Genomic DNA, 1,153,433 nt, shown 5'->3' on the forward strand with positions numbered 1-1,153,433 from the left:
CGCACGCTTCTGTCTGAGCAGGAAGGCTCAGTCTCCAAAGTAGGATTCACAATTTAATTTCATCATGTATGTGTGTTTGGAAGAAATCCAAGAATTTCCGTATAAACTCCTTAGGTCCCAAATTGAACACTTTTATCCCTGTTTCTCATAGATGAACAGTTTGTTGAAGTAAGAAATTGCACCTTGAAGAGACAGTATCCACATTCTTTTGGCCTACTGGAAACAACTGTTATGCCCCCCTCCCTTTCCCCATTGACCTATCCAGCTCCAATTCATTTCCTTTGTCATCATGGCACTAGGATCAAAAGTTTTACTCAATACTCCTCAATGGCAACAAGCAACCACACAAATTTTAACAAGTCAAGGGAAGAGGAAAAATAAAGCATTTTTTTTTTCTTCCACAGTTCACTCCTGACCTTGAAAAAAAAAAAAAAATAAAAAAAAAAAAAAAGTTATGGATTATTGGTTGTATTATAGGAAATATGCATTCTGTAAAAGAAAGAAAAATTAGGTCTGCATTCTAAAGAAAAAGCCTTTGCCTCATAATTTCTGCTTATTTCTTAGTTGTCAAAAATTTGCAGTAGACAGGACTTTCTGAAGGACATATTAGCTTTTTTTGTCAGACAAGGTCAACCCAACAGTACTTACACCCAAACTAACTTTGTGTGCGTTAACCAAATTTGTCAAAGTCCGAAAAAGCAGTGCTCAAACTGGTACCCAAGAAACTACTTAATAAACCCAACTGCTAGATTAACTGTCTTAAACCTCTTGTGACCTGGACACTGGGATTCCTTTTGTGTTATGCAGGTATTACACTTGTCCTCCACTCAGCTGAATAATATTCCTGCACTAGGAATTTATACAGAAAGCATCTGCCACAATGTAAATGCAGCTGAACAGCTGAAAAGGAGGGAAATTGCCATGAGAAGATCATTAGGTTGTGTTGGTCAGTGGTGACAACACAGGATTCTGCTCTTCTCAAGAGAATAAAAAATAGAATATCAACAATCAAGAGAAATTTCCCACTGCTGCCTCTGACTGAAGGGTCTCTCCAAGCTGGGCATTGAGAAGATGGGCTAAAAAGGATCTTTTCTGGAAAATATACATGGCAGTAATGAATTCTTCAAAGAAAAGTCACATGGAAATATCAGTCACCATAGAACAGCTGGAGCTTCAATGCTGAAGGACTTGAAAAAATGTGAAGATAAAAAACCCAACTAATTGCATTGCTAGAAGGATCTCACATACATGTCTTCTGCCTCACTTGGCAACCTTTGGGGAAGACAGTAGCTGCTAGAGAAATCGGAAGAATTTGGCAAAGTTTTAGTGGTCACAACCACAATGAATTGCTGTGACCTGGCCCCCAGATCCATTTGGATGACTGGCATAATGAGGACAATGGTATGTGCCCACTGCTGCATGCTGAACAAGAAACTTCAAGCCACCCACCTCACCATTCAGGAGGGGTTCTGAGAAGAGCTTCAAATCAGAGAGCTGAGATAAATGTGGTGCATGCTTCACAGGAAGCATTGAGAGAAACAGCTCTAGGTCTGTCTGAGGCACTGCCACTCAAGTTCCATGTCTTAGTTTCTAAGGAGAAACCCTAAGGAGAAACCCTAAGGAGAAACCAGCCCTGAGTTCTTGCCCAGTGTGCAAGCCAGATGTCAGCCCTGAATTCAGTGGGAATAAAGAGCCTCACTGCACTGGTGCTGAGCTAAAATCCCTTCCCCAGATTGTTCCAGCTTCAGTCAAGATGCCAAGATGATGCATGTCAATAGAGCAGCTGAGGCATGACCCCCATGTTAGAAATGAGATTATCAAATGGGCCTTTTGGAAATCATTTTGTAGTGTTGCAGTTTCAGACTCTGGGAGGCCAAAATCACTTACACAGTCTACTTCAGATAATCTAATTAAATACTTTTATCAGATTAATTATCCTCTGAACAATAATTATGATTAGGGAGCTTCATACCCACTCTGCAGGGAGAGCCAGCAATAATGAATAAATGTTACTTCTCTAAAAGTCAGTTTTGATGACATTTTGACATGTAGAAACTTTCTACATACAGTCAATATGAAGAGGTTTCTTTGCTGTATTGTGACCTCCTGGACTCAGCTAGAGAAGCTTAGAATTTCCCACATATTTCTGTGACTCTGGGGAGGTTCTGTCAAAGATGGACCAGGACACCACAGTTCAGGTTTTTGGATTTGCTGCAGGCAGTAGGAGGGTTGGTGTAGCTGATTTCTTCCATGGAATAGGAGAGGGAAGGTGCTCTAGGAGACACAATTTCCCCTGCTTTCCCTTTGGCATAGGTGTTGGTAAGGTGGTCTCACCCCAACAATGCACTCCACTATGAACCAGCCCTGGTCCATCCTTCCCACACCCCCTGCCACTCCTGCATGGGAGGATGCTGGCAGATGACTAGAAAATAAACTAAAGCCAGAAAGCCATGCCTCTTTCTTAATCTGAAACTATGCCATGGACCACACCAAGGATCACAGACAATGAGCCAAGCCACTGTGGCTCTTTACCTGCTTATATAATTTGTGCTGGCCATTCTCCTGATGGCCTTCTCCCAAACAAACACACTCCAAAGTTCTCCTCCTGGGTTAATGCATTGCAGCCCAGCCAGGGAAGACACAGATCTCATCCATTCAAGGTTATGCACGTTGCGTTTCCTACTTAATTCCCTACATATTGCTTTTAATCAATCTGTAGATTTCTTTTGTCAGTCGTAATTAGAGAGGAACATTTCCTTCCCCAGGGTGTAGTTGGGTAGCATAATGCTTTTCACCACACACAGTGTGGTGATCTTGGGCCTGAACATACGTCCATGAAATGGCAAACTAATGAGTTAATGTCTGAGTGGGAAAGGGGGGAGAGAGTGTGGAGAAAGCCAGAGGGTGGCTGTCTGTGAAATGGGTCTCTCTTGTAGCCTCAAGTGTAGTGCTCTGGATACAGCAATTACTGCAAGCTGATCCACAGGCCAGATAAACAATGAATCAAGGCCAGGACGGTGGTATCAGAACTCTTGTATGAGGAAGATGCATTATGGAGCATAGTTTCAATTATTATATTTGCCAGCTCCACTTGTGAATTTGCCAGCTATGATAAATGTTATCATCCTGTTGTTTGCTCTGCATTTCTCAAAGTGAACTAAAAGACAACGCAGCTTGGAACTGTGAATATTAATTACCAATAAAATTGCAGCATTAATCTTTCCCTCACTACCCCTCCTTTTTTTTTTTTCCCCAATCTGTTGTGGGTGTTACTACATGGCAGCACTCCTTACCCTGCCAGACAGCAAGGTGAAGGAGGGCTTTGGGATGTTTATTAATTACAATATTCACAGAAGGAGAGACAAATGATGGCTGAAGGCTCCAGGGATAGTATTTCCAGCCTAAAATTAGCAGGCAGCTTTGACTGGATTCCATAAAGCAGAATACAGCTGCATAAATTATACAGGTTGACTGTTGGTGTTAGGTCTTACTGCTTTCCCTTAGGTTTAGGAAAGACTGTTCATGGTGAGCAGTAGATGGAGGCATGGATAGAGTATCTAGCAGTAAACAGAAAAAAAGGTTCACATTCCAGTCCCAGGAAAAGGGAACAATTCAGGACTCATTGCATGGCACTCAAATCAGCTGGCTTCAGAGGAAGGCCCTGCCTACCCAGACCTTAGACAAGGAGAGAATTTGCTCATGTCCTCTTGCACTTGGGAGCACCAGAAGGGGGAAATAGCATCATTAACATAATATATCCCAGAGACCTGCACTGCTTAGGGTGGGCTGGCTGAATAAACTCTTGGTTCAAAGGGAGACAGCAGCAAAAACCTGAGAGTCAGGAACTCCACAAACCTCCCCATTACCAGTTATCAGTGGAACACTGGGGGGGCCTTGGACAGTCAGTCTTCCATCTGATTCTACACAGATGAAAGCTCAAGAGTCCTTCAGCATCACCTCACAGCCATTTCAGCTGGAAATAACAGAACTACTCCTGCTTCTGAGAACAATTTCTTTTTTCCCAAATTTTTTTTTGCCTTTCTACTACTTTTCTTGGTGTGAAAGTTCTTTTGCCATATTCATTATAGGCATCTTAAAGAACTGAAAATTGTATTTTGGCAAGGGGTTTCATGAGTTTTTCATGGTTTTAATTCAGCCTCTGAGCTCAGACTAACTGGCATAAGAGTCCCAGGGCACTTTCCATCCATAATAAATTTCTCTATGTCCAATGTCATTATTCCATTTGTTTCAATTTTGGTGAATTGTTATGATAGCCAATCCTTCTTCTACAATTTATCTTGCTGAAGTTCCCAAAATAAAGTTTAATCTAAAAGTTAGATGGCAGCAGGCTGGTCAGAAAGGCAGCATTTTCTTTTTCAGTTCTGTGAGTATTACACATCTCTGGTTTATGAAAGTAGCAGTGGTGCAATTCTCATTGTCATTTGTGCAATATTCCAGTCAGTAATAGTGTCTTGTTGAAATATGCATGAAAAAGTCCATAACATTAGTGTAATGGACACACTCCAACACATCTCTCTCATCCAGCTTCCTCATAAAGATTTTAAATGACTGTCTTAATTAGATCTTAATATTAACTAGAATATTACATAAAGCTAAATGAGGACATAAACTTCAGCTGAAAGCTACTTCTGCCCAAACCCTTGCCCTCTGGTCTGCACACACCAAATAGATTTGGAACATTTTCATGCTCCATCTTGGTTCCACTGACTGCTCCTTTTTAAGCTTTTAACAACAAATCAAGCTTTATTTTTTCCTTAACACAAACTTCCAAATCTATCAGAGAAAACAAGGAATTACCTTGCTTAGGTCAGATTCACAATATTCTTGATTACTGCCCTGGCATTTCATTGATCAAAGCACTAGGGAACTAATGAGAAAATCTACAATACACTAGATTAACTTGGCCACTTCCCTCTTTTCACTTTTACTTTTTTCTTTTTTTTTTTTTTTAATAATAATGTCTATTTCATCCTAATGAGCAGTTACAGAGAGTTCAAACAGAAGTTTATTGCTGAAGGTCATTGTACATCTTCTCCATTCATTAACAACCAAGAAGCTATTTTGGACTCTTGAAGGAACATCCAAACACCCCTTCCAGGGCTGCCCCACTACAAGCATCCCTGTAAAGCAGGTGCATGTACAGAGTTCTGACAAAACTGTGCCTGTTAGATCACTCAGGATATTCCTTACACACTAATGAGGACCAAGTAAAGACTTGTGCCTGCATTGTTCTATTAAGTTTCCTCTTGTTTCCATATCACAGCATGCTCAGTCAAAGCTATTTTGGTGCTTCACTGATCAAACTGATTTTTCCCTTTGATGATAATATGAAATATTATAGGATAATAGGGTTGTTATATAATCAAAGTCGACAGCAGGGAGCTAAATTTGTGTTGTTTTGATGAAGAGCACATTAGTGTGACATAAATAGACTAATTTGATTTATTATTATTATTTCTAATGCTTAATAATAGGGAAGGGTAGGGGAAATGAGACTCTGGGGAATGAGAGTGCATCACAAAGTGATAGCAGACATCAGGATGTCTAGTTGTAAGGAGCACCACTAGTACCTGCTCGTAGCTGAATTTCAAAAGAGCGAGTAGTGAGCAAGAGAAGCTGTTCTGAAAGAGATAATATCTTAAGTGGAATACACCCAATAGTGTACTAGCAAAAATATTCTGTGAAAAGCAGTGTTGTGAGAAGAAAACATGTAGGGCAATAAGAAGTCAGAGACAGAACTGACAAAAGTCAGCTCACCTTTCACTGACTGATTTTTCATGTTTAACTGAAAAGCTGGGATTAACCTTGGACAGAAGCTTCCCTTTCATGATTCAGTCTGTTCCAGTTCCAGACAGCCCAAGCTATTATTCACACATCAGTCAAGAACCATGAAAACAACTAAAGAGAGGGGCAGATTTTGCCTTGTGTTCTGATGTGCACATCGTGAGAGTTCCTGTGTCTGGCTGCTCACAAAGCAGAGTTTCCTTGCAAATGAACATCCGCTACTTCAAAATCCCATGTGTGGCAAAAATACAGGCTGGACAGAAATGTGGGCTCTTCATCCAGAAAATAAAATAAAATAAAATAAAATAAATAAGGGTATTTGAAAATCCCAAGGAATGCAGATACATTCAAGCAAAACAGTTTCCCACATACACACTCATTATAGGTTTTAAATTTAAAGTATGGCTACAGACATCTACTCTGGCTCCTTCATATCAACATACACAGATTTCTTCAACTACATCTACAAACTTCAACTAAGCTAAAGCAGAGCTATTATAAAGCCATTGAGTTTTAATGCCAAGACTCTAAGTGGCAGATAACCCATGACATGCTGAGGTAAGTTTCTCCCCTGGTTAAATACCCCGTGTATTAAAATTTACTCTTCATTTATGCTTCCAGAGGGAAGATTTAGTAACAAATCAGAGTAGGTAAAGTTTTCAACCTCTCCAGTTCAACTGTTTTATAGGACATTTAAAGATGATTTTTGTATGCTAGCAGAAATAATAGTTTCTTTTTTTCTTAAAGGAAAAGAGGAAAAAAAAAATCTATGTAATGTTTTATAAGATGCAACTGCTATTTTTCTTTTTAAAGGTTTTGCTAAAAGTCCCGTTACCAAAAATCTCTTTTGCCAGGCACAGAATTCAACTCAAGTTCTGCAAAATCCCAAAATTTTCCTGTTTCTTTTCCAGTGTCACATACACCCAGCAGCTGTACATGATATAGAGGTGCATACTCCAGGCATACTTCTTCCTATCTCCATAGCAGGAAAAGTGACATAAGTTTATCTTCACTTCTAGGATAACAAACAAAGATGAAAAAAATTGAATTTGGAGAGCCACCATGAACCCTGTGGGCTGTCAGGGGAAGCAGCTTTGAGGTGTCAAACACTGAGGTGGTTTAACACATCCCGAAACTGCTTTTTTAGGTATTCTTGCTTCAATCCTTCTGCCATCAGCATTTGCCCAGGACATGGTTCTGGCAGCACAGCATTGATGCACCCAGCCTGCCCCACACATTACTCTGGAAAAAGTCCATCCTCATCCATCCCCATTAAGAATCCTGTTGGTTCTTCACCAATCTTAATGGAGGATTTCATGCCACAGCACTTTCTACACCCAAAGAAAGCAGCGTAACGGAGTCGAAGTCATGGATAACTTGCTTGTCATTTACTTATTGAAAGAAAGATGTGGAGAACATGAGCGTATTTTGTAATAATTTAAAGCCAAGGAGAAGACAGCAGAGGAGGAATGACACTCCTTATTTCTCCCTATTAATGCTCTTTATAGATGCCTCTTTGAGAGGGTATCAACGTCCACCAGCACACAGAGCTCAGAGCTGGGCACACACCATCCAGTCTTAAGGGTAAAAAAAGGATTATTGCTTTTACACTGAGAGCACAAAATCAGCAGGAGGTGATTAGTGCCAAAAAGAAATATGGAAAATTAACACAGAAAGCGATTTAAAAGATAGAATTAAATCAGAGACAAAGGTGCAGGTTCATAAAACTCCCAGTCCTACCCTTGTAAAATCAAAAATAAATCTCCAAAAGCACTAAATCCCATGTAATCACTGAAAATTCCTATTCTCTTAGAAGGGAGCTGGATTAGGCCTCTAATTAGGTTCTGTAAAGTCTGTTTGGTCCAGATGAACAACTGAGAGATGGACAATGTCCAAGGAACAACTCTATGACACTGGTCTCAACATCCTCCACTACAACTTGCCAACACAACTGCTCCTGCTGTTACCCTCCAAACACTGGAGTAAGGCTACTTTTGCCTGTTACTGCTAAATGCATTTTGCCTTTGCCTAGCAAAAAAAGCAATATCACATCTAATCTCACAAGTTCCCAGTGAGCCAAACACAAGATACTGTCCCTTGAATTCTTCCTGAGACCAACAAAGGCTTTCCATTATTTACAAATCAAAAGCATTTAGAGACAATCATCTTTATTTTTTTATTTAAAATAAGGAATGCCCAGTCCCTATTGTATAAGAAAAAATATACATCCTCCTATTTATACCCACCTTAACCAAGCATTCCAAAAAATATAAATCCTATTCATGCAGGTAATTGCTGCACAAAATAATAATATAATAATAATAATAATAATAATAATAATAATAATAATAATAATAATAATAATAATAATAATAATAATTTATAAATAAAAATTAAAATAACAAAATACACTCTCCTGTTCCAACAATTCTCCCAATTTATCCTAAAAATTCTGCTTGCAAATTGTTGGAACAGTTGAAAATTATAAAATTAAATATAGTTAAATTAATATGATTATTTGCTTTTGATTATTAATTCCATTGCTAGTTTTTCTTGTGTTTTTTATTATGCATACCAGTTTTACAAAGTGCATGCTTTATTTTTTTTTTTTTTAATTTTGAACTGGCAAGCTAAAATGATCCATCTTCTCCTGCCTTTTTTTTTAAATGTTAATACAATCTAAAATCTAGCATTAAAAAATTTACCATGATACACCTGGTATATTGACTGCTTATGGCGCATGCTTGTCTTGGCAAAAAAAAAAAACCAAACCAAAACAAAATAAATTGGCTCCCCTCCCACCCTCCCCGTTCCTTTTGGAAGCAATCTAAAAAAAAAGCAGGCTCGAACACAATTTTGCTTCAAGGGCAAAAGAAAAAATAATACCTGATGCTTTAATTTTGTCACATGGCACTGGTTGTGGAACTGCACGCGCACACACACGCACACGCACCCCGCACTCACACAGGCACACGCACACACGCTGCAACCTGCTCGTGAGGAAAAAAGTTTGTTGGGTCAGGAGTGCCAGCGGCACATGAAGGCTCCCAGCTGTGTGTGCAACTTTGGATTTGGTACCCACTTCACGTCACCTTGAATCCTCTGACATCCACCAAGGGGGTAATGTAAGGCATACTTTGCTGGAACAGTAAAAATCCATGCTTCATGCTCAAGAGCTGAGTCTCAGAGGAGGACTGGCTTGCTCTACTCCCTTTGGCCTCGCTCCGTCTCACTCAAGGAACAAAAAACCCAAAACAACAAAGAACTGGGAAAAACAAGGAAAGCAAAATAAGACAAATCCCTTTAAATGGACTTTCGCCGTTTCATCAGCCTGTGGTTATCTGTAAAGCTGTGCAACCCAGGTGAGATGGAGCTGACAGGAGATGGGAAGAGGCTGTTTTTTAATGTGCTTGGCGAGATCTCCTCTATCTTGTAAGAGATGGAGTGAAAGTACTGGGGGTTCAGCTTCGAGCTGAACGAATTTTGGTGGGACACCACCCGGCTGGTGTACTCGTGGGACCTGTAACACATGCAGGAACAAACTGACTGCAGGTCTGTCACTTCGGCCTTGTACCGAGGCCGGCCATGCTGGGAGTCCTCTTGGATGTGGATAATCATGCTGTTGCGGTTCCCTGCCAGGGACGCCCGCTCCTCGGCATCCCTCCTCTCATCCTCACTGTTCATGGTCAAGAACCTGAGAACAACCAGATTTAGAAATGCCCCAATGACTGTCAACCCCACTAGAATGTACATAAAGCTAAAAGCCACGTAGAGAGGCTTCTTTTGAAGGGCCCCTTTGGTCTGCAGGGCCACATAGTCTCCAAACCCTATCGTAGTCAATGTTATAAAGCAGTAATAGTAAGCATGGAAAAAGCTCCATTCCTCGTACTGGGAAAAAGGCTGCTGCTCCAATGCAGAGTGTCCCCATGCAGGAGAAGAAACCCACAGTGACCATGTTTTCCATGGAGACCTCGGTGCTCCTCATGCCGCAGCACTTTTTGATGCGTTTCAAGAGGTACTTGACGAAGGTGTTCATGCGCTCGCCCAGGCTCTGGAACATGACGAGTGTCAGAGGGATCCCCAGGACTGCGTAGAACATGCAGAAAGCCTTCCCTGCATCCGTCCCTGGGGCAGCATGTCCGTAACCTGGGATGGGATGGAAACAAGGACAGTCAGCAGGGCACGCGATGGCCACGGCTCCCCCATCATGCAAACCACACAAATCGCTCTGACGCCGCAGACAGATCCAAAGCTGCAGGGACACTTGTCTTAGGCTGCAATACAAGATGTGACCAAAAGTATGTATTCTGTCACCACCTGTTGAAACCAAATTGGGCAGTGATCCTTATCTCCAGAGGAAATATTATCTGCTAATGGCCTGGTTAAAAAACAGGTGAGGCAGTGCTCTTTATCTTTTCACAACCCATCCTTCCTGCAGGGAGTTATCCTCTGTTAATGGGCCATAGAGTCCTACTGCACAACTGACAAAATTACATCATCCCATTGGGAGATGCTCCAGCCAGAGGGAGGAGCCAAGGCTTTCCTACCAAAATAAAAACTGAGATTTGGAACACCAAAGCAGCCTTCTTTCCCCTGGACTCCAGAGGAAAACTGGATCTTTCCACATCATCACTGGACCTTCAGAGGGAAACTGCACCTTCTGCAGGAGCACTGCTCAACTGAAATCACATCTGTCACTGCAGGAGGATGCAGCCACCATGGAATGGGACTGCTGACAACACCCTGCCTGACAGGGTGCCAGACTGTATTCTGACTCTGTCAGTGTTTTGGGCTTGTTCTTTGTAATACTCTATTTCTATTTTATTTCTATCTATTTCTATTCTATTTCTATTTCTATCTATCTATTTCTATCTATTTCTATTTCCTAGGAAAGAACTGCTATTCCTACTTCCCATATCTTTGCCTGAGAGCCCGTTGATTTCAAAATTATAATACAGTAATTTCAACGAATACAACCCGCACCAATTTGACCAAAATTTTGGTGGAAACCCGGAAGTGTGGCCAATATTCCGGGGCGGCTAATACATTAACAAAATTCTAAAAGCTGCCAACACGGAAGTGAGAGCCCGCGGCAGCCCCAAGCCAAGCTGGAGCCCGGCCGGCCCCGGCAGAGGTGGGAAAGCCTGGCAGAGGCGGGGCCAGCAGTGTGGGGGGCGGGCGGCAGAGCCTGAGCCAGCAGGGCGGGTGAGCCCGGGAGAACTGGGGCTAGCAGTGCAGGGGAGCATGGCAGAAGCAGGAAGGCCGACAGGTGGGGCTGCCTGGCAGCGGGGGAAGCCCAGCATAATCGGGGCCAGCAGCGTGGGGGAGCCCGGCGGTGCGGGGGCCTGCAGTGCCGGCCAGGGCGAGGAAACGCGGCGGCGGTGCAGACGGGAGGGGGCGGCCGGCGAGCCTGGTGGCAGCGGCGGCAGCCCTGCCGGCGGGGCGAGCGAAAGCGGCGCTCGCGAAAGCGCCGCCCGGCGAGCGAAAGCGCCGCCGCGAGCCACGAAAGCGCCGCCGCGAGCCGCGAAAGCGCCGCGGGGCGGGCGCGGCGCTCGCGAGGCGCGGCGCGGGGCGAGCGAAAGCGGCAGCGGGGCGGACAGCGAGCCCGGCGGCGGCAGCCCTGCCAGCCGGGCGAGCGAACGCGGCAGCGGGGCGGTGCTGACGGGAGAGGGGGGCCAGCGAGCCCGGCGGCGGCGGCAGCACCACCCGGCCAGCCCCGCCGAGCCGTGGCGCTGAGCTGGGCCACCCGGCCCCGTCGGCAACCATGAGCGGGCCGAGCCTGCCTGGCCCCGCCCCGAGCCAGTAAAGCCCGCTATGCCGCGATCCTGTTACTAATTGGCCAATTTGTGAAAGCTGCGCACGGATTCTCGCGACGAACGAAAGTGCGGCTAATATTCGGGGTGCGGCTTATCTATTGACAAAGACAGCAACATTGTCGAGGCACCGGGGGTGCGGCTTATAATCCGTGCGGCTTGTATTCGTGAAACTACTGTAATTTGGAGGGAGGGGGTTTACATTCTCAATTTCAAAGAGAAGCTCCTGCCTTTCTTAGCAGACACCTGTCCTCCAAACCAGGACAACACTGCAGCCACACCATTTTCCCATTTCTCCTCACCCACACCCTGTATCTGAAGTAAATAAAGCACAGAACAACAATGCTCATGCAGGAGTGGGAAAGGTGAAAGAATGGGGAACCTATTCTACCTCAAACAATGCTGAGTTTCCTAAACAAGGTTATATTGCATTGATTAACTGAAGAAACTTCTTGTCTGTTGAGTGTCACAAGCAATAGTGGAAACTTTGGAAATAGTTTTGTTGCTCTGTCCCAAAACCAGAGTATAGTGATGGCATCCAAATTTTGTGTCTGCTGAGAGCACGGAGTTAACAACATCCACAGACCCACCAGCCAAAGAAATTCCTTTTCAAACTCTCCCATACTGAATAAGTCTTTCTCCTAGACACTTAATGAAAGTGACTCACTGCTGGAACACCAAAGGAATTTAGGGATATAATCCATTCTATCTTTACTTACTGGAAGAATAAACAACTTACCAGCTTGTGCCATGGCTGGACAGCTTTGGCAGTTAGTATTGCAAAGCAATTTCATCAGGATGTTAAACTAATGCAAGGACAGAGGATGTACCACATTTCACAGCATGGTTTTCAGATGGTAAAATCATGGTTAAGCCTTTATTCTAAACCAGCCCATAAGCAGGAGTTGTTTTGTTATTAGAATTACACCTATTCAGATTACATTGCTTTAAAAATCTTTCTTACAGCTGAGATTTTATGAGACTGTACCAAAGTCTCCAAAATGGGATGGCTGGGACCCACTTGGCCATGGTGTCCATTCATCATGTGGGTACCACTGTCTAGAGTTCCTTTACAGTCAGTGAGTGGAATTATGTACTTCACAAGGACAGTTCCTGCTGTGTACACAGAGGTGTCTAAAACAGGTCGGTGAGTTATTCTCAGGAGACAACTATTTCTCTGTAATCATTATAATAGGAATCTGGGGAGAGAATGAGAGAACTCTTTTCAAGATTGATATACCTACATTTATGTATCTGCATGTATTCTATGTGTCCAAGCTCCCATTATAGTAAACAAAAATTCTATGCAAGCAGGCAGTAGTGAGTTATTTGACTGACCATCCCAAGTCTGGCAAGTTGAAATGACAGTTCTGACTGTTCATTGATCATGTTCATTAGGTCCCCATTAGGCTGACTAGACATCTGTTGACTGCAGAAGAATTTAGACACCCGCAGCACTGGCAGACAACTACCTGTAAACAGCCAAAGGAAGACATCCTAATCATGATAATCACCTTGAGTGACTGTCTCCAGTGTAGGTGCCTGCATTGGAGATATTGAGGGTTTAAAACAGTTTTCCAGAAAGAATCATCCAGCTTTACACCAGACCCCTGAGAAATCAGGATACTCATAGAGGGCTGGCAGATAAAACACAGGGCATTCAGCAGACCCACATTGTTTCAGACCTGAAGCTGGAGGACAGGCCTGATGTGAGATTCCACTGAGGCAGGACCACTGGGGAGCCCTGCCCAGCACCTTTAGACTCAGGTCATGGACCTGCTGCCTCTGAATATCTCTAGTTCTTTTTCAAAACTGTTGACACTGCACACCTCCTCAATCTCCTGTGGCAACAAATTCCAGAAGTTCTGCTATGTAAAAAAGGTACATTTTAATTCCAAGGATATCTCCTTGTTTCAGCTAGAACACCTTAGTTACAGAATTGAAGTTGTACATCTTCCTTATCTACCACCTTCATGTTTTCAGCTAAACTCAGCTTTATCTCTGCTCTCAGCTTTTTCCTGTCTAAACTGAAGCCACAGCCTTTTTAACTCATACAGCAGAAGTCACATTTCCTTGATCATTTCCATGTCCTTCTCTGGACCTTCTGTAGCTCTGCCACACCAGTGTTGAGGTGCAGAACCCAGAGTTCTGCCTTCCTCTCAGGATGGGGCTGCATCTCAGTCTGTACTTTTACTAGAACTGAAATAGGAACACAAGGCAACCTTCAAAATGTAAAGCAAGAGTAGACAAGGAAAGTAAAACAAGAAAACCAGCAAGAATCCCCTTCAAAAAGCAACAGGTTTATTCTTAGGTCAGTTGGTATTTATTGATGGATGGGTTGTAAAAACCACTTTACAAAAGAAGCACAAAACTCAAAATAAGAGGATTTTTCCAGGTGATAAAGGAAAGAGATTCACCTGTTGTATTGAGCCAGGTAGACTGTTCATCATAAAAAGCAGCAAATTACCTGGAAAGGGAAGTGTCTTACCAGATTGGTGCTGGGTTAGTTCCACCTGACTGTCCCTCAAAAAAGGCTATAATTGCCTCTCATTACTAAGATCAACTTTTGAATATAGGGGTGTTAATTAAACCAGGGACGTCCTCCTATTTTGTAGCTTTAGTTACAGATGATAAAGAGAAGGAAAGCTTCAGAAAATGTGATTTTCCAGATGGTTGCAGAGATGGCAGTTGGTGGAAACAACTTTTTCTTTGGGTTCTAAAAAAAATATTTGGGGTGAAAAAAGGTTTCTTTTGATCTCACTATATCCTTCTCATTAAAGATATGCCTAAGAAACAGTTTGGGGACATCATAAAACATTAATAGTATGTGTTTACATGCTCACAGTTGAATTTCTAAGATTTGTCACAGACTCTGTAATTATATATCCCATAAGATATAAATATATCCATATCCCTGTTTTACAGATGGAGAAGCACAGACACCAGCAAGCTTTAGTTTCCCTCCAATTCACATAGGTAGACAGAAAATCCAGAAATTCTGACTTCTATTGGGCCCCAAGTCATACTCACGTTCCACAATATCAGATAAATGTCTCTTATTGTATTTTCACCATGGATCTGGGGTAAAGAAAGGACTTTATTCATGAAGGAATAAGATTCTACAAATAGATTAATGCATAGAGGATAGAGTCACAGATTTATCCTATACAACATGGCTTTAAGGAATAGACACCCTAGCCATTGCTTTAAACATGCTGAAATGAGGGGTGTGAAAATGCACCTAACTCTCCATCATTTAAGCATTGCAGAATCCATCCAGTACAAAGTAATACATGGAAAGCAAACTGCAGCAGTGCATGTTCTCTGAAATTCAGTATTTTTCAAATCTAAAACAAACCACTGTCCTCTTAACATGAGAGACTGACTCTGGGAAAAAGGGGAAGGTGAATAATTGCCAGAGGAAGAGGGGCACAAAGGAGCAATAATGCTGGGAAAGGACACAGGTCACAGTCAGTCTCCAGGTAGGTGGGCTTTACTTGCATCAAGTAAAGGCTGAAGCAGCAGATTCCAGCCACCTACCAAAATTCTTCCTGATTTCCTCCACACAAATGTCACTGCCCTTTAGCAGAGTATAAAGAGATGACTTTGTGCCATCCTTAAGAAACACGAGGCTTAAAGAAAAACAGCAACGTTAATGATGACATCAGGGCTTCTCTCTCTTCTGTGGGGAAGAAGAAAGATCAAGCAGAAGACCTCAGTACTGGTACAGGACATGCATCCCTCAAAAAGCCACAGAGCTGAGGTAAGAGTGAGAAAGGTACAGGTGGAGTTTTACACTGGACCACACCTAAGCAAACACCACCCATCCTACTCCAGTGCAGTAACTGGTTTGCTGAGGTTCCACAATACAGCAGTGTGACCATAGCAGGCAGTTTTGTCTGGTGTTTAATAAGATATCATTTGAATGATCAAGGAAAGTCTAAATAACTCTCACCCTGATTGGAAGCAATGCCATTAGTACTCTCCCTTACTTTCAAACCCCTCCCAGCTGCTCAGGCTTTCAAGACAGAGCTCATCTGCGCTGGCACCCAGAACAGCTTGGCACAAAGAAATGTCATGTTTCAGTGTTTCTCCAGTTCTGGACTGTGAAACACCAATCCACCACAAAATCCATCTCCTCCCAGTCATGGAACAGCTAGGATACAGACGCCAAGCAGAACTGCAGGAAGGTGCAGGCAAAGGAAGGAAAGGAAGAAAGAATCACACTGTAAGGCTGGCACCAAATCATTGCTCTGTTGGGGTCTTCCCTGCCTTTGGTTTTTCCAAGCCTTGTCCATTCTCTGGTGAAAAATTCTCAAAGAACATGTGCACCTACATGTAATTCTAGAAGAAAAAAAAAAAGAATTCTCTTGTCTTGTTTGCCAGAGTGCAGCTATAAAGGTCTGAGGAAGAACCACTTAGAGCCTTCTTTAATGCTTATTTTTCTATGGTGCCTTTCAGATGAGACAAAGAGAGAAACTACTCATTACAATCTCTGTGAGATCCATCTGGGGACAAGCCCAGTGTCTTTCTCTGTAAAGGAGAGTTGTAAGGAGACATTGTCCTGGAGTGCCAGCCCACAGCCAGAACATGGACAGCAACTCTGTGCACAGCTACCCTGAATCCAACAGCAACCACGAGCAGAGGGCTGAGGAAGAGCATAGGGATGCTATAATTACATGTGAGTTTCCCCCCAGGAATTCGTGTACCCAGCTTCATTATTTGGTGCTCAGGGATTTCCCAAGCCAGTTTTTGCTGGGTTTAGCAAAATGGATTTCTCCTCCACGAGCTTGGGCATTGTCCCTTCAATGTCTTTAATATCCTGTGGCAAGAAGGTTCATAGAAGAACCATGTGTTCTCTAAAAAATTGCCATTGCTCCTTTACTTTCGTTTCATTACTATCATTTCATGGCAATGGTATCTCCTCCTCTTTGGAAGAGACCAGGAAGAATCATTCCCCATTCCCCTTCTTTGTGTCACTTGTGATTTTATAGACCTTTTATCCACAAAAAATGCCATGTTGCATTCAGGTCCCAACACTTTACAACTTCATGTGGACAGAGCAGCTTGCTTAGATTTACATCAGTCATTTCTGCACCACACTCAGCTGGAGGGTGCAGACAGGTCTGTAACATCTGTTCTGTCCTCCAACACAAATTCCCTGAAATAATACTTTGTTTCTAGGGCAAAAAGAGTCTTAAATTCATGTTACTGTAGTGGTACAGACTGCTCAGAATAAGTAAATCCATAACAGAAAGAAAACATGATGGGAAAAAATTCTGAATATATTCAGTGTGTTGCATCTACATAGTGGCCATCTCCAACAGTGCAAGGCACTATCTACTGTAGTAAACTAAACTGGGTTCCACTTCTGCCAGGAGACCTTTAAGTTAGATATCAGGGGAAAAAAATCATGAAAAGGAATGCAAAGCATTGGAAAAGATTGCCTTGGGAAGCAGCTGAGTGCTCAGGAGGACATGGTTTAATGGTAAACATGATATCTCCTGGGTTGACCATTGGACTTGAACTTAAACATCTTCTGTGATTCTGAGGATGAATTCCACCACCAGCCCATGATGTCCACACTCTTATCATCAGCCCAGCCCATTGTGGCTTCCCCCTGGAATAACCAATCCTGTCCCAGGAAAGTCCGTGCCTGGTGCACACGGGATGTTAACACTGCCCAGGCTCCACTGGCACCAAGCACCCTCCTGGAGCAGAATGTGTTTATCTATTTCTGGCACTCAGTGTGTCATCTCTGTTGGCCTCTGTGTCCTGCAAAACACAGGTCCAGCTTCACTCAGTAGCACAGATAGAGCCTGCATGTGTTTTCTGAATGGTTTTCTATGCTGGGCTCTGTCAGAGATTGAGAGAGGTTTGTCTCTAGATGTACCAGGCCAAGTACATGGCCAGTGTTAAAAAATAAAATCTGTGGCAGTGGTGAGTTAGTTACAGGTCGTGCTCAGGCCAGAGTGTATCTGCAGAGCAGCTGAGCCTCAATCACATTCGCATTCAATGTGCAACAAGTCTTAGATGTCTTGAATCTCAAAGCAATGCTCTACATTATTCATGAGGAATGCTTTATTTCTCTTAGGAGGAGGTTTCTCCCCTCATTCATCTACACATCATTCATCCCCATGATGGGCATTTGGGCCAGGTCATCTCTGACAATGTCCCCAGAAAGGAATTAACTTCTCCATCCCTGTGACTCAAACCCTTCTTACTCATGCTGGCAGCAGCCCAGGCCAGGAGATAACAAAGAGAGGATAATGACACCTGTTCTTCAGATGGGCAAGTGTAATTCAGATTAAAACATCTTCCTGATGTCACACACTTCACTTCAGAGGTTCATCTACGTCAGAGGAGCACCACAAGGATCAGGCTGTGTCTGCTGGGTTTGCTGCTCGTGCTTTCAGCTTGCAGCAGGGAGAAGAAACAGCGTGGCCTTCGTGGTGCAGATGAAAGAGATTTTCAGGAGGGATCAGGGAGATTTCTTCTACTAACTGGTAGTAACTCATTCACCAGGACAAAGAGTTTCCCCTGTAGGATAACCAAGAGCTGCTGATGCTGGATGAGATCTGCTGTGTGACTGCACCACCCTCCTGGCACATGGGCACTGCTGGCTGCTCCCTCCTCTCTCTCCCACATCTGGCCTCCCCAGAACCCTGCTGCCTTTCTCCTCAAGCATCTCCAGGACCTCTTTTTTATTTTATTCCTGTGTCGGTTGATCTCACTGCAGTCTTGGGATGGACAATCTCTCTTAGCTTTGCACATCCCCTTCCATCCCCAAAGACATCCTCCCCTTCCATGCTCAAAAGTCAGTCTCTAATGTCAGGATAAAGCATGGCACACCCTCCCCACAGGAACACACAGCAATGCATGATAATATCATCTCCTGTTGGGAAGACAAGGACATCACAGGAGAAGAAAAAGAATCTGGCAGGCCCAGATGCAACCTCAAATCCTAAATCCCTCTACAAGCTTGGCATGGCCTCTCATCCTGGCCCATCCCTGGTCTGTTACAATTGCTTCCACGTCCTGGCTGCAGAAGCTAGGTCATACCACCATGGAGATGCATCACTGCTTTGTTTTATATCAAACCTGCAGAATATCTCCTATTCTGGGTGGTAGGGATGCAACAGGCTTCCACTGATATTTTTCTCCCCACAACAAGGACAGACTTCTTTTCTTATTGATCTTGAGATCAAACTTCCAATATGTTCAGGGAAAACAGCTTCAAAATGCAGCAGGACACAGCTCCTCTCTTTGAGCTTTGTTTTTGCATAATGCAAAAACACAGATTTGCTCACATTTGGCCCTTTCAAATACCCAGTGGGTTATGGCAGTGAGGAATAGATTCATGACTTTAAACCAAGGCATAAAAAACTTCCCTTTTTCTAATTAGTTCTGTGTTTTTCTCATTTCTTGGTAAGCACAAGCCATCTCTATCTGTATCTCTGCCCATCTGTTTTTCCTCCATGATAACTTTGAAGCTAGCTGCTCACCAATTTCCACCACTTAGAAGGAACTGTAATGTGAACTTGATAGTGATCTGTTCTGCTGGGCCTGCCATCTGGCCAGTCTGTGAATTCACATAAAAGGGCCTAAAAATCAACACACATAGTGCAGGCTCAGCTGCAGCTGGGATGAGCTCCTTCTCTGGCCACTTACTGGAAAGAAATAGGAGCTGGAGGTCCTGGAAAGAGGGGTGAGATGTAGAGGCGTGGGACAGAACTGCGGGAATGTCTCCATCACTTTATAAAACAGCCTGGGATGGAATATCTATCTGCCTGCAAGAATTAAGATGCAAAACAGGGTTCAAGAGAACTGGGAGTTTTTGAGTTCACAGGAAACCAGGCTTGACCACTGCTGTTTATCAAGGAATATCTTGTTTCTAGCAAAAGACAGAATTTGGAAGACATTGCTTTAAAAAAAACCCAAATATTTGAGACTTTTGTGTTTGCTTGTGTTTGTTATTGGTTTTTTTTCTTTGTATGTGAATATTTCCCTTCTTTTTTTGTTCTGTTTGAAATTTACACTATAAAGGGGTTTACTAAGAAAGTAAATGAGAGAAAGTGGAAAACTTCAAATGGTCCCATGAAATCACAATCTTCCTGTTCATCTATCTGACACAGAAGATCTGATTATCTCAAACCTCCCATTGTTGAACTTAGCCTCTATTTTTACTGCTCAGATAGGAGATGTCTGCAGTCACTGGCAATTCTTTTGAATAAGGTAGCAGAGCAGCTGGGGTAATATCCACTTGGTTTGCTACCTCCCAAGGAATCAGGGATGCCAACACTCACCAGTTTATTTTCCCTGTACAAAACAGAACAGTATCTCAGCTCATCCCTAAAATTTCATCTGCTTCAGAAAAGAGGCTGGAAAGAGAGGAGAGGTTCCTCTCCAGTTCTGTGAGGAGACAACCATTTAAACAGCAGTGATTCTGGTATTTCAGATTTGTGTCTGGTGTACCATTCCTGATTCCTCCCAAAACCAACAGCAGCTCTGTGCTGGATTTCCAGCTGGGCAGCAGTTGACAGTTGACTTCTGAGTCAATATTTCCCCATGAGCTCTATTTTTGACTGTCCCTGCACTCTTTTTTTCCCCTTCCTCATCTCTGCTTGGTTCCCTGAATCAATCAGAGGACTGACCTGAGGCTCACATCACATCTAGTCCCAAGACAAATCATGCCCAGAACAAGTTCTCAATCTGAAGAGAATCGTCACAGCCACTAGGAAAAGACTTTATCAGGTCATGTTATCCATTCCCAGGGGATGGCATATGATTGTTCCTTACAATATATTCTCCAGGGCTTTGTCCAGTTTTGTTTAAATGATTGAAATAACAGGGCTTCTGCTCTCTCCCTTAGGAAATTGTTGCCCTGTCCAGTAGATCCAGCTATTAGGAAGTTCTTTTTTGATACACAGCCTGTACTTTTCTTGTTCTATAGTTGCTTTTATCCCACTGTTCTTTTGTAGCCCTCAATCCAACATTCCCATTTCTCTCCATCATTGCTCCCTCCTTTACACTTCTTGGAGATAGTCACAGCTTCATTCTTTAGTTAATATTAGTTCCAAACAGAGCTCTTGGAGGCAGAGTCCTGCAGCAAGAAAGACAAGAGGAATTCTATAACATATATATGTACATACACAACTCGGATTTTGTCTCTTTAGAAGCAGCTCCTTATATGATCACTTTTATTGTACTTGTCTGAGATTACTCTTGCTCTTCAAAAACTTTCATGATCTTTGCTAGAGCTGTGCACAGCTTTTCTAGTTGCAGAACAGTGGCATCAGGGTTATCAGTTACCTGGACTGTAAAATATTATCTTTTTTGCATATGTAGATGTGACTGACCATCACTGTAACATTATGTCCTCAGTGCATAGCAAACTTTTTCTGATGCTGTCATTTCTTTACATCACAAAGGCGTTTTGTACTCTACTGATGTGATTGCAATAAGCATTTTTTTCCTTATCCACCTCTATAAATTGACTTTTTGGGAAATTTTAATAGTTTTCTGTAACTGATTTTTGTTGCTCACAGTTTATTAGCAGTGACCTGGGTCTTCTCCATGATGGGGGAAGATGAAGGACTCATCACCTCCAGAACTGGCAGGATGATCCAAACAGCATTCTGAGGGATCAGGGGGAAATACATCAGGAAGAAGCAGAGGGAATCATGTCTTAACAAAAGACCAAAAATTAATGGGTTTCTTCTATGCTGTGATGATATAAAAGAAGCATGAGAAACTTCTCATTTTAATAAACTCACTTTATTCAGAGTTAGCTCTTTTCAAACTTGGCAGAGTTAACAGGATCCTTCTGTCAGCTCTCAATCTGACACTGCCTGGGCTTGAGAAGCTGCATCTGAACAAAAACCCCATTGAACAAATATTACCAAAGGCCAGCACAGAGCACAGGAACTGAGATCATTGATGACACAGCCCCACGTCCTCTGAAGCTGTGATGTCACTGTCCAGTGTAGTTCAGAGAGTCATGTTCATAAATCCGTGTGACATCAAAAGCTGCCAGGGCTGGTCTGGGAAAACACAGCTCACAGCAACAGACATGGGGTGGCACTCAGGAAAGTGCTTCAGATGTGTTTGCACTGAAGTAATTGCATTTTTCCTTCTACAACTTTCCCCTTTATGCAGCTAAGGGACACACAAGACACAGACAACCTGCCATGAGTTTGCTCACGTATCTCTTTCAATTTTGTGCTGTTTGTACTGCAGATTTTTCCCATGTGGAAGATGAAAAAAGAATATTTTTTCAACTTTTAAAAAATATTAATAGGTTCACGGTATTTTAGGCAGATTCTCCTTTCTGCTGTTGAGAAACCAGGACTTCCCCCACCCTGAAGGGCAGCTAAAGGGAGGGTTAGTTATTCCCACTGTGCTTAGGTTCAGTCCCTGCTAGAAAAACATGCCAGAAAATCAATTTAGAGACACAACTTTGACTAAAACAGAGAAAGCTCTGATCTAGACAAAGTTACACAGACACAAAATTGTTTCTTCCAGGGAAGTCTCTGTGTCAGCAGGTGAACAGCCAAGTGTGGAAGAACCAAAAATTCCTCTTCCTTCTCCTTTGCTTGTGATTCCCTGCCCCTTCATGACCACAATAAGAAATTGGCCTGAATGACACAAGTTTTACTGTTTCTAGAACTTTGCAGTCATAGACTTCTTTACATCAGTTATGACATTTATTATACCCTTCTCTAGAGAAAAGCACCCCCAAACATGGCTTCTAAATCTGGCTGGCTGCAGTTTTGGCCAAGGTTATTTTCCCTGCAGACAACTCTAATTTTGCAGCAGTTTTATTAATTGAAACCTGGCTTCAATGATCTAACAGCAAAAGTCAGTGAATTCTGTCATAATTTCCCCCATTACATCACATATAGGCTGAGCAGTGATTCAATTGGATTTATAGATAGATTTCATTAAACACAGCACATACATTAAAAATAAAGAAAAAAATAATGCTCAAATGCTTTGGGTTCACTTTCTTTTACCAACGTACATGGTTTTTTATTTCTCTTGCCATTATTTCCCCCAAACCCTCATGTTTGAAAATACAAGCAAAGAGAGATGCCTCAACTATCCTCTACAAATTTAAGTGTGTTCTGTCAATTATCTTTCAAAAGCTGGAATCATTCAATCAGAACTTCTGTGAAGGAAGAAGTTAAATTCTGATTGAGAAAGCATTTTTTGAAGCTGTAACCAAGAAAGTTAATGGAAATATATTGCCCAATGGTGCAGTCCTGTCCAGATTTCCACTGAGCCAGTACAAACTTAGAGGCACATCTGTCCTTGTGCTTTGAAGACAGAAGAGCTGAGCTAAAACATGAAGGTCAAAGTATTGCAACGTTGTTGAGCTTTGGCTATGGGAAGATTTGCTGGAATTGCTGTATCAGGGTAATTACACCAGCCTAACTCACTGGGCTGGCACTTTCAAATGAAGCAACCTCATAGATTTTTCTGATAGCAACTTTGATCTTGCCGAAGCAAGGACACACCAGGAGCGTAGAGACCTTGGTACCTTTCCCCAAAAAGACAAAACCAGAAGCATTTCTCATGGGATGCTGTTCCAACCGCCAGAAACTGCCCAAGGAAAGTCAGGAAATTGAGCCTAAGAGATATTAAGCCCAGAAGTTGAGCTCACTGTGCACTGAAAATCTCCTTCTTAAAAAGACAGACATACCTCAGTCAGGGCTTCCATCTCCACTAATCAAGCTGTAAGGCTGTCCCTAAACTCACTGCTGTTACAGCTAAAAGTTTTCTTGTTTTCAATTCAAACTTGTTCAAGGTCTGATTCTTCTCATTAGGTTCTTAGATCAAACAGCAGCCCACCCAGCTTGCCTTTCCTACAGCCTAATAAAAATCAGCCATATCTCACCAGCCTGGTGTGTTTGTTTGTTTTTTCCAAGGAGGAATAAACCAGTCACAGCTAGTCTGTTGCATTAGACAGGGTCACTTTGATATCATTTTGCACCTTTCCAGCTTGAATTCAATTTTCTTGTACATCAACAACCCAAATTTAGATACAGAGCCACAGAAATTCAATGCAGGATTTGTACAGACTTCGAATTGTATTTCATACCACTTTAGACAGCTCTTGTACACAGCACTGACACAAAACCTGAAATGAAGTACTGCACCTCAAACCTACCTGTCCTTGGTTCACAGCTAAAAATCCATAGGATCTTATTTTGTCTTACACTGATGAAAATAGAGTAATTTTTCTTGGTGTCTGTGAACTCACAGCACTGTTACTCAAGTACACATGAGTTCATATTTCAACCAGAGACAAGCATGTGAGCTAAGCTCCATGTAGCATTAAACAGATGGATGCTAAAAAGAAACTTTCCATATCCTGCAAGCATCTCTCCCATGGAATGACCCATGGAAAGCAGGATGGGGTTCATGTGCACCACCAAGTCTGGAAGCTGACAGACATATCCCAATTACTAAAAGTGGATCTGTTCAAACTCCTCACATTTCCAGTGCCCAGAAAATCTTTTTTTCTGAGACCAATCTGAGCTCTTCTTTATTGTTTACAGACATCTACCTTTTCCCCACCAGCCCTGATAAGCACAGCAAGCAGCAAGATTGTGGGAGGCAGCAGAGTGAGACACCATTTAATGCACCTGACTAGGCATAATCAGAGCCATCCATCACTTCAGTTTTCTATTCCCAGCCAACAGGAATAGTCAAACTGAGTGGGAAGAAATGGGAAGTCACTTAGAAAAACTTCTTCAAATCCCTCACCATTTATCTTGTGCTGGGTGGAAAACAATTACCTACTATATTATTTTAATATCAAAACCAGTGTTTTTCATTTTATTTCATCTCTGAACTCCTCCATACAAGGTGGATCAATAAATCAGACTGACAAAATACTTCACAGAAGATTTCTGAGCAGTCATAAACATAATTTGCACAGTTTTTATACCTGAGAACCTCTATTGTGATCCAAGACCCTGCAGTGGCAGGGGCTATATAAATGACATAGGAGATGGTCCTTAACTATCCATATTCTGCTCTGACACACAGAATTACCACCTGTACTTTCCCAGCATGGAACCAGAGAAGGAGAAGGCCTAATCATGAAGAATACAGATCAGACTAAGGGTTTAATATCCCCCCCAAAAAGGACTTTGCAATGAGAGGAGTTATTAGTCTACTCAACACAAGAGAAAAGCCACTTAGCAGGGTTGTTTCATAAAATCACAGGATGGTTTGGGTGGGAAGGGACTTTAACATCATCTTGTTCCAATCCCCTGCCATGGTCAGGGACACCTTTCCCTAGATCAGGTTGCACAGGACCCCATCAAACCTGGCCTTCATCACTTCCAGGCGTGGGCATCCACAACTTATCTGGGCAGCCTCTTCCAGTGCCTCACCACCCTCACAGTGAAAACTTTATTAGTAATATCTAATCTATTCTAATCTTTTTCAGTTTAAAGCCATTCCCTCTTGCCCTATTTAAAACTTCTTCAAATAAACATCCTCCAGAACTATTCCTATTGTGATTTAAGTCTCTATTTTAGCTTCTCTTGCAGGTTTTGAAGCTTATATAAGTAAGAAGCAGGTCTGTTGAGGGTCTACTGGAGACCTAAAAGACATAATGTCCCTCCACTTGTCCCATGCATCTGCAAGGGGCCTGTATTTACAGGATTTATTTATCATCTCACACTTGTCAGCCTGGGATTTCAGCTGCAAATACATGCTCAATTTTGGACTACCAGTAAGTTTATTAGAACAGTTTTGTGGAAGTCAAGTTTCCTCAACTGCACATTTCTGGGAATCAATACATATTATCATGGGGTAGGTCGACCTTGGCTGGCCACAAAGTTGCTTTCTTGCTTCTCCTAAACAGAATAGGGAGAAAAAGTAGGATTGAAAAAGTTGTGGCTTGTGATGAGGACAAGTTGATTGATCAATAGTTACCATTCATGGGCAAGACATGCTTAGCTTGGGGAAGAGTAATTTTGTTTGTTGCCATTTACTCTCTGATGAGGTCAGTGAGAAAAAAAGGCAAAACCAAAAACCTCTTCTTCCCATTCTCAACTTCAGTCCTCCTTCATTCTCAACTCTCTTCTCTCCTCCTCCTCTCCCAGTTTGACACAAGGGATGGGGTTGGGGGTTGTGGTCAGTCCATAACACTTTGTGCTGCCACTCCTTCTTGCTCACACTCCTGCCCTTGCCCCAGCACAGGATCCCTCCCATGGGATATTGTCCTTACCAACCTGCTCCAGCATTGGTCCTTTTTCTGGGCTGCAGTTCTTCAAGAACTGCTACAGTGTGGGTGCTTTCCACAGGGCACAGTCCTTCAGGAACAGACTGCTCCAGTGTGGGTCCCTCATGGGCCACAGCTCTTGCCAGCAAACCTGCTCCAGCATGGGCTCCTTTCCATGAGCTGCCATTCCTGCCAGGAATTCCTACTTCTGAGTGTGCCTGCCAAGGGGCTACAGCTTCCTTCAGGGCAAATCCTCCTGCTACAGCACAGGGTCCTCCAAAGTCCTCAGGATGGGTTATCTGCTGTTCTCCAACAGCTGCAGGTGGCTCTCTGCTCCCCCATGGACATCCATGGGCTCTGGCACCTGGAGCACCTTCATTCCATCCTCCTGCACTGACCTTGGTGTCTGCAGAGTTGTTCCTCTCTCATATTCTCACTCCTCTCTCACAGATGCTGTCTAGCATTTTTTACTCTTTCTTATACCAAGGAGATGTCACCACCATTGCTGATGGGCTCAGCTTTTTTGGGTTCCATGTTGGACCTGGCTGGAGCTGACTCTGTCCAACATGGGCACAGCTTCCCGTGTTTTCTCACAGAATCCACTCCTGCAGCCAAAACCTTCCCAGGTAAACCAATACAGATCAATAACTATTTTATATTTGCTTGCTTGGTTGCTTGCAACTCTTAGAAGTAACAACTTCACTTTCAGACTTGCTACCTTACTCATTGATGGGTCTCAATTTGCCTTGCAAAACCATAAACAGTTTGAGAGAGCTGCTGTCAGCAGCTTCAAGTGCTCACACTGAGTCTGAAGCTGTTCCTGAGTCCTGAAGACCTCTGACTCCCCGGCTGTGTAGCAGCAGCAGCAGCACTATAAACCTGGCAAGGTTTCATTTATCTCTGCTCTCAGAACCAGCTCTCAGCTTCAAAGAACCTGTCCCTGGGAAGAGACTCCAGTAAGCACCAGCACAGCTACTGGGGTAACCAAGCTGCTTTCCTTACCAGGCAGACATGGCTAAAGACAGAAGCTGAAAAGTTCCTTCAAAACAACAACAAAAGCCAAGTCTTTGACTACACTGAATCTCAGACTTCTGTACGCACTGCCTGATTCTCCAATCAGTTCCTTTCTATTTCATTTCCACACATCTCCCATTTTGTTGGCCATATCCATTTCTCTTCCTTCCTGCTCCACCAATAGCTTACTCCATTGTTGTTCTTGTGCCTTCACCTTACTTGTTTTCATTTGCTGTTAGCACCTTTTTTTGGTTTTGTTTTCCTCCTCTCTGTCACCCATTTTCTTTCATTCCCATCTGCCCCTTTTCCATTCTCCTCTAACTACAGCAAACACCTGCCTCCCAAGGCAATGCACAATATTTTAGAGAACTCCATAACCTGTAACCACCCTATGCAACAGTTCTCCTGTGGTGATAATTGCCAGCTATAAACCACCAGCCTTATCTCGGCTGTCAAGATTAATTCTGGCGTGGGGCATTATAAAATTAGCCCTTCTTGGCAAAGCTGCTGGCCTTTAGTTTCCACAAGAACACAATTAAATGGTATTTGTGCAGTCAAGCTACAGCAAAGCTAAGAGGACACAGACATCAGGAAGTTATTAGATTAGGAAGTAAAACAACTACTCCTTGGTTAGATCAAGCATTCAAACACATTATATAATATTTCAAAGGCAATACAGGCAAAACAAAACCTCTCAGGCACTTTGCCTTCTTCCCTCCCTCCTTATCTAAGCTGTGAGGAAGCACATATCATAATAGCAAATGAGCAAAGTCATTACCAGACCTCCAGATTTTGGGTTTGTTCACAAGGTTACTTGTGCCATGCTGGGTTAACTCAGTGGGGACTCCAGAGCACAGACACAGCTTGAAGTCCTTCCTAATTAAATACACACACATACACCATAATCAGAGCTCTTTCTTCACCCCAGGGCAGGATCTTTGCTCATATAAGTCAGCAGAATGCCCTGAGGAGCTACTTTGATTTATATTGGCTAAAAATCCAGTCCCAGAGCCTCTGTGCATGAGAGGATGTTTTAGAATAACTGGTGAGTATCTGAGCTTAAAGAAGCCTTCTCACACACAAATTTACACCCTTCAGACAGGCACTTGTATGTGCATCAGTGATAGCTCAAGTTTCACCCCTTCTTCAAACCAGCTTTTGGTCAGAGATGCTCTGAAGCTGGTGTGCACAAGCTCCATCCTGCTGGGGCAATCACCCCTCATGCAGTGACACAGTCCAAAGGAAATAAAACCAACAAATTTGCTGGGCATGCCCTACTTTGTCTTCAGAGATGTCCCCCTAATCATTGCATTTGGCATGATTTTGGAGGAAAGCTATAAAACACAAACCAGTTTCTACTCATGTATTTTTTTGTGACGGGGTTTGCTCATATAAATTAGAAAAGTTAAACAATTGCTCAGCGCCTTCTAAACACCCGTGCCATGTCAAAAGCAAAACATTAATATCACCATCAGAGAAACAGGGATCCTAATAAGGCACTTCTTTAGAAGAAAGGAGGTGAGAGATAGCAGCTTTAGGATAGGATCTGCAGTCCTTTGGAGTCTGTCAAGGCCAAGTGTCCCAGGCTCTCAAATCACTACACAGTGAAAACACATCCTCTGGGAACCAGGTTCAACTTTTGACAGCCCACACAAGGTTTATGTGTGAATCCTGCTCAGCACAGCTCTGTTCCTCCACCCACCTACGGCCAAAGGAGCAGACAGGCTTAATTTACTGCTCTTTAAAAACAGATGCTGGCCTTCAATTTATTTCCATCAGGAGAAAAAAAAATACCCAAGCTCCTCAAATGAAATGCCCTGCAGAATTTTGCCTGAGCAAATGTGAGATGGAGATTTGACAATAAAAAAGACATTTCATTTGTCTTATTAGTGGCTGACTACTGTGGAAGGTGTTCAATCAATTAGACTGATCTTGGCCTCCTAAATTATTGATAGAGAGAGCTGGATTATGCTCTAAAATGCTTTTAGTTTAATTGCCCAACCCATCATTGCTTCATTTTCCTTTTCTTATGTATATAAATTTTGGTTGTTGTTGTTTTGTTATTTAACCAAAGCAGTTTGCCAGCAGCTGACTCTGGCACTTTGCTGCTGCTGGAGGGAGCTGGGTGCAGCAGGCAGGGAGTGGTGCCAGCATCCCCAGGGACCATGGAACCTGGGGGAGAGCAGTGCTTCCCATGATGAGAGAGCAGACAGGGGAGCTCCTCCCTCACCTCATGCCCATTCTGTGCATATTATAACCCTTGGTGCTTTCCCATTCCTTTATCTTCACACACTGGCTGCTCTTCACTTTCTGCCCACTTTTCTTCCCTTGCCTTCCATGCAGAATCATAGGATCACTGATCCTGGAAAGATAAAGCCCAACCTTCAACTAACACCATGATGCCCAGTAAACCCCATCACAAAGTGATGCATCTACTCTGTTTCTGAACATTTCCAGGAATGGTGACTCTACCATTCCCTGGGCAGCCTGTTCAAGTGCTTAACCACTCTTCCAGTGAAGGAGTTTGTACAAATATCAAACAGGACTGTCTTGGCCATGGCACTATCCCCAGCACCACTTGGGTACACAAATAGCTTTTCTACCCCATCCTGACCATCATGGTTCCCCCAAAAATTTCTCAACTTTCTTTGCTCATTAACTCTTTTCATTCTCAATATCTTCCAGCTTCTTCTTGTGCCCCATTCCTCATCAGTTCTTACCCTCCAGTTTCCCAGGCTGTGCACATCATCTCTTGCTGAGGCACCAGGACATAAGCAGAGACATAAAAACTGTGTTAAAGAGTGCTTCATATTTTATAGACTAAGAACAAGTTAAATGCCTTTAAAGTATGATTCCCTTCTACTCTTTTTCAGGCTAATGTAAAGTAGTGAGAGAAGCACAAATGGAGTTATAAAAACATGGAAGTTTTTTCACAGTGAGAGAGGAAAAAGGGAAAGGAGAGTGGGAAAAGAGTAAAGTAATATGGGATGGGAAAGAGTATAAAAAATGACTAAATGGGCAGAACAGAGCGGGGAGGAAGATGAAGGAGGGTATGAAGAAAGAGGGGGAAAAAAAAGGAAAAGTAAGAAGAAAATAAAAATATGAGGCGACCTTGCCCACTGAAAATGGCAGATATGCAATGTGGATGCTTGGATGAACAAGAATTACAGGTTCCAGACGTGAAAGAATATTTTTATGACAACAGGAACATGATAATGGTCAGTATGCAGGGCTGAGGGATATGATCTGAGATGGAAATAAAGGCAGTAACCACTGCAGAGCAGGTAAATAAGCTAAATAACACTGTACCTCGTACGGGTTTAGAAGATGAGACCATGCACATAACAGGATCCATCTGAATATCATTCATTTTCCAGGAAATCATTGGAGATCTCTGCTACTGGATCCAGACATGTTTTGAGATCTCTTGGAAATAATTTGGAAGATAAATTCTGGGAAATGTGTCATTTTGTGTTTTTCTAGATGGCAAGTGAAGAATTACTGTTATGAGTGATACTTCAGCTCAGCCCTTCCTGGATGTAATAGGTGATAGATATTTTTTCCCCCTAAAATAGCATCAGAACCAGCAAAAAGCAATTTTATTTTAGACTTGGTTTAGATCAGCAGTGAGGACACTATGGAAAAGTGTTTTATCAGATGTTCACTACTAGTGTTTAAATTAGAAGAAGGATAAGCAAAAACAGGTATCAAAGTCTTTAATTTCTGAATGACAAGAGTGAAGAATTAAAGGGATTAGTGATTGAGTCACTTGGTATTAAGAATGCAGAGATAGTAACAAAAGAGCATGAGATTTCTCCATGACAAATTCACAAAGAATACCAAGATTAGAATATAATAATGCTTATTGTAATACATCTTGCAACTTACTACAAGATTACAATAATACTTATTGCAAGGGAAGAATTGTCAGGGACATTTAAAAGGAGTAGGAAAAGGATAAATCAACAAATCCATGTCCAAGTTTTTGTATGTAGGAATAATATGACAATGGTCCAAGAAACATTAAAACAACAGAAGAGGGCTCTTTAGATGTGTAAATAAAGAAAGAAAGTAGCTGGGTAACAAAGGTAGGATGAGACTGAGCTATACATTAGAATAAAGTATTGCTTTTGTTTCCAGCAGAAAGAAAATTAATTATTGCTGGTAACTGGTAACAAGTCCTGAAAAACTCCCCATGTTCTCAAATGCATAAACTAAATATCCCTAGTAAAGAAAAAAAGAAGAGAGAAAGAAAGAAAGAAAGAAAGAAAGAAAGAAAGAAAGAAAGAAAGAAAGAAAGAAAGAAAGAAAGAAAGAAAGAAAGAAAGAAAAAGAAAGAAAGATAAAATTGCAGGTGTGCTTCTTATTGTACATCAGTGAGATTAATTAATGTGCTCCACAGGGAACCCCTGATGAAAATGAGGAATCTCAGATCTCAGCAGGCTGCAGACAAGGGACAGTGGTTGGGCAACTGGCAGAAGTGCCAAAGCCTTGCAGGAGAGAGGTCCCATCCCTGCAAGCACATGTGGAGTTACTCACAGTGGGGCTGATTTTAATTAATATTTCCATTTCTGGGACAGAAGCCGGCTGCCAGGGATGAGATGAGCAGATAGCAAGCCATGAATACATGTGCAGTAAAGGAGGGGTCAGATATCACCAAAAACTGAAGTTGGAGCACTGGGGACATTTGCCCAGTCTCCAAGCACCCCTGACCATACAGAAGGTGTCTCTGGGGGGCTGCCAGCCCTTTTCCAGGGGGTTCTCTTTCTGCTGCCACAAAGAGACAAATTGTGTGAAAACAAGGAGATGCTTTGCTTACATCAATACATCTCAGAGAAGGATTTCATTCACAGTAAATCTTTCTCAGCAGTGGCAATAGCAAGGGCCTGGGTTGTTCTTGCATTTAATTCTGATTGCCATTAGTCCCATTTTACCATGTTTTAAACACAGAACTGAGTTCAAATGTCCTTTGAAACTACTGCACTGTCTCCTGACTAAACTTCTCTTGCCTGAGTTTAATCAGAGCTAGGGCACATCCTGAGAGATTCAGTCTCACACTGCTCTGACCTTGGCCACTGCCTTGGGCCAAGGAACATGGCAGACGTGGGACACCAGACTTGGGTTAGCCTCAGTCTTTGTGGCCCTGTTATACCCCAAGGACTGGTGCATGTTCAGGTTTCAGATCCTGGTATATTCCAAATTCTGTGCCTTCCTCATGGCAGAAGTGCAGAGATGCCAATTGCCTCGTCGTGATGAAACTTCCTGGAAGCAGAACAGTCTCTGCATTCTGAATTTGAGGGGAGAGTGCAGGTATCTGTGGGACTAAAACCATTTGAAATTTTTGGGGAACATTACATTTTAGTATATCAGATATATAGTTTACATATAACATATAGCATATCACATCAATTATATATAATAGATAATATATTACATCTATTTGGGCATACTATATCACAGCTTGGACAGGTGTCCTCTTTTCTGGGTAAAAAATTGACCAGATGGCCAGGTCCATTCATTGCTGGTGAATGGAATCACATCCAGTTGGCATCTGGTCACTAGCAGGGTTCCTCGAGGCTCAGAACTGTTTAGTATCACCATCAATGATCTGGACAAGGAGACTGAGTGCAGCCTCAGTAGGTTTCAGATGAAAACCCATTGGGCAGGGGTGTCGATGTGCTGGAGGGTAGGAAGGATCTGCAGAGGGATATGGGCAGGCTGGATCCATGTTGACACCAACAGAATGAGGCTCTGTCCTTGTTTCAGCTGGGATAGAGCCATTTTCTTTCTAATAGCTGGGACAGTGCTGTGTTTCAGATTTGTTATGAAAATAACATTGACAACACGCTGATGTTTCAGTTGTTAAACAGTGTTTGTCCCAAGGACTTTTCAGTGTGTCTTGCTCTGCCAGGAGCAGGTGCAGCAGATGCTGGGAGGGAGCATAACCAGGAGAGGTGACCTGAATCGGCCAGAGGAGTAATGCACACCACAGAACATCAGGCCCAGTTTATTAATTGTGGGAGATTGGCTGTGAGGAACTGGTTGCTGCTCAGGCTGGGCATCACTCAGCAGGTGGTGAGCAATGTTGTTGTGCATCACTTATTTATATTGAGTGCTATTTCTCTCTTCCTCTCCATTTCATTACAATTACAATTGCAATAATTGCAACTTCATTACAATTTTTATTATTATTGTAGTTGTTCTTATGATTACTGTTATTATTATGTTTTATTTGGTGTCAATTACTAAAGTGTTCTTATCTCAACCCATGAGCTTTACCTTTTTTTCTCGATTCTCCTCCCCACTGGGGTGGCAGGAGGCAATCAGCAGCTGTGTGGTATTTAGTTGCCAGATGGGGCTGAACAATCACAAAGTTCAACAAGGCCAAGAGCCAGGTCCTTCACTTCATGTCCCAGGAAGCTCCTGCAGAGCTCCAGGCTGGGGGCAGAGGGGCTGGAAGGCTGCCCAGGGGGAAGGTCCTGGGGGTGCCTTGGCTGACAGTGGCCAAATGTGAGCTGGTGAGTGCCCAGGTGGGTAAGGAGGCCAGTGACCTTGTGACCTTCTGTGTCAGCTCTAGTGTGGCCAGCAGGACCAGGGCAGTGATTGTCCCTCTGTGCTGGGCACTGTGGAGGCCACACCTCAAATTCTTGGTTCAGTTTTGGGCCCCTCACAACAAGAAAGACACTGAGGTGCTGGAGTGTGTCCAGGGAAGGGAACAGAGCTGGGAAGGGCCTGGACATCAAGTCTGATGAGGAGCAGCTGAGGAGATGGGGCTGTTCCACCTGCAATAAAGGAGGCTCAGGAAGGAGCTGCTGACTCTACAGCTCCCTGACAGGAGGCTGTAGCTGTAGGTTGGTCTCTTCTCCCACCTAACAAGAACGAGGACAAGAGGACGTATCTCAGGCTGTGCCAGGGAAGGTTTAGGTTGGGTATTAGGAAACATTTATTCACTGGAAGGGTGGTCAGGCTTGGAAGAGACTGCCCAGGGCAGTGGTTGAGTCACCATGCCTGGAGGTGTTTAAAAGACGTGTAGATGTGGCACTTGGGGACGTGGTTTGTGTTGAGACTTGGCAGTTCTGGGTTAATGGTTGGATTCAATGACAGTAGAGGTCTTTTCAAATTTAAATGATCCTATGATTCTAGTAATATAGTGATAAAGAAGAACCTGAATGAACAAATGCATGTGTGGTTAAAAATCACGTAAGTATTTTTTTTAAATTGAGCTTTAAAGAAAATGAACCAAATTCCTCTGAGCATCTTTCAGAATTGAGCATGACTCCCTTCTCACTGGTTTGGGGTTGAATCATTTTGTATCATGGGGGAATCCACACACAAATACACTTTTTTTTTATCATTTAATTTGCAAACTGAAACCCCAGCCTTGGCACAGTGCTCCAGCAGAGTTCACTAAAGGATCCCTGTGCAATCCCAGGTATAATGAATGCAGCCCTGTCCCTGCAGCACCTCCTTACAGATGGAGCAGCCCAAACTCCCCTACCCACACCCTTACCCTGAGGGCTCACAAAGAAGCCTGACACAGACCTAAACCCCCCCTTGTGCTCAAAATATCAGAGCAGACATGCAGGAGAGGTTTTCCTACACAGAGCTACTGCCAAGCATTTTCCAACACATATCTTCATATTATTTAAACTATTATGGCCATGACCCAAGGCATTTCCTGGGGATCAGAGAACAGCTGAATGTACTGAGCACACAGACCATTAATCCCAGACTGATAATGGCCAGTTTGAGCATCACAGCATACGAGATTCCCTACATCCTTGTAGGGACTCCAGCTGCTACCACAGTATATATAAATACTACAAAAGCTCCTTTTGCATGAGCAAACACAGAAGGAAAAAAATGGAAAACAAAAAGAAAACAAATGATCAAATTAACAAACCCCCTAGTCCTTGTGAGGAAAATGAGGGATACACAATGGATTGGCACTGGGGAAATGGTGCAAAGAGACATCAGGACTCTGGGGAAGGCCCAGGACTTTTTTCAACCCCCATCCTCTGCTCTGTCACAGCTTTGTGCATCCTCCTCCCGGGATGCTGAGGGAAGCAGGTGTGTGCCATGAACAGGAGCCACCTGGGACCACGCTGGGCTGTGCTCCTTCAGCTTAATAGTCCCTGTCATTGCAGTGCCTGGGTGGGAAAGCTGAGCTTCATAAAGTCCCAGTGGCTGAGATGAGGCCTTCTCCTGCCAGCCTTGGATTTTTCACTCACCTCAAAGTAGATGAGTGGAAATATCAGAGAAGTGAATCTCTTACCTGCACTGCTCAATGAGGCTTTTATGAGATTCCCTGTTCCCCTTGGAGAGATGCTTAGCACACTCTAGGGTGTTGAGATACATTCATTTCCATTTCCAATTCCCTTTTATTTCCCATCCATCTCCTGGCTGCTATAAGCACATTCTCTCTTATTTCTGCAAACAAAAAGCTTTCCTGCTCAGCCATCTCTTCACAAAATGCCTTCCAGTGACCCCCAGCTGGCTGCCCCAAGTTTCATCAGCACACCTGGGGTAGGAATGCAGCTTTTCAGATTCCTCTTCCTCTCCTCCATCACCTCGAACAACCTTGCACCTACTTGTACTCGAGCACCTCATGGCTCCAGAAAACTCTGCTTCCAGCCCCCTTCTCAACAGAGACATGCTTTATTGTCCCCTAAGTAGCCCTTCACAGTTCCCCTTCTCAATCAGCACTGGGTAATGGTTTCCTAGGGATCATAATACTTAGCAGCACAGTAATTGAATGATATTATTAACAGCACTGGCATCTGTGTTGTCTGTTTAATTAACTGGAGAGCAAATGAGGCCCTAAGAGTCATTAGTCTGATCCTTTATTGTTTTTCTAATGATGTGCTGCTTCTTACTTGATTATTGGCTAAGGATCCCCTTTACCAAAAAATGCACTTTTAATAAAATAATAACAAAACAACTCTCTACACTCCTGAATGACACATATTACTTCTCTCAAGCTACAGATTAAATAACTTTAAACTTCTGCTCTAAATACTCCAAGTCCACCACCTCTACTACTCCCTGAGCAGAAGGAAGGAAAGAGGAGACACCATCCCATGTTTCAAGGAATGAAAGAACAAAGCTCTAAAACACATTTTACTGCTGAGAAGCTGATAACAAAAGCAAAGCTCACCCTGCAGTCATGCCTGGGGACTCTGTAGGGGCTGAAGGAGGAAAGACCACATTTAGAGACTGCTGGACACACACACACAAAAAAAGGAGCTACAATATCCCAGAACCGATCACAGCATTACAACATTTCATTCCACCTCTGCACTGAAAGGGATGAGGACCAAAGGAAGCAGATATCCTCTTGATCCATGATTGGGCTGAATTAATGGGCAATCTGACCGCAGCAGCTCCCATTTCTCCTGCATTTCTCCTATTTCTTATTGGAAGCTTCTTGCAAAGGTGGGGCAGCCCCTCCACAGCAGCCCCAGCCCTCATGCAACCCTGCAACCCTGTCACAACAGAGGCAGGAGTCAGATGTGGAGTCATCATTCCCTCCACACCCATTTAGCAGCTGTCCTGGTTGGATGTTTGGGCTGAGGTTCATTGCTTGACAGCTGGTTATTGGCTTCTCTGCAAGGGGCATATGGAAATTTCCATGAAGATGATCCCAACTGCAGTTATTCAGCTTTTCAGGAAGCATGGGCAATTGGCATTAACCAAATTAGGAAAAAATCCCATCTCAGACAGGAAGGAGATCTTGCTCCTTGCATGCCTAAGATGTTTGCTCCTGCAGTCTGGAGGTTAAGCTGGGCAGTAAAGGATGTCAGATTCAGCTGGATTCACACCAGCATCACACCAGCACCTTTGCATCCTCATGGACTCGGGGCCCTGTCTCTCCAGTGCTAATTTGGAGATCACTGTGCTCCAACATGGGCCTTAGGGAAGAGAGGTACTGCCTCCTTTGATGTCATCAACCAGCTCCACCCAGATGGAGAGCAAGGGCTTGGCTCTGCTTTGGTTCAGGTTTAGGTGTGGTGCTTGGGAGACGCTTTTCTATTGACACTTGTGGGTCTGGGAATCAAATGGGATTTCTGAACATCAGGTCTGCTCTTTGTTCCAAGTCCCAAGTGCATCTCACTGCACAACACCATCAGTACCAAGAGGACAAAGCTCATGAACGTCACACACGGGTGTCCCTCTCTGTGCAAAGAAGACCCCACTTGAGCAGGGAGGTTGGACCAGATGATACCACTGGGGTTCCTTAAAACATCACTCTGTAATTCTGTCTAGGACCAAGGATGAGGCTTTGATTGCAGCTGTAGAAAGAGAACTGCCTGTAACTCCATGATCTCAATGCGAAATCCTCCAAGAGTCATTGCCTACTTATCTGAATTGTCATTAAGGAGAAAAATAAACCCATTTTCTCCTCTGATGGCCTCATTCAGTTCAGTAGTATGTTTCATCAACCAACTTCTCCTTGCACATATTAAATAAATACAGAATGAAGAATGAGCAGAAATGGATCCTGGGGCGTTAGAGAGATTGGGAAAATGACTGTGGCTAAGAATAAACAGGCACATCAAATGAGCGGGGAAAGAAAAGAAAATGTAATGTCTCTTGTCACCACTGGACCTATCCATCTCAGGACAAATTCACAGCTACTCCATGATTTGCAGATTTAAAATGGTTTTGTTTCTCAGGAAATTTCTCTGGAGCTGACTCTTCATGAAAACAACTTCTTGGTTAGGGACTAGTTTTTTAACAGTTACAGATATTTCTGTCTCTGATTTGTTCACCTGGAAATTTTGCTTCTTGTTCACAAGGGACTTATTTGTAATCTCTGATTTGCTGCCATTCTCTTGCTCCCTGAATCCTGGTGCAACAGCTGTTGGCTGACTCCTGCTCAGTGCATGAATGAAAAATAAATGAATGAACACATGAACTTGTGGCTTCCTCTAAATTTAGAATACAGCAGCTCCTTCATACTGATTATAATGACAGGCACCATAAGAAGGCAGGAAAGCTGCTGTGTGGTTGAAGTTGACTGCTGAAGAGACCTCAGACATTTTTCATTTGGGTCTGGAGAATCATTACAACTCAAATATTTTTGAAAAAAGTGTTTAAAAAAATCTCCAGAGTTGTGAAGTAAATTTGACAGGTACAATATCTCTTGTGATTCAGATGGAGATCCCCAGCCATGAGACAGCTTCCCAACAACACTTTGGGTACAGCAGGTTCCAGTACTCACTGGAAAAGGATAAAAAGGAAAAGGATATAAATTATATATGTATATATGAGTTTCAGAGATGGTACACTTCAGACAAAAGCCTAAATGATAAGAATAATTTATTTCAAGTCAGTCACTAACCAACTGACTGCAGAGAGTCTTGCCTTTCCAAGTCTTCTCTTTATTGTCTCCATAAATTAAGAAGAGTGCTGTCAGTCTATCAGTAAGTGGAAATAGTTATGGGATCTCAGAACAGCAAGCACTGGACATAAAAATGCTCAGATAAACCTGGCTGATTTGTGATTTTTCTCATAAGAATCTTCCTTGTGATAGCTGCTTGGAAAGCCATTCCACTGGATTCTCCCAGCTCTTCTGTCCATATTATTTATGGACAAGGTGCCCAGGGGTCCTCACAACACAGCTTCACATGCACTCATATCCCACCAGACTTGCTCACACAGATTTCTTTCTCTTCTGTGCACTTACCTAGTCTCAAACTGCCAACCAAGGGCCACACATCTCCATAGGAGCTTATTCTCCAAAGTAACACATCTGACTGCAGATTTCTCCTGTACTCAACCTGGTTTTGTTTGAAACCCACCTCCTGCTCCTCCCCAGCTTTACTCCTAAGCCAAATCATTCCCTCTTTTCTTTGGTTTTTGCACACATTAAATGTTTAACTAAGTTTTGTAGCTAGATAGCCCTTTAACTCATCCTTTGGACATGCTCTCCAGATTTAACCCCTAACTAGTATTTTACAGTGCCTTTCCACTGGGTTTTTTGTGCATTTCCTGGTAATCCAGGGGTTTGATTTTTTTTTTATGGTAGTAACACAAGAAGGTCTGAATATCTGCCCTTATTAGAACTATAAGTGAGGAACTCTCTTTCTTAATAGGGTACAACACCTTCAGTCTCATTCTTTTTTCTTCCCAGTGCCTGTACTGGTGATTTCTGCCCCCCACTCTGCTTGTGCCTGCAGGGAGTGTAGCACATTTTATATCCTGGTCTGAAGCCATCTTCTTTCACAGCACCTAGAGCACAGCTGGAAGTCATGCCAAAAGTCCAGGGAGATTCACCCACAAGCCAGCTGGAACCTCTAAGTCCATCTGTGTGTCACCTTTCCAGTTGCATTCTGCAGAGTTAAAGACTAAAGGAAGTAATGAAAACAGGAGAGGAATAAACAGTAAATAATCCAGCTCTGTGGGAGGGATGCAGGACAGTCCCCTAGGAAGGTGCATTCAAAGGAAGCCCCACTTTCGTACCAAATAATGAAACAGGTGGCCATGCCACACACTGTGGAAGAGCCCAGCCATTGCCAACAGGCAGTGCAGAGAACCAGAAATCCTGGCTCACAGTCTCTGCTCTCCACATGGAGCCACTGAGCAAAACTACATAATCCACTTAAGCACAAGTCTCATTTTATGATCTCTGGATGTAACAAGGTAGAGATCAGCAGCCTCACTGCCCATTTTTGAAAGGTGCATGGGGAAGAGCTGACTGACAGGGTTTTGAAGGGTGTTCCTTGCTGCATTTGTTCAAAGTGGTCATAATTAAAATGAGGAGAGAGCAATTCCCAACACAAGAAATACATCAGGCACCACAGACACTGCACTGGAATCTGCAGGACTTTCCCCAGCTGGAGGTTGAATTTTAGGTAATTGATTTCCTGAAAACCTGTTCCTCGCCAAAATTACTATTTCACTGGCTGTTCTAAGCAAACAGATAATTCAGCATATTTAGCAGATCTTTGCAGGCAGGTCTGTGGGCAAGGGGACCAATAGGAAATAACCAGCCAGTGATGCAGATCAGAGCTGAGCCCCTAAAAGTGGCAGTGCCACAGGGTGCCACCTCCCATTCCTCACGTCACCAGAGCTCTTCCCAGCTGACAAATTAAGGACAGAGCTCTCGTCCTGTGAAACACAACATTTTCTTGTGTTCCAGCTGGAGGGCTGTGTCACATTCCTTGCTGCTCCTGGCCATGCAGGACAGGCTGTGACAGCCTTCACTCTCTGGCTCCTGGCAGTCTGATCTTCTCTGGCCTGTCTCAGAGAGGGGCTGCAAACCAAGGGAGGACAAAGTCTGACTCAGGGCAGGGAAGGTCAGCCCGTGTCATGCCATGCTGATGACGCCGTGCTGAAGGCTCCTGGGATGACACTAAATCAGTCAGCTTCCTACTTTATTTGTCTTTCCAGGGAGAAATGTCTGGCAAGGGATATAGCAAGGATGTTTTGATGCCTGAGCATGATCTCTGCTTCCTCCTGGCATGTTCTGGCTAGCAGGTTTGCCCACCACTGGTTCCAAGTCTGGCCAGCATTTGCCCTATCCATTTTCTCCCTCCCGCCTCTTTCTTTCCCATCTGTCCCTCCCTTCCCTTCCCCTTTTCATAGCAAACTGTCTGCTATGTGACTTTGATCTTCCTGAGGTTGTTGTCCAAAAGGTTTCAGCCCCTCCAAGATTCTGCAGGAAAACTGGCCACTCCCAAAGACCAGTGCTAGCCCCTGTGCCCCTGAGCTTTACTGACCATTGGGCTGGCACCACAGGCAAACCCTGAATCTCCTCACATGCAGAACACTGACTAAGATACTTTGACATAAACCTTGAGGTAAATACTGCCTTTTGAGTAGATGACTGATCTATTTTCCCAACAGAGGTGTGTCATGTTCCAGGGGATTTCAAAAGGACCACCATTCTGCTAGATATCCACAATGAGCTGATTCCTCTACCCAAATAATCACCAGCTCCTTGTTCACAACAGTTTGGTTTTACAAAGCAGGCACTCTCAGGTTTTGATTTAGCCTGATGGAGACCCTGCTGAAGCTTCCCCCAGCTTCCACCAGGAGAGATCAGCGTGAAGAAGATGAGGCTACAGCTACATTCCTATTCCTGCCTCCTCTACCACCTCCAAAAGCACTTCCAAGTCTGTGGTAAGCAGAGACAAAGATGACAACTTTACAGCTACACATACACACATATCTACATTCATAGCTATATAAATACCTATATATACACATAGATATATATGCATAAATAGCTATAGGTAACTGTAGGAACCTGCCTTGCCACCAGCATTCTTGTCTCAATGAAGACATCTCAGGTTTTGCAATGAGCTCAAAGTCTACAGTAAAGCATTTTGCTGCCCACAGAGCCAGCCCTTTATGTCAGCAGCTCTGAAGCAGGAACAAGGCTGTGTAGAGGAGAGCATTGACAGTGAATGAAGCAGTCTGAGAGCCTGTGGCAGAGTCAGGAGCAGAACCCCAATCTGGCAATTTTGCTGGCATTTAAATCACACAAGCATTTCCTTCAGCCACAGCCTAATTGTTTCCTAAGCTGGTTATCCTTGCTTGTTGCCCATGTCCTGACTCCAGATGACTGTCTCTTGCACAAAGCATCCATCCAGCTTGCACTCAGCTTGCCTCTTCTGTGCTGTTCTTTAGGCTGCTCTCAGTGACTGCTGATCTCACTCAGACTTACCAAATCATTTCATGATGCTGGGTGCTCTTTGCTTGGTAACTTCACAGCTTGGTGGGAACAGATTCAGGCCCTTAATCTTTGCTGATATACAAGAAATACTTTTCTAAGCCAAATGCAACAAGCCCTGTTGTCAGGTACCAGCCACCAGGTTCTTTACAACAGAAGAAATGTCTCTCCAGTGAAGAGCAATCAGCTTGCACATAAAGTCTCCCAAAAACCTAGCTGTATGTTACCATAAGGTAGATTTGGGTTTCTATTCTGCTTCTACACAGGAAAAGCTGTAGTGACCTCTCCAGCTCCACCTCCTTAGGTACCTGTTAGCCCTGTCTGTGCCACTTACCACAGCAAGGGTGGCCAGAAAACCCCTTAGGGCTCAGTATTCTTGCTGAAATCTGTCAAATATTGGCATCAGCAGCCATGGAGGGCCATGGCATACAAGCTGTCACTTTTAGTCATTTGTTTAGCAATGGTCTCCAAAAGCCACAAGCAAAAGCCAAGGCCCTTTAGGCCTGTGGCTTTGTGGGTGCTAGTGTGGCATGCTTTGGATTAAAACACATAAACTGCGTCTGGCACACACTGACAGATGCTGGCAGATGAGTAAAGAAATGACTACTGTTTTCAGAGGAGGAAATATATTTTCCTGCTTTTAGAAAACTTGGGCCAGCTAAATCAGTCACCAGCAGGGCTGACTGTGCATGAACTTTTATCACAGAATCACAGAATGATTTGGGTTGGAAGGGGCCTTGAAGATCATCTTGTTCCAACTCCCATGCCACAAGCAGGGACACATTCCACTAGACCAAGGTTCCACTCCTCATTAGCCTGGCCTTGAACAGCTCCATCATTAAAGATAGAAGAAGGGTTTGGGGAGCAGTATTGCTGGCTGAATGTTAAGCACAGAACTTAACCTGCCTGGGCTAACACATTCCCATCACATATTTTTGGACTTTGATAAGTGCTGTCACATGTTCACAGTAGAGACACAGCATTCACATATTGACACAGAACTAAATGACATGTAAACAGGATCCATCCCCATTAGGCTGTAAACTGGGTGACCTCTCCTGAAACCTATGGAAGTCAAAGTTTTGCACAAAACAGGGAAAAAAATAAGGCAGGTCTGCTTCATTAACATGCTTCTAGTAGCACCATTATCTGATAGTACTGAGAAGCTGTCTTTATGTAAAAACACTTCCATAATGGCTAATCAATAGTCTATCTGGTAAGCTGTTTTTTTAATCTGTGGAGAAAGCATTTTATGTTCCAAAACTGAGTTGTGGATGCCCCATGCCTTGAAGCATTCAAGGGCCAGGCTGGGTAGGGCTCTGATAAACCTGGTCTAGTGGAAGGTGTCCCTGCCCATGGCAGGGGGCTGGAACTGATGATCTGTAAGGTCCTTTCCAACCCAAATAATTCTATGATAGATTCATAACCAGAAGTGTTATTGCTGGCCTAGAAATTAGCTATAACTCTAAAACCTGACCTCATCCACCGAGCAACAGGCTGCTCTGCATGCTCATCAAAAGATGTCACAGGAGGTAACAGATTGATTTCAGCACCTACCATGACAAGAGGACAACATTTAATTTCCCTGACCTCTGATGAGCCAGATTTCTTTCCCTGTCCTATAATCTGCAATAAATAACCCATCAACCCTTTCTCTGGGTGGCCACTGCAGAGCTGCCCAGTTTAACATATGCACTTTACTGTCCCTGTTGTATCCTTTCACATTAGTCCACATTTGAACCATATTTTCCATTGAAAATCTCGCTTTGGAAAAAAAAAAAATCCCTCACATCTCAAAATCTACATTAGCCACCGTCACCACTGACTCATCCCCCTGCGGCAAACACAAACTTGTCCTGGATAATCCTGTCTCATCTCCCTTTCATCTCCATCACTGTGCTCCCCTGCCCTTCTTGTTAACCACCTCACTGCTGCCCTCAGAGTTAACTTTTGAGTGTTAGGTTGAAGAGACTCTCAAAACTGGTTGAAGGGTGGCATGAGTCAAAATAAAAAGTCAAAATTCAGTATTTCAGCAAAGGAGTATCACCACCATACATTCACCAGCCCACTGTAAGATATAGAATTGTTTGGGGTTGGAAGGGTCCTTAAAGATGATTTAGTTCCAACACACCTGCCAAGGACAGCAACACCTTCCACAAAACCCAGAGCCCCATCCAGCCTGGCCTTGAACACTTCCAGGGATATGTTCTGAAAATCAGAAGCAGGTGCTCTAAGCATCTCTCTAGGCAGTGCACAAGGAGAGCTGTGCTTGCCTTTGACTAGGGAAAAGAAACAGACTTTTTTTGGTTTTTTGCCACCTTTGAGCAGCTTTCAGGACACAAATATATCATTTGGGAATCCAAAACTCATTGCTGAATTTCTATCACCTTTGATTTTATCAAGTATTATTGTTTTATTAGAATTATAGAATGAAATTGTTAAATGATTAAAAATGGGGATACTTAACTTCTTTTGAGACAGAAGTTTACAACAACTTCACAACAACAACTTAAACTTAGTGCTGAGTAATCCAGGTTCCCTGCCAGGCAACCCACTGAATTTGCCACTAAACACAACATAATTTCATACCAAAATTAAATGTGATTTGACCACTTCTATGCCTGCAATAATCAGGATGAGGAGAAAGGGGTGGATGAGCAGCTCTACCTTCCACAGACCCCTTCAGCAGATCACTTATCTCACAAAGATGGCAAAGCACTCACATTTCCCTGCAGGCATCAGATCCCTCCTCCAGCCCCTGGAGCCCTCCCTGGCAGAGCAAGGGGTGGGAGCAGTGGGGAGATGTGCTCTCCTTTCTGGAATGGGCAGGAACAGGAAAAAGCCTCCTGGCAGATGAGTACATTAGTGAAGCACAACTTAGCAAGCAGAGGAAATGCTTCACTGAGACAAATGCAATGTCCCTGAACCCTCCCTGAGAGCAAAGCAGCCAGCACCAGGAACAGCTGTTCACACCAAAACGTTTTCCACCTTTACCCTGGGTAACCTCTGGGTGATCACTGAATCTTGCCTTGGTGCTGAGAGAGGATGTCAAGGCCAGGTCCAGTACATTGTGCTCTACATGACTGATAAGAGACTTCCAGTTTGCTTAAAGTAGTAATTTGGTGATAAAAATCCTAATAATATCCTGCTCCCTTCAACCTCAATACACTATAATCTTATTTAACACGTTGGGGGGAGGAAAAGAAAGGAAGAAATCTCGTAGTGAGCAGGCACCAGCAGGAATGTGGGCTAGGAAAGGATATTACAGTATCACTTCAGAGAGCACCATAAATAAATCTTCACCCGAGATGGGTGGGCAGATCAGCACAGTGCTCCACACAAAATTGCACTGCTCTACAAGACAGTGACTCATCAACTTCTCCACTTCTGATAATCATTCCAACCAGGCTTTCACTGCAGCAAGGAAGAGAAGCCAGAGAAGGGAACCATCTCAGCCTGGCTAGAAAGCACAGCCTGGCTGTCAGAGAGGAGAGCTGGGACACACAGGTCTGGATCCTGCCTCCTCTGATCCTGTTCTGATGGACACTGTGGGTGGTGTCCAAGGGACAGTGCCTGTGGCCAAGCTCTCCAAGGCTGGGCTCCACAAGATGGGAGAGACATGGAAATACTGGAGTGATCCAGCAAAGGGCCATAAAGGATGGGAGTGTCTGGCACAGAAGAGGCTGGGAGAACTGGGACTGTTCAGCTTTCAAGAGAGAAGGGTCAGGGAGAATCTTATCTACGTGTAACCATGTTTGACATGAGAATGTAAAGAAGACAAAGGCAGACTCTTCTCAGTGGTGCCCACTCAGAGGGCAATGGGCATACAGGAAATGCCATTTTAACATGAAGAACTTATCTACTATGAGAATGGTGACCTCTAGAACAAGTTGCTCAGACTCTCCTTCCTTGGAGATATTTAACTTCTGTCTGGATGGGGCACTCAGGAGCCACTGTCTAGCTGGCCCTGCTTTAGCTGGGGACTAGTGACCTCCCTTCAAACCTCCAAGACTCTGATTTCACAATCTCACTCCAGTTCATTGAGTGTTCAAGATTCTTAATATCACCTACATATGGAATTAGTTGCTTAAAAGCAGTTCAAATACCTGGTAGGCCTCACTAAATGCAAAATCCAGTGTATTTACTCAGGTGTCCATAAGTTTCTGAGTCAATGTCTAGCCAGCAAAGCTACAGAGGTTGGGTGTGTAAAGCTCATTTTATTTCTCTCAAAATACATAAATTCAGCATATGAATCAAAGGTTTCCAGTGAGGATCCATTAGTAATGGTGTTCTCTGGAGACTCTCCATCTGGCAGAGACACCTCTCAGACCATCACTCTCCCCACTGGATTACAAATTGTCAAGAATTCCATATGAACATTTTCTATAGTGCCTATCACCATAGCAACCGGGAATTGTTCAGGAATACCTGTGCAAAGCAACACCTTCACTGTACATCATGGACCACTCTGATTTTCTGCTGGAGTTACAGAATGCACCAGGTGCAAGATACATTCACAGAGAACCAGGTAGATTGAAGACTCCCAAGACAACCTGTTTCTTTTGAATTTATTGCCAACTTGGGTTTGCTCCCTCCTATACAGCTCTAATAGATCTCAGTTCTTTGACTCTACACTAGAAAGTTTTTAGTTGTTTTCTTTTATTTATTCTCCTTTACCTTTTGGCTAATGAATCTAACATCTCCTTGTAGAACTAGGACTGCCTCCTCTACTCCTTGTACTAATTTACATTGCTTTTAAACTCAGGTTTGGGTAGGACTGCAACAGGCAGAACCGAGCCTTTAATCCTCCTCCTTTGCAGACTCCTCCATGCAATTCCCCTGAATGCATTATTTGGGCTGGTTTGTTTGTCTGTTTGTTTAAGTCATTTCCCTTTAGAGAAACATCACTGTTTTGTCTCCCCACAAGCCTAGACAGGTAATTGCATCTCCACAGAGCCCAGGATAAATGTGCATTCTGCAGCTTTGTTATCATTTTGTTTTCCTATTTCCACCACCTTCTGTTTGCTTAGAACAAAGAGACACTGAAGCCAGTTGGAGGCTTCCTATTGATTTCCATGGCCACTGGGTTAGGTCTCCATTTCCCAATGAACACCACACTCCAGCTATGCACCTCCTCAGGCTGAGAGCAAGATCCAATCAGCCTTTCCCCATTTGTCTTTCCCACCTTTTCCTCCCCCAAGATGACAACTTTGCAATTAACCTGCCAACACATAAACCAGAAAAGGACATCAGGCAGCCAGCCCCTTAATTGGAAGCTTTCCTTCCTCAGGAGCAGCACTGACCCCAAGGCTCAGGAGGTTCCTGGGAGGAGCTGTGGTATGTGGATTAAGGGGAAAGCTACAACTAGGAGCAACCACCCTGTTTGTAAGCATCTGCTGGCTAAACCCCAGCACCCCAGCAGGGTGAGCGAGTTCTGTGTTATCCATGCTTCCCTTAGAATGTCTCTTGGATGCAGCACAACCTATTCACCACCCAGAACCAGCCTGTGGGGGGGTTTTGTGGCAGTAGGAGCATAAACCAGACTTTGGCTGCAGTGAATCCTCTGAGCTTGGCTGAGGTCACACAGTTAAGCCACCCCACACCAGCTGAAAACAGAACTTAGATTTTAGAGTGGCATTAAAAATAATTGCTCTACTCCACACCAGGGAAATGATTTCCCTGTGATGAGAGTTGCTAGGATAACACTGAGGATTACCAGAACATAGATACATGGTGATGTTACTCCTCCACCACCTTATCTGGACTACCACTGATTATTGTTTTCTAACTTTTCCACACACTGATTCCTTCCTTTTTTCTGTCTCCCACACAGCATTTCTTCTCTCTTGCCCACCTGCACCTTCTACTAAGTGGAGGAGAATCTGACCAGACAGCAGTACCTAACACAAACCCTGCACTCCTGCAGCCATGCTCTTCAGCAGAAGAATGGGGTAATTAATACCCAGGGAAAGAGAGAGCTATGCTCAGCAATACATATCACTTGCTCTGGAAATTAGGAGCAGCGTTTATACATGCAGAACAGCTATTTAAGGATGTTCACAGAAGCTTTATGGTTGTCTCCAAGCTCTGGAGAGCTCAAGTCATGATAAGCAAAGCACCTGGATTTCCAGGTGGGAGGATGCTAGCCTAAATCCAATTTTAATATGTTACAGCTCTCTGTAGTATTTGCAGAACAATTTATCTGTAAGAAAGCATGTACAGAAGGAAATTTAGATGATGGGATAGGAAGAATTCCTCAGCAGACATTTACCTTCTTCAACTCTAAGCCCCATGCCATACTTAACCCACAGCTCCCACAAACAGCATCACTGTCTCTTGCATTCTGTAGGACCACCTTGGATCTTGCATGACATCCAAATCACGATGATAAAAGGATAATTTTCAGACAAATTACCCCACCAACTCTGCTAATTAAAGGTTCTCTTCATCAAGGGCATGGAGAAAACAGGCAGAGAGAAGACCCAGGCAGAGAACCCACACGAACCCCAGGACAGCAATACCAGGCAAGGGGAACTGAGCCACAAGAGGACAGAGACAAGAACATGGCATGCCCAGGAATGATCTACAGGCTTTGTGCAGCACAAAGCAGCACATGGAAAGGAGCAGCTGCTGTTTAGCTGCAGCAAACCACTGCAGCATCAGTTGGGTTGTCCCAAGGGATGTGGGAAAGGAGGATGACCCTCCAGGTACACTGAAGGGGGCAGTTTCATGTCAGATCTTCATAGATAGATCCATTTTAAAAGAATTCCATGCCTCCATCACATACTTCTGCCTGCCTGCCTCCATCCCTTTTCCTGCCACAAGATACACCACAGTTCCTCTGTTCTGGCACCCACGCTTTTAGGAGGATAAGTAAACAAACATGTTTATAAAAACAAGTCAATCACACCACATGACTTCACCATAACCTACTTACCTTTCCCTCACCTTTAAACACAGGCATGTGCATTTTTTAAGCTAACTTTAGCTAAAGCTAAAAGCTAAAGCTATTTAAAAAATCTATATATTAAAAGCTAAAGCTACATAAGCTTTCCTATATCATATTTATTAAAAACTACCAGTTCCAGCGATCCAAGCACTGAGACTACATTGAACCAACACTGGACAGGCTAGAAGAGCAGTAAATTTCCAAACTCAGCTCTTGGTTTGGATGTTCACTTCCCTCACACCCCTTGTTTTGAATGGTGTCTATCTAGATAATCAGCTTTACAGACAAGAAGTTTTCACATCACCATGAAACTTGCTTGTCCTTCAGCAGAGGCACAAAGGGAAGCTCTAACTCACAGTTATGGGTCTGCAACACAAGGCCATGTCCCCTGTGTTGACATACTTGTAAATGCAAGAGAGAACTGAACATTATCACAGAGCAAGAGTTCAACCCTAATGCTGCATTGCCATGTAGGGATCTTGGCTCTGTCTGTGTTGCAACCTTGAAAACTGAAGGAAAAGCCAAAATCAGCTGCTCACGCTGGATATTTAGTGCAATCATGCTGCAGGAGCAGGAAGTTTTGCATTCTTGGCCCTGGGTCTTGGACACTGCATGCTGGGACAAGCTCTCAATTCCTGGTGAAACACATTCCAGAAAGGAATAAAGGTTTTCTTGGTAATTCCACACCTTCCTGCTTCTGACTTACCAAACATAAGTTGCTAAAATAATTACTGCACAGGTGGTCAGGGCATCCTATGGAAGAAGTATAAATCAAAGTGCCAGGAACTCCTGAGTGTAACTGTGCCTCCCTGAAATAGAACTGAGCATTCACAATGTCAGCACTCTAAGGAAAAAATCTGTGCTTTTTTGAAATCTCTAGATTGTCAGAATGAAATACTAGGAGATAGTAAGGAAGGATCAGTATTAGCTGAATGTTTTACATTCCTGACAGTGAGGGCATGTGCACATGTGGCACAAGTGTGACTGCTCATGGTCTGGCTCAGTCATGTTCCCTCTCAGAATCCAAGCACTTGAAGGCAAACATCTCCAGCCAGATGTTTCCTGGATCTCTCCACTGACTGTACACAGTGCCTCTAGGACAGGCTGTGCCCCTCCTTTTTCTTCTAGGCTTATTCAGTAGGCCCACAGCAGCTTTATGCCCAATTAGCACAGAAATATCTCTCCAAGGCAATGTGGTCCAGTATTACCTCCCCTGGCTTTCTGGTTTTGCACAATTTCCTGCAGTTTAGAGCTGTCCTTCAGAGTAGTTCAAAGGCCAGGGGTATGCTGGCCCAAGATGTTTCCAGGGTACTCTGTGTGAATACAAAATCACTGGCTCCTGTCCCCAAACCCCCCAAAGGTGCAGCAGGGTGGATGGAGAGGTGCAGTTTCAAAATTCCCCCTTTCCCTGTGACTCATCATCTGTGGGTCACTGACATGGTCATTACAGCTCATCAAGTCAGTGCCTGCCTGAGGAGAGGTCTGAGCCACACATCCACACACGAGTGAGACCTGCAGACAAAAACCATCTTGATGTGATTAAGGCTGAAGAGCAGTGACTGCCTTCAACCAGACTCTCCTCTCTTCATAAGGTTTTCAAATTACACACAATAATTCCAAAGGGGATTTGTTGAAAGCAGATGCCTTTTAAAAACATATTGTAGGAACATTAGAAAGTCCTTATCGTTACTAAGAGAATAATTCATTGGAAAAGAATGTTCTTGATTCATTTTAGAAATTACCCATGATTAAGGATTACTATTTTTGGATCACTGCTGATCTGAATTTGCATAAAAGCCCTGAAGTAAAGCTTATTCCCCACAGAGCACCCCAGAAACACCTGACCTGTCCACAGCACATGTGGATGTTAATTCTAAGCAATGAGGCACAGTGACAAACAGGCAGGAGGGGAAAAAACAGCCACTTTGAAGGGTCAGGCTTCTGCTTTACAGCCAGGGCTGGACTCCAGGAAAGCTGGAATCATTTGCTGTCAGTGAATTTCTTCATGGTGTGACCAGGAAATTTTCTGTGCCTCAGCTCCCCAGCGATAATTGAAGGCTGGAGCACTTCCCTGCCTTCTCAAGCAACAGGGAGATGTGATCCCTGTGTCACATTTGATCAGTGTCTTAAGTGCTTATTTAGCATCCAGATAGCTCTTCCTTGTCCTGTTTGCTACCTCTGCCTTCAAGAGTGCTATGGAAAAGGAGGTACAAGGACAGCACCAGCTGGAGGACTCCAATTAGTGTAGGGCTAGGCCAGCATCACCATTGTGGGAAAACAGGCAGATCAGCTGCCTCAGGTGGTCACACCTTAACATGCACATCAAGTGACTCCAGGAAAAAAGAGAAAAATAGAAAGCACGTGTTCAGTTCTCCCAACTGACCCCCACTGATGGCACAGGGCCCTGACATCTCACTCACAGCAGCAGCCCTGACCATCAGCAGCACCTCACAGCTGCAGGGAGCTTGCTGTGTGTGTGCACAGCAACATCCCAGCCCGTGTCATCACACCCAGGAGTGTCAGGTCACAGCCAACTTCTCATGGCCTTCTTCAGACATGCAGGGATTTCACTTCGTCTTTAAAAAAAAAAAAAAAAAAAAAAATGTGGAGTTTTGCTGCCCAAGAGCTGGGATGAACAGACCTGCCCATGTTTCATTCCCAGTTTCAAATGCTTCAGACTGAGTGAAAACTGCAGTCACAGACAGGCAAAGCCCCACACCCCCGGCCAAGCATTTCAGGTTGGTCTGGGCAAATTCAAGACAGCTTGACCTAGAGCCCCAAACTGCCAACAGACCTGAACCTGTGCAGTTTGGAAGGAGACAACCCCTGTCACAATCACTGCAGAGTGAAAGTGATTTTGTGCTGAGCAGCACTTATGAACAGGGTGGTATTTCCACAGCATGACATCCCTCTCCATTCCCAGTTTGAGATTAGTATGCATCTTGAATGCTCACAGCCCAAGACATTTCCTTTCCTTTAGAGTACTAAAATTCTAGACCCTGAAAGTGCTAAATCTTTCATTTAAAAAAAAATATACATATATATATATAAGCATACATTACAAAAGTTTACAGCTGCCACCAAGAAATACTTCCTCCACTGAGGTCCACAAAATTAAAATGCAGCCTCTGTCATGCAGCTTCTGAACAGTTCTCCTTTCTGAAACAAACTGCCTTTTACTGTCTTTGTAGTTCTCTGTACTCATTACTTCATAAAAAGGATTAAAACACAAAAAGCAAAACCTGAAAGTGACAGACAAGCTCTTCCCTTTGAGTATTAACCCTGTAAGATATGTCAGTTCTAACTTATCTTCTTTCCCTATGAATTAAATTGCAACATTTTCCTTCAAACACATAAAGAAAAACCACATGTTGCTGATCACTGTCATTTTTTTCCTATTTGCACTACCAATCACTTTTAATCCTTTACCAGCAATCCTGGACAACTGGAGGTTAGCAAATGTGATGCCCATTTATAAAGGGCAGCAGCAGGATCCAGGGAACACCAGGCCTGTCAGCCTGACTTCAGTGCCAGGGAAGATGATGGAGAATCCATCTGGAGTTCCATCATGTGACTGTACAGGACAGCCAAGGGGTGAGCCCCAGCCAGGGTGGGTTTATGAAAGGCAGGTCCTGCCTGAGCAGCTTGATCTCCTGTGACCAAGTGACCACCTGGTGGCTGAGGGAAGGGCTGTGGACGTGTCCACCTGGACTTTGGTAAAGCCTTTGACACCATTTCCCACAGTTGGTCCTGCAGAAACTGAATTCCCATGGCTTGGATGAACATAGTCCACTGGGTAAAAAACTGGCTGGGTGGTCAAGCCCAGAGAAGGGTGGTGAACGGTGCTCCATCCAGCTGGCAGCTGCTCACTATCGGTTCCTGGTCCCCAGGGCTCAGTGCTGGGGTCAGTCTTGTTTAGTTCTTTATTGGTGTTCTGGACAAGGGGCTCAAGGGCACCTTCAGTAAGTTCACAGATGGCACCCAGCTGGACAGGAGTGCTGATGTGCTGGAGGGTAGGAAGGCTCTGCAGGGGGATTTGGACAGGCTGGATTGATGCTGTGAGGCCAGCAGGATGAGGCTCAAGAAGACCAAGGCAAGGTCCTGCCCTTGTGTCCCAAGAAACTCCTGCAGTGCTCCAGGCTGGGGCCAATGAGTCTGGAAGGCTGCCCAGGGGGAAGGTCCTGGGGGTGCCTTGGCTGACAGTGGCCAAATGTGAGCTGGTGTGTGCCCTGTTGGATATGGAGGCCAGTGGCCTCCTGGCCTTCTGTGTCAGCACCAGTGTGGCCAGCAGGACCAGGGCAGTGATTGCCCCTCTGTGCTGGACACTGGGGAGGCCACACCTCAAATTCTTGGTTCAGTTTTGGGCACCTCACAACAAGAAAGACATTGAGGTGCTGGAGCGTGTCCAGAGAAGGGAACAGAGCTGGGAAGGGTCTGGACATCAAGTCGGATGAGGAGCAGCTGAGGAGATGGGGCTGTTCCACCTGCAATAAAGGAGGCTCAGGAAGGAGCTGCTGACTCTACAGCTCCCTGACAGGAGGTTGTAGCTCTAGGTTGGTCTCTTCTCCCACCTAACAAGAATCAAGACAAGAGGACATATCTCAAGCTGTGCCAGGGAAGGTTTAGGTTGGGTATTAGGAAACATTTATTCACTGGAAGGGTGGTCAGGCTTGGAAGAGGCTGCCCAGGGCATGGTTGAGTCACCATGCCTGGAGGTGTTTAAAAGATGTGTAGATGTGGCACTTGGGGACATGGTTTGTGTTAGGACTTGGCAGTTCTGGGTTAATGGTTGGACTCAGTGCTCTCAAAGGTCTTTTCCAACCTTAACAATTTCATGTTTCTTTGATTCTACCATTCTTTTTCTCAACAAAAGGGTGATCAGACTCAATACAGCAGGTGGCACAGTTGAAGCATTAGTTCATTGGATTATTATTAGACACATCATTATTATTGGACACAGCTTCCTCCACCCATTCCTTAACTCAGCTGAGCAGGCTTTTCACTGTGGCAAGCCCTGCTGTGTGCTGCCTGAATCTCTTCTTTCACTTGCTAGCAATTATGTCCCTATGTCTAGGGGGTTAAATTGAAGGCAGAAATCATCAGCTAGTATGAAACCTTTAAATCAGTCCTTTTGAGCAGCACTACCTTCAGCTTGGTTATACTGAAATTCATGTTGGCAATTTTTATGGCTTATTAGGTTTTTATGGAGTTGCTTTTATTCCTCACAAATCTTCATGAACCTGATTCTGGGTGGAACATGTTATTAACCTCTTCCCATGCTGAGAACTGAACTCTTGGCTCTTGTGTTTCTTGTCCCTCCTTTTCAGCACTGCTGAAGCTATGCCTTTGCCTTCCTTCTTCCTCTATACTCACCAAATCCCATTAATAGCTTCTTGTAAAGCACTTTTTTCAAAAGCATCTTGAAAATCTAAATTAACTGTATTTGCTAGTCATCCATTATCTGCTCTGCTCTTAATCTTCCCAAAGAAATTGAGGGGTTATTAACATCAGACACATAACATTATTTGCATTCAGGTGCTGCAGCCTCCTAAGACATCACCAAAGATTAGGTGGCAATGTGCTAAGCTCTGCTTACACTGAGTGAAGGCCCACATCTCTGTTCATGATCTTAGTAGATACAGAAATGCCAGTGAAATGAGTAATCCCTACCTTGGCTAGAAAATGTGAATGAAGGCATGGATGATTTTACCCTTAAAACCCATGGAGTTTCAACTTATATTTGCCCTGGTGTTTTACTGCCTGTTCTTTAATTAATTTCTCAGTTATTCTTTCAGCAACTGAAATAAGACAGAGAAGCCTATGATTCTTTGGATCACCCATAGTTCATATTAAATAGATGGATACATTGGCCTCTCTCCAGTTCTCCCTAGTCAAATTATTCATCATAGATAGTATTTATTATGAATAAAGCCTCATTTTGGTTAGCAGAATGCTTGAGAACCATTCTGATTTTCTTTAAATGTATTGATTTTTTATGAGCACTTTCCAAATAGACTTGAAGATATTTGCAAATAATTTCCTTTTACTCTTTACTTTCAATGGTTGATTCCTAGTTGATTCCCAGTGACCACAATCTTTTGTAACAGTTTCATTAGAGAAGCAACAAATTAAAATGGAAAATCATTGATCAATGATAAATTGATTTAAAATCATTTAAATTGATAAATTGAAGACTGGAAGATATCCTCCCAAATCCTTTGGAGCTTTCAGCATACTTGCAAACAACATTAAGTGAATGAAGCAAAGCATACTGAAATCAAGAGCTTAGTCACAAAACCCCAAGCCAAATATTTTAACTGCAGAATTATTCTGTTTCCCCAGCTGCTTTTGATGCATGGTTGTGCATTTTCCATGTGGTACTGAACTGCTCAGCTCTTCCAGAACATCCCACTGCCCTGATCTGTGCCTCTTTTCTGGGACCTGGTCCTTAGGAACCAAAGCTGCACCCAGCCAACTTCACCAGGGTACAAGAGAGAGGTGCCCATGATGTGTTCCCTACTGAGCAGCAGATTTAAAATCCTGATTTGTTCCAGTGCCATATTGATTTTGGCTCCCTTTTTCAGTCTCTCTCTTGCCCTCCCCCTCTAATTATCCTATTGGCAAAGCACGAGTGAAGAAGGAAAAATTCTCCAAAATGGGATCCTGGATTACCTGCAGCCCCAGAGTCAGGGAAGTTTTTTAGTTGCTCTGATGTGATGCACTCACAGGGAAGACACTGTCAGAAACACTCTGCCTCACAGGCTCTGCTTGTGGGAATAGTTCAATGACACTCACAAATTAAAACTCAGAAGAGGAAAGGGATTCCCTCCCACACATCTCTTCTCACCCTGTCGCCCAAACCCTTTCCGATATGAGCACAGCTTTGGAGTGAAGATTGATGCAAACAAGTAATTGAACTCCTCTGCAGTCTGTGTTCTGGCCATGATTGCCTCCCCTTCACCTTGACAGGCTCATAGTTAGAGTCACCACAACCAGTCTATAACTGGGAAGAAGGAGATGAATCAAGTGTTTATTAACCCCAGCAGGAAATGAATTTGAAAATGATGCATCTCTTGGAAGCTTGCAAAACTTTATGAGAAGCCTGATCACCTCTGCATGAATGAAGCCAGTAGGAGGGGTCCCCACTGCAATGGAGAAGGGGTCTGTAGCTTCTGGCTGCCTTGCAACAACACTCCAAGCCAGCAGCAGGAAGGTTGTATTTCGCACTCATTTTTATACATGAATTCACCAATAAATTGGGGAGCATATTACCACCTTCAATTTATTGTTATCGTAAATTTTGTGGCTGCAGAATGGAACAAAACACAACAGTTAGGGACTTCATCTCAGGAAAAGTGATGTTGTGCAGCCTCCCTCAGTACTCCCTTATGGCAAAGAAAAAAGCTGAAGGGAGATGGGGAAAAAAGAAATATGGAGGAAGGGGAAATACTTGGTCCTGTTTCCATGCTATTCACTGCCCCATTGCATCTAAAAACCTTTCAGGCTCTGATTTATTGCCATTTTATGTACCCAAGTTTTCCCCTGACTTCTAGCAGCAAACTCTTTGAGTTCTGGTGATAGAGTTCAACAGGAGCCAGACAATCCATGCTTTCATTAGCCAACACTCAATCAGCATGTGTTAGGAGAATTTTCAGCTGGATATCCCACTGTCTGATTTACCCTGCAAGCAGATGCTCCATCTTTCACAAGACCAACAGCTGCCTGATCATTATGAGGGCTGGAGACCACTAATCAGACCCCAGCTGGCTTGGGCTGTATCATTTTCACCAATTTACCCTTCTGTCAGGCAGCACGGTCAAAATCTCCAGTGCTAGTGCCTTTCACACAGTTGAAGGACACCAAATTCTCAGTGCTGACAAGTTTGAGTTGCCAGCTTTGGTCTCAAAGCATGGATTTGGCTTTTTGTGTCCCAGCTTGGTGATGCACATGGTGGAGAGGGCTGGATCTCAGAGAGGTGCAAACAACCTGTGTCTCCAAGAGCACAGGAAGAAGTGGGCTCAGAGGTGAGAGACAAGGAACTCCCACTACTGCTGCTTTCATTCTTCAGGGAGAAAAGGGCTGCCCAGGGGCCAAGCTCTGAAGACCCTGCTCAGGTTTTACTCTTTACTTACACTGTCTACAAAATGGAAATCTAAGTAGGTATTTGAGGGGGGGGTCAGCTCTCCTCATGTGTCTTTCTCTGCTTTTTTATAAGGAAATTTCTATCAGATTAGGCTTGAAATAAGACTGACATGTGGTTGTCATGGGGTTACAGCTCACATGGGGTGCTGGGTTGTCAAAGGAGTGAAGCAGCACTCAGCCTTTCACTGGAGGACTTCCCATTCCTATGAACACCAGGCAGCCAGACCTGGGAGGCAGTGAGCTGCTCCGAGGGGGAGAGAAGCACCTCTGCAACCATCAGGGCAAGTCAAAGCAAGAAGTGAGAGGAACTGAGATGATTTTTAGCCTGGTGCTACAAAGTCTTTCCTCTTTGGGACTGAGATGTTGGGAGACTCCCACTTTCCACTGGGCACATCACCCAGGGCTTAGAGAAGACACATGGTATAAAACCTGTATCCTCATAGGAATTTCTGAACCCTTTAGGTTAGCATTCACCTAATCAAGAAGAGCTAGAATATTCCCTTCCTTCAGACACAAAGAAGCAAACTCAGCAATTTTATGAAGAAGGAAAAGAAGAGATGAAGAGAATTAAATGCTGAACAGTTACAAGGCCACTGCTATGCCAAAGAAACCCCTACCTGATGTGAAATTGGACAGGCTAAGGACCTTTGAAGACTGGATGCATTCTTCATGTTTCCAGAGAAGCCCACAGCTCAGCACAGAGATCAGCCAGCCCCCAACCTCCTGCCAGCCCTCCAGTGGGGCACTGGCTCTGCATTTTCAGGGCAAACACATCATTTACCAGCCGTGTTTGGGATGGCACTGAGTGCGATGCAGAGATCAGCAGATCCTGACACAACACTGCAGGGAAAGCTGACTGACCATCAGCACACAATCTCCTCTTCTGCAGGGACTCAGTGTCCCCTGCTGCAGACCCAGAGGACTGGGGTCACTGTTTTGCAGTCTGACAGTGGCTCAGCTTGTGAATTTTCCATGGCCCATCAGCACCTCCCCAGCAACACTTCACTGGCCTGAATTAACCTCTTGGCCTAGAAGGGACTTTGGTCTTTGCTGTTACCCTCCTTCCCATCCAAACTTATTTGCCATTATTGCACTGCACTGCATGGTGTCAGCAGTTCAGATCTCTCCAGGAGACATCACTGGAATTGCAGATATTATTAAGCCACTGCTGGGTCAACTGCAGCACTGCACAATGTTTTGGTGGGGCAGAAAACGAGCCAGACATGTTGTGCTGCTATTTTGGGTACGCTGCAAAGCTCAAGCAAGTCCACGTGGGATGGAGGCTGAGTCTGTCCCTCAGATAAGGACATTGCCACCACCCAACCTGAGGTGCTGCCAGGTTCCCTCCCTGCAGGGAACTTCCTCTGTCAAAGCCCATTTCCAGGAGCAAAGCACAGTGAAACAGCACTTCAGAGAGCCTGTAGCTCATCTCCAGCCTGCACATCCTGGCCTTGTAGTCTGGACTAGCTTCATGTTTCCATGTGGAGCTCTGGAACCTGAGACATCCTCTATCAGAGACTCCTTGGACTCACCTGTAGTTAGATGGATGTAATTCCCTTTGGTAAACTGAACCCTTGGCTTTACAAAGAATCACAGAATGGTGGGGGAGGAAAGGGACCTCTGCAGGTCATCCTGCCTGCCCCTCACAGGACCACCCAGAGCCAGCTGCCAAGTCCAATGGCTTTAGAACATCTCCAAGGATGCAGGCTCCACAACCACCCAGGCAGCCCTTTGTCAGCATCAAAAAAAGTATTTCCTGATGTTCAGATAGACCCTCCTATGGCCCTGTCACTGGGCACCACTGAAAAGAGCCTGGCTCTGTCCTCTCTGTATCCTCCCTTCTGGTATTTATTCATCCTGGTGAGATTCTCCCTGAGCTCCCATGGGAGAGAAGCTCCAGTCCCTAATTCACAACTGTGGTCCTTCTCTGGACTCTCTCCAGTATGTCTGTGCCTCTCTGTGTCAAAAACAGACACAGGACCCCTGAAACTACACAGGACTCAAGATCAGCCCCCTTTGATTACCCAGCAGGGCCAAATGAACAACTGACCCCTAAGAAACCTCCATCATCTCCCACTGTAAACTATTCCAGACCTTCCCATCCCTTCATCTCTTAGAGACAATGTTACATCCTGTGGCTCACAGGCTTTGCAGAACAATTTGGTATGTGAGTCAGAGGATTAGAAAATTCTCTTTCCCCCATCCTGCAGCTTCAAGAGAAGTTGAATTTTCTGAGGTAGATTCTGAGGCATCTTTGTGCTTTGCATTTACCAGTTTTTTAGAGTCACTTTAATTTTGCTGGCTGAGACCTTGGCTTTGTTGTGGGTACCAATTCTTGCACAGATGCTTCTTTTAAATAAAAGGGCACCCAAGACGTTGGCAAGTCTATAATTCTGTCATCTGACATTTAAATCAAAATCAATCTTTCTCTTTGCTTGTTAAACAAAGATAAACAGAAAAGTCCTGAGGTTCTCCAAGTCTCTAACCTAGGTGGGAGGAGGAAAAATCATGACTGCCCTTGCTTTCAGGAGCATCAGCTAACATTTCCCTTCCAGTCCTGGCAAGCTTGTCTCTACCCGAGGAGGCAGAGGTGGGACTTTGACTCTGAACCCACCCAAGGCTCTTCCCAGAGCCACAGGCAAGGCTGAACATATGGACTGGATGTTGTTTTCATGTTAGCACACGTGAGGATTAACCTCACCAAGGTCACAGAGAGCCTTAGCTCCAGCAGTCATCTCCATGCTGAGTTACCTCAGTGATACCTGAAGCACCAGGAGGAATTTCAGCACAGCAGGGCACTGGGCAAACCCTTTCCAGAGCCATTTCAGCATAAGAAGGGGTGAGGCATCCACAAGCTTCAGTCACAGTCTGTTATTTTTGCATTTGGTTCAAGTTTTGGTATGGATTAAGTTATGTCTGGTTTAGAATCCCATCATTCTGTTATATCAGAGAAAAGCAAAAGAATGAAGACCTAGGACTGTGCAATGAAATTCCAGTGACAGCACAAAACCCAGTATAGCTGCCATGATGGCTGCTTCCACATTTTCCCCTCCAGAACATTGGTAAAATTCTATTAAAACAAATCAGCTCTGTGATTATACCACCTTTTGTGCCTGTGAAAATCATGGTACAAGGTGAGAACCAGGTTACCATGCACTGACTCAGAAAGAATTCTCCCCTGATTGCACAAAAGATGGGAAGCTGCCCACAAACATTGCACTAATCAACACCCATCAGATTTATTAGTGTCTCTGAAGGGTCTCTAATTTTTTCTCACCATGCATTTCACATTTCCCTTTTTCCTGGAACCCTAAAGCCTCCAGGAATATTACCTGTCACTCACCTCACATCTATTTCCCCATAATTCATGGCTTGTTCTGTGCTTTCCTGTAACCCCAAGCAGTTCAAGGTTGAATTCTGTAATAACTCTTCTCTAGTTTAAACACGTCTGACACCTTAGAGTTGGTCCTGGGCTGGTTATGTCTGAATAAAAATGTGTTCAGGCATGTTACAAAAAGGGAGGATTTGTGAAAAATACATGAAGTCTAGAACAATGACATTGGGGGTGTGTTAATGAACTGATCTGATAGCAGGAGACCACTCTGAATTCTTATGAAAGCCATGAAAATAATTGTGTTATTGCAGAAATATCTTCTCAGCAAGCACCTTTCTATTGTCAGTAACAAAACATGACAATTTACATATTCCCAGAAGTCTGAGGCCCACCAATATCCTGTAATTCTACCCCTTACCCAGACATCAGACCCTCCTGGGATTTTAAGGGATTTTCAGTATTTCTTTTTTCATGTGAAAAACATTGCAGATCCTAAACAAAAGCCCTGTTTCACAGAACAACCCAAATTCTCCTGTCCAAAAAGCACAGACAAACCCAAGGCAGCAGATGACAGTCTGCATAAATATTTCCTTCCATGGAAGCACTTTTTGACATATTCTTGAAGATATCGTGGGGTCTCAGTCTCAGGACTAAACCTGTCTGCCTCCAGAGGATCCCACAGTGGACTCCTGGCTGCTGAGGATCTTTGCCAAACCTACCAACAGAAACACAGGGCTGAATGTGTTCTTTAAAAGTCATTTTAAGAGGTGTTTACTGAGCAGAAATCCAGGGGAATTGACTCCAAGCAACTGGCCCAAGATTTGTGCCTTAAGATCTCCAAGTGTAATCCTTACAGAGATGGACTAACCAGGTACCTCTGGCAGTAAGGAGGCTGAAACAAATGGCCTGAGACTCATAATATGCTAGAACTTGAGAATTTATTTATCCAAGAGTAAAATCCAGGAGTAAAAAACATAGGCTCCTGCTACAGATCTCCACAGTCTGCTCCAAAATTAATACATGTGTCATACTTACATTATTAAGGAAAACACATAAAGTATTCTCTCCTGGTCTCTCTCACATAAGATATTTCCTCTTACACGCTTACAGGGAATAATTTTGTTATGACATTTTGACTGAAAGCCTGCAAATCTCACAATCTCTAGTTACAGAGTGTCAGCAATTAAAAAATGGCATTCAGTTGCTCTGAATATCTTTTAGACATGCAGAATAAAGAATAAAATAATTTGTTTAGTTGTAGGAAGTAATTCCATGAGGGTAAACAGCCCCTTTCTCAGCACCAGCTCTGCTCTGAACTGTGCCAGAGCTGGTCCTGGCAGCACACAGGAAAGACAAGGATCAGGAGAATTTCTTTATGGCAGACCTTGCTCTCCATCAGTAAAAGATTTAATTCAGCTTCAAGCCTTCCCTTGGAGCTCAATTAAATCTTTGCAGCCTGAAGCAGATGAACTACTCCATTTGTAGCTGTGACAACATCCTTAAAATCTTTACAGCAACTGTTCTTGAAAGAATGGCCCATGTTCCTCAGATTTCCAGGGGGGATCAGCTGTGGGTCCAACCCCTCCTCTGTACCAGCCTGTGCAGGCTGCTCTGGTCAGGAGCCAAGCTGGAGCTCTTCCAGAGAGCACTGTGCAGAAATCTGGGGCAAGATGGGAGTAAGGAGGAAAATCTGGGGGGAAAGGGCAACAGACCAACCTTGCTGCTCTTACCCCAGGCAAATGACAGAGGTGCTTGGTGCTGCTGAGCACAGCCAAAACCCCAAATCCCAACCCCTGCCCTGTCTTCAGAAGACAATTAATCCCACCCTCAAGCTGGAACAACCTCTGCCCATGCCTGACACTGCTTACAGCAGAGGAACAGGAGCTGGAGACACGATGGCAAAGCCACTTAAATCAAATAAATATCATTAATATGCAAAGGAAATGGTTGGCAGGCTCCAAACAGGAGAGGCGTTCTCGTGTGGTAATTGGGCTTGGCTGCAGCTCACAGCATCACACCCAGCCTGCCTTGCTAGCAGAGGCTTTGCTGGTACAGATCTAATGCCTTCCCTTTGCCACACATAACAATACCCCAGGCTCACAGCTCAATGCCTGATAAACCCAGCTAAGCAGGGCCTTGGAGTGAATTGTTCTGAGCATCAGCTGAGTTTGCCACTGGGCAATTCATCCAAATGCAAAATTATTGTGCACTATTATTGCACACACACCAGCATTTCATCACTTGAGTTAACAATTAGCACTTTTGGAGGTGTTTCTTCACTCCCACCACTAAAAATTCTCAGCAAGGATTCAGGAAGGCAGGTAGTGGGTACTGTCACAGTCAGAAGGAAACAGGCAGCAGTTTTAAGCCAATTGTCTGGAATGACCCAACAAAACAAAGGAAAGAAGGAGCAAAACTAAAAGAATTTCCATCCCAAATCTACCCACTGAACCAGACTGCCAGGTCAGAGTCTGACCTTTCAGTGAGGTTTGCCTGTCCCTCTAAATCTTTCTAGAGAGAAAGATAAAGACAGGACACCACCAGTGTGGCTACTCTGGCAATTCTGATTTCTCACATGGCTTCCAGGAAAAACCTCCCCCTTTCAGCTTTTGAGAACAAGTTTTAATTTTGCCATAGGTGCAGGAGGCTCTTTTTATGGGGAGGGACAGTTTTACTGGAGCACAGAGCAGCTCTGGCTGCCCCCAGTCTCCTTTCCTTGTCCTGCAGTCCTGACAGAGGGACTCTGGGACCCGTGGGATGCAGTTGTAAGTCCTGGAGGCTTCCTGAGCTTGGCAGGTGGTGCCAAAAATGAAGATGATAAGGCAACAATGCATTAGTCACCCATTTGTGTAAGAAGCCTTTATTATTGTAAATATAAATTGGGGGGTGAGAGGCTGGGGAGCAGCTCTGCTGAAAGAGATTTGGGCTGGTGGCAAATTGAACGTGAGCCAGCAGTGAGTCCTGGCAGCCAAAAGGTTCTTCATGGACAGGGTGGTCAGCCATGGAACAGGTGTCCCAGGGAAGTGGTCATGGCACCAGCCTGTCAGAGTTCAAGGAGTTTCTGGACAATGATCTTTCTCATATGGCTCAGTTTCTGATAGTCCTGAGAGGAGCAAGGAGTTGGAATCCATGGCCTTTATGAGTCCTTTCATAACTGAGATGGTCTTGATTTTATTCTAAGATTCTGTGCCAGTGCAGGTACTTCTAGGACTACTGATCCCATGTGTGGGATGGGTTCCTACTGAGAATTTGGGATGGAAGTTAGAACATGACTCACTGACACTCCTAATTGAAAGAGCAAAATGCAAGATTGGTTTCAGTTTCAAACATATCATAATTTTCACCTAACATTGTAGTAGCATCCTTACTAGAAGGGAAAAAAAAAAAAGAAAAATATCAAAACTCTTTGTTTGTCTTCACTAGGATTCACTATTTAATTTCCTCTTCCCACCAAACATCGTTTTGCTGAAGATACTAAAAATGGTCTCTTATGATTATGATAAAGTAGTGGCACTTCTGAATAGACAAATCAAAGGAGAAAAAGAAGAGAAATGAATATGTTGATGAAAAATTGAATGATTCAGACAAGGGAATTGATTATTTAAGTCAATTCCATCAGAATGTGAATGTCACTGTTGTTCTTCAATTTTGCTTTCTTTTATTGAAACCTTATTATCTGTAAAGTAAAAAAAAATCATTATCTTAAATAAATGTCAATAGAGACCTAATTCTGCATCATTCCTGTGGAATTCTTTGGTCATTTTGAGCAGATTTTTAACCACATATTTAAAAGAAGCACTTTAACATATATTTTCTCATGATTCTTGTACTAAAACCTCCTTGAGTTAGAAGCAGTGTATCTACCTAAAACATGTATTTTTCACAGTGTTTTATGCTTTTTACAGTCTTTGAGATGAAAAGTATTAAAGCATAATTTTCTTATCCTGTTTTATCAAACACCTTTTAACCAGAATAGAATATGATTTGCACCTACACATTCAATGAGATACAGGAGTTGGGTTTTTTTTTTCATAATCATTACAAAGTCCAAGCTTAACTAGATACTGACTAAAAAATAGCACTTCTTAAAGGTAATATATTATCATGAATGAGATCCACACATACTGAAAAGGTTTCAGTATGGTATCGTTGTCCTTTTAATTGCTGATTATGAGATTTGGATGTCTTCACCACAACCTATTTATTTCTTGTTTACACATCACTACCTGAAAGTCTGTTAATTTTTTATCATTTACCAAAAATTTAGAAAAGATACTTTAAAGAGGCAAAAGCAAGGCCCTTCAACTCCATCCCCACTGAGCTCCATGGTTACAGAGAAGGGTAAAAATGCCAGACCAGCCAATTTCAGATCAGTTCTGCTCCAGTAGGTGTTTTCCTGCAGCAGATGTCAAAGCCTCTCTGATGTCCACCAGCATTATTGTGCTGTCCAGAAGCTGCAGTGACCCAGGGCACAGCCTTCAGGGGGCTGCACTGACATCAAAAGGAGTGGCTGAAGAACATGCTCCAGCACTCAAAATTCCTGCATAACTCCCACTGATTAGAAAAACACAATGTGCCTACTCTTTCCTCTCATGCTGGTGGAGAACCTCCTGAGAGCACTTTGGAGATTTGCCTTGGGTGGCACGCACAGCATGGAGCTGCACCAGAGAATATCTGCTTGCCACATGGAACATGGAGTGTCCTGAGAACATTTTCACTGGCAGGGTTACTCATCACAGCCTGAGCTCAGATTCCCTGGATGGTCTCACACTGACTCCCACTCTGCCTCAAATTTAGATTAAATAAATTTACTATCAAGTGAAGAAACCCCACACTGGACAAGAAGAAACCACCCCAAATGCTATTCCCTGCCCATTAAAAGCATTTAAGTGACTTAAATCACATTGGGTGAGAGATTTCAAGCCTATGCTCAAGCAAGACAGGTACAGTCAGACTGCACAAAATGGAGAGGGAAATACCAGAAAATAAACCTTGGAAAGTACACAGTCCATTGTAAAAATCTAGCCCAGGTGCCAAAATTGAATCCAACAGAGAATCCATCAGTCTGTGCACGTCCCAGCTGAATACATAACACATTAGAAAGGAGGGAAGACTGTGTCTACGGCAAAGCAAATAGAAGCTGAGAAAGGAAAATGCCACCATTCTGAAATGGGAGCTCTTTACAAATAAATTGACACCCCCACACATCCCCTGCTGCACTTTGCTTTCTGTTCACTGGACTTGGCCAAGGCTTGCCAACATCATGAAGATCTCTGTCTTCTTCATCTCAGCAAGGCCAATGTCACCATCTAAATGTCACTCCAGTGTTAACCAAGCACAGGAACACAGCCTTGGGAGATGAGTTCTGACAATGGATTAGCACCTCCTCCTGTAATCCTTCACATGAAACCCATGTAATTGAAGACTCCCTACAAAACACCACTTTAGTGGCTGTATCATCTCTCTCCTCCACAGCACCCACTGGGTTGCCCAAAAAAACCCCAGGCCGACCCTACAGTCCCCACACTGCAATGTAACTGATACTGCTGTTCTCTGCAGCTCCTTTTTCTTTATCAAAATAACCCACCCTTTTGGGGAAGTAGGGAAGAGGAGTAGGATAGTAGGAGGAATTGATCCAAAATTCCCCAGCAAAACCAGAAGAAAAACACAGGCTTAATCAATCACATCCCTCAAACCTGCAGAAATCCTAACAACCCAGCCAGAAATAAGCGTTACCTAGAAACATGAGAATGCACTCCCCAGAAGTGGGAGTTTGGTTTGGCCAGGAATCCAGAGTTAATAGGAACATCCATCAGGAGGAGGCACAAAAGGGCTGAGCACAAGTGTCCCTCCTGCCTTCTCTTCCCTCCCTCCAGTGATGGCTTGTGCTGAACCAGGCAGCCTAAATGACAAGAGTCTGCACACTCTCAGCCACTTTTAACCTGAAGCTTCTCCTGCAGAAGCCAACACCAAAAATAAAGCAGATAAAATTGTTCAAGACACAGTTTGAGGGGTTTTGTTGTTTTCTTTCCTGTTTTGTGTTTGAGTTTTTGTTTGGTTGGGTTTTTTTTCCTGTTACACCAACGTCCACAACAGGTTTAACAATTGGTTGACCAGAGAGTACCTGGAGCTGCGTGGTTTTTTCGCATTGCAGGTGGTAATGGACACCTTATTCTGCAATAAAACCTAAAATTATTTTTTAAAAAAATCTATAAAGCAACCATGAAGAGGGAAAATGGAGGAGGGAGCAGATTTATGCTGAAGATCACAAAAATCTTTACTTACCTATGGCTTTACTGGGGAGAGAAAGAGAAGGAAAAGAGGTGGAAAAAATAAGAAAAGGTTCAGAGCGGCTGCCGGAGCCGGCGGCCTCTGGGGGGCGCTCGGGACCCGCGGTTCCCCCCGGGGCCGTGCCCGTCCCTGCCCTGGAATTCGGGAAGGAGAACGCAGCCTCCTGTCTGCCCCCTTTGTCTCCTGCTCGATAAAAAACAGCGTCCTCTTCCCCCTGGAAACTCAGTTTGCAAATGCAGGTGTCTGCTTGGCAGCGCTTTGTCAGCTTGCTTGAAGTAAATAGAGAAAGGAGAGCTGAGCAAAAACCCCGTTCAGCCCCTACAATGTTCCTCCCACCAACAGGGTCTCTTTTGGGTTGTACCAGTTGTGCCTGTGATTGAGATCATGCACACGAGGACTACAGCACCCCAAGGCACCCCAAGGCATCCTAAGGCATTCCAAGGCACCCCGAAGCATCCCCAAGGCATCCCAAGGCATCCAAAGGCATCCCAAAGTATCCCAAGGCACCCCAAGGCATCTCAAGGCATCCCAAGGCACTCCAAGGCACCCCAAGACATCCAAAGGCACCCCAAGGCATTCCAAGGCATCCCAAAGTATCCCAAGGCACCCCTTGGCATCCCAAAATATCCCAACGCATCTCAAGGCATCCCAAGGTATCCCAAGCACTGCCATGGGTACCAGCAGTGATACTGAAGTTGGTGGCACATTATCCACCAGCTCCTGTGCTGTTTCTCAGAGCCTCAGGAATTCTGAACAGCTTCTGAATTAATCAATCTCAAAATCTTCTTCCCTCATCACTCGGCAGCCATCCCATCTAATTCCATCAGTATTGTCACTGAGGACTACAGGAGTGTGTTCATTTGTCTCGGTCACACAAAGTTCCTTGAACCCCTCTTGCTCAGAAAAGTCCACAGGAAATATGCATTAAGCATCCCCTCACAGAAGCGGGGAGGCAAATCTGTGACCCTTCTATCCCCAAAGTCCTTGCCAGTCTCTGGGATTTAACTCTGATGGTCCTCAGTGTTAGTTAAGCTGAGTTTGGGAAAAGCCATGCTTCCCAAAAGCCGAGGAAAACAGGAGACAGTCAGCCTGTATGTTCCTCCTCAGCTACAGACGTGGCTTTTGGTTCCAGAAGTCCTCCATTCATCGTGGCACTTTCTGATGTAATTGCACCACTCTTACCCTTTCATCAGGAAAGGCAAAATTAAAAACTTAAATCACTGATGAAATATAACCAGCATGAATGTCATGGTGAAAAAATGAGAGGCAAACTGCTCACTTGTGATTGTTTTTTCCAGAGTAGTCCCTGGCCCAGAAAGGGAGGATAACAAATTGAATGAGATAAGAAACTCCAAAGGACACGAGAAATTATTTCAGTGTTGGAAAGAACTGGCTAACAAGGAGAGATTAAATCAGCCAATTACACATATTCTTGGACTAAATATAACCTATGCTGAGGACTTTAGAGCAGCCTCTAAATATTGGAAAGATGCAAACACTTTCCTAGAGGTGGTAAAGCTACCAAGAACTGATGGAATTTTGAAATACAAAAGGCCAACTAAAAATTAGGAGCTGTCTCCCAAGTCTGGGTTATGCATCAGTGGAACAGGCTGTCGAGGAAAGCAATCTTTCCCAGAAAAAGCAGAGATTTAATTTAATGAAAACGTAAAAGTCTCTAAGAACAGCCTGACATCTGCGAGGATTCAGCCGGAATCAGCGGAGGAACCTTCAGACTCCGCGTGCAGCTTCACACTAACTGCTTAACATAGCATGTTTGCAAATTGTAATGCTGCTGGTACAACTGATACTGTGCAATTTTTCAGCAGCTCTGCACTAAGGGAGGAAAAAAACATCGCTCCAGCTACAAAAGGAAGCATCAGTGACAGATCCCTCGCTGAAGGCTTTTCATTCCTTTATTCTAATATTCATCCAGATGGATTCTCAGTCCTTTTCTCTTGCCCCTATGATCCTCTACAAGGGAAAGGGCTGGAGACAGTCATTAGGGGTCTGAAAATTATCATGGCTGGTTAGGAGGCAGCTTTGCAGAAAAGGATCTGGGGTCCTGGAGGACAGCAAGAAGAGGAGCCAGCAGTGTGCCCCTGCAGCAGCTAGAGGTGACCACACCAGCTGCATTGGAGAGCACAAGGGGCAGGTCAAGAGAAGGGAGAGCTGGGTACCCAGAGGGGCACTGCAAAATGGGAGGCACTGGTGACAAAGTGCAGACAGAGAAACTCAAGTTTAAGGATCAAAATCCTTACGACAAACACTTGACATGGGCAAAGAAGCTATGCCATCTCAGCTGGGTAAAAATCTGCCTTGGAGATGATCAAAACACAACTGGATAAGACTCCAACCTAACTCAGGACTTGGGCTAATTGGGGAGAGGCTGGGACTAATGCTCAACAGAGAGACCTTCCATCTTACACCATTTTGTGGCTCTACATAAGGAACTTACTCAAACCAAAACAGAGCAAAATCAGGAGCAAGTGCACTCAGAAGCACAGAACAGATTTAGAATTGCATCAGAAACAACCCTAAGAAATCATTCTCCTTCCCCTCCCCATGAGATTGTTAAAAACTCCAATATCCACCCAAAATCTCAGAGGCACAAATAGAAATCTAATGCCACCTTTGCATGCTCACCATTGAGAATCACTCTCTGAGCTGCTGCCTTCAGGACACAGCACTTCCCAGCCAAAAGATTCTGTATTCTACAAGAGGGAATTCCATACAACCCTCCAAAAAGAGGAATAACACCTATAGACATATATACAGGAGCTTTCCTTCTTCACCACAAAATAGGCACAGAAGCCTCAGCTTCCTACCAGAGTGCTCTTTAAAAATTAGTGTAGGAACCAGGAAAAAGCAGGTAAGTCACCAGTTACCACTGTATCAAATTAAAAAAAAACAGTCTCTTTTCCAAGATAGCATGTGCCCAAATTCATTCTTGATTTTGTTCAGAGGGACAGGTTTTTACCATCCTTAGCACAGTAATGTCACTGTTGGGGGGAATGAACCAGGATCTAAGCTGGCTCACATATCACCAGTAAAGATGCTTCCCATGTGCTGATTGCAGGATATTACTGGAGGCAACAGTTGTGAGGGAGAAAGCACTGCTTTATTTCCAGAACCCAGCTAAGTTTATGTGGTTGGCAGTAGGGAAAAATAGTATCACCACTGTTGACTTGAAAACCAAGCAAACCCAGTCATTGAGGGGGAATAAACTTGGAGTCCCAAGATGCCTTTTATAGAAGCACTTTATCATGGATAAACACACTTTGGAAGGAGGTACTTTTCCCACTGCACCTTCTTTGTGTCGATGTTATGTTTCTACCAGGAATAAGGAGCTTCTCTCAGCTTTTTTTTTGGTCAGTTAGAGAAGAACCAGCTTTTGCTGAGTGCCCTCATCCCTACCTCACCAGGGACATTTCTGGAGTCCTTATGGCTTGAAAGCCAGCTAAGAGTAAATGACTCCACATCATAACCTGGTCCCAACCCATCAGAGAGATGAACTGTCAGGCTCGTTCAAGTTGGCTGAGTCACAACATCATTGCTTTCATCTTTGTGATGAATATCAGGGATTAAAGAAAAAGCACTACAGTTACATTATTCCTGCTCACAGAATATTGGAAAATGTATTAAATTACTTCACACTGGCTGAAACAGAGTACTTGGCTCCCTGAAGTTTTTTGTAATGAAGTTCCTACTTCAATAGCCATGGGAATGTTCTGGGGGAGTCCTCATCTGCTCATCAGGTCCCACCTGCCAGCTGCCTCCACCCATGTCCAGGATCCCTGCCACTGGGTCCACAGCTTTTAAAACAACTTCTTAGGCTCCTTTCAGAGTTATCTGGGCTTACAAGTGGCCATAAAATGTAACTTCCTCGAGCAGATGTAATTGTGAGACATATTCAGATTACCTTCAGGGGCTGCCCAGTGTAACAACTCTTCCAGGAGCAGTCATTGTCCTGCCTACACACATCTAAAGCAAATTTGTGAGGACAGACCTGTTTCCATCATTGAGCTGTACAAGGCATTCACTCTTTTCTCTTTCTCTGCCTACTTAGATTTTACCAAAGAATGCAGAACTCAGGGTGCACTTCTGAATTCCCATTGCATTTTCAGGCACATATTAAGGAGCCTTCACTCATTTTAGGAACAAAATTGACTGCATTGGGATTGTACTTCAGGTCTAGAAAGAGTTTCTGCTTCTGCAGAGGGACAGGACACACAGCTGGATTCCCTTGCAGCAATAAGGACAGATATTGAATATACAGCCATTTCACAGTATTTTTTAGTTAAACTCTTCAGTTCTATCCTTGTGCCCCCTGCTTAGGAACACACCTCTTTTGTCATAGAGCATTCCCTCAGACCAGGATGAAATGTCAGGCTGAAAAGCACCATCATTAGATTGAATTCCTTTCACAAAGAACTTAATCCCACCATCAAGCCTCCAAAAATACTATTTCCTTCCCTGTCCCTTGAACTTGTTCCTCACTTTGCATCTTACTGAGCCATGAGCAGAGTGATAACATGAATCTCACCCAAGTCTGTCTTTACTACCAGACTAGTCCATCCCCTCCTGTTCTCTTTGGAGCAGTGACAGGCACAAAGAAGGACCATGCCAGAAAAAAAGACCCATATGAAAAGCAAGAGAAGCTCATGCAAACACCATCACAACTGTGCTATTAAACCCAAGCAGCCACATTCTGCCACAGCCCTGTTAAAGCACTGCCATGGTCTTCTTTACTCAGGAATAAAAGTTACAACTACAATTACACAGGGCAGGAAAAGCATTCCTTTATGCTAGGACTAAATACTCTCAGCTGTCTGTGAAACCTGAAGCCCAAGTTTTTCTGGGAATATTATGAATGTCTCAGGCTAGTGGCCAATTTTAGAGGCTATTGAATAGTTCAAGCAAGCATTAACTGGCACTTATTTATAGCCACCCCTGTTCACCTACTATATACCATATTAACCCTTCAGCATCAGAGCCCAGGTTCATGAAACACAGGCTAAGAATCCAAAAGACAGATTGGGATGTGGAGGGTTTGGAGGGTTAGAAGAGGAACAGTTAGTTTGAAATATAAGTTTTAGAAAAAACAAAAAATTAGTTATGCATGGGGAATGAGTCCATTAGTGAGTGCTACAGCAAGAAAAAACAGCCTGCAGACCACAAGGCTACTTTTTTCCCAAGACTGGCTCAGACCACTCTATTTCCTATTCTACAAACTACAGATTCTTTCCTTTGTGCTTTCTTAAGTAGGATGATTTTATGCTGTTTTATTCCTGACCCACAAGCCAGCACAAAGAATAGCTGATAATAAGCCATCTTTTTGATTATTCTGTTGTATGAGCTGGAGATGCTATTAAGTAAATGTCATTTATAGCCTGTTTGTGGCCACATGAGACACCAGGCACTTCTCTGATGTAAGAGAGCTTCCACTGTGCTCTCATGCAGAAGACCACCATTACTGCCAAGCACATAATGGGGCATTTCTGGTTCTCCCTGATACCAATCAGCTGCACTATTCCAGACCAGCTGCTTGCTCACAGCTCAAAGCACTTTGTAGTGTAAGCACTAACACAGTGGAGCAATAACTTGAGATGATAATTTAGGTTGCTGCTCTTTCTTAAGTGTCTGGATTTTTACAGGCTGTCTACCTTAATTCTCTTTTCCCCATTAAAACCTCTCTGGGGAGAATGAGCATGAATTTGTAAAAGAAAAAAAATCCAGGAATTTGGAGAACAATAACAGGTGCATACAGAAATTGAAATAACACATTAGTTCACTGGATTTGAGTTGGGCTTTTAAATCCCCAGCCAAGCATCTATATATTATGTGCTCCAAAAATGCAGCAAAAGACAAGGAAAGGATTCATTCTGAGGGCAGACTGCACATGCAGGGGAAGAAAGAGGCATCAATAACTGTATTGCTTGTAGGAAACTGAGATATGGTCAAATTAAGGGTAGAAGCAGAATAGTCCTAGGGCACCAGGTACATACTTTTTGTCAAGTTTACAGAGTAAAACCCAAAACCTTTTCTCAGGAGCTTGGAAGATTTGGTTACCATGACTGTCACAGTATTTTTATTCAAATTAAAATATCAAGAATCAGTTCAGGGAACAAAAAACATCAAAGGCTTCCTCCTCATCTGATCACCATTCTACAGCATCCCTGCTCCCTCCCTTCTCCTGTCTCTTGCTGGATCCTTGCTGATAGAATGGCTCATTTTTTTTAACAGCAAACAGAGAAAGTGCTCATTCCCCACCTTCTCCTGCTCCAAGCAACCTCTATTTATGGACCTGGGGCTGCCTAATGTGTGTGAGGTGTTGAGTTGATAAAAGAGTGTTGGCTTGGCTCTGCACACATGCCAAACTGCAGCTGTTGTGACTGGAAGAGCTCAAAAATTCACAAAAATTCAAGGAAAAAGAAATGAGACAGCAGAGGCACCAGAAGGGTGTAGGTGAGCTTACCTGAGCACCAAGGAGAGCCAGCCCCAAACATGGAGACACATGACCTACAACTCAAACCAGCCACTGCAAGGACATGTTGATTTGTCTTTATGGCAGATGGGAGCTGGGAAAGGGAACTTGTTGGAACATCTTCATTTTCCTGGGGTGTTTTCATGCCCCAGTTCTGGACCCAGGCTCCCAGAGAGTTGTGCCACCTGTTCCAGACCCACTCAACCCCCAAGGCTGAATGAATATTGAATTTGATCGTGCTGTTCACCCACAGCATCTCCAAGTCTAGGAGAAGAGCAAGCACACACCTTGCCCATGTCCTCCAGGAGTCCTGTAAGGGATGTGTTCCCTAGAGAGTCTCTTTTCCCTTTTCCCTTCACATTTGCATTGCAGCTGGCCAAGTGCCACGGCAGGGAAAAGCAGCACAGGCAGCAGCACACCAGAGCCTGTGACAAATCACTGCAGAAGCAACACAGCCCTGAGATGCCAGTCAGCCCTGCCATCCCCAGACAAAAGTAACAAGGAAGACAAGCACTGAGATATTTCCATTCCACTTTTGAGTTTGCCCTGGGCACTGCAGGCTTTTTACAGACTCATGGAGATTGTTCTCTCCCTTGTCAGCAACAGGATTCATCTTTTCAAGCTAGTCAGCCTGGTGTGCCTTTTTCAACAATAACACCACTAAAGCAATTAACATTTCCTCTTTAAGTTTTAGAGTCAAGGTAAAAGCACTCAGCCTGAGTGTGGCTGCCATCAGAAAGGGCTGTTGTGCTTTTCAAGGGGCAAAGAGGATCCTTAAAGTAGCTGAATACACACAGGCATAGCAAAAGCTTTGTAACTCACACAGTGAGGTTTGGAAGGCAGCACATAAACAGGACCAGATTGAGGATCCTGGCAATGGACATCCTAAAAACAGGTGCAGGGGGCCAGCAGCAAGCCATAGATTTTCCACCCAGGAGCTAAAAAGGAAATTGTAAAGTCCAGGCAGCACAAATTAACCATCTATTTTTGAGCTGCTGAATTTGTTGCAAGCCCTGAAGCTTTTTGCCTGTAACAAAACAGAGCCGGGTGTAGAAAAGGTGAAGAAGCACTGTGCTACAACACCCCAGATGAATTCCAGGGTCCTGATTCATTGGGCAGAGCAGCCCCAGCAGAGGTGTGTGTCAGCACATCCACTACAGCAGCCGTGCCATGGTCCTGTCAGGAGACGCTGCTGTGCCTTCTAGCTGGCCCCTTTTCAGCACGATGAGAAGATGATGCCACATGCCAGGCAAAACCAGTCATGTGGATGGCTAAAAGTGTCTAACACATGGGGATCACGTGCAGTGAGATGCAAAGGAGCAGCTACACTGGGGAGAATGAGAGCACAGCCAGCCCTACCCTCCATGTGCAGGGCTGACAGTGCCCCAGCCCAGAGGGCACACAGTGGAACATGAGGAGCTCTCCATCTCTGCAGAACATGCTAAGGCAGCTGGGATCATATGAGGAACAGATAAAGAGCCCTGGAGGGGGGCTGGGCGAGAGGGTGACTTTGAGCAATGTGAAAACCTGTCTGCCAGAAGTTGGACCGAGATCCACCAACTCATTCCACACAGCTCCCCAAACAGACACACTTCCTTTTCTTAGAAGCACAGATGCCTATATATATTTAAATCACTGCTCTAGTCAGGGGTTGTACTAGCTTTAAATTTTTTAACTGGGGGGGAGGGGAAAGGCACTGAAGATTCCAGTATGTAATTTTCTTTTTTTTTTTCCCCTTATTAGATTATACCCTTGTTTAAGAACTAACTGTTCTTTTACTTGGTGTCCTTTTGGCAACCATCTCTACCTAGCAAGACGTGGGTGTGTGCACTCCCCCAAGTTCGCCTGTACTTGCATAGCAAGTTCAGATGAAATACAGCACAGAAATTGTACTCCTGCAGTCCAGGAGCAGGAGTATTTAGAGCAATTAATCACTAAAATGAAGAAAAGGCAATGACTGGCACTGTAGAGGAAAAGAAAAAAAATGTTAACTTAGAGCACTACTGAAACGTGCTCAAAATACACAATCCGGGGAGGAAGCAGCACGTCTGCCTCAGCATTGCACTGACAGCAGCTGAGCATCACAGGCACTTTGGGGTTGTGCTGCTCACCATCAAAATTCTTCTCCGGGGCGGTGCAGCCACGAGGGTGGATCCAGCCAGTTCCTTCTTCCCCAAGGTGATTCCGCTCTCTCCGGTCACACAAGAAACAGTGACAATATTCAGTGCTCCCCGAGCGTGCTTTAACCTAGAGAACAGCTCCAGAAAGGTTTGGTGGCCCTGCCCCAGGCTGAAGGCAGAAGCATCAGCATGACTGCCACTTATTGCAGCAGCAGCTTCCCTCCTCAGAGGTCTGTCTGAAAACAGCCAGACTGGAAGGTGCCCACAAATTCAGCTGAAGCCATTAAGAAAGCTCGATGTTGGAAAATCAGGATTGCAGATTATCGATCGATGGCTTTAATGACATAGGCCTAGCATTTCTACATTATCTAATCCTACTGAGGTATAACTGTTCCCACAGCCAAATACCTCCACAGGTCAGAACAGCACAAAGAGTTTTATGACTCTCTCATCAGAGTTTTAACCCCAAAGTTTGCTAAGGTGTTGGGAATCATTAAAAAGAGCTGTGCTGCTAATGAGGCTGATGATGAAACCAGGGCAGAGAGCACAAAACCTGTAGGTTCAGGCAAAACAGTGCTGGGATGCTTCAATCCTGCCTGTATAGGAACTTTGTGAGCTGTGTGAACCTCTGATGTTGTATGGACCATAATACAGATAGCTGTGCAGTGCAAATAGCCTGGGAACTTATGGTGGTGCTTATCTCTGGAGGCTTAAAAAATAAAATAGGTAGCTTCAGACTCTTTTAGAAAGGGCAGTGCATCCTGCATCCAGATCCCTAGAATCATACAAGGCACAAAGAAAACCCTCAGCCAAGTCCAATTACCACCAGCATCCAGGAAAGGTCAATCAAGTTGTGACTGTTCTAAACTGCTCTTGCATAAGCTGGGATGTTCTATACCTGCAGGATGCTTCCTTCAGGGGGGATATCTTGGGAAAAACTTTAAAACAAACCAAGGCCACGATTTCTATTCTGAGCAGCACAAAACCTCAAGAACTTTGCCCTTTCCTCTCTACTAACTTCTCCTTTTCCCACATCTTCAAGCTTCTCAAGGCCACACAACCCTGTCCCATCTTTCCCAGTTCTCTTTTCTCATCACCCACTTCTCCATCTGCAATACCATTTGTGCCAGCTGTGACTACCATTTTTTGGCTTCTTCAAAACACGTCTCCAGGCATTTTTCCTCACAGCATCTTGGATGCAAAACATGTCCCTGAACTAACCCCCAAGCCCAGTATCTTTCCTGGGATGAATTCTTCAGCTGATCAGTGATGGTGGCAACTAAGAGCAATTGGCAGAATATAACTGTTATTATTTTCCTCTCCCTTCATCCATTTGTGATCTGTCTCAAAGCAACAGAAATTTCTCTAAAGCATAGACTGTGTTTTACAGGTATTCATCAAGTGAAAATCAATGTGAGTTGGTACCTCATAAGTCAGCAGGCAGAAAGAGCAGCTTTAATGTCTGTGTACAAGAGATGGTAGCTTTTTTTAATACTCCACATGGTGACTTACTTCCTCAGGTGTAATAGGGGAGAAAAATCTTCCAAGGGATATTTGTGTGACAGATAGCTGAAGAAGTGGATTACCAAACAATTTGTACTTACCAGGCAGCTGTACTCCTTTTTTATAAACTGTCCTGAAAGGCATACTTTTCTCATGTTCTTCAATAACTTCCCACTCCAACCAACCTGTTTTCTAAACCTGTATTTGGCAGGTATGAGTTTCCTTGGCTTGGAAAGCAGCCTCCTAAGTGCAAAAGCTACTTTTGAAAATGGAGCTCTAGTTCTGTGGTCTTCTAGACACTTTTTTGAAATTACTCTGAATTTCGTGCTGGTACCGAGCCCAGTGCAGCAGGGCTTGAATCCAAGAACAGGACCAATCATCATGACTGGCTCTCAGTTTCAGTGAGTGGCAAATCAGAAGAAAACTGACATCAAATCCAATTGCACATATAGCTGTGCTATTGTCACTGCCAAGTGATGAGGCACATGATTCAGCACATAGTTCACCTTCTTCCCAGGTGGGTCTTACAGTCTGTGCTGAATGAGAGCCACACCAGCAGCAGCACTTCAGAGGGCTCAATCTAGCAGAGGAATGGCTGCAGTAGGTTGTGATTTTGGAGTGTAGATGCACTCTGGCACCTGGAAGGCTTCAGAAGAGAGCACACAGACACAAAGCACAAGGCTGCATGTAAGGTGGGCACCTCCACTGAGTTCCCCACGTCAGTGGCCCCCAATCTTTTTGAAAGAACCATCAGTGACACCAGATTTGGTGTCACTGTCTCACCTCTCCCATCCAATGCTAAACTCCAGTCCACTGCACCACTGCTTCCCTCCCCTTTCCTGAAACTACTGTGTTGAAGAGATGTCACAGCTCGAGCTCAGCTGAAACAAGCAATGGGTGAGAAAGGGCTGACACTTCACACACAGCAGGGTGACACACCTGACACACCCTGCCACTATTCTTGTCATGGCCATGGCCACCAGCCAAACTGCAACAGCCCCTGACTCCAGTTCCTGTTGCACTGGGACCAAAGGAGAACCAGCAGCCAAAACTGCACCACCTCCATATCCTGAGTGCTGCCAGCTCTCTGCCAGGCCCTTGTGCCCAACATAGCCCCCAGACCCCTGGAGGCCTGAACCTTGTGACTGTGCTCAGCTCCAGTTTTCCCAAATACATGCCAAGTCCCTCATACACTACCCATGACTACCTCCTCATCCCCAAACTTAGGAAACATTCTCAACAAATTTTTCCAAATGAATGTCTTGCAATCTTAGTGAAGTGGCATCTTCTAACAAAAATACTTCATCCCCAGACCTCCATCCAGCTGTGAAAAGCAGCTTCACTGATTTCAAAATGCATGTACTGTTGTCCAGCTGGATATACAGAGCAGGTTGATCTTGGCACATGATTTTGTCCCTTGTTAGGACACGTATTTCAAACTGGTAAGTGGACTTAGTCACCAGTCCATTCTCCCTGGCCCCTGCTTTGTTTTTTCTAGTTATTTTAGTTCTCTGCTTCATTACAACAAAGGAAGAGAATGGAAATTTTCCACTACCCCAATGCCTGGTTCTGAACTTGAAGTCTTCTTAGTGACATGAAGATTGGAGGATGCTTTGCAGCTGAACAGAGATCTCTGTTCAAGCAAAGGTTGATCCTTCATTAGATCAGCCCATGGGTGAAAGTGTGGTGACATTAGTGAACACCCTACTAGAAGCAAATAAAAGACTGCAGACCCACAGATGAGTCACAAAATCTGTCTGTTCCAGTGCTCTAATTACATTGCTCATCCAAGAAAAGCCTCTTTTGGAGCCATTAGGTCAGAATCTGTTCTCCCCTAGCTGTAAATCCCTCATAACTCGGTGAAGTCAATCAATTTGTATTGGTGTAAGCAAAATCAAGCACAGTGCACTTGCACAGCCTTTGATCTTTCTGTCTCTCTCTGAACACAAGCTCACAGAATGCCATTAAAGAGACAAGAAACCCAGGCCCCTGGGTCTCGTGCATGCTGCAGGCACTCTGAGCAGTGAGATCAACATCAAGCACTGCAGGGAGGTGGAATAGAAGCCAGAGGAGAGACAACAACCTTCAGTGTCCCCTTCAGGATGAAAGGCTGTGGACCTACAGACACTTGTTAAATGGTTGGAGCACATCACATTAAAAGAAAATAATTTATCTATCCATCTATCTATCTATCTATCAGTCTATATTTCAAGTAATATTATCTTTCTAATGGAAAAGCAATCACAGGGAGGCACGGCTCCTGTGGCTCTCTAGCACACTCAGTGAGCATGCACAGCTTTGCTGATCTATGCCACTAAAACTCCAGAAGACCAAAGACCACCAAAACAAAACATTTCTCTTTCAGGAAATCACCTGAATGTAGGATTCCAAGCAATGGTCCATTTTGTCCTAATAGTTGTTTCCAGCTTCTTCCTCTTCTTCAGAGCCTCTACCAATGTCCTGTGCAGGAAATCTTGCCAGCCTCTCCTTGGCAAAGAGCTCTGCACTGTGAATGGAAGCAGAAGTCACCATCCAAAAGACACAGGATGTTCCCTCAATATTAAGTGTATTAGACAGGCAACCAAAGAACGACACTGGGTGACAGGAGCATTTCCTCCTGTTAAATCTCACACAGCTCCTACTGAGATTTGCTCTTCTGGTTAGGAAGAGCATCAACCACGTGCTTAGTCTGCAGCCTCCACTCTTGCTGCCTGGATAAATAAGAGTACCAAGTCTCAGGGGAACAGGAGAGGAGGGAATGCTGTAAGCAGCCAAGAGCAGCTTGGCTTGAAGGAATTCAGTAGGGAAGCCCACAAGAATAGCTTGGATACTACTGATTATGTTGGAAGACACGAAGAGTAAGGGAAGGCCATGAGTCCAAGGCTGGAAAGCATTAGAATATTTCTCTCTCAGATTCCCTCCAAGAAGAAGAGCAGCTAAGGAAGACAAAGCTTTTAGAATGGAGAAAGCTGAAAGGCTGTCCCCTCCTTTTGGACATCCTGATTCTAACATTATTTCTCACCAAGTGATTTCTTTAAGTTAGTGGAGATGACTCAAAAAAAGGAGTTTTCAAGGAGATTTTTCTATTAATGTTGCAACACCAATTAATATACATTAGTTTTGTATATATATTTACATTTCTTTGACTCAGTTAATGCTCTTTTGGGGGGTTCAAAGGGAAAGTCTTTTCTGTTATTTAATATAAATCTCTTCCAGGCCTTCTATCCCAGGCCTTGCATTCAATACACCATATCCAGGCTCTGAAATTAGGTCCCCTGGGTTCTACATTTTCCACAGCACTGAAACGTGCACAGTATGATGTAGACAAAGACAGAGATATCTGTAATAGCTAATATGAAACTGTATTGATTTTGTTGGTTATATGATGTTTGTTTACTTCTTAAGCTCTGTTTGAGAACATTTTCTATTCCTTTCAGGCTACTGACATATTTTCCATTTGCTACAGGAGCTAATATCGATGCTACACCATGTGTGTGTAAATTTGTTGGGTGAGTAGGAGGAGATGCTTCCTTCAAAATACAGGCTCTCCAGACCACATTCTGCACACATTTATCTTAGTTTAAAGTCAACAAATACACCAAAACAACCAAGTTTTTCAGGATTTACAGAGAAAAACTGTGATCAGAATCTGTTCCAGTCTGTCAGGATCCACCATTTTTGTCTGTTGGGAAAGCTGTGGGTGTTCTCTCCTACGTCCTGTGGAAGGGGGTGGGAACACAATACCACATGGGAATAAAAAGGCAGCTTTACGGTGAACTGATATATGAACAGGAATTAACAGGGTGGTGGGAAGGGGATGAATCAGCCAGTCCCAGGGAAGACAAAGAAATTTTTCAGACACTACCCTGGATCTCACCCACTCAGACACAGCATCTTTTCTTGGCCACTGTGATACATCACTTCTTCCTCTCATAAAAACCTAGTATAGCAGGATCAAAAACACCCATGAAAATGGCCCTGCTAGGGGCAAATCAACTGATCCTACACCCAGCCAGTGGTGCACAGCCAGTCCATGAGTGCCAAGCCAGCCCAAGGTGTCCAGAATTCTGTATAAATGAAGTTCATACCAACACTGAAGTATAGAAAATATGGAACCCAACAAAAGTTTGGGCATCTGCACTTCTAGAATTAGAGAAGCATTCATTTCAAGCTATGGAACATAGAATAAATACTTGGTGATGATCACTGATGTTATTTCAACAGCAAGTACCTATGTCACTCTTATGGTAAAAGACCCAGACTTGAAGGTCATGGAGGGGGAAACAGATTTTGAAATGCAAAAATGGAGACTGCACAATGGTTTGGAGGGTTCTTCTGGAAAAAAAAGTGCATTTGGGCTTAGATCTGTGTGGTAAATTATCTGTTCTCCCCCTGGTGCAGGCAAGTAATTCCTCTCACTTTAATGGACAATTTTATGGCTGCTAATAACATTTGTAGCTTAGATAATGACAAGGATAATCAAATCTCATGCTTGAGGGCATAAACTGATTGCTGCGGGGGTTAGCAACAAAATCACCATTGCCATATATTGCACAGGTATATTATGGGATAGATTTCCTTCCTCCAAAGTAGAAAGGCATTGGTGTCTGCCAAAACAACAGATTGGATGGCTGTCTGTGCTATGGAAATTGCTGGTTGGTATGCATGGGATTTAGGGAAAGAGGAGGAACCTCTTTGTTTCAGCATTACAGAATATGCAACCCAAAATGCCAAGTGAGCAGGGGCTGCAAGATGAATATTGATGCCTGTCCTAGCAGAACAGTTCTCTCAAAGCCAAATTCAACCTTGACCATCACAAAGTCCACTGCCAGACAGCAAACGTTGCTGTACATTCAGCACAGCACTTAGAAACCTCCATTGAGTGCATAATCCCAGAAGCTGAGGGTTGGGAAAAACCTCAGTAAACCATGGGACATGTTTCAGGATGCTCTGATGCTCAGTCCATCACTTAGAGGTTACTCAGCAGGCAGCTCCTGTAGAGCAGCTCTCAGCCACCCATTCCTAGGAACACATGGGGCCCCAAAAGGTAACTGAGCCCATTCAGAACTGAGGCAGGCTGAAGTACACCAAACTCACATGTTTTGGACAATTGTTTAACCATTTCAGACAAATATCCCACTAGTGGCACTCTGGAGGTTCCTTACAGATCATGTTACAGCTGTTCTCACAGCTGATGACCACCCTACATCTGGGGATGTATGCAGAAAAAACTTATCAATCTCCCCTTTATAACAACCTTTCCCATGTTTGAAGGTGTTAATATTTCCCCTCCTCTTCATGTATTTCATATAGGCTAAACCATCTCTGTCCACTTCACACTGAATACAGGTTAATTTTTCTTTCAGCATTTTGATTTTTCTCATCCTTCCTCTAAACACTGTGTGCCCAAAACTCTACTCAGTTTCCAGGCTGAAGCCTTACCACTTTATCAGCATGATGTTGTAGTACCTGCATCTAGTCAGTTTATATCATTTTTTTATATGTGTCTTTGATATTTTCTTCTTCAGTGTAATTCTGTGCACTTGACTTTATTGAATTTTGTCATATTGATTCCAGACCATTTCTCCAATCTAACAAAATCATTTGGTATTCTGCTCCTGCCCTCACAGTGCAAGCCACCCCTCACAATTAATGTGTGTACTCTCTGTTCTACCAGACAAGCCATTAATGGGAAACTTGAATAGCACCAGCCACAGGACAGACCCCTCTATGACTGCATATGTTATGTCCATCCAATCTGACAGAAAACTAGTGATAATTATTTCTGCATTTTTTAATCCTACGTATTTTTTTATGTCTGCATTTTTTTATTTCTGCATATTTTTTATTATTTTATAATATATTATTTCACAGCATTGCAAAATTACCTGGAGGCAGATTTAGCAGATCTGTGTTTCTGCCCCATTCACACCTGCACAGTGTGTGTGTTTTTCACACATGTGATAAGCCCAGTCACTGTCCAATCTCTGGCCCACAGCACATGTCCATCCAGACTTTGCACCCCCCTTGCAGTTCAACCCAGTCAGGATTTTCTACTGCAATTATGAGAACTCAATGATATTATCATGCCACATATGTAATAAATGTCACAACCAACTGACTCCCCCTCCATCAGCTATCTGCTGGAATAAAAACAACCCAGAGAAGCCCAGCATGAGTTATTCAAGAAAAATTTGGGGTTGTTCCAGCTTGTCCCTTGTTATTCCCTAGGTACTTTCACGCTGATTAACAGCTTGGTCAAATATCTTTCTGAAGATCAAATTTAGGTTGACTGAGCATTAACTGCCCGTGTTCTCTCCTGTCCCTTTTTTAAAGATAGGCAGCATGTTTGTTTTTCCCTGCAACAGCCACTGGTAGGGCTGTTCAAACATCAGCCATAAAAAGCTGGTGACACTGCTAACACCAAGCAGTTGCTGCTTAGAGAAGAGGTTTGATTCTTATCCCAATATTCAGGTGGAGACAGAATTGTAGGATGCACGGATATTCCCTCAGGGAAGCACAAACCTTCAGGGGGAAAAAGAAAAAAAAAAAGAAAAAAAAAAGGGACAAGATAAACTTAAATAGATCCCAAGCAAGATCCAAGGCAAACTTCAAACAGCCTGTTTGTGTAGGGAACCATTAAAAATACAGGACAAGGAGGCCAGGCCATACCTTGCCGCAAGGCAGGACAGAATGCATGGGTCATTCCTGACAGATGCTTGTCCATCCTGTTCTGCAAGACCTAGCAGAAAGAGCCCACACCCCACCCCTGCCAACATTTCTGAGTTTCACAAATATCACTGATAGAAAGGTCTTTTTTCTCTGTGGCCACTCACTCTATTGCTTCCTTGCTGTTGTTTAACACTTCTTATTCACTGTGCCACACTCAGGGGCTTCAGGAATAGACCTGGAGTTTTGACCACATTTGAAATGCTCCACAGGATGGATTCTTGTCAAAGAGACCACAGAAATAGCTTTTAAGTCCTCATCACCCAACCTGCAGTCAGGTTATCCAAATCTAGTTGTCCAAATCAGGACCACACATGCCCACGAGCCAGGAACTTTCACCATGACAGCTATTGGTGGGCACTCAGAGCCAGGCTTGCATCCTGTGCCTCTTCCTCTTGTATCACCAGCCTTTGCTGTGATCCATCCTGGGAAAAGAAACACCTCCTGAAACCTTTAAAAAGAAATCTCTTATACCAAAATGCCAGCAGCATACCTCCATCATAAGGACACTGATTTCAAATATCAGACAGCAACAGCAATGAGGCAAGTCTGAGACTTTATGAAAAGTTTTCTCTGGTGCCAGTCCAGCAAGTCAAACCAGATCTGAATGCAACCCATAGAGCATAAACTCTCACAAGTACAGGAGTGGTACGAGCCCAAATGAAGATATGAAAGGGGGTGGATATATGGGGAGAAATCAAAAATTAAGCCATTCTGCACCATACCTAGCGCTTTTCACTCACTAAAATAAACCTCTTGGATGTGCAGTACATTGAAAAACTGACTTGTAGCACTGTTAATTTGCCTGTGTTAGCCTACATCTCTAGGTATCAGCTTGTGCTCTTTCCTCTGACTGCCAGAGTGCACTCATTAAGGCAAACACATTGCTACTAAAGTACTAATTGTTTTGAAAAGTGCCCTTTAAATAACAGGCCTTTTACTACTAGGCAGGATGTGTTTTAAGAGCTTAAGCCTTTGTTGCCAAAAGACAGGATGATCATTTATTTGTTTGTCAGAGAAAAATAGCAGAAATTAATGAAAAAGCTGATACAGTACAGACTGAACAGCCATCATCTCCTTCCTCTTCTTGGGATCTTCATTCCCATATGAAACAGCAAGAGGGGAGAAACTCCAAAGTAGAGAGGTTGGGAAGGTCACTGAATTCTCAATATACCAGCTGAAAGGTCAGCTGAAGAGTTCAGGTTGATCATGGGATTTCCAGGTGCTTCCAATCCACAGATCCAGTGTTGCTGTTTTAACTTCTGTCGCCTAGAACCAGCCCTTTGTCATTTCTAACACACCTAATAATACTGGGAAAAAGTACTAATAAACCAGAAAAATTAAAAAGAGGGGATGGGATGGGATGGGATGGCCTCACACAAACAAAAAAACAAAGACATGTTTTGTGTCCAGAAGCAATCAAACAGTAGACCAGGAACTTTTATACAGGACATGTCAAAGTGATGGTGGGTAGATAACTTTAAATGTTGGAAGAGACTTCCACTCCCCAAATGTTGGTCTCTGGACTACCACATCCCAAAATACAGGGTTTTTTTTTTCCTTTTTGGCAGTTTGGGGCAATCCAGTTTTTTTGATGTGATGATCCTGAATAATGCTGAAAGAACATTCTTCTACTTTTTCTAGTCCTCAGCAGAAAATACAATATGCTTTATCCTGTAAGGAACTCTTCTACAATTCATGTTTTACTCTGGAAGCCCAAGAAATCCCTAAAGGCCAGAAAAAATGTGAGCAAGAATTGAGACTTCAAGTCACTTCTGCAAGTATGAGGTGTTTTTCTGATGCAAAATTGTATTGGAGAGTTCAATCATCTTTATTTCATGAGCTGTTTTAAAATACCCTTGATGTAGTATCTTACATGACACAGCCTGCATGCAGAGCCTCATGGTCAGGGCTCCACATCCTTACTGGTGCTGGAGTTCATTTTTCTGCAGTACAATATTTTATATATATCCAGAGCAAAATTAAATTAAGGACCAAACTGCAGATTTTTAGAAATTATTACTGCTGCAAATTCTGTTTGCACTGAGTAAAGTCAGCCTTGTTTAACCATAACAGTTCAAACTGCTCATTAGTTTAAGTAATGGAGATATATGCCTTGGAAACAGGAATTTTTGACACCTTTTCCTACTGTGTCTGGTCCTGAGAAGTTCTATAGAGGTGTGAAATGCAGCAGAGTGACAAATCAAAACTCGAGTGGTTTAGGTTTGTTACAACATTTAATTTCTGGCATAGTTCCCACTGCCTGTGTTAGTTTAAACATAGGAGGAGGACATACTCCCTAGAGGACATAAAAAAAAAAGAGGATGGAAGAAATAAAATATTCTATCTGCACCCAAAACACCCCTGTAATGAGTTAATGGTAGCACACATCTGAAATTGCTGACACTGCCAATTGCCTTGGGAGTGGATCTCTTATTTCTATCTTCCCTTCAATGTCAAGAATATCCCTAAATTGGGAGTTTATGAGCATTTCCTTAGAGCTAATCTCCTGCACTACAGAATTAGAGAGAGCTGCAGCAGGTTTCATTCATCAATCTGTGCCCTCAAGCTCCCTGTGAAATTTTTATGCCTGAGAAGGAAAGTCCTCTGATGGGAAAGCAAGGAGACAATCAGCTTCCCATCAGATGCATCTTAACCCCACTACTTGCCTGCTTTTTTCTGAAGCTCTTTTTTCCTTCTGGTGCAGGGAATTGAAAGGACAAAGTAGTCTGCTCCCTCCTAATCATCCTAATAAGTAACAAATACATGAGCCCTTAATAGAGAGATTCCTTTCACTGGCATGCCCTAATCACCTCCATAATGAAAGCAGTTAAAGAGGATATTGAACCCTTTAACCAGCTGGTAACTGCCTAAGCCTCTTGTGGCAATTGGCCAGGTATTAATAAAAAAAAGTCATTGAACTCCTTAAAAAGAAAAAACTGCTAAGAAACTTCAGGGATTCTTCCGATTCTTCCCCTGAAACAGAAAATAAATAAGTGCAGGTTACAATTAAAAAAAAAAAAAAAATAAAAAAAAAAAAAAGAAGATGATAGATCAGAAGTTGTTAACTGTCTGGGAGTCATGAAAGTAAGGAAAACACACAAACAACATGAAAAAAGCATACACCACCAAAAAAAAATAGAATTAAAACATCAACATTCTTCCTCAAGATTTCTCTGCTCAAGTTTGATGTATGCAGCAGGCATGTAGTTTAGCCTTTCAATTAAAAAGATACAAATCAGTATAAATGTCAAATTCAACTTCATTATTACAAATTAATAAATCTGAAAACTGCTTTTAAAGATGTTTTCCATTAGTTGGTTTGCTATAGAATATAGCTCCTTGCATTGAAGAATTCTTGGCAAATAATGGCCTGATCCCAAACAAATGTGACTCAAAATATTTTCTCAGCTACTTATAATAAACTTTGGATCAGATCTTTATTTCTGGGTTTGGGGGTTTTGGGGATTTTTTTTTTTTTTTTGTTTGTTTGTTTGTTAAATATTCTTTTATAGAGGAGGTGTCCATAGACATTCTCACTTTAATCAAAGGAAGTGCTGTAGCTACATCAATATCAATTTTAGTTGCAGTCAATCAAGTCACACCTGGGGGGTATGGGCACCATGGCAATCTACCTAAAATCAGTAGATTCCACAGACTATAATCCTGAGAAAGTAACAAATTATAACTAATTTGCATTGCAGCAATGTCTGTGGGTGAAATTGCTGGAGGAGTCCATGGCTTCATTCAAAACTATGCAAAAAAGAGGAGAATAAGCCTGCTATACACAGCAAACATCTGTTGCAAGTCCACAGTAACCTCTTAGTTCCACGCAGAGGCATCAAGGACTCATTAGTTCTGCATCACCAGTAAGTGTCCTTGCTAGCATCTGTTAGAGGGGAAGGGGATATTTCATGTGGCCTCTAACTATATCCAGCCAAGGATCTTCAGTAAAATCCATAGCAAGTGGATACCTGATAGCCTAAAGGGCCTTTGACAGAAGACAGAGATAATTAGCCAGAATAGCACATGAACCTTCATGAAATAAAGCTCCAGGTTCTGCTATTACTTCATGGCAGAAGACCTAGGCTGCAGGAGTTTGCCAGTATCACCTTGAACTCCTTATGGATCTCTGCTTTTGGTTCATCTCCACCATTCAATCTGGCTGTAAACTCATGTCATGTGGTCCAAACGAGAAAAAAGTGAGCAGTTTGGCAATTAGAAATAGCTCCCAACCTGAATCTTCAGACAGCCATTTTCTCTTCTTGTCTCTAAATTGAGGATAATTTTTACACAGAAGAGTTGTGAAGATGAATCACCTAATGTCAGTACAGCATTCTGAATATAAAGTGCTGCGCAACCCCAGCTCAAAACCATGAGAAAGGATTTCAGCATTTATGGGGGAATATGCTCTGACACTGAAGGCACTGAGCACCTCAGCTCAGATGGCATTCGAGGAAACACAACAGCATTCTCAGCTGTCCTTCATGCCAGACCAGCAGCATCTGACCCAAAACTCATGGTGTCCAACAGGAAATTTCCCCATTAATCAGTTTTTCCTTTGGTCAAGCCTCATAGTTGTGAAGCTGTCCCAAGAAAAAGTTTTTATTATTTTTATTTGAAGCAGGCATAAGCCCATTGCCAACAGCTAGATTTCTTTCCTTATTCTTAGTCAAAAACACACTCCCAGTTCTGTGAATTTCTGCTTGCCATCCTCATATCAGCAGCATCATCTTCTCCTTCAGCTAACTTCTTTCCCAAAACCCTCACCAACACCTCTAGCTTCTAACCTTACTATGGATAAACACAGATATTTCCATTCTGACATTTGCAAGGGTATATAAATGGGTTTACTGGCTAGAAAAATAATCAGTAAGCAAAGACCATAAAGAATTTCAAATATCTTTGGGGTTTTTCTCTCAAGAAAAACAAGTTAAACCAAGAACTACTAGCTCTCAAGAAACAGGGGAAAAAAAAAAGGAAGATTCAGAAAATCATAAAACATATGGCTGATAAAGACTTCAAGAGGTCAGCCAGTCCATCTTCCTTCCCAAAGGCAAAAACAGCTGCAGCTTATTCATTCCTGGGAAATTTTTGTCTTATCTCTTTTTAAAGCAGTCTCCTTAGCCAGTCTCTACCTGCACACAACTATGCTGATGGCAGGGAAGAGTTTTCTTCATTGTTAGACTAAATCTCACTTGCTTCAGGTAAAGAAATAAGTTATGAATAGTTAGAAGGAAGTGAAAGAGCACTGAATCCTAAAAAACGACAAGACACTAATTTCTCCAGTGTTGTTGCAGTAAGGAAATCTGCAGACACCTCCACCTAGTAGCTCAGTGGCCAGAGGTTTCCTCAGTATTTCCCCAAAACTGTTTTCCAACTCTTACTATAACATTTGCACTGCTGTTAAGCCATACTGTGGGAAGTTGTAGCTAAGCATCATTCTGAGCTGCAACTTTTACTTGTTTATCAGTGGTTTTTAAAAAGCTTTTGCTAAAGTGCCTCTGGCAGGAATCTAAGGTATCATTGCAAAACCAGTTTTTAAGGACTCAAGAATTTTTTCCACAAATGTGAGCAAAGTAGCCTCAAAGTCTCCTCTGTTGGCAGAATACTATTCTGGATCTTTTTCTTTTTAAATTTTCATCAGACAAAGAATATAGTTTGAAATAATCTTGCACACTATTGTAGTTTTGCAGGGGAGAAAAATCCTACACTCAGTCCATCTTCACAGGGCTCACTGTAGCAGTCCTCCTTCTTGCTTAGGAGATATTACCAGCAGATATTCAGGTCCTCATCATCCAGTATTCTCCACTAAAGCTTCAGGTGGCATGAATGAAGAGATTTGTTACTTTGGTGTATCTGCAGGCATTTGTCTCACCAGAAAATCTTGCTCTCTGCTTTCACCTGGATTTATTAATAATTGATTGGCTTAATCTACTCTCTGCTTGTTTGGTTTTTTAACAAGATATGACCTTCATGGTCCTGGCAAGTCATGAATGCTGCAGTTAATTGACCAAAACATTTGTGTCTTTATTCTTAACATCTTCCTTTATATGTCTTGTTGTCTTCCCTTCTTTTCTTTCTTTCAACTGCAGGTTGTCCATCTGCCACGATTCCCTACTCAAACCTTTTCAATGGACTGGCTCTACATATTACCATCCATCCAAAACCAAGAACAGACTCAAAACACCAGAGGCTGGTCTTAAAGGAGGAGCGACAGACAAAATAATTCCCTTGTGAAAACACTTTGATCTTTTTCTAACCCAAATCAGAGACATCACTGTACTACCAAGTTAGTGGTTTTACACCCATTTTACAGAAGGGTAAAATAATGCTGAGAAAGAACACAGAGACTCAACCACAATCCCAAAATGGATTTAAGCATGTGTTTGCTTAGTTCATTAATGCAGGTTCAAACTCCCTGTCAGGACACCATCTGCCAGAAGTATGAAATGTCCTCATCTGGATGCAGACAGTTCCTGAGTGTTTGGCTACTCAGCAGCCAACCAGCTGTCAATAGGTGGATGTTCCATTCACCATTACAGGTATTGCATGACATTCTTAAAAAAAGTATTTTATCTGAATAGTTCACTCACTGCTTATAGTAGGTTCATAACTCAAAACAAGGGCTAAAAGCTAGAAAGAGAGACTCATCATTCACAGCACAAACTGCCTTAATTTTGCTTCCCTTACAGTCACTTCTCAGGAAAAAAAAATAAATAAATAACAATTTTCAATCTGTTTGTTGTTTCAGTTCATTTTAGGGTGACACAAACAGCTTTCAGTTCTTTACTTTCTGCATAAGCCTCCAGAAATATTCAGTGTTTACTAGAGTTTGGTGGTGTTAAATCAAGTATGACTATCACCCTTTAAGGCCTAAATGATAAAGTGATATCCATACCAATAACACATTTTGACAGTGTTGACACCTGCTTACACAGAAGCAGCTTAATGACTCTTCTAGACCTGTAGAAAAGGGCATTAAAACTTGCTAGGAATCCTAGAAATAACCCTTTATTTTTGGAAGGTGGTGTTTTCATTCATAGTATCAAGCCTTTAGATGAACTCTGTAGCATATTCTACAGTGTATCGTGTAAAAGACAAGTAGCTGGATGATTCATTAAACCACTCTTTTTCACCATTTTGACGGTGTAAGTAGAAATGGATAGCAATTCATACTAGCTCACTTTGAAACAAGAACAATCCTGAAATGAACACAGCACCTGGTGAGAGCCAAGAAAAGCTTTTTGATCTAAAAACTTTTACAGGATTCAAATATAACCAAAACTCTGTAGAAGCTGGGGGGGGGGGGGAAGGGGGGTATTGGGAAGAAGGGGAGGGGAAGAGGATTTTCTGCTAATTGATTTTAAGAGCAGACTCATCTAGTGTTGTAGCACCTGCTGTTGTCAATCTTTCCATTGTTGTTTCAGTACAAAAAAACAAAACAAAACAAAAAAAAAAAGCAAGAACATTGCATTGCACCTGGGGAGTAGAAAAATATGTTTTGCCCCAGGTTAAAAAAACCCCAACTGTTTCCATATATTTAATTAGCCCTCACTTTTTTGTTTACTACTCAGCTCGACAAGTGAGTAACAACCCCCAACCACTCTCCAAAACCAAATACCATAGATTAGAGAAAATGAGATATTTGATTTGACCAAATTTCAGTGCTTTGCCTCACACAGGAGAGTTTCAGATTTTCATGGTCCCTTCCAAGCAGGTCTTTAATGATGCATTTACACGGGAAGCAACAAGCTGCAGAGCTTGCTCGAGAAGGGGAGTCCTGAGCTGCGGCAATGGACGGGAGCCGAATCATTAGTACGACAGCCCGAGGGCTCTGCCGGAGCTGTCCCTGCAGCACCACGGACTGGGACTGGGGACACTGCCGGAGCTGTCCCTTCAGCACCACGGGCTGGGGACACTGTCGGGGCTGTCCCTTCAGCACCACGGACTGGGGACACTGCCGGGGCTGTCCCTTCAGCACCACGGACTGGGGACACTGCCGGAGCTGTCCCTGCAGCACCACGGACTGGGACTGGGGACACTGCCGGAGCTGTCCCTTCAGCACCACGGGCTGGGGACACTGCCGGAGCTGTCCCTCCAGCACCACGGACTGGGGACACTGCCGGAGCTGTCCCTTCAGCTCCACGGACTGGGGACACTGCCGGAGCTGTCCCTGTAGCACCACGGACTGGGGACACTGCCGGAGCTGTCCCTTCAGCACCACGGACTGGGGACACTGCCGGAGCTGTCCCTTCAGCACCACGGACTGGGGACACTGCCGGAGCTGTCCCTGTAGCACCACTGACTGGGGACACTGCCGGAGTTGTCCCTTCAGCACCACGGACTGGGGACACTGCCGGAGCTGTCCCTTCAGCACCACGGACTGGGGACACTGCCGGAGCTGCCCCTTCAGCACCACGGACTGGGGACACTGCCGGAACTGTCCCTTCAGCACCACGGACTGGGGACACTGCCAGAGCTGCCCCTTCAGCACCACGGGCTGGGGACACTGCCGGAGCTGTCCCTGCAGCACCACGGACTGGGGACACTGCCAGAGCTGTCCCTTCAGCTCCACGGGCTGGGGACACTGCCGGAGCTGTCCCTGCAGCACCACGGACTGGGGACACTGCCAGAGCTGTCCCTTCAGCTCCACGGACTGGGGACACTGCCGGAGCTGTCCCTGCAGCACCATGGACTGGGGACACTGCCGAAGCTGTCCCTTCAGCAACTTGAACTGGGGACACTGATGGACTTAGACCTTGAGTACCATGGACACTGCTGTGGGTGTCCTTTCAGCACCACAGACTGGGGACACTTGAGGTGTCCCTTCAACACTGCGGACCGGGGGCATTGCTGGAGTTGTTGTCCCTTCAGCACCAGAGTTGCCAGAGCTGTCCCTTCTTCCCCACATCTCAGGGGCAATGGGGCACTTGTTCCAGGTCTGGGGACACTGTTGGACCTGTCCCCTGGCACTGGAAGAGAAGCACCAGCCTCTTCCTGGCTACTGATGGGCCATGGCCAACCATAAACGCCTTTGATTAAATTAAAGCCACAGTAGTTGAAATCAGCACAGCGAAGAGATAATCGCTCCAGACATGTTGCTAGCATGGCAGTATCACGGAGTACAATTAAGTTAGACATAAATTAGTCTGCAACCATATGCATATTGCTCGACTTTGTGGTCCACCGATTCCTATCACTGTTTTGTCTGAAGGGAAGTTTGTGGAGATAGAGGTACCCCTCCAGATTAGACAAAGTCTTTGTTCATTCTCTTTTAAAGGTCAGCCTGCAATGATATTTAAGACACACTTTTGCAGGAGTACCTACGGAGTACAGCAGGTTCAGCAACACACACCCCACAGTATGTGCTTCTGGAAGTCTGTGCTTCTGTCCAGAAGGTTTTAGAGGGAGAAAGATGTATATGAGAGCATACACACAGATTTGAAAGAAAATAACCAGCACAAAAGATTACTATGGACCTTTTAGATCACTTCCCTGTACAAGAAACATAGATAAGAACTCTTACTTTACTAAAAACTTAAACAAAGAAAGTAGGAGTTTTTCTCCCATCCATGAGACAAATTAGTTTAGGATAAAGAAGAAAATTTTAAAAATCTTCCATGCTTACTTTTACAGAATAGCAGTAGATCAGATAACATCATGAAGCCACTTTAGTACTGAAGAGATGGCACAAAAAATAGAAGTGCATTTGGCAAGATGCAGAGAGCAACTATTAATAAACTTTTGAAAGACGGATCAGATATCCTCCCAGAGCACAGCTTCCCAAATGAACAATTGTTACAGAATGTCTGTAACTTTCTGCACCATTCTTTATTATCAGTCTTCCTCCCAGTGGTTCCCTGTTGCTATATACATTTTTAAATTTAAACAATTTGTACATCCCAAAGCGCCTCTGCCTACAGAAATGCATTCCATCCTCTCCATGCTGAGGTACTCCGAGCTCCCTAAACAAATCCCAGCCCTTTGAAGGAGAAAATGCTACAACTTCCCATGCAAGTTGTACTTGCTTATGGATAAAATACCATCAAAACAGTGAAGTACTGCACAAACAGCCCTTTCTACCTGTCACCAACCGAGCTGAAGAACGCAGCAAGTATTGCAGGCAGTTCCTAGGCAGGAGTACAGGGCAGCGTAAGTACACAGGCGTGTGTGTGGAAGGCTTGTTGTAACACAGAGGAGCACGACAGAGCAGCATTCACTTAGCACAAACAAGTGGCAAGAGACAGGCTGAGGAAGAGACTCAGTGGTCAAAGAAGTAAAGAGAGTTCTGACACCGTAACGAACAGCGGGAAATACAAATCATCAGCCAAAGTTGCATTCTACTTTATATTCTATATCCTGTTAATATATGCATTTTTATTAATATATCTAATAACAGACAGGTAGAGAAAATTAACCCTTAAAAATCTTATCTTTGTAAGGGCAAATAGGCTTCATACCATCAGATGGTCTTTCAAACGAAATTTTTTACTGCCCCAGGTAGAATATAGTCAAATGAAAACACAAGCAGACATTTTTCAAAGGGCAGTGCACAGCATGTTCTGCTGACAACTCAGTATCTTCAGACGGCAGTGTGAAAATTTCTTGTAACAATCCCTACATGTCAAGAAAAGCAAGTCCTTCTGTATTAATAAGAGAGCTATTTTCATGTCCTGTTACTCACAATGCACTATCAAACAGCCACTGAGTTAGAGGGGTCTTTTCAGACTTCCACAGATATTAGAAGTTCTGGGAGAAAAACGTTATAAACTGCCTTAGTGATCCCACCTTAAAGAACACGAAATCGGAACGAGCGAACCTGCTCATCCAGCCAAAGCCAGAGTTGTAGCGCAGTTCTGTGTGCACTCTGCAGCCTCTAATCACCGTGGTATTTATTTTTATGGCAGAGAAGCAAACTTTGTGACAAATCCTTGGCTTTAGCTGTGGGAAGCAGGGAAGTACAAAATGACAGCCTGTGGCTGTGTCCACTGACTGTCCCTTGACTGTCCTGGGAAGCAGCACATCTGGGAAGCTGGGCAGCAGGGATGTGACAGCAGGCATCATTCTGCCTGTCAGACCATGTGCCCACAAAAGGGAAATGCAGACTGTGACCTGTTGTCACATCAGACACTCCAGTTGCAATAAAAATTCCAGGAACACATTGTCAGTGCTCAAGGTTTGACCACAGCTGAGGGAACCACCACCACTGCCATTGCAACACCAAAACAAAGTTTGCAAAAGCAGGTCTCTCCATGCTAGGGTACATTAAGGGCTTTCCCAGCTGATCCAGTTCCCATGCCTTCAACATTTTCAATCTCCTCCAGCTGCTTTTTGCCTAAGTTTTCCCTGTGTCTCTTAAGGTGGAAGAAGGAGTTTGACAACACGGCCTTCAACCTGAGGGGAACCCCAGGAGTGTCACTCTGCTTCTTCCCTCTTCCCCCACCTTCCCTCCTCTTCCTCTCCATCCAAGCCACAGCACCATGGTAGCCACCTGGCCAGAGCCAATGCCCTTAGCCAGACCAGCCCCACTCTTCTCCAGTCCCACACAAGAGACGGAGGATCCATCTCCAGGAGAAGAGGTGCAGGACACCATCAAGTCCAACAAGTGCCCAAGAAGAGCATTAAATTACGTAACACGGGAGGGAAGAAAAAAATACTCATCCAGCACAGACACCTTTGCATGCCACAGCCTCCCTGCCTCTCTCCCTGTTTCCCAGCCCGGGAAGTTTTTGCCCCAGCCCCGGCCCTGGCCCCAGAGGGCCTCCCCGAGGCGAGTCACTCACCGATGGTCGTAATGACCGTGATGGCAAAGTAGAAGGAGCCGGCAAATTTCCACTGGACTCCGGCGCGGTGCGGCTCGGACTGCATGATCACCAACTCCAGCTGCCGATAGTCCTCGCTGGTGATGTTGTACTTTCCTTTGAGCCGGATCTCCTCGGCTTTGAGTTTCTCCTCCTCCCGCATCTCGTTGTCGGACTCCAGGGCATCAAAGACGGCAGCCCCGACCAGCAGGTATGTGAACGTGCAGATGATGAGGGACAGGGTCCGCACGTTCTGCCTCTTCATGGCCGCCAGCAAGGGGCGAGTGAGGGGACCATGTCCCCCCCTGGCCGCCCGGGGTTCCGACAGGCCGCAGCAGCTACAGCAGGGGAGCAGCTGCCGGGGGGGCCGGCGGCGCCCGCCGCCGCTGCCGCCGCTCCGGGGCAGCTTGTGCTGCGGCGGCGGTCGCTCCCCGCCCGCCTGCTCGGGCTCCTGGGAAGAAGAGAGGCACAGGAGGCTGCTGGAGCGCCGGGACCAGGTGCCCTGAAGCCGGGAAACTCTGCGCAGGACCTGCCCAAACCAAGCCGTCCCAGTGCGCAGGGCCATCCAGGGCAACCCCCGCTCCTCCCCAGCACCGAGGCCAGGGGCAGGGAGTCCCCGCCGAGGGGCCGGCGGCCCCGGCACGGAGTCCTGCGGCGGGCGGGTCCCCCCGCGAAGTTGGCGCGGCGGCGCGGGGAAGGCTCGCCCGCAGCCCGGGCGGGGCGCGGCGGGGAGGCGGAGGCCGCCGCCGTCCCAAGTTTCTTCAGGCGGAGCGGCGGGGCCGGGGAGAGCCGGGCGGCGGCAGCGCGCCCATCCGCGGAGGAGGAGCGGGGCGAGGGGCGGAGGGCTCCCGGGCTCCGGCCGTCGGCGACCCGACCCGCCCCGGCCCCGGCTGCCTGCGGGAGCGCCGGCCGGGCGGGTCGGGACGGGCTGGGCGCTCTATTCCTTCCGCCGCGGTGCGCGGAGGGCGGCGGGGAGCCGGGCAGCTGCTGCCTCTGCCTCTGCTGCTGCTGCTGCTGCTGCTGCAGGTGGCCGCGGCGTGGGCAGCGGCGCGGCGTCCGGCGCGGCGAGGGCGGCGGCGGCGGTGTCAGGCGGCGGGCGCGGGGCCGGGGGCAGCATCCCCGGGCGCGCCGGGCCGCGCCGCCGCTCCGGCGGGAGGCGGGGGCGCCGGGCCGGCGGCGTGGCCCTGGCGGCGGGGAGCCGGCGCCCCGCGAGCGGGAGGAGCGGCGCGGAGCCGCCCCGGCCGGCGGGCGGGGAGGCGGCGGCGGCCGCGGACCGAGCACCTGCCCGGGGCAGCGGCGGGGCGGGACGGCGGCGGGCGCTGGCTCCGGCCGCGGGAGGAGCGGAGAATCGCCGGCGGCTTCCGCGGGGAGCGCGTGCGGGCAGCTCGGCCCCAGGCGGACACAAAGACGGAGGCAAGAAAAATAAAATCAGGAAAAAAAAAAAACAAAACAAAAAAAAAATATAGGAAAGAAAGAAAAAAAGAGGCAAAAAGGAGGGGAAAATGAAAGGGTACTTTCACGGCTGCTGCCCCGGCGGTCGGGGCGGGGGCTGCTTTATTTAGGATGGTTTTAGAACAAAGCCGTTAAGAAAAAGAGCAACCGTCCTCCTCCTCCTTCTCCCGGGCTCTTGACATCATCTCGGGGAGAAGCGAGCCCGCGCCCCGCAGCCATCGCCTGCGCGTGTGTGAGAGAGCGTGTGTGTGTGCGGGCGTGTGTGTGTGCGTGTGCCCGTGCCCGTGCCCGCTCCGGAGCGGGAGGCGGGATGCGGGATGCGGGGGGCGGGATGCGGAGCCCGCCTCGGCCCGCGGCGGGGAGCGCCTTAACCCCCTCGGCGCCGCCCCGGCAGGGAGCGGCCGCGGAGCTCCCCCGGTGCGGCTGCGGCTCCCGCCCCCCTCCCCGGGCTCGGCCACGCCCCGGCCGCCGAGCGGAGCCGAGCGGCGGCGGGGCGGGTTTGTGCCTTCCCGCAGGGACAGCCCGGGGCCGTTCCCACCCGGGACAGGTTTGTGCCGCCTCCGCCGCCCCGGGGACAGCGGCTCCGCGGCTGCACGCACGGCTCCAGCGCACCGCGGCTCCGCGCACCGCCGGCGCTCCACACACCGCCACGTACAGCCCCGCACGCCGCCGACACTCACAGGCAGAGCCCTGCACATCCCGAGCTTCACACACCATCGCCCTACACGCCACCGAACGCGCACACAGACCTACACACCCTGAGCCTCACACCCCACACCACACACACCACAGCCACTCATCACACCTGCACATCTTGTGCTGACACTTCACACACACACAGATTCACACATCGCTGGTACCCAACACACACAAACTGACCTCGACATGCCACAGCCACACATACCACAGCCCCAAGTCAAAACTCCCTCTAGTTCCCAGCCAAATGTGCCACAGCATCACACACTCCAAAACCTGCCCACCCCACAGCCCTCCACACAGCAAAGCCCCTTCCCCAGCCCCTGCATATCCCCCGAAGCACAGGCATGCACTCAGACCATGTCACATTTGTGGAACTGGATGATCTTTAACGTTCCTTCCAACTGAAGCCATTATGTGATTCTGTGCTCATTACACACAACCTACATACCCACAACAAAATGTTCCCAATGGTTCAGAGGAGCCAGCCTGGCTTCACAGGGTCCATCCCCAGGCCCATGGCTCCTGAGCCACCACCCTGTGGAGGCTGCAATCACTCACGTCCTCTAGCCACATCCTGCCTCTCATTCACCATCAGGTTTCCACCAGCAAGTGTTGCCACAGGAGCCTGAGGCTGCTTTTGTGTACTCTCTGAGACAAGGCTGTCCCTCCTGGTGCTGCCTTGCCCATAATTGTAGGCTTCCTCCTGCATTAGAGCTGGAATTTTCAGCCTTACTCAGTGAAGGCTGAGCTGGTCCTGATGCTTTGAGCCTCAGGTTACATTCCCTTGGTTTAGGTCTTCCTCAAATCCTAGGACCATAGGGCTCATCGCTGTAACTCTCCATTCCTAAAAGCATCTCTGTCTGTCTCACTCCTGGCTATGCATTGCCTAAAGCCTTTGGATACCCTCCCTTCCTGAGGTATGAGGGGGCAAAGGGAACCCAGTGCCTTGTAGGTGGATCGGATCAGAAGTCAGCCTCCAAGACTGAAGCCCTCTGAAATGTGCACCCCAAGCTTAGTGGATGAAGCTGGACACCAGGCCCTTTGGGAAACTCCTGAATGAAGGGAAGAGGAAGAATTCAGCAAACAAGAGTTCACCAAGGGCAAATTCTGAATCACATCACCTGAGAGTTACCAGAATTGTTACAACACGATATGGAGCAGCCAAAAGAAGCATGTACAGATCAGCAACAAAGGGAAAGAGGGGAAAGGTGGAGAAAAGAGGAAATATCTGGTTTCAATCAACTCCTTAAATATAGAAGTCTGATTACCTTTGCCCATTTCTGATTCCTCAAGGGAGAGCAGGAGAAGAGGAATCTATAAATAGTTTGCAACACAGAGAATCCTATAGCAAAGTTGCTGGGAAAGATCAATAACATGATTCAAGGAGGGCTCCAAATTACATCTCAGGGGAGGAAGGTGCTGAACAGAATTGATAAATGAGTTGCAAATGCTGTGTGTGTTGTGTGTATCTAATTAACAGAGGGTGACTGGGATCAATAGCAAGGAAGGAGATGGTCTAAAAATAGGACTCAGGCAGGGGCTGCAACCTGCAGGCAACAGCTTGGATGGAAATGTCCCCTGGAGTAATTAACCTTTAGCTGAAAGGGATGATTAACATGAGGCCAAAGTGGGGCCTGGGGGCAGCTGGGAAGGGATGAGGGCTCTGTGGGACTTAGGGCACAGAGCAGTGTGACATTGTGGGGGTACAGGCACGGCCATGAGCTCAGAGCTTTCCTTTGATAAGATGCTGATTGGTGTGGTGCTTTCTGGAGAAACATCTGAATATTAACATTTTACTGGGGTTTTGTCACAGAGGATTCATGCTGTTCTGTGTGCTCACGAATGTTTCAACATTGCTTAGAGAAAAGTAACAGTAAATTTTTTAAAATGTCTATTTACATCCATAAGAATCTACTGTTTTGTTCTTTTTTGCTGACCCTGTTACCAAGGAGGTACCCACCACTCTGAGGACCAGTCTTTGCTCATCCAGACTCAACACCATATTAATATTTGAGCCACAGAGAAAATAACTTGAAAAAGGGAGTGTCCTTCCATCCTTCCATCTACAACAGAACTGTTAGGCAAACTCCAAGGGAGAAGGATTGATGGTGGGCAGGATGGTCTATGGCTCAGCTTACAGCTTCAGCCAAGTGAGAGGCAGAGACACACCCAGGAAGAGAAAGCTCATTTGCAGACTGAGTGCAGGATTTGGACCTGGGCTGTACAGCATGACCAAAAGAAAAGGAAACTCAAAAGATGAGGAATCTAGAAAATATCTCTGTAAGGAAAGGATTGGAGGGGTAAGTAGTGAATGTTGAGCTTTTCTTTAATATAGACAGAAGTGACTAAAAATTCCTGCACAACAGTTTTCTCCATAAGATTTAAAAAGCAAAAAAGTCTTTTATTCTGCTATAGATGGAGCTACCAAAGGAGCAAAACATGTTCAGCCACCAAAAGAAAAGTTAACTTAAAGGGACAACACATAACTTAGCTCCTCTTAGATTGAGTCTGACTTGGAGAGAACACAGGCTGGAACACAGCTCTGAAATGTGCAGTGGGTGCCCTGGCTGCTGACAGCTCTGCTAACCCAAAGTTGTACCTCTGTCTCCACAAAAAGCCAAGTGGAATTTGAAATTTCACACATTTTAGGTAGGACCATGTGGGTGCTGTTTTGTCACAGCAGCTCTACTGTTTTACCTGAAATTTCACTCTGCAACAAAGGCAAGAGCCAGCAGCAAGGCACCGGGATTGTGAGTTGTTCTCCAGTCCATCCTTTGGATCTGGCAGAGGTCCTCCTCGAGAGAAATCTAATGTCTCTCTCTGTGCAAGAAGGGGCTGACAGCTGCCAGATGAAACATAGGAGTCACAACAAACCAGAAAAGGAAAAAAGCCCCCAAAACAAGAAAAATAACTGAAAAAAAAATATGATCAGTACTAGAAAGAAGATCTAACTGGTTCATTTTTCAACACAGGTTATCGAGAAATCATTTTCTTTCTCTAAAAATAGTGGCATGAAGATGACCAGAACAGCAGTTTTGATTCAGCCAAGGTTCATTGAGCCCAGAATCCCCTCATCCACAGAGGCTGTACAGGCACAAGGAAGAAATGCAAATGGAACAAGTATGTGTGCTTCTTTTTCATCTCCTTAAATACTCCCCCAACCTCAGACTATCTAAAATCAGTGGATTTTCTGAGTTCTCAGTTAGTTGCTCTATCCAATGACTCATGACAGATATTCCTCCCAAGCACTTGTCCTCCCTCTTCCTGAACCCAAATTATTTTTTTTTGCCTTCTCAGCAAAAATTCGAGCTAAGGGCAGGTTGGATGGGGCTCTGAGCAACCTGGTCTCATTGAAGATGTCCCTGCCCATGTCAGGAGGGTTGGAATGAGATGCTCTTCAAGGTCACCTTCCAACCCAAGCCATCCTATGATCGTATGATCAATCCTATGATTCTGATTCTATGATTTTATCATTCTATGATCCTATGATTCTATGAAAAATTCTCGTCCTTCCCGAAGATGAATGGATAAATGGAGCTGTTATTCAGAGCAGGAAGAGCACTCCCTTTCATCTGTTTTGACCAAGCTGCCTTCAGTGGTCCCATTCCCAGGCCCTGGGCTGGAACAGAGAACACACTGCAATTTCTCCATGCCATCAGGGCTTGGTAAAGACTTTGAAGTTCAAGAAGGTAGCCCTGTTTTTAGCCACTCTTCCCAGTGCAGGGCCATAAAATGACATTTCCATGTGGGTCTCCCATCTCTACTATGTAAGAGGAAGAGGGTCCATGAGTACAGGTGAGCAAGGCAGAGATGTAGCCCTGGCTCATTTTGCCCTATAAAATGTCTCTGGCCCTTGGAGAGATTTCTTTTAATTACTACTATAAAATAGTCACTGTTTTGAATTTTGCTGTGGATGTTCTTTTAAGTGACAATTCATGGAATGTGTTGCACACAAGTAGTAGTTGCTGCTGCACATGAGAGGAGGGGCTGCAAATCTGTATCAATTCCAAGACCTAGTGAGACTGGCAATACATAAGAAAGACACTGCAATTTCAGTCATTAAGAATCACCAGAGGTCCCCCATAAAAGTTCTTCCCTGCAATCTACAAAATTCATTCTTAAATGATCTTGCCATGAATGAAGTCTGTCCTTTACAAGGCAGCTGCAGTAGTGAAGTAAACATTACAATTTTAAGAACTGGGAAGTGGCTCAGTTAAAAACGCAATGCCTTACTCAAAGCCTGTCACAGCCCTGTCTATCAGTTCTGGTGGCCTTTGGATCCAGCTGTTGTCAGAAATAGAAAGATTATGAGGATAAGTATCAGTGCCTGGATTGCAAGGAGTCAGACTTGCCTTTGGTTACAGGCTGTCTTCGTGTCCTTTGCTTCCGCCAGCTGTGTGCATTTGCACAGTCACTGAAGTGTTTGTGGACCATGGACTCAGCTGACTGAGTGCAGGAGGAAGCTGAGCTCGGGTTACTGGGTGAATGCACCTGTGTCCTTAGAGCAGCAGCTCAGGAAAATGATGGAGGAGGGAACCTTCCCCGTGCAGCTCTCATTTTATTCTTTGTACCTTCTCCCCATTGATGTTCAAAGGAGTGCAACCTCTGTTGGATACACTCGGGCAGCACTCACATGACTCAACAGCGTTCCTTTGTCAGGCAGTGTTTGTGCAGAAGCAGGTAGAACAGGACTGGTGCTTTAATTCTTGCCTCCATCCCCCCACCCCGTGCCTGCAACATGACAGTGCTCTTGAAAGTAATCAGCAGTGACAGAAAACATGCACGAAGAGTCTCATTGACTTAGGGAGAGGGTGCTTGTGTGAAGCAACTTCACACATGGGAGAAAAAAAGAACAGGATCAGACCTACGCTTTGTATTTTTCCCACACTTGTTTCTTTTCACGGGGAATTCACTAATATTAAATCCACCTAGGTGGCAGGAATGTGAGCATCTGGTCCAACCTAAATAGTCTCTTCTGTTCTATTTTTATCCTCATGTATCATTTTTATTCTGCAGAGCCTGTGCGTGGCAGAAAGGGTGAGTTCACTTCTCAGTGTACAAGCCAAAGGTCTCTTCCAGAACTGCTGTGAGGGATTTGGAAGATATTTCACTCAAGCACAGAATTTATATATAGGCACAAAGCTTTCATTAAACATGAGCAGCCACGGGGACAGCATCAGTCACTGACTGTAATGTATGCATGTCTTGTAGGCACACTATAGAGGAGCGAGCTGCTTGGAGAAATTAATGCAGCAAAGGTGTTGGATATGGATGCATTTGTTACTGAATCGACTCCATCTAAGTTTCCTGAGCCACTGTGACTTCCAGGTCTATTTGTAGATTACCAAATGCTCATAGTGTGACTGTCGCTTTTGCATTTACTGCAGCTGATGCCTCAATGTGATATTTAATGCATATTTTAAATGAATAAATCCCATACCAAACCTGCCCCTGATTAAGAATAAGTCTTTGAGGAAGATCCTGGTGAGGTAGAAAGGAAGATCTCTGAACAGGTACAGCCCTCACCATTGTCACCAGAGATAAGTGAGCTGCAAAGATGCAGAGCTCTGGGAGAGACATCTTCCTGCAGCAACGGGTACTGTATTTTGGTGCAACAATTTCTGAATGAATTGGTGGAAAATGTGCATTTCATTAAAATCACCACTGAAGAAGGAAAGCAATTGCTGAGGGGGCTTGCTGGCTAGAGCAATAATCTGTAACTGTTACTAATAGAATGCCACAGTAAAGGCAAAATAGGAGCTGCCATGTATATTTGCTGTGGAATTGTCCTTTTCTGTCCAGAAAAACAAAGCTTATAATAATTAGAATAATGCTGAATGAAATGTGAGTGAAATGTTCTGGTTTATCTTACTTCTCTCTTTTGATTGCATGAGAAGCAGGATTCAGCTTTTATCTCCATGGAATAAGTGGTTGATCCATTTATTCCAAGGAGAACTCATCCTTTTATTTGGAAGAGATTGAGTGGAGAGAACACCTCCTTCTGTTTTTTTTTTCCAATTTGAGGACACATGAATACACTCACCTTTCAGTTACCTCCACGATTTTCACAGTGCATCTTGTTCTAACTTTTTTTTTTGTTTTTTATGGCCTCTCCTCCCATTGTTTATGACCTGACTGCCTCCCAGTAATGGAAACACTTCTCCCAACCAACATTTTCCTCCTGCATATATCATTTTTCAGGTAGGGAGCTGAGAGTTTCACCAAAGCAACAGAGAAATCCTGTGGAAGGTGGGGTACCCAGCTGCAGCCCTAGATCTGTCACAAACCTCGAGGGCACCTGTGGGGTGTCCCCACTGCCTCCACTTGCAGCCCTTGCCAAGCTGCCTCAGTGATCCATGGCCTGAATATTCCAGCATAATCCCTGAATACTCCAATTGTGGGTGCTACTTTGAACTCTGCCTAGAATACCTCAAAACCAACCAAACCAATCTGTTTTAGAACAGGTAGAAGAAAAGCTTATTCCCTCATCTCCACAGACATGCTGGAAGTGTCAGCATTATCTCTACAAATTCAGACAGTGGTTGGACTGACTAGAAATTAAAAAGGTGATGCCAAACATTGTTATTACTGTATCTGACTGTGTTGAAATGAAAGACCATAGCAGCAGCTTAAACCTCAACTAATTCAATTACATTTAGCTGTGCCAGCGTCTCTTACAGATATTTTCCAAAATAAATTTCAACCTGTATATACACACAAAGCTGAACTGTTTCTTTGAAAGGAAGATTATAGTGTTACTGGTGAAGATCAGGCAGGATATTTACTGCAGTGAAAACATTTCCTGAGAAACTCAGAGTCAGGGAAAAGTCAGTACCAGCTCATGGAGACAATTTCCCACCACCTCACATTATCACTTAGTTTGAAACTGGAGGAGGGAAGGAAAGTGAACCTTTAATAACTGTCCAGATCTAATTTCAGTGCTCAAGACAGCTTGTAAACACACAATGTGCTTTAAAAAGGATTGATGCTGAGCAAAGTGAGGTGCACATTTTCCTGCTGTTGAAGTCGAACAAAGCTCTTAAACAGCTTCCATTTTTGGGGGTGTGTGAATGGCTACATTAATAAAAGCTTTCCTCTGTCTGAAGATGAGAGATTTGTTTCTCAGCTCTCTTACACACATTTAAATCAGGAATAACCCACTGAGAATTGACCTGGTGTACATTTGTTATGAGAAAAGAATAGAAAAGTCCTGTATAAAAAAAAAATTCTAACAAGGATATAAATTATGATGATTTACACTTTTGGGCCAGGAGTTGAGATTCCTTTTAAAACCACAATTGATTGATGAAGCCTCACAACATGCCTGTGATTCAGTAAGTACTACACTCAGTTTGCAGATGGCTGCTCTGGAGCACAGCATTGTTATATGGTTACAAGCCCAACAAATGAATTAGTGGCAGAGCATGAACCAAAAGCAGATTGCTATATCCTAATTATTACAGAGCAGTTCTTTGGGAAAGCATTTCTTCCTTGTGGCTGCTCACAACACAGCAAGAATTTCTGTGGTTTTGTGTCTCTTGGCTACAAAAGTTGATAACTTAGCATGGTACTGCTGCCTTTATGTCTTCATGATGTCACATCTCATCATCCTGAGACCCATGGTTTTTCTTGACAATCCACAATACCCCCAGGGCTCAATACTGGGCCTGGTACATTTTTACTTAGTCCTAAATTACTTGGATAAGGGGCAGATGCCTCCTCAGCAAGTTTGCTGATGACCCAAAGCTGGGAGCAGTGGCCAATACCCCAGAGAGCCATGCAGCCATGCAGCAGGAGGGGGAGATGGGCAGGGAAAAGCTGTCTGAAATTCAACAGAGGTAAAAATGGATCCTGCACCTGGGGAGGAATAATCAGGCACCAGCACAGGCTGGGGGCTGATCTGATGGAAAGGCACTCTGGGGGTCCAGGGCTGTCCCTGAGCCAGCAGTGCCCTTGTGGCCAAGAAGGCCAGTGGGATCCTGGGGTGCATTGGGAAGAGCATTGCCAGCAGGTCAAGGGAGGTGATGCTGTCCCTCTACTCAGCCCTGGGGAGACACATTCACAGTGCTGTGTCCAGTTCTGGGCTACTCAGGATGAGAGATACATGGAGCTCATGGATCTGGGCCACTGGAGGACAACAAAATACGATTAAAGGACTGGAGCATCTCTCTTATGAGGAAAGCTGAGGAAGCTGGGGCTGTTCAGCCTCGAGGGAGGGCTCAGAGCAGGGACCAGACTCTACTCCTGGTGCCCAGCAATGGGACAGGAGGAATGGTCAGGAACTGATCCCAGGAAGTTCCACCTGGACATGAGGAATAATTTCTTCCCTGTGCAGTGACCGAGCACTGAGCAGATTGCCCAGAGAGGGTGTGGGGTCTCCCTCAGTGGAGATATTCCAGAACTGTCTGAACACAATCCTGTGCCCTGTGCTGTGGGATGGCCCTGCTGGAGCAGGGAGGTGGCACCAGGTGACCCCACTGTGGTCCCTTCCAGCCTGACCATTCTGTGATTCTGTGATTCTGTGATTTTGTGAAATGCATTTACATCATTGAAATAGAAGTTAAAAAACTGTGCTTACTAGAAGATTTAGAGATGTTCAACTGCCAACCAGGGTATGTAAGGACCAGACAAGACAAGGGATGGCTGCCACTGATGGCTCACACTATAGATGTGCTAGACAAAAAAGATCAGTGATAAGGGCAGAATGCACAAACAGAGTGAAGAGAATGACAGCAAAGGTCATCATGCAGGGGATCTAACCTAGATGGGGGAAAAAACAGACTGGGAAGAAGATGTAGGAGACTGGGGAAGGAAGTGAACAGAGAAATTGAATGCTGAGGATGTGGGGTTGGAGGGAGATGGTGCAATCAGTCATTTGACACTGGACAGAAAAAAATTGTGGTCAGAACTCAGAAAATGTTTATCAATGTCCACTTCAGCTGTGTGTGCAGCTTTTCCAGCTGTCTGGAGACTCTGGATGAATCCTCTTGGCATTTTTTTCTTGAAGGCAACAAAGTAGAGGAGGGAACAGATAGCACCCGCATTTTATTTTCCTCAGGGGGACAAGCAGTCTGTCATACAGTGTTCCAAACCCAGGGGATTTTTGGGAAAGGCACATTACGTCCAGTGAAGTTATCACTGGCATGATGCTGGCATAATAAAGTGGAGCCTCAGACCTGAGCTCTGTCCTGAACTGTGTGCCTTGAGGATTTCTGAGCACATCTCTTGCTAAGACTTTTTTCTTGCAGGGACATCACACTGCATCAGACTTTTGTCTGTGCTTGCATGTCAAGAGAAGATACGTGAGAAGAAAAAAAAGAGCCAGATCTCCACCAGCTCTTCAGTTTTCTGTTCCCAGTCTGCCTTAGTGCACCTGAAGAACCTTGTGTGTGCCAATATCTGAGGGACATTATAACACCTCCCAGCCATTCTCCTGAAAATATAGTTTAGGAGGGAAACTTGCTGTTTAAACAGACATTCCCTGAGATTAATTTTCTGTCTGCAGTGGATTCATTTCTCTACTGCTAAACCATAGTGGAAAAGCATCTTTGCAAGTGTCTGCAGACGCCTGCCTGCAAAGCAGAGCTTTGCATAAGCTTAGTAGCTTTTCCCCACCAGCAAAGCAAGCTGTCTGACTGCAGCAGCAGCTTCTGCTGGATAACCACACTGCTTTTAGGACTTGGTGCCAGGTTAGATAGACAGCCACTGTTCACACCTCCTCACACCCCGGGGCGATGTTGCTTGGCCAGCTCAAAGCTTGTGGTTAGTGGTGGCCAAGCAGCGTGACTGGTGCTGGCCCTGGTTCTGCAGTGTGTGCTCAGGGCTCTTCCTCGCTGAGCCTGCTCCCAAGTCACATTAAATAACCCACAAGAGCTGCAGGTCAAAAGTTTATGAGACAATGGCAAATGATATTTCTGGCCTGCTGAGTCAGGAAAAGGAGATGGGGAAGGAGGAGCTTCAGACTTTTCGGTTTTCTCTGAAGATGATGCCTTGGCAAGGTTAAATAATCTCTGGCAGATTGAAAAGACCCAGTGGGCAGATTGGAAAGTCCTGCAAAGGCCTTTTTAGAGCAGACTGAAAAGGCAGAAATCTGAGCTCTGAATATGAAGCTGCTTGATAGCTTCATAAGACCACTTACTATCAATCTCATCCTCTTTAGCAACTGTACGAACAGCAGGGCACATGATTGAATGTTTTTCATATATTGTGAAATAAACTGCACTCCACTTCCCACTGCAGCAAGTGTCAGGTGTGCAAGATAAAACAGCACCTGATCACAGCACCTTCTGCATTTCAAATGTACACAGCTCCTTCCCTCCACAAGCTACACAAGACTGAATTCATCACACTTTCCAGCACTCTGCTAAGTAAAACAGAAGACTGATACACTACTAATAGTTGAGGCTTCTTATAGCAGCCTCATCTGTTATCACATCCTCCGCCGTCGTTCCACTCCTACTCCCACCTCGCATTACTCTGGCCCTCGTACTCTGTTTGCCTTGCTCTTCCTCTCCTGACTCCATGCCTCTTCCCATGCTCCTCACTTTCCTGGATCCAGTTGGCCTGCTGACCCCTGATGCCACCAGCTCACACAAATCCTCAGGAAAAATCGCTTTTGTGATGGCCCAAGACAGCAGTTTGGAATGACCTTTGTGGGGCCAGCAGAGGTCCGTGCTCCTGGCTCTGTGCAGGGTGGTGGTGGGGCATGGGACAGCTCTTTGCACTCCTCTGGGCTGCAGCTTTGTCCTAGTTTAGAGGACAGGTGTCTGCTAAGAAAGGCAGAAATGGAGAATGTAAACTCCCTCCCCCCAAATTATTATAATTTTGAAATCAAGGGGCTCTCAGGTAAAGATATGGGAATTAGGAATAACAGTTCTTTTCTAGGGAAATTAAAATAGAAATACAGTACTACAAAGAAACAAACTCCAAACCCTGACAAAGTCAGAGTAGAACCTGACACCCTGTCAGGCAGGGTGTTGGCAGCAGTCCCATTCCATGGTGGCTGCATCCTCCTGCAGTGACAGATGTGGCTCAGTTGGAGCAGTGCTCCTGTACAAGGTGCAGTTTCCCTCCGGAGCTCCAGTGGTGATGTGGAGAAATCCGGTTTTCCTCTGGAGTCCAGTGGCGAAAAGGGCTCCCTTAGTGTCCCAAACCTCTGTTTTTATCTTGGTAAGAAATGTTGGGCTCTTCCCCCTGGCTGGAGCAACTCCCAATGGGATGCAGTAATTTTATCAGTCCCACAGTGGGACTCAATGGCCATTAGCAGAAAATGACTCGCTGGAGGAAGGATGGGTTGTGAAAAGATAAAGAACAATGCCCTACCTGGTTTCAGTGGATGGCCCATTAGCAGAATATCTCCCAGGGAGATAAGGATCACTGCCCCCACCCTCAACAGGTGATGATAGAACAGATACCTTTTATCACACTCTGTATTGTAACCCAAGACAAGCTTCTTCACTTGTGGGAAGAAGAACCTTACTACCTTACTCAGGCCTTGATTCTCTGTGTGTCTTGAAGTCTAGAAAATCAAAGCCTGGGTTTGGTGGAAATGACTGGTTTCACTGGCAGTTTACATGAGAAGAGGCTGAGAATGAACAAAAAGACATTTAGGATTTAGCCCAAAGCATCTATTATGAATATGTCATTAAATCCATCCTAGCACAACTTCTGGAGTTAAGGAATTGGGTAGGAGCTCCAGGCCTGACCTGGAGCTGAATCTAGGGGATATGAGGAGAGAGAGAGAATTTAATTCTATGTAAGATCACTGTTAACTGACACACTGTCATGATGCTTTAGAGAAGAGAGGGGATGATTACAGAGGGAGAGCAGGAGCCACAAAATAGCCCTTTTATTTTTCAAAACCTTCACATAACTTGGCAGAAAAAATGACAACAGAAGTTAAAACAGCACTTTTCAATTTTCCATTCTTTATTTCCACATGATTCTTCTGTGGAACTGCAATTAGGATATTTATTTCCCTGTCTTGTGCTTTTTCAACACAGAATGTCAAATGGTTCAGTAACAGATAGAAAAGCATGGCTCTTATCTCCATATAAATATAAGAGTACATTTCTGCAGGACTAAATCCAGGTATTCATGATGCTCATAGTCACCATTACCCTATTACCCAAATGTCTTGCATTAATGGATTTCTCCTTGCATCACTTGACTGAGGTGAAATTCAGTGCTGAATTACTACCCTCATCTTACAGACAGGAGCCTGCATCTTAGAGAAATGACAGCATTGACTGGATGCTCGCAGGAAACCAGTGCAGTTCAGAAACCTCAATCAAAAGCAATGCAGACACAAAGGCCAAATCTGCTCCCTCAAGTGCCTGCCCAGCACTTATGGGAACCAGATTTCCCTGAGACTGTTCCCCAGTCAGGCCCACACAAACAAGATTTCAAACCACTACATGATAAACTCAAAGCCAAACCAAAGTCTTTAGCTGACAGAAACTGGGGAAAATGCATCTTCAAAGCTGCCAACAATGTCATTTACACCTGCTGGGAATTTGACCCAATCCATTCACTGCATCCAATTATGCAGACAATAAACCACTGAAATTGTCAGATATTATATACCTTTAATGGAAGATCAAAGCAGTCCTCTAGACTGTAAGATCTTGGGGAATTTCTCTCTGCTGGGTTGGGAAGAACAAAATTTTTTAATGTGAGGCAAGTATTCTCTTTTTACAATATTGCTAATAAACTTATTAGAAACAGGGAATTTCTTTTGTAAGGAAACGTTCTCATGAGAAATTTCTGATGCTGAAACTTTCCTCCAGCTCTGACTTCCCATCAGATATCATTCAGGATCTCCTGGTGAGGGTGCTGATTGACAGCAACTTTCCAGTCCCATGTTAGGGAATGGCAGCACCAGGCCCCAGCTCTTAGGGTGACTTGCACCTCTCAGAGTAAAGGTGTTGCCACAGCTCACTGAAGTCAATTTACTTCTTGATAAAGACAAAAAAAATTGTTTAAAAGAAAAAAAAATGGAAAGTCTGGTTTTACCATAAGATATTTAAAGGAGAAGTTCATCCACCTTCAAACATAGCCAGGCTTCTCACAGCCCCATGTCCATCCAAGTCCTAAATGAGCAGCAAACAGGGAATGACTGACACCCCTGCCAAGTCTGCAGCAACAGTTTGGCCCTCAGTGAGACCAGTGTTTAAATTTCTATGTCACAAGTTCACTTAGGGAATGTAATCATTAATATAGAGTCCACACACCTCATAAAGGGCTAAAGCAGACAAAGAACTCGGTGTGGAGGAGGAGGTGCTTTGGTGCCACAATGGTTTGCAACTGCAGTGCTTTGGTAATTCTGCCCTGCTTCTGGTATGGAAGGGGTTGTGTAATCCCATTTTCCTTTCTCTCTTAGAAACCTGTTCTCTGCTAACATTGTTGGGAGCCTATTGTAGCTGTTAGCCTGTCACAGTGAAAGTATGGCTTTATTTATTTAAACAAGAACAAAACAAAACAAAACAAAACAAAAAAAAAAGTCTGTGTGCCTGCTTCTCTTCCTGTAAGAATTTGATCAAATTTAGCTTTACAAATGCAGAAATAATTCCATTCAGAAGAGAATCCAGAGATATTGTTGTCTGTATGATGTCCAATGCTTTCTTTCAGAACTGCAGAAGACAAAGGCTCCATTTTTTCAGGATTGAGATTCTTCCTGACTAAAAAAGCTCATGGAACCTTTTCACTAAATTTCTCATGTTCTCCCAGCCTGAAGGTTTTCCCAGCCCTCTCTAGCTCCAGATCATGTCCTTCTAGTGTCTTGTCAGCTTTCAGATTGTCTCACCTTTTCATTCCTATTTTCCTTTGCATTTTCTCATTATCTCTCTCTTCATTCTCAGCAATCTAGTCCTTAGTTAAAGTAAATGTCAACTTTTCTCTCTACTGGCATGAAATGATATTTTAACATTTATGGTCTTGCTTTGCCTCAACTCATAATTAAAGTGATCAAATTAGCTATTTCATTAAAGTCAATGGCCAGACTGCCAACAGAGCCTCTCTTTTAGTATAATTTAACATCAGTGTACAGTGCAATGAAGGTGCCTAGCACTTAACATGCCACCTGGAATAGATACCAATTAGCTCTGGACCTAACTGAAATAATTTGTCACCACTGAGCCACCAAAGAATGCTTTACACTGGTTGCTGCAGTTAAATACCTGAGGCCAAGTATTTCAGTGTTTCCATTCAACAACATCACACAATTTGTCTCAGCTCCTGTTCCAGATGCCTGAATTCATCACAACAGCTGGTATGAACCAAGATTGCTTTAACCCACCTTCATGCCCTCCTGGTCCATGTGGTGGCCCTTTGTGTGCTCACAGTGTTGGTTAAAAGAGGTTCAAGGTCAATAATGGAGATCCCACTGCCCATGAAGGGCAGCACCCAGGACTGCTCTGCCCACGGCCTCCTTTCCCTGTGAGACCCAGCACAGACCCCTCATGCATGATCTGGATAAGGCAGTTCATTTAAAATCACTCACTGACTCAGTGCCTTGGAGAGATCCATGAAAAATACTAAAACAGCTGTACTCTAATGAGAATGGGTCTGATTAGTGAAACACATGTGCCAAAAATTTCCTTGAAGGGCTAGGTTAGCACACACAGGAGAAAAACGGCTTTGGTATTTAACAGGGGTTTTTTAATCTTTGCAGAAATGAATCACTTGATACTGGTGTATTCTTGTTTTTTTCAGAAATTAGCATCTCAGTACTCACAGCAATAACTGAACTGAGTGTGCTTTCTGAGGCATTCAGTGTCCTTTTCTGAGAGTGCCCCATAAAGGGTAAAACTAATTTTACACCAACAAGTCTGAATATTAATGACCCTACTGAGGTCTTGCTGTTCCCAGTGTGGGAAAGGGGAGCTGATAAGTCCCTTGGACAGCTAAACTTGGTGTTCAGCTGCCTTGAGGAGGATGGAAAATTACCACCCCAGTGCCCTGCAGCAGATTAGCAAAGCCTGTCCCTCAGGGCTCCAGCATCAGCCAGCAGGCAGAGTGCTCTGCACCACTAAAGCCCATGCCTCTGTAACTGTATATCCCCAAAGTCTATGCTAATCTCATCTGAAAAATCCTCCCTGGCAATTACAAGCATTGTAGGGACTACTGTAAACCACTCTGAAATCGTCCTGCTATCACATTGCCTGTGCTATGGCCTGTGCAGGAAATTTGCTTCCAACAGAGCAAAGGCGCTGCAGTTTCAGTGGGACAGGGTGGGTTTTTGCTTCTTTGTCTGTGATGGTCTATATGGGAAACTTTCAATGCCATGGAAGTGTTGGAAATTGCAGAAAGTCAGGGATGTTTGAGGCAGGTTCTGTGAGGTTTGCATGCACACACACAATAGTGGCATCAGCATGAGGATATTTTGGAGAGGAGAAGAACTTTGCTGCAACATGAAGCTTTAGAGACATAGAAATTGTGCTCTCCATTAAATGTCTGTTTACTCTCTTTGCTTTTATGTTTTCATGTGTCCTATCACAATGACATCTGTGCTGATGAATTTTGCCATTGGAAGCTAGGATAATATCCCAATGATTAATTTTATAAGTAGCTCTCATTCTGACATAATTTTATCCAGACAGGCATTGCTTCCAGTATTTCATATTTGCCCTTTTTGAGGCCCAAGACATCATTAACTCCTGGTGTGTGCTTATAGAAATGATAGAGACAGATTCTTTTCAGGGGTGCAGAGTGTTAAGATGAGAAACATCAGACACAGGTTGCAGTAAGGAAAAATTCTGCTGTTTGCAAGGAAGCATTTTTCACAATGTTGCAGCTAAGCACTGGAACAGGTTGTCCAGGCAGGCTGTGATTTCTCCATTCTTAGATATTTTAAATTCTGTCAGAGGGAACCCTCAAGCAAACTGACCAAGATGTGAAATGAGTCTTGCATAGAACAGGAGGCTGAACTAGAGTACCTCCAGAGGTACTTCCTAATCTACAGTAATCCCTGATTTTAAAATATATTTATAAGAAAAATGTATTTTCAAGAATGTTTAGGAAAAGAGCAATACTATTCATTTTAAATGACATGGAAGATGGATCTGAAGGCTTCTATATTTGAGCTCATGATTTTCTTCAGCCTTTGAGATGAAGAGTTACCAGGTTCCTTGTGGATGATGTCTTTTGGAAGGCAACAAGTAATGCACTTCAAAAAGCTTAGACAGCAAAATGTAATTGCATCAATCAGCAGACAGACTTGGAATTTGGTTTCAGAGCTGTTTTTCCTGAAGACTTTACTCCCAGATCTCCTGCCAACCAATGATGGAAAAGAAACAATACACATAACATATGTGTGTAGGCAAAGCTGCCTGACCTTAGTCAATCATACATTCATAGAAGAGATCATGATAGACACAGTGGCAGAAATTGTTCAGCTTCAGCACACAATTTCAGCCATAACCTATTCATGGACGATTTGTGTAGAAAAGAAAAGAAAAAAAAAAGAGAAAATGAGAGAAATTATTCATGGCAATTTATTCTCCCAAAACTACCTGTTCTATATCCCCCATTATTGTTACTCTACCTCAGAGCTCTGAGGAAGGAAGGCTGATGTATATTAGCCAGGCTACTATGTTATCTGTCACTCAACAAATGAGGAAATCATTGTATTTGCAAACTCTGCAAGCAGATCACTGTGAGCAATCTTCAAGAACATGCACTTTGACTTCATTCTCAAGTAAATGTTGGCATGTTGGTAAATAGAACTGGCATGGTTTAATTTAAAGTTTGATTTTTCATTGCTTTGATGGTGGACACTTATGTTTGTCTTTCTTTTTTCTTGCTAGAAAGATAAATTCTTTGCTTTTAGCTTAAGTCTGCACAAATATTTATAAGGGCATAATTAGGTCATTAAGGCCTAAATAACAACTGAGTTCAGACAAAATCTACAAATGAGACTGGATTTGCATTTTTAAAGTACCTGTTATATCTAAGTCATGGTTACATGAGGACTTTGCCTCACTCTGCCTTCCTCCACAACTTTATTCTATGATTCTAATGTTGGCAAAAAACCAAAGTTTTACTCTGAGACATACAGGTTGCGCTGTGATTTAAAGGAGAGTTAAAAAACACAGTTAAAAAAAAGAGACTCAGTGAAATTTCTTTATTGAATATATGGATCAGACAAACATCTGGATGTGAACTCCTTTCAGCTGAATTTCCTCACAGGATCCTGGTTATTTCTGAGCTTCATGACATTATTGAACAGTGATGAGACTACTCACAATCTGTACATCAGGGGGTTTGAATATGCCTTTACCTTAGCTCAAAAAAAATTGCAGCAAAGCATTAATCTATTGGACTGTGTGTTCACAATACTGCCAAGAATTCTGAAGGGCTCACAGTACAGTTTTTATTATTTCCAGCTCAAGCAGAAGTAAGCAGTGCTCTGAGAGCTGATCTGATACTTCTGAACTGCATTTCTCACCAGAGGATCATTGTCATCCTGTGTTAGCACCTTCTGCTCCACATTCCATGTTCAGCCTGTCTCTCTCACAGTTAGATCTCTGCACAAGACCACTTCTTTTCAGGAGGCAGTAGCTTTTTCAGGTGAAACTCAAATTTTCTTCTGCACATTATGCCATCCCAGACATTGACCAGAAGAGTATTCCTAAGAAAGAGGAAGAACTGAGTCAGCATGTGCTGACATTTGCCCATCTTCTGTGACTTTTCACCCAGGATTTCCTCAGACAGGCATTACATGTATGCATTCAATAGTCCTTAGCATGTTTTCTTCTATGAATCTGTCTAATCACTTCTTGAACACACATAAACTTATAACAGCATCCCATGGGAAGACATTTCACAGCCTAATTATACATTACACAAGAGAGACAGATCCTCTTGTTTGCTCTGAACCTGTAGCCTGGTAGTTTCATTATTATCCCCTAGTACTGGCACTGAAGGAGATCATAAAGTAAACTATAATTTTCTCCATACCACTCAGGTTTTAAAAGGCCTCTTTAAAATTTCATTTCTGCTATTTACTTTTGAGGGAGAAGATTCTTGGTCTTTTATCTCTTACTATGTCACCCTTTGCATGAAATTCAGTCCCACTGCACCTTTTTGAGAGAGATGAGACACAGCTCCATACAGGCATCAGGATGTGAGCAGTGTGGAGTCACACAGTTACAATGAAGTCTTCTTTTGTGATGTCAACTCCTTTTTCCAACATCTGATTTCTGTTTTTGACCCCTGTGGAGCAGCCCAGTTATGTTTTCATGTAAAGTATTTCTCTACTCTCAAAACGTTGCTTCTAAGTGAAATAACCAACTGCTCTGCAGATGCTCAAAAATTTCTGTATCTCTTTGTGTCTAAACCCTGCAAACTTTCTTTCATTTAGCCTAATCCTGACCCAGTGGTTATTCCTGTATGTTGATCCCTCATCATCATAGAACCACTGAATGGTTTGGGCTAGAAAGGATGTTAAAGATAATCCAGTTCCAGCCCCCCTGCCATGGGCACTTCCACTATCCCAGGTTTCTCAGAATCCCAACCTGACCTTGGGCACTTCCAGGGATGGAGCAGCCACAGCTTCTCTGGGCAGCCTGTGCCAGGGCCTCACCACCCTCACAGGGAAGAATTTCTTCCTAATCTAAACTTTCCCTCTTTTAGTTTAAAGCCATTCCCCTTTGTTCTAGCACTGAAAACCCTCGTCAAAAATCCCTCTCCAACTTTCCTGAAAGTCTCTTTAGCTACTGAAGATGGTCAATTCTGTCTTCTGTCCATGATGGGAAGGATTGCTGCCTTTTTGCATCTTCAGAACTCTGATTTATCTGTAGTCAGTGGAATATTTTCTTTGCACAGAAAAAAGTGAGAATTTCCAGAGAGGCTTAAAACTTACTGGCATGTTATAATGGAAAGGATGAAGCACCACCTGCAAAACACATGGAGAAATGTCGATCTGTGTGAACTAGAAACTTACATTATTTCTTTCTGCTGAACATGTGTATAAATCAGGTTATTGCAGACCATCCACCACATGGACATGCATTTCTGAGAAGTGCCCTTGTAAGATCTGAAATGAAATGAAACTAAATTAAATAAATGAAATGTGGATTAATGATTCAGTTGCCGGAATTTTGCATGGTACATAACAGAGAGGGCACAGACCAACACTATCTGTGAAAGAATCAGAGAAAAAACAGATGTGCAAGCAACCAACCAGAAGTATAACAGGGCCAAGTTTGTTTCTATGTCTCCCTGCCCAATGGCAGCAGTGAGAATGAAAACATATGCAAAAATTCAAAAATGTAGAATATTTGAGGGGAGAAAAACCAACAGTAAGGAAAAAACCAACAGTAAGGAAAAAACCAACAGTAAGGAAAAGACCAACAGTAAGGCTACCCAGGCTGAGTGAGCAGTGGAGCTCTGGATGCTCTTGAGCTAAGCTGCATCTTCTCTTGTTTTCTTCAGCTGCTCTGTTTAGTTCACTGCCCTGGTTTTTTGTGAAATATTATTAAAAAGAAGATGTGGTTTCATCAGTGATGGACTCATTGAATCACAAAGCAAGGTGATCACCTGAGACCCCCTTCAATTACATGAAAACTGTTAATGTGGCTAATTTTGAGCCTTCTTTAAATGCATGTCACTCATCTCTTCATGGCATCTCAGAGCCCTTCAGTGTATGGAAAACAATTTTTTGTATCACACTATGAAGACAGTATCCTTGAAAGGTTACATCTTAAGCTTATTATCCAGGCAGACATTTCAAAGTTTTGCAGAAGTGTGTTACATATAAGACTCACCTAAATTTGGTTCTATGTACAAAACAGAGTATTGCTTGACCCAGAATCTAAACTGGCAGATCAAAAGTGCAATTAGAATTCTTCCTGATCTCCTTGATTATCTTTGTGTACTGTTCTTAAAATCCAGTTTATGCTGGAGTGTGCAGAGGTTATGACATGGGAGCCATTATGGACACAAATTTGCCACTGGCCATGGGAAGTGTGGCAATTCTGCAGATGGCTCCAGCCTAGACCAGTGCTGGCATTGGTAGTTCTGTGATCAGGAAATGGGCAAAGCTCTCTAAGTGCACATTTTCTAAGTGAAAGGATGATTTTTCTCCTAATAATTTTTCAATACTTTGCTTAAATAATGATCATGGATAACACTGGGGAGCCATGAACGTCAGTGTCACAGAGATTTCAGACCAGCCTTCTAGGTCTTTCAACAGAAAGGCTTATCTTCTTTCAAAACACCTCAGATCCACAAAATATTTCTAAATGTAGGGTTTTCTGTCTGCATCTGATGAATGGAGAAATGAATTTGGTGAGCTCAGAGAATACTGGAGAAAAAAAATGCATGTCTGCCAAACCACTGAGCTGGCAAAGAATTTGCTGAGGACTTCAGCAACTCGCAGCTGGCCAAAGGCCTGTTATTTATCTAATGTATTGACAACAGTAATATTTTCCTTCTTCAGACTTCAGCTGAAAAATATCATAATGTACTTGGGTTGTAGCCCTGTGAAAGGGAGCAAAGACTGGATTTGCTCATTCTATGTCTTCCACAAAACTCTTGACGAGAGTTTTCCACTCACCCTAAAAGCAAATAGTTCTGGTAGATATAAATACTTGGTTATCTGGTTTCACGTGTGCCTGTAAGTTCCTTCACAGGTGATATCAGACTTTGTGTCCTTGGAATTTCCACTGGGATCTGACAAGTAAAAGTATTGCAGAAGTTCTGAATTCTGTGAAATGAGCTCTGCTGGATTTTAGCCAGTCAGTCAGAAGAAACTGAAGTCCTGGAAAACAGGCAAGTATCTCATCCAGCTATTCAGAGAGCTTACTGAATGCTGGAAGTCTGTGCTCACTTCTCTCTTCTGCCTGAGAAGGGAAGCAGACTGGAGGTCATGTCCATAAATGCATTTTCATGACTTTACTCTCTGAGTAAGGTGAGGGAGTAGCTCCATCCATCAGCTCTGTAGAAGTTTTTCGTACTGTAATTGAAAAAAAAATATACACTCAGTCAAGAGACAAGAATGAAAATTAATCACCATTGAGTGGTGAGTGTATTCTACTGGGAAGGAAAGAGTTTGAAGCTCCAGCTCTTCTTCAGAAGGCTGTGTGTTTTATCTATTTGTGTGATGGACACTTCATCTCACATCCCAAGGCTTCCCCACTCCAGCACTGCACCAATTACCTGCCAATCAGACTATCAGATTAGTACACACACTTTTTTTGGATGCCACCTCTGGTTTCCATAGAAACTGTTTTAAGCCTCATCCTCTCTCTCAATTAGAACTTTTTATAATTTCTCCACCCTTATGAAATCATTTGTGGTTCCCATGGTAATCACTGAAAATTTGTTCTCTCAAGTACTGCTTCTTAATCAGAGGCTTCACCAATGGCAATGTCCTGCTGGAGAAGGAAGAGGCACAAGAGGGTTCTAATCCTCTTTTGGAGTGAGTAGTGTGCCCTTTGTGCCCTTCTGAGCCTCCTAACTCTGACATCAACAGTGGACTTCACTATGTTCAGAGCATGCTGCTCTGTCCCCATTTTATCGACTGCAAAGATGATGGGCACAGACCTGCACTCACTTTGTCCAAGATGTTTCCATGAGTCAGGTTGTCTCAACAAAGCTTGTAGGAGAGTTCAGGTCTCCTTTGCTGAGTTTACCTCCTATCTACTTCCCTTTCCACTGGAGCACTCTCCTATAAGACAGGTGCCAAAAGTCCAAATCCCCCGTGTACATTCATTTCATGTTCAGGTGTTTAAAACGCCATATGGTCAATACAAATCAAATTTTATATGTATATATATATATATACACACACAGAGAGTACATTTATAACACATTTTATTCACTCTCTTTCAAGCCTACAGCAATCTCCATGACTGTAAATATGCCAATGCATGATAATATGTCCTACCACAGTCCCAGACTGAGGTTTACTTTCACATTAAAAGCAGAGGTGCAGCTGATCTCAGCCCTTTTTTTTTTTTTCAAAAATCAGCCCTCATTGGTCCTCCTCTACAACAGCTCTTCTTGGAGTCCTGCTCTGAGCCTGTTATCAAGGTTCAGAAGCAAATCCTGTGGATGGTGTCCTCTGGCCTTTCTGACTCAACTCCAGCATTTCAGCAGCTTCTATCTTTATCCATCTGGGATGATAGCAGACAACTTCCCATCAAATACTGGTTGTACTTGTCTCTTACAGCTGATTCTGGACTTCTCTCTGCACTGAGTCATAAAAACCAAATTAACTGTGTTTCAAATTTTGATCTAAAATACAGATATATGTGTATATCTCTTCTGGATGCACAAGGCATCACCTGATGTGGTAAAATCCCATCCCCATTTTTCTAGTGAAACCAGGACATCACCCAGGAGTTTCAAGTTGAGAGGGTGCTGCTGTAACCAGCTATCATCATTTCCAGCCAGCAAATGCTGCATTGAATTGCTCCTTCCTCTTTGAAATAAGCAATACTTTTTGCAAAGATAGCCACTCTTGACTGGAAAAATTAAAGTGAAAGGACACCATTTTTCCTCTTCAGAACTATCCCAGTAGCTTCTTGCTGGAGATTCATTTTTTGTTTGCAATAAAATATTCCACATGACACACATCCATTCTCTCAGAAATTGCCATCTTGTGTATCCCTGTGTGTTCAATTCCCTTTTGGTCCTGTTCCCTCACCATAGTATCATCCCACCTAGACATACCAGACATTTTTCCTTTTTTTTTTAGGAGGAATCTTATTGTGTATTTCATATGTGGAATTTCTTTCTCAATTGACATTAATCCAAGGTCTGAGCTGGTGGGATGTGATCTTGATGTGACTATGTGAATATCACCATGCACTGGAGATTATCTTTGTGTTCTGAGCTCACCTCTGAAAGGGGGGGATGTTGTCTGCAGCTCTGTAGAAAGGGTTCATTGATGGACAGGGTGATAAATAACAACAACCTCGTGGAGAATTGCTCCATTCTGTTCATCAGATTGGGTAATTTCCTGTACCCATAGAAACCCAGGGTTCAGGGTCTGTTCATGCCCCGTGTCAGGACAAGGAGCTGTTGGAGAGAGCCCAGAGGAGGCCACCAGGATGATCAGAGGGATGGAGCAGCTCTGCCGTGAGGAGAGACTGGGCAAGTTGGGATTGTTCAGCCTGGGAAGAGAAGGCTTCAGGGTCACCTAATTTTTGGCTTCCAGTACACGAAGAGAACCAAAAGAAAAGATGGAGAGGGATTTTTTACCAGAACATGCAGTGACAGGACAAGGGGGGATGGCTTCAAACTGAAAGACAGTAGGGTTAGATCAGATTTCAGCAAGAAATTCTTCACCCAGAGGATGGTGAGGTCCTGGCACAGGCTGCCCAGAAAAGCTGTGGATGCCTCATCCCTGGAGGTGTTCAAGGCCAGGTTGGACTGGGGCTCTGAGCAACCTGGCATAGTGGAAGGGGGTAGGAAATGAATGGTCTTTGAGGCCCCCTCCAACCAAAAAATTCAATGATTGTATGAATCTGTGACTAGTGCTAAGCAGAGTAGGATTTCATTTTAAAGCCATATATAGAATTTAAAACAACAGAAACTCAGAGTTGTTAAGACACGTCAGAATTCTGAAGAAACTTCTGTAGCCTTTTGTATTCAAAAAGGCATTGTGAAGCATTTGACATTTTGGTGTGTCAAAGAGGTTAAATGAATACCTGATAATCATGTAGCTGAACACTGGCATCCATTTGATAAAAATATAAAGGCATTTGCAGGCTATAGAAGATCAAAGAGCACTAAAAAACATTTCATTTATATGTTGAAAAGACAGTATGATGTCACACTTTCCAAAGGCCTTGCAAACAAGGCCTCAGAAGGAAAAGAAATTGTTGCAGAGGCTTATTAGCAGCTTTAGTAGACACTGACAGTAACCCCAGCTTGGAAAGAAAATGAGAATAATAAATAAAATAGAATTTTGTTGGCACTGCCCCAGAAAGTCAGTAACTCATCAGAAAGAAAATTATTTTTCCAAAAACATCAGAGTTGCATGTGGTTTTATCTGAGTCTACTGTCTCCCCCTGAACAACACATTTTACTGAAAGAGCAAATGTCTTTTAAAAAAAGGAATTAAGTCTCAAAAATCTCTCCTAAGTGCTTTGGAGGCTCCTGAGAAAGACTGGAATGCTGATGGCTCAAACAATTAGGGGGTAGCTAATGATATGCGAAGTAAGGACACAGCCCCACCTCAGGCTACAGCTGAGTGCTGAACAAGGGAAGAGGCTGATAAGAGGCAGATCCTTCAAGCCAGGGTGATGTTTTTTATCACGTCAAAGTCCTTACACAAATGGCCCAGCTGTGAAAACTTCCCTCTGGGAAAATGTTGGGAGAGCCACACAGATCCTGAAGGTTTTCCTCCCTCCTGATGGGCCACCACTGACTGGAACTGCTGCCTTGAGAGGCAGCTGTGGCACCTTGGGACGTGTCCTGGACCACCAAAGACTCACAAATTGTTCCCTGATCCACAGCCTTACATCATCCAGTTAAAACTCCCTGCCTGAGGGCAGGTACCTGGGTGCTCCTACCTGAACCTGAGTGTTGATAACCCATGGAATATCAGTGTTCCCTTGGTTTATTCCACTCCTGGCAGATCAAGACTGTGACCATCACTTTGACCAACAGGCACTGAAACTTCAACAACCAAATCTTGTTGTGAGGTCCATGGGTAGTGAGAACCTTCTACTCTTTCTTTCCCTTATACATTTTCTTAAGAGAAATTTTTTTGCTTTTATATTGTTATATTATTATAGATAATAATAACCAAAATGGCTACATAACTGATTTTCATTGCAACCAAATTGTTCTAAAATAAACCCTACATACATGTACTTACAAGCACCAATCATTCAGTGTTATTTCACTCTAATCCACCTCAAGGGACCTGTTAACAAGAACCTGGTTTGCCCTTGCCTTCAGGGTTGGGTCACAGCAGCCCTCAGGGCCAAGCTATCAGAAAGTTTAATGCATTTATCAGCATCCTGCCCCTGGGAGATGGGGAAGGGCTCTGTACACATGCTGTTTGTGTGTGGATATGTTTCACAGACAGTGATACAAAACCAGAAATAGCTTTGTGATGGAAAATCTTGGAGAGGATCAAAGGTTTGTCACATTTCCACATCTCCTCTTTTGCACTTTCTATGTCCATCTCTTTGAAAATCACTCTCAAAATGGACCTGTTGATACAAAGGGAGCTGATTTCAGCCCACCACAGTGTGATGTGTGTAGCACAGCTATCCTGCTTCCATCCCACTCTGCACTGCTCATTTCTACCTCACCCAGCCTCAACTTTTGCTCCTCAGAAGTACAGCCCAGACTGATGCAAAAATAAGACAAAAAAAACCCCCTAGAGGCTACAAAATCAAACTTTTAATTAATATCTCAAATTCCAGTGGAGTGCTAGCATCTTAAATTGTTGCTGTTTAACAGCATAAGCAATTTCTGGTGCCTCAGCAAGGCTTGGAAATAAGAACTGGCAGAGGCAAATGGTGCAGATGAATATGCACCTCATTGACATGAAAAAAGGATATTACTGCTACTTCTTACCTAGAGGTAAGTTTGTCCAAGGCTGAATTTACAAAATGACAGTGCTCTGATTAGATTGCCCTGTTAGTTTTGTACTAAGGTCACTTGTGAATCTCAGGATTTTTCATGGAAATATTTAGGCAACAAAACACCTGCCTGGTTTGCAGCATCCCAGATCCAGCAGCCAGCACTGATTCCTTGTTTTCATTGGTTCTTCACCCAGCACAGGGTGGTGGGGGAGATCTTCTGTCTTCTCAGAACTGAAAGTCTTGAAGCCCTAGAGCCCTCCCTGAAGTGACATAGTCCATCATCTAAAGCCATGGACAGGGGCTGTTTCCATTTTAGAGCAAAGCTGTGACTCTCACAGGTGTCATGCTCTTTGACAGAGGTGTTGGGATCAGTGTTTTCCTCAAAGCAAGATGAATCTTGCCCTTTGTGTTATGTCTGTAATTACAGATTCAGAAGGAGAAGTCTTCCCCCTATTGTCAAAAGAAGAGGGGGCACAATCTTCATTGGCCTGCTGTGTAAAAGCACAAGAGGACTGGTTTGCTCTGACTTCATGAGGAAAGGGGAGGTCTGGGTTCCTCTCACTGCCTGTTAAATGTAAAGTGTGTGATAAGTCCTTGGAGGAAAATCACAACCAGATCTGGATCCCAAATGGACTTTGGTGCAGATTCCAGCAGCAGAGCAGAACCTGGAAAACATTGCTGTAAAATAATCGCTGATAGATAGATAGATTCCAGTGTGAGTTGAACACAGGGTTTTAAGCTCGTAATTTTGGGCTTGGAATCTTGCTTTCCATGTTTATATACTTACTGCAAGAGTCACCTCCTACTCTTTTTACTTCCCAGAAGTACCTTCTGAAGTCAGTGAGTCTGCTGAGAGAGCAGATAACCTTTTATTCAGATCAACATCTGAACTGAATCACCAGGCAGCAGCCATGGAAGAGGTGAAGTAGGATTCCAATCAACAGCCTCAAGTCAGCTTGGGCTTCACAGGTCTGATGAATTTTCCTGGAGGAAAACCCATCTCCACCAGATTCTGCATTGTCTCAGCTGGAGCTAAAATCCCAGTATTGCAAAGCCTGCAGTAAAATTCCAGTTGCAAGAATAAGTGTATTTACTTGTGTAGAGCATGAGAGATTCTGCTGAAGATTTTACAGGTGGTTTTATTTACATCTGTGTCAGGGAGGTTAGAATCTTATCCAAAACATTCTGGTTTTGTGTTGGCGAGCAAAAATGTTCACACCAACTAAATCTATCCTATAAATCACCTTGACAGTCCTCATAATTCAACATAATAGGGTTTTTTTGCAGAAAGAATTGTCTCTCAGCTGATGCAAGAGGATGGACAAGATAACCTAAGAGAGTTTTATGTCTATGAAAAATTAAATACTTGACCCTTTTCTTATTCCATTGAATTCTGCCCATTCAAGAGCAGTTACATCCCAATCATTAAAGAGATTTCCCTCCATTAGCTCTCCAAATCTCTTTGCTAGTCAGTAACATGCTGCAGCTCCTGCTCAACATTTTCTGTCTTTATTTCCTTTGCTCCAAGAGTCATTATTCTGCATTTATCTGCACTGAACAGGATTTGTCACCTTTTTGCCCAATTACTTAAATGATCTAAGACCTTCTGTGTCTGACTGCATTGTTCTTCATTGTTTACCTCTCCTCGCCCACTCCTGTCACCCAAAAGTCTTGCTTTCAATAATTTCCAAGTCATGTCTGCAAATAATAAAGCATTTAAAGAGCCACTGTATAACACTCATAGTGAAATGCCTTCTCACTTGAGACACAGAAAATAGACACAATTTCTGTATGTTTTACACATCTTAGTCTGATGCCTTCCTGTCACTCTCTGCTACCCACAGCCTTCAGATGCAAAAGGCACATATTGAAGCTGCCAATGCAAACATTAATTTATGAGCTGACTACCACTGGATCATAAATCAAAGGAATATCTTCCACCTAACTGGACTTCCTAGGTTTTAAAATATCCCTATGGGTACATTGGTGGCTGTGAGGCTTAGTAATTATGCAGATATTTTCTGCCAACTTGAAATGGCAGGGAAAAGAAGTGATGCAGTGACTTCCTTCAGAGCTGCAATTTCCCACCCAGCTAGAGAGAACCCCTTCTCAGTGGTGTGGCACATTCTGGGATAAAGCCAAGCTGGTCAGGTCAAGCTCTTCCTCATTCTCAAGGTATCATCTCTGCAAAACTTTTGAGAGGGATGTTTTTGACTGCCGAAAAAAATGTTCAGAAATTTTTAAAAAAAAAAAAGCATCAATATCATTGGCCTGGAAAAACTTGTTGGAATTACATTTAGCCCCCAACTAACAGTAGATCTGTGCAGAATTACTGCAGTGCTCTTTAAGAATGTAAACAGAGTAGCACAAACTTTGGACAAACAGCAATAAGCCATTAGAAAAGCTAATAAAACCAAAGGTAAAACATCTGCCATTACAGCATCATCGCTTGTAAGGTGTTTTTCTCCTCTACCCTATAGATATTTAATACAGAAAATCCTATAATATGTTAATTTCTAATTTTCTGCTCCAAAAATTCCCTTTCATGCATGGGTCAGTGGTGGGTTGATGAGCCATCAGAAGATAACTCAGCTCCCAGTTTCCTTCTGGATCCTGGTGTTTAGGGTGTTCACAAGGCAGGGCTTACCAAGATGAGAGGCAGAGGAGGATCACTAGGCTGTGTCCCCCCACCAGAGTAGGGGTTGGTAGCTAAAGGGAAGCTGAGAGCTCAGCACATTTCCTCTGTAGCTTCTGCCCTGAAAACCAAGCAACTGGGATGAAGAGCCCATATCTGCAGGCTTATCTGGCTGCAGGTTTGAAAAGTTTGGAGCATCTCTTGAACTGAACTGTATCAAATCTCATAAAAATGTGACCAATCTCAAGGAGCTTAGCTAAGTGAGAAATGTCAGGCCACAAGGCACCCAAATGTGAAAACAGAAGAGAGACCTTCCTGATGTATTGCCAAGAGAACCTGTTTTATATTATGAAGGACATACTCCAGCAATTATAACTCCTCAGGACTGACCCATAACACATTTTACAATGCCTTTTATAATAAAATTACTGAAGACTTTCTACCAACCTTTCTACTAGAGTAGTTAAGATGGACATACTGGATTAGTCCACATTAGAGTTGTAGTGGAGATCAGGATTTGCCTTGGAAGTGAATTTCTCAGTCACACTTGCTGCACTTCCCTGCACAGAACGGAATTGCACCTGAAATTTATTTCATTTTAGATTAAACGGAACAAATAGAACTGAACACCCTCGGGCACTTGAGCCACAAATGGTAATCTATGAGATCAGTCTACAGACACGTTGTACCATGTGGATGTCACATATCCAGGTTGGGTTGCTTATTACTTTACTGCTTTGCTGGCAGTTTGGATCTGAATTACATTTCCCAAGAAAACACACTTGCTTACACCTATAAAGTCATTGCCACCTCCTGCTGGTTTTTATACAGACATGCAAAATTCCCTGTCGGAAAAGACCAGTGAGGACTTGGTGGTGTGAGGACTGTGGAGTCTTGTGAACTCTGAATAACATGTGAGAGGAGTTAGGGAAGGATGTTGCTACTGGGGAAAAGAAAAAGGATGAAGGAGGGAAATCAGAGGGACACTGAAATCATGAATAAAAGTTTAGAGTGTGAAAGTGAAGCAAACAGTAGAAAGAGCTCCAGGAAAGATCAAATGGCAGATAAAGGAACAAGTTCTCTCCAGGCTGCCAGAGAAGAGGATTCATCTTAAGGTAATTTCTGTTCCTTGTGGATGGACGAAACCAGTTATTTTTACTTTCAAATGAAATATCTTGTTCTAGACATGGATAACACTTCCCTTGTCAAAAGGCAGGAAGAGTACAGCCTGGGTTAGCCAAAGTCATTTGTTTTGGATGCCTATTTCATGGATGGAAAGCATGGAGTAGCACAAACACACAGACACACAAACACCAAACTAACTCACCACAAATTCTGAGTGCTCCTCCTGTTCTTCACTCTGCTCACTGAGCATCGTATTAAAATCAGGTTGCAAAGTCGTCCAGTGTAGAAAGTGTCAAAACTATTACTTTTCTTCCCCTGAAACCCCTCAGCATATTTTTTTCAGCTTCAAAAATGAATGATCTTCACCTCTACCTGTGAACCTGAGAGCAGGCAGGTGTAATAGAAAAGAGCAGAAGTCTGTGACACATCCTTCACTCGTGGTGATCAATAAATGAGATCTTTCACCATCTGCAGCAGTTCATTTCAGTCTTGATTCTTCCTCAAGCTTCCAAGCTTACAATGCCATGGATGAAAGGACCTCAAAATAAAATGCTTGAGCAGATATTTTCCCTTCCTTCCTTGACACCCCGCACAAACTCTCAATGATGAGTGTTTGCATCATTATGAGCAGCAGTATTCGAATGACAAACGTTGTAAAGCTACTGATGAACTTGTTGAGGCTGCTAGAAATGCCTAGAACTGGCCAGTGCTACTGAATCCTAAATCAAGCCTTTTCATAAGTTCTTTTAGGGCAAACTGTGGAGATATTGAAGGGACTGGCAAAGCCCAGCATCATGCACAACTGAAGGCTGTTTCCCTCCCATCCATCCTAATGGAAAAAGAAGCAGGAGCAAAGCCCTTCCCCTTGGTTCCCCTCCTCCCTTTTGCAGTCAGGGCTGGTAGAACACGCAGCAGAGACATGCTGCATCCCATTAAGGGTTGTAGCAGTAAACAGCCTCTCCAGCAGCACCAGGGATTGTCATGTTCTCAAGTGCAGTAGCTAACAAACAGCTGAGCAGTTTCTGGGTGAGCAGTTCAGGAGGCTGCAGCAGAGGTTACCAGTGTGGTCAGAACCACTGTCTGTCAGCAGAGCTCTCCTCTCCAGGTCTCACCACTCATTGAGAGCCCAGCTCCCCCAGCACTGAAATGCAAAAGCAAGAGAGCAGGGGAGCACAAGCCGTGTGTCAGGAGACCAGGGAATTTGCTGGTTGTGTATCTGCATCCCCAGTCTTTCACAAATTCACAGAACTGCCCATTTTTTATTGTCTTTAGCAGATCCTCAGGAAGTATCTTTGTGGATTGACTGTCCTTTGCTCTCCCATTGGATTTTGGAGTGGAATATCCAATAACGGATATTTCTTGTGCTGAGTATGTGCACCTCTAAAGAAAGAGCACTTAGCAGTTCTTGCTTTCCCTGCCTGTTGGAGAAGAGAGGATCATTCTCATGCTTAACTCCTTCTGGAGCTCACACAGAAACTGGGGAAGGAACTAAATGTAATTTAGCAGGCTTGGGAGAAAGGATAATGTAGAGTCTTGAGGCACTATTGGTGCTTCACCAATTACCTCTGAAGTGCCATTTCAGCCCTTTGAGCACTGGGTAATGCCCATCATGAAAGCAGATGGGGTAGGGAAGGTCAGTGCATATGCAGAGAATGACTACCTGCAGGCTTGCCTGCTGTTAATAAGGCACATCCAAGTTAATTTAACAAGCCTATTAGTTCAGAGCATCAGCAGAATTTGAATCTAGGAAGTCCAGACTTACAATATAAACTTGAATTTGGTTGTCATATTCCATTTAGACACATATTTTAACAGTAGGCAATGCCACTGAGTTTATGTGAGTCCAAGTCTTGTATTTCCCCCTAGAATCAATTTCCTTGAGTATTCTCAAAATATTTTAACTCTTAGCATTTTTTTAAAAATACTACCTTTTTTGAGAGAATTTTTTTTCTATCACAGAAATATGAGTCCTTGCTTAAAAGTTTCCATGTGTATAGCATTGTGCATTTTTCTCTTAATCCTTGCACAATAAAAATTTTCCACTGGCACTTCACTGCATCTGGCTAGCTTGATGCTTTCGTAGGTTTGCAATTTCTGTCTTCTTTTGCTTATTCCATTAGAAAAGTTGGAATTGGCCTGAAGTCCCTAGTAGCTTGAGTTAATTTGGGAAGAAATAGTGTCAAAAATTCCACCCAGAAATGATGCTAAACAAATGTTCAGGCAAGAAATGTCTCCCTCTAAATATTTCATCATGCCAGACTCCCAGGACACAGTCCTGCTCAATCCCTCCAGCACTGGACTAATCAGTTACTTCAGACAAAATTCATTCCCACTAAGTTTTCCTGTTCACAGAGTAGATGTTTGCACCCAAGTGTTGAACCTCCCATGGAGAGCTGGGATAGCTCTGACCAAAGATGATCATTTCACCAAGGACAGTGGCATTCATCATGTCCTGATCCCTATTGACCTTGTGGATCAGCTCTGCTCTACCTTTGGAGGATGTGGGGATTTGCTCAGGAGGGGATGCAAGGGCTGAAATGCAGATTGACATATTTAGCCACATTTATTTTGGGGAATTGTGCACCCAGTGAGAGAGAGGAACACGCTCAGGGTGGGTGGTGTCATAGCAGGCAGACTCCAACATATCCCTCCTGAGGATGTGCAAACACATTTCAGCAGCTAATAATTAAAATTAATGGGGATGAATTTTAATAAGAGTAGCAGAAGGCACATTCCTGGCACAAGGGGGAAATCATGTCTGCTGTGGAACATCTGGATGCTCCACTTCCCAACAAATCCCAGGAAAGTGGGCAAAATAAGCAGTTTTTCCATTTCCTTCTTATATCTTACAGACAAATAATTTTTGCTAAAATTAAGAGAGAGGTTTTTGGGGAAAGAAATAATATTTTAAAGAACCAAACCTCAAACCAACCAACATAATAATAATTTTTTTTAAAAAAAGAAAGATATATAAATAGGTAGACAGGATATTTGTCAAGGCAATTAAACCTATTCCACAGTTGTATAAAACTCTGGCAAAACTTTCAAAAAGAGGAGTCATACAGAAGTGACAGTGTTGAGAAGCCTTATGGGCTGCACTGTGAGCTCTGGCTGCTCTTGTTCCTTAATAAAGGCCCAGATGAGATTTAAAGCCTCACATTAAAACTGCTCTCACTTGCTCCTTCATTTTGAGAGAGGCTTTTCCATAGACAAGAGGTTAATAATAAGATACTGGAAAGGTTCAGGAGGTGATTGCATGGCTCAGGTTAAACAAAGATTTACTGTACACAATCATTTGCTGCTCTAATTGCAGCCAAGTGTATCTGAGTTTGATTGCCCAGGTTTTCTTTCACAGCACCTTTAAATTGTTGTTCCACTACATGTGAAATGAATGGGACTTGGTATTTAAAAACATTGTGTTCTGAGCAAACCACTAACAAAGGAGATGATTTTATTATGTATTTAATGGGATAAAGATCACCATAGGTTATCACATAAGAACCTTCCTTACTCTGAAAGAACATAGTTTTAAAAAATAAACAAACAGATTTTTCTGTGGAAAAGCCAGCTTCTTGAAAGTTTGTGGGAGACTTTACTTACAAATTGAACCCAACTAGGGAACCACTTGAGTTTTATTTTGCCCTGAAAGAGTTTCTCATTCCAGGATGGGTGGACCCTCACATGTAGGACTGCAGGGATACTGAGTCCTGTGTGTCACTCTGTGTGCATTTGGTTGCACAGATTCATCCCTCTTCATGGCACAGAAGTCATGAGAGCAGATGCATCTGATTTACTTGCTTTTCCTCCAGAAGGGCGTGTTTGGTGTGGAATATTGTCCTTTTCTTGGCATCAATCAGGATGTTGCTGTAAGGAACAGCCAAGGACCTTGAGACAGTGACTAACTGAGCCTGGGAAGCTGTTTTGTGTCTCATAAAGTATCTCATTATGTTTTCCATGGTAATTAACGAATATGACAACTTTTTTTCCCCCAAAAAGCTATTCTTTTCAGGACTGAGAGACCTAAAGCTTGATATGTACTTACCAACACTTTGTGTGTACCTGAGTGAAGTGGGCAGAGGTGCAGGGGGTCCAGGGCTGACAGACACATTCAGCACTGACCACACCTGCCTGAGCTGAGTCCAGTGTGCCCAGAGGATCTGCAGCACAAAACCAAACAGTTTCTTTTCAATTTGGGAAAAAAACCCCAATGTAATTATGGAGCTCCACAAGCTCTAGATGAGGTCTTGCCTTTTTAAAGAGCTCTGTGATGTGGAAAGCTATGGAGGGAGCAACAGGTTAAATGAACGGGCAACAGCAGCTAAAATGCAGCCTGAATAGATAAAAAGTAACACATGATGGAGGTGAATGTCCACTCTAAAAAGTTTGGCCCTAAATATGTTCCTTCAAAGAACTTTATAGAGTCAGAAGTTTTCCCCCTTTAACATTTTTCTTTCAGCTAAAATTATACTGGTACTGCATTATTATATTATCACAATGGAGTATTTTTTCTTTCCCTTTCTCTTCTCTCCCATACACAAAATCAATAGAAAGAAATATTGAAAATGCCCTATTTTCCCTCTTTTATTATAAAAAGACTTCTGCAGCAGCCAGAGGTTGTGGGGTTTATGATTAAGCAACACTGTTAACAGGGCCTAGACAGATAGGAACATGAAATACAAGAAAAGGTTGAAAAATATAACTAAATTTAGGGCTGTCTGAGCCTTGATATTTCAATACTGAACCCTTTTTTGATTCTCTCATGGCCAGTGAAACAAGTTAATGGTGCTAGAAAATGAAAAGTTCCTTTTCTGTTTTGTCTTTTAATAATTTAAGGGCACCTCCAGCAACCAAAACAAATATATTTATCATTGCACACAAAGCCTTTAGGCTGAACACTAAAGAGGCACATTAGTGTCAATGCATCTGGTATGCTGTCACTTTCCAGTTTAGTTTAACTCTTGCTTCTCCTTTTTTCCTGACACTTGTGTCTGAAGAGATGTTGCTTGATGCTGGGGGTTTTCTTCAGAAAACAAAACCAAGTTAAATACATATTATTTATACAAAAATACACAAGCATGCAAAAATCTCTTGGCAAAATCCAACAGTTTGACTATGCAGAAGATCGTGTTCAACAGTAATAATGGATGCACTTGATCTAAGACCTGTGAAATAACAGCACCTCCTTCACTCCTTCACTCATTTCACTCCTCATCAGTCAGTTTGCATGTGGGCAGGGGGGTTTTATTCATTATAATGAAAAAAAATTGTACAGATGAACAACAAAGCAACCCCTGGAAGGAATTTTCTCAGATAAAGTAACACATGAAGGATTAGAGCAGAAGCTGTTTGTAGACAACAGGACTGCAAGCTTAAATCTGGAAAGAGTGAAAAGATAAAACCATGCATAAGAATCCTGGTGTTTGGTATCTCTTCAGAAGATGCATTTCATGGTGGAATTATATTTTGGGGATCAGCTTGGGGCAACGTTTGTTTTGTATCATTACATCCAGCAGCCCACTCTAGATCATGAAGCAAGTCAAAACAGCAGTAAATGGGAAAAATTACTGCTCTGCATGTTAGCAAACAGTCCTGCAAAGGTGGATCCCCTAGAGCCCACAAACCCATTTCTACAGAAGGAAAATTAAAGGCAGAGCATCTGGGACAAGGTCATGCAGTGAAGTCATTGCTCAAGGCACACTGAGATGTCAGCACTTTGGGCTCCCAGAGCTGTGCTCTGAGTAGTGAACCAAACCCTCCCATTCAGCAAGAAGTGAAATGTTGATGTCTGAGGAGCAGGCAGAGTTTACCTTGGCACATCAGCAGCAGCCAGGTTAATCAGGGCAGCACCAGCACGAGCGGCGCTCCCAGAAGCCAAGAGATGCTGAACTGCAGCTGCAGCCTCGTGACAGCTGCAAGGGCCAGAGAGGGACAGTGCTGGGAGCCAGGGAGCCACAGGGGAACAGCACATCAGCACCCACAAGGAGTCCCAGGCTGATCTGTGGGGCAGAGCACTCCCCCAGCACATCCTCATTTCCATCCAACAGACATCTGTGAGCAAACCCAGCACAGCCACTCCTGGAGCCAGGACGTGCCTGGCAGGACTGATTTTGCTGTCTTTAGCCCTAGTTTCAGTAATCAGTTCCCTTGGCTTCAGTGGCATCAGCCATTATTTACCTTGCTGTGAAAGGAGCAGCAACACAGAGGAGGTTTTCAGTTTCCCACTGGAGTTCTGTCTTGGACACTGTCTCGCAGCCAGGCAGAATTATCAATCTCTTCTCCCGAAAGCTCTCCTCTCAGGGCTGGAAATCTTGAGATGCTGAAGGTCAGGAGATTTAAGGTACATTGGCAGAGCTCTATATCTCCAGCTTGCATTATTCTGGGTGCTGGCCAATGCTATCAGTCTCTTGCCAAAAAGGAATAGCTATTATGGCATTGATTTTCTGCCACAAAAAAAACAGAGAGAGTGACTTCTAGTTAAATGCAACAGTAGAAAAATCTCCAGCCTTTTATTGCAAAAAAAAAGGCTGTGTCTTGGTCTGTGTGCTTTGGTCTGTGATGGCTGAGTCTGGACTAAAATGTTTTCAACACCAGTTCTGCACAGAGGAATTGGAAAGAGCCAGTAGAAAGAACTGGTATGCAAAGAGCAGATTTTGGAAGTTGTTAAGATTGATCCCAAGATCCCAGAGGCTCCCAGTGACAGCAAGAAAAATGATTATAAAGCTAATAATTGTTCTGGAATGGTAATATTCCACAGCAGGTTCAGATCTGTAGGCTGTATCCATTATAGATGGATAGGGCCACACCACAGCAGTGATTTTTTTTTCAGTGTTTCTCTGTTGAAAATTTTATCTGCTTATTAACAAACACAAGCCCAGTCCAGGCTGCACCAAACACTTCAGCATTAAACAAACAAACAAAATCCATAGTGACAATAAACATTAGTCACTAAGTAATTCCTAAGCTTTGTTGACTATCCAGATCACTTGGCCTCTGAGAATATCTTTTCCTGCTGAATTTCTGGTATACTCACCCTGTTTTGGATAAGAACCTATATAATCCAAGTTTTTCTGCTTTATTTTTGGCATGTCTATTTTTTTTTCCCAGGGTTTGGCCAGGGTGCAGAGGAAGAAAAATACAAAGGAGATGGGGAGAGAGAGAGAGAGAGAATTGAGAGTAAAACACAGGAGATATCTAACCTGCTCTGAACCTTAAATAATCATCTACTTAATACAGTTTGAGCCATTGAGGACATGAAGGGTCATGTTTTATTCTTATTTCTGCAGATTCAAAGAAGTCAGTGATAGCTTAAGCTCCCATTATACAAGCTGAAAATGAACCTGAATTCATTGTATCCAAAAGCAGCCTAATCCATTAAAAAAAAAAAAAAGAGGAGATAATTAATTTAAAAATTCACAGTGACTTCTACTGCTTGTGGTTTGCAAATAATGTTGGACCTGTGCCACAGAACAGAGAAAACATGAATGCAACCAGCAATTTAACTCACAGGAGCCCCACTTCAGGAGGGTGCATCTGGCTTTATCCAGGGTAGGTGAAATAACCTTCTCTTAATTGCTTAAATTAATCTCCAACAATCATGACAAACTCTGTTTCCCAGCTCTTTTACTCTTCCAAATGAAATTCAGTTTCTTGGTGCAATTTTTGGGTTGTCCTCTGCAGAACCAGGGTTTGGACTCGGTGATCTTTGGGGTCCCTTCCAACCCAGCACCCAGTGTGATGCTGTGGTTGGTTTGACTCTGCATCTTCACCCAGATCTGGTTCTCCCTGCTGGTGCCCAGAGCAGCATCTGCACTGGGAGATGAATTCAGGTGGAGACAAATCTTCCTGAATAACTGTGGGCAACTGAAGGCACTCCTTCAAACCTCCCCATCCATCTAGTCTCAGATGTATTTATCCTTTCCAGAAAGCTTGGCAGAGGGTGGGAGGAGTCAGAATTCCCAGCCCCAGCATCCCCACATGCTTGGGCTCTCAGTCCCATGAATGTGCCAGTCTTGAGCCACTAACTCCTCTTTGAATGTGAAAATGGGGTGAGGTTTCTCAGCCACAGCTCCAAAGGTTGGCTCCTGAGCTCAGCCTGGATCTGTGACTCATGCTCTCAGCCCCAGCAGCTTTTAATTCAATCCCAGGTGTGCTGAGCACTGGCCATCATCACCAATAGATGTGAAATGGTTGTATTAATCGAGTTACAACATACGAAGGTAGAACAGAGTCATTTCACAGTAATGAATCACAGTCATGGAGATTTCAACATGGGGATTAAAAAGGAAATTAAAGTCAAGTTTCCTGTATGGCTCATTCTCTGGCCCAGCACCGGCTCAGACAGGAGAGAGATTTCTTTTTGTTCATTAATAGCAGGGGCAGATCCAGCACTGCTTCCTGAGGACTGTGCTGGACACAGTGACCATCCTGGACAGCAGTGACCACACAATGCCACTCAGGATGGTTTGGGAGTTCCCCAGCTGTGTCCCCAGTGTGTCTTCTGTAACTCAGAGAAAGCATCAGATTCTGACTTCAGATGTAACTAGGCACAAACCTAAGGGCTTGGATGAACCATGGTTCATTATAAAATACTCAATGAGAAAGAATCCTAAATTAACCCACATGGGTCCTAGCTGGTCATGACAGAGAGGGTTCTTCAGGGGTCCTGCTGCAGGAAGAATAAGGACATACCCGAGCAGCTACTTACCTTTGTAGGAACATATCCATTTTTGCTTTTTCTAGACCTCTGAATAATGAGCATCACAGTAATCATATTAAAAAGGACTTTAAGGGCATGACCAGCTGCATACAATGTCAAGCATAAGAGCCCTTGGAAGTGCTTAGTCACACTTTAACTCCTGTTATTATTTTCCAAGCCTGTGTTTAACTCAGACAGAAATGTGGCTTTTTCTCACTCGCTGCAATATTGCCAGCATGTTTAGCCGTAACCTCCCACAACAGCAGAAGGGCAGGTGTTGCACTTTCTTCCACTAATGCAAAAGACACAAGATGACAAAATTGTCTCAAGGTTTCACATGATTGTTGCCTTCAAAACATCTATGCCCAGGGCCAGCTTTTGCACTGATGTCCCTCTGATACCTTAGGTGGAGAACGATCCTGGAAAAATTTGCTTTGGTAACTACTACAGGACTCAGGAGCTGTAGGGACCAATAAAGCAGAGAGATCTCTGGAGAGTAAACAGAGAGTGATGAAGAAATACAGCAGAAAGAGGAGAGAGATGCTCTTGCACATGCCACTGAAGGGTGACAGCTCCTTTCCTAGATAATGTCACTCAGTCCTAGCCACGGGCTACTCTTTTGATCTTACATGGCTGAGGATGTAAAATGAAGCCAACAGATCTGGGAAATCACAGTCCTAGAAATGGGGAAGACAATATTAGATTAACACACCCAAAATAGATGGTTGATATCCAGAAGAATTCATATTCTATTCATAAATAACAGACAAAACTTTAGTGTCACCGTATGTTTGGAGTCTTCACTGTGTAAATCCCCTCTGCTCTGAAGGGTTTTGTTGCTCTAGCAACTAAAGGGAGGGAAGGGAGAAAAAGAGAAGGGGGAATAAAAGGAGCAAAAAAGATAGTCTAATTGATAGGAAAGTTCAGAAAATCAGAAAAGGGGAAAAATAAATGGAAAGAACTAGTGGAGTTTTTTTGGAGAAAAATACAAATATATATATAAAAAAATAGAGCTGCAACTCCTCAAAAATATAAAATAGAATGGCTTTCAAATTAGTGTTTTAACAGCTGCAGGCTACAGAGTTTATTGCTTGCAGTATGAAACCTAATGATGTGATGAGAAAAAAAATCTGAAAACTCTTCCATCCAGCCCTAGACAGAGCGACAGCCCTAGAGATCAATGTCCATTATTAAGTTGCTGACTTCATGCACAGCAAGGCAGAGCATGAAGTTCTCTGGTTCTCTTCACATTTGGAGTAATTGGATCACCTACAGGATGAGAGGATAATTTAGCATGCATGGCCAGCCACATCTTCATTGCCCCCTGAGCCTAGAACAAAGGCTCTGCCTAGGAGGGTGTGGACATCTAAGCAGTGAGATGCCCTGGGACTATCTGTCCATGTCTTGAGTCTCTCTGATCACACAGGAGAGGGCAACTGATCCAATCATTATTGTTCTGAACTGTCTCCAATCCTGTGGCTTGGAAGAGAAATGTCCAGGTCAGGCTCCTTTTGATGGAATCCTGATGAGACTTCAAAGGGAAAGGACCAAGCTTCTACCTCCAAACCATTCTCCTTAGGGATTTAACCTAACCCAGCTGAAAGTAATGGGATTTTCCTATAATTTCAGCTGGTGCAGTATCAAGTCTACATGGTGAGATGGGTTAGAGTCACAGATCACAGGTTTTGTTTCGTGTTTTCTTCCCCTGATTACCCAGGAACCTTGTCCTTATCCAGGAACATCCTCCATCAAAGTCTCATACTGGAGTTTGCTTCTAGAAAATTAAAAGAGGCCTTGGTTTTCTTAACAAATCATGCTTTAAAAACAAAACATTGTTTAAGACATCATGTGAAATTTCACAGAATTTTGTTCGCTAAAGTAACAGGAAGAGCTACAAAGAGCTTCAACCATCATTTTGGGGCATAAGAAAATTAATGGTTTAGAAACTGTTTTCTCAAAGGAGGAAAGAAGCAGCTCTATCACCTCATCAGAGAGACACCCAGGGTCACTTTTACCCTGAGCTGCACCCCCACCAGCACCCACCCCTGCCATGGGTTTGGTCTCTGGCTGCCCAAACAGATCTGCTGGCAGAAGTTTCCAGCCAGGTTTTGCAGTCCCTGCAGACCCTCTGGTCCCTCCTCCATCAGCTGCTTTTTGGATCTATTGACCATGGTGTCAGAGTAATGAGGCAGGAGTTGTCTGTGCAGCCACTGACTCCATTATCTCACACGATATCAGGAGTGAAAAAGTGGCTGCTGGGTTTTTTAATGGTCTGCCAGAAGAGCCTTGTCGATAATAATTCTTTAGCTGGGTTTCCTGGAAATTACAGCCATCTCCTCCTCTCCAACATCTTGCAGGGAAATAGTTTTGAAACAGCTTCTCCAGCCTTAGAAAAAAAAAGAATGAAAAAAAAAGAAAATTTGTCCATGTGGAACATGTCTTCCTCTCTCTTAAGCAACAATAAACGAGAGTCTCTGGTTTCTTATCTCTCACTCCTGCCTTATTATTTAGGAGTCAGTACTAGCAAGACCCTCTCTGGTTCTCAGTTACAAGTTTGGATTTATTTGACTGATCCCAGCACACTCCTGGCTCCCTGACTGCAGCTCACTAATGCACATCTCAGTAGCACCCTGTGATACAGGGCAGCCTCAAAGGGATGAGCAGCTGAAAATCCTGCTTCTCTCATTTCCCTCTGAGCTGAAGTGAGCACAGCATCAGCACATCCTGCTCCCCACAGAACCTCCCCAGGTCCCATGCTGCCCCACAAGCCTCTTGATCTCACACAAGATGCAATAAATGCCTAAAAATCTCCACCCCTGCTGTAACTGAGCCTGTGTTGGGTTCTGTTCCTGTTATGAGAGTTCTCTGTGACACTCTTAGCAGCTTTTCCTCATGTTATTCTTTGGGGGGAAAAAAAAAGTTAAAAAAAATGACCCTGGGTCTCTCTCTGCTGGCTTGTTTAGTGCAAAACCAGTCTCATCTAAAACTTGTATGAAATTTCTTGGGGGGCAGAGACTCAGCTGGTTTGAATCTGAGCTCTTCCTTTGACTGAAGTGGACTCATGCCACATTACCCCAACTGCAGCTCTGATTTGAGGTATTCAACTCATTTCTTCTCTGGATGTTGTGCTGTCCATCTCCTGAGATATTTCTTGCAAGTTGTCCCTTACTTTGGGTTCCAGGGAGAAATAAACTCTGCTTTCTATTATTCCAATGACATTCAAAACTCTTCTAGGCATTTCCCACCACTGATCAAAAGAGAGACTCTCTCTTACCTCAAAATCTTCATTAAAAAAAGCCTGCCAGGCAAAGCTGGAACTGCAGACAGTGCATCAGTGTGGTTGCCTGGTCATTTGGCAAGGGCAGGGTGGCCAAAATTAAATATGGCCTGTATTAATTAAACCTGTGTTGTGGGTCTCAGTGGTGGGAAAACAGAGCTGCTTTAGACCTGACAAAGAGTCCTGCATCATCCCTCACAGCCAGCTGTGCAGTGTGATTTACTCTATTCAAGAAGCAGCTGTGAACCAGGAGGAGCAGTCTGAGGGTGGAGCTCCTGCAAAACTTCCAGACAGAAATGTTAAAATCATCTGTAGGATCCGGGGAAGTCGCTGACTGGACATACTGTGCGAAGAGAACAAATTTCTGTGTGGCTCAAGTTTAAAAAATGGAAAATGGAGACAGAAAGCATTGCCAGTGGGGTGCCAGGAATCATGGAATCACAGAACAGTGTGAGTTGGAAGGGAGCCAGAAGAATCCATGAGTCTGAATATTGGCTTTACAAAGGACAGCCCCAAGAATCACTCCATGTGCCTGAGAGAGTTGTCCAAACACTCCTTGAGCTCTGTCAGGCTTGGGCTGGGACCCCTGCCCTGGGAACCCTGTTCCAGTGCCCACCCACCCTCTGGATTTTCAAATATCCAACCTAAACTACCCCAACACAGCTCCAGCAGTATCCTTGAGTCCTGTCATGGTCCCCACAGAGAAGAGATCAACATCTGCCCCTCCTGTTCCACTCACAAGGGATCTGTGACTGCAGTGGGTCTCCCCTCAGTCTCCTGTTCTCCAGACTGAATGGACCAAGCATCCCCAGCTCCTCCTCATGCAGCTTCTCCCTTCAAGGCCCTGCCCCATCTCCATCACCCTCCTTTGGGCACTCTCTAATGGCTTTGTATCCTTCTTGTATTGTGGTGCCCCAAATTGCACTCAGGACCTGAGGGGAGGACTGGGAGAGAGTTTGGGGAGGGTTTGGGGGCAAGAAGGAGTGTGGGACACAGAAATTGAGCTACAGGAGGGCAGCACTGCCTGAGCTGGTGTCCTGTGTCTGCCATAGCAGGGAAAGGCATCCAAAGAGTGGCAATAGTGGAAGGTAGGAGGAATCACAAAAGAGGTGATGGGGAAGGGATTCGAGATGGAAAAAGCAGATGCAGAATTTTGTTCAGAAAGAAAATCTCCACCAATGCTTAGGAAGCCAAGAGGAACCACTTCCAGAAGAGAGAAATTAGAAAACAACAAAATAACTTCCTCTGAATCAGAGAGCTTTCAGAGAAACTATAAATGACAGGACTCAATACAAGGTTGATTTTTGTGTAAGTGCACCTTCTTTGAAGCTCCAGGTTAGAACACCAGCTACTTGCAAGATCTGCCAACCCCTCTGTCCTGTCCTCCAGGAGCAGGCTGAACACATCATGTTTGATGTCATCTCAGTGCATGCAAACCAGAAAGGCTAAAGACTCTTTACTGTCTGCAGACCTCTAAATATTGACCATCTTTTCACCTTGACAGTCTGTCTGTTTTAAAACTGGTTGCCACACAGCAAAGCTGGGAATTGTCTCATCTTTTATTCTACATTTCTTGCTGTTTTTCCTCAGATGGGGACAAACCCCTCACTGGTGAAGTCTCTCATTTACTTCCAGGCATTATGTCCTGGATCACAGTCCTCTAACAGGGTTAAACTCAAACCATTATAAAGCAAACTGAATTCAACATGCACATATTTGCCAGACAAATTGAATTTGCTTTCAGTCAGTTAATTAGGATAAGCATCCATTCTCACATCAACTGTTTTGCATTCATACACAGACACAGCCTCCTCTTCTCCCTGCAATTACCAGCACAAGGCCAGCAGATTTGCAGACATACACCTCCTCTGTGGCTCATTCAAAACCACCTTCTGGTTCTCACAAGACTCTTCCTAGACTTTGATATCCAGCACCTCCTGGAGAAGGCATCTCACTTATCATGGTCACATCTCAGGCCCTCAAAAGAAAAACCTACTCAAAAAAAAAGGAAATCACTCAAGAAAGAGAAAAGAAAGTTGTTAAAAAAGAAAACATCTTTTTTTTTTTGTCATCTTGCCCCAAACAGAGAGCTTCAACCCTCTTGTAGGCCAGCACAGATTAGTTTGGGAAATAAGACACAATAAATGGCCTAGAAAACAGCTATCCCAGGACTTGGTGGTGCTGTGGTTGTTACCCCATCTCAGTGGCAGGGTTAGTCACATGAACCTGTCTTTCAATGTCTTTCATTATCTGCCAAAGCACAGAGCCACAGCACACTATTAATTTATTATTGTTATCATCCAAAGTTTCCTGTTTGCTGGATCCTGAGGCACTCCCAAAGAGTGGTTATTCAAAAAGGGGAGCTCAACTCACAATGAAAATCTTCCTTTTTCAAAATTTAAACATTATCTCAAACCTTCACCTTTTCTTCCCCTTCTCCCCCACGTGCTCCAGAGGCCTGAAGTGCAATATTATCGCTTCTAGCTGCTCTAAGATCTGCAGAATAAGGCCAAATTCACTCATCTACCTTCATTGACTTAGCCCAGTTCTTCTAAGACAGATGCAAGCACACAGGAGCCTAAAGCACTGCAAAAGCTGAATCTTAATCAGATATTTGGCTATACCAACATCCCAAGAACATCCTTACCTAGCGGCAACCTTTATCTTTCAACTCTTCTTCCATGTGTTTTCCTTTGAATCTGAGTCCATGCAGCTTCTTAATCAAATCACAAAATAATCAGCTGGTGATCACATTTGAAGGGATAAATGGCACATGACCAGCATTAATCACTTGTTACACCCCATAGGGGTGGCTAATTCCCAAGACTTCCAATAAAATCTAGGAAGTGCTGTGTTTTTCCTTGAACTCAGTAGCCTTTACCCGAATCAAGTGGAATTTTTTTAATCACATCTAATTTGTTAACACTGCAGATCTCAGAATAGGTATTGGCAATGCTGCTAATAAAAACATTTTAAAGTTATTACCCTCATTGAAGTCCTATAGGATTTTATTAAAGCTAATGCAATTCCCCCAAACTCTAATGGTTAAACCGCACTTTTCAAATCATCTTACGGGCGTATCGTTGCCATTACTGTACTTAATGGTTTCCTTAAATACCAAAATATATCAGGGAGGAAAAAGAGATTGTTTAAGCAGGTACATTTCCCACAAAACATTGTATTAACCACACTGTAGCACAGCTCTAAAATCGATAGATTTACATCTGGGAGACAAAAGCAGGAAAGGTCAGGGGGTGGCTTATTGTGAACTGGTTGGTGATCAATCCTGGCTGAAGACATGGCCCTTCTGTTCCCATACTACAGAAAACCCCAGCCCCCACTGCATTTTGTTGTGTTGTGCTTTTCCCATTATGCAATGTAGTTTTGAGAAGTGCGCCCTACAGATTGTGACTGCTTTACTAATATTCTCATCAAGCCAAAGTGTTCAGTTGTTGCAGCACAGTGGGTGGAGGGGGGGATAAAATCTTTAAAAATAGATCCTAAAGTCTTTACTTAGATTGCAAAAAAAAAATCTTTAAAAAAATTAAAGAAATCCAAGCTACCACACACTCCCCCATTCATCTGAAAGTGATTTGTTGGCAAGAATAGAAATTTGGTTTCCAAGGTACAGTGAAAGAGCATAGAGACAGCCTGAGGAATGGGATAAATATGCCATATTTCTCAGTTACACAAGGTGCTGTAGCTAAGGGAGAGGCAAAGGGGGTACCAGTATGAAGCTGCTTGCCAAAAACACTCCAGAACATTTGCATGTAATGCCTTGAGTTGGAAAGTGGAGTACAGGTGTGACTCACTGCTGAGGCAGCCCTGCCAGCCGCTCTGCACAGACCCTGCAGGGCTCAGAGATCCTTTTCAGTTTGCTCAAATTCCTTGTGCCAGCTGCTCCTTGAATGGGGACAGGCTCCCTCCAGCTTTCACAGAAGGACCCAGTGACACTTGCACTGCTTGTGATCCTTCAATGGGTCTGAATCCTGCAGGAGTTTCTGGCAGCGCTGGTGCCTTTGCTGCAAAAATCAGTATTTAGAGAGATGCAGCCCTGCACAGCCCTTCCACAGCTGTCAGCTCTCCTTGGCTGCAGAAACACAGCCAGACCTGCCAGATGTACCAGGGGACAGGGAGGGTTTCCACATGCACCTGAGGCCAGGAGAGGGATGTGAAGAGTTGGGTGTAGGGGCATGACACCCAGATCCTTGGGGTGGCTGCTCCCTACAGAGCCCCTTGCAAGACAAGGGGGATTTAATTCCACCCTAAATTGCACACAGCTCCTGCTCAGCCTGGGGCAAAGCAGCAGAGGTTGTGGGAGAAGGGTTTGCATGAGCAGCCACTTCACATGCTGAGGTGCTTTGTGGGAGCCACAGCCCTTGGTGGGATGAGTTTCACCAAGGAGCATCCTCAGAGCTGTTTTCCATGGAGTGTCTGTTCTCCTGCTCAGCCTGCAGAGCAGAGGCTCTCAGCTGGACGCCCACCCTTGTTCAGGTGCTGGGGTCCAGCCTGCCTGGGCTCCTCTTGCAGCTTGGCCTTTGCCCCTTCTGCTCCTGGAACCCAACTGCAAAGGGGACACTGCCACCTCAGATGGGGCTAAAGGGGATTGTTAACAAGACAGAAATGAGAGATGAGAAAACAACACAAGTGCTGGAGAGGAGGGAGCAATGAGCCTCAGGCTGCCATGACTGGAATAGCCTTGGGAAGGCTCCAGGATGTGAAGTAAAGACTAGGCTAACTGTGTTGACCAATTTTTCATGCTTCTTTCTGAGGTTCACTTGGTGACCCAGCTTTCTTTGCAAAGTTCTTTTTCCAGACACCATTTTTAGCATAAAAAACTGCTTTGGCTGTCAATCAGTCAGTCAATCAATCAGTCTCATTGATGTCAAACCCTTACTGGGATTACCTGGAAATGGATACACAACAATGGATAGTACCCATTCAATTTCATTCCAACTTCTTCCCTTCAGGAATAAGAGATCTCAGCTCTTTCTTATGCAGAGAAGTCCCTCCACCCATATTTCCCATTCCACAGCCCATGTGAGCTTCTCCTCAAGCTTGTGCTGATGGGAAGGTCAGCCAAGGGCAAGGAGATGCCCTGCAAGCTCTACAGAGAAAACACCCAAAAACACTCATAGATACATATTTTCTTCTCTTGTGAAGTACTTTAGCATTCCTGCTTTATCCCATAAAAACTCCCAGCCCTGGAGCCTTTAGTTTTTCCAGGTGGGTCCAGCTGGAAGCATCTACAAACTTCTGTGGTGGGGTGGGAAGAAACACCAACTTTCTGTGTGTGTTTTTCCAGACTGTGGGAATGCTGGGGAGAAGAACAAAGAGTTTGAAAGAGCTGAAGACCCAGACCTATCCTTCTGTGAACTGCCTACAGTGCAGCCAAAGGTTCTTGCAGGTTATTTTGAATTGCATCTTGTAAGTCTGTAAAAGAAAAAAGAGACAAAAATAAGACTCCAAGCACTTCTTGTGCCCCACCTAAACCCATAGCACAGAAATCCCCCAGCTCAGTGATGCCTGAGCTCCTGCATGGCAGTGGGCTGCACAGCACTGATCTACCCCCTGGGCAGAGATTTCTCAGGGTTGCTTCTCCAGTACCTGATCCAGAAAGAGATAAGCAATATTTCACATTACATTGTATGCTAGCACCACATATCCAGCTATAGGTTAACTATTTGAAGTGAAATCATTGCCAAATCACTGTCTAAACTATTGTTCAAATCATCATCAAAATCACCATTAAATATTTGTCAAATCATTGTCAGCTCATTGTTAAATCACTGTTTCACTTATTGCTTAATTGATTTTTACTCAATCACCAATTAATTTCCATCTGATCATCATTTGATCATTAATAAAAACTTCAAGTTAACCCCTTAGCTAAGGCTGCTCATAGTTCTCCTCTGACAGAAGTCTCAAGGGCAAGCTGAGGGAACATGGTAAAGTAAAGCAATTTTGGCACATTTAGCCCAAACCGCCAAGCTATGCCCAAAGATCACCTCACTGAAACACCACAGTCCCTGTGGAGCATGGAACTCTATTGAAGCTGAGCTGGAAATGAATATGATTCATAAGACAGATAGCATCTAATGGTTGGGTTATTTTCCTTTAATAAACCTTTCCTGAACCCATCTATTTTTCCTTTCTGTGTCCCCACCCCTCATCCTGCTTCCTCCAATAAAAGCATTTCCTATTGCAGCCACAGGAATTGTCCATCACTGCACCAAAATTTCCTACAGCCTTCCCAACATTTGTCCTCTGAAACGCTTGAATCTGCATGAAGGCTTTCACACAGCTCACAGAACAACTAGGAGAGGAGCTCAGCAAGGTGTTGAAGTCAACCAGCAGGTAGCTGGGTCAGAGATATAAACCTCTGCAGGGAGGAGGGAATGGGCATCCCTATGTTGAAGCAATGTTCTGTCTCCCCTGAACTCAGCCACCACAAGTTTCAGCTCCAGGTTTTTTTTTGAAATCCCTAATTTTCATGGTGTAATTATTGATTTGAGCAGATAAAGCATCGGCTAGATCAAATAGCTTGTTAATTTTCAGGAGAGTTACATTGCATTCTGATTATATAATTCAGATATTTTGTTGCAGAACTATACTAGGTTTGGGTATTAAACCACCTTTTATTTTTTTTTTCCCAATGAGTATGAACATGGGTTATTCCTGGGTGGAGGAACACTATTGTTGCAAGCCTGGAATGTGCCCAGTCTCACCTGGGACATGGGGAAAAGGTGCAGCCCTGGTGACGTGGTGGGTGCTGTCATTTGTGTTTTGCTCACTGGAAAGGTCCCACCCAAGCCCTGTTTGTGCTCAGTGAGCACGGGGTGTCCCTGCTGTAGAGATAAGGGGGGAGTGGGTGACCCTGAGGGACCAGTGCAGGTGATTTCAGGCTGTGCTGTGCAGCTCCTGGGGGAAACAGCAGCACTGCTTTCCAGAAGGATTATTTTTCCTTTGATTTAATTTTTTCTTGCCAGTAAAAGATTCCTGCAAACACTGAGCTTTTAAATTAAAGGGAGTTAATGAAAGTGTACCTGTGGTAACTATTACCAGGTCCCCTGTACATTCAACAGTCGCATTAAGATGATTTCTTATTATCTCTAAATCCATTCCAGAGGTATGTTCTTGCTGTTACAGCCCTCCTGTGCACCATTGCAGGTGCAGGTTTGCTGCCCAGCATGGCAGATAAAATACTGTCCAACTGTGTTGCTACAGCCCTGGCTTGGTTTTTTAATTTTTTTTTCTTAGACAGAAGAGCTGGGGCTTACCAAAAGCCCTGCTCAACCTTGCCTGTGGATAAAGAATGTTCTTTTACCCACATCCCCTGGGCATTCCTAATGCAAATGGATACTTCACCTAAAAGGAGAGATCTTTTGTTCCAAGTACAGCAATGCAGTTTTCAGCTGAGACTGTTCTGTGTTGTATGAAACAATATCAAACAAGACAGAAATGGAATATTATTTTGGTGTAGACAAGGCTGCCGCAGCCACTCCAGTCCCCTGAATGGATTAGGCAGGGTTTACTAGCAAGGCAGACTGTCCAAAATATATTTGGTGCATTGTCAGTCACAGGTAGCCCATGAAATACACATTTTCACACAGCAGTCACTTCATTTTGATTGAACCAGGCTTTCATCCCTGAGCTTTTCTCTCTGATACAGATGGAGAGTTTTGCCACTCTTAGTTTTGGTCCAACTCTGAGTCATGGATTGTTCCTAATTCACAATGCCTTGGGTTTTCTTTGGGGATATCTCTTTATGAGAGGTCAGGTCAAACACTAGAAGCAGCTTCATAGAGAAACTGCTCAGTTCCCCAAGCTTGTCAGTGCTTAAGAGTCATTTGGATAACGACTTTAATAACCTACTTTAATTTTTTATCAGCCCTGAAGTGGTCAGGCAGTTGGACTGGATAACCATTTTAGATGCCTTCCAACTGAAATAGCCTCTTCTCTCCCTTCCCTTCCCTTCCCTTCCCTTCCCTTCCCTTCCCTTATCTCTGGGGTTGTTCCACATTCTGGCTGTCACTGCCTGCAGCTCCACAGCCTCCTCTCTCAATGTGAATTGCAGTATCCACAAGACAGAGGCTTGAAAACAGCTAGGAGTTGCCTTTTTATCTTCAGGTGGAAGTGAGAAAAAGAGCTGCTGAGGTGTTTCCTCCTGGGAAAGACTGTGGAATGAAAACAAACTTTGTGTCAAAGTAAGCAAAGCCATTTCTACACACGTGTGAGACATTTGTCTTTCACTCCTGAGCTCTGTGGGCTGGTCTGAGGAACTCTGTCCTTATCGGCAGCAAGAATCTGCCCCCAGATCCCATCCCACCCTCCCCTGGACACAAGCAATATTTGGGATGCTCTGAGTATGGCAGCACTGCTTTGGTGCCGTGGAGCTGGGGGGTGGCTGTGCCCATCTGCAGTGCCCTTAAGTGTTTGGAAGAGGAGCTGGGAGCCTCCTCACCAGTGCTGAGTGAGATGTGGCATTCAGCAACTCTTAACTTCTTGCTGCATGGCAGGGCTGAACATCCAGCATTTCACATGGAGCACTGGGACCGAGTGTAAAGATGTTGTCACTAAGCAACAAAACACAGATTTTGCAGGAGACTGAGGGGATACTAAAGCTCCTCTCCTCCTGCCTCCCCTCCCTGCACCAAACCAGTCTCACCTGCGTGGTGGGGAGCCAGCAGGAGGACTGGCAGACAGAGAAGAGAGGACAGGAGTGCTGTGGACTAATTCAAACCAAATGTGCCAGGTGTGAAGGCAGAGCCCAGCCAGGCAGGAGCCCTCCTGTTCTCTCAGAGCCTAACCTTGAAACCAGGCTGGCAGCAGAGCAAGGCAGGAGCTGAACAAGCAGTGAGATGCACTTGAACACAGAGAGGGAAGATTTCATCCATGGCATAGGACTCAGAACTCTCCCTGAGCATTCCAAATCCAGAAATCCAGCATTTGAATGAGCAGGAAAAATGGTGTAGTCTACTTGCAGAAAAGTGATGCTGAGGGGCTATGAAATAAATAAATCAGAAAAAATATGCTGAAACTAAAAAATCTAAAGAAGCTAGGGGAGAAAGAGATTTGGAACCAAGCAAGACTGGTGCAGGGGCTTTTTGGGTATTGAAAGCAGATCTGCCTGTCTGTGATTTGTACCCAGCATCACTGCTCTTTGCATTGCCACCAAAACAACCAGCCAATGTCCCCAGCGTGACGAGCAGAGGCAAACTGACCCCAGAGATGGTGATGGGTGGCACATTTCCATTAGTGTCCTGAATGTGCAAACAGATAGAGCATCACCTCCCAGCTGCCAAAACACTGCTGCCTTATCTACAGTGCAGCCAGGGGTAGAGGGAACAGAGAGAGAGGGAAAAAATGACCACACTCATTCGGGAACAGCTCAAAAAGCCTCTCAGCTGAAGGTCTGGTCAGGGCAGGTTTGCACGAAGCTGAGATAAAGCTGCAGCAGGTTTCCCCCTTCCCCTGGACATTTCACACAGCTGTTCCCCAGGAGAGCTGCATTTCCCCATCATTGCTGACCTGCTCACCCAGGTCACCCTGTGCCTGACCCACGGGGGGTGTGGTGAACAGGAAAAGTACTGGGAACGAGACACAGCACTCATGTTTGTACCACAGAGGCTGAAGAGTCCATGTACAAACCTGAACACCATGGAAGGTGGGGAGGGAAAGGGGTTTGCTTTGTCTGATCTCCTCCTGTGCTCAGAGTTGGGGTTCAGAGGTGTCCTTTGAAACTTCTAAACACATTTGCTAACTTCATCCATGTTTGATGGGACAGGACACAGGGATTTATAGGACAAGAGGGAATGGCTTTAAACTGACAGGAAATAGGTTTAGATTACTCATTAGGAAAAAATTCTTTACTGTGAGGATGGTGAGGCCCTGGCACAGGTTGCCCAGAGAAGCTGTGGATGGTCTATCCCTGGAAATGTTGAAGGCCAGGCTGGATGGGGCTTTGAGCAACCTGGTCTAGTGAAAGGTGTCTGTGCCCATGGCAGGGGGTTTGGAATAAGATCCTTAAGGTTCCTTCCAATCCAGATCATTCTGTGATTCTGATTTATCTCACCTGAGTGCACTGGTCTGGTAAGTGGAGGTCTCCATGTCAACTCATCACCCTGGCCTCTCTTTACAGCCACTGGCAAAAACCAGGCATTTCAGCTTGAAAACTCTTCTGATGCAGGGTGGGTGTTTCCTTACAGAGCCCCCTTTCCCTGTGGATTTTTTGGGAAGCAAAGATTGTGTGTCTCCTGTTCATATCCAGTGTTCTTTAATAAAGAGGTTTGTATTAACAACATCACTGTTCTCTCCTGTTGTTTCTCTCAACAGAGCTAGTGTGACCCTGACATGGAAAAGCTTTAGAGGATGTGATTTTATATTGGAACCAACAGCAGCAACATTTGGAGAGCCACACAAAAGGGAAAATCTGGTAGATTTACCCAATACTTGTGTTGAAAACAACATTCCAAAACATTCCCACCTATTTTGTCTTATTTTTGTGTGACATTTAAATGCACATTATCCATGGGCTTTGCTCTGACACCACATGCAAGTGGCTGATATTGATACACAATTCAAATACTACAGACCTGGGCCAGGTGCCTGCAGTGCCCTCCTCAAGAGACTTGTAAAGACACAGCCCTGGCCAGGAGTTCAGCCAAGAGTGGAACAACAGGAGCATCTTCTTTCTCTTTCACTTGTGAAAAGTCTTGTGAGACTCAGCTCTGCACAGGAATGAGAGATGGGATGGGATGGGATGGGATGGGATGGGATGGGATGGGATGGGATGGGATGGGACGGGACGGGACGGGATGGGATGGGATGGGATGGGATGGGATGGGATGGGATGGGATGGGATGGGATGGGATGGGATGGGATGGACAGGCTTTACACCTTCCTCCAGGATTATGGAGGATGCCATGTTAGGGAAGGACAATTCTTACCTGGTCTGCCTTGAGTAGCAGTAGCAGCTTCTCTGGTGATATCTTCCATGTAAGCAAATGGCCAGAGTTGGATGTAGGATTTATTTTAAAAAATTAAATTATCGTGTTCAAGTCATATTTTACGGCTCTTCTCTTTACTTAATTTAACATTTCTAAATTCACATTACTTTTGCACTTGTGATTTCTCCAGGGATCTGCAGACACTCTGGCTGGCAAGGTGACATCCTGCTGGGGTGACATCCTTCTGCATCCATGGAGTCCATACCCCCAAAACACACTAAACACATTTGCAGCAGACAGGAGCACATCCAAATAATGATGAATTGAGAGTTGCAAGGGGGGAGGGTGGGCAGGTGTTGGTGCTTTGTTGGTTCAGTTTGGGATTTTTTTAGGAACAAAAAAAAAGAATGAGGGGGGCAAAAGTTCCTTGTTTCACACTTCCTAAGGTTACACTTCATATTAAGGCTCCATTTAGAAAAAGCACATAATTCCTTGATACATGTTCAGTGATTGATGAATCATTTATTGTGCATTGCTATTGAACTGCTGGTCTCCTGGGCTGTGATTTAACCATCTATAATACCTGCAGCTGCCCTGACACGGCCATCGATAATGCTGGAACACAAAGTATTTGTGTGCATAACGTGCTTACCACATCCAACATTTATGAATGCTTTATAAACAATTTATAAATGAAATCTTAATATACAGCATAACCTATTTTTAATGTTGTGGCAGTTACATAACCTGTTTCACCTTGATTCATCTCAGTTAACTTCAGGCACCTTGTGGAGGTGTCTCTGTAGCCCTGTACAATTTCCCTCGGCATTTTTTTTTTCCCCTCCCTCTTCCCACTGCTCATTTACCCCAATTCTGCCCCAAAAATCCTGGTCTGGGATGCTGCACTTCACAGGCTTCTGTGTGATGATGCAGCTTCACATCATCAACTCACTCAGGTGTGCACACTAAAGGAAAAACCCTCCCCTGCCTTTTCTTTCCCCTTTTCAGCCCAAACCCATTGCATGGGTTCAGCCTTGTGTGGCTGAATCAGGCAAAGGAATGGGGAGGGAATGGCATCTCTGCTCTGGATCTGAGCTCTTGGGAAAGGAGGTGGAAGGCAGATGCCTGAATCAGACCATGGCATCACTTCAGCCACCAGCCTGGACCAGTTTGTGAGAACATGGCAGACTTTGGGAGCAGAAGGGCCCTGTTTCTGACAGAGATTACTGATGCTATCCTCACAGTCATTAACAAGATGCTCATTGTTAAACTGTTTCAAAAGTTGGCCTGGTTTCTCTCTGGCAGTCTCTGCATTGTTTTGTTCAAGCTGAAGTGGGGCTGAAATTGCTCTTCTCCAACCAGAGCATCAGAGAACACTGGGCCATAAAAAATTCTTCTCTGCAGAGGTTCCATCACAGAAATGGTGCTGTGCTGCCTCATTGTTTACACATGCCTTCCCTTGTGCCAAGTGATGTCTGAGCACTCCTGAGGAGTTCTGCTGTGGCTGGGAAGATGGGGAGGCTGGGAGGATGTGCAGGCACAGCCCTTGGGACAGAAACCCTTGGAACAGCAATGCAAGCAGGAGGTGGCTGAGCACTGCTTTGCCTGCTGCTCAGTGCTGGGGACACTGTGGCTTCCCAGGTAAAGTCTGTGCATCTGATTTACCCCTCCAGGGTGCATTTCTGGGGTTGGTATAGCCACACACTGAGCACATCTTGGCCTGGAAGGATCTTCTGCACTCCCAGACTTGTATAGGTACAGTGCCAGATTTTGGTGAGATGCCTTCTCCCTGTGCCAGGGTTCCAGGGGATGGCCATGGAACTCAACTCCATGACAAATCTGCAGGTTCAGATGAACATTGCACATCTGGGCACAGGGTTAGCAAATCTCCCAGGGAAATGTGTGACTGAATTAGCTGTCAAAAGAGGGCCTATTAGTGTGTCTCTGTTGATGTGTTTAACATTAGGCACATGCTTGGATATCCTTCTGAATCAGGAACACAGGGACAGTCAGTGAGCAGTGACACATCACTTACACACAAAGTCCCACTGGTGTTAGGGAATGGATGCATGGTGAATGCAGTGGACTTAAGGATCCTTCCAACAAGAAACATCAGATTGTAACAAAATAGACAAGATCCTGTTCAGCTGAAATAGCTCAAGATGTTCTAAGGAGAGGATATATGAGAGTCAAACTCCAGTTTAGCAGCTGAAATTGGGTTTGAAGCAATTTTTTCCCTAACATGAACAAAGTGTTAGGATAGCTCTAACAGAGATGCAGAGGAAGGAAAAAAAGAAAGGGGCAAGTTGATCCTTTCTGTTTGGACCAAAGAAAAGCAGAAAAGTGCAGTGAGTGGAAGAGACAGTGGGAAGGATGAGGCGAGAAAGAGCAAGATGAGAAGCTAAGAACTAAAAAGATGCTGAACAACCCAAGAAGCCTGACCTACCCCCAGAAGGGAACAGCTATCATGGAACACTTGACATAAAAATTTTATCCAGATCTTTTGTGTCTTCTATATTAAGAAAAGAGCACAAGTGTTTGCAAAGCTCTGTAAAGCAGCTACCTGTAGGAAAGTTTCAATTTCCCCTGTGCCCACACAACCCAGGGCTGCAGAAGGCTTGGTTCCACCCCAGGGAGCTGGCACTGCTCTGGGGTGTGTAGTGCAAGCAGGATGGATGCACAGCCCCATTCCAGGGGCAAACAAAGTGCCCACACCCAGCAAGGGAGCCAGAGGACTCAAGGAGGGGAGTGTGCAGCTGGCCCTCACTAAGGAAACCTTAAGAGCTTCTAGGTTGGGAATCCAAACACAGGAGCCTCAGGACTGACAGAAGGAGCTCAGACAAGGCTGGGAATCAAATGGTTTTTAAGTGCTTGCAGCCAGTCTTCCAAGATGGTCCTTCCAGCCCCTGAGCTGTTTCTCACAGGATGGGAAGGGTGATGGAATCATGGAATGCTTTGGGTTGCAAGGAACATTTACAGGTCTAGTTCCAATCCTCCAGCAATGAGCAGGGATATCCTCAGCTGGATCAGGATGTTCAGAGCCCTGTCCAAACCAGCCCTGAATGTCTCCAAGGATGGGACAGCCATCACTTCTCTGGGCAATCTGTGCCAGGTCTCACCACCCTCAACATCAATATTGGGACACTGAGCATTGCACAGATTAAGCCAAGCTGGAAGGGATCCACAAGAATCAGCAAATCCAACTCTCAGCCCTTCACAGCACCATCCCCAAGAGTCCCACCAGGTGCCTGGGAGCATTGTTCAAACACTCCTTGAGCTCTGTCAGGCTCTGGGCTGTGATCCCTGCCTTGGGGAGCTGTTCCAGCACCCAGCCACCTCTGGGGGAAGAACCTTTTCCTAATATCCAACCACATCCCTCTGGACACAACTCCTGGCCATTTGTTGCCTTTCCTGAGTGCCTCTCTCCCCTCAGCTGACAGTGAATAGACACTGACACAGGAGCCACACTGTGCAGCAGACAGGGTTCACCACCTCTGAGCTCACCTAGGCAGAGAAAGTTTGAGTGAAGCTGAAATTTCAGTTCCTGGGTCCAACACATTCTTTCAGAGACACAGAATCAAGAGACATGCATTATTATCAGCAACACCCCACAAGAACACAACCAAGAGGCACAGACTAAAGAGACTGGCAGAGGTGTAAATAACGAGACATAAGTATTTATTCAGGTAAAGTTACATAACTTATGCTTCTCCAGTGCATTCATATATGGAATCAACATCTGCTCTCAGCAATGGACATTTAAATTAGGAATAATTTATTGCAACCACTGGTTTGTATCAGATTTACAATGAACAGTTCAGTTCATCATGTTCAAAATAATTGCTGGGTGTTTCAAAAAAAGAAAAAAAAGTTTTCAGTACCAAGAAAGGAAAGCAGATAAGAAGATAAGACAAGTATCATCTTTCTTTCAAGCAGTACAAGGACCAATTCTGACAGCAAACCCAGTGATATTAAGCACCTTTCCCTCAACCCTTCTCCAAATTACACTAACACTTAAAATCTTCCTTCTGGACAAGTTCAAAATGATCCCCAGAAGGAAAGAATTCTTGTGTTTCATCTCTCTCACCAAGACAAGTAGAAGTGTGAGAAAATTGGGGAAGATATCATAAATGCCAAAAGCAACTAAGCATCCAAGTTGACAAGGGACAGAGCAGTCTGTTGTATAACAAACAGAGAGACCTTTAAGGGTCAGCTCACATGTAAGAACTTATATTTATGTGCACATATGGCAGATTTATAATGGCATATTGGATACCTAGAAAATATGCAGCCTGCAATAAAACCTGTCCCAATTCCAACAGCATCAGGGGGCTGTACATCAGGATCCTTTATAACTAAAAGGCACAGGAATGTTACATCCCAGGACAGGCTCCACAGAACAAGACCCTCTCTTTTCAGATAATGCTGTCAAAAATTAATTAGAGAATAATTCCTTAGCTGGGTAAATTGAAGGATCCTCACTGCAACAGCATCTACTTTACGATAATTTTATTTCAAATGCAGTGTGCTCCTTATAAAGCCTTAGCTGTATTCCCAGAATCTGCAGATTTTCTTCTGGGAACACTGAATAAAAACCCAATTTGGACTTTGCTGCAACAGTGTTGTGCAACATGGTACAGACATTCATGTCAAAACCAAGCTTTTACAGAGAAGATGTACTGGTTTAGTTCCTGCTCTCCTTGGATCTTATATTTCTGTGTATTGCCTATCCAGGGATAGAGAATTCAGCCTCATCTGGCACAATCTGGTCAGCCAAGCTCCACTGACACAGGAAAACAGCCCAGCCCAGCTGTTGGATCCTTTTTCCAGGGCTGTCTCAAGCCCAGAGCCAGTCTAAGGAGCAGTTTTGTTACTGCACCTCCCTGGCACCTGACAGAGCAGTGAATCAGTGCAAATAAATCTTCAGCAGGGCTCAGATTTTCATCAGATCAAGACTGAAAGCTTCCACATTCAAGGCTGAGTACAGAGCCACAGCTCAAGCACAAACATTGATAACATTGCCACAACACAGGTTTTTAGAGATAATACCCTGCATACACTGGAAATACAGCTACCATGCCACAGCCATAGCTCCCTCAGGTTAGGAATATATTTAGGATGAACAGTCATTTGCAAGCATGCAATGAAGAGAGGTTTTAGAACTGTCTTTCCTATGGAAAACACCAGTCACATCTAAAATACCCCTGGGGAAGATGCAGAGAGCCAGAACTGAGCAGGAAGGGTCAGGCCAGCCATTCAGTGGGGGCCCATCCTTGCATGAATTCTAAAGAAACAAGGAATCTCCAAAGAGGTTGTGCATGGGGATTTAAATCATGTAGAGCTATCTGGAGTGTCCCTGCCACATCTTGGTGTATCCACCCCCAAAGCATACTACCACCAAATTTAACTATGTGTTTAAGAAAAGACTGAGATAGTTTTAAACATATGCTCCATGAAATAATGTATTAATCATACAGCTAAGACATCTCCCTGCTTTACATAGGGTAAAAACATGTCTCACTATACAAAAACATTATTCTGAAAAATAGGCTAAATTATCAGTACATTCAACAACTACTTTCACACTCAGGAATTCCATGGCCTTAATTGCCTAATAATTAAACTTAAAAAAAAACCCCAAACTTTAAAGAAAATAAAAACATAAAGAGGAAAAAAAACCCCAGACACATTTAAAAAGCAGTATATTAGCATGAAAAATCTGTTGAGAAGAGTTTGCAAAAATTCACGAAAAGGTGATCATCTGATTAATTCTGGTGGATCTTTAATAGTCTGCAAATATTTCAAGTGACTATGACTGTGTAAAACAGAACTGTGAAGTCTAAATTCACAGGCAAGCCTTAGGCAGCCCAAAAGTTGGGTTATTTTTTCTCTCAAGGACGAAACTCTTTTGCTCTTCCTCACCCTCTCTCCTTTCTAGTTCACAGATCTGCCAAACCAAAGGCAGTGACTTTACCAGGAGCAAGTGGCACTGGGCTCAGGGGAGGGAGGGAATAACTGGAGGCTATTCTTACTTTCAGTAACACACTAAAAAGCACCACTACTGCCATTTACTACCAAAGACACCAAATTCTCAGCAAACAAACGAACAAGAGCAAGCCAGTGAACAAATCTAACAGAGATCTATACCCCAAGGGAACATGCCATGGGTCCAGCATAAGCCAGGAGGAATTTCATACACATACACAAATCTCATTGAAAAATGATCAAACAGGATTATTCAAATAGGATTTAAGACCTTCAAACACAGGGCAAAATTCAGCCCTCAAGACTCTTTCAAACCACTGATATCAATGGAGTGTATTGAAGTATAATGCATATAGTTTCAAAAGCTTTCTGGAAACAGAGGAAAACTTCAGAATAGTTATAATCTGTCTCTCTCTCCCTCTGAAATTAGCTAAAGCAGCTGTCTAAATGACTATCAGCCAATTCAGAAAGTGTTCAGCTGTTCCTCCAAAGCAGAGACTGTGTCCTGGGGTTGGACAGAAACGAGGGGTCGAGCAGAGGATGTGCCAAGCTTTGCTGTGTGCTGTGTTAACCAAGCAGCACACGGTGCATTTACAGCCTGGCTGGGGCCACAGGCTCTGTAGCACGGATGTGGACACTGGGCAGGCAGAGCCAGGACAGAGGCAGCTCCCTGCTGCAGTTGTCTTCGTGGAATTTGATATTCAGGTAGAAATCGCCCGTGTAGAGGAAGAGAAGTGCTCCAAAGTACACAGAGTCTTTGGTTGGCTTTACCTGGTGAAGAGAATGCAAAAATCAGTACAAATGAACCATCAACAAAGCAAATTAATTGCAGTTTGCAATCCAGTAGCTACTTCACAGGGTCTCAGAGTACTCCAGATTCACAGAATGCTTTCATACAAAAAATGAGTAAACATCTTGTCCCTATTCTAGTAAAACTGGTACATTAAAAAATTAATCCTGTTATTCACTCATGCAGTAAATCTGTGCCACAGCTCAGAGTATGAACCTTTAGGAGTCACTGATTCCAAAACAGAATTTGTTTAAAGTAGAGATCACCCTAAACCTCTCCTTAGACTGCATTAACCAACATCCCTATGAAAGTTCTAAATTATGTCTCTGACTTAATGTTAAATACATGGTTAAACACCATTTAACAGCTTAGCAATAACTCAGTTCATTCTCACTCATTACTGAGACACAATCTGACTGCAAATTCTAATCAGGAACTTAGGTCACCATCACTGAAATAATGAAGTTTAGCAAGAAACTTCCCAGAAACAGTACCCATCCTGATTTTACTTGTCCAAATTAAATATACAGAGTTCACACTGTTTCTACATTTATGTATCTTCCTGCATCACAAATCCATCTACAGTCCATATCTTCACAACAAATAATATATCCCAGTCCATCATTTCAGCAAGACACTTCAGTAATTTCTAACTTTAACACTCCCACCACTGCTCAGCATGTGATAATGTTTGAATTAGTATCTGCTTCCACAAGATGTTAAATCCAGTTTCAGGATGCCTAGAACTGAGTTAAAGTTACAGCAAATGCAAAACACCAAATCAACACAAAACCATTCCACTGGATGGAATTTTTCCAAAAATTGTGAAAAGGTAGCTTCATCCCAGCAGAAAAATCCCAATAAAGGCTGAGGCTCTGAGACAGGTGATAAGGACTGTCCCCCACTACAAAAAAATTCATCATATGGTAAACTGGGACATGAACAACAGGGTGTGAACTGGGAAAGTGCTCATGGACAGCCTTTGCTGAAGGATAACTTGCCACTGCTTGGGAAGACCAGAACAGGGATAATGAGAAGGCCACAGTGGGAAAGAGGGGGAAGGTAAATGATCACAGAAGATTTCAGGGGTGCAGGGAACTCAATATTCCAGAGAGCTAAAAACCTCCAGCCACCACCTTCCATGAGGCAGATTCTCTGTAGCTTTCAGAAGTGAGGGGAATAAGCTGTTTCCATTTTTTCCTGTTCTAGGTTTTTGTTGTTGTTGTTTGGTTGGTTGGTTATTTTTTGGACTTTCACTGTTGGGTTCTTTAGCCAGGAGATGCCTAGAGCTATGCATCCTGTATAGTCCCCAGGGATATCAGTCTGCTTTGTTGAACCTCCCTAAGCTGGAAAAAGTCCAGAGAGGGTCCATGAAGCTGCTAAAGGTACTGGAGCAGCTTTTCTGTGAAGACAGGCTGAGAAAGTTGGGGTTGTTCAGCCTGGAGAAGGTTGAGTGGAGACCTCACAGCACCTTCCAGTATTTGAGGGAGCTACAGAGAAGCTGGAAAATCTCCATCAGGATCTGTAGTGATAGGACAAAGACTATGGGGATCAGATTGAAAGAGGAGAAATTTAAGGTACTTATATGGAAAAAATTCTTTACTGTGAGGGTGCTGAGGCCCTGGCACAGGCTGAATGCCCCATCCCTGGAATTGTTCAAGGCCAGGCTGGGTGGGGCTTGGAGCAACCTGGGATAGTGGAAGGTGTTTCTTGGCCATGGCAGGGGGCTTGGAATGAGATGAACTTTAGGTTCCCTTCCAGCCCAAACCATTCTGTGCTTCTGTGACTCCAAATTGCAGCTCCTGTTACAAGGGCCTGTCTGTTCCCAAGCTGCCACATCCTCAGAGCTGGAGAGCCCAGGCTCCCTTTGGTTTTGGTGCTGAGCACTTCTGCTGACCTACAGGAGACTTGTATCAGCATCATGTCACCCACCTCAGTGATCAGAGCAGCCACAGCTGTTCCCTGAGCCATCCCTGGCATCCCCTCTCCTGGCTGGGTACAGGTCCTTGCCCTCTGGCACACACAACAACATGGAGCCATGTCCCCTCTTGCTCCCTTCCCCTTCTCCCAGGGCTGCCTGCCTGGTTGCTGGAGCTGATGTGAACTTCCATGCAGAGGAGGGCAGAGGCAGCAGTGGGTGCAGGCAAACAGCAAACCAAGCCTCCTCAGGACCCTCAGCTTCCCCAGGCTCCTGGTCCATTTTTCCCAATCTTGCTGCACCATGAAGGAATATCTGTAACAGCTCAGAGCCCTTGGCAAGGAGGAAGGTGACTTCAGGCTCATCAGCAACAGCACCAGACATCACATTCATGGTTTGGGCTCTACCCACATCTGTCGTGCCAGCACCACTGTAACAACACTTGTGGTTTGGAGAAGAAACAGGGAAGCAAAATGAGCTTGAAGCCTTTGCCTTGCTTAAGTGCAGGTGGCTCTGCAGAAGTTACAAGATGTTTCCTTCAAAACCAACTTTGGAAAGTAAGGCTGCATCTCCAGTGGGGCTGCCTGCAAACATTCCCCAAAAGATCAGACCTTCATCTGCAGCAGTCAGGTCAGCAGAGGGGCACATCCAGCCCAGCTGCTACACCAGTACAGGACTCATTTTGAGGTTAAACCTACATTTAGGAAGGAGGATAACTAGTGCAGACAGTGGAGCAAGCACAGAATGGTCTCCCCAGAGCCAGAACAGAACTGCCTAAACACAGGTAATGGGATGGCCTAAGGCACTGAGACATCTGCACAGGACTGGGAAGATGCCCAGGATGTCTTACAGGATTTCTGGCAGCATCTGGTGGCTGGTAGGATACCCACAGCCCCTGTATGATGGTAAACATCTACTTTTGGGCAGCCCTGTGTTCATAAGCCAGGTTCTACCTGCTGCAGGCCACATCTTCATTGATTCATGGGTGCCCCAGCCTGGAACTGCATCCACCCTGCAAAGTGGATGTCCACATCCAAGCCAGCTGCTCAACACAAGGATCCACCTGACCAAGTGCAGAATGAGGCAAAATTTTCCCTAAACTGCATAAGCTGTGGCTTGCCCAGGTGGTCACCTCTGTGCCTGGCAGGACACAACACCCCAGAGCTGTGCATGACCCAGCTACACCACGAGAACACGACTGGAGTCTGACCCAGACCCAGCTCACGCTGTCCTTCAGCCCAGCAGCACACAGCTCTGCTAGTGCCACTGCCCAGGTATGTGCCTGGATGTGTGCTGAATCATTCATCAGGATGCTGACATTCCTGAGTCAGGGCAGAGTTAAAACAGGTTTTATTCAAATTCCACCATTCATGGAAACAGAGATGAGAGCTCATACCTCAGAAAATAATGATCGAAAATCAAGGAAAATAGTCCACATTACTCCTTTGTTCCATCAAGATAGAAGAAAAATTAAGTTTCTAGCTCCATCCTAATTCTTCCCTGATTTAGGCTACCATGTGGGACTGTGATTGCTTAGAACTAATTACTACTTATTTATACTGCTGTAGTACTTAGGGAGCTCAGTTGGAGATTAAGGCTGGTGCCAGCTACTGCTCACTGCCCCAAAGAGTTTACAGTGTGAATAAAGCAGTGCCAAGAAAAATAATTTGTTCCAGATGGGCCACAGAGGACCTGCCAGAAGTGAGCAAATGTTCACCATGGCTTCTGAGCTGATTCAAAATGACCATCTACTAATGAATTTCTTCTCATCTCCCACTACCAACGGCTTGAGCTTGTGTGTGATAACACACACAGGAAAATTCCTGCTTGAGAATAAGTAATGGCACAAGCAGGGACAACAAGAGAGGATGAATTGCTGGGAGTTACAGGATTCTCCACAGAAAACAATTTTTTTTTGTTTTAATTTGGCAAAAAGCAACTCTGTATGATCAACTATTTATGCAACAAAAAACATTGGTAGGCACAAAAAAAATAATATTAGGGCAAAAGATAAACTTTATGTTGTGAAGCAAGATTAAAAAATAAATCAATCCACTGTATTTTAATGGGTAGGTTCCACCATGTTAACCATGTTGTTCCACTGAACAAAAAAATGTAAAATATTTAAATCATAATGGAGAAATTCACTTTTTCTGTCAAATACAGAGAAAAGTAAGGTTAGCCAAATTAGAAGTTGTGCTTAAAAATACAGATTTCACTTAATTTAAAATACATGGAAATAACTCAATATCCTTTAAAATGTTCCAGAAAAGACATTGCTTTTTGAAGTGGCACATCCCAGCAGACTTTGTGACACAAACCCAGGCTGCTGCATCGACTTGAGGTAAAAGCACAAAGAGGTGAATAAGCATCACTACATTACTTCCAAGATAAATCTTCTAACTAGGACTTCAAGCCACAAGAAAGGGAAATACAAAAATTGGTGACTTTACCCTTTTAACAATTTATATTCACACTGTAAAGCAGCATGTGCATCCTGAAAATTCCTGTATAAATCCCCTGTCTTCAGGCAGCAGCAGAAACTGCTTGGAGACCTTTTAGTCTGGAATCAAAAATAAGGCTGAACTTTTGAGCATGGGACTTAATATGAAACTAACATTTAGGAAGGCAGAGGGATCTGTTGGTGCTTTTTTGTATCAATAATGAAGTTTCTGCATGACAACAGAGTGAATTTTCAGGGTGTGAGGAGTATCTGCCCTTGCTGCAATACCTGATGCTCCCACTCATTCTTGACCATGCACCAGTGGGACACCAAGCCAGACCTGATTCCATCCTTCCTCCCACCCAGCTCAGCCCTGCAATAAATCATGTCAGCATCCCTGTGCCAGTGTCAGTGGGAAGTCAGCCCAATTAACTCAAACTGCTGACCAATGGAGTTTTTGCTAAACTTGACAACTTTGCACAAAACAAGTGATGGGCTTGCTGGGGGAGAGGGGAGCTTCTTTCACAAGCAGCTGGGAAAGGGCAGCACCTCAAGCCACCTCCACTAAACAAGAAAAATAGTCAAGTGCCCATGACCTAAGGTTACAAAAATGATGGGGATGTTATTAACAGCTTCCACACAGCAACACTGAGTTAAAACCAGCAGGGAATCTCAAGTTTTGCTTAGAAAAAAGAGAAACTCTGGTTGTCTTTCATCTCACCCAGCCATGAGCTTTGTTTTTTAACCAGCATCTGTCTGACTTTTGGCCAAACTCGGGGCATAAACACAATTCTGAGCATGGTAGTTCTTCCCTGAAGCATCAAATGCTCATCCCCCTCAAACAGGTGGAACTTTCTGAAATCTACTTTCTAAACTAGTTATGAGGTAAGAAAGGGCCTATGGAGGACATGAAGGATTTTCTTCCACAATCAGGGCTCTGTGCCCCAAAGAAACATGACCAAGCACTTTCCCTGGGAGCCTGTGTGGTGTCAGCTCTGCACACTGTGAATGAACCACGTGTCTAAGAGTCAACATTTTACTCATTTCACCTTTTTGCATGGGGAGGAGGACAAGCAGCAGAAAACAATTCTATTTTTAACTTGCTGGGGATTGTGTTTACAGGAGAAATGTCAAAATACTGAGCAATGGGGCAAAAGCAGGGACTGTAACATATGAGAAGGCTGCCTGGGCAGGCACCAGAGATGTGACCTCCTGACTTCCTGCCCCGTAGGAGACTCAATCAGAAGCTAAGAATACATCACACTGACATCTCCCTTTTCCCTCATTAGCCTGGAGGGTCAGGCCCTTTGGCAGCTGGGCATCCAAACACCACCACTCTGATTAAAAACTCCACATTGTCAGAAACAAAGTCAAAGAAAGCCATCCCTGGTAAACAAAAGTCCTAAGCACTATCCCAAATATTCACCCCCTTCTTCATGTTTATTTCATGAGTTACCAGAAATGCTGCTCATTCCACTCTGCAACATTGCCTGCAAATTTTCAATCCAGGTATTTTGTTGTATTTTTGGGAGGAAAGGATGTGGGAAAGAGTAGCATTATCTGTATTTTCAGACTCTTGCCTCAGAAGTGAAAATCTCCTAGACTTGAATTTTTTAGAGAAATTGAGAGAAAAATCATAATCTCAATTGTTTAAAATTTTTTTTTATTTGCCTCATTTTAAGCATTTCTTTATGGTTTTATAACAGTATGCTAAGCATCCAGGAAATGAACCAGCTCATCAGATTGGCCATTAATGCTTAGCATTTTCTTTTTGCAGTCTGTTGTGTTTCCTCAGGACCTGACTAAAACTGATTTGCTGAGTTCCTCGGCTCAGCCTGGGGAATGTTTCTTATGGACTAAAGAAAAAAAGAAAAGTTATTTAAAATCTATTACTGCAGGCTGTGCTGGGTGACTCAAGGGACTGGCAACCTGCTATTGAACATTCAATCTAGGGTTACCTGCTCACATTCAGCTAGATCTGCAGTGACCAGAGGTTGCTGCCTCTGATAATTTACTACTGGTTTACATGGTAGGAAATTGCAGTCTTAAACCATGGCATAGAGAGCATTGCAGCAGCACTGTTAGCAGCAGCTGCCATAATCATGGGGCTTTCCAAAAATTAATCTGCTTTAAAATGCACAATAAGATAATGAAGCCCCTTTCAAAATGTTGTTCAAAATCCTGACCCTTGTGATAAAACAACTCACGGTGTCGATGTAGAAGGTGTTGGACCCCACAAAGGTGATGGCATCCTGCAGGTCATAGTTGTGCACCCCATTCTGGTAATCCTGGTAGGGCATCATGGTCAGAGCAAAGGGTCCCACGCTGTGCTTGCTCCAGTTGGTCAGCTTCACCTGCAAGGGGACAGGGTCCCCCACCTGGCAGGTCACCACGGCGTCGCAGTCACAGACCTTGCCATCGACCAGGATGTCTGCAAATCAAGGAGAGGAGTCCTCGTTAGGCTGGACCTGCTTCAGAAGCTGCATCAATCTTGACAGGAGACTCAACAAGAAAAAAGTAACCTTAATGAAACCAGGAGTGTGGGACAGGTAATTTTGGGAAAGAAAAGCCAATGTTGTGCTGTTATGCAGGGCACCTACTCGAGAAAAACCAGCTCCTGTGGGCCTGATATCTGTCCACAGCTGTTGAAAGAACTGTGAAAAAAACTCAGTTATGATCTATACACCAGAAGCTATTTTTTTAACCTCCTCCCTTGAAGGCCAAAGGCACAGACCATTTCTCATGGTTCTGCAAATCAACAGCATGAGGTGAAAGGAAATACAAACAGGAACCATCAATACAAACAGCAGCCAGAGATCCAGGGCTGGAGGCCCATGTTCATGGGTTACAGCCAGAATAAATCCTTCTGTATGGAAGTGAACTTTTGGAGCAGGACAGACAGTGGCAGAACTTTCAATGTAATAAATATATTAAAATCCAGATCATAAGGAAAAGAGGGATTTTAAAATTATGCTGGAGTACAATAAGCTTGTTCACTCTTTGCACTTTAAATCACTCTGGGATTTCTATTTTTAATTTTCTACTTTTCTTTCCCTTACTGGGACAGCAGAAAATATAAAGCCTCTAAATTGGTTACTGCTGGGACAATGACAGCCAGAGTAATGTGTCCATTAACCTTGCCCATTTGCTTATACAGAACCAAAATGTTTCATTACCAACACACTATGAAATTGCCAGTCCAATTCCCTGCTCTGAAAGGGTTCCCAGTTGTGCAGTATTACTGTATTTTTCAGATGAGGGTTATCTCCAAAGCACTATTAACACAGGAACATTTCTATTTCACTATGGGTTCATGTCCAGAGATAAGAGAAAGCCCTGGGCACATGTAAGAAAGCTTCCTTTGTGTGAATACCTATCCCCACAATCTCTTATGCCCACGAGGCATTTCCATCACTCCAGCTCTTCCTCGGTTGCTTGCCTTTTGACATACATCATATTATTCCTCTGCATTGGATTTACATTAGTAATAGCTCCTCTTCAAAGAAAGACACTATTTTTATGCTTCAGGAGTTTTCACAGGAAAAAAAAAATTACACCAAAGTGATTTTTTTAACTCAGTTTTGTTTTGTTGCCTGAGACAAAGAGTACAAAGTGATGCATGTTCTTGTGATGCTCTTTAGCCTGGCAAACTGAACAAGCCTCAACGCAGCCACTGGATGAAAAAAAATAAACTAAAGCTACTGCCAAAGAAGAAAAGAGTTCAGAAAGGAACAGAAATTCCAGAGGTCAGCCCAATAAAGCTGAGGTACCCAGATGAAAACTCCTCCTTGACCAAAGCTGCCCAAATGCAGCAGCATCAGATAAAAGAGGTTTGGCAAAAAGAGCACCAAAAAACCCTTCAGTGTTCCAGCTGAAGCTATCCAAAACCAGTGTTGGTGTCCCAGTTGGAACAGCCACTGTTCCAAAATTTCCTTTCTTTTTTTTTTTTTTTTTTTTGACAATTAGAACACCGTTGCTGTATCCAGTTCTGGGCTCCTCATTACAAGGGAGACATGGACACACTGAGAGGCTCCACCACAGGGTCATGAAGAGGATTAAGGGGCTGGAGCATCTCTTCCATGAGGACAGGATGTGAGAACTGGGACTGCTCAGGCTGGGGAAGACTCCAGGGGATCTCAGCAGTGTAGATGAACACCTGGAGGGAGGGAGGGTGCAAAGAGGACTGAGCCAGGCTCTCTGAGCCAGTACTGCCCAGTGGCAGGATCAGAAGCAATCTGCACACACTGAAACACAGGAGCTTCCCTCTGACCACCAGGAAATAATTTCTGTGCTGTGAAGGTGACCCAGCACTGGCACAGGCTGCCCAGGGAGGTTGTGGAGTCTCCATCCCTGGAGATCCTCAAAAGCCATCTGGACATGGTCCATGGCAAGGGACTTCAGGGGGCCCTGCTTGAACAGGGATAGGACCACACAATTTCCAGAGGTCCCTGCCCATCCCTGTGGCTCTCTGAAAGGAAGTGATAATTGCCACTGCATTTTAGGCAAGGGCTAGAAAACCTTTTTGGTATCGGATTTCTTCTGCAACAGCACACTCTAATGCCATGGGCTGTCCTGCCCAACATGATCAATTTGCTTCTTGCAGTATTGCCCCAAGATCAGGGAGGTGAAGCAGTGGTTATAATGGGTTTCCCATTATCAGGGATTAACTGACTTGAGTTCCTCAAAACACAAAGAATATGTGTCTGTGGATAACCTTTATGCTTCCCAGTCTCCTGGCACAGAGCTGAAGTCCAGTTGCTTCTTTCAAAAGTAGTGCATTTATATCAATTCATTACTTTATATCAGTCCATGTTTTCAACCTTCTCCCTGCAAGGTGACTCTCTTCATTAACCAAAAAAAACCAAATAAATCCCATAAAAACACCCACTTGTTTTCTGCTTCCTCTATCCAGTGGGTTTTACAGCTGCACAAAGGGTTAGATCCCCAGACCAGCACAAACGTTTGGAAATACTCTCTAAGCTCAGTGGATGAATCTATATTTTCAAGCTGCTCATCAGTTGCCTTTTAGCTTCAATGGTCTGCTGTAGGAATTGTAAATGAACCCTTTGCCCTCTATCTCTACCTTAGAATCTAATAATAGCTCAGAGCACTGCTTTCTAATATCTTCATGAGAAATAGAAAATCCAAACAAAAGGGAAGCAATTAAGTCTGGCTCAACCAGATTAATTTTTTTCGCATTCCTAAAAAAAATATATTAAAAAAAATTCAATTTTAGATTAAGAGTATGTGTGTGTGTGTGTGCACGTGTTTGTGTACATATTGAGAGATAATCTCCTTCCTTCCCAGAACACACTTCCCCCCTGCAGAACTGGAGCCAATGATCTCAATGAGATGTCAGATGAGAAAAGCACACATGGATACTAAGGAAAGGAGTGTTTAAAAACAGCCCCCTTTCATCAGAGAGAACAGCTTGGCTTGACAGGCAGCTTTACTCCTTCCTGACACAGAAAACATCTCACGGACCATACGGATTTGCTTTAATATTTTCATCCGTGAGCAGAGGAAAAGCCATGTGCACAGGGTCCCGTTTCTGCAGATTCAGCTCACTCACACAGATGGCATATAAAAGCTGAGACTGCTCACACCACTGCTGTGAGAGTGAATCATTATTGGCTTCGGAGCACAGGAGCTCTGAATCAGAAGATGCAGTCACTAGCACAGAAATCAGTCGTGGCTGCATCTCCATCCTACAAAGATTCAGACACGAGAGAAAACAGCACTTCAGAAAATTAGAAGGACCAAGTTTAATTCCAACTGTATATATAAATTGCATTTTAAAAGTGGCAGCAGAAAAATCTTGATGACAGAAGGGGAAAAAAAAATAAGCATAAAGATCTAGCAGTCTCCCTAGCTCCTTCTAATTAAAAGTGAAATCATTTTTGAAGTAATGCAATAAGCCAACAGAATGCTGTCCTCCCCACCCCTTTTTCTGTTCATTTACCTACAGTGCCCACTGTGTTTGGCATCCTTGGGTGCCAAAATTACCCTGCAATGCCTGACAGCCATGAAAAAAGGACAGACATTGTCTCTGCCACACATTAATGGACAGGCACAGGGCCATCCTCTTTTCCCTCTAGGACCTTCCCTAAGTGATTGTTGTATCACAGGAGAAAATGTTGTCCAACACATTTTGGAAGGCAGAGGATGAGGCTGCCACAAACGTCTGAGAAGGGTGATTGGAAAGCCTTGCTTTTTCATTGACAGCCTTTGCCAAGCCTTTTAGGATCTCCATGAATTAATCTTTAAGATGGAAACACTAATTCATGGCCCAGCTTGGGTGATGCTTATTGACACCACAGAAGTCTGTGAGAGACCATTATGTGAAAATAATACATCAGCATTCTTATAATGTCTTTCTTTCAGGACCTCAGAACTCTCAAGAAAAAGGAATAAATGTTATTAACAGGAAGACAATGACAAGTCCACAAAGAAAACATAATTTACCATCACCTGCCAGGTGCACTTCTGTCTACATCACCCAAAGGAGTCACTTGGAAATGAATACCAAACATTAATAACATTTTGTATTATTTACTCTGCTCATATTAACGCATGGTAAGTTGTTCTTGCCACTTTGTTAAGTTCCCATGCAAGAACTCACAACTCATTGGTCCCCCGGTATATTAAGAGTACAGAGTCATGGCTAATTGTATTTTCACATCCAAGTTCCTCTTTGCCACTGTCAAAGTTTAATTTTGAAAAACCACATACATTTAATCCCACTGGAAATGTATATTCCAGCAATGTTTTCTCTCCCCACTAATTTTTGAGCTGATTTTAAAAAAGAGGCTGCAGAGAAAGGCAGGGTGGTTTTGCTCATCTGTACAGGGGAGGGATGGAGAAATTTCCATTGGATATTTCCCTTTAAACTGGATGTTGAATGCCCAGCTGATGTACACAAACTGGTCTCTGCCATTCTCTGCAGCTGGGAACTTGGCCCAGGACTTTGAGCAAATACCTCACAGAGGAATGGCTTTGCACAAACAAGCTGGCCCACAAGACTCAAGGCATGAGATGCCCAGATGAGTAAATACCTCTCGCATAAAATGTAAAAGAGAGCTAAACCAGAAAAGCAAGTATTGCCTAGCTTTGCTGTTATAGTTAGGGTACTCTGACAATCAACCATTGCAATTGTTAATGAAAAAATACTAATTTTACTCTTCTTGGTCTGTGAACCAGGAGAGCCATGGCCTGGGGAGAGGGCAGGAGTAGCAGCATCACTGACATTTCTGGATAATGTCCATCAGGTACTTTGATGGAGGAAAGCCAAAGACCCAGAGCCCACAGTGAGTTGCTGCAATGAAGGTCTCATGGAATGATTCAGGATTTTGTGTTCAAAAAATCCAAAATGCTGATTAAAATGTTTGCCTATGCCAGCTTTCCTTCTAATTGCCTTAAAAGAACACAGAAAGGGCCAGCCACAGTGTCTGGAACAACTTCTCTGTATTTCTTTTTTTTTTTTTCCCTTAACCATTTTTACAAGAGTGTTTGTTGAGGACTTTGCAAGGAACTTAACAATGAAAAGGGAATTCTTTTTGAAATCATTTATTTGGAAATAGGTTTAATCAATTCTCTCTATTTCTGATCTTACATTTTATGCAGGTGCAAGAAAAGATCAGAAAGTAGGAAAACATCTGTACTACAGGCAAACTCTTGGTACAGAGCAGATCCTGCCTGTCTAAACACAAGCACGTTTCCCATCCCTCCCCTCAGGCTCTGTCAGGAACAGATTTATCAGCCTGATTTTTGGGGCAGCTTAGAGGAACAGGTGACATGTGGCATTCTATTGAGACAACAGGATCCCTGGATTTTCCTGTCTCCTCTAAAGTATGACCCTAGACCCTGTTTCTCCTTCCCCTTTTTGCACTTGTTCTCCCTAATGCAGAGCAGTTTCCTTTCATTTTCCAAACTGCTCCTTCAAATTATTTGCACACAGAGAGGCAGATTTGGTTACATTCATTTGTCAATGATGAGTCCTGCAGCACTTTCAGAGCTGAATACATTCATACAAAAGCTATTTCTATGAATATCAGAACTGTGTTCCCTGTCACTTTCATCAGGAAAATGCTGAATGGTTATTTAATAACACAACACCCTCCTGGCTACTTGCATTAAACCTTCTGTCTGTGATTTGGACCTGCTCCATGCACCAAACCTGAACATCTTAATTTGGAATAACATCCTCACATCCATTCATTGTCATACTGACACAACAGTGAGGCAAATTCAGCCCCTGCTGAATTTCCCTGCAGTCAGAGCACAGAGGTCTGCAGATGTTTGTGTTGTAACAGGTTCAAACTACACAGATATCTCACCTTGTCAACCACTGCTAGTCCTGTCCTAAAAACTGCCCTTGCACTCGGAGCCTGCTGCTCCAAGCCCCCTGTGGACATGAAGAGTTCAGCTCCTCTTTGGGTCAAGGCCCTTGGACAGTGATGAATGAAAAATACAGGAGAGGATATGAACAAACTATTGCAGCTTCCTGCAAGTCCCAACAACCCAGAGACCTTCAGCCAACATCAGGGCATGAACCAGAAAACAGGAAAGTTGGCAGAGGATGGGATAACTGGACATGAATATAGGCTGGGGAGAGAGGCAATTGCTTTCACAAGACCTCTGAGCTGCCCTGTTCCTGGCAGACTTCCCATTCCCAAACATTTTAGAATTAAATTAAGGACACTTTATTCACTCCAAAAGCAATTAAAAAGAAAAACACATTTAAAATATAGCTCTAGCAACAATTAGCAATTAGTCTTTGATAATTGTCCGTGTCTTCCTATTTAATCACTCTTTTGCAGTGCCCAGTATGCTGATAACAGATCCCAACTGGTCCCATTATCACTCTTGCCAAATTGTTCCCAGTTTGTGTCTGTTCTTAACTCTGTGATGGCAACGGGCTGAGGATGCTGCAGCATCTCTTGCAAAAGGATTCCTCAACCTTGTCATTTGCCCTGAGTAAGATTTCCTCCAAATCAGTGCAATGTTAATGCCCAGTTTTAAACTCCAAGACATGTGACCAGCATTCAGTTTTAGCACTACTTGATCTTGGCTATGAACATCTAAATGCTGTACAACCTTATTCCATTAACTCCCAGTAACAGGGTCAGGCTGGCTGGGGAGGGAAGCATGAACATCACTCGTGCTCTGGGGTTTGACTGCCTCCAGCTTCTGCTTGGGATCTTAAAACCTGAAAGCACATTAACCACAGATTTATTTCAGAAATGTGTCAGTTCAATTTAACCTCCCTGGTTTTGGTGGGAGTTATTTTACTTCACACATGCCTTTTATGACAGACATTTCTCCTTCCTTAAGAAACTGCTGGCACATGGATGGCACCTGCTTGTCTCATCCTCTGGCAGCCAAGACAACCTGTGATTTGGTGCTTTGCCCAATTTGCTATCAAGTGAAAATCACTTCAAAGTTTATACTGCTTCTGTCCAGTCCTAATCTAAATGCAAAGGCAGATCCCTAAAATGTTAAGATGCTCAAAGCTCTGTGTTTTCCAGTAAGCCTGAGCTCTTTTTGACTTGTTTAAAAATAATCCATTACATGGCCCCAGCTTGCTTAAATAGTCTCATTTATGAATGTGGGCCAACCCTTTTTTATCTGTTCATCACAAGCAGGTTTGACAAAATTTCTTTTTATTATCTGCTACACAGCCAGGAGGTCAGGCTGGCATACAGAGTGGCTTGTGTTTGAAATTTCACAAGCCTGGGATTTGCATGTTATTTTAAGTTATTGAAAACTTCATTCCTACAGCTTCTCTGTGTCAGGACTACTTTCAGAGCATTTTTATCCAGCCCCATGGGGAAAAAAAAGGAGAGGGAAAAAATCCCTGTAATACATTTAAACAAAACTAAAACATGTTAGAATGCATCATGTAACACTGGTTTTGGTATATTGGCAGCTTTGTGCAAAACCTCTGCAGGAACTGAACTGAATCACAGAATACCCTGAATTAGAAGGGAACACACAAGGATCATTGAGTCCAACTCCTGGCTCTGCACAGGACAAACCTAAAAATCACACCATGACATTAACCAACAGTTTACTGAAAGCAAATCACCTCTGTCTTCACTGGTTGCTTAATGAGACTTTAAATTTTCTCCTTTTTTCTGCCATTCTGCAGTGATGGATGTTGGACAAACCTCTCCCTCTGCAGAAGAGATTTTGAAAAGCCTCATGCCAATTTTGTCAGAGTTTCTGACTTGTGGCTGCAAAAGTTAATGTTGAAAAAGGAGTCTATAGCACTTTGTGCTGTTTTGGGAGTATGTCTCAACCTCAAAGCAGTTTTAGTCTAGACACTGGATGGATTGTACAAGTCCAGGGAGTGTTACCTGCTCTAGAAATCAGTGATAAGGGTGGTGATTGGGGCACATTTGCTATGGAGTTGGCAATGAACTTATACTGCTCACAAGAGAAGTAATGCCTATTTAAGAGCAGAGACACAAAACCAGGCTCCTGTACTCAATTCTATGCAGGCAAAGTCAAATATGTGAGCTCAGTCACACAGCTCACTTACCCAAAATCTCATGGAATATGGCAAAATGGAAGTGGAAATTTTTTTAATGGATTTTCTGTAATTTCAAGTGGAAACTATTTTCTGCATTACCCATTCAACAAGCACAGAGTGATGCTCTGGATTCTTACAGAGGTAACACCTAACAGGGAGGGGTTTTTTTAAATCAATCCTATAGTAGTGTAGTATAATTATCTTTTTTGAGGCCTGTAGGAAGAGATCTGTGAGGAACTGTCTGAAGCAGAAGGAACTCAAATGCAGGTGAGAAGAGAGATGAGACAGCAGTATCTCCATGCCCAGTATCTCTCTACAGAGTCACCAGTGCAAAAAAAAAAAAAAAAAAAAAGAAAAAAAAAGTTATACTGATTATTTGAAGAAAAATTGTGGGTCTGTGACTCATTTTCCATGCTTGTCATAAAAAATAACCATGAGACACTGCATGAGATGTCCAGGCTGTAAGAATTTCTGTGTCCTGGCAGATCAGCCACAGCCTGGTACGAGATAATGTTTAACCCCCTATTAACAGGCAGGTAGATGATTTACCACATTTCAGTGGCTGTGCAAACATGAGCAGTAGGACACTGAGCCTCACAGGCTTCCTTTAGTCCAGCCACGACTGAAATGCAATGAGCTGAGCTAAATGAGGGATCTCAAGCAAGGCCAGACTACCTGTGCCCAATGCCCACACACTGGGGGTGCTCAGAAGCAGGGTGCCCACTAAAATCAACATATTCTTCATAAAGTTTCTTTGAATTTCAGTCACAGCTTATTTCAGTCTGATGGCTCTTAGTTGTTTCACTTGCCAATGGATTGTGTTCATTTTTTCCCATTTTTCCTATGTATGACTAGTCCACTTTTGCATTAAGGCATGAGACAATAATCCAGGCAGATTCAAACTGGAAAATCTCAAACCCTACTATGACTTCTTTATTCTGATTGCATCCTGCTTCTATATCATGACCTGTCTCAAAATCCAATTTGAATGCACAAAAGAACTGCAGTAATAGATATGTGTAGATGGAAGTTTCCAGTCGTCCTCTGTGACACAAATCCATATTTTTCCTTGCTAGATTGGATATGAACACTCAAATAACAATCAAGCTTACAGAAAACAAGAAATCTTTAAGCCTAGAGTCATCAAACCAAACTACTTTTGGCCTTTCTCAGAGATATTTCTGTTAATAATTTACAACTTCTAAAACTGAACATGCTCAAAACCGAGCTCCTGAATTTTTCATGAAGTCCTTTTCTCCCCATACCTGTCTTAATTTCAGAAATAAAATCAGACTCCTTCCTGCCAATCTCAGCTTCCACTTTGACTTGATATCCTCTCATGACTCACACCTCCAGCCTGTGATTAAATTCTGATGCCACTTTCCAGAGAACTTCTCCAAAACTGACCTTTTTGCTCTGCCTGCACTGCCAAGCCCTCCTCTGAGATCTAACTGGATTATACGTCTTAAAAATTAAAGTCACCTCATCTCTGCTTTTGACACCTCCAAACTTTCTATTCCCCTGAAGCCCTTGCACCAAATCTCATCCTATAGGTCCCTGACCTGGCCATGTCCACGTGGCACCTTGCATGGATCTCATTCCCAGCTTTCTAGATAGAGCAGTAAATCTCAGCCCAGGCTAAATTCCCACATCATGACCCATCTTTTCCTGTGCCAGCTGCAACCCATGGCTGAGGTCACACAGCAATAACCACAGAAACCTGGTGATTGCTGCAGAGGTGCCAAATTGTGCTCACTGCTACCTGTGGGCTACAACCTGTGCACAAAAATACTTTTCCTTTATTACTCTGTTATATTATTTTTCCTATTCCTCCTCCCTGCTCACCTTTTTTTAAACATATCTATTATCTTTATAGCATACAACACAGACAAGTATATATTCATATGTGTGTGCCTGTATCTATATCTATATTTATACAGACAGATATAAATAAAAAATGCTGGACTATAAGCACTCAGGGACAAAGACTGTAAGCTCCTAGGGACCACAATATTCATGTTCCTAAGAGCTTGGCAGAACATTTATGGCACTTAGAAGTACACAGACCTGTTTTCCTGGCATGTGAAGAAGGCACTGCTAGAGAAGAAAAACAATTAAATAATAAAAAAACCCAAACAACCAAAACAACAAACTAACCCTAAATAAATTTAAAATTTCTTTATTTATGTGTCTCAGATCTCAAATCTGATGGGGCAAGGAAGTGAGCACTGCACCAGCTTTCCACATGGGGACACTGAGACATTTTAGGGAGGAGTTAACCTGTCCTGGGAAGAGAAGTAAGGAATTCTCATTAAGTAGAAATGAACTAATAAGCTACCAAAAAGAACTAAGAGGAGAAGGTGACTTCCAGAAGATAGAGAAAAACATCTTAATTGTAAGTTTTCAAAATCCCCATGCTGGCTCATTGAGGTACCAGCTCCTTACAGAAACAACTCTTACACTAAACCAAAGGTAAAGCCTGAGGATTTACAGGACATGCAGGAAGAGTGTAGAGGGGATAAAAGAAAACCCAACCACAAGAAAAAGTAAATTGAAATAAAAATAATGCTGCTTAAAGGAGAATTCTCTGAGAAAAGACTTAATGTAAGAGCCTAGAAATCCTTTCTTTCCCATCACTGATTTTGAGGGAAAGGAGACCTCAAATATCAGCACAAGGGAGTGCACAGAGGATGAAAAACTTTGTTTAAATAGAACTGCAAATATGACATTGCAGGGAAGAGAAGAAAAGAAACACTGAGTTCAGCTAGACAGAGTAAAAAATTAAATCCTTTCCATAGCCAAGACTTCGAGCCATGCCTTGGGCTTCATCTGTCAAGTGCTGCAAAGCATTCCTGCAAACCCTTCTCCTTTTCACTGACAACCCGGGTGGCAAAACCTTTTTCCTCGCTCAAACCCTGCAACTGTGCTCCAGCCCGGAGAGCTGCTGGGAAAATGAGCAATGAGCAGGTGTCAAATTCTGTCCTTTTATCTCTGGCTTCTAAAAGACAAACACAATTATGTGCAAATCAGCGTAGTGTGGCAGCTGATTAAGTCCCTTTTCTAAGAATTATTTTCCCAAGGCTCTGAGCAGAGGCCAGCCAGAGCTATCAGCTCATCTGCAGACACAGTGTGGTGGCTGCTCCACCTTCTAGAGACCCATGGACATAGAAACCGAGATGAGAAATTATTAATTTCTCTTCCTCCACGTCAGGCCTCTCTGGCACAATCTTTCCATGGTTTATGTATTTTGAGATTATGTGGGTACATTTGATACACAGTAATAGAATGCCCAGTAAATGAAATGAGGTTGTAAAGTACAGCAAGTTGAGAGAGTTGAAAAACTAAAGGTGAAAGTCTTCAAAATTCAGTGTATGGAAAGACTTTATGGCTTCCTTAGTCTACTTCTGAAGCCATGTGAATTAACATGTGAAGTGTAAAGAACTGCATTGTGTTTCACCCTACAAAACAGGAACAGAAAATCCTCCCAAGCCAAGCCCTATCACCTGCTGAGACCAGACTTTTAACTTTATAAAAATCCATGGATTTACATTACCTAGGGGTCTGGCTTTTTTTTTTCCTTTTTAACTTAGCCATGCTGGAAATTAGTGTTGTGGGGTTTTTGATAAAAAAAACAAAACTTTTGAAGATTTGAACAGATCTAAGAAAGGCATCTCATATCAAAAGGAAATTTTCCTTGCAGTCTTAGTACACAGCCTGGGTGTACTTCCAGGAATCCTGGTTGCCACCCCAGCCCTGGGAGGGCAGTGCTAAATAAATCCTCCTGATGCCATCTACATCAGTGCTGCTTTTTGCATGAGCACAGCTCCAAACCATGCATGTGGGATGTGCCCCTCAGTGCTAACTCCCCATCCTTACATCCAAACCAAGAGGGGCTGTATATCCATCCTCATTATGCAAAGAGGAAAGGAAAGAGGACCACTTTGTCCTGATCTTTCTAAACAAAAAAAGTAGAAGTTTTCAGTGCCAGGGAAGTTTTTTCCAGAACCTTCCAGGTCTCAAGCACCAGTTTAGGCTATGCTTTTCCAAAAATATCTTGGAAGTAAGACAGTGGAGAGAAGCTCATGAGTTGCTTGGAAAGTATATAAAGCAAACAGTGATATATAATGGAAACTGTTCCCAAGAGCATTTGTGATTTCAGCAAGTACACAGCACTGGGAGTTAACCACTCTATTATGTGGGTTGTCTTTTCCAGCATTAATTTGTGAAAAAGTCCATCTTTTATGCACTTGAAATCCAAACAAAAGAACAAATGAAGAGAGCTAAGCACAAAACCCATGCTGGGCAATAGAGCGCCGCAGACAAACGCTGCCAGTAATCTACATTCACATTGTATTGCATGAACTGACCCAGAATTAACTATGGCTGCCCTCGCCTGGAAAACTCTCTGGAACAAATGAAGTTCTCTCATCCATTTCCATTAATGGCATTAGCATGCTTGGTGGCAAGACCACAGAACAACTGGATAAACAGCTACAAGGAAGCAGTAACAAGTGACAATAGAACAAAACTGTTTTTCCACAGAGGTCTTGAATAGATATTCCAATCCCTCCTGCAAACCAGGGATACAACCTGAGAGGTTTAGGAAATTTCACTGGAAATCTTAATCCCCTTGAGGTTCACTGGTCAAACACAAGATGAGCCTACGAGCTCCAAGGGACTGAGTGCTGGCACCAGGCTCTGCAGATCCTCCAGCTGGTATGTCTTCGTGCACATCTGGAGAGCTCTTTCTTCTCTCTTCAAATAAAGATGGAATTTCCAGAACAAATTAGGATAGGAAAGGATGTTACTGTGAGTCAGAAAAATGTCCTAACCCAAAGTTTCAATGTTATTGCTAGAATGCAGGAGGGATGCAGGGGGTTTCAGCTTCCTATCCACAGCTACATAATCACCTGATAGGAAACCATTTATAGACCTTTCCTCTGAAGGCATTTCTGGTTGAGTCCACTCAGTAAGAATCTCTTAAAATCCATTCTTGAGAAACAACAGCATAAGATGATAATTTTGAAAGATTACTGGCCAAATCCAAGTTATTAATTTTTCCACAAAGGTGTCACTGAGTCATGTATAGTGATAAGAGAACAGAATTATATGTTAATATTGTACATGGTGAGATTTAAAATGATATAAACACGGTGACATTTCATTAGATTTAGTTATCAAATTGATCAATAAAGTATCTCTGATCAAAACAAATGAAAGGAAAACCAGAATTAATCACCTACATGAGAGGTTTGACTTTGAAAGGGTTCTAAAAGTTGCATCAATCTAACACATCCATCAGAGTAGAATGCTCTGTTAAATGAAGTATTTCATTCAAAACTACAAAGTTCAGTTCAAGTATTTTAGAAGCTTAGTAGCAAATATCTACAAATGTAGGGTTTTGCTACATTTCCTTCATTGTTCTCCTCTTTATCCATGTTGTTTCTGACCATTTTTTAATGTCTCTTGCTTTTGTCTCTGACAGCGTCTACAGTGTACCAGGCCCTAGATGAAAACAGGCAAAAGCTGTGCCTTTAAATAATCCCTTTGTCACATAATGACCAGAGAAATCTCCATGTATGCAATGAGCCCTTTCAAATGCCACATTCAATCTGCCTCAGTGAAAAGTAGCTGTAATAGGAGGCAGATGCTCCCCAACAAGTTTGCCAGCTGTTGAAGTGATATCCAGATGTTGTGCTCACTGAACTCCAACCACACAACCTTTCAGGAAAAAGGGAACTCGTTGCTTGTCTTAAAAATGCTGAGCCAAGACCTTTATCACCATAAAATGCAGTAAAGTAACTCCACTCCTGGGTTTCTTTTACAAGTACAGAACAACAAACCCACAAAACAAAGCACCAAAATATTACAGAAAAAGAGAAGAGAATTGTGCTTGACAGGAAAGATCGATTCCAGTTGCCTTTAAAGACCTGAATGATACAAAACTCAACTGTAGCTTCCACCCTCTTGTTTTCCCAATTCTGTTTGTAGCTGGGTTCCATTTTTGCCTTCCAGAGCATGGCAGCCTCAAGGAAAAAAATGCTTTATACCAGTAAAGTTTTATTTCCTCTGACACTTTTCTTTGAGATCTAATATAAAGAAATATCACTACCTTTTCTCTATAAAAGACTAATGAAATTTTTAATTGCTTGAAAATCAGGCAAGGTTGAGCTACTCTTACACTAATCTAAGTATTTCTCTAAGAAAAGAAACCAGTTTCTGCCACAAAGTGCCAACATTTGCTATTAACAACATTCTGAAAATGAATTTTTCTTGAAGGCGTGGCACTAATAGGAACTGAATATTCTCTCACATCAAAGAACAACTACCAGTAAAGACCAGCAGGAGGTTTGTTGGTATTTAGAAGTTTTATTTAATTTTTAACATCTCAAAGTCGTTCAGCAGAATGGATTGCTGTCTTTATCATCCCAAAGCACCTCATTAAACAAAGTGAGTTAAGCAAGTATATTCTGCTAATGAGAAAACATGATGAAAAAAGTTCAGAGAAGTGGGAATGAGGAACAAAATTCACGAGAAGAAAACATCCTTTCAACCTAGAAACATGCCTGTGGTTCATAAAATGTAAGCTGCAGTTTAGTTAACAAAATATAAGCAGTAATTATGTCTTCTGTGAGTAAATAGCAATTAACCTGGTCAAAAATACATGGGGATATTTTCTGAGAGGAGTCCATGGAGATAATTTCTGTCCTGCCCATGGTTTGATGGTCTAGAAAGGAAGAGTCTTCCAACTTTATGATAAGATTCTGTAATTAATATGCATAATTGTACACTGTATGACTTTGGCATTGGGCCATTTGCATTTATTAAAAATTGGCATTAGGACCTTGCTGAAATCATGGTAAGTATAATTATCCATGCATGCATCCCCATGGCTTACAGGGAAATACAGCTAGTCACCCATTCCAGGTATCAGGTTCATTTTTAAGATAGCTAATTGATTAACTATTAGTAATGGTTAATAATTGATTAACAGCTGGAAGCTGTCTATACATAACAGCTACATCAGGCATTTAACATGGCAACTTCCTTTGCCCTCTGACCACACATTTGAGAGTCACTGTAGCATTTCAGATCTTGGGAGTTCTCATACCTTCCTGGTCCATCCCTGTCCACAGCTCACTAAATACAGAATTTTCTTCTGAATTATGCCTGTCCAGAAGGACTCCTTCCTATTCCAGTATCAGTTTTTTCTACAAGGTCTGGTAACACCTGGAATATTCCTACCTGATACCAAGATGGAAAAAAAGCTTCATTTTCTCAGCCAGCCTTTCCCCTGCAAGTGCAGGAGTATTTCATGCACATGTTTACTCATGCATTGTGAATTCATGGACTCACAATAACCCCAGCAATACATCTAAATATTTGAAAGCAACCGTGGCAGAATCAGTTTGGAAAATCCTTCTGAGAATGGCATGATGTTAATTTTCTTGCAGTCTACTGAAATATTTACACAAATCTTTGTTCTGGGATGTGATTTGCCTGTTAATAACACTGAGCAGCAATCTACCTTGCCTAGACTTATCAAAATGGCTCTAAATACTTGAATCCTGTAATGAGAATATGCATTGTCTGGAACTTTGGACTGTAATGGTCTCTTGGATCATTTGCAAGCGTGGCTCTTTATTGCTTGGCCATGGCATGAAATGCCATCAAAGCCAGCAAACACCATTTCCCTGACTGCCCACTCACCAGGTCCTGGGTAGAACAAAAATATGACACAGGCTGTACTGAGAGCCCTGGAAAACCACCTGCCTTCTTTGGCTCTGGGAGCCGTGCAATTTGTCCTTTGCAGTCACAGGAGCGGCCTTTCTGTTGAGATTTCCAGGAGAGAAAAATACAGCAGTTAATTAATAAAACAGCCAAAGTTTATCTGCAGGTTGTTTCACTAATAAGCAGAGCCAGTATTACATTGCAGCTTTTGCAGTTTCTCTGCTGCCTTGCAGAAAGAGACCTGGAGCAATGAAGTTAACAGTGATTATATGAAGTGTGTCCTAATACTTTCTGAAAGTGTTATTATTCAGAAAGATCACTCAGGTTAGGGGGAGATAAAAATTCCTTTCTTCTCCAAAGACTAAAAATTTGTTTACTTGTCTGGTTGCTTTCTCTTACATTTCTCTCCTTTATCTTCAGTGCATTGCTGTCACGGTTCTGTTAAATTGGCAGCACCCAAAGGATGCCTCAGGAATGAAGGAACCCCTGCTGAAAGCTGCTATCACACACCTAACACACCAAAAAGCAGTGATCACAACATGAGACTGTTAATGGGCTCAAAGAAAAAGACTCAAAAGTGACAAAATAGCCTGGCTTTATGTCCTGGCCCATCATTCTGGCCATATAACTCTGTCTTTGGATCCTGGCCCTGGCTGCCCATGTTTCACTGCAAAAAAGTCACAGTTGTGCTTAGAAACTTAAAATTGTTTTGGTCCATAATGCTAGGCCCCCATCTCCATCCATGGCCTTGGTTTTCCTCACATGCTATCCTGCCACCAGCTGGTCTCAAATGCTCTCTAGCTTCTCCTAAAATATCTGTTATCAAGCCCAGCTCTTCAGAAAGGCACACATCTCAAATGAAGAATCAAACCCTAATTTTATCGTATAACTGCTTTTAACACAGCCATGCAAAGAAATCTCTTATTCTGCATTCTGCATATTTTGTCTCAGAAAATTTTGTTAACAATGGAAACAACTGGTCTTAGCTCCATAGGGAGCACGGCAGAGCATAGGCATAGCACTGCTCTCCCCAGCAGGTAGAAAAGAAGAAAAACCAGAGCTCTGGTGCTACTGGAAAATGCTACAGATGTCTTTTGCAGCACAGCTTTCTCAGGTAATCCTCTACACAAACACAGCAAACTCTCTTCTCTGTAAATTCTTTCCAGTCCCACTGAATGAGCTCAATAATGAGCTCAATAAAAGCCAAGGAGGAGAAATAGCCAAATTTGAGATTGAAAAGACAGGTAATCTCCAACTGTAAGAAGACTATGATTGTTCCATATACAGTAATTCTTCTAAATTATCTAGTCTAGTTTCAACTTCAAAATGATGAGACTTCCACCATATCCTGTAGAGAATACCTCTTCAGTTCAATAGATCTTGCTGTCAAGGCTCCTTCAGTCTCAGTCTAAATGTTCCCATCCTAATTTTACCCCATTACTCTTAGCTATAGCCCATATTCTGGCCTCAAAGTAATTCCACTCTCACATGGTGTTGGTATCCTAATATTTCTATCCTCCTCTGCCCTCTGGCAAAGGAAGACATTAGAAAAATACACTAGAACAAATTAAAATTGTCAGAAAAGCCAATGAATGCCAGATAAGTTTAAGATAAATAAAATTAGAGCAGTTAAAAATGGAGGAGGACTATTAGATTACTGAATGCATCCCTGAATACAGGATACCCTAAATTAATCCAATATTAAATGTGATCTAAACCAAAAGGTCAAGAAGAATCTTGCATATCTTCCTTAATTTAGAATTTCCTGGCTTTCATACAATATATCAAAATGCTACACAGCAGCACTCAAAGATGTGTTAATTTATTTCTTTTAATTATTTCTTTTAAAAAATGATGCACCTTGTCTTACAGCAAATTTATCTCCAGGGGGAAGAGCTTGGATGGGAGGTTGCCTGTTGAGCCTGTGTTTTCTCCAAGCTGAGTGGGAAATATTGCTGTGCCTGTCTGCAGTCAGGTACAACTGCTGCATCCAACCTCATTTCAGCTGCAGTTTCAACAAACACACATGGGAATGCGGCACTGGAAGAATATTTGATTGTGTTTGTTTACCAACAGTGTTGATGCCAAGCAGCTCTGCCTGGCAAAAAAAAATTAAAAAAAAAAAAGAAAAGATGAAATTTGATTTTTAATAATTCCACAACTCTGAGAGGAACTGTGCTACAAGAAATACCATTTCAGGCCATCAGAAGACAGCTGGTCTTAATGAAACAGCAATACAACAAGATCTGAAACTGCAATTCTTATGAAACTTATTTCAAAGGGAATAATAAATACATATTACCAAAGTCAGACCATAGACCATGTATCATGGCTGTGATCACCAGCAGTCTCAACTTCAATTTGGTGTGGGTTTGGGGTTTTTTTCTTTTTGTTTTTGGTTTTTTTTTTTTAGTTTTCTTTGTGGTTTTTTACCTGGATTAGCTCAAGATACAAAGAATTTCACTTTTATTCAGACTAGGACCCTCAGGGAAGAACAGTAAAGTTGTTCCTAAACTTTTTAAACTAATAAATCCCAGTCAATTTCCAAAATATCTAGCAAGCTTCAGTGTACTACAGTCTGCATTTATTTTAAAACACTTTTCTGAAGGACCAAAAAATTGCTTTGAAAACATCAGACATCTCAGTCCAGCATGAACTCTGTTCCTTTGAATGACATTGATTCACATATCTAGACTCAAGAAAGCATTTTCATGTAACAAAACTCTTCATTTTGGGGTCAATTAAAAATAGATTCAAGAGCAAATAAGGTTCCTTAGCAACTTAAACAAAGCAGGAAAAACCAGAGTCATTGCTAACCACCGAGGGACAACCAAAGTGTCTCATCTCTTTGCTGAATTACCTTCATTTATTTCATTAGCAGCCTCTTCAGGCCTGCTGCATGAGGGACATTTGCTGCCCTGTGCCATGATTTCAGTGAGGATGTTGTTGTTCTGCTAAGCAGGCAGAGGAAGGCAGGCTGTGCTCAGGTGTCCCCTTGTCCCATTGAGGGGACTCTGCCCTTTGCTCCCCTGACCCCACCTTGAGCCTGGGGGCTCCCAGCACAGCTCGACCTGTTGGAGGGAGCCCCCAGCTGAGGGAGAGATGGAGAACTGCATTGTAAGCTTTCTTGTGTCTCTGGTAGCTGTTTTACCAGGACCTGGGAGTGCTAATATCGATCAGCCATCTCTCAGGAGCTCACATGAGCCAGCAGAGAAAGACCAGAGACCTTACTTGGTGCGTTCCACACGAGTCTTTATTTCATGTGAAGGGTGGTCAAGCAGGTTCTCTCCTAAAAAATGGCAGACAGTCATATTTATAGGTTCAAAGGGGACTGAAACTACAGCCAATAAAAAGTTTATACAAAGAACAGCATCCAATCTAAGTCAAAAGTTCTAAAGGTGAACTGACCAATTACACAGACTAATTTCTAATCAATTATCTTCCCAGGTGTTAGAGAGTGACCAAATTCTTAAGGAATTTGGCTCAGTCTTGGTATCTGGGAAACCTTATCTATTATAGCAAGTTCCAGGGGCCAGGGGAAGATGGCTTTGGAGGAATTGTATCATCCACACTGTGTGAGACTGCAGGAGGTGATGGTGGGCTGGAGGGTCGGGACAGACCGAGAGACCTCCATAGGCTGGTCTTGGAACTTGTGGTTTATTGCAAAAGGGAGTGGGGGAAAGGGCCCTGCCTGGAGCTGCCAGCTGCAGCTTGGAGCAGGGCAGTGAGAAAGAATAATAGAGCAAGGGGTAGGAGGGTGGTAAGAGGAAAAGCCAAGAATAAGAACTAAGAGCTAAGAGTAAGAACTAAAGCAGGAAGTAAGAGAGCGAAGTTCCCGTTACAATACAATAAATCTTCTGTGTTGAATATTCTAATTTCCACTAGCCAATCTAATACAAGATACAAATCCTATAGCATTTCCATACAGCCTATAAGAATCATTACATTACCATACTATGTTACACTTTAAACTACTCTTTGGACCCCTTCTGCCAAGCTAGCAGGGTCTTCTGTGACCCTTGGACTTGCACTCCAGCAGAAGGCATTGCTCTGTCAAGGGGGGATTACTTTCAGCCATCCTATTGTTTTCTAGTTATTTAGTAACTAAGGTTTGGTATCTCAAAGATGGCTTTCATTTCAATCTTGCTTATGGTTTCCATATTCTCAGAATCTTTTGCCAGGCAATCATATTTATAAGGTTTTCCTGATTCATCTTTCCCAACAGAGAACCTCTGCTGTGAGGAAGGGCTGGGAGAATTGGGATTGTTCAGCCTGGAAAAGGGGCTTTGGGGTGAGCTAATCGTGGCCTTTCAGTACCTGAAAGGACCTTGCAAGAAAAATGGAGATATTTTCCAAGGGCATGGAGCGACAGGACAAGGGGGAGTGGTTTCAAACTGAAGGAGAATAGGTTTAGATGAGATATAGGAAGAAATTCTTTACTGTGAGGGTGGTGAGGCCCTGGAACAGGCTGTCCATAAAAACTGTGTCTGCTCCCTCCCTGGGACTGTTCAAGGCCAGGGATGGAGCTCTGAGCAACCCAGGATATGGAAGGTGTCCCTGCCCATGTCAGGGGGTTGGAATGAGGTGATCTTTAAGGTCCCTTCCAGCCCAAACCATTCTGTGATTGTGTGTTTTGCTTTGTGCTTCTTTAGCATCACTTTTAAGAGGTCATTGCTTTGCTGTTTGGGTTTTCAGGCACTAAGAACAGCAAGCACTTCAATAACAATACTCTGGTTTGTATTGAAAAAGTAGTGTACACAGCAACAACTATGACACCTTCCACTTGGAAACTGCAGGGAAAGAGATCTGATAGATCATGAATAAATGAAAAAAGCTTTTATTCATGATGATAAAAGCCTGCAGAATCCAGAGTATCTTTTTAAAAAATTCTTTTTTCTCAAGATATGTCTGGCATACTGTAGCTGGAACCATATGCCCCAAACACTATTTGGATTCTCACCAATCTTTGGAAAGTCAAAGGGATCAATTAAGATTTTCAGAATTTTAATCCAGGACCAATTAGTTTTGCAACAAACTCTTAAACCAGGTCTGACCAGCATAATATGGATATCAATTACAGCTATTTTGATTTGGATTTTGCAAATAGCCTCCTGAGTCATGGGCTGTGTTTAAGAAGCTGCACTCACTGTTGCCACACACTGCAGGAAAACATACTACTTTTCTGGTTATTAATTACTAGTCAAGGGATTGCTATTTCATATCAAAGTGAGAATTTAAAAGTCTCAAATATGTGAATGACCTTACAGACTTTAGGGAGAATAACTGGCCAAGCCAGATGAGAATGGCAAATACCACAAGGCACTGGGCAGACCCAGCCACAACTCTATGATAATATGTTTTAGAATCTCACAAATATTTATCTTCTCTTCTGCTGGAAAGCCAGGTTGAATCAGGTTGAGGGTTTATTATTTATGTTAATGATATGTAGAGAATGGCCAAAACAAAAAGCCCTGCTAATACACCTCATCTTTTCCATCCTATACATCACAATAATATTTGAGAAGGAGCATTTTCCTCGAGTTTCTTCCTGATCTTTCTTAAGAGAGGAAGATGACTGAGCCCCTGCCAGCAGAACAAAGCAGAGCTGGTGCTGCTGATGTCTGCCTCTTCCTTGTGCAGGTGCATCAGCCTCCCTCCATCACTGCGCTGCACACAGGCTGAGATTCTGGTGAGCAGAGTAAATCCACAGCCCTGGGAATTGCAGCAACATTTCCCACCAGCTGCTGGATAAAGGAAAGGCTCCTTTGCCTTGGTGTCCTTCTGCAGCATTTTGTATCATTCAGTGTTAGACCACAAGGACTGATAAGGGAGAAGCAGATGGCTCACACCTTTCTCCTGTCTTTTCCAGGTGATAGTTCCCTTTTTATTCTCCTCCTTAGCAAAATAACTGTGTTCTGCCTGTGCCTCAGCATTCAAGTAATTTTTAGATGCTACATCAAGGCACTTATACCAAGTAGCTCATCAAATAAAGGGTTTAATAACTGGCATGAAAAAGGTACCTAAGTATCACTCCAGACTTAGAAGATCAGACTTTGTTTGGTTTCTTTATCATCATAGTAGAAAAGTATCATCTGCTATAATAATAATAATTATTATTAAGCACAGCTATTAACATAAAACTAAATTATCTCCTTTGCCTGATTAACCTATGGCTTCCTTTCCTTCAGCATTTTACCTGCCAACACAAAAAAGACCACACACACTTCATAATCCTTTTTTAACTGATACATTCAATTTTTTACACTGTTTTAAGGATCGAATTAACTTTTAGCCATGTAAAGTTGAAAGTCTAATAAAAGTCATAAACCTGCACAGGGACTGACTGTCACAGAATGGGGAGAACTCAGGGAAACATTCTGTTGCAAAAATGTGTCCTTTTTCCCCAAAAAAAAGGCCTGGGCACTGTTGCTGCAGGTTTTATATTTATATTCTGTTTTTAGACAATCACAGAATATTCTAAATTGGAAGAGACCCACAAGGGATATAGAGTCCAGCTCCTGGCCCTGAACAGCCCCAAGAACCACCAAGAACCTACAATTAAAATTATAATTTTCAAGGGAGCAACAGAGTTGGGAGTTGAGGGGTGATAGAAAGCCTTTGGTTTACCTCCACTTCAAGCTGGATAAAGCAAGCTTTCCCTCCCTCCTAATCTGTTTGGTAATGATGCTTGCACAGTGCAGAGAATTATTTAATCCTGTCCCTGCAGCCACTGTGCTGGACTGGCACAGGCAATGCACATCAGTGGCCAAAGGGAGCATCAGATCACAGCCCCCAGCTGCCTGGGGGTTTATCCCTGGACAAACACCCCAATTCCTACCTCCAGAGAAACCTCCCATCCCTACCCATTAAACAAAAAGGTGGAAGGGAGGTGCTCCTAACACAAATAGCAGGGCTAAGGCAATATTCCCCCTACCACAGTGTTAGATAAAGGGCAATTTTCCCATTTCTCCCATTGCTTCCAACATTTGTTATGAACACTAATCCTGAGGGTGGAACATCCTAGCTGTTAGGGCTCTCAAATGCTGACTCCCTGCTCATTTTGACTAATAAAAATGAAAGCAAGCAGCACACTGAATGTATCCAGCCATTCTATATTGCTCACAAATTCCCCTCTATTAACATCTCATCTACAGTGCAATGATCTACAATTTTACAGCTTTCCAGCAGCAAAATAAGGCACTATTTGGAACCTTCTGTAAAGTTATTTCACATCAAAATAATGGTACATTTGCAAACGGTTTTTCAATCCCTGGATAAGTTTTTATCCATCTGCACCCAAAACCAATCTGTCTTCCATTTTTTTTTAGTTGATCCTCACCTACACAGCAGTTTAACAAGCTCCAGTCTTCCACTAGCAAAATGAGCCTGTGATGAGGTACAAAGATACAAAAGTACAAAGATTTCCACACCTTGGCATATGTAAAGAATAAGGAGGGGGAAAAAAATCCCATAACTTCTCATATTAACCTTTTTTGCTCTTCCTCTTAAAATATCTCCTCAGGAGCTGCAGGGACAAACTCAGATTGCACAAGCACGGGCTGTACAACTCAATTACCAAGATCTGAAGGAAACTCGTGTCCTCAGACAGCATCTCAGAGGTTTCACCATGAACACTGCCTGATCTAATTAGGAAACACTCAGCGTCTTCGTGGCAATTACTAAAGAAAATAATTATGACATGATACGACCACTGTCTTCTTTCAGCTGGAAAAGCAGCACAAAATGACAGCAAATGGAAGTTGGACAGGAGTTAATAAAACAGCCTTGGGCAAGAGAGCAGAGAAGAGATGGTTCCATGAGGAGGAGCAGGTTTTCTTGACTGGAAAACAAGGAAAAACTGCAAGCTAAGGACCAACAGAAAAAGAATCCATTTAGTCATAAATGAGCCATGGACTCACCATAATAAAGCAGGTTATGTTTGCAGACAGCTGCCTATCACAGCTTATTATAAGAAAAGAGCCTCTATGGTTCATGGCTGTCCTACCTCCACATGCTCAAGAGAGACCAGGTGACAATGCACTGACAATCCTACACCCATTAATGGCATGAATTAAATCTCCTCCAACACAATCTGAATCACTGAAAATACTCTGCAGTCCCCACAGGAGTTAATCTCGTGGTTACAACTGGAAAGCAAGATGCTCTTAAGTGCAGCCCTGACCTGAAGTACTGAACTGCAGGAATTTTATCACACGAACTTAACTGCCCTGCCCCAGTTCACTGATCAGTAAAATATTGGCAGGTGGCTTTGGGGTAATCAAAGGATGGCAGTCACTTCCCAAAACAATGCAGGTGATCAGTGCAGCTCGGACCGCAGCGGCGCGAGTCTTAATTAATGTTTATAAAGAGCCTGAAGAACCTGAGAGAGCTGGTGCTCGGGGAATACAAACTATCATTACACTTATTTTGCAAAGAGGCGTGAATATGTGATCATAATTTTATTACCCACGCAGATTTATAAGGAGGGTTTCAGCACAAAAGAAATTAAAATTTTTGACGCTTTCTCTGCAGCGCAGGTTCATTATCAGAGCCGTGTATCAAATGCAAAATGTAAATTTAACAACTCACTCTTAAGATCAACTGTGAAATCATACCCAAACCCTCACTATCTTCAAGCAATGCATAAGCAAAACACTGTGTGACAAGAGTGTTTTAAAAGTCAGGATTGTTATGTGCTTACAGCATGACACAGTCTCAGTACTTTCAGAGCATTCATTTACTGTAGCAGCTGTATTTGCCTCTATATTTTGATTATCTTGACATTTTCTAATCATGAGAGTTATAAAATTTAAAATTATATGGCAGGCTTGATAGGCTGCAGATTCACCACCTCAAGTGAAGTTACTTTTTTTATTAAATGTTAAATTGCTTTTCTACAGAAGAAGAGTTGTATTCTGGTTAATTTTTGCTTTTTGAATGCTACCACAAATTTCTTCTGATAATGCAGTGGTCTGAGTGACAGCAGAGAGATTTTTCTTTTCAATAATCCTTGTTAAATATTGACCAAAGATGCCAGTTCTGTCTTTCACCATTGAGATGAATTCATTTTGGCACAATAACAGCAGGGTTTTTTTTTAGTATGGTTCCTAGTATGACTCAAAAGTTTCTAATCTGATCTTAGAATTTGCACAGATTTCTTTTTCCTCAGCAGCTCTATCATTTTCAGGCATTTTAGGTAGGGTCTGAAATTTGGCTGGGGAGGTATAGCTGCTTCCATGTAAAGCACAATGCTTTTCCTTCTCAACCCAAATTCCTATAAATAATACTCTCTGTCAAATACTGTCCTCTGTATTTATAATCAAGATTTTTTATCCATGTTCTCTCTGTATTTATAATCAAGATTTTTTTATCCATGTTCCCATTTCCAGCACCAGGTTTCCCTCCCAGGCTCTGTGTCCAGCCCAATCTCTAACAGCTGTGAATCAATTTAGAGGCAACTCTACAACTTCTTTGCTTTCACACAGATTTATGGCACAACTGAAAACAATTCTTTAGCATGACCAGACTGCCTATCTCCTACCCTCTGTTCCTTTTCCTTTAAATAAAAAATTACTTGGCTAATAATAATGGTCTGTCACACGGTTTCAGTTAAGAATTTAAACTTTTAATTTAACTTTTGAAGAGAGAACACCATCAAGCCTCACTTATTTTCAGGTACCATTTGAAATGGAATGCTGTCCATTGCTGTCCTCTGCTCTGAATCTACAGCTCACACACTGGACAACCATGTAAAAGAATTCTGTGTTTTGACAGATGCAATGTAAAGATAAAAACATATTCCAAGGCAGAAGGATTTGTAGTCCTTCAAACTACAAATGAGTTTTTGCTTTGAATCCCCCTAACATCACAAGGAGGAATGTGACCACTATTAGCCCTAGAAGTGTGCTGTGAATTTGGATTTGAAGCTCAGCCCTCAAAAGGGGGTGTTTGTGTGCAATGAAGTCTTATTCTCCCTAAAACAGCAAATAAAGTAGGTGCAGACGCCAGGTGGATAAAAAGGACTGAGATCTTCAACCATTTTTCAGAAGACAATTCTTAGCAAATCTGCACTGAATACCAACAGAGAGCTTAAATTTGAGATTAACACACTGATTTCAATGCTGAGCATCACACCAGCCCTCACAGCAAACACATCTGAAATATTATTTAGTCATCTTTTCCAAGAGATCACAGGTTTAGTGGGCTGACCTACAGCCCCTCCAGAAAATCAATGTACTGAGAAGTCTATTACTTTTACTCATCCATCTCTCTCCCCATGGACCATCTCAGAAAAAGAGGTCACAATGCAAAGTTTGCCTTGTTTGCAGAACTCATTCTTCCTGCATATATCTACAGTGACCAAGCCCTTTGTTCAGACACAGTTTCACTCAAAATGCAGCTATTTCAGAAGGCAAACAGCAAGGCAGAAAGGGAAACCAGATTATCAGTGCTGTCTCTGCAGCAGAGCTGAATGAATTCCCTAAAATACTTAACCCATGAATAGAAGTTCTGATGGAAACATCATTACCCAAAACCTTCAGAGAGACCAACATGTGATGACCAAATGGTTACAGACACAAGGAGCTCAAAGTTAGATTGCCTTTGAAGTAATCAGATCACACCACTCTGTACTGTAATAAAAATACAATGCCTTGGAGAAATAAAGGAAGAAAAGGACTATTTTTCATTCTTTTTTGGTAGATCCTGTGGTGTCCTAGTAACAGAACCACATCCCTAAAACTAACTGTAAAGCTTATGGTGCTGAAGCCTCTCAAAGCAACTGCAACTACACATGTTTTATAGCATAGCAGAAATAACCTCATTTTACATTCTGTAAGGAGAGGAAGGTGGTTTAGAAATACATCCATTTATGTACTCATTTCTATTCTTGGCAATTTAAAAAGATCTATACAGTCAAAAGAGGATGGTGGGTAATAGAAGAAATATCCTCTTGTACATATGAACAACCAGCCACATAAAGCATAAAAATGTGGATTGGGCACCAACTCCTGTTTATTTGGATTCTTAGGTCTTAATATTCCAGCTGCAATGCTTCATGCTGACTTTGGATACACATAGATGTGTCCTCTCCTAAATTTTAAAAGAAGTCTTCAAAATATTTTGCTGTGTAATAGCAGCAGGATATGGATATGTACCTTTCACAGCTTGGATCTCCAATCAGACTGAAAAAGCTTTATGAAGGAAAGACCATTAGCCCTACTTGACAATGAGAAACAGGTACAGAGGGGGGTTACAGTTTTCCTTACAGTTTCACCACCATCAAACCCATGGGTGGGAATAGACCCCCAAACTCCTCAGCTCTGTCCCCTCTGATGCTGCCTCTAACAACAAATTCGTTTTCAACACACCTAAGAAATAATTGCTCCAAATTTCACAGAGCAAAGAACTTACAGCTAGGCAAAAAAACAATTTTATTCAATTTCCTGCAGAAGAATGTCACATTCTGAGGTTTGTTTTTGTTTCATTTGTAGTTTATTCCCTTTCAGCATAGCAACCACCAGACTCATCACTCCTTTGAAGTTGCTTTCTTTTTCCTAGCATTAGCTACATAGAAAATTCTTCTCTTCAACAGGAAAGGGTGAGCAATAGTAGAGCTGTCTGGCATAGATTTAGGATATTATTTGCTATGTCTCTGTAAATGCTGTAGTATATCCACTTCCACAGCTAACTCTCAAAGCAACACAATGATAAATAATAATAGATTTTCTAGGAATCATCAAAGTGGAGACAAGGAAGTACAGCCCTGCACAAAGCTGACTTCATTAAATGAAGCTGACAAGAAGAAAAGGAGAAAGAAGTGAAATTTTGATGTCAAAATGAAGTAACAGAGAGGGTGCAAGAGTGGAGACCCTGAAATGATCTTCCAATTGAAGTCCAAAGAGGCAGGTTCCAGAGGGAAAGAGAAAGTGCTCACTCTCTGTCAGTGGCAGAGTAATGGGACAATGAAAATAAGCAAGGCAAGAAGGAAACCTTGCTGGTCATCACATCAACACTGGCCAGATGCTGCAACTGGAGATCCCAGAGGTAGGAGAGAGGCTGTGGGGAGAAGCCACCATTCACTTTTGGCATTTGCACTCTGTGCAGGAAGAGGGGACAGACCCTCCCTGGGTGAGTGGCTGCAGCTTTGCTGTAGGCTGGCAGAACGTAAATGGCACCTGCCAAAAGCCAGCACACGATTTCTAATCACTCCACCACTGGTGATCCTGCACCCAGAGCCACATCCCGACCTCCTCCCCTGGCACAGCAGGAAGGAACTGATCCCATCTGTCTGCAAGGCATCTCACAGCACTTGGCCAACACTGCTGTTGATTACAGCTGTTCTGGTCAGCTCTCTGGCCATCTCATCCAACATGCTTCTGACTGACTGCTGGGAACTTGCAGGAGTTTTAAACTTTGTTTCTGCAGCTGCCTTCAGTTCAAAAAATGCTTTTCTTCAGATAACCAAGTTTGCCATGACACTGACTTTCCCTTTGCTGCCATTTCTGATTTAACCAAACAGTTTATTTTTCTGTGTTCCTTGAATGGTCATTAAAACATTCCCACAGGTGTTAAACCTACCTATCCTAAAATATGCTTAATTGAACACAATGTATGAATGACTGGAATTGAATACTTAGAAAATGACCTACATTAAACACAATTTACTAGTGAAATACATGGATTTGTTATTCATTTTATGTTGCTCTTTTCAGAAAAGATGTTAAAGATCTTTTCAAAATACTGGTTTAAGAATAAAACCAGCTATTGTCTGACTATGAGCCTGTGAAGTCTTTTCCTTTGTCCAGTTTGAGCTGAAATCCAGATATTTATCCAGCATCAGCCTGGTCATTCTCTTCTTGCTTTCTTTCCTCTACCTGCAAGGGCATCACATCACTTCATCTCTACCAACTGTACCAAAATGCTGTGGCCTATTCTGTCTCTGGGAGATTTCCAACACTTTCAGAAAGCAGATTGCAGTGCACCAGTAATTGCAGTTAAAAAGAGTACATAGCTCCAGTAGCTGTTATTTATTCATTTGACATTCTTAAACATACACTTGGAATACCTACAGAGTTTCAACAAAGCTTCAGTGAAGTCTACACCTGCACTTAGTTTTTCATCCCTGTAATTTGCAGGTCGGTCTTGTGGTTTCTTTTATTGCCAATAATTAAGTGATTCAAGGCAGATTATTTCACTTATGAAAATTTACATTTTGCTCTAAGGAAACATGCCCTGGGAGAGTTGTGCTGCAAATCCTTCCCACTTGTTGTCTCTTCATGGAAACTCCAAGCACATCCCCAGAAATCAAGTACCTTGTTCCTCATGACTGTGTGCTGCTTCACAGAGAGGAAAAGAAGAAATGTGTTTTTTCACAGAGCTGTGGAGTCACTGAGGCTGGTAGGGACCTCTGAGCATCATCCAGTCCAACCTGTGCTCAAAGCAGGGTCAGCCAGAGCAGTTTGCCCAGGTTTGAATAGCTGCAAGGATGGACAGTCCACAACCTCTGTGGACAGCCAGTGTCAGCTTTAAAACCCTCATTTTAAAAAAGGCTTCTTTAAATGGCATTTCCTGAATTTCAATCTGTACCCATCACCTCTTGGCCTTTCACTGGACACCACTGAGAACCTGGCTCTGTCTCTACATCCTACCATCAGATATTCATATAGATTAATAAAATCCCCTTCTCTGGGTGCTTCTTCCCACTGTCCAAAGAATGGCTCACCTCCTTCCTTCACTGCCAGTCTTGGTAAATGTCCACCCCTGCACAGCTGCATAGCTCTGCTCTCTGAGAGTGACCCAGCAGCTCCCAGCTGATCCATCACCATCCCAAGGCTGAGTTCCACCAATTCTCCCTCCACACTCATGCAAAGTCCAAAATCTGCTGTGGATCCTCCCTGCCCTCCCCTGCCATTCTTGTTCCTGTTTTTTGCCCCACTTGGCCAGGCAGATCCTGTTTCTCTGTAGCCACCTTTGACTCCCAAAGAAGATCCCATCATCCTGAAAGCCAGATCCTCATTGCTGCTGCTGGCCTACAGAATCTATCCACTCCTTCTCTGCTCCTCCCCACTTAAGGAGAAAACAGAAAATGAAAATCTGGGCTGCATATGCTCAGCCACAAGCTGTGAAACCATCTGGAAACACCTGCTGTGCTCCAGAATTCCTTGACTGGATCGCTGGTGCCCACTTGGAAGGGGACAATTGCCAGTGGCTGGAAAGGCCTCAATACCCTAGAATTGAGCCCCTGGTCAGCAGAGAACATCCCAAAGCTGAGAGATGAGGGTTAAAACCCTCTGGGAGGGAGGTACCTGCTGCTATCAGCCACCTTCATGGACAGAGCTCCCAGCCCCTCAGCCCCAGCCAGGAGCTGCTCTGGAGCTGCAGGTGGAGCAGGAGCTTCCTCCAGAGGCCAGAAGTCACAAGTTTCTGTGTCTGCCATCATGGAAATCTTCATTTCCCACTCTGATTAGCACGGACTCCCAGCACACCCTTCAGTACAGTTGGGAGATTGAGTTTTTTTGCATCTTCAGGATGTTGGAGAAGAACCAGTCACTCTCTCTCTGGACCACTTCTGAGCCAGCTGCTGCATCTGGGAGCTGTGCTTTGAGGCCAGCAGCTAAATAGGCTTCTCCATAGCACCTGCTGAAAGGATGCTTGATTTTCTCCAACCAGCAGTCAGCTGGAAAAAAAGAAACTCAAAGCACTCTCTGATCAGGAATGGCTGGAAGGAGCTGTTAGAGCCTGCTGGAAGTTATCCTTTCCCAGCCAAAGCCAGCACCACAAAAATCCTTGAAGAGCTCCCAGGAGACCTCTGACAGCCCCAAGAGACCTCAAAGGAAAGCACAGAAACTGTTCATCTGTTGGCTGCCTCTTCCAGCTGCACTCACCTCCTGAATTTACTGCTGAAAGCATCCCTTTTTATTTGGATATAGAGGGAAGAGTACAACTTTACAGATAAACAATACAAAAGCCATCAAGTGGAACCTTCTTAGCTTGCAGTGGAGCAGAGTTGCTAAATCCTATCCCATCACTGGCCCAGACACTGAAAATTGACATTTAATCAGAAATGCTGCAAATTTCTACATTGCTTTGACATGATCCATCTTTCTTGGTGCCTTTATTTCCCCGTGCAACCAACAGCTGTTACAAATCTCTGTATAAAAAATAAAATGGAAATACTCTAATGATTTTTTTAAAGTGATGGGGGAAACAGCGAAACAATTAAGTTTGCAACGTTGCAATTATTTAAAACCCATCTACCAAAACTCAAACTTCCAAACATTAAGGGCCCACTATGGTAGATCAATGAGGCTTTACATAAACTCGACAAATGAGGTGCTGATTTGAAACTCCATTAAAAAGAACAGTATCTGAACTTCCCATGGAATAGACAATGCTGGCAGACAAATGACTGATTTCTGCTCTTTAATGCTGACACCACTAGTCCAGAAAGAAAGCATTTGTAGTTGTTCTTGTAGCAGTGGTTGTTACTCTTCTAGGACTGCAGGAAAAAGTAGAGATCAATGCATTGCAGTGCTGTATTCATGCATTTTTTTCAGTAAGTGAAGAAATATCTTATTCTCATCCCTCTGTGCTTCGCATTTATAGAAGAAAAAGTAATTCCAAGGGTACTGGTTACTTACAACTTCTTTTTCTTAAGGTTCATTGACTCAACTGCAGATTATTTTATGAAGAGGGAGCTAAAGGAGATTATAATCTCAGCCTACCATTATTCCAAGGGGAGTTGCAAAGATGATGGAGACAAGTGCTTCTCAGTCATGGGCACAGATCACAATTTGGAGGTTCAGATTGGATATCAGGAAATGATTCTTCACTTGCAGAGTGAAGTGCTGGAAATGGTTATCAGGGGACCAAACTCTGCTCCGTGGTCAAATCTCCAGCTTTAGAAGTATTTGAGACTCCCTACAGGCAAAGCTGACCTGATTCATTTTGGACTGCAGGATTTCCAGCAGCCCCTTCCAAGGGACATTCTCACCTTCCATGACATGGGCTTTGTGGTGCCTGCAAAGGTTTTTGCCCAAATTGCAACCTGCTCATTAGTGCCATTCCCTCGTTCTCTCAAGTCTCTCTCCTCTCCTCCAGATTTCACAAATTTGCAGGAATTTCATTTCACTGAACTCTCTACCTCTTTATCAAATGGCATAAAAAATTGGTAAACAAATTCAAAAGACATCTGGGGAGACTGAAGGAGAAAAGAAAGTCAGAAATGCAAACATACTTTCTTTTTTTTTCCGGACAGGAATGATGATTCCACAAAATGGTTCCAGGGGCCAGTGCCTGTGGTAATTCCTGTCCTTTTCAGGATGTCCTGAACACAGATGTATGAAGGGACAGAACAACCATTCCTCTTCCCAACACATGTACAGCCCTACTCTCCAGAACACTCCCTTTTCTGAGATCCATGGTGCCAGCTCTGCCAGACAGGATCCCAGACAGGGCAGACAACTCCTCTGACCTGCTATTGTAATTCCTATGTTCTGGCTCCTATGTAACATTTATCTCCATGACCTGATTTGCAAATCCAGATGAGGATATGGGGCAGGACAGAGCAGATGGAACAGCATGTTATGACCTCCTGGTGGTATTTCTCCTCATGTAATGACTGAGTTGAGAAAAAAAAAGGTGCAATGTCAAGCTCTCCAAAATGCTAAAGCTGAGATCAAAGTTAGCAAATAAAAATGTCAAGTGAAAGATGTTCCTGTGCATCACAAACAGCAGCACTGTCAGGCAGTGAGTCCAGGGGGACAGACCCAGCTGCCCACGTTGGGAAGCTGCTGGGGACAGGAGCTGGAACACTCCATGCTTCATGCATTTAGCTGGTCATTTCCACACTTAATGATTAACACAGTGTGCACCCACACAGGGCATAAACAATGCCTGAAATACCAGCCACTACCTCAGCTGGGTTGAGGAAAGAGAATTTTGGCTGCTTGGAAGAGATGAGTTGTCCATTATACACCCCAATTACTATGGGAAGGAAGGCAGGATTCCAGTGACTCTTTAGAGCTCTGACTCCATCATAAAATGTCCTTTATTTACCACCACCTTTCACCAAAACCTCCTCAAAACTTCCATGTAAAAAAAAAATCAACAAAAGTCCTTTGGGTTTCTTGACAGCAACTTCTGTCTTGGTAACGACCCTAAATGAGAGAGAGCTGTTGGTGTTTCTTTTGTTTCACTATTTCACAAGGTTGGCTTCTGCCTGGCAAGTGAGAGCAGCAGCACTGTGAATGCCATTCATTAAGAAGTTTCTGGGTGGTGGTCAAGGCTTGTATGGACACCACCTGTCCACAGGCACATCCCAGAGCAGATCTCTATTGTCACAAACTCCTCACCTACAGCTGAATGTGTCCAGAGCCTTCTGACCCACCTTCCTCCTTCCATTTACAGAGGGGAAAATCAGAAGTCTTGTTATATTGAACCATTCAAAACCAGGCAGATCTTTCTGAGCACACCTGAGCCAATGTGGTTTCAAGAGACTTGACAGCACTGATCTGCTTCACCACAGGGCTCCCACTACAAAAAATATCTGAGGTATTCCCTGGATTTGGGACTCTGCATTGTGCATCACTCATCTTTTCTGTGTCTTATTTCTGTCTCTCATTTTCTGTTCTGTTCTGATTATTCCTGGTTTTGTCGGTGGGATTGCTATTTTTATTATCATATTTTATTTTATTTCAGTGATTAAACTTGCTTTTATCTCAACCCAATCGATTTTACCTTTCCCTGCTCTTCTCCCCATCCCCCTGGATGAGTGACTCCACCCTGAGGACTGCTACAGTTCAACTGCAACACAGATAACAACAGTACTTTGCTCATTTCTTTAAGACTCAGAGTATTAGTCAGCTAAAACCCACTGAGCCATTAGAAAACCACCCACGAACTTCAACTTTTTTTGGTTTTTTTAAATTTTTTTTTTTAAATTGAGAAGCTAAAATCATCTTTGTCAGAGATATGCAAAAGAATTGTGTAATGCACATTTTATTCTGGTTTTCTTAGCTTTTCCTACTCTTCAGAGCTCAAGCATCACCCTTTTGTCTTTTCTTTGTTTCCTGTTTGCACAAGTTTTTTTATTCACCCATGAAATTCATTAGACATTACTGAACACAACTCTAAGCACAACACACCAACTAAAGAACAGGGAAAAAACCCAAACAAGGATGAGTGAGCATAATGACCCACGTGGGACAATTGTGTCTGTAATTATTATCAGTGCTAAAATTTTACAGCGTGACAATGAGTTGAAACCAACATAAGACTAAAAAAAGCAAAGCAGTGCAAAACAACCTTGACAACAAGCAACCATATGAAAAAGATAAAGAGCAACAGTGAATAAGTGAGTTCTGCTAAATATGTTCATTGGCTTCACCATTATCAGCTAAAGAAAATCCTACTTGCAGTAAAAGGCCTTTTTTCTGCAGTTCATTTCACTTCTGTTTTATGGTTCCTGACTGAACACTCTGGATTTTCCCATTGTGCATGACTCAATCCTTGTCCAAAAATATGCATGGGCACTGGGGAAAGCACCATTACTTCCTATTTTGTCCTTATGTTATTTTCCCCTAAATTTTACCTTGAAGTTAACCAGATTTTCATGTTCCTCCACAGCTATTAAATTAGGAAATCAGAGCCAAGCAATGTGCACACTTCCATCCTTTTGGGTCTCCAGCTGTTTCAACAGCCTTTTTTTGTTAAACTGTACAAGAACTTCCCTCCATTCCTAAATTCAGGGCTTTATTCAGCATAATCTGCTCCCAGTACTAATTTAGGTACCACGACTGCTGTTGTGCAGTGACAGCACAGCCAGCCTGGTCTGGCAGCACTGGATTGTAGGTGGCCTGAATCACTGATCACTTTCCCAAATTCAGGTGCTAAAGATAGGCTCCTGTAGAAAAACAATCTGAATATGGCCCCACACCTCTGCCAGTTTTTCCCCCACGATTTGCCCAGCCCTGAACCTCTCAATGTCTCATCAAGGATGCTGCAAAGAAACACTTCAGTGTCTCCTTCCTGGAACCTGCACCATAACCATGTCTCTGCTTCACTGTGTCTGTCCCTCCTTCTTAATGCTTCCCTTGGTTTAAATTCTGCAATCCCTATTTGTAAATCATTTGTAGATCCTGTTTATATTCTATTTAATACAATTTACAGATTATTGCTTAGAATGGAGCTGACCATGCAATCCAAATGCCCTCCAACAGGACAGAAATGCTCTCTCATTCAAGCCATCATCTCTATTTGCCTAAGACTTTTTTTTCCCCTTTAGCATCTCTTCAAACTTTCCTGATTTAGTTGAGTTGACTATTAATTCACCTACTTTCTATTTGCCAGGCTTCGTTGCAGACAAAGCAAACACAGTCAGGTGACTGACATGAAATTTGGTCTGAAATACAAATGGCTGTGAGAATTTTAGTGCTTGATTCTGCCAGCCTTCATTCTAAGATGAAATCCTGATTTCTAAAAAAGGTCACCTTTCAATGAGCAGCATCAGTGCTGATAAAAATCTGCAGGACTGAGCCTTATAAATGCAATTTTTTGCAGGTTATTTAGAGAGAACAAAACAAGAAGACAATCAGATTTAGACATCTGTTTTAAAGACAACTCTGCAAATTGTCTGGAGACCAAAATAGATTATTAGCAGGAAATGGAGTTTTCTTAATATTGAATTTGATCCTGCCTTACTGAAAATCAATGGAATTTTGTCACAGACTTTCATGTGAAGGGGACTTAACAAGCAACGTATACAAAAGCAGAGTTACAGCAACTGTCAAGGAGAAAGCTCAGTTAGGATAAACCTTAAATTTCAATATAAAAGCATTCCTGCTCAAGAATGAAAGAGAAACATGGGAAGAGATAAATGTCTGATATGAGTGGAATTGCTGAATGCAGCAGTGGAACCATTCAGCTTTCTGCATAATCCATTAAGTATAAAAACTGAGGGAAAGCAAAGAAAATCTAAAAGACTTAGGCTCACAAGGGTGTGGTTCAATGCAGAAGTGTTCTCATGGAAAGCACTGGTGGTTCCCTTAGTGATGCTATTTTCATTTTTGTATCTTCAAACAAAAATACCAGAATATTTTACCCATGTCAATTAGGACTCACAATCCTTCTGGGGCACACATCCTTATTACACCCATTATTGCAGACTACAGTGACACAGAGTTTGACTCATTAAAGGCCAGAAAATGAGTCAGCAAAGAAAAAGAACCCCAAAGCCCCAGTTGTCATCCATTGTCTGTGATAACTACTGAATAACCTCTCTCTTTGTCACTACTCAGCCTTGGGAATCAAGTCACTTATCTGAAAAATAAAACTACTCCTTACTTGATGTTTGCCTTTCTTGTATGTTTGTTTTCCACTATGATTGCCTCCCAACATTTCCCAGCCTTGCACACAGACTGATGCACTTAATTTTGACAGATACAAAATCCGTCTTAAATCTGCTGCAGTGTTTATACTGGGATGCATAAAAATGACTTTGTGAAACAGAGTCTCGGAATAGAAAACGAGATTAAAAATATTTTGCACATGAAGACTTCTCTAGGCTATGAGAGAATCAGGCTGTACAAACCTTATTCTCTTTCTCCACATCGCCTAAAGGGGCCCCTACAGCAGAACTGCTATCTTTAATCTTATTTTCTCTTTTCAGCATGTATTTTATTTTCTTCTCTCTGCTAACAATACCCTGGCCTCTTAATAGCTCCTGAGTTCACCTCCTAAAAATATATTCTAGGATAAGCCTTGTCAGTATTCGATTTGCAAAGGTTTACAAACAGCTTGGGTTCTCTCTGAGCTAACAAACACTTAGTGATAAATGCCTTCTCAAGGAGTGTATTGCAGAAGTGATTTGGTCAGTGTATGAGCCAGTTTGCTTTACAAGCATGAACTTCCCTGCCCTGCCAGTATTACTGCAAAATAGAATCATTTTCCTAAATGGTTTCATTAAAGGGACATTGTGGGGCTGAATAGGAGCTATTGAATGAAAATGGACAGAGTGAATTCTTAGTCATGCCAAACCAGTCTGTGGCATCAGTCACAGAGGTTTCACTTAAAAAAAAAAAAAAATCTCCATTGCTTTATTTGGAGTTGAACTCATTTGCAATGATTCTGAGAGATTCACTGCCACTGTGGCTACAGAGCTCTCACCAGCCATCATCGAGCCAATCTGTCAGAAGAACCCAGGATGAGTTATTGTCTGACAATGCCAAGACTTTCATTTGCTGTGGAAAATCATAATCTTCTCTTTGCTTTAAACAATTCCTGTTGAATTGCCCCCCCTGCAATTTATTCATCCCATAAAAAGCCATGATGGGAATACCAAGAAGGAAGAGTGAGGCACACAGCAACCACAGCCTCTCCTCAAAGGGGTGTCACACTGAGCAGCAACAAATTCTGCATTTTAATGGAAACCAGGAAGATGAGGGCCAGGAGAGCATCATGTGAGACAGCTGTTGCTATTTTTAATGTACAACCATGCTGGAGCACAGACTGTGCCTCCCTTGCTTTGGGATTTTTCAACTTTCTCTGGAAGATGGGAGGATGGGATATCCTGAAGGAACTCCACCTACACAGTAATTTAACATGGCCCGTGGGCATGGGCACCAGGATTTTTCTTGCTTCTTTTTCTGCCTGAAGCCCACATTTGAATTTCTGGAAGACTGAAACATATATCCCTAATGTCTCCAGGCTGGTAATATTGTAGTTGAGTGACAGTGGGCTGTGACAAAAAGAGTTGATGATCTGTCCTTCATTTCTGCTGAATCTCTGTGTGCACTTCTATATAGGAGGGTTCTCTGGTCAGGTACAATGCACTTTTTCCTCAGACCTATCCCATAAAACAAGTGCAGTTGCAAAATCTTCCACAATAAAAGCCATATAAACTAATACAACCATTCCAATCAATAGGATTCATCTGTTCAAACTGCAGCCATGCAAAAGCAAGATCCTCTCTAAGTTCATGGAGATAAATAGACTTGCAAATTTGTTTCCACTCCATCTATCCTGGGCAGCTCTTGTAGGGTGAGAAGAATTGGCCTGGGACTGTACATCTCACTCCACTGACAGTGGACAGAGCCTGGACTTTCAGGCATTTCAAATTAAAGGAGATTAATATCTCTACCTAAACCTATAGTCCACAAGTGAGCTAATTATCCACAACCTCCTACAGCCACAACCTTAACAGCAATTCAGTGGGCTGCCTTTTTATTGTTATCAATATTTTGAAGGCACATTTCTAATGCCAAATCCATTTCCAGATAGCATGGGCATAAGAACAGTTGAGAAATATGTAGGTGTCACAAGTGTAGGTGGGGTTTCTGTAATTCATCTTGTTTCATACCCACTGTAAAGATAAATATCAATGCATGGCAATACTCCTGGAATTTGTTTATCTTGCTGGTGATTCATGGCTTATTGGTCAGTAAAGGGAAATCAGTGGCATGAAGTTATATTTCTGTGTAAGCAGCAAGCAATGCCAAAATATAATGAGGACAAGCAGATATAAACTTTCAATGGCCTAGGGAAAACACATGGTTTAGCAAGTGTGTGGTGTTATGCACAACCTCCTACACAAATAAAAGGAAGAAGAGAAAGAAACAAGAAAAGAGGAAGAAATTAAAAAGGCTGCCTTACTTCCCTGAACTCAGCCACCTTTCCTTGCAGCTTGCTCTGCATCACAGACCCCAAATGCATCTCTGTCAAGACAGCCCATGTGGGCTCACTGTAAGCTACTGTCATCCAAGCTGGGGCCTGAAACAAAACTGAGACCAATAAATCATGCTACAAAAGAGAAACTCAAACACCACATGGTGGGCTCTTTTCTCCTTCCTTCCTCTTTTAATTTCACAGTGCCTTTTTTTTTTTTTTTTTTGGTGTTATGTGATGCATCTTGCAGAGGCATTTGGCAGATCAACAAAGCTCATGCACAAAGACAATTCATCCTCATCATCCTTAGTGTGATTTTGCCAGCCAACTAAATCTAAGATCATTTTCTTTGAGAAATGAGATTGGATCAAAACCTTGCTATCAGAAAGTGACTGAACTTTCCAGAAGTTCACCAGACTGAATTTTCTTGATATTAAGAGATCCAGAATATGACCTCAATATCTGTTGATGGAATATGTTCATTCCATAGATTGATTGAACCTTCCAAGTACTGTGGGATGGCTTTTTTGTAGACTTAATTCTGGTATTACCTGCAATAATAATATATTTGTGCAACAGCTGTACATCTGTGTAGTTAATGAATTAGCAGAGCTGAATCAGGCCAGTCATTCACTGTGTCTGCTTGTCTAGATACTGAATTTCATAATAGACTGTGCTCTTAGCAACAGGATGAGTATTTCAGGATGGATATATTATGGGGGAAAAAAAAAAAACCTTAAATGAGATGACTACTGACTACAGCACAGTCAGGGCTGGAAGAAGGACTGATCCTTGGAGAGGGCTTTAACTGAGCTAAGCAGGAAGTTTTAGCCATACACAGGGTATATTCATAAAGTATAAAATAAAAACAAATTGGCATATCCTACTCAGTGTTTCATTCCTGCTCTTAACAGATAATGATCTGTGCTAAAAATACATCAGAAAAAAAGGCAGCCTGGGTACCCAAAGGTTTCTTCCTTCCATAGAAAACCTTTCAGTGGAGCCTCTTTGCTGTGATGACAATCATCTCTATGGGGGATTTCAATCTCCAGCATTTTCAAGAGAACAATCTTAACCAGTCTTAACAATTTTAAATTTTCTCCTCCCATGCACATCATTGCTACCATGGCAAAACCCAAATTCATCCCTGGGCAAATATTCAAACCATTTTGCTGTACTGGATTTTGGGGGGTTGTTTGTTGGGTTTGGTTTGGGGTATTTTTTTGTGGTGGTGGTTTGTTATTTTTTTTCCTCTGCACCTCAAATGAGCTGCCTGAGAGGCTGTTCAGAGCAGAGTACCACGCTCCTTACTCCAAGTCCTGTGCTCTCAAATTGCAGATGCAATTACTCCACTCTGACCCCTGGAAGTGAGAGAAGTTGGACAGAAAAATCTCAGTGAAAACCAACTCAGAGTGGGTGATATTTACAGGCAAACAGTAATTTGCCAAACCTGTGGTTGTGAGGCAATTTCACACATTGCTTTCCAGGATCCAGGGGCCTCTGTGCCACGATTTATGCAACTGCAGCTGAAAGCTTTTTGTGCAGTGTGAACTGCCCAATTTAGTGCAAATAAGTTAGTTTGCCTCCTATATCGGTACCTGCCAATGTTTTAGCATAAAAAGAAATGAGGATATTAAGGCTGTTTCTTTTTCAGACAGCATCTGGTTGGCCATTGTGAAAATGCTAGGGCAGTTCTTCACACCCATTTTCCATTTAGCCTAAATTAGCCTTTTAAATTTAAAAATACCCTAAATTTTCCCAGTTTATCAATTTTGCCTTTGATACTATTTCTGAACTGATGGAAACTTCAATCAGAATGTTCTTAACCTCTGACAAAATATTAAGCAGAAAACTAAATAGATTTTTAGAAGGGCTGTAAAAGGCAAGAAACAAACTAGGATAAAAGATAGTTGGAAGAAAAAGTAAGATTGATTTGTAAGACTAAGATCTGAATTAGGGCCAGCACTCACTGAGAAAGTACCTTGTGTTGTACCAAAAGAAAAAGAGGTAATGATTAATGTTAAAATAATAGTTTCCATTTCAATTTGTGTGGGCAGAAGTAAATTTAAAAATGTTATCCCTTCACAGTGGTAAATCAGTGCATTTTGCCCACACACATATTTTCTTTTAAAAAAAGACAAAGTCATATAAAACACAATTTCCCTTTTGCAATGCCTAGTCACTGAGCCAGGTGCAAAGTTTTTAGGCTTAGGATTCTCAGCCTTGTGTTCAGATCCCAGAATTAAATGACATCATCTCTTCTTTCATTTTCTTAAACCCAAATTCAAAAATACCTACTACCTCAGGGTGCCTGATTCATATTGTCACAGATATAACATTTTTATAGGTTACCTGCTTTTAAATCCTCAATCAACTCAAAAGGCTGGCTGAGGCAGGGCTACAAAATTAAGCTGGCCCAGACAATAATTATTGATAATCAGAGTTTCCTGCTTTCAGGTGGGATGGAAGAACAACAGTGACAGCCTGTGCCATGGCACTTCACTGTCTGTCTTTCCATTTGTCATCTGAATCTGTGTGGAGTGCATGTGATTTAAAGATAATGGAAAATCTGGCTTCAGAGAGAGATCACTGAAAATGTGGTATTTATTTTTCCAAAAACATTTCAAAGAGATGAAACCCATGAGGGTGAGACCTGAGATCTAGGCAACATTTAAGTTCAAGGAGGAGGTGAAAAATAATGTAAAAAAAAAAATAAAGTTAAACTAATTTAACTTAGAAGATGCTACTGATGATTCGGAGCAAACAATAAAATTCAAAAGGATTTTAACAACAGCCCAAAAAATCAGTAAAATGCACTGAAGAGGAGGACAAAATACTAACACACAAATCTTCAGCGAGAGAATGCAAATGTAAATATCTAGCTGCTAAAAAAAGAAACCTACCCAAAAACCTGGCTTGGGGACCAGCAGCTCTGCTCCAGATTGGCTAACCAGGCACAAGCAGCTTGTAAAGCAAAATACCAGAGGTTCCTCTGGGCTGTGCTGATGTTCAGGAGAGTCTGGGAGGGCATCAATCCATCCCAGGCAGAGCTGCTGGATTTTCAGCACCAACACAGCTTTGGCTTTGGGTTTGGGCCACACTGTGAGACTCAGCAGAGGTCAGAAGGAGAGGTGGTCAGAAATATGGTAAGAGGAGAAATAAGAGGTTTTCAGTTCACCAAGAGGGAATTTAGTTGTGCTAGAGACCAGTGAAAGCTGTGAGGGGGAAGCCAGCTTTCCCCAGAAAGGCTTTTAAACAGGATGGGAATGGAGACCTCACAGGGCTGAAATGTCCAGTGAGAATCTGGTGTTTATTACATCTGGAATATCTGTTTCAGGTAAGATTGTATTTAAATCTCAGCTCCCAGGGAGACATAAATTTCTGCTTCTCATATAAATTTTTAATGCACTTCCATTATTAAAGCAAATTTTATTCCAAGGAGCTTTGCCTCTAAAATTAATCAAAAGATTTTTGTTGTACTCCAGACGAAGCAAACGCAGAATTCCAGGAGCCTAACACAGAAACCAGGCTTCTATAAATAGAACCTTGTGGAGCCTGATTTGCTGCAAGCTGAGGGGGTAGGTCACATATCACATCTCTCCAGGCTGATCAGCATCGGTCAGGTATGGCTTGAAAGGCAGCCCAAGATGGAAAGCAAATAGATTGATTCAGCACCGAGCTCAGAAACACACGCTGCTCTGAAATGAGAGCTGAAACCACACTGATTTCTCCATACATTTGAAAACAGAGTTTGAGGTGGCTCCCCCACCCCCTGCCTGTTTATCATTCTGCATCCAAATGCTGAAAATAAAGCATGTTGGTTGTGAATAGATGGAAGTTATATATCCATCCCAAACAGAAATACACCCTAAAGCATCTTTCTCGGTTCTTCCCAGTTTGGGAAAATTAATTCCTGCCAACAGCAGAGGCGTTTTGCATGACCAAAAAAACAACAGATCCAGCTGGGAACACCAAACCTAATGGGCCATGCCCATGGTCTGTGCTAAGGCAGAGCCCAGAAGAAGACCATGGAAGGAATTTCCTGGTTCTGGACCCAGTGTCAAGGCAGAGATGTTCAGCACAGCAGCACTCAGACACGAGCCAATGAAGGGATGAAGATTTAAGGCAGGCAACAGCAAGGCACAAAAAAAGTGTCTGCAGATACAGAGAGGTCTTTTTCCTGCCCCTCCCAGCTGTTTGTGGGGTTCCACAGAGCTCACATTCATGAATTTCATGCTATGGATTTTGTTGAAAACAGGCTTAAAATGCCATCCCAATCCTCTTTCCCAATGCCTTTTTTTGGTATGTGACAAATAGTGCAGAAATACCTAAACACAGAGCAAGATACCTTTAGTGAGAAAATCTCTCTACTTGAGAGAAGGAATTTGGTCCAAAAATCAATTTTCTCATTAATTATTTGTATCAACAGAAATGCTGACACATCAAACAATTCACTTGGCTTCTTATATATTACCCTCAGGTGACAGCCTTTTGCTCAGTGCCCAGAAAAATATTTCAAAGATTTCAAAGCTGCTTCTTTTGGAGACCTCTTCCCAAGACTGCAGGGATGAAGCATTTCCAGGCACCTGGCCTTCAACCACTGAGCTTCCCTTGCTGCTTTCACATCCTTTTCTCTCAACCACACACTCTAAAAGGGCAGAGTCATCTTCTAACCCACTGCTTCAGAAATGGAGAGGGGGGGAAAAAAGAACATTTACGACCTTTGCTTGAAGATTTGTTCCATGACATTTCTTTGTGAGACTGAGAGAAAATGGGAGAGTAAAAACCTCCATGGATGCTACTTTGATCTGACACCAGGAACCCATAACACCCTCTGTCTGACTCCATTTTGGCTAGACAGGACTGGCTTTCCTCAATGTAGGAGACAGTGGAGGAGTTAGGTCACGTGCCTGGTTCAATTCCAGCTTCAATCCAAAGTTGCTCTTGACACAAAACCAGAGAAAACTTGGCAGCATCATCTCCCAACCTTGGGTTGAGTCCCCAGCAAAATTCCAAATGAAACACAAGGTCCCAGATCTGCATGGAGCCAACCAAAGGAAATGCTGGCACTGATGCCAGCAAGACAAGCAGCCAAGTTCTGCTGATATCTACGTGGTGCTTCTCTTCCAGCTGCCCACAAAGAACTAATATTGCTTTGTGTGGGCCATTTGCCCTGCAAATTGGGATCTAAAGCCAATGAGAGGGATGTCATGGGAAGCAAATCTGGTGTCAAAACTTGTGGCAGGGTCACGATATCTCAGGCCACAGCACACAGAAGAGATTGGAGCCAACCTACACTGGGCAGTGTTGAAAATCCCAACAATGAGAACCAAAAGGAAATTTTCAAGAATTACTCAGTAGTTGATGACATCAAAGAAAATAGCTGCATTTTAGCTCATGAGGATGGATGGATGGATGGATGGATGGATGGATGGATGGATGGATGGATGGATGGATGATGGATGGATGGATGGATGGATGGATGGATGGATGGATGGATGGATGGATGGATGGATGGATCACTATTCGAATTGTCTCTGCGTAAGACAGAGGATGGGGGCTGATCTTTCTGGAACATTTCCAGCATGATTAGGCCAAAGTCATCAAAACTCTGACATCTTTGCTCACATCAAGCAGGATATTTATGCAGGGGTTGAAACAGTGCTCAGAATGAGTAAGGATGCCAAATTGCCCCTTGATGGTTTCCATGATTCAGCCCTGGCTGCTCCCTGAGATGCAAGGAGGGACTGGTAACCACCCAAAGTGAAAACAGCCTCTTGCAGGCCTAAATGCCATGAAATCACAGCACAGATTACACTGCACAGACATGAACAAGCCTGTGACCACCCTCTTCCTCAAACACACTCACTTTTCATTAGCCTAAACCCAATGGTGCCCCCAGAAGAGAGTCAGACCCCACGGAGAAGCGCTCATGTTGTTCTCCATGCACTGGATTACAGACTGGGAGGAAATTTTTCATTCCCTGGAAGTGGGCAGAGAATCAATGGCTCATTTTTCATGTTATGGTTATTATGCCCAGTGCTTCACGGGCATTGTGTCATATACAGCCTCTATAGCAACAGCTCAGATTCCTCACTCCTGTTTGCTCTGTCAGTGGCAATAATTGCAAAAATCCCCAGGGCTCAGGAGTGTTTAGCTCCAACTGGGAAATACAATAGTGGACCCAGTAAAAGTAAAGTAATAAAGAGAGGCCACACAAATATGAAAACAACTGCAGCATGACACCTTTCCAGTTTCATTAGAGTGATTACCCCAATGGCAACCCAGCTCCTCAAATAAACCGTGTGGTAAATGGCTGGGGTTTTATTGAAAGTGCCTTTCCCCATTCTACAAGAATTGCTCCTGAGCACTGTAGCAACATCACAAAAGCTGCACACACTGCCTGTAGACATCCCCTGCATTCCTTGAGTAGCAGGAGGGCTGGGAAGCTGATGATAACCTGGAGATGAATCTCCCCTCCCAGGCTCACCTTCAGACCAGGGCAGCACAACCTCATCTTTGCATTCAACTTTAACCAAGCTGTGAGTGCAAAATGAACATCCCATGAGTTTAGAGCTGGGAGTTGAGGGGAGGGAACAAATAATGTCTGGTGAAACACACCAAGCTGTGAATCCCCCAGACCACAGCACAGAACTGAACATACTTTTGTTTTGGGCTTGCAAAAGAGCCTGAGACCTGACAGCTAAGAGAAACATTAAGACAGCAACAGCAGAAACAAAAGCAAGCAGGCTGCTAAATACCCCTGCAGTGGGCTTGTCTTTCAGGCAAGTGAAACAGGGCATTGAGTATAAAATGGGTCCTTGGTGGCAAAGACTTCCAAGCCAGTTTAAGAATTGTAGAATTGCTTGGGCTAGAAGGGATCATTAAAGGTCATCCAGTCCAACCCCCTGCAATGATCAGGGACATCTTCTACTAGATCAGGTTGCTCACAATCCCATCCAGCCTGATCTTTAATTTTAACAGGGATGGAGTATCCACCACCTCTGTGAGCAACCTGTGAAAAATCCCAGAAGCTTGTGGGCCAAGGGCTGATTCTCAAGAGTGCAGAACAGGGGTAGGACCTGCAGCTCCCCCTGCACTGAGCAGGACTGAGATTGCAGCAATGCATCTTCAGTAGGTAAAGTCACCTGTCTCACAAAGATCTAACCCCAGCTCACATCCCCTATCACAGGTCACCAATCCAATGCTTGGTGAATTCTGCTTCCAATGATGGAAGAGCCAATATGGAAGGATCAAAAAGCAACATTGCTATGAACACTTGGCTGCCACACACCAGTCACCCCCTGGAAACTCCTGGCACCTCCTGCTTAAAACAGCAAAAGGCAGAAGAACCATGAGGCTTTCATGGGCTGTATTTGTACTGGAAATGGACACTGAGAGAGCTTCTGCCCTTGTGCTCCACGGGAGGTTTCTGTCCCCACTGAGCTCCCCCAGGTCAGGCTGTGACAGCCCAGCCACCCCAGACTGCTCTGTCCCTGCTCTGCTCCCTCCTGGCTCCTGGTGCCAGGGAGCAGCAACAGGCACCAACTTCTCTCAGGTCACTGGGGAAGTGAAAAAACAATCAGAATGAAGCAGGTGTTGAAGAAAGACTCCATCCCAGCTTTCTCCACGTTCCACTGACTGCCAGCTTCTGTTCAGGGCTGCTTTTCATTCAGTGCAGGCTTGGGGACATATAGAGGAGGATCCTTCCTTAAGAGCTGCCCTGCAGAGACAATGACAGGATACACTGCCACTGTTACCCCTCCATCTTCCATTCCTAATCTCTATAAAAGTTCCTTTGAGAACTTGTGCAGAAAATAGAATTTGCTACACCTTCAATTCACAACTACAATATTCCAAAATTTCTTATCTCTGCAAAACATACATATTCATGTATATATATTCTTATATATATCCTTAAGTGTAAAGAAAGCAAGAATATTTTATTTTCACCCAGATATACAGTAGGGAGGTTGAAGCTAGACCTCACAAACCCCTGCAGCCTAAATGAAAGTTGCCTGGTTGTGTTTAGAGGAATATAGAAAACATTTTCATCAAATTCCTTATAGACAAGAAATGAAAAGCACTGATGATTGAACAGCAGAAAAAGAATGAGAAATCTGGTTAGACTCTCATTTTCTTCTGACTACACAAGCAAATGATCTATCAATAAAACTAAAAGATAAAAATTGATAGGATGAAGCAGCACACACATACTCTAATTCAATTAACCTGCAGAAATCCCTGCCAAGAGTTTCAAACCAGGGCTGATTTTCATGTGTATTAATACAGTTTTCACCATATTACTCACTAGATTTGAAATGTCAGAATAATTTATAGCACCAGAGAGCAAACTGATGGTTGCTCTGATCAAAAACCTGCAGCAATGTTCCACCACTGTTTACAGTATTTACAATGGCTGATACACATTTGTCTTCTGGTACAAATATTTAGCTTTGGCCACTGCTGAAGCAATACCAATTTGGTCCTGAAAAGATGTTCTACTATTTGCTTTATGCAGTGTCTTTAAAAGGGCTATCTCTGCATATAAATAAAGGGTGTTTGATGAAGGTTTTGCAGGCTCAGGAGTTGCCAGTTTTACCATCAGCCTGTGGGAACACATGTGCTCGACCCAGGTTGTGTTGGGCCCTGTATTTCCAGGCAGTGAAAGGGGCTGGAATGCCAAATTTCATTAATTCACTTTATCCAGCAACTGCTTTAAAGGGATTTAGCATGAGAAGCAGAGCACAAAGCTATCAGAAGAACACTGCACGAGTGAATAGAAATTGAAGACAAATGAGTTCCTTGTGAAATACTGCAATCACTTCTTTAAGCAATAAAGAGGTGGTTTGTTAAATAATAGACTAGAACAAGTCCAATAAAATAAAAACTGTCAAAGTACCCTTTTCAAAGTTGCTACATAATCTTCCAATTTTGTGTTCATTAGTAAACAGTAACAGATGATCAGATTCTATCCTCATCCTGTCTGGACAATATCTTAGCAGCATTTGAATACATTACAAAATGAAAGAATACCAGAAGAAGAAAATGTAATGTAATTACCACTTTCTGAAAATAGATTGTGCATAACATTCACTTAATATAGCTCAAATAAAGTGAGAAAGAAATCAAGGATGGAGAAACTGTTTCCTATATAAGACCAGGCACAGCCAGCTTTTCCTAACCATCTCTCAGGCACCTACTTCCCTTCCCTGTGTGTTGGACCAAATGAGCAAAAATATTTGTGCCAAAAGCAGCAGCACTGCCTGAGCAGGAGCCTCAGCCCCAACCAGCCCAAGGAAGCTCTGGCTTCACTGCCTGCAGACCTTGAGTCAGATAAATCCTCTCCCACAAACACTTTTTCCTTCACAAGAACAGAATGAAAGGACAGAAAGTGAGAAATTTGCAGTAAATTCTGTCCCAGTGCAGCAGCAGCTCTGCCCTTGCTCAATGCCCTCCCGTGTGCACACACAGAATTTGTTTTCCTGCAAGCAGGAGAATAAAAAATGCCCAATTTCCCTCAAAAGCTTATGATTGCTGTCCTATGTCCTGTCCCTGGCTCCCACCCAGTCTCTTGTGACCCTGTCAAGGGTACAAGAAACCATCTCTGTCCCACTGAGATCTTCACCTGTGCCAACTTGTAGAACATAATTACTTTCTGAGATTTCTCTCCCGTTTCAAATACTGTTGAAATCAATCACTAACTTGAAAAATTACTGGGGACAGGCATACAGACAGCACCACAGTTACTAATTTCCTTAGGAAACACAGCTGAAAAACAGCTTCCTGCCTGGACTGCCAGACAGAAATCCCCCTTCCTTAACCCCATGTGTCTCCAGCTCTACCTACAGCAATCCCAACCTGCAGCCAAGCTACAGAAACAAGGAACAGCCTTAGTTACATCAATCATTAACACAAGAGCAGCTGATAACCAAAGTGCACAATGTCCATGTATCTGTTTATCATTAGAACTGCAAATATCCTTTGGCTTTTTTGAAATTCTCAACCAGCAGAGAAAAAAGGCACAGTTTTGAGGGAAGAAATACTACATTGGGGCCTTTCTCAAAGCCCTTTACCTCTGATTACAGAGAAAGTTTTTTGTCCTTTTCCCAACTAGTCTTCACCTCTTGGGCACAAACTGAAAGGCAGAATGGAAAAAAATGAACCATCACTTGGGTCACCATATCTGCTCAGGGAACTGATATTAGAGTCTGCTTTCATTTAGTTGACATTGAAAAGGTGCTCCACTCTAGCAAAATCAGCATGACATCCACTGGCAGAGGCTAAACCTAGAAGAATTAGAATGGGAAATTAAAGATGAATCATAGGGATGGCTGACTTTTAAAGGACATGGAAAATTCAAAGCAAAATATGGCATTTGTCTGGAAAAATCTGTGGCACATCAACCAAAATTTAGTGGATCCAGTGCAGAAATGAAGAAGCAGTAGCATCTGTGATATTTAGGAACAGAATAACAAGAGAAGAGAAGAGAAGAGAAGAGAAGAGAAGAGAAGAGAAGAGAAGAGAAGAGAAGAGAAGAGAAGAGAAGAGAAGAGAAGAGAAGAGAAGAGAAGAGAAGAGAAGAGAAGAGAAGAGAAGAGAAGAGAAGAGAAGAGAAGAGAAGAGAAGAGAAGAGAAGAGAAGAGAAGAGAAGAGAAGAGAAGAGAAGAGAAGAGAAGAGAAGAGAAGAGAAGAGAAGAGAAGAGAGAAGCAGGATATATTAAAGGAGAAAGCTAAACTGCCCAGGAGCTTTGGTACCAGTTTTGGCAAAGAGATGCCACACACAGTTTGTAATTCCTTGATGTCTCTTGAACAGGAGATGAACAATTGCTGCCCTCCCTGAGCCTCAGTGCACGATGCCCAGGGCCCCCAGTGACACTGCAGAATTCTGAAACCCTGCATTTGGGGCAGAGCTCTGTCACTGGAGTGTGCTGGGCAAACTGGTGGCTCACTGTGAGCTTTGTTTTTATCACCTGTCAAGTGTGAAGGATGCCCTTGGGGGTTTTCTGTTTACTGCTTCAAGGTCTGCTGCTGAACAATATTTCAGTGAAGTGATGTTGCTGTTAACTCAGGAAACTTTTTCAGGGGTTAATTGTAAATCTTCAATACAAAAGATAAGACTGTCATTTTTTCCTAAAATAATAGGCTCACACTATAGTAGGCATCTGCTTTGGAAATTAAACACCTTATTCAAAGTGAAGGCAAAACCCTTTGAAAAGAGAACAAAAAGCTTTTTTTTTTTTTGACTGTTAAATTCTTTCAATGCTTTTCTTTTACTTCTCTGCTGAAATCCAGAATTAAAACAAAATTCTAAATTATCTATCTCCATTTTTATCAATGGACACTTTCAAATTTTGTTTGAAAAGTTGGTTACTTGCCACCCCCCATCTGAAAAGAACATAAAAGATTTCTGCTGCATTGATAATCTATATGTCAATTGTTAGGAATAAATTTCAGCAAAGGTTAGATGACACATAACTTACTGGGAACCACTCTGTAGGATTGCAGGCAAGGTTACAGTAATGTCCTTTCAACAGGATAAATAACATATCCATTCACCACGAGCCAACCCTGTCATGTTACCTCATTTTAATCAGCCCTTTCATGATACAATATTCATGTGGAAATTGGGCTAAAAATACCCCCTGCCAAGGTGATGGAAGAAATAAAACTGAGAACTTCATTTTGCATATTTTAAGATCAGGTTTTGTCCAGAAATAATGTGACATATTAATTGAGTTTCATGTGGGGAAGAGAGGGAATGAAAGCAAGGGGAGGGAAGGAGGAGATGGGCCAGGAGCTGTTGCCTGTCCATCAATGATTAACCAGCCCAGGCTAAAGCTAACACCATCTTCTTGCACTCCTCAGGAGCACCTGTGATTGCATTCAAACAATAAAAATTCAAAAGCCAAATGCTGGGCTTGCAGGCTGGACAGTGAGCACTCAGCAGCATCCCCAGAAACACAGGTGGCCAAGTCCTGGTCCTGGGTGGGCTGGCACAGACCTGGCACACATGTGCTCTCCCAGGAGAGGAAAATACTGCTTGTGAGGATGTGCAAAGGGAGGAGGATTTCTTCTAGCTGTAATCCCCACCACACAGTAAAAGTCAGCTGCCTGGGGAGCCATTAAGAGGGAGAAGAAATCGTCTTGGTGTGTTTGAAGATGTTTCTAAAGGAAAGGGAGCAGCACTGATTTGTGCATGGGAGCCACGCACAGCCGTGGTCTCAGAGCTATTCCCCCAAGGGGTCTCATTCTCTGCTTGCTCAGTTTACAAATCAAAACAAGATATTTCATGTTGTTCAGCCTGCAAGCCCAGCCTGGTGCACTGAAAGATCAGGCAGTGACCTTTTCCCACCAGTATTCCATCCTCATCCCTGCACTGAGGAGTCCAGAGACACAACCAAGCTCTGCCTGATCCTTCACTCTCAGATTGGCTGTGCCACGCTGACAGCAAAGAAATTTGTATCTGTCAGGTTATTAAATTGATCTAAGTGAAAAGAATCACAGGGGACTGAGGCTGTGATGAGGAAGTTCTCTCCACAGCCACAGGCTGAAAAACTCCTCCTCCTTTCTCCCCAAATCCTTCCACAAGCACACACAACCTTCTGCCAATCAAACTCATCTGAGGCTCAGCGTGTTCTTCTTCCACAGGCATAAGGACACATCAATATAATGCAGACCAGGACCAGTCCTGGCAGTTCCATACCAGTGGTTCTGTGAAGCTTTAAGCTGGTTTTTGAAAGGGCATTTTGTCAAGAATAATTGCAGCAGTACTTTCAACTTTTTGCAGCTGAGCTGAAATAGATGAGAAGTAATAGTAAACCAAATAGAACAAAATTGACCATCACATTGCATACAAAAAATTACAAGACGAACCTCTTCTGCTATTTTATGTAATAATTCCACTCAGCTACATTGCCATAATACTCAGCAAAGAAAACTCTCATTCAAAAAGCCCCCATCTGACATGAAGAATTAGACTTTCTCATTTCAAGTAAAAAAGAGCCTCTGTTACCTCTAGTTATTTTCCTTTTCCTTGCATAGAAAGAAACTGAGCATAACCAGAGTGGTGCTTCTGAGCATGAACTTTTACAGGGTTCCAAGGGAGGTTTCTCAGGGGTCAATACCACAGCTGACACCATTTCCCATCCACACTTGGCTGGGCAGGTGCAGTGAGCTCTCAGCAGGTTTGCAGATGACCCCAGACTGGGGAGGAGGAGTGTCTTGGGTTACAATACAGGGTGTGATAAAAGGTATCTATTCTATCACCATCTGTTGAGGGTGGGGGCAGTGATCCTTATCTCCGTGGGAGATATTCTGCTAATGGGCCATCCATTGAAACCAGGCAGGGCATTGTTCTTTATCTTTTCACAACCCATCCTTCCTCCAGCCAGTCATTTTCTGCTCATGGCCATTGAGTCCCACTGTGGGACTGATAAAATTACTGCATCCCATTGGAAGTTGCTCCAGCAAGCAGGGAGAACCCAACATTTCTTACCAAGATAAAAACAGGTTTTGGGACACTAAGGGAGCCCCTTTCTCCACTGGACTCCAGAGGAAAACCGGATTTCTCCACATCACCACTGGACCTCCGGAGGGAAACTGCACCTTGTACAGGAGCACTGCTCCAACTGAGCCACATCTGTCACTGCAGGAGGATGCAGCCACCATGGAATGGGACTGCTACCAACACCCTGCCTGACGGGGTGTCAGGTTGTACTCTGACTTTGTCAGGGTTTGGGGTTTGTTCTTTGTAGTACTGTATTTCTATTTTAATTTCCCTAGTAAAGAACTGTTATTCCTAATTCCCATATCTTTGCCTGAGAGCAGTTTGATTTCAAAATTATAATAATTTGGAGGGAGGGGATTTTCATTCTCCATTTCAAAGAGAGGCTCCTGCCTTTCTCAGCAGACACCTGTCCTCCAAACTAGGACAAGGAGCTGTCAAGCTGCTGGAGGATTTTTGCTGCTCATAAGGACACCCAGAAGAATGGGCTTCCAGAAAGTGCACAAGGCCAGTCCTGCATTTGGGAAGGAACAGCCTCAGGACAGGTGTCCAGGCAGCTAAATGCACATTGCATTGCTGTCCTGAGAGCCCAGTCTGCAAGCCCTCTACTCAGCTGCTTCACCTGGGATGCAATGTCCAGTTTTGGAATGCCCCCAGTGCAAGAGAGACGTTGACAAAGTGGAATGAGCTCACCTGGCTGGGGGCTGGAGCACACAAGGGATGTGGAAAAACTCAACAGATTGGGAGAGGAGGCTCAGGGGCCTCTCACCATCCATGCCCTGACAATACAGGCAACTTACACAAAAGACAGGGTAAGAATTTCTCAGAGGTGCAGAGAAGGAAAGGGACAATGGTTAAAAGTTTTAATGAACGAAAACTTGATCAGAGATACGGAAAAATAAATTTGCACACCAGCAGAAATCTCCCTGTGCATGGAGATCTGGAAAACGTGATAGTGCTATCCAAGCAGTATGACCTAACCTTGGAGGTCAGAGCTCCTGGGAGCAGTTGGCTTCCAGAAGACCCTTCTGAACAAAAATTTTTTATGATGGTCAATTCCTAGATCTCCTTTCTTGCAGTTCTGGGTTTTTTTTTTTTATGATGGCTGCTGCAGGAAAAGCCAGACAAGGGAGTCAGGGTTCTTTTCAAGAAGACAGAAGTAAGGGTACAACTTAGACTTGGCACAACTTATCCACATCTTTAAGGACTCCAGAATTGGAGAGACAGAAAGAAAGCCAAAACCTACTGCTCATTAGAGATGAGGTGACCTCTCTGTTGCTTCTGGTGTTAAGAAGACCTTCAGCTTCCATACCACCAGGGGATCTCAGTCAGACCAAAAGCAGCTCATCTGTTGTGATTCAATTCCCAGTTTTTCCCTCTGAGGGAATGAAGAAATAAAATCCAGAGGGCAATAGCAAGCACAGAGACAATTACTATGTTCTTCATAAAAGCAGCTGTGTCTCTATTTGTGTCTTCCTTAGATCATTTTGAAAACCAGCCCCCTGCTATGCACCCTGCAGCACAACTTCAGCAGCCAAGCAGTGTCAGAAAATCACCCCTGCTTTTCAAGTTAAAAAATTAGAGATCAAAGAACAAGGTGTTTTCTAGGTCATGGTGTCAGATTCCAGAACTCACAGTTAACAACAGGCTTTGTGAAGAACAGCATAAAGACATAAACCTACACAGTGGTTTTATCTGGTTAGTCCAGAGAGTAATTTCACTGCAGGCTGGGCTGGGAAATAGCAGCTCTAAAAAACTTCCTACCTTGTACTTTTAATTGTAAGTAATTAAGCATCTGCATGTTTGCTAAGTCAACAACCTTCTGACAAAAGAGACATTTACTCTGAGAGCAATAGAGCATGAAAAGAAAAAAAATGTTCTTGGGATAGTATCCTACTTTTAGTACTTTGTCTCAATAACACTTGTGTCTTAATGACCTCAACAAAGGTTTAACAGACAATTTACACCTAGCAAAATTATAAAAAAATTCCTGAGTTTAGACTATATGGAGTTAGATTAATTCCAATAAAATATCCAAGAGGAATGTAAAATCATTGTAGAAATAGTCCCTGACAGAGCATGGGGAAGGACTGAGCTCTGGTGATCAGGACAGTAAAAAAGGAAAATCAGCTCTTTGAGTATCTGTGCCCTGCTCCTATGACTACTGGTTGAAACAGTAACTGGGTAGCAAAAGTAAAATTACTTTTTCTTTTTATTCATGATAAAGTCACTCATCTACCTGTATAACAACGCTTATTTTGTTCTGGGCTTTTAAGAAGTTTCCAGGGCATTAAGATGATACAAACTCTAAGAGGGAATTTTTTGAAATTAAATAAATAAAATAAAAACCCAACACAGCAAAACAAAACACCTACAGTTTTAGTGCCTTGTAGCATCAATCCCCAAAACCTGAAATCAAGGAATCAGCAGCTGAACTAAGAGTTGGCCATTTCTTTGCACAACTTTTCATGCTGGGATCATGGATCATATTTCATTTTTATGGAAGATACGCCCTTAGCAAAGAGGAATACCTAAATGTCTGTAGTTTTGATCCAAATTTAGCAGCTGCAATTGCTGTATCCTATAAAGCACAATATATACAGGCCTTCCACACAGGATCTCTAGTAAATAACTTCTAAAGAGGCAGTCTGGAAACAGTAGGGAAGAAACAAACACAGCTTCTTTGTAATAACAGAGCACCCCAAGGAAAGGTATTTCTATACAGGTAGCAGAAAATTGAAAGAAAAAGGAAAGTATAAAAACGAAATGGAAAGCTTCTGGTTAATCTATCAGAACTCCTTTACTAATTTTAACTCATGAGTCAGAGAAATGTCACTGCTCTATTGACTAATGTGTTTGGAGCATCAAAACAGCTTTGGTTCTGTTATTGATTTACATTGTGAAGTGATTAATTAGTTGGGGTATTGCATTCCTCTCTTTCCCTCAAGCTTTATCATTTTATTAAGGTGTTCAGGGCCACAAAACTTCACAGAATCCCAGAATATTCTGATTTAGAAGCAACTCTGCACAGGGCACCCCAAGAATCCCACCCTGTGCCTGAGAGCGTTGTCCAAACACTCCTTGAGCTCTGCCAGGCTTGGGCTGTGACCACTGCCCTGGGGAGCTGTGCCAGTGCCCACCCACCCTCTGGGGGAAAAGCAAGAACCTTTTTCTAATATCTAACCTAAATTCAAACAAGGGAAACTCTTCAGTTTTTTCATCCATGGAAAGATATTTTTGATAACTCCTTGCCCTAATAGCAATGTGTCTATGTGAATTTGAAATTTTGGAAGAAAGGTAACATGAACATTTTCAATAACTTCCTCTAAAACTTTGAGACTAGAACTAGACATGAAGCTCTCAACAAATGATGCTGTAGCACCAATAATGTCTTTAAATTGCTTGGGTGAACTGAAGCAATTCAAAAAGGGTAAAATCATGGTGCAGTTCCTTCTCCTGTGCACTGTTTTCTTTCCTGTACTCATACACAAAGAAGTGTGATGACTTCCATTTCAACTGAAGGATTAACACCATGGAACAAATATTCATTACTCAGGAGAAAGGATCTTTAAAGACAAACCAGCCACCATCAATCTTAAAACTCCAGCTGACCCTAGTTACACACACACTCCTTTATTTCAGAGTGAGAAAGACTCATCCTCTCACTAATATGATCAGGCAGAAAACTTTATCAAAGTCGTAAAAAGTAACAACATTTTAAGAAAACAGAGGCCTATTACTTTTTCTACAAGCTAAAACAGGCCTTTGAAGCACAACCCAAAATTAGATGCTCTAGGTACAACTTTAATCTGTAGCACTCTGGGCCCCCTACAACATAAACAGAATATTAAGAAAAGTATCCTAGAACTTTAAAGCAGGGAAAGTGCTAATCATGAAGGGGGAAAACTGGCAATGGTGGGTTCAAAAGAAAGGGGAAAAGTGGGGAAGAGAAAAAAACCTGTTATTCCTGAAATGAAACTTTAGAAAGCAATTTTTTCTCTTCCCTATTTCCTGCAGAAATGGCTCTTCAGAGGCCATCTTCCTGCTCTTTGGGTGACCTTTCTGCTGTTACATTTCACTGCCTGCCCTGAAGGATATCTTTTTAATATCTTGTTAAACGGGGAGGGAAACGTGCAACGAGCACAACACTCTGAAATGGAGGCACTTCTGCTTCAGTAAATACTTTGAGGATATATAAAGTGCAAAAAAGGGTCTCTCATTTCCAAAGGCCAGAGATATTTATAGAGTGCTTTTTATCAGTGTGTAGGGAAAGAGGTTCCTATATAGTAAAAGAAAACTAAACAAGTGAGGGTTTTATTGACTGCTGTAGCTGCTGTCAATGAGAATATCATTATTAATGCAACTAAACCCACGATTTTAAAACAAACCAATAGTGGCCAATCCCCTAAAGTCTTTGAATACAGCCTGACATTTTATTAGGGATTCCAGAATGCAGGAGGAGAGGATCCCTGATCAAGCATTAAATGAGATGTTCTGTTGGGAACATCTTTCAGTATCTATGAAATAACATACTGATCCTGTTCACCTATAATGAACAGAAAAACAACTTTTTCAAAAACTTACAGAAGATACTTACTTTCTTACCCTCATTTTTCCTGCAGTGAGAATTTGGTTTAGCTTTTGTCACCTAACAATGGTTCCCCCAGTTCCACCCCTTCCGTGGGATACAGAAAACTTAAAAGTCTCTTTTGTCTAAAAATTTTGTGCTACATTTTCTGCAAAAGACACCAAATTACCTGTATTCAGATAGACTGCATTTCATACATATCTTTTCTTTGGAAGAAAGCCTGGCTAAGATTAACAGGCAAACAGAACACTGGTTACTATTTTAAAGGCATTTTAAGGGGACAGAAATCAGGCTTTGACATTAGAACGCTGCTTGATCCAGAAAGTTTATTTAAAAAATAAAATGTTGGGAGAAACAACAATGCAAAACCCCAAGGTCTTTAACAGGAAAGATTTCTAAGTCTCCACTTTCATCCTTTCTGATCTGTTCAGCAGCAGCCCCTGCCTTGTGCGGTCCCTTCCGCTCAAGTGTGCTTGACAGGAAGGCTGTCAAGTTAAAAATTACTTTTTTTTTAAAAGACAACTTTAAAAATAATTCATTCCCACAAATCATTGGGACAGCCAGGGAAGAGAAGCAGAAAAGCAAAGAGGGAGAATTTACCACTCTCTGCACTCATAAAATGGATCCTTAGAAACAGCAGGACAGTAAATTTCTCTAATTTCTCCACTTCCTACTGGGGGCATCAAGCCCCCGAAGCAAAGCAGAGTTATGAATTCTGCAATTCTCCTCCAGCATGGCATTTCTGGCAGTGTGGCCCCTCTAATCCAAGGCACAGCTCAGCCTGAGCCCAGTGTGGTGCCCCAGGCAGTTCCCAGCCAATTTGCTGACACAAATGTGTGTTTCTCTGGAAGGTGCCCAGGAGGTGCTGAGGTGAGGCAGTGCTGCTGGAAAATGCACATTCTCCTCTTGCTCATGCTCCTACACACCTGGAGATCATTCACTGATCAGCCTTGACTGCCTAGATCTGACTGGAAAGCTTTTCTGGGCTTAAAGCAATGCTTCCTTTCCCTTTTTGAGATATGTCTGTCAAGTAAAGCTTTATATTCCACCTAATGCCTTCATTCACTTGGACATTATGAATTTAAGCTTTAGCTCTCAACCTTTTGACCTGACTGTAAAATAAACTTGTAAAAGATTATTTCACTCTCCTCTAAATCAGCACTGGAATAAGAGGTAGAAGAATGCAGCTTCTGACAGGAGCTGCCCAGGACATTTCATCAAGTAAATGAACAGAGATGCAGTGATAATCACTGAAAAAGTCATTTACTAAGTTATTCAATTAATATTACGTTATTTATGAGTTACTGCTCAAGTATTTATAAATGCTGAGGATAGTTCATCAAAAGACATTAAAATCAATGAGATGCATTGTTTCCTTGAGCAAAATACCCATTCTATATATTTTAACATCTTTATGCTAGATGTCACTGAACCTATATATCCTTTTGAAAATAAAAATATTTCCAGCTTTCAAATTACAGCTCTCTCCACCTATGTGATTTTATACTTTCAGCAGTATAAACGACAACGTTCAATAGTTTGAACTTAGACTACAGATTTATTTTAGGGTTTTCAACATATGCTCTGACACACAATTAATTAAATTGACATTTTTTGCTATTATCTTTGTACTGATGTGCTGGCAAGTAAAAGCAAAATGTTTAGCACTTAGGAGAATATAGTACTGGTACAAAGAGACATTTGCTTGGACTAAGCAATTACCTAAAGTAAATTAAATGGCTTTTGAAGGGTTAGAGAATTTTGGTTTCTAGCAAACATAAGGCTCAGGTTTGTTCTCTGGGACAGACATCATCTTTTACTAGATTTTACTGATGTGTTATATTTTGATGGGAAGGTCATCATGCACCCAAAAAGTGAATTATCTTACCTATGGGCCTAGATTTTGGATTTATATCTTGAATTATGTCATGGCCAATGGACTCAGGTGCTCTGCTCCAGCATCCGGTTCCTCAAAACCCAGACCAGGGTCCTCTTGGAGTGCACCATGGCTCCCTTGCTTTTTGCAACCTGACTACTGAGAAATATAGAATACAACTCCATGACAATCATGAGATTTGAAATTTTTATTAGTCAGAAAGCATTTTTGAAGGTGGCATTTGAAGACTTCATTTAAAGCTTACATGTACACAGAGACTGTCAGAGCAGAGCTGGGCATTTGGAGATTTTGTAGTAACAATACAATGATTTGGATCTTGAAATACTCAAATTAAAATCAAACAACTCCAGTATGAAAATGTTGAGATGTTTCCACGTAGTTCTGTGGAAATCATAAAAACAAATCACACAGGGCCAGGCTGGATGGGGCTGTGAACAACCTGGGCTGGTGGGAGGTGTCCCTGCCCCTGGCAGGGGATTAGAATGAGATGAGCTTTTCTGTCCCCCCCCAACCATTCTGTGAGTGGTAAAGGAGGCACAAAAAGTGCTGCTCCATTACAGTGCTGCAGGACTTCCAGAAACCACTCAGGGTGTAGTAGATGGAACATCTCCACACTCCATATCTTTAAAGTCCCATCTGGACAGTTTATTTCATCTTCATTTTTAGTGCAGCATCAAACCCTGTAAAAAGCAATGCCCAGAACGGGGGCCCTGAGGAAGCAGCACAAACTGCCTGGGGCTAGAACAACTCATTGTTTAGACTGTAGAGGAAGGACAGAAATGGAAAGCCATAAAAGTGATCCATGAGACTGAGTCTCTGGAAAACAATGTGTTCCTACAGCCAGTCAGGCTTTCATCACACAAGATGTATTTCAATATGTGCAAAGCCATTCTGAAAAAAATTGGTTTCGCTATTGAGCACTCAAAGGGATTTTTTGGGTGCACTTGCTCGTCATTTCTGTTCATTGTACAGAGGGTGGAAGCACAAGCAGCCCCTACCCCATTGTTAAATGTCAGCTTTACCTTGGCAATCCTCCCCATCAAACACTGACTGCCACATGGATGCACCTCACCAGGCCATGAGGCCAGAAAAGTGAAACCAGAGATTTTGGAAAGCCCTCACCTCTCTTCTCCCCAGAGGACCAACACTCTATCAGAAAAAGGAGATTCAATATTATGGCAGGCCTGAAGAAAGAAAAATTCTCACTTGTTTTTATCATTTGTGACTTAGAGATTAACATTGGTTTGTAAACACACTGGAGGATCTAGCTGCAAAATAAGCTCCCAATATTTAGAGTAAAAAAATTTGCCTTCCTTATCCCAATGTGGTACCCACTATAAAATAATAAAAAATAAAAAGGAAAAAATATCTAAAAAGGGAAAAAAATTTAAAAAGATAGTTTTATAATCTTTCTACCTGGGGATACCCAAAGACTCATTTAAATTACTGGAGTTATATCCAGAATGCCAGAATGCACAAAAGTTTGCAGAGCCCAGCTCAGAAATGAATAAGGAAGATTGCTGCAGTCCTCATTTACATGCTGCATTTCAGTTTGTGTCTTTCCCTTTGGGTAGTCACAGGCACAGCATTTTCTTCTGACTTCATTAATTTTTGCTGCTATCAGTTTTTGATTACTTTCCTCTCAGACATGCTGTTAAAGCCAACCAACACAGACACATTCTAGCAAAAGCAGACCAACATCAAAGAAGCCTGTGTTAATGCCATAAAGTCCACACAATCCAAAATTATCCCCTCAGTGTGTGCAGCACCAAATCATCACACAGGGAGACAGGAGTTTGTCAGGAGCACAAGATATCACAGCAGGGGTTTAATTTGCCCACTGGAAAATCCATTCTCAAGTGTTTACAGAGAAGTGGAAAGATAATAGATGTGAGACACTGGAGACAGATTGTATCATCTTTTCACGAAATTCATTCATATTCCAGTTCCTCCTTGCATTTCAACTGAACAGACTTGCAAACCTTTGCTGTGACAGCTGTCCCTGCTCACAGCAGTTGTTCCATGGATGTCTCACCCAAGTGCCCGTGCCAGGCCGTGTGTACTCACAAGAAAGAGCAGATTATGCTCATCTTTGTCATCTCCCTCTTCTCTTTACTGTCAACAGCTGGAGTCTCTTTTTTGGTGTTTAGATGATAAATTCACTGTATCTTCTCTGCATGCCATGTCTACTGCAATAAGTCTGGGAGCTGCACAATAACAGCAACATCAAAATCAAAAAACAAAAAAAGAAAACAAAACCCCAAACCCAAAATACATCTACAAGACTTGCACTATATTATTATTGCACTATAGCCCATAATTACTGCTATCATAGGATTACACACAAGTAATGTTTGTAAGATAGACACTTTTCCACTCTGTGCTTTTACAAAGTTCAGATAGATGTAGGAGAGTATTCCAAGAGAGAAAGTAAGTACATAACTCATTTATTTAGGCAGGGAACAAATTCCCAGAGCACTGGGCAGAAGTTAGTTCATCCCCTGGGTGAATGGAGAGATGACTTCAGCTTCCTGAACTATGTCATTGTCTTTATTTGTCACTATAGAAGTCTTATTAAAATTCAATTCAAACTTCTATTAAAATTCAACCAATCATGGCATCAAACACCACTGTCTGAATTTATACAGATGCCTAAAGGAAAGATAAAGGCTAAAAAGCCTTATCTCCTTCAGTGTTAGACAACAGTCTGCCAGTCAGTTCACAAGTTTCTCTCAAAAGAAGTTCATCCCCTTGAAAAGGGCAGTTTAGTATGGGAAGGGAGCAGGGAATGAGAAACAACTCAATGCAAGAAGTCACAATAATTGACTGGGAAGTTCTAAAGAAAAAGAAAGCAGATTCTTTCTGGTTCCCTCCATGGACTAAGCAACAGAAATGCTATCACAAGTCACTGGTGCAGCAGGAATTTACAGCAGGAGGAATCCTTCCAGGTCAGACACTATCCCTACAAAAAGGTAGAAAAAGGAGCAGTCTATCACAGTTCCCCCCATCACTCACATTTCCATATCTTCTCCTTCAAAAGTTCTTACCTCTGGAGGATAATGGAAAAAACAACTGCAAGCCTTCTGGAAATCCAAGAAGTTAATTTGTCCTTCAATAAGAATTTATATAGTTCCTCTATTTTATATTATATTAGATATTCTATCATGCAGTTCCCTGCACCCATGCACAAAACACCACCCCAAAATCGAGCTGCTCTTTTTAAAATATACTTGTGGCTACTGTTTCTTGAAGAAGGTCCTGATGAAGACAAGAAGTTCAATAGACAGCATTGCAGAGGAATTGTAGAGGTATTAGGAAAAAAGTCTCTCAGCCTCTCAGAATACAGTTATACTGGATTTAAAGACAGCAGGGTCAGAGGCTTTACTGTACAGTGAAATTACCACATATTTTGCAAAATGAAACAGAGTTCTGATTGGTAAGGAGAGGAAGACAGGGCTAAAAATGCTTCTTTAATGTCAGTCACTGAGGGATGGCAGTGAGCAGGTGTCTGAGTGTGCTGACACAGATCTCCTCACACTAAGTCCATCATCTGGAAATGTGCACCCATCAAACCCCCAGCACTGGGGAGCAGAGAGCACCATTTCCCCCAAGGCTGCCTTTGAAAGGCATCTTCCTACAAGCAGAAAAGAGCAGAAATACCATCAACTCTACAGACTTTCAGTGTAAAAAGGATTGTTCTGGGACTTTTAACTACATCTCAGTATTTTTCAGATGCTTGAGGCCAACTGCCCAAGTAGTGTCCACACAGAACAACCAGAAACCCCCTAGAGATGGAGAGCTTGGAGAACTTCCAGAGACAAAACTGTTCTTCAAAATGGTGAGCAGTCCAGAACCATGTGGATCATGGTGTGGATTATTTGGACCCAAACATGCTACTGAAAGGGCCCACCATGATGGACAATAGCCATGTTACAGATTCATACCTGAACTTAGAGGATGCAGCCTCTGAAGTTGATGTAACCCACAGAAAATGGGAAGAACAGGAGGGCTGAAGCTCCCTGAGTAACAAGTCAACAAAAACACATCAATAATGTCTTACTCTACTGCAGGAACAAAAGCTGAGATACAGCAGAGCTCTCAAAGTGCCCTTTTTATGCTCCTTGTGCATCCCTCAGGGTAGGGTCTCCCTGCATGGTAATGGAAGGCACAGCATAAGGAATTCCAGATGAGCTCCTGGATGGGTATATTTGCTATATAAACCCAAATCCTGCCACTACCTTGTTTTGACAGGGCACCCAGAGTGAGATGAGAAGGAATCTTTCAGCTTGGACATCTTCCAGTCACTCAGAAGATTTTGCAGAGCCAGATCTTATTTCCTGCACAGCCCAGAGCAGCCACATCTGGGGCTTTTTCTCCATCCACTCCACTGGGATTTGAGAAGCCCAAGTTTCCTTCCTAGATCTGGATGCAAACAACAGACAAGATAAAAGCAGAGGGGCCAGCTTGTCCATGGAAACAGTGCAGCCTGGCAGGAAGACAACCTGGAGAATCAATGCCCTGCCCTGCTGCTTTGGAAACAGCAGCACAGGAAAACCCTTTGCCCAAGATGATAAAAGTAAATTAGAACTGAAAGGGCATTACCCACTTGTTTCCTGAGACACTGGAAGGTTATTTTGTCTTGCCACTGGAAGCTTCTACCTCTTCCAGAGCCTGTGCACAGCCTGGCAAGCAGACCATGCAGATTCCTGACATTACAGATTATTGGGTTTCCTACTGTTTGTTTTCCATCTCAGCCCTTCGTAAAGCCATCAATTAAAGGCTAAATTTATAACTGGTGTGCTTTTTGTAAAAGAAATTTACTCAACACTTCTCACTTGTAATGTGATTATTTTTTCTTATGGTCTCCTAAAGTGTTTCACGGAATTAAAAAATTGCAGTTAGCTCCAAGACAGGAAAGAAATACTGGAGCCTATTCTAAGCAGCATGGCATCAGCCCCCAATTACCGTAAAAAACTATTTATTTAATATGTCAAGGCTAATTGTGGCAGCCCACCCAACACTTCCAAATAAATAATTAACAGCTGAATTTAGGAGCATGAGGTAATCAAGTTATCCATGGTGTATGACATATTAAAAAAATGTATTGGTTTTATTTGAAAAGAGAGGAACCTTTGCATGAGGGGTATGCTATTTCTGAGTGGGAATGTATATGTATGAGACAGGAGAGGGGAAAGCTGCAGAAAGAGCCATTATTCACTTTTAGCCCTAATTCATAGAAATTTTGACAGAGAATTTATAGAGAAATTAATCTACTTTTCCTCTCCTCTTGGTAAACTAGAAGTTAGGAAACTAAGGGGAAAGTGGGAGAGCATGTCTGAGTCTCTGCTTCTACTCTGACAGGCATTCAGTTGCACCTAGGAAAGTTTGAATCAGTCCCAGTGAGGTCCTGTGTAGGAAATAGTTTATAGTTAACTCTGAATTTCTCACAGCATCTATTATTTTTCTGTGAAGTAACACCCAAGCCCATTCTCACTCCCAAAATGGCTTTTGATTTTGGATCAACAGGCTAATTGGTTATTCCAACAATTCAATTTAATACAAGAAAAGTTAAGTGCTAATTTGATGCACCAAGAAGAAAAATCACCTTCTCAAAATCCCAAAGTCACTACTAGGGATAGTATTGATACTGAGACCCACCATCCATCTGGATTACCAAAAATTACTTCTTTATGAGCAGTCACATTAATTAAAAAAACAAATACAAAAGGCAGGGCAGGTTCATAAGACACTGCTGCTGTAGCCCATGATTAAATAATGATTTGAAAGGGGCCACTGAAATACTGAACTTTGTGGTTTCACACACAAGTCCACAACTCAAGCTTCCATTCTGTCATCCTTGCTAGAACTGGTGAACCTTTACCTTCCCCAAATACCAGCCACAAGTGTGGGGAAGACTCATCTTCTCTCTTCACTCTGCCAGAGAGCTGTGGTCAGGCTCTAGCCACGTTTTTCAGTGTATTGCAGGGATTGCTCCAAGTTTCTCCACAAGATTATTCCAGGCCTTGTACAGGTTCTCACTAAAGGGACCTAACCCTATCTGTATCAGGATCACAAGAGGCAAACACAGCTCAGAACCTGGACTATTGCATGGAAATATCCCCGTTCTATTCACATGTACTGGAATCAAAATTCTGTTTAAGTGCATCTTCTGGATAACACAAATCCTGGAGGTGTCCCAGGAGGAGCTGAGAGATCCAGGTGAGGCTGGAAAATTGCAGGAAACTGCTTCTCTCCAAGCTTTTTGTCCAATTTCCTTTTGGAATTCCTTGGGAAGAGCATTCAGCACTACACCCTCAACACTTTTAACAGACCAATGCCAAGCTATTGCCCATTTACTGCCTTGTGTTCCTATTTTAATTTCATTTTTTGTTGTTGTTGTAATAGTAGAATACAGAACTAAAATAACCTAATTTTCATTCTAAGATTCTTTTTATTAAATACTTTGCAGGTGGGTTTCTTTCAAATTATCACCAGAATGATGTTAAAAAGCACTCCCCCACTGAAACCCTTTTATGCAGTGCTGTTGCCTTAAGGGACCAAACACATGGGACAGGCTACTCATTCAGGAGGTGACTTTGTGCTAGTGTGTGACACAGCCAAGAAGGGACAGAATTTTGTTTTAATGTTTTCTAACAAGAAGTTCATAACTGACCCTCTCCACATGAGCCAGTATTTGAAGAGCTGATCTTTCCACATTGAAGTGAACTCGTAATGAGAATGTATTTTAACTGTGCAAAATAAAATATTTCAGCAATAGATCCGGGGTTAAATTCACCAAAAGTCATGGAGCTTTCCTAACCTGCCTCCCTAGAAAAGAAGAATTCACAGATTTTTTTTTTAGTAATCCTTTACATTAAATGATGGTGCATATTGCCCCATCCTTGGAATTGTTCAAGGCCAGGCTGGAGAGGGCTTGGAGCAACCTTGTCTAGTGGAAGGTGTCCCTGCCAAAGGAAAGAGGTGGAATGACAGGATCTTTAAGGTCCCATCCAATCCAAACTATTTTATCTTTCCACCAAACAGGTAACTTTTCCTTTTAATGCCACACTGCATTAAAAAAAAAAAAAAAAAGTGAAATACATAAACAGGCAATAAGCAGAAATAAATAATTTAATTTTGCAATTGCCATTGGTAATATTAAACCTATAACCACAATGGTGTTCTGATGTCAGAACAGAATGCAGGACAGTAGGTAGGCAGAAAAGGGGGGATGGGGGGGAACCCCTGAAGGTTGGTTCATTTTCAGAAACAGACTTTAAAAGCCTATTTATTTTATCAGAAAGATTGTAAATATTACTTGATTAGTCTCTATGGAGAGAAAATTAAGAGCAATAAAGGACTCTCTAGTGGGAAAACCTGTTACTAAAAGTAAGGGTTGGAAGCTGGAGCAGAAATAGAAATTAGGCAGGGAACAGGAGGATTACTCCTATCCTGACCTCTTCTGATGAAGACCAGGGCTTTTCTACACCCAAATCTCACTTCTGAGCACCATGTATCAGCAAGGAGGGCCAGAAAAGCTCCCAGAACCAGGAGGAGATCAGACTGAATGGCACCTTCTCACTGAAGATGTTTCCAAATCCCATGGAGTCAAGGAGATCCATTTGCAGTTGTAAGTGGGAAGGAAGGGAACAGCAATAAGCTGGAGCTTAGAATGGGATACAGGAAAGTCTCTTGTCAAATCTGGGGAAAAAATCTGCAAAAAAATGCAGCTGTGAAGGGCAAGGCTGGGAGAGAAGGATGTGAAGGGTGGATGCAAATAACTGCAGCTCAAGGAATTACTGAAGGGACACAAGCAGGGAATGACAAGAGCAGGGTAGTTTCTTAAATCAGGGAATATGAGGAACAAGCCCAAACCCTGAGAAAGATCCAATCCCTCAGGGTTTTTCAGATGTTCCTGCTCCTCAGTCACCTCCTGGAGGTGAGCAATGAGGGAAGTCTGGGGTAGCACACACTCATAAAGATGTCCATGGAGACAGAGCAGACAGACACAAAGCAATGAGTCTAAAATACAAATTATAGCTTTTCTGGATACCATAGATACAAAATAGATTGTATCTGAGCTGTTTTTGGAAAAGCAGGGAGTGTCTGACAGGGATCTAATTTTATTGGGTCAAAATAGCCATTAACAAAGAGTTCTCTACAGAAAAGGAGATCATTTCCAAAGATCTTCTTAAATGTAATGCTTTATAAAGAGACATCAAGTCCATATTAGCTTGCATTGAATGTAAAAGGGAGAAAAGATCCAGTCAGAGGTCTGCAAGAACTAGGAGTTTTTCCATCTTCTTGGACTCAGAGCTTTTCATAAAACTGATTGACTGTTCACCCTCTCACATATTTACTCATTTGGCAGCCTGGTTTTCCCAGAAAGCTATCTCAATTCAGCAATGCCTGTGGAGCAGAGACAAAACCTGGGAGCAGGGAATGATGGATGCTCTGCTCGTATGGCAGTGGAAGAATGGAATGGCAGGGGCCTCATACAGACCTCCTCACAACAAATGGAAGAGCATAAAAACACTCATTACCAACTAAGAAAGAAGGCAGCATCAGAAAACAAATGGGAGCTAAAGGAGGCCAGGCAGAGCAGTCTGAAGACAGAGGGGATGTGGAAGGAGGAATGGGAATGTCTGAACTGGTGCTACAACACAAAGATGTCATCCCTCAGCAGTCAAAAGCAGCAAGTCAATCTTTGTATCATGCAGGAAACAGAAGCCAAAACCAGTCTGCAGCTCCGGTGAGCAGAGCAGGGCGTCACTGCTGCTAAGTGAACTTTAGGTGCAGCCTCTTATTTCATTTCTGTGTTGTGCTTCCTATATTTTTAAATATAATTTAAAATAACTACACCCAGTGGGTCTCAGTGCAGGTTGGTCTGTGGACCAAGAGATTTTCCTAACAGCTTTTTCCTTCATTTTCCTTTTCCACATAAAATCATGTTGTGTGAAGTTATAGCTCCCCATGCAACTCTGAGGAGCAACTCAGCGGTGGGCAGGGGTGAATTAGTTAACACAGAAAATTTTCTCCAAATTTCTTCTTGGACAGTGAGCAGTACCCAAGAAGACACATGGGAAAGACAGGACCATTAGGCTGTCTGAAGCTCTGTTGTGTGAACTGGAGATGGTCAGACCCTACATCCCACTGCACCTCAAAGCCCAGCTCTGCAGTCCAGTTTGTCTGTGTGGATGTTATAGGAAAGCAAATCAAAAACTGCTCTCCTGAAATCCAGGGAAAAATGGCACTGAAACTAGCATTTTTCTCATCTCCTCAGGTTCCTGAACTCCACCATCCCATGGTCACTGCAGCCAAGGCTTCCCTTGACTTTCCCAGCCCTGACCAGTTCCTCTTTGTTTAAAGGGTCAGGCCCAGGTAGATCGTGCCCATACACCAGCTCCTGTGTCACCTGTGTGTGGAAGCTGGCACCAATGTACTCCAGCTGCCTCCTGAATTACAGTAATTTCACGATTATAAGCCGCACCATTTTGACTAAAATTTTGGTCCGAACCCAAAGTGCGGCTTGTAATCAGGTGCGGCTTATATATGGACAAAGAATGAAAAGTTGCTGTTTTAGTTTGGAGGACAGGTATCTGCTGAGAAAGGCAGGAACTTCTCTTTGAAATGGAGAATGTAAACCCCCTCCCTCCAAATTATTACAATCTTGAAATCAAGGGGCTCTCAGGCAAAAATATGGGAATTAGGAATAACAGTTCTTTTTTAGGGAAATTAAAATAGAAATACAGTACTACAAAGAAACAAACTCCAAACCCTGACAAAGTCAGAGTACAACCTGGCACCCCGTCAGGCAGGGTGTTGGCAGCAGTCCCATTCCATGGTGGCTGCATCCTCCTGCAGTGACAGATGTGGCTCAGTTGGAGCAGTGCTCCGTACAAGGTGCAGTTTCCCTCCAGAGGTCCAGTGGTGATGTGGAGAAATCCAGTTTTCCTCTGGAGTCCAGTGGAGAAAGGGGCTCCCTTAGTGTCCCAAAACCTCTGTTTTTATCTTGGTAAGAAATGTTGGGCTCTTCCCCCTGGCTGGAGCAACTCCCAATGGGATGCAGTAATTTTATCAGTCCCACAGTGGGACTCAATGGCCATGAGCAGAAAATGACTGGCTGGAGGAAGGATGGGTTGTGAAAAGATAAAGAACAATGCCCTGCCTGGTTTCAATGGATGGCCCATTAGCAGAATGTCTCCTGTGGAGATAAGGATCACTGCCCTCACCCTCAACAGATGGTGATAGAATAGATACCTTTTATCACACTCTGTATTGTAACATGTGGCTTATAATCGTGAAATTACTGTACTTTTGTCCTGCTCTGCTGTCCCTCCAGCAGTTTTTGGGATGGTTAAGGTCCCTTATGAGGACCAGTGCCAGCCCAGGTAGGGTTTGTTTTCTGTTTGATATTAAAAACAGAGAGTATTAAAAACAGTATTAAAACCAGAGAGTGACAAACTGCTCTGATTTATCTTTCCTGTTACTGACACTCTGGTGCTTCTCAACTGCACTTGTAGGGATTTTGCTTAACCTACCTCAGCTCCACATGCAGAATAAAACCAGGAGAGGCTGCATAAAAAACATTAACAAAATATTTAGAAAGGAATCACAGATGGAAATGTTTCTTGGCCACTGGTATTGTGGAGTGTACAGTAAATTCACGAATACAAGCCGCACGGAGTATAAGCCGCATATCCGGTGTGTTGGCAACATTGATGTGTGTTGGCAACATTGATGTCTTTGTCAATAGATAAGCCGCACCCGGAATATTAGCCGCACTTTAGTTCGCAGCGAACTTTCACAAAGTCGTCATTTAGTAACACAATCGCGGGATCGCCGGGGCTTACTGGCTTACTGCCGACCTCGGAAACATTGTTTCCAAGTGAAAAAAGACACACCCTTTATTTACAAGCCGAAAAAGACAGGAACAATAGTGTGGTCATTTTGCGAGCATTCCCAATGGATCCGCGTTGCCTTTAAACAGCCGCTCAGCCACGCGGGCAGGCAGCTGAGCTCCGAGCGGAGCCACATCTCCGTGCTGGCACAGGAGCGGCCGTTGTAGCCCTCACAGCCCGCGGGGGGAGCGGCCGTTGTAGCCCTCACAGCCCCGCGGCCGGGCGGCCGCTGTAGCCCTCTCCCTGCGAGCCGAGTGGCCGTTCTACCCCTCTCCCTGCGGGCCGAGCGGCTCCCCCAGCCCTCTCCCTGCGAGCCGATTGCCCGCGTCATCCCTCTCCCTGCGGGGAGAGAGGCTCCCCCAGCCCTCTCCCTGTGAGCCCAGCCAGCCCCGTAGCCGCACAAGACTGAAAACACTTTAAAAAGTACAGAGAAATATCACACACTTTTATCGAACTGCCGAGGTAACTCACCCCGATAACAACCCCCGCCCCTCAGTAACGCCGCCATCCACAGGCAGGCAATAAGCTGTTCTCTGATTGGTTCATCGTCGGAACAACGGGAAACCATGGATTTCAGACTGTTTTGGCTCGGGACTGGACCAGCATGATACTAGGTAAGGGCAGACATCACATTTTTGTCCATAGATTAGCCGCACCGGAATATTGGCCGCATTTCCGGGTTTCCACCAAAATTTTAGTCTTCTTGCTGCGGCTTGTATTCGTGAAATTACTGTACTTGACCCCACAAAAGTTCCTTCCTTTCTTCCAGGACCATTCACTGTGAAATCAGCACATTTTTAGATTTGCATCTCTGTAGCCAGAAGCATGCTCTTGAATGTCTTTATTTTCCACTGCTTTGAGAAATTCTGCAAATAAAGTGTTGTTTTAACAGTTTGCATGAAAACACAGCAGTGACTAAGATCCATTACACTGCATTTTGAGCCCAGACACCTAGAGAATTAGCTAAATGTGCACAATCTACCTCCTACGTAAATGAAGATTATGGTTAACTCTCTTGAAGTCAGTGCAGTTAAGTCAGTGTAAGGTAAGATAGACAGGAGTAAAGTCTACAGCATTATTTTGAAAAGGAGGAAATACAAAAAATAGAAGTAAACAGACCACAGTCTTTCTGCTAGAAAGCACAAACAACCACCTACATGAAGAAAAGTGGAGTAGGTGTGTGTTGGCCATTATTGATATAATTAGGATCTGGTTTTAAAAAATATGTTTTCACAGGGGAGAAGGTACATAGTAAAAATGTGTGTCAGCAAGTTATGTCATTTTAATTATATAATTGAAAATTAGGCTTACATACATGACATTTTTTCTGTAGATAAATCTAACAGGACACAGAAGATGGATATTACAAAATTTAATGTTGCTCTTAAAGCTGTAATTTCAGCTTCTGACATTCTACAAGTTGCAAAAAGATCAGAGCTTTTTCTGAAAGACACTGCTAGACCTTGCTCACATTTTTAAGGTGTTACCACCTAAACAAGGTAAACTGAATTCAATAAGCCATTTCTTTCTCAGAGAGCTGTGTAGAAGACTGGGATGAGCCCTGAAAGTTTTGTGCTGGCAGCAGAGAGCAGAGCTGGTGGGATGGAATGGGAAGGGCTGAAGGAGAGAAAGGTGGAGATCAATGGAGGTTTACAGATCTGCAGTGGCCAGCCAGAGCTGAAGTGCAGGAGCAAAATGTGACAAGAGTGGCCAATTAAAAGAGATGAAAAACTGCTGGAAAAAGAACCAGGCATTAATTTAAGAAGCCTGAGTGTGAAGAGAACATATTCCAAGCTAGGAATGAAACTTAGTTTGTGGATAATAAAAAACACTGTAAATCTTATTAAGCAGGAAGTCTAAAGAGGCTTTTCTCTCGTTTTGTACCTAAGAGTCTGAAAATCATTGCATTATTAGATTAGCTTACAGAAAGGTAGTCATTCAATATCCCAATCTTATCCATGGGGAAAAAAATTTTTGAAGAAGAAGATTTATAAGAACCACTGATGCCAAGGCCTATAATTGGAGAAGAAGGATGGTTTAGCCCAGAGTTGGGAAAACAAATGCTAGCCCAGGGAACTCACACATTGAGTTCAATGGGGATTATAAAGCTTAATAAAAGGCAATACCAGTCAGCTCTGGATCATTTTTTTCCCAGCACTGAGACAAGAAGCAGTTGCAAGTGCTGCTGCAATTGCTCAGACTCGCTGAACAGTTTCTCTCTGGCTCTAATCAGAGTGAGAGGAAATGTCCACAACTAAAATGAGTTCTCACTCCTCGGTCCAAGTGGGACTGAAAGGCTGCATGAAGAGAAACAAATCAAGAAGGCAGTTCACAATTTCAAGATTTAGTCACATTGCTCCAGTCAAGGACTTGGGGGATCCAGGCTTCTTTCCCTGCTCTGCCACAGTGTTCTTGCACACCTTGAGGCATGCCATGAATTCTCTCCCCTTGCTTCTCGGCTGCACAGCAGAGATAAAAGTTCCTCCCTAATTTAGGAGAGTGCTGTCAGCCAAACAAAAAACAAACAGGGGGTGCTCAGACATAACCACACTGTATAAAGTCAAACTTTAAATTAAAAATTCAGGAAAGGACTTGTATTCAAAACAATGTTAAAGTACAAGCTAAATATACAGGTTTATTTAAACTACTGTGGGATAATTAAAAATTTAAGGGCACTTCAGTTTCAGCACATTTTTATTCACTGTCCTAAACAACATTTTGAATACAGCCAAAGCATGTTCATTAATTCCTAAAGATGCACATAAAATCCTGAAACTGTCAGAAGAAAAATTAGCTGAAAGGAGTCCAGCAATTGAACTTCCAAACTAGTCTGGCATAGTTAGCACAGCAGAAAAAAGACGCTACCAGGGGGTAAAAAGAACTTTTGATTTCATACAATTTTGTACCAATATTCTCTAAACTATAAATCAATTTACCAGCTCAGTGTAATGCAAGCTACAAGATTTGTCAAGTATTAATTATTTCTAAGTATTTAATACTTAAAGCAAACCAAGCATAGTCCCAACCACTGTGACTCACTCAGAAGAAACAGAAAAAATGAAGTTTTCCAAACCATCAGTATGCTATAACCAACCTTCTTTTTTTCAAGTGTTGAAGGATAGCCTCTGCAAGCAGATATCAACATGGAGAGACAGTTAAATATTTTTCTATCTGCTCTTCACTGCTGAAATTTAATCTCATATGCTACATGTCAGCCATGAAGATATTAGAGAGCTTCAAGTCCATCACTTTTTAATCATATGCTTGTTGTACTTTCAACCTCTCCTAGTAAAAAAATCCTCAAACACTGGACTTATCTGAGCAGCATTTTGGAGTTCTTTTTTATTATTTCCTATATATGAGCAAACATTCCATGCCAGGTTGTTTGTCTGATAGCCTCAATAATCTTAATCTTAATCTTAATCTTAATCTTAATCTTAATCTTAATCTTAATCTTAATCTTAATCTTAATCTTAATCTTAATCTTAATCTTAATCTTAATCTTAATCTTAATCTTTCTAATGTTATGTTTTGGTTTTGGTTAGCAGAGCTGTTTGCTAAAGCTCTCTGTAGCATCAAACATGAACAAAACAGGGAAAAACATGTGGACTTTAGGTTAGCAAAGAACCAAACTGATAAACTGGCTTCAATCTGAAGGGTTCACAGATTTTTTTAACTGATTATCATGGTATAAATTCTTCCCAATATCCCACATACACACAGAACCTACTAGAGACAAGCAACATTTTACCCTGCATTTACAGAGCAGTGTTTTTAATTGACCAGGAGATGCAGATTCAAGCACAGGATCTGCACCAGTCCCAGTGGGGAGTTCTCCTGGATATTGGTACAAGCCATGGCTGAAGTCAGAGGGCACCTCTGTGTCCCCATTTATCATCCTGCATCGTTGGCACTGGCTGAACAAGCTCCTGTAGTGTCAAGATACAGAACAATTTCTAGAATTTAAATGTAAAACATCATTTTTTATCTACACAAAAATAGGGAAAAGAGGATAATATGCAGTTTCCTTCTGGTAATAAGATTTTTTTTAAGCAAAACTTATATATTCCTAGTTGAGAAGTAATTAAAAATTTTTGCTGTTTCCACTTTTACCTCAAGTTCCTCTTATTTCTCATCACCCAATCTTTGAAGATATTACACTTATTGTCATTGGTCCCTCTCCAGAGGTTTTCTGCTGCATTGTCAACACAATGAACAATTTCTCTGTACCATTAACATGACAGATCACAGAATGGTTTGGGTTGGAAGGAACCTCACAGACTCATCCTGTTCCAACCACCCTTCCATGGGCAGGGACACTTTCCACTAGACCAGGGAGATCAGAGACTCTTTATTACAATTATCATTATATTTTAAAGGAAGCACAGAATCCACACACTGCATAACTTCATGTTGTAGAAAACACTGAGGGTTTTTTTTTCTGCTTACTTTCTATATGCTGCAAAAGGCTGATTTTCCTCTGCTGTGTCATTCTCATTAATTTGCCTTCCAGGTTCTCCCATTTATTAACACAAGGTCTGAATCACCTGGATGTGAATAGTCAGCATCTCTACAAGAGATTTTGTAGGGATCCAACAAGACTCCATTCCTAAACCACAGGATTTCAAAGAATTTTCTTCCAGAGATAATGACAGTTACAAAATGAATTTTAATGTCCTATCTTGGGATAAGTGGGAAATGTTCTGGCACCCCCTAAAAATGCATTTTTGAATCAAGAATGGTAATGTCCTGGTAACAGCAGCTCTAAAACATTTCCCACATGAATCTCCAAAATTACTAGTCTTCCTTCAGCTGTTGTTTATGTCTTTGTAGTGCCTATGTTGCATCCTTTGTTATGTTCATATTCCTTGCAGACATTGATGGAGACCTATTTAAGGTATAAAGTAAGGAATTATTTTCCTTTAAGAGTTTTAAAATTGAGAAAGTTGTTGAGAGCCCAGGATCCCCTTCTGGCCCCAGTGGTTCTGAGGTTTGTACTTTTTGCTTCAAATGCTAAAATCTAAACTAAGCTGATTAGAGATGTAAATCAACATATCCTCCTGATATGAAATTCTCTTAAATTCACAGGAGACTTCATTCAAAATTGGAGACAAATATCCTAGCACTGATTGCAAGCAACTTCATGGTGTGGTCAATTGGCCCATTAGTGCATCTCAAGGCATTGTATCAAGAGAACATTTCTTAATTTTATTTCTGTGACTAGCAAGGCTGCTCCAAGCTGTTCTGAGTGATTATCTAGCACTCATTTTCACTTTCTTAATAATAAGTTGACAGCATGCAGCAGATAAATTGATTCACACAGCCACAAAATTGATAAATTCTGAACTGGAAGGAGATCGCTGTTGCCATGCAAGTCAGCAGGAACCCTGAGTTTGCTTTCTCTCCTCCTCCTCTTCACTTCCACAAGCTCAGGCAGAAAGGAGTTTGTCAAGAAAACTTTAATAAGAACAATTAGCAGAGGCACAAAATGCCTTCACAAAACAAAAAAAAGAGAAAGAACAACTGTGCATGTGTACACAGGGAAGAAAAAAAAAGCTGTAAAAAGCTTTATCATCTAAAGCTCTCTTGAGGACCACATCTGTAGTGTGTCCCTTCCAGAAGGGAAAGGACACAAGGTCTCAGCAATGAAGAAGTGGCAGTAAAGCAGGATGGCTCTCAAGCACCTCCAAACCTCCCTCAGGTGCTTCCCCACACACAGCCAGGAAAGGAAAGGAAGCCCAGGAGTCCTGTCAGCTGCACAGAAATGTGATTTTCCCCATAGATTTCACATCTACGATAATGAAAGAAAAGAGACCACAACCAAAATGTAAAATAATAAGAATTAACATGGAGCCATGGTCGGTCCAACATCTGTGTTTTGAGCCAGGTCATTAACTGGGGACTATGAAAAGCTTCAATGCTCATCAAGATTCAGTCATACAAGAAGCCTTAATTTCCCCATTTGCTAACTTAGGGATTTGACTTTGCCATTCAGTCTTACCTTTCTAGGCCTAACCCTCTTTCAGTGCCATTTTCAGAAATCACAGAACCACACACTGACTCCAGCAGCAAACTGGCTTTGGGATGTCTCATAACCAACATGTTGTGATGATGAATCGAAGAAAAGCTGACCAAGAACCAACTGCTGAGATTTATGGCCACACAATGCATGGCCTCACCTTGAAACTGTCTTGAATAAAGAAAACGAAATATCGCTTCCATCTGCAGAACCTGATACAGCTGAGGATCCTGTGCCCCACTGCAGAGAATAAAGGCTGTTTTTAAGCAAAATGCAGCTTTAGACTACTGTGGTATTTTTAATGACTAAGAAAAACTACCAAAGGGAATTCCCAAGCAGTAATGCAATTTAGTAGGCTAATACTCACTTGTACTTTCAAAGAAAGCCATTAAATTATGTCAGCATAAAATATGCTGAAGAAATATTTGTAATGTGTGTACACAAACAACTGACACAAACATATTTAAGGAAAGCTGCCACCTGAGGAGACAATGTTAGGCTTTAATTTCAAACAAAATCAATTTTAGGTACTTGAGTTGCCCATACAAAGGCAAAGGCTTTTGGTAGTGAGAACAGAAGGCAAAGTATTGGGAAGAAACGATTCACTGTGAGAGAGCTGAGGCCATGGCACAGGGTGCCCAGAGAAGCTGTGGCTGCCTCTGGATCCCTGGAAATGTCTGTCTTGGGTTACAATACAGGGTGTGATAAAAGGTATCTATTCTATCACCATCTGTTGAGGGTGGGGGCAGTGATCCTTATCTCCATGGGAAATATTCTGCTAATGGGCCATCCATTGAAACCAGGCAGGGCATTGTTCTTTATCTTTTCACAACCCATCCTTCCTCCAGCCAGTCATTTTCTGCTCATGGCCATTGAGTCCCACTGTGGGACTGATAAAATTACTGCATCCCATGGGAAGTTGCTCCAGCCAGGGGGAAGAGCCCAACATTTCTTACCAAGATAAAAACAGAGGTTTTGGGACACTAAGGGAGCCCCTTTCTCCACTGGACTCCAGAGGAAAACCGGATTTCTCCACATCCCCACTGGACCTCTGGAGGGAAACTGCACCTTGTACAGGAGCACTGCTCCAACTGAGCCACATCTGTCACTGCAGGAGGATGCAGCCACCATGGAATGGGACTGCTACTAACACCCTGCCTGACGGGGTGTCAGGTTGTACTCTGACTTTGTCAGTGTTTGGGGTTTGTTTCTTTGTAGTACTGTATTTCTATTTTAATTTCCCCAGTAAAGAACTGTTATTCCTAATTCCCATATTTTTGCCTGAGAGCCCTTTGGTTTCAAAATTATAATAATTTGGAGGGAGGGGGTTTACATTCTCCATTTCAAAGAGAAGCTCCTGCCTTTCTCAGCAGACACCTGTCCTCCAAACTAAAACAGCAACTTTTCGTTCTTTGTCCATATATAAGCCGCACCTGATTATAAGCCGCACTTCGGGTTCAGACCAAAATTTTAGTCAAAATGGTGCAGCTTATAATTGTGAAATTACTGTAATTTGGAGGGAGGGGGTTTACATTCTCCATTTCAAAGAGGAGCTCCTGCCTTTCTCAGCAGACACCTGTCCTCCAAACTAGGACAGTGTCCAAGGCCAGTTTTGTAGCAGCCCGGAATAGTGGAAGGTGTCTCTTGGCAGGGGGTTGGGACTGGATGATCTTTATGGTCCCTTCCAACCCAAACCATTCTATGAATCTCATTTTGCACTGCCACTCTCAAGGAGATGATGTTCCTAAGGAGTCCATCCATACTTGCTAATGCTTCCCTCACCTCTCAGGCTTGAAGTGATTCTTAACTGCTTTCTAATTAAATCAAGATGTTATTTTTCCCTACATTTGCTCTAATTTAAATATTTGGTTAAATACTTTCTAATTAAGACAGGATATTATTTATATGAGAAGTCTGATACTTCATTAATGATGCAAAGCAGAGAGCTGCAGTTCTTTCCTATGGAACAGTCTCAGATCACAAGATGTTCAAAATTATAACTTAAAATCTGAAGGCCTGAGATTTATTCCCTCCCTACTGACCTTAATAAATAAAATCTAAGAATTTCAAAACTTGGTGCCTGGAGTGAAGGAGCTTTTCTTGGTCAGAATATTTCCTCTAAAGATTACTTTTTCAAGGAAAAGGTGAAACAATTTCTGAAACTGTGATGGGTTAATTTTCCAGAAATCATGCTGCACTGAAAACAGCAATGAAAATTGGCATTTGACAACAGTATTACATTATTTAGTGCTGACATTAAACAAGTAATATCTTTTGCTGCTACTGCAAAGCTTTATATTGCATCTATCAAGCACTTTTCAGGTTTCCAATGCAGTCAAAATGCTAATCAAGTTAAATAGTTACTGGGCACATCCTGATTTAACATTTGCTTTGATTTGTACCAGCAAACTTCATATTTCTTTATTGGGCTGAAGCTCAAAATACTGCAAGGTGTCAGAGAGGAGGACAAGGGCTATAAGAACCCAGTTATCAGAGAAATGAGGTATCAGCAATCAAGGGTGTAGAAATGAGCCTTTTTGGACCCAAGTTAAACAAAAATCCAGAGGTAGGGAAATGGATGTTAAGTCACACAGACTTCCCATTTGCAAGATTAAATAAAGATAATGAAGGAATTACTCTTTTTCCCTTCTGCACAAACTAAGTCAGCCTTTAATCTCTGAATACTAGAATACTATCATTATTAGCTGCATTAATATGCAATATAATACTTTTCCACAATTTTGAACACTCTGCAGGAGTCTGGTGGTAAACATTTCATTTCACAGAAGCATCACAGTGAAAGGGATGGCAAGTAGCATGCTCTAGACCACACAGTAAGACAGAAGCATCTATTAAGGTAATTGCTTCATCCTTAGGATATTACAGCATGCTAACATTTCCCAATGAAAATTCAAAGTCTCAGCCCAAGCACAGCATGAAAACACAGTGCACAGCCCTAGCTCCTGGACAAACATCACAAGCAGCATTTTGCTTAGATACATGCAGAAACCACCAAGATTGGAGTGGCCAGCAGTGCCTGCCTAGTGAATCATCCCATTTCTGCAGGCTCTCCAGCAAGAGCCTGAACCACCTGTTTGCAGGATAATGAGCTATTAGCACCTTTGCTTCAGCAATTCACTGGTAAGAGGTGTCCCTGCACAGCTCTTCGGGGCTGTAAATGAAATTCCTGCAGCTGACACATGCTACCACGACAGGGCTGGCTGCTCCCACAGGCAAATATTTTGTTGCCCTGATTATTAAACTCTATAAACCCCACTGGGAAGAGTCGTGGCCATCTAAGAAACTCCTATAAGGATCATCATCTATTTTACAGCTGATTTATGTGCTCCCTGCTGAAAAGTAACACCATGCTCTTAACTGCAGCTGCTTGCTCAAAGTGTGGGTGTGAGAGGACTGGGATGAGCCAGAGGCTCTGGTGGGAGGAGGACACTGCACTGGTCTGAGCACCCATTTCTTTTTTTTTTTTTTTTTTTTTTCTTTAATCAGTAGAATCACAGAATCATTAAGGTTGAAAAAGACCTCCAAGATCATTGGGTCCAACCTTAGAACAAACAACAATACCAACCACACCACAGCACTGAGTGCCAGGTGCAGCTGCTCCCTGAACACCTGCAGGGACAGACACCACCACCTCCCTGGGCAGAACCTCCAAAGCCTGGCAAACCTTTCACTGAACAAATTCTTCCTGATTTTCAACCTGAATCTCCCCTGGTGCAGCTTGAGGCCATTTCCTCTTGTCCTGTTGCTGGCTGCCTGGGAGAAGAGGCTGATCCCAACCTGGCTAAAATCTGTCAGGGAGTTGTGAAGAGCAATGAGATCTCCAATGTTCACATAAAGAAAAGGGTCAAATATTGAAGATAAGAGTGTCTAAATATTTGAGATAATCTGACACAGAAAGTATTAGCATTAATTTTTTCCAATAAGAAAAGGCAGAGACATGTTAATTAAGGTATTTAATAAAAACTGAAGAAGGGGAAATGCTACTACAGAGCACCTCTCACTGCCACACAGCAATCCACTGTGCAGCCACAGGAAAGAAGGAAATAAAATCTCAGTATTGCCCAGAGGATGAAGATAAGCCTCTATTTGAGGGTGGGAGAAAAGATAAGTCATATTTTGGGAAAAGGTGGAAAAGGGAGACAAAATCCATCCTGAAGCAGGAAAAGAAGATGCCACTTAAAGCCAATTAGAAATAGTGAAAAAGTGACTATAAAAATTTCTCTGATACTTGTCAGGGAAGGAGAGCTCCCCAAGAGATCTTACAACAGCTGAGAAACACAAACATGCCTACATTTGATTAAGATAAAAAATTCCAGTCCAAGTGATTAAACTGATTTGCCTCAGGTCATTTGAAAGTTTCACAACCCCTGGGTGCCCACACAGAGATCTCCACCAAAAGCCAACATCTGCATGGGGGATTTCCCATGGGGAGCAGTGTAGCAACACAAACTTTTTCTGATCCTCATCCAGATCATCACACTACCCAACAGAATAACCCTCCCTGTGAAAGGACTGCTAATTTCACTGGTACATTCACTTCTATTTTTTGGAGCTGATCTGCACTCCACTGATCATCCTACTTTTCCTTCAGTAGGGAAAAGTCAGCAATGAAAAAAAAATGCAAAGAATTTGTAAGTTTTATGTCAGTAATTTTTTTCTATGCCTTTAACTCAGATTATGATTTTGTCTAGGACCCAATTCCTAAACATTATACTTTAGATAACCTCTAAATTTTTACTGGAATATGTGAGGTCATACTGTGTTCTTAATAATTATAAAATAAAATATATCAAGTACAAGACCAAATAACCTCTTTTCTTTTACCAGATCCATTCTCATCTTTCACAGATATAAATAGACAAGAGATTGATTTTTTTCTCAGATAAAAATAAACACAAAGCAGAACCAAAGAATAAGGTATTTCTATGATATATTTTGGAAAGAATTGAAAATTACAAATCAGTGGTTCATTTTTTAATTGTACTTCTTTTCCTGATAGTTTGAGAATACATTAGCTCAGCAGTATCTGTAGTTTACAGTAGCAATTAGCATCCTGGGGAGTCAGCCACAAATAACAAATTCATAAACAAAGTAGAATTAATCAAGGGAAAAATTAAAAATAAGGAGGAGCTTGCATAATCTTAGAATGACAGAAGAGCTAAGAGAAACTCTTGCTCCAGGCAAGGATTAATCTGTCAAAATTATGGTCAAATATTTAAACATGCTTCTTTTTCAGTAATGCTTTCTGAAGTTAATGCAAGGTAATTATATATTTAAATAATAACTTTATTATGGCCTGTCTAACAATTAAATTCAAATTGTAATCACCTCAATAAACTTCAAAATGTCCTTGCAAGTTTTTCATTTCAGTGAAAAATGGGGAGATGCTCTTACCCATCAGAGCACAGGCAGACAAAATAATGGACAACAGCGAACGAAATCCCAAAGCAAAACTGTCCCTAAATGTAAAGATGTGGAAGAAATGCCCTCTGCCATTGCATGATTAGATTGGCAGACCAACAGCAAGTAAAAATCAGCCCATCCATTATAATCTCCCCTGTGCCAGCTGAACCTGCCCTTCCCTCAGGAGCACCAGGCTGACTTTGGTGTAGCCAGGCTTTTCTCAGGCAGTGCCCCCTCACTGCCATGTGCTACAGCAATAAAAACAAATCCCACATGGATTTCTTCAAAAGGAGTGAGAAAAGAGGATGGACAGAGGGAAGGTAAAGAGGTCACTTGTCTCATTTAACTTTTCCTACAGTTAATAACTCACAACAGAAACTAGAGCCGTAATTCTGAAATCCCAGGCATGCTGCTGCATGAAGTGACCACACACTTCATAATGCTAAAATTATCTGCCAGATCAGGCCAAGACCAGTGGCCAGCCCTTTACCTGGCTCTGTGCTGGAGGCTCAGACTGGGCAACAATGCATTTCCACTGATTCTTCTATTTCAACTATTCATATTATCAGGGCTATAATTTCACTGGCAATATGTTGTGTTGGTTTTTTTTTTTTATTGTTCCCAATCCATGACAGTCTGGATAAAGCACTCCTTAAGAAGGATATCTTTAACAGAGCTCAGCATGAAACAGAGCAGAGATGGGGCTACAGCACTTGTGACCAGCAGACAACTCCCCCAAGAACACCAAGCTCAGAGATGTTTGTTTTACCAGCAGCACACTACTTGTAGTTTGGGGTTTTTTTTGTGAAGCTTACCCATATTTTGTGTAACAGTACTTTAACAAGCATATTTATAAGGAGAAAACCACTTGAAGAAAAGTCCATGCAGTCTACTGGAAGGCTTGCTATGGTAAATCTAATTTACCTAGAAGTGCTGAAGTACTGACAAAGACAGAAACTTAAAAAAAAAGCAAACCAAAATCAGAAAGAACAAACAGAGACAGAATCATCTCAGCTTGTCAGAAAGGCAGGAAAGATTGTCTGTCTTGGACACACTATACTTGAGTATACCCTGCAAACTTACAGGAAAACTCCCAAATACAAAGTTACATCCTTAAACAACAAGATGAGGCTGTTATTGAAGTGCTATGATTTGTTTTGCATCTCTATTTAAAATAGTTTCCCTTTAGAACATCCTATTGAAAGGCAGTGAAGGACTCTGAAGTGTTATTTTCCTTACATTTGTGAGAAAAAGCCTTTGTACTTAATATTGGTTGAGACCACACTATTTTAGGATTGCAAAGCCCACTTAGATTGCCCATCTCATACATGAAAGCCCTGAGAACAATTCCACAACAGCAGAATTAATACAGTCTTAAAAGAGAAAAATCAATGCAGCATTTGTACTTCTTTTTTTAAAGTTTTTTTTTTGGCCCCATGAGCACCAAAACATTCACTAATTAGACTTCATAACACTGCTCCTGGCTGGGTAACAATTATCAGCTCCATTTTACAGGTTGCTAACAAAGGAGTTTTGCTCAATTAGAAGTGAAAGGATCAATATCAGGCCATACCACATCTCAAAAGGACAGAGGCCACCACAACCTGAAGTGCCTCAATCCACTGGGTAACAAGATAAGGTGCAATTAGTTATGCTTTTTCTCTGATCAAAGAGAAAAATTTCTAATGGACTGCCCTTCTCTGGTTCAATGTGCCACTATCTTTCCTCTTTGTAACAGCAAAATTACAGTGAAAAGAAACAATTTTCTACAAAGCAAGCTGTAAAACACAACAGTGCAGAAGCTGTTCTGGCAGCTAATGCTCAGTGTTTGGTGCTGCCTTTATTCTTAAGGCACCACATTTCATCAGCTGCAAGCTGAGAAGTGGATCTGTGCACAAAATGAAGATATCCCATGCCTTAACAGAAAGGAAAGGAGATGAGTCACTTTAAATTCTAATCAATGGGAACAATAATCCTACAGCTAAGTCTTGATATTTCTCAAGTACTTTCATAAATTTTCAGAAGGGGCATTTCTACCACTTAAACTAATATAGAGCAAGGGATCAATATTACAAGGGGTTTTGTATTGCACCAGAGATTTGAAAAAATTCAGCTTGCTTCTGTGCTTCAGCTCTTCCTATCTAAATTCTCTCTGTTCTCACTGTCCTTCAGCAACACACAGTAATTAAATGAACAAGCTCAAAATTTTCTCAATATTTTATTACTCGCACCATTTTATGCAAGATATGTCTCTTAAAAGTATGTAAAGGATATTTATGAGCTCAAACAGAACTGATGGAGGGCTGTAAATCCATGCTAGCCATGAGGAGCTATTTTCATTTCCCAGAGCCTTGTGCTGACCAGGGCTGGCTTGCCAGGAAAACTCAGTACTGGGCAGGTGTTTCAATTCTTGGCTACAAAAACACCTCATCTTCCTCCTCCTCCCATTTCTTTCAGTCTCTGGCCTTCATTATAAATCTCTGCAAGGTCTTCAGAAAGCAAAGTTGGTCTGACAGCCCTACAGAAAGCCTGAAGCACAGTGGAATATGAGTAAAACCTCCTGTACACTGTTAGAGCACCTTGCACCAGGGCTGCTCCGTGGTGTGTCTCACTCAGCTCCTGGGACAGGACCCAAAAAGGCAGCTGGGACACTGTCAGTGCTGTCAGTCCAGCACTCCTGGCCAAGACTGTGACACTCTTATAAACAAGGAGACAGATTATAAACTGACTTGATGTATTGTCATGATGGAAGTGACACACGTGGAAACAACACTTTTTTTTTGCAGTGTCTCATAATCTCTCTCTGCCTTCCCCCATGACTTGATTTTTTCTATTTATTCTCTTCCATATGCTTCTGTATAATGGAGAAAGCACAAATAAACTACAAAGTACAAAAAGGAGAAGAGATGTCTCTCTGTAATTGTAAATCTCGTTGTCTGATGCTTTGTATCTGTTGAGCATTTGGGGAAACAGATTTTAAGAACAGGTTCCATTAACAATAAAGGGACAAGTCTCCAAAGTAATTCAAGCTGGTGCACTTCAGAGGAGCAAAGGCTTCCATTACAGGCTTCAAGCAGTTTTTCCCTTTGCTCTGCAGTAACAAAGCCACTAAATCCAAGGAGTAAAACCTGCAGCCTTTACCTAATTCCATAGTGACAAATGCTACAGAGCAAAACTCTGCCCAGACTCACCAATGACGTAGTTGCAGTGAAAGAATAAACTGTTCTGCTTCCAAAGCAGTGTCAAATTCTTAATCTCTAACATGCTGGTTCACTACCTCTATATAGTGTTCACTAAAGTGCTGAAAAAAGGCAAAACTACCCCAGAGAATTTAACTGATGTCCAAAAGCATATTTAATTTGGTATAAGCAGCAGGACAGAGGAGCATGTGAACTATCAGCACACCCAGCTTAGTTATTTCCACAAAACAACAGATTTACAGTGATGGGTTTTAGCTTGCTTCTCATTAAGGAATTATTTTGAACCCCATGAAGGAATAAGTGTGCTCCTGTGTTCATGGGGATTCCTGAAGCCAATGGAAAAGATCACCCTGAGGTGTGAATGGGAATGTGGAAAGACAATGTGAAAGGTGATGTGACCCTCTGTGGTCCCTTCACACCTCACCCAGTCTGTGATTGTGTCATTGTGCATTTTCTCCTTCCATCCAATTAGCCTGGTGATCATTTCCACGTAAGAATTTGCAACCAGGCTCTACTTTTAACATGCAGAGTGCTAGCAAACACTTGTGCTAAGACACTTTGCTAGACATATTTCTAGTTATGCATGCAAATCGACTGAATTTCACAGAAGCTGGTGTGCCATACCTCTGCTTTACCAACATACATCTCCAATGCTCTTTTTTCCCTTAGTTCTTGAAATAATTTAGCATATGAAATTGGAAGGTGCTGATTTTTTTTAGTAAGTTAGAACTTCTCCACGAAGCTCAAAGATGCTCTGGATGACATTGGATGGGACAGCTGGAAGCCAGCAACAAGCATTGCTGCAGCTCTCTCTTGCAGGCACAGACAAGTTTTCAAAAACATACTGAGGATGAAGCAGATACTGCTGTTGAAAAGCAAGTGCTTTGCTTAAGTTTGCTCAGTAAATTTCTGAAATGTTATCATTAAAAATTAAAATTAACTTTCAGTTGCTTGCGCTCTATATTCTGTTTCAAGTGGTTTTAGATGCAGTGATCTGGTTTTCATAAAAAAATCTAAATTTTTGCTTAAGGATGTTTCTGTATGATTGCCAAGTCTCTCTTTAAACTAATCTCTCCTCCCTTCCTGTCCACTGTTGCATTTATCATTACTGCACTTATTAATTTTTAAAGGCTGCCCTTCTTCACAAGAGCTAAATAGGAAAAAATGGAAAGGTGGAACCATGACAGATAATATAAATCTGGAAAACAATTTCCTTCTCCATTCACAGCTGCCAAAACTCAAAATACCCCCCTCTTTATGACTTCATGTACTGCTGGTGACTTACAAGTGAAGTAAGAATTTGTTCCCTTGCATTTCAACAAATATGAGGAGCAGCAAATTGCCATGGATGCTTCTTTCCAGTAGCAGTCATCCTGTCTGGCCAAATACACTTTTTCCTCCTTGTGTGGAGACAGAGAGATCTCCTGGCTGGCCCCTTTCCTACAGAGAGAAGCAATCCAAATCCAGACAAATCCTGGAACTTCCAAGCATTTTGTCAATTCTGAGCATCCTGCCAGTGATCAAACCCAAAAGGTTTCCTGCTGGAAATATCACCTGCACTGAGCAAGGGACAATTCCTTTCCAAGTTCTGCCCCAGTTCTTTTCCACAACAAAACTCTTGCCATTTATTGTCATGGCATTTAGCAAAAGAAATTCCTGGACCAAACCCCTCTGGGTGCTCCCCAAAGGTGGTACTTTAGTACAGATAAAAGAGGCTGCATAGTCTCCACAGAAATTAGGGATTGTGTTGCTTTTATACAACCTACTGTCAAACTACTGTTTTATACTTGGAGATCATGTTGTGGCTTACAGGACACATGGTGCCATTTTTTGGTACAAAGCAGTCATTAAACTGCTGAATTTCTACCTAAATCTCTTTTGTTTTGGTTTTTTGTTTGGTTTTTTTGGGTTTTTTTCCACATGCAGTCACATTTGAAACAATAGCTTAAAAAACCCTGTGTGTTTTCTCTTTCTTTAAAGGAACCACAAAGTCTAAAGTAAGAAAAAACTGTTACAGAATCAGAGAATCACAGAATGGGTAAGGTTGGAAGGGACCACAGTGGAGTCACCTGGTCCAGACTCAAACACTACAAATTCTATTTAACCCTTTAAGGGCTAAGTTATCCCTTATAATTCCCTTAAAAATAATTGTAAATTATTAAAGCCTCTAATGTATTCAAGCTGTGGCTGATGGGGCTCTATACAACCTAAAATATAACCTGAGCTGCAAGATCTATTTGCTTGTGCTTATTTAATAATAAGAAAAATGCTATTTCTGTCTCCCATTCTGTTCAAAAGTAGATGAGCAAGTTTTATTCAAAGTTGAAAAGCCATGTATTAGTCTTCAGGCAGATATCAGGATGGGAAAAAGTTCTCCTCAGAGGAAAAATTCAGAAAGGTTTAATGTCACAGTCAAAGAATTAGGATGGAAATATTCACGCAAGCCTAAACGTGAAGATTTTTTGCAGCGCTTTTTGTAATCAGTGTGGATGTATTTAGGTAAAATCTAATTTTCCAGGGAAATCATAAATGCCTCATTTTCACAAGAAGCCTGAGGGAGACTGTATGTACCAGAGATAAAACAGAGATTGTATCAGAATGCAATATCTTTGGATATAAATAACATGAGGAAGCACAGATGCAATTTCATCAAATATCACCTCCCCAGAGTGCAGACAAGACTTGACCTCCTCCCAGCACACACTGAGCATCACTCTGGTGCATTTAGAGGGCTCTGTATGGCAGGATTCACAACTGTCCTGTTGTCCTGTGCCTCTCACCTGCCAGCTGGTGTTGGGATTTCTCTGGCCAGGCTTGAACAGGGCTAAAAACTGCTTTGCACAAATAGGAAAAGGTGCTGGTTTCAAAGTGTTTTACAGCACAGGTCTGTAGCCACATTTTGCATCCTAGCTCATCTGAAAGCTTTAGCTCTTGGCTAGGAAGAGCCACCAGTACCTGCAGTTTTCCTAATATGGTTTTATTTCTCTCAAGAGAGGACAGAAAAAAACCTTTATCATAATTCTGCCATTGTAAAATGCTGTTTGGCCCCAAAATTACAAGAAAAATGCAAATATTTCCATGTTTTATGAATACTAAAATAACAGTCATTAACCAAGTTAAAAAGTTGACATTTTATCCATCATTAACAGGGATACTCTCATTACTTGAAATAAAATACTGATGTTTCCTCATTCTCCTCTTTCAGAGAAAGGCTGCAGTGCAGCTGTTCTAAAAATACTCTTTCTTTTCAATTTTTTTTTTTTTTCAGAATCTTCATGATCACTCTTGAAATTGGTAGCTATAACTTCAATTAAGGATGTGGAAGAACAGGAGAGTTCTGAGTACTGTTTCAGATTCTGGCAAACATCTTGGAAATAGTACATGAGCATCCAAAACCACCAGCTGAGGAAGTAGTAGAAATCCCATTGCTAGATCTCAAGAGTAAATTAAAAATAAATACAAGGAAAGAAGTCAGCTTTCCACAGAGGTGCTGGAATAGGCCAGGTTTTGTTTGAGAGTCTCAAAAGTTCAGGTCTCAAAAACTGACAGGACTCCAAATTTAATTCCTTCCATTAATATCCACTCTCCAGACACACAGAGCTGCCTCTCCATCGGTCTCCCACCCCTCAGGACACTGGTGATGTTTTTGTGAACCAAAACACATCTACCCCAGCCCCCCCTGATGGTACCACCTTCCACAGGGCACTGCACATGCAGGTACAGGACCAGTAGCAGAGCTGGGCTCTCACCAGGAAAATAAATCCTTATTTAACCCCATGTGCCACTGAGTGTTTCTTTAACACTGGCAAATCTTGGTTTCATCTGCACAACATTTTAAAGACCAAACTTTTTTTTGTTGTTCTACTGAAGAACATGCAAACCATATCAGCAATTTTTGTCTTTTTTTTTCCTGCTTTCCTCATCACTAAGTTTCTTTTTAAATAATCATCTTTAGTTGGTTTAAAATAGAATTTTTCTTCTTGCAAGATCAGTTTTTCACATGGGAACTCCCCAGCTTTAGTGTTTGGTAGGTCTGGCTCTTTCCACCTTTCTCTCTGATCCAGCAGAAAGTCACAACACAAATGGAATAATGTCCTCTTCTGGCCAGCTGTGCTGGGCTGATCCAGTCTGACCCACATATAAAGCACTTTCCCAAGCTTGTGACAAATTTACAGGAGACTGAGCAGAAATTCCACCCCAGGCTTCTCAGACCTGTGGAGATGCCCATCCCTCACTGCTGCCAGGTTTAATGGCTGAGACACAGCCCAACAAGCAGTAATCCATCACAGGATTCCTCAGTGCATTTGGAAAGGAAGATGGAAGAGAGCACCAGGATCAATGTTGAGAAGGGACCAATTTCACCAACACAAGAGTGATGAGCCACCCCAGCACCCAGAAGGTATAGAGCTGTTAGAAGAACTGGATTATCTTTTAATTGTGGTGCTTGTGAGCATCTGTCTGGAGACAGAGATGCAAAGTCATGACAGTTTGCAGCAGTGGTTGGTAAACATTTGCAAACACAAATTCTCCTCCCTGAGCAGTGAACTCATTTTCATTTACTCTGCCAGGCTCTTTGCCCCATTCTGAGAAATGCTGGTCTAATGGGGATGCACAACATAACCCATCACACTCACACCTCGTTTCTGGGATGCTGTATGACCTAAAGGTTCCCACCTCTAGGTGGGAAATCACATTCTGATGACAAGGTCCTGACCCAGGTAGAACACATGAGTGTTTGAGGGAGAGCAGCACAAATATTCATTGGAACATGGTTTCTCTTTTTAATATTTTATACTTTTAGAATTTTTAGAGAATTTCTGCTTCCCCTTGGCAATTGACTTACCATGAAATAAAGTCCAATATTCACAGCCTCCACTAAAAATTAAGACTTGAATTGTTTGCTGGGCACTGTAATTAAAGCAACTCTAGGCAGACAGAGCAGTTCCCAGTGCTCTGCCTTTCCTGCAGCCATTTGTTAACTGTGTCTGATTTTAAAAACAATAAAATTAAATCATCAAATGCAAATTTTACACGTATGAAAAAACACCACATTGAGACCAACTAGCTGATCAGTATTTCAGGTGCAGTAAAATCAAAAGGCAGCTTCATACAAGTCTTTTAAACCTATTTCTCTGAAATAAATCCAATGGCTCAGTAAGGCTTTATAAACTTCCTTCCTCTACCAAAGGAATGGGTTGTTATTTTGATTAATAAAGAACATGTCATAGAGATGCACATTTTTACCTTCAGAGAAGCAGGTGAGACTGTGGGAGGGCTAAGGAGCCATTTTTTCTCTTGTCAAGTGTTTTCAAAGATGCTTGACCCCAGGTGTGTTCAGCTTTGCTCAGAAGACCTAGAGGAGCCTGGCCTGGGAAAAGTGAGTGGCAGGAACCACTGGGAAGCTGGTAGGACAAATTTTATGTTTCTATTTCTTTTTACAGCTACTGTCAATGAGAAGACAGAAAAAAATGGAGGAGCCAATAAACAAATTTTATGAAAGTTTATTGCCTAAATATTACTTTTCAATTTTGTTCTCACAGACAACACAATAGTGGGGTGTGTTTATTGATGAAGGGGAGACTGCACTCAGTTTAGCACTGTAACAGACTGAGAGACATTGCAGTGATATGTCAGGAAGGCTTGGTAGAGACTAAAATTAAAAGCAAGCCTCACTAAATCTTAAAAATGGGATTGCTACATCAACAGCTTGATGTATAGCTTCTATTGTTGTTCACAGATAATAGTTATTTTCTGTACCTATGAAGTACTTGCTGTATTAAAGCACTCCTGCCATCATAAAACACTTGTGAAAATTAACCGCCAACTTCTCTTCTGCACTGAATATTAATTACTGTATGAACATTTCTTGCCACACAGCTTTCAAAACATCTTCTCTCCTAGGATATTTAATTTCATGTAGAAAGTAATTTTTCATCAGCCTACACAAATTAGTGAATGGAGAGGACATGGTGCATCTGACTGCCTGTCTGAACGCGGAGAAAGCGCTCTCCCCACTGCGAGTTACTGGGCTTGACATGAAACATTAATTATCTTTTTTATTTATAAACAGGAATTGATCAAAGGACAGATATGGAGTGGTAATGGTCGATGTCAGTGGGTTTATTAATAAATGTGAAAGCTGTGAGGCAAATGCTGGACCTGGATTTAGTTGAAATGAAATGTTTCAGATATGTCACTGGAGTGAGCATTGCCAATACTGTCAAGCTGGAAAAGGTTAAAGTACAGGTATGAATATAGAGTGATCAGAATTAGAGTTACAGCAAGCATTGTAAGTGAGGGGGATTAATATCAAAAAGATGTTTGGGAGGAGAGAAAACTTGAAAGCAGCAACCCCAGAGCCCCCAGAGAACCAAGAGACAGTAACTCAGACACAGCCCCAAACTGGCCAAGACAGCAAGGTCACTGGCTGCTTATGGGATACAGATATTAGCCCAAATTAGTTGTTCCTGTGTGCCACAGAGGACTTTACATCAAAACCAGTTCGTACACTTCAACACATCTCAGGGCTAGAAAGGTTCAATGAGATTTCTGAGCACAGTCAACATTAATCATTCAAGAGCTGAAGCTCCTAAATTAGTATGAAAGATACTGCAGTAAGTGAGGCTCAGCCAAATAATAATTAAATGACTACTGTGAAGAAAAGAGACAGAATGACTGCACTGTGCAAGTCCTTGGTTTGAGGAACAGGGGCAGGACCCAGCAGAGGTGCCTCTCACTGCTGCATCTCCTTCTGAACATTTCTCTACTGGATACAAGGTGAATTAAAACCTCTAATAGCTAATTTCTCTTTTTAGACTTGGCCCTAGAAACATTTATAAACAGCACTAAATCTCCGCTTCTACACATCCAAGTGGAGGTCACTGCAAAAATGGTTCCAAGATCAGCTTTCTCCACCTCTACTGAAACTTTACAAGGGATTTATAAAGCTGCTCATAAAACACAATCTAAAAGTTCATACCTTATTTTCCTAGAAAAAGCAATTAAAATTATACTCCATGCTATAAACTAAGTTGTTGCTTCCTTTCACTTCAGTCAAATACTCAAACTGTTTATATTATTTTCATTTTCTTCCTGCTTTGAACTGCTATCAGATAGCCCAAATAAAACATTTTGCTGGTCAAAACTCTAAAGAAAGAAAAGGGAAAAATATATCAGCTTTCTAAGATTTTTTAACATGAAGACCCTTTTTTGTTCTTGATACTATGCTTATAAATAATTAAAATACATGAACAGCAATAATAGCAAAATACGTTTCTTACAAGGCTTGATGAACCTCTATTTAACTTGCCCATGGTAATACTTTATAATGATTACATAAAGAGGTCTATTTTGGGGAGGTTGTACCTTTGATCTCTCTTTATACACACAGAAATCACTTGCAGCCGACAGACCCATTACACTTACACATGATACTCTTTGTCTGCTAACAAAATCCTTATGGAATCCTTTTGTTTCCTTTAGAAAAGTGCTCTCCTGCTTCTCTCAGCACACGTCATGGAATCACAGAATGCTTTGCAAGAGACCTGAAATCTCATCTCATTGCACCCCCTGCCATGGGCAGGGACACTTCCCCTATCCCAGGCTGCTCCAACCCCATCCAACCTGGCCTTGGATAATTCCAGGGATGGGACAGCAACAGCTTCTCTGTGCCAGGGCCTCTCCAGCTCTAGGTAACAGATTTCTTCCCAACATCCCAACTAACCCTCTCCTCTGACATTGTGGAGATGTTCCCCCTTGTCCTGTCCCTCCATCCCTTGTCCCAAGTCCCTCTCCAGCTCCCCTGTAGCCCCTTTAGGCACTGGAAGGGCTCTAAGGTCCCCCCAAAGCCTTTCCTTCTCCAGGTTGAACACCCCCAGCTCTCTCAGACTGAGTCAGAAATAATTGAAAACACACAGTGAAAATCAAAGAGGGCACTGATTCCTCAGGCAAGCACACAGAATTCATCACACATAGATGTTTGTTATTTAGATTTTTTTTTTCTATCAACTGACACATAAACACATCAATTTTTAAAAGTCCTGCTTGCAAACAAGGCTGGTACAATTTGTTGGGATTTTCTAGAAGGCAGAGAAAGTGAGAAAGGTGAAGGAGGCTTTTTTTAGTTGGCCTTATGGAGGAAGCACACAGCCAAGCCCTCTAAGAACAGGACTTGTTCCCAGTACTGCTGAGCCCATCTTGCCTCCAACACCACCTTTCCCATCATGAGCTTCACCCCCTCTTTCTGAGGTCCTGTCTTATGTAAGATCATTTAATTCTTCATATATTCTCAGTCAACTGAAGAAGTTCCAGGGATTATGGACAGAAGAAATTTCCAGGTGCTTTTCCCTCAATGTCTTCAGTAAATGCCTCAAATAAGTTGTGCTCATTATGTGCTTCACATGAAAATAGTTACAGTGATAGTTACTGGATCACAGGGAAGACACACAGGGACAAAGCCAAGATGCCTTGATATCTTCTATCAAAATCTTCTATCAAATTTGATCTATATATTCCAAAGGTGGAACACTGGGAAAAGGAGTTTCCCAGGACCCATGTGCCAAGGAAGCAGTATCATCTCGATTTCTAATCAACAAACCTGTCCATATCTATGTGTCAAAAAAAAAAAAAAAAAAAAGTGAGGGAGAGCAAGAAGTGGGGGGAAATGTGTTTCATAGGGACAAAAAGAAATACATTTCTGAAAGGGAGCTACCCATGGCATCAGATAACTTTAGAAGAGGGTGCTAATCACTATTGCATCATTAACTAAGTTGAACCTGTACTGTGGCTCCTAAAGCATCACATCAGAGCCTGTGTATTCCTGTGCCTTGAACTTTGATTCCTGAACAAGACAGCTCTCAGAGTTTCAAAGGGTCCTGGAAATGCTGTGCTGTTTTATCTTTATTTCTCCCACACAAAAGACATGCCCTGATTTAAGTCAGATTTAATCACGGTATTAAATGGGAAGAACTGCTGTTAGGATGACACAGGCTTATTTACATTAGTCCCCGTTTGATCCCAACGATTTGCAAGCAGTTTCCTCTGATTTGATGAACCATATTGACAAGACAGAATAAATGCTGCAAAGCACTTATTTATGTGCAAATAAATATGCATTTGCCACCAAGACTTTCACCAATATAAGCTCTGAACTCCAGAGACAGGGAAAATATGCTCCCCACTGGGGTACATGCTCTCTGCTAGAGTGTGACTAAATCTACTCTGCTGGCAGACTAGATTTAATAACATTCTTCTCCTTCCCAAGAACGTTATAAAGCTGCATTAACATCCTCAGGCAAAAGTCTCCACAAAAATGAAAAGGAATATTGTTTCTATTTTAGAGATGTGATAAAACCCTATAGCCAGCCACCTACATAGTAAGTACTCCCATTCATCTTGGGAGCTGAAAACCCAACATTCAGATCACCTCTAAGTTTAGAATAAAGTAGTATGGGAAGTTAAACACTTGAGCAAATTCAGGATTGCAATTACCTTAGTTAAAGTGCAATCCTGATTTATCACCTGATCCTTACTAGGAATCTTTCTGTCATCTTTCCAGAGTGAATACAGATGACTGCACAGAACGCTCAAGGCATATAGCAAATAATACGTGCTACATGGACTTTGGAGAAGACATCTTTTCATCCATATTTCAAACCCTAAATGCTTCATTGAGAGACAAATCCACATCCAGTAGAATGGAAACCACCAGAAAAAGAAAGGTAAAAAATCATTTCAGCACAAGGAATCAAGCAAGCAGACCCAAAAAGTGCACTTCCCAAAATAATTTAAATTCATCTTTATGACACTGCTTTAGCTGTCTTTGCTAAACTACCTGAAAAACAGGCCCCAGAGTTCCTGCACAGAAACCTTAGGCAAAGCTCTGGTTGTACTGTTAATGTGGACTATGAAACAACAACTCATTGTTCATGACCAGATACTATGAACATGAGCAGATTTAAAATAGGCTCAGCACTGGTATCTACAGCAGCGAGAACTGGGCACTTCACCAGCACTTGCTGTACAAGTGCTGCCTTACAGTTGTACTAACACTTAATCCTTACCTCTTTTCACTTCTCTGTTACAAAGCCTAAGTGTAAAATGGCACTAAATGCAGTGTGAAAACACAGTAATTCCCAGCTGCCTTATTAAAACATTGACAAGGTTGCAGTGAGATGTGCTGGAGAGGCAGCTCTGCAGTGTTATTACCATGTGGTGGAAGGAAACCTTGTCAAGAAAGTGAGTTCATTGAGATGACATCTTCCTATTTCTTCTGACTGATTACCTGTTCAATAAATAAATGCATTCTTATTTTAAATAAACATGGAATTTGCAGATTCCTTCATTATTACTTAATCTCCACCAATAAAATTTTTTCTGTAAAGGAAGGGCACAGTACTGGGCAGAGATTCACCAAAATCTTTCCAAATGCTGTAAAGTCACAGTGGCAGCACAAACTACCCATAAAAGCACTTAAGCTGCCAGTACCCAGAACAGCACATAAAATCCAAGAAACTTATGGGAATTACACTGGTACTTACAGAAAAGCTTAGTACACAGACAAATTCCTAACAACAACAGAAAGCTCTGTCACTGTCACCAAGCTGGACACATCATAGGCAGGGCCAGTGTTTAGGTGACACTGTACAAGCAGGAATAATCCACTTGAGTGACAGCTTAATTAATGGCTCTTGAATTGCTGGGGAATACAAGCACTTCTCAGATGCTTCAGAATTGTTAAATAATGTGGTGAATCCATCACATCAACCTGCAAGTCTTTGAAAAGTTCCTGCAAGTCTTTCTGGTTACTGCTGTGATCTTTGATGCTCCACTGTCCCCTACACCCCAGCACATGTAGGCAGGGCCATGGCATTGCTGGGAAGATGGAAAATGCTGTTCTCAGCAGAAAAGGAACGTGGTGAAATGAGTGAAATCAGTTAAAATGCTGGAGCTGATTTCAAGCTGCAGTTGCAGAGAGCAGCTGCATCTGCATCTGGTCTCCTGCCTCCTCCATCCTGGGCTTCCTGGCTTGGCCCTGGAGCTGTCTCCAGGCTGAGGATTTCCTGGGCTGTGTGTGATGCTGAGCACTGCCTCTGCACCACTCCTGGCTCAGTCTCCTGTTCTAGGTGGGGCTGCTGGCCACCACTGCACCCTCTGGCCTTTGGAGCATCAATGAGAGGCACCTGAAATCCTCACAAATCTTCCTGAAGTGCAGCTGAGCACAAAGCAAACCCAGGCAATGTTGGGATCCTGATGTGACACAGCAGCCAGTGCCTTGTTCCATGACTGAGGGCTGACAGATGTTGTCTGCTGCAAACCCTGGGAGGTGACATTAAACACCACCTGTGCCTGCTCCTGGAACAAAGAGCCATTACCTGGAATTCTCAATCTTACTAACAGCAGCATGATTCTAATGTGAGGATGAAAAGATCCATGTTCCTGACGGTCCTCAGGTCCTCAGTTTTGTGTGAGAGGCAGAGACCATCATTTCCCAAAACTTTACAGTGACAAAACTAGCAAGACCCTACAAATAAAAAAAGTTAGAAAATAAAAAAAGGCTTTTATCATTATTGGCTATCATTTTGCTGGTTTAATTCTTCAGACAAATTTAGAAGACAAGTTCTGCTCTATTAAGACCTGTATAATCCTTTTTGCTCCTGGGCTTGTCACCTTTCCAGGAAAGAAAGCAATTTACAGCAGGGACACCTTTCCCATGAGAACAGGGACAGTGGAACCTCAAACCTCGAAGTTTTTTTGAGAAGCAGCACCAACATGGGCTCATATTATCAAGTTTTCCATGAGCCAATACCAAGATAAATCCACTTTTTAAAATCTTTTTATTTTACAAGTGGTGCCTGACAACAAAGATGGAGATCCTGCTGTAACCTTGTGTTCCAAAATGGATTTTGAGTTGCAAAGCACACTTGGACAGTGGGAGAACTTAGTGACAACTGTGATTCCTTCAGTCTGTTTTTGCTTCCAGTGCAAATGTTTAACCTTTTCCTGTGACTAAAAGGGACAGCAGAAAGCCCTTGCCTAGACAAACACAAGTATAGATATAGAATGTGAAAAATTCAGATGCGTCTCTGAGATAATATTAAATCCACAAATTTATTTGAAAACTAGATTCCTTATTCAAAGGATAATTCATAAATGTCTTCAAGAATAATGATTCAATGCCATGCACATGGAATTAACAACAAAAATCTATTGCTCATTTGTGGCAATTTCACACTGAACAGGGATGAAATGTCTTCCAAAGCAAAGAGAGGATTTTTCTAAGATTAAAAGTAATATGTAGCTTTAAGTGAGTTAATATTTATGTTAGACCAGTGTAGCAAATCTAAATACAGAAAGAAAAGTAACTCAAGCTTTGGAGAAAGCTGCAATTAAAAAATGAATTAAAATCAAATTAATCTTTGCCCTGTCCCAGTGTAATGATTTAATTGCAATTATGAAATCTGCAGCAGAAAAAAATTTAAATGAAGAATAAATTACACATATAACTGAACAAAGGCAGAGAAAGCTAAAGTACAGCAACTCAACAATAAAAGTGCTTTGCTTGAGGTCAAAACTTATTATTTCCATTAGAGGTACTTGGGAGTCATCTGCATAGAAGAAGGAAACAATTTTACAACAAACTTGTGAAGTTTTGAATGAAGTAGACTGACATCTGGGAAAGGATATTGCCATAAACAAATGTTGACACGTGACAGATGGATACAGGGGCTATTTGAGGACTACTGTATGCATTCATGCTTTTCATATCACATTTCTCTTTACAGGCTTCCTAGCAACAGAATTTCTAACTAAATCCTTCAGAAGCCACATGCTCTCTGAAGGACTCACTACCCTCCCCCTAAAAAAGCATTTGTGGGGGGAATTCAAGAAAGTCATTCAAGAAGAGTATTAAACAAGTGCTCCTCCTGGTTGGCAGAGAAGTGCATGAATGATCTGAGCTGGTTGACTTGGAAAATTTTTAAAAACATCTTCCAGACAGGATTTGTTCCAATTGTGCCACATTTTGCTTTATTAAAGCTGAGCCCTGAAAACATTTCCATTACCTGTGAGAGGACAAACCACACATGATGAAGGTGTGATTCCCCAAAGGTTTTACAGGGAGAATTCATGCCCTAAGAGCATGAACCAGGTAACCACTGGCAGCAATGCTGAAAGCTGTGAGCACCTGTAGCTGCAAGCTCCTTGTTGGGCTCAATTTTGGATTTTACATTTCCTGTCTGTCAACAATGCTGGAGATATTGTCTGGGAATATTGGCTCAAGCATTATGAGGTTCAAGACCTGAGAGTGACATGAAGCAGCCCTGGAGGACAGGGCAAAGGGGAATGCCCAGGGAGTTGACTGTGGAGCAGTAAATTTAAAATAATCAAGCCATACAAGGTTTTCAAGACATTACACTACACAGTCCCCCAAATGACAAGCATACATTGCTTCTCTGCAACTGAAAAATAAAATGCTGAAGAAAAATCATTGGAGGATGATGGTAACTTCCTTCATTTGCCAAAGGAACAAAAAACAAAAGGCCAAACCATTCTGCTACAATCTGGTATTTCTGCTTTTTTTTCCTAAATTTCAGAAAGAAAGATGTCAGAATTACACTGGAGATGGTCCTAGTAAGGTTTCACCTAATTCCATCTCACATTTTTAACCCACTGCAGCAGATACACCACTTGAAGCCATTAATTCAACCCAGAAAGAATATTTGGGAGTAGCCAGGACAATAAAATCAAGATAGGGAAAAAAATAACTTTATTGGTAAATGCATTTTTATTCATAGCCATGAACATATTGGGTTGTTGCCGTGGGGTATGTTTATTAATGTATTTATCTTTTTTTCCCTTTATTTTTTTTTAAATTGAAGCCAAGTAGGGTTTTATGACTTCTCAACACTCACAGCTCAAATAAGGAGACAATGGATATGAAACACATCCAAGTTAAAATCATGGTCTGCCATTAATTCACTAACAGAGAGCTACATGACTTCCCAAAGATCAAAGCATGCATTTTTAAGCCACAGAGTGCAAATTTATCAAGAATTAATCTTCATTCACTGACATATAAGGATCCTTTCATGATTTAACCCTGCAATGCATATGTGAACTTGCTCATGTGCCAAATACTCCTATTACCTCAGCATCTACTTCCTAAAAATCTTGAAGACACAATGTTCCTCATAATCTCCTCACATGTGTTTCAGGCATCTCTTCACCTTCCATTTTAAACAAAGACATTATTTCAGAAGGCTCAAATGCCTTAATTTTGATTTGCACTGAAAACTTTTTATTTGCCACACAGCAATTTGTCTGGAGATTAAAACCCTTCAGATAATTAGTGCCGTGCTTGCTCTTATTTCCACTCTGGACATGCTTTCTACAGAGTCAGGGCAATGCTTCATCCCACTGCCAGTTCCAAAGCCCTTTCTTGGCACGTTCCTCTTGTTCTAATTCACACAGCAAGGAGCCACAGGCTGTCAGCTTCTCTCAGAAGACACAGGGATCAAAGAGAATTCTCTTTTCCTTCTAATCAGAACTAACACACAGAAAATATTATGCTAAAGCCTATATTGACTGTAGTCTTTTCGAGTGTTGTCAGCAAAAGGTGGAAATACAAATCCCTGGAGGCAGCACGGACAAGGATGGATGTGGCAGCTCTGCCTTGGACCATCCATCTACCTAAGTCCTTGCTGTTACCTCAAACACCCCATTTACTTACATTAGAGCCAGCTCAGTTTTTATGCTCTAGTTTTGATAATTCATGTACTGGTTTTGATCTATTATTTGGCATGTTTTCATTTTTGCCATGGATTTGGCCATGTCCTTTTATTGCCGCGGGACTTTTTGCCGTACATTCATTACGATATGGGTCGTAATTTTTAAGTAGAGAATCTATTACTCTATAGTTCACTGAGATATTTCTTAACCCCTGTCATAAGGAAAATCTTTTGCATTTAAAAGATGCAAAAAACCTCACAAACTTCTGGAATAATTTATTGGATTTATGCCACTTTATGCTTCTAAATCACAGCGCCGATGACGGATGCGTTCCCCTCCCGAATGCTGACTGGGCTCATGACACAGAGGTTTTTCATCTCAGACTTCCAACATCACAGCATTTACAAAACTAAAGGCATCTCTCCATCCATGGTCACTCCCCTGGCAGACACCTCCAGCTATGTCAGGTCTCTCTGCAGCAATGTTTAACTTTTCCTCGGGTTTTTATTATATAAAAACAACTTTTAGTGAAGATGTATTTGGATACTTTACCACTGGGAAAGGAAAGCAATAAGGAATGGTGCATTCTGGACTGCTGCATACCTTCAGGGATCAGGTTTATAAGAGCCACGAATTAAATGGAACAGATAAATGAAAATCCATCTGCTGTTGGGAAAACCAAGCCTCATAGCCCTGAATCCCCCAAAAGAAACTACAAATTTGTCTTCTGAATTAACATCAAAGATTGTGAGGAACAGACATGTATGAAATCAAAATGTGAATGCATCACTGACTTTACCACAGCTCTACCTGGTAAACTTTTGGGGAAAAGAACTGTGATTTATTTTGCTGAATAGCAGGGCATATAGTGATGCCATTTGGGTTTTGCCTTTTTTTCTTTTATATGTTCTCTGTATTCTTCAGACATATATTTGTAACTCCGTCACCTATTGTATAAATGTACTTTTCCATGGCCTTTCCCTAAGCAGAAAGACAAAACAAATTCCAGAGCTCCAAGCCCCAGGGGTACAAGGCTGCTATCCCATCTTGATTCTCCTGGGAGCAAAGGTGAGAACAACTCTTGGGGATTCATCTCCTGGACAAAGCACAGCCAGTGCTGAAGGGGGCTCCAGGGAAGGGGCTGGACCTGGGCGGGAATTGCATCATCACTTGTCCTCCTAATTGGTGCTTCTTATCAATTATGCTAATTCCTAAAACCTGTACAAATGTACTCCCCCTGGGGAAGCTTGGCTTTTGTGGAAATCTTTCCATAACTGCTCCTGAAAGCCTTCATTAAAGATCCTCTTTTATATTACCTCCTTACTAAAATTATCCCGAGTTTCATTTCCAGCTTGGGCAAAAGGCAACAATAGCAGTCAAAAAAACCCCAGTATGTCCCCAAGTGGAACTTCAAAGACATTAAATTAGTGGTTTAGCTTTCAGTGATTAAAAGAGAACACATTAAATAAAATTTCTTCCTAATTTTATTTACTATTTACCTGGATAGTGAAATTCAGCTTACTGGTAAACATATTTGAAAAACTATTCAAATTTGCTCACCTATATTTATCACAACATTCTGAACCAAAATGTCAATCCCTAATTTAATTTTGCTGAGGAAGAAATCAAATCACAGTTCAATGGCTCTTTCAAGGCCCACAAAATGAGAAGCTCTTATCACTGGATAACCCATCTTCCTTAGTACACAGCACAATAAAGTGCTTTTTTAAACACCCCCCACCCATTCAAAATATCAGAAGTTTAAGCTCTGCTCCTTATTTTGTGTTCCAGATTAGCACCTTTGTTTTTGCTGTCCTTGAGAGAAATCCCAATTATGCTGCATTTCCCAACATCACACATAAAACTGCACTTTCTTACTCTATTCCTTTACTAGTTTCCTTTAAGCTGAACTTAAAGTTTACAGCTTGGCTGTGAAAAGTGTAACTGCAATGATTTCAACAACTGGAAAAGAAGAAATTACAGAGGCACATGGACTTTTAATTGACTATCATGCCAATTATATTACCCCAGAGATACTCATTTGAAGAAAGGGTCCTGGCAATAAGACATTAAAACAACTATATTTTCCATGTCTTGGGTATCTTTCATCAGAGGTTCTCAGTGCATCTGCAGTCATTCATTAATTAAACTGTGAGAGATCCCAGTGTCATCAAGCAATTACTGCTTATCTTCCCTTGGTAAATACCAAATTAGGGACAGGGACAGGTAATTTCTAGGAAGATTTTAAATATGTCCTTCCCAGCTGACATTCTTTTTATAAATGAATTAGGTTTCCTAGGTGGGTATTTGAGGTCTGATGAGTTGTGTGTGAGGCAGAAAGAGAGGCACAAGCTGGTGCACACAAATGATTGAACACCCAAGGCAGCTCAGAGCCAAAGGCACTGCAGAGAAGTGAAGCAAAGGAGTCACAAGGAGAATCTAACCCTCCCCATCTCATGAAATGCCCAACAGCCCCACGGTCCAAAGTTCCTTCACAAGGAAAGCTGGTTGAAACTCATAATTTTATTGATTTACACAACAATTTACATCCTTATGTACCTTTTTTGGCTTCCATGAACAATGCTTTCCTCGGGTTTTTGATCATGATTTTCATTCTTTGTGCACACAGATGCAAGCCTGTCAGAAGATTTCTAGCAGCAGCAATGTCACATCCATCTCTCTTGTAGGGTCCAAATGCACTTCTAACATCAATGATATAAAGTCCCCTCTCCTTCAAACAAACTCAGGACATGAATTCTCCTCCTGATAACATTCAGCTTTGTAAAGTATTTTAGATGCAGTTTTTATGCCGCAATCTACTCATTATGCTTTTAATGTCCAAGACTTCTGAAGCCCTTGTAAAAGCCTTATTGTTTAAATAAGAATGCATTTATTACTTCAGTTTAACTTTAATTAGACCTTTACCACAAGCCAGATGTAAAAAGAGAAGGCTGCCTTCCTCTGTCAAGTAGGTGTTTTAATCACCCTGAAGGAGCACAAGTGTTTCTTTGGGGCAGACAAGTACTGTAAACATTGAGGGGTTCCAGGGCACAATGGTTTGCATATAATGCCAACAGCCCTTTCAATTCAGGAAGCTGAGATTTGTATCTACACAGGACAGAAGCAAAACTAATTTGATGGCCTCAGTATAGACCACTTGGACCTAATTAACATTCCAAACCTCTCTCAGAAACAGTACTTGAGTAGTTTCTTAAATGAGAACCAAAACGAAATAACACTGTAAAGCCTGAGGTGACAAAGCTCAGAGGGAACAGTCATTTCGGTTCATGATTATGTTTTCTATAGAAGAGGGAACAGAAATGCATATTAATGAGAGTGAAGGGTTTGGAGAGAGATGACCTCTTCTTACAAACTTTATGTCATTTATATCATTAGATACAGAAGTCAGGCCACCCCTTTTGCACTGTTGTACCATTTGCTCCAACTTCACCACCTACTTCCAGACAATAGTGAAGATAAAGAAACTCAAATTCGGTTTCATCTTCAGTGTTTAAAAGATACTGTGGATTAAGATCTTTTACCAGTATTAAGCAATGCATGACTGAGAAATGAGTTCCATAAATATCATGCCTCAGCAGGCTCCAGAGCAGGTCTGAAGCCATTGGAACAAATATGACACCTCAGCCTCCACCTGCCTCTTTATGGAGCCCTTTGAATGGTAAAGGGAATAGAGAAAGAAAAAAAAAGTATAAAACAAGTTCATACTCATCATTTTAATCAAAGGAAAATATTAAATTGGACATGTAATTTCCCTTGTTTTAGGTTATGGTCAGAGTATAATTGGGACTTCATGTAAATGAAGTTTCTTAGAAAAATAAAGAAACCTAACCAAACCTCATGTTAATTCAAATTCTCCTTACAGTTTTTAAAAGGGACTGAAATTTCACTTGTGTAAGTTTGATGCCAAGTAATCATCAGCTGTGCAATAAACAGAGCAAAAGTGATAACTTAGAGGCCAAGTGAACCAGCAAGGTGATCTTGTGTGACCCTTTATCCTTAAGCAGTCACATGCACATGCATGGCATGAGGCCTTTTTCCCATTTTCCATACAGAACAGAATTCCCTCCTATCAGCAGAAATGAACATTCCTCCATCCTTTAAAAACATTCCCTCTGTGTCCCTCTGCTCTGTGTGAGCACACCATAAACTCCAACAGCAAGACAACAACCTCTGGTCCTGTAAAATAAACAGCAAGAAGCTTCCCAGCTTTTCCCATTCAGCAACAAATTTATTTTGGTCCAGCAGACCAGAGACACATTCCTGCTAAAGCGACGCTCGCTCGATGCAACCAAAGCCATTTTCAACTGTGCTGACTCCAGTTCTGAGCTGCACTGCACTGACTGCACCATGTGCCTGCAGAAAGCACGACAGCAAGCTGCTCTCCAGGGCACCAACAGCTGCCTTTTCATGGAGCTCCCCAATGCAGAGTGTGGCACATATGTGAAGGCAGCACGAGAACTCGTTGTGTTACCGAGGCTTGCTGTGAGCCAGACGTCTGAGCTACTTGAAAGTCCCAGCAAGTCTTTGTCTGAGAAAACAAGTAAATAGCTCTTTTTATTTGGCCTTTATTGGAATAATTGATGTTGCTATAGAGAACACAGTCATAAATTCGATCATCATTCTCTCAGAAAACCAAAACAATCTTTCTAAGGAACAGTCTGAAAGCAAGCACAGTAATTTAGCAGATAGATTAAACACGACTATAACTATGGAGAAAATTTACCTTGCAAATGAAGAGCCTACAGGTCTAAATCTATACATTTAAAATGGCACACAATGCTACCTTTCCTCAAAGGTAGTCCCAAATGTCAAGTAAAAACAGAATTTTCAGATATCATACACTTTCAAACATTGACTTTTGACAGTTTGTACTTACACAGGAGAAAATCATCCCAAAGAACTGAGGTTCCAATTAAATCTCAAACTTTTTTATCTGAGAATTTGGTGGCCAAAAAACTCTTTCAACTGTGGGCACAGCCACAGAAGGAATTCAGGATAATTTTTTTTTTCCTACCCAAAATAACTTCCAGCAGATTTTCACAAAACTGTCTTGTTATCCATCCTTCTGAGTGCAGGTGCCAGTGACTCCATGGAGGGGAGTGGGAAAGCAACCTTAGAGACACTTCTTCCCCTTTTCTTCCCTTTGCTTGCTTGAGTTTTGTCTTGGTAACCACTTGCTGCTCTCTCAGTGGCTCACTAAGGTCACAGTTCAGACAAAAGCAGCTTGCTCAAGGCATTCTCCACTGGGGAAACCATCCACAAGGCCACTTACACTCTCTTTTTCCTCTCCTGACAGCAATTCATTTAAAAAAAAACTATTTAAAAGCACTCTAGGCTGCAAGGTAGATTTGAACCCATTATTATCCAGACAAAACCATCTCAACTGGAGCTTTCAGCTGGTTCTCTAAAATACCTTCTCTCAAGGTGGGAAGATGGGACAATTTTCTCACCAATGTCTCAGCAACCTGAAATTTCACTCGTCTTTACATCCTCTGTCAGAAGGAATCTGTGATTTCAGTACAGGAAACATCAGTAATGTAATTTCATGGAAGTTCATGTTTGTGGAAATCAGATGCTGAACTGCACACAAGACTCATCTAGAGCAGCACTGCCTCTGCACCAGGTACTCCAGAAGGAAAGGAAAGAGCTTCATCCTCTGGTACAGTGGAAAGGGAAAAGACAAAAACTGAGCAACAAACTCTTTTAATTCTTCTGCCTTGGTCCCAAAAAACAGAGCATTTAAAAAACCTTCAATTTTCCAACAGAGGCTGGAAAATGGTATTAAACTTTTTTAAAAGTTTCTTCATAAATTACCAGTGAAATAGAAAGTGAGTACCATTTTTTAAGTAAAAGTAACTTTACCCATTTCCCAAAAGTTTCTCAGTTTTCTGAAATGCTACTCAGGTCGGCATAAAGTGTTTTAATGAAGGTTCCTCTGCACCAAGGCATTCCTCCCCAAAGAGCAGGGAGAAGCTGGCAATCACCCCTCAGCATGCCAGTGGCACAAAACAGGATTTTTATGGGTCTGCAGACAAGATCAGACAGGAAGAAATAAATTCTCCCTGGATGAGCCAATGGGAATTGCATGCCAGCACTTCAGGAGGAATCAAGTTTCCTTCATTTACTACAAAACACATTATATTCCAGGAATTCCTACATGAAATAGTTGTTCCTCAGGCAAGGTCTGCATTTACTCTTGCCTGAGGTAGACTCTGAGCCAGATCCTCAGAGCTGGGCTCCTGGGTGTTGGTGACCACTGGCAGGGGGAAAAGCTTCTCCCAGACACAATGTCACACACTGATGAAGGGCAGAGCCCCTAAAATTCCACAGGAACATGGCTTGGGCCCATCACTTCTGCCTTCCAAAACCAAAATGCATAAATAAGTATCTCAGGGAGTTTTTTAATTGGCAGCTTTCTCTGAAGAGAAGCTGGATTTGTTAGTTAAGTATTCTTGGTAAAAACTCTCAAATTTCTTTACCCTTAAAGGGTAGGAAATCATGTTTGTAGCTCTAGTGTGGCCTGCTTCCAAAACTTAAACATCTGCAAACTTTAAATCCCCTTTTTACTATAAATTCAAAACAGGCTTAACCAGGAAAGAGTTTTTACTGATTATTGAAGCCAAACAGCACTAAAAAAAAATTAAAACCTGAAATACTAATTATTGGTTTACCCTTTCCCAAGACAAGAGTGCTTTGCAAGAACATGACTAAAAATAAGAGTGATATCCAAAAAATTACAATTCTGCTTCACATTTGGGGATTTTGATCTGTCAACAAGAGCCAATGATTTTAACAGATGATTCAAAACCCAGGAAAAAACAAAAACAGTAACTGTGTTTCTTGAGGAACTAACCCAAAGTTAAGTCATCTATAATTTCTGCATATTAATGAAACAAACAAGACAATCTCATCTATTTTTCAAGATGCTAGAAAGAAACAAAAATTCTCTCCTACCTTTAGTCTTCCTTGGTCTATCCAACAATCATGTTAGATACCTTTTCACTTCACACTTAACCCTTGAAAGGGAACACTGTTGGTAAAAGCAATGAATATTCAAGAGTTTTCCTTTTCCTTTTCATTTTCCTTTTCCCTTTTCCTTTTCCTTTCCATCATTAGGGGCCAAAATCACACAGATGCTGAAGATGATCAATTAACTTGAATCCCCAGACTGTGGAATCAAAGGAGATGCACCAATCTCCTCGAGGTCAGGTGCTTTATGCCATGTTCTCATATTTATACCCTTAAAAAGCAATGCTGAACAGTGATGGAGTATGAAGGCTCGAGGGAAAAATGAACATCTACTCTTTCTCACACAACTATTAATGGTCAAAAAGTTTGGGGCTGTGTGCAGGAAGTGTTCATACAGAATGTCCAAGGCTTAGAAAAGAGCATTATCTGGCACAGAAACACACTTCTGGTAACAGAAGCTCAAATTTTACTTGCAAAAACCCCCTCAACAGAACCCTAAATATAATGTGGTGGAAGGCAAAGATAATTTCTGAGAAATTATTTCCCAGTGGCTTCCACCAGAGAAAGGAAAGCAAGATAACTGAAAATAGAACATGCAGACCTGCCTTTGCTCTAGTCCTGTGGCTGAAAGACACACATTATTCTAAAATTCAGTTTCACTTGTTTTCTGTAAGTTCTAATTACCACCAGTACTTTAATTACTGCATTTTGCAGAAGACCCATACAATAACCATTGAAAAAAGTCATTAAAGCTAATGAAAAATTCAATTCCAATGACTTCACTAGGTCGGCTTCCAAATTCAGCTTTTAGAGTCTTGGAATAAAAAACTTTGACAGTTTACATCATTAAATAATTGAATGTCATATAAATGTCCTCTTTTAGTCATCATTCATTTAATTATCTCCACTGTTGAAATAATGCAATAAGCCCATGCTGATCAGTATGACTTAGCACTTCTAAGCCCAGATCTAAGTGTACAAAACCAGTTATAGCATTTTTCCTCCAGAAAGATCAATTTTAATTTCAGAGTATAGCTTCTAATATACATGATTATTAGCTCCTACTGTTGGGTTCACCATTCATCTCAGACTACAGGAGAAATATATATTTACATATATTAAAAAAATTTAATTTTAAGAGGGTATGAATGGCTGAAATCAAGTAGGGATTGAAATAAAGAAGAAGATGCTACAAGCCAGATCAAACTTTTTACTCTTTTTCTGCCTCTGTATCTCTACAATGAGATTATTTTCCCTTTTCCAGTAACTTGTCAACCTTTTGTCCCTGGAGTGTAGTTGGTATTTCTTGTTTAAAACTCCATGGTAGCAAACTGATCACGGTTAGCCCAGATGTGGGATTTGAAGGTAGAAATACTGCTGTAATTTTTTTTGAAGTGTATGTGTATTAAAAGTCCATATTGGAGTTTGTAACACAGTGGTATCTGATGGATGATACAATGTACTGAAAACACAGTATTTTATGTTCTCCTGATTAGTGCACATCAGTAAATGTGTACTTTGTTATGATTCATTGGTCAGTAATAATTTTCCCATTTAATACAATTTTAAGTAGCAGCATCTCTATAATGAATCCATATACCAACATATTTCAAACTACATTTGCAGGAACTCACAAATATGGATACATTTACATGTGTGTACCACTGCTACAGGTCTCTGTCTGAAAAGAGAAATGCCATATGTGAAACAGAGGTACTGTTCCTCAAGGCTGGAAAGTCACTTTTATTCACATTAGAAATAATCATGCAAGTGCTGGCTACCAAGAAGATTCCTCAAGCTTTTCCTATCCAAAAGAAACATTTCTGCTTCTTACAGGTTGTTCACTTGCAACAAAAGAAACCTGTGACTTAAATCACCACCACTTCCTTTTAAGTATTTAATATTCCAGCTTCATTCATCCCATTCTCTGAATTGTTTTCAGTAACTATAAAATGCAGAGTAACAACAATTTTTAAAGGAGAGCAGGTTCACTGGTGGCATGGAATCAATAACCAACCAAGAGTCTGACCCTTTGTAACATTCTTCCAACATTGTACTACCTCCAGTGAGGGATGGATGAAAACAAAGCTAAAGAAATCCCACATCCTTCTTTTTGATCACTGCAGACTTGTATGGAAGGAGATCTCAATTTAGAAAGAAAATAAAACAGAACAAATAAACCAAATCTGTACACAAGGTCTTGACATATAATAGGCACAATCAATAAGCATGGACTTCTTTAACCTTCTCTGGAGAACTCAGCCTGTGGCATTAAGCTTGCACTGGGAAAAAAATGCAAACTGTAGCATTCTTATTTTCAATCTAAGTCATGCAATGGAATGAATCATGTGCCTGAGAGTGGAGCAGAAAAGCTTGTCACTGTGAAAAATCATTACCTGGGTATGCTGGCTACAGTGGTTTCCCTCCAACACTACTGAGTAATGAGGAGAACAACTGAACTTCACCTTCTCATGATGGAGCAGTGACTGCTCCTGCCAGTCTGCCTGCTACACAGGACTGAGGGCATGAGAATTACCAAAAAATTCAAGAATTCAGAGAGTAATCACAGCCCTGAGGGGACCTGACAGCAAGGGTGGCAGAGCTCATCCAGAGATCACGCTGTCACTTCCACAGGTTGCACCATCTCTAACACACCCACCCACTTGGCCCCACCTCAGGGAGAAAACAGATTTTCTCAGAGCTTGCAGTGTGACCTCTACAACACATGCCATCAGGATCCTCCAATTTATCTGTGTTCACATGGGAACAAATTCTAGAAAAACATCAGGTGCTGAGCGCTGGTAAATCCAAATTCTTCACGTGAGTGCCCCTGTGATTACTGAGTTATTCTCTCTGTTCAGAAAAGCAACCTGGTTCAAGTCTGCAGCCCAGTTTCAGACTCCATTTTGGTGGATGGTTTCTTTGTCACCACCAGATTTTTTCTCCAATTTTCCAATTCCATTCCTCGAAAAGGATATGCACAGATTGTAATGAACAGCCCAGATCCTCTTCTTCCAACAACGAAATACTCTGAGCTCCCTCCCAATCCTTTTAACATATTTTTCTAGTCATCTGAGCATTTCTGAATCTCATTCAATTTTTCAAAATTATTGCTATTTTTCTTTATATCAACAAGCTAGCTGTGAGTATGATGGTCTAAAGACATAAGTACATCAACATCTGCTCACGTGTTAGGAACCCATATAGCTTTAACATAACATTTTAAAATCCTTATTATAACAGTATTACTTGACAAAAAAGGAAACATAAAAATAACCTACAACTGAAAATGTGCAAAGAGTATATATAAAATGGATATATATAGATAGATATATATATATTTGGATTACCATATTCAGGTTTCTTCCAGATTTCCATAATGCCATTACATAAGATAACTAGAAAAAGACTGAATTTAATGCACTGTACATGATGTCTGCTGCCTTTAACAATGAAATCTTGCTGGTTAAATTTTCTCAAAGGTTTCTTTGTAAGGAACAGGGTCAGCTCAGAGAAGAGGATGGGCATAGAGAACCTCAGCCTGGCAAACTGAAAACATGGACAGCGAGTTAAACCTCTAAGAACTAACAAGTCTTCCTTTGCATGCTAAGAAAAATAAAAATGTCCACAGTCTATCATAACAAATTTATAAATAATTCTTATTCTGGGCTGGCAAGGGATAGCTGGTTAAAAGACACACATCAAACACATGCAACTGAGGCATGTGTGACGCCCCAGATGGGTGTAGACAGCCTGCAAAACCTGCATCATTCCTTGATGCAAATTTCTATCAAATCTGAAACATTTCTGACATCAAACTATTTGTCCTGCCTTAGTGGTAATTTCAAGTGATAAGCTGACTGCAACAGTACAGTAGGAACCAATTGGAACCTTTGAAGTTTACATTTTGCAGGAATCATGGTTATCAGTCTCATAAGCAGCTCTAAATTCACTGATACCACAAAAATGCTTCAGGTAATCAGCAAGCTAAGTGAAAATATTTCTGTTTTATGGAGTTAGTTGCTCCCAGATTTGAAAATGAGCATTTAGGTGCAGTGAAATGAAAGAGGCAATTGGAAACCAATTAGCTGAACTGAAAATGGAAATGGATTCAGCCCCAGATCTGCAATCTGCACTGAGACTTGCATCAGTGTTCTTATTATATCTGATGCCTTGAATTGGGCTTCACGTGGTGAAGAGCTGCAAACACTCCCTGGTTTGGTAGAACTGGAGTATTTTGATATTTATCAACAATGGCAGCATCACAACCACCACCCATGCTATTTGCATTCCTGAGTTCATAGCTGTTTAGGCAGGTGGGATTTTGACTATTTAGAGATGCTAAATTCAGCCTGAGCCTTTTCACCCAAGGCTGCTCCTTCACACTGTTCAAAGTTGATTCATCAATGCAATTCACCACACCTAACACAGCCAGAGTCAGGACAATAAAGAAAGCTTTCCTGGGCTTCTCACTTCCCCAGAATGGGCATTTGGAAAGCAGATATTTGGTCACAGTCAGGCTTAATACATGGTATTAAGGAGCAGAACATGAAACAAAAGTATTTTTGTGGAGCTGCAGAGGCAAGGCAATGTTAGTGTGACATGGCAATTTGGCCTGCTTGCTCTCACTTAATAAACTTTGCTGTAATGGTAACTGGTGAGTGATCTCCCATTCTTATTTCACCTCATGAGTTTTATCTCTTGCTCTCTCCTATCCTGCTGAGGTAGAGGAGCAATTCAGTGGCTGGGGGGACATCTGGCAGCTGGTTAAGGTCAACCCACTGAACACCACCCCCAGGAAATAACTGCTGGTGTGCTAGATAAATTTAATTCTGTGTGTACATCCCTTCCACACACATCTAGAGTCCCAGTGTCACAGACTCCATACTGAACACACATGGTATTCCTCAGAGACGATCATGTGCCTACAGCCAGACAGAAATACTCCATCTGGTGTTGCTACCGTACCTATAAAAAGGCTTTAACAAATTCTGACTTCATCCTGCCACATACAAAGTATGGAAATGTAATGCCTGCCACATTTTGTTGCTCTCAGCCTCTCCTGCAGTCTGTCCTCCTGTGTCTTTTCCTCTCTAGTTCTGCACTAGGAGGCTGTGCTCACCTCTAGCAGGCGTCTAAGAACATCCACTGCCCATCTGTTTGAGTTTAAATCAAGCTTTTTTCTTCAATCTGTTGCTCATGCTGCCCATTGGCTCTTGGAAGAATTTTGCTGCTTTATCCCCTCCTTGAAGCATTTCCTTGGCTTCACAAGGGTGGTGCTGTTGACATGTTAGAGATCACTGCCTGTTGTGGTGAGCCACAGCATCTCCTGGTTCTCTTGTGTCCTCCCCAGCTCATTCAGTAATTTCCTTTCATCTTTCACACAGATGGTTATTTCTGGACACAATCTCCTTTTTTTGTCTCTTTTCTTGCAGTGCACCAGTTATTCAGCAGGATTAGCAGGATTTATAGGTTCCATGCTTGTACAAATAAGAAATAATAATTAACTGATTAGGAGTTTGGGGAAATAAATAAGCAATTTTTCCATTTTCATAGAGGTTATTTTCTAATTTGCTTTCCCACTTTAGCACTTACTAATGCTTTCAAAAAAGATACTTTATTTTAGATGTCTCCTTATTTTTCCTCTCTTTTAAAGAAAAAATTACCCTAATATTAGCACAAAAACTACTTCTAAACATTACAAAACTATTCCTCTACATAAAATACAGACGTGGAAATATAATCTAGCTTGCAGATACCAATGGGATTTTCATTGTTAAATAGGAACAATTTCTATCTCTGGCTAGTGGCTGGCTCTCCAAAATCCTCACCAGGATTCACAGACATGGACAGAAAAAGCAGCACTATTTTAGGTTGCTGGAAGGAGGCCATTAGTCACTATGAACACTTTACAGCTGGTGCACATTGCAGGGGCTGTTGACCAAATGAACCTTTAAAGGAGAGCAATTTTAAGCCTACTAAAACTCAGCCACATGCCAACTCATGAGGAAAAAAAAAAATCTTGGGAATTAAGGAGAAGAAAGCTCTGTGAAATCACACAGCTCCTTGCTGAACATGAGCAAGAATCCCTCCTACAGCCACAGGAATGTGGAGAATCCCATGGAAGGGCAACTTCAGTATTGTCCATTTAGGAGGTGCTGATGAGCTCAATCACTCCTAAATACATAGAATAAAGGGGATTAGGGTTGTTGATTTTATGTTTGGGGGTTTTTCTGAGTTTCTGGATGCATAATTTCAGGTGATATTTTACCTTAATTGTGTCGTGGCCAAATGCGTCATGTTAGACATTCAAGCCTGGTGTGAGGAGTAAAAGAATTCCTGGCTAAGCAGTCAACTGGAAACAAGAGAGGGAAGGTAAGAAATATTCCTAGGAGTTCAGGCTTATGAAACAGAAAAGGATTGGTCCATATTTTCCCATGTTGTTTTCTTAAATACTGACATAGGCCCTGCAGTGATGGGACAACCACAACTCTTCTTACAGGAAGACCTAACATTTAGATTTTTACTTCTTTCTTTGGCTTTAAATTACATTCCATTGCACCACATAAAAATTCATGGTCCACACTGCTGAAAAGTAAAGCTGTAACAATAGAAAGTAGGTATTGCAAGGGAAACAAAGGAAAATTGTTACTGAATTTACAGAAATTCAGCATAATGCATTACAGCTTCCTTTTGCAATGCTCTAGACAGAGCCCTACAGAGCTGTCAACAGAGGCTGCAGCTCAGGAGATCTCATTTGTTTTGAAAATGATCTCTCTTTATCTGAGTATCATCTGATTTCTGGGCCACAATTTAAAATAAAATATAATAAAGAAACTCCAACACCTCCAAAGATCAAGGGAACAGAGAAAAGCAAACAAACAAGAACAGTTTAGCAGCCAGTTTCATTTACTTTCACATTTTCAGAAAACAAATTAGTGTTTAAATATTCCAGGGGCAAACTACAGTAGTTGAGCTGTCAGATTTCAAGACACACTCCAAAGCTGTTCCTCCTCTCAATTTTGTTTATTAAACATCCCATCTGTTTTGGGTCTGATCCAGTAAAACTAACCTGCATCCTTCAAATATCCTTTAAACTCTGCATGCTGGAGTTTTAATAACTTTATGAATACAATGTGTGTTCTGCTCTTCCTACTCAATGAATCAAGGGCTTGCCCATATTTCTGTGTTTAGCAGTTTGTGTGCCCCTTAAATCCTGCCCCCAGACACATTCAGGAATATTACAGAGCCTTCCAGGCTTCCCAGAAGCAAATTCCACTGTGAAATTTTATCTGAGACAATAAACATTCCCTAAATTACTTTAGTGCACAAAGCAACTATTTAAGTAGAGTTCTTTAAATGGTATCACCTTTTGGTATTACCAGTCTCATCTCATTTATAGTTTATAGGCACAGTGCTTCCACATTCCCTTCAACATTTAAATATTTATATCCCAGTACTGCTCTGGGAGGGAGCACACACCAGTGGCTGTTAGCAGGATGTAAAGCAACATTTGGATTGGTAGTCAGTGCAAACTTTACTTGACTTCTTAATAACTATAAAGATTTCATCACCAAAGCACACTGCATGGCTGGAGCTGTTCCAGTGCTGTGTTCTGCAACTCACAGAGCTGGGGGAAAAAAAACAACTTAGTTCCTTAATAGAGGAAGTAATTAAGGCAGAATTCAGCTGAGCAAATGAAGCTGGGTTTCAGTTTTACACATCCCTCTGCTCCCCTCAAGGTGATGGGGGCAGAGACATCCTGACCCAGACACCAACACAGGACAAGCAGCTCAAACATTGCCAATGCCCCTTGCTGCACTTCCAGTATTACAGGCAGCCTCATACAACAGGATAAGTTATGGACAATACACAGGGTAACATGAATTGTGTCCTAATTCTGTTTGAATACATCTTCCTTTCACCAAATATCATCTGAGATAATTTTAAAAGTACATATAATTTTTCTTGGATGTTTATACAAACAAATGAAGAGTCTCTCTAATGAATGCAAAGTTGCTATTTACTTTCTCCTTAACTACTCCAATCATAAACCCTGTTTTGAATGGGATAGATTTGTTGATTTGTTTGCTCATTTCCACTGCCTATAGCAGCCTTTCTTTCAGTAACTCTGCTTTGCACCTCTGATGCCAAATGCTGCATTGGTTTTGAGGGAGTTTTTAGTGGTTTTTTTGCTGTTGGCTAGAAATGGAAAGGAAAATAATAGCATGTTATAATATACCTTCATCAAATAGTAAAATGTGATGTTAACCCTTCATGTAAACTCTAGGCAGGCCAGGAAGTAAGAAATTACAGGCATGGTCTTTCCTTTTCTATGGATTTCATGGAGCTGAGCAGATCAGTGGGAAAATATCAGGCAGGAATATTTATCATTTCTGCAAAGATAATCTGAGAATTCAGATTCTTATATACAAAGTGAAGTGACTTTGCTGCTGTTCATGGTGCAAAGAGACCACACATCAACCCAGCAGTTTGGCTTAAAATAAATTCAACAGGAAGCTGCTCAGATTTATGAATGCTTCCTTGGGGAGTTTGTCCCTGATTCACAGACACTACCACCAACAGGTAACATTATATCTTCTTCTTCTTCTTCTTCTCTGACCTTTTGTACTTCCCAGGACATATAATTTCATTTCTTTCTCCTACAGAAACTCCAGTCCCTTAAGTTTGGACACGAATCTTCCCCACAGGTTTTCTGGAGACAAATTTTACAGTCTTCCTTTTCCAAGGGGTCACAGATGAATCTCTCCTGAAAGATGCTGAAAAACCAGCTTTCTAAAGGAGTCTAATGGCCTCAAACACTAAATTTGTATAAAGAAATAAAGCCTGACCATGCAGGTAAGAGCCATGACAAGCCTCATGGACACAGGGTTGAACTCCCTTCCTCCCCAAAAGAGTGCATCCTCACAGCTCCTATTATTCCCTTTGAGGCTGACAAATGGTGTGATTTGTGATTGCAGAACTAGAAGAACTGCTGGAGACCTCTCTACATATACAGATACCACATTCCATGTTGTCCTTCTCATTTGCTCCTGAAGGAGATGGAAGGCAGGGATGGAAGGGGTGATACCTCAGCAGGAGGAGCTGCTCTTGTATCTGCAAAAAGCTAAAATAAGCCACTGTGGCACAGGGTTAATGGTTCAAAATGGACTCATGCCTTTGATTTTCTGGCTTTGCTTCCTGAAACATCTGCTGGCAAAAACACTTTCCTGAGAGAGCTCAGCAAAAGGACTGTTTTCCCCAAAAGTCAAGTGCAATTCCACGTATAATTCAGAACTGGAAAAACACACTGCAGAGCCAAATCATTATCTAGAAATAATGGTTTAACTGTTTCAAAGACAGGATTTTCCCTCTAAATGAGAAGAACTAGCAGCCAGGAGTGCCAGGAACACTAATGGAGGCTCTAATGACCCAAATTTGAATGGTAGAAGCAGCACAGCTTCCTCACTAAAACAGTTAAAACAGCAGATTTACCTTTTTAAGGACTTAAGAGCACAATGCAGAAGACTGCAAATGAAGCTACTTGCTGCAGCTAATAACATTAATAATAGGCAATAAAATATAATAGATGGTATACTATGCTATAATAAACAAAGCACAATTCCAAGAAGGTGGGAAACCATTTGACAAACTGAGTAACATCCTTGCTTGGTTCAGGGTAGTGTGAGGAAGAACCACATTGTGGTCACTTCCACAGGGAAATTTCCTGCATTGCAAAATGCCAAAGAAGAATCTAAAATGGGAATGTCTATTTTGGGACCTGTGGGAACAGGAGAGAGAAAAACCAGAATCATTACCTCTATATTAATTATTTCTTAGTTTTATTTCTCCTCTGTCCTAATGTTGTTTTTATGCAACTATTTGCATTTATTAAATTATAATTTATTTCAGCTCAAAAGGAAAATAAACATCTGAACGCCTTGTACTGGAAGAGAAAACCAATATGACAAAGAAAATTACTAATATGATAAAAAATTTATATCTAACCAAGGCAGAATATCAATCCTGCTGCTTCTGGCTCACATTCAATCTCATGAAGAGGCGGAATGAAAATTTTAAAAAATATATTAATAAGTAACACCAGCCCTGTTAGAAGCAGGATGCCAGGGCAGAAGAAGCCTAAGCAAAAGCTCACTGAAATTTTTTCCCTATTTTCACCAGTGAAAGTACAAATGGACCAAAAGGAGTCAAGAATAGCAAGTCCTTGGGTATTCCTTGACTGCATTCCTAGCCAGTGACAGTCAGGTGCCTTCCTTTGGTCTCATCGTGACTGGCAAATGGTCACAACCAGCTGACAAGAAAAGCAGAGAGAGAGCCAGGAGAAATCTCTCACCTCCCCAGATTTCAGCAGCTCCAGAATCACTCCCAGCACTGAAGATCCCTTATCTGACTTGTGGATGTTCACAGCTCTGCTCCACCACCCCAGCACAGTCGCAGGCACGACTCGAGCGCTGCTCTCCATTCCCAGAGCCAGCTCTGCAATGTGCACAGCACTTCCAGGGCAATTATGTTACACGATGCTCTAAAATAAATTCAATTATTAAACAACACCATATGTCACTCCCCTCCAGCTGGAAGCACAGCATACTCTTACTTTGGTAAAAAATCAAAACCTGCTGGAGGAAATAGTATTGGATGTGAGTGAAAAGTCTCAATCTCCGCTGTGGGATGGAGTGATAGTGTGATTATAAGTTTGGGTAAACTTTCACCTCCTCTCTGAGCACTTGTTTGATTTCTCTCTCATTTCACTCTCCCACCTGTGTAAATTCTCACCTCTGCTGTTAAAATTACCTTCCTAGTCTGATAGTCTGAAAATATCCCTCCCTTCCTCCCAAGCTATTACTGTACAGAGTCATCCCCTCCACCCGACGTGTCACCTCTAAAAACAGCACGTGCATGTTCTTGGTTCTTGATCCTTGCTTTGTATCTTGGATTTCATTCCTTCCTGTGACCCTTTGCTCCTTCTTGAAGCCACCAAGCCCACAACCTTTATTTCCTCTTCACTTTTGTTCTCATTGTTTCTCTTTTATCCTCCCTCAGTCTTCCACAAATGGAGATGAAGAGTATCTACTGCTGCAAGGTTTTCCATTAAAAGACTTTTCATTACAGGAAAAGCGCAACAATTTCCAGACAAATTGTATATAAACAAATATAAAAACTCGAAACACTTAACATGTTATAATCTTAAAACCAGTGCTTTATAACAAGAACAAATTTTGGATTCTTAAAACTATATTTTTCCCCATTGCAGAAATTATTACCTGTGTAAGTTTTACAATTTCCTTTGGGGTTTATAAGGATACATATTATGATATTACAGAACACTGGCAGCACGGATTGGCAATTTTTTAAAATTCAGTCTGTAAGACACACACTCTCTGGTATTCAACTTTTACAACCGCCTGTTAGTTGCATCCAAAAAGCTTTTTTAATTTCTGAATTTGCCTTTATATTTAAATTGTTAAAAATATAAAAAGGAAGAAGAACACTAAAGGGACCAGAAGCCTAGAGTGCCACTGCTTGATATCAGAGTTTAAAGGGGTAGAAAACAAAATTTTCCAAGAAAATTATGTTCACTCCCTACCTGTACTCCTCTGGTTATGAAACAGATACTCCATGGAAGGGAGGAATTACCTGTGCTATTTCCCAACAGACTTTCCCACAAAGGTTCACAGCTCTGGATATCACATGAGATTTGGCAAATAAAATAAAGTTACTCAAATGGGAAATAGAAAATGCAGAGGAGACAAAAAAGAACCTTTAAAAGGGGAGAGGCTCCTGATGAGCTGAGATCAGAAATCCAATCTCCAAAACTGAATCAAAGAGGCACTGCTATACAGACTTTAAGATGGAGATAAATGAATTTTACAAGCCACACCTAAGACAAGACCAGTAAAATAAAGATCATTTTAAAAAAATTCAGAAAAGTGCCCTATAGAGAATATGGAGAAGAAGAAAAAGCTGTGTGTTATAAGACTTCCAGAGGAGATATCCTATTAAATATTAAAGTAAGCCCATTATTCCCTTCTGGCTGCTAAGAAATACACTGAACACCCAATTTAGGGTGAAGAGGCTGGAAATAAAAAACAAGCAATCTTAGAGAAAACAAGCAAAAACAATCTTAAGAGATTCAGCTCCTTAAAATTATGAAAGATTTCTCAGAACTGGAAGAAAAGGATAAAGAAATACATAAAACCCAGAACTGGTACCAGCATGGCTATGATGAAAAGCACCCTTAATTAATAGACTTTCCAATCCTGAAACCCAGGCACTGAATGCTATGTGACAAAAATTTCATTATCCCTGGAATTTAAACAAAAGGAGATCTAAAACTTTACAAAGAAATAGGGAAGGGAGAAGCAGCAGAAGATAAGGTAAAGGAAACAGTAGGATGCTAAGTTTCAGGGAAAAAAAAACAATCAATGAGGCCACTCAGTTCATTAGGAATAGCAAGAAATATGGGGTAACTGGTCCAGAAAAAACAGTGGAAGAGTTTGGACATGTTTTATAAAGGATTATGTGGAACTGATACATCTTCACATAAAAGACAACCAACGCTGCTGTGGATTGACATCAGCTTCAGAAAAAACAAGAAGGTGAGAGGATAAGGCTGGATAATCCAGTTATAGATGAGTTCATATCTAAACTCTACATGCTTTAAAAGAGCTTAAAACATTTATTAGTAAGTTTCTTTTATAAAATCTAGCAAGTGAAAACATTTCCTTCTCCCACGACTAAGGAGAGTTGAACACAGGAGCTGGAACAACAGCTTGTTATATAAATCTGTTGATAAAAATGTTGATGCAGAAATGCTTACTAAACTGCCAACAGATAGAATAAAAGCTGTACTAATTGGATTTATGCACTTAGAAAAGGATTTATGGTAAACAAAAAGACCCACAACTGCAGGTAATCATAGGAGCTCCTTTAGGTTGCTTTAAAATATGCATAAAAAATCACTGCTGGTGATACAGGCACTGAAAAGTACAAGTGGCTTCAAAGACTAATTAGATAAATCCATCTGAGAAAGTTCAGCATGACCTAATAAACACAAAGCTGTGGATCCAACCTCTGGCTCAAAAAGTGCCCAGGATGCAGTTTTCCAAAAGGAGAAGGGCACTCATTTGGTAAAGTGTTACTTGAGACTTGACATTTTATTTCCTAAAAAAGCCTTAATGCTACTGGCCACTGTCAGAAGAGGGATACAGGGCTGGGGGGAACCTCTGGTCTCATTAAAACAATTTTTGGTGTGATTGCTTTTTCTACACCCCAAAAAGCTGGAAAGAAGAATTGAAGTGCTCTAAGAAAATGTTTATTTTTCAGTGTAACTTATGGGCACCTGTTCTGGATTTTAGACCTGCTGGATGGAAACACAGGAGGGTCAGGGTGAGACTTTCTGATATGTGACATCCCACAAGCACAGACACAGGGGATGCTACTGAGAAGTTCAGCAGTAAAATGCAGAAAGGGCTTGTTATTTATAGGTAGGCACCAGACAGAGAACAAAAGGGGCAAAAGGGCATCTCAGGTTGGAAAAATTCAGATCATTCTGTCTAGAAAATAAATGAAACCCCAGTTATTTTTCAATATGCCTTCACTTCCCTGCCTAAGCATGAGAAATTGTGATCTTCTCGTACTGAGTAAGAGTTTTAAGGGTGGTATGATCTGACTCTTTGGGGTCCAAACCTCCCTGGTAAAGTGTAAGAAATCTTACTAAGAAAAATATACAATATCCCAATTTTTCCAGTGTTTTCCAAAGAAAAATGAGAAATAAATATGGAAGAGACCTCTGCTGACCCCCTTTTGAGAGACTGAAATGCACAGACCAATGCTTATTTTTGCTTGCTTCTAGACTACAAACTTTTCAAATGTAGAAGGGATGAGCTTCTTCCCTTTCTGAACACTTTCTGTGTTCCAAGAAATACTCAGAGCTAAAAGCAGACCTCAGTTCCATCTCTCAGAGTAGCCAACTTCCCAGACTCTGGTTGCAAAGACTGAAATGCAGCCCTGCTCTGTATTTTAAGGAACTTTGGAAAACATCCAAATGTGCTCGGGGTTTAAATGTGTTTGTTACCTAACACAAAAAGCATCTGCAGTAAAACAATGCATAAAAACTATTGTTTGCCTCTTAACCATGGGACCTTGAAGTCTCTCCTAGGCAGCCTAGAATTGTGAGGCTGAAAAAATGGAAGTTTATTATTTCTTCCCCAAAATGCACCATTATGTTAAATATATCTGCAGATTAATATCTTCATATTTCTCTTGTTTGCATTTTCTCCTGCTGAACTTTCAGCATCAGATCCCAGCTTCCAACAACAGCTGGGCCTCTAAACTTTAGGAATAAATAATTTCTTTGGTGTCAGTAAGCTTTCTAGAAGAGGTAATCCTTTGAGGTTAGACCAGCTACCATGGCTGGCTACCAAAGGTGTCTAAAGCTCTTCCTCATATCCTAAAATAAAACAGAGCAGTGCTAATGATCCCAGGAGTTAGAGATTGGCCTCATATTGAAAGGCATTGAGAAAGCAGATTCCACCAGGGTTTCTGCAAGTGAAGAATCCTCTGTCAGGATGTTTTCACCATTGGATTGGGAAGGTCTCAGTGAGGCAAATGAGGTGATCCTGTATAGAGTGGCAGCAGATATTTTTTTAGTCTGGTGTCTTGCCATGATGTAAATCTAGGACCTATGTTTCTCAAGAAAACAAATGAAAGGGCTTTTTTTGGCCTAAAATAAGAGAGTAAATCCATCAGATTTTCCATTTTGTATCCCAATGAGGAATAACTGAGTGACTTCCAAATCACTGCTGCTAAAATGGGAAACCATTTGAGATGGCCTGATGAGACAGAGGACACTGAGTGACCATTAGCTCCTGACATAAAGGATGTACATCAGAAAGAACTGGGGACAATGACAAACACGATCAACCTGCAGCACAGCTGTGTCCAACTATGGCATTTCCTTTTTGCTTTTGTTTGTGCTGCAGACAATCTTTATTTTACTAAAATCTGCCACATACCACCAGGCAGTGGCTTACCCAAAAAATATGCTATATTCACTGTTTAACACTACAGGATATTTTCATGTGAGCCACAAACACATTTAGATACAGGACTGACACACACTCCACCCTAAAGATTGTCCTGAACTCTTCCCATCCTACCCCACAGCCATGTGCTGAAAAGCAACCTAAATTCACCCTAGCATGGTACCTCTGCTGTGACAGCCAAATCTGGAAGTTCCTGCACTGCCTGTGGCAAAGCAGAGCTCTCTGCAAAGGCACCCAAGCAGGAACCTTGTCCACACAAAAAACCCACATCCCCTGACAGGAACATTTTGACAAACACCATTTACACAGCACAAATGTGTGATTTTAGGGGTTTCCCTCAGGCATTGGATGAGTCAGCGATCAGAGGCGATTCTTTTTTGGTGGGAACTTAATTCTGTTCTAGGCCCTCTATACCAGACACCACAGCCAATCTTCATGACCACTGGGTGCTGGCAAATGTGCTCAGTCTAGACTTACATATAAAAATCTGCCTGCAGAGCTACTGGTGATAAACAATGAAAACAGGGCAAATTTTGTGTATAAAGTAATTATTGTAAAGAAAAAAAAGGGTAAAGGATATTCTAACTTTTCTGCATTTTCTACTCATTACTGTTTATTCAGTGGCCTGAAAACATTGACTTCTACACCTGGATATTCATACAGCAGTTGACTGAGTCACCATCAGGGACTTCCTAATTGCAATGAGATTTTCTCAACCTGTAGAACAGAAGGGACCACTTCAGATCCACACCTTGCCTCCTTCCAGTCCAGGAGTTCCCCAATAATTCCCCATTACCAGACATATTTTGCTGTCATGAATGAAGCAAGGTCTAAATGAACCTGTTCAATGTGGGTTTCCATAGGAATTTTTATCCAAATTGATGGGATACACAACTGGGAGAAAAGGAATAACAAGGATGAGACATCAATTAAATAAACTTCGTCCTTCAAGGCATGACACTGACACCAACAACACTCCAAAAAATTGAATTCTGTCACTTATGAGCAAAACAGAGCACTCCATTTTGTAAAAGGGTACTCAGTAGTATTTAATATTTAACACAGTTTGACTGCAGCATATACAAGACTGGACACACCAACCACCCAAAATGTCACCCAAGTGAGGGCAGCTTTGGGAAGCTGAGCCTGCTTGCCACATTTGATAGGGAGGAGTTGAATCCTGGCCAATGTGTTGTCTTCTCTCATCAGAAAAGTTTCAAGAGTCTGTATGCCCAGTACAGCACTGCTTTGTTTTCACATCAAACCCATGATGAGGTGTCAGAGTTGTGGTGCTTGAAGCTTGTTTAGAGCTAATTCAAAGGATCCAAGAGAAAAGGCTGCAGAGATGAAAAAACTCTGCTGGACATTTTAAACCAGCTTTGAGAGCTGGCAATTGATTAGAAACTTTAGCTGAATATTGATAACACAGGAAAGAAAAGAAGACAACTTTAATAAAACTGGAATTTCAGAACATATTAAAAACAAACCCCTTTTTTTTCCTTGTAAATTGGATGCCCAGAGGTGACCCTTCAGAACCACACTGTACTTACAGAGAAATAAAGTTCTGTATTTTTATACGAGGCTAAAACAGATCTGAGATTGAAAGCCTACAAAATTGAAAGGAAACATATGGCTGTTTTAAACTGTTATTAGCTTCATTCAACTTTATCATTAGCTCAACTCAGAGGTTAACACATTACATATTTCAACTTAGCCAGTCATATCTGCTACAGGCGTGCTGAACAAATATCATATAAATCACAGAGCCTGACAAGACTTAATAGGAAAAGCTGCTAAATTGACCTATAAATATAACGTATTACAATGCATCAGCTGGTGTTGCCACTTTCTTGGAAACAGTGGAAGAAATGGGATAGTTGTCTAATACCCTCTAACAAGTTTTTTTTACATTACTATAGGATGAATATTCAAAAACTTAAGCCCAGGGAACTAATCCCACATTCAGTGTTTTACAACTGAGTTATTCTTCAATCATATGTTGAAATTTGCAGCAAGACTCCAACACCTCCCCTGTTCTAATCTTCTCTGATCTGTCTGAAGCAACAGTTCACCTCTTTGACAAGTGCATTTACAGTTATTTTAAAATCACTTTTTTTGAACTCCAGCAGTTCTGCAAACCCAATTTGCTTTGAATCTCATTCCCTCTTTGCTGGGGGAGGCAGAATTTAATATTCATGATCCGTGCTCCTGTAAGGGAGTATTTGCAATTCTTCTGATACATGTTACTGGGTTAATCATATTTTCTTTCTTGAAATGTATCTTTTGTTCCTACAAAGGTAATGAAGGAGAGTTACTCATCTCCATAATGAATCTTGAATTTTAATTAAACCTATTAAGTGAACATGTCAAATGTTTGTCATTTTCAGAGCAGCATAAAAATTACACTTAGTAATAAATGTTACTTATTCCCATATTGCCCTGGGTTATATTGCAGCCACAGTATCTATAAGAAGATCCATATATAGGTATTATATTTTATATATTATATATTTTATTATATATTAATATGATTTATTATGTTATAACAATGTATTTTATTCACTCCTCTGTACCATGAGCAGCACAAGGATAAATTGTATTGTAGAACATGCTGGTGTGTTCTGTACAGTACACCCTGAAATAAATGAGTCTGCAGTGACACAGACACACTTTCCCTTATCTCCCTTAACTCTGCATAACACACTCAAAATGCACTATTTATGCATCTCCTATTCTGCAATGAGTCTAGTCAAATGAACAACCCACATAAATAAATGTAAGGATGTAAGAAAGGGTTTGCAAGATCAGAGAACAAGTCAGCAGGGTTGGGATATCCTTTGCCTTGTTACCTGATATCAAATAAAAGTACACAGGATGAAGGACACTGGAGATGAGAAGCAGACTCTGCTTGGAAAAATATTCCTAAAGTAACAAACAGGCTTATGGCTTTCCATGGTAGGAATCCATCCTGTCATGCTTAGCACATCAATCTGCTCTCCTCTAAAGCTGCTGCTCTGTGATCAGCCCAGCATCTAAAACTGATCTAAAACTGAACCTGTGTCATCATCTCCTCATGGAGCATCACCACCAGCAAAGATCCCACCAGTGCCATCAACACCAGTTAATTACACATCCCTGCAGTTCCTAATGCCTCCAAGGGATCTGCAGACATCCAAATTATCACCAAATACTTATTTTGGGGATAACAAATCCACTCTTCAGATACAGCAGGAACAAGAAGAAATAGTTCAAGGCTGAAGAATTGCTAGCCATGCCCTCACACTCCAAACATCTTTGCCTTTGCTAAAAGAAATATATCATGTTAATGAATTATTCACTTAACTAGCTCCTGAATCTCCTTACATCCATTTTTTTTTTTCTTGGAAACATGGCAAGAACACCAACAGTGCTTATAAAGTGAGATGTCATGATGGAAGCAGTACAGGTAACTGCATCAAAGGGAACAAAAGTGTGTTTCCAACAATCCACACAGCCCTTTCAGGAATGTTACAAAGCCTCATGATGATGATGCACAGGCATTAGTTGGTTGGCTTTGGTGAACTGCCTTCTAGGGTCTCAAGGAATAAAAGCAGAAAAAACACTTTGCCACACAACTCAGCAAAAAAACTACACAGAAAACAGAGCCATGAGCAAGCTTTGAAGAGTGGAATAAAGCTCTTTTCTAGATAACTCCTTTCTAGGTAAAACTGGGAAAAATCAGGCTGGTTTTATTATTATTATTGTTATCTGATAACTCCAGTTGACATAAACCCAGTCTGCTCTCTGCACATCAATATGCAAGTGTGACAATGTCATTTTACTTTTCATTACTATTAGTCTGTAGGGCAGGAGAACAAAGCACATTAGCATTGAGCTAATGGGTATTAGAAATCAGTGCTTTCACTCCTGTTTTGACATGTTTGGTGGAAATGTAAATATGGAAGTGTTTTAATCAAGGAGGATTCCCTGTAGGTACAACATAAATAAAAATTAACTGCCTTAAAGTGAACTTTAGATTGCAGCATAGAACAACCCTGGCTTACTCTGTTAAAACATAACACAAACAACAAACAGGACTCTTTACTCCTTGCCCAGGTGAAAAAAAAACATCACATGAACCACCTCTTTTAAACAATTTTCGTCAGTCAGCATCATCCCAGCCTTCTGAAGGGCTGGAATACAGAAACACTAAACAACATCAGAGACACTACCATAATTCACTATCTTAATGGATAGATTCTTGTTCCATTACACCAAATATTGATTTTCTCTGTATATTATTACAAATATTATGGAAGCTGCTTGACACTGATCTGCTTTGCATGCTAGTAATTAAAGAGAAAAAAGTGTAATGACCAAATCTATAAAGAGAAACATTGTTTTTTGCAGTCAGATAATTGCCAGAGCAAATTGTGATGATGTTAAAGTTATAGACACAAGGACAATCATGGACATTCATATGGAAAAAGAAATCCATCTAAACCCCTTCCTCTCCCAATTAACCTAGTGTAAAAGCCAAGGTGGCCACATGGAATCACCTGGAATGATTTGGAATTTCAGTAATACCCATAACTTGCAGAATTACTGTAATATGTATAAATAACCCTTAGAAAGTGACTGAAACAGCAGAATTAGGAAAAAAATACACAAGCAATGCCTTATATCTAAATGAGATTACAGTAAATGAAAAGGAAACAAGAGTGGTATTTAACACTAAAACCAGATGAACATGGATGGGGACAGAAATAACAAGTTTTGGCCCACAGGGAAAATCAACCTCAGGCTGGCAAAACCAAGATTTCCTCTGTGTTTTCAAATGCACCATGAACTTCAGGCTCCAAGTAGTGGAAATGACAGAGCACAGCCCTGCAGTTGTTACTGCAAAATACACTGAAGGAACTCAACAGGAGACACTGCTGGAGACCAGGGGAGTGGGAGGGAGAGGAGGAACCAGACAACTTCTGCCAGATGCCTTGGGGAGATGTTCTCGCTCGCTCCAAGTGACAGTCACACATCCTCAGCTGAGAGCAGAGCACATTACACATCTATTCCCATGGATCTCAACATGATCAACTCCAACTTGCAGCCTTACGTAAGGATGCTTTGCCTCCTTGCTCTCCAACATTTCCAAAACTTCCTCCAGGAGGTTGTGTGAGTTGGTCAGGAGACTCCTCAAATGACTTTTTAATCAAGCTGACTGTGATCTTGTGTGGCCAACCCAGCGTATGCAGAATTTCATAGAATCATAAAATGGTTTGGGTTGGACGGGACCTTCAAGATCATCAAGCTCTAACCCCCTGCCGTGGGCAGGGACACCTTCCACTATCCCAGGCTGCTCCAAGCCCCTTCCAACCTGGCCTCGGACACTCTCAGGGATGGAGCATCCACAACTTCTCTGGGCAAACTGTGCCAGGGCCTCAGCAGCCTCACAGGGAAAAATTTCCTGCTGATATCCAGTCTAAAGCAGCCCTCTGTCAGTTTGAAGCCATTCCCTTTGTCCTACCACTCCATGCCCTTGCCCAAAGTCCCTGTCCAGCTCTCTTGTTGCTCCTTTAGGTACGGGAAGGTGCCCAAAGGTTCCCCAGAGCCTGCTCCAGGTGAGCCCAGCTCTGTCCTCACAGCAGAGGTGCTCCAGCCCTCTGAGCATCCTTGTGGCCCCCTCTAGACCTGCTAGAGAAATTCAATGTCCTTCTCATGATGGAGGCCCTGGAGCTGGACACTGCTCCAGGTGGGGTCTCTTGACATACAACAGATGCAGAACATCTTCTCAGCATCTTAACGACACACAAAATACTGCTCCACATAATCATTACAAATCTGTCCTAGTTTGGAGGACAGGTGTCTGCTGAGAAAGGCAAGAGCCTCTCTTTGAAATGGAGAAAGTAAGCCCCCTCCCTTCAAATTATTATAATTTTGAAATTAAGGGGCTCCCAGGCAAAGATATGGGAATTAGGAATAACAGTTCTTTACTAGGGAAATTAAAGTAGAAATACAGTACTACAAAGGAACAAACTCCAAACCCTGACACAGTCAGAGTACAACCTGACACCCCATCAGGCAGGGTGCTGGCAGCAGTCCCATTCCATGGTGGCTGCATCCTCCTGCAGTGACAGATGTGGCTCAGTTGGAGCAGTGCTCCTGTACAAGGTGCAGTTTCCCTCCGGAGCTCCAGTGGGGATGTGGAGGAGCCCGGTTTTCCTCTGAAATCCAGACGGAAAAAGGGCTCCCTTGATGTGCCAGCTCTCAGTTTTTATCTTGGTAAGAAATGTTGGGCTCTTCCCCCTGGCTGGAGCAACTTCCAATAGGATGCAGTAATTTTATCAGCCCCACAGTGGGACTCAATGGCCATGAGCAGAAAATGACTGGCTGGAGGAAGGATGGGTTGTGAAAAGATAAAGAACAATGCCCTGCCTGGTTTCAATGGATGGCCCATTAGCAGAATATCTCCCATGGAGATAAGGATCACTGCCCCACCTGGTCTCAACAGATGATGATAGAACAGATACTTTTGGTCACATCCTGTATTGCAAACCAAGACAATGGGTAAGTTTCTATTGACTTAATAAACGCCTTATGTACAATTTTATCACTTCTGCACCAGTAACAACCCAGGACAGTCGCCAATCAATGCTGGTGGGCACTCAGACCAGGATGATCCTCCAATGGAAAAGAAAGCCCAAAGTTTGGCTACATTTTTGTTACAGCTATTAGACAGTCTCCATGCAGCAGTTGTTGCAACTTCTTGCAGCTGATAGGTTTAATTAGCCATTGTCTAATGGGGAGCCAAAATTATTTTAATAATCTGTCTTAAATAATTACTTACAAAATTTAAAAAGTACTCTGGTCACAGAAAGAATAAAAAAAGAAGAAAGTATAATTAGCACTCATTCTCAGAGCAACTAGAGTGGTGAAGGAAAAGCCCTCAACTCTTGCAGAAAGAATGAGTTTTTAAAGTCAAGGACAATAGTTTAAACATGGAAATAGATCAGAGCAACTTCCCAGGACTTGCTCTGTGTGTCCAAATACAGACTGCCTTAAAATTTGTCATGATTCTTTATAGACACAGCAACTGATTTAAGAAATTCAGACAGTCTGTCTGGAAACATTTGGAGAAAAGCAGATTAAAATCTACACTTATAGCCAAAAAGGAAGAAATAGTTTTCTGATTAGTGTGCACATGAAGTTATCACCTGAAATACATGCAATTACATTAAATTTATGGACATTAAAAAAACCAAACCAAACAAACAAAAAAAGCCAACAACAACAAAACCAACTAGAAAGATTAGATTACTAGAGTCTCTCACTAAAGATACAAATTCAGAGCAGTGTAAAACTTCTAGGAACAGAGATTTCCCCACATGTCCGTGCAAGCCAATGTGTGGAGAAGCACATCTGTTTCTGATGGACTGATAAAAAGGATGTAGAGAAAATGTTACAGATCCCCCAGCCTTATAGACATACAAACCTGTATTGCTTCTCTTCTTTTCCCCCTCCTCTTAAATATTCATTTACAGTAAGCAAGTAAACACTCCCTAGGCTAAAAGATGCTTGTCTCATTTTCCTTCTACAGAAGACACTGAGCAAGGATGCTACAATGATGATTCACTTCAAGAGAGGCAGATGGATGTTTTTGGTCTGATGATCTGATGTTGCACCACACACCAATGCTGATTAACTATTACTACTTAGCATATGAAAAGACAAAGTCCAGGAGCACAGCCCATTCATTACTTCGCTAGTTCACATGTACTTAAGTAAGTATTTAAAAATGCTGCATCCTATTAGTGATGGATACAAAAAAGTGATAATCAACTTAAGGACCTAATTATGTTTAATCTTCCAGAAATGACATGAAGGGTAGAATTAAGGAAACATTTTTTCTCCATGCACCTCCATGCAGAAGGAATTGAAACCCAAAGAAAGCTGCCCCTTATTGATCTACCTTGTAAAAAAAGAGGTAATACATACATACATTCATACAAACATACATTAATACATACATATATGTACCAGAAATCATCCTGAAAACCATTTCTGCTCTCCCATTTCTTTGTCTTCCACAATGAAACTTTTCTGTTCTACACAAACATTGAAAGGTTTGAGTTGTAAGATTCCTTACACTAGATTAACACAAGGTTAGTGCCATGGGCATGGAAACACCTGTTATGATAAAATTTCCCCAAAATCCACATAATTCCCTGTGTGCAGTTGACACCTCAGCTCATGCAGGGTTCACACCAGGGATGTATAGACATGTGGAGCTTTTTTTGCTGGTTGTGTCAGTCTGAATTCCTGCAGTGTTCATGTGCATCCCACTGGCTGACAGGAAACTGTAAATGTGGGGTGTCCACCTGCACACTCAGGAACTTCTCTTTCTGGCAGTGAAGGCAGAGATGGGACAGAAGTGGGAATTTTACATCGCACAATAATAAAAGAAAAGCCTTTTGGTAAGAATATAATCAGATAAGCTATATTCCTCAGGAAACTCTTAAACCTGAAGGATTAAAAAGTGTAAAATATGGATATATTTCTTTGGGAGGAATCAATATGTGCTTTTTGCTGTAGCTGTGAGTTAATGCACTGCCTCACTTTCAATTTAACCCATTCCACCCAGACAAGCTGATGTACATTTTGAGCTTCAGCTGGTGAAGAGGACAAAAGGAGCCACGGAGAGTTACCATGATCCTTTAAAGGTGATAAAGGGAAATCCACCTTCAGGAAACCACAGAAACACAGAATGGTTTGGGCTGGAAGGGACCTTCAAGATCACTGAGTTCCAACCCCTGCCAGGGCAGGGACACTTTTCACTCCATCCAGCCTGGCCCTGAACACTTCCAGGATCGGGCAGCCACAGCTTGCCTGGGAAACTTGTGTCAGTGCCTCCCTACCCTCACAGCAAAGATTTCTTCCTAATATCCAATCATGTCTTGAATGAATATTGGGTATTGATTGGTACCCTCTTTCAGTTTGAAGCCATTCCCCCTCATCCTGTCACTCCACTACCTTGTCCAAAGTCCCTCTCCAGCTCTCTTGGAACCCCTTTAGGCACTGAAAGGGGCTCCAGAGTTTCCCTGGAGCCTTCTCTTCTTCAGACTGAACAGACCCAACTCTTCCACAGACCTTGAAAATGCAGGATCATCCCTGAAGGGCCAAGTGCTCCCCACTCCTTCTGTGGCCCCTACATAAATGGTATTTGGAATACTGAATTCCTTGCACACCAAGCTGATGTGGGGAGCAGGGGCACCTTCTGAAGGTGACTCAGCACTGCCTTTCCAGGGAAAGGTGCTCTGATGCTGCACAGCAATGACAGGAGCACCAAGTGTGGGCACAGAGGCACTCACATCATATACCAGGGAAAAAAGTGAAGCATCGAGAACAAGATTAAATGAACAGATTAGACAGACAGCAGAGTCTATTTTTAAAGTTCCAATAATAGCCACCTATGAGAAAACAAAATAATAGTGCTTTAGGAGATCAGCTCTAATATCAGCTGCCCAGTGTGCTCCTCAGCTTTAGGGACACAGACAACACTGAATGAGAATATAAAAGCTGTTTTGGTCATAGGTTTATGTACCTTCACTTCTTGCTTTCTTGATACAACATAAACCATCCATTGACAATGTAATTCTGCTGCCATACCTTTCCCTACCAGAAAATATTTGCTTGGTATTTTTAAATTGATAACCCTGAGGAAGTTCCAGGACTGTCTGCCTGATTTGGGATGAGTTTGCAATGCACTGAGAGGTAGCAGTTTGATTATAAGGAGAGCACATCCAAATAAGAGGTGTAATCACTGAGCACACAGCAGTTACTCTTCCCATGAAGCAGTGCTATGGATGTCATCCAAATGCAAGTACAATCTAACACATGTACTCTACTAGTTGTAGAGTCTGCAATCCTAAAGGAGGGTCAAAATAAAAGATTAAAAAAAAAAAAAAGTCTTTCCACCCTAAGTGCCAAATTCTGAACTTCTGTTTCTGTTCCTTGGAGACAAGCAGTCGTATTTCTGGGTTTGCAGAAGCAGCTCAGGAATGTGTGAAATATAAGACATGACTGGACAACATCCATGCAGCTCCATGCTGCACTTCAGTCTGCTGCCTCTTGCATGCAGAACAGAAGCTTTTGCAGAGCTGGAGGGCAGGTGATCCGTGCCAGGCCAAGTGCAAAGCTCTCCCAGCCCGTGACAGAGCTGAGCACATCATCAGCAGAACCACAGCCCAAGCGCTGAGTGCCGCCTAAAGCTCTCTCCTCCTCTTCCAAATGGATTAATTTTTAAAGATAACTTGCTTTTCTTTTCCAGCAGGGAAAGAGTGGGGACAGACTTCCAAAAATAGGCTAGCCTGTCACAACTGCTAACTGTCACACAGTGCTGAGATTGGAGCTGATCTCTTGGGGAGGCGGCTGAGAACAGAGGGGAGCAAGGAATAAAGAGTAATTTCTCTTTCCATGGCCCAGCCAGAATGAAAATGAATAGGCAACCTGTAATCAATCACAAACAATACATAAGCCAAAAAGCAGTCATTCTGAGTAAAAATACATAAACCTATCAGTTTACCAGCATTTATTAGCACAAGTGCTATGTTCTGCAGCATCAAAAATGATGCCCAAATGTACTCTCTGTCTAAGGTCTCACCAGAAAAAACACAAGATTATTGCCCATTTAAACAAATTGACCCAGCAAATTAAAGCAAAATGCTCTCTTTAAATTCAATTTTCAAAATGCTGTCGTAAAAAGGCTCCTGTCCACGTGGCCTCTACAGTACATAGACACTGAAGTCACAAGATGACTAGAAAAAAATGATGTTTAGACCTTTGTGAGATGAAGCTCCATTCAGATTACACAAATTGAAAGTTTATTAAAAAAAAATTAAATAAACCCATAAATCCAGGCAAAATTTGCCCAGTACTAAATATGTAAAGTTAAAAGAGAAGGTAGGAAAAAAAATGTACAACTGCATCGTTATTAATTGGATGAGAACATAATCTCATTCAACAGTGATCTTAGCTCTGTGCATTCATGTTATTAAGAGGTCTGAAAAGGAATATTTAAAAACAAAATCATGTTAACAAAGTCTTCATCATCCTTGCTGATGTTTTTTCCTTCCTGCTGCATGACGGAATTGTATTTTTTTTCTGTATAATCTTTGCCAATAACAGATTAATTTTTTTTCATTGCCTGCTTTAGTCACATGTTGTTGTGGAACATTAAGGATGCACTTAGTTGAGCTGCAACACCAGGTGTTTTCTGATGCATCTGTGTAAGATGCTAATCTCAGCATCAGGACAAAAAAATGAAAGATGACATAAAGTTGGATATCATCACTAATTCATGAATTTAATTTCCCTTTTTAGGTCTAAAACACAGCCCACTTGTCTGCAGACAACAACAGACTTTTGTTGTGTAGAGTCACAAAACACTGATTTAATAAGGCAGAGATAGTGACCAAGAAAGATTATTTGATTTTTTGAATGATGACCATACTAGAGGCCCCAGGAATGACACAGCCATGATTTTAGGGGCTGGGTACAAATTGTGCCAGTCTGGGCTCTGCCTGACAGCCCCTTCCTTCTGTGTGCTCACTTCTTTATTTGTACTTCTGAATACCACTCTCACAAAACACAACAGGGAGGACAGCTAAATTTTATTATTATAATACTTCTTGAATCCTATATAAAGCATTGCTCTGCTCCAGACATGAATGTACAGTACAAAAACCAAATATTTTCACTTTGCACGGATAAACACTGGAGGGTTCCTCCAGAGCTGCACACCAAGGGGCAGCTCCCAGACCCAGAGACCAGGAAGGGACAAGAGAGCAACAGCTCTTCAATTCCTGCTCCTCAACACAAAGTTCTTCTACTAAATGTCTATGGCAACCCATGAAAACAAGGTTGGTTTGACAGGGAACATGGATGAGTAATGCAATGCACACCATCATTACAGTCCTCATAGATAACTGAGGGCTCCTTCACAGCTTTGTCCTCCCCTCCAAACTTCAATTATCAAAATAAAAGCCACTTAAAGAAATAATAACCAGTGGCAATTTTTTTTCCTTAATGTCAGATATAAAATAAAATTAATTCCAGTAAACCATTCCTGAACTCAGAGTATGAAAAAAAAAAACAGTCCATAAAAAACACAACACACCTTTTCAACAAGCCCTCGCTGGGAGCCCTTTATCCTCCCCCAGTGTTTATGAGAGCTTTTTATGAGAGCTTTTGTGGGGCTCATCCCTATCAGAGCAGACACAGATTGCTGTGCTCTAATAACACACGTGGCACCTCGCTGTGAGCCACAACACCGTGGCAAAACATCAGCCAGATCACAAAACTGCCAGAGAGGAACAAAACAGCAGCTTCCTCTGGCTACAGCAGGAGGGATCCATCTGCAACAAGGAGATGACTGCAGTCCCAAGGCAATTATTTTGTTATCTAAAAGTGGCTTTCAAAGTCAGACATTCTGCCCCAAGACCTGAGTAAAAGAAGTGTTTAGGTGGCTGCATGGAGGTTTGTCACAATAATTTTCAGATATTAATTCTCTTCTAGTATGAGTAGCTCAGGGAGAGCCAACAGAATTTATGTGTATCACTGGTTCTGTGATCACCTCCTAATGGAAAATTAGACCCAACTTGGGTCTTCTCTTTTTGTGTTAAGGATACCCATGAATTATTGCTGGGTTAGTAGAAAGAAGTGGGGGGGAAAGCCAAATATCTCTAATAAAGCAGTTATAAAAGACCATGGCTTTAAAGCAACTGCTTCTGCACAGGACAAGGCATCTAGAAACAATCACTGCAATTTCTTCCCTGATCTGAATCTCCTCAAAGGCACTTCTTTTAGGCAGATGGCAAGAAAAAAAAAATCCTGAATGTACAACATGGCCATTTCTTACTTATCTCCTGAAACACCTTGGCAGCCTCAAAAATTGGCACATCCCATGACTTCAGCTCAGGAACTGACCCTCTCTGAGAATATCCATCTCACACAGGAATCTTAATGAAGGAGCCTGTGTCAGAAGCAAACTTTGCACTGGTGGGGAAAAAACCTCTCAATTCCACATTTCTGGGTGGAATGGCAGGATGGGAAAGACAAGTCTTGGGGGCACACAAAAATATCCTCTTCCACTTATTTTCTCAAGTCAAATCTAAAGGCTTGCCAAATTCCTTGGACACTAACATTCATTACCAAAGCAAAATACTGATTCACTGCCCTCTCTGGAACACAGTGATGGTTAATAGTATTTGCCAAATATCTGCTCCTACCTTTCCATTACTGAGATAGCAGTGCATGTATCACAAAGGGGTTTTGAGTGTGTGACAAAGAGTTTTGGCTACTGAAAAACAGTGCTGCACAATTTGCAAACCCAGAAGGTTATTTCAAGACAAAATTGCCATGAAACACTGTCATTTCAATAATGAATGGCTATGCTTGCTCGCTTGATTTCTTCCTTCTAAAATAATTTTTCTTGCTTTCTGTCAGTTGGCAACAAATACATCTTAACATTTGCATTTCAAGCAAGAAGAGAAACCCAGACAGTTGCTCCAAAAGGACTGGAAAATGTCCTCTGACCTCTGGTATGTACAAAACCATCAGAGCCATCCAAACTTAGCCATTAGTAGTTTGCCAGAAATTCAGAAGGAACCCTAACTTTGCTTAGAGGATTTGGAAGTTGCTCTTCCCTCCCATTTGAAAATGCTTTCCAGTCTCATCCCAGATGGATCCATTCAAACAATCAGATGAAAAAGGGCACCTCATTCTGCTCCCTCTCCATATCCACACACAGAGACACAAAATGTCCTTTGCATAATTCATGAGCAAAAAGGCTCACTTAGTTTGTAGTTGTTGCATTGGGATTTTTTGGTGGTGTTGTTTTAGCACCAACAGTCACTGTGGAAATCACAGGTCAAGCATTCAAGAAAAAAATGCCCATCCAAGAACCATCAAATAGCTCCAGCTCTCATTATTGTTCAGCATTAAACCAAAAATTTGGCTCCACTGCTACCAGAGTTCCTGTTTGCAGCAGTCTCCTTAAGCAAAGAGAGATTTGGAAAGAAACTCCATTTCAATTGCTTACACCACTACAGAGAGCAGGGCAATTTTGGGCAACAGATTTTAGCCCAGTCAGTAAGAAAAAACACAAAACTAGGGCATTTGTTTGGGCAGAAGGGAAAATAAAATTAACACCCCCCACCAGGTGTTGTACAAATATTTGGCTATGAGATCCCTATGAAGCCAACTGGTCAAGCATTTTGTCTGATAATTTGAGTTTGCAGCCTCATGGACACAAAGCATCTCCTCCAGAAGCCATCTCAGGTGATTTCTTTGTGCACTCTGGGCTTTTGTCAGAGCCCCAGGCTGCAGCCCTGGCACACTCTCCTCCCCATCAAATGGAAAGGAGCAAGAACAAGTCTTCCTCACCCTAAATTCCACCCAAAAGCAGCTTCACCACCCTTCTGTTGCACTGTCTTACCAAGTTAACAGTAAAACACAGTGCAAAGACAGCACTGCTCAGCATCAGTCTTGGATTTTTTTAATCTAAAGTAATAATGATGTTAAATGTGATTACTTCACTGATTTGTTACCACAACATTTAACTCTAAATTATTATATATAATTATCCATATATCATGTACTGTGCATGTTGGCACTTAACTAATGGTGTGTGACATAAAGAATCCAGTTGGGAACTGGACATGAGTTACACAACTTCAAATACACACACACACACGTGTATAAATGCATTTAGAGAGAGATTATAAATGCATTTAGAGAGACAATAAAGATCTCCACACACATTTCCACTCTCGACTCTCAGCTTACATGCTGCTGTGTTTGGGTGGGATGCTTTTGAAAACTGTGTCATTTTATCTCTGCCTCTGAGACAGCTTCCTTGTGAAAAAAGAGAAAAATATTCAAAGGGTTTAATTATTTTTTTATCTTTTCCTGAGCATTCAGCAACCCCTCAGTGAATTATTTTCCCTGCATTCAAACAGGCAAAATAAATCTACCACAAGCTAACTCCTAACTCCCTCCCACCCACAAATAAATCCTAACTGTTGCCCTCTTCCAAACACAAAAAAATACTAAACAGAAACACCACAGACTTTCAGGTTAAGCTGAAATGAACAGAGATGCAACATTCAAAACTATTTTAAAACATGGGCAACATAAAAACCACAGAAGAAAGACACAAGATACAGAGCCACTTGTTGAAAAATATTTCACTGAGAAGTTATATGAAAGATTAGCACTGAGGAAATGCAGATGTGAGAAAACAAGAGATTTCTTATCCATATTATTTAAACTGGCACAATACTTTTGTTACACACAAATATATATTCTAAGACTGGTAAACTTGTACAGGCAGAGTGTGGGTGAGATGACCTCCAGAAATTGTCATCTTTGGAACTGAAATTATTCTATGGAAAAGAGGCAATGACTTTACAGGATGAACTGAGGGTGGTAAATCCCTGTGGAGAAAACATCTTCCTAGGTACTTGAATAATTTATAGCAGCATGGTGCAATGGTCACTCCTGGTAAAATTCTGCTGTATTCAAAGATTCCACAAATTCAGAAGTTTTAATCATTTTATATATTAAACTCATGTCTCTGCATTAACACAGCCTTTCAGAATTAAAAAGGCTTTCACAGTAGCATATCAAGTGGATGATTTTAATGGTCTTTCAAACAGTGCCAGGCAGAGACTCAAGTTACATAGCTTTCAGGGGAGAAAGTGAATTTAGGAACAGCTATTTATTTCTTCCTTATATTCCACTTTATTTCAATATATAACACTAGTTCTAAGGGATTATAAATGCAACAATTTAACATTAATGCCTATTTTTTGAGAATGAAGAAATTAAACCCCAAATCCATCTGCAGCCTCGTACAATTGTCTTTTGCATTTTTTATCCATAAAGATGCTCTAACTCAGAATGACTTTTGGTTACATTTTTTCTCAGAAACTACAATAAATACCAGGAGAAGTTGGCCACATTCAAAACAATCATCCTTGAGCTCAAAACAGAAAGATAACAACCCAAAACCACAGTTATTAAAGAAAATAGGCAGAAAGCAGCCCTGTCATCAAAACCTGGAGCCCAAGGCCATCATCACAACAGCTGCAGCAGCCAGGAGGGGACAGAGGTGACACAAAACCTCTCCCAGCTCTGGGGGTGCCCAGCACCAGGCAGCAAACAAAGCAAAGTTAGGTTCTAAACCCTGCCTGAGGGTACCAAATGGGCTGCACCTTTGTTCATGGGCATTTTTATACCTGCACACCCCAGGAATTTCAGGCAAAATATCCTCCCAGTTTCCAATTCGTGCTCTACAACCATTGCTCATTGTCAAAACATCTGCTCCTTTCTGACATGTTGAATTTTTTCACTCCTGTGAAATAAACTCATGGACAATGACAGTCCAGATCCAAAACCAGTTTTTACCTGGATAATGAGAAGTCTGGTAGGAGCTCAGCCTGAAACCAAAACTTTCTTTGAGATGTTCTGCACACAGGTGTCACATTCAGCAGTGTTCAGCACCTTCTGTATCAGGGCCCATTTTAGCTGAAAATAAACAGCTGCAGGCTCCCAAATCAACAATGCCAGCACAGCCTGGCAAACCTGGCAGTCAGATTTCAGTGATTATGTTCCCATCTTAAAATACTCATCTATGTTTTACTATTTGCAAGGATACTCCTAAGACTGAAAACTTGGCAAAGCAAGTGATAGAAATTTCTTCCTTGGATTTTTCTCTGTGTGTGTTCAGATTATTCTGCACACTGTGTGTGAGGATACCTTTAAATTCAGCCTTTAAACTCATGCACCACACTGCTCTGAGGAACCACTGAATTTTTTTCTTCAGGTTCATAGGACCTCTGGTCCTACTGGCCTCAGAAGGACAACTTAGGCATAGACATTAAATGTGCCCTTTATTATCTCACAAGAACATGGCCAGCTCTTCCCAAGGCAATTTATTTTCTCTGTTTTGTTACTCAGAAAGTCAATCAGTCAATGTAGTGATTTTCCTCTCAGAATCTGCACTTATTTTTAAAACGTGATTAATGGGTCTTAATGTAGCAGCAGCTCTTACACTTGACAAAAAAATAAAAACTCAACCCAACAAACTCAACTTTAAAAAATGCATAAGGGTAACTAGAGCAAAAACAAAGCAGTTATGTTCCACAATGCCATCTCAGGTCTGCTCCCAGAAAGCATTAGCAAACTAAGATATATTTAGTAAAAATTAAGGTGGCATTATAGATCTGATTTATTCAAAAACCTCAGAGGAACTGGGGGGGAAAAAAAATAAAAAAACAACTTACTTTTATCCCTGCTTTTGTGCTTCCTGAAATGTTAGCAACCATGGCTACCAGACGTCAGTGTGCTCTCATTTTCATCACCATGAAATACCAAAATGAAATACATTCCCACTAAACTTTCTCTCTCTCTCTCTTTTAAAATAAAAGCTTCACATGGCTCAGTCTCAGCACAATGGTGAGGTGACCCCACATACCCTTCCCTTCTTGCCTAAGACCTTGTGAAATCAGCACTTCTTAACCTGCAGGGTAGATTAAAATCAGGAGCTGCAGTGGTAAAAATTCACAGAAACTTAAAACTATAGAATATCCTGAGTTAGAAGAGATTCACAAGGATCATCAAGTCCAGCTCCTGGTCCTGCACAGGGCACCCCAACAAGAGAAGAAATCCATGCCTGCCCCTCCTCTTCCCCTCATGATCAAAACTGGGCACCCTCAATCTTAAACAACCTTAGGACACTGGTCATCAGTAACATCTGGGCCAGCATAATCTACAAAAAGAACAATGAAACCCCTTTCCTTCAGTGTTCACTTAATTTGGAGACAGGAAAATTAATAAACAAAACATGTCACTCCCTGGGAGATATGAGCAGTGGGAGGTGAACTTTGGTTACCTTCAAACTCATCCTGGTTCTCCCATCCCAAGCCAGAGCAGCATGTGTGGGATAAGAGGCTGCCTGTCTCCTCTCCTCCCAGAATAGGCAGCAGCAGCAGCAGCTTAATTATCAAGTTACAAATAAACATATTCAGCTTGGTGCATACATTCAATTACAGATAACGAGCTCTAGACAAAAGCTATTGAACTATAACTGAGATTCTATGAGCCGGTACACAACAAGCCAAGATTAAATGATATGGACTAAAGACAAGGGGAAAAAAATAAATTCTTCCCCTGAAAAGCAGAGTAAGGAGATTTTCTGGGGAAAATCTGACAAAGAGGTAATTGTCAATACCTATTATTTTCTCTAGTCTCATCCATTTTTCATAATGTTCCAGCGAAAGTTCAAGTGGCACTCAAACTTTTTTCACTCTGACTGTTGCTGTTTAAATGAGATGTTTACAAATAAAAGCTGAGTGTTTGCTCAAAGTCGAACTTTATAGTACCACCAGGATGCACCATAATATGCTACATGCCTGCAAATAAAAGCTAAGACAAAGTGAAGCCTGCAGGCACATTTTGGAAATTTCTGTAATTTTAAACTCTGTACTGATACACCACGTAAACTCCAAGTATTAGAAAGCTGGGAAATTCAGACAATACAGTTTACTTTAAAGGAAATGAAAACATCAAGAGTGCAGACAGGGAGAAATGAAGTCAATGGAAAGCCTGACGTCTGTCCAATGCGTCAGGCACGGTCAGGAGCTGCACAGATTAATTTTCTCCAGCTTCAAGACAATTTACAAATGTACATAGAGTTCTTTGAACGCATTATGACTATGAATGGCCATGAAAATGTTTTGCTCTCTCAGTTTTCTGACATATGGGAGTGTTCTTTGCATTGGCTTTTTTCCTTATCAACTGAGTTTTCATTTGCAATGGCATGAAGATTCTGGGATTCTGCATGCAAACCTTATCAGAAATACAGTTTCTTTATCTCTTCAAAAAGGGTTTGTTGTAGTGTTCCATCTGAAAGGTTTGCTGTAATCCTTCATCCTGGATTTAGTTTATTCAGATTCTAAATATAAAGTAATCTGGAAATGCTAACAATTGCTTCTGCTCAGTATTTGTCCAGTGGCTGCAAGTTCATCATCATTTTTTATTTTGGACACGTCAGTTCAGACTGCACTCTCCTGATAGCACAAAATTAAAATCTCAAGTGCTGCCTCCTGCTTCCAGCACAGCAAAACCCAGACACAGACAAGCAGGATGATTACAGATCACAGAGGGCTTTTGGAAGAGGTATTTCACTGTGTTACCTATTGCTAGGGAAAATTGATTTCTCTAACCACAACCTGCAGCAAGCTCTCACAAGACTGCAGCTATGACCTTACAAGCACCCCAGTCAGCCCCTGGATAACCAGGGAGGGAGAGCAGGCAGCACTGAACAGATTCCAAAGTTGACTTCTTCCATATCAACAGCATGCTGAGAACTTGCTACACAGCAAGAAGAGACAGGTTTTCCTCCTTTCCAGGGTAACTGCAAATTGCTGCAATCTGCCAGCAGCCAAGGAAAGTTCACCTCATACAAAAGAACATCTTCCAGTGGACCTGGAGCATGTTACCCTGACAAAACCCAGCTGCTTTCTCATAACTCAGCTGTCAGATGGCCACTGCCTTGGAAAGAATTGCTCTGTGAAAATACCTGCCTCCCTAAGCCACTGTCAGGATATTCCATACACAGAGTTTCTGCATCTCCTCTTGGAGCCATCACACTCTGCTCTTGGGCACTGAGGTCACTTTATTCCCCCCTCTACTGTTACAGCTGATGAGTGGAGTTGTCTGGAAGTGGCCACAGGCCTGGCAGAGTTCAGGGAGCATCTGGATGAAGCTTTAAGTCAAGTCATATGATTTAGTTTTAGGTAGCTCTGACAGGAGCAGGACTTGGACTCCATGATCCCTATGGATCTCTTCCAACTTGAGATTTCCTATGATTTTATTATTCTATATAACCCTTTTTCTGTTATGCAACCTCTAAAACTGTCAACTGACATCCAAGTCCTGTTGTAAGGATGAAAAATTTTTTCTCAGAAGATTTAGTGTGAATGATTACACAGAGTGAGGAAAACTGGCCTAGACAGCAAAAACAGAAGAAAAGAATAGAGAGTTTTTGATGAAAAAGCGTGGAATTTGCTTCATTTTCTGCAGTAGCCATTGGCTGCTGCATGGCAGTACCCAACAAATCAGAATTTCTAATGAGGTGGGAGTCAATCTTTTGCAAGGATAAGCTTTGGATTTATTTTCTCAGGTTTTATTACAGCACAGGACATGGCTTGTTATTTCAAATGATGTGGCTCTCTCTCAGCTGTACCAATTCCTCTCTAGTGCTCCAATCTTGGCAGTGAGGCACTCGGTGTTCATTACTCAGTGCCTGGTACAAACTGTGTGTCCTGAAACGCTCACACTCAGAGCCAGCCTCACACAGGCTGGGGTAAACTCAGCAGTCAGAGTCAGCAGCTGAAAACAGATCATCCAACAGCTCCTCCAGAGGGTCAGGGATGGGTGGTTGGAAGGATGGAGAGCAAGAACTTTTGAGGAAATTAAGCCCCCTGATAGACAAGTGGCACCTGAGCTGACCCACTGTTGCAGCACCTCTCTGGGAATGGGAGAGGGGACTCACGAGCACCAAAGTGTCTGCAGCTCTGTGGAGGCTGAAATTGTATGGACACACCAATAAATACCCAAAGAAAAAACTTCTGCCAGCCCTGTGCAAAAGGCTGCTCTAAACAATGTAATTTTGAAGGTCGGGAAGACAAAGCAATCAGTATAAACCACAGAGGGGATTAACCAAACAGATCCTCAGGCTCTATTATTGCTGTTCCCAAAAATACCTTCTGTCCCATGTTGATGCCCAAATCTTATCAGCAGGCTGATTTAAACCCATCCTTTTTGGTCAGCCACATTGAAACCTGTTTTACACATTGAGTTAATTGTGGTGTCTCCATCTCTCTATGGTATATTTCTGAAAATTATTTTCTACTTATGACTATACTGTTAGAAGACTGAAAGAACAGAGAAAAAAAACCACAAAGAAACAAACCACAGACTTGCTACTCTAAATAATGTGCAAAAATCAATCTAATCATGTCTTGGTTTCACTACAATTGACATGCTCTTTTAAATAAACTATTAATTATGACATAATTCCAGGAATACTTGTGCTTCTAACAATCTCTGCTCCCAAAAAGACTGCGCAGCTTTTTCCTTCCTCAGTTCTTTCCTATAACTTAAATAAAACAGAAAAGCAATGTATCTGCTCAATGGAACTACAGGGTACATTCCATTAATTCACCCAAAAGCAAGACAACAGATGAACACTTGAAAGCTTTGATGTCATTTCCTGGGACAGGCAGCAACAGGAACAAATTGCAAAGATTCTTGTTAAAATTATTTTTCTTGAACTTAAATCTAGTTGTCACCAATGAACCAAGCTGTGAGAAAGCTGAAAACTCTTCCTCCAGTCCCACCAATTATCTCCATTCTATTTATAAACTGTGCTCATTTGTGCATTGCTTTTGATGCACAGAAGAGGAAGGGAACTCAGAGAAGCCAGAGATGGTCAGAACCATGGCAAACCAACGTGGCATTTACTCTGCTATGAATAATAGGCAGTGATGAGCAGAGACAATGAGTGCCAAAGTGCCACATCTCTGTCAAGAACTGAACTTCCAGCTCCTGGTCACTGTCACATTTTCAGGATGCAATTTTAGAAAGAATTTTGTGTTATACTTTTAAAGAGTCTGAGAAAAATCACAATGCAGTGTGTTTTAAAATGGACTCCCAGCAGTAACATCACCATTTAACTATTAAAAAAATCTACAAAATTTAGTCTTCTGCCACTGGAATGTGACAATGTCTAATGCAAACACTTTGGATAAAGCAAATTTATAAATGACCTTCAAAACCTCTGAAGCTCTCTGGAACCAAAAACAGAACTGACACAAAAGCTGAGGGCTAAGGCACACAAACCAGTGAGGTGCAAGCAAATAAGGTTTGGTACAGGATTTTCATGGAGTTACAGTCTGGTCAACAGAGGTTCCAGAAAGGAAAATCACTCTTTTAATATGAATTTAAATAAAACAGTTCTGATAAGGAATCTACATGATCTTAAAAGTCAGATAAAAGTGCTTCAAAATATGTTAGAGGACAGACGAGGGAAAAAAAGAGGCAATTAACTGAAAAGATTAAAGCAAAGCAGAGAATGTGGAACTTGATTTGAGAGGTGAGAGCCATGCAGTTTTGGAAGTGAAGCCAAAGCTCTTGTTATGTGATTAAATGATGAACTGGAACCCATGTGTGAAGTGTTTGATACAGTCAAATACACACTGAGGATGTTCACTACAATGATTTCAGTTCCCATGGTATCAGAAGGGTACAAGGAGGGTCAAGAAGGTGGAGTGAGAACATTCATGAGCAGCTGAAGACACTGCCAAGGATCTCTCCAAAACCTGAATTCCCCAATTTGTATCCCACATCCAGTGGCTGGGCACTACAGCAGCTGAGGTAACACTGGTGTGAAATAACACCCAAGGGCATCTTAACAAAACAACAGAGGCCCAAATCAAAATGCAGCTGTGAGAGAAGCTGATGTTACTCCCCTTGAACTGGATTTGGGGGATGGTTTCTCTGCTGTGTGGAAGAAGTGGAATTCAGACAGCCCAGCTACTGCACCCACAGCTTCTGTCCTTAATATACACTAGAGTAAAATTCTTAAATAAGGAACCTTAAATGCATTTTCTGCCTTTTCTCTAAGAATTAGGTGAGTCAGAAAAAGATACAGCAAGCAAACTGCAATAAAATCATACCCCCAGAATATTAAAATAATTGTTTTTGATGACTATCTCACTGCCCAAATTTAATTAAAAAAAAAAAAAAAGTCCAAACAAGTGAAAAATAGAAGACTCAGCACAGTGCTGTTGTTTGATGTAAGACTTGAAGGTGACTATAAACAGATCCCCATTAGAGAATTTCCTCTCATCATCTAATTCCAGACTGGCTGGAGTCACACACCCAAATGGGGAGTGTGAAGGACACCTGAGCTGCTGCTGCTGCTGCAGGGACTCCACAGACCCAGGGAAGCTCCAGATGGGGCACTGAGCTCAGCTGGGGGGACATGTGGAGGTGACAGGTGAATATTTACATCCTACCCCTGACTGAGAGCAAAATCCTTTCAAACAGCAGGGAAGCAGGAAAGCCACAATCCTGATTTGTCTCTGAGTGAAATGCAAGTGTCAGCTTTCCTGAAGAAACAGTCACAGGGTAAAGAACTGGTTCTGCCTTTCTTGGATACTCCTAAAATGTGGGAGTCTGCCTCTCCCACTGCCCCCAGCATGAAAAATCTTTATCAGGAACACCACACTTCTCCCACTGTTCCATCTTTGGGACAAAAAGGTACCAATTACTCAAGAAAAAAAGGGAAAGACAATGAAAGTGGCTGTGATGTTCTGCACTATCTTCCAGGTAAGATCCCCCAAGCCAGGTATGCTGAAGAATCTCTACATTGTGTCTCATGATAACAATTTTGCTTTCAAACACACATGGCAAGTCTTCCAAAAAAATCACGCAACTGGTGTGGTTAACCACTCCTGTAACAAATCACTCCTGCTCCCATCATTCAACAGCTTTTTCCAATCTTCCCTTTATCACTTCTGCTAATAATAAATCTTCTGCATATTTCACAAGTAGTTTGGCCACAAAAACATTCACTTAAATAATCAGCAGTGAGATCTCTCCACTGGTACACATGTATTATTCATTACTACGTAATCTCAACAGCTTGCTCAACATGCCTGGGGCTTCTTTAACTTCCCACAAAAAGGCCGACAGAGAACTTTTTTCCCATTTTTAAGAACTCACAAATTCAGTTTAGTCTGTATGCTAAAGCTTTCCTGCTTCCTCTTCCCCCATCCCTTAAGTATAACAAATCACAGGAAAATCCATCAGGAAAAAGTTTGACTAAATGATTTCTAAATTCATCACCAGACTGTAGTTTCAGTCTGTTGTTAGATATGAATAAACCTGATTGCACTCTCCCCTTCTCTGTGAGTAAAGTACAAAGCAACTAAAATAGAATTTTGACCTGTTTTCTGCACAGGAATTAAAAATCCCCCATGTATGACAGAAAAGCATCTTCTTTTGCTTCAAGAAGCAGAAATTTAAAATGGGCAAAATCCTTATACAAGTACTTAGAAAGTGAGTAGCATCAGGGGAGAAGGGGAAGGACAGAGAAACACGAGAAACTTCATCTTGTTTAGCACAATCAGTTTGGCACACAGGCATCTTTTTCGAGGAAACATCTTTGAGTGAAAACAAATTCCTATGACTCACTAGACCTCACTCACCTTGTCACCAGATGCCTTTTCACTGCTGAACTTTGGAGCTCTCAAATGTAGCTTCAAGCAGGGTAATGTTGCCAGGCTCAGAAGAGTTTATTTCTACTTGCCACTCATTCCTGCAATTGTTTCTTCCTGAGTGAACTCATCATATGAGCTACACTAAAACATTCACCAGAATACCTTCCCCAAAGCTCTGCAGTAACTGATTCCTGCTAGTGCAAAGGAAACCAGGCTCTTTTTGAGAATGAAAGATTTTTTTTCTCCTCTTTTCCTTAATTTCATTGTGTCTTTTTTTTCCCCAGCTAGGTCCATGTGAGTGCTGACCTTCAGATCAGTGACTCTGCCATTCCAGTGTGCCATGTTATTTCCCAGGGATAACATGCTTTCTTCTAAGGCCTCTGGGATGAAGGATTTTGAGTTGCACCCTCAAAAAAAATTATTTTCTTTCCCACCACTTTCCATAATTGTCCAGTAGCTCAGATAGAAACCAAAACAGTATTTCCAAATAACTTTGCACATGCTGCCAATCTGTCGTGTCCCAGTGTGGCTGAACAGAAGTGTGAGCATTGACTCTGCACCTCTAAACTGCATTTAATGTTCTCATACACCAGTCAATAAGCAATTCACTCACAAGCACATACTAAAACGACATTGATAAAAACCACATGAATTTGATTCAAAAGCAATTGAACAGGTGAACAGCCAGGTGCCAGCTGTGTGCAGCCTATGAGAAGATACATGAAGCATCTTCTCAAAAGCCTAAGTCTGGATTCTACTGGCAAATGGATTTACAGGGGGTTTTTTCTGCCTTATGAATTTATTTCTAAATTCAAAATAGCTGTTTGCGATTAGCCATCAATAATGCAGGATGCCTCTGAAATAACAGTTATTCTTTCCATTCCACTACGGAAAGTGCCAAGAATAATTCCTTCCATTTTTTATGATAACTGAGTAATGGAAAAATTCTACTAACCCAAAGCATACTGCACTGAATCTCACTAACTCACTGATTCCAGCAAAGAAGCCTTTCAATGACAGCTCAAAGTCAGATGGCCAATCAGTACAACCAAAGTACTTCTAAAAATCAGAGCCTGTGTTTATGGTTTGTCAATTCACAGTTTTTAAACAGGTATTAATTAAATATTCTGAGTTGCTTTTAGAACTAAAAAGACCTCTTGTTGATTATATTAACATCCTCCAGTATTTAACATGCAGGCTTGAACATTGTTTTAGCACACATGATGGTTCAGGTCAGGTCCCAAGGAAGCAGGTTGCGAAATTCACATCAGTGACAAAAATAACTGGGTCTGTAACACACCTTGAGAACTGCCAGAAATGCATGATTCTTATGAAGAAGCGTGATCTTTTTAAGCATGACTTTTGATGTCGTACAGCACTGCCCCATATGTCCAACCAAATGCCATTTTTAAACCCTGAGGATATATTTAGCACAACATACATCATCCTGCTGTCGTCATCTCACCGAACAAAGCTAAAGACAGGATCATGCTAAATGATGCATCCTCAGCTTGTGTCAAGAGCACAGCAGTGAAAGGACTGCAATACCAATGATGGCTAAAATGCAGCAAAGTAAGCTGAAGAAATAAGATGGCAGGATAGATATCAATGGATTTGAATTAGGAAGTCCAGAATAAAGAATGGAAACATAAAACACGCTGCCATACGAACTGTATCTGTTCCTGAATAATCTCTGCTCCCCTGCCACTCGCATAAGGCACCATCTGATCTTTCAAGTTGCTGCATGTATGATGAGCTCTTGGCTGCAGCCTGGGCTGGTACAGCCAAATCTTTGCTATTCCACCTGGGCAGGACAGAATGCAAGCTATCACTTCCGACTGGCACCACTTCCCATGCCCAGAGTGACCCTGCAGGACAACTCTATGCCTCATTACACCAGCCAAGAAATTAATGTGCATCACCAGCCCTGTAAAGCTTGCTGTCATCTCAGCAGAAGCTTGAATTATTTACCAGAATTCAGAAAAACTGATGAGGTTTTTTGATTTTTAAGAGCAATATTTAATAAAGAATAAAATGTAACTGTTTTAGGGAAAAAACGCAGATATATTTTGTTATTCTGTATTCGATGTCCATCACAACAAATCCTTTGTTCATCTCACCTTCCTGCTAATAAACTGCCTTTCTGATGTCTTTAGAGCCCTGCCAACCACTTTGTACTGGTTTGTAAAGGATGAGACCCCCTTTCCCCAACAAACTCGAGTGCACAATCCTTTACTGCACAAAGGAGAATCAAAAAACAAAGCCAACTAATTCAGCCTGCACTGAACAGCTCTCACTTACCCAAATTTTAAAGTAGGCTTTAGATTGTGAGTTTTGCTGAGTTTTTAGGGAGATAGAGAAGGTACTTAGACACACTTCAGAGAGATACTTCACCATCAGATACTGCTGATCAGTCCTAAGGGAATCATTTTGTTCAGCATTTACCCAAACAATAACCAGTCCTTGTGTTGAGCAGCATAAACAAAAGTATCATCTAGTAAAGAACCAGCAGAGTGAACTGGCTTTAAAAACAGTTTGAGAAGAAAGTAAAGCACAGCCAGGGCCTCATGCAGCAGTCCTTGATGCCCTTCAGGTGCCCACACCAGACAGCTGCTATTTCCTACACCTTTTGTTCAGAGCTTGCCTTAAGACACAAAATAACTTGTCCAAGCTGCTAAAAACCACCAGAGCAAAGAGGAGAAATGCCAAAGGACGTGTGTGCTCTGCCTCTCCATCCTCTCCATCACAAGGTCACCTTTACCAAGCAAAAGCAATTCAGCACTGGGGTTAATTTGGACCTACAAATTAAGTCATTAAGGCTGGAAAAGACCTCTAAGATCATTGAGTCCAAATATCAGCCTAGCAATTCCAGGTTCACCACTAAGCCACATCCCTGAGCACCACAAACCAGACAAATTCTCCAGATTCTTCCAAAGTTCAAAAGCATTTTCTTCATCTTTTTGTAAAACTGATAGATTTTTTTAAATGACATTTGAGTCCTCCTCCACTATTTTTAAATTTGGGGTTGGTTACCTGATAGCAGAGATAAGCAAGAGCCTCATTCCACAGGGATCAGTCAAAACTTACTAATAAATGCAGGGAATAACAACTGAATTCCTAGTACAGATGTGCAAGACTGGGATTCTTCTCTCAGAAGAAGTCTTCTCAAAGACTTGACATTAAAGGAAACTCCTTCTCACATAAATCACTCCAGTCAGAACACACTTGCACCTTTCAAATATTTGGAGAGGAAGCAGTTAATTTTGTTTTATTCCTTGAATGTCCCAATTAAAACATTTCTACTAAATAAGCAAGGCATTTTCAGTATTGATTTGGGGGATTATTGTCAGCATTAGCTTGATGCACAGTTCATCCAGTTCTTCAAATCCAACATTATCAAGGTTAGATTAAAAACAAAATCCATAGATACACTTTCTTGAATTTTTACTGTATTAAGGAAGGGAAAATGTTTTGTCTTTTCTCCCTAAGACAGGCACTTTATTTCCCTCGTGCATTTTCAGAATACATATGCTGTAGACTATTTCTTCTTCTAAAGCCAATGAAAGCTTTAGCTTAAAAAAGAAAAACAAAAATAAGCTAAAAAAAAGAGAGGGGAAAAAAAACCTATTTTCACAGAATTGTCTAACACAGCAATCTCATTTTTGGACCCCAGCTCTGCCCAAAGGACAAGCCAAGCCACTCACCTGCTCCTCTGACAAATCTGTTCTCATCACCAAGAATTTGCTGCTCCATAACAGATTATTGTGCTGTGTCAATCTGGGAGATCATGGACTCACAGACCTTAGAATGGTTTGGGTTGGAAGGGACCTTCAAAACCACCTCATTCCAGCCCCCTTTCCATGGCAGGGACACCTTCCACTGTCCCAGCTGCTCCAATCCCCATCCAACCTGGCCTTGGACACTGTCAGGGATGGGGCAGCCACAGCTTCTCTGGGCACCCTGTGCCAGGGCTAAATCACAGCACATCAGATAATTCAGGGAACTTTATGATTTCACAGGACTCATGTCTGCAGTGAAATATCCCCCCTGCTGCCTTTCTGGCCTGGTAGCTTCTCTTTGTAAATGCAAGGCCTGCATTTGTTTTTTTATAAATATTTAGTGCTCAACTCTCCCACAGTTTGTTCAGAGTTCATTAATGTTGAAACTTTTGACATGCATGGGAGATCACCCCTGAGGGACACGTCACCCACTACATCCTGTGCTACCTGCTGCTATAATTAAACAAACCCTCAGTTTCTTCTTGTCTTGCAGAGCTTGAATCCCCAGAGCTGCCACACCTGCTCATTCTCTGCCTGCACCTCAGGGGCGTTGAACTCTGCTCTTCTTGTAAGTGAGAGAAAACCCCAACTTCCAAAACAACTTCATATGAATACAGAAAAAAAAGAAAAAAACCCACAACAAACCAGAGTGTGAAGACAGATTAATCCAGGCTCTAAACCACAGAGAGAGAGTCTGAGAACTGCCACTAGTGCCCAGGTCTCAGCACACCTGAGCTTCATATGAAAGTCTCCCATCTCAATTCACACTTTTCATCATCTTGGCAATCTCTTCAAGGCTGCAGGGGTCAAACATCCAAGTTTCAATTGGAAGAAGATCTACAGAGCAAACAGGGGATAAAAGCAGGGCAAATCAAGGAAAATATCTAATGGAAGACAAGTGGGAATGAGAGGACAGTCAATTTAGAGACAGGCAACACTGTGTACCAGGTACATTGTCAGAAAATCCACCGGTGATAGCGGCAATTGCCAAATATTCTAATTATTTCTGCCACCAGACAGCACAAATAACAAGTGACTGAAAACTAAATTACAGAATTTAAGCACAGGAATCATCTTCTGGTCATGACTGCCAGTTCCTTCAGATAACACAGGCTGAAAATTTCAGGACACAAGAATAATTTCTAGGGAGTCAGACTGATATCTGGAGTTTCAGATACAGAATATATTCACAGCAGGAAGGGTGGAAGGGCAGAGCACAGCTGACAGTCTAAGACACATACAGTAAATTCACGAATACAAGCCGCACTGACTATAAGCCGCATCTCTGGGTGTTGGCAAATATTTCGGTTTTTGTCCATAGATAAGCCGCACACGAATATAAGCCGCTTTGTCGTTCGCAGCGAGGACCCGCGTGCAATTAGTAACAGAACCGCGGCAGGGCGGGGTTTACTGGCTGAGCTAAGGCTGTGCAGGCTCGGCCCGCTAGGGGCCGCTGAAGGGGCCAGGTGGGCCAGCCCGGTGCTGCAGCTCGGGGCCGGCCGGCGCTGCCACTGGGCTCGGTCACCCCGGGTCGGCGCTGCCCCGCGGTGGCAGGCAGGGACGGAGCTTCCCCCGCTCCTACGGCAGCGGCGGCGGGCAGGGACGGAGCTTTCCCGCGCCCGTGGCGCCGGCGGCGGGCAGGGACGGAGTTTCCCCGCTCCTGCCGGGGCGGAGGCGGGCGGGGGGGGAAAAAAAAACCCCGTCGGCTCCCCGAGCCACGGCAATGGCTGCGCAGGGCTCCCGTCGGCTCCCCGGGCCGCCGCAATGGCGGCGGGCGCTTCCCCCCCCCTCCCTGGGCCGCAGCAATGGCGGCGGGCGCTTCCCCCCCCCTCCCCGGGCCGCAGCAATGGTGGTGCGGGCTTCCCCCCCCCCTCCCCGGGCCGCGGCAATGGCGGCGCCGGGCCCCCCCCGTCTCTCCCCTGGGCTGTGGCAGAGGAGGAAAGAGAGCTCTCCCGCCTCTCTCCCCACCCCCCGTGCTGCCTGCAGGGAGCCAGGCTCCACCCGCAGTGCAACAGAGTAGCGATTTGTAACAATCGCAAAATGCCGACTTTGCAACTGCTCGGCTCAGCACTCTGGCAGGCACTTCTGAGGTTGTATTAGCCGCTCCTGATTATTAGCCGCATTTCCGGTTTAGGAGCAAAATCTTAGTCAAATTGGTGCGGCTTGTATTCGTGAAATTACTGTAATTTTTTTCCTGTAGCACAAATATTTAGATCTCCTACCCAGAATGCCCAGACCCAGAAAAAAACATTCTTTATTAAGTATGGCTTGATTTACTCTGAATCCAAATACATTTTCTCTTGTTACACAAGAGAACACTGAGTAATAAGAACACAACAACACTGCAAGACAAAAGTTCAAGTACTGCATGTCCCCTTTACCCTGTGCATATACATTGCCTGTGTGTGTCAGGATGACATCAACTTTTTCTTCTCATTCTAGGAAGTATGAAATATTTAAAGCATGATCAACCCTTCCATCATAACTCCAGGAAAGGAACTTTTTCTCCTCCCATCAGTTCTTTTGTCATACCTTTGTTGAAGAAGTTTCCAAGTCCTTTCTGAAGGATCCATTCCTGTCTGGAGAAGTTCCAGGATTCAGGGCAGCATTTTACAAACATGGGACATCACTGCTTTGAGAGTAATGTGCTGAGGTGAAACACTTCACCTGTGTTTGGACAATCACAGTAATCCTGTGCCACAGCAGTGTGAAAGGTATCACACCACCAATCCCAATTTTTAACCATGACAATAAGTTTAGCAATGTGTGAGGGGATGTTTAGGCTGGATCTTAGGAAAAGGTTTTTCACCCAGAGGATGTCTGAGCATTGAGCTGGGCTCCCAGGGCAGTGGTCACAGCACAAAGACTGACACAGCTCTGCCAGCATTTGGACAATGCTCTGGGGCAATGCTGGGAAATTTGGGGTGTCCTGTGCAGGGCCAGGGCAGGACCCAATGGTCCCTGTGGGTCCCTTCCAACTCAGGATATCCTATACATGCCAGCCTTGCTTCTTTCTACATTTATTTGCTGGCTTCCAAGTCTTGTTCCATGGCTTCAGAAGCTTTTTTTTCCCAGTAGAACACATTCAAATTGTCCTCTTGCCACTACAGATGTACATGCCACCAGGTAAGGATGACTCTTTACCATCTTCTCAGCCATTGACAAAGAAATTAACACCAAAATTCTTACATTTTATATGAAGTTTTACTGGAAACAGGTTCTGAAGCACTTTAAATACTTCAAACTGATTGCATAAACTATAAAACAAATTCTGCCCTTCCCTCCATATGAAAAAAGTTCTGCTTCTATAATGAGAGCCAGGGCATAAAGCACTGTGACATGATGAATTTCAAGGCTTGGATGCACCATGTAGAGGATAGTTAGATGTCTATGCATAAAAGACACCCTCATTTTCTCTTGGGAGCTATCCTGTGTCCCCAGGGGAGTTAAAACAAAGCCTGCTTATTTCATCCAGTCATTGCTGAACTGTGAACACGTGAAGAGGACCCTGAATAAATTCTGAGGAGAAAGTCCCGCTCCTCTGGATATTCAAGGATCTTATACCTGTCTTGTTTTGAGTTCCTGACTTTACTATGTTAAAAAAAATTACAATTTATAAAAAAAAAATTCAAATAAAAAATGAAAAGGTTTTGATTTAATTTTTAAGCATTAGATAAACTGCCTGATAGTCTGAAGTGCTCAGCATCCAGCAAGTCCCAAAGTATTGTTTGGCACTGGGCTGACCACAATTTCTACATGAATTCAGGAACAGAACTGCCTGGGGTTGGGTTTGGGTGAGTTTTGTTCAAATCCCTGGGCAACTTCATGGTACAAAAGATTATAACATTCGTAATTCAGCACTACAATATTGGTAAAATTGATCTACACAAATCTATTTGTAAACTTAAAAAGTCAAATGTTACCAGAGGAGTACTCATGACTAACACAGTAGTGTCATACTGATGGAATTTGCTGCCTTCCATACTTGAAAATCATTCAAACAAAGCCAAATAACACAGTAAGATCAATATTTCAACTTAAAAAAAAAAAAAAGACAAACCAAAACAAACACCAAACCAGAAATAAAATGTACATGATTACCAAAAAAACAGTAAATACCCTGTGGAAATGGAGGCTCATGGGGATGTTGCCATTTACAAATTGCCTTATTTAGGATTAGCTGATACAGAAAAATGACTGAAAAGTTGCCTGAAGAAAGGATATTTAAAATGGTTTTAACTATCCATGTGAACACTGGGTTTTGACAAGCACCAGCTTGTGTAGGAGTAGACATGAGCAATATGGCAATTTTACAGCTGCACTCAATGATCTCAAGGGTCTTTTCCAACCTAAAAGATTCCAGGATTGCATGACTGGTGGTGTGCAGCTATGGTGGTTCTCCTCAGCTGGCAAAGACACAGGACCAAAACAGTCCTTGGCATCACCACTTATGGGAATGACACCAAAGCACAGCAAAGACAGGGACACAACTCTTCATTAGCTCTGTGTTACTGTCCAATTAACAAAGGTGATAAACCCCAGCAGAGAGGAGAAAGAAGCTCTTTCCTACAGGTAAATATGAAACATCTTTGGTTCCTTGCCTGGCACCTTGGGTCTCTAGGCTTGTCCCACATTTAAAACAGCAATTTCACAATTCTGTAGACAGCACTGAGGATCGTTTTTAAGAAGCATCAACACGCTGTATTCAGTCCTTAATTTTTGGCACTGATGTGAAGGTTCCATTTGGTGATGCATCTGCAGTGCTGAGGAGGTGTTTGAAAGGTGGGAGAGAGGGTGATTTCCCTCCTCCAGCATATGCTGTGATTATTTGGTGATTTCAATACACATTCCAAACACCAGCTGTGGTCAATGGGACCTTCTGTTCCTGTGGAGTGTCGTGTTTCTGTGGGAATCAGGAAAAATCAAAGAATGGTTTGGGTTCAGAAAGGCTCTTAAAGATCACTGAGCTCCATCCCCCATGGGCAGGGACATCTTCCACTATCCCAGGCTGCTCCAAGCCCCATCCAGCCTGGCCTTGGACACTGCCAGGGATGGGGCAGCCACAGCTGCTCTGGGCACCCTGTGCCAGTCTCACCACCCTCACAGGGAAGAATTTCTCCTTAATATCTGATCTCAGTCTCTCCTCTTTTAGTCTGAATTCCTCTTGCCCTGTCATTCCAGGACCTTATCCAAACTCCCTCTCCAGCTCTCCTGGAGCCCCTTTAGGCACTGGAAGGGGCTTTTGTGTCTCCTGGAGTCTTTTTACAGCCCCAGCTCTCTCAGCCTGAATCCACAGTGCAGGCTCTCTACAGCCCCCTGATACCTCTGAACTCCAGGCCCCAAAATGCAGCTGATTTCTGTGTTGGAACAATGCTGATGGGTGGAATTCATGCTCAGATACACAGATTTTTGCAAAGCATGTATTTTTTTATCATCCACCGCACCTTATGGAACTGTTGGGTGTACAAACACTTCTTTCTAATATTAAGTATTCTATATGATCTCACTAGGCTAATTAGTGAACAGCATAGCACCTATGCTGTAAAATAGGTAAACTTTTTAAAATCCTTAGGTCCAATCTACTTTATAAGCATTTGCTTCTCTTTGTTTTTAAATACACAAAGTAAAACTTTTTTTTTTTTTTTTTTTCCCCTGGAAATTCTGGTATAAACTTTATTCTGTTTCCTTTTGTACTAAATACTATGGATAAATAGCCTGAGAACAAATAAAAAGAAAAAGAAATAATTCATCCTGTGATCCTGGATTCTGCTGACACCAAACTTCGTCCAAGAATATGCATTTCCTACTCACAGTACTGTTAATTCCTGCAGCACTCTCATGTTTTGTTCATTAACTTCCCTTTAGCACTACTGTGGAATCAGGGAAAAAATATGCAAATGGAGCAGAAAACAGAGCAGGGACTACAGAAGTTTGCTAGTTTAACATGAAGCTCCAGGAGAAATAACATTTTCAAACAAATGCAACACAAAATCCTCCCACACTGCAGTGTAACAATCAATTTGTTTGCCCAGAGAACTTCTAAAGCTCTCATAAGGGAAGAAAAATGTAAGACAGACACCTCAACAATATTGGGAGATGGAAATCCACAGCAAAAACTCCCTACAGCAAACTGAAAGCAAAAAAGGAAAGCTTCCAGTGAATAGACACAAATTCACTTAAAAACAATAATTAGCAGTCCTGTCCTTGTTTCAGTGACAGTGACCCCTTTTGCATGAGTTTTCATGCAGGGAATGCTCAAAATAAAGCACCAACCTTGGGATTTTTTTTTTTTTTTTGTTTTGTTTTTGCAAAGGGAAAAAATACTCAAAAGGGAAGATTTTGGGGGAAAACTGGAAAGCTGTAGGAACATGGAATGCTCCAATAGTGCCTTATTTCAGAAGCAATCTACCCAATCTCATCCCCAATGCATGAACTGCACAGTAAAACTGTGAATAAGGCCACACTTCTATGCATGTGCCTACAAATTCAGCCACTTTCACAGGATAAATGAGAACATGGGCACTTTTGAGAGAAGGAGAGAGAGGAGCTCATAAAGATACAGAAATAAAGTACAAATAAAGCCATGAAGGGTGAAAACATCACCTCTGATACCAGAACCTGTGCTGTTTCCCTTAAATAAAACTCCCTGCAAAGATGCCTTTCATTATAAATTTGAGAAGTTTAAAATAAATAGCTTTCCTGAAAGAGAAATCTTTAATAAAGACAGATGCTCTGCAGATGCATCAGTGCCTGTTCATTTTTCTTCCTTCTAATTAAAAGACCATTCTAACTCCTGGTTGAATTTTTTCCCATCCCAGTGCAGTGTATTCCAGAGGGCTGCAATAACACAACTTCACACAAGCATCCAAACAGGATTTCACATCTACCCAACAGTAACTTTGCCTCAGATTCCAATTTACTCCATAATGGATTACATGGCAGAGATTCATTCATCTGATTTCCATAATGACAACAGTAGCTGAAAAGAAGTGCTTGCCTACTAAATAGAAATGTGACATCAATATTAAGGTAAACATTCGAGTCTGTTGAATCCTTTATTGGCAGCTGCACTATTTTAGCTTCAAAATAAATTTTCCCCAATAGCAGCTTTTATTTAATTTCAAATCCATCAGCTTTTCTAGCTGCTAATTCCCAGAGCTGCCCCTTCAAGTTTTTAATCTTATCTTCCTAGTGTGAAAGTGCTGCAGATCTGCACTTTTAAACACAACAATGCAACAGTTTTTGAAAGCTATATAAATCGTGTGAAAGACTATCCTATTAATTCCCTTTCTTATAACCAATTTTTCTCCTTTATTTACAGGGCTTGGTAATTCAGTTACTTGAAAATTCAGTTACTCTGAGAAAAGAAGAACTTCAATTTCACTGGGACCTCCCCTCTGGCTCTTGACATTTTCAGAAACCTGTTGGACAAAACCACTCAGGTCAGCCCAGACATGGAGATTATGCTAAGCCTAGAGCAGATCAATTTTAGTTTGTAGCTCTCAGATAACAACTTTGTGCTCAAGGCATTTTACAGAGACGCCAGCAAAACAAGATATCTACCCCTTCAGAGTATCACACTGGTAGGACTAAGAAAACCCTGGCTGGAAAACAGGTTGGTAAATTGATTAAAGAGCCTACCAGAGGGTAGAGATGCAACTGCTTGTTTTATTCTGCTCACAAGGACCAGTATCTTTGTACCATGTAGGAAAGAAATTATCCTGTGAGCTGTAAATAGACAACTTTCCTGGTTTAGATGCAAACACCTGCAAGTAACAGGCACAGAGGAACTGAAAACAAGTATTTATTAGATAATTACCAGAGTGCAAGCCTAATGTTTTATGGGACTTTTGTTTTTTAAACATTAATTCTCCAAGGAGGGAAAGGATTAAGATGATGTCACATGCCACTAATAAGCCACTGCTGAAATGTTTTATTTTATCCTCTCTGAGTTGGAATGACTGATCTAAGTATCTGGAAGTTATGAATATTAAAGATAAGCTAAAAAACTTGTCTCTAAGGCAGCAAGTTCTTGCTGATAGTGTAACCTTTTGCACCACTCTGATCTGGGCCATAAAACTGCCCCAGCCACCTGGATCAGGATCTCCCCAGACCAGCCTCCTTTTCCCTCTAGTGGTGCAGTGGCAGCTGCAAGCACTCTAAGAAAAGAAGATTTGCATCTCTCCAAGCCCCCTTAAAGGAGATGCCACACATGAAAAGTTTGTGCTTGCCCACTCCAGATAAAAAGCTGATTTTGATGCACTAGATGATCTTACAAACATCAACATCTGCATGGTCCACTCACACCACCAAATGACCTCCACCATCTCACCCAACCTCTTGAGCACCCATTTGAGACACTGTCCCCATCCCATCCATCTCCCCAAGCTCAGACATCGACAGCATTGACACCTGGACACTTCTGGAATGTCACAAGCTCCAAAGTTTCTTGCCTGCATCCCATCCAAAAATAAACCTTCAAAGATATGAGTACCCTTGAGCTGTGCTCAGTTCTTCCTTGTCACACATTTGGTTTGCTCAGAGAATTAATTGGCTTTGTGGAGCATGAAGAAACAGAAATGGCAATATGTACCTCGATTAGACTCTATTTTTAAAATAATTTTTAAACTTCATAAATTATGAGACTTTAAGGACTTTAACAAGTTTGCTTGATTCACTTTGATCAAACAAGGTTAGGGACTCATTATACTGCACATGCAGCTGTTTAACAATGTTAAAATACATCATCAAGTCAATCTTTCTCTAAGTGACTTCGCATCACACAGCAAGCAGATCTAAAAAGCCCTGTCATTTGCAACTGGCAATCATCATTCTGGTAGCACTGTAAGAGGCTTTCTTAATTCCACTGGTGCTTAAATTCATGAGCCAAAACTCATCATAAATTGTCTTTTATGGCTGTCAAGAACAATGATGGATATTCTCTTATTTAGCCTTTTGTGACTTCTTGGGAGCCTCTGAGTGCCTGAGAAGTGTTTGCTTCACTGAACAGTAGATTGAGACTCTCCTATTTTTATGTTGGAAAGACACAGCACATAAAGTAGCAACCTTAGAGTCTGCAGTTAGAACCCACTGGCTCTTTATAAGCAGACTTACATCAGCTCTTAATTATTTTTATAAAAATTCTAATTATTAGAAATTTTTAGCGTGGCAAAAATAGAGGGTGAATGCTCCAACTCTGAAAGAAAATGCCACCTTCTGCCAGAAAACTGAGGCTGCTTTGCCATGCTCTGCCAGTGCCTAAGGGGATTATAAATGGGCTGAGGAGGAAACACATGATGTGTCACTGATAAAATAATCTGGCATTACAAAAGGACCGATAGCCACGGCTCCACCAAGAGATCAATAAATGTGCAAATAGCAGCCTCTTTAGAAATCATTGCTTTCCCTCCAATATGTGACAAACTCTGTGACAGCATTTACTTCATGCTATCAGCTTCATTAAATAAAGCAGCCTGTCCCCATCCACCCACAAGGCCAACTCCAGAAGTCCATGGAAAATATTGATTTTTCTTGACTATGTTCAGGTCAACAATGCACTGCAATAAAACAGCTTAAGACAACTATTCCATTTCCAGCTTGTAATTAGAGCTTTGAAACCCTGTTTCTAGGTCTTGGTCTTGAATTGACAAGACCTCCTGTCAATTCACTTTGACCTTAGGCAAGCAAATTTCAACACTGGGGAACTTGGTGCTTGCTGTAAAATGAGCAGAGTTAACTTCTCTCAGAAGGCTGGCTTGCTGCCTTTGAGACTTTTTGCTCCTTTATGTTTTAATGACTGGATAAAATAGATCTCAGTTGGAGTTTGTTAGATAAAATACATCCTCAAGTGAAATCATTACATGTGAATGATTGTGCACCTAAGGATCTGTGCCAGGATTTGAGCCTCCCTGGATGTCAGGAAAGAGGAACAGGCTCTCCAGAGCACGATTTCCCTCTGGAAATCTGCACCCTGCACCATCAGTGAAAGGAGTTTTTCCTGCATTGCCACTCCTGGGAGGATCCACATGTTTTCCTGAAAATTATGAATTTTTGAACAGTGAAGAGACATTGTTCAATGAGTTAAATCCTGAAAACAAGAAAAAGCAATTTCAATTTCTAGGTTTAGTTAAGACACAGAACTGTTTCCCTGCTATTGCAAGGACCAAAATCAGCCTTTTCCTGTGTTCTACTACATACATATATATATATATCCTATATATACTGGGCAAAGGATGGAGCCCTGAGGAACCAGCAGAGATATCAAAGCTCATCTTGCCAGACCTCCATACAGAACCATCCTTAAGGAACAGACATAGAACTTTGTAATTTTTTTTTCCTTGTTGGATGATCTGATCCCTCTCTAAAAAGGGGTGTATAAACACCCCTTTTCCTTCACTCCATACAGCAGCTGATAGCTGGGGTAGGTGCACCCCACAACAGAAACCCTTGAGTCACACTCTACCTACACAAAAGAGAAAAAAAATCTTCAGATTCTGAAAATATTAATATGGAAAAAAGTTCAATGTTTTAAGATAAGTAGAAAAAAATTGCTGGTCTCTTCAGCAGTGTTAGTCTTTTATTGCTCTGCAAATTTACACAGTGACCTATGGGGGATTCCTGTGTGATTCCAAAATTTGGAGGAGAATCCTCTTCATCCTAAAGTGTTCAGACCAACCTGAACAACAAAATCAAGTCAAAATCAAGTCCTGTCTTTCCAGACTAGGATCCAGCAAACATTGGTAATCCACATTATAAATTCAATCCCTTGCACTCTTTCCTCATGCTGTTCACTTCAATTTTTGGGAGAAGAACTTGAGCTTTGTGGCATTTCATGAGGTTATAACCTCTTCCTAGGTTAAGAACTGAAATTGAAGGCAGTTATGAAAACCAAGCATCCTTAACTACCTTGCACATGAAAGATGCACAAAACCATACAAAGTCCTTGAGGCATTTGGGGCTTGAGGCTCAGCTTTGAACCAAGGAGAGCTATCCTCTTGTTCCCCATTTCTGAGAGTACAGCTCATGACAGCAGTGTGCTCACTGTTCCTGCTTAACTCTGTGATTTCAAGGTGATTTATGTTTTTTTGGCACTGCACACCCACCTGCTGTGAGTTAAAATTTCCATCTTTCTTTACCATTGGGGTAATCATACAGCTCTCAAATGGTTTATATGTACCAAAAATATCCATCCAATCCCTTGAAAGTAGATCTTGTTCCCTCTCTTCCTTATGGAAAAAAGAGTAATAAAGGGGACAGGTTTTGAGTCCTAATGTTGGTGCAAGCTCTATGTACTTTTTCAGTTTTGGCTTAATATTTTTTCAGCAGCTGCATCCCAAAAATTGCATGCATGAGCTACACAGAGCCTAAAAAATATTTTGAAGACAAAAATGCTATTTAGTAGTGAAGTTTCAAAAAAATCAAAATTTACATCTTTAGATCTGATTTTTGCTAGATGGCATACAAGATGCACATTCAGGTTGTTAAACTGCCTCTTCAGGATATATTTATAGGATTTGTATGAGCAAAGAGGTCCACAGAGGCAGGGAGCTTGAATCCCATGCAAAAACACCTGCTCCTCCAGCCAGCAGAGCAAGGCACTCACTTGGGCTCTTATGAAACCTCCTGGTCAACACTGGGCTGCCACTAACTCATTTCATACCTTAGGTCAATGCCACCATCCAAAAAGAGACAGGAATCCAACACAGAGACAAAAATAACAGAGTGGTTTGGGTTGGAAGTGACCTTGGAGATCATCTCATTCCCCCCTGCCATTGCAGGGACAGCTCCCACTTCCCAGGCTGCTCCAAGCCCCATCCAGCCTGGTCTGGAACACTGCCAGGGATAAGGCATCCACAGTTTCTCTGGGCAGCCTGTGCCAGGGAAGAATTTCTTCCCAATCTCCAATCTAAACCTTCCCTCTGTCCTTTGAAGCCATTCCCCTTTGCCCTATCACTTCACGCACTTGTCCAAATCCCTCTCCAGCTCTCTTGGAGCCCCTTTATGCACTGGAAGGGACTCTAAGGTGTTCCCAGAGCCTTCTCATCCCCAAGCTGGCCATTCCCAAGCCCCTCAGCCAGTCTGAGCCCCAAGGCAGCTTTAGCCCAGGCTGACCACAGTGCTGTCCTGCCATGGGCTCATCACCTCGCTCTCCCAGAAGGATTCCATCACAGCATCAGCAGGAGCACACAGACAAGAACTCCTTTTCCATCTCCAAACCACAGGTGCTGTCTGGGTGTGGTTTTTGCTCCACTGAAAGAGCCCTGAGTGAGCCACCAGAATGTTTTTTCTCCAGCACCCCACTGTAAAGGAAGGGCTTTTTGGTTCCTCACCCTAAGGTCCCTGCCCTACACTGTGCAAAATCTTTATGTCCTGGTGCAAACAAAACCTTGTCAACTTACAAAGGACATGAGATTTAAAATATAGGAGTAAGATTTTTTTTTAAATTTTTTAACATTACAGGAGGCAGCTCTCAAAACTGTCCAGAACAGCAAATGGCCACCAGCAAAAAGCAGAGAGAGATAAATAAAACTGCATCACCAAATGAAAGAGCAGCTCCTAAATCTCTCCTTTTTTGGGTGCTTTCACCATAACTTGTTGCCATGAGCACATTAAGCCTAGAACATTGTTTTCATATTGAAATGGAAAAAAAAACCTGAATAAAGCACTACTCATAAGGTAATGACAGTGTACCCAGCTTATTAAAACTGTCCTTTATTTTAGCTTTATCAAATTGCAGAAAAATCAAGAGGTCTTGAATACAAACACAGTTCCATTGTACTACACTGCAAGCAGGAGAAGCACAGAAGCAAAAACATGAACATGCTGAAACATGAACAAGCTGAACTTTTTTTTTAAGGCCATCAGAATTTGAAACTGATCCAAAAAAAAGTTAGTATTTGATGAAATTTGAAATCAAAGTAGAAGCTGTTTTGGAAAAGGCTGGTATATAGAATCTCTTCATTATTTGTCTGCAAAAAGCAATAGGATTTTGTGAATGACCCCTGGCTCACAGTGCTGGAGGGATTTTTATCACCATGTTTTTCCTTCTGTTTGTTGAGTGTTATCAAACCTAGTGATGTTAAATGGCTGTATGAAAGCCATGAAGTCTGGTATATGGGGTGCAACAGCAGACAGGAAAAATGAGGAAAATAAGAATGGGATGGTTCAGCTCAGGTCCTTCCTAACAAGGCAAAGTATCAGCTAAATATAATAGTAACAGCAGCCTTAATTACAACAATCATCTTCAAATATTACACAGCTTGACAAAGGGACACTAAGGGGGGTCAGCATCAGAGTTGGAAGCAAAAACCAACTCACTGACTTTTAGGAAACTGAAAAAAAACCTAAGTGTTAACATGCAAACACAACTAAGACTTTGTCACTCAAATGCAAGCTGCCAGAGCTTGCCCTCAACAAATCTTAAGACATTATTTAAAGTAACTTTTAAAACAGTCTTTGGAACATCTCTCAGGTTGTTAAATTCCAACCTGATGAGGCTTTGGAGTTCTTTGTTTTCCAGTTCTCCCACTTAGCCTTAGATACTTCCCTGTACCTCAGCATGTGGTTTCTGAAGAAAGAGTAAAAATGAAAACTTACTATTGCTCCTTTTTCTATATTCTGCAGAGCCTTAAACACAACTTCACCATTTTAAAATTAGATGTGAAATTTGTAAAGCTTACTATACATTCCTGCTTCCACTGCTAATTAACAGCTTAAAATAAAGACATTCATGTTCTGCAACTCTGCTGGAACACAATTATAGAACAAAACGCCATAGAAAAGTCCAAATTACTGAGACAGGCTGTTACTCAAATGCAAAACCAAGCAGGAGAGCAAACAGCAATGTCAACTTGTCTGTGAAGAAAACACTGGGCAACTGAACCTTAGAAGCTATTTTGGGGACCAAAACCAGGATATCTATCGGAAGGAGAGTAAAAAATAACTGGAAATTGGTAGCAAAATGAGTCAAAGCAAAGGATCAGCTTTTAACAGCATTAAATTCTTGTACTTTAATTTAGTCCTACTGTATATAACAGCTACAGAAGGCAGACTGAATATTTATAAGTGAACTGGCAAAGCAGCAGTTTTGCTGTGTCTTTCTCATTTAAAATCATCACAGTTCAAGAAGTGGCCCAAGGATGGAAGAAGTCTCATGAAAAGACCTAAAATCTTGAAAAAGAGGAATCAGTCTGGTCATCCTAATGGCCAATGTCAAACTCAACAACTTTCAGGCTGATACTTCTGTCAAATATTATTTATGTGCATAAAAGCAAAAGCTGTGTCCTTGTATGCAGCAATCTCAGAAACAAGTTAGCACTCACTGACTTTGGGGCAGGGTGTTACACTCTAGGATTTAAGGATGAAGCAGTTCAGATCAAAACCAGCATCTGGCAGCCCAGGATGCAGCTGAAGTGAGAAGGTGCCTCAGACAGAGGGAAAAGCTACTGATATTTAGCTGCATCCATCCACTGAGGGCTCAAATTCCACTCTGGGGCTGAGGCAGCCACAGCTCACTGTGGTTTGAAGGTTTTGCTTTGTGCTTCAATTCCTCCTCTCAAGCAACGCAAGCAAAGTTCTCAGAGCACCACTGATGTGGGGCTTCATCCACCCAGCACTGCTGTGTGTCCTTCTGCAGCCTCTTGGCTATAAAGCTGCTGAAAATAAGGGAATTTAAGATTGGGGTTGACAGGGCCTTAAAGGACCAATTTCATCCTGCAGCTCCCACCTGGCAGTGGGAAAGGAGAATTAAACAGAAACAGATTTCTCCATTTCTTGAAGCTCAAGTCAAAATTTCTCCTAGAGAAATGACCTGGGAGAAGTCTACTTCCCATTCACACAGAAGAACTGCTGTGTTTTGGAAGGTTTGAGCCACAAGTCTACCAAAAAATCATCATTATAAAGAGCCCCAGTACTTTTCACAGAATGATAAAATGGTTTGGGTTGGAAGGGACCTCCCATGGGCAGCTTCTCTGGGCACTTTTGGGTTTACTCCACAGGTTTGAAAATCCATCACCTCCTCTGCCATACAAATGAATCATGATCAGGAATAGGTGATCTCTAGGCACAGGGAAAAGGCAAGTGCTTATTTTGGTATTTGATGCTCCACACAAGAGCTGGGCACAAGAAAACCTCTAACACCAAGCTCAGTGTTTCAATAGAGATTTTTTTTTTTTTTAAGTTTTACCTGATTTGAATGCTCAAGGGCAGCAGGGCAAAGGTGATGCTGATGGGTTGGCTGTACAGGAAACTCCCTCATTTCTGCAAAGCTGTAAGACAACACTGGGCTACTTCAATACAAATTTAAATACAGACTTTTGTTATTTTCTCTGAAAGTATTGCAGCATGTACCCAGATTTAAAAATATCTGCTATTCGGCTTCTTACATAAATTGAATAATAACAGCTAAATTATCTCTAAATATTCCATGAAAACTTTCCATTGTCTTTGAAGACAGTTTTTTAAATATCTGAGCATTATTAAGTGTCTCAGCACCTGCTTCTTTCTTTGGATCTTTAGATTTAAAAGCAAGCTTCTGGTAATGTTTTATTCACATGTCAAACAGTTCTATGTGTTGTTCTGTAATCAAGCAAAATGCAATATTGGTTAATTAAAGTATTAGGTTGCTAAGCATTGAGCTTCTCCAATACTTTATTTTCAAATAAATTGAAATTCCAAATAAATTCTTAATTGAAGAAAAAGCAGTAAAGAGCCAATTTTCACTTAGCACTTACTTTTCCAAAGTTTTGCTAAAACAATGACAATGATTCTGAGGCTGATACACTTCCAGTGTGAACACTGCATCCTCTTTTACAGTTTTCAAATGTTAAATATTACATATAATAATTAAAATGCAGACCACTGAAGCTGAGTACAGGACAGGCCCTTGCTAGATCAGTGGTTTGTGGTATTCTGCCTCCACCCTTTGTGTCAACTGCAACCACTCAATCCCACATCAGAACACCAAATCCTGCCAAAAGGAAAACGCATGTTTTCCATTTTACCTGTTTTCACAAATTTTTGCTTCTAGTAGGAAGATAGAAAGGTAAACATGGGGGAAAAAATCAGCCAGTATTGAAGATGTTTGTGTACATGAGAAGAATTGTTTTAGATGGTTTTTTTGAAGTGTTGTTTCTCAACTCTGCTGATGGAATCAATAGCAGCATCTCAAAATTGTGACAGATGTTTAAACAAGTCAGTAATTACACGGTTTTCATGTTTTTTCTTCTACATTGACAAGACTAAGGAAAACTAAATTTCAAAACAAACATACTATTATGAAAGTAACCTTAAATATGAGAGTGAGCTAATAAAGATACAGGAAGTCAAGGAAGAAGTTCTAGTTATTAAAAAATTAAAATATTAAGAGGAATAACCATATTATCTTCTGTATCACCCTAGAATAATACTCTGTCAGCAGTAAATAAAAAGGGAACAGAAATTTTCAGCCTTCTGCTTGCACAGCTTTAGTCAGACACAGAAATCAAGGTGTGGGCTGAATTTCACTGAATCGGTGAATTTATACTGACATAAAACTGCAATGAGACAGAGCTGAATGGGAACTACATTCCTGCAGGCTCAGCTATTTCACCTCTCTAATAATACCTGTAGACCACTGAGCTGTTGACATATTTTTTCTCACTAGTAAGAAATGCTGACAGTAAATGTAAATGTATGTATACACATAGAGACTATAAAATTTTTAATTACTTCCACCTATATCATGTCCTTACATTTTTCTTGTACATTATGACACTTCCCCTGCAATTTAATTTTTTTTTTAAAGCACATTTTTTATTCAGACTGCATCTCATCTCAAAGTTGTTCTGGGTTTTTGGTTTTTGTATTTTTTGTTTTGTTTTGTTTTGTTTTTTGTGGGTTTTTTTTTTTTGCAAAGGGAAATCTGCAGCATGAATATTGTTAGGGCTTGGGCCCACTGACTTATCTAACTTTTTATATTCACAGAATACACATAGGTCTAAGAGATGATCCATTCTTGGCAGTACACTCTCTGTATCACACACTAACACAGCATCAGAATATGGAATAACAACAACCTCAACCATGGTTTTTCATTGTTATTCACTACATGTGCAAGGAATCCATTTGTTTCAGATTCTTTATGAATTCAACTCAATATGTTGCAAAACAGTCCTGAAAAAGCCTCAAGTCAAATTGCCTAAAGTAAATAAAAAAAAGCAAATTACTTTAAATTATTCACCTCTACACTTCCAGCAAAAACACAAGGTTGTGCATATTGCCAAGCATCTTTTCACAATAATCAGTTTCAGAGAAATTGGAGATTAAAAAAAAAAAAAATAGCAGACTCTTGCATCCACTTCCCTGAAATATGAACAACTTCTGCTTATTTTCCAGTGTTTTCAAGCAGAGGAGAGAGTCCCACATGTTTGGTGACCACTGCTAAAGGGTCTTAAAGTGTTGCCAGAAGTGCTTAATCAAAATCCTGCCTGGTTGTAGGATCCAGCTCAAGAGCACAACACCTAAATCCAGTCAGCTGCAGGTAGGTTTGTCCACGTGCAGTTGGTGTTTCCAGCCCCATGGAAATGAGGGGGAGCTACCAAAGCTGATGATGTGCAGGAGGAGGAGGAGCCCCAGGACAAAACTCCTGGGAACTGCTCTACCACCTCCAACTTTCACTGTCTAATATTCAGCAGGCTGATCATGCTGAAAAAATCCCTTTAAAACACATCATAACGTACATTTCATGCATACTGCAAATATTTGCACACATAACAACATAACCCATCAAATGCATTTGAAATTTCTTTGGTAAGTTTTAAGACATTTTCATGTGCTTCAGAAAAATTTAATTTCTGGCTACTTCTCCCACTATTAAGTCTGCAGATTGATCAACATCAGGCAATAAATTTGGACAGTGCCCAACATAAGAAAAAGTCCAACCTGTTTGGATTCTCACTTGGTTGTTCTCTTGCTGTTAAATGTAATGCTCATGAACATACCCCCTACATCTAGCATTCCATGTCTGATAAAACCATTTCCCTTCCCACTCTTCCACCTGCAAAAAAAGCCACAAATTAATACATTCAAAGAACAGTTGACACCTTGTGGAAAACTTCAATAAAACATTCCATTTTGAAGGAGTTTTCACCATGTCAGGTATGTTTTTCTGTTGGCTTGTTCATGATGTATAACATCAAACTACTTGTTCAGGCAACACCTCTTTTAAAGGTCCTGCTCTCAAAGAGCACAGTGGTTTCTACAGCAACCAGATGTGAAATCTTAAGTCCAAGATTAGCACATAAATAAAGCAAAGTGTGAAGGAAAATGTTCTTTTCTACTATGAAAAACCAGAGAAAAACAGCCTCAACGAGGTCTAGTGAAAGAGCTATACATAAATAGAAAGTTTCAGGAACTTTACCAGCCACATCAATTTACCAAAAATTTCTGCAGCAGTTACATCCTCATCCTGTGTGCAACAAAAATTCTGTCTGCTCTTGTATCACATTTATTTCATGAATCTTCATAACTCAGTGTCTTTTTTCCTGATTCTCCCCTTTTTGGCATAACAAACAAGAGTCAAATCTCTCTGGAGGCTCCAGTGTATGAGCAGTGTGCAACATGAAAAAAAAAAAATCATATTTGGAGGAAGACTCAACATAAGGAGCCTCACTGGGGCTCTAGAGATGGCTTTGTCACAGGGACACACATAAACTGAAAGGGTCCATGTGTCTGGACAACAACTGGAGCATCCAGATGTGGATGAGATGATGGCACTGAATGAGAAGAGACCAGGGAAGGGTGCTAGAACATTTGCAAGGCAGTCATGGGGTTATACATTTAAGCAGAGATTAAGCAGCTAATTAATTGATTAATCAAAACAATTAGCTAGATGTCAAATCACCACAGCGGTAAATTTAAAGTCAATTAATTCATATATTCAAAAGAACAGCAAATAATTAATAAGGAATTAAAGAGTTTGTTAATTACGTGGCAGTAGATTAGTTATGCAGAAAACTAAGTGAGAAGCAATTAATTAATTATGCAGAGAATCAAATGAACCACAAAATATTTATGCAAAGAATCCCCACAAATGGGCAGTTTAAAAGCAGATGGTGGGAAAATGCTGGGGTATGTTTAAAAAAAAAAAAGTTTAGTAAGTACCAATTGCTGGCAACTGTAGTTAGCTGAGCTATTAAGAAAACCATTTGAAACAAGACTGGAAGTCAGGTCAGGAATCAATTGACTGAGGAGAATTAGGCTATCAAACAGATTCTATGGCAAAGACTCATCAAGACACTGCTTGTTATTGACATCTGCAAGGGCAGCTCTGGTTTAGAGACACAGGACAGTGGAACTCAAATGGATACTGGAAGCAGACCTTAGTCACAGTATTTTATTATCATAATAATGATAATCACCCTATGCTTTGCCTCTCCCCTTTGCTCACTGCCCCAGTGCTGTACCCTGCACTGTGCTCAGTTTGGACTAGAAGTTAATTAGGATTCAGGTCTTACATTCATGTGTAAATTGTCATGCATACAACTGTAGTTTCAGACAAAAATAACACTCTGCACGAACATTATCTCCAAAATTTAACTCCCCCAACATGCCTTGGTTAAAATTGTAAATGAGCTGCATGAGGGAGCTGAGAAAAAGGTTCTGTTTACATCAGTAAAAGGGAGTGAGATTCACATTGTGGTGTCAGGGTAGCTGAAATGGAACTTACACAGATGTGATGCCACAAACTTCTGAGTGGTGCCTTCACGTTCAACCACAGATAATATTAGGCTTCAGTAAGATGAAATGTGGTGTCTACTCAGAAGAGATATTTCATTTCAAATGCCTGATTTATTACTCAGAAGACTGAGATGAATTTTTAACACTTCAGCTAATGCTGATTTATGGAGGGAAAAAAAACCCCACTGACATGAAAACAATCACAGGGCTGGAGCTCCTTCCCTATGGAGCCAGGCTGGGAGAGCTGGGGGTGCCCACCTGGAGAACAGAAGCTCCAGGGACACCTGAGAGCCTCTCCCAGTGCCTGAAGGGGCTCCAGGAGAGCTGGGGAGGGACTGGGGACAAGGGATGGAGAGACAGGACAAGCAGGAATGTCCTCAGACTGAGTGAGGGCATTTGCTCAGAGAAGCTGTGGCTGCTCCATCCTTTCCAGACAGCAAGATACAAGCTTTTCAAATGGGAAAAAAAAAACCTGCTAGTATTTTTCAATACTTAGGAAGTCTGAAATTTTGGTTCAGAATTTTAAATTAAAGAAATTTTTTCAGGAAGAACATTCACCCCACTCCCCTTACACCCACAGAGGTTTAGAGAAGCCTGACCTGAGGTCTGAAGCTCTAGTATGAAATGCTTCAACAGTTGTGTGGAATTTGGCACAGAAGCACTATTTATTAAAGAAACATTTCACATGTTCAGAAACAATGCAGAGTTTTGCAAATCTGCACAGAGCAAAAGTGGAATAAATAAATGGTGACAATAAGCCATCCTATTAACCTCTTTTTGATTTAAAACTGACTCCCACTATCACTTCAAGACAAATCTCAACAGAAGGAGACAATCACCATAGCTGAAAAGGCACTGAGCTCCCTTAATAGCTGCAATGAAAATCACTTTTAGGAACCACAGCTTTATCACCTGGATGCTCTCTGGAAGTGTATTTGTCATTTAGGGTGACTACTCAAAAGGTTATATATGCACTGCAGTGAAAAGCAAAGTAATTTTTATTTTTCTGACACACACCAACTACTGAATGATGTCATAGGAATATAATATATAAACTCATCCTGCTATATAAAGGCATTTAGCACAATTGGAAGGTATGTTCTAATAAATGCCCTCTCTCTCAGACTTCTCTCCAGGCACTGTGGTAGCCCCTTGTGTTGCAAGATGCTCAGTCATAAATAAGAAAGAAAATAAAACCAGTAAGTGATACTTAAAATAGTATTAGAGTGGAAGGAGAAGCTTGCCAAGTGGGGGGGAAAAAATCAATATTATTTAACACATTTCTAGATTGCCAACCACCACAGCACATAGGAGCTTACAACAATAAAAATACTGTTTCAATACAGTACCAACTGCAAGCAGCAAGAGAATCGATCAAAAGCTAAGTGAAATGCATGAGGCTTTGGTTCCAGCTGAGAAAGCTCTCCTGTCCTCCCAGAGCAGCCTGCATAAAGGAGAGTGGGCTCTGACTAGAGATTCTCATGGTTACAGCAAAACTGTGGAAAGCCAGGCTACAGCCGAGGTTTAGTGTTGAGAAAAAATGTTATTAAGTGTAAAATAAGTGAATGCACAGTATTTCAAACTGATCCAAAGGTAACAAGACATGGAAATGCACCCCAGTATTATTTTTCCAGAAATAATTCAGAATTCAGAATTTTTCACAAAACTGTGCATTTAGAGCTAGAAATACATACATGAGTCAGGGATAGCCACAAGAGATTTTCTTCCAGGAAGAAAAAACCTAAAAGATTCAATGAAAAAGCCTATTGACACCAAAGATCTTAGTATAGCACTTTACCCTGCCTAAGGACTCACTTAGAGCAATGAGCATTTCCTAGATTTACAACTGAATTTAAATGAAAAATTACTTTCTTCCAAGTGTTCATTCATTAGTAAATGAGAAATAAGAAAAAAAGTCATTGAATGCCTTCTGATACAGTGCTTTATCTGATTGGGAAATTAGTTTTCAGGGCAAATACAGCATTTTACACATACACTTGTTATCCCCCACAAAAAGAGCCTATGAGGAAAAGGGAGAGGCAGCCTCAACTTTCTGGTTTAGATAAGGGCTGATGAGGTTTTCCCAGATATCTCTGCTAAGAAATAATGCTCAGACAAATTCTGAGGTATTTTTCCAGCAAGCTGAGAGGCAAGTCTGAGCTACTGAATCAATTTGTGTGTCCAGAAATTCAACCCCCAGTGCACATGCACATCAACTCCACGGGCAACAATTCCACAAAACCCAGCAAGCAACATCCAAAAAAGTGTGTGCTGACACTGCCACGAGTCCAGAGACCTGTGAGGGAACATGCAAATGCTGTGGAATGCACAGTGAAATTTCTCTCCAAAAAATCCTGTAGAGGAGCATGCAGACATGTGCTATGCATCTGATATGTGCATTCCAGCTGTTGCCCACCTCCTTTTGCTCTCCTCTCTGCTCTGGATGGCTGCAGGACAAACAGATCTCCTAATTTCTTGGGTTACAATACAGAGTTTGATAAAAGGTATCTATTCTATCACCATCTGTTGAGGGTGGGGGCAGTGATCCTTATCTCCACGGGAGATATTCTGCTAATGGGCCATCCATTGAAACCAGGCAGGGCATTGTTCTTTATCTTTTCACAACCCATCCTTCCTCCAGCCAGTCATTTTCTGCTCATGGCCATTGAGTCCCACTGTGGGACTGATAAAATTACTGCATCCCATTGGGAGCTGCTCCAGCCAGGGGGAAGAGCCCAACATTTCTTACCAAGATAAAAACAGAGGTTTTGGGACACTAAGGGAGCCCCTTTCTCCACTGCACTCCAGAGGAAAACCGGATTTCTCCACATCCCCACTGGACCTCCGGAGGGAAACTGCACCTTGTACAGGAGCACTGCTCCAACTGAGCCACATCTGTCACTGCAGGAGGATGCAGCCACCATGGAATGGGACTGCTGCCAACACCCTGCCTGACGGGGTGTCAGGTTGTACTCTGACTGTGTCAGGGTTTGGAGTTTGTTTCTTTGTAGTACTGTATTTCTATTTTAATTTCCCTAGTAAAGAACTGTTATTCCTAATTCCCATATCTTTGCCTGAGAGTCCCTTGATTTCAAAATTATAATTTAGAGGGAGGGGGTTTATATTCTCAATTTCAAAGAGAAGCTCCTGCCTTTCTCAGCAGACACCTGTCCTCCAAATTAGGACACCTAATGAGCAGAGCCACATGCAGGAGTGCCCCAGCATCACCACACAACAGCCAAGGCAAAGCCCTGCACAGGTCTGGTACCACCAGGAGGAGTGGGGGAGGAAGAGGAGGAAGGTTTTTAGCCTGGGGAATCTGCAGGTGGAGGTTCACAAACCAGAAAACTGAAACCCAGGCATAAACAGCCCCAATCCCAGTTTACCAAGTCACAGCAGTGTTTTAATCAAAGTAAAGCACTCAGGTCAGTATCTGATGCACTGGATGAAATTAGGTGCTTTCAGCCCTCAAGTTACACAAAAGATGATGAATTTTAGTATTAGGCCTGGCAGTGTGACACCACTCAGGGCAGTGACATCTTCTCACAACCCAAAAGTTGGCTTTGCAATATGCAGAACATCTCACATTCCAGACCTGCAACTGGCCTCATGCCTTTTCCAGTTAGGCAGTCTTTATTAATTTTATTAATACAAAGAAACATATGTGCCAAATGCTTTTATTGCTTTCCTAATCACCTTGATTGATATTTGCATGGAACCTGACTATTTTCTCAGTCCATCTGTTCCTGCTGCTCATTTATAATGTGAACTCTTAATTCTGCCTTGTTAGAACTGGCTCATATGGAGGTAATTATGTCAGCAAAAACAAAGGATTGTGATTTCTAGAGGAGAATGGGAAGCAGAAGCTACTAGGCTTGCTATTAATGGCATTTCTAATAATCCTTAAATAGAGCTGCTTGTACATACAGACCTTTTCAGGATGTATCGACTGTATTAAAAAGTCAAATAAATGCTATGTTAAACTAAAAGCCAATCTTTTCAAAAAAATCAGTAAAAATATTATCTCTGTTGACCTTTCTTGAACAAAAACCAGAGCAGTAAGTAATAAGATCTGTGGTGTGTTTAGAAGACACCAAGCAGTTTCACTACCTATGAAATGTTTAATTACACTAGCCAAGAAAGAATAATTGTTGACAGGATAAATTACATCTCCTCTATACCACCATGGGAGCAGCCCACTAAAACATTTGTAATGTAGACTACTGATCATGTGCTTTGTTGTGCCACAGTGAATATGAGATTCCAGCCTGCTTCACACATCCTAATCCATATGCCCAATTTTATTTCTGAAATAAATATATATTAGAAGGACCTGAAAATTCCCTGAGCTCACATCAGGTCTATTCAAGAATCTATTGAATTAATTGTAGCTCATTTTTCACTGGGAAAATGAAATGGTATGTGTAAGACATTCACTACTTCATTAGCAACTCTCACATATTTCTAGTTTGAAACTCATTTCAATTTGCCAAGATAAATGCCTTGATTTTTCCTCTCTGCTTAGTAACAGCATGCAGAGTAATAGAAGCTGGGAAAGGCAGCATTTTTCTTTGAGCAAATTCTACTCAGCAGGATCCAAAACCTTAACTGGAGAAAATCACCATAATTTGTTGAACATTAAATGCTTAAGAAACACTGAGCCTTACCTTTCTGAGAAGTTCTGAAATAAAAAAAAAAAAAAAAAGAAAAAAAGAAAAAAACAAACCTGTACTTTTTTTAATTAGTGTGTTAGCCTGCAGAAGTTAAATTTGATTAGGGTAGTCAATACTGCTTGGAACTGGTGATACATAACCCCAAAGAGCTCTTTCCTAGAAAACTGGGGATGTAATGAATGAAGCAGGCACAGCCGCAATGCAGAGCCTCTCCCAACAGCCAGACCTGAGAACTTCCTACCAACCCTCCAAAGAGCAGCTCTGATTTCTTTTTCTAATCACAATTCACTCCTGTCTCCCCCCACAACCCAAACTAATTTTAACATAGCTTCTTGTTAATTAACTACGTTAATTGCTAATGCTTCTTGGCAAATTTAGCAGGTTTCTGCAAGCAAGCACTGGCTCTAATATCTGTGTCTAAATGCACAGTCATCCTGATAAAATTCATAAAAATCCCTCCCTCCAGTCTTTACATACTTCTAATTCAAAAATCTATCTTCTCTTCACCTGAAGTCTGGCTGTGAAGTCCCAGAAAATTCTGAGAAAATCACTGCTGAATACACCATAAGTGAGAAATTAAATGAGCACACTCCATGCTACAAACCTCTGTTCGTTGGGATATTTTCTCCTGAGGGGCTCTGGATATGCTGTAGTTACTAATTTCTGAATTTATTAGGAGAAGAAAAATAATATGCAAGTGCAAACTAATTTCATCCAGCCCTGAAAATATATTATTAAGTGCTGAATATTCCCTGAGATTTGGAATTTAATGAATTAAGGAGTCCAAGTCACCTGTAATGGCATGGAGCTGAATTTAGCCACAATCATTATTGAGTCAATGGAAGCCACTGGGATTCAGCTTCATTGAAAGCTGTTTATTTATTTAGGCTTTCAATTATTTATTTGCCCAGGCAACGAGCTAACTATAGATTTCAAAATGCTGGCTTTAATGATTTTAAATTATTTTTTAAGCACTTATCTGTGCATTACAGCAATGCAACCAAAGGATGTCATCACAGTGATGTTTGAGCAGGACTTTAGAGAAGGGAATCTTGTATCATCTCCCACCCCAAGATCCCAACACCTTGCACCGACAAAGTGCTGTGGAACTCCTTTATAAACAAATGCTTATTGAAAATAGCTGCAGAATGCTACTGCACAGCTCAATATTCAGGTTTTGTGCTTTGAAGGAAGGTAAATAAAATAAAATTAGTAGACAGTAGCATCCTCCCCACTCCTGTCTTGCCCTCCTCCTTCCTCTTTCACTTGTCACACAACCTGGAGCAGGACAAAGGGCTTTTAGGATATCACTTTCTAGAGAAGCACATCCTCTTCACTGCAGGGATGATCTTGCAGTACCTAAAAACAAGTCACCTTCCCCAGAAGTGTGGAAATCACTCCAAGCTGTGATTCCAATCTGTGCTAACAGGTATATCCAGGAGAAGCCATTCCCCCTTGCCTCCTTGCTGCTGTTCTCAGTACAGGGCCACTTCCATGGTCTGCAATGAGGTTTGTTAACCACAGCTCTGCAATAAGACTGGTGAGGGAAAAAAAAAAGTCTTGAAAGCATTTGAAAGCAATTTTAGAATGAATTCTGTAGGCACACAATAACTGCACTGGGCCCTGGGAAACAGGAGCTGCCAACTCAACTAACAGGTAACTGAGTAAACAGGAGAGTGAAAATGCTGGAAAATAACTGCAAATAGGACTGGGAAGAAAAGTGCCAACTTATCTGTACCTGGACTCACATCCACAGCAACACATATGCCTGACCTGGAGCAGAGCAAGCAGTTCACAAGCCTTAGTCCATAGGGTAATGAAAAGCTCTGAAAGCTATACAATTTTCAATCACTCATTGCAAAGTGACAAACCTTCCAGTGTCAGAAAGGTGTCATCACTAATTTGTCTCTGCACCTCTTTGATAGGATGTGTTGTGATTTTAATGCAAGTCTGAAAAATGCACCGTGTTTGCCCTCTCTAGTCAATCTTTCAAACCAGTTTTCATGAGTTTGTGTACTGTTTAAATTTTACTGGTGGAGATCAGAAATACTGCTGAAGTTTTTCCCCCTCAAATCCAGCATACACCCTTCTTTCAAAAGCCCTTCAGAGCTGAGAGACCACAATTCCCAAAGAGAAAGAACTGAACTAGCATTAATACAAGGGGAAGAGGCAACTGGGGAATAAAGCCCACCCTAACACAAATCTGTCTTCTGAACAACCTTCTTCACAGCTCATCAGTCCAAAACCCTGCCAAGCTTCTTCATTCCCACAGATCCCACTCTCCAGCATTGGGAAGAATAGCCAAATACATCAGCAAACCAAAATTAAGTGAGAGTTAAAGTAGCAAGCACACAGAAGCAGCTCACAGAATGCATCCTCAATGCAAACACAAACAGCAGCAGTTGCGATTTGCCACAAGTGCCACATTCCCTGAACAGTTTTATCATACAGCCATGGAAAATTCCATGCCATTTCACATTAAAGGAGGGCTCTCAAGCTTTAGGTACAATGTTATATTCATAAACTTCAATATATGTATTTCCACAGTGGAGTTTCCTCTGTAGCAAAACTCTAATAAATGTGCCAGTCTTCAAAACCCAGGTGGATTTTGGTTGAATTACCATTTATACTGAACTTTTTTTTTTTTGCATAAAATATTTCACACACTCATTTTTATTATTTTTCCTTTTGGCTACTTCCAAGAAGATATAAATTCAACCCCTAACACTAATCTCCAAGGGTTCCACTTAGAACTGCACAAAAAGTACCAAATTAAAGAAAAGTCATTGCATCCAGTTAAACATCACATCTTGTGTGAGATTCCCTGAATTTAACTATGTATGGTCAAGTATCTGCCATATAATAAACCAGCTTACAAATAATGTGCTGATTTACTGCTAGTCTGCCCCATATCTAGTTGAAAGAGTACCTTAATTTATTACAGAATCACAGAACGGTTTGGGCTGGAAGGGACCTTCAAGATCAGCTCATTCCAAACCCTGCCATAATTTCTGTGGGAACTTTCCTCAGATTGACAGAATTTGGCTTTCTCTTAAAAAAAAACCAACACAACAGCAGAACAACAAAAAAACCAAAAAATCTGCAATCTAAATATGTCAATGCAACTGGTAAACAGCTCACATGATGGCTATTAAAATCTATCACTGGAATTCTACTGAGAGCTATTGCAATATAAACTTTTGATACATTATGCTGTCTAGAGTTTTATTCTACCATGGCAGCATACACTATCATACAATTTAAGAAAATACAGCAAAAGATATTAAATACAACACCATTGATCAGACAGTTCTGCCTTTGAAAAAAGGACCATAAAACTGAAATATGTAAACATTACTTCATTGTGATGGCCAGACTAGGGCAAACCAACAAAGGGAAACTGTACTTATGTGCATCTAAATATGGGGACTATCAGATGATCAATAGTTATTTGCTTGCTATTTTTCTGTCTAAAGAATCATAACACAGTAATAGCTGCAGCCAAAAATCTTTGCACAGCTTCATAAATTTTCCTAAAAAAAAAAAAAAAAAAGGCACTTTTCATTTATGAGCCATGCCTCGAGGCTGATGGTGATTCATCCTTAAATGTCCATCTAATCCCAAAAGAGGGGCTGAACCTGTCCCAGCCAAGGCAGTCCTGAGCCTCCATCCAAACCAGACAAGGCACAGAGCAGCTGAAGGGAGGGAGGTTCCTTCAACACCTGCTCAAGCCCCTGCTCAGCTCTAACTTGATGGTGCTGAGAGCCACGTGCAGAACATCCAAGAGCATCAAATTCTTTACATGCTGTTCACTGGAGAGCTTCAAAAAGAGACATGTTTGGATATTGCAGGAAAAAAAACCCACAGTTTTCTAAAATTATAGCTCACAGGGGACCTGTGGATTTGAAAAGATTAACACATGATCTGGAAAATGATTGACCAGCATAGGGATGAAGTTTGCTGACAACAGAAAGTCATTTGGAATCATCAAAATCAAGTTTACTGCAGCCTTGCACAAGGCACCCAAGTGATGGGGAGATGAAATGGGAGCCCCAACTGCACTTCAGGGGGGAGGAAATAAAGGATATGAGAGAAGGGAGGGCTGGAGGAAGGTGTTTTAAGATTTAGTTTTCATTTCTCATTATCCTACTCAGATTTGATTGGTAATAAATTACATTTTCCCCCAGTCAAGCCTGTTTTGCCTATGACAGTAACTGGTGAGTGATCATTCCCTGCCTTTTTCTCACCTCATGAGCCCTTCATTACATTTTCTCTCCCTGTCCAGCTCAGGAGAGCAGTGACAAAGTGGCTTTGTGGGCACCTGATGTCCAGCCAAGGTCAATCCACCTGGATAAACCACCTGAGGGATGAGGTGATGAAAGAGCACCTGGAATGCAAAGGGAAGCAGACAGCTCTGAAGTATAAGGCAAGCACTGACAGCTTCTTACTCATCACCAGTCTGTAAAGCAATCTCAGCTACATGGCCAACAGCTCTGTGAGAGCCACAGCAAATGGGACTGCTCATCACACATCACAAAAGAATTATTATTGTGAGACAAAACCTCCAAAAGCTGTGACCAAGGAGGAAAAAAAAAGAAAACCAAATAAACCCCCCAAAAAACCCAGAGCACTTTCAACATGAGAAAAAACCAAGCAGTTTGATTCTATAGCTGGTAAAGCAGGATCTGATACAGATGTATAAAATCAGGAATTATGAAATAAAGATGACAAGGGACTAATTCTTTCACAGTTACACATGACACAACTGGGACATGAATAAAGTTATCAAATGCCAAATGCAAAGCAAACCCTTGAAAATACATTTCAGACAGCACAGATGAGCTGTGGGACTTTACCACCACCAAATGCTACAGGGGCCATGAGTCCAGAAGCCCACAGAGACATCAATCTCACTTCTGGAGCACCACACCATTAGCAGCTATTAATTCACTGTGGCTGCAGATGAGAAAGTCCTGAACGTGTTGTTCCCAGAAGCTGGGAATGTAAATCCTGGCCATGGCTTTATGGGAAAGGATCATGTGGCATTGTCCCTGCTCCTCCTGCTCCCTTCTGAGCCACCAGCTGGGATTAGAAGACAGCTGTGAACAAACACCTGCTGAAGGGCCCATCCTCCCTGGAGGTGAACTGGAGAGTCCCAGGGAGAACACAACTGAACTGGGAAGTGGAAAGGACAAATTACACAGCCCCATCCTCCTCCTCCTCCTCCTCCTGCTTCTGTCTGCAAAGGAGAGTCTGATTTTGATGCTCTGAGCAGCTACCTCACTGTTCCTCCCAGTTTAAGTTCCCCAGTGCTGTGTGATCCTTTCACTTTCCTATTCAATTTACTGAGCCTCTAATATCTCAGATAAATCTTCCTGCTCCTGGGGAAGGAACTGCAGGCGGTCACTTCTTTCCCAAGAGAATATTTAAGGGCAGAAATGTGGTTTACAATACCAAATTGTCTAATGTTTACAATCTGTTTCTGTGTAAAGGTGATCATTTTTCCAAGCAATATTAAAGGAGAAATACAACAGATAGCAAGGGCTGGGTAAATAGTCTGCTCTCCCAATTTAAAATCTACAGTATTTTACACAAAAGTAATTTTAACTGAAAGGAAAATCTAAGTGGTCATTCATCACTGGGAAGAAATGCTGTTATGAGTCTCCAAGTCTAAGAGCTGAAGCTGTGAGAGGCTGAGATCACTGTTCCCAACAAATAAAAAATGCTTTTTTAAAGTACTGATGTAAAATTCTGCTGCTTGGTATTTCCATTATGACAACTTCCAAGAAAATTTTAAACCTTTGATATATTTTTAATAACATGGATACCTTACACATCATGGACTTTTGCTGACACTTTATCTTTTCCCCTCTTTTCCTTTAACAATATTTAAATTACAGAGGATGATTTTAAAGTATCATTTCCAAGATCTTAAAGTACCATTGCTAATGTCAAAGAGGTTTACCAGCAATAGTCTAAGGAGATTTTGGGGATGATTCCTGCTGTTGAGTTTAGACATTTGAACAATCTGTAGGTAATTTTTAGGCAATTACTTCAGAAAGATGACAATTAAAATACAGTTACTTGGAGAATGCTCAAATTCCCATTATTTTCTTTTTTTTTTTTTTTAATTTGCAATCAATATGCAAATTTAGGCAGTTAAAGCCAGATGAGAATTAGAGAAAAATAGTACATGTATAAATAAGAGGCACTGTGATTACACTCCCCTTTTGGTAAACCCCTTTAAAATAATAAAATGACTATAAAATGCACAGTTATAGTTTGTGTACAGTTTTGTCAGCATGATAATGAAGTAAATCTTCTGAGGGGATCTGAATTTTGCAAGGAGAGTAGGCATGGGCCTGGTTAGACATGAAATAAAGACAAGGGCAGATGGTTAGGCAAGGAAAAAAGGCAAGAAGTTTGATGTAACAGAAGTGATGGACACTGTCTTAAAATCTAGAAATAAAGGGATTATGAAAAAAATCAAAGTTTATGTAGAATAGTCTGTTCCAAACAAGATGAGAAAAAAGTTTGAAAGCCAAGAGAATATAATTTATGTGGCAGTAAAATGAAAATGGGGAACATCAGAGGCAGACCTAAAGCCTCCATCTGATGATTCAAGCTGACATCGTGTTTGTGTGTCCAAGACCACTATAAAAGAATTCCAATAAGTGTTCAAGAGATGAATTAGAAATATGTCCCTCTGGTAACACAGAAAACATTTCTAATCACATAAATCACTCTATAGTTCAACACATCCAGTACCAGTTTATTTTTATAATAAGGCTGACTATATTATAACATGGATAAAAGACATTTTTAAAGCATATATTACCCATTACTACAACAATTCTGAGCAGTTTCCAACTTGAACAGTTACTTGTTTCAACACTCTTCATCATACAATTTCAGAATTCATTTTATCAGCAGTCTTCAATATGAGAACATCAATCAAGATGCAATTTTCACTGGAATCACTAAGAATTATGAACTAAAGGACCTGAGGAAGAGGCACTCCAGTGCACCAGACAGGAAAAAGGTAATGTCCCTCAGAAGACTTAAAAAGCACCTAAAGGTCTACAATAAAATTGATGACTTCAAGGGATTTCATACTGCTAAAAGATTTTAAACCACAAGTCTTGAAGTTTTATGCATACATTGGGTGGCAGGAGGTGCCAGCTCTCATGGGTTTATGGTCTCACAAATGCAAAACAACCAGCTAAGAAGAGACAGCTTGGAAACACTGATGTCAAACATCCACATCCTAATAAAAAGGGGAAGGTCTCTGATTATTAGAAGTAATGACTTAAAACCCTTTTACTTTTTTTTAAATATCCTGTCAAATCACCTCCAGGTGCAGTTTTCTCCAACTGCATATTCTGATCATAATGACCAAGCCACTTCTCAGTTTCAAAGGTGAAGAAAAGCCCTGATGTAGAAGAAAAGATTTAATGAATGACTGATTGATTGATTGATTGATTGATTGATTGATTGATTGATTGACTGGAGTTTATGCTAGTCAAAAAGGAACGTTTGTAAGTAATGTCCCTGCTGCTTGGAAAATGTTGGAAAGTGCAAATTCTCCATTTCAAAACAGATGTAAAGAGGCACATTTAAAAAGTCAAATCTCATCTCAAGACAGAGTGTGCACAGAGACATTTTAAACATTTACAGAGAGAGCAGAGCTTTCCACAGCAACCAAATTGTGCCTGTTAATGAAGAAATCCTCAAAATCCCAAACTTTATTTCAAAAGCAGTGTAGTTTTCAGCAAATTCAAGTTATAGCTTGCAGTTTCTTTGGAATAAATTTTTATATGTCATTCTGTAATTTCATAAACCATAATTTCAGAGAAAACATTGTAAGACTGTGATAATTTTAAATTTCAATTAAGAAAAAAACCACTAAAGATACCTTTTTCTCTAAATCCAGGAAACTGTCATTGAATGACCTGATGGCCAGACCAGTTTAACACAGGACATTAAAGGTGAAATCCTTATTGTCACTCACCCAAAAATCAAATTCTTAAGAACTGAAGTAATGCCAGGATTTGAGAACCACAGATCTGAGAACTAAAAACACCCATGGGATGGATTTCATGTTCCAGTACAGGGAAACATTCAGCACCTGAGGAAGCACCTACAAATACATTGTCCAACATTCAAATGGAAATTAAAATTGCTTCAGGAAAAAAAATTGGGTTTTATTCACATGGAAGAGGGAGGACTGAAAGCTCAGCAGCATCAGTAGCTGCATTTTGCAAAGATAAAAAGCAGCAGCAGGGTAAAGTTCCCCTTCACCACAGCTACAGCTGAGTGTCTCCCAGGAGTACAAATATTCAGTAATTAAGAGGGTCTAATCAGCTCCCAAGACCCACCTCACCATTTCATTTTCTTCAGACTGCCAATAAAAATGCCAATTACAGCTAAATATAACAGAACAAGATATGCTCTTGTGAAGTGCAAAGAAAGATCACATCTTATTTCAAATTGGTCATCAAACAGCTAATAAATTCTAATGGGCTTTCATTGCTTTGATTTTGAATACAAGAGAGTAAACTGCAGAAAAAAGCTGTCAGAGCAATTGTACCACAACTCAGCCAGGTCTGGGAATGGGATAAGTACATTGTTTTTTCATAGAATTAGAGAATCATCAAGGTTGGAAAAGACCCCTAAGATCAATGATTAACATAACACAGCTAGGTTCACCACTAAATCACGTCCTAAACACCATAATGTGATATACATTCAAAAAAACCCATATGTTGAATTTCCTAACTTTCCCCAAAATAGCAATAGTAGGAGAGATAACCCACACCATCCTAAATGAAACTGTGAAAACTGAAGTAATATGATAACCACAGAATTTCACCTTTTCTCCTTCAATCATCATGGTCTGTCCTGAAAAAAAAAAAACCTTGAAAAAATAAATAACACCCCCTCCTCCCCCCCAATTTTACTTGCTCTACTTATTGCCAAAAGTAATCCATCTTTACACACTGGGCAATTAAATATAGGATGTAAAAGGTACTGACACTGTTAGAGCTTCCTCCCCCAGCTGAGTAGTAATGTGCAGAGCCTGCAATTTTATTTTTACAGAAGGAAGTCATATACCCCTTAAGGCTGCCACAGCACAGCTGCTAATTTTGAATACCTCTCTTACATCTGGATCAGTAAACTCCAAATGGGGATGAAGAAACAAGGTAGGTGGTGGATTTTTAAAAGGCAAGTGAAACAAAAATAGAAGGATCTTTTTATAGTAAGAAAAGCCTGGGGGAGATCTCACCACCTCTTCTCTCTGCTGAAAAATGCTATTTGCTTTTTAATTAAAGCTTCTTCAGTGGCTTTTTGTGGCCCAATTTTCTCTGAGCGCCAGCACGTCTGAGGAGATGAAAAATGCACTGAGTAATGAATTTTAGATTTGGAAGAAGTCAGCTCTAGAAATAAAAAAGGCCTCCACATGTAGCCAAGATTTGAAGGTGAAGTGATTTAATGGCTGACTCGACTCATTATAATTATCATTATTCATGTTGTGGTGCCACCCAGAGGCTTTGTGTTAGGTACCATACCAATAACACAAATTCAACAATAAATCTGTTTGCAAGAGGAAGAGCAGGGACGTGGCAAGAGGTGGGAAATGAAGCTCCACCAACACTTTGTCCAGTTTGGGTTTGCTTGCTATAAACACTTACAGGGAGAATTACCTGGCACAGGTCACTGTCCCTGGGAGCCAGGGAGAGAGGACACCAAGAGTGACAAATTTTGCAGCAAGACACCCATGATGGGATGGGATTCACCCATCTCCCTCTCCTTTGTTGGGAACCTTAACATTGAAATAGGTATGGCAGGAACAGCACAGGAATAAGGAAATCCAGTGTTCACTGGCAAGCTGAGAGGAGATGGAAGCTCAGGGAGGAGTATAGGAAATAAAAGGGAATAAAAACAGAGACAGCAGCATGGAAGGCACTCAGAGCAAGGGAGGATGCTGTGGAGCAAGTGTGAAATGTTGGTATTAAACTGCTAGTCAATGATGTGGATAATTTACAACAAAGCAAAACAAAAGAAAGATGTGAGATAATGCTGGTAATGGAATGGCAAAAGGCAATTTGATGCTTCAGGTGATAATCTTTAGGCTTTTAATTTTAGATTATTCCTTGCCTAGTGACTATGCTAGGCTTTCTTAATAGTGAATTTAGCAAAACACTTTGTGGGCAGCTGCTCACCACCTTTCTTACACAAGAAAATCCACTCTTTGCATAACTCTCCAAATTAATAATTAAAAGTAATTATGTAGAAATTCTGATTAGACATACACAAACAAGAGCAGAGCTGTAGGATGGGGAACAGCTTGAAAATGTGTGTGTAGGGGAGAGGGAGCAATCAAGTCACTGTCAGCAAGAAGTGTTTTTTCTGATGTCTCAAATGATCCAGACCATATCCTTCACTCTGCCAAACACAGATCTCATGTAAACTTCTTGCCAAAATTTAAATGCAATGCCACTGACATGAAATTCAACTTTGCTAAATTGATAGAAATCTGACCTTAATTGCAACAACAGCAAAAAATAAGCCAGTCACTTGTTATGATGCTGTGGCTATGCCCTGGGAGCTCTGCAAGGTTTGCTTATGTTTAGTAGTAATCCTCTAACTCTCTTTAAAGGATATTCATATCTATGATTATAACAGCTTTTAAGATTGTTTTGACCTGTGTCAAAGGAAACAATAATATCACTAAAATAATTCAAATTATTACACCCAAAATCATGCAGTTCCACAAGTACCTTGGGACTCGGCTGTGGGACTGTAAAGCAAAATATTCTGTATTTGCCATGAGAACCTAAACTCAGTAGCAGTTATATTAATGCATATTTTCTGCTTCACTTCCTTTGACTTTATCACTGTTCATCATTCACAAGGTTTTTTCAGTTCATACTTGTGCAATCAGAATGATCAAGCACCAAAAATCTTTAACCATTTAACCAGCCCATCCTCTGTGTTTATTAAAGACAGGTGTCCATTTATTCTCACAGGCACAGCACTACTGCTTAAATAAAACATAACTGCAGCCACTAATTCCCAGCCAGCCCTGTGAGGACACAGGGTCAATTATTTCATCCTTGTAAATTAAAGGCTGGAAACAGCATACCAAACAACTAAAAGCCTAACAACAGGCTGCTTTCATTACACTTCATATCAATAACAGTTGTCAAAATGAAAAGAGCTGAATTCAAGCTTCATTTGCTTCCTACAAGCCATTAGGAAATGTGTAAGTCTCTGTTTTGATATGTGAAGGAAGCCTTTACAGTCTCATAAATGTAAAAATAAAAGAGCTAATTTATGCACTCATCAACAATGGAGGATATAGCTTGACAAGTTTATATGCCTGAACACACACCCACCAATTAAAATGGTGAGGATGGGTGAGCACATAGATTTCTGGTGTAACACAGGGCAACCTCACGAGGCTGTCATGGAAATCAGATGATCTTGCTCCTGGAGAAGACATCTGCTCCATCTCATTTTCTCACATAAGTATCTTGCTACACCTAATCATCTCTGAGACATTTCTGTCTTCTTGGACCTCAGAGGCTTCTACAGTGCAGCACCATGGCCTCCCAAGACAACCTCTTCCCTTAACTTTGTATTTTCCAAATACACTGTATAAAAAACCATCTTCCATAGAACTTTATTTCAAAATTTATTTTTTTAACCAGAAAAACAAGAAATCTGCTATTTTTGTCCTCTCTTACAAGAGAGGTGTTGTTAATCCCAGCCCCCTCACTGGAAGGGTAGAACTGAGTCAACTGAGACAAAGTCAGTTTAATGGGGAAAGAAAAAGCTGTGAACACAAGCAGAGCAATCCAAGGAATTCGTTCACCCCTCCCCATGGAGGTGTTCAGGAAAGCCAGGCTCCACCCTACAGACTTGGAGACTTGGGCAGACAAACATCACCCCTTCCTCCCTCCCCCAGATCTTCCTGCTGTGCACATCTGACAGGGATTATGGAATATCCCTTGGGTCAGTCAGGGTCACCAGCTCCTGGTGCATCCCCAGCCTCCACTGGCAGAGGGAGGAGCAGAAAAGGCTTTGAAGAAACACCTAAAACATCCTCATGTTATCAACACTGCTCTCATCACAAATACAAACCACCTTACAAGGCACTGTGAAGAGAATTAACTACCCCAGCCAAAATCAGTACAAGAAGTAACATATTAGAGGGCTGTCATGTCCCTCCTGGTCTTCTGTCAAGTCAAAAAAAGATCCTCTCATTCTTCTCTCAGATCCTGCTGTGCAGATGTCTAATCAAAACCATGACTGTACTCTGAATTCCCTGTGTACCCTGCTGCAAAGGCACACCAGTGAATCAACAAAGGGCTCTCTCCTAAACTCAGGAGTTTGTCCTTTTTCCTATAAAAATCCTTACATTTTTCAGTCCAGTTCTTGAAGCAATTTCTCTCCTGCAATTTTAATAAAAATGTCTTCTTGTCCACCAACAGGCTTGGTAATGAAAGTACTCATCAGAAAGTCTTTGCTGAGCTCCATTCCACATATCCTGCTAGTCTCAACAAACCACTCATAATTTTTCTACAGGTGGTTTTTAAGGAATTCTGCATTCCTGTACAAAATAGTAATTTAAATCACGTGTCTTCAGGTTCAATTCTTATGAGAAGGAATGTCAAAAACTTCACTAAGCTCCCCAAAATTCATAATCTGGTTCTTCTCTCTCTGCAGGGATTGTCACTTCCTCCTGCAAAACCTTTTTTTTTTTTTTTTTTAACACTTTCTGCTCATTAACTTTTTCTGGTTTTGAGGGTATTAATGCCTTTGATTAGTCTTTTTCAATCAAAAATATAACAATTTTAATCTGTGTAACAGTTCCAAATGATGAAGTGGACACACCAGTACATCAGAACCTATGTCACTGTCAGTTTGATGAGCAGCACACACAAAATTCACCAGAAGTGCAAAAACCAGCTCCAAACAGAAAATTCAGCTGCTTGAAAAGAGTAGCAACATGAATCATCTCAAATTCTTCACATCCCAGCCATTGCAAATAGGTTGTTGACCATTCAAAGTGTGAGTGCAGTGCTCATTCTTGGTGGAATCCTGGTTTATGCACTGTGGCTCTGCCATATGAGACTATTTCAGAAAGACAGTAAAAAATGGCTTTGTAGGAATGTTGATATTTTTGTGACTCAGGGTTTCTTGGCTGCAGATTAAACTGGCTGAGTGTACACTCAGCAGGCCACTTTTTCAATTATGTACCTTCACAAACCCTCAGGTTGATACAGGTGTCATAAACAATGAACACAATACACCAAACCTAAGCAAAGCATTGTTTAAAAACATACAGATTTATGTTCCTGAACGAACAATGGCAAAAACCAGCTGCCTTATCTGAAAGCAAATATGCAATATGACAGCTGCAAAGTTTTCCTGAAATATTATTTTATATTTTAATCAGATTCTTAGTGAAGAGTACCAAGTGTCTTTAAGCTGGTTGTTTTGAAACAGAAAATCAAAGGGAATGAGAAGCAGGAGTAGCACAAACAGGTAGACACATTCTAGTTCAAAAACTGGGATTTCCCAGGTGCCTGCAGCTCCACATTCACTGTAGAGACAAATTAGCATGAGAATATTAAGGAGAAATGGGGAATGTTATTGCAGAATTATTTAAAAACTTGGTTGTACAGACATCATCTCTGTGAGAAGAGCTTTGTAGAAGTGCAGGCAATTTAGAAAGCTGAGAGATTTTAGAAAATGCAGACTCCTTTCTGATGGAAAAAAGAATTCCTTTCTGCAGAAATTCAGAGGAAAGTGTGAAGAAAAGCATTTTTGTCCTGCATTTGTAAATTAGAATTCACACTTTTAAGAACTGAGCAAATGGGAATTTTTATACTCTCCCATCACAAGCACAGGTCTCCTTTAACACAGATCACTCACTGGAGCTCTCACACCAAAAAGGAAAGGAAACTTTGGGGTTTTGTTAGTGAATAATTAGTGAGGTGCTAAGAGAGTGTACCCAAGACAAGAGTTTTTAACAGGAACTGCATGGCAAGGACAGGGGAAGGACAGAAGAAATGAAGGAAAAGCAGTGAATATTGGTCCCCCAGTTCTGGTTTTTCCATACTTATTCCAGAGTGCTGGTAGCTCTTGAAATCTTCACCTTACAACAGTAAGAAATTACAAATATTCAAGTCATATGTCAGGAAGAAGAGTATTTTTCCCTGTTAACAAAATGCCAAATGCATTAGCCAGAATTTCAGAGGTTAAAATTTCATCAGGGAAACAACAGGTTTGGAAAAAAAATCAGAGATAACTGTAGTGACCCATTCTGCTCCCAATTCTTTCCTTTACCCAAAGCAAAAATTGCAGCAAGATAGAAGTAGCAAAGTTTCACATTGCAAGACACCAACCCCTCCTTGGATTAGTAAGAAATAATTTCATCAATCAGTACTTGCTTAGGAAAACCTGACAGAGATGTGATTCTTATGTGTGATGATTAATTTCATTAGGATGGATAAGAAGAAAGCCTTTATTGATAAACCATCATTTTTTTCCATCAAAAGTTGTGTGGTGAAAGAAAATAACTTGCATCCCACCTGGTTTAAAGGTTATGGTTATAATGCTGCTGTAACAAATCTTGCTCAGATCCAAAATATTGCACACTTCAATACCTCTCCCTGTGCCATAGAAAGGAGTTCCCAGGGAAAATCAACTGACACAAAGTGACTTTATAGCAGCATGACATTTATAAAAAATTAATGTTCTGTTAATTGATTGGCTGGGACAAAACAGGGAGAAACTCAGCTGAGTTTGAGTTTGATGACAATGCTGGCAGAGTGGAAGAGGCAAAACTCTCTGTGTATCTCACTCAGATTTCCTCAGGTGTATCAGGTTTCATAATAAGACAAGCTTCAGTCAATCACACCATCCCCAAATTCAGTTGCCCCTTTCCAGTAATTTCTTTTGAAATATATTTTATTACTTCAACCAAATTTGACAAAATGAGAGGAGTTCTAAAAGTACAATATTCTGAAGGGCTTCTCAAACAATTAATGTTACAGAGGTGAGGAACTTCACCAGTTGTCAAATAAAGCTAAATGAAAGAAGAAACCAAAAGCCTTTTAGCTATGACATCCAACACTTTCATTTTCAGGTATCCTCCTTCATCCCTGCCTGCAAAGGAAAAAAGATCCCTGCATCTCCAAAACATCACCTTCCAAAACCAGGCACAGCAGTTCTGCTTTCACAGGATGTTACACCTCAGCATCATTGTGCAGAGCACTCTGACAAGGTAAAGCAAAGATAACATTACTGCAAATAAAAGCTATTACTTGTTTTTTGTTTTGGTTTCAAAAGAGGCTGAAAGTGAAATGGGAGAGATCAGAGTTGGTTCAGGTCTGAAACAGCATCTGGGAGTGCACAGCAACTTTTGTGTTCAGTTTCATTCTTCCACTCGAGGGACAAATGCAAAATAAAAATAATATTGTTTTTAATTAAAGGAAAAATTGTTCCTGTGTCATTTTAAAAAATCAGCAAATCAACACCACAAAAAAAAAAGTCTCTGTTGAATCTTCCCTTTTATGACCAACAGAAAAACTAGAGACAAGATGTGGGACTTAAAAACTTTTCCTCTGCTGGTTTTCAGCTGTCTCCTCCTGTGCTGAAATTAGAAGTAATTAATAACTTCTATTAGTTATCAATTTTAAATCTTGTCCAGTCTTTTGGGGAGTAGTTTTTAAAGTATTTCTTGTGAATGCATTTTACTGCAGTTCTCTCTTTCATTTTTTTAAAGAACTAATTTGCATTTCCTTTGTCATTTCATCATTAAAAAATCCTGTTTAGACTGCTACTGCCATGAAACATGATAAATACTTCAAAATAAATTTACTCAGCTAAGTTATTTATTTGAATTAATCAACCCAATTTGGATAGCTTTTTAAGCAGTCCTGAAGGAAATACTTCAACCACTACAATAAGCAGGAACATTTTCTAAAAGCAGAGCTCCAGAGTGAGGTCATATTTACCAATATTCTGCCTGAACCTGGGAAAGAAACCTTGCAGAACTTTTGATTGATAGTTTCCCTTCCATGGTGATTGATGCTGACCTTTCTGCCAAGGTCTGAGGTGCCACTTTCAGACCAGAGTCTCCTTCCCTCAACATCCAGCAGTTAATAATAGTATTTTCCTGAGAACTAAACACAGCATCCTGTAATATTTCACATTTCCAGCTCCAACTCCTTTTTGACCTCATGACATATTCTCAAGTGCACACTTCATGCTTTCCCTTTTCTTTTTTCCCCAAGAGGAATTCATGATGCTAATGAACACTTGGAGAATAAAACCCACATATGAAGTGTTCTTTCATCCCACCAATAAAATGACAGCTCAGAGTCACTTGTTCAGCATCCTGGAAATCACTGAGGGATTGTTCCACTTGGCACTGTGTGGGTGCATTACACATTATTACACTTCAAGCAATACATACAATAGATTCAACCACAACACAACATAATTTTAATCTTTGTTTCATCTACACAGTTGATCCAGGACAACTGATGACTTCCAAACCTGCAGAGCAGACAAGGGTACTCTTATTTCAGGAGCTGAGATTACCAAATGAACTGAAAAATTTGCAGAACTATGTGTTTCTCCAGAAAAAAAAAATTGTATCACCATCAAAAGCATCCACCAGCATTGTTTCACCACCTCTTAAAATTTGTCATAACTAAAATAATGTTTAAAAAATCATACTTCAGACAACAAGCTGAAATTATACTTTCTTCTAGTTCTTAGGAAACTGATTTTCAAATAAAAAAGTAAATACTGTTTTCTTTAAGCCCATGTCACCCTTCATACAAATTCCACAATTTGCAACAGGTCTGCAAGGCTGGAGCACTGCAATAAAACTCCCCTGAGCCTTCCCTAAATATCTGGGGTTTATTAAAAGTGTTAAGAGCTGGACTGTTTCCTCAAGAAAACAGGATTTCTTTATCTTGTCCCTTTCTGACAATTTAGGATGCAAAGAACACAGTGGCCTCTGCAATAATCCCTTTTTCTGTGCTATGCAAACCTGCCAAGGCAAATGCACTCTCACTGCTTTCCCTCTGACACCCCAAACTGATAAATGGATAGAATTTTTTTTCTGCAATTTTTTAAAACTGTGGTTGCATTTGACATTTACTTCAAAACCAGGGGCACTCAGAGCCACCCTCTTCCCCCTGGGCTCATGACAGAGCCCCAAAGAGAAGGAGCTGAGGAAAGACTGAATTAATGCACACAAGAACCACCTGCTTTGTGTCTCCAAATCTCTCAGCTTAATCAGAGCCCAGGGCAACACTGCTTAATGTCAAAATTATCCACTCCCTTTGCTACCAGAATTCTCAGTAAAATACATCAGTGGTCTGAAACCAATGAATAAAAACCATTTCTATTATTAATGTATATCTCATCCATTTTTATTGCCATCAACATTTGAAATTTTTTTCCTTTTTTTTCTTTTTTCTCCTTGCAAGAGCACACATTTCCTAGGAGTGCAAACACTGACAAATTTAAAGTAAAAAAAAAAATGAAAAATAGATGAACATGTAATATAATGGAACATCCACTGGGATGAGTACAAAAAGATTTATAATTTATTTATATTTTATGAGCAAGAAGATTTTGCTATTTGCTTTGGGAATCAGGAGAAGCACTTACAATGCCTACTAAAGCCAGCACAAATGAAACAGCAAGAGCCTGAAGCAACTCCCATGTTCCTTCTGCGTCCCCTGACTTTACAGTTCATTGTTTTTACCTCTGCTGATGCTCACTCCAGGTATCATCACTTTAAGCACCTAAACCAGAACACCACACACATGTTAACAAACAATGAACCTTCCAGTGCAATTATGAAGGATTTCTCAGACTCTCATTCCAAAGTGAAAACCTTACTACTATGGCTTCATAAAAATTATTGTTAAAAGAAAAAAAGAAAAAAATAGCATGATAGAATATATATGAAAATGCATATTATTGTCTATTTTTTTTTTTATTTCCCTCTTGATTGGCAGTGCTGCAGCCACAGTTTGATGTGTTCAGGAAGAGCCATCCCCACCCTCTGCAGCTGCCACTTGCAGGCATGAGGCTGGTGCAGAGTGAGGGTAAATCCATCCTGCTGCACTGAAAGTGCCAGGGTGTGATGGCAATCAGAGGACCTGTCACTGAGGTCAAAGCTCTGGTACATAAATTCAGGAGCAGGGAAGCCAGCCAGTACAGCACAGTAATCTAAAGCTGATTTGGTCGATATTTGGGCAATTTCAGATTTTTAAAAAAGCTTTCAACTACTTTGTAGACATTACATGTGTTGTATTATCATGTCCCTACACTAAAATGAATCTGGGAGTGATACTGTGCCTTCTGACAGGGGAAAAACTAAACCTAAAAAGAAAAAAACACTTTTTTTAGTGTTTGAAGAACATCCCATTTTCCACACTGCTTGTTGAAGAAAGGCCAGGCTGCACCAAGCCTTCTGAGCAGGGCATAGCAGTAAAACACAGGGGTACAGGGAGTCAGGAGATCAATTCAGAATGCTCTCTTGGGAAACCACTGGTTGGGTGTGAACCCATCAAAGATACTCCTGGCAGGACCAAATTTCAAAGCCCCAGCTGTACTTTGGTCTGTTAACCCCCAGTTCTGAAGGGAAATACCAAAACAACCATTCCATTTTTCCACACTGTCAAGAAGACACAGATTGCACACACAAGGTTTTAAATATTGACAGTTCTATAAAGGTTTCCAGCTTTTAAAAAAAATGTCCTGAGTAAAGGCTAGGATGGTTACTTGACATCAAAACAAAATCATCTCTGATTTATTTCCCATGTTGCACATCAGCAACAATCAACAACAACCTCAAAAATTCAGTATTATCCACCTAACATTCTGACCAAAACAAAATTACTTCAGCCACTACCTGAGATATTGGTGAAAGAAGTTAAAAAGTACCTCAAAAACAACTGATGGATGACTTTGTGAACTTCCAAGCTACTTAAACAAGGATAGATCTCACTGGAATTCTCAGAATTCTCTAAAGTGAGCGTTGCTTTATATAGGGGAATGGACTGATTGCTGATAATAACAGAGAGGAGAATATTTTTTTTATTATTATTATTTTTATTTTTTATTTTCCTGAAAGCTTAAATTCCTTGTATTGCACAAAATATTACTGCAGGCAGGAGCTAGCAGGGAAAGCAAGGACAAATGCAGTAGCAAAGGCTGAAGTGAGAGAGGACACAAGCCTCAGAATTTCTGGTGGAATAACCACCAATTTTTCTACAAGATGAACCAGAAATTTTCTTTAAATAGAATTTAAATTTAATTTAAGGTCCTTCCCAACCAAACCATTCCATGATTTCATGGCTTTGCAGGGTCACTCTCACACCAGGGTCTGTGCATTGGCTGCAGATTCAGGTGAGCAAGGGAGGTTATCACTCTTCAAGATTCTGAATGAAATTAAGACATTTCCAAACAATTTTAAATGAGAGCAGGGAGCCTGTTGGTTTAACACCAGCATGTTCTGACTGTCAAACAGCTGCCCTTTGCTTAACTTTAAAAATGTGGGAGAAATGGAATGTTAAATTGAGCATTTTATTTAATAAATACGATTTTGTTGACCCCAGCTTCCTGAAGTTAGGCAGGTGCCCAGATTTATGCCCTGAAGAAAAACCACTACACTGAATTTCAATGGATAAGTGTTTCAAACTTGTTAAATTTGATGGGAAAAGTCAGAAAAAGATGCCAAATGAGGATTAGCTGAAAGCTGCTGGTTCAGTCACACAAAGCATGGTTCAGCAGGACCTGTGTGCCCTTTCCACCCTCATATCCCCCACACAGACACTCATGTGTGGTTTGGAAAATATTTCAGTAAGAACTGATTCTTGATACTACACATATTTCCACTTCCAACTTTTATTCTGTCGACTCAGTTCCTAAAAGAGAAAGAATAGGCAAAAAAACCTCCAAACAGTAGGCATGGAAAGTATTTTTAGTCTGGCCACAGAAAGCAGTAGTGCAGAGAAGATAAGCTCTCCTGGTATGTCATGAAAGAATTTGGTGCAGACAGAAAAAGTTAAATACACAGCCAAAGAAATAGCTTTTGTGATGGCTTTGCTGCAGTTCCAGCCTGCCTAGAGCCCACAGAAAAACCCAAGACAACTCAAGTCACAGCAGCTCAGTGAACAGGAGAAGATGCCTGAATGAGCATCCCTAAGAGAGAAGGGTTCACTCAAGTGTGAGACTGCTTCTGGTTTTAATTTTGATTTTATTTTAGGTCCCCTTTAGGATCTGTCTCCACAGATCTATGTCCTATTTATGCACAGGGTAAAAAGGAGCTACACTGTCAAACAGGGATTTATAAATGAGGGAAGTAGTGGTTGATTTCCTAAAGGTTGATTTTCCTGCAAGAAATATAAAGGCAAAAGCAATTTTTCCAATGAAATGAGAGAAGGGCTGGTCTTGGAGGATAAGGGGCAGAATGAGGAGCTGGCAGATAAGGGTCCTATTGCTCTGCTCCTGATTTCTTGGAGCAGAATTTGGGAAATTTTTGACAAAGTGTCAGAATTTAGATATTTAGAAATATCAGCAGAACCCCAGAAGGACTCAAGGTCTGGATATTTTTAGTTTATCATGGAAGACACTAAAGGCTCCCTGATAACATTGGATTGGTGCTGTACAACTAATAAATGAAAACTGCTGCATCATTAAGACCTCTCTTAATATTAATAATTTTGTAATTAAATTTCCATGGAATGGCTTGCACTAATATCTGCCAGGTGTGCCTGACAGCCAGAGTGGGTAAACAACTGAAATGCAGTAAAATAAAACTAAATTGAGTCTGTCCTGTGATATTTGGCTTTATTTCACTTGCTTTCTTAGGCAGAACAGGAGCTACATAAAATTGGAGGGATGTAACTATAAAAAAACCACAGGGGAACTTGGCTCAGTGTGTGTATCACTTTACACTTTGTTTTTAATGATTGTTTTGTAAAAAATGTTCTCACTGAAAATTACTTTTCTGAATAGTTTTACATTTCTTACATTCCTGTAATCACACAAGGAACTTCAACAAATACTGGTGCCCACTCACTCTGCCAGAATTGGTGGGAAGTTAAATATAAAGAACATAGTGAGCAGGAGAAAATGCAGCCAATCTCCTCTTCTGAAACAAGGCTCAATGACTCTAAATTGGAATGTATAAGCAAAAATAGTGGAAAATAAAATTGTTTAGAAAATAATCAAAATAAGTCATAACTCTAAATGCATCATATGTGTTTTTTTTAAAAAAAGGCATTGCAATTTTTGTTTTTTTAGTTCTATATGGACATAAATATGCATAATATTTCATTTAAAGAGAGCAGTTTTAAAAATATTTATAACAATTACTGGAGGGGGAAAAAAAGTATTCAGAAAAAAAAATAATCTCCTTGGGATTAAATGATTGTTAATCAATTTGATCTGTATTTTCAAAAGCACTTGTACTAGCCATCATGTACACATGCACTGCCAAGTAGGAACAAGAAGTTGGTTAAATTCAAATGGATTTCTGCAATTAAGAGCAAAGAAAATTAATCAGTCCAATACAAGCAATCCTCAATATTGTTCCAAAATGCAGAGATGCAGATAATAAACTTCCACATTCTTCTCTTCCAAACATTTTTTAACTCATGGAACTGCAATCCACAACTGAAAGTGGCCCATAAGGGAAACTGTCAATACATGAAAACTGATTTTCCATAATCACCAGCAAATGCCCCAGCACCTAACACCAGCACTAACCTGACATTCCTGAACTAAAATCAGATCCCTGCTCCTTTTCCATCATCATCACCACTAAGTTGCTGAGCAGATGAGATGAGCTGCACAGGGTATTTATTCTTCAGGCACCACACCAAGTTCAAACCCACTTGAAGGGTTACAGTCAAAAGAGCATCCCTCTTCCTCAGCACAAACTTCTTTTCAGGCTTGTCTGCTTCACAGGAAAACTGAAAGCAAAGTTTGCAGCTAAAGTGCCACTGTGAAAAAATCTTAAAATAAAATTTATAATTTGAAACTGGTAATTTGTGGCAGGATTTTGTTAAGGCTGGTAAGTATAGTTAAAAATCTTCCTTGTAAGCCTGAAAGGTCTTGGATGTTCCCTGCCCAGAGATCCAAGGACTAGACCAACATTATCCATAAACAGAATTTTACATTTCTGTTGAAAGAAGCAACTGTTGTGCTCCTCCAGAGCAGAAAGAAACCTCTCAGAACTCTGCACCAGAATTCAAGTTCTCCTGGATCTGCTGCTGGTCACACTTTGGCTCTAAAGGATTATTGTGCCTTAAATTATATTGAGAAGGTAAAATCTGGGCTTTTCACCTTAAAGATCATCCTGCTCCAGCCCCCTGCCATGGGGGGACCTTCCACTGTCCCAGGTTCTCCAGTGCCCATCCAGCCTGGCCTTGGACACCCCCAGGTGTCACCAAAACAAAATCCAAAATCAGCTGCACTGGGCAGTGCACAAGGACAGCTGTGACTGGCTTTGACCAGAGAAAATAAATTACTTTTAAAATTTTGTTCCTCTTTTTTTTTTTTTTTTTTTTTTTTTTGCCCCTTCAGAGCAGCTTTCAGGCCATGAGCACAACAGCATGTGGGAATCCAAAGCTCACTGAGGATTTTCAATCACACCTGATTTTATCAAATATGGTGGTTTTATTATTATAAAAACATTGAATGAAGCACTGAATGACCTGACAACTACAAAGATTTTCAGAAACATCTAGAATATAATTTTTGTCTCAAGTTCATATCTTTCACTCCAACTTTTTAAACTTAATCTGAAATGAAAGCAGACTTTTTATTTTATTTTATTTGTCACTTTGTCAGGGATTTTACACCTGTCTAAATCAACCTCTTCTATTACAATTATTTACCTTCTCCTTAAAGTAGAATTATCACTTGTGATTTTTCCTGCATTACATATGATCTCAAACATTCAACAGATTTTTCTTTCCCTCCAGCTGTAACATCATGCATTGTTGTCTGTGCAACTTTCCTATTTTTCTACTCCTTATTTTTTCTTGTTAAACCTTGTGGAGCTGATTTTGGAGATTAAGCCTATCCTGAGATGAGCTGGCTTTTCTAACAGCCTTTGTCACTGAGGAGAACAGCAAAAAAATTCACCTCAGAGTAATTTGGAACAATGAAATTAAAGAGCTACAAAACAATTTCAAGGAGCACAGGTCAGCAGAAATGGCAGCATTATGAATGGCCAAGGAAATAAGAGTGGGGAGAGGGAGATGGGGAAAGAACAGGCCCTTAATTCTGGATTGCAATGAAACATGAAAATCCTTTCTGTGCTGAGAGTGATCCCTGCTTCTTTACTGGGGCTGATGGATGCCACCAATTTTTGTTCAGTTTCACTTTGCTAAAGGGCTTTGAGAAAATTTCAGTAACAAAAACCAGAGCAATAATGTCATTATGGCTCTTTTCTCTTTCTGAGCTGGAAAATCACAAGGGTGTATAATAAAATTCAGCAAAGAGAGGAGAAGGGTACTTCAGGTGACCTGGGGATGATCATTCAAGGAACAGGTTATTGAAAAGCATTGTGCTACCAGCCTTTGCAGGGCAGGTATTATTTAGATACACTCACTTTATTTACCTCTAAATGTCATGCAATTCCTGTGTGCAGCACAAGAATCTGTAAGCTAATTTGCTGATTTTATTTGTCACTGTTTGCACATCAGTTTGTTCACCCACAGATTCAGAGCTTGGGAAGAAAATGGTTTCAGGAAAAGACAGCAAATTATTCAGATTATTCTATTTTTAATATAGAATTTATGAATTAGTCCTTATGAAATGTTTGTAGAATTCAGTGCAAAGCTGAATTAAGCAATACAGAAGTTTTAATCAAACACATTATGAATTTTACACATTTGCAAAGCAGCTAGTTAGAGCATATTTTGATCCCTTAAGGATTTGCTTATTGCACAGTAACCAAAATATTCATGATACCTAATTACTTTCTATTAAAAAAAAAAAAAGAAGAGAGAGAGAATAAAAGAAAGACCAAAAACCTTTTTCTTTAGGGCTTTTTTACCTCTTTGTGATACTCTAGATTGTTCCATTTAGTGGAAAGCCAAAATGCAACAGCAACAAGTAAGTATTTATCCTATTTTTTATTCTATTTTCAGCTTGGGAAGGCAGAGAGGAGGGAATTGGGTTGTTGGAATGAGGGAAACCTGTTGCAGGCTCCAGCCCACCTCAAGCAGTGTCTGAATTCCAGCTGTACTCTCACATCTATTTTATGTTTGGCCATTTACAGTCAAGCACACAAGACAGGAACTGAAAGAGCTGCTCCCTCCTCAGCCATGACTCAGAATCCTTGGTGTCCACACAAGGTCCTGAGGCTGGAGATGCAGCACAAAACCAGCAAGCTAAAACCACACTGAATCCTCTTCTATTTTCTTTCTTACATTTTCCTTTTTTAAAAAAAAATATAAATATATAGCTTTAATATAACCATATTCAAACTTTAATTTGGGATGGTGAATAGCAATGCACCATTCTCAACTGTTACTGTGAAGAATGAGTTGCCCATAACCTGTGTAATAGAATCCCTCTCTTGCCCATCCATCAAGCACTTTGCCAAGGACACTGCAGGGACACCAAAAGCCCCAGTCCCACTGCCACAGGATTCCTGCTCAGGATGGAAGCACTTGCTGGGATAAGGGGAGGATATAATTTGTTGTGACTAGAGATTTCATCTTTTGAAAATAGCAATCGCTCACAGCAAAGCTCTTTCCTGTTGGTCAGTTTTTTACCACTGAGGTTCGCAGCTACCCAGGGCTGCAAATTTCTCCCTGAATTTCAGTTCCTGCCAGGCAAATCAAGAATGGATGATTTGTGAATGTGACACTACACAGGTCTGAGGGAAAGCCACAGAAGTGCACAGTGCACTGAAACCACACCTTGTCAATCAGGTTCCCAGATTGTTCTGAAAATCTTTTCATTAGCCAGCACCAAAATCTTGCAGAAATTCATTGAAAATTCACATTTTTCTTCCTCTTTGAACTCCACAGGAATTATCTTCAAGCAATAAAATCATATTGCCTGCCAGAAAGGCAAGGAAAAAAGAAAACAAAAGCACTTCTATACTGCTCATAGCACTGCAACATTTATGAACCAGTGAGCTTCAGTGCAAGCTGCAGCATTCAGCTTTTCCATGAAGCACGAGGAGCTTTCCATAAATTGCAGCCACGTTTCTCCTAGAGGGATATGAATAAAGTCTATTTATGGAATATTCAGCAAGTGGTTGCAGGGTGAAAATATCACTTGTTTCTTCAAAAAAACTAAATTACCAAGTTTCTGTGTCCTGGATTCCACAATCTTTTCTTCCCATCCAAACCTGAACTGCTTTTGAACAAATACACACTAACCATGTAATCTAAACAGACCCATTACAGCCTTAATGCATTTTTGTACATGTAAACATGCAATAGGAACACTGCAAATACAAACACATAAAAATGTGTCTAGAAATAGAAACAGCAGCAAAGATGCTTTATGGGAAAATGTGAAAGAGACAAAAAAAATTGACATCTTTGAATGAATACCAGGACGATCAGGGTAAAGGAACAAAGACCACCAAATCTTGAAAATTCACAATTTACCTTGGCCAGTTTGATTTAAGTGGCAGGAGTATGTGCACAGTGTGACAAGCACAGGTAATAATTGTTCACTCAGAATTCATTATATGATAAAATCCTATTTCCAAGGAAATCAAATATCCATTAGTCTCATGTTTTGCTTTAACTTGATATATACAAAAATTGAACGTCCCTGGACAAGGAGAGTGCAATTCCAAAATTATTTTTTAATAAAATGTACAAAAGAATGTGCATAATTAGTAGCCAAAAGCCCTTTCCTGTAACATCAGACACATGATCTAGCTAAAATGTAAGAATAATAGTGTATTTGAGTCAGGGATCCAAATATTGCTAATGCTGAAACCAAATCACCTGTTTTGGAAAGGCCTGAGGCTGTTAAAATGCCATGTGCCTTTTCTCTCTTGGAATGATAAATGCAGACATCAGCTGACAGGATGTTCTACCATAGGTTCCATTATTAAGCTCTGTGAAGAGGCATTGGCAATTATTACTAATTTTATTTTAGGCATCAGCACAGAAAAGTAGCTGGAGAAGTTCTTTTCAAGAATTTCCCTCAGTCTGTCCAGACAGATAAAATGCAGCCATCTTCCCAAAGAAAATGTGTGTGTTTTCAACATCTTGAAAGGTCAACCATTCTAAAAAATTAAGTTCTTAGAAGTTCTGGTGTTATTTCGTGGAAGGAAAACCTAAATAATAGGTTCATTATGAAGTTAGCTTGGCAACAAGCTTCCAGGAAAGAGCCAACTCTCCAAAGAAAATATTAGAGAAAAATCATTAATATCTCTGAGATGGAAATTTTGATAGGAAGTATTCTCAGGGTGCTCAGGAAAAATGGGAGTTAAAATACAAAAAAAAGCTATTACATGGACTGCATGACTTATTTATATGTATTAATACACTCTGTAGTAGTACACACCCCAAATTTCAGGGACAATGAAAAATACAAACATGTAGCTGTGAGTACCACAAATTTGCCCAAAGGGTTCAAGTAAATCTGGATTATTATCAATATATGTGCTGATCAGTAGGATAAGTACTGAATACAAATATGTGCTGCTTTGGATTAGGGTTGATTTTGTGGGGTTTTTTAAAAAAAAGATCATGTTGTCACACTTCCAAGACGATGCCATATACTTTAGCAGGTGAAATCACACAAGGAGAAAAGAGTTATCTACGAACAAGGTTTCCTGTGTTAACCTTGCACCTTTTTAACACCTTAAATTAAGGCAACAGATTCCAAGCTCCCATTCTAAAAGAGCTTTTTAACTCTCATAACTTGTTTTCCCCCAAGTCCCTCCTCTCACCCTAAATTCTAAATATAAATAATGCAACTAGTGAAGAAAAGCTCCAGTGCATCCAAGGGGCCTCTGCAGGATCTGTGAGGAAATCAACTGGGAGAGCTGGGGTGGAAGCACAGAACCAAATCTGGCTCTAACACAATTGTTGGCGTTGGGAAATGACAGAACAATGATGGTACCACTCCTTTCCAAGGGCTGACTTGGCATTTCTTTTAATAACAGGACTGGCCCTGCTCTGAGTGGGGTCTGGGATGGATGATGGCAGAGCTCCAGCCCACCTACATTCCTTAAAGCTTTGGTAGCTCACTCACAATACTGCTTCAACAAATTAAAGCAAACCATCCTCTGCAGAGCATCACAACAGATTTACAATAAAGGTGGAAGACAAAACCAGATATTCTGAGAGTTGAAACTTCAAGATTTGTCAGAAATTCATTCCTTCCTTTTCACTCCTCTTTACTTTAGGGCCTCCACCTTCAATCTAAATGCTATACCCTGAAACTCTGGGTTTATGGTATTTAGGTGTGTTTGCAAAGCATTTCAAAAGTGGAATGTGACTACTAGGTGATTTTATAACTATAAACTATCAATGTAATACATGGCATTTTTAATTTGTCTTTATTCCTGTTCCAGAATATCCAGTGAGAGTGTTAAATGAAAGATGTTGTGGTGCAATCTCTACACAACACAGAGAAGATTTAGATTAGATTTTAGGAAGAAATTCTTCCCTGTGAGGATGGGGAGGCCCTGGCACAGAGAAGTTGTAGGTGCTCCATCCCTGGAAGTGTCCAAGGACAAACTGGTCAGGGCTTGGAGCAGCCTGGTCCAGTGAAGAAGTCCCAGCCCGTGGCAGAGGGGTGGAATGAGATGAGTTTTAAAGTCTCATCCAACCCCAACCATTCTGTGATTCTGTGATTCTACAACTCCAGGAAACTAGAATCAGTATAGATACTAAATAAAGGGTTTCCATCTGTGACTCAAAGCAAACTTCATACCCAAATAACAACTATACAAACCTCCATAACCTCCCACATCATTATGTGGGTATCAAATTTAACTCCAATTCTGTATTTCCAACCCTCTGGGACAAAGCAGAAACATCTGTCTTTATTTCAGCTGTCAATCTAACAGTATGTTTTAAGATAAATCACCCTCTATGAATAATTAATACTGCTTTCTCAGTTAGATTTGTGATTATTAAGTCATTATTTGTTTGTTTTCAGTGATGATTAATCTGTTTTCCCTTCTCGTGCTTAGTCATACAACTCTGGAAGAAAATGAAACCCTCAGATAACTTGCAAATTCTGGCTAGAACTGAGCAGCCAGTTCTTAAGAGTTTTGTATTTCAAAATTGCCAGCTGAAAAGGCACAAAGACCAAAGGATATTCTACAGAAAGAACCCTGGGTTGTTAATTACTCCAGCACTGGAGGGTGCTGAGGTTGGCACACTGAAGCTCAGGGACACAGGCATCGATCATAAACCACAATTTTAATGAGGATCACATAAAGAAGGGTTGGGATAGGAATGAAGGAAATTCCATGTCCTTAGAAATCTATTTCCTGTCTCTTTTTGGGAACAGAGGATCTGAGTCTGCAATTCTCAAAGCAATCAAGGCAATCATCCTACCAGCCTTTCCAATCACTGATGCCATAGAAAACTACTGGCATTTCTCACTGGGTTTGTCTTCTGTGGGACTGGTCTGGTAAATCAGTACAGAGACTCTGCAACAAATTAGGCAGTAAAAATACAGAAAGTAATTGAGGAAATCATTTGGAGGAAGACTTGGCAATGATGAGTGCAAACTGTTTCCAGAGAGATCAACTCCTTAATTTGACTTACCCAGCAGCGATACAAACACCAGAGCCAAAGCCCAGTGCACAACTGGGAAGTGGGGGATGCACAAAGACTGCAGCAGCCCTCATCTTAAATCAGTAAAAAAATCACCCACAAACTACACTTGAGGAAGGAGAAGGAAAGCAGCAGGTTGCAGGGTCAGGAAGACAATGGGAATTTCACATCCTGTCTGAAGTTCCTCTGAGCCTTGATAATGGGCTTGGAATAAACTGAGCACGGATTTGTGGATCCTCCACCTGCAATTAAAAATAAAATCTCTTCCTAGAGGTGGTTTCTTGCAATTCCAAGATCAGGAAGGTCTCTGGATATAAATATTGCTGTGGTGCTGAGGGGGATATTTAGAAATCCTCTCAATCAGAAGACAAAAGCCTAGTGACACCTCATTGCCAAGCCTGTGACAGGCAAATGGAGCAACAAAATAAGATCTGCCAAAAAGCCAAACCCCAACTGAAAGGACTGGTCTAATGCATTGGACTAAAGATACTAACAGCAAGTCAATGCAAAAAATATTTGCTTTGCTTATTAATCAGGGATGTTGCCAGAAGCAAAATACAGTCACATAGTTTTAGTTTAATCTCAAAATGGGTGTGAAAAGTCCCAGGTTATTAAAAACCCTGAACAGGACACTCTGTTCTGACCAATCATTTCCTAAGCTTTATTCACCACCATTCACTCCTAGAGCTTTTGCAGCCAGGATAATGAGTCATTCACTGGTTAAACCAGGAGGCTGTGAGACTGAGCTTCCCACTATATTACTGTCTTATTTCGTAGCCTGAGGCAAAGTAATGATCTTTTCTCAGTCTGTCTATATGTAATATGCACATTATGCTTCTCACAGGGATATGATTCGTTCACTGATGATAAAAAAACGTCTTGGTGTTCTCAGAAAAACAGCATCATAAATCCACAAGAGGTAAGCAACAGGGGGAAAACAACTGTCTTCCCATACCAGTGCAGCTGGACAATTTAGAAGTTGCAACAAACTTTTTACCTAGAATTATACCATTCTCCAATATCAAGTTCTTAATTTATTTTTTTTTTCTTTTTTAAAATCTTCCAAAGAGAGCTTCTAGCCTTATAAACATAATGTTGGCCAGAAGAAGAAAGTCAGAAGTTCATCCTGCCCTTAGAGAAAGATACCCATTTGGTTATTCCAGGACTTCTAATCTGGAACCAGAAGGGATGAGATCTTTCACATCATCCCACAAATCCTGAGAGAATGGGAACAGCAGGACTTGAACTCTGTCAGCTGGGGAGAGCCACACAAGCCCCAAAATATGATGGAGATGCTGCAGAGCATCTCCAACAAGCTGAGTTGGAAAGCTGGCGTGGGAGAAGTTCAGGAAAGCAACCAAATAAAATGAAGACAGAATTTGCTTCTGCAGTTAATCAAACTGCTCATTTATTTTATCCAAATTCCACTGGAGTCTCAGTCAGTAATGCACTTGCAGAGACTGATAATGGCATTTCTTGAGATAGGCACAGTATGAAAGAGGAGTTCCAGCATTTCCACAGGAGAATTTTGCAACATTTTTTTTTTTGGGAACTAGTTAAACACTTGACCCATCAAAGATGCTATTTGCTCAGAATCATGTTTCATGTTTCTAGCTCATATTTCACTTTGTTCTTAGATGCAAAGCATGATGTCCAAATTAGACATCAACACAGGCTTTGCTCCCCCACACATCAACATTCTCCTTCCATGTTTTAAAAACCTGTTATTGGGTGAAAAGGAAAAATTAACCTTTCATCTTCAACTTTTACTACCTAGGACCAGATTAATTAAGTTAGAAGTCACAGGAATTCCCTTCAGAAGAGTCAAGGAGTGTTTTGGAAGGAATTTTTTTGGCCTACTGAAATACAACTTGGCAGGAACATAGTTTCCCTAATGAAGTCTTGGCTTATTTATCTATATTTGTCTTGAACACTGCACAGAAGAATTCTGTGAATTAACAAAACCAGTGCATGTTTCCATGTAGCTACTCAGGCCTCTGTATGGAACAAGCCTGTAGGTGTATTTCTGCAGCAAACAAATTCCATATGTGGGCAGGCAATAGTAACAGTACCTTTTATCACATCTTATCTGCATTTCCAGCATGTCAACAGGCACACAAGCGAGAATCTTGAACAAAGAGGAAGATTTTACACTGACACTTGCTCATTTAATTGACAACAGAACCAACAAAGTTCATTTCCAGAATGTTTTACCCTTTAAGTATCCCAATTTAGATTTTGTCAACGTGAATTGCACTGGGTCCCAAATGCTGAAATGCCACAGAGAGAGAGATGCAGTCAGACAAGGCAACCTTACAGATCTTAAATCCTTACAAATCTTGAATGACACCCAACCACAAGCAGGAAACCACAGCAAAAATGCATCTTAAGACACTTCCAGAGATTCATGAGAGCTTTAAACAGACAATAAAACACATCAGCACTTACACTTAACATCCACCAGCAGCAAGTCATTAGCTGCAAATGAAATACATTCACTTAACAAATGGGTCTGGAATCACAAGTCATCCTGGCTTTGCATGAGGGAGACAGCATTAGCATTGACAAGACTCCCAAAATGAGGAAATTTAAAGGACAGGACAATTAAAATGTTAACCACTGCCTGCAGCCTTTTTTGCAGAAGTGTTCCCAACATTGCCACCATCAAACAACTGCTGCTTCAGACGGGAGTGAAGTGCCAAAACCTTGCACTTTGTTTTAATTTGAATTGCATCTACAGCATAGGCTGGGTATATACAATAAACTGAAGGCACAGATTAACTCAAGTAGATAAACTGAACTCTCCAGACACTGCAACAGCCAAAAAAGTGGAGCTGAAAAGATGATACCCTCAGATGTACACACACAGCTTTGCACTGCTCTCCCCACACCTCCCAGAACAACTCCATCTGTCTCTGATAACAACCCTTGATATTTCAGATGTTGCAATGAGATTTAAACTGAGAAGCCAGAACTGGAACTTCAGCTGTGTCAGGAATTGTTAATCCTTTTATAGAGTAACCAGGAGCCAAATCCATTTTGTGATGACAGACTGCAAATAAAGGGACTTGCAGAGCCATCAAGCATGCCAGGAGCGTCGCTGCAAGATGCAACGTAGGTATCTTAGGTCAGAACTAGGTCAGAACTATATCATTTCCATATTCTGTAAGCTTTGCCAAGTTCCAAATTAGTGGCAATCACATAAATCTCAAAACATGACAGTAAGAAGATAAAAATTCCCCTTGGTTAACAAACAAATGAAGACAAGAGTATACAAGTCTCAGATAAAGCAGAAAGGAGAACAGATAAAACCTCCCTCAGAAAGTCATTCAGAGAACAGTAATTATAGGCAAGTGTTCCTGTCTTCACTACAGACACAGCTTTGACATTTCCTATGTATTTAAAGTAGGAAACCAGTAAAAGACAACTGTCAACTGCTGCATGTCCATTGACTCTACATCAATACAGGTTGGGATGTCTTTACTCTGCAATTATTTGTAACCTATCTCCTCACAAGGAAGAAATTCAGGGGAGAATTCAATGATTACAAAGTGTTTTAACAACAGACTTGAATTGAATTTTACAAATTTACAGCAAATTTGAATGTCAATAGATACCAAATTTGCCAGTTTCAGGCCAAGGCACAACCAAGCAGGAGCATTCACCCACTGAATTCCAAAAAATCTTTGTTTTTACTAATCAAAACCACAAATGGTAAACAAAAAACAAAAAAACAAACAAAGAAAAAAACAAACCACAAAAAACCCAAAAACAACAAAAAAATTTTTAAAAATCCCTTTGTCTCAGAAATGTTTGTCTGGTAAAGTAAATTGGGTGGTATGTGAACAGATAACTGAAAACAGCAACTATGGGGGAAAAAGAAAATGATGTCATAGTGATTGTAAAATTTCTACAAAGACACAACCAGTCAAGTAATTACAGCAAGTCTAAGCCCCAAAAGGAGTGAAATAATCTAAGAAATCAAGAGAGACAATGCAAACATGGAATTGCTCAGGACTAATGAGTATGAAAAGCATCAAGATTAATTAGAGAGGTGGAGGAAAACTCACACACAGCAATACTCTAGCAGCCAGAGCAGCAAAGTCATATGTATTTTCACAGAAAATAAATATTATTTTATTTTATTTTATTATAGGTCACTATTTCTTTCCCCACAAACACCAGGGCTGTGAAAGCACATGAAGCTGTAATAGATGTGAAAGCCATTAACAAATAACTAATTAATCTGCATGTTAAGATAATGGATTTTGAGTTTATGTCATTTTTTATCTCATTCTCTGCTGATTGCTTTTGTAGTCCAAATGAGCCTCTCTCCACCCACAGTCTCTGTTCCTCTGACTGGCTCCTATTTCACATGATGGCAAAGATGAATTAAGATGAATTAACAATTCATGAACAATTAATGCCTCCTTCCCTCCTCTGTGCCCACTCCGGGAGGTGCAGGACACACTGACTCAACCTCTCAGCCTGATCCCACCCCAAACCAGAAGCTACTTTTTTCAGGATTGGTCTTGGGGTTGTTTTTTTCCTGCTGTTTTAGTGAGTTGAACTGAGTCACTGTGCCATGAAGTGACACAGCCAGGAACACCTGAGTTTCTTTCACATAAGAGTGAGAGATAATGTGACTAAGCAACATCTGGCAGTTTTGACAGAACAACCCATTACTGCTCTCACAAAGTCATACCCTCTTTTCTCTGTCTGTCCCTTCAGCCAATGCCCATTTACCTAAATTTCATTCAATTACGAAAAAATATAATTGTAGAATTGAGATCCCTTCAGTTTCCCCAATTCTTTTTTGACAATCCTTCAGTTTTTTGGTTTATTTATGTACTGAGACAGGAACTGCCTGTTAATGTGTGCTCACTCCATGCTGCTGCCTGGCAGAGGGAAGAATTTATCAGTTATAACAACATGGATTTAGCCAATACTGCATATACAGAAAGCTTGGGAAAGATGTTGTTAAAACTGGTTTGGGTATGCAGAAAGAGAAGAACTAAAATAATTTCCTGATATGAAAGAAACTGTTTTAAAAGGTATGGGATAATGGACTCCATGTGTCAGAAGACAGGAGCCTTCAGCAGCAAGACCTTGAATAAATTCTCAGAGAAGTGCAATTAATTTCATTATACCTGAGAAGAAAGTGTACCTATCAGTGTATTATTGTACTCATACTTCTCCCATGCTACATGTTTGGTGAATAAAAAGGGTTACATAGCGGCTTATTATTATTAAAATATGATGACAGTGACTGTGTCTCCCCAAGCAGCACAAACCTCCAAACTCATATCCCTCAGAAAAATCTTTTCATTTTTATAAGCCATCTGTCAACAGGCCATTTCTTCTCTGCCTTCCCTTTGATCATACAACTCTAATTTTCTCAATGTGGCAATTAATCTCTTTTCCCCCTGATTTTTATATAAAGATATTAGAAAACCCTCTGAAGCCTCCACGCTGTAGACTCAGCTAATTTATGCAGACTTGTATTCCTATAATTATCCATTTTTTTCCCCCCTCCTTTCTCCCTTCTCCCTTTCACATATCATCCATCATATCTTGTTTCAATAGGACCACATGATCTTTTTGTGCTCGCTGAGTACCTACCCAGTGTGCTACAAGCTGTCCTGTGCCAGATATAATCACCCACCACCCACAATTCTGCTCCTCCAATTACCAACAGAAATGTCCAGGCTCTTTTTTTCCTTTGGCAAACCCCACGTTGATTTTATGTCTCCTGTTCATGCACTGCACTGCTAAGAAAATGAATGGTGTAGATGTCAGGCAGAAAAGAGTGTGCCTGAAATCTTCCACTATTTCAGCAGATTGTCTGTTATTCACATCAGGTCTTATCTCCTTTGTTTAAAGAAATAAAAAAACAGATATATAAAACCCAACTTTCCTAGAATGAATCTTTTGAAGAATGGGTTTTGAGACAGTCTTTGGGAAAATAAAATCATCCTCCTAAGAAGCAGAACATTTAATGTGATTGGATACATCACTCCCCAAGCATTCACTTCACGCGCAAAATCCTTTTGATGCTTTATACCTTCAGTGTCACAATAAAAATATCTTCTTATTACTGAGGCATGATAAGAGAGTAAACAGCAGCTGTGTGATAGCACTGATGTAGCAGAACATATCCCCCCGAGGATTCTTGACCTTTCAGCCTTGGTTTTCAATGCTGCACCTAAAAATAGCTTTTCTCCACTGACAAACATTACAGCTCCATGCTGCAGAATAGCAATGAGGAGCTTTATGCTCTAATGGCTTTACTATAAATAGAATCTCTTCACTGCTAAAAGCTCTTCATTAAAAGGATTAGTGACTACAACACACAACAGGAGCAGCCGATACCAAACCTCAGGCTTTGTGGCACAAGCTGATTTTATATTTACTCAATTTTAAGGTTTATGAAGTAACTGTGTAATTTGGTGAGTAAAAGAGGATGAAAAAGAACTCCCTCCTCCCTTCCACGCAACGTTTTGGAGGGGTGATTTTGATATAAAATTAATAGTTTGAGGAATCAGCTTCCTACTATTCTCATTTTCTCCGGTTCGATGCCAAATTGACTGTATAATGCAATGTCAAAATGGAGCACAAAGTCACAACAAAACTGATGTCAGTGCTTGAGCATAACAAATGATCAGTTCTCTGCTAGAGCAGAAAAATTCCCATTCCTGCCTGGCTTCAGACACAAATCCTGCCTGGGCTGGGCTGTGGCTTGTCTGTGCTGCAGCAGGAGGGTGACAAAGCCAGGGACAGCAAGGTGAGCAGCACAATGGGAATCCATTTCCCATGTCAGGGTAAATACTTAATAAAGCCAGCAGGAGGGGGTTACTTTGAGTTAAATACACAATTAGTGATGTCTCACAAATACCCAGCCATGGGAAGAAGATCAGAGACAAAATGTAATTAAAGCAGAAATAAAGCACATTTTTTAAGTGACAAGTTATCCCAACATGGCAACAGTGAAAGACTGACCAGGAAGTCTGTAACTTTGAGGAAAAATATAAATATTACTTGCCAAATGTGAGATAAATTAACCATCTACAAATATTAGATGACAAGCTTGTCAAATACTCTTAACAAAAATGTGACTGAAGAATTCAGAGGTTTTTAGACTTCACTGGTGGTGAATGTGCAGTCAGTCAAGGAAATTCAACTCCTCTGAGACTGATTTTATTTGAAGATATGCAGTAACTTTGCATATTCTCTGGAAAAAGGAAACCATTCCATTCCCAGGTGCAGTTTCCTTGTTCCCATCTTAGCCTGGCTCACAGAGCCACCCCTCCACGAGCCACACCAGCCAACACTCAGCAGGGTTTACAATTAACCTCACAAATGGGCTCCTGCAGGTTCTAAACACTGGTCAGTCCTGGGCCCATAGCAGCAAGACTTCAGCCTCAGATAAAAGCCTGTTTCTTAGAGCACCTCCATATGGATGTGAACATCTCATCCCAAAACATCCACAGATAAAAGTGATTGGAAGATACACACTGAATATCAAGCCTTCAACACACTGAGGTTCTTAAGGACGGGAACATCTGTCCATGGAGCCATTCCATAGTTTTAATTGATAAACCAGTGCACCATCTCATTGCCCATCAATGAATTCCACTCATGGGTCTTTGATTTTTTTTTTCCTGAGGTTCTGCAGATATGGTGTTGCTTCAGTACTTATAATTTCCTTGAATTAAAGTGGATGTGGTAATGTTATTCAAATTATTTTTTTTTTAATGAAAGCCACAGATCTGAGTAACTACTCAAAGCAATGGCACATTTAACTATATTCTGGGTTTTCCTATTTTGTATTTGTTTACTGTTGAAGAACAGAAATTTTATAAACCAAATTTAGATTACCAAAATAACTAAGGATGGCTTTTCCCCCTCTGACATTTAGACAAATGGCAAATTTTCATTGCCTGCAAAAATTGCTAATATGCAGAACTGCGTACTTTTTTTCATTTTAAATTAGAGGATTTGCTACTAACATGCCATATGCTGTGTGATATGTTTAACAGAATGTTACACTTCTAATTGCATACCAATCAAGGCCTCATATTTTTCAACAATTAGCAGAGTAAAGTATAAATTTCCTCATGTCGTTGGTGCTTTCAGGCATCCAACAGCACCTACAATATTTTAATCCACACTTCTTCCAAATCACAAACATGATTTCAGTGAGAGGCCTCCAGATGCAGGAGACTGAAAAGAAGAGAATGGGGGCAGAGGAGAAAGAACAATGTATTTCTACTGACAGCACCATCCTCCTGACTTCCCAGGATTTCCCAAAAATGCAGATATTCAACCCCAAAAATGGGGAGGGGATCTCAGCTGGGGTTTTATCTGAATCTGTTCATAATGTCTTGACTGGATGATGTGTGTGTGTATATATATATATATATATATGTATGTATGCATATAAAATGTTATATATGTATGAAGTTACATATGTATGTAGAAACTGAGATTTCTCTGTTAACAGGAGTTGAAAGAAAGAAGTCTGCAGCTATTTCTTAAGGATCTTACAGAATGGATTTATCTGCACATTCAAAAATCACCCATTTTCAGGGGTGAGGAAAATTGATGCTCTCTAGTCTTGGCAACTACACCTAGTTTGAATGGAGTACAGGAATGGAAAAATCAAGAAACAGCTCTCCAGGTAGATCTTGGCAACTTTCAGTTTTAGGCAGCAGAAGGAATCCAATCCTGATTTTCACCATACAGTTTTCAAAAGTTTCAAGACATTTTATGATGATTAAACTTCATTTTTAATTTGTATCTATTAACTCACTTGCTGATACTCAAATTTCACTAACAATGATGAGTCTTCCCATCATATCATTTATTATTTATAATGGAGCACGAGTGAGCTACCTAATGAATAACAAGATTACTGGGATTCATTTTAATCCATTTCAAAACAGAAAGAATCCCCAATGACTTTTCTCCTAGACATTATCACATACAAGTGAAATTTTACAGAGTAAAATATTTACTTGTGTTTATTCCAGTGTTTGCAAACTTTAATAAATTCAGTTTGCCATCAGAATATGAAGTAATGAAATTAAAGTCTGGATAATCACTGCTTATAAAGGTAGTTGTAATGTGCTATTAATTGCCACATACCGTGTACTCAAATTTAATTTTTAGTGAAATGCTCAGGGCCAGTGGAGACTTCAGCACTGGAAATATCTGAAGCTGCACATGTATCTCCTGTTTCATCAGTGTTATCTCAGAAAACCCCTTCACACAGACTCCTCTCTAGATTTTTGCATGTCTGGAAAGGCACAGGAGTCATCACTTCTTCTCAAAGGTGGTTCAAAAACTTAATTACTGCAAGTTTATGTATAAATAGTCCTAGCCAACACTATTACCTAATTCTGGGTAATACTGGTATGCTCTCTATTTCCTAATACTGGTATACTGGGATGCTCTCAGCATGAACTTCTGGGAATAAAGACAATAACTGAACAGTGAAGGGTCACATCTGGAACTTGTGCCATGGAGAAATGTCCACAATCCATACAGAACACAGTGAGGTTCTAACTGGAGGAGTAAATTATAATTTGAGATTACTGATGACACAGCCAGCTTGCTTCAAAAGTCCTAAGGAGCAATGTTTTAGAATCTACAGGCCACTAAATCTGAATAAAATGTAGTTCCTGGGCTAAATGACATCTCTGGTTTTCTGCAATTTTTTGTCCCTTCACCTTTAAATTTAGAATGTAACAATTTTCTGCTGAGTTCATGCCACTGAAATGCCCAACTTAATTTTGGCAAACAAACAGCTCCACAGTCTGAAACTCCAGCTGAATGACAGAGGTAAATGCCATCTGTGGTATCTTACATAAATTAGGTAAAATGAGTGGATTATCACCAAGCTGCCTGCACCAGAGGAATACAAAAGACACTTTAAAGGAGAACAAGAAGAATTAACAATTATGCCATACTGTATGTCAGAGCTGTTGGTAATTTCACTCAATACATAGCCTAAGAAATTATTTATTACACTACCAAAAAGGTTTGTGAAGGTTAATTCTGCATGATGAACAAGTACCTGGATTTTTTTACTCTCTCAAAATAACAGAAGAGTTTCATTATCTGCCACTGTGCCTTCTGAAAAACAGCTTCCAGATTATCATCGCCAAGCTCTATTACGAGCCGCCTCCCCTATCAGATGTGTATCACTTCATGTCACAGTCCTGCTCCCTTCTGCTCATTTTTACTTGTCTGATTCATGCACAGCATTCTCAGAGGTACAAAACCATGTACTGTGACAGCCACAAAGCCAAAACAATTCATCAGGAGCAAACAATCCTGAATTGCCTCTTTGTCATTCCTTGTCTTGTGCCATTCCAGATTGTGTCTTACCTTTGTGTAGCATTTGTTCTGCAGGGATTTCTGAGTATTACTGACTCCAAACAATTGTACTACTACCTCCCCAAAAATGCAGTTACTGTGTAATGAAAACTAACATAAACTTGAAATTCACTTGCATATCTGGAGTTGCTAAGAACTGCTGCTAACAATTTCCAGCCTGTAAGGCTGATCCTGCTTTATTGCACTACTGGTCATGGTGCTGAGAACCTGAAAGTGGAAATTTAATCAAAAATAACCCCTCATGATTTTGGTGCTTTAATTATTCTGTATTTGATCAGTGACTACATTATTATCCATCTTAAACATTCAAGATCCTACCAGAGATACACTAGAGAGACACAGCAGCAACGTGTTAAACACTGTGCTGTAGCCAGGCAGCAACTCTCACTTTGGTCTTAATTCATAAACTTTGTTATGAGCCAGAAGGTTTAACTAGCTGGATTTATTCCATCATTGCCTGTTTCAAACTCCTGGTTTCAATAGCTTACATCATGCTTTGTTGAATACTAAATACTCACTATGACTTGGTGGTTAATGAAGGACAAGAGAGAGCCTTGGAAATGATAGCACAGATTCACTGTAAGGTGGATCATGTTGAAGATCTAAGCTTGTCAAGCAGATCTAACAAAACAAAAAACACACTTTACACCAGACACAGACAAAGGCTACTGAGATAATTGTGGGGTGAGAAATTTAAAAAAAAAAAACTAAAACTCCCTGCTATCAAAGAGACTGGGAGAGTTAGTCCTGACTGCTGTCTCAAGATGCACAAAAGAAAGAGCAAGAGTGATAAAAGGCAAACATCAGAGACTGAGAAAAGCTATTTAAACTAAAGAACAATATTGACATGAGAACAAAAGAGCTGGAAATGAGTCACAAATAAATTTAATCTTGAAATTCCTATTTGCAGCAAGGATCTCAGACGGAGCTCAATAAGTTTACAAAAGGCTCTCCAAACAAAATTATATTGAGACACCTTCTGCAGTTCTGCTGAATTAAATAACATGAAGATGTGTATTTCATGTTATGAGATTAATTTAAAGCAATATGCAGACAAAGCACAATCTACTAAGTACCCATGAGCAGAAATCATCTCCTTCAAACACAGCCGAAATGTTGAACAAAAACAGTTGGTAATTAGCGAATGGTGAGCGCGTTGCTGATTAATACCTTCATTAGGAACAGATGTTCAGAAACTCTCTCGTTGATCCAGCAAAAATACATACAAAATTATAGCTGCTAGGAAAAACAGAAGAGGTCATTCTGGACTCTAACAGGCAAAAGTTCAGGTTGTTCACTCCCACTGAGCTGCTCACTGACCTTATTTCCATCCCAGCCTCAGACCTGAGCTGACATTTCTCACTTGTTTTTATTTTCTGTGCTTCACAGCTGCTTTTTGGCTATTTGGTTAGTGAGATAAACCTGGAAAAGAGAGGTGATGCAGGTGCTGGGAGGGAAGCACCACGAAGGAGCTCAGCAGGCAGGACAGTGTGGACACCATTCCCAATGGGGTCAGCTCCTGTTTTGGGGGATTTATGCCTGGGCCTCAGTTACTGGGCACAAGGAATGAACTATAAATGTGCCTCATTTCAGAGGAAGGTTGCAAGTGGCCCAACACAGAGCTGCAGAGTTGTGTTTTACTCAGCCTGAGCTCTGAGTAAGGCCAAGCCCAGCCAAGAAGCGCTGCCAGCTCTGGGCTGCTGATCCCACCCAGCTGAAGGCTGCACTTGGGAGCAGCATCAAAGCAGCTCTGAGGCTTCATGTCCTGCTAAAACAAATTTACTAAATGCTCCCACAGCTGGCAGCACTGATGGAAGACTTCCCACCTGAACCATGCAAGGCTTCTGCTCTGAAGTGTCTGATTTACAATCTCCAGCACTTCCAATACCTGGGTTCTTCCTTTGACTTGAACAACTCAACCCCATCTTTCATTCAGAAAACTGACAGCTGACTCTTTATCAAAGCACAGAAATGTAATTATCCCTTGACACTTCTTTTAATTATTGAGCATTGCTCCTGCTGCTTTTTTTCTTTCCTGAAGTTTTCACATGAGGCAACCAATTACTTCTCTGTGTAATTCCAAATACTGCTGAGACATTTTACCCTTTCCATATCCTACTAACATTTTGAAATGACTCTTCCCTATTCCATCTCATGTGTCTGGCCTTGATATAGAAATTCTGTAACACTTCTTGTATGTCTGGTATTATTGAGCCACAACTTCATATGATACTATGAGAAATGTAATGAGTAATTAAAACCAACTTGAGTATCATTTGACAAAAGCCCTTTTGTACAAAGCCATCCTACAGGATGCATTTGCTCAGTTCCCTTTTATATTCTGGGATGGAAAAAATGTCTCTTCTCCTTCTGTAACTTTTTGTAATGTAGCCACAGGTTATGAGAAATGTTACTAAAGTGACCCTGAATCTGTGCTTAGTAAGGAAACAGAAATTAAATAAAAAGTCCAAGTTCCCTATTGACTCTACATTATGAACAAATACACAGCATTACAGCTCAGAAAAGATTTTCTGAGCTGCTGGCTTCTTTTGTAAAATCAAATCAATTAATGATTCAAATCAACCAAATTAAATGAATTCTCATTATTTTAATTAAATTTATTAAGTTTCTTAATCCAAAAGTCTGGGATAGAAAATAAAACACAAAAGTAATATCTAGTTCTAATACTGTTTTACTGAAGGGACAATGGGGAGATGCAATTGGCCAAGAAAAATCACAAAATGGAGGAAAAAAATAGACAGCTAGATGTCAAATTTGAGAGAGACTGAAAAGGAGAAAATGAGAGGACATGAAAGAAAGCACTTCAGTCAAAGCATATGTTTCTTCATACAAATCTGTCTGCTCTGGTCTCTGTTTGTACTGCTGAGGTTTTGACAGTTGGAAGCCATTAATTTCAGAATTACAAGGCTTATTGAGCTGGATTTATGTTCTTTGCAGTTGTTAATTCACTTCTGCTTCCTTGATGAAGTAAAGGACTGCTTCAGAATGAACAAAGGAAATTAAACCCTCCCCTCAAAACATCTGGAGAACTTCTGCTGATGGAAAATCACACTGGCCTTAACCTGGGAGTCCAAATACATGAGGTGGGGGGGAAGAATGTGTGCAAACACTTGGAAAAATTGTTTTTATTATGACAAAATAAAAATGTTCTATTTATCTTAAGTACAAACTTCACACTACAGCAGAGCATTTCTACCAAGCAGACATCAGTCAAATGACAAATTTTCTTGGTTAAAAAGGGGCTGATCCCAAGCACAGCATGGCCAGTGAAGGAACTGCTGTCATTTACAGCATTCCTGGCATTCAGTTCCAAGCATGAGCATTGTTTTTTCCAAGTGAAATGCAACAAAAGCTGAGAAGTGTCAGCAGCCAGAGAAGGAAAGCTGTTTGTTGCCCCAAATCAATCTCATGGAAAACCTGACCTACACAGGCTGTTCATATTCCTCCACCACAATTAGCATATTTTCCATTTTTCATTCTCTACACACTTAACTGTGAAGTTCATTTAATTGTTGGGCAATTAAAATCTTGCCTGATCAAAGTATTTTTCTTGCTTCTCTTGTTAATACATGCATCTTGTGATCTAATTTCTATTTTTTTAAGTTGTTCACAAGCTGAAACATGTTTTTTGTCTAAATTTTTATTCAAATGGTATCTTCTGTGTTCATCAAAGTAATAGAAATCTATTTCCCTGCAAATTCATGATAGTTTTTCACCAACTACCTTACAAGACAGCTTTTTTGTCTTTTCAATCTTCTTCCTTACAATTATCTTCACACAGTTCTTTTTGAACATGTAACCCATTGTCATAATTATTACAGTAGCTTTTCATTTTTTAATTTGGATGTTCATTTAATCTATTATTCAATTTACTTCTAACAATACCTAGAAAATGAAGTACCTTTCATAACTGCATGACAATTTATCATCATTATGGTGTTTCTCAATCACCTGTTATGGCTTAACTGAAATGTCATAAGGAATATTCCTATAAAGAAGTAAATAAGGCATGGCTGTTCTTTTTTTTTTTCCTTTAAAAATATAATGGTTTTTTAAATTAAATATTGAACATAGTCCCTTACTCAACACAAAAAAATGTATTAGGCACATGTGCCTGATCAAGCTCAAATGAGTTCATTTTCCTTCTCCTACAATGTCCTGTTTCTTTTTCTCTTTTTTGTATTTGATTAAGCACCATTTTTGGTACTTTCCTCTCCACCAGTATTTCTACTGTAACATTATTCTAAAACCCCAAACACTGTGCTGAAAACCACCTATGCTCCTGTGCCAAGAGCTGCCCTACTTCAGCAATTTTTCTGCTCTCCTGGTCCTCTGATGGATTCCTGGAGAACAGTCAACTTTGGATTTTGCTAATTAAAAAAAAAAATGCATCTCAGAGATGCTGCAACTCAAAGCAAGCAGACTGGAGATGTTCTAAGCAGAGAACACAGAACTCACTTGCCAAATTTTCTCAATTTTGGAGAATTGATTAAATTTTATTCAAGGCAATATCTTTATAGTTTAAGCCTGCTCATAATCTTCATTCCTAGATCACCTCCAAAACTTTACATTTTCTTCTTCTGGTTTGAGTTGAGCTCTTCTGGCAGGAAGTTTCATTAGAGGTTTGGACAAATGCCACACACACCTTTCTTCACAGCTGAATTACTCTGGTAGCTCAGAGTAACACCTAATTAAATAATTTTCAACCACTTCAGACAGCAGATTCCTGTGTTACTTGTCTCAGAACAGATAAACATCTTTTCTGGACTACATTTCATTCATTTCATTTATGGCACTTGGTTTTTGTGATTACTGAAATGTTGTAGAAATTCAGAGGGAGGTTTGACCACGACCTGCAGTGACAGGATGAGGGGAAAGGGTTTTAAACTGAAGATGACAGGTTTAAACTGGACTCAAGGAAACAATTCTTTACAATGAGGGTGATGAGACAGCAGAACAGGTTGCCCAAAATATCTGTGGATGATCCCAGACCTTAGACTTCTCCATTAGTATTTATTAGTATTTATTAGTATTTATTACCCCATTTTTCCTCCCAGTCTTCCCATTACTTCATTAGAAATGCTGGACCTGAAGCTGCAGCTGCCAGTTCCTTCAGAAATGTGAAATGAAGTAACCACTGGCACTCACACAATCTCTCTCAGGCCATTCCATAAGAGCTTTTGTTGATTCATTTTCGTTTCAGGGTGCTCTCTTTATTCTTAGCATCTTTCCTTTGAAATCATTAATGATCTGGTTGTATCTGAAACCATTTCTGTACAAGTTTTTCTTTTCAGTTTTGAGTAACCAAGGCTTGGGTAGGAATTAGAAACAACAGCTGCTTCCAAACACATCACACAATAGTGTGTTTTGACATGAGAGACCATTATTACTGTGCCAGATGCCCCAGTTCCATCAAGTTAGTCCTTTTTTTCTGAGTATTACCCTCAACACTTCCCAGGAACTGAAGCATGTTGCTTGCTTGACACTGCCAAAATATCCTCCCAAACAGCCTGCACACAAGCTGCTATGATATGAAATGTTCCCACCTCTCTTGGATCTTAAAAATAAAAATGAAAAACCTGAAGATTTTTCTAAATGGATGAGAAAGGTTGGTTACCTTGCAAAACCCATTTATCACCAGATTATTTCTCAGTCTTGGTTGTCCTGTGAATCACTGGTTTTTTTACCTTACAGATAGCTTACTCTTGAGATTTCCTGGCTAATGCTCTTGGTTTCATCTTTCCAATGATGACAATGGCCAGGCTACCATAATGCTAAAACAGAAATAATTACAGAGTATTTTAGTTTGGTGAATGAACACTCACACTCACCATTTTTCACAAGGGCAGGCCCTTATTTACCCTGCTGATCTCTTTGCATCTCCAAGTCTGTATCTATATAATACATATTATCCAATCTAGGGTCTAGGAGGGTTTTTTTTTTTAATTAAAAGAGAAAGTAGATCTACTTCCTTGCAATTCCCCACCAAGTTCCGTCTTTAAAAAGACAGCCAAGACAGCCTTGGAATTTCAAATATGGGGGAGCAGCAACATTGCAGGACTGCCCTGGCTAAAACCAAACTAAATAATGGTTTTGTGTGCAGAGATCTGGGTCATTTTAACTAAGCCCATGGGGACAAGATTGCCCAGGGGACATCCAAAACAAGCTTAGAGGTGCATCATTTACTCACTACAAAATATTTTCCTGTGTATTTGGGAGGCAGTGATCTCACACTGCTGAAATCCCTTAGAGTTAATCACATGAATTATGGAAAGAAAGATTTAATTATTGTCCAAGGTCAGGCTGGAAACTACAAAATAAAATCGCTGTGTAGCTTCAGTAATTAATGTTAATATCCACAAAACATAAAGCTATGAAAGCTGATTATGATTTGGTGCTCTCTAAAACACACAATTATTATGATAATTTCTTTTTAAAGTAATGCTTCCATAAGATGCTTTGTGAAACTCAACCAGACTGAACTTCCAAACAATCTGTCATGAACCATATGTTCATAAAACACTTCAAAATACTTTTAAATCAACATCCTCTATTGATTCCATCTACCTCTGAGGGACAATTTAACACCACCTTCACTTCTGAGTGTTTTAGTTTTCTCTAAGTACAATGTTCCTACATGCTGCAGGTAGACACAGAATTTGCTGTGGCCCCACAACAAGGGGTGTATTTTCTACCAATAAGTAAATAATCATAAGTTTGTCTACTGCCCATCCCTTTTCTTATTTATGACCTGAGCAGCATTCAGCAGCAGTGATTTTAGTTCTCCTGTAATCACATAGTAGGAAATAAAATGCATTGCATTGTGAAAAGGCATCCAAGTACACTTCAACATTAAAACTGTTCTGAAATTCACATTTTTTATGAAGAACGTAAGAATTCATTAAATGGGTGAATGAAATAAAAGAGTGAATGAAAGCAAAAAAGCTATTTCTGGACTTTTTCCATGGTGAAGCTTGACAAATGCATGTTTCTTGGAACACTACTGTTAGTAATACTAGCATTCATGTATAATCATTGATTTCCAGTTATTCAGTTAGTTGCTATGGAGAAAGAAAAGCATTTGCTTGATATATTAAAACCTCTATCGCTTTTCAGTGTCTACAGTTCTAAATTCCTAAAGCAATTTTCTCCAATAAATCTTCCCTCTTATACATGAGGGTCATAAGAAAAAGATTTCTATACCTGGTGCTCACAGGCAGTGGAGGAAGTAATGTTTATTTTGCTTTATGTAGGAGACTTCAAAATAAGTTTCTGTTGTGAAAATTGTTTACAGCATTCAAAGTGTCAGGAGCCTCTTGTTTCAGGGGAATTTCTCACTGAATGCAGGAATATCCCAAATTCCAGGGTCAGTCAGGAGCCTATTTCAAACTCAGTCTACTTCAAGTTTAATAAAATCTTGTGCACACATTTGTACCTAAGATAATTTTGCTATGGAAAGCAGAAAAGCACCATCAAAATGTAAGTGTTCAGTCCCAGGATTTTGCTTGCTTACAAAGTCAGTGGCATAAATCAAATAAATATTGGAAAAATCCTGCACAGGCAGCAGCTGCAGATGACTCCATCAGATCATTTCCAAGCCACAGAGCTTGCATGGCAGACACCTTTGAGGAGGTTTGGTTCTCATTAAACTTTGCAGGCTCTGTTTCCTTGACTTGATGATATTAATATATTCACCTTAAAACCACATCTATGCCCACAGTTGGTTTGTTGCCCAGATGTAAAAGGCAAAAAAAAAAAAAGAAAGTCATAAATTTTAGAGAAAACTGAACCTGGTGTGTTGAGCAAGATGATGCTTTTCAATTATGTGTGATTTACTCACCTGCCTAACAGACAACTTCATTTTACAGAGATGTCCTAAATCTTAAAATCAATTTTAACAACGCATGAAGAACTCTCACTCCAGCCTTTGAAGTATTTTCATTTTTATGATTCCTCATGTCTTAAATACTTTTCCCTTCCCCAGACATTTAATTATATGAAATCAAAACAAATTATTCACTACAGATCACTTTTTCCCCCTCTCTAGGACAAATTTCAAAGGCAACTTCTTACCCTCAGACCAAAATTTCAATGTCACCAACTTTTGATTCTACTCTTTGCCTTGTATTTAATGAAAAAAAAAGGGCAGGATTGTCAAATGTACATGAAAAATTATTTCAATATGCTTTCATAATTCTAGAGATGTAATATTAACTCTTACATGAATTAAATATGCCGATTTTTAAAGGAATGTTGGAGTACAGCTTCTACAAATTTGAATAAGAGCCAGTCATTTTTTTAATCAAAACCATGTTAAATATTCATTCATGTTTCACTGTGAACACTTATAATAAAGTAAACCCTTCAATGTGACCATCAATATAGCAAAATCCTTGAATAATCATAGAATCAATTTTATTCCATAAAACTAAGCCAAATTTTTAGCCAGTTTATGCAAAGGCTAAGTCACAATGATGGGCAGTAGCAAAGAGTTCATATTAAAACACAAGTTATTGTTAACATGTGGAAAAATAAAACTCAAAGCAAAGCCAGGCTGTAAATAAAAACAGTGCAATCATTAAAACAAAAAAAGATCCAGCTGATACTACAATATTACAGTATTTTAAACTCTTAGCATGTTTCCATGCCTGTAAGAATTGAATAGGAAGCACATTCTGGCACTGAAAGAGAATTTAAGTCCAAAAGTCAGTGTGTCACATTGTCTAAGTGCATGTACAAGGCTCACACATCAGGGAGCTGTCCAAACATTTCAACAGCTCCTCATTACTCCCACCTACCAAACAATAACAATTCCTCCTCCTTCCCACACATTATTAAAGAAAAAAAATCCGTATTGCCACAGAACAGTCTAAAGGGACTGCAGGTAGGGTTACCTGGCTCCAACACTACCAAAGATTCAACTGCTGAATATTCAACATTATGGGTAACTAAAAGAAGCTGAAATTGTCTTTCATTTTCAATTTTTGCTTTTTTTTTCCAAGTAAAATCAGGCAGTTAACAAAAATTTCCTTTTCCATAATCTCTGCAGTAAGCTACAGATTCCATATGGACATACTTAGGGTGTTATAGAAAACAGATAATATTCATTAGCAGTTTAGGACTGAGAAAAATTAAACAAAAAAAGTTAAGTAAACTTCTGCAAAACTGAACTTTCCAGCAGGAAATATCATATTTAAGTGGTGGCAAAGCAAGCACTCAGTATCCCATAGGATCTCCCTTTCCCTATTTTGCTCAGTGTAGAAAATTAAAATGTTCAACACCATCAGTTAACAGACTGTGCTTCAAAAGCTTTTGCACCTGTGAAGCAGAGAATATCACAGAGTTTTAGATGAAAACTCAAGTAACTGAGACCCTTTGAATTAATCAGCAGCCTGAGAAATAACCAACTCCACAGGAGATTTTATTGTAAATCAGTGCTATGTTCATGTTTTCCAACCAGTGCATCAAAGATCAGTATTCAGGCAGGAATGCCAGGCACAATTCTATCATTCAAAAAGCCCCTTTTACTAAAAAAACAGTGGGATTTGGCATAAAGAGAATTAAAATAAGCAAACCAAGGGTACAGGGAAAGAAGAAAAACATGTTTTACATCCTTAAGGTGATGTCTTATCCAGAAGTGCCAAAGGAAGATTTTCCCCCGCAGAGCCCAGGTTACAAACCTGCTGATGGTCAAAGTCACTCTGCAGAGCTGAGAGAGACCAGCCTGAGCTCCCAGCTCACACCTGACATCAACCACTGGTTTTACTGGTGAGGCCCAGGACAGCCATGGCCAAATCCCATCAATCAGACAAAAAATAAAAGCTGCCAAATCTTTGAATCCCCTGAAGAACTGAGGCAAGGTAAGCTTGATTTCAGAGGCAGCAGATTATGGCTGAAGTTGGACATAGTTACAACAAATACTTTAAACCATTTTTAATCTTCTCATCTGTAAACAAAGTGCTCACAAGTTTTAACATGTGAATTGAGGGTGGTCAACATGCTTGAAAAAAAGCAAACACTTAAAAGAGCACACAAATAATGGAGTTTGGGGTCATTTCAGTTTTTATAATTAACACAGGCAATAGTGATGGATCATTTTTCCTTAAAGCTGCTCCTCATTAGGTCATCAAAGTGTTAAATAAGGGGCATATTTGCTTTAAAAGCAAAAGCTTTGACAACAATTTGCTGGTGACCTGGGGAACTTTTATCTGAAACTTGCAACTCCCATAGAAGTGCTGGGGATAAAACATCCCATGTTCCAAAGCCTCTGAACAAGCCTTGCTGAGAACCTCAGACAGAAGTTGCATTACAGCTCTTCAAAATTAAATTAATTCAATTTTTCATTGTGGGAACATCATTCTAAATGGAAAATTGAGACAAGCAATTCTTCCCTGCAACCCAGAGTAAAAACATTTTCTGCACCTCAAAAGTTAGTAATGCAGTTGTCTAGACCATAATAAGAAATATATCACAAGGATATTACCATTCATATGAAAAAAATTACTTTAAAAACACACACTGTAAGAAAAAGAGGAAATTTAAGTAGCAGCCACCTCTCCTGCAAGACAACCAGGACTGAAAATTACAGGAAAAAGTGCACAATCAGGTTTCAAATTTACTATCACCAAACAGTGGTACTTAAAATAAAGCAGCTATCAATTCTACATTTATCTGCAGCTAAGTAAAACAGCTACAGGAAAATAAAATTGCTATCAAATTCTCCACCATCACACATTGTCAGTAAATGAAAACATTATCATTCTCATGCTGCTGAAAACTACGAGCAGTAGAGTCTCTAAAAAAGATCATCAGTGGATTTTGACACCACTCACCCCACTGGAGAGGAGCCAGCTGCAGATGCTCCAGGACCAGCTGATTGAGAACCCCTTCCACACTTGCTTCCCCTTCTCTCTTCAAGGAAGGGTAAATTAGAATTAAGGAAAATCTAAAATGTCATTTCAGAGAGGAAAAGAGCATGTGATGTGCACAACTTTTATTATTGCAAATCAAAACTGCAATCTACAGATTCATTAAAGGTTAATGTTACATATGGTTTATTAAGCCATAAATTGACCAACAGTAAAAGTAGAGCAGTTGGTATCTTCTGAAAATAAAAATTTAATTCCACTGAGGAGTGTTAAAACACAGGTAAAATACACTTGAACCAGAATAAAACACGAGGGTTAAAAAGTCTGGGAGCTTCAAAAATGCCAAACTTTTCAGTATGTGGTGCAGGATAAGAATTCAGAATGATAAATTAGGAACAATCTGAAAACAAAGGGGTTAAAATTTTGGAAATTAGGGAAAGAGAAAACAGAACAAAATTTAACAGGGCCACAGAAAACAGAAGTGGCTGCTAGGATAGCCCTGACTGCTGACAGCTCCATGGGGGTACAGGGTGCTGGACAGTGACAGTGACAGTGCCAAGGACAAACATAGACCAGAACCACAGGCACAGAACCTGCAAGCTTCCCTTTCTAACCTGCATGAGCTCAGAAACAGGCACAGGCAGAAAAGAGAAAAAATAACAAATTGTTCTTACTCTGAGCACAGCAGAGCCCTGCATTAAACTGGTGTGGACAGAAGAATCTCTTTTAAAAAGGCTCCAAAACAGGTCAAACAATTGCTAAAATAAAAGCATAGGCAATATCCAATGTCATGCAAAGACAGTATTGTCCATTTAAACCAATTAATAATAATTTTGTGTGATGAGTCAATCAAGGTAATATTTATTTGCAACAGGAACAGCACTGGATTTCTTTTTCCTAATTCCCTGACTGCAGAAAGGCACTGAATTCCCAAGGCTTGGAAGCACATGTAGATGTCAGCACCACCTTGTATCCAGGCATGTGTCCCACCATAAACAAGGAATAAGCTCCTAGTGAGATTCATCAGGATTTCAACCAACTACTCCAAAAGTATTGGAATTCTGGTCCTTAAAAATATATCAAAAATTAAAAGAATACCTGAGATTTTATCAACAGCTTCTAAATGTGATCAGTCCATTTTCTGTAATCTCTGGAAAGGGACATTTATCATCTGACTGCTGAAGTATACATTCACCTGTGTCAGTTAAAAGAAAATTAACAAGCACTGCAGATAACTAATTTCTACCACAGGACAGAATCTTGCAGGGTCTCCAGGAGATTTAAAGAAAAGTCTTGAAAGCTCAGAACAAAAGCAGATCTAGCAGTGATTGAGACTCAAGAGCTCAGAGACGACAGAAGAGGAAAATCAATACCAAGTACAGGATTCTTGCCATTATTTTTAAAAATATTCTCATTATGCCCTAAAAAATGTCATAAATAGCACCTTTTTTTTCCTCCTAAGGAGATCACAAATAAAGAATTCACAACCCCAAAGAGTCTAAAAGCTGTAGACATCATTAAAGAAAAGCATCTATTTGGAAAACTGAAGGCAGCAGAATATCACCTTAGAAGAGTGCTGTTGCAGAAAAATAAGGCTCAGAACAGCAGTACAACTCAATAATTTCCATAAAACACACTAGAGGGTAGAAAATAGTTTGAATTACTTCACAGAAACAGCAGATGAATAATTCTGTTATCACATCTTTAATCTAAGGACTATAAGTGAGAGAAAACACTAATAAAAAGGCAGTATTTAAAAGATGCTTTAAAACATAGTGGCTGCCATTAACAGTAACATTAAACTAACTTCACTGTAATTTACTTACAACAAACTCACAGTGGTGCCTGGAATATTACAAATTTTCACTGTTTAGAGCTTCATGGAAAGCTTAATGTCTCAAAATAACACTATAAAATTACTACAAAACAGGTGATTCTCCATTTTTTATGGCTGGTAGATGCTACCAAAGCAGATCCACGTGTTCAGATGCAGAATATTCCCCCTGGAACATAAAAGCACAGGAGGGAGGGAGCAGATCTGGGGTGCTGTGTCCATTCAGGGACAGGGAGCTCCTGGAGCAGGGCCAGGGGAGGACAACAAAATGGGATGAAATAAACAAACAAAATCCAAAAACTCAAACAAACAAAAAGGGGAAGGGCAACAAAAAACAAAACAAAACAAAAAAAAACCCCACAAAACTAACAAACAATAAAAAAAAGAAACCCACCAGAAGGATCCACAAACTGATTAACAAAGAAAATCATGCAATATCCCAAAAGCAGTTTCAGCTATACAGACCAAATTTTCAAATAAATAAATTTTCTTATTGAATCACAAGCACCAAGCTATTTTTAGCACACTGCCTATTGTCATCTTGTGGGAAAATAAATTCTACAGACAAGAAGTAGCTCAGTGAGTGTTCTTGTATATTAATCTGGAGGTTCAGGGTCTTACTTGTTTATTTGTCAAACAAATTGATGGTAGTTTATCTCAGATACATGGCCATGGACTGTAGAACTGATGAGAAATTTCATTTTTCACAATCCTACGTGAAAAAAAAATGTAGCATTTAAATGGTTAGGCCATGCACAGATTGACTCATGCATTCAGAAAATAAATTGCATTTGTCTAATGAGATCACTGAATGAAGCAGCAGAAGGGAGTCTGGTGGCAAAGGAGGGAAAGGCAAGGTTGAGATGCAACCAAAGAAGTGGACTTGTTAAAACATAAAGGAATAAACACAAAAAAGAATTATGTGTTCACATGGACCTACAGAGGGATCCAGATCATGGAATTCCAAAACACTGATCTTTGTCTCCTGACTATATTATCACACAATTACATTAAATTGTTCATTACAGGACAAATACAAAACTGAACATTGCAACAAATTCATTACCTTGGAGATGAAAAGCAACCAAAATATGCAATAAGAAAATATAAAATGAACAGAGAGAAATGCTTAACTCTAAAGTTGGCCTAAGACAAAGCTTTTAGAAGTCAATAAAAGCAAAGGAGTTGAACAGGGGTTGCCAAGATACCCTTTTATTCTTAGCTCAAAGTCAAAGCTGATAAAAGACACAAGAGTAAGATCCAGGATTTAAAATTCATTGAAAAAGACTGTCCAGATAAACAGGAGTGCAGACTGCCAAGGTTAAGTTTGACCTTGCAGAATCTCTCTACTTAACCAAATCTCTCACATTTTGCTGAGGTCTCACTGCCATCACAAACCTGATCTTCTGTAGGAGCCACATTTCTGACCCAGGCCCCATTTCCTGAAGTGAAATCTTTGTTATTAACAACAGAGGTATCAGTCAGGATTCACACACTTGGCTTCCAGCTTCCAGCACAACAGTTCATATTTAGTTCATATTTAACTGTTCGAGATATTTTCATCTGCACAACCCAATCAGCCCCAGTGGGGGCCTCAGAGCCAACAAACACACAATCACCAGATGCTGTTTAAATAATAATAATAAAAAAGCCCAACAAACCTAAAAACCTAATTTTTCACAGTTGACACCCTTATTTCACGTTTCTGTAGCAACAGATTGCATGTGATACAAACTGTTTCATACCAAAACCCTAAATGACAGTCAAATGAACCAGTTATTTCCCCAGGGAAAGCTTTGGTCTTTTACACTCTCTGGATTGCCTCATGTGTAGCTGGGTACTCACAACTAGAACACAGCCTGGTATCTAAAACCTACTGTTTAAAAAGACAATAGGTTTTAAAAAATAGCTTCTATCTGGAAGTTACTCAAGTTTTTTCTCCCTACAGCATTCCACATCTTGCATCCTAAAAGAAATTACAGTAATTTCACGACCATAAGGCGCACCGGACTATAAGGCGCACCCCTCGGGAGTTGGTAAATTTTGCAACTTTGCAGATCAGATAAGGCGCACCGGACTATAAGGCGCACTTTTTTTTTTTTTTTTTTTTTTTTTTTTAGCGAGGCTCCGCCCCCAGCTCCCCCCGCGCGGTTGCTGGCCAAGGCCCTGCCCCAACCCGGCAGCCATTGGCCCCCGGGCCCGCCTGTATCCGCCATTCCGTGCGGCATCCCCGGGGCCAGGGAACGCCTGCCGCCGCTCCGTGCGGCGTCCCCGGGGCCGGAAAATGCCCGCTGCCACTCCGTGCGCTGTCCCCAGGGCTGGAAAATGCCCGCCGCCGCTCCGTGTGGTGTCCCCAGGGCCGGAAAATGCCCGCCGCCGCTCCGTGCGGCGTCCCCGGCGCCGGAAAACGCCCGCCGCCACTCCGTGTGGCGTCCCCGGGGCCAGAGAAAGCCCTCCGCCGCTCCGTGCGGCGTCCCCAGGGCCCCGCTGCTCCGGAGTTCCCTGGTGCTCCGGGTGCCCCCATGTTGGCGGGCTTGCCCCGCGCCGCCACTGCCCTGCCGCCCATCCCTCGCTCGGCTCGCCGGCGCCAACTGCCCTGCCTCCCATCCTTCGCTCGGCTCGGCGCACTGCGGCCCCGTCGGCCCCTATCGGGCTGTGGCCCCGCTGCCTCCAGCACCGCAGCCCCACTGGCTGCGCCTGCCCCTATCAGCTGTGGCGCCGCTGCCCCCAGCACTGTGGTCCCGTCGGCCCCTATCGGCCTGTGGCCCCGCTGCCGTCAGCACCGCAGCCCTGCTGGCTGCGCCTGCCCCTATCAGCTGTGGCGCCGCTGCCCCCAGCACTGTGGTCCCGTCGGCCCCTATTGTGCTGTGGCCCCGCTGCCTCCAGCACCGCAGCCCCGCTGGCTGCACCTGCCCTTATCAGCTGTGGGGCCGCTGCCCCCAGCACTGCGGTCCCGTCGGCCCCTATTGTGCTGTGGCCCCTCGGCTCAGGCCGCTGCGCACAACAAAGTTACAAAGTAGTAACACCTCCGGGCCCGCGCTGCTCCCGGTACCTGGGGCACCCAGGGCCGCCCCCTGCCTTCCTGCCCTTGCTGCTCCCCGTGCCTGGGGCTGCCTGGGGCTGCCCGGGGCCACGCCCCGCCTTCCAGTCCACGCTGCTCCCTGTGCCTGGAGCCGCCGGGGGCCGCCCCCCGCCTTCCAGCCCGCACTGCTCCCCGTGCCTGGGGCCGCCGGGGGCCGCCCCCTGCCTTCCAGCCCGCACTGCTCCCGGTGCCCGGGGCTGCCCGGGGCCACGCCCCCCCTTCCAGCCCGCGCTGCTCCCCGTGCCTGGGGCTGCCCGGGGCGGCCCTCTGCCTTCCAGCCCGCGCTGCTCCCTGTGCCTGGGACTGCCCGCGGCTGCCCCACCATGGCTACTCGGCGCTCCCGTGGCGCCGCCCCCCCTCGCGGCTCTCACTTCTGGGGTGGAAAATTTTGCAACTTTGTAGATAAGATAAGGCGCACCGGACTATAAGGCGCACTTCCGGGTTTAGGGAAAAATTTTAGTCATAAGGGTGCGCCTTATAGTCATGAAATTACTGTATTTTCAGTACATATGTCCTTTGCAAATAAATGCAGGTGGGAGAATGCACATAATCATAAAAAATAGCAAATTTTCATAAATAAAGATTCTATTAATTAAAAATAAATCTGCATGAATTGCACATTTTACTTACAGCAGTTGAATTATTCATATTTTAAGCTTTCTGCTTGATTATTATTGTGGTATTTTTATATTAAAACTAATTATAAGAGTTATTTAAGGTCTTAAATAATAGTTATTTCTGCAAACAATAAGAAGCAGCATAGAAATTTCAAAAAACCTTTACTGATGTACATCCACAAGATGTAATATTCTCATAACAACTGATGATTCATATTTGTGATCAAGATAAAGTCATCAAAAGTGGAATAGACACAGAAAAATGAATTTCAGTAAGAGTTATCAGTGATTTGCTGTCAAGCAAATGAGATGACTCAAGGTTCTGTCTGATAGATAATAATTTCAAAATCTTGATTGGCTGCTTCGATGATAAAATACAAAAACATTTATAATTTTAATGTATTTGGGAAAGATGTCAGTGTCCACAAATCTAATAAATGAGTGGAACTTATGAAGATCACTGGGATGAAATGACGAAAAGTTCCAAGTACCACCCTAGAAGAAATCAACAAATCTGTAAATGAAAGTTGGGAATAATAATTCAATCAGTTATCCTGACCACATGCAAAAAAAATCATTCACACAATAGAATAAAGAATAGTTCTCAGAGAAAACATCATCTCTGAAACCTGGAAGGCACAATTTTATTCTGTGAGAAATCTCACCTGCAGTATTGCCTCCAGCTTTGGAACTCACATATTGAGAAAAATAGAGCTGTAGTGCAGAAGGGAATCAGGATATGACTGAAAGAAAATGTGCTTTGAAAGAAATTTTGGCAATTAGGTTCAAATATGGGAAACAAAAAACTGAGGAAGGGGCACAAAATACAAATCAAAAAATGTAAGGAAACATTGCAAATAGGACAGACTTCCTATACATCACAGATATTAAGGCTGAAGTAAAAAAAAAAATTGAACTATTAGAAAAGTTAAAAATGGAACATGATATTTAAGGTGGCACTGGAAGTCTGTCTCACTTTTTAAAAGGCTGTTAATACTAGGTTTAGAATATTTTCAAGAAAATGACCCCAAAATGTTATAGTCTCATTTCAGTGAAATAGCAATTCCTTCACAGTACATTAGAGAATTTCTCTGGCTGCAATCAAACCTGGGGATAGCAGAAGATGGAGGAAGGAAGGAGTTTAGTTTTCAGAAGTCATTCTCTGACCCAGCCCTCTGCCCAGCTGCAAAAATCACAGAATGATTTATATTGAAAGGCAATTCCAGAGTCACTGGCAGGCCCTGTGCTCAAAGCATGGCAAATACTGAAATTGCACCTGGCTGTTCAAGGCATTGTCCAGAACTTCTTAACATCATCAAAGGCAGCGATTTTACAGCACTTTTGGACAACCTGTTCCAGCATCTGAGCACCCTCATTGTGAAAAGGCATTTTCCCAGCTCCTAACTGGAATTTAGCAGTCTCCTCATGACACACCTTGCTCCAAGGGTTGGATGAAATTATTGGACTGCTGTGACTCTCAGGCTTTGAGGAGGCTGCTCCTGGAGGCTCAGCAACTCCACTGGGAGCAGGGCCTTCCCAATCCTGCCTTCCTCAAAGTCTCCCTGCTCAAGTCCAGAGTCATTATCCTGCCCTGTGCCCTCCTCACCTCCCTCAGGACACTGAGCTCCATCATCTCAGGACAAGGCTGACACCAAACTCCCAACCCTCCAGCTGCATTCATTTGTTCAGGGAGCAGATCCTACACAGCACATCCCAAATCAAACCATCCAACACCTGCACACAAAAACTATCCTGAAAGTATTTCAGGAATAAGAAAAGCTGTAACTGGAAGACTTCTTCCAGTCCTTAAAGAAAAATTCATCCAGCTTTGCTTCTTGTTTGGGTGGTCTGTAACAAACACCCAGCACCTCACTCTGTTGGACAACTCTGGCCAAAAAGCTTTCAATTGTCTCATCCCTCCTTTCCTGGTAATTCCCTGTGCACACTGGAATTTCTCCTCCTTGCTTTTGCAAGTCCTGGTGCAGCATCTGATGTGGGCCTTGGGTCTCACCTCAGGGCAGATTCTGGGAGGTCACCTCAGCCCAACTCCTTCCCAAGTCATGCACAGGACAGAAAAGTTACCTGGGGAGTTCTGTGTACTTCAGAGATGATGGATCAAAGGGATTCCTTCGTTTATCATTCAAGAGACTTGCAAAAAGCCTCCTCTAGTAGGAAATATTGGTAATTCTACCCCTTTGTAATTTTGCAAATACTTTTCCTCTCTTGGCTGCACTGAGGCTGAGTCCTGAAGGAAAACAAGGCTAATGCAGCTGAACTATCCATCCATTTCTCTGCCTGTCTGTCCATCAGTATAAACTCTCCTGACCTGTGTCCAACACTCTGATGGGAGAAAAATATCTCAGAAACTTACTTTCTCAAACTTAGCAGAATTGAGAGAATTTTTTTTGTTTTATTGACTGGTTCACATCTAAATACTGCTGCAAGAAATAAAAGGATGAAGCCAGAGAGGTTCATGTTGGACATCAAAAATAATTTCTTTATGGAAAGAGTTTTCAAAGCACTGGAAGAGGCTGCCCAAGGAGGTGGTGGAGTCACCATCCCTGGAGGTGAAAGTTCAAGAAAGGACTCAGTGTGGCACTCAGTGCTGTGGTTTAGGGGGTGGTACTTGGTCAAAGTTTGGACTTGATGATTTTGGAGGTCTTTTGAGGTCTTTTCCAACATTAATGATTCTAAAATGCTAAGAAAAAGACTAACTCCACATGGGACATGACACCTGGAAAAGACTGTACACATTTCTTCAAAGATTTTTAAGCATGTGTGAAACTTGTCGCCTTTCATTAATTAGATGAGTTTTAGTTCCTGGAACAGAGAGAACAATCACAAGTATTAAAAACACAGAAACTAATGGTTGCACTGAATTTAACACACAGAACCCACACACTGTTCTGCTGGTTTCTAAGGTACTGACTTTCATGTCAGCCACAATTTTCTGGGATCAAAACTGGGGTTAAATCCAGAACACAGAATGGATGTAAACAGTGTTGCCCAGCAACTGGAATGAGTGAGGATGAATTTTTACACCTTGACAAAATGATTACAACTATGCACTCAATTCCAGTGTAAGAATTCATCTGTGCTATCATAGAATATTTATATCTTCCCATAACACAGACATTTTCTAAGTGAGTTCTGGTTAAATATTGACATTTTTGCATAAAAGGAGCTCTCTCTGAAATGTTGCTTGGGGAATCTGGACTGAACCAGGCATTAGGAATGTCATTTATGTCTCAAGCCTTGCCTTTGACAAATCCTGATCTGATTTAAGCATCACAGGATGGTTGAGGTTGGAAGGGATCACTGGAGGTCATGTTGTCCACCCCCTGTTCAAGCAGGGTCCCCAGAGCACAGGATTGTGCCCAGGACAGCTCTTGAATATCTCCAGGGAAGGAGATTCCACAGTCTCTGGGCAACCTGTGCCAGTGCTCAGCCACCCTCACAGTAAAGCTCTTCCAAACAATAATTAGTAATGAAACATCATTTCAGATCACTGGATAAAAGTACAATTAAAGCATGATTTGACTGCCATTCTTCTCTCATCTTCTGCCACCCCCTATCATGTGAATTCGAGGATGATCTGAGTGAAAAATATAAATCTCCTGGGAAGTGCTGAGTACCATCACATGGCTTGGGGGACTGTTTGCTGTACAGAATGTTTCCTGAAGAAAATCATGAGAAAGTGTATTTTTGACAAGGCAAGCACAAGATTTTTTTATAGAAATCATGAAATTTATAGCAACACCATTGGTTTATTTTAACTCTAAACTGAATGCAATTTCTTATTAATAATCATAAGGCAATATTTTACTGCATTTAGAATTATTGTGGGGATTTTATGTTTAGAATGACTAACTCATCACACAAATTCTGTCTAAGCCTTAAAAAGCTACCCAAGATTAGATACATTACTAAATCTATAAAGAGGCCTTGGAAATAAATTATTCTAATATGTTCTGATTTACCCAAATTTAATTAAATATATGCAAACTCTCTAAATCCAGCTTCATTAATTTCTTCATGATTCAGTTACTTGGTGTGGGGGAGAATAGAAAAATTTGACCCCATGAATCTACTACTCATCAATCCTAACTACACTTCCTCAGTTCCCTACAAGCTGGGGAAAACACACAGGATTTATGACATGCCCAGTGACTCAGAAAAACCCATTATAGGATGACCCAAGCATCTCCTAAATAATATACAGCACAATTAACCTTAAACAGTCTATAATTATGATAAGCTTCATAGTTCTAATTACTTTTCTTTTCAGTAACACTGCCGTGAAGTGAGTTGAATTATAAAATAAAATGTATCAGAGGGCAGCTATTTATATACTTTTAAAGCAAGTATTTATGAAAGGATATAATTTTCCAGCAAATATCCAGCTTGCTGTTAATCTCCAGACCTCTTGCTTGCTGCCTTTCTTCTTCCAGCTGCTTTGCATTTGCCAACTGTGCCCCATCAGTTGGGGATTCTGGGAAGCTCTCAAAATTGAACTTGTCCACTTGGATAGCCATGCTGTAGCAAAGGGAAAAAAAAAAGAAAAAAGCCAAAACCATTATTTTTGCTGATATTATTTCTGCAGAAACTGCAGACCACAGTGAACACAGGCACTGCTATATCAACACATTGGTTTCAGTGGCACCCAGTCTGTAATTAATGATAGATAAACCATATTGTTTATGCTACTGAAAACAGAATTCTAAGCCTGTTGATGCTAAAAATGTTTTACACATCATCAGTCAACATCTTAATGACCATGAGTGGTGCACAAGACATTTCTTTTGCAGCTGCAAGCAGATGACCTCACTGTGGTTCTGTAGAGGTTCACCTGCCTCCACTCCTGGTGTGCTCAAGACTTGCTGAAAAAAGCAACAAAGCTGGGCCAAAAGCTGAGGAATGCACTATTAAAATACCAACCCATACAAAAGGGAGGCAGAAATATTATATATGAAAGTGTCTTCTGAAGTGAATGTAACACACTTGGAGAGTCCATTGGTATCTCAAGGCAACTTCCTCACTTTTCCTTGCAAAACTCAGGAAGGAAAAACAAAATAACCACAGAAGTAGGGCCTTAATGTAGTCCTTGACTTTTGTTTTAAGAAGACACTTCTCTCCTGCTTTGTGCATCTTCATGAATTGCAGACCATATTAATTTCAGTATCACAGTAAAATTCATTGGTAGCAAATGGTTAAATAATTGCTTTATTAAATGTACGGTAAGGCATAAAAGGTAATCAAATTAAATATAGTACACTATAATGCATACTAAATACTGATATGTTAAATTAGAATCACTAATCTAATATAAAAGGGAATTTAGACCAGCTCACATCACATGAAATGTGGTTATGGAAGATCTAATATACTATGCTGCCAAAACAGCTTTAATTTCCTGAATTGTCTGAAATAGAAAAATAATTAGGGAAGAATTAAAATATATTGCTCTTGAGATGACTTTGCACTTAAGGAGACCAAGCAACAGCTTTGAAAACCATTCAGGATGAAATGCAACTACAAACTGAGAAGCAGTCTGGGAAGGACATTTCACAAAAACACGGGATTACTATTATCTTTTTATCTATATAAAGAGGGAAACTTATTCTATGAATGTTGCCAAAAGGAAAACACCAGTAACAAATGTCAACAAGAAAGAGCTTTGAAATCCCTCCAGACTAGAAAATATTTTCTGTAATTCACATTAATTTAAAAGAATCTTGACCCCACAAGAAACTGGGTGGAAAATAGATGGAAATTACAAGGAATAATCTAGAGCTTGTGAAGTTGGCAGTGGGAAGATGAATTCAAATCAGCCTTATCTACACTGAGCAAAAACTGAGGAGAAGCTTCTCAAGTTCCCCCTTCCCCATTCCAGTGGAAGGTGTCCATGCCCATGGCAGGGGGATGCAACTAAATGACCATTAAAGCCCCTTCCAACCCCAAACATTCTATGATTTTATGACAAAAAAAGTTCAAATACAGCACTCAGGCAAAGGGTTCTGTAAGCTCCCACTTCTGCAGCCTGCATCTTTGCTGATCCTCACATCCCAAAGGCGGAGGAATTAATCTGTTCCTCTCTAAGGGGGGGTTTTGTTTTGGCTATTTTTAATGCAGCAAGAGATCATTAAAAGTTCTTCATTTGCATGCAGAATCCATCAAGTGCTGAGCATATTCAAAAGCTAAAGATGAGTTATAAAAGTGGATCACAGTAACTGCCAGAATCAAGCCAGAAATAAAGACCATAATGAAAAACACCCAGATACAATCTAAAGAGTGGATTCTGAAAAAAAAAAATTACCAGGCCTGAAACTATGACTAACAACATCAATTCTTACTGGCATTGAAGTATGATTTGATTCTGCAAAGGCAGGATGGGTTTCCTGGATTTTGCACAGGCAGTGCATGTGGAAGACAAAACTGGAATATTTTGAATTTCATCGTCTTTGTTTCTGAGCCCTTCCCTCTGTGGTATGTGAGCAAACCCAGTATTTGATTTCTATGACATACACAGTAATGCTTGTATTCTCACAGAAATACAGTAAATACAGATTTTAACAAAGTGTCTTTGCTTCTGGACAGTCAGAAATATTTAGAATACATCTCCAAAGGGACCAGGAAAAGAGCTCCCATCTAATTAGTGCTGCACTTTTCTAAGGGATTGATATTTGAGAAAAATATTCCTGCCTAACAATATTTAATATGCAACTGCAGCATTCAGATTGCATTCCTCTGTTGAAGGATTGTTGCTGGAAATATGGTAATTTTTGTCTGGAAATTAAATATGCATGTAAGCACTCAGTACCCCAACAGCCTCCAATAAATCCACATCAGCTTTAGGAACACAGCCTAGATTGCTCTTAGCTGTTCATTGTGCATCTCTGCTTGAAGTAACTTTTCTTAAGCTGTAAGTTATGGAAAACTTCAGTGAACAGGGCTCTCAGCAGTCAGAGACTCTACTAAGTTTTCAAATCTAAGCATGTTTTTATTTATAATGTTTATACTGTATTTAGCACAGTGACACCTCATGTCACATGAGAAGCTACAAAAACACCCCCAAAGACACACTTGCCAGCTAGAAAATGAAGAGTGAGTAAAAGAGAACTACAGAGAGAAAAATATCCCACAAAACAGTGCTGTGAACACAGCTCTAGGTAGGATATATGAAAGCAATAAACAGAGATAAAATAAAATGTTTCAAGACTATAGTTCCTCTCAAAGCAAAGCACAACAGAATTAAATCTTTGCTCTTTTTCTTAAACGTATCTGCCTTTTATCATCCATATTCTGCTTCCTCTTGTGCTAAAAATATTCATTTCAAGTTTTGTCTCTGCATTTTTTATCTGTAACATTGCTTCAGTATTTTTTGCTCAGCCTATGGAACATGTAGTACGTAGAAAGGCTTTGCACAAGAATCAAAACAAAAAATAAATACCATAACCTAAATCAGTCATTCATGCTGAAAAACGTACCCCTACTCAAACCCAGCTTCTTCACTTTCATTTTAAATAGGAAGATTTCTCCCATCTCAAGAGATGCATTTCACCAGGGAGGTGTTAACACGTGGACAAACAGTTCCCAGAGCCAGCTGATGGAATGAGAAAATGGACAATGAATTACAATCACCAGCAGAAAAAAGGATCTTTTTCAACTTCTGAGTGATCTCTAGAGATCACATGGACCTCACCCTGGAGAGGGAGAGGGCACTGAAAGGCAACCTTTTGAACATCACCAACTTTGTCCCTGGGCTGTGCATCACAATAATGAGACTGAAATGTATTTTAGCCAAAAAAAGTCATTCTCTGCTGTCTTCTGCAGTTACCTTGAGAACTGTTTCCTGTCAAGAGTTCTCTGCATTTCTCCCCAAATTTGTCCTTGCTTGTTGTGATATACAAGAATCTATGGAATCTATAGAGAAAAAGGTAAAAATAGACAATTCAGACTGAAACAGGCATTCAATTTATTGCAAGCAGCCAGGATAATGACAGCTCACATTGTGCAAGGGCACCTGTTCCTTGCCCTTCACAGCAATTACGTAGCAGGGAAAACAGAGAAGATCTTAAAACTCAAAAGTTTAGAAATAAACTTGTTCCAGGAAAAGGGACTAGAATTCCATTTTAACTTCTTTGTCTCATGGGGAGCTATCCAAATTTCCTACTAGTTGAGTTTTCAATAAATAATGAGATATTTGTATAAAAAAACTGCATTATGAAAAAAAAAATAAAAAATCCAATCTTGCAAATGCAAAACAGGTGTTTTTTTTCTCTCTGGCCAAACTTGTCTGAGCAGGAGGAGGAATAAAGCAACAACAGTTTTCATGAATAATGAAACAACTGTGTTTTGAAACTACTGGGTTTTGTCACGAAACCAGCCCGAGCTGTTGTGACAGCTCCTCAGACAACCGAGAATCATTGCAGGGATGCAAATTATTCAAATACAAATTAAATGGATGAAGAGGAGAAGGTCAGCTCATTGGCAATGCTGATGGTGTGTCTGCACGGTATCATCTCACATCATCTGTCAGGATGGCTTACAGGGGAAAAAATGACAAATCTCCTGATGGCACAGCCAACATCTCAATGACAGCCACCTAAAGTCCCATTAAAGCCCCAGTGCAGAGCTACTAAAGGCACTGGACAGCTCATCTCACCTCTTCTTATAAAGTGAGTTGCAACTTTACTGGAAATCCTACCCTGTCCTGACAGCAAAATGCTCAGCAGAAAGGATTTGCATGGAGGAAAAAAACTTCCTGCAAATGACATCACGACTGCTCCCGAGCCAGTGCCTTCCACATCCCCCTTTCCCCAAGCAGTGCCAGTTAAAATCAAGAGCACTGATCACTTCACAGAAATGGCATCTGGCAGAGAAATAGGTGAAAAACTGAGGGAGCATCACAGGGGGTGCTGCAAACTCCTGCCTTTGTTCCTGGGAGGACAGTGGGCACATCCCATCCACCAGTGACACACCTCAGGTCTTTCCATGTCCTCTTCTAAGAGTATAAACCTATAAAGTGAAATTAATTATGTGATACTCTCCAAATAAAACTAGGTTAAGAGCAGGCATGGTATTAAAAGAAAAGCAGCAATCTGGTCAACATAAGTAGATTTCATCTTTCATTAAGTAAATAAAACACTGCTGCTTAGCTTGGAAGAATAAAATATAGAGATAGTTCTTATTTAATTATCCTTGGGAAGAAACAATACAACAGGAACCCAAAAACTCTTCCTCATGGCTAACTACCTATTTAAATACTATCATCCACAGATGAGTTTGCAAGCTGCTCTCAAAATGAAGCTGACAGGAGGCAGTTAGAGACTATATTCAATATTATGCTTCCTGTTGATCCTCCTTTCTTATATAAAGTAGACATTGGGACACTGTGCCAGACCAAGTTACTGCCACTTATGCAGAATGTTTATGTGCATAAAGAGTCCCTGGACACTCAATGATTTCAAATTTCAGGAAAACTTGAAATGAGGATGATACTCTCATTCATACATCCAAGAGGAGGGGAAAAGGTGCATAAGGCAAATTTCCTTTTAAAACTTTGCCTGATAACTTTCATTGTGCAATCTCACCTGTAATATATAACATCATGTTTCAGGTGCACATAAGTCCACCCAAAATCCAAGTCCTGCAGTTGATACCAAACTGGAAGTGATGCCCCAGTATATGATAATTTACAGGCAAAGAGGGACCTCAAGAATCAAATCTCTTGTGAGGTGAATACACATGTATCATTGGCTGGAAATAATAATGTAAAGTAGTGAAAATTAACATACACCTTGTGTTTACTTGTAATTACATCACAGATTTAGAAGTACAATCTGTATTTCATTCACTACTATAAAGCACAACTGTAAAATTCAGTAGCTCAAGTGAGCCACAAGTAATGATCAAACTGACTGCAGAAAGAAAAACGATGGCTTCAATATCTGAACCGTGCAGAGCAGAAGATAAATTTTTCCATTAATCTTGAGAAAGGTAAATTAAATTTAAAAATTTGCATTTAGAACTTAATTATTTATTTAAACTAATTGAAAAGTCAAACTATTGTGCTGAAGTCTGCAATATTCAACAGCTTAGACTTATCTGAGCGACAACATTTCAGACAATAAAAAGTTAAACCAGGAAAGAATTGTTCCACTGGATATAATGTAATAGCTGAAAATGGAGCTGTGCTAAGAGATAGCTGGCTACATAAATCTTCTGCTTAAATGTGATTATACTATGCGTGCTGGGCATATAGTTTCTTAATTCCTAACTCCAAATCTGAAAACCATAAACTGCAAATGAAGAGGCAGAACAATTAACTTCAACTCGCCTCTTTTTTCACTTTCCCATTTGGACTCCCATGGCAATCACCATGCAGAAAAGCTGTTAGCTACCTAAAGAAACAGGAAATTTAAAATAATAATAATTATGGTTATAGCCCACTTTATGAATACACCAATTTCCATAGAGAGCCTAAAAGACCATTAATCAATAGCCTTTCATTAGGAAATTTGGAAAAGCCTAAGTACAGTAATTCTTCAAGATTGAGTTAAATATCCTCCCTTTATCACAGCTGAGCTACACAAGGATTTCAACATTCTCTTTATCCAAAATAATGCCATACTGTACCTCCTACCTCTCTCTCAGTGCAATATAAAAATCAGAGAAATCAATTTCAAAATATAGATGTTCATATTCAGCTGCTCATTTGTGTAATTCATTATTGCCTTCATACGGCAGGAAGTTCAGAAGAAAGCACATGCAAATGAAAACCATGGAATTTTGTGCCAGATATAACAAACAAGACCAAAAAAACCTCAATTCTACAGTCATGTCTAGTTATCACTCCAGCTGTCTGAATCTCCTTGGGAAAAGATTGAGGTTTCCCACCCCAAAATATGAGCAGTAAGAATGGAATGAGGTCCTTCTGTTCAGAGCATCTTTACCAGGGAGCCTCCAGAGAAGGAACCAGGCGCTCACCTGGTGCAAACCTGATTTTCATTCTGGATCTGCTCACACCACCAAATGTCTCTGCTCCTGGAATGTCCCAAAGAAACCAGAAATGCTGGTCAGGAATCACCTGGGCTCTGTGCTGACCCAGCACTGATGGTTTTTGCTGGTCCCAGAGCCCTGCAGGATGATCCAAAGGAGTTGGGTGTGTAGCACCCTGAAACACTCAGAGGGCTCTCACAGCCTCCTGCACAAGATAAACCTGGAGCATCAATTCACTTTTGGCTAGGAGATAAAAGCAAAATTCCCAGGGCTCCTCTTTTAAAGGAATATGACTGTTACATGTGGCACACTCGAAAACCAAACTAGGGGGCAAAAACTCCCAGGACAGCCTGTACATCTGGGAAATTATTCACATCCCAGTCACTGCTCAAGGGAAAATGCAGAAGTACAGAACTTTACATAAAACATATGGAAAAATGTAAGTTTTTCACAAAGGAAGTGATTTAAGCATCTTTTGGGAAGAATCATAGGATGCATGAATGCTCAGAGTTCAACAATACACATTTTGCCATGGACTGTCACTTCAAGACACAACTAGACTTTACATTCATAGTGAATTATTAATTTACCATCTACTTGCTTGTCTTCTCTTTTTATACACAAAGGTAACATTTTCCCTTTTCCCACAGCACTGCAGCAGAAGTTCACCTCAAGATGATCTAGTGTAATAAAAAAATTCTTGTCCAAGTCACAGATTTTCCAGTATATCCTGCGTAATTTTATCAGACCTGCAACCTTCACATTTTCTGTTCAGAGCACTCACTCTTTGGTTAGTCCCTTTTATTTCAAGTTAATCCAGTCCATTGACTTTGAAAGGTTTATTTTGCCACAGACATTGATTCTTTCCACCTCTAGAGTTGCACGGATTTTATTAGAGATTTTCAAGTCCCACATGCAAGTTTTGTGAGTGATGCCATACCTCAAAAAGGAAATCTAGAATCTCTGCCAGTGAGCAAAGCTGGGGAAACAGTCAGGACATCCTCAGTTTAAGAAACCAAAGCATCCCAACAGCAGTGAACATCTCCCAACAAAGCAATGTGCTCCATGAGGTTCAACCTACAGAACTTATTCTTGAACTAGTACAGGAATAATGTTCACAGACATGAGTGGGAGCACAAAAGCTTTAATCATGCTCCAGAAATCCTAGCTCACAGTGAGTGTGTGTCACAGGTTCCATAGAAGTCAACTGCTCAGCACTAATAAAGAAATGATACACATCTCACTCACCCACACACAATTTCACCTATGTTTTTTTCCCCCAAAAATCACTGTTCATATTAGAAGTTTATTTAATGTTTTCACCAGCAATGACACCTCTATGTGTGTTTAGAAGCATGCTTAGGAACAAGCTATTTTCAGAAAAAAAACCAGCAGGGATTGTTCACCCTGGAGAGGAAAATGCACTCAGGAGACCTCAAAGCAACCTTTCAGTACTTAAAAGAGGGTTTTAAGGAAGATGGGGACAGATTTTTCATCAGGACTTGTAGTGATAGAATAAGGGATAATGGTTTTAAACTGAAGATAATAATGAGTAATAAACCAAGGTGCTGCTTCTACTGCTTCTGTTGCTCATTATACCCAGCCTTTGGCAGCCCTGGGTCCAGCTTCAGCCAAATGCAGAGCTGGGATTGCCTTCACTTTCATCTCATCACATTTATATTGATTTACCTTCACACACTTTGCCCCACATATTGCTGAGCTGTGTTAGTTGTCTGATGTGCTTTACCAGTTTATCAGAAAATGAGCACAGTTCTAAAACATTTTGTTATTTTAGCCAAAACTCCCCATGTGGAAATCACCTTCCCAAGTACAGTAGTTTCACGAATACAAGCCGCACGGATTATAAGCCGCACCCCCGGTGCCTCGACAATGTTGCTGTCTTTGTCAATAGATAAGCCGCACCCCGAATATTAGCCGCACTTTCGTTCGTCGCGAGAATCCGTGCGCAGCTTTCACAAATTGGCCAATTAGTAACAGGATCGCGGCATAGCGGGCTTTACTGGCTCGGGGCGGGGCCAGGCAGGCTCGGCCCGCTCATGGTTGCCGACGGGGCCGGGTGGCCCAGCTCAGCGCCACGGCTCGGCGGGGCTGGCCGGGTGGTGCTGCCACCGCCGCCGGGCTCGCTGGCCCCCCTCTCCCGTCAGCACCGCCCCGCTGCCGCGTTCCCTAGCCCCGCCGGCGGGTTCGCCGGCCGCGGCGCGTTCCCTAGCCCCGCCGCCGGGCTCGCCGGCCGCGGCGCGCCGCCTTCCCTAGCCCCGCCGGCGGGCTCGCCGGCCACGGCGCGCCGCGTTCCCTAGCCCCGCCGCCGGGTTCGCCAGCCGCGGCGCGTTCCCTAGCCCCGCCGCCGGGCTCGCCGGCCGCGGCGCGCCGCCTTCCCTAGCCCCGCCGGCGGGCTCGCCGGCCGCGGCGCGCCGCGTTCCCTAGCCCCGCCGCCGGGCTCGCCGGCCGCGGCGCGCCGCCTTCCCTAGCCCCGCCGGCGGGTTCGCCGGCCGCCCCCTCCCGTCTGCACCGCCGCCGCGTTTCCTCGCCCTGGCCGGCACTGCAGGCCCCCGCACCGCCAGGCTCCCCCACGCTGCTGGCCCCAATTCTGCTGGGCTTCCCCCGCTGCCAGGCAGCCCCACCCGTCGGCCTTCCTGCTTCTGCCATGCTCCCCTGCACTGCTAGCCCCAGTTCTCCCGGGCTCCCCCGCCCTGCTGGCTCAGGCTCTGCCGCCCCCCTGCCCCGCCCTGCTGGCTCAGGCTCTGCCGCCCGCCCCCCACACTGCTGGCCCCGCCTCTGCCAGGCTTTCCCACCTCTGCCGGGGCCGGCCGGGCTCCAGCTTGGCTTGGGGCTGCCGCGGGCTCTCACTTCCGTGTTGGCAGCTTTTAGAATTTTGTTAATAGATTAGCCGCCCCGGAATATTAGCCGCACTTCCGGGTTTCCACCAAAATTTTGGTCAAATTGGTGCGGCTTGTATTCGTGAAATTACTGTAATTCCCCTGCCAGGTGCCCTCCTGTAGAGTGAGCCTTGAGCTTGAGCTCCCCTGGGAAAGGGCAGCAAAGCCAAGATCTGAACACTACAGCTAGAAATTCAGTATTTATTTAATTATTGTGATGGAATGATACCCATTTAGGAGCAGGATTTTTGGTGCCACTTATAAAGTAACTTTTCTTATCAACTTCATATACTCAATGAGTATATGAAGAATGAGAATGGATTTCTTCACTACATTTGGAGGAAGTAAGGAAAAAGGAACTTATTATTTATTATATAAATACTACAAGTTATGAGCAGTCAGCTAATGGTGAGACAGACACCTTGGTTTTAAAAATTGACTTGTCTGAGCACCCTTTCTTATCATGGCAAGCACAAAGCCTCCAGCTGTAGAACAAATTAAAACAAAACCTCCAAAATAAGACCTTTCCATTACAAGTTTACATTGAAGGTATAATTTGAAGTCTGCTACTAAACTTCTTCAGAATTTTCATGATTTTTAAGAGAAAGTATTATTCTTAAAATGAGGAGTACTGTAACATGATTAAGGAGTAACATTTTTCATTTAAGTATTTCTTTCATATCTACTTGACATAATGCTTTGGAAATGTCTAGCTTTAAAAATAAGGACATTTTAGACTAACCTTTATAATGCTTCATAAACTGAGAAGGGATTATTTCAATTAAAACATTAATATGGTATTTTAATATATATTTAAATATTGAAGGTGGGTTTTTTTCAGCATTTATGTTTAGCACAGAAATTTAAAAAGTCTTTTCATTCAGCTAAATCTAAATTTTATGAATTAAGAAGCAATTGTAATCAAGATTCTGTTATTCTCTGTTTATTTGTAATATTCCTTTACATATAATAAAAGTCCAGATGATGACAGTATCTAAACATCTGCCAGACAAATTTTCCTTTAGAAAAGAAAGAGAAACTGCGAGGTAAAATTCAAAGATATTGAAATAGAACAGAGTGTTTTGCCATCTCTTTTATGACAATTACATCTACTTTTCACTCATTTACTAGATTTTTCTGACTATAAAAAACACAGTCATATCTAGATTTAGGCATCTATTTTGAACTAAATTCCTGTTTAGGAATCAGATTTATTCTCCACCTTTAAAGAATGGCAAAATTTTCATAGTTCCACTTCTAGCTTATGAAAGAGTTGAAATTTCATTTTTATATAGATCACCAACATGATTTTTCTTAAGATCATGCTGTGCTATCAGGCTCCCAGTTCCTGCAAAAATACCCCCAAAAAAACACAGAAGGCACAGACATTAACATACACAGAGCTTTGGGCCAATATGACAGTTCAAAGAAAAAATATTTTTTGTTATTTTCCATCTACAAAGAGCAATTTAAGATAGAAAATCAAGACCCAGATTATCCCAAAAGGACAAACTATTACTACTACTACTACCAGAAAAATTGTGTAGCAGTTTTATAAACCTCCCCATCCACAGTTGAGAAGTCACCATGCTTCTGACACACTAATTTGCCCTGAGTTGTTCAATTAAACAGTTATAAATGGATTAGAGGGTTAATACTAAAACTGAAAGTATATTACTATTATTAAAATTGGGTGTATATATCCTATGTAAGCAAATAATGCTGTAAATACACAAAGCAAAGATTACACAATCTGCTTTGTTCTCAATATAAGCCTTTCACACAAAATATCTCCTTTTATTACTTACTCTTCTCCATCTCTCTGCTTCCATACAACTACAAAAGAGATGCCATCAAACAAGTAAATCAAGAAACAAAGCTGCAGAGATTGTTTTACTCCCATTTATTCCCATTGAGCCTCCCTCAGGGATCTACAAATTGGAAATTGCTAAATTGTCATCTAATAGGCAGAAACAACATAGGCGAGACCAATTAAGTAAAAGGCAGAAAGTTGTATTACACATGTAATTAAATTAAATTCTTTGACTAGACTACATTAGAATCATTCCCAAAAAGGACAAAACTCAAGTTTAATCAGCACATGACACATTGTAGGACACGTCACTGAAACAGTACCTCAGGAGTTTGGATATTACTAAAAAGAACACTTTTAATTGTAAATCAAGTTACTTCCAGGTGGTAGGAAACTGGCTAAACAGCAGCATTCCCTCCTAAATAGACTTTAATGATGAATAATTGAGTACAAAAGTCATCAAAAGTATTTACAGTAATTTCATGATTATAAGCCGCACTGAGTATAGGTCACACTTCCAGGTGTTGGCAACTTTTTCTTCTTCGTCCATACATAAGCCGCACGTTACAATACAGAGTGTGATAAAAGGTATCTGTTCTATCACCATCTGTTGAGACCAGGTGGGGGCAGTGATCCTTATCTCCCTGGGAGATATTCTGCTAATGGGCCATCCATTGAAACCAGGCAGGGCATTGTTCTTTATCTTTTCACAACCCATCCTTCCTCTAGCCAGTCATTTTCTGCTAATGGCCATTGAGTCCCACTGTGGGACTGATAAAATTACTGCATCCCATTGGGAGTTGCTCCAGCCAGGGGGAAGAGCCCAACATTTCTTACCAAGATAAAAACAGAGGTTTTGGGACACTAAGGGAGCCCCTCTCTCCACTGGACTCCAGAGGAAAACCGGATTTCTCCACATCACCACTGGATCTCCGGAGGGAAACTGCACCGTGTACAGGAGCACTGCTCCAACTGAGCCACATCTGTCACTGCAGGAGGATGCAGCCACCATGGAATGGGACTGCTACCAACACCCTGCCTGATGGGGTGTCAGGTTGTACTCTGACTTTGTCAGGGTTTGGGGTTTGTTTCTTTGTAGTACTGTATTTCTATTTTAATTTCCCTAGTAAAGAACTGTTATTCCTAATTCCCATATCTTTGCCTGAATGCCCCTTGATTTCAAAATTCTAATAATTTGGAGAGAGGGGGTTTACATTCTCCATTTCAAAGAGAAGTTCCTGCCTTTCTCAGCAGACACCTGTCCTCCAAACTAAAACAGCAACTTTTCATTCTTTGTCCATATATAAGCCACACCTGATTATAAGCCGCACTTCGGGTTTGGACCAAAATTTTAGTCAAAATGCTGCGGTTTGTAACCATGAAATTACTGTAGTTTTCTTCTCTTTTTTTAGCTGTAATATCCTTCAGCTGGGTACCTACACACATTTTCCAGTGGGATTGTTCTCTTACAAAGATCCCCAGAACTCAGGAAACCACCAGATCAAATCTTAGCTGCCAAATGCGAGTGACAGTAACTGGGGATAATTTGTCCTGTAATCACAGACATCATCAAAGGGAACAATGCAGTAGGGAAGGAAAAAAGTGCAGTGCAAACAGTTCTGACCCACAAGGTTTGGGTTCATCTCTTGCCATTCTCAGCACTGGGACCAAAACCTGCTCATTGCAGGCACCAGCTCAGCTGGTGGATGGAAATAAATTCCAAAACGCAGATACCAGGGACTGTCCTGGACTACAGCAGGCAGGGCAGGAGGAGGAGAAGCAGCATTTACCTCTGCCCATGGTGCTTTTCCACACTTTTCCTTTCTGGAAATTGGTTAAACCAGGCAAACAGCCATCAGCACTCCGTTTTGAGAACAGCACTATTTAGTTAAACCATTCATTGTCCATCTAGGTGATAATCAGAATATCAGAAATGGATTGACAGCTCTAAGCACAAGCTGCCTTTTGGAATTAAATCAATTCTGTGATTGTCCAGCAACCAAAGGGGGCAAACATTTTCACAGCCTTTGTACCCTAAGCCAAATTGGTCCCAGTAATTCCCAATAACTCACTTTTTATCTCTTTTTTATTGTTTATGTTTCTTAGATAATGCCCTTTCAATGGCAAAACTGTGACTTTCTGTCTAAAGAAAGTTCCTGTCCTACAGGAACACATTTGCCAGGCAGGCTGAGAAATCCTGGTTGAAGAACTATCATTACTTCAATATTAGAAAAACCAGCTTATTGTTTATACACACATTAAAATGGAGACTTGGAAAGGAAACAAAGTGATTTGCTTTCTTGATTGAATAGCATGGAAATGCAGAAAATGAAAAAAACACATGGCTTAAATTGCCTTAGGAAAAAATTAACCCATTTATATGAAAAGAACAAACGGCTTTTAAAAATTATAGATATTTTTAAATGCTAATTACTCGTATAAACCAGTTCCTGTGCACAAGGGATCAAATATAAGTGAGTTAGTGTAGCTGACAGCAGCAGTGAGAAAAGCAAGAGGCCACAAGAAAGACAAAAACCAGGGCTTGTTTTGGTGAGCCTGTTCTGAGGACAAGTAGTACAGACATAACCCACTGTCTAATGTCACCATGTGCTTGCAAATATCACTGTACAGCAGCCCAGCCTGCACAGCCTCTCAGATAATGCCAGATAAATGGCAAGAAGCTCTCCTTCAAATTACAGATGGATGGCTCTTCCCAGAAAGGGAGACATAATGTCAAAATACAAGAGAGAACACAACAAAGAAGCTGCTCTGAACCCACATGGAGTTGCCTCAGAAACAATGAGCGCTGACACAAAAATATTCCTCATGTAAATTCAAATTCCATCATTAGAGCCTGCATACATGTATTTATTGCCTGCTGTCACCATGCAATCAGCAGTCACTAATCACCCCACAGCTTACTCTCATAAAATTCTCTATTTCATATTGGAGATCATGACTGAATATTCTCCAGTCCTATCCTATTCAAGTCCTTGTGATTCAGAAAGAATATAAGTGACAGCTTGAAATAAGCTGCTAGTGATGGCCATCTTAAGAGATGCTTTCCATCAATGTATCAAGAGAGAAAAAGGAAATATTGGGGAAGTGTGATGTAGATTTATCATGCCTGATGTTGTCTGCTTGGCAGAGCTGCTGTAGGAAGAGATGGGGTAAAGGCTGCTGAAAAGTAACACAAAATACAATCATGAGAAGCAGGTTAGAGCATTATTTAAAGTACACAGTACAGCTCAGTATTTTATGCATTATTATTATTGGTATTTTAAAAAACATCTCAGTGACTTACCACAAATTTCCCTTTCCAAATTTACTACTTAATGAGTCCAGACTCAAATGACAAATAGGACTTCACTCACAACTTCCATCATGATGCCTATGCTCTTCTACCTTAAAATTAATGGGTTTGAGTTTCTTTCACCTTTCATTTCATTTTACATACTGTGCTTTTCCCTCCAGTGGATAATAAATAATATACAATATAGAGTGTAAAGCCTGGGAATAAATCTAAACTGAATTCAGGGGGGAAATGAAAGACTTGTTACATCCATGTCAGGATCCTAAACAGTAAGGTCTGATCAAGTAGCTAAAAAGACAATGCTTGTAACAATAATGGGTATCAAATATGTAAGAAGAGGAAAAAAAAACCAAACCCTAAAGGTTTCCAAGTGGACTTAAAAATGGTGAAATATTTACTCAGCCTACCAATGTCACTTCATTCTTTCACTCACATTTCTTCCAAAGGTCAGTAGACTTCACAATGTAGTTTCTTTTCTAGGGGTGAATACTTTGATTATTTCATGATTTTTATTGCCATAAGCCTGTCTACAACAATAAATGACCCTTTCTTGGGACAGTTTTAGGAGAGGTGTAGTTTCATGATGTCAAGGTACAAAAACATTTTGTGTTTTGATGTACCCTTTTCATTATAGTGGAGAAACCATCTATTCTCAATCTCTGTTCTATTAATCATTTAAAAGAGTTTTCAAAATATTGACAAATCTTTAGATAACACCTTTGACCTGCCCATAAATGCTCACTGCTTAAACTGAGTTAACTTGAGGCATAATGACAAATAAATTTGTTTAATGTGCACTTATATTCTAGAAAACGATCCTACAGTTTATTGGGTCACTGACTTCAAATCAAATTTCTTTTGTTTATCATTTAATTCCTTCCTTCCAGTCTTTTAATCCCCACACTCACATAATTAATGGTTTTTTTCTATTCATCACTATCAATAACAAACTTTTCCAAAGTCACTGTCATTCCCAGAAGAGGAGGAAATGCAAAGAAAGGACAAAATTTGGCCAAGGAACTAGAATTCAGTTAAAATTTCTGTAGATAATACATGGCCCAAGCTATAATGACTCTCCATATCACACTCCTGCACCCCAGGAGGTAATCAATTTTTAGCATTTATAAATATGGCAATTTATTTACCAAAAACTGGGAGTTCTTTTAAGAGGCCCATGTCCACTTCAATGTTTATGTTCTACTTGCACTCACCTCTGATTTAAGTCACCCTTTTAGCCTCAGCCCTACAACCTCACTCAAGCTCTGACCCATCCACACACTGCTGGAAAATGACAAAAAAAAGGGCATTTTAATTCCCTGCCCCTCCAGCTTCTTTAAATGTTCAAACTGAACTCAATATTAAAAAAGAGAGACAGATAAAGGGAAAAAATCAGCTGAGTATTTCAGGTCTTACAGAGTTTGTCATCAACTCCATCCAGCTGGGTGTTAAATCATTCCCTGGCCTCTCCACCATCATTAAGAGAGGAGTTGCATCTTTTCCTGCTGTCAGTGCCTGTCTGGCTGATTTGGGGTGAATTCACCACTCAGTGAAGTGCAGAGAGGCTCCCAGAGCAGGCACTTCCATCCTGAACTTCAGGGCATTTCTATAAATCAAAAGATCAAGCAGCTGCTGGAAACTCACTTACGATAATATGAATATAATTACTGCAGCTTCACTGAGCTCTTCCTGAGGTATTTTCAGTAAGAGCTGGAACTGAGGTAAAGCCTCCATCATTAATCACAACCAGGGAATCAGACACACAGCTGGGCTGGGCTAGTGAAGCACCCACAGCAGAATCCAAGCTTTGGTTGCCATCCCACACACACGAAATTCCAGGTGTGTTCAGTGCTGAAAATTAAGTATAGGACATTATTTTTGATGTTACCACTTTTGTTTGGAATCCAGAAATGGCTCAAGCACATCAAGTGCTTTGGGATTCATTTTACACCGAGCACCCACCAGAACCTGGAACATGATGGAGCCCAGAGCTCCAAAGCACCTTCATGGAACACAGATCCTGGCTCCTCACCAGAGAAAAACCTTAACAGGGTAAGGGCTGAAGATGAAAGGCTCCTTTTTGCAGATGCTGGCCATGACTCATCATTAAACAAGAAGCATGGCTCAAATTACCTCCAGTAAGTGCAACAGCTGCACAATCATCTCTAGAAGTCTTTGTACCTGCTTGAAGTAATGACAAAAAACTCCTTCACTTAACCTGAAGTGGCCATAGCCACTGGTGCAGAGACCTCCACATGCAGCTCTGCAGTTACAGAGAATCCAACTACAGATCCTGGTACAGACAGGGATCCTCACCTATGAAAAACTGATTCTATTTACACAAGAACATGCAAAATACGAAAAGCACACCAGCCCCTCCAAGAAGATGTATAGATACAAATCAGTTTTCCCCACGAAGAGATAAAATTTTATTTCAACCCCAATCACAACACTTAACTTGAACCCCAATTTCCTGAAATTCAGACTAAGTCTCTGCATTTTTTTCTTGTTGGTGCCACAAAACAGCTGCTGTAAAATTCTGTTCTTCTCAAGTGGGAGGAAGCCTTGTGAGGAATGTTACGAGCAAGTTCCTAAGTTTTAGTTTTCATGTTTAATTGTTAATGTTAGATTCTAAGCTTTACCCTGTTCTGTTACCTAATTAAAGTTAATTGTTGGTGTTAAATTGTTGGCCCCATTCTGTTTCAGCCCCCAGCTGTCTCACTGTGTGTCTTTTCCCTTCCATGGGGCAGTGGTGCTGCTGCTCCCCTGAAATGGCGCCTGTGAGGAGCATGACATCATGGATCTGTATGCAAATGAAAGGAGTGCAAAGGACACTGGGACACTGTTTAGACCTAACACCCCTTCAGACAACGAGCCCAAATGGTATCTGGAGCTGGGGATAGTGTTCCCATGTTGGGAAAACAGTGCAGGACACAAGTTTGTCATCTTGGGCTGCTTTGACTCTGTCGCCATGATATGAACAGCACCTTAACAACATGACACCCCCTAGACCACGACCCAAGTTCAGTTTTCTTGGGATTCTCGTGAGGATGGAAGCCCCAGCTCTGCCTGTGAAGACACAGCTGCACTCCTCCTCCTCCAGGTTGTCCATTGGGAGCAGCAGTGGCATGCACAACCCCTTGGGCTCCCCACCCAAGCTGATTTTCTAATAAAGGCCTTTCAAGGGAGCAAGTCTTGTGGCCCAATTTATTTCAAGGAAGACACTGAGTAGTGTTTCCAAGAAGCTTTCATAAACCTTTTCCCAAGAAGGATGCAGGAAAAACTGGTGGGCAAAGCAGCTGTTCTGATCAGCAAAGTCCACCAGGGCTGTCTGCACTGGTGTTGAAATAGCCATTAACCTGAGGGAAGGTGACAAAGGGGATGGTTCCTGGAAGATCTGGGATGCCACCACTCCTGCTGTGTTTCAGCAACTGCCCCCAAGGCAGACAAGGGAGAAAGGCAAGCTCCTTGTGAAGCTGAAGATCCTACAGGAGCCCCATCACACGGTCAGAGAACTGATGGCAGATTTTGTAAAGCCAGGTCAAGCCTCAGAGGCTCTCATTAGGCACAAGGAATTGCATCTTGCTGTGCTCCAGCTCCTCAAACAGTGGCAGAGTGCTTTATCTCTTTCTCACTTCTGAGAAAACAAGATTTGAGCTGCAGGACATGCCCACTGCAGCCACCTGTGACACAGATCTGCCTTAATTCAGCACATCAGCTGTAACAGGCACGTTGGGAACAACTCTGTGGATGGAAAGAATTCCATGTATGTCAAGGATGCAGAGATCATACACAGCTATTAACATGATTGTGTTGCCAAGAAAAGACTTGCAAGGTGTTCTTGGGAAGTTCTGTGGAAGCTTCATGGAAAGACTGAGATTTCCCTGGAGTTAATGAAGAGTGGGGGAGGCTGCAGGAGGGCATCTGTGGCAGAGATGCTCACAGGCACACCAAAGCTGAGGAGAACAATCTTCCTCCTTGGCTGAGGTCTGCTCCACCTCTCCCTGTGACCACTGAGACCTTCCTCTAGTCTGGGTGCTCTGAGACTTTTGTTGTTTTCATTTGAATAGAGGAAACCAAGGAAAGTTCAAACATCAAAAATTGAGTGAGACCATCAAAGCCCAATGGCTTCAAAGTCAACACCCACAAATTCAAACCCCCTGTACATACTTTTGTCAAAGCTTTCAGCACAGAAACAAAGCAATATTCTAGAAGAGACAGAAAGGAAAATAAATGCAGCTGCAATGTCATGCTAAGAATGACACAGGTAGATAAATCTCCTCCAGCTGATACCCACGTATTTTAAGGGCATTAATTAATTGAGAAGGAGAAGTTGAAGTATTTGGTGACAAGCAGAAGCAAACATGTCCCTGTTAGAAAGCATGCATGGGACAATCACTGAAAGGGAAAAAAAAGCCCATCCATATTTATTTTATCAACACAGAAATTCGTCAAAAGCCAACTGCACAAAGAGAACTGACGTAGCTGCTGTAATACATTGTTTCCACAGCCAGTTTTCATTAACAGAAAAATACCTGCAGATCCTAGACTTTGATCAAATAACGTGTGCAGAAGAAGCAAGGTATTTTATGAGATTCCAAGACAAGCTTCTCTCAATTCCATCAGAAAAAAAAAAATAAAACAGAAAGACAAAACGCAAGTCATTGCTGGTGGAACTGCCACTCTACCAGTACCTTACGGATCAGTGGCATTTCTCTGGGCAGTTTCAACTGCTAATTTATTGAAAATTTAATGATTAATGTACAGGTAGTTAGGGTATCTATTTTTTTCTTCTGGTTTAAATTGCTGATTCAAACCTTTTAGGGAAAGCTGGGGCTTGAGTTTTATCCTGAAAATGCAGTGGTTTTCAAAATTTTCTACAAATGCAGCATCAAGATGGTACACATACAAACTACACCTGTTTGGGTTTTTCTTTAAAGGCAGAAAACCACACAACCAGACCAAAGCAGCCAGAACCTGCTTCCCAGCAAACATACAGTTGCATTGAATCATTAAACCAGCACAAGGCTTAAAAGGATAAATCTCAGCTTTTAAGTGAAGAATAGAATTCAATTTTAACCACTGAGCCATGACCACTGCCTCTTTAACAATGCTATAAAAAGCTACTTGACTTTTCACATTTAAAAAAAGTCAGTGTCACATAAATACACTCACAAAAGATCTAAAAATAACTTTAAGCTGCCCACCCTCAAGGTCAGAAGGAGCAGATGCAAAGAAATAAAACTCCACGAAGAGATTCCAGTGGGAAAATACCACTGACAAAAGTGAAGGTGCTGCCACTGGTCCACAGCTATTTCTTCACAGTTCTGTGTCAACTTCTGCTGGGTGCTACCCGTGCAGTTCTCATCAGTGAACCACTTTGCTGTTGTTGAGAGAACACTTATTCAAACTTATTAACTGAAAACAAACTGTGGTGCATGTCCTTTCCACTTTTTACAAATGATGTACTGAAGGAGAATAAAGATGGATGTATTTGAGGTGCATTAAGGCAGAAATCAGTAATTTCCAGCTTTTCAGTGTAGTACAGAATGGCTCATTAGCATGAAGGCAGAGGTCACAAACAATGCTGATCCTGCTTCATCAGGAAACTTCTCCATGTGGATCTGCTGATGGATTCCTCTCCAGTTCCTGGTGGAAACTGGACCAGCCTCATCACAGCCCAACCATTCCTTTAACACAATTCACACTTCTCAGAGTAGAAAAATACAGTGGAAATAGAGGCAGTGATGGGGGCTCAGACTGCCTTGAGAATTTCTATTTTTTTTTGGCTGTAGGTCCACACTTGGCAGAATGTCCTTTCACAAGGGGGAGAGCTGCTCTTTATGGACCTTGAAAAACAATCTAACAAGACCATCAATGTGTGCTCTGAACACCAGTACAGTGATTCCCTGACACAACAATTTAGAGATTTCAATGATTCTGCATTGAGCTGAGTTTGTGTGGCTTGCAAAAGATGAAGGACTGAGCCTACTCTCCTGTGATTTGAAAGTCTGATTTAAAGAATCTAAATATTTCAAATCTAATGTTTCAAGCATGCTCCCATCCCCTTCAGCTACACATTTTTCATTTTAATTATTATAATGCTTTTTTTAAGCTTTAATGTTTTCCTTAAGAATGGGCACAGAAAGTATTCAATTACTGAAGGCAGAAGTCACAGGCTGAAACAAAGCTGTAAGAAATACTGCAGCCTGTCAGAGGTGATAAGTGCCTCTGATTATCCTTGACTGCATTCCCTGGGCTCAGCATTTCATTAAATAGCAATGCTCTCTTTTAAAAATAGATTTACCACCACATCCTGAGGGTCTTTCCTATTTTTAGCTAAAGCTATGCACAAAAATACCACTTTCCTCACTAATTGTATTTGATTTTCAGTTTCAGTGTTGCTGGTAAGATTTGTTAAGTTTGGGTAATGCGATCTGAAACAAGTCAGGAACATTAAAGCAGTTTTTTAACTCATTTTCACGAATCTTCCTTCAACTGGATGAATTAATAACTTCCTTGGAGAAACTACAAAATGCTTTAAAAATTGGATATTAAATTAAATAGGGTAAATTTGGCTGTTAAATCCTTGAAGAGGAGCAATACAGTCAACTATGGATCTAAGCCAAAATAAATTAGTTGAAAGGTGAAGAAACAAAGTAGAAAGGGTGGTCAGGTTCTGAAACAGGAATGGCCAGGGAAGTGGAATCCCCATCCCTGAGGTGTTCCAAAGAGGCAAAAGTGGTGCTTAAGGACAAGGGTCAGTGGTGGATCTGGCAGGGCAGGATTAACATTTGGACTCACTGATCTTAGAGGTCTTGCCCAACCTTAATGATTCTGTAATTCTAAGAATGAATGAAGTTTTTTCACCATGTGTTAATAAAATTCTTCTAGCACATATCAGGATAGAAAGTGTTTGCAGCACCTTTTTAATAATGCCTGAAGAAAAGCTGTGTTTTTCGTTTGCTTTTCTTTTTTCTTTTTTTTTTTTTTACTGAATATGATACTAACTAAAATATCTGACTATGTTGTTAGAAAATCATGTATTTATGTATGTGGAGATCTTAGGGAAACATTGAAAAGAGTCAGTTTATTTTCAAACAAATGTTTTTCTTGATACAATGGGCATAAATGATTCTGCTCCATGGAACAGTTATCTAGCTGGTGACAACAACAGGAAAGCTGAATTGATTTAGCTGTTAACTGAAACTCAGAAAACATTTTCTACAACATGTCAAATATCCATTTCCATTCTTTATTGGCAGAAGATTCCTCATACATCAGTCAGAATAGAAAAAAATTGAAACAAATACTGTATCTGAGGAGGAAAGTTGTGTAATTCCATAGATAAGCTTTAAAGTGTGACACAACTACAGAATAATTACTTCTAGGAAAAACAGAGAATTATCTCATGCTTCCACAAGTCAAGATGTTCTTCTAAATGAAAAACCTAACTCAAATACTGGCAACTTTTTATTAGTTTTGAAATGGTTTTAGGCTGAAAGAGGAGAGATTTAGATTATATATTAGGAAAAAATGCTTAGTTGGATGGTGAGGCTCTGGCACAGGGTGCCCAGAGAAGCTGTGGCTGCCCCATCCCTGGCAGTGTCCAAGGCCAGGCTGGATGGGGCTTGGAACAACCTGGGATAGGGGAAAGTGTCCCTGCCCATGGCAGGGGGTGGAACTGGATGATTTTTAAGGTCCCTTCCCACCCAAACCATTCCAGGATTCTGTGATCCTTTGAACACTAAGCACAATCAATGAAAAAAAGATGAAGATGTGAAAAGAGATAAATGAGGTCTGGTGTCCCAAACCAACAACTGACTGTAAGTAAAGCTAAGGCCACAAGTAAAAGGGAACTACATGGCAAAAATATTCAGAGTTTTGTATTCCCTCTTTAAACTGAACACAGCAATGTTTGGAAATAAAGACAAGTCCAGCTCAGGGTCATGAGGATGATTAATGGATACAAATATTTGTCATACAAGGGGAAGCTGACAGAGCTGGGAGAGAAAAGAAAGCTTAGGAGGATCTTATCCATAAATTCTAGATAGAGCCAAGGAGTAAAGAAGCCAGATCCAGGCTCTTCTCAGTAGTGCCCAGTGCCAGAACAAGAGGCAAGAGACACAAATCAAACCATGGGACATCTCCTCTGGACACAGTATAAACCTTTATTTGTGTGGGGTGGAACAGGCTGCTCAGAGAGGCTCTGCAGTCCCTGACTGTGGCTGTGATTCTGTCACCTTGCTCATAAAATTATCAGTCATGTCTTCAAACTAGTTAGGAAGACTGGAAGGGAAAAAACCAGTCTGAAGGTTTTTCCAGAATGTCCATCCTATAATAGGTCCCGAGTCCAGATTGTGCTTACTAATAAATAATTAGAAAGTAATGGGGGAAAATCTTCAATGGAAAAATAAATAAAATATTCCCAATTATTAAAGAGGCTGAAAAACACAGAACAAAACATTTAGGGGATTGATCTAGATGAACAAATATGTTATCTGCAGAAGGACAGCATTCCTGTTTACCAGCTGAAGTTATGCAGAGTTGGGTTGGATGTTTTTGCATTCAGTACTTGAAGGACTGCTTGCATAAGGCAGAGTTAGCTCAGAAAACATGTTTGACATAGTGGAAGAGAAATATACACAAGAACTTCTGGGATCATCTCCTGCTCATTATCTCTGCCCTCACAAAAATTGGAAGTTTTCTGGTACATTCATTTCCTACTGCTGTTTCAATTAATTTCACCAAAATGAATTCTCTGTAAGGAAATCTCCAACCTTCAGCTACTCCCAATGTCTAAACAAAATATTGCCAAAAGGGAGAGGGGGGGGAAAGAAAGGGAAAATTTTATTTTGCTTCCAAAATATGTTTAGTTGAGATGGGGATCAGCTCAAGGTGAAGGGGTGAGAGAAAAACAGAGACTAAACCAGGAAACGAGTTGGAGAGAGGAGGGGAATGAGCTGCAAAAGAAGCCCTGAGGAATTCTGTAATTCTGCATCTTATATGTGTCTACTTAATGCACCCAGAATTGATACAAAGCAGACAAAAAACACATTCCAGTCAACACCTGATGGACACAGCCTGCAGAACTTGGAACTCAGCACCCAGGAACAAATACAGAGAGCACAGACCCAAGTGAACCCATCCAGGCACCCCCTGAACCAGCAAACAGCTCCCAAAGGGAGCTCTGAACTTGGTAAAAGAGAGTTTTTACTACAAAGCCCAATCATCACAACAATTGCAGGACTACATTTTACTGATTTTTATTTACTACAGTGTTTATGGCTGCCAGTTCACTCACCAGCAGCATTCTGTAGCAATAAATCACTTTGTTGAAGGAGTTCTTGATGAACAGGGAACTATTGGGAATCTCGAGTGCTATCACAGAAGGAGGAGGCTGCTGGGTCAGAGACTTTTAAGGAATATCAACCATAATGCACCAAGATAGCTCAGATGAAACATCATTAAACTTCAGATAGATGAAGAATTTGCTGCAACAGTAGAAGTTTTATTCTCTTTCATCTGAGAAGGTCAAAGTTAGTGCAGATAAGCTCAGTATCATTTATCTTCTGGCAGCATCCTGAATCACTAAGAATTGGGATGCAACATACTCCTTCCTAAATTGCATTTCAGGGATGATTTTCTGCTGGATTCAGAGGGGAAAAAAAGTCCTCCTTGATTACTTTCTCAGATTACTGATTATTTTCCAATAGATTAATATGCAGTACTTACATGGTTCCCTGCCCATGGCAGGGGGTTGGAATAGATGATCTTTGAGTCCCTTCCAAGCCAAAGCATTCTCTTATTCTATGACTTTATGAAACAGTTACATGAGCTCAAAATAGTCTGTTCATTATGTGACATCCATTCACTCTTCAGGAATAGACACCTCTCCTCCACCAGAACTATAAACCTTCTTATTCTCATGTTCTCTCTCTAGCAAATATCTGACTCAAGGATCCCTAAAATACTGACAACAGCCAGATCAGTAACACAGAAATGGCAATAATGAGAAAATTACCAAAACAAGTAAAGCACTGTTCCACCTTTATGCCAGTATGTTCAAAACAAGTTATTTTAAATTAATTATTATGGGTGAGTACAAGCAGAAAAGAGAACTAATTCCCCATCATTAAATCACACTAAATCAGCTTATTTAGGTATTTTTATAATTTACTTTCCATAACTTTACTTCCTATATTTGCACCTTCATTCCACTATCTAGGGAAAAAAAAAGAGAAAGACAGAAAATTGTAATACAACTCTCCATCATTATCAGGCCTTTTCTTACTCATGACTGTTTAATACCTTATTGATTCTTTCTTTTTTTAATCATATCCAAAATGAAGCTGATTCCTGCCTTCTGAGGACAAAGCTGGGAAGAAATATATGAATTTGCAGAGCAGCATAATCAAGACCATCCTGTCTCACAGACAATGCTCTCCGTAGGAGCAAACCTTTCCTTTACCTTGACAGATGCAATTCAAAATGGGGCTGGGTGTGAAATCAAAATATTGAAACTGTCAAATATCATCACTCTTCTGGCACATCATGCAAAATGGAACCTTTATTTTATAGAGAAGAGAGATGGTTCATTTCTGGAGCAGACCCAGGTCTCAGAGATGACTCAGACTTGCACTGAGCAAAGCAGAGCCTGAGGTGGAAGATGAGCACAAACCAGAGAGTAAGCCCAGGGTGCCAGGAAGGAAGAAAAAGGGAAGGAATTTGCACCTGAGAGGGGACAATTGTCCTGCTGAGCACTGGAGAGGTTCCAGGCAGAATTCTCCTCCTGGAACAAGCACTATAAAGGGAGAATTTTGTGCTTTTCCAGCACTCAGTGAGAGCAACCCTTCTGTCCTGAACTGATGTTTTCTGCTCTTGCACTGAGGTTCCCAGGTTCCCATATTCTCCTCTCTTTCACTCTTTTTTTTTTTTTTTCCTTTCTACATTTCCACTTTATTAGATTGTGACCCTAAAATGAAAGTTTCTTTCAAGTCTAAGAATTCCCAGTGTTGTCTTCTCCATCCCTGGCCAGAATCTCTGTGTGTAAATCTGAAGTGACTGAAAGTGTTATACAAACTTTGAAATTTATTTCTTTAGATCAGTTTTTAGTTTTTCACGTTCTCCAATCTAATTACCACATTTCACAATCTCAACAAAGATTACAAACACTTCATCAACACCACATATGATCATCTGTATCATTATTTCCAGAAATATTTAATCTTTATTTCCAGATCACAGACATTCTCAGTTGGAAGGGAATATTACTGCTTCTTTATCTTGTGCATGTTATTAATGTTTTCTAAAGCTGCTTCTGGAAACTCAAGTTTTGTTTCTCTCAGGTTGTATAATTTATTTCTTTATCATGTTCTCTACAGTAATCAAGACCTTTGACAATAATTAGTTGTGCCTAAATGCTAAGAGAACAACTGGGTTTGGAAATTTCACAAACTTATTTCTGAACTGAAGCAAGGAAAATTGTTCAAAAAAACAATGAAATACACTTGTTACAGTGAAGGGTGATTATTAAGAGAAAAAAAAATCCCAGCCAAGCAGCAGAATATTGCCACAATACACATTATTTACATAAAATTATTTCAAACTCCTGTAGGTTTGTACTTCTGTGCAAGAGGGTAATTTCTCTGTAAATGTATCAGACACCACACTTAGCAGTGAGTAAGTTTAATTTGTATGATCTGAACCAGACCTGAAAACTGATGAGTTTCCAAGAGATCAGCTCTCAGCATGTTTGTTTGTAGTGCATTCAGAAAAGCATACTTGATCCATTGTTAGCTTTTAATGCAACGTATTTGCAACCAAGGAATTGTAATTGCACAGTTCTTGTGGAATCAGCAGTGTTGACAGCCAATCTGGAGCTCAGATGGAACATTCAACACACCCAGAGGTGCCTGGGATGGGCTTCAGAGGCACTGACAGAACTTTTGGGAGCCTAAATCAAAACCAGGCTTGTTTCAGTGTAACTGCTCAAGCAGCTCATCAGAATAAAAGGGGTCAATAGAAAATTCCAACTCATTCCTCAGATTGGGTGTATGTTCCTTAGGCACCAAATTCTATTGGAATGACTTCCTACAGCCTTGTTGCATGCAGTATTGTGACTAAATCAGTATTGAACTGGAGCCAGCATGCAATGAAGGTACAAGGCTAATACTTTCCCCAAATTCCAGCACAGAAATCAGGAATGCAGGAGCTGTTATTCTTCCAAGTAAGAACTGAGACCCCAGCACACATTAAATTTCTAATGGTGCCCAGGTACTGGCACTGAGGGATCTTCCATACCTAAGAGATGGCCAAAAATTATATTCTATCTTCTTCAGTTTCCTTTTCATTCCATCTGCAATCATTTGAACTGAAGTACAGCACACAAAATACTCCATTGGCTTAAATCTGTGAGGAACAGAATCTCATGTCCACAGAGTAATTCCTACAGTTCTCACCATTTCTATTTAAACAATTCCACTGTACTCCACACTAAATAAGGAGATTTTGTTTCTTTAAAACACTAGTTTCATGTTTTAATTCTGTAATTCCTGTATATGTTTCTCTGTTGCTACCTCTCTATCTTGAATCAGCTTAATGTAATCAAAATGTTCCAAAGAAAGCAAAGCAAATAATCCCTCAGGTATTCTGTAACACTACACTTGGAGGTTATTATCTCACCCTCACTAAAGAAAAAGACATCTGCACTACTTGTGTTTCCTCAAGCATCTTGCCTGTGAGGCTCAGCTGTAATTTAGATGCCACATTAATATGTTCTTGTAAATAAAGTAATTTTAAAACCCTGCTAACATCTTTAAGATCCAAGCATTTAATTCTTGATGAGCATCTATTTAGTCTTCATGCACAGATGGACACAACCTCTTTGTAGTTTTTCTTCAATGAAACAAAGTTAAATATTTTCCCAGAAAAGAAGGTACAAAAAACCTTAAACCAAACCCAAATTTTCTTTTAACAGTATTGAGATACTGAGGCATCTCTTGGAATTAACAAAAAAAAAAAAAAACCACAAAAAAAAAAAACCACAAAAATATCCCAAAAAATGTTTAAACCCTAATAATTTTTGATCCAAGATCAGACATCCACCACAAACATTGCCATCATTTTAAAGTGACAAATATACTTACACTTCACAAATTAACCTTCTAGTTATGAAACTCTAATTATTTTTAATTACTATATGACACTAAAAGAAAACTGAACTGGAAAAGCAGCTTCCAGTTTTCTAATATTCTTTCAACACTCTTCAAATAATGAATAGGAAAGGTAAGGAATACACAAGAAAAAACTCAAAAGTCTTCAGTGTGAATATATACACATGCATCTGTCTCTACACATATCTATATATCTATATCTATAAGTCTGCAAAAGAGTGAGGCACCAATCTCTGACATGGGTCAAACCTGGATTAAAGAGAATTGTAGGAAGATTGCCAATAAATGGAGATAGAACTTTGATTTTAAGATCTGATAATGATGAAAATTCCTCCTTAAGATATCTAAAACCAGTGAGGTGTCTTTGCTAGGGAAGAGAAAACCCATGAAAGAGGGAGAATGATACAAGGGAAAGAATCTCCAGATTTTCTGGATCTAGGCTAAAGGCAAGGCAAGTTTCACATCCAATCAACAATGTCAACAAAACCATCTTTAAAAGGGATAAGAGGTCAGAGAAACTGAATGTAATACAGGAACTATTTTTATCTTGGATAGAGGAAAAAAAAATAAAAACCATCAAACAAAACAAACCCTTTTTAAAAGTGACAGATCTGAAAAAGAGGGGGTCAGAAGTCATCAGGCTGGACCCCAGAAGGGGCAGATTTTCTTGGACACCAGATTTCCTTGATCATTGTCATTTCAGGGAGGACTTCCAGCATCTACACAAGTCACTGATCAGCTGCTCTGTGGGGACCCTTCCTCCCCCTTTCATCATCCAGGACTGAGTCCCATCAGAGGCAGAGATAAATGCCTGAACTTCTAAAAGTGTTCTTCAAAGGCACAGGAGCAGAGAGAAACAGCAGCTTAAAAGGAATCATGTCTTGGGAAACTCAGTCCTTAAGAGGAACAGTACACTTAATACTGGGATTCTGTTCCTTGTGAAGTTACTGTGTTCCTTACAGTCAATATAACAGCTTGTCTCAGGTGCAGACAAAACCTCAGAATCTTTTATTTAAAAAAAAATAAATTAAAAAGTAAAGGAAAGCACAGGAAGTATTTGGTCAAAATCCTTCCCCCTGAGAAATTTTAGCAAGCACTACATTGTGTACAGCACTGCAGCAGATTACACCTGTGCTAGGTGACCCTGAGTAGGGGCATGGCACTTTGTGACCTCAAAAGGTCCACTCCAACCTAAAAGACTCTGAATGGTGCTGAGACAACACATTTCATTGATATTTTTCATGGAGCATTCACATCCAAACCAAAATGGTCTTAAAGTTCCTGAGTATTTAAACTACATCTACTGTCACTAATGACAGATGAAGAAAAAACTCTGAATGGAGAATATGTTTCATACTTTTATACACAATGATAAAATTTAATGTAATTTTACACAAGTGCATTTTTGCTGCAGATTTTATTAGACAATTGCCCTCCATGAGCTTTCACAATCCTCTTAGAGTGAGCCATTCATAAACTGGATTCCCACTGAAGAAAGCAAAGAACTGTGCCAGCAGCATGAGCACTTCATTCAGTTTCTAAGCCTGCATAGTTCTGAAATACCTAGAATTTAACACAAACTGCAAAGCAAAATCTGAAAAAAGCACACTGAACATTTTAGGCAGGTCAAGTGAAATTCTTTCAGAAACAGGTATATGACTAACTTGCATTGAAACTTTCTCTAGTTCCTCCAACAATAATAAAACCAGTAATTATGACTTATTAAATATTTTCTGTACACTTAAGTGAAATACATGAGAAAAAATTTGCTGCTAAAACTTAAATTACTATTTTCCTCTTTTCCATAATTTTTTATTATTCCTTAATCTTTTTTAACTCATGCAACAGCAAGTGTTCAAACATAAGTACTGATCAGAATCATTTTGTATCAGGGAGAGAACACACACAGAAAAAAGGCATCCCACTGACAATGGATGTATGACCAAAATGAAGATATAAAACTGCTAAGAAGAAGAAAAACCACAGTCAAATAGTCATAGCCAACACAATATAAAAGTCAACAGAATAAGAAAAAACTTTCAGTAGGTGTTCAGCTGCAAATTCTAAGCAGCAAATGAGTATAATTTGCTACATAAAATAAAAGTTTAAATGCCTCAAAAGCTTGAAAAATTATCACAGCATGTGAATGCTGTTTTATTTAACCCACATTTAATTTCAGATTTCCAACAGGGCTCATGCATTTCCAGGACTGACCCCTGGAAGCAATGATTTGTCTTGAACAATGTTGCAATTTTCTACATGTCTGCAAGTCATTTACATTTCAGATCAGCATTGCTGATGTATTTAAAATAAAAACTTCTGGAAACTCAGAAGATGCTCTATCCAACAGCCAGCTCTGCTCTCACTGTGTTTACATCTCCACTCAGGCAGAGCAGGTTCAGCTGCTGCCAGGGCAGGCACCCAGAACTCACCAGCCACAGCATATCCAGAGAAGCAGATTGTGCTCCTGCTCTTGGCACTTTCCTGCCCACAGTCACAATATCACAATATCACTCCCCATTTGCTCTCTGTCTTGGATTACAATACAGGGTGTGATAAAAGGTATCTATTCTATCACCATCTGTTGAGGGTGGGGGCAGTGATCCTTATCTCCAAGGGAGACATTCTGCTAATGGGCCATCCATTGAAACCAGGCAGGGCATTGTTCTTTATCTTTTCACATCCCATCCTTCCTCCAGCCAGTCATTGTCTGCTCATGGCCATTGAGTCCCACTGTGGGACTGATAAAATTACTGCATCCCATTGGGAGTTGCTCCAGCCAGGGGGAAGAGCCCAACATTTCTTACCAAGATAAAAACAGAGGTTTTGGGACACTAAGGTAGCCCCTTTCTCCACTGGACTCCAGAGGAAAACCGGATTTCTCCACATCACCACTGGAGCTCCGGAGGGAAACTGCACCTTGTACAGGAGCACTGCTCCAACTGAATCACATCTGTCACTGCAGGAGGATGCAGCCACCATTTAATGGGACTGCTGCCAACACCCTGCCTGACGGGGTGTCAGGTTGTACTCTGACTGTGTCAGGGTTTGGGGTTTGTTCTTTGTAGTATTGTATTTATATTTTAATTTTCCCTAGTAAAGAACTGTTATTCCTAATTCCTATATCTTTGCCTGAAAGCCCCTTGATTTCAAAATTATAATAATTTGGAGGGAGAGGGTTTACATTCTCCATTTCAAAGAGAAGCTCCTGCCCTTCTCAGCAGACACCTGTCCTCCAAACTAGGACACTCTCTCACATTCCAAATCACACCTTACATCTCTTTAATAACATACTCACAGCATATGTGTAAAAAAAAAAAATCCTTGTGAGTGCAACTTTGTTATCCCAGGTCACCCTGTTAGATGAAATGACCAAAGTTTGCAAAAAAACAAGCAAAACACCAGTTCTCAATTCTGTTCCTGATCAGACATTCCAAGTGAAGAATACAAGAAAATCCAGAAAGCTCAACAGTGTGTCAGGAATTGTAGCATCCAATACCTCAGGGAAGAGAATGAGGGCTCTACAAAGCCCATTGAACTGGCTTCATAATGAAAAAAATTCCAATTTTGGATCCCACAAAACTCTGGTAACTTTATTTTAAATTGTAAGAAAGGTAGACTTACTGTCAACAAGATACAAATCCTGTCCATCTACTTTAGCACAGAATAATCCTTTACCTTATTCCTCATGCTAAAGAAGAATTAAAATTGCTGAAAGCCATTGACAGTCTTCCAGATTTCTTTTTTGTTTTATATTAAAAAGAGGCTTCTGCACAAAGTTATACACAGGAAAAAAAACAATGGCAAATGAAACACAGCCTGCACAGCCCTTGAGGATGTAAGTAATTCCCAGGCCTCTATTATTATTAAATTATTTTTAAAATTTCGAGCTTTGTAGCAAATTCCCATTCCCAGGCATGCAATTACAGTCCTTGTAAGAAGAAATTGAAATTGTTCTAACCAGTTCTAGTGCATTATTCTTGGACTTCAAAGCAACTAAATGCATCACCCTTAGTGCTGCAGAGTCAACACTGAATAAATATCTCTTACATCTTTAAGCTTGCTTTGTGCTAAACTTAAGTGCTGATCTACATCAGGACTGAATTGATATTAAAATCAGAAAGTTCAGTGTTTAAAGGTTGTGAAGTTTTCAGAGTTTTTCTCTGACATTTTCAAAAGAAGAAAAAAGTGAAATGATGCTTGCTGCACCTTTGGGTGAACTCTGCCACACAGAGATGGGCTGAGTGTAGAACAGTGGTTGAACATGCATCTGTGTCCTGCACCTCACTGAAAAGCTGAGAACTTTTCCTTTTCCTTTTCCTTTTCCTTTTCCTTTTCCTTTTCCTTTCCTTTCCTTTCCTTTCCTTTCCTTTCCTTTCCTTTCCTTTCCTTTCCTTTCCTTTCCTTTCCTTTCCTTTCCTTTCCTTTCCTTTCCTTTCCTTCCCCTTTCCTTTCCTCCTCTCCTCTCCTCTCCTCTCCTCTCCTCTCCTCTCCTCTCCTCTCCTCTCCTCTCCTCTCCTCTCCTCTCCTCTCCTCTCCTCTCCTCTCCTCTCCTCTCCTCTCCTCTCCTCTCCTCTCCTCTCCTCTCCTCTCCTCCCACTTTGTAGCTCCCTTTATAGCTCCATTTTGTACCTTCCCATACCTGCAATCCCATTTTTCCTTTTCCTTCCCCACTCCAGCAGAGCCCCACAGCCCCACCCCAGCTCTGCCTTCTCCTCTGTGCTGCCCTGTGCCCATGGAATGAGTGCCCTGGCATGGCTCAGCAAGTCCTGGGCCTGGGAAAGGGAACTGCAGTCAATCAAGCAATTAAATTTGAGACTTCTGAGGCACTGGAAATGTAGCAGTCATCCTCTAATACACCTACAGGAAATTAAACAATGATATCATCAGCCTATGAATAACTTTCTCATTCAACCTGCTGCACCAGCAGATGCCAGGTACTGCATCTGTACCAACACAGCACCTGCCCAGGTACCAATATAGCACAGCACAAGGCTAACTCTTCTGTTTATTGGAGGCTCACTTTAAATTAGCTTTTCTGCTCTTCAGGATATGGCTTGTTTCCCTCCATCTCCGCTGGTAGTAATATCTGCTAATAAACAACATGACTAATATTTGATAATAAACAAGAGTAGAAGCCTGCATGAACCAAACCCATGCCTCAAGAGCCCTGATATTGTTTCATATCAAAATATTTAGAGGATAAATCTGATAACCTTTTAGTTTCCATTGAAGTTATGATTTTGATTTTTTTTTTCACACTAAGGAACAAACACAGAGTTTAGCTGCCAATTAGTCCTACCCTGTAAAGTATTTTCTCACTAATTCTGCCAATGCATTCCACTTTAGGATCTGGAACTTAAATGGAGGAGGAGGGGATGAGTTAAAAATAACAGCAGAATTAAAAAAAAAAAAAAAAAAGCCAATTACTAGGAATTGCCACAGTAACCTTTGTGAGGATAAATTTTAGGTATAAGGCTCCAAGATAGTTACTATGGTGACCATGGGTGCTTGCACGGTACCTCTAATGAGAAATGCAGTATCTGTCACACAAGCCAGTAGATGCAGCAGCAGCCCAACAGGCTATTTAAAGACACTCTTCTCCCCTGCCCCCTTTTTCAAAGAGCAGCAGGAAAACAAACTGCTGCTCAAGTAGCTTTAATAAGTGGGTTTTTTTCAATTTTTTATTCTTTTCCCACTCCTTCAGTCACTGAACTGTTAAGATCTCAGTGTAAGATTTAACTAAATTGAACAGGTTAAATTTACAAACATTACCCACACTTTGCCTACTCTTTGCAAAATAAATTTAGCTCACAAGTCATCCAAAAACTCCAAGGAGGGAAAGTTTTTTACTTAGAAAAATTATATAGACACAGGTTTAGAGTAAGAAAACAAGAAAAATGTTTGTGAAAAATCTTGCATCAATTATTTGCCGGTACAATGTGCAGCTATTATCACTGAAAAAATACATTTTACTAGGTGGAAACTTTCTCAGATGTATGTTTGGTATTTTCTCCAAAGTACTCAAGAGAGTATAGCTTAAAAAAATAGGTTTTAGCTCACAGACAAGTACTCAAGAGTGAATAGCTTAAGAAAAAAATGGTTTCTCCTTTATCTTCACAAAGTCCACTTCATTTTCAGTGTTTACAAGCAAAGTCTATTCCAAATCTGGGCTCTCACTGCCACCACAAGCACCCTCATTAAGGACAAGCTTGGATTAACTTGTTACAATACACACAAAGTGACACAGTTCCCATTAGGACCCTAAATAACAATTTTCAGGAGCATGAAAAAAATAATAAAATGTGTGCTGCTGCAATTCCTTGGTACCTCTGCATCCAGCTCTGGGCTCCCCAGCACAGGAGAGATATCCCTGGAGCTGCCCCAGCGGCTCCAGAGGAGAGCCATGGAAACAGGATAGTGGTTTGAAATGGAAAGAGGAAAGATTTAAACTGGATGTAAGGAAGGTGGCACAGTTTGTCCAGAGAAGCTGTGGCTGCCCCATCCCTGGGAGGGTTAAAGGTTGGATGGAGCCTGGAGCCACCTGGGACAGTGGAAGGAGTCCCTGCCCATGGCAGGGATTGGAAGTGGATGATCCTGAAGGTCCCTTCCAGCCCAAAGCATTCTGTGTTTCTATGATTTCCAACAAAACCTTTTTTGGGGTTTTTGTTTTTGGGGATTTTTGTGTTTGTTTGTTTGTTTTTACTTAGAGTTGGGATTGAAGTATGAGAGATAGGATTTTTGTTTGGATTTAGTTGTTTATAAATTCTTATTTATAGTATAACAAGTGTTATAGTATTTTTAGTTAATAAGTTAAAAATTACAAAGTGGAGCTGTCTCTCACTTGGTACAAGGTCTTTTAAGGCCTTTAACTATTTATTTAAAAACTAATATTTATATTATTTATACTTTTGACCCAATGACCAAACACCTGTGACTCACAGTGCAGTACTTTCTATCCAACCAAAAACTACAACTTAAAACCCTGAGGAAGAAGGAATAAGAAGGAAGAAAAGCTGGCACCCAGGATCCTCCATCCTGTCCCATACCTATTACTATATTCTAAAACTCTGAATTCCAAACCTTTCATCATTTGATTTTGCACACTTCTACTCAAACTACACACCAGTGATTCCAATCCCATCACTCAATTTTGGAAGCCTTCTCCAAAGCCTAAAGTCAAAAGCAGTGTTCTTTTGGGGGGTCAGTGCCAGAAAGCACAGAAAGTTCAAAACCCCCAAACTTCAAAATTCCAGCACACATTGAATGGAAAGGTTTGTTCAGCAATTATCAATAAATTACTAAGCTGCTTTTCCCCCTTTCTCCATGCTAAAGAGGTAGCTTCTCTCCTTTTAAACACTGCAAATTAAATACTAAAATCTTTCTTTAAGTAATACATCTAAGCCCAAAGCACTCAGGAGAACACCCTGTGAAAACCAGATCAGTGGTAGCTTGTGATTTAAATAGGTTAAATGTGGGTTTGGCAACTTTGCAGCCAAGCTTTTGCATTGATATTAGCAGGTGTTAGATCTCCTTGAAGCTGCACAAGCTCTGCCAACTCATCAGGAGATGCACAACTCATTAACTCAGTTTTGATAAAAAAGATTAAAAGATAGGGCTGAGAAGCCTCCCTGATGAAGTAACCCTGGAAGGAAACTGGTGATGAGTATAATTTACATGTTAGGCCCTCACTTGTCAAAGAAAAAGGTTTTAGCTGAGATAATCCCACGGCTGGGATTTTACCACACATTTCACAGCCAACTATTAACAGAATGAATATTCTGCCATGTGTTCTGAAGAGCTGACATATATTTCAGGTTCAACTTTTTTTAAAAGAGACAAGGAATAAATACTTCAGGAAAAATACTCCTGACCTAGTAAACTGTGCAGGAGTCAGCTAGAGAGAGAAAAAATTTCCTCATGCAAGCAATGACTCAGTAGATCCTTTCAAAAAAAGCTTTTTTTCTGGAGATGTATACAGATAAGAAGAAAAAAAATAAAAAAAATAATTCCATGAAAGGCACATTAAACCACTGGCCCAACTCTATTCTGCTACACTAAGTTTATCTAGTTGCAACAAATACCTGAATTTATCCAGATTATAACTGTTTTGTCATGTAATTTATGACTCTTTCAGCTGACTAAAAATATTAAAACAAAGGTTGGTCTTCTGCTTGTCCACTGCCTTCCCCTCTCAGTCAAAGCACAGACCTAAAACCTCCTGCTTGGCCTCAGCACAATTCAAGGGAAAGGAGACTCTGAAAAGAAGAAGCAACAGGAGAGAGAAGAAATAGAGTATTTGAAGCACCCAGAAGAGCACCTGCCATTGGTGAGGAAAATTCCATCCCAAAACAATCTGCTACAAACAGCCTCCAACCAGCTCCTCTCCCCAGCAGTGCAAATCCTGCAACAACTGCATGTGTGGGAGCACTCCAGAAACCTCCAGGTCAGGAGTCAGGGATAACAGCAAAACCTTCACCAAGAAGTAAATAATTCAGTTTAGGAAGGTAAGAATCAATAAACCAGTTTCAAGTTAACCACCTTATAACAGTTACACCAACCAGCAAAGCTTTATCCTATAATTGGGTGAGGGAAAAAAAAATATACACTAACAATCAACTTGGACTATTAAACTTGAAATGTTGTTATACTTCATTCTTCTATTCACAATGTGTGGTTGCTTTTATTTTGTCATTTTTCCCCTCAAGTGTAACATTGGATTCCTCTCTCATATCAGGTTCCCTTTTGCAAATATTTTTTTTCCTAGCACTTCCTTTCAACTCAAATAGTTTTCAAGTATCATCTTCTCGTTTGGTGAGATCATTCCAAAGAAGTGAAAACATCCTGCCCTGTGCTGATACAAAACATTCTGCTTGTTTAGTATTCAACCACTACTGAGCCATAGGTAGGATTTTCACAGATGGAGCAAAACCTGGATCCAATTCCTAAGAGGTAAAAGACAGCCCTGAGCTCATCACCCACTATTTCAGGCTCAGATTCTTTTTCTGCCCTGTTCATCACTTTGGATTTATTAAGACTGAAGTTTCACCTGACAATTCATCATCTTTACCTCTGTAACTCTCACATCCTCCTCCTTTACACCCCAGTCCCAGGGACCTTCCCAGCCCTCTGCTCACTCCTCTTCCAACACAGTCCCAAACAAAACTGAGCAGTTCAGGGCAGCCCACATCCCAGAGGGACTACAATGAGCTCTACAAGTTATTACTCCCTTTCTTAACTAATTAATAACTTCCCTTTCCTATCCCAGAGCAGCTTGGTTTCTCTATCAGCTTCTGGTGGAGCACTCCATCCCATATCAAGAATTACATTAATTAAACCCCCCCCACAACTTAGAAGCTTGTTCATTCCTGAACAGAACTTCAATGGATTTATGAGCTACATCTTCCCTGCATAAAGCCCTGTTTGCTCCTCCCTAGTTCAGCACATTTATTCAATGCAGATGTACACATAAAACTGAAATAAATATGTAATTAATCTTCCTTAGCACGTCACCCTCTTTCCTAAGGATACCTATTTATTATTTGACATATCAAACTGGAATGTTTCCATGATGTCAGGATCTTTCACAGCCTGCAAGCACTATACAAGATAAGGAGTAATTTGGTAAGTGTATATATGGAGGTTTTAAACACACCTCCTGCACTAGGCAGAAATCAAGGCACTGCACAATCCAGACTGAGAGTTGCTCTCCCACTGAGGGTCAGGGAATCAAACAATTCCCAGTGATCTCACTTCAGAATTGTAAATTATACTTCAAAAATCCAAAGCTGAAGCAGAATTCCTCGTTGTTATGAAAACACATTAGAAAGAGTGTGCATTTTTGAAAACCTCCAACATGTCAAAGCTCTTGCTGGGGAGGACTCAGCCACTGGAAGAGGGGCTGGAGTGGACAGAAGAAGAGATTGAAGAACAAAGATTACAGACTTAACATCCCCCTGCTCCCTGCCAAGATTAGACACTTTTATAGGGCAAATCACAGAGTGTATTCAAACTTAGCAGTATACTGGTTTTGTTTTTGTGTTTTTAATTCAAGACCTATAAATCCATTATTCCAAAGAAGGCTTCAACTATCTTCCCTGTGATCCCAGTTATTACAGTGGCATTGGTGAGGGGGGGAAGAAGACAAAATTTCCAAATCAGCATCTGGAGACACATTTGTAACTGCAAAATGAAAATGTCTTAAAAAGTTGGCTTTATATACTACAGCATTTACTTAACATTTTTCAGTGATCTTCTCGAATCACTGTTGTTTTAGCTTTTGTTTCCAGTTAATGAAGGCAGAATTAAATGGATGTAAAGAGTAAGGAATAAATTCAAGCTGATGAAGCACTAATTTTAAATGAGTGTTCCCTTTGAAGGAAATACTCACAAACCAGCTATTTTAATTACACTTTTGATCATCTAAAACAAATTAATAGAAATTGGATATTTTAATTCCCAACTTCAGGAAATCCATGCTGTACTGTTGTGATCTTTTACAGAACATCAGAGAGCAGGCAGAAAGCCAAATCTGGGCAACATCTGAGTGTAACTTTCATAAATCCTTTGGCCATTAAGGCAGACATAACTGGCAGCCACTCCAGACAATCTTCTTTCATCCCATTAACACAGCCACCGTGTCACCACAGCCACAAAACACAGCCAAGTGCTCCTAAATCCAGGGAGTGCTATGGTCTAAATTAATCTATTTATCTACAGATATCGATCAAGCCAGGTGTGACCTGGAGCTGCACCCACACCCAAAAGCTCAAACTTACTGGCAGCACAAACAAAAATGACCTGAAATGTGTTAGGGAGCTTTTCCACATAAAATAAAGATGATGGTTAATTGGGAAATGGACTGTTTATGAAATAACTATTCAGTTACCTTCACCCTTTTGTCCTGCAATCTCTAAAGGGTCTAGGTAGCACCCAGATACCCTTCACTCCTCATGTCCAAGTGTCCAAATATCCTAATAGAGCAATTTATTAGGCAAATGAATTCCACAGAGATTTTTCATCTGTTTAGATGAACATACAAGGCACCAGGTTTAGGTGACAGTGAGCAGGAAAAGTATTGCACCTAACTGACCCTATGGAGGAGGACTGTGCAAATTCACATTGCTCACAGGAAAACACAAACCCCAAAGTTCCATGGAATCTTTTCTTCCTGGGAATATTGGTATTTTTGTATTTCATTCTAGCAGGGAGATTAATTCACAGTGAAAGGCTGATAATGTTCACCTTCAGCCCCCACTTTTTTCCATCACCCATCAACGTTGAAACACAATTTTCTAAAACCAGTCTGAATTTATTGGTTTTAATATGTGTGAATTAAGGGCAAGCACAAGTCATTTCAACTCTGACTTCCTTCAGGAAGAAGAATTTTCCTGTTTAGCTTGTTGCTTCATCATTATCTAACAAAAGAAACAATTATAATTTTTCTTACATTCTTATTTTTTCTTCCATATGCATTGCACAAAAATGAAAATCCAATTAAAAAGTATTAGCACTTCAGTCATTTTTTTAAACAGGAGTGCATTTTGTAAAAGGTTTCCACAACTGTGCCTAGCACCCAAAAATTTCAATAAATAAATAATTTTTTTTCAAGTATTGAAGAAATTAAGGAAGGGAAAAGTCTGGTTTCTTCTATGAGAAAAAAGTTCTCTTTAAAAAAAAAATAACTTCTAAATCTGAATCCTTAACTCAATTACTCTGAATTTTTCAAGAGACAGCTTTTGAACCCTGCAAGTCCTACAACCTGTAATCTACTTAGGATTTAAGGGGAAAATGGTTTGGATTTTGAGTGATTTATAGCTCATTTAAAACTGGGACAGCAAACTCATGCTACATCTGTGTGATATTTTGTATAAGGGCCAAACCATCCAGCCACTTTTATGCTGTGCCCTATTACACTTAATAAATCCTGTCAGAGACAAACTTGGAAAGCTCCCCGTTCCCCAGCTGCATACACAAAATATTACAAACACTGCAAATTGGGTCTTCTGAGGCCAAAGCAATGTTCAGAGGTCAGGAAAACTGCCATGCAGCCAGATCCAGTGAGTCAGTCACCTCTGATTTAGGAAAAGGCAACTGAAGAAGTGCGGAAAGAAAAAGAATCTTATGGGAAGTCATGTAATACCAAAAGAGCTGCCTAGCCAGGGCAGTGTGTCAGGATTGATAGAATCCATACACTGAGTTTTGGGGAAGGGAGAGAAAAGGGAAGGGAGAGAAAAGGGAAGGGAGAGAAAAGGGAAGGGAAAGGGAAAGGGAAAGGGAAAGGGAAAGGGAAAGGGAAAGGGAAAGGGAAAGGGAAAGGGAAAGGGAAAGGGAAAGGGAAAGGGAAAGGGAAAGGAAGGGAAGGGACAACCCTCCTTTTCTCAGACAAGCCTGAGAAAGCCAACCCAAGGAAACTCTTCAAACCAGCAGCTGGAGAAGGAAAATTCCCCCAAGCTCAAATGCACATTCTTGATAGAAACAAATGCTAAATTCAAATGTAAATCATAGGAAATAGATTGTCTGCACATTCCCTATGGAAATGCATTCTAACTCTTCAGAAGAAAAGGATGATATTGCACTGGGGTCAGGACAAGAACACGTTGCTGTAAAACCTACAGGGGCATTTGTTTTCACCATGAAGTACAGGGATAAAACCCTGGAAAGGTCTTCACTGGGAAGGTGGCAACTGCAGGCAGATCTTTGGTAATTCCATGGAGGACACCTCAGTCCCAGCCTCTGTGAAGGTCTTTGCCTTCACTTCTCTCTGAGGGAGAGGGGCTGATGATGCCTGAGGCCTTGAAATCTCTTCATTTCCAGATGCATTCAAAGACAACTCAAAGTTCATTTTTATTCATATGTTCACTTCCCCTAACCTTTACAGGAGAGCCCTCCTCTGTCCCCATCTCACACAATGTATTAATAATGCCTTTAAATTTTACTGTGCTTGCCAAAAACAAAGTTTTTATTTTCACCAGTCACTTGCATCTTCTATGGTTTGATCTCCTCTTTGTCCTGTGTGTGTGAGCAGAACTGAGCATTGTAATTCTCTCGTATCATTCCCTCTTTCTATTTGCCTCTCCTGTTCTCAGATCACTTTTGGGTTTTGCAGTCACACTGAGGACTCTCAGCCCCTGTGATCTTTGCACCTTACAAAGGAACCAGGACCACAAGCTTGGAAGGGACCTCACAATGGAATCTGGTTTTCATGGCATGCAAATGGATTCTCTGAGTACTTTAGCTACAAAAGCAGTCCAAACCTGAAATTTCTCTTTATTGTTTCTTCTATCACTTTTTCCTTTTTTCATCACTGTTTGTTATTTTACCATTCTGTAGTTTTTGCAGAATCCTCCTGTAACATCTCCAGTTTTTGCAAAGAGCTCTGAAATAAATATGAACATCATAATAACTGGTTCATACTATGCTAGATATATCACCCTTTCCTACTCAAATAATTCCTTTACATTTTTTTTCTTGAAAATAACTAATTATTTACTCAAAATTATGTACTATGTTTAATGATTGATTTGGTTATTAGTAGAAAAAGGTAAGCCTTAAAAAAACTAAAAGTGATTTAAAAACTGCCAAGTAAGAGACAAAATAAAAACTTATTGCCCTGACAACAAAGGGTGATTTTCACGTTTTAGTTTACACAATTTGACTTGAAGGTATCTCAGAAATACCCAGCTGGCCATAGATTTAACATGAAGACCAAGGACAACTGCTGTGAAATTTTATTTTCTCTTGACAGCAGGCAAAGCCTTAATCATAGCAGTTTTGTCTTTAAAACATAAACTGTAACAGCAATGTATGGAAAAAATCATTAATCTCATACAGACATACATGCCCTGTCATAAACAGACACACAAATTAAACACTGACTTGGCAGCTCTGAGAAATAACAATCATTATTTACTTACACATGGACAATAAATTTATTGGGGGAACTTTTGGTTCAACATGGGCCAGAATTTTTAATTCTCATTCCCTTTGAAACAGGACTTATTTCAAAATGTGCATTGTTAACTAGTACTGCAGAAATTGCAGTGCATCACTGCACAGACTTCATAGCTCAATTAATCAACACATTTACATCAAATAATTAAGCAGCAGAAATGGCCCTATAATTAGCATGCACACAAAGGACTTTTAAAAAATTCTTTAGTTTCCATGGATGAAAGAAAGACCAGACTATGTGATGAAAGGTATAAAAATGAAAATAATAATTTGTTTCTTTAATTATTCTTGTCTCATTAGAATCTAACAGAAAAAATCAAACCAGGTGAAGTCAATACACACAAAAGTTCACTTAGCAAAACTGAGCAAAATACCTGTAATTCTGCTGACCATAAAAAAAAGAACCAAAACTTACTGTAGATGTATGTGTAAGCAAACTCACTCATTTAACCCTGTAACCCTGCTAAAAGGCAGGGTAAAACTGCTGATCCAGAAAGGAAGCCTGAACTTGAGTGTTGACTTTGCTACAGCAGTATTTCCTCAGCTTATTTTTAATTAGGCAACTTCCAATTAGAAAAACGAAAAGGCCAAAATTCCATCATGTCCTTTCACATCAGCATCCCCTGGGCCACCAGCACTTGTCAGAACTTGTAAATTTTGCACAAAAGCCTCTCCCATTTGAATTACCAACAAAACTATTTTCTCATTTACCATATCCTGTCCTGCTTGCTCTTCATTTCCTCACACCAGTCCTGTCCTGGGCATCCCAAGCATTAATCCACATGGTCCTCAGCCAAGGGCAGAACAGTCTGGAAGGTGAGAATGTGCAGAGCCCAGCTGTGCAGTGTCACACAGGGGTGTGGGACAAGACTTCCCCAGCCCAGCTGTGCTGTCCCAAAAGGACAGAGGAGAGAATGGATCAGCTCAGACCCTGCCCTCCATCCTTCCCCAGCACCTCAGACACGTCGTGCTCAGAGTGGGAATGGAAAGGCAAAGCAGGGTGGGTGGTAAAAATGAGATATCCTGGGGCACAGAATGAGATAACATCTATTACCATAAATTATGAAGGGATTTGTGCATAAATGAGGGCTGTCATGAAATTTAATTTTAATGGTTTGATAATCAAGTAAAAAACACAATAATTACCGTACCTATGGTTTTTCAATAAATTCAAACCACTGCTAGTGGCAGCACTTTTTTGTTCACAGACATTTATAAACTCCCTCCAAGAGCTTCTATATTTTTCCATGTCAGAACAACCTGTTGATTACCTCGTTGCTGGGATAAACAAGCTCAGATTTCCTACTGATTACATTCAAAACACTTTGCTCGTTGCAAAACTCCTTCAGCAGTGCAGCTGACTGCTTCAAGAAAAAGCTTTTTTCTTCTTCAAGAAACTGGAGACTCAGCTAGTCCAGAAAAAAATCTCTGGAGGCTGAACTTTCCAATAGCAGACATGAGAGAATTTGCTTCCCTCATCATCACATCATATGTTCAACTGGAGAGGTGAACAAAAGATGTCGATACCACTGTGTGATATTTTAAATTAACTGAAGACATTACAACACCTCAGCATCACTCACTGCAGCCAGACTTCTGCAGAGAAACTTGGCTGACATTTTTCATCAGGACATCAGGGCTCCAGTGGGTATTTCCCTGTGGATATTGAAGTTTTAAAAAAAACTCCAGCAGATGTAAAGCAGCAAAAATTGAGTTGGAATCTCGCTTTGCAATGAACCCTAAAATTATTTTCAGGAGTTCTACAAATGACCATCCAAAACTCTTGCTCACAGGAGAGGGAGCACAAATCTCCTGTCTTTTCCTTCTCTGTGCTAAAGGAATCTTGGTTCTCTTGTCTCCCCATCATAATCTCGTGGGAACAAAAGACCTCTGACTAAAACATGTCACTAATTGTCCCACAAAGGAACATTTCAAGTCATGTGGAAACCAGAGAGGGAAATGTGAAGTCTCTAATTAACATCCTGGGATATAAGGGGAAAAAAAGGCTGATCCTTTCACTTGTTTGTCTGCAAAACAAGCAATGATGAAAGACAGAAAGATGAGTGAACAAAATAATCACTGAGCCCAAATTATCATTTCTGACTGTAAAATGACAGGGAGCAAAATGTTTCTCTGTCCTAAAATAGAGGGAAAAGAGTGTCACTTCTCAGAAACACTGCTTATATTTATACACAACTCCGAGAACAGCTACAATGCACTCAGTAAATAATCCCAATCATTGGCTTAAAAAGTACAGCAAATTGTAAATTTAAGCTTTTCTGAAAGCTAAAATGATGATTTTCAGTAGTCAGCAGAATAATCTTACTGTAGAAAAAGGCATCTATTTTCCAGATAGTGTTTTAATGGCCTAAAGGATGTCTCTTTTCCTAAGTGGTACAATATCAGTTTTTCCTGACATATGCAGTGCTATTGTAGCAGCTATTATTGCCCTGTCTCCATGTTAATTGAAGTAAATTGCCTTACAGACATTAAAATAAAAATATTGTGCAGTACTCTGTACATTTGATCCATTTTACACGAATACAAATAAGAAGAGAACAGGGCAGGGCTGGAATGCACCAAATAATGTGGATACTACAAAACGGATCCAATCCCAGGGACTGCCCTTCATGGCTCAGCAAGATTTGGCAGTGCCAGCACTGATCTGCTGACAATCCCAGACTTTTTTTGGCATTTCTGTTTCCATCTCCTCACCCTTCCCACTGCCACCACCATGGTCAGTTGTGCAGCTTTGTTATAAATCAAATTTATTCCAGAGAGTGTTCTAGTAAGGAACTTCCATCAGCATTGCTCATTTTCCATAGGAGCAAAGCAAGAATCCCCTGCACATTTCCTTTCAGGAGGGAAACACAATTTACAGTGACACTCTGCAATACAGAGAGGAGAAGCAGCACACCAAAACTTCCAAGTTAGTTTATTTTTCTAAACATCCAGAGTGGGAAGCAAAAGTGGCCAGAGTAAGCAGGATGCAGCATTATCCTTCTTTGTGGCAGAGAATATGAAAACACTCACAGTCCCCAGCAGTAACAACAGGGACAAAGAAAACAATTTCCTGCTACCTCCACTCTGTCAGGATGGGAGATTTCAGTGAGGGTGATGAATGGAGACAGAGTAAATTACAAAAGGAAGGGATAATGACCAAAGCTGGCAAAAAGTCCTAATTTAAATAAAGGTAGAATGAGGCAAACATTGAGAATGAGGACAGCATCACAAAGGTGCAGGGAACAGGAAACAAATCCTGAACTTGATTGAAAAGCCTCTCTTTAAATATTAATCAGGTATTAATAACAATCAATATAAAAAAAAAAAAGATTCCTACAGTAGACTCTAAAAGAGGGATGTGTTGGAAAGCTTTGTACATTTGGGTTGAAAACCTTGGTTCAAAAGCAGATTCCAGAGAATGTCTGCCCTGTATTAAAAAGCAAAGATCTGGAGCCATTGCTTTAAAAGGGAAAAGATTTCTCATTTTTTTCTCTCTCTTTTTCCCCCAAAGAGCAATAAAAGCCTTTTTATAGGCACAGGAAGCTAATTTTAAAGCCCAGTGTATGTCTCACCTGCTTTTCTGTAGTAGATCCATTGGAATAAAAATTAAAACTCATGGCAACATAGCAGCCACATACAGTTTTACAATTAAAATAACTTACCTTCAATAAATAGATAATAAATTAGTTTAGAACCAACAGAAAACTCTGTGCAATTCCTAACCAACACAAAAAAATGTGTTTTGCAATAAAAAGAAAAATAACTTCAAAAGTTTAAATACCTGCAACACATATGCAATCTCCCTTGTCAAATGACTGTTTCAAAAACCCTTGTTGAAAAGGTTTATATCCATTACAATGCACTGATTTAAGGATATTTAAATTTAAATACATAGGAAAATAAATTTTAATCAAAGGGATGCAAAGAAATTTTATAACCTGATTTGTAGCTTAATTTCTATCTGTCATATATTGTCACAAAAACTGGGAATGAAAAATTTCAAGGAGTTCGAAAATTACCACACCAATGCAAAAAATCAAGAGGCATAAAAATAAAATCATAAAACACTAATTTTAGTGACTGATTAAAAAAAAAAAAAGCAATTCTTTCCAAATAAAAGGAAGAAACACTGTATGTTACTGATGGTTTTTTTCCCATTGCTTGAGAAAGTAAAATTCAAGTTTGAGACAACATATTTCCACTTGGTTGTGCTTTGGGAGTCACCAAGGCAAAAAGCATTCCAAATTTACTGCTATTTTACCTATTCTGTAATTCTTTTTGACAGCTGCATTCTTTGCAATTAACGTGGTTTGACTTTGAACTTAATATTCATGCAGGGATTTGCAGACGTGAAAACTCTCACTTTAACCAAGTTTCTCAGTCACAGGTTTTCAGGAGTGCAGCACAACTCTCCCAGAGAAGAGAGCCCTGAGCCAAAAGCAAGATTCCCTTTTTTCACATGAGAAAGGGAAAAAGGATGGAATTGGAACTCAGATGCAATGATCATCTGAAGGAGATGAACCAGCAGCAGCAGGAATCCAAGGCTGGTGTATAATGGCAAATAATGGTTAATAATGAGCTGCACATCACTCCAGTAGGGTTGTAAGAATCAATACCCAAACCAGTCTGCTTGATCTGAAATATATTTTCCCACAGAGACTGGGATTGCTTTTTCTTCAGTTGTATTTTTCTTGCCTGTAGTTTTCTTTGTAGGAAAAGTGAGGAAATGGCTTGGGAACCACGCAAAGAAAATTTAAAACTGGGAAAGGATAACAAACTACTGAGATCAGGTTTTAACACCAGGATTACATTCAGAGCACATGGAAATCACATTCAAACACTCTACAAAAGTTAAATGAGCTGTACACCTCAGAACCAACTGCTCTGTATTTCATTATTTTCAGGACTACTACATGCAGAGAAAAAATAAATTTACTTGAGATATTGCTAAAACTTAGTGATGTAACTTCAAGACAGTAAAAATTTTATATTCTTCGACATGTGTACAACTTTTAAAAAGCAAAACAGGCACCTGAATGTCATCAGCTGTGTACAGAAAAATACCAGGGCTAAATGTGAGCCCTTTGAGCAGTCACTCACCGCTGACACTCCCCGGAGTGCAGAATTAAATCCTCGTTGTTCCTGGCACTGAGGGTCAGCTCATGCTCTGTGGAATTGAAGACATCAAGGAGGAGGTGACACTGCCGGGTGCTGTTCAGGGGGAGGGAAAAAAGCACAATTTCAATGATGATATTATTGTATGTCTAGTAAAATTAATATTTATACATGGATATTAATATATATGAAAAGATACATACAGGTTTTATCTCCTCCTCCAACTGCATGAGTATCCTTATCTCTTGCTAAAACAACCTTTTCAATTTTTATTTTTTTTTTTTGCTAGAACCAAACAGAAGGGTGCATCCTAAAGAGAAGCAGTCCCATGACAATTCTGACTACACAATGTCAAGCCCCACAGCATTTGTTCACCTGTCTTTATTGTCACTGTGCACTTTCACATTCACTTCTGTGGAGAAAGCCACAGACATTTTTCAGTTCTTTGAGCCTGAGTTGTATTATTTTAAATTTCCTTGATATTACCTCTTTTAGGCACAAATTTGCAAGCAAAAATTTAAATTGGTTTAAGTTCATTGTAAAGGAGAAATTCCATTTCCATGGCTTGTCTACAGACCAGACCAGGCTGGCAATTGGACTTAACCTTGAGAAGAACTTCTCTGAGAGGGAAAACTCTCCCCCTCTGTAAGACAGGCAAACACAGGCATTTCTCACAGAAAAACTTGGTATTTGTTGGCTACTATCCTTCAAATCCAAATTTCTCCACATGCATTTGATAGAAACACACCAAGTACATTTCTGGTAACCTCAGAAAATAATACTGACAAAGTTGCAGAATAGAAACTTTACTGCAAAATTTCATTCTAATAAACTTTTTAATTATAATTAATATTATTTTACAGTATTCTCCACTCTTATAATTGTTAATATTAATAAAAATAGTAATTCACTAATTGAGTTACTATTTAATACAATTAAGTGTTAATACTTTCAATAATTATTTTATTCCAATTAATATTCTGGAAAATGTTATTCTAATTTACAACCTTTTCTTCCTTGTGAGAATAAGCAGCATTGGTGATAAAAATATAATACACATGAAAATTTATTGGAACCAGGTACCAAAATGCCAAATCCAATCAGACAGCTGCAATAACAATTTACCAATCTATCTGAAATTCCAAATTTCCCAAAAGGCTACTGAACAACCCAGAAATATCCCTAGAAGGGAAGGAAGAGAAATATTGGTGAGATGAGAGTTGTCAGAGCCATCCTTCAATGTGCATCATCAAGCTACAGTTCTGTGTCTGGGACAGTCAAGAATATTCATATTTATATTTATATTTATATCACAATAGTTAACAAATTAATTGAAATACCATTCCAAAGGTAATTAAACTCAGAGGTACAAGAGTTTAAGAACTGTTCTACTTGGGAAATAAGTTCTCTGGTCCATAATACAGCTCTGTTCAGGGAACCAAAGATGTCCCTTGCAGAGCACACCCAGCTGGAAATGTTTTGCCATCCCTTGGGGCAGGAACTCTCCAGGACAAGCCCAGCAGGTCGAGGTTTGGGTCACCAAGTGCCAATGATGTCACCTGCAGCCAGGCACTACGAGACAAGCAAGCACTGCTGGGGTCAGGACCAAGTCTCTTAGCAAAAATAAAAAGCAGAAGTGGGGGTGGAGGCTTTTTTAATATATATTTTAAGAGATTTCTCTCTCTTTGTAAAACCCCAGTGACTACTGAATATAGAGGGGGATGCAGGAAGGCAGCTGAGTGCCTGAAGCAAACATGTCAAGACTCGAGAATTTTAAACAAATAAGGAGATGTGGTTCTTGTTAGAAACTTCCTTCCTTAGAACTCACAAGAAATAACTGGAAGGGCAGTACTTGAGTCAGTTACCAGAAAGGAATGCAAAAGAAAAAGGGAAAAGCTTTTATCAGCTTCTACCTCATCCCTGGGAGAGTGGGAAGAGACCTGTTAAGTTTCAGACAACCTCTGGATGGTTCATCTGGAAGAGTAACTTCCAGTGTAGATTAGTTTTAAAAACTTAGTATGGAAGGAATTTGTTATTTCTGCCAAAGCAAACCCAAACAAAAAACATTCAAGCCTCCTGCAATAATCTTCTGGCAGCAGAGGCAAAGTTTTACAAATAAAACAATTCATGCCATGAAGGATCTACACAAGAAGCTGCCCTTCAGGACTAAACAACATCACTGATATTAAAAATTTCCAAATATGAATTCTTCAAAATTATTCATCACCATGACATTTATTTCCTCCTCTTCCAATACTGCACAAAACAGACGTGTAGGAGAAATAATTCTCTCCTTGAAATTTTACATTAATTCTCAAGGGGAATCTTTAGGTAAAAAAATATAAAACTTCAAATAACAGAATTATTACAGTACCTTGAAAACTTAGAAGAATAAGATATTAGTGGGAAAGAATTGAAAGTAACATTAAGAATGTAGAAAAGGTAGCACTAGATCTTCAGAGTAAATACAGGACAGTATCAAAGAGATTATTACAACAATGAAAACCAAACAAAATTAAAGATTAATTTTTATTTATTTTATTAAAACAGGAAGCTTCAAACAAAAGCTGCATCCACATAAGGAAACCAAGAAAGCACAAGCTCTGGAAAATCAGATGTAATGCAAAAAAAACAGTTAAAAGAAAAAAGAAAAAAAAGAAACCCTGATGTTGTTAAAGAACAATTTGCTGAAGATCAGAGAACTAGAATATTTTTTTTCTTTCTTTCTTTCTTTCTTTAAGATTCTTCAAAAACTGTGTAGAATTCATGATGCTGAGTTATGGAAGTTTCAGGAAAACAAAGAATTAACAAGAAAGCCAAATAATTAATATCAATTTTTCCTCCAGCAGAATATACAAAAGGCCATCCTTTGCAAGACAGGAATTAAAGAACCCATTTCAGTATCAGTAAAGGAGAGGTGAGAGGCAAATCATGTTCATGCAAGTGTGATAAAGGAACTCCAGTAAGATTTTGCTGAGCTATATTTAAGTGCAGTCAGAAATGTGCTGCTTGAACCAGGCTCTTCACCAGAAAATTTCAAACATCAAATTGTTTTAAGGATTTTAAGGCAATCGACCAAACCTTAGACCACTAGTGCTGACCTCAACACTATGTAAATCTGCTTTTATTAAAGTCTGCCAGCTTACAGAAAAAAAAAAAAAAACAAACTTAAAACACTCAAAATAAGAAATGGATGTAAAGTTGATTGCATGATATACCATAATGCCCTACTGACAGCTTTGGCAGAGAAACACCAGTCCTAAGCCACAGATTTCTGGAACTGGAAAAGACTTGCCCATATATACACAATTTATTCTCCCTTTCCCAAACTAACCACCACCATATCATAATTAAATATTTAATTGGTTGGGGAGGGTAGATTTTGAGTCCTCTAAGTTTAGTTAAGCAGGTGTTAGTTACCATTCATCCCAGAGAAGGCAGGAGCACCATCCCCCACATTTCACACATTCTGAAGGGTCACCAGTGGCTTCCCAGTCCTTTTTAGGGGTCATTTCACTGTTATCAGCTCCTCTGGAAGGTTTGAGTTGAACACATCCAGAATAAACCAGTTTTAGTTTGGGTGGGGTGGGTTTGTGGCTCAGGATGGTATCAAACACACAACATGAAACCATCATCAGCTGTGCTGGACATGTACAGACACCAGGAACAGGACAAAAATTCATGAAAGGGTTTGCCTCTTCTTCCTAGCTAATGGGAAGGAAGTAACTCTGGTCCAATAAACTCAGCCTACTAAAAAATTACAGCATCCAAACATTTTTCCATGTTGATAATCTTCCTGATTTGTTCATGATGCTTGTTTTTGAAAAATCTTCCATAAATGTCATGTTCAAGATTTTCTTTTACAAGTGACACAAAACTGTAGAAAGTTGTAGACGTAAAAACTAGAATTAGAAGGAAACATTTTTAGTAGATTGATTTATCATCTGAACATCTCAGAATAACAAATTACAGTCAATAGTGATATCAAAACACAATTAAGAAACTTTTTAATTGAAAATTGTGTTAATTCAACAATATCTTACAGATTTAGTGTATAAGTGAATTTCTGTTATCATCTACTGTAGAACTGAGAACACAGCACAAGGTAAAGTTAGCAGCACAATGAATCATGCTGTATTTTTAAAACCTTACAATGCCAGTTATGGTTCCAAAAAGAGTCACAAAACTGGGGCCATGGGAACTTCAGGCAAGTGACAATGACACTGTGATCTAGAAATCTCTTTCAGGAGGATTGTGATTACTTGAAATGACAGCTGAGGATATTCTCCAGTAACACTGAACACAGAAATAAACCCCAAATGCAGCTGCAATGATGGCTCACTCCAGTGAACAATCTCTCTGCACTTCTGTCTTCAGCTTAGTTTAAAAGTCACTTTAAACAAGAAATTCTCGGGAGGGTTGGCAAGTTTTCTACATCCTGACTCATCTCAACTTTCTCATCAACTGAAATTATGGAGTATTTTCATACCCACACTTGTCTTTTGCTTCTCTTCTGTTTTCCTTTAACAGCCCTTGCTACCCAGAATGGGACAGACAGGGAAGAGAAGCTGTGGCTTCTCTCTGTTCTAGAACAATCTTCACCACCTTTGTTGATGCTGTTGTGTCTTCAGTAGGGTCTCTTTAATTTAATTTTTAATAAATGATCTAAAAATGGAGCTCTCAATTCTAATGATTAAGTCAGTTTCTCCACCTTACTGGCAAAAGGTCTTTTCACATATTCCAAGAAGTGTCCTCATCTGACTTCTCCCAGTTGTAAACCTTTGCACTTATGCTAAATATTCCCAGCACATCTATAAATATTTTCAGATTTATGTTCTCACATCTTCATGTGTCAAACCATACATATTTAACATCTGGATCTCAAAAATCAATTCTCTCAATCTGCAAGTTACTTTTTTGCTGCTTTCATGAACCCACTGCAAATTTACACCATTAGCAGAAGTAAAATACCTCTGATTACCAAGATAATTTAACCACTGGATGTGACCTCCCACGTGCCATGAGTTACCACTCAGTAGAATCTATATTGAGCTCAACAGTGTATAAATAAGGAATATATTTTAGAATGACATCCACTACTGAGAACATTAATATAAACCCATTGCTTGACAGATTTTCCTAATGATTTGTCAGTTTAATTGCACCAAATGAGAGCTTTATTTGCTTTATTTAGTTGAATTTGCCTGGTTCCAAATCTGACTGACTTTATTATCAATGTTTTTCATTAACAAAACAGTGAATTTAATACTTACTATTTTCTCCATGTAGAAACATCAGATCAATTTAAACATAAATATTTTAGTCCTCCTCCAAACTAAACATCTTGCTCTTCAAGCACCCAAAGAAGAGAGGTTTTCCTCCACCTATCAAAGCTCTATGACATTTTGAACACCAAAATACTAAGAAAGAGAAGACTATAAGCAGCTGCCTATCAGTAGTGACTGATTCTCATTCTGAATGTAGCAAATGTAAACATCTAATTTTTAAATCTGGCTATATAAAACCAACAAGGGTTTCAGAAACTGCTATATGATTTTTTATAACAAAAAAGTCTGTTAGAGCACAGCTGAAGAAACAATGCTGTTTACTCTTTCCCTTGTATAATCTGTAACTATACAATAATCAGAATTTCTGATCCAAACCTGATGGGTTGCAATTCATTGCAGTGAAAATAGGGGCAACCTCAGAAACTGGAATGGAAATTCTAAAAATTATGTCTGATTTCATTAAGCCTCAAAGTTCTACTCACCCAGCTGAGGACCTCCTGAGAACCCTCACCACAGCCAAGATTTCCAAACCCTCAGTAAAACCAAGCTGGAAAAACTGCATCCTAATTTTAAATACAGAACATGAGAAGTCTCAGACTAGGGAGCAAACTGCAGACTCTGCTATGAGCTGCTGCCTTCTGGACAAAAGCAAATCATTTCATTGAAGGATGCACATTAATGATACAAAGGTAATTACCTTGAACTTACAGTGAGATGAACTGGCACTTTGAATTTAAGTGTCAGACCTGCTACCATTCTGTTTTTTTTCCTCTGATTTAAACAAAAGAGCAGAGTCTAAGGCTCAGCACTTGCCAGAAGAGATCTGTAGCTGATGTCTCAGCAGCTGGTTTTAAAACAGAAGGAAAGTATTCTGCCCCACAAAAAAAATTAAAGATTTAAAAATTACCTTGTAATCTTGAATTTGTAGAATTTACAGCTAAGAATATTATTACATATCTGGATTCCCAACTTTGCTTAAAAGTGAAGGCACCATCCCTGAGGATTGACTTCATCTGCAAATTCAGACTGTCTCACCACATCTGCAGTGAGCAAGACCAATATTTTCTGGCCTCTGTAGGCTCTTATTCAAGACACTTCTGTACAGGTGGCACAGTGGCAAGGGACACAAGGAGCCCAGCAGGCCCCTCTCAGAGTGCACAGCACCTTACCTGAGCTCTTGTCAGACCTGCAGTATGTTTTGTGGCATTTTTACATGCTCTGTTATAAAGGCAATAAGGAAGGACATTCAGTGCCCATGAAAACTGACAGATAACGCATCTGAGAGAAACAACAGGTATGGAGAAGATTGTTCAAGACAACCTAGATGAGTTTCAACAGCAGACTGGCTTAGAGCTAACAGGGTATCAAACTGATGAGGAGAATCACACAAAACTATCCACAGAATGTTTCCTTACACTGAACCACCTGAATCCATCTCCACTGGCAGTCCAGGATCACACCATGGGATCCCCTCTGGCAGCCTGGAACCTGCTGTAACCACTCTGGAAGCACAGCAGTGTTTTGGAGCTAAGCCCTGCTATGGAATCAATTAACTTGGCAAGGCAGTTACAGAAGACAATTAGTACAATTTCACAGATGTATCTGCATTTTATGGTAAATAAGTGGTTAAACAAGTAAATCCATGGAGCCCTTCAAGATTTTATTGAGCTGCAGGACAGAGTGAGAGAACTTTCAACATTAATTCCATCTCTCTGGTACCCCATTCCAGGGCTGCTGCAGACTCCTGCATTCTGGATGTTCCTCCTGGGCCAGTCCCCACCCTGCACACACCATCAGGCAGAGCCAGGGTCACAGGGAACAGGAGCAGAGGGGATATTTCCCAGCACAAAGCTGCTCTGCCGGCCCCTTTGGATGCATGGGGTGACAGCCAGGGAAGGACTGGGAGCAGATGAGATGCTTCACTGACAGAACATCCTCTGTCCCAACAGGAGAGCTGAGATCTGAACCAGAATTGGGGGTAGAGAGGGCAGAGATCTGAACCAGAATTGGGGGTAGAGAGGGCAGAGATCTGAACCAGAATTGGATGTTGGGAAAGCTGAGATCTGGACCAGAATAAGGTATGGGGAGAGCAGAGCTGAGATCTGAACCAGAATTGGGGGTGGGCAGAGCAGAGATCTGAACCAGAATTTGGGGTGGGCAGAGCACAGATCTGAACCAGAATTGGGGGTAGAGAGGGCAGAGATCTGAACCCGAATTGGGGTGGGAAGAGCAGAGATCTGAACCAGAATTTGGGGTGGGCAGAGCCAAAATCTGAAGCAGAATCAGGCAGCAGATCAGGGGCTGTACCCAACATCTCAGCACCCCACAGACCAGCACAAAGGTTAAAAGGATCTCTTGTCATAACTAAACAACTGAAGGTGTATTTGAGGTGTGGTTAACGAAACTTTTCCCCACAAGGCAGGAGCCTGTGCATGAGTGGAAGATATAATTTTGCTTAGATATTTAAAAAAAAAAACCCAAGCCCAAATCCCCAGTTGTTTTAGAGATATTTCCCATGCATTTCTGCTCAAGCAGCTAAACAGAAGAAATACCAATTAAGTTTGGAAGACTTTTACATAAACCATAATCTTTATGTTACAATGCAGGGGGGGTGAAGGATTTTCATTAACGTTTTTCCTTTGTTTTTTTCACCAAAGGCCTAAGGGAAGAATCAATGTTCAATGCTTTTTTAGTTTGCTTTGACTTTTTAAACCCAGGAGTTAGTAAGCTAGTGTTTCTTACTTTTGTGGAGGCAAAAATGTAAAATAAAAACAATAAAATGAAAAAGAAAAGGAAAAAAAATTAATCCAGATAATGAAAGCAATGATAACTTCCATTCTGAAATGACAGCTAAGGAGGTAAATTATAAAATACAATTTCTTGTAAGTGCTGAACAAAAATAGCTCAGCAACTCAGACAGTACTCAAGCAATGAAGTCTCGGATGTAAACCAAAAGGAAACCAGATTTGGGTTTTTACCAGAGAAAGTAAAAGTTAAAAAAAAAAAAAAAAAAAAAACTTTTAATTTGCTGTCATTGTGTCTCAGATATTGGCAGAGCTGATCCACAGTAAAAACATAAACTTTGTTTCCTCTAATGATGAACAGTTATCCTTAGCAGATTGGGATACACATTTCTGCCATTTTTCACTCTAAATAATAATATCAAATGCCATGACTTGTCCTTCTGATGGAGAACCTGCACAGGGATGCACAAGAGTAAAGGAAAAGTGTCTCAGATCACTAAAGCCAATAACATGGAACAAGCAGTTATAGATAAGAATACCAAAATGCATTCAGGGCTTAGTAAACAATACATACGTTAAAATAAAATTAAATTAAATTTTAAAAAAGCTTTTTGCCAGGTCTGGCAAGAAAGTATTTCTGAGAGAAATGTAAATATTACAGTCTTTTTCTCCAATAAAAGCAGCCCCATCTTTAACTACATCTCCAAACCACTGAAAGTTTCCACTGCCTCAACTGCTGATCAGTGTGAGGAGCAGGCAAAGGATGAAGCAAACACAACATGAGCTGAAGCACTTGGCTGAACTGGAGCCACTAAATATAGCAGCAGCTGCCACCCAAGGTGGGAAACTGTGCCCTGCTAACACAGAAACTCTGCCTTTGAATTAGCACCTCCATCTCTTTGTAAAGATTGCAGGATGAAAAGCTTGCCCCACATCATGAACTCAGGGAGCAGATTGACAAGGCAGGGGTGGGGTAACCTTGGACTACACAAAACACAAAGGGAAGCCAAGCACAAAAAGCCAACATCCCAACAAGGGAGAGGCAAATAAAAAGCATCAGGTGGCATTTGAAGCTTTCATGGAAGGTTTGAAGCTTCACACACAATCCACCCTGTAACTATAAGGAATTGCAATGAAACACAGAGCAGTCTGTCCATTAAAATACACATTTTGAGAGTATGGAGAGCTTCTTTGACACTGAATGGAGAGGACTGTGTATTCAAATAATAAATGAAATCTGGTTATTTTAACCTATATAATGAGTCTTCCTGAAAATGATTTTTAGCTGATGCTGTGGTAGTTCCAGGTTGTTCAAGAGAAATCACTTATTCCATCTTGAAAACCTTACAAAGGCTGAAGAATGTGACATTGTAGGGATGAAACTGAACATCATTAAAAAGAGGCCCAGAATTTTGCAAACAGTTGTTCTGGATACCATTTTCTGACTTTGCCAAGCAGCATTAGATTTGCTTTACTTGAGCAATTCCTAAAGTAATAAAACCATGTTATGTTACACTTTCAAGCAGCAAAATGCTCAAGAAATTTGCTTACTAATAGAACCATATGGTTTTATAAGAGCTGGCCACAAATGATTCATTAAAAATAATCTTGTTTGTCTCATTTTTAAACATTTTCTTAAAAAAACCTATTGTAGCATTTCAGTAGTTTTGCCTAACCTAAAATTCATTGCTATCTGCAAAAGCCATTATCTGCTCTATCACCTGTGAGGAAGAAGAGAATCCCATCCCTCTTGGCAGTGTCATGATTAAAAACTCCACTCCCTTGTCAGTCATCTTCCCTTCAGCAGGAACTGAAGTTGCTTTATGTTTTAGCAAAAATCACATCTTATCACTCTTCTTGCTCCAAACCCTCCAACTTTTCTTCATGTTCAAGCCTCAAACTTGCCTTGATGCTTTAATTCTTCTGCTCACAGCCCTTTTTTCAGGCCATGTTCCTGCCACAGGCTGTCCATCTATCCTTGGACATTTCTGCCATGGTATGATACTGGTGACTCAATTCTTTCCTTTGAAAATTAAATATTCACCCAGTATGTCCTAGATTGGCATTCCCTTCTTGCCCATCTTTAAACTTCTGAACTCCCAGGGGTCCCAGGCCAGCAGGAATCTCTTGGCTCACTTAAGTTCCCTCTCAACTATTATTATTATTATTACTGTTGCATACATAACTGCACTGAAATAATCTCAGAATTTCATCAAACCAAATTCTTGCTCCCACTGTGCATAGAGGGTTTTTTACAATGATCTTACTAATTATTAAAAACTGCATTCAGTGGCTGATAAATTTCATTGAAACAGATTTTCATGATCACAGCATTTGACCACCATCAAGTGTTGCCTTGATTTTTAATATTCATTATGACATGTGAAACTACTCTGTGGTTTACAGGAGAAAACAAGCACCAAAGGAGAGTCTGGTCACAATTTATTTGTCACATCATTCATATGTGCATTTTCAGTACAACTCTGTTATAAAAACACCAAACCCTAATACACAACACAACACAACTGCTAAGAGATACAGAAAAAAGTCACCAAATTGTACAATAAACATGAGATATCCTGGCCCTGCTAAAATATTTCATCATGAGAAAATGTCTGAACCTCAGCAGCTGAGTGCACACGAACTGCTTCAATAAACTCATAAATAAGCAATTTTGAAAATTTCTTCATGTGCAGTAATTTCACGACTATAAGCCGCACCTGATTATAAGTCGCACGTTACAATACAGAGTGTGATAAAAGGTATCTGTTCTATCACCACCTATTGAGGGTGGGGGCACTGATCCTTATCTCCGTGGGAGATATTCTGCTAATGAGCCATCCATTGAAACCAGGCAGGGCATTGTTCTTTATCTTTTCACAACCCATCCTTCCTCCAGCCAGTCATTTTCTGCTCATGGCCATTGAGTCCCACTGTGGGACTGATAAAATTACTGTATCCCATTGGAAGTTGCTCCAGCCAGGGGGAAGAGCCCAACATTTCTTACCAAGATAAAAACAGAGGTTTTGGGACACTAAGGGAGCCCCTTTCTCCACTGGACTCCAGAGGAAAACCGGATTTCTCCACATCACCACTGGATCTCCGGAGGGAAACTGCACCTTGTACAGGAGCACTGCTCCAACTGAGCCACATCTGTCACTGCAGGAGGATGCAGCCACCATGGAATGGGACTGCTGCCAACACCCTGCCTGACGGGTGTCAGGTTGTACTCTGACTGTGTCAGGGTTTGTGGTTTGTTTCTTTGTAGTACTGTATTTCTATTTTAATTTCCCTAGAAAAGAACTGTTATTCCTAATTCCCATATCTTTGCCTGAGAGTCCCTTGATTTCAAAATTCTAATAATTTGGAGGGAGGGGGTTTACATTCTCTATTTCAAAGAGAATATCCTGCCTTTCTCAGCAGACACCTGTCCTCCAAACTAAAACAGCAACTTTTCGTTCTTTGTCCATATATAAGCCGCACCTGATTATAAGCCGCACTTTGGGTTCGGACCAAAATTTTAGTCCAAATGGTGCAGCTTATAATTGTGAAATTACTGTAATTCTTTATCTATATGTTGCTGATGACACCAAAATATTTCCAATGTGGTCTTTAAGTTATATTCAACAGAACAGAGACAGTGAGGGAGATTTTCAGAGTCAGGGCAAGGCTCACCTTGTTGCTGGCAGGGTGCTGATGCGAGTGAAGAAAACAGAGGGCTCCACCTCGACGTGCAGACCCAGGGCAAGGTTCCTGTAATATCCTTCAGCATGTCCTGGTCCACCAGAGTACTTGAAGTTCAAAATGGCTTCCAGTGTCTGGAGGAATAAAAGTCAATTCCTTGTTAGCTATTTTTCACTACTGTGCATTTCACAAGTTCAATTAAATTAGGCCACAGAAGTGATTTGCAAATTTGCTTTCCTAACCCATCCATTCTGTTATCTCAGGAAAAAAGGCAATCTAACAAATAACTGCAGCTTAGGCAAACAGTTGCCTAATCCTTTTGAAAACTAAAGAGTGCAGCACAAAGTCAGCTGGACTTCCCTTTACATAATTCCTCTCCATATCACATTCAACACTGAAAAAATGAAGAGTTTCTTTAAAGAGTTAGGGTTTATTAAATGCTGCACTTTTTCATACTCCTGAAAAATATTCACCACTTCACTATCTGCAAAATCAAATGGAAAATCCCCAAAGTTCTGGGGCAGATAAAGATTATACAAAGAGGAGAGAATCTGGTCTCTCAACAAGTCAGTGCAAACTTACTCTCATGTCCATGAAGTAACAGATTGGAACAACACCTAACTGCATGCACCTTGTCTTTGTGTTCATTTTATAGGAAAGGATTGGTTAGTAAATAGTAGAAATGATGATCTAGCATGAGCCTTATGCACTCCTTGCTCTCAGCAGCACTGAGCCTTTACTTCTGTGAGAAAATTTGGGGATTTGTGTCTTTCCCCTCGATGAACAGCATGGGAGAAGCTTCCAAGCACAGTCCCCAGGTCATCATCAGTGTTCAAGCTCAGAGCAGCCCTGTGACTGACCCAAAGAGATTATTCACCACCTCTTCTTTCATTATGTTCCTGAAATATGATTTGCTGGAAGCAAGGTGAGAATTTGGGAAATGTCAGAGGACTTTTTTTCCCCCCTCAGTTTTTATTCTGGTCCTCAGGCAGCTGTTAGTGCCACATCTCAGAGCAAGGACAGAGGCTGTGCCAGCCCTCCCCCTGAGATGGACATCACACATTGTGCTGAATCCTGTATCTGGAAGGACAGACACTTCTTAAAAGGCTTTAGAAACAACACCAATTTTGCCTTTGTTTGGCTTTTAGCTCATTCTTTATTAAAAAAAAAAAAAAAAAGGTAAAAAATGCCAAACCTCAAGTCAACAACTTATCCAGGAAAGCAAATCTATTTATCAGACACCATCAAGCCTCAGATAGGTAAAAGCACTCTGCTTTTCAACTGAAGATTTACAAAAAATTTTATGAGACCTGTTATTTTTTTTCATGAGCTCTAAGGAACAATCTAAGGATTTTCTGACTTACAAAAAAACCCATTTCTGTTTGATACCATTCTGTTTATAAGTCTGGCTGAAGGGAAAAAAAAAAAAGAGATAGAATTATTTTCTTGAAATAACCACAATCCAGTGATTTAAATACCAAAATCAAGAGTTTAATGTTCTGCTGCACTTAACTGTTCTGCCTATTTCCAACTCCCATTTAAGTGGACTAATTTTAATTCTTAATTTAGTTTCATTAAAATTCATGAGAGTCCCCTTACAATACAAATAAAACCCTTCACTGGGCACTCTGGACATACCCGTCTACTCTGTTTATGTCAATTCCTAATTTGTAGTTAATGAACTTAAGTTCATGTTATGTCAGGAGAGCTAATCAATATTAAACACAAAAATAAAAAAGCACAAACCCATTCAAAACATACTTCATCCTAATTAACCAGCTGGACCATTTCATAAAACTCAGAGCCAGGCTCTGTAAGTACAGGGATCTGACACGACTTAGGTTGTCATGTAAGAATGGACTTCAATTTCAATTAGGGCATGGTGAAAACTCTCTGCATGTTCTGTGTGATTGCTGTGATGCTCACAGTGTCCTGCTGGGAAAAGCTCCATGGTTCACTCCACACTGTGGCACAAAGTTGCTCCAGCAGGCCCAGCCCCATTACAGGTAAACACACCAGATTGCAGCTTGAAAGGTCACAGAGCATCACTGTTCTGAATTCCAACTCCTTCCCATCCCAGACCAAGTGAAAAACCTCCAGGAAAAAGGCTAAAATTACAACCATTATGTGCCACTGATGAGCAGGAGAGTTTAAGGACAGCATCATAATCTTGGTCCCTGTTGCAGTGAGGAATTTGTGGGAGAAATCCTGATGATGATGCTGTGTCTCCCAAAATCCCACTGGAGAGAAACAGGGAAAAGGAAACCCAACCATCTTCTATTGATGCAGACAGCAGCAGGACATCCCTTCTCACCCAAAATGTAAGATCTAACTGGGCACATAAAACACTGAGGAGGGCAGAGATTCTGAGCACTGCAGAACACCCAAACCTCTGTTCTTTCTCTGGCCATGATGATTTGCAGGAGTCTATGAATGTGCATGTGCACACAAAGAAAAAACATCAGGCAGACTTCACATCAGGACTGCAGATGGATGTGCAGGATGACTGAAGGAATTTTTTTTTTCCTGGATCCTTCAGGTGGCTAGAGACAGTTTTATTGCTTAGGATTTATGTAATATGAACAGAAAATAGCATTTAAAAAAAACAAACACAACAAAACAATTCAATCTCCTTTAAAACCTAAAAAATTACTTCACCTATAACATGAAAGATCAATTTTCTATATGATAAAAAAAAATCCTACATTTTCATAAACCTACAAATTTAAAATAATTTATCCCTCTCTCCCACAGCAGAGAATGGCCCAAATGCTACAGCCCCCAATTTAAATAATGCTGTATCCTGACTCCTTGTCAAACCTATACACAAATCACAGCCTGAGCTGCAGATTCTCTCCATCCTTACAAATCCCAGTAGCATCTCTTAGATATCTCCACATTGCATCACTGCAGACTGAAAATGAGATGTCAGGTATGTCACAGGTGTCCCTGAGCATCATTCTGCCTGCAGATGACCCATAAAAAACAAAAGGAAGGAAGGAGGGAGCACACCAGGCTCTCAGGGCAGGCAGGAAAAGAAGCCTATTGATAACTTGAACACATCTGAAATTCAGAAACCTGTAGACTTAGGGGGATTCTTGTTTTTAAGGCAGAGCTCCATTCTGGAAACTCAACAGTAAATATTTACTATGATGGTTTTGTTTTGATAAATTTTTTATTATTTCATTGGTCCTCCTTCTACTGATGAAGAAAAGGAAACAAAAATGTTTCTGTATCTAAGTTCCAAATGAGAGATTCTTAACCAACAGCACCCACTATCAATGACATCTACCAGAATTATTCTGCAGAAAAACTAGCAAAAATTGCTGGTTTGGTTTTTCATGCATTTTGTTTTCAAAGTATTTTTGGCATGTTTGTTCTCATGTAATAAAATTTAAAGCAAAGTTAGAAAGGAACTGAGGTTTGATACCACAAATGAAAAGCAAACCATTGGGCACTAAAGTTTCCTCACTCACTGGTAATAGTCAGCACCCATCTGCCAACACCTCTGATTTTTAATTTTTAATTGCCAATTCAATTGCAATCTATTATTTGCTCACAGCAAATAATTCTACTGAACTACTACCCCAGTACTTCCTACACAGAGTCAAATCTAAAGAGAATTTCCATCTAATTCTACAGATTATTGCTGCTCATGCAGAAGCAGGAACGTTACTGAGAACAGAAAACTCCATAACAGGCAATGACAAAAGAAACAGAGAAATGAATGGGGGAAAAGCTGAAAATGGAATGGGGGAAAAGCCCTGTGAAGGGCATTTCTTGTGCTGGCAAGTGAAATATGGTGCTCAGTCCTTTCTCTCTGCCTGTTCTCAGCTGAGGGATGGTTGACTGAATAGCAGACTCAAGAAAATTTGTCCCCCAAAAAAGTGCTCAAGTTCTGTGTGGCAAATAACACTATTTTAGCTCAAGGATCTCTTAGACCAAGAACATGTTAAGGAACTATAAATCAAGGATATAAGAAATGTAATCATTATATGCTCTCTGTAAAAAAAAAATAAAATTTCCATAGAAGAACACAAAGCACCAGCTTAATTTAATATTAGCTTAATTTAATATTAGCAATGCTCACAATCAGACCTTTTTTTAGAAAAAAAATCTTTCAATATAAGAAAAGCATTTTAAATGTCATTTTCTTAAAAAAAAAAATTGAAAACAAGCTGTAAAAAGCTTTTTAAAACTGTTGAACAACAAAATTAGAAATAATTAGCAAAGAAACCATCAACAGTGAGAATGACACACAGTGCATGAATTAGTACTCAGGAAACTCAAATTTCTTAATGTATTGTAAACAAGTAAACAATAAAATGTTCATTTACTTTCCTCATTTCTGTTGAAAATTACTTTTATACATCTTAATTTTGGGTTTTGTAAAATTTACCAGCTTGGAAACATTCAGGTCAGAAGCTCCTGGGTAGAATTCCTGCATCATTTATTTTGCTTGGTCAATTTGTTTTGTTATTCTTTGCTTCTTTATCTCTAAACAATTTTACTGGCAATAATTGACTTTATCTTGCTACTGAAAGAACCAGAAGATTCTGTTGTTATTATAATATATTTCTTGGAGTATCCCACCACCCCACATCCTTTTCTTTGTGTTTAAGAGAGACAAGGAAGATTTTGCCTCAATTTTTTTCCAAACTGAAAAATGATTTTTGAAATATTATTGGTGTTTTCCATAATTAAATTAACAAATCATAATTTGTGAGCAAGGCTCACACACATTGTGTTTGCAGGTCTTTTCTACATTCCCTCAGTATAGTAAAAATGACACCAAGCAGATCTCAGCACTTAACAAAAGATGAAATGTCAGTGCTCCAGGCAGTTTGCTCCCCAGGAACTGCAGATGTTGACTGCAATGACAGAAGAAACACCACACCATAGCACTACAGACTCCTCCTTAAATTTGTAACACTTAAAAACTAAAAACTAAGGGAAAAAAAATCAGCATGAAGACCAGACTCAAAAATACACAAATTCAGAAAAGAATTTTAGATTCTGAATGCCTCCTAGAACACAATTCTCATTCATGAGTATAATTTCTTATGTGATTAGGGCTTGAAATTTGAAAAATAATTTGTTCTAGATGTAACCTTAAAATACACCTTCCTTTGGGGGGAAAAAAAATACAGATTACTTGCCCAACTGTAAACATGATTTATTCCCAAATCCTATCCTGCTCCTGATCTCTTCTCACCCAAATTCCCATTAGCAGCACTGGCTCCACACATTCCTGATGTTCAGACATTTTTTCTGACTTCAGCCCCCCTTCTCACCTGTTGCCTTGTGTTCTCTGGTTTGGGTGTGGACTTTTTCCCCCCCCCTTAGACTTACTAGAAACCCCAATTTCATTAAGTTCTCTCTGCCTCCCTCATTCTTCTTTTCTGACCATTCCACTCCCATACACAACTCTGACCAAGAATCAGTAAAATTCTCAGCACTAAAAAAAGAGAAATAAAAATGTGCTATTTCATCAGTTCCATCTCATAAAAGTCACCAGAGGATCTGTCTCAACAAAATTAATTTCTCCATTTCTTCTACTGTGTGGAATGCTTAAAACCTTTAAAGAGCTTTGTGTAAATAAAGCCATGGATCAGGAATTTCAGCTGCCTAGCTGTAACTAATTAAATGATGTGGCAGTAACAAGGAGGAAGTGAGTTTCTCCAATTAACCACACTCTTTTCAAGGGCAGCAGATGACCCTGGCAATGCTCAAGCTCCTGACAACAGCAGAGATGGCCCCAAAAATTGTGTGCCACTTGATCAACCTCAAAAAGGTCCAGTCCTGCAAGCTTTTAATGCAAGCACATGGGACATTTCAGACACAAATACAGGCATGGGACACAGCTGAATTTTTCTTTCTTTTTCTTTTTAAGGAAAAGGCCAAAAAGTAAGTATTGGGAAGAAAATGGATATGCCTAAATAGCTGAAATGAAGGAAGATGAGACTCAAATGCATCAAGCTTCCACTTTGTAGCAATTTGTGAACACAAGGACTGTGTCTATGTTTAGCACTGAGCTCAAATCCCAGCCCTGGCATTTGGAAATGCTCACAGCTCCGCCTATGTATTCATCTGGCCATCGAAATTAATAGAGATTAGCACTTCCTTGAGCTTTATTTACAACGGTCTAACAAAATTATATCTGACATTTTTGCTTCTTCCTCTCATCACTGAGTCTACAGCCAAAGGTTCCACATGGTAACCTGACAGAGAATGAATTCTGTACAAAAAGAGAGGCTTAAAGGATGATTTTGTGTAAAAAGAACGGGGCTTAACTGCAGTGTTGGGAGAAGCAAGTGGTGCCTCTAAGTCTGAATGTCCTCCTGCCCACTTGTTCTCAGGAGGATAAAAGGAAAACAAAACAAACAAACAAACAAAAACACTCCTACACTGCTAAAAAAGAAAAGCAGAGACACTTCTGGCTACCTTCAAATTCTGTAATTCTTCTTGGGAGGACAAAAATCTCCAATCTAATAGGAAAACAATCCTCCAGTTAAAGGAAAGATGCTGCTGGTTTTGAGACACACAGCTCCTTAGCATGGAGTCTCTGGACCCAACTCTTGCTGCTGAACTTGGATCTTGTTATCCTCAAATCTTCTTCCAAGCAGGAACTCACATCATTCCTTCACACTCAGACCTTGCTTCACCTGAAACACTCATATTGGAAGGACATTTGGGAGGAGAAGTGGAGTTTAGCAGTTGTTATGAGAGCATCAAGCCTTTACACTTCACAAGGGTTAATTCAAGGTGAGTATTATTTCAAAATTGAAAACAATTTTTTTCTCTCCAATGTCTTTCGTGTCTGGCACAATCTTAGGCTGCCCAAGAAAGGTCCATGTTAAGAAATGAAGACAAAAATTTGAACAAATATTTCTGTCTGCAGAAAACACTACCTAATCATTATTTTTTTTAATTATACAACAAATTGAATTGTTACATGAAAATAATTGGTAGGACAAATGCACAGCAATATCATGGAGTCATAGATTCACCAAGGTTGGAAAAGAATTCCAAGATCATCAAGTCCAACCATGGACCTGAGGTTGGCAGGAAAAGATCCATTTGCTTTGCAGAAAGGGATTTATTCATTGCAGTCTCACTGGACAGTATCAGTCTCTTCACTCATGGCTAACCTGTCTGGTTTTCTGATACACAAAATGTCCTTTAGGGTTTTTGCATTTTCATGGATAATATGACTGCCCTCCTTTTCTTGCTAGAACATAAATCCTGTGTTTTTAAAGAGAAATTAAGCACCCAAGAAAGGTGCTCCACTTTTCTCTGCATGCCAATCCAGAAGCAAATCTGAATCCACTGGAATACTTCATTGATCAGGACAGAATTCCTGATTTTCCCCAAGTAAGAAAAGAAGACTCTCCCTGTAGATATTGCTCCTTAGAGCACCAAACAGTGCAGTAATTGATAGCAGGAGCCCTGATACATGCATTATAAAAAGGATATGCATATGTAATGATCTTGTAGTGCATATGTAATCATCCTCCTGGACCCAACTGCAGCACGCACTCTCCATGCTAATTTTTCTCTTCTGTATTCCATTAAAAATACACTTGGCAACTACAAAAGCCAGGATAAAATTCTTAACAACTGATTAAGCAATGAAATAAATTGTACCTCTGCAGCAAGTCAGACCTGTACAAAAACAAACAAAGCCCCCATTGTCACACCTGTCAAGTTTCTCTATCAGTCTAACACACAATTAAATGTGATTTTTAGCCCCTGTGTTAACCAGGTGACTTTACACACCTGGTTTAGGAAACAAGGTGCCCATTGTGTGAAGTGTCCCCAGAGCACACACATGGACTTCCAGGAGCAATTCCTGCACCACACCAGAGTTCATGGAGCTCACCCACCCACATCTCTGTCTAGCTAAGCCCCTGAACAATGAAAGTGCTGCATCTCTTGGTAAAAATAGCACAATGGCAGTGACAAGTAGCAGAAGCTAAATATAGCTCCTGCAGGCATATGCTGGGAAATAAATAGTACATTTTACCCCTCCCCAACCCTAAATCAGTAAGCTTCAACAAGGAATCTCTAGTGAATACACACAGGAGCTCAATAAATCCCCCCTAAGCTTACAAGGCACATTCTGAATCTGTGCAGGCTAAAAATAGCCATGTTTATAATGAGAATGGAGATGTGAGCAGAATAATATTAAGTTTAAAGGCCTGGTGTAGTCATTCTGCATTAACAAATAGGGTGAATCAAAGGTTGCTCTGACAAACAGATACACAGGCTGACAGATAAAATATAATATCCAGCAATCTTGTACTGAAGAGCATTCATCTCTCATTAAACTCTGCACTTCCTAATTGACTACTGCAGCCACACATTCACCAGTGATTTTGTGCACATTTTTAGCTGGAATACAAGTTGTTAGTTCCTAAAGACAGAAGGCAGGAATACACAGCATCGTTCCCCTGGACAATATTCCCTCCTAGAGTTTAAATCCCCTCTGGGAATATTCAGGAAATACATAATTATTTTTGTTGCAATAATCACAGAATTCTGCCTTCTTTAATCAAAGGCAAATTGCATGCAGGCCTCCTGGGTCCCACTATTGCAGCTGGATGCCCAAGGGGCTGATGCCCATTCTCAGCTGCCCCAGAGGTTTTACCTCCCTCAGCCTGGGTCCAGCACTGCTGACCACAGCTATCACAGCATCTCATTCTTGGCTGAGGTGCAGATGAGAGATTAAAAATAATTTAAACACAAGTAACTTTTATGTGGAACATTCCCGTGGAGAGTTTTCTGGCTGCTGACACTGAACTGCAGAATCTGTTAGAAAAAAACATGTGCTAGGGAACAAGGATGCTGGCCTTGGAGGGGGAGAAGGAATGGAGGATTCTGAAATCACAGAATCACAGAATGGCATCAGATGGAAGGCACCTTAAAGACAATCTCATTCCAACCCCCCCTGGCATGGGGGGCCACCCTCCTACACCAAGTTGCTCAGAGCCCCATCCAATCTGGCCTGGAGCACTTCTGGGAATGGGGCAGCCACAGCTTCTCTGGGCAACCTGTGCCAGGGTCTCACCATCCTCACAGTCAGGAATGTTTTTCTTTTATCTAAACCAAGCCTACTCTCTTTCAGTTTGAAGCCATTCCTCATTGTCCTGTCACCCTTGCAGGTTCTCCATCTTTCCTGTTGGCTCCCTGCAGGTGCTGGAAAGCCACAAAGAAGCCATCCCTAAGCCATCACTTTTCCAAGCTGAATGATCCCAATTCTCTCAGTTTTTCCTCATAGCGGAGCTGCTCCATCCCTCCAATCATCTTCTGGCTTCCTCTGGACTGGCTCCAACAGCTCCATGTCCTTCCTGTGCTGGGACCCCAGAGCTGGACACAGCTCTGCAGGTGGGCTCTGACCAGAGCAGAGGGGCAGAATCCCCTCCCTTGACCTGCTGCCCTCACTGCTCTGGAAGACAGAAAGAGAGAATAAATTCAGGGATACATGTTGATGAAGAAATCACAGACATACACACACCCTTCCAAGGGGAAATTTCTCTATGTGGAGACCACCTGGTTCTCCCAGCAATGGCTAAGAACATGCTGGGTGCTGGAGAGCAGCATCACTGCATGTATTTCCTCACTGAAACCTGCTCATGTCACCCTCCAGACAGAGATCTCAAGAGTAAAGGCACAAATGCTGGCAGATCCTTTCTCACTAAAGGTGTACCCCAGTGAGAAGTGGATAAAACCAAGATGTGGGCATAACAAAGATATGAAAATTCCATGTGTCATGAAACCATAAATGAAATAACATATAAAGCTAGTCACAATTCAAAAAGAACTTCAGACAAAACCAGAAAGAAGTGCTGAAGAAGAGACTCCCCAGCTGGGACTGACACCTCTGCTCAGTGCTGCTGCTCGTTCACAGGCAGTGAATGAGCACAGGGCTTTCTTTAATGGCTCCACACCACATCTGGCTGCTCCAGACTCAGCAAACAGGCATTACCTCTCAGAATATATTCTCAGTTTAACAAGTGAGACTTTAACAAAGCTGTACAACACTGCTAAGGTCTGCAAATGTGAGGGAGAGTCCTCCTCCAACCTTCTCACCAGAGCAGCACCACCAAGCCTGAAAAGGCTCATATGCCACAACCTCAAGTTCCTGGGTAACACGACAAAGTTATTCAGTTTTGTTTTTTCAACATTTCTACACTGTTTCACTTTTCCTAACATAGCCCTATCCTGTTCCTTCTATTTCCATGTCCTTTGTGAGAAAAGAGGGAAAGATTGCACACACAGAGAGAGAAAGAAAAAAACATCTTGGTTTGTTCTCTATTCCTTTACTTCTTAATATTCTATTCCTAATATTTGCCTTTGAAGAGCATCTCATGCTTTCAAGATCTCTACCCTACATGCAATGGTTAATTCAGAGTCCATCACTGTGCATTTGGAATTAAAACTCCATCTTCTCCATGTGCATGAACTTCACCTTGCACATGTGGATCAATGCTGATCTTCACCTCTAACAACCCACCCCTACAAACTTTTGAACCATCAGAGAACATGAAAATAATATTCCAGATTAAGGAAGAATCACATGCACCTCCCTATGGGCCAAGGTCTTACACAGGTTCAGAGTTTCTGTTTTACTTCAGGGATCCATCCCACACAAATGGTTTCAATGAAGGTATCAAATCCACTCACTGTTCAAAACATTACTCTGAAGAACCCAGCTCTCTTTGCTATGTGCATAATTTTTATTCATATTATTGTAGTACACTCTGAAGAAAAATTATACTCACACCCTAAAAGATAAAAATCCTCCTCTTCAATAACTGAATTATCTTTAAAAGAAACAATGCATCCAATAAATCTGAAAAAAAAAAATCAATTCTATAAAATATTCTTGGAACTGATCAGATTTTTACATGAGAGCTCTTTGGAATTCTTGGGTTAAATAATCCTCGTTTTTTTTCAGGAATTCCTCTGATTAGAAGGGATAAGCCCAATTAGTGACTTTTCAAAAGTAGAAGCAAATGAAGAAAGGGGCTTTAAAAGAGGAATGCTTGAACAACTTAATCTATAGATCTGTTTATTCAGCACAGACATTAACACATAAATATGAGAGACTGAGCACTTCAGATTTTTCAGCTGCTGCTTGGGTTGGAAACAGATGCTCCAGTAGCACAATCACTTTCAAAATCAGTAAAGTTACTGAGCTAAATTTATCACTGATTTAATGAGTTTAATATGGAATGAATAGTGCAAAATTCCTACTCCTTAATACGATGATCAAAACTAACAGAATAAGAAAATGGTGAAATTAGTTTTCAAGAACTATGACTTCAGAAATTAAATCTGTCCTCTACTCTGGCTAGAAATGGGTTCTTCCAGTTGCAGAATAGCAACACTTTTCATTCTGATGAATCTTCTTTCCCTGGGCAGGCTCTTTGAAAGTCAATCTGCCAAGCAGCCAAGCCTTCAGTCACACCATTAAAACCCACAGTCAGTGCTCCTATAAACTCACTGCATGTGATTCACTCAAAAGTTTCCCCTCAGGACAGGGAATCTGGACTTACCTTTTCAATAACCATAAGAAAAATAATTGCAGATATGAATCAGAAATAGAGATGACACTAAAATTAATTTCCATGCTTTGCTGACCCCATTTTGGCACAATTCAACCAGCTGGACACGGCTGTGCTGGCTGGCTCCAGGTCCACCTGCACTGAGGATTCCTGAAGGCTCAGAATACACTTTAAATTCTGTGATATTACCAAAAACCAGACACATTTTCCCGAGTCAAAGGTCACACAGCAAATGAGAGGTGTAACAACATGCTGTCTCAGAAATATGGATTTATAAAGGACTTGTCAGTGACAATTTGACCAGTCTGCAGCAAGTGCTTGGTGCTGATTTCTGAGCACGAGCTCAGACAATGCTTGAACCATTTCTGGTTACACATCTGGGAGGGAGGGAAGGAAGGAAGGAAGGAAGGATTCCAGGAAGGAAGGAAGGAAGGAAGGAAGGAAGGTTGGTTCTTGTATCTGATGTTTAAACCACTATTTTGATTTTATTAAGGATGCTAACTTGATTCCCAACCTAAGTGGTTAGCACACACTTAAAACAATTACAAATGCTTACTTAAAAAACACACTGAGTCATCTCTGAGCACTCAATAAATATGCAGCAGGAAACTCCCAAACAGTGACTCATAACTTCAGAGGTTTAAAACATAATCATGCATTTTCCAGCTGTTACTCATATTCGATTAAATCGTAGGCAAAACCCATCCTTGTTCTGTGAATTCCACCTGAGCACCCATTAAGCTCTGCAGAAAAAAGATCACAATGGGAAAATACAACCAAAACCAGAAAATTGGGAAGAGTGCTGATTCTTAACAGCTTCTATGGAAACACTATTTGATATAAACCTACACTGGATATTCTTTACCTTACAACTGCTGCCATGGATGGAATTTGTCTTTACCTTATTTTGAATGAAATCACTGACTGAGGAAAACAAACAAACAAAAAACTAAATAAAATTAACAATTTGTTTTAAGCTAGAAAAAAGAAAAACAACATGCAACAATCTCCAAGTTTCTTCTCCATGAAATTCTATTTGTGTACCACTGTTTAGAGTTGCAACTCAACAATCCTGACTCACTCCTGGTCAGACAATGCAATGAGATGCTCTAGCTACCTATTCCTACAATTATGATGCTAAGAGTTCATGTTTAATGGGTTACTCTGCTAAAAAGCACCATAATACTTCTATTTCATCCTGAAATGGATTTTAAAAAATTTTAACATAACTAAAAATGTTATAACTGCAAACATTGTGATTTCTGAAAAATTAACAAGAACTCCTCATTAATTAATTTTCCTAAATCTTAGTAAAATATTGGCTTTGTTAGAAATAATTTCACCAAAAAGGCAAGTTAATGTATCCACATTGTAAAAAACACAGAGGTGTTAATGCTTCCCATTTACAACAAGAACACCAACTAAAAGACAGGAATAATTTTTGGTATGATCCCAGGCAATTACACAACAGTCAGTAGTCAAAAGAAACAGTCTCCTATTTTTGAAATATTTGTACAGAGTATGAAATTTTCAGAGAAAAAGAGTAGGGAAAAAAGACAATTATAAGAATTATGATAGATAGAACAGCAATTTTATTTTCCAGTTCAATTTTATGTAACCAGAATGATGGGTCTTTGCTTCATTTAAAACCAATTTTTTATTTTTTTTCTTCAGTTTGTTTGAGAGACTTTTGGTGGTTTGGTGTTTCTTGGGTGGGTTGAATTTGGTTTTGTTTGTTTGTTTGTTGTTTGTTTTTTTGAGTTTTTTGTTTTGGTTTGGTTTTTTGACAGGAGTAATTACATTAAAATGAGATTTTTTAAAATGAGATTTGTTTATAAAGTGTCAAAATACATCATTTCAGCCATCCAGAATTCCTTCTATGTCCACTCCTCTTTTTTTAAGCTCAATAATTAGAACACAGTCAGGAATTGTATAATTTAAAAGTCAGGTACTGTTTGTCAATAAATTTGTATGACACCCTCTTTAACAGAAGAAAACTGGCAGCCAAAAGTTGCTTTCAAAAGTCAAGCAACAGTGAAACATCAATACTTGACTCCATATTCCTGCATCTACATGACAAGTGTCACACCCTGCTTTAAAAAAATAATAAGATTATAAAGAATCAAGTTGTTCTTGTCCATCTCCAAGATTTTAATTTTATCACACCAAATGGTAAACAATCTGTTTGGCAACTTATGATCTATTTTTACCAGGTAGCAGGAGCATAACTTTTTCCTATTGAAATAAAGACACACAAGAAATCAGTTTAAATTTATCACCATCACAGCTTTAATACAGGAAAAGTGTAAATTACTCCTGAGGTCTCTGCTTGAGGGTTGATTGGTAATTGTTTGCCTAAGGCAACCCACCTGCATTCAACCCATTCAACCCAGAAAGAAAAAGCTAAATAGTTTTTAAAAAAGGAAATCAACTTTTCCAAAGCAGACAAGAAACCCTAATGAGTTCTGAAAGATGAAATTTATTAGATGTATATGTAATATTACAAATATTTGATAATACACTTGTGCCAAGTGTAATGCACTTTGTGCATTAAGCTCAGAATGTTAAAAAAAAAATCCAAGTTTAAAATACCACAGGATAATATGAACCATAACATTATGATGGGACCTGAAGTCAGCCCAATTTTGGAATAGAAAAATCTGGAATTCTGTCTCCCACTCATCATCTCTTTCCATCCACTAGAAGTTATATTATTCTGAGAAGTGGTACCATTCAAAAACAAAGAAATAGAAAATAGAACAGAATTTTTAAAGCTTTGTTAGTAAGTTTGCCCTACCCACTATACTCTTACACTTTTTTAATCAGTTCACCTTGGTGATAATCCACCATGGGACTTCATGGGGAGACTTTTTGGTTTGTCTGGATCAGGAAGATATTTTTGGAGTCACTCTCCTTCTCACTCTTATTTCTTGTCTTTGTTCACATTCCAGGGTGGTCTTGAAGACTGAAACTTGATCCAAAATCTGAGTGGACATGGCCATGAGAAACCTGCTGCAGCTTTGACCAGGGAGACATCCTTTCCAAAAGAAATGATACTGGGATAGTAAATTGGCAGGTACACTCCATCCACTGCCAGACATTCAAGTGCAAAAAGACTCAGACAGTCTGAAATCAAATCCTTCACCCCTCCTCAAAAGCACTGGTAACACAAATATCCTATCCTCAGCATTCCCTGCTTCCCTTTAAAACTCTGCAGGCTTTTTTGCCACATTTCTTATGAATGTAAATCCATTTGGTCACCAAAGAGAGATGAAGGTCTGATTTTAGCAGCTCCAGTGAGTGTCCCCATTGCTGAGCAGCTTCCATCTTTTCAGCCATTCCTTTTTCTCCCTCTCTCAGTTCTCACTTGCAAAACCTCCCCTCATGAACCTTGCACAAATGGGAAATTCTCTCCCTCTGCAGAAGGTTCAGACCAGGCAGCAGCCAGGGCACAGCAGGCAGGGATGCTCCTGCCACCTCCTGTGCCACCCTTGGGAAGAGCACAGCCCACAGCTCCTCTGAGCTGAACACCTCTGAGCTGGGCTGTGTGACACAGGTGAGTGACTGAGCATCTTTAAGGATTACAACCAACTTCACCACTTTCTAAAGTGCTGTGGACACCAGTCTGCACCATTCCAAGTACATCCCAGATTCATTAAATTGTTCATGCTCTCAGGCACTGAAATGCAGGGTTTGTGCTTGACTGATGGAACCCATGTCCATCACTACCCTGAGCTTCTCTCCAGCTCTTCTGTGTGCTTCATTAAGTACAAGCAGAAGAGCTCCCCAGCTTTTCTCAGCAGGGTTCAGCCACCTGATTCACTGTTAAGGGAAATATGCAAGATTTCTTTTATTTCTTAATTTTGCTCTAGTTTAATCCTTTCCAACAACATGACACAAAGAGATCGAAGAGTAGAACAAGCAAGTGTTCATGTAAGGTTTTATAAAAGCATGTTACAGCTAGACAGCATTTCACCCTGTTTCCCATTTAATATTTCAAATCATATAGATAGAAAAATGAGAGGGAAAAATGAGAAGACAACTCTCAGAAATTTAAATAAAAATGGGGTTGCTTTTGACATATATAAATTCCACCTTTTCCATTTACAGGATTGCCAGTTGTCTTGAATTTTGTCACAGGAGACTCCCAGTTTTGATAGACCTGTCATGTGCCCTGTCAAACAAACTTACAAGATATTATAAAATGTGTAGAGGGAAGTATCTTTCTATTGTGGTGTGGGGATGACAGCTTTATGAATGATGTCAAGGAAAAATGTTGTTCTACAGAGCAAATATCTGGCAAGTTATTATACACTGCTCACCCACTGCCCACATCATTCAAATGTTTCAGGCCTTGCTCTCCCTTTCTCCTGCTTCAAATCAAATATTTTACTTTTTTATAGGCTATTTAAAAATATAAAGAAAGGCCAACACAATGAACAACTTAGATTTAGTAACTGGAGAAAGAATAATTAGGGGGCTTAGTAATTTTCTGTCTAATGGAGATTATATAGAAACTTAAACTACAAATGTCCTGTTAAGTGGCTGCACGTTTTCACTGATTCTCTTAAAGTAATAACACCAGGTTATGTGTGCTCTCATATTTTGAAGTGTTTCTTTGAAACATCTGATGCAATAATCAATGTATGAACACACAAATATAAATAAAAAATAAATCCTGTCTCCCACTAAGAGTTCTAAGACAAATCCACGCCCTAAAAAGTTACAAATCAGTACAATAATGTAAAGAATAGATGCTTTTTACTCCAAATTTCATGCAGCTCACAGCTCTTAATACTTCATAGGATGCACCATCCGAAATATTTAAGGCAGCATGTTTTAAATGCTCATTTGCTGTTCTCACTTTCAGTTAAAAAACTACTACACAACATGTCTGAAGTTTTCCATAGCTGGATACCTGCTCACCTGCATTTACTGAGATTATTCTATTATCTAAGAGTCTTTATCCTAAGATAAAATCAATAGCACAGTCTGCAGAGAAAAGTTCTGAGTTCATACTTCTAAGAAATGGCCACATACAGCAACCAAAACAGGATATCTAAAGAACAGTGCCAGAACACAAAATACCTCTCAGCCCACTCTCACAGTCACAAATAGTATGAGATTTCTTGAAATTGATAGGAGAAATGGGTGTGAATGTCTTTTTCTGTACAAAAAAAGATAAATTCTACGTATTCAGTAACCCTCACTGATCCTCTCTTCTCTGATCCTGCTGAAGGTTTCTCTGAATCCAGAAGAACTTTCACCATCTCCCTCCTTCAAGTGTTTCTTCACATCTTCAAAGAACTCTAGTATATCAAGCATATGGACTGTGAAGCACTGACTTCAAAGGCAAAAAAAATAAAAGTCTGGTCCCCAATGTATGGGACACACTCATGCATCCACTAATTCTGCATTACAATTTCTGTCAGTGTCCAACAGAGCCATCAGGCTTAGCAGTACACTGTGTCCCAGACCTGGAACTCTAAGAAAGTACTGGCATCACGTTTGCCATCTGTCAATCAGTCCACCAGCACAGAGATGGTTGGAAGCAGGAGCTGACAAACTGCAGTTGGCAACTGAACCATCACAGCACTTCACAGAGCTGCTTGGGGTGCAGCAATAGTGATTTTGTTCATTCCCAACACATTATTTTCCACATAAAATTTTTCAGCCTGGAACAGGGAAAGCCTCCAGGGGACTTAACTGCAGGTTTCCAGCACCTGAAGGGAGCCCACAAGAAGGATGGAGTGAGACTCTTTACAATGGCATTTAGTGACAGGACAAGGGAGAATGGCTTCAAATTGAAAGAGTAGGTTTAGGTTAGATATTAGGAATACATTCTTTACTGTGAGGGTGGAAAGACACAGGAACAGGTTGTCTGCATTCCATGATTTTATGAAATTCTGTGTTACTCAGTGATATGTTTATTCTATTAATCCATTTTGCTTTAAATCTTCCCTGATTTGCAGCACTGTGAATTCACTGAAATGCCCATCATTGTAATGCAAAGGAAATAATCAAAAACCTTGAATTATGTTAACAGAATTTGTAAAATTACATTCTGCAGTTTATGATTAGGCTAAGGTATGGCTGAGGTATGGCACTGACTTCAAAGCTCAAATATCTACAGCCTTGCCTAAAAGATCTCCTTTTATCCCACAGCACAGGGAGTATTCCTCACTGCTGGAATACCTGTCCTGCACTCCTCTCTAAGCCTGGAGCTATGTGACAGGTAATAAATTCAGGATTAATCTAATATATTTTAAGTCATTATTAATGGAATCCACTAATCTGCCTGTGCTTTTAAGTGGTTGTATCAGTCAAAACATTAAGAGATGTGACAGACAATTCCTGCATGCGAAGTTCTGGGTTGCTGATTTATCCAGAGATGTGGAATGTTTGTTTCAATCAGGCTAAGAAGTTGGTGTCAAATGTTTTAATGTATAGAAAAACTACTCAGAAATTCAGCTTTGTGCTGCTGCAGATACACAGCACCACACGGAGGAGAGCACAAGGAACAGGAGAAAGTATTGTAGTTTGATTTCCTGCATGATACTAAAAATCATTATCCCTGAAAAACCAAAACCTCATCCTTGTAAAAAGCCCAATATTGCAAAAATGCCTGCAAATGTTCTCACTTCAAATTTTCTGAGTATTTTAACAGCAAATTACTCATTAAATTCACAGCTAAACAAACTAAAAATTGCTTCTGCTCTTAAAACAGCAGGTCCTTTGCATGATCATGATGGATGGTGCAATAAGGGTTTTGCACAGCAGTATTTTTGTCTTTTAATTATACACACACTCAGCAGAGCTCCCAGGTGTCTTTTCCTGCACCAGCTCACAAAGGATCCCTTTATCCACTGTTACTTTGTCCACAACTTGAGAGTCTAAGGAATTCTATCAGGAAGACCTGAGCAGCAAAAAGCCAGCAAGGAGGACAAAAGGATCCTCTCAGTTTCAGGTGGAGGTTATTTCCAGGAGGAGGAAAAGGGCAGGGGGGCAGCCAGCCCAGAGCAGCCCAGGGATATTTCCAGGGGGATTCTGCCCCAAGGAGATCCCACCTGGAATGCTGCATCCAGCTCTGGGGCTCCCAGCATCACAAGGACATAGAGCTGCTGGAGAGAGTCCAGAGGGGGCCACAAAGATGTGCCAAAGGCTGGGACACCTCTGCTCTGGAGACAGGCTGGGAGAGCTGGGGTTGCTCAGCCCCTTGGAGTGCCTGGAGGGGCTACAGGAGAGCTGGGGAGGGACTTGGGACAAGGGGCTGGAATGACAGGATGAGGGGCAATGGCTTTTAACTGAAAGGGAGCAGGTTTAGATTAGATACAGGAAGAAATTCTGGGCTGTGAGGGTGGTGAGACCCTGGCACATGTTTCCCAGAGAAGCTGTGAATGCCCCATCCCTGGAAGTGTTCCAAGGCTGGGCTGGATGGAGCTCCTGGTTTAGTGGAAGGTGTCTCTGCTCATTGGACTGGGTCAAAATCAACACCACCAACACAGGTGGACAGTTTACACTCACAAACACCAACCCTTGTCCCTTAACAATAAAAGATTCCCCACAATTATTCCACTTCCTGGCAATGTGCAGTTCTCAAGATTGCCTTATCACCATCCATGAGCTTTTACATCTTATTCTCCCCCCATCCTACTGCTGGAAGGAAGCCACTGGTGGGGGTGGCAGCCAGCCAAGGTCATCCCACAATACTGGAATTGTCTATGAAAACATAGTTTTAATTTAAAATTTCTTCTTACTAAACCTCAAATGGGTAATTTTCTTCTCTCTTAAAATGGCCTCAGAAAACAACTGCATTCAGCCACTCAGCATTCTAACATGAACTCACTTCTCTCCTGATTTCTTACTATTTATGACATCATTTGATGTCAAAATTTTAAGCAATTCTTGATACGAGTCCAGAGTAATTGTTAACAATAAAGTATATACTAGAAATAACCAGAAAAACACAGAAGTTCTGATTCTGGATAATAATAGGAGCTCAAAAAGGCTAATCATGGCTTCACCATGTAGAAACTTAACAATATGTTATTGTACTTTTAAAGACTGTGAACAACCAAATATTTCTGGATCTTCAACCCTATGGCTCACTCCAGTCATTATATTTGTATAACCCAAGAAATAAAGCACTCAGCACTTCATGGATGTCAAACTGACAGATTAAAATTAATAATAATAATTGCTCTCAATATTTACTTTAAATTGTCTTTCCTAACACATTGCCATTGAATTTTTTATTTTCTGTCCTTTTCAGATGATTAGTTCTCCTGTTCCAGCCCATGTGTCATCATGGAGAACTGCTGACTTGGTCTAAACGCAAGCAAGCTTGTCAGAAACATCACCAAATCTGAGTTAAATATAGATGGTGAACAATAAAAAATGTGTCACTCACATTGTACTGCACCCTTACCAGTTCCAAAACCAAAAAGAACTATTCACATTTTATATTTTTATAAAGTAGAAAACAGAATGTAAAGGGAATCAAGTTACAGAAGATTGCAGATTTGAGAAAAAGAGAATATAAAGTTTAAAAGTGAATAACACAGTCTAAAGAAAGGAAATCCTTCATCTTTCAGAAGGCAGCACTCTTTGGGACAAGGCACTGACTTTATATCCTAGTATTTAAATACATTGCTGAAAGAATTCTATTTCTGCTGAGACATAAAAACCCATCGTTTTCACACGCAGAGAAGTGTTAACCTTCATGTTTTGGACAAATTTCATTTGGACAATTACATTCCAACTAACTACTCCTGTGATTCAAATGTCGAAGAGTCACCAAAACAAATGACACCACCTTAGCTCTCAGACCACAACATGAGGAACTAGAAGGTCACTGAGATAAACAGCAGTGTATGGGTAGACAGTTTTAAATGTCAGCAAGGCAATTTGTGTAGGATATAAAATGCAACTGAGAATTAAGCAGCATTTTTGAAAATTATGCTGAAAAGTATATGGGAGCTTTGGTTAAGTCACAGGCACAGGTTAGGAACAGATTCATTAACCCATGAAACAAAGTTTTAAACAGTGAGTCCTTTATTTATTAGTAAAAGCTACTCCTGTGTTAAGTGGAGTTGTTTTCTGTAATTTGGCCAAAGAAAACCTAGCTTTATGTGCATAACCTCTCTTTTCAGACACCAGAGAGTGAAGTAAAGGTAATTCTTCAATATTCCTTACAAGGTATATGACAAGCACACAGGAAATACTGGATCAGAGGGAAACAGGTCAACAAGACAAGGAGATATAAAAAAAATTCACACAAAATAATGACTGACCACATGCAAGAATGAAAGCATTATCTAAAATAGCCTTGAAAATGGGTAAAGTCAAAGCAACACATTGTTTAGAACTTACTAGGCAAGATTTAAAAAATACAAAAAGCTTGCTTGATTTTTTAGAAGACTTAAGACTATAGTATCAAAGGTAAAATTTTAGAAAAGCTTGAGAAGGGTCAGAGTAGAAAGTGTTTTTTCATAACATTTATATTTTTTCATATAGGAACTTTCTGTGCTTAAATCAATTCCATGCATCAAGCAAGGTGTTTCAATTGTTTAAAAAATGGGGCAAAACAAAGACTTTGGAATAAGGAAAAAAACAGACAAGAAGAAAATAAAATAATGAAATCCTTTTTTTGAAATATGACAGGAAAGTTTAGCACTTACACTAGAGTTTTTTAAGACAGAACAAACTATATCTGATAAAAAGAAGTATAAAAGTACTTCTTTATGGTATAAAGAAGTACACCAGGAAAATAAGACAATATTTTCTGACTAGATTTATTTACTTGAGATTACTTTCAAGACCTTGCATTGCCATTGGTGAGATAAAATATCCTGCTAAAATAAGCTATCACTCTGAAAAATAGACAGAAGCACTGAAACAAAACTTGACTACTTGACATCCAACTGCATCCATGTAGCAAACCACAATCATCTTGCTGAAAAAGCTCCTGAAGCCCCCCTGAGGAGTTTATACACTTATCCCAGAGTAGATTTGTAGATATTTTGTATAGTCTGTAGCACTGTGTATCATGTTTATATTTTGGAATAAATTAGCACCAAATGTAGTAAACCAAAAGGTTGGTTCCCTTTAGAAGGGACGAGATTTTAAGTATGGTTCTTGATGCACCTCAAACTTACACTCTATCACTTCTGTTTGATATCACAGACATAAAAGCCAGACTTTCAATGACTCCACTTTTTAACCTGTGATGGTAAATTCACTCTTCTTTAAACATGAGATCCACCTTTTCCTTTAGTTAACAATATTTTCCATAACACCTTATTCTGTTCAACACTTCAGTATCATGTAAATAAATGCACAACCCATTTTAATCCTAAGATAAAAAACAGCCTTTTAAAGAAGGAGCTAACAACTCCTGAATATATTTGTTAGCTCACTCTTAACACTTCTAAAAAATTATATTAGGCATTTGCAGCATGACAGTGATTTGCTCTGCAATATGGTATCTCCTCATGAAGGCATTTTTAAAAAGTTCATCAGTACTTTACTTGTAGTGAACCCAATTCATTCATCTGAAAACCATAAAACACACCTATGCACTGCTTAGGAAAGATGAATTTCCCAGTGTTTTCTCACAGTCCTCTGTGAGCCAGGACAGCAAGGACAGCAAAGACTCCAGCACTTTCTAGACCTCAGAGATTTTTGGCAGGTTGGGCACCTGCTTAGAGAGGACTTTGAGAGTGGCAATGTCACATCCATCCCACAGCAGCAGCCTGTCCATGCAGAACTTCATCTCTGCTCCCCAAAAGTTCATTGCCTACTCCTTGGTACCCAGGCTGAGTTTGCCTGACAGATCTGGAAGTTTACAACCTGCTTACCTGATGGATCAAGTACAGGCTCTTTTAATGACCTTCAAACAGCCTGCCTCATTTTCTAAAATAAAACAGTTTCTAAAGTTTTTGTTAGAGGCAGTTCAACACTTTAACTTTCAAAGAAGAGGCAATGGAGAAACATTCCTTACTTTTTACTTGTTCACCACATCCCCAAAAGTCTGATGGGTTATTTACAGGAAAGCAGAATCACTGTTTTTGAGGTGCTCATCTTGATACCAAGAGATGATTTCAAAATCAGACATTCAGCCTCACAGAACTTTAGACTTTGTAAAATAGCTCCGTGTTTCTGGTGAACTTAGATAAAGGTACAAGAGAATAGAAGAGCCCTGTTCTCTGCCAGATGCTCATTCATAAGGTCTTTTTGACCCATTCCCTTAGTACTTCAAGGCAAGGGCATTTAGAATTCAGGCAATGAAAACAATACCTGGAGTGTTATTAATGCAATAATCAGTTAATTCTGACTAATAATTAAGCAGGCTAGTGAAACTGTATCTAATTACATCACTCATCAAATTAATGTTCTGATGCTGTCATGCTATTTAAAAACTACTTCTCTTCAAAGCAACAGCTTGATGAGTTTTTTCACAACCAAGCCAGTACTTTAGACCTGGTGTTAGATCTTTCACATCTGCAAAACCCTAAGATCTTGAAGTACAGTAAATCCCAAACCTCTTTAGGTTGGCTGAATTAGGATGTTGCACTGAAAGCAGAAATCACAGCCCAGTGCAGTATTGCACAGGACAAAACCAGGCCATGTAATCTTGCAGGAAGTTAATGTGTAGCCTCAAAAAAACAAAGTAACCCAGCAGAAAAGAGCACAGGCTCAATGAATTGCCCAGAATATTGGTTTTGAAGCATTACACCTGTCTCCCATTCTCTGGAGAGATATCATATTATAATACCTGACAAAGTCAATGTGCATTCTAAAGGATTAAGAGACATAATACAATATTGAGACAAAAACAGGATCTGGAAAATAGAGGTTTTAATGGTTTTGTTAAGCAAGCTCATAGCCAGTAAACCCTGTTTCCAATGACTGTAGTGACTGAAATATAATTGAACATCTGTATAACTCCCAATCAGTCCTCCCTCAAAAAACCTACTAACACAAACTGTCAAAGAGACAACAAAATTGAAAGAAAAATAAATTAAAAGGCAGTAAGTACAACCACTGACAGGAAGTTCCTTCAAAGTTATGGCCCAGAGACAACTACCACAGTACAGAAGAGGAGAGCAGTGTAAGCCACTGAGCCAGAACAGGCAAAGGACAACATATAAATAAAAGGACTCAAAGTTCCTGAGAAAAAAATGTATCTGGATTGCCAAAGAAACAGACTTTTTGCAGCTCCAACTCAGTTCAACTGAATTCTCCATCCCAAGTCAACACAATTCAAGAAGTACAAACTCCAACAAAAAGCCAGCAGCAAGGCATATCTAGGGATACCCCATCCCTGGAAGTGTTCCAGGTCAGACTGGATGGGGTTCTGAGCAGCTTGGGATAGTGGAAGGTGTCCCTGCAGGGAGCAGGGAGTTGGAGCTGGATGATCTTGAAAGCTCCTTCCAACCCAAACCACTCTGTGATTCTGTGATTCTAAATACATGGCCTAGACAGAAATAAGAAAGGCTTCAGCCTTGAGCATTTCATGATGCAGAGAAAAATGTATGTTATAAATACACATTTAAGTGTGTTCTATTCAAACCCTGCTTAATCAAAATTTTAATTTTTCTGTAGTATAGCTGGAATCTCCAGAGAGTTTTTATTTGTTATTTATGCAAGTAATTTCACCAATTTTTGCTCCTTTATGGTAATAACTATGTACCTGATTATTTCAGCAACGAGGGGAAAAAAATCTAACCAGAAGTGTCAACTGTGAGCATAATATTGTAGCTGAATCCACTAAACCCAACTAAATATGATCTTAGAACCAACAAGCTCTCACCATTTTACACCTGGAAATCAAATGAAAGATACATTAATATTATTGTGCACATAATGCAAACACGTGCTACACAGGAAAAAGTGATCTGTTTTTTTAGGTTATCTTGAGTAATTATGTACAAGAATATCAAGAACTGACAAGCAAATAAGGTGATTGCAGAAATTTGGGACAGTAACTTCAAATAATGCTAAAGACTTTACAGGACACCATCAGCCTTCATATAAACTGAGACTAATTGAAAAATGTTTAAGAACACGAGGGAGGATTAACATCTAAAAACATTACACTAAAACATAGAGCTCAGCCTCAAAACTCTGCAGAAACACTGATCTCTACACCTGGACAAGTTGGACATCACTAAAAGATTCATTATAATAAGTTTCTCCTCCCTGCAAGTAAACTTAGAAAAGACAAAATCATCACAAGAAAGATTTTCCTTTGCACATTTTCAAATGCATTGAGAGTCTTCATGCTTAAGAATGTTTTATGCAGTATTTCATACTCAATAAAATTTTCCACTGTTACTATAAAAACCTTTGCAACTTCCAAATTACTGACTTAGGAAGGCAATTTTGGTTCAGAGTGTATCAGTTATAGCGTCTTCTAAAATATTTATAACTAATAGTAATTAGAATGAAATGGTTTCATGTGTAGTAAATCACTTAATATATTCTGGGCAAGGTTAAAACTTAATAAAATACCTGCTCTGCAAACTAAATTATCATCTCCATGTAGATCACTCTGCTACTTCAAATTAACAAAAAAGAAAAATCAATCTTCTTTGAATTAAAATGTCTCCATCAATAGGCCATCTCCTACAAAAGATAACAGAACTAGTACTCAATGCACTTAAATCTTTCACAAGTAGTAAAAATAAACTTCATAAAGATATACCACGGATAAATAAAATAAATCCTACATCTTTCCACACTTCAGGTATACACTGCTAATTTGGCCATGTTCAAAGTAGCCATAGTTGAAAAAACAAAATGCATCTATATGAGCAATCAATACCTTCCTTTAACATTTCATCTCTGCAAGAAATTGCTGTCTACAATTTAACATTTCATTTCAACAATATCTAGGATCTTGATAAGGAAAAATAAAGAAAATGGGTGAATGTATTCATTTTCATATCCCTGTTTAGTTGTGAAGTTGTAGAAATTGTAATCAGTTAATGTAGTTACAACTGATCATGGAAGTTTTTAAAAAAAACCAAAAAAAATCTGAATGAAATGGAAATTATGAATAATTAATCCATATACTAAAGGCCAAACTATTTATTTAAGGGAGCTGTGCTGAACTGAGCTTCCATGATCAATGAAGTCACTGATTGTCTTGGTTCCCACATGTCCACTGCATTTCTTCTCCCTGCTGTGTCTCACCATTCCAGACTCCTGCTGTTAATGTGTAGAACTTTTTAATTCAGAGTTTTCCACAGTTTTCCTACCTTTTACAGCTTGGTGAAAAAAGTTTTTAAAATGTGAGGGGAGAAAAAAATTATGTGCTTTTTTTTCTCAACTCCAATACTATAACATACATTTATTTTCTCAATTCTTTTATTGCTTGGGGAGCCATCTACCATACGGTACTTCAGTCTGTAACAGCCTAAAGAAAAAATAAATGCCCTGTTGAATAAAGCCTTGAAATAAATTATAACTGCATGGCACCCAAGAAAGTAAAGGCATTCTAAACTCTGTACTACAGATGAACAAAGAACTCACTCATACTTTCTCCAGTTTTAGACTAATAGTACTCACTGACCTTTTTTCTTACCATACCTCTTAAAATCCTTTTCAGAAGAAATACCAGAATTGCAGAAATTTTAACAATTCTACTCTTATATAATCAGTTTGTTTCATTAACTAGTTCATTACACCTGACAGCAAGAAAGCAAAAAATTTTAAGGTACTTTCAACTTATAATCATAGTCATTCTGATATTAGAGATTTGCCTAGTCAACACAAACGTTACAGAACGCCAGAAGCTTGTTTAAAGTTTTTTAATCCATAAGAGTTGTCTACTTCTTATATGGATCACAGTTTTTGGTTACAGCATTGTTTTTTAAAATTCAGTTTTGTCTTCCATGTGAAACAGCTCCATGACTAGAAATGAAACACTCTCCACCCCAGGAAATTAATTTAGCCGTGCTCAGCCAGATGTAGCAGATCTTCAATCAGGTTTTCCCTGAAATGACAGTATTACCCGGCCCTCCCAAAGCCAACAAATGAACCAGTGATGTAAATTTGGATTAAAATTTAGTTATTTCCTATTCAGTCCTTTCTCCTAACTTGTAAAACTCAGAGAGTCTCGATAGAAAACATCCAATAACAGCTATGAAGTCATCAAAAGTTCAATGTGCAAAGGATGGGAACACTTTCCACTGAGGACAGGAAAAACATGAAGAGGAAGAGCTCACAGATAAAAGAGGAAAAGCTTTCTATAGTTTCCTGCAATAGCAAAGGCTGAAGATGATTAATGATGGAACTTCCATCACCAGATCTTCTTTCCCAAGGGCCAAGGCATCGCTGCTCTGCAACCTCCAAGGGAGCACGATGGAGACTGGATGTTCTATCTAAGTTCTATCTACCTTCCAACTCTGCTTTCTGAGATTTGTTCAGCATCTCTTGTATAAACACGGACAAGAAAATTCACTAACTGCAGCAGGAACAGTTGTTTAAGAAGTCAGTATCAAAACTGATAACAAACTAACTGAAGTCCTACTTTTCTCCAGAAAAGCTGCTTTCCCATTAGGTCAAACAGGAAGCTTTCTAAAAATACTATGCTACAAAAGCTTATAATAAAGCAGTATTATTAACTGAAGCTTATCTTAATGGCATATACATAAAACAACCTAACATTCCCTTTTGGTTAACCAGGAATTTGAAAATAATTTAGGTTTTACTGACTTAGATCTCAGCTGCAAAAAGGACACCAGTGTGTTTGGCAGCTACAGACCAGATAACCTCACCTCTCAAAGAGAAAAAAGCTGACAGAGTAAAGTCTAATGAAAAACAAGAAGTGTAATTTTATAGTAATGCTCTGTCATCAGCAATCTCCTGTCTATGACAAAATCTGCAATTTTTCAAGCTCTAAACTTTGACTATATTACTATGTTAACTATTCACAAGATCAAGGAAACACCAAATATCAGAAAGCACTTCATGAATCTAAAATACTAAAGGAAAATGCTGGTGTTATTGGTAACATTAAACACCATTCCTACAGCTTCCAGCAGATGAAAAACTAATACAACCACCAGAACTAGCATGCACATTTTTGTCATCAAATATTTAAAAAGTAGTATTATTTAATTTTTTAAGGGGGAGTGATCTAGCACTCTAAGTAGTCTGGAGATGTAAATGCTTCTATATAGCTGGGAAACTGTCCTTTCTTACATATGAATTTATTACCAAAACCTCTTAGTGCAAAAATATTTACACATTTTTTAAAACATTCAAGTCTAATAATGCTGTTAATAAATACATAAAGATGTAGCTGATATTTGCTAAAAATTCCTAAGCAAAAAGTTCTGAAATATGATACAAAAGATAATGCTCTTTCCAAAAAAGATAGCACAGCATTTCAAATACAGAACATTAACCACAGCCCTACTATCTTTTTAAGATGGAAAACTGCACTTTCACTGTTTCTTTCAGCATTTCTGGTAAACTCTGATCCTGCTTTAAAAGTTAGTCTTCATGGTGCATTCATCTGTGCTTTCACTTATTTTGTGAATCACAAAGTAATTAACCTTTATTCAGTACATTTCTTGTTCTGTGACAGGCGTGGCATTTCTCCCTCAAGCGTTTCTTAAAAAAACATTGTTACTGTTCTGTTCCCAAAATATGTATAAAAAGACACACTGCTAAAAGTATACCAAAACACAAAAATCTAAAAACGGTCAGGGAAAAACTCATCTCCACTACATATGTGTAATATGGGTTATTGGAAATAAGGTCGGAAAACAGCCGTGATAGAATGCTCCGGTCACTGCCAGGGGGCTCTTGGGAAAGAGCTCCTCGGAATGCCCACCAAGGAGCACCCAAAGACAATGGCAGGAGGGGGAACAGAGATCCCAGACTAAGGGATGCAACCCACACGGGGTGTGCAGATCTGCACTGGGACCCAGCCGGCATGGAACCACCTGGGGCCCTCTGTTACAGTGGAGCTCTTCAAGGTGCTGGGAGGGCAGGGGTGCAACACCTCAGTGACCTGTTTAGAGACCTGAGCCCATATCTGCATGGGAACAGGCCCACTGAGTCCACCTGGACAACCTCCAAATGGTTAATACATGCCAAGAGGCAGAGGTAACTCAATGGCCAGCTCAGCAAACTACGTGTCACAAGCAGCTGTGCCCAGAGAATAAGAAGGTTTTATTGCAGTGCATCCATAAAATAAGAGAAGGGCGGGACAAGCAGGAAGACAAAGTCGATGAAATTATGCTTAGAGCCATCTTCCCCTCCCTGAATGAAAAATTAAGCTGAGGATGGACTAAGTTCATCCTCAGGGATCCACCAAGCCCCACGCTGGAGTTAGCTGCAGGCCCATCAGAGAGACACCACACTTGCAGCATGACCAAAGATGCCACAGGAGAGACACCAAAATACTCTGATGCTGTGTCACTTCACCAGGTGTTACCTGAGCTCAGCCCTATCTCAGAAAACTCACTGTCTTGCAATGCTGTCATCAAGGACTCTGCAGGAATGACAAAACAACGCAGACATGGCACCTCCTGACCTGTGGGCACACCTGTGCTCTACCTCTGGTGACTCGCCAGCCTGCAATGCTCTTCTACAAGAGCTCTTGGAGAAGTGGGAGGACGAAGAGCTCCAGGATAGAGCAGTGGCAGAAGAGAGGGACAACGAGCCAGCTAAGCCGCTGTCGCATCCTTTATTGCCATTCCTGGCCAGTCGGGGAGGTCCCAGATGACTGAAGGTGTTTAAAATACACTTGTACTTAAACTGTGAACTTATATACATGTTTTATGCCTGGTCCATTTTCACTGTCCTAATTCTCCAAACTGTCTCCAACGCCTTAGAACGATTGTATCCATCTCTGTCTGCAGGCACAAGGCCCTGAGAGTTCTCTGTATTGCAATTCCCACACACATTGGCAGGGCCTGATCCCTCAGCTGTGCTCTACGGGCCGTGTGATCCCCTCACCATCATCTGCTCCACAACCAGAGGAAGGCCTTTTCCCCGTCTCTTGCGACCATATTCCCCTCATCCTCACATTGATTATAAGAGGCTGATTTTCTCTGGCACTCCCCTGTTCCTAAATTTTATACTAGAGAATTTTATTAGACTTTTACAGCAGTGTGCAGCTTAAATTCAAATAGATTTTTTGCTATTCTCGTGGTATTTCTCCCTGGGGTTGAGGCCAAGATGTTTTACTTGGTAGGATGGGTGGGAACAACAATTTGACACAGCACAGGGCTTCTCTAGGGATATCTAGGGCAGGAACACACAAGGTGGAACAAAATACAGTGCAAGTCATTGGGAGAAGAACAAGCGTAAGCAAAGTCGAGGGTTAAATTCCTCAATTAACACTTTGTGCCCAGCGGCACCCCCATGGAACCCACCAGGCCTCTTGGACAACAGGTGACCACGCCCCCCAGGCCTTTGTGACATGTGGGGACATCGTCCTGGAGGCCATTGTGAGGTGAGTGGTGACATCGTCCCAGAGGCCATTGTGACGTGGGTCCCTTGGGGCTATAAAAGTCAGCTGTGGTCACCCCAGGACAGCAGCTCTCTGAGGAGACAGCAGCTTCCCAGGAGGCAGCACATTCTCAGGAAGCAGCAGCATTCCTGGGTGCTTGTGGCCAGTGTCTGCCAAAGCACCCTCAGGATGTCACGGCAGCAGAAGGCGAACGCTCACGGCCAGCCCCGTGAGTGGCAGCCCCTGCTGTACACACGCTACGGGCCAGCAGCAAGGGAGAGCCATCGCCTGCCGCCCGCGCAACCCACACGGGGTGTGCAGATCGGCACTGGGACCCAGCCGGCGTGGAACCACCTGGGGCCCTCTGTTGCAGTGGGCTTCTTCCATGTGCAGGGAGGGCAGGGCGGTGACATCAGCAGTGGCTTGTTTAGAGACCTGGGCCCACACCTCCGTGCGAGCAGCCCTGTCATATCTACCTGGAGAACCTCCAAGTGGTTAATTGCCCGCCCAAGGTGGGAGGGAATTGGTCTGCCATCCCAGCAACGGGCGCGTCGCAGGGAGCGGGAAACTGAGGAGGGGGAGGCCAGGAGGCATCATCTCGATAAAATTAGACAGGAGCAGGTGGAGCGGAAAGACAAATTCTATGACATCATGTCCAGAGCCATGAACTCCACCATGGAAAATATAGAAAGCCCACCAAAGTACAGGTGCATCCGCCCGGATACACCAAGACCCGCCCAGGAGGCAGCTGCAGGGCCCTCAAAGCGGCTCAGCACTCGCAGCGTCACCAAAGACATAATAGCAGAGACACCACAGAACCCTGAGCTTGGGTCTCTTGACAAGCTGTTGGCTGAGCTGGGCACTCCCTCTGATGACTCGCTGTCCATCGACGATGTCGTCAATGAGATCCTGGAAGACCGGGACCAAGAACAGCTCCCTGAGAGAGCAGTGGTGGCAGGAGGGAGGGTCAGAGAGCCACAGAGCGCCTTGGTTCTCCCACAGCAACACAAAGAAGGATGTGTCCTCAGGGATGGGTCAAGTGTCACCCCGGTACTTGCTGCAGGCTCCCAGGGGCAGCACAGCACTTCGGGTGTGACTGAAGATCCTGCAGGAGAGGCTGAAAACAACACAGAGATGGCACCTCCTGACCTGAGGGCACACCTGAGCCCTGCCTCTGGTGACTCAGCATCCTGTGATGCTCTTCTGGATGAGCTCCTGGAAAAGTGGGAGGAAGAAAAGCTCCGGGACGCAGCAGTGGCAGGAGAGAGGGACAGCGAGATGGAGAGCGTGTTGTCTCTCCCACTGCAAGGAGAAGAGGAAGAGATGGCAGCGTCTCCTACACACAGCAGTCCCTGTGACCAGGGCCACAATGAGGCTCTCCTCACACCACTGCCCAAAGAGGCAAAAACATCTGAGGTTTGCGCCTCGCCTACTGATGCCACAGAGGAGGCCGACACAGCGTGGATGCAGGCTGGCCATGCCCAGGCCTCCCCTCCCCAGGAGGAGCCCTGCAGAGAAGCGGTTCCAGCCATGGCTCGCCCGTTGCCTGCTCACGCCCTGGAACGCAGCGTTCCTGCTGTCCCCGCCGGCAGCGCAGCCGTCCCGCAGCCCCCGGCCCCACGGCCATGGCGCTCCCTGGCCAAGAGGGCCCGGCGGGCTCTGCGCCGGCTCCTCTCCTTCAGCTGCCTCAGGGGGCAGCCACAGGAGTGAGCCCAGGGCCAGAACCAGGGCGATGCCCAAAGATGCTGGCTCTACCCTGAGGACTCCAGCTCGTGATACATCCTTCTTTCCTTCTCACCTTCCCCCTTCCCATCCCTTTTTATGTCTCTACCCCATATTCACTGTTAAATAAAATCCTCCTTGTTAACTTTGATAGATGGTTTCATTGGTGAATAATTCATGCACAGGCAACTCTAATTAAAAGCATCTCCACAGGGGCACACATCTGCACACAATACTTGAGGTGTGGCCTCCACGCTGCCCTGCACAGAGGGGCAATCACTGCCCTAGTCCTGCTGGCCACACTAGTGCTGACACAGAAGGCCAGGAGGCCACTGGCCTCCTTACCCAACAGGGCACACACCAGCTCACATTTGGCCACTACCATCCAAGGAACCCCCAGGGCCGTTTTGGCTCGGCAGCCTTCCAGCCTCATTGTCCCCAGCTGCAGCACTTCAGGGCATTGTTTTTACACAACATGCCTTGGTCTTCTTGAACCTCATCCTTCTTGCCTCTCACATTCCATCCAGCCTGTCCACATCCCCCTGCAGAGCCTTCCTACTCTCCAGCACATTAACACTCCCACCCCCATTGGTGTCATCACAAATTTACTACTGAAGGTACCCTTGATGCCCGTGGCCACATCAGCAGGACAGACACTGAACAGGACTGGGCACAGGGGACACCGCCAGTGACCGGACACCAAGTGCGTGCGGCGCCATTCCCCACCACTCTCTGGACACGGCCATCCTGACAGTTCTGAGCCCAGCAAAGAGTGCCCATGCACAAGCCCTGGGCTCTTGGACGTTCCAGGATTGTGCTGTGGGAGATGGAGTCTAAGGATTAGTTCAAGTCCAGGGAGACTCCATCCACTGCTTTTCCCTCAGCCCTGTGAGGGGTCACCCACACCTCAAAGGACTTCATTTTAATCAGGAATGACCTGCCTTTCCTAAACCTACATTCATCGGGAGATCAAAATCATGAGACATGGGGCATCTGAGAGACTTTGAATTAAAAGATGGTTTATTGACTCATGGCATTAGTTTCATAGAAGGGTGAGACATTAAAGGTGCTTCCTTTAATACCCTAAAATCTGAAGCTGCCTAATTCCATGTTACAATGCCTTAGAGCAGTTTTTTAACCAATCCCACACTTCCATGAAACTTGGTAACATCCTTTTACACCAATCATTAATTGCTCCACTTCTCTTGGTTTTGCCAAAACGTGTCATTTTACCAATCATTTAATAATTCCCAAACCTACAGTGATACATCTCAGGCTTCTAAGGAAGTTTATAACAGCTTTTTAGCTAAAGTTTAAAATCATCTGCTCTCCTAATTAACATATTGGTTTCCTTACACAGTGCATCTCTCTGTTTAAAACATACTTTTACTTAAACTATGAACTTATATACATGTTTTATGCCTGGTCCATTTCCACTGTCCTAATTCTCCAAACTGCATCCAACGCCATAGGTAAACCATTGTATCCATCTCTATCTGCATGCACAAGGCCCTGACAGTTCTCTGCAATGCAATTCCCACACACATTGGCAGGGCCTGATCCCTCAACTGTGCTCTATGGATGTGTGATCCCCTCACCATCATCTGATCACAGCCTGACAGGCCTGCAGTTCCCCTCATCCTCCCTGCGGCCCTTCTTGGGCATGGCAGTCACACTGGCACCTCCAGTCACCTGGGACCTCCCTGACCACCAGGAATGACAACAATAAAGGATGGGACAGTGGCTGAGCCAGCTCCTCCATGGGCTCCCTTCAGCAGCCCTGGGGGACTCAGGCCAGGCCCACACACGGCTCAGTGTCCAAGTGGCTCCGCAGGTCACTGAGCACTTTTGCCTCAGAAAACCACATACTTTTTGCACTGATCTGCTTACCCAGCACTTTAAAATAACCAGAGTATTCTTGGTTGCTCTTTTATCAAGAAGAAAGATGGATGTCCTTTTGTTAAGGCTATAAAAATTAGTTCCTTGTACTTACAAGTCAGAGCTTTCTGAAGCAGCTTACTCCTTTTTTTTATAATGGAGCATTCGGATTTCATCAGCAGTGCTTCCACTAACAATTCTAAAACCAACAGCCTAAAAAAAACATGATGAGTCCCTACAAGGAGTCTGGCAGCAATAATCTTAAGTAGAGACAGACCAGATAAATGCTGAGCTGGCTACAAATTTTTAGACAAACAAGAACCTGCTAATGATAGATTTTTGAAACTAAGAGGAATGGGGCAGTGGGACAACCAATCATTTGCAGGATTTCTCTTGCAATATAACAATGCCAAGCTCTGCTAGAAAAAAATGTAGCAGATAACTCAAGGTTCCTGGAAGAGCGGATGTGGAAGCCAAAATGTCACTATCAGAGGACATTAAAAAAAAACATTTTGAGAACCCCATTCAGTTAACTCATGACCTCAAGGAAATCTGACAAAGTAGTGCATCAGTCTTCTTTAGAAGAACAGGACAAAGAGAAAGGCCCTTGTGATGTTACGCAGAACATCCAAAAACATGACCCATATGTGCATGGTGAGAATAACATTCCTCCTCTTTTCCAAAGACTGAGTTTCAGAGGTTTTCATTTGTTCCACAGCATGCAGGAATAACAGAACTTGATCTCTTGGATCCCTTCATAACTGTCAGTGTAAAAAAAAAACAAAACACCACACAAGTCAGACATGGTCTGTCAAGGAATGTTTTGCAAAATAAATTTCCAGTTTGTCTAAGTACATTAAAAATTTCAGCCACAGTTGCCTAAAATTGGATGATTTTTAGGCACACATGGACTCTCGATGTGTGGCCCCAATGTATGGAATTGGATACCCTCTTATGAAGTCAGTAACGTTTTCAAGATTAAGTAGTATTTTAGTCTTACTGAGTTTTTTATACAATTTTATGTCTATTTTAAATCTCAGTTCAAATACAGGGTATTTGCTTGAGACTTTTAGGCATTTACGTGCTACCAAAAACAATGTCATGCAGAACATCTCAGTACAAGGGGATATGAACTGGTGTCAGCCACACACATTTGTCAGTAAGTCAGTGATGGTAATTATTATTTCTTAAATGGAAAGCAACTAATATGCCAAGCAGAAGATGAATGACAGCAACTCAATCTACAAACCATATCTTCAGACTTCTATCTGTTCTCAGTCAGGAGAGCAGGAAACTGAGATACACAAACGCAAACAAAGTTTCTTTTAGGACTCCAAGCAGAAATAAAACCCTGAGAGGCGAGAAATAAACTTCTGAGAGGTGATGCCCCTTGCAAAAGGCTGCAAGTAATGTGTTCTTTGCCAAATACCAAACAGAAGAAGGTATGTGCTGTGTCACAGATACTATCATAACTGGAATTCAACACACTCAAAGGCAAAGCCACAAAAATTACATTTGAAGCCACCACCTAAAACAAGTATCTCATCAGTAAAATAAAAGGAGAACGTTACATTTAAAATTAACATTAGGAAATATGACTGGATGCCTCTTCTTCTTCATATCTGAAAAGCAAAAGTGATGTGACCTCAGCCAAGCACCCTATGTCTGAACAACTATACAGCTACACACCTTCCTGAAGAAACAAATTCCTACCTTTTTATCTTTTCCCCTTAGTCAACCAGTGTCATCTGCTTCAGTTAGGATGAGTTTCAGCCAACACTCTTAGCCAAAACCCAATTTCAGTGACACACTAATCATCTAAAAAACCTGACCATCTGTGTTTCATGAAAGAGAGACGTAAAAATGAGTATTAGCAGCATATTGATGAAACTGCAAACCAATCTGTCACAACCTCCTTTGCAGTCTCACATAAAAGGCACAGTTGGCAGGAATCTAAAAAATTCCATGAGAAAGCTTCTGGAAGAGAAGAAACAACTGCTTCAAATAACTCAGTTGTCTGGAAGAGAATAAAAAAGGGAGTAATTAAAGTATGGAACTGCCAAACACTAAGATAACATGGAGACCTGGCAACCATCTCTCATGGCCAGTGAAACCACACACAGCACTTGTGCTTCACCTCCCCCACTGGCAATATAATACTATCAAGCAATAAACTCAATGTGATTTCTGCATGTTTGGAGGAAGTAGATGAAATGTGTTTGAGAACTTGACAATGATCAAACTTTTTTACCTTCACAAAGGATTCCATAGCACTCCACAATATAAAGAAGCAGTAACAGCTGTGCTTTATTCCCAGTGAGAATGCTCTCCTGGCTCATATTAAACTTGGCATCCACTGCAACTACAAAGACCATTTCATCAGAACTTTGCATTTCTCCTTGTGGAACTTCTGAAATTGCTACTGGTGTCAGCCTCAAATTCCCCAAGATACTTTTGCACTCAATCTCTACCACTTACAATGTTTACTCAACACTCAAGTCTCATCCAGGAATTTGCTGAGGACACATTCTGTTTCACCATCTGGATTTTTCATATATTGGATAGCATCAGCCTCAGCATCATTAAAGAATCAGCCATTTCTGCCAAGAAGACAAACAGGTCAGTCAAGCTTGAGCTGAGGTTGGTAACTCCACACTGATAGTGTTCAATCATGTTCTTCTCTTTCACGTATTTGGAAAAACTCCATCATCTTATCAGAAACTCAGCTAGGCTGAGCAACCTCTACAACCCCAAATCTGCCTCCTTATCTTTCCTTTAGATAAAATACAAACTTTTTTCAGTCATCAAGAGTCTTCCCGAGTCACCAATCTCAAAAGTTGTGTCCCTTCAATATGAAAAAACCCTGTCCTTCACCAGACTTCAAGAAAAAATTGATTGCATCACTTCAAAAATCACACCTGGATACCATCTATGAAATGCAACTCAACAATAAACTAACACTTTACTTCAGAATTCCCCTCAACCAAGACACTTCTTCATGCCCTCCAGCATCACCTTTACAAAATTTTTGGGTTTTACTATAACTCCATCTTCATATATGTCTTCTTTTTCTTTCTACATGTTTCCAGGAGTAAACACCAAGTTCTCCCGTAAGAAGCTGGGTATCTGCCTCATTTCTAGACAAAATCAGGCACATCACAATTCTAATATTGAATGAGAAAGACAAACTGTAGCAGGATTCACATTTCTGGTGCAAAATTGGAGCAAACCCATGAAAAGAATCTGGATTTGTGTTTGTCCACTCCTCACCATCTTCACTATTAGAAAACACAGACCACTTGCCTCCACTGATTACAACAAAAGTTATTGCCAAGAACACCAGTTAAACCTGTAATTGCTATCAGCGACACGAAAACACCTGCATTACTTCAACCTTTTTGAAGGTTTTCTTGAAAACTGCATAAAGCAAAATTATCAAGAAACAAGCCATTGCACTACCTTTTTTTAAAAAATATTAACTGCTCAGCAAATTCATGAGATTTGATAAAACTCACTTAATAGAACAGCAAGAAGCATGGAAAATACTAAAAAAATAATTCCTCTGAGCAGTCAAACCAAACAAATTTGGTTTTTGTATTATACATACATCAACAAGATGTTTCCTGAATATACTGGATGACTTGTGACCATTTCTCAATTTTTTTAACGAAGCCCTTTAGTCACAGGAAGCCTTGTAGCTCTGGTTCTTAATACAGAGCTTTTGTTACTGGAACAAACAGGCATTCCCATAGCTCTGCATCCTGCACTGGACAGCAGTACCTGTCTGAGGAGAAATATGACAAGTAAGGCATGAAACAATCATCACTCTCATCTATACTCAGTACCAAACAAGTTTTTAGCACAGACACTGCCTTTGGATGATCTGGACATCAGGCTATCTAGCAAACCCAGTTTTCCATTTCTCTTGTTCCATGTTGAACCTGTCATGGTTTTCCTAACATTTAGCAAGAATGAATTCTACAATTTGCATCATGCACATTGTGAAAACAAACTTCCTTTTGATTATATTAAAATTTCATCACAGCTGAAGACATGTATTAATACTGGTGCTGTCTTCCTCTAAAAGTATTAATCTTACTACAAATCTTCCTATAACAAGGAAGTTAACTTTAGTTTCCATTTTTCAGGCAGGTGTGGTATGTATTCCATGTCCAACGTATAACAGAAAATTGATGCATTTGATGCAATGATGATGCACTAAAAAAACCACACTGATCCTTTTATTATTAGAGTCATTGTAGAAAAATCAATATAGCTTTTTTTAAAAATCTGTAATCCAACAAAAAATGTAATGGCAAATTAAAATCTACCACTGCTGTCCATGAATCGCAGAAGCCCCTTCCCTTCTCCACAGCAGTAAAACCAGACTGGATCCTCTCTTTCCAGCATGGTGGATGCTAACAAATCATCCCAAGCCCTGTACAACCATTGTTCAGAGCCTGTTACTGCTACTCATGGCCCCATTCCCTGCAAACCTGACAGCACAAGCAGAACAAAGATAAACCAAAGATCTCCAAAGCCCTGAAAGCTCCACCACCACGCAGGTCTACACTCTCTGGTGTCTTTTTCAGTCATGCCACAGCGCTGCAGGCTCCTTACAGGGCAGGCACTTAAAGCAGAGTCTGTTCAAAAGTGGGACCTGATGTCCTCACTCCAGTCTCACTTTCAGCCTCCTCTGTGCTCGGACCAAGCAAACAGAGCAGCCAACTTCCAGGCTCTGCATTAACTCCCAGCAAATACCTGCCCCAAAGAGTCACAGAATCATGGAACACTCCCAGGGATGAGGAGCTGGACTAAGAGAGCTGCAGAGGACCTTGGATCCTGGATGCTAGATCCTGGGTTTAGGCCCAAATGAAGGTGTATCCAAGCTCAGACGAGCTGTGGTGCCACCGCCAGCCACGGCTGAGGCTCCGCAGCGAAGAGCATCTCACAAACCCACACTTGGAACACCACACACAAATGGCCAGCCATGAGAAACCTTCCATGTCAAACTTCACCAGAACACAGATGAATCATTAATTTTAGTACAATTCTCTTATTCCTCCAAAGGCCCAATGCTAACCTCATCAGCATAATGACTTTCTGCATGCCCACACACACCCATGCTGTACTTGGTGTCAATCCATTACCAATCCAACATGAAATAAACCCCACTGAAATCAAACTGCTTAACAATAAAGACCAACAAAATGCAGCAAGAAACCCTCTTACAGTTTGTTTCACATCCAGACTTCAGAATATGTAGTACTCAAGGAGTTATTGTAACTTTTTTTCTGATTTTAATTTTCATGTGCTTTTCTGCATGTATCATTTCTTTGATTATCATGTCTAGCTTTGTTCTTTCTTGCAGTGTAAAAAGGTGTTAGGATATTAAAATGTTACTAAGTGTGTACAGATGTATAGTTTCTATTTGAGCAGCTCGGGGACTGGTAACCATGGCAGTGCTTCCAAGAATAGAATTATCATCTGTAACAGCACTCATGCTGTGGCAGTTGACAGAATGGTTATAAATATATCTATTAGCAGCCTGAGCTGAATCTTTAAACAGCACTGTAGGGACAGCAGTTGGCTAAAAATAGCTTGACAATATTGCATTTGAACACTTGTCCTCAGAAACACTTTGTCACATCCACAGAGCGAATTTCAATATTTTTTTTTTCCTGCATGAAGCTGAAAATGAACTTCTGTGGCACACAGGAGACAGACGGTGTGACATTTTTTGACCTCCCTCCCCCCTAGAACATTACAAATAAAAGCACAACAGCAACAATCTTGAAAAGGCTGCTATAAAACATGAAGTGATGCCTAGAATTCAAAGTACACGAAGCAAGAGCAGAATCAAAAGTCATTTTTTCAAGGAGGGAAGAAACCCACATAGCAATCAACAGCACACAAATAATCTGTGTGAGCTGCTGGAGTTCAGCTTCATTTTAATACATGTCCATAGAACTGGAACAGGGAAATGATGACTACACAGTTGTTACTAACAACTGTATGAGCCACCACTCAATATGAAGAAAGGAAAATTGTCTCCAAACTGGTTTCTACATAGAAATACAGACATACATTCTCAATAAATACCTTTTGCTAGCCACTTTTAATAATTTCCTCATCTATTTAATCCTAGTTAATACCAGTGCAGTAATACCACTGTGACCAGTTCAGCCAGCTGATGAAAAACAAATAAGTGTCTTTTATTACTCAGGGAAATGTTTGCATTTCTTTAAATTATCAATTACAAATGCAGACTGCTAATTGCCTAATAATCATCTGTACACTGGAAAATGTGATTCATCAAAAAGAAAAAGATGAATGATGGAGGTTTCTACAAAGAAAAAGATGTGCTCAGAGTACATCACATCATATAACATAAAATATTTTAGCTGAGAAGAAATCTCTGGAGGTTCTCTGATCAGCCCCAGCCCTGCTCAATGCAGGGGTTAAATTACAGCAGGTTGTTTTATGAAGCCAATTCTGAAAATGGAGATTCTGCAACATCTCTGATCAGCCATTTTGTCTGAGTGCCCTCCCTGTGAACAAGAAACTCCCTAATATGTGACTGCAGCTTCTTATGTTCCAGCTTGTTCCTACTGCTTGTAATTTGGGTGGTGCCCAGCAGCAGACATTGGTTACAGACTCAAACACAGGAGGTTCCCGCTGAACATCAGGAAACATTCCTCAATTACCAACCTGTTCCCAGGAGAAACCCAAACCATAGCCCCACACCAGCCACTATGAACAAAGTTAACTCTGCTGCAGCCAAAACCAGCACAGGGTGAGAGCACTGGAACAGGTTTCCCAGGAGGCTGTAGAGTCTCCCACCTTAAATATACCCCAAAGTGAACTGGACACCCAACTGCTTGAGCAGAGTGGAACAAAGATGATGTCCAGATGCACCTTCCAATCTCAGCCATTCTGTGATTCTGTTATTATTTTTTCACAGTGTGTTTCCCAGACGAGCCCAGCTCCCTTCACTCAACACTCTGCCACCAGGTAACACCCTCAGCCTCCTCCACCTGGGGCTGCAGAAACCTCAGGTCCCACCACAGCCCTCGTGGACCCCCCTGCCCTGCCCTGGACTCACTCCAGCATCTCCTTGTCCATCTTACACCAAGAACTCAAACTGGGAACAGCACTCCCAAGTGCTGACCAGAAGAGAAGAATCCCTGAGCCTGCTGACCACACATTTCCTGGTACAACCCAGCTGGAGCTGGCCTTCACTGAAAAGGCACAGACAGACACTGCTAACTATTCCTCCATCAACTCCATCCACTTTTTTTCCTGCCACAGCCTTCTATCCAGTCAGCCTGCGCAATTGCCTAGTGCAGGACAAGTATCCAATTTTATTTTATTAGCATATATATGCGTGTGTATAAAGTTTCATTAACAATGGTTTTGAAGGGTCTTATCTGCATTAACAATTATAAATTAAACACAGTTTAAAATGCACTGAGCTTGTGTTCCTCAGAAGTAAAGGTAAGACCTTTGATATATACTTCCAAATTCAAGGGGAAACAAGACTCTAGGGAAAGAAAAATTATGCCCCAGCCAAAACTAAATACAGCTTCAAAAATAGGTTTGTATTACACCTCCCATCTCTCTTGATGATTATTTAAGGATGAACTACAAGTTAAATAGAAGAAGTTCCACATGTTGTATCCTTCTTAAAGCTTGGTTTTGGTAAGGGAATGTAATCTGACATTTAAAACTTAGATAATGAAAGTCTACTCCATCGTAGTATGAGACTTGAATATTCAGGCGAGAAAATTAAGCTCTTGGGATAATTAGAATTGCTGTTTTCATAAGGCATATGGATCAACTTGACCGTGGCAGTGAACTCAGGCTGCAAGGCAAAAAAGAATTAACACTTCTACTCAAATTTGCCCATTATCAACCACACTTTCTTTAAAATTTAAACACTTCCAATCTTTTTTCTAGATTTATCACAGGGGAATTAGAACATAGAGCACACATTACAACTCTGAACTTCTGAAAATTTATGTAAATACTGACACTACTATTCCACATCTCTAGGATTTCTGCAAGTGATATTACCACCATGAAGACTTTACTCAACCAGTTAAAGTGTGATGCTGAGGACTAAAGTCACATCAGATGTGGTAAGGTACTTCATCAAACAGAAAAATTAATGAGAGAACAAGCAATAGCTTGACTGATATCATTCCTTTAAAACATTATTTCAGTAACTGATTTCACAAATAAAACAAAAGTTAGGTGAAACCTCTGTGCAAAGGAAATTAATTTTTGTTCCACTTAACTTCTATGTCAGCGACAAAAGTGCTGTTATTCCAAGGATGTAAAAGCTTAGCTAAGATCTCCAATTAAACCTATACCACAAATTTAAACAGAGTAATATCTGACTATTACTTTATAACTGTCCTGGTAAAAATCTTTGGTCAAGTGGCATTTCACAGGATCACAGAATGAGTGGAAGAGATCCACAAGAATCATTGAGTCCAACTCCTGTACAGCACCATTCCCAACAATCCCACCATGTGCCTGAGAGAGCTGTCCAAACACTTCTTGAGCTCTGTCAGACCTGGGGCTGTGACCACTTGGCTGGGAAACTGTTCCAGTGCCCAACCACCCTCTGGGTGAAGAACCTTTCCCAAATATCCAACCTGAACCTCCTGGACACCACTTCAGGCCGTTCCCTCGGGTTCTGTCACTGTCACCCCAGAGCAGAGCTCGGTGCCTGCCCTCCTCTTCCCCTCAAAAGGAAGCTGTAATTGCATTGAGGTCTCCCCTCAGTCTCCTCCAGGGTGAACAGACCAAGTGTCCTCAGTCACTCCTCAAGTGGCTTCACCTCCAGACTCTCCACCTTCTTTGTTACCCTCCTTTGGATGCTCTCTAACAGCTTTACACCTTTCCTATGGCACCCAAACCCACATTCAGTATTCCAGGTGAGGTTGCTCCAGTGCAGAGCAGAGCAGGACAATCCCTTCCTTGCCAGGTTGGTGATGCTGTCCCTGATGCCCCCAGGACAGGGCTGACCCTCCTGGCTGCCAGGGCACTGCTGGTTCACATTCCATTTTCCACTGACCAGGACCCCCAGGTCCTGTCTCACAGCTGCTTCCCAGTCTCTCATTCCCCAGTCTGCCTGTACATCCAAGGCTGCCCATCCCAGGTGCAGAATCTGGCACTTGCCTTGTTGAGTTTCAAATTGCTGCTGATTGCCCAATCCATTTGTTCTCTGTGAGGCCTCCCTGCCTTTAAGGGCATCAACAGCTCCTCTCAGTTTTGTACCATGTGTGAACTCACCCAGTGTCTGTTCCAGCCGTGTGTCCAAGCCCTTTATGAAGATGCTGAAGAGCACAGGGCTGAGGATGGAGCCCTGCAGAGCCCCACTAGTTACAGGTCACCAGTGATGTCACTGCTGTCATTGTCACCCTTTGTGCCCGACCCTGAGCCCGTTGCTCACCCATCCCATGATGTGTTTACTCCGCTGGGGAATGAACATTTTGTCCAGAGGGACACTATGAGAGGCAGTATTGAAAGCTTTACTGAAATCCAACAAGATGACATCAGCTGCCTTCCCCTGCCCAGCTGGGTGGGTGACCTGCTCATGAAAGGCCCTTACCAAGTTTGATAAGAGGACTTTGATCTCCTGAAGCCAAGTTGGCTGTGACCAATGACTGTATTGTCTTCCAGGTGGTTTTCAATATCTCCCAAAATAATCTTCTCCATAATTTTATCAGGCATTGAAGTGAGACACTGATCAAAATGACTTGTTCTCCTCAAGTAATCTGTTGCATATATTCCCTTAGAAGTAAAAGAAGAAAACCAAACGTTGCCTGAATTTGTTATAATTTTATCAGATAGTCTAAAATTAATCATTAGCAAGTATCAATTGGCTGGTTCCATTGACAAAATGGTCTTGATTGGATAAAGCACAAGCTACTGAAGCCAACAGAGCTACTGAAGTTCAACACAGACAGAAAAAATAAAAATAAAATTTAAAAAACCCTACCACTGTTTGATATAACAACTTCAGAGCAAACTAACATTTATTCCGAGTTGTAGCTGTCTATATTTATGGGTGCTGTGCTTTATCTCAGTCACAGTGCCATCTGGTGACTATTTATACTCTTATACATTTTAAATAGATGGTATCTTTTAGGCTCATCCAACCACCTCATGTCATCCATTAACCTCCTCCTAAGTCTGATCTGAAAGTGAGGACAGGAACAGTTCTCTAGGAAATGGAATGATTCCAGATTTCCATTCTGCATGTTCTTCTTGTGCGGTTAGAAGTTCATTAGGAACTGAGTGGTCTTTAACCACTAAGGTATATGAATATTGCTATAAAAGAATAAAATTTCTATTGCTGGAAATGAAGATCTCAAGAAAGGGATAAATGGAAGGGTTTTCTTTTTATTTGCTTTTCCCTGGAAATTAGGCTCTAAAAGCCAGCTGTGCAAGGGCAAACAGCACAAACTGCCTTTCAAGTCCCACTGCTAAAGTTAACACAGCCCTCACTGAAAAAGTGGTGGCAGATAAATAAATTTAGTGAAGATAAATCAGTATTGATCAGCTTATTGTGTCCACATATGAAAAATTCAAATAGACTTCCCAGACTTGTTACATATTTCATCTCTTTTAACAATTTATAGCAGTTATGAGCCAGTTCTGGCACTTTGATGAAAGCAGTAACATGGTTAAAGAAGATTTATGTTGGTGTTAACCTTTATTTCTACCCCTTCCCCAAACTCACAACAAATATTCCCATCATTATTCACCCTTCACCCCTTCCCACAACAAAATAAGTGACAAGACTGTAATATATTGTATATCTATAAAAGTGGAACTCATATCTGGCACTGATTTTCCTTAATAAAAAAATTCTGTAAGAAAAATTCCTGATTAGAAGATAAGACAATATAGACAATTCCCTAAAGTCCCCATGACAGGGAGACTGGAACTAGAGGATCTTTAAGTCCCTTCCAACCCAAACCAGTCTATGATTCTATGCAGCCAGAAACTGTTCTGGTAAGAAAGAGGCAGCTATTGGATACAAATTTTAAACAGACTGCTGTCTCTTCTTCTTTCTGGAATAAAAGGATTTTATGTAATATTACACTTATTTCAGGTTTCCAACAGGCATAACCAACTTCGTATAAAATAAATGTGCATATCTGATGAGTTAGAAAATTAATTCATATTGTTGTTTCTTATGATGTCTGATACTACCTCAATTTCCAGTAGAATATCTCTATTTGTTATTAAGTATATTCACATTGAATCAAGTGTACAAAACATTAATTATTACTTCAGCTGCTACCAGTACCAGTAGTAACAAAATGCTTCAACCATTCCATAAGTAAAAGTTGGGATGCTCAGAGAGAATAATTATTTCCTATTTTTCTGTGGAAGACAATGTCACATTCCATTTAGGGAAGAACTTTCAGCAGGCCTGCTATTCACTGCATAAAATAGGACAGGCTGTTGTTCAAAACTCCAAATCTGCTGCTTCTAATAGTTTCACTGGAAGAAACTGCTCTGATTCCACACTCTGTAAAGCAGAACTGTTCTGAACGTATTATGCAGGTCAACAATTTCTTATTAAGTTTTCTTTCCATAAACCATGCTATTAATAATTTTGCCATTATTCACTGTTTTCTAAAAAGCACTTCACCCCCCCAAAACATAACAGTTTTGGTTTTCAAGGGTAATACAACCTACTCCTGACAACAATGAGCTTACACAATTATTTGATAAATTAGAGGGGAAAAAAGGACCCAATCTTTCCCAAGTAATTGTAATTAAACTCATCTATTCTCTTCCATTAATATTCCAGAGTGTCACAGAATCATTTTCTATTTATTTGAATGAATATTCATTAGAGAATGGACTGGAAATCGTATCCACTCCCTCACGTGCTCATCATTTCAAACAAACTCTCGCCCAGGCTGGACAGAATTGTAACACTGCAGTGTCCTAGCCAGGAAAGGACCTGAATTTGTATTTCTGCTGCTCTGTATTGAGTTCTCAAGTCCTTAGGATTGAGGTTTGTTCAGTCTGCTCTGATTGACCTGGCTGCAACTTCATTTTCTGAGCTTTAGCTGCCACAACAATTTGTCCACCTGACCAGGATACTGTGTCTAATTTGTTTTAGCTGTGTGGGACAACCACAGCTTTAGACACACAGTGGCAAGAGGCAGTTCCTCTATGGAGAATTACTTATTTAGGAACAAGATAATCATGTGGCATAAATAAATAAAGGCCCTCTCTGATGACAGACACTTGGAGAGGTGGCTGCAGCACAGCTGTACAAGCAAAACCCCAAAGGCTGAAAATCACTTGCCAACAATCAGATAAAGAAATGCAGGTACACAGCTGGACAAAACCCAGCTCAGAGCTAACAAGAACAAACAATATCTAACATATACTGATTTGGGATGTAACAAGGAGCCACAGAGCACTGAAGAAAAGGTAAGAAAATTAGAAAGTGCATCCTAGAAAAGAACCCACCTGTGGATGTTCCACCCAGTGAAACTTCACCAGCACTGGGACGGTGGCCACAGCTCCTGCTCCTTTTCCTGTGCTAAGAATTCGGGGTGCAATAATTCCAACTGGATTCCTGTTGTTCCTGGAATGATTAAACTTGGACTAATAATGACTAGAAGGTTACAATTTCAATACTAAAGGACTGGCTTAGCCATGTAAGGTGTTACTCTCTCACTGGCTGTAAAACAATAAAGGTTTGTTTCAAGGGTGACCTCAGATGACTTCCAGAGGTGCCTCCCAACCCCAACCACCTTGAGTCTGATTCTGTGAATGATGCCTTATCAATAAACAGCTGGATAAATAAGCAGATGAGATTGGAATGTTTCCTTGCACTCTCTGTGCTGTGTTCTTCTACCTTACCTTAACTTAGACAGTTCTGCTACATTTGGGCCAGATATGTTCTCATTTTTGCTGTACAGCTCCTAGCCAGTGAACACAACTCTGTAATGCAATTATTAATTATCCTTAATGGATTAGAACCTGACAGTTGAAATAATTTTGTACTTCTATTTATGTTTTTCACCCTAACAGTGATGCCTGATGTTCAATACTCCTTGCACCACATATTCTCAAGACTTTTTTGTGTATTAGTGGTAAAAAATGCCACAAAAATGCTGCAGTTCACTCGAGAAAAACAGAAAAATGATAAAACAGCTCCAAGAACACAGTTTGATGCTGAAAAATATCTTTCCATTTTTTCTTATTTGGAACTTTAACCCTGAAGTTCCTGGATGAAAAATGGCACAGAGTAACCTACAATAAAATGGAAAAGCAGTCTCCAAAGGGACTGCACTGCCCTGAACTGGGCTAAGGTCTTAAAAAGGAGACTTTTCATACAAAATTACTGTGTTAAGATTCTGGGTCTTCTGCAGTTCTCAGAAATATTTATGTCAAAAAAAAAACAGTTAACAAAAGTCAACCCTCAAAGTGCATTTTTATAATAAGTGAACAATCTATTCAAAATTACTTTAATGCTCAATTCAACCTGAACCCCCCAAGCAAGTGCCCTATTACCAACCTATTCACCTGCCTGGCATTAACAGCTTGTTCTAGCAAGAAATACCCTCTTGACAAGAGCAAGTTACAAAATTTCCCTCAAGCTATGAAATCTCAACCACTACCTACCATGTCCCCTTTCATAATTAAAACCTTCAGCACAGAAGCCAGGAGTAAAAATTCAGTTCACAGAACTCCAGCAGGGTGAGGTTTCATTGAGGTTTTCAGAACCTCCCAGGAGAAAGTGAGAAGATCTTTTTACAGCTACATGTACAGACATCCTTGCAATCTCTTACTTGGTGGAAATAAAACAGCCCCAGATTCATATTAAACAAATAAAATAGAATTAGAACCAGCCATCATTAAGTTAAAATCAAACAGGAACACTGGAAGATGCAGTCAGTCAGCAATTGAAACAGATTGCAGAAAGTAAACAGGCTCAAATGCTTGACTTCAGCTTTCACCTAAAGAAGCATCTTCAAAAGTAGCACATTTTCAGGCATGTGTTAAACAGAAACAGCAGCAGTCAACTTTCCATTTTAAATGAACAAATTTGTAAACTTGTTTGGAAAGAAGTAAATTAAGAACTGACAAAAATGACAGCTGAAAGCAGTAGAACAGTCACGGTATTTTTTTTTCTAAATATAAATCAAGTAAGACTGAAATATCTTCAGTTTCATTTATAAATGCAAGTTCTATTTTTCTTTTTTAAATCTTCCTACTTGTATACAATTTTAACTGGTGTTCAGTTTAAAATTGTTTTTCATACTGCTCAAGTTCTAGTTCTTTTTTTTTAAACTCCATGTTTATATACGATCTTAACTGGCATTAATCAGTTTAAATTGTGTTTCATAATGCTGAATGAATTAATTTTATCTTGCAGTTTCCAAGTTACTTGTAGCTTATGGGGCTCAAAACCTAAACCACAGATTAGAATACTAAAAGCACCAATCCATATATTTAACAAAAGTACACAATTTTCCAGTGAATAAAGCATGGAATTATATAGAAAAAAAAGGAGAATGTGAAGGTTACATCAAGCACCCATCTCAGTTTAGTAACCAGGTAGCCTTCATTAATATTCCTCAAAAATGAGCAGCTGCACATCTCTCTGCTCCACACCTAAACATTTGTACTCACTCAAGTGTATTTCCTCTGTGCTCACAAAGCCTTGCTTGCTTTGGGGTTTTCCTCCTGCAAACTCCGTTGTGTTTTTATATTACAGATCTTCAAACATTGGAGTAACTATGGGAATCACTAAGTGTGGATTACTTGGACTTACAGACTTAGCAGGGGTACTATATAAATGTAATGGAATCTAAGAAAAATGATATTTCTGAACACTTTTCTATATTATGCAGTCTGAATATTCCCAGATTGGTTTAGTGCATTATATTTGTGAGGTTTTTTGAAATCTTAGAAATGTAGAAAATTATAAAGGCCTTAAAATTGATAATTCCAGTATTTTGTATTAATGGTATTCAAAACCAAACAGATCAAGTACTTTTAACAGAAATATAAATGTGTCTGCTGAAGAAGATCTCTCTTTACTGTTATTTTTGGAGTTTTCCCCACAATTTCATGGTACAAACCTCCAACACACACAAGACCTATTTTATTTAAAATACACATTGCAGTATGTGGGATATGAAAATAAATTACTTTGCACAGATTATGAACAAATGATCCAGATGAAACACTTGCATGTATTTATGACATAGATTTACCATTCACAGTGCAACCTTGTGGTATTTAATTAACAGGAGGTAATCATATTTGCACCATGTCTAAATTCCATTCTTGAAATATTAATTTTTTATTAGGAATTCCTGCTTAGATTATGCTTCAGTTCCTTAACTTAAATAAGGTCCAGTTCCATGTAGGCAACAAATCCTTTCAATTTCCAACAGTCATTTTTCTAGTCTCTCTTCTCTATCACAAGTTGGTGGTAGGACAGGCAAACTCCAGGTTATAAATCACAGGGAATTTAAGTATCCTGTAAAATCTTATTTTTGTAAACATGAACTCTCAGTCATGAATAATTTGCAAGCAAAAAGATGACTTAATTTACATATGCATTCTCTAGCAGTCACTAATTATTAACTCAGCTTTATCTTAAACCATGTATTAATGGAAAATGAAAATCTATTTAAAATAAAACTCTCTGTGAGGAAATGAAGGGAAATTTCATTCCGGTGTGTATTAAATAAAAGGCTTAACTTTCAATCAGATTTCTTTAAAAGAAGGCTCAGATTTCAGTCAGGAAAAAAAAAAAATGAAGAAAAAAATGAAAAGGAAGAAAAGAACCCACCAGAAGTTGCTGGGATGCTGTGATAATTTAAGCTGAATTTTATCCAAATAGTACACAAGTTTGGGTAGCACATAAGGATTAACACATTTAACACTTGCCAAGACTGCCACAACACTGAAATGCCCTCTTGAATTAATTTCAGAACAGGTGCATGCCTACATTTCCAAGAACAATTCCAGCAAGATCCAGTCTGGAGAGGTCCTGTGACATGGATGGGGACACTGCTGACATTTTCAACAGCACTTTGTAATCACAGAACTACAGAACTTTCAGAGCCTTAACTCCTTCTTCTAAGTCCTCAAGTGAAAAAGTAAAGGAGAAGTGAAAACCTTCTCAGGAGGAAGCAAGGAAAGCTATGCAATCAAGAGAGGGAATGTTGACAATTCCCTTCTGCTTATTTGCAGCTAAATAATTTTGGTTTTATTACTGCTTAAAACCTCTAGCTGCAGAAAAAAAAATCTTAATTCATTCTATGAGGTCATAGATTTTGTTTTCACTCTGTGCTCTGAATAGCCATTAAAGATGCAGCATTTATAATAAATTGTATGATCATAAGCTGATAGGATGACCTGAAGAAGTGGCACAGGCAGGCAATTAGAGAAATTCCTGAGACATGAAGAAAAAAAAAAAAAAAAAACCCCAGCAGCAATCACAACTATTTTAACAAACTTGGACATTATCATAGAATATGAAAGAAAAAAGCAAGTAATATTCAGATTTCAGAGTTTTTCCTGTTTATTTTCTTTGCTGCCTTAGTTATTCCCTCTGATTGCTATGAGCTAAAGCAAGGATAGGCATGCAGGAAAACAGGATCTGAACTGAATACAAAGAGGAGATGAAAAGAATCATCCTGATACGCTTAGTGCATAAAAAAGGTGTATCTTTGCCTCATCACTGATAAAGCACTACTCAAATTAGGAACTGTCTGTGCCCTGGAGTCCAAGATGGAGAAAAACCTCAGTTAATGCCAAATTTGTGTGACAATAATCAAAAAAGCCTTTCTAATTTTTCCTGTCTTGGCAATTTTGGTCACTCTGTCTCTTAATAAAAATAAAATTTTAAAAGAATAAAAAAGATATAATAGATATATTTAGATAAAAACAATGTAGTACAGAAAAACACACATACAGATATTCATCATCTCTTCACCTTAAAATTCATTTAACAGTAGGTTTGACTCAATCCTTATCCCTTTCAAATTAGAATTCCCTAGAAAAAGCTCAGAACCTGATGCTCAGGTTAAAAATTGAAATATTGAAATTCCACATTTGATCTTCTCCATCATTTCAGAGCAGCCACTCCAGATCTGAACATACTCCCTGAGTATTAAATGCTGCAGAGAAACTCCAAACATGTAGTGTCTATTTTTCATTTAATTGCTTTCAAATCAAACAGAGCCTGAACAAAACCCACAGACAAGCCTGCAAGGAAATGCATTTGCCCTACACAGAATATAACCTGGAAACCACTGTTTCAAACCTGCTGCTATTCTTTAAGATTTTCCCAATTCATAAAACAGTAGCAAAATGCAAACCAGCGAGCTGGTCATGCAGAGAGAGAAGTATGGAAAATTTCAGTTTATCCTGGGTGATGAGCTAAAATTCAAGACTTATTTTTAAGGGTTGGAATAATGAAACACCCACCACAACTCCAAACAGGTAACCACGCAAATGTAAAGGTTTTTAAAACACAGGGACTAAATGATCAAAATAATCTGTACCTTCCTTCAAAGGAATGCAGCAAGGGGGGAAAAAGAGGGGGAAAGAAAAGCTGAGAAACTGTGCTGTGATGCAGCACTCCAGGCTGTCCAGCATATTTCTTCAGTTTAGTCCAAGGCCAACCCTTCATCCTGGCTGACAAAATTTTAATGAAGTGCTTCACTGTTCTGGAGATTTTAACCATTTGAGCTCTCACTTTGCTTGCTGCATTCTGAATTTTTCAACTCATTCAAAAGAAAAAGCTTTTCTTGTCTTGGAGAACAAATTTACAAAAGAGATTTTCCATTGTTTTCCTAATCCTGTAACCTGCAGGTTATGGTGTCCAAAAAAAACCTTCTGCAAAATTCAGATTCTGCTGGGAAAGCACAGGGAGCAGTGGCCAAGCAGTTTCCTCTCTTTCCTGAGATACACAAAGACTTTCTTCTGAAGGCAATTAAACCTTCAGTCACTGAGACAACTGCACTAAGTTTTCACTTTATAGTTCTTTTTAGCAGAGACATCATCCAGATAAGAATCAAAGAATTATTAATCCAAGATCATCAAGTCCAATTTGACCAAATATCACCACACCACAAAATGCCATATCCAGTTGTTTTTTGAACACTTCCAGGGATGGTGACTCCCCCAAGTCCCTGGGCAGCCCCTTCCAGTGCTGAACAATTATTTAAGTGAAGAAATTTTCCTAATACACAATGTGAGTGTTTGGAAAGAAGGGAGATTTTGTTGCTCTGAGGAAGGAAGGAAAAAATTAAGATGCAAAATGAAAATGTACCACAGTCAGAATCATAGAACGACTTCTATCTCCATTTGATGTTCTTCTACATACTCTTAGAAAGCCTGATGGTCATAGTTTGATTTTCTTTCTGAGTAAGATGCAAGCCTGTGAGCTGAACAAATGAGGAAAAGAGAGCATGAGCTGAGCCTTTCACACGTTAGGCTGGTACAAGGTACTCAACAGATGGCAATATTCCTGAAAAAGCCAGCCAGGATTTTGTACATGGCAAAGCAACAGTGAGTAGAAAATACTATGAGAGATGAGAAGAGACAAAAACAAAAACCAAAAAAAAAATAAAAAAAAAAAATTTAAAAAAAAGGCAGAAAAGTAATTTTTTAATTTCTAGACAAAGGTAGAAACATGTCAGTGCTCCAGAGGAGGAGGAAAACCAATGACACAGACCTTGCTCTTCTTCTCTTCCTTCTTTGTGCATTGGAGACACTCTGCAGGAATCTGAATTGATCTGAGCTATTTCCCCTGTCCCTGGACAGCAGCAATCAGAAGTTATGGGCAAGCAGAGCTGTTTCAGACTCCTGCTGCCAGGTTGTCCTTCTGGTATTTTTTTCCATCAATTCCTCACTGGAGTGAACTAAATATTATAATGGACATTAGAGAAGCATCTATGAATTTTGTCTGGAATGCAGAATGTTTTTTTCACAAAGCAATATTATCAAGTTGATTAAATTGACCTGAATTTCTCCTCCCTTTCTCTTTCAGCCAGTATTCCCTAAATGTTTGTTCCTGGAATATAAAGACCCCTATTTATGCCTTCCTGTTCCTTGGGAGATTCAACACACACATCTAGGAGAGCCTGGTGTGATGAACACACAGATCAGCAGGACTTGGCCTGGCACTGCAGAGTGCAGAAAAAAATGTTGTTTTGCACACAGTTACGTCACAAATTCTGATTGTCAGGGGAAAACAAGGTCCCCTGTATACAGCAAATAAAGAGAATGTCTATAGGCTCATTGTGTTACCTTTTCCATCAGGGACTTTTCAAAGCAAGTGGCTTTCTCAAAGGAGGTGGGGTGAGCAAACTACCACCACAAACATCTGAGGATTGGATTGTTTGGGGTTTGGAGGGGGTTGAGTATTTTTACTCCACAGAAATCATAGTCAAAGTTACTATTCAAAGTTATTTGTAAAATACAGGGTTGTAACTGCTCAGATCTGGGGACAGCTTTTGCTTTTCCTCAACTCACCTCTCTTAATTTAAACAATCACTCCCAGGAATATTCGCTGAAGTAAGAGGTACAGAACATGATAATAGAGTTATTTCTACTTTTATTAATTTTTCAGTTAAAAATGTAATGATCACCCACAATTTCAACTCCATTTCATCCAGACTTGGAGATCATAACCCACACTTGGATACCAAGTAAAAAGAACAGTTATAATTCAAACTATTTTACTTCTTTTGTGGTAGAAAATTTGTCATGGCAAAGTTATGCATTATAGTTGCATGACAGTATCACCACAAAAGAAACCTGAAAGGTCAGTTTAAAAACTGAAAAAACTAAAAAAAATTTTCATTATAATTCCTAAAACTTTAAAACTACAGAAATACAGCTTCAAGAGCAAAACAAGCTCTATGGGGGCAGCCACCACTGATCTGTATAATAGTGAAGCTAAAGCAGTGTCCTCCTTCCTTCGGAATTTGACATTTCTGTCATACCCAAAAGTTCTGAATAAAATTCTGAAAATAATTGGTCCCACATTATCTCATTTACAGTAAGTAGAGAAAAAAGATACCTAGGGCAGAAGGCCCTTTATTTGCTTTAAAACCCAGGGGTGGAAATTGAAGGTAGGATGAATTAGAGGTAATGATAAAATGCACTTTTAAAAGGCTATTTCACCATTACAGGAACTGCTGTAAGGATGGAGAAAGTTTTCTGCCACTGAAATATTTCCATAAAATTGGCTAACTTCCCAAAATGCCTGCTTCAGCTCAGAGTTCTTGGCTGGATGCTGAAACCTCTGAGGTAAATTTATCAGGATCAGATTAGATGGATGATCAGTAGGAAGTTTTCTACCAATACTACCAGAATAGATTCCCAGCATCTGGATAACATTCCATCTTTTTTTTTTTTTATAATTCAGCTCATTTGCTCTCCATTTGTAGCTATTTCCCTCATTATTCCAGCCTGGAGCACCTGTAGACTGCAGGTGATTACCAAGCAAGCAGATAAACTTAGGGAGAGGATGTGGATTCCCAACAGCACTGCACTGACCCATGAGAGGTAGAAAAGCAAATTAAGAATAACATGGAAGAATTCAAACAAAAACACACAGACAGCTGCCCACAGAGAACAAGCACCATGCAAGGGGCAAAATCCAGAAATGTCTTTTGGTAAAAGATCAAGGCTCTAGGCAAAGAAAACCTCATGTTGAATTTCTCCACCAGTGAAGAATGCAGGATTTCAGATGATTTTTTCATATTCTTAAGAAACAAGATTACATCACCTGTTTCTCCCTCTCTTCATGGGAGCATGGAGCATTTGGTGGTTATTTTGACAATATTCCCAACAGCACATCTTGTGTGGTCTTGGGCAAATCATTTATTCTGTGACTTGTATTTAATAGTAATAAAAATATTACTTGCATTTGCACAGTGTCTAACCAAAAATGAGTGGAATTTCATGGAATTACTCAAGAAAGTTACTAAAATGGACTGCTCACCTTACTGAGCATTTGATACAAAGATATAACCCAGCTGAGAGTAAACTTGATAAAATTTATACACATTAGTTACTGCCATGAAGCAATCTAGAAGCTTCCTTGCTCCAGGGATTAACTTTATTACAAAACATGTATTTTAATTGCTTCTTGTCATTTTTCTTTTTCTCTTCTCAGACCTATTTTAGCTAAACCAATAACGTTTTAAGAGCCCCAGGTTTAAAATTAGCAAGTCATTCTGAGTTCTCCTCTCTTACCAATCTGCAAAGTGTGATGTATTATGCTCACTGTATTTCATAACTACTGACAGCTGAAGCACATCCAAGTCACTTAACAGTAATATTTATACTAATATATCATCAAACTACACACCTCTAAGCAGTACAGCAAATACTCCACACAAAAATAACATGCACCAGTGCAAAGGATCAATTTCCCAATATAATATTCATAGCACTTTTGATCTTATGCTACCAGAGAACGTGCTTTTTATTCCATTTAAACATAAGAACATTAGGAATTTAATTTACTCTAAGATTACACCTACAGAAAATCAGGTCTAAATGAATCAGAGAAACATCTAAGAAATTACACTCTACTTGATCAACACCCTCAAATTCCTACACTTTCCCCTCCTCATATAACATTTTTTTCATCACCTGTTTTTCCCTCTCTCACATCATCAGTCACACTGCAATACACAGCAAGATCAGCAATTTAATGACAATACAGAAAAACCAATTTCAGAAAATGACCAACAAAATACGAGTTGGATCAGTTATATCTAACACAATATTAAAAGCTGGATTTTTTTAAGTCTCCAGGTCTTTTCCTCTTTGTGTTACAAAGAATTTCCTCTCCTCTACTTTTGATAATTTTAGATAATTTTCATTGCTTGGAAATTTAAGTATTTTGAAGTCAATCTTGTTCTACCCTAACAGAGAGTCAGCCTCTGACTGATCAATAATAAATGTAGCACATCATTATTCTTAGTACTAAATTAAAAAGCTTTAAACACACTTGTAAATAAACTGAAATTCTCTTACGCAACCCCTCTTCCAGATCATCCTACAAAAAACTTGCAATCTATGACATTTAAAAACTGGTTTACCCATAACCAGCAAATGTGAGGCTTGCTGGGATGATTCTCCAGTCACTTTCCTCAGTGAAAAAAAGTTGGTAAAACAAATTCTGAGGTGTCCTTTTAAAACTGCTTTGGTTTCAATTACAGCCATCACAGTCTGCACTTCCCATTTCTTCTACCACACTTGACCTACTCTTCTGAAGTCCCCAGAGTGATAAATAACTAAACTTCATTCTCTTTTTCATACTCCTGGGGAAGGCAGCTATTAAAAATACCACTTGTAGCAAACAGAACATTCACAGTCTAAAGATTCTACTTTTTTTTTTTTCTTTTTTTTTTTTTTTTAATATCAAGATGCTCTTTTATCTCCTTGGCCAGCTGCCCAAAAATCAGAACTCCAAGCCTTACTGTGATCTGCCTCTATGACTGAGGAATTGAAAATATTTCAACAAAAAAAATTGTATTAAATACTAAGAAACTGAACTTGCTTGCAGATTTATTTCTTCTCAGAGAGAAAAAAACTATGGCACAGTGTTTATCAGAGCCTGCACTCTTCATTACTTGTCAATGCACTAAGTTTTGTGGGTAAAAGACCACAGAAAATTATTAAATCAATAAAATTTATGTAATTTCAAAGAAGTTACATCAAACATTCGAAAAGAAAACATTATCATATGCAGGATGAGCATTATTTAAGTAAAAATGCAGCAAGAGGCTGAAACCAACTTCAGCAGCAAATGTCTGGATCTACAACAGGAGCAGAGTAAATGCACACAGGTAAGAAACAAGTAAATAAGGCACCTGAAATAAAGAGAGGTCTTTGATCCAAACCCTGTCTGACCTACCTCATCTGTTCTCATTAAAAGAGGAAAACTAAACATGCAAGAACTGCAAGTGCAAAATTAATGTGCAAAACCCCGAAGGGATTCTGATTTGTGACACCTGGCCATGGGGCACACAGCAGGTGACATTCTGAGAGCTCCAGGCTGCAGGGCCTCTCTGACCTCTGTGAGAATATTTTGAGGAAATTTAGCATCTGATGCAAGCAGAGCATTCACACAAACATCTCAGTTTCTAATAATTCTTAAAATTTCTTACAGAGCTGACTGGACTGTTCCAGATGTTTGTTCTAAACCTCCCTCCCTCCACTTCAAGTATCCATCTCAGCCCATCTTTATTATTTCTCCATTATTCTAACCCAGTCAACTTCCTCTCCTTTTCTCCCCTCACTTTCCATACAGCCAACACCCTCCTACAAAAACCAACCTCAGCATGAAGATTTTTTCCTTTCTTATCACAATGTCATTATGGATGTGACCACCTCCAGCTGTTCACATAAGCTCTGTTTATTCTGTTGGTGTCAACTTTCATTTTTCTTTGCTCATCTTTAGACAAGAAAGAGATGAAGTGTGGTTTATACAGGAGATTGCACCTGCAGCTATCCTGATGAGAGATTTGTTTGGGTATAAGCAGGGTATCATCATTGTTTTCTGAGTGGCAATGAAGAAAGTCCACAGAAACAGTGCTTTTGACAGGCAGACAGTGAATCAATCCAAGTTTTTTTTCTATTAGCACTTTATAAAAATTTTAATCCTTCTTTCATGGCAAGTAAGATGGGAAAAACAGCAAGTTCTAAAACATATTGCATTGGAATTGCAGATGCTACTGTGATAATATTGAAAGTAAAATTCCAGACAAACTGAATGAATTGAATTTATCCAAATCCAAGGGGCAGAAGAGTTTTTTACATCCCTGTCTCTAGGCAATAGCTTTAGTAAAGTATTTTCTTAGTGTTCTGAATTACAGTCCTCTCTAGGGCATAACAGACTGTTCCTTTCTTGAGAGAACAATTCGCAGAAGAAGAGAGGAAGAGGAGTGGTGAGCAGAAACTGTGTGGAATACTCAACTATTTATAGAATTCCAGGGAAGGCAAGCAATGCTGAACTGGGCAGGGAAGGAAAGCTAAAAGCATTTAGACCCAGACTGCTCAAAAATTGCCAGCTCTCATCCAAATCCAGATCAGAATCAAATTTTGCTAGACAGGTACCAAAGGCCAAAAACCCTCCCTTGTTTTTGCAGAACAACTCTATTTTTATAATCCACTTTATCTCAAAGAAAATTGCAATTCTTGGCCTGGAAGGCAAGAGTAAACACCTTGCTGACCTGGCAAAGGTTCATGTAGCTCACAGCTCCAATCTGAGCACACTTCAGGAAATGTGAGTGGCCTTCTGGCACTCGTATCACAGATTTTCAATTATAAAAAATAAGATATGTATTATTTTGATAAAAAACAGATCTGGAAGGGAAAGAGCTTTGTTTATTTTTTTATCTTCTACCATCTTGAAAGTTATTAGGGAAACAAGAGATAGAAACATAGGACTTGACATGTTTAATACTGAGGGAGAACTCAGGGCCACAGAATTTACAAGCATAGTCCTGAATTCCAAAATAGAACAGTGTGGATGTACAACATCTCAGCTGGACTATATATTTGTGCCTAAGATCTCTTTCCTATATTCACATTTCTTCAGTGAAAAAGAATCTAAATTTCAGTTGTGTTCTATAGACTCAGCATCCACTCTAACTTCAGCAGCACCCAAAATTATTGATTTTTTTTTTTTTTTTTTTTTAATCCCACTTGTTCTGTTTAAGGCTTAAACTTAGAATAGATATAAGGCTTATGAATAAAAGGAGTTAGAACTTAAAGTATCAACAATAAAAAGTTTATCCCTATTAGCAGCACACTTTCACATGGAAGAGTAAAGCCTGAGAACTGAATAGAAAAAAAATCCAATTAAAGCCTTCTATCTCATCTTAATACACTGCAGAGTAAATCAGAAAAGATACATTAAAGACAGTGCGTTAAATTAAATTAGCTCTACGTACTGTATTTTAACACTTCCTACCATTTACTGAGAGTGCAGAAGCAGAGCAGTTTTATGAGAGTACTTAAACCTCTCCAGCTTCTGCAGCTGAATCTCCAGAATTACAGCTCACATTCAGGATGCAGAGGGAAATTCTCCTGAACAAACAAGTCTCAAAACAAATAAAGAAGTCAGCCAAATCCCTTATAAATTATAAACCAGTCCTATCTGCCAAACAACTGGCCAGTAAGCACTGGGTGTGTTTAACAGCTTAAACCAAGGCTTTAAAAACTCACAATATGCTTTCAAAGATTTCATCACCCAGCTACAAGAGTTCTCCATTTCAACTCTCCATTTGGGTTGGACTGATCTCTGAAGCTCCAGTCCATATGGAATATGAAATGAAGTGCCAGTGTGTTTCTTCCATCTGACAAGAACTAGACTACACCACACAATCTGAGCTTCCAAGCATGAAAAGCAGTGCAGGCTTCCCTAGGTTAACACTAACACTGTGTTTGCTGAGAGATTATGACATCTGGTTTTATTTCTCGCTGCAGCTTTTGCATTAAGACATAGAATAGTTGAATATCTAAACACACTGCAGTGTTACCCAAAAAGTAACAGATACAGCCTCCAAACTGACATTCACACACCAGCATCACCACAGCAATGGTGAAAGGATGAGTTACCCTAAGCAGGGTAATTCATTCTTTCATGCAGATGCACCCTGGAACCACCAAGGAGTTTACACAAGGCTCAGCACAACAGCCCAGCACGGAACAGCAGAAAAGAGTATCTGAACATAATATTAAAGCATGAGATTCTATTCAGCTTGAGGGTATAAGCAAGCTTTATGATGAGGTCATAAAGCAATTTTTACACTGAATTTATGAGCTCATTGTAACAGTCATTTCCAGAAGCCAGCAACTGGTTTATTAGGAGACAGCCTGCAGCAAAATTGGAAACAGAGATTGCGGAGAAGCTCAACTGCAATATCCAAGACTGAAGCACAGAAATTGTAAGGCATACAAGTAGGGAGGGAAGGTTTAAGTATGAGGCTTATAAATATCTGAACAAGGACATTTCAGAATCAGCAACACGAGAAGCATTGATTTACATTCACTTTCATTTACAGAAGTTCACTTTTATTTGAAGATGAGCTTATGCACAGCATGCAGGATTGAAAAATAACCACTACCCCGAATATTCACACCAGACACCTATTGTTAAATCATGAATAAGTGACAGCAGAGTGTTTTCACCACACATACAAATTGTTTAAGATCCATCTTGCTTCTTAACTTAAACTCCCACTTGCTTCTTACATTAGTCCTTGTCAAACCATTCTAATTGGCGCAACAATAAACCAAATGTAACCCAGCTCATCCCGAACTGCACCGTGAGGGACAAACAGCCCACAAACCCAGATCTGTTCTGCTGCCACAGGGAGCAACTCAAGGATCTTTTAAGGAGGTTCTAGGGAACTCAAAAAGGTTCATAAATATCAAATATTTTGAGACTTGGTACCAAAGGGAACCTTGGATCATTTCTCGTGTGCAGATCTCAGCTTGTTTCATTCCAGACAGCGATGCCTGAGCAAAAGCATCTGAAAATGAACGTGATTTATGTACTCAAAGATACCCAGTCTGAAACAGAGACTCAAATCTAAAACTACAGCAAATTCCTCAAAACTCAGCCAAGAAAACAGGACCACAGGACATTCTAATAATATCTTTAAATGCTTAATTGACTGGATTGTTTACAGTAACTCCCTGATTCTATGGGCTTGAATTTATTTAGCTTTCATTTTAAGGTACTGGTGGTTCCTATGCTGCTTCCTACTAAAGAGCAGTGTTAAAACAGTAGTCACAAGCAGAAATCCACACTATCACAAAATGACTGCCTAAAGAGGCAAATACATCTCAGTTACAACAGGTAATTTTTTTCTGGACATTCACCCTTTACCTCTATGTACATGCCTATCTCTATGTACATAGAGACTCCAGTTATGTGGATAAGCTAATCAAAAAACATTTCTAACATAAATAAATAGTTTTGAGCTCCATAGGCATTTTTAATCCAAGCAGATCCAATTATTGGTATACAGCAGTTTAACTGGGACAAAATCCAGGCAAGCTACAGGTGCTGTACAGCAGTGGTGCTCATCAGGAACAAAGAATTATTTACTCAGCAAAGAACCCTTTGATGCTGTTGGAATGGGTATTTTCTACTCAACATAGTTTTGATCATCTGAATGGTTCTTCTGTCATAAAATACCAACTAAATAAAAATTAATTCCATAAACCTGGCAACAGGATCCAGCATGTGCCTTCCCACCACACTGTTTTAGCTACTCGTGTTAAAAACCAAGTTTCTGCTTTACAGCTCTCCAACATCCTTCTAATACTATCACACAGATCACAGGGAACCTGCAACTTCTTGGTTACCAGGACAACTGATTGACAAGCAAAAAGTGCACCAAAATTCTTTTTTCTTAGTGTACTTGGTGCAAAGTTGTGCATTTCTAGGTTTTTAAGTCCTATCTTGAAGTAACATTCCCCTTGCTGTGGACTTAAATACTAATGCTGGATATTTTATTCACTTAAATAGCACATTATTTCCTCAATCATGTTGCTTTATATTTATAAAAAATTAGAAAATACCTTGCTGTGTCAAACACAAAGGCTTTAGTAATTTTGCTAACACCTCTCCTATGCTGCAGTCATGTTTTCTGTGCTGCAGAATCAATTGATAATGAATTAGCAGTGCTAATGGTCCAAAAGAAACACACTTACAAATTAACATTTCACCTGTTTATTGCACAGAGAGAACTGTGAATATTCTCACTGTGAAGGAAGCAAATTCACAGGCAAAGCAAGTCAGTGAGAAAAGCAGAGCCTGTGTTTGCCAAATATTGCCACGTCCACCACTCGCTCTAATTCCCGACGGGACGAGCTGATGCAGAACAGGGATGTGTGCAGGGAATGTATCAAACACTGCACACAACACAACATTCACCAAAAGCTGGGAAGAGACCAATGAAGTGCTGAAGTCCATTATTTACTCTCTTTCTTATTTTCATCTTAAAATTAGATCTTTTAAATTCTGGCTATATGAAGTTTAACATATTTGATTCTTGGAAAGCAACTTTACACCTTCAACAGGTAAGATGTGCCACAGAAAAGGAAAGAGAGCTTAGGCCAGGGCAGACTCTTGGTAAGCACAGTGCAGCTTCCACCTACACAACTGTTATTCCACCCTGCTACTTTCATTTACTTTTCCTTTGATTCTATCAACAATTCTGTTTTATTACTCGTATGAACACCACTAAAAAAAAAAACCTCACTGCAAGAAAGCCAAGAATTCATAGAGAAGCACCTTCCTACAGAGTAAATAGCATGAGAAAGCATCATGAGGTGAGCTGACAGCTCCCCCAGTACACCACAGGGACAGCCAGCTCTGCAATTTCCTCTCTTAGCCTGATCTTTCTTCACCTTTGTTGTTTGTTGGCTCTAATATAACAATCCAAACACAGAACATCAAGCTGTGCTAAAGGAAACCAAAGGGAAATATTTATGAGACAAGGAAACCTTTGTTTTTCAATCACACAACAAACCACAGTACAACAAAAAACCCACAGGTTTTACTTATTTTGATGTCATTCCCCTACCTTGACGTGACTGAAATCACCAACTTTGCTGCTTTCTTGGGGATTAAGAGGTTTGGTCTCCACTCTTGGTTTGACAACCTGCCGGAAAGGACTGGAGAGTGGGAGTCCACTGACACTGATTCCATCTGGAAAACAGAATAAAAATAATTACTTTTGCTTGTCTAATGCTATGTTTTTACCCAATTAATTTATATGTGTGAGAAAAGACACAAAAAGTGATATTGACCTTTTACACAAAAAGACAAAACAAAAGACAAAGATTATTTGGCTGTTTCTCCCAGGGCACCAAAAATAATCAACTAAAAACTTGGTTAATATCATAGGGAAAGATGGCAACTGAAATATCACTACAGAGATGTCAGAGTCAATAATATAAAATTAGTTTTAACATTTACAGTATTAAAATAACATCAAATTTTGCAGTTTTCCATGACAGTGTGACCCTATCAGCTCCTTAAGAGCTTTAATTTCTGGTATGAGCATTTATTTTTCAAGTATATATTGTGGAAAATGACAGAAAATAGACATGTCATGTTTTGTACATCTACTGATGCAAAAATAGATTAAATAGTTCTCATTTATAAAGGAGGCAGAATGGAAACTTAAGGTTTCCATTGTAAGAGTCAACAAAAAAGCTTTTGAAATACCCTGAGAGGAATGTCCCCAGTTTGGTGCTAACTCCCAGTCTGGGTACAGGAACACACAGGATGACAGCAAGATACAACTCATCAACCAACAGTGTCTGTTACTGGTAATTAGGTGTAACTTGAAGGTAAATAAATGCACTGCAGCATACTTGGGGTTCTCAAACTGCAATCTCTAAGCACAAACTTAAAAAATTACTCCTGAGTCAAAAGAGTTAGAAGAACAGGAGTTTTAAAATTATGAAGCCTTAAGAAACAGTAAAACTAGATTCACTATTTGCTGTTATTTAGATTTACATCCAAAGAAGAGAAAGACTTTGGTTTTGGATGCTGTGCAGAGCAACTGCAATCCACAAACATCAACTAAATACAAGTAAAATCTCATGTACAGCAGCAGAGACACAGCTGAACACACAGGAAACTAAATTGCTACAGAAAATCCAAACATATTTCCTAAATTGCTCCTATGAAATCTGGACATGTTGAGGTTTCTTCCTCAAAAGAAGAAACCATAAGAACAAGATGGAACATGAAAGGGGTTTTGCTTCATTAAACTTCACAGATATCCAAATGATAAAACAAAGGGAGCATTCCCAAATTTCTTTACTTGCAATGTCCTTCACTAAGTAATTCTCAAATGCACTTTAGCCCAGAATAAATATCCTGTTCTATCAGCTCCTGGGGGAGAGCAGGACAGGAGGTGGGAGCACCCTGCCCCTGCAATGCAGCAGGACCACGAACAAGACAAAACACAGAAATAAACACAGAACTACATCTGATCACAGGCTTTGAAAGCTGCTCTTTCAAAATGAAAATTAGAAGTTTTAATTGAGGAAAAATATTCTTTGCCAACTGATGAATGATTTTCACTAGTGCTATATTTAGAACAAAAACTGACACTGACTGGTGCATAAAATTGCAAATTAAAACATGAACCAAGTATGAAAATCTGCATGACATTAGTCAGATTTTTCACTTTTTATATGGCATGAGCTTAATTTCTTTAAGAGAAGAATAGATAATACCTACAAGAACATCACAGAGATGCAATTAATGCCTTTCTTAATTATTTTATCTTTTAAAATCCCATTTTATTTTTATTTTCTAACGTGGGGGGAGAAAAAAAGACAGTAGTTTAAATATTTTCTCTGGAAAGGGGAAAATTTTTTATCTGAAAAAGGAGGTTTTAGAGCAAAGGAGACATCAGGATGAAAGGGATGCCCAAGGTAACTTGGTGGTGGTTGAACTTTGTCTCAAGTCTGTGGCACTCACAGAGCCAGTGCCAGGCACTTTGTTATGCTGCAAATGACTCAGCCCTTCACAGCCTGGACTGCTCAAGGCAACTTCTCTGCCAGAGGACAAAAAATTTTATTTTCTGCCACAAATAATTATTTTTTTAATTATTTTGGGTTTTTTCTGGTTTTTGATCAGGCAGCAATGGGGGAAAAGACCTTGCCTGGCTCCTCTGCAATACATTAAATAGTCAGAATGGGGAAAATCCTGTTAAAAACCCTGGTAGGCTGCAGAACTTAATGATGGCAGGAGAAAAAAGTGAGCACCAATGAAGCAGTTCTCCAGAAGTTTTACATTACTGATACTTTTATTTTTTGAGATTTCATACATTTTATTTTCTCTCATGAAGTTTAGAGAGATGAAGATGCTAAATCCTCCATAGATTCCTTTTGTCAATCCCTACTGTCAAACATCCTGAGCAGCCTTGTACTATAAAAAGAATAATTGTCTTTCTACTCTGTCCAGAAATTTTCCTAATTTCAACAATCCACACTGAATATCTCCATGGTAACAGCATATGACCATCACTTTTTCCATGGTAACTGCAAAAACACAGCTTGCCTTTCCAATATCCCAGTCACTGCTGTCACAACAGAGCAAAATCTCTTCCCAGCATTTCCTCTCTCCTCTCAAATGTTAAGTAACTTGTCAATTTAACTTCATTAGGCACTTTCCCAGCACACTGCACAGAAGAACCCCACAAAATTTCTTATTTGAATGAGGGCAAGTGCATTCAGGGAGTTAAACCCATAGATTTACAATGTGGAAAGTGAGCACAGAAGGGAGAGGTGGCATGGGACAGCTCCTGTCCCTGTCATCCTGTGCTGTGCAAGGAGCATGATCCAGGGGATAAAAATGGATCCACTTCTCAACAGGTACATCCCAGCTACCCAGGTCTCAAACTGCACAGTAAGGAAATATTTAAAAACTGTTCCACTGACAGCAGGACACTACAGAGGTTTGGATTCTGAGGCACAGCCCAGGCCATTCCATGTCACATGAGATGGAAACAGTGGAAGGTTTGAGGTTGAAGTGCTGCTTCTTTCCAGGAGAATTTCACACAATCCAACAGCAGTGCAGAGCCTGAGTGCCATGTCCAGCCTTTCCTGAAACACCTCCAGGGATGGAGACTCCAGCACCACCCTGGGCAGCCCATTCCAGGGAGGGGCCTGGAGCTGGATCCCCTCCTGCAGCCTGGGAGGTTTCTGGGGAGATTCTGCCCCTCTGCTCTGCTGAGATCCTCCATGGAGTGTTTTGTCCAGCTCTGGGGCTCCCAGCATCAAAAGGAGTGGAGCTGGACCAATTCCAAAGGAGGCATCAAAGATGATCAAAGGGCTGGGACACCTCTGCTGGGAGAGCTGGAGCTGTGCAGCCTGGAGAAGAAGGCTCCAGAGAAAACTTAGAGCCCCTTGCAGTGCCCAAAAAGGGCTCCAAGAGAGCTGGAGAGGGACTTTTTGCAAAGTCATGAAGTAAAGGGGTAAGGGGGGATAACATCAAACTGACAAGGAGAAATTCTTTATCTAGAGGGTGGTGAGGCCCTGGCTCAGGCTGCCCAGAGAATTTGGGGATGCTCCATCTCTGGAAGTATCCAAGGCCAGGCTGGACAGGGCTTGGAGCAACCTGGGATAGTGGAAGGTGTCCCTGCCAATGGCAGGAGGTGGAATGAGATGATCTTTAAGGTCCCTTCCAATCCAAACCCTTCTGTGATGCTATGTCATGGAATCAGAGTATTTTGGGAAGTACACAGCTTGATCATAACATATGAAAACTAAATGCCACTCAACCCACTTGCTTATTTTGTCAATTCTTGCCTGACTGAAATTTCAAAACAAAAACCTCTTTATAGGCAACATCTCATTAGAATACTGCAACACCTTTAAAGTACTTTAAACATGCATAAAAATAGAAAAAAAAACAACCTCGAGACAGGAGACAGACTCTGCTTGCTGAACTTGAATGCCTTTTTTTTTCCCCTTAGAAAAAGAGAACTATATTGTCATGAAGTGGGCAGAACTCTAGAAATTTGCTGAAACAAAGAGCAGAATAACACCAGAATACACAGAGTTTGAGGCAATATAACCCAGCCTTCACACTTCAGGTGGGCACTGAGAGGCAGCCCCTTCCCTCTCTCAAAAATGTGCTCAGGACCATCACAGGAGGGGCCCCAGGCAGCAGCACTCCAGGCACCATGTACCAGACTTGAGCTGTTCTTTGAAACCCCATCACCTCTGAAGATAATAATTAACAACAAATGCACTGGAAGTAAGGATTTATGTCCTGAGGTTGTTGAACTGAACTAAAATTGGAAGATAAATTCACAACAAGGGTGAATGCAATCAAAGAGAACAAATGAAGTGTAAAGAAGTTTATTATAAACACTAGAGATTATGTATGCAGATTACTTTAGATGGTAAAATAAAGTGCCTCAGCAAAGGAACAGCATTACAGGTTGGCAGGTTTATTGGCCTTGTATGTGCTAATAATCAATTTATTGTTATTTGCCTCATGTCTGTCTTAGTTATTGACACTGTAAAGATCTGGGGTCTGAACACCAGCTCTTTGTGTATTTCTGTAGTAGTTGGTACAACTGCTACACGCTGAAGTACGAAGGCACTTTCATACTGTTAAAAAGATCCCACCCTATACTATTCAAATCATGAGATAAGTTGATTTATCTGGTTTAAAGCACAGTGGGAAAAGGGCAACTTATCTTTCATGAGTACTAAAGCTGGAATTCAAGAATTCTGTAGTTCTCAAAAAAATTAGAACTTTTTTTTTCATTTACACAGTGATGAATTTAGGGAGGACACAGAAGCATCTGTATTTAAAAAAAAACAGAACAAAAGGAAAAATAAACCTCATTTATTGGTCACATCATTTAGTCATGTCAACCAAACTGACCTCTTCAAACTGCAGACAAAAAAAACTTCTTAGAAATGAAGTTACTTCAAAAGAATACTCAGAATGATTAAATGTAATAAAGGCTACCAAGCAGAATAACACAAAAATGAAAATACTGAAACATCTCTGAGGACCCCATCATCACCATCAGTGATACCATTATCCTAACAGAGTCCTCCAGGCTACTTGGATTCTTGGAAGAAATGTCAAGAGACCATTTAAATTCCAAACCAGGTATCAGACCAACAAAAAAAAAGTTTTGTCTCTACACTATGTAAGTGCAGGGACATTTTGAAGTAGATAAAATCTGTCCATTAAAGTAGAAAAAAATCACAAAGGGAGTGTGACAAATACACTGGTTCTTGCATACCAATGTTAAAAACTGTTGGAGATTAGTTCTTTTAGAAATATGCTGTTATTTCTCTGCAACCTTTTTCCCCTAGAGTGATGCCTTAGGATTTAGCTTTCATATTTTCCAGATTCTGTACTGCATTAGTACACAACTCTGAACTTCATATAAGTGTTGTGAAGTTCTCCTCACAGTCCAGTCAGACAAAACAATCCTTTTCCAGCCCAAAAACCAAGGACACTGCTGCAGCTTCAGGCCCAAAAAGTGCAAACAGCAGCAAATTGAGGAGAGCAATCTGGGAGGATGGGACTGCACAACCTGGAGCTGTAATTGGACAATTAACCCAAATAATGTGAATGGACCAAAACTTTAAAAAGTGTGAAAACTCATGACCCATTGTGCATCTTGGGTGTAGCCTCTACAGGCTTTTGTACTGCCCCAGGTGTATCCTTTAAGTCCTTTTAATAAATACCTGCTTTATTCCTTTAACACTGTCTAGCCTCTGTTCCAGGATGCCTCTCAAGGCATCAAGAGAAGGGAAGGAGAGACTTAAGGCACAGATTTGCTTCTCTCTCAACATGTAATTAATGAGTTCCTTTGATGAGTTTATGAATTCAAATATTCTCACACTTGTCTTTAGGTTCCCTATACAGGGAATAAATGAACATTAGCATTCTACATAATGAAGTAATCGTTGTAAATTAATTCATTAACTTTGCAAAACACTGTCCCCATGTAACAGGAGCTTTTTTAAAAGCCTCAAACAAGTCACCATGTACAACACAATCCAGAAAGAGCAACTATTGCTCTTACTCCATTTAGTGTCTGGGAAATGTTGAATTTCAGAAATTGCAGTATAATAGCTGGAAAGGGGAATTCATTGTGCTCATAATGTGAATATCTTGTTGATCTTTTCAGTCACCTTAACAGGTGAGAGAGATCTCACTGCTTCAGCTCCTTGCAACTGGCTGAGCACTTCCTCCTGCCTCAACCAGTCCAACAACCTCAGAATCAAATTAAATGCCCATGCTGACCTTCCCAGCCAGAGGAGGAACCCTGAACCATCCAGCTGGGGGACAAGAGATTCAAAATTCCACTAAGATTTGCAGCAAACACTGATCTCCCTGCATGGATCTCCCAAATCTTGGTCAACTGGCTTTAAGACATGGAATCACAGAATTGTTAAGGTTGGAAAAAACCTTCAAGATCATCATTGTTCAACTCTCAGCCAGCACCACCATCATATTCACCACTAAACCATGTCCCCAAGGGCAACATCCACATGTGTTTTGGAATGCTTTCAGGGCTGGTGATTCCATCCCCACCCTCAGCAGTCTGTTCCAAAGTTTTCCAGCCATTTCAGTAAAAAAGTGTTTCCTAATTTCCAATCTAAGCATCCCCTGGTACATCTTAAACCTATTTAATCTCTTTTACCTGGGAGAAAAGACCAACACCCAATAAAATGCCAAAAAATCAGCATAAATAAATTGGGGGAAACAATCCTAAACTTCTACATGCAGTAAGAGACTCTCAGCATATCATTTCTGTTGAGAAGCAACATCATGGAGTTGTAGTTCACCCATTCATGAATCTCCCAAATCAATGTTCAGCAATACTCAAAAAAGCAAATGATAAATTTGCATTACCCCATGATTGTAAGAAATGCAATATAAAACAAAATAAAGAGCACCATTAGGTCACTACATGAACACACAGATCACCTTTCAAACAGTGTGTACAGCCTTCCTCAGACAGAACTGGGAGCTCAAAAGGGACAAGGCTGACATGGAACAGTTCCCATAACAGGGACAACTAAGCCCTTAACAGTTACAAATCCCCAGTCTGCTGTGAAAATGCCCCGGGAAAATGCAACAAATCCCATCAGGAACCATGTTTAGATGTCCTTTTACCTCTCTCATGCAATAAGAAAATCTGGGAACACAAGGACACCAGTAAGTGCAGAGTTGCTAAAATTTAGCTGTGACTCTTCTTGCCAGGCATGTTGTAAAGTGCTGACAGGAAGAATGAAGAATTTTAGGAAGGAGAAACCCACTAAGGATGAGTAAAAGTGCTTAGAACCAGAGAAACCATACTCAGCCCTGGAAGTTCCTAAGCTAACAACAGGTAGAGGCCAAAAGCCTAGAGGAAAACAGAAGTATGTGCACAATTTTTCCTCTATTTTTTTTCCTCCATTTTTTTTCTCTGTTGTCCCACTGGAATCTGCTCTTAGCCACTGGCACAGTCAGGATATTGGTTGGATGGTCACTGCTCTGATCCTGCACAGCCACTTGTGGTTTTGCATCCTTCAATCTGGAAACACACACAACACTTTTCTTTGTGACACAGCATGCCATCAACACACATCAGCAATTCAGATTGATAACTTGGGTTTACTTTCCAATTGGATAAATATGTATCATCAGAAACATCAGTAATTTATCACTTCTGTACCATGGCCTGATTACAAACAACACAAAAGGAAACAATTCCAGCAGCAAATGAAAAGACTCGAAACTAAAAATTGCCCTACCAAAGACATTACTTTTAGAGTGGCAAAAATATTTTGATCATCATTGTAAATGTGGTTGGTCTCCAAAAGAAAAAGGTACCCACAGATACCCTGTGATTAAAAGTCATGTTATAGTCACCATGGATTTTTCCAGCTCTTTACTGTTCTTCCCATCAGGCACTTACCTCCTCTTTGAAAAGTCTGGCATTTGTAAAGTTAAAAGCAATACATAAAAAATAAAGTGGCAACTAAACTGTCAATACACTTAGCATCCCAAATAACACTTCCAAAGGACACAGTACACAGCACCCATGGATACCAAAATTCCAACAAAGCATTAATGGATCCTACTCCTTTATCATCACTGAAAGGGAAGGTTGAATTCCTTCAGCTACACAAACTTCCAGAGCAGCAGAAGGCAATAGTAGGGTAAAAATGGTGTTCAAAGGTTTTATTCATCTGTGGCTCCATAACAGCTGGATATAGAGACCAAAATCCAAATCCCAAATCCCACAAGTGTTCAGTGTCCATACCAAGAAGTATGTTATCTTCACCTCCTACAGAATACTTTGGGTTTGTATTATTTCATCAGAAAACCTCCTAGACAAATGCAGCTTCAGAGATTTTTGGACACTGGGCAAATGAAGGAAATCTTTTATATATATATGTGTGTGTGTATATATATATGTATATGCATATCTACTATGAAATTTCACTTGCTGTCCAGGGGCATTTCTCAGAGTCTCAATTCCCTGGCACCCAGTTTTCACAATGTCAGGGTGTGCTCTTCCTTCACTATCAGCATTCTCAACAAGATCTAAATTAAAGTTCAGTGTAGCAACACTGTAGGGTTTGTGCAGTTAAGTCCTAAAATACTTTAAAATTATCTTTAGATTTTACATTAGGGAGGTTTCAAAACCAAAATCTTTCAATCATTACTAATAACTACTATAATTTTTGTCTAAATGCATTTGCAAGGTAACTCACAGAAATCATTCCTATTCAATCTGAATAAGCTCTGCATGTAATTTTGTTTCATTTTTCTGTAGTGAAAGATTACTTATAATGGTAATGCATACTTGCAAGTGGATCCTGGGAAAAAATCCAAATAACAGAAGTTTTTAATACAGGAATATCTTGCTTTGTCAAGGTAATTTAATCAGTGTAAACATATCAGACAAATGAAAAAATACAGAGTAGAGTAATTACACCAGAAAGACACTGTGTTTATTATAAAAAGGAAATAATTATTACAAATATCTGACACTTGTAATTCCAAATAATTCTAATAGAAGCAAAAACTGTGGCTTCCTTTCATTCAAAAGAAGTTTAAACACACGGCACTTTCTCTGCAGTACAAATATTATTATGCCTTAAATTTCAGTCTGTCAATTCAGGCAAAACTGCACTCAGCAATCATTCAGAATTCTGCAATCCTGGATAATTAAATAATCAACTCAGTGTTATTTTTCTTTAAACCTCACTAATGTCTGTGCATTATTTTTCTTTACCTTCATAAGGTAAGGATACAAAGGCATACCTCAAAAACACTGTCACAAAATATTTTAGAAGACAGCAAGGCAAAGTCTCATGATGGGGGAGTTGGGCCAGGCTCTCAAGCCCACAGTAGCCTCAAAAATTCACCCTTCAATCCACAGAGCTCAGCCAAGGGCTCTCTTTGCTTTGCAAGACACAAATATTCAAACACGCAGCCACCTCACAAATTGCTTTAACACAAATGGCACAGCAATTAGAGAAGTGTTTCCAGCAGCACATACAACCCTCCTAAGCAAGGAGAAATGAAAAACTCACCATCACTGAGATCCTGCAGGAGGTTTTCTTGGCAAGAAAAGTCCAGCTTCACTTTAATGTTTACGATAAATGTTGCAATCTTTCCAGGTTTTAGAGGAAACTGGCAGAGGGTGTCTTCTAGATTCCAACTCAAGAAATCTCCATACAGCTTCTCTGTATCAAAATAAGCAAATATTTCATAAGCATAAGCCCTGCATTAAGGAAGTTTCAGTTTTGAACTGCTGTAGAGAGTACTAACCAATTTTTCATGTCCTGTTTAAAAATTATAATATTCAGAATTAAGGTATTAAAACTAATGTAGCACTAGAAAAATAGAGAAGTTACTGGGTACTGACACTGACCTGGAATCACATAGATCACAAGGTTCAAAATATGAATTTAAATGAAGAAGATCACTACCAGAAAAAAAAATTGCACAACAGGCAGCATTAAATATAAACTTTAAATATAGCCTGCAGGGGTTCTAAATGTTGATGTAGTTTTGAATCCTACACAGTACAACTCAGGAGGTGTCACATGAATGAAGAGCACTTTTCATCAAAATACACCAAACCTAATCAGCTGAAATTCTGAAACAGCTGTAACATCATTCTTCAGTTATTTACTGAGCAACAGAGCAGACTATTGGTTTTCATCTTTTTTTATAAAGTCCTTTCTTACAGCTGAGAAGCAGCTTTTTATAAGACCCAATCATTAAGGACCCCAGACAGGATTAGCCCTTGACAAAATAAATTTTGTTCAATAAATTATTTGTCATTGGTCCATTTGAGATAGGGGATCTGTAATTACTAAGTCCTCCCTCATAAGCCTGACATGCCAGAAAATTATACAAGAGGTAAAAAAACCAGAATTTACTGTTCATCTACACTGGGCCTTCAGTTCTGGCCAGGGTCAACCCACCCCATCCATAAACTCATTCACATGTGCCAGACCAGATAGTGCTACAAGAAAATCTACTGATACATAAAATAAGCATAAGCATGATGGTTTGACTGGGACATTCCTTAAGGTATGTTTATTGATTTATGATAGCAATGCATGTTATCTCCAAAGTGTATTGGAGAATTCTTCCAAAAGCTCATTTAAACCATCTGAGCACAGCAGGGACCACTGGAAGTCACAGAGTTCATCTCTACATCCTCCCAGGCTACTTGATAAGAGCAAGGCAATTAAAATCTGCTGTGATTTCAGAACCTTTCCAAAACCACCATCTAAGATCCACGTGTGAGGGAACAGGGTGGGCAGATACTACAGCCTGGAATAAAGGATCTTTCAGAAACAGCAATCAGAATTTCAGATTATGCCCAAATCATGATGACATGCACAGAAACCTTTGCTTTCCCTTTCTAGGGAAGGAGAAAACAAAGAGAATATTCTTCTACTGAATTCCACCTAAACAATAAAAGCTCTGTCTGAAAGATATTCTTCTCACAGACCACCAGATGCTGTCTTGTTTCTCTCCCCATCAAATCAATAGTATAGATTTCTTTATAAAAACAAAGACAAGGTAAAAATAAAAAAAAAAAAAATCCTCCCAAAATTGTTTCTTTAAACTCACCTCCACCTCACCTAATGATTTAGCTGGAACCATATCACCATTCTGATCATTTTCTTCTACTTTCAAGAAAAAAAGTAAGTTGATAAGTATGGCAGTCTCTATCCCCTTTTCCTGTCAAGTAAAAATCCAATATGCTAAAAGAGTGTTTTCCCTCAGTGTAAACAAAGAAGGACATATCCCAAGCAGTGGAGCAGCAAACTCTTTCCAAAATGTGTTTTCATTAAGAGATTTATTTGAAGACATTACAAGTGAAAAGACTTTTGAAGTGAGAACAGCCCTTGCAGATACTTTCTAATTAACACCAGTAATTACAACACAAGATCTAAATGCTTGAGCTAAAAAGTGAAGCTGTAGATGTAGAGAAACAGCTAATTTATATTTATCTGACACTTGGTTATAGTTTAACAATGTTGACCTTGTTCAGTAATTACTATTACAGTGAATTATATTCTGGCTCAGACCTTCCAGTTCAGTGGAAGGCTAAACTGGGGCAAGCCTGCATTCAGCTCTTTCTCAAATCCAAAATCTGTGTTTAGCAAACATCTTAAGTTACAAGCAACTGCTATCAGGAGTTGTAAATAGCAACCTGTTTCATTTTACTGGGTACTAAATCGCTAAAATCCTAACAAATATCAAGTAAAAGCTTACTCAGACACTAACTTTGGGTCATCCTAGACTGATTTAACTTTTAAAAGATTTTAAGGTCTGCCAGAGAAAAGGCCCACAATGACATTTTGCAAAGAGAAGCTTGATAGAAAAATCTTTTGAGAACACAAGAACCCAAATTCTTTCCCATCTTAAATCCCCTGATAAATCTGTCTTTTTGCTACAGTTTATTTTAAAAACTCAAAATAACTATCAGTTCTAAATGCACAGGCATTGACATTCATACATTTTAAATTGTCCTAGACCTGCTAGATAGAAATGGACCTGCAGGACTTATTATGTTCTTTCCAATGTGGTAACACATTTAGGAAGAAAAGAAGTCATTGCACAGAAGTAATTGTGTTCAGGGAGAGTGAGAATATGTGAGGAACATCTCAGCAGACACCAAAGGTCAGTGGAGAAGAAGGGGCAGGAGATGCTCCAGGTGCCAGAGCTGAGATTGCACTGCAGCCCAGGAGGATTCCTCTCCCTGAACAGCAGCAGGAACAAAGTGTGGTGAACTGACTGCAACCCCCATCCCCATCTCCCTGTACCACTGTGGGACATGGAAATCCTGGGAAAGAGGGAGCAGGGGGGAGGTGTTTTACTTCTTATTATCCTATCCTATTTGCCTCTGAGTGGATCAAATAGTTGCTTTATTAAAGCCTTTGGACTGCACTCCCTTATCTGAGATACAACAAGCCTCTAACAAGAGCTGACTGGAGCATCCAGCTCTGCACAGGTCATCTTTCCAAAAAAAGGATTAACACTGAGTGAAGGTGACACAGAGCTGACCCTGACAGTGGACATGTGATGCCCAACCTACAGATGCCCCAGCCTGGCTCAGGGGTGCAGTGAGACACTAAAAGCCATGACAGACATGTCTGTTGTGGCAGCATGACAAGTTCCTCTTGCTGATCTGCCTCAGGATCTGTTCCATAACACAGATGCTGAAGGACTCAAAACTCTGTGATGTCCTTTCTGAACTACACAGGGGGAGCTGCAAGCTCTCATTTATCTGAGGGCCAGACTGGAAAACCCAAACAGCTGCACCTGATAGTGACAGAAGAGAAGAAGCAAGGGAAGGCAAGCATGAAACTCTTATCTCCAGAGTGTCTCATTAACATGACACCACTCAAACAATACCAGAGAAGTTGGCTTCCACAAGGCCAGTGACTGGCTATAAAACCAACAACAGTGAAAAAGAGAATGTTTGCCATTTACAGCACTCATCTGTGAGCTAAAAGCTGTGGGTACAAAAACAGAAAGTAGGGAAATGGGTCAGGCAGGCAGCAGCTGCAAGAGATTCATAAGCAACTGCCAAGGAAATCAGGTGTAACAAAGGTTGACTGAAAGCTCCTTGGATTTGGCTGGAATTGGGCTCACGGGGTCCTGAGCTGACTGGCCAGCTGTGGTCAGGTAAATGAAGATGACCACCAGCTTGCAAGGAGTCCTTGAGCAGTTTGAACTGACACATTTCAGGGAGCAGCAGTACAAAACAACCAAGAGACAACTTCTTAATACACCTGCACATGCTCTCAACTTGATGTGTAACACCACGAGTTTGTGGTGCTGTTAGAGATGGTTTAATGCTGTATCCCCATGAGTTCCATGCATCTATTCACTTACCAAAGAGAGCTGTTAACATTTAGTTCCCTGTTGACCACCAGAATCCCATCTCCCTATACTCTCAGCTCAGCCTCATGCAATTGTATCAATTCATCATCAACTAAAATGGAAGAGAGCTCATGAAAAAAGACAAAGGTCCACCCCAAACACAAGAAAGATCTGTTGGAAAAAGTCCAGAGGAGGCCACTAAGATGATCACAGCACCTCTACTGTGAAGACTGAGAGAGATGGGCTTGTTCATCCTGGGGGACAGAAGGCTCTGGGTAGATCTTACAGCCCTGTCCAGTGCCCACAGGAGCTCCAAGAGAGCCAGAGAGGAACTTTGGATAGGGCATGTAGTGACAGAACAAGAGGGAATGGCTTCAAACTGACAGAGGACAGGTTTAACTTAAGTATTGGGAAGAAATTCTTTACAGTGAGGGTGGTGAGGCCCTGGCACAGGTTTCCCAGAGAAGCTGTGACTGCCCCACAGCTGGAAGTGTTCAAGGCCAGGCTGGATGGGGCTTGGAGCAGCCTGGAATAGTGGAAGGTGTCCCTGGCCATGGCAGGAGAACTGGAAGCCCAAGGCCTTTCAGGTCCCTTTCCCCCCAAACCATTCAGTGACAGATTCTGTGATACTCTGCAGCACTGCTAAGCAATCACATTTGAAATAATTATTGCATGCTTAATGTGGACCATTAGTTCCTGTGCCATGGACAGCCTTTTCCAGTGCTCTACACTGTTTCCACAGCAGTGATTTTAAAAGTCACACTTTTTTTTTTTTTCCTTCAACAACACAGTTCATCTCAATACACAGTTCCTAATACAGGAGTGCATTTCACTTCTGTGAGACAACACAAGAAACTGAACATTCTGCTGGAAAGGACCCTGGATCACCTTAAGTTCTGCTTTCAAAAGAAGGTTAAGATGATTTCCAGAGGTCCCTGCCCACACAGACATTTCTGATTGCATGATTCTGATAGCAGAGTTCTCACACTGTCAGAACAAGTATCATTCAGTGTCTCTCAAAACTCACTTCTGTTTTTCTGAGACATTTTTTGAGTATGCATGCTTACAGCTTACTCATCAGAAACTTTCCTTTTTCTCATAGATAATTATCATGCCTAATAACATTTAAGATACTGTCAGATACACAATGAGGCTTCATGATAAACACCTTCTGTAGAGAAAGAAAATACAGGATAAAGTAAAATTAAAAGTTTTACTGAACTTAGAGATAAGTCTATCAGCTGTTCTCCTTTTTCCCCCACTGCTTTTAACAAAAGTTGTCATGAAGAGATGGTGGCTTTAAAGTTGGCATAAGTCTCTTTTTCAACACTGTGAATCCATTAACTGTGTAATGTTATTACAAAAATTGTGATTAACATGTGATTCACAGGCCCATATATTCCACTATTTAATACATCAATTTCTCCATTTCACCTGAGTGCTCTATTTGGCCTCTCCATTCCATACATGCAGCCCCTGGCCCAGGAGGAGCATGCTGGAATTTCTGAAAGAAGAACAGTAAGTCATCACACTCCTAAAGTTATTCCTGGTAACAAGTCTCAGACCAAAAATCTATTTTGAGATGATTGGCAACTCCTATTCTCTGAGGTTGTGGAGAAGAGGATACTCTGTTATAAAAAAATCACGAGCTTGAATACTGAAATGAACAGAAATCACAAGGTATCACACTGCATTTTAATGCTCTGGCACTGACAGAATAAAACCTGCAATAAAATAAGGTATTTCTGCTGTCAGTAAAGCTTATGCTGCTTGTCACCTGCAGTACTTCTGCTAAGATCATTTTCATATACCAAAAAAATGCATCACAAAACAAAAGCAGGATTCACTTATCATACTACTTTTTAATACTAACATGGACAGAGTATTTCAAGAGAATTAAGTGTAGACAGGGGATGTGCTGTATTTCATCCAGAGCTTCAATTATTCTTTTAACTCACAATAGCTTATTTTATTTATTGCCTTGCCTTTTAAAGTCTTCTCTCCAATTTTTTTATTGCTGCTCACCGAGTGAGATAGAAACAGGCTTATTTACTTCCACTCCCTCAAGTAGCACAACATTACTGCTAATAGTAATCTATTTAATGAACTAATCAGCATATTTAGGCATAAGGAGAAAATAATTTAGACCCAAGATTCTTCCTCTTGACAAGTAATTGCCTCAGGATTTTTCCCCAAGTAACAGTAAAATTAAATCTAGATTTCCAAAAAGCAGGTGACCTTTTAACACACAGACAGTTCTACAATTTCCTTCATCTTTCTACATTTTCTTACATTCTCTTTCATTTCTGTAATCCTACAATAAAATCAAACTGAAGTATTTCAGCTCTGTAATGCTCTGTAACTATGATATTTATTCTAAACTGGCCTAAAAGAAGTATAACACAAATAATCTCCCTTTTAACAGGGAAAAAGTCAGCATGATTATTTCCAAATATAAACCAGCATACACACCCTTGGTGTTGACTGTTTTTGCTGTCACCTCCAGTTTCTCCAACGGTTCTGTTCCAATATTTTCTAATTTAATGATGAGCTGCTGGGTCTCTCCATTGTACAGCTGGACAGACACATTAGTGGAGATTTCATCCCCTGAAGAAGGCTGAAGTGTATGAGCAGACCTGCAAAATGTGACAAACAAATTATGATGCTGAAAATGTTAAAAGCCTGTCCAGGTTACTCTATTCACTATTCTTGGAAGACTCAGAAATAACTGCTGAAGACACTAAATACCATTTTCCATTCCCATTTTTAGAACCATTGAGTACAAAAATTAATAATTTATGCATAAGACAAGTCAGATTTCAAGGAATATAAAATACATACTCTAACTCTGAAAGCTTGCTAAACTACCTGCAAAAATTGTAAGGAAGGATAAAGGAAAAAAATATCAAGAGCAGGTGACTACAATGAGCAGGTTTAGTGGACAGTGCAGGGCACAAACCTCATAGCAGTGGATTCTGGGGAAAATTCCCAGTGTGAAAGGTGAAACAGTCACTAGAAATGAACTCTTTGGAGCATGAATGAGGGAAAGAGGTGGCAGAACAAGACAGATGGGCAAAGGTTCCATTCCTGATTTGTATTTTCTGTGCTAATGCAGAGTGGTCAGAAGGCATCAAGGATACAAGGACAGAAGTTACTGAGATTAATGACCAATAATTCCACTTCTTTCTGCAGGTATTCCTGCCATCCTTCCCTTTGATCCTGTCCTTCCTCAGCACAAACAGGAGCAGATTTCAGTCTTTCAGAACAGATCTGTGACAAGCACTTCAAACAAGTATTTTCTGATCATTCAGAATTTACTGTCATGTACTGTTAACATTTCAGCGTTCTGAAATCTGAGCATGTGGAGTGAAAGGAATGAAGGAATTTCTTTTTTTTCCCTCATATTGAGATAAAAGTATCATGGAATTGCATACTAAGAAGCAAAACAAATCATGTTTTCAGTTACTGTATAAATGTACATGTATTCATTAGTGATTTCTCCTGCATATTTTTCTCTCTTATTTTTTCTTTCTTTTGTCATAATTGATCTGAATTAACAGTGATGCCTGGACTGGATTGCTAAGATATAAACACTGAATTCTTGGCTTGATACTCCATTCCTCTTTGCCCAAAACCAAAGTTTTGAGCACAACAATATTGCAAAATTATTTCTACATATTTCTATGAAATTCCATGGTTTCAAGTAGTAAAACAAAAAACTCAGGTTTGCATTCTAAAGCAAATAAGGCAGATTTAGATTATGTCCTGTTTTACTCAAGCATTGATTACACACTCAGGTAGAAGAGCTTTTATTCAGAATGTGACTAACACTCAAATATGACCAAATAAAATCATCATTTAATTTAATTTTTCACCTTGGAAGGGAGGTGCTGATCTGCAGCCTTGGCAAAGCTGGAATGACTTCAACAGTGCAGCCATTGGTCTTCACTCCCGGCAGATTGTCCAGAAGGCAATCACTGAAGACTCCAAAAACTGAAGTATGATAACCTGAGGTTTAGAAGAAAACACCAGTTATGTTGTGAATTTTACTGTTTCCTGGCAGATCTAAAAGTACTAAGTTTACTGGTCAGATTTTTTCAGTGTATCTGCTACCCAAACCACACCTTCTCCACAGGAAAATCTTCTCAGGACACATAATAGGTACAGGGTTTCAAACCCCTGAAATAACATTTATAAGTACCTGACAATGCACAAACAACACATGTTCACCTCTGCATCTGTGGCATGTAAAATAAAAGAAATTGTAAAGAGCCTCTGATTTCTACAATGCATTACAGTAACTTCTGCATAATTCTTTACAAGATCAACATCACAAGTTATAGCATGGAGATCATTTTATAACTCATCATCAAATTCACTGGTGCACATAAAACATGTCAACCTTCAACACACATTCCCCACTTCCTCAGAAAAATGTTTCTAGGAAAGAATCTCAACTGCATCCAGAAGGATAAAAGAATCCTAAAGGACATTAATAATGGAACAAAAAAAGCATGCATACACACAGACACCTGCCATGAAAGACCACAACTTCTGAAAGTTCAGCTTGGTAGAAAAATACCTCCCCACTGATTCCTTACCAGGTAATATTTATGAATTATATTTGAAGGAAAAATTGATACATTGACACACAAAAAGCTGCCAAGTACAGAAATAATTCCTCTACTTGCAATACACTTTTTAGTATGTGGAACTCAAAGGAGGCAACTACAGTACAAATATTCTGAATGCTTTGATGCTATTCTGTATTTACTGAAATACTTTCTGGGGAAAAAAAAAACATATGAAAAATTGTTTTATGAGTAGACACAAAAGCACTTAAGAAAAACTCAGAGAACAGAGTTTCTTCAAGTTCAAAGCCATCTTCTTTTAGTGCTTAGCTTTACTAAAGTGGCTCTTATCCTGTATCCTAATTTTGCATTCCAGGAAGACATATTTAAAAATGTGATTTGGTAAGATGATTCACTCCTACTACATGTTGAATCCATCCTCTCCACATATGCCTTCTTTTCTAGGTCTGCTAGTCTTTTGTAACAGCTCTTTAATTTTCTTCCTTACTACAAACACAGTTTTATTTAGGCTTATTAATGAAATGATATCTTGACTGCAACAGGCCATACACCCTGGCTAAATTGTTTCCACGGAAGCAATCTGCAAAAATTTCTGTAATCTTACATGAACACGATTAATTAAAGGAAAAAAAAAAACCCTGCAAGATTATCTTCTGCATTCTCAAGAAAAAAAGTTCAAATAATCTTCCTCAGCAGCTTTCCAAATGAAAGCATTAATAAAGGGGAGCTGAAGTTCATTATCCTCATCCTCTCACACATGAGATACTCCAAGAATGTGCTCGTTACTGCTGCTGCAACCAAGTGATTCATCAGGCTGCTTCTAATGAAGCCTGGTACAGGAAACAGATTCCTTTTTTCTATTCCTTACTGAAGGGAATTTAGAGTGCTGAACACACACGTGGCAAACAAAGCCATGCAACCCACAGGGGTGTAAAAGCCAGCAAAGAGGGAGTGCAGCCATCCCTTACCATTGACAGTGATCTGCCCTGTGGTTTGGGGAACACCAACCAGAGTCACGGGATAGAGCCCAGATTCTGCAGGCAGGGAAAGGGCAGCAGGGAGAGATTCAAATTCTACTCCAGTTGTCAAGAGACCCTGAAAAAAAAAAAAACATTACACAGATAAATCTATTTATGATACACACTTACATTTTTATACTAGATACTTATATTTTAATCCCGTGCATTACATCAGCCAAAATTTTATGATTTATTCCAATTTACTCATAGCAGTTATTTTGGGGTTTAAGTTGCAGTGAGTGCAGCATGCATCCAGAATTACAGCAGGATTTGTATTCAACATGGAAACATGTTTCAGGAACTGAGCTGGGAATGATGTATGAAAAACTAATAAAAATTCATACCTAAGTAGAGTAAAAAAAACCCCACAGGTATCTTCTGCATGGTGCTGTTTTGTATCTATATTTAATTGTGACTTTAACTTGAATATTTAATAGATTTTGGGCAGTGAAAATCAAACATCAATAGCAGATCTTGCTTAAAAAAGTATGTTTTCTAAGAGGAAAAAAAATATTTGTATTTACAGATAACAGAGCAAGTCTAGCTTAACCATCCAACCTAAACATTTCATTTTGCTGAACTGATCCTCTCCAGCCTAAATGCCTGCAGTTACTCCCTTAGTGTCAGAGAAATCTTTCAGTACCCTAAATTTAAAACATGGGACAAAACAAGAAATGAAGTGGAAAAAAAAAATCATTGAAGAAATTTCTGAACACAGCATTACTGTTTTTAGTAGACTGGGGGTTTTCTTTAAGCTTGGTTAATGAATTGAAGATGCTTGAGCATAGAATGTGCTGTTAAAAGTAAATTTGATTTTGGAAAGCATATAAATCCAAGTTACTCGCTGTTTTTCTACACACATATTTATTTTTATTTTTGAATAAAGATGCTACAAAGACCTCCATCAATAAAAATAGTAAGCACAACTGGATTAAATCTCAACTCCATGTGAATGCTTCATAAGAACTGAGAGCCCTGTTAAAGAGGAACAAACTACTTTTGTGAAGAGATGGAAAAACTCATGGTTTGAGCCAGAGAAAAACATGCAACATACCCAAAATCTGTAAAATCTTTGTTCTAACTATTACTTCTTTGTGGACTTGACAATCTTGAGATAACACCTAATTCACCCAAAGCTACTCTGGCTTTGTGGAAATCTGCATTGAGAACTCTGTCCTAGAGACTGCGCAAAATTCCATTTCACCATTTTACTTGAGCTGTAAGTAAATACTCAGCTACACCCTCATTTCTACTGAATTTTCATTTTCCTCCCATTGCACATGGAGACTTCAGCTGTCAGAAACAATCCACAAAAACACAAGTAAAACCTAACCTTGTCTTTCTGTATATTCACCACCCAGTGTATCAGAGCACTGAGACTTTTTCATTCCCACATTAATCCTTCCAGTGGGATTGACCTCACAGAAATGGGATGAACGTTTTTCCTTTAACACTGATGTAGCCTCAATTTTCACCACAATTCTGCTGCTTTTGCTTTGGCTGAAGCCAATCTTAGAACACAAACAAAAGGTGACCCCATACATTCTCCAGAACTCATTTTTAAATGGGTACAGAAAGCTTTCAAATTTTACTTTATCTCAAATCTAAATCACTTGGCCTAATATTCAAATACATTTGAATTCTTCAGGATTCATCCCAACTAAAAACTTTCATGCAAGGACTTAAAGTTCTGCAAAATCAGTGATAAAAATACCACAAACCCTGCAGTGTCTTGTTTACTATCAGCTGTAGCAAAAGTAAATAAACAAATCTGGCAGGGACCCCTAAACATTCTCTAATATGTAATGCAAATATTGAAAAAAAAGGGATTTTTTAGACAACAAACACAATGTAATTGCCAAAACACCTGCAGCACCAAACACACACAATGCCTGCACTAGCAACTGAAGAGCTTCAAGTGCACAAGTACAAAAATAAAAAAGCAGCAGTCCATTCCCCCACTATCAGAGCTCTGCTGCTCAGTAAAACTTCCAAGTTTTGAAAAGTAAAGACACTAAGAAAACATTAAAACTCATTGAAGTGGGAAAAAAAAAATATAAAAATCAACTAGACTTCAGATTTCCAGATATAAATTGAAATAAAGATTCCTACCCTTAAAACTTAGCCCACACAGGTGAGTTTTAAAGGACAATGACACACCTTAGAACTGAAAGACGATGTCAAGATCGCAACTTGCTGAATCGGACAATTCTGCAATATTTGCCCAACATTGCCCTCTGGTGCCTAAAGTTCTGCAGTTTAACAGTGAAAACCTAAAGTACTCTCACATCCAGTAACTAAAATATTTCAGTCACACCAGTGGTTGTAGGGAAAAGTGTTAAGATTTCTTTTCCTGAGAGTTTTATACATTATTATAAACAGTAATACTTAACAATCATTTAGTCATCACTGGGTAATCATTTCTCTTTCTGACCCTGTAGGAAAATATCATCCAAATCCAAGGTTCCCTCCAGGGAACATATGAGTCATGCACACAAAAAAAAGTTTACATTTCTTTGTATTCTTATAAAACAATTGAAATTGTCTGAGAGTGAATGTATGCATGCTTTTATCACAGCATGTCTTTCAATCACTTCAAGTCTCATTTTAGTTTTAGAGGAACAAAACAACTTGCATGTAAATGGCAGCATTTGGGGATGCTGTTAAAATAACGAGTATGTAACTGCTTTTTTTAGGTTTTACTTACCAATCCCAAAATGCAATCATTCTTTTTTTAAAGTAACATGACCTTCAAAGTTAGTTTCCATGCTGAACATACTTGTATGCCATGTTGTCAAAAACTTTACACAAAAACTGTCAAATATTTATTTTAAAGGAAATTTTCCCTACTATTTCTAATATGGTTATTTTAGGCAGACCTAGAAAAACACCAAACACAAACATTTTTGTTCCTTTACCCCCTTCACCTTTCTGTGTACATTCTTGACTAATGCAGTCTCCACTAAATGTGGTGTAGCAGTAAGTAAATATTCTCTCAAGACAGCAGAAACAGCAAAAGATGTGAACTCAGGAAAGAGCAGTTCATGGAAACAATTTAAACCATCATAAGCAAATCTCTGGGACTGATTATATATCCAGATTTATCAAAATTTTAGATGCTCTTTTTAAACATCAACATAGAGTTCTTGACTAATAATACAGTTTTGAAGTTAAAAAAAAAAGCAATGGCCATTCAAAGCATAATTAATCAAAATTCCAGACTTGATTGTGTTCAATTAAATACAGGTCCCAAACAGAAGAACTACAGAACAAATACTTAATTATTGAATAATGACTAAGTATTATAAATTAAAATGTTCTCATGGGTTAGCTTAGCATTTTTTTGTTTCTCAATATTTATTTACTAAATACATTTTGCACAGCATCTTCATATGTATTTTAGTAGTAGATCTCCCCAGATTGTACTGAGGTTTTCTGCTTTAAGCACTTGTCTCAAGACACAAAATAAATCCACTGGAGATTCCCCAGAAGATCATTTTTCCTGCATAGAAAACTGCAGTAATGGCAGTAACTGCAGAACAAACTGCAAAAGGGCTGGAGGACATCACTCACATACCTGAACAAGTCTGTACAGAAATCAACATTCCTGGCAGAAAAAGCAAAGTGGTGGCACTGATTTACAGATGAACATCCCTTCTCCAGGTGACCTGGACCCCAGCACCAGAATGACAAGAATATTCTGTCTAATCCATCACAGCCAGTTCTGGTCAGGCTCATTTTTTGTCTCTCATTCTGCTGATTTAAGGTACCTGCTGAGTTTTATTAAAGCATTTGTTCTGATCAACCCCAAGATCTCTCCTACTTCACTTTATTGACTCATACAATTGTGGAAGCTAATCACTTCCATGTTCCATGATTGAACATTTTCATTTATCATTTTACAAATGCACCTTTCATTGCACCAGCCTTCTAACTATATGGACAAAACAGAAACATGAAATAGAAAAAGACAGAAAAAGAACACAGAAATGGGGCAGGAATGAAGAATAGGTACCTAATTAGAGTCCCAAATCAGGAATATTCATGACAGGAAATTACCAGTAAAAACAACAAAGATGGGCCAAGATCCTTGAGAAGAATTAAATAAAATTACAAAGAAAATCAATTGCTCAGAGTTTATCATTGGAGCAACACTAATCAAAGTCTTGTGTCCACAGTCTCACATCAAGTCTAGAAATTCAATGCCTTTTACTTAAGCACACCTCAATTAACCTACACAGGCTCAGCATTAATACTTCAATTAATGAAAAAGCTCAGGAAGCCTCTCCATTGGGAATCACTCTCCTTAACCACCTGTGCTCAATGCTAAGTTGTTTACCATCACAACAGAAATTCAACAAACAGAAAGACACAGTTGGAAAAGCACCATGGCAAAAGCTTGGATTTCATACAACATGAAATGAGCAATTTATCAGAGCAACAAATCTAAATTGAGGAAAAGGGGAAAATTTAAAAAAATAAGTAAGACTCAGATTTCAGTACAGTTACATATTGGTGAATGGTGGACTGTGGAAAGGACAAATTAAAATTAAACCAAGCAATGGAGACCTCAATGAGGATTGGAAACCAGCCTGAATGAGCAGTCATCCTGCAAAGGTGAGGCGCTGAGTCAGGCAGGAGGAAAATGTGGGAAAAACAAGCTGAAATTGCTACTAAATGACAGAAAAGGATGCACTTGCTATGAAAGTGAATCTGTGAGAGTAAACAATCTGAAAGAACGTGATATGTGATGAGAAATCGGACAAGAAAAGGGCATGGGGACTGCAGGCATGAGTACATGTTAATAATAAAACACACCATTTTAAAATATTAACCAGCACTCTGAATTATTAAAATGAAAACAGAAGAGTTTATTCTTATGATAAAGTAATACCTATTCCCACATTCCAGAAAGTTCACAGATGAGACTGGAAAATCAACAACTTAGGTTGGAAAGAAAGGGGAGAAGTCATCTTGTTTAGCCCAGTGCTCCAAACAGGGGTAACTCTGCTGGTAGTCCAGGTTTTCCACATCCTGTTCACTCAGGCTTTAAAGATTTCTGCAGATGGAGGTTCTCAGGCTCTCTCTGGACAACCAGCCCCAGTTTGTGATTGCCCTCATTGCTTGGGAAAAGGGAGTTTTCATTAGGGAGGGAAGTTCCCCATGGCTGGAGCACATTCCCTGACTCTCATCCTTACACTGGGCACCTCTGGAAGAGCCCAGCTCTGGTTCTGCTGCATTTTCCCACTTTGGGACTGAGCAGAGCAGTAGGAATTACCCAAATATTCTTCTCTACAGACTGAACAGATGTCAGTGTTTTTGCCATTTGGGGAGCTCCAAACTGGCCTCAGCTCCAAAGAAAATTGGCTTTAAAATTCCAAATCAAGGGGAACAAGCACTTTCCTCAACTTGCTACAGCCTTGATCAAGATACCAATCTACTAAAATCAACCAATTTGTCCAAGTGAGCCCACATCTGTGAAGGGCAGAATTTCTCAAAGCACTGACTAAAGAGTTACATTTAGCACTTCAATGATTTGCATCTGGTTGGCAAATTAACTCCTCTTGTGCTGACCACAGGAACTGGAATGCAGTGTTAATTCCAAGGAAGAACTTTATCACAACAGTAAGGAGAAGTATTGGTGCTACTACAGTTAATCTGCTCAGGGAATGGATGTTGTGCAGATCTCAAAAAACTGCATTCTGAGCTCTTGAGTGCATGTAAGCACTCAGAAGGAATTTCCTCAGTAAGGAATTTTCCAAGTTTTTTTTAAATATATAACAACTTACACAATACAAATTAGACTGTAAAGTAAAATGTTCTTAATCAATTAATTCCCACAAAGAACTTTCTGATGTGCAGCTTTACAACTAGTTTTTCTATTAATCCCTAAAAAATTTGAATACCTCTGTGAGGGTGAGAGAAAATGGTGCTGGAGAAACTGGCAAGTCAGCTTCCAATAATTAAGTTTATTGTGTTATAAAAACAAAATCTTTGGGCATGTTCCCTTCCTGTGGAAAAACACTTTATTATATGTGGTTTATTATCAGTAATTTAGGTCAACTTGTTTGACTAGACACTGCAGCAGACATATCAATAAAAACAAAACCCAAACAAAAATCACAAGCAAATAAATGTACACTGATTCATTTAGCTTGACAGAACAAAGGGCTCCAAGAGACGTGATTTATATTTAAAGCAATACTAAAGGTAAAAATAGTTAACATAAAGGAAAATGCTGGATTAGGACTGAGTGGATATTAAGTTGGTCTGGTAGTTACAGAATTTTTAACCTTTAAATGGATAACAATTTTTTTTAAATCCTGTTAGTTGGAATAAGGAAAGAAAAAAAATACATTATTTTCTTTTTTTAGGATACATTTCAAACAGCCAACTGAAGTATCAGAGAGCTTGAGCCTGATCCTTCTAACCTCAAATATTTCTCCAGTGGTTTAGCCTTTTTTTCACTCCCTTCTGGTATCTGACATTAGAGCATTTTCAAATAACATAAATCAATGGGAACAACAAATGCATGAACTGAAGTTTTTATTAAAACCCAAACCTTCTCAGACCTAACTATTTTAGTTCATCAGGTTTTCAAATTGTGCTCAAAATGGGAATTTGAGAAGCAAGGATGAATGTGGACTTTTAAACTACAGTAGCAAGTGTACAGTAATTATTAGGTTTCAGGATATAATTATTACTTGAAAACCAGTCAATGTAAATCATGTAGCAGGAGTTCTACTCAATGCAGAATTTTACAGAACTAATTTATGGGTCAGTGCCAGTACAGCATTTAAACACTCTGAGTGGCAGAGATTTTTGTTTTCAATACCTCATCACCAAAAATCTGAGAAAACTGGCACCACCACACTGTTAAACTGAGGTTGTGCTGGCTTAAACCATCTTTTAAGAATATATATACAAAGCCATAGGATTTTTTTTAGAAAAACAGCAAAAAGAGAAGATTTAGAAAGATGCATACCATGTTTTCTACTCGGAGCTCAAAAGGCATAGGGTTGTACACCATCAGCTGAACTTCACACACATCTCCCTGCACCCACTGGAAGTCTGCAAGGAATAATCACAGAATTAAGGCAGGAATAATCTAATCATAGGGTTATAAAAAAAAGCAGCAGCTGAGCTGTCAGATTGCTATAATGCTTAATATCTCTCTCTAATCTGCAAGTCCTGCTCAAGAGCATTGTGTGACACAAGCTGTAAATCCCAGGCAAAGCAATAGGTTAAGGGACTGGAAACATTCATTAACACAGCAATAGTGCTCTAAAGACCCAATGCTTTATTGGCAAAATTAACTCAGGCATCAATCCAAAACACTACTTCATCAATTCAAAACACAACCTTCATGGTCAACACTTACAGGTTTCCATACTTGGAGTTATGCAGAGTACACATGGCCTTGATATTGGAGACTTGGGTAAGAATCAACCAGGTAAGAAATGATCACAACAGGAAGAAGGAAATCACAAGTCCTCATATAGACACAGCTGATTATATGAAGTAAATAAAGAGACAGTGAAATAAAGGAGGCCAGGTAAAAAGATGTACTTGCAGTTTATATCTTAGCACGAGACAGGTTCAACTTTAAAGATACTTCACTCTGCCAATTTTAGTGGTTTTTGAGTTTTATAATTTAAGGAGATGAGGCTGGACTAGTGGAAGAGGTCCCTGTTCATGGCAGGGGAGGTTGGAACTGGATGATCTTTAAGGCCCCTTCCAACCCAAACCATTCTGTAATTCTGTGGTTCTGTGGGAGATTATGGAGATCAGCAGCAGAGATGCAAATTTTGAGTAATTGTTCAGAAAGATTCTTTTATATCAGCACTTCATAACATTTTCAGCCCCCAAATTTGTGTCCACCTTCCAAATTTCTCACAATGAGCCACATGCACGTGAAGTTCAGTCCTTAAACTGAATGTAGCAAGATTTTCCCTGCAAGTTGAGGATCTGCAGTCCAAGTAAACAAAAGGTGGTTTAATTACATTTGTTAAATAAATCATGATTATAAGCTAAATTATAACATACATGGATTAGTTCTTATTAGTTTACCCAATGATTTTAACATACATTGCTAACAGTTTTTTACTAGGATATTAGGAAATGTCCAGTAAAAACCTGGATTATCAATATTAAGACTTTAATGCATAGTTGAAGCAATCTGTACTCTAATTGTACATTCACAATCATTTACTATCTGATTACATTTTGCAAGCAATATTAGAGAGCTCAAGGGAGATGTACTTAATGCAAATGTTTATCTCCAATTAATGCTAGTGGAAATTAAGCACATACATCCACAGATGTTAATGGGTTATATTACTGTGAAACCTGAAAAGCAAAACTGTTGATTAAAACAAAACTTTTAAATTCACAGTGGTATGAAATGTTCTCTACATTTCATATTTAATTGCTTATTAGTGTCCATGATGCTTTATGCATTCTGCAGCCCCCAAAACAGCCAGTGACTGCTCTGTACAGTTATCCACTATGATTTACTACAGCAACAGAGGCACCTGCAGCAGCACTGCAGTCCTGAATCTCCACATTCCAGCAATGCCCACACTGTGAAAGGTCTGTTCTGAAAGCACAACCATCCAGCAGGGCTCTCCAGGCACAGGATCCATCCCACCACCTTTGACTTAAGCCATTGATGTCAAACTTCTGGGACAGGGCCAAAGCTCCCAGCTGGTGCTTGCTCCTCATGCTGTGTGCATCAGTGTGGAAACATTTCAGGTGTGGTGCCTTGTGGTCAACACCTGGTGAAGCAGATTGAGGGATCCCATCAGGATCCTCAAGGTTTGGCACAAAATGCCATTGCTCATCACGGGAGAGCCTGGTTTTCTCCCTTTCCTCCTTCCAAGCTAGCTCAAAGCAATGTGAACCCCATTGCTCCTGTGCTAAAACTCATTTTCCCATCTGAGAAAGGCTCATCCCCTCAGGTGTTGACAGATCATCCCATGGTCAAAAATCCCATGTTTTTTCCATTGACACCAACCTCAGAGCCACACATCAACCTAATGGAGCTGCCTGTTCCTATCAATATTACTCCTTGCTACTGGAAGGATCAAGGAAATCACACCCTGTGCTCCTGATCCCTGCACCAACTGTCCCAGGGCCTTGAAGTCCCTTTGGATTGGCCTCTGACCTCTCTTTGTTGTTTTGCTGCTGCCAGTCTGAACAACCAACAGCAGACTGTAATCAGAGGGTCTTTCTAGACTGGAATTTTTCAGTAGTGTCCCTCACCTGAGCCCCTGGGAGACAGCAGACTTCCCCTGAGCTGGGTCAGGTCTGCACATGGGGCCCTCTGCTCCCCTTAGAAGGGAGGGAGTCTCCTATGAGAAGCACCTTCTGCTAACAGAGGAGGCTGTGATGCAGGGTTCAGCTGGTGCTGCTTTAGGAGGCCACTCTGTCCCACTCTGCCTTCTAATCCCAGAGCCTCACCCCTGTTGTAGGTGCCAGTCCTACTTGTCAAATTCTGAGGAGGAGGAAGAGGAGGAACCTTCCTCCTGGTTCTTCACCTGTAGCACTCCCCTGACTGACAGTCCCTCCACTCATCACCCTGCTGGGCTGAGCCCATCTCCTTCTCCACTACACAGAGGTGATCATTCCACTCCACCCCGTGCTTGCCAGGCACAGCTGTGTCCAGCTGTGGTCCCCACAGCTGGGAAAGACACAGACAGGGCTGGAGAGGATCCCAAGGAGCACCACAAAGGTGATCAAGGACTGGAGAGCACCCCTGATGAGGAAAGAATAAAGGAGTGAGATCCTCTCTGGGGTGGAATCATCACTCCAGTACTTAAGGGCTGCACAAAGAGGACAGAAGCTCTTTCTTGACAAGGAGCCACAGGAAGAAGACCAAGGCTAACAGACACCAGTTGCACTGAAACAGGTTTTATTTTCCTACTAATTTTTTTTTGTTTCAGTAGGAACAGTAATTCAGTGGAACAACCTCCCCAGGGACATGGTGGAGTCTGAATCGATGGAGGTTTTTGAGATGAGATTGAAATCCCCTGTGAAAAATGTGCCAGGGCAGTGCTACAGAATTGTTTCCTTGGGGGAAAAGGTTTTGAAAGGAAAGGCAAAATGAGCTACATTTGTGTCAGCTAATACAGGTATGACAGAGCTGCTGGATTTACTAACAGAACTATATTATATATTCTTGCTGCTTTAGACTATCAGCACTCAAAACCAACAGAACACTTCATGTCAAAAATCAGTAGGTTTATTTTTTATGACTAGCATGCTATTAAAGCAATTTAACTAGAATATAATTATCCCTGTTATTGTTTCCAATCAGAAAAGCTTATCAAGTTGAAAGCAGAAAACATTTCAAGACTTTCTAAATGGGTTTTGTTTCCCTTTGGTTTTTCAACAGTGCTTGATTTCCTTTGCTGTAAAACAATAATTTAACCAAAATATGGAGTACTATCTCCATGTAAGAAAAACAGTTCATTTGTTCTTGTTGTTTTTAATTAATGTTAAATGGTTACCATTAAAATACTCTCATTAATTTCGAAGTTTATAAATTTCTCAGCTTCTTTCAAAGGAAGTATCTGCTTCTATTTTGTATTTTCTTTTGTTCCCTAAACTTTGAAACATTAGAGGCTTTTAGCAGTGACTGCAATGTTTATATACTTCAAAAGACAAATGCTGTACAGGATCAGAAGCAATCAGACATCTCCTTAGGCTAAATAAAAACCTAAAAGAAGAAAATTCACTGTAAAATGTAAATCTCCTATGGAACACAAAGCAGCGAAACAAATCCTAACCAGTTCAAAAATGCAGGCTCCTTTTGTATTCATCAAAGAATGAGAATACTGCATTATACAACTGTGTGAAAAACTGGGAATAAGGTTTTATTCAAATGAAAAAAACACATAATGGTATAGCTAAGAGATTAAATGTTGAAAATTTAGTAGTAATCAAACTTTCAGTAAATTATTAAGAGAAATCAGGAGAGCACTTTAAGATGTGCACATAGGGGAACATTTTTAATTTATCCTTTAATTAATTATTCTTTCCTTTCTCTTTTGAAATGGAAGTAGAGCTGCAGCAAAGTCACACTGAGCCAAGTGCATCCAAACTGCCACATAATCATCCCTGACTCTGCACATCCCAACGTTCCTGTTGCAGCTATTTATTGAAAATGCACATCACCACAAACCCAACTAGAAAACATGCATGTTCTTCTCAGGGTGAGGAATATCACCTCAACCAAAATCAGGGTCCTCAGCAGGAGCACAGCCCACACATTTTGGCAAGAGGAAACCATCAGAGATGCTCAGAAAACTGGTCCTGCAGGCCAGCACAGTCCAGAGGAACGAGGAGCCAAGTTAAGATAAAACATCCTGCAAATTTCTGAAGTTTTTACAACCAGTTCTGCTCCACAGTCACACAAATCTTTTTGTGCTGACATTGATGCCTCTGGGAAAAAATAATCATGCACATGATATTCACAAAAGCCACAAAAAGAACTACCAATATTTGTAACTTAATCCAGGATTTAAACAAACTTCTAATCTTTTTCCAATGGCACAATTACTGCATGAAAGGCTTTATAATCTTTATAAAAAGAAAATGACTGATATTGCTAACAGGATTTAAAAACTTTTTCTTGGCTGAACTGTCCTTAAGTAAAAGGGACTAATCAGACAGTTCATCACTCTGAGTTTGTTAAATCAGAATAGGAAAAGGAAAAACCACAACAGTGAATTTTCCTCAGGGCACTGAAACTGTGGTGGCTGCCAAGCAGAGCATGTCAGAACACAGTTTTCCCTGAATTCTCTTTTGTTTGAGAAGGAAATAAAACTAGTTTATCTCTTCTGAAAAATCAATGTTATTATCTATGAGACTCTGTTCTTCTTTTGAATATGAAACTGTGCCCCAGAGAAAAAAGATTTGTTCCTTCAGGACTTTGGGATAAGAACTGGTTATCTCAAATAAAATACAGCAATGTTCAGGCTTCCCTTCCCTGACCACAGAAGATTCTCTAATTTAACAAAATAACAGAAAATACTGTAAATTATTCTTACCTATTTTCTTATTTCTTTCTTCCCCACGACTGTGTGCAATAATTGGAGAATATATGAAGGGGCTTTTGGTTGACACATTCTGACCAAGTAAACTTTTCATTTTATGAGGTCGGAGACTGGTTGGGAGGTTCAAGAGCTTCACAGATCTGTCAAGTGAAAACAATTTCTAATTATTTCATTTATTCTATTTTGTAACAGGTGACTGTGTTAAAAAAGAACTGATAAATATGAAATGTCAGTCTGAGAATAAAATACCTGAAATGGAAAACTTTAAACATTTACAATACAGGAGGAAGTAACACCAACCCTACGAAACTGCAGATTCAGAAAACAAATAACAAAGGGAAAAAAAGTCTTCTTTAGAAACCAACAAAACCAAAACTAGCCAGAACAGTGATTTGAAATCCAGCTATTATTTTTTAAGTGCAGACTGAACCACAACTCCAGTGCAGAAAGCAGCCAAATATTTAACTTAAACCCAGACTAGAAGCCAGACAAGATTTCACTGGCCAGCACAAATAAAGAAACTTCTCCACAGTGAATAAAGCTGGTTTTAATTCAGTGAAAATGTGGAGTTGCTGCTGGAAGGAAGGAAGGAAATGTCCCAGAAATGTGAGTGGGTTTGTTAAACAACCAGGAAGCAATTACAAATAGACAGAAAACAAATTATTTACTAGACACATCCCTGCTAGACCCAATTCCCTACAATGCTATGCAGGGAAATCACTGCTCTTCCAATGCTGAGGGGAAAGTGAAGACTAAATTTTGGGCAGAAAAACAAGTAATAAATTGGTGGATATTCAGTAAAATCAGCAGCATTCTGTAAACCTGTAGGACACCCAATTACTTCAAATCAGGAACTCAGCACAATAAAGAACAGATAAATCAGTATCACAGGAATAGAAAGCAGACACACACAAGAAACCAAGATAGTGCATTTCTGCTGAAAAATACTGAAGCTGTAAGAGTAACACTAGAGAGACAAGTTCTCTTGTGAAACAAAACACCTGATAAGAAATTACTAAATAACACTAAAAGTAGGTTAAAGAAGAAATAAATCACATCCATATATTACATGTTGGTGATATTTAGTGCCAGCATCAAAATCATTTGCAAAATCACAGACAACGAGCCTGAGGAATAAGAAGGAAACTGTAAGAGACCCCTGATATTTCATATTTTAAAACCTCTTCTGAGAGAATTATTTTACAAATTAGAATGTTACTTAAAGCAAAACTTATACTTATTTGAGGAAATAAACACTGAATTTGATAAAAAGGTAATAATAAGGAATTTCATTTTATATACAGAGGAAAATGCTTTGGCTCCTTCATGGTTATTTTATAAATCCTGGTGGATAACCTGAATGCATGACAGGAGAAGGAATATTCCTCAACCACGTATCTGAGAGCTGTACTCTCACAGGTCAGACAGAGGAGGGCAGATTTTTTAATTCCTTGGTGTGAAAAGCTTCAGTCATGTCCCCTGGCCTGACACCACTGAGTGCAAATGAACGACAATTAGGAATTACTAGCTAATTTCACTAACTACCCAGAAAATCAAAATCCTGCATTTGGAAAATGTTCATTAAAAACAGCCTTGCTTACATGGGAAAGGAAAATTTATTTTTCTTTCAAGAAATCCCACAATACTAAATAAGCAGAAGGAAGGGAAAAAATGGCACTGAGTAAATTTGAAGTAGTAAGGGTAGTATGTAAGGACAACTAAAAGCAGCAGTGGTGAAAAGAAAGAAAAAATTTCTGCTTTTAAGTATATTAGTAAGACAATTACCTTTAGCACAGGTAAAATATAAAAATGGGAATAGTGCATTCTTTTATCTGAGGAAAATACCAGATGATGATTTCATAGTGAACATGAGTAACAGAATAGAACAGAACAGAAAAGGTAACACTGCCACTGTGCTCCTATTCACTGTGACATTTCCATGCCTGACAGTATTTTGATTAAGAAATTCACATCCAAAATAAGCACCCCACATTAAATGGATTAAAACTCATAGACCATGAAATGCCAACAGTAAACAGAAGTCATCCCCATCAGTAAATGTGGGTTTCTAGAGGGCTCTAACATGGATTGAATCATAACCTGAGGTTATTCAACATTCATCAAAATGACATTTCCACACATTTTTAACTGATGTCACAAAAATTAGCACGATTTAGCTCAGAGAGCTCTGCAGTCCAACAGCACAGCTGGTTCCCAATGGGCTGGGCAGCTCTGCAACACCAGATCTGCTGGCAGATGTAAACAGAGGCTTTGTATCTAAATTCAACTAATATTTCATTGGAGTACAAATTATTATTACTATGGCTTTTATAGAAATTTTAAAAGACAAGAAGGAAGAGGAGAGGACCAGCAAATCTTAAATGTTAATTAAAGTTGATGCTGGGCTCCTCAACCCATGGCAAAACAGAAGGAGCTATTCCCAAAATTCCAAGCACAGCCAAATCAAGACAAGTTGATAATACAAGTGGATACATTTGTCCTTCTCTCTCAGCATACAAAACATTTTAAGTGACACAAAGTCTTTCCCTCTGAAGTCTTGTGAATCACTTGCCAGAACCCTGACTGGCCTCTTCTTCCAGTTTCTCCTCTAAGGTAACAAGTGACAGGATAAGAGGAAATGGCCTCAGATTGCACCAGGGGAGTTTAAAATTCAATATTAGAAGAATTTTCTCCATGGAAAGGGTTGTCAAGTTGGAAGGGGCTACCCAGGGAGCTGGTGGAGTCAACATCCCTGAAAGTGTTCAAAAAATGTATGGATTTGGCATCAGAGGACATGGTTTAATGGTGAACATGGTGGTAGTGCTGGGTTGATGGTTGGACTTGATCACCCTAAAGGCTTTCTCCAGTTTTAACTATTCCATGGTTCCATGATGCTATGACTAAGTGCAGGACTCCCATGAAGAAGGATTCCATCAGCATTTGCCCCATTTTCTTTGTTATTCAGCATACTTTTCCTGAATAGGAATTACCTTTCCTTCAAAAAGAAAATATTTTCTTTCAGCCTTCTATTATTGATACCCAGCAGCAGCTTTCTCTCTCTAATATTTCATGCCAGGTTTTAACCTGAACAAGTTATTATTTACTGGCCTGACTGCATGATGTGCCTGAATGGAACTGAGATATATAACAGGCCAGTGAAGGTGCCAGCTTGAAAATGCAGCATCTGGAAAGGGAGAATTACAAAAAGCATCACTTCCAGGTGAGTTCCAAGCTCTGTGGATGGAGACTGCATCCAACTCGTAGACCTTCAGTATTGAAATGCTCAAGTATTCAACTAAAATCTCAGCTGCAGCAAAATACCTTCCTTCAATTGAGTAAGAAACTGTTGAAGGACAGTTCTTCCAAAAAACAAATCTTCTCTCTTACTGAAACTAAAGGCCACAAAGTATTTTCTGGTCAAAGGCTCTATTTCTGCTCAAGAGCTTCTCAAAACAATTTGACATTTTGACATTTTTCCATGTTCCTGTGATCCACATGCATAAAGTGACATGACTGCATCCTTTCAGTATCCTTTAAAATTTGACAGGTACTGTGAAAAAATTAAAGATTGTGTTTTGGTCTTACTTCACAATAGGCAATTTGGTGAAGGGAACAGGAGGTAGCTTCAAACCATCTGGAAGAGTGATGACTTCCATTGTCCCAGGGCATTTTGCCGTGTAGCTTTCCAAGCTCTGCGTGACATCTTTCTTTTCTAGAAAACAAAATTAAAAAAAAAAAAATTCAAACTCACATTTAACTGAGACTATAGCCTTTTTTTTGTACAAAATAACTCAAATGGCATGCCAACTAATTCCTGCATTCAGCACTTGGAGTTATGTTCAACCTCGACAGATGGATCAAATATAATTAAGTGACCTTAAGCAAAAGAGCTTTCTCAGAATTTCTCAAGTGCCAGTCTATACCTATTTTTTGTTAGGTTTTTTTTTATTGTCAAAATACAATTTTTTACAATTCTGTCTATTAAATCTATATCTCCAAATGAAACAACTGGCCTCACACATATTAAGGTTATTAATAACAGCATTGTATGGGAACAAGGACTGCTCTGAAACATTAGATTAAATAATATCAAAGCCAATGAAGAGAAACAAATTACTTTTGATATTAACTTGTGTGGAAACTATCTAATCCTCAAAATAATTGTACTGTGTTATGCTACTAAATCATAATAACTGGTAAGAATTATTTTCTTTGGTTTTGCTTAAAAATACAAGCACATTCAAATAAATATATATTATGTGAGTTATCTTCAAGAATGCACAATAATTGTATTTTAGTTTTATCCAGCAATTCTTTTCAACAATATGTAAAATTGTGTCTCCAGAAAAAAAAAGTCTGTTTGGAAATATAAAGCCTCAACACAAAATTGTATTTGATCTTAATGGTGCACCAGGGTATCTCCATGACAGAGCCCATTCCAGACACCCCCAAAACAAACCTGCTGCTGCCCAAAGCTGGGCCAGTCACTTATTGCTGGTGGCACCTCTGTAAGAACATATTTAAGAATGGGTAAAAAATGCTGCATAGCAGCTGTGAGAGGGAGGAGTGAGAAAAATGTGAAAGAAACATCCTGTAAACCGTGCCAAAAACACCAAAACCTGCCCAAAACACCATTTTGGGCCTTGAAAAGCACAAACAGCCAGCAATGCTTGTGCTGCCCACATCAATCCAGCCTAGTGTACACACTCCTTCAAAGCAAATAAACATTGATTGCAATCCCCTTCACTATGGAATTAATGCTGCACAACTGACAAACTGCCTTGCTCCTGTCTGTGTTTCACACACCAATCTCTTGAGCCATTCCCCACATTTTAATTGCCTGTAGGAAATATTCCCAAAACCACATTAAATAGACATCCATATACACTCAGAGCACCACAGCACAGCCAGGAGCTGTAGTGGGTCAAGGCTGAGTATTACCATCAAAATTTTCAGCTTATTTGCTATATTATGAGCAAGGGCACATAACACAAGCAGAATCCACTGAGATGGAAATCTTCACAGCTACCAGGAATGATGAAGATAATACTACAGCATGTGCTTAATTGTGCTTGAAACCAAAGGGCTGCCATTCCTGAGCAAGGGCTTTCATTCCCTGGTGTGAAATATTGTCAGTTATTGTTCTCAAAGAAATCAGGCTGCCATTTGAAAGAAGAATTTGTTTATGTGGTTATTTCACGGTAGCAGCTCCCAAGCACACTTTCCATGAGAAAAAAGCCAAACCAAACCATTTTTCTATGTTGATGTGGTGTGAAGCACAGCTTTAATCATGCTGCTGCCAGGCCAGCAGCTCAGTTCCTTTTTCCTAGCACCATATCTCAGCCAAGATGCTGACGGAATCCACCTCAGCAGGACACAATGGGAACTATTCCCAATGCAGAAGAGCTGCCTGATCCTGCCCAAGAGCCACTTCTGAAAGCAAACACTGGAACCTCCTCCCTGGAGGAGCAGCTCAGCTCCCTGACCTCTGTGGCCCAGTGGTTGCCAAAACCTTCTGCAGCAATTGCAGCTCTGAATTCTCACAGCTTCTGGCTGCCTGACACTGTGCTCTGACAGAACCTCCTGGGAGGAGCCACTGAACTCCTCAACCTCCCTTCTAACCCACAGCTGGGAGATTTCTGTGACTGCCATCACCAGCACTTGTCTTTTTGAAAAGAAGAGACAAAAACCAGCTGCTCTTGGAGGTCTTTACCCACCTGGTGCCTTCATGCTTGTACAGGTCAGCAGGAAGGCAATCACCACTTGATCCCTGACCTGTGAATTCACCTCAACAGCTTTAAAAGCCTGTCCTGCAGCTGGGAGCACTACTGGATACTCTTGTGTAGGTATTAGAGACTCACTTATTGACTGAGGAGTGACAGCTTATTTTCTCATCTGGATTAACTATGTTCACTTTTTTTTTTCCCCCTCAGTTTCTCTCCAGACTTACTGGAAGACCAGGATCACAGAATGGCTGTAACCAAATAAAGCTGAGCAAAGCCACTGTCAGCACTGACACTGGAGCATATTCTGCTCAGTTTGCTCAGAATAACCCCATAGCAGCTTCCCCATTTCATACCAAATTGGCTTTGACTGCTTCTGACAACCAAAAATTTTCCAAGTCCACCCTCACTCACAGAATTTCATTGCTTAACTACTTCACCTCAATATAATGAGCACTAGTTTTGTGTCCAAGCTGCTTCAAACCTTCTTCTAATCTGAGAACATAAAAAACTGAGAGCTTCAGATGCACAGTCAGAAACCATTACTGATTGAAAGCTACTGAATGTGAAAAAGGCAACACTTTCTGCTCAGTTCACAGTCATGGGGAGCAGTATTTCACAATAATGGAGCCATTGAAAAACCAGACCAGGACAGGACAGAAGGTCAGCTATAGACTAACATTTTTAAGCACTTTAGTAACTGTGATTTAACAGTGTAACACAAACAGCAGTTCATGTCTCGGCAGATAACACAGAAAATTATAAGAACACAATTGCTGTAACTGTGCTCTTAAATATTTGAAGAAACTTAAAATAGCTGTACTCAGGTTTAGTCACTACCCATTGAACACTAAGGCAAAGAATAAAAACTCAATATTTGTTCTTTGGCCACAACTGGTTGAAGTGGTGTTGATTAAGTCACGGTGTCCCCTGTACAACAGCCAATCTACAGCCAGGTGGAATAAAGGGAATATTTCCTGTCTGATCCATCAATCACACTGAAACAACTTCATTTCCTTATGGGGCTCACTAAAATATTGAAAACAAACAGCTCCACTTTCTGACTCCAATTTTACCTCAGTAATAAGCCAGAATCAGCATTTTAACAAAAACCCTCATTGTCCAGGGTGCTTTGTGTTGGCTGAGCTCTTTCCTTCTCCCTTGAAAATATCAAATAATGGTCACAAAGGAGAAGTCTGAGAGCTCCTGAAGTAGTCCTGACTCAACTCTCTCAGGACAACATAAACATCTCCTTAATGAGTTAACAGTGATATATAACAAAACAGAAAAGTCAGTCTGATGACAGAAAAAAAACAAGGAAAAAGCAGGTTTTGTACCCATAAACATGGATATGGCCTTCCAGTGCCTGAAGGGAATGTACAAGAAAGATGGAGAGAGACTTTTTACAGAGCATGTAGTGACAGTACATGGGAAAATGGAGTCAGACTGACAGAGGGCAGGTTTACACTAGGTATTAGGAAAAATGTATTTTCTGAGGCCAGTGAGGCCCTGGCACAAGTTGCCCAGAGAAGCTGTGGCTGCCCCATCCCTGGAAATGTTCAAGGCCAGGCTGAATGTGACTTGGAGCAACCTGGGATAGTGCAAAGTGTCCCTGCCCACAGCAGACAGGATAACTTTAAGGTTGCTTCAAACTCAGACTATTCCATGATTGTGGTATTTCCTTCACACACCCACACAAAATGAGAATTGCTTGGTGAGCCCTAGAGAAAAGTCTGTGTCTGCTTCCAGGGGAATCTTCAGCCTCACTCTGCCAGGAAGATGCAGAGAACTCTTTAAACTAAAGAATTTCAAAAAGGCCACAAAATACATTAGGACTCTCACAAAAGCTGCAGTAGAAATTGGTAATTCACAGACAGCAGCCACTGCACACCTTTTACTCTGCAGTTAATCACAGATTTTTGGGATCTGCAAAGCTCCTCAGCCCTTCAGGCAGTGCCTGAGCTCTGGTTTGGGCAGCTGCAGACAGGGAGCACCACATTTGTGTATTCAGGCATCTCCCTTCCCCAGGCACAGCCAGAGGTGTGAGCAAAGCACCTCAGCAAGACCTGCAGGAGCAAGGCACTCCTGCATCTCTGGGTTTGGGAACCCAGCAGAACAGAGCAGCTCCTCTCAGCTGCAGGCAGCACCCCCTGCTTTCCCACCCCATTGACTCTGACATGGATTGGGGGATGGCACTTCCCACAGTCTGAGAAACAAACAGCACCACTAATATTTTTGTGAAAAATACGTGGAGCAAGTAAACACAACTTCAAACTGCTCAGAAATCTTGTATTTGAACAGGGTGCTTTGAAAGCAACACAGGATCCCTGGGTGTTCATCCCCTATTGTCTACTGCAATAAATGTGTGTGCTCCCCACAGACCCCAAACTGTTCTTAGGAGAAAGGCACTGGCAGTCAGCAGAGTATGAATCCCATTTCCTTAAGAAATCAAGCCACATAAATCTTTAAATAAAAACAGCAGAGACTGATAAAATTCACTGTTTGACATAAAAAGAGCAGAAATCAGAAGAAAATAATTAATCTATGCTACCAGAGAGTTAGACCTGCTTTCATGAACTATATCAGAGATTGACTCCATCCACACAAAAGACTCAATTATTTGGTGTGTAATAGCTCATCTTTGGAAAATAAGTTCTCAATTTACTACTCACTTCGCAGGAAGGGGGAAGAAAAGAGTATTTTAGACAATTAAAAGTAGCTGACTTCTAGAAGCAAAATGTTTTCTGCTTCTTAAAAGACTGACCTAGAAATAAACAATGGGAAGAGACTGACTAAACACATCACAATCTTCCTTTACAAGGTTTTTAATAATTCTATAAAATGTTTACACATGAAGTCCCAGTCAGATTGCACAAAAATACTTCTAGTTAAAACCTCATTTTAAAAATCGACATAGCTGAAGACAGAGTTCCTAAAGACACCATTAAAATTTCAGTGTCTGGTTCTCCAACATACCTCAGAACTTCAGATGTCTGCATACTTCCAATACTAAAAAAATATATTTTGTACACACAAAATCAGTATATAAAAACTGAAATCAATATTAATTTTTTCATGTTAAGGAATACCAGGAGTCCTATCTTTACAAAAAGCAGAGTAAATTGGGCATAGATAACTTCTATAATGATAAATCAAGTTAAGGACTGCTGCAAAGCTGCTTCTGGGCAAGGCAGGTTTTGTGAATATTCACAGATAAAATGCTGCAAGTGTTAAACAGATCTGATTCTGGATGTTTTGTGGAAGAAGCAGAGACAGAGGATGGAAAGGACAACACATTGATTTGGATATTGTTATGCAATGTCACAGGAATTTGGCCAGAAAGGTTTATCAGGATTCAAATTTTCAATGCCTCCACTGGTGATCCAAACTTGCTTCAGAAAAGGATGGTTTAAGTGTTGAAAAAACTGGGAAACTGAAAACTTAAAATGAAAACATGTCAGCTCTCTCTCCTAATGCAGAGCTGAGTTATCCCATCCCTCATCTCTGCAGCATCAATCCTGTCCCACTCATCTTTTCTTGGCACATCCAACCACACTCAATGGACATCATATGGAGAGATCACTAAGGTACATGGATGATCCATTTTTAAACATGGCTATTTCTTTTTCCATATAAAGTGCCAATTTCAACAGCAGCCTTGAATCCAGTGCTTTAATTTGAATTCAGGGTGAGAGAGCAGTATTAAGCTGTTAAATGTCACATAAAATATATTTGAATTTTAGTAATATAGCACCTCCTAAAATAACTTCCTTTGGTGCAAAAAAATTAGCACTTAATAATACAGCACAAATTCTTCATGTCTTCATCTTGCCAATTAAAGTAGATCTTCCCCAAAGGATTTTTTTTTCCTGGAATAAAAACCTTGTAATGTCCCTCCATTTGCACACCTGTATTATCTTTTCCCTCAATTAATTGAGGGAACTCTTCTTCATGATCAGAGGTACCTACATGACAATGGCAATTTTAGGCTAAAGCTCAAAGACTTCATTTTTTTCATGAGTGACCTTAAAAAAAATAATTGAAAATTTCTGTCATAAAAAGCACTATTTTACTGTAACAATTAATTTGCTGATCATAGTTTAAGAATTTGGCTGTGGCACTGGCTGGAGCTTTTGTCTGTACCTCATTGACACACAAGTCTAAGCAAGGGTAAATTATGTGTGAGACTTTCAGGCTGGTCTGTAATGCTAAATATTTGATTCACAGTACATTATTTTTGTCACATGACTTAAAAAAATCATTGTGTTTTATGTTTAGTGATATGCAAATGAATTTGCATCTTTTATTCCTGTTGCTATTTTACTCCATTTCATTTATTTTTTCCACTTCAAAAAAAGTCTAAGTCTAAAAGACATATAATTCAGCAAAATAAATTACACCTTTTAATAAGGCAATTTGAGCAAAGTTATTTAGTAAGTTGGCTTGTCTCTTGTTACAGAACACAGATTCCAGGGAGACATTCTAAAAGTGGGGAGTTAAAAAAAAGCAGGAAGAAGTGTAGCAGGAACACAATAGTGCTAAAGTTTGATAGCACAGAACTGATGAGAATCAGCAGAAGTCACAGTACCATGATGAATAAGATTTAAGTGGCTTCTAAGGAGTCTCCTCCTGCTTCATATACAATCTCCCAAATCTTTTATTCCAACCCATCAGAAAGCATTTCCATTCAGGCTTTTTTAATATATTTGTTCTTACACCACATTGTGCCACTGCTATACATCAAATACACAAGGTGACAAGTCTGTTTAATTACATTTTTATACATATATACACACATACACCTATTTATATATAAATACCCAGGCAAGATACGGCACTAAGCTGAAGCTGGGAAATATTTCAAAGTAATGGCTAAGAACTACCCAGGCTGCTATAAATATTCCCTGGTAATTATATTGTAGACTTCCATCTTCATCCTGAAATCAGTTAATTTGAATATTATAAGACCAACCAAAGTAGCTCTCTTTTGAAAGGTTTATTGGTTGGACAATATCAATTTGCTGGTACTTTGTCAGCTAAAATACAACACAGTGCATTAAAACCAGTTCATCAGTGTCAGTTAAGTAAACTTTATTCCAACTCTGAAGTTTACATCAAGTTTTAATTTGCATTAAATTCTCTGTTCATTCTGATTAAAGCATCATTCTTTCTAGCCCTTGCAATCAGTAACATTTACCTTTCTAAAAATGAATTTACACACTACAGGTGATGTAGGAGAAATGCTGCCCTAATTTAAATGCAATTTGAAGAATTCTAAGCATTGCAGCACAAAAGAGAAGCTACAGAGCAAAGCAGTTGGTGCCTTCATGACACAGCTTTGGGGGATTACCTGTGACAGCATCAGCAGGCTCTCAGAGAGCAGGATTCCAACACAGCATCTCTTATTCTCCACTCTCAACTAACATTATCACAATCAAATCTACTCTAGAAATTCTTCTAAATAACCTTGTCTTGGCAGCAAATTCTGATTGTCACTTTTGCCAGTTTCCTAATAGCTTACATCTGTTTTGACAAGTGCTGCTTAGGGCTGGGGTAGAGTTAATTTTCATCACAGTAGCTGGGCTGGGGGTGTTTTGGGATTTGTGTTGAAAACAGTGTGGATAATACAGGGATATTTGGTTATTGCTGAGCACATGACTGGGAATCTCTTTCCTCAACACCCTAAACTCATTTAGTTACTGTTTCTATCTCCTCTAATCATTAATGAACCAATGTACCAGTAGTTGTTGGTTTAGGTTTTTGTTTTTCTTTTTTTTATTTCAGGAATACTGTATCAACTAAATCACACTCATTTAAATGTTCCATCATTCTTTGAGAAAAAAAACCCAAACTACTTCAAACATGTTCCAACCTCTTCCTATTAAATCACAATTATCCACACACCTACTGTTATACACTAGAGCTTCTTTTAATGCACCCAGTACTGAGGCCAAATTTATTGAACTCCAGAGGGGTTCAAAGGATGGAATTTGGTTTACCTCATTTCAAGAGAAGCATCCATGATCAGGGTCACTGAGTCAGTACTGAGACACCCATAGCTGTGTAAGGGGAGTGATGAATCTTGTAAAAAGTATCACTGCTGTGGCCAGGGTCGCTAGGAAGACTATGACATAGATATATCAGTTGGAAGAACTTCCATCCCTCTTGAACTCTTACAAAAATACAGCAATGCACTTGCCATTTGTAATTTTAAAGTGAGGATAAAAACACTTTTAAGAAATTAACTGCAACTGTAGTTCAGCTGTTTAAAATTAAAATGCTTTTAGTGCCTTTGAACCTTATCCAGTACCTGAAATTTATTACTGTTCATTTTACAGTTCAGATCACTCCCTACCATAAACCACCTCTAATTACATTTCAAAATAATTTCACAGATTTATTCTCTGTAGAGGAAGGACCAGCCTTGGAATATTCTTTCCTAAACATAAAAACCTTGATCCAAATGTTCTGATACAGCTCAATCTTCCCTAAGTATCTCTTTCCATACCTCAGTTATTTTTCAGTTCTGGCAGGCTTCTTACTTCTGTGTAAAGTTATTACTTTTCATGAGTTGAGCAAATCACACCTCAAAATCTTTTCTGGGCTTATGGCTTTATTTGTAATATTTTTAATCTTGTTTCCTCTAACCTAAATACAAAAAACAGGAAAAAAATAAAAAAGAAGAGCAGCAGAATAGGGAGGAGAAATGGCAGAGGGGAGGGAGAAATGGTGAGCAACCAGCTCAAACTGAAATGAGCTGAAACTCTCAACAAACTCTGGCTACAGTTTTGAAAACATGGGGAAATCAGAAAGTCACAGCAAGACATGAACAAGAGAACAGGAGGCAGTGAGGTGAGCAGCGTCACAAGCTGCAGTCCCTCAAAAACCATTTTTAATCATTCCATGCCCAAAAGTTATTTATAGGCTCACAGGTTATTCTTATCCCCTGCTCCAGTGAAATCCATTTAGCCCAATCTCTATGGGGAGGCATAACCCACCAAGTGCCTGTGCAGCTTCACTTCATCTTCCCAGGTTTGGATGGAAATTCAGGACAATGTCACAATTTTAAGTAAAGATCCTCAGAAACTGTCTGGTCCTTACTGCTGCTTGGCAGGAGGGCTACAAAGGGTTAAAGCCATTTCCACATTCACTTGTGGCCCAGCTGTCAATTTTCAGGAGCCCAGTTTAATATTCTTCCTTATCTTCCATACTTCTACATAGCAATTTGAAATTTAAATGACACCGAGGGAAAGCATATGCAATCGGTTCTATAAATAAAAATGTCTAAAATACTGCATAATTTCCTCTTTCCAACTGCAAGATGGAAAGACATATTTTAAGAGTTGTAAGACACCACGTCTGACATCATCAAATTACGCTCAGTCCAGGCTTAACCATAAATTCTGAAGATAAACAAGATTTGGGGTTTCTTTCTTAGACCAAGCTCATCACTACTTTGCAAAAGGCACAAGCTCACCCTGGCAGCTGACATCTCACCCTTCACCTGAGCACAGCAGGCTTGAAAGGAAAAGGTTCTGGAAGTGCTCTCAGGTTAATGGTGTGAAGTCCCTCAGCTGCCAGGAAATCCAAGCTGTCAAGGTATCAAGGTGGCCTGCCCAGCCAACACTGACAAGTCCATCCCACCTCATCTACAGGGTGAGGGAACTGAAACAGCATTCACCAGAAATTGGGGCAGAAATTCTTCATTAGTTACAATATCTCAGTACAGGCTGAGAATAAATGCTTTTTATCCAATTATTTAAGAAACAACCACACAGAGGAAGGATGGAAAGCACAGGATATTCTGGGAACTTCAAGAATAAAGACATCCAAACCCCTGGCCAACAGATGAAAAATTACTTGTGCATGTTTAATGCAGAATCATCATAAAGTCAATAGTTTAATTCATTAAGTACAAGACAGAGCAGTTGAGAGCTCAGATGAGAAGGCTGTCACCACACCAGAAGACTGGAAAGAACTCAAGTGCAGCAACAACAACCACAAGACAGGAAGATCTTGGCAGGGCTACACTAAGAAGCACTGAAAAATGCACATTATTTCCCAAACAACAAAACAGACAAACCTTGAGGATCTTTAAGGAATTAGCCCACAAAATTGAATACTCCTAGTTTCATCCCATGCTACACACAGTTAGTGAAAAAATGTCATCTCAGGACATTGAGATTCACAGAATTCACAGAATCACTGGGTTGGAAGAGACTTTCAAGATCATCAAGTCCAACCCATGCCCTAACAGCTCAACCAGACCATGGCACCAAGTGCCACATCCAGTCTTTTCTTAAACACATCCAGGGATGGTGACTCCACCACCTCCCTGGGCAGAGCATTCCAGTACTTTATCACTCTTTCTGTAAAAAACTTTTTCCTAATATCCAACCTGTATCTCCCCTGGTGCAGCTTGAGACTGTGTCCTCTGGATCTGTCAGTGCTGCCTGGAGAAAGAGCCCAACCCCACCTGAGCACAGCCACCTTTCAGGGAGCTGCAGAGAGTGATGAGGTCACCCTGAGTCTCCTTTTCTCCAGGCTGAACAAGCCCAGCTCCCTCAGCCCTTCCTCACAGGGTTTGTGTTCCAAGCCCCTCACCAGATCCTTGCCACCAGAGGCAAACAGCAGGAATCCTGAAATCCTGGAAACCTGCTGAATGTCTGAAAGAACATGAGCTTGCAGGGGTGAGGGACTGTTCTGACTGCTCAAGCTGAAGAGAGTTAAGTTTTGCCTTGATCCACAAATGCAGGAAGGAATTAGGTTCTGAACATACCCAAAAAGATTAGAACATGAACAAGATTAAATGTTGGGATCCAAAGCAATAACTGTAGAAGAGAAAAGGAGGAGAAAACAGGAAAGTAGGAGAACGCCAAGAATGCTGAGGAGAAGCACAGGAAAGGGGTTACCCCCACATGGCTCCAGCTCAGGCTCACAGAGTGCCATAGGGGGATCTCCTGGGGGCTTTCCCCTGGATCCCTCCCCCAGCCAGGGAGCAGAGCCAGGGCAGCAGCACCAGCAGGGTGGAGCAGCCAGGACAGCCAGGACAGCAAAGACTCCAGCACTTTGTACACCTCACAGATTTTTGCAGGTTGGGCACTTGCTTAGAGAGGGTTTTGTGAGTGGCAACCTCATGTCCATCTCACAGCAACAGCACATCATGGGTGAACTCCATCCCTGCTCCCCTAAAATCCACTGGCTGCTCCTTGGTATCCAGGCCAAGTTCACCTGATTTACCCAAAGTCCATTTCTCCCTTCCCTAACCTAGCAACTACAAGGTCTTCCAATGAACTTCATTTTTTAAATGCCTCTTTTTCTAAAAGAAAGCAGGTCAAAGCTTTCACTCTCAGACCTCAAAGCTTCCAAGAGGCAATGGAGAAACATTCCCAACTTTGTACTCATTCACCACAGGACTGCCTGGTGAGTGGACAGTCACATTTCCTTAGTAGGTGTTTCCAAATAGTTCTGTGTTTAATGAGGCCCCAACAGATGAGCCAACTCAGAATTATTTGCACTCAATGCAAGCCAGCCCTTTTAAGAGGGATGAGTATTATCAGTGAAGAGCCACAGTCAAATAATGGTGTTTTTTTCAAAATATCTGACATTACTCAATTCTAATTCACTGAGCTGTACACACAGTTTTGTTTCAAAAAGCATTATGCAAAAGATAGGTTCAATTCCAAGCAGCTTTGCAACTGCACATTTTAATTCTTATTTAAAGAAAGTGATTCTTAAGGGCTTGTTACCATTAAAACATAATAGCTTGAGATTAGAGGTTTTACACAGAATTTAGTACCTCTTTTTGCTTAGCAGAAGACTGCATTTTACATATTTATGTAACTAAATAGCTTAATTTTAAATCAAACTTTTAGCTTCCATGTAGTTAAAATAGTGACTGACATCTCCCATTTACTTGATGATACTCTTTATTTAGATTTGCCAGGCATGGTTGGAGATTCAAGTAAATTCAAGTAAACATAGACAAGCTGTATTTTAAAATGTGTCATTCAATTGAAACATTAAATTTTGTTTTCAACACAAACCAGTTTTGACTATGCATTAGTGTTCCATTAATAGAAGCAAGAGTTTCTAATTAATAAATCTAGATTTCATTTGAACAAATAAATCTCATCAGCTGAATTTCTACTTGAATAGATCTTTTTTTTCTGAACTTCAACTGAGCTAGCAAATGAACAATTAAATTTAAAAACTAGAAAATGTTCCTTTTCTGTGTCTAGTGGCTGTTAATCCTGAGAGGAGGAGGGTTAGAAGGTCAAGTTCCAGAGCCAATTGTTTAGCTGACAACTTCCTGTCAGCTTAAGACTTTTCACTTCTATTTATTATAATTTTTAAAATGATCTGCAAGCTACCCAAACTTTAAATACAAAAATAGGATTTAGCAAATAATCAGTAACAAGCTGTAAAAATATGAAGTTTATTTAGGAAAGAACATCCAAGTGAAAACTGATTTTTCAAAAGAGTGAGTTTTCCTCCACCCTTAGTAACTGGTGACTTTCTATGCAGCATAGAAAAATAGTAAAATCTGAGCACTCTTGAACTCCAATACCACTGCATAATTTCTGTTTTCTAATTAAACCTTAAAATTATTAACAAAACCTGGACATTTCAGTCATGTGACATCAGAGAAGAACACTAATGATACCTTTTCACCAGTTCATAAGGGGACAGCTCACAGTAAAACAGTAACCTAACCCTCCTCTCTCAATTGTCTTGCTTTTGTCCTTTACTACAACTCAAAAATGAAGGAGATTTGTTGGTTATTTTTTTTTCTAATATTCCAATATTTTTAGAAGAACTATACATATACAAGTAATTTTCTATGCTAAATGGACCCTTGCACAACATCAGGTTGGACTTGATCTTGGAGGCCTTTTGCAGCCTTAATGATTCCATGGTGACACAATATCAATCTCTGAAGAGTTACCAAGAAGATTACATCAACACTTTTGCTCCTTTTGAACACCACTCAACATGTCTGAGCAAGAGCTTATCAATAAAAACCAAAATCAACAACAAAGTTCTATTTTGCACGTGCTCAGGAGAGAAGAAAAAAAAGGCAACTGTTTTTCAAACACATGGGAGAATTATTTAGTTTGATCTTTTCAAAGGCACTAAACATCACAGTCATCCCAAGCCTTATGAAACTGGAAGCTTTACTCAGACATACAATGTCTGAAGGCAAAGAACACAGACATTTTTGTCTTTAAGAGCTCGAACCTTTTTAGAATTAGGGATTAACAGTACCACATGTGGAAATGCAGAGTGGAAGAGTTTAAAACCTTGTCTTCAGCACAACTTTCCATATGTATATCAACAAAGCTTCAGTCTAAGTCCTGGAAAATCCAAGGACCTTTTAACACCAAATATCTAGAGGCAGAAATTTATCCTATTTTATCAGTTCCTCTCCTTCCTCCAGCACTGATTTGAGCCACTAAACAGAGGGAAAAAAGCAGGCAAATACCTAAAGTTTGCCAACAAAGTTCTTTGCTGCAGGTGTCACTAAGGGGAGACATTTGGCCATAACTGAAGGAGAAAAGGAAAAAAAAAACAACCCAACCTATACTTTTTAACCTCCATCCTCTTTGTTGCAAACAAAGGAGTAATGGCAAAAAAATGCATTTTTTACCTAGCTTACTGAGAAGCAAAACTACATTTTAAAATTTTTCTTCATTAAGATTATTTGACTCATTAAGCTGGTGATAAACAAGTCACTATTTTTCCTAAGAAACATAATACAAAGTAACAGTTGTCACTTTTGGCTTTTCCAGGTGATTCTGTAAATGTCACATGGTCCTAACACACAGTTTATTGCATTGCCAACCTTTGACAAATTAAACCCTGTTAAAATTTATTGCTGAATTTAAAAAAAAAAATATAGAAATGTAGAGGAACTTAAGACCAACTGTCCCAGTTAAACACTGTTTAACTCAGGTCCATCACATTCAGCTTCTAAAAGTTAGAAGCACAGAATGGTTTGGGCTGGAAAAGACCTTAAAGATCATCTCATTTCAACTCTGTTGACTGACTACCATCAAGGACCCACTCAAGGTTATGCACAACTCCCCAACTTCCATGCTCTCCTTCTCAAATTAACTGTATTTCAAAACAGAGTCACATTATTTGATTGTGGGTTGGAAGAAAGTGCAAATATCCACTTCTTTAAGAAGTCCCACCTTGGTCAGAAAGGAAATCCAGCATGGTCTGGAGCAGGAAGGAGAGATGTCTGACACACAGGGCGGGATTGCCCATCCTCCTGGAAGCATAGACGAGTTCATGGAGCAAACGCATCTGCACTGCAGCCCATCCCCTGTGAGTTCCTGCAAAAAATGCAGGTATTTAATGGATTGTAAAGTTGGAATTCATCACAAACACATTGATTTTGGTTTTCTTCATATGCAGTAATTTTATGGCACTTACACCAATCAACCAATGGTTGTTACAAAATCCAAGTCTTGTACTCAACACAAAAAACAAGATTGCTGTATTTGCTTGAATACCTAAACACGAACTCAAGTTTTGTTTTATATGTTTGTCTGTGGACTAATAAATGTACAATTAAAATTCTGAAGACAAAGTTAACACATCCTGAAAATCTAAAGTATACACAAAACCTTTACATTTTTATGTATTTTTTAAATTCTCTGGACAGTGAATATGAGATTTCCTACAGAAATTGAAATCATGGAATCACAGAATGGATTGGATTGGAAAGGACATTAAAGATTATCTATTTCCAACTCCCTACCATAGGCAAGGACACCTTCCCCTAGAACAGGCTGCTCCAAGCCCCATCCAACCTGGCCTTGGACACTTCCAGGGATGGGGCAGCCACAGTAAAGAATTTCTTCTTAATATCCAATTTAAACCTACTCTTTCAGTTTGAAGCCATTCTCCTTGTCCTGTCACTCCATGCCCTCACAAAAATAAACTAAAAAAAAAACTCTCTGGTAATTCTTAACTCTCTTTAAAGATCAAGCAAGAGATATTTTCTCTAAACACTTTCCTGGCCAACAAAAGCAATAAAACTTTAGAACACCAGGCAGATAACCTGATTTTCAGTCTTTAAGTTTCAGACTGTGAATTACTTCATATTTGCAGAGTATCTGTGGAAAGAATAAATAGATCATCATAACATAACCTTCTTCCCAGAACCATAACATGCAGCACTCTTCATGAAGCTTAACCTGCTTTTAGTAGTAAGCAACAGCAATAATTTTTAAATAACAGATATTTCAAGACATGCAATACTTCATAAACTTCAACAGCCTTCCTTGTAATATCACCCATCAGCATTTGGCACTGTTTTAGGAATATTTACTGCAACCAAACCTTGAGAGTTTATATTTTGAGAGTCTCATTATTTTTCATGTGTGAAATGTCATTTCTATCTTAGAGTTTGCAGTGATCTTTCCATATGTCTCTGAAAGAGCCATTTCAGGGATAAAAAATGAGACAACACACTTCAATGCAACATGAAGGTAAGGTAAAATAAAAGATAAATACCAATAATGTCCTGTCTTTCCTTTTTTAACTGTAATTTCTTACAAAACTTCCACAACTTCTTCTCCCAACACAGTCCTACCCCAGGCCACAGCATATTTTTCCCAGCACATTCCCTCTTCTTAGATTCTGAGCATCTTTCCACCCAATCCACTTGGCATTTGCTACCTCCTGTCACATATAATTTGACTGCCAAATCACAACAGTTTTAAAAACCTCAACACTAACCATCCACAAACACAGCTCAGCCCATCACTTCCTGCTCCTCTCCTGCAGCTACAAAATTTAGGGAATGGTCCCCAAACTGCTGCTGTATATCACAATGCAAGATTTTGGAAAGGTTTACTCAAAAGGAGCTGCCAAGCAGCACTTTGGCTGTCTCTGATCTCACTTGTGGGGAAAAGTTACATATTTGACCCTATTAATTACATGTATCTATGTGTGCCTATATACAAAATGATGCAAAAGGATTTTTAATCTTTCCTCATAAAATCAAACAGCTATAAAACCAAAAGAAATACAATTTCTGATGGAACATCTGAAGGCACTTTAATTGAAAAAAATAAACCAGAATAATATATGACCTTTTTATGTACTGAGAAGCATATTGTCAAAACAATGACTTTTTGAAAAACATAAAAAATTCATTTTCATAAATAACACATAATTACTTCCTGCAAACAGGGAACCACAGAAACACATCCAGCACTGGCTTGCAGAAATCTGAAATTATTGGAACAACACTAAGAAAAAGTGAAGATGCAGTGTAAACAACTGCTTTACCTGCTGCAATTAGTCTCAGATTAGCAAACAACTTAGGTCCAGTACGAAATCTCTCAAGGAAATCATTATGGAAAGCTAGCTAAGTGTGGTAACCCACACTGACCTTTGCTGAAGTCCTGAGGGTCCAGGGAGAGGCTGTAGCCAGGCAGAGTCTCCAGCAGCAGTTTGTAGCAGGCTCTCCAGCCGGGCTCGGGGATGCTGGGCGCCGCGCACTGCATGGCCGCGATGCGCTTGAAAAACGCCGATTTGCGGTGGAAACCGATGCGCTCGTACAGCTCCGACAGGATGCTGTAACGCTGGATCTTCTCCTCTTCTGAGAGCTGCAGTGGGAAGGGGAAAGAGGACAGGACTGGTTTTTATCAAAGATTCAAAGTGCTGATTTTTAAAGAACAAGCAGGAGGAAAAGCACGGTAGCAGACATTGGCGCCGCAGAAGGCCGGGGGTTTGCACACAGCCAGGCATGACAGCTTCTGCAGCCAGGAAAACTTCAGCTTGGTTCAACTGCTAACAAAAACTGCAAGGATGAAGTTCTGCAGCTTCAACTTTATTTGTCAGTGGTACTAACAAGTAAACAGTCAAAGCAGCCAGTAACAGCTAAACAGCTCCACATTGTATGGAAGATACTCAACATGATAGGAGTGCAAAAATACTTCCAAGATTTATCGATTCACTAAGATTTTCATCTCTTGAAGACTAAATCTAATCTTGAAATCTCAGGCTATGAAAGTAAGAAACTACTGTCTTCATTTTTATGCCTCTAATCTTGTAAACCACAAATTTGTCATTCCATGAAATCATACTGTGATTTATACACTGTGAGACTGAATCACAGAATCATCATAAAATGGTTTGGGTTGGAAGGGACCTTAAACATCATCTTGTTCCAACTTCCTGCCATGGGCAGGAATGTCTTTTTCTAGACCAAGTGGCTCCAAGCCCCATCCAACACTCCCAGGCACGGGGCATCCACAGCTCCTCTGGCAAACCTGTGCCAGGGCCTCACCACTGCCTTGCACAAAGCAAGTTTTGAGGGCTGCAGTGAGTTCAATGGGAGCTTTTCTCAACAAGGTAAAAAATAATGTTAAAGTAACAAAATGTCATAGAAAGACACACACCCAGATTTCTTCACTGAGACCAGTATTGGAACAGTCTATCCAGGGACATGGTGGAGTCACCATCCCTGAAAGGCTTTAAAACATGAGCAGATGTGGCACTTGGGGACATGGTTTAGTGTTGAGCTTGGCAGTACTGAGTTAATGGTTGGTCTTGAGGTCTATTCCAACCTAAACAATTTTATGATACATTTGCACACTGCCAACAATGAGGTGGAATTCAGTTAAAGTCCCATTAGGCTTAGAGTTAAAACCAGCTTGATAAGGAGCTACCACCATGTGCTTCTTTAGCTTATCAGTGTATTGGCCTGAGTCCCGGGTAACTTCATTCTTTTTGCCTCTGGCCTGAATGATAATCTTGCTTTGGAGTCAGCCAGCCACAAAGAAACTGCCACAGAAACTCTGGATGATTCCTAGTCTGTGTCCCAGGAATCAGCAGTGCAGATCAATGCTGACACCTAGTGCACAGGACCTGGCACAATCAAAAGCAATAAAATGTACTTTAAATTACTCTAAAGCTGCCAGCACATTTTGCAAAGGCATTTCAAGTGACAAACTTCTCCTAAAAATAGCTCTAAAGGACAGAAACAGCAACTCATTCTTCAAAACTGGAAGTATCAATCAGTGTGTTTAACTTCAGACATTCAAAGGCTTGGACAGTCAAGGGAAGCTGCTCACCACACTGGTTGGTTTTTACAGAAATTATTATGTCTTGTAAGCAGAGCTTCAAAATGTCCTTTAGCCACTTAAATCCTGATATAATTACAAAAAGCAGTCTGTTCTCAAAAGTCACTTCTAATTTTGGACACAGGAATATGAGACTCATCAAAGAGGAGTTATCAGAGGGCACCACGACCTTATCTGACAGTTCAAATCTTTGTACTTCAGGATATGAAGAAACACACAGAGTAGCAAAGCATTTTGGAAAGCTTCAGACAATTTTTGAAGCTGAAGTTGCTGTTCTTTTCAGAACTGGTAACAGAAGACACTGCCCAAGTACTGCCCATCCCTCAGAAAGACCAAGCCCTGTATCAAGAGCTGTGAGAAAAGATAATGGCACCAGGGTAAAAACTTTCAGAAGTTGGACAAAACACAAAACTGAAGCACAAAAAAAAAATTGGAGAAGTAATTCCCAAAATTACTCAAAAGTTCCCAAAAGCACTCACTCAGAAAGAACACAAGCTGAAGTTACCAATTTATGCCATTTTTAACAGGTTAGAACAATAACAGCTATGGCAGCAAAGTTGAAAAGGGCACAAGCACATGATAAAACAAAGCTTTAAAAAACCCTATTAAAAGTTATTCCTTAAATACAACTGACAATGTTCACTAAATTCTTTAAGATGAGAAACTAAATTCTTTTAGATGATAAAAGACAGTGCATGCTATTTAGGTAGACAGAAGCACTCACTAATAATTGGAACAACTATGAGAGATGCAGCAGATTCCCAGAAAGTTTTATTTTCGTCATATCTAAGTTTTTACCACTGTTACATAACTTGTTGCTTAATGGTTGTTCCCAAAGTTACTCAAATATTTTCCTCAGCTGCAGAAAATCTTTTTATTTTTTTATCATCACCACAAAGACAGCAAAATTGCATTTTCCTGAGCACAAACAGTTATGTGTTACCTTCCAGGAATTTAAAAGAAGAAAAGAAGGAGGAAAAAACCCACACAGATACTCCAAGTAATTAATTCTGGGAAGATGGCAGCAGGCATTCTGCAGGTCATGGGTGCAGCATCTACAAACATCTTTCCTGACCTCATGAATTTATGAAAGCTTAATGCCTGTCAAGTGGCTGCAAAACAGCCACCACTTGAAGCACAGCATCATTTCCACCTGATTAATTTTTATTTAACTGCCCTACCAGACAAAGCTACAACTGCAACTGGAAAGGCTGTAGGTTACTATCCAGGTAATAGAGCCAGTTTTTTTCTCAGGCTTGTTTCAAGCCAGGCTTTCAAAGAATGCAGCTTTTTATTTGTTTTTTAATTATTCCTTACTGCATTAAAATTTTATAATCTCACTTTCTCTGTAATTATATTTTACAATTTATTCCTCATAACTGGATAGAAAGTTAAGTCTTATTACCCTGCAGCTCATCAGAAAATACCAATTACATTATATTACTAGACTGAGTATGAAATTGAATTTATGGATAGGAACTAGTTTCCCTGTTTATAAGTCTTACACTTTAACCTGTGAGGTGTTTTTCTGCTGCAGAATATTGTTTGTGCTGATGTTCTATTTACCTACAAATGAAAAACACTGTCCTACATTTTATTCCCTCAGCTATCACAGGTGACTCCTCCCCTGAGTTACTCCAAATTATAAATACAACTCTTATTTGTTTCCATGCTTTATACAGCAAATCTTAAAAAGCTGCAAATACAATTCCCAGCCAAAAAACGTGAAAGCTGCAATATCAGTGGTGTCAGGGAAAACAGGGGATTCTCTTAATGGCAGTAATTGCTTCCAGAAAAAGAAACAACAACAATATTGGAGTTTGCAGGCAACAAGAATACCACCACCAGAACAAGAGGATGGATGAACAACAAAGGGTGCAGAACTGCCAGCAAAAAAACAGGTTACAGAATTAAAGACAAGGCCTTCAGCACTACAAGGATTATGGCAATTAAGACACTCTGTTACAAGACTGATTATTTTTACAACAGCTTATCAATTCATTATTGTCTCGTTTATGCTTTGTTAGAAAATTGATCCAGAGAAAGGATTCTTTGCAAATGAAAATATTTAACCTCCCTCATAAATCTGCTGTCCCTTCCTGAGCCTAATAAGGTCAATGGTGCAGACTTAAATTGCTCATCTTAACAAGATGTAATGAGCAAAAACCAAAAATCAGTAAGAAACCTAACAGCTTTTGATTAGTCCTTCAACCACAGCAATCCCTCTGTGAGCAGTGACACCAAGCTTGAGACACTGCTCAAGTGTTAATGTTGTTTTGTGGTGATACTGAGCACTTTCCAAACACTGATTTCCCCCCTGAATTCCTTTCTGATTTGGCTTAATTAAGACTTTGCACTACACAACAAAAATTCATTTGATTAAGAGCACTAATCAGACCCTTCAGCTCACTTTGCAGCAGGCCATTCCTGATTTGCTCAGTTCCACTGAATGAGATGCAATCAAGAAAAATTTTTAAATCCACTGCAGAACAGTCCCAGGCAGCTGTTTTTCCCTAGTACAGCGTCACAACAGAACAATAATGGGATTTTTTTACCTTCACAAGGGAGAAGAAGCAACAGAGGTTGATCTCAAACTAAGTCCTCATGTTTTTAGATGAACTCTCAATACCTTGTAACCCAGACTCACAGTTGTGAAAATCCCCAGAAATCAAGCTCTTGTCAGAAGGAAGGCAGTGGTAGAGAAAATAAACTGGAGTCTCCTGAATCTAAGTAACTTTCAGTAAATTCTGTCAAATCACAAGAGAAAAATAACTGGACTTTCCAACTGACCTGCCGAAGGTTGATGTAAACTGCATTTTGCAGAAACTCAGAGGCTTCCATGCTCCTCTTCTGCATTGCCAGGACTCTCACAGCCTTCACACAAGCTTCCAGTTCGATCACACCAGCGTTCTTGTACTTGGAGAGGGAGAAAATTAAAATAATATTGAAGTATTGCACCTGTTAGATTTTATAAGCATTTCTGCTCAGCACATAAATCAGCTGTCACATCCTCCAAACCCAGCAATTCCTTAATGCTAATGACTACACTGTTAAATTATCAACATATGCCCAAGTGAAAATTAAGGTGTCATCTAAAATATTATTATGCAAAACAGCCATTTTCAGCCTCTTCACTCACTGCAGACATTTTGAGACAGAGCACAGCTTCAGTCTGAGAGTTCAGGTGAGGAGAAAAGCTGGGAATATTGGATCCATTTGGGATAACGATGTAAATGGCTGGTTGTGGATGCTGCATCTGCAAATAAATCCTACTTTTACAATGCAAGTATTTTTATAACTGCATCCATCTTCTCTTTAGTTAAAACAATATTCCTGATGACAAGAGAATTAAAAACCAATCTGAGTGTTCCAGTATTTGTTTGCAAAACCTTTGCTGTAAATGACTGTTCAGAAGCTAAGGAGACAATGCAGATGTGCATTGTGCTCAGACAACAAACACAATTTTCCAGCCACACAATCTGATCTGGTGATTTCTTCAAACAACACTGATACTGGGTATTTGATCTGGCCCACTCTCTGCTCAAGTTAAGCTCTCTTCAGGTATTTGTATCTGAAAACTAATGCGGGGAAGAGTTCAATAACAAAATGCAAGAGTTACACCAGCAAAGCTGTCACATACTCCTCTCTCGCTCATTTATATTAGCAAAAGCAAATCACTGGAGACTGAATCTATTTTAGAAGGTGCTACAAAAGTTTTTTCAGCTGAGTGAGAACATAAAAAATATGCAGAAAGTGCTGCTTCCTCAGCATTAGAGCAAGGAGTTACTCTGTAGGTCTGAAACAGGCAGGAGGTAACTGTGCTTGTCTTGAGGGATTATAAATCAGTCCTGACACAAAGCTCTTTGTTACTTCAACTGAAGCTGCAGTGAAGCACAGTTATTACTTGCTGAGAGCACAGTGCATATTATAAATAATCAAAATATAAATATCCTGCCCTAAGCCAAACAAAGTAATAATTTTTTACTTCCACAGACATCACACTCTTTCTAGATGAGCAACGTACCCTTAAGGTAAATGCATTAAAAAGCTGAATGCATCCTTGGCAGTTATTGTTTTACTGATGGATTCTAATTTATCTGACACTGTGCCCAGAATGATCACCTTTCATTGCTCCTAATCATAAATTACTCATGCACACAATTAAACTTGTTTCACTTGGAGAGTCTCCCTTCAACATGGACATGACAATGCCTGTAACAAATATTTACAAGCTCAGTGTAAAGATTCTTTATCAAACAAGAGAAATACCTGAAATTAAAAAGTGATTCAATAAGTTCAATTATTGCAGTGGAGTTACCTTTACTGTTGATGTGGACACTGAGCCACTGTTTTCACAGCTCAAAACAATCCTTTTTCTTATTAAGATTGCAGACATTAAGCTCCTTTTCCATCTCAGGTTCTGAGCATTTGCACAAAACCCTAAAAACTGCTCCAGTAGAGCTGGAACCTGTTTTACAAACCTCACTGCCATGCTTTAAAAGATCCTCCAAAACTAAAACCTCAGCAGTTCACTGATGAAAAAAATTTAAGGTGTTCATTTAAAAATAACCAGGATTACCTTGCCATAGTAAGAAATAGCTTCTTTATATTTTTCTATGATGTCTTCAGGACTCAGGCAGTTCTTGGCACGTCCTATCTCAGCACTGGTATCTGCATTTATCCCATTGGAAGTCAGAGCACCTAGAACAGGACAGGGTCAGAAATGAGCACAAGGACTCTTGGTAAATGTTAAATATCTAAAAAGCAAGCTAGGGTATGCTAGGTTTGACACAGAATACACAAAGTACACTTGCCCTACCTAGAAAGAAAGGAAATAATCTTTCACTTAGTAAAAAACAAACATATTCATGCTTTTTAGCACATATCTGAATGTTTAGACTATGAATAAAGTAATAGATTGCTAAAATTATATTATGGCCACATCTGAATAGACAGTTTTAATCTTTGAACTATTCTTTCTTCTACTTTAAAACTGTGTTCCTAAAGCACACCTTAGGAAAACAAAAAAGGCTCAGACAAAATAGTAAGAAATTGGTTTTCTTATGTAAGAAAGAAGGCAAGAGACAGAAAAAGTCTACTTAAGGGATAAGAATTTGAAACAGAGGCCAAGGAAATCTGGGGTATTAGTAAGAACATGAAAATTTTATTTTTAGAATTTGACTTTATTGAAGAGTTAACATAATAAAAGTGAAAATACATCAAAGATTTGGCAAGGCTTGATATCTTCTTATATATTACTTAATTTGTAGGATTATACTGTGATTTATTTAGGATTATACACTAATTTATTTTTCCAAGGGTTTTTTTTCTGCAGCTGACCCCAACTGTCAATAGACAGCTAGAACTACAGTGAAAGGTATTTCTGAATAATCTGAGGGAGCAAAAATTATGTTTCTTTACATACTTATATGTTAAAACAAGTTTTTTATTATGTTTATTAACCTTAAGGAATCAGACCAAGCACAGTTGGAAATTAAGGAGTATTTTTATGAAAGTGAAAGATGTTTGTTCATGATGACTGAGGGAGTACCATGACACTACAGAATTATAAATGACCATTCGGATTGGTCACTTCAAAAATATTTTTAAATCCTCACTACTCATGGAAAGAAATCTTATTAATTAGGCTTTATGGAGACACAATCATGGAATTACAGTATTTATTTTGTGCCAGTTACCCTTCAGTCTCTATAATTTCTCAAGATTTATAGCCAAAAACTGAAGCATCAGGGATCATTAGTAGTTCTGGCAAGTGGCAGTAACTATCTATACAATTGCAAAACACATCAAATAATACAAGAAAATACTTTGGAAACATGCAGGAAAATAATGTACCTGGATCAATGAGAACTTCTTGTGCCCCTAAAAGGAGGAACAAAAATGATTTTTTTTCAGCCTTAAATAGAGCCAGAAAAGTAAGTTCTTAAAATGTTTTATAACATCAGGCTTGAACAAAATCATCAGATTTATCAGGATTCTCACTGTTATTGTGAAGGACTACCAATTATAATTCAAGTAGTCACCATATGTTAAATCTCATTTTTAATAAATAAATGCAAAAGTCTTTAAAGTTGCAATGAATTCTAAGACATATTAAGAAGAATTTCAGAATTTTCAGTGTATAATTTAAAGCCATATCTTCTTTCCTTTATCTTTATTGTTTTGGTTAGCAGGTTTCCATTACATTCCACTCAGTATTAGTGCCAGGACCTAAAGTACTTAAATCTCCTTGTGGGAGCTCATTTAACCTGCACAAAACTCTAGAATAACATTTCCAAGTAATTTTATCCCTTTTAATTGTCATTAACTTCTCTCCATCGAATTTTCTGAATAATGGAGTCATGTCAACCCAATAAGCCAGACTGCCAAGAGCACTGCAGAGTTGGATTAACAGATATGGAACACCTCACTGCCCTAAACTTTGGTTAAACATGGCAATAAGATTGTTCATATCAAGGGTTAAGCAGTCAAAAACAATTATTTTACTAGCAAGACAGACCCTCCCTTCAGTTAATTTGCTCAGATTGCAGACAAGTGAAGCAAAGATTTAGATCTAGACCCAAATAGACACCAACACTTCACCCAGGTGTCATAATTCTGCCTGGGGAAACAGGAAGGTCAGGCAACAAAATCGAGATCTTAGAACTCCCAACAAATAAATTCCAGTGGAGAAATCCAAAACAGCCAGTGACCTAAGCATAAAGCAATCCAGACTCATCTTGCTTGACATACAAATCCCATAATTGACAGACCACATCCAGATTTCCTGGCCAGGAAGAACTGAGCAACTCAGAATCTTCCTTTACACTGAAGGCTGCAGAGACACATCCAGGAGTCTGAAGGGACACAGCCTAAACCTGTCCCCATACAAACAAAAGGTTTAAGATACCTGAGAAGTCAAAGCTCCCTTTTCACAGAACCTCAGAATGGTTTGGGAAGGGAGCTTAAAGACCATCAAGTTCCAACTCCAACCCTCTGTCCATGGGCAGGGGCACCTTCCACTAGAGCAGATTGCTCAAAAACCCCATTCAACCTGACCCTGAACACTTTCAGGGATGGGCAGCCACAGTCTAGAGCAGAAGCTCATCTGTATTTTGGAGCTTTCTTTCCAAAGTTGTTTCTACATAAAGCAGACACCCCCTTTTTCTGAGCAGACAGGTCCTGTGCTGTAGCTTAAAAAAGACAAATTATGGAAATCACAAGGGATTCCAGAGGAAAATGTTTCTCTTGGCTGGATCTGGGCAGGAAACTTCATCCTGTGAAGGCACAAGAAGAGGTGCAATTCCAGGTAAAAGAGGAAGCACTAAAGGTAACTCTCACATCTCATTACCATGCCTCAAAATGAGGCACAAATGTCTGTTTCAAGTGTGGCCTTTCTTGATTTGTGCAGCATTTGGAAACCCTTTTTGTCTTTTTCTGGCTGTATCCCAGAGAAAGATACAGTGGAATTTGTTCCCCAGATTAAGCACTGTCCTCACAAAATAGATTATAGGGAAGGAGACTATAACCAAAGGTGCAGTCTGAAAAGATTTTAAATGAAAGGCACTGCAGAGTGAGGAATAGGTAATAAAAAGAAACTTTCAGAAAACTTTGTAGGAAAATGACATCACAGAAACAGCTGTTTGGCCAGAGAGAGCTCAGCAGTTCACACCTCAAAACACAGAGATATAACTACAGTTAGGGAACAGTATCTAATGGGCCACTAAGTCATATTTTTGTCTGCAAAGGATGACCAAAAAAAAAATTGTAATCAGTTTTTCTTCACAGAAAAGTCCTTTGAAAAATTTGGTCATGTGAAACTAAAAATAAACTTAAATAAACTTAAAATAAAACTACATTAGCAAGTTTGCAAACTGGACTTTGAAATATAAGACTACTTAAATAGAGAACCAGCAATTATATATCCAAATTATATTCAATTATTCTGATAGCTGTGGCTTATTTGTTACCTTCTTTAGTAACCAGGAGTACCCACGACAAACAGATTGCAACATCTCCTGATAAATATTCATTGAAAAGTAGACAAAGGTCACTAACCAGGTGAAATAACAGCCAATGTAAAATGCATTCATAGGTCATGGGACCAAATGCACAGATTTTAATCATTAGATATTGTATAAAAATAAGTATTCTGCCCTGAAATAAGGTAATTTTACTACCACAATTATCTGATTTGAACACAGTACATAACAAAGGTAACACAAAACAAGAGTTTACTAGATTGTGACTTGTAACATAATAAAGATGGGGGGGTCGTTTCTTTTAGATGAAGGAATTAATTTTGAACACACTGCACACAAGAGAACTTAACACCAGCACTTGAACCCAGCTAAGTTTCAGTGCTGAGTGAATGCATCCACAGCAGCAGCCCAAAGGTCCCTGATCAATGCATTTCCATCTCCCAGCCCAGTGTATTTCCATTTCCCTACCCCAGCCCAGACTCTCCTGAAAGTCACAGAACCTTGTGACAAGTGTCAGGTTGTGTGACAGGCTCATCTGCACAAGCACAAATGAGCAGAGAAGATCAGTGACCATCAGCAGAACCCCAATAACCACCTCAGAGCCACCAGAGCAGTGTGGGGGTGAAGCCCAGCAGCTCAGTGACATGAGCAGCTCTGCATCCCCTTACAGACAGACTGGGGGGTCACTCCCTACAGGGACATGGGGCTCACTGTAGGGAAAGACATCTTGGGATTGATTGTACAAGATTCCTTCTGGGATGTAGGGGAGCAGCCAAAGATAAGGAGAAGGAGGGACTGAGGCAGTTTAGGGAACAAGCATGGAAAAACAGAGGGGAGTGCACATCTGTGTATTGGTCTAAGCACCAACAACTGGAATGGGTTCTGGGTCTCAACCTGTGGGTTGAGGTGCCAGCAACTGGTGCAGTGCAGTGGCCAGCTCCTGGACAGGCTGAGGCTGTCTGTGTGCTCCCTGTGTGCTCCTCCAGGCCTGCTGGGTATTCCTGCTCAGCCTCCTGTCTGCCTGGCTGGGGGACATGGAGCTGCAGCAGCCTTGCCTCTCTCACATACACCACCAGATCTGCCAACTCTGAATGACAAGGAGTTCCATGCCATACCTGTAGGCTGGATAAAGAGTAACTCCTTTCATCTGCTTTTCCATCTGCTAAGCTCTGTTGGATGTTCTCCAGTTCTTCTCTTGAAGGAAACATTGAACCTTGGACCCCTACCCATCCTTTTCCACAAGTTCACTGATTGTACAGATTGCTCTCATATTTCTCCTCAGCCACATCTTTTGCAGTCCAAGAATTTAGAAAAAGTATACTAAACCTTAAAAAATATGTTCATTTATTGGCATTTCATTAACAAAAATCTATTTATTACTTGCTGACTTTAGAACAGTAAAAAAACTCTGAAGAAAATGTACCCAACTTAATTCTTTTTACTAAATGCACTCTGCCAGATCATATTTTATGAAAACTGTCTGCATCTCCCCCAGCAAAATTCAAACTAACACAGACACCACTAACAATCAGGTGAAGAAATCAAAAGCTTTGCAATTCTATGCAAATCACATTAACACCAAAACAGAAAAGTAATTGCAAGAATCTAAAAAAAAAAACAAAACCTCCCTCCTCTGATTAATCCTGTCATATGTGTAATTTTACAGAGACAGGATGTAGGGAGAAGTTTTCAGATGTTTGGTGGTGGCAAACAGAATTAAACTGAAATGCCATCCTTACCTGGCCTGTGCCTGTTGCCTGCCTCAGCAGAAAGGGAACCTCCTTGAGCCCTGCGAGATCCAACTTTACCCCCAGTGCCACCTGGGTAGTGATAGATGACAGATGCTGAGCACAACCCCTCGAGGGCAGCTGCAGAGAAAAGAGAAAAACCCAACAGATTAGTAGAGACATTTGCAAGAAGTGAAGTCGATTTGCACCAAAAAAAAAAAAAGCCTGAAATTGGAGGTCTAATGACAAAGGCCAATGAAGACTCTGAGGTGTTCAATGTGCTTTTCACCTGTGTGTTCATTCTCAGAGCTCCCATTGTCCCAACCCTACTGAAAGAAACTGCAGGAGTAAGAACTTGTCACAGCAGAGGAAGTTCACATGAAAAGCAATTATTCCACAAAATCAGGCAAGATGCCAAGAGAGCTGACCAAGGTAAGGCCACTCTCTCACCACCTCCAACAGGTTCATGCCCATTGGGGGAGGTTTTTAGTGGTTGGGAAAAGGGAAATGTCATCTTCCTTGACAAGGAAATACCAGCACAGATAGATCAACATCAGCTCCCTGGAGAGGCTACACAGGAATCCTGCTGGAAGCACATAAAGTGAAAGAAGGTGTCTGTGAACAGCACACATCAATTTATTGAGGATAAATGATTCTTTGGCAACCTCACTGCCTCCTATGAGATGATAAGCTCAGTGGACAAAGGAACAGCAGTGGATGTTGTGTATTTTGGCTTTCAAAACATCTTTGGACATGGCCTCCCACAGAATGCTGGCAGCCAAATCAGGAAGATTGGGATAGCTGGCCTATAAAGTTGGTGGAAAAATCAGCTGGACAGCCAGAGACTCAAAGGTTTGTGATCAGCCAAATGGCTGCCTGTGATCAGTGGAGTCCCTCAGGGGGACAACACTCATGCCTTCATTAACTGCCTGGATGACTGCATGATCAGACTTACAGACTTACCAAATTATTTGGATTGCAAGAATCCTCTGGAGGTCTCTGAAGTAGAATTTGAGGAATCCTAAGCCATTTAAATTTTTGGAATTGTGTAAGAAAAGAAGTGGGAGGTCAAAAGGTGTTAACGTTTTCATTGTATGTAATCTACAGGACCATTAGGAAGATAAATGGGTTTGCTTGTGGAATGAGAAAGCTAAAAGCAGAACTGGAGAAAATTATTGTCCTGAAAGGGTATGAAATTGAAAAGAAGAAATTGTGCTCAAAGATCATTTTGTATCATTTGTATGGCCAATAAATAACAAAAAGCAGGTATGAGAAAAAAGGAAGGAAACTATGGAGGAAAGGCAAGGTAAAAAAGCAAATCCTAGGACCTAATATGAAAGGAAATTATGCCAGTGCCACTTGCAGCTTTGAGAGATGTGAAGGCAAAAATCTTCTCCTGAGAGTTCACAGTGGACACCCATAGGAAATATCTTTAAAACACCTATACAACCCAGTGAATAAAAATCAGATATTTCCAAGGAATCATGAAAAATCAATCACAATTTTTTTTAAATACCACAGTACCACAATTTATCCTATTTAGATTTTCCTAAACACATTCCTTTCTCATGTCTTATTGACCAATTTTTGCTTCAACTCAACTCTTACTCACACCTGATATCCAGATTTCAGTCACCACTAAAACCATTCCTACTTTTCACAATGCCTAAGGAAATCACAGAGGACAGCTTGATTTACTTGGGTTTAGCCAGTGCCACCACCCAACCCTACCTCCAAGCCACAGGAAGTCGTTGACAGAGCGCAGCAGCTCCACTGCCATGTGATAATGCACCAAGGAGTCCTGCAGCATCCCAGCCTGCAGGCACAGATCTCCCACGTGCTTCCGCATCCGGCCCTGGCAGCGCTTCTTGTAGTGCCTGCAAAGTGAAAGGTGCACCTCAGTTACTGGCAGGGAATGCTTGCCTGGGGTAAGAAACACCTCAGGTCATTTTTCTTTCCTCTTTAATAGCAGATCAACACTGGTTCACTCTCTGCCTCTAAGCAAATATGAATGCTAACTAAAAAGGACCAACAATTTGAGGATATATTGGAAAAAAAGCAACATATCACATGTTTTGGCTAGAGTCCCAACCCCTGATAACCTCCAAAGCAGGACTACACTGAGTATTTGACTGCCTGTCCATAGCTGATATGCTGCTTTCTTGCATTTCCAGTACACCCAAAAGCTCATTGCTAAGGCAGGATGGTCTCTTGTTCTGCCTTTTCCTGTCCCTCAGTAGGGATGGATGGTTCTTGTGCTCCCAGGAAGCTGTTCTTGAGTAAATCCCAGAACTCCATGGATGCTTCCCATGGAATCCCTCACATTTTGGCTCTGAGCATATTAAAGGTGACCTTTCCAAAATCTTGCTCTGGGCCTCTGTCTCCTCTGCTGTCACCCTCTTTACACAGCCCAAAGGTATGGGGGGCCCAGAACCCCCCAGACCTCACAAACATCCCCTGCTCCCAGTCCCTTTTTTTAAAGGGATGATGAGTGAAAAAGCACCATCAATCCAAGCAACAGCTGACAGGGTTTCTTCTCCTACTCTTTTTTTACATGTATAAATGAAGAGTGATGTTCTTCCCAAATGAACAGACAAAGCCTACTGAATATATTCAACAGGCACCTTGGTAGAGCTGAAAAGGCAACTTGGGAATAAATCTGTGTGATAAAAGCACTAATCCTACTGTTTTATTTGGTTTTTTTAGTACATCTCAGCTAAAGAAATATAACAGATGCAAAGCAAGACACACTGGACTTGGGAAACACCTCATGGTCTATGTGACAGTTCAGAACAACTCTGCTCTCCCAAGTCCATGAACAATCCTCCTGTTCTGCCTCCTGCAAAAGCATTCCCTGGCAAGAATGTCCTTGCACTGCAACTATGAAACTGTTTTATGAGGAAGAAATTTAAATGTCAACTTAGATATTTTATTAATTTTTCTATGTTACTTTCAGTAGTACACCCTGTTGTTCTACTAGTGTCTTCTAAGTACATACACAGAGGCAGGCAAGTTTACTTTCCACACATCACACCAAGGAAAAACAGACACTTATTTCTTTGGATAGTTTAAACTAAAAGTCTGTCAATAAAGAAATTTTAATTTGAATAATTGCTGAGATGTCATTCTTTATTGTATACATGAAGTCCAAAGAATCTGGTAAAAATACAAAGAACCACCTTGGATTGCCATAGTTGTAAACTCACTCTCCAGATGGCTAAACTCTGATTTCCTAGAGTGAGACCTGAATGTAAGAGGAATGCCAATGTTATGAGTTTGGAGGTTTTTTTCAAGTGAAGAACTCCCCAGAGGACCCTAGAGATGAACTGAAAGATCACTGAAATAATCTCCATAAGGCATCTGAACAAACTGTCTTCAAAAAGTCTGTAATGTAGAAATGATAAAAGGCAAAGAGGTACAGAACATACAAAATATAAGGGTAGGAATGAGGATATTAATTTATTTCCTTTAGGTTTGAAGACAGGCCAGGAGGAATGGCAAGAACCCAAATAATTACATGTCACTGGTTTATTGCCTTCAAGGCTATCACTTTGGCTTGGGTAGTTTACACCAAAGAGAAGCATCTTTTCAGCCACAAATAATGACTCATTCCTTGCAGTTGGTTTGGAAAAAGGAGATGAAGAGAAAGTAACTGATTTATATGGATAGGGGACAGAAATTGAAAAGGAGAAGATAGAGAGAAGTACAGACAATAGCCTTGCAAAAACTAAAGAGAAAAGCTATTGTCATTGTCTACAAATAAAATGGAAATAATAAAAGGAGACAAGAAATACATCTCCTATTGCTTCTCTCCATCTAAAAAGTGATAAATAGTTCCTATATAAATGTTTGCACTTTTCTGATCTGTCACACCATATTCACAATTGATGTGAAGGTGTTGACATTAAATGAAGCTCAATACAACTGTGGTTCTTTATCTTTCAGATGTGTCAGGAATTGAAATATTTGTCCTTTATTTTTCAACAAGTGTGTATTTTATAGACCTTTTAAGAACAAAAATGCAAGAAAATTCAAAGTGAAAGCTAAAGCTGCTCTCTGTATGAACTATGGAAGGGCACCAAATCTTACCAAGATTTCAGTCTGAGCTTTGAGTTATAGAAAAATAACTCTATCAAAAAGTTCTTTTGTAATCTGGAATCAGCATTGCACAGGAGTTTAAATTTATTATAAATCAGATTCTCCTACTCTCACACTCCAGATTGAAAATAACATTGTCAATGTTATATTGCTTTACTTTTTTTTTTTTTTAACATAAGCAGTGGAATTGGAGAATCACTGTTTCCTTACACAGTTATAATTCCTTTCAAAGGTGCCACTGCTTCCAATTCCCTTTCTCTACACTTTCAAGCAATCTTGGTGTTTATGAGTGAATTAAAGTTCTTATTCTCTCAAAACTAAACTTTGTAAGTGTTCTTCCAGATTCTCCAGCTAGCAGATGATTAAGTTCATAAATATGAATCTTACAGAAAAGAGATGATGCCTGATTGCTAAATCAGGACATGATATCAGAATAGTTTCGATCACACTGCCTCACTGCTCTTCCTAACCCAATTCTGCTGCTGATTTATGCCCACATCAATATATCAGAAGTTTGAAGGCATTTATTCACCCAGACATCAATAAACACTGCTCATAAAAATACTGTTCTTTGGGAAACTCTTCTTATTTATAGACAAATGAATTATTTATTCCTGATGATGAAGAAACTTACTATTAATTATGCAAAAACTGAATTCACACCACCTATTTTAGGCTCTTCAAGGTATTGCAGAGACAGGATCCATCTCTTACAGTCCCTGCAAAGGGTCTTTGCCAGCCTCTTGGAAAATATTTTCTCATCAATTATAGAGTAAGTTTGTACAAAACAAATGTGTAAACTGTGTCTTAATTAGGTACTCACAATGAAGTACCACAAAATCAATTACTTCAAGTATGTTCAAAAAGACAAAAGGCAAAGACTTCATTGAAACAAAACTCACTCTCCACAGACAGCAAAACTTCATTCACTTCACATTTGGGAAGCCTCTTTCTAAAAAAATCCACTGTCTACAGCATCAGGCCCTTAAAATCATGTCCAAGGGACTCATTGTTTCTTCAATCCATCCTGGGGTGCAAATTTAATGAGAAAAAGTCCTAAGTGCATATATATTCATATATATATATATTTATATATATATATATGTATGTATACCTCACCATAAAATTTTTAATACTGAGCTAGTTTTGCTTCACAGCTTTAGCTGAAGAACTTGAAAGTGAGAAGCTTACAGATATCTTCTCTCTGATTTTTTTTTAAACACTGTTTACATATTTTGGTTCTCTCCTGCTTAATCCTAATCTATTTGGGGACAGGAAGCCCACATAAATTAACAACCACTTCCTCTAGGGTCTCTTTTTCTAGGCCAGTTCCTTGCAGCACCCTACTGCCACAAGCAGTTCCTGTTAATTTTTCCTCTAGATCACTTACAACATTAAATTTCAAAGAAGCACCTGAAGTGTCCCCCTACAAACCCCTGGCTGAGTGTGATGCACTCAGTGCCACCTCATCTAGGACCATCCATGGAATGTTCCTTGGTGTCAGTCACCCAAACCCCTCTTCTGAAGGGCCTTGCCACAGGGAAATACTCCATTGACTACAGAACTAGTTTAAAATCTTATTTTCTAAAGTTGTTTAGGTTAATGCTCTACCAAACACACTTCTGTGGAATCACCACAATCCTGACCAGTGATCACTGCAACAACTTCAAAGGAGACGACAATACATCTGTTCCAGGAACTACAAAGAACTACTTGATTTCCATTTCTGCCTTATTTGCTCTAGAGGATATGTGCTTTATTCTTTCATCTCCAGCTCTTTTCTAGGATCCCAGAATAGCTTTATGGAAAATTCAGTGCAACAGTGTTATATTTCAAGACAGAATTTATTTTCACTACAAACCATCCAGAAAGAAATTTGAATGTTTCTGGATCCTCAAAATTTGGCTAAACTTACAAACAAGAAACATGCAAAATCAATTCTCAAAAGTGTATTCATGCAAAATGCTCCAACAAAAATTTCCATCAAGTTCTACTAATTCCAGTTAGCATGCAGAGCTATAGAGATCACCAATCATAACATTATCCAGACTTAAAGAGACACAGCTACGGCATTGGATCGACTGCCAGAACTTTTGAATTTGGAAACCAAACACAGGCAGCAACAGCTTCATGGCTTTGGAGTTTAAAAAATAAAGCAAATTCCAGAGGCCAGCAGCCACCTAAGCAGACTATGTGTGTCCTACAAAAAAACTCAGCATTGCTACCAAATATAATTGCCAAAATGCGCCAAAAGGGGGCAACTGCAGTGGTGAGGCTCCAGCAGCAATTATTTTTGTGTGTACTAAAAAAAATAAAGATAAAAAGCAACACTAAAATATGCAATGAAGGCGAAGTGGAGAGGCAGGACATGGGAAAAAAGGTAACTATTTTCAAAGATACACAATCACATCCTACCTTTTTAGACCCAACAACAAACTCACAGGGCAGTATGAGAGAAGAAGGGGGGGAAAAAAAAAACAGAAAGGAACAAAACAGAAATTAGAAAGACAGAGAACAGAAAGAAAATTAACAGCCACATACACATACTGAGATCATCAACTTTGATAAATCAGTCCACAAATCCCATGTAGAGAAAGACACATCTATAAACAGGGCCCTACATCCTCGTCCCTCCACAGCTTTAAATGATGCCAGCATCAAAAAAGAAAGAACCTAAGACACAAACTGATGTAAACAACATTACAATGAACTGATCCAAGTAGATTTGCAATCATACCAAAGTATGTTTATTTTTAACTGAAAACAGAAATAAAATAGAAAACTTAAAACAAAGGGGATTTTCAGTATTTCTGGCACAGGTTTCCTGGTTTTCAGTTTGTAGAACGTTTTTATGATCATGAGAGCATGTGTTACCATTGTTCTCCATCAATCTCCCAGCCTCTACAAATAACTATCAAGTGCAACTGATTTCACAAACTTTTTCAGTTATCCTCAGCAGCCCTGTGACCACATAAATATTTTATCCAATTTAGAGCTGAAGAAACAGAAAGAAAAAATAAATCCATTTTCCAAAATCCCTTCTGGGCAGAATGCTCCAGGAATTAAACCATGGTCAGCCTCTCAGTCCTACAATTTCTGTTTAACAGGACAACCTTTCTTCTAAACATTTGGGGACTTAACCCACTATTTTTCATACATAAAGTTTTCGACTTTCAAAAAAAAGTTTTTCTACAGACAAAATTCATGGAGTTTGTGCATGCTGTCATCTCAGCTCTGGGAATGTATCTGTTCTGCTCATTACACAAGCAACTTTTAAGAGACAAAGATCATCCTCACTTTTCCCAATAATTACCTTATTTTAAATAATAATTCATCTTCCTAATTTATGAACTTTGCATCTTAAAACAAGAAAATCAATTTGCTTCCATGGCAATTTTCAGGCAACCAAGCTAATGGAGGTCTTCTAATTGGGAGAGGGATAAATCAGGTTTATATATATAGCCCTGATTATCACATAAGTATTAACCTTAATATTTGGCCATAGAATACCTGGAGAAGAGTATATTTTTAAGATACAAACTATGTTTAGTAGTTTTAATTAGTCTTCAATCACGTGATCAGAATTATGCGATCCATGTAAATTCTTAACATATTTTCCCTCAAACTATCATCCCAATAGCTCCAGGTTACAGCTGCACCACACATTTAATTAGACCATTGCTACACACTGCCATTAAATTTAATTTTAGAAGTTATAGGAAAAGAGATGCTGATTTAGCCTAAGTAAGTATCCCCAATTACAGCAGCAGAGACACACCCTCTGATACAAGAACAGAGTGTGTCTTCTCTGCCACCTGTTTAATAAAGGACATTTGTGCTTTTTTCCTAATTGGCTGCACACTGACTGGGAGGTCAGGATACATTATATACAAAAATTGCAAATAGACAGAAAGCACATAAAAAGATCAAGGGACTTTCTTTGCCTTTAACCCTTTAGAAATTTCCACCTGCTCTAGAAAAAGCTGTTTCATTTGCCTCAATATCTCAACACCATCATGTTTTTATTTGTTTCTGTATAATCATTACGCTGACAGACTCAAAACAAACAAAGTAGCAAAAATTGTTCTACCAGATTCTCATGCCCACTTCCTGCATTCAAACAACCTTGAGCCCTCCCTGAAAAGAATTACACATCCAATCTTGCAAAAACAGAAACTGGTCTCTATTGAAGCAGGTCCTGGTAAGCAGTGCTTTCCCTTAATTAGTCAATCTGTCACTACAGAAGGGAATGTGCTAAAATAAAATCCTCTGAACTGCAATCCAAGCAATAAAAAAATCACAAGCAATAAAATGCAATGTTATTATCAACAGCTCACATCCAAAGACTTTGGCTTCAAAGTGTTAGTTTAATAAACTGATCTGAGTTCAAGCTTATTCCATGGACCTGAGTTTCTGCTTCAGAGCAGAGGGCAGAGATGCATCAGGCTGCATGAAAGGTGCCCATAAAGACTCCTGTGCAAAGAAGCTAGGAATACATTTTCATTCACCTTTCTGAAGTTTTAAAGTATAAATCCTAAGTTTTAAAACAATCAGAAGTACTAACTCCACAGCAAAATAGAACTGAAGAACTTTCTTATTACTGAACTGAAAAATTTGAATATTGAACACCTTTTCCTTGAGCAGTTTGGTGCAGCAAACATTTCAAGTACATCCATTGATCCAGACTTACTGAAAACCTGTTTGGTATTCAAACCTCCCAGCAAGGGTGTGTGCAGAGCTGAGCCAGTGATTAACTCTGGATAAAGCCCTGTGTCTACACAGGCAGGGTCACAAACCTTGCATTCTGAAAAGAACTGAAGCATCACACTGAATCTGTTTGAACTCCTCACTGCAACAGCATCAAACACCTGCTTGGAGATGTGTGGGCACAGCCACTCGAGCTCCCCACCAGTTCAGAACTTCTCAAGGAGTATTTCCCACTAGAAACAGCACAGCCACTGCTCAGAAATAAGTCCTGTATCTAAGAAACTGATTTCCAAATTACAGTTTTTTAGAAGACACCACTGAACAGCACAATTCATTCTGATTTTGAGATTCTTGGCCAACAATTGTCATTTTCTACCTATTTGAAACAGGAAAGTTTGATTACATTCAGCCAAATTTCATTCAAACTAAGTAATTAAAGACAAGATTCTAAAAAGGCTTGTCTAGTCCTCACAACTTTAGCACCCATGTACAAATGCAGTAACACAGTAATTTATATTGATAACTGAATAACAGTGCAGGGACAAACCAGGGACAATAAATTCAGAGCCAGTTCGAGTGCTCACCAAAGAGGAGCAGAGCACTGGGTGGTGTTCCAAGCAATCACAGATAATTTAAGAAAAGGCTTCAAACTAATTATAAACCTGCAATGCTTTCTTCCAGTTTCTTCCAGTTTCCAGGCCAGGACTAACTATGCAAGCAGAGCTGATGAATGTGATCTAAAAGCTTCACAAACCTGCCTGGATACCTGTGACCTTTTACACACACTAATAACCTCTGCTGGCATCCCTACAGTACAACACAGATTTGAACACCACTATTTCCACACACAGCCTGAGTTCTGACAGGGCTTCCCCACCACTCTCTTTGCCAGGACAAAAGGTGGTTGGTTATTTCCATCCCCTGGATTTGACTGCAAACAGTGGAGTCAAACAGATTTTGCACCTGCCTGTAGCTATCAAGCCAGAATTACTTATCCCTTGTACAGGAACTATGCAACACAAAAATCTGACAGATGAGTATGCACATGAGGAGGAAGGAAAAATGGAGGGAGAAAACTCTAACATAAAAAAACCCAAACAGGTAGCAAAAGAAGACAGGTAAAAAGCAGTAACAAACAATCACATAAAACAAAGAAGGACAGGGAAAGATGCTGGACTTCATTATCAAAATAAACAGTCATTGTCTCATAGAATGAAAAAGTAGACACAGGTTTACAGGGAAAAAATACAGTATGTAGGATTAGTCAAATATTACTCAACATGATATAAAAATAGTTTCATTTATGCTAACTGCATTTTTTTATTAATACTGTATGTCTATAAAACATTTTACATTTTCCAGCAAAAAGCCCCATTACAGCAGAATCTATCAAACCACTCCTGTGACTTCTTCCTGCTATTTGATGAGCTCCATCAAGATATAAACAAGCTCAGAACATCAAATACAGTGAGACTACACGCTAAATTCTCTTAAAACTGCAGCAAGCAGACACAGAAAGCTCAGAGCACAGCCTCTGTTGGAACGAGGCTCACCCTGTCCTTTCTAATAGGCTTATCCTAAAAGCTGGCAAGTGCCACAGATGTGTTTTGTTAAGACCTGTGAGCTGACAAAAGTAGCTGCTTACCTACTATCAGTGTCCAGACCTACAAAATCCTTCTTCTCAAAAGGAACACAGAGGAGGGGGATCTTGTCTCCAGACTTATCAGTGGCTCTGTCAAGACGCTTGGACTCCAGCACTATGAAGAGGGACTCGATAAAATCTTCTATTCTCTTCTCCACAGTTTCACACTCCTCATAGCTGGGATAAAACGCTACATCTGTGCGGGGCTGCTCTGCAATCTCTCCTTGAAGCCCAAAGACAAACAACCGGGAATCGTAGAGAGTAGAGCCGTACATTTCCTTCTGAAGATGGAATTTTTCAAAAGTCTGAGGCCATTCCTTTGCTGAAGAGCACTCTGTGATAGTGATCAGCCCCACAACTTTGCGGTGTGTCTGAAAGTCGCCCCACTCGTTGTTCTCTGGGGGATAATGGTGCCTGTAGCGGATGTAGAGCACTCGCTGCGAGTCGCGCACGTTTACTTGGCTCACGGCTGAAATCCGCTTGTAGATCCTGAAAAAGCTCTCTTCAGGTACAATGCCAACGGGCTGAACCACAACCAGGAGGGTCTGATGATCCTCAGCACACTGCATGTAGTCAGGAACACTCATTTTGCATCAACTGCAGGCTAGTGAAAGAAAAACGCATCATTATTTTTTAACATTTAGAAGTACACAGGGTTGCTGAATCAAACCAGGGCTTCGATGCTAAACACTTCTGCATCCTGAATTTATGTGCTATGATACCACTATTTGCTTCATTATTTTAGTAAATGTTCAACCATGCAACCTACTAATGATGTTACACTGTGCACAAGGAGTACTTTTAGTCACCTATCAAACAAAAATCTGTAAATAAAGGTTTTCCAAGTGAATCTCACTCCCTGTGTGCCAGCTCACACAAGTCTCCACCACAGTCACTGGGCAGAAATGCCAGCTCAGGACAGCCTGTCAGCCTCAGGCTCTTCAGTCCCATTTTCTTGGGGAAAGATGCAAAATTGCGTGGGGTGAGATGTAAACAAGCACCAAATGGGGATCACCAAACTTTACACAGCTGTCACTGCTCGCACATGGCCAAGCAGAGGAAAATCAGGACCATAACACCTATTTTTGAGGAAAAGCTGTCTTGCTTTCTCAAAACACACAAAGGTAAGGATCAGACAATGTTTTCTGCCTTTACACTTCGGTATTTAGAATCCCTTTTCTCCCGAGCTCTCTAAAACGGATTATTGCACTGCAGCTGAGTCTTGAATGAAGATGCATATCCCTGAGTTCTTTCATGTCTGAGACCTCGTGGACCTCACAGATCCCTTCGTGAATTTCAGCTCCAAAGCCCTGAACCATAAATACCAACAAAAACCACAAAAAAACCAAACCTCCACAAAAAACATCCACACGGACAAAACAAAACAAAACAAACATAGCCCAGCTTTAGACTCGACACCATCGGTTTTACAGGCAGAACGACGAGCTCCGAGGCCAGGGGGACACAGGTGACACAGAAGGAGCTGCCTTGAGGAAGCGAGCTCAGAACTACGGACTGTGCGTCCCTTCTGCCACCGCACTGCCCGGGGTCTGCCCAACAACCCCATTCCCAGCGTGCAGCCCCATTCCCAGAGGTGCAGCCCCATTCCCCCGGGTTCACCCCCATTCCCCGGGGTGCAGCCCCATTCCCGGGAGAACAGCCCCATGCCCAGAGGTGCAGCCCCATTCCCGGCGGTGCAGCCCTATTCTCAATATGCAGCCCCATGCCCAGGGGAGCTGCACCGTCCTGACACTTCTCCCCGGCAGAGGCCGCATCGGATGGGAGCTGCCCCCTTTCCCTGTTCCCAGGATTGGCCAAGTTCAGCAGGGAAAAGAATAAACAGCAGAAGAGCCAAGCGCAGCAGAGGCGCGGCGGAGGCGCACACCCCCCCTGAGCCCCTCAGGGGCAGCGGCTGCGGCTGGGAACCGGGGAAGTGACTCTGACAGCCCGGACAGGAGCCGGGCTTCGGGCAGCGGGGGCGGGCGGTACCCGGGGAGGGGGCGCTCCCAGCCGGGACAGGAACCGCTCTAGGACAGGGGGACGCAGCTGCCAGGAGGGAAGCAGCACTCACAGCCGGGACAGGGAGACGCGGCTGCCGGGCGATGAGCGGGGAAGCGGCACTCACAGCCGGGACAGGGGGACGCGGCTGCCGGGCGAGGAGCGGGGAAGCGGCACTCACAGCCGGGACAGGGGGACGCGGCTGCCGGGCGAGGAGCGGGGAAGCGGCACTCACAGCCGGGACAGGAGCCGCCCCGCTGCCGCCGGAACTGACGGCAATGGCCGCTCCGCCCCGCATGCGCGCCGGGCCATGGCGGGAGAGTCGTGAGGGGAGCGGGCGGTTCTGTCCGCGGTGCCGCTCCCGGGGCTTGCACGGGGACTGGAAACCTCTGCCTGCGAGCACGAGGCATTCCTCCAAGAGGAACGTGCTAAAAGCAGTGGATGAATGACTCAACTGTGTATGAAAACTTATAGAACGCATTGAGGCTTCCTGGCATTCCCAAATCCTGAAATTGCTCTGCTGTCATAGAATCATCCAGTCCAACTCTCTGCTGTAACCCCAAAACCACACCGCCAGACTCAGATATCTCTTAAACATTTCCAGGAGTGGTAATTCCACTGTCAACCTGGGCAGTGTATTTCAATGCCTGACCAGCCGAACAATAAAAAAAAAAACAAACTACTATCTAATGTGGATCTCCCCTGTCTCAGCTTAAGTCCGTTTTCTCTGGTTCTCACACGGCTGGCACAGCCAGAGTCCAGCCCCAGCCCACAAGCTCCTTTGAGGAAGTTGTAGAGAGCAAAGAGGACCCCCCCGAGCCTCCACGAGAAGAGAGATCTTCCTCTGAGAGATTTCTCAGTCATGTACCTTAAATGGCAAAATCTTGAAAACTCTAGAAGTACAAAAACTCGGGAAGTATGAGCCTTGTATGAGAGTTCAGGTGAATTTCTGGTGGAGCACGTGAGAACCTTAATGTTTCAGTGAGGCCAAGTGCAAGGTGCTGCACCTGGATGACCAATCCCCAGTATCAACACAATAAATGGATTGAGAGCAGCCCTGCCAAGAAGGACCTGGCAGTGCAGGGGATGAGATGCTGGACGTCAGCTGGCCATGTGTGCACGTCATGCAGAAAATCAAACGTGTCCTAAGTTGATCCCACAGTGTGGGCAGCAGGTAAGGGAGGGGATTCTGCCCCTCTGCTCCAGTCTGCAGTGCTTCATCCAGGTCTGGAATCCCCAGCACAAGAAAAACTCATGGACTTCTTGGGGCAGGGCCAGAGGAAGCCATGGAAATCATCAGAAGGCTGAAGTGCCCCTCCTTGGAGACAGCCTGAGAGAGTTTGTGTTGCTCAGCCTGGAGGAGGGTCCAGGGACATCTTATTGCAGCCCTTCATAAGGGGCAATGTCATGACTTAAAGAAGTGGCACTCCAACAAAATAACTTCAATAGAACTCACAGTGTTCAAAAAATTTGGATGAACAAACGCATTTATGCAGAATCATAAAATAATTTAGGTTGGAAAAGACCCTTAATATCATCAAATCCAACCTAGTACTGCCAAGGCCACCTCTAAACCATGTCCCATCTACATGTCTTTTATATCCCTATGGGATGGTGACTCAACCACTTCCCTGGGCAGATGGTTCCAATGCTTGACAACCCTTTTGGTGGAGAAACTTTTCCTAATATCCAATCTAAACCTCCTCTGGTACAACTTGAGGTAATTTCCTCTTTTACTGTCACGTTACTTGGGAGAAGAGATTAACCCTCACCTGGCCACAACCTCTTTTCAGGTCTCCTCAGCCTCTGCTCCCCTTGGGTTCCCCCAATTTGGGAGACATGAAGAAAAAGAACAGCATAAAAGGAACTGAGCCTTGACCTTCAGTTATCTTCCAAAAACGGACATTTTCCAGAGGGAAAGGAGCTGGAGAGAGGGCAGCACAAGCTGGACTCAGACAGAGGCTGCCAAACCCCAGCAGCAGCACGGCCTCAGGGCCAGAGAGGGGTGGGGTGAGCTCAGCTCCTGCTCCCTTTGTCCCTGGGCTGGGGACAGTGACTCAGAGAGGCAACCACGCCTGGCAAGCTCTCAGCTGGCAGAGGGAAAATGAGCAGCTCTGAGGAGCTCAGCAGGTCATTCACCTCTGCCTTCCCGCCACCAAGATCAATACCCTCAGAAATCCTGGTAGTTTGATGAGGGTTTATTTATATATTGAAATCACCAAAGACCCCAGCAGTATTTATAAGAAATTCACTGCTGGAGTAATGTCAGCTGTCTCCACAAGATGTCACAAGACGCTAAGGATCAAAAAGGAAACCAATCCTTCCAGACATCCAGGCAGCATCCCAGAATATTTGTGCTTCTTTTCAGATATAACATACACACAATGGCCTCACATAAGATGTAATCTCAAGAGAATTATATAGCCTAAGAAATACGGGTTATCTGCAATAGCTAACTATAAATGATGTCCCCAAATACAGTAATTTTGGAATTTTATCATATACTGTAGTTATCCTTCCACCAAGGTGCTTCCAACTGCTCACAGTGCTATATTTTATTAACAAATCAGTATAATTTGTAGCCTTGTCCTTATGTACTGGGCAAAGTCTGTATAAGATAGTAACATTCAGTCAATAAACTCCCTGTGCTTTCCATTCAATGATTCTTCATGGGTACATTCATTTCTCCCCTAAATTCCATGTGAATTATTATTGTATACTCCGGAAAAGCTTCTGCTCTTCTCTCTCATATTAAGTAGAGATCATTTAGTGGCCTTAGCAAAATTCTTACCAATACAAACGATCAGGTGCGTTGTTTGCAAAACATACTGGAAAGTTTTTGATTGAAACCATTAATGAATTGATACAAATGATGTGTCATTACATCCAGAAGTGCTCACTGCCCAACAAGCACAGGCAAACTTCTGGAGCCAACACTCCCAGCAGCAAAACCCCATCCCTATGCAGCAGGCCCACAGTGTAAATGGGAGGAATGTGTTAATAATGAAGATGCACAGCCTCATCATTGAAGTAAATGGGCCAGGAGACCTGCTCCTTTAAAAAGGCCTTTATTAGTGAAATCAGCTCCAAGGGGGTCCGCGGGGATGCGCATGCTGCCGCTGCTGCTCCTGATCACGGCCAAGAGGAGGAGAAGTGCAGCTCTGTCCTCACAGGCAGAGCTGGGTCTTCTGTCCTCGTCGAGAATCCCTGACAAGACAAAGTCTGCTCGTGGTCCAGGGGTGTCATGTTGATGGGGCACTGCTTACATCATGGTGGTAAATCCCAGCAGCTCGGGGTGGTCCACATCATTTTTCCAGCCTGGGGTCACTGGTTTTAGCTCCAGGTGTCATTTGGGCTCGTTGTCCTAAGGGGTGTTAAGTCCGGAAAATGTCCCTGTGTCCCCCTGCACTCCCCTCATTTGCATGTGGGTCCCTGATGTCACCCTCCTCCAGGCGCCATTTTCAGGGAAGCAGCAGCAGCAGCACTCGACGGAGGGAAAAAGAAACACAGAGGTGAGACAGGGTGGGGGCTGAGGAAAAATGGGGGCCAACAATTTAACATTTAACAACTAATATCAATTAACAAGCAGAACAGGGCAAAGCTTAACATGAAAAGCTAAAACTTATGAACTTGTTCATAACAATCATCACTTCGTAGTTTACACGTGCCCTCCACACCTCCCCCACAGGATGACCAGACACATTCTCTGGTGCTGCACTACAGCTGCAGAGGTGTTGAGCAGCCTGTAATTACAATTTGGGTTAAAAATGTTGTAGGCAGTGGCCTGTAATCGGGATGCACACAAGAGGTGTCCAGCTGCCATTAAAAACAAACTCCCCACCCTCCTGTGCCAGCCTGGGACTGAGGGGATGATGCGAGGTGAGGAAGGGGACTGGGGCAGCAGGAATCCACCCAGGTGGGAAGAGTGACTGAAAAGCTGCTCGGTACAAAATGACCTGGTGGAAAAGGACCTGGAAGTGCTGGTTGACAGCAGCTGAACGTGAGCTGGTGTGTGCCCAGGTGGGCAATGATGTCGGTGGTATCCCGGCCTTGTGTGCCAGCACTGGTGTGGCCAGCAGGACCAGGACAGTGACTGTCCCTCTGTGCACTGGGGAGGCCACACCTCCAGTGCTGTGTCCAGTTCTGGGCCCATCAATTTAGGAAGGACATTGAGGTGCTGGAGCATGTCCAGATACCGGACACAAAGCCGGGGAAGGGGCTGGAGCGCAAGTCTGATGAGGAGCAGCTGGGGGTGTTTCGCCTGGAGAAACAGGGGTGTGACCTTATCACTCTACAGCCACCTGGTGAGCGGTCACAGGTTGGACTCGATGATCTCAGAGATCTTTTCCAGCATACTTGACGGTGATTTTATGTAGGGACTCGCAGCCGGAGCCTCAGCGTGCCTGGGTGTCCCCGAGCCCGCTGTCCGCCCACGGGGGAACGAGAGAGCCAGCGGGGCCGGGGGAGCTGCCCCGGCAGCGAGCGCGTCCCTGTCAGGGGCCTGGATTGCAGGGACATGTGGGGAGCTGTAGGAGCTGTAGGCTGTTCCCGAGCTGTAGGAGCTGTAGTCCCGGCTGTGGGCGGTTCGGCAGCTGTAGGGAGCTGTAGTCCGGGCTGCAGGAGGTGCCGGAGCTGTAGGGAGCTGTAGTCCCGGCTGTGGGCGGTTCGGCAGCTGTAGGGAGCTGTAGTCCCGGCTGTGGGCGGTTCGGCAGCTGTAGGGAGCTGTAGTCCCAGCTGCAGGAGGTGCCGGAGCTGTAGTCCCGGCTGTGGGCTGTCCCGATGCCGTAGGGAGCTGTAGTCCCGGCTGTGGGCGGTTCCCGGAGCTGTAGTCCCGGCTGTGGGCGGTTCCCGGAGCTGTAGTCCCGGCTGTGGGCGGTTCCCGGAGCTGTAGTCCCGGCTGTGGGCGGTTCGGGAGCTGTAGTCCCGCCTGCAGGCAGTTCCCGAGCTGTAGGGAGCTGTAGGGAGCTGTAGTCCCGGCTGTGGGCTGTCCCGGTGCTGTAGGGAGCTGTAGTCCCGGCTGTGGGCGGTTCCCGGAGCTGTAGTCCCGGCTGTGGGCGGTTCCCGGAGCTGTAGTCCCGCCTGCAGGCAGTTCCCGAGCTGTAGGGAGCTGTAGTCCCGGCAGCCGCCGCCTACAGCTCCCGGCGGGCCGTGCCCGCGCTGCCGCGGGGACGGGCTGAGATGGCGACGGCGCGGCTGAGCGGCACCGAGAACCGTCTGGTGTCGCTGCCCCTGTCGCGGATCCGCGTCATCATGAAGAGCTCCCCGGAGGTCTCCAGCATCAACCAGGACGCGCTGTTCCTCACCGCCAAGGCCACGGTACCGGCTCGCCCTGCCCTGCCCTGCCCTCGGGCCCCCCGTGCTTCCCTTCCCCGGCTGAGGGGCCTCAGCCTGCGGAGCGTCCGCGGCCGGGCCGGGCTCCGCTTCCTTCTCTGTCCGCGTCCCGACACTGAGCTGAGCTTAAAGCTGCCCCGAGTATAGAATCGTAGAATGGTTTGTGTTGGAAGGAACCTTAAAATTCCATTCTCCCAAGGTTGCTCCAAGCCCCGTCCAGCCTGGCCTTGGACACTTCCAGGGATGGGGCGGCCCCAACTTCCCTGGGCAGCCTGTGCCAGGGCCTCAGCACCCTCACAGGAAAGAATTTGAAGCCATTCAAATATCAGTTTGAAGCCATTCCCCCCTTATCCTGTCACTACATGTAAATACACTGTAAATAGTCTGTCTTTGTCTTTCCTATAGACTTCCTATAGGTACAAAAAATTAATGAGTTTCTGCACTGAGTGCCCAGTGTATGTGCCCAGTTAAATATGGTGCTCCTGCCTTTAGATGGGGATCAGTGATACGTGAGAATTCTTAGTCTGACTACTCAGTTTTGTTTTAATTTTTTAGGAGCTTTTTGTTCAGTATTTGGCTACATACTCCTACAAACACGGCAGAGGGAAGGAGAAGAATGCTCTGACTTACACTGACCTGTCTCATACAGCAGAAGAGTGTGAGACCTTTCAGTTCCTTGCAGGTATTGGTAATACCAGGGTACATCCAGTGCCTCATTTGGAAAATGAAATCTTACCTTTAATGCTCTGTTTTGTGAAGAGCCAGTTCTTCTACTGGTCCTTGATCTCCTGCTTAGCATTCAGCTGAAACTCATAAACTACGTCCCTACAAACGTTTCTTTGTGAATGGGGGTTTTTCTGCTGCATCTAAATCATGCAGTTATACTGTATACAGTTCTCAGGACACTGCCTTAAGCATTTCTTAAATTCCAGTGGTTCAATCTGAAAGCTTTCAGCCTGTGAAAAAAGATCATTGCACATTTTTAGGTGAGAAGTTATGTGGACCAAAAATGACTCATAGGAATCTGTAAGTTTTGAGAAAAAGAGCCCCATCATATGGTCCATCTATGCTTGTAGATACACACACATTTTTACTGATACTTGGATTTTATGTTAATGGCTTGTTGGATCTAAGGCAGTTGAGAGTTGAGTCTGTTTTATATCAAATAATTTACATCAGCAGACAGTAAAAGTTGCCAGTAATTAGTCATGAAATAGAGTCCTTATCTTTGGCTACTTGTACCATAAGTGGGTAACTCCCTCCTGCTCTTACAGCTGTGTGTGGGTCAGGCTGACTTACCTGGTTATTCACCCAAGGTTTGTTAAAAATATTAATATTTCTTTCTGCCTTAATTTTGTTAGTGGTTTGGATGTAACAGTATAAATGAGGCAATACAAGTATTCAGACTGACTATAAAAGCCATAATTCTGCCTTTCAGATATCTTGCCAAAGAAGATCCTAGCTAGCAAATACCTGAAAATGCTTGAAAAGGAGAAGCGAGATGGAGAAGTGAGGGAAGACGATGATGAGGGTGAGGAGGAAGAGGATGAAGACGAAGCTGTTGGTGACAGTGTTGGATCTTAAGGCCAATGGAGAATTGTTTCACAGTTGTTCCATTTTCTATTGTATAAAGGATGTTATTTTTGTGACTGAGAATCCAGATGCTGGATATATTTATACACTGAGCCATCTGCTTTTGCTTTAAGACATTTAGAAATTGAACTTTATACTTGTTGGAGAATGGAATTCTTCCCTCAGAAACACGGTGGGGTAGGAAGAGACAGTGCAAACCTGACAGCAGAGCTTGGTCAGATAATTTGAAATGACTTTGTCAGACAATCATTACCAAAATTTAGTATTTCTTTCAGGCAGCTTTCAGTTCAAAAGCTCCAACAGTGGACCAAGTCCATTTAAAAAGTCTGTAAAAACAGCCATGTGGGCACCCAGATGGGAAAGGAAGAGATCCATCCCAAGAGCTAATGTGGTTCTGCAGCTGTGGTGGTAAATGGGGTAGAAAATTATGGAAATCTAGAACCCTGTTCTTGAATGAACTCAGGCAGTTTCCCTTGCCAAAAAGCACATTGAAGTCTGTTAATTCTGGGTTCCTGAGAATGAGCAGCTCCTTTACCAAGTGAGTGACAGAGATGGATTTTTCATTTGGTTTTGGTTTGGTTTTTTCTTTTCTTTTTTTACTACAGAAATGGCAACCGTCCCATGTAGAACTTCAGATGCAATTTTTTTAAAATAAACATTTTGTATGAAAACTGACAGTGGATGCAGAAACTTCCTGTACTTCTTTGCAGTTCAGTCACTCCTGTGGTCAGTGTGGCAGTGTTTGTCATTGTCATGGTCAGTCTGAGAGAGAGAAGTGACTGAGGTCTGTCCCCAGGGGTGAAAAATGCCCCAGGTAAGCACGGGAATGCTAACAGGTAATAACCTCCCACTCCAAATCTGGGCAGCAGATCAACCAGGAATTTGTCTCGGGCAACACCCTAACTTGGAGGGCATGGTAAAGTTACCAGAACTGAACAGCTGAACAGCTTCTCTTGGGTTAAAGGCACAACCACACTCAACTTGTCTGAAAGCACAGCAGCAAATATCCACAATCCAGCACATTCCATATTCTAGGAAAGCCAAATGGAGCTTAGGCAGATAGGATCAGGTACTGAGCCACACCAGAAATGTTCCTGCTGTTTTAACAGATCAGAGGATGTTGCACTGTAAAACATTTTCTTGAAGTTGCTGTAAATGAAAACTGTGCTGTACCAGGAATGCTGCAGTGAGTGCTGAGTGGGGCTGGATCCCTGGGGAAATTCCCAAGGGGTACAGGCGGAACTAAACAACTAAACCATTGTTCCAAGAGTTGGTTTGTGCTTTTTTTTTTTTTTTTAATATTATTAAAAATGCATGGAGATGTGTGGGAAACTTGAATGTGGAATGCTGTTTAGGGGGATGGGGTGCCAGTTTTTTGGGAAAGAAAAAATGATCCAGCAGTACAAAATTGCACAGTGATTCTGTAGCAGGAACAGGGATGAGGGCGACAAGCAAATACCTGAACCATGGATGGGTCACAACCCAAAATTTGAACCACTTAATTTGACAGTAAATTATATAATCTTCCCTCTGCTCATACCTGTTTTGCCCATGGCAGCAACTGCTCAGTGACCTCCCTGTCTGTACCTCAACCCTTCAACTTTAAAATCCCATTTTCTCCTTCTGTCCAAAGTGCATCATTTAACAGGAACTTCCTCAAAAGTGACCAAAGGACCTGACCTGTTTAAGGTGTTGTGGAATTTTAGGCAGTGGAACAGGCCTGAGGACACTTACCAGGATTAATTATTACAGACATGTTTGTATCTTTTTTTCCCCCACTACACCACCAGCTTGTGAGGCCCTTCCCCACTCCAGCAAATGCTGCTCAAAGGACACGAAGTTTCCTAAACTTGCCAAAATGACAAAAGAACTGTGGTTACTAAGTATAAATCACCACATTTCATCCCTCTTAGAAGTTTCCTGTGGGATGATAAACACACTCTGTGAATTCCAGAGCCCAGAAGAATGTGCACACCCTTCTGGATTCATTCAGCCAGAATCCTCCATGGGGACTTCAGAGCTGCCAAAATTTGCCCCAGCCCTCTCCCAGGCCCTGCATCTGCCAAAGCTTGTTGCCATCAAACCAGTGAAGGGTTATTTGTTTTCCCCAAGAGCTGACACAGAGCAAAACCTCATGCAATTCCAAGTGGTGGTTCAAAAAACAAGGAGAAAAAATAAAGGGAAGAGACAGCTCTGACAGTATTTCATATTACTGATTAAAACCCGTCTGTGTTTGCAGGGTTGGGCTCCCAAAGGAAGCTCCTTGGCATCCTTGCCATTCTGTTGGATGTTTTGTAGTCACCACCAGGTGCTACATTTTCTTCATTTAAAAATTGATCACTGTAGGGATGCACTCAGTAAGAAGGAAAATAAAAAAAAAAAAGGCATTTCAGGCATGTGGTTTCCTAAATGTTCATCTTCCAAAAACAATTCCAGGATTACAACTTGTAAGCAGTTCAAGCAGCAGGGATTGTCTCTAGCACAAGGAAACATCCAAACCTAAACAAGGGCAGAAATGCAAAGGAGGGAAAAGGATTTTGGCAGAATCTCACAATGCACAAGCAACTGCAGAAAATGGCCAAATATTAAACGAAAAGACAACAATATCTTGTAAAGATGAGGAATTTTATTTTATTGACATACTATGAGGCAAAACAAAATCGACACCATACAAAATAACTTTATAAAATATCATTCACATCATTATTTTGTCAGGAATTACAGCATTCTGAGCTTGTTACAAGTCTTATGTTTTGAGGTGAAAAACACTATGCTAAATCTTTAGTATTAGTTGTATATATACAGTAAGAAACCAGAACAGAACCTGTTAGGTTTTTCATGAGTTTATTGCAAAAGTAGTGCAAACTATTTTTACCTTGCAAGCTGTAAAACAAACTTGGAAAAGGACCCATCTAAGCTTAAAAACATGACAATAAATGCTCAATTTCACAGCCTTTGAAGCTTCCTTCAACAGTTCTCAACAAAAATTCCCCATCTCTGCACATTTTTAGATTTTCACTGACTCGGAAATGAAGGAGTCGAGGGTGGATGGGCAGGAGGGAGCAGGAGAGCCCTGCTCCAACGTGGGGCACTGCTCTCACCCATGAATTTGGGGAATCACCCCCAGAACACCAACCAATGGGGCAGGTTTGGTCACTGTGTGCCCCCATCAATCAACTGCCCCTTTCCACACTCATATTTGAGAAAAGAGTCAAGAAAGCAGAACGAGCCAAAGAAAAAAAAAAAAACAACAAACCATAATTAAGAATTAGGAACATGTATTGTCTGTTTTAGGAATATAGTATCCTTTTCCTCCTTTTCCTTAAGTCCATAAAGCAAATTTCCATGGTCCCCCTCCCCGTGTGTGCAGGGCACATCCCATCCCAAAGTCCTGCAGGATCCCAAGGCAGGATACTACATTCTGTGAGATCCAGAGAAAACAACGGCCTAAAACGCTATCAGGGTCCCCCAAAGCAAACAGGTACTAAGTATTCTCCTAAAAAACCAGAAAAGCAAACAAATGCTACATGAAAAATGTTAAAGAAACAAAATGCAGCATATTCAGGCTCTTTTTTTTTTAATCTTGAGGTACCTATATAAATATTACCTTCTGCCCAAAGTACGATTGGTTTTGTTAAAAAACTAAAGTCCTTATCTCGAGCCAATTGCAGGGCAAACATTATTACTGAGAAAGTGCAACCATGCTGATCATTTATCTGCAGCATATTAAAGGATGATTAGGCTTTAGAAAATATAGCTTAAGTCTAGACCTGATGGAGCAGTTTTATAAAAACACTGAACAGAGGCATTTTCCTTTTGTTTGAGTCTCTCTGCAATAGAAAGCCTTAGGAAACAGCTTGGAAGTCCTGCCATGATGGAATGTCAGCACTTTTACAATCCCATATATAGATTTATTTTTTTTTTCTTTTAATATTTAAACTAAATACAATTTTACAGCAAAGATTCCCCCTCTGTAGTAGGTACTGGTAAAAAGTGGATTTTTAAAAAATTTTTTAAACTTCAAAAAATGATAGCGTATCACAACTTAAAATTCTGTTTGAGTAAAAAAGGTTCACATAGTAGAAAAAACTTACACATGGTTGTAAACTGTTACATACAAAACTGTGGAAAGGTCAATGATGTTTTATTCCCTCACCCTTACACGTGCACCCCTTCATTTTATATTTTTATAAATATACACACACACACAAAGTTGTGTGTTATGTGCATATATAGAGACACAGAGATGTAGAGATTTGGGGTCAGGATTAAACATTTCCAAAACCTTTATTGGGTATTTCTCTTTGCCTAGGTAAGCTGTGATACTTTATTTTCAAATTGCTGTAGCGAAAAATATTTTCAAATTCAGTTTTTTGTGGCGCAGTTAAAAACCATTTGTTGTTTTTAATCAGGAAGTTTTGATTGTTGTGCACTGGGGGAAAAAAACACAAAGGCACAAAGAATAGAACTCAAATCCAAGATTGTTGTCTCAGAACAAGAAACCCGAGGGCTTGGGCCGTGGATAGGGTCGGTTTGGTCGCCTTTGCCAAATCTCCTTGACAATTTGAGTCATTAGCACCCAACTGGTAACATGAGGTAGATCCAAATTGGAAAAAAAAATAAAATAAAAGCAAGCTGGGTCCCCAACACTTTTTTATTTTTGCCTCTATTTAAAATGTTTTAAGGATCCTATGTCAGTCATAAGAAGTGGAAGCGATGGCACCTACCCGAAGCAAGCGTGGAATTCAAGAATGGCTTTTTTTGGGATGTAAAATTTGAAGTGTTAAATCACAATCCTCCTTCAGGCAGAGATTTGCTGGCAGGGGGAGGGAAAGAGAATATGTCTGACAACAAAAAGCTGGGATTTGGGAACGCCTGTGTGGGGTCTGCTGCCAGAGGAATGCCCAAGAGCCCCTGACACCCAAAGAGGCATCACAGTACAGACAGCTACAGGTGTCCCTTGTTCCTCAGGTCAGGAGACTGCCTCCACTACCACTGAAGCTCTACAGGAACATCCTCCTGTCACCAAACAGTATTTCTGCATACTCTGAGAGAGGAATCTGACGCATTTATCATTTAGTTAAGGCTTAGTTTAAAGTGGCGTGGCCACACAGCATCACACAAGTGCTCACCTACGGCAGCGAGAGAAGCAATGGATTAATTGCTGTTAATTAATTAATTAACACCCCCTGTGACCCCCCCAGCTCTGCCAAGTGATGCCTCCAACCTCCATGGGAAACCCTGCAGTGCCAGGGGTGCCCTTCAGAGTCAGCTGAGCGTCATTCTGGGCCTGCTTTTGCATTACAAGTGCTACTCTCACCCAGCCAGCACCAATCATTTCTATACTGCAAGCACGAGACAGTTCCAACAGAGATGCAACACACACACAAAACTACTCAACATACATTTAGTACCACTTGGAACAACCTTAACATCATATCTTTTTTTATCAACCCTCCCCCCCCAAAAAAATAAAAACAAACAAAAAACCCAACAACTTTATATGGTCAGGGAAACATTTTGTTTGGAGGGAGCATTTACAATATGAAGCTTCTGGATTGATTTTTGGGTCTTTTTTCAGTTATTTTATAAAAAAATATTTTTTAAAAAAAAATTGAAACTATTAAAACAGAAGACTAAAACCTTAACATATAAAGTCAGTTAATTTTGCAATGTACCAAAATTAAAGAAAAAAAAAAAAGATTTAATCAATACATTCTGTTTTCCATCTCACCCTCCCAAGATCCAGCCAACCACTCTGCTGCACAGAAATCAGAGGCTGGATCTTTATTTATGAACTGCCCTAAATGTTGAAATCTTTATGATTGTACAACTAACAAAATACTGCAAAAGCCAGGGAAATTGTGCTTGTTATTTCCAGCCCAATACTGTCTTTGTATCTTTTACAGACAGCCCATACACTGTCCCTTGTCCTGTCACTCACACAAAAATGGGACACACACAGATCTAGAAAATCTACTGAACTTTACCAACAAATTACAGAAAGGAAGTGGTAACATGGTAACACTCTTCAGGATAGCACAGAACTTTGCCTGATGTAATTCCTCATTGCACCTCATTGAAAACTTGATTTTCCAAGATAAATCTGAAGCTTACTCCTTAATGGGTTTTGATGGTTTAGTTGGGTTTTTTCCTCTTATTTTCTTTACTATGCAATTATGAAGTTGTCATTTGTAAATGAGATGAGCAATTGAAGGGCTCAGTTGTTAAGTTTCACAAGAAAATATATCAGGAATGACAAAATTTGGGTGAAATCCTAATTTTTTAATAGCATAGAAACAGTGCTATAAAACAATGAGGGTTGAGCACCTCACAGCTGATGCAGAACTAACTTTGGTGAAATCTCAAAACAAAATTCACTGCATGTCATGTTGGCACACGAGAGGTCTGACCCAACCCACAGCAGCTGAGGTTTTGGGGTGATCATAAAAGCCAGACAGGATCTGCTTTGAGTCAAGTACATGTCAGGCAAAAATGTGCAATTTCACAAAAACCAGCAGGAGTGAAGCTTCCTCTATTCATGGCTTTAAAACCTGGAAAAGCTGATAAATACAGAAAAGAGTCCACATTCTATTTTTTTTTTTTCTGACAGGAAATCTAACCTAACAAAGCAAACACAAACAGCACCAGCCAGGGGATTAGAGACTCCCAAGCTTGCCTGCTGACCTGTTCACCATTCATGCTGGCCAAGCACACTCAAAAAACCCCCACACAAAATGACCACAAAAGTTTAAATTTGTATTTTGGGGACAACTCCTAGGCTTGCCCCCAGGTCAGACAGCATCTGCAATCCCTGCTGATGAGCAGAGAGCAGCTGTTCCAGCAGGTGGTTTAGTTGTGCTTAAAGAAGGGAGGAAAAAAATAACAAATTTCAAGTCCTTGGCTCAACAGCACATCCAAAATGTGGGGAAAAAATACAACTAAAACCTGTGCACTCTTGAGAACCCTGTGGGAAGGACTGATACAGAACTTTGATACAGAACTGCCATGCAGCCCAAGGCTCTTCAAACCACACAGGGAGGTTGGCTGGTGGCAGAGCAGCCACAGGCAGGTTTACAATGGATCTCCTGAGGCAGCACATGGACAAATCCAAAGAAAAGGCTTTTTGGGGGAATATTTAGGTGGGAAGAAGGAGCAGCCACAGCCTGCATCTGGTGCTTGGGTTTGTAGTGCTGCCACATGCAGAACTCCCACAATTAACTCCTGGGGCACCCAGTGTTTCTGTTCTCTAGGGCATGAGCAGCACAGAGCTCCTTCACTCCTTAAACTTCCCCATGATCCCAGCTCTGCCTTGTCTGGAAAACACAAAACTCTGCTCCCATCACTGACAGACGAGCTGTTCAGCATCTCTGCACAGTGCAAGCCCTGCCAGCAATAGTGTTCATGATCTGCAGTGCACAATGTAGTGAAACATCTTCCCCAAAGCAGCCATTTACCCTGTACTTTACACTTTGGGGGGGCTTTGTTAAATCATGACTGAGAACTGAACCATACTGCCAGGATTTACCCCATTCAGCTATTAATGAGCTGATTTATAATGGTTTATTCAGTCACTTGTAAAATCTGGGTTCCAGAAAGTCAGGACATCAGCAATCCACCTGCCATGGGTGAGCTTCATTAGTGTCTAGACCCAGAAATTAAGAGAAGGAAATTGCAGGGAGCATAAAATGCCAGGAAACTCACTCTGTCAGGCCAAAATCCACAGCAGAAAGCCCAGGTACTCATAAATATAAAACTTTAACACTGCTACAAAACCACACCAGCACACTGTGCTCCAACAGGTACTTCTGTCAGCAGAGTGGTTTGTTCTGAGATGAGGAAGCTTGTTTGGAATAATTGTAAACAAAATTAACAGAGTTTTCTACAGTTTCATTTCAGGTCACTTAAAGCACCCTCAGTCCACATGTCAAGGTTGAGTTTTGGCCAAGGCTTTGCACAGAACTGACACTAAACAGTCCCAAGATGAACATTCTCAAGTTTGGGGTTGTTTTGTGGTGTTTTGGTTTGGGGTTTTCTCCCCCATATTTTAAAGTTTCTAATTTTCAGAGCAGGGAATAAAGCATTTTCATTCTTACAGTCGCATGTCAACTTATCTAAAAAGCACATTTTAAAAATAATTCAATACATATTTTTTGCCTCAGACTCAAAATATATTTCAAGCACCTTCATGTCATTTGCAGAGAAAACTTGACATTTTCTGGCCAACAGGTAAATTACAGAAAATGTTTTCATTTGGAAAACAACAGTATAGAAACTCAAGTGAAGGGACAGGACACAGAAGGAGCTGCTGCTCCGGAGTGACCCTGACCAGAAGCAGATGTGCCAGATGTGCCACTTGTCAGGCTGGTACCCTCTCAATACACAGGGATGCCTCTGGAAGACAGAGGGAAGGCTGAGCAGCCAGCCAGGATCACAGTATGGCACTGCCACTTCCCAGGAAGGAACAGACCAGGACAAATCCAGTCCCTCTGGGAGCATTTTGGCTGCTTAGTGGGAGGTTCACTTCAATTAATTCTTCAGTAAAGGAATACAGGAGGTAGCCTTGAACTGCACTTGCTTTGTAACTAAAGATTCTCTCAAACCCACTTTTGTAGTGATTTGGCCAAGCAATTACATTCAAATTAACACTTCAAAGAAATGACTCTGACAAAGCAACTGAAACACTAAATGGGACTGAACAGATTCTGAGGGTTCTGGAAGCAAAAGACAATTGCTGATGGATGGGACATCCAGAGGTGACACCATTCCCTAACTCAGAGTTGAAACATCCACTGCACTGCCCAATCCCACACCATGCAAGGACAGACAGCAACACATTGCAACTGGATCCCAAATCACTAACTCTGCCACATCCACTGGCTCTGCTTCCACAACACAAGAATCAGACAAGCAAGGAAAACCTGTGAGAGCTACAGATGATAATCCAGATATTGCATTAATGCCATCAGTCATCTAACTGATACCAAAATTGGCATTTGAACCTTGCACAGACAGTGAGCACAGTGAGAGCTGATAAATTGCATCTCTGTGGTCTGGCAGAAATATGCACAGAGAAGGAAGAAATGTGTCATAAATTCAGACAAACCCAAAGTATTTCCACTGTAACACAGCAACTGTGTCCTTCCTGGACTGATACCATAATGCACACAAAGGGTAACAGCATTGAATACCAAAGCTCCTATCTCAACACTGGAAATACATGGCAGTATTCTGGAAAATACAACTAGGAATGGTATCCCCAGCATTTCAGTATTTGCTGTACAGAGCACTATTTACAGTATTTTCAAACAGCTACAGCAGATGCAAAAAAAAAAAAAAAAAATTCTTACAGTAAAAAGGGAGTTTAAAAAAACCCAAAAATCAGTGCAATGACCTTCTACTTGAAGTTTTCCTTAAGAAAGATGGCATCTGTGCATCAAGAAGCATGTTACCAAATGGAATATAAAAGTACAAAACAAAGGACTGCCCTGCATTAGGAATGGGGAAAGCCACACAGAGAGAGATGTTATGGCAGGAGAAGAGTATTAAAAAACAGGAAAACAAGTGAGTTTAATTACACTGGTCTCAAGTGTGAAAATAACTGAGAACTCTTCTTACATTCATTAAGTTAATGTGTAAAAGATGTCTTAAAAAAAAAAGTCCCTTATGGGTTATTTATGCAACCAGTGAAGCTTATTTGACTGAGTCTGCTGTTTAATCAAAAGCCTTTGGCCACATACATGAACTACTTCAGTCAGAAAGAAAAACTTAGAAGCATCTTAGAAACTTCAATCTTAAAAAAAAACCCCAAAAAACTAAACTCTTCACACCTACTCTCCAGAAGTTTTAATTTGAAAATCCTTGTGGGAAAAATTCTTGCCTTATGTTACAAAAATGATTCAACAAGAACAAGACTCTGTTACAACAGACAAAGGCTGCAGGAGTTCTTGAGAGAGGCAGAATTAACGCCAAACCTTTCCAACCTTTTTGCTTTTACAATCAGGGAACGCTGCCTGGGGGCCTGGATGGAGATCAATGGTATTTGTTACCTGACAGATCAAGAAACAAGGGAATTCCTGTGCCAAAGCCTCTGGAACATGGAAGATCATTGATTGTAATTCACAAAAGTCAAATATTCTAAAGCAAACCAAGCCAAAATAAGGAGCTCTAATAAAACAAGTGATCTCTGTACATCAGTGCATTCACACACACACAAGTGTTAAATTGCATAGGGCTGTCTTAAATGCCACATAAAGGCAGAGAGAGACAAATCCACCTCCTTCCAGCATTTCCCATCAGGACATTTACTGCTAAGGATCAACTCAGTTGTTTCCTAGGTGCTGGAACAGATGGAGTGGACTCATTACTCTGTTCAGCCACTGGAGCAGAGATTTCCACCACCAAGCAAACCTCATTATTGCATTAGATTTTGCACATCAGGGAAAAAAGGACAAACTTTAAAGTATTTCATGTCTTCTGATAGTACTTGTCACCTCCCAGAGGAACATTTCACACTTGCTGATGCTGTTTTTTGGGGGTGTGCAGCAGGACCCCTTTGCATGGGCTGGAAAATGCCCCAAGTGCCTGAGAGTGGCACAAATTTGGTTACAGCTGACCTGACCTGCACAGTGACCCAGAGACTCAGAGCTGTGACCTCAGCTGGCACTTCTCCACCAGCAACCTGGGGGAGACTGAGACTTATTAAGCTTTGTGTTGCCCTGAGATGTTGCTGTTCTACACCAGACATGTGGGAGGTACAGAATCAAAAATAATACTAGGATTTTAGGTGTTAGTGGCAGGTTCTTTTTGGGATAGGAGATATTCTTGAATATGCAATTTATATCACAACTATTCCCAGAAAGAGAGGTGCTGGACTGCCAGCATGCTGTACTTTACAAAGTATATACCTAATCTGTTGGGTTTTTTTTTAAATGCTTTAAATTATTCACTAATTCACTGCTGGTGGAGAGGAAAAAGAGGGAGACACAAGGCATAAAGGATTAGCAGTATTAGAGGCTTAGAAAGATCTGTAAAAGGTAAAAATGTCCTGAAATGCACATAAACATCCCAAGTTCTTCACACTTAGGGAAGGAAAGCTATGCAGAATTTCTGCTCATTCCAAGAGGATACACAAACAACAACTACTCTCAGATTAAGGGCCTGCCTAAAACTCCTTTTCTCACAAAGGAGACATCTTAAATAGGATGCAGTGCAGTCCCAGGCTGCTTCAGAAATGAGATTTGAGGTCAAGGCAGATCCTGCCCTCCTCACCCCATCTGACCACCTGTACAATTCCATTGTCCCAGATCTGCATGGAAAGAGGGGGATGAATTTCACATCCAAGAGGTCTCTGCATAACAGATAGCAAATAAGTTAAATGATGTCTTAAAATGGATGATCTTTATCCTATTTGATAAGAAGAATTCATATAAAAATAATTCTTATATAAAACTCTGCCAAATGAATATCTTCACTGAAATAGGAAAGCTCTGAAGGAAACACAGAGAAGTGCAACACACCCACCACGGGGAGGATCTGCAGCTTAGGGGTGCTTGAGGGGAGGTAGGTACAACCTCGCTGGCACACAGCAAGACAGACAATGCTACCTAGGATTTGCTTCAAATTTACACAACTCTGAATTTATAGAACTATGACCAAGAAGACACTCTGAGCCAGCAGCCTAATCACCCAATCAGAATAGTACAAATATGATTATTCCATTAACAGGTTCTACATTTCACTTACAAAACACCGACAACCAACACACTGCTACAAGGTAAAGATCTGAACTGGAATTTTGTACCTAGAAGTCTTTATGCAGCAAAGGTTGGGCATTTTCTAGCTTATCCAACATCACCTGGTTGCAGTTGACCTGCTCTGTGGCCCAGAGCTCTGCATGGGTTAAAGCTACTCGCCCATCCCAGTGGCCAGAGGTAAAAGTGTCCAAACAGAGACTGAGCAGCTGCTCGGAGAAAAGGGAAAAGACAAAGCAAAATCCATCAGTGGAAGAGAATGAAGGTTTTCCAACCTGCCTCTCAACATCTTATTTCAGTTATCCCATGGAAAACCAAACAAGATCAAGTCAGCATTAACAACTTTCCTGGGCTTTTTCCGTTTTCTCCTAAACCTGGGCGTGGCATTGTCATTAGTGCAATGGTTTACATGTGTGTTATGGTTTTTATGAATCCAGTGTGCAAACTAACAGAAGCATCTGTCTAACAATTATCAGTTTTAATTAATGCTTCTCCTAAGAGAATGGCAAAACTCTCACATTTCCTACAGATCTCTTATGCATAATGAAGAGGGTTTCACCTCCCTCCCTAAGTAAACTTTCCTAATTTTTATCTTTACTGCATAGATTCTCTGACTTCTGCCTAACTTCCAGCGAGCCACTCTCCTCTAGCAGAGCTCCTGCTTAACACTACTCAACATATAAATAAAATACAATTGTTTTGTGCTTGAATGAATGTAGGATGTTGGTCTTGTGTGCGTCTGAAGCGCAGAGGTAAAACCTGCTGTGCTGTGTGCACAATGGAAAAGCCTTTCTGCAAATCCCAAGCTACAACAGACACTGGCTGCATCTCTCTCCTCTCACCACGTCGATTGCATATTTTTTTTTTTTTTTGCATTTGAAGAGTAATGTCCCCACAAAAAGGATTTTACTTTCTAAGTTCAAAGCATTCTTGATATGTTAACAGAATGAGCACTCCTTAGTAAATAAAAATAAATAATAGCATCTAGTCTATCACATTAATACTGTGAAACATATATAAAATTTACATTAACTCAAACAACAGTGAAAAAGGATTGTACTGTATTTATCACCACAGACCCGTATTCTTTAGAGACTTTGGAAAGTAAGTGTCACAGTCCTGTATGACAAATCCTAAAGTTAGCTGTCAGTATGACTTAAAAAAATCTTTACAAATTTTTTTAAATGGCACATTTTCTTTGCCAATCTAACTGGAGCTACTAAAAGCTTAAGTACAGGTTTATTCTTTTTCTTTTAAATTCATCTTTAGTCTATGAAAAACATTTTAAAATGCAGCACAATAAAAAACATTCAAGAACAAGCTTCAGAAAATACATTTGCCCTCAGACACACAGAAAATAATCTGAGAATAATCTTTGTAAGACAGTTAGAAACCAGAATTATGTCACGCTCTTATTTTGAAAATAAAAATTTTGTAAATGCATCTAGAATAATCAAGGTTTCATAAATACTCAAAAAATGCTATGCTTTCTTTTGTACTAAATGCTGACTCACAGCGTTTTAGCTCATCAAACCTCAGTATGAATTAGATATTTCCAAATTATCGAAAGCAACTCAATGAACAGCTAACTGAATGCGTAGTTTTGTGGGTAGGGTTCTTGGTTTGGTTTTTTGTTTTTCTTCCCTAAGCCCTGAGATTGCAGCTCTTGATTTAATTATAAAATCTGGGTCTGTTTTATACCAAGCAGCTCAGAGATTTTTGGCAAACCACATTTCCGACAACAGTGGGGTTTGGTACAAGAATGCAGTTTGTGATCAAGTCTGAAATTCTGGACGGAAGGCTTCCTTGCAAATGGGAAAGAAAGAAATAAAGATGCATCACTCATTGCTGGCTGTCCCTGGGGTGGGGCATCTGTTGGTCTAAGTGCAGCTGGTCTGGTGTGAATCCAACTCTGCCTTGTCCGGAGCCGCTGAACATTAGAACACGTCAAGCAAAGTACATGGTGCGCAGCGTGTCCTGGTGCACCTGGACTGCCTTGGCAAGTGCTTGGTGATCTCTGCCATTGCTCTGGCCAGAAGTGTGGCTTCCTTCAGCACTGGAACAGAAGGGAGGGGGGGAAAAACAAAAACCAACAGGTTGTGGGGGGAAGAGAAACCCTATTTAATCTGTCTCTCCTTGTACACGTTTCTGTATTGTTAGTGTCTTCTGAGCAGAATGGTCAAGCATTACAGTAATTTCACGATTATAAGATGCACGTGATTATAAGCCGCAGGTCCGGGTGTCGGCAACTGTCTTGGGTTACAATACAGGGTGTGATAAAAGGTATCTATTCTATCACCATCTGTTGAGGGTGGGGGCAGTGATCCTTATCTCTGTGGGAGATATTCTGCTAATGGGCCATCCATTGAAACCAGGCAGGGCATTGTTCTTTATCTTTTCACAACCCATCCTTCCTCCAGCCAGTCATTTTCTGCTCATGGCCATTGAGTCCCACTGTGGGACTGATAAAATTACTGCATCCCACTGGGAGTTGCTCCAGCCAGGGGGAAGAGCCCAACATTTCTTACCAAGATAAAAACAGAGGTTTTGGGACACTAAGGGAGCCCCTTTCTCCACTGGACTCCAGAGGGAAACTGGATTTCTCCACATCACCACTGGAGCTCCAGAGGGAAACTGCACCTTGTACAGGAGCACTGCTCCAACTGAGCCACATCTGTCACTGCAGGAGGATGCAGCCACCATGGAATGGGACTGCTGCCAACACCCTGCCTGACGGGGTGTCAGGTTGTACTCTGACTTTGTCAGGGTTTGGGGTTTATTTCTTTATAGTACTGTATTTCTATTTTAATTTCCCTAGAAAAGAACTGCTATTCCCAATTCCCATATTTTTGCCTGAAAGGCCCTTGATTTCAAAATTATAATAATTGGGAGGGAGGGGTTTGCATTCTCCATTTCAAAGAGAAATTCCTGCCTTTCTCAGCAGACACCTGTCCTCCAAACTAAAACAGCAACTTCTCGTTCTTTGTCCATATATAAGCCGCACCTGATTATAAGCCGCACTTCGGGTTTGGACCAAAATTTTAGTCAAAATGGTGTGGCTTATAATCGTGAAATTACTGTAATTACCCCTAAAGCACCACTGAGGTTCTGAAACAGAAAACAGCACATACAGAACACCATCTGCATAATTCAGTGGTGAGAGCAAACCCACCCTCAAACTGCTGAGGACACCACTGATCCCAGAATTAACCAGCCCACTGCCTTCCAATTCTGCAAAAATCCAGAACTCTGAACTCACCTGTCGTGCTCCTTATCCACCAGATGGTACCTGGCTCTGAAGGCCACCAGGTGTGCATAGTATGCTGGAGCAGGGATGGAGACGGAGCGCGTGCAGCGCACGTACGTGTGGCACAGCTGGTAGGTGAGGATCTGCAGCTCGTCCGACGAGAAGCGATTGTCATCCCAGAGCACATGGTAGTGGGAAGGTCTGCTTGTTCCCTGGAGCCAGATCACACAGCTCATCAGCATCCCCAAACATCTCCTCAACTTCAGCTCTTCAGCTTCCTCAAAAGCCACATGCAGCAGTTCTACACGTTTCAGCTGATTTTTCCTTTAAAAGGCAAACAACCTCCTTCCCAGTTCCCTACCAAACTAATGCCTTCCCCTTTTTTGATAGGACTGTGTTTCTCAAAATTTCACCTCTGAAATCAAATGATCATACTGAAATCAAACCTCAGCTCTGACAAAAAGCCATCAGATAATGCAGCTTTAGTACCAACATTAACAGTTAAAAAGTTACCATGACACAAAAAAATCTTACCTGAATCCCAGCATGACTACACAGGTAGAAGTCGAACTCTGAGGGGTGGGTAATTTTTGTGTCCACTGTGGTACCAGCTGGAATGTTTCCACTTTTTCCAACCTGTGTAAATAGGAAATACAAAGACACTGAGGCACAACAGTACACAACTGCACAACAGTTTTGGTTTTTTTCCTTCCATCAGTATAGCTGGGAAAACAAACACAAGAAAAATATCTATATAAAGTAAAAAGTGAAGAAAGAATGTGTAAAACCAGAATTTTGTTCCAACTGAAAATCTGGAGTGTCTCTACAATGGAGAAAGAAAAAGAGACACACGCTGCAAAATCTTCTTAGAAATTATCTAAAAATATTTATTTTTCTGAATAATGTAAAAAGAAGATCCTGCAACTGATTTGTCAAATCTTTGTTCTTTTCACCTTCCCACTCCAGGACAGGAGTAACTTTTCCTGTTTATACCTGCAAGGGGACAATCCTTCCTTGTCAGACAGACCACCTCTTCCCTCAAAATAAATTCAAAGCAGAATGTCAAAATACTCTTTACTTTCAAACAATTTAACAACTGTAATCACATTTATTAATCTAACAACCACCTTCATGTCAGCTTTGGGAGTTACTAATTATTGCTTTGAAGCCTAGTGGGCTCCAAGTGCTCCCACAGAGAAGCCTGACAACAGGAAAAAGAACATGCAAAGCACAATCTGTGAGCAGAGCTTTGCCATCAGGAACCCTCCATTCTCAGCAGCATCTCCCTTCCTGCACTTGGGGAGTCTGCACACAGAAAGTACCAAAATCAGCTTGGGGAGTGTGATCTCCACCCACAAAGTCCCACAAAGGAACAGCAATTGGTGACTTGGCTGCCTGTTGGACTTTGGGGGTCCCAATCAGAACATACCCGTTCATTTTTATCTGTGCAGAAGAGTCTGGTGTGGTGCCTTTTCTGCACCACTATAAATGTGATGCCAGGCTGATAATCCTTCTCCAGCTTAATGCAAGCCTCCCTGATAGCCAGGAGTTCATGGTGGAGAACCTGAGCCACACAGAGAGAGAGGTGTGATCAACATGAACTGTTGCCATGATACAAATCACTCTTATTTGTCTACAGATTTCTTTTACTTATCCACAGATAATTTATCATGTTCCTTCTTGCACTGTCACTCAAGAGTAATGAAATGTCAAACCTTTCAGAACCAAACCTTAATTTCTTCCCCTGAAGAGGGCAAATTACATCAGCAGTTTCCTGAGCCAGGAGAGAGCTGCTTCCACATTTGTTCAGCTCCAAGCACGAGGCTCTCACTAATAACCTGCATGTCAAAACCTTTTTAACTAGCAAATACAAATGAGCATTTAATTAGGCTGCTGAATAAAACAGACTGATTATTTTTCAGACTAGAACAAGGGATAAGATCCAGAAGTGCTCAGCTGCTCTTTCCCAGCTTTGTGCAGTCCCATGCAGGACTACAGGCATCAATAATAAGGAAAGTGGAACAAACCAAAAAACAATGGTTTGGAGTGTGGGTTAATTATACATGAAAAATTCAGTGAAAGCTGAAAAGAGGATATATCAAAAGTTCATACAAAGATCATTTTATCAATTCAAGTTTAGCAAGTGACCTTTCCTGTTTTTCCCCCTGGATTTCGAGAAGTTGACTCAACTCTGTATCTTTTATTTACATAAATACTGGAAAGAAAAGTGTATATAAATGTCTTCAAAATATATAGAAAAATATTTCATAAAATATGGTACTAGCAAGCAAACAAAATAAATATGACCAAGTATCTGATGAGTTCTATCAGGAATAAAAATGACTAGAAATCCAGTATTTATTAATCCTTGTAAAAAATAAATTTCTTTCTTGCTCAAGTTCTATGGGATACAGTCTGACTAAACAGGAAACACATGTGGAACATAACCTGAGTGCTAAAATTACAATTTTCACCTATAATTCTGTAATGGTAAATATTTTAAAGGGGAAAAGTATTTTCAAAAGCACATGAAAAATATGGAAACACTTCTCCTACCTGCTTGGTTCTTGCAACTCCAACCACATAAAGGCGCAATTCCAAAATTCCATTACTACCACAAAACTACACCACCAGAATTTCATAAAGACAAAAATCACCTGCTGGAACTGCCCCTCAGAAACACCATCCCTGTAGAAGATGATTCGAGTTGGTTTGAATCTGGTGGATTTGTAGAACTGGATCAGCAGCTCCCTGACCATGGCAGCCAAATCCTGGATGATTTCCTGGCGGTGCTGTTGCACCCGCACGGTGGCACAGTAACGGTTGGGATGAGCATCCATGCTTCCCACAACCTGGGGAAAAATGCTTAGCATCAAACCTGAAAGCACTGCAACAAAGGTGTTTCATGAGAGAACTGCACTGTCTTTAACAGAACCTTGCACACTGAGTGGCTGGCCTGGCAAAGATGCATTTGAAATTAAAATGTGCTTGGAAACAGCTCTGGGTTTAGTCCACCTGTGGCAGCACACCCTGCTGAAAGAAAAAGCTTTTTTTAAATCTAAAAGACTCATTTTCCTGCTTGCACCTACAGGCACTTAAAAACTCAAATACAGTTTGGAGCACTGATACCATGAAACCATGAAGTGAGTTCAGACTGCAGCACAGGAGTTTGAACTCTGGGCCACCAAGCCCATTTTTTGGATCCATCAAACTGAAATGGTGATGGACCACAGAAATACCCACACCTTTCATCAAGAGAAGGGATTTTCTGTTAATGAAATATTAACATCCATATCCTGTGAAAGTGGCATGGGGACATAAAAGTAAACAATAAAAACTAAAGAAGTGGGCACATCTCCACCTTGTTTTCCCTAGACATATAAATGTAATTTTTTAAAACAGATACATAACATCACAAAAGATCTTAATTATTAAACAATCCTGAGCAGCCACAACAGGTGTTTGACACTGTATTTAAGAAGTTAATTTTCCTGAGATTACCGAACATTTTGTGTTTTCTGGAAGCTTGAGTCCCCAGAAACCACAGCAGAGCCAGCCCTAGTTTCCCATAAGCAATGAAGCAATTTTAAACATTTCTAAGTGCTGAAGAAGCAGATTTAAAACATGCACCAGCTCATTATCAGGCTGCTGATAAATATCAGCTCCCAGAAAAGCTCCTCTGTGTATCAGCAACTCAGGCATTTTACAAGCTAATACACACATTTAAGTAATTAGCATCAGAGCAAGCTCTCTGAAGTTTCAATAAATTCCTGCAGAAAAATAATTTCTAATGCTATAATTAGGCAATCAGAAGCAATGGACCACAAAAGGATTGAAAGCAATAAAATGGATTAGAGCTGAGCAGCAGGAGGGAGCTGGGGTGGAAGAGCAGAACACAATTTACTCACTGCAGCAATGGAAGGTTTTTTCCCATCCCCAGCTGGTGGGTGAGTTACATCTGCACCAAGGAATATGACAGGCTGCTGGAATACTGGGGGTCTGGCAAAGAGAAGGGCAATTTGTAAAAGCAGCAAGATTTATGCTTAATAAAGCACATTAAAACTCAAATAAACAGCACTCTGTACTCCTGCAGTGAACTCATCAACAACTGGCACTTGAACAGAGTTGGTCACTTATCCTGTGGCAGGAATTAAAAATCCTGATTAAGGTTCTCATGCTAAATACTTAGGCAGATTTTTAAAGCACAGCTAATTATTGCTCTTAATTAAAAATTAGTTTAAAAATATATCTAGTTTTTTCTAACTTGAAGAACTGCATTTTTATCAACTGGACCAAGGAAAGGAGTAAAAGTTGATCCCTTAATAGCAAATGGCATCTGAAAAATCAAAAGACTGTGCACATATGCAGATGCTATGAATAAAAATATTTTTCCAAATAAAAAACAGTCTCGGTAAGGAAGTCCAAAAATAGTAGGTATCAGAGTTATTATTTGCAAAGTAGTTTTTTTTTTTCTTAAAGTGACCTTGAAAGTTTTAAACTTTAGGTTAAGATATTAAACCACTGCACCAAGAGAGAAACACCAAAGCACTACAACACAAGTTTTAAACTTCAACTCTACTCCTTAATAAAACAATTTCAAACACGAAATCTTGTGCCTCTGCAATTTCTTTGTGGGTGTGTGGGGGAATGATTTAATGGTTATGGAGATAAATTTATCTGTTTGCAGATCTTCTTTAAAAGAAATGGGAAGGTAATGTTGGGGATTAGGCTTTTTGTGGTTTTTTTCCTTTTTTTTCTCTCTCAGGGAATTTTCTTCCCATTTGTTACACCTAAGAGATGATGAATGGAGAATGGAAGGTACTTAAGAGACAAAAAGCATAGCTGGGTGTCTTGGAATTCTGTTTTTTGTTGTTTGGGTTTTGTTGCTGTTGTTTGTTTACACACACACACATATATATACACATATATATATATTCTAGTAAAAAACCTGTTATTCTTTTACCCACATCTTTGCCTGAAAGCCCCCAAAGTCACAATAACTTGGAGGGAGGGGGGTCATCTTTTCCATTCCAGGAAGATTCCCACCTTTCCTGGTAAACACCTGTCTCCTAACCCAGCACAGTTTTTGGTGCCCAATGTGGGGCTCAAGGGCATCAACACAAATGGTGAAAACTGAGTAACAGCTCCTGAGTAACCAAATTTTGGGTGTTGAACACAGAAACCTCGTTAGACATCATAGTTTGGTAGGCATATGGTTGTGGCTACATTTTTCCCATTTGTAGCTCCTTATCTAAACATGGATCCTATGACTAAGGTTACTGTAGCTGTTATTCAGTTTGCACAACAGTTCAATCAAGTGAACAATTCCTGGATTTTAAACTTCCTCTGGAATGTGGACACATGGCTGCCCAACTATCACAGACTAAGTTCATGTCTGATGGGGTTTCATTAATAATGTGCCCATTGTGAGAAAGCAATACAGAAGGGAGTTTTTCCCCAATCCTTCACCCATTTCTTTGGGTGTACCCTACCACCTTTCAAAAGGCTCAATTTTTACTCTAGATGTTGGTATCATACAATGGCTGGTGTTGCTGATAGGCCTAATCTATTCAGCATTTAGAGATAAGGTGGGACTGTCCTGGGTAAGCACCCTGACATCAACCCCAGAGGATAAGGATAGTGCCAGGAGCAGGCACAGGGACAGGGAGCACTGCCCCACAGCCTGAGCCTGCCCCACTGCCCATCTCAGAAATGAACCACCCAGGTGGCATGGGGGTATGGGAGGAGACAGGCCAGGTGCTGAGGGAGTATCAGCTGCTCTTCCCCAGCTGGTGGGAAACCCTCTCTGTCCCTGTCTCAAAGAGGGAAAGTCTGATGGTGCAGCTTGAAACCCACAGACATTACAGCCAGGCTCCAGCTGACACAGGTATTGATTGGGTGTTTGAGAGGGAGCCAGGGCCCTTCTTCTCTGGGAGCAGCTTTTAATGAATGTAAGAGAGGATTATTCAGAGACAGAACGCAGAATCACCATCACAGAATGTCCCTGGAAGACTGAGGAAGGGATCCAACAGCTGAGAGACATGGCAGTACCAGAGGTACTTTTTGGGAGGGATGGACAGCACAACAATGACCCCTGACAAGGTCAGGTGCACAGGGCAAATGGAGCCTGGCACATCCAGGACCATCCCAGTACTCCACCTTCATGGCAACACTGAATGTGGAGGACACCTGAGAGACAGTGGGTTCCACAGTCAGCAAACTCAGGAGTTCTGAGAGCACAATCCATGGCCTGATACAGGTTCACATTTCTGCTGTGGTTAACAGTCTCAAAGAGAAGGAGGTTGACCAAAAGAAAAGGCACCACTATTCTAAGTGGTCTCAGTTTTTGAAAACTCAGGGCAAATAGAATATTAAAGATTTTTCATTCTAGGGACAGTTGTGTACTTCAGTGGTCAGATCATTAAAACAATACTTTTATTCTAAATTTCAACAGAAACAAGTATTTCTCTCCTGTCTTTATAACCTAACTTTTACAGGACTATTTATTAGAAGCCAAAAGAGAGTTTGTCTGAAGAATCACTTAAGCTACAGTGCTATGGCTGCAGATAAAAGCTCCCAGTTATCTCAGCATGACTCACATTCTCTCTGCAATACAATAACCTCTCCCCCTTTGAGAGATGAACTTACCTTCCCTGTGGCAGTAGAATGTTATTTACGCCTCCTAATTTGACATTTATTTTTAAGCAGAGGTTGGACAGAGTTTGTGGTGTTGTTCTTTGGACATTTTTCATCTGCACACACTGAGTGGCCATTCCCAGCACCGTGTCACCAACGCGCTTCACCTCCGCTACAGAATGAGAAAAACAAAAAAAAATTGCAAATTGCAAATCAAACAATGGAGGAGACTTGAATTCAGTGCTAATTAATTACACCTGGAGTTCTAGCAAAGTGGTGCTCAAGCTTAAAGGAACAATGAAATCTAAGCCCCAAACCCACCCAGCCTCCAGAACCTCCCCCCTGTTCTGTCTGCTCCACCTAACTGGGTCCTAAATGCAATAATTGAAGGCACTGCTGGCTTATATTAACTAAGAATCTTAAATTAGTTCTTATTTTACAATTGTAGCATTCTATCAACTTTGGCTAATGATGTGGGCAGTGTGGATAATATTAGGATATTGAGCATTTGTTGCATTATTAAACACTGGGATAGTAACACAAACCAAACAGTAAAGTGCTGAGCAATATTCAGCCAAGCAGTTTATCAGTTCTTCACTGCAAGTTTATTTAGCAGACAGTGGTACATAAAAACTCCAAGAAACTCATGAATTCAAAAGGTTAAATCAAATCCTGTTGTTAACAACAAAATTTAGACTTCAAGGCTTTCAGAGACCCACACACTCTTACACTCAGGGAAGAAATTTAGGCTCCAAGACTGGCTCAGAGAAGATGAACCACCCTCTGTGGCAACCAGAGAAGGAAAGAGCAGGGTGGGAAGAAGAGAAACAAGACTGTGGGTATAGGAAATGCAGGGTACGAGAGAGCGTGGGGAGAAAATAAGGAGAGATGATTAGAGGGGGCAGAAATAACTGTAATTAAAGATAATGACAAGGAAAGAAGATGAGAGTAGTACCACATCCTCTCACTGGTTAAGTAGAGAAAAAGAATTCCCTTTTAATGCCAAACAGGAATAGTAAAAATGTCATTTTGCACCCAATTCCTATAGTACAAATTAGAGACAAGCCACTTCCTCTGTAGGCTGAATTCAGGTGGGGGCAAAAAAAGTATTTCCTTAAGGTTCTTTCCTTAATCTCTTTTTATCTTGTAAGAGATAGTACTGAAGTTGAAAAATGCTTTTGTGCTATATTAAAATGGTGAGGGATGGGATAAAACAAATCTGCAGCTACTTGGAACATCTGATCCATCCACATAGCTATGGGAGAAAAACAGTTGCTGCTGCTCCAGCTGGGCAAGATAAGTGAAAAAAGGAGGGAGGCAGGACAGGAAAGCAAGCAGTCTCTGCCTACAGGAGGAGCTGGAAAATGCATGGTTTATATGAAATACATTAAAATCCATGTGTGTATGCCATGCAAAATGCACTGATTGTCACTGTTTCCAAAAAACAGTTTAGTTTGCTGAATTTTCACTTTCTGTGCACCTGTATCCTTCCAACCTGAGTTTAAAAACTGAAATAAGAAAAACAGACAGACATCTCCTTCACTTAACATTTTTTGCCAAAGGGGGATTCTGTGAGTAAGCAGAGATGTTCTAAAAGAGTTTTTGAAGTCATTACTTCTTCAGTTACTTGGAATTTTCAGCACACAAATTTTATTAAGCATATTATAATCCACTGCCTATCAATGTCAATCTCACCAAAGCCCTGTGTTGGATTTCTCAGCTGAAATAAAAAATGCAACCAGTAGGCAGAATGGGGAAATGCAAATTAAAAACATAGAAAACATCCTGAAAATAATTAGTTTTTAATACAGAACATCATGCAGCACAAGAAAAATAGTAAAATTAATTTACAGCCCATTCCCTAACCGGAATTTATAGAATTAAACCAACATTAAACCTCTCTCCTTGGGACAGTTAAAAAAAAAACCACACAAAATTGTGACTGAAATGCACCATTTCTACTCACTGACCATAGACTGGTGTTTTTCCTGGCAAAATGACCACGACAAGCTGCAGCCCAGTGTAAGTGTTCTTGAGGTGTCTGAACATGGGCTCCACGCTGTCAGCTCCCTGGGCGTATTTGCAGAAGCAGGGCTGGCCCTGGATGGGCATTCCAGCATCCCTGGAAATCTTCCTCAGCTGTTCTGTGAAGGACCTGGGGGATGCACATAAATACATTACATTATCAGACAGTAAAAACCCAGCTTGATTTTTGGGATTATTTTTAATGGAACAATCCTGTTAAACTTGCAGAGTTGTGCTGGGGATTTAATCCCAAGTGAATCCTTAATTGACAATGCCAGTGTAGTCACTAAAGGAAAGACAGGAAATATGCTGTATAAATAATACCATTAATAAAAAAAACTAATTTTCAAAGCAAATTCTACCTTAATTCTATGGGAAATACAGGATAAAATACTATTTGCAAAAAGACTGCAACAGTGACAATTTGCCATAGCCTGCTCTAACATAATTCCATCTGTTACCACTACAGAAAGGGCTGGAGTTCTTTCCTTTTTTCTTCAGGATGAAAACAACCAACAGAAATTACCAGCAATTGTCTCAGTGAATTGCTTTAGCATCCATAATAATGCACAATTCCATAGATACCAGAGAAAATCCTGGAGGTGAAGGCAAACCTCCTAGGCTGATTAAAAAAAAAAAGTCACTCTTTGATGGAAATGGTCAGACATAGAGACAACCTAATTTCTTCAGAGGCTTCCACCTGTGAGCCTTTTTAGCTCACTGATAAAAGCCCTTTTTATTAAGTTGGAGTGGGTACCCCCCCACAGTTGTCTAAAACATTGCTCATCTTCACCACAGGGTGCCAGGATGCCACTGACTGAGAGGGTGTGAACATTTAGCTTTTTCCAGACCTGTTGTTAAGTTGCATGAATCATAACAGCTTGTGAGCTTCAGCCCTGCAGCCTGAGGCTCCTTGCAGAGAATGGATATTTCTTCTGGAAAAACAAGCGCTCACTACAGCAGAGCCAGCAGCAGAACATCTCCCCGTCCTTGGGAGTGCTCAAGGCCAGGCTGGATGAGGTTTGGAGCAACCTGGGATAGGGGAAGGAGTCCCTGCCCATGGCAGAGGGGTTGGAACTGATGATCTTTAAAGTCCCTTCCAACCCAAACCCTTCCGCGATTTCAATATTCAAGTCTGAAACAATTCAGGGTTTGAGCATTTAAAAGTCCATCTGGAAGTACAGTGGGTACAAGGAAAGGCTCTCTCTGTTCTCAAGAGGTAAAGCAGGATGATTTTGAAGACTTTTAGAGCATTTGAAGGCACTCACTCTGATAAATCAGCAGCATTCAAGTACCAGCTTGCTCGACAAGATGTAAGAAGAGGCCACAAGATGGAAAGGGATGCAGACATTTTCCTGGCATGAAGCAATGTCCTTTCATGGTAAACACAAACTGATTCTAAGCCATCCAAATAATTTTATTCTGGCCCATTATATTGAAGATTTCTGCCTATTTCTCAAAACTGAGTAACTTGGCTTACACAGCATTTACACTAGAAGCAACATCGTGGAAGGGAAAGTTCTCTGGCAGCCCAGCTCTGGACGTGTGCCTGAAGAGAACAAGTCCCTCCCCTCCTCACACAATGGGCAGTAAAAAGATTAACATGTTTGCTCATCACTTGTTAGGAAAAAATTCCCAAGCTGTTTGGCAAATCATCTGAAGAACAGTGCCATGGCAATGCCACCGGTGTGAGCAATCCCTGCCTTGCATCCACCTCCCAGAGAGCAGCTGAGTCACTGCCAGGACAGCTCCAAGGCTGCACTTGTCCATGCATGAAGGGAGAGCAGCTGCATGTGGAAGGAGGGATCAGACACTGACCTGGGCCTGCACATCTTCCTTGAGGCAATGGCAGATGTCACTGGAACAGTCTTTGAACAATCATGTTCCATCCAAAGATGATGAAACCAAATCTAAAAGTTTCATTCAAACACTTTAAGTAAATAGAACAACCAGTCCTACTCATCTGGCAAATACAGCCATTTGCACATTCCAGAAACTCTGAAGAGGAAAAGGTTTTGGACAAAATATTTCCTTTTAAAGAAATTCTGCATGAATAAATCTACTCCATATAAGCAGGAAAGGAACCCAGGAGAGCACACGTTAGCTGTCACTCTTGAGAAACACTTAGTGATAAACACCCATCATTACATCACTTCAGTTATCTTAAACTCTGTCCTGAGGCCTCACTGGTCAGAAACCTGCCAGAGAGAATAAATGGCTTCTGTTAAGTCTGATTTAGAGGATTTCCTGATGCTGGCATTGAAATCAGACTGGCACAATTCAAAACACAAAGAGACAGAAGATGTATTGCCATATGATAAACAACTCAACCAAAAATATGCACTTAATAAAAGTGAAATCATGACATTTGAATCAATAAATGATAAAATCACCACCTTACACAACACACTTACTTAAGATGAACTTCAGTGCACTGGCGCTGGGGAGCAAAGCAGGCAATTGCCCAAACCTTTATTTCAATTCCAGTGTGAAATTGTTTATTCCTCATGTCCCAGACACCTTGCACTGGTGTAGCAATTGCTTTATTCTGGAAGTGGAAGGCAAAAATTAAAGATTAATGCAAAATTTGATTGATGCTAAACAAAAATTAGCTCTGCTTCTACTTCCCTCCAACTAGCAGTTGATTTATACTCTCAGGTCATTTTCTCCCCTGTACAAACATCCATCCTATTTTAATAATCATTTTATCGCTGCAGCAAGACAGTTTCTTAGCCAGGTGAAAAATAAAGCTCACATTGTTCATTTTTATGGCTGATCATTGCCTTTGGTTGTATTTATTTATACATGAAAAATAAGATTCATGCTTAGTATGGAACATGAATAAGAGCCTGCATTTCTACAATGCTTTACAACTGCTCAGTGAACTTTCCAAAGGAAAGACTTTAAGTACTATGAATATTTTACACATCACTAAGTAGAGGCAAATAATGGTTCAATGTCACACACAACTCCAGAAAAAATATGAACAAGCTGAGAAAGGTCATCAGTTATTCAACTTGGACCTGCCCAACACTTTTATTTCTCCCACCAAGCAGATATTACTGGGATGGATTATCTAGAGGACAAGGGGTGTAATAAAGCAGCTGAAGTAATTTTGGTGATGTTAATTACCTTAATAAATACTGATAGATGCTTTACACAAATTACCATGACATCTTCCTTCTCACCTTGCAGCCACAACTAAAGCTTCTGGCCATTTTTCAGGGCATACACACGAGTTTGATACTGGATTTTGCAAAGAGTTGTGTGTGCTGAAGGCAGTGCCTCCCCCACTATGACTTTCCAACATTCATCTGCCACTAAGTTCCCCCAACCTGCTGGTGGCAGAACACTTCATGAAAGCAGTCCTCTAATCAGGGTCAGCCCTGGGGTACCTTAACCTGCCAGTGAAGGGAGCTTTGAGCTTATTTGCCTGAATCATCTGAAGGATTTTAGGCAGAAAACTCAAGATCCTCTCCCATTGCGGGTCAGGAGGCACCAGCCTGTTGTGCACAGGGACAGAATTATATTCAGCTGGCAATGCATCATCTGAGGAGGCTCATCAAAAGCCTCCACACAAATGAAGTTATCCCAGCTATTAAAGCTTTCATTTTGCAACAAGTCCCAGTATATAACTGATGGAAAACCCTGTTTCTCAAGCTTTTTTAAGAAGGTATCACAGGAGAAAGATTATGTCAGAAAGGCCATCTGAAAAAGCCATTGTAAAATAAAATAAAAATCTGTAGGTAAATATTCCAAACAGGAAGAGATGGCTTTGGGGAAAAACATGTTGATAGAGTTGATACCTCAAAACAGCTACCCTAAACACAGTTACTCCACCCAGAATATTCAAAACCTAACAAAAGTTCAGGAATATTTTAGCATATTTTCAAATATATACAGTGATGATTGAAATGCTCCTTGTTCTTCTCCATACACAGTGTTTTGAACCACTCTTTTCAGGCTGCTTCTTGCAACACACAATGAAAGTGTTTGAGGCAAAAAAAAGGCATTTTTAACCCAGCTTTACTTTCAGAAATAAAACAGCAATTGAGAGAGATGCAAATTGGCCAATACATTTAAGGACTTTTAAGAACCTAAATTAAATTTCTGAACAATACACCCCTGACAGCTCTCTCATTGCACACAACACAATTAATTTAAAATAACCACATTACAGAAGCCATCACAGACTGTGCAGAACCCACTGGACATACCCTGCCTCCATAGAGGATTGAGGGAGGCTGCAGGACTCTGCCTGTCACATCTGTCATTTCATCCTTGACCATTATCCCAAACTCTCGCACGTAGGGGTCGGTGTTAAAACTTGCGCTCCGCATCTGAAACGATAAAAATGTGTAAAACCAAGCTCATAAAAATGCATAAAACCAAGCAGTGCAGAAACACATCAGTCAGTACCTGCTCAGGGTGAGCAAAATGAAGCCCATTCCTACACCTGCCTCACGTGTGACACAACACTCACCAATTTGCTGATCTCCTCCTGCCGGTCCGGGGCTGATCTGGCAGTGGCTCGAATCATAGTGGAAGTTTGATTGTCAGTGAGTTTCTTTATGCATCTTTGTCCTGCCACTATGTTGCACACCTGAAATTTCCCCACAGAAAGAAAATTAAACATAGTACAACTGATTTTTTTTTTAGCTAATATTTTTTTTTCACTGATGCACTACAGAATTTCTAAAATCTGGCTGCTCAGAAAACAGTTTGCCAACATTTGAACCCTTTTTCCCTCTGACCCCCTCCCCAACCCCAAAATACAGAATTCTGACTTTACTTGCCTCCAGAGGAAGGTATGTGTGTTTCTGCTCCTGTCCAACTTGTAAACATGGAAGGTGAGGGTAGCGTAAAACTAATTTATGCCTGTCCTTAAAATACTGAGCTACAGTGCATTCAACTGTTTGTCCATTCTCCTGCTGAAGTGGGAATCTGTTGGAAAGCAAATATGGAAAGCAGCTATTACTTCATGCAAAATGCTTCCCAGTTCCTCAGCACACTTTTTGGCACAAGTTAATCTTACTGAAGGAGGATGAAACAAAGCCCAAATGATAAAATATCAGACTCAGATACTGATCAGTTATCTTCTTGTAAAAAGCTGGTATCACTTTTGTTCCTTATATTATTTCCTTAAAAATGGAAACCACTGTCTCCATATTCAAGTTATCTGCAAATCTCTCATTGGTAGTTAAAAGAAATGTTTTTTTCCAGAGGAAAAAGAGATTGCAAATAAGCAACATCAGGAGGCTGATCCCAAGTGGAACTACTTTTTTATTTCAGTTGTGGGAAACATTAGGCTACAAATAGGACACCCTGTCCCTGTCCTTCCAATTTTAAAGAAATCCATAAATGACAGAAAAAAGCACCCCACACAACAAAAAAATCCCTCCCAAATCTAAAACAGCACAATTGGTTCAAATGCCATGATACTCATTATAGTATAAAAATAGAACAAAAAGAACAGCAAAATTGGGAAAAGACTTTGAGGTATATTTAAGGATATTAACCAAAGATAACATCATTTTTCAAGGTAACTATTCCCACCTCAATAAGGCAGGTAAGATATTTTTCTACCCTGAGATCAATGCTTAAAAAGCAGAAAAATACTTTACGTTTGGTGACTTGCTGGTCGTCTGGTGACATTGCACACTCTGTACTTCCTTTTCATTTGACCACAGTGTGTTATCTCCACCTTCAGACCTAAAAAATGGACAGCACAAATTATCATTTCTCCAAAATCAAGGTGTCAGCTCTAAACTGCTGCATGAGACCAATTAAACAGTGTAATAAAACCATTCTATTTAGCCCCAAAGGGTTGCCCAGACAGAACTCAAAAAGCAATTTACAGTCTTAAAAGTCAAAGTTCCTGAGCTTCAACCAAAGTTAAACACAGAATTTCAGAGACAAGATGAAAACTCAAAGCCCCCAGAGCTTACAGATGATGCTGAGCACATTCTGCAAATTCCAGTTCTGTACCTCTAAGGGAGCCCAGGATGGGGAAAGGACAAAAAGGGCACACAAGCTCCTTGAAACAAAACCCCTTGTTTATATTCTCTGTCTAAACATACAGGGTCTGTAAGACCTCCAACTCTTGCAGCCCAACCTGGGTAAATGAACTGGGTGTGTGGGTGGAGGGGAATCCCCAAACAGCCTCTCTAGGAGACCATGGGAACAAGGTCACAGTGAAGTGATTTGGTGCCTGATTGTCCTTTCAAAACATTCACAACCAATGCCAACTCAGGATTTATTGATACTTCCCTTGCTAACTTCTAGTTGGGCAAAGATAATTTTGTTAATGTTTTTTGGAAGGTGAAGGATGGATTTATGGATTTATTCTTTCTGAAGTTGCTCAATTTCTGCCAAGAATATCAGGAAGGGAGAATCTCCATTTTGCAGAAGCCTTCAGTGAACAAAAACAGTAAGATTTCTTCCTCCTGTTCTCTTTGATTCAGTCACTACACACTAGAGTATTTACATACTACACTGTACACTAGGTATTTAGTTATTTACTTCAAGGAGAATATATGCAGGACAGATGCCCAAGTATGCTAAATTATTAGTAGAATCTGAAATACGAAAAACCTGACATGAATAATTGGAAAAATTTAAGAATGGGTAATCAAAAAAACATGAACTCCCAGTCCTTGTAAACATTTATAAAATCATCAGATTAGGAGCTGGAATATTTTTGTATGAAACTGGGATTGGTACTACTGAAAGCTTTCAAAAGCAAAAAATACAAAATTTTGGTCTCCCAATAAGGTAAAATATCGTTGTAGAAAATATTTAAATATTTAATATTTAAGTGGTAACTTATCAGACAATAAAGCAGCTGCATATAATTTCTTAATTACCTTTTATTTCTTTGGTAAACTTTACCCTTTGGGAATCTGTCAGAGGTTTTTGTTGTTCTTCAATACTTTTGAAGTCCAGAACTTCACAAACAAACTCAATAACTGGCTGTGCTTTGTAAAATGCAGTTGCAGACACTGCAGACAAAAACATTAATGGTGTGTTACAACAACACAGAGGAAATTCTTAGGAAATCCAACAAATGGAACTAAGTTTTTGCCTTTTCATTAAGGAGCAAGAAGAAACAAGAAAATACTTCCTAGTACCTACCATCAATATTTAACATCATTTTCCATAATGAAGGTCTGACTGACTGATGGAAGCCAAACCAAACTTCTCTGCCACCACCCAAAGGATTTGAGCACCCTTCTGAAGCTGTAAAGAAAGATCTCCCCACAGGAGTATACCTGCAAGAAAGCAAATAAATTCCCATGAGAAAAGTAAAGCAAAAATTACAATAAAGCCATAACTAATGCAAATTTCTTTTCATAAAATGTCAGTGTTTAAAATTACCAATAACCTGAGATTCCTGTCAAGACTCAGGTTACACCTCTCAAAACCCAGCTTGTTACAGTAAGAAACTGGCTACTGCTCGAGTTTATATTTATCTTCTGTATGTTCCTTAATATATCTACTAATTCCAACAAAAAAGCATTAATAATTTGTTATTTTTAGTCTATTAAAACTTCAGTTGTGCATCCATAAGAAAAGAATTAAAAGTCTCTGCTATTAAAACATCAATGTAACAACCTCTCCCCATAATCTGAATGACAGACATTATGTGAGGGTAAATAAGTGACCTAAATAAAATATTCTGATCCATCTTTCATCTTGATAATTAAGTACTGCAAACTTAATAGCAAACAAATAATATCCAGAGCCAGTATGTTTCTCTGAACAAAGATATCTGACATTCTGGGCTGTTTTCTGCGCCGATTAACTTTTTTTCTTTAATCCTAAATTTGAGGATAAAGTTGCCATACTATAAGGTTATTTAAAGTCATTTACATATATTTAACTCATTACCTGTTTTGATATGGAAAAGTTCAGCCCTACCACAAGTGTAATTTTTACTTTCTAATTGAATCTAATTTGCACAGTGGTCTTAAGTGAGTTGTGTCAAGGCAGCAGAATTAAGCCCAGTATCTCTTGGGTGTGACTGAAAATGTTGTAGGTCCCACTTGAAAAACAAACAAATAATTTTCAAGTTTTTCTTTCCTATCAAAACAGCTGCACAGGGTGACATTAACATCCCCCAAGCCCTGCAGCCTTTATACAAAATTGCCAATAAATATCTGTCCAAAGACACACAGGGTAAGAAGCTGTTTTAAATCCACCCTTCCACCTCCAAGCACTTCCCACCTGGGGAGAGCCTCCTTCTCCAAGGCTACAGAGGGGAGAGGGAGATGGCAGAGTCCCCCTGCGCTGAGAGCACACAGCCATGGGGCCAGACTGGGACTCTGGGAAGGGCTCTGTGTCCAGGCTGGAGGCTCTGGATTCCACCAGGAGCAGGAAAGCACCGATGGCCTCTGCCCTGAGCCACTGCCACACAGCCACAGCTGTGGCTAGGCTATGGGAGCACAGACTGCCCAAAGAGCCAACAAAGCACCCAAGTCACACCTGAAGCACCTCAAGGGCTTCCCCTCACCTCATGGAAGGCAAGTGCCTCATCACCACATCCAGGGCCTGGATGGTCTCAAACGGGACACTCGGCAGCCGGCCAGAGAGAGCATCGTGCAAAGCCTGCAAGCTCACACAGGACATCCACTTTATGGCCACCTTAAATATCCTGTCCTTTCCTTCTCCTGGCAGGGTGACCTCCAGCTCCACCTGCAACAATGCCAAACAACAAACCAAGATGATTCTTTCCATTGAAAGGGGGGAAATCAGGAGGGACAATGGATTCCTCTGAACGGATTCCAGGAAGGAGGGGAGGAGACAAAAAGCAAGGATGAAGCAACAGCACGCAACAGGTACAGGCTCTTTCTACAGCTCCATCTTCCCAAAGGGGTATTTCAGAAACCTGGAGTGCCTCCCAGCTGGCACCTATCTCCTCTGTGAGGCAACACTGGAATTTGGAGGTGCTTGTATCAACAGGGAGGTCTCAGCAAAGATCCCATAACCTGATTTCAGATCCCGAACACGCCCCAGTGCTCACTGCTCCTGTCAGCTCCTGCATGCCTAAAGCAAAGCATGGGGTGTCACCTGCCAAGATTCATGAATTCCTGGTATTTGCTCTCGAGAGCACCAGATTGCTTTACATATATTGCTGCAGATACAGTTCAAACAAGAGAAGAGAAAATTAATCTCCAATCACCCAAACAAAACAAAAAAACCCACAAAAACCATCAAGCCAAAACTCTTACTTTTAAAGTTAGAAAAGAAAGAATAAACTACAACCCCCAAGTACCAGTGATGGTATCAGGCAGGAAACTGGCACTTCTTTGCTGTGCTATGCCCTACTTTGAAATTTTTGTCTAAAAACCAGCAAACTACACTGTGGTAAATTATTTCAGCCAATTACTGTAATTACTTGTAATGCTGATTTCTCCTCTTTCTTAAAACAAAGGAAGTCTGAGCACCAAAGTTTTTAAGCCGACTAAAATTAAGGATTGTCTGAAATGATCAGGAGGTCTGGGAGTGACTACAAGAAATAACAAGATCAGAGTATTCTTTGTGCTGGATACAAACAAAAATGCTGCATTTCACCCTGCTAGGGAGCTTGCAATTTAAATATAGAAGGCATCCACTTAACAGGCAAACTGTAATTAGCAAAAATAATAGGTGGCTATCAGCAAACTAATATTTGCCAGCATCTGGTCTCCTGCAACAATTTGCTTCTTTGGTCCAAAATTAGGAAGGAAATATAAAACACAAATAAGAAGCCCTTCCATGTGCCCCCAAAAAATGAGTTGACCATCTACAGCAGGCACACAAAATTAAGATTACAGCTGAATCTCTTCTCCAGCACAAACATCATTCCCCAGGGAGACTCGAGCAGAGGAAGGAGCTGCACAGCAGTGGGAGAGCAATGAGAACTGAGTCTGATCCTGGGGTCCCTGCTGTGAGCCTGGCCAGGTCAGCCCTGCTGTGTGCAAAGAAAGGGACAGGTCTTCAGCTCACACAGGCTGGAAGCTTTCTGTGAAGTCTCTTTTCCACCACATCATCAAAAAGTCCTCAACTTGCCTCTCATTTACAGCAGAAGGAAGATGTCTGTCACACCTGACCTGCATTTTCCTTTAAACCTCTCCTACAAATCAAGTTTCATCATTCCTGCTTGAGCAACCTGGTCTAGTGGAAGGTGTCCCAGCCCATGGCAGGGGCTTGGAACAGGATGGCCTTGAAGGTCCCTTCCCACCTCAACCACTCTACACTTATTCCCAATACTGGTACTACACAACTCATCTGATTATTAAACACTTTGGTGCCCTTAATTAAAAAAAAATTACTTTTTTCCTCTCCTGGTATCAATTTACAAAACTCCTTCACCGTGATGGAATGGGAGATGAGGAGGAACCTGTGCTGCAGAACCCTTGTCCCTGGTGGAAATAAAAGGCCTGGGATTAAATAATTTCTATTTCAGGTGCCCAACTGCAAATACCAGTAAAAGTCAGCAGAGCTGTGACTGATGAATTTGGCCCAGTTTTTGCTTCTGGGTCTAACTCCAGATGAGTTGAATTAGGAGTCACTGCTAAAATAAGCAAGGTAACTTTCCATCCCACATCCAAAAGTTCACATATACTTTTAGGCACTGCTAATCAGATTTTTTTCCTTTCTAAGTAATATTTTATTTATCCCACTCTGTAGTTTTGAGGACAAATGAACACACTCATATTTGGCAAAGTAAGCAAAATATGAAAAGAATTAGGACAAAGTAGTTTTAGATGGAAATTCTACTATGTCCTTTACTATTAGGGATAAAGCCTAAAGCAAAATGTAAGATTTGTTTTATTCTCCATCCCCCAATAAAAAAAAAGTTTACAATGTCAGGATGCTACCTGGTCAACCCACTGCTAAACTGCAACAGAGTTGAAAATTCTGCAACTAAGGGAGCTAAATGAAAAGGATTTTACTGTCAGGATGAGAAAAATTATTAAGCCTGTAGAAAAATTTCAAAGCTATTCTTAAAAAGCACAGGTCTTGAAGCTGATGTAGTCTGAATGACACACACAAATCAGCCTTACCAATGTTTAAAAAAAAAATTAAACCTGACCATGTGTTTCTGAGGAATTCTTAGTATTTCTTCTTCTCCATAAAATAAATGCAACATCACATGATTATTTTATCATGCTCTGAGCATACAATGTACCTTTTCTCTATTAATCCAAGAGCTTTTCCTTCCCAGGGACTCAGAGGAAAACAGATTAACGACAAACTATGGATGTAGGAAAGAGCTCTGCTTCTGTCATGTGCAGAGTCTTTAGCAGTACTTCAGAAAGACAAAGTCAGAGGAGCAAATTTGTGGCCACAGACAGGATTTACATTTTCCTTCTAGAAAAGGGAATAGCAGCAAGATTTTTGTATCCAGCTGCTGCTCTGTTCATTCATAATTACTATTTTTCTAATAAAAGACTAATGAAGATGCAAGTTAAAATACGTAAGTTGCTCTTGAATCTTGCTAGGTGAGAAAACTTCCAAGTTCAGGTAAAATTAAATTCCACCTTTTAACCATAGAAGGATATTCTAGGGAAAAACACAAGTAAAGCAGGAATTGAATACAAAGCTGCTGTTAGAGGTGACTTGGGTTTGCTGTGTAGAACCTACATTGAAAGAGAAGACTTTTAATGTTTCTACCTTGACAGTGTCCTAAACACTTCTTCCTTCTCAACAAGTACAAGTAAAAACTAAGAAAATATCATGTTAATGTTTACATATTCCATATTTGTTCTAAAAGGTCAAAAAAATGAAGAAATTAAAGAGTAAAAACAAGGTACACTACGGAAGGAATGAAAACAGATTTGATAACCACAAAAGCCAAGCAGAAAAATATTTATATAGAGGAAAAAGTTATAAAAGAAGCAGAGCTGACAGCAAGGACCAAAAAAAAAAAAAAAGCCCAGAAAAACCACTACACTACCAACAAGAGATGAGGACAGAGTGCATTAATTAACCTAAAAGAGCAACAGGAGGGGAAAAACCTTGACAATTTGGTGTCAGCCCTCTGTTTAGCATCAGTTTTTCCACTACCAATGCATACTTCAAGTCAATTAAGATCTTCCACATAGATTAATCATTGTAGGTTCGTGAATCTTTTCAATATGATCCTAAATGTAATCAGATGTGCAGTAAACTTGCTACATTTGTTATGTACAGCACAGTCAAAGAAAAAAAAAAACACCAAAGAAACCTTAATCTAATTATGCTGGAGGAAAGTCCTAATACCTACAAGCTTTATAGTGGTTTAAATCATGCTTAAACCAATTTGGTACCATGTAAAAATTTCCTTCATTAAGCTAAATTTCCCTCCCATCTGATTTAAAACAGCTAAAGATTTATCTCTATTAGCTCTTTCCTCCAGGGTAATGTTAATATATGTAGAGCAGAACAAGGGACAAAGCCCTATAACCATGGGAAACAGGAAAAATAGGAGTTTATTGAGGTGAGCCTAAATGTGAGCCACAGATGAAACCACCTGAAACTACTCTGTGCTGAACATCACCACAAACTCTCCTCAGTGACCACCCACTCCAAATGCTGACTGCTCTGGCAAGATGGGGAATGGATGAGATGATTTCTTGGGTGAGATGCTCCTTCTGTGCCTGCTGACAAAACAGGACTCCATTCCTGGTGCTTTGGATTTTAAAGCCCACACACAGAGAAATATACACAGTAAAACTCAAGTCCAGGGACAGTGTGGCAGCAGGAAATGCTCTTGATGCCCCAATTCCTTTGTGTCCATGCAAATGAACAGAGTAACCACAGCTAGGAAAAAGCTGATTTGGAAAATTTTGTTAACTCAGTCCCACTCAAAATGATTATCAGAACAAGGAGGGTCAACTTGCATCTCAAAGTGTCATTAAGATCTGAGGATTAATTTGATCCCTGTTTATCATGTAGAGATAAACCATTTTTTATTTATCTTTACTTATTAAATGCAGTACTTCATACTTGTCATAAGGTATACTGTCATTCATCCATAATTTGTAAAGTATTATAAAGCAATTCTGCATACATGCAGAGCTGTTCAAACGCCTAAGAGACTCTCAGCAAGTTTCCTTCCACCTTTGGCAAATACTTTGCAGTCTTGTGTGTCAAACCTGTAGGAACTGGAATACTGTATAAGAAAGCAAGGGGAAAAAAACCACTAAGATTTGTAATGATTCCTTTATAGTTTTCCCAGATGTTACCTTATCAGTTAATGAAAGGTAATTAACATCACAGTAGAGACTGACCTTTACTGCATGGCATTCACTTCAACAGATTGGGAGGAAATAAAAATTACATGTGTGAGATTAAGAACTTGATTCAGGTAGAACTATTAACTACATCAAGCACAGGCATCCAATGTGAGACAGCAAACAACAGCCTGAACTATTCTACAGCTGCTGAATTTCACAGGGCCTGAGTGGTTCCCAGTTTCCACATTTCTCTGTATTTCTCTTCCCCATTTCTGTTTTACTTTTGTCTACTTAAGTTGTAATCAGCTCTTAGGAGACAGAACAGTCTTCCCCTGTAACTGTGCACCCCCAGCAGAAGGGGACTACTGCAGCACTAACAAGAATGACTGTGCCCTCCCTCAGGGACTCACCTGAACAAAAAAAAAAGGCACAGAAAATTCTATCTGGTATTAGATCACAGATGCACAGGCTACATTATTTTCTAGGGCTTGTGTTAGCATGTTCCAACAGGGTCCCTTCCACTCCAGCAGTCAATGGGCACAGGAGCAGCCACAAGCAGAGCCCAAAGAGGTCACCGCCCCAGCGGGAGCTGGCAAGCACAACCCCAGTCCTCTCCAGCTGCCCCGGGGCAAAGATTGCAGGTCTTAACCTGTGCACAGTAAATTAATTTGGCTCTCAGTCACAAAGGATTAGGGAGGAGAGGATCCAACACGGGCAACAGGGAGATGGAGGAGCTTCTTTCAGCTACTGATAGTGAGAATAAGCTTCAAGTGGGCTCTGATGAGATTAGTGAGGTGACACAACAGCTTCTTGCTGCCCAGAGAAGTATTTTCCTGCTCTCTCCCACACTCAACTGTGCTCTCACTTTCTCCCTAGTGCCAGTCTGGAGATTGTCTGCTGTCTGGGGCAGCTGATCCAGCTCCCTAAAGTAGCAGAAACCACACCATTGGGAAGAAAGAGAGGGAGGAATGAAGGGATAAGGAACAGGGAGTGACCACTGGGATAGCAACTTGTGTCCTGGCAAAGCACACCCTGAGCAGAGTGGCAACAATAGAGACATCTATTCCAGAAACAGAAAATCAGTTTCTATTAGTCATTAGAAATATTCTGCAAATACCATGTTAAAATCTTTAGAAATTTTTCTATTCAAAACTTACTTTATCTCTCCCAATGGGAAGGGGCATAGCTGTATAAAGGTTTTTTCTTCCATCAAACACTGGTTTGCGATCCCCAAAAATCTGGGTTTTAAAGTGCTGAACCATATGCTCCACTATTTCTCTGAAAATGCAAAAAGATTAAGTTAATACAACTTTTTACTTCAAATGTTAAGTAGCAGACAAGTACTAACACTAATATTTACCAACAGAGGCATTAGATAAATGAGTTATCCACTCCTGCCTACTAAAGGCAAGATTTGTTTGACTGATCTGAACTGAAAGCAACGTTGTCACAGACTAAACTGTTTTCTCGAAACTGCTATTTTTAGGGGTTTTTTTTCAGATTTAAACTTTCCTTCCTCTTCTGTGACCTGGTGGAAGTGGTGAAGTGAAAGCTCACGCTCTCTCAAGCTCAAAACAAGAGGTGCATGGCAGATCCTGGGGTTTCAGCTCCCCTGTCCTACAGCCCTTTCTGAAGAGGACCCTGCACCAAAAGCTCAGCAGCCTGAGAAGCTTTCAAAAACATCAATATCCCAGCTTACAGCCCCAATGTGTTTTTTCATACACACAACAAAACTGGGATCCATGCAACAAAACTAAGTATGTGCATTCACTGGAGCTGTGAATATTAGAAGTACACATTCATTTAAGACTAGCTGGAATTAGGTTCCATTTTTATATGAATGGGGAAACAAACCACTGACATAGCTCTTGTAAAACCAGTGTTTACACACTGGCCATCCAAAGCAGTCAGTGAGAGGTCACCTGGAATAATAACACTCTCTGATGCCAAAAATCTTTTAGTCCCAATGTCCCAGAGAGGCATCCTTAAGTCTACCTGTAATATTCAAAATCCAGCAGCAGGCTGCAATCTTAACACACAGTCAGGGGCAAAAGGGCATTAAGAGGTTAAAATGACACAGAAAGGAAACCACTGCTCCCCAGCACTGCTGACAACCACCAGCTCACAGATGCTGCAGGGAACTGTTCATGCACCCTGACTTGGCAAGGTAATTAACCCAGCACTCAGGTAGGTATTACAGTGCTGCAAAATCTGAGAGGAAACTGAACTCATTCAAGAAAAGAATTAAGACTGTTCTAAACTGGCAATTTCTCTGCTGTGTCCCAGGGTTTATCTTAAAATAAGATGTGGCCACTGAAAGAAATGTGACCTCCTGCAAAGCATGAATTAAACCTGACCCAGTATTATCTGCCTCAGGTCTGCATGGTCTGACTGAACACATATGGCACTGTGAGGGTGGAAGGAGGTATTTTTCAACCTTGAGTTAAGTTTGAGCATGGAAACCCCACTCTCTTCCTGAGCAAGTTCTTCCGATTGTAAACTGCTTAATATTAAAAAATGAACACTTCCACTTCATATTTTCAAGTTTCAAAACACATCCACAATTAGCAGTGGTACTTCTCAGCTGTGGGTGGAGATATTTTAATGAAAAATAAGTTATTTTCTCCATGCAGAGCTAAAAGAAGAGCTATTCACCACTCCACTAACTTCAGCCCTTTGAGACAACTGTTCTACCAAGTTCATGCCAAGAACCCTGGGCTGGAACTGCAGGCAGAGTTCCCCTTGCATAAAGCCTCAAAAATTAAACTGGGAGAGCACCCACAGTGCAGAACCAAATTCACTCTGCCTGTCCAAACAGACTGGCCTTTCTGCCACACGTACAGAAGTGTAGCCAGACTGTATTAATTCAGAAGCACATTGTCCCAGCTGCTTGTTTTCCAGTCCTGCTCCAGCTCATGTCTGTGTGGAACTTGCATGAACAGTAGATACACCCTGTAGTGAGGTCTGCAGGGTCACAGTACAAGCTGGAGTAAAACTGAGAACAAAGCTGATACAGATGAGGGAGTAGAGTAAAAAATAAAATCTCCCTCTCACCTTTCTAGAGGTTATATTATATAAAGCAATGATAAATACTTACTATTTACTATATAGATGTGAATTATATAAACAAAATACTAGAAAGCTGTAAGCCAGCAGGAAAAAAACATCATTCAGAATTGGATTACATATGCATCCTGCATAATACTGTAGATAAATATATATATGTATTTATTGCAGACACAGAAATACAGGTGTAGACATAGGACCAAAAGGTCACAGCTCACAAAAACCCACGTGCAGGTGAGTACAGGAACATCTACAAAATAGAGCAGTAAGCACTCAAAAGAATCAAAACAGATTTCAGTATGTGAATCCAATTTGTACTCTTATTGCACTGAGAAACATCCACCACACCACTGCTGAATGCATCTATGGTATTTCTGTTTATTGCAAAAGGCATTTCATCTGTGCAGACCTGCACCTGCTGCCATCACCACAAAAGGAGTCACTACCTGACCAAGCAGAGCAGGTCATTAGCTGGCACTGGAGGAAGAACTTGCTACTGAACAGAATCTGCCTTTCCACTGCTTTAGGTTTTGTGGCAAGCACCCCACACTGGACTGTGAGGGAGGTGCTCACACAGGAAACACACACGAGCTGTGCAGCACTTGGCTCCAAGAGGAGCTGCAGAGGCAATCTGGATCAGCCAGCACAGCTGGAGGGGTGGTAGGGATAGCAGTTCAGGAAAGCAAAGCTCTCACAGCTCCCCCTATTAAAAAAATGACTGCTCCAAGTGTTTTGCTCCAATGCAGGAAGAGCATCTCGGTGAAATCAGCAGAGAGTTCAGCTTCATACACTTAACAACAGTGCTTGCTTTTAAAATTAACCTCAGCTACTGACCAGCTGAAAAATTAAACTTATAATAGACCACCACAGAAAGAAAAAAAAACAAACCAGGGCAGCAAAGCACAGTGAAGGTGCTTTGTGAAAACACTATCATTACCAACTCCTCAGTGTAACAACAGAGAATGCCCTCAGGTTTAACTCGCATTAGGAAAACCGTGGCTTTCGGGTGGCTTTTTTGACTTCACACTGTTTATTTTCATGACTGCATATTCCACCCATGTGACCTTTTTTAACAAGGAAAGGCTTTGCTCTCGAATATATAAACAGGCCATTCCAATTGTCTACAGTCAAGGTGTAGTTATGATGATGACACTTGTGGTTTCCAGTTGGTGCCAAGTCTCATTCTCAAGTTTCACTTCTGGCAACGCCGCTCCTTTTTCAAGTCAATGAAGTTGCACACTCTAACAGGGCACAGATGCCAAATGCAAGACCTGGCTGCTTCTTTCCCTGGACAGCTGCTCCGTGTTTTCACCTTGCTATCTGTTTCAGGAGCATAGTTTTCCCTTATATAGAATCTACTGATGAAGGATAATTTCTTACCTGCTTTTAGTAACTCCTTAATCCTCTCTCACAAACAAACGGGTTCTGCCCTCTCTGGTGAGTAGGGAAAGGTGGGAAAACAAGCTGGGAACACCAGCTCCCTGCTGAAGGCCTTCAGCTAATTACACTCCAATCTTTAACCAGGTAATAATACATCATTTTTATCAAGTTGGCTTACACCCAGCTTCAATAGAGCTAATACAGCTTTTCCATCTGCCACCAGTGGCTTCAATCAGCAGCATCTTAAGATTCTGACAAAATCAATCCAAGACTTAGAGGGGAGGGAAAAAAAGGGATATGCATATCCTGTTAATGGAAGTGATCAGTACAATCACTGATTAAAGCCAGACACATCTTTCCAGACATCAGTGAGGGCACCTGGCTCCAGCTTTCTCAAAGAAAAACAAGACTGCAAATCAACTGAGGAAAGGCAAAGTGCAGTGTTACCTGTTAACTCTTCTAGGACATTTTTCTGGCTTTATATCCAACTCATAATGGTAGATATCTATTTTAGGAATGTCCATTTCAAAGAAGTTGGCCTGCAGTTTGATTGTTCTCCCAGAAGTGCCAAAATCCGGCCGAGGAGGAGGTTTAAAGGCATATCCCTGTATTGGTGGTGGCAATGGGGGAGGAGGTGTGAGCACTGCAAAAGAGAAAAGGCATCACTTAACCATCAGCTGTCCCAAACTGACATTTCAGCAAATTTACAGGTTATTGGACCAGTGAAGCCCAGCACATTTAAACCATTACTCCTGTTAACCAACTTAAAAAATGAAAAAAAAATCCCAAATCCTGCTTTCAGGAGACCATGAATCCTTTTTTCTCTTTCTTTCTCATGCAAATTTGTTTTATTTCCTAGCCCAAATTACTGAGAGAAAAAAAAAAATCTTACAAATCAGTTGCATTTTCCTATACCACAAGTCAGCTGGGTGGGAATTCCACAGCCCAAGAAGGAAAGCATGAACCAAAATCTTCCTTTCAGGGAAAAATCTTCATTTTAAAACAGATCTAACCACAATTATTTGAGGAAACACCTATAAAATGGAGTTTCCACCACTTTCCTCCATACTGCAGCTCTGCAAAATTCTGTATTAGAACAAAACTATATCCTACTGCTTCCTTCACACAGAAAACAGAGCAAATACTCTGCTGCTGCTGTGCTCAGTTCTTGAGCTCAAACATCAGCTGTTGCTCAGACAACGAGACACAGAGGCACAATGGCTGCTTGCTGCTGTTTCAATCCAGGAAAGTCCATTAAAAATCCACAGAGAAGTGTCTAGGTACCAACTTGAGTATTCAAAACTCCTGCAGCCTCAGTGCTCAGGTGTTCTGTGGAGCAAAAACAACTTGCAGCAAAATCTTCACATGTGAAATAAGCCAGGAGGTTTCTCATTACTTATGTAAGAATCCAGGTGTGGTTTCCTAAGATTATCAAATTCAGCTCTCTGCTAGCACCAGAAACAATTCACATCCCTTCATTAACAAATCAGTCACCACTTTTCCACCCTGGCAGTCTCTACTGGAAGGCTGTTCCAGAACTGTGATTCTCTAATGCTCAGAAAACAACTTTCCCTTTTTATTTATTTGTTTTATTTTTCCCGGAGAAGACTGCATGATAACCACATTGGCATCTGGAAAAGGCAGATGAATGAGCCCTAAACTGCTTTTGCCTGCTGTACCACTGCCTTGTAAAGGCCATCCAGTGCCCACTCACAGGTCATGTGCACCCATTTCAGGTGCTTACCATCATCTCCCAGTTCCCTATTAACTCCCAGCTATTCTGTCTTTAATACATCCACTTTTCTAATCCACATCTATTAACCTGCTGCTTTCTGAATGATGCTCAGATTCTCCTTTTCCTGACAATGCCTCCTATACATCTTGATGAAATTTCATGTACTAATTCCTAACATTTAAGAATGATTGCTAATGAAATAGTAAAACCATTGCCAACATTAGTGGCATCAATTCCCCATTTTACCCCTCAACACTTCCCATGGCCAGTTTCCCACTCACTCCCTATTTTTACCACCCTACTAACAGTTAGCACCAATTTCCTCCTGCACCAAATACTTAATCAGATTTGACATGGGAAAATTGTAGAGGGTTTTGTTATTATTTCTTGAAAATCTTTTTCTGATCTTGTCTCCCAAATATATTCTAAGGCATCCACCCTTTTAATTCAGGCTACCGAAATCCAATTTCCTTTTTTCCCCTCCCTTTTATAAACATTACCATTAAAGACTCTGGTTTTCCAACACTAACCCAATCAACACATTAAAGTCACTTCTTGTTGAAGATCTGCATTTCCACAGCCTAAAACTTCATGTCTCAGTACTTCAGTTTTGCCTACAATGGCAATATAGCAATTCTTATCTCCACATTGCTTTTGCAGTGTCAATAGCTGCCCTGAAAAATGGAGCCAAACATCACCTTAGCTCTTATCTGTAACCCAGTCCTGCCACGAGCAGCCCATCTGACCTTACCCACCTCCATCCCTCCAGGCAAGACAAAACACCCAGCTCATTGATTCTGCTCAACCTTTGGCTCTTTATTTTTTCTAAATTCCTACACATTCTGATTTCTAAGAAACCGATTTTCATCTCTTCCCAACACTTCCAGGCCCTCTGCTGCCTTCATGTTTTTCTGTTGGTGATTAATTCAGGTGGTTTTGCAGACACCATATCCCCCTGTTTGGTGGGACAAATTCAAACTGGATCTGTGTCATTCAGTGGAAAGAATTCTTTGCTGTGGATAGGACACCTAACAAAGCTATTAACAGCATTATCACTACAGCTGGGAAGTAACAGAAAAAATACTCCCACAAATATTCCTACTTGCAATACACCAAAGGTTTCTGTGATCCACCTCCAAATCTGATCAAGAGGATGTGCACAAAGCAGACACCTCTACTCCTCCAGATTCCTGTTTGCCATCACTCCCACCCCCACCAAAATTTTAAAATAATCTGTCTCCCACATACATTTTCAGTCACTCTGCTGCTGAATCTTTTATAGATCATCACTGCACACATTTTTATTTCCATCTTTCCATTAACAGAATGTTCCCATTTGAAAATTATGTCCTAATCATTAACTTTATTCTGTGATTTTTGTGTATTTCCATGATTCCCATAATCCATTAGGGGAATAACCAATATGAAATATTTTAATTTTCTGTCCAGGTTCCTGTATTTTAACAGTTCCATTTTTTGTTATTCACACTCTGCATTCCACATTGCCTTACCCCTATTACCTGGCCAACTGTTATCAATATATTGATTTCTCTTCTCTTTATGCCTTCTAACATTTCTGTATCTACTGCCACATGCTAATTCAACTGCCCTTCCTTTTCTGCACCCTATTAGGTACATCAGGACTAATTTTCAAAATGACAAAAAAATTTAACTTAACAATTGGAAGTACAAAGAGAAGCATGATGGACATTCCCACACATCCCTATTTACGCTGCCAAATAAAGTCATTCTGTAATTAAGCAATATATCCTCCCTCTGTTTTAAAATGGGATTGTTCAGTGCTTCACAGGGGCATAACAAAGCCAAATCTGTGAGTGTTCAGGGATCAACATGAACACATGGTGCTCAACAGCATCACTGCATTCCTGCACTGGAGTTTTAGTGACAAACTGAATAAAAGTGAGGGTTCAGCCCCATTTTCAAGAATAAGATGAAATGCTGAGGGAAGCACAGACTCCTGGGGAAAGATGTGAATGCAGTTTTATAACCTGCATGACTCACAGAGATAAAAAAGCACCAAGCTGCCCAGAAAGCAGGACCACTGCCACCCTCGATTTTCATCTTAAACAGTTTTTTCAATTATTTGGGTTTTACGATCCAATTAAAGAAAAAGAAAAAAAAGTGGGGGGAAAGCTATTTCTGACTCAACTCCCAAGGCAAAACTTATTTAGGGCAGGGTGTTGCTTCAAGGAGATAAGTACTGTTTATTAAACAGCAGCAGTGACCCGATAAGCTCAACCTACATTTCTGCCGCCTAAAACAGACACGTATGTGTCAACTACAGCACCCAGGGATGGGAACTGAACTCCAGGGGAGAAAAACTAAATAGTGCAACCACTGAGCTGAATTCATTCCTTGGACTACTGCCTCAAATTAAGAAATCAAAATCAAACTATCTTGTGTAGAACTTATTACAGCAAGCAGCTGTGAAGGGCAGAATCACAAAACACTGAATTTGGTGCTGACAAAACAGAAATAAGGCTTGACCTTCTATCAAAACACGAGAGAAGCCTTCAGCCTTGATCAGGAGGCAAAATTGCTGCAATCAAAGTGAATCAGCTGCCCCATATCCCTGTTCAAACAGTCCTGCAGAATTCCCATCACTCACTCACTTTTAAATGTGACAGGAATATTTTCCTTAGTGCCAAGATTCCTACTAGAAAGCTTTTGCAGCCTGGTGAGGTGTGGTACAGAGGGTAGCACTGGACATCTGAGCTGGAAATGATGCCCTGCCCAAGGAAACCTGCCAAAATTCATGTAGAGACACCTTAATGAACACAGATGCTGCTTCTGGAGACAGTATTTCAAAGCGTTGGAAAATCTACATGCATTCCTGGATTTTACTTTTAAAGTGCTGTCAAGGAAAGAAGGGATTAGAAAAGAGATGAAAGACTAATAAACTGGAGCATCCATGTGATAAGTATTGGAAGCTCCTCACTCATTTACCAAATGATAAAATGAATAATGAGAACATTTCAGCCTTGATATGATGATTGAGACCATCAAGAGCCCCATTTTCAAGGTGTGAGTTAAGGTGAGCTGGGTGTGGAATAATGAGGTACCCATATGCTGTCTTTAGGCTTACTTTTATCAGGAAAGAAACCAGACTTCCTATAATAATTCATCCCATTCACATAAACTAAGTGTTCATAGCTATCAATCTTAAAACAGCAATTTCTATTAAAAAAAATCTGGAAAAGACAGGTACCAGAAAAACAGCAGTCTTGTGGCAGTTCTATGAAATAAAAATTAGCAATCAAGCAAAATTACTCTGTCAAAAGACAGGGGCAGGGTAAGGAGGTGGTAGAGGAAACCTGGATAATCACAGAAATGCTGTGTTAGTAAAAATAACTTTTGCAAATTGAAAACTATTGCAAACACGAGGCTGGCTGCTCTTATTCCTGCACATTACTGGGGATCAAAATCAGAGATAAAAGTGACTCAGGGAGGGAGCAGGCCACGACACTCCCAGTCTATAAAAGGTGTGAATGAGCCACACACTTTGACAAGTTTCTACTCCAAAATCCCTGCAATTATGCAATGATGGTTTTTCAGGACCATGTGCTCCATAACTATTTCCCAGACTTGGAGCATTCACTTCTTTTGTCCTTCACCATTTCTTAAAGCTTAACTGCTGCCCTGCTCAGCATGCTGAAAGTGCTCCCAGTCAGCATTAAACTTGCACATTGGAGATTTTTTAGCAAAGAATTATGCAATTTTAATGTGCAGTCAGAGGCCTAATGAGTTACTAAATAAGAAGGGGCCAAACAAGTTGCATGGAAGGGCCTGTTGACACAGGAAATCGTCTGAGCATAATTACACCAGTGCAATTATATCAATAAGTTTCCTTGTGTGGCAAGTCCTAACTCATATTTAATAACCAGGTGATGTTTTCACAACTCTCAGTAGGTTTTAGCATTGGGCTCATATAATCTATGTTTGCCAAGGGGAAGACTCTCCAAAACTATTTTTCTAAAAATATATAATCTCTAAATGAAAGTAAGGTGAAGGAAGCCTTATTTGAAAGTGTCGCTTTGGGTTTAGGTTTCCAATATCAGATAATGGGGCTGCTCTTCCAGAACATCACTGAAGGTGTTTTAGGTACAGCCACAGTGCACATTCACTGCTGCCTCCAGGTCAGTCAGATGCCATCACACAGATCCAGAAGAGGATTCATTGCTCCTTGGGCAAAAAAAGAGATTTAGTAACTTGTCCTCAAATACTGAGCAGCTATTTTGCCTCCAGAACTGCAAGAAATAAATAAAATGACAAATGTGCTCATCATGACCAGGTGAAAAAGAACCAAGACTGGCAAAGGAACAGCCTCCAGTAGCTTCTGCACAGGAGCAGAGGATCATGAACACAAGAGCAACACAGGTGGGAAGCAACCAGGCTGACTTGTCAAGTTTTGAATATTTTAAAGAACAGAGTTTCCACAACACCTCTTACAACCTGTTCCACCCTCATCTTAAAATAAACTTGCCTTCTACTCAACTGGAGTTTCCTGTGCTCCAGCTTTTGCCCTGCTCTGGTGCACCTGCCACAGGTCTGGCTCCATCTGCTCCAAAGGCTCTCCCAGCTGGAGAAGCTGATCACCACCCTCTCCCCTCCTAAAGCTGGACACACCTGATTCCCTTCACCTCTCCTGGTGTGCCACCTGCTCCTTCCCCTGGTGCCCTGTCACAGGGCTTCCAAAAGGGTCATGTCCCCTTTTGGAAGTGCTCTTTGAAGTGGCAGAAAGGGAGACATGGAAAGGGGACACCTCACACCAGGGGAAACAGGATTTCCACAAATAGTTATTCAACTACCAGTGATGGACAGAATTCAGAAAGATCCTTGACAGGATCTGCACAGTATTTATGTATTATAGTTTCACATATATAATCAGAGCAGGGAAAAACATACAGGCAGTTCTGCCTTTTCTTTTTAGGACCCAGCTAAAGAAAAACTTGGGGCTGTATTCAAGTTTTCTGACAGTCTGGGTTTTATAATGAAGTTTAACTTCTGAGTTTCTGTTAAGAACCGTTAGGGAACGATAGGAGAGAGGCTGGCAGTGTTTTCTGTGAGATAAGGGAAACCAAAAGCTGCAGCTCATAGTCCCTTGATATTTTGGGGACAGAGGAATCTATATGGGACCTGTAAGTCTGTCTGCTGCTCATTAAGGATGTTTTAGAGCATGAAAACCAAAAGCTCTTCAGTCAAGCTACAATAGTCCTGATGAGATAATGCACAACAAAAAAAATGTCACAGATTCATCTATTAATCTCCAAGAACTCAGCACACCACAAGGACAGCAGAGGAGATGATGTGATGAGATTTTCAGTTATCATTTTTGTCTAAACCCCCCTCAAAGGTTCTTCTGGTCTCTCAGTGAGCAGCTACCACACTTTCTAACCACAGCACATTGCATAATGTGCCAAAGTGGGCTACAAGCAAAAGGGCTGGCTTAATATTGATGAGCAAAAACAAAGGAGCTGTCCTCATATTCAGTCATATTTTAAGGTCCTTGCATGACTACTGAGATGTTTGATGCTGCTCTGCCACATTGCTTCCAGTTTCTTAGTGCTGTAGTATGAAACTAAATACCTTAACAAAGAGTAAAAGCATTGAACAGCACTACCTTCATAACTGTAATCTCATTATGTTCAGCAGACTGCTCCAGACATCATTTTATTGACTAATTGTCACTTCTGTGAAAGAAATCAAGCAAGATTAACTTTCAAGTCAATCCTTTTCCCCACTGAAAGATGTCCCTGCCCATGGCAGGCAGGTTGGACAGGATGATCTTCAGAGGTCCAGCCCAACCCATGACTTTGTCTGGAATAAAGAATCAGTTACAGACCTGCAGCTCCCCTGGTTACCCTGATGTCTTTTTGACCTCTGTAAGATACAGACACCATCTTTTCACAGTGCCAGAAGTGATGTGATCCACTGAGACCAGAATCACACCCAGACACCAACGGTGTGAGCTGCAGTCACAGATCAAAGGGAGAAATGAGACATCAATCCAGCCTGCTTTTAAGTCAGGACCACACTTCAAAGAAGAATATGTAAGAACAAAAGAACTGAAGAGGAAGAGATCAAGGCTCCAGCAGAAAGCAGCAGGCAAGGAACTAAGAATGGCTCTTTCCAGCCCACAAGCTGCTTCTGGACAATGTCAACCAGCAAAAGACAGCAAGTGTTAGTACTTTGCTTTCCTCCCACATTATCCTTGCAGCCTTGACCTTCAAAGTCAGCCTCAAGTTTCTGAATACCAACAAGCTGCTTCTCACCACCTACAAGTGGGGTAAGCAGTGGCAGAGCACCACTAGAGCATCCAAAGTGAAGAACTTCCATCCTCACTGCTCACAAACCAGGTGCCTTAACCGTTCCCTGCACGTGGAATTTTACCAAGTCCTACCACAACCTCCTTAAGGGCCACAGAGAAATGCTTTTAATTACAAACTGCAGTTTGAATTAAGTCATCCAAATAGCCAGCTTCATCCAAACAATGGAGGGATGCTTACAGCTTACCCACAAGTCAGCAGCCCAGTTTGAAGTTAAATGTGAATTCAAAGTACAAAATAACTCCATCTTCAGACAAACTTCTACTCAGTGAAGGGGGAAATGGAGAACATTCTTAGTGCTATATATCACATTTGACCATCATGATTCATTCCCTTTTCCATGCCTTAGAAAATGATGCTGAACTAATTCCAGATGTCTTTCCTAACAATTTGAAATACGGAATGATGTTATTTTCTGCATTCATAAAGAGCAATGCCTCCATTCAATACAATCTCTGGGTCTTTTGAAATGGCAAAGGACAAAGTGAATAAACACATGTTTTAAGAGGGAACAATAAAACCCCAACCCACCTACTAGCTCCTATTGCTCCCTTCAGGCTGCTTCTCCTGTAAACAAGGTAAGACCTGAGAGTCCATATTCACCATCCCACATTATGCTTCCCTTACCCCTTGTTTGCATTTAGCTTAGGAAAGAAATGTGGCTCCCCCTCCTTCTGTACTACCTGACACTTGGCACTGCACAGGTGTGTAGGAACCAGCCCAATCCACCCTTCACTGTGTTTACTTGTTTTCCTTCTGAGTCACTACAAGGCTGGTAAACTGTGACTTCTTCATACACCAGGACTGACCCTCTGAAAAACTGTAACACACAGACTGAAGTTTCCATCATTACTTGGTGTGAACATGAGACAGACAAGCCATTCCATTCAGTCCCCAGGAGCCCCAGCAAATCAGCTGCTGCCAGGTGCAGAGCTGAGCTCAGCCAGGGGTACAGGGCCCCAGCCCCATCGTTAGGACCTCAACACCTTCTGCACACACCAGCTGCCATCACACAACACCACCAGAGCTGTACAGCTCACCCTGACACTCCATTACCTCCACATCTCAGGCTCTCAGATTTTCTTTTTTTTTCTTCCTCAGAAATAGTGAGAGCTGGTCTCTGCATTACAGCCCACAAACACTGGACAGATTAAATCCCCTGAAAGAGTCTGAGTTCTCAGCAGTGCTGCTCCCCCAACACTTTTCCTTTTCCCTACCATGACACCTCATGCCTCTCCTCCTGCATTTTCAGAGCCATCAGTGCCCACATGCTCACCAGCTCCACTGAATTAATGACTTCTAATGGCTCAGGCTCTATTCCATAGCCACTGGCATGGTTTTCCATGTGCTGTGCCTCACCAGCTGGGAACTGGTGCCACAGAGGCCCCAGATCCACGTTCTCTGTGGGATTTGCATTGTGCACAACTTAATGAAACACAGAAGTGATTTGTCCTCAGCTAACTAAAGAGAGAAGCTAGGATAGTTCTGGTTTGAGTTGTACCTTTGCAAGCACATTTCATACCCACACTGATTTTGGCTGGCAGTGTTTTTGTGCAAAATATAAAAATAAAAGTTGTCTTCATGCCTAAAAAGTTTTTAACTATGAAACTCAAGTGTAAAGCTGTAAGTCAGAAGTAGTCATGCCTTCCTTGGAAAAAAAAATCTTTTCCCATACCCACACTGGATTAATCTACATGAACACTCTGGTGGTTTAGTTTCAGAATAGAAAAATTCCCAGTTAAGAGCCGAGGTTATGCTTTATTTTATCATTTCAGATAGTGAAAGCAGCTGCAGCAGCATCTTCAACATGCAGTAGTATCTCCTGTGGTTTCCAGAGATAGGGCTGTGGTTTTCAGCATCACTGCAAAAAGGGCAAAATTCAGGTTCCCAATAGTGGAATAACTGAGATATTACAGAGTGTAGGCTGGCAGCAGAAGTCCCCTACCAGAATTTTTTTTCCATTACACCTCAGGGTTTTTTCCTCCACCTGCTTCTTGTAAGCAACTGATCTTCTCATATTACCTGACACAAACTAAAACTCAGCTATGAAAGGTTAAAAAAGTCACATAGAAGTTTGCTACAGAGAGGCCCCCTTGAAATTTGACATTAAATGGAATTTGCAAGTAAAACAGGAAAAAAACCACCACTATATTCTTATCACATAACAAGAGCCAGACAACAAAGCTGAATTTCCCTGCCCTGGCGGGAAGTTTCCTCCTTCTGAAAGAAGCTCTGACTTTTTAAACAACACACCCTTATGCAAATATTCTGAATCCCTATGAGTTATTCCTTAGCATTCCCTCATTAAACACTGAAGCTCTTCCCAAAATGGAAATGCACTGGTTCACCAGGAAATTAATTCTTCTGCATTGTCTTTCTACACGAACCTGGATTTCTTCTCTATTTTATTTTTGTTTTGCTTGTGGTTTGGAGGGTTGGTGGTTTTTTGGGTTTTCTTTTTAAATCTATGTCTCTCAGTAGACTTTACAACAGAAACATGTAAGTCAGCAGAACAGAAGTTGACAAGTAATATTATTTGAGAAACCTTAGGTTTCACTGGCAGTTAAAAACCACAAACAAGAGAAACCCCCTGCTCTCCCAAAGCCTTGTCCTCAGTGAGGATTTCAGAGATGACAGAGGAGTATGATGGGGCAAGAGTGTAAAACCAAAAGAGAAATTTATAAAAAAAGCCCACAAAAACCAGCAGAAAAGGAACATTCAGTGCAAACCACAAGTTGTATGAAAGGACAACGAAATAATTTCATTATCAAAGTCAAGAACACAGCAACATTTAGACAGGAATTCACCCTCTGTATGAAAGGAGGCCTGTCCTTTAATAGCAAACACTTGCTAAACAAGTTTCAGAAGGTATATAATGAGGCCCCAGTAATAATTATGTTTTAAAGCTTTATTCATCTACATGACAGGTTTAACTTCAAACAATTTTTTGATTGATCTAGCTAAGCCAGTGAAACCTCCACTCTTGGGAATTCTTCTAAAATTGGTTTATTTAAAATAAATCTAAATTAGCACATCCACACACACTTCCTACCACTAAATTAAAATTTAAATTTCATTATTTTCTCACATTAATAAGCTCTTACGTAAATTGCGTGACTAAACCAGGAACATAAAAAAAAGCATCACTGAGACAAAAAGTTGCAATACTGACATGAGTAGCTCAAACAGAGCCATCCCAGTGTCCAACACTGCCAAGGCAGTTCCTCAGTGGCCACAGGAGAGTTACTTTTATCACAGACTATATACAAAATCATAAATATCACTTGATACCCGTAAGTTTCAAAGTGTATTTTCAAGTTTCCCAAGGTAATATGCTGAGATTCATTTATTTCTCAGAAAAATGAAAACTTCAATTTTATTCTGCATTTCTGAGAAGTTAAATATTTTAATGCTTCTCCCAAAGACAGAGACTTGTAAGGCTGCAGACTTATTAATGTTGGGAGCTGGTCCCCAACAACTTCACTGCAGGTGGCAATAAACTCCCATACAAGACAGAACACAACTGAGCAGAACTACAAAAAATAGAACAGGACAAACAAATTACAATAGGAGAGAACTAATTACGTTCACCACACCTGTGTTCAAAAAAAAAATACATAAATCTCTTTCACAACCCAAATAGTAACAAAATTTGGTAGCACTGTGGACAGCTCAATGAGAACCTAATTCAAAGTAAAAACCTCAAAGCAAGCTTTGGACTGACTTGATTATGCCAGGATCCACAGTACTTTCCCATCTCAATCAATGCTTTGCTTTCACCTTGGCTGTGTCCAATTTTGTGAAGTCAGACAGTAAAAAAAACCCAAACAAAACTTTCCTTCCTAGAAAGCCTGGGCACCAGGTACCACGTGGCTTCACAGCTGCAGCACAGCTATAAACCAGGGTAGTTAGCAGAAGTCATTTGGCTTAATATGAAATGCAAAGACACAGTACAGAAACAGATGAAATAATGCTCACACAAAAAACTTTTTATTTGAAAGCACCAAATATTGTTCTGAAAAGAGAACAATAAAAGCAAAACAATTAAAATAGAGAGGTTAAAATGAATTCCACTAATCTGTGGTGATCACTAAACAGACTAAAAGACACCACTGATTTAAAAAGTTCTGAGTATATAAAAGTACAGGCATCACCTCAGTCTCAAGGATCTAAAAAAAACTCCACTTCCTGGACAGTACTAGAAAGTGTCTTCAAAGCACAACTTCTCAGAAATGGGACCAAAGGGACTCACAAATTACAGCTCTGGTATAAAACATGAGACACTACACAAATTCAGTCTACCTGGGGTTGATATTATCCAGGTCTGCCTTTTCCCAATTTCTGCAGTATAAAATGCATAATGAAAATTTTAAGTTCAAATTGGTGCATTACAATATATGTGGGGGAAAAAAAAAATTTCTTTGCAGAGATTTCAAAGGGCTTTGCTTCCCCAGTCAATAGGATAAGAGATATTTTACATTCTAGTGGGCTGCTTTGTGAGTACATCAGAAAGGATGCAAGATACTAAAACAAATTAATTGAACAATGCATGGAACAGATCCCTACCCACAGCCACTACAGTTAAAACTACGTAATATTTTCCACCAGCTTTTTTTTTTTTTTCCTCTAGTTCATAACTTACCAAAAATAAGATACTGGAGGCTGAGTTTTCATTTAGAGATTTAGCAATAATTTTGGTAGGTTGAGTATTAGAAACTTCATCACTAAAAACAGGACCAAGTATTTTGCTTAAACATGAAGTAAGGGAAGCAAAACACCAAAATTGTGACAGACCTTACAAGTTCTGTGAAAATGTCATCAGAACAGACTTAGCCAACATGAACAGGACTTTCATCAGGCATGTAAAGTTCCTAATTAGTTAAAGCTATCTGTGTTTGCACAGCCAATTTAGCAGAAGTTCACTGTGTTCATCAGCTGATCCCTGCACTTTCTGGAAGACCAGAAGTGTTTAGAAGGGTTGTTTTCTGAAATGGAAAAATCTTTCCCTCCTATACAGTTCTAAGGGATACAAGAATATCAGCTGATCATCTAAGGGATTTTTTTCTCTTACTCAGTTAAATCATTTCTATGCCTTTTCCACCCTTCTGTGAAAGAGAGGCAGACTGGTGGTGATAGCAGTGAAGGAAGGGCTACACACTGTGGGAAAAAAAAGAACTTTTCTGGAAGTCAGGAAGGTCTGAGTGCTCCTCTGCACTGCTCCTGTACATTCCAATCCACCACTAAGCACGTAGGAGCACACAACAATTCTGCAAAAGTGAAAAATTTCGAGATGAAGTAAAAATCAGTGTACAAAATCCCATGTAACCACAGAATCAGCAAGAGAATCACTGCTGAAAAAGATGTTTCACTTTCCAATAGCAAACAGCATAGCTCAGTTCACCAAGGAAAGAAGAAAGTTTGGTGACACATCTAACACCACCAATTACCTTTCCACCAAACCACCTCCTCTTTAACCACCTGAAGACAACACAGTTATCTGAGGCAACATTACAATACACAATTTTCCTTTCCTTAGGAAGATATATTGGTCATGACAACAACACATTTGAAAAAATCATGCTGTGTTTTGTAGGCTGTAACTCTGTCAAATGCAATTTCAATTTTAGCAAAAATGAAGAGAGCTGAGGCTGTACATGAAGTTCTCATTCTCTCCTCTTTGTGTAGCAGCTTACAAGGAGTTTCAGCATTAATTTACAGTCTAGAATTAAGCCAAAGAAACTGGATGACTCTGTGATACCAGCAGCAGAGTAAGACCAGGTCCACAACCACCCTCAAGAGAACAGAAAAAGTTTTTTTAAGAGGAGAAGGGCAGACTTTAACAGGAGGTACAGGGGAGCTCTTGCTGACACTGAAACACAAGCTAAGAGGACACTGGTGCATTAAATTCTAACTGATGAAGATACAGCCATTTCTACTACCCCAGTTAAGGTATGAGCACACCCTTCCTTCCCTGCACCACATCTTAAGACTGAAGACTCCCAAAAAGAATCAACATCCAACATCCAAAATCTTCAGGAAAATTTATGAAAGGTAAAAAACAGGTACCTGCACTGAAAACCAAAACAGACTTACAAATTTCAAGTCTATTCACAATTTTTAAAGGGTAACTTCAAGCTAAATGACAGTAAATTAACTTTAGTTCCAGTAATTTAATGAAGTCATTTTTCATGCTAGGGAAAAGAAGTTGGTATTTCACATGCAAAGCTATAATCAATTTCACATCTTTTTCACACAACTGCTGCTTCAACAATAAATGAGAACCTTCAGCATCAGGCAAAACTGAATATCCTTTCAAAGAATAAAAGAGAAGTATGTGGTATGAAAAGTTTAGAATTAATAAATACATTAATTAAGACTGAGAAGTGCAAGTACCAGAAGTTTATGTGGTTTTTAATCAAGTCTCTTAACTGAATGACAGGACTTTTATTATGCTACTTTGATTTTTTTTTTTCCTTCTAGAAAAGTACACCAAAAGTATCAAGGTTTTCCCTTAAAAAAAGAATTCCCTCTCAGATTTTCAGATTTTTACTTTTCACACTTCCTTGGAGCTAAAAAAGAGTATGGACACAATGTCACAGCAAATTCAACACCAAGTCAAGAAATCAGTATTTGGGAAAAAGCAAAAAGAGATCATTAATTTTCTAATTATGGAAACAGTGATTTCATGCCAACCTCTTCATGTGCAAAAACCCATCTTACTCCTGACATAACAGAATTTTTGAACGAACTTTCCACGTTCAGCAGCAATTTCTTGAAATCAGTCAGATACAGCCTCCTAACTTGCTTGATACTGTTTCCAGAAAAAGAATTAAGACTAAAATAGCAAACCCTGTGGCAAATTGAGCGGTTCCCCTGGCAGGAGGCCAGCACCAGGGGCACCCTCAGACCGGCTGGGCTGCAGAGTCCAGCTGGGCAAAGGGAGCTGGGAGAGCAAAGCAGCCCCTGAGCATCAGCAGCGTCTGGAGAGGGCAGAGATGAAGGGAGCCTTTCCTTGGTGTCAAGGGTGTGCTGACAGACCTGGAGAGGCTGCAGCTCTCGTGTGTTCACAGCTGTAAACCACACTTGTGCTCTTTCCTCTGAGCAGGATTTCACACACAGTGGTTTTCTAGTTTGCAGATTAACTTCACAGCCTCTGCTTCCAGGCTGGTCCTCAGAGGAGCCACGCACTAACAAAAATCTCCAAGATGCCCTGCCTTGTGTGTGGAGCGGAGCAGGAAGCTGCCTGGGCTGCCAGAAGCCACTGTGCTGCTGAGGCTGGCTGTGGATGATTTCACAGGAAGGAAGCAGAGCCTCACTCACCATGTGGAGAACAACTCGCAGCTCCTACCCCGGCACAGACAGGCCACTGCCCAGCAGGGGGAAAGGGCTGAGCCACACTGATAAACTCGGAAGTAAACAAGACACAAGATGAGCTTGGCTGGAGGCAGCAGAACAGCAGGAGCCCGAGACGTGCACCACTGACAACACACAGCCACCTAGAACTTGGAAGTACAGCAGGGTCAGCAGCCCGAGGTTAAGAGGTTATTGTTCCAGGAAGGGGGAAACATTCTTTCACAGAGAATGTGGGTCTCTGATGGCAAAGAGCAGACACCAGCTGGGAGATCATTCCAAGTGAAAGAGAAAGTGATAGGGTTGGATAGAGAGTAAATAAAGATAAAGAGACTCCCAGATGTGAAACTACTCTCAGCCCATATGCTGGTAATATTTTTAATTGTCTGTCTCCTTAAGCACAATTTCGAACGAGATCTATCACCAGGAGGTGAACACAGCAAGAGCCCGATGGGAGCCACCATGAGCACCTGTAAATTCACAGTGTACCTGTACCAGAGCAAGAGAACCCAAAACCACCAAAGGATTGCATCTATAGTTCTACAGATATTGGTACTGAAGTGTGCAAATGATGTTTCACATGAAGGCAAGATCCTGGACATCAGGCTGGACACACACAGCTCTAGAGACCTGCGTGCCTGCTGTGCCAGCAAGAGCCCGGTGAGAAAGTAAAAACAGAGGAGCTGTACTTCAAGAGGAAAATAATCATCCTGATTGTTTTTCTTTATTATTGCCCCTTCAAGAGAACCAAGTCAGAGGGGGAAAAAAAAAGAAAAGCCAGCACCTAACTGTGGATCCCAAGATATGAATGCTTTTACAGAAGCATCTGTAGGAGGAGCAGTAAAAGATATCTCAGTTACAGGTCCTGTATTTCCCTACTCCAGTCTTTGCTAGATTATCCCCCTAAGGAAAGACTTTTTATGCAAAACCAGTGAGAAAGTGGCATAAAATACAGTTCCATTTATTCTGAAACTTTTCTAGAAGAAAACTAGGTGCCAGTCACGCAAACACTGTTGTTTCCACGTAAGAATTCCCACCACAGAAACAGCCTAACACTAAAAAGGAACAAACACCGTCTCATCTGAACTGCACAAACTCGCACGGTATTAACCTGTATTTCCCCAAAGTGATATTAAGCGCCCTTAGGAGAGTTGCTGACCCTTCTTTGCAGAACGCCCACCCTTCCCGTGCTCACAGATCTGCCCAGAGGACAGAGCGAGGCTGAGGGCACCGAACGCTGCCCCTCAGCTCTCCCGACACGCGGCCGCTCCGCCCGCACCTCCACAGCGCAACTATCGCAGCGCGGCCGCTGCCGAGCACGCGGCCGGCCGGGAATCCGCCCGGGAATCCCGGGATGGAGCCGGGAGGGAGGAAATGGAGACCCCGGTCCGCAGCGGGAGCTGCGCCGGCCTCAGGGCTCGGCAGAGGGAGGGGGGAGCGGGGCAGGGAAGGCGACCCTCCCCTCAGAGGGGCCTCCGGACACGCGGCCCTGCGCGGGGTGGCGGCGGCGCCCTGACCCTCCTTCCTCCCCCGGCCAGCGCGGCCGCCGCTCCAGCCAGGCCCGAGCCGGGGGGGGCGAGGCGCTCCCGGGGCTCCCCGGGGACACGGAGCGGGAAAGCTGCTCCGGGAGGAGCGGGAGTGGGAAATAAACCCGGCCGAAAGCTCACCGGGTCCGGCGGAGGGGGCTCCCGGGTACATGTCTCCGTGTGCGGCGGCGGAGGAGGTGGCGGCGGCGGCTCCAGGGGAGGGCACGGGGGAGGGAGCGAGCCCGAGCCCTGGCTACGCTGTCGGGGGAAGGGGAGGAGGAGGAGGACGGGGAGGGGAGGGGGGAGGAAAAGAAAAGGGGAGAAGAGGAGAAAAAAAAAAAAAAAAAAGAAAAGAAAGAGGGAGGAGGAGGAGGAGGGCCGGGAATCCAGGTTACTCGTCGGCACTGAGGAGCGGGGAGGGGAGGAGGAGGAGCCGCGGGGTCACGGGGAAGGGGCGCTCCGCCCTCGGCCCGGGCGGGCGGGAAGCGGCTGCGGGAGCGGCGGCGCTGAGGGGCCCCGCTCCCCTGGAGCTCGGAGCGCCCTCACAGAGTCTGCCTGCTTGGAAAAGTCCTCGCACATCACCGAGCCCAGCCTGGGACCCGACATCACCGGAGTGCCATGTCCAGCCTTGCCTTAAACACCTCCGGGGACGGTGACTCCACCACCACCCTGGGCAAGCCATTCCGATGTTTAATCACCCTTGCTGTGAAGGAGCTCCTCCTAAAGCTCCCCTGGCGCAGTTTAAGACTATGTCCTGTCATCCTGTGGCTTTCAGTGAGACCTCGGGAAATTACTGTGTGTGCCTCTAGCGCTCTCTCCACTACCTCCCCCTGTTACATGTTTAAAAGGTATGCTGGAAGTATATCAGTATTACACATACCGCTGGATCTTGATTTAACTTTGGATTTGTTTGTTTATATTCTTTTATTCCTCCTATTGCTGTGAAAACCTCAGCTCAGTTAGCTCATGGATTCCCACATCCACTTTTAGTCCTATCTATGAAACCCAGCTGTGGTGGGGTTGCCTTATTGTCCTTGTCAACCAGATAAGGTCTGGTACTGTACACATGTAAAGTTTAGTACAACCAGATAATGTCTGGTGTACTTATGTAAAGTTTAGTACTGGGGAAAACAAACTAGAAATTACGTGAAAGAAGCAGGGTACTGATCATTTTGATGCATTGAGACCCTGCAGATATCCCTGGAGGGATTTAAGTCATGGATGTGGCATGTGGGGACATGGGTTAGTGATGGGCTTGGCAAAGCTGGGTTAATGGTTGGACTTGATGATCTTACATGTATTTTCCAACTTAAAACAATTCTATGATTCCATCAGAGATGATAATTCCTGCAGGAGCTGTCATCCTTTTGCAGTCACCTAATTAGTACCTCTTCCTTTCAAAAGAAAGTAGGAAAAATAAAGTTAAACCTGCTAAGGAGGCAAAAAGCAAGTTAATGACACTCGCTTCCACTGGAGTTACCTACAGAGTTCCAGCACAGCAATGATCTATACTTTAAGCATCTCCTTCATGTTGATGTGGAAACCTTTAAAAAATTCATGCAGTTTTCATTCCAGAACAGTCAAAAGCTCCGTCAAAGTCAACTGAATTCCTTCACCAAGTATTATCTGCCAAAGGGCAAGGTAAACATACAGCTTGTAGTGTTCAAGACAATTAATACCTTTCTTCTTTATTCATATTGCAAGTGATACAGAAGCAGATCACTGTTCCAAAGTATTTACCCTCTCCTTTGGGTCATACTTGCAGATATTCGAGGGCTGCTATTAACAGCTCAGCTTTCACTTCAAGTGAACTGTTCCTGAAACCATTGTCACCACTAGAGTTTCCACTGGAGTGATTTTGGATTTGTCTCCATTCCAGGCTTCTCAAATTGCTGGAAAGTAAAGATTTACCCGTAACTATAAACAAATAAAGGACAAAATTATGGGTCAACTTTAGTTTTAAAATAAAGCCAAGCAGCTCTAGCATAAAGATAAACAAAGGAGCTGGCTAGGGGGTTGCTGTTTTTCTCCCTGTGAGGAGCTGGGTAACATTTTTGCACAACCACCAATAATTCCTGGTTTATGCTATATACGTAACCTTACTACAGGGTGAAAAAGAAGGGTGGATGGGGGAAAATCCCCCAAAACAAGAGCCAGAGAGAATTATCTGAGGCACATTTTGCTTTTCTGCTGAGGTGGCAGGAGGAAAACATGCAGTTTCTGTATCAACATCGATTTTTTTGATGCTGTATTTAAACCAATCTCTTCAATCTGATTAGGAATGTAACTTCCTCTAAGATTAGACATACTATTGTGCCTGTTAGACCTGCATTGAAGAAAGAAAAGGATGTAAAATACACTGACAACTTTCTGGGAATGTTCACTGGACTAATTCGGTCACCCTGGCTATCAGCACTGACTTGCATGGAAGCTACAAGTCTGCTGTGGTAGCAGTTTGAAAATAACAAGCATCAGAAGACAGGTAAAATATATAAGGGGAGGTTTTACAAAATACTAAACACTCATCCCACACTTCCCTCTGGCTCAAAAGGATGCTCTGCAATTGATTTCAGAAGTTCTTTGAAAGACAGAGATCCTGAGAATGAAAATTAATTCCTCAAACATCCTAGAGTGCAACATTCTTGTACTGATTTAATGCTGATTTCTCTGGATTTAGCACTTAATACGCAAAAGCATTTATCACTGTTTATACAAGACTGCAGAACTGCACAGTCAGCTAAATAATAAATGAAATTGCAGTTTTCCCATGTGAAGTGCTGCTATTCCTCAGGTATATTTTCATGGTACTGAGCACTTCCAGCAGCATTTCTGTGCATCGAGGAGAGTTCCAGCTCTGCTGCCCCTGTTCACACACTCATTTTGGGCTGTCACCTGCTTTATTTCCAATGCTTTCTGTCACTGACAACTGCTGGTTTGGAGCACAGTGAAACCTAATTATGTCTTACTGGGCCATTTCACCCAAAAAAGGCCTCAGTTCTTGAAAAGGTATGTTCTGAAAGAGAGGTTGGAAAGCTCTGTAACAGCATTCTTTTATGCATGGTCTTTATATGCTGTATTAACAATTATATGGTAGTATAATAACAGCTGCTTAAACACTTAAAATTAGGTTTTTCTAGTGGGCACAATACCTGTCTTAACTGCTGAATTTCAAGTTGACATTTCCCAGAACTGATATCTGTCACAGAATAAATTATTAATTTTAGGGGAAAAAAATGTTCTAATCATTCTGGTAGCAAAGATATTATTTAGGAGCAGCATTTAAAAATCATTTATAGCAGCACCAGCAATCTAAGGAAAATATTTTCTATACAAATAGGCCAGTGGCAAATTTCTTTTAATGAGAAAACACACATTGATTTCCCTAAGTAACAACCATTCCCATTTTAAATTGAATTAATTTTAAAACCCCAGGGTTTATAAATGTCTGGCAGTCATTGCTTACAATGATACAGCAGCAAAATTTTTTGCTCAGAACTGAAAGATGTAAATTTTATTCTTGACTTGGAGGGATTAAGGCTTATATTTGCCATCTCTCAGCTGGCCTAATGTTTAAGATGTTACCCTTGAGTACATACATTACACCTGTCACATATTCTGCATTCTACTTTACATAAGAATTTAAAATCACAACCAAAGTGAAGAAGTCCATGGCTCTATGCCCTAATGTGTTCACATTTTGCAAAGACTTTGGGGGTTCTGTTTCTGCTCAGGAATTGTTTGTTATTTTAACAGTTAAGTATTTAACCACAATTAATCCATGATGGAGGGACCAAAACCTGATTTTTGTCTTTCTATAATCAGTTAACCCAGCCACAAAGCTGCACTTGATTTTTTTTGTCAAATGAATTGCAATAATAATTAAAAAAAAAAAACCACCAAAATAACTACTAATTATCATTAGATTACTAACTTCAGTTCACTCAGAAAGACAACTTTCCAGGTGATCAGGGCCAACAATGCAACAATTCAACTTGATGGAAAAGATGCAGCACCACCTGCTGGGGATGTGTTACACACACTGTTATTACAGTTTTAAGAAGTACTGCAGTTTTGTTCTTCATTGTAATGACCTGGTTGTAAGGGGGAAAAAAAAAACCAAAATAAAAAACCCAACTAGGAACAAAAAGGACTTTCCAAAAAGAAGATAAAAGAAGCAAATACTGTACATGAGACTGTTCACCAAGAAAAAAAAGCATGTCCCTAAGTGCCACATCTACCTGTCTTTTAAATACCTCCAAGGCTGTTGGCTCACTCCCATCCCTGGGCAGCCTGTTCCAATGCTTGACCATCCTTCCCATGCAGAATTTTTTCTTAATACTGAATTTAAACTTCCCTGAGCACAACTTGAGGCCATTTTCTCCCATCCTAGCACTTATTACCTGGGAGAAGAGACCAGCCCCCACCTGGCTTCAGCCTCCTGTCAGGCAGCTCTTCCCCAGCCTTGTTCCTTTTCTTCAGACAGGCTCCAATGTACTTCTTGTAGTAAAGAACCCAAATCTGCACACAGGACTCGAGGTGTGGCCTCAGCAGTGCTGAGTACAGGAGGACAATTACTGCTCTGCTCCTGCTGGCCACACTTTGCCTTTGCTCACTGAGAAACTGCAGCCTTGAGAGCTGGAGAGAGGTGGCTCAAGGAGAGAAGAATTTCCTCAGGAAGGTTATAAACAGCAACAAAATAGTTAAGGAAGGACAAGGAATGAGAAAGGAACTATCAACTTCAAGTCTCCTTGGTGTAAAGACTCCTGAGTCTTTGGCCACTTTGATGACCACCAGTGGCCTTGGTCATGTTGCAGCTCAGGCATCAGCTCTGTAGTGTTCACACAGCTGACTCAGGACGAGGTGCTAAGGGCTGACTGCTTTGTGCACCATAAAGAGGGACCTTGCTGATGTTTTCATCTTCCTTGGCAATGCACAAGCACATCCAGCCAGATCTCTGCCTCTGCTCTTCACCATCCATCCTCCAAGTGTAAAATATCCAAGTGTAAAATAAGTGTAAAATATCAGGGAAGTTGCATAGCCAAGTTCTTTGTTCTGTTTATCATAAAGACAGCTCTGTGTGATCCCGGAACAGCCTGCTAGTACACAGCTGTATCATCATCCCAAACCTCACCAGGCTGGAAATAACTCACCACCCTGGAATAGCAGAATACACAGAAGAATGGAAGGGGCTTTGTTGGGTTTTTTCTATCTGTTTGCTGTAGATTCATCCAGGACAGAGACTTTTGCTCCAAAAGGATGGCTGTGTGTTAGACAGTAAAAGTACAGACACAGGATCAGAGGTGAAAAGCACACACCACTGCAGATTTCTAGACCCTTGGTCTGCTTTATTAACCAGCTTTATTAATGAAGCTTTATTAACCAGCAATCCTGATCAGATTCTAGGCTTCCAAAAGCCTTAGGAAGCAGCAAAACTGGCGTTTCTTTTTCTTTTTTGCTTTCTTTTACACAGTGATATGTTTTCATCAGAACTTTATTCTGGGCTCCTACAGAGCAGCTTTATCAGTGTCACTCAAAAGATGCAGCAAGACAGCCATGAAGAAGGGATGCAGGCAAATCTCATTTAATTAACATCTTTGCCAACCAAAGCCTAAGCTTATGTGAATGTCACATTTAAATTTTAGGCCTTCATATTTTATTTTTTAACAACCCATCAGCATTTCTAATAATTTTTAGCTCAAGGACTGTTAGAACTGTTATAAAACCTAAAATTTTGTTGACTGCTTGCACACTTCATCTCCCAGGCCAGCGACATTTGCAAGTTTAGTTGATTGAAAAGGAATCTTATTTCTCTGTTGCTACTTTTCAGTCAGATCATCATCTCATGGACCACTGGGACAGCTCTGAGGGTTTTTGCACAGGAGACCTTGGCAGCTCTGGAGTGAGGGCAGACAAGGCAGGCTCATGCAAGTCCCTGTGAAATCCCATCCTCAAGCACCCAGCAATGACAGAGGCTCCTGAATATTTAATCCCACTGGGAACGTGCATTTATTTGCTGCTTTGAGGTAGGTATAAAAATGTAGACAATTGCCCTGTGCCTTAAATAGGAAGTTTAAGTAAATACTTAAATGCAGAGCTGGTGACCCCACTAATAGGGATAAGCAGCCAAAATTAAGCTCTGTATCACTGTGCAGTTATCATCTCTAGCAGTGAGTAGTGTTAGATCTTTGTTTGGTGAAATTCTCAGTTTTTTCTGATCCTTAGAAAGGGATGGATACAACAGGTAAAGTCTCTCTTGCCTACCTCAGTTTTTACTTGCAGTGGTCTAATAAATCCTGAGATTTCTATAAAGGAGCACTACAAAAGCAGGCTGTTGGATACACTTTGCTGGTAATAGAAAATTGTCATTTTAGGATTCTAAGCTTTCAAGCTCTTTGCAATTTTTGGAACAATTTTGCTTAAGCTTATTTTTGATAGTTTGACTTATTTGGTTTGGGTTGGAAGGGACCTTCAAAGGTCAGATAGCCCAGCCCCACCGCAATGCACAGGAATATCTTCACCTGAGTCAGGTTGTTCAGAGCCCCATCCAGCCCAGGTGGAATCCCATCCCTCAGTCATGTCAGCCACACCACTCAGCTTGGAATCATCTGCAAATCTGCTGATCTCCCTGTCCTCCAGGAGTGCCCCAGCACAGCTTCAACAAAATCTGTTCCACGATCTGATGAGCCACTGAGGCGAGGAACATCAAATGCACATCTGTCCAGAAGACAAAATAAATTTTAAAAAGACAACCCAGAGAACATTTATTTTCACAATCCGATTATGCCTTTGGAGCAAAACTCTGGAATTTGCTCAGTCTCATCAGAATCACAGAAACCCAGAACCACATAACAGGTGAGGTTGGAAGGGACCACAGTGGGGTCACCTGGTGTCCAGAGCACAGGATTGTGTCCAGACAGTGCTGGAATATCTCCAGTGAAGGGAGACTTCACATCTGCTTTGGGCAATCTGTCCAGCACATGAAAGAAGTTCTTGCTCACGTTCAGGTGGGAAAAATCAGGCTACACAGTTGTGTACCCAGGGCTTGTTCTGCACCTTTTATTCCCATTTTATTACATAGAGAAAATTGAGCGTTTTAGCGAGACCTGAAATAGTTGTGGGGGAGGAGGGCCTGGGTCTCTCAAGCTGTGCCAGGGCGTTGCAGTTTGGATCCCGGGAAAATTGCCTCAGAGGTTTCCAGGCCTGGCAGGGCTGCCCAGGGAAGGCTTCTCTGAAGGGAAACAAAAGCCGCGGGGATGTGGCACTTGGGAGCACGGGTGGGTCTGGCAGTGCTGGGGGAGCGGCTGGACCCGGTGCCAGGAATGAATTTTTAGGTAATTAATAAGTTAGGAATTTTCCCGGTTTTTAGGATGAATTATTCCCTGTGAGGGCGGAGATGGGGTGGGGGAAGGGGAAAGGAGGGAGCGCGCGCGACCTGCCATGCGCGGCGGGTCACGGGTGACGTCACGGATGACGCAACGTGCCCTGCCTTATAAATCCGCGCCGCCGCGCCCGGCCCCTTTCGCTCCGCGGCGGCCCAAGGTGCTGAGTCCTTCGTACGAAGCTAAGGCCGAACCCCCCGGCGACCAGCACCGCGCCCCGCCATGGCCTCCGTCTCCGAGCTCGCCTGCATCTACTCCGCCCTCATCCTGCACGACGACGAGGTCACCGTGACGGTGAGTGCGGCCGCACAAGATGGCGGCGGCCGCGCGGCATGGCCGCCTGAGGGGCCGCGCCGGGCCGGGCCGGGCGGGCTCTGAGCGCCGCTGTCTCGTTGCAGGAGGACAAGATCAACGCGCTCATCAAGGCAGCCGGAGTGAACGTGGAGCCTTTCTGGCCGGGGCTGTTCGCCAAGGTGGGCGAGAGGGGCCGCGGGCCGGGCGGGGCGGTGTGTGGGGCTGCCCACCGCACCTTCACGTGTTAACGAGGCTTCGCTGCTGCTTGTCGTTCTCGCAGGCTCTGGCGAACATCGACATCGGGAGCCTGATCTGTAACGTGGGAGCGGGCGGCGGAGGGGCTCCGGCTGCCGCCGCTCCCGCGGGAGGTGCCGCGCCCGCCGGCGGAGCCGCCCCCGGTGAGTGGAGCCCTGGAATGGTTTGAGCTGGGAGCTCTCAAAGGGCATCGCTTCACACCCCTCTGCCGTGGGCAGGGACACCGTCCTCTACACCAGCCTGTTCAGGGATGAGGCAGCCACAGCTTTGCAAGCACCAGAGACAGAAACTTACACGTGGTTTCTGCCATGTGTGAGTGTTCTGGAGCAAAGCACGCCCTCCCCTTGAGAAAGGCTGGCGTTGCATGTGAAATCGGTGAATCAGTGTACAGCATTAGTGCTCCCTCAGAATTAAGACTGCTCTTCCTGTATGCCATCGGGGTCATACAGAGCATGAGCATCTCCTCTATAAGAGTTTTTCAGGTTTGATAGAAATGAATTCTGAAGGCACAAAACCACTTTGCTAACAGTACAAACATTATTCGTGGGCCACTGGTTTAGGTTGTTAGGACTGCTCAGGTCTTCGTGTTTGACGTTAGTGATTACATGTGACACCTCTTGTGACAAGTGACTTCTCTGAGCTGATAAATTGTAAAATAAATCCTGTCTCATTTCTCTTCCAGCTGAAGAGAAGAAAGAAGAGGAAAAGAAGGAAGAATCAGAGGAATCTGATGATGACATGGGCTTTGGTCTTTTTGACTAATCAGTTTTGTACCAGCCTGTAATAAAGAACATCTACTTGTACTTGTGTCTGTCAGGTGGATGTTTGTGAATAGGGGAGGATGGCCAAGCTACCTGCAGCTCCTGAAACTGCTGTCATGAACAAAACCTCAGTGAGCAGCGGGTGCGGTGACAGCCTGGAGCTGCAGGATGGGTTCAGCAGAAGGGCTGAGGCTGGGCTGGTGCTGCAGCACCTGTGGGTACAGCAGCAGTGCAGCAGCACCTCTGGGTACAGTACAGCAGTGCAGCTCCTGTGGCACAGCAAGGCCAGAGGTTTTCAGGTGGGGGAAAAGGCTGCAGTGCTCAGGCGAGGGGCTGGGGTTGTGTAAGGTACAGAATGTCAATGCCTGGCCAGAAAACTGCTTGGAGGGTGTGGGAGGTGATGCAACACAGCACTGCAAAGGAGCTACTTCAAAGGTATGAATTTCATAAGTAACATTTGAACAGGACTTTTCCAAGGTAAGGGCTCTTTTCCAAATGGATATTTCAAAGTATTTGAGGCATTACAGAATTCCAGGTGTGTAAGAAGGGTGCCCCAAAGTTGTGGACCAAACACTGGTGCACTCTGCACTGTCTCACCTTTTGCATTTATGTAACAACTTTATGACAGGGTGTAGGTGTTTGTATTATCAACTCGTTTAAAAATACAAAGATACCCAGGAAAGAATTCTTGCAGTGCACACACATGAAATAATGAGGCAGAGTTTCACTGGTAACACCTTTTTAATAGGTCAAAGTAACTGTACAGTTCATTATATTCTTCCTGAGAATAATTTATATCCCTCAACAGCAAAAAGGGAGTGTGGTTTTTATTTTAACAGAACAGATGGCATAACTGGAAAATCAAGGAAAATCTAATTACACTGCTCTACTGTAACTCCTCCCAGGCAAGATAGACAAAAGGATGGGTTAGTTAACTACAGTGGGTTTAAAATAGTCATCATGGCTTTAATCTGTCTTTATAAATTATATAAAAATGGGGGACATGAATGGTTACAGGTCTCCTCTAAATGCAGCTCTGAATTGCTCTGGTACAAAGCAGCATTTTCACTTCCAAGGAAAACAACATTGCTACAAAAGAACTGGCACGTTATCCTGGTGAAAAAGACGAGTGTTCAGTTGTGTCCTACAGCTAGTTCCAAACAAATGCTTCACACAGTCACGTAAAAGTAAAAGGCAGGAAGATGAAGAGGGCTTTAGTTTGTCTTGAAATGACTGAAGTCTTGAAAATATAGCTTTTTATTCTTTCTCTGTAAATCGTGATTAGCATATTGCGACGTAAGTGTTCTAATAAAAAAAATTCCAGTCTGGATAGTTCATATACTGTGGGCAAGAATTCTCAGCCCTGAGGTTTCCCCGAATTCTTCACTTCACAATATCTTTCTCCCATCTGCTGCTCCAACAGTTTTGGCTCCAAGAGCGTGACCCGGTTGCAGCTCAATGGTGGCAGCTCGGTGCGAAGCGTGTCCCATGCGATGGTGTGACCCGCCCTGTGCCCCAGCTCGGAGGGCTCTGTACAAACCTCATCTGCTGATAACGCCACGTCCCGAATCCCAGCTCAGCTCTACCACAAAGACTCGGTTAAACTGTTGCAATGAGAGAACCAGCAGCGGTGGTCAGGTCTGCTGAAGCCAGAGGCGCTGAAGGCCAGGACTGCACTGGGTTAATCCTCACTGCTGGTGGAAGGTGAAGGAACATCCTGTCGCAAGCACAATTCCGAGGCTGATGACGCTCTTCCCTCAGTGCTTAGTGAGGTCTGGACTGGCTGATTTTCAGTCTGGCTTGATCAATAACATCCAGCAGGTTTTTGGCATCCACAGCCAGGGCGTGAGCAGCCGTCAGCATTTGCTTCTTGTACTCCTGCTGCAGGCTGGTCATGACGTACTGCTGGGCCAGCTTCATCTTGTTGATGAGCTCGGCCAGGTCCGAGTTCAGCAGCTTCTGAGCCATCTCGATCTGCAAGGAGAGAACCTGTGAGCCCTGGGGGTGTTTGGAACACTGCACTCACAGCAATGCCACAGAGCCACAGCCCCTGCTCACTCCCGACCGAAGCTGGGCTGTTTCTGAGGGCACCACGTGGAGCACCAGATGGAATCTGGCACCTGCTGAGCCACCCACTGGTAAACCAAGACCCAAGTAGTGGATTTAAACCACAACTTGGCATTAACAGCTTGTTATGGGTTCTCAGGTCCTTACTAACATCACTCTTTATTATTGAAGCAGCTCAAAAGATGAAACAAGAAGGCAGATACAGGTTGCTAAAGCACACAGCTAAATCAGCATGAACCTCTGAGACGGCACTTACAGAACCATTCTCTGGTTTTCTCAGTACCACACTCATTCAAGGTTTTGGAGGAAAACTGTTTTCATTATGAACTTCATTGAAAGCTCTCAGTCACTCCCCATCCAGAACCACAGACAACCTTACAGCTACACCAAGCTCTGCTCAATTACCTGTTTAATGACTTGGTGTGCAAGCAAATGACAGGTGTTATCTGCAGATGGAATCTGGGAATTAACCCCCAGCTCATTCCCTGCCATGGAATACTCAGGTTTATGTCACCTTCCTATGGGTGATGTCTATATCCAGTTTAAGAATCCTCACTAATACCAAGCCTAAGTCCATGCATCAATTTTAATAGAATTCATTTAATGCAGAATTATAACCCAGGAGTCCAGGTGTGCCTGTGCCAAGAAGGGAGCACAAAACCCTGTCCCAACTGGCTGAGGCTGACTGGGAAGGCAGTGGCTGAGCACCAGGTAAGCAGAGCTCCACGTACCTCTCTGTGGGTGCTTGCAGGGAGCACTGGGAGGGTCTCATCTACTGTTGCCAGTAAAGTTCTTAGTGCCAAACCAACCTCCTAAGAAAAAAAAGATTAAAGAAATAAACTTTAAAGACTTGGAAGAAATGGATGAGAGAATTTTAGGAGTGCAAGAGGCAGTGGATACATTTGATTGCTCATCTGGATTAAGAAGAAAGTTGGAATATGCCTTAGGCACTTCGAAATCCCACCTGCCATCAAAACAAGATGCAGGGTTAATAAAAAGTGAAAATGTGGAGAAGACAGCACACTACTCAGCACCTTGGATAAGCACAGGCAAGCTGGGCATGAAGCAGTGCTGCCCACAGTACTGGGCATGGAATGCAATGCTCTGGCTTCTGACCACAACCCACCCCATGTACTTAAAGAGCTTTTCTACTTCCAGCTTTCCAGACTGTTATAAATCCATGACACATTGTTGGCTTTTTGCAAATACTGGGATAAATGCTGTATGTATAATATGTATAATGTTAAAATAGCTTTTCTCTATGAATATAGGCTTTTTTTTTCTTTTCTTCTAATAGCAGAAGTTAAACATAAGTTTTTTAGAGAGAGTATGCTTAAACTACCCGCTTAGATGAGATAACAGTGAACGTGTGATGGGAACCCTGCAGCTGCAAAAGGCCAGCACCACCCCCAAATTAAAAGGTGATAGGAAGAAGATTAAAACCACAAACCAGAAACACACATGCCCTAAAAAGGCAGACCCAAGGAGTGGCCATGCTAAACAGTTCCCAAAAAAAGTTTGACTATGCATAAACACTATGAATATGCAACAGGCTGATGTGTTGTAAACCGTATTTAAATTTAAAGTGGCGTTCCCGAAGCAGCCTCGTGCTCCCACCCTTTGCTTTATGTTTATCTCCTATTGTCTTTTTATGAAACCTACTAAATTTTACCAGGACAGTGAAATGTGTTTTTCACACAGACCATTTCTCCCGTATCACCTGAAGACCTCATTCAGGGAAGGAATAAACCCCAATTCTGGGCATTGTCCCCGTACCTTCACCATGGGCACGTACTCCTCGGGCGGGGCCGGCTGGATTTTGCTGGACATTTCTATCACGGCTTTCACCAGCCCGGTGACGTTCTCGTACACTTTGTCATTGGAGCGGTCCAGGTTGGCCGTGGGAGGGGGGCTGATCTCCTGGGGCTGGATCTGCGGGCACAGAGGGGATGCTGGACCGGCTGTCCCCAGCAGATGGGGCTCGGTCCCTTCCCAGCGGGAAGGGCTCGGGGTCCCCACGCTCCCAACCCTGAAGGAAGCTGGGTTTAGTTCTTCTGACCCAACCTGATCTCTGAAATGACATTCTGGAATGGCAACTGCTTGCCAGGGTTTCCCTGAGGAGCTTCCAGTGTGACACTCTCAGCACAGAAGGGAATAATTTCAGTACTTAACGTGGTCCTTCATTCCAGAACGGCTTTTTGTGCTCCAAAATAATGTCAGAGCACACAGTGACATACTGACATGTTAAAGAGAGAACTGGAATGAGATCATCCTTGAGATCCCTTCCAAGCCAACTATTCCACGTTTCTATGACATTATTATTTTGTTAGTGAAATTCTACAGCAGGTTAACAAAAATGGTGTCACCAGTACAGATGGGAAATATGGAATGCTTTTAGAAGTTGATTTCCAAGAGATCAGGAAAAAACTAGTAAGTTAAAAATCCTGTGGTCTTTACTCAAGTAAAACTTTCCCAAGTCTGGAGTTAAATCCTAGACACACCAAAATAATCCCAAGTCTCAAACAAAAGAAACTTTGCAAACTTCCTTTGTAAGGTCCTCAGTATCTCGGAACTGTAGAACTACCAAGCATCCCAGTTTCCTGCAGCTATTCCCTACTACAGGATGCCCAAGAAACTCAATGTGAGCAGAAAGTTAAAAAATTCCTGATTTCCTCCTGGATCTGAGATGATTCATGGCACTGCAGCTCCCTACACTGGGTTACTGCTGGCTCTCAGGACTGGTCCCAGCTCCAGACAGGTTTCACTGCAAGCCCCTGATACACTGCCCTGAGGAAACTATGGAATGCTTGGATGAGACTTTTTCTAGAAGGAATGCAGAATTCAGCACACGGTGATTCCATTTCATAGCATTTCATTAAGTGGGTACCAACAGCTATTACAGAGACTCAATCTAGTGCATTGATCAGAAAATACCTTAGGAAAAAGAACACTGTAATTGCCTCAATCAGCAGGGAAAGGCTGTGATTTGAATCAGTTTCAGCAATCAAGAAGTTAAAACAGTCATTTGGCAAAGTCACATGCAGAGACATTTTGGAATAGGGCACGTACACACACGCTCACGCACTGCTTACCCTCCATGGCTATGGTTGAGCAGAATGTGGGGGGAGGTTAAAGAAATTTACCAAAAGAAGGGAAAAAAAGAAAAACAATATTAATAAAACTCAGCAGGAAAAAAAAATAAAACCAAACAAACCCAAAACATGTGTAGCAATCAGAGACCAGTTAAAAAGCCTGCAATGAAAACACATCCCCACCAGAACCGGCAGCCACTCTTGTTAGCTCTGGGTCCTGTGTGACAGAAGGACTGCTGTGCACCCTGTGGGCAGTGAAGGGTTTGCCATGCACCCCATGCTTCCTCCTGGCTGAACACAAGGGCAGGAGATCATGCAAAGCTGGACAGGAGCAAGCCAGTCTGGCAAGCAGCAGAGTGGTGAGTGGAGCAGAGGGCCTGGGAAAACACCTGTCCTGGGAACACTGCTGCTCCCTCTGCACTAACAGCCCAGGAATCAATGCATTTAAGAAAATTTTGCATTTGTCTTTCTGAAACTTTTTGTTTAGGTAAGTCATGATGGGAAATACAAGGTCATTTAAACTGTGCAGGTGTTCACAAGAACTCATCACAGCCGTGGTTAGGAACCACCAAGAACCCATTCCAGATGTCACCAACCCTTGGAACTCCAGGCCCTGACCTCTCAAGAGTATGGACATTGTGTTTCTTAGCACTTGGCTTCTCTTTGTTTATCCCCAATATCAACACTACTGTTCTGCAGAAGTCCTGGGTTTCTTTGTGGAACTGGCTGACTCTGCCTCACCCAGGAGCTCCCTGAAGGCTCCTGAGGGCAGGCAATTCCAATCCTCTTCATTTGTGTTCTCCCTGAAAAGGGAGTCTGAAATGAACCTTAGAACCATCTTCAGTTTAGGACTGCAGCCTAAAAAAAGCTATGCCAAAAAGTAATGGACTGTTTTCTTCAAGGGGCATAAAACAATCCAATTTCAAGAAAAATTTGTTAGAAAAAACCAAAATCAGTCCTCCTTTGCTACTCAAACAGCTATTTAGTACACAAATCCTGCTCACTTATCATTACTGGTGTCTCTGACTGCTCAGGTTTGTTTGTTGTCAAAAAGATGTATTTCAAAAACATTTTTTCATGTTCCAGCATCAGCATTTAGAAAGGAAATTTTAGAGAAGCCGAATTTAGTAACACATCTGTTACTGCTCTTGATGTTTTCTGAGGCTTGGCAGCTTGTAAAGCACTGGCATCAGTTTATAATAAATAATCCTGCTCAAATTCACCACTGCTGGCTATTTACACTGATTCTTAAACATTCCAATAATCCCAGAACAGAGCAGGAGTGAGACAGGCTGGCAGTGGCTGGGATCAAGTTGTGCTGAACACACTGCTCTGATGGCAGGTTCTCAATTTCATGTTCAGATGAAAGGGCTTTTTCTGTATTCCCTTAAATCACCTAAAATAAGGGTCACTCATCCCAACTGCTGTGGCCACCACACCATGGATTCCTGCTCTTTACTACAGGCTTGGCAGGGCTGTTTCCTGGAGATGAGAAAGGTGGCAGAGTCCCACAGGAACAGCACACAGAGGGATGATTTTGGGAGTGCCTGGCATCCTCAGGAGCAGCTCTGTGGGCACCATGTGCAGCAGGGGTAGGACACAGCACCCTGCAGCAGCACCTCTGCTACAAAACCACTGTCAAGTGTCAGTTTTGGCTTTCCTGCTATTTATGGGAAATGAAACAACACATCAAGTATCTCACTCCCAGGTCAGACAGCCCACTTCCCCTGTTCCCCAGAGCTGGTAGGGTTTGAGGAGCCCTGCTGCTGCAGCAAGAGCTTTCTGAGCACTGCAGGACCAGTTCTCACCTCCCTGTGACCAAGGACAGGAGACTTTGGTACCATCTGTGTAACTGGGATCCCTGGGCTGAACAGGGAGCTGGGTCCATTGGGGACACCTCATACACTCTTCAAAGTAGAAATAAGCTGACCTGGGCAGGTTCTAGCTGAGGAGCACACTAAATCACAGCCAGGGAGAACATGAGTTCCCTCCCCACTCCCTGGAGAGCTGCCAGGGCATGTTTGCCCATGACATTATTCTTACTCATGAAGTTTGGTCGTCTTTGCTGTCCATGTTCTCTACTTGAGGAACACCAAACCATCTCAGAGTGGTCATGTTTGACTTGCTGGGGGTATTTCATGTGGCCCTGGTAATGTTCCATTGCTGGGGCTGTTTCACCTACCTTGACCCCCTCGTTGTAGCTGTCCACAGGGCTGTTGAGGCTGGCAAGGCTGCCCAGGTGCCCGGGGGCTCCGGGGCGTGGAGGCTTCTTTGGCGGAGCTGCGTGATCTGCTCAACAAAAAAAATTTGTGTTTTTAGAGCACCAATGTACCTGCACCCTTCTGCTCTGCCAGCACTGCACAGGCTGCACAAGCTCTTCTCTGCCAGAGATGGGCATCTTTGGGTGTCCTGCAGTAAATCAAATGTTTGTGGGAGCTGCACTTGATGAGAACGGGATTGTTTTAGTAAAATATGTGCATGAAATTCCTTTTGTGGGGTAACTGCTACTGCTCAGGGTACAGCTACCCCAGCCCTGAGAGGGTGTCACCCCTGGTACCACAGCTGAGTGCCAACATGCTGTGTGTGTGTGTGTGTCTGGGAAACTGGACTTCTTCCCAGCAGAAATCCTGGGTGTGGCTCCCCTTTGAGACCAAGACACCCAACTTTAGGTGTCTGCTGCTGTTTTACATGTCTGAACTCCACTCTGGGTGAATTCCCACTCTGACTCAGCTTCCTCTAGACATTTCCTGCTTGTTGATCTAAACACTTCTTGGCTTTGCTGACTGCATGTCTGGGGCCTGCATGGGGAGCCTGAACACACAGCACACAGACCTGGGACTGAACCCATCCTACATGGAAATACTGCTGTGAACTTTTGCTCACCACTGCTGCTGCAAGACTTGTAATCAAGTACTCAAGATGGCAGTATCTGCATTTACTGCTTACCTGGTTTTCCCACAGGCTGATATATGTGCTGGTTACCAGCCTATAAAAGAAAATAAAATAAACATATAAAGTAGTTATTGCAGTGTTTGCAGCTTTCATCATCACTATCTCAATCTCAAACACCAAAAGCATCCAGCTGTCAGCACATTTCCCACCAGTTAAAAATACATCTCAATTTACCATCATCAGTCCCTCACTACAGGTCTATTACTTACAGAGCAATAAAAGAATTTGCATGTATTTTGTACTGCTCACAACAGCCCTACATTCCAGTTCATCCTTCCTAACTACTCAGAGGTGCTGGGACAGTCACAGGCATTTTCACAGATCCATGTAGGGGTCATGGTGGTGAAGGAGAAATGGCAACACAACAAAGAGACTCCAGAAATTCTGCTGAATGGTTTGTAATGGGAACACACTTCTAAGGCTGGTTTGCTTTTTGGGTTTGTTGCAAAGCTACTTAGTCAAGGCCCATTTGCTTATTCACTTGGAAGAATTTAGTAACAGACTGAAGTGACTTTCCCTGATAATTGCATTCATAAATCCTTCACACAAACTCCATCACCACTGTGAGCAGTGCCCAAGTGTCAGCACAGTATTAAGGAGTATCTCTGCATCAACTGTGCTGGCCCTTGGGGTGAATTTAACTTCCCAAAATTCAACTGGGAATATCATACAGTGGACACAAAGAGGCTCAGGAAATTTCTGTGAAAATAACTTCTTAGTGCAGGTATTAAGGAATCTGACTGGGAAAGGTGATTCCTGGAATGGTTGTTTGTAAACAGAGAGGGGCTCGTGGGCCAAGTGGTGAGCAGTGCCTGCCTTGGTCATGGTGACCACAAAGGAGTTGAGTTTCAAACTGTTGGAGGTAGGAGAAAAAATTCCAGCAAAACCTTGGCTGTGGAGAGAGTGGACTTTGGGTGCTTTCCAGGAAATAGTGAGATCCCCTGGGAATCTGCTTTTGGAGGAACTGGAGTCCTTGGATGGTGCTTTTTAAGAGCACAGTGGCAGGCAATTCCAGAGTGCTGGAAATCCAGCAAGCAGGGCAGGAAAGGGCCTGGCAGAGCAGGCATCTTCTAGAACTTAGGAAAGTGTACAGACTGGAAAGAGGGACAGGTAACATCCCTACAGAGATGCTGTCTGCCACTGCAGGGAGACAATTCATGATGATAAGGCTTGACCAGTTTTAGCTGGACAGCACCACAAAAAGGGCTTTTTAAAAAATGTCACAGAAATTACATTGGTCTGTTGCTCTATGAGGTTGGTCACTTCACAAACAGGGGACAGTGGAGACATTTAGTCATGTCATTACCTTTGTTTTGTGCTTTTAACCTAAATATTTCAAATTTGATAACCTCAGGGGAAAATAAAGAGAGCAAGAAAGAGGCAGAAGAATGAAATTCCACTAAAAAAATTCTTGCATTTTTACTTCCACAAAATTGTATACTGAAAGTATGGGTCAAAAAAATGTGATCAGACAGGAACTGTCAACATGTGGGTGGTAACTTCTCATTTGTATCACTGCCCAATTTCTCATCCTCTCAGTCAGAAACTCAAATTGACTCACAGCAGCATTAAGCATTTCCCACTGCAAATTCAGAGTTATGTTCTCACTATGTAGCTCTCTACTGAGAATACAAGATCAAATTCTGTGACTAGAAATGTGGCTATCATGAATTAAGAGTCTCTTTTAAAACCCCTTTTGTGCATGCCCATGAAGTGTTTTCTTCACCCTCTTTCAAATGGGGTGTGATACTGGACCACCTCATCTGGGCAGACAGGACTTCCCCTGGAATCACTTTGGAATCTGTAACCTGTGACATGACCTGAAAATCTCCTGGGCATCTCAAAGCATCTTCACAAGCAGCACAAAATGCAGCAACACTTTTCTTGCTCTTATATAAAGATGGAACAACAGCCAAGGCCTGATGGTAACTGGTACTAAAACTAGTACTGGTTCTCCAGCTTCATGGAAAAAACATCAGGAGCTTCCAGACATGAATGTCTCCAGAGACTGTGCTGCAGTGTGTCATTGATACACTCATTCATGATTTGTCTTGGCTGCAAATGCAGGAAGAATCCCTAAATTCTTAAGGAGTGAAGAAATGCTGAAGCCAAAGCAGGAGTTTACAGTTGCATCCCAAATGAAATTGAATTTAAAATATCCACTACTTTCCTGGGGAGAAACAGGGATGAAGCAGCAGGTTTGTGTCACTAACAGTCCCTAGCCTAACCCCCCTTTTCCAAAAGTATGATCCAGAGATTCCAATGGCAATTAAACAATTGAAGAGATGGTTTTAGTTAGACAGGAGTTAAACCACTAAGAACGAACACCCGAGCTGCAGCTGCTGTCTGGGAATAAAGGAATGGCTGTGGGGTTTATTCCAATTGTTTCATAGTGGATCATTTACCCCAAACAGATTTCTGGGTAATACAACAGCAACATTTACATTCCTCGTGAGAAAACCCTTCAGATATTTAAACAACTGCTAAAGTTACTTTAATCCTGCTTCCTGTTGACAGAACTTGCAGAACACAATCCCCGTTTTTAAATAAAAGGCCCAATTCTACAGCACATGAGCACTTGGAAATTATTGTAACATATTTGTGGAAACATTTTAATATTTGTTTCAAGAACAGCTTTAAGGGGAAAAAAAAGAAGAACAACCAACAAACCCCAAATCCCTCAAACTGCTGCATGAACCACTTTGCTGTGGCTGCTGTTCCCACAGAAGCTGAGTCTCTTGGAAAGCTGTATCACCATGTAATAACAGTGGAAACGTTTAGCAAAACCTTTAAATCATCTCCCACACCCGAGACAGTGCACAGCATGTTCTAACAGGAAACTGGGGGAAGAACTGGGAGAGGAAAAGATCCCCCCACACTTACAGGGCCCTGCAGACCTCCGTCCTCCCGGTCGATGCTGCCTCTGGAGAGCCGCATGTCGGGTTTCTGAAAGAAAAATCCAGCAGTTCACCCTGTGCTCTGCACACCCAGGGATGTGCCCTCAGCTCAGAGGCAGTGTAAAGACAGGAAAATCCTGTTACAAATGCACACTGACAAATCCAGATGTGATTTCACTCCAATTCCTGCGCCCCCGCAGCACAGTAGTAAAAATTCTCTAATAAATATCCAAAGGACCACTGCCCTAACACTGCAAAACCTGCATTTTGGTTTTCTCAAAGGCAGCAAAAATTGGGTTTTTTCTTTAAAAAAAAAAAAAAAAAAAAGAAAAAGCTTGCTTCCCAACAGCAAAATTCCAACCACAGGATGAGAAACGCTGCACATTAATTCCCACTTCCTGCCCTAGGATGGCTTAGATGTACTTGGCTCCCTCTCCAAGCAAATGGGGCCAATTACTGGAGCTCTCTAAACACTCCATTTGGATACAGCCAGCTAACAAAGCCATCCAGATGCCCTTTTCTCCCCATACAAGCAACAAACAAATTTCTACTTTATGTGTTTTAAGCACAATACAGGAACCCGGGGCTTGGTTGTTTTTAAAAGCAAAAATAAAACCACAGCAATTCCCCCCCAACATGAACCAAGAATTTTTCTCACAGAATATCCTAAGTTGGAAGGGACTCACAAAAACCACTAAATCCATCTTCTGGCCCTGCACAGGAAAACCCCACTTATCTCTCCAGCAAATCCAGGTATGTTGTATTTATTCTTCAAGGACAACGTTGATTACATGGAGAGACAAAGGAATAGTGGATGTGAAGCCAAGGTTAACACTGATCTGAAGACACAAGCTCAGCAAAATTACAGTGTGCTTCTTGTGCACAAATTCTGGCACTTAAAACCAGGATTTATCTGACTCTCTCTATGAGACTGGATGAGGAGTCACTGATAACTCAAGGGATAAAATGATCACGCACAACATGAAAATAACATTTTTTTATTTAGAGAAATGTAGGTGTGACTAAACACAGTGCCACATGTTCTTTCAGGGGACAAATACATCCTTTCCTTGTTTAAAGCTATTTCAGATTCCTTCCTCCTTTAAGAATACTAAACAGTAATTCCAACTCACAAATCCTATTAAATGACCCTAAAAACCAGCAGGGCAGAAGGAACCTGCAAAAACACACTAATATTGATCTTCTGCCATTAAAAATAGTCCAGTTGTGCTGCCAGTGTGTCAGAAAGGCTTACATTTGGGATTTTCATTCAGTCTTCTGGTTGAGAGGCACAGCCAGAGACAGACACTGCCTGAAAGAACTTGCAGATTAAAAATAGACAAATCGTATCAGACAGGGAATTTTTAACCCCATCTTAAATGTGAAGAACTGAAACAGATACAAGTGGTCTCCTAATGTTTTTCCAGGAAATTTGTGACAAATTTCAAGATGAAACCTACCACTGACTCATCTTCAGTTTATTTCCTTATTACAATGAAGGAATTTTTTCTGATTAAAGTCTCATTTGATATGAGTATGTCTGAAACTTCACTGGACAGGTAAAGTCTTAATTCTCTTTGCATTTTTCAGCTAAAGCACACAGCTATCCTTGTTAAATATCCATATAAAGTATATGACAAACTACATTTTTATTACACCGATGCTCACAATTTGCCATAGTTTCATGTTCAATTCTAGCCAGGGAAGTGCCCAAACTCTTTGGAAATAACCAAAGACTATTCTGTTTTATCATAGGGGTCTTTAATGCTCTTTGCACAAAAATCCCAAGTCCTACTGACCACCCCACACAAAAAAGGCTGTGGAGGGCAGTGGGCTGCCCTGGCATCTCCAAGAAGCTGATCCTAAACTGCAGATCCCAAATGTCAGGTGATGATGGCAAACCAGAGGGACCCTGAGCAGCTGCATCTTAGAAATAAGGAAAAAATCCTTTAGCAGGACATGAATTTATTTCAACTTCCACAAACATTCTCCTCTGCCCCATCAGAACCTGGATAGTCAGGAACACACAGAACAAAAGAGAAGTGTTCAATGACTAAGAAAAGTCCCAACTGTGTATTTATTGATTTTAATATTCTAATAAATTCTAACAACTCCCATTTGACTAAATGATTTTCTGATTTATTCATCTGTGTAGATGTGGAAATGTCAGAAGGCAAACTGTTTTACAGTAAAGGTGATTTTGATGAACAAACTCCCATTGTATTTTAAAGTATTATTCAGCAGCAATTCTATTTAATACTGAGATCCTTCAGCTGTTTAATGCAACATTAATGGATGTTGCATATATATTGCATAACATATTAATGCAACATTAATTCTCTAGGCAATCAGTCTCACACCAGACCTGTTCTGTACTTCCCCCACCATTTCACAGCCCCAAAGAACACCCTGCCATCTTTCCAGTCCCTGCCATGGTTCTGGACCTCCCAAAAACCACAGAGAGGAAGAATTGTATGTTGTTAAAATCTTGCAGAAAAACAAAGTCCTTCAAAGTTAAATGGATTTTTTTTTTTTTAATAAATAAGCCTACTATCTGAAATCTTTGGAAATGTCAAGAGGAATTTTCAGACAGGATGTGTATGTTGACAAACTGGGACATAATCCACTTTATTTCCAGTATTTCTGGTTACTTGCTAATAAAAGAACATGTAAGCCTTGGAGTTCTCAGGACATGCTGAATTGTAATGTCTTGGTGGGATTTTCTCAGGCTTAAAATTAGAATCTTATTTTAGCAACAGTTCACATCAATTAGACTTGAATTGGAGTTCTTAGTGTCAGAATAGGACAAAACCACAACTATGTGGGAATTTCAGAAAAAAAAAAACAACGAACCCAAGCATGATAAGGAAAATATGTGAGTTATTTCTTCTTAAGCTATCCCAGAAAGGACTATAAATTTCTTAGTACAAAACTCTTCTGTCTGCTGAGGAGTTACTAACAGGCATGCACATATATATCTTTATTTATCTGATTAAAAATAATGTACATAACATCAGCACAGCCAGAAAGAAAGGCTCAATCTGGAAACTCCAAATAAAGGAAGGAGCTGCCAATTAAATAGGCCTAGAAGAAGTGTAAAATGTTCAGAGATAATTTTGGATTTTTTCATATTGTTTGTAGTACAGCCATTTCATCCTCCACCTGAATGTGCCCTGGACAGAGACTGTGTCCTGTAGTGATCTGTATCAAGCTTTAGGTGCAGTAATGCTTTGTGTCTCCACTTCAGCTTTCTCAAAAATAATTTACCTATTTCTGTCCTTCCTGGAGATGCTCATCTCCACATCACTTTTATCAATACAGCATGAAAATTTAATCATCACAAGTTTTAATCAGTGTCCATTAAAGCTGGCAGACCTGAAGTGCTGCCTCCCCTCCCTGTCAGGGGCTGGGAGGGAATATTAGCCCTGGATCCTCCAAAGTCAACCTCACTCTCCAAGGAATGTATTTGGGTACAATTTAAAATCAAACATTTCTTTACTCTTCACTTTTTACACAACGGATTTATTTCTGTCTGGGAGCTTCCCATGAGGAGAGACCTGTTTGTTTTGTCATTTTACAGCAGAATTTCCAGAATTCTGGATTCTGTTAAGGCTGCAGCTTGAAAACAACACTTTTTATCCTTTCAAATACTGACTAGTCCCACATTCTCCAAAGACCAGTTCAGGCAAACTGCTTACACTGATAACAACCTCCCCAAAGACCAGCACATTTCCATTTCAAGTGAATTCCCCATCTGAGGAGTCCCTTCCAGCAGCATCAGTGCTGTTTATCCTGTACTAATGTGCTGTGAGTTGTATTTTCTCCCTGCAGAAGCAGCAATAAATTTCAAGTCATGACCAAGCTGGTGTTACTCTGGGGAAACAGTAATTTTACTAACAGAAACCCACAGAGGATTTTTCATCTTGTTGCAGTGTCTTACAATAAATGATTTGCAGTTGCTCCCCTGTGAGTCCAACTCTCAGTAGTACAAGTGGGATGTGCTGTAGAGCCTGAGGATTGGGTAAATAGAGCTGGTTTTGGGAGCAGACAGTTTACACTGAGAACACTGCACATGGTTACAAAATTAAATATTATAGTTAAGTAAGACAAATATTAAAATCTGGCCCTACTCTGTTGTTCTCTGTGCTGAAAAGGACAAATATTATTTGAAACCTGCATAAAGCAGGCAAGGGAGAGCCAAATTTCTATTCCCTGTATCACCTGGATTAAAAACAGGGAAGACCCTTCTTCCCAGAGCAGAAATGTTAATTGTCACTCACTAGAGGACATTGGACATGTGTGTAATACCTGGCTTATTTCTATACTGGACATCATTACATGGCCTTAATGCCTCAATAAATGGCTCATTTTGTGGACTCTCATGTCTGAATATCCTTCAGGAGGCCTGCAAGGCTTCTAAGAGTGACTCCCCTCAATGACTTCCACATCTTCACTTCCTCAGGGCTAAACCTAGAAACTCACCCACGTTCCTTTCCCAAGAAACACCCATCTAGAAACTGAATATTCTCCTGACACACATCCTGCCATGGGCTCAGAGGCACCCTGTGGCTACCAGCAGCTCATTTAGCTCCTAATATGGGGTATAAATTTGTAATAGGCATTCAAGGGTGAACATTTTGTACAGTCAAAATGTTAATATGGAAAGAAAAAGAACTGAAGTCTCTTATGGATTCCAGTTCCTCAACAGAAGAGATGCAAGAGAGATAGTGTTGCCTCACAATAAAACTAAGACAAAATGAAAACACAGCAAATGTCTCCCAAACAGATGCTATGGTTGTACTACAGACAAAATCAGCAAGTTCCTTCTCAACATCAGTTTAGGGGATGATAAACACCCTAATAATAGTCCAGAGACTGATTCAACAAACACTACAAATAATCATCATTTATTCTACACAAAAAAGCAGAAAGTTTTCTGCAGAAAGTTCCCACACAACCTACTGCCTCCACCAACAATGTTAATGCCTCATTCCCAGAAATCACATTGATTCCATGAAAAGTTCTTGACCATCTTTAAACTTTAAACCATCAGTGGGATGAGTTTGACCTCCTGGGTTGTGTAGGGCACAAGCAACTGGAAAAGCTAATGCCTAAATTAGGGAAGAAATCTTCCTTTCCCCTCCCTCTCTTCAGACCAAGTAATCAGGGTACAGTGGTTTGTTTGCTGTCATCCCAAAGGGAAACTGCAAATTCCCAAGTGGACTTAGAAGGAAACTAATTTCAACACCCATTAATCAAAAGTCACTTCTTAGCTCAGGCACTTAGCTTAGTGTGGATCTCAGCTACAACATGTCCTGGACATAGGGGCATCTACCAGTAGCTACAACACAGATTTCCAAACTGAAACATTCCTTGAAATGTGTCTAAGATCAAGCACAGGACTGCTGTCTGCCACAACCCACACCACAGCACTGTAAATTATCCCCATGTCCCTCCTGGTAACATTCTATTCCCACCTTCTACTCCATCTGTAGCCATCAGCCTCAAGTAGAAGAAAATTAACACACAGTTTGAATTCTGACAACTGAGAAGCCAGAGCTGAGCAAAAATACATACACCAGTGGCAGTGACAAGAAGGAACTGTGGAATTGCAGAGAAACAGCATCAGAAGATCCCATTACCAATGATTTCTTCTTCCTGCTCATGGTGAAGTGCAAAGCTTTTCCCCTACTCAAGGAGCTCTCCCTTATATTGTTTTTTCCCACTAATGTGCCATTATTCCTCCAGGGCAAGACTGGGTACAACTCTTAGCACAGCCAGGACCACTAGATGGCTGATGGTCACATCTTTGTTAGGGGTAGAGTACACACAGATACTTCTGTGTAAGAACAAAGAGAAAACCTCTAGATAGGCAAGAATTATACTCACAGCTTCCCCCACACAAACACTTCACTGGATAAAATGAGATTCACCAAAAGCCACAGCTGTTCAAGATATGTGAAATACAGCTCTCACTAGCCAACCACTTCTGTTAAAACCTGTTTCCAAACCCACATTTTGGGAGTCCTGTGTCCTGTAAATTTTCTCATTTGACAGAAGTTTTAGCTGCAATACAAAAACAAGAAGCAGGAGGAATTAAGAAGCTCTGTGAAAGAAAGAATTACCAGGAATCGTTCTTCTTTTTCCAGCCAGCGCTGATCTTCCTCCATCTCCTGCTGCTGTCGTATCAACCTCTCCTCCATGAGGTGTGTGGGTAGAACCTGGCTCATCCCACGGATGTCCAAAGTGCCTGAATCCTACAATCCACAGCAAGTTTGAATTCAGTCTCACAGTTTAAAATCTGTATGAACAGGTGCAAGAACTTAGAGATTATAAAAGGAAAGTTTTTTTAGGAGTTAATTCTTAGCAGCCAAGCAGAGTTTCTTCAGCTCCTCAAAACGTGGAGCAGAGCAGCGGAAGAAACTCTTTCCAGCCCTGAAGTTTTTATCTGCCTTGCTCTTAGTCACTGCAACCAAAAAAGATCTGAAAGATTCTGTTCTGTTTTTCAGCATTGTCACTTCCTGTATTGCATTTCATTTAAGCTAGACAACAAAACCAGACTTATCAATTTTGTTTTCTTGGTCTTGAGCAATAATTTAACTATCCAGTTGTTAAAAGCTGCAAGATACATTTTTTAAAATCAAAACAAATATATTATTCAGTGTTAGCCAACAGTGGCAAAGCATGTCACAAAAGCATTTTTTAATGAATTCTTGACCACAAATATTTATGCCTTTCTTAAGTTTACAAATGCTCCACATACCATACTGTCTGGAAATCATTAGGAAATCGTGTATAAATTAGTATTTTTTAAAAAGCCAAGGGAAATTTGGTAACAAACTTCCCTGTATTTAACAGGTAAGTCTCAGAGATCACTTAAATGTTTATCAGGAACACAAGGAATAGAGATGGTTAGAGAAGAAATAGCTAAGACAGAAGCTGCACAAACTGAATCTTTGGAAAGAAAAAATGGAATAAAAAAATGTACAACAGTGGAGAACAGGAAAAAAAACTTCACAAGGCTAAAGGGGGAATTAATTTGATGTTCCTCAGCAGCCAGGCTGGAAAGCACCCAGAAGGAATTCAGCTCAGGAATTGTCTTTCAGACCATTTCAGTTTCTCTTCTGGGTAAGTCACAAAGAAGCCTCAATCCTTCAGCTGAGCTGGGTATCTCCCAAAAGGTTTTTTTACATGAGTGTTCCCATCTCTGTGAACAGCACTAAGTTCCAGTAAAGCCTTTCTAAACAAACACCTAATATTTGCTATCACTCAGTTAAGACAAGTAGTAACAACTTCATCAAGAATTCATGTGAAGTGACACTTCATGCCCAGCCTCACACAGAAGGATTTGTTTAAAAAATAATTCAGTCCTGACTCCCAGCCCACTGCAGTGAGGTAATTTTAAAAGCCACAGAAAAACTCAGTTTTCCTCTAACAGATCTACCTAAATAATAAAAGTAATACAATTTATAATAATAAAAAGTGTACTGAACTGTACAGAGCACAGTAACAGATCTCATACCTCCATGTTTGGTTGCCACACTGATATTTCCTGAGGCCGATGGTTCCAGGAATCTGCTTGATCCAGGAGAGAAGCCTGCCCAGGATAAATGCTGCCTGCCATGGCTGGTATCCCATGAGAGCCAGGGTAGCCAGACACCTTTAGGGGGCAAAAAACCCCACACAGGCAAAAACAAAGAGAAAAACAGAGATATCAGTGAGACTTGTGCTTCCCCATAATGAAAACATCTCCTCCAAGGCAACATAACATAAACATAAAAGCACAGAAATGACTCAATTCAAGCAGTCACTGGGAGGAAGAAGAGGAGGCAACATCAAAAGAAGAAAGCTGAGCCAAAATATGACACCTCTGTTTGAAGTCTTTGAGGATGCCCATCATAAAATAACTATTTTAGAATAACTGCAACAGTACAGAAATACAACTTTTGAGCATAAATGTTTTATGGTGCCTATCAAACCAGCCATGCTTTAACCTCTGCAGTCAAGGAGATCAAAGTCCTCTGAGGACAAAACTAAATCTATAGATACATATGTAAGAGCTACACATGCAGAGCTCATGTTCCAGTTAATAGGAGCCTGCAAATATCACCCTACAGAGCCCCATAAAAATGCACCCCCTGCTGCATCTTACAGGCTTAAGGCTTGAGTGGCAGCATGTAATTAGTGTGCTGAGCTGAGTGGCCTGGAACTTCTCCACAGGAAAATCCAAGTAGTTTTAATGAGCCTAAAGTACTTATTAAATCAATGAAAACCTCCCTCTCTTCATGGAAAAAAATCCCCTTGACTGAGACAAATGTAATATGGCTGTAGCCTTGAACAAACCTAAAATTGCTCAAAGTCTTTTAAAGACAAACTTTTTTTCTGAATTTCTTCAGCAGTTTTAGGAAGGAAAGCAAAACCTGTGAGTATACAATGTGATAGAGCTAAAGGCAGCAGCTATCAGGACACAGAAAATAAAACACCAATGACCCCAAGGAAAGGCCCCCAGTTAATGTCATTTTATAAAGCAAGTGATTTCATAGCTCAGCACAAATGTTAACATGAACACCACATTCCTTCAATAAATATGGAAATGTCTGATGTGCTCCACTGCAGTTTCAGGAATCTGAGCAACATATCAGATGTGGAAATATTTGCCATCTGGAGTAAACCCACCAGGCTCAGTTTGGGGTATTTTTTAATACAAAACAAAACTCATTGAACAGAACTGAATTAAAATAAACCATGTAAGAAGTGCATTCATCCCACCAGATGCATCTAAGATAGAGAACCCACATTTGTAAAAAAAACACATGCACAGTATTAAATGTAATACCTGGTAATGATTTGGCTGTACCATATGCTGTGGACTTGGATAAAAACCTTCACTGGATCTGGGACTGGGGTAACCAGGTCTACTGGGCTGTAAACAAAAAGGAATTTTTAGAATCATTTAACACACACAACCAAAACCAGAAAATTATGTTTCACTGAGACAAACATTTACAGGTTTGGCAAATGTCAAAAAAAAACCTCCCAAAACAGATTTTCTGTAATTACAAACACTTTTTTTCTATAACTAAAATTAAGTTTTCCTCCATTTTTGCTTGGCAATGGATGCAGCTGAATTGTTTGCTGAGTATGTCAATAAATAATGGTTGCTCTGTGAATTCTTTGTATTTAATTGCTTGCACTAAATGACCTGCTCTGTTCTGTTCAGAGAGAACACCATCTAAGAATGTAAGTCTTAAATCAAATTCCAGGTGCAATACAGCCTTGTTTCCAATTTTTGCTGTTAATTTGTTGCTTTTGTGACTGTTCCCAAAAGTAAATTCTTTTGCTTCAATAAGAATAACACAAACCAAACAGATTTATTTGCATGGCTATTTCCATATGGTATTCTGAGGTATAAAGTTAGTTCTGATAATTAACTTCTGTGTAACTAATTACCTCAACATGGGAAGTGCTTTTGATCTGAATCTCCAAAGGTACAGCTGAGGGTTTCTTTTTGAATAAGGAACAGCATTGCTGGGTATTTCAGGAGGAGAAAAATCAACCAGAGGGAAAAAAACCCGAACTTCATAATTGTGCTAAGAGCTCTCTCAGTCTTGGCAGCTAAAGGCAACCACATTAACTGGAGACTGCAGAATTTATCATTGCTGGATTAAAAAAATCATTCTCATTCTGGACTAGGATGTTTTCTGTCTTAGGTTTCTAACAGAAATATCTCTGTGAGATACAAGTGATTTCATAGTATGGATTGTGAGACCTGGTAATTGTTTGAGGATGTGTAGGAGTTTAAGACCTGTAACAATCCTCAACTCTTACACTGAATCATCAGAAGTATAAAAAAATCAGTTGTCACACCAGAAAATTAGATAATAATTAAAGAGATACTTAATACCTCTTACCTACAACATTCCACATCCGTATTTTACACAAAAGAAATTTATTAAAAAACCTAACCAACAACATAATCAGAAACAGAGTGAGGACACAGCAACCCCCTCAAAAGAGATTCTCTCCACTGTCTGAATTAACTGCATTTTTAACACCCCTTTGGTCAAGTGATTCAGTTCACACATCACCCACAAAGGTGCTCATTTCAATTTAAGCATTATACTGGTCCAATTTATCAGAAGCAGTTTATCCTTTTCTGTAACTTGGAACATTGTTTGTTTAGGTAAACACCAAATCCTGCTAATTCCTCTCAGATAACTAAACAGGTTGATGGATTGTCTGCTGCTCCCAACTCTGAAATGAAAGCAGCAATTCCAGTGCTCTCATTTCCTGCTTGCCATCAAGGTATCAAAATGCAGAACTAAGCTCAGAAATCTGATCTATCAGCAACAACTCGGAAATGGAGAGAAAAACACCCCAAAATCCCCAAACACACACAAACCCTCCCCCTCCCCTCAAACCAAAACCAACCAAAAAGAAAAAGTTAACTTTCTATGAGTGCTGGGGAATGTGTGCAGCACAAGTACTCCTGGAATTATTATCAGCTCCAGAAGCTGGGAGCTCCAGGAATTCACCACAAGCTATCAGGACCGACAATATGATGGTGACTGCACAAAAATTACATTCCTCAAAATACAGCCTTGAACTTTCGAGTAAAAACTTGCAAAAATAACTCTGAGGGGAAGCAGACAAGTCACTGAGAGGGAACAGGGCTCAGCCACTGGTGAGGTTGGACTCCCACAGCTGCAGAACCCATCAATGACATCCAAACAGCACAGAAATGAAAATGAAGTGGAAACTAAACCACGTACGTTCCTTGGAAACAAACCCCTAATTTTGTGTCCAGAAGAAGGAAAATGCAATTAGCTGACTTCTGTCCTGTCACTAATGTGTTATAAATAAACTTCCCGCTGGCCTGAGAGCTCATTAGCCAACAATTTACAACAGTGCTACAGGACAGAAGGAAAAGGAGAGGCCAGGAGACAGTTTTGTGGCAGCTATGGGTGTCTTTTACAATTTAAAGCAGAAACAGAAAATCTTCCATGCAGTATCACAGCACAGATCAGTTCTAAGCACAGCTCAAGCAGAGCTGGGTCATTTCAGGCAAGGATTCCCAGATGAGAACAGAAGTGGCCAAAATGCCGTGGTTTGAACCAACCCATCAGGGCTGGCTTTGAAGAAATAAATGGAATAAAAAGAAAGTTTATGTTTGCTTTTTTTTTATAAAAAAACCACACATAATTTGCAGTGTTAGCTACCTTGGGAGGAGCTTCATCTGATCCTCCTGAGTCCCAGGATACCGTGACTTGTCGCCTGGATTCCATTCTCATTCGTTCTTCTTGCTGCAGCTTCTCTTCCTCCAGTATTGTACTAAGGAAAACAAATTGTAACCAAGTAAAACTCCAGTTCCAGTGACTAACAAACCTCTCCCCACAGCTCTTGCATTTTTCAGACTAATAAACAGTACTTAACTTGAAATGCTATAAAATTACTGAAAGCCAAACTTTTACATACACTGGTTCTGTATATGAAAACCAGTATCAGGAAGAAATATTTCTGTAGGATTACCAGAAAGTTTTTAACAACAAAAACAGCATCACATTTTCAGAAAGCTGTGGCTGATCTTGCACACAAATTTTTTTCCATAACAGTTCTTTTTAAGTGCAATTTCACAGAGAAGTCCTCAAAGACAATCAATCGAGCACTTACTTGCATGAAAGCTTTATCTTCACAAGAAAATATTCTACTGAACTGCTGCAAATGTTCAAAACAAACCAAAAATGTTCTTTACTGAAACTCAAAGAGCTTCAGATCACTGGGATTTTCTTTTTTTCTTTTTTAAAGAAAGCAGTCACAAATACTTCTTCAGCTCTAACGTTTTAGCCTAACCAGGAACACATTCAGCAAAGCAATTTAGCAAAAACAGAAAGATCTGACAGTATTCACTCAGCTTCTAAGCATTCAGGTCAAAAGGCTGCATTTTCACAAAGTACAAGACAGTAGTAAAACCAGTTTGCTACTTACCACTGTTCTGACTATTAAAAAGCCTGTTTGAAGCTGAACGTGCTCCTGCTGCCCCCACAGCCAGCCTCCTCCCAGCTCTGCTATGTGGCTTATTAATGTTGGATATTTGCCATTTGAAAAATACTCAGAGAGAAGCTTTGAAAGAGGGAGCTGCCAATTCCTTGGAGCCGCACGCTACGCGCACAGTCTGGAGATGTGAGCAGGGCAGATTATTTCCATATCACTGTCCCCAGGGTAAAGACAATCCTGTGGAGGAGCTACTCCGGCTTCTTTATCACTCAGGAGTTTCCAGAAACAAAGCTAAGTTCTGAGTTTATAATCTCCTGTTCAGTCTGCTAAACAACCACCCAGAATTACTCATTCAGGGGATGAGATCAACTCCTGCAATCTATTCTCATCGTGAAACTGCACAAGAATAAATTCCTGCTGGAGACGAGAACTTTGCTTTTCCTTACTCAGCCAAAAAAACCCCAAACTATGCCACTTCTAAAACGCAGAGAAGTCATCTTGTCTCACTGCAGCTAAATCAAGTTTATAACTATTGCTGCAATTTCAATCCATCACTGCTGAAGCAACGCAAGAATGTGGAACAAAAGCAAAATCAGACAAGTTATTTGCAAGACAAGTCTGCTAGAACGACCATGGAAACACAGATACAGCCCAAGAGAGGGAATGAAGAGAGAATCCTTCTATTTTATCTCTCTTCCTCCTGAATAAGGAAAACGCAAGATTTCCTACTTGAACCCAGGAAGAACTGGCACAAAACCCCTGCTTTAAAACTACCTCACACTTCAGGTATCCCGTGTTCTTATGTAGCATGAGAAAGCAGCCAACATGCAGCCACAGCCATGAACCTTGATTATCATCTTTCAAGACAAGACCTCAGGGTTAAAATACCCCCCAACATAACAAGACAAAAAAAAAAATAAAATTGCCCAGATTAATGAATTAAAAGTGAGTGAAACACAGATTTTAAACCAAGCTGTTGATACAGCAGTTGCTCTAATCTGAGCTAAAGAATAAAACGGAGTTGTCTGGTGGTAGCTGGCTAAATTTAGAGATGGCTTATTGACAATTTGGGGCCATGTGTGGAATTTGTCACAGCACAGTCCTGGTTTTCCATAAAAAGGAATGAAACCCCAATACCTCTCTCTGCTTTGCTATCAAAGCCATGTCATCTGTGGTGCCCAAGTGTGCAACACCATCAGTTTGTATCACCATAACTGACAAATTTCTTTTGAAATTATTTCTTTTTCTTAACAGATGCTCAGCTTTTTGCCTTACAACTGCAGTTCATCCTCCCTGCTCTCCTACTGCCTGTGCCATCAGGAGGTTCTTTCCCAGCAGCCCAGAGCAGCATGGTCAGAGCTGATGGGCTGCAGCAGCATCTGTACTTGGATGCCCTTGATTCTGCTGACAAGAATATAAAATAGAAATGCCTCAGAGAAGCACTACTCGAAAAAACCACAAGGAATATAAATGACTCACAGAAAGGTCTTTGTTTTCACAAAGGGAAGACCGGCCTGTGGATGAAGTAAGAGTGCGCCAAGAGATATTTTTGACGTTTCCTCAGTGCAGCTGCTCAAGTTCTCTGAACAGTTTATTAGAATTTGCAGAAGGTCAGGAGAAGTCAGATCTAGGCATATTTTCCCAAACTGTACATATTTTTAGCAGCAAAGAGGAGCAAGCAGAGAATTCTATCCTTATAGTTCCCCTAGCAAATCTTGAGGTAGCTCAAATTTAACTCAGCTTCTCGGTGAGGTGAAGACTCAAGAAAAATTCTAATTATTAAAAGTTTGCATAATTGATAAACTTACTTAATTTACAAAGAACTTTTTACTGAAATTGGCCTGTGACAGTGAAAAGGAAACATTTATGGGGACCTTCAGTGTAGGAATATTTAAAATACTAAACTGCATCCTCATATTCCAAAAGGCACAGCAGCACCAGTGTCTCCTGCTACAGTGGTGTGGGAACCTCCATTAACCCCCAACAAGCAGCTTCTTTCTTTCCCTCTGCCACCAGAAATACAAAGTTGGATGCTGAGGAACATACTTGCAGATACTGTTCTAATATGAAAGTACTTTTATATGGATTATGGACTATTCCTAATGGTCACAGGCAAAGAACAGAAGAAAAGCAAAGCATTTTGCAGCCTCCATTATGTATTTGAAATATGTGTTATAGTCTTTTTTTGTCAGAATGCCATAAAAGAAGATTCAAAATGCCCTCACCCTTACCAGTTTTTATTTATAAGCAATGTTTGAGGCTCTACATCGAATGTAGTGACAAAAAGGCTCAAGTCCAGTTCTCATCAGTTAATTATCTCACTGCTGTCATAAAACCAGACTTTTAAAGCATGGAATCTGTATCTTTTCCCCCCCCCCATTCTTTTCAAAGCTATTTCAATGTGACCTGCAGCCCCAGGATGCCAGTGGGGTCAAGCACTCTGTTAAAACCTGTGACCAACAATGGGCCACAGTGCCACTCTCACCTCTGCAATGACACAACTACACCTTGTTTTGCTATTTGTAGCACAGCACGTTCATGAAAGGTACTTTAAACAAAACTTGTTCCATGACACAGTGAAAAATGTCATGAAATGACACTAATTTGAAAGTTTAAAACTAAAATCCTTTTATATTATTTACCATGTACTGCAAGACAAAAAATCTCTTCGACACAAAATCAGCAAGGCAACACAAACTTCCCAATTTAAAATATCCTATATTTTAATTCTGACCAAGTCAGAATTGCAGGAATAGCAGGGTAGCACCTCACTGCCCTGACCTAATCTGACTTTTAACCCCTCTCCACCACTTGAAAAAGGGACCTGGAATGTGAGGATAAATTACATTTGGAAATCCACAATCCACCCATTTGTTTCTGTGTTTGCTGGGAAGACTGACTCAACCACATCCACTTCAGACAGATCAAATGCTATAAAATTACTACCCTAATAACAGTACTCAAATTCATATGTAGCAACAAATAACAGTACATAAATTGTGCAGAAATCAGCACCTTTGCCTTGCACAATCAGCTGCAAATTCAGTTTGGGCAAAGCAGCTGTTACTATGAAATGGGAAAAGCACCAAATAACAGAGAGCACGTGAAATGCTCCCATCAATGCTATTCCAGATGCAGAAGATTTTTCCCAAAGCCATGGAGGTTTTTTTTTCATCAAACCAGAGAGGAATGAATGCTGCAGTGCTGTATCTGGCTCCAAGCAAACATCCAGTCTGCTCTCAGCTTGAAACCACTCTGGACAGCATCCAGAACGAGCAGCAGCAACACCACAGGGAAAGGCCACCAGGGAAATGGCTTGTTTTTGCAAGTTCATGGGAATTTGAGTTCTGAAACCCAATCTTCCCTAGCTGCCTGAGACTGCCTCATCATCAGGGAATTGGCAACCTTTCCAGTGAGAGGCTGGCTCTGTCTGGAGCAGCAAAAAGCAGCCCTAAGGACAACCATGTTGCCTAAATTTGGGAGATAAAGGTCAGCAGTTTGGAGCGGCAGAAAATTCCCTGCTTTGGTGGGAACAAAGTAAAAACTGGATTTTAGGGCTGCAGTGTCCCCAGGAGAGAGGTTGCCCTGTAAACAATGCTTCAAATCACCCAGCATGACCAGAGGGGCAAAGATCTCTCCACACTGGGAGCACTTTTCAGGTAGCATGAGATGGAAGGGGTGCCCAGAGGTCTCAGGTCTGATCTCCTGCTCAAGCTGGGCTCCCTGCACAGCAAGGGCCAGGTGCTCTGAGCCTTTTCCAACCAAAATCTGAATGTCTGCCAGCATGGAAATTCCAGAGTCTTTCTGGGTGACCTGTTTCAGAGCTCACCCACACAGACTGGAAGCATTTTGATGTGTAACCAATGTGACCCTGCCTTGCTGCATGCCCTGAGTGCTGGTTCTGAGGAGAGCCAACCTCTTGGGCACACTCTGGAATTACTCATCCTCTTTCCTTCCTGGTGAGATACTCTCCCTGCTTGGGTTTACACACCACAGCCATCTTCCAGTCACTTTTTTTAGGGTTTCATTCTCATTTGTGCCAACCAGCTTTAAGTTAACAGTACAACCTGGCTGCAAATTATTAATCATGCTGTACTTTCAGAGCCAAAGAGAGAGAAAAAGCAAGTGAATTGCCAATTTCCACCTATTATCCAAATCACACAACTGTGTCACATCTTTTTCTTGCAATCCCTACCCAGCCCTGACATTCCTCCCTGTTAATTCCACACAGTCAAGAGGATGGGAAGTTATCTGTGAGAAGGGTCAAGCCTTCCCTTGGTTCTACAAATTATGAGTCTACACAGGAATTTCCAGAATAACAGATGGTGGAACTTTTAAGAAATATGAAATTTTAAAGAAACGAAATTTTAAAAAATAGGAAAGAACTTTAAGGTCTTTAAGTTCTCCATACAGTAGCTCTGAAATAGCATCATAATTATATTCAAATTGTTTCTCATTTTAACCACCAGTGAATTATCTAGTATCATGAACATTCAGTGACAGCAGGAACATGATACCATGAGAATAAAACATGGCACAAAGCAGAACTTTGAAACAAAACCTGAAGTAAAACCGAAGAATTCAGCAATGAGTTACAAGAATTCCCACTGTGGATTGTCAGAGTGCAAAACCTAAGTGTTACTCAAAGCTTGTACTGACTTATGCAAAACACATCCTGAGCAGTCATGAAATCCAGAAATCACAACATTTGTTTCCCAATTTGGTCACAAATATCAAATGTGCCTGCACATTATCTCAGTGATGTTTCACAGCTGAAATATCCCTCCCACTCTGGGCTGCTGAAATAGTGATATGGACACAGTAATACAATATATTACTGCAGAATAAACTAAGGTGTGAATTTAGACTGCTCTGCAAGGTGTGTGCCCACACTCATTCCGAGATAAACACAAAGGTGGTTTATATCCTGGTTTACAAAGGGCAAAGGAATTTCTGTCTATGATGCTGCATTTACTGCAGGCTCTGCAATTTCCTTGTGACTGTGCAACCACTGTGCTACATGTCATGAAAATAACTTCTAACAGCACACACCTGATGCTTTATTTATTTAAGATACATCTCTACCCCAGTAGCTCACAGCATGTTTGTTGAGATAATCACTCTAAACTCTTTCTACCTCCTTCCCCAAGGATTGTAGCTAAAATTATAAACTAATTGCTAGTAGAATGTGGAGTTTTTCTTGGGAGAGAAAGCAATGATTCATATTTCCAGTTATTTGAATTTACTGCCTAATCTCATTTTCTCTACCAGATAAGGCCCAGTTTCCCCAAAGTCCAGCAACAACCTGGCTGTCTGAAGATAAAAACTCAAAAACACCGTGCCTCGTATTTTCCACACAACCAAAACACTGCAACAGAAGATTAAGCGAAAAGAATTATTTCTGAACAAAGGAAATGACCTCTCAGAAGTCAAATCCTACCTGAGTTGTGCTTTAAGTTCAGTAAACCTGGGTCTCCTGCTGGGGTCGTAGGCCCAGCACTTGGTCATAAGGCTGTAGAGGGTGGGAGGGCAGTTTGGAGGCATTGGGAGCCGCTCACCGTTCTCGATCCGCCCAATCACATCATTGTTCTTCACTCCCTGGAAGGGCTTTACCCCGTGCATGAGGATCTCCCACATACACACACCTGAGGAACACACACAAAAACACGTTTTCTTTACTGTGAGCAAACAGTGAGACCTGTCAAAAGAGAAACAAACCCAGTTTTGCGCTAATAATGCAATTTCTTCCAAAATATATACCCAGGGAATTGGTTTGGACTTACCTGCAGCAGGATCACACACACAGCACCAGCCTCACCTACTGATGAGGCAGAGTGACCCACAGCTGGCTCACACACTCTTTTACCTGCCCTAAACCAGTGCTTGCTCATATTCAAATCTCCTCTCTTATGAGACAGAATGTGTTTGCTTTTCCCTCTGACTCCTTCAAGCTGGCTTGTTTCGACATGTAGAGTGCATTTTCACTTTGAGGGTTTTTAGCACTGGCATTGGTGCACATTTTTTGTGCTGAAAATGTGTAATAAACCAGTTTCTATTGAAACTGCATTAAAAGAAAATGGTCTGTCACTTTAGAATTGGTCAAAATGCTCCATAGACTTCATTTTTCTAACTCTGACAGTACTAGAGTTTCCTGAAAACTATTATAAACCCTCCACTTAAAAACATTCAAATTTTAAACTGTAAACAAGGTGAACTCTTACTTGACTCTCCTGCTTTTATTTCAAGTCTCACCACTTTTTTTCCCTAACACAGTTTGTTTGAGCACAGGACATTAGATTCATATAAAATGTTGTATATTTGGAAAAAAATACCAATGTTTCAAGATATGTCCATTTACCCTTATAATTAATGAGCTTCTGGTTGTATTTTGTAGGGGGGCAGGAGCTATAAAAGACAAATTAAGTGGGAATCTAGCATTATGGATCTGGAAATTTGGTGTCTCATAGGATGATCTGCACATTAAGCAATGAAATGTCTATCAACATAAAGAAAAAGTCAAAATATAACAGAGAAACAGCAAATTAAGTGGTATAACAAAAAAAAAAAAAAAACAAACCAAAACCAACAGACATAAATAATCTCTTGTGAGCTAATTTTCTTGCACTTTCATTTCTGTCAGCTTCTTACTAGAGGTAAAAAGGCCCATGAAATTTCAGACTTATTGAGCAAGAAAAGGAAAGAAAATTACAGAGGTGGAAAACATGCTGGAAGAAACTGGATTTTCAGAATGCACAGTAAAAACTGTGACAAAAATTTGGATATTATTCATTTATAGCAGTCAAAATGAAACACTGGATTTGTCCAAGAGGACACAAAGAACCCTCCCCACTTGGTTTTCACTTACCAAACATCCACACATCGCTAGCTGAGGTAAACCGTCGGAAATTGATTGACTCTGGAGCCATCCATTTGATGGGTAATTTTCCTTTGGAAGCTACAGGGAAGGCAAGAAAGGGCAGGTTGTTATCTCCACAACACAGCTCAAAACCAGATTCTGTTCCCAGTGAAATAATTCACAGACAAAACCAATCTCCAGAGAAGTACTTCAAATATCGATACATAAGGCTGTTTGGCTTTACATAAAATGGAGAAATGAACCAACAAAACCCAAAATAACAATAATAATTCCCCAAACCTCCCTTAAAGACCCCCATAACAAACCCCAAAACACACCAAGAAATGATCATGTCAACATGATTTCCCCCCTTAGTAATTAGAAAGATAAAGTGTAGCTCAGTGAAGTGAGACAAACGAAATGAGGAAACACAACAGAGTGTAAGGGGATAGATAATGGATAATTTAAAATATATGAAACCAGAAAAATATTAAAGATGAGATTTATGTACTCGTGGTTTAATAACATACACCAAGTTACACAACAAGTACAATGCTACTGTTTGGTACCCAACATGCAATCTTTATTTTCCTGCTGCATTTCCCATCTATTGTGCACTGCAGGAAATCTCTCAGCTGCTGGAAACACCAAAGCTCAGTATTCCATCCAAAATGGGGCAAAAAGCAGGCTTCAAAGACAGTTTTGTACTGAATCTCCCTAGTCCAATGGCATCTGAAGTATGCAGCATACAGTGACAACACAAACTCAGCATTCACCTGCACCTACATGTGAATTTGTTACTTTTTGTACCTTAAATTACACCTTATTTTAGCACACATAGGAATTTACTGCTATTATTAAACTATTTAATAACTTCCCTTTTTGTACAAATGCACCAGCTAGACCAAGGAAATCTGGTTAATCCCTCAATAATGTGAGAAGTAACTGTGTTCTCACTGGCCTGAAAGAAGGATCCAGAGGTCACCTCACCTTTGTAGTAAGTACTGTCTTCCATGTATCGGGATAAACCAAAGTCACCCAATTTCACACAGTCAGTGGTAGACACCAGCACATTTCTAGCAGCAATATCCCTGCCAAACAGAAGAAACAATATTTCTACTAACTTTAGAACATAAAAGTGATGAAGTATCATCAGCTGAAGAAAATTAACCTCCTGCCCTGCAAAGGTAAGGAACTGGGTTAAGATCACAGTCCTGTATGAGGTTTCCTAGTAAGGAGCAACAAGATCCCCCCTGAGCCTCCTTTTCTCCCCTGTTGTTATTTACAATGTTTTAATATAAATATTATGTATATATGCATAATTATTACTTTACATGCAAGTGTTTGCATACACATTATCACAACACATATATAGAACTAGATAGTATTTAAATACAAGTGAGTTGCTTAAGTTCAAAATTAATTGTACTTAGTAACTGGAATTTTGTGAACTCTTAGTTGCACACAATAAGAACAGTCTCTTCTCCCTAGAAACTCATATTCACATTAGAGGGAATAGAATTCAAAACACACCGTGAAGGAAGTCTAGGTTAATTTTCTGGTTAAGCAAGTACTTGTATTTTCTAAATATTTTATTTCCCCTCCTCTTTCCTTAAGAAGCCATCTGCCCTTGTTTTGCTTTTCTATATTTGAATGATTACAGTTGACTCACAGCTTGAAAAAATACTGTAACCACAAAGTAACAACTGAAAATGATTCCGACTGAAATCTGGCACCAGCTCCAAGTCAATCCAGGAGTGGACCAGCAGGTGTCACCCTTGAAAAGGGTGTAATTTCAGTAGAAACCTCTGCAAAAATGACACTCCCTAAAAATTTAAGCAGTGACATAAAAACAGACAGGTACAGATAAATATGTATGAAATCTTACCTATGTACAAATCTTTTGCTCTCTAAGTAGGCAAGAGCTGTGCTAAGCTGGTAAGCATAAAGTATCAGAGAGGCCAGGTCCAAGCTGTACTTCCTTACTTGCAGAAATGACCTCAGCTTTTTGCACCAAGGAGGAAAAAAGAGAAAGAAATTAGGACAAGAAAATAACAAAGCTGGAAAAGACATATTTCAAATTGTGAAGTTTACATGAATATCAATGGGCATGACTTGCTTGCCCTAAAAGCTGGATGAGAAAAACACTTCCCATTAAGAACTGTGACTCTGCATTAGAATTGCAGCAGTTTTTCTACATGAAAACTGTTAAACTAAAAAAAATAACTAATTTTGTGCATTTCTTTGGGCCTCCTATTGAAAAGCATCTGTTGCTGTTCCACAGGAAAGCATCCCAGGACTTGTTGGTTTTTTCTACCATTGAGTGCAGCCTCCATTTATGGCCTAAATCACTTCAGAACTGAACAGGACCTGGCCAACCCAAACACAGATTAATGAGTACTGCTTTAGAAGCATTAATTTTAATAATTCATTTTAACCTGCATGTGCTGAAATAACTGTATTTAGCTCAGAGTGGCCAATATCAATGCAGAATATTTGTCAGCTCTATTCCCAGTATAAGGCAGGCAGGATCTACTGGAAGGTGGCACTAGAGTGTCCTTATACATGAAAACAAGGCTTAGAAAAGTGATTTGGGCACTGGAAAGGAAATCTATTGACAGAAAGCGACTTCTCCACTACAGGTTTTTCTTTCTACCCCTCCTCTTTTTTTTTTTTTTGAAAATGTACTGCAGTTTGATAATTGCAATTGCAATGGCAATCCTATGATATTGTATGAAATATCTCTGCAGCTCACATCTTCAGAAACACAGCTCAAAGAAAACTGATCGATTATAAAAAGTGAGATCTGGTTTTCTTTAAAGCATTCATCCAAAAGATATAATAATGAGGGAAGTCATCTTATCTAGGGCCTCTGCTGCAGATATTCTACAGGAAAAAAAACAACTTAAGAAATTCAATATTTTAAGGGAAAATACAGCATTACTCAGGAAGAATAAAAGATGTACAGTTTCACTTTGGGAAGGTATGTTTGCAAATGCCGCTTAACTGATTATCACATTATCATCATCATGACAGAGGTCACGCTCTCACTCTGGAACTGCAATTGAATTCTCTGAAAACTCTGACTAAATCACTCTGGAATGAGGTGATGCAGTTCCCTGGTGGAGGAGAAGGTCAAAAGTTGCCACTCCTGTTTCTGAGTCCATAACTCTGCAAAGGAGGATGATATCATGTTGATAGCATGTGTTAGTACTGTGAAGTGTTTTTTCAGGATTTTCTGTGAGCTGAAAGAGAGGAGAGCAGAGCTGCACTAAGATTTCTCATACCTCTCCAAGCGTACAGAGCTCCATGATTATCCAGACTGGGTTTTCTGTAATAACCCCAATGAGCTTCACAATGTGAGGGTGATCAAACTGCCGCATTGTTACTGAAAGGAAATCAAAGAAGTCAGTGTATTACATAAAACCTTTCTTTAAAATAAAAATAAAGCTGCTGGTTAAGCATTTAGCCCATGAGCAGAGAAGATAATCACAGAACTTCAATGCAAGCAGTAATGTCTGGTCATTCCATGCACTGAGGACAGGTGGAAACACTGCTTGAGCTGTGCTGGTCTCCATTCACAAAAATTCAAACTGCTGTGGAAGGTGCCAGGCAGGTCAGGCTCTGTCTCTCAGGCCTGTATCTGGTTAGGAACACAACCTAAGTTAATACAATAACCAGTGCACAACCAGTTAATCTGTGCCTTTCTGCTGCAAGAGGAGGTAAAAACAGTCTGTAAAATTCAATTACTGGAAAAAACACATTTGCCAGATTATGACATAGACAAAAATGTTATTTAATCATTACATCATTTTATTTTCCATGGAGTTAATTTCAGTCCTGGCAGTGTCACAATATGTTTTATGCAGTATGACATATGAATCACAGAAGGTTTGGGTTGGAGGGGACCATCAAGACTAAATAGTTTCAATCCCCTTGCCTTGGGCAGGGACACCTTCCAGCTTGCTGCCCCAAGCCCCATCCATCCTTGTCTTGAACACCTCCAGGGATGGAGCAGCTACAGCTTCTCTGGGCAACCTGTGCCAAGGCCTCACCACCCTCATCAAAGAATTTATCCTAAAATCTAATTAAACCTGCCCTCTTTCAGGCAAATCCATCACCCTTGCTCCTATCCCTGCCTCCCCTGATAGAGTCCCTCCCCATCTTTCCTGCAGGCACCCTTTAGGCACTGGGAGGTGCTCCAAGGTGTCCCCAAAGCCTTCCCTTTTGTAGGATGAAGAATCCCAACTCTCCCAGAGCATCCAGCCCCTGGAGCATCTCTGTGGCCTCCTCTGGTCTGGTTCCAACAGCACCAGGTCCTGCCTGTGCTGGGGATGCCAGACCTGGGTGCAGCTCTGCTGGTGGGGTCCCAGCACAGAGGAGCAGAATCTCTTCCAACACAGACATGGCAAAAACATCTTAATGTATCCTTGATAAACATCCTTTATCTGACCCTCCTGCAGCATCTCCTCTACACATGCAGTTTGTAGTGTCAGCAGAAATACACAGGAATTACCCATGCAAAGTCTGATCCAGTCTGCCTCAAGTCAGGCAAGAATAAAACCAATTTTCTTCTGCTTTGCACTAACCACAGGCTACAACCAGGAGGTGTTTCTGGATTTCTGTTCTGACCCAAAAATCCTTGGACAATTGTGTTTCTAAGACCAAAAGTTAAAATAGCTTAATAACATATCTTCCTGAAAAGAAATTTGACGGGCAAACTTAAGATAATATATTCTTTTAAATATTAATGTTATGAATAATACAGGGGAAAATGCAATAAAGCAAACATCCCTATCATTGACATAGCTTAAAGCATTAATAAAAGGGAATGAATAACATGGTGAAATGTCATACAGGCAATAACAGCTGCTAAATCTTTTCAGTGTTGAAAACTCCACCATAGGCAAACCTCAAAATATCTTAATATTCGTAATATTAAAGTATTAGGAATTAAATGTTTTAATTCAGTAAGTAAGCAACTGTTCTGAGTGAATTTGCAATCTGAACACAAGATAAAGGCAACAGATGGGAATTAGAATGAAAAAGAGGAAGAAGAAATGACAAAACTATTAAATCAAAATTGAAAAGTACTATTTATGTGTCGATTACAGCAGCATTTCCTAATCTGTAAAACTTGAAGCATAATAAGGAGTATTCAATGAGCAATTATTTTCTACATTGCCAGGAGACAGCAGCCTACCTTGTGACTGCAAGCAATGGTATTTACTGTTCCAACAGACAGAAATGCAATGGAAAAAATTACAGTAATTTACAAAAATCTGACACTCAAAAATAAGAATCCATTAGCTATTAACCCAGGTCTTCTGAACAAGTTGAAAACATTCCTTGAATAAAGGAACAGTGATTAAATTATATTGTAACATCTGACCACAACCAATTACTTTATTGGTAAAACACAATACCTTTACAACATTTGTAAGTATACAATAGCAGGGGATAATAGGTAAAAATTAAGCCTTAAGTGCCATATCTCAATTTGCTTGCAAAACCAAACAATAGAGGAATCAGTAACTTTAATAAACTTTTTAAAGTTTTTGCTCCTATTCACCCCAACAAAAAGCCTTTCTGATGCATGAAATGTGCTACTTGGAGAAAGCAACATTTGTGGGCAATTATTTAGAAAAAATGGCCTATTGTACCATAGATTAATTCTGAATTTTCAAAGCAGATGTCTCTCAGACACAACATTTCTATCCAGGACAACTACTTGACCTTCCAAAGCAATAAGCTGGAGAAAGTGCTGTGGTTTTTTAATTCATTAAGGAATAAAAAAGGAAATAGAGGATCAGATGTAATGTTCCAAAATTTGTTCTAAAGCCCTACAGGAGTCAGACATCCCCACTCAATTTGGAAAATCAAAGAACCCACATACAATCATGCACATGGGCAATGCAAGGATGCAAAGCTGTCCCCTGGTACTTGTTGTAGGAGGGGAAAACATCAGGCTATATATTAATAAAATATTGACATCAGTGTAAGAAGTTTCTGGCACAGGTGGCCACAGTCTTTGCAAGGAGCAGTTACAGAAGTGATCCCAAAAGAAGTTGCTTAATACTCACAGGCTTCTTGTAAGAATTTTTCTCTAACACTGTCTGAAGTGCAGTTTTTACACGTTTTGATTGCAACAGCCATAGCTGGATTTTCCTGAAAAACATTATTGAGAAATAGCTGAAATACAACCCACCAAAAACAGCCCACCAAAAGCTGGCCTTAAAATTCTGGCAGAACTACTTTGGAAAAAATTACTATTAAATAAAATAGTTGAGAAATTACATGTTGAAAGTTTAGTGTTAAAATACCATTATAATCAATATCTTGCATACAACATTTACATCTAATGTGTCTTGGAAATATTTAATCTTATTTAATTTTAAATCATGTTAAATTGTGAAAAAAAATTATGACAGAAGACGGTAAATTGAACTGAATAGTACTGCAAACTTTTTGTGTTACTGGAGAAGTAAACCCTTGACAATATTTAGCAATAGAGGAAAAAAGAGATAGGTGTTTAAAAAACACACTTGGCTTACACAAGCAAGCAAACCAGAAAGGCAAATTAAGGAGTTTTTGTGGCTCTTTCAGAGGAAGGACTGGCTGTAATTGTGACCTCAGATTACAAAGGAAAGTAAAACAGAGATTTTTACACATTATCTTCACAATCAGTCAGATCAAGGCTTTAAAACCAGGTTCAACAGAACCAAGGGTATTTAAAATCAAATGGACTTTCCCATCTGATTTCTCATCCTCTGAATACTCAAAAATCCGAAGTTTTTGAAGGATTGAGAGCAGCTGAAGTGTTTTAAAACTAAGTTTCTACATTAGGCATGGGTTTGTTCAAGGGCCTGTATGTCCTCCTTCCAGGTGGGAAACTGAGAACTGTCCATTGTTTAATGGGCAGTTTACACATGAACCTTTGAAAATGCTACAGCACTGATGAATATCCTCATCCAATTTGTAAGGCCAGCAGGAGATGAAAGATTCAGAATTATGTTCCATCTCTAGGTGTATTTTAAATCTATTCACAGATAAAAATTACTGCAACTAGAATAGTATTCTTATTTTGCAGGTGTCTTATTTTCAAAGTTGCTCACAAAAGAGATCAAGTTGACTTTGCAGGAAAATATTGATCGAATCCTTTTCTCACACATCAGATGCCCATAAACTAAGAAAAAAAGCTGATGGTAAATCATGATTTTATTCCCTTATGAAACCAGGATTGAACCATCAGCCTGGGGATGAGACCTCTGGAATGCCTGCCAGACCCATCCCTCTCTCAGTGTTGCACATCAAGTTTTTGAAATATCCTTTAACCAACAGGAGCATCAAAAGAAGAACCTCAGTGTCTGCAATCAGCAAAGAGATTTTGAAGAACAAATGTTGGACAAGGCCTGATATTGGGGTTTTATCTTTTGGTTTTGGATAAGGAGACAAACCAATGAGAATGTATCAGACTGGACACATTTTCTGCACTGAGCAGAAAATGGTATTTTAAATGACACCTTGGGATTAATTCCACAGTTAATCAGCCTTTAAAGACAGCTGAACAATAGGATCCTGTATCTATAAACCCATTTTCCATTCACACTTAGAGCTTGGCTGTGTCCCTTCAGGAACACCTGGGAGAGGGGGATGTTGCTCACTAGAATCAGGATTTCACAAGTGCAATGGACAGGGATAAATGGAATTGTTGAGATTCAGCTTTGAGCTAGCAAAACAAAAGGCAAGGAATATCCTCCATATTTTTGCACTTAAGCTGAACATATAAAAGAGTAAATTATTTCAGTGAGTGGTTCTCCCCTCCTTACTAAATGTCAAATGTGCAAAACCACCACAACTGCCATGTTATTAGAACTAATCTTACATTGATTTTAAGCTTTCTTTCCAGAGTGTAAGTTACACTCTGTGACCAGAACATTAAAATTTAATGACATCACTGCTCTGTTTCACCTTCACATATCCCAGTGTTTTAAATGAAGTAGATTCATATTAATAAAATAAATCCACAAGTGGTTGTTTAAAAATCTCAGCAAAGAATGCCTGACGAAAATCCATTTTCCAATTCACAAAAAAGAATGGAGACAAACAACATTTTCTCAACAACTGTCCATAGAAAAAGTCTTTAATTAATGTTACAGAGCACTAGATTTATCCATCATATCCCATGTGAGTGAACCATTACTCCTTGGTACTCCTGTTAACTTGGACAGAATTAAATGAAAAACAAGAATCTCTCTCAATGCAATGCATCAGATGTGCTTTCTAAATAAGAGTATCAGACCAGACTTCAAACTTGTCTGAAGTGGAACATTTATCCTTATTTACTTAAACATTGCACTGAAGGTTATTTAACCCACCAAGCCCAGGACCCTAACCAGCTGTTTCTGAAGTTAGAATTAGATTATTGTCCACAAGAATTCTTGTATAATCTATCAAAAATTCCCATAATTTCTTCTAATACAAAATATTTTATCATAAGCCTGAAATTTGTTGCAATCAACTATTTTTGCAGCTTTCTCTTGCTATTTTACACAAAATTTTTATCTATTTAAACTGAAATCTTAGTCTTTGTAGAAAAGCTCATAAGCACCATCCTAAATTACACAAGTCCTGCCACTCTCCCTGGTTTCAATGAGGTGATTTGTGCATTGGGATTTTGCTGAATCAGTGTCCAAGTATTTTGTATTTTATTTCAGGAAAACAAAGGAATTTTATTAGGCTTTGTTGTGAGAGAGGCAGTGAGACTGTCACCGGACCAAATTTTTATTTGTTCGGAAAGACTCAGACCAAGACCTTTAAGGAATATATATATTTTTTTTTAACCTAGAAAACTTTTATTGTTAATTTTAGTTTGAGAAGTGAGGCTTACCGGGCTCATGTAAACTCCTTGGTGCACATCTCCAAACTGTCCTTCCCCAATGCAGCGCCCCAGCTCAATCCTCTCCCTTTGAATTTCATAATCTCTGGCTACAAGAATATAATGCACTTGAGATATTAAGTTTCTGCTGAAGGGCAAGGAAATAATCCACAAGACACAAAACTCAAAGTAAGTCACTCAAATGTCTCACATATGAATAACTAAGATTAACTTTTGCTGCACACCAACCTATAGAGATGCTGCACACACACAGTGGAGACCTCTCAAACCTCTCAAAAGTTTGAACCAAAGCAACAGGAAAAGAACTGTGAGTTCTACATTGTTAAATTAACTACAATGCACTCATTTCAGTGCAATACACATAATTAAATCCTTTTTAATTACACACAAAGCACACAAAGAGTTTAAGGCAACACCAATGATGTTAAATTAAACACAGCCTCAGCACACACCCCTTTGGCTGTTTAAGAGGACTCCACCATGTGCAATTTTAGATTTTGGAACCATCAAAAAAGCCCGGAGAACTTTTAAAGAGGTAACTGCAAGAAAAAAAATACAGGAACAAGAGCATGGAAAATAAAGACAAAAATGAAAGAGCAAATTTTTGAGTGCTCTACACCTCTGCCAGTGTGCAACTCAAGTAAAATTGAGATGTTTGATGGCCTTATGCAATTTTGTTAACGTCACAGTTTAATATGCTGAGAATATTACAGATAAAAATGGCTCAGCACTTCAGCAAAACATTTAATCAATTGCAACTGAATGATTTCATTTGCAATTTAATTTCGAGCAGACATGGAAAAAAATTTAAGGGATAGCAGAAAAGCATGCACAGTATATGTTTTCACCTCTACTTGTATTATTCAGAGAAAAAATTATAACCAACCAGCTTACAACTTCATAACCTTGACATCACTAACACTACAGAAGTAATGTCATGTAGAGCTGGCTAACAAGGCAATAAATGCCTTTTTCATCTCTTTTTTTTAAGTACTGCATTTTCCTCTTTAAAATCCCAAAGCTAACTGGTTTAACTATAAATAAATAAGGTTTATTAAAATGAAAGTGAATAGTAAGCTTAAAAATTCCACATCATTCCAAACTGCAAGCATACAGGGATGGGTAAAGGGTCTCCTGTTACCTTCATCTATTCCATAGCTTTCTGCAGTGCAATTAAGAGAAAAATCAAACGCTTACTTAGATAGAGCTTCTTAAAATCAAAACAGGACAAACATTTTTCAACATAAAAAAAAAAAAAAGAAGAAATATACTGATGCAATTTAAAGTTTACATTAGCAGAAGTCACAGGCCCATTGTTGTGATCTTTACTGACTCAGTCCTTTGGAAGCTGAACACTTGAGTCCCCTTCAATCCAGCAAAGCACTTAATGAATTTCCCTCCACAGCCCATCTCATGGGTTTTGCATTGAAGCCATATTCAAGTGTTCAGCACATCCAGGGCTGGGGCCACAAGTAATTACTTCCATGAGATTTTAAATAAAAAGGTTGGAGGGGAGGGGGAGGGAAGGGGGGAGATAAATGACACAAAGTTAATCTGTTAACAAAAACAGAGGATATAATTTATTACAGTATGTTTGGATCCTAAAACTATGTTAATAGTGACTTAACTGCAAGACATTAAAAATGATCAGTTTATTTCTGGAAAACATATATTCTTGCTTTTCAAATACTGATGTTCATACATATATATATGTTTTGCAAAACATATATTCTTGCTTTTCAAAGGTATTCCACAGCTGTGGAAATAATGCTGTGAGCACTGAAGTGATCATGAAACATTCTGGCTCATAGTGAGCTCAGAAATCTCTGCAAGCTCATGGTCCTTCAGCAGAATGTGCCCCCAACTCAGCACCATCCTTCCCTCTCACACTGACCAAACCTGATGTTTTTGGCAGGATTCTGCACCAATGCATTGTTTGCTTCCAGAGAAATCCTTGGTTGCCCAAATGCAACTGGAATTTCCCAGATGCAGCTTTTAAAATCAGAATATTGCACTTTGACATTAAATGAAATTGCCTTGACAGTTTAGGATTATATCATAATTCAAACAGGCTGTAACACAAAATCCTTGTGGTGGTTACAGCATCACTGTTTTTACTGCAAAGATGAAGACTCAGCAGAACTTGGAATTTTTATTTTTGTTCCTGCGTCTCTCATCTTTACCAAAATTGCATGTGGTACATTGAGTGTTCCTCTCTCATGGAACTGGAGAGCACTGGATCTGTCACAAGCAAGGTGAGATACAGTCAGACAGCAACCCTCAGAGCTTGCACATTGTTTGCTCTCATCACAGAGATCTTATCCAATCTTTGTTATGTTCAGTATTGCAATAAAAAAAAATCCACATTTTGAGACCAAAAAAAAGAATTTCACTGTGAAATTACAGATAGCACGAAACCAGAACATTTTCTTTGCACATTCATTAAATATTCATTAAATGTGGCTGAAATATTTCAATCCCTGCTAAACCAAGGAAGCTTTTGGAGAGGAAAATTCTCAGGTTAACCACAGCACTTACTTGAGGGCATTGTGTAAGTGTCTTCTTCATCTATAATCTCTGCATAGTCATCAGTCTCTGCAAAGGGAGGAATTGAAGAGTTTCGGGAAAAGCAGATGAAAACAATTCTCCGGAACAACATCTCCAATGTATCAAGACTGAGATGCCCCAAACCCCAAGTTCAGCATTGCCAGGTCACATTGAATACAGCATGACTAAAGCTTGCTCATGCATAATTCATGGTATGATAATGACCTCAGTGCCAATTGCATTACATCACATAGATGCACCCAGCAAAGAAAAAAAGGAAGATACCTTTGTATTCAAAAAAGTTCAAGTTTTGCAATTGGAACCCATCTGAACTGTTGATTTAAAATCTTTGTAACAGCAAATTCCATTTGTAAAGTGAAAACAATATGAGTTTAATTGCTTTACCTTCAATAAAGTGTGAATAATAGTTGCTATTTTTTATGTCAAACAGGCAGAAGACACCAATGATGTTCCAGGGCAGCTTCCCCCTACTGTCAGTGTGTCCAGTGAGTTATTTACCACAGAATCTTCTAGAGCACAATGACCTTTTTAAGCCACACTCTCTTCCCCATTTTTCTTACAATTTTTCTTGTTTAGTGGAAATTCACCACTAGTTTTGCTGTCAAGACTCAAGATTTCATGGACAGGTTTTGGAAACAAATTCCTGAAATTTTCAGAAAAATGACAGTGCACTTCTTACTCTGTTTAGAACTTGCAACTTTGATATCATCTGTTCTCAAAATTGTTTAAATGGTGTCAAGTCAAATCAGAAGGTCTTTCCTTTGCACTGAAGAACTTCCAGTGTGTGTAGGTCATTTCCTAAAGGTCACATCAATTCCTCCAGGGGTTTTAAAGCCAATCCACAACAGTGGCTTCATTTTTTACTTCAGGGCTGTCAAATTCCACTCACCAACTTTAAACACAAAAAGAGGTTCTCAAAAATGAGTGATTTCCAAACCCACTGTGCAGTTTTTGTGGTTGATTCAGGTGATCACACACTGGAAAAGCCTCTGGAAGTCAGGATTTCCTCCCCATTTCCCCCAATCTGCCCTGGAGCACATGGATACATCCCTACAGCTCCCTGGCATCATTTCCAGAGCAATGGCTTGGACTGGGACAAAGTCACAGTGATGGTGAGTGGGAAAAAGGATGGGATGGTCCCTCAGCTCAACCCAGCCCTGAAACCAGAGCAAGGCTCATCAATATTGCACACACAGACAAGCAAGAGGCTCAGTTTTCAGGCAAACTGAATATTCAACAATCAGGAAACTACAGGTTGCCTATAACCTTTGAAGTTCAACACACTTCAGGGAGTAAGTGTAATTTTATGGTCCTAGTTTCTTACTACTTAAATAAAATTAAAGCTGTTTTTCCTTTTGAACTCCTGTAGGAATATGCCAGGTGTTGTAGGAGTAGAATTGGGAAATTCTATGTAATTTTAAATTTCACTAGGCAATTTCTATTTGGGACATAGCAAAACACAGTCACCTAATAAAAATGCAATAAATTATAAAGACTGCACAATTCTGAAAAGGCAGAACACTCCAGAAGCACTTATCTCTTTCTTGGTATTTCATTTTCTTCCCTACATAATAAACTAATGTTTTTGTAAAAATAAGCCTCAGTTTGATTTTAAAAATAAGTTTTAAAAAAAAAAATCCCCAACACAATGGAGATAATCACTCTGTTTCCATTTAATATTGTGAAAGGATTTTGTTGAAGATATCAGAAAGTTCTTAATCTATGTTAGAAAATGGACTAGATGAAAAATATTGTAAACATACTTATGAAAAAAATTTAAAATTTGGAAACCAAACTGGTGCCACTTAAAAGCCCCAAACACTTGTCACACTAGGTTACAGAATAGTGCTTTCAGAATGTGCTCAATGGCAGGGCTTGTTCATCTCTCTATTTTGAATTAATGAGTTAATTCATACTAAAAGCATTCTCAGAACAGCACAGAGCACTTTACATGGCTTTGATACATTGTCCAAAACCATAATGAAACCAGAAGTGTCTTCATCATCAATCCAAATAAATTAGATGTATGCAATTAACTACACAAATATTTCTTTTTCCACATTTAACACTCTGGAGAGGAATACACAAAAAAAGAATCCCTATGTATGTCTAGCATTGTTTCTGGGAATTTAGAGGAAAATTCAGTCAAGGCATCAACACTGATGGGCTCCAAGTGGTCTGGAACAGAGAACTGCTCTCCCTCACAGAGGGGCTTGAGCCCAATCACACACTGAGACTGCTACCAAATCTCCCAGAATTTTGTCTGCTAAGGGATATTCCAACATCTACATGGAGCCTGAAGCAAATCTGAGCTGGGCAGGGCTCTCCAGGCTCCTCCACAAAGGAGATGTCCTTGGTAAGTCTAGAAAAACTCAGATTTAATAACAGGGCTCATCATGCTGCCCTCCTGCACTTTTTAAACCCAGCACCATCACTTGGAGATGGCAAATGAACAAGTTGCTTTCAGGAAAAGGTAGTGGTGATCACACACATGAATGAGCCAATTTGAGCTTTACTAAATCTGAATGCATTTATGAAACTCTAGGGAGAAACATCCTAGGGTATCAAATCCAGAATATCTAATCCATGACCTTAGCTCATGTCTGAACTTCCCTTTTTCATCATTTTCCCCATTTATCAGAGCTTGTAATTTATAATAGAAGGTAAGTTTCAATAAAAAGCTATGTAAGGGTATTATCTGAAATATAATTTTTAAATTTATGACAGAAAAAATGTTCTTTTGATGTTTAAGAAAAGAAAGAAAATTGTGTGGTATTATCTTTAGCTTATATCTAAAGGAAAGGAGATGAAAAGTTAATACACCCCCTTCACATTTTACTGAAAGAAAGGTCACAAGACATGATCTCTATTTCCTCTTATCACCCTCCTTTGCATATTGCTTTTATGCCCTTTTAGTGCCTCCTACTTAGAAGAATAAAGATACATATGCTATCAGTAGCAGCAGTTTGATTCTTTCCCAACATCAGATGGAATTCTTTACAAAAAAAGCTAAAAATCTCTTTTAAAAAACCAAACCCCATCTTCTTTTCAGAGGAAGAGAGACTTAAAAAGTCTGCAGAAGTTAAATATTTTGTAGTAACTTTTGAAGTTTTTAAAAGGAAACCCCAAACATTAAAATTTGTCTGTATTAGTTTGAATAGCTGAAACCTGGTTAATATTCATGTATTCAATCTGCATTAATCTATCTTGTACAGCTTCTTTTAATGCAAGGAGCACTTTGATGTCTTTAAAGCATTACTCATAGACTCATTTCTCAGATCCACTGATCTCACCCACTGACCAAATTAATGATGATGTAACCATTTCAATCAAACTGGACACTTGCAAATCTCTAAACCTTCTTTGCATCATGCCACAAGTCTCATTGCAAACACATGCACCACCACAACCCTGTGCGTTTGAAACAGAATTTCTCCTTTTCCAATTCCAGTTTAGCAGAAAGCATTAGTTGCACAGCCTGTAACGTACAGAATTTATCAGCTAATATCCAAAGCAGACCACTTTTTAACACTAAAAGCTGCATAAAATGTATTACTGAAATGTGCATTAAGTGGCATATGGAGATAAGAGTTGCATATTGCACGTTAGTAACACAGACTAGAAAACATATTACCGTCCCCACTAATTTCATCTGCAGATCCAGGTGGCATGCAAGGAGAGAGAAAAAAGAGGGGGAGAGAGAGGGGACAGAGAAGGGGGAGGGGAAAATATACTATTAAATTCATGAGTAATCCAAAAGTATTCAGAGTGTAGTTATCTTATATACCTGACTCAAGAGAAACCAGAAAAGCAGCAGAATTTAAGACTTCTCACCTAAAACCCAAGGGACAGAGATACGCTCTAAGAAGCTTTTATGATGAAACAGAGTTAAAGTTTTTCAAACACAAAGGTACACAAAAATTAAATTTTGGAACTGGAACTAATTCTTTTAATGCACTGTTAAGAAAAGTCAATTTCTGGGTTTATTCAATACTTTAAAGCAGTTCTCCTAAAGCCAGATGAGTCAGCTCACCTTGACTCTGCACATACACTGAGGACTTTGGATAAGCAGAGTTGGTATTGACCTTTCCAGAAGAAATGCACTCCTGAGCTATCACCAAGACATGACTGAGAAATGGAAACCATCTAAGTTTTAATGACACAGAGCACTGTGCACTTGTACAAGGCTGAAATTTAAACGAGTGGCAAAGAGAGCGACTCTACAGAGAAGATTTCACACAAACACCGGATTCCACGTGTACTGCAGCAGCCCTACTGCATACCAAACCCCACAGCACAAGCTAAGGCAACTATTTTAGACAGTTTTTATAGGTAACAGGAAATTCTTCTTACCCCTAATAAAGCCAAACTGGTCTAGATCAGTGCTGGACCAGTACGCAGCCAAAAGCATCGCTGTAGTCCGTGTTTAATTCAAAGTGATCTCAGCTGATGCTTATTGTTGCTATTCTGTTTCATCCACAGCATGCTGTGTCAGGGGTCCAAGAATGAAGTCAAAATATATTTACCAAAAAAAAAAAGATGGCAGACAAGGGCTGCATAACTGTATAAATAAAATAATTTAGTGTGTTTGTCATTGTAGCGTACGATGCTTGAAAACACGTTCCCCATAAAAACGGGGACCAGCAAGCTGGTGACACTGCATGAAAATCCAATTCAACAGGAGGAAAACATAACGAAATTATTCTTGGAACTCTGTTTACCTGAGGCTAAAGTAGTTTACAAACAGTAACTGAGTTAGTATATTCAGCTTTTGGGTTAATAAGGCAGCCTAGACAAAGAGCAGAGCAGTACCCTTGGGCGGCGACTCATGGGCACAGAAGACGAAAGGCAGAAAGCGTCTAGCTTTCTTTACTTTATGCTGACAGTGATTGACTCCTTTACAAAGAGGCAAGAAAAGGAAAGAGAAAAAAAAACAGAAACAAATTATTTGGAAATAAAAGAAAAGAGACTGAAGAGAACATCTACAATGAACGAACATAAAAGTAAAGGTTTACATTACAATTCTGTATACCCAAACGAAAATACAAATGTCTCTGAAAGTCTAAAGCATTTTTGGTATTTTCCTTCAAATTCCTTTCTAGAGTAATTCATATTTCAGTTTTTAGTAGTAGGAATAAAACCCATTAAAAAGTCAGATCATACCAGCTATGTACACCATTCATTAACAACACAAAGAACATTGTCTATCACGAAGTGCAACCTGCTTTTCCAAGTTTGCCATCTAAGTTCTGCCAGACTTGTGTGACAGCTATACTCCAGCTTAAGTGGCAGTCACCAGACCTTAACATGTATGTATTGACCCTTTAAACCCTTAAAACAACACAGAAGAAATATTTCACATAGCAGGGTTACACAGAACAAGGGAAAACATGGTTTTCCTACCTCCTGAAATACAGCACTGACAGATTTTATGATCTCAAATCTGCCACCAGTCTTATCCCCAGTGCAGACCTGCCTTCCAATGGATATTCCAGCTCTGGGTGAACAGCCCATGGCACCCTCACTGTCCCCTTTCCCAGTCACCCCACTGCATTTTTTAGCAAAGTGCTTATCAGGAGTGCTTATCATGATGAGGGAAATTTTGAAGTAGGAAAAAATACAAAGAAGACACACAAGGTGAGAAAGAAGGACACAAGATGACACTCAGCACCTGAGGACACCTGCTCCTTTTATTTCTCTTGTTACCTGTTCACTCCTCTCTGCTTTCCCCTTTTTCCTCTCTCCAAGGAAATGTGAGAAGTGGTTAAAAAAGCCAATTAAATAAAAAACCTGTATCTTGCTGCTCTTCACAGCCAAAACTCAGGAGTGAGGTCCAGCTACCTGGAGTTACACAGGCTGGGGATGCAGGTGCTAGAAGAGAAGCCCAGTCCCACAGCAGCAGCTACTGGGAGAGTGAACCAGTCAGTGGTAGGAGGAGTGCAGGAAGGGTAGAAAAGGAGAATTACTTTTTAATAAAAGTAACTTCTACAATCAACAAAACCACCATCATAAAAACTGCTGGGTGACTGAGCAAACAGGAATCATTAATCTAGCAGGAAAATGCACATATTAGAGAGAAAGACAGAACATTAATCAGATTCAATGCTATACACTAAAAGAGGTGCAAGGGGAGGGCAAAATCCTTGGCTAAGTCAATGTATCAGTATTTCCATTTATCTTGGTTTAACACAACCTAAAGGGGAACACTCTGAGTTCTCCCTCTTGATACTCCCAAGAGACTTTTCTTCCTAACATCATATGACAGACAATTTTCAGCACTGTCATTCTAGCACAAACCTCAGGTAACTTCCATAAAAAGCTCCAGACATACTATGAAAGAAAAGGAAAAAAATACTGCAGCTGGTTTAAGTGACTACTTGAAAAGGTGTTGACATGAGAATGAGGGAACCCAACACTGGACTGAAACAGAAGAACAGGTGTAGAGTCACTGTAGGCAACACAAGCCATCTAAAAGGGAAGAGATGTTTCAACTCCTGACCTGCCTGCTCCGGCTACAGAGCTAATTTAAGCCTGAAGTGCTGAAATGCTGCTCACCCTCACACTGACAGGTGGGTGGCAGAAGCTGCTGACACCTGACCAAACCTATTTCAAATGAAGGGCACATTGCAAAGGTAAAGGTGTTTTTAATTCCTCATGTGCATGCCCTGATGCCCTGGATGTGATGGTCCAACTCTTCCCTTACATTTCAAACTCTGCCTCTATGATTTGCTGTCTGAAGTTTGTTCAACTGTTCTGCCACACTAAAGGAAGATGCTTTGTCTTAAACTTACCACATCTGCAAGTCTAGCTACAAAAGGAAGTTGATTCTCATGAGCTGATTTTAAATTTTAAAAAACAGAAAACAGACATTCTAATACTTTCCCAGGAATCTAGAGAATACCCTAATGAAATGAATACAACTTAGAAGGATTTCCAGCACTCCACAGCAGCTTCCAAGCCAGGATATCACTGGTGCTTGAGAATGCTGCTGAAAACCTGCACAGGACTTCATTATTTATTTAGTTCCTCTACTGAGAATTCATTAAAATTATTGTGAAAAAAGATAAAAGAGTCAAAAATAAGGAAAAAAATCACTTGCTGGGCAATAATTAAGTGAGAAAGAAAGAGACCAGGCTTTTACTGCCCTTTTTTTACAGGGCAGTTACTACTGGAGCTCCCTGTATGAGCAGATAGCAAATACTGGAAGGTTGAACCTGATAATATCCCATTCCACTTTGGTTGTACATTCTTGAACTGGTCTGAGAAAAAACCCTGGGGGGAAAAAAAAACTGTAGAAAGAATAAATATATTGATTTTTGAGCTTTTGAACTCAAATGAACATTATGGGGTTGGCACACCAAATGTGTTCCTACATAAACAACAAACCCCAAAACTTGCATGGAGTATTTCTCCAGTCACACCACATTGTTCCTATTTGCACAGCAGGACTGTCTGCTCAAATCCAATGAGGAGCTCACAGAGGAGGAGCACTGGAGAGCAAAAACTCCTTAACCAGCACCACAGGCTGATGGAATCAATGCAGGAACATCCTGGACATTGATCTGGAAGAAATCTCTTTAGACTGTCATCACAATTCATTCTGGTCTTTTTATGCATGAAAAGAAGTCTTTTAGCCAGTCAAGCTAAAACAGGAAAAGATAACAGCACCAATCTATTCAACTGTGATGGGAATCTGAAATACTGCAATTTATTAGCATTAAGGGCATTTTCAACTATATTATCTTATTAATCAGTGAAACAGCTGGGTGAGTTAAGAAGCAACTCCCTCCTCCATGAACCTGGGGAATAATGACTTGCTCAAGGTTTGTAAAATTAATCTGCAGTAAACTTTAAGCTTGAATGTCTCCCAGTGCTGTGACCATATGGCAGAGCTACAGCTCTAACAAAGTCTTTATATTCCTCAAATTACTTAATAATTACTTGAGTTGAATTTATAACTACATAATTTATGGCAAGACTCTTAGTCAATCTTTTCAGAAGTGAGCTGTGGAGTACAACACAGCTGAGCTGTGACACAGTCCTAAGTGCTCAAGATACAATTTTTCATCTAAAAATTTACTTACACTTCTCAGCTTTCTCTTTTTGGAGTGTCTTGACAAAATGGACACTTAAAAACTGCCAATTTTTCAACCCCAAGCAAAAGCCAACTTTTTCCCCACCAACTAACTCAAAACAAGCTAAGAAATACAAGTCCTACACAAGAAACCCTTTCAGACAGGGCAGTCCTTCATGTGGAGCACAGGAATCAAGACACAGAGCCTGCACTGTGCTCTGCAAGCAGAAGTGATTCCATAAAACTGAATTTGTCTTTCCACCCTGTTCTCAGCTTTGCTGCTGATCAGCCTCAACCCAGGACAGAACAGTTCCTTTCACATGCCAACATCTCCTTCATCCAGAGCACTTTCAAATAACACTGACATCAGGTGAATAGATGTATTATTTTTTTTTTCCTCTCCTGTTTGTTGTGTTTTCACATTTGGTTTCTGCTCTATAGGAAACCTCCTGAAAGCCTCTTTTACTCACAAACTATACCATAGAGGACTTTTTTCCTTCATGATAAAATCTCACTTAAATCAGGCTTACCTCCTTCAAAACAGTTTTTTTTTCCATTCAAACTGAAATTTCAGCTGAATGGCATGAGTAAACTGGCAGGTCCCTCAAACAGGATCTGCTCCTAAGCAGCACCTTAGAGAAGAACTCCTCTCATTTCACTGCCATGACCAGGAGTTAATCACAGTGATTAAAGTCTAACAATGCTATGTCATAAATTTTTGATTATAAAGCAGAACCTGGAAACTTGCTGAGAAGCCCCCTCTTTCAAGATACTAAAATCCTTCATCTCCTGTATAGATATTTGCTCCAACAGATCAAATCTTCCACAGGGTATGTTACTGAATATATCTAAACTGTGGGATAGAGAGCCAATGGCACAACCAGAATTACTAGAAACTCCTGTCATCACTTCATGATGCACTTAGAGCTGCACCCCTTTGAGTTTAAAATGCTGCTTGTGTGACTGACAGCAGCTGCACCAGCTGGGGAACAGGATAACAAACCAGCTTCTCTTTAATATACTTATTTCCCTCTTCAATGTTTGTATCCTGGGGTTTGTTACCCAGGTGCCTTGAACACTTTGCTTTATCAGCTGAAACAGGGACTGTTTCAGAGACCTTTTAATTTCCTTCACCAAATAAGCTCACACTAAAGCTGCAAAACCAGCACCTGCTTTAAGTAAGACCAACCCTGTAGGACATCCTAAAATCCCCTTCAGACACATCCCTTGTGCTGGCTACTGCAGGACAGCTCATCTCTCCCTTCCTGTCACCTTGCCACTCACAGCTCCCTCCCCACAAAAACATCACTTTACAAGAGCAGCTGAAAATCCAAATGCCAGGAGGGACTGCTTGCAATCACAGGAGCCTTTAGGTTGAAAAAGGCCCTTAAGATCATTGACTTCAAACATAAACCAGCACTGCCAAGAATTTGCCAAGACTTGTTCAATACTCTGCCTGTTCAGTGCTCACTGGAACACATGGGTCTGAAATGTCATATTCCGTGGCACTGCATGCAAAGTAGAATTAAAAAAAAATTAATGAATTCTCCAGGGCCAAGGAGGCACTGAGATTAGCCAAGGGATGCAAAAGCATATTTATTCTTCTTAGTCATATTTACACAAGCAAGGAAGGGGCAGAAGAAACCAAAGAACTCTGTGTCAGAAGGAATTTATGCGAAAAGGGAGCAAGCAGCTACTGCTGTACTGATTTCATTTTATGAAAAACTTTCTGTAATACATAATTGACCAGGTAAGTTATTATTTTTGGAAATATGTGTATCTGGAAATATAAGATCACCTTACCAAGGCTAATGTTTGCTATTTCAAAACAAACTGCTGGCCAAAGTAAGTTCCTTTAGACTACAGCAGAGAGTTTTAATAAGGTGTCTCCAAGCCAAATAGCGGAAATACAGTCAATAAAATTAGAGCTAACTGGTGTGCTGCTTCTTACATTTGATATACTATTTGCACAGAGCAAATAATTTAGCCATACCATTTCCTGAGTGTACACTATAGCTGAGTACAAAGAACTCTTTTTTAATGCAGATGCAGAGGGAGAAGGAGGTAAAAGCAGCTATTGCCTATTAGCTAAAACACTCATTGTCTCTGCTTAATCACAGCAGCTACAGCCAAAACATAGATGGCTACCAAAGAAATCTAAAATCAAACTCATTTCATTTAGCTTATTCATAGTTACTTACAATCTTACACAAATGTGTTGAGGTATAAAATTACTATGCTTTTAAAAAGGAGGGGAATCTGGCACACAAAAACAGTGTCCGCTGCAAGGAACAGAGAATTTGAGGAATCAAGGCAGACAACACCAGAAGAAACTGAAGCAGCCAAGAGATGTGGTGAAAGCTGGTTCAGTGACACACAGACTCACAGATCCAGCAATCTGCTGCTTTGGATTCCTGAAACCAACTTCATCCCTCACTAGGTTTGAAAAGGCCTTTTTTAAGAGGAGAAAAAAAAATCAGAAGTATTTACAAACCTTCTATCTTTGTGTGCTTTGGAATATTGGAGCACTTGGAAAAGATCAAGTTTTCTCTTCACTAGACCAGAAAAATTCCAAAGGAAGTTCATAAATATTTCAAAAAGACAAGGTGTCTTTCATTAACAGGTTCTTTTTAAAACCTGCAAAGCTTCAGACAAATACCTGAACTTTCAAACCACCAAATCATGTTTCACTCTGGCTTTAGATATTGCTGGTTTATCCCAGTTTTGGAACTCACTGTGAAACTTCCCTTTTGAACTAAGCATGTTAAGACTATTAATATATCTGACTTCTGAATCTTTTTGCTGAATCTCTGCTTTAGATTTTTGCTATTTAGCATCAGGAGAGGTCTAAACAAAGGGGAGCAGTGTCAGTGAAATCAAACAGCAGAGTTAATTTACAATTCAAACCACTAAAGGTGGGGAGCAGTTACAGATATCACTGAGCTACAAAAGCTCATCTTACCTGAAACCTTTGGCTCTGAGCCACTGCAATGCCAGCAAAGCTGCTGTTCTGCACCCCACAGCAGCACCCCCAGAGCCCTGGCTGCTGCCAGGCTCTGCTGACCTGGGACTGGGTTGTGCTGAGCATCCTGTTCAGCTGGTGCCTCCTTTGTTCCACACTGATGGATGCATCCCAGCTGACAACAGGAGTGACACTTCTCCACATCCACATCAAGTATCACTTCATTTATAGCAAATTGACTCCTCTGGGGATTCAAGAGATTCTAACAGAAAGCAGCTCCTGAGAATAACCCCTGTCATGTGGGTTCATCTCAGCAATCTGCCTCTGGTTTAAATTTAATATGATTACATACTCAGTGCATTTCAAATAACTTTGGGGGAAAAAACAAAACAAAAACCACATTTCTGTGTTCTGTGACATTATATTACAAGAAGAACAAACCCTTGAGACTGAATATTAAATGCATTGGCTTAAACCACTCCAGCAGAATGTCAGCATTTCTAGTGGTTTGCAATGGTATAAAAACATGGTATAAAAACAAGCACCAAGCACAATAATTTTACTGTGGAAAGATATAAAACATTACTATAATACAAGAAGAATACCTAATTTATATTTTTTTTTTTAGGTTTTGGTATTGGCAAGAATGAGGATGATATTTTCTTGTTTAATTTTACTGCACTGCTCACAGGAGCCAGCTTTGCAGCTCAGTGTACCAGAACAAGCTCACCTCCAGCACTGCTACAGCAAAACTCTCATTTCCCCTCCATCCACCTTCATGTAATGCCCTCAGTGCCAGAGCTGAGGGTGCTACAGCTAACTTCCTACACTGATTTCAAAATGCTACTTTAAAAAAGAAGCATTTGTGCTCTGAAACACCAAAGAACTTCAGCAGAAGATACCCAAATTTGCAAAGTCAGAGTGACAGCAAGAAAGGATCACGAAGCCAGTTTATTATTGGTTTTATTATTAAAAGTATTATTGGTATTCTCATAAAAACTGAAGGAGTGGAAATTTGAGGCTGCAGACAGCTTTTTTAATCCTGAAGATTTGAGGGTGAGTGGAATAAATCAAAAGCAGAGCACTAATCACTTCAGAAATTTCAACTTTTTTAACAGCTAAAATGAGCCACACAGGTTAAGAATTAAGAGAGAACATGCTGACCATGCTTCATGCTTATCTACCTGTTCTACCATGCTTGCTTGCCAGGCACTGAGGGCAGAAGAGCTGCTATTTGACTCTGAGAGGTCACAGGAACTGGTGAAACTCTATTACCCCCCTGCAGCTTTATCCTCATTTTAACTCAGATCTTCTCACCTGTTTTCTTGCAGTGTCTATTTGGGCTTCCTGTGTCAAGCAGTGAATCTCACACATTTTTTAGAAGTGGGTAAGGGTGGGGAAAGGATTCTGAGAAGTAGGAAATTCATCAAATGTATATTTATCTTTCCTCCTCATTGTATGAAATATGTTGGGGGTTTGAGTATTTGCCACTAAGTGCTCACATAAATGTTAAAGTGGGGCTGAACCTCCCTCTAAGTCAGGGGTGGGAAATCCACTGAGTCACAGTATTGGTTCCTCAAGTTTGTCACCAAGTACCAGAAACCTACTGGAACAGATCAGGATTTAAATATATTTTTGCATTAAAATCCCCTTAACAAATGTTAGGTATACTGATTTAGAAATACATTTTCTACTAAGACACTACTATGAATCAATTCTTCAAAATTATTTAAGATTCTGTAACAGGAACATACTTTCTCTTAAGCATAAAAACTTCTAAAATTCCATGTTAACTTAGAGAATTCTTAGAAACCTATAAAGAACAGAAACAACAGGTATTACCTCATATACCCATCCTTCAATTAACCTGTCATTTTCAATAGCAAAAATTAAATGCTTTTATCGAAACAGCTACAGAAAAACAGCTATTAAGTTTCTCCTTTCTGTAAAGCAATGATTAATATTTAATTGCCTATTTTCCCTTTTCAAAGCTGCTCCCTCACAATTAACACATACACAGGTAATTCCAATTCTCACCAATGACATTATACTTCATCACAAAGCTAAGTGTAAATTCTGACAAGCAGCCTGGCTTTGAAATAACTGCACAGATGTGGCTGTTGCACAGAAGTTTCTCTTTAGAAAGTGCTCTAGGAAGGCAGCACAGCTCCAGTCTGGGGCAGGCAGCAGCTCTGCAGCAGCACTGAGTGGAAAAGCTGCCTGCACATCTGCCAGCTCCAGAAATCAACTCAGCTCCTGGTTTGGATGAGCCTTACCTGACACAGAGACTGTGTGAGACCTCACTCCTTGCTTCTCATTGTTGGCCAGCCTGGAAAACAGAAGTTGGAAGCGCTGAATGCTGTACATTCTTCACAAACACTGGGAATTCATCCCAACAGGCACCTACTGTAATTAGCAGGGCTGAGCCACCTCCCCAGCCACAGGATGAGCAGGGGGAGAGAAGTCAGACAGGAATCTACCACTTCATCCCCTCTGGGGGAGCCTGATGGGTTTTAATCAGCACAACGATTCACAGAGACCTGGGAGTTTGAAGGAATACAAAACCTAAACTGTGCACACTTTTAAGATGTGTGTAACCTGGCAGTGCTTACATTTTCTGTGTGATCTGTGAGAAATGAATTGATTTCCTGTCTGTAAAAAGACTTACCCTGTAGTATTTTGAATTAATTTACATGTCAAACATAGAAAACCAATCACATTTAAATGTAGTTATAAATAAGTGCTTACTATGTTATACATTCATCATGTACAAATGTATTGCCCATTATATATAAATATTATGTATGTATTATGTATTGTTCATTATGTATAAATGTATTGCTCATCACATACAGATGTTCATTATGCTATGTATGCATTATGTATATGTTATGTTACATACAAACATTCATAAGGATCAGAAATTCTAACAAATTCTCATTTTTTCACCACTTACATATACAACCACAATTTAAATGGTCAAGAGAGCACTGCACACTTCATGCCTTCAGAAATCAGGAATTTCAGCTGGCAAAGGTAAATCCTCCCAGATGCAAGATGCTCTTGGCTGGCAGTTTTGTGTATTTGATAAAAGCTCTTCTGCCAGACTAGGAACACATGGGGTGTCCTTGTTAAACAGACTCTAGTGTAAAAATTTAGTTTTGGTAAACTGCCCCAAAAATGAGAAGATTTTCCTTCAATCTTTATTTTACCCCAGAAAACCTTACAAATAAAAAAGGTTAAAGTTTTATGCAATCAGAATGTTATTCTGTGTTTCTCATTTGTGTCTATTTAAGTAAAAAGAAATTTTAGAAATGTTCCTGCTTCATGAGTGCACACTAACTTTACTGATTTTACTGCTTCCAGCCTCAACTTTTCTTCCCTGAATTTTAACTTCTCTCTTTCTATGAGAAAGCTGCCTGGTAGTGAGGGCTGCAGCAGAACCTGCTGATTCTGAACTGCTCTGGATGTGGCCACTGAGAAGTCAGATTACAAACAAAAGGAAAAAAAAAAACAACAGAAAATGTCTTGCTTTAAAGATTGAAGGCCACAAGGAACTGCCCATGGAAAGGTGGGACAACCATGAAAACCTCCAGAGAGGATGGAGACCCAGCCACTGACACCAGGGGAGCAGAGAATCATCAGGAAGAATTAAAGGCTTGTCTGCATTAGAGACCACCATCTCCAACAACATAAGGAAAAGTCTAAATCAGAGCTAAATCAGAAATTTATTATTTACCTTAAAGTTTGGGAAGAAGAAAAATGCAGAGAGGTATCTTAGCACACTTTGTAAGAATTACTAGATGCAGATCACTTGTTTTTATTATTCATTTAATAAAATATCACCATAAAACCAACCAGGGGGAAAAATGCATCTCTCTTTGCCTGACATAAGACCAGTGTTTTCTGGCATCCACAATTATTATTGGAGGATAGTTTTTCCATATTTAAAACAATAAAGAGGTATTTACTATGCAATATTAATATTTAAATTAATAACTGGTATTCATTACTACACTGTCTAGATCTCAACTTCAAGTGGCCCCATTAAGGAACTTTTATTAAGAAAGGTGATGTGACAGATTTATGATAGCAGCAAAAAAGTGTGTTTTCTGTATTTCACAAAAGCCAGAAAGGGGACAATCAGGAAAAAGGAGACCACAGGCTGACTCACAGATTGAAACCACAATTCACAAACTGTTTAGCATCACTCCTATAATTAAATTTACTCATGGATTCAAAAGAAATAGTTGGAATCCCAGTCAAGTCTTTTCCAAAACATCCTGCTTTTGTTATTGTCAAATATGATGGATCCATTATGCACTTTTGTCCTCAGATTTTCTGTCTGGTATCTTTGTAGTTTAATACTACTGTGAGCTTTTTATGCCCTACCTGCTATTTGTCCTGGAATCCCAAAGCAACAATAAAAATTAGGCATGTGCAAGAAGTTCCAAAAGCATCATTATTTTTCAAAACTTTTTTTTTTTTTCAAATATGAAAGAAAAGAAAGCACAAAACTTACTTTGGTATTGATGGTAAAGCTCTTTCACCTTCTGTGTAAACAAGAAGAAAACAGGATTAAAGCTTTTGCAAGTTTTCAAATAACCTCTCTCAAAGTGAAATGTATACATGCCTGAAACAGTAATCATCACAATCTCTCAGGTGACTCAAAAGAATGTTCTATACATATATAAAGAGCAGCATATCAACAAACAACAACTCCTTCTACCACTCACACAGACCTTTAGGCAAACTCTCATCTGAGGAAACAATGTACACAGAATATAAAAGCTCTTTTTTATTCCTAACAAATAACTCCAATAAATCACTTGCAGAAGGTGTGACACTATCTCATCTCTCTGGTAAGAAATGCTTTTCTTTTATCTCCAAGATGTCCTAAGTGCTAACACATAAATAAAACAATTCAATCCAACTTGGATTTCCAAGTAAGTCAACTGAAATAAATCATTAAAGCACACATTATCATATTGATTTCACACTGGCTTGAGACTATACAATAATAATGTTTTGTGCCAGAGAGTAAATCTGCTTTTTGTACACAATATTCAAATCCTTGCCAGCCTTTCTTTGAAAATGGTAATGTGTATAAGAGCTTGGATGTACATATTCAAGGGTTTTTTTCCTATTGGATTTGATGAAACCCTTGGTATTCCTGTGGGGAAGTTACTAATCCTTTAGCAAAACACCTTTTCAGTAGCAGGGAAGGAGAGAAGATGAGAAATAAAGTGTGTTTCACTCCCTAAATCAATGGAGCTCTGATAAAGTGACCTGAGAGAATGGCCACACTTGCAGAAAATGGTGACATACACTGTTGAAAAAAATCATGTAAATTCTCATTTTTCTCCCACATTAAAATTTTTAGGAATTATAGGTGTCAACAACAGTCTCACCTCTGTGTTTTAAGGGACTGAGCAGAGAAATGCCCAGTACCCAAAAGCCACACTCAAAATTGCAAAATACACTTTTTGGGTTCATTTTTTCTGCTGTCTACAGGTAGAAAAGCATCATTTGGCTCAGCAACATCAGTCTGTTTTGATCTGTCTGATGGGGGGTGTTGAAAAGGAAGTTGCAGAAAAGAAGGGAAACCAGAAACTGCAATTTCAAAGCCCTGGAGCAGCTCAGCAAGGTGACAAGAGCAAGGACCTGGTACTAGAGGGCAGAATAAGGACAGTAAAATTATATAAGCAGGTGGGAGATAAAGGCACTGTGATATGTTAGGGTAAATGATATCTTTTGGGAAGGAAACAAAAAGGCAAGCATCCTCAGAGATAGTGTGGAGCAATAAATATGAGACCAATGGTGTGGAGGTGCAGCCTGGAGTAAAAGACTGGGGGACAGGTACCCAAAAAAGAGAATGTAATGGGCACCAGAGATTCAACCTGGATGAAACTGGGCAAAAGAACAGGCACAAGAGTCCTGTCCACTGCTATGCAGACCTCCCAGGGCTGTAAAGGACACTCCAAAGAACCTTAATTTACATGACACCTACAGCTGTCAGTTGTGAAACCATGCTGGGTTCTGGTTTACACCAATTTATGCTGCTACTGCTGGTTGTTCCAATGCTGCTCTTACACCTGGCAATGGATTTCAGGCTTAGATGGTGCTGATTAATCACACATGTTACTGGTGGAACACAGAGTCTTTCTCTGTGTTAAAAGAACTTCACTAAATTGCACAGTTAACCTTATCAATCTGTATTTTTAAATCAAGGTAATGGATGCACAATTAATAAGCAGCTATTCAAAATAATTCTCCTTGCTCTTTAATATGTAGCTCCATTGCATGTTAACTGCATACTATTCAAACTGCATTCTAAAGATGGAATTTTAATTTCCCCTAGGGCTCTTTTTTTGTAGAGTATATTTGGGGACTTCAGAAAGATCAGTGAATGATTTCATTAGACTTGATAGGGATGATTTCATAACACTTGCAGGGCCACAATGCTTCATATGTTCAAGGTACTGAGCTCAGATCAGATCTGACTATTTTTCCCTCCTCCAACCTCCTAAGAAAGTGAGAAAGACCACAGGTGGCAACTGCTGAAGTCAAATACTACCTATCAAAGAGGATCTAAAGAAGATAGAGAGAATCTGACTTCCACTGTGGTATTAAATTTCCTTAAAGAACAGAATCTCATTCTGTTCCCGCAAGACTCCATTCCATTTTTTGAACAGCTTCCTATCAATGCAAAGCAAGGGTCATAATAAAACATAATAAATCATAACAAAACAAAATCTTGATTCCATTGTAATAGCAAATCCTTTCTCAGCCCTTTGTGAGATAGGGAGAATATTAACAGAAGCAGTTTTACACAGTAAGTTGAGCAGTAGGATGATGTAGTCAATGAGTTCAAAGAAGAAAAGAAGCAAAGAAAAGATGAAGGAATTGAAGGGAAAGTGAAGAAAAGGTGAGAAGAACTGAAATAATCTGAAAAACTGTGAAGAGAAAAGATGGGGATAGACAGAAAAAAGCAGAGACTAGCCCAAGTTAAATGAATATTTCCTTCCAGATCCACTGGGAAATCAAACCGCAGTCATGGGTCCACTACACCCAAAATTGTTTCTTCTGATCATCCCCCTTTTCACTGTCCCCTGCTGAATTCCACAGGACATAACTGGCTTTGTGCTCATTTGCATCAGAGCAAGAGATCTGGATCCTCATCCTCTGGTCTGATGGGGCTGGGAGATGTGGACAAGGCAGGCTCAGCCCTGGGAAGAAGGAAGGAGCACCCAGAACTGCCCAAAAGCCACAGCCTGGTGCCTGCAGGGATTGGCTACAGGGACAACACTCCCCACTTGTGTGCTGGAGATCTGTGTCAAGTGTAGGGCTGTAAATGGACAGGGGAAGCTGGAAAAGCAAGTAGATGTTTAAAAAAAAAACCACAAAAAATATCCAGGCATCAAAAAACCCTCATATCAGTCATATCAGAAGTGAACAGGGGTTGCAATACTAGGGGGTTGGAACCAGATGATTTTTAAAGGTATCAGCAAGCCTGAACTATTCTGTGATTCTACTGTGACTCCATGCTTTCTGTACCACTGGATATAATTAAAGAAAAAAATAATAATCTGCATGGAACTCCTGATCTTGCGGACGCCTACGTGGATACAAACTGCTCACTTCAGGCACTGGTGCTCAAGCTGATGCTCATCCTTTTACAGTTTATATCCCAAATAAAATACCAATTATTCATTAGTACCCCTGCAGGTCTGAAGTCAAAATTTCTTACTAACAGCATCCCAGTTAAGGCATATGTTGTTTTTCACAAGTTGAAACCCACGACATTTTTGCCCAATTCTGAATTCTTTTAAAGAAATGGGATGTGCATGGCTGTACTGGGGGTTCCACTCTGAGCAGAGCTCCACACTGGACACAGCAGAACCCAAGCAGCTCCAGTGGTCCCAGCCAGGCTGGGGGTGCCAGGGGAATGTAAATTGTCCTCACTTGACTGAAATTATTGTGAAAGCAAAAATCAGTGAGGGGCCAAACTAAAGAGTTAACAGTATGCTAAGAACAGGAACACACACTACCATTCCATTAAAATGAAAATGATGCCCAGAGTAAATCTGGGTGAAAACAAAAAGCACCTAAGTGGAGAACTTCACAAACTATTTAGATCTGGTATTTTTGAACATTTCCTTGGGCAGCTTGTTCCAATGCCTAACTACCATTTTGGGCAATAAATTTTCCCAACACCCAATTTAAATCTCCTCTGGAGCAACCTGAGGCTGTTTGTTCATGTCCTTCCTGTCAGCTGGGAGGAGAGACTAACCCTTATCTGGCTATAACCTTCTTTCAAATGGTTGTAGAGAGTGAGAAATATCCCATAATAACCTAAAAGCAGATAATCAGTTCAACTTTTAATAATTTTTTTCATTTGTGGCTCTTGGCCACAAAGGTAAGTGTCATAATGGAAACAGAAACATTAAGTTTAACATTTCCACATTAGTCTAAAGGGACATGGCATGAAAGTATTTATGAAAAATAAAACAAACTGAATGCAAAAATGACAAATACTGTCCACATCTTAAAACATTACCAAGTGCTCTCCCCAAATTGAGAGGACCTGGATTGTGAATGGGTAGCACAACAGATATCACAAAACCAGGCTGTTAGTAATCAAGAAGGACAATTTATGAAGAGACTTGCAATAAATGTAAATTTACAACAAATGATGGGAAAGCTCAAAAGGGAGATAAAACACATCTGTGGGATCAAGAGCTGCTCCATGATTTGTTTCTGATGTGTCTCAAACAATCAAAGCTCATTGTGGGAGGGACCTAGGAATGCAGAACATGATGGGGACAGCTCTTGTATGAAATGTTTAATGAATACATTGGGCATTGCTATGAACTTCAGAAAAAGAAACTTCAGACAAAAGAAACCAGAATTTATTTTAACTAGAGGGGCTCTCTTCATGTATGCATAAAGGGGAGAGTTCCCAAAGTGCTACCTGATGTTCCTGTTCAATCACTGCTCATTTGCTCCTTGTTAAAATTCTGTGTTATAAGAACAGCACACTAATAAACACCCTGCATTAAATGCACTGATTTATCCTGCATTCACACCTACCAGAAACCTCAGTGCAGGGCACAGGAAAACCAGAGATACTGCCCCTCAGAGAGCTCAGTGAGCCTGGAAGATGTAACAGCTGATGCTAAGAAAATCAGGTCAGAGCAAGACAGGAATTAGGAAGAAAAACTGCAAACAGAACAGGTCAATTTTGATGGGTACCACCACCAGTGTGGAAGTGGCAAGAACTGGACAAAGTCCAAATCTGCCCCTAACGGAAAAGCAGAGACAGAGTCAGAGCTATCCATAACTCAGGGAAGAGGTCATGTGTAGACATGAAAAAGTTTTATAAGATCAACTGTGGCTACAACAGTTCAGGCTGAAAAACAGCTAATCCACTGGCATTAGAAGGAAAGTTCTGGGAGTGAATAATAAGGATTGTAGCAAACTCTAAACCATGATTTTTCAAAAAGAAGAGGCATCAAAGACCTCCACTCACAGGCAGACAGTAATCTAGTGACATGGAAATCGTGGGATTGTGATGCCTGTTATACTTTGAGAACAATAAACTACTATTATCTCTGATGCTAACTTATCCTTTGAGTGTCAGATTTTGGGACCAAAGGTTCATCATCACCAAGTTGTGCAGCAGGTTGGCTTGGAGAAGTGAGTTTCTGTCGAGGGAAGATTTCCATCTGTGTGGAGATAAGGCTGCACAACTCACACAGGCTCTAACAAAGCTGCTTGTTTTGGAGCTCAAGGTCACTGAGGGTCAGAAATAACAAAAAACACGCAAATTTAAGAATAATTTGAATAATTACCATGTGCTGTCAAAACACCTAACACCACATTTCTTTATTACTGAATGACCAAGTTTAAGTTTGGGGATTTTTTGAGCATGCACAGGTAGGATGTTATAGATGGACCTGGAAAAGACCTGAATTATGTTAACAACATCACCCCAGGGAAAACCTGTGGCTGAAAAAAGCAAGAATGTGGCTAAAAGAGACTCAATTTCACATTGGAAAGATGCTGGGATAGTTTGTGTACTTTCCTGTACTACAAACATGGAAGAAGGAAATAGTTTATTGTTTTAGAAAGCAGGAAAGTTGGATTAATTTCTGTGGGTAAAGATGATAATAACATGAAAGAAGAAAACTTCATTTTTAAGCAGCTTTGCTTACATGTTTTTTTAATAATTAAAGCTGTCTGAATCTGGAAAAGATTCTAATGAAATTTAATTATATTCTCTCTAAAATGAGGCGTACCTGCAACCTCATTTCACAGCTTGTAGCTTGTAAGATGGTACAAAAACAACTGATAGACACTATAAAATGTATCTCTGCTTTAGTTCTACTCTGAGAGAAACTCATGAGACCTCTCAGGGTTTTTATTTTTTAAATGGAGGTATTTAAGTATCTAGGAGAAAGGCAAAACCAGTCAGAACCTTATCCACATGCATCCTAACCAACCCCACTGAATTTCCACTTGTGTTTTGGGAATCATGTTAGAAGATAACACAACCTTGTTAGGAGTGCCTTTAATAATTACAATTCACTTCTGCTACTTAGGTTTGGAATTAGTGTGAAGCAGTGATTACTGACATCAGCCTTAATTACCAGCCACTAAGCAATTTTTGATGCAGTGACAATTTACTATCAGTGTTTCTCATGGCTGCTCCCTGAAAGAAAAGAGCCTCCAAGTGAGAGTTTTTCTGCTACCTTGTGTATTGTATCCAGATGCAAAATGAGCTGTGAGCAGCTCTGGGGATGGAGGTGTCCTTACCTTTCTGAGGTCTGATGATGAAGGACTGCGTGGCCCCGTTCACCAGCCGGCAGTAGCCGTCGATCAGGTCAGCCATGTTCTCTGCAATGGTTAAGGATGGTGCTGTCACTGTCAGAGGCTACAGAAAGGAAAAAAACAAGGCACCAACAAAGAGGAATTATTGTAGCTGCAAACACTGAGTGGAACAGCTGTGTCATTGCATCAGAACTTTACATACGCCTGCAAAGCGTAAACAGAAGAATGTGGGTGAGCAGGGAACCACCAGAGAGGTTCTTGCTTCAACTTTAAATTTCAAACAGGAGGTGCAGAAAGCACAGCTGGTAAAACCCTCCACCTAATTTAGTGTTAATTTGGGCTTATGAAGTGTAAACCCCTGTTGCATACAACTGTTATGACTTTCAGGGTTATAATTAAGACAATTCTGAAGAAGTTGCTTATTCCTTAAAGCTCTCACAGGTGCTATCTTTTTTCCCCACCCTCTGTAACAATTTATTCTTTGCCTAAAAACAGCCCTTCCCAATTTCAAAAAAGATGTTAAAAAAGTAAAATATCTACCAGTGGAAAAAGAGATGAGAGACATACAGACAAGCTATTAATTTCAATACCATTGATCTGCCACCCTCCCTCAGTTCTGATCTGCCACTGTCTTCTGGTGCACTGGACCAAGGAAAAGATTTAATTTCACTTCCAGCACTGCTCCCATGTAATTAATACAAGGGAACAAATTTTCCTTCTTTCAAATTTCCCCTTTACATGAAAGTGGAATTGCTCTGTTTTCTCTCTAGGATGCAGTACATGTGCACAGGCTGTTATTAAATTGCATGTAAGAGCCCCTGTTTTCATATTCAGTTTCTTCTATGAATATCAAAGTCTACAAGAACCAGTTGTAAAATGCAAAACATGTAATGAACTTCAAATCTATTTTACAACCAAACCCAGAACAAAAGTCCAGTATAGAGAATATCCACAATAAGAGTGTGCTACAGCCCACTCCTTGCTTGGAAAAACAAAGTAACAAGTTTATCAATACCATACCTCAGGTGCTCCTGCTATCTTGAGTTGCAACATCCCTTTCCTGTCCTTGTCTTCACTGTTTGAATACTGAATGGTTTGCACTTGATTGAAGTCTGCTAGATGGGTGGGCTGCAGAAAGACAACACCAAAAAATAAGGGGGAAAAATCGAAATTACAGCAAAATAGCCTGCTTTTATCCCTGGTGCTGCAAAAGCACAGGGAGACTTTGATCCCAACCTACACGTGCAGAAATCTGTTTCTTTCTGGAGTTTCATCACTACTCTCAACACACAAATATCCAGTCTGGAAAAGGGACCCAGCTGCACTGTGCCCACAGAGGTCACTGTTGAGCAGTGCCAGGCACACACTGAAGTGGGAACAACCTCTTGGATGTCAAAGAGAAAACTCAACAGCTAAAAACCACAGGGAACCAGCACTGACACATTCCCAACATCCCTCCAGACTGCTGGAAAAGGTATGTCCTTAGCTGTGTTCCTGATTTCCCCATCCTTTCACTGCTTCTGAATTCATTTCAGCAGAAAGCTGGACATGGGCTCAGCTTAAGCTGTGATTGTAAAGTTCCCAAACATTTTGCTGAAGGATGTCTGGACAGAGCTCCCTTGCACCGTGGGGGTGCACAGGAAATACTGAAATACAGATGGAGTCAAGTGAAAAGGCTGTGAAGGGTATAAAGAAAGTAAATAAAGCAGTGCCTGCACAGATGTGCTCACCAACTGGTTAAACAAGCTCTGCATTTACACATTCCTGAGAAAGAGAACAACTCAGAATAATTCACATGTTTAATTGATAAAATGTCCCCACCAATGCTTCAAATTCTGCAAGTGAGCACTTGGGTAGAAAAGCCAACAAATTCAGTGATAAAGGATAAAGGTGACACTGTCTCTGTACCTCACACCAGTGCCTTTTCTCTGATCCCAAATCACAAATCAGTATCTAAGAGCTGTACATGCTGAGAGCTCCCAGCTCTGTGTTTAACCCAGAGATCAGACTGGTCACTCTCCTTTCTGTGACATCCAGTTCACAACAGGTCAGGGCTGCTAACACAGTGAGACTGAGGAAAAAAAACCACAAAACAGAAGTAGACTTACATTTGCACCCTTGTCTGTCAGGTAACTGATTCCTTCTTCTGGGCCAATTGCCAGTTCCACTGAAATAATCCAGCTTGACTTGGGAATCAAATGAAAAAGACAGGGCAAAATTTCAGTAAGTCTTGCTATGGAACACTATCATACAATGTGATAATTACAGGTTTTATTAATTAATATCTAGAAGCTTTTCAACTCTTCAAACAAAATTATATTAAAATCAAGCAATTCTGTAAGTGGCAAAACCCCTCATGACTCGTTTCCTGGGGATCTCTGCTACTCAAACTGCATTTCCATGTGTTTTATCTTAGGTCTGCATGAGAACTATGGATTTCCTGTATTTCCTCTTCTCATGAACATTGATATTCAAGTTCTAATTTCTGCTGGAGTCTCCATTTTCACAAGCCTTCCAGACTTGGAGCCCTTCCTCAAAATTTGTTTGAAATAGGTAGAGATTAACAGGTATTAGATGAAAATTTACTAACAGAAGTTGAGAAGTTTCATTTCCTTGTGGAAACAGCTGAAAAAGACTTGACTTTCACAAACAAAGCACCTATAAAAATATTTCATTTTACATATAATTCTTACCCAGCTAATGAATGATGGTTTTTTTTTAAGCAGTCAATGGAGAAAGTTCTAAATAAAATCAATAAATACAATTTGTTGCTAATGAAATCCAATTGTCTCTACAATAAAACAGGACATAAGCAAAAAATTATTGCAGAACCAAGCAAAAACAATTGGACTTAAAACTCCAGAATGTTTTCTGGTGACTGCCACATTCCTCTACTTACACCAAGAGCACACTTGAAGCATTCCTTGTCAAATCTGTACACTGGAGAGAGGATCTCAAAGAACTTCAAAATACTTTCTTCTCTATTGAGGTTGGCAAATTGTCGAAATGTTTGTTGGATTAATTTCCGTAGTGTTTTGGCCTGTGTATTAAAACATTTGGAGAACAATTATTTTAAATCTAATAGCTGAGGGACATTTAAAGAATTTTGGTCACTTAGAAGCAGTAACAGTGTCTTTATCAATGAAATGCAGACAATTCTCAAGGAATAAAATAGTTTCAAAATGTAAGCAGTAGTTCTGCCTTTTAACTTCTGCTTAGGATAAACATTATTCCTGCTACATTATAGAGAGGATATCTAACTAACAACATTTAGAGTAAATTATAATAAATGACCACATATTAAGGAATATTTGTTCTAAGTTCCTCATTTCTCTCAACTTCTGAACTGTGTCCCAATACAAAAAAAAACCCCAAAAAACCAAAAAACAATTTATACCTTCATATTCCTATAACTTTTTAAACCTAAATCACCATTCTCCTTCTTACCTGGCAATAACAAGCCAGCTGTAGCTGTATCTTAAATCTCTGCACACAATAACTTAGACTATCTGTAATAAAGTGGATTCTTTCAGTCTGATAATAATGAAAAAAACCATCAATATAAAAAGACTAAATTTAAGTAGTAGACTGAATGTAAAAATTAAACCACACATTTGAATTAAACTATGCTAATTATGTTGTCTAACACTTTATTAACTGTTTTCAGGGTACAAATAACCACTTAGACCAGCACAAAGGATAGCTAAACTTGTACTTTAAAAAAATGAATTATCTGCCTGTACACAACGCATAATCTCTGAAAGGCAGCCACTTGTAAGAAAATAAAAACAGGGCCTGAGAAGCAGAATCTCTAAGATGACCCCAATCTGAACAAGCCATCAAGAATTGTGAATAAAAACATCTGTCTGAAGTGATTGAATGGCCTTCAAAAACCCATTTCTAATACATCTTCCAACTAACAACGACAGAAAGCAAAACCATGCTTATCTTCACAACATGTCAAGGCTAAGACAGGAATTACCACAGTTCCTCCATGCAAACATATCTGAATGTCCCATTTGAACAGCAGTAAAACTCTTTATTCTCCCACACTGCCTGTTAACAGCCCCAGGCACTACACAAATACCAACTTCCTCTTGCTGTTAGCACTTCCAGCCAGATTAGACACTCATTTTTAGAAAGCCTTCACAGAATGTTCAGAAGTCAAAATAGCCAGAAATGTTTATGTGGAGAGTTTAGGAGTTACTCCAGTAGCTGTAATCAAAGAGTGTTGCACACTCACAAAATGATCAGTTTTGCAATGATGCATATATAGGTGGGGGGGAAAAACCCCACTCAGCACATGCTATATTGTCAAATTAACAAATAAATCCTTTGGTTTTGGTAACTTTGGTGTAATTTCAAATTATTTTGTCAATTTAGCAGAACCAACTATCAGGTGGATAATTAAAAGGCTGCAGAGCTGGACAGGGTAAGAAAGCCTTTGTGAAACTTCCTTTGAGCAGCCAGAGCTGTCTCAGGCTTTGTTAAGACTCAGACACTCTGCACTGGAACTCCCTGCTATCTTTATTTTTATTGAGAAAACCAACTTCAAGGCAAGTGCAAACCTCAGCCTTAGCTTATCACTGGCAAATACCATGAGCAAGACATAATAAAATAAAAAAAATTGCCCAGCTCGAGGTGTCCCAAGCATTTCAGCCATTCAGTTGATGAAAGATACTTTATTGTGCCCATGGTTGGTTTTCCTGACCAATTCCAGCATCACATGTACTGCCAGGAATACTGGCACATGTTACCTGGCTCTTTTCAGTCCACTAAGAAGAATTGGTCACTTCAAATTTTAAGATAATGAGCGAGGTGTAAAGGTAGAAAGCCCATTAGAGGCACAGGATGCTTTGGGTTGGAAGGGACTTTAAAGCCCATCTTGTTCCACTTCCCTGCCATGGGCAGGGACTCCTTCCCCTATCCCAGGCTGCTCCAAGCCCATCCAACCTGGCCTTGGACACTGCCAGGGATGGGGGCAGCCACAGTTTCTCTGGGACCCTGTGCCAGGGCCTCACCACCCCACTGAAGAATTTCCTCCCAATATCCCATCCAGCCCCACCCTCTGTCAGTGTGAAGCCATTCCCTGGGTCCTCACTCCATCCCTTGTCCAAAGTCCCTTCCTGGCTCTATTTCAGCCTCTTCAGGCATTGGAAGGAGCTCTCAGCTCTCCTCAGAGCCTTGTCTTCTCCAAGCAGAGCAGTCCCCAAAACCACATCTCTTCCATAAGAGAAGCATCTATCAGAAATAACTGTAAATAGCAACTTCAAGTGAAATGCACTGAAAACTTGCTCTTACAAGCATTTCTAAGAACCACTGCTCCCCCTCTGTGTTTGTTCAAAGAGAAATAATTAATTTTATATTTCACAGCAATTGGGGACCTTCCCTTGCCTGCCAGTTCAAATTCCCTGGTTTTCACCAAGTGGAAGAGCAATTTAAGGATTTGGACTGATTCTGTACTGCTTTGAATAGGGATTTCATTTTCATTAAAAAGCAGACACACTTCTCCTTCCCTTGTTTTTCTTCCTCATATGTCCAAAATTTTCTTTCATGTCTTTACAAGGTTCCACTCAGCTTCACCTTCTGGCAACTCTTGCTACTTCTTTCTACTATTCTCCCCACTTCAGGATTTCCAAAGTGCAGTTTTCTTGGTCAGTCAGTTTTCTGGCTCCATAATATTATTTTTGAGACAGTTATTAATACTTTTACGTCTGGAGCCTTTTACCACAATTTTTCCCGTTAGCAGAAAATACAGTTTCAGATAATTGCTTAAATTAAAATGCAGAGGGGATTACTTAAATCCACTTGACTTCATTAGCTTCTGATTTTCAAAAGTCTTTTCAAACAAAACCTTGTCATGACAGACCTTTTGTGTTTACCCATTTAAATCATAATGCAGATTCTTTCCAAATTCAAGTTGAATTCTATTCTTTCTATAAAGCTCCACTGCTTACCAAAACCAGCTCCAAAATAGCAATTTATGATTTCTACTTTCATGTATGAATTATAAGAGACATTTTACCAGGACATTCATATTGAGATGGCTATAAATGTAAAATACTTGGTGACCATTCTTAATCCCCCTTTTCAACACATGTTGAGAAAAATTTGCATTTTTTACTCTGAGAACATATGGACTTCAATGGGAGCGAGATGCAAGTAACGTTTATAGTCTTAGCTAGGATTAACATAAGCAGAAATTACTGGAAATCTGCCTTGAATAAATTGGATACAGTCTTGAGCAAGGAAGGCAGCAAGTTTATCAAGTTTCCAGTAAAATATTCTTTTTTCTTACATGTTCCCTTCCTCTTTCTCTAGAAGTCTCATTTTTCTTTTAGGGAAGGAAAAAAAAAGTTGATACAAGAGGCTCCAAGGACTTGTTTTGCACTTTTACCCCCAAGGTTTGAGAGGCAGAGCTGTGCCCCTCTCACAGCAGCTCAGCAAGGCTGTGTGAATCATTTTATCCTTGTCCTGCCAGCTGCATGACTGGGATTTAGATCCCACCAATCTGATAAGACAGCTTGGATGTTTTTCACAAAGCAAAACCGCACAGCAATTCCCTTAGGACTGTACAGTGAAAACTATAATGCAATTTTCAGATTTCTGGAACTTTTTTCTTTACAGCAATACAGGATTGACTGGGACTGTAATTACCTTCACTGAATCTAATAAACTCTTCGGGAAAAACCTTCTCAAACCAACATCTTTCCTGAAAGAAAAAATACATGCAGCAGCATTAATATCAAAAGCATTGTGCAGTATCATATTTCTCTTTTCAGGGTGGTGCTTTGGGTCTGTTTTTTGTTTTTTAACTAGCACATACAATTCCTAAAACATTTCCCCAACAAGGTCTCAGAGAAAATCTCAGAGTAACAAACAGACTACCATTAATATTCTAACTAGAGCCATTCTACATCAAATATGGCATGGCAGCATCTTCTAGTTTAAACCCCAAAGAATATTACATTTAACCAGGTACCTGTGTGGAAAGTCCATTATTTGAAATGGTGGCTTGGGCACAGAGGAGTTTTGAGAATAAAAACTGTTATTTGTACATGTTTTAATAATTTCAAGAATATAGAAAAAATATTCTAAGAGCACGTAGTCAGGTGAGAAGGAAACAACATGAAAGTGGAAAACCCTGATAAACCCTTATTAGAATGGAGCAGAAGATATAATAAAGAATTACAGAATGGTTTGGGTTTGAAGAGACCTTAATGACCATCCAGCTGCAATGGGCAGGGACATATTCCACTACACCACGCTGCTCAGAGTCCCAATTTGGCCTAAGGAATCCAGGAATCCATAAAGGAATACACATGGTATCACCCCACTGAGCATGCTGAGTGCAATTCCACTACTGCTTCATCCTTTGAAGCACTATAATTAAGGAGTTGTTTAAATTTTTACTTCTATTTTTCTGTCATACTGAGCAAATTGCAATTATCAACTTTTTCTTGCAAGGAACCTCAATTTTTGCAACTGTAAACCAGGTGACTGTGAGCTCAGATTTTGCAAACTGATTTTATCAAGCTCCCATTCACACTTATAAATTGGGTTGAAAACCAGAGCCAGTAAATATTTCTGTGCTCTGATGTGCTGCATGCAGCTTATGTCTGAGTGTGTCTGTGCCACTACAACTGAACATCAGCTTCAAAAAAAGGTGTTTGAGAAGTTGCCAATGATATTAGTGCAGAAGACACCACTGTACAACCAAGTGCAAAAAACTCGCACATAAAAATGGAAAAGCTGAGAGAAAAATATACACAGGAAAAGGATTTATAGCTCAAAGGTGTTATTGACTTTTTTCCTTTAAATTTAGGACATTACCATCTTTCAAATGTTCTTATCTGCTTCTGGAACAAGTATGAAAGTGAGCTTTCCATGACTGCATGCTTCGAACACACACAGAAATGCATCTGGAATCCTTACACTTGGCAAAGCAAGGAAAAGCTGTTAGCAAGTGGAGATATTCAGGATTTATTTACTGCTACCTAACAGCACAAGAACAAAGCCAACAGTAAAGTCAACATTAAAAGCTCACTCAGAAGAATAAACCAGAGCATTTTTAAAGCTCTCTGAAGATGAGTAGCACACAATTTCATACTAAAAACATCCTCAACCAGGAGGAGCAGAATGTTCATGTGCAGCACTGGCATCTGTGCAATGACAGTAAGCTGCAGGATTATAAAACTTCATAAATGTTAATTCCTTCCATGCATTTCTTCTCAAATGCAAATGATACTTGGTTTATCATCCCACACAGTGAAATGAATCTAACACACTATTAGCACCTAAATAATATGCAAAGACATCTTGACAGGGATGTATTAGTTTAACATTAAGCATTTGAGAGAGAATTGGTGCTTCTGAAATGAAGCACCTTCCATCACCTTGGTATCCCTCATCTTTACAGCACACAGCTGCCACAGCCTCATTTGATTCATTACTAGGACAAGCTGTGGAGCAGCCTTTTGTGTGCACCAAACTGAGAAGAAATTCTTATGCAGAGTACAACACACCACAACTCTCACCAAAACTTGTTAATAAAGCATTTTATGTGTTTAGCTGAGATGGCAAATTTATTTATTGTAGGAGAATATAACAAAAGAACCACCCAGATTTAATGCCCATGCCAGCAACACCTTATGGATACCTATAAATAAGAGAATAAGCACTGGAAATTGCAACATACAGTTTTATACACACAACTCTACAAACTCCTTCCCAGCTGTGCTGTGTGGGAGTGGAATGGCCAACAAGGGAGACACCAACTCAGGGCTCTGGATGAAGGACTCAGACATCTGGTTTCTGATTGCCAACAAGAGATAACCAGCCCTGAGAGCCTGGCTCCTACAGTTCCACTACAGCTTTGTACTTAACCTCATCTAGCCCAGCTTCCTTAAATCTGAATTCAATTCTTTTAATGTACAAACTTCAATAGAATTAATAAAACACCAAGTACAGACAGGTGATAGTGCTTGTCTTACAATGATAAGCAGCTTTAGGCAGCATATATCATATATTTTTCACCTCAATTCAAGACACAATAAAAAAAAGTAATGTTACATTAACATAATAGACTTTAACATGCCTTTTACCAAATTGTGGCTGCACCTGTTCCTTCCTACAGCTCCCATTTCTGTACTTGTAATTATCCCTGTTCTTGCTAACAGGCTTCACAATCATTATGAAAAAATTCTTCTTTCACTCCATGAAGGCCCAACTATTAAAGGCTACTTAACAATTTCATCCCATCTACCATTTCCCATCCAGATCTGTTCTCATATGACAATCTGATCAAAGACAAATATACATCAAATAGACATCTGACAAAAGCAGGCAAGGAGCAATCACACCCAATGCAAAAAAAGCCCATTAAAAAATTGCTCTCAGCTGGTTAAGTGCCTCATGATGTACTAAAACCCGCACCCCCACAAAAAATACCAAAAAGCCTCACTTGAGCAATAAATATTACTTGTGCAGTTAAATATTTAGGAGTTATTAAGGTGGTAAGATTAAATTGATGCATTTTGGGCAACACTGGCACTTTTTGCAGACCCTTTCCAGCTTGCAATTATCCACAATATAGTCAGTTTAAGCTGGTTTTATCCTTCATCTCTCCCAGCTAAATCCCACACAAATTACATCTTGGTTCTCAAAACAGAAAAAACCTCTGAAATGCACAATTCTTCATGTCCAATTCTACATTGCATTAAGCTGTTGCATTTTGCATACCAGAGTTTTACTTCCCTTTGCCTCTCACAGCAGCAATTTATTATTTCCTACCAAAGCAGTCACTGTTTGGAAAACACAGACTGAAGGAAAGAAATCCCTGTTACACTGGAAGCAGCACCACACTGAGTCCTCCTGGAACTATCACCTGTTACAATTATTAATTTATACTTTGTGTGACCTGTTATGATCTTGCTTTCCTTAGTCTCATTGTTTCCAAAGTCATTAACCTAATTACTAATGCTTGTAGCTTCTGACTTGCCAAAAAACTGACTTCAAAATACTTTATACAAGTTCTTACTGGAACATATGTATGTAAACTGCACCAACCATAATTCACATACTTTTAAATCCTCTCTCACATCTCCTTTTAATCTAGTCTATCTGCTCATCCCCCTTATTTTTATTCTCATTTTGTGACATGTTTTCTCAACCAGGATATTTCTACTAATGTTTCTACAGACAAAAACCTGAGGTCCTTAAAAAATAATTTTAAAAAAATTCCTTATTCAAACAAAATCAAAGTTTAAAAAAGCTGGATAAATATAGAAGCACAACAGAAATATCAAATAAGCAGGCTATTCATCAAAATTATCTTTACCTAGTAATATCATAGATCCCTCAAAAATCCTTGTAAACTTGTTCAATTGCTGTATAAAATCTTACCTTCCTCCTCCAAATGCTCTAATTTCACATCCCCAAAAGTTAACAACCATTTGTCATTAAAAATAAGATTAAAAATTGAGACTTCACTGCTGCAACAACTTTTTATCCCAATTTTGTGTTAAACTGTACAGGATCTTTTCACAAGGGTAATTAGTAGAGACGAGCATATCATTGGAGCATATAATTTATCCACTATAAATAGAAATAAATCAGTTTTCAGGTTTTTGCTAAAAAGCTGAAGGACTTTGGCTTGTTTGAACTGAAGCCACCTCCTGTACAACATGAATAAGCAAAAAAAGTATTTCAGTACAAGGATGCTCCTTGGTCTTCTTAAAATTTGTGATACACAGATAAATAACCTTGGTAATTGCAAGGTCACAACTCAGAAAATGCCCACACTGAGCAAACAACACAAAAACAACACCACAAACATTTTCAAGTAATCAAACTTTACCACAAATGAGTCACAGCTGAAGAATGCAACTGGGCACAGAAAAACACTGAGGAATAAAATCAACTCACACCAGAGTTGGCAAATCCCATAAACATTAGCAAAATTGCTCAAAACCACAGTAAACCTCCTGATCAAGTTTAAACTACTCCAAACTTGCTTCCCTGGACCAGAGTTAAAGGTACTTTTCTTACTTCTACACCTCAATGGGTTTCATCATCCTTTTCTTACATTAAAGCATCTCAAGAACCTTGATGGAATAGAAAAATTACAACAGAAATGTTCTGTCATTGAACTGAATTTACTGTTGCTGATGAAGAGAAGGGACAGTTCAAACCTCAAGCTAGAACACAATACTTACTCTAACACTTCATAGTTGGACTTCTTTTCTAATGCATTGCCTCTCATCTCTCCGTAGGATCTCCTGAAGTCAGGAAAAATATTTTAAAGCAACAGTTATTGGATAATTCAGCCTAAAACTACAACATCAGCATAATCAAAACTTCCACACAGCATCACAAAAAATTGGCAGAATAATTTCAAAGGTAAGTAATAGGTACATTATTATTCAACCTCAACAGACCAGATTTTTATTTTACAAGTTTACTGCATCTTCAGAACCACTTTGAACCACTGCTGCTACCAAAAGTGACCTAACCTGGCCTCCAGCAGCTCACACTGCACTTCCTCATGAGAGCCCTCTGTGCATGACACAGGGAGAACCAGGGCAAGCAGGGAATGATGGAAACTGCTTCTATCCAGACATGCTCACATTAACAATCAAATGAATAAAACAGCAAAGCTTTGTTAGGAGAGGGCTGAGATCATCATTTTCATGGAGAAAATGGTAATGCTCATTCTAAGACTTTCAGCAGTGTTTCATCAAAATGCTCTGAAGAGCCACAGCTTGAGAACCAGGGAAGGCAGGACCTGGCTGACAACATAATCACAGATTATTACAATCATCACATGTTTGGAAATAAGGCACAATGATTTTGGAAATGCATAAGGAGTTTGCAGCTACACAAAGAATTTTTGTCTTCTCTGGGGCTACCAGCAAAACTTATAGCAAAGGCATCAGAATCTCCTGTGATACCTGGGAAATTTAATAAGCCTAAATTTTGTTTTAATCTGGAAAGTACTGTACAAAGGACACTTTTATTCTCTCCTAACAAGTTTACATTTGTCATTCATTTCTTATCAATTTTATTTCTTCCCTAATCTCCCTGTGTGAGACAGCAGCATAACTAAAGCAAATGTTTCAGGCTGGAAATTCTCCATAAATTAGCAAAACCCAACACATGCATTTCAAAGCTGGGAACTCTCTCAAGGATCTCTTAATCTGATATATTTATCTTTATTTTCCAGCTGTCTGTACAGTTGACAAGAACACCAAAAACACCCAAAAGGATCCTTAAGACTTAATAATTTCAAAACAGCACATTAAAAATTGAGTAAATACAGAGAGGAAAGGTAGCAGCATTTATCTATAATTACATTCTTTAGCTGCAGGATTTATATATGCAGAATCACAAGACTATTTACTAAATAACACCACAGATGCATTTTTTTTTAAAGCATACTTCAATGAACTCTACAGGCCTTTGAATTATTCAGACGAAGAATTCACCCAAAAGGCAGTATCAAGATGTAATTAATTAAAATTTTAAAATAATGTTAATTTAAAAATCACTAGAAATTAGTTACAATACAGTCTATTCAGTTTTACTTCAAACTGTCTCATAGCTAAAAAAAAGGGTCTTATGATGTTTTATTCAACTCTAGTGGTCAGAAATTGATGAACTTTAAGCAGTTTCAAAATTAATATATATATTCTGTCAGAAAGATGTTGAATAATAAATTAAATTATCAGCTTACCGGATTTCAAGGCAACCTAGTTTCAAAGCAATTTCCTGGTCCACTTGATCTGCTATTTCTAACATATAGTCATTTTTCACCTACAGCAAAAGAAGCAGGTAGGCATCACAGAAGGATCAGTTCAGTGCCAACACAGGCTAAAATACTCCCCAAACAATTCTCAAATTAATACATCTTAATTTGCTGGAATGACAATTCACAGTCAGGAAGAGAAAAAATAATTTGTGTTCATGTTCTCCACAAATGAGCTGCACTTTGGTAAAAAACACATTTCAACCACGAAGAACTTGACTGAAAAATTCCTTACCTATGTCAATATTGTCTATGTTTTACTAAATACAATCAAAATTCACAGAGGACTGAGCAGATGGTTGCACCTGCATTCCAGCTAGGAGAAGGCAAGCTGTTTCCTTGAACCACCCTGGTCAACAGGATTTAATTGTCTAGGCAGATCTAATTATACAAATAAAACTGATACATGCCTGGGAATTACTGTGAAAATAAAAATAGAAGTAAACAGAGAAGAATGTGCAAATTGTACTGCACATTCACATAATATGCTGAACTAGCAAGAAGAGCCAAGAGTGAAACTGGGTGGTGACCACCTACAGTAGGAAACACTCCAAATCTTCATCACATGTCCTAGACTTGATTTATTTACCTAAAGAATCCTATTTTTTAAGTACTACTTTCACCACACTGGAGTAAGCAAATTATACAGTAACTAACAACAACAAAAAACGAAGGCAGAAAGAGAGAACAGCACCAGTGCCCAAGAACTTCACTCTGCAAACCTTGCAGCAGTAACAAATCTTGACAGCTTTTCCTTAACAGCTCCTGCTATCGTCTCATGAAAAGATCAAGTTGCTATTGAGATCCTAAAGTTGCAGCAAGTCCCAAAATACCACAAAAATCCACGTGACTGACTTGCAGATCAAAGAGGAGATGATGCACTCTGAAAGCAACACACTTCACCAAGTGGGTTTTGTTGAGTGATGACAACTTGTAAGAACAACTATTTCAAACTACTACTGCTAGGAAATGCATAATTTAGGAGATAAAAAAGTACAGCAGTGGATCCAACAGCTGGAGGTGTTTCCCACTCTGCCTTCTCCTTGGAACATGTGAGCATCCAGCACAGCATTCCCTCAGCACCAGTGTGGCAGCTGGCTCCTGCTCCAAACTACAAACAAATCCCTAAAAACTTCCTGGATCTGGATTGCATGAAAAGTTTTAATTTGTTATTGAAAGAATGAAAGAAGAATTATGATAAACTGTGCAAGTGTGAGAAAATGAATTATTACAATAGCTGGAACATGAGAAGAAAGCTTCTTTCATTTGAATTCATACAGGCACTCAATGTGACAAAATAATGAGCTTTTAACTCTTCTCAATTCAATTCCTACAAATACTAATGAGACAGGAGAATAATTGCCCTTCAGCATCATGTAGTGTGCTATTTGTACACACATATGGAAATAATAATTCTGTATTCCCATAGTAATAGTATACACAATATGAATTAACAATTCTCTTCTTCATTATGCTCACAATTTTAAATAATTGGATTTAGATTGAATATTAGGATGATTTCTCCACTGAAAGGGTGGTCAGGGATTGGAAACAGACTGTGCAGGAAAGTGGTGGAATCACCATCTCTGGAACCATTCAAAGTATGATTGCAGCCCTTGGGGACATGGCTCAGTTGTGGATGTGGCAGTGCTGGGCTAGTGGTTGATATTAGGTTGAACCTAAATGGTTCTATGATCCTATAAACAGCAAAATGTAATAAATTACACCAGGATCTCTGTTCATGAGAAAGGATTCTGAACTGGTCCTGCACTAAAACTGTCAGACAGGAGCTCAGAGCAGGTAAATCAGGAATGGAGTTTCAGGCTCCACCAAGTGCCATAAATGACCTCTGCAAACACACGTGGGTGGTGAACAACAGCACAGCCCTCCTCACCCTCAGGTCTATGTGGGAATACCTCAAAATGAGAAAAAAAGTGTTGAACATGAGGTCAGATCACATATGGATACCCAAATTCCAGAATTTCTCATGTCCTATTTCTGAGAATTCACCTTCATGTACAGCCTAAACTACTCCACCTAACAAGTAAACCTGTTCACAAAATCCCTTGGCTAACCTGCCTCACATCCACCCAAATCAAATACCCATTGACTGATCACTTATATTTCACTAAACTTTTTTTTTAAACTACAGATCCAATTTTTTAAACCACTTCAAAAATTTCACATCACCAGGAAATTGCAAAGCTGTTATCCATCTATTACTTGAGGTATTCAGACACCAAGAAGACCTGGCTGTAGCAAAGCAGTTTTTCAGTCCTGACACACAGAACTTCCACTTGCAGGAATGCTGCTAATTTAAGGTGCAGTGTATTATGATCAAATGTGGATTCATTTATCTTCACAGCTCTTTGCCTTGTGGATCCCAATGCTCCAGTGCTCAATTTGTTAAACTAAACAGCTTAAGAGCATCTCTACTTTCATGCAAACATGATTTTAAAACGCTGCTAGCCTCCTATTCCATAAATAAATAAGCAACATTACCCAAATATTTAGAGTTTGGGGTTTATCTTCTCCTGCCCTGCGGCTTGTGAGCTTTCACAAATTCCAGTCATGTTCCCAGTTTGAGTCTGCAACTACAGACATCAGATATTGACTAAGAAAATGTAAAAGACCATCCCCTATTCCAACAAAATGGAAGGTGCAAAAGAAGTATTTTAGATTTTATGCACCTATTTATTTTAGTGTTTAAATTTTGTGAGTCATAAAAAGAGATTATAAGCTTCAGGAAGCCTGTGGTGAGAATCCAGTGGTCTGGATTTGTCAGTGTCCCACTATGGATAGCCAAAGGTGTTTGGTTTTTTCCCTTTTTTCATAAACCTGCCCGCACACGTTCTTCTTTCAGCAAGGAAAAAAAAAAAGATTCAATTTCTCCTCCCAGAATACCAATGAGAACTTCTCTTATCACCTTTAATTTTGCTTGACTATTCTCTTTGAGATGGCATCAGATCAATGCATGAACTAATGCCTGTGCAGAGATTAGATAAGAATTTCACAGGAGGTTCAGCACAACCTCCTAAGGAAAAAGCCTGAGCAAATATTAAGTGGAAGAGACACAAGAGATAATTTAATGGTAATTAAATGCACTGTCACAAGGCAATTGAATAGTTTTCCAAGAAGTCTTTTGTGTTTGCTCAATTATAACTTTTATTATTATTATTATTGTTAATATAATTAAATGAGAAAAATGAGAGTATTTTCTGGGTTAGACAAACAAAGGCCCCATTTTCAAGAGCACAAAGCCTATATACACACAAAGGCACAAAAACTGAACTCTTAGAAATCTAACAAAACCTATCAGCTTTTTTCTGCTGACTACAAATTCAGAAGTACGTTAAGAGAGAGGATGAATCCTTCAATGTAGAGCTGCAGATCCTGTTACCTGTGAGCTTGTCATACTCCCTGGTAGTGTGTGCAGAGCTTTGGCTGCACTTCCTATGGCTTGGAAATTCAGGTAACAGTGTGCAATACCTGGAGAAGCTGAAGAATACGTCTATATATACATAGATATATAAATACACACATCCTTTTCAAGTAGATCAAGCACCACTGCCATAATTTCCTCTGCAATTTAATTGTTCAGAATGGGATCTCTCCAAAGGCTAAACCAGAAAAAAACCCGTAGGATGCTGTTTAATACTCATTAACTTTATTTAGTTTGTAAGACAAAACAGATCAATATAAATTTGTCACACAAATTTGGTTTTGAAAAAGCCACCCCAAAAACCCAAGTGGTCAAACAAGAACCCAAATCAGCAACTCTTGATCTTTTTCTTGAGCCCAACAAAGGCTTTAAGGTGCTCCTGCTAAACCTGTGTGCCATTACATCATTTGTACCCCACACTAGAGACCAGATGCTCTGGCAATGATAAAATTACATGAAGTCTGTATCTCTCTCTCCAGAACTTTATGGTCAAAATGTTACAGCAATAAAAATGCACAAAGATCAACAAGGCAAACACTTGGACTGACACCAAGATTAAGAATTCAAGTGTCAACACTGCTAAAATCCTATACAATCAAAACCCAAAATATGGTATCTGAAGTGAGTCACTTTGGTGCATGTTGCTTGTAACATATTTGCTTCCACTGACTTACTCATTTTGTATTCCCACATAATGTGCTTATCTCAACTCTCTGAGAAAAATATATTGGAAAACAGTTTAAAGGAGGATAAGAGACAAAAGTAATTTATTGCTGCAAACTGCTGTGCTGATTTCAAGAACCTTTTCCCTTGGATTTTTTTTAGTATGTTCTAACAAGTTGAAGTCAGATTTACAGTCTAGCAGGTGCATGCTTTGGGGGGAAAGGATTAGTCTACTTATGTTCCATTAAACATGGAATAATGGAAATAAAAACTGCTTCAGGCTTCCCAGGCAAGTACTGCTGCAGTGCCAGTGTCAGAGGAAGCAACTCTACAAAATTTGCTCATTCATGGGGTGGCAAATCAGAATTAAAGTGTGACCTAAACTTCACATTTGGAGTTGACTTCTTGGCCATAACAGCTCCAAGCAGCCTGATACCAAAAAGGGCTGCAGTGTGGGGAAAATACAAATGACAAGCATAAAGGCACGTCTCAGAGGTAGGAAAATGAAGTTTTTCACATGTTCTGATAAAATAAAAAAATGAAACAAAATTGTCATTGCCCCCACACAGAGTACACATCACCCACCATCAGTGAATAAAAGCTTAGAAAGGGCAGTAATACCTAAAGCAAAAAAAGGATTTTGAAATCCAACACAATCCTACACCACATTTCCTGATTTATTACTGCCCGGATATTCAGCAACAATTCACTTTATTTAAACTACTTTTTATTCTTAACAATATTTTAATTTTTTTATCATTCTTTCTCTTTTAACAAGAACAGAAATCTCTCTTCTGTCTCCAGTATTTTGAGCATTAGAAGTTCAAACATACTCCTAAATCACAACAAAAGAAAGGAGGTGAACACAACATGAACTAAAATGCTTTTCCCACATGGAAGATGGGGACATAAACACAAGCCCAGTTTCATTTCTGATGTCAAGACTTATAAAATATTTTTTCTTTTACTTGAATGGTGAAATTACTGATGGTGACACTTCTAACTTGTAAAATTTACTAGAAAATAATGGGCAGTTTCTCAGCTACAGAAATGGACAGCGAATTCCAGACGGAACAATTTAAAATAAAAATTGCAAACAGAGGAAAGCCCATGTTTGTGAAGATGGAGAAATTAGAGAACAGCCCTATGCTATGATTTAAGGAGAAATCTATCACTGGCCTTGTATTTTATATACCAGCTGCTACTTTCAAAAGCCATCTGCTTCATTTTCCTGCACACGAGTTTTTTATGCAGCTGCAGTATTTCAGAGGAAGGTTCACCCAGGCTGACAAGCAGTTCATAAAAACACCATGCTGGATTTAGATTTCTTTATTAAGAACAACAGTAAAATAATTCTGAACTTGGCAAATGCTTTCCAGTTTAGGGATTTTTTTTTAAAAAAGCTATTAGATACTGTGTCTTAAAAAGATATTTTAGGTTTAAACTTGTTTATAGCCTTATAAATTATTACATAAAATTATCAAACTTAACGTTGAGTTTTCAAGCATAAATACTGTGGAAATTCTTTAGCAACAGTACTATCAAATGGTGTCTCAAAAAGGGCAAATACCAATAATTAGCCACTACTGGCTTTTCCAGCTTAATGTCACCAAGAAATTTCCCACAGGATAAACTCCAATTTTTCAGGAGGCCAGTTTAAAAATAAGCAATCTATTTCTCTTGCTTTTCTTTCAATCTCTATGACCTACTTACAGAACTCAGTCCTTTTTTATTTCTATTTTTTTCCCAAATTTGCTCGGCTTTGAACACTGCACTTAAACAACCCTTCAGTGTTGTTCCCACTGAAGATGTAAGACCATACCCAAAAAGAATCATCCCAACATATGAGATATTTAGATAAGCAAACAAAGAAAATGTCTTTGTACTCCATTCAGTACATAGCATACAAATAGTAATTATAAACATTTGATGAAGCATGAAAACAAAGATTTATAGTACATCATTTTCTCCTTATCCATTTGTTCTACACATTTATTTTTAGCTGGTGCTTTTATATATTGGGAAATTATGTACTTCTGCATAGTTGGTGTAATTTATATTAAAAAATACAACCTGTCTCATGATTGTCCTGTATAAGCAATAGTTTATTTATTCTCAGTAATTTCTCTGGATTTATTTTTAACAGCCCAGGTGTGTTCTAGCATCTGCTTTTAAACATTCAAGATTCTAACTCTGGAAAGTAATCTGGTGTCAGGTTTTGTACATTATAGTTCACCCTCAGCCACCACAGAGTTCAACCAGGATCTTTGTTTTACACCAACACACAACAATGGGTTCTGGTGACACCCATCCCACCAAAATCCAGAGAAATAACTCCTCCAATTTACCAGTTCCAGCTTCTGTAATGAAAGACCAGAATGTCTCAACATATCCATGGGAAAAGCTGATCTTCAGCAACCACTTTTGTGACCAAGACAAAACCTCAAATATATAGCTCATCTTCCCTGCAATTCCCCATTCAAAATGAAGGAGGATGCTCTGCTCTGCACCTGCAGCAGGTACAACACACAATTCCACCCCAATCCACAACACAGTTCTGCTCCTACCGAAAAGAATTATCTCAGACATTCTCTAGTTTCAGCTGTATTGCTCCTAGAAGTGTTAAATATACCACAGAATCACTGTAGGACAGACATGATTGGGTTAATGTGGAACAGTAAATTCTAATATCTGCCAGGACCAAACTGCTCTTCCATCCTTGTTTTCCAGCAGCAGGTTCATGTAGGACACCAAATTTTCATCCTTACAAAATCAGTTTGGAAGAACTGGGTCCCAACTCTCACAACTACAGCTTCAGAAATGTGATGCAGCATTAACCCTGAAAGATTTGTGCCTCATCTGCTCTGAATGAAGCCCCATATGCACAAAAGCCCAGTGCCTGCTTCTAATGTCATCAGTATTTTTAGGAGCCACCTTAATGATCATAATGGTAGGTTTTAAAATGCACACAGGAGAGAAACACATATGTGTTCCCACCCCTATTTACCCATCTGATAGTATTAAATTTGCTATAGGAGATAAGTCAATATTAGGGAAAATTAGGGCTTTGGCCTCATCTAGGGGAGTTAAAAGCCCAGATCCAGTATCAGGATAACATTCATCTGCCCTCAACTGCTCCTCCTCTTCGTGTCCCAAGGTCACCGTCTCTGTATTATCTAGAGATGATCTTTGACATCTCTGACTAATTTTGGAAGCTCCTCTGTTAATAATAAGGGCATTAGAGATGGGCTGGGGGGGAACCAACTTCTGACAAGGCATTGTTAGGGGCACAGCAGCTAAAAACGAAGCCGTCTGTCCGAGTGGGCTGAGCTCCAGATGTCACTGCAGAGACGCCGCTGCCGCGCAGCCCTTCCACAAAGTAGGGCTGGACTCTTGGGAGCCATATAGAACTCAACCTACTAAACAAGCCTTGCTCCCAGCTAATTTTATACTTCTCCTTTCCAACACACTATTTTGAGTTTCCAGATCAAGCGAGTCTAAGCATCAACGTAAATCAACTTTTCCGTGAGATTCTTTTTGTTGTTATACACAACTGAATATGCTAATGACAGTAACATTTTGTTGCAGACTACTAAAGAGACATATCCACACATCAGTACATGGAAACCTGTCCCTGGCATTTCAAATTTATCAGGTTGAATTATGAGCAATTTGAGAAAAGCCCCATCAAGGATGATTTTCACGGCTCTGGCTGACAGGCGGAAATTTTAAATCAAAGCCTGAGCTTGGCTGACCATCTAGGAGGAAGTTTCACATTCCTTCCATACAGCACTAAGGGAAAGCAGACTCTGGGCACACAATATTTGTGGCCAAAGTAGCTCCACAACTCTACAAACAGCAGAGCCTAAAACAAGAATGTCAGCATAGTTTTGAGGGTGTAAATCAACTCTAACAGGAAAAAAAAGTACTTTATGGGATACTGTGAATTTCAGCAACTTCAAAACCTATTCCTGTCAAGGAAATGTCACTTTTAGCTGTCTTTTCAAGCTGTAAAGAGCAGACAGGAGAAGTTCAGATTAATTTATATTTTTATTAAAAAATATGTTTTTAGTATCTTTTTAATCAGTTGCAGTTCTTATATTGCCACCTCCCAACAGGGCACAGTTTATGTCAGCCTTTAACTCCTCATGAAAGATCTGTTGGGTTTTGGGTGAGGTTTTTTTTTATTTGTTGAGGGTTTTTGTTTTAAATAGGCTGCCAACATCAGGAACTACGCTGGCTTTTCTCCCAATGTCCTTCATTTTCTTCAAAGCTTTTCCTGTCAAAGTCATTTGCTTTAGGTCTCCTATTTTTATTAGGGTGTAAGAGATGTTGTTATTTAATTAGGTTAAAAAGTCTAATTCCCAGCCTGCATTTCAAATTACATCTCATGCACCTAAGCCTCATAAAACTTTAATCATTAAGTTATTACAGTAATTGCCTCGATTTAAAATTTCCTACATGTCAGGGACAGAGTTATAAAAATAATTTAATTTGCATGATGTATTTATCTGCCACCATATAAAGAGATATTTCATTTAATGAAATACCTTTTGAGTGTGAACATAATCTTTATAGACATTACAGAGACAGAGAAAAGAAGTGCCAATTGTCCACAAGAAACTTTTTCAGAGAATGTTTTTCCCTAACTTTTTTTTTTTAAAATAAGAACAAGTATCATTTTTTTCTCTTTTAGTTTCAAAAAGAGTTTTCTTATGAAAATGAATCTGCAGTGTACTTGTCTGGCGAGACACAGAGCTCTCATGGCACAGAATTCAGCTCAATTTTTTCAGGGCATCATTGGCCTGCTCTAAATTTGAGATCATCCCCTACTTGCAACTCCTTCTTACACAAACTCTGGGTAATTTTAAAAAGCAAATTCAAAACACAGTTCAGTGTTGTGGTCTCCTTTATTACATAAATGAACATCTCCAGGGTAGCCCCACGCTGCAGGCTAAACGAGGCAGCAGAGAAAAATTCAACACTGATAAAAACAACCTTTTCTTGTTGGCTGGGATCTTAAAAAACAACCCCAAAAAGTTACTTTAAAAGTCTTCTGTTTGAAGCACAAGGACAGCAACAATGGAACAGCTGATGCCCAAGAGCAGCCCCCACCCCCCATACAGATGCTTACTCCCTTTTCATCAAGGGATAAACCATCTCCAATTACTGCAGGCTAACATGTTATTCAAGGATAAATGTGTGCAGGCTCTTGTCCCACAATAAAAGGAAGGCAATTCAAGCAGCTTACGTCTGATTCTCATTACATGAATGTTTTTAAAAGCTGTATTCTATCTTGATTTGAGATATGGCTTTCATTCCTCACTCGGCTGCTAAGGCAAAATAGAGGAGCCTGTCCCCTTTATTTCCACTTCCCAACAATCATTTCACTGGAATACAGGGAGAGGAAGACACTAGAAATTTCATCAACACTCATTTAAAGCAACTGAAAATACTCCCAAAAAGGACAGGAAAATGGTGAAGTCTTACTTCATTACTCAAAACTTGCAGTTTTTAATTCTCCTTTTTTATCTATATGCTTGTTTTCTCTGAAAAATGTTTAAAAACCATACAAAAACCTAGATATCTTCATCAGAGATTTACAAAACAGGCAACAGAACACACACACACACACACACAGAGGATGCTACTTCTTGACAAAAATGAACTTACAGTGTTTTTATTCCCTGTACTTCATGTTTAAGGTTTTGTGGGTGGGATTAGAGCTCACTTTGGTTCAGATTTGGGTATTCAATACCACAGGACACAACTGAAGGCTGACACATAAAACCTGTGCAGCGAGCATCTGCCAACTGCGCACACAACCATAAATCTGGCTTTTCCTGATTTCTGAATACTTCAGCCTCACAATTCCAACAGCACTGGGTGGGATCCAATTTGCCTAATTTGGCTGAAACTGTAAGCAGTTGGGCACAAGGGAGTAATGCAGTCGATGCAGAATCACCACCTAAAAGCTCCACAGATTGAAAAAAGAGACGACACCCCTGAAGTTCTGTCACCCACTACCTCTGACACCTGCCAAACAGAGCAGTAACAAAACAAAAAGACACAGTTCCAGCAGTTGTTTGTTGGTCAGAGCTCTCAAATGGGATGTGAAATGACATGACTGGAACACACAGCTCCTCCAGTGAAGGGGAATGACCTAAAGATCAGCCTCTCCCCATCTCTGGCTTCAAAGCTGAGGCACAGCCCGAGCACAAGAGGCACCGCATGGCATCGTTAGTGGGACTGATTCTGACGTTATTAACGAGTTGTGTGGTTTCCCCCTGCTCCCACACACTAATTTTAATCCTTTGCTGTACAGATTGCAGAATGAAAGGTCTCATTAAGTGCCCTGCTTTACACTTCCAATTAAGAGCAGCTCACGCCCACCGCAGATGGCAGAACGAGCGCCACGATCGCAGCACGACAAGCCACAAACAGTTCTGGGCACAGGTTCTTCATTTGTTTGAGACTCCTGAAGATGAAGGATATTCAAAAACAAAGAAAGGCCACAGCATCCTTAAAACAGTCAAAAATCAAGGAGAAAATAGTGATTTCACATATCAAGCCCAAGCTGAGAAGCCTGAAATGCACCCATTTGCACAGGGCAGTGCACTCCTAAAGTGAATGGGAGAAGTCATGCGTGTGAAGGCACAAACGTGTGCCAGCTTTGGGTTTAACAGCCTGATTATTGTGCTTTGGGTGAGCTGGATGAATAAACCCCGGCTGTTGACACTGATTAAGGTAACATTTTGTTATCTTTACAAAATGTTCCGTACTTTTCCAGAAGATGAAGACCACTTGAGGATTTAAACTTTCTTTTTCAACAACACTGTGGCTTGCAATTCAGATTCAACAAAATCATTACAGTTCCAAAAACTGTGGGTGACAGAGGCAATGATGTTTCTTTTCCTTCTCCATGAACCTTTTGAATTTGTTGCTCTGTATTTTTAATAGACAAACAATGTGTGTTAGCAATAAGGTTCCCAGTCTCATTCTGACAAGAAAAGCACAGGCATCTGGTCCTCACAAAAATTTTTACTCATTTGTAACACACAAGACAGAAATGTCTTTGAGTTTTACATTGAGAAAAGCCAATCTGACAACAGAGGTGTTGTTTCTGTCAGATTTTTAAAATTTTGTGACTGAGTTCTACATTCCTTATCTCTGACAGTTACTTTTGTGCAGAAAGCTCAGGATATCTATGTACGCATGTATGAATTCTGTACATTCTGTTGTTCTTGCCTACACACAACATGATGCATCTAACTGAGAGCAGTGGTCAGCAGAAGATGTTAAAATGTTGCAGGAATGGCACTGAGATAAGAACAGAATGCAAAAAATCATCTTTCCCTGTTTTTTCATCCCCCTCCCTCTCTGCTGTAGGTTTGGTTTATGATTGCAGTGTTACTGCTTAAATTCTTCTCTTGCCTTCTTTTCATACGTCACTGCTGCTGCCTTAACACTTTACCACATAAAAGTTATTGTCCTAGTTTATCCAAAAGGACAAGTGAAATTTATGGAGCAAAGCAGAATCATGGATAGAGAATGACAGCTCTGGAAAGTTCTGCACCTGATTTCCATGACAAGGAAGATCTGAAAACCTTACAGCACCCCAAAACAAAGAGCAGTGACTTTTAAAGAACTGGATTCAGAAATACCTCACTGTAAGGTGAAAAAGAAAGGGGAAGAGAAAATAAATGGGGTGGTGTGAAGAGCAAGGAGACAAGAACTCCTGATTTTCATTTTATAACAGTACTGGGATTCAGGGCATTGTCAGGTACAGGCAGTTGCCAGCTTTGCCTATCGGTCCCAATGACCTTCAAAAACCTTCCATTCTGAGCCATTTGTATCTGTAATGATTCCTCCAAATATAGTTAGAAGTTAACAAATATTCCTCTGGCATTTTGACCTCCTTGCTTTAAAGAAACAGTTCCCTAAGGTAGACAGGAGAGGACATTGCAGGCTTGCCAGGTGTTGGGACAGGAAAGTGATGGAATTCAGGAAATTGTTTTGGAGCTGATCACCCACTTTTGCGTCATGGGAAACACAAATCTCCTGTGTTTAAAGCCAGAATGAAGGAAGTTCCTTGCTGCTAAGGGAAAAAGGAACATGATTTTGTTGTACAAGAAGCCCTGGCAGCACTACACTAAACACTCACCAAAATTCAGACATTTTAGGCTGAATCCAGCATATCACACAAATCGCTTAAACTAGAATGTGAAGTCCAAAGAAGCACTGCAGGAGAACTGTCTTTGCAGAAGTCAACTTCATAGATCAACACAAATACTGCATCACACAGTAAAAAAAAAATTAAAAGTAATTTACCTAAGACAAGAATGTGTGTGCACAATTGTGCTTGCTGAAGTTAGAGGACAGGGTAACCATTTTAGTGCTGACTCCCCTAAAAAACATCCCCAGGAGGTTTTATTGGTCTAAAATCATTCAACTGAACAAAATTAGCATTTAGTGCCTAATTCACAGAAACTTTGCCTATTACACAGTTTTAGTAATCCAGAAGAGATTTTAAATCCAAGAAAATTATCTCAGAATGTGAGTGGAAAAATCATTTGATGATTTGTAAAGAAATGGTCACTTACATGTACAAAAATAAAGAAAATCATCAGTTCAATCAAGTGAGAATTAACTGTAAGAAGTCAGTGGAACAATAGCCAATTTTATCTGAGATAGGACAATTATTATCTGCAAAATCACCTTGTTTTTGGAACATATTCCTCATCACTTCTCAAGGAGAAAGATGCCATGGGCTTTGTACCCTTTCTGCTTTAAATAAGCAACCTTAATTTTTTTCAGTTTTTCTGTTTCTGCAGTAATATGCTACCCACATAAACAAGCCCAGAGGTTTCTAAATTCAGCAAAATCAGCAAAAGAAAAAGTAGAAGAATTGAACATACCTGCTGATAGAAAAAGTTTAGAGTTGGTTTGTCCTCAGTGAACTGGTTTAGAAATCCTTTTGGCAAATACCGAATTCTCAATTCATATCTGAAAAGCAAGAAAAAGAGACTGTTGAGCAAAATTAAAATAAAGATTTCCTCACAGCATTCTTAAAAATGCAAATAAACTTAGAAAACTAATGGAAAATTTCCTTTTTGATTACTCAAGAGAACTAAACTGGAATTTATCTGTGACTGACATTTCATAGAGATGTTGTCAAAGCACCTTTGTAACACAAGCACACTCAGAGCCCTGCTGCCTTCTCAGAGCTTCAGAAGGGACTGAAGCATCAAGGCTTGGAGCAGATAAGCTCCAGATCCATGGGAAGGGAGGCCCCAGTTAGGTGACAACAGATGAGCTGCCAGAAGCACTGACATGACCCCTGGCAACAGCTTTTATCTCTGGTTCTCACAAGCAGGGACTTAAAACGGTGATGCTGCTGCTTCAGGAGTGACAAACGGTGTCACTCACCAGGGAGCCACATCCTACAGGAGAACAAGGTACAGGATTCTGCTCCTTCTCTGATCAATGCTCCAGTATTCACCTCTGGATTTCCCATAGGTTTTGAGGGGATTTCTCTGTAAAAAAGGTTTCCTGGTCCCTTATTCATCATCAAGACACGTGCAAAAGCCAAACAGTTTTGAACCTGGCAGTCATATTTTTAAAGGAAATTGCACACCAGAAGTGAGGGAAATTCAAAATGACCCCATGATCTACACCAAATCTGTATGCCTTCTCAAACCTTAACTTCTGCTTTCAGCCCCTAAATTCAGTAATATTTCTCATCATGAACTTCTGCTTTCAATCCCTAAATTCAGTATTATTGCTTGTCCTGTGGTAACAGCCTACAGTGTTTGACACAGCTTCCTCCTCTGACACATTCCTTCAATGAAAGTCTGATAATGAATGTCTCCATCCCTTGGGCTGTGCCAACACAGTATATCCTAACAAACACTCTTAACAGTACTTCCCAAAGTAAGTGTATTTAACAATCTGCTCATGATAAGAGCAAATATTACAACATTTCAATCTTCAGCAGGACAAGAACTTCTTTTCAGCAAGTGATTTGGCTGCCTGTAATCAAGATTTACATGGGGATTTGGTAAAAATGTATTAGGGTTAAGTGCTACCTAGGTTTTTACTGTAAGCAGAAGTTGTAATATCCTTATTTACTTTGAATTCACTGAAAATACACTGTCCTGTTAGAAATCATTAAAATAAGGAAAAAAATTGTAAATCGTAAATACACACACTGTATACAAAAAAAGAATACTAGAATGATTTGTTGTATATGGCAATATATTTCCTAATTCCTGTGCACAGAAAACATGTTAAATTCAAGAGTGAAATGCATGAGAGGCTGAGAACACCTGACAGAGTAGATTTACACTGGATATAAGGAAGGGAAGTTTTACTCTGAGTGTGGTGAGACCCTGGTACAGAGAAGCTGTGGCTGCCACATCCCTGGAAGTGTTCAAGGCCAGGCTGGATGGGGCTTGGAGCAACCAGGGATAGTGGAAGGTGTCCCTGCTCATGGCAGGGGATTAGACTCAGTGGTCCTTAAATGTTCTCATTTCAAACCATTCTGTGCCACAAGGACACAGACAGAGATAAACAAAAAAGACTCAATGTCACAGTTAAAGCAAACTCTCACAGATTACTCTCATATATAGGGGAACACACAATCACTTTCTATTGCTGATCAGCCTTTACATTTCATGATCCCCAGCAGACAACATGTTATTCACTAAAATTTAGCTATCAGCTAAATTGTACTTCCAGGTATTTATGTGTCAGGGAGAGAAGGCAGCATGAGCACACTATCAAGCGCAGAAAAGTAGAACCTCTCCTTTTTTAATTCTGCCATATCCACTTAAATCTACTGCTGAACACAATTGCAGAGGCTGACATGGAATAAGAGCAAGTCTGTGTAAAACAATTCCTTCCTTCCTTTTAGGGGCTCTATAATCCAGTGCATTTTAGAATGGCAGAATTGTTAGGTTGGGAAAGACCTTTAAGATCTTTGAGTCCAACCATCAACCCAGCACCACCACCACACTCACCACTAAACAGTGTCCTCAAGTGCCAAATTCACACTTTTTTTTGAAACACTTTCAAGGATGGTTACTCCATTGCTTCCCTGGGCAGCCTGCTCCAGTGCTTGACAATCCTTTCCATTTAGACATGTTTCCTAATATCCAAGCTAAATCTATCCTGCAGCACAAAGATGGTGAGGAGCAGCTGAGGAAGCAAAGGAGGCTCAGGGGAGAGTTTATCATTCTCTACAACTGCCTGACAGAGAGTGTAGCTAGGTAGGGGTCATGCTCTTCTAGGTAACAAGTGATTGGATGAGAGGAAACCATCTCAAGTTGCACCAGGACAGGTTTAGACTGAATTATAGATCAAAAAATTGGATATTTGATATCAGAACAAATTTTTTCATGGGCTGTCAAAGACTGGAAGAGGCTGATCAGGAAAGTAGGGGCATCACATCCCTGGAGGGATTTAAAGGACACATAGATGTGATAGATGTGGCACTTGGGGACATGGTTCAGTAGTGCCCTTGGCAGAGCTGGGTTAACCATACGGCTTGATGACCTTGAGATCTCAGAGGTCTCTTCCAGCCCAAACAATTCTGTGATTCTAGGATGCAAAACACCATTACTCTCTAGGTTGTAAAAAAAAAAAAAAAAAAACAAACAAAAAACAAGTCAACAAAGAGAGGAAAATCAATCTCTCTCCTTTACAGGGAGTTGTCTCCTTAACTGATCAGCCATGAAAGTGCTGCTTCCTGCAACAGGATCTCATGAGAAAATCAGGTAAGGCAAAGCAGCTGGGCTGAGACAGTCACTGTGAGTGACCTTCATTACCTATTTATAACCTAATCTCTGCCTGGGCCTGTGGGAATGGAGAAGGAGACTTGCAAAGGCCAACTCAAGGATGGGCTCGATTTTCAATATCCTCTATATTTACTGGCTTTGAAATACAGCCAACTGACAATGATGATATGTCCCTTTCTCACAAACCAGGTCTGCTTTTGCAGCAAGTGTCTCAGCTGATGATCACTCCCCTTATGTTTGATAAATTATCCCTGGAAGACCAGCAGTCTGCTTGGTGCTCTGTCCCTCAGAAGTGCTCAGAAGCACTCTGACACACCTCACAAAGGTGGGCATCCATAGAATTCACAAGCTGTACAGTGAAGTGACCCATCCACAGCAGAGTGAACACCACTGAGCTGTTCTGGGAGCTTCCCTGTCAGCAACAAGCACTACCAGGACAGCAGGTAGAGCCAAAAAAGAAAGGATGACCCAACTCTCAATGAGTTGTGCCACTGAAAGAATAATCGTGCCAGTCCCAACCTTGCCTCCAGCAGGTTCTGATTCAGTTCACATCAACAGAAAAGTAACCAGAACAGAGGAGAACCAAAAGGGCAGACAAAGGAGAAGACTTGTGTGAGTTTAATGAACTGAATCAGCTCACTGAAGGCTTATAGAAGTATTAAAGCTCACAGAAGGAAAGGGAAAGGACTGGATAACTGGAAGCCAGAGAAGAGAGAAGACAGAGTGCAGTGAGGAGAGGGACAGATCTGTTAGACCAACTTGGTCAACTCATTACATCATCCCACAGGTGATCTAGCCTTGTGTCTGTGCCTGGGCTCTTGTATCCCAGCTACCAAAACTCAAAGTCCAGGACTGCTGAGCACAGGGGTGTCTCCTACCTGTCAGAGTCACAGCACGGATGTCACCTGCTTACAGGGACCTGCTTTACAAACCTCAACTACAGAGCTAGAAGGTGTCTGCCCAGTGGGAACAACACAACTTGTCACGTGAACCTCTTGATATTGTGACACAAAATACCAGGGAAAGGAGCAGTGCTCTGGCACACAGCAGTTCTGGAGCCATGAAGGACAGCAGCTGTGCCTGCTGTTCAAGACTCAGTATTACAGAAAACTATGGGGGTTGGTGTTATCTATGATTTAAAAGCTCCACATCCTGTTAGCCCTGGCTCACCCAGCTGGGTGATGGATTTTACTCCACTAACTTTTGTGTGCAACCTACTGACAATCCATGTAACTTCCAGTACCTGGATTAGTCCAGAAGAGTTCCAATATGTAATTTCTGAACACTGTGAATATAAAACCCTTTAATTTGGATGATAAAAATAAAATAACCACATGAAGTATTCAGTGGTTTACCAACACTATAGGAAGCTTTTAATTTAAGAACCATTCCAAGACTACTTCCCCTTTAGTAATCTAAATATTTCTACAAGTACTGTCATATGATCTTAGACACTTTGTGTTATGGCATTACAAATATGACAGCAGCATTTTGATTATGCACAGCAAATCTCTCTGGGTTTAAAAGGTATGTCAGGCTGCATGTATTCGATAACACATTAAATGACATTTGGAAAGGTATTGAATAATTTACACCCTATCATAGCTCTTTCATGAGCATTTTACACAATTCCTTCCTACAAGCTTCAAAACAATATCTAACTTTGTTTTTAAAACCAATTAAATGTGTTCTGCAATGTGTACCATGCCAGTTGTACTGCCTTATAAAAATGGAACTGACACTGGTACACTAGGTAGCAAATTTCCACAGCATAAATTATTCACATCTCATCTACCACTTGATAATACCACTAATCACAGAAAGGATTCAGGAATCTCCTCCTCTCTGTAGTGTGATTTCACAATATTATCAATGAAAAATATCTTGTGAGAGAAAATACCTGTGTAGATCACAGAAACAATAAAATATAACATGCACAGAAGAGCATATGCAACATTCCTGAAACACAGGTTTTATATATTCCTAATTTCTTTGAATTTGTTAAAACTGGGACCCTAAAGAGAATTTAAAAACTGAATATTGCCAACTGTGACATCTGCTAGAATATAATAACTCAATTTGTGAGAAACTAAGTATAGACTGTTTACAATAATTTTGCAGAAGGTATGTACAGGATTTAAAAGAAACAGCAACTTCAGCACAATTGTGATTATGAACATAAACCACAGAAATAGATGCACAACGCCCCTGCAGTGAACAAGCAACCACAGTAATCTATCTATTCTTTGGTTTATTCTCTATTTGGTTTATTGGTATTTTACAACTCAGAGTTCCTCATTTTTCTAGCAGACTACTGTGTCTTTCTGCAAATAAATTTTAGTTTCCTCTTGTCTTTTTACCAGGAAAGTGAACAGAGTTTCTTTCCTTGCTTCCTCTCTTGAGTGGGCATCACCAGCTTACCCTCCTGAAAAGCTGAAGAAACTTAGGCCATGCCACTTCTTTTAATCAACTAACCAATACCATGAAAATCCTCAGCAAATGTGCTCAAGCTATGAAAAACCCCCAAAATCCTGCAGTTATCCTCCTACTGTTCATTGCTCCTGGTATAACTTAAGAGGATCACAGTCAGAAGGAAGGGAAATGTCACTTATTGCTCTGGGCCTCAATGTAAGTAAATTTAACAACTGAGAAGTTTTTCAACAGCAGAGGGACAAAATAATTTTTGACTGCATTTCACTCCTTTCAAATCACATTTCTCCTCCTCAGTCTATAGATAAGTACAACCAGTATTTAACAATATCCTTTTGGTTTTATTTAAATAACAAGATTTATCCTTTAAAAACCACAGCCATGTGCTTATACCACAACTAGGAACAGCATTCCTGTCCTAAAACTTTTAAGTATGACAAAACTTGCAGATTTCAGCACAAACAACTAGGAGATTTCTGCTCCTATTTTATGTTTCCTCTAAATCCCAGGTTTCTCTTCAGTTTGCAAGAAACTCCTCACAACAACAGAAACTCCTTAAAGCAAACACAACACTGTTCACAGCCCTTAGTGAGAAGTTTGGTGGGTTATTTCCCCCCATTCCACCAGCTCTATTCAACTACAAAATTATCTTCCTTAATAAACCAAATTACAGAGTATTTTTTATGACAAGGCAGGAAGACTTATATGACTGACACTTAACAGACTTATACTCTTACTTCCATTCTTCTGGAGGGTGAGTTAGTTCAAATTTCTCTCTCACATTGGACACCCCCATGTCCAGGTGTAGCCAGTGAACTTCCTCAGACTGCAGGTGACTGAGCCGTAACCCATAGCAGGCCACATTTTTCACTTTGTGACAGTCCACAATCTTCTGAATAATGCCCTAAAACAGAGAAACACACACTCCTTACAGACTGCAAAATACAATCAATATTTATATATATTTTTTTAATTTTACATATTACCATGTAATACCCTACACAAAATACTAAGCAGCACATAGGTAGCAACTTCATTAAAAGTACTAATCTTATTTTATTGTAAGCTACTCTTTCATAGTTGCAATTGCAGAAGTTTTACCAGCACAACTTCAGAAAACATCAGTAAATATGTTCCATGCATCTTATCAGATTTAGGCCAGTATTTCTATTTCTATGCAAAAGAGAGTAACATAAAAGCCAAAATTTCAAAAGCAGGTTTGTGGATGAAAGCAAGATGCATTAGTTCAAAAAAAGCCACCAGCAGCCTTTAAAAGTCCCTCTCCATCAAGAACCAGAAAATCATCTTGGACTTTCATCCTCTTTAGTGCCCCAAAAGCCAGGATTTCATAGGACACAGCACAACCCCTTGGTTTCCTTCCCCCTCCTCCCCCAGCTCGTTTGAGATGCAGCAGAGATCCCTTATAAAACCACACAAGAGACAATTATTTGGGAACATTCTCAAACACAACAAATGCTGTTTGCCCTGAGGTACATTTCAGAGTTTGAAGATCTCTAGCCCAAGAAAGGAACCTTTTACATAAACCCATAGCAGATTGCTGTGTCAGACATCAGCAAGGTCTGCACACAGTGACAAAAATCAGATGTGTGAGTGGAGCAGGGATGAGCAGCCCTTCAGGTGCAGCATGCCAGGCTGTCCTGCTCTTATCCCCATGAGGAGCCAGCAGCTGAGGGGATATCACTGCTCCCAGACACTTCAGCCAGGCACTCACAGGCCTTTGCTTCTGTGCCTGTAATGGTGTGAAAAATTCCTATTGAAAATGCTCATACAGGTTCACACACACACTCACAGATGCATGCAGAGATGGCACAAGTTGGTGATTCTTGCTCAGAATTCCAGCAAAACATCAACACATAACCTATGGAAGTTCTACAGGAGCCAGAGGTGGCTTCTGGAGTGAGTTAGGTGAGAGGGTTTTCTGTAGGATGATACTGGGGGTCTGGGGCATAACTCTGGTGAGGAGCAGCTGAGAGGGGCTCAGCCTGGAGAAAAGGAGGCTCAGGGGGGCATTAATGCTCTCCTCAATTCCCTGACAGGAGGGTGAAGCCAGGTGGGACTCAGACCCTTCTCCCAGGGAACAAGGGATGGGATGAGAGGAAATGGCCTCAAGCTGAGCCAATGGAGGTTTACATTGGGTATTAGGAACAATTTCTTCACTGAATGGGTAAAAAAACCTTGGAACTGGCTGGTCTGTGGAAGTGGTGGAGTCATCATGCCTTGGAGTGTTGCAAAACCATGTGCATGTGGCACTTGAGGACACTGTTTAGTGGTGAACTTGGTCATGGTGCTGGGTTCATAATTGGATGTGATGACTCAGCCTAAATGATTCTGCAATTGCTTTCCAAAATTTATTGTTTTATACCCCAAAGAAATAGCTTAAAATCCTGATTCTGCAAATTAAGCAAGCAGAAAACTAACTGCAAAAAGAGAATTAAGGAAGCGCTAAATCTGAATAGAGGGGGAAGATGACACGTGTAGGAGTGGAATCATGCTGTTGGTGAGGTGATATCAAGCTGTTAAATCAGCTCACACATCTCCTCAAACTGCAACCTTTAAATAATCTTTCAGAAGCAACACAGTGCACAGAGAAATGTAAAAGAGAATTCTTTCAAGTCCACAGGAAGGAAACACATGCCATGTTTAGTAAGTTCATGAAGACTGAGTTAGAAGAGATTCCATCAAGCCCAACAGGACCCTGTGTCCGAGAGCAGCAATGTGAGCATCCTCAGAAACATCTTTTTGGTTCAGAACCTGCAATGCCCCAAATTTCCCTTGTCTGCCATGCCCTGGGGTTGCACATCCAGCGTTAGGCGGACGGCGAGCTCAGACCTGAAGGAAGATGGAAGAGCAGCAGCAAAGCAAGCAGGAGGCTTGCAGAGGATGGTTTTGTGTGGGAGGGAAACTTCCCAACACTCTGGGCAAATCCAAGCTTTCAAGCAGCTGGCAGCAGCACAGACTCACCAGCCACAGCGTGCCCCGACAGCCAGAAGGTGCCCGAGCTGCCGGGACAAAGGTCTGGTGCAAAGGAGCAGCTCCCTGCAGGCACCTCGGTAAAACAGCTCAGGGAGGAAGCACAGAGGCCACAGATGGGTGCCAGGGGATGAGGCAACACCAGGCAAGCACACAGGAACACTTCCCCCAAGTGCTCTCCTAACCTCAGACTATTTTTATCCCAGTGGATTTCCCAAGCCAAGCATTGTTTCTGTCATTCATCAGCCTTCTGTGAAACTCTTGCAATTACTCATCCTGTCTCCTCCTAAAGCATTTCACTTTTTGCAACCTTCCCCAGCAATTCCAAAGGTCTATTATCAGGTCAGTGAACGGTTTTAAATCTGCATTTAATGTAAATTGTTTAAGTTTGTTTCTTGCCTTCATTTGAGGCTCTTTGTATCACAAACTACAAAGGAGAACAGTTGCCTGTATCCCTGGAAACACTCACCACCACCAAGTACTCTCAGAAGAGACAGAGGCATATTTAACCTCTTCTTCACCAAAAGGACAAGCTCTGCTTAGTTAGTAAAGCCTAACAGTTTGGTAGGCAAGCTCTCATCCAAAGGGAATGGTGCCAGCTTTTCTATATGCAAACAGAAGAGATTCATTCATTTTCATCTCTTCCTGCACCCTGCACAGAGCGTGTGACAAACAGCACTACGTTTTGGAAATCCATCCCTCCCCCATCTCTGACACTGTCAGTTGATAATGGAAATGGCAGTTCATGTTCTTAGAAGATAGTTACACCTGCTGTGATAAGAAATGGCTTTGGAAAGGAAAAAATTATGGTAAAATTATCTATGACCATGAACTACTGAGACTACTGATGCGTAAGGCTCAGCTGAACCATTAGTGCTTACTCAGGAAAGAATCAAGAGGGACATCTCAGACCCTCTCCAGTCTTCAGGCTGGGACTGAAGAAATCAGATGAGCTAATTCCCACCAAAATGAAGTGAGATTTGAAACCTCTGTCTTTTTTGTAACATCAAGTCTAAACCTATCACAGAATGAAAAATAAAAAATAAAAATAGACATATTTTCTGATTTATGTAAGAAGGGTGAGGTATGTGGTGAGGTAGCTGTCAGCCCAAGAAAATAATTAGCAACAATTAGTACATGCTGCAACTCAAGAAAAAGCACAAACACTAAGGAAATAGCAGAATGGGTGCATAGGAGGTCAAGTGCAAATGTTGGAAAATATATTCTAAAAAGCCATGTATTGTGAGGAAGGAAGAAGTGGTGCTTTATATGAAACAAACACATGAAGTGCTTCTCTTAGCTCTGCAGCTTTCCTAAAAACCAGCACATTCCAGGTGCTATCAACCCAGAGTCAGAACCAAAAACTGGAGAAACAAGGAAACATGGTGATTAAGACACTCAAAATGGCTGGTTTGCAGTCTTTAGTAAAACATCTATTGGCTTATATACTTTTTTATTAATAAACCACAAGATTTGAATTTTAAAACATTTAGGGCCACATGTCCCATCAAGAGAATCCAGCACAGAGCAGGGAGGCTCATGCAGCCCCAGGGACTTGCCCAGGCCTGGCTGCTCTTTCCAAACAACCCAAGATTAATCCCTAAGGCTTGCACTGGCACTGCAGCCAGCATCAGGTCAGTGTATTTAACACAGCATCAGTAGTAAATAACATGTTGAGCCTCCTCAGTTCCTGGGCAACCTCCCCAGACGCAGTGGAGGCGCCTGGAGTGTCCAACAAAGCCCCTGCCATCACTCCAGGATGGGTGGCAGCTTCTGTGAGGAGCCCTGCCAAAGCAGCCCCATGTTCTCTGTGGCAGTGATGAGAATGCCTAATCAGAAGTTTCCAGACAAACAACTTAACTGCTTAACCACTACATAAGAGCAACTACAGCATCCTGCTGAGACATGTCACCACAATCTTTTAGCTGGAAGCACGGCCAAAGAAAGCTGAAATCTCTCCAGACTCTACTCCAACCAGCCTTTCTCAGCTCAGGAAGCTCAGATGGATTGCTGAGTGGGAAAAAACAGGTAAGGACCATCAGTTTCAACCTGGATGACAAACTTCTGACCTCAAATTAATGACAGATAGAAGAACTTGTTAGAGAACTTGGTTCCAGCAGAAACCTAATCCAGAATGAGATTTCACTTTGGGTACAGGGGATCTCTATATGAATATAAATTCCATGAAGAGTTTTCATGTTTCTGTTGGCAGCTCCCTACAACTGCAAGGCAGTCACACAATCATCTGCCACTTGAATGCAGTTTACCATAATCACATTGATTTTAATTAGGTTTCTGAAGCTGACATTTACATCCTGAACATAAAATAGACTAGTACAGCTGAGCAAGAGACAGTGGGAAGCCTTCAGAGCAATCTCCTATCAGTAACAGATAGGTGACCTTTCCCTCCCTTTACCCCAGAGAGAGGAAGAAAAAGTTTTTCTATGGGTAGAAAACTGGATAGCACTCATTTTTATTCATTTGTCTAAAAAACCCACAGATATGCATCACAGCTAATTTAAAAAATAGATTAATATTTACCCAAATTAGGAGAATGTGCCCTAAAATAGAACTTACAGTACAGTGTATTTAGGAGAATGTTGAAAAATCAAGACAGACCAGAGAAAGGCCAAAAGGCACACAGTACCCTTGGCTCTCCCAGTATGTATCAATAATACTGTGCTTCTGTAAATGAGTGAAAATGAAATTGCTTGCTTGTAAATTAACAAGAGTGATGTGCTACTATGAATAAATTGAAGACAGAATAATATACTCCCAGTGTGACTAGAAACCTAATTTCCTTATTTAGTTGGAAGGAGAAAGTTTCTTGCACCAGAAAAAGTCTTTAAGCAGCAACTCTGACATAGGCAGAGCGTGCTAATGTTTGTGCAGCACTTCAAATATGTCAAACACTATTTATATATGAAGTATTTTAACTCCTGATGACAGATTTATATAGGGGGCTTAAATGAAAAGCTGAACAAAAGTAAATGGCAAAGGTCTGATAAAAATTAATTTATAATTTCCATAAAGAAGAAGTCTACACCAAGAACTGGGCTGTCCTCTGATAACACTGCCTGACAGTAAAAGGAAAACCCCACATTTCTCTTTTTCTCATTACTGTGGTTGTCCAGCAAACACATTTGTGTATCAGATGATAAACAAGATTGAGAAACTGATGAGGTTGTACAAGAACTCTGCCCCTGAAGCCCAACAAGCTCATACTGAAACCACAGCCTGAACACAGACTGTCCTGGTGGCCAGGATCCTGTCACCATTGCAGCACACAGACACCTCAGCTCAAAGCAACACATCCACCCAAGTGCCTCAGAGCTTTCCATATTCATATCCATGCTGGGATCTGTCATCCCAAATACCTCTCCACACCCACACAGAATTCCACAAGGAACCTTCCAAGCACAGGCTGACAGCACTGACAGAGCAGAGCTGCTACAGCCCTGCTTTCCAGCCTTCTTAGATTAATCAGCACTTTTCTGATCCTACTGCACACTTCCCAAATAAATGCAATGCTGTTTCAAAAGCTGAAAATAAATCTAGTTTTCCAGAAGCAGCGTGGGCAGCAGGGTAAAGGAGGGGATTCTGTTCCCTCTGGTGAGATCCCACCTGCAGAGCTGCATCCAACTCTGGGGGTAGCACAGGAAGGACATGGAGCTGCTGGAGCAAGGATAGCAAAACTATCAGAGGGATGGAGCAGCTACCCCATGGAGCCAGGCTGACAGAGTTGGGGCTAAGCCTGAAGAGGAGAAGCTCCAGAGAGAACTTAGAGCCTGAAGGGGCTCCAGGAGAGCTGGAGGGGGAGTTTTTGCAAGGGTATGAAGTGATAGGATACAGGTAAACAGCTTTAAGTATGAAGAGAGTAGGTTTAGGTTTTAGATATTATGAAGATTTTCTACAATGAGGGGTAAAACATCAGGCTGTGGTGGGTGCCCCATCCTTGGAAACACTCAAGGCCAGGTTACACTGGGCTGTGAGCAACCTGATCTAGTTGAGAATATCCCTGCTCATTACAGCAGGGCTGGAATAGATAACCTTTGAATGTCCTTTGTAACCCAGATTTCTCTCTGATTCTATATTTCACTACTCCCTATCCTCAGATGCACTTGCAAAGTCTAAGAACCCCCCTGGATCCAGTTTTTGTACAGTTAAACATGGATACACAATGTTGAAGTATCTACAGATCTAGATGTTTTCAGAAAAATGTCAAAAGGCTATTTAGATTAGGTTTAAAATGTTATTTTGCATGTGTGTCTCATCTAAGGGTATCATGAGTATTTTGCACAAGTAAAGCAGGCATTCTAAAGCCCAAGGGTACTTTTGTCTTAGTATACTGATTATCACTATACCATATGCCTTTTTGTTTACATGTCAATATCCATAATTTTGAATTCTTGTTACCTTTTTCAGGTTCTTAGAAGGGAGACACCTACAAAACAACAATACAACCATGCCTTGTTATGTGGTACAGTTCATGCAGGCACACAGAAAAGGAAGGGAAAAAAGGTCAGTCACACCAATTTTCTTGCTCTTATACTAGACCAGGAATGATTTTACACTTTTTTACACACATCTATTTGATGTTTGAATCACTGCACTCCAGTCTGCTTCTATACATCAAACAGTTCCACTGCCTCAAAGCACATATATCACTGTACACACGCAGAAATGAGATTTGAATATGCAACCATTGCTGTAAAGAGCTGACTTCACCAAAAATACTAACCCAGCTTTGACTCCTGCCAGCACTCACAGCCTCTTTCCACAGAACTTTGTGTGACCAAGCTGCTCCCCCTGCTACTAAATCTAGTAACAAGCTATTTTAAATCTAGTAGGAATCTATTTCAAAAAAAGAAACCCAGTAGATAAAAACCTTATCCAATTAATATATTTGCATCTCCTTTACAGATTGCAGTAGATACACCAGAGCAGCTCCACCCCAACTCTTCAAACTCTTCAAAGCACATCTAGCCATTCCATGGTTGGGCAGCAGTGAGCTCAAGTACTGGCTACCAGTCAGCCAAAATCAGTATTGTGTAGCCCAGATCTGTTCCAGAGTAGCCACAGCACATATCTGGCACCTTTTGTCCAGATATCAGCTTTAAATAACATGGGTTTGAAAGAGGGAGAGACTTGGAGGTGAGCAGCTGGAATCACATCTGGAACTGAGGTTGGACAAACAAGCCTCTTGCCCTTTTTCAGAACAGGCAATATCCATCTTGGGAGGTGTTTGGAAACCAGGAATGCTGCTGTGAATGACAAGGGATGTTCATCAATAAGGCTTTAATACTCTGTCCTCTCATGGTGTAGTAGCAGCACAGTGCCAGCATAAACAGGCATTTCCTTTTTCCCCCCCAGCCTCCTCAGCTGTGTCAGCCTGCAAGACAATGCAGCTAACAAGATTACAGAACTGATCTGGATTTACAACAACAGCAAAACAATCATTCATTTTAACTTGGACTGAATTTGCCAAAACAGTCACACTACCTGTGCCAGCACAGCTACAGTGGCAGCATGAGAAAACAAACAGCAAGGAGGAAAACTGGCACAGCTGCCAGATGAAACACGTGTCTTAACCAGGATAGCATTTGAATTGCAGACCTTTGCACTACAGACCTTCCCATTCCTCCACCACAAACTGGATCTCCAATCAAATACTCTGCTCTCTTGCACCAGAAGGTGAAAGTACAGCGTGGATTGAATGGAAGAGGCAAACAGGAAAGAAGATGCAACACAGAGGAACACAGTAAGGCAGCTGAATAAACTGCTTCAGTGCAGACCCAGCTGAATGTGCTTCAGCCCCTCCCCTAAAGTGCTCAGCTTAGGGAACAGATCAGAATACACAAATTCCAACCTGCACACATGCCTTCTACCTGTTAGAAGCAAGATTTTGCAGGTAGGTAGGGAAGCTGGTGAATTTGCTCTGGTCCTTTCACAAATGGGATGGAATGTAGGCATGCTCCTTGCAATTAGATATTTTAAAAAATTAGATAATATCCTTCCCCATAGCTAAGGATGTGCTTTTAAAATTCAGCTTTTTGAGTTCTTATTCTGTCAATGATTAAGGAACCTGACATTTTAAGGTGGTACTGCATAGAAGAGAAAGAAAAAGACATCTGAATTGTGAACAGGTTAAAAGAACCCTGAACACTATCTTTATTTGTTCAAGAGCTCTAACCATGCTTCTCTCCAACTGCAAAAACAAGGACAAATCTGACAGGTTAAAAGCTTTAATGCTATCTCTATCCAGCTTAGGTTTTAGACAGTACACAAAATCAGAAGAAAAAAAACAAACAAACCTTTCTGAGAATCAAGGTACGACACATGTCTGGTAATAACCTGGTTTCAGATTTGTGGTTGTTATTTCCACATTAAGAATCAAAGACAAGCTTTAAAGGCTAAAAGTTTTTAAATAGGTGTAATCGATGGAAGCTGAGCACCTCTGGGGTAGAAAAGGAGACTGCACAGATCTGCACTTCACCAAAAGTCACCTGTAAGGACTCATACAAGGATTCCCAGTGCCTGTTTTCTAAAAATCCCTGATCTTCTCTACTCAATCAGCTACATGCATTGCACTCTTTTTCTCTTTTCTTTTTTTTTTATTTTTAATTATGGTTACAATTCTGCTTCAACTACAGAGGCGATTTTCTCCTAAGTGCTGTGTTTACTTTCAGGGTGCACTTGAGACCAAAAAATTCCATCTCAGCAACACCCACCTCCTCACATGCCACACCTGAGGCTGTGAGCAGGGCAGAGAATGCCCTGCATTCTCTCCAAGAAGCCTGGAAATCCCTTTGTGCATAAGCACCTAGACACCACATCCAAACAAGCCATACCAAGATAAACAGCGAAGATAAACAACCTTTCTTCTCCTGGCAAATCCTTGGCTGTGTCTACACACACATTCACAGGAGGAGACCACTGTTTGCACATTCATAAAAGCCTTTTCTTTCTTTTGGAAATGAAGCATGTCTTTAGTATAACACCAAAGAAAAAGAGGGTAAAGAGAGCATGCCAGTTCTTTGAAATCCAAGAAAGCATTTCCCAGAATTGAGAAACTGCTCTTGCATCCACTGCAGAGCACAGCCTTCATCCCTCTGAGGAAACAGCTGTCTTTGAGGGACTAAATCCATCCAGAATAAGCAGAGGTCCACAGCCCAAAGCTCTCCTCAAAGCAAAGCCTATGTGTAGCCACACTGCTGTCTGGGTTGAAGATATTTTAAGATGAACAGCAAGGAAATCACAGTCCAGCCTTTTAAGGGACTTAGAGGTGAGTTCTGTTCATTTGACCTTAACCACCTGAGTTTTAATGAAAATCTCCTTTAATGACCAAGGAATTGTGTAGAAGGTAAATAGCTAAATCACTATTTCTACTCTATGCTTAGGATCTTCTATCTTTTTTCTCCTTTCTTTGAGAGGAAAAGGCCTTTTCAGCACCATCAAACACATCTTTCATTCACAAAGGCAACCCACACTTTGTTAGATGAGGAACCACGAATCAGGAAAGAAAATCCCAACTTTACTTTCCCTGGTTACATTCCATAAAGTCCTCTGGCTTTAGCAGCACCTTTAGAAACACCTTGAACTGGCTCATCTGGAGATTTCAGAACAAATTTGACTTTTAAAACTGGGAACATACCCCAAATACTGGAAATGTTCCCCGGCTATCACCCCAGCAGCTGTGCTCACCAGGGAGCAGTCTTGGAAGACCTTTTTTTTTTTCTTTTATTTGCAGAGCTGTCTCAAAGACTTTTACCTTTGAATATTCCTTCAGAGCTCTTTGGAAAGAAACCCAGTTCCAGTCTCCTCCCTCAGGTTGTAATTCAGAAGAAATGGCAGATGTCTCCTCCACAAAAGGAGGCATAAAAACCTTACAGGCTATTTTAATCTTAAATTATTCAGCTTGGTCGAACAGCAGTCATTCCAATGGAATGTAGGCTTGTACTCCAACAAGGGTTTACTGTTTCTAAAATAAATGTCATGGTAATACATCAGTGCTAGACCTTTACTACCTGCACATTCACATTCAACAGTCACTGTCCCAGTTTAACAAAATAACAAAAGAAGGACATTTGCTAAAAGAAGGAAGTTTAACAGCTACCCATCAGAGCAACACAAAAATCCCATTCTTTTGTGAAACATCCATCCAATTAAAAGTAGGTGTAAAAATTAAAATTTAAAAATTAAGGCAAGCCTCAAGTCACTTTTACATGCCTGTTCTTTTGATCTTGCTTTTATAAAAAAATGGCATATTCTTGCCTTAAAAAATAATATATAACTGCCAACTAAACTCAGCACTGAATTTCGTACAGCAGCTCAAAGTTTCATATCCTTAAAGTCCATAACCACAGGTATTCCTGAGCTGGAAAAAAACAGATTTAATCTCTGCTTTTGTTTTCCAGGGTTTTACATACTTCTCTGGAAAGACAGACTCCATTTCAAGTACCACATTAAGAGCCCTGGACATTTATCCAGGAGAGGTTTGCAAGGTTAAAAATGTACTGAGACATAGTTTTCCTCCTCCTGTACCAAGTAATGCACTTTATGAAACAAATCAATCAGATCAGAGATAGCAAACCATTAGTACTTAAGTCAGAGAGCAAAAATGTTTCAAGTGGTACCCAAAAAAACTTTACTCCACGTAAAAAATTGTATGCAATTGATGACAGAGATTCCTGTTGCTGAAGCTCTGATCTGTCCACTCACCAAATTATCCCCAAACACAAATAGGGAGCTTATTGAATTGACCAGAGAAAGATTTTCTGATCATCACCAATGAAAATCCCTGGATTTCACAGGTCTGTGATCAAGACCACAAGACCTCCTCCACTGAGGAATGTTCTTGGGTCTTTGCACTTGCAGCCACACTAGGAAATAAACAGTGGGAAAGGCAGATAAAAATTCAAAATTCTTTAATTTTTTTAAATTATTTCATTTTCTCTTGCACAAATGAGACTTTAAATAGAGGGCAAAAGGAGAAAACAAGTCTCCTTCACTCTGTGACAACTCTCTCCCTCCAGCAGAATCACATCTTTGCAGTGGAATTTGAAGAAGTTTGAAGGAGGGAGCAGATGGGGACCTGCTTCTACAGCAAGTATCTCACAGCACAAAACAACCCCGCACACCACCTACCACCCTGCAAGATTCTGCTCTTGATGGATAATTAAAAAACAAGCAAACCACAAAAGCATTTGACACATTAAACTGGGCTTCCTTACAGTTTAGATACCACAATACCTAAAAAATTTAAAGGATAAGGTAAAGAAAAGGTACAGAAAAGGTTAAGATCTCAGCATTAGAGAGGATGTAAGTTCACAATAAAGTGTTTTCATGCATATATTGCATTTCCACAGAACTCTAAGATTACAGATACTTATTCTTTAAAAAGTCACAACCTTTGGGTTTTTTTCCACAGATGAACTGAAGGACAATATTGTAAAAATACAAACAGCAAGTGACTACCATGGGGAGAGGATGGACAGAATTTCTGGTGGGAAAAAGGACTCTTCAGAGCTCCGTTTTCCCTTACTGTTGGGGAATAAGCTTCTAAACAGTGTTTCTTTCCCTAAGTGATGTACACATTACATTTAAACATTTTAAGCACATAAACACACGCATCTTACAATTACACACATTAATTTCTTATTATTTAAAACATGCAAGATGTCATTCAATGTCATTTCATCCCAGCCTCGTTCCTGCCTTGAGGTGTCACACAGGTCGGTAGCACTTAAAAGTTCCTGAATTTACTCAAAATATACAACAGGTCAAAATTTTAAATTTTAAAATAAACCATAAAACTGTTGTTTGTTTGCTTCCAGATTTTTGCCTCCAACTTTTAAGATAACACTTAGCCTAAAGATGGCATAAGAATGCTAAAAAATGGACTTACCCGGACATCAGTAGCGTCTCCATGCCGGATAATGCTGGCCCACGTGGTTGGTTCACTGCTGTTTTCAAAGTAGTGGAAAACCTTTAGGACTCGTTCCATGGTCCCTGGGGAACGCTCCATCCCAGTGCTGAGATGAGTTTTTGCACCTGAACTTGGGGTGTGATTCAAGTTTGGGTCAAGGTAAGCTGCTGCCATGGTTTTGCTAGATGCTAGGTATCTGTCATATTCTAGGGAAAGGAAAACAAGAAAGAAATTCCTTTTAGTTATGCATGAATCTTACACTTCTTCATATAAGGCATTTACAGGAAAAACATGAAGATTCACTTCCTTTTTGGAAAGCAACTAAAATATTTATGTACCTACAGATGTAAAAACCTACCCAGATGATGACCAGAGAAACTGCAAGTCCCTTGGAGCAAGTGATCTGAACTTGAACACCACAGTTATTTACAGAAGTGGTATCTTTGGCAAAACCTCTTCCATTTGTTTCTCAGTGACTTAACCCAGGTCCCTGACAAAGCCTTTAATATTAAATACCAGCGTTCAGTTCAAACAGGAGTTTTCATCCCTAAAATTGCCAAGTCTGGTCTTACAAGCAGCCTCTAAAGAGGCAAAAGGAAACCCCAGCATTGAATTGGAGGCTCTCCACTGAGAAGCCACACACCAACACCAGGCTCTCCTGTTTCACGGTTAAAACACTGAAAACTTTTTGTGCTACTTTGGGAATAGTGGGACACAAAACCATCCAGATCTAAGTTCATTATTCAGTGAGGAACCATTAAGAACACAGCTATCCTTCCTCTCAGCAATTCCTGAAAAAGTGGCAAAGTTTTCTCTTCCACCAGCCTGATTTCAAAGTCTGATGGCAAAAGGCACAGACCGTGCTATGAGTCTGCATGTCAAAGGAGAAGGAAGAAAATTGCCTCTTGGCTACTGCTCCTAATTAGTCAGCCACAAGCAGATGGTGTCTGCAAAATCAATGCAGTCCAAGAGGAAAAGAGCAAAGAGTGCCTCCCCTCCCTGCCTGCCAGTCTAGAGCATCATTCCAGTCTGCTGGCTGCAGAGAGCAAAGGACTGCAGGGCTTTGCTCCAGGGCTTGGACAAGTGCACAGAGCTTTCCCTGCCTCCCTCCTCCTCACAGCCAGCGGCCAGTAGGGAGGCAGTTTTGAAAATGTGAAGTTAAAAATAAACTAAACTTGATCTTTTTGGCACAGTGCTCTGAAAGCCTTCCTGGTAGTAAACTGAATGCCTGAGCCCTGGTTTATTCACTGAGAGGCACAAGAGAGACCCCTGCTTCCAGCTGGGCTCCTGCAATGCCTGGCTGCCTCTCAGAGCTTCAGCCATCCCCCTGCCACCTGCCTCAGTGCTCTGCTGACCTCCCCAAAAATTGGCTCAGGAAGCTATCAAGGGGGAAAAAAATAATCAAAACCAAAACCCAGGTGGATTTGGTTTCCAGAAGAGAAGCAGAAGCAGCCAGGATCAGGGTGAGGGATGAGGGAGAGCATCTCCCCTCCAGCAGCAGCTGGTGCTAACACCAGCCACGGTCAAACCACACCATGAGCTCAGCCAACAGGAATTAGCACCAGCAATATCAAGGCTTGAAATCTTCAGACTGTAGATAACAACATTTGTGAGGCTAAAACCTGACTGAAAGTCTCAAGCATCAATCTAATTCAGACCCACCAGATAAAGAAGAAACAACAGCCCATCTGGGCAGGATGTCTTTACCTCTTGAATAAATGGCTGAATTGCATTAATCCAAGGAACAGGTAAGAACTTACACTGGACAGACAAAAGGACTCTCATGTCCTGCCCTCAGGAAGATCTGGTAAGAGAAGACAAGGAGAGTCTTCTCCCAGACACTCCCCCAGTCCTTGAAGGGCTTCCCTACCTGCCAGAATTTCTTAAGCCAAACTTAGGCCCACATTAAAGGCTCTCCTCCTCTTCACCTCTCATGACCAGACACAGAATTGAAAACACCAGGAGCCCCTCAGCAACTCTTGATTTCTCACCAAAGGAGCCTGCAAGCTGTTTTCACACAAACATTGACTTTAAAGCTGAAACAGGCACAAAAATCTCCCTTCTGGCACAGTAACACCAAGACAAGACTGTGCAAGCTCCAAACTGCAGGACTCCTTTCCTGTAAGACTGAAATAGTCATTGCTAAACCCCAAAGGTCTGCAGGGTGGGGAGTTTCACCAGGACACATTCAGGCAGATGAACAGTCCAACTGCTCAGAATGAAATTGCAGTTTTCAGGCTCAGACAAGGCTGCTGACCTTGTGCAGGATGCTTTGCATCCTTTAGAACAACCCACCCTACCTCAAGGTCACTGGTGAAACTGCTGAGCTTTATTTAAAGTTTACATAAGCAGACAGCAGGGAGAATTGTTACCACACAAAGTAAAATGAGTCATTTCTTCACACAGGAGAACCAAAAGAATGCCTGCTTTAGTATTAATTCACCACACTTCATGCACTTCATACACACATTCATCAGGTTTTATGTGGCTGAAGAACAGGGAGAAAAGGTCTCAGGGAAACACCAAACCAAGCATTTAGATGTCTAGCCATAGGCTTAAATAAGGACAATCTACATCCCTTGGGAGCAGCAAACAGGAAAGCAATGCAAGATTACAGTACCTACACACTGAAGTGCTCCTACAAGCTGTTTGGACAGGCAAAACACTATTATAATGTTTTCATATTCATCAAAACATGGAATTAGACATCAGACTGACAGTATTGGGTACAGGGTCAGTTTTCACAAGGTTATATTTCAGAGGTTTTCAAAGTAAAACCACCTCCTTCACAAAATTAGAACAGCAGTTTTCCTTCAGAATTTGATCATCGCTGGTTCCTTAAAACTTCTTTTAAAAAGCCCAACGCTTAGTTTATGTAGCACCAAAACAGCAATAAATCTGATACCTGCAGGTATAGAAACACATGCCATATCTCTGGTTATGGACCTATTAACATTCCCATTAAAACCAGCCCCTGGGTTTGAGCTTGTAATGTGACTGTAAAACTCTGCCCCGGGCCAAAACTTTGCAAAACACAGCTGCTGTTAAACAACTATTTTACAAGAGCTGTCGGGGCTGTTTTACGATACAAAGAAAGCTCAGATAACAACACCACGATGCTTATTTGGGCTGCTCCAAATTCAAACCAGACTGGTGTGTAATGCTGCAAAATTACACATCTTGGTTTAAATGAGCAGCTTTAATCCTCCTGGCATTACATAGACAGGTAGTGTGTGCCACCATGGGCCAGAAACAAGCTACAGTCAACTAAAGGAAGGCAGATTTAGATTATATATAAATCAGAAATTTTGGAGAGAGCAACCTAGTCTAGTGGAAGGAGCTCTTGCCTGTGGCAGGAAGTTGGAACTAGATGATCTTCATCTCCCATACCAAATCATTGCATGATTCTATGACTTAATTCTACTGCATTTCATTGGATCTTGCGGTGTAAAAGGCTAATAGTCTAAAGTCAAGCATGGTCAAATTTCTTTGTATGCAAGGCTCTGTGCCAGCATCCCATAGAGCTTCCAAGAGGAAAGACCATTGTTCTCCCAGTGCCTGCATTTCAGAGAAATCCCAGGGATTTCTCAGCAATGTCAAGGACTATTCCAAGAGTGGGGGAGGAGCAAAGCAAAGCAGTCCTGGCCTGGTGATACTGAGTGGGTCTGCTGAGATGCTGCAGTTGTTACCAGACTACAACATGAGATGTATTACTGCTCAGATGGATTTTCTTTACTGTGGTGGGAGTACTTGAGATTTAGGCAAGTTGAATCCTTCCAGAAGTCACTTCCTCTCAATGTGACTCCTCCTGACACATTCCCACATTTGCTGACTATCAGAAACAAAGTCAGTGTTATGGCTTCCAGTAGCACAATCAAAGTTCTAAGTCACGTTTCACTATCAGCTTTGAGTATTCAGAAATTAAATCATTTCCACTAACGAGACAGTCAAAAGTCATTAAAAAATATTTAAATCAATTAACTGCAAATTGGTTAATAAAGTGATAGTAGAGTCATCTCATAAGGGAAATGTTTTAATGCAAATAATGTCTTCAACATCAGCAGTTTGATAATAAAAAAATAATTTAAAAAATAAACAACACTTTCTCCTATTAGTGTTGGCTGATGGCCAACAATGCAGTGCTAACAAGTTCATGTTAAAGGGAACCAAGCTGTAATTATTCTCACTGTGACTCCACATTGTCCTTTGTAGATACCATGAAATCTTATTATTCTTTAACCTGCATATTCTGATCCCCGTCTTAGGCTTGAAGGCATCAAAATCTATGAGCTAAAGCCCCTTCCAGGTGGCATTTCTGCAAAATAACTTGGTCCATCTAAATTCAAACCTACACAAATCTGAAAGAATCTAAAAAATCTATTAGAAAAGAATCTATAAAAATACAGTAAGAATTCAGAGTTCATTCTGTTCTCTGGTCCTGGTGTAATAATACTTCTGCAAGACTTAAAATACTTTCAAATATTACGATTATTAAAGTAGATAAAAGCCTTTGGATTGCTTGCACCTTTGACAGCAAACACTGCTTTACTGGACAGACTGACTGGAAAGCAGCTTTCCAGAGGAGTTTGTTGGATAACAAGCCAACCATGAGCCAGCACTGTATCCTTGCAACCACCAGGCTCCTGGGCTGTGTTCCCATCCTGACAAGAGAGATGTGGACATTATGGAGACAGTCCAACAAAGAACCACAAAAACAGCTCAGGAATTTGAGCGTCACACGAGGAAGGGCTCTGAGAAATGAAATGGTTTGGCCTGGGGAAGAAAAGCTCAGGGGGAATCTTCCAAATGTGTATAAATACCAGAAAAGATGGAGCCAGCCAGTGGTGGCAAGTGAGGACATTAAGCAATGGGCATGAAGGGACAAAACAGGAATTCCCATTTTAAGTATCAGGAGAAAGTTTTTGCACTACACAAGTGGCTGAACACTGCAACATTGCCCAGAGGTTGTGGAATCTCCATCTGTGAATATTCAAATCACAGCTGGACACAGTCCTGAGCAACCTGCTGTAGGCTGATCCTGCTCTGAGCAGAGGAGTTGGACAAATCTCCATAGGTGCCTTGCAACCTCTGAAATTTTGTCATTTGGCGATAAAAACTAAATTAAGAATTTATTTCACACTCTAAAATCGTAAATTATCCATAATGCATCTCACATCACAGAGTAAACATCTCGTGCATTTCAAGCTCAATCCATTTTCACAGCTTGTATTAAATCCTGCTGTAACTCACCTTGCAAATCTTAACTTGACTATCTCAACCTCACAGACAGGAAAGGTGCTAAGGACAATTTTAACTACAATCCCCATGACAAAGCCTGTATTTTTGGGGCCCATGCTGAGTCAGCACACTGCTGACTTTTGGTATTCCTGACACAAACACATCCATGCCACAGGAGAGAAGCAGCCAATGTGCCAGGTGTATAACAAGTTCTTTCTGCATTTCCTTGATATCAACATCTTGTTACACATTTAAAGATGAAACCTGAAGAAAACCATTAAGCTTGCGATTTCAAATTAGGGATGAATGTAGAAAGAAAGGAGAAGGGCTATTTTTCCCTTTTATCTTCACTTTAGCCTTCAAAGACATTCAATAATTTCAGCTATTTCCATAAGTCACGTTGGAATGTCCCTGTTTGTTCCCTGCTGAGTTTATTTTTCTTGTACTTCTTCTTTCAGCTAATGCTGGTGTTCAAAAGCAGAAGAAAAAAGGAGCAATCCTCCTTTGTTCCACTTTACCCTGCCTTTCAGCTATGCTCACTGCTTTTGGTAATATTTGCTATGACTACATCCAAAACCACATTTATTTATTTATTTATTTCTCTTGCTGCATCTTTTTAATCCTCTCCTGTTCACTGCTTTCTCCCTTCTCCTCCAGTATATTTGTTTTTAAGTGTCGTATTTGTAGCCAAAAACAAAGTTCTCAGGTCCAAGTATAAAGCCTGACACATTAAAACAATTTTAAAATTGAGTTCTTAGTACCTACTTTAGCCTTAACTGTCTCACCAAGTACTTCACTGTATCAGTATGAAATGGAAAAACAATACTGGCAATTCCATTTTATCCCCTCAGGGAATATTGCCTGAACAGTTACTAAATCTATGTCTCAATATAGTTCAAAGATAATACAGACCAAAGTCAAAACAAGTTTAGCAATACAAATTGCCAATATGGGAACATTTATTTCAATTATAACAATGTTTTAGGAGATTAAATGTTCAAGGGAGCATGAAGGAGGAATTCAGAGACAGCGTGAACTACAAGACCCACATGAAGTGAAGCAATATGACAATCCTGGGCCTGTAAATCAATAATAAACAAAAACATCACCTAAATTAAATGAAACAATGGCATATTCCCTGTACAGCTGCTATGGGCAAAGGCTGCTGAAGAGCTCAGAGTGGATTTTGCTGAGTGTCAGAGAAACTGAGGTAGCTGCACCTTGGGATGAAAGGACTGAAAAAGTTTCAGGGGACTGACCAATGGTTAAACAATTGTCCTGTCCATCAGTAATTTTTCAAATGTCCCAAGATGTCTTTTACTTGTCCACCCTGCATTCAAAACTGCCCACCCTTCTCAATAAAAATCCCACAGGATTAAGTCCTAATGTACCTTTAAACACACAGTTTAACCCAATTTTATTGTAACATTACATAATCTGCACTCCCAGTAATTCCCTTTGGAGTTGGCACCATTTTCTATTTTTAATATTAAAAAATTAAATCGTGAGGAAACATCAGTTGTGTTGGGAATACAAGAAAATCAATGTCTGTACAAGCTTTAATTAGAACACAGTATCCAGTTAGATACTTGCCTAATTTCTCAACAGCACTCTGAACTTTCACTGTGGTCCCTTGGCACCACTGAAATTCAAATAAACACTAATCTCCCCTTGCATTTTCTATTGCTTGCTTCTAGCAAGCTCTAGAGAATTAGAGGAGTGCAGTTTTATTTCAAAAGGCACCAGAGAAATGAGCAAGTAACAACTGTGCAATTTTAAAATAAAGATTTAAATTAATCTCTATGTATTTTGAAGCAGCAGTACTTGTTGGCAGCAGTCCTCCCTATGAACACTGAAATAAGAGACTGAAGGAAACTGTATGAATTCAAATAATCTTTTCTAACACTCCTGTCTGAAATACTGCTCCAAGGAGGACCCACACAGCCCAGCTCTTCTCCCAAAGAGCTTTACAAGCAAATACAAGCAGGGAGAGTTTACTGTCCTTCTAGAATAGTAAAAACTAATGAGAATTGGTGATGATGCAAGTGTGTTTCTCCAAAATTAAAAACCAGAAGTGCCTGAAATGAGAGGCAGCTGAGGAGAGCAGTGAGGTATCCTGGCTATGCACTATGTAAGGCTTAACACACTTGGCTTTGGCCACCATTTGATTTTTCCTGGGATTTCCTGGTTTTGTATTACTGAATGACACTATCCCAGTCTATAATTCAAAATGTTCCAACTATCTTTTAATAATTTTAACCATCAGATAAAAGGCACTTAAGTGCTCAGGAGGAACAGCATGACAACAGTCTCGCTGTTGCATTGCATGACAATGGCCTATTACAAGATTCAATGACCTGTAAAGTTTTTCTAAAGGCTATTCTGGCTCAGGTGGTTTTCAAAGCCAGTAACAACAGCCACTGGTATATAGGTAGAAATGAAGAAAAAAGTGATTCTTTACTCTGTACTCTGCTAAGTCAAGCTAGAAGCAGAAAAATATACACTGTATGGACCATTTCAAGATTTTTATTAAAAATAACAAAAACCAACAAAACGTAATAAAGTTTTAAAAAGGTAAATTTAAAAAGCAATTTTAAAAACTTCATCCACTCCAAAAAGATCATCAGGGCCCTCTTCAGACTTCTGGAGTCAGCACCAAAGATTCCATATTGCTTGGTCCCAGAACACAATTTATGGATTCCCCACCAGTGCTTTCATCCCAGGTGGATGCTCCTGATGTGCTGTGTAGGGCTGAATCAAATCCAGGGACTCATCACCTCACTGCAGCTGGAATTGTCCCTTGGACATGGCCCAAGCTCTGAAAATTGGTATCATCCAGGAAAACACCCTTGGCTTTCACCCAAAGCATTCTTCAATCTTTTACCTTCAATCTACTAACACAGGGCTCCTGAAACTTCCTTGAGTTCAGATTAATTAAAGCATGTCTAATATACTACAGCTCCTGAAGTTCAACATGTACACTGTACTGAGAAACAAGGAATTCACAATTTTAAGGGAAAGCTGTCACTTGAATAACTCAATTACAATATAAAGTGGGTTCAAAATGTGTGTTTTGGGTGTTTCCTCAACGTGCAGTAAACAGAGAGGAATTAGAACTACAGCTTACCAACGAACTGATGTTAGAAGAACTAATTCATTTTTCCTACAACCATCTCCAATATGTGTAGTTGGATCAGCTAAAAATTTGGCTTTGCATGAGACACAAATGACCAAAAAGGGTTAACTTTTCCAATTAGACCATTCTACTTCCAATTGAGTCACTACTTCCTGAAGCTTTTGTACCAGGGGAAGAAAGCCATTCCAACTGGTATTAACCAGGTGAAATACGTTTAATTTAGGACTTCCTTCAAGAGAGTTCTCTGAAAGTGGAGTTTAGTATTTAAAAGGATAAAATATTGGGTCTGTGGTCAAAAAATTAGTTGGAATGTGGAAGAGGTGGGTTCAATCCCCCAAAGCAAGACAAGCTTCAGTATAATTAAGCTTCATCAGTTTTGCCACTTCCAATTGTGGAAGGAATCATGCAGGAACATCACAAGAATAATTATCATGGTATATGTGGTACTATTTTCATCTCCTCTCCAACCTCCCCTGACAGGAGACATCCTGGGTCAAAACCTCACCATGAGCCATAAATACAACACAGCCTGTGCCAAAACCCACATTATCCATTATCCTCTTCCACTAAAGCAACTGTTTGGGCTGTCCCATCTCATCCCACCTGAGAAAATCCAGATATTTATTTGTTACTGACAGTTATCTAATTTCAAACAAAAGGGAATGGGGTCAGAAATATCAGAAATATCTAATTGGACTGCTACACATTTCAAAAACAGAAGTAAAATTGAGTCTTCACAGGTTCTGTGTGGTGAATTAGCACAGACACAGGCACAGAATCAGCAGCACTGAGATCCCAAATCAGAGTGAGTGGATCCTCATCACAACAGGGTAACAAAGGAGACAGGGGGTGACTGGTTTAACATCTTCATGGATGAGAAATTTGGGCAAACCTGAAGGCATCAAGTCAGCATGTCTTGCTAGCCCCACAAGAATTTGCTGCACCTTTTTAGAATATATTTGATCATGGACAGGCATTAAGAAGCTCATAAAGATGCAACTTCCTTTACAGTGCATTTTTCTTCTGTTCAATTATTTCCCTGGAAACAATAAATCAATTCCCACCACCAGAGTGATGAAATATGCAATTTGTGTGCGACAATCTCACCATTTGCAGAAACAGCAGGTGGTAATAAATTAAGTTGGTGTTACACAAACAAGACACCTCCATAAGCCAACACCACACACACAGAGCTATCAATCCATCCTCCTTCAAGTCTCTATTAGAACACACAGGAATATTAATTGGAGAAGGGGGGATGCACTTAAACACGTGCAGCTTTTAAATGCTGCATTGACTTGGCCTGAGAACACAACCCAAAAGGATCTGGCAATTCAAACACCTTTGCACATGAGTTTCAGGAAGCAGAGTTCTTACACATTTGCAATCTGTGCTCTTAATACACTTGGATTTATTTTAAAATAAATACTTCATAGTAGGTAGAGAGGAAATAGAAGAACAATCTCCTTCAGCAAGGAGTGTGTGTGCCTTAACATGTATGAAAATATTTCTGCACAAAACATGAATGTTGTTGTGACAACACACCTTCCACAAACATGCAGCAAAGTCAGACATACCTAGGTCAAAGCCCAGAAATACTTAAATCCCTACACAAACTGAACAAGAGCTAGCATTAGGAAAAACTGCACAAATTGACAAGACTATTAAATATTTCAAACAAAGAATACAGTATTTAATCAGATTATTAATTATAGCCTGAAATTGGGTCTTTGGGATCTTTGTGACCTGGAAGAGTTTCTGTCAATGCTTATTAAAGGCAAGGGTGGCTGTCTTCAGCATCACACAACCCCTTGCCAGCAGAGAATTAAGTTTTTTCTATTTTAGCCCCAAAGTTCAACAGAAAAGCCAGTGGAATTTCCAGAACACCTTCTGCACTGTCCAAAAGTCCAGAGAAGCACAACTAAAATAATGAAGGGGCAAAGCAGGAGCCTTGTGAAGAGAACCTAAAAAAGGCAGGACTTCAGAGAAGAGCTTGATCAGTATTTACAAGATCCACAAGGATGGATAAACTGATACTAATATATTCCCTAGAAGTCTCTAATGCAGTGGACACTGAAGAAACATAAGGAAAGGCTGTAGAAAACTGTCATGCTCACACAGTCTCCTCCTCAGAGAGTCACAAGTAGGAGATGCTGTCCAAAAAGACTGAATCACTGATGGGATAATTTTTTTTACATTAAGAACATCCATAAAGGTTTCAATTTTTGCTTCTGTTATTGAAGAATTATGGAATGGTTTGGGCTGGAAGGGACCTTCAAGATCATCTCATTTCAGCCCCAGGCTGGGACACCTTTCCCTACCCCAGGTTGCTCCAAGCCCCATCCAACCTGGCATTGAACACTTCCAGGGATGGTTCATGCACAACCTCTCTGGGTAACCTGTGCCAGGGTCTCACCACCTCACAGAGAATTTATTCCTAATATCTAATCTAGACTCCTGTCCTTCATCTTAAGGCAATTCCCCCTTGCCCTGTCACTCCAGGCCCTTGTCCCAAGTCCCTCTCCAGCTCTCTTGTAGCCCCTTTAGGCACTGGAAGGGGTTCCAGGGTCTCCCTGGAGCCTTTTTTTCCCCAGGCTGAACAGCCCCATCTCTCCTGCTCTGCCTCCACAGCCAAGGTGCTCCAGCCCCATGATCAGCTTAGTGGCCTCCCCTCCCCTGGATTTGTTACAAAGATCAAATACAATCCTTGGGGCTTCCAAAAAGTTCAGATGAAAATACAGATAGGCAGCTTTGGCAGCTTTTGCACAGACTGCATTTATCAAGTCAACAGATGCCAGTGCAAGATGATGATTTCCAGGTTTGGAAAAGCCTGACATCAAATCAGAAAAGTAAAAGAAGTCAAATAACATTTTTATTACAGAACCAATCAGAAAAAATAAACAACCCTATTAAAAAAGTCCATCTACTAACACATCCAAAAAGCCTACACTGTATATTCTGATCCTTTAAAAGGTTCATATAAGTATGGTAAAAAAAAAATTCTAAGAAAATTAAAGACATCCCATCACTCAGGCCATATTTTTTTTGAAAAACACTGTCTTGCATACAGTTTCTCATGTATAGTTTAACATCTAAATATCATTAAAGGAATTTGTCTGGTTTCTCAGACATGTCTGTGTTAGAGGCTATGAAATTGATACATGATCATTTCTAAGGAGTGTATTTGTACAGAGGTTTGAGTTAATTTTTCAAAGGCAAGTAAGTTGTCACCAGAGGCTGCTTCACCAACTTAGTAATTTGTCTTTGCTGCTGCCAAAGTTGTAGAACTTGCTACCCCCTTTCCTCCCTGCCAAGCATTTCCTCATCCACTCTTCCCAACCATGGAGCCCTTGCTTCCCCCTCTGAGTCCTCCTGCTACTGCTGCTTAAATGATTTCTGAGTTGCTTTTATACATTAACACTGAGTAAATCAGTCCAGGTTTATTTTTTCCTGGTTTTGGTGGGGGTCACAGTATAAAACTGACACTTCTAACCCTCTGCTGTTAAACTATTAAATAACATTTACTGATTTGCAATACCTGGTCAAGACAGAGGTGAAGAAGAACAAGGAGGGGCATAAAACAGGCAAGAGTGGAAGAGTAGCTGTTCCACTGCAATGATTAAGGATGGCAAAAATAATTTGGTGAAAATACCACTATTACAAATTCAAGTGTAATTTCCAACTTCAACCTTCTCATTTTCCTCTTTCTTTAAAGTCATTTTTCAACTCTTAGCTGGTACCCAAACAAGTTTGACTGACCAACCAAAAAGACCAAGAATCTTTAACATGGGCAGAAGTTGACAGAATTCTCCAGGAACAGGATAGACAAGTAAGGTTTGTTTGCATCTGATACAAGGAAGTTGTAATTTGCACCAAAATCAACAAAATAGCTGATCACTGACTATCATGGCACCATCTCAGTCATGCACTGGAATTTAAAGAGGTAACAGGAGCTTCTTTTTGACCACAGACCAGTTGAACACACAACAGAACAAGTAACTACAATGATATGTAAAGGAAAAGGTTAATTTGAGATATGCCTGGCACAGTCAGCGGCAGCATAAGCACAACTAACCTCTAATTATTTCCCATTATTTTGCAAATGTCAAAGTATGATCTTTAAAGATGCTCAGCATTTGTCAGAAACATGATTTCATTACATTTTAATCAGCTGCAGAATATTTCACTGAGCAAGTTTCATGGCTGACAGGAATTAGAGAGAAAAACTCACTTAAAACGCAGTTATGCTCTTCTGTCAAAGACAACACCACTCAGAGGACAAATCTGAGACATTAAGAGTTAATATGATTTGCTCCAAAGAAATGAGCTGCAAATGATTTTCACACTCCAGAAGGAAATTAGTTTTCCCACTTTAAGAGGTGAACAGAAGAATACTTTGCTAATACAAAGAAGAGTACCGAGCAGCATACTTGATGAGACTTCATGGTTTACTCTACCCCTTCAGGCAAAATAAATACATTTTAAAATAAATAAATAAATAAAGATCAAGCCCCTACAGCCCCAAGCCACTATATTCCACTTACAGCAATGCTACACGTTTAAAAAGTTTTAAGAAAAAGCAAATTCTGATTCATTAATGGGCAACACTAATTCCTTATTTAAGATGTGAGTTAAGAGGGGCTGAAAACATACCTGTTCCACTCTGCTTTGTGGAATATGTGTTTTCACAGCAAGAACTTGAGCTGCACAGACTGTGACACTTAGAGCAGAAGTGAGATAGGCACAGAAAGGGTGAAGCTGCAAGAAAAAAAACCCTCCAGGAGCAGATCCCAGCAGTGAGGTTGGCAGCACAGCCCACCTCCATTTCCCCACTTATTTTAACATCCCCTACCACTCCCAATGTCAGCAAGCTCCATTTCTTTCAGGACTTCTTCATGAGACTTGAGGTTTCTGGGGCCAGCTTGAACTGTGGAAGACTTTTCTCAACCACTATTTTTTTTTTAAACTAGAAACTCAAGATTCGTCATTGTTTTAATTAATCAAAAGAAACTCACAGCATAAAGATTTTAGAGATACAGACAACTAATACCAAAACTAAACACAACCCTGGTTCAGTTTCTATTTACTTCACTTATTTATTAAAAACATCTCTTCTCCATCTTCCCTTGAGCATCACAATTCAGTCGCAGCACTTAAAAAGACAGGACCTGAAAAAAGTTCAAATATTTCCCTGGTGTTTCTCCCTTCATTGTTAAGGTCTCTCACCTGCCATATCTGATGTTTAAAAAAAATCAACCTAAAATCCAACTTGTTGCTTTTATAAACAGGACAAATGTCCAGAAAAAAATGCTAAATACATCTGGAAAATGAGGAAAAAAGTAAGACAAATTTAAAATTGGATTTGTTCTTTCAGAATCTAATTTAAGAAAGACAATATATTGTTGTACAGCATGTATTACAACATACAGATTGATCTTGATGTTTTAAAAGGCACTTAGCAAAGATGTATACCAAAAGAAGGTATTTGCAAAGCAATTATTTTGGACAGAATTTGTCAATTCTTATAGGACATCTTGCAGGAGAGGCTTAAATTCCATGTTTGTTTGTTTCAATGCAACAAAATTAAGATTAAAGGGAGATAACAAATTATGCTGGGAGTATGCCTATGAACATGTTGTTTTGACAGATAGCTCTGAACTTATAAATCAAGTTATTATAACATTTATATAATCTTCTCTTACATGCTAAACAAAACAGTTCACAGTGACAAAACAAACAGCACCTCTGTGGTCTGAAAGGAAAAAGTAATGAAGAAGTAATAATTAAAGCAAAAAATAATAGTCCATCTAAAAATTCAGTGCCAAGTAACACCGTACCATCAGGGTCAAAGAAAATACAGACCATAATTAACAAATCCACAACCTAAAGTGTTCAGGATCCACCTTTCTTATTCAGTAGGGCCTTAATCCTGCAATGCAAGGCTCATCCCTATGGATTTCCAGCAGACTGGAATACACAGATGTGTTGATGGTGGAGAGTGCTGGAACACCCCAGGGCACAGGGAGGAGGAAGGAGGAAGCATTCAGCACCTGAAAGGACTCGGCACTATAAAATCTGCCAGTCACAAAGGACACATTTTATGAGCAACTTTATTGCAGTGCAGGAGGTTGTCCTTGTGAAAGCCAAGGGCACAGCTCACGTCCTACCTGCTGCCTGACTGGAGAGACACTTTTCACAGTAGAGAAATAAAGCAGCACATTTTTATTCTCATTTACAACAAAACTGGAGCAACATTAATAATGTGAGTGCAGACTGGATATGAAGAGCAAGAAAAGTCCTAACAAGGAAAGACATTCAAGAATTTTATGGTAATAACCTACAAAAAGTTATAGATTAACTACTACTTTGTATGATTATTCTAGGGCTGAAGTAACGTGTACCACGTTACCACGTGGTACCACGTTAAATTCATTATAATTCCCACATCAGGGAAAGGGAGTAACTCCCATTTCCCAAAATGTAGCATTATTCCAAAAAATCACAAGCTCTTGTTTATGCTCCTACCACTGAACAGGAAAATACTCACTGGATTGAGGCATCAGTGACTGATTCATAAAATAAAATTATTATTCTTGGCAGACACAAAAAACTATTTCAAGTTGAGGTTTGGTGTTCGCCCGCCTGATTTTATGTCTCAAATGCTGTGCTCATACTAAACTCCTGAATTTCCCAATACCATGCTGAAGAAAGTCAGAAGATTTGTGACTGCAAGTTTCAAAGTTGCCTTCATTTCTCATTCTCCCCAAGATGCACAAGCCATTGCAACCACACAGCTTGAGACACCTGATTGTAAAAATCCTTCAGCCAGTATTTCTGACCTCTGTGTACTCAAATACAGACCCAAGTAAGATCCCATCTCACAGATGGTTTCAAGTATGAGGGTTTCTCCCCCATTTTGATGGTTTTTTCCTTGTTCCTGAGATATTTACAACCAAACCCTCCCAACGTGGTTTATTTTTATTTTGGTTTGGCTGCGATTTTAACATTAAAAAAACAAACTGGATTAAACAGAAGTGCCTGGTTGCCATTGCTTTTCTCTACTGGATAAACATCAAGTGTGTTTTAACTTGCCTGGTTTTTCCTACAGGATGAAACAGGAATTGTGAACATGACCTTGTTGTGTATACAGGAATATCCAGGGTGTGCTTGTTCCTGATTTCAGATAATTCTCATTTTCAGCTCATTCCCACTCCCATCTCCAACAGTCAGTTCTTCCCCCAAGAACAGAACACAGAAAAAGCACAACTCTTTTCCCTTGAAATTTTAGGAATGAACCATTTCAGAGATTCCAGACTGATTTCAGCATAAGCAGTAAAGGACTTGAGTAATTCTGAGTAGAAGACTATCTGAAGGAGGGTTTATCACAGAAATTATTTGGCAACCATGGCCACAGCAAGTGTTCTTGTTCCTACTGCTTTAGTGTGGGAAACTACTTAAACTGCACAAATGTATCACAGCCAGAGCTGGGAAGAGAAGGGAGATGTGGCAGATAAAAGCATTATTCCAAATGCATTTTTACTGCACCTCTAGACTGACAAAAGATATTTAAATAATATTTAGATGTGCAAATTTGGTACTTCAAAAATGAAGTCCAACACTACTGGTCAATACAGGTCACACAGCTTGTTCCAGGAAAACTAAATTAATGCTACCAAAACCAGCAAGAAATTTGTGCAGTATCACATAAAACTAGAACTTATACAAACACCAAAATTACTCTGGAAAGAAGAAAAGTAATGGATATTTTCTGGTTTTTTCTACCAAAGAAATGATGCTGCCTTGCATTCATACATTCAGTTTATATATCCTGTATCTATAAAACAGTGTATATAGTGTATAATATATGTGATGTGATATATTATATACTCTATTAAATACTATGTGTAGGTATTTTTAAAAATGTAAAAGCAAAAGATTGAAGGGGCAAATCTTTCATTTCAAGGACAGAAACAGGAACAAGGAATAAGTTTTGCAGTGTGAGGGTGGTGAGGCCCTGGCACAGGGTGCCCAGAGAAGCTGTGGCTGCCCCATCCCTGGCAGTGTCCAAGGCCAGGCTGGATGGGGCTTGGAGCAGCCTGGGATAGTGGAAGGTGTCCCTGCCCATGGCAGGGTGTTGGGATTAAATGGTCTTGGAGATTCTTCCAACCCAAACCATTCTGGAATTCTATGGCATCCTCCCCTCTGTGTAAGAAAACCCCAGGCACTAAGTCCTCAATCATAACCAGAACAAAATCCTCTTAATTTTAGGTTCAGAAACACATGCAGAAGAGCCCAACTTCTACTAAACCCATTTAGTTGACAAAACATTAATTTACTGACCTGAAGGCACCAGCCCTATGTGTCCATCCCACTTCTGTGCCACAGGACACTGATTGGAAGAGCTCAGGGTGCAAATCTTACTTTCTTTGCCGCTCTTGTGATAAACATGACACAGGAAATCAGCCCTGAACTGGGAACAGATACACAGCTCCCTGTCACCTGAGCAGTGCCTCTTCCTCTGGGGAGGGGCTGGGTTGGATATCTGCAGCACACACATGTTCCTATTTGACAGGTACAGCTGTATACAATCATAAATCAGAGACCTTTTAATTCTGCCAGAATGAGTCAAGACTGCTGCAATCAAATACCTGAATGGACAAAAACCTGCTGTTCAAGTACCTAGCAATGCAATTTGTTGCATGGGAATCATTTGTTAGGATCAAATTGAAAAGGTTGCTCTACTCCAAAGTATCTTTGTTGCAATTCTTCAGATTATCTTGCCCAACCATTGTGACACAGCTGAGACAAAACACCCTTTGAGCTGAACACACTAAGATTTCAGGAACATGATTCCCACTATCTCTCCATACTAGCAAGAACAGATCACTGCCGAGTTGCAAACACATAAGCAGAAAGGTTGTGAGAAGAGTTTAAATCCTATTGCCCCTTATCTTCCTTAGCTAAGAAGCTACAGAACACACCCAGTTCCTTCCCACTCTCCTTCCCAGAAATAAAGATGCAACAGAACCACAAACCATTACTCACCCTGCCATCACTTATGATGAAAATGTTCTTTGCTCCAATGACCTTTATATGGATGCTAAAGGAGAAAACTCAAACGATGTGGGAATCCATGACCAAATACTGGCAATGAAGTGACTAATTTTGCTTCATTGAGAGGTATTGTTCAAGTGAGGAAGGTCTGGTTTTACTTTTAGCTCTACAGCACACCCAACTGCAGTAAAAGCTCAGCTTTCAGGCTCAAAATGCCACACTTGAGCTCATTCCACTCATCCCCTGTTGATGTGACCCTGCACAGGACATCACTGAAGTGCTCAGCTGCTGTGAGCCGCTGTCCCAAGTCATGGCAGAACTGAAGCACACACTGATTTTATTCCTGTATTTACTCAAGATGTGGAGACTTAGGCCATGGAAGAAGCTGTTTCTCCTTAGGTATTTCCTTGGTAAAGCAAGGGACAATACTTCATTTGCAGATTCCAATTAAAATAGAAAGTACAAACCTCTGGTGCTTGCTGTTATGGATCTGAAATCATTGGCAGGAGAAACACTACTTCAGAAAGCAGTGACAGTGCTTGGGGAAAGGATTAAGCAATCTCCCTCCTGGCAAAGTAACAAACCTCAGTTATCAAATAAATAAATTAAAAAAGAGAGTCTGTTTACAGGTTACTTTCAATGAAATGACTCAGCAGGATTGAATACACACAAATGCTTTTCTTAACATCTACGCTAACCTACATTAAATATCAGAAGAGGACAATCCTACCCTCTTCCTGTATGCCAATAAACAGAGAATCACCCAGTGCTGGGCAACCACCACTTAACCTCCATACTTCAACAACCCCTCAATTACCTCCATACCCCAGCAACCTCTTTCCTTGACAACCCATCAGGGAAAACTGGCACTGAGAGCTCTCAACATGGATTCAACAGGAGATACTGCAGTGATCTCATTGCTTCTGCACAATGATAAAATCTTCATGAATGATACAATATTTTTATAACTCCTGTAATTGAATACATTTATGATGTCCTGTACTTAAGCTCCTTTTAATGTAATATTTACAAAGGTATTTCCTTATGTCTGCCTTTTGTTTGTTGTGCCAGGTTACAGAATTCAGTAGCTTGTACAGGCTTCCCTACTATATTATTATAGTGCATATTAATCTATAATGTCTCCAGTTTTTAATAATTCCATGAACAAATCCATATCAGGTCATGAACTTAGAAATACCAGTGAGGGTTTTTTCCCAGACAATTAATAAAAAGTACCTACTCTTTGATGGCACATCAAAATTTTTACAATACATAAACTTGTAACTACTCTATTTCAGCAACACTACTGCAAGTGAAAGACTGAGACAACCTAATTCATTTCTTACAGATATAACACCAGTGACAAAAGTTAATTTCAGTACCATAGCCCTACCAATAAAAGCTCCCAAAAGAGACACTGCCCTATGAATTGCATTTACCAAAACCACAAAAACAGGTAAGAGATCATCTTTGGTATCCAATGTCGAAATTTTGCAACTGTTGCCAGGCTAACTGGGAAAGGTAAATCATGCATGTGTCTGTAGATGTATTCTGCACATAAAAATAAATATACATAAACACACAATGGGACTTGAGATAAAGAAATTTCAAATATAAACTGATTAAGAAAGCGATTAGGGCTATAAACTCCTGGTTAACTTTTCTGCTTAATGCATCATTTCCAACAATGAAACATTCACTTGGGTGCCAACTTCCACACTTTCCTCTTAGGTCTGTTTTCTAATGCTTCTTTAAAAGGATATTTGAAACATCTTGTTTTCTTTACTGAAGTTTTAGTTTTTATCCAGGCAGCTCAGAATTTAATTCCAAGCTGGTTCACTGGCTCATTACCAGGTGCTACAATTGATAAGATCACACATCTCCATTACCCAGGGAAGGCCAAATGCTCCCCCCAGCCCTTAAAACAATCACTTTCCTTTCTTGTAAAAATATCTCAAGCTCCATCTTCCATTCCAGTCGTCTTTGAATATGGAACAATCACCCCAGTGGGAATGCAGCAGACTCCCGGAGCTGCACAGCTCCTGTATTTTTAAGAATATTGAGCTACTACTCAATGCTGTAACACTGAAGGGGAGAACCCCCCTTGCTTTTACAGATTATTTTCCACCTTTAAATATATACAGGCATATTAGGAATATGATATTCTAAGCAATCCAGTCTAGTGGAAGGTGTCCCTGCCCATGGCAGGCAACTATACAGTTGATAAAGCTTTAAGGTCCCTTCCAGCCCAAACCATTCTGTGATTCTATGAACTTTTTTCAACTGCCTTTGAAAATTAGTGGGTTGATGAGATTAACATTATTTTTCTTCTTTCTACAAAAAATCTCCAAAAAAAACCCCAGGAATTGAAGAGATTTTTTTTATGGTTTGCAAGTCTCACAGCTCAAGAAGGCAGAAGTTTATTAAGTTTAACAAAAGTTTAGGCAAGATTACCATTCAGAAGGAAATGGCCAGTGTAGCCCACATAGTTATTAACAACATACTGTCAAATGACAGACCAGACTTTTCCTAGTTGCAATTCCCTCAGATACCAAGGAAAAAGCACCTAATGTCACTCCTAAACTATACCTACAGATCAATGAAAAAAATGCAAGAGCAGCAGCTTCCCTAAAATCACTTCACCTGAAGCTGAGAAGATGCAGAACACTCACACAAGCAGAATGGCTTTTTCCTTTCTGACATACAAGAAACAATTGTATTACCATGTTACATTTACAATGTCTGTGTCAAAGAAGCACAGTATCTTGCTTCAGAGATTATTTACCTGCCTACAACCTTCACAGTATCAGCAATTTCCCTTACTCCATTTTCTATGACTGTGTTCCTCTTAGTGATCACCTATTACATAAAAATCTGTTGGATTGAAAGTTATCACTTTGTTAGCAAAACAGCAGAGATTTATGACATGGAGATGAAGGAGAAACAGTTCTGAACTTTTATGCATCCAACTGTCTGGCTTATATTCAACACATGACCAGCAGGTCCCATCTGAACACACCCCCTGAATCAGCAGGGCTCACCAAAAAACAAACCCACAACATTTAACTTGGAACTCCTTCTCCCTTTAAAAGATGATTGCAACATTTGTGATAGGGCAAAACTCTTTCTCAGTAAATTAAATATATTTCACAACACAGGTTATTTTTTTTAACTTATTTTAATCAAGACAAGATTTTTGACTGAATTTGGCTTCATTATATTAAGCCAGTCCATGTTAGTTTGAAGGGCAGAGTTCAAGGACTGTGATCACCCTGCACTAACAACTCACATGGCACAGACTGAACTACATGGATAAATTGTTCATAAATGACTAAACAGAGCTCTTCACATGGAAGATATTCAAGAAACTTCCTCCTCCTTTAGGGTGGATAATTCACAGACCTATAGCAGAGCTGCCCAACTACTCCTGGCTGTCACGTCTAGACTGCTTTCACCCAGTTATTGTGCAAGGTTAAAATGGCAGAAATTCACAGGAAACACAATAAAAAGTTTACTAGCAAAAGTATCTAAGTCAAAGTGTAATACATTATACTATCAATGGTCTTGAAGTGCAGAGATGTTAGTGAAAAGTCTTTAATGATCCATGACTACTTTCTAGTCTGCTGTTTCAGGCAGAAAGGCAACATCCCCATATGATACCAGCACAAAGTTTCAGCACCTAGCTGGGAAAGGAGTGGTGACTGCTCAGGGATCACTTCAGCATCCCCCGAAGTTTTAACTGAGCTTCAGGATGATTAATCCACAAGATCTGATATTTTAAGTTTTAAATTACCTAATGGGAGGGAAGAAGCAGCCAAAAGTTCTTATTCCTATCCTGACTGAAGTAAAACAGACTTACTGAGAAGAAATATTGCAGCAATAAAATACACACTTTCTCTTCATTCACCCACTAAAATACCCTCATATCTGGAGCGTGCAGATCCAGACTAAATTATTCAATTCAGTATCACTACTTAGATTAGATTTAAATGTGAAGAGGAGGCAAAAAAGCAACAACACAGATTTACACAAATACTTTCCAAAGCAAGCAAATATCTTATTCTCTGCTGCAGTCCTACAGGCAGAGCCACAGAATTGGCTGCAATTAGGTCATCCCACGCTATCGCTAAGAAGATTTGACGATTTCAGATTTAAGAATGCTAAAAAAAGTGGAAGCTCTGCATGAACATAGACTCACTGAAATATTTCAAAGCATTTTCAAAGAACAAACATTTGCTGAGATCACACCTGGTACAATCAAAGCTTTATCTGTCCCATTCAAAAGATAACAGAGCACTTAGAAAGAAGTTATGGATAATAAAACATACACATCAAGATTCCATTTTAAGACATTATAAAATACTTAAAAGTTTTATCAGTTTTTGGTACAGGTAACCTGAAGCTTTAACACAAAAACCAAACAGCCCAGAATAAAGACATCAGATTCTCTCATTAATATATTACCTTTCTTGGACTGTAGATATCTCACAGCCCTTATCAAAGTAGGCCAGATCCGTCTCATTTCCCTAAGGTTAAGCCGGTGAACAGTACACAAAGTAATCATCGACTAAGGCATGGCCACCATTCAATGACAAATATAGCTCAAGCTATTTCTCATCTGTCCTATTTTTTTGGGAGGCTGCAATGAAGCTTTTTCTAGAAATCATCCCCAACTGGCAGCTGTGAAGATCCTGATGCCTTTGTCCTCTTACGCAACTCCCGGTGTTCCCCTTCTCCCCCCAACAGGAAAAGCAGGAGATTACAGGGCTGATCTGCATTTTGGGGCAGAGGGGATGGACAAGCAATCTTCCCTGAAGTCATGTTCTGGGAACACAGGCGACCAGAGGAAGAGGTGGGATCATTTTTCATTCATTTTAGTTGCTGGAACGGCTGGGGGGAATCAATACCTTTTATCATGGCCCAATGCAGCCATCCCCAGCCCTGCTGGGGGCATCCTATGGGACTGGAATAAGGGGGAGAAATTGGTACCTCCATACCAGCCTGAACAGCAGATGGCAAAAACTTGCTTTTGCTTTCAGAAGATTCTTCTTCCCTACTTTTATAAGTTACTTTCTGGGCAATCCCTTCATCCCGACCCTCGCAATAGTCCAAGGAGATAAAACCCAATTTTAACAAACACTTTTGTTATCCAATTTATGGCGTGCAGATCTGGCATTGTTGTTACCTTCAGGGTAAACAAGTTTTACTAAACCAAAGGACACTGTTCTAGCTTTGTTTCCAGTTACCGCTACTCATTGTTTACTAACTATTATTCCCCAGTGAGCTGACAGGTTCAGCACTTCATGAAACCAGGGTGTGGTGTTCCAACTTCTCCTATTTCTAAGTCGCTTCTACTCCATGCGCTACTGTAATATGTCAAAGACTATGTATATTTCTGAAAGGTGCAAAAAGCAGGCCAAAGACGGTGTTAAATATTTCTTCGTGTCCTCCTAATCACTAGACAATAAAAATTGTAAATAAATTTGATGCTGTTTTTACGTTTGCTCTGAACTTCTGAAGTAACTGGCTGTCCGTGATCCAAGATCCCGGTGACGCAATACTTCACTGCCAGCTTCTCTTCCAAAAAAGAAAGTACATTGAAATGAAAGCGAGCACGAGGAAAGTTATGCTTACAAACAGCCACACTCAACTCTTTACAGTTGTTTTCCATCTAAGGAAGATCTGACTCTTTGGCTACTAACAGAATTTTGACCTTAATCCCTGTACACTCAAATCTTCAACTCCAATATACAACTAACATCCAGATTATAATACGGTAAGTATGTCTTGGGGTGCAAATTAAGATTATCACTTGAATGACTTTCCCATGTCCATCTAACTATTGTTAAGCCTCAATTTCAAGTCCAACCCTCTCATTGTAATAAATTCACGCTCTGTGACTACTTATTGTCCCAGTCTGGGGGTGGATAATAGGGGTGGCATATTCGGAGACATCAAGTAAAAAGATGTGAGTCTTCCACTGTAAACGCTCCCTAGGATCAGGATCAGACACTTAAAAACTACTTCTAAAAGGTGAGTGAAAGCAGAATCACCCTCGCAGTGCCTTCAAACATACAAAGATCACAAACAAAGCCGTCAGATCCTCACATCAGTGCAAGTACAAACCAAACAGCTCAAACGCTCTTTTCATTTCAAATCATTCTTAAAGGCAGAGGGAGAAAAAAAAAGAAAAAAAATCCCGAAGCATCCCAGCTGTCAGGTGAAGCAGCTCCTGCGGAGGGGCAGCTCCGCACTGCAAGGGCATGACCAGAATATTTTATTTTCTAGCTTGGCTCTGATAGGAAAAAACCCATAGAACCACAGGTGGTAAAACGTTAAATTAAGAGGGAGAGGGAAATACATACAGATACACACACACATACATACATACGCAGGTACGTATATATAAATAAAAGGTCGGAGTACCTTTAGCCCAGCACATGGGGAATGGACTGCAGCCGCTTTTCTCCATGCAGCCCGCACCTGCCCGCCTCGGGGGCTGCTGCCCGGCCACCTCCAGCAGCCACATACACAGAGCGTGCTCGATGCCGGCCGGCCCCGGCACACAATGTCCCGATTCAGCGCTCCGGGCTCCTGCGGGGGGAGGCCGGAGCCGCCTGGCGGTGCCGGATCCCGGCGAGAGGAGGGAGCCCCGGCCCTCCCCGGGGCGGTGCGGCTTCACCTGGCTGCGGGGGGAGCGCGGTCCCCCGGCCCGCCCGGGGCTCCAGCGCGCTCCGCAGCGGGGACGCCGCGCCGCTGCCTCATCTCCCCCCGCCCCGGAGCATCATCCACCTCCTCGTCCTCGTCCTCCTCCCCGGGAGCGGTGCCGAGGCGGAGTGAGCCCTGCGGAGGAGGGCGGGCAGGGGCGGGAGGCGATTACCCGGCTGCCATTAATATGCTAATCCCCGTCTGCTGCCCGCGCCCGGCAGTCTCCGCTTCACCCTCTGCGCAAAGACAGCGCTGGAAACGCCGCCCGGCCCGGCTGCGGACCGGCCCCGCTTCGCTGCCGTTCCTGTTCCCGCTGCCCCGCACCGCCCCTTCCCCGCCTTTTGCCATCGCTTTTGCACATTTTGCTGTGTCCGCTTACTGAAACAAGTGCGAGGTATCCTGAAAGCGCAAAACTTCCCTCTAAGCGCACGGGAACTTCCCTATAAGCGCTGGAGAACTTCCCCGAACTCCAGCAGGAATTGGGGTCCCAGCTCCATCAGCACTTGCCTCGCTCCGCGGGATAATGGATGGAAGAACCCTGGCAGTGCTGCCCTACAGAATGAATTTCGCAGTCCTTACTCAGTGCCGCTTCCAGCCCCCCCGAAACCCGGGGCTTCCTTATTCACTTCTCACCAGAAGGCAAAGGTCACCTCAGACATGCACCCCAGATGGAGAACAGCCTTTGTTTCTTCCTAACTTTGCAGCACCTAACATCAAAACTGCTTATGGTTTTCTTTTTAAATTGTGAGCATAAACACTGCAAAAGCCTGTTTATAGTAATCACGTATCCAGGCAGAATGTGTATATGGAAATAAAGCAAATATCTGTTTTACTCACAGCAAAGTATTTTACAAAAATTATAAATAACTGATTCAGCTTGAATACGTATTAAAATCAACAGGAACAAGACTCACACTTATCATTAAAGCTCTTTATATATTCCACGATAATCTCTTCTCACTCCCAGCCCTCAGCAGCAAGGCATAAGGCTTATCCAAGACTAGAACCAAAAGGGAATTAATCTAAAACCAGCAGCCTTCAACTTAACCTATCTGCCTACTTGTAGCAGCATGCACTCATCTACAGCATATGTTTAATTACCATTCTTTATTGCCATCTCATTTCTCAATATACTGACTGGCTTTGCAGAATTAGTGGTGTATGTTAAAATTCTTGGTAAAAAAATAAAATAAAAGGAAGCAACAACTGCATTTAAGTATTGTCTGCTTCTCTATTTAAACGAGAAAAAATATTCACTGGAAAAAAAAAAAATCAGAGAGAGAGATTAGGCCACAACCAGGCCCATCAGATGTTCTGCATCACTGCTCAGGCACAAAGCTCTTTCTGGGGCTGAAGAAAGCCAAAGGGAACTGAAGACATGCCTGGGTGCCTTCCTCCCCCCACCACAAAGTTTTCCGAGCCCCTCAATGCTACACAGACAAACAAACACTTCCAGCAACAAGGTCGATTATATTTACCTTCAATAATAAAACAGAACACGTTACAGTAATATTTAACCCCCCAATTATTGCAGTTGTGTGGGTACAGAAGGGGCACAGACAGGCTCAGTGCCTCTCTGGTTCATGCTGCAGCTGGCAGGGCAGGAAAACTGCTTTTCCACATGCAGCTCTGCCATGGGCTTCTGTGGTGACCTTGAGCAAGTCAAGACTTGTTTCCTCACAAAAAGGCAACTGCAGATACTTCTTCAGTTTTCCTTAAGCTGGTTTGATCTGTGCTCTAGGGTGTAAAATATATTTTTAAAAGTGTTTCTTCCATAAAAAAGAAAACGTTTCCCAGAAAAGCAGATTTAAAAATACCAAGAAGTAAAAAGGGGAAGGTCTAAATTCAATTTTATTCATGAAAACAAAACCCTTTGAATATCAACTGGTAAGTGCATTGCCAAGGAGAGCTTTAATAAACAGAATGTGTGGACTCTGTATTCTTTACACTTTTAACAGATGAGGCTAATGCAGATTATCAATCCAAGTGTCAAGAGATACTGCCTGCTCATATAATACCAGCATTATATTCATTCTTCTCAAGGACATACCTTCTTGGTTTTGTATTAGACTACAAAACAAAGGTGAAAACTAAGTACTTCATAGCATGAGAATTTTTTAAAATTCAATTTTAGAAGCTATCCAGCGTTTTACACTCTGAATATGTATTTTTTCACTTAAACCAAGTGCTTCCTTGATGCTTTTTAAAAATACTTAATATCTATTTGTTATTGTAAGAAGTACACAGTAGACACATGCTCATTCTCTTTTTTCAAATAACATGATAATCTTAAAAAAAAAAAAAAACACCACCAAAAGCATAACATTTATGTTCTGGAGATACAAAGAAACCCCAAAATTCCAAGTTGCAGGGAGGAACACAGGCAGGGATGGAGCAGCAGACGAGGCACAAAGTAGAAAAAACAAACTTGGGAAGTTAAATACATCTCTAATATATTTAACATTAAGTATTGACAACATTTTATAAATACTGCTCATCAAGTAGGTATCTGAGTAGCATTTATGTAAAATAATCTGTTTTAAGTAATGCCAATCAGATTATAGCATTTACTGAGGTAAGAAACATCTGTCAGGAATTAGGGCTGTGGAACAGGAGCGTTGGTTCTTGTTGTGCAAGATGCATTTGCTGACACACACTGATAGTATTTGCGTAGTAGTCTGTGTTAATGATGATAGCAGCTATCACAGAAACACCTAAAAGAATATTTATTTTAAAAAAAAATCTTAAGTTTTTACTAAGAATATGCAGAATCACTGGCCATTTTCCTGAAGCGTGCATTCTAACCAGAAAAAAGCTCAGTCTACCCCAATAACAACAGACAGGCCAAGGTTGAAGAAATGGCATTTTGCCCCAAGGAAATTCAAGTTAAGACTTTTCTGCTGTGATTCTGATTTTGGTTGCTCAATTTCAGCCTGCTTTTAAAGACTACTGATTATCAACATCAGCTTTTAGAAAGCAAGAGGGGAGGGGGAAAAAAGTCAGAAGCATTTTTTAAATTGTATCAAGGTATTTAGTTTTTCAAATTTTCTTTCTGGTGCTGAGCCTGTCTCTCATTGATTTCACCTTCAAAAATCAGAAAGCATTGGGGAACAAAGGGTTAAACAACAGCAGTTTGGGGGTTTTTTTTCACTTGTGAGACATATAAGGCTGCCTAATTTTTTCCACTCAAGCTTATCCAAACAAAAATAAAGATCTAAAAGGCCCATCAGATAAACTGGCAAACCTTGGCTTTCTCCATGGTTATGTCCAGAGCCAGAGCTCCTCGGGGTGTCACAGAGATCTCATCAGCACAGAAATGATCAGTTTCTCCCTCAGTAAGTAAATGGCATCATTAGGAACTCTCTGCTATTCAATTAATTTTTTTCCACATCAGTTAATATCTCTATTCATCAAATTTTGATCAAACTAGCTGGCAAATTGGAACATTGTTAGGAAGGGGACCCAGTCAGAACCAAACAGGGAGTATTTGTCCAAGTTCCACTGCCCTGAGAAACCAAACTAAACTCAGGATTTGAAAACTGTGAAGAAAACAGGCAGAGCAGTACTGGAGAGTAAAACAGAAATTTTCAATACCTCAGCCACCAGATTAACAGAAGAGCAACAGAGACCTTCTCCAAGGGAGAAAAGAGCAGCCCATTCACTTGTTATAACAAAAATGAAGAGCTACAGCACAGCAATGACATCAGCATTAGAGCTGGAGGCACCTCTGCTCTGGAGGCAGGGTGAGAGTGGGGATTGTTCAGCCTGGAGAAGGTTCCAGGGAGACCTTAGAGCCCCTTCAGTGCCTGGTGAGGGACTTGTGACAAGGGCACATGGTGATAGAACAAGGAGGAACGGCTTAGAACTGGAAGAATGTGTTTTAAGTATTAGGAAGATATTCTTCCCTGTGAGGATGGTGAGACACATCCAGAGAAACAGTGGATGCCCATCCCTGGAAGTGTTCAAAGCCAGATTGGGTGGAGTTTTGAGCAGCCTGAGCTGGTATAAGGTGACTATGTCCTTACCAGGGGGGTGGGAAGTAGATTATTTTGAAGGTCCCTTCCAATCTAAACCATTCTGTAATGATGATGCTGGAGTTATTTTTATTTTGGACTTGGTATTTCATAGTCTTAGCCACTTTATGGGCTACTGTTTGTCACTCTAGTAATCACAAGAAGCTGAAGAACAAAAGCATTGCTTTGAAGGAGATCTGCATATTCATGTAGAAGAGTTTGTTGAATTCATCTTGCTGATAAACAAAGTTTTCAAACAAAGTTCACCCTCAGAACAAGTGCAGGAGTTTTTTGGTAAAGCCACAAATGCTTTCTACCACAACAATTGCAGCCCATAAACTGAGAGTGCTTGATCAATGTTCTAAACATTAAAACATGTTTATGGATCAAGTGACAATTTTCTGCATCCAAATTAATTTGCTTTTCCATGTTAGTGTCCAGAATTCCCCAAACATGCTGTCCAGACACTGTAACTGCACTGTAATCTTCATTCATCTTCATTCCCTCAAGTTAGTTCTTTGTGTTAGTTTTTTCTAAATATTCTAATTATTCTTTGGGTGTATGCATTATTTAAGAGTGGGAAATATTATCTATCCTAAGTTTCCTCTTAGCCAGTCAAACATCATCTTTGTTCACAGAACTACTGAAAAATGGTACATTGTTAATTATAACAAACCTAAAATGACAACTCCTGACCTCTGCCTTACTCTAAACTCTGGTTTGCTGTTTTGGAAATCTACCTTGGATTACCTGGTCTCTGAATTTATCATCCTTGTCCCCAAGCAGCCCTTTCTGCTGCACCCACACCTTCTCCAGCTCACTTTCCTCCTGAACACCCTTTGCCAAAGGGCACAGAGGAGAACAGGGTGATGGGCCCCATGACCTGCAAGAGGCTCTGGAGACTGAGAAGTTCCATCATCATTATCCTGCCACCAGAGATAATGACTTTTCATTATCTTTTTTATTTAACTATGAGCATTCTGACAGGCAGAACTGAAAAAAAAAAAAAGATATTTTACTTTGAGTGTCAAAATCCAAGCCCAGTTTTTCAACAGAAATGATTCAGCACAACTGAGAAGCAGCATCACCTCTGTGAATTCATTTAAGACTTTGCAATATGAGCAAACTTTAATTCCATGCTCCAAACTACATTAGGCCATTTTTCTCCTGAAGAAGAACAAGAGCATTTACATAAAATCTTTCTAGAATATAAACTGTTGAGGATCTATGCCTAAGACATTCTTCTGGCAAAAAGTCAACCCAATACTGAATTTGCTGTTATGTTTCTTCATTTGGTGAGCTTAACAGTAGGACAATCTTGGGTATTCCCAGAAAGTTTTGTGACCTTCTGAACCATGGTCACCTGTTTAGCCTTATGATCATTTGAGCTACATTTAAAATAGTAGTTGACAAAATTCACTGGTTTTATTTTCAGATCTTAACCTCTTGGTAGTAGTGAGGTGAGGAGCAAAACAGATCAGGGTGTTGGGAGAGAGCAGGAGGAATGCAGCATTAATGAGGTTTCCCATCCCTCCCCTTCCCAAGGGATGCTGTGATGCTGTGCAGCAGAGCAGGCAGCAATGCAGCCTCCCAGTTTATGCGGTTAAGACAACAGATGTTAAAAGGGCCACTAAGTTAACTTTATTTTTATTATTCCATAAATAAAGACTAGCCATTTTTTAAACCCATATGGGTTGTATTAGTTTTCAGGCATGAAAGCTGTAGCAGATTTCCTTGTGGGTGGACTTAGCTGCTCATCTTCTCCCACTTCCTTCCATTTGCTTTTTGAAGGCTTTACTGTAGAGAAGGATAAAGTCAATGCCATGAAAGCTGAAAAAGGTTTAAAGTTACTCCTTCCTTAGGACACTGATTCAAAATCTCTTGTTTCTTCTTGTTCTAGGCTATTTACAAAAAAATTCACCCAACAAAACCATTTCTATCCTCAAGACATCTTTGGGCAGTTCATTCACTATTCCATTGCTTAAAGCTAAAATCTGCTTCATGGAAACCTGGAGAGAAGAGGTGGGGAAAAAAAAGAGAAGAAGTGAATCCTACACATGCTATTCCTTATTTTACTGCAAAATAAAATCTGATCATTTTAGTTTCTGACAGATTCACTGTGATTATCAGTTTGCACTGTGTATCTTCAGCCTCCAATGTCAGTTGACTGGAGAAGGAGTGAAACAAAGCAATCCAAATGGTCACCAGAACCTTTCTTGACCTTATAAAACTTCCCTTTTTCATGGCAAAAACCTTCCATTTATGAGGTTAGCACAGCAGAAGGTATCTGAAGGGGAAGGACCCCAGCCCTTTGATGCTGTTTAAAGGAATTGCATTCTGTAAGGATTACTTTTGTTCAGTGAAAGGGATCCATGAGTGGATCAACTGACCTTACAGATGTTTCTCAAACTCCACCTTTATCAATTCAAAAGTAACCTAGAAATAATTGGCCACATCTTCTAAGAGGGATATAGGAAAATGAAGTTGCTTATGGGTCAGCAAATCTCTTCAGTGTCTCATCTTATCTGGGCTGCTTTCTCTCTCATCTACCTAAGAACCAATTAACAAAAGAAAGCAAGAAAGCTGTGCAGCCACATAGGGCCCAGTTATTTACCAGAAATGGTGTCACCTGCTCCTATCTTCCTTATCCTGCTTCTCCTCCAGATGCCAAATACAAAGTTAAAACAGCAGCTCATCAAAACACTTTGAGTTGCAAACATCTTTTTAGGAAAAAGTTGAAACTGACTCCCAGTGTTACATATACCAGAGATAAAACATCAGCAACTCCCTCAGACTCCCAAGCTATTAAATGCAATTACAAACTGAACAAAACAGTAATCTATGACCTCACAATAATGCAGTATTCTTCCATTTATATATGAAAGCACACTGGTGGAACAGTTTATATCATATTTCTTAGAGAAGGATGAGTATAGCATAAATGCCTTTGTATAAACAAACTCTTATAGGCTAAAACAAAGAGCTATTTAAGTTTAAAATTCCAGAGTCACAGAATAAATCAACAAGCCAGTGCTGATACCCTTCAAGTCTAAGAAAGCAGAAAATTAAAAATTAATTATTAATTTTTACAGAACATCTTTTTAAAGTTTTATAACACAAACATTAAGGCTGCTCTATTACCAAGTAAATTCAGTGCCTGAGCTACCAAGCAAAGAAAAGCATATTTAATAAAATAAGAAAATACTGTTAAATAGCCACAATGCCCCTTTCCTTCTATAATTGGCAAAATTTGGATTGAAAAATTCCAAAAAATAGTTTGATGCTTTGTTTAGGAGAACCTGCAGTAAGGCTAGGTATAGATGAGCCTCTAAGCCACAGAAAATTCAATTCCTATTCACTTTAATCAACCTCTTTTCCTATTTTGTACTAAGAAGGGACATTCACTTTTCAGGAGCTTTCAGCTACATCACTGCTTCATGACACCAGCAATAAACTTCCAAGGAGCAGCTCCTCAGGCAGTCATTTTATGCTGTTACAGGGAATCAAAGGTCATCCTCAGCTAACACAAAATCTTCTATTCAATGCAAAATCCACCACCTTAAATAGCCTCATTTGCTCCTCCAATTACACAAGACTGCACAGTTCTGCTGAACAAGTTCTGTTTACCTAGGAAAATGCCTGCAGAGGGGTATCAAAGAGCTCAGAAACACAAGAACTTGTTGCTTAGTTTTAAAAAAGGCTTCCAGGAGCTCACGACCAAATGCAGCTGAAGTTAGTGGAGGTAACCAGCTGTGAAACAGGATGGAACAGCATTCAGTGTGTCAAAGGCAGCACACATCCTCTCTCTGCATCCTTTCACAGCAGAAAGTAAATTGATGAGCAGACCAATGCAACCTCTGCTCTGCAGCTCCAAACTCAGCTGAGCTTTAAGTGTAGCAAGCTTTACCAGTGACTTGACAACTTCAGCACAAAAGGCGTTGGTGAAGCTGAAAACAGATGTGCAAGAATGCTGATACAAAAATGAAAGTAGGCAAGGCCAAGATGTCCAAAACCAACTGATACAGCTGGGAAAGATGTCTGGGCACAGCCCTTCTTCAGATCTGAGGATGTTAAATAAGTATCCTATATCTTGATGGTAAACAGAACATCAAAAAAACCAAAAAACCCTTTTCTGATGTCAGCCCAAATGACCTACTTTACCAAACATCACAGGGGCAGCATTGTCAGCATGTAACAGCATCTGACAGGGCCAAGAGCTCATCTCTGGAGCAGCTCTGAGCTGCAGAGCACAGCTTCCCAAAAACCTCTGGTCCTGCTCTCCACAATCTCATTTGATGCATTTCAAGAGCCAGTACTAAAGCTTCTAAGTGAACATGAGACCAGGACAAAAAAAATCAGACTGCATAAACAGAGGAAGAATATAGACATGAAGAAGTGTCATAAACTGGGAGCAGGAAAGTTCAAGGACCCTGAAATCAATGCATAATAAGATTTTTTAAATTGCAGAAGATGGTGTGAAACTGTCATTTTAATAGGTTAAGTATCTTCAAAGAATGACTTAAATCACATCTGCCTTGGGGTAGGAGAGCATTCCTTCACCGCTCAAGTTTTGAAGGATACAGGTGATTAGACGAAGTCTGATCACCGTCCTTCAAATTTCTACTTAATAGTCTACTTTTAGAAGTTCTGTATATAAATCTCAATAATTATGTCACTGATGCTTCCAGAACCTCAGTGGCAGTCACTACCTCTAACACCTCACTGCATCATTTGGCTCCCTCACCCTTCTCTATCACAAAGCCTCAAGTTTCAACAATACCTTTTACTCCACCTCTTGGAGGGCATGTAGATGACCAGGAAACAGCCATCAGGAATTTCAATGCTCATAAATTATTTTTTTAGTGGGACTAAAAGCCTTAGTATCATTCTAACCTTTCCTTGGTATCACAGAATACCCTGAGTTGGAAGAGACCCACAAGGACCATCGAGTCCAACTCCTGGCCCAGCACAGGACAACCCAAACAATCCTACCATGATCCTGAGAGCTGGGTGAAGAATCTTTTCCTAACATCCAACCTAAACCTACCCTGCCACAGCTTCAAGCCATTCCCTTGGGTCCTGTCACTGGTCACCCCAGAGATCAGATCTGTAGTGCAGATCAGAGGTATTAGTTCAGCTTCTCTTCAAATCCATGAAAATTTGCTCCATAAAACATCTGAACAAAATGGGAATCACAACAAAAAGTCTATTAATCCTGGAAGTACAGTTCCAGTATTTCTCTGTATTAAGTCTTTCAGAAAAAGATTTATCACAGATAACTCTCCCAGATAGCCATGGAAAAAAATAAATCAAACCATGTGAAAACCATTTCAGTAAGTCATCTAAATGGACAATAACTAAAAACTTTGAAAATCTTTGAAAGATCTTAAAGGAATAATTAGTGCACAAAGATATAAGCTGGAAAACATCTTTGTGCCAGAGTTAAACAATGTAAGAATTATTTAAGAAGTTTCATATCCATCTCAAGTGTAGTTCCAGCCCACTAATGGAAGCACAGGCATTTAATAGCCCTCTTCTGTTATGCTAACCCTTCATCAGAGTAAAGTCCAGAGGAAAAAATGTACTTGCTACAAGAACAGACTTTGTTGTTAAGTTTTCATATGAAAACCTGAAGAACATCAGCTTTATACCTGACAAAATAATTTTTGCAGTTTTTCATATGCAAATTAGTGATCCCCACAGAAAAGGCCTGCAAGACACACCACAGCTATCATAAGGTGATGGGGTATTTTCTTAAATATGCTCTTATTTTAAATCTTAAATTTAATATTTTCTTCTGAAAATAAGAAAGGGAAGGGGGGAGCCATAGGTATCAATTTTTGTTACTACTTCCTTTTCCCAGCCTTCTGCTGTGCAAACAAAGCCTGCACAAATAAGTTAGGACTAAGGACACAAGGAGAGTGTTCAAACTATACATTAAGAGCTGTCAAGGACATAAAAATAAACTAAAGGAAAGTTCATATAATCCTTTATTTATGGTCATTTTAGGCGTAACTTACAACAAAACAGTTGATTAAAGTTCACCATGCAATGTTTTTCCTCTTGGTTCACTGAAGTCAGTGATGTTCCTCTTCAAACAAGCTCATGTGTATTTTGGGAGAAGATCCCAAGCCACTCCCAGGTCTTGCAGAACAAAACACACACTAATAACTAACATTTTGTATAGTATAAGTCAACTACACAAGATCCAGCTTGATATTCAATTCTTTCTTTCAGTCTCACTGTTATCCCCACCCTTCCTTTTCTCCATAGCTGTTGCTATGAAGACCCTGGGTAGTAACACTCCAACACTACAGCAAGGGGTTACAGAAATTCACAGAAGCTGCATTTTCTGTGTTGTATAAAAACAGTGAATGTTTCATGGGCATCAGCAGAACTGACTAAAGAACACATATTTAGGAACCATGATTACTGGACTCTTTAGTTTGCCAAATTTCATCTTCTCCTTCAGTAATTCTGCAGCAGAACAAGACACTCTCAGTGACTGCCACCGAAGGTTTTGTGTAAAGGAGCAGCAGAATTTCATTCCCAATATCCTGAAGCCCTGATTAAGCACACTGCCCTGCATGTGCAAGGCTGGCTCTGTTCTTGGATTTGTTTTTTCTCCTGTAAAAGAAGATAGATGAATTCTCCAATCACTCTTAGCAGATAAACATCCCCTACCTTGCCTATACAAAAACTTTTACAAACCAAAAAAATTGCTACAACAAAAGTAAAAAACAATCCTGAAATTCCTAACCATTTATCAAAAACCCTTAAAATGGTTTTAAAATGTGCAACCACACAATGTCCCGTTTTTGTAACTCTGAAAGAGTCCAGACAAAATTTTAATTCAGATTTCCACATACATCACTTGATTAACTTTTGCCAACGTCCCTCCAGCTGTTTGTGCACAACCACCAGAATTCATGTGGCTGTGAGGAGTGCAATGAACTTTCCTCACCTGGGGAATGCCTCAGCTGAGTGTGAACTGCCAGGTCCAGGATATCCACTCATATTTAACAGCACAGAACCCACAAGGAACCATTTTTGCTCTGTATTCCTTTGACACCAAAACAGGTAAACATCTTCTCAGAGTACATAAGCATTCTACTCCAAGCAAAACATTACTGCAAGTTATTTATTTATTGACAGCATGTAGTACAGAGCTCTAAGTGCTGCTACAATTCCTCTGATATTGCACCAACAAAAATCTGTAGTTCAGATTCAATAGTTTCTGTCCAAAGTGTTGCTTTCCTCCCACACAAAAAAATAAACCCCCAAGACTTTTCATGATTTTCTTCTTTTATATTTTGTCCAAAAGCTCTGTAACTTGCCTTTTTTTGTTGTTGTTTTTTAAGAAGAATGCCAGTTGTTAGTGTGTTTAAAATAAAGCACTGAATGATCCCCATTCCTTGCACCCTTAACTACACAAGACAAATTAGCCACCTCTCAGGTGGAACACTGACAAATCTCTCCCTGGTAAATCTGGCTGAGGACTGTCACCAGGTGCCCACATGACACTGAGGCTCAAGTTTCTTGTCCATCATCCTCAAGGAGAAAATAAATATAATCTTATTATTGCTAAAACAAACTAGGAATAAGATCAGATATGCTATCTGAAAGAATGAAGAGTATGTGCAGCTGACTTCATTCAAAACTGAACTGCATAAGTGCAATTCAGGATATTTCAGGTTATCCAGGGTGGAGCAGCCACACATTTTTCTTCCACTTGCAAAAAGAACAATTTTCCCTAGGAAAAGTATCCTTAACCCTCCAAACAGCCTAATTCCTAAAGTCATCATTTGTAATATCAATTTCTAAGGAAGGAGATAAAAATTTCCAATTTGTTCTAAATGAGAAACCAATTAAAATAAAGAAAAATATCTTAGATACTATACATTCAAGTGGTACATTTGCATATGGTGCACCCTTGATTACTGGAATTTTTCTACTTTGAGATGACTGCCCAGGAAGAAGTAAGAACAATCCTCACAGCAGTGTGGATGTGTCCAAAGCTGTGGGAGCCAGAATTACAGGAAATGATAGGGGAATGTGCTGAAATGCTGACTTTTTTTGTTTATTTTAAAGTGTCAGACTTTATTGATCCAGCTTGTTAAAATTCATAGGGACACAGGATAGAGGACTCAAAGGACCTTTCATGTCATCAAATCTTACTCCCTGCCTCCTCATGCAATCATGGCACAGTCCCATTAAGTGCCCAATATATCAAATTTCACTTTCTTTGAGCATAAAATCAGTCTAGAGCAGATACCAGGGGTGCCACATCATTCCCAACATACCTGGTTGATGTTTATTTTTTTTTAATACTACTCTCAATTCACTATATTGAAGCTTCTTTTCTTCTACCCCTCTTCTCCCTTTTTCCTCTATCTCTGTACACACTTCCAGAAAAACAATGTTCTGCAGCCAGGGCAAGTTTCTTAACTATAAATCATTTCACAGGCTGCCCTGGTAAATGGGGGAGGTTCCTGACAGCTGGAAGAAATGAAGAGGTGAGGGTCTGGATGAGTAAGGATGGTCACCCTTACCTCCATTACTGACAAAGTGATGAAGTAACAACACTGGAAACCATTTCTAAACAAATGAGAACAATGAGGTGATTAGAAATAGTCAGCAAGGATTTATGAAAGGGAAAACATGACTGATCAATCTAATGAACTTCTCTGATTAAAATAAAAGCTTGGCAGGTGAAGAGTTGTCATTTCTCTTAACTTAAGCAAGACTTTCAACACTGTCTCCCATGACAGCACCATAATAAACAAATTGATGAAGTTATGGACTGAATAAATGGACAGAGATGGCCTGGAAACTGTCTGGACTGTCAGGTTCAAATCTCTAAAGGAAAAACACTACAATTTAACTCACAGTTTCTTGAGGTGTTTAATGGATCTCATCACCTCAATATTACTCCATAGGTGAGCCTCACTAATAAAAATATTTTTCTTACCAAATCATGTTGTTGTTCTTTCCCTGTGTGCACAATCAGCTATAAAATATGGATGGGAATGCAGGGAAGAGGGCAGTGTCAAAAGCACAGTCAAACTAAACTAAGACTGTTTCACTGGAAGGGTTGGCAAATACACAGATTTCCTGTCAAGGTCTAAGCTGTCACCTCCCCAAGCCCTCAACCCAAAAAATATTCAACAGTGACAGTTTACAAAGGATAAATACATTGCTTTTCTAAGTATCAGAAGTACACAACAATGGGAAAATTGATTTTATGAGGGATAGATTATTGACCTATTAAACTACTAAAAAAATTCTAAAACAGGAAGATTTAATGCACAAATAACAAGAGAAACTTTTTCCAAGTAACATTTAAGCTTTGTCAGCAACACCCTCATCCAGCAGTAATAGCAGTTTCATGACAGGGAATTTGGAAATCTAGAAATAACACCTGCCTTGCTGGTAGTGAAAAGAATTTAAGCTACAGGCCATATCTGCATCAAAAGAAAAGTCCTCTCACATTTTCAGAGCTGTACAAGACATGCAGGTAGCTATTCTAGCTTGACAGCACTAATATTTCATAAACTGTTTTCAGTTCCATGCTCATCACACAAATAAAATCATTACAATCCAAGCCATTACAAACTAAGTTTACTGTTGCTTAAAAATCAGCATTCTTAGTAACATTTGCAGAGATTCCTAGAAAAATAAAAAATGTTGATTTTCAAAGGGATTACTGAAAGTGCAGTTTTTAGAGAAGTACAGTTTTCCTGTGCAATCCCTTCAGCACCATGCCAGGCATTCTAAAATGAGAACTGTTCAATCTTAGTGCAGCTTGTATTTAATTCTTACTTAAAACTGAAGTGACAAATGCAAAAGTTACTGTTTTGTACTTTTTTACTTCTGCCCACACAGTCGGTTACCTTTTCCCCCCCTTTGAGCAGGGATATTAACACCAGTTCTCTGCTCAGGCTACTGAGTTTATTCTCAGCTGCATGAATAATCGTTGCATAATTTATTACCCTCTGTAATACATGTGAACATTTATTTTAGGAATTCTGCATAACCTCAATTCTGTCAATTCTTGCCTACTGCAACTCTGGCAATACCTCAACCAATTTTTAATTTTCCACCTTTTAACACTGAAGGAAGTACCCTACCCTTTGGGGCTTTTGAAATTCTGGTTGCTGTATAAATCCATCACACAGGCAGGTGTAGGTTTAGGGGAAGGAATATCCATTACACAGCACAGCATTAAACACCCCATCTCCTGCCCAGGGGGTGAGAAGAAGGGGAAGCAGGAGGTTCTTCCACGGCTGTGAAAAGTGCCAGGAGATGAATCTGATTTCATTAAGTGGATCATGAGCAAGCCCTGTGCAAGCAGCAAGGCCAAAAACACCAAGAGACTGAATGAGGACATGCCTTTAATTCAGAAATAACTTTAGGTTGAACTGAAATTGTGTAACTTTTTTTTTTTGTCCTAAATGAGGACTTGGAAATAAAAATAGTTACAAAACCATTTCGTATTTCAAGATGACAGTGTGCAAATGGTGCTTACCTAAATTGTACTTTATACAGCAAAAAGTGAACATAAAACCATCAGACTTAAAATATGCTGCATATTTGAAATTAGAACTAGGCAAAAGATGTGTATTTCCTATTAATTTTTTATACTTTATGTTAGGAGTCAGCAAGGTTTTATTTGACTCACCAGATATTATCTGGAGGAGGCATCAAGAACAAACAACTACCTGAGATTCAATCTTGGCATAATGTTTTATTGAATTTTTAACCAAAAATTCAGAATATGCTTCTTTCTTATATTTGTCTTTATTTTCCTCTAGTTCTTTGATACAGTTTCTAGCTTCCTAACTATTTCTTGATTCTGGTAATGAAGACATATTTGCACTGCAGGATCAGGAAGAAAGGACCAGCTCTTAGGAAAAGTCACCTACATCACACAGATGCTAGATCTGTTTTAAATTCAGAGTGGGACAGAATCCAGGAGGGATTGGTTTTAATTCCAGTAGTGTCAACAGAGAAAGTTTAATTGCATTTACCAGAGGAAAACCAGTCTTTCATGACCCCAGGCATGCTGTGAACACACTTGTTTTGCAAGAGAACTTCACTTACAGACAGGAGAACTGTGTTCTCTACCCACCTTCAAAATTATAATATTTTAGCAAATTGTTCTCCAAGCCCCTCCTGGTTCACATTCCAAAGATTCTCTATGCTCATCTCCATGGCCTCAATTTCAAGGCAGTAAAAACCCAAGTTACTTCAAAGCAGTGATAGAGATGAATTCAGGATAACTCTCCTGAGTAATGATTTAACTAACGACCTCATCAACTGATGTGTTCTCCAGCACAGAAACAATCCTTCTTTACAAGGTTTTGCTATGAAATGACTGTTCTGGATGACCTTGGTATACCACTGACTATACCAAATTTATGTATAATCTGACCTCAAACAAGACACTACAATAAAGGACACCACAGGAAGTGATCTCCTTACTGCAAAATCTTCAAACACTGCAAAAGCCTCCCCCCACCATATTATGATGAAAATTTAGAGCAGTAAAACCAGGTGGCAAAAGTGAGAACATTTCTAGTGACATCTATTGTCCACTGCTGAAAGTGGCACTCAGGAGAAAAAAGTTCTTTAAAACTCAAAATAAAAAAATACCATTATTTATTGCAAAGATGAGTTCTAATGATTAAAACTTCTCATCTGAATTCAGAACCTCATGTTTATTCAATTATATCTTTTATCCAGGCTGCTTTCCCAATCTATCAAATTCCCTTTGAATTTTAATCACATCACCCAGTGTGCTCATAACTCTTTTTGTGTTGGTGTTACTGGCAGATAAAGACAAATCAAGTCCATTTTCATGGTCATTAATAAAAATACTGTAAGACCACAGGACAACTCAGACATCTGTGAGATTCCAGCCTTCCCTTTGGGTAATATTTTTCTAAAACACATTTCCTTATTTCCCTCATCAGGAGGAACTGCCAAATCTCTGCTACAGGTAAGCCATGGTGTGTAGTTTTTATATCCTCTAAAAAGGCCTCTTGCCATGCCATGGGAAAAGCTCATCCTGTGAAAATCCTGGGAAAACTTCTGCCCTCTATCAGTACTTGCAGGACACAGTTAAGGAGTACAGTGAGGACACTCCCACACAGACTCAAATTGAAAAGAATAATCTCATTGTGACTCAGATTCACACCAGCCAAGCTCTTCAAGTCCCAAATATAAACTCAGAAAAAGATTCATCACACATTCTTGTCATAGAAACTGCAGAAAAAAACCTAACAACAATCCTTATCTTCCTGTCAGCCTGACCTAAACACCAGGTATTTCTTTTTCCAATATTTTCCATAAGTGCCTGCTTGACAACCACTCTTAACATTCAAAATCGTTTTAGACATGTTGTCCTAAAAAGAAAATTTCCACATTTAAACTTCACTGCTTCAAGAAAACATGCTTTTTTTTTGCAGAAGAGCTGCTCTGAAGTTCTTGTATAAAAGACTACAACATATCAGCTATCAAGCTTTTAACTGAAATTGCCATTTGATTCCAACAGGAAAGAACAGCTTCCTTCAGATCAGGTACTGAAATCAGCAAGAAGAAATGAAAGAATGGATACGTAAGCAAAATCACCAAGGCACAGGGCAAGGATAAAAGGTAGCAAATATCCAATCCCTTGATCAATTAGGAATAAAAGTGCATTTCAGTCAAGATTCTAGAATTCACATTACAAACAGGGAATAGATGGACAAATTGCATCTGCCAGGGAACAGGAAACATCCCCACTTTGAGCTCTGCATCAGAACTCCAGACCACAGCACAAATGAATGGGTGAATTCTGTAAAGACCAAATGTAACAAACAATAAACAAAAAATAGTATTTTAAAAAATCATGTCAGTGGGGTAAGGTTTTGTTTTTTGTGGGGTCCATGTTTTTGGGGGGTTTTGTTTTTTTTTAAACCTTTAGACACCACTGATAGAAGAGTGCAATAGCGCACTCGGACACAAGTCATCCATTACTCCAGCCAAGTGAACCTGTGTCACCTTCTCTGTTATAACTGGAGAGATTCCTTCCACCCATAACCCCCAAGCCCATTTCCTTGCACTGTGTCCCTCTGAAGCACCACTAACACCATTTGGGGCTGCTCCTAAGCTGCTCCCCTGCCAGCTGTATCCCACACGTTGTGCTGAGTTGCTTTAAGCATTGACTATCTCACATGCATGTTTAACAACTGCCTATAAATACACCTCAGTTACCTCCTCCCCTTGTTGAAATACACCATTTAAATGGAAAAAAATCTGTACCTCAACAGGTTTTGTTTTGACCTCAGATCCCCACACGACTAAGTACCATGACAGTGCCAGAATATTCTGATTATATAAAAGCATGATTGTATCATAAGTAAGCCTTTAAAAGCTGCCTGCTGTCACATCAAGACATAACTGAAAAAAGAGAACTTACCTGCTGGCAAGGGAAGTCTTGAAATATCTGTAACAATAAAGAAATGCATTCAGAAACAGAATAAAAAATAGCTCTGAAACTGCATTGCCTTCATAATTTTTCTACAAGGCCATACTTGCTTAATAAAGCACATTATCTGAAGCAATTTGCTGGCTGCCAGGGATGCCACATGCAAATCAAAAGCATTTTCCTTGTCTTACCCTGTTCATTAACAGGATTATGCTTTGCTCACCTAACTGAAGGACAAAGATTATACTGAAGGCAATGAGTGTAATTACTGCAGTAGAATACAGGTCACACTACGCACAAATGAAGTGTTACATACAAAATTCACCATCATCACCTACAGAATTTCAGAGTTCAAAGTGTCAGGGATAGTCTTTGCAAATGATGAGGACTCTACAGAATGTTTTCCTTACTCTTAAATCTTTAGAGAAGTAGCCAAGGTTGCGAGCAGACAAGCGTAGAACACAAGAAATAATATTAAAAAAAAAGGACACTGATTTTTGTCACCAAGGCACATAAGACACAGTTGCTGAACATTTTTATAGTAAATGCTAAGGCTGTCTTGAGCTGCAAACAATGACCACTGTCTCAGAGTCTAAATAGAATATCTTAAAAATTATACACTAAAAAAATATACATTATATCAAGCAATAAGTCATTATATTGATCCTGCCTGCTTTTCTATTGTCATCTCAGTGCACATCCTCATGACTGGGACCTGAGATGCCCATCAGAGTTCAGAACAGAGACTAGAATGCACAAAGAACTAGAAAGAATTACTCAAGTCTGTAAGGACCTGGACTAGGGACACACATCACAGGGTTAATGAAAAATGAAAGAAATACAAGTGGAGGAGGGCAGGGATGGGAAAGGGGAACCAGTAAAATTAATGACAGAAAAAATGAACTGAACCTAAAAAAAAAGGTCTGCACAGTTATTTGGTTAAAGGAAACAGCAGAGTTGAGTAATAAATTGTCACACTGGGTACAAAATCCACATGGAAACTGAACTTTAACCACAGGTGTAGCAGCTGAAACAGATGCAGAGATTATAGGGGCAGATGGTCACTGCTGTGCTACCTATTAGAAGAAATAACGAGGCTTAATAAATTTATTAGTCCTGCTCTCATCAACAGATTGTTATAATTCATATCTGGGGCTGGAAAATATGATGAAACTTGAATAACAAAGAGAATGACACCTAAAATGTAAAGGCAGCCCATGAAAAAATTCAAAATTTAACTGCACTACTCTGAGCAGAGGATGAAAAAGCAACACAAAGTTGAAACACGCTTAAAGTGGGAAATCAAAGTGGCACAGGACACCACCAAAAAACCCAGAGAAAACACTGAATGCCCTACTCTGGTAGAACACAATATTTAAAAAGATAGTAAGGTACATTTAAAGGATGCTCATCATGATGTCTGGAACAAAACCATCGTACATGTAAGAAAAGCCTTGAGACAGGAGATGCAGCCAAGGAGACACAGGAACTGCAGGAAGCAAAAAACTCAACAGCTCCTGCACAGAATCCCAATCAGCACATATGGAATGGAGCTTTAATTTTAATATCTTTAATTGTTTCCATGTTCTTTTTTAATGAAATCACAAAAAAAATCCTGCAAAAAAACATACAACTGCAGCCACATGAGTAAAGCATCTAAAACCATGGATTAGAAAATACTGGTTTTGATTTTCGTTCTTCTACAGTGATAGAAGCTTATGTCTAAATTCCATTTATAATTAACAGCTATTGAAATATTTAAGTTACTACCAACACTTAAAAGTGCATTAAAAACTTCTAATTTTTTGTGTACTGGGAATGTTTTATCTCAGCATTTATTACTTTTGAACAGACTATTTGGTTAAATGTGCCTACACAACAGATGTCAGGAAAATAACGGCAAACATAACCCCAAAAAAATATGTTATGATATACACAAAGGCAGAAAACAATCACATCTCAGAATTTAAACAGGGAAAAGCTCTGCAGCTAAGACACAGACAGATTTTTAACTTCAAGAAAGATGTGATCATATTCCAGTGTTTGTCCCTAACACCTGAGCTGCTGTTCCTGCTGTGATCTCTCCCTGCCAGTGCTCACACAGATCCTGTCACTGCACCAGGACCTTCCCAAATGGGGCCCTGACACCATCAGCACCACTGCTATATTTAATTCAAAGACTGAGAAGATTTCTTACTTCCATGTTCCACTGCAAATTAGTCTCACAAGTGCATTAACTGAAGAGATGCTGCACCCCTGGGACAAGTTTACTGAACAGCTTCCTGCAACTGCACCTTCTTCTATTACAATCCAGAGAGATTGTTGCCTACCATTAATTGACATACATTAGATCTAAAAACAAGATGGACTGAAGAAATTGAAGCCTGAAGGTCGATTCAGTATACTCAAAACTGCCTATGTGCACTTAGCAGGTTACTTTTACAGTATTTCTCAATTATTTCCATTAAACACCAAGTCCTCTATAGGCTGATTTTGTATCTTAAATTCAGCAAACACCACCATTACACAAAAGTCAATTCATAACATTATAAATTAAATAATATTTCAGGGTAACAAAGGTAACAGTAAAAATTCTATTCCTTTGTGTATCCAGACACCAGGGCAGTAAGTGAAAAGCTCATTACCTTCAGGTGCTGCTATTAGTGCAGAGTCACTTCAGGAACTTTCTTACCATTGAGTTTGCTCCATCTTTCCAGCTTACTCTCATCTCTTCTGGCTTGAAACCTCCTAGCTTTATTTTCAAACATTGCTTTTCATTTAACATCTAACTCTGAAAAATGATGAGTGGATTCTGGCCACACTTTAAAAACTTCCTTCACAGAGAGGTAAACCAAGAGTACACACTCAGAAAGGTACTCATTTCAGGTTGCATTTACAAACTTGCCTTCTCTGCTGCGGAAAACTTCCTCCTTTTTGAAGCACACTACAGCATTTCAATCTCTAGAGATGAGAAATTCAACCAGTGCTGAGATGTGAAGAGGAAAAAACCCAAAGTTAGGATTTTAATCTGGTTTGGGACTAAAATGAAAGGCTTGAGAGCATTTTGGAGAGCTGTCCTGGTGGGAAGGACTCCCTCACATCAGGGAGGCCTGGACTGACTTTTCCCCTACAACTCAGCTTCTGAGTGCTTGGAGTGCTGTCACACAAACCACATTTACAGCAGCTGTACAACATGAACCAATCTTACTTTTTTATCTGCTCCAAAGTAGTTCTTCAAAGTGAAATCTAAAATGAATCATATTTCAAGTGCTGCTGCTCCTACTGATCCTTTCAAGGGATCACTCGTGTTCCGCATTCATATTCTTAAGTATCTCCCTGTGCTACTTGGCAGGGAGCAGACTGCCAGTTTGAACAGGCAGAAAGAAAAATTACTTTCACATCACATTCTTCATCATAGCCAAACTTTTACATACTTTGTAAAGGCTATTCAGTTCTCAGAGAAAACCGGTTTTATCCCATGTAGATATTGGGAAGATGGAGCAGATGGCCTCAAGAGCTCCTTTCCAAGCAAGGTTTCTGTAATATTGGACACAGATGATTATAACAGACCAGGAACCAGCTAAAATGACATTAGAGGTGCTACAAAATAAGAAAGTTCCTTAGCCAAGGAAAACTTGTCAACCAAACCAGTTATGTACATGAATTCATCAAGGAACAGAAAGCACAGTATTTAAAGAAAGAATACTATTATTGCTTCTAGATACATTGAGATAGTTTTGGACACTACAGTCCTCAAACAGGCTTTGTGTATCTCAGCACCAATAGTTTTTTTCTGATTTATGGATGCCCTGAGGACTGGATCTCTCTACTGCATTTGCTTTTATAAAACTACGCATTTTACATTGCAGAGTTTCAACAAATGTTTTCATAAAAATGGAGCCACAACTTTAAATCTTCCTTCCAAGAGTAACATCTAATCATCAAAAACAGGAATGTTCTGTGAGCTTCCTATTCCTGCCTCAAGGTAAAATGAGTGTATGGCTCTATGGACAACTCCAGAGGCTCAGACTCTGCCCCATCTGCAGCAGCGATCTCTTTCCAGGGCTGTGGTAAGCAGCAGACCACAAGAAATTGAATCCTGTTCTCCTGCAGCAGGAGCTGGCTGGCTCCAGCCTAGCAGCATTCCCTTGAAATTAATTCAGATATTCAATTCACAAACCAATCTCTCTTTCCAGGGAAGAGTGAATGCTTGCAGCACACGAGGAACCACAGACCACAGTCTGCCTCCAAGAAGCCAAGCAGCACATGTCACTGGACAACAATCCTTCCAACTAAATGAGGAATATCACAGACTCAACATAAAATGCAATTTTCCTGTTTAGCCACGGTACCAAAATAATGTAGGACTACAGATGCATATTCAGCTTTTAGCCTTTGTGTGGCTGGTCTTGAAGGATGTTGTCTTAGAGGCTGGATCCAACCACCTGGAAGTCTCCTTCCCTGTATTTTCTGGCAGGCTAAAAGGGATGTTTCTCCCATAGATCTTATCATCTATATAAAAATATTTTTCTTTTTTTTAAAGAGCAAAGTAAACAGAAAACACAAGTCACCTTACAAGAAAAATGCTTTGTAAAATTCCATTTGGTGAGAAAATGAAGGATTTATCCATGACCATCTGATCTACCAAACAAAGACCTTGGAGACACAATGAATTCATCCTGACAGCACACCTATTAAGGAAAAGCTATTAAAAAGTTTTACAGTATGATTAAAAGATTGTATAAACCACCAGTTGCACTGTCCCATATATGTATTTTTTCCCCTTCATCATTAAAAGTGCATCTCATTTGTAACCTACATATAACCTATTTCTAATTTAGCAATCTGCAGGGCTGAATGCTAACCTTTCATTATATCATTTCACATTAAGGCAGTGTTCAGAGCAATTTTCAATGCAACTCAATAAAATCTTTTCATATACTAGCTATGTAGAATGAGAGGCAGAAGTGCCTCACTGTAAAGGTCCATTTTTCCTAAACATTTTATTATCCTTATAAGTCTTTAAATATTCCAGCTGTTTTGGCTTTTCAGATTTGCAAACACCAATACCTGACACAGTATTCATATGTCAGTCATACCAGCACTAAAACCACCATTTGCTTACTCAGATTAAGAGTTTTCTCCCCTATTGACATATTTATTGCATTTGCCTTAGGCACAGCAGCAGCTGAACATCCAGCTTAGCTGCAAATCTTCATCTGTTACCCTGGGGAGAGATGGAGGGGGCACAGTTCTAGGACAGACACCTCCACCCACCAAACCTGGCAGCAGCTCCTTTGTGCTTTAGCCAGATCAGAAGAAATTCAACATACAAAACCACACATCTTGTGTTTACAGCCCTACTTCACAGGAGATCCACGTTGCACTTATTATCTTGGTTTAAATCTTTGCTTCAGCTGTGAGTATCAGCAGTAATGATTTAATGCTCTCATTTCTGTCTGCTGAAAAGGTTAACGAGCAAGCAGCCGACAATGAACCACTGTGACTCCCTGCAATGTGCACAGCCTGTGCTGTGCTTTTGAGAAGTTCTCTTTAACCACTCACTAGTTCTGAGGCAAGCTGCTGCCTCTGAAACACAAAAGCCACACAAAATTTAGCAAGGAAAAATGAGAGGACCAACTGAAATACTGCACAGAACATGAAGGGTTTTTTCAAATCAAGTGTTTGGTTGATAAAACAGGTACAAGGCACATCTATGGTGGGACAATCACCACATCTGACATACCTCAAGTGGCTTTAAATGTGCAAAAGCTTTGTGGTGTTACACCATTATTAACATCAGCTGATTTCATCCCATACCTCGGGAACACCCTCAGTTCATATCTGCTTCCATAATTTCTCAATTTGTTGTCAGTCTACTGTCACATTCCTCTCACTGCCCCACTCCTCTATTTGTACCTGCTTTCCTCTTCCTGTTTGAAAACAAAATCAGTATTGAGTCTCCTTAGCTTACAGCATCCACACCAAAAACAAACATTCACCAGTTTCCAATCTCAGTTTCCCCTCTCCTACTCTTCCAAAATCATTCTGCTTATGCTTCTTAAATACTAGTTTTTGAAATTTAAAAAACACAAATTCCAATTAAAACCATCAGAATAATCCACGTGTATTTTCCTCCATCTCAGCTGAACTTTGCCCTGAACTCTGTATGCACCTTAACACTTCAAATTCATTTACACCACATCACTGAGCATGACCACCGAGTTATCTATGCAGACACCAGGAGCCAAATTTTACAACCAGGCACACTCAACAGTAGGATATTAAATGAAAAGGTTCTGGTGGAAGTTACATTTAAGGAGATTAAGAAGAGTAAGAGAAACCACTCAGTCATTACTCAGGGCAGGTGGGATCAATCTCATTACATACAGAGTTACAGAACATGCAGTATCTAAGCAACTCAGATAAAGAATTTAGTCTCAGTATCTACACAAGTACTACATGCACCTTTTGCCTATGGGGAAGAGAGGTTTGGACAGAGAAGAGGATGGAGTAGTTCCCCAATAATTGGTTTTATTCAGCATCACAAAATGGGTAAGTGAACTCTGCAAGTCTGCAGGTCATATTAAGTTCTTAAGGGTCAGCAAAAGTCGTATCAATGGGGATAAGAAAAACCAACAGGGATCTCACAAAATTCAGCAAGTTACTAAGACAGCAGCTGCACTTCAACACAGAGCTGTGATGTAATGCATCTGGGGAAAAAATTCTGAGCAATACCTCCTTAACCAAGTAACACTTGCACTTTCTCCAGTTCCAACTGCGGGAGGAAGGCTGAGTCACTGTTTTCTCTGAAATCATCAGCTCAAACTGGAGTAGCTGGCCAAAAGCAACAAAACATCGTGTCTCATTAGGAAGGGTACTGAAAACATGGTACTTAAAGGTATTACTGTGCAAAACAAAAAAGCATCAACATATTGTGCCCAGTTGTGGTCTCTGCACCAGAAGGAGGCAGAGATGTTTAGTGCTGTGCAGCTGAAGTGATTGAGGGATGGAGCAGCTGCCAAGGAAGGCCAGATTACCAAATCTGGGGCCCCCCAACAGGGAGGACATGAGGATCAGGGTGATCACAGCACAAGTGGAGGGGGTGGGGGAAGAAGAGAGAAAAAAGACAGAAAAAGGAAAAGCAAATCAATGCAGTGTCACCATTCAAATCCTGCCAGGATTTGAGCTTTAGGGAGCATTTGAGGAAACTACTGGAGATTAGGTTCAAACCAGTAAGAGTGCCTTCTGCACAGCTGGCAGTGAGCTCCCTGCCATTCCTGCAAAAGAAAAGCATGGAGAGAGGTGCCACCAGCCACTCAGCCAAGCACACAAACTCTATGTACATACCATTTTCTGCTGCCATCGAGGGCCTGTGCTGGGCAGCCCTGGGCTCATTTAGCAGCAGCTCTTGGATTAGCAACACTGTGACCAGTGATTGTCCCCCTGTGCTGGACACTGGGGAGGCCACACCTCCAATCCTGCACTCAGATTTGGGCCTCTCATGCTGGAACATGTCCAGAGAAGGGAACAAAGCTGGAGCACAAGACTGATAAGGAGCAGCCTGGAGAAAAGGAGGCTCAGGGGGCATCTTCTCACTTTCTACAACTCCCTGACAGAAGGATGGAGCCAGGTGGGGATCAGTCTCTTTGCCAAGTAACACACAATAGGGGAAATGGCCTCAAGTTGTGTTGTGCCAGGGGAGGTTTAGCCTGGTTAGGAAAAACTCTGACATAGAAAAGGCAGTCAAACACTGCTGAGGACATGGTTGAGTGGTGGTGACCTTGGCACTGCTGGGTTAACAGCTGGAATTACCAATTTTAAAGGTCTTTTCAAACTGAAATGATTTTGTGATTCTCATGGTCTTAAACTCCTGTTGTGGCTCTGTGAAGTCAAGAGCTTCAACATCACCTTTAAGAACACCTACTCGAGCTAAAGTACTGTTCTAAGAATGCCAGCCACATTACAGGAATATCCTTATCCTTTAATCGTTTATCACAAAAGGATGTGTTTAAACAAGCCCAGGAAATTTTAAAAGCATTTAAGAGATTTAAGGAGGGACATGTGTGTGCTGGCAGTAGATCAGATCTGTCAGGAATATCTCCAGTACTATGATCTGTGATCACACAATCCTGATGGAAATATTGTGACATTTTATGAACATAACAATTCAGGCCCTCAGGCAGGCTTAGGGAAAGCTGCAGACATGGATTCTATACGTGTGCAGCTACCCCCTATTTGTACTACAGAGCACTTGTTCCTCCAAGTGATAGCTTTAGTGGATGTTTTTCTTTCAAGAAACATTGTCCTGACATTGCTTGCTATGATTGAAGCTCCCTTGTCATTTCCCGTGAAGGACTTGTGACACACAATGTGCCACCACAAGTCACCCACGTCTTCAAAAGGTGACAGGATTGTGTAGTTCCTGCACTGAAATACAAATTAGCTCTACGTGTCAGCAAAGGCTGGTTTGTGCTTTAGGTATGACAGGAATTTAGCACAGAGCACAGAGGTGTTTCAGAATGTAAAATAAATGTGTTTCCAGGTACAGAAATGAGTGCCAAGAGCACAACCAGAAGGGGAGAGAATGAGGAGAAATTACTTCAGGCAAAACATTAAAAAGCTCCTAACAGAGCTGCACACCCCAGACCTCAATGCAAGAAAAAATTGCTTTCTTGAGTGTTTTTTAGAGGGGGTCAAGTCGGGGTTTTGTTTAGGTTTTAAAACACTAACTAGTTAGAAGGATTTAGAGTAACAGGTTAATGATGTAACAAAAAAAAAAAAAACTACCCAAAATTTCTTTTTTTGAATATTAGAACAGTATTTTGCAAGTTTTGGGTGGTTTTTTTGTTAAAACACAAATTCTTAGAAAGTTGGGCGAGTCAACTTCCTTTCATGTTTCACCACTGTAAAATTATGCTATTTCCATGGTTCTGGCCCACACATGGATTCCATTGTTACAGCAATTTTTCAGGAGCTGGAATTAAAGTTTTAAATTTTTCTTGTTTGAAGTTACAGATGGGTGAAAGAAGGTTGAAGATGGAGCCAGCACAGAGTAAGGGAGAAAATATTTAAGAGTTTTCCAGTAAAGAACACACACAGTAGTTTGTCAGAAGTTTAGCAGAAGATTATCACCTTTGCACACACATTGTTCTTACTTTAAAAAAAAAAACCAAAAAAAAAAAGGAGGAGGGCCTTAACACTTCCATCCCTGAAAAGACTGACTTACTGGTGCCTAAAAAATAACATGTTTTATTGCTTACAATGGGATTACTCCACAGTAATTACAGCGAGTTTGACAGCAGCTGCACCAAGTTTTGCTCTATACAGAAACCTGCCTCAATAAATAAGATGAAATCTATTTTTAATGAGAATACCAGAGTTTTCTCGGCCCAACTGTGACACTGTGGATGGAGAAAGACTTTGCCTCAGCTGGAGCTTGTTCTCAAAATGAACCACAACATCCCTCCACAACAAATGGGCATTTACAGCCAGAGCTACAGAGGCTGAAATCAGTTCTGCAGTGAAGACATGACAGTTTTGGATATTAATCATGTAAGAAATAAGAGAATTAAGGACACTCAGTGTGCTAGAAAAAAAATCCAATAAATTCACCACCGGATGCATGGGAACAACTCCTTTAATGTCATCTGGGTGTTTTCACAGGTCTTGCACATCCTCCCAAGGACACAGATTACACCACTTCCAACTCCTGTAAATGTTTGAAGACACAACATGCTGCCAAGTGTTACTCTGCTGGGGGGGGGTTAATAAAAACTCAAAAAATATTTCCAAAACCAGTGAGATGAGTATTAGGAAGGAGATAAAACCAAATGTTATTTCTGTCATTTCACAAGAATACACAGTTCTTCATAAGCAAAAAAGACACAGAGCCTACCTCAGAGGTAAACAGGAGTTTAGAGGCAACAGAAGACAGCAAATCAAGAAAAAGCAAGAGAGACATTACAGAGCAATATATTATGTATTATTCTAAACGAAAATTCTTTTTTCTTAATATGCTGCATGTTAGCAGTAGTTATGTTAGGCTAGTTCCCTCCTCACACCACAACATTGATGCACCAGCAGAAATAGAGAAAAACCTTTTCCCTTGCTTCTCCTCTGCTTTTTCTGTCCCTTTATAAAAAGTTTTCCAGATGGAAAATAGACAAAGAATAAATTAAGACAGCAAAAAAAAGATGACAAGTGAGGCAGGGAGAAACCATGGAGAGAATAAAAATTTTTTTAAAAAAATCAGGAAAAGAAAAATACACTCATACAAAACCAGATTATGAAGGTAAAGAGGGGGTAGTGGGGGAACAAGAGTGCAGACAGAAGAACTGCAGCACACAACATGAGATGGGCTTTCTTCTCCTAATTGGTTGTGTCATGTAGCCGTGAGAGCGGCTCAAAGACAACGGCACTGGTGTAACAGGAAACCCCCCAAAACATCTGTTCTGTACAAGAACCTGATCAAACAGGAGACCCAGTTGGTCTGACAGAACACAACACAGCTCCCATATCCCGTTGGTTGTGCCTTCCCAGCTTGGCCATTACTCATCTGGGCAAAGGGAACAAGGCAAAGAGTTTGTTTCCGATTCAGCGCCACGCGAAGTCAAGCGCGTTTGATTAATGGATTCTCATTTCCACAAACCCACTGAATAATTTCAACTTGGCATCATTAAGATTCTATCAGCCCTGAATTGCAATTTAAGATAGTATTTTTCGCCTTAATCTGCTGCTCTATTTAATCAATTTAATGCACAGTAAAAACTTAATTTGACAAAATTGAAAGCATTATTTCTCCCTGCCTCTGGCATGAAGCAGATTAAGACCACCAGAAATACTTGCAGAAAGATTTAAGATTCATTACATATTGGGTGGCAGATAAATATTAGAGATGCTAGGAACTCTAAGTCTAAAAGCTGTGGGTTTTAGTTAATGCTGCAATTACCCCCCAGCAGCTAACCCAAGTCACGCTTCCTGCACAAACCACGGCTGTGATTTCTGAAGTCAGATCTTCTAAAATACTATTTTGTACAATGCTGACAAACTCTACAGACAGTAGGGAGAAGGAACAAGGACAGCAAGGACAACTTCTGATTTATGTACACTTTACACCTCCTTGGCAGGCGTCTGGCCAAACCCAGGCTGGATAAAGGCACAGGTCTGAACAGAACACGTTCTAGGTCCAGGATGAAATAAAAAACAGCTTACACCCCAACCTAAAATTCAATTTAAACTAGTTAGATTATCCACAGAAGGTAAAAAGACAGTAATAGAAAGTTGCAACATAAATATGTTAGAAAGTCCCTACAGTCTGAAGCTCCAAGACAACTCAAGTTACAGAGACACAGCCACAGTTCAGTCCCAGGCTGGAGGTACCAAAATGGTCCCAAGGCTGTTGCTGGTTCTCCAAGAAGCAGCTCCTCTCATCCCATGGCCAGGGCTACAGCACCATGGCATTACTTGTACTGTGAACTGAACACTTCTGCCTTCAGGGCTGTCAAACCAATTTTCCTCATAAATAACTAACAAGCCAATTTTACGGGCAGCAGCGGGGAGAGGAATGGTGACGGCATGCTGCTCACAAAGCACACTCATTACTTTCTTAGCTAAGAATCACTAAGTCCCTTAGAAACTCTGACTTGCCTTGTAAGTATTTAAGTAGAGTATTACAAGTTTATTTGAAATGGATTTTAAAGCTATGATTTTGTACCTAGAAACAACTTCTTAAAAAGAAAAATCAAATACAAAATGCATCTACTGTTAAAACAGTCTGAAATGTACTGTTCCTGCTGATGTTAAGAAACAGCACTGCTTCACTTGAAAAGCACAAATATTTCAGTAATAGCTTTTTCCATTTATGTCAAGGGATTACAGAGTGTATATACACTTGTACAATTACATCTTCCTTCATCTTGCTTTGTTGATATATAAAGCGCAATACTAATGGTGAATACCTACCCTGCTGATGTGTAACAATTCCTTATCAGCAAACCAAGCTAGCTGGAGCATAAAGAAAATCATGATGCAATCCTTTAAGAATAAACAGAAAAGAGCCACAAATATCCTAATTATATAAGGGCATTTGGTACAGTCCTGTGTAGCTGGACTCAGTGAACAAATATTTTCTGCATAAAGATAAGAATTCTAGACCACAAAGAAGTGTACAGTATAAATGTGGCTTTTGCCTCAGCAATGAGTGCTGGGAGGCAGAAAAACGTAAATCTTTTGTACCACAATATAATCCGTAAGAAAGGACAGCAAGAGTAATAAAGCCTAAACCAAGAAAAACATTGTTAAGCTTTTACAATTCTTCATGGATACTGCAGTTTATTCCTTGCCCCACCATTTCTTGAGAATGAAAAAACATTAGCTCACCTCTTTTGTTATTTCAAATAAGAATGTATTATTTGAAGCTTATGCTCTGAAAAGCTTTTCCATTTCTGATCATTCATTAGGCATGAAAACAGGGAAAATGAGCAAAAAAGAAACCTATCCAGCTTTCTCTGCTTCTGATCCAACTTGGACAGAGTCAGATGCCACTGAATCCCACCAGAGTGAGAACAAAGAACTGAACTTGGTCACAATGATGATCCAGAGCAGAACTGACAGTCGTTTCATGCGCTTCTAACCTCGGTAACGTGAAGAAGGTGAACATTTTTTAATTACTCTATAATCTAGTTTTCAATTTATCATGGATGAAGCATCAGGCACATCAAATTACATTGTAACTGTATCTTCTGCCTCTCATAATGTGCAGAATACATATGCAATGTTTATTAAGAATTCCAAATTAAAATATTGAAAAAACATTCAGTTCATCAAGGTCTCCAGTTCCCCAGTCTTCCCTCTCCAAATTGCTCCTGAACATATCATAAGACTCACCCTGTGAGTTCAAGCTTGAGGCATAAATGAGAAAGTGGTCCAAATTAAAAACCTTATCCAAATTTCCAATAATTATTAAAGAGACTCATTTTCAAGCCCTTCAAGATTTAATCACGTTCAGAGTGGACGCAAACTTAAATTTGCTTGAATAAAGTAATTCTGGCACAAAATCAGGCAGGTACTGCACAAGGATGCCAGTATTGCAGGAACTTCTGAACACCTCTAGTTTTCACTGATAGGAAGAAGGATTATCAAATTAGAGAACTGCAGGGTGTACTTACACCAGTGTCAGCTCTGGTACAGTTAATATTTATTTCATCATCCAGCAAACTAAGCATTTGTGACAGTACAAAGGAATTTCAGGCTGCATATGCAAACAACTTGTCACAGAATTGGAGCTGGAATAATTTCTACTGGTATTTGTCTGCTGCAGCCCCACAGAAGAAGAAATGCACAAGTTTTTAATAACAGGACACTGAAAGTTCAGAGCAAACCACAGGAAGTTCAAAGGAGCCACAAGGATTATTTGCACCAAAGTGACTGGGATGTTAACTCTGCTGCCACATAAATGCAATTTAACTAAATCCATTGATCTCCCTTTTCCCCAATTCCTGAATCACAGAGTAACAAAAGTCATTAGGCCCAAAGGAACCCTATGAAGTGTGTCTCCATAGCCAAGAGAAAAACTACAGAAATAGTCTAGAAGAATTTGGGATAAACTGGACAACTCTGACTTCTGAACTCCTCAGGTCCCTGGAGCAGACCTGGCTGGATTAGGTCTGTTTGATGCCTAAAGCATTCCCCAGTAACTCAGCAAGGCTGGAATCATAGAATGATATGGGCTGGAAGGGACCTTTAAAGGTCACCTAAATTCCAACCCATCCACCACAGGCGGGGACACCTTCCCCCAGACCAGGCTGCTCCAAGCCTCATCCAACCTGGCCTTGAACATTTGCAGGGATGGGGCAGCCACAGCTTCTCTGTGAAGGCACTCACAGAGTGTCTCACCACCAACACAATTCTACCTTCTTAAAATATTTCAATACAATGTTGAGAAGTGCTGGACTTAAATTTGAGAAACTTTACTGATTAAGACAACATTATTTACCACACACTCTTATGTACAACACCAAGGCAATGTTCAGAACTCTCCTGAGCAACCACCAGCATCACTGTGGCACCTTTATCCCAAAGTCAGCAGTTCTGAACCTCACCTGACCCCCAGCCCCCTCCTTCACAGTGCTCTGGGTGGTTCAAAGTTCCAAGTGTCCCAGCTTTGGGGGCATCCAAGGGGAAATCACAGAATGATCTAGGCTGGAAAACACCTCTGCAACTGATGATCTCTGAGGTCTTTTCCAACCTAAATAATTCCATGATCCTGGGTGTGCATGCTGCTGTCAGCAGCCTGAAATCAGCAGCTCCATTCAGCTGTGGTCTGAAGCTTCTGCCTCTTGCAGTCTGGTAGGAACCAGCTCATGGCCAATAAATATATGGGGGAGAGGATAACAGTGAGATGGCAAGCAGCACAAACTTTGTTATTTAGGAAACTGAGGTAACAACAGACAATAACAGTAATAACACAACCACAGAGAGATGTCAGAGGCAGTGACTTGCAGCAGTTTCATCCTGTCCAAGGGAGTTTCTGTGCTGGAAACAAGGGCATCATCTGGTCCAAACTACTTCTGACAGAGAACAGTGATGTATGACTACAGTGTACCAGCTAACACTCATCTAGTTCACCTCAGAGAAAGCAAAACCAAAAAGGATTTTAGGTATTTCCCATGCAGGCTTTTCTAATGAAGACATTGTCACATCTGTCTGTAGACATTAGACAATGTCAACAGGTTTGGTAATTACCTACAGGTCTAAAATATAAAGTCTACAAATTAATTAGACACAGTTCCAAAAATCACAAAGTACAGCTTCGAGGTCGGGCAGTGACTTTGTCACGACTCAACCCAAAAGCTCTTGCCAAAGTACTTGAATGCAAAGACCACTGAGTTTCACCTTCCTGAAGTGTCCTACATCCAGAATGTCTCTTTCTAAAAAGTCTGGCTTGTGAAGAAGTTAATACTAATATTATAAAATTCCAACTCCTCTCTATCTTCCTCCAAGTACAAAAATACCAACATATATTGAGAAACAAAGGACTGACTTTATTCTTCCAGGACTTAAAATCCCAGAAGATTTGACTCCTTATTGTCTCCTTGGCTTCTATTCCAAATACAGTCATTCAAAATTCAAGTATGTTGGGTTTTGCAGTGGGGATAAGCAAATACAGACTTTTTTCCCCTCAAAGCAGTTTCAATGATGCTCCCTTCATACAGATCACGAATGGATACGTTCGTCTCCTTATAAACTGCTGGTGGATGGAGCTACATCTGTTGTCCTCTGGCCAACTGTAACATTATTAAGAACCAAATCAACACAAATCCAAACACTTTCAAGTAGCATAAAATATTAAAAACAACTCATATGGCATCAGACAGCAGCCATAAAAATTTATTTTTAGGGACAAAATCCTCTCATTTAGGAAAACATGACAGATGATGACATTTATTTAATTCCTGTGTATTAAGTTGTGAGGCTAAGTGAACAGAAGCCTGTTTGGGGAACACTCCTGGGCTGGATTTGCAGCCCTGACTAATGCCTAAATACTGGTATTTATGACTGAAAGCTCCAGAAAAATCAAGGTCTTTTGGGGTCTTTGGGAAACTGAATGACATGAGAGGGACACTGTAAGTGGTAAGAGTGTGGAATTTTCAAATATTTTACATGCAATTGAAATTACTTTTGCATTAGAAAACTTTCCAGCAGTAGCTTGTTTCTTAATTTGTTCTATCCTTATTTTCTGTTCATATTTACAAGCAATTCGAAGAGCAACAACAAACCTAGTTAATATTAAGTTTGTGAAACTGGTTAAATACATGAGCCATGTGTGTAGAACATACAGTAATTTAAAATTCAGATGCTTTGGTCTCAGAACCTCCATATGTTAGTCTGGAGTTAGAGATCAATTAACCACAACTCAGAAGTGCTTTGAAGCTCAAAACCCGGCAATGCACAAATCAATATTTCATTTGCAGTCAGTGTAGGAGTTAAAAACGTATCAGAAGCTATGTACAAAGTATATATTATAAACCACAAAATGAAATAAATACCAACATGCACTGCCAACAGCCTGAGCAATTAGAGATGAATATTTCAATGTAATTTCTTTGAATACTTCCTGATTTTTAACAAAAATTTGTGAACAACCAATCCATTTAAGTTAGAAATGGTTTGTGCATATCATTGTTTGCATCATCCAAGACCATGTTTTTCCTGCATATTTCTCTTTCTACCACAAGGAATATTGTAGTACTGGAGAGAGAGGTTTTCTTGTCCTTGGGCTCTTCACATCCCTGACTCCATCCCTCCTTTGAATTTCTGCATTCTTCAAAAATACAGTGGGCAGATCAAAACATGTCCCTGCTTCAAAACATATTTTACGCAATTTTAATGATATGAGAGAACTGTAAAAGAAGAAAATGCAAAGTTACCAGGATTTCCTGAACACACTGTGTGTGACCTCAATTAGCCATCAGATCAGCTACACAGAAAACATGGATGCTTGAAAACATGAAAACCAGGATTAACTGAATTGGGCCAGTTTGCAGAAATTCTACATTGCTGCCATAACAAGCCTGAGAAAAAAATAGTAACTCTGCCACCTCAAAAGCAATCAGCCTTTTGTTCAGTTTCTGTAATCTTCTAGAATTAACTAGAAAAATTTCAGCCCTGAGGTGTCCTTCCTACAAACTGCTTTTCAAATGTCTACAGGTTCACACTCATTTATCTTGAAAAATTGTTTTAATTATTTCAAAATAACAGGAAAAGAGAGGTACATACTAAAGCAGCAAATTTAAACTCCATCTAACTCACCAAAATAACAGAGAAATTGGGGTTTTTTCCAGATGAAAATATTTCACAGTACAGATGCAAACTGAGGAATTAAATGGTTTTTTTTAAAAAATATAGGTGAGAAATTTGAATGAAGCGACTTTGTAGAGCCATCCAGCTGAGTGCAACACTCCTTCCCTACCTCAGTGCATCCACACTCTGCCCACTAAAAATTAGGAAATGCAGAACTTACATCAGAAAAGCATTAGTGCCAATAGAAAAATTAATTCTGTATTAACATATCAGCTGCTTTTTCAATCTGCCATGCTCCCCTGAATGTAACAATCACAAATTTTCTTTGATTCTTAAGTGGGCGTTTCAGTCAGAAAAGCTGAACTGGCATCTTCTGACCCCTATTTCTCACACTCCTGGTATACAGATAATGCAGGAATGGCAGCAACATTCTCTGGACAAATGGATACATGAATACAAAGACCATCAGGACATGAAGTAATTTAAATTAAATTTACAATTTAAGTAATTAAGTAAATTACTGTTTCCCTTATGTCCTTTCTTCTCCTTTATAGGGAGAGACCTGCATTAGCTTATGTCTTTAAAACTAAGTGTTTATATCAAAAGCAACACCAAAACCACTAATTCCTTGTATTAACAATATCAAGATTCAGTGATTTTAATGTGACTCTAACTCTGGATTTACTGTTGAGTTCTTATTTAACCCTTCCCTTCAAAAAGCTGAAGAGTAGCTGGTGAAAGTTTCACACCACATATGTTTGTACAAACACACCCCCAAAGAAAATCTTCCAGGTAGCTTTGGCTTGGCTTCTCTTCAGACCTTATCAAGAGGAGCACTCTGAACTGAAGCCCAGATTTCACCACCAACACCAAATGTTCTGTTCTTCTTTGAATACTTATATGACTACAAGATCTCCTGGAGAAAGTGGGCATTGAATTAAAAACAGTCAGCCAAAAAACTGTTTCACAAAGATACAGAAGTTACAGTTCATTGACCACCTTCATTTAGGGCTACTCCTGTTTAGCATTTAGCATAGAGTAGGAGCACAAGGCTCAAATTGGATGCAAATACAACCTATAACTAGGAAGTTTTTTTTTTAAGGTATCAAAGAAGGATTCACACAGAGCCCCTAACAACACAGAAAAAGGAGGTGCAAATTAATGTCCCGCTTGCTTGGGATTTTTTCCAAACCAAAAATAATTATGCAGAGGTATCTAAGGTAAATTATTCACCATTTTAAGAGTCCAACGCAAATTTATATGTAGAGGGATTTGTAAGAGTCAGCCTCAGTCACATTAAAGGCATAGGAATACAGCCTGAATTGTTCTGTTTAACATAACTAGGATACAATACAGCTTAGACTACCAATAAACTACAAAAAACAATACAGTTCAGACTACCAAAAAAATCCACAAAAAGACCTTCAGAAACAGAAGGAAGTATTATACTCATGGTATTTTTACTACTAGAAAAACTCTACCATCCCTTTTGGATATTGCTCTTAACAGAGATCATTTAGTATAAAAGAATAGGCTGAAGGAAGAATTCAATGATTACAGCTGTTCCAATTCCTTTGGACCTTAAAACCCTCTACAATTCTGTCAAGCTTTTATCATCCTCTCCTGAAAGTTCAGCTGAGTAGACTGATCCTGAAAGAGGGAAATGACAACACAGCCACCTGCTTACAATACACACAAAAATAACCTGGAATGCCAAACTTGGAGTCCTGCTGACAACCGTGACTTTTTATGTGCCCTTTTGCTCTGCACAGTCTAAATCCTAAAATAAGAAGTGACCTTTTTTTTTAATGGGAAACCTGGTTAGCAATTTAAAGCCTGCACCTTCCACAGCACAGCTGGGAGTGGACTGCTAACAATAAATCTTCCACTTGTTAAAGGGCAGCATTTCAGTGGCACCTGGAACAGCTATTAACTCCTGCCAGGTGATCAAGGCCCCCTCTTGGTACAGATTTTATCTCATTTAATGCATTCATTTTCAGGTGCAGTTATAGACTCTTATTACCTCTTTGTGTACTCTTCATCCTCCTTAATAAAAAACAATGCTGCCCAAGTGCATTTGTCTGGACTCTTGACAGGGAATTCAAGTTGTCTGCTTTACTTCTTAACTAGAAAAAAAGAGTACTGATACACAGCTACTGGTCAGAAAGAAATAAAAGGAATCACTTCTCACAGTCATCTATCTACACTCTATGGGCAGTACACAAAAGCATAAAAAATAAACCACTATTGCTACTGAAAATGGATTTAATGAAACTCATGCACATGAAAACACTGCATTGTTTCAAAAACTCAATAGTTGCAAATGAAATTGGCATCTAAGGAATTGTGATGCATCAGAGACTTTATGCAACATCTCAAAAGAAGACAGAATAGCCAAACCACATTATCTACAGGCATCTAGGCATGAAGGGGGGTCAGGTTGATTTAAAAGGTTTTACACAGGGCATTCACATATAACTGATGTGTCTTAGAAACACATGAGAAGGAAAGGAGTCACACCAGAGGTTTCCAACATCATCCCATGATTTTCTACCAGCTTTAAAACTAGGAAAGAAAAACCAACCCTGCATAAACAAAATAAGAATACAGGCAAGACAGTAATATCAGAAAAAAGTGAACAAGGACTGTTGGCTCAGTTGGTCAGGGCTTGATGCTGATAAAACCAAAGTTGTGGGTTTGATCCTTCTATGGGCCATTCACTTTAGAGCTGGAATCAATGATCATTGTGGATTTCTTCAAACTCAGAATATTTTGTGATTCTATTGAGACCACTGAGATAAGGGGGAAAAGAAATCAAAAAGCAGTGTTATGTGTACAGGGTGTGCCAAAAATGAGGGAGACAAGTAATGGTTTCACTTTGTACAGTGATAAGGGCCGGGCTGAAACACCAGGCGTGAAATTCCCTGCCTCCCAGGCACTGCTAATTAAAACACATTTCAGGAAGTGCACTTGAGCCCACTTCCCTCCAGAGGAAGTTCTCCATGAATGTCTGCCAGGAAGTAACCCAGATCCTTCCCTTACCACAGCACACACAAACTGACCTTGGCAACCCCTGGGCTGGCCCTTGCTGGTCCTGCTGCCTATCAAGCTGGCCTTGTCCCCAAATATTTTATAACATGTCAGTACATTTCTATCCCCTAATACTCTTCTTGTAAGGACACTCATTACAACCTGCCCCACAGCACACCAGTAACAAACACTGCCATAAAACAGAACAGGAAGTCTGAAAAGCTTCACTCCTTTTTTAAGGTAAAAATGGAAATTTTCAAGCCTTGAAAAGATTTGAATCCATCTGGTTTTAATTTCGGTCTTCTTTTGTTTTCAGAGAGTTCTCTTCAGGTTTTCTTCTTACACCACCAAAGAATACTTGGACATGCAAGGTTGATGAAACCTGGACATACTGCAAATTTAAGAAATCCTTCACCTAGCAGTGAGGAGCACATTATCATAGATTATTTTGTGTAAGAATGGTCTTGTTCAAAGATTCTGAATATCCTGCTGCTTTTACAAACTTTCCTAGGCCAGCATTAAACATTTTTGTGCATTTACTACAGCAAACAACAGTCAGTGCAGACCTTAACCCATTAACCAAGATGCAGGATCAAAGGTCAGTTATAAATTACCACTGAGCAGGCTAAGTGTTCTCAAAGAAGCAGAGCTACAAACTTTACCTCAAATAATAACTGGAATATCATTACTCAGATCTGCCATTTAAACAGCCAGCAAGGGAGCAGCAGCAGCACTGCATGGCTATCCCTGGCATCATCAGAATGTGCTGCTGCAGGCCCATCCAAGCTGCATTACAAAGCAGTACTATTTACAGAGTCAGACTGTTTTCTGCTTGATGTTTCCCTATTCACATTTACCAGAGGGCTAACAACCAAAACAAATATTTTGTTTGGGATACAGAAGACCTTTGGCACCTCCAGAGGGAAAACTCTAAGCTCTACTTCATTCTATCTCAATAATATATTCCAGGATAATCCAGACATGCTGAAGTTTTATTGAACTCCAAAGAGGGATGAGACAATGCAGGACAATACCCCAAACACTGAAATTTATCTCCCCATGTAAGAGACAAAAAGTTGCTCTGGGGACAGGCTGAGGAGTATCAGCTATGCCAAGCACAGGCCAGGACAGAGCTAAGAAAGGCATCAGGCACCACACAGAGTGGTTTGTGTTCTTTCCATCCAAGCTCATTGCTTTGAAGCCCTGGTGGTGCCTGTCAGCACAGACAGAGCACAGAGTCCTTGGAAGGGCCCAGCCTGAGAGAAGAGGATGTTCTGTACTGAACCAGCCCACACGTGAGCCCAGCCTGCCTGGAAGAAGCTGAAGTTTATCACAGCCTTGGGGGCAAAGTAAATCTTTCTGCCATCACTCAGAAGTCCAGAATAACAAACCAGTCAGGAAGCCCAGCAAAATTCCACCTCCAGAAGCCAGGAGGAGCTATAAGCATGTAGGTCTTACTGGCAAGGAAGAACATCAATTAATTAGCTTTACACCTGAGAAAAGAGTAGTTGCTCTTTACACCTTCAAGTGCCAACTGAAATCTTTTCAAACATATTTTATATCAAGAGAAAAGCCCTGAATGTATTAAAACAAAATCACATGCATAACATCCAAAATACACAAGAACCTAGATCTCTGGGAAGCATTTCTAACAGTAAGAGATAAAAAGAAACATCAATTTATCCATCTGCAATACTGTATTTAAACAAGTGTTATGCTGGATAAAACAACACTAGTTTAATTCCACCTGAAATAAAACTATGAAGTTGGAAAGCACCTGAAGTCACTTGCAGTAGAGATAGAATCCAGAGAACATCCTTTGGAAGCTGCTCCTTAGGGGGAAGGACTGGCAACACCTACTGTCAATGGCTGATCAGCACGTTTGAAATCACACAATAAGTACATGCAAAATTACACATTTTTATCTGCACAATGCCTGCACAATACCATGCTCAAACACTGGCCTGAGGAATAAGTCAGAATTTCAAACCTAAATGGAATTGCTGCTCATAATCCCTTCCTATTGTATGATTTGTGTCTTCTGCACTCATTATCTGAGAATCATAGCAGTATTTTCATTGGGAAAGACCTCAAGACCACTGAGTCCAAGCATCAACCCAGCATTGCCAAGGCCACCATTAAACCATGTCACCAAATGTCACATCTGCATATCTTTTGAATATCTCCAGGGATGGGGACTCAAACAGTTCCCTGGCAGCCTGTTCCAATGGTTAACCATCCTTTTGGTGAAGGCATTTTTCCTAATATCCAATCTAAACCTCCCCTGGAACAACTGGAGGCCATCTCCTCTTGTCCTGTCCCTTGTTTCCTGGAAGAAGGGCTCAATCCCCACCTGTCTACAACCTCCTGTCAGGGAGTTGTACAGAGCAGCAAGTTAGAGACCTTCAGGCATTCAGGGACTCTGGACAAAGTCAGCAGAGTCATTTTGTCAAATTTCCTGCTTTTCTTTTATGGCCTTGATACCTGATGAGTTAAATACAGAACTGCAAGTGACTTCAGTGCTGTTCAAATCAGCAAGAGATCTGCTCCAAGTGCCAATTTTAAATGTTACAACAAAAACAGGTGTGTCAGAACCCAGACCCAAAATTGAAACTTTTCATCCTAAGTTCTGTCACTATCCATTAGAAATATTAATAAAACCAGAAGATGAATGGGTGAAGGCAGCACACTACCACAGCACACTTGTAAACTCCACCCTGTAAGAGGAAGGCTTGAATACTGTTGTGAACAGACAAAGTGATTCTATGGAACAAAGTATGTGATCACTTGATAAAAAGAAAAGACTGTCATGGTACAAGTAACAGCTTGACTTTTTGCAATATGAATGAATACAAATGTAACAGTTTATAAAGCAGTTGGAAGAGATGCAGTAATTTTTTGTCATTTCCAGTAGAACTGTTATTGCAGTATTTGCATTTACAATACCACTTTTGAAGAGCAAGCAGCACTAATCCCTTCCTCTTACCAAATCCCCAGCTAGAAATAAAATAAAAATCAGACTTCAGTGTAAACCTGACAAGTCAGAAGTACTTAAAATCTACATTTAAGATTTTTCACTGTTTCTTCTTACTCTACATTGTATTTCACAGCCTGGCTATTCACTGGGTTGGCTTTCTATAAAGTCTTATCTAGGCAGGTACTGCAAGATATTTACCTAACAAACTAATAAATACGTTGTTGTCATGGTTTTACCAGGATATGACTCATTGGAACCATGTATTCCAGGGAGCAAATGGCTTCAGTTCACAAAACATACAAGTGCACTCTTTTGCTTGGGACATCAGAACAGAGCTGTTCCTTTGCAAAGGTCAAACAAAATTAAAGGAAGCATTTAAAACCCCCTGAAATCACAGATCTGATTTGCAGGCCTTTATATATGATAAAATGTTTTGCTCTGACCTCCATGGCCTTGTTTTCTGGATTTCCCACACTATTAGCTTTCCATGTCCAGGAAATATTTTTCAAGTGTCTGGGTTTCCATCTGAATCCTAAGTCAGAATTAACCTGAGGCATAAGGCTACAAATTTTGATTTTAACTGATAAAAATATCACTACTGGTTCCAACTGAAATACTTTGGGTTTTTTCCAACTTCAGTGACAAAAAAGAAGACTACTATTTTTTAAACCATTCAAACTTTCACTTTGGAGTGATGAGAGTAGGTGGAATTCCTTGGAAAAAAACTGACTGCAGAATATAAATAAACATCATCCCATACCAGAAAAGGGAAGGAAGAAATTGGAAAGGAGAAGCAAATATTCACCATAAACTTGAAAACTGAAGTTTAAGAAAGGCTGACAACATTCAGAAGGAAGCTACTGGAAGCTATCCCTACAAATTTAGATGGTCAGGAGATATTAAGTGACCCTCTGGTGATTCATGAAGATGAAAATCCAAATATTATGGACACAAGATCACAGTCTGAAGTCCCATTAGGGGCCTGCTCCATGTGAAATGCAAGCAGCCACATCTCTTTTGTTCTCAAGTGTATCACAGTCCAGGCAAGATCATTAATGACTCTAAACCAGGTGATAAAGTTTTAAATAAGGGTAACCACATCCATAAGTTAGATTCAAAAGTGCTCCTGAACTAGCAGGAGATTTAATTTTGTTACCTGCCAAAGCAATAGAAAAAAAAAAAAAAAATTAATACAGGCTCCCAAACAACTAACCACAGGAAGGTTGTAGAAATGGGGGAAAACCAAACCACAAAGAAAAAATAAGGATCCAACAAGTTATTCTAGCCACACTCAAATGTAAGAGTATTCCAAACATCCATATATATGAGCAGCAATAAAGGCAGAAGTCAGAAATACCAACTACACTGAGAAGTAAAACTGAAATTTTCAAATATAACCATTCACCCTGGAGACTGGGGGGGTCACAAGGAATCAAAAATATGCAGACCAGAAATAAATTCCTATAATACAAAGAATACTGTGGTTGTAACTTCTCTACTCCTGCTTTCAGCTAAACTTCTGCAGATTACATCAAGCGCCCCCACAGCAAAGGTTTTGCTTTGTTGAGACCCATTTCTTCTGTACTACAGAAAAGCAGAACATGAGCACAGAGAATTACCAGCGTTTTGCTCCAAATGGCAGCACATGGGAGTGGTCAGAATTTTCAGCCAAGTGGCTCTGGCAGGTGAGAAAACACCTCCTCCCATGTACAATAAATTAATTGCTGCACAGGTCTGCCCACCTCTGTGCCCTCAGGCTGAATGGAAGGACCACGAACAGGCTGTTAGAGAAAAGCCAATCCCAGGAGGCTCAGGGAAAAATTCTGTTATAACACCCACTGTTTAACAATCAGCATTTTCAACAATAATTACAAGGAAAGAACAATTACAACAACAACCAAAAAAATCTCATCTTGACCTGCTTTACTCAGAATAAAACTCAGTGTGAAATTGAAGTCATTAGCTGTTTTACTTACCCTATGTAGACTTTCCAGCTCTCAGCAGCAGGTACTCAATACAGGATGAAACATGAAATCTGAAACAAATATTTAGAATTCATTAGGGTATTTTCTTAACTAATATCAAGGTAGTCAAACATCCAAAAAACTTCAAAGCCAATTAACTGATACTCATGCTATGAAGACAAGATAACTCCCTAAGGAACCAGCTGCAGTACATATCCTATTTTACAAGTGCAGATTATTTAGCTGGAATTCCTTAGGAAAAGAAAAAAAATAAAACCACCCTAAAATAAAACACAGAAGAAGTTTGTATATGTAGAAGCCAGAGACTTGCATTTGAAGTCAAAACAGACAAGTTGCCTGAAATCCTGTTGGTCCCATGAAAGCGAATTAAAAATTTCCCAAATTATATGGATTAGTTATTTTGAAGAAAGAGGAGGGTTAAAATATCACAAAATGAACCTTTATCACTGATAATATACATTTAACAGCAAAAAGAAGTGAGTGCTGAAAACCATGATGAGTGATTCAAAGCATTAGCAGCATCCAGACCTAGAATTAGAAAGTGTTTCCCTGGAAAATAAAAAGAGTGTGGGAGGAACTAGTGAAAAGCATTTATTTCCTCAGGGTATGTGCATTACAGGGCAGCTGAGCCAGTTCTGAGCCAGCTGAAGTAACAAATACATAAAGATATTGCTCAATACACATGTAATATACAGAAAGTTGTGGGACTGTTTCTTCAAGAAAAGAATTGATCCAAAAGAATTCCACAGACAAGTAATGTAGAGAATTGAGTTTATTACTTTGCTAGTTGTTTTTCTTCTTTCCCTTTCAAACAAATATATACTATAGAGACAAAGACAGTACCAGTAGAAAGTTTTATGTACATAAATCTGGATTTCTAAGAACTGTTTCCCAAACTTTATTCACCTTAGATACTTAATCTTCCACACACACAAAGACCACCAAAAGATTTCCACAAAAATATCTCATGAGTTAAAGTAAGAAAAACTTCAAACATCTGCACAGTTTAAGTTTTCATCTAAGCTGTAATAAACTGGGTGTGGGAGGGAGAAAAGTAAAATACCTGAATTTCAACATGAGAACCAGAAAAGAGTGAAACACACATCCATACCGTGGAGGAAAAAAATCAGCAAGAACTTGAACTGCTTTCATGGTGCCACAGAAGACGAACGGCGCCGCCTCCAAATCCTGATTTTATGGTTAACACAGAATCTGCTATGCCAGGCTGTGCCACCATCTCTGCCAGACTGAGTGGCAAGTGACAGCTTTTCCCAGAATCACTCCTGCTCTGAACATTTTCAGGGAATTAGTCATGATTTGGGACAATTTGTAAAAACACTGATAATTAACACAATGGGAATGATAACATGGCAAGTCTTTATGAAAAGGCAAATTGCTCATTAGGCTGTTTCTCAGACTGAGAAATCCATGCACTTACTGATCTAACTAAAGATGTTTTCTGATAAGGCAAAAGCTACTTTTAATTTCCAATCCAGTAGTAATGACCTTTCCCTGCTCTGGGAAGTTCCATCAGTAGTACCCTTAAAAAACTTGTTAAAATAATTGTCACTGTAATACCATGGGACTTAGATGCAGCATCAAAATAGCACAAAATACTAGAAAAATATTATTTTAATTGCCGAGGCATCAATAATGCAAACACTTCCAGGCATGTTAAATTTTCCACACAAGTTCTCCCACTGATTTTCAATAGAGCCACCCATGTGTGTAAAATTCAGTGTACAAATGCATGGCACTGTGATTTGATTTGATGTTGGAAGGCAGTCCCAGAGGACAGATAAAGGGCCTCTCGTTTGTCCATTAGCTGCTACCAGTAATGCAGTCAGGACAATCCAAACACAGGATCATTCCTTCTCCCTCAGCCTTTTCCAGGCACACCTTCCCAATATTTGTTTTCACAGGCTACTTACTGATCTACTTCATTCATCAATTACTTAGGAAGCAAGTGGTGACAAGAATTCTCCTATGCTAAACTCAAGTCCAACCAGTTGTAACACTTCTTAAAACACCAACTAGTCTCCTCTAATAGGGATAAAATGCTGAAAGCTTCTAAAGTGGTTAAAAGGAGATTAAACTCAAAGAATGGTTTGGGTTGAAGATTTGTGCTTTCATTTTGACTTCTTATTTAAAAAGAATTAAAAATCTATGGATCTTACAAAATGGTTTCTTTAAAATAAAAAAAAAAAAAAGTACATCTGCTCAGGGGGAAAAATTAAAAGGGAGGTAGATTTTTCATAGCTTTTGAAATTTCTCTACCTTTTTCCACATGGGAAAAGTTTTCAGTAAAGTGACAATATTCAAATGTTAGATTTAATACTTTTTGTGGTGGAAAACTATTCCCTTTCAGACTTTTCCCCACCAGCAAGTCACCCACTTGGTCCAGTTTTGCTTCTTTATTTTTTCTTGTTCTGCATTATCTACCCCTGTGATACCTTACTCTCCTCTTAAAATCAACACAGAATTCTACCTATTAGTAATTAAAAGATAACTGACTTGTAGATCTAAATGTTCACATACAAGGCCTGAAAGTTCAAGTTTTGTCCTCCATTGTTATTCCATTCCCTCTCTAAACCTGACAACTCCTTCAAGGACACCACTGAAACATTAGATGATTACCAGTATCCAGGAATAAAAAAAAAAAATCTTAATTTATCTTCCATCATGGAGCTCCTTCCTCACCTTCCTTATGTTTACAGTTACTTTTAAAGCTCTTTGATTGTGCTCTTCAAGAAAACTTGTCTTCTTCACTCTTTTCACACACAAATACCTCTCCTTCCAGTCCCCTTCCCAGATTCTCCACTCCATTTCAACACACAGTGACCTCAAGGACCTCAATCTCCACAAAGCCAAAGATGGACCACTAAAGACCAACATTATGTGTTTCACTTCCCTCTCCTAACTCTGATCTACAGCAACAAAGCAAATGAACAATTTTATGCACTGCAACGTTTCTGTCCTTACAAAACACTTGAATCTGGTCTCTGATGATGCCCCTTTGGCTCTATAGTGAGTCAAAGGAAATCTCCACAAAGATCACAGCAGACAGGAAAGACTTCAAGAGCTCTGTCATAGCAGGGAAAGAACAGGAACAGCAATTGCTGGGCACAAGTAATATCTTCTTTAGCAGAGGTGAGACAATTATAGCCAAGTTATCTGCAATGTTATTATTCCTGTAGCTGTACCCTCCTCTATCTTGCACAAACAACTGAATCAAGTGAACTTTGGCAGTCACTGAGCAATCACACACAAATTTCCATCAGTGAACTGTACACTGTCCATGGGGAATTATTCTCCAGCCACTTGTTTTAAGGAGGAAGACAGGGTCTAAGCTGCAATGCTTTAACAAGATAGGAAGTGAAGCATTCCATAGGTCTTTTTTAAAAATGAAGTTTGTATGAACAGATATATTTAGGACAGAAAAAAGTGGGGATGAAGCTGCATCAGGGGGAATTCAGACTGGACATGAGGAAAAGGTTCTTCACAGGAAAGGTGGTCAGTCCCTGGAACAGGCTCCCCAAGGAAGCAGTCATGGCACCAAGCCTTAGCTGGACTCCGTGGTCCTTTTGGGTCCCTTCCAACTTGCACATACATACAACCCTAAATTATTTCACCACTCCCCCACACCTCAAGCAGAGAGGTCAGCAGCACCAAAAACACTGCAGAAGAATAATTACAACACAACCCTGAGTACAATCTATTAACAAAAGACATTGGCCTTCAGGAGAAGCCCCAGAAGAGTCAGGGCAGTTACTGAATTCTAGACTGACTCAAAAGCACTGTTTGCACAGACAGTGCTGTAAGGAATTCATAGTCTTGTTTCAGGATAATTGGCATACAAGTACTTATTTTATCCTACCTTTCCATAGTGGTTTGATCACCAGAAGAATATAGTCCATAAAGCAGAGTCTGGACACCTCGCTGGACCCAAACATAAAACCTAAGCACATCACCCCAAAAGACATCCCCCTATGGCCACTAGCAGCTGCACCACCAGTACTTCTGCAAAAATTTTTAACCAGGTTGGTGTAACTTCATTGGGGAAAGAAGTACAACCTTCAGTAAAATCTCAATTCCATATCATACTAAAACCACACACAAAAAATAAAAAGTCCATATTGACTACCACCTCCTATTCATGTGAGCCATCAGATAAAATCAAGTGAAAAGACAAAGCTTGAACAACATAGAACACAAGCTCAACATAACGCTTCAAACTGCTGTAAGACAGACTCAGTCCAAAAAACTATCATATTTCAAGCAACAGCTGTGCACTAAGTACTCACATTATATGCACATGGGCACCACTCTCCCCCTCCCCACTTCATTTTGACTGTGCTCCAAATCCTTTCTCAAACTCACCACTTTCATCTTGCTTTTCCAAAACTGATCTCAACCCAGCTACCCACAAGGTCTTGGCTTGTTTTTCTACCTCTATCAACTTCAAGAGTAAGTATTCAGAAATGTGTTTTGTGTACATTTATTTTCACAACTTGTGCAGCCCTCACCCTTTTTGTACTTTCACTCTATGATCTCTTCCTTGATATAACATGACCAATGTTCCTACTCCCACCTGAGAACACTGGTGCTCAGTATTATTTCCACAGAGGTACCAAATGCTTTTGAAAGAGAGAACTCGAATGCAATCCCCATTTAACACCAAAAAGCCACACAGATAAACACATTATAGAACTCCAAAATCTATTTCCTAGGAAGGGAAGCTCTGTTCAATACTTTATTCAGATTGTGAAACAGTTTAAAGGTTTCATTTGCCTTTAAGAGAAGAAAAAGCTGATTCAGTTGTAAAATGAAGCCAACATTACACACTCCTGTCTTGAAGAATTCCCTCTCCTCTTCTGATGAAAGCAGAGCAAGGCCCAGCACTGGCTGCTGGTAGCACAGAGGAGCAGTACTGCCACCACAAAGAAACCCCCCTTCACTGAGCTGAACCAGCAGGGGCTGGGAGCCTACGACACAACCGAGCTTCCGCTTCATCTAAATCCCCATCTGAGGATTAATCGTGTGCTGCACACCAGCTTCCCCTAAAGGGGCCTAATCTTCTAAAAAAATTCACTTGGTTGTTTAATAAATTCATGTAGGTAGCAAATTTCCAGAGTACCAAAACTCAATTTCTTATACAAATGAAATACCCAGGAACTCCAGGCAGGAAATGGAACAGAAGTGAATTCAGTGTTACATCCCATTCTTCCTTTTGACTTCACTCTTTGACTAAGCTTTACAGAGGTTCTGACTGATTTTTTTTTTTTTTTCATCCACAACCCAAAAAAAGAGGGACTAAACTCAATCTAATATTCACAAAGACCAAGCCAGAATATTCCCCCCAAAAAGCACATCCCATATACTTTTTTCCCACTATTTGTTTTTACATTTCAGTACTCAAATCGTACTATTAAAATATGTGGGCAAAATAAAAACAGCATTTTTCATCTATGGAAATGGATTGATTTTTCCTGATAATCATTGATTAATATGTATAAAACAATCTCTGTACATGTTCACTAAGGAGTATTGTAACTGCAGTTCTCCTCCTTGGTGGAGATTCCTCCAGCCACCAGTTGAAATCCCAGAATTTACAAAGACAATCCTAAACAAGAAAAACAGTTTTTAGAACTAATTAAATAGGTTTTAATGCAGATGACAAGACAAAGGCTTCCCTTTACTTCCACACCTGTTGGGGGGGTCCTTAAATGACATTTATTTCCCCAGACCACAGCAGGTGACACAAATTCCCACACGCTGCACAAATGCACACTCTTAGCTTCACCTTTTAGCCCAAAGACACCACAAAAACTCAGATGCAGCACTGAAGTGTTAATTTCAACACCTTCTGCCTCTACTTTTTAACCTAGTGATTAAAAAGCTACCAGATCTGTGCATTTATTCTTTCCTAAGGATCATCTCAAATGCAGGCTGCTCCATGAATCCCAGTTTTCAGCAGCAGCTGTACAGGTACAGCCAGGCAGGATTACGTTTTGTCTTCACACACATTTCCAGTAAAGATTACTTAATTTTGCTTCCCAATCTCAGCAGCAATTTGTTCCTTCCATGGCAAAACGCTGAGAAACATTCTGACTTGCTTTAAAACAGATTCACGTAACTTATGATTAAGACAAAGCCTTGTGGTAAAACATCAAATACAAATTATCATACTAAAGAGAGAAAGACTGACAGAAAAAGAAAAGAGTCAAGAGAAGTTCCTATTATTCTGAAAACAAAGCTCATCTTACTAGTATATAATATATTGTAATTAATTAAAGGGCAGTACTAAAAGATATAAGAAAAGTCATCCTAAAGCCCCTTTATCAACTTGCTTGTACAGTTGAAAAGTCTTGCATGTTTTCCTCCTTGAAACTGGATAAAATAGCAGCTGAACTAATTGCTGTAATATCAGTGACTAGTTGACAATGCTGTTTTCTAAGTGCTATGTAGGTAACATGTGCAGAAGAACATGACAGTTTCATTTACAGAAAAGTTCTCCCCACGACCTTTCCAGCCTTCCACAAAGGGAACACAACCTGCTTTACCTGGGACAGATTCACATCAAAGCTGCACACAGTCCCAGGCAACTGCAGAGACAACAGAGAGCACACGAGCTCAGAGAGAACTCTCAGCTGCTGGGGTTACTGTCAGCAACCTTTTGATTATCACCATAATCCTGCAAATAACCAACCCACATTCTTTACCTGTTCTCATCACTAAAATCAGTGCTGGACAGAATTCAAGAGGTCACCTTGACAAGCTGCCACTCCTAAGGAAGGAATGAACAGCATCCCCTTTCTGACAGATGTCCCATTTGTTCTTGAAGACTGTCAGGGATGAGTACCCTCCCTAATCTATTCCAGTGGTTTGTGATTCTTGGAATTAGAAGTCTTCCTCCCCATGTAGCAACCCAAGTCTTTGGTCTGATTATTTAAGTCAACTAATTCTCATTTTAGTCCCTGTAATCCTTTATCATCTTTATCCTCATAGTAGCCTAAGGCATGGGAATAATTTAACTTCTTATCTCTTGTTAAGTCTTAACATATTAATTTGTTCAGTTCTTGGATGTCATATTCTCAGGCATCTGCTACTAAAAGCATCCAAAAAAGAAAATACTTTCTTGATGTCCAGTGCTCAAAACCAAACAGAATTCTAATGAAATCCTACCTGTGTTGAATCCAGCAGAAAAAATTATTTATCCCCTTGCTACACCACAGCAGAACATTTCTTTACCTGCACCAGCAGAACAAGGTTAATCACAGACTGAACACCTATCAATCAATAACCTGCACACCCCAGTTCACTCAGCTCTTGCAGGAGTTTAAAAGTATATTTTGAGCAGAACACTTGAACAACAAAATTCAAAATGCACTGAACACTGAGTAGTAACAGAGGCTGTTGAGCTGAACAAGTGCAGAAAACAGCCAGCTTTGTGATTTATACAAACTGAAGTGGAAATGACAAGATAATTAATAAACTAACTGAAATCTAGAAGTCTCTAGGATACAGTGCTTAAGTCTGAAATAGAAAATGAGAGCTGATAAAAATTCAGAATTACTTCTTTAGCCATTAATTAACAGTGTTCCCATAATGGAGCTGTTAACACCAGAGTAAGAACTGAAACTGTAATTTGTAACATTTGCAAAGAGCTTCACTGAGAGTGAGAGACCAACACATGCCAGCAGTCTGTGAAGGTTTCCTGGGTGAAAACTGGCAATGGAAAAAAAGTTGAAAATGTAACAGTATTAAATAGTTTTTGATACAATTAAAAATGGAACTCAAGCGATTAAAACTTTCCAACTTGTGGTTCATGAATTGGGAGGTACAATTCTATACATATGTTATCTACCAGCCCTTTTTCTGCCATACTTGTACAATGAAGTGTATTTTATTTAGCAAATGCAGTTCTGAGTCAGGCATGATGAGGGGTAACAAGCACACTGACAAAAGTGAATTAACTGCAATGGCCATGCCAAGGTTGATTCCAAGCTGTAAGATAGAATGAACATTTTAAGGTGTAAGATGGCACCTTTAATCAACAACTTGGATCCAACATCACAGTTTCTGCTTCTCCTGGTGATGGGCACTTCAAACTCTCCACAGGAAGCACCTCAGAACTGAGGTGGTTTTGTGCCAGGGTTCACTGTTCTTATATTAAAGGGAAATAAACAACAACACAGCAACTGAATTAATTCTGTCATTGAAAGGAAAAGAAGCCACAAGACAAGAAATAAAATTAATCCAAACTTCTGATACTGTGGCTGTATTAGTGGTCCCCATCTGCCTGCACCACTGGCTGACAAAACCAACATTACTGGGCATGAAGGGTTCTACACAGTGGCAAAAATACAAGAACACCTCTAAGTTCTGGAACTTGGTGGGGGAAAGGGTGAAGAAAAAGGGGTAAGGAATTACACAAGCTGAAGTATGAAGTTCACCTCTTTACAAAAAGTTCCAACAACTGAATGACAAAGGCACCTGTTACACATCCCTTTTGTGCCTAACCTGGGAAATCCTTTATGAATTAACTCTGCCTGTAAAGAGCTTCCACTGCAAGAGCATCAGTAAAGCAGCAAAGAGGATGGAGGAGGAGACTGCTAAAACCTGAGGTACACCCAGGCATAAGAGAACCACAAGAACATTCAGCCCCCAGCAAAAGGAATTTCTGCTTGAAAAGTGTATTAGAAACAGTAGGGGAAAATCTGGTAACCAACTTGGTTGGTTAACCAAAAATAAAAAGGAACTCAGGGGACTCTTTTAAACACTAACTTTATTTTTCTTCTTTCTGTATTAACCTTTAATTGAAAAAAACAGGCAATAAAAATTCCAGCATACTAACCCAGAACAAAGACTGTTTGCCCCTCTGAAGACAGAAAGATTGGAGTTGCCCAGTTAAAAAGAGAAATCAAGAGTAGATACCTATGTGCAAGTAAGAAAATGGTGGCAGATTTTATGTTTTCACACTGCTTTTCATAGAAAAAGAATTTAAAAGATTCCCTGAAATCAGTAAGAGGAAATTCTCTTCTGAAGATCACAGAATTTCTGAATCTCAAAGCTGCAGAGTATTACTGAGAACAAACTTGCCTCAGCATTCATGCTGAACATAAAACCTAAAACAGACAGGATGAAACAGGTATTGATTGATGTAAATCTCCACCACTGGGTGTAACTCAGACACTGGGATTTCTAAGTCTCTTACTAGTACCTTCAATAGAGTAATCTTGCATGCACTGCTAGAAAATTATCTCTTAAATGCTGATGGAGCAGAGACTTTACTGGCTACTGCACATCTCATGGATTATACCACTGAAGATTCCAGGCAGTGCTCAAGGCCTGGGAAAAGAAGTGGATATCTGGTTAAAGAAATGCATTCCCAGATGCAAAACACATCATTTAACTCATTCTGAGCCCCTGCTAAACTAAACTTCTGGTATTGCCTTGACACCTAACTATTTTCAGCAAGAAAACAGGAAAAAGGATAAAAAAAAAAGAAAGGGAAAAAAAAAAATCATCTGCTTCAAATCCTTCCTACAAACTTCAATGGGACTACAGGAAAAATGATCTCTGCTTTCCACAGATACTTTAGAGGCTCAGATAGTCTGCTCCCTCTCTCCTCTTCCAAACCAAAATAAAACAAAAGCAGGAATTGCACGTTTCTGTGTGTGTGTAAACAATGCAAGGCCCAAGCATGGCAGCAGGAAGCAGGAGCAGTTCAGAGTCAGCAGAGCCCTCTGACCCTTCTCACTGCACCAAGCACTGGAACAGACTCAGTTCAGCCACTTCTATCTCTTGTTGCAAAGGCAACAAGTGCTTCATTTAAAGACTCTTTCAGATGTATTGTTCAACAAAGCTGGATCGACAGCAGTGGCTGCAGGACACTGATGCCAAGGTTTTGCTTATACACTTCTGGGCAAAAGGAAGGAAATTAGTCTGGGATCTTGAAATGAGTTAAATTGCAATTCCATGAGCAGGGAAAGAGTCAACATTAGAGGGATTAACTCTAAACTGATCTATACTACACTGTTACCAAGTTGGAACTCTGCAGCAAAATGAAAGAGTTGAGTGCTTGTCAGGTTGCCTTGCCAGAAGGAAAACAATAAGTAATGCTTCCATGCAACAGGAAGCTAACAAAAACTACTTAAAACTTCTTTCATATGCCCATTCTGCACTAAACAAAAACTGAAAAAACCAAAATCAGAGGGCAGGAAAAAAAAAGTCTTGAAGTCACACACAAAAAAGGAAATCCAATCCAGGAGAGTTTTGCCAGTTCAGCCATGGACTGCTGCAGAGCTGAAGAACATTTCAATGCACCCACATTTCAAGCACTGTCAGATTCAGACACAATCAGTTTCTGTGCTTCTCCTGCCACCTCTCAAACTTTTATTCCACACACGATTCACCAAGTCAACTCTAACAACACATCCCTCTGATGTGCTGAAAGGTCTATGAACTGCTGAAATTTGGATGGAGATGCCTGGAAAGCTACCACACACCTGGGTAATCACAGCTGGCTCTCTTGCTTCTGCTTTAATACAAATCCAAAAAAACAGGTCAAGCCACAAAGTTTTTTTGTGCTTTTGGTTGTTTGATGATATTTTTGTGGAGTTTTTTTTTAAATAAAAGCCCTAACACTCAGAAATCTGCCCAAATACAAGATCTGTATCCCAGTATTATGCTGGACAAGCAATAAACTCCTATATTAGGAAGATCATACAGTGGAAAAAACACAACAGTTATATAGGAATGGGATAGGAAACATGAAAATTTAAGCCTACAACCCCAACTCACAGGTTTTTAAACCATCAGCCCCTAAATAACCACTTTCTTCAATAGTTTTTCTTATTAGCCATCAACCAGTGCCTGAATATGGGAGAACAGGACATGAGGAACAAAAGCTTTCAGAAAGATCTACTTGATCATCTCCACAGAAGTCCTTCCTCTCCTACACCCAAAAATCCCCTATTTAAACCCAGATATCTACGTGGATACCACATTTTCCACTTAACTTCCTATTCTTTCATTCTTTCAGCTTCCTGTCTTTGTGACAGACACAATAAACCACATCCATTGAACACTGGTAGAACACACAACTTTCAAGGCTTTTAAGTGGCATTATATACAAATGAAGAGACTCACTTGAAATTGCTCAGAATTTATAAACTCTGCTCTTGCATTAATCTCCATCAAGGTTCTAGGTTTGTTTTTTGTTATTTTTTTTTTCCCCCTCTCCAAACACTTTAGCACATAACTATCCAGCAGAAGTTACCATTCAGGGAGACACAGATGACTGGAGTTCAGGTGCTAAATAAATGCATTTTAAACTGACTTTTAGAGTGTTTCTACATCATTTCCACTCTTATTCCATACAGGAACTCAAAGTGATCTCTCTGTTGCAGTTTTTTAAATTCTGACCTGTAATTAAAACCTCTTCAAAAAACTGAATTAACAGATCCATGTTTTTGGTGGCACTTGAAACTTCTGAATTACATTAACATGACATGAGAAGAAACACACATTTAGTCTGGAAACCACATCTGATGGAGCTAAGTATCAGTCACACCAGGAAATATTGGAATATGAATTCCAGTATTAATTACTTTTTAAGCACCTTCTGCCCAGTTACTGACACTTATCCAGAATGTGAAAACACACTTTAGGCAGTAATCTACATAAAATGTAAAGGTACAAAGGTCCAATTTAAGATAAATAAAACCACATAAGTCTGTTCAAGTCTTGTGTGTTTTTATAGAGATTTAACAGCAAAATTACCTATTTATAGTTACCAGTATTCTTCAAAACTACTTTGAGAAGACAAAAGGAACTTTTTCACAGGGAGAAGGAATCTACACAAATCCTAAGAGATGTAAAATGAATGGGAAAAGTTTGTGTTGTTATTATGAATTATATAAAAATAAAGATCATACTACCACACACAGCAGTACCTACCAGGGGAAAAAAAATAATTTTGTTATACAAAATAAATACAATGGCAATAAATATATTCTTGAGTCTTAGTTACACTCCTAGTGGACAAAAAAACAACCCACCACATTCATAGATGCATTAAAAACACCAGAACACAATTTCCTAAACCATCAAATCCACCTTTAGTACTAATTAATCTCTATCAAACAGTCCTGCTTTTCTGTCCTCCTATCATCCTCCCCAAAATATCTATTAGCTTGGTGGAGATCATAATCCTGAGATTCCCCATTCAATCATTACTCAAATGGTAAATCATTATATTACCAAAAAAATAAAAAAAAACAAAAAAAAAGCCCTTTCCACAACTGGTAACACACTTGGAAGCAAAGTCACATCACTAGGTATCTTGAAAGAATTTTTACAGCTATTTCAGCAAATTATGCATTCAAGACATGAGTGGTATTCTAAGAATATTCCCTTCTGGATGAAGTATTCCAATAGGCTACTAGTTGATTGCTGTGTCACTACATATGCTTAGTACCTTTAATAACCAAGGCTGAGGCCAAAAACAGCACAGAACTTTTGACAAATAAGCACTATGTCATTCTCCTCTCATGTATACATTTTAACCTTCCTGCAAAACAAAAGGTCAACCAGCACAAACATCAATCCCAGCCATGTTCCACAAAAACTGGATAAGGCATAATAGCACAAAAGATAAATTAATTTCAGGACTGTTTTTCTCTTGTTGAGTTGCCTGTGGAGTTTTACAGTCCTGTGAGAGATTATCTGTCCAGCAATCAGTGTCTCCTCCCTTTTTGTTCTGTTAATAGGATCCCAGATTTTAGGTCCATTAAATTTCCTACATGGAGTGATCTCAAAGATACACACACACACATTCTGTACAGAATCTCAGCCACAAACCCTGCTTTAAGAAACCCAAGGGCTGTGTTCCCCATCCACAAACCACACAGGTAAAGGTGTTCCCACAAAGGGGGCAGGGTAACAGCTTGATTTCAGGAATAACAAAAAAAGGCCAGGTGGAGAAAGGAAGTGGTGCAATTTTGGACATGGACAACATCAGTGAGATAACCAACTGTTCCAAATAACTGTGTAACATTCAATATTTTCTGGCCCCATTCCAGTTTCACTCCTGACCTCACCTAGGTTTAACAGAACCAGGGACTATAAAGGCAGATTAGCTTCGAGGAATGTAGGACTTTTCCAATTAATCCAGGAGGGGGAAAAAAAATACATCAAACAACCTAATGCCAAAGGAGTGTGAATTTTAAAGGGACATTGCAACACCACTTCACTCTTACACTAACATTTGCATTAAATACTTCAGTATGAATTCCCAAATGTTTCTCTTTCCAAGTCAACTTTTTGTTTTATGTCTTTATGACAGCACTGCTCTTATCCCAGTGAAAGTGCCAGAAACTGGGCTCCAGGCTGAGGCTGCTCCAGGGGCAGGGCCTGCAGGGTACCCTGGAACAGGACTGACTGCGAGGCAGCTAACACTGAAACAACACAGAAACAACACAGCCGACACTGTTCCAGCCAGGAAACAACAGAAAAAGAACGGGAAATCAAAGGGTAAAGTCTACCCCTTGTCCCAAAAAAGCATCACCGGAGCACAGGAGGTGTGGGAAGAGCATAGATGTGAGAACTGCCCATGTACAGCCTATGTTTCACAATTAGTAGCGGGGATTTGAGGAGAACGATTCTCTGTTACAGCTGCAATTCTCGCTGTACTCCAAAACCAGGTTCACAACCGGAAAACGAAAATACATCCTATTTCTCCAAGAAGTGCAAAGGCTCCTCCGTGCGATCCAACTTGTGCGGCAGCAGCGGGCCGGCAGGAGCCGCGCTCAGGGGACGCCGCGCTCAGGGGACGCCGCTCCCGTCCCCGCTGCAGCCGCCGGGGGCCGGCCCCGGGTGAAGGCACCGGAGCGCTGCCCCGATCCTCTTTGGATCACACGGTCCCAGCGAGCGCAGCACCAGAACGAACCAAAAATAAACCCGCACACACCTCAAAAAAGCCCCAAACCCTAAAGAGAAGAAACCTCAACCGCTTCCCCTGCGCTCCCGCTCCAAGCGGCAGCCACGGATTTACGCGCTCGCCCGAGGAGGGGAAGGGGCAAAGCCAGGCGCTCCGGCTCCGGCAGCGAGGGGACACCTCCTCCTCCTCCCTTCCCTTTCCCTTTGTTTACTTTACGGACCGTCCCGCTCCACCTCGCCGCCTCCCGACACATCCGGTGGGACCGGCCGGGGCTGCGGGGCGGGCAGGGCGCAGGGGGCGGCCGGATCCCCCGGGGTGGGGGACGGGGCAGGCGGGGCACCAGATGACCTCTCCCCGCAGCCTCCTCCTCTTCCATCCCTTTCCCATCCCGCCCTCCCGGCGAGGGAAGCGGCTGTGCCCGAAGAGACCCCCAGCCCACCGCGCGGTGCCTCCTGCGCCCCGGTGTCCGCGGCAGCCCCTCCCCGGGGACACAGGAACGGGCGGCACCAGGGACGATCCTCCCTTCCCTGCGGAGCCGCTGCCGCTCCCCAAGCCGGGGGCTGGGGCGGGGGACACGGAAGGAGACGCCGCTGCCCCCCGACACCCCCTCCCCGTGATGTAAATCGGGGCCGCTTCGCCCGCCCCCTCCCCGGGCAGCGCTCGCCGCCGGCACTCACCGCGCTGGGGGCACGGCCGCCTCCGGCGCCACGGCCAAGAGGAGAAGCCGCGGTGAAGGAGGAGGAGGAGGAGGACGAAGAGGAGGAGAAGGCTCCGGAGGGTCTGCGCGGGCAGTGCCGCCTCCCTCCTCCTGCCCTCCCTCCCTCCGTCCCTCTCTCCCCGCCCTCCCGGCGCGCTGCACCATGGGATGCGCCGTTCCCCCCCCAACATGGCTGTGGGGGGGTCACGGTGCCGCCCCTCAGGGAGCGAGGCGGGGGAGGTGGGGAAGGCGCGTCCCGTCCCCGCGCCCGCCCCAAGGGCTCTCCTCTTCTCTCTCCCGCCCTGCTTCTTTCCTTCCCCGAGGCAGCGCGGATCCTGACGGGATCTGGCGGATTTGCTGAGGAGGAGGCGAAGTTTAACCCCTTGTCCTCGCTCAGTGGCAGCGGCTGGCACAGTTCTCTTGTTCCAACGCTGGGATGTTCCAGTTGTGGAGTCTCCCTCCCTGGAGGTGTCCCAGGGTATCCCAGGTCCTGTGCCTGTGCTTGGGCAGGGGGTCGGGCCGGATGGCTCTGGGCAGAGCCTGGTGCTCATAAGGCCAAGGTTGAGGGGTCCGTCCCTGTCTGGGCCATTCCAAGTTGAACTCGGTGATCCTTGTTCTCCCCTTCCAACTCAGAATATTCTGTGTTCTCTGACCCACTGTGGTAACTTCCAACCTTACCCACTCTGTGGTTATGTGATTCTATGATAATCTCTTTCAAGGAAATATTTGGAATTTACTTTAAAATTACCACCACACTTGAGTGCTCATCAGTGATTGTGTATATTTAGTAACATAAGCCTGAAATCACAGGATCATGGAATGAAAAAGGTTGGAATGCACCACAGTGGGGTCTTCTGGTCCAACCTCCCTGCTCAGGGCACAGGCACAGGATTGTGTCCTGGCAGTTCTGGAATATCTCCAGTGAAAGAGACTCCAAACCCTCTGTGGGCAATGGTGGAACTTCCTGGGATCAGCTCCTGCCTGTTCCTCCTGTCCCACTGCTGGCACCAGGAGCAGAGACTGGTCCCTGCTCTGACCCTCCCTGCAGACACAAACAGGGATGAGATTCCCTCTGAGTCGTATCTTCTCAAGGCTGAACAGCCCCAGCTCCCTCAGCTTATCCTTGTAAGAGAGATGTTCCAGTCCCTTCATCCTCTCTGCTGAACCCACTCCAGGAGCTCCATGTCTTGTACTGAGGAGCCCAAAGATGGACATTCCAGGTGAAACGTGGGGGTTGGCCACTTCTCCCATGGAACCAGTGACAGGACAAAAGGAAATGGCCTCAAGCTGCACCAAGAGAGGTTCATGTTGGATATCAGGAAGAATTTTTTCTTGGGAACGGTTGTCAAGCATTGGAAGAAGCTGCCCATGGGTTTATCCCTGGAGGTATTCAAGAAATGACTGGAGGTGGCACTCGGTGCTGTGGTTTAGTTGACATGATTGTGTTTGCTCAAAGGTTGGGCTTGATGATTTTGGAGGTCTTTTTCAACCTTAATGATTCTGTAATTCTGGGAAAGAGCAGTTTTTCTATCTCTTCCTTATCTCTCATGGCACTTGAACTCATTTTTTGCTGAGATAGTTTACTGGATAGTTTACTTCAGGGTAAGACAAGTCCCATTCTTAAACTTACCTACATTTCTTAGTTTACCATAAGGAAACTTGAGGGGGATGTGGAACGAGGAGGGACCTAGATTGTAAACACAGTTTTTCAGGTGAATCCCACCCAAAATGTCCCAAGCCCCTCCAGGAGCCAATCCATTAGGTAAGCTCTGAGCATGATACAAATGCACCATATAAAAATGATTCCTACAAAGTCTCCTTTAAACAGCAGTCCAGTATTCCCATCCATGTTCTGCAGAAGTGCTGGGACATAACCAGAAGGCTGTTGGATATCCTGGAGACAGGATACCAAATACACTGCACCCTTTTAGTGAAGCTGGATCACTATGCAGAAATGAAGGAAGGAAGGAGGAAGGGAAGAATTATTTCAGTTATTTTGTAATTATTAGTCTTCTGATGCCAGAAAGTTGGGAGGCATCAATAAAGATGATGTTCATGGTAATACACAGGAAAAATCAAAATGCCTCTGAGGAATGGAATGGTAAAAATGGAAGGAAATGACTGAAAAAGGAGTGTGTGTTCTGATTAATATACAGAGAAGGGGTGGTATAATTATTGGAAACAGAAAATGAAAGGGAAAATGGAGCTTCATAAATTTTTATGATACAGTTGTTATCAACAGCACGGAATTGCACTAAATGACCCTTCCCAGCATTTAATCCCAATTACTGATCATTTCTCCTCTGTCTCTGCTTTCACCCAAAGATGTCAGAGTGCTGTAGCTTCTGAGCAAACTTGTGAAGAAGATAGTTATCCCCATTTTTCACACTGGAAAGCTAAAACAGTATTTGAGTTGCCAAAAGCACAAATAATTCACTGGATGAACAGGCCTAAAAGCAAACTGCTCCTCCCCAGGGCTGTATCCTGTGCATTCAAGACAGCAGCAGTACCTACTTTGTCATGCATTGTATGTCTAATTGATTTCATACAAAGGTTTAATAAACATTCTTCATTTAGGCATTTTTTCAAATGTCCTTGCTTTAATAAATAGTTATTATTCCTGTATTTTTAGAACTTTATGCTCTGCAGGTTCTCTGAACAATGTCAGTGTACCAATTCTCTCCAATTTACAGGTGGAAAAACTATTAAAGAGTTATTTAGGTGATTTATGGAGGAGAGAGAATAAATCCAGAGCAGTGGTAGAGCTATGAATCTGATTCTTACATTCTGTTCTATCTTCTAATACTTTCACTTTTTCATATGGAAAACAGGGATGTTGTCTGAAGTCCCTGGGAGATTTTCCATTGGTTCTAATGGAATGAAGGCAAGCCCAAAATAATCTATCAAATTGATGGTGTGTAGTAAAACCTGAACATTCTGTTTCAGGTCCTGGTGGCAGGTTTTTGGTTTTTTTTTTATTTCTTGTTGCATTCCTTCATCAGAAAATTGCATGTAAAAGCAGAAGCCTTCAGCAATGTACTGACTTTGATAAAAATGGGAGGGAATCTCCCTTATGTTACAGAATCCAGGTTTTGGTCAAATGTAGAGAAAGCTCCATAAAAGCTGATGATTTGAGCTCTCAGCTGGGAGAGGGGAGCTATGGTGATGTCCAGTGGAAAGTTTCTTCATTAATAATCTCAGCTGAAACTCATGAGGTATGAGCAGTCAGGGTTTCTGTCAGCACTACAAAGGCCCCTACGTACAAATCTCTGCCATTTTCCATCCTCCAGCTTTAGGGCATCATCCAAACTAATTGCTTATGAGAAAGGTACTTCGAGTAGCTTTTCCTTCCCTTTTCCCTTCCCTTCCCTTTTCCCTTCCCTTCCCTCCCCTTCCCTTCCCTTCCCTTCCCAATTAAGTGAGGCAGAGCCCTGGTAATTAGCCCAAATCTTTACTTAGCTAAACCTTCATAAGTTGTGACTTGCTCTTTTGTCTTCTGAGATCCTTGTTTTCTTCTGATTCTTGAGAACTTGTGGGAAAATGTAAAATTATTTTCTTGCCTGCTCTGTCTACACAGAGGTTGTTGGTAGGTAGAAAAGACAACTGTCCCCTATAATTTATTATGGAATGATTAATATGGAGGGAAGACATTTAGTTTAATACTACTGGTATTATTTGAGCAGTCCATGCCATTACCTCATTTAATTTACAGGGCTTATTAAACCTAGTATAAACAAAAAGGTAGGAAATTTCATTATAGTGTAGCATGTATTGTCTTTCCTTCTATTAAGTGACAGAGCTGGGGGTAATGGCTCTGAAGAGAACGAGTTCTTTCCGGTGTTTGGGAGCACAGCTGCAGCCAGGCATCCTCCACTTTCCTGCAGGATGGTAAATATTCATTAAAGGAACCAGAATGAGCAGGTAAATCTGAACTGCAGGGCTATTTCAAGCTGTGCTGATGAAATAAGGATTTGGGGAAAAAAAAAAAGGAGAAAATGGCAAGATGCTAAATATTCCACATAATAACATCCTTCATTGTAAGAGGATTTATTTTTTTTTTAAATCACCTAAATCAACCTCAGATGGAGAAGTCAACTGCATATGTAAGGAGTCTACATATTACTCTGGCATTGGTGAAGGAAAAGTACATAGTAAATACTATTAAAGGCACCAAAATGTGACTGTTTATACATCTCTGCTTCTTTTTGGATTAAAAAAAAGAAAAAGATTAAGTATTATATCAGCATTTCTGGGCAGTGCCTGGAGTAGGAGCTGAATGGAAAGTCACCAATGGAGGTTTTTCTAATTTATTAAATAAAACAAAATACAAAGAAATTCTTAAGAAAAGCACCAAGGGAAACTGGCAAACCCACACAGGATCAGGAAGGAAATTTCAGGTAAAAAATCTGTGTGAAAAAAACAAATCAGCAGCTGGGGGACCCACTTGATGAGTTGCTGTTATTAACTAAGACCTCCAAAGCAAATGTTAATGTGTTAATTAGAGGCAGGGTAATAACCTCCTAGATTTCCCAGTGGGAAACAAAACAAAACAAAAACAAGACAATTTCTGTTCTGGATTTAACTGGCTGAAACCAAACATGGCATGAAGGGGAATCCTCCCAGTACTGAGTCTGCATTTTCTGATGTGGGTTTGCAGCATCACTGCCCCAGTGGTACTGTACAACACTTACCTGACCCTGCAGCATGACCAGCTGCACTCATGGGACCCAGGAGTTCATTTATCTTTCTAGAAAATCAAACTAAATCCCTCTCCTGACTGGTAGCTTTGATTTCTGAAAAAAAAAAAAAGGGAAAGATCCCATATTGGCTTAGTGAGGCTGGTTCCAAGGAAGGAATGAAGTCAGGACCCTCTCAGGTGAAGCCCTGGTGCAAAGGCAAGGGAAGTAAAATCCATGATCTGTCCTGAAGAGTCAAACTTCCCATCACAGTCTTGTCTTTGCATTTTATTTTGGCCTCCAAGACTGAAGTCAACTTCTTGGTTTTTTTTTTTCTCTCCCAACCAAACCTCAGGCAAACCTGATGCTGAGCCAAATCAAACCATGTATTTTAAAACTCTATTCTCTTGAGACCCAGAAGCACGAAGGAATGGAGGTCTTAAGGATATTTAGAAACATGTGAATTCTTTGACTCGTGTTCTGCTGCTTTCTATAATTTTGCTGCCTTGAGCTGTGGTGCCCATTGTTCCCAGGAAGGCTCAGGAGGGAAGAAGGGTGTTCAGGACTGTGTCCAGTCAGTGGAGCACACTCCTGGGACAGCCAGGATTGGAGCCCCAGGGCTTACATTCCAGGATTGCACATGGTGGCTTTCCCAGTAAAGACACAGCCTTTCAGCTCCTTCAGTTCTGAGCCAACCCCAGATCCTTTTATGTTTACTTATTTAAATTGCTATCAAAAACTCTTTTTTTAAAAATATATTTTGTCTTTATGCTGTCCTGGTTCTTTGTCATTAAAACATCAAGTCAGTTTTCTACAGGAGCTGTGACAGTTGCATCATATTCTGTTCTCTATCAAATCCCTCCCCAAATCCCTCCAGCTGTTCTGGAAGCTTACACTTTTCCTAGAGCCCCTTGATGTTTCAAATGTGTGCAATGTTTTGATCAAAGGGGTTCTTGTACTTAATGCAAATTTCAGCACACATACAGCAGTTGGATGTGAGTGTGTGGATCCAATCCTCCCATCTCCACTGGGCCCCTGGGACACCAATCCAGCGAGCAAGGAGGGCAGGGATGACTGGTGCAGAACACTTCTGCTTCTTTATTTTTTAAGCCTATGTTAAGCTTTCTCCATATATGATAATTTTAGCTAATATTCTGAATGGCCATCATCTAAAAGGTTACAATGACCACACCTGAGGAAATCTGTGCTTTTTTTCTCTCACATTTTTTCTGACATCTGAGCAAACAGCATAATGAAATTTCTGCAATTCTTTTGGACACTTCAAGTGATATTTTAGATACCAGACAATAATTTTCTGAAAATGTGTTTTCAAACACAGACCCAAGTACAGTAAGTAGAGAGACTGTTTTCTGTGGGAATTAGGGGCCATTACTGATCAACCTCACACTTAGTGAATGATTTGGAATGTATATGAATATTGATCCTTACAATGTTTTCTTTCTGTGCTACCTACAAATTTCTTTGTCAGTTTGAAGCCAGTCCCACTTGTTCCTCTTGGAAAAAGCACCTCTCCAGCTCTTAGGGGTGAGTGTTCCTGTCCTCTATCCTGTTTCACAGAAAATCCTCATGCATTTTGGTAAAAAGAGTCACCCTAAGTTACAGGAGAGATGCTGCTGACCTGTGTGAGTTCATTTTGCAATGGCTGCAAAGAGTCCCTGCTGTCCACATGAAATCATTTCTTGGGAACCTCTGAAACAGTGACCTCATAAATTTAAGTCAGCCAGGACGTAGAAAGATTTCTCATTCCTCTAATTTGTTCATCCTGTGCTCCTTTGACAGCTGGAATAAAAATGGAATAAAAGAGCATTGTAATTTTCTTGAGCTCTTCAGTTGCCTAATTAAAAATTGATCATTTATTCTCATTTAGGATTCTGCAGAAAAAGGGTGCTGCTCTTGCATTAAAACAAAGTTTTTCAAGAGAGTCTCTAGACCAGATAAAGTATGGAGTTAAAAACCATGGCAGGTGTGTTTAGAAGACATAGTTTTCCATGTTACACACAATTCTTTCCTGGTTCTCTCAGTACAGGCACAACAATTTCCCAAGGTGTTCTGTGAAGTGCCTTTGTGTCTGACTGCCTCAATACCTCACCTGAGTTTATTTACTTTGTAGGAAGAGTATTGCACACCAAAAAAAGGTGAGAGAGAAGACCTGTGGTTTGACTTAAAATCACAGACTCATAGAATGTTTAGGTTTGGAAGGGACCTGGAAAATTATCTCATCCTGCCAGGTGCATTTCAGTTTGCACTGAAATTTTGCTCGTTGGGGCAATCTAACATTCTTGCATCAACATCACCATTAGGCATAGAAAAATGAATTGATAGCAGGTGTATCTTCTATAATACAGTTTTTAATCAGAATTTGTTCTTGAAATGTTTCTTTCTATCTGTTCTTGAAATGTTACCTTCTTTAGAAACATGGTTTTTACACATCACAATATTAACTTTGTAAGGGTATTACTTCTCTAAAATCCTATACAGAATTTTAACTGCCACATTGTTTGCAAGTCAGAACCAGTGTTAGTTCTTTTTATCTGCTCTGAACTTAATGTAAATTTTTATGTCATTCAGTGTTTGATGCCTCAGGTTCTAGTCCATAAAAGTGGCATAGCAATGTGATCCTATGGGAAGATACCAGGGGTTACAATTAGGAGAGGTTCAGAAAAAAGGTTGAAGCTGCTGAACACTGAAAACAAAGTGTACAAGCCAGAATTTTTCTCTTTCTTCCTGCAGTTGTTGTTTTCCCAGCCCTCTTATCTGTATCTTAATAAAAACCCTCCTACAGTTTCAGTGAGGGACTGGAGCTGTGTGTAACAGAGAAGCAAAGATTTCCTTACTGTTTTGTTTTGATGTTGCTAGATCAGCTCCTGTGTCAGACTTATAAAAAAATCTGTTTATATTGAGTTAGTTACAGGCTGAGCTGTTTTGTTTGTTTACCAAGCAGGTGCAGCAAGTGTGGAGATTTTTTCATGCTCCTGTTAAGTGTTGTTTTACACTATGATTTAAATCAAATTAATGTGACCAAAATGTAATAAAGAAAAACAGTAAATATGTTACAAAAGATATATAAATATGTAATTAAAAATCCTATTAACACATTAGGCAGATTTCATGCTTAAAATGCAAATTCTTGTCTATAGAGCCATAGAATCATTCATAGAACCATGGAATGGTTTGGGTTGAAAGGTGCCTTCAAGATCATCCAGTTGCAATTCCTCTGCTGTGGGCAGGGACACCTTCCACTATCCCAGGTTTCTCCATCCAACCTGGCACTGAACACTTCCAGAGATGAGGCATCCACAGGCAACTTCTGCCAGGACCTCACTACTCTCTGAATAAAGAATTTCTCCCTAATGTCCAATCTAAACCTGCTCTCTCTCAATTTAAAACTATTCATGGTATAAATTAGTACTCCTCTTTTACAAAAAATTATTCATAAAAATAGTTATTAATTTTCCATTTTCCAGTTGTTGTTGTTTTGATCACAAATGCATGTATTCACTCTTACCATTGGATTTCTCTTTATGAGTTGAAAAGCTTCAAAGCAATTATTTATGTTTTTCTTAGGTAATTGTAGCCCAAAAGAAGTCTAATGAATTTTGTGCACAGGGTTGCTCTCTTACACAAGTTCCTTTAATGTGGTACCTGAGAGATTTAACTGCTGAGCTATTTGAAAGCAATGTGGTTGTAGAAAGGTAGAAGAGTGAATTTTACATACATGACGTTTGGAATTTGGCAGCTTCTGGAATTTCAAGTTTATCTGTAATTTCCCTGCAGTGCAGACTACACCCTTTCTCTGGAGCTGGAGAAGAGTTCTTATTTAGCGATTTTATTTACATCTAGTAGAAATCTGGAGAAATTCCTCAGCACTTGTTCTTCTGTGGGTAGATCCAGTCCCTGCCCCACTTCAGTCAGTCTCTGCCTGAGAAATTCCTCACAGGAAACAAAAATGGAAAAGAACAAATTCAATAGCAATAGGAGTGTTATTTTTAAGCTACCATGCTGAACAATGTCCTCTTAGAAAAATAACACAAATGCATGACTATTGACCACAATAAATGAGGGATTTAGGCTTCTGTTATGTTGCAGCTGTAGTGTAAAGTATTAGAATTACCGGAAAGTCACCTGTGGAATATCTGACATCCTTAAATACAGGCTTGATGATGTTTATTTTTAAGCATATGGAACAACAATCCATCATTATTTTGCTTTTTCACTCTGAATTGAAGTATTTGTCTTGAATTTCAAGAGACAACTTGATACATTCATTCATGAGCTAAAATAAACCGCAGTGAGCCCACAGAGGAAGAGATTCTATAGGAGAATGGCTTTTACTCTGTTAGACTGGCCAAATATTTGCAGCTTTGCAATGACTCATCCATTTTCCTCTCTTCTTCAGCAGAATTTTGGAAGAAAGGACTAAGGAAGGAGCTAATGATACTCTTAGAGTAAAAGAAGATCAAGTAGGTTTTTTGATGCTTAATTTTATCTGAACCAAATCCTTTGTTGCCATAGTGTGGCCACAGAAGTGAGCAGAGCTGCCCCTGTTCATCCTAACTGATGAACAAGCCTTTAATCTTCTGCTTTTATTCATATTTCTTATTTATTTTACATTAAATGCTACTATTTAGCATCCATTATTATTTTTATGCAAGGAAACACTTGCGATTGGGGATGTATCCTGCAGGTTGCAGGTTAAACAGTTCTTTTCTTCCCCTTCCCTTCTTTTCTCCTGCTCCTGCCCTCCTTGGATAGAGCCAGGGTCATTCACTGTGGCAGATACATTTCACACTCTTGGGGTTCTCAGGTCTGCAGCTTCTTAATGACACAGTCCTTTGGTACAGAGTATGGAAATGTTAAATCCTCAAAAGTAATAATCAATTACAGTAATCTCATTTCTGGCTTTTCACTCCAGCCCTGTGCACTGTAACAGTGTCAGTAAAGGTGCTTGAGGGACTGGGTTGGGAACTGAGCTATGAAGCTTGTCTGGCAAAAAAACTTTGACCTTATAATATTGTTACATGTAATTAAAAGCTGGATGGTAAGTACCCACAAGTGTGCATATCAGTTGTGTAAACCAGAAGGTAAACCTTGAGGTTTACTTCCATTTATTTCATTTTTATCTTACTCACAGTTAAAGGAATGGACTAATTTCTAATAAAGTTAAGGAATACACACAGAATCACAAATTCACAGAATGGTTTTGTTTAGAATGGATCTTCAGGATCATTCAGATCCAAATTCCCAATGTCCCAGGGGCAGGGACAGCCTGTGTTAAACCAGGTTGCCCAAAGTCCCACCCAACCTGGCATTGAAAATTTCCAGGGCTGGGGCAGCCACAGCTTCTCTGGGCAACCTTTTCTGGTGTCTCAATGTGCTCACAGCGAAGAATTTCTTCCTATATCCTATATCCTATATCCTATATCCTATATCCTATATCCTGTATCCTGTATCCTGTATCCTATGTCCTATATCCTATATCCAATCTAGACCTGCTCTCTCTCAAGCCATTCCTCCTTGTCCTGCCACTCTATGCACTTGTAAATAATCTCTCTCCATCCTTCCTGCATGTACTGAAAGGCCAGAATTGGGTCACCCCAAAGTCTTCTCCAGGCTGAACAATCCCAACTGTCTCAGGCTTTCCTCACAGCAGAGCTGCTCCATCCCTCTGATCATCTCTGTGGCCTCCTCTGGACTGGCTCCAACAGCTCCATGTCCTTCCTGTGCTGAGTCTGGGCTGGATGCAGCTCTGCAGGTGGGGTCTGACCAGAGCAGAACAGAGGGGCAGAATCCCCTCAACTCAGGCCATGCTGCTTTTGATGCAGCCCAGGACACAATTTGCTTTCTGGGTCATATTCACATTGCTGATCCCCTTCTTCATGCATAAAAGAAGAAGCCACACTCAGACCTTTGTGTCCTAGAATGCACCAAGGACAATTGCACACAGGCAATCGAGGCTGTGAGAGTCATTTCCAGAAAGATTTTTTCAGTGCTTTTACCTGCATGTTTCAATAACACCTGCACTACTGTGATGTGTCATCTGGAGAGCTCAAAGCACATTATAGGTTCAGGTTTAGCTAATGGATAGCAGTCACTGAAAGAAGGAAAGATTCCCATCTGCAGGCACATCAGGAGGTACCTGAATGGATAAAACGCCTTGCTCAAGGTCAGAAAAAGAGTTGGTGGCAAAGCTGGAGAACACTGAGAGGTGAATTAATATGTCCTGATGGCAGCCAGCTGCCTTGCTGCAGCTGTGCTCAGAACATTGATCTGATTCTTGTGGATACAAGGGAACTTCTCTAGACAAAGGATCTCACATAAAATCAAACCATTTATCAGCCCTGGAGAGAAGTGAACTGTGAAGTGTTGGGCTGTCACCACTGTAATGCAGGCAGCAATTGCTAGGCACTAAAGTGGTCATGTTTTCACACTCCCTCCTTGATGCATGTTTCCATAAAGCCTTGGTCCTGTGGAAAAACTATTTGCCAGACTCTTAGCTCAGTAAGTACATATTCTGGTCACAGAGTGCTTCAGCCTGCAAACCCTTCACTGCTCATGTTTTTTAAAATGCAGTATTCAAGGACTTTGCATTTTGACTTGCTAGTCATGTTTCTGGAAGCAGAAGCACCTAAATTATAACTCAGTCCCCAAAGGCCTGAAAAGAAATGTAAAGGTTCAACACTCGCAGCACAAGTGGTGCAAAAGGCTGCTTCAGAGGCAACCTACAAACTTGGCAAACTAAGGGTAAATTAAAAACCACTGAGTTAAAAAACTTCAGACAATGTTCTGAAGATATGCTTTAACATTTGGTCAACCCTGTATTGGTCAGGTGGTTGGACTAGATGTTCATTGTTGCCTTCAACTGAAGTATCCTATCCTATTCTATTCTCTTAAAAATTTTTTAAAAATTAAAAACAAAAAAAAACACCAAAAAAAACCCCTCAATCTCAAGGCATGGAGATTATGGTATAAATCCAAACTCTTTTCCACCATCCATCTATTCCCACTGGAGTAATAAAGTAGCAGTAAAGGGAGAGTATAAACCTCAGCAAGGTGCCGTGCACATCTCTGATTCTTCCAGCACTACCTCAGCTGGTGGCATTCAAAGGAGATAACAAAACAAATCAAAGCTGCCTTCCCAGGTGGGTAAATATTAAAACAACTCCAGGAAAGAGAGAGCAGTAATTCACTGCCCACAGCTAGAGCAGAGATACCCCAATCTCCTCTAGCTCCAGGTGAGTCTTCCTGGCAGAGCCAACAAACCCCATCCCATATGAGGTCCCATAGGGGAATGTATCAAAATGAATAAATCATAAAGTCTGGTGAATACTTCAGAGGGTGAAAATTTATTTCCCCTTGGCTGATCCTTGCTTTTATGTCATCTTGAAGTGCCTTTTTTTCCTCATCCTTTCTTACAGAAGACCACAAGTACCTTTGTCTCCCCTGCAGGGACATGAACATATTAAAAGGTCACTGCTAGATAAAAATGAATATGCTTTTGAAAAGAAGCATTTCCCTCAGTTCCCAATCATGCCACAGTAAAGCTGTAATAAAAACCATGCACGCTTTACCTGCATGATTTTATCATTTATCAGAGCATATTGAAAACCAGAGTCATTCTTCTTCCACCAGTCACTTGTTCTTGTTAGTTTTACACTCACTGACACAGTAATAGTGCCAGAGGTTACAAGGAAATACTTAAACACTAATTAACTTGTTAATTCCGTGTGTGGGCAGGCCCCTTGTTCCCTCTGGAGCACAAGTGATTTTCAAGATATTTGTTTGGGATTTCAGGGTGTTTGCATATTGTGTATGGCTCCCTGTGTATGTGCTGGTATGTGTGTGGGATGCCTCTGGCTGTATTTGCCTGCAGCTGAGCCTGCACCACATTCCCCTTGGAACAGGAAACTTTTCCAATATGAAAGTTTAAAACACCCCCAGTCCTATTTTATTTCAGCCACTTTCTTCCATGGAGCTGTGCTATGGTGGCACAATAAATGCTTGTCCCTCTTGGCTGTGGGGTGCTTGGGGAGATCAGTTTTCAGCATCTGTCCAAGAGCAGTTCAGCCTGGAGCAGTCATGCACTGCAGAGGTTTTCCTGTTCCATTTTTCCAACAAAAGTGTGGTGTTGCTAACACAAATCTGATTTTCTCTGGGAGGTGGTTCAGCATGTGGCCAGAATTTGTATGAAGAGTGAATAAATTTTCTTGTGTTTCAATTCTCCCTTCCTATCCAGCTGCCTCTTTGAAAGTCCTGGTCTAGTGGAAGGTGCCCCTGCCTGTGGCAGGGGATTGGAGCTGGAATGTCTTGAAAGTCCCTTCCAGCCCAAACCATCTGATGATTCTGTAAGTCACCTCTGCTATGGGACATCAGAAATGGCTGGGAGAACAATACTGAGACTCTGAACTGAACCTGCATAGAAAATACATCCAGGATGTGTGTCTCTCTGTGTTGCATGAGAAATGTTGACAGAAAGTACATTCTTAATGCAAAAATCATCCCTCAAAACATTAAAAAATGTTGGTATTATGAAAAGATTTTGAAATGTTTTGAGCAAGTGTGGCAATGGCTGTGCCTCAGTAATCCAGTTTATGATGTGGTCCTTCTTGTCCCAAAGCTGCCTGGACAGAGCAGGGGTGAGACACACCTTGTGCAAACCCATTTGTAATGGTTTCTTCTCACCATTAAAAACCAAGGCACTCCAGAGGGAAAAACAGGCCATGGCTTTGTAGCTAGAAATCACAGAGAAGCCAGGGACACTCATGCACAGTTCAGGTGGAATTGCTGCCACTAAACTTTAGGTGCAATATTTTATTTCTTAGTACTGGGGGAAGGACTTTAGGGACAAGAAGGCTTTAGGGACATGGGTGCAAAGAGCTAAAGCTGGGAGAAGTCCCACCCTTTGGGAATAAACCCCATTCCAGCCCCCAGGAATGCTGAGGTAGCATTGAAGGACTTGTTGCTTCACGCCTGCCTGACAAGACACTGGAGGCACGTGAAAATAGCTCAAAGCAGCCCAGCTGCTGTTATCTCCTTCAAGTATCCCCCAGAGCAAGAGTGAGGTGCTGCACGCAGCCACCCGCTCTGCTGCTGCAGCCTCCTGCAGACAACTCACCCAGATGTTTCAAGGTACAGATGTGCCCTTTGCAGAGGAGAAAACACCCACCCATTACTTTTAAGTTACTTTTTCCTTTGATTTGCTTCCTTCTGTGGGATTTGTCATAACACTTCCAAAAGAACCACGTATATAATATGGGTAAAGCTGAGCATTAACCTTAAATGTTTTTTCTCTTCATTATGTTGCCCTTAATAGTGCCCAGTTCCATTCCCCGTGTGCTGAGGGCAGGAATTACCCAGTAAATGTCAGCAGAAGCCAATGTTTAGGCTTTTATTATCACTTGATAAACCCATGTAAACCCCATTAAGGCTGAGAGGAGTTCTGTGAGTGTATCAGAGGAAAAAGGGACCATTTGCTCTCGAGTGCATGTAACTAATTAAAAATTTAAGAGCATATAGCACATAATTGTATTAGACTGTAGGTTAATGCTCCTGAATGAAGAAGGCAGATGAACTGAAATGCTTGTACACAAGGAGAATCCCTGTGCAGTGAGCCCATGTGCTCTCTGTCAATGGCCCCAGTATTTCCTGCTCAGGCTGGCTCCAGGGTTGGGGGCTGATGGAAATGGGCAAATCCCTGGCTGTGACCTTAGTCAGGATCTGCTGGGCAGGAAACAATGCAGGGAAACACAGGACAAGCTTTGAGCTGCTTTCACATCCTCTGCTGAGCTGGTTTGTGCTGTGGTTTTACTCCCTAGGGCAGGCAGCACCAATGTCCTACTCCCACCTTTCACCACAAAACATCCTCTCACAGCCATTGGAGGAGCCCAGGTTTAAGGCAGGCTGCTCTCATGGGAAGATCCCAGTGGCAGCAGAGCCTGAATTCCTGTTGATATCAGTCTCCAGAGCAGTTCCAGAACTGTACCTGCAGGAAGGATGTCACCTCCTACGAGCATGAAGCCATCAGCCACTGCAGTGGTCCAGACAGGATGCTCATGCAGGGCTAACCTGGAGTAGAAAACACAAATCTGTTCCTTCTGCTTCCTATAGAATTGTGTTTCAACACACAGGACTGGTGTGGAGCTGTGTTAATGTAACTGTTAAATAGCCATTCATCTTTGATAAAGACACAGATAATGGAAATTACACAAATCTGTGTCTGTCCCTGCCCAAAGAAAGGCATGTGCAGGACACTTGGATGGAAAACAGCTTCCATGGAGCCGAAAAAGAAGTCCCAGCCTCTGGCACAAAGATGGTAAACACAGTCCCAAGGAAAAGGACCAAAACCTAAATTTTTAAATTTATTATTCTCCAGATCAAGGAAAAGAAACCTCCTAAATTTGTGTAAATAAAGAGAATGGGACCAAAGAAATACCCAACTCTGCTACAGGTTTGACATCTGCCTAGGAAAAACTCACAGGGAATTAAAACCTCATATTTCAGTTAACGTACATTTCTGACAATCATTACATTTTACGGCAAAATCCATGGGCAAGTGCACAGTCACTCTTTTTAATGTGACTATCAGCTTATTCCCATTTCCTCACAATCCTTCTGTGGTTTCAGAAAGCCCCAGCAACAAAAACCCCAACCTTTAAAGTTTCTATCATGTGATTTACACCCCTACAGCCACCGCTGGTTTGAATTTCACATCCATTCTGGAAGTGAAAGTTGAGCTGATTTTTTTTTTTTTTTTTTTTTTTTCTTTTATGATAAAAGAGCAGCCACTGAATTAATAGCAGGTCAGTATGAGATATATTAGAGCGTGGTTTGGCATTTCTGCTGAGAATCTCCTGTCATCTCCACCACCACCCACAGGCACCATAGCAACCACACTGCGGAGGGGCTCCAGCGCACACACTCGAACGTGCTGCTACATGAATGCACTTCTTGTTTTGCCATTGTGATGCTGAATTCATTTCAGCTGCAGTCGCTCCTCCCCTGGTTTTCCCACTGAAGAGAAAATAAACAAACAGCTCCAATTTTGCCCCTTTGGAATGTAGCAGTTGTGTAGGATTCAGCTGAGTGGGCAATTAAGGAAAAAGTCCTCAAATTATATCTTGCACTTGCACAGAAGTTTTTAGCAGTGCCATAAGAAAGTTGTCTTTACAGTCAGCACAAGGTTCAATTAGAAGAAGCAACAATTTCTTGAGAAGTTACTACAGAACAATGCCTGTTTATTCACTAGAGTTTGAATATTTAAGTAGTTCATGCAATTATTCTGAAGTATAACAGCCTGAGTTTCAGCAGAGCTGCCTAAAGCTTGTGCAAGTCAGTAATTTGCTGCAATTAAAAATATGCAGCTTGCAAAATACAGGAACACTGTTTTTAGCACATTCTTATAATGTGTTAAAGACACTTTTAAAGTGTGCTAAAGCATCCAGCTTGTTCTTCAGCACTACTTTCTTCACAGTTTGTTCTCCTATGAAAAGCTACCTCCAACGGTGTGGGCTTTTCTCAGCTACTGTCGTAATCCCACTCTGTTACACCCACTTCCAACTTCTCTATAACCCTGTGTATCACTTCCAGGCATTAATTAATTACGCCAATCCTTGTAGGATTCATTAGTCAAATATTTCATTTAAACACTGCCTTACGTATTGTTCGAGGACAGCCCTAAATCCAAGAACAAATTGTTCCTGTTACATATTCACCGGTTTTGTTTTTTTTTCCTCTCATTGTGCTTCCAGCCATCTCCCAGTAGAGTTGAGAAGAAAACCCCCACACAAAGGGAGGGACTGCACTGCAGGCAGGATCTGCAGCCAGATGGAGTCATCCTGATGTGAACCACCCGTCTGACCTTTGTGTAACTGTCGTGTTTGGCTACTGGCCTTTCAAGTGATGGGATAAGAGGTCTCCAAAAGGGGCAGGTAGGATGAGGGAAATAAATACTGCTGAGATATGGGCTCAGTAAATAACTTATTTTTAATGCCTTTCTCATGTACAGCATTCTAAAGTGTTGCCACTCTCCAGCCTTTCCCCTTTTGCTCAAGATGGACGGTGCAGAATCTTTCCTGGATTTTGGGGAGAAGTGGCACAGCAGTTCTCTGCCTGAGCCTGTGATCTGTGTCTTCTGGTTTAGCTTCTCTCTTGAGAGATCAGATGAAAGCTTTGGGAGTGCTTGTCCTGAGACAGGCTATGCCACCAGATTCACATCTCTCAAACAATGCAACATTTCTTTGGCACTGGGATCAGAACAGAGACAAAAACCACAGAATGAAAACAGAGCTGGAGGATCCCAGCCCCAAATTCTTTGGTCACATTCATGCTGAGAATCTGGTGTGCAACAGGCTCCTGGTCCCTGGCTGAATCAGCTGGGGGAACCTGTCAGAGTGTGCCTTAGCTCTGGTTGGAGCAGGCACCTGGACTCCTCTTTGAGAGAAAGGTCAGTGTGTCCCTGCTAAGGTGGCAGGACATGGCCAAGGTGTGCACCTGGTGTGGGAACTCAGAGCAAGGTTGGTGGCATGGGACATTGGTACTGAATTTCTCCCTGGAGGTTCTTGGATCACTGTCCAGCCACCCCTTTAGCTTTCTCATGATGAGCTAAATGGACCAAGCTCCTTAAATCTCTCCTTGCAAGCCATCTTCCACAGACTTGTGTACATTCTTGTGCCTCTTTCTTGAATTGTCTCCAGCTTTTCAGCCTCCCACTTGTGGATGCAAGAGCAGGGCACAATGGGTTGGCAGTAATTTCAGGAGTCAGGGAATACCCAGACAACATTATCACCCTCTTTTCCCTGGATTTCCTCTGCTTACACATACAAAGATTAGGTCAGTTCATGGACAGCTGATTACTCACCATGACTTGCAACCCTTTTTTGGTCATGACTTTCCAGTGTAGAACCACTGCAGCCCCCACCAGGCAAACATCTTCCTGCTCCAATGTTGTGACTTAACTTGGTTGTACTTGGTTACCTTCAAATTGCCAATTACCTGTTGGTATCAGTGACCTGGTTTCTTTCTTTTGACCATTTTCTCAGCCTTTTTCATCTTAAAAATTTGTTGATAATGATTTAAAGGGTTTTTCCTAAGTTGTTGATAAAATACAATAGTGTAGAGCCAAGAAGTTGTCCCTACGGGATCTGTTCAAACACACACCCACTCTAAGAAAATTTCTCTGGTTATAATAATATTTAAGACCTGAAGTCAGCCAATTCTTAATCCATTTAATGTGTTTCACAGTGGTTTTGTATTGTTTTAGTTACTTCATCAACATTTTGTACTGTTACAAGACAAATTTCTTACAGAAGCCCAACATCAATTCCCTCATCAATCAGACTTAAAATCTAACACAAAACTGAGCTGCATTAAAATTGGGGTCATGGGAGATACGGTGTTAAAATGCCACGTTTGGGTACCAGCAGCAAGGTGGGAACACCAGCACAGTGTTGTAAAAGTTTCTTTGCCCCATGGCCGTGCCCTTGGCGAGGTGAAAAGCTGCTGCAGACAGTGTTGGTGTTTCAGGCTCTCCCTTCACTGAGCAATGTCCTAGGAGTGAGTCTGATTTTGTGGGGCTAGTAACCAGAGAACCTCTTGTTTGTAATTCCATAAAGGATTTGTTAGCTGAAGGTGTTAAAAAAATAATTCTGGCATGTTGGAGGTAACCTCAGCCTTCCATTCAGATATCAACAAAGTGCAGCACCTCAGTGACTTCTCTTGGAGCACTTGGAGCGCAACATGGGTGGAATGAAACTTTGATGGTTGTCCTCTTCCCCCAGGATATTTGGTGTGATTTTTATCAGGGAATTAGGTTAACCAGATTGTCTTTCCTTTTTCCAACTATAGCAGTATCTCACATGAAACACTCTTAATGTATTTGCACTGATAGGAAAGGCAGGAATAGGGTTTAGGTCATGGTACATATTTTAGTGACCTGTAAGTGGTATGGTCAGCAAAAATCCATTCATTTCCTTGGGTGCAAAGAGAGTAATTTTAAAAATTGTCCTTTTCAAAGACACCTTTTGCACCCAGAGAAAGGACCTGTAGAATTTGCTCATCTGCTGCAGGAATGAAATTCAAGTGTTTGCAGCAGCCTTGAATGTCTTGACTTCACATAAAGGTAGACAATGAACAAATTATATATACACACAAAATTAAAATTAAACAATTGTTATCTGGATTTATATTTGAGAATGAACAGGATGCTAATGAGATAATGTCTAGGCATCACATGGTCTCACTTCTTGGCATAAGAATGCATAATCGTGTCTTCCACACTGTCTGTGACTCTAGAGATACCTTTTCAGTATTCCATACCTATTTAATTCTATACATTTATTAGGATTAGATAATTTATAATTTCATTGTTTCTTAGTGTACCTAAATTCTGATTTCATGCTTGTATATGACTTAAATATAAAGTTCCAAAGACCTTGAGAAAGCAGGAAACACTGGCACAGGGAGCTTAACTCAGCAAGGGTGAGACTGTTCCACTGGGAACTGGATCTGCTGCCTAAAACTGAATCATTTGTGGTGAAGCCCAATAACACTTTCAGGTTCAGTTTGATCTCAAATTCCAAGGGTTTTGCAGCATCAGCAGCCAGAACAGAAACCATTAACAGGGATGAAATAGGAAGGCAACATCTCTGCAGCCAGGCTTTGATTCATGCTAATATACAATTAGGGGAGGCTGTGATTGCAGGACCATGTGTCTGACCACATGCAAATCTCACTCCAACCACAGCAGCCACCCAACACAAGGTTGGTAATGGATGATCTGAGTTCTTATCACTTAGAAAACTCTTTGGGGAGGAGTTCATTCATATAAATAATAGAAAAGAAAAGTAAGGTCAGCTCAGAAGGGATGAACAGGAGGATCAGCTGGGCAATGGAGCAAATCCTCTCCAGATGATCTTGCTATACCTGTAGCTCCTGGTGGTGTTCTAAGGGTCCTGCCCTGCTGAGAGCAGGAATCACGAGGGAGAGCTGCATTTTTTTTTTCTCTTCCCCTGATTTCCAGAAAGGATTGAAAAAAGTTGTTGCTTGCTGGTAATCATTAATCACTTTGAAATTCTTGTTCTTGCAGAACTAACTATGCAGTCAGAGCACTGAGAAAACTAAGAGGGGGAAGAAAGTGGTCAGATGGTTTCTAGATGTCTCAAATTTGGGGGTTCCCATATTTCATTTCTGTGATTATTTTGTAGTCTCATAAACTACACTCTTGAGAAGCATTTATTTTTGCATGACCTGCATTTTTCTTTGGACAGTTACATCAAAATATTTAAATTTATTATTCCCCATTCACTTCTTTCTACTCTCTCATCTAGCTGCTGATTCAGTCTGCTTCATTTGAAAACGAATGAATCTACATTTTGCTACCTCAGATAGGGGGAAAATCCCAGTGGCAAAGCCTCAGTGCTCACCATCAGCTCAGAAGCCTCTTGATCGTCACTGGGACAGGCAAGGAGCAGAAAATCCCAATATAAACTGGTGGATGCAAACTAAAGGATACCAGTTGGATGCTGAAGTTTCTTTCTGAATCATTGGCTTTTTACCATCTTTCTATCCCGTGATTCCTCTGTAAAAATGTCACTTAATAGGAGCATGAGGTTTGATTTGCTGATCCCTCTCCAGGCTCCTGAAGACAGATGGATAAACACATGGCTGGTCAGTGATGCTCAGTGATACTGAGAAATGTGCACATTTCAGTCCCACATTTGCTGTCAGAGGGAAGGTGCTGGATCCTCAGGACACAGGCATCTTGAAGACCTTCTTTACCCACCCTTGGGGTGCACTCTTCACTTCCATGTTCAAGTTTAGACTCGCTCTCCAAGGTTTTCAAAGGTTTTAACAGCAAGTTGTGGCAGCTGAATTTTCCTGACACACTCTCAGCTAAAACTGCTGAGTCATCTTTTAAAAGATTCCTTTAGCTGTAATTTTATACATCTTTTATGCACGTTTTTAGCTCCTCCTTTGGGTCTTTGTGCTGGTGTAGAGTTGCAGCAACCAGCAGTTATTTGTGGCTGGTGTAAGCACGTGTGAGGGAAATGGAGAGGCACATTTCTTTGGAGAGGAAATAAAGGTGAACAATCACATGGACCTTACAGACACATTGAAATACAATAAAACACAGATGGTTTCAACTTTGGCACTGAGGGAGTGATGTTGTATAAACCCAGTCTTTTAAAGACCATACAGATAATTTCCAGAGAGAATAAAGATGATGCTGTGCTCTACTTTGTAGCTGGGACATGCCTCCAGTCTAGCAGCAGTCCTGTGTGTAGGACTGCCTTGCCCTTTGCTATCTGGCAGGTGGCTGTCTCTCTGCACTGGGTTGGCTGTGGGATCTTCCCAGCTGAAACTCTGAAGCTGGCTGTTTCACCCAACGTGGGCTGTGGCAATGTATGTTTATAATTTGTGAAGCACCTCAGGGTGAAAGGCCTTCTGTAAATGCTGTTATTCATCAAGGATAACCAGGCCTGTCCTTTAACTGTGAGCTGGAATTGTTCCCAAACCCCACTGCCACATTCAGCTGTTTATTATTTTTAACTAGAGCAGCACCCAAGGATGAAATGGGGTGGGGGTGCCTTGTGCTGAATGCTGTGTGAATATAAATGTCGTCTTCTCACTGACAAGAGAGGGAAAGGCTGTGGGAAGTGTTTTATGTGCTCTGTCTGACAGTCTTTCTTTCTTTCTTTCTTTCTTTCTTTATTTCTTTCTCTTTCTTTCTTTCTTTCTTTCTTTCTTTCTTTCTTTCTTTCTTTCTTTCTTTCTTTCTTTCTTTCTTTCTTTCATTCTTTCTCTCTCTCTTCCTTCCTTCCTTCCTTCCTGGAATCCTTCCTGGAATCCTTCCTGGAATCCTTCCTTCCTTCCTTCCCTCCCTCCCTTCCTTCCTTCCTTCCTTCCTTCCTTCCTTCCTTCCTTCCTTCCTTCCTTCCTTCCTTCCTTCCTTCCTTCCTTCCTTCCTTCCTTCCTTCCTTCCTTCCTTCCTTCCTTCCTTCCTTCCTTCCTCCCTTCCTCCCTTCCTCCCTTCCTCCCTTCCTTCCTTCCTTCCTTCCCCAGCCCAGCAAGGACAATCACAGGCAAGGTCTCTACATTTTTCCTCAGACCTTACCTAAAAGTGCAATGAGAACAGCCCCATCTGAACAGCTGGACTCCCCTTTGCACCGATGATGGCAAAGATTCACCCCAGGGGCAGTTCACCCATGCAGGTTCAGCACCAAATTTAAGCTGGGATGAACCACATCCTTCCTGAACCTTTTCTCTTCCATTATTAAATCATAAACCAAATCCAGATGTAGACACTTCTAGGAGAGTTGCAGGCTGGGATGAGAGGAGCAGCCAGGGAGAGACACTGGGTTCTCCCTGTGGGAAACCCCCACAATACCATTCTGTATTCAGCCTTGGGGCTGAGCCACACACCAATCTCCAGCTCTATCCCCCTTTCATTTGCTTCACAGGAGATAAAGCAATCAAAGAAGGTCTGAACCCTCCCAGCTAGGAGGAGCAGTGTAATGGTGGGAGTATGTACATCCAACCAGAGCAGGACAAGGAGAAATACTGCTGTGAATTAGATGCTGTGTGTCTGACAAGAGACCAGTCAAAGCTGCAACAAACCTCCATTTATGCCCATGGGAATGTAGCATGTCTTATAGGATGCCAAGGACAGTACTCATGTTAAAAACAAACAAAAAAAGGTCTTCTGTGTGAATTAGTACTGAGTGTTAGTGCCTTGCAGAGGGATTTGGACTCTTGTAGGATTTTTGGGCTGCAGCTCTCTCAGGGCAATTAGAAGCCTTGCTAAAGTGCACCTGCTTAAAGCTGTGATGAACCATTATGGGTTTAATTCCATGATTAGCTAAAATGCAGCTTCCAGAGCCAGCACTTTGGGGCTGGAATTGTGCACAAACAGGAATGCCTGTGGCTTCCCTGCTTCCTGGCTTCTACTGATTTAGAAAGGTTCCAGCAGATCCTCTTCTCCTTTTGGCATTTTAACATCCATTTTTGGCAGGGCTCCACCGTATCAGCAGTGTATAAAAATACAGAATAAAACAAACATAAAAGAAGGAAGTAATTGTGAACAGCACACAAGGCCCTCCTGATGCAAACACAGGGCCAGTTTATTTAAAGATTTCACCTCGAACCCTCTTACCTGTTTCTGCTGCCCATTCATTTGGGTTTCACAGTGTCCAAGCCTCTCCACTAAGTTGAGACCAATTTCTTTTGAGATGGGCCCAGGCTCTTGGAAGCTGGTTGGAAAAAATGGAGATATTAGTTATGAAGAAGAAATTCTTTACTCAGAGGGAGAGAAACACAGGGAAATGTTTCCCAGAGAGGTGGTGGATCCCTCATCCATGGAAGCATTCAAGGCTGGGTTGAACATGGCTCTGAGGAACCTGATCTAATTGATGTCCCTGCTCATTGCAGGTAGGTCAGACTGGATGAACTTTAAAAGTCCTTTCCAACCCAAACTGTTTTATGATTCCACGGATTGCAGTAAGATTTTACAGAATCACAGAATCACAGAATGAACTAGGTTGGAAAAGACCTTTGAGATCATCAAGTCCAACCTATGACTGGACACCTCCTCGTGAACTAAACCATGATACTGAGTGCCACATCCAGTCTTTTATTAAACACATCCAGGGATGGTGACTCCACCACCTCCCCAGGCAGACATTCCAGTGCCCAATCACTCTTCCAGTGAAGAATTTTTTCCTAATGTCTAACTCCTCTGCTTGAGGATTTCAAAGATGCTTTGCTCTGCCAAGAGAGAACTATTCCCCACCAGACAGAGGAATACCAGTATCTGGTGTAGTGCTTGTTTGAACTGCTCCCATTATCTTCTGTAGTTAAGAAGAGTGTTTTCAGAGACTTTGAGGAAGTTTTGGTTATTTCAGGAATGGCTGCCTCCTATGCCTGGAGCAATTACTGCTACATCTCCTCTCTGGACCAAAAGCTGCTGTTGATAAGGTGATGTTTGATACCACCATGTGTGTTTTTCTTCCCCTAAATCCTATGGACCTGCCAGGGCTCAGCTTTGTGAGAAGAACCACTGCAGATGCACTGCACCAGGTCTATCACCAATCACAGACTTGTCCTGCTGCCCATCAGCTTTGCAGCACTAAGATTTGTCGCATTAGTACCAAGTTGTATTGCCTTGTTTTCCTATTGTAGTAATTTATTCTTTGGACTTTGTGCTGATATTTAAAACACCCAAAACCCAAATGTAAGCACATGCTCTGACTCAGTCGTGGTGTACTTTAAAAGACACAGCCTATAAACATCCTTTCCTGCCGAGGCCCAAACAAAGGCAAAGGGTTTTCCTCCAAGCAGGATGCTCAGAAGGTTGGCTCTGGATGTCTTCTGCAGATGCTGTAGAGTCCCCTGCAGCTCTCTACTTTTATCCTATTTCTACTATGAATTTTATTTATTACTCCCCAGATGTCTGACTGACAATGTTTAATAGCACTCTTCAATCACGCTGCCTGGTGCAGCAGGGCAGAGGCAGAGGTTTGCCTAAAAGCAACTTCCAAAATGCCACTGGCAGATTTGTTTTATCCATCGAGGCAATTCACAAGCAAATTGTTTAATTTCAGGTGGCTGTATGCATGCTTTGCTCCTTCATTCTTCATGTTTCTGACAATGACAGGAATTGCAAATGCTTGTTAATTAAAAGGAATTGGAGATAATTGCCAAAATGGAGGCTGATTTGTATGACTGGAGCATTAAAACTGCTGACTAAAACCTGTGTGTGAACAGCAGTGTGCGCCCAAGAGAAAAGGTGGAAAGAGAAAGGAAAAGAGACCACGACCTGTTTAGTGTTAAATGCAGAGATATTAAAGCTGTAACTATCAAAGTTGAGGGGGATATAGTGAGAGGTGAGTGTGTGGTGCCTGTAAAGGGCATTACAGACCATGGGTTCACATTAAGAGGTGAGCTGCTCCCAGAGCTTTTATCTGAAATAAATGGAAAGAAATACCAGGTAATGGGAGATTTCAATCATAAAGATGTATGCTGGAAGTCTCATATAACCAGAAATAAATCTCTTTGAAGTTCCTCATATGATGTGTGATCATTTTCTAGCCCAGGAGATATTGCACCCAACACGAGATAACAGTATTTCAGATTCCATTCTGACAGATTGGTTGGAAGCTGGCGGTATCTGAGGAACATATGGCTGGGACTCCATTTCAATAGAGGCAGAGGATGGACCGGCACAGTAATGAATATATTGGGTAGCTCCAAGGGGATAATTTCCTAGGATTGAGGCAGCATAAAAAGAATGAAAGTTGGGCTTTCTATAAGAGGATTTTATCAGCTGACCAGCCACCTTGATTTCACAGTGATGTGAGAGTAATTTTGATTAAAAATCCCATCCTGCTAAAAAAGCAGGATGTCACTCAGTATGAGATAAATTACTTAATAAACTGATTGGGACAAATAAAATCTACATTAAAGTGGACTGCTACAAAGCTTTGCTATCCCCACACTACCAGGGAAAGCTGGGGGGCAGCTCAGGGGGAATTTTGGCCTTTGATTGCTGAAATGCTGCATCCCATTTGTATGTTCAGATTTAGAAAAGGTTGAAACTGGGATGAGCTGGTGTTGGTGGAAGGGAAACAACCCCAAGGACTACCAGAAATTCTTTATAGCCAGATGTAGGAGTTTTGTATAGTTAGTTTATTCAAAAGAAGCCAAGAGGTGACATCCCATCTGTGCCTGTGTGCTTGGTGGGGAAGCACCAGGAACTGGGTCAGGAACAGAGCTAGAGGAGGAGATTGTGCTGTGCACTCTTGGAATTGAGCTGCTGGTTCTTCCTGCCTTTAAGAAATCTCCAAATCTGAGAGATGCTGGTAAGAACACTGGTGATATTTGATGATACAAAGTTTTTTCAGTGTTCCACACTTTTTCCTGCAATGATGCAGCACTGTCTGCCACAGGGAGCAGACTTAGCAGGCTGCTGGGTGAGGCTAATTCCAGCAAGATGACACTTGAGGAACAGGCTCTCTGTCTTTGTATGGAGCCTCATGAGCTGTCCAACCCCATGTTAGAGCCAGTAGATGGGAATTTTGGGTCCTGGAGTCCTGGCATGTTACTAGGAGAGTGGGAAAAATAAGTTCAAAATCAGAAATACTGTGAAATGGCAAAATATTGTGGAAAAGGCTGAAGGTTTTATGTAAAGCTGCCTTTAGCTATGCCACTACATCCACCTTGGGTGACCTGTATCCTCATCTCAGCTCTGCTGAATGGCAACAGGCAAGTCACTGCCTTCCCATGTGTCCATTGCCTGGCTGTAACACAGTATTTTAAAGAGCAATTTAGCATTTCCTGTGCAGAATGGCTCTTTAAGTGCTGGCTATTGTGGTTACATTATGATTCCCAAGCAGGAGAAAGTTTCTTTCCCTTTGCACCAATAATTGAGTTTATCTAGAATGAGACATTGATGAGCTCTGGAAAGGCAGAAGGAATGATGTATATGAATGAAACTGGCCTGAAATTCAGTCAACAGCTTGTAGCATCTCCACAAGCCTCTGAGTACTTGTTACTGTGTCTTCTGTCTTAAAATTATGAAGGAAATCAAAGAGAGAAATCTGTGAAGTTTTTGCAAGGGGTCAGATGACTTTATTTCTTAGGAGTTCTCTGGTAAGCAAAGCTTTCTTATCTTTTTTCCCCAAATTACAGCCCTTTTCTTGAACTCACATATAAATACAGGATAATCTGTCTCTTATTACAGTTCTTTCCCAGGAAAGGAGGGATAAAAAGACATTTAGGATCTCTCTGGCATTTCAGAAGGGCTATTTCCCAGTGGGTCGATAGGTCTGTTTCAGAAAACTGGAGGGAAGAGCCTTGACCTTGCTGAAACTGATCCATCTGCAGTGCTCAGTTCCTACAGGCTCAGAATTCAGACCTGCAGTAAAACCCTGTGTCCTCACAAATCCCTCATGGTCCTTGTGAAGAAGGAACACTGTGCTGAGGGGCACTGAAATGCTTGTTCCCAGCCTTTCTGCCCTGGATTTGAGAGAGAGAAGAGCCCCAAAAGTCTGAAAACATCACAAAGTCCAGCATGGGAAAAAACTTGCACAAAAAGTTCAGCTGTGTCTGTGAGATTTAATTCATTTTAACTGCCAGACATGGACTGACTCACTTACTCTGGCCTAACACCACTTGTTTAATTTCTAACACGGGAAGGGCACGAGGAGCTCTTTGTCTGCATTAAGTGTTATGAAAGTTGAAAGAAAAAGGGGAAGAATAAACCCCCTCCAGCTCCCCATGGCTAATCAGGTATTCACCTTGAACAAGTACTAATGAAAGCAGCACCACATCAAAGGGGAAGCTGGCTCCAGTTGAGAAGGTTATTAAAAAGTTTAGGAGTAACAGGCGGCCCCCGACCAGCAGAAGTAACTGCATTTCACATTCTGTTCTGAAGAGACAAATGAAGCCTTGTGCTTGTCTGCTCAGCTGTCACCTGCTTTGGGCTGTCACCATCAAAAAGAGGCACTGGGGGAGCTGTCCATGCAGACAGGGGTGTTTTGTTGTTTTTTTTTTTTTTTTTTTGCTCAAGGACTCGGTACTTCTCTTGCATTCTTCATTACGGGAAGGTAACAAATCCACCAGTACTGACTTGATTTTTGGTGCCTCGGTGATAGCGAACTCCTTTCTGCCACACCACTGAAATTATGTAAAATATACTGAAAAAAAACCCCAAAAGGTCCCACTTGCAAACACAGTGGATGAAAAAGAACCATGGTTTTGTGATAACAGATCACTGGGAATGGGATACTTCCAGTATGGCCTCCAGCTGTGTACAAATGTAAGAGGTAAGGAGGGAGTCCCAAGCTGGGATGGAGCCACTCCAGTGCTTGTAGGTTACTTCAGCAGCCACAAAATGGATATTTATATCAAATAGTGCTGCAGGTGAAAAGCTCAACCTCTTTGCCAGGGGCAAAGTCAGGGCATCTCCATATCCCTGCATCCTGAACTGCAGGATCATGCTCCAGACATGGTCTTTTGAAGTCAAGAGCACTCATACTTGGTGTATGAGCTCGAAGGAATCTCTATTTCTACCATCACTGGGAAATTTTCCCCTCAACTTCAATAGCATAAATGCATACCTGCAGGCTTGTACACTTGGAGACTGGGGTAAAAATTCTTCTCACATTAAAGGCTTAAAATCCTTAAATTTTCTACCATTTTGGACTTTTGTTATCTCTCATGAGGCCCTTTGAGCTCAAGCTGAAAGCACCCAGGGTTTTATCTACAAAAAATGGCAAAGTGATGCCTAATGTTGGGCCGTTCCTTTAGAGAAAAACTCCCCTGTAGGGCATCAACATCCAGATTTCAAAGCTGATGCCAGCTGAAGCCACGAGAATCTGCTCTATTGCACCTGAATCCCATGATCTTAGAAAATGACAGAACTGTCATTCCCACTGTGGAAGATTCCAGGAACTGAAATGATTGTCCTGAAAGAGGAAGGTCCCTCCAAAGTTACATGGCAGACAAAAATGTGGCTGCTTGTGGTAGCTGTTTTGGGGATTTTGCTCACTGCTATTTTATGAGAATGTTTGCACCTGTGAAATTGGAGCAGGAAGGCTCCAGAGCAGCAAGAGGAGGCACCAGGCACCACCATTTGGATGGAAGAGACAAAGTTTCCAACAAAAAAAGGCATTTTGGCCCTGAGTGTCAGAGAGGAAATAAAAATAGAGAGAGCAATGACAGTCTTGCCTTGCCAGGGAAAATAGGAGTTTAACTACACAAATACACTGAGATGTGCCAATTTTACCTGGCTCCATCATCGATTTCTTTTTCACCCTGAGTTTCAATAAGCACATGGTCTGTATGAAGTGAGCATTAGCTCACTTCAATCTCCCCATGGTGTTGTGGTTTGTGTGGTTCACTGATTTTCCGGAGTCTGGCTGAGGTGCAGATATGCTGATGCTCTGACTGGGAAAAAAAGAGGCCAATGTGCTTCTAAGTAGTTAATGTATTTATCCACTCAGTATCCAGTGAGGTAGACAAATGGGTTTTCCATGTTAAAGAGGGGCATGGAGTCCAAAGGGGGGAAAAAAGTGTTATTAAGTGTTCCAGAGCTGCACACACAATATATATTTGTGCATTTCTGTATGTGTGTGCTTTCCTAAATGGGTGGATTGGTTTAGAAAATGTTTAAAAATCCCAACAGAACCAGGAACTCCAAACTGTGGCTTAAAAATTACTTTTACAGAGGAGTCAAATTAGAGTGATGGAGGGATCCCCGCAGCCCAGGGCTGACTTTGATGGAAGTGACCTCTCTGCAGCACAAGGGGCTGAACCCCACAGGTGTGAGAGCACCATGAACCCCACCTTGCAGGAGACCTTGGAATTCCTGCCTTGGGGCTTGGTGAAGCAGCTCCCTTGTGAAATCTCACCCAGAGAAGCAGGACCAGCACAGCCCATCCCACTGACCTCACCAGGGGTTAAGGGAGGAGCCCTGACCTCAGCCATCCTTTCCCCAGCTGTGTGAGCTGCCTTTGTTTGAGACCTTCATTGTTCAAGTCCTGGAGAAGAACAGGCTGCCCCTGGGAGCAAATGCAAGAAGAAAATGGCCACACAAGCAAAAACTGTCCTCATGTCCTGTTTTCAATATAAATGGATTTTTTTTTGAGTGCCTGGTTTCAATTATAAAAAAAAAATAAACTAAAAAGAAAGAATTGGAGGAGGCATTGCTTTTCATGGACTGCCAGCAAATAATTACAAAAAGTTGCTTGTTTTTAAAGAGTTGCATGACCAGGGACAATGCAGGGTGCTTGGGGCTGTGCAGACCTGCCAGATTTTGCACCAGTTCCAGATTATTTTTCTCCTTGAAAACACCCTGGCATTTTTCTTCATCTCCCAAAGTTTCCCCTGCTGCTGGCTTTAGCAAGGACTAGAATGGAAGCATCATCTACTGCTCAGCAGTCCAAAGGAGTGTTGAGCCACAGTGGTATTTCTGTATGAAGATATTGATCCTGGCACTTGACAGACATCACACAGGCATTGGGGCCAGTGTTGATTCTCTTTGGCCACTGCAAGGTGACAGCGTGGTCAGGGTGGAATTGCACCAGCAACCCTCCACTTCATCAAAGCTGGGCACTCCCTGTCCCTAACAGCCTCAAAATAACCCTGAGACAAAACACTGCCAGAATATTACAGAAAGTCTTGAATTTATGACTGTAAAATACCAAGTGTACAGATCTATGCTATATATAAATCACTGTGTTTCTTTTCTCATAATTTACCCATTTTTCCAGGGAGTACTATTTGCTTTGAATTTGTCTCTTTTATTTGTATCAAGTTAAAGCCTTCTGGGTTTTGTAGTCACCATCACTCAACTAGTAAGTCCCTCAAGCTTTTCTGCTTTGTACCCTGTAGTAAGTCCTGCTAAATTCCATTTGCATGTCTATTCATGCCACAGAAAGTATCACACTTGTGGAGTGTGTTTATCATGGGGTTAAGGAGCTTAGAGTCAAGAAATGTAGGGGGTTTTTTTGGTGTTTCAAATGTCACTCTTACTTGGAGCTTTTAGCCCAGACTTTACAAACTTTTGACAATGTGCTGACACCAGAAGCATTGGTGAGGGCATTTTTGCCACTGAAACTCGTGGCAGGTTGACTGTCCCTGCTGGCTCTTCTCAAGGCTCAGCAGGATCATGACATCATGACATCAGCAGTGCCAGGACAAGGCAGGATGCTGCACCCCACAGGTATAGGATGCTCTTCCTCCATATAAACACATGAGAAGACTTTGGAGGAAATTTCTATCAAATCTCCCTGTTTCACCCTAGATAAGCTGGTTTGTTTTTTGTGCTGTCCTGCCAGTTTACTATAGAGACATGGATGGGGAGTGATGATCTGAGCATCTTCTGTGTTATAATCCTAGATTACTACAGTTTATTCTCTGCTGTGAGGATCCTGTGGGATCCTGTAGGAGAGCCTACAAATATCACAGGCATTTTGACCAGTTTGGGGCAAGATGGGGTAATACAACCCTCCAATACCACTGTGGCTCTTTTCCCTCTGAGTTCAAAAAGCTTTGTCCAAAGTTCTAGAAAAACTTTGCAGAAGCAGAAGAACAGACAGTGGAGAGATTGCTGCTGGGGGTCTGCAAAACTATTGTTCCCAGTTGGTGGGGAATTGCAACAAAACATACCAAAGTCAGATGTTTTGAGGAATCTATTGCCACAGGTGCTGCTTGGGCTTTCCCACCCTTGAGCTCATCATGATCCACTCTAGAAAACAAACTCCCTCTTTAATATGTGGAACAGCATGGGGGGACAGGAGGAAAACTCCTGCTGCACATCCCAGACCACAGATAAATAGAGATGACAATAATAGTGTCAATAACTAGTGATAACAACAGTGATAAATAGGAAAGAAATAGAGCCACGGATATGTGGCAACCAGCAGCAGAAGACAACTCTGTGCTTGCCCTCTCCCACCCAGGACACAAAGGAACATGGAGAAGCTCAGAGGCAGCATTGCTTCATCTGCTGCTCACAGCGGGCAGCCTCGGGGTGTTTTCAACCTCCCTGGTCAGGAAGAGGGGGGCAGAGCGTGGGAGCTTGGGCAGAATATTCAGGATGGCAAATTACTGAGCTTCTTAGAGGCAATCATAAGCCTCAGGGATGGTGAGGTTCCTAAAGAAAGAGAAGACTCACAAGGGAGGTTGTGACTGGCTGGAGCTCATCCTGCTATGCTCCCAAAAACGATGACTTCGGGGAACGGCGTGGGAAGGTGTCCTGCCCTAATGGGAGAAATAAGACAGCTCTGCCTTGAAATGTCTGGGCAAAGATTAAATGTGACTTGATGGAAGAAAAAAACTGCTGTGATACTGTGCCAACGGGCTACAGAGCTGTTCGTGTCGGGATGAATTCTCTCTGTGAGCAGCACGGGGCCCCGTGCCTGCCAATTACGGAGTTTGGGGAACGCATCCCGCGCTCCTCCCTGCTCCTGCAGCAATGCAGCTTGGTGGGGCTGGAGCGTGTTCTCTTCCAGAAGCCAGGAACTCATTGCTCCATTTTTTTCATAACATGATTTTCATAGTTCAAAGCAAGCAGTGCTTGTTTTAATTAATGAATATGTTTCTCTTTTCTTGCTTCTTGGCTTTCTGCCTGGCCCCGCGTTTTCATGCCTTGAGAATAAAATGTTTCATTCAAAACAGAATGCTCTTTGTCCCCTGTGTGGCTGCTAGTCAGAGAGGTGAAGGAGCTGGGGAGGTGGCAGTGGTTTCAGTTTTTGGGTGGAGAAGCAGACAGGGAGAAATGGGCTGGGTTACAGAAGAACTGCAAAGAAAAGACAAGTTTTGTAGCACTCACCACACTTAACTCTTCCAATTTTCCATAAACCGTGGCAAATCCTGCTTATGCAAATCCTCACCTTAGCATCTTTCAAATATTTTTAGAGCCACTGGAGTGAACAGAAGTGGAAATTGGATGTATATAATCCCAGCAAAAGTCTATGTACCTGTGGAGTTCACTGCAAAATATGTGAGTAACGATGTGGCACATTTAACTGGTGTTTGGTGACCGCTACCCCCAGCATCAGCTGTTTTTTCTCAGCTCTGCTTTAGCTTATCAGCCCTCCTCAATATTGGGCTAAATTCCAAATAAAGCAGGGAAATCAGCTGGCAATTCATTTGATGTGTTACATTTTTTTTTTCCTCCACACTTAATTGAGCATTCCACTTCAAGTAATCCTCAGCATTAGATTAAATCTCTATTGATCTCATTTTAATGAGCTCACCACTGTGACCAACATCCCTTTCTCCCGTAGCAGATGGAGATGTGGCCATCCAAACATGCAGCACAAATACCTCGTTTCAGAGGGCTGACTTCTTCTCCTCCCCACAACATCCTCAGCACCCCATTACCCTGGAGTCTGCACACCCAAAACCAGCAGATACGTCCTGCCCTTTCCCCTGCACCTTTGTGAGGTTCCTACTGCAGGGAATTGCTGTAGAAACTCTGCCAAGAGCTTCCTGCTCAGAGATTTCACTGCTGAGCAGGCAGTGTCCATGTCCATCAGAGTGAAGGCAGGTAGCTGAAGGCTGTGTGAGCTTTCTCCCATGCTGCAGGGAAACCAGGAGTGCTGGAGTGCTTGCAGCTCTGACTGCCTGCTTAAGGGGAATATTGCAAATTCAGGTCTGGGACAAATCAATTTAGTGAGCTACAGAATTGATTCCACTCTTGCATTTAAATTTTCACTTGAGATTAAACTATAAAATGAAGGAAATCTCCCTTTCCTTCCTTATAATGAAAAAAAGAAGGTGATTAATGAGTGTTTAAATCCTAATGACAAACACATCCTAATGACCCAGCACTTTATGATTTGCTGCACCATAGCATTTAGTACATCTCATGGATCAAACGATCTCTAGGGTCAGCTAATTGCACCTTCTACCTGGCAAAGGTCACAGGCATGTCCTCAGTGATTTCTGCATACAGTCCAACAGCTTGTATTGGAACTGAGGAGTTCAACCATTTTTGAAAGACCTTGATGTAAAGAAAACATTGGGGTGCTCTTAGGCAGGGAGTGGGAAGCAGTGTAGTGCTATGGATGAGACAGTTTAATTGAAGTCTCATTCTCCACGGTTTAAGAGCTTGTATCATCAATAAATGTCATATACTAAGTAATATATTAAATCTGTATGCCCAGTTTTCATGGGTTGGTGGCAAATTGAATTGCCCAAGCACAGCTGAGAGGCAGCAACCAGGGCAGGGACATTGTCTCACATCTTTTGGCATGAAGTGTGCAATGCAAATTTGCCAACGCTGCCCATCATCATTTTCAAGTTTGGTTATTGCTCACTTGCTTTCTTCCTCTTCCTTATCTATGAGAGACAATATGTCTTGCATCAGCAGATTGTGATTAATAGTCACAATGTGTAATGACATTAATTAGCAATAGCTATTGCTAATGATTAATAACAGCAGCTAAGTGAAACCTTGGCTGCAATGATTTATTTTAGTACTTTCATTGAGCTGTGCATCTGGCAATATTGGGATGCTGCAGCAGCTTCAGGGGGGAATGTCAGTGTGGGGATGTGAAGAGCTGAGAAATGTGTTGAGTGAAGCAGGTGTGTGGATTTGTCCCTCCATATTGCTGCACACAATGATCCACTGGGAAATTTTGGTGCTTCAGTGAGAGGGAAGGTGGAAGCTCATCCTGCAATGTGTCATGAAGCTTCAGCACAGGTCACAGGATCAACACATGCTTTGGGTTGGAAACGAACTTATACATCATCTTGTTCCAGCCCTACTGCCATGGGCAGGGACACCTTCCACCAGAACATGTTGCTCTAAGCCCTGTCCAGCTTGGCCTTGAACACTCCCAGGGATGGGGCATCCACACTTTCTCTGGGAAATCTGTGGGCTGAACAACCCCTTCTCTCTCATCCTGTCTCCAGAGCAGAGTCTCCAGCCCTCTGATCATTTTTGTAGCCCTCTCTTTACTCGCCCCAAAGGTCAATATCTCCTTTCTTGGGGACCCCAGAGCTGGATGCAGTGCTCCAGGTAGGTTCTCACAAGGGCAGAGGAGAGTGGAAAAATCACCTCCCTCAACCTGCTGGACACCTAGGTCCCCTATTAACCATGAACTCCAAAAGGGTTGGCCAAAATCTAAGTTGTATTGCACAGATTTTTTTTATAGCTCTTTCACAGGGAAATGTTGTTTTAATGCTTTAACTTGTTTTGACATTGAATACGAGACAAGCCAGAAGCACAAACCAATAATCTCCACCGTTGCTAGGAAAGGCCTAAAAGAAATTCAGCTTGAACATCCCTGCACTTTGCTGAAACAAATTGGAAATGAGAATTTGCAATGGGGCACATAATTGTTGCCCACCACCCAGCTGAATGGAGCAGAAAGGAACAGGCCTGTCTTCAGCATGGCCTTAGTGCTGATTCCACCTTCTGGGAGAACTGAACTTTCATTTGGATTAAATACAATTACTCTTTTCTTCCTCCTGCTTCCTATTAATTATATGCAATTTACTCTGAAAAGATCTGTTACTGTGCTAATCTTAGCAATTGCCGTACTGCAGCGAAAACATTGCACAGCCCGCTACGTCTGCAAGTGCTTCCAACGATGAAATTTCAAATTAAAAAGCAGCAACAATAATATCCTGGATCACTTCTACAATTTCCCTCTGTGGCACAAAGGTTTCTAAGAGAAACATTTTGCTTTATTTATAGCCACTTCTGCTACTGCTGCAGTTGTTTTTGTGGTCTATTCTTTCTAATTTAAGCTGCAGCATGAGGCAGTACCCGGTTATTTGATTTGTCTCGAATGAGCCACGCAAAGGAATGATGCAGGCAATGTAATAATAGTCCATGCTGGGCAGGGACCTACAGCCTGGGTTGTACAAAAACATCCCACAAGCTTGAAGGAAATGTGGGGCATCAGAGAGCAGCATGGCACGAAACTTTCCAGTGACAGGCTGGTGGCTGGAATGCAACTTCAGGTAACTGTGACGGAAAGATCATCCCAGTTCTGAGCACTGGGAGATCCCATGGTGTTTTACACCGTGCAGATGAGAAAATGAGCAGAGAAGGAGAGGGGAAGAGGTGAAAACCCCAGAGAGCACAACTGCCAAACTTGGACAGAACTCTGAGTTTTGAGTCAGAAGTGACTCCTGCACCACAGGCTGACTTTCTCTGCAGGCTTTGCAGAGCTCCCAGCCACGGCTGTGTGAAGGAGCCCTGATCTCTTGTGGCCCACATGATAACAATTTTGGGAGCACTGGACTGGCAGTGGCCAGGTAACAGCCACCAACACACTTAAACAGACAAGATGATGTTCTCCTCTGACATCAAAGGAGCAAAGGGCCCTGCACTGGAACCAGTACCTTGCAAACCAGTTCAATCAACTATTTAGAACAAGGCACTGTCTTTGTAGTGAACTGTGCCAAGTGCTTTGAAGGCTCCTACAGGACACATTCATTTTTATTGCCATCACAGCTGGTGACAGACTGTGTCCTGAGAGGTTCAAAGGATGAAGTCAGCAAATTCTTCTTGTTAAAGCAATGATCCTGGTGGAGTTGAAGTCCAGCCAACCCTGCCTAAGCAGCTACCACATCCTGAAGACTCCTGGACATGAGATCATAAAATCATGAAATTGTACAGTATCCTGGACTGGAAGGGATCCACAAGGGTCATTGAACTCCAAGTCCTCTCTCTGTAGAGAACAGCTCCAAAAATCACATCTTGTGCCTGAGAGCATTGTCCAAACTTTGCCTGAGCTCTGGCAGACTTGGTGCTGTGGCCACTGCCCTGGAGGGCCTGTTCCAGTGCTGGATCCATCTGACTACATGTGGATCTACAGGGTGGGTCCTGAGAACTCACCCTGGTCACTTTTGCAATCAGTAGGGTGAGAGGCACCTGTCAGTTGAACATAGGGTGTAATTAGTGTCCTGAAGAAGTCACCTGCATGGTTTGGGTGAATAACACCCTACACTTCATGGCAATGACTGGACCACTTCTGTCTTTGATGAGTACACAGACCATTAGTTTAGTTTAGATGTGGATGTCTTTAATGATATTAAGTGCCTCAGGAAAGGTAACAAAACCTCTGCTGGTTGCCACTGCAGGTCTCCATTGTGTTCAGTGTCACATCTGCCAGCCCTGGACAGAGGGCTGGGGTGACACAGAATAGCCCACATGGCACTGGGTGTCTGGTACCCAGATGGCCAATTGTAACCCAGCCCTGCATTTTGTGAGCTGCTAAGGTGAGGTGAGATGAATCATATCCCAAATGTCATTGCCTGATCTGAAAAGTCTTCTGCAAAATTCCTCTGAATGTACCTAACCAAAAGCAGAGAGGGCACTTAGGGTGACAAACCAGCTGAGAATGGCTTTGGTGAACACCACACTCCTGCCCATAGTGCTGGGGCCCAGAAAGCATCTTTGAAAGCCAGGCTAACTGGAAGATCCCATTTTGTAGCCCATGTGCTGCCCAGAGGTGAGGTCTTAGAATTGTAAATGGGTTGGGTTGGAAGGGACATTAATGATGTCCTGGTGCAGCCATGGGTTTTGTGTTTCCTGTTGGTTCATTCCACACAGCTCCTGGGCTGGTGTTTGTGGTGTCATGTTGTTGGTATAAAATGCCTTGTTCTCCCCAGGGGCTGCAGAAGGATTTCAGCCTCTCTCACCGGGCTTTTGCTTCCATGGTGGAATTGTTTTTGCTGATGGTTTTGTGGCACATAAAAACAGGCTGTGCCTGGAACAGAGCTACAACCAGAGTTGTTTGTGGGGCTGCAGATTCTCAGACCCTAGATTGGTGGTAAATGAAAACAGGAGACTGAACTGAATTTCCATACCACGATGTGGCTGCTTGACTCACTAAGGTAATTTGAAACCAACTTTCAGATTTATTCCACTCTGCTCTTGGTGCAGCCTGGTGTGCAATTTTTCAGTGGCAGCACTGAGCTAAGTAGAGTCAATGAGGGTTAAAAGGGCTTAAGAAAAAAAAGAGAGTCATGTTTGGTCAAGTTATTATTATCCCAGATCGATCCCTGCAAGATTTATTGGGCAGCCCATGGAATGTTGTAGTGACACAACTGAGTGGGCAGCAGGAGGAGATGTTGGGATTGCTCAAATTGACACGGCAGCAAGAGAAAGTGTTTGCCAGACTATGGCATGAAGGGAAAGGACTCCTTTAAAGTGAAACTCACTGGAGTCACTTATCTACTCACTCATTTATCTCCTACTGATTTATCCACCCAGATCTCCATCCCCAGTGCAGTAAAAACAGACTAAAAATAGTAGTAGACCAGGTCTGTTTTTAGGTTTTGTTGAAAAGAGCTTGATGCACAGAGATGTTCATGAAAGCGTGCTCAAGACTCCTTGGTGGATAATATGGAAAACTCTTAGTGAACTCCTCAGCACAATTCATCAACACAGAGCTGGAAAATGAAAGCTAGAAATGAAAGTGAGGCAAATCAAGACAAAACCATTAATGATTTGAAAAACTGAGTATCAACCCAAACCATTCTGTGAGCCTATGATTCTATCTGAAATAGGTGATCCTCCATCTCCAGGGACTTCTGGGATCTTAGGAGTTCATGGTTTTAACTCTCAAGGGAGCTAAGTAACTTGGCATCTCCTTTTGCAATAAGCAAAGTGCTGAGCCCCACTAACAGCAGTTAAAACCTCAGTCTGTGTTTCTTATTACCACTCTGTATGGAGTCTAGCCCCAGTGTAAGTGTAATACATTGAGCTTATTATCCTCATTTTCCAGCACAGCAGAACTGAATGCAATTACAAAGCCTCTTAGAGGTGATTTGACTATGCAGACGCTCTGCAGCCTGCTGATTTTTCAGACACATTTAGCGCCTGTTGAAGAACAGAAATCCTTCTAGGCTGATATTGGAGCCATCTGGTGATGTCTTTTTCAGTCCAGTAAATACTTCTGGGTTCAGTTTAGAGGATGTCAGTATATAACAGCTTATTTAAGAGCCAGAACTGGGTGACTATGAAAAGCACATACACCTTGGGGATGATGCAAATGTGCAGCAGAGATTATTCCTAAGTCTAATGGTAGATAGGAGATACCTGAATCGTTTTTCTTTAAACATGGGTTAGGGGGTTGAGTAGAATTTTAGTGGTATTTTGAAAATGACAGCAAGCCTCCTATTTTGTGGGATGATTTGAATGTCAAAGCATTTCTGCATAGAGTGGTCTCCTGCTGTACTGCTTGGAGCAGAATAACATCATTGATTCATTGGGCTGCATGTAAAGGATGCACAATGCCTGTTTCACACAGGATTAGGCCATGTTGCTCCTCTGGAGGTGTTTCTTGTCACCCACCACACAAAGACCCTGGCTCAGCACCATGCCCAAGGGAAGCAGGTCACCTGGTGCACCTTCTTCCAACACTCTGGCTTTTCATTACATCTCTTCTTTCCTGTCCATGATGGGATCAGGGATCCATGGGTGCTCCATGGAACTGACAGGCCCTCGTGAGCTCACACCTGTGTCTGGTTTTGCCCTTGGCAGCTTATGAACTTTCTGCTTCAGGCCAAGGTAATTTATGCAAACAATATGACTTGGTTTCAGCAGAGATTTAGAAATGACCATTTTATGATGCTATTTCAAAGGTCTTTTCGTTACTGGGTTTTCTCTTCACTGAAGTGCCTCTCAGTAATTTGTGCTGCAGCTGTGACGGTTCCAGGAACCTGTTCACTAATCGATATGATACGTGCTCACACATCCAGCTGCTCTCATCCCTCCCTGTCCCTCCAGGTCAGTTTTTCAGGCAGCAGATGTGTCCCTGTCACCCCCTAGTTTGCACACTGATTCGGCACGCTTTGCTTTCTGCATCAACGCTTGCAGCAGCACAAGGCGTTGCTGGGAGCCAGGAGAGCACTGCAGACCCTTCTTGTTCAGATTCCTCCCTAACAACTGCCCTTTCTCCACTCAGTCTCCATGGGCTGAAGCAATAGGAAAAACTTCCAGAAAACTTTCAAGCAGATATTCCCTTGTCCCTTCACTTCCAGACATGGCAGGCTCTCCCTAGTCCAGCAAACTGTGCCCATAATTAAGCCACACGCTGGTACCTGTTGCCATCAGGAGCTTCACCTGGTGCCTTTCATTTTCTCTTTTCCCCATGGTGGTCTTCATGCCCTCATGCTTTAATGGGATTGCAGATTCCCCTGGTTGCAGTCCAGCCTGTCAGGCTGTGCAATGAGGCATTTTTCTGCTTTCAGGTGATGTCAAGCCATAACTAATACTTTTAAAATTAACTGCTGGAGGACAAGGTTGTGAGATGGTTCACAGACATTTCATATTATGAGCCGTATTTTATGGTGGAAATTAATTCTCACAGTCATTCACGAGTGCATGTTCCTTCCCCCTACAGCCCTTTGCTTCTTCCCTGGCATCCACTGCTGTTCTCTGCATGGCACAGTGGTATTAGGAGGCTGAGAGTGAGATTTAATCATATTATGATCCTAATTAGCAGGTAGGTGTTCTTAGAAAGGATGGTCAGGGTCCCCAGACTGCGTATTTCCACTAAGTCCTATGTATTGGTCCTGCTGCATGCTGGTGCTAGGAACTGCACCAGCAAAAAACTTTTTGTGGCACAAAACCTGGAGGGCTCAGTGCTGGTTTAATTCCTTGGACTGTGGGTCAGGGACATAGCAGTGAGGTGAAAGGGAAGCTGTGGGATGCACGTTGGGGTCAGGGACAGCATCAGGGAGCCGGACATCCTTCTTGGCAGTACATAAAAGTAGGCTGGCTCCAGTGTTTAATAAAATCACAGTTACCCAGACCCCTATGGAGCTGTGTATCCTGTAGCAGCTGCCCTTCAGTTCCAGTGTGAGAAGTGAGGTACTGAAATTTGTTTCAAAAAGAATAAGTTTCAAAAATAATTTGTTTAAAGAAATGCAGTCTCTTTGCTTCTTTAGGAGATGGTAAATCTCATGGCATTCAGGCTACCTCTGTTCTTCTTAAGGGAATGAGATAAGCAGCAAGATAAGTCCTCAGGTTTGCCAGCCTTCATATCCCATCTCCCCCTCAGCCTCCCATGTCTGCCCTGACCTCAGGCATCTTTGGAACAAACCAGAGGATTCTTGAATTGATAATCAGAGCATCCCTGGGCTGGGAGAAAAATAGAAGGAATGGCAGGCAAGGAGGACGTGGTTCCCTTAGTGCAGGCAGGTGGAAGATCTTCTCCATGAAGCAGACAGTGGTTCACAGCCACAGGGCTGAGCAGCCATAACACAGACCCTGAGATCCTCTCTCCAAGGACACAGAGGTTGCCCAGCCCTGTGCATCACACCCAGCACGTAGATGCCTCCAGGTGCTGCATTTGTGCTCACCTGGATTGCTCATCCTGACCAAGGTTTGCATCCTGCACATCTGTGTTCTCTGTAGCATGAGTCACTCTGCAGTGTGGCATCTGGTTCCTGCTGGTGTCTGCTAAAATCTTTACACCTCTTCAAACTTCCCAGGCAGGTCAGCTTTTTGATGGGAGCTCAGTGCAATATATGGGAATGGGGTTTGGGAAAAGACTCAAAGAAATACATTCCTTGGGCAGCTCAGTGGTCCAGAAAGATCTCTGCAGTCAATGCAAATCTCAAAAGTGCTGGTATTTCCCTTCATTCAAAAATTGTTCAAACTTAAAGAGGGATGAGATGCACTCCTCATGGGAAGGGAGCATGCTTGTTTGCCTTTCTCTGGGTTTTTTTTGAGGAAATGACCTTTCTGAGCTGTTTAGCAGCTGCTCTTTCTCCATCATTTATTTTGCTTTCAATATTTTCCAAAATTTAAAGAAGTCATAACCACACTACCCCAAGAAGAAAGACAGTATGAGACTGCTAAAATGGTTTAGCCAGGAAATCAGTGCAGATAAATTGATTGATGAATATGCATCCTCAAAATCAAAAATCATCACGGATATGATCAGGAAATAGTTAATGTTGGCTTATTTTATGAAACCAGACTGTCACCTGCATGAAATTCCCTCTGAAAAGGGAGGGAGAGGTTTGTCTGGCTGGGAGCTGTGACCATATTCCTGATTCACTGCACAGACTCATTCCAGCACACTCTAAATAACCTCATTCCCTGGGGAGGGACTGCAACCAGCAACTGCCAGCAACCAACTTGTCTGGTGTTTCCTCTCCTCACTGGCAGGACTCCCAACCCAGGTTTTTAGGGGACATAGTGAGAAAGAGGCATTCCCTACCCCTTGGAGGGGTAAAGAAAGGGAAGTGAATGCTCACCTTTCAGTTCTGACAGTGTGGAAGGGACTGACTACAGCAGAGAATTTTGCATGTAAGGTTTTGGGGTAGGTAGAGGAATCCTGACATGGGGAAATCGTGCTGCTTGTTCAGTGTCATGCACTCACTTCTATACCTGACCAAAACCAACAAAAAACACAAAGAGGAAACTCTAGAAAAAAATATCCCAACTCCTGCGCTTCCAGCACCTGAAAGTCATGGTCTGGAAAACACAGATGCAGTGGGAGCACCTTTGGGAGCACCTTAGTCCCAGCCCTTCAGCTTAACATGAACTGTCAGCTCTTCAACAGCATAAGAAGCTGAAGAGCAGGTTGGTATTGTGCTGATGCTTTGTAGGAAGCAGAAAAAAAACCAAAAAAACCAAAAAAACCAAAAAAACAAATAAAGAATTATTGGATGCAGAGGTAATTGTGATGTGCTGTGGATAAAGGGAAGTCCTGCCATAGTCCCTGGAGTTCTCTGAAGGTGTCAACAAGCCTTTGGATAAAGGATATCCTGTTGATATAACCAGCTTGTATTTCCTGAGACCTGCAGAAAGCATCTCTCACCAAAGGCTTTTAAGGAAAAGTCAAGGCGTAAATGGAAAGGTCCCTGGATGAATTAAAAAGGAATGAATTAAAAAAAAACAGGAAACAGAGAGTGGGAGCTCATGGTCAGGTCTTGTGGTAGAGGCTGATCAGCAGTGGTGTCCCCTGGAGGTGTGTGCTGTTTGTTTACAAACTCATTCATGAACTGGAAAGGAGTAAACAGTGAAGTGACAAGGTTTAGTCATGATACAAAAGTCCTCTGGGTATTAAAGATCATTAAAAATTGGGAAGAATTGCAGAATCTCAGTGACTGGACAGAGAAATGATGCCTGAGGGGAAAGGCAGCCCTTAGCTCACACAGGCTCTGAGCTGGCCAAGAGGGAAAAGCTGGGGCTGTAACAGATAGTTCCATGAAAATATCAGCTAAGCATATTGTAGCAGTCAATAAAACAAATAAAACATTGGGAATTGGAAATGGGACAGAGCTCAAAACAGAGAATATTGCTAGAGAAATAAATAAATTAGATTCTTTATTATTATTATCATCATCATTCAAATACATAAATCTATGGGTCTTCTAGTTTGAATCCTGTGTGCAGCTCTGGTTTCTCACTTGAAAAAAGATTCAGAGGATTAAAAGGCTGATAAGAAGTGCATAACTACTCAAAGTAAAGGAGAACTAAACAAGTTATCTCTGCAATTTAAGAGATGACCAGGATAAATCTATAACATCATGAAGAAGGTGAAGAGATTGATTTTTCATTGCACTTTCCAATAAAAGAAGAAGCAAGCAGTGCTTTTAGGTGGGAGAGGAAAAGCTCAAAGGAAACGGAAGGAAATGACTCTTCATCCCTGTAGTTAAACTTTGGAACTTCCTGCCACAGTGTGTTGTGGGAACTGAAAACTGATGTGGGTTTGAAAGCACCCCTTCAAGCAGGCTCTCTGAGGAAGACAGAGATTGAGGGTTATTAATACACCAAGTCCACCATTTCAGGAAGTCCCTGAACTGCACATGATTGCAAAGTGGGAATCTGTTTTTACTCAATTCCCAAAGCATCTGGATCTTTGGGTGATATCAGAGAAGGAATCTTAGAGATAACAACTGGTTCCTGGGCTGCATGAAATCAGGGAATGCACTGACCATCAGCACCCTCACAGTGGTCAGAGTGCTGCACATTTTTCTCAGTGTCACTGTGCATTTAAAACCCTGTCTTGATTTAATCCCAGCCAGCAACTCAGCCCTACACAGCCTCTCACTCACTCCTCCCTGGTGGGATGGGGGAGAGAATTGGAAAAGTGAGAAAACTTGTTTTTTGAGACAGAGACCGTTTAATAGGGGAAGCAAAAGCTGTGCAAAAATAAAAGGAATTAATTCCCCACTTCCCAAGGGCAGGTGTTTGGCCATGCCCAGGAAAGCTGGACTCCAGCACATGAAGCAGTGACCTGGGAAGTTAAACACTACAGCTCTGAAGGTCCTCCTGCTCCTTCTTCTCCCAGCTTGCTGAGAATGATATCCTATGGTGCAGAATGTCCCTTGGGTCACACAGGGTCAGCTCTCCCACCTATGTCCCCTCCCAGCTCACTGGGGGGGTGAGGTAAGGAGCAGAAAAGGCCTTGACTCAGTGTAAGCTCTGCTTAGTAATAATGAAAACATCCCTGAATTGTCAACACTATTTTCACCACAAGTCCAAAACACAGCCCCATAATTGCTATAATGAAGAAAATTGCCCCAGGTAAAACCAGCACAGACCTCAAGGACCTGGCCTGGGAAGTAGACAAAGCAATGATCTCAGACATTCAGGTGCTATTTTCCTTTCAGCTCATTTCTATCAGCCTGTGCTCACCATTCCATCCTTTGGCCTATTATTTCCAAATTTTCATTTCTCTTATGGGAACACCATTTTCAGCCACTAGAAGTTTGAGGATTTTCCTCTTATCCACTGCATGAAAAAGGTACAATGATCACAAAACATATGAATTCTTGGTATATTATTTCAAGTGCTATATTTAACTAAATTATCCCCTCTTTTGGAATTGTTTGTTATTCCTTTGGTGATAGAACAGCATCCTGTTTGCCTGCACATACTGCAGCTGCAGATTTTTTGTGAAATCCTCATGGGTTTCTTGAAATAGCTTTAGAAATGAAACCTCCCAAACACTGCAATGCACTTCCAATTTATTCAACCAGATCCTAAACTGAACCTACAACTACTCCTATCACGTTGTTGTTCTTCAGAATGCGTGACCATGGTGTTTGTTTAGTGCAAGGGCTTAAAAATACCCCTAAGTTATGCAATTTTATCTTTACCAAACCATGTGACTCAGCTTGGGTAAATTCCAGAAGGTGTGTTTGCTCCCATAACCTTAACTCAGCTATGCTGCACATCCTACGTGAGTAATCCATTGTCAGCCAGAGGAAATGGGGATCTTGTTCAACTATCACAACCTGATTACAGACAATGATCCATAAACTGCTAGTTCTGAGTAATATTAATCACTTTCCTGAACACTTAGATTGGAGTTTAGATACATGGATAATTAATTAATTAATTCAGCACTATAAATTTGGAGAGCATGTAAGAGCTAGGTTGTGCTGCTGTTAGAGAAACAGCTACATGTCCTAGTAATATTCCTTGCTTTCCATATTCTACAAGTATTTCTTTTCCTCACAGGGAGAGCCTAAGAGCTGGGACTGCTAATTGCTTTTTGAAGAGGCGATCTTCACATGAAGGTTTTATTTTGTAAACAGAATAGGACTGAGTCCAACCTTAAAGAGGCTTATGGGTTAAGGATGTTGGTGTTAATTATACCTATTAACAACTGGGTAGCTCTGGAAAATCAGAATCTGAACATCTGCTGCCAAATAAAGTGAAAAGCAGAGTTGAAAACCCGGCTGTTAAAAGACCCAGGCAAAGTAACCCCCAATTAATCCCTGGGAGATGAGAGACAGATTGGACAAACTGCCAGTGCCAGAGGTTTCAGACTTCCCAGACACATATCCACTGTCCTCTCTAGCAAACAAGGTTCTGCCATCTCTGACTTAACCCTTCAGTTTCAGTTTAAACTCATTACACCTGACCCACTCCCAAGGAACATGAAGAGCAGTTCACAATCTCCCTTTCCACAGGCACCTTGCCCACTCTCATATACAACTGTTCTAGCAGCTCTGGGCAGGAGAACTTGCCTTCCTTACAAAAACAGAAATTAGTATGAAAATGTTGGGTTCTATATACTGTCCAGCATGTTACACAGATCTGCAGAATATCATCTTCTTGCTCTTTGGTAAGCATAAAATTAAAAGCACAGGTATGGCATTTCTTTAATCCAGAGGATTCTCCTCACCCAAGATGATATTTTTCAAAGATATTTGGACATTGCAATGATCTCCATGCAGAGGCTTAAAATTGCATAAAAAATAAAATTATTGAAATAGCAGCGTTCTCTACCTGAAGTCCAGGAAAAGACTGGAAGCACTTGAATTTTAAAAGTCACCAGAGAGCTCATTCCATAATGGCACCATCATGCTGGGGTCAGTGACATTGTATTTCACCTAGGAGAGCAGAAGGACTTCTAGAAAGGGAACTGATGTCAGTGCCTTCTGCATGACAGATGATCTCACATATGGAATCCATTTGGCCACAGGCAGAACCACCCATCGAGCAGATTACAATGATCCTCAGCTCTGCAGCTCTGCACAGCTCCAGCCACTCTGCCAGGACAGACGGGTTTACACCAAGTACTTAAACATTCATTACCTCCATCCAGCAGATTAAAGAAAAAAGAGCAAACTGTGGAGATACAAGACTCTAAAGCAACAGCTGACAATATAGGAGATGCTTTGCTTGGTGCATCTGTTGCACAGATAAGGATTTGTCCTGCTGAGCCACAGCTTTTCTAGAAATTCTGTGTTGGGGGACACATTTCCCATGTGATAGGCTCAAATTCTGTGTCTCCTTCAGGGTATGAGAGAGCTGCCTCTGTTCCTTCTGGCAACTTCTTTCAGTGCTTAAAGATGTTATTTGGGGAGCAGCAGTGGAAACCAGAAGGGCTGAGAAGGGTGTTAGGTTTCTGCCTGGATACAATTAAGCCACTGTATATGTGAGCCGGGTACTGTATATATGATACAATAGATGTACAATCAGGGCACTGTATATATGATTAGGGCACTGTATCCAGCAGAGATGGGCTTCTCTGTGTTTTCATATATAAATCTCTTAATCTTATTGCTCATCTTATGCTGTGCCTTGTTTTTCTCAGTGACATGGTGTTGAACTTTGTGCTTTACGTGCAGGTAATACTTGGGGGTTTTCCCCGTTTTAATTGTTATCACCACGGACACCAGAGCTGCAGAGCAGGAAACCCCGGTGAATGCCGACTGAGCAGGATTAGGTGGCACCTTAAAGTGGCTGGCAAAGACAAAGCTCAGACCAAACAATCTGCTCAACAATTCATCCCGCACACAAATGCTGCCCTTGCAGGCTGAACTTCTAATGAACTGCAAATTACAAACAAGGTTACCAGCAGCTTATCACTTGCTTCAAGTGCTGAGGATAAAGAAAGGTTGCAAGGAGTTGCTAAAAAGCATGGGAAGAGGCAGGAAAAGTGTTCCATTAAAACAAATTAAGGGCAAGGAGAGATTGGTGGTTTCTGGGGTTACACTAAAGGGCTTTGATGAACGGCAGCTCCCAAAGGATGGTATCAATTATCTACTTCAAGCCTGGGCAAACTGGTTGCTGGGTAAGCATCAATGCACAGACAGTCTTTCTGACGTCATCTTAATTCACATCAGAACAGTCATCTATTCCTTCTCTCCTTTTCAGCCTCACTCCTCCTGTTCTGTCCTCTCACCAGCACAAATCTTTATTTACACTCCTCTTTTTTGACTCATCTGTGACATTTTTCTCTTCTCTGACCCTCCCCTTCCATTACCTCTGAATACTCTCACTCCTTTCAACCATCTTCATCCTGTCCTCCTCTTTTGGTCATGCTGTCCCTGGAATCCTTCCTCCATCACAGGAAAGATCACAGCTATCCAAGGTATTTTTCCAGTTCTTTGGGTCTTTAAGGCTGCATCACCTCAGGGAAATCTGCCATTTGTCAAAAAGGGAAAGGGCAGCAGGTGAAATTCAAGGGCTGTGCTATATAGGACATAAAATCTAGTGCTTGGTCACATTTGGCTCTATTTCTGGCACTTTTCTCCCTCCACCTTCTCAGAGGTCTCGTCCTCTTCATCTCACAATTTTTTCTCTTACAGGTACTTCCTGCTGGCACTCCCATATTGTATCAGAAAGAAAAATGTTGAACTTATTCTCCACCTGCTGCCTTGAACCCTCTTCTTTTGAACAGCTCCATCCCTCATCTCTACTGCTACTGCTTATCTGTAACTGCCCATCTTTCTTCCATCATCCTTCTTTTATTTCAATTTATTTTCTTTCAATTTAATTTTATTTTCAATTTTTCCTTGGTTCTTAATTAGTTTGTTAATAGAGATGGGGGTTTTAGGCCCAGATTTTTCAGGGGTACCAAAACCAGGACAGTCACAATCTATTTTTTCTTTTTCTGACCATTTGCAGAATAGATGTTCAGTTCACTGTTTCCTCATATTGATTGCCTCAGCAGCTATTCACAGGGTTTATTCTGTGAATTGATTCAACATTAGGGCTGTGTTATTTCCACCTAGTTGGAGAAGTAGTGTGATGCTGTTTTCATTCCCTGCATATTCAAGGGCATGAAAGATCAAGCATGAATACCTATCTGATCTTAGCCATTCATCCTGAATGTGGAATGTACTCCCTATCAATGTTTTTACCTGAAAATAACTTTATAATTTGCAGAGATATGAACTTAGACATTAAATATAAACACTGACTTTTCCAATGTTATATCTAACATTGATTAAAATTGGAAAGAAATATTCAGAAGCAGTTAATTTCATACTGTTCCCTTAACTGTAATTGCCTCTTTCTCTACCCAGACAATAAATCCACAGCAGACATGATGGTTTCATGATTTTTAATCCTCGGATACTTCTTCCAATGTATGTAAAACAATAAATAGAAATTGAGAAAATTCTGTGACTTTCTTGACTAAATGAGGTAGATATGGGCTACTGTTTGAATCTCTAGGTTTTTTTACCTCATACATAATAATCTTAATTATCCTGACATCTGGACTGGTTACTAAGGGAACAACAGTGAAGCCCATGTTGTGTTGGATAGGTTGAGAAAGCAAAAATCTAAACTGAAGCTTGTGTTTAGTGCTAATGACTATTTGGTCTGAATGCATTTACCAGAAACACCTCTGTGAAACCTTACCCACAGACAGTCTCCAATTCCACTTTGCCTCTGGGTGGCCTCAGGCTGGTGTGCCACCGGGGTGGCCTGACAGCAAATGAGGAGGACAGACAAGCATCTCACTCTGGTGCCTTCCTCTACCTCTATTTCCTCCATGATTCTCTTCACTTAGATACTGATATGGTCTACAGCTTCTTCCAAGCTGAACATCCCAAAATCTTGAATCCTCCTGCCAGTGAAACAGGATGCTCTTACTAACATCATTCTATCAATGTGAAAGTTAAAGTGACTCACCATGGTTACAGGTATCAAGTACCTCACAAAGCAGGGCCATCAATTAAACCAGCAGAAAAACCTGCTGGAAATTCTGGAGTAGAAGGCCCTCCAGAGAAAGCAGAAATTATTATGATTAATTAAAGTGGTCATGTGTCAGGGTGCTGTGACTTTGCCAGCTTGACCAGTGAACATCCCTGTGGGAGTGTGCCTGGGTAGAGGGACACCCCAGTGACAGAGTGACAAACTCTGGGAGGAGGGGAGGAGTTTGAGGATTATCAGGAAGTCTGAGAGACAAACAGACTGCTGGAATCCCACTCTGCCCTCCTTGGGACAGGCCCAGAGGTACACAGGACAGATGGCACAGAGGATTACTTGTCCTGTCTCTGCCTGGCTGAACTGAGTGATTTAAGGGATGGGGAGCAGTGGCACTAAACCCTGCCAGGCACAGCAGAGGGGTCTCCTCTGTGACTGCCCCCCATCCCCCGGTGCCCCAGCACGAGGCTCTGCAAGTGGAACTGAACAATGGTGAGCATGATGTTCCTCTGGGTGGGAGGTGTTGCTGAGGTTAATGGTTTCTCCAGGTCAGAAGTGTTGCCAAGGGTGAAGTCACCCTATGCTGTGCATCAAAGCTGCTTCCATAAGGAAATAAAGATGGGTCATTGTCATAGGAGACTCCCTTCTGAGGGGAACAGAAGGCCCAAAATGAGGAACCTGATGGCCACAGTTCCTTGGGAGGCAGTCCTGAAGGGCAAAGGAGTCCAGGAAGGCTGGACATTCTTCAAGAAGGAAATCTGAAAGGCACAGGAGCAGGCTGTTCCCATGTGCCAAAAGGCAAGACAGAGGGGAAAAGACAAACCTGTCTGGACAGAGACAATTGGCTGGAACTCAGGGGAAAAAATTTAAAAAAAGGAGAGTTTATGACCTTTTGAAGAAGGAGCAGGCAACTCCAGAGGACCACAAGGATGGTGTGAGGTTATGCAGGGAGAAATTTTCTAATTTGGGCCCAGCTAGAACTTAATCTGGCTACTTCTGTAAAAGATAATAAAAAATGTTTCTATAAATAAATTCATAACAAAAGGATGCCTAAGAAGAATCTCCATCTTTTATTGGATGCTGAGTGAAACACAAGTGACAAAGGATGAGGAAAAGGCTGAGGTACTTGATGCTTTCTACAAAAAGGCATTGAAGTGCTAGAACATGTCCAGAGAAGAGCAACAGAGCTGGGGAAGATTTTGGAGTACAAGTCTGATGAGAAGCAGCTGAGAGAGCTGGGGAAGCTCAGCCTGGGGAAAAGGAGGCTCAGGGAAGATCTTACTGCTCTTTAAAATGACCAGAAAGGAGGCTGTAATCAGGTGGAGCTCAGCCTCTTATCCCAAATAACAAGTGACAGGCCAAGAGGAAGTGGCTTCAAGTTGCACCAGGGAAGGTATAAATTCAATATTAAGAAAAAATTCTCTGCCAAAAGGGTTGTAAACTATTTGAACAGGCTACCCAAGGGAGTGGTAGAGTCACCATCCCTAGAGGTATTTTAAAGACATGTAGCCATGGCATTTGGAAACATGGTTTGGTGGTGGACTTGGCAATGCTGGGTTCATGGTTGAACTTAAGGGTCTTTTTTTAACTAAGTGGTTCTGAGATTAACTCCTATAGTGTCCCATAAGCCAAGGATATAGATTCTGGCTGCATAAATTTGTCATTAGAATTTTTAAAACCTTGGGATTGAGGAAGAAATTTGACCACAAAATATCTTCTAGAGTAGGATAAAAGAGGCTCCTGGTCCAAGAGGCAATGAGCACACATAACTCCTAACTGAAAACTATGAATGCTGCAGTTTCTCAGCCTCATGTAGCACAGAGGTCAGGGGGCTGGGAAGATCAGGGGGAAACTGGTAATGGAGCTGAGCAGAGTCAGTCTGTCTCCATCTCACAATGCAACTAGAGAACATTTGAGTGTTTGGTAGCAGACTGTGATACAGTGGGCAGAAGTATATTCACTGTTCACTTTCTTTTGGGATGGGTTTGAACTGCCTGAGCTCCCCCTGCCGCTGTCAGGGCAAATAAGAGACACCCACCTTGGAGAATGAGGAATCCAAAGTCAGGCACAGCTGCCATATGGCACAGATGTACACTGGAACTAAGAAAACTCAGCTCAAAAGGTCTGGGCTGGATCTGAACCAGCATTAATTCCAGAGAGGAGCAATCTGACCCACCCTGCAGTTGCTGAGTCAAACTGAAGTCGATGTCCCAGAAAGTGCTGCAGAGGCTGAGAGGAGCCTCAGTACTGAGCAAACCCCTCAGACAATGCTGCCCTGAGATGAGATGTCTTCAGCATCCCAGTGTTTCCAGGGCAACCAGAGCTGGAATTCAGTTCTGATGAAAGTTCACCAAATCCGAGTTTTTTCAGACATAATATTTTTCACCGGCTGAACTGCCATCTTTGGAAGTTGTTTCAGAACAGTGGCTCCAGTGTGCATGGCCATGTCAAGCATCAGCAAGGGCACAATAGGCAGACGTTACACATTTCTGGAAATGAGAGGCAGCTCCTTTGCCCTCAGTACTGTTATTGTTCCTTAGGAACACAGACATCACTGTACTGTTGGATCCATGGTCATTTGGTGGGATCACTTGTTTCTGAGAGTGTTTAATAATGGAGACATCAGCAGAGGGTGGAAACAAGCCCTAATATCTCTTTTTTCCTGATGGTGTAATATAAATCCCTATAAAATAGATACTAAGACATTTGTCTGCTTTCTGGGTTTTGGGGGTTAAATTTTTAGTTTTCAGTGTAGTAACTGTATGTGTTCCTGTTACCACATCAAGATTTCTCATGTTTTGGGTTTTCAGTAAATTCCACTGCTCTCTCATTTGTAACTATGTTGAGCAAATCCTGCTGTACAATCGTAATTTGCTATTTCTCATCTCTTTGAATGACACTTTGTTCTTTTATTATATGAAAGGGAAAACAGGCACTCTTAATCCATGTGTCCTAGACTGTTCATAGCTTGATTTATTACATCTTATCCTTCCTTTCCAGATAAATGGTTCCAATCCTTTAGGTTTTTGTTCATCTCTGTAAGAACGCTGCTTGTCCCTGAACTCCCCAATCCCATTATTTATTTTTGAAACAGACTAACAAGCACTGAAGACTGTCTTCTGATGACAGCAATCACATACATTGTGTAACTGAATTATATAACCCTTCATCCCATCCTTTATATAGCCTCATGTATGTTTGCTTTTTGGATGTGGCCACACAGCAAATGCAATTCTCAACTGACCTTTCTCCAGTAATAGCCAAGGACTTTTCCTGAGTCAGTGCTTATCCTAATTTATCGTGGCACAAAAGCACACTGAACTGTGACAGCTCCATGCTATAACTCCCAGCTGTGCACACGTATGCCACAGCAAGGCTTTTCACAGGGAGGAGTTATCCCAAAATTCTGGAATGGTCTCTCATGTAGATAAGTCCTAATTTAGGGCCACATTCCAGTCTCTGGAGTGAGTTTGGGAAGAATCACAGAGCTGCATAAAGGAGAAATAAATGTACGAGACATGAATGTTGCCATGGATAGTGGAGCAGGGAGTGCACAAGGCTGGTGTGACAAGGTGGCTAAATAAAGTGGAAGTGACACAGTGAAAGACCTTGAAGCATGCAGCACAAAATAAAATATTTCCCCAAAAGACAGATCACTCAATTAAAAAAGAAAAAAAGCCCCATTTCTAGGCAGAATGAGCTGTAAATCTCTGTGAGAATAGAGACAGCAACGTTTGTCTCAAGTTACAGTGAAGGGCAATAAATCTGCAGGTAATTCTCAGAGCGACCGTTCAGCACAATGATGGACAAAGGTCTGCAGGGCTCTGCAGCCTGGCTTGCAGCTCCTCCTGCTCGTACATTTAGCTTGGAGAATCATACACCAGGTTCAGGATTGCTTTTGGGTACTGCAGGCTGGAGACCACTGCCTCAGCAGGCAAGACCTGTGCACTGAGATACAGGTGATGGCAAACATATGTGCCCTGCCAGTCCCAACAGACACACACCAGAAATTTAAGAACTGAAGGCTTCAGCTGAAGCATCTCTCTGGTGAAATTCAACAGAGGTTTGACAAGCACTGAAGCTGCTTTCACAGCATGTTTAATTATCAGATGTAATTTAAATGGCTGGGGAGCTGCAGTTAGAGGGGGAATCAGTGAATCTCAGGCAGACGATGGGGTGCTACTTCCTTCAGAGCTGCTCAGGACTGAATTTTTCTTAATAATGTTGTTAAACGTGCCAAAGACTGCTGTAATTTTGTGTTACCATGCTCCTTTGCGCTGCCCTCAGAGTGACAGCCAGAAAACCCTTTTGGAACCTGCGTGGAAATTTGGAACCTGTGTGGAAATTCTATTCTTTTGGGAAGGTGCAAATAGTGGGCTTGGTTTGCTGTACATCAGCAATGATCTCTGTGCTTGGGAAAACCACATGTTTGAGTCCAGAGGCCAAGCTAAAGAGAGAAGAGATGAACTGATGAACTGGAGAGTTTCTTTTTGTGATGTCTATCGCCTTGATAACTGGGAATCTCTGGATACAGCAGCACTTCCCTCAGCAGCTGCAGTAATCCTGTCCCAGCCCATATCTCCAACACAATCTGCTCCTAAAATAGCCTGTTCCTCTGCACAGAAGCAGGAGATCTCATTTTCAAAGCATTTCCTCTGCTGGTAGTCCAGCTTTTACTCACGGTGCTGGTATCCAACACTGCTGCTGCGATCGGGCAGCAACGCCCATGCAGAGGGAGGAAGAGAGGGGAAGGAGAGGAAAAGATCACCTCCCTCCACAGTGAAGGAAGCAGGGAGAGGCCACATGCCATGCCCACACACAAAAGGCAGGGCCTAGTGCTGCCTGGAGAAGAATGGAGGTGGGGATGGATGGTCTGGCAGATGCCTCAACACATTCCATACAAGGTGCTTCTGCAGTTCACAACCAGAAGCATCAAGCGCTGCATCTTGTCTGAAAGCCATGAGAGAGGTGATGCAGGATGCTACCAGCAGGGAATTGTTCATGGTGGCAGAAAGAACCATATCTGTCACCAGGAATGAGCCCCCATGCTTCCAGCAACAGCTCAAGTAGGGGACTGCCATCTGAGCTGCAATGGAAAGGACAGCCATGCTCAGAATCTCCCAAGTCCTAGCCCTTGTCCTGATACGGTGTTTTCTCAGGAACTCTCACTCAAATCTTTACTTTCAGTCACCTTACTCAAACCCTTTGGTCCAGAGTCATTCATCCTCGACCAGCCCACTTCCCTCACCTCATATTTTCAGTCCACTATAAAATTTAAGCAATTTAAAGCTGTTACAGATCATGCTTGCCATCTCTCCAAAGTGCAAAACTAACTATCTATTTATCTCTCTATCTCTGAAGATTCTCATATGCATGAACACAGTGTTTCTGAATTCAACCCTGAATTTCAGGAACAAATTCCTCAGCACTGCAAAGCACTTTGGTAAATGCATCTCAAATGGGATTTATCTCAAGCCCCTAAAAAGCACATGTACACCAATTAATATTCATTAATAAATTAATATTCACGTTCTGCCTCAGTGATGATCTATCTTCATAGACCTGGGTTTGGCACTGTCCACTTCCTTCATGCTGGGATCTGTTCCTCTCTCCCTACCTGATTAATGTGTTGATACGAGGCTTCAGGTAAATGGTCAAACTTTAATTTATCTGTCCTTTAAACCAATTGTTCCTTCACAGCTACAATTCTGTCTTTGTTACGAAAATCTTGTGGTTTTCTGTGCTCTTGGGACATCAGTGCTGGCTAAGCATTGCCTCCATGTACCATAACACCAAAGAATTTCCTTCTGAGTCTGAACTCTCATGTCCTGGTCCAGCAGGAGCCCATCTCCTCCCTTCCCATCCACCTGCACAGCATGTGATAGACAGTGATGGATTATTCATGGGAAAGACAATGTGAAATTTTGAGCTGGCCTTTTTTCTTACTTCCTCTGCTAGCATGATAATTTGAAATATTTGTATAAAACCCAACCTATTTCCCCAGTGGGTTTTTTTTTGTAGCAGAAATCACTTTGTAGTAAAGTGTGTTTTTGAAGCTAAGGTAAGGTTTTGCCAAGCTGTTTAAATGAAATCCAGCTGTCAGAAAACAAACTTCTCCATTTTATAAAAATACCAAATCCACCACCTCCTTTCCTCCTTCACTGTCCCTCTCTGAACAACATCTGGAAATAGTCTAATTAGTGGTCCTGAACATAACTCAGCAAAATCCTTTCTTGGCAGAGTGCTAGAGCTGAACCATAAACCAAAAGCCCTGTGATCTCCTTATTGCAGCCAGATCCTTGCTCATCCCACAGATCCTGCTGGCTGGGCAGGGCTGAGAGAGCTCCCAGCCACCTTTTGCTCTCCATAAAACGTGGGCAGCCTCAGCAGTGAGTTGATGAGGAGGGGGATGAGGAATTGCTTAGGAAGTGATGGGGCTTTCTTATTACACCAGAGCCATCTGCATACCAGGTGAGATCCCACCAGGGGTGAGGAGGTGATTTCCTTCCTGGCAAAATATCCTGCTCCAGCTGCAGCAGGGCAGCATGAGTGCTGAGAGGTGGTCACATCTGGCATTTGCGCATCTTGGGTTTGGCTTGGCTCACAAGGGCTCCCCACAACCTGCAAAAGGGATATTTCCCTCCAGTTTTCCTTCTCTATTGTGCCTTGGATGGTAAGAATTTCACAGCAAGGACTTTGTTGCAGGCTCCCACAGCAGGAAAAGGTTTTAGTGATACAAGAATAGATGGATGCAAAAAGAATTCCTTCAGATCCTTGAAGATTCCCTGTATTAGAGGGAGATGTGGATTTGAAGTGAATTTTCCAGAAGAGAAGTGATTAGTGCAGAAATCATGGAAAACAACTCAAAAGCTGCTAGTTGAAGGGAATATCCAGCAACTCTGGCTTTCAAAATGTAAATAGGAAACAGCCACAAAATCTTATCTGTACTTTGCAGCTAATGAAAACATTAGTCTCTCCTGGGAGCCAAGTCTTTGCTCTAATTTTAATGCATTTTTTTTAAGTTTTCCTTAGCTGTGACTAATTTGTGCTGTCAGGTGTGCCTTTTTTGAAGTTAAAAAGCATATCTGAAGTGCTACAACCTCTAGCCAGAATATTTAAATTAGTGAGTATCCACATCTCAGAGGCTGTCAAGTGAGGGGATGGCACTCAGCTGCCCTCACGCTCTGCTGAGCCACGGGTACAAGCAACCTCTGCTCTCTCAGATGTGGGAGCAGGGAATTCTTCCCAGGTGAAGTGCTGTGCTGGCCCCCAGCACTATGTGGGCTGTGCACAAAGAGCACTTGGACTGTCAAGCACAGAACATTTCAAGGCTAGATCTCAGCAACCTCCTAGAATGGGTTTAAATAGCTATAATTATGTATATTTAATTATAACTTTATTATAATATATAACTTCAAATACTTCATTCACCTGCTTGCTCTGGCAGCATTCATGTCACAGATTAAATCCGGCCCTGTTGCTCACAGCATAAAACCTCTATCCCCAGGCCACAGAGCCTTTAACCAAGGGTCAAAGGCTTTAGGAGACCCTGGGGTTAGAACTTGGTGGAGTGGGGTGGGCTGGGATGGCACTGAACTGTTCCTGATTGCTGTTCAGCTGCTGCTTGCTCTGGTTCAGCTGAACCCTGTGCTCAGCTCTGCTCAGTGATCCAGGAAACAGAGAAGAGAGGGCTGGAGGAGCCCACAAGCAGGCACTGATCCCAGCTGGGCAGCTCACCCTACACAGGGTGCACATACCCTGTGGGGTGTCTTGGGTTACAATACAGGGTGTGATAAAAGGTATCTGTTCTATCATCATCTGTTGAGGGTGGGGGCAGTGATCCTTATCTCCACGGCAGATATTCTGCTAATGGGCCATCCATTGAAACCAGGCAGGGCATTGTTCTTTATCTTTTCACAACCCATCCTTCCTCCAGCCAGTCATTTTCTGCTCATGGCCATTGAGTCCCACTGTGGCACTGATAAAATTACTGCATCCCATTGGGAGTTGCTCCAGCCAGGGGGAAGAGCATTTCTTACCAAGATAAAAACAGAGGTTTTGGGACACTAAGGGAGCCCCTTTCTCCACTGGACTCCAGAGGAAAACCGGATTTCTCCACATCACCACTGGGAAACTGCACCTTGTACAGGAGCACTGCTCCAACTGAGCCACATCTGTCACTGCAGGAGGATGCAGCCACCATTTAATGGGACTGCTGCCAACACCCTGCCTGACGGGGTGTCAGGTTGTACTCTGATTTTGTCAGGGTTTGGAGTTTGTTTCTTTGTAGTACTGTATTTCTATTTTAATTTCCCTAGTAAAGAACTGTTATTCCTAATTCCCATACCTTTGCGTAAGAGCCCCTTGATTTCAAAATTATAATAATTTGAAGGGAGAGGGTTTACATTCTCCATTTCAAAGAGAGGCTCCTGCCTTTCTTAGCAGACACCTGTCCTCCAAACTAAGACATGGTGTCAAGGAATAACAGGGCACCCTGAGATCAGGAGAGCAATTCAGGCCACCTGCTACCCACAACTACCAGGCCATGGGGCACAGGGCACAGTCAGGGCTGTGTAGGAAGTCTCTGAACTGTTGTCAGAAGTAAAGGTGGTGTGGTAATGTAGTAAAATGTTCAAGTGTGTACTTCCTTCTGTGGGTAGTTTGGGATCCACACGGCTGTTCCCACCAGTGGGCCTATAAAGACCAAAGGAACTATGGTCTGTTACTCCAATAAAACCAAGGAGAGTTTCAGTTGAGGTGCTCTGTGCCACCTAATGCTGTACATTCACATATGGGAGGGTAGGCAGGGATTTGGACAAGGGCCAGATATGAGATTGCACACGATTTTCACTTAATGTCAGGCACGTGACTTGCTGCTTACAAGGCAAGGAGTTGTTTGCACATAACTGTGTCTGCATTGTCCCTGCAGCTGAGCAGAAACAAATGATTGTGCACTTGTCTGCAGACATTAACCCTGCAGAGTAGGGAGGCTTGTTCCATCAGAGCTGGATCTGCTACAGCCAGCATTAACTCCTGCAAAAGCACAGAAGGTGTGGATGTATGTGACACGATTAATATCACGACTGTTTTTCTGTGAATGTTTTCCTTCTGGGAATGAAGTCAAAGGAGGCTTTTGTGTCTCCACAAAGTTGTCAGCCCTACTCTCCATGCCCCCTCAACATAATTTATTTTCTCTAAACAGTGAAATAAAAAGAATATTTTGCGAATTTACCTATATATCCTTGCTTTTCAACATGAAGATCAGATAAAGACATAGGTGCTTTCTGAATACAGCAACAGCATATGCAAGCTGAGCAAAAAATCCATTCAGTGCTGGATTCCAGAGGAAAAGATTTGGATATTTTGTGCTGCCTAGAAAGAAACATGCACAGAGAGTGAAACTGTTGTTATTTTGTACTGTCAGAGCATTTTCATTCCGTCTAATGAGAGCTGTGTCTTCCTGTCTTCCTCTGATGCTGGCTAGAGCTAAATTTCTTATTTTCTGATTGATTTTCTGTGGAGACTTGCAGAACCATGCCACCTGATGGATTTTCCCATCCTTCCTCTTCCTGCTAATAATATTTACATCTGTTTTCAGTCAAATAAGACGAAAGAGCAAAATGCTGAACAGAAGTTCATGCTACCTTTGCCATACAGGCAGATGGGTAGAAAAACAAACACTTGTAAGCATAGCTAGTAAAGTAAAGGCTGCAAACTCATGCATCATTAGAGAATCCAGGTGGGAAGGACATCTTGTAGCTGCTGTTATTATGAGAAAATCTTCACCTGGTGTTTTTGATTGGAAGTCTGTCAGTCAGGGCACAAATCTTCAGGAAACCAGGATTCACTGGTCGTGTGCACATACATTACAGGTTTTGCAGGTTGCTACAAAGACTTCTCTTTGTAGTTAGTTTAGAAAAACTTGGTGCACAGCTACACCACCGCTTCCTTTTAGAAAAGGCCATCAGTGTGTCCACACTGCATTACTCAACAAAACATTCAAATTTACCCCTCTAATCAGAGGTTTGCAAAACACTTTAATTCAAACCCACATCCAAACAGCACACAATGGTCACTCTCTTCCACACCCTTTACTGAAGATGGCTTCAGTGCTTTTTCTCCTCATACCTGTGATTGTAGCATGTGGTGTTTGGCTCATACCTGTTGAACTCTAAACCTCATGGGACCAAATTTCATCTGTAGGTCATTCAAGTGTTCATTGAGTGCTGCTTCTTGATGTGAGAACTGCACAGCTCTGCATCACACAGAAATCAAATATCTCTTGAAGTGTCAAAAAATTAATCTTCCCTGTTCACCTCTGTAGTAGTCTGGGAAATATGAGATGATGGGTTTCAGCTTCCAAGAAGTGACCAGCATAGCCAAGGCTGGGCAAGTTGCTGTGATAAATCATGCCCATAATATATAAAAATTTGTATATGATTGACTTCCTCAGACAGGAGAAAATCCAAGTTGGATAAATAATTTGCTGAGATTCTGAATTCTGCACCAGCTTGTGAATTGTCCTGCAGACTTGTGTAAATTGGTCACACTGGACAGAACTTGATTGAAGAAAGTGGCAGAGATGAGGATTTTTTTCATTAAGCTTCTCATATTTTCAAGCCTGTTTGGTAACTAGGCAGTGGTAGAGAGATTCCAGTCATTCTGCAGGTGACCTGGCATACTTTTCAAAAGTCATTTGGGATATCTGAGCTTTGAAATAGCGAATATCACAGAAGTGCAAAATCCCCCAAGGGGGAGCATTCCAAGCTTTGTAAGAACAGGTATTGAAAACAATCAAATGCCAAATATTATCAGGTTTCCAGGCAAACAGAAGGGAAAATGCAGATATTAACCCACAGCAATCAACAATTCCAGCCAAGCCATGTTTGCCACCACTCCAGACTGTTGTGAAAAGAGGATGGGTGAAAGTGAAACTGGCTCTTTAGCTGAAGTGACATCCTGAAAAGAGTTATAGCTACAAACCCCTCCAGAACCAGAAATGCCTACAACCTTCTTTAAAAATATTGCCTAAAGTTTTTGTGTAAGATTCAGCAGAACCACTTCCCCTCCCTCCAGCTTTGCCATTACTGGCTGTCTGTGCTGGGTGTGATGGCATTGCACTGGGACAGTGAGGAAAGCCAGACTGGAATTAGAACATAAGCTCCAGACTCAGGTCAGGCTGGGACATGCTGAGCCTTCCTGGGCAATCCCAAACACAAGGATGAATGAAGTGTAGGTGATTACAGCATCTGGCAGCCCTGGATGGTGTTAGATCTTAACTGGTTGGGATCAGTGATCTTAGAGGTCTTTTCCAATCTAAACGAGTCTGATTGTATGATTCTATTCCCCTGACCTAAATGCTAAAATTTGCCAGATCCATTACAGGCGGGAGATGGTCTGAATACGGCTCCTAGTGGTTAAAGACACCCATGACACGTTTTATATGAGCTTGGCTCATATTTATGAGCTCCTGGGAAATTGGATGAGTAATTGTTCCTTTTCCCTAGAATTATCCATTGTAATCTTCCTTTATTTTATTCTTTTTTTTTTCTTTTAAATTTGATTTTTCATCGTTGCTAGAATGCCTGGACTTCCTCTGTAATGAGGATAACAGCTGTGAGAAAAAGGATGCAAACACAGAAAGATGAATAGCACCCTGACTCCCAGCTTTCACAGGATATTTTAAGCAACTCATTTTGCCTTTCCCTATCTGTCTTCCCCATTTGTTCACTGCTGTGCATGTTGCATGTTGGAATTTCTGTCACAGAAAATGATCCCATTGTGACTGAAGCAATAAAAATCTGAAATGAAAAGCTAATCCTGCCCCAAATTGCTTTTGAGGTGTAAGACACGAAACAACAGATGGGTACAGTCACAGAGGGGAATTTAAGGCAATGGTGAAGCAATCCTGATGAGTGTGATAGGCATCCAGCACAGGGTATGAGCTGTTGCCAAGGCTTCTCTATTGTTGCAAAAGAAATTTTAATGAAGGATTTGAGAAAAGCTAATGAGAGAGCTCTGTAAATATTTTTGTAAGCCCAAAGCATGAGAGAAAGCGTGAAATTGATTGTTTGAACATCTAACAGTAACTAATTTGTGTAGTAAGTATGATACCCATTAATTTGTAATGGAGGTTATGAAGGTTAATTCATGACCATGTCTAAGTGGTTTAAATACCATTGAAGAGTATTGTTAAATGAATCAGGCCAGGGAAAATTCTTAAAATCATTTTTAAAAAAGGCAGCATGATTTTAGCCAAGCAATGAGTGCAGAAATTGGAAGCTGCTAGGCCATAACCTTTTGATATCAGCAAAGGAAATCATTAAGACGAAAATTGCCAAAGGGATTTTTTAGCAATTGCAGCCTCTGCTGTATCAGATTGGGTTTTATTCTCATTTTCAGTGGCTAAAATACTGGTGGCTGCTCTGACTTCAGTACAGTGTCTGTTGCTTTCAGGAAGTAAAAGACATCTCATTGGGGATGAGAGAACTATTTATGAGTGTGGCATGAAAGAACTAAAATACACAGCAAGACTTAGAGCCAGCACGTTCCTGTCAAAGCAGTACACCCATCTCAGCACAAGTAAGGAACTGTAATGAAGGGAGCAGCATAGCTAAACCCACATAAATTTTGGTTTTGAAACTATTATTTGAAACAGAAAACAACTGTCAAAGAACTCCAACTTTTAATCTCATAAAACTCCTCAGAGGCAATTCCTGACATAGTCCACTGACCCTGAGCGCTCTTCGTCTGCTGTCTGTAGTGAAGACAACGGGGAGAACCACTCTGAAAAAGGCTTTGTATGAAGTTACAGTTATTTGTGACATCTAACAGCAGCTTGAATACTTTTCCCAGAAAACAGACCCTCCAGGTTTTGTCTCCTTTTGAATTATGGCAAAGATCTGTCAAATTACTATTTCTTAAACTTATGAGATTTTCTCTGTCCCAGTTTAAAGAGTTGAATTTGAGATTGTCAAACCTCATCTCTTTCAAAAAGCCTTTAGAAAAATCTTTCTAATGTGATTTGTGGAAGATAATTCAGGCCTGAGCAAATGTGACCCTTCTGTGCCCTATTCCTGCCTAGACAGAAGCAGTTGCCTGCAGCTGTGTACATCTTGCCCTCAAAGGATTATTAAAGTGCCACTTGACACACTAAATGTATTTGAATGAATATTTTCTGTCATTACCAATTGAAATGACTCCTGACTTCTCCCCATGACCTTCAGAGCTGGAGCCCATAGAACAGCATTCTTCCTCCTCCAGACAATTATGTGTCTGATCACCCTACACTAAAATGGAAGTTTATGACATGGGGAGTATTTCCCTGTCCTTGAAGGGAGGTGGTGCGTTAGATTATCTGTGTAGGCTGATGTTAAATTAATTTAACAAGTCCTGAGGTCTAGTTTCAGGCAAGCTCAGACAGGACCTCACTCGGTGGCTCCTGTTGGGGTATTTTATCAAGTTTTTTTTTTTAAGTCTCCGTGAAACCTGAAACAGGATTGCTGAGTCTCAGTGAAAAATCAAATAGGCAGTTTTCCAGGGGAATCTGAGAATGGGCCTAGCGAGAGTTAAGTGGCTGTATGGTGGGGGTTGGTTTCTCCTTTTCCTCTCTGCCCGTGGAATTCCTTCCTATTGACATGCTAAGAAGCATGGATGGCTGGGTCTTCGAGCGGGGGAGGAGGGGGAGAGGGGCAGGAGAGGAGGAGGGGGAACCTCCCTGTTGTTTTGGGAGTTTTCTCTCGGACAAAAGCGGGGGAACATCGCGAGATCAGAAGCAGCTAAAGGAGGGTGGGGGCAGTTGTCGCTCTCTCTTGGCTCTCAGAGGAGGAAGGTCTCTGCAACCCTGCCCCGCCATCCCAACACCGGGAGCTGCCTTGTTCTGCTGTTGGACTTCCACCTCTGCTAGGACGCCCTCCTGCTTCAGCTTGTTATCTCCAAGCCTCCTGTTGGAACACTGGGACTGACACTGCCCCAAGGGCTCGTGAGCAAAGTCTCTCCTCCACCTTTCCCACCTGGGACACAGCCAGCATCGCCCCCAGCGCCCCGGCAGCTGCACGGGATCATCGCATCTGCCCCTGTCCAGCGGGAAGCTGCCAGAGCTCGCTGCCAGCTGTGACGGGAACTGCAGCAAAGGGAAAAGTGCCCACGGCCAAGAGAACTGGTACTGGGTTCCTGCTCTGATTGTTGTTCATTTCACAGTTGTTGTTGTTTAGTTTGCCTTGTTATATGCACCAGTAAAGAACTGCTATTCCTATGCCCATATCTTTGCCTGAGAGCCCCTTAATTTCAAAATTACACTAAGTCAGAGGGAGGGATTTACTTCCCCTAGCAGACAACTGTGTTTTCAAACCAGGACAGATTTTGGCAAGCAACAGTGGCTCGTGAGGGCATCGAGAGGAAAGGGTGAAAAAGGAATAACAGTTCTTGAGTGACCTAATTTTTTGTGTTAGGTGGCACCATGTGGTCCAGCTTACCCTGGATGGGGTTGCACGTGGTCACATATGTATGTCTCCCATTTGCACGCCCTTATCTAACCATGGGTCCTATAACTAAGGGTATTGTAACTGTTATCTTGTTCATTTTGTGGGTTGATATGGTGTGGAATTCATGGATTTTTAACTTCCTCTGGAAGGCAGATACATGGATTCAGAGCTATCACACACTAACTGGATGTTTTTGGGGTTACTTCAATAATGGTACTTACTGTGAAGAAATGACAGCAGGGGAAATTTTCTCCCAACCCTTCATCCAGTTTTTTAGGTCCATCCCACCAGTTTTCGAAGGGTTCAAATCCTCTCTAAATGCTAATGGTATCATAGAGTGGCTGGTGTTGCTGATAGGCCTGTTAACCGTGTTCTATTTAGCATTGAGAGATAACGCGAGACTGACTTGGATAACAACCCTGATACCTACCCCAGGAAATAGGGATGCTGCTGCAGAAACTGACCCTGCCCCAGAGACCAGGGATGCTGCCTCACAGCCTGACCCTGCCCCAGAGACCAGGGATGCTGCCTCACAGCCTGACCCTGCCCCAGAGACCAGGGACGCTGCCTCACAGCCTGACCCTGCCCCAGAGACCAGGGATGCTGCCTCACAGCCTGACCCTGCCCCAGAGACCAGGGATGCTGCCTCACAGCCTGACCCTGCCCCACAGCCCAGAAAGGAACCACCCCGATTGGGTAGGGTTTTGGTGAAGGGGAAACGTGAGATGAGCCAGATGCTGAAGGAGTGCCCTCCCCCAGCTAGTGTAAAACCCTCCCCCTGCCTTAAAGAGGCACAGTCTGATGGTGCTGCAGTGGAACCCACAAACATTACAACTGTCCAGGTTCCAGCTGAACCACAAAGGCTCTCACAACCAGCAGGGGAGCCAGAGGTTGAAATCATCACTGAGTCTCTGTCATACAAAAGTCTCCGTAATCTGCGAAAAGACATTGTGCGACAGGACTGTGAGGCTACTACATCCTGGCTACTTCGGGTCTGGGACCTTATGGGTACAGGTGTGCAACTGGATGGTGCTGAGGCAAGGTATTTGGGACCCTTGACCCAGGACTCAGGTCTGAATCAGATATTTGTAAGGGAGCCAGGGCCCCTTTCCCTCTGGGAGCGGCTTTTAATGAGTGTGAGAGAGAGGTTTGTCCATAGAGAGAGGATGCCTGAGCAGCACCATAGAATGCGCTGGAAGACCCTTGAAGAAGGGATCCAACAGCTGAGGGAAGTGGCAGTACTGGAGGTACTCTTTGGGAGGGATGGACAGCATGACAATGACCCTGACAAGGTCAGGTGCACAGGGCAGATGTTGTGGAATCTGGCAAAGCTAGGGCCATCTGAAAACACAGCCTGCCTTGCAATAATTAATGCTGATGAAAACCAAAACACTGTAGGTTCTGTCACCAACAAGCTTAGAAATTTTGAGGGTATGATGCAGGCCTATGTCTGTGCTGTGGTTAAGGAACAGCTTAAAGAGGAGTTGAGGGAGATGAGGGAGGAGATCAGGAGGATCAGATCCCAAATTGAGTCTATGCAAGTTACAGGCCCCAAAGTCAGAGCCCAAAGTCCCACAGCTGGGGAGAGAGGGTACACCCCACGAGCTGATCTGTGGTTCTTTCTGCGTGACCATGGGGAAGACATGGGAAAATGGGATGGGAAACCCACTTCTGTCCTGGCAGAACGGGTACACCAGCTCAGGGAGGGAAATACAACCAGGGACTTCTACTAAAGTGAAAGTAGCCTCAACCTCCCATGACCAAGGTGTAGGGTATAACAGAAGGGAGGATAATCTGTCAGACCCACTTGAAGGAACCTGTAGTATGTATGCCCAGGAAGGAAATAATAACTAGGGCTAGAGCAGCCCTGCCTCTAGACAGGGAGAGGCACAGGAAAACCAAGTCTTTTGGACAGTGTGGATCCGATGGCCTGGCACATCAGAGCCACAAAAACATAGAGTGTTAGTTGATACTGGTTCACAGTGTACCTTAATACCACCAGGACATGTGGGGGCAGATCCTGTTGTGGGGGCAGATCCTGTTTCCATTGTTGGGGTGACGGGGGAATTGCAGGAATTTACTTTGCTGGAGGCTGAGGTGAGCCTGACAGGGGAGAGGTGGCAGAAACATCCAGTTGTGACTGGCCCAGAGGCACCACGCATTCTAGGCATAGATTTTCTCAGGAGTGGCTACTACAAAGACCCAAAGGGATTCAGGTGGGCTTTTGGAATAGCTGCTGTAGTGGCAGAGGGCATTAAGCAGTTGAACACCTTGCTTGGACTGTCAGAAAACCCATCTGCAGTGGGACTCCTGAAGGTGAAAGAGCTACAGATACCAATTGCCACCTCAACAGTTCACCGCCGGCAGTACCAGACAAATCAAGATGCCGTGATCCCCATCCACAAGATGATCCGTGAGCTGGAGAGCCAAGGGGTGGTCAGCAAAACCCACTCACCCTTCAACAGCCCCATATGGCCCGTGTGCAAGTCTGATGGAGAATGGAGATTGACTGTGGACTATCGTGCGTTGAATGAAGTGACTCCACTGCTGAGCGCTGCCGTGCCGGACATGCTGGAGCTCCAGTACGAGCTGGAGTCCAAGGCAGCAAGGTGGTATGCCACCATTGACATTGCCAACGCATTTTTCTCCATTCCCCTGGCAGCAGAGTGCAAGCCTCAGTCTGTCTTTACATGGAGGGGCGTGCAGTACACGTGGAATCGTCTGCCCCAGGGGTGGAAACATAGCCCCACCATCTGTCATGGACTGATCCAGGCTGCACTGGAAAAGGGTGAGGCTCCAGAACACCTGCAATACATCGATGACATCATTGTGTGGGGGAACACGGCAGTGGAGGTATTTGAGAGAGAAGATCATCCAGATCTTCAGCTGGCTTCACCATCAAGAAAACCAAAGTCAAGGGACCTGCCTGAGAGAACCAGTTCCTGGGAGTAAAGTGGCAAGATGGACGGCGCCAGATCCCCACTGAGGTCATCAATAAGATCACCACAATGTCTCCACCAACCAGCAAGAAGGAAACACAAGCTTTCCTAGGTGCCATAGGCTTTTGGAGAATGCACATTCCTAAGTACTGTCAGATTGTGAGCCCTCTCTACCTGGTCACCCGTAAGAAGAAGATTTCCACTGGGGTGCTGAGCAACAGCAAGCCTTTGCCCAGATCAAGCAGATCGCTCATGCAGTGGCCCTTGGCCCATTCAAGGTGGGACCAGAGGTGAGGAATGTGCTTTACTCTGCAGCTGGAAACAACGGTTTGTCCTGGAGCCTTTGGCAGAAGGTGCTGGGGAGACTCGAGGCCGACCTCTGGGATTCTGGAGCCGGAGCTACAGAGGGTCTGAAGCCAATTACACTCCCACAGAGAGGGAGATCTTGGCTGCCTATGAAGGAGTCCAAGCTGCCTCAGAGGTGATTGGGACGGAAGCACAACTCCTCCTGGCACCCCGACTACCAGTGCTGGGTGGATGTTCAAAGGAAAGGTTCCCTCCACCCACCACGCCACCGACGCCACATGGAGCAAGTGGATTGCCCTCATCATACAGCACACCCCCTAATCCGAATCACCCTGGGATTTTGGAAATAATTAAAAACTGGCAGGAAGGTGACAATTTTGTTTTCACCAACAAAGAGAAGGGAGGACAAGTGACCCAGGCCAAAGAAGTCCCACCAAACAACCAACTGCCAGCAGACGAAACACGCTATGCTCTTTTCACCGACGGTTCCTGCTGCATCTTGGGGATGAACTACAAATGGAAAGCAGCTGTATGGATTTTATGGAACACCATGAGATCAGAAGCAGGTAAAGGAGGGTGGGGGCAGTTCTCGCTCTCTCTTGGCTCTCAGAGGAGGAAGGTCTCTGCAACTCTCCCCTGCCATCCCAACGCCGGGAGCTGCCTGTTCTGCTGTTGGACTCCCACCTCTGCTAGGACGCCCTCCTGCTTCAGCTTGCTATCTGCAAGCATCCTGTTGGAGCACCAGGACCAACACTGCCCCAAGGGCTCGTGAGCAAAGTCTCTCCTCCACCTTTCCCACCTGGGACACAGCCAGCATCGCCCCCAGCGCCCCTGCAGCTGCACGGGATCATCGCATCTGCCCCTGTCCAGCGGGAAGCTGCCAGAGCTCACTGCCAGCTGTGACGGGAACTGCAGCAAAGGGAAAAGTGCCCACAGCCAAGAGAACTGGTACTGGGTTCCTGCTCTGATTGTTGTTCATTTCACAGTTGTTGTTGTTTAGTTTGCCTTGTTATATATACCAGTAAAGAACTGTTATTCCTATGCCCATATCTTTGCCTGAGAGCCCTTAATTTCAAAATTACACTAAGTCAGAGGGAGGGATTTACTTCCTCCATTTCAAGGGAAGGCCCTGCTTTCCCTAGCAGACACCTGTCTTTTCAAACCAGGACACCATAGACAAAAAGACCTGGGATTTACTCAGCTGGTAGACACTGCACATAAAAAGGAAGGTAAAAGGAGTACTTTGTGGTGGGGTAAACCCGAGAGATCAGTTATAGGAAATGGTTCATTCCAAGTAGATCCTTTGGAGAAAACAGAACTTTGATTTCACACACTGGCAGGAATGAATAATTGTAGATTTTTTTCCTCTGTTATCAGCATCAAAAGAGAAGGGGTGGGAAGTCCACAGTTCAACTGCATTTTATCTGATTTCTGTTTTGTAGAGAAAGGGTAAATAATTTTCCCTGAAGTTTCCTCAGACATGTCCTCAGCTGCCAACAACCCACGATGCCCGTACATGTCCAATTTATATTGGCTGAAACCACAGTCACAGAGGCAACCTTTCTGAAAATTTCTATTAAGCTACTTCAAACTCAGTATTTTAAAACATAGTTAAAACCAGTAGGTAGTTTTGAAATTCACTGCCTCCATTTAGGATGTGCACTCCATACAAAGCATAAAAGAAGGAAGTACACTCTTCATCTGTGCCTGAAAGATCTCCTTGTTTATTAAATTTGAAGAGCACTAGCTGAATAAAATATAACAGAGGTAATTACCTCTGTACATCTAGTTCAGCCTTTTACCTGCCCTGTTCACACTGTTTGTTTGCCTTGAACAGATGGAGCAAGGTAAATAAGCTGGATAAAATAAATCCTGTGGAGCTACTGTATTTGTTTTATCTGCACAGATGAGAAACAAAGAAGGCAGCAGCTCAGGTCCTGAATGTCAAGGCATGATGGCAACCAACACTGCCTGACAGAGAAGAAAGCTGCATACTGATTTTTCCCTTGTGATATTACAGACATGAGAAGTGGTGAAGAGGTGCAGGTAGAATTAATTAATTTCTAAACCAGAGGAACCAAGTAACAGTGTTACTGTTACTGTGCATTATACAGAAAATGCTGCTGGTACTACCCAACATGAGTGGGCTGGCAGGGAAGGAAAATCTAGTTTGTTAGTTTTTGTTCATCTGAACTATAAACTTAGACCCAACCTCTCAGGCAGAGTAATTTGCCAGTCTTATTAATTGTTAGCAGTCAAAACAAAAAGGTGAAAAGGCCCTCCATTATCATCTGCTTAGTCATTCCACTAGCAGACTAAGCACTGACTGAATTTTTTCCTCCTCAGTTGTAGCTGGAAGGATGCAGGCATGCAAATGTTTCTTGAGAAACTTGCAATTTCCCCATATGTATGTCTTATTTATTCTTGTGTCTCTGCATCCTTATTAGAACAACTAATCTGAGATTCATCATATCAATCTTTAGGTACCATCTGAAGTATCCAAGCTGAAATCCAGTCTAAGCTCCCTCTCTTCTCAGTGGTCTCATCTCAGTCAAATGTCAGTTCAAATGCTGGTCTAAGTTGCTCCACAGTTGTTACAAGCAGGAAATAAACTTTCAAAACTTAGCAATCATCTTTATATCTACAGGCCTGAAGCATGACAGGCTGGAGAGAACACTTGCTTTGGCCTGCTAATATAAAAAAACCTACTTGGCAGTGAAACTCAGAAATTCAAATGCTGTCACCAGTTTTTGCATAGTTGGTTACTTGTGGGTAGTCCTGGAAGATAGCTGTTATCTGGTTACAGAGTAACAACTGTTTTTTTATACCACATTGGCCCACATCACCAGTCAAAAGTGGACCTTTGTTTACAGTTCCATGATCTGCATCCAGGATGTTTGCACACCCTTACAAAGGCAGGCTCCTTCCAGGAAGAGCCTGCATGTTTACAGGGTGCCACAAACAGCTCTCATATCTGTCATATAAATGCATCAATACCATACAGCTTTCCCCCTCTCTTTCCCAGGAAAACCATTATCATACAATCACAGAAGAGTTTAGGTTGGAAAGGACTGTAAAGATCATCTCATTCCAACCCCTGCCATGAGTAGGGACACTTTCCACCAGACCAGGTTGCTCAGAGCTCCAGACAACCTGGCCTTGAACACTGTTGCTCTGGGCAACCTGTGCCAATGTCTCACCACCCTCACAGTAAAGAATTTCTTCCTAATATCTAATTGCAAATCCACTATGACATTCTTTGGCATTGCAAATTCCTTAGCTGTCATTGGGCCTGTAACTGTTCTGCAGCTGCTGAGGTTTGGGAGCTTTGTTTCTGCTTGATCTGCAAGAACCCAGTTTGAAACATTCAAAGCAGATTTCATCAACATATGCAAGATAAATGTTGCACAGTACTCACCAGTAAATGTGTGCTGCCTTTTCCCAAGCTGGTGCTTTCCTTATTCCTTTCAGTGCTACCAGAAGAATTTTTTTTCTACTTCTGGAAAAAAAGTAGACACTCATGAGAGCAGAGGATTAAAACTTAAAAAGAAAATAGCTGCAGTGGAGGAAGGTAGATAGCAATGACTCCTGCTCACCTTTGGATGTGAAACCAATCAGTCCTTCAGTTTGCAGTAACTCTGGTTCACCAGCCTTTAGTACTGCCTTGCTACTGGTTTCTTGTTTTTCTTAACCTGTTGAGAAATCATCTGTGTTACACATACCAAGCTTGTATTTATTTACCCAAAAAAAATACAGTAATGAAAACAAAGAACTTAAACTGACAATTGAAAAAAATTAAATTGACAACTGACAGTTTTACTGTTTCAGTCTGCAGTACTGGATTTGACCTTGGCTGGCTGACAACCACCACCCAGTTGCTCTCCCTCTCCCTCCTCAACAGGGTGGGGACAGGAATGACATGGAAAAGCTCACAGGTCAAGACAAAGACAGATGGACCCCTTAGCAGTTACCATCACAGTCAAAACAGGCTTGGGGAAAACTATTTAAATTTATTGCCAATTAAAAATAAAGCAGGATAATGAGAAGAAAAGATACAGCTGAAAACACTTTGTTCCCATTCTCTCCTATTTCCTAGGCTCAACTTCTTTCTTCTGAACTCTTCTACACCCCCACCTCTCTCTATTCAATGCAGGGGGATGCAGAATAGGGGCTGTGGTCAGCTCATGACACTTCCTCTCTTCTGCTCCTTCCTCCTCAAACTCTTCTCCTGCTACAGTGTGGAGTCCCTCTAACAGGACAGAATCTTTCATGTACTTCTCCAGGGTGGGTCCATCCCATGGGCTGTAGCTCTTTAAGAACTGCTCCAGTGTGCATCCTTTCCATGGGATACACACCTTAAGGAACAGACTGTTCTGACACAGGGCCCCCAAGGACCACAAGGCCCCCAGGACCACAGGTCCTGCCAGAAAACTGCTCCCGAAGGGCTCCTCTCCACAGGCTGCAGAGTTCTCTGGTGTGGATTATTCACAGGGACACTTCCTTCAGGGTACACCCACCTGCTCCAGAGGGGTCTTCCATGGGCTCCAGGGAGACAACCTGCACAGTCCTCTCCATGAGCTACAAGGGAATCTGCTCTGGGGCCTGGAAAACCCTCTCCCCTCCTTCTTCACTGACCTTGGTGTCCACAGCATCGCTTCTGTCACATTTTTCTCACTCCTCTCAGCTGCTGTGCAGATTTTTTGTCCTTTCTTAACTGTTTTCCCAGAGGTGCCACCAGTGTAGCTTGTGGTGTCCTGTGGTGGGTCTATTTTGGAGCTGGGTGGAGCTGGCTCTGACACAGGGGAGTCCTTGGCCTCTTGTCACAGAGACCACCCCTGGAGCTTCTTCACTGGCAACACCTGGACATGGTCACTCAATACACCATCTCTTACAAAATCTAAGATCAAAGAAAATCTCAAGTTGGAAAGGAACTCTGGAGGTGTCTAGCTTAATCCCCTGCTCAAAGCAAGGCTAACAAGGAAATCAGACAGGGTGGCCAGGAATGGGAATTTCATCTCTTTATCAATTAGAGGGAATTAAAACTGGATGAGTAGATGATTGGCAGGAGGGGAGACTAGAGACTAATTTGCAATTCGGACTTAACCATTACTGAGGGTGGCTGAATGTCACAAAATTGTAAATGTGAAGAGACATCAGCATTGGGCATCCCCACAGTTTGCAGTGAGATGTGTTCACTTGACAGCAGACATGTTACAGCTAGCACTAACTGCTTCCATTCTGCCTTGGGGCAGAATATGCAAAGAGAGTGAGGAAAGACAGAGAGAAAACGTTCCCTAGGGGAAAGACTTCGAGTTTATACTGCATTTAACAAAACCTGGATCCTGATGGCTTTAGGCACCACTGCAGTACAAGTTCTAATGACTTCTGCAGGAACCATTGAGACCTACATTTCCAAAGGTAAAGGTTAGGCAGTCTGTAAACTCTGTACAACTAAAATACCTGATGATTTCAGCCTCCATCCTGACCCTTTGCTTTCACAGAAACACTGCATGCTCCCCTGTGGCAAATCAGAAAGGGTCTTGTTCATGACAAAGGACAAAATTATTCACTGGGCATTTCCATTATGCTTTTCAGTGGTGCTTTAGCTACACATGAAACAAACAACAAATGTTGAGCACTGAAATCAGAGGATACTTTAAAAGCCCCTATTTTTCAAGTGTGCATAGTTCAGGGTTACTGTGATCCCAGGCAATCTGACCCCGGTCATCCCAGGGAATGAGAGCAGATGCCTGGCTGAGACTAAGCACTCCCTGGCACAGGAAACAGGATGAATGAGATGACCTGAGCTAGGAATCTCATGGGAAAGCTGTGACAAGCTGGGCATGCTCTTTCTACCTTGAACAGAATGGGAAAGCAGAAATCAGCTCTTGTTTATGCATTGGCAACCTTTGAATCTTCATCTCATGCACCTTTCTCCTTTTCCTTGCTGGCAAATGGAGTGGTAAGCACACCATGTCAGAACTCTGCTATTGAGTACAGAGGTAGCCATGGATGTTCTGTTATTATAGAGTTGGAATGTGTTGGAGTTAGCTTTGCTGTCTGAAATGAGACAGGTAGTGAAAGAGAATAAGGAGAAAGCCTTGCCTGATGATGCAAGTGAGATGCAGTTAAAATTAATATGAAAGCAAGGCCACAGATTTTGCATATTTATGCAATCACTTGTCTGGAGGATGTGGCTGTTATATTTAAATTCTGATATTTATTTTAACTTAGCAGAACTGAATGCCATCTGTACTTATAGAATAAAGACAAAACAAGCCCATGTTGCTTGGCTGTGGGTTCTGTAAGCTCTTCAGAGAAAAGACTGCCATGGGGCTGTGGGGCACTGAGCATCAGTGGTGTTACAAGCCCCATGGGGTATTTAGGTGCTAGGAAAAATAAATTCAATAGTTGGCTTAGTGCTGAATTACAAATTCTGCTCACTGCCAAATCTTTAATGCTGTTTATGTTTAAGGCTTGCTTTTTGGCTGAAAAACAGAAGGCTTGGCTGTTGTTATTTGACAAGAATTAGAAAGGTCCAGAACACTTGGAAACTCGAGGGTTGCAGCCTCCCAAACAAAATTTGCTGCTTTTTAAAGATGTGTATATTGAAATAAATGCAGCCTTTATAGAATAGTGTAACTCTATACTGCAGCACAGTGCCCTGTAGCACTTTTCTTGGCACTGCTTCAATAATAACGTCTTTAATTCCTTCCTGGTTAGCTGATTGGTCTTGTTACAGTTACTCTAAAGACTTCCATATTGAGATTCAGGTTTTGCTCCACTAGAGACTGAATGTTTCTGGACAGTGCATAAATAAATTACCTTCTTTCCTTTGAAATCTTTATCATAATTGCATGATTTGCAGGGGTAATCATGCATGTCATTATGAAGAGGTGATCATATCTTGTTCAAGTCAGTCAGCTCTCGAGTGGTGTGCAATGTATTGGCAGCAAATCTCTGTTAGAAAGCTTCCATGAAAAATCTTGTTAAATGTGGGAGAAAACCCAGGGAAATATGAATTAAAGAAGAGAATTTTCAGGAAAAGCTGTTTGTAGATTCATTTATGAACTCCAATTAAACAATGCTGCTTTTTTGCAATTATAACCGTGGAAAGACTCCAGAAATTTTGTTGTGCCAGCTTTTATAAGCAGCATGTACTGTGGTCATCAAAGACTCATGGATTCTATCAGTGTATGATTGGCTTTTTGACCTATGAGCAACTTGCAGTGCCTGAGGAAAGGTCTGAAAGGGAATGCCTCACATGGCTGTGCTGTGCTGCATGTTCCTAACATGCTCTAAAAATCAGCTCTCCTTTGGTGCAACAGGGACAATGCAGAACGATGTATTTCACCATTTATATTCATGTCCCTTCCAGCCATGTTGGGTGAAGGGGCCAAAATGCAATCTGTTGAAAGATGTAAACCAGCTTCCCTTTAAAACAATGGAGAATTTTAAGAGAGATAGCAGAAAGCAGTTGGTTATTGTTGTGCTGTTTCCGCAGCCTTGGAGCGGTGCCCTGCTCTGCGGGATGACTGAGCTGCACTCAGAGAAACGCCTCCCCTCCTCAGGCATTTCCAGTCTCAGGTTGCAATAATGAGCTGTGTGGGACTGATCCTGAAGAAAAAAAAAGAAAAAGAAAAGAGGGCTGAAGGCTTAATTTTAAGAAAGATGAACTTGCCAATACAAAAAAATGTAGTAGAGAACAGAATGAATAAGAAAACATTGTTTATGCCTTCAGTCTGCACAGTGTAAAAAAAGTCAAAACAACCTGGATTTTTTTAGCCAGGACATAAAAGTAATTACCATTCTCTATAAAAATACTAATAAATTTATTTCTAACTCTAGCTTGGGCTATATCTGGTTTAAGTTTTTCCTACAAACTTACTTAATACAAACTGTAATTCTATATGTTTTTATATTACCTCATTTTTACTCTCAGTAGGTGAACAGCATTGGTGACAATATTACAGGAGCTATGAGCTGTGTTTTCTGAGTCACTGCTTCTCTTAGGAGGAAGCTTTCCCAAATCATATGACAAACTCCTTTTCCACTCCAGTAACTGTCTTTGCCCTCACAACAACTCTTAATAAAATAAAAGAACTGTCTTTTTTCCCCACAGTCACCATGAACACTCCTGTAACATATTTTAACTTGGCAGGTAACCGAGCTGGGCTCCTGGTGTTGTGTGTACTCTGCAAACACAGAAAATTAAGACCCACCCTTCAGGAGAATCATCCTGCACTAGGGAGGCCAGATGTCATTAATGGTTTGCTCTTTCAGACACTTGAAAATTGGACATAAGGTTAATCTTTGTGGAATATGAACCCACTTTTATAATTTTCAGTCATTTCTGTTTATGTCAGATTATGTTACTTCCTCACATAAAATGTTATATTTTGGTGGATTTCTCTTAGAAGATTACAGGGGAATCAACTGAAAAATTCTCCAACTACCAAAGAACAATAAATTGAAGCAAGGAAAATAACATTGGATTCAACTATGCCAGAAAAGAAAGCCTAAATTGCTCTATAAATAATTTCTTAAAATATTTTTGATTAATAATTCACCCTGGTAGGTGAGATATTCTCTCTGTTCTTCAGCTAACTGGATACCCTACAGAAAGCTGAAATAGCCATTACAGAGGAATAAACAAGAACCACAGAAAGCAAGACAGTGAAGACACACTGTCAGTTAAGATTTCCAACCCAAAAGTTGGTTTGTTTTTTTCTAACATTAGAAGTGCAACATGGAAAACACACACAGACTCTTGGGCAGTGTTTGTACAAATGCCCTTTTCTCTATAAAGTCAGTTGTGCATAATCCTCCTTGCTTTCACTGTAGAAGTTGACACATGATTAACTAGGAGTTAATTATTTATGAGGTTATGTTCTGCCCAGTGTCAGTCATACATGACACAGCAACATGTGCCTAATTACTATATTTGATATGTCAGGCAATATTTAAATACACTCCTTTTATAGTGCTATACCAGTACACCTAAAAGTAGGTTGTATATTCAGCCATGCAAATAGCTGAACTTTGTCTGCTGCACTGTTAAATCTCTAAGGAACCTCAGATGCAAATAAAGCAATGTGGGCTTAATTATAGAATCAAATAAAAATGTTGTTTAGAAGGGGCCTTTGGAGGTCTCTTGTCTATCTCTTTGCTCAAAGCAGCAACAACTTCAAAGTTAGATCTGGTTGCTCTGCTTCTCATCCAGCCAAGTTTCAAAAATCTCTGAAGAAGGAGGTCACACTGGCTCCTTGGAGAACCTGCTGAAGTGCTTAATCATTCTCATGGTGAAAACTTTTTTCCTTGTATTCAATCAATAATCCCTTGCTGCAACTTTCAACTTCTTTTGTGCTCCCACTGAGTGCCTCTGAGTTTGTGTTGCTCTTCTTTATGACCCCTCTTCAGGAGAATGGCTCTTGGATTCTCCTCAGCCTTCTCCTATGGCCACTCTGCCCTTGTCTTCAGCCATGGTGGCATCCACAGCTTGCTGAGGCCATCTCTCACCCCATGGTCCATATCCTTGGTGAAGTTGCCAAGTATTTTTAGCCCTGTATCAAACACTGAGGAATGCCATTCCCTCAGCTGTCAGATTTCAAGCTGTTCACCCCAACCCTTTGAAACTGATGTTCCAGCCAGTTTTCAACCACCTTGTGGCCCATCTGTCTAGTTCACATCTTCCTAGCTCTGGATACAATGATGTGAGATTGTTCTGTCCCTTCTGTGCTTACAAAAGATTTTCATGAGGTTTGGCTCCTGTCTGCTAGGAATGAGGAGCAGCAGCATGGAATGCTGACAAGCTAGGATGGTCTCACATTACCCACAGCCACACTGGATGATACCAGTGAATTCTCTGTATTAGGCTGCTCTAAAGGATACTTGGTCTGTGCTGCCTTTTGTGGTTTTTCTTAAAGCATTTTTTCCTCTGGAGATAAGCAGAGGTCACTTGGAAGCTGGTTATTTTACATGGAACATAAGATGGCTATTCTGGTTGGATCCAAGCCTGGATTAACTTTCTTCAACAGCCTTGTTATGTGAATATTTAAAATGGAAAAACTTTTTCATATATAAACAGTTCACCAGCTTAGAAAAGATTGTTTCTTATATAAGAAAGGTAATTTTGTTTACGTATGCTGTTTTTTCATACTGAGAGTGATGTAAGGACTGCTGCAAAAAAATCAAGAGGGAAAGTGTTTGGCTTTTAATGTGCATTGAACTAAGCTAAAATTAATTAAGGGTGAAGTTTACTATACAGTGCTTTTGTTGAGCTATGAAACTGCTGATAGATCTTTTCTGAACACAGTGGTGTATCCCAAGAGATTCCCCAGATTCCAGGGAGAAAAAGCAAGCACACTTTATTAAATTAAAATAGCAAAAAGTAGTTCATAGTTATGAATGATGATATGTATGCTGATGTATTTTAAGTTTTCTTACAGTGACATATACAAGAAGCTATTACACAAAACCTGGTCTATCTGAAATTTTATTTTCTATATCTGACAATCTTCATCCACTAATTGATCTCTTCTCTCTCTTGTCCCATCACTTCAGGAATTCTGAGTCTGCATTTCTCTTACAGCAATGCTCTAAAAGAACAAATGTTATGAAATCTTAATGCTACTATAAAAAGCAGCTGCAAAATCTCCTTGGCTGCCCGAGATTGTGCCAGATGGTGAAGAACTGGAGGTATAATAAATGTTATATTAAGCCAGTCAGATTTGAGGGACATGTTATGCATCCCACAAAAATAAAACACTGCTGAAAGTGCCCCTGGAGTGATGAGATTCAGGAATAAGCTCTTCTGTAGCCTCAGGAATATCTCACAGTATCTAAAATGCAAAGTGTTTCTAATATTCAGAGCACTCACATTAGTCTGGTTCTTTGCCAAGGCCTGACAGCTCCGTGTTGCTACATCTCTCTAGATGTGGGGGCTGTGATAAAGCTAATCTCCTTTTTTCCCTCCTAGGACTTTCACCATTTTTTTTTCTTTAAAAAATAAAACTACAGCCAGCCTCCTTATCAGAAATGTGGAGGTGATGAGAAATAAGTGCTGCATTGACACCCAAAGCTATTTCCTTGGGACTCAGTTATCCCATCATAGAAAAACTGTGTTCATTTGAAAGGTCATTGACTGTACAACTGGCTGAGGATTTTCCCTATTTTGTTTGCTATAATTCTAACATCTTGTTTCTTTCATGTACAAATTTTTAACCCTCCTGTTAGTACACAGAGCTCCCAAGAATGGCAGAATCATCCATGTCAGAGAGAACCTCAGGAGATCTGCAGTCCAGCCTCCTGCACAAAGCAGGGTCAGCTGTCAAGTCAGCCCAGTTTGCTCCCAGCTTTCTTCAGTCTCTTCTTGAAAACCTCTGAGGATGGAGACAGCACAGCTCCAGGCCTCTGCTGCCTGATTTTAGTACATGCTCTGCCTTTCTCAGAGGTGAAACAGACAAAATCCTTCTGCACATGTGGATAAATCGCAGGGATCTGAGCTTTAAGGGTTGTGTTTCCCTACTAAAGGTTGAATTGGGGGTACATTTCCATAGGTCAAGAGCTGAGGAATTAGGAGGCAGTAGGTGACTGCTCCAGCACATGGGCAGGTTCAAGCTGAGAACACAAATCACACATTGTAAAACCTGCTTCATGCTGGCATTTTTCTGGCATCCATGTGTTCTTAAAGAGATGCATGACAAATGACAGGCAATGTTGCAGAAAATTTGTATCCTGTAATACCATAAATGGTGACGGCACAAACCAGACAAGCCAAGTAAAAAAGAAAGAAGATGCAAATGTAACTGTTAATAGGTGCAGAGATCTCTGAACTGTCCTCCTTCCCCTCTGAAATGTTTATGCTCAACCTGGTGACCTCTTAGAGAATAATTTTGAGGCCAAAGTCATTGCACTTAGTTGGACGACACCTGAAACAATAAAGAATTCTAATAGGAGGTTTTTGTAGCATTATTAAGAATGGCAATAAGTCTCTGAGGCACTGAGAGAGGAATTTTAAGTCTGTGCAGGGCCCTAATTGGAAAATCCTGATTTGATTTGCATAGTCAGTAGTTGCTAATTTCAGTGTAAATTTAGAAAGTGAACTGTCCTGAATGAAAGACATCTTGGGTCTGTCAGTAAAGATCTTCCACTGCAGGTTCTCAGAAGTCTCCTGCTTCATTATTCTGGAAGAAAGAATATAAAATGAGAAATGCTAACATTGGAGAGAATATGTCAACCTGACTCCCTGAGTTTTGTTCAAAATAAATGCCTTGCCCTATGAATGACCTTGATGAAAAGAACATAAAACTGTATTTAGAGATAAGGAGTTTAAAATCCTGAGAGGTGGTGTTTTTAAATGGACTTCCAGACTGCAGAGTTGTCTGATAAGTATTAGAGCAGCACAGGTCAAGCTGTGTGTCCCGTCTTCTCTTTGGCTAGAACACACAGTTCTTACTGGACAGAATAAAGATTTCTTATTTATGCAGTTGTGCTTAGCACAGACACAGAAATCAGAATCATGGAATAGTCTGGGTTGGAAGTGACCTTTAAAGGTCATCAAGTCCAATCTCCTGCAATGATCAGGGACATCTTCATCTAGATCAGGTTGCTCAGAGCCCTGTCCAGCCTGACCTGAATGTTTCCATGGATGGGAGCACCCATCACCTCTCTGCACAATGTATCTTCCTGTGAGCCAGGCAGTGGAACGTAGCAGTGGTCTGAGTTTCATTTCTCACCTACAGAAGAACTGCTGTGCCACAAGCTTGATTATAAGCCCAAGAAAGGGATTTAACTATCAATAAACCTGCAGAACATGAGTGATGTCTGTATGCAGTTTCAAAATGAAAATTCCTGCAGACCTTACACCCATCATGGTGAAACTCTGCAGGATGCACAAGCCCTCAGTTAGTCAGTGTGTAGCTTTCAGCACTGTTTGGAAAGGGGCACAAGCATGAGGGAAAATCAGACTTCCCCATGTTGGTTTTCTGTAGTTCTCCTGTCTTATGTATCTGTGTGTGTTGGAGGGGGTGTGTGTAGACTCTTTATTCTTCCAGTTTTGACCAACATACCTGTAAAATTCCTTGACAAATTCAGCTTCAGTTGTGCCTTTGGCTTTCCTGATCCCATCTCCACACATCTGGGCAGTGTGCCTGTATTCTTCCCAGGATACCTGTCTCTTGTTCTACTGCTTGTGCATTTCCTTCTTATACTTCAGGTGGGCCAGGAGGTCCTGACTGACCCATGCCATTCTCCTTGCTTCATTTCTTACACACAGGAATTAAATACTCTTCCACTCAAAGAATTTTGTCCTCAGAGAGCTGCCAGCTCTTTTCAGTTCCTTGAGAGCAGTTTCCCAGGGGGAAAACTGAAAGTTTGCTCTCCTGAAATTCAGAGTCCTGACTCTTCATCTGGCCTACATCCCTCAGGACTGAGGGGTTTGCAGTGCAGGTGTCTACAACTCAACAAGTCACTCAATTTATAAGCAAGATCACATCAAAGAAACACAACTGGTGAAATTATTTTGTCCCCTTAACAGAGACAGTCTGGATAAAACAGAAACACTGTCTTTGGAAGGTAAATTAGATTCTATGCCAGGAGAATCTTTAATTATTCAGACATGGCCCTGTAGGTCTGATAAAGCCTTCCCCATGTTGAAGATATATCAAGAACAGCAGTTTTTTCTGCATTCAGCAGCCCAGTACCACCTCAGAGAGTTAACAAACAAACAAACATTTACTGTATTTGTGATCTTCCAAAAAGAAAACACATATTAAAAGCTGGCATTTCTTCCTCAGTTGACAATTTTTCTTAGGAAGAAAATCACTCAACTACAGGAATCTCTTTTAGAACAGAGGAATTCTTCTCTATGTGAATGGTTTCTTATCAGTGACCCCATATAGCAGGTTTCCTGCTGCTAGGGTTCTTGAGATTTTACCAGATTAACATTAGTACCTTTCATCTCAGAGTTCTGTTTTGATATTAACGTCACCGTATCTTTGCTTTGAGGGCTACATTAATTATGAACAAGAATCATCCAGTATTTATCATTGCAGATAGCAGAGAAATCAGAAGATAATCATGATGCAGATTAATTAACTATGGGTGACCTGAATTGCTTAATAGCCTTGCTTCATTTGTAATTTTCTTATAATGTTTGGTCATAGTCATAGGTCAAGCAATGTAAGATGTAGGACTGTCATGCTGGGAATAATAACCCTAAGAAAACTATATTGTGTTGCAGTGGATAACTAATTAAACATTACACCCTTTCTGAATGATTCATGTATCTGTCTGTCTCTGTTTTAATTAGGTGGGGATATCAGTCAGAAACAGCAATGTGATTTACCACTGAGCATTCAGCAATAGTACAGCTTTGGTTTTGGTGTTCCTAATCCAAAAATAATACTGGAAAACTTTGAATTTTTTGAGAAAAGATACAAAAAGGTGATCAGGAAAGGAGTTTTAAAAATATGAGTTGTATAATCTTTTAGAAATAGAGATTAATAATTTTGAACTCTGCAGAGACAAGTCTTTTCATAGTAAAAAGTCTGTTCAAGCAACAGCCAGTGACAAAGAGCTAAGCTGAAAAGTGAAACTAAAAATGAGATGCCCAACATTTAACAGTGACTGTTAACAATTACTGTTACATGGCCTCAGCCAGAAGTTACAGCATTAATACTCCCTCTGATTTTGTGACCTGGGCTACACAGGCTAAACAAGATTATTTTAACAATCCCTCGTGACCTCAGAGTTCATCTTTGAGCCTTGAATCTTCTCCTATCACTTTGGAGAAGTGATCCCTGAAACTGCCAGGTTTTCAAGAATTTTCTCCTTTTAGTCAATGCTATATGAACAGTTTCCTATATCCTGGATGTGTGTCTTCCCCAAAATTTGAGACAACCAGAGGTTGTATAATCCTGAGCTTTAACATCACAAAAATTCAATAATAAAATCGCCTCATTCTCAATACTTTTTGAGGAAACCTGTTTTGACCCCTGAACTGACAAGAAGTTCATGAAATCCTGGAACCATTTAGACTGGGAAAGTTTTTTGCATTTAAAATACCAGAACACTAGCCCACAAAAAAAATTTGTGGTTGTGATGCAACTTTATCTCGTACCTCCAGTTTCAGAGAAACCGATCTCTAGTTTCGGATACTTTATGCTCCAGTCCCGGAGGAATTACATTTCTCAGCGCAGATCTGCACAGAGCCAATACATACGGAGTGACTCATGGTGTATTTAGATTAAACAGCTCAAGAAGAAACCTCGGAGTTCCCTGTGCTGTGCCTCTGCTGCTCCGAGGGGAACCACGCAGCCTGCACCAGCTCTGTGCTTACAGTCCATTGAAACTGTGACCTGTGGAAACATAAATAGAAAACTCCCGTGTAGTGGCAGTGACACGGTCCTGCTGAAGTGACACGGTCCTGGTGAAGTGACACGGTCCTGCTGAGTCACCCCAACAAACAGCAGGGAAAGGCTGTGCTTAGCAAGGCGCCAGGCCATGACATCACCCGAGTGTGACAGGGTGACAGGCAGCCCTGAGGCACCTCAGCCCCTGAGGGAAAACTGCCCCACGAGGGAAAACAGCCCGTGGAGAAAAATTAACTCGACCTTGAGTCGGGAAGTGTCTTTCCCAGGGGCTGTCCCGGTGAGACAGTGCACGAATCACTGAATGGTTTGGGTTGGAAGAGAACTTAAAGATCATCCAGTTGCAAGTTCTGTAACTTGCACTAGGCCAGGCTGCTCAGAACCCCATCCAGACTGGTCTTGAACAATTCCAGTGATGGAGCAACAACTGGGGACTCCTCTTGTTTGAGTTAGGTCCCCACCTCGGTGCTTAAAACTAGCAAATATTATAGTCCTTGGTTATGCCAACCTGGAAATCGCGTGACTGTAAATCACAAACCCCATCGCTAGTTTTTAACGGGGCCAGTGGTATCTCAGCCCCTGAGCCCCTCATCCTTCCAACTCTCAAATCCCAGCTCCTCAGCTCCAACCTCTTATCTTTCATTCCTCAATCCTGAGCCCTCAACACCTGGCACCGCAGCGCCTCAACTCCCAGCCCCGCTTCCCCTCAGCGCTCTCACCCCAAAGCCCCGCCCCCGCCGGCTTACTGCCATTCCGATTGGTCAGAGCTCCTCAGAGTGACAGGGAAGACAGCCAATCAAAGCGCGCAGAGGGATAGGGGCGGGTTCCGGTGTGCGACCCGGGAGCTCCGCCCCGCCCGGCGGGGAGGGCCCGGGCGGCGCTGAGGGCGGGAAGGCGCCGCTGTCCCGAGGGAAGGAGCCGCTGCCCGCAGGGAAGGAGCCGCCCTGTGCCCGCCGTGCCATGGAGGACGTGCTGCCCTCGGGCCTGCTGGAGATCTGTCTGCTGGTCGGTGCGCCCACAGAGCGGGTGCGGGCGCTGCTCCAGGTGAGCGGGGTTGGGGCGGGCGGTGCCAGCGCGTGGGGCTGGGATATCCCGACAGAAAGTTGTTTTGACAGGCGAACGTCAGCGAAGCCGGGGGAATTTGGTGGCGGTGTGAGGTAGCTGCACTTTTCCAAAGGTCTGAGTTTAGTTGGAGAACTCACTGTAGGTTTATATAAGCAGGGACTGTAAAAAGCTTAACGATGCGTTCTTTACTGGGTGTTACTCCACGTCCTGTCTTCCGCTGTAGAGAAAAGCAAAAGAATAAAGGTTAGCAACTTGTGTCCTCAGGAAAACACGAGATCTAAATCCCCGTGAGCTCAAGGGCTCTGAGTTTGGCGTAACCTGAACCACTTGGATACGGCAGGAGCCGATGGGTCGGTTACTGCTTTGAATGTGTGGTTTATAATTTGTTTATAATTATTCACAAGTGGGTTCACAATGACAGCCCTCTTCCTGCTGGTTCTGCTTGGTTCAAGTGTGCTGATGGGTTTGTTCCATATCCACGAGCTGCTCCGCAGTGGGAAGAGCTGTGGTGCCAACACGTGCAAAAAAAGCCAGACAGCTCCCAGGGATCTGAACTGCTCTGCTTGAACTTGAATTTGATTGCGCTCTAATAGCGTTAGATAAAGGAGTCTTTGTTGGGCTTGTTCACACGCACAGAACTTGGCTTTTGCTGATATCAGCTTCTTAAGTGATAACAGCCAAGCAGAGGTTCACATTCCAGGATCTCATTCATGTGTACCTTCAGAATGGAATAGTTCCTAAATGTCAGGACCACACTTTTAAAATCAGTATGTACCTGGTGTTTTATCAGAAGTGTGAGGAATGAACCCAAATGAAGGGGAATTTCTTATTCATTCCAGTTTGCTTAGTTTGTTCTCACTTCTTTCTGAAAAACAAACAAGAAATCGGCTACAGAAAGCAGAAGCCATTCTGATATTCTGCAGGTTCTGAATTGTTTCTTTGCTCAAGATACGAAAAGGTATCCAAAAAGAAAGTAGTCCCTTCTTTTGTCAAAATGAACTTCAGTAAAGTCCCTGCAAGCTGTTGCACCATGGGGATTTCAGTCAGTGTCTTAGGGCAAGCTAACAGATTTACTCCACTTCCTTTTACTTCTGCAGCCCTGTCTACGTGAGGAGAGTGGAATATGGTTTTATGGCTAATTTTAGTGAGTGTACAAAGAAAAGACCTTACTGAGAGAAGATAACATTCCAAATGAAAGTAGCAGATCTTTGATGTTATTTACAGATTAAACAGTGGGTAAAAGTACTGATAGTGCTTCAAATTGTGGTCTTCACAGTGTGTTGGTGCATTCTTAACTGTACTGAAACATGGAATGATAAAGCAAATTAAGTCAATGGGACTATGATATAACCCACTCCCAAAGTAAGAAAAGTTCTATATGATTGACCTGTTGTCAGTGGAGATTCCAGGGGAAAAAAAAAGTAGTTTTCCAGTGAAGCTCATGAAACAGAAGTTTCTGGGCTGTCATCCATTGCTTATCCTTATTGCCAAGAAAAATGTCACGCCGAGATTTCAATTTGGAAAGATCAAAGGCTGCTATTTTCAGCTAGAGATTTCTTTCTTAGCACTGGAAGTGTGTGTTTTGTAAGAATGAAATGTACAGAAGTGATTCTTCTTTTCCCTAAGTTATCTACAGCTATCAAGCTGGGTTTTGGCTTGGCTAGTGTGTGCAAGCTGTCTGTCACACATCTCAGATCTTCAGCATCGGTGGGTTCTATATCTGCCCTCCACAGTCAGTGGTACAGAGCTTGTCTCGTGCTTTCTGGCCCTGCTGATGCAGACATAACCCCCAAAACAATTTTTCCTGCTTCTGTAATGCCTCCCTGGCTGTCAAGGTGCCTGGAAGAAATGAGGTGTGATCAGATTGGGCATCAGTCAGCAGCGTGTGCTTGTTGCAGTGAGAAGCACTGGAAAAGCTCTGGAAGTGAATCCACGGGAACCCTGGGAATCAACAAAGCCAAGTCCAAGGTGCTGCACCTGAGTCAGGGCAGTCCCTACTGTTGGTGCAGATTGGGTGATGCAGGAAGGACTTGGGAGTGCTGGTGGATGAGAGGTTGGACATGTCCTGCCATGAAAGCCAAACATATCCTGGGCTGCATCCAAAGCACTGTGGGCAGCAGGTGAGGGAGGAGATTCAGCCCCTCTGAATTCCCTACCTGGAATGTTGCATCCAGCTCTGGGGTCCTAAGCACAGGAAAGACGTGGAGCTCTTGGGATCGGGTCCAGAGGAGGGCCACAAAGATTATTAGAGGAGCACTGCTCATATGAGGAAAGGCTGAGAGAATTGAGGCTGATGGCCTGGAGAAGAGAAGGCTCTGGAGTCACCTTATTGTGGACTTTCAATACCTGAAGGGGCTCCAGGAGACCTGGAGAAGGATTTCTGACAAGGGCATGGAGTGATAGAACAGGGGGAACGGCTTCAGCTGACAGAGGTCAGGGTTAGATTGGATGTCAGGCAGAATTTTACTGTGAGAGTAGTGAGGCACTGGCACAGGTTGCTCAGGGAAGTTGTGGATGCACCATCCCTGGAAGTGTCCAAGATCAAATTGGGTAGGGCTTTGGGTGGCTTGGTCTAGTGGAAGATGCCCCTGCCCATGGCAGGAGGATTCAAATGAGATGATAATTTAAGGTCCCTCTCAACCCAAGCTGTTGTGTGATTGTCTGAAAAGTAATTGTGTAAGGCCTGAATCATCAGGACTGTGGCTCACAGGCAAAGGGAAGGATTTATTACTGCTATTGTTATTACTCAAAACCCTTGAGTTCACATCTGGAATACTGTCCCACATTTGGGTACCTTTACACTGCAGAGCTGCTAGCAAGAGTGAGACCAGAAGAAGCTGCATTGAGGGCTGGAGCATAAGGGAGGGAGAATCTCCTTCCAAAGGGATTTCTGAAACTTGACTGGATGAAAGCCAGTGCAACCAGATGTAATGTCAGCTTTATCATTAGTGTGAGCAAAGAGTTGCACAGGAATCTGCAGAGATCATCCTACAGTGGTTTGGGTTGGAAGGGACCTTAAAGATCACCCAGTTCCAACACTAGAACACCTTCCACTAAACCAGGTTGCTGAGAGCTCCATCCAGACTGATTTTGGACGCTTCCAGAGATGGACCATCCACACCTTCTCTGGGCAACTTGTTCCAGTGCCTCACCACCCTCACAATAAAGAATTTCTTTCTAATATCTAATCTAAACTTGCTTTCTGTTGGTTTAAAACCATTCCCTTTTGTCCCATTACTACAACCTAATTGGCCTTCCCAGTCTAATTTTTCTGAGGCTTCATACTTCCCTGCCTAATTGTTAAAGAAACCGGTTCTTTCATGTCATTGAAAATGAAATTAACTTCTTCAGTGATGGGAAGAGGAGAATGAGGTCAAGGAAACACCAGACAGCTGAAGTCGTGCTCTGATTTGTGGTTTCAACACACTACTGTTTGTCTGAATAGTGCAGTCATTGTAAAAGTCTGTCTTGTATCAGTGTCCTTTCCCACAGTGCTGTTACAGGAACATTGTCAGCAAATGGGGATGGAATAAAATCCCCCACTTCTGTTTGTAAGAAGCTGTGTATGATGCAAGGAGATTTGGTAGCAAGAAGCTACAAAAGGGAAGTATTTCAAAGTGAAGAAGTAGCAGTAGCAGCAGCAAAGATAAAATGTTGAAAGAATAGCAGAAACAAGTGAATATTGTTCTGTAGCTGCCTGTTCACTATCCCTCAACTCAAGGACTAAGAAAATGTGACTTTAGCCAAGACATTAATATGAGCTGACTCAGATGCTGGAGACTGAGTCAGTGGGCCAGTGACAGTGCTGACAGAGCTGTTCTGTGAGGGAAAATGGTGCTTAATGTCTCTGTAGTAGTTCAAGACATCAAGGATGTGCCATTTCAGGAGCTGTTAGGCTGTGAGGCCATTAAATCACTGGCTGCCATCCAGCACTTTGGAGCATGGAGATGCCTCAGTGTAAGTTCAGGGATTGCCCTGTCAAAGCAGCTCTGTGTGAAAACCTCAGCGGGGCAAATCTGCAAGGTTGAGATTGCTTCTGTTGGAGTGAGTCTGTGTTTTTCTTGCATAACAGCCTCAGGGCTGAGCCTTAATTCTTAATTTCGTCCTGAAATGTTTAACTCCATGTTAGTTTGAGGGTGATCATGGTGAATTTATCTATTTCCAGTTTCTTCACTGCCTTTGTCAGCTGCCAACTAAGGAAATCACTTGAAATTCTTAGCATGCAAGGATGTGGCACTCTGTACCCCAATTCATGATGAGGTTTTTAAAGTCATTGCTGTTTTTTGACTGTCCCACTGTATATCACACCTGAACTTTTTTTTCTCCACTCCAATTTATTTCTAGTTCAGGCTCTTTGTTAATTGAAAGTGTGTTTTTTCACTTCTTATTTTTAGCAAAGTATTTTTGTTACAGTATCCTATTATAAATATGGTGTAGTTTAAGGTATTTAAGATATCATAACTAATATATCATGAAGCATTTCTTCACATTTTTCCTATGATGATGAAATGTGGAAAAAAACCTATTAATGGACATATCTGCTGGGACATAAGAGCTGAGACTTCTGTCTCAAAACCTGGATAGTGGAAGATGAGCAACAGAGCTTTCTATGTTGTAGTTATTTAAAAAAAAAAAAGGGAAATGATGGGTGAGGCCAGCACTGGTTCTCAAGGAGCATCTTACATCATATCTGGTGATAAAAGCAGCATGTATGCTTCACCTCATCTGACTTTGAAGATGTTTGCAAAAAGTTGAAAATGAAACAACTTTGTACCACAGTGGGGCTCGCCTTTCCTGTTTCCAAATATCCGTTGGTTAAACAAAGCTTTTGCTTGTTTATTTAACCTTGCAGGAAGAATTCAAATTGCAATGAAGTAATTGGAAATGCAGCTACTTGGCTCGATCATATGGTCAAGAGTACAAAAAGTGCTCCCAAGTACCAGGAAGTCTCTCTGATCACTTCCTCCACAGCTTTTCATTGCAGGGCAGTGAGGGCTTTCAGGCCAGTCATGCTTTGCAAAGCTGCCTCAAAAAATGTTAGAATTTTGTACCTGCTCTTGAGATGCCCGAGTCATCAGTATATTGAGGAATTTCCATGGCTTCAGTGTCTTAAATTTGTGTTTATTGTAACAAGGATTGTAGTTTTTAGTTGTGCTTTGTTAATTGCCTTATAAGGTTAAGTGTTGTCTTTTAAAACAAGACAACATTGTTGTTTATGTTGTTTGGGGGTTTTTTTTTGGTACACATTATTTATTCTGAGTTGAAAGGAAGCTTTTCCTGAAGTTGAACAAAGACTTATCTAAGAAGCTCAGCTGTTTCTCTTTATTCTCATCTATTTATTGCCTGGTCTCTCTTATTGCCAGTGTTTATTTTGAGTATAGCTTAAGTATATCTTAACACTGAAAAGGAGGAAATACGGTATTTGATACTTGTTAGTTTCTTTTCCCAAGGTCATAATACTGATATGGGACATTTTAAATGGGGAAGGATTCCTTGCTTGCTAAAAATGCCCAAGTTCCCTGTGTTAGCATGCATAAAACAACAACTTAACAGAAAAGATAAATTATTTAGGAAGCAGAAAAATATATTCTAAACCCACAATTTTAGGGGTAGAGAAAAAAATTATGAAAAAAACCCCATTTATCAGGGTGCATGTCAACTTAGTGTTTGTTGTTTTTTTTTCTACAGGGCACTCAAAGAAAACTCAGAAATCTTCCTCCACTCGATCCAGAAGTTCTTTCTGTGTTTGTGCCTCCATTTATCAGCAGAGATGATGTTCAGATGATTAATACTGGTAATAACTTCAACAAAGGCAAACGCCGGTCCTTCCGAAAGAAAAAAGAGAGGCCCAAGATTGAAAATGTCAGGAGCTTCAACGGGGAGCAGAAAGCACCTGACCCAGAAGATGTGGTAGTTCCAAAGGACATTGATCTTATTGCTTTGCCACAGCTCTGCTTCCCAGGTACATGAGGACTTCTTGTTGAGAGCTGTTTTAATGTAAATATTTCTTGATCCATCATTCACCCCTTATTTTTTAGTCCTTGTTGGTAAATCTTGGCTTGAGTGAAGTGCAAACATGCACACACTTGAAAAATTATTTTCCACCCCAAAATGGTTGACTCATGATGATCTCACTTTTCATTTGGTGTTTTGATATACCTGAAGTAGTGAATATTTCCTCCAGGTTTAATTTGAGACATTTTAATGTGTGTGTCATCATTGCAGACCTTTTTAATATCTTGGGGAAAAAAGTGATTTAAACCCATTTATTGTATTTTGTTTCTGAAAATGCAGAATAATTCCACTTTTGCTTCTTCAGTAATATGTGGCCTTTGTAACAACCTTTAGTTCAAGTGGGCTGTATATTAATCCCTTAAAATGAAACATCTCTCTTGAAATGAAGTGTCAATGTGCAGTATTTGTCATGAAATGTCTTTCACACAGCTGTAGTTAAATATGTCATTAAAAATTCGGTTGCTACCTTCATTTCAGGAGGACTTTATGTAACTTCTGAATCAAAAGAGGACCACATCCATTTCCTGGTCTTCACTGATGTCTGTGGTAACAGAACCTACGGTGTTGTTGCACAGTACTACCAGTCTATGCAAGTATGTTATTTAAATTCTCATTCTTCTATTAAAACATATTGAAATATATAAAAGCAGAACACTTTGAAAGTACTGAGAGTTAATTCATCAAATTAGTTAACAGGTATGTTTTTATGTTAGGAGTACAGACAAATCATACTTTAATGATGTCATTTTAAATTAAGTACTTTGGAACACATTGCATGAGGAAAAATTGTTATGATTTCATTTAGGAGATTTGGATATTTAGGAGCTGATTTTATCCCCTGGATGTTTTTTTGGTAAAGATTATTCTTTCCAAACAATGAAAAGTGTTCTTTCTAAATACATTTTGTGCTGAAGTTCTGTTTAATACATGTTTTAAGTCTTGTAGGCTGACATTTTTCTGAAGACCTAAAGGAAGATAGACATCCAAATCTCTTTAAAATATAGAGGGAATTGGATATCACATCTCTAAGGTTCTCAAGAAAATCTCAGCCATAAATTCATGATTAACATAAAGGCATTAATGTGCAGTTTTCTTGCAGGATGGCTCCACCTCCTCGAATGGGCAGGGCCATTGGGAATCTCTGCAGACTGGGAAGGTGCCTGTGTGTTTTGTACCCTGTGCTGTTTGTGTTATATCCAGATACCCATATTTTAATGCCCTCAAGGATTGTCTCTCTTGGTAAGATTTGCTCCCCTGTGTGTTTCTGTGGAAATGACTGTAGGTTTTTTAATACCTGAATTTGCTTGATGTGGTCAGGAGAGCTGTGTGATGCTAAAGCAGTGGTTAGTTTTATGTTAAGGTTGTGTGGGAGAGGAAAAGAAGAAATGCTATGTCAATGTTGCCCAAGACAGTAAGTGGAAATTTTGAATACCAAGTGAATTAGTTATGGTGTTGTCTTCATTTTCTGTTGTTTTCATTTTCTTTGAATACCAAGTGAATTAGTTATGATGTTGTCTTCATTTTCTTTGGGGTTTTTATTAATGTGTAGGGAATAGACATTTTGCAAATATTATTGGTTTTTTTTGGAAGAGGGCTAACTGTAATTTGGAGGAGGGCTAACTGTAATTTTACCACTCTTATGAAAATTGCTTTCAAAGCACAAAAAGCTTTATAATGCACCAAATAAATGTCATAAGAACATGAATATATGTATTAATAAGCAGTTAATGACACTTCAGGGAAATAATCCAAATCACTGGTGGAAGTAGAGTGGTTACTTGGGTGTTGTTGAACTAGGAGAGAAATTCTTAGGATACACTGGTTAGAAACAAATACTTTGCCATGCAGAGGATTTTAAAAGTAACTGAACATGGATCTATCTTGTTATTAAGTAATTTCACTTATTTTGAGGTTACTTTATTGTTAAATTGTTAAGATCTATTTGCATCCATTTTGGATTAAAACCCTCTCACATCAGGGAACCTGTCTGTGTACATTGGACATTACTGTGTGTCTTGCAGACTTGTTGTCCAAAGGTAGAAGAGATTTTCTTCACTAAATTTCAGTCAAATCTGAATCTAGTTGCAGGTATTTCCTTCTTTGACATAAGTTGAAAGATGTTGGGGTTTTAGGTGGAGCTTGAGTCTTCCCCTTTGTTCTGCTGGTGCTCATATCCCAAGCAGATGAGCAAGGGAGCACTCCCTGGGTACCAGCTGAGCTGCATCCCCAGCCCCTAACCTGGCTCCAGGCCAAACCTGAGCACTCATTTCCCCACCCCATGCACCTCTTCCTCCCTGTGCGGGGGTTTGGATCATCTTGGATCACTGGCTGGCTTTCCCTGGGTTGCATGAAGAGAGCCCTGGAGGAGAAGAGCACTGCCTTCTTCCTGGGCATTTTAGACATTGACTCAAAAAGTCTGTGAAATCAGAAATTAGTCAGTCTGGCAGTCCTTTTAAGGACATGTACCTCTTCTCTGTCGTTTTTAAAGCATTAGTGAATGGGTTTAATGTGGACAAGGGACTTGCACATGATTGAAACAGGGTGTGGACAGGTCAGTGTGAAATCAAAATAAATGTTCAGTGAAATAAAAAGGAAATGTTTGTTTTCCTTTCTTCTTTCCTGCCCAGATCACTCCCCCCCACTTTATATTTAAGTGAATTACATCAGCCCTTGGTATTGCAGGAACTGATTCACTGCTGCCTTTTGTTAAGTCTCAAATCTCAAGTCAGTGCTAATCTGCATATGGAACTCTTCCAGCTGTGACTGCAGCTGTGGCTACTGTTTTCATCCAGCTTTTATAGTGGGATTCCTGCTGCTTTTATACTGTGAGCTCAACCTGTGAGAGGGCTCACCTCACACCAGCTTTCCACTGGGTGGGAAATAGTATGGATTCAGCTTGGCAGTTACAGTACTCATCATGGTTTATGTAGAGAATTCATAAGTGAGTAATTTCTGCTCTCAAGTGAGACATCTCTGAGCTGGGAAAAGCAGTCAATTGCCAAATGGATTTTAAAAGTGCCCATTGGGGGAAAATCTTCAGGGCAACCATGGAAAATTCCAGATGTTGTAAAAGTATTTCTAGTTCTTGTATCTGTTTAGAGGAAACAGTAACCAGAGTTAACCCTCTAGATCTGCTTCTGCCTTTGCATGAGTATTTTAAACTTAATAATTATTTTAAAATTATAATTAAACACCTCTGCCTTGATCACATATAGTAGGGGTTTGCACCTAATTTAAAGAATTAATGTCCACAGATGGCTTTTCTCTTTTGAGTCTGTACTGGTTTCTGAGAGGGGTTCAGATTGATCTGCACCCTACAATTTGAGCTTGTAAATCTGTGGATAATTATAGGGAAGTTCAACACGAAAATAACCTTCCAGGTTAGTCTTGTGTGTTGTCCTGGTCTTCTAACAGGGGAATTTTTCACACAGCTGCACAGCTCTTCTCCTTTTTGCTACTGCATCTGTGAGATGGAGGTTGTGTGTAACTGGAAGGAAGCAGAGGGGGAATGCCAGTGACAGCTGAATTTAGTGTTGGCATTTCCCATGGTACTGGAAACTCAACTATTTAGGTTTCCATTAAATTTTACTCTTTTTTTTTTTAATTTCTTTTTTCTTTGTAACATTTAATGGCTCATTTCAGAATGTCTGCCCTGCTGGTTTTGGTGTCTTGGATTTTTTTTTAGTAAGTGTTTCACTGTGCCAGAGTGGAGGGGAAGGGAAGGGGTAGAGAGGTACCAGTTTTCTTTATTTTGGTTGTACTACTGAAATGTTTCCATGTGGCATGAAACAGCTGCTGGGGTGTGTGGCTGTTCTGAATGCAACATAAACAATTGCAGCCAAGACCTCTATGAGATATTTTGAGTGTAGTGCCCTGTACAGCTGGAGATGTTCTGACCTTTTGGGATATTACAAAGCACTGACATTGTATTTCTGTAAACCAGAAAGGGAGTTATTGTGAGTCATCAGGTGACCAATGGGTTAAAAGTCTCTCTGAGTGTTTTCATTCCTTGAATGTACTCAGGTAGCAGTGCCTCTTATACTTAAGAGATAATAACACCTTCAACAGCACACTTGTGTCCTTGGTATGCTGCAGAGGTGTTTTGCAGGATGCTTCAACTGATTAATCATTCTCCAGTCAGGAGTTCTGAAAGCACTTGCTAGTGAACCTCAAACAACCTATTTCTAGTGTGGAGCCCTTTCATTGTGATACCTAGTGCAAAAATGCTGTTGCTCCTGAAGATCTGATGTTGAAGTAGTATCTGAAGGGGTTCTGATTCCATTCAGGATGGCTTTTTGCAGTAAAAGGTTTCCTTTTCCTCCAGAATTCTGTGCATAGATTATTTTCTTCAGTATCTAAGGGCGCAGAATTGCTTGTAGGTAAGGTAGTACTTGTTTTCAGTCAGAAAAATAATCAAAAGTATTATTTTTGCATAAGCATTCCTAGATAAAATCCAGGTTCCTAAACTTTTTCAAGTGGCAAAGTAGAAGTCACAATTGAAAACTGAACCAAGCTGATATGTACAGACAACATCAAGCTATAAATCCATGTAGGTGCTTTGAACTGCAAGGGAATCTGCAAGCTGTCATCATGGTAGTGAAGGTCTTTGTATTCTGTGCCATTAATTTTATAACTAATTTCCACATTGCTAGCACACAGTGCTTCCAAATCCAGAACATTTTGTGTGGGGTGTGTCTGCCTTTCTCCAAAGCAAGCAGATGTGCACCTAAATGGTTTCACAGCATGGTGGCTATTAGATTATTCTACATTTTTTTTAAAGATTCAGTTTAACCTGAGAGGTTTTGGCACTTTGCACATGTAGTATTACCTCAATCTGTTATACTGCATGAAAAGTGAAATATTCCAGGCAGTAATCTCCTGGATGAACTCCTGTCTTGGATGGATGAATAGGCTCTATTCAAACAGTAAATCTTCCAACCTGTGTATTCGTCCTTTCAGCTGCCTTGAGCAGAGGTGGGAGTGTGCAAATAGCTCCCAGCACTGAGGCAGTACAAAGGGCCTATTCTGGGCTGCTCCTGCTTTCTGAAACACCTGGCTGTGGACAGTTAATAGCAGTAATGAAAGGTTCATAAACTCCTTAGCTCTCCTCTTGAGTGTTTCAGAGATTACTTCATTTATTTCTGCCAACGTTTGCAGTGCAGAGCTGTCAGCTGCTGTTCGGCTGCATTAATGGGCACCATGTCCTGATTAGGGAGCTCTGCCTGTCCTCTCTGTGCATCTGCTGCTTTCTCAGTCATGATGTTTCTGTTGCGGCATTTACTGGATGTTTTGGTAAGAGCTTTTTGTCTCAAAGGAAAGGAAAAAAAGACAAGTCTGCTTACTCTGTTGGACCAAATCTGAGGCATGACTAAGTGTGATGGAATATTTGTTTAAATTGATGGTTCTACTGTCTGGTTTTGTTGATGCTTCTCAAATCCCCCTTTCTCTGCACCTCTGAAGAGCTGATGGACTTTTTGGGAATATGTACGTAAGACCCCTTTCTTCAAATAGGAAAATAGTGAATTTAAATATTTAATTTAAAAGTGCAGTAATACATGATGGAATATGTTGGCTTTTTCTGGAATCTAAATACTGTACACAAATATGGTGTCCTGGATCTTCATATATCTCTTGACCTGCTTCCTTCCTGAAGAACAAGTGTTCTTCTGCAGGGAACCAGTAAAAGTGCAAACTGAAGTAAAACCTGCAGAGAGAAGACAGCCATATTCAGTTCCTAGTTTCTGTATATATAGATTTACTGGCCTAGATTTCTGATTTTATAAATATTTGGGGGTTTTGCTATAAACATGCAAGTGAATCTTCTGAACAAAACACCGTCTGTGACCACAAATATCTAACTGGGTAATTGTTACATTTCAGAAATGCTGTGGGAGTTAATAGTTTAAACTCTTGATTGTATGTTTAAATGTTCCAGAATTTATTTGGTGTATAATATAAACCATGTGACCTTTGTTAGGGTAATACAGTTTTAAACTAGCAACATTTGGCAGTGTCCATACAGGCCTAAGCCTTATGCTAAATATGGCTCTTGCTTCATATTCCTCTGCAAAGTTAGGTCTACAACCTCTCTTTTCCTCTGGTGCTGTTTTCCAGCTCAGAGCTGGTGTCTGATGCTTGGGATGGGAGGAACACCAAGGCAGTGCTGCAGCTGTGGGTTTTGGTTCCTCAAGCAGTCTCTGTAATACAGACACTTGGCTATAGTTGCACCTCACCATCTCACCTCACACGTGGTTTCTTTTGGCCATCAAACCACTGTGCTGTGTCCTCTGATGGATATAATGCTGCAGTATTTTATGCATGGGAGTACAAAAAAACTCTGCTTCTGACACAGCAGCATAATTGAAATTTAATGAAGCTGCTCAATTATGTAATAAATTAGAAATTAATTAGCTGAAGTAATAGCTTCATTACTCTTAATAATTTTTTTCTAGATTATCAGCAGAAAGAGTTTTTTGTGTTTGCATGTTACTATTGATAAGTAATTTCCTACCATTTAATTACAGCTTACTAGTGCAGCTACGACCTTTCAGGGATTTAGATGTCGAGGAGCACATAAAAGAATTTGCAGCAAAGCTGTTTTTAATCCCCAGCCCGCCACCAGGACCACTCCACTTGGTAATTACTCCTCCTGAATTTCATAATGGTTTTAACATTATGTCTTCTAAGATACTAAGATGCTGTTTTCAATAAACTGGGTGACATTCATGAGTGTCAGGTCAGAGATTACTTGGTGATGTGAAACTGATATCGATACCTGTACTTTAAAAATCTGGCTATGCATTGTTAGCAGAGAAAATAACAGTGTGACCAGGGTTCAGGCTGGATTGCTGGCATACCAGTTATGTTCTTTAGTTTTCATACCCCTCTGGGAAGGCTTTGGTTCATGCCAGCTATTTGTGGTCTGAGATGATGCCTGGGCAGGTCTGGGAGAAGCAGAACAGTGTGCAGTGGATGAAATATTGAGTTGGCTGCTGGTTGGATAAGACCAAACAGAGAGGGGAAACTCACATCAACATTTATATTCAGTGCTGTGTATTTGTACTTTCTGAGCCTTCCCAAGTCGAGCCAGATGTCAGCTGGGTCAGTGATTTCAGCACACAATGTTATCTACTGCAGTGGCTTCTAGAGAAGCTGAACTTCAGCCATGGACTTCTTTTCAGCTGCTTTCCTTGACCCTGGGATGAGGGGTTAGGAGTGGAGGAAAAAACAGCATAGCTGGAAAATATCTGAGTGATTGGCTAAACCGACTGTGAGTGCTGAAATACGCAGCACGTGCAGGACTCAACCCCCAGAGATCTGAGCTGAAGGAGCTGAAACACTGAGACACCTTGTTCTTTTGGCTTGTTTTGTTTTCTTGATTTTCTATAGCATGACAACCTATGCTCACTTATTTTGTTTGTATTTTTCTATTTCCTGTATGAATTTTATCAGTAGTTTCAATTTGCCAGCTGTATCTAAAAATATAAATTCAATTATTTTGTTATATTTATAATAAAACAAGTTTAATTCTGTTAAAAGATGTTTTAAAAAAAAAATTACTGCCCAATCACCCTATAAGAAGGAGAGGAGATAAGCTCATATTAGTCTTTCAAACTAGTAATTATATCTTTGAATGTTTCCCTCTTTTTGTTTGACTTTTCTGCAGTATGCAAATACCTGTCTTCTTGCTCTCAATTAAAGGTAATATTTTGTAGTTGGAACTAAAATATTGAATTAAATGTGCTGTGGGAACATTTTCATTAAGGAGTAAACAGAAACCATCTGTTATTGCAGGTATTTCATATGAAACCACTTCAAATAATAATTCCTTCACGAGAGGATCCAGACAGTCCAATTATTGACTTGGATCTCCATCTTCCACTCCTGTGTTTCAAGCCAGAGCAGGTGCTGCAGGTAAAACTAACTAATACTTTTAAATATTTTAGAGATTTGCAGTATTGGTAATTTGTAGTTTATTTACTAAAAAAAACTATAAATCCAGGAATTCAGAATAGTCTTAGTACTGGATGTTGGAGCTATGGCACAGTAAACTATACTTCTTCTTAAAATATTTTGTTATTTGCAGACTAGATTAGATTAAGGCATATTGCATTTCTTCACCTGTGGTTTAGAAATAGGTGCCAAATTTCTTAAGAATATATTTTAAAAGGTAACTACCCAAGCCAATTGACTGATTTAATTTTGAATTTTCAATACAGGCATTTCTACAAGATTTGTAAGAATATTTTGTAAGAAAGGGGCCTGTGGGAAGGATTAGTGACAGCTGGCACTCTCATACAAATAAGGTGTAGATGGTGACAAGAAAATGCTAACAGCTGTTTTGAATTTTTTCAGTGCTTCACAGACTTAGAATAATATTGACAGGAGTGTCCTTTGTTAGGTTTTCTGATCCAACTCTCTGCTCAAAGGCCACCTGTGAAGTTAAATTAGGTTGTTTAAGATCATCAATACTATCTGACACACTTTCTCTAAGAAACCTCCTCAATCATGAGAGTTGGCAGTTCTGCCTTTTTTTTGGGGGTTTTGCCCACATGTGCATGTTGTGAATAAAGTATCTGAAATCCTCAATGGTGCAGCTGGTGCATCTTCAAATGGACATTATTTCATTTTACAAATCTATAAGGTAGCTACTAAAAATTAAAATTTGTGGTTGACTCTCACAAACAGATGAAATATTTGCATTTCTAGTGTGCTCCAGATACCTCTTTGCAAAAATTTAACATTCTGGGTTTGTTTTCCAGATTATGACCTGTATTTTGACAGAGCAGAGAATAGTTTTCTTCTCTTCTGACTGGGCTCTGCTGACACTTGTTGCTGAATGCTTTATGTTGTACCTTCATCCTCTTCAGTGGCAGCACACTTTTGTGCCCATTCTGTCCCGGCAAATGCTGGATTTTGTGATGGCTCCAACCTCTTTCCTCATGGGATGCCACACTGATCATTTTGATGAAGTGAGCACGGTATGTTTTACACCATTACCACTCTTGATTTTTACCTGCAGTGCATTTGTCCATTCTATATTAGAGCATATTTAATTTACTAACTACCTTTGATAAGGCAGTCGCCTTTATTTTTCTTGAATGTAATTGTTTAGTTATCCACACAATTTTCTACTTGTGGAAAAAACTTCAGTATTTTTCTGGTTTACCTCCTTGATGAAATTAATTGTCTGAGGAGTTTGTAAATGAGAAGTAAATTTTTTTAAAATATAAGTATATGTACAGTCATCCTATTTTCTTTTGTTAAAAGGAAGGTGAAGATTTAATTCTAATTAATATAGATAATGGAGATATTTCTCATTCAAAAGTGGTTGAAGAGGAACTTGAGATTCCAGATGTTCCAGCACAAGCAGCAGAAACTTTCATAAAAAGGTGACAAGATCTTGAAGATGTTTATCTTACTGCATAAATCATGCTTGATGCTCCAAGTTTTTTGTTTTGTATTATTTATAATTATTATTATATTATTTCATTCATATAAACCCCACTGTAAAAGGGCAAATTAGAAATTTCAGTTAATTAATATAGAAGTGGCTTTAAGCAGTCATAATCACCAAATTATTCTGCAACAACTGGAATGCTTGTTTCTTTTTTGTTATTGATACAGATCATACTCTGAGCTTTACAAAAACCTGAGTGCACTGTGATTTAATTGAGTGGGACTCCCTGGATTCTTGTTAGCTTATCAGCACTTGTAAATCAATCTTGCACTTCTCTGACTGTAAGATGCATGGGCCTAAATTACTTTTTTTAAGGCATGAGAAAAACTGTTGGTGTTAGGATGTAAGTTAATAGTTTTGTTCTGTGTGTAGAGTGGAGGGTCTGCAGCTGCACTTTGATCTGGAGCTCTGCCATCTCCGAGCCAGCACAGACCTTGGTGAGGTCCAAACCCGCAGGAGAGCTTGGCAGCAGAAACTCAACATGGATGTGCAACAAACCATGTTGCAGTTAATTGTTAATATCTTCAGGTAATGGGTTAATACTGGATGTAGTATTTTCTATTATAAGAGCATGTGGTACTGGTTAAGACACTTCAAACATCAGTGAAAATATTCTCATTTTGTCTTACTTTGTAGGAGTTTTATAGAGCTTGGGTTTCGTTAGGGATTATGAGGAGGAGGTCCTGTAGCCTGACGGAATAGGAGTCATTGATGTTTTGATGTATATATACATTGCTAGAATATCTTAAATAAAGTTCTTCTGATTTTGAGCTTGTCTTTTGTAGGAAGAATTCAGGAAGAGAAGTGCATCCTTGGAAAAGCTTAGGGCCCAGCAGGGATATCAGTCAAGTTTTGGTCACTCTTGTTAGAGGCACATGAATTCAAACCAGGACAGGGTAAAAGAGCTGAAAACAGGAACAGAAGTTCAGGACACCTGGGTGTGTTTGGACTGAAAATGGATGAGATACCTGAAGAGTGCAACACCTGAGTATGAAGGAGGGAGAGGAGCTGTTTAAGCTCAAGGACAAAGTGTTGGCACAAGAAGGGACAATTGGCCAGGAGCTGGACTCAATGATCCTTGTAGGTCCCTTCCTACTCAGGCTGTTCCATAATTCTGTGTTAAGAAATGTGGGGTATTGGCTGTGTTTGGGATTGGGTTTCCCTTTGGATCAGGTATTGAATTGCTCACGGAATTCTCCTTGACACTTTCAGTCAGAAGGTGCTGGGTAAATTTAGAGTCCAAATGCCAGGTGTCTGTTATTGGATCAGCTTAAGGAGTGTTCCTGCAAGTGTCTGGACCCTCCAAGAAGGACAGTAGCTGCTGGGTGTGGGGAATGGAGCAGCCTTTACAGATAGCTGATTATGGAAACTGAAGTGCATTTATTTCCACAGTGGGATTTTGTGGATTTCAGTGTTTGGCAATGATAATTCCAGATAAAGATGAGGAGAAATGCATTTTACTCATAACAGTTTGAACTCTTTAATATTTGGCTACAAATATTAAATATTTGGCTACAAAAAATTAGCAGATGCTTTGCTGTGTAAGAGATAATATGTATCACAAAGAGGTTGATTCTTTTGCTTCCTTTCTCTTTTACTTCAAACTTTCTCTGTTCTTTTTTTTCAGCCTTGTTTCTTCTATCTTCTAACTCTACCAGCATCCAGGAGTGAAGGAAAGTAACTCTCTGATGCAGTTGTGCTACCAGTTGTTCTGTCTTCAGCAAAGCATTGTTGTGATTTTGTGTGTGTGGAAGTTCCATGTTCAAAGCTACATTATACAGAATTACATAAAGCTATGGACTTTTATCGACCACACTTTTTCTTGACCCTATATGGCTGGATAAGCTGTTAACAAGATGTAGTAAGAGCCCTGTTTTTCATGTGCCTGTTACAGATGCAATGTGATGAGACAGGGTGAGGTCAGGTCACATCTTTCCAATTGCCCATGATAGGTGCACTTGTTTTTTTGTCCTCCAGTGGGTTGTGTGTGATTCAGGGACTGTGTATGTAAATGGAATTCCAGGTTTGGAACCTAAGTCATGATTTACACAGATTCTCCTTCATGGTTTACTAAATCTTACAGATTGTATGTGAGTTTGGAAGCAGATAGCCTACCTTACTTGTAAGAATTTTAATTCTTTTTTTCTATGATTCAGTAACACAGACTTGTTCATCAAAACTGAGTTTGCCTTCTAATACTGCAATACTGCAGCACATTTCTGTTTGTCTTCTGATGCTACAGCATAGTTCTAGTAGTACCAGTGGGCTGCTGCTATTGCAAAACAAAAACTTCCTTACAAATCTCCAAGCAGATTTATATATTTATTTATTTTTGTCTCCAGGGAGGTAAAAGACCATCTAAATTATGAACACAGAGTGTTTAACAGTGAAGAATTTCTGAAAACAAGGGCAATTGGAGACCAACCGTTCTACAAAAAGGTAAATTCAGTGCTGTGATTATCTGCTATTAAAAAAATCTGTATTTTAGAATTAGTACCAATGTCTGGAAATTTAAAGGTAACAAAGTGATGAATCCTACATGACAAACAGTGTTTGTTCAATAAAGCTTCCAATATGTGCAAACATTCTTAAAAACAAAGAGACTAAAAGGAAGGACTAAAAGGAACCTCTTAATATTTCCTAAGGAGAGAAATTGATTGGAAATTTTTTGACCAGGATTTCAGATTAATAGAAATAATTAAAATATTTTCAGCAGCAATTTCTAATGCTATAAATGAAATGGTGGCAATTTTATGAATTGAAATTTAGTATTAGTTTAAAACTTATATGTACATATTTAAGAAGGACTTTGAGCAGCTGACTCAAATACCAAATAGTAAAATGGCAGGTTTTCTTTCAAGTAAATCTTAGAAAGTAACACACTGTGGAGTAGCTACTAGTGGTGTCTGGAATTATATTAAGAAAACTCAAAATAAATCCATTAGAAAGGACTAAAATTGGGAATCTCCTGGACCTACAATTGCTAGCAAAATATGCCACCTACTGGAGGAATACTGGAAATTGGAAATCCTAATGCTTTTGGAGATGCTGCTGTACACTGGACATTGCAAGTGGATTAGTAAGAGGCATTTGAACATTTCTATAATAGCCATGTTGTATTGCCTCAAATCCCAGATTTCACCTTGTTTAACTGTGCAGAGATGACAGGTGGTGGCCTTCCCTCTTTTTAATTCACACCTGGCTTTTTTTATTATGCCCTCTATTGTAAAAGTAGCAATTTGACCTTTTGGAAGTTATTTCTGGATGATACCACAATAATTACCTGAACAGGGAACAATTTTGGGGGTTACCAAAAGAAAAGATGATTCACTTGTCTTTTCAGTATGATGACAAAATGCTAATTTAGAGTGCCTCCAAATTCTTATTCCAAACCACAGACAGTATCATCAGCACTTGGTTTAAGTAGGAAGATCATACTAAACTTGTAACTCTGTTTTGCTCAGTATTTCTCAGTTTTGTTTGGTTTCACCTCTTGGAGGGCAGTTTGAGATTACTGTTACTCACTAAGCAAATATCATCAAAATCCAGAAGGCGAATGGAAACTTAGTTTGTTTTCTCTTGAAACTTTCAATCTTTTTATTTTTGCAATTGCTAAATTGGAAGGTCCCAATTTTGCTTGTGTAAAGGTAATAAAAATGAACAAAACATACTAATAAAAATGTAAATTTATAAATGACCCACATTTAACTCCTTTGTGTCTCACAGGTTTTAGAGACCTACATGTTTCACTCTTTCCTTAAAGCTCGTCTGAACAGAAAGATGGATGCTTTTGCTCGGCTTGACTTGAGTACCCGGTCTGAAGAGGACAGGTACAGTCTTCTCATTTCTTATTCTGGTTTTGAATCTTCTGTTGGTGTAGGTGATAAAAGTCCTTTTGACTCTATTGGTATGAGATCAGGTCATCTATAAATAAGATGATGATTAATTGTTAACTCTATTATGGTTATTGTGAAAGGGTTCCATGAACAGAAGACTGTTGAAATTGCAGATGTAATACTATGATACAAAAAGGAAAAAAAGAAAAAGGGAAGTAATTTAGTGTATATGTTCTGGTTGAGTTCTGGTTGAAACCCAGAAACCTGGGATTTTTGAACTTTCTGTGTTTTCTGACCCTGACCTTCTGGAGAACACTGCTTTTGACCTGAGGTCTTGGAGAAGGCTCCAAATGTGAGTGATGGAGTTGGAGTCACGGGTGTGAAGTTAAAATAGAAGTGTGTGAGTTCACATGGTGAAGGGTTTTGCATTTGAGGTTTTTAGAATACAGTGATAGGTATGGGACAGATAGAGGATTTTGGGTGTTGTCTCCTTTCTGTCTTCTTCCTTCTTCATGATTTCAGATAGTAGTTTCTGTTCAGATAGTATTGCACTGTGGATCACAGGAGTTTGGTTACTGGGTCAAAAGTATAAATAATATAGGTGTTAGCTCTTTATTGGACTCTTAAGCTTTAGAAGACCTTGTAATTAGCTCAATTCACCTCCATTTTGGTCACTTTTAGCTGGTAGCTAGAAGTGTTGCAGAACTCTGTGTACTTTAGATAAGATTTAATAAACAACCAAACCCAAACACGAGAAAATTTGTCTCCTTCGTGTTTTTAATCCTGACTCTGAGTGAAGACAGAAGAAAAAGAAGACAAGCCACTAATTAAGTGGTGCAGTTACAACATTTACAAGTTCTGAAACTAGTAATATGTTATTTTTATTTTCCTCAGGTTGGATTTGATGTTTCCCACCCCTAGAAGGCTGACTATAGAGAAAATGGCTTCCAGGCGCGTCAGCGCGGATCGCAGGGCCAGCCGGCGCATGGTGATCAGCATGCCCAACCTGCAGGACATCCAGCTGCCAGAGGGGCCCACCAGGAACTCCTCCCTTCGAAAAGTGGGAACAGGTGTTGGTAAGGGAAGATTGTGATGGACCAAGACACTTCTGCTGTCTTTTGGGGTGACATCACTGAGTGATTGTCACAGAAACACAGCTGGGAAGAAATGATGGCCTGAGTCACTTTGAGCTGGGGTCTGTCTGTGCTTCCCCTTGCTTGTGAAGTCAGTCTGTAGCCTGCTGTAAGTTTTGCTGGACCACAAAAGAGTGATTGGTCCCAGTGGGATTGACATTGGAGAATTGATTCCTGAGTCTTCACCCATTTATGTCCAGCTCTCTACTGCCTTTAAATTAAACACGGGCTTAAGCTTATCACTGTTTAGAAACAACTCCATGAGGGGATTTTTTTTTTCTTTTTTTTTTTTTTTAACTTTTCCAGAATTGATGTAAGCTGATTAGGGAATATTCTCATAATAGGGATGATAGATACAAAAATGCATTTTGTGTTCCCAGCACAGCTGTTTCTTGTAGTTGCTGTGATGGGGATTCTGATTGTTGTTTGTACTATTGCTGGTTGTGAAGATATTTACACATCTACTCCTCTGATCAGTGTACTCTCTTGCTGTTTGTCTCTAGCTATGAGAGCGCCCTCCAAATCCATCACCACGTTCAAAATCCCTGAAATTCACTTTCCTCTGATGTTCCAGTGTGTTCACTCCTACTACACAGACTTCTTCAACCACCTCAGCAAAGCTATCAGTACCTTACCCCCCGAGAACTCCGCGTTGCTGGCAAGGTACTTCTACCTGCGGGGCCTTGTTAGCTTGATGCAAGGGAAACTACTAAGTGCACTTTCTGACTTTCAGAACCTAGAAAAAACAGACTTAAGAATTTTTCCTACTGACCTTGTAAGAAAAATAGTGGAGACCCTGCCTCGCTCAGAGCGCTTGCAGGCAGACCGCAGACCTGAGCTCAAGAGGCTGATAAGTCGAGTGATGGAAAAACAGAGGGAAGTTCTGAAAATAGATGACCACGTTAAAAATTTCGAATTGCCAAAAACACACATGCAGCTGGATGATTTTGTGAAGAGAATTCAGGAGTCTGGGATTGTCAGGGATATAGACACTATCCACCGGTTATTCGATGCCCTGACAGTAGGTGAGTATGAGGTTGTTGGGGGTTTTTTTGATTGTTATTTAGCATTGTCACATGAAAACGGAAGATTTACTCAAACCCTCAGTGTTGGCTGGTCTGTCTGCGCTGGGAAAGCTGAGCCCCTTGTGCCTGAGCAGTCTGTCAGTGTTCCATTGTGGGGACCGTTCACTGAGCAGCTGCTGCATGGGGGGAGGTTCCACTGACTTGTCCAGGGTCACCTGCCAGAGAAACTCCTCCTGGGTGTCCTTTACCCACTGCCAGCACCCTTGCAGGACTCACATTAACAGCTTAGAGAAGAACACTCTCTATTAGTAAAATTATCAGAGTTTGAGAGTTGCTGGTTGTAATATCTGACTGCAAAAATGCATATAAAGTAATATGTTAATTCAAAGCCTCATATGGACAAGCTCTAATCCCCAGTAAGAGCCAGCTTGAAATAATGATTCAGTGTGCCTGGAGTGTGATTCTTAACCAGCAGGTGATCCTATGGGGGAGAAGACAGGTTCAGCCTGTTGACTGATCCCAGAATTTATATGGAGACTTCTCTAACTTCTCCCCATTTTTAACTCACTTTTATACCATTCCTTTACATTTAGGTGGAGCTGGAGTGACTTTAGTCACACATTTTACTCAATGAGGGGTGGTTGTACCTTGGGGGACTTATCTCAGGATAGTACCTGAGATAACCTTGGGATGGGGACATCTGCCTAGAATGTCTATGCTTATATGCACAATAAAAAGACACAATTTGACAGGCACTGTCTTTCTAAACATGTCTTCCTCTACAAATCTGTGTAATAGCTTCTCATACTAAAGGGGTTTTAAAAATTTTTTTAGGACAGCAGAAACAAATTGATCCTGAAACATTCAGAGATTTCTACAACTACTGGAAAGAAACTGAAGCAGAAGCTCAAGAAGTGAATCTGCCACCAGCAGTAATTGAGCATCTAGATAAAAATGAATGTGTCTACAAGTTATCCTGCTCAGTTAAAACCAGCTATGGAGTTGGGAAAATCGCTCTGACCCAGAAGCGCTTGTTCCTGCTGACAGAAGGAGGCCATCCTGGCTATGTCCCAATTGCTGCTTTCAGGGATATAGAGGTGAGCACCAGCTTCCTGTCCTCTGGCATGCCTGTGCACATAGATTGTGTCCCATTCTCCAGAATGAGCTGGCTCTCAACATCAGGTTTCAGTAAGGAGAGTAGGAAACAATGCTGAAGTCACTACGTGAGTGATTAGGTAAAATTCTGGGAGTTTGGAAGAAAAATTTTATGACTGAAAATCAAGAGGTTATAACCTCAGAGATTAAATGTGCTCATGTGACTGAAGTGTCAGTGGGTCAGCTTATATTCACTGTGGAGCCAAGGCTGTGTGATGATGTTTAAACTTATTTTCATAAATCCAGCTCTGTTTAATGGTGTGAATGGACAACTGAAATAATTAGCTGTAATTAGAGAATCTTATCTGTTGTTTGGGTACATTCTCCTTGTTTTCTCTTTCCTGAATTTTTCCAGGATGTTAAGAGCACTACTGTAGCTTTCCTCCTTTTGAGAATACCTACTCTGAGGATTAAAACATTACATAAAAAAGAAGTCTTTGACGCCAACCTGAAAACTGAGTGTGATCTCTGGTACCTGATAGTGAAAGAAATGTGGGCTGGAAAGAAAATGGCATATGATCACAAGGTATATAAATATGGGAATTTGTAACCAAATAATATGAAGCATGTTCTGTCTCTTTCTGTTCTAAATAATTTATGCATTAATCTTAGAATTTCATGGTGCTTTTCTCCCATGAAGCAAAATCCATCTTGGAAATGGGTATCCATCCTATGTCTGCTGTATCTTTTCATATGGTTTTGTTTGCATATCCTGTGTCAAGGTTGTGTCAGATCTGAAGTATTCCTGTAATAACACTGGCTTCTGACTCCCTGCTCCAAGCCCTGGCTTGGAACATGGGATGTGGGAGTGGGGTGTGACAGCAAGTGACAGGAATTGTGCTGCAGGGCAGCAGCTGCCTGGTGCTTGTGCTAAGCATGATGTGTTGTGATATTGAGCATGGTGTCTTGTGAGAATAATGAGCAATAAACTACAGTAAGACTTCTGTCTTTAGGATCCTCAGTATATCCAGCAAGCCCTGACAAATGTTCTTCTGATGGATGCTGTGGTTGGTGCCCTGCAGTCCTCCAAGAGCATCTATGCAGCCTCTAAGCTGTCTTATTTTGACAGGATGAAAAATGAAGGTCAGTCCTAGCAATACTACAAAGCCTGTTGGTGTTGCATCATCTCTTTCTGCTCTTTCAGTGTGTATTCTGTTTTTCAAACTGATTATGTGTAGAAATACAAAAAGACATCAGCCTGATTGCTCTTTCACAAATGCAATTTATTTAATAATAAGTAGAAAGTTTAGAGTTTGTTCTTTCTTTTTTTTCCACTCCCTTTTTATTCCCACACCCATTTTTTTTGTTTGGTTTGGTCTTGGTTTTTGCTTCTGTATCCATGCTTTTGCTTCTGTCTCCATCTTGGATGCTGTGTTTTTGTCTTGGTTTTTTAGACTCCTTGGGTGGTGGATGTCTCTGCTACCAGAATTCATACAAGTGGTGTTTGGGCTCTGAGCTAAAGCTTGAGGCAAAGAAAAGTGAGAAATGTGAATGAATGGTGTAGAATTGCTATTTTATAAGAATTGTAGTTCTATTCTAGGCTTAAATGTGTACTTCATTACTTTCTAAAAATATATTTCAGTGCCTATGATGGTCCCCAAAACAACTTCAGAGACACTAAAGCACAAGATCAACCCCTCAGCTGCTGAGACATTTCCACAGGCAATAGATGTCTTGCTTTATACTCCAGGTAAGATGATGTGTTGCTCTCTTTAGGTTAGCCCAGCTTTAATTAGCCAGTAAAGCACATTATCTTATAACACCTGGTATTATGCCTGCCTGATGTGTTCACATTCTGACATGGATTGGTTGTGTCTTGAATACTAAACCAGAAAAATAATTTTAAAATAACAGTAATGTTGCATATTAAGATACTCCAAGGCATAGTTTTCACTGTCTTAATTTGCCTTTCTCTGCACATATGCCTTATCACAGACTTCAATTCTATGTCAATGGGCTGATTTCTCATTAAGATTTCTGGCTCACTTTCTGAGCTGGGTGGATGGATGGATGATGCTCCCCTGTTGATCAATATTCATTGTTAGGTTTTTATTTTTCAGTAGAGTCCTGTGGAGGAGTTAGTTTGAACCACAGTACAAGGAATAGTGTGCAGAGTGTTGGATTCAGTGGTGCTTTTTTTTCTTTCTTCATAGTATGAGAGGCTTTGATGGAGTAGGCAAGAGTGAGTGGATTTATTAGCTGTATTTACAGGGCTTAAAAGCCTTCCTGCAATCCCAGTGAGCTCAGCTCTTAGTCATCAATGAAGGAGATTATCTCTGCTCTGAGTATCTCTGGAGTATAAGATTAAATCATGGGGTGAACTCAGCAAATAGATGATAACAAGGACAAATGCATTGTGAGAACTGTGTCAGTCCATAAGTGATGATGTAAAATTCCAGAAGATGCATTTCATACAAACCTGCTCTGCCTAATAATAATAGCTTTGCCACAGATCTCCAAAAGTATTTTGTTTTCTTTTACTTCTCTCATCTTTTCCCCTTTATTTCTAGGGCATCTTGACCCTTCAGAAAGACTGGACAATGCTCATCCAAAACTCTGGTGTGCTTTAAATGAGGGGAAGGTGGTGGTTTTTGATGCCTCTACCTGGTCTATCCAGCAGCACTGCTTCAAAATGGGCCGCTCTAAACTGGTAAGAGTGGCACAGGATCACAGTCCCTGCTTCAGCTGGGTGTGGTTTTGCTGCTGTAGCCTGTCTGACTCCAAATCACATCGTTCCTTAAAAGTTGTGGAGTTGTTTGGGCTTTAGTTAACCTGGAAAAGTGGAGATTTTTGAGAAAAGCTGAAAGGAGGCTAAATGGATTAATAATAAAACAAGTCAACTGGAGAGAAGTGGTGGATTGGAGATTTGGGAGGGCCTGATTGGTTCTTGGCACAGGAAAGCAGGGTGCTATTGAAAGAGAGATAGAGCTCTAAAAGGAAGTGTCAACCAGCAGGTGAAAGGGAGTGGTTTGTGAAAAACCACCTGAAAGAGTAACTCTCTGTGAAAAGGGAATCTGGACCAGGCATGCAGCCTGGGTGAAAAACAGGACACAGGAAAAGGGATTGGACATGTCACTTGTGTGAAAGATGAGAGATTGCTGTGGATGAGTGTGGGAGAGAGTCAAAAAGGGAGGGGAAAAGCTGGTGGTGAAGAGCTGGGTGGAGGAAAAGATATAATTCCAGAAGAGTCAGATACCACAAAAAAAAGTTGGCAAGTGGTGGCTGGAGAGAGGTAGATGAAGAGTGTGTGAGGGAGGGGAAGGACATTCCAGAGACAGCAGAGGAGACAGAATTTTCTTAAACTGCTTTTAGCTGGAGTAGGAAGTGTGGATATATTGGACAGTTAGGTTGGCTTCCAGTCCAGAGGAAAATTCTGTGGTTCCCCTGATGCCCTCTGTAACTTTTACTTTGTTTGGGCCAGGAAGCACACCTTTAGTCAGTCCCTAAGATAAATTATTAATCCTATTTACTGAAGGATAAACTTTGCAGAGAGATCTGTTCTCTCATTATTTATAGAGCAGAGCAAAGGGTACAACACTGGAGAGCCAAGTCTTTATCTTCTACAGTGATCACCAGCAAACTGTAACTTCTGCATACAGCCTTTTCTATGTTACATTCAAGACTGATTTCTCACCTAGGCTTTATTTAACCCAACTTTTTCTCCCCAGACTTGCATGGTCATGGTGGAACAGAGTCAAGTGTGGATTGGTTCTCAGGACTCCATTATTTACATCATCAACACCCACAGTATGTCTTGTAATAAACAACTGAATGATCATCGCTCTGATGTTACTGACATCATTGTGGAGAAGAAGAATGGAACACCCAGGTAGATCTAATTTGATTTTCCTAGATGTTGAAAGATTTTATTGTTTTAAATGGAGAGGGTTTATCCTGCTAATAAAGTCTTCATTTAGCTCATTTTTGTAGCTCACATATTGTGTATGCCAACTAAGAATTTCCTTTTTAAATAAAGAGCACTGTGTGGTTTGGAACAAAGAGAATAAAGGAATGCTCTTTTGGATGAGGATGAGAACAGCCAGAAACTGGCAGCATCCAGTGAAGAATTGATACAGATGCAGTTTAAAGACCACTTCACTTTTGCTTTGAGCATGTCATTGACTACATGTTTACAGCAAGCTTCTGGATTTTTCCTGCCTGTTTATAAAAGAAATAATACATTTATTGTTCTGTTCAGGCAAAATGCTTTTGATCTTTTGGTAGCAGTGGGAAAAGTGTTGGCTGAAGGTCTTAACCTGCTGTCCTCCCATGGGAAAAGCAACTCCAGGGTCAGTAGGTCTGCCAGGTGTTACTGTGTTTCAGGAAGAACTTGTTTAAGTGTTGTTGGAACCTTCTGAAAAAGGTTTTCTCATTCTAAGACAGCAAATGTCTAAGGTAAAAAGGAAAGGGATAGTATCATTTGTTTGCTCAGGTGCAGTAGCAAAGAAGAGCAGTTTGAGATATTTTTGTTCTAACTCAAGAGAAAATCCATCAGACCACATTGTTCAGAGGAATTACAGGGAATGTTTTGTTTGTGCTCTACTCCTCGTGCATGATGGAACCTGCTCTCATTCACTGAGCTCTGAGTTAGCCTGCAGTGTTTCCAGTTGATACAGAGTTTGTAAAGGATAATCTTGAAGATAATTTAAAAATGGACATTAATTTGGCTTACTGTAAAATTGGTTGCTTTGCAAATAAGTCTCTTCTGTGTGTGCACTCTTTTCTGAACATGACTGCACACTATACTGGTTTATTTTCTTAATCTGTGCCAACAGTGAAGCGTATTCCAGCAGTTTAGATGGAATGGTGATTGCTTGGAACATCAGCACTCTCAAAGTGAACCGTGTCTTTCAGCTGCCCTGCCAAAATCTCACCTCTATGAAACTTCATAATGACCAACTGTGGTGCTGTAAGTCCTGTCCACAAATCGTGATAATTACAAAAATCAACTTCACATAAAGAAACAAGACAGTTGTTGGATGTTCCATTTTATTTTGCTTTTTTCATCCATGTTTTGTAGAGATGGAAGAAGTGGGCACCTCTGTTACTAACTCTGTATCTTTAATATTGAAGGTACAAGAAGTTGCATTCTTGTCGTGTCAATTGATGAGTTTCAACTGCAGATGAAAATCGAGCACCACCTGAGGGATGTGTGTTCCTCTTTCCTTGGCTTCCAGCTCTTTCCTGAGGTACTGCACTTACTCTGGTGATGGTTTAAAGGAGGCAGGGCCATGTGGCATTACAAGCCCTGGTTTTTAGATACATTTTCAGTCAGCAGTGCTTAAATGTATCTTTCTGTGCTTTAGAGAGATGAAGTGTGGGCGTCTTACTCTGGGAGTAGTGACCTGTACGTTTGGAACACCAAAGACCTTTCAAGTACACCTCAAAAGATTCATCTTCAGGATTGCTCTGAGATTACTTGTATGATAAGAGTTAAGAATCAGGTGAGAGACATCTTGACTGTTTTTGCCTCTTGTGGATTTCTTTACTGAAGTTTTGTTTGTTTGCAGCTGTCATTGTCACTGGGAAGGTTTGCAATGTTGATTCGTCTTTGAAATCAGAGATGCTAAAGACTGCCCAACACAAATGGCTGTTGCAGGTCTACCCCAAAATGCATGGCAAGCCAAGCCCCCATCAGTAATTAAAAGTGTGGTGACATTTCCAGGGAGCTGTAGAAACTGGAAATTTAGGTCCTTTGATATTTTATCTCAGAGCTTCTCAGACTAAATCTTGAGAAAAGGTTACCACACAAATGCCAATTAATTGGCCTGTTTTTGGAGATGACCTTTTCCATGATGAGTTACCACATTCCTAATTCAGGACAGACAAAGGAGCCAATGGATTCCTGCCTTGGCATCTTGTGTCCATGTCATTACTGGCCTCTGTGTATCTGCTTTTATCTGGTATCAGGGGCTGTGCAAATTATTGTAGTTGTGCTACCACAGGAACCCATTCAAGCTTACTTTGCACATAAATAGCTAATGTATATCTACTGGGAAAGCAACTTTTGGAATCCTTTTCTCAGATTTTCCCTTCTTCCTTCCTCAAAAATGATTTCTTTTTAATGGAACAGGGAACTTTTCTCTGTATTCAGCCTCTGGCTAGAGTTTTGCACTAAAATGGAAAATCATTTTAGGGCTTTCTTCCCTAAGGCAGAGATTAATATATTTAACCTCTGTTTCAAGGAAGTGAGAGGATTGTTTGGAACCCCCAAGGCATTAAGCTCTCTTGTTCTACTGAAGAACTTTGTTCCTTTTTCTACTCTTCTTTAAGTAATTTATGAGTAAGTTAATACTGAGCCCAGTACTAACCCCTGGGGGACACCATTAGTGACAGGCTCCAAGCAGACCCTGTGCCACCACTTGCACTCCTGTTCCCTCTAAGCACCAATGAGTTATGGAGAGTGAGCTTGCAGCCTGGCAAAGGCTGTCCACAACATTGGCAGGGCTGTCAGTCACAGGCTTTAATTAAAAACCAGCCATTGTTTTTCTCTAAGAAACTGGAGAGAAACCCAGCTGCATGCTGTGTCTGTCTGAAGTAGGATGTGTTCTGTCTGCCACCTTGGCCTATGTCTTTTATTACCTATTATTTGACACAATCTCTGTGGCTGTGATTTCATTTTGGACTTGCTGGTGCCACAGTTCCCTGCAGAGCAGCAGGTTCATGAATTTCACTGCCAGCCCTGTACAGAGAAGTACTTTCTTCTCGGTGTAACTCAACTATTGCTGGTTCCCACATGTCCCTGACTTCCTTCATTTCAGGGTGGTTCTAAATTCAGCTTGTCTGCCCTTCTGCTAGTTCATAAACCTTTCGTAAAGTCTCCTTAGCTGCCTTTTCTCCAATCTAAGGAGTCTTGGCTTCCATGTTCCCTGTGAGGATGGTGAGGGCCTGGCACAGATTGCCCAGAGAAGCTGTGGCTCCCCCATCCATTCAAGGCCAGGTTGGATGGAGCTCTGAGCAGCCTGGTCCCATACAAGCTGTCCCTGACCGCAGCAGGGGGTTGAAATGAGATCTTTAAAGTCCCCTTCGACCCAAGCCATTTTCTGACCTTTGCTCATATGACAGCTGTTCCTTTCTCTTGGCAGTTTTAGTTGCTCTTCTCTTGATTTTCTCTGCTCTTGCATTCAAGGGCACACTGTCCCTTACACAGGGATAAGGGAGAGCAGCCCTGGTGCTGGCATTGGCAACTGAACATTCCAGCATGGGGCACAGGGGATTTCCTGAGTTGAGGGAACAGAGGGGAGCAGAGACACCCACCAGGAGCCCTCAGCTCATGCCACATCAGCTGAGGAGATCTGAAGGGGACAGGAAATGGTGCCCAAGCCCCTTATTGATGAAATTTTCAGTGTTTCCCTTTGCCAACCAATCATGAGGGAACCCTCCCTGTACCAATGTGCCACATAAACCTCCTTGGCTGTGTCCTGGACTGAAATGTGAAATAGTGAAAATGGTTGTGGGTTTGTTTTGTTCCCCCAGCTGTGGGTTGGCAGCAGTGGGAAGCTGCAGGGCAAGAGCAAAGGGAAGATCTATGTGGTCAGTGCTGAGAGGAAGAGTGTGGACAAGGAGCTGGTTGGCCACGCCGATGCGGTGAAGGCGCTGTGCTCGGCAGAGGACAGGTACGTCCTCAGCGGCTCTGGGAAGGAAGAAGGGAAGATTGCCATTTGGAAAGCTGGATAGTCACACTATTCCAAACGTGTCTGCCTTCTCTAGGGAAAGGTAAAGACCTGGGACTGTGTTTACTTCAGCATTTTGCATCTATTGCAACCACCTGTCAGTGTTATTGTCTTGTATTTATTTGGTTTCCATCCCTGTGTTGTCGAAATGGAAATCAAAGCAAATCTCCCCTCATACCTTGTCCTGCTCCTGCACATTTGGTAAAGGAACAGAAATGGGAGAAGACAGGTCACTGCCTTCAAACTGGACATGAGGTGTGGAGGATCAGGGTTACCTGTCTGGGGCAGGTCATGTTGGGAACACCAGGGCCAGCTCAGTAATTCCATGGGAAGTCTCTCTCAGCAGTGCAAGGTTGCTTAAAAAAAGGATTTGATGATGTCTTTACAGCCTGTAAGAGGTGGAAAAGGGCACTGAAAGGTAAAAAACCAAGTGTGCTTGGACTTAGAGAGTGGTCACTGTGATCATCTTTCTGAGCTCAGAGCTGTAGGTGGACAGTGTCCCTTACCCTTGGTGGGACTTCTGGGACTTCTTTAAAATGCAGGCACAGGCAGACTCTCCCCAACAGCACTGATAGCTGAAACAGGTATTTCCAATGAATGTTTTAGTTTTTAAATGTATTTTTTTCTTTGAAAACTGCACAGCACTTGGCATTTGGAACAGTTAGTGAAACTGATTATTTTTTACCTGAAGCATTAATTTATTTAATTCCTGTATATATTATACTTGCTTTTGGAAGCACCTCTCAGTCCCTGTGCAGACCAAGCTCTGCCCCTCCTACCTTCAGTTTCTGTTTCTGCAGTCAGAGGAACTGCTGTTACTTTGAGTAGAACCTGCTTAATTTTTAAGTTCTGCACAGTCCTGAAACGCCTCCTCAATCCCTGGAATGAGCACCAGAGGCTGCAGCCTGCAGGAGTCTCCAGAGCAGCATTCCCTGACTGGTGCCTGATGCACAGTGTTTTTTCCACTGGTGACATTTATCTGCAAGTAAAACAATAAATCTGTGCAGAAGAGTTTTGTCTGCATCAGTGCCTAAAAGACTGTAAATAGAAGGACAAAATGGGCTGCTACTTTTCTTAATAAATACAAACCAGTGTAAGGCTAAATAGAAGGGTTTAAGCAACTGGAAAATATTATGACTAGAAATTTTATGACTCTGTATAATATTTCTGCTGATAAAAGTTTTTGTCATATGGTAACAGAAATTTTACTTTTTTAGCTTTTGTATCAATTTAAGAACATTAAACACTATATTGATATATATTGATGCTGTGGCCTCTGTAGTTTGTTCTTTTTCCTGTGTAACTTGATACTCAAATGATGATTTTAGTGCTGACTTGCATCCTCTCTGTGTGCTGTAAAGAATAATTTCCTGGGGTTTTTCTTTCTGTGTGTTCTCTTCTGAAACAGCTTCTGCTGTAATGTGTCCCCTTTTGAGCTCGGTGTCTGTGACTTTCAGGTTCCTTCTTTCCTCCCCTGGCTCAGTCAGGCTGCCTGGGGTAAGTGACAGGAATTATTTCCTTCATTCAAAGACACACAAGGGCTGTTAATGAACTTTCCCTGTCTGCAGAAATGAACCAGCTGCACCAACCTGCTGCCCACCTGTTGTTGTCTTCATTGATTTTCATTCCTGGCATACTATTTAAACCTGATTTTGTCTTCTTAGCTGGTTTTTACATGCTCCCTGACAACCTCAGCTTTGCTCCAGGAGTTCAGCTGTGGGAATGGACCTGCAGTGACAGCACTGTGAGCTTCTGTTCAGCTCTCAGTAGAGTTTCAGTTACTTCCCGTGTGTCCCTTGGTGGTGAGAAGGCAGCTCTGAGCTCCTCAGAGCCTCTCTTTTCCCTCTGCCAGCTGAGAGCTTGCCAGATGCAGTTGCCTCTCTGAGTCACTGTCTCCCCATGAAGGGGCAAAGGGAGCTGGAGCTGAGCACACCCCAACCCTCTCTGGCCCTAAGGCCGTGCTGCTGCTGGGGCTGGTCAGCCTCTGTTTGAGGCTCTGAGTCACCTTGTGCTGCCATCCCCTTTCTCTTCTCTCTCAGGGAAATGTTGCCTGTTTCTTGGAAACCTCAAGGCTAACACTTGTCCAGCTCCCTTTTTTTTTTTTTTGGTTTTTTTTTTTTTTTTTTTTTTTTTTTTTTGTCCTGGTCTCTTGACCTGAGAAATCTGAGGGGAGCAGAGAGACTTGCCAGGAGCCCACAGTGCTCTTAGTCCTATGGTCCAGTTTTTGGAGGCACTGTGTAGAGCAGGGATCCATATAGGTCACTTCCTAACTGAGCTGTTCTGTGATTCTCTGATCAAACCATGGGATGGCAGTGTCTGCTTCCAGAACTAACCCGGCTGTGGAGACAGGAGCTGCTTGGAAATTCAGGCTGTTGCATGCTGGCTGTGATCTCCCCAATAGAGCCATGCAGGGAGGGAGGAAAGAGGCCCTCCCTCTGCCCCCAGCCCATGCTCACAGGCTGCTGGGAGATTTCATGGGACCAGGCCCCATTTTCCTTCAGTGCCTGTTGAGTCCTTTTGAACTAAACCCCATCCTCCTGCCCTGATGTACATTCCTTATATTTCATCTGCCACCTAACCTGCAGGATTCCTCTCGGCATCTTGCTCTCCAGGGTGAGGTCCCTGCTGTCTTGGCAGAGGTCCCCTACTCTAAGAAGCAGTGTTGGATCCTGTGCCACCCCAGCTGTCAGGGCAGGGACACTGCTGCACAAATGCACAGAATGTTACTACCAGACACCCTTGTCCCCAGAATTTGGGCACTGTCCTGCTGAAACTCATCTCTGGCCCTGCTGGATGGCTGTCCCTAGCCCCTTTTTGGGATGTGAAGGGCTGCTCAGCACATGGGACCCAGAGTGAGGGGGTGTGGGATGTCACCTGGGAGATGCTGAAATCCCACAGGGACAGCCCATGTGCCCAGGGAGCTCTGTGTGCAATGAGTGTTAGACAGCCAGGCTGACACTGCTGGGGGGTGTGGGAGGGCACAAGGTCTCGGCTGGTGAGGGACATGGGCACCATGTGCCAGTGGACATTGGCACAATGTGTCACCTTGGCCTCAGGATGGGAGAGACCCCAGCTGCTGCAAAGCCTGGAGAATGCAGGGACTGGCCCCACTGGGGCAGACTGGGCTGGGGGAGGGATAATACTGGTTTGTTGGTTGTTCTTTTCCATGTTGGGAAGTAGAGGCAGTGCTGGAGCAGCTCCTCTCCAGGCTATTCCACACCACTCCAAGGCCACTGTGGGTTATTCTGTAATGAGCAGCAGCTCAGGGAGTGCCCCAGCTCCATTGTCCTCACCCCCACCACAGCACATTCTGGCCAGCCCAGACCCAGCACCCCTCTCCCAGCCTAAGCAGGGACCTGCTTCTCCTGGACAAGGATCACAGAATCCAGGGCTAGGGCTGAGTCACATCCCCTGAGCGGAGCAGGGGCAGCGCCCTAAAGCAACAACAGCACCCAAGAGGTTTCTGCTTCTTGTCCCTTTCTCCAGGGCTCATCCTGCCATGGTGCTGGAAGGGATCAAGAAGGCTTCCCCTCCTCCTACACTTGTCATTGTGCCAGGACAATCCCTGGCACTTAATCCCCTCCTCACTTTGGGCTTTCCAGGTACAGTCCCTCAAGGTGAGGATGAGCCCAAGACTCTGCTGGGCAGAGTGGGGCCAGGAGGGGAGGCTCCTGCCCTCATTATTGACTCACATCCTTGATAGTAGCTACTAGGAAGTAACTCAGCTCTATCCCACCCAAACCCAGCATGGCCCCTCTCTGGGTGTCCTATAGATACCTGGAGAGGCTCCTGCACCAGTGAGGGAGGTCCACTCTGTTCTGGTGCAAAATCAACTGCATAGGCTGGACCTGATGTACAATTTCTTATATGTTTTTTTTCTTCCTTAAACTTGTGTCCAGGGGAAAGTGTGTGGATGAGTTTTGTTTAGCCAAAAGAGGAAATAGCTCCGTTTTTATAGCCAAGGGCAGGGTAGAGCCGTGGATGAAAATACCAAGGGAGGTGGAGTGTTGCTATGGTGGAGGGTATGAAGGCTCTGCAGGGGGATGTGAACAGGGTGGATGGATGGCGTGAGGCCAGCAGGATGAGGTTCAAAAACACCAAGGCATGATCCAGCCCTTGTGTCCTAACAGGCCCCTCGAGTGCTCCAGGCAGGGGACACAGTGGCTGGAAGGCTGCCCAGGGGGAAAAGCCCAGGGGTTGCTGAGTGACAGCACCCAAAGTTGAGCTGGCATGTGCCCGGATGGGAAACATCACCCTCTGTGTCAGCACTAGTGTGGCCAGGAGAACCAGGGTGGTGATTGTCCCTCTGTGCTGGGAACTGGGCAGGACACTCACTGAGTATTGTTTCTCGTTTTTTGCCCTCCTCTCGAGAAGGACATTGAAGTGCTGACACGTCCTGGGATAGGCAGTGGCACTGGGAATTGCTCTGGAGCACAAGCATTGTGAGGAGCACTTGAGGGAGTTGTGGGGATTCAGTCTGCAGGAAAGGAGGCTCAGGGGAGACTTTGTCACTCTCTACATCTCCCTGACAGGGGGCTACAGGCAGGTGGGGGCTCGTCTCTTCTCCTAAATCTCAAGCATACAATCACAGAATCAGCTAGGTTGGAAAAGGCTTGGAGATCATCAAGTCCATTCTATGAACAAGACCAGCTGAAACAGTCTCAATTAGCACCTGTTTAGATGGGACATTAGGAAGTATTTCTCCATGGGAAGGGTTGTCAATCACCCTTATGAGGCTGCCATAGCGTGGCATAGGCTGCTGAGGTGGGGGATTCACTGTTTGTGGAGGTGTTTAAGGAAAGACTGCATGTGCTCTGGTCTACTTAACAAAGGTGGTGACTGGTGATAGGTTGGAGGTATTTTCCAATGTAATGGATTCTGTGGTGAGTCCATGAAAAATGAACCAAAAATGAACCAGGTGGGAATTGACTTTGGAATTACCAATACTAGTTCTGAGGAATTTCCTTTAGGAAGAAACAGATGAAATTTGTCAAGAAATCAAATGGGACAAGTGATCTCTTCACTGCAAGTTTACTCATCAGCTGCTGTTTGTGACCTGGCTCCAGCTTTCCCCTCTTGTTCACAGTGGTCTGAGAAGTTGATGAGTTTGGATGGGAGCTGATTTCTTTGGGGGCTGCTTGTGGCTATTAAATCATAGACTCGGGTGATTGCAAAGACCCTCGGCTCCTCAGCCCTGGTGATGGCTGAGAGGTGACAGATTCTGTGTGACAGCCACCACCCTTTGTGAGAGCAGAGCTGGAGCTGGGGACACCCCACTGCCCCAGGTATCCCCATTTAGCTCCAGGTGTGCTCTCCCTGGGTTACACTTGAACCCTGCAGGTCTCAGCTGAGTTTACAACCACCTCTGAATTGCAGCACCTGCATTTTTGCAGAATTTTTGGAAATGTTCCTGAAGCTCTGGGGTGCAGGTGAGTGTTATTTGCCTTGCACAGCTCAGGGACCAGGTGTCCCTCTGCTCCCCTCCTCTACAAACACCACAGGGACACGAGGCACCAACTCTTACTGAAATGTTTATTAAGATCGAACTTCGGAACAACAGATTGGAACACAATGTCTCGTGGAGTAGAATATTTCTAAACTGATTTCTTTCTTTTCTATGCATAAATGAAAAAAAAAATCAAGATTATACAAAAAGAACAGAAAGTGCAGAACACAATAAAACAGTTCTCATGCAACAATTTTTTTTAACCTTTAAACAGAAAATAAGCTCAACAGTGTAGAAATAAAAATCATACATACATTATGCCGTCTACGCACTCAAACATTCATCTGTGACATCACTTTTCTTTATCCCTTTTTCCTCATAAAACAACATTATGTGTTTAACACATGCTTATAAACATTGCTAAACTCAGCAAGAGCTATTATAGTGCCCCAACTTAATAAGTTGATAAAAAAGTAGTTGTCATATGGCCAGTTCACAAAGGAACTAAATATTTTCTTTTTTTTTCTTTTTTTTTTTCTTTTTTTAAATTTTTTTCCCCGCTATGAGATGCCTATATGCAGCTTTCTACTAATACGAGGCATTTAAAATAAGCTGGTCATTTGGCTACTTAAAGGGCTTAGTGTTCATGTTACAACAGGCAAAACGAATTCACATTGGGAACTGCCAATTTGTTGAGAGAAAAGTCTGGATTTTGGGGTCGTTCATTACAATTTGGCTGTCGCTAAGGACTGTGTAGGTGCACAGGAAATAAGGTGACACTAAGTTTGATTAAATGCTCCCAGAGCTTCACCTCAAACTTCCAAATTTAAGAACAAATGTGCCAGAGCAGGTCAAATTGAGCCATGCTCTGCATTTTCCCTAAAATTTTAGCAGGTCACAAGGGCCTCAAAAGCCCTTTAAATTACAGATGCTCTCTTTTAGTGGGGATGTATTTGTCCCTCTGGGCACCCCTTGCACTCCCTGGGGAAAGGGAAGCTGAGATGGAAATTCAGGTGAAGCTGCTTGGGTTGAGGAGCCAAACCAAATCCGTTTTCCAGGAAGTGATTTTAATTTAAACGACAGGAAATCCTGGAACACCTTAATGAGCAGATCAGTGGGTGTGATGCCAGGAAAAGGAATGGAGCCTTTTTGTTGTTTTCTAAGGCAGTTTCTGAATTGCTGAGCCTCAAATTCAAACCCCAGTTGGTATCTGAGCTGCTGCAGCTCCTTTGGATGCAATATGACAAAGAGAAAACTTTGGGTAGCTCCACTTTTTCCAAATGACCATTTTGTGACGCGCTTTACAAACGTTCAGCTTTGTCATTTAAGGAAGGAAAACAGCTAAAGGACTCTCTAGAACCATAAAGTTTCTGCAAAGAAAAATAAAATTTGGTATTTTTTCCACACAGTCATCAATAACATTTCTGTGCAACATTTGGTGTCCATTACATTTATTTGGCCTATTCGAAGGAAACGAGGACAAAACAGCTGCAAAGAAAACCAATTTCTCTTTCACAACAGACACTTCAGGTGCTGAAGCTGCTACATGTGCTTGGAATATCATGCAGGAGTTCATTTGTTCATTTAAATAGGATCCATATTTATAGCTGAGCTTGTCTCACATCAGACTAGGATGAGGGAAACCTGGAAGAACTCAGTTGAAAACTGGAGTACAGTGACAGCAACACACAACCCCCAAGGTATTTTGGCCCGAGCAGTGTGTCTGGAAATGTCCAAACACAGAGGTACAGACACACACACACTCATCCCTAAAACCCCCAAATCCCAGCACCTGCCTCCTGTGCTTCCCTCCTGCCCAGAGGTCCCAGCTCTCTCTTTACTCATAGATGTGATCTCAACCTGCATGGACATGAGACCTGCACCCAGGAAAATCCTGCTTTTCATGGTGGATGCTGGAGGAAGTCAAGCTCACCATGGATCAAGGGCAGGGAACCTGTTCTTAATGACCTACCTGGCAAAAAGCACCATGGTTGCTGCTGTCATTCCAGGTGCTGGGGGGGTCAGACCAGGTGGGAGAGGGATAAGAAAGACTCAGTCCCTGCCTATGAGGAAAACCTCATCCAGCCTGTTCCATGCTGGGGTCTGAGTGCCAGCATGGACATCAGCAAGAAAACCAGGAGTGTAAATTTGCAGCCACCTCCTTTTCAGACTGATGTGCTGGAAATATTTCAGAGCCTAGAAAAAGGCTCCAAATGAAAGGGGAAAAGGACATAGTGTGTTTCAAGAACACAAACCTCTGTAGGATTTGCTGGCCTCCTCCCTCCTGATGATGAATTGCCCTATCTTTCCACAACTGCTCACAGCCAGCGCCAGCAAACCACCAGATTTGTGTTATTAAAAGGCTATTTAGGCAATAAATCTCCATGAAAGTCATCAACCAGCAGGAAGAGAAACATTCCTAAGAAATTATTGCTTCTGGAGTCTGAAATTGCCATCCACAAACAGCACAGATCTCACTTGGAATAAACCAACAAGGCCAAACCCACACTCTGCCTTTCCAAGGGGTGAAAGTTAAAGATTCTCTACTCTCACATGAAACATCTCAAGAGGTGCAGCTGATCCACCACAGCCCTTGAGGGTCTGAGCACCAGCAGTGCCTCGTGTCACACATCACTGCAGTAGAACATGTTAAAATTGCTTAATAGTACTGAACAAAGAACTGAACCACTAAACTTTAGTCCTATTACACTGAAGGTCCAATGGGATGATTAGACAGGAACTAGACAGGAATATAAACAAAAAAAAAGACACTTGTCACCAGGAATTTTTTAAAAAGCCACTTCAAACTTCTCTTTCCACAAACTCTGCAACAAACATGTAAAACTGTACTGCTTCAATTGTGGCAAAAAAAAATTCTCTATCACAAGATAAGGTAAGGGACAAATGAAGAAATACATAATTGCCCACTCTACCCTGAGAAGTGCTGGGGCTAGAAAGAAAACTTTCACATCCAAGGAAAAGCCCTTGAGACCTGAGCAGGTGAAGCCAGTGTAGGGGTTTCCCAGGCTGGCCCAAGGACAGGAGGAGATACTTTGGCTGGGGCTCCCCAAGTTAATTCTTCTGGCAACACTACAAAAACTTCAGTGCATTTACAACGAATAATTATTTCCTTTGCCTTTACCAGGGAGTGAAATCAGCTTCCTGCCATGGCAGCGTGCGTATTCCTGCATTATGAGCCCCATAAACAACTCCAAACACGGATTTTAACATCCAGGTCTTAGAAATGAAGCTATGCCAAATGCTGTCCGTGACAAAATCGGCCCTGCCCTGCCTTCGCTTGAAGCCTCTGGGTTTGAAATGAAAGGTCCTTCCTCCCTCCTTGCCCTTCCCTGGCTGAGAAAGCTCCATAAACATGGGTGAGCTCACTCCCAGAATGGTTTCATGTTCCCTCTGTGGGATGTGAAGTCAGAGGGAGCTTCAGCCTCTCCTCCCTCTCTGCAGCTACTTGGTCAGTGTGATGGTGCAGTGAAAGAGATCTTGGCTTACAAAGTGCAATGTGGAGTAACAGAGATTTGATCTGTGCTGGTCCATGGAACCCTTGGGAAAAGGGTAAGGCTGACACTGGTCAGAAGATGCAGGTTTTTAAACTGTTGAGGAACCTTTCCAGCAGTAGAGATTAAAATAAGGAGTACTTGACAGCGGTCATTTACCCAAAAGCAGAATCTTCAAGGAGCTTCAAAACTAAAATATTAAAGCCACTTTAAAAAGTGTAACTCAGCATGTAACTGACATGAATGCCAGTTCTAGGGTGAAACACAACACTTGTCTCTCACACATGAACATCACCAGAATATATTAAATGGAAATGAGATGATAAAATTCAACGCAGAATTTCTCACAACTGTTTTCTTCAGTAAGGTCTCACACTCTTCAGTAGTATCACTCCCCTGGCTGAACACAGTTCACAGTACATGTTCTACATAAAAAATATTCACCATAGGAATAAAAAGACTTCCTCAAGACACTTGGAAAAACAAATACTACCCCTAAGTCCTCTGTGATTACATGTACCTCGGTGCTCTGTGATGTCACCAGCCCAAAAACATCATCACCCTTGATGGCAGAGGCCATAGACATTCCAGGCATCAACTGGAAGCCTTCAGAGAAACCCACGGATGCCACCTTCAAATGCACCCAAACATCCATTTCTCAAATACACTGACAATTCAAGTAATTCATTAAAAACTGCTTTACATATTGAGATACAGCTTCTTTGTCTGAATGCCTGGATTGCAGCATGATTGACACAGGCATTTGCAAGTCTTGCAGGAGGAGGAGTTTGAGGGTAGGGATCTCACACTGTGCTGTGTTTGCCTGTCCAGCACACAGATTGAAGGCAGCCTGGGGGGCCCAAGCTAAAATGAGTCAACAGCATCACAAACATGTCATAAAAACGATAATCGGAAGTTTGTGAAACACAAGGTTTGAAAGTTGCTTTAAATGGCTGCTGGATAATGATCCAAACCTATTTTAAATCAAGTTAGCACAACTCTTTCAAGCTCTTTCCAGAAGAGTATCTTTGCACTGCAGCTGTGTCCTGAATGACAGAAGGGGACATGGAGGATGTGCTGACGACATTGGTACAGCAGCTCAGAAGAGCTCCTACAATTCCTCCAACACAGGGACTGGAACAGCAATATTTGAATTTTAAGGCCTAAAAACTGTTTCTGACACAGATTTTTATACACCCTACACCCAGACTATGCCATAAAGTGACGGAGGTAGGCCTTGGGTTCTCCTTGTTGTACTGACCCGGTGCCTTTACCTCGGCTGCTGCATTCCCAGCCAGGAGGTTAAAGGATTGTAAAAAGTGCAATTAATCAATGACTTCCTTTCCCTATGGAAGAGAATCCACACGCCCCCTCCCACGAAGCTGACCCCAGAGATGCCCTTTCTCCACGGCAGCTTCATCCAGAGATGATCAGGTTTAAATGCTGAGAAAACCCCCGAGTTCACCGGCACGTGAAACTCTCAGCTAAAAATTGTCACAGCGTATTCCAACGACATTCATAAAATGCAGCACTTGTGATAAAGAAACCTGTGAGTGCTGGTCACCTCTCCCAGCTGCTGCTCCTTCTGCCTACAGCTGACATCCAGCACCCAGTGTCACCCTCTCCTGACAAGCAGCAGATTTGGGAGTGGTTGTGAATAGTATGACTAAAAGAATTCATGGCAGTTTCTTAGAAACTGCAGTAATTGCTTTTTTTTTTCCTTGAAAATAATTGCAAATCAAAGGATTCTGCAGTAATTGCACTAAGAAAAACATGAAGTCTAAAAGTAACGTAGCTGTCAGACCAGTAATATCATGCTCGTGAAAAAAATCGATTGATGTCTAAGCATTTGATTCAGTTATTACACTAGTGAAACCTGAAATGTTCAGACAAAAAAATGGCAAGAGACTATAGTCGAGATAGCTTCCATTTTCTGTTAGTTTAAAAACAGCCGAAAACTTAATTTTTCTAACTGCTAATTGTATACACTGTAAGTCTCATGCAGATTAATAAAACTTATTTGAAATCTAAATGTATCCTTAATAAAAAAGTGTTCAGAAATGACGTTTCTAAGTTGTAGAGAAAGCAATTAGCATCAGAGCGACCTGCTCAAACCTAGAGGAAGGACTACAGAATTTCATTTACATTTTTGCATTTTTCTTCTGCAAATTTTAGCAACAAGTAGTGAAGGTCCTAATTTGCTTTCCTGGAAAAAAAAAAAAAAGAAACCCACAGCACAAGTTCTTGATCCTGCACCTGCACTCCTTGGAATGTGGGTGAACAAGCATCGGGGGCCTCACACGGCTGACTCGCCCTCCGGCTCCGCTGCCGCAGCTCCTTTGCGCGTCAGCTTCAGCACCGTCGGCTTCTCCGCGCCTGCGCCGCTGCCCTCGGCCGTCCCTGGAGGACCCAGTCCCTTCTGCTCTTCCTTTGGCTCTTCATTGACTTCGGGGTAAATCACCAAGAAAGTTGCTGTCAAAAAACCCAGGAAGGATCCCACTGAAGCCACCATGGGGATGACTCGGACTGTGCCCACCACGTCCACCACGCCGCCGAGCGCCGAGGCCACCAGGATCTGCGAGATGTAAACCTGACACGACAGGATGGCGCAGTCGATGCCGAACCCTCGCTTCGAGTTCCCGGGGCTGTGGTGAATGTACTGCAAAAAGAGGAGAGACGTGGCAGGAGGTAAAACAACAGGTGAATGCAATACTTAAACACCAGAACCTTCCTCGTATTTCTCAGCCCCGTGGTCAGCTTCACATCATCTTTGTGCAGCACCACGACACAACTGCAGAGCAACAGCCTCCTTATTTGCTCATCAACAGCCTCCTCAGCACCCTGCAGCATGAGGCAGGTATTGACTGGGTCACTTCTAGCCCAAATCAGCTCAAGATTAGGTTTTGTAGAAACAATTTTACACAAAACACTTGCTGATACATGAAACATTAATTTTATCATCATAAATAGGATCCTCCTGTAGTTTGTAATCCAAATGGAACAGTGTAATGACACTGTTGGGAAGTAAAATTGTCCTTGTTTCCAGCAGAATTGTTTTGCTTTATGCATTCCCAAAATTACAGCTGCATTTCCAGACTCACTTCAAAATCTAAGGCTGTGAATAACCTGAGTAACGCTACCATACCACATCCAAGACAGGAGTAACAACCACATATGTAGCAAATACTCTAATAATAATTTAATTTCTCTTCATCTGCCATATGCACCCAGATTGTTTCATACCTCAGCATAGGAAAAAGGAATCATGACCCCCTCTGAGCCAACTCAGAGCCAAGACTATCTGATTTCAGCGCCATTTACTATCCATTCAAGCTATGGCACACATCCCAACAAACCAGGTATCATCAATAATGGGATTTAACAAATCCATTTTGCCAGTGTGATTTTAAGAGAAACATGAATGTTCTGCCTTGATTCACATATCTAGTCCAAACATTCCACATACCTGTTTTATCTCATGGTATTGTCCCAAAAGCGCGTAGGGGCAGTAGGAGATGCTCATGGAGACTATTCCCATGGTGCTGATCATTATCATGGTGACATACACGTTGGGGAACATGGCCATCACTGCAGTGCCAAGGGAAAAACCCAGTGTGCCCAGGATGTAGATCACTTTTATGCTGAGGTCGTAGTTGTCCAAGTATTTCTGTAACAAGGCTGCAGAGATAAAGAATAAAACAGGAATCATAGAATGGCTTGGGTTGGAAGGGGCCTTAAAGACCATCCAGCTTCAACCACCCCTGCCATGGGCAGGGACACCTTCCACTATCCCAGATTGCTCCAAGCCCCATCCAGCCTGGTCTGGAACACTGCCAGGGATGGGGCAACCACAGATTCTCTGGGCACCTGTGCCAGAGTCTCACCACTTTCACAGGGAAGAATTTTTTCCCAATATCCAATCTGAACCTACTTTTGTCAGTTTGAAGCCATTTCCCCTGAAATATCAGTTTACTCACTAAAGTTTTAGGGGATGGATGTGGCCATGGCAGCTCCATACCCCTGTTTAGGAGGTGGATGCTCAAATCTGGGCTGTCTGACCAGCACAGCCCAGCCTCACTGGGAACAGGATGTGTTCCTGCTTCAGAAAGAGCCCGTCCCCACGGTACTGAACTGTGCAGTCATGCTGCAAAAGGCAGAATTTGAGTTTGGCAAAAACTCTCAATTTCAGAGTCTACTGCAAGCCCAAATTATCTGCAGAATGACTTTCAGAAATACATATTTATAATTTTTATTTAAAAACAGTCTTTGCAAAAACCCTCTTGCATATGCTTATATCTTCTACCAAGCATGATTTTAGTTTCCTGAAGGCTTGTTAAATGCCACTCAATATCCTTTGATTTCATTTTGTGCCACTTAACCATCTGTTCATATTTCCACCTCTACATTTGGAGGAACTTTTAAATATTGATTCTTAAAGAAGCCCTTCCCCTTATGACCACAAGAAATGCTTTTCCAAAATATCCTTTACCTCAAACAAGGAGGTAGATGTCAACTGAAGCAATATTGTTTCAGGAGGGCCAGGAGTTAGATGATCCTTGTGGGTCACTTCCTACTCAGAATATTCCATGATTCTACTTTTACCTTAGAAATACATGCATGAAGTGCATTCCACTGTGTGACTGCCCAGTCTCTTACCTGAACAAACAGCAGCAGTAGCAGCATAAATTACCAGCCCCCAGCATCCCATCTGAACTCCAGCATTGTAGGCGTGCAGCTCAGTCGAGTTCGAAGGGGCCTGCAACAGACACAACCAACAACAGCACTTTATTGTACTGAGCACGTCTCACAAACGAGAGACTCTGAGCAGGTCTGACCATGGGAATTGTTCTCCCACCTTTGGGTCACCCTGGAAGATGACCTGTCCCATGAAATCCGTATAGAACACAGCCTCAGCGATGATGGAAAACCAAGTCAGGAGGTGGCAGACACAGAGCCTCAGCAGCTCCTTGGGCATCTTTAGCATGGACAGCCACAAGAGCCTGACGGTGGTTTCGGTCTCGCCCTCTTCGCTCTCCGTGTCCCCGCTGGAGTTGGTGGTGCCGCTCTGGTTGCGGTGCCGGCAGCGCTGCCGCTGCCGTTTCTGCATGTCGTAGATGTCGTTCATGCTGCGCGAGGACTTGATGAGGACGATGGCGTTGGCGCGGCGGAAGCGGTACCGGTGGGAGCCGATCTTGCCGTAGTAGGAGAAGGTGTAGGACGGCTGCCGGTAGAACATGTGCCTCCGCCGCCGCATAGAGTTGGAAGTGCTGGATTGCTTCATGCCTATTCTGGCGTGCCCGTTGAGGAACTCTTTTGGTAGGGAGCCGTTGATGTTTGGGACTTTATCTTCATTTAAACGATTATCAAGCAACATTTCCTCCTCCTTCTCGTTCTCCCTGAGGAAAGCAGACAGGTGGTTGAGTTTGGATTTCATGATCTCTTGGCTTGTGTTGTGGGGAGTGTTTGGGTACGAAGCATCCTGAAAAATGGAGGGTTCGATGTCATGCAGGAAAAGCAGCTCTGATTCAATTTCCAGCGTGGCATCGGGCATGTGCAGAACTGAGTCACTCTTGCTTCTCACAATGTTCACCTCAAGGAACTCCATACTGAGCTCATGCTCCGACTGAACCTCATCATGGAACATGGAAGCTCCATACGGCTCTTCCTCACTAATTACATTCAGCCGATTCAGAGGGGGGAGGCTGCCACTGAATTTGGCACTGGAAAGTGTGTCTCCTTCGTCATCAATCCTGTCCTGCTGAGGGTTATATTGCTCTTCTTCAATGCTAAAAAGGTGGAGAGCAACGGAGACAGAGAAAATAATGGCTGCAAAGAAAAAAAGGACTTGCTCTTGAGATTTAAAAATGCTGCCCAAGAAGGTCTGTGTCCAGTCCAGCCCTCCTAACATATAACCAATTGCTCCTCCAAGACCTGTGGAACAGAAGAAAGTGAGAAGTGAGCTCAGGAAAAATCAATTCAGCCACAACCTGCTTTTCAGGAACAGCTGCCAAAAACATCTCAGCTAACTCCCTACCAGCTGAAAATGCATGGATGTTCAGGGCCATGTCTTGTTCTTCACTGTCCACCACATCCAACAAGTAGGCTCGAATTGGCCCCTCGGTTGCATCGGCGCAGAAGTCCAACACCACAACCCCAAGCACCGTGAGAACTATTCCAATGGGCTGCTTGTTTGGGACATCACCAATAGCCAGACCTGGGGAGAAATGGCAGAGGTACCTGAGCATCTCATTTAAAAAGGACAAACTGCTGAGAATAAGCTTCACACCTTTAGATAAAGGCAGTCAACATGCTCACTGCAAACATTCCTTTATGGAGCAAAATGGCAATTTCAGCTCTTTGGAAGTTCTGGGACAAAGATGATTTTTATGTTCTTAAGACTGACATTTATCAAAATGTTATTTTATAAAGCATCTCTTAAACCTCCGGGAGCAATGGATATTTTTGTATTTTCCTTTGGATGCTGAAGGTTGTTTTTATAAAAGACAGCCATGGTGGGAGAGGGGAGCATCCAAAATGACATATTTCATCTGTCAGACACATCCACAGGTAACTTCACTGCTGGCAGCACTCCTGACACACTGCTTCAAGTGCAGTAGTTGATGCTTAATGCAGTAGTCACAGTACACAAGGATACAGTGAAATTTAACCTCTTCATCATTCTCTTCGTTTTTCTTAAACATTCTTACTTTCTAGATTGCTTTTTATAAGCAAAACTTGTAAGGATGAAGCAACATGGATGTATTTTGCATTGCAAAAAGCATCAGTCAGCTTCTGTTGACAGCATAAGATTAAATGCTTTTTGTCTGCAGAGTAGAAAGGGAGCATTAGCACAGTGCTGGATAATTTGTCATGAGATGAACCAGTAACAAAAGCATGAATTACTTAAATGACAGAGATTTAGAAGTTGCACATGCAAGGCTGATAAAACCATTAGTGTAACTGATTAAAATGTCTGTGGAAGGAGATGAACTGGCTAAGCCACCAAAAATCATCTAACTCTCAAGCGCTGATTCCTGCATATTGAATCCTCATTTATACCAAGCCCTTTGAAGGCTAAAGAAGTTTATAAGTGTTTCACACTCAGCTGAACCCTACAGCAGAAAACACAAACAGTGCTTTAGATCTGCTGGAAACCTGAACAGGGCAGGAGAGAGCAGCAGGTGAGTAAGGTGCTCTCCTGGGACATGGCTGTATCACGACCGGCATTAGTCAAGCTCTGTGTTACTAGTTTCTCTCCCTATGACTCCTACTGCCAGAGGCCACGTTATGAAAGAGGGTCTGATACAGTTTGCAGCATCTTCTGTGTCCCAAATTGCAGTTAGGATTGCAAGTAACAGGAGACTGAGGATAAGAAAGCAAAGAAGAAAAATCTGCAATATTTTGTGCTGATTTATTACAAGTCTTCACAATAAGCCTATAAACTGAGCCTGGGGTTTGCCTGCCAGTATCAATGGCTCCTGACCTTAACTACTGTATGGAACTGAGAGCTTCTTATTACTCAAAATTTTGTAAAAGGGTTGCAGTATAATACCCTGCAAACATCTGAAGGAAGAGGAGTAAGTCTTAGAGACACAACAACTAAATACAATTGATGACAATTAAATACAATTTATATTAAACCATACAGTCACCCCAGGACAATACCATATGACAACAATTCAAATAAATAATATTTACTGTTTGGATAAATTAAGGAAACATAAAGGTCATCTGTCTGAATAGTTTGTCCACTGTAGTTTGAAGAGCATTGAAGCCAATCACATAGCATTCCAGTCTGGCTTCAACAGGCTGAGCCAAGGTAACATTCCACTCATTTCCCTCAATTAGTAACCTGTCTCACAATAGAGCTGCATCTAACCCCAAAAGAGAGAGCCAAGAGGATGTTATTAGGTGCTAAGTTCCTTTTGCTTGCATCAGTCCAATCATTTTGTAAACATTTTCCTAAACGTACTTGCTGTCACCTCTCCTACAATAAATTTACAAAGAGATTGTAGATTAAATTCATAGTAAACTATGTTCAAGGGAAACTATTTTTACCAGCTTTGATGGGTGCTCAGGAAAAATTATTTTCCCACATAGTTTTTGATAAACAAATATTAACTGTGTTCTGGACTTTTTCAATACCGGGTCTAAGAAAAGCACAAGAAAAAGTGAAAAGATAATTTTTGAAATAATGCTGGAAACAGGATGTGTTGCCAGATATGCATTAAAGGGAAAATGGATCACAACAGGAAACATTTCCCTGTGAACAGGTTGCTACAATTTTCCCATGTCAAAGATCGACCAAATTCGTCTCAGGGACTGCAAACATGCTGGCAACCATTGTATTAATAACATTGTTATTAATACCAGTTACAGCTACGATTGCACAATGCTCAGCACAGAGCTGTAACTCCTGAGTTCTAGTAATAACAGGCAAGATGGACAGAGCTCAAGTGCAGGGTTGTGGAGATTTAGAATGATTTTAACATTAAATATGAGTTAAACCAACTGCAGAACATTATCTTTCATTCCTACATTAAAACCTCAAAGCAGGTACATTAGCAAGGATCCATGTAGGGGATTTCCTTGTTATTTACCTATCACAGAGCCATTAAGGAAAAGTGCAACTCCAAAGAGGGCACCAATGCAGAGAGCAAGGATGAAGGGCCGCCGGCGGCCCCAGCTCAGCGTGCAGCGGTCACTGGCCGAACCTATGAGCGGAGTGAAGATCAAGCCCAGGATTGGGCTGAGGAACCAAGTGAGGCTGTAGTATTGTTCAGGAAGACCTAAAACAAAGACAAAAATGATGGAAAGGTTATGTGGTACACACCAAACATTCCATTCTATACATGAAGTTTTGTTACAGCACTGAAAATGTAAATTGAGGGTAATTTACCTACAGTGAATTCTCTCCCAAATTAAAAACTCATTTAAGATTCTTTAGCAATGGTTAAAAAAACAGATGAGGAAAGCACAGACTGTTTGCCTTACAAATACCTGGGCAATAAGAAGGTACCAATTGGAGAATTTCTGCTACTGATTCCTCTATGGATTCATGGAACCCAAAGATTCATAAACCCAAAGATTTTGGGGTGCTTGGAGTGCTGGCTGTGATATACACAGATCCTCTGCTCAACAAAGCCTTTAAGATTCAAAATTGAACGTTATAGTGGTGTTGTTTTTATCTAAGACCACCCCCACAAAAGGGTTATTAAGGGTTTAATGGACTGAGAGTGAAGGACAGAATTTGAATGTTGTATGAAATGTCCCATTTCTGAGCACAAAAATGACCAACAGACAATAAAAACAACAATTAGCAATTATTCATCAACTTAGATAAATCTAAGGTTTGCTCATCCCCACTGTCTTCACTTTCCTTAAGAACACAGATAACTATTCATAGGATCAGATGGGGAAAAAAACTTAAAATTTATTACATAGCACTTACTAGAAAACAACAACTTGCTAGAAATAATAACTTCAGGAGAAGAAGGAGCTCGCAAACCCCGCTCTCCACATCCCCAGCACGGAGCAGTGGCCTGCAGGTGGCAGACTGGCCACAGCAGCCACGCCGGCTCCTCTGGGACCTGCCTCCTGCTCTTTATCAGCACAGGGCAGGTAACACTCTGACACGGTTCTCAGAAAAACGTTAAAAACAAAACAATCTATTTCTTGCAGTCCAACTGATGCCAAGACAGAAAAACTCAGCGTCTTTATCCCAGGAAGGAAAAACATTTATTATCCAGACCCATATATGGTGAGTGTGAGCAGCATTTGACCTTTGCTGGCGAGATCAACCTGTACCTTGTGCTCCCTGTTCAGCACACTGAGGCATCCATTACCAAGCAGGATTATACCAATCCCTGCCCAAAATAGCCTCTGATATAAATTTGGAAGTCTAATCTGCTGTTGTTTAAAGTAGCACCAAATCTTGACTAGCAAGTGACTTCTTCCACGAGACAAATCAGATTTTCCAAAGTGTTGCACACTCTGTGGTGATACAGAGATTATATTATGGAAAATAAGCTATTTTTTGGCATAAATAACCAATTTCATCATCAGGATTCAAAATCCAAGTCTGATGCCAAGGTCTGTGAGATTTGACTCAACTTTGGCTAATGAACAAGCTAACAGTGACAGCTGGCCTGATGAGTCCAGAGTTATTGGAAGACACCTACCCCTGCTGACACTTCCCAACCTATTTGCCATGAACCTCATGCAACAGGGAATTGCATCATGGTTCAGCCACCTTTCCTTGTTACAGGGAGCTGCAGGCCTGTGTAATGTACTGTACACATCAGTACTTACCATGGAACTGCTGACTTCTTTTGCACAGGATTTATATCTTTAGAAAAGGGTTGTGTTTGTGCAGGTGGCACCGTGCTCACATCATGATTCAAATCACTATCTCCTGCTTAGCTTTTCCTGCTGTTTGGTGATGTCTTGGCTGACATGGAAGTTTTAGCTAAGACATAACCCTGTGTTTTCACCTAAGACCTAAAGCTCAAGAAGCCACAGTGCCTCCAGACCACATTTATTTGCACCATCCAGCTTCTCTTCATAAACACTCTCCTCATCAAAGATGCAAGTTAGGAAGTCAGCAATTCAAGCAGAAGTGCAAGGAAAACTTCCATCTCCCTTTGGTTTTAACAGTCCCTTTAGCTTCAACAGGTTCAACAGCTTCCCAAGCACACAAGCAGGTTCAGGCACCTCATGTTTAACTGGCACCTCACCTGCTCCAAGATGTTGCACTTACAGTGCTTGAGATGACTTCAAAAATTAATCATGGAGATGAGGAAACATTTGGTTCAAGGTAAGTAAAACGAAAAGCTGGGCATGATTCATTTAGGGTGAATGATTTTTCTGCAGGACACATTAAAAATGGCAATGTGTAAAACACTCATCCCATTTTGCCTGCACAGAGCCATCCTGGGAACAGTGGTTAAGCACCCAAGGTTGCTACTGCCTGCTTCAAACAGTGAGAGGATGCAGCTTAACCAATGTCATGGATCTTTAGTGCAGTGATCACCAACATCTGGAATAACTTGAATGGCGTTTCACTGCACGAGGGCTGTGTGATGAAAGCAGAGATTTCTTTTCTGAATTATGTTGTGACTTGAGAGTTATGGGCTGGGATGTCTCAGTTGAGCCCATCCATCAGTAAACACTTGTGAAATGCTGGGAAGGTTTTGCAGTAAATCATACAGAGACTTTAAATAAACACAGGGGTGAAGGCTGGCAAGAGCTCTGTCATCAACCTAACAAGCCTCATCACATCTCATGTCAATAAACATCAAATACACATATTTAAGTAAAATGGAGATTTTCAAGAGAGTCACAAAGAAATTTTCTTTTAATGATCAACATCCATTGAGACAAACAATTTGTTTTAATGGAGACTGTGAGCAGAAACAACAAGGAAACACTGGCAGATGAGGGACAAGCAATAGGAGTGCCAATCAGAGACACCAGAGATTGGCACAGCTCACTGTCCCTCTGTCCTTGAGGCCACCACTTTGTCTCCACTCTGCAATGACACCTCTGTGGTGTACACAGATCTTAAAAAAAATAGTTCTGGAAACACATAAACCATTTGAAATTATGATTTGAAATGACTTCTGCAGAGAGCTAAAAACTGTTTACAAACATTTCTTCAACTGTGAAACCTGCACATTTCTAAACTGGACAAATAGGCATTTTTTATGCTTTATAGTCACAGCTAACTGTCATAAAAATGTCCTAAAATTATTTTAAAAACATTCAGTACTTGACTTCAAGTACTTTCAAGATCAACTTTGCATGTAATAACTCAAAATCAGATTAAGGTCTGGTTTGATTTTACAGGTCAGTAAAAGGAAGGAAAAAAGGTTTTTTACCCAACCTTTGATACATGACTAAAATTAATGAGTTTTATCTTTCCATGTGTGAGTCAGAAGAAGAATTTATTTTTGCTTTTTGCAAAGGGTGATCTTCCTAACATCTAAGTGTTATAAATAAAAGCCTAAATCTAAATATTTACAGTGAAAATGGCTTACTTTGCAGAAGACATGAATCTCAATGATTTCAGAACAGAGCCATGGATGTAGCTTTTATGGAAGGGTAAAAAGGACACATGAAAACCCAAGGACATTATGTTTCAAGATCCTTTTTTAGCAAAACCACTAAGATTTTGTTTTATTGAACTACTCATTAGCAGCCAAAATATCTATCTTTAGAAAAAGAGGCCATGATAAAAATCTATACAAGAATTAATAGCCCCATGCCAAGAAAAATGGAAGAATTTCTAAAAAGCTTTGAGTGCTCCCCCAAGTAAACAGGAAAGGGATAAGTTTCAAGTGAAACACAAGCCATTCCCACAGATTGGGTAATGGCAGGAATCACTGACATGAGCACAACCTGCTTTTTCTCTTGCTGGAGAAGCCATGCCATGGGACTGCTTCCATAAGCTAAGTGGCAGGGCCCTGATAAACTGCATTCCAAGAGTAAGCCAGCAGTTTATAAAACCATCGTGTGTGTTTTACATACAGTAATGCAGAATTCCAAACTGTTACCAATTATTAAGTGACACTTTATGTATGGCTTTACTGTAAGTATGTAAACTGTGAGATTGTCACATCAGAATTTAGTTGGTTACTCCAGTGGAAAACAACTGAGTGGGGTTAGAGAAGACTCCTGGTGGGAAGTGAGTGCACATGGAAACTAAAAACAGCACAGGAAAAAATTAATCTGCTGTTGGGAGAATTCCCTCCTGAACCTGACAGATCCTCACCTGAGCAATGCATGAGCAGACAGAGCAATCATTGTAGCAATGGGCAGGAAAGTGAATTATCCAGAGTCTCCTTTTATATTTGCTTTTTAGATCTGAAAGCTGAGATGTGTAATTTATAAGCTCAGTCTACACAGTGAACCAAACTCTGAAGAGCTCTAGTGCCCAGAAGAATCTTCTCTCTGTACAGATTTAGGTGTCACCTCAGATGTCTGTGTTCAGCATTGCTGCTGGGAAATCTGTCTTTTGTAAAGCTCACAGCCATATTTTACCGGGAGTTTTCCAGGAAAGAGCTTTCTGAGGCACTGAGCACAACCTTCACTCTCCCATGAAGTGAGACTTCAAAAGGTACCTCACAGATGCTATTCCTAAAATTCACCCTTCAGGCTGGCAGAGTCTGCAGGACCTTCATCATTTCAACAGTAGCTTGCTTTAGTGCTAGACAATTTCATATAAATGAGAACATTCCAGACAGACAAGAAGAACTCCAACCCCAAAATACTATTTTTCCCTTGAAAGAGGCTGTTCTGGTTTTAGCATCTTGAATGTCTGCATACATGAGATGCATACTTAGGTTGATGTGCATGTATTTGGCAGGAGAAACAAACAAAAAAAAAAAGACTGAAAATTGAAATACTTAAAGAAATTATGTGTGTATGTGTGTGTGTGTCTGTGTTTAAACAACAGAAACTGCTCTAAGTCTTCCAGAGGCTTTCTGCCTCACAAGAATGAGCTCCAAAAATGAAACTTTATAAAAATTCTGTCTGCAAGGCTGTTAGAAATTTGAGGAAGGTAGCTGCATATCCTAATGGTTCCTTCCTCTGTATATGTATGCTGCTAAACCTACAGCATGTCACCATTTTTTGCAATATTTTAAAATGGGAAGACAGTTCAGAAAGCAGCTGAGGCAGGAAAGACAACAATAAGCAGAAATGTAGAGACAGAGTGAAAAGTTTTGACACCAAGGAGTTCCTTCTGCCACCCCCATTCAGTGGCAAGGACTCAGCTGGGGGGTTTATTTTAAATAAACTTGGTTATGGTTACGTGCTGGGCCAGCAGCCCTGCAGCATCCAGTCTCTGACGTGCACAACAGATGCACGGATGCTGGCTTGGACTGGATTTCAAGGCAGCACAGCCATGAGATTGTCATCCATGTGACAGGCTGTCCACAACCTCTTACAGCCAAAAGTTAAATGTCCCAACTGCTGAGAGCTGCTGCATTCCCCTAGAACTGATTTTGTATGGTCAAGAGTGGTTCCACACAGCACATGCTGCCGAGACCCACATTCAGACTCAAAGGCTAAAGCAGCTGCATCCCATTACCAATTTAATGCTGTTCTTTTATTTTGTCTGTAATTTTCCACCTCCACACTTGCCTTGCCAGGTAGCAGCTCTTACAGCAAACCGCCATCCGCCAACTTGGAAAAGCAGCCTGGTGGCCTCACGGGGGAGGAATAATAACTGCAGGATTATTATTTAGCCTTTTACTGACAGCTAATCTGAGGAAACACCGAGGACGGAAAAAACATATTGGATAAACAAGGTTAGTATTTGTGGCGTGAACTGAATGTGGAGCAGGTCACAAGGCAGACTCAGAAGTCTCATACAAATCAGTGAGAAAAAGAGCAAAACACAACAACAGCTTCTGTTAGGAGCGACGACTGCCACTGAGACCCTTGTAATATGGCATTTCCCAGCCAGCTACAAACAAACAGGACACTGGCTTCTAGTAAATAAGGGTTTGTTTTTTCCCAGACAAAAAAAGTGCCCAACAATAGTGGGACCAGCACTGCTCACGGTTCACAGGAAATGCTCACTGTGTCACCATCAGTCTAAGGGCTGCGTGAGGTCACGAGTTACATGGAAGAAAGATTAAGTCTCATGCAGCAGTTTCTATTCAAAATCTCTTTTTGATAAGTTCTATTGGGGGAAAAATAGTTCTTTATAAGCTTAACAATACGATCTGATATGGGAATAGGATGCTAAGGTCCTATTTTCATTTGTTAGAAATCATCACCTAGAGACTTGTTTATACACTTTAAATAAACACCATACAAATTTCTGAACGAACACAAGAAGCTGTCATGCCCTGCAAATGCTTTCTATTCCACAATTCTATCCTTGTATAAAATACTGCATGCTGCTAAAAATATTTCACATTGATCTGTTTAAAACTGCATTGCTTATACAATCTGCTTTGTTTAGACTACTTTTAAGGAGTGTACTAAGCAGAACCAATGCTTGTCAAAAAGCTGTGAATAAAGTTTGAACTCTGGTATCTGTTTTTCATTTTATATATAAAACTTATAGGAACCACTGTAAACACAAGCAGTTAGTTTAGCTTTGGAGGATCTATATGAGGAGTAGAAGTTTCAGAATAATTTCATAAATCCAGCCAAATATGTATTCCCTTATATTTAAAATAAAAATACAGACTTGCCACACATTTGTCTCCCAGAGATACTGCAAACAAGCTGCAATGCCTTCATTGACACCATGAAACTCTGACTTTACATTCTTTGCCTCTTGCTCTCTCCCCTCAGATTTTAGTACTTTTAATAGCTTAGAGTGGGACCCTGAGCTGCCACAGAAACCATACCTGAGCCACAACATACATTGAACCAATGCACTAGAATAGGCCTGACTGGTGGTCTGAGCACTACTGAGGTACAGTCAGCACTTGGACATAGTTTGTTGCACCCATGAGAAGCCACATTCTAACTTCTGGATTGAAACAAGAGCTCTAACCAACAGAGAAGGGCTAAAAAAAAGCACAGTAATTTCTCCTGGTGCCCATTACCATGATCTGAGCAGTGCGAGTACAAGCTTTTAAGAAGGAAACAATTTTAAGTACTTCTTGAAATCAGAGTCTGGTAGCACATGAGACAAGACAGTTTGTAATTTGCATTTCTAATGAGACAGTGTGTTATAGCTGCTGGGGTGAGAAGAAATGAAGCTTATACAGGACTTGATTTTTAGGTGGAAATTTTGCTTTTCATTCAATGACTCCTGCCCAGCCTGTGTATCACACTTGCTCAAGCCAAGCACTTGTTCAGAAGCTGCTTGGAAGATGCAGCAAACAGCACAACACTGGTGAAAAATTGACCAGTACTTGTGATCACAGGGCTCAGTTCAGTTGCAAGAGAGCAGGTGGAAGAACTCAGAACAAAACTGAAATTTTTCATTGCTCCTTAGCTTCCTACATTAAAATGATTGCCCAGCAAGCTGTCAGGCATCTTGATTTGTTCAGTGTCACAGGAACAACCTACTGCACAAACTGCATCTCAAAACTGTGGCTTCAATCTTCCCACTGCTAAAATTCACATCCTGAAATTCCTCCTGTGCCTGTCGAATCAGAGCCCTTGTGCTTAGCCTGCAACATTCACGAGCTGTCAGCATATTATGCGCATCTCACAGGCAGGAGTACGTGCGCTCTGCAGGCTGAGCACTAAAGGAACACAAACATCACCCACTTGCAAGGAGCTCCTCTCCTGCTCTTGTCAGCAGGGATGGCTGCACAAGGGCTGGGATGCTGAGCTCTCAGCTCACTCAGCTGCTCTGTTACTGCTCTGGATGATATACAGGGCTGCCACCTCTGTGCAAAAAAGGATTTTTTTGTGGGACACAATTTCTTCATTGGATGGGGTTAAGGGCACTGAGGAAAGTGATAATCAAGAGAACAAATAATTAACAGGAATATTGCAGAGAGAGAGAAAACATGGCACTGCAAAAACCTGGCATCCAAGGGCAAAAAGCAGAAAATTCTTTCTGAAACTACCAGTAGAAGTCAGCTGCAGCCACCCTGGATTGGTCAGAAAAAACCCAGAGGAACAAAGAGACACTTTGCAGGGGAGAGGGCTGTGGCACTGTCTGTTTTCTAGGACAGGAACCTGCCTCCTACATTGCTGTGACATTCAAACCTTCTGCAGCACATTCAGGCTTTAAAATGCACCCACACTTCTGCTTTAGTCACTCCCTATCATAAGGATAGGACTCCAGACAAAATCTGCATCTACATTAGAGACACAGGAACAAATAATTAATAGAAAAATTAAAATTATGGCATTAGGTTAGAGATGTAAGAAAACTACCTGACATTTCCTTAAAACTTGTATTTCAAATTTAAGATTTCCTTAGAAGTTGGATGCAAACAAGTCATCACTGTTGCAGCAGAATTAACTCCCAAACATTTGGAAACTGCTTCACGTTATGTCTGCACCTAGGCTAGAGCCATCCATTTTGAAAGACCAGCTAAACTGGTAGTAAAACAAAGCTCTTGCTCTTCAACACCTTCAGTACAGAAATATTAGTGGGGTGTTTCACACAGAGTTCTGGAGGTGCTTTTAAGCTGCAGAAGAGTAATATCTCCTTCTGGCAAAGCTATTCTGCCTTTTGAAACTCGCTATGCAATAGCATGCCAGCAGTAACCACGGTGGGTTAAAGAACGCTTCTGGAAAATGGAATTAAGGAAATAAGTGACAGGCCTCTTAAAGGATTTCATCATCCAGCTCTCCCATTTTCTGTCTCTGCACAATTATTGCTTGTCAACCTCCTACAACTGTCCTCCCCTTCTCATATTTGGCAACTGTGGGAGTCGTCAGTGTTTCATTAAGCTCTGCTGCTGCACGGCTGTTCTGCCAAAGTTGTAGAAAGGTTTATGTGGCTTTCCTGACAATTTCTGGTTTATAACCCAGTTTTATGGTGCTGTGTCAGGAAAGAGAAGCGTATGTTAAGAGAAGTGAGCCAAAGGTATGTGTGGAAGGGGGAGAGGGGAAGCAAAAGCCTGGGAATAGCTGAGGTTTGAGGCATCAGAGAGAGAACACATGGGCTGATTTGTAGGCAGGCAAATGCGATTTTCCTTTTAGCATGATCACAAATGCTGTCAAGCATAGCTTTTAAAGCTTCCATTATTTATTTTAAAGTTTCTAACCCTCCTACTAACCTACTTCCACAGGAGTCACCCATGGTAGAAGGTAGAAGACTGTTTCTAGCTTACTGCCTTTACAACAATACAGTTTCTTACTTCCTTATCTAATATTGACACATATGTCTATTACTTGATTTATTTACTACTCCTGTGGAGGAATAAAAGCAATGGGTATGACCTTCCCTGCTCAAGGAAAGGCCAAAGAACCAACTGCTGTTGAAGATTTTTTTAAATTGTAGCTAATTAGCAATTCCTATAGGTTTCACTAAATTATATCCTTATCAAACCCACAATATTTATTTTTGCCAGGGTACAGTGTAAAGCGCCTGCTTTACTCAAGATAGAAGCTAAACCTTTTATGCTCAAACACTGAGAATGCCAAACAAGCTTTCCCCATGCTGCAGCAGGAAAATAAGCTGCAGAGAGAAAAAGGAAACAGCATTGCCAAGGGCTCCCATCTACTTCTGAAGCTGATTCTCTCAAGTTTTCCAGATTATCTCTGCTGTCCTTTTTGGCTCTTGGGGAACTTTTTTTTATCTCTCACTTGTTAACCAATATTGAGAAATATATCACTTTGACACTAATAAAAATTTTGCATCACAGTGTTTAACGAGCTGAAATGGAATATAGATTAAATCTGATGCAACTTCCAGTGCACTGAACCAGCACTAATAAAAAGATTTCTTTTTAACCACCACTGTAGAGCAGTTTTAAGGGTATAACAGAGGTGTTTACACCAAGTAAAAAACTGAAAACTTTCTTCAGTGTCCCAGAGAAACACAGGTTGTGTTCTGTATCCCAGAACCACCCAAGGCTGACTTGGGTGTCAATACAATGTCAGGGTATTTATTCCCAGCCTGTCTCCTGTTGCTGGCCGGTTAAGCGAGCTGCAGACACAGGACTGAAAGGTCACACACACAACATCAGCATCCATTTCCCTTCACTCCTAAGTGTCTAAATGTATGCAGGCCCATGGATGAATGCAGCAGTCAATAAGCTGTTTCACCACACTGATCCTTCCCTTGCCCTTATGGGATGTAATTAAAAGGCATCAGCCGTGATGCCCCACTTGGGCTGGGTGCATTACGTAACGCTGCAGCACTTCCCGCTCCTCTGGCTGCAAGATTACACATCAATTACTGTGACATGTGTTGCCTGAAGAGATGCAGCATCCCAGTTTATCCAAAGCTCAATAGGGCTTTTCGTCACTGTTTCTAGAATATTGACAAATTTATAAACACAGGACTTTGGCTCGAATTCCTTGAAAATTCCCAAACCCAAGAGGTTCTTACACACACAACAGAAAATCTTTTAGCAACCTGGTCCATTAATCAACAGTGGAGCTGTTGTTGCAGTGATTAACACATTAATACCCTGGAATATGACCATCTACTTACATGGTTGAGTCAAATCCCAACCAAAAACTCATGTTAACCCCTTTTTTAACACCAAGTAGAGTTAAACCTGAACTCTTAACTCTGCATATTTAACCCAGATTGAGGCAACCCTCCCACCTCTTAAAAAAGTCTGTTCAACAAACAACTTTTCACCTTAAGTTTTTAATTAAAATCATACTGGCTTAAGGGAGACTGTTCAATATGGGGCTGCTTAGCAGCATCATGAGGCAGAAGTAGGTACAGCCTGTGCCCTCCTTGCTCTGGTGCTGTTCTGCTCCAGGAGAAGGAGTTTGTACCCAAAGGAAGCTTTGAGTACCATTCCACACCGCTCCACCCAGACCTCAAGGGTAGGTGAAAACCTGATTGACGTAACTAAGCAAGGGGAAGATGAACAGCAGGGCTGTGACTTGCTCATGGCCAAGACTTTTAAACCACCCTTATAGCAAACACTGGGCTACAAGGCATCACCAAGATATTAATTCCTATTCTCTGCAGCAGAAATTTCCCCCAAGGTGTCTGTTCCACCCCACCAACTCCCAAGCCCTAGGGAATCATAAAGGACCTGGTTCACCCTGCCAAACAAATGACTGGCATATACATAGTCCAGGACAGCATCTGCTCAGTGTATCCAGGAACAGAACTTGAAAAAGGAAGGCAAGCAGACTTGAGGGTAGCCAAACAAGTAGTTTTTTTTGTTGAGCAGGCAGCCAGACAGAGTCCGGTCAGCACAATATTTGCGCCCTTGAATTGCAAGCAGCAAAGAAAACAACTCATTTCCAGCCTGAAGAGTAAAATGCAAGGAGCTTGTCTCTGCACATTGATAAAAATCATTCTTCCCCAGTTTTTAGACTTGACAACATGCTTGGAAGTCACATGAAAACAGTGACTTAAGGAGGTGTTTTTTGGCCTGTGTACCCCTGCAGACACCATTTGAGAACCTTTTTCTTGCTGAGGATTAGTGACTAGACAGTTGATCTTCACATTTCAGCTGGGATCACATTTTCATAGTCCTTTTAAGGGTCAGAAGGTGGTGCAGGCAGCTCCTTCTATAATTACCTTGTGGTTGACCCAACAGAAAAAAAACATAATACCTAATAAAGGTTATAGCTATGCAATATACACTTCATATTCCAAAAGCCATTTCCCCCCCAAACTGCCAGAAAAGGAAAAAGCTGAATTGATTCTACCTACACTCCTTAGGCCATTGACATCATGCAGTCTCAAAGTGCTTTATTTCCCTTTTCAATACTCAAAGCCTCCCCAAAAGGCACCATTCTTCTGACAGGCTTACAAAAAGGGTATTGTTAATTGTCACCATGCTGAAAAATCAACCTTTTGGACTTTCTAAAAGCTTTTGGACCAGAGGTTTGTTTATGATAGGAATAAACACTCTGTCTGGGATAATTTTGGTCACAACTGTGCTACTGGGAAGCTCTACCACTAAGTCAGCAGAGAGTGGTAGCACAGCATTTTCTTTTAGATTATTTGCTCTTTTAAAAGTATTGCTGAATTATATGAATGAATATATAAAGAAATGCACTGATTTTTGACTCATTCATTGTTTGTTTTAAAAAAAAAAAAAACCCAAACAGGCAAATTTTGCAAATAACCTATCCTAAGCCCCTAAAGAGAAACTGCATTTCTCTGTGCAGTTGCCTTTATTGAGGTTAATTCCTCATGTGGCTACATCAAGCAGAACAGAAATCCTATTAGTGCTTTTCCCGTTTGCTGCAAGAAATGAACAGCACGTTGGAGTTAGCAGGCACAGTATTCCATGTACATTGCTCCAGGAAAAACACTGCAGCTCACCAGAGGCTGTAAAAATCTCTGGATATTAGAATGAGGACTATCAGACAGTTTTAATCAACCGAGGATTTTCCCTACCAAAAAATGTGGGTTTTCTCTGTAGTTGTTCATGCCACCAACCACCTGCCTTGTGGCAAAGCATTATAGAAAACCATCCTCTCAGATGAAATTTTGAGGTTGATTAAAGACAATGTTGTTTATGGGACCTGCCTCAAATTTTCAAACTTTCCTAATGTTTTGGTTTGAACATTAACTTATGCGAAACACGTTCTGTACATGTACAGGGGATATTTAAAAGCAGAGCTGCTTTCACATTGAAGTCTTCTAAATTCTAGTTAATAAAACCCTTGATCTTAGTATTTTGAGCTTGCAGGGTCATACTACAGGGTTGCTCTCATAGGAAATTTTAGTAACTAGAGCAGAGTCTCAGGCATCACTCCAAATAACTCACTGTGTCCCAGAGAAGTGGCTCCCCCACCCTCACTCAGTTGTTTAGAAATTATACAACTGCATTTGTACGTGAAGGATAATGAGATCCGTGGAGTCCCTTTGCACCAAATAACAGGAATTGATAGTCTGGAATAAAATGTAATAATGCAAGATGAACAAGACTTCTTACTGCAGAACCTTAAATGTGATCTTTACTCACATGTATTATGTTGCCCAACTAGTAAAGCTACATATGGAAGAATAAATTTACCAATAAAACCTGAAGTTAAACAAGCAGAAAACACCAGCACAAAAATCAGCAAACACTTCCTTTCCAAATGTGCAAATTATGAGTTAGATGCCACTGGGGAGGAAGTAGAACAGAACTCTATTCCAAGAACCAGACAAGTATTTTTATTATATTTGAAAGCCAGTTTTCTTTTATATCACTTTGTATGTAATTTTGCTTGCCAATTAAACTTATAAAATAATAGAACAAGTTATATATTATATATACATACGTATATATTATTATATATGTTATCTGTTATTTATACATATATACAAGTTATATGTAAATTATAGGTGTAGTAACACAGCATTATTCAGTCATCCAACAAAGAATCTGAATAATTTTAAAGATTCAAACCCAAATAATTTGCAAGATTCGGCAATCCTTTCATACCTGATGAAGTTGTACCAAACTCTTCTCCTTAAGGTTACAGCTTAAAAACATTGGAAAACTTATTTTAAACACATTTGCCACATCAGGGTAGGAATACACAGTGCAGAAAAATAACTATCCAATTATCTCCATAACCCCTGGCACACACTGACTGCTCTCCAGACTGACAGAGTCCCTGGCACAAAATTTATGACGCATGACTTTGAGTACCTCAGAGAAGGGGGAGCACTTGGTAGACTATTGCTTAATTAAATTACAGAGAAAGAACCACCCTCAGCCTTTTAACTGATTACATCATCTTATTTTCTGCTGTCCACCTCAAATATCCCAAAGGTTCCCCCATGCACAACTTGAGCTCCTGTTTGACAGTGAGACCATATTGGGGGGACCCAGCGAGTCACTGAGGAAGGAGTGTCAACACTGCTGCTCACCACAGGTCTAGCCATGACCTCTGAGATGTCAGCCAGCTGGGGCTTGAAAACTGTTTCTGGCATACTTCTGTTGGTTGTAATGGAAAGGAAAGAAAATAAAAGAATTTAACTTCTGTTTTAATTTCATAGTTTCCTTCTGCTTTTATATAAGGTCAGTGTTAAGTAAGCATTATTTGTTTGTGTTAGAAGGTAGGTTTAGATTGGATATTGGGAAGAAATTCCACCTTGTGAAACCCTGGCACAGGTTGCACAGAGAAGCTGTGGCTGCCCCATCCCTGGAAATGTCCAAGGCCAGGTTGGACAGCTCTGAGCACCCTTGTCTAGTGGAAGGTTCCCTGACAAAGGCAGGGGGGTGGAACTGGATGGTCTTGAAGGTTCCTTAAGGCTCAAGCTGTTCCATGATTCTATGTTAGAAAATGTTCCATGTTACAGGAATACCCAAACTCTTTCTAAAACAACACACATAGTGCAGAATCACTGCAGAAGTGATAAACTGACACCAAAGTCTAGCAACCAGAAATTTGTTTAAAGTTTTGCAGAATAATGACTTAAGGGGAGAAAAAAAGAGCAAAGCATATTGCAGCTGCTCTTTTCTGCTGCAGCTTGGAAAAAAACAGCAGATCAGATATTTCAGTGACATCCAATCTGCATAAACTGTTTAAATTGCAGCTGAGTATGATAAACAATCATTTTGAAGTCACCTGATGCAGTCCATGTAAGACAGCAGGTATGCCTGTAATGACTCTTCCTTGCCAGAAAATGTCTGGCTTGGTATGACACTGTGACTTTCCAAATCAGGCAAAGAAAACACAATGAATACCACAACAGCCTCCACTACAACTAATTAACCCCAGTAAACAACCATTTAACTGAATACTTGAGACACTTTGGTTTAAATTAATGAAGATTTTTCCCAGTGTGCCCAAGTTTAACACTAATTTTAGAATATGTAATTTAATATTTATTTTCCTGCCACCGACCTGAACTCTTAAGGGCATGAAGCTTGATCTATATTCTCCAAAGAAATACTTTACTTTTCAGAAGTGTCCAGATATAACATTTGTAAGAGGTATTAAAACACTTGCAGATCAAGAGCTCGTTTAAAGGATATTTTGGAATTTACAGATTATCCTGGCTGGGGGGGATGGTTGGGAAGTTCAATTCTGATAGACTGAATTATTGAAAGACCATTGTTTACAGAGCAGCACAACTGATAAAAGCAGGAAATTTGTGTCTTTATACATCCAATACAGAGAACACATAGAAAATGATCCAGCTCAGATTATCACTTGAGCAAGAAAAAAAAGACACAGGGATTCAAGGGAGGATAGAAATTCAAAGTGAAGATGATCTGTGCAGAAGTTATACAAAATTTACTGGCATAATAAAAGCAATTGCACTGCCTCATGATGGGACACTTGCCAGAGACAAAGCTGATACCAAGGACAGAACCAGGCCACTGTAGGGACTGAGGCTTTCTGTTGATCATTCCCTGTATCAGCACCTCCATGGCAAAAAGTATTCCTGCTCTGGAAGTGTGTTAAGACATTTTTGAGCTGAGTGTGGAAGTTCTCTCCTGACATGGAGCACTCCCAAAAGCCTGGAAAATTGCTGAAGAAAATGTAGTCCAGCAGACACCACTGCTTAAAAATAATAGAAACTCAGATTCAAATTCTTACATGCTCTGCATCTACTACACTGCAAAAAATTTACCTGGAGGCTCCAACTGAAGATCACCCAGAGTTGGGTTAATATATTTTTTGAAAACTCTGCATTTGTGCTGCTGTGTACCCAGTTACTTCAGGGAGAGAAAGATGTTTATGGAGTTACATGAGCTGTAGCAGATTTATCCAAACCAATGCAGACATAATCCATAACATGGATTTTCCCTATTTAGTTAAATGGACTTGTATTAAATATTATCAAACTGATTCAGTAGCACAAAACATTTCCAATAATTTCTTGCAGAACAGCCTGCAGGAAAATAGAACTGAAACTTCTTCAACTGTTGTTTGGTGAAAAGAGGATGATTAAATGGGGTCCCAGAGGGGGATTACAACAGAAAGACTCCTGCAGCAAGCACACAGGAGACTGAGGGGAACAGAGCACAAGGGGCTACAGCTCTGACAATCCTATATTAAAACATTACATGAGCTGGCCTGTTGACACTCTTCTCATTTCCAAAGTGGCTTTAATTCTATTTCCTTGAAAAGTAAGACTCCTGCTCACTAACAAGTTCCCAGCTATTCATTTTTCATAACCTGTCTCACAGTCTACATTCATCAGAAACCCACTGAAGTAAGGTGTGGGATTGCCAGTTCCAATCCTGGGCATCCAAATCTCAGTTCTGCATCTGCAAGTCTCTGCCACCAGAACCCCATCCAAGAGGTGAAAGGTTTCTTTTTACAGTAAAGAATAGGCAATTGCCTGCTGGAAAATTGCCCTGGTGGCAATTACTTCATCATGAGGAGCATGGAAGCACTATCATGTTTCACCTGTTATTGCTGTGGCACAGTTACCTCTCAGTCAGAGCTGGGGGTCAAACTCAAATTGTGAGCTGAAAAACTCATGCATGTACATTCAAGGCTTCTCCTGACATCCTGTTCCAGATGAGGGTGTTTAGATAGAAGCATAAAGAGATGTTGGGCATGGGGGTAGAAAGCAGATTAAGAGGAAGGGTTTAGGCTAAGAAAGATGTTGTGTAAATGTGTGTTTAAAACCACTCAATTTTAGAGCATTTCCAGGAGGCCAAAGTCTGTCCCTACTTCTTTCATCTTTTCCCCACTACTTACAGAAAATCTTACTAAAAATTCAAGGATCCTCCACTTCCCTTTAGTCCCATCTGTGCCCACTTCCACTCTACAAGTGCCCTTGAAAGCAGCAGAAAGGTTTGCCCTGAGTCTCACAACAAGGTAGGTCTGGTATGTGTGAGAAGAATGAATTTCAATCAATTTGGAGGCCCAGTGATAAGAGGAATGTAAAAACCTTGTTTACAATAGACTGAAAAAATAATTTCATGCTATTGGCTGACATGAAAATTAAAATTAGAAAAAAAGCTTTAATATGGTCCATACCCAGTTCACCACCATTAGCTTCCAGCAGTGATGAGTCCTCATTTCTGTGCTTTACTAGATCTTTGGGCGGGAAAAAAGGAATTTGGGAAAGAAGGGGAACAGAAATCTCAAAGTACACCTAAGTCATGCCAAACAGCTTAGCCTCTCCTAATCCTTGGCTACTCCAGATAAAAGGCAGGCAGCATGCTGGATAGGAAATATTTACAGGTAGGAAGAAGCAGCTACATAAGGACAGAGATGTATATTCCCTTCTTAGTGATTATTTTTGGAGGCTTCAAGCTCTTCTGACAAATTACAGAATAAAATGCCTATTGTTGCAGAAAAAAAAGTGTTTGAAAAAGAGGTGGCAATGAAATAAATTGCTTTTAAACCTCCATCTTTCAGTGACGACCTGCATTTTTACAGTTTGCTTTACCCTGCACTGTGCTGCTTCTATCAACCCACAGTTTTCAGACCTGTTCTTGTGCCATATACTGGTCACTTGCTCTAACCTCAGACCACACAAACTCTTAAAATGAAAACTTCTGAGGATCAAAAAGGTGTTCATGCAACAATTTTTCCTGTGAACACTCTTTATGCTAGGAGGAAAAAAGTAAACCACTTTAAAATTCCCACAGTACACAATTAAAAGCTCAAGGAATTCTGTTAAAGATTTGGAATGGGAAAAAGCAGCACTATAATAAGTATGAATCTCATCTTAGAAGTAGCTTCTCCAGGAAGCCTTATTCAGCCAAAAAAAAAAAAAAAGGAACAAAAAGTTACCTACTGGTTATAGCAATAAGAAACATATTTCATGCTATGGGAGAAGCCTCTGAAGCCATTTGCACTCCACTTCCCTCTCCTAGAAAGGCTTCTCATCCAAACTCAGTCTGTAGGACCCTAGAGCCAGCAAGAATCCTCACATTACCCAGATGAAAATCTGCCATGTGTTATCAGTGGTGCCTCTGAAGGTCAGATTGATTCAGTGTTAAAGAAAAACAGAACATTGATATAAAAAATGCTGCAAGCAGCAGCTATTGCACAACTGCCAAACCACATGGCATTTGCCTTCATAAGGAAATAAAGCACATGCCCCTAACTGCCCCCAGGATTAAAAATCTTCACAGTTCCATAGCATCTTTCTTTTAAAAGGGCTTTAAATATATCTTTAACCCAATCTTCCACTAAAGGCTATCTGTGTTCAAAATCTGTGCTGCTATTGCTTTGAGGCCAAAAGATATTTTATGTAAGAGTGATACATGAGAGGAAAGCCTGACTTGCTTGTTAGTTTAAAAAAAGTACAGTAAAATTAGTCTTACACAACCCCTTAGTGACAATAAAATTAGTCAACAAGTAAAAAAAGATAGGTGGGGAGGTTTTATAGAGCAATTAACATAAGCCTCAGGCACAGTATTTGCAGTCTTATACATTCCATCACATGAGATGTGAATACAAACTTTACATGATCTTAACAGACTAACTCCAAAGCCAACAAGGCTGAAAAAAGGATTTAATTGTTTATTTTTCCACGTTTTTTGGATCCACTGTATATTCAATTCTTCCCTTAAAGTTAGCTGTGTTACAGCCATCTCTGGGGACAGGTCAGCTCTCAAGCCATTAATTCTTCCAGAGAGAAATTCAGATCCTGCAATTCACTCTCAGCATCAGATGCAGCCATGCCTGGGAGCACAGATGCAGCTGGATTGAACAGGAATTTAACTCTGGGAGTCAAAGGACAGGTTATAGCAACTCAATTTCTTCCTGGTAAGACAAGGTAAGGTAGGGCACAGCTGAAATGGAAGATGCAGCTTTGCAGAAAGGCAGTTAAAAATACATAACCTTAATGTAACCTCTGGCAGAGATGAGGAATAAACTCAACTACTCAAGCTGAGCTGAAATAGGCTCAGTGCTGCTTTGTGTTGAAGAGCTTCCTCCATCTGCAAGAGGCTTTCCAGCCACTCAGCTCTTTTTCACTTAAATTATAGGCAGCCTCTAACAGCCCATCCAGCTCTTTGCTCCCTTCTTCCCCAAGAGATCTTTCAGGTTTTTAGATTTCCTTTGATCTCTGGCTTAGCCTTAGGAAGGCTATCAGTTTCCACACTGAATTAAATCAGCAATTGATACCTTAATTCCTTTGCAAAAACAGACCTAGAAGCCAATTCATCTGTAACATTTCATGCTTGGTTTCTAAATACATCTCCATAATCTCCCTTTACCTACAAGCATTCTTCTCAGGCAGGTATCAACACTACATTTCAATGGGGAGAGTCACTACTGCAAACTAAAAGAGTTCACACTGGAATATTGAATCTCTTCTGCATAATGAGTTCTCAGCTACCACAGCAATTTCTCAAAGTCAGCAGTTTGAATTATTGCTTAACACACTTTTTCCATACTGGCAATTTCACATGAACTAGATTTCAAGACCCTTTATGCACAGTCTGCTAAGCTTTAGGCTGGAAGAATTTTTAAAGTTTGATAATTATATTTATTAGATATTATATCTAAATGCTTAGCTGTAAAATGACAGCCCAAACCCCTGAACAGCTTTCCTACATATATAAGACTAGAGCAACTACAGCATTTTGCTGATTTGAAAGGATCTAATGAGAGAAAAAATTTCCAAACAAAAATAATTTATGGTATTCTCTGTGTAACTCAGCCCTTCTTTTTAGTAAAATCTAATAATTAGCGGTGAAACACTCAATTTCCAGAAATTCTAGTCTTCAGTGTTATTGCCTAAAAACAACACTAATGCTCAGGTTTAAGCTTAAAATGACCAACTCCAATATTTGATGCTAGACTAGCCAATGTTTACTGCAAGAATCCATTAACTCTCACAGTAAAACAAAGTGATGCCATCAGAGAGGCACTCAGATATGAAATGCATAAAAACCTCAGCTATTCCTGCAGCACACCAGATAAACATCCCTAAATTTAAGTGACATTATAAAGGTAAGCAGAACATGCAAACTCATTTTCCTTATGAAACTATGTAAGTGTAGATAGATACTTTTAAAGAGCACTAGTGTAATATATTTAATTTATGCAGGGGAATGAGGAACAGCTCTCGTGCTGTCAGTCACTTCTGTGCCTATTAACTATTCATAAAAAACTCAATAGCACTGAAAGAGCCTTTGAAGCAACAGTAAAGGCTTGACACAGCTTTTATCATAATAAATATAAAATGTGAAATTTCATGTTTACAGCTACCACTACTCATTAGTCAGACAGTGAGTGTTTCATGCTGAAAGCAGCAGCCACTCCAAGCCATAAAATACAGATTTTTTTCCAGTCCTAATGAAACAGGTACATGAATCCCATATATCAGAACTAAAATGGATTTACATCTTGTATTAAAACCAAAATTTTGTTTGAATTGAAGTAGAAATAATCTGAAACTACCCAGTTATATATTTATTAATGGTTTAAAGTGTTATTAACACAAGTAATGTATTGTGATTTCACTGAACAAGTTTCTTCAAAAAGCAGTTTCTCCAAGTTCACACCACACCAGTCTTTGGTTTCTCTTCCTTTTCTTTTATTCAAGCAAAATCTTGTGCTAAATAATTTCATAATGTATCCAAATCTTCCATGAACTTGTGAACTGGAGATGATTTTAGAGACTTAATCCTTAGAAGCTAAGTTTAATGATGGAAGAAAATACTCTGTCATTTATAAACAATAGCAGGGATTTTAATTCCCTCTCACAGATAAGCAGCATTAAGTACCAGATGTTTCAGAAGACAAAGGCCTCATCCTGCTCCTATGGCATTTGTAGTTTATGTGCAGGGGAAGCAAACAGCAATGTTAATGCTCAAAAAGAACATGAATCACTCACTTTCTCAAAATCCTTGTACCCATGAGCAAGTAAAACTTAAGTCCTGAAGGTGCTGAAAGCTTATTTTCTGGTAAAATTTAATGCTGGCTGGGAGAAACTGCTTATTGAACAGGTGCCAAAAAAGGTTAATGGAAATTTTAGAAGATTATAACTTCTGCAAGTGTCAACTAATATAATTTCATCTGGACTCTGACTGGAATTCTCATATTTGGCACATTTTTACATTGTTTGAATTCTTCACGAGTTCACCGCTTCATTTTGAAATCCTAAGCTGCAGATACTAAGAAACCAAAGAGCAAGCTGTAATAAAAAAACATGTAATATATATTTGGCTTGTACTTGTTGCTAGGCTACTAAAGCCCACTTATGACTACAAAGCTGTTATAGATTTGTAGCTGCATTTCTGACACAGCAATGTAACATCAATTATAGCAATAAAGACAATGATTAAAGTCAGAAATCAGAACTGCAGTAGCTTGGGTGCTTCTGCACCTTTCCAGATCACAGTGTGCACTGTGTCAAGCAGCTTTCACTGCTGTTTTCAAGTTCTCTTGTTAAGATTTCAAAACTTCAGAAAACTTGAACACAATGAGTTCAACTACCACTGAATGGGAAAGTGACCATCTCCTTCAGCTGATAAAATCTCATGGATTACAGAACAAGTAGGACAGGTTGGTCATCTGCCCAATCACACCTACACCTCTGATTCAGGGTACTCAAACTGAAAAAAAAGTCAAATACTTGCAAGCAGAAAATGTGTCACACCATACTAATGTGTCTAAGGTTTTCATGGTGGTATCTGATAAGAATATCAGATTATTTCAGTGACCAAAATTTCCCCAGGTACCAAAAAAGCACAAGCACACACTGTAAAGTTTAATTGTTAATATTCAACACAATGTGTAGAGTCATCTTTTTTGGGATACCCAAAAGGCTTCTTGTTCTTCAGTGTATTATAAGCAAAATTGGTTGAGTCACCACACTTCCCCAGATGCTAATTCTCAAATATAGTTTCTTCAGCCAATTTAATCTCACAGAAATGGATCTTTGCTTTTACCAAAACAAGAAGCAAAGGGAATATTACATCAGTTCAACAGCTATATTGCAACTCCCTCCAGTGAGGAATAAATATAGTTCATGCTGAGGCAGACAGATGTTGAGGTTGATAAAGGTAAACAGAACCATGTAAGAGGTAATTAACAAAGAGGCCAGATAAGTCACCCATGAATAACTTAACCCTTCAGTGAATTCAACATTGTTTTTAGCCCTGCTGAGGGCACAGGAGCCAAGCAGAAGGATTTAAATTAACTCCCAAAGCACTGACATTTGTAACTGCTACCTCCATTTCTTATCTCTGTGGCTTGCACCACCATTGCATCCCCACAGACTTTGACATCGCTTTGTCGATTTGCAGCTTTTCAGAAAGTGGGAGCCCTCTTCTTCCCTTCCCCCAAACCCCAACGTTATTTTGATCACTGGGGTTAGGGAAGGAAGGGAAGAGATATTTCTCAACTATCTGGAGGAAACAGCTAGAAAAGCTCACAAAAGAAATGTAAACTGGAAAAGGGGTCAGTAATTAGGAGGATGGTTTATTTATACTGTCTGACCTTACTCTATGGTAAGGTAAAGTCAGCTTAGCCAGCCATACATTTTAATCATCCAAATGCCAGCACAAACAAAGCAAACAAAAATGTACAGGTCACTTACAAAACCAGGGATCATCTCCATGCAAAGCAGGATGCAAGTTTTTGAGTTTGTGGTAGACAGTACTGAATCAATGCTGCCAGTACAAGGGACTGAAGTCTCTAAATCTCAACTTACCCAAAATGCAAAACCTCAGAAGTACAAATATTCCTAGATGAAGATGTGTGTGTTTTATTTAGCAAGTTAGGTTGATCACATAAGCTCTTTTTTTGGAGCTTTTTAGAATCTGTTTTAACTATGCAAACAATAGATCCATGAAGATCATCTGATGAGCTCTGAAAATTAAAATTTTCAGGAAAACATAGAGGTTTAACTCATCAGCATCTCCCATGGTAGAAACTGCATTGATTATTCACTCCATTCACTCAAAATAAACCAACTAGCAATTTCATATGAAAACACATTTTTAACTGCAGGAAGACTGCATGAAAGGACTTGTACATCACATGATTACAAGTTGAATCTAAAATGCCTTTTTCTCATGTCAAACAAACAAAAACCCCCCCTGTGTTTCATTCAAGATGCTAACCTGGAAATTTTTAAACAATGTTGTAAATAGCATTCACTGAACATTATTATTATTTAGTTGGTTGAGTGCTTCTGTTTGGCCAGAGCTGAGCAAGCTGTAAGGCACACCTGCACAGGTAAGCCAAAGCAAACATCTAGTATACAAATATATAGACAATTATAGAGTGCACACACATGGCTGGTTTACTCTCCACTCAGTCTGGCATTTCCATTCCATGTCATGTAATATTTTCTGATATATAATTGACAAGCTTCTGTATTTGATAGAGGCAATATCAGATACTCTTAATAATGTAAACAGTTTATTTGAAACCTAATGACAATATTCACCATAAAATTTAACACTGACTACCCCATTCTAAACCCTATCACTCCCCCCCTTATCATCTAAGGCTATTGGTATCATAGTTTATTCATGTGTATTCACATGCTATAAACTGCAGATTAATCACACAAAACAAGACTCTCTAGTGGTTAGAAATAAATGCAGTAGTTCACTGGAAAAAACGATTTATCTGTTAAAATATCCTAAAGTACTGTAGTACCTGAAGCACTTCTCCATAAATTAAAAAAATGCTTCACTGCAATCCTTTATGGCCTAATATTGTTTCTGGTTTCTAGGACACTTACCTTGTAGTAGAGAATTTTAGAATTAAATCAGGTTACATTTTTTACAGAGGGAAGCAATATTAGACAGAAGATAAATGCATGTAGAAATCCTTCCCATTTAAACATGATTACACAGCTGAATCTGTGCTAGAGACACTAAGGAAAAAACCAAAATCCTTTTTACCTTGTGTACCTTTAGCTGGCAGATGCATCTTCCCTCTTTGCCTGGTTTCAATCAATGTAAAAACATATAGAAAGTTTTGACTCACAGAAATGAGAATTACTTACCAATTTGTAACAATACAGGTGTTACCAAAGCTGTCTCCATGGCATAACAAAATTCCCTGCCAAACATTACTGCACCATGCATCACCCACAGGCGTATTGGTATCCGGTCTATGGATCCTTCACTAATGGTCTCCTCCCTACTTTCATTCTCCTTGTTCTCTGGTTTCTGAAGCTGTGCCACAGGTAGATCTTGAACTTGCATAGATTCCGAGTCAGCATTCTGAGGAGCCATTTTCATTACCATAAAAATAGATATATTTGTTATAGCTATATAAATAATACTACCATAACTCCACAAACAAGTTAGGGTGTCTTCTCTTTCAGCTTCTGTTCCTCAGGCAAGTAATGCTTATATTCCTCTTGTACAAACAGGTGTCTTGCAACTTCTTGTAGAGATATGAGACATTAAGAATGAAAAGCTATTTGGTAGGAATTTCAACATATGGCTTGCTGGTTTACTGTGAGTTAGAGTTAAAAATCCATAATTGCCATTCAGTTAATACCAGTTTCATAATTATTATTGAAGAAGTGCTGAAGTTGTTATTCGTGCTACACAGAGGTGGAAAGGCGACACAAAGAGGTGCTGCACTGTTAATCCCCATCGAGTGGCTGATTAATCTGCAACAAAAAGCAAGCATTTAAAAATTTCAATAGGATTTTTCAGGATATTGTGTCCCCCCCCCTTAACCATATAACCTATTTCCTGCTTCAGGCTTTCCATTGTCCTTGCCTAGTGTAGGATCCTTTATTCCACGTTCCCTCCTACCTCTGCACTTTCCATTGAAAAGCAGTTGTGCCTTGTATTTAAATGATGCTGTACTGTACTCCAGTTCCTCTGGTTTGTGGTCCTACACAAAGCCACAGAAGAATGTCAGGGTACTTGTCCAAGATCCTCAGAACACTGAGCACAAGACTAAAATTCTGGGAAATTTAAAGCAGGTTGCATTTCAGAAACAGAATAGGATATTCCAGTTCTATGCCAGGAAGATGATTCATCAATTATCATCACACAGACATCTCCATTTAGACTTTTAGAAGTTGCAATTTACTTTGCAGTAACTATCACACCATTTTTATACTGAAGAGATTTCTCAGTGAAGCATGAGCAAAATAAGCCATTATGAATATAACAGGATTGATGTTTAAATATTTAAACTTTAATGAAGATATGCACAACATATGAATTCATCTTCTTTCTATACACAAGACCAGAGCATCTTACTCCCACAGCAGCCTGTGAGGCTGCTGAAATTTGTGAAAGCAGAATGGTACAATATCTTATGTATTAAAATTATTAAAATATATTCTAAGGTAAGACAAGCTTGTTCTGTACCTTTCCCTCCTTTGTGCCACAGACAAAATCTAAGCAGATGTACAAATACTGCACCATGCCAATCAAAATGTGTTTAAGCACTTAGGAGAAGAAAACAAAGCATCTTGTAAAAGTCAGATTACATAAAGTTTGTATTAGAAGGATGCATATTTACATCTGTGCACACAGGGTGACTGAGCTGTGACCCCAGGACAAAACCCCTCAGGGATATGGTTCCATGAAATGCTGGCTCTGTAGCAAAGCTGGCCTCAGTAGAAGTCCCATGCTGCAATTCCCTTTCTCTTCAGCTGTGGCAACAAAAACTCTTTGTGGGCTTGAGCACACACCAGATCATTAAGTGGTGAGCCTAAAACTGAGCCTTAGATGCCATGTTTGGTGTTTCAAGCACATCACAAGAGCAGCTCTGTCTCAGTGTGACCTGAGACTGTTCTAAAAGTGCATCACAAGAACAAGAGATCTTGAGCACTCTCTCCTGCTGATGCCCTCTTTCAAGCTGTTTATTGCACATTTTGTTCTTCCATTCAAAAGCATCTTTTTTGGTCCACATCTTTTTTCTTCCAGGCTCCCCAAGATTACTGGAATTCTCACATTTGATCACCTCAGCAATAAACTAATACTAAAATTTTATTTTGAGCTGGACAAACCTTTAAATCCCATGAGAAAGTTAAAATAACTTACTGAACTAGTTCTACAATCAAGTTTTAAGTTCAAGGATTTTTTTCTGTAAGCCTGAAATAGCTCACAACAAGAAGGACTTGGAAAGCATTTCTGTACCCACTCAGTATTATCAGAAATTAAGATGTAAGTATTTTATCATAAATGTAAAGTACTCTGTGTATTAAGAAAACACATCCACCTTACATAACAAAAGTTCTGAGTGAGTAAAGCATACAAAATATATGTTCTGGAGTAGGAGCAATTATTTTAATTATAGAGTAGTCATAAAATGTTTAACTGCTGGCAGACTCAGATGTCATGACATCCAGCAGAATTTGAAAGTATACATGTTAGCTCTTATTATCCAAAAATCTGCAGAACATGTATGTTATATTACAGACCAAGGGTTATGGATTACTGTCCTGCACAATGTGGCTTTAAAGTCTCTACTGTGTTCTCATGCCTGATTTCCCCTCCTGTGAAGGATTTAATTCCCTCTCCCTAAACACCTCCTTCCATATTCAGTTCCAGGGTGAGGCACTGAGAGGAAGGCAGTTCATCACTCCAGAAAATTCTGTGATGCACTGGAGCAGCCTGCACATGGCAAGGAGGATGACACCGAGCCAGGAACATTTGTCCTGGGAAAGGATAAAGAGGCAGGACAAAAGAGGATATCTGAGATTTAGCCCATTTGAGCAAGGCTCTTAAAGGATGACTGAAAAAGTTATTTCTGAAGTGGAAGATGATGGGGAGTGATCAGATAATTTAAGAGCCAGAAATAATGTGTGGTAGATGGAGGTAGACTTTGAAGCTGTAATTGACACAGATAAGAACAGCATATTTGAAACATGCCAGAAAAAGCTGTTATAGTGTTCAAGTGCAATAGGAGGAGGCACAATGGACAGGTTTTATCTAAAAGAACAGAGAATTACTGTTCCATTATGTCAATTTTGTGGTAAGCACAACACTAGACTTCCTGCAGCACTTTCATCTGACTCCAAGTGCATGTCTAATACACGAGCCAGAGAAAAACAAGAGCCTCTCAGAAAGGTCTTCAGTTCTTTCCTAAACCCTGCTCAGTTGTGTTCATGTTCATTTTAGACTGATATACATTCTGCTACTGCTTTTTCCAAGTTCATTTTTATTTCAGCAAGTTTGAATAGTGACATTCTTTTCTTCTCAAAGAGGGAGACAAATTCATTTACCTGATGGAAGTAAATATAACAGAAGCTTTATACAGCAAAGAACTCCAAAGTAAATGGCACCTGAAAAGAATCTGGATTAATATAGCAATGCAGAATTCTCTGATGTCTGCATCCAGCATTAATTGTTTTTCATGGCTGGTTTTCAAGGGCATTTTCATAACAAACAACAAATAAAGCAATAGAATGAAGAATTTCATCCATGGGTAGAGATTCCTGTTGGGCATTGTACACAAGCTGGGTGTGAAGAGAACTTAAGATACTGAAATAGTTCAGATCTTGCCAAGTGTTTATGGGAGGAGGGGACTGATGACACTGGCTCTTTGTCAGCTTAATTGCACCTGTTTTCCTCTGACCTTTGGTCATATTTTAGCAATGATAAAAACCTGTAAAACAATAGTTAATACTCCAACAAAACAGGCAAGTAATATATTCTAAAACCTCATCTGTAAGCAAAATTTTATAGAGCTTCTCAAATTGCTTGCAATCTTATCTGTTATACTTTTACTACTCACCTTCTACTGAGGCATAATATGACTGTGTCAAACACAAAATATGTTACAGGCTTGACAAGTCATTGAGCCTCAAATGGGTTCTGTTCACAGACAGAGTCTGTGAACCATCAAAGAACCAAAGGAAAATCACTGCCTTTCCTCAGGGTTTGCCAAAGAAGAGGGAGTGTTATATAGGTCATATCTGTAGCCCACAAAATTTCATGGTTTTCTTTTCCCTAGGGAGCACTGTGATGCTTAGGATGCACAAAGAGCTCATGCTACACAATTATACAACACGATGCCTCGGGCAAATGACTTCTATCACACATCTCAGTGTGTTTTCAAGTTCAGGACTTGGGGGTTTGACAAGCAGTGTTCCTGCATTTGTGATGCCACCATCTGGAGGTCAGCAGACTGGTAGTACACCCATCAGTAGCAAAATAAAGTGAGGTTAACAGTGATCCTGGCCAAATCTTTAAGACTGAACTATTTTTTGATGCATGTTTCCAGATCTCTCTTGCTAACAAGGAATTGGAATGCACTGTTTGACAAGTAACTAGAATTTCTGAACCAGTGCCAAAGGACATGACTGTAAGCTGTGCAGTACACAGCACGTTTCAGGTAATCACACATGTATTTTTTTGAGCTGTAATAAAGCTTGGCAAGTAGAAAACAGTTAAATGGGCCCAACTGGATAGCATGAGATTTCAAATTCTTCAGAAGGTTTTCTGCCTATAAAGCCACTGGGCATTCCCTCAGGCATTTATTGGTGTAAGAAACAATCTCAGAAGAGATGGTATGCACTAACTGTAAAAACCCAAGACAATGAGAAAGATAAGCACAGCCTATGAAAAACCAGAATGAGCAAACTGAAAATGATGGAAACACTTCTAAGCACTACTGAATATCTAAGGAAAAAAGGAGAGGATTGAACAGAGATAAACTACTCCATTTCTCATCCTCTTCTTTCAAGTTTATTGCATTAACTTCTAGTCATTTATGTAGTTATCTCCTGTCTTCAGTCTCTGCCTCTTTCATTATCATTGCTCTCTTTTACATGCAAGGATACAGACTGATCAAAGTTGTCTCAAATCATGAAGAGCTGCATTCAGTTTTGCTCACAGGAATTATTTCCAAATAATGTACAAAATACTCTAACTCACAGATTCTACAGTTTAAATGAATTTTACCTTCTTGGTGGGGAAAGGAAGGATGAAGAGACATTTGAACCATCATTGCATACAATGACTTTTCATTGTTTACCACTACCTTCACAAGGGAAAATAGCTAAGAATCAATTATTACAGAATTTAAATAAGCTTTAATAATTCTGGTCACAGTTGTCACATTTGGTCCTGTCAGTGATCCATTCTGCTCATCAGAAAGCCCTCAAACAACAAAAAAACCCTAAGTATTTCTTCATGAACTATTCAAATGTTTACCTGGGGAAGAAAGTGTAAGACTGCAGAAGCTGCCAGTCTAATAGGAGAAGGTTGTAATTCCTCCCAGAGCCTTACAACCCCACAGACATCCATGCTAGCAACCACACTGTTTCACCCATGAATCATGTCAGGTTGACAAGCCTGTAAGTGCCCAGTCATTCAATTCATTTGTCAAATACTTTTCTGCCAAGGTTTTTAAATAATCTGGTCATATCTTGAAGAGTTATCTAGACTGATTTAAGTTTAGCATTAATATTCACATTAGAAAGAAAGGCATTCTGAGTTTATCTGTCTTTTCCTCAGGCTAAATAAATGTTTGGCTGAGCACGTCCTTGTTGCAGACAAACATCACTTATTATTCCTTCCACAATTTAATACAAAGTGGACAATGGGTTCTGCTTCAGCATCTTGTGAAAGGACACATCATTTGGGCTTGTGCCTTTTCAAGAGTAAAATGGTTTTTGTCCAGGCATAATTGCTGGTGTTTTGAGTTCAAATGCTCTGTGCTCCACCACACAAAGAGAATGCTGCTGTAAAAGAGCAGTTCTTAAAGGCAAGGCTGATCTTCAATCCCTCTGCAAGCATGGCTGCACCACCTTACAAAGCCTTGCCCATTCTCAAAATACATTAAAAATTACTCTGCAACATCAGATTTTACTGATTTTGTAAAGAAATATCACATAAAATACATTACCAGCTTATTCCACTGCCTACACCCTAGGTTTCTCAATCACTTGAAGCTGGTATAAACAAGCACTTCCTCTAAGAGCACCATTCTGTTCTTCCTTTTCTTTGCCCTGGTTCCTTACTCCCACTGCTTCCTGCACAGCATTGAACCAGACACTCTAACTGATCCAGGCTGAAAACTAAGCTGACAAAAACATGTCCAAGCAGCTAAAGAAATCCTTTAAGAACTCTAGTTGGCTGCAGGGATCCATACCATCCCAAGAGGGAGGCACAGGAGCAGCTGGAACATCCCTTTGGGCAGCAATACCCAAAGCCAGTGTGAAATTGCAGCTCACAGAGGAAAGGAGCTGTAGGTGGGTCCCTGTGGCTACAAGGTCAAAAAGCAAACTCATCTGCCCAGCTCCAGACACCTACTGTGCAGAAGGATCCTCTGGCATCCTGGTAAAGCTCTCATGTATTCTCCTTGTACTTGCCAGATGCAAGGCAGAACACCACTTGCTTGGCCAACAGGCAGCTGTTTTCTCCCTGGGAGTTTTGCGGCTCTGTTGCTAATAATTAGCAGCTGTTTATAGTAACAGAGCTGGCCACAAGGGATGTTTTTTTGGCCCATGTCAATGCTCAAGTGTTCAGTCACTGCACTAGGAAGAAAAGCATCTAGAACACATACCTGGGAGTTTTGGTTCAGCTGGATAAATGTGCTCAACTACCCCACTCAGAGGAAGGGATGTATCCTTCTGTGATCTGAGGAAGTTGTTCCATTGTAAAAGTTAGACAAACCCTATGAGTTTCTATATAGGTGAGTCATAAGGCCTTTGGTTCAAAAGGACAGCAATTATAGGCAGGCTGTTGTTCCAATTCCCATTAAGACTTCTGACAGCTAAATGCAAACATTGAAAGCTTTTTAGCTACTACTTTCTAAAACCAGAACTGTATTAACCCTATCAGAGGGGAAAGGCTACACTTGTTCAGGAATATTTTTTTTAAAATCAACTATATAATGTATTACTTAACATTCCCATACATGAACTCTGTTACCTCCAGATTCTGAAAGTCAACCTCTCATTTTAAAACAGTCATTACACTGGACTGGCCTGTTGTGAATCACTAAAACCCTGCCAAAGGAAAAAGGTTAAGGCTAACTGGTTGCAATAAAGAACCACATTTGACATGTCCTAACATCTAATTCATCATTTAGGTAATCAAAGGCATTGAAACACAACAGCATAAACCAGCTCCTTCTACAAGGACATCGTGCCCAAACAACACTATGACTAACAATAACAGCAGGTTAGAGTCTTAGCAAGTTCATCTTGAAACCTGAGATTTGGGGGGAAAAAAAAAGAAAAAAACAGAGAAAAGAGCCACTGGAAACAGAACAGTCCTTTTGCATCATGACCTACTTTTAGGCCACACAATTTAGGCCACAGAAGCAAAGTCTGGGCAGGGGTAAGTCATTCTGCAGCACGTTGTGAATTAAAACAATATGGAGCAATCCACCTCACACAGAGAAACAGCATTTTCCCCACTTCTTCCAACACAAACTTTTGCCTGTCTTCAGGACTCTTCACACACTGTAAGTCAGTTTATGTCTTTTACAACCTCTGCCTTACTGTTTACGCCAAAACACGATGTTTCAAATACAAATTCATCTAAAAGAAGCAGATGATGCTGGCAGCTTTTCTACTCTTAATGCTGAACATCTGACACCTTTTACTCCCCCAACAAATAAATATCCAAACCATAATCCAAAACATAAAAGGAAGGGTGTGAACCACTTGATTTTGGAAGGGTTAATGAAGACTTGTTGCACCCTTTCCTTGGTATGTATACAAAATTCCAGAAATTATTAAAGTCTGACATGCACAGGCTTAAAAACTCCAGCCCTGATTTAAGTTAAATCTTCCACAGGGTTTCCTGCTTCCTTCTTTCCATAAAGCATGGCCTTGACTAGAACCCCCCCTTGGCTTTCTCAGGACCCTCTTTCCACCCCCTTGCAGCTTACTTGGAAAATGAGCAAGAGTAAGATTTTGGCTGCTGCTAGAAGATATGGTGATGCAGTCACAGATGGCAATCTGGGCATGACAAACTCTCCTGATGGGAAATTTTCCTGCCCAGACACATGAGGAGGAATAGAAAGCTCAAAAGGTGAGGTGGAGAAGTGAAGGTGCTTGTGACATCAGGGAGAAGAGCTTTGTAAGACAGCACTATTTCATCATTCTTTGTATTTGGGGGGCCAACATAATTTCTCCATTCATTACTGAGAAAAATACATAGGAAATCATGGCTCTTTATGCAATTACTGAAACAATTCTGGGAAGCCATCTTTTTATGAGGGATCCAGAATTTAATGTGAGACAGACTTTATTCAGTGGATTGGATATTATACTGCTCCCTAAAGGCACAGCCTGTTACTAATATTAGATCAGATTACATTGTTAAATCACGGCTGCTGCTGTTTTTAGTAGGAAATACTTCATTTTGTTAAACTAGAGAGGTGGCATTATCTGATTTAACTTGTATTTTGATCTACTGATAGGTTAAAAAGTAATATATATTAACATTACCTTCATATTTATTAATACAGATACATTAAACAAGTAAACAGCTAAAGGAGTACGTGAATAATAGCAGTAGAGAAGCCTTCAGAGCTAATGGAAAACATTACAGCTGGGACCAGAGATGCTGGGAAGAAAACACTAAGAAGCAGTTTCACAGCACAGCAAAAACATGGGCATGCCTGATTTGTGATGGCTGCATCTCAAATTAGCAGGTTCTAGACCCAAAATTAGGTTAAGGGCAAGACAGCAAGCACTAACAGCTTTTAAAACCAAAAACTAACAATCAACTCACCACAAAAGTACAAAACTCAAAACCTCATGGGGACAGAGATCACTCAGGCCAGCGTGCAAATATGCTGTTACAGGCTGACACTGCTGCAAGTAATGAGTTTCTCTGAGAAAACTCACTGATTTGGTCAGACAGGCACTTCAGTCTGGCCTGAGCTAAAGCTATGGTCCAGCTTGGAATGTCCTGTTAAAAGATCCTCACATTTTTAAACCATGTTGACCTGGAATGTTATCTCCCATCAGAATTAAACTGATTCACTCCCTCTGTCTCTAGGAAGTAGAACAACAGAGGAAAATAAAATTAAGGCTATCATCAGCAAACATCTTAATATGTAACCAAGTGGATTAACTGCACCAATCCCACCTTCCTGCAGAAGGAAGCACAATGTCTAACTCAGCAGAGCTGGTGGTGCAAGAATAATCCTACCAGGACATTGTTGCCAGTAGCATTTTGTTTTTGCCAGTTCTTCCCCCAAGGCAGTCCTCCCCATTGCAGTGGGGAAAACTGAATACACCAGAACAATCCTTGCTGATTCTCCAGAGTAACAAATACTTTCTGCAATAGGTTAAGACTAGAGTTTTGCATGAATATTCATCCATAAAAATAGTCAAGCCAGGACTGATTACCTAGTCTGTATCTGGAAAGTTAGACATCTCTTGCAGATGCTACTGTGAAAAGCACATTATTTTCACATACTGCCATTTAAACTAATCATATTCACTGCCTGAAAATTCACAGGTTGCTTTCTTCAGGCTGCAAATACTTAAGAAACCCAAATACTGTCAGAATATGTATCAGACAATTACAGAAGCTATTCAATAGATCAAGGAAAAAAAAAGCACAGCATAGATCTTCATAAGCCGACTTCCTCCAGCATATCATTAACATCTGCAAAGTCTAATTCATTGGAATTATCTTCAATTACCAGTCCCTAAACGCATTACCATCATTCAATCTCAGAAAACTCTGTTAAAGGAAGCTCTTGAAAACATCCCTAGAATTTTGTTCACCCTCTAACAAAGACGGAGAAGTCAGGTTTTGACCGGATTTTACTAACTCTGAGGAAATAATTACTCCCTCAGAGATAAACCAAAACATCTCAGAAGAGAGTTTCTCACATTTCAGGTTCTCCAAAGGGTTTGTAAACAAGATATATAAACTGGTTATATCATCTTGCACTAAGTGTTCTTATTTTGCCTTGTTTGAGTGGACTCACAGATCAAAGGGGAACCTCATCACTGTGATTGTTTGGTAATAAATCAGCATTTACAGCCTAACCTGCAGTTTAAGCCCACACAGACTCATCACAGATTGCTGGAAATTGTCTCTTGTCAGCACAAGGGAGAGATTCCTTCCCTTCCCTGCAAAGCTTTGCAGAGCTTCCCTCCATCTGAGCCAAAGAAAACACTCTAACATCCCCTGATGAAGTATTAAATGGAATTCATCACTTCAGTACTGAAAGAAAGGAATAAAAGGTGTTTAGAGATAACATTTATTTCTTACTTACTTCCTGGCACCAGAAGAGTATCACCTCCTCCTAAATCCTCACTGCAAAGGGTGTGGTAAGAGAGCTGCTTTCCACCCCTCTGGCCCCACACCTGCGATGCACGAGGTGGTGCTAACAGAGGAATCTGCAGCTTTTAGGGTGCAGCACCTTTGGTAAACATCTCCAGCGCCTCCCTTTAGCAGCACAAATAATTACAAACAAACATTGAGAAAGCACACTCCATAAAAAGTAGTGCTGGAGCACTTGAGCAGATCCCTGCTCCAGTTTTTTAGGCTGTCCCAAATACCAGCGTGACAGACGTGTTTATGTACGCTGCCATGAAGTAGAGCTATTTGATTTAGTTTCTCAATTATTTAAACAAACATTTGAACTGGCCTAGCAGTGATGCACAGCCTGTATATTTTAAGTAAGGTGTAAGATAAATAAAATTAAGAATCCCCTCTTAACCCCAATAATTATTAAACCTTTAGAAAATCAGAGAATTACTGTTTGGCCAATAAAATGGATAAATCAGCACTTTAAAGGGTTGCATCACCACACTGATTTCAGACCTTATTTATAGCATTTTAGGACAAACACAGTAAGAACTTCCACAGGCAGTATTTTAACAAAGTAGGGAACCCACACCACGTAACAGCTACACCTTATAGGAGACAAATACAGATAATAAACAGACAATATTTTGGCTAAGTTACAAATCATCCATTTTAGTGCAAATAATATACGGTTTATAAGCAGCCCCACAGAAAGCTGATGGTCATATTTAAGAACAGCTTGATCAGGACATTTTGATTTTGGACGATGAACAAATGCTATTTTAGAACGTGTTTTGCCAAGCTCTAACCCTGTTAGAACTGGCAGGATAAGATATTTACTGACATGTACACTAAAATAATAAGAGGTTACAAGTGCTTGGCAGCTGGACTTGAGACATGAAGACCAGCTAGCTGGGCAATATTTACAGGACACAAACCTCTTCCATTTGTGACTCTGGAGAACTATTAAATACTTGGCAAAGGCTTGCCAGAATTTGGCATTTTTACCTAATTTGGGAATGACTGTCAGCTGTTCTCCTCTTAGAGGATGCACAAGCTCCAGCATCCATGCCACTTCAACATCACACATCTGGAGCACTCTGGGGTGAGACCTGCAGCCCAGCATTGAGATCATGGGTCTTACACCTAAGTCCCCACAGAGAAAAGTTTCCAAGGCAAGTGGTGAAGTGGAACCAATGGTTTCAACAGCTGCACTATAACCATTTCTTACAAGGCAGCTGGGACTACCACTAGCAGGTTATAAAGGCAGTGGAGATGCTGATGTACATTTAAATACCTTGAACACTGGTTGCCCTTGTGAGCTATTATTCCCATGTCCTGCCAAAAAAAACCAAAACCAACCCATCCAAAAAAACAAGCACATGCTATTTGAAAGGCCTCTAGTCTCCCAAAAGCATTTTCTGTTGGAGGTTACTATCAGATAACACAGATGGATTACCTAAAACATCCTCAGCAAATCAACCTTTCATGTGCTAAAGCAGCTTTTCCCGAATATCCATAAGAACAAAACATTGTTGCAATAGTGTCTGCAGGACTAGGCAGGCTTCTTCTAGGAAGGGGAGAGTTTCTCTGCATTAAATAGGTATTTAAAATCAACAAGTCATAGCCAATGTTAATTTAGCTGTAAGATTCAAAGTGATTGCACTTGAGTCATACATATGATACAGGGCTGCTGACACAAAGAACAGGGCAGTGAGAGGTTCAGCCTATACAAGCACGATTGATTGTTTAGAAAACAAAGCTAATCTAGTGGTTGTTTCTTTATGCAAGGCTAATTGCATACCAGCTAGAGTGCCTTTCCAGATCATTCTCAGAGGCAGAATGAATTTGTGGTCAGATAATATCACAGGTATTTCTCTAAGCAGGCAGAGCTGCTTTAATGCATGCAGACACTGAAAGCAGCATATCATCTGTGAAGAGAAAAACAATGAAGGAAACACCAGAACTGAAGTGCAGAAAGTAGCTTGATACTGAAGTGTAACAGCTGAGCTGGCAGGTTATCCTACTAGACATCTAATATCCTCAGAAAGGGATGGGATCCTTTCTGCAAAGTGCACTCAGAGAACAAACAATCTCTTTTGCTCATTCTATTACCCTGGATAGATCCTGAGATCTGAAGCCAAAGGGGAAATCCAGAGAAAGAAGTAGTAACCTGAGCACCTGACAAGGTAAATTTGGCTTTGTGCCTTTATTGTTTAAAGAGACACCAAAACACACGTGCAGTTAGTGTAAGCCATCTTCAGAGGAAGGAATATAAAAGGGACTCCACAGGCTAAGTGCAAATAACAGCTACTGCTTCAATTCAGGACTGAGTATCTCCTTAAAATTTTAAAAGGTACACCAACTACAGCTTGGAGAATAACAACTGACATTTGGTGGGTGCTGATTGGAAGGATAAACAGGAACAGCAATGTCTTGCTCAGGTAAATCTTTAGAACTAGTCTAACAGGCACCTAACATTAAAGGACCTCTCAGCTCAGGGGCTGTAGGGCTACTCACAGAACAGAAACCAAACTGTGAGCTGATCAGTGAATGCTACCTGCTTATGCATCTCAACAGACTGATAGGAGCATTCTCTGAACTTAGCATCTGGCAAGAGTGTGGGCTTCATGAACAGTTAAATAGCTCTCATTCATCTTCTGCCATCCACACACCTCTATTATAGTGCTTAAAGCTTGTGGTTGCATCACTGACTTTTCCTCATCTTGCTCCACTCAGGTCTCTGCTGCTCTGCTCAGATGGCAGAAGTAGGACCAGAACAAGAGATTTGGTCTCTACTAATTTCTGTGGTTTAATCATCTTTAGGGTTTGGCAGCAGCTGTTGGGAACAGGCACACCACAAGACAGGGACTCACCTCAGAACCTTCTGTTCTCTGATCCTAAAAGTATAATAGACACAGAGTCTTCTCATTGGTCCTCTGGAAAGCTGAGCCTGATCTCACAGTATTCCAGATATTACATTTCCAGCTGCCTCATCTGTCAACTCCTAATCAACTTGCAACTTATCATTGCAAGATTGTACTTGAAATCATATATTAAATTTCTCCATTTTCAAAACTCTTGATGTTTATCTTCCAGCAGCATCCCAAGCAAGGACTATCACTAATGGCATAGGTCAGATGAAGGATGATGGGAGCACACATACACCTGGCTGAAGCTGTTTGGTGCTTCTGACTAAATACATTTCAAAGGGATGTTCTCTTTCTGACCTGCAGAAGAAATCACAAGCTTGCATCTGTGGGGGAAAATGGGGGAGACCAGGAGGATAGTTGTCATTTCTACAAGGGAATGAGTTAAAGTTACAAAACTGAAGTCAGGTGTTTGAATGACTACTGCCCATGTTACCTAATCTCAACTTTTCAAAGAGTTTTACATCTTCACACTATTTCTTTGAACACCTACTCTACTTTTAACTGAACATTTTCTCTTATCAGTTTATTCTGGTACAAGATAGTGGCTTGGCTTCCACCCCAGTTCCCATGAAGACAGTTAACATAGATTCCTTTCTCTAACATCACAACCAGCTAAATCCATTTATCACACGTGGAGTTGATAAAGGATATGACATTCATTCCTGAATTATTTTGCTGTCTCACAGTCTGCAAGGCATAAGTAAGCTTCTTGAAATGAACAGACTTGTCATTCAACTTTACCACCTACTTGGAAAAGTCCTTGAAAGCAGACAAAAAGTTGCTACCTTCATACAAAGTGAGGTATTTGAAATGCTACACCTGCTCAAAGTATACAGCTGTTAAGAGCAGGCAAACCAAAAATATGAAGTGAAGGAGACTTTGAGCAACTGGCAGTTATCCTGGTGACACCGTGGTGACATTAATTTTGCCTAGAATTTTTAAAAGCCTTATGTAAGCACTGGCATATTGGATAGCTTGTTATAGGCCTCTGGTTCAAGGAAGAGATTTTAGAATTGGTTTTAGTCAAGTAGGATTGCCTGAATTTGGTCACTTGGGAAGTCTTCCAGGGAAAATTCTACTCCGAAACACTTGAAGGTTTTAATAAATTAGCAGTCATGGAGGATTTCACAAGCCTTATTAATAAACAGTAGGATGACTGTATTCAGGCTCTGCCAAACTTAGATGAAACCATCACTGAAGTGGGTGGGACACTCAGAGGACATTACAACAGCTTCCACAAATTTTGCTGCGTAGAGTAGCTGACTCCAGAACAATATTCCCAATAGCTTTCCAGTGTTGGTCCAGAAGTATTTATCATCTCGTGCACTGAGAGCAGGTTTACTGAACAGGGATCTCTCTGCATGGATTCAAAACCAAAAGCCTAACAAATATTTATTCAAACACTGCTCCTGCTAGCAGTTTAGAGAAGGGATTGCACATTTTTCAGGAAGACCTGTGGATTCCAGCAGAGAAGCACAACCCAATTCAGAACACCCTGTTGAGATATTCTCACTTTTGTCCTAATGTTCTCTTAGAGGTGAGGATCACCTCATATGACAAATGATTCCTCATCAAGCACAACATTAAGGCAAACACCTCAGTGAGCAAAGCACACTGTACATCAGATTGAGCCAAGCAGAAAAAGCTGGGAGAGGAAATAATCAAAAGGACAGAGGACATGACTACAGAGTCTGAAGGGCGTGAGATTATTTTACATCTCTAAAGTCCTGACAGAGGGTTTCAAACGTAGAGGCAGTTAAAAGAACAACATGATGTTATCTCTCCATCAGAAAGGTAATGATTGACCCAAGTTGTAACAGAATTGGAGAATATTTTCTAGATGCTATGAGTAACAGAAGTACTATTATCCAGCATGGAGAGGACAAGCAGCAGGTTCACTCCTTTCCTTGCCCCACTCATGGATCAGCCTCTCACGGTTTTACAAGCTGATGTTGTTCCCTGATGTTCTTTCATCTGCACTTGTGAGCACACACAATTTCCCATCTCCCAGAGCCCACAAAGTCACAGATGTTTGCATGTGCTGCATGTGTAGGTGTGACTCTTCAGCAATAACACAGGAAGCTGAGGAGAAAACTATTTATTGTAGCTTGTGAACAAGAAAGTACATCTAGTATTTGACTAACAAGATCTTAAAGTTAGTGCAAGTTATTGGTCAGCACAGAGGTATTTGACATTTTACACTTTAGTCACTTGTCAGAGTGAGGAAGCCTTTAGGGTGATAAATTTCATGGTTACTGAACCTTATTTTAATGAAATGCATGGCTTGCCCTTCTGGGCTGTATTTTGTTTTGGCAGCTTTACTGAGGACATTGTGCTTAGTCATTTTACTTTTTCAATTACAGGAGCAGCATATGCAATAAACTAATGTTTTTATCGTTTGAACAATCACCTGTCAGATTTTCAGGCGGAGTAAGATTTGATTAAAGCAATCAGCAGTTAACCATAACATATCCTTAACTGTTTTAGGTTTTAAGAGCCTAAATAGATTTGAAATAATTTAATGTTGCTTGGTACAGCAGTCAAGATTTAACAGATAAAACACGGGCACCACATCCCTGTTATCTCATTTAAGTGAAATCAATTTATCATCCTGTTAAGTTTTAATTCTTCCAGTAACAAACTTCAAAGTTCAACAGGCATAATTCAAAAGGTCACTTCCATTTTGTTTTAAACCTTTCCTTTTAAGCCAAAAGATATTCAAATTTAAGTTGCAATTCCACATTAAAACAGCTGTGATGTAACACATGAGTATCCTTAACTTGCATTCCAGTTCTCAGTCAAGCTGCAGTCAGTTTAAGTTAACTTAATTGAGGTAGAGCTAGGGGATAAAAATGTCTTAGTTTATCAGGAAAAAACAAAACCTGCAGGAAAAGGGTCCACATGGTGCCTATAAAATTCTTCCTACTTATCTGTAGTAATGTGAACAACAGTCAGTGTAACTCAAATTTTTGCTATGAAAACTTTTCCACCTTCCTCTGAGGATTTTGTATGCCCTTGCTTACCACTCACATGTGAAGTCTGGAAAAACACAATAAATATAAAATGTACAACTGTATTCTGTATTTTATCTGATGAAAGAATACTTGTCATGTTACAATAAGCATAAACCAAGCTTAAAAATTCACTGGCAAGGAGCAAAACTCAGCCTTCAAAAACATGGAATTGAAATTAGCATAAACAAATTTCCCAGGTATGAAATGTTAATCCCTTCTGAAGAATAGTGTAATCAAAACAGACTCCACTTTACTTTAGGACACAGGGGCTAAATCAGCCACCTGGGTAGGGTCTTGAGAGGCCTGATCCCAGCTTTCTTTGCTGAATAGAAAACAAACTGCACACATGTATGTGCCTTCTCACATGCTTTTTATTAAACCAAGAAAAAGAACAAATCTACATCACAAGCTGATTCCCCCAGATGCAAATCAGACAGCAAACAGGACGTGCACTAGAAGTGCTGGTGTTAAAGTTGTGCATTTGTTTTGGGTTATTTTTTGAACTCTTGGGAGTTAGCTGGCCAGCCACACTACTCTAAGGAGCAATAGTTCAGACTGTCAAATCACTCCTCTGGGAGTACCCAGAGCCAGACTGCTCAGTCCAGTGTACTTGCTCAGATATTCCCCTCATAAAATGGGAGGAGTTTTTTCTCCTGCATGTATACCTTCTTCCCCCGTCCCCAAAAACAAACCCACAAAAAACAACCACCAAAAAAAACCCTAAAAAAACCAAACAGCAAACAAACAAACAAACAACAACAACAACATCAACCTCTTGAAACTCTTGTTAACTGGAAGCACAGATCCAGCATCAAGACTATTCAAAAGTTGACTCCTGTTTCTGTTATTTGTACTTCCCCACGATTGATAAGAAAGTTGTAGGTTAAACAGTGCTCATGTTAAATGTATTCTGTGAGACTGTTTACTGTGTGTAAGTGATGATAGGAAATTAAGTGGCACAGAAATCTGACTGCTCTGCAGTCATCGCTTGCTGGGTTAAGCCACTGGTTTCTGGATGTGGGCCAGAAAGATTGATCATATATTCAAGGGCAGAATGCAGAAGATAAGAGTGACATGCAGTTGTGCTTTTGTAAAAGAACACTGGGTTCGGCCCCCAGTTAGATCATTTATTTATCTAGCACTGGAGGGTGATAATGGCTTGTTTTCAAGTCTCCAAAATAAATGAACTACACTGCATGCAGAAGTAGTCCAGGCCAGCCAGCAGAGGATAGAAAATATGCGGGGTCAGCATAACACTGGTTTCAATTTCAGTTACAAAAACATTAGAGCTCTCATTTAAAACAAGATGAGGAAACTAGGTCCTCTCTCCACTCTGCTAAGAGAACCAACCTTGCTCTCCCTAGAATACTGGCAATATCCACTTCAGAGTACAGCAAAACAACTCAGGGTAACACCTTCCTGCTGCCATTTAGAATTTTCTTAAAAGTATCTTTGGCTTACTCTTAGGACTAAGTTTTATCTCCTACCCTTTTATGCCTTGCTACATGGGCAGCAGCTATTGAGTGACAATTTCAGCTGTACAAGGAAAATATGTCTCAGTCTCCACCCAGAACACCTCAGGCCACCGGATTAGTCAGTCTTCATAGAACACTGCAGAAGAGGTTGAGTCAAGCCTGAATTGTCAGGCCAGCCAGGTCTCCTAAAGCTGAAGTTTAATAGTCTTTATCCTCCATAAATGGGAGTCCTGGAAATCAAGTCTTCCCCAGCTTTAACCGGGTTTTAAGTTTTGTTAGTGGTCCACATTGTGGAGACCAACTTCCCAACATCTATAGATTGAGTTTCATGTTTTGAGCAGAAGACATGCCAGCAAGAGCCAAACCAAGGTCAGGAGCAGCTCTTAAGCCAAACCCAATCATTACCCAACAAAAGCCCTGTGTCCTGATGCTTGCCAGAGTCACTTGCCAAGAGCAAGTTTGATGAGGAAACCTGGCTGCTTGTCCCGAGTTGTTACAAAGCCGTATGCCAGCTGCAGTCTAAATGACTGCACAGCACTTGTTGGAAGCACCAGCAAAAAGGGGCTTTAGTTAATAGCCACCGTGTGCCAGTTAGGTCACAGCACAAACCACTCCATGGCTCAGACACTGCAGTGCTCTGAACCCATCACTGATATGTCCAAAGTCAGACTTTCAACTCAAGGCAAATTCAGCCTTGGGCAACTTTATTGGAAGTTTAGATTTAATAGTATGAAATCAGCTCTTTTTTGTGTAGAGTACCTTGATTCACTTGGAGGAATATTATGCTTCTTTACCACACTACAGAGTAACCAGTTTTAGAAGAGCACTAATTATTCAATGCTTGGATACAAGAGCCCCTCACAGTCCCACATGCAGGATATACTATCTGTTTACTAGTGGAAGCTTTGGGTAGTTTCTGGGCAGGGCTGTGACCCAACTGCAAGATGTGTGGGTAACTGATAAGCTGGTGACTGTAGAAGTCACCTGACAGCAGCAGCAGCTTACTGAAAGCATGCAGTCCTTAGTTCACAACAGTCCACAGCTTAACAGTCCCATGCCTGGACTGCTCAGGATCTCCTATCTGAAAGGTGACTCTTGGGTTGAAACATCACCTGTCAAGCTGCACACATGGTGTCACTCATCCTTACAGTGTTCTGCTTCAGCTTTGACAGCTGGATTGTTTTCTGTTTTTGCATGGAGCCTTTAACACACAATGGCTAGAAAATTTATTGGACTTGATACAACCACTACTGGGCAGTGTAAGGCTTAGTCAAAGTATTGCTTCACTTCTGTCAGTTTAGCCACCCAATGCCTGTTGCACTCTGCAACCCCCAAGTCAATGGAACTACCTGAATTAAAGTGTTCAGTAAGGCTGACCCTAAGCTGAAGGACCAGGAGCTCCAACACAATAGGCATCAGATCAGTTAACCCATCTCTAAGGAACACAACTGCACACAAAGCTGTTCTGTTGGACTTTTGGTGAATCTCATGCCTGTAGTTGGAAGAGCCTGGGATCTTGCAAGTATTACAGATATAAAGGTCATGGGAGTGACCCTTGCAAAACTAAAACGCAGCACAAACAGTTCTTCATGTTACTCATTACTCTCCAAGCTGCTAAAGCTTCCTCCTCCATCACACCAGCCTCGTCATTTCCACAGGGCTCTCTCTCCTGGCAGATCAGCTGGAAAGCTCCACTTCAACTCCAATAGCTTTGCCTCTGTTCAGCAAGCTTTTACACTATTAAAAGCAGCCCATAGCATTGCAGTCAGTTTGAAGGGCAAGTGAAGCCTGTTTTTATGTCAAACATGATATGAGCACACATGCACTCAACATGTGTTGCTCAACACATACTGCCTGATCATTTGATGCAATTATTTCAGGGTGGCTTATGGTGTTAGAGGGGCAGACCACAAGTTAAGCTCAAAAGCAACTGCCAGCTCCAGCTTCTTGTGATGTGAAGGGTTTCACTGGTTTTGCCTAACACGCAAGTAGCAGTGCCCACATACTGCCAGTGGAACTGGCTTTCCACTCTAGGAATTAATGCTGGAAGTCATAAGGTGCTCAACCAATGATGACAGCGGTGCATCATGGGCAGAGTTTACAGACCAAACTAGACAAGATCAAATGCTCCCGTGTAAAGGAGCTGTTTATAGCTTAAATCAGTGTCTGCTGAAAGCCCTTAAGTGTTACATTCAGCTGTGTTTACAACAGCAGGCACTACCTAGCAGGTCATTCCAGCCATCATCTTTCCACCCAGGAATTCCTGACCCCTAAAGCTTCAAGATCTTTTCTAAGCTGCTCAGCTGGCAACATATTTTGACGGCAAGAAAGTTTTTCAAACGTTAGATGCACGTTCACTGCTGAATTACTCTGCAGGTACCATCCAATGTTAAATGGATAATTTATAAAAGCAAGAAGGATATTAAGTTTGTACAGGGATAAGAGACAGAGTCCATGCATTCCTGCCTCAGCACACAAGCAGGGCAACTTTATACTACCAAGTCTTAACTTTGTAGCTGCCAGAGAATCCAGGACTGGAGTGAGTTTACAGGTAATTAACGTTGGAGGTCACAGCCCTGGGAGACAGGTCCAACTTCAGCCTGCTCTCTGAGAGCCCATATTTCCACCTGGAGGAACCAAGGCAGCTACTTCCGAAAGCTCCTCAAACAGTCCTCACACTTGCTTCAGTGTGAAAACTTAAGGTTATACGCACTTAGATATACAAGCATGTGCATTGTTTCGGTCAGAGTTACAGCCACGAAAACATTCCACTTGTGTCACCCCACTGAAAAGGCACATGAACAAAGTTGCACTTCATGAGTTTTGTTGTAACATGACACAGAAGGAGCAGCAGGTTCACCAGCTGTCAGTCACTATTCCTGCCACCTTCTCGTGGCTAACTAAGGACACCTCCAGCAGGAAACAACCTCCCTTGTCCGTGCAAGGCAGCACAATACAACTGCATTTAAAACAGGTTGAATTTTTTAGGCACATTTCAGCTTGGAGGGAGAGGATTGCCCTCGATTGCAGGCAGTCCCCACAGCATCTAAGCAAGATCACGTCAGCAGATACTGCTCATTCCTTTCTCAGCACAGACTCCCAGAGAGCAGCAGGCTCCTGCAGGAGTTAACCCACAGTTACACAGGAGAGTTTATCTGTAGAACCACACGCTTTGCTTTTGCTGAAGATGCCTCAGTCATACATAATTGAACACAAGAACTGCTATCATTTACTGGCTCAGAGAGGCACGAGCCAACCCATGTAAACCGGCCTCTGACACCACAAATAGCTAACTAAAATAGAAGCTGTTCCACTGATCCCACCCATTACATCATGGAAACTGTTATTTTGTCATGAAAACGCCCTTAAGTATCCAATTTAATCTCATTAATAGAGGGATGAAGCTCTCACTTCCAAGACAGCAGCTGCCACTACCTCTGACATACACAGATGTTTTTGGATTCATCAGAGACCACTGGAAGCACCTTTAGGAGTTTAAGGTAGTGTCAGCTTTTCAAATTTACAGTAAAAAGCACTTCTGTAAGGATTTTTCGCCAAAGTGTCAAGAAAATAGTTTAATCTCTTGTCTGAAACCTCTTCCCTTATTTAGGAAGGGAAAAATTAGGCATGTTGAACATTTCATCAATCCAGTATAATCACTAAACAAACCAAACAAGGAAGACCTTATCTTTCACAATACTGGTAGGAGGGGAGAAGTCACACAAGCCATGGTAGCGCAATCACATCAGCAACCCCCCTCTGCCAGATATTTACAAACAAGCCTGACTTGGGGAGGGAAGCAGGAAGTATTCACCAGCTCGCTCTTTGAGCTCCAGCACCTGCTCAAGCCATATTTCATTAAATATTTTAGTAGCACTGTGTGATCACCACAGCGGAACATGACGCAGCTCACACTGGAGCAGTTTTTGCAGAGCAGAGAGGATACAAGCTGTAACAGTGCAATTCCTTCCCACGGATCCTCATAACGCTGCAGTTGTCTGTGCCCTGTACCTAGTGCTGCCTCTCCTTGTAGATTCAATTCTTGTAACCTCTCTCTCCCTGAAGGAGAAAACATCTCCTCTAACATTCAGCATCCTGCAATATCTTTCCTATCCTTTCCCATTTGTAAGTCCCTGAATTAGCTAGGCTCCAGCAACATTGATTGACTCACCGTGTCCAGTGCCAAGTCAGAGCCTCTGCAAAATCTTTTCCTCCCCTCGATTTTCCCTTCTACACCTAGAGAATACTGAAGGCAAAGCACTCCAACAGAAAATTGCCCCATGGAGAGAGTATCTTTGAAGGTAAAGCAGAGTTTCTACACCTGCTAAAGTCACTAAATTAAGACAGTTAAGAGTTGCAGATTTCTGCTAGTATGATCTTAAGGAAAACTGCTGCATTCATGGGAGGTTTAAGGGTAAAGCTGGAAGCAATTTCTTCCCCTAGTACCCTCCCACCGTCATATCAGGCAAGGAGAGACTCAATTGTTTCGTGATAAAGCTTTGAGATCAGGTGACAGATTAAGTGTGGAATTATTCAAATGGCAGAGCACTGAAGTTAAATAGTCTGAAAAGGTTCACTAATTTCCTTCTTTGGTCCCTTTGTCAAGTCCTCTTCCAGCACAGTCTCCACCCAACACAATACTAAAGGGGCACTTAACGAATTCTGATGAGAAAGAGATGGCTATCTCAGACACCCCAAACAAGTCTCTCCAACACCACCTTACTCATTCCTCCATTCACTCCTCATCCCTTTCTAACCTTTGTATCCCAACATCTCCTTTGACCTCAATTCTCAGCACAGTACATGGCATTTCCAGTTTCCACCTCGGCAGCCTAACATGACCCTCATCCCCAAGATCCTCATCTTCCCATCTTCCTGGCTTCACATACCTGCACCCAAAAGCTGCTCAACCCTCTCACCTTTCCAGTCCCGTAACTCCTTCATCCACAAAGCTTCTCAGCCCCTAACCCCAAACCTTTCTCATCTTCACCCCAATCCTCCCTCACCCCAAACCCTTCCTCATCTTCACCCCAACTCTTCCTCACCTCAAACCCTTCCTCATCTTCACCCCAATCCTCCCTCACCACAAACCCTTCCTCACCTTCACCAGCCCCTCACCCCAAACCCTTCCTCATCTTCACCCCAACTCTTCCTCACCTTCACCAGCCCCTCACCCCAAACCCTTCCTCACCTTCACCCCAAACCCTTCCTCACCTTCACCAGCCCCCTCACCCCAAGCCTTTCCCCACCTCTACCAGCCCCTCACGCAAAACCCTTCCTCACCTTCATCCCAAATCCTTCCTCACCTTCACCAGCCCCTCACCCTAAGCCCTTCCTCATTTTCACCAGTCTCTCACCTCCCTCACCCCAAACCCTTCCTCACCTGCACCAGCCCCTCATCCCAAGCCTTTCCCCACCTCTACCAGCCCCTCACGCAAAACCCTTCCTCGCCCTCACCAGCCCCTCAGCCGCCCCTCGCCTCCACACCCCCTCCTCACCCCAGACACCCTCACAGCCCAAGCTCCTTACCTGCCCCCGGGTCTCCCCCAGCACCCGGGACCTGCTCCGTGCGGCGGAGGGGGGAGGCGGCGGCGCCGGGGAGGGCGGGGGGGGAATGAGGGAGGGAAGGAGGGAAGGGACGAGGTCACTGACGGCGGCGCGAGCGCGGCGGCACCGGGCAGCGGCGGCCGCTTTATACCGGGTCCTCGGGAACCGGCACCCGCTTCCGCTTCCGCTTCCGCCCCCTCCCGCCCCCGGGGTCATGAATATGCAGCGAGAGAGGCGTGGCCTCCCGGGGGTACGTGAGGTGTGGGCTATGAATATGTAGCAAGAGGCGTGGTGTCCTCAGGGCTGTGGGCGTGGCTTCATTAATATGCAGCGATGGGCGTGGCCTCGGGCAGGGGGGTCGGGCGGGGGGCGGTGCTGGGGGGAGGCGGGTGGGTACGGGGGCGCCCAGGCGTGCGCCGCAGGGGTGCCGGTGTGAGGGGAGCTGAGGCGGGCGGTCCCTGGGCAGGTGTTGGAGACTGACGGAGGCACCGAGTGACACAGAATATTCACAAGGTGAGTCCAGCTCCTGGCCCTGCACAGGAGAGCCTCAACAGTCCCACCATGTGCCTGAGAGAGTTGTCCAAACACACCCTGAGCTCTGCTCACGCTTGGTGTTGTGACCACTTGGCTGGGAAACTGTTCCAGTGCCCAGCCACCCTCTGGGTGAAGAACCTTTCCCAAATATCCAACCTGAACCTCCTGGACACCACTTCAGGCCATTCCCTCGGGTTCTGTCGCTGTCACCCCAGAGCAGAGCTCGGTGCCTGCCCTCCTCTTCCCCTCACAAGGAAGCTGTAACTGCAGTGAGATCTTCCCTCAGTCTCCTCCAGGGTGAACAGACCAAGTGTCCTCAGCCATTCCTCATATTCCTCCTCTCCTCAAGGCCCTTCACCATCTTCATTACCCTCCTTTGGTTGCTCTCTAACAGCTTTCTATCTTACATTGTGGTACCCAAAACTGCACAAAATATTCAAAGTGAGGCCACCCCAGTGCAGAGCAGAGCAGGGCAGGACAATCCTCCCTTGCCCACATGGTGATGTTTGTGCCTGATGGCCCCAGGACAGGGCTGGTCCTCCTGGCTGCCAGGACACTGCTGGCTCATATTCATTGCCATCAACCAGGTCCCTTTCTGAAATGTTTCTTTCTAGCATCTCATTCCTCAGTTTATGTGGCAGGAGTTTTTCCCGCTGTGCAGGGATGGAGGATGAGCCTGTTGGCACTGCTCCTGGGTTGAAGAGGGGCTCTTGGTTGGGAAGGGAGCACAAGTGGCAACCTGAGGGCAGATGGAGGCTCTCCCTGCACTGTCCCTGCCAGGGTGGTGGGTGTTTGCACAGAAACAGAGTGCAGACTTCCTTGCCTCTCTCAGGCAAAGTTGTGCCAAGTACAGCTGCAAACCAACAGCTTGGAAAGTGCAGGAGTGGGTGCTGTTCTCTACCTGAGATACTGCAAACATGCTGGTCCCAATTTGCTGAAATTGTCCTTCATCATGAAGGAAAATAATACCTTTTCCTCATGTTTGGCTGCAGTCAAGGTCTCGTCTGCCTCCCCACCTTGTCCCTGCTGCTCTGCCCACCAGACGCCATGAGCTGCCTCTCTTCATGTTCAGCCCAGCCCTGTGCCAGGCCACCATGGAGAGAGTGACATGTGGCATTTATCACGTATTTGTCACATCTGCAGAACACAACCCCCAACACACAGTGCCCAGTGATCCTAAGGTCATTAAAACACTTCATTCCCCGTGGCAGCCATAGCCCTGACACACTGGAAAAGCCCTCTGCAAACTTGCCATAAAAGACTGTGTTTTTTTAGTGCTGGTGTGTGTTTTTTTATTCCCAATTAAGGTCTCCCAGCCTTAATTGTGCTGACTGCATTGTGCAGGCTAGCGTGATATTTAATTTTCATTACTTACATAAACTGGGGATGCATAATGCAGCCTGCAAGTGGCATGTAAAAATGCACGTTACATTGCGTAAGTGTAATTGTTTTCTGTTTCTTGACACGCCATTAAGTATATATTCCAAAACAATTTTTTTTTTTTAATGGTGAGCTTCTTTTTCTACAACTCATGAATAAATAAACCGCAAAGCATACCAGACTTCAGAAAAGGAAAACCACAGAAGGCAAAATGGAAGAATTGTACACATCTATTAAAAAGCAAGATGAATCTTGAGTCTAACAGAGAGACTCTATTATAAGTCCTAAGGAAAAAAAAAAAAAGTAAGCAATATTTTGTTCTACAATGCTGTTATCAATGTTTTTGGTTTTAGGCTAATTCAGACCAAGGGTTGAAAAGCATGCATGATCAATCATGAACAACTCACTAAATTAAACATCCTCTGGTGAGGATGTCCAAAGTCCATTCAAAAATAATGGTTTATAAGACATACTACTGATGTTTATAAACACAAAAAGTGGCAAAATAATAATATTAAGTAGCCAAATGGTGAGATAAAGGATCCACACCCGTGACAGCCCAGTGCAACACCAACTCTTGACAGCAAATCATCATCGATTGTATCAGAACTGTGATACACCTTAATAAAACATTAAAGTATTTGCCACAGAAGAAACAAAATATACTTACAGAAATGTCTAATGGTTCTGTGGTAAGAAAAAAAGACTTGAATTACTTTAGTGAAATGCTGAGACCCTAACATACCTAAAAACACCAAGAAAGGATCTCAAGATATCATTACAATTTCTAAGATTGCTTCTTGTTACCCATGGGTTTGTGGCACCCCCAGCTACCTCATGTTTTGACACCTCATTTTGAAATAAAAAGTACTTCTCTGTCAGTCCTTTTCTTGCCTGCTCTCGTGGTGAAGTGTGATCCTTACCTCAGCCTGACATTTTAGACCCGTTCTGGCAATGTCCAGACATGTCCAGACATGTCCAGATGTTTCTCCCTTGTATTTCCTCATGTTATTTTCACTCAAGATTTGATAATTCTCAGCCTTTAGCTGCGCCTAAAGTCAGAAAGGGGAATTTTCCATAACTCAAACATTTTAGTTTAAAAAATGTGATTTTTCATACTGAGTGAGTGAGGGGGTAGGAAAAAACTCAAGGAACCAGACCCACCTTTTCCCCCTGAGGTTCTTACTCAACTCCAAATATTTAACCCTTAATAAATAAATGCACTGTCGTGTCTTGGCAGGGGAGAAATGAGTGTCAGTCAGGAGCCTCATGTGGTGTCCAGACGTGTGCTGTGTTTGCCCAGGACAGGGGCTGGAGGAAAAGCCCCTGGACTGAGGTTGAGAACATGATTGTGACAACCCCTGAGCTCTCCCCTCAGGTCCCTCCTCAGGACAGTGGCGAATCCTGTTCTTTGGAGAGTCCCTAGGCAATGTGGCACTTTGAGGCACTTCAGGCAGAGCTTTTTATAAAGAAAGCACGCAGAAGTCACCTTAAAATCTCTCTCTGGCTGTTGGCGTGCACGTATCCACTTTGTTGAGTCACGTAGCTGGAGAACACCCCAAGGTACCAATCCCCTTGCTTACCCTCACTTCCACTGGTTTGTTTGGCATGGAGTACCCAAGGACTTTAAAAGAAAAATAACCTACAGGACCTCAAACCACTGGAGAGCAACGTTCTGCTCCAAACACCTTGCCTCGTGTCTTGGCATAGATGCTGGAGTAAGGGGTCTTCCCTATTTAATGAGATATGTTAATCAACCAGACGGCTCATCAACAAGCTGCCGTGAGTTCTTTGTACTCCGTTTCACAGGTACTTGGCTTACCAAATTGTTATGAAAACTCACTTCCCAGCCAAGCCAAACAAACACCACCCCCAATATTATTTTACACGCGTGTCAAAAGAAATAACTTGCCGCAGGCCAAGCGGGTGAAGGAATTTTATGAGGCTGCGTCTGATCCTCCCTTCTCCCCTCCCTTAGACAGTTAAAGAAATGTTTGTATGATGAAAGGGGTAAGGGAGCAGAGGACAGCTGGTTAGGAATTAATGAAATGTTTGAGCATTATCATGCGATAATGGATTTAGCTGACTGTTTGCCAGTGTTCAGATCTAGTGTGAATTGCTTTATATGGAACAAGGGGATTCCTAGATTATACAAACCTCCTCAGACTGCTGCTGCTCCTAAATCCTTTCAAAACTGCCATTTTAAAAAAATAAAAGGTAATTCTCCCTCTAGATGGACAGAAGCCCTTGGGATTGTTTTGACTTGCTTTCAGATTTAATGATATTTGACACAGCTGGCTCTCTGAGGTGTCTCCTAATTGGGAGTGGCCGCGGGTTTGGGAAGCCTGAGGCTACGCTCAAAGCAAATCTGAGCACCCAGAAACCCAGGTGAGGTCTTCCAGGCAGGACATTTATAAACAGGACATGAAAAATGAGTCTCAACTTTTACACATTTGGCCTGTAACTCAGCCCCGGGGTATCTCTCACAAAGGGTGATATATCTGATGGGAGACCCAGGCTCTGGGCTTGAAACTGCTGTTTATCCTTCTTCCCACCCTCCTGCACCACATGCTGTCATTATGATGGAACTTTAATGGCTGTGTAAAATGGCCCATGTCCCTTGGTGCCTATTTTTCCTCCCTAAAAGCATTGGGATGCTTCTGTTTTTTTCAGATGTAGACTTGTGGCTAGTCAACCAAAGATATTTTGTCTGGACAAGTCTCGAGGAAGTTTTTTGAAGAAGAGCAGGAGATTGTGTGAATTTGTGACTGGCACATAGACAGGCACATTTTCAGGTCCATTTAAGTTGCCCCTGTTAGCCAAAATTGACTTGAAATTCTGAGAGCCAAAGGGCTTCCGACAGAACCCACAGGAACAGAGTGTGACTCAGCCCTTTGCCCTGTCACCAGCCCAAAGTCCACCCATCTGGAGCCAGTTGGTTCATGCCACCCCAGAACAATGTCAACAGCCCTGAGCAAACAGGGTGGTGCAGGTGTAGGTTCCCTTTGCCCATGTCCTGCTCTGAAACCTGCACTCCCCTTGTGCTGGGCATTGGTGAGGTCACACCTCAATTCCTTTGTCCAGTTTTGGACCCCTCACAACAAGGACAGTGAGGTGCTGGAGGGTGTCCAAAGAAGGACAGTGGAGCTAGGGATGGATGAAGAGTGGCTGAGGGAACAGGGGGTGTTCAGCCTGGAGTAAAGGAGGCTGAGAGGTGACCTTATTACTGTCTACAAAAGAGATGGTAGTGCTGATCTCTGTCACTTTTAGGGAGATAGTGTAGTGGTGGACTTGGCAGTGCTGGGTTAATGGTTGGGTTTTATGTTCCTAAAGGTCTTTTTCATTTCCATGATTGTATAACTCTAAAAGCAGTACCTACAACTTCTCTCACATCATGCTCATATGGAAAATAAACAGCTCATGATAGCAGTTATGTTACAAGGTGCTCATACAGGCAGTAAAATGGGGTTTGCTGCTTCTGCCACTTGTGAGGTCTCATCATGAGAATGAGAGTTCCCTGTCATTATTTTCCTGATTTGCACAGCTGAAACCTGATATTAAGGGCTGTAGAAATTATCTTGCCTCTTGAGTTTATGTGGTCTATAATTATCTTCACAATAAAACTGTGAGGAATTAAGCTCCAGAGCAGTTTATAGGAGTCAAGGGGTGACGTGACAGTCCTTCAAGAACTGTGGCTTTCAGTCCTCAAGTGCCAAGAGCAGTTAAGATGCTGCTACACAGCACTTAAGAACTTCAGGGCTTGTTCAGTTCAATCACTGCTTCCCCTGTCTTGGAGAGATGAGAACCTCTATTTTTTTTTAAATTATGCTTACTTTTCTGAAACTTTTCTGTTTCTCTGCACTTGGGCAATGAGCTGAGATTAGTCAGTTTTCCTTCTGAGCTGCCTCTTATGAAACCATGACTGTGATGTTTATGAGGTTTCCATTGCTGCAGAGGGATATTTGTATTTTGGTTGCTCTGTTTTTATTGAAAATTGATATGTTTTCATCATATTGGATGTGCAGAGAACCAAAATCCAGAACCAAAACCTGAATACAGGAAACTGTTTAAGTCTGAGATGATTTTCAAGCAACTTCATTCACGTTAGCTTTACCTTGGTGAGAGCTGACTGGTAATATTTTCAGTTTACACTGGTGAATGTCTATAAAGAGACCAATTAGTCTTCTGCTTCCACAGACTCCTGCTGCCTCCCATACAGCCAAATTTTCTGGAGTTTCACCTGAGAGATCTTGTGACCTTTCAGTGCTTAATGGGAGCTTGTAAAAAAGATGAGGAGGGAATTTTATACAGACAGAAAGTGCTAAAACAAGGGGGAATAGTTTTAAACTGAAAGAGGGAAGAGTTAAGATTAGATATTAAGAAGAAATTCTTTACTCAGAGGGTATTGAAGCACTGGCACAGGTTACCCAGAGAAGCTTTGGATGCCCCATCCCTAGAAGTGTTCAAGACTAGGTTGGATGGGGATTGGAGCAACCTGGGATAGTGGAAGGTGTCCCTGCCCATGGCAGGGGGATTGGAATGAGATGGGCTTCAAGGTCCCTTCCAACACAAACCATTCTATAGTTCTTAGTTACTTATTGCTTTCTCACAATAGCACAATGTTTCATGGATTAATTAATAGATAAATAGCCAACTGGTCTATCCCAGAGAGAAGAAAATGCCATTTCTTACCTGATCACCATGCAAACACTTAGTTTATAGCTCTAGACACTAAGTGATGACCTCTAGTTAACTGAGCATTTATCCCTGTTCCCACTGCCTACTTGTTTTGCAGGCTTGTGGCTCCAGCTGGATTCAAACTGTGCAGGTGTTACTGGGCATGCTGTTTTGATCACCAGGTGGGACCTAAAGCCTCTGTAGCCTTCTTGGAGGATTCACTTTACTCTCTGCTCTGCTAAGGCCTGTTACAACCACGTGCTGTGATTTATCTCATCTCTCCCCTTGCCTAATCAGTCACATACCTAATTGTTGTTTGCAATATTTTGGGTCCCAGCATAAACAAATTGTTTAGCCCTGTGTCATCAAAACTGCATCTGGACAATCATCAGCATTCTCCATATTTTTGGAAAATCCTGGGGAAGAACTCAGAAGCTACACCTGTGTTAGTGACTTCTGCAGGTATGACTCAGTGTTAGCAGAAGCCAGTGAGCAGTCACAAAAATAGACCCTGTTGTGTTGACTGTATTCAGAGTGTTTTCACATTTCCATGATAACATGAGTAACACTCACCTGGGTGATGGAAAACTGAGTTGGATTGGCACTGGTTGGCAACGGATGGAAAATTAGTATGTAAAGAACCTAGTGATTAAGATAATGAAAAACAATGTTAAGAGTCTTAGGTGAAGCCAAGTTTTGTAGCCCTCGAGCTTTTAGTTGTGAAATTGTTGGCTCTTGTGCTGTTTCTGAAATAGAAATCTATTTAAATTACTTAAGCAACCCAAGTTTCAAGAATAACCCCAAGCAGGCTGTTTTAGTTGTGACTGAGAAACTAAATTGGGTGAATACTTTTTTATTCTAATTGCTTGAATTTCAAAACCAGAGAACCAAACAGCTGCAGACCCTAAAGTGTTTATTATGAAAGTAATTTTAAACTTTGAGGAAAAAACGAAATGCCAAAGTTAATTGGAGTGGAAATCCCCAACAAAATACTGGGAATTTTTTAGGATTCTTTTAATTGTTTTCCCTACTGCTCCTAAGAGCTGAGTGTAAACTGAAACATTCACAGTTTTTGGAATTAACTAAAAACAGTTGTTTTAAGTTAATTGTATTCAGCAATTTTTCTCTTTTCCTAGACCTGAATGTCACCCAGTCAATGATTTTCATGGGGTGTTGGGCTCCAAAAGGAGCAACTTTCCCTTTCCTTTTCATCTCTTCATGCTCTGTAGAATGACAGAATATCTCAGTTTGGAAAGGACCCATAAGTGTAATTTCCTTCAACTCCCTGTTCCTTGCAGGACCTAAAACTAAACTATATTACATTGTCCAGGCACTGCTTGAACTCTGCAGAGGCCCTTATGAAGACCCCTACAAATACAGTGCTCTCTATAAATGGCTGCACTAGATAGAAGCCTTTTGGAATGTGGGATAGGTAATGCAATTTGCAGTTTTGTGGGGATAAATACATGGCAATGCCCTGTGGAACCCCAGAACTCTACCTAAGGAATTTTAAGAGTTTAGTCTTGGGATGAATCATATCATCTAGTTGATTTGGTTGGAAACCCTAAAAGAAGTATAGTTTTCTGTTGAAGAAACCACACACACTGACTCAGGCCACAGTCCTACACCTTGTGTCATGGTCAGGCCCTTTCACAGAACAAACCAGCCTCCAGTTCTCACTTCTGAGCTCTATAAAAACAGCTTCATTTTTCAGTTTCTCCTCAAGCAATTTCATATTTCTTCTCAACCACTTCCCAGACCTTCTGAGGGCTACAACACAACCTGCTGGAGGGGAGCCTGGAGGTGGCCTGTGTGCCTGAACACTGTGCCAACAGCAGAGACCAGGAAGATTATAATGGAGTTGTGCTTTCCTGCTGCTCTTCTTCCTTAGACAATCCTATTGGTTCAGCAGCTTCTTTCCTTACTTATATCAGGAGCCTGGCAACTAAGCTCCTGACTTAAGCACCTCAAAGACTCAAGGCTGCTTTGGTAGGACCAAAAGTTTTGTATTACTGTCAGAATAGGAATAAAGAACCTTTCTCCTTGAATGTGTTCCAGCCCATTTCTTTGGGCTGCTGATGCATTTACACTGTGGAGAGAGATGCTCTCTACAGGGATGTGTTAGCCCTCACCTGGGCCAGAGCACAGAATGGCAAAGATGATTTGAATGGAGATCGTTTACAACATGGAGAGCAGACTCAAGAAGTTACAGATGAAGACAAAGAATTTGTAAAACTGAGAGAAAGTGCCTAGCAGTGAGGTTATTTGGGAGGTTTAACAAGTTCCCCAGGAAAGCACTGTTCCTGTGGATAACTTTGAGAAGAGACCAGGAAAAATGTTTTTGAGGAGTTTAGATTTTTCATCACAACTAATCAGCTATATTTCTGCCAGAAAAGGCCTTCCCCATTCTCAATTAAACAAAAACTGGCTTGAGTGGATTGTCCCAAATTTGAACAAAACATTTTTCTTTTTTCCAGCCGGCAAACGTTTCATATATTTTCCTTGCTCTTTTTCCCCCCCTTGTTAAGTGGTTTAGGTCAGACCATAGGCATATGCTGCAGAATCTGATAGAAAAGAAATGTTTTCACAATTGATATTTTCCTAAATGCCTTTAATTTTTTTCAGTGCCCAGGTAGTTTCCCACTAACCAGCTATTCTCCCAAACCATTTCTTCTAAAAGAACCATGCCTTGTTGTTGAATGCAAACTTGAACCTGCTTTCCTGTGGTTTGAACAAATACAAGGTCTCTCTACCACATGGATTTATTCACATCAAGTACCAAACCCCCCATATTTCAGATGAGCTAGAAATCTCTTCCTCTAAGAGCTCATTTTAACAAACTTGCAGCATTTCATCCTGTCTGTGGTTTTGATCTCACTCTGAAATGCAGCTGAAGCCAAGATGTTTAAAACTTCTCAGAAAAGGGGATGCACTGTTGGACCAACTTCACATCCTCAGAATATTGGTGTAAAATTCAGAGACAGAGACAAGACTGTAAATTGGAATCTCCTCGTATTTCCAGGGCTTGAAGGCATTTGCCCACCTGATGCTGAGTTTTGTCCCAGCTCCCTGAGCTCCACCTGAATTTTACACTTGAAACCAGCCCTAGGAAAACTTACAGCTCTTCAGACCTTTGCTTTTTATCTGTGGGTGACACAAAACACAGAGCTGGTTGTAGCAGAGCTCTGGCAGCTGCATTGTTAATAACAGGAAGAACGAATGAAAGAGAAGCTGTTCAGCTGATCCAGGACCATCTCCAACTCATCCTGAGATGCGTTATTGGAACCACAAAAACTCTCCACACATTTCATGCCTGGCAGGGATGGATGTTCCACCACCTGTCTCACTGGTGGTTTGCAGGATTTACCTTGTTATCAATCAGAAATAGTGCAGGGGAGCAGAAATACCCATTATTTTCAGAGTACAAAATATCTTCTGCGTGTGTGCGCGCGCATTTCATTCACAGACTTTACTTTCTCTCGAATGACCTATGAGTATCTCTTGTCTCATGGAATTGAGTGTTGTTTGCTTGTTCACAGCTTCCTTTCCTTCCGTTATCCAGCAAAGAAAGTTTGCTTAAGTGGCTTTTGTGAACTCTTTCAAGATCCCCAGAAGGATGATACAGGAAACAGAGAGTTTCCTTTCTATACAAACTTCTAGGGTGTTCCCATAATAGCCTGAAATTTATCTGCCCTCAGCAGCCTGCAATTGGACAAAAAATTAATGGACTGTCAAGGGATCAGGCCAAACACAATTAACATATCAGAGAGGAGAGTTTGCAATAAGAAAAGAATCCTCCATTTACACAGCACCTTTTATCCCGTGTTGCCAAACTTTTTCCTTTCTACGTTTCCAATTACTTTACAAGTTGGCCATACTTTAACCATCCAGCCTGAAATTTTCCATAATTGCTCCCTGCACATTGAATACATTTTCAGAGAGCTGTAAAAGGGAAAAAGCTTCAGGAGAAAAAAAAACCCTCTTAAAAAGATGCAGTTATATTGCACTTGGCTTAAAGCTAATGAATTAGAGTTTTAAGGGTGTTTAAGCATTCTCTCTCTTTATTTTGAAGAGCATGTGTGAGTGGGAATGAGACTCCTGACACAGCAGCAGTGCTGGGGATGAGAATCTGTCACCATTGCTGGGAAAATGCATCTGGGTTTGTCCAAAAAATAAACAACAGACAAACCACTATTCCAGTGTTTTAGAGGCAGGTTTGTACCTTGGTTTTATGCCTTCTGACTGCTGTGCCTGTAGTTCCTGCAGGCCCCCAAAAAAGCAGCCCCTGTGAGCAGAACATCTGCACAGGGTGCCACAAAATGGATCCTTCAGGATTTCACCTGGTGTGACCTGGCACTGTGGGTGAGATCTGGGAGGATTTTAGCACTGGGAGGGAGGGCAGGCCCCGTGCTGAAAGCTGACAAGGTAGAAATGTGAGTCATTAAAAGGCAAAGACCAATCTGTAAAGAAACAATTACTTACATATTTAAAAAAAAAAATATCTGATCTGGAAGGCACGTTCGCCTGGTGGTTGACACTCCCTACAAAAGCACCGTGTTGTTCCAAAAGTCTCCCATGAGATGAACTAACCTTGCCAGGAATAATCACAGATCTGGAGCTGTGTAATTGCTCAACTAAAGGCAGGCAGGGAACAGATAGGGAACCTGTGCTTTGCTTTTCCTGCCTGCTTCCTTGCTTTCAGGGCTGTGTGCTGCTCTGGAGCACTTGGGCTTGTATTGGCCGGAGCAGTCAGGACACCAGGGAAAAAAAAAAAAAAAGCTTCTAAGCAACAGCTTCATGGCATGTGTTGTTTTTAACTCCATTCATAAAAGCAGTGAGCTGGGCTGTGTGAGACGGGCCGGGGCTCTGAGCGCTCGTGCCTGCTTGGAGCAGAAAGCTCTCGACGTGCCCAAGCTGAGCGCCGCCAGTCTCATACCCTTCCAGCACTAATCCAGCAATAAAGAAAATGCCTTTAAGCCACTTCAGACCCATTAGTGCTCTCCAGAATGCTAATATAGCACAGAGATGAAAGGACTGCAGTGAGGGGAGTGAGGAGATGTAGGCAACAGCTTTGCCTCCCCTCTTAGGGAGGTTTGGTTCATGTTCTCAAGAAGCAGAGGTCAAATTTCGGGAGAAGATGCCATGACAGCACAGCACAGCAGCACTCCCATCATGGGACTCAGGCAGCATTAATGGCAGGGCTGGGGTGCCTTTATTTTTTAGTGACAATTTATGGTTAACCAGAAATCTGATACTTGATCTGCTGCAGCCTGGAATGCCAAGTCCTTTTTATGACCTGTATTTGTGTGGCCACGGGCAGGAGATGATGTGAAAATAATTTGGTAGTAGCAATTAGCACAGCAATAGTTTTTCTTTATTTTCTAAATAGGCTTGGGAAAAATAATGTTTTTTTAAATTAAGAAACTAGGTTTGTCATTTTTAAAATCAAAAGCCTCATGTTGACTGAGAAAGGTCTATCTTTAGTGCCAAAAGCCTATATTTTTTCCAACCCAAAAATCCTCTGTGAAACAGCACTATTTAAAAAGTTCCTGAGAAAAGGTAAAGAGGTTCTGCTACAAAGTCTCATGATGCAGAGAAAGAAACTGAGGAGGATGGTTGATGGACCATCTGGGACTTCACAGGTTTGGAAACAGGAGTGTGGTGGAGCTCCAGGATGTTTACACTGCAGTAGGGAAGGTGAGAAGGGATTTTGCCCAGAAATACCTCCAGCAGAAGAAGGTGACAGGTGAAAGCAGGCTGTTAAATCTATTAGAGCCATTTGCTGGAGATGGAAACAAGAGATGTTCCTGCTGGAAAGCAGGACCAGAGGTTAATTAACTATAGGAACATCCTACTGAGAAGCCATCCTGTGAATTCCTATATGATGGCTTGAGGGCTTTGCCATCAGGTGCTTTAGGTGTCCCACTAAGCTGCTCACCACGTGTTTGTGGAGATAGCCTGCTTTTCCACTGCTTCCAGAGGGATGCCAGGGCTCCTGCTGCAGATCCCCAAACCTCAGGACTGTAGATACACCCAGGTGCCTGCTGCAGGACTGTGCCCTACTTTTGTGTTTCTCAGTGAAAAAGCTGCATCAAGGCTCTGGGAGAAAAAAAAAGCGGAACAAGGACAAAGTTCTGCCCTTCCACTACTCTGTTTTCATTTACAGCCAAATTTTGCCAATCTTTTACTGTCTATTTAAAACTTCTATTTCCTTCCCACCAGTCTGTTTCTGTACTGGGGTGCATGTTCCTCTTTTTTCTTTTTTCTTTTTCTTTTTCTTTTTCTTTTTCTTTTTCTTTTTCTTTTTCTTTTTCTTTTTCTTTTTCTTTTTCTTTTTCTTTTTCTTTTTCTTTTTCTTTTTCTTTTTCCTTTTTTTCTCTCCTTTTCCCCCTATTTTTTCACAGTCCACCTGATGATACTTATCACTCCAGACACACCAAGACCCTGAGCTGAGCCCAGTCTCTGTGCAGACACTGTTATATGAGGTGTCAGAGCCTGCTGTGTATCCAGGGGAGGAGACTGCCTGACTTTCCTTGGCTGTGACACTGCAGCCTGGAACTGACAGCTGTGGAAAATTAATGGATGGGCCCTGTTTCCAAGGAATGGCCATCAAGGTCACGGTTTTGAGGCTATAAGGGCACAGCCCTTTCCTACTTGGAGCCAGTGCACATGCCAGCTTTGCTGTCCCCTCTTCAGATGTCACCATGTCACCAGATCACTGTCACATGAGGATTCCGTGGGTGAGGGGGTGCCATTGGCTGCCCAGCCTGTTTTCATGCCCAGGGACTCTCTGAATACAGCCTGATGATGCTGGAGGTGTAACTGAAACCTGCTCTGCAGACACAGCTCCTGGCTGACCTGTTCCTGCCCCTTGCAAGGCTGAGCAGAGGAGTTTGTTCAAACCAGCCTTCAGGACAGGGTCACCCTGTGCAGCAGTGTGCAGGGAGGTACCTGGTGCTGCCTCTCTGCTGAGGGTCCTGGCCTGTTTAGTGCTCTTCTCCATCTATTTGGTGGTTGGTGCACTTGATTGGAGCCAATTCGGATGCACAGAAATGGATTTTTTCCCAGGCACAGAATCCTTTTGGGCACGGAGGGCCTAGGCTTGGAATACATTGAGCTCTGTCTCTGGGCAGTTTAATCTCACCAGCCAGAAACCTGTATGGATTTACACTTCCATATGCAACTGTTTGATAATCATGTTGCCATGGCTACATTTGAATCCTGCAGTAAATGTGTAATTTCACACATTTACATCAAAAGGACCTCCAGAACATACAGCTGCCTCACAAAGCAGCTGATCTCTCTCCATAAGCACTTTCCATTTTTAACATCACATTATTGTACTCACTAGTGTGCTTCTTTTGGGAGGGGGGTGAGGTCTGTAGGGCAGGTTTGGCAGTCAGGTGATCCATATTGAGTTTCCCTCAAAGTTGCCCTGCTGGGGTCAGAGCAGCCATTTCCAGGGCAGTGCTGGTTCTGCAGCCACACCAGCTACAGGGGACTGAGATCCTTTGCAATTAAAGAAGGACAAAATTAAACACAAGGTCCTGGTGTGCCCAAAGTGCAGGGACAAGGACTGAGAAAGAGGAGTGGAGTGTGAGGCTCTGCTCAGGAGTGGTGCTCACCTCTCTTAGCAGTTTGGTCTCTTCATCCCCTTTTCATCTCAATCCTCCCAGGTCTTCCTCCCTGGTACCTTGCCTCCTCTCTCACCCCCCTGCCAGCCTGATTGCTCCTCACCTCACCAGCTAGCTTGTCCCAGCGTTTTGCCCCCAGGCTACCTCTCCCTCCAGTGCTGAGTTCTGTCCTACTTGTGTTAATCCCACGGGCAGCTTTTTCCTTGGTCCAAATGTCTTTCACTGCCTCTGACAAGGCAGTGGGCAGGGAAGTGTTATTTAGAGAGGGGCAGGTCACAGGGGGAGCAGAGAAGAAGCTGAACCAGGACACAGCTTCAACCAGCAGCAGCTGAATGAAGTGGTAGATGGCACCCACTGAGCATCAGATCTGGAGAGAAATTTGCATCCAGATTCTATCCCTGCTGACTTAAACAGATTTTTTTCAGGAACTCGAAACTTGGACAGTTCTGCCTTTGGTTTTTTTCCTATAGCAACAGCAGCTGGAACAATGTTGGCACCAAGGCAGGAGTGCAGCTGGTCTCCTTGCTCAGAGCAGAGAGATGCTGGAGAGTCTTCAGCACTCACAGCATATGGACAAAGCAAACATTTCACTTCACTCCATGAATTTACTGTTGTGGAGAGAGAGAAGAAATTTGACTGTGGCAAGTGCCCAATATCGAAAATTTCTGTCTGAGAAACTGGGAGAAGGAAAAATATTGGAAAAGCATAAGATTCTAATTTTTTTCTCAGCTGTTTATACAATTGGAAAAGTTAAGTAAGTCTAATTATTGAGGTTATTGGTTTTAATGAGTCACCACCTTGCTGTTATTATTCCTGGTTCCTGTTGCCATAGGACAAGAAGCTGCAGCTGGGCTGAGCTGTGCAACAAATCACACTTGCCATTCCAAGATTAAGACATAGGAAAATGGGTGGTTCAGACAAATGGGAACATGGAGAAGGAAAGTGATATTTGCCAATGTGTTGTGTGGCAACATGACCAGTATGCAGATACTGGGAACAAAGATGGGTTTCTACCAGAGACTGAGTTGTGGATGTTTTTTGAGGACCACTTCCAAAGACGTGATAGAAAGGAGCTTGGCCTCATTGTGGGCTAGTTGTTGGTGGGAAGGGCTATGGACAGAGAAGTCACAGGCCATTGAGAGCTAAGACCTGAGTTTAGTGTTATGAGAAGGGATGAACCAGTGAAGGGACACAGCCTGAGAAACAAAAGGACAAAAGAGAAAGGTTAGAAGAAAAATCTCTGTGGGGATATCGTGAATGGGTAAGAGTGAAGTGTAATCAAGGCTCATTAGAAGTGCTTTAGTAACAGACAAAGGAAGAGATATGCAAGAGATTTACCTGCAGGGCTGGAGAAACTGGGCTTGAAAAATTCTGCAAGGTTTAACTGTAGCCTAAATTAATGGGCTTTGAAGGAGAGGTGTGAAGTGGCATCAGGAGCAGTTGCTGCATGGCACATAAACCATGACGTTGCCCACTGCGTTTTGAGAACATTTAGGAAAAATGTTTGGGAGGAAAGGGATATCAAAAACTCTGTTTTATCCAGGCTGGGCTTTAGATGGGTGTCTAATTGTTTAGATATCCTGGAGGATCAGATGTCACTGGAGGATCTGTGCTTGTGTGTGCATTAGCATGGGAGGCAGCTCTGCTGCTGTTGCTGCTGTGGAGGCAGGAACACACCAACCCCCAGCGCTTCATCGATTGGTTTCAATTGATCGGTTGTGTACAAACAAAGTGAATGAAGCTTTTGTTCCCTTGGATGTTGCAGAAGGTGTCGGGTTTGCTTGCAGCAAGTTCATCTTTTTCAGCTGATCGTGCACTTTCAGTTCTTTCTGCAGGATGGCAGAGAAAAGTCCTTTTTGAGCTGGGCTTTGAAATAAAAGGGAAGGTCTGCTAGAGCAGTGGGCTGTCAGGTTTTCTTTTCCTCTCAAATGCATACAAGGGTGCCTACTGAAAATTCCATGGGAGAAAGCACAGGAGGGGTGGGCACCGAGTGTGAAAGTTATCCACAAGCCATTGGCTTTTTCTCAGTGTGGCCCCTCCCTGTAAGCCCCACAAGAAGGGTGTCACAGTCTTTTTTTTCACCCCGTTGGGACACCGTGGCCATTCAGTTCTAGCATCCATAGCCTGAGAGCAGAGGGAAACCCTCCCCTTTATGGCATGGGTTATGTGTGTCTCTCCTTTTCACAGCTACCAAAATCTGGCATTTCCTGTTCTATTATCCATTTCCTAATACTTCCCAGGGCTTGAATGCTGGACTCGGCCAAGACTCCAGAGAGGGATTAGCATGGACTTGCCCTGGCCGTGGATGACCTTTATTCTCTTTAGCATTTATTCTTTCTAGAGGCTTGAGGAGGAGAAGGGGAGGGTAAGCCACAGCTAAATTCTGTTCTTGGATCTCCCTTCAGCCACTGAAGAATGAGCTGAGTGCCTAAATGAACCCAAAAGGCACCGTGGGGTGAGGCACATCACATCCAAGGCGGACGTGGTGGCCTCTTCCCAAGTTCCTGAGCTGCCACACGCTCCAGCCATGCTTCAGCAGGCAGGACAGCCCAGGGACTCTGGGGACTGTGACAAGGCTGCTGCCAAGGCTCTGAGCTCCCCTCTGGGTGACTGGAAAACAGCAAAGACACAGGTCATGAATGCTGTCTGGAGTGAGTGACCTGGATGTGTCTGCCCAGACTCTGTACAAAGAGGCAACGTGGCCCCGGCTCCGTTGCTTCCAGGGCTCTGTGCCGGAGGCTGAAGTGGATCCTGTCCAATGTGTGGAGAGCCAGAGCTCTTGCCCAGTTGCAGGAGAGGCCTCTGTTCTCTCTGGTACCCAGAGAGGCTCTGCAGACCCAGCTGCACAACAGGCTGGTCAAAATGGATGCCAGGAGCATCTCTGTCATCACTGCCAGACTTCCCGATCACAGGCTGCTCTGCAGCCTGACACAGCTCACTCGGGGAATTGGGATGCTCAGATGAGAACTGCATAATATATTGGCAGTTGTCCATGTCTTTTCACTCTTGGGGCTACTTAACTTTTTCACATATCATGCCAAGCCCCCCTGTGCAACACCACTGCTGTGACTTTTGTAGGTTGCTAAAGTTAAGCTGTTTTTTCCTTTGTGTGCTGATCATTGCTTTCTCTGTAGACTTGTATATATGAGAATTGTTTCCCTAAAGTCTCTTGCCTCTCTTCCAAAGCACGCTGAATCCTCTGACAATGGGAAGAAGAACCTGGCTTACCACCCAGCTCATTCTCTCCCTCTCCCAAAAGGTACTTGCTTGAAGTTTGTGAACACAGAATCTACCCCAGGAGTTCCCAGCTAATGGCACAGTCATGATCCGAGACAGAAATTGCTTCTGTGCCTGACAATTAGGTAAGAATTACTTCAAACACCCTCAGATAGGTCTGACAGGACAAGTCAGACCTCAGGAGACATGAGAGGTTGATCAGACTGACTCCAGCTCTGCACAGGGACAGGGCTCAATACTCTATCAACTGAATCCATGACTATTGGGTTTGCTTCTTTTCTCCCTTGTAAAATTGTATGATGAAATGGTTCTCCCTGGGCATTTGCCACTTCTGAACATTATTTAGTGCATTGCATCATAAATAAATAGAAATACTCAATTTCTTTCTTTGTGCTCAATGCTCTTTTTTTTTTTTGTTTGTTTGAGGTTTAAATTTTATATCCCCCAATCCTTTTTCAGCAGGTTAAAATTAATGGACTTTTCAGGGTGATCAAGGGAGAAATAGCATATCAGTCTCTTACCAAATGAGACAACATAGGAAATGTTAATTAGATAATCTTGGATAAATACCTTTTTTTGCCCTGCTCTTCCCATCAGATCAGTGTATGGGGTACCAGGTAAGTGGGAGAGGTATGGCTGCTTTTGCTTCCTCCTCCCTCCTGCATACAGAAATGAGGGACATGAGGAGATTGCAAGCTTGGAGCAAAAAGTAGTGTCTGCCAAGGAGCAGAGCTGCTCCTGTGGAAACATCCCTCCATCTCTGCCATGTGGGAAGAGAGGGATTTTGGCCATGTCCTTCTCTTAGTTATGAACAAATGGCACATGGCTGTCACTCACCACTAAGAAGCCCAGTTAATGTATCTGGTGATACACCCCAGCTGCCCTGAGGTGCTGTTGTGCAATGGAAGTTGATAAATCGGGCCAAAAAAGAGCTTTAAAATCTGCCTGCTTCCACAGTAGCTTAAACTCCAGGTCAGGTGGGCACAAAATTCACTGGGCCAGAAATCAGATTTTACAGACACTATCCATTTCCCTCCACATTTCCTTTCTACCACCAAGAATTCAGCTAATTTAGCATAATATTCCACACAACAGGAGTTAGTGTCAGTGTTGAAGGATCAACACTGCTTCTGCAACCCCCTGCATGCCAGCTGGGAAGAGTCAACGTGCCCTTCCTGGAAAGGCTGTTGCAGTGATAAGAAGATGAAGAGTGTGTTATTAAACTAGTATGCATGTGCAAGGTCCAGGGTCTCAGATTTCTGCAGAAAGGTGTGACCTTCTCTAAATTAAGGTTGGAAACAGACAGTCTTCCAAGCCAAACCATCCTATAATTCTGTCTTCAGCAGAAGTGGTGACATGAAATGGCTTAGTGCTGGATTTTCCATGAGGATACCCCTCAAACTCTGTGCCCACCAGCACAGACACACCAGTGATACGTGAGAGCCCTCCCAACCCCTGTGATTAGGGAAAAACAAGAGCTGGCATGAGATGGTAAATGCTGCCATGCAGTGTTCAGAGAAAACCTGTTTGCGTGGGATGTGCTGGAAAAATTGCTCAAGAATGGTGCATTCTCATAAGAAAAATGATCTGGCTGGTGTTCAGGTCAGTGGTTTTGTATCAGGGCTGCAGGCTGTGTGGTTGCTTCAGTATATGGTGCAGCAGCTGGCAAAGTGTTTGCTGTGCATGTGATACAATTCCCCTTGCTCTGGGGTGTTGGAGGCTCTTGCCCTCACTCAGTTTTGGATCTGGGTCTATGTTCTCAGAGCAGCTTGCACTGTCACAGGGCTCCATGGCAGAGAAAGTCAGCCCAGGAGAACAGGGCAGTCTGGATCAGTTTGCTGGTGGGGCTTCATCCTTTCTTTCATGGTGGGAAGGATAAAATGCTATGCCCGTGTCAATAGCAAGTGATAACCAGGATTCTGATCCCTGCCAGTAAAGCAGTGACCTCACTTCAGAGCTGGATAAAGAGGTTTCTGAAAACACAGATCATGAACCAGCATTAGTTGCTGAAAGAACTAAATTACAGGAATGCCCAGGTGCTAACTGGAGCCTCCTCCCAACCTCTGCTTACAAGCTGTTAACATTCCATGAAGGGACAGTTTTCACTCCATCTTCATTTTTCATCTATCTTAGGTGAAGGCTGAAGGAAAAAGTCATCTGGAAGGTCTCCTGCCAGCCAGAGAGCTGTAAGCCCTCCCTCACACACCATTCTTGCTCTTCTACCAGCAGACCCCCAGCCTTTGACAACAGCAACATTGGTCTCTGCTTGGTTCCTGTAACCTTCAAGACTAGAACCATCAGCAGGACTTCCACCAGCACCAGCCAGGCCCTGTGATTTCATGGAGTGAGGTTTAATAGGTATGTTTTAATAGGTTTGCTCGGTAGAGAGGGCCCTTTTTCCTCAACAGCATTAAACAAAATAATACAAACAATAAATTTAATGAAAGAAAATGAAGTAGCCCTCCAAGGCAGGCTGCTGCTTTTGCAGAGGTGCTCGTGCACTGCTGAACGGTTTGGTTCTGGTCAGTCCCAAAGCAGCCACTGGGAATGAGACCAGAGTAAGGTTATGTCAGAGGAAGATTGTGCTTTACGTTCCTTATGCTGCTGCTTTTGAAAAAATAAGCCTCCACAGCAACTGCTCTTTTCCCTCTGGAAGGAGAGCTGAGGCAGAGTTTGCAATGTAAAGTTTAATAGAGAAATGAGGAAGGAGCAAATTCTCCTTTTATTGCAAACACACAATGTCTCTCATTTGTGGCTTTGTGCATTGCTGACAAATACAGACAGTGGTGGGTCAGCACAGGGAGCACTCCCTGCCATCACAAACCTTTGTCCCCTTCACATCCCAGAGCTGTCCCAGCACACAGCAGTGCCATCTCTCCCTTTTGATCCCTGGTCACCTTCTCTCCAGAAGATCCACTGCTATTTGCCCACCTTTCCAATCCCCATTCTGTCCAAATCAACCCTGCCAAGTCACCCTCCATGGCATTTTCACTATGCCACCCCAGCTGGGGCTGCAAATCAACTCAGACTTTGTGTGCATGCAGGAGGTCCTGTGGGAGCACTGGGCATTTGACACCAGCTTTTGAGGAACAGGCACAGTTTTATCTATGAGATCCCCAAGACCATGAGCACTGAATTCTCCAGGAGGGATCACCATGTTAAACCCAGCCAGGCTGTCCTTTTAAAAGCACAGCCCTGCTTAACACTCATCATCACAGCTACAGTAATTCCTTGGCTGCACAGCCAGGTTTGGGGTGCAATAAGCAGCTCATGTCTCTTCTCCCCAAACACAGACACGTGTTTGCACCCACACGCAAAACCAGGGCATTAAAAACTTCCCTTCAATGGATCTTTCACAAGCAGCGTTTCTGGGAAGCCCTGGCATTCTCATGGCAGGCAGGACAGCTGGTATGAGCAGTGCCTGTCATTGTGGTGTCGGGGCTTTGCAAAACAGGGTCTGTCTTTGAAGAGATTTTTTTTAAATTTTTGTAAAAAATTTTATTAAGGGTACCCTTTTAAGTTAAGGTCTCCCTGCTCCTGACTATCTCAGAAGACAAATCACACCAAACAATGTTCCTCTGACTTGGGATTATTGTACCATTTCAAAACACCAGCCTGGTCTGGTAATTCTGCATTTTAACACCTCTGCCAGGCTGCTCCTTTATCTGCCAGCAAGCATCCTCTTCCCAAATTAACCCGTCCACAACGAGCTGCAGCAGAATCCGCATAATTGCTCTTTTTGCTCCAAACAGCCCGACTTACGAAGGGGACATTTCCTGCAGCAGCCAACCCTGCTATACTCATTATCCCTAAATCAGAGGTTGTTGCGGTATCTTTATGCTCAGATACCACCTTTAATCTCACACGCTGCCTTCAGCAGCACCGCTGGCTGCAGCAGTCCCGCATGATGCCCTCTTTCCATCCTCTGCCAGGCAAGCAAGCCAGGACGCTCCCGATGGAGCCGGCAATCACCCGGCGAGAGCCGCATCCCCCCTTGGAGCCAGGCATGCAACTTCCACCTGCGCTGGCAGGCGCGGAGCACTCACGTTGGCGGCAGCGCGGATCCCTTCCAACAGCTTAACTGCGGCTCATTTTTAACCCCGGCCAGCCGATCTAAGCTGCTCTCCGCAGGGCTCAGACGGAGCTGCCTGCATGACACCCAAGCATGCAGACGCCGGCTCGCCAGCTGACATGTCAAAGCAACGTCGTGGTTAGCAAACTCATCAACAAATCGGCTGAGAACCCGCTCATGGGCAGGAGCGGGTCCCTGCGTTCCGTGCGCTGCCGCTGCTCCGCGGTGTGTGCAGCCCCGTCGAATTCGGTGTTGCTATCCGGCGTTTTCTGCCGGTGTCTAAAATAGCATCAGGAACGTTCCCTGTTGATTTCCCCGGCAGTGTTTGCTGAGCTATGCCGGGGACCACGGTTCCCTCAACCTGCCTCCACGCAGCATGTTAAAAACATTTTCTTGCCTTCTCCTTCCAAAGGAGGTGGAGAGGGGGGGATAAAAAGCCCTGTTGATGTTTTTCTGCCCAGCTACCAGCAAATCCCGACCTGAGCTGATTCTGCTATGGCTGAAAGCAGAGGATGTCTGCAGTGCATGAAGCTGATTTGCTGACTTACCCTTCATCTCTCCCAGGAATGCCAGGTGAAGAAGCCGGCCTCTCGCTCCAGGAAAAGAGCCACAAGGAGCCGGGCAGCAGCCACTGCAGAGCCTGCTCAGAAGTTCGCTCCCTCTGTCACAGTGTGTGCAGCTTGCCAGGTATAGCCAGGATGAGAACACCCCGTGCTTTTCCCAGGATGAATGAGATCAGCACATATTCAGGCAAGGAAAAAAAAATGTGATGGTTTAGGACCTAGAGGAAAAGTGTTGGTCCACAAGTTGCTCTTCTTTACTACTCAGGATTTTCTGAGGTGAATTTCATAGGCAGAGGAGTTTCTCCTCTGCATTTGGTGTTGTTAGATGTATTAAAAAGCAAGCAAATGGTGGTGATATCCATGGGGTAGACAGGAACCCATCCTTAGCCACATGAGGTGAGGCCATGTAAAGGGCACACTCACAAGAAGCAGAGATGCCTTTATAACCTGCAGGCTGATGCCTTTTGACTCAAACCAGCACCTTGCTGTTACAGACTCCACATGAGCTGTGCAGATCTGGACTCCACTGGTCCTGGCTTTTCTGAGTGACATTGGATTAAGCTCTTTTCCACCTGGCTGTTCTGTGACTCCCCGGGTTGACAAAATCCCTTTCTTCTGCCATGTCCTTCACATCAAGCGTCTCTCAAGGCTCATCATCTGCCTGTCAGGCTGGGGATATCACTGAAACTCTGGGGTGACAGGGAGGCAGAAAAAGGGCCTGAGGTGCTTGGAGGACTCAGGTGGGCTGAAACATTTTGGTGTCAGTGTTATGTCAAAGAGAATCTTGTATCTTTGGGTCTCTGTTGTTGTGCTGGGGGGATCCTGTGCTGCAGTGCAAGAGGCTCATGGCATGGCAAGAGTTCTGATGTCTGCCTTGGTCTTAATTAATGGCTGGGAATCTGTGGGCCACAAGGGACGTGGCATTTTCCTTTAGTCTGGGAACTAGAGTGACTGCACTGGGGGAAAATGAGATGATTTCCTCAGGGTCAGGCCCCAAGGCTAGCGTGGCTGGGAACCCAGATCAGACCCCCAACTCCCTGGCTTTAGCTATTGCAAACCCTCTCCCTTTCCTTCTCCCAAAGCCCAGGGCTAGGAGTCACTGAGGCCCTGACCTCTGCTACGGACTGTCTGCATAACCCTGGGTGTGTCCCTGCACCTCCCCATCCCACTCATCTGCACAAAGTTCCTGTGCAGCTCATCCATGCAGGGAATGGGCTCCCTGCCTCCCACACGTGGCCTCATTCCCTGCTGCCATCCAGACTGGAAAGTGGGATTTGATGTGGCTGAGACAGTCCCTGTGAACAGGCTGAGGGGGAAGCCTGGCTTTCCTGGGTGTCACTTCAGTAGGATGCAGCAGAGGAGTGTGCTGTGCTCACCTGTCACCATACTAAGGCCAGGCTTGTTCTGTATCAGCAGAACTCATGGGTGGCTGTCAGCCAGACCCCAGGGGAAGGTTTATCCCACCTGCACTTGAGGTCTGGCAGAGCCTCGGGCAACTTGTTGCTTGTCTGAGCAAGTTGGCTTCAGCTGCTGAATGTGCCCAGAGCCCCACTGGGTGGGAGAGCAGGGAATGAAGCAATCATGGAGGGCCAGAGAAGATGCAGGAGAAAAGGCCATTTGAGGGCAAACTTGGCAAGAGTCCTGGCCTGGGGACATGGTCCCCTGGGCCCAGTGATCTCTGAAGTCACAGCATAGAAGGGCAGTGCTATATGGGTCCCTCTCTGAAGGGTGGGCAGTGGGGATGGTGAACCTCCCATCACCTCTGCAGAGCTGCTTCTGCCTGTGACCAGTGAGGCGGCCGTGGGCATGTTTGGAAGCTACACACAAGACTGAACTAACCTACCTCAGATAAGGCTTGGATTAATTAGTCAATACATGTTAAGTGCTGCAAAGATTTAAAGCTCTGCTTAATTGTTAAGTAACTCAATCATCAGCGGCTGCGTGGGATGCCTGAGGCAGAGAGTGGATGAATCAGCCATTCTCTGGCAAGTGCAAGGTAACGAGGGAGGAAACTTTCCAAAGCTGGGTGACAGCAGGATGGGTTGGTTAGGGGACAGCAGCAATTACTGAGGTCACTGGGACTGACACAGGTTGCCCAGAGAAGCTGTGGATGCCCCATCCCTGGAAGTGTTCCAGGCCTGACTGGATGGAGCCATGAGCAACCTGGTCTGGTGGAAGGTTGGAATGAGATGATCTTGAAGGTCCCTTCCAACCCAAACTCTTTTGTGATTCTATGACTGAGAGCACTTAGGACATAAAAAAGTGGTCAGGTCCTGCATGGAGCAGCCAGCTCTAGGGAGCAGGAATCCCTTAGGCAGTGGAGGAAGAGTCAATGACTCCATAGAAGAAAGAGGTAAAAACACCATGAGGAACTTTATTGAGCTCTTCAGGCTTGTTAAGGACAAGCCACTCTGAAAGAGATGGGTTTGGGGCTGAACCAAAATGCATTGGGGGATGTGAGAGTGGTTTGGGTGAAGTGGGGAGCACTTAATGTGCCATGGACTCGCCTGTCTTCCCTGCAGGGACTGGCCCCATGTTATAGGCTTGAGTGGGACATGAAGCTGCTGCTGAGGAGCCAGCTTGTGTTCTGCAGGTCAGTTCTCCATGAGAGGGTTCCCAACAGGAATGTTGGTGCAGTCCATCACCAGCCTGAGACATTTCTTCTCTTGCCACCATACAACATGTCCTGTCACTCAGGGCTGAGTTTCAGACCTGGACCTGTTGCCTTGTTTCTGTGTCAGCAAATTGCATCTTCCACAGTCTCTCTACTTGCCCCTACCCTTCCTGCTGAGCTTTGCCCTCTGTTTCTCTCCATGTGGGAGCTTCCCAAGTATGTCATGGAGTTTTGTCCCAAAGACCTTTGAACAGGGTAGGAGTGTCCTCAGAATCAGTCAGGATTTTTTCCACCTCATTGTGAAAAAATGTCCTCCCTTGAAGGTGTAACTCACTGGTACTGAGGCTTTAACCCCAGTGTTAATTGCCGTGTAGAGGTGACTTCCAGCCATCCATGATCATGGCATGATCATGAGGGACTCTGGCATTGTGCCTCATCCACACACATATTCCCAGAGCTCTCCATGAGGCTGGATGTGGGAAGGACCTGGCATCACTCTGGCTGGAAAAAGCCTCTGAGCGCTGCCGTGGTGAAACATTAATATTTTCGGAAACAGGGAGCGGGTAGGAACAGCCTGTACTGTTGTGACAGAGCTGCTTGCACGAGATGAACCTCACTGCCGGGGTTGGGACGGGTGCAGGTGGCTCGTGTGGGATGAAGGTGTGAGCTCTGGAAGGAGACACAGCTTAACACAAGCCCCAGGAAAGGCCAGCAGGACAGCATGGAAGCATTGGCAAACAAGCCATGACTGCTTGCTGTCTTACCCTGCAGGCTCCTACATCCCCGATCCCAATCCTTGCCCTGCAGCTCTCTGTACAGAGCAGCACTGGCATGGGCAAGCAGCCTGGATAGGTTGCCTGGGTTTTGGATTAGACCTGCCTTATTCTTGTAGAAGCTGGAGTCACCAGCAGGCAGCCCCCTGTCCCAGCACCAGCTGCGGGGCTTGGCGGAGGTTTGCAAGGCACCCCTTGACCTCAGCATCGCCCACGTCCTTACAGCCTTGCTTTAATCCTTTTTTAATTAACTGCTGAGGGGTGTGATGGTATCAGAAAGGTGGGAGGGGGGTGGCCTGGGGTGTTTTGGGCTTGGTGTGTGTGCCAGCCAGCTGGGTTTGTTATGAGCCTGTCAGATCTCACAGGCTAGTGTTGCCTCTCCAGATCCGGTTGCAGCTCAGGCATTGCGCGGATCATCCCTGCGGCTCTTGCACTGCTCGGGGATCCTGCCGTGTCCCACCTGGCAGGTGCTGGCAAATCAAAGAGTCCTGTGAAATTGGCAGCTGAAAGGCAAAGTGTCTTCTCTGACAGCACAGAATGCTGGGGAGGAGGTTTGACTTCACTCAGAACACCCTGGGGAGATAACCAGAGCAGAGATGGAGTGGCCACAGGGATGTCCAAGATGGAAATGAGGGTATGGTGAGGTCAGCAGTTTGTTGGTCACTGAGGTCACAAAAAAAGTCTCCTACAAGGTTTGGGTTTATCAGTGCTCTGTGGTGGATTTTCACAGGGATTCAACAATCTATTTGTTGAAGGCATATCCAGGTTTTCCACACCCCCTACACCATGGGGCACCTCAGTTGCCCAGGGTGTATTCAGGGATCTGATGCCCCTGGGGGGAACAAGTTGTACACTGGACCCGAATGCCATGAAAGTGGCTGTCCCCAGGCTTAGAGCAGCCTCTGGCTGAAAGGATGAGGTGATGTGGGGACAGATTACATGCCTCTATCCATGGGCCTGCAAGAAGGTGGGATGACTGGAACTGAGATCCCAAGCTGCTGGCACTACCAGGATCACAAAAAATGTGTGTGGTAGGGGTCAGTGGAGACTGTGAGAGCACAGGATGTTGAGTCTTAATGAAAGTACACCCAGGTAATAACATCCACAGGTCCTGTGTGTGTGTCTGTCCTGCACCTTCACTGTGATTTCTTTGAGAGAAACTTGTTCAGCAGATGTTGATTTGGCCTTTCCTGGTCCTGATGTGGCCCTTGATTTTTGAACATCTGGGAAGATCTTGTGTAACATGGCCTTGGGGGGAATCAAGGGCACCAGAGCAGGGAACAGAGCACAGCTGTTCTTGGCCACTGTGGATGATGAGACACAGCTGTGCCCAAAGCAATTCAGAAAAGAAGGAGCTGACCTGGATGAGGTGGATGCAAAGACTTTCCAAGGGATGAACAACAGTTCAGCCCCACTGGAAAAACCAAACCACATCCAGTGATGTGGAGCAGAGGCCAGAAGTGTTCAGCCAGTCTGATGCCCTCCTGGCTTTAACTGGTAGAAGCTGCAGACCACTGTGACCAGCCACCTGGGATAGCTGGTGCACAGTAGGTTCTCCATTGCTGGAAATCTCCAAATCAAGGCAGCAAAATGATTGCTCAAAAGGAAATTGTGGGCTTGGCAGAAGTGGTCTGTGCTGGGTTTTGCAAGAGTGCTGGGGTTGCTGAGCACTGTTCATTCCATGTGCCTTAAACCCTGTGACTCTGAACCAGCAGCTGGTCACTGGTCCCTCTTAGCCAGAGTCATGAGAAGCTTTCTGAGTCTGTTACATGGCCAGGAGGTGCTCTGCAGCATTGCTTACAAAATCTCTGTTTCCTGTGCACATCAGTTTGGGGAGCCTTTGAGGGAACGATCCTCATGCCTTGTCTGCATTGACCACAAACAGCCAAGTGAAAGAGGTGCCTGAAATGAGGGACACCTGTACATGAGCAATGTCTCTGCCTGCAACACGCCTGTTTCCCTGGAAAAAAAGCTTGCAGAGTCTGGTTTGGTGTTTGCTGCCCCCCTTCCTGAGCTGCTCCCTTGGCAGTGGGATGTGCACATGCAGAGCAGAGCACCAGAGAGGTGCTTGGTGAGGGACACCTGGGCTTTAAGGAGGCTGCTTAATCAGAAGCATGAGCAGAAGATGAAGGGTGCGGACATGGATGCATAAGTTCTCCTTGATGCCCCTCAGCAGAGGCTCCAGCTGGCTGGGTCACCTGAGAATCCTCCTTGTCAGAAAGCTTTCAGAACTGTCTGGCTACATGAAGGTATCCTCAACTGCTGAGATTCCTGTCCTCCTTTTGGTTATGCTAAGGATAAAGTTTAAAAAAATCCTGTGAGTCAAGCCCTCATGAAACCCTCCAGGTACAGGGATGCTTCACTTTGAACTTTTGTTGTTGGGTTGCTTTTTTCCCCTTCAAGATCTGCTGGCTCTGGGGTTGGCATGAAGTCAAATGCTCTTCACTGAAGTTAGCCTTTAGCTGGAAGCAAGTCCAGTTACTCATTGCCTTTACCCCACTGCAGCCAGACTGAAGCAATGTTGCTGGTTTTGTATTCCTGCCCCTCTCTGCTCTAAGGGATCTCTTCCCCACAGCCCTGCTGATCTGCAACACAGAGGAGCCTCAGAGTCTGGCTCAGCACTCAGCAGCAGCTGGTTCAGCTGATGGCAATGTGGAATTTTGCAGGCACGAGGCTGACTGAGGAATCAAAAGTAACTCAGAGCTAACCTGGCTTTTGTTCCTGGGGATGAATCATGGCAGTGTCTAAGCTGGAGGCAGCAAAGAGGGAGTGGAGCAGGGCAAATGCAGGGTCACAGAAAATAGGATTTCTTCATTCCTCAAACAGTAGTTCAGTTGTGCTGAGCTGTGGTGCTGCTTGGCTGCTGTTTTTCTGCACTCCCCATGGTTATTCCCCATGGGGCTCATTAAAAGCATTGTGTTTGTCCCCATGGCACTGTTGGCTTGGAGAAATGGTCACAGCTCTCTGCAGAGTGGAGCAGAGCACATGTGCTCACTTCAGTTCTGTGGTGGAGAAAGGGTGGAGCGAAGGAAACATGAAAGGGCAGCAGCTGGGAAGATCAGGACCTGGTGGGAAGGGAGGTCTGCCAAGAATGGGCCATGGCCACAAAACCAGAGCTCCTGACATACCCCAAGGGTCTGTGGGGTTGACCAGCTTGGCTACACATCTGTGCTTCCAACAAGCTGTGCCTTTGTCACACCCTGCCCTGTGCCCACACAGCCGGAGGGACCTGTGGGACACAGCAGCCCTGCTGCAGACTCTGCCAGCTCAGACCAGACCTGGAGGCATCAGGAGATGCTCAGTGAATGCTGGCAGTGCTCAGCAGGGGGAATGACAAGCTGGCAGGACCATGGATGAGACAAATGGGATGTCCCTGCCAGAGGCAGGTCGTGCCTTGGCTCTGTGCTGTTGAGCTGTTGTGCTCTTGGCTGGCCACCCCTGGGAGAAAGGCACCTGCATTGCAGAGTGTGCTCAGAGCAAGGCAGCCAGGCTGCTCTGCACCCTGGGGTGTGTGCCACCTGTGGTGCTGTGTCACCACTTTCAGTTCCTCTCAACAGTGTCTCAGACAAAGGGAATTGTGCTGCTTGCATTAGCACAGAGAGCTGAGGAAGGCACGGAGAGCTGGCAGGGGAACTTTTTATACCCTGGAGCTGATGGTCAAGGCAGCTTTGTGTATGTTCCTCAGAGTGAAGCTTGGGCCAAAAAGATGCTCTGAGGGATGGAGAACCTCTGCTGTGGAGGGAGGCTGTTAGAGCTGGGGTTGTTCTGCCTGGAGAAGGTAAACTGGGGCTCTGGTGAAACCTTAGAGCCCCTGCCAGGACCTAAAATGGCTAAAAGAGAGCTGGAGAGGGAGTTTTGACAAGGCCCCTCAGTGCTAGGACAAGGTGGAATGGCTTTAAACTGACAGAGGGCATTTTTCTTCACTGTGAGGGTGGTGAGGCCAGGGCACAGGTTGCCAGAGAAGCTGTGGCTGCCCCATCCCTGGAGGTGTTCAAGGCCAGGCTGGATGGGGCCCTGGGCAACCTGGTCTAGTAGAAGGTGTCCCTGCTTATGGCAGGGAGTTTAGAGCAAGATGTTCTTGAAGGTCTCCTCCAATCCAAACTATTCTACGATTCTATGGTGACACAAAAAACAGATGTGAAAGAGAAGGGCTTTTAAAGAGCCTTGATTTTTCCCATGGAAGGCTCCTGTCATGCTGGGTGGAGAGGCTTTCTCTGGGACCTTGGTCTGCAAGGGCCACAGGAGGGGAGGAGGCAAAGGCAAGCACAGGAATCCTGGCAGGCCTTGAAAACATGGGAGAGAATTGCATCTGCTCAGTGAGAAGGAAGAGCTGGCAGGGATCCTTCCCCCTCCCCCTGCATCTGTCCAGTGCTGAGCAAACACCAACTAATCTTCCTGACACTTCCAGAAGACAAGGAAGCATTAGAGTGCCATAGTGGTCAGTCAGTGAAAACCACAGCTCCAGTGACATATGTTGCATAAACCCACCCCTCAGGCAGGCTCAGCCCATCAGCAGCAGGGCTGAGCTGTGTTTCTCACAGCAGGTCAGGAACAGAACCAGAGGGGAGCCCAGACATCCTGTCTTGCAGCCTCCTGCTCTTGCTTCTGGGCCACAATGAGCTCAACCAGCCGGGGCAATAACTTCCCAAGGGGGCTATAGGGGTGAGGAAATAATTAAAGGCTGATCTGGGCTCCTGCTTTGGAGGAAGAAAACCCCCCTCAGTTATTTTCTTAAAAGCACCCTTTCATCTCCAAACCGGCAGGAACCTTCTATTGTTTGTTTCTCTTCTGTCTGCTCCTAATCAGTTTTTGCTCAGCAGAGATGGAGATGTGGGAGCCAATTTATCAGGAGAGCAGAGGAGACACATGAAATGGAGTGGAGAAAGTTAGTCCTCATCAGCAAATACTTAAAGATTTGCTGCCAAAGGTGCAGAAGCTTGTTTCTTGCTGCTCATGCAGATATTTGACCAATATCAGGAGGTATTTGTTGGGAGTTGATTAAATTTTAAACCCAAATCAAAACAAAAGTTGTTGTCACTCTATGCCCACATTGCCCAGTTGTTGTCATTTCATGCCCACAGCAGCTGTGTGTACCCATCAGTCTGGCACTAAAACACTTGAGGCCAAGTCATCTGTCCAGGGCTCTCTGCAAAGCCATGGAGGACAGGGGATGTCAGCAGTTGAATCTCTCCATCCTGTCCCATGTCTAAAAGTCACCAGGATCTACTCACTGGCCTTTGTGTCCTATCCTGAGTGTCCTGAGATGGTGTATGGAGATGAGCTGGGATCTTACTGGCTTCTTCTTCCCAGTTCCACCAGAATGTGCTGCTTGTGTAGCCCTTCCCTGCCATTTGTTCCTTCTGGTGCATCCACACAGAACATCCACATTCCCTCCAGTCTGAACATTTCTGTTGTGGAGCTCTGCATGGCAAAGGAAACCTTTTTCACTTGGAGAGGGGACAGGTACACAGGACACTGAGCTATCTCCACACCTGGAAATAACCAGAAGTCACCTGGGTAAGATCCTGACCAGAGTTTGAAGATGACTCTTCTTAGAGCAGGAGATTGGACTGGAGATGCCCAGAAGACCTTTCTAACCTGAATTATTCCATTCTCCTCAGATAGCACATGAAAGAGAAGGTTTTTGTTTTGACAAGGAGAGGAAAGAGCAGGGGGAGCCATGACTTCAGTGTCCTTCATTGACCTTACTGATACACTCTGAATCATCAGCAGCCAGTGTACATGGCCCTGCTGGCTGCAGGAGAAACTGTGCCCTTTCCCTTCACAAGGGTCACAGGGAAGGTTTGGGATGGCTAATGAACAGCCCCTGCCTCCTTCAGTTGATTTCAGAGCCCAGTGTGGGGACAGAGCTGTATCCCTGTTTCTGTCAGGAGAGGAGCATCAGGGAGCAGGCAGCTTGCCCAGCTCTGCAGTGACGCAGTGGCAGCAGCCAGGCTCCAGTCTCTGAGCTCTCCCCATCTCCAGCCAGGCTATCTCCAAGGACAGCTCTGTGCCAGACCGCAGATGTGGCTCTCTCCAGGTCCCTCCTCTGCACAAAGCCTCTGAGTGCTCGCCAGGGTCTCAGAGCAGGCCCAGCCCTGGCTGCAGGCAGGGAGAAATGCTCCCCACCAGATGGGAATGCTCTCCATCTCCTGTCCATCTCTGCAATATGAGGTGTGGGCATCCTCCAGCTTTTCTACAGGGATTTGTCTTCACTTCTGGTGTTATGGAGGGCACAGAGAGACTGGGATCCCATGCTTTGCTTAAACCCTTTGATCCCAACACCTTGCTCTCCTCATCCACCATTTTCACATCACGTGTTGAAAAACCTTTCTTTGGACTTCTGAGAGCCCTGCATTGGTGAGGTAAAAATTGTTGGTCAGGAGCAGAGTTACAGTCATGCACAGTGATTGCATATGGGGATTTCCTGGCCACTTAGGAAACCTGACAGAAATACAAATCTGAGCAAAAAAATCCCATCTTGAAATAAGGTTCCTCAAAGAGCTCAGGGATGTGGGGAGTGGGCAGGACAGACACAGACACAGACCCTGACCTTGCTCCAGCTCAGCCACCCCAGTTCCCTTGGGCACCCTCCCAGCCTGCCCTCCAGCACCAGCTGAGCCTCGGGTCACAGAAGGGATTTATCCCCCACCTGCCTCAGAAAGTTTTAGTCATCACCCAGCTGCTGAATAACCCTCTTGTCTGAATTGCCCTGAAGGCCCAGAAGGACTCTGCTTATCTAACTCTCATTTGACTGGATAATTTGAAGGCAGTTCCAAGCACTGTGGAAAGTGACCTGCTCTAAGTCAGTTCAGCTTTTCAATCCCCTCGGCTGCAGTATCAGCAGTTTTCCTTGTATTTTTTTCTTCTGCCTGGTGCAGACTCTGACATTTGTACTGTCCCAAGCATGGTGTTTACCCTGGTGGGACTCAGAGGATGAATGGTGGCCCTGGTTCCCCCCACAACCTGTGTGTCACCTGCCTGGACCCATGGAAACAAGGGATCTTTTGCAAAGAATAATTGATCTTAAAAGCTTTTTTTTTGTCTCATCCTCGAATGCTTGAAAGTGGCCTCTGGGTACAGTAATAACAGCTTGTTCCTGCACTGTCTCCTTTTTGGGTGTTATTGATTAATCCTGCTGCTGTTTGCTGTTTTGCTGGAGGGCTTGTGTTGCTTTCTTGATGCTGGGGAGATAAGCTGCAACCTTGCCACGGGCAGAGCACAACAGGTATTTAGTTCCAGCGCTAATACTTTCCAATAAAAACTTTTTTTTCTGCCACCAATCTCGTGCCTGGCTTTGAAACACTTTCAATGGGACCATTCACTGCCCAGCCGCCTGTGGGAACGTATGTGAAAGTTACTCGGACAATCGCCTTGTGTTTGCTCTCCTCCTCTCACTGGGTGCCCAGCTTTTCCTGAAAATGCTAATGGGAAGTGGCAAAATCATCCTGAACCGCTGAAATTACTGAGCCATCTTTTCATACCCTTCAAGGGCCAGTTCCTGCAATAGCAGGATGCCACAGTCAGTAGCTAAGGATGATGATTTCTGATATACTGGAGATAGTTAATACTGCCTCTCTTTCTCTTGATGTCTTTCCTGCTTCATCTTCCATGCCTTTGAATCCCTTCCCATTTCAGCCAAGTCTAGTGAAGCACCAATGATTGTAGATTATCAAAATTTATATCACTTTTGCAAATATTAATTGCTGGATAAAGGAAAAGTCTCTTTCAGTGCCCCACTAATTGAATTACAATGCTAAGAGGACACTACATACCCAGAGCAGAAGTTTCTAAAAATCTCCAAAATCTCTCTGTGAAAATCCTTCCAATCTCTTTAAAACAAGTTTCATTTCAAACAGGCTCACTTCTCCAAGGAGAGCTTGTTCATTGCAGTGAATGATTTGCTGGGGTTTGTTAGGTCATCTCCCTTACCTTGTTGCCCTTGTAGTTTCCCAGTCTGGGAGCTGGACTTGGGCTGAGAGACCACAAAAAGTGGTTTGTGCCCTGGGTCATCCTGGTGATGGGAGGGAAAACCACAGCAGTGTCCAGCCTTGATCCCTGTGCTGGTTAAATCAACTCCTTTTGCCACTCATGAGATCCAGCTGCAGTCTCAAGAAGCAGGGATTTATTTTCTCCAGGAATGTATTGAAGTTGGATGGGTTGTGGTGGGGGAACATGAGGACAAGGGGCAATGGCTTCAAACTGAAAGAGGCCAGATTTAGATTAAATATTAGAAAGAAATGTATTATTGTGAGGGTGGTGGGGCTCTGGCACAGATTGCCAGAGAAGTTGCGGCTGCCCCATCCCTGAAGGTGCTCAAGGCCAGGTTGGATGGGGCTTTGGGCAACCTGGTCTAGTGGAAAGTGCCCCTGCTCATGGCAGGGGGCTGGAATGAAATGATCTTGAAGATCCTTTTCAATTGAACCATTCTGTGGTTTTATAACATTGCATTGTTTTAGCCTTGAAACCCAAGGGGCCTGAAATGTGAGTGACAGATACTGTGGGACTTTTAGATCACAAGTGGATGAGCCTAATTATGAGGTGGGATCTTTTCAGAAATAAACTCATCTGGTTTCATGTTTTTGCTCTTTAGGGAGGAGCCTTTAGGCAGTCCAGACACACCAGCAGGTCACAGCCGTCTGTTGTATGTCTGCTCCTGGTGGGGACTCTCTGGGAACACCAAAGTCCTGTCCCTAGTTCCCTGTCTCCTTTCTTCCTTGTTCCATCTCTTTTTCCTTGTGCTTGCCTCCCTTCCCTTTCCAGCACCCAACTGTCCTAACCTGTCTTGCAGACTCTGACCTTGGCATTATGGCCTCCTTCTCCTTGCTTCTATTTGCCTTCTCCCAGTAATCATGTTACCTTCTGCTCTCTGAGAGGACCTCTGTCAAAAATTCCCGTTCTGTGCTGTGTGCTTGCCAGGTCTGAGCAGGAAAATACTGTTTCCTGCTATTTCATTATCAGCAGTTAGGAAAGTTTCTCCTGCTGAGGGAAGGCACTTCAGTAAATTACAACCCTCCCCAGCTGACTCAGAGGAGATCATGTCTATTAAATCTGGTCCTTTCTGTCCCTGATTTTCTCCTTGTAGCTGCACCATGGATGGCAATGAGAAGAACAGAGACATGAGGCTCATCTCAACTCCTGATGGGCATCCTCAGAGCCCCTGCACAACTTGGCCTGATCTCCCTTGAGGACAATACATTGTCCTAATCTGAGCTACCAGCTCAGGGGGAAGCCCCAGTGAGGGCAAGAGATCCCACAGCTTTCCTGTGAGGGAGCAAACCCAGGGTCTCTGGTTGGGGAGCAGACAGCAGGGATCTTTTATTCCAGGTTTGTTGGCACATTTGCTGGTTCTATAAATGGACATGGTCCTTCAGTATATGGCTCTTGATGTGATTTTTCCTGGGACAGCTACTATGTGTAGTACCATAGGAGGTCCCATTGCTGTATCTGTTTGTTGAACTGATGCAGAGGTGTTGCAGATTGTGACAGACTCACCCTCTACAGTCAGAGGGAACCAGGCGTGACCAGGACATGTCATCCTAAGGAATGTCTCCTCATGGATGCTGTGGAATCTGAATGAAAGGTCACATGCAGACACCTGTTCCTGTCTGCTGTCACCTTAGGATTCAGACAGGAATTGCCGTAACTTGCAGATCTCACTGCAGTTTAGGATAAACTGGGAACTAAGGGAGCCTCTGGCAGAGGGAACAGCAGAACTACTAGTCCCTAAGGGAGCTTGGGTGAGCAGCCAAGCATCTGATGAGGTTTCTTTGGCACTTCTGCACCTGCAGGTCTTTCAGCCAGAGTCTTGCTCTGGCCCATCCTCCTCTGCGGGCACAACCCTTGTCTGTTATAAAGGATGGGACATGTGTGACTGTAAGCACAGTATCTGGCATGGGGTCTATGATTCATGAGTCAGAGCTAGAAATCAAGAAAAGAGAATAGCCAGCAGGAGTGAGTCACTGCAGGGTTAAAATCCTCTTTCCAGGTCAGTCAGGCAATTCAATCCAGCCACCTTCTCTTCCTTCCCATGGATGTGTGTTTGTGCACTTACATTACAGCACCTTTTTAATGAAAATGATTTATTTTGATAGATGGAAGGCTTCTGGTTATGTAATTGCCCTTGCAAGGAAGCACAAAGGAGAATTTTAACAATATTGCTGGCTCTTATGCAAGAGTGTTGCTAGTGTTTACTCTGCAGACATGTGAATATCCTCTGTCATTTGGGCAGAAAATGATGCCTTAATCTTCTAAGACATTTATGAAACATTGGATTATGCCAGGATCAGTGTGCTATCATCTGTAAGAAATTTACTGGCTGATCGGATTGCGTAGAACTTTTCAAGGCAGGTTTTATATTTAAACTTTGCATTTCCCTGCTGGAAGAACAGCAGATATCAAGCTCTTAACAGACTTGGATAAATCATGAGATCTTAGTTCTCAGCAATTACTATCAGCAGAAAGCTGGGCTTGTGCATCTGTCAAGAAGAGAAGCTGTATGGCTGATTACTGGTCTCCTAGATACATTTTCATCATATTTCCTGGCTAAAGGGAATTAAACAGGCCTAAATTGCACAGTAATGCTGAGAGGCCATCCTGAATCATATCTGTTCCCCAGAGAGCTGCAAGATGATTTAATGACACAGGTTTAGTGTATCAAGTCACTGGCTGAAGCAGTGACTTGAGTGCTAAATTAGGAACATAATAAGATATAGGATACCAAATCAACTTCAGCTAAGTTTACTCTGGCATGTGCCAAAACTATTGTTCAAATTTGAGAAAAAAAAACCTTTTTTTTTTTTTTTTTTTTTTTCCCTCCCTGCTCCTTTGTCATATTGGAGGTTTCTGGATGTATGCTATAATGCTGTTACAGTGCAGGAGAGCATGTAACATTAGCCCCAACATATTTTTGGGTTAAAAGCCTGTTTTCAGCCTCCTTTTGTTTATGGCTCCTCATGTTTTCCAGCAGATGTGCAGCCCATCCGTGGTTTCAGACAGATGAAATAGGTTTAAGCCTCTGCATGAGCCCCAGCACCCAAAGGACTCTGATACCCACAGCCCATGTTGGAACCTTTGTCACCTCCTGTCTTCAGACTCTTCTTGATCAGACACCTGGACCCACAATAACCAGTTTTGGAGGCTCAAGATGTCTTTCAAGGTAGTAGAGTTCAGGTCTTGAGGTTGTAAGTGCCATAAAAATGTGGCCCTTCTAAACACACCCTTTTGGGTGTACTTGGAATCATATGCTCACAGAACTGATACATGAAGTGTTGGACACAAATAATGACCCTCTTGCCACTTTTCTGTCTGCAGTCAGATGCTGGCCTAATCTACCAAATGTTGATCTTTCTTAGGAAGTCCAGCTCTGTGATTCCCACACTTTTCCATGCCCAATAAAATAAAAAAGCAAGGCTTGCTACAAGTCTAAAGGAGATAGCTGGTATCCTTTGGAAACCTGGTCACAGCTCCTGCCCCTAGGTACACAATACTCCAGATTTATTTACTGCTGTTCACCAGATGTTTGTGAATCATCAATCACCGGCCAAGGGTTTTCCTCCCCACTTCTTTCCTTTCCTTTCACAGCAATGGATCCACTAGTTCTGACTATTCCTCCATTAACAGGCAGGGAAACTGAGGCAAGGACTTGGCACAGCTGGAGGCAACAAATGTTGTGGGTCTGGGTGTTCCAAAGGCAGGTTAAACTCAGAACTCTCAGGACTGGTTCAGGCATGCTTGATGTTTGATCATACCTTGGGGCAGAGGGAAGGACAAGGTCACCTCCTCATGTCCTTCCCAATCCCTCTCTCAGTGGTTTGAAGACCCACCCAGTTACTGTGGAAACAAGGCCCTCCCATCTGTGACACGCAGGTTTTGACTTCTTGTTTGTGTCTTACCGGTGTTCTTGTTCCCACAATGTTCCCACGATGGGGCTCTGAGGCCCTGAGTGGAGGATTCAGGGAATGACACACAAGAGATCCTTGAGCAAGGTGCTCCCCCACCAGGAATGTGAATACTCCCAATGCATGCAGTGGGGAACTGCAGAGGTGCTCCTGACCCCAAGGGAGGGACTGGGATACCCACTGGCACATTTTGGGGTTCAGAGAGAGTGTCAGCATTGTGGACAGAGATTGTGTCACCAGGAATGGCCAGGGCTCCCTGGATGTGAAGGGACTCTTGCCATGGGTGGGAAGGAGTTAATTTATCCTTGGGTGGGGAGGGCAAAGAACTGGGTGTGGGTCAAGTAGGCACAGAGTGTGAAACAAAATAATGGCATTACCTGGGAGATCTGTGGCGGGATGTGGAGTAAACAGTGTTTTGAAACCCCTTTGAAATAACTCAGCCTTCCCAGAGAGCTCTGCCACAGCAGGGGAGGAGTCCCTGGGTCAGCCTCGTGTGGGATTGCAGGAGCAGGATGGGCAGGCTGGGACACCCTCCAGTGGGACACTGAGAGCGCGGACACCGTGCTTGCTGCACCTTTGCCCTGGTGTAAATGATTCAACAGGGTGCTGAGTAACAAAGAGTCCTTCCCACGGCATGGGCCAGAAGAAGGAAATCACAAGCTCCCTCCAACAGCCATCATCAATGTTAATTCCTGGGATGAGGATCCAAGCTGGTTGTGTAGCCATAGCCCAAGGCTCAAAGTCACCAGCTTAATGAACCACATAAGGAAAGGCAGCTGAAATAGAATTAATGGAGTTTTATAGGTTGGAAAATACCTCTGAAATCATTGAGTCCAACCATTAACCCAGCACTGCCAACTCCACCACTAAATCATCTCCCCAAGTGCCACATCTACATGTCCTTTGAATCCCTTCAGGGATGGTGACTCTACCCCGTCCCTGAGCAGCCTATTCCAATGTCTGACTACCCCTTTCATGAAGAAATTTTGCATAATATCCAACTGAAATCTCCCCTGGTGCATCCTGAGGACATTTCCTCTTATCCTGTCACATATTACTTGGGAGAAGAGACCCACTCCCACCCGGCAACATCTTCCTTTCAGGGAGTTATAGAGACCAAGAAGATCCCCCCTGAACCTCCTTTTCTCCAGGCTGAACTCCCCCCAACAGCTCCCTCAGCTGTTCCTCACCAGATTTATGCTCCAAACCCTTCCCCAGTTCTGTTGCCCTTGTCTGGATGTGGGTTAACTGCTGTTTATCTGTCTGACTCACAAATAAATACTGATCATGGGTCTTGTTGCCAAAACCCTGTTCAGACACAGGAAGGTCAATCACCTGCTGGAGGGGGGCCAAGACCAATGCTCTGGCCCTGCTGTGCTGTTGCTCAGAGCTGGACAGAGGCAGAGGTTGTGCCCCAGCCACGCTGCCTTGGCAGGCTTTCCACAGCCAGGCCTGTCCAGGGTAACCTGAGGTCTGCTGTCAAGGCAGAGCCCCCCAAGCCTCCTGGCACAGAGGAGATATGAGAGAAGGATAAACAGCACAACTGGTGTTATTCCAGAATCACCAAAAAACTGCCCCTTAAAGAACCCTTCCTGTTGTGCACTGGTGGGCACAACATTCACACTGTGCATCTAAGCTTTGTTGCAACAGTCTGTGATTGCAGGATACTTCAGATTGGAGTGGACACTGGAAGGTCCTTTGTACAACCTGTAGCACACCTGGGGGAAGATAAGGAATTTCATTTGTTATGTGTCACTCCTGGGGAGCAGAGGGTGGCCGTCAGGATCAATGCTGGTTCCTGCAACATTCCTGACTGGAACAGTGAATCATTGTTAACAATGTGGTCAGCATGTGTAGCTGGGCTTGTCTTCTCATTCACAGATGTTATTAGCTTCCAGGAGGGGTTGAAGTATGTAAATATATTCAAAATATAGATGTAGCGTTTGGCTCATCTTGAGATTTCCATGCAGATGTGAAATTCATGTAGAAGCCCAAAACTGAGTTAATCAGATGCTGAGCATTGTGGCCTTGCCACAAAGCAAAACTCTTGTGTTGTTACTGATATAACTGATGTCTCTCAGTTGAGCACAGAGCTCTGTGCTCCTCTCATTGTGGGGAGCTGGGATGTCAGAACACTCAGCTGTAGAGGAGTGAGCTGTAACATCTCCATGTAGCTGGTGGGGAGCAGCACCATGAAGAGACTCAGCAGGTTTCAGTCAGAGATACATCCAAGCATCTCAAATAAGTGTGGTGCTTATGTTTAGGCAAATGGGTTAGCTGTATGTTCACTCAGTTAAATTGCTAATTAGTCTGTGCTGACAGTGCTGATGAGCTCCTTGGTGGCTGTAATGTGAGACCAGGCATTAACACACAAGGAGACACCTGCAATTAAGCACTGTAAGCTGCATCTGCCTCCTGTCTCCAGTGCCTTTCCAAATACTTCCTTGGAGCTCACGCAGGAAGGTTGTGATGGAGATGGAGAATGCTTCTGGATCACTCGACTCCTCAACTTGCACACTTTCACCATGCCAGGGTGCTGACATGTCTCATGTCCCCACTTCTTCATCTCCCTCCAGCATCTCACCAAACAGCCTCTTTGCTTCTGCTTGAGGCTCAGGCCACCATGGTTGGCTCAGAGAAATCCTGGAACAGGGTTGTCCTCACCCATAATGAGCAGTCTGACGTGCTTCAGGGTTACAGGTCAATGACAACAGCGTATAATATCCACAATAACTCTATTATTCTTCTAATTGACAGAGGAAAACAACAATTACTATCATTAATATTAATAACAATAGAAGTAAAAGTAGGTGTTAATATCTACTGTTACTTAACATTACTGTGTGAACCCATGAAGTTCAACAAGGCCAAGTGCACAGTTCTGCACATCCATTGAGGCATTCCCAAATAGAAATATAGGCATAGGATGGATTAAGAGCAGCCTTGGTGATGGTGCTGGTGGATGAGAGGCTGGACATGAGCTGTCCATGTACACTGGCAGCCCAGAAATCCAACTGTGTCCTAGGCAGCTACAAAAGCAGTTAGGGTAGCAGGTGAGGGAGGGGATTCTGTCCTGTGCTCTGCTCTGGTGAGATTCCACCTGGAGTGCTGCATATACCCCTGGTGTCCCCAGCATTAGAAGGATATGGACCTGTTGTGGTGAGTTCAGAAGAGGCCGTGAATATGAGAGGACTGGAGTACCTCTCATATGAGACAGGCTGAGAGAGTTGGGGTTTATCAGCCTGGGCTCCAGGGTGACCTTACAGCAACCTGCCAGTACCCAAAGGGGCTACAAGAGAGCTGGAGAGGGACTTTTGACAAAGGCAGTGATAGGACAAGAGGGAATGGCTTTAAAATGAAAGATTGTGTATTAGGTAGATGTTCTTTACTGTTAGGATGGTGAGGTCCTGGCACAGGTTACCCAGAGAAGCTGTGGCTGCCCCGTTCCTGGAAGTGTTCATGGCCAGGCTGGATGGGGTTTTGAACAATGTGGTCTGACCAGGCATCAGAACAGGCTGCCCCTGGAAGTATTTAAAAGATGTGTAGATGTGGCACTTGGGGACATGGTTTAGTGACAGACTTGGCAGTGCTGGGTTAATGCCTGTAAATGATCGTAGCTGTAATTTTCAACCTAAATGATTCTGTGCAGGGGTACCAGGGACAACTTTACCCACAGTGGGGGACAAGACTTCTCTTGGACCCCATTGGCAGGTGGGTCCTGCAGGTGCAGGAGAGTCACTACTGTGGCCATATCCCACCCTGACTGATGTTCTGTCACCAGTAATTCATATCCTGGTGCTTTGGAAATTGAGCACTGAAAATCTATTTTTAAGTTCTTTGGGGATTATGCCAGCTTTGGGATTGTATCTGAAGCTCAGCAACGTTGCAGCTTGCAAGCTGCACTACTGACATCTGCCGCTTGCTGCTTCATTTCCTGAATGGGCTTCAGACAGTGCTGAAGAAAGGACTGGATGTGAAGGGAAATAGCCTCAATCCTCATTGCCCTGATGGAGCTTGAGCACTCAGGCTGGTTGCTCACTCTGGATAATTCATCACTACAGTGTAAGGATGGCCTTAACCATGCTCCCACTCTGTAAATTGACAGCAATGTCATGTGCTGTGAAACTGGTGGACATGGAGCAGACCTCCCCAGGATGAGGCAGAGAGAGCTTCTGCTCCGTGGAAGGGTTCTGGAAGGGAGGAAGGCAGGGTTACTGTTGTCTTAGCCCTCTCTGGGATAAATTCACACCAATCTCTGCCAGCAAAGAGAAATATTCCCCTAGGGACAACTTGGTGTGAACATACAACACTTGGCTCAGGGGGTTTCTTGGCTGATTACACCAGAATGGTTAAAAGTTTACAGTTGTTTCTAGCAAAGGGATTTGAAGAGAAGTTGCCTGAATTTGTTGATCCTCAGTATTTCCTACAGGAATTTGGATCTATGTTTGAAATGTTTCAGATGATGAGGTCTGTGTGGGCAGATTCTTGTGTGGCTGCATCTTGTCCCATTGTGAAGGTGTTGTTATGCTGTCAGCAGGAGAAGGGATTTTGTGTGTGTTGGGGAATTATAATGGAAATGCTGGGACTGGAAAGAATGGAAATTGGATGAGGATTGGTGTAGAAGCACCAGAAGGGACAAACAGCAGAAAATGCAAAAATGGCAGGTGTAGATGGCCACTAGATGTGCAAATCAGCTACATGCAATGTCTCAGGACACCTACACTAGGAAAGAAAAGCCAGTTAGTAAATCCTGGTGACTCACAAAGGTAGTTCAGGTTGGAGAGACCACTGGCAGATCCTTCAAGGATAAATAGGTACATCCAAATTCAGCACAGTGTCACCAGCCTGGGAGGAGCCCAATACATGTGCTGAAGGCTTGATAGTCATTGCCCCCAGTGCCTGGAGCAGAGAAATGCTGAAGGGTGATGGATACTTATGACTTAGGATGTGACAAGATCCCAAGAGGGTGCTGCAGTGGGAGTAAGCCTCAATCCATTCATATTTCTGTAACCAGTGAAGAGCTGTCCTTGGATATAAAATTGGATGTGAAATTGCCTTTGCCTCTGAGTCATTCCTGAAATGTCTCCCCATTGCTATTTGTCAGATGCAATTACTCCACAAATAGAAAGTAGTGGCAGAAGCAGCAGCTGTGGCCCAGGGAATACACTGCAGACTTCAGGAAAATGGTGTCTAAAATGTGCCCAGCTGATGCAGAATTAATCAGGTTTGAAAAAAGAACACGGCTCTTGCACCCTGGGGGACTGTACCTAAAAATTCCTGCCTATGTGGATCTTCCCATCGTGCTCCTTGACATAACTTCTAAAAGAAATAAATGAGTTTATCTCCCACATTGCCTGCAGACCTTTCACATGGAAATAGTGGGATTAAGAAGATTAAAATTTAGCTTCAACTTGGATAAAGAACAACAAAGAATGATTAACACTTGAAATGGTTCCCAGCCATCAGATCAGAACTCTAGTCTCCCTGTATTTCCTTCAGTGAAGAGCTTTTCTGTTGTGTTCACTGCTGTCACATCTGATCCCATAAGACAGCAGGAGTAAACCAAATTGTTCCCTATGTTGTGATGGGCTGGCTCTAAAACATTCAACGTTTGGGCCATGGAAGATATAGAAGGCATGAAAGGAAAAGGAGACTGGTGAGGTTTATGGGATGGATGAAGGGAAGGCTGCTCTTGAAAAGGACCAGGAATCAGGGAGAGCAGGGTCAAGAAGATGGAGAGTAGAGTCCAAGTGTTGGGATCTGGGTTTCATGTGAGCAAGAAGAAGGTGGGAAGCCACAGGCTTGGAGGAGATCTGAGTGATTTCTGGGAATTTCACCATTCAGAGATCCTACTCCTGCAGGATTCAACCCTTCCTGCATAATCCAGGCTTCCTTCCTGAGCAGCTGTCTGCTTACAAATGGTGATGCTCAGTATCTTGACTGGATGCAGCATGTGAGGGCAGGAAAGGGCATGGGATCCCCATTCCAGGCCTTGCACATCCCCATACATTTAATAGTGTTCTGGAGACTGCAGAGCAGTGCAGACCAGCTTGAAACTTGCCTTGTCTTGGCCTGATAATCAGGTTTCTTTATAGAATAACTTGGTTCCTTTTTGTGCTGCCCCATATGTTAGATGAGACACAGATGTTTGCTCTGACAATGAGTCATTACCACAACTGTTGCTGACAAGAAAGCTGGTGCTTTTTGCATCTGGATCAGGGAAAGTCAAAGCCTTTAGCATTCTTCCAACTGCAGAAGTTCATGTGCTTTTTTGGGAGTCTAGGATCAGCCAGACAGATCAATCCCAGCAAAGGAATCTCTCTCTGTGACTACTGCAAGAGTGAAGGGGCTTTGAATCCCTTCTTCCCCTCCCCAGCACTGCCTGTGCCTGCTCTGCCCTCTCTGCCCTACCAGTTTATCCTACTTGGGATCAGGAATTCACCTCATCTACATAGGGCAATACAGCAGGGCCTTGCTGGCATCTGAGGTTTTCAAGTGTCACTGCAATGGCAGTTCTAGGGTCACCCCATGTGCATGTGAATTGTCTTTTCAAGCACATGGAGAAAAAGGACTCCGATTCTTCCTAGAAAAGCAATTTGTGCTAATGGCTTTTATGATACGGTGACTTATCTGCAGATCTGACCTTCACAAAGGTCCCTGGATATGCCTCTTTCTCACTCTCTACCCAGCTGGATTCTCATGTTCCATTCCTGTCTCCTCTTATACTCACTGTAGTTCTGTAATTTACAACTATTTGTCAAAAACAAATAACATTTATAGACCATCAGAAATAATTAATGAGCTTTTAAACCAGTACAGAGAGGCAGTCTCTGCATTTGCCACTCAGAGCCAGAGCCAGGTGAAGGCAGTGACAGACAGTATGGAAGAAATGGAAGGATGCTAGGAAGAAGCAGAAAAATTAGATCTCTTGAACAGAAGTAATTTTCCTGGCCCATTGCTGTCATGCTGTCTAGGCAGTGCAGATGTGTTTTCTCTTAGGGAAGAAATGCAGCTCCTGGAACACTTCCTTCTCTTTACAAGGAAACGAAAAAAGAGCCTCTGGGACTTCCAGGGATTTTGTGTGTTTCATTTAGAGGAACAACAGAAGACACAAGCAATGTCACCGCACTCTGCCACGGGTGTGCATGAGAGCTCCCACCTTCATACAAGAATTAAAAGCCCTAAAGTAAGAGGATAAGTCTGAGGATGCTGGAAAAAAGGAAGGGTAAAATATTGAGTTAAAGCTGTGTACGTGTAAATAGGAGACAGAGAAGTGAGGGAGAATAACTTCTTGCCCTCATAAGGAGGGCATGGAGATCTCCAGGGTGAAAGCAGAGGAAAACGGTACATGGCCCAAGGGAGATTTGTATTTGGCTCTCCTGGAGAAATAGCCACTGCAAACCTAAAGAAGGGAAGTTATCCATAACCTAGAAAATACAGGGAAATATTTTCCATGCCGCTCTGGGAGACCAGGAAGTTATTTTTGGTTTCTGTAGCACAGTGAGTGTTGTTGGGAGCATGTGCAACAACAGAGTTTTCAGTGGCTCCCATTGTAATTGCTCCCATTGACCTTATCACTAATAAGTGCAGGATGTGAATTATAACGGCAAAGATGTAATCGGAGAGGCCTGGAGACAGCTCGTCTGCAAGGGACGAGCAGTTGCCATGACAGAGCCTGTCATGCTGCTCCTTCTCAAGTGGAATATCAGGTAAAACAAGGACTCTGCCACTTCTGTTGATTTCTGTATAATTTAGGGGATAAGTGACTGCACTGGTTCCCTGGATGTGGGAGGCAAGGACATTTTTATGATGGTGAAGGACAGAAGAAAGTCATGCTGTTGCACTCCTGGTGAATTACTTTGATATTCTGCACAGCACTCAGGCTGGGAGGCTCAATGTTGTTCTTAGTTATTGCTTATAAAGTCACAGTCAAGGATGCACCAGAGGCAAAGGATCCAGATCCTCATTTACAGCAGCTTAAACACCTTTGATGGTGCAATAGCCATTTGTACCAGCTCAGAATCTGGGCTGAAGTTTCCATGAGGTGTAGTACCAGGGGTTTAGGAGGGGAAGACCAGGCAGCCTCTGCTCCAGCACCTTCCCTGTGCTGAGCAGCACAGTCAAGTGAGTGAGGAGTGTCTGACACTGACATCGTTTCTCTTATAAACAAGCCAAGGCAAAAAGATCTGGAACTGTGTAGTTTGTGCTTTATATCCACTCAGTCCCTCATTGCCCAACATGTGGTGAGAATGCTCAGCCAGGCAGAGATGTTCCACAGGTTTCTGAAGGGCTTGGAGGCACAGGTGTCTTCCAGATGCCTCTGCTTGGTCCTCAGGGCTTGGAAGTGGTTAGGGAGAGGAGTCTCTGTGAGTTTCTGTGAGCATTTTCCTTCCTCCTGTTTTGCCTCTGCAGTAAAAGCATCTTTGAAACAACAGGAGCTGACACTCTCATGGCTGTGGAGCCAGCCATTGGACAGGCTAAGGGCTGGTGGGAACCTGCAGTTATCTAGAGAGAACTGAGAAAGATGGTGTGAAATTTAGCAGCAGTGAGGGATGTAGATATTTTTTTCTGGGGCATAATGGTATGAAAGGAAAGAAGAAAACATTCATTGCAATGATACATGTGGGTGCCTGGTTGACTCTGGGAGGATTTATCAGAAGACAGAAAAACAGGATTATAATCTGCAAGTGTTCATGTGTACAGAAGGGCAGTGGGATAGGGAACAGATTGAAGGGGAATGAGATCAGCAGGCAGTGATATTGTAACTGTGAAATATATCAATGCCAATGATTCTTGTTTTAAAAGACAGGGATACCTTGTCATTTTAAGAGGACAGATTGTTATTCTTTGACAACATCTGATTCACATCGCAGCACCTGAATCCAAAAGTGAAGTTTTTCAGATTAAATTGAAAAATCAGCACAAAGTCCTAAATAAACAGAAATGAAGGGGTCTGGGGATTTTGGACCTTGTGCACTTGGAATAAAAAAGGCCTAGCCTCTCCTTTTGATCTGAGAAATTCTGTTGAACTACTGCATGCATGCACCAGGTAAACAAGTCCCAGGCATCTCACTGTATGTTTTGCCGAGACCCCACAATATTTTCAGGACCATCAAAAGATTTTGATGTTTATCTGACTGGTTTTGTAAGGAAAGAGTCAAAAGAGGATTTTGTCTAACTGGTCTCTAAACAGACATCTGCTGTAGCTCAGCCTGTGCTCACCTCTGAGACAGATTTCTGCCACCTCCTCCAGCCATCATTTAGTTTGTATCACTTTTATGGATTGCTCAAATTTTCCGAGTGGGTGTTATCCCCAAAAAAAGAGAATGAAGGCTGGTATCTCTCAGCAGAACTTGTTTTATATGTAGGCCACCTTCCACTTCTGGCCTGTGTCTGCATTCCTTTAGCCAGACCCCAGGGAGGCTTGTCACTGGCTGAAATTTTGTAGCATGTCCCTGGTGATTGCTGTGGTGAAGCACAGGGTGTTGTGCTGAACAACATCCTGAAGATCTGGGAAGGCACAGGGCACGACCCTGTCCTTGTCTGCATCAAGTAATTTTCTCTGTGTTTTCTTACATCTGCACATCTCAGCCAATTTTAGGGCAACTATAGAGATGTGTCCATGATACACCCATAGCTTTATTTTGCCAGAATGAAGAGTAGTTGACATTGCTATAAATAAACTGCATCACCAGCTCCTTCACCTGGTTGCAATGAGCCAAACTCCCAGGCTCTCCAGAGCACCACTGACTTTTCTAACTGCCCGTGTCTCAGCGGGGAAGGCAGTGGGACTCTGGGTGAAACTGCATCTCTGAAGTTAGACCCAGTCCTCTGTGCCATAGAATGCTGGGAATTATGGAGATGAAGGGAATGATTTGCAAGCATTCTAATTCTTCACCTGTAGAAACCATGTGTCACATGTGAATACAGTCTTTATACACAGTGAAGTCTTATGCTGTGTGTGGAGGGGCTTGCATAGAATCATAGAATAGTTTGGGTCAGAAAGGACCTCTAAAGGTCATGATTTAATGTAGGCTGAATCTGAGATTTACAGCTCAGTGGCAGGCTCTTCTTTTTATTCCTATAGCCTTAGTAGTCTATAAATACCATACCTATTTATTTTGACCATTTGGGCTTTAAAAGCCTGTCAGAAACACTCCTTGCCAATTTGCTGTAGAAATAGGAAGAAGGGAGGGAAGCTGATGGTAAGTGCTCATATATGCCTGTTGTCTGCATAAATGTTATGTGAAGTATGAACTAAAACTCAAATGCAAATCCATGTTGCTTGATCCAGTGCCAAGGGAAAGCTTGAGTTCAATTGCTTCAAGGCATGTCTGTGTAGACAGAGGCAATTTGAGGTTAACTGAGATGAAGCCACTGCTAATTTCACTTATTGGTTATAACCCTGGGCAGACTTGAACCTTCTCCCAGAACCAGAATGTCAGCTGAAACACTGTGGCTGCCTGTACTGCAGCAGAAGAGTGAAGTCTTGGAGCAGTTTGTCTCAGCTGGGGGTGATTTTGGAGAAGTTTGTGTCTGGAGTGCACAAAGGCTTCCTTCAAAGGATGTATTTCCTTGGTTTAATGAAGACTAAGCTTTTATGGAGATACAGATCAGCTTGGACATTCCTGAGAATGCAGTTTCTGATCTGTGGGAAATATGATGTACAAGCAGAGGCATAATTTACACTTTTAAAAATACAATACCTCATTTCATCTCACTGTGAGCTTCCCTTTGCATGTGTAATAGCCCTCCTGAAGACATCCATCATGTTCTCTGTCTTGGTAGGATCTACATGCAACACAGGCTGGAAGCTGGCAAATGTCTCAGTTTTCAAGAAGAGCAAGAGGAAGGACCCTGGTAACTAAACTGGGAGAAGCTCTTGATTCCCTCAAAGGCAGAGAAATTTTGATGAAATAGAGGGCTGGACAAACACCAACCATATGAAATTCAACAATGGCACATGGGATGGGATGGGATGGGATGGGATGGGATGGGATGGGATGGGATGGGATGGGATGGGATGGGATGGGATGGGATGGGATGGGATGGGATGGAATGGGATAGGATGGGATGGGAGAATCTTGGATGTATGGTCAGCTTGGGACCAGTGCTGCAGAAAGGGACCTGTGGGTCCTGGTGGATGGAAAGTTAAATGTGAATCAGCAATGCCCTGGCAGCCAAGAGGTCCAAACCCTGTCCTGAGGCCACCAGCTGGGCAAAGGAGGAGATTGTCCCACTCTGCTCTGCACTGGGGCAACCTCACCTTGAATATTGTGTGCACTTTTTTGGGGGGCACCCAATTCAAGAGAGATACTAAGCTGTTAGAAGAGCAACCAAAGGATGGTGAAGGGTCTAGAGGGGAAGTCCTGTAGGAGTTTGGCTTATTCAGCCTGGAGAAGAGGAGACTGAGGAGAGTCTCATCACACACTGCAACTTTCTCAAAAGGGGAAGCAGAGGGACAGCATCAGTCTCTTTCTTCTAGTACCAGTGACAGGACCCAAGGGAATGACATGAAGCCAACTCAGGATATTCCATGAGTCAGTGATTCTAAGCTTTACTGGTTCCTGTACTCTGAGCAAGGCAGATTATTTGGGATGTAGCAGGGCCTCTCCATGAAAGTCACTTTTGCTTCTTTTTCTTCCTTGTTTTTGGCTGGGACCACCCTCTACTGGTGAAGTTGAATTGGGTGTTGTCTCCTCAGGGAGGGAAGGAGGAGCGTCTCCCACCACATTTCCCTACGTGCAAAGGATGGACTCAGAGTTTTGAGTGAGTCTGACCAGAGCACTCTATCTATTGCTCTCTGAGCTGTTAGCACTCTCCTCTTCCCTTCAATCACCATGGCTTCAGACTTGACAGCAACCCCATAGGCTTAGAGGGACACCTGCTCTACCCAACAGCCCTGCCCCATTAATTCTGCTCCTGCTGGCTTATGCCAGCTCCTCTCCCTGGATGGCTGTAGCTGTATTTACCCTTCTCCCCATGTCTCTCTGCCCTCCTACACTACATCTTTGGTATCAACTCAGATCTAAAGGGCTGGGCTCAGCTCACCAGATGGATGTGAGTGGGAAGAGGATTAGTTGGGTCCTGTGTGAGCAAATGCAGGGGAGAATAAATAGAGTCAACATTTATGTTGAAATTGTCTCAGCTAGGATGTAGATAGCACCCTATAAATACTAGCCAGGTTAGTCCTCCCTGCTGGAGCGTCCAGAGCTTCCACTTCCAGAACCAGGTTAGACTAAGCACAGAGAAAGAAGCCTGTGATGTGTGCCAAAGCAGTGGCACAGAGCAGTTAGGTGGGAGCTCATCTCTGCAGAGACATCTTTGCATTTTAAATTGACTACCCAAGGGGCAAATTGAAAGAGCATGCATTAATCCAGGACAAAGTGAATTAAACTGCTTAGAAAGAAAGTTACTTTAGTTCTCACAGTGCAGACATAGAAACTTAAAGTGCTCTAACAAGATCTCAGTATACTGAGAAAACCATAATATCTACCAGCGTAGGTTAATGTTTTAGGATAAAGGATATAGAGATCCCAGAGCTCTGATGGACAACAGTGCCAAGGTGGTAATGATACCATTTCTCCACGTGGATATTCAGCCAGGTGTATCCACTCACTGCACTTCCTCCATGGAGTCTACATTTCATCTGCCAGGCTGGGGCAGATGAAATAACAGCCTATGTTGACCCATGGGACACAGCTCTGCAGAAAAGAGGGAAAGGGGCAGGTTTTGGAGTTTTCTGGCTGCTGCACACAGCTCTTTCTGACTGATGCATCACCACTGTTTCTGCATTGACTTGTCACTCAGAAACAGATCAAATCCCCGGCAGGTGAGCTGCCCCCCTTCTTAGGCTGGGTAGTAAAAGAGGCTGCTTATGTCAGATCTGTGCTCTGTTTTGGACTTGTGTGAATTGCTGTGTCACCATTTCACTGTTTGGATCTGTTTGGAAACAACTCTGCAGCTGCCTCTCCTTCTCCTGTTTTACTTGGAGCGAAGCAGCCGAGTGTTGTCCTGAGCCATTCTGAGTGCTCTTCCTTTGTGGCACTTTGCCTGAGAACGACATGAGTCACAGGCAGGTTACATGCCCTGTCCTCGTGAGTGTGAATTAGAGGGAAAGGCTCTGGGATTACTGGTGATTGTCTTCCTGAGCACCTCACCAAATAATGCATTTCACGGGGCTGGAGACTGATGTGGCCTCCTGGTCCTTTGGGTCCTGCTTAAAGGGCGATGAGCTCTACTGTTCTGCTCTGCCAGCTGGGAGAAAAACCTGTTAGGTCTGCCTGACCTGTCAAATTGTAAGGGGTTCAAATGGATTAGGAAAGGAACGTCAAAAAATGTTCCCAGCATATGGAACATTTTCATGACTTTGCAGCAAGGCTGTGTGTCATTGACAGAGCTATGTGCAATGAGGTACAGAAGTGGGATAAGGGAAATATTGTCTCCCTTGATGCATTTTGCTCCTGAGGGAAAGAAAGGAGGAATTAAGCACTGAGTGTTACAAGCAGGTCCACAGAGTGCAGCACAGTCTCAGGAAATTCGGACTATGCTTGGATCAGGGAAAGCAAGATGTAAGTTTTGTTACAAGCAACTGAATCACTTAGTCAATCAAAGCTGAAAGATGCTAAGCAGAAGTCTGGGTGAAAAAGATGTATTTATATTAAATATATTGTGGTAAAAGAGGTATTTATGTTAAAAGGTAGAACCAGTGGAGGATCAAGTGGGAATAAACTGGACATGGACATCTTCAGCTTGGGAAGGAGAATAGTGTTTCTAAGCCTCTGAGACTTTTTAGGAAACCTTTCCAAAGAAAGCCATCAAGCCTCTTTCAGTATGCAAGAGGTAAAGTTGAGGAAAGGACTGCACAGGGACTGCCAGAGTGAGGATGTGGAATTTATTAATATTCTGAGGAAGGCATTGGAAGGAGATGATCATTGCTGTTCTCAGTTTGTTACATGCCATTTTGACTGGGTTTAATTATTCCCATATTTCAGGGTTTCTGCCAGGAGGAATGCAGAACTTTGCTTCAGGTTCAGTTTGTTCCTGGGATTTTTTTCTCTCCTTCACCAGTTAACATTGGACGGACCCACGTCAAAGTTAGCTTGAGGCAAGGTTGGGCACTCCACTTGTGCTTTTAGAAGAAGAAAGAAATGTTTTGAGTGCCCATTCTCACACCCAAAAATTGTCCCAGAGTCAGACCTAACGTCAGAGAGGAACTGGGCTGGGTCCTTCCTTCTCTGTAATGCAGAGGGTGGGTGACATCATTTGACATGGATCCATGACCTTGGCAGCACACTTGCTGTCTCTTGGCTTTTTGCAATGGCACATTGTACTTGGAGGCTTTTAAGTTCTTTACATTTCAAGTCTTCTTGACTGTGAACTGCTGGGGATGCCCATGAAAGGCTGTAGTTGAGCAAGACGTTGAACAGATCTTTTTGGGAGCTTTTTCAGACATGCACTTACTGCCTGGGGACAATGCATAAGGTGACCATGGTGATCTGTTTTGGAGCTCTGTGCTCCAAGGTAAGTGGTTCCCAGGACTGGTGTGTGGTGACTTATTTCCATCAGAACCTTTTCCTTCCGTAGTGACTTGGTAACCCAAAGGAAATTCATGATGCAGGCATTGCCTAACCAGGAGCCCTTAGTGTTTGAGAATGGAAGGGACGAGTCATAGCATTTCCCCGCCTCTGATTTACTTAGTAACTCGAGAAGATGACAAATGAAGCAGTTTCAGACAGTGCAGTGTGTAACTGTGCAGGTTTTTATCAGAAATGAAAAAAAATTCCCATACATGCTCCAGTGATGTGACTGACTCAGACCCATTTCTCAGACATGGATCCAGCAGTGCTGGATAACCCGTGCTGGATAACCACAGTTCTCTTGGAGGCATGGACAGCAGCTCTAGCTGGTGTTTCTGGGACATTGAACATGGCTCAGCAAGCAAGTCAAGACATAGATAGTGACCTCTTCATGTGGCCAGAGGATGAAAGGGGTCATTTAGACCAAACTGGGGCTTCAGCAAATACAGAGGAAGGATTTGTAGTGGGAAAGGATAACCCAGGGCTCTCCCATGGCATTTACACAAGCATTTGCCAAGGCATGAACAGGGAACCCTTCTTGTAAAGTTGCCAGCACCAGCTGTACAGGAGAAGGGTCTGTAGCAGGCTGACATCCCTTCCAGTGCTTGGCTAGAGGAGCTGCCCCTGCACAGCATCACCCAAAGCCAACTCCCAGCTGTGACCATGCCCAAAGACAATTCCCAGCCTTGACCATGGCCCTGACTGCTGCTGGTTTTGGGAGCACATAGGCTGTTCAATGCCCAGAGCAGCTGAGTGATGTTATGTGTGAGGGTGGGCAAAGAGAGGAGAATGTCCTCTTTCCTGTGTCACAGGCTGAGGGAAGCTGGGTTGCCCAGAACCTCTGTGGGCTCCCTTTGTTGCTGAGGCTGTGCTTCTTACTATGGCCATGGTCACAGTGACTTTTGCTTTGGTCACAGCTGTCAGGACTTGGTCTGGATCCTGCTTCCGACTGCAGGCAGATGGAGGAGTGTCCATAAAGCTCCAACACCCCTGGCTCTGGTCACTCAGGGGACAGAGTTGGGGTCCTGCCTCTTAGGGAACACAGTTTGAGTGCTCCACCAAGAGATGGAACTGGGATCCTGCCCCTGAGGGGATGTGGTCTGAGCTTCATCACAGGGCAGGGTGCTCCTGCCTCTCAGGGGACACAGTCTGAGCGCTCCATCAAGGATCTTCAGGTTCTGGCTTTGAGGGGTGCAGGTATGAGCCCCACCACAAAGGTCCTGCCTGATGTGTGTCTTGAGCCCCACTGCAGAGCAGTCTGTGAGGGGACGTGATCTAAGCACCCCCCAGCCAAGGAACAGAGTGAGGGATCTGCCTCGGAAGACGTAATCTGGGTATCTAATGCAGAGTAGAGTCCTGCCGCCATGGAGATGGGGATCTGATCACTGATGGGACGAGGTCTGAGCCCCACCACGGAGGGAATGAGGATCCGGTCGCTGTGCCCCGCATCAAGGGACCGGGGGTCCTGTTACAGAGGGGACAGGATAGAGGAGATCCAGTCTCTGGAGGACGAGCTCCGAGCCGCGGTCCCGTCCCTGAGGGGGTTCTGCTCTCCCGCCTCGGCCTCTCCCTCAGCGCCATCTCGCGGCGGCCGCGGTGCTCGTCCCGCTTCGCTCCGCTCGGCCCGGCCCAGCCCCGGGTGCACCCCAGAACCAGCGCCAAGCTCCGGCTGGAGCTGGCGAGGGGAGCTCGGAGCGGGGACGGCCCAGCCCCTGTGGGGGACGTGTCAGACTGCTGAGGACATGCCCGGGGATATCAACCCCCACCCACTGCTGTGCCCCAAAGATGCTTTGTCCAACACCAGGCTGCCCCAAGTCCTGTCCAGCTTGGCCTAGAGCACTTCCATGGATGGGGCAGCCACAGATTCTCTGCGCAGTCTGTGTCAGGGTCTCCCCCTTCTCTGTCTTTCCCTAAATGCAGCTCTGGTCACCATTTCCAGCTGTGCCAGAGGTCCCAAAGCAGGGACTACCCTGGGGTAGTGGTGACTGACCCTCGGGGATTTGGGGACAGGTATATGACAAGCTCGGAGGAGGACGAGAAATCATTGAATCATTTAGGTGGGAAAAAACCTTTTAAGAGCATTAAGTTCAACCATTAGCCCAGCTCTGCCATGTCCCTCATTAAACCATGTCCTGAAGTGCCACATTTACACGTCTTTTAAATGCCTCCAAGTTTGTGAATCCTTCACTTCCATGGGCAGTTTGTTCCAATGCTTGACCATCCTTCTCATGCAGAAATTTTCCCTAATATGCAGCCTGAACCTATGCTGGCACAACTTGAGCCCATTTCTTCTCATTCAGTCTGTTGTTAATTGGAAGAAGATATTGACCCTACCTGGCTACAGCCTTCTGTCAGGGAGCTGTAGACAGTGATAAGGTCCCCTCTAGCGTCCTTTATTCCAGGCTGAGCCCCCTCGCTCCCTCAGCCACTCCTCACAGGATTTGTGCTCCAGCCCCTTCCTCAGCTCCATTTCCCTTCTTTGGACTTGCTCCAGCAACTCAATGTCTTTCACGTCATGGGGGGCTCAAAACTGAGCACAGAATTTGGGGTACAGTCTCCCCAGTGCTTACTGTCCAGGGACGTGAACAAACAGTGCTGGCTATTGCCAGCAGTGAGTTACAGACCTTGCCAGGGATTTCTGTGGGGTCCAGCACCCCAAGGTGTGCATGAGGGAACACCCAGGGCTCCTTGAGCTTTTGTAGTGAGGGAAACTGAGCCCAAATTGTGTTAGTTAACAGGGTGATTAATATTCTGAGGTTGAAGGAGATACTTAAATGAGCTATAAAGACGCATCACTGCAGCAGGAATACAACATGGAAGCCATGAAATATAGGATTTTGGCAGCTGACCTGGAGGGAAGATTTATGGTCTAAAGGAATAGTTTGAGTTTTTCCATCCTCACAGTAAAATAAGATTTTGACTGTGATTTTCTGGACCACTGGGAGCTCCGTGGGGATTCTGGGTTGTGTTCAGCAGAGGGCAGTGGTTGGTTTGGTCACTACTTGGCTGGCAGCGTCAGACCTCTTAAACCACTGCCATGCTATTTGCTGAAATCGTTCTGCTGCAGAATATCCAAAAAAGCTGTAGAAAAGGAGGGTGCAAGCAGATTCTCCCTGCCTTGAATCAGTGTTATGCAGAGGCAATGATGGGTCATTGAAGTCTCTTGGGGAAATTCAGCAGTTCCCTCTTCCCATCCTTTATGAGTTTACAAATCTAAAAGAGAGTTTCCAAGGAAAAAGATATGATTCCTTGACCTTGTTTAGATCTTCTGATATACTGATGTTTTTAAAGAAATTTGGCATTTTGTTATCTACAAGTACTTAATTAAAATAAATAAAAAGAAAGCTAAAACCTGCTGTATGTGTTTATAAAATTTCCCTAAACAGTACTTGCAACCAGTTAGATTCATATGAGTGAAGGATACAATACAGTGTCTTGTCATTAGGGCATCCTGTTCCCGTGGGAAGGGATGTGGGAAAAAGGAAAGATTCCTTCAACACAGGGATACCAGCCACCTGGACCAAGCAGTGTGTCCTAAGTGGTCCTGGGAAAGTTACTTAAACACAGCAAAATTGGTGTGGAGGTGCTCTGAGCTGTTCCAGAAAGCTGGGGAAAGGGATGCTGGGGGACAACGCCTGTGATGGTCTCCATGTGGATGCTGGCATGGCAGATGCTGCTGCGGGAGGGAAGCCAAGGCTGGGGATTCCTGGCTGTGTACAGGGCTGGTGGCAGCTGACATGACATTGAATTTATTGGTGCAGAGCTGCCTTGGGGTTGCTGGAGTAGCCCAGTTTTAGGATCCCATCTCTGTGCAGGAAGAGCTGGGTTCCAGTTCGCTGGATGCACTGGTGTGAGTGAGGATGGGTGGGAGGAGAGAGTGGATTACTGCAACACAGGTGTAAGTGCAGAGCAAAGCTTGTGAGGAACTGGAGACTGGGAGCACTGGAAGTGAAGTTCAAAAACAAAATCAAGTGCTTGGTCATGATTTTCCTGCCCACCTGGAGCCCTTTATCCCACTGTGTGCCTGCCATAGTCCATTGTCCTTCCCCACACAGTTCTGTGGGGGTTCTAAAAGTGAAACTTAGGTCAAAATCCTGTTCATGAAAAATAACTACGTGTTAATCAAAATCAATATATTCTCTAGGTTTCAGCTGGAAGGGGCTGTGAAAACATGGAAAGTTGAAAGGACCTGGCCAAATGGAGCATCTGTTCTGGTGCAATGCCCAGGACAGGTGTAACACCAATTCTGCCTGGTGCTGAGCATCCTCTGCTCCTGCTGCAGGCAAAAGGGATAAGACTTCACAGCATGAAGCCCAAGTCTAAAAAGAACTGATGGGATATTTACACCTGTGTCGCAGCAGCTTTATCTTTTCTCCAGTTGCTGAGGAAAGCCCTCAGGCAGGCTGTTTCCTGTGATTTTATGCACTGTGAGCTGGACAAAGAGGATCCTCTGGAGAGCTATTAGAATGTATTTAATCTGTGAAAGATTTTTGCTGATGGCAGGGAAAAAAAATGTATCTTGCCATGTACAGGAAAGAAATTTTGTCCTTGAGGCGAACTAGAGAGCGAATGAAGGGCTCTCCTTCCCCACTGAGGTTGCATTAAAAAGCTCCCTCCTCCACAAAAGTTATTTATGGTTTTGATCTGCTCATGTCTTCTGCTGGTGCCCATGCTGCTGTCTGCTCCCCTACCACAAACACTTCTGGCAAGGGGGAAACTCCCCAGATCCCTTAGGGACACCCTTTGGTGAGCCTAGATAAACTCCTGACATCTTTCACAAGAAACTGAATGCAGAGACTATGCCTTAATTTCCTTCTTGCTTTCACCCCACACCTCCCCACTGTACCTATGTCCTGCCTCTCTGGTCTCTTCAGGGTTTTTGCCTTCACAGTGAGTGTCTGTGAATCCTCTCCAAAGTCACATTGAATAATTTATTTCTCTCTCCACATCCATGCAGAAACACATTGTTGCACAAACCAGTCCCTTTTGAATTTATTGTGAATTTATTTTCCTGCTTGTTAGGTGTCTGTGTCCTCAGGTCTTCAGGCAGGTGCTGGGGTCCCCGGGCAGTGGATTTTGCAAAATCTCCAACTGCACCAATGCCAATGGAACTACAAGAGAGAAAGACTTCCAGGAACAGGCCAGAACAGACACCAGACACTCCTCTGAAATCCTCCCTGGCTGCTAGTGGATGCTGGATTGGGATCTGGGTGATGTCTTATCTGCATCACATCGCAGGAATTTGAGGGTGTATTAAACAACGCACAGGCCCCTGCTGTCTGCCACAGAGGAAAAAACTTCCCTGCAACTGCCTCTGCAGTTACACACAGTTACTACTGCAAACATGCACTCCACATTTGCCACCCGTACCTGCACAGCTATGTTCTGTGCAGGTGTCCTGCCCTTCCCTGGGATTCTGTTGCTCCCTCACTCAGCCTTGCTGACAAATAACTCTCCAGGATACTCATGGCAGAACCAATTGATTTTTCTTGCCTCCCAGCATCTTGCAGCACAACCAGCTGCGCTATTAATGAAAGTTAAGTTACAAATGGCACATCCATGTCCCTTGTATTGGCAGCTGCTGCTGCTGGTATTAGATATGGCAGCTGTAGAGACAACATACAGACAGCACCCTCCCACCCACTCCTCCAATCTGTCTGGGACTGGGAGGGCTTCACATGTGGCTGCCAAGTGTGGAGTATGTGGGCTTTGCTGGGCAGGTCTAGACAGACAGTGTGAGGGCTGAAAGGAAGCCATAAATGCTTCCTTAAGGATGCTCATTGATGCTTGGAGATCTGGAGCTCTGGGTGGTCGGTACAGGAGCACAGTGCTCCTTTGTTCTGGAACATCAACTGTGTTCCTCAGTCCTTTTTTATCACCCTGCTTCTGCCCTAGTGTAAAGAAGGGGTTTAATCTACTTTAAATCATCTGGTGGACTAACTCCCCTCTGTTCCACATCCCCATCTTTCTGTCATGCCTTGACCTGGAAAAGGCAGCTGAAACATCTGAAGAAGCTCAGCAAATAACAACCAGAAAGCCTGACCCTGGAAACATGCCTCATAGGAAGAGACAGAGTAATTTAATTTTTTTTGGAATGCAGGAATAGAGGTTTGTTTACAAATACCTTTGCTGGGGGAAAAAAAAGGTCTGGCATCTCAGGATGTAGTTATCTGTTAGACAAAGAACAAATATCTGTGGCTTTGGAATGTAACACTGCAAGGACGAAGGAGGTGTATCTTCTCTAAACCTCAGAGAAATTAGAGCAGAACTGCAGGCTTTCTGGAAAAGGGGCTCCAGTTTAAATGGGTTGATGCTGGGATGACTGGGAGAGGCTTTCTCACCTCCATTAGGCAATCAGTAACCTTAGAAAAAAGTCCTGCTGGCTTCCAAGTCCTTCCAGCCTTGAGAAACAGCTGGGTCATGCCTGTTTTGGTATTCCATGGGTTAATACACCCTACAGTGACTTACTGAAACCTCTGCAGGTCAGGTACAGTATCAGCAGTGGCAGAACTGTTAGGATTGTATGGATAAACCATCCAATCTCTTGCTTTAATTATGACAATACAAATCTGTTTGCTTTACTCAGTGTTTGTCATGAGATGAATCATGGCTACCAAAATTATCGTGTAGACGATTCTGTGTATAATAGCAGGCCAAGAGGTTAGAAGAGGAAGGGTTTCCGGGTTGGGTAGGAGGCACAAAGTAAAGCTACCAGATAAACAAGCCATAACTTCTGTCAAGAGCCTATCAACAGATTCCCACCACATGCTCTGCAAATGGGCAGCTGTGCAGAGAAGTCCGTCTGAACCGGCGTCTTGAGCGCACCGTGTTTTCCAAGCAATACGGGCAGGGTGGCTTTTCCAACTCTAAATACAATCAATCATGGGAGGCCTTCCCTGGGAAGACAGGATTTGGACAGTCTCCAAGATGTCCAAAACTTCAAGGGGTTGGATGCTCGGCTTTGGTCTAAGCTCCTGTCTAATAGCTTCAGGAGTGAATTTATAAGGATCCTTCTCTGGAGAGATGCTGACTGTGGGATCAAAGGATGGATGAGCCAACGGCTGGGCTCTGGCCCAAGGCTTTCATGCCATGCCCTACTCCCATATGGACTTCCCCTGGGCAAGTCTCTTGGGGGAATCTGTTTAACTGATCTGCAGCAATTTCCACTTTTCTCCATCTGTAGAGACAAACAAGCACTTCTTTGCCTGTTTTAGAGTCCTCTCTTGGATGAGGTGGAAGTAAAACAAAAACTAAACAAAAACTTTTGCTGCTATTTTGCTCCTTGATACTTGAACCACATAGGGGGAAATTTGTTTTGTTGCTTTAAGGTCATGTCAGGAAGGTCTTACTAAGGTCTACTGAGGGATCAAAGAGAAACCAAGGGGTCTCCTGCAAGGCTTTAAGACATCCCCAAGAATACGTTTTTTGGGACTGGAGTTCAGACTAGCCCTTGCTCTTTGGCTTTTCCTACTGAGAAGATCACATGTGATGTTCCTGGAGGAGATATGTTTGGATCAGAGTTCTTGGCACATGGTGTGTGACTCTTTGGGGATGGTGCTGTGCAGGGCCAGGAGTTGGGTTCAATGATCCTTTTGGGTGACTTCCAACTCAGGGTATTTTATGATTCCAGTATTCTACTTACCTTCTCATTGGGATGGCTCCTCTCTGTGAGCTTTCCCTAAGATTGCTGTGAGGTGAACAAGGACTTTCTCCTCCATGTAAACTCAGCTTTATTTCGTCTGACCGGCTTTCGTGTTGATTAACAGCTGGAAAGAAGAACCTCAGTCTGGAGCTGGGCTGTTGGCTCTGCATACAACCATGAAGGAAAAGCTAAATCTCTTGTGTTAGAACTCACACCCATACCTCCATACCTAAATTAATCTGATCTCTGACATTATCATCAAGAATCATGAAGAAGGACAGTTTCATGAACAGAGACCTTGATATCCTTCAAGCATTGACTGCTTATAAGAACTGTTAGAAAAACTCACATCTCTGCCACGGAAGTCTGGTTGTTTTTTGGTGCATTTGAAGAAGGAATCAGAAAGATGGGAAGTGTGTGAGTCATCATCCCATGACGTATTTGAAAGATGTGTAGGTGTGACACTTAGGGACATAGTGGTGGCCTTGACATAGCTGGGGGAAGGGTTGGACATGATGATCTTATAGGTCCTTTCCAATCAAATGATCCTATGACTCTATGGTTGCAGTGGGTATTCTCCCTGGCATCCCCATTAGGCCCCAATAGTCAAACAGGGCCCACCATATGGCACTGAAATACTACAGGGAACTGATGAATTATTTATTATGCCAGGGGACATGCTGCAATCCCAGTCTGCCCTGTCTGGGATGCCCTGCAGAGCGTGGGGCATGTGCTGTGATGTGACATTTCAGGTGGCACCATCTACCATAAGCCTCATGCAGCACTTCCCATGACAATCCTGCTCATCATGTAGCCAGCATTTACAATAGATGCTGATACAAGTCCATGAGCACCCACCTGCACCCCAGCACCCTCTTCCCAAGGGATAAAGACCCTGTCCCTCTTTCACAGCACACTGGAGACCTACCTGTCTTCTGCAAGACCACAAAAACTCAGACAAATGTGGGGACATCACACTCATCCCTTTCCTGGGCCTCACCATGGGAAGGCGATAAAGTGCTCTGCTTTAAGGCTTTTTCTTCCTAAAATGGGAGTCTTCCAGCTCTGATCCAAGCACTGGCACCCTCCCCAGAGCTCCTGTTTTAGGACTAATTGTGTCCAGAAGGGGAAAAGCAAGCCAGCCCTTGCTTGTTTTCCTATGTCATCCTTTGCAGTGTCATGTCCCTGCATTCCCTCTCTGTTTTCCTTTGTCCTACCTTCCTGATCCTTGTTCTTACTAGCCCTGCCCTTCATGGAACTCAACTTGTTCTTTAACCTGTTGGGTCCCTCATCTTCCCTTCCTACTTTATTATTTTTTGGCTTGGGTTCCTTGGCAATGTCTTCCTCATCTTTATCTGTCCCAGAATAGCTGTGGAGGTCAGACCCATCTTCTCCCAAATCCTTTCTGGAGCCACTCCTGCCCTTACACCTGGAAGAGAGGTACAGAAGAGGCAGTGACCTGTGCTCATATCCCTAACATGGCAATTCCACTTTCCCCAGCCGTTCTGCCCACAGAGGCCACACCTGCTAGCAGTGCTTATTAATGTTGATTAGCCAAACTAATGAGATTCTTGTGCACACGTCTTAGAGAGACCAAGCCCCAGAGGGACAAGGAAGGAAGAAATTGCCCTTGCACGTGGCTGTGATGTTTCCTCTTGGCAGTTACCAAGAGGTTGTGGAGGGAGGGCAGAGCTTGTTTAGAGCCCAGGAGGAAGCTAGGCTGGCAGATAACCCCACATGTGGGGTCAGAGACTAATTTTCTGGTGCAGAGTTGGAGATTGTCAGTTTTGCTGGGCCCTGATATGTTTGCAGAGTGACTGAGGGTTGGCTCTTGTGCAGCTTTGCCTTGCTACTGATTTCTGGGCTGTAACAGGAAAAACCTTGCAAAGACAGAAGTGCTTTGAATCATGGGCTGTTCTGGATACAATGCAGGTGAGACATACAGCAAGGAGAGAAAGACACTCAACTATTTCTGGATACTCATCCCCTGGCACGTCAACAGACAGCAGATATCTGTGTGTTGTGACTCAGGCTCATGGTGAGCAGAGATTTTGTGTCCCAGGAATGACTGAGATCCCAAGAAAAACATGAGAGATTTTTCACCATCTTTCTATGCTGCCCTCTGGGCAGCTGGTAGAAGAGGATATTTCTAATTCGCTTTATAGGATTTTAGATGCGCAAGAGAAGCACAGCACATCAAAGAGGAATGAATGCTGTAATTCCCTGAAAGGTCGGCGCTTTTTACAGAGTTCTTTATTGCTGTTAAGCTGTTTAGGGAACCCATTCTCTCTATCACAGGCTTGGTGGTGGTAGTGTGACATGCAATGCCCATCCATCCCGATTACAGCCTCTAGGGAATGATCCAGGTCCTCAAAAACTGCTAAGTACTGGACTTCATTTTAAATCATCGGAAATTTGGCATCTAAATCTTTAAGTACTCTGCATAAAGGACTGCCCTGCAAAAGCTGACTTGTTTGTGCATTACCTTGGCAGTCTCTGCATGTATTTAGTGATGCACAGAATCACTCACATTGTCCTTGGGAGTGTCCCTATTTTGTCATGTGTGGCTGTTCTCATTAGAGGAAGGGCAGGTTGGAGTAGGAAGAGGACAATTCCAATCCCTGTTGGTGATTGATAAGAGGTAACCCAAGGAGATACCCTGAGCAGAGGGACAGTGCAGATCAGGGGGTGAGAGACCTTGTCCCAGTCTCCAGAAACACAGAGGGATGCTTCAGCAGCAATGGGGATTGGCAGGTGGAAGATGCCCCCCAAAACTGTGCCATTTGGGGAAATATTTCTGATGATAACTGAGTTTTTGGTTTTGGTTTTCAACTTTGTGCCCTGAGCACAAATGAGTGATTTTAAATAGGACAGAAATTTAGAAAGTGCTGCACCCTGAGGAAAAATGAGATGTGTAAACGGTATGGATTAAATAGAAAGCTCAAAAAGTCACAAAAAAGTAGGTTAGTTTGTGAAAAAAATGATGTTTCCAATTTTCAGAGATTGTGTCCATGATAAAGGGACTAGACCCTGTTTTGGAACTGGTATAAAATGAGGAAGAACCACTGAAAGCTCTGGATAAGAAAATAGGTATTAAAAATAAAGGGAATTATCCAGTCTCAGGAGGCTTTTATAGGGAGTGAATAATACACTGACAATAAGGAGAATTCAGACTACCACAAGTGAAGTTTACAGAAGACAGACAGAGCTTTGACTGAAACGCTGTTTAGGAACTTTAAAAAATCTAAGCAAATCATCTTAGAGAATTTATACTGACCTCAAATGAACAACTGAACTGAGAAAGATGTTAAGACATTTCTGTATATGGCAAAAATAGTGTTGATAGTGAGAGAATGGGAGGTGTGAATCTGTGGGTTGTTGGAACAAAGAAGCTAAAATAAGCTATTCACAGGGCCTGTACATTTCTTCCTGATTCGCTGAGTAGCCTTAGCAAAACAGTGCTCTTAACAGCTCTGTATATGTGACACACATTTTCATTACAAGCAGCTTGGGAGGCATAGAAAGATCTGACCATGTGTGGTGGGTTGGTGGGCTCGAGTTTTTGGGAGTTTGCAGGGAAGTGCAGACCTCTGAGGCACAAAATTACTTTCTCCAAGGGAGGAAATGGTGGAAAATGGTGGCAGAAATGTGAAGAGGTCAGCCTGGCTGAGAAGTCAGAGCTTGATTTATGTGCTGATGCCTCATTTGACAAATGTTAGCTGTGAGGTGCCTGTATCAGTGATTTACAGGAATAAGGAAATTGGTGAGGCAGAAGGAAACCATGGTACAGTTGGGCCCTAGGAAGTGAAACCATGACCAGGACAACAGTCTTACCTCCCATGGGACAGTGCCATAGTGTTGGTGCCCCTCATAACCACCTCCTGGAGGGAAAATCCTCTTCAATGCAATAGGGGTCCCTGCAGAAGGGCACTGACTCAGCTGCATTGCTTGGGAAAGAGCTCACATGCCTGGAAATGGCAATTACTGGCAATTACAGACTCCACTGTCTGGAGCAGGTACTGGAACACCCAGTTCCCTGTATTGCAGTGATGGTTAATAGATAAAATTGATGGTTCAAGTTTTATACCCATTGGGTTGGTCAGGGAAACAGGTTAAGTGAAACATATATGTCTTACAAGAGGCAAACTCTTGCAAATCTCTTGCAAGAGGCCATTTGAGGCATTGTTAATGTTGTGTTCCTGTGGAATGGAGATGGCTGTACCCTGTACCACACTGAGGTCTCAGGGAAGCAGAATACTCCAGGATGCTCCAGCTTGGACCAACGCCTGCTCCTCTGATAGGAAACACCAGTGAGTGCTAGGAAAAGCTGATCACTAGACTTGAAGAATTCATAGTAGCCTTCCATATGGAGTAGCCATAAATGTGAGTGAGGAAATGTGGAGCAACAGCAACAGCTATTGCTGTTCATGCCACAGGTTTTAAGGTTTTCTTAGGATTTTTTTTTTTTTTTTTTTACGCATTTGCATTGTTTCACTGATATAATGTCATCTAAAACATTCCCCCACCATTAGGGCTAGAATTTTGCAGCATCCTTAACCTCTTTAAACCTTTAAGAGCCTTTAAACATGGCTCTTCAAAACATCCTAGTAAATTTGTTCTGTGGTGAATTTCAACCTAGATGCCTGAGAAGCATTCTTTTTCTGTGCTTGGAAGTATTGACTTTTGAGTGGATGGACTGCTGGGGAAATTAGGACAGCAAGCCCTGGTGTTACAACATGCCAGGAAGAAAAACCAAACCAGAGTAGTATAGCATCATAGTCTGGTTCTGGTTTTCATCTTGGCTGTTTTTCAGGGAGACAGAGCAAAACAGCAGAGTTTTCTGGGACTCATGTTCATTTTCACAGATTTTTGTATACTCATCTGCAGTTCAGGGGATTTAGTGATCCAAATACAGGTGGAACATATCCTTAATCTCTCCCCAGCACAGACAATGCGTATGAAAATATACACATTGACATGTTTTTTTTCTTATAACCAAGAGGAGACTTCACTGCTTGACTTCATCTCTTCCCTGAGAAGGTTCAGACTTTTTCAGGAACAAATGAATAGTCACTAGTGGGTTAGAATACTTGCTTTCCCATTCCATTGGCACATAAAATCTTTGTAGTGGATAGCTCTGGAAACATCCCTCATGTCCTTTATTGTTAAGCATATGCCCAAGGCACAAAAATCTTTCATTACAAACCAGAGCCATCCTGCTTTCTAAGTCATCCTAGAAGTGTTGCATTATGATGACAAACATGAAAGGAAAACCACAATAAAGAGTTTGTTGCTAGCAAAATGTCTGTATTAAAATACAAAGAAAACATCCCTGCTGGGAACAGTAATTAATAAACTCTCTTTTGTATGGTACTAACAGCACTGTAGGTTCCATTTCCAAACAGACCACAATGTTCTTGAGGAATAAATTCCACCCCTGTCAGTCTGAACCTCAGCCTAAAATACAAAGAGTTCAAAAACTATAGTATTGTGCATACTATCAATATTCCATCATCATGGCACTGGCTTACTGCAACGTGTCCCATCAGATGTGGGTTATATCTGGACACTGCTTGGTGATGGCAAGCTCAGAGGGCTTCCTATTGTGTTTGAGAAGGCGATGATTGCGTTGGAGCCCTTGGAGTTCTTGTTCATACCCACGATGTCTGCATTTGTTTGTTCTGGCTCGGTTTTCCTGAAGATGTTTTTCATGGTTGACTGGAAGTTATTGGTGACGAAGCAATAGACAATGGGGTCCATGCAGCTATTGAGGCTACTCAGAGTCACTGTCACATGGTAGACGAGGAGGCTGACGTTGTAGGGCATGTCTGGGTTGATGGAGATTGTGACCTGTAGCACATGGAAAGGAGTGAAGCAGATCATGAAGATGATGAGGACGGTGATAAGGAGCTGCACAGCCCTCATTCTCCTCTCCCGACTCTGGTGCATGAGGCTGGGCTTGGACAGGGCACACATAATCCTGGTGGTGAAGAAGATGATTATGATGAGGGGGAAGAAATACTCGCAGACCATCAAGACCAGGATCTTGGAGAGGCAGCACTCGGCAAACTTAATCGCCATGGTCAGGATGGAGAAAGTCACCACGGTGGCAAAGATCCAAATGAAGATGCAGATCCCCTTGGCACAGGTGGGATTTCTCCACTTACGCGAGGCTTCCACCTGCACTATTGCCAGGTAGCGGTCAACGCAGATGCACGTCAAGAAGAGGATGCTGCAGTACATGTTGACAAAGTAGCCAAAGATGTGAACCAAGGGACATTTCTTGCAATCCCCTGCACTGTAGAACATGATGATCCGGACAGGCAAGAAAAAGCCCACCAGGAGATCAGTTACGATCAAGTTGATGGTGTAAATAACAGAGGTGGTTTTTGTCTTGGTACGGAAGCAGAAGACGTACAGTGCCAAGCTGTTCAGCACAACACCCACCAGGAAAATGATGGCATTGACTACCATCAGGACAATCCACACGCTATAAAAATCTCTGTACAGGTGTTCATCTGAGTGGATGAACTTGGAGACCAAGTTGTTGTTGGAGTTAGGTTGCTTGGTGGAGTTGACAGCGTCAAGGGCTGGCAGTTGGGTGGAGGAGGTCGGCATGGTCACTGACTTCAGCAATCTGGAAGAAAAGAAACAGAGGTATAGTGATAAATATGTCAGCATCCTTAGGGCTCAAAATCTTGTCACTTAAAAATATTTCAGCCAACATATTTGCACATCCTGAGTAGTAGATCCCCATCTACCAATATGGACTTACCAATAATCTCAAAGAAAATACCTGGGCTTATAATTAGTGTCTTCCAGTGGTTCCAGATGTATGTTTTAGGGAAGACACACACATCTCACTTCAAGTTTCTCTTCCTCTTCCTTGAACAAAAATGGTTCTAAGGACAGAAGACCTTTGCATAACCATAACCCCAGCATTTAATTCCTAAAATATCATATCCCTTGCCTTGGGCAGGTGATCCCATTAGAGAGTTACATGCAGCAGTGTTTTCAGGAGCTGAAAGATTTCCCTGAAATTAAAGAAAGGCTGGATTTTCTGAGAAAGCAGAAGCAGGTTGTGTGGCATCTTCAAGAGATCTGCGTTCACAGCAACAGCAGCCGGAAGATTTCAAGCTAAGGGCGTCAGCCATTAGTCCTGCCAGGGTTTGACAGTTTAATTTGCAAATCATTCCTGACTTATACACTATTTTAAACTGATTTGTATATTAAAAAGATTTTAAAAAAAGACCAAATATATACAGAGACTTGGTTGGTTTCAATAAAAATAAATGGTTGAAAAATGTCTGGAATATCTCAAAGTGGCTGGGCAGAGCTTTGAGGTTAAAAAAATCAGCTGGGATCAGCAGAGAATGATGCCGAAAGAGTTGATTTATGAGGGTTTGAAATCCCTGCTACCAATGAGCCAAATGCAGAAGGACTGGGAGGCAAGGAGCTGCAAACACATCTCTCAGCACTCACAGAACTGCAGTGTGCCTGGGCTGAGTGTCTCAGTGTGGAAGTCTGGAATTGCTGAGGGAGCCTGGATGTCCAGCTCCCCAGCATACCCCATCCTCTGGTAGCTTTTTCCCCCTCCTCTAATCCTTTTTGCTGCTTATGGGCATCAGGAGGATGGACCAAAGGTGCTCTGTCACCTGTGAGATGCTTCAAGCTGTTAGTGGCTGTGCACAAAGTAGAGGAGGAAGCTACTTAGGACAAAAGTGAAAAGTGGATCCTGAGGAGAGTCCCTGCTGGCCAAAAGAAAATATTTTGCAGGGACAGGACTAACTGGGTCCAGAGAACACCTCAGCAACTCTGAGTCTGCCTCATGAGTGCCAAAATCTTCTTCTGCCTGCCCACCATGTCTCTCTGAATTTCCTGCATACAACAGTCCTAATTTGTCTCACCAGTGTTTGGTCAATAGTCAACATTCAAGATCAAGAGTCCTTGGGATGATGCAGCCTAGTCATGATTACTCTGCTTGGTTCATTCAAGCCAGGTGAAAGTGAAGCAGAATATTTGTTGAGAAAAGGCAGACATTAGAACTGAGAATTTAGAAGACCAGGTGTGAAAATTCTTGGAGAAGTGACTTTGCCATCATGATGGATCTTGGGTTTGTTGGTCTGGAATCTGGGGATTGCTCTAGTTTCTTCTTGCCTCTCAGTTTGTGAAAATGGTTCAAAAGAAAAAGCTGGTTTTTAATGTCCTTGAACTTAGAAGGCTATTTCTAATCAAATGGCAATTTGTTTTATTTAGGTAGCCACTGAAGCCCAAAGAGTTGAATTGTCCATTGGAATGGCTGATGCTCAAACATAAAGCCCTCCTGAGATCCAACCCAGTGCCAGAATACACTGCAGGACTGAAATCGTGCAGCCTGGGGTCAGGCCACCTGTAATGCCCCAAAGAACTACTGGGCAAAGAGGAACCATGCTAGTTTCTGTCCCCTTTTACCTCTAGGCCATGTCCAGCAGAAGCCAGACATTGGAACATCATCTGTTTCGGGAATGACCAGATTAATTTACCCTGCACTGAGCTCTGGTGGCAGCCAAAGTAGCACACATGTTCACGGTGTTCTGTCTGCGTCTGACTGAGCCTGCAGACTCCTGAGGGAGAGTCTTGTCTCTTTACAGTGAGCCAAGCACACTGCCAGAGAAAACCAGGAAAAGCTGGCCCCGAAATAGGCTGAAGGTAGTGGAGTTGCAAAGTCTGGCACCTGAGAAAGATGCACGGGGAGGATGCAGAACCCTGGCCCGTTTTCTGCTTATTTCCTAAAATTCTCACCATCTTCTCTGTTTGTTTGTTTCACTCTTTAATTATGAAAACAAACTGAAATGAGCAGATGCCTGGATCTGTTCCCAGCTTTCTCTTTGCAGATGCTATCAAGATGAGTGCTGTGGAAGCCAAGGAATAAAGAAAGACTTTGATGCCCCTGGAGTGCAGTTTGAGGTTGTACATCTGTGTTCAGACACATACCTGAGCAAGGGGAGAAGACAAAAACACCCATCCCATCTCTGAGCTTACTGTATACTATAATTAATAGTTAATATTAATAATAAACTGTATTGAATTGCATGTGGATTTGTCTCCTCATTGTAATTCCACAGCACTGGCTGTTAGTTCTGATTTTGCATGTTGTTAGTAGCTTGACTCCTCTGGGAGATTTTTCTTCAGTCCGAGCTCCCTTATCACAAACACCTGATATTCATCTTTTTTTGCCTTTCTTGTCTCAATGAAATCTGCAATTCCAAATACATTCAAATGTTCCTCATCCTCACAATGCCTTTGAGGGATGTAAGGCATGTTACAGACAAATACAAAATTAAAATAATCAGCATATACAATGTACTATATTACACAGTCACCTTTTCCACTGAGCCCCATGTGCAAGGAAATAGACTCTAGATATTGTAAACTGCTAAAAAACAACAGGTAACATTGTGTTTGCCAAATTGAATATACAGAGAAGTGCTGCATTAGAGCTTTCCCAGCTCATCTCTGCCCCATCTGAACTCAAAATCCAAACAACTACATGAAAGAAGTCCCGGCATATTTAATTAATCCTGAAGATTTCCTCCCTGACAGTCTGTGGAAAAGCTCCTCTTGGGCTGTGGTGGGAAAAATCTTCCTCTAATCAAATTGTTACTGATGGATGTTTGGGTGAATGGCCTCTTCCTTTCTTTGTGGGACTGCTCTCATCTCATGGCTCACAAGCAGAAAGGATGAAGTGGACTAGCAAAGCAACAGAATCCTCTGAGTGCTTTTAATGAGATGGAGCTGGACCAAACCCCCAGTTTACAGATGCTAAGGATTTTTCCATTGTGGGACTCCAAGCCCGTGAGAAAGGTACATTACCCCATTTTGCAGAAAGACAGCCTGACCTTGTGTCTGAGCAAAGCTAAACATTTCCAAAGATTTTGAATTCTTCCCTCTCTGAGTCCAAATATTATCTCAACCAGGTCTTTTTCTGTACCATCAGATGTACTCATGCAAGTGTTAAAGTGAGTCAGTTCAGCTACCCATCACCATGACATGGTGGCATATGGAAGTCAGTGAGAGGCATGGCTAAATTAATAAGATTTGCAGTCCCTGCAAACCTTTATTTTGCTATGTTTTGCACTATTTATTACTTGTGACTGTGGTATGAGCTCATGCAAGAACCACCTTTACTTACAGAGCAAACAGACTTTGGGTTAACCCCCTTCCTAAAATCTTCAAAGAGCTTAGAGCTTAGCCTACTTCATACCTAACTCAGCCCCCCAGATTTCCATGCAATCCCTGTTTCTTGGAGCTGGCAGTCTGCAAAGCCCAAGATGGGTAAACACACATCCTTCTGAGTGCTGTCTGGCCGTGCCAGTTGGCCTATGCTGTTGTATTATACCTCTCAGGCTGCATTTTGTCTGTCTGGCTGGGAGACTGTGGGTAGCATTTCCTTAAAAGTACAGCAGACATCTGGGTAGAAATGGGATAAAGGGAGGGACAGAGAATGGAGGTTGACCTGCTTTCCCTTGTTCTGATAAAGGTCCCTGCTCAGCACTGGCAGAGGGAGACTTGCTCTGAAATACTTTCCCATTGTTGTGTGATGCAACCAGTTCCATCATTCCTGGGCCAAGTAGGAAACAGATGGTCACTGTGCTGAAAACAGGTCCTGCAGCCTCTTCCCTCACTCACTCACTGCTTGGCATCACACTTGTTAAATTAGCATGGGCAGCTCAGTGCTGTGTCTGGCTCCAGGAGGAGATCCTTGACCATTCCATATTCCACTTCACCCAACCTTGTGCTTGGTGACAGCCTTAATCCTCACCATGACCTTGCTAAAATTAATGGGGCTCACTTCCTTAGCCCAGGGGACTTTTGGATCTAGCTCAGCAATTCAAGTAATGGGATACAAAAGAAAAGGCAGGTCAAACAACTGAGTTTTGTCTTAACTGCATGCCAAAAGGATTATTTATTGGTGTGCAGAAAGGATCTCTGTGTGCAGACCCGGAGAACACACACTGGGATCGGAAAGTCGAAAAGGACATTAACAAGCACGAGCGTAATTTAGTATAAACAGCTTCAGCTTTTCTCATCTCCCTGTCCTGAACTGGAATATCTGATATGGCAACCTGGCTCCTCTATCATCCTCCCTGTTCCCCTCACCCTGTCCTGCTTGCTGGTGTTATTCTGCTGCCTGGGGTGGCAGCAGTGTGTGTTTAGCTTTGCAGCCTTCCCGTGTTTAAAGTTCCCTGTGTGATTTATCATCATATTTATAAATGAAGGGTTAAACTCACTCTCTTTCAATTTAAATTGTATGATTCTCCTTCTGGCAAGCTCTCACTCAACTCTGGCTCAAACTGGCCAAATATGGTGTTTTTGTGCATGTCGACCTTGCCCTATACGTGGTAGAGCTAGTTCTGTGTGTCCCGTGCTCAGCCTGGGGAGGGTGGGTTTGCTGACGGGGGGAACAGAGAGAGAAAGGGAGAGAAAGGGAAAGAATCCAGCAGCTGAAAGGAAAAAGCTGGTACCCATCTGGCCCTTGGGCTACGAAAAGAGAGATAATTCTGGGGGAGACAGCTTCTACTCCGAAGCAGAAATGGGGCAGAAATTAGGGCAGGTAAGATCCCATTTTTGTGAGATCAGATCTCTGCTCTCACTTGATTCCTGGGCATTGAGGTCTCCTTTAAACCTCCAGGTCTGAGAGTGGCTAGAAAAAGTGTGAAACACCACCTTCTGGAGAATTGCAGTGGAAATAGCCAAATCTAGAGCAGAGCTGGATTATTCCTTCCCCTCCAATGCTATGGACATAAAAGGGACTTTGGAGACACAGAACACATAGTTTTATGAGTGTCAGATTAAATGACACCTGATTTCTTGCAGTCTCATGTCTTGCAGTGGCTCGCAGGGCTGGGGGAATGCTTTGCCCTGCTTGAGATGCTTATTATAACTTTTTCCCATGTGGACACTTGGCTGCCTTAATGAGCACTCACATTCCAGCTCTTCCCTTGGCTCCGACACTTGTTTGACTTTCTTCTTTCTTTGCTGCCTAATTTCCTGAAAATAGAGGTGATCTTTCCCTTCTGCCAAATTCTAGTTGAAATTAGGCAGCAGATTGAAAAACATTAGGAGGATGGAGGAAATTGGAGCTGACAATGACACAAACAGGCATTGAGAGTGATCCTTGTTTCCTCTAATGTGAACCTGCAAGGCATTTGTTAACACTCTCCACCACATGTCCTTTCATTTAGGTCTTATTCCCTGCAAATTCACAATTGCTTTGACACTGAAACACGGCAAACAGAGCTGAATGGTTTATATGATAAAAAGAGAGTATTGCCTGCTTCTTCTGGTTTTCCTGAAGAGAAATAATTTCAGATTTATGCCAAACCATGGAGAACTAGCCTGACTGGTGCTGTGACCACTTCCCTGGGGAGCCTGTGCCCAACCACCCTCTGGGTGAAGAACTTTTCCTAATACCCAATCTAAACCTACCTGGACACCCCTTCAGGCCATTCGCTCGGGTCCTGTCACTGGTCACCACAGAGAAGAGATCTGTGCCTCCCCCTCCTCTCACAAAGAAGCTGAAATTTTGATGAGGTCTCTCCTCAGTCTCCTCCAAGCTGAACAAATCAAGTGACCACACCTGCTCCTCATACAGATTTCTCTCAAGGCCAAGAGAGATTTAACCCCCCACACTGACTTTTAAATGTCTAATGTTGGCCATAAGAATCAGATTTCCCATCTGGCCAGAGGGAAAACTTGTATATCCAGTCTCAAGCATAGGGGCAATCCTTCAAGACCTATAAACAATCACAGACTGAGGATATGTAGAGGCTGATGCAATGCTGGTTGTTGGGCTGGTGTTGTTGATGTGCTCTTGAGCTGTTTGACTCCTGCCTGAGATGCCCAGTTTGCCTCTGTGTGCTCCTTCATCTCCAAGACCCTGCTGTGGATGGGCAATGGATATCGCTCTGTGTTGAGATGTGAGCTTCACCTACCACATCGAGTTCAATGCTGTGTGTACACACTTGGGCTTTCCAAAATCACATCCATTGAAGGTGAGGGACCCACATCCCTAGCTCATTTTGGGGCAAGAAATAGTCTGTGGGTGCCCAAGCAATGATTTAGTCTATCAGGTCACCCTAGGCCATGAGGGATCACTGCCAGTCAGACGATGGAGAACACAACTCTCCAAAGTGCATTCCTCTTCTCCACAGAGCAAAGTGACCCAGATGGGACTGATGCCACTTGGCTAGGACCAAATGCCAGCTCTCTGCATCCAGGCTTGAGCCTGCTGCTTAAAACCAGGTGACAGATCACAGTCCTGGACACCCCAGAGACAATCTATTTAAAACTTGGAAAGGTTTGTGTGGTTTTTCCTCAGCCCTTGTCCTGAGCATGCATGAAAAAACTGAAATTATGCTCCCAGTGATACACAGAGGAAAAAATTCACACACTGGCAGTTTTCTTAATAATTTATACCTCCTCTATGGCCATTTGCAGCAGCAATGCCTCAGCCTTTGAAAGAAAGAGCCCAGATGTGCATGTACAAGCAAAAAGAGAAGTGGGATTGTGCATACTTCCCCTCTCCAGAACTAGAAATATCCACCCAGCAGTGATGGGTACCTAGGGAACCCCCAGCACATCTCGATGAAGCTTGCTGGTACTGGTCACCTATAATAAAGGTAATAATAAAGGGGGTTTGCCTCTTTGTGCTTATTTATACCACACTATGTAGAAAAATCACTCCCAAAACATTTGGATGTCTATGATGCCTTATCAATACCACTGTATCTCATGTCCCTCTTTTCTGTGTTATCAGATCTTGGCCTTGGAGTGACAGGAATGCTGTCTTGGTGAATGCTCTATCAATCATGCTGCTAGCATTTAGAAGACCAATATCTCATACCCTGTCAGGGCTTGTACCAAGTGCCATCTGTCACAAGAGAGCACGGAGTGACATCTCTGCAGTAGGTGCTGTGTGTCTCCAGCTCTGTTACTTCCAGAGAAATCAGAGCGTGACTTCCTGAGTGTCCCTCTCTGTCCCTTGTGGAGCATTATAATTAAGGGAAAACATGCATTTTTTGGGCAAAATTTTTTCCAAGATGATTTAAATATTTTTAACAAAAGTTACATCTTAAACAAAACATATAGAGTTGGACTCCTATGGGTCCAGCCAGTAAAGATGGATTTGAGCCTGTCTTCTTGGGAGGTTGTAACAGTGAAAGAGAAATGCATTTGATTTTATAGGGATTACAGTAATCCATCGAGCGTTTCCAGGGTGCCTGAGACAAAGTGCTAGAAACGTCAGTTGGGAAGAACAGCTTTTGTGGCTGTGTGCAGGCAGAACCGTGCAGGGAAAATTACCATATAGGCACATGCAGGAACTTCACAGGCAAGTGCAAAAACAGTATCTGGCCTTTGTACTGCTGCTTGCTTTTAAGAAGGAAATTTTTAATTGCAAATTTAGCACTCTTTGAGCACTTTCTCCTCTTTCTGCCTTCAGCTTCCTGCTTGCTCTGTCCTTTGGCAAGCTGAGAAGGGCAGTAAAAGAAGAACAACAGCAGTTCTACTGTTGGGGAAATACCTGGGTTCCTGCACAGATAAGGGAATGCAGGACTGGTGAAACAATGCTCACACCTCAGGGAGCACAGGGCACCAGTGCAGGTAGGGATGAAGAGGCGATGCAGAGGGGTCAGGTGTACCAGCTCTGCCTCCCAGCACTCACTCCAAGCTGTGCTGCTTTCTTGGCGGCAGGGAGAAACTGAGGCACAGAGCCATGTGTGGTCTTGGCCCGGGGAATGCAGCGAGGTGGGAGACCCAGTTAGGGAGCAGACACCTTTTGAGGCATCCCAGGATGGAAAACCATGTCTTAACCCTTTGGGAGATTGGTTTCTGTCTCCTGCCTGAGGTTTCCTTAGCTAGGCACATACAACAGTGCTGTGCAGACCCCACAGTGCCTTCAGGGCTTGCAAATTTTGGATTCACCTGGTTAACCTGGAAAAACTCAGTGCTGTTGGTGAGTGTGCTGCTGTGAAAGCAGGGAGCATTTCTGAAAGGGTCTGCTAAGGACCTTGGAGAGGATCTGCTTTCTCCTCTACCTACCCAACAAGTGGGTTCAGAGGGAAGACAGCACCCTTCCTAGAGCGGAACTTGCACCCTGCTGCATAGCCAAACAGGTAAAACACCCCCACTCGCTGCTGACCCCATTCCAGGCAGTGCACCATCTCTTTTCCTGGCTTCCAAAACCTTCCTGTATGCATTTCACCAAAAATTAATTATGCCTGGAAGTGCTCATGTACAAACAATATCACCCCCGTCTTCCCAAGAGCTGCCACAGTGCTTTTCAAGAGGAAAAGCCTGCAACTTTTCACACTTCTCATCACCCTCCATCTCCCTGAAGAACAACCAAATATCCTTACACTGCCCCAAATCCCAAGAGCAAAGAAAGTCACAAGGGAGAAGCTCCTTGAAGCCCCTGCTAGCTGCTGGCACAGCCTGGCTTTTCAGGTCAGCCACTTCCCGAGGGATTTCCACACCTGCTGCATGGGCAGAGCCACAGACTTCCCGAGCTGCTCATCCATGAGCTGCTCATCCACGTGTTCAGTGCAGGACCCTTTCCACTCCCACCCCTTCCTGCTGCAATGGCCAGGACTTGGAGTCCAATATCCAGCAAATCCTTCCTGGCCCCCCACTGTCTCCGACCAATACCCCAAAGCATTCCCTGCAATGGTCCCCACAGTGTATCCCTGCAGGATGGACTGACTTACCTCTGGCCCGATCTCCCTTCTATGTCAGAGGAGCTGCTGGTAAGAAAATTGCCTTGTGGACCTGGCTGCTATCAGCCCAGGAAAGAGACATCTGTTCCTACAAGCAGAATAACTGGAGTGACTACAGAATATGAAGAAATGCCTAATCTCCCTCTTGCGTTCTCTCCCTCTTCCCCCCCCACACCCGCCCCCTGCTTCTAAATATAGCCTTGCAACTAATGGGAAAAAATATACACTACCAAAAAAAAAAATATTTCCACTTGTCTGTAGTGTTCAGAATTTCTCCCCAAACATCTGGCTCCTTGCCCTAAATCTCTCTGAAATTTATGAAGTGCTGTAAATGCTGAAGAGGGCTCCAGCCGTACTCACGGTGCTAATGCCTGAACATCTCTAGTAAACTAAAACTGATGTTGCTGCCCCCAGGTCAATTTTCCTGTGTCTCTGTGGGAACAAAACCTCCTTGCTGGGAACTCGCCAGTTCAAGGCCACTGCAATGCCACCACCCATGTGTGACATGAGGAAAATTCCCCTCTTTCCATCTTGCTGATGTGAACTGGGATTAGGGAGAAGCATCCCTGGCAGCTGCAGGAAGGTGCAGAACCAAAAGCTACAAAGCCTGTGATGTGCTTTGAACCAAGCCAGCTTCCAGACCCTGAGAAAACCCCTGGCACAGGGAACCACAGGGTGACCCTGCACACTTTGATAGTGCTGCCTGCAGTCATTTGGGAGAGGAGATAATGAGATCTATCCAGGGCTGAAATGGCTGAGAGTGAGTGGCAATAGAGAGTCTGAGGCTCCACCAAGGAGCCCTCCAACATGTTCCTCCATCCCCATACAGCTCTTCCCTACTGGTAGTGGAGTCGTTGTGGGTGTTGGGTGTTTCTGAGTGGGGATTTAAGTATCTCTACACCCTTGGCTGCATGAGAAGAGACTGACATTGGACAAAGCATAATGAATTATCCCATTGTTGAGATGGGTTCAAATCACACAGCCAGAGCAGCTTTCAAGACATCTCTGCTAATGGATGCACTAAGGACTCAAAATCCCCTAAGTTTCATCTCAAGTCCCACTTCTTGCTCTAAACTGGGTACCAAACCCCAGTCTATTTTGGGATTTGCACAGATGTTCTCCCCAGGAGCTTTTCAGTAGCTTTAGAGATTTCTTCTGGGGGAAAAGGCAGTAAAACAGTGAAAGCTTACATCAAATTTATTTGTTTAGAAATACAGAGAGGATGGATGCTGGATTTTAGTATCAGCCCTGGCCTGCATCGCATTTTAGATAAAGACCACACTGGTGCCAATGCAATAAACATGCAGGATATGGCCTGTCACAACATGACAGCATCAACTGAGAGGCATTGAATTCCAGGTCAAGAGGGCAAATCCATAAATAGAGGAGAGGTAAACTCCACACATGCATGTCTGACTGGAGCACAAACAGTAGCTATGGTTATTAGAGAAGGTTGACCTCATTTTCTGGAATTACTTTTTCCCCCTTGGATCTTTCCCAGGAAGAGTGAGCTGATCCTTTTTGTCTGGTTATTTTATTGATTTTCTATTTTGAGTTTCCTCACATTGAGGAGCAGATTGTTTCCCCAGTTTCAGGAACATCCTTCTTGGCTTTATGAGCCCCCTGATCCCGGCATCCAGCCTTCCACAACTGACCTCTATCTCGGGCACGTGCCTGAACTTCCATTTGTTTCTCACTTTGTTGTGCTTGGGAAGCAAGTGTGATTGGAAAGTCTTAATGAACCCTGTCTGGGTGATCATCTTGCCTTCAGTTCCCTCCATCCTGGAAGTTCAATAGGGAATGAAGAGAAGAACAAAGAGAAGGTCTAATGTTGAGCAGGGTGGATGAACTTGGACCCTATCAAAGTACCAGGACAGGTTTCCCAGAGAAGCTGTGGCTGCCTCATTCCTGGAAGTGTGCAAGGCCAGCTTGGATGGGGCTTGGAGCAACCAGGGATAGTGGAAAGTGTCTCTGCCATGGCAGGGGGTTGAAACTAGATGGTCTTTAATGTCTCTTCCAACCCAGACTATTCTAGATTTCTATGATTCTATCATTCTCAATGCCTTTGGTGGCAAATGCTTAAGTTTCCCCCAGCCTATCAACAAAATTTTTATATTTAGGGAATGGCTCTCTGGAGTTACAAATGTGAGACTGTAAGAAAGAGAAGACTTTTCTCCAGGATGAGCTGTTGGTACCTGCACTCTGTCCACCTTCTCTGGACTGTCTGGTCCTTCCTGTGTGAAGACTGGTTTGGTTTGATGCTTCCATGTGATACAGGAGAGCTGCATTCCCATCCCTGTGCATGGAATAATCAGTGCCCTGCACTCCCCCACTATCCCAGCCTCTCCCTCCTGGCTGGATTTAGAGCTAGGCTCTGAGTGGCAACAGCTGCAAAGTTTCAAGTTGTGCCTGAGATAGTGCAGAACATGCCATATTGGGAAGCAGATGCTGCTGTTAAGGTGGAGAAGGCACATCCGGGCTCCGGGCCACGCTTTGTCCCAGACCCGGTTCCCACACTCAAACTTCAGGAGGAGTTGCAACCATAGCTGATTAATGAAGAGCTTCTATCATCTCTTGATTTTCAGTCATTTATCATCCTCCCAGAGGGAGCAAGTAAGGCAGGGAAAAAAAAAGAGCAAATCTTTAGTAAGTGGAAAATTTTCAAGCTTGTTCATTGATAATAGAAAAGTATTAAATATTGGGGTGAGATTGTAGGTAGAAGAAGGTATTGGCTCAGTCAAAATCAGCATGTAGAAGGACTAATACTTGTGTCAGTGAAGGATGCTACTAGCCCATGGTAACTCCTAGCAATCCCTTAACCTTGCCATGTAGAACAGGGCTCTGGTTAAAAAGCTTCTGTGGTACAGGGCAGAAAAGCAGGAGGCCAGATGGCTCTTGAGGAAGGTGGAGAGAAAGGTGATACCACACATCCCTCTGGGGTATGTGTCCTGTTTTTGTCAGGAAAAGGGTGTACTCTTCCAGACCTATTCAAAAAGGGGAATTGAGCATCCTTTGATCCCCTGCTGTGGGAGAAGAGATTGAGATTAGGCACTGCATAATGAACTTTAACAGAGCTGAGATGGCCTCAAGGCACATGGTCAGATCAGCTTTCAAGGTGTCTCTGTTGACCAGCTCTGCAAGGACCCAAATTCAGTGTCCGAACATGCCTGTGCTTTTTTTGGAAGCTGAATTTAGGCTCTGTTATACTGAACAGATCCTCACAAGTGAATTATTTTCTTCAACAGTGGAGGAGAATTCTTATCCAGTAAGGTGCTGGACACAGACATAACAGAGTTCAGAAAACTGAGGAGCCTTTACTCACAGTCATGACTGTGTGGAGGTCACCAAAGAGTGGGATCCTCACTGCAGGGAAGACACTGAAGGGTGGGATCTTCACTGTCCTGTCTGGAAAACCTCTTTTGAAGCAGCAGGCTTCATGGAGAGGCAACAATGTGAGCTCACCAGGTGAGTAACCCATGGCAGATAAAGTTAATGGCATTGAGGAAAGTTTTTACCATTTTACCCTCTGCAACTACTCTTCCTTCTGGTAAATCTATCTCAGAAGATCCTCAGGCCTTAAAAAGTGCTGGAAAACATTCATGTATGTCTCTATGATATGCACTGCCCATGAGCCCTAAAATCTTGGTTATCCACGGTCTCCAAGGCTATTATGGGATGCTGTGAATCAGAACTGACTCAGAGAACCACATAGGTTCTCACAGGTGGGCCAGGGGTGGAGAAATTTCTGCACTGGACCACCCTCCAGGATTCACCTTTGATTTAGGGGGAAATATGTGGGCAACAGGGCTTTCCCCAAATATGTAGGGACTTTCCACCTAGGTCAGGTGTTCTTCAACCCCACCACACTTCCTTATCATAAAGAAGTGACATGTGTGTTCCCCTGGAGAGCAGTGTGGGAATGCACTCCTCTTTGGTGGGTCCTGAGCTGGTACTTTGTGGAAGTGATAGCAGGGCAAGTGGGCAGATCCTGAAAGCAGATCCAGGGTTTTTCTGGTGCTTTTGGCAGAATCTAAGGCAAGCCCAGTTGAAAGAACCTTGAAGATTGAGGCTGGGATCTGTCTCCAGCTTGGCTTTTAGCTTGTGGCTCCTACTCATTTGGACCCAAAGAGAACAACATGTGGCTTTACCTGCTGGGCTACAAGAGGTCATTCTTTGCTGTTCTTTTGGTGATCCAGGTGTCATGCTGGGACATCTGGGAGGTCCTGGGACTGCTTTGGGATCTGAACCCTGAGACATTCATGCTGGTTATGTCTAAGGTGTAGCTGGAAGGATTGGAGGAAAAGATCAAAGTTCTCTCTATTAATTCTTAGACAGAATCTGTTTAAAGAGACAACCTTTGTGCCTTTCCTGCAATGCTGGGATAGAAATACCAAATAGACAAAGAAACGTGAACTACTTATCCCTGGAGAAGGAGAGCTTGGATTGCTCCCCCAGTGACATTCTATAGCCCCAGGGCTTTTTAGCTAACAGTCAGCATGGGCAACAGAGGCTGTGGAGAGCCACAAAAGATGGTTCAGCTGGCTCTCTTGATGGCATCTCAGCAGGGTCCAGAGGCAGCTGTACCTACCTGACGTCAGCAGCTCTGCAGGGCACAGTCTGTGTCCTCTGCCAACTGCTCAGGATCACAGGCACTTCCCAGCACTCTCTGAGCTGTCACTTGCTGTCTTCAGAGGACTTCTAGGGCTGGAGGCCACCATAATTTTATATCCCTGCCTCTAAACAGGCTCCCCATCTGTGTGTTTGTGCAAGGAGGGAGAGCAGACTCTCACCATATGAGGCCTCTGCTGATGGGATCCAGCTGTGGTTCATCTGCTTGATGAGGGACAGGGAAAGACAAGTGATGCCATAAAATGATGGCTGTGGCTCCTGTTGGGGAAGTTAGGCACAGGGAAGACAGTGTGTAGGAGCCAGTTTCCTGCCTGCCCACTGTTTATTTAGGAATTTGCTTTGCTGACCACTGACTGCCCCTCCATTTTTCTCCCCAGGCTGTGGCATTTTTGCCAATGGACCTGTTGAGCTGGAAGAAAAATGAAAATATCTGCAGTGCACAAAGATCTGCTCCTCTGGGCACCTCTGAGGTCTTTCCTGAGTGACTGGTTTGGAGCACATTGGGCCTGCCTATCTCCAGTTCTTGTATGACAGGGGGTATGAAGTGCCTTACCTGTTACAAATGCACCCTGTGAGGGTGAGCCAGGATCCCCCTCTCCATCCCAGTCTTCCCAGTTCAGGGCACCACACCAGCAAAGTGAGCCACCAGGACTCTTTGGCCACCCAACAAAGCGTGTCATGTCTCAGCTGCCCCTACTGATCCAAACCTCATTGGGATCCTTTGCAGGGTCTCACTGTGGCCTTTCTGGCCCCCCAACCCAGGTCTGGCCAGTCACCTTTTGTACTTTTTTTTTTTGCTATTTTTTTTCAAAGATTCAGAAGCTAATTGCCAAGAACTCAATGTCCAGTGTCATAACCTCACTGCAGAACTATCCCCATTCCCAGAAAAGTATTTCCTGTTGGTTTTGTTTGTCACTGGGTGCACAGGGACACTGGTGCTTGAAGGGGAAAGCTACACAAGCTTTGGGCTTTGGCATTACTTGGGCACCATGCCCTGGGAGGTCAATGCTGGGTGGAGTGGCTCTTGCCCACTCTGCTCTGAAGGCTGCAGAGCAGGAATTGGCAGGATTGTTGGTCCTTGGATGGTTGAAGAGCCCCCAGAGAGCTCTCAGCACTCTGCTCCTGTGTTGGTGGCAGTGGGAAGCACAATGTGGCAGGGCTGAGCCAGAAAACCTTGAACTCAAGATGTGCTGTGTCCTGCAAGGATGCAGAGGCCAGAGGAACATTTGAAAACCCATGGCAAGGAAGTAGTGAGGAGCTCAGAGACCCAGTCTGGTATCTCCACCTGCTCTGATTTATCAGTGACCCCAAACTTGGAAAGGGCCAACAGGAGGCTCCCAGGGCCATCTGTTCAACTTTTGGGTTTTTTTGCTTTATGAGTAACCTAGCCCAGGAGGAAGGACACCTGCAACTCAGAAAATCTGGTACTTGGACCCACAAATGTAAAAAAATACTTTGGAGAAGGACATCCTCTCCCTGCTCTCTGCAAACATGTTAATCCTCCTCTCCCATTCCCTTTGTTTGCCTGGTTTGGAGAGATTTGGAAGGGCTCAGGGCAGGGCTGTCTTTTGTTAGACGTGCACAGAGCTCAGCAATGCTCTGATCTGGAACAGGGCAGCATAAATCTGGGGGATTATCATAGGAAATGCCACAGTGATGAAAAGGCCTATAGGAATGGGAAGAAAAGAAAGGGCCCCATTTGGGAAGAAAAAAACCCCAACAACCACTCTGCTGCGTGCTTACAAGTGATTTCTAAAATTGCTGCCTCTAGAAGAAGCTGGTACATTTGATTTTTTTTTTTTTTGCTTTTTTTCCCCCCCCTTTTATTTAGAAGGGTGTGTGTTCCTTTGTATTCTCAGCTGTTTAGAATTATAGATCCTGTCCTTGCAGCAAGTTCTGTGTGAGGGGCCTCACTGGAGACAAAAAACCCCATTTTCTGGGGAGGTGCCTCAGTTTCCTAATGGTTGGAACCATCCCTTAAAGCACAATGTGCAGAAGTGCTCTGGGAAATCTCCAGGAAGGGAAGGAGGGAATCACATGTGTGATTTACTGGAAACTGTGATGCCAAAATAATCCATTTTCTCCTAAAAACAAATGGAACAAGGTGCTGGGCAGCAGAATCCAGCCGGTACTGTTTGTGGTGGTGCTGTGTTTTGTTATGGGGTTATGGACCCTTTTGTCTCCCACCTGGAGCAGAGGAAATCTGCTGAGACCTGAGTCAGGTGGAAATGTGATGGTTCAGAAATCCAAGGGGATATTTTCTCTGTCTGAGATGTGATTACAGACAGCACCAGATTGTCCCTGATGGTGAGGTCTTGAACTCACTGAGGTGTGGGCAGTGGATGGCATGATGAAGACCAAGACCCTACTCCAGTTTGTATTTAAGGTCTCAAAGCAAATTTTTTATCAGGAGCAAAAGCTCAACCTATCACTGCTGAGTCATTCCTTTCCATAATTTCATCTTTGTACTGATAGTTTCAGTCTTTGTTATGTTGGGAGTGATACAATGTTCTGTTTGATGTACCTTTCATGTCACCTGGAGGGATTATTTTCTACAAAAGCACTATTACATGTAATAGATAGTGTTAAATTGACTAATGAAAGGGGGATGTGTTTCTGTCTTGGAAAACATCCAAACCAAACCATTTGGAATGACCTGAGAGCAAGCAAATGTGACCCATCAGGGCAGACCAGCAGAACTGGGTTTGTTTAATCTACAGAGGAGACAACAGAAGGCAAACCTGATAACAGCAGTGGAGATGTCTGGGGCAGCTTCCCTGGGAATGGTGCAGGGTGGGTTGGTCTCACCATTAACACCAGGCTGGACCAGATGACCAGCCCAGTTTGTGGTGGTCTCAGTGTAGAGGTTTCCTTTGGGTGAGAGGAATCCTATTGCTTGGGCAGGGATGTGCAATCACCATCCCTGTCCTGTGTAATTCAGAGTTGGAGCCACAGCAGCAGCCAGAGGTTCCCCCCACAGTGCTGGAGCCACAGGTTAATCCCATAGCTGTCACATAAGCTAAGATGGCACCTTCTTTTGGGCAAATTCTGCTTGCTTCTTTAAAGCAAAAATCCAGCCTGCTGTGATTGCTAAACTGGGCTCTGCTTCTTTGGGTGTCTTTCCATTTTCCAAGAAAAATAAACTGCAGGCTCTGTATTTTTAGATACGCCATCTGATCATAGCTAGTCATATATCAGTCCCAATACTGTGAGTCAAGATGCTGAGCTCCACTGCTGAACTCCCTTGGGCAAGAACCAGCAGCTTGAGCCATCCTGGGTGTATTAATAAATCAGAGTGTTTAAAATAATCTTACACTTCCTTAGGTAAGCTGCTCACAAAGAATAATACAGTCGGGAATTGTTAATGCCAGCATCTCAGCAGCTCTGATTCTCTGGGTGAACTGGATACTGTTGTGAGTGGGAGATGAACAGCCTGGTATGAGACAGATCTAATCTAGGCAGGGGACAGAGGCAGCACGACTCCTCTTCCTTTCCCTCTCCTGCCAGTGACTGATTCCTGACGTCTGCCCCTTGCTATTTCAGTCCTGGGGATCCTCCGAGGCGGCTGCTGGTCAGAGAGAGCTTTATGGTGGCCCCTGCAAAAAGCATCTGATCAACCTACCTTGCACAATAGTGCACAAATGTGGAGTAACTGGTGTATTTTAAACCTCTTGCTGGTTTGCCTCAGCCTCCACAAGTCTGTGCCTCTAACACCACCGCAGCCTGCAGACAATTTTCTGTGTTTGATCAAAGCAGTGGGAAGCCTCAAAGTTGGTGTGTGAAAAATGCCTGGTTCCTGAAAGTGTTGTGCTACTTTATCACTCTAACTACAATCAATTTATCCACATAATTGGTAGCTGGAGACAGCATAACACAGCTTGGCAGCCTGTATTTTTCTCAGAGATGTATTGCTTGGCATATTCAAGCCAGGCAAAAGGAGCCAGCCTGGCTGCCGGGGAACTGCAGCTCTGTGAGTGCCAAGCAGGTGAAGCCCAGCATGACAACTCAGTTTTCTCTCTCCATCCTGCCAGAAAAAGACTTTGGGTGAAATTGCACCTGGCTGAATGTCTCACTTAAGGTCCCTTCCAACCTGAGCTGCTCTGTAATTTTATACTTTTTGAACAATGAGATACTGATAGGACAAAGGGGAATGGTTTTAAACTGGCACAGATTTGGATTAGATTTGAGGAATAAATTCTTCACTGTGAAAGTGAGGGGAGTCTGGGCCAGGTGACCCAGAGAAGTTGTGGGTGCCTCATCCATGGAAGTGTTCAAGGCCAGGTTGGATGGGGCTTGGAGCAGCCTGGGGTGGTGAGAGGTGTCCCTGCTATGGCAGCAGGGTTGGAAGTTTAAGGTCCCTTCCAACCAAGACTATTCTGTGTTTCTGTGATTCTGATAAGCCTAAGAATGCATGAGCCTCTCTGCTGAGGTGGGTAATGACCAGTTAGACAGTGATGGGTACAGGAAAAGGTGTGCTCTGCCTGTTCGGTTTGCTCTGCTCTGCATCAGCTGCTGGAGCATGGTGAGACCAGCAAGAGGGTGACCAGCAAGAGGAGAAGCTGGTTGCACACTAGTAGCTTTGTGTGGTGGAGGTGTATGACCTTCAGCAATCTCCTGTCCTCTGCACTTGAGCGCTAGAAACTTCCTTCATGTCCTTCAAGAAGCTGGTTTTCCTGTTGAGGCTGTCTCAGTGCCCCACCCTGCTGTGCCCAGGTACCCATTTTGCTGCATCCTTCTGATTCACCACTCTGAGAGGACCCTTGTGGGTTACAAATGCCTGTGCTGGTCAGTGTGCTCAGAGCTCAGCGCCATTTCACCTTGCTAATGCCTACCTGCAGCAGACAACCTTCTGGTTTAGGTCTTTGCAGCTGTTGATAGCTCTGAGTGAAACAAAATTTTGGCAAACCTCCATCTATGAGGCTAAAGACTACTTGTGATAACCTCACTATGGGACAGCTCCCCAAAGTGGCCCAAATCCATCTCTCCAGGTGTGCCATAGACAGGGTGACAAGTTCAGTGCATTCAGGGATGGGAAGCTGTCTGCTGGACCACCACTCTGGAAACAATTTCCTATATTTTTAGCCTTAGAGACATTTCCCAGAGCCTCATCTTTTTGGCAGGTATTTCTAGGGAAGGTGGCTGGAGCCATGAAGAGGAAGGGACGTTTGACACTAAATGTTTTTTTGCATCAATGTGGAAGAAGTCATCCTTTCTGCTGTGTGGTAATGGCTGTAGTGGTGCTTTTCAGCTGTGACAGATGAGATGTACATCTTTTATGGATTATGTGTAAGAGGTAATAAAGAATTCAGTTCTTCTGTGTCTATACACTAATGGTGTATCGATCCCAGTGAACATGAGGCTGAACAGCAGCATCCCTGCTTAGTGTCATCCTGATGGGTGACATCATTTCTTTGGTCACAGCCAGCTCAGCCTAATCCCATCTGACCCCCACAACTTTACTGATCCTTTGCTCTGGCTCTGGGCTTCACTTTTCTATTCCCCTGATTCATCCTTCACCTCAGTACAACTACTTCTGTGTCTGGACTTTGTCATGCTTGGCTGGACTTTACTGTGCCTCTGTGGGATTTACTGGATGGGAAGTGTTTCCCTGCTAAGCCATCAGTACGATTTGCTCAGTTATTTGTGATCTGCAAAAAATGTACAGCTAAAAGCAACAAATTAAAATGCAAGGATGAAAAATGGATGAGAGGCAAAAGAGAGAGCAGGAAGGGTCCTTACAGCACTTACAGATGAGCTGGCTAAGAAGTAGCAGACATTCCTCAGAAGGGGCTGTAGATTTTACCATAGATGCCATGGGATGTTCACTAACATGAATGAGTAATAAGTAGTCTCACCTCCTCCTAAACATGGTAACTGGACATTTATAGTAACCTGCTATAAAACTGCAGAATCACTGAACCCCACAGCATGGCTTGGGTTGCAAGAAACCTTAGAGATGATCTATTCCAAGCCCCCTGCCATGGCAGGGACATCTTCCATTAGACCAGATTGTTCAAAGCTCCATCCAACCTGGACTTGAAATCCAAAAAATGTTTGAATGTTACTCCCATGAGAAATTTTTGTGTCCCATTTTACAAAGGGCTCAAGGAGTTGGATGTTGCTGATTTTAGGCACCAAGACTCACATTTCCTTAACGGGTGAAGTTTCTCTGAATGTAATGAGCACCTGTCTGCTAAACATCCCCCTTTACTTGTCTCCAGCCCCTTGAAATGTGGGCTGCCAAAACCCTGCAGCCCTTATGACAAGTTGGAGTGCAGGATTTGCTCTTCCCCCTCTGAAAGGGGATGTAGAGCCAGGACAGCCTGCATCCCTGTGAGAACCACATCATCACAAGGGCATGGTGCACTTAGGGGGAGCAGAGCTGTGATGGTGTTGTACGTGCTCCTGGTGGGATTTATTGCTGTGTTCAGCAAACTCCTCCGTTCTGCTTGCTCTGCCTTGGAGAGGACGTGCTGTCAGAGATGTTTCATGTGCAATTCCTTCCTTGGCCTTTGCCTTCTGCTTCAAAATGGGGGAAGAAGTACTTTCAGGGTGCTTTTGGCACCTTTAGGCTCTGCAAAGAAGAACTGGGAAGAACTGGCTCTGAGTCTGTGTTTTATCTCTGCACTAGGGACATGGGGAAGGAGGCTTGAGCAGGGTGAGGGAAAATGCTCTGAAATAGATTAATAATTTGAGCAATGCTCAGTTGCATTGCTAAGTTGCCATGTGTCCTTGTAAAAAAGGATGGGGGAAGATGGGGATTTTTCTTCTAACTGTGGGTTGGCAGAAATATCGGTGCACAAAGGAGATGGAAAATTTCTTAGTAAAGAGATTTCTGCCAAAGGGAGGCTTCTGCCCTTGCTTGTGCTGGCAGATGCTACAATGGGAAGTGGTGGGCATTTCTGCCTCCTTTTTCCATGGCTGCCCAGCTTTCCCCTGCTCAGGGAGAGATTTACAGGGTGAGCTGAGATGCAGCATTGCATCTAATCATGGGTGACAGAGGTATTCGCCCTGGTGGTTTTCAATTGGGACTGTCACGCGCAAGTAATAGGGATTAAACTTGTATGCCACTGTTTTATTTCTGAATGGGGGAGTTTTAGCTTTGCAGGAGGAGCTGTCATTTCAGGAAAAGGGCTGGCTTTTTTTGCTGAAGAAGAGAAATTGGCCCTGGCATGTGAGAAATGCTAGAGGAAAAGGCGCCTCCTGTCACCAAAACACAGCTGAAACGAGTCCGAAGAGCCACGTTGCCAATTCATCACACTGCCACTGAGTGTGGGTTGTGTAAACACTGGAGATGCTCTCTCTATGCTGTACTGTGGCCAGACATGTCCCAGTTGGCAGAGACTTGCTGATGGACCAAGTGAGGCCATTCATCCCTTTCAGCCCCAGCTCTGGCCCAGCCACTTCCCCCCTGACACAGCAGAGTAAGGACATTTCCATAGCTTTTCCCTGGGGAAAGTTTTCTGCTTCCTAACCTTAAATTATAAAGTTAATTTTGAGCCTTCTCAGATCACTTTTTCATGGTTTGAGTCTAAAAGTCCTGTGTCTAGCTCTGCATCTGTATACAAGGACACTTGTAGGATGCACAGATGTGTGTGTATAGCTGGACTTGACACAAGTAATCTGTATATGGAAGTTTACCAGAAATACTCAAGAGGTCATGCAGAATCCCTCACAAAGCTCTTTACCATCCAAATAGATCAGTTCAGTTTATAGAAAACCCAACACTTCCCTCGATGAGATGCTTTTTTTTCCTTTGCACTAGCTCTGAACTCCCCAGCTCTCCTTTATCCCTCCAGCACCTGGTGTAGAACACTCTCCTTCCTCTCCAGTGCTGTTCCCACCCACGTGGAGCCAACCCGCATCCAACCCCAGGTGCTCCGGACCCAGCTCGCGAGGACTCCGCATCCCCATCCCGATGCACTCCAAACTCCCAGCTCAGCCGGGATCAGAGCACGCTGCCTCCCCAAGCTGCAGCGGGTGAATCTCCCTCCCTCTCCCCCTTCTCTCCCAGCCCCAAACACGCCGCAGGCAGCACTCACCCCGCCGGGAGGAGAAAGCTCCGCTGCTGAGCCCTGACCCGCTCCGGATTCCTCGCCCGAGTGGCCGCGGGCTCGCTCCCGGCGCTCAGCGCTCGGCGGGATGGGTGATACAGGATCCAGAGCTCCTCCGTTTACTTTTGCGTTGACGTCAGTGTCTTCTCGAGCCTCCACGGCTCGTTTTGGTAAAAAGGATGTCTTCAGGGGAGAGGGGAGGGGTCGGGCAGGGAAAGGAGTGAGGATGAGCTGGAGGTGAAGTTTTGTGATGTGATCAGGGAGTGGTGGGAGGTTTCAGGGGCTCATGCTGAAAGAGGAGATGCTTATGGAGACCAGGTAATCCTGGGTGTAGCTCATCACCTGAAGATGGGTACACTGGAGACCTGACCCTCACACAGAAATTAGAGTGGCTTGGGTTGGAAGGAACCTTAAAGATTATCTAGTTTTAACCCCCTACCTTCCACAAGAGCAGGTGGCTCAGAGTCTCATCCAACCTGGTATTGATCACTTCCAGGGATCTGCAGCTTCTCTGGGCAGTCTGGTCCAGTACCTCATTACATTCTACATAAAGAATTTCCCTCCCTCAGCCCTGTGCACCCACTGTGCAGCCAAGATGTGTGTAAACATTTTTGGAGGGGTGTGGAAAGGGCTGATAGTTGAGAGGGATTTGGAGAACACCATCAGGAAGTGGAACCTGCGAGTGCAATCACTAATGCCAAATCATTCACAGCAGATCAGTCACACCTATGTGTAGGGTTTCTTTTGGCCATGAGCAAAGCCAGATGCCTTTGCATGATCACATAACTTGCAGGAATTCCAGACTCAAGCTTTCATGCCCTAAATGCTGGTATAGTTTTTTTTTTTAGGAGTAGTGTGATGCATTGAGCACTTGGATCTCAGAGCCTCGGATAAGGCAAATACAGAATTTGCACAAGTGCTGCCAACCAACTGTAATTAAACAATAAAACCTGTGCTCTCTTTGGATCATGGATCACTTTTCCAGCTCTTAATGACTGGTCTGTCATCCAATATCAGACCATCTCTACTTTGATACAAATAATTAATTGTGAACTTTTAAGAGCAGGCACTGAGATTGGTCTGTGTGAATCCAGGTACCAGACTAATAACAAGCACCTGATGACATTGATGTATTTGGTTTGGAGGACTTGGCTGTGCCAAAAAAACTCTGCAGGGAGCAGGGATTATAGACAAGGAGGCATCATCTGGTGCTGCCAGAATGATTGGGCTGTACTGGTTTATTTGGAAAACAGTAGTGAAAAAATAGTTTTTTACTCTGATGTGCCATCACTGCAGAGAAGAAGAGACACAGAAAGGGAAAGCTCTTGTTGTTCAGTACATCCATGACAGAGCCAAGTAATAAGTCCAGTTTCTTATCCATTGGATCACACACTCCCAGTCATAAATAATTTTACTCTCAAAGGTTCCCGGTGTCCTTGTCAGAACCAATACACTATTCATGGCTGAAGAAAGACAGAGTCTTATAAAAACCAGAAGAAGAGTTCCTTGTAAATCACCACATCTATACTTAGAAATGCGTTAGACTTTTCTAAGCTCCAGTTCAGAGCATATAAAGTGTTTTTTCTTTTTCTTTTTCTGAGTTGAAAAATCCATCCAAAGGTCAGTCAGAAACAGGAATAAAACTGTCTTTCTAATCTCAAGCTGCTGTAATAGCATTTTTGGCAGTGAATGATAAACTTGAGCAATTGAGGTTTACAAGACAGATGAAATCTTTGTCTATACATTAAATGACCCAGCACTGGCCCTTTTTCATCTCTGCTCCCAACCTGTGAGACTATTTATAGATTTTTACTACAAATGGACCTCCTGAACAGAGGAAGGCAAATCAGCTAGGTCTGAAGAAAGCATCACGGTGGAGCTGTGCCCATAAAACCATAATTCCTGGGCAGGAGTCCCATTTTAGTGATAACCTCCCAGGAATATTAACTCTTCATTTACCTGACAGGGATTTTTACAGTCTTTCACAGTTTTTAGTGAGTGTGAAGGGTTGTTCAGGGAGATCTTATGGTCATGTAAGTGTTGGATTGAAAGCAAAGTGCCACATCCTGGCTAGAGTGTCAGAGATGTCCAGGAAATGAGATCCACTGCCACTACACAGATTGCACCTGGCTGCAGGAATGTGAGAGCCATGATTCAGAGCTCTCAACTCGAACAAAAAGTATACACTTCTCATTACATAGTCCTTGATGGGTAGATGGTGATAAAACTCAAGGATGGCAGAGATCGGGAGGCTTTTCTCTGTTATGCCTCATAGATAAGGAAGCCTTGCTGGAGACCTGCAGTGCTTGCTCTGTAAACTCTGGAGGAATATATTCAGGGTCTGTTTTTTTTAAAATATCTTAATGTTCATTAGAGTGGAGACTCTTCCATGACCCTGGCTGTGTAGCTGCACAATAATGTGCCCCGTCTGTGCAGGGAGTCCTAGTGGAAACCAGGAAATTCCTACAACAGTGAATATTTTTTATTGGGTATTTAATGGATATTTTATGTTGGTAATGAGGGGTCAGGTCATGTGGATTTGAATCCTATTGTGTACAGGAGAGATTTTGCAGTAACAAAAAGGGTTCTCTTCCTATTTTGAGTGAGTTTCCAAAAAATATTTGAATAAGCAGGTTCTTAATTTTTTTGGTGCTCTTCTGCAGGGCTGGTTGTGCTGAGGTGCTTCTTGGGCTGAGCTGCCTCTGATTTCAGCAGGACTCAGTGGTGAGGTGGATCTGGTGAGCAGATCTGAAAACACAGGTACCTCTAGGCTTGAGAAGGTGTCTTCAGCCTCACAGAGGAAAATATTGTCAAGCCTCCCCTAGGTACACTGGAGACTTCAAGCTCCAGAGCAGCTGGTGAAGGAGAGGTTTAGGATCACAGTTTTTGACATATGAGCCTGAGGTGGGAGCTAGGAAGGATGTAGGCTCCCAAACCTTGCAGGAGGATGGGGTCCCACAGGTCCTCTGTTGGCTGGCTGCAATCTGTGGGATGTTGTCTTCAAAGCTGAACAGCAGCTCTCCAGGCCCTGCAGGGAGGATTTGGCTGCTCTTTGTCTCTAGGATGTCCTGGTGCATATTCAGCTGTTCATGGCTCCAAACTCCTTTCCCCATCTTCCCTCTTCCTCCAGGACAGAGGCCCCAGGCAGTGTCAGGCTCATAAGGCTTCAAACTTCCAAGTGTTTTAGGTACTTAGATGAGCTGATGAGCTTTCCAATCCCATGCTGTGTAGAGAAGCACAGAGCAGCTGTGAGAGTGTAGACTTAGCCTGGCACATATCTGAGGAGTTTTTGAGGATGGAAGAAAGTATTTCCTGCAGTTCCTAGTGCTGGGAGCAAAGGTGGCCCTTGGAGCCTGCAGGAGCTTGGCTCTGTTGTTTGAAGACATGAACATCCAAGGTATCCTGGGGAGAGAGAGCAGAATGGGCTCTCTCTGCTCCAACAGCTGCTTCCAAACCACTTCTGCAGGCAGGCAAATCTGCATCATTCCAGAAAAAGCAGAGGACTCTCCAAAAGTGATCATGCAGAAGGGGAGTCAAACAAGAGTTCAGCCCTTCATGCTGCCAAAAAAATGCCTCTCACCCAGTACAGGAGGACACAGCACTCTCAGGATCCTTGTGAGCATAGTGGGAACTCTTTCCTTCAGTAGCTTTTGCAAAAAGAATCCCTTTCCCAGCCATCCTGCTGTGTCCTTCTGCAGAGCCAGGCTGGGCTGTGAGAGCTGGCAGTGGCACACAGGACCTTGTGGCCATGTCCCCATGGCTGCTCCCCAGCCCAGCCTGGCATCCTGAGCTCCCAATGTAAAAGCATTTCATGGCATGGGCCAGCATGGCTTGGCTTAGAGGAGAAAGAAGAGAAGAGAAGAGAAGAGAAGAGAAGAGAAGAGAAGAGAAGAGAAGAGAAGAGAAGAGAAGAGAAGAGAAGAGAAGAGAAGAGAAGAGAAGAGAAGAGAAGAGAAGAGAAGAGAAGAGAAGAGAAGAGAAGAGAAGAGAAGAGAAGAGAAGAGAAGAGAAGAGAAGAGAAGAGAAGAGAAGAGAAGAGAAGAGAAGAGAAGAGAAGAGAAGAGAAGAGAAAAGAGAAGAGAAGAGAAGCTTGGGGCTGGACTCTGTATGGATGTGCCTGGTCCCACCTGAGATGCTGAAAGCCACTGAGCTCACAGGACTTCATCAGGACTTGTGCCCCATCTTTGCACCTTGTGAGGAGTGTAGGTTTTAGTAAAACATCTCAGGCATCACTAGACATCAGAGCACAGAGAGCTGGATTCAGTCTGGTGTGAAGAATCCTAAGTGTTGGTGTTTTCCTGTCTTCTGGGTGTCCAGGTTCCCACTCTAATCGCTGGACATCCAGTCAACACAGCTGGGATGTCTAGACAGAGACTCAGGCACAAGCCAGGAGGGCCCCCAGTTTGTTGCCTACATGTAGACACCATTTCAAAGGTGCTGACTTCACCCCTTATTTGCATGGGCTTCCACCTGCCATGACTGGGCACCAGGGGACAGCTCCAATGGCTCAAGGTGCCACCAGGTGCACAAACAAACTGAGCCCCAGCACCATCTCCCAAGCTGGGTGGGCAGTGGTTTTGTCACTTGGCCAACTGAACAATGGGGGGATGAAACAGAACAGATTTCAGCCTCTTTCTTCATTTAAACCCTTGAGCAATGCTTGAGCTGTGGGATCAATGGGGTTTGTGTTGGTGGGGGGGAAAGCAAGAGGAACTGCTAGAGGTGCTGTAGCCAGACTTTAGCTCCAAAGGGAAAACTCCACTGCAAAGTTTACAAGCATGAGGGACAGAAGCAGACAGAACGAGGATTTGTCCATGAAGACATTTCAATGCTGTCCATGCAGCTGCCTGGGGTAAATAACAGCTGGATTCTCACAGTGCTCCCATGCTACCCTGACCAATCAGAGACTTGCTTCTGTGTTTCCAAATGTGTTTTTTCCTCTTGCCTCACGAAAGCAGCTTTTTTTGTGAATGAGAGCAGGTCCATCAATGGGAAACAATGGTTCATAAAGACATAATGATTCATTTGGAGCCCCGCCAGGGGTTATTGTTTCTCCCAGGGAGCTTTTGCCTGAGCTGGAGGTTGCATTCAGAGCCTGCAGTTTCCTTGCTTTGCAGCTCTGTGAAAGGAGCTTCAGCGTGGGGACACTGGGAACTTGGCTGAGCTCATTTTGCTATGGACTTTTCCTTTTACTCCTTTCCCATATTAACACAAACTTAGGTATGAGACCGGACCCAGGGAAACATGAAACTGTATCCCAGGAGTTTCCTTACCACATGAACATGTGGATATTTTTTCCCACAGTGACCAAGTGAAGAAGCAGATTGCAACCAATCTGCGTCTTCTCTTTTCCTCTTCCTCTCCTGTGACGTGAGCAAATCTCCAAGAGTCTTTAGTCAATATCTCCAAAAGCATTTGAACATCCAGTGCTGCAGTGCCACTGTGATAAGCGTACATGGTGGAGTGTGATGGCACATCTCCTCCTTTCTGTTGTGTAGGAACACATGTTCCCTTCCTTCCAGGCTTGCCACAGTAAATACAGCCCTGAGAAATCATTCTTCTAACACCAATAAAATGTCATTTCAAATTTTTTAAAGCAGTCTGTTTTGTAGCTATTTTTGGGAGCTCTGCCCTGTGTAAAATTCCATGCCCATTTCAAATACACTTACTACATTTCTTCCATCCTCTTGCTCTGCCATTGTGGCTAAAATTAAGATTAAAAATAAAAGCCTAACAGCAATGTTCTGTACAGCCCAAAGTGTCTCAGACAAACTGGCAAAGCACAGTGATTTTGAGGCTCAGTGGCCCAACCTTCAGAGACCTTAAGGTTTAACTTTCCATTAGTCAACAGAACAACTCATGTGGGTCCTAGCTCAGCTGGTCAGAGAAGGGCACACACTACTGACTGGTTAATGGAAGATCCTCTGGCACTTGGGAATTTTCTGTAGTTTAGCTTTTGGTGGAGGAGGTTGGGTGGAACCATCCCTGCTGTACAAGGGGATGGGTGCCCTGCAGCGTAGCAGCAATGCCAACACCAGCTGGGCTGGTTCCCAACCTTGGCAAGAGCTACCACAAGCTGGGTATCAGAAAAATACCAGTTCAGTGCAAAAATGCCCCTTTGTGCACTTGCATCTGGCTACTTTAAGTGACTTTGACAGGTAGCATCCAATTCTTCCCTGAACAGGAATATTAAAGGTTGGAATGGGCTGCTCAGGGAAATGGTGGAGTCACCACCCCTGGAAGTTAAAGTAACAACTAGATGTGGTGCTTAGTGCTGTGGTTTGCTTGACATGGTGGTGTTTGGTCAATGATCTTGGAGGTCTCAATGATCTTGGAGGTCTCAATGATCTTGGAAGTCTCAATGACCTAGGACGTCTTTTTGTACTCAAGGAATCTCTGATTCTGTGGTTTAATTTCCTGTGTGGGAATGTAATCAGTGACCATCTCTGATGATGAGCTTGGACATTAGAGGGATTTATCTATCCCAGAGTAGAAAAAGGGAGGCAAAAATCTATTCCCTTTAATTTCCAGCTTCATGGACTCAGTTTCTGCCTACCTTAGTCTATAAGTGTGTCCTTGCTCTCTCTCAGCCAGTTTGCTGTAGTGTGTAGCAAACTCAAAGATCTGTGGCTGGGATAAAGTGAGATGTTTGGAAAGAAAATAACACACTTGTTTTATGTAGATCAGCACAGCCAATGGAGGAATTGCCAGGACTTTATTGGGCCAAAGTCAGCTGGCTGGAATTAGGTGGACTTGTTAGCAATCCTGTCGTGTTGATGAGTAAGTGTCAAGAATCCGAACATTACTGATGCAATCAAGTGAGTTAATCTTTTGCAGCTAAATCTTCTGTTGAAAAAGGTGGAGAGGGACTTTTGACAAGGGCATCTAGTGATAGAATGAGAGGGAATGGCTTTAAACTGACAGAGGTCAGGTTTAGATTGGATATTAGGAGGAAATTATTTTCTGTGAGGGTGGTGAGGCCCTGGCACAGGTTTCCCAGAGAAGCTGGGATGTCCCATCCCAGGAATGTTCAAAGCCAGGCTGGAAGGGGCTCTGAGCAGCCTGGGATAGTGGGATCCATGGAAGCAGGATTGGAGCAAGATGATTTTAAGGTCCCCTCCAACTCAGATCATTCCATGGTTCTCTGACTCTATGAAATCAGTGGAAGATTTCCTTTCTGTCCTTTGGCTTCTAGACAGGATCTTCTGCATGAATTATGGTAGGTCATGTGTCATGCACTGTGACATGAATACAAGAGCTGTCACAGGACTTTATGTGTCTTTAATTAAGATGTATTAACTGTTCCTTGTCTTCTCCAGAACAGTCATTTTGGATAAAAGTTTCCCAAAGAAATTTCTGAAAAAAAAAAAAAAAAAACCCAATCAAAACCTGAGATGGAGCTGAAATTATTTTAATTAATCTTCTGTATAGACTCCAGGCTGCTCATGGCTGAGGGCTCCTTCTCCTGTGTGTATGTACTGAGTAGCCTTATCTACACCCAGAGCAGGGGATGACAGCAACCTGCCTTGGAAAGGAAAGTCTCTGGGCTGTCCCTGAACTACAGTTTATAGTGGTCAAGCTCTTGTATGAATATGGCAAACCATCAACATGCTCTGTGGCATGTGCAGGGATATATTCTATAGACAAATCCACTTGCGAGCCTGAGTCTGAAACTTGCAAAATTTCCTCTCATGATGCAAAGGAGACCTAAAAAGATGCAAATGTAGTATGGGGGTTTTTTTGGCTTTTTTGTGGTGGTTTTTTTTGTTTGGTTTTTTGGTTTGTTTGTTTGTTTTTTTAATGTCTCCTCTGGCATGGAGGAAATAAACATAGCAACAGAGAAGGTAAAAAGGGTCTGGTAGTAGTGACAAAGTTACTGCCATCAAGGGACTGTTTTCTAGGATTGGAGTCCACATTCTGAAGTTGCCTGTCTGTCTGTGGGTGGACAGGAGTCATGCCTGAGGTTCTGGTTGTTTCCTCTGCTTCAGTCAGAGCCCTGCAGACTTTGCACTCTCCCTTCCCACCCAACTGCACGTTTCTCTGGCCTCATTTGCACTTGGCAAATGCTGGAGTCAGTTCCTAGGAACTGACTAAAGAGAATTGGAAATTAAAGAGTCTTGGAAACATTGCTTAATCCCATGCTGGAGGAGTTCCTCAACCAGCCTTTCTGCAGAAAAGGAGCTCACCTGTGCTCAGGAGGTCGTGGAGGGTGAAGCAGGATTGGCCTTTGCTGCAGCACTTTGGAGGTGACTACAGGGCTACACTTAGGCAGATGCTGGTCAGATGCTGGTGAGTTCTAAGCTCAGAAAATGCTTCTTTTCTGGTGTGCACTTGGCCTCTGACATCACCCCCTGCGCTGCTGTACCAGGCTGTTGGAGGGGATGTGCTGTGCAAACTGGGCTGATGTGCACTGAAGCACTGAGCTCCCTCCATCTACTTACAGCTGCTGGTACCCATCAACCTGCCTTCAGCCAAAAGCATGTCAAGAAGATGCATTGACACAAAAGGCAGCAGTAAAATATTTAAGGAATACTATATCATTGGTATATTTTATATATATATATTTTAAATTTGCACTGTATGCCGCCTTTCTGTGCGCTTGAGCAAGGAATCCAAGCTCTTTTTCTTTAGGTGTTTACTAGAAATAGGTATGCATTTCATTCCTGGAAATTATTTCAGTCCTGTTATTGATTCTTTTTATGGATGGCTTTCTGAGTTTTGGTAAAAGACCATGGGTATAAAAATGGGGGAGATAAATAGATGTCAGTAATATTGTTTTGACTCCATGCACCCAATGACTGTGTGGCCATAGATTAATGGGAAACTGATGTTACTTATCTTTGTCTGCCAGCACAGCTCTGAGGCAATCCCATATCAAACACTGCTCTGTGCTGTTACCAGAATTGACCTCTGGTTCTGAGGTCTTCCAAGGTCACTTCTGACTGCTTTGGATGGGACACAATGACCTGCCTTTTATGTCTGTGATCTAATTAGGGCTCTAATTGTGATATCCCATTATTTGGAAAGTTTGTGTTTGTAAGTGACATTCAGATCTTTCTTCTTAGTTTCAGTTCTGTTCTTTCACTTTCAGATTACTGAGTCAAAGGGACTCCTAAATCTTCTAAGTTATCTTGGGTCTTAAAAGTTCCCTGGCATGCCTGCCAGGGCAGATGTGGGCTCAGTAGAAGAGGAGACAGTGTCCAAGACCGAGTGTAGAACCTGGTGGTTCTGGGTGTGTTGTTGCAGAACCAGCTCACCCCAATCCATTCCAGGTATCCCTGCTGCTCTTCCCATCTCCCTCCTGCTCTTCCTATCCCCCTCCTACAGGTTGATAATAGTTATTTACCAGAAAACACTCTGGCATGTCCAGTGAGGGAGATCTCACTGAGGATGAGGAGCTTGTTTGCTCCAAGGGAGGAGAAAGCAGCAGTGACTACCTGTGGCTTGATGCTGATCATCTCCTCTCCTGGCTTTGGTGGTTCAGCAAAAGTGAGGCATTTTCTCCCAGATTTCTCCAGAACATGGAAAACTGTGATCTTGGGAATGTCTGTGGAGAATGTGATGTTCCCAGTTCTAGGAAGTGCTGGCACTGGACATGCTGTGTCTTTGGCTGGGCTTTGTGCTCTGGCCAGTGCATTTACTGCAGAGTGCTGCTGCAAGGGCAGCATACCAAGGGCTTGACTCAGCCCTTGCTTTGCTTTTTATGGGCTCCCAGTCCAGTGGAGTCAGGATGCTTGGCTAGTCCAAGGTCATCTCCTGAGGTACTTAGATACTGCAGAGAAGTGCAAACCCCTTCATTTCTCATGTGGAAAGTGGATTTTTGTGGAGGGTGAGTGAATAGCCAGTCCCAAATCACTCTGAAGGAGGCCAAGTATGGTGCATGTTGCCTTCTCCCTCATCCATCAATCCTGCTCTGGCCTGATGCAAGAAGACTGATAACCTTTCTCAAATTACTAAAGGGAACAATCTGAATCACTTGAGGATGAGTCAAATTTGGATGGATTCCCCACAGACAGGCTAGGCAGCTGGCTTTGCACCCTTGCAAAAGGATTAACCTGTTCTATCCCATCACAGGAAGAGCTCTTCTCAGAATGGCTTGTGCTTCCAGACTGGAGCCCAGCATGCTCTGCACACCTGAGGGTATTTGGGGGAGGCACATCAGGTGCCAAGTGCAATGTCCCTGGCAGCTGGGGACACAGATGGGCTCCATGTGCTTGAGGAGTAGGGGGCAATGACAGTGGTGTGGGGGAGCTTTAGCCAAGCTGTTTTCTGTGATTTCCCTCCTCATCACTTGTCTGTGCATTTCCCACCACTGAGAGCTGTGACTTCTGGTTCTTCTCTCTGAGTTCAGTGAGAATTTTGCTATGGAAATAAAGGGAAGAAATGCCTGCCCTTTTTGGGACTCTGAACAACCAAGAGTCACAAGCAAACCCTCCAAATCTGGTAGAGGTGCTGGGTTTGGCTGAATGAGATCACAGAATATGATCTAAGTTGGAAGAGACCCACCAGGATCATCAAGTCCAACTCCTGGCTCTGCACAGGTCACCCCAAAGAGCACACCATGTTCCTGGGAGTGTTGTCCAAACACTCCTTGAAATCAAACTGTTTGAGTCGGATGGTCAGGAATGGTCTCCAGTTAAAGGCTCCATTTACCCCAACAGGAGCATTTAGTGGTATTTGAGATACCCTTGGAAATACTGGGTGATCAGTTGGTTCAGAAGGTCATGGATCTCCTGTGGTTCCTGAGGGGATGAATCTTCTATCCCCAGGTGGACTTCCCAGACACTGGCATGAGACACTTTTGGAGCTTGGAGCTTGCTCAGGCTGTGGGATGGAGGGCAGTGGCTCTCATCCTTCCGAGGCTGAGTGTCCCAGTTTCTCAGCTTGCCTCTTCTGGTCACTCCTTGTAGCTCTGTTAGGGAATTTGGGGCAGGATTCTCTAACTTTACATGGCTAATGGTTCTATTTGGGAAATAGCAGATACATTTCTTCAGCATGCAATGTGTTCCAGCTTAACACCCCTCCTGGCTGGAAGGCAACTACAGGTGCTAACATGGAGGATCTCCACCTGCTCATTGGTCTCCTTCTTTCTCACTTAAGCTCTTCCACCTTCAAAGGAGCTGAGCCTTTGGGTTGAAAGGTGAATTTCCAGGAGCTGTGTCAGGTAGAACATGCAACAAACCAAAGCTACAAAATGCATTCTTCCCCACTCAGCCCTTGCTGTGTAATTCTTATGGTACCCACACCCATAAATTCCCTTGGCCAGATGGGTGGGAATTCATCTCACTGTCTCCAGAGTGGGATTCAGCTGTGGATGGAGACCCAGATATGTGGGAGTCTCCATGTCCATGTATCCATGTGTACCAGGTGTCTGAGCTCCCATTATACCTTGTGGAGAGAGACCAGCAGAAAAGTCTTGATTCTCTTGCAAGTGTGTGGGTTCCTAGCACTGTGTGAGATGCTTCCAGCACCTCCCTTAGCATCCTGGAATGAAAGAATCATTAAAGTTGGAAAAGACCTTTCAGATCATCAAATCCAACCCAGCCTCGAGCTCACAGGGTTTGGGTTTTTCAAATCCTGGCTGCTTGTTGTCCTAAACTTCCCACCTCTAAAACATCCCCAACGAGCCGGAAAAAACATCCCAGGTATCTCCAGCTTTCCTCCAGCTCCCCAGAAGTGAAGGAACAGCACAGCCTGACCCATTTGTCCCCCTCCTTTGCCCAGCTTTTCCAAGGGAACGCTGTGGCCTGTTGTTCTGCAGTGCTTCGTGACACCAGTTTCTCCAAAGGCAACACAACCGCAGGGCAGCAGCGAGGCACATTCCTGATAGGACCAAGATAGCTTTTTCCCATAGCTCCCAGGCAGTGGGAACAGGGCACTTTTTCAAAGGACTGCTGTGCCTAAAGTTAAAATAACAGGAGGAGCAGAGTGGGGGATCCAAGCTGGATTAGAGTACTTGGGGTTCAATTCCTTAAAATTGAAGTATAAAAGAGAAGATGACAAAAGGATGTACTTGGTGAGTTTCCAAAATACTTCTGTGACCATTTTGATATCTCTTTGTTGGGAATAAATCTGCTTTGTTTTGTTAACAGGGATTACCCAGGCCTGTGGTTTTGTTGTTGTTTCCAAAAGATTTCTCCTACTGTTGGGGTAGATGAGTCCCTCTTCCTACCCCCCCCAATGGAAGAACAATATTGATATAAAGTCTAAAACACTTAAAATCAGATGGGCTGAGTGTTGTTTTACAGCTTGGAAGCCCCAAGCTGTCTTTGTCCCTCTGATTTTTCCACAAGTTTACAAGTAATGGAAAATCTTGTCTGCTTTCAACCTATAAATCTCCATAAGCTACAGAAATGCCTCTCATGAGAGAATAAATATATGTGTGCTCTGGGGTCACCATGGTGTTGTAGGTGACAATCTTTGAGGCTTTCACAATGGAGCCTGTAAGAGCAAGGAAGGGGAAAATCTGCTCCTTGTTATTTTAAAGTTATATCTTGAAAAACAGGAACTCGTGCCAGGACAGTTTATTTTGGTTAAAGCCAAGTTGTGCAGCAATTCCCCTGAGGGAAGACTGAACTTGAGAGCAGAGAGCAGGAGAGAGACAAGCTTGGGGGGAGACTGAGTGTTTAATCAATGCTGAGTGATTGTTGATGCTTGGGAACATCAGGGCAGTTTTGGATCAGGTGAATAATGTTCTCCACAGATGTCTAGACAGCTGTAAGCCATGAAGAACACCGGGAATTTAAGTCACAGCTGAGCTCACCGTGTCCAACACCTCAATGTCACTGCAGCCTTTGTGCTGTTTGTCTTCATGTGTCCCACCATGGCTGGAGCTGAGGGGATGCACAGGCTGTGCCTACAGCAGTAAATTATTCAGGAGCATCCCAGAAGTATAAATATGATCTGTACAGTTGAACTGGATGGGCTGCAAGGCAGGGACTGGCTGAGCAAAGTCCCTCCCACTGTAGGAGATGAGGTTCGTGACAACCTGAGGATTCTGAGCATGCATAAGTCTGTGAGACCAGACAAGAGACATCCCAAAATCCTGGGGGAATTGGCTGATGAAGTTTCCAAGCCACTCTCTGATATTTAAAAAGTCCTGGCAGTCAGTGAAGTCCCTAGGAGCTGAAAAAAGGAAACCATTGAACTTATTTTTAATGAGAATAAAAAGAATGATCAGGAGGACCCTGGGAATGACTCACCTGTCAGCCTAACCTCTTTTAGCACCACAAAATCTTGTGATGAGGACTTTCACAGTATGACCACACATCACATGAAGAACTGGCTTGGATTTTGCCTTGAAGTTTCTTGTTTTAGTTTCATTAGGTTTCTGTAGATTTTGCATTAAGAGACAGTGAAAAAATCAAAACTTTTTCTGTTCATTTCATGGTTTTTGGAATCTCTGACATCCTTCCTATTGCTCTCTCTTTTTTTTCTTCCCCCAGCCTGAAAAATCCTGGCGTGCAATTCACCCCTAACTTTCAGCGTGCCAAGATCTGAGATGATGTTTTCATGGTGCTTCTGAACCAAGATCTTGTTCCAGCCCATCATTTCAATCTGTGTTTTGAAACCCCGCTTAATCCATTTCCGATCCTTCCCACATGGAGCTAGCAGCACAGCTTGATCCTCAGAGCAGCTAAATTTTCCATACAGAGAGCTGTGATCATTTCATGGAGCCAGCTGAGATAAATGTCAGTGGCAACATGTGGCTGTTAAATGTGAAGAGCAAAAGAAATAGTTACCCAAGGCCCATGAGAGTACGTACGTGTCACCTCCTCCTTGTTCACCTGCCAGGGACATGGAAAAGCAGCTGCAATTCTGGGAGGCAGCACAGGCTGTGGGATTTGAAATCACACCCAGGGCTTTGGAGCCAAACCTCTGTGGCTGCAAACTGCAGCTGAGCCTGTGAGAGCTGCAGACAGGAATCACCCTGGCCACACATCCCCACTCCTTCCAGGAACACGAGTGCAGTGTCTGCCATCCCTCTGAAATCCTTTGGAGAACTGGACAAGCTGGCTTTGCCTGGAAAGAGAAGAAGGCTTATCCTACTGGAAAGCAGCTGGAATGAGCACAGATCAAAGCTACCCTGAGACACAGCAGTAGAAAACATTGGAGGAGGAAATTGCAGAAAACTCATTCTACCCTTTCAATAAAACCCAGCAGGATCAATATTTCCTGTTCCACAAACTTCTCTTTGTGATGGTTCTGGAGGGGTTGTCACTGTGGGTGTTGTGCCTGTCACCAGGTGGGAGGGAATGGATGAGGAGCAACTGTTCAATGATCCTCCATCCTGCAGGGCTTGGGTACCCACTCGCTGGATGCTCTCCTCCCATCCAGCATGTTTGGAAAAAACAGTTTTTCCTTTTCCAGAATTTCTGACCAACTCATTCCTACTCCACATTTGTTTGTCCCTTCGAGTACCCTTGTTTCATTTTTATATTCTGGAGAAGCAGATGTTTGGAGAGAGAGCTGGTGTGTGTGAAGTGCTGCATCATCTCATCTCATCATCTCATCTCATCTCAATCTCATCTCATCTCATCTCATCTCATCTCATCTCATCTCATCTCATCTCATCTCATCTGCAAAGGATTTTCTGTCTCAGAAAATTCACTTTCCATTCTTTTCTCACCAGCCAGATTCTTTTCCTGGACATTGCCTTTATGAATCTGCCAATCCCTTTTTGCCATACCTGCCTGGCTGCAAAAAGAGAATTTTCAAACTGGTTGCCACAGTCAGGATTGACAAACCCTTGTCTGAAAATTGCTGGACAAGAAAGAGTTGCTGAGAAGACAGATTGTCATTACAGAACAAAATATTCCTATTAAGGACTTTGGCAGTTTAAAACATGTAGTTTAATGGCTCTAAGAGTTAATTACCCACTCCTGTGCTTTTATTTTATTTTATTGCACTTTATTGTATTATATTTATTTTATTGCTTTATCTTATTACTTACTTTAATTTTATTATGTTTTTGTTCCCTAAAAGAATCCTCGGCATGTTTTTTTTTGTTTGTTTGTTTTTCCAAATATAAAAAATCTCACCTTCAAACATGAAAGCAAAAAATTCCAATTTGGCAACAATTAAATTAAAATGAACATCTTAGTCAGGATTAAACAGAGAGAGGTTGCTGCACCATGTCTGGGTCAGCAGGGATGTGTTCCCTGGACAGGCTGTCCTGCTGCACATGCACCATAATTTGGGGACATGGGAATGACCAGGGGTTGCCATCTGTGGGGTTGGGGATGGTGTGGGACAGGGGCACCCCAAGAATTGTTGTGTGGGAGCACTGTGGGGCAGGCTGGGTCTGTGCCCAGCATGGGCAGGGCACCAGGGGAACAAACAGGGCAGAGAAAAAGGCATTCTTTGGCATTGGCTTTCCCAGTGCAGGAAATGTGAAGTTCCAAGTCCTCATATAAGGAAGAGCAGAAGAAGAGCCATGAATTATGGCAGGGCATGAGCTGGGGAAGGACTGCAGGGCACAGGAAGAGTCACAGCAAACCTGGAGCAGCATGAGGTGCCTTTGTGCCCCTGCAGCCTGGGAGAGACCCTGAGGACATGGGGACTGATGGTGTGCCCCCTTGGGTGGGAGCACAGGCTGTTCTTCTCCTGGGGAGGGATGAAGGAAGGTTGCTGGGCTGTGTCCAGCCTCAGCAAATGTGGATTTGTTCCTCCTCCCTGTGCTGCCTCCTATGTGGGTACTTTGAGCAGGGTTCCTCTGACACACCTGAGCCTGAGAGGGGACCTGAGCCCAGCCAAGGTGAGGCATGAACAGGTTACAAGGACATTTGGAACAGGATCCCCAGGAAAGTGGTGACAGCAGCAAAGCTGACAGAGCTCAGTATGTGTTTGAACAACCATCTCAGGAGCTTGGTGGGATTCTTCTGACTGTGCAGGGCTGGGGATTGGACTTGATGACCCCTGTGGGTTGCTTCCAACTCAGGAAATTCAGCAATTCCATGATTCCATGGTTTGATCTCTCTCTTCCTATCAGGACTAAAACCAGACTGCAAATCTTCAGAGTCACTGGTAAATCTCCTCCTGATTTCAGAAGCCTCAGGACTTTGCATTATTTCTGGGTAATTTGCTCAAAACAATTTTGGGAGGAAGCATTAAGAAAAAGGATCCTCTAGATGACCAGTGGCAGCCATCACATATGAGTCTCTGAGTGCTCTTGTTCACCATGTATATCACCTCCAGATGTGCACAGACTGAAATATATATTTGGGGAGCATCTACTGACCTGGCAAAGTGAAATAATTTCCCCCAGACCTCCCATTTTAAATGATTTATTCCCATCTTTCTGCTCCTTTGTAGCAGAACCTGTGGGGTTGCAGTTGGAATGGAGGAGATGGGGCAGCTTGAATGGAATGGTGTGTATTAGAATTTTTTTTTCTATTCCAGGGTTCACCTGACTGGAAAAATCACTCTCACCACTTTGAGGGCAGAAGCTCATGGGAGAGCAGGAACTCTTGGCAGTCCCCATCCAGTGCAAGGGAAAGTGTGTGACATGGGAATGGCATGGCAGTGTGGATTATGTCCCACACAGCACCTAAACTCAGCTCTGAGCATAAAACTGTGCCACCAGACAACCCTGGGACTGTGCAAGGTCTGTGCCACCAACAGCTCTGTGCAGAGCATGTTTGGAGCCAGTGGCTTCAAAAATCATAGAATCATTAAGGTTGGGGAAGATCTCTAAGATCATCAAGTCCATTAATCCAGCACTGCCAAGTCCACCACTAAACAATGTCCTTAAATGCCACATCCATGTTTTTTTGACACTTCCAGGGATGGTGATTCTAGCACTTCTTCCTGTGCCTGACCACCCTTTCAGGGCAGAAATGTTTCCTATGTCCAATCTAAACCTCCCCTGGCATAACTTGAGGCTATTTCCTTTCATTCTGTCACTTGTCACATGGAAGAGACTGGCTCCAGTCTCTTTTCAGAGAGTTTTACAGAGTGATAAGGTGCCCCCTGAGCCTCCTTTTCTCTTGGGATCTTGGGTTTTCACTTGGGAGCAGTGTGGATGTCCTTGGCAGTGGCACTGCACAGCCAAAGGGTTGGATCCAGAGAGAAGTGGCAGCTGCTGGTTTGTGTTGGGACACAGGATGAATGCTGCTTTGGGGGTGTGATCTGTGTTTGGGCTTTGGGTTTTGCTTGGTCAAATCAGGTTTTTCCTCTTAGCTGTGGCAGGATCAGTGTGAGAATGGTTCTGCACTGGCTGCAAACCCATGTTTCCTGCTTGGTAAAACCCCCAAATCTTCCACAGTTTGTGGCAAAGGGTGTTTCAGAGAGCATCTCACTTGCTGTAAGTTATGTTTCACTGGAAAAGTTTTGGTTTTGATTTAAGGATCAAGAACTGGCAAATCCACCCCTTCCCATTACTGCCTTGTTTGAGTGTTTTATTGTCCATATTGTTTAAGCATGTGTTTCATTTTTCTTTTGAACTTGTTTGGTTTCCTAAACACAAGTTTGAGCCGTGCTGTCAGACATTAAATCTCTCCTGCAGACACTGCAGAGGTCTGTGCTGACCTCACCTCACTCTTCCTTTGCCTGTAGACAGCCAACCACTGGGGCAGAACAGCTGATTTATCCTGATGTAAATCAAAGCACAAACACAGCCCCAACCTATTTTTATTTGGCCAAGAGAGATTATTGAGCACAACTGTGATTACAGGAATGCAGTGGGTGACCCATGTGAAATCTGGGCTGCTGAGAGGCACAGATAATCCTGCATGGTGCTGTTAGGACTGTCACCATCACAGCATGACCCACAGTGGGCACAAAGCCATGGCAGGTACCAGGCAGGGTCAGTGTGCAAATACACACAAGCACAGGGAACTCTGGTATTCCCAGAGCTTTCTATACTGAGCCCAGAAAAGGTCTGGATGGGGAAATAGAGTCACTGTCCACATTGCCACCTTTGTGCCTCTGCTTTTGGACTTGTATCCCTGTGCCTTGCACTCTCCCCATGTTCCTGTTACTCAGTTTTGCCCTCCAGCAAGATGTGTTGCATTCCTCAAGCTCCTCTTTATCAGCTGAGCAGCCAGGGAGCATCCTGAAGAAAAGCTAAGAGCAGGACACCTGCCAGAGAATTGCAATTTTGCCTCAAGTAGGTGGGTATGAGACAGATTGGCCCTGTGTTAAAGCTTGATTTTCATCGTACATTCAGCACTGCCAGGTAACCCTTTTATTTTTTATTTCTTATTTTATTTATTGCTGTTTTGAAAACCTGAGCCTACCCATGGCACTGCTGTGGTTTTCTCCAACAGCACCTGCCACAGAGGGAGTTGGCTGCCAAGAAAAACAAAAATACTGATCCTAAAGCCTCTAGCTGTGCTGGCTTTCCATCCTTGCCCTGCTGCAGCAAACATCTACCCCTTTGCAGTGCAGGAGAGGTGGTTCAGAGGCAGCTATCCCTGGCTCCTGTAGCTCATGTGGAAAGCTTACTCTGCACCCACTCTTATCTAAACATGCCTAAGCCCCAGCATGCTGCTTCAGCTCCGCTGGCTTTACACTTCAGGCTGTTTTGAAAGTGAATTTGTAAAGACATTAACATTATTTAAACAGTTTAGCCACAGAATTACCCAGTGGTGCAATCCAGCTGCCAGCAGCAGAGACATAGGGCTGCTTTGCACTGTGGATCAAACAAAACTTGGCCAAAGCTCACGGGCCCTGGAGGATGCCAAAACCAGGGGTGATGGAGGGGAGTGAGAGCTCACTGGCTTTCCTCTTGGCAGGAAATCTCATCAAGTGTTGGGTTGTAATTTTTTTTTTATGAGCTGGTTTGGGTCCAAATCGGACCAAAACCAGATTTGTTTCCCCTTGAAGCTCCTGGAAGACTGGAAGGAATCAGGCTCCTGGTTGTCCTGATGCAGCTGGCTTCCCAGGGAGCAAATTTCAGCTGGTGGGTCCAGGGTTTGGGTTAGGGACACAAGGGAAAATCAGGGTTTGCAGGCAGGGCTTCCCATACCCTGAATCTCATGGCAGACCTCACCTCCTCTTGGGCAACATCCCCCCAGCTCCTGGCTTCCCCTACGCTCAGGCAAAATTCTTTTACAGTGCAGAAAGTGTTCAGGGGAAACATGCTCAAGAATTTTGGGAAAGACTCTGAAAATTGAGCTTTTTCAGACAGTTGCAGATGATCAGTTCCTCCAAGCTGAACAGGGGTGGTGAAGCCCTGGCACAGGATTCCCAGTGAATCTGTGGCTGCCCCATCCCTGGAAGTTTTCAAGACTGGGCTGGGTGGGACTCTGAGCAACCTGGTCTAGTGAAAGGTGTCTGTGCAGGGGGTTGGAACTGGATGATCTTCAGGTTGCTTTCCAACACCAATAATTCCATGCTCTGTGATTCTAGGACATGCTCCTTGTCCTAATGCAACTGTAATAAAATGGATAGTGCATAGAGGAGTGGAGAAACTGAGGCACAGACACTTCACATGACATCTCTGAGAGTTAAATTGGGTTTCCTACAAATGTCAAACTTTCCTCCTGCACACCCCACTGTATGTGACATTCAAGGCAAGATCTTCCCTATTCTGATAATACATAAGAGGGCAGCTAGTTTAAAAACGCAACAAAGCTGAGTTGTCAATCTTGTTGAGGAGTCTGAATCAGGACTGTTTATTCTTACTTGCCTTTTTCTGTTGACTGCTATCTTAGGACAAGCCCTGAAATGTGTCTTAATTTGGAATAAAACATTATCTTATTTACCAGTATTCTTCCTTTTGAGTGCATTGCCTTTCTTGGCTATTTGATTTAATTCCTCTGAAACTTTCAGCCGTGCAGCCGGGAGAAACAACAGGTATTGTTGTATATTTAGACTGAGTGTTAAAAGCTGGACCATGAAAAGTAACAGCAGCTGCTGGAAGGGCTCAGACCATCAGCTCCCTCTGCTGACCTGCAGTGGGGAAAAGCAGTGCAGCCAAATTTTGGGACTTCAGGAAAAATCCTGAGGGCTGAAAGGATGTAGGGCAATATAACTCCAGCAGCACAAAGGTGGGGACTCAGGGATGTCTCTCCACAGTCCCTGCCAATTCAAGAACTACAGGACACCAAGAGAAATTAGTGAGAGTCACTTTCAAGAAAAAAAAAGAGGTGTTTGTTCACACACTGTGTTATAAAACCTGTAGAGTGCCTTGCTGCAGGAGATTGGATATACAGTTTGTGTATGCTCCAAAGGAGATTGGAATACTCTGGGAGAAAATTTACTGATGACTACGAAATGCAAAGGTCCCTTTTCTTACCTGGGAAATTCCCAACCCACAAGCTGCTGAATGCTGGGAAGTGCTTCAAGGAAATATTGTTACATATTTGTTCTAAGCCTACGTTCTTTCTGGGGCGTCCACTGTTGGAGGCAGGATGCTGACTCACACAAGTTGTTCTCCTGCTGGTCCCAGGGGATGGCTGAAGGGTCCAGGAGAGGTGATGTATGTACAGCTTGGTGCACCAGAGCCAGGGAACGAAAATGTCTAGGATGGAGTCAAAGAAATCCTTATTTTAGTGGGAAAATGGATGCAGTTATGTTCTGTTGCTGTCACAGCCTCCATGCTGAAGCAGCTGTCAGTGTGGAGACATTTTCACCAAATGGAGACATTGAAATAACCCTGAGGATACAGACCTTGGGATCAGACTCAACCTGGTGACTCAAGGTTTTCTTCTGAATCCTTATTTTTGAGCTAGTGGAAACAGGCTGGCATGACTGACATTCAAATGTAGCCTTGTAGGATGAAGAAACTCATATCCAAGAGATTGGTCATAATTTGCATTGGGTTCCACCATCACTGGTGAAGCCACTGCAAATGACTAGGTGGGAAATGGTGTATGAACAGTAAGAAGCCCCAAATATAATGAATGTTTCTGAAAATCAAAAGGCTGTATTGGTACAACATGACATTGAGCTGAAGAATAGTGATTCTTTTGAGGTGCACCCTCAGAGCTTTCAGGAAAAATGCTGCTCTGGCACCCTTGGGAGCTGAAAGTTTGTTTTTTCTCAGACCTCCCAGAAAAGAGATGTTAGTTGCCTTACACTGTTTCCAAAGTTTGTGGAATTGTTTAGGCAAACACAAGGTAAACACAGCATTTATGTTTCCCAGAGGACAGATCTGTACCTGATTTTTCAGTGTCATTGACTCCCATGGAGCAGTTGTGGATAGATTCAGTTGTGAAACACTCCTCATTTGAAGTAAATCTTGTGTCTTATCTAAGGAGCTTCACGTGGATGACTTAGATACCCTTGAACACCTTTTTAGGTGTCTCCTTTCAGGCAAGTAAATCCACCCCAAGCTGGGTATCCACTGGAGGCTGAGTTGGATCGAGTTCTAGGGTTGTTGACTATAACTTCAGTGCCTGTAGTGGAAATTCAAACACCAAATTTACATGGGAGCACCTAAACATGGGTGTCCTCACCTGGAGGGAGTCTGAACCTGCACTGCCTCCTGGGTGCCATTCATGCAAACCATTTCATCCTGTTTTCATTCCTTCCTGGCAAACTCAGGAGGAGAGAACAAACATTTGTTTTGTTATAGGATAATGCCCCCATCCTCCCCAAGTAAACCACAATCGAGGGATGACGAGGAAGGATTGGGCTTGAGTACAATTTTATTGGGACTTTTCTGTCCACTGACGAAAATGGTGGCACTTGTGGCAATATGGGTCAGCAATTAGGTCTCTGTGGCCTTTCCAGGCTCTGTTCCATTTTCCAAAGACCCGTTTGGACAAGGGGTCCAGCAGGACAAAGAGCTTGCTTTGCTCTCAGAGCAGGCAAGGTAAGTGTTCCAGGAAGAATTTGGCATTTTTGTCATGGCTGGCCCCAGCATTCCTTTGTTTATTTATGGTGACATCAACTGTGACGATAGCTTACAGAAAGTCGTGCAGCTCTGGAACTACATTTCCTTTTTTCCTTTGAGGAGCACTCAGGAAAAAAATGCTACATTCCCTGGGACATAAAGCCTTCACTTGATGGATAAGAGTTTTGTTTATACAAGAGCTGGAGATGAATGCCTGAAAAACCCATGCCCTAATCCTTCTTGCTACGGCCACAGCTCTGTAAGATGAGAGCTCATTACACACCTGCCTCCTTCTTTCATCTTATAAAATATTTATTCTTCCTTCCCCATAAAGGCTGTCAACACCTCTGTCCCCTATAAAAGAAACAAAAAAGAAAAAAAAAAAAAAAAGGAAAAAGAAAAAGAAATTGGCATATCTTCAAGAGAATGGTTGTATCATCAAGAGAAAAATTGCATCTCCGAGTCTATCGTGTTCTAATTTTCTCTGCAGGACTTTCAGAAAGAAGGCTTTGTGAATAGATAAAATGAAGAAGTCATTTCTGCCCCACCAGACAAACTGCCCAAGTGATGAACTAGATGAATAAAGAATAATTATCCTTATAGTGGGAGTATAGTCCAGGCCTCCCATACCTTGGAGCATTGCATGGTAGCAAATCCAGTTGGGTTGATAAATCTCCAAGCTAAACAGACTGTAGTGCACATCTGCCTGGTTCCTGCCATGTTTATCTGCTGCCTAATGGGGGGCTCCTGGGCAGCCTGGGCTTTCTGTGGACCTTCAGGATGAAATGTGAATGCCCAGAGCTGGAGATTTCAGGATGCTTGCCTGGCAATCTGGCTCGGAACCTGGCCTCTGTTCTGGGAAAAAAAGATTCGTGAAGAAATCTGTATTTTGAAACAACACCCCAAAGACCCTTCTCAGCACTATCACCTTCATCTGTACAGTGTCAACAGCATGGGGTGATGAGGACAGCCTCTGAAATCAACAGAGAATGAGCAACCACTGGATGATGATGATGCTGTGTGGCAATGCTGGGGCTCCCAGCCCCACGCTGATTTCCCTCATCTGTCTCCTTGGTCTGGCATGATGGATTAGCAAAATCCCCTTGTCCCCTGAGCACTACCCAATGTGGGCCATGCTAACCTGTGGGGTGTTCTCTGTGGGCAGAGCAGGGTCCTGATGCTCAGCAGCTCCTTGATGTACGCCCACCCTGCTGTGAACCTGCCCTGCCCACCCACACACAGGCTGACAGCTCGTGGTGATGGGGAGGAGGCTGGCTCAAACAAGGGCTTTGCAGATAAAAAGCTGACATGCAGGTACATTTATGGCAACAGTGAATTTGCTGCCTTTCTTTGCCCTTTTTTCCCCTAAGGCTGTTTTCTGCTGCCACTGAAACCCCTGGATGTTTTGCTGTCAGCTGAGATAGGAACATGATCTTCCTTTGAAGAGGAGTAGCTTTCATTCATGGCTAAAGATACAGAAGCACAAACCTACCAGGCACAGAGCAGCCCTAATTCCTTCTACCTTTTCTGCCTCTGTTCTTCTCAGGGCTCAGGAAAACACTTTTCAGTTTCTGCCCCTTAGAACCAGTCATTTTGGTAAGGGCAGGGCATTGCATAGACTGGACTGCTGTGGACAGAAGGTTTATTCCTTGGTTGGGCAGAGCAGGCAGCACCGTGCACTTCCTGGGATAGCTTTACTGGGACTGTGTTGAGAAATCTGTGCTGGGGGGAGCTTCCTACAGCCAGATCCTTTGCAGAGGTGCAGCACAGTCATCTCCACCACTGGCAATAAGTGCAGTCCCTGAGCTCACTGCCTGTCTGGGACCTGCTGGTCAGTCTGTCTTCCAGCTCAGTGCAGGGAATATCCTGAGAGAATGAGCATGCAGCTGTCTTTTCCTTAGTTAGAGTCATTCCCCAGTGTGGCCCCAGCCTTCCCCCAAAATGCATTTCACATTATCACTGATAACCGATCTGATTATCACAGTAACTGTGTTGCTGAAGGGTTGTCAGATTCCAAAGCCCAGTCTGGGCTGACAAGTGCTGAGATGTGGATATGGGAAGAAAATGCCTCCTTTTTCCACCAGGAAGGATTCAGCACCTTCCAGACACAGGTCTTGGGTGGAAGGGTAGGGACAATGAATGTAAGCACAGCAGGGCATGGAGGACATTCTCTTTGTTGTTTCTTCAGGTGCATGATGTGGTTCTGTCCAAGATGGACACAGATCAATCTGTATTGAAAAAGGTACAGAGAGCCAGGAATGTCACAGAACCACAGAATCACAGAATGGTTTGGGTTGGAAGGGACCTTAAAAATCTCCCTGCCCATCCCCAGGTCCTTACCATCTATCAAGGTACCAATATCTGCCAAGATATTTTCTTCATTCAGCTTGGATATCTTCACCTCTGTTCTTGCTGCTCAGTGGCCTTTTGAGGCAGCCCCACACTGGACCCACCCCTCACCTTCACCATGGACAGTGATTCTGGGAAGGGTGGACAGGAAATGGCAAATGAAAACCAGGGAATTAATCAAAATGAGAAAATCCCCCATTTGTACACCAAAAAACCCCTATATGTCTCATTCTGGGGTATCAGGGAACAGTTTTCTGGTCTGAAGTTGGGCTGGATGGAGGTTTCATTATTGAATCATGGAGGACTGTTATGGAACAGATGTAAAAAGCCCTGTTCAGGATTCAGGACCCTCTGTGGGTGAGAAAAGGCCTGGAAAAACTCTTTAGCTACTCTTGCTGCAGAAATTGTAATAGGTGTGTGCTGCTTAATGTAACTTGGAAACTCTTATCAGATGCCATCTTTTTTTTAATCAGCATTTTCCCACTGTTGATTCTGTGGCCTCTGGGGTAATGGGGCATGAAGGGAAGAAGCTCTCCATCAAGAATTGAGGGACAGCCCTGGAGATGACAAATTCTTGGAGCTGCCAGGCACAGGACACCAAAGCAGGTTGGCATCAACACTGCTGCTGATCTTGTGAGTGGGGCCAGCATGTGGGGAAGAACTTTGGTGCTAGAAGGACACCTTCTGCCCCCAGATGGGCTTGTGAAAATAAGGCCATTTACTGTAACTTCATGTGATTTTTAGCATACTTAAAATTCCAGTTTTTCCATGTTTGAAAGCTGAGTGAAAATAATTTTCAGGATCTTGGCAATTTACTCTGGAGGGGGGAGGTTGAACCACATAACCCCACCAGTGGCTCCTTCCAAACTCAGCTATTCTGTTATTCTGTGACTAAATTGATAACACCCATTAGGTTGACTGAGATGTCTGTTCCAGGGCATTTTTGAAAGCCAAAATTATTGCAGAAAAATCGGAAACTTCTTGTGTAAATTACCAGTTGGACAGAAAATTGTGGATTTCATGCAAATAAGTAGTTTCTCACAAAAAAAAAACAACTGAACAGTCCTAAAATGTTGTAAAATGCTTTCCCCAGATTGGAAGGCACTTATGAAAAAAAAATGAAATGAAGGCTGAGAACATAATTCAATAACACATGCCGGGAAATTAGCCTCCTTTTCTGTTTTTAATTTGTCCTCTAGGGGATGAAGGTTTTCTTGATTGTACATTTTATAGGACATTATTTTTCATCTTGTGGTGGTAAACATTTCTCAGTTAGTGACAGTTTGATGTCTGGTTAACTTTTACAGGGTGCATAGATTAAACAGCAAAATTTTTGATCTTTGTTGAGATTAATGACATTTAGGATGAGGCTGCACCATGAAAATTACCCCTCTTGAATTATTTTTGAATGTTCACTTAATGTGTGCTTTATACACCAGTTTTCCTGCCAGAAAAGCCATCCACTGGCATTCTTACTATGAATTCAGCAAAGATGAGACACATGAGAAGCAGATCCACTTCGTCTTTTGCACAAATATTTGCAAAATAAGGGTGTGGTTGACTTTTTGTTGTTTTTGTTGGGTTTTTTGGGTTTTTTTTTGACATCTTACCCATCTCTCTAGCATTGGCATCCTTGATTTAACCAAGCCAGCCCACATTTCTGAGTCACACAGCTGGGAAAAACATAGAAGTGAAAGCAATTCACATATTGCTGGAAAAATCACATCGTTAAATGCCAAGAGGTTCTGACTGAAAGGATTGAGAAAGAGGCAAATGCCAGTAATTGGCCCCGACACAAATTTATTTATAGCAAAGCTTAAGCAGGGTGAAGTCTGCTCCTCTGGGTTCACCTCTCAGGATCAGGCCCTGGGTCTCGAGGGATTTCATTTCTCAGAGAACCACAGGGATGGCAGATGGGAAAGACTTGTTAGGTCATCCTGTCCACATGCCCCGGCAGGAGCGGGACGAGATCGTCTCTTCGCTTCGTTCTCAAGCGCCTCATCCAGATTTAAACCACTCCAGCAAGAGGGCTGTTATTGCAAGAAAATTCCACTGCCTACATGTCCTTCTGCAAAACCACTTTTTTAAGGCTCTTGACGTCCGTTTTGTTAATTCAGTCCAAATCGCAGCACGAAAGAGAAAAGTGAGAGCATTGAACGTGACCTTGGGCAGCTCAATCTATATGAAGACTTAAAATTAGAGCAGACATCACAGCGAAATGTGGACTTACTACAGTCAGAATTAATACTTTTGGCTATCCTACCTTTGTGTTTCTTTACATTAAAGTGGTTGGATTTCTTTAAATTCAAACTCAAAATTCAGTGTTTGCCATGCTTTTTTTTTTCCTTTTGGCCTGTGCACTCTGTAACTTGCTTACCTGAAAGCTGTTGATAAGTTTTCAACCTTGACTTCATCTGGGTTTAAGTTATTTTTAATCTGTGGTTTTATCTCCTGTTTCCAGGCTGCCTGAAATAACCACTTTTATTAGGTTTGTGGTTATATTATACATGCTTGGCCCTTGGTTGGGTAGGAGAGGTTGCACAGATGTCCGTGTAAAATCAAGGGCAGGCACATAAAAGACCTATTGTAGCAACTGGAAATATTAATTTATTTTTTTTCCTAAATAGTCATGGGAAAATACCAATTCAGCAAACACAAAATTCTTCATTTGAAAAAAAAAAACCTGGGTTAAAAGTGATTTTACTGAGTCCAAGGTTAGGCTTCAGTGGAAGCTGGCCAGGAATATGGGCCAGGAACTCTGGAACCTGCCAGCTTTGGAGCCCTGGGTGGGTTCACAGAGAGATTATCCCCAGGAGCAGGGGAAGGTGGGCACTGCCCATGGCACTGCAGCACCGTGGGTATAAATTTCTGATGCAGAACTGATACAATGCCAACTCTGGTGGGTGTGCACCATGCTTGGAAAGTTTCCAGTTTGTAGGAAACTAAAAATGAGGCATTTACTGATATGAATCCAATTTGGACAGGAAATTTTTTTTCCTGTCAACTTGGGAACTGCACTCTCCTGCCAATTACAGTCACAATTGTGTCATTTTGTCTGTGAAACTCTCAGTCTCACAAATGCAAATGAAAAAACCTGTGCAACTTTAGTATCTTTGTTTATTTTGTAATACAAATGAAATTCATATCTCTGAAGATGAGCTGCTTAATTTTCCAGGTGTTTATGAGCTGCTGTACCATATTCCCTTCCATGCTTGTGAAAAAGCCCTGAGAAATTATTTTTTCAGCATCATTTTCAAAAAAGAATTATTAGACTCTAAATCAAGTTTTTCTTTCCCTGCAAGGAATTGAATTCTATGCCAAAGCCAGTCCTTGTTTACTGTAACCCTTGTTATATGGCAGATAAGCAAACACTTTAAGGAGAAATGTCTGTCTTTACAGGAAGATATTTTTATCAGAAATAATTAACATCTGAAAAGACTCAGCTACAATACACATGGGATGGTCTGTTCAGATACTAAGAGAAAAATTTAAATGATGGATTAATCTTTAATGCTTAACTGTGGGAGGCCTGTTGTAAAGTGAAATGAATTTTACTCTCTCTTTTGTTACTGCAGCAGTGCCTTGTTTGGTTTTCAGAGTTGGCTTTTATTCTACCAGCAAGTGGCAATCTACTGAAAGAGAAGGATATGGGGTGATAGAACAAGGGGTAAACTGAAGGAGGACAGGTTTAGATTAGATATTAGCAAAACATTCTTTACAGTGAGGGTGGTGAGGCCCTGGCACAGGTTGGCCAGAGGAGCTGTGGCTGCCCCATCCCTGGAAATGTCCAAGGCCAGGCTGGAGGGGGCTTGGAGCAAACTGAGATGGTGGAAGGTGTCCCTGACCATGACAGGGGGTTCAAAACTGGCTGATTTCTAAGATCCTGTCCAATCCAAACCATTTAAGGATTCTGTGAAACTTTGGGAAGCTCTTTTGAGCTGCCATGAGAAGCGCAGTCAACACTGCCTTGGGAAGGAAAGGGAAAGAGCTGAAACTGCAGCCCAGAGATTTGTGCTGTGGAGAGGAAAAGTGCCTGCTTGTGCCCTCTCTTTCCTGTCTGAGAACCAGCCATGGAAGGTCTGTTTTGCAAAGATTAAAAGGAAGATAATTTGGGGAATACAAGCAGCCGGAGGAGCAGAAGGTGGAGGTTGAGAAGTGTCTGGGAGTTCCTAAAACCAGGCTGGGTGTTGGTGGGTGGGAAGCCAGGAGGACAACTTTGGAGGAAGACAAGCAGAGAGATGGAACTTCTCTGACCACAGGGGCCAGCAGAGAACAGGTCTGCTGGTCACAGCAGGTAGGAACTGCTCTGAAGGATGAGCTCCAGTCACTGGTTTTGTAGGCAAACATGGAGCAAAGTCCCTGGTGCCACACTGGTTCCTGGTCCCATTAGGAACAGTCCCAAAAAGCTCTACAGTTTGAGCCATGCTTGGGCAAGAAGGGCAGCAGATCCAATGCCAACACATCTGCACAGGCCACTGATACCTGCAACAGTAAATATTCCTGAGACAGGGAATTTCCTACTACCCTGAGCTCTGTGGGATTGGCCAGGGCATGGCTGAACACTCCTTACACCCAAGACAAAGCAAGCTGTATGGTGGGAAAGCCTGGATTTAACTCCTGGCTTTTGTGTTAGGGAATCATGTAGGAGAGTGCTGGCTGTGCCAGTGGTTTGACAGTATAAAAAATTACATTCCAGAGTGATCCCAGGAGTGTTTTCCTGCTGACATAAAAATAGGGACACTTGGGCTTGGGTTAAAGAAGCAGGATCAACTCTGCTGGGCTGAGCTCTTGTGGGTTTTATGAAGATCCCTCTCTAACAGAATCCCTTTCTAGTTACTCAAAGTGGTTAAAAACTTACATTAGTTACATCAGGTGTGCAATTAGGGATTATTCTGCTTTCTTAGCTGCAAAGCTCACGGGGTCCAAGCAAGGAAAATCAGCAGCCTTCCTTGGCTCTGGAGCTTTTCCCATTCCTAATGAGACACTGCTGGTCTGGGACTCTGAGGCAAGGTGCAGGGGTCTGAAATGGATGAGTTTTCCTCTGGAATTAATTTAATGCATGATGCCTTTTAAATCAGCCACTAAGGATTGCCTGGGGGAGAGGTTGGTGGGTTCCATGGTTGGGTGGGAGCAGCACAAAGCTCAGCTCTGGTGGCAACAGGGTCTCACTGGGGAGTTAGAGCAGCATCTGTGTGCTTCCAGATCAGGCTGGAGAGGGCTGTGAGAGGCTGACTTGTGAGCTCTCTGGTCAGATGAAGATCTCAAAGGAGGCCATCATTTCAATTAAATTGTGAGTTACAATGTGGGCTTTTCACTCAGCATATTATTATTAGCAACTCCTTCTCCTGGCAGGTTATTCTGGTGGGTTCCCTCCAGAGGACAGGCCAGCTCACAAAACCTGGCTCTTCTTGTTGTTTTTATCCAGGAGCAGCTGACAGTAAAAGTGACAAAGGAATTGATGGGGGGAAGTGATCCAGAGCGTGAAAAATCCGGTCGTAAAAGCCAGAGTGTTTGCAATAAAATATCTATACATAAAAGGAGAGGAGGGAGGGGGGTTAAAAGCAGGGCTGGACAGAAAGCAGAGCAGCAAGTTGTGAAGACAGAGGAGCAAAGTGTAAATCCAGCTGTCAGGGCTATACCATCCATTAGCACCTTGGTCTCCTTTTCCTCAAGGGAGCTCCTGTCCATGCCAGTGTCTACCATGGGGCAGTGGCTGAACCCACAGGGATGATTGGATGCCATGGGGTGAAAGAATGGGCTTGGAGCCTCCCAGGGTCACAGGCAGAGCCAGTAAACCCCTCTGCTGCTGTCTATCTGCTACAAAGGGTATTTCCTCTGATGATGGGCAGGGATTTGGGATTGGGAAGATGGTCTGGGCTGCAGAGCAGGGCAGCAATCTGCATTGCAGGGTCAGCAAAAGAAAATCAGGAAGAAAAAGCTGAGTTAGTTAAATGGATAAAATAAGTGTATTATTAAACTGGCCCAGCTTTTTGTGGTTACTCTGAGAGCCCTTTCAAACTGTGAGGCTCAGGAGAAGCTGCTGTTTTCCCCAGTTCTGTTTGAGGACAAAGAAGGGATCAAGGGCTGGGAGCAGAAGGAGCAGAAGAGATCCCAGCCCAAAGGGAGGTAAAGTGCTTTTTCACACACATCAAAGAGCAAACTGGGTGGCATTAGCCAACAGCCTCCTGGTGAGGTTTCTTTTGGTGCAATTGATGCTGAAAACAAAAGTGAGTGTGAGGACACTTGAGAGCTCTCCTAGGCTAGGCTTAACCTAACCTTGCTCTACTATTTCAGAGATGGGAGGGGCTCCAAAGCATGCCTAGGGAAGGAGGTGCTCTCAGAGGGCACAGTGGTGCTGTCTTGAGATGTCAAAATGGGAGTGAGAGCTTCCATAGTCTCACACAGCAATGGACATTAGAGCTGACACTGGGGAAAATGACAGTGATTCCTGGTATCAAGTGTGGGATTTTCAGTGTTTTGACTTGTGCTTCTGGCCTGTGCTGGATTGGAGATGCATTCATCCAGTGGGGACAGGGGAGAGAAGACTAATGAACACCTAAGAAGACCCTGAGGTGTATCCAGCCAGAAAAATGTAAAGAAAGGAAGGAAACTAAATTTTTTTTCTCCTTTGGCAGCCCCTTCTGAACTGCAGGATGTTTAACTCTGAAATATGTCTCTGGGATCCATGCTAATCAAACCAGCAGAGGAAGGTCTGAAATCTCCTGTTTTCCATGGGCTGCCACCATCCCAGGCCAAGTCTGTGTCAACCAGCAGGAACCACAAGACTTGCCAGACAAATTGTTCTTGTTTGGAGGCAACTTTCTCCCTAGTTGCCTCCAGAAAATGAGTCAGCAGGCATAAATCCTCCAGAACAGGGGCAGGTCTCTCTACCTATCAATTTCAGCTGCAAGGCTGCTGGCTGGGAATTGCTTTAGTGAAATAGGGTATCACAAGGGGTGGGAAGTGAGGAAGACAAAGTTCTGCAGTGTTATGACAGTATCTGATACTGGTCTGTGACAGAGCCATCTGTCTTTGGAGAACATGGGATCAGTTCATGTTATGGATATTAGAAAAGTTTATCTAGGGGATATTTAGGGAAATTTAAGGAAAGAAACCTCAAGATGTTTTGAGATGGTGGCAAATCCTGTTGGAAGAGATAAAGCTGTCCTGTGGAAAGGGTTGGGATCTCTGTGCTCAGTATGTACAGCATCCTTCTGCTGGCAAGAGGGTTTCTGCCTTTGTTTCTGAGGACTGGTTTTTCTTATCATGGTTTGTTTAGAGGACTTGATTTATATCTTTCTCCAGCCTCTCAAAATCCAAGTGGCTGGTGAATCCCAAGAGGTGCATATTGCTCATTGCTAAGTGAAATCCAGACTGTATCAAAACCCTCCCCAACCAGCTCTTACTGCTCTTGGGGCACTTCTAGGAAATCATCCCCTCCCTGCTGAAGGCAGTTCTGAAGGGAGAGAAAAAAGCCTAAGAGCAAGGGAGAAGAGAGGAAGATTAATGGCTTGGCTCTGGAAAAAGGCTCCTTGGCTTGCTCCCCTGCATTTGGATGTGCCTGAGCTCCATCAGACACCTGCATGGGCTGTGTGGACACAGCACTTCAGGGTCCTTCAATGTCCTGTGAACATCCAGAGATTGAAGGGACATGAGGAAAACTCCAGCAAGTCTCAAGAGCTTTGCCAGGACCCTTTGCAATGCTCTGGGCATGCTGGAAATTGATGGCCTCACAGTCAGGAAAAGACAAAAAGAACCAAATCCCTGGGAAAAGAAAAGAGCCTTGTGGAAACCCAGAAACACAAACTGATTTACAGCAGTCAAAAATCTGTTCTCCACATCCCATTAAATATAGAATTTATCCTTAATCCCCAGTCTTTCCTTGTCACCTTTGTCAATAAATAACTGCTGAACTCTGCCAGTGCACCTCAGTCTGCTGCCCCTTCAGTGGATCTGAAACACAGATGCCCAGACCAAGGCAGACCCTGCCTTTATTTTTCAGTATTTTAGGGATATCCTGATGTAGAAGTCCCAGCCAAATCACTGTGCTAAGTTATCCAAATAAAATTTTTAATAAAACCTTTGTAATCTCATGCATAATGTTTTGTCTTCATGACCTCCTTTGGTGATGAGTCCCACAGATTAATTGTACACATTGTGTAGAAGAAAAGCCCTTTCCATTCACTGGTATCAAAGCCTTTGCCTGCCTGGCTCTGGACACTGGTTGGGTTCTAGCATGATCAGCAGTCAGAAAACTTTTTTTTGGATGTATTTTGCACTAACTGTTCCCTGTTTAAGGAATTCCACCTCAGGAAGCACAAAGCACACAGGGCCTTATTTCCAACAATCTGTAACCTTCCTTCATGATAAACACTGCCTTTGTCTGCCATCTAATTTAGGCTGAATGGGAGAAACTGAGAAATAGTGTCCTAGAAATCAAGAAATTTATGTGGAGCATTCACAGGAGAATGATGCTTTAATCACTGAAGTTTTTAAGTCTGTGAGTAATTTGTGTTTATTTTAGCCTATCTTTATCCAATGAATAAATAACACTGGGAGGAAGGAAGTCTTTATTAAGGATTCAGCCTCCTTTCCCTGTTCAGTTGAAGAATTTAGAGATTGCAATAAATATGTCTTTGAATCCAGAAAAGGCTTTTCAGCAGAACAAAGGCAGGCCAACACTAACACTCCTAATCAAGGAAAGACAGACATATTAAAGCCATCAATCCAAAGCCTTTCATGCCTTGTTCCTACATCAAAAAGATTTCTGAGTATAACCTGAAAGCCTGAACATCTTGATAATGAGATACAAGTCTGCCATGAATGTCTTTTTTGGGTAAATATTAGCAAATTTGTCTAGCTCTGACTGGAATGTTTTCTGAATAATTTTTTTTCCCCATAAAAATGCTGATATAATTGAAACTGAAACTTTCCATGGGACCATACCAATATCGATGAAATCTCAGTTGAGAAAAATTTCTCAGGTCCCAGCCTGAATTTGGGGCAGAACCAGAGAGGCAGAGAGTTTGTGTGCCATTTTATCTGAGCCTGCAGGATGTGGAAATCCCACAGCACAGGCATCACAGTGGTTGAAATCCCTGCTGCTGTGAATATCAGCTTTGGAAAGAAGGGCAACACAGATCTGGCAGCAGAGATTCTTTGCAGTGATGATTAACCGTGTACTGGGCTCTGTTGTTTCAACTGGGCAAGGCTCTGAGTCCAGATTTGGGAACGGCTGGAAGCCTTCCAGACCATGGGAGTCTGGAATAATGGGGTAAATAGAGTTTCACTTGTGGCAGTGGTTGGAAGTTGGGTAGCTGGGTTGGATGAGGGTGGAACAGAGATGTGAGTCCTGCTAAGTGA

At 41.6% G+C, this 1,153,433-nt stretch overlaps 9 protein-coding genes across 29 annotated transcripts; 3 read left to right on the plus strand and 6 right to left on the minus strand.

Moving 5' to 3' along the window:
- Positions 1 to 8,720: 8,720 nt before the first annotated feature.
- On the minus strand, positions 8,721 to 95,502 carry LOC117005738 (potassium channel subfamily K member 9-like). The gene is given in 3 exon segments (XM_033077763.1): positions 8,721 to 9,702; positions 9,704 to 9,951; positions 94,893 to 95,502. Coding segments are annotated over 3 exon segments (1,425 nt in total). The 5' UTR covers positions 95,476 to 95,502; the 3' UTR covers positions 8,721 to 9,108.
- Positions 95,503 to 152,953: 57,451 nt separating this feature from the next.
- TRAPPC9 (trafficking protein particle complex subunit 9) lies at positions 152,954 to 592,348 on the minus strand. Of its 7 annotated transcripts, none has more exons than XM_033069168.2 (24): positions 592,310 to 592,348; positions 590,080 to 590,680; positions 586,143 to 586,163; positions 581,361 to 581,506; positions 579,642 to 579,770; positions 575,777 to 575,803; positions 574,500 to 574,621; positions 572,711 to 572,836; positions 568,225 to 568,441; positions 566,012 to 566,155; positions 551,677 to 551,803; positions 548,086 to 548,231; positions 543,018 to 543,103; positions 535,982 to 536,108; positions 534,297 to 534,429; positions 532,894 to 533,057; positions 526,602 to 526,754; positions 517,094 to 517,218; positions 454,797 to 454,939; positions 443,075 to 443,185; positions 396,205 to 396,358; positions 386,254 to 386,344; positions 162,636 to 162,859; positions 152,954 to 156,048 (listed from the first exon to the last, which is right to left on the minus strand). In XM_033069168.2, exons 2-24 carry the CDS (start codon positions 590,661 to 590,663, stop codon positions 155,869 to 155,871), a joined length of 3,480 nt encoding a protein of 1,159 aa, XP_032925059.1. In that variant the 5' UTR covers positions 590,664 to 590,680; positions 592,310 to 592,348; the 3' UTR covers positions 152,954 to 155,868. The 7 variants fall into 7 exon arrangements, with proteins under 7 accessions (XP_032925059.1, XP_032925035.1, XP_032925050.1 ...); XM_033069144.2 differs by having other exon boundaries at positions 592,202 to 592,342; XM_033069159.2 differs by having other exon boundaries at positions 590,080 to 590,683; positions 592,202 to 592,342.
- Positions 592,349 to 597,204: 4,856 nt separating this feature from the next.
- CHRAC1 (chromatin accessibility complex subunit 1) lies at positions 597,205 to 599,673 on the plus strand. The gene is made up of 3 exons (XM_033063594.2): positions 597,205 to 597,390; positions 597,961 to 598,087; positions 598,844 to 599,673. Exons 1-3 carry the CDS (start codon positions 597,253 to 597,255, stop codon positions 598,987 to 598,989), a joined length of 411 nt encoding a protein of 136 aa, XP_032919485.1. The 5' UTR covers positions 597,205 to 597,252; the 3' UTR covers positions 598,990 to 599,673.
- A 4,251-nt stretch (positions 599,674 to 603,924) lies between these two features.
- Positions 603,925 to 657,480, minus strand: AGO2 (argonaute RISC catalytic component 2). The gene is made up of 19 exons (XM_033063606.1): positions 657,407 to 657,480; positions 640,755 to 640,950; positions 637,019 to 637,139; positions 631,172 to 631,353; positions 629,794 to 629,930; positions 629,526 to 629,660; positions 628,284 to 628,371; positions 627,456 to 627,603; positions 627,143 to 627,262; positions 626,877 to 626,999; positions 625,074 to 625,207; positions 622,605 to 622,789; positions 620,647 to 620,806; positions 617,907 to 617,997; positions 616,656 to 616,850; positions 615,428 to 615,562; positions 614,533 to 614,634; positions 614,011 to 614,210; positions 603,925 to 612,807 (listed from the first exon to the last, which is right to left on the minus strand). The coding sequence occupies exons 1-19, from the start codon at positions 657,435 to 657,437 to the stop codon at positions 612,699 to 612,701; spliced, it is 2,592 nt and encodes an 863-aa protein (XP_032919497.1). The 5' UTR covers positions 657,438 to 657,480; the 3' UTR covers positions 603,925 to 612,698.
- A 7,258-nt stretch (positions 657,481 to 664,738) lies between these two features.
- On the plus strand, positions 664,739 to 665,996 carry RPLP1 (ribosomal protein lateral stalk subunit P1). The gene is made up of 4 exons (XM_033067423.1): positions 664,739 to 664,938; positions 665,043 to 665,117; positions 665,219 to 665,336; positions 665,876 to 665,996. The coding sequence occupies exons 1-4, from the start codon at positions 664,867 to 664,869 to the stop codon at positions 665,953 to 665,955; spliced, it is 345 nt and encodes a 114-aa protein (XP_032923314.1). The 5' UTR covers positions 664,739 to 664,866; the 3' UTR covers positions 665,956 to 665,996.
- A 680-nt stretch (positions 665,997 to 666,676) lies between these two features.
- On the minus strand, positions 666,677 to 854,388 carry PTK2 (protein tyrosine kinase 2). 12 transcript variants are annotated; one of them, XM_033072195.1, is made up of 37 exons: positions 854,243 to 854,388; positions 839,612 to 839,670; positions 814,817 to 814,843; positions 773,185 to 773,411; positions 761,024 to 761,190; positions 754,977 to 755,064; positions 741,882 to 741,961; positions 740,365 to 740,427; positions 735,806 to 735,860; positions 732,048 to 732,188; positions 731,257 to 731,334; positions 730,169 to 730,276; positions 729,134 to 729,251; positions 722,838 to 722,868; positions 720,592 to 720,644; positions 712,092 to 712,175; positions 710,914 to 710,931; positions 707,250 to 707,306; positions 705,853 to 705,873; positions 704,703 to 704,800; positions 701,896 to 701,980; positions 699,100 to 699,200; positions 697,701 to 697,816; positions 696,803 to 696,903; positions 695,822 to 695,911; positions 694,397 to 694,601; positions 688,182 to 688,293; positions 685,799 to 685,885; positions 684,485 to 684,622; positions 683,088 to 683,219; positions 676,949 to 677,011; positions 674,060 to 674,099; positions 673,296 to 673,402; positions 671,114 to 671,122; positions 669,798 to 669,953; positions 668,753 to 668,833; positions 666,677 to 667,928 (listed from the first exon to the last, which is right to left on the minus strand). In XM_033072195.1, the coding sequence occupies exons 4-37, from the start codon at positions 773,377 to 773,379 to the stop codon at positions 667,719 to 667,721; spliced, it is 3,288 nt and encodes a 1,095-aa protein (XP_032928086.1). In that variant the 5' UTR covers positions 773,380 to 773,411; positions 814,817 to 814,843; positions 839,612 to 839,670; positions 854,243 to 854,388; the 3' UTR covers positions 666,677 to 667,718. The 12 variants fall into 12 exon arrangements, with proteins under 12 accessions (XP_032928086.1, XP_032928011.1, XP_032928028.1 ...); XM_033072120.1 differs by lacking the exons at positions 814,817 to 814,843; positions 839,612 to 839,670; positions 854,243 to 854,388 and adding an exon at positions 797,060 to 797,271; XM_033072137.1 differs by lacking the exons at positions 705,853 to 705,873; positions 814,817 to 814,843; positions 839,612 to 839,670; positions 854,243 to 854,388 and adding an exon at positions 797,060 to 797,271.
- An 82,424-nt stretch (positions 854,389 to 936,812) lies between these two features.
- Positions 936,813 to 968,557, plus strand: DENND3 (DENN domain containing 3). The gene is made up of 23 exons (XM_033072370.1): positions 936,813 to 936,978; positions 942,688 to 942,961; positions 943,492 to 943,607; positions 944,114 to 944,253; positions 949,539 to 949,650; positions 950,809 to 950,928; positions 951,777 to 951,995; positions 952,285 to 952,406; positions 952,847 to 953,002; positions 954,817 to 954,913; positions 956,201 to 956,304; positions 957,205 to 957,386; positions 957,947 to 958,468; positions 959,303 to 959,565; positions 959,979 to 960,149; positions 960,577 to 960,706; positions 961,206 to 961,313; positions 962,134 to 962,273; positions 963,292 to 963,452; positions 964,399 to 964,532; positions 964,697 to 964,812; positions 964,930 to 965,067; positions 967,100 to 968,557. Exons 1-23 carry the CDS (start codon positions 936,895 to 936,897, stop codon positions 967,298 to 967,300), a joined length of 3,810 nt encoding a protein of 1,269 aa, XP_032928261.1. The 5' UTR covers positions 936,813 to 936,894; the 3' UTR covers positions 967,301 to 968,557.
- Positions 968,558 to 972,811: 4,254 nt separating this feature from the next.
- On the minus strand, positions 972,812 to 1,054,350 carry SLC45A4 (solute carrier family 45 member 4). 3 transcript variants are annotated; one of them, XM_033058651.2, is made up of 8 exons: positions 1,053,977 to 1,054,350; positions 1,008,722 to 1,009,339; positions 984,855 to 985,043; positions 982,289 to 982,468; positions 981,110 to 982,185; positions 980,911 to 981,010; positions 979,721 to 979,932; positions 972,812 to 978,913 (listed from the first exon to the last, which is right to left on the minus strand). In XM_033058651.2, exons 2-8 carry the CDS (start codon positions 1,008,963 to 1,008,965, stop codon positions 978,551 to 978,553), a joined length of 2,364 nt encoding a protein of 787 aa, XP_032914542.1. In that variant the 5' UTR covers positions 1,008,966 to 1,009,339; positions 1,053,977 to 1,054,350; the 3' UTR covers positions 972,812 to 978,550. The 3 variants fall into 3 exon arrangements, with proteins under 3 accessions (XP_032914542.1, XP_032914533.1, XP_032914552.1); XM_033058642.2 differs by lacking the exon at positions 1,053,977 to 1,054,350 and adding an exon at positions 1,053,403 to 1,053,946; XM_033058661.2 differs by lacking the exon at positions 1,053,977 to 1,054,350 and adding an exon at positions 1,031,877 to 1,031,960.
- Positions 1,054,351 to 1,096,802: 42,452 nt separating this feature from the next.
- On the minus strand, positions 1,096,803 to 1,120,014 carry GPR20 (G protein-coupled receptor 20). Of its 2 annotated transcripts, XM_033058683.2 has the most exons (3): positions 1,119,926 to 1,120,014; positions 1,107,246 to 1,107,342; positions 1,096,803 to 1,098,136 (listed from the first exon to the last, which is right to left on the minus strand). In XM_033058683.2, exon 3 carries the CDS (start codon positions 1,098,115 to 1,098,117, stop codon positions 1,097,056 to 1,097,058), a length of 1,062 nt encoding a protein of 353 aa, XP_032914574.1. In that variant the 5' UTR covers positions 1,098,118 to 1,098,136; positions 1,107,246 to 1,107,342; positions 1,119,926 to 1,120,014; the 3' UTR covers positions 1,096,803 to 1,097,055. The 2 variants fall into 2 exon arrangements, with proteins under 2 accessions (XP_032914574.1, XP_032914584.1); XM_033058693.1 differs by lacking the exon at positions 1,107,246 to 1,107,342.
- Positions 1,120,015 to 1,153,433: the final 33,419 nt, after the last annotated feature.

This window comes from Catharus ustulatus, chromosome 1 (assembly GCF_009819885.2).
Source record: "Catharus ustulatus isolate bCatUst1 chromosome 1, bCatUst1.pri.v2, whole genome shotgun sequence".
Lineage (NCBI taxonomy): Eukaryota > Metazoa > Chordata > Aves > Passeriformes > Turdidae > Catharus > Catharus ustulatus.

What these genes read in the sequence shown, in the direction of transcription:
- CHRAC1 (XM_033063594.2), top strand. Translation starts at nt 597,253, where the DNA reads ATGGCGACGGCGCGGCTGAGCGGCACCGAGAACCGTCTGGTGTCGCTG. An exon ending in TCCTCACCGCCAAGGCCACG is followed by an intron (nt 597,391 to 597,960) that starts GTACCGGCTCGC and finishes TTAATTTTTTAG; the next exon opens with GAGCTTTTTGTTCAGTATTT. An exon ending in GACCTTTCAGTTCCTTGCAG is followed by an intron (nt 598,088 to 598,843) that starts GTATTGGTAATA and finishes TCTGCCTTTCAG; the next exon opens with ATATCTTGCCAAAGAAGATC.
- AGO2 (XM_033063606.1), bottom strand. Translation starts at nt 657,437, where the DNA reads ATGTACCCGGGAGCCCCCTCCGCCGGACCCG. An exon ending in CGACCAGCAAGTCACCAAAC is followed by an intron (nt 627,604 to 628,283) that starts GTAAAGTATTTT and finishes GCTTTCCAACAG; the next exon opens with ATTCCCACTTCAGCAGGAGA. An exon ending in TGCACTGAAGTTCATCTTAA is followed by an intron (nt 622,790 to 625,073) that starts GTAAGTGTGTTG and finishes TGCATCCCCCAG; the next exon opens with GTCCTTCACAGAACAGCTGA.
- DENND3 (XM_033072370.1), top strand. Translation starts at nt 936,895, where the DNA reads ATGGAGGACGTGCTGCCCTCGGGCCTGCTGGAGATCTGTCTGCTGGTC. An exon ending in GCCACAGCTCTGCTTCCCAG is followed by an intron (nt 942,962 to 943,491) that starts GTACATGAGGAC and finishes CCTTCATTTCAG; the next exon opens with GAGGACTTTATGTAACTTCT. An exon ending in AAAAGTGGGAACAGGTGTTG is followed by an intron (nt 957,387 to 957,946) that starts GTAAGGGAAGAT and finishes GTTTGTCTCTAG; the next exon opens with CTATGAGAGCGCCCTCCAAA.
- TRAPPC9 (XM_033069168.2), bottom strand. Translation starts at nt 590,663, where the DNA reads ATGAGTGTTCCTGACTACATGCAGTGTGCTGAGGATCATCAGACCCTC. An exon ending in TTGTTGTTGGGTCTAAAAAG is followed by an intron (nt 581,507 to 586,142) that starts GTAGGATGTGAT and finishes TTCACTTTGCAG; the next exon opens with GCACTACAAGAAGCGCTGCC. An exon ending in AGGGCAGATCACTGTCAATG is followed by an intron (nt 534,430 to 535,981) that starts GTAAGGGATGGC and finishes TCTAAACCTCAG; the next exon opens with GTTATCATACTTCAGTTTTT.
- SLC45A4 (XM_033058651.2), bottom strand. Translation starts at nt 1,008,965, where the DNA reads ATGGTAATGAAAATGGCTCCTCAGAATGCTGACTCGGAATCTATGCAA. An exon ending in TACTGCTGCTGTTTGTTCAG is followed by an intron (nt 979,933 to 980,910) that starts GTAAGAGACTGG and finishes TTATCTCTGCAG; the next exon opens with CCTTGTTACAGAAATACTTG. An exon ending in AATACCATGAGATAAAACAG is followed by an intron (nt 978,914 to 979,720) that starts GTATGTGGAATG and finishes CTCTTTTTGCAG; the next exon opens with TACATTCACCACAGCCCCGG.
- GPR20 (XM_033058693.1), bottom strand. Translation starts at nt 1,098,117, where the DNA reads ATGCCGACCTCCTCCACCCAACTGCCAGCCCTTGACGCTGTCAACTCC.
- PTK2 (XM_033072120.1), bottom strand. Translation starts at nt 797,162, where the DNA reads ATGTGGCTGCTGGAGGTGGCCGGGCAGCAGCCCCCGAGGCGGGCAGGT. An exon ending in GCTTCAAGTGTGCTCTTGGT is followed by an intron (nt 731,335 to 732,047) that starts GTAAGTAGAGGA and finishes TTGATTCCCAAG; the next exon opens with TCAAGCTGGATTATTTCAGT. An exon ending in AAAATTCTTACAAGAAGCCT is followed by an intron (nt 699,201 to 701,895) that starts GTGAGTATTAAG and finishes ATTTCCTTTCAG; the next exon opens with TAACAATGCGGCAGTTTGAT.
- RPLP1 (XM_033067423.1), top strand. Translation starts at nt 664,867, where the DNA reads ATGGCCTCCGTCTCCGAGCTCGCCTGCATCTACTCCGCCCTCATCCTG. An exon ending in ACGACGAGGTCACCGTGACG is followed by an intron (nt 664,939 to 665,042) that starts GTGAGTGCGGCC and finishes GTCTCGTTGCAG; the next exon opens with GAGGACAAGATCAACGCGCT. An exon ending in GGCCGGGGCTGTTCGCCAAG is followed by an intron (nt 665,118 to 665,218) that starts GTGGGCGAGAGG and finishes TCGTTCTCGCAG; the next exon opens with GCTCTGGCGAACATCGACAT.